Genomic DNA, 909530 nt, shown 5'->3' on the forward strand with positions numbered 1-909530 from the left:
ATTATTATTATTATTATTATTATTATTATTATTATTATTATTATTATTATTATTATTATTATTATTATTATTATTATTATTATTATTATTATTATTATTATTATTATTATTATTATTATTATTATTACTATTACTATTTAACTATTTACCTTAAGTATACTTTATTAAAATGCTAAGATATTATTAATAACTCGTCGACCCTTAGGGCTTTTTTAATAGCTAGAAGTTCGATCTTATAAGTATTATACTAAACGACCCCGGGCTATAAAGAGACTATAAAGGCTATTTTTCTTTTATAAATAAGCTAATTCCTTTAGGGTCCGGCCCGCTTTATTAAGTACTATCTTTATTTTTATAAATAAGGTAATTTATTAAAATTAATATTAAGTTTTTATTACGTACTTTAATAAGACTTTATAATTAATAATAGCTAGCTATAACTAGTCTTAGTTAGTATAATTAATATAGTTATTATTAATTATTAATACTAACTAAACTTAAAATATTAATAATCTTATTATTATAATATATTAATTACCCTCTAAATAGCTAAAAACTACCCCCTATTTTCTACTCTATTTAATAACTCTAAAATATTTTTTTTAATTTTTTAATTTTAGTTTTATATTACGTTTTTAAAATATTAATAATAGTTTAGAATTAATTAACTAATTTTAAATTATTATATTATATAGACTAAGTATTAATTAAAATAATAATTATATTAATAAATTTGTTTTTTAAATATTTAAGTTAATAATATTTAATTAGTATTTTTTAAAATAATCGTATTATAATTCGGAATTTTTTAATATAATATTTATAAAATTAAAGTTTTAATTATTAAAGAAGTCTTAGGGGTCGATAATAACTAAGAGTCTTACTATTTTAATAATATATATTTAAAATATCCTTTAGGGTCCGGTCCGCCTTATTAAGGGCTATTTTTACTTTTATAAGTAAGCTAGCTTATTAAAGTTAATACCAAGTTTTTATTACGTACTTAATAAGACTTTATAATTAATTATAGCTAGCTATAGCTATTACTAATTATTAATACTAATTAAACTTAAAACATTATTAATAACCCCGCTATTATAGTATATTAATTACCCTTTAAATAGTTAAAAACTACCCCCTATTTTTAACTTTTTTTAATAGTTCTAGATTTCTTTTTATTTTTTAAAATCTTTTTATTTTATTATAATAATATTAAATATTAATAATACTTAGAAATTAGTTAAGTATTTTAAGATTATTATATTATATAAGCTAAGTATTAATAATAATAATATTTATAAAGATATATACGTCTGTTTAAATTTTTAAATTAATAATAATTAGTTTATACTCTTTTAAATAATCTTTTTATAAATCGGGATTATTAAGTATAATATTAATAAGATCGAACTATTAGCCCTTAAGGTATTTTTATAAGTTAATAAGTTAGTGTTTTAGTATTTTGAATATTTTTTAAATAGCGTTTTTTAATTTTAATAAAGGAAACGAGGTAATAAATATATATATATATATAAATAAAGTTAAAAGTATTAAGGTAAATACTGTAAGATTAGTATTATTTTTAATAATAATAACAAGGGTATTTTTAATATTATATTATTATAAGCTATTATTATTTAAAAAAGTAATAAACTTAGTTAAGTAAGCGGCTTATAAAATAATAGCGTTAAGTACTTAATATTACTGTTAATTAATCTATAGTTATAATCTTTATAAAAAAGAGAGTTAAAAAAGTAAACAATTTAAAAAAAAATAGTTTATTAAAATAATAGGAGTATTTATTAATACTATATATTAATATTATATAATTAATATTAAGAATCGCCCGAGTAACTAACATATAGTATTAATAAATACTCTTATTATCTTAATAAACTATTTAAAAGTAGAAAATTTAAATAAATATTTAATTTAAATAATATATTTTTATATTAAAAAATATAAGCCTAGCTCTTTTAAATCATTTTTAAGTATTTCTTTTTTAGTTACTTTAAAAAAAACAAAAACAAATACTCTCTCTTATTACTATATTAAAATCTAAACTTTTAATATTCTTTTTTTTAATAAGCTGCTATATATGGGTTATTTATTATTAAGTAAGGCTAGTAAAGACGGGGTGTGTTTAGAAGTGACTCCGGCTACTTGGTACTAAAATAATAGCAATGGTTCTGCCAAAATGAAAATGCCGGCGTGGGGGATTATTCACCATAGATGGTTTTCCGTTACCCGCCATTCACACCGAGACTAAGTCGCATTGCATGTCGATCTCATGCTCACATGCACCCACCGCATTTTTGAACCTCGCTAACGCTAGATTTGGTTGGTGGAAGGCACATTACTCAATCACATGTTGTGGATTCTGTGCATATCTCAGCTTGGATGAAGAAGAAAGCTCAGATGGCTTTCGAGGACCGATTTCAGAGCTTAGTCAGCATCACTTCGAACAAGAATAGTAGAGATTAGCTCTGGTCGATTCAGAAATGCCTACCGCTGAGAAAAGTCGGTAAAATTCGGACGAGCTGCATGAACTCGATGTGGAAGTCTTTTTGATGCACGAGAAACCCTGGGAAAGGTCGGAAAGCCATTATCCATCTTTGGAAGTTTCATAAGTGAGTACATTCAACTCCCCTGCGGTAGGCGTATCATTTGAAAGTTATGGCTGTCGTGGGACCCATAGGTTCTGTCGGATTCTATCAAGCAGCATGTCAAATGCAGTCTTGAGTTGAAGTTTCATCTTTCGTTCATAAGCTATTAAGCCTGTATGTAAAATGGTGTGCAACATGACCAAGCTGCGGTATGCACGTCAAGAAGATGGTGGTGATCGCAATACTCGCAGGGAACTGGTGGGGAAGTCTGCGAATCTTGGACTGATAGCTGACGTTTACCCCTATGCTGCCCAAGACGTAAGAGGCGGCATCTATCAGCGAGCGGTGATGCGATGAAGTTAGCCTCCTTGAATGGAAAGTCTTACTTACCGCGAAACAGTCTCACTCTGGAGTCTGGTCTACTAGTGCAAGTGCAGTAAGAGTGTAAGTCAAAATCTATGCTGAGTAACGAAATAGAGAACCACTGGAGCTTGTGGCAAGCCTTGACAACCAGCTGGCCCTTGATTGGTCGTAAGGCAGCGTGCGATGGGCATTAACAAGCATGAAGTCACTTGAATCTGCCGAAGGATAATGGAGCTGATATTCCTCAGGAAGCTTTCTAGTGAAGCAGCGAGTATCCCAGTCTCGCCGACAGCTAATAGAGTGGACTGGTGATGCAGGCAATTTATTGCCGAGTCAACTGCTCTGGCTCGGGGAACGACTCTGAATATCGTACACAAAGAAGAGTTCAGATGGTCCTCGTCGGAGAATTTGATCAGGGTTGCCTCGAATTCTATGCCAGCCGCTTCCAGGCCCTGTCGAGCCGCGCACATCAGGATGGTCGGCGGTGCCAACGACCGGTCTCCGCCACTGGACTGTGCATCCTGACACCCACCTCATTGGTTGAATCCTTGACAAAAATTGCCTTTTTGAAGAGGCAGATAGCATAATAGCATAATAGACTTCGGGCAACACGAACTGCTCATGCTAGGTATCTTCGAAGAACGAACTGTTGGAGACGGAGCACCGGAATGACGCGATCCATTGGGGAAGGTCAAAATCAGTAGGCAGAGTGGGAAGAAACTGGTCAATCAACGGACCGTAGCTTTCGAAGGTATGCAGATACGACTACTTAAAGGATGTTCTCCTCGACCTTTATCAATTGATCTATCTCCATATTCATCATCATCACTCATCTTTCATCCTTGGTCTTTCCTCGACCTAATACCTCTTTATTGCTTGTAAGACGGTCATCAACAACATATACTTATATACCGAAAGAAGATAACCCCCGAGAAACCTTGGTTTAGTTATACTGTCAGGTACACAATGCGCTTCTCCAAGTCTCTTATCATCATGGTGGCAGCGACCATGGGTGCGAATGGCGCGCCATCTAGCATCGACTCACGCGAGCAAAGGTACGTGGCGATCATAAACTCGTTGACCTAGGATATCAAGCTAATATGACGTAGCGCTATTATTCAGCCAGCCCTTGTGACTCGACAGGCTCCTCCAGCTGTTCCAGCTGCTGCTCCTCCTGCTTCTGCTCCCGTCACGCAGGCAGAAGGCGACAAGAAGGGGGAAGACAAGAAGAAGGGCGATGGCGAGGGAGACCGCAATGGGGCGGACCGTGACGGAGACCGTAACGGTGGTGACCGTGGCGGACGTGACGGAGATCGCGACGGCGACCAAGACTGCCGTGCAGAAGATCGTGGGCGTGACAGAGACGGAAGATCGTGTTGTGTGCGAGGAGGACGTGGAGGAGGGCGCGATGGTGACCGCGAGGGCGATCGTAAGGTGGCTCGCGAGGACCGCAATGGAGATCGTAACGGAGATCGCGATGGTGACCGCAGCGGCGGTGATCGAGGTGGACGGGATGGTGACCGCAATGGTGACCGTGAGTGCTTCCGGGATGGTGATCGCGGTGGTCGCGGTGGCGATGGTGAGAGACGTCCTCCTCCTCCTCCCCCGGCCGGTCCTCCGGGCTTCCCCGCTCCGTTCCCCGCCCCGGTCCAACCCCGCCCCGGTTTCCCCGGCGCCTACCCCCCTGGCTTCCCTGGCGCGTTCCCTCCTGGACCTCCTCCTCGTGGCCCTGATGGAGATCGAGATGAGGACAAGAAAAAGCCTGCCGAGGACAAGAAGCCTATCCCAGCATAAATCATTATTCCCCCTGATTGTCGACTGACTGGTTGTACTCACTTCCGGTTTAAGGGTATTTTGATTCTTGAAGGAAGATGTTGACGGTGCAGTACAAGGTCCCACCCATTGAGTGCAAACTCAATGTACAACAGGGTGCGATTGGAATTGAAGAATACGAAGACAATAGTTAATCATTGTTTAGTTGTTTAGTTTAGTATGAAATACGATGCGCGCAAGCTGATCACATATAAAGTCTGCTTTAGTTACTTTAACTAATCAAACCCTTGTCCAGACATGCTTGCAACGTCGGATACACCAAAGTCGAGTCTCGTGGTGCTTCAATCTGTTCACATGGGGAAAGAAGTTTCTATTCGGAGGTTCTGAAGAAGAGGAGGAGGACCTAGGTGGCAGGTTTTACACGAGACGTATTGCTCCCAGTTATTCTTCAGGTAAATAGTAAAAATCATCGAATTGCTGCCGGATTGTTGAGGGCGACAAATGATCTGATAAAGTACAGCCTGGCTCCATCAACGAATGGCGGCCGGTAGCGTCATGCATAACCATAGTCTAGTCCTCCCGCCTGAGGGGAAAGAAACCCCAAAAAACTGCCCATCGAGACAAAAGGGCAAGTCGTTCATCTTGAATCTGAGTCAGTTAGAGTCAGAGCCGGCAAGCGTTACGGTGGGTAGTAAGTAAACACACACAAGAGGGGGTTTGATAAGGAACCAACATCACACACTCCCATCGGTATAGAAATGATATTCTAGGTCGCAAGGTTTGTACATGCCCCTCAGCACGTGTGGAGCTATAATATGAACAAGAATATAACAGCCATCATCCACCGTAACCCTCACTTCCTTCCGTATTTAACGATATACCTAGACAGAAGGCCAGCCGCCGGACCACGAGATGACATTCCAGCCAAATAGAGTTTGAGAATCGGCATACCCAACGTCGGTGTTCACTAAAATAGTTAGACTTGATAGCGCATTGAAGCCAGAATTGACTACTCACTATAGTGATAGTAGAGGACCGCACCACGCTTGGGGTCAACCAAGACGCCTTGGCCACCGGGAGCATATATTTTGTTATGAGATGGAAGAAGAAGGGTGCCACCGCCGGCCAGGCAGCTCTTGCCGCTCTTGTCGGTGTAGGGGCCATTGACAGAAGAGGCACGACAAACGAAAATCTTATACTCGTTTCCGGGGGTCGGGCGGTTAGCGTCGAGACCGCAGCAGGAGCCTGAGCTGAAGAAGGCCCAGAAGGTGCCGCTGCGCTCGTAGACGAAGGCACCCTCGACAGGCTGAGGGGCAGTGGTGTTCAGAATGATGTTGTATGGATTACCGTTGGCTTTGGTTGCAGCCGCATTCAGAGGCACTTGGAAAATGTCCTGCCAAAAGGAGCCAAAATTCAGGAAGTAGTTGCTACCGGACTTGACGAGCTGAGCATCGATGGCATTGTAGCGGCTGCCGGCTGAAGAAGCGACCCCGGTGGCGCCATGATCAGTCCAGGAGCCAAACTCCATGGTGGTGGAGGTAGCATAACCGATGGCCGAGTTTTGAACGCCGAAAGAGGAGACGGTGTAGTACAGAATGTACTGATCGCCAACTTTGTTCACATCAGGAGCCTATCCGAGACAAGATCATGAGTGTGTGCTCTAAAGGGCCGACAGTTTTTCCAGTCTCGTCGATTCTGACCCCGTTTATTGATGGCTAGACGGAAGATCGAACCCTTCAACCGGAAGGCCGAGAAAAGTGAAGGTACGAAAGGGAGACAAGGAAGGCTGGACCAGACATACCCAGAGATCATCATTGCCCTTGAGATTGATCTTGCTACCCGATGGCAAGGCAGCTCCTTGGTAGGTCCAGGGGCCTACCAAATCGGGAGCCTTCCAAATACCGATCTTGCTGCCAGTTTCGAAACGAAAATAGGTGCCATCATCGCGACGGACAACGGAAGGGTCGTGACTCCAGCACTGGCCGGAGCAGGCTCCCGGATTACCGTAAGCCTGAACGGTGGCGCTCAGCAGCGCAGCTGCGAGTGAAAAGATGGAACCGAAGCGCATGATAGAGACCAAATTGTTCGACACAGGCAGAGGAACAGTTGACGCTATGCACTGCTGGAAGAGAGTGACTAGCAGAGAGATAACTTGGGAGTGCTTGAAGAGAAGAGGTTCGCGAGGAACATAATAAGAGAAACTTTAAAGTAGGACGGGAACATGGAACCGGTTGCCATCTCTGGAAGGAACCGAGATCTCGCCATCCGAACTCCATCACGGAGGGTGATACCGGTACACGATAGTGTACATCGTTCCAGGCTGGGGGAGCTCGACTGGCCCTGGGTAATAATGTGCCCTTCGGCTTGATTGGCGGAATTCGAGCTCGCTGTCTGCGGCAGGCCCTTGTGGGCGGCGTGAAGATAAAGACGGGCAATATACTTGGAGCAGAGCCTAGGATTGACCCGGCCAAAGAGATGAAGGGGTGGTTCAAGGTGGTGCGGTGGACCGATACCTATTGCATGGCCAGACGGCGTCTTCGGCGGGCTGACCATTGACTTAAGTCACCAACAAGCTGCCTACGAACATACGAAGTGTCCGTATCTGATGGAATCGGGGCAAATAAGCAACGAGGGATGGGCAAATGAAAGGATAATTAGGCTATGACGGCTTTAAGCGAGTAAGAAACTGCCATGCGTGCCGTCGTCTGTGGGTAGCAAAGTTCAGATTAACGGAAACCTTGGAGAGTGGGAAGACCGTAAACGAGCTGGCCAGACAAGGTACAGTAGTGTATTGGATTGTCGAAAACTGGCTCTCCGAATGGTGCGCATGAGAGGATGAGACCGGTTGACAAGGGAATTCCGAGTCTTGAAGGGTAAATTTGGGGCTGGTGAGTGCCGGCCGTATGCAGCCTGCAACCCTCTGCATGAGAAGGGCCGTCTAAAGAGCAGACGAACCCCGCGATTCAAGTCCCGTCACGATGGAACTCGCGCGGAATCTTTCCCCTATTGTGTTCAAGTAACTGTACAGATAGGCTCTATGCGTCGAAGAGTCTATCACTGCAGAGCATCCAACCATCCATAGACTGTGTTCGTGAACAGATAGACGACCGCAACAAGCGCTCACATCAAACGGAAGTATCCGCATCGAAGGAGAGATTGATCGTGATGAAATCACCGGAAATTGGAAGGGTTGAACTCTTGTGCATTGAAACTCCTCCAAGAAGCCTCATTACCCTTGCGATGGTTTGTTGTCCGAAGCTCTCTGACCAAGACCTTGTCTTTATGCAGGGATAAGACGGAATTCGCCATCGTCAAGCAAATGGGTGAAGAAAATAGGGGAGTTCTGCCCGCCATGGTGGCATTACATCTGGAGCCGAAGGGGGTCCGAAGCGAGCGGCCCAGAGAAAAGGGGGCTTGGATTGTGCCCAAGTCTCCAGGTTCAGGTCGCCTACCTCCCTTGTATTGTTTTCTTTTTATTTCGCACTCCCCTTTCATCCTAGGTCTGGTCGTCGTACGCAGTATGTGCCTGTGTCAGAATTAAGCTTCATTTTGGGGCTTGATATCCGTGTGCAACGATGCATCCATATCCATATCCATATCCACATCGAGAGGCTTAAGCTGTATCCGTAGACTGTACGCATACCTATTCGCCGTCTGCTCCATGTCTCGGTTGTTCGTCCGGATCAACGCGATCAACACGATCAGCGGTGTCCCTGTGGGCGAGGGAAACAACGTGTTTGCCGTGCTCGGCAGAAAAACCTACGTACTATGTATGTTATTCAGTGGAGTTTGGTAACGTGATGGGCAGAACCCCAGTTCACACGGGCCATGGCAGGGAGTAAGAAAGTCTCCGTTGGCCGTCACCTTGGCCTTTGTCGGAGGCTCGGAGGCTCGGAGGCTGGGGCCAATCAGCCCCGATCTACTCCGCAGAGTCAGATTATCAAAAGTAAAAAACCAATATCCGTACCGTGTCCTCATGATAAATTTAAGCGGCTACGAAGAAGGCAACTGACTTTGGCTTCCAGGCGATGAGAGCCTACTTGACCACACATGAAGGCGACTTGTGGCTAACCTTCGGGAATGGTATCGATGTGTTGATCAATCACTGATACCGACCACCTCATCGTCGGGCTTTGGCATCCAGCTTGGACTCGGAGGATCGGGAAATAGTTTGGCGTTGTGAATTTTGGCTCATGGGTGGGCGAAACTGTGGGCGACGATTGGGAATAAGATGGACACCGCGTGGGTTTGGAGGAGGTAAATATTCCGAGCAGCGTCTCCCATAAGATGATGGCTCCACTCCTTGTCAATAGTGTACGGGGTACGGATACGGGATACATATATGGTACGAGTATCTGTGTTATGGTGTTCATAACTTCATATCCATTTTCAACAAAAGCAGCATCACGCTGAAGCCGTCTTGAGCGCCGTGCGCGGGCCCGCCCGCTCCCTTTTTCACTAAATCTTCGCCCTAATGAACGGACAAAAAAAGGGAGGGGAGGAACCGGATCTATTTACTCCGTAAAGGGGACATTCGGGTGTCAGAACCGGAGAGCTCAAGCGGACTGCGGTGGATTGTCCCGCTCAATCGGCGGACAGCCCGAGGCTGTCCATTCTAGATGTCATCAGCCATTCCCGAATCACCCAGATCTTGCGGCGTGTCAGCCGGAGCTCGACGGACAAAGGGCCGGTGTCTAGCCACCATTGTCCATGTCGGCCCTCCTTCGTGTTGGCCCCAGCCAACACATCCATCTCGAAGCTGCGATGTCACGGCCGCCAAGGGATCATCATTGCGTAGTGGCGGCCATTTCATCATGCGTTCACATCTCCGATCTGTACGTATATTAGGTTGGTCCCTTTGCGAGCCAACTGAGCCTGCTGCGACATGGCTTTGAGGGATACTTATGCCGTCAAAAACCACAGCTCCCACTCGAGGGCTGACTCTTGACCCCTCCAGTTCGGACCCTACATGTGTGGATGGTTCAGAGCTAGAGGGCGTGGCTTGGTTGATTAAGAAAGTGTATGGCAACGAGCTTCTTGTTACGGGTTTACCGGGGCCCTGCTGTCTCGTTGGTCTGACGGATCCCTGGCTACAGTAGGCTTCGAATGCTCGCACTCTGGATAGCCGCAAAGAAAAAAAAAAGGGGGGGGGGGGGGCTTCATGGCGTTGCAGGAATGTGATGCGGATGCAGCCTGGCGGAGGTTACAGTTTGAGGCACGCCCGGTGGTTGAATCCTCATGTTCGTACGAATATGGCGTCGCAATCACAGATTCATAGTGGTTTTGATTCTGTATCTGTACCAAGTTCTATTGTAGCTTGACTGAGCGTGCAGCCTTGCGAAATGCACAAGCACCAGTGCCACCAGACATCAAGCTGTATGTTGAAAGACATGTAGGTCAGGAACGCGTAAGTCGTGGCACAAACTAAACTCTACACATAATAATCCTACTCGCCTACCTACCAGGTGAGAAGTGTCACGGCTCACCTGCGAGCAGGGTCCACACGCCGGACCCACTGGTTCGAGGTCAGGGCGGAGGGGGCAGGGCTGCTATCGTCGATGGATGCCATGTGGCCATGACTGATCGGCAAAGAGTCACGGACGCACGCAGTAGTTTGTTAGTTTAGGGTCCAAGACTCCAAGGGCCCAGGGCCCAGGGGAGGAAGGGGGCGGGGGGAGAGGAGGGGAGGGACTTGGGACATGAGGAACCCGGCGCTCTGGATCTGTTACGTTACCAAGAGCCGTCAAAACTAACATCTGCAAACTCATCGTGTACCCATATCTTCAAGCTTCTTCCCCCATTGTAAAGTCGCTGTTTCCAATGGCTCCTACGCCATATCTATCGGTTATCCATGATCCTGGGGGCTTCAACTTTTGGCAATCCTTTGAAACCAATTCCGCTCGGACTTGTTCCTGGCACAATCAAACCAGGAGCTATATGCTGTACGTTAGGGTGAATAGTCTGACGGAATACGCCCGCCGTTTTCGCGCGACGGCGTTTGGAGGGTGATTTGGGCTTGCCTTGTTAGTGCTGACCAGGACGTGCCGCCCATCTCATGATGGCTGGGACGAAAGCACGGCACAAAGAAACGTTCATCGGGAGGAGTAGACTTTCAAGAAGTCCAGGAGCCACTTGATCAACTATGTTGAGTTAACTTTGGGTTTTCCAGCTGTCTAACCTTTGCTGGCCTTCCACGGTAAACAATAGGGGTGACAGCCTGACCGGGTCCTGCGAAATGGTGACGACAGGGTTTCCGGCCGAGAGTTGGGGTGCAGCTCACAAACTCCCACATGGTGAGATGCTGTAGTGCAGCTGACACGGAGGACACAATGCAAGAGATGCGGCCCTTGAGAACCTTAGGCGATATCGAGAGGACGTCTGCGCCTTGCGTCCAATAGACAGCGGGCTGCGCCAGTCTCCCCTGGATGGATGGAGGCATCCACACATGTTCAACTGGCATGGCAAGCTGGGAGAGGTGCTGGTAGGCTATTTGATGTTGCGTTTGTACTCCGTACGGATAAAACATGAAGACTGGTACAGAACCAACCCAACCGAGGCGAACCGCGAACATTGGGCCAAGTTCCTGAATTGCGTCTGGCAGCTTCTAGATGCGGACAAAGAAGCGATGCAGTGGGAAATTTGACATGGGGAATGCCATTAGTTGTCGTGGCTGTCTATACCTACGACCTACTCCGTACACTACAGGCTACCAGTCTCTGGACCTTGAGGGACTGAGCATCACATATATCAAGTCAATCTCTAGCCTTGGGAAGCTGAGCAGTCACAGGTTTCCTCGGTTCATATCAGGAAGCTGAGCAGCGATCGCGCGCCTTGGAGATTCGGACCAAGTCCGGATAGTTGTCCTTATCCGTATGTACTACGTACCCCATACACCCAAGATGGATACTCAGCATGACGGCCAAATTTGCCTGCATTAGTGCAATTGCGACTGCAAGGGGCATGTCCTTTGTGATCGCTGATAAGGGGCCAAGGGCGTCGGGCTTGCAACGGTTTCTGTTAATGAGGACCTTCTCTGCAGCGTTGGTACTTTTGACTTTTTCTGTGTTTTCATTTCTTTTATTTCCGCACAAGATGGGAAAAGGCGGTTGAAGAATGAGGCATAGCGCGTGTGGAAATACAACCTGGAAACAGCAGGCCAAGCTTGCGTAGTGGTACATAGGTATCCGTATATAGAGGGGATTTACCCCTAGATTGTGACGCTCGTTGCCATTCTCACTAGCCCTCTTGTGTTTGCTATTTGCCTGCATGGGTGTCGTGATTATGCTTCGGCTGATTATCTGGTTGAGTGGATGGGCAACAATCATTGTTGGGTCTCTGTGCCTTGTGCCCTGAATATATGTAGTGCTCCGTATCCGTACATTGCACAGTACGACCACGACGACGACAAATGCTTACACTGCGAAGCAAATTGGACAACATGGCTCGCCGCGAGTCGACGACAAGGGTGTGACCGGCGTCGCCATGTTGCATCCTCGGCGACGGCGACACAGTCCCTCGAGGAACCAGAATGCGACCCAAAGACTTGGGTTCAATGGAATATGGGCGGATTCCTGGAGCCCTGCCCTCGAGGAACCATGCATATTGAAACATTGCAGTCTCAACTCGGGGGTTGGGTGGGCATGAAGGTGGATGGCTCATCCGATGGGAACCTCGGATGGACGGATGCATCGCAGTTGGGGGCCAATCTCGGAGCAAAAAGAGGAGTCGACGAGCATTTCTCTCTATCCATCTGTACGGAATATTCGTCCATGCGTTGGACATCTTGGTAACATCTTTCCCAAGAGTGAGCCTCCGTCAGCAGAGTTCACGGTGATATTGACATGTAATTACCAGTACTCGATAATTGTCACCTGCATGGCAAAGTTAGAAACAGGACGCGACGATCCATGGCATGCAAAGGGCCCCATGCCGTGATGATCTGGACTCTGGAGTGACAATCTAGCGTTGTTCGTGCCTATGGATACCTCCTGATAGACACAACAAGCGGCGTCTCTGTTGAAAAATTGCAGACTTTCTCCTTCCCAATCTAACATGTCATATCAGTCAGTCAGTCAGTCAATCAAATCAATCAGCGAGGCACAATCAATCGGACTGGGAGACCAGGGCCTGGATCCTTCTGGTCGCCGAGCGTGGTGCACTCTTTGCATGCTGAGCCGTCTTACTATGTACTTCGTACAGCGTCGGGCTCTTGGCAGCAATCACCCTTGTTCCTGGGCTTTACCAGGGCCCCTTGCGGGACAAAATCACCAATGGTTCCAGTCCATACCGAAGAAGACTGACTGTCAGCATCACTTCGGGTACAGAGTGCAAGGAAAGAAGAAGCTTGCAAAGACTTCTTCTGGGGTCGGCCGCTGGCGTTGGCGCTTTGTCATAGCCGGGGCGTCCCCCACGAATCTACCTTGCTGCCAGTCTCTACTCCGTATTCCCTGGGAACGCGACATGGGGACAAAGAAGCCTTGGAAAGATGGGGGCACGAAGCCTGGTCATTTGGACTACGAATATCCTCGTTCGGAGACGAACCAAACCAATGTCAAGCAGCAGATCCCTTCCAAAGTACGAACAGGCATGGCATTCTGTGTACAGTAGTGTGCATAGCGGGTTCCGGACACCCAGGGTAGATGACTAGGCCAAATCGGCTGCAGCTTTCGAGTGTGCAGCACTGCAGATGCCGACGGACGGGACGGAGGACGAGGACAAGGACGGCGTTGGACGCTCGGTTCAGCAAGGGCTGTATCCGTATGGCCGGCTCCTAGCCAAGGCAAGCAAGGCCATGTAAGGCCGAGCAGGGCAAGGTACATGTCAACGGGCGTTTTTCAGGTTGGCCCAGCTGCAGAAGAGACAAGCCGCGAAGGCGACGGACGCGAAGGCTGGAGTGTGAAGCAGGCATGACTTGGATATCTGGGGGATATGCCCCCTTCCTTCTCATTCTGCGAGCTCGTCTCATTGACAGTGTCAGTGTCAGCTTACCTTGGTCCGCGTGTGACCCGGTGTCTTGCTTTACTTCTGCTGCTTTGTTTCTAGTTTGTTATTGTGTTTCCCTCTTTGCAGGTTCGCCATCTTACCTTACGACTGGATCAGCCACGCGCGGACTCGACGAAGCTGTCCGGGAACCGAGTGATTCCCATACTTCACCGGGCCGGCCGAACGACACCTAGCTGCGTACAGACGGGCGTTCTCCACGCAATCGCTACGACACTACGGATGTTAAGGGATCCTTCGAGCAGAATCCGAAACTTGAGCGGTGGCGCGAATCCCACACAGAAACAGCGATACTCTGTTGACTCTGGATCGGTTTTCTCGGCTCCTACGTATAAATCGAGTACGCACCACGTCTTCTTGGCATCGTTCGGTCGTCGAAAAAGAATTGAATTGAATGGATGCTGCTGCAAAGAGGTCTGATTTGTGATCTTGGCATGCATCCTTCTTTCCATCCACGCTGCTCTCATCCGGCCATTTTCATCTCACCAAAACGCATCGAGTACCTACCTGACCGGGGCCTTTCATGATCCACAAACTATTTTTGAGCGTACGTGAGGAGTCATTCTTTTTGCTGCCCGAAGCCAATTTCCTCTTTCCGCTCTGCCCTCTGAACCATGCTGATGAGTGACTGCCTTTAGTCCCGTCGTCCAAGGTCCCATTCATCTGAAGCGGAACACACCGAGCGAAGGAAGACGACTCTTTCCTAGATACACAACCTGCAGAAAGAGAAGAACCGACGAGCGAAAATCAAAACGAAACAGACGATAGAGAAGAGGGAGAAAAGACAAGGTGGAAAAGAAAAAAAAACGTAGAAGGGAAAACTCGGCCGCATCCGCCCATCTCAGCGGGCGCAATAGACGCACCACAAACGCCCAAGACACCCTAAAACGGACCGTCATTTGGGGAACGACACGCCACAGGAGCAGCGCCATTGCCCCCCCCCCCCCCCGTCGGGAACCTTCTACCCCAAATCGGCTGGGCTCCCCGCTGTCCGTACCCCAGTGCTCACCAACTCACTCTCACTCTCACTCTCACCCTCACCCTCACCCTCACCATCACACTCGCTCTCTTCACCATCTCTCTCATCTGCGTGATTGGGCTCACCTCACCAGGCTCATCTCAGGGAGCACCCGACTGCAGCAACAAATCCTTACCTGTCCCGTACCTTACGGAGTACCTACCTTACGTTGGTTACCTCGGTACCTTATCAGAGTTAGCTCCCTCATTCCATGCTCATTTCGACTCCCTACCAGGTCCCCCCAAAGGTACCTTATCTACCCATCCAAAGCACCAATCAGGGCAATTTGTACCTGAGGTTCCCTGTACCGATTACATTCCGTACTTAGGTACATTACGGAGTAAGGTACTCTGCAGCAGTGTACCCTAGGTACAGTAAGGCACCTAAGGCAGGCACTTGCCAGGTTAGGTCTTTTAGGGGACTTTTGAGTCGTCTTATCTTATCTCGACTCACTCTGGGGGTGGGCTGCCATTCACTCACCTCTGTCTGTCTGTCTGTCTGTCTGTCTGTCTGTCTGTCTGTCTGTCGTCTCTCTCCCTCTCTGTCTCTCTCAATTTCATCACTTCCTCTTCCTCTACGGAGATCCTTTGTGCAGCTCTTCTCACGTCTTGAATATCGACGTTCGCGACAGCTGCAGTCGCTACAGCATCCTTTCCATACCAAACTCCTGGGATAACCTGTAACTCGTTCAGACCGGGACTGGCCCATCCACAGCGCGTGAGCGGCTCTTCGTGAGCAAGGCCTCTTTACCGGCAGAATCACCCGTCAACATGTCCGGCCGAAGCGCCTATGTGCGCAAGAAGATCACTCAAGCCGAGAAGGAAAAGGCGAGGGCAAGATCAAATACCGGCGGCATAATAGGAGAATATGAAGACCTCACCATCCCCGAGTTTCCGCTTCCCCAGACCGGCGCATCTTTACCCGTTGGCACCGGCATCGGCACTACAAATGCACGCTTCCTCAAGTTCTCAGAGCCTCCACGCGACATCAAGCCAGGCACACCCAGCATAGGCAGTGGCAGTGGAAGCAGTGAGGGCGGCCGTCGTGACGGGAGCTCCGGCCCCCTAGACGACTTCGCCTATGCCCGCGCCCGGAGACCTACCATCAAGACGGAAGACGTCTCGGGCATTGAGAAGTCGGGTTTGCGAAGCAGGCTGGACAAGAAGAGCGAGGATGTACGGAGAGGCCTGGCCAAGACTTTCACCTTCAAGCGCAAAGACAAGGAACTCGACTTCCGTCCTGAATCCGTCGCTACTGTACGCCCGGGTCAACATCAGAATCCCGCCCCAATGTCTCCCACGGAGCTCGACTACACCTATGAACAGTTCAACATGGACACGATGCAGCAGATGCACATACAGCGGCAGATGCACATGCAACAGCAACAGCAGCAGCAGCAGCAGCAGCAGCACCAATACCACATGCAGCACATGCAGCACATGAATCAACAAATGCGACATCAGGATATGGATCTGCCTACATCACCACCCCCGGCATCGAAGCTGCCTCCTGTGCCGACCACGCCGCCCATCAAGCGATGGATCGGCGCTGGAAGACCTGTTCAAAGGTGGAATAAGCTACGCAAAGACCCCGAACTGTGGGATCCGAATGGTGATGTTCTCGTCTTCTTCGGGCACAAGGGCCAAGCCCCACGGCCGAACCCATCCTTCAGACTATCCTCACACATAATCGAAGCGACCGAATCGAGGTATCTCATCACGTTGCTTCGGGAGGGCACAACCGAGGAGGACATCTACATGCCCCCATCTCCACAGGGTGCGCCACCCATGCTTCGGCCACACATGCGCGGTGGGCAACCGACACCGCCCATCTCGGAGGATCTCGGCGAAGCTGACGGGCAAATTTCATACGAAATGTACTTCCCGACTCCTGCAAACATGACCAAGACAGAACAACTCAGAAGCCATATTACAACAAGAAACGTCTTTGCCTTGCTCTATCACGCATCTCTGGTCGGGTTGACGCTTCACCAGGCTCTCTCCGACCTGCACATGCGATTGGATGCCTACATGCCACCGGACGCGGACAACGTCGGCATGATCTTGAACTATCTGTCAGCCCGGGGAATAGATGACGTGCGCAACGACCCGGAAACGGCTGTCAGCTTGCTGGCGTGGTCTGAAGGGTCAGCTGTGCGATGGGAGGAGGGCTGGCGGGAGAGTTTTCTACACTGCGCCGGCATGTACAGCCAGCTGGAGACATGCGCCGACTTCAAAGACCTCACGCCCATCACCCGCGCGCTCCTGGAGCGGGCATGTCTCGAGACGCAGCTCCGCGTCCAGGCGGCCGAAGAAAGACTCGTGGAGTTCCAGTATGGCGACCTGTGGCCGGCAGGTGTTGGTGGTCAGGCAAAGGCGGCTGCAGACCGTTTACAAAAGTTCTTCTTGAACCACTACCTTCACTCACAAGGAGCGTGGCCGCCGGCTCAGACAACTGGTCTCCCAGACTCCGACGGCGAGGACATATGGCTTACAAGGAGCGTGGCACAATCATTGCAAAAGGACTTTGGGGCGCTGTATGACTACCTCGTCAACCGCGATATTGTCTGGGACATGTCCGAGGCGCGATCAGGGCGCAAATGGATGATGCAGAGCGAAAAGGACAAGGGATTTGACGCCGACATCGACATTCCCATCACAGACATCCTCGTCGAGTTCGACAATAAGTTGCGGTTTCCACATATCCCTCATCCATACCCCATGGTACCCGAATCCATTCCGCCAGCGCCGTCAAAGGAGAGCTCCATGTTCAAGAAGAAGACTGGCGCAGGTGCCAACAACGGTGGCCGAGCGGGTGCCCTGGAACGACGAGTTCAGTTGGCATACACCGAGGCCACTAACATTTATATCCTTGGTTCTGACTTTACACAATCGGACCTAATTGACGCCTTTGTGAAATTCGAAAAGAGCGACAGTGTCACTGAGGTCGATCCGGCCGTAGCCCGACGGGGACGTTGGGTTCTGATCTACGGCATTCTACAGACGCTGGCGAGTGTGTCGGTGGACGCCCCCAACGTGCGATACCGCGACGGAGTGCCGTATCATCTGTCTCCGCGCCTCAGGGGCACAAGAGTCCCTCCGTGGAAGGGCTCCAGCACGACAGACGAAGCCTCGCACGAGCTATCTCACTGTTGGATAGTACAGCTCAGCTGGAACACGCCGAACAACGGCGGCGCTGAGAGTTCGGGCGGATCGGGCAATACCAGTCCAGTGCAAAACCTCGCCCGCCCATTTGCGTACCCGCGCGCCCCGGCTTCGACGACATCGCGAGGGTCTGGGTATCAGACGACCGGGACCCGGTCCATCCACTCGACGGGTTCGGCGCCTCATTTCAGCTCGGCGTACAGCGTCGTTAGCGAAAGCGACACAGCCAGCAGCATCCGTACACCAGCATCCAGTCGACCTGGTACCAACATGAAGAGAGCGCAGTCGCGAGATAATGTCAAGGGCCTGGGCGGCGGACCGGGAAGCATGCGCAGTGCCGCCACGTTTGGCGGCACCGGCGCCGGCGGCGTAGAGCGAGGAGAGGCAATGGAACTGCCCATTCGAAGGCGTGACTTGAGCGCCTTCTTGGATAATAACGGCTCCCACGGCAATTATGCGCGATCCAGCAGCGCCTCGCAGCACGAGCAGCAGTCGCTCCCCTTGCCAAGCAACATCACGGGATCAGGAGGCTTCCTTGCATTCGACGACACGTTGGATAGGAAGAGCGCGCGGGGTGGGTATAGTCATGGACGAGTGAAGCGCGAGGGGTCTGAGACGGACAGCATGGCGCCACGAATTCGGGACTTTGATTTGGATGTGATTGATGATCATGAGCCATGAGGTGGACGAGGCTAGGGCAGCCAAGCCATTTTGGAGATGGAGCTGGCGTGATGGGACGAAATAATTTTTGTATATATTCCTGAGCTGATGCCAGGTGGCCAGTTGTAGATATCTTGGGCTGGCTTTGAGTTTTCTCTTTATTTGGAGGTGGACATAAAAGTTGGAGACGGGATAGTTTAGTTAGTACCTTGCTTGTGTTGATTGAGTGATACCCGCCAATTTGCTCGTACTGTTTTTTGGACGAATGAGATACGAATCACTACCTGATTGTCGCCAGTCTGACCTACCTTGGAATAGATACATGTGATAGCATTAGAAAGGGAGGCGTGAGTGAGGTGTGATATTGGATAGACTGTAGCTTGTCTGGACGCTCGTCAAGATGGTTTGGCCCAGACTGGTTAATCGGGTCAAGGATCCTTAGCTAAATGGCCCCCTTCTACTTGGGTTGGAGGTCAGAATAGGGATGATTAGGATCACGAGGATCGTGGCACAGGAAAAGGCGCAATTCAGAGACATTTGTTGGTCGTCAGAATCGACGGCGGCGGTGACGTGGTGTACCCATCCAGTAGCTTCTCGTTACCATTGTCCCATTCTCGTAGTCTTGAGACTCCACTTGGGCCGAATCAGGGCCGTGTTGCTGCCGTGATGTTTGAAGCCGTCGCCGGCGATGCGGAGTGCAAGCGTGAAAGAAACCATACTCTGTGCATGCACGTACGGATGCACTCCGTAAGGTACACTACGGGTCTACATACTTGGTATGAAGGCGCGAGGAGGGAGAGACGATGTCGCGATGGGATTTTGAGTGGGAGGGATGGGTCGAGGCCAGCGGCCCAGCCCCAGACCCCAGGCCCCAGCCACCTCATCATCTCCACTCTTTTATTTTATTTTTCTTTCCCCCGGCGGTCATGGTGGATGATGATGACCAGCCCCGCCGATTTTAGGTTGGAGTGGTTCCTCGTGCAACAGTACCGGGGGTCTTGAAAAGACACAGGATTGGCCGAGATGATTGCAAAACTCCACGTTGGATGAGTTGTTTGCCGTTGGACGGTTGGGGACTTGGGGTCTGCCTGTCTGACCCTGAGGCTGCGAGTGTCTGGACCATGAGTCTATGGCTTTTTGCTGGCCGGAAAACCAAGGTCTCGTAAGGTGTATGTGGCCGTACCAAGCTGTGTTACCTCGACTGAGATACCTCAACGGCTTCTGTTCCCGGATCGAATGAGCGAGTCCGGCCAGCAGTAATGGTGTGGATAGACAATGCGATGGGCAGAATTGACAGGGCAAGAAATCAGCCATCAAAAATGAGCGCATCGCCCGGTTGTTTTCTTCTCCATTCTGCAGCACCTTTGATTGGAGAGACTGGACAGTCTAATCTGTAAGATGACGGCCATGTATGCGTATAGATGCCGGCGAGAGAGTCGCGAAGAAAGATGGTGTTTTTGTGAGGTACCTTGCAGAGTAGGTACCTTGCAGTGCAGGTAAGGTGCCATGATACTTGGTGGACAGACACGACAGAGTACCTTACCTCGCAGTAGGTAGATGTGTACACAGTAAGGTACCTATGGAAGCAAGTGCAGGGTGGAAGGAAAGTGCAAGGGAAGGAACTGGGCAGGCCGCAGATGGCACCTCAGGCCTCGGCCAAAAGGGGACAGAGAGGAGGCCGATCGCCGACGTCATTGCTGGTGACGCACCTCACCTCACCACAGCTCACTTCAACCAGGCTTCATCAGCAAACACCTCTCTCTTACCTCACAGTCCTCACATTACTTGCCCTTTACCCTCTACCGAGTTTTCGGGCTAGATCTTACCTTACCAATTGAAGTCAGACATCCTTGGTCATTCGTACCGGGTGCAGAGTACAGAGTACATTACATAGTACGGGGCGGACACTCGAGAGAGAAATCAAGGGTGCTCGGGCTCCCGCTCTGCGACATGCTTGTCTCCAGTCCGTGTCATTGTTTGACGGCCGTTTGCTCGTCCCTGGCCCTTGGAGACAGCCATCAAGTAAGGCCGTGCAACAATAGCCATACCCAACAAGCCATGTCTGCCTGTCTATATGCATATCCAAGGTGCGAGAGAGAGAGCGCGAACCGCTGCACCGAGCTGCGCAGCCGGAACCCTCTTTCTTCCACCATAGTGATTCCCGGACCCATGTGAATCTGTCACTTTATGAGATTGTGAGGCCTTCATCCCCGTTCCTACCTATTCCGTCCCATCGCACACCTGCCTCTCCACCTCATGGTTGATCCAATCCACACGAGTGCGAGATTGAAATTTACAGACAAGAGTGAGAGTGAGAGTGAGAGTGAGAGTGAGAGCAAAATATGGTAGATACAACAGGAAATGACAAAAAGGCGGGAAACGGGCAGGGTATCCGGCATCTTGGATGTTACATTGGCCTTCCTTACCTTACCTTTTTGCTGCCTCACCATCCATGAATGAAATGCTCGACCATTCTCCTTTCACCTTGCACTACACCTTGACATCTCCATCATCCTTGGCCCATGCAATCCTTGACTGGCAACCCGCGATCCAGCCCAACCTCCCCCATTCGAGTACCACACACCAACGAATTGCACCTGTTTACCACCACGACGAAATAAACCTGGCCTTGCGCATTGCGACTTACCTTGCTTTTTTATTTCTCCTCTCTCTCTCTCTCTCTATCTACGCACACACACCTACACCCACGCGCATACTCCCTCGCCCACCCCCCGGTCTAATTTTGCTATTGCTGCCCACCCCGGATGGGCTTGTCCCAACTTGCAACTTGCAAGACTTGCTGACCCAAACCCAAACCCGACCTGCATTGGCTCTGTTTCTGGCTCACACACGCAAGTCACGCCTTGTTTATTTAATCACCCTTCCCACCCCATCCCAACCACCCGCCCGTTCATCTGAAAGGGCTCTATTAAAAACAAAACACGAGCGACAGAAACCCCCCTCCCCCCGAGCTCGCGGGACTTTGATTTTTTGCTTTCTCACTTACCTGCTCTACCTACCTTGGCAGCTCCCCTTCATCGATAGCCTTTGTCTTTGTCGATCTCAAGACTCTTTGAATCCGTAGTCGCCTGTCGCAAGCGCAGTAACAATAATAACACCACCGCTACCGCCGGCGCATCTTGTCGCAGCTTGTCGCATCTTTTCCACACAGCAACCGGTAGCTTCTTGCCTGGCCGTTTGGGCTCCCAACCGCCCGCCATGTTGTTCGCCGTCATGTTCGCGGCGACGCGATTCCTCCAAATCGTCACCTTGGTACGTTTTCCCCCTCGTCGATACATTAACTCAACTACTCAATTTTCTTATTCTTTATTTTTTTGTAAAGAAAATTTCAAGTTTTGTTTCAACTAACACAATGTCACAGATCCCAACCATGGGCATGCTCGCCTGGTTCGTCGATGGCTTCGTAAAGCGCAACGTTATCGTCCCCGACTCTATCCTTGTCCTCTTCATCGTCTCCGTCCTCGCCCTCGCCTGGGCTATCTTCACCCTCTTCAGCTATCACCGTAGCAGCACAAATGCACTCTTCGTCGCAGTCATCGACCTTGGTTTCGTTGGTGCCTTCATTGCCGCCGTCTGGTACCTTCGCGGCATCAACTATGTCGACTGCACAAACCTCGCACGCGACGGCCGCTGGTCTGCAAACTTCCCCGGCCTCGTCACCATCTCTGGGCCCCGCTTCAACCTCTTCACCGATAAGCCCTGTGCCATGCTCAAGGCATCTTGGGTCTTTGGCATCATCAACACCATCCTCTTCTTCTTCACCGCCGTTCTCGCCTGGATGCACGGTGACCGCCTGTCCTCCAGCTACGAGCGCAAGTCCTACCACCACGGCCGTCACCGCCGTCACCGCTCCCACAGCCACCGCTCCCACAGCCGTCGCAGCTCCCACTCTCACCGTCGCGTCTACGTTTAACATCTCTTCAACCGAGATTGACGATAATTGCAATGCATTTCTTTTTTTTGGGGGGGGCAGAGGGGGGGGGGGAGGGAGGGGCAGGGAGGGATTTGACGACTTGTACAAGAACGAGAAAAACAAGAAGACAAGATAAGATACCATGACATGATACGATAGGATGTGGAGAGCATATGACCGATGCTCAGGGATGGTTCATGTAATTCCAGCGACCCGGCGGATGTAGTGGACGACATACTCGTTTATGATGACGAATCTAACGGCATTAATTCACGACATCTTTTTTCTGCCGTGCTTTGCCTTTGCACAGGCCATTATCGTTTGCCTGTATCCGGCTTGGTGATTGTCTTGTACTTTCTCCTCATCCTTACCACACTCAGAACGACTGCTTGGCTTGGCCGAACGACTGGCCATGATGTGATCTGCGGTGGGTGTGCAGGCCAAATCGCACTTTCAGAACACGGCAGCAATGACATGTCAAATCACGATGGAAAAATTGGTATCTTGAGGTTCTCACTAGTAGTCTATGTGTATGTGTGTTTTTGGTACCCTGCCCTGCGCCGATTCAATGTAACCCGTCAGTCGTCACTCTTATTCATGCCCTGCCAGCGTCCTCGCCAACCGTATAACCCCGCGCAACACCGCTCCGGCCCTCCTCGACGACGGTGCTGCTCTCCTCGTCGTAGTCCGTTCCGAGACCCTGCCACGTCCGTTGCGATCGCAAGTACTCGGCACCGGGGCTTAGCACGCCGTTGATGGTGGCCACCTCGCCCATTGCTCTTTTCACCAAAGCCGACTCACCAGGCTTTTTGCTGCTGCTGCTGCTGCTGCTTTCCTCCTCGTCGTCGCCGCCGGTCTTGGATTCGCTGTTGGCCGACCGTATCGGCATTCTCATCGGCCGACTGGCCACCAGCTTGCCGGTGCGCAAGTCGTATTCTGGCGGCGCCGACTCGTCCTCATCCAGCTCCTCCTCCTGCCTGACCGCGTCGTGGTCCATCTTCTCGATACCACCCCACCACTCGAGGCCCCATACGCGCTCGCTCTCAGGCTTCAGCGCCACCTCCATCTCAAAGGGCGTGATGACGGGCTTGAAGAACCCGGCGTCCTCTTCCACTAGGCCGCTCTCCCAACACCCTACGACGACCCAGCCGTCGACCTCGGCAAAGTTGGCCAGCTTCGCGGCATTCAGCTTGCCCACCACGACCGTGTAGCTCTTTTTACCAGCTTCGGCGATACGCCGGCGTAGGAGGTCGATGCTTCCGAGGTAGTTGGACACGGAGAGCGTGTTGACGAGGATGCCCACTACACCGGCCGTGGCCAGGGTTAGCACGCGGGCGAAGCGCCGACGGAGGAGGGCATTTGTTGTTCGTGTTGGATCGTCGGTCGACAGGCTCGGCGTCGAGAGAACATGGAGAGAGGCCATGCGGGTCTGGAGCGCGAGGAGGAGCGCTGGGGGCGGTGTCGAGATGTGGAAGAGAGAGTGCTCGGACAGGTCGGTAGTTGGGGGGGCGTCCGATGAGGAAGAGTCGACGATCTTACGGTTTGGGATCGTGCCGGTCGGGTCATGTGTCACTTCGGTCTGCAGCAACGCTGTGTATCCCGCGGAGCGCAATTTCGTCGTGAGGGGAGCGACGTGGTCCTGATATGTGACGTCGGCCACCACAACCACCTTGTGCTGCTTGTCGTGGAATTCTTTAGTAAAGGCCTCGACTGCTTGGTCAATGTCGAGGGTGTGCCGCGTAAAGACGTAAATGACGGGCAGCCTCGACGTCGGTGATAGGCATGAGCGGCCGTAGTGTACGACAATCTGGGCGTCGGCGTGCTCGGCCGCGATCTCGTCGACGCAGCAGGCGCTGTAGGACGTGTCGGCAAGGATGTACACGCGATAGGTTTCGCTGCCGCCCAGAGCTTCCGTTAGCGCCTCTGCGACCCACGAGGCGTCACGTAGCATGGCGTCAGGGAACTGGAGGGCGACGCGGTTCCAGCCGCCCTCCTTGATCTCGCGCGCCGTACGCTCAATCTCGTAGACGGAAGCGAGCTCAACTTGGGTGCGCTCGGCGGTCGGTGGAGGTGGGGGCGTCGGTGTCGGGTCTTCGAAGGTGTGTTCGGCGGGCGTCGAGAGGACGGGCGCCGCTGATAGTTCTGTCATGGCCGCCAGCTGTTTGCGAAGGCCAAGAAAAAACTTTTTCTTTCTGGTAAACGGGTTGAGGAAGAGGAATCAGTCGATGGCGGGGTCACGCTAATGGCGGGGTACTAAAAATCAAGGTCAGGCCCAGGTTCACCTTGTCGGTGAGCTCGGTGTAGATATGTTGATTAAGTGATACCCACTTTGAATTGGAAACTCTTGTAAGTCGATTGGTCAACGATCTTCTCATTGAGCACACCGCGGGAGGCTATGGGCGGCTCTCGTCTTTCACTGGTAAAGCACACAATCCTAATATTGCAATGTCCATTGGAATTGTTCGTTAAAGGAGATAGCATGATTATTTTGGGGGGAAATCACGACCGATTTCATAATCGATTTCTCTGCTTCTAAGCTGGTACTGGTGCTTCTACGGATGTTCTTCCTTAACGTTGATCATTATCGTGAAAAATGGTATTATTTTGGGACTGAGTTTGCCTATTCTATGATGTCTCCTCATTTCAGAGCTTATAGGTACCTAGAACAGGCCAAAACAATTGGCGTAATAGGTGACAGTGGCACTCCAGTCCGAAAAGATGCTCAAGACACCAACGTCTTGGGCAAGCACGTGGAGCAGGTTATAGACATCGCCGTCATTGTTCGTGACGTTGGCGATGGAAGTGTAGTAGTAACCGCCCTTGGTGTCGTCTCCGAGGAAGCCAGAACGCTCCAAAGACCATGAGATGATCTTGAGACCCAGCTCCTTGGCCCTGATCGCATACGAACTGGGCACAATCTTGCCATCTTCGACGGTGACGAGGTAGTACAAAGGAGGGGCCATGATCTTGACACCAGCAGCAGCAAACTGGGTCAGGTTGGCAACAGCTCCCGGGTAGGTCTCAGGGGTATCTCCACTCTCGTCCAAGAGAACGCCCTGCTTGCCGAACTCGGGCTCGGCCTTGAGCCAGTACAGGATATCAGGGTAGAAGAACGACTGAGGCCAGACCCGCTCAGGGGCAATGCCGCCTTCCTTGTACTCATCAATCAGCTGTTGCGCGTACTGTTCTTGCGTGTAGTCTCCCTCGAAAGGCATCTTAACCTCGGGAACCTTGAGCTCGGGAGTGAATTGAAGACCTAGGTCGTTGGTCATGGCGATGTGTTCCTTATGGGTCATAACGGTGCCGCAGGTAGAGTACAGGTCGGTGCGGTATCTCGGGGTACCAAGCAAGAAGTCTTTGGGGTTGACGGCCGAGGCATTGAAGCCATCCATCTTGCTGCAGAGAGTCTTGAACTCGGCGACGGTGATGTCCGAGGTGCAACACTTGGCGGTCGCGGCCGTACCATTGCCGGCGGGGGTGAAGGGAATAGTGCACTTGGCGTTGAGTTCGGGTATGGTAACGATGTTGGTCGTCGTGTGAAGATCGCACTGGGAGTGACGGCAGACTAGTTGACGGTCCTTGGTGAAGGCAACATCGCACTCAAGAACACCAGCACCCATACGCGCACCGGCAAGGTTTGATTCGACTGACTCTTCGGGGATCATCAGAGTACCGCCGCCACGGTGCCCAATGCTCCAGCTGGAGGGCTTGATGGGCTGCTCTGAACACGACTGCAGTTTTTCCTTAAGAGGGCCCTCGTCCATGTCGTTGACCAGCCAGTAGGGTCTCGGTCCCAATTGAATGCTGGTGATGGGCTTGTAGACAGGAGCTGGCTTGGGACAAGGGACAGCATTGACTTGGCGGGAAGCGACAGCCACGAGGCCCGAGACGACGATGGAGTTGAAATGCATCTTGACTGGTGGTCGATGATGATTTGTCGATGCCTCGCGCAACGAAGGGACTCAGCGATCAACAGAGAACTCGCCGGGAGCAACGCCGAGGGAGGAAGGACTGCGAGAGCTGGAGCGGGAGCTGGAGATGAGAGAGACGGAGAGAGAGGGAAGCGGCCGGTCGCTTGAGCGGACGCGAGTCGAGGTGACCCCGTCTTATGTAGGTCGGTCTTCAGGAGCCTGAAGAGCGTGGTGGTTGTTCTGCCAAGACAACCAGCAGCTGCAATGACGGATAGCTCTGATGAGGGTCCCCGGGGTAGAATACGTGGTTTACGATAACCAACGCATTGCTAGTCTCTCAACGTGATGCTGAGCAGTTCGTGGAAAGCTGCAGATTGGATAGGCCCTGGCAATATGCCGGGCCACATGCTTGCATTCGGTATAGCCGTCTGATGTCTTCCCTGTGATGATTTAGTAGCGCATGTGTATGTTTCCGTCCCGTGTATGGAGTAGGTCCTTGAAAGACAGGGGCAAGGTCAGCACCACCCACAGCATTCGCAGCGTGGAATAAGATGAATGGGGAGGGGGGGGGGGGAGGGCTACACGGTTGGCCGCAGAATGCGCTGGGTATCAGCACGTGTCAACGGAAGGATCATGTCCCTGGAAAGAATTGAAGATATTGCGCAGTAGTACTGTAGAGTCGTCCGTCCGTGTAGATACCATCTATGGAGGAATACTAGCCTCCTCAAGTTTGTTTGCTTCCCAGGACTATTACCCTACCTTAGGTACTGCGTACTGTGAGTGTGTACTGAAGGTTGTAAAAGAGGGCAAGAGTGAGGGGTCAACGGCGGCACGGCCCCACTAGATGTCCTTGGCGGCCCCGCACCTGCTATGGAGCAGAGCTGCGTGCCAGAAGGACGCCCCCTCATTCGCCAATTGGGCCATCCCAAGCTCCGATCCCACCCACCTCACCTCGGGGCTGATAAGGAAGGAAGGTTGCCATCCCACGTCTTCCATTCATCCCAATGAGGTGCCCTACCGCTGCTGCATACCTTAGGGAAGGTAAGGTACCTCAAGGTAAGGCAAGGTACTCAAGTACTTAGGTCACTGGTTGCATCTGATGCACGTGCCCGACCTGCAGACACACCGAGGTGAATTCTTGACCGACGATACCGGACTCTTGGCCGACCGGGCAGTTCCACGGCGGGGGCTTACCAACACCTCACCGTTCAAACCCGACAGCTGTCTGTTGCCGCCGAGCCCATCATCGGCGGCCGGCGTCTCCGGTGCCAAAAAACCGTATCGCCGCCTGGCGCAATCTAACTACCTTACCTGGTAGTCTCCCGTACCACGGTATCGCAACCAGAGCGGATCACCGCCAAGACGCCATTATCAACCCCACGAGTCATTGGCGGCGAGCGAGCCCCCCCCCCCCCCTCTCTCTCCCGGTACCCAGATAAGGCTCGAAAGCTTCGAACATCTTCATCATCCGTACGAATTCTTCATCTGTCCGGCAGGCTGGGATAATGGGGATATCGCGAAGTACTAGAGGACACTCGCCTCCTCACTACTCCGTAGACATCACACTTCAAGACCCCGACGTAGAAGCCTCTCGTTTGAATCTTGTATATACAAAATGCTAAAGTCATCAGGAACCGCCCTCGGACTCTAGGAACGGAAACAAAGATGACCCGCAGCTCCGTGTTGAACATCATTGGTCAGTTTCACATTTCCGAAATTTGACGGGATATATCAAATAGGCACCTGGTGACTATACACTCTCTTTCTATGAAAGCACAAAGCAATTCAACAAGGTGAATATCGTTCAATGCACGGAACAATACCTTAGTATCAGATATCACGCTTAGATAAGGTGGCCAATAAATGTGATAGTTACAAGCCTGAATTTTATTCAGTTATATAAGCTACTACTCTAGCAGGAAATGTTGAGCCACACGAACTAGATGCAGCTGGGTTTCAGATAACATCAACAGTGACAGCGGTGGGCATCCAAAACTTTTCACATGCTAAACGGTTTGATAGATGGGACTTGGGGTTTTCGCGTAGCATGATCCATATTATTAGGGTATCGATAGTGATCAAAATTTACATTGATCTGGAACCTCACACCCCCAAAATGTAAACGCAAACCGTAACACCAACTCAGAGTGGTGGACAAATACACCGGGAAAAACAAAGCCCATAACTCCGTTTCATACTTCGGGGTATTTCCACGTCATCCAGAGGCCATCCAAAATCAAGCCGAAATGTATAGCGTTCATTATGGATTTAAATCGTTTAAGCACCGGGGTAGGCGTGGTTGTGCTTGGTGGCATGCCCGCGCGAGCGCATGGCCTCGAGAGTGTCGAGAACAGTGAGGAACATGAAGATGGCCCAGATGAAGAAGGCAAAGGCGACAGCAGCCTGGGCGGAGCCGCAGTACGTGTTGGCGCCGCAGTGAGGAGCTCCGACAAAGACAGCCAGGGCGATGGCGCCGGCGAACCAGAAGATGGTGGTAATGACAAGCAGCGCGAGGGAAACGAGCTTGTGGAAGAGTCGGGTCATGTACAGAGGGGTTAGGCCGACGTAGGCGAGAACGAGCAGCGACCAGACGGAGTTGAAGATGAGGAAGTTGACAATATCGGGAGAGCGAGACCACCAACCGCTCCAGCCGTTGTAGCCATTGTAGCCGCTGGCAACTGTGATGGTGTAAGTTTATGTATCGATGCAAGGCCGGGCTGGGGAGAGAGAGGAGTAAACATACCATATGAAGTAAGGCCGAGCTCGATGATGGAGAAGACGGCTGCCACAATGTGGGCAATGGGCACGAAGGAGACCATGTTGAGGTTGTGAATGGTGCCTCTGATAGTAACGTAGACTGATGGAGATGTCGCAGATTTGGGAGAGGATCAAGAGCTGGCTGGGTTGATGGGGTTAGTTGAAGGGATAGAGACGAAAGTATTTTACGAGCAACTGGCAGAGGCAATGGTATTGAATAAGTAGTGGGCAAGAGGTGACAGAAGCTGGGCGAGTTTTCCCTGTTGAACCACGAATTACTAGTTGATAGAATGGCGTCAGATGGGGGGGCGTGGAAGAATAGCAACAAAAGGAAAGATGGACGCACCGTACAGGAATTGGCTGCCGCGGCTTTCACGCGCCGTGCAAAAGCAGACAGAGGGCCGTTGAATCGGGCTTGGTGAAGGTCACCACTACGTAGTCATCAGGCGAGAAAGGTCTAAGGCAGTAGGGTACCTATTTACCTACCTACCTGCGTGAGGACATTGGATGGAGTTGACGATGCGTAATGGGAGGGGTGTACGAATGCCGTGCGAGCCTGTGAGGTGAGGTGAGGTGGAAGGAGGGGCGTGTAGTGATGTGGAGGGTCGAGAATGACGTGGTTCCAGCTGTGGGCATGACCTCATCGTCGACCTTGGGATGCCTCCACCAGGGCTGACAGGCCATTCTCGCCAGTAAGATACAGGCGCTAACGGTGAGTCGCCGCTAATCCTCAGCCACTCCAGGCCACTCACCGTGGCGGATGACACTCGCTTAGCGTGCTTAGCTGGTGCTCTCCGCTAATTCACCCCGGCTTTTCTGCGTAGGTACCTCGGGCCACGATATACCCAGGTAGGGCACCCAAGGTAAGTACTGTAAGGTACCTACCAAGATGTGCCTCGCACCTTCCATCATCTGCAATCCCAGTGAAAATCTTGTCGAACCTCCACTGCCTGGAAGCGAACAACCTACAAGTAAGGTACTTACTGTACGCAGTGCCTTAGGTAACATTTCATCCAGTGGAGAACATGAAAATGTCCAAGACTCGGGCGTGCCATGTCATGTTCCAGTCACGTCAAAGTGTCTCTGCAATCTCCAGGAATGCGTCCAGACTTCCATCTCCCTACCTCACCTAAGGTAGTGTATGTAAGCCTCACTTTGTACTTCCCCCATAGGTACCTACGGCTTGCTAGGTATATTCTGGACCGGAACGCCCTTGCCGACCCTTTGATGCCCGTTGATGTTTCCTCGCTTGACGTGTATCTACCTTGTCTTACGGTACTCTCTGGGTAGAAGAGGTCTCGCAAATAATACATGGAATCAAAAAGACACGGAAGAAAGAAGCTACCAACTTGGGCATTTCCACGATGAACCATGGGGTTCCGTTCCCATTTAACTCCTACCTCAGGTATACATGTCTCGTCTGCACAGCTTCACACATTCCTACATTCCCCAGATCGACTCGGCTTGAGAGACATACGGCGAAACCATCCATCAAGTCTCAATCAAATCTTCCTGATGCTGTCCAAGCCCAGAGCAGCCACTAACAACCTCACGGTTGACCGCACCACTTCGCGACCCTGCATTCTGCAGTCTTTTGGCCCGTAATGCATGGATGACGGACCCGTGCATCATCAGGCACTACACCATGTACACACGCCCTTTCCGCACTCCCAACCAACTACCGGTGCTAGCCAAGCCTAAAAGATAAAATTCAAAAAAGCATTCCCAGCGCATCCATCTGAGCTGCACAGGCACACAAACTCGAAGCTCGACGACCGCTTGGGCCAAAGGTCAACTGCCGCCAGCCCTAATCGAGGCAGGCGCATACGAAACCAACGCCGGCAAAGAGCGGGTCTCCCACCCCGGTCTCGGCTCCGGCACGAAGATATCCGTCACCCGCCGAGGACGGGATTTCTACTGTATGTACATAGACATTCCAAGGATTAGGTTCCAAGGGCCCAGAGTTGAGGTTGGGAAGAATTTGATCCCTGATGACGTGAGTCCACAAGCCTTCGTGTCCAACTTCCAACCAACCACCCACCCAGTGCCACACTGCAGTGCCAAAGGCCAACATCCTCTCTCTCTCAGACCGCCAGGTGCCTTCATCGCCCTCCGCTCTCACTCACCTCGCCTCGCCTCGCCTTCCACTTCAAGCTTCATTCAGCCCCTTGCCTCGGCCAACCCGTTACAGTCACTTACGCGTCCTCTTGCTCTCGCCCTCTCGCCCTCTCGTCTCTCAGTCTTGCCCTAGTCTCTTGTACAGCAACCACCAATCCTCGTCTTCCAAGCCTTTTGTGGTGGATCCTGTTGAACCCCATTAACCCTTGGACCCTGTCATTTCCTTCTTTCCACTTCCTCATCTCTATGTAGTGTATCCGCGCTCGAATCTCGTTCCCTGGCCTTGATACTTCACTCCACGGACCATGAAATTCTCTACGGCTGAAGATTAACGACGGTGCCTCTTCTCCGGATTCGCAGCGACAATCATTCCACATGGCACAGCAGAACGCCATTACGTCGAGGCAAGTTTTTGTCCAAGACATGTGGATGAGACATGCATCTCATTAGTTCGCTGAGCAACCCTATTGCCCACTGGAGTCTAGAGCCAACTTACCAGCCCTCTGCGCGAATGCTGGTAGATGAAGCTAGTGTCGGGTCTGAGACACTACATACTTAGGTACCTAATTAGGTATCTAGGTTGAACACCAGCTTCAGAGATGCAAGTCCGCGTGCAAATTAGATACCTACCCACGACCTATATTTACACGTATCTACCTACACGACCTCCAATCCTACGGAATCTGGATACAGTAGCTACAGACGCCATCATCTGCCTCGGCATCCACATGGCCAGCCAGCTTGTGAGCCTTACAACAAGGGAACTGTCAAGAGCGATAACCCATTTTATGCATACCGGACGCAGAGTACAGGCACAGCCGCAGAGAACCAAACTTGCCAGTCGCAGAGTCTTGAATCAACTGCAGTTTAATAGGGTCTTCACCACAGCGGGCAGGCGTAGGTCACCAATCGACGTCGTAATTTTCAACATTACCATCGTCGACCACACTCCAATAACCTCATACAAGCCCAGAATTATAGACCGAGATTCATCAGTCAGCGTCCTCAATTGACGTGCTATGGTGCACGATTGGCACTATGCGCAACCCAGCAGTGAGTCTGATTGTTCACATAACCACAAAAAAAAACGGTAAAGCTTCGCTAGCTCTGTCAGGGGTCACCTACAGCTCATCAGCCTCGTGAGGGCCAGGCCCCCAAGGAAAGCTTCCTCTGCCCCTGCGCTCCGCCAGGCCTTTGTTGACCGCCTTGAGGTTGTTATACTCGGGGCCGTCTTCGCCCAGGCCCCAAGCGAATACGCCACCGAGTCTCTTTTCGTCGACAAGGGCGGGGAATTTGCGAAGGATCGCGTCGGGGGTATCGTATGTCCAGAACCGCTTCTCGGCCCTGTCAAGGTAGTAGTAGCCTCCGCCCTCCTTGTCATACTTGCCCTCTTTTTGAGCTCTCTCGAAAGAAGCCCTTACATCTTCTTGGACCCCGTCGTTCCAGCTGAAGCCTCCTGTCTGGCCTAGATCTCCACCCGTAACGGGATCCTCCATAAGCGGTGTCGGGCACCCAACCTCCTTCCCCTCTGGACAATCCGTCGTCTTGAACCACTTGGTGTAAAAGGCAAAGCCGAGATTGATCTTGTGAGCCGGGACTCCTCTGGCCATGTAGTTGTCGACGGCAATTCTGGACAGTTCCATGCCTGTGTGGTGCTTGGTCACATTATCGCGGCGATTCATCATATCGTACGTCATGACATTGACAAAGTCGAGGCTGCGGACAATACGAGGGACCGTTTCCTTGGTGAAGGCAATCATGTCGCGCTCGAGACCCGGAGTCGCGGCCGAGATGAGCTTGCCCTTTGGAAGCTGTCTGCGGACCTCCTCAAGCAGCAAGGGATATGCCTCTATCTCCCACTTCTTTTCCTCGTTGGTGCTGTTCTTGACCTTGTAGTCCTCGCCATTGCCACTAGACTGGGTTTAGTAAATGTCTCTGCTGCGGCCCTTCGTAGTGGCCGCAATTGTAGGTAGTCGGGTGATTGAAGCTCACCCGGGGTATTCCCAATCCATATCAATACCGTCTGCACCTGTTGCCTTGACCATGTCGGCAACATTCTGGGCCCACTTCCTCCGCGACTCCGGGGTGCGAGCGGCGGTGTCGAAGCCCTTGGTGTCGCTCCAACCGCCAATGGCGACCATGACTTTGGTGCCAGGCATGAACTGTGTGCGGACCTTGTCGACGGTGGTGAAGAGGGGCCACTCGGCCACGTCCTTATTGAAGGTATCCGAGTTCATGAAAGCCAGTTCCACGTGGGTGATGTGAGACACAAGCTCTCTAGAAGGGACGTTGGGGTGTTGGCTGTGGCTTGGGTTAGCGGTTCATATCCGTTTGCCTTAGCTACCTACCGAAGCCGCCATGTGATGAGCTTTAGCGGAAGCTATTCACTCACCCAGTGAGATACATGACGCATTTGAGATCTGATGCAGCCTTTCCGGCGGTCTCTTGGGCGGAGGTCATTGCGGCGGACTGCAGAAGTATAAGCAGACCGCCCAGAGCGGTGAACAGTAGCCTCATGTCTGTGCCGACGTGGTAAGGGAGGATGGCTTCGAGTTGTGGAAGCTCTCGCAGGGCGCGGGCATGAGCTTGGAGATGAAGAATGGGAGCGAGAGGTGCAAGAGGGCGTCGAGGTCAGGGAGAGACAGCCAGGAAACGGAAAGCAGACTTAAACAAAGGCAAAGACCAAAAGTAAAGGCGGGCGGTACAGAAGAGACCGGGAAGGAGAAACAACAGGTGAATCAGCTGCCGGGTGTCCGATGTTTCCTCAACTTCCTCTTTTCGCCGGGATCTTCTCGGTGCAGGAACCCCGCTGTGGCGGATGCGCCCCAAGGTACCTTACCTTTAGTAGGTACCTCAGTTTCCTACCTACCGGGCAATGGAAGGGAGGTACCTCACCTCAAGACGGTGCTCCCGTGGTGTTTGGCGGCATTGGCGCAACTGCTTGCCGGGGGGGGGGGGGACCCCGCAGCAATTAACCTTAAGGCAACGAGACGTTGCTTCCAAGGCGGACAGATACGAATATTCGGGAATATCTCAACCCAGTGCAAGGCATCTTGAAGACAATGGAACAGAATACGTTAGGTACTTACCTTAGGTAGGTAAGATAAGGTACATCCCAAAGAAAATGAGGGACTCGGTATTACTCATCCCAATGCCGGAAACCTCGAGCAAAGTAAGTGTTCTCAAAACCGAAAAGAGGTACAGCAATTGGAGTACAATACGTGTCAACAATCCTCATTGTATCCGCGCCCGAGGTGTCTGCTCTAGGTCAATTGACAACTCTGCCGGTGGGACAATTTTGAAGTCGCCGGTTCACGCGGGGCAATGACCGACTGCCCGGCTGGAGTGTTGCAGCGAAGGAAACGTGACCATGGAGCTTGAATGTAACTTTGATGTAGAGGGACGAACCTGGAAAGCTCAAGGTAGGTGTTCCAAGTTCCCATCAATACAGTCCCTTGTTTGTGCGGAATCGGCAACATTCAACAAAGAGACATGAAACCGAACGCTCGGGTGTTCTGCGTTTTGTGGCTTCCAGAATTTGTACGGAGTACGGAGGACGGATACCTACAGTACATCCAAGTGCATGTCGACCAGGTCCTCCCCCGGCCGGTCCTTCACCTTGACCAGAAGCAGCCTAGTGCCGTATCTGCGCTTCGGTGAGAGCTCTGGTGGGGTCCCCTAACCTTCGGTGAGTCCTTCACCTCGAAAAATTCATCCCGCCTGCGCGTGTCTAAGTCACTCAGCCTTCTTCCTGCTTTGACCTATAATCCGCCTCGACCTGTTTTTTTTTTCCCACGGCCTCCTTCTCACATTGCCACAGCTGGTTTCTCCATAGAGATTCTCCTGCTCAATTGATGCAGCAAACATGTTTGAGAACCTCTGCACCCTCCCCCTCTCCGCTGAGGTCTTCACCCAGGTCCTCCATCCTACCGAGCCGCTACTGACCGTTGGCTTGTCTACCGGCCATGTTGAAACCTTCCGCCTCCCTTCCTCGGGCGACAACGAATCTGAAGCATCCGATGACCCAGATACGAGTATAACATCGACCGGTCGGGGGGCCATCGATAGCGTCTGGCGTACAAGGCGTCACAAGGGAAGCTGTAGAGCCCTGGCCTACAGCCACGATGGTTCTGGTAAGTAGCTATGCTCTTAATGCGCTGCAGACATCACTGGACTCCCCTCCCGAAACCGTGGCTGACTTGTGTTTTTTTTTTTGGAATCGCTAGCCCTCTACTCCGCCGGTACCGATGGCTTGATCAAGCATTTCTCCCCCACGACTGGCAAGGTCATCTCCAAAGTCATCATTCCCTCCTCGAACAAGCAGATCGACGCTCCGACTCTCATGCACGTCCTGAGCCCTCAAAGCCTCCTTCTCGGCTGCGACTCCGGAGCAATGCACATCTTTGATCTGCGAGACGGCGTCCCCTCGGCTAAGCCTGCGCAGACACACTTCCCTCACTCCGACTACGTCTCTGCCATCGTCCCGCTGCCTCCATCCGCCGAGAGCACCTCTGGCTTCTCCAAGCAATGGGTGTCTATCGGCGGCACGACGCTCGCTGTGACAGATGTGCGCAGGGGTGTTCTTGTCCGCTCCGACGACCAAGAAGACGAGCTTCTATCTGCTGCCTACGTCCCCGGTCTCGGCCCCAAGAATAATAGAAACAACGGTATTGTCGCCGTCGGCTCCGGTTCCGGAGTAGTCACGGTCTGGGACAAGGGTGCATGGGATGATCAACAAGAGCGCATCATTGTTGACGGCGGAAAGAGCGGCGGCGAGAGTCTGGACGCACTGGCATTGGTTCCTGAAGAGCTCGGGCTGGGGAAGAAGCTCGTCGTCGGCCTCGGTGACGGAAGCCTCCGGGTGGTTGACTTGGTCACCAGGGAAGTCGACAAGTCCCTGAATCTCCGACACGATGACGTTGAAGGTGTCATCTCCGTTGCATTCGACTCTCAAAACCGCCTGATAACAGCCGGCGGTAAGACGGTGAAGGTGTGGGAGGAGCTGTCGGAGCTTCAGGGTGAGGCCGAAGGCAGTGACGAGGATAGCGAGAGCGGCGGCGATGACGATGACGATACCACTGGTAAGCGTCGAGCAGACAGTGACAGCGACGATGATAGCGACAGTGACGACGACTCAAAGCCGCGAAACAAGCGCCAGAACACGGGAGCCGATAAGCTTGGTCCCATGGGTGCACACGGCATTCTAGGCTTTGACGGTTTGGACTAGTTTGATATCTTCCATCTATTTAATGATACCCTCCAGTGCCAACTGTAGTAAAGGATGAGCCGCTAATGGAACACATTCAATTTTGTTGCCTCTTGACGAAGCCGTGACTTCCCCGAGAGGCATAGATCTCTCTGGACACCCAACCACCGAGAGTAGAAAAGGACCGAGCATGTCCTTGCGGCAGTGACGACTCAAACCGCAATGGCTGGAGGGCTTGGAGACGTTTGACGAGATAGTTCCGTCCTCCCTCCGGCCTATCTGTCGATTGCCGACCTTCAACGCCGGGCCCGGGACTTTGAGTGACCTCCGCAGCGGTCGGACCCCGCTCCCCGCCGATGACAAACAACTGACAGAATAAACGGCAAGCTTTCTGCATAAATGCGCTTAGGTCTTCCTTCCCAACCTTGACCAGGAATCATTTCTCTAAACACAGGCACTGATTAAGTAGCCGCCGTATGCCATGGACGCTATTAATCCCTTCGTCTTTGGCATTACCACCCCCAAGGTCTTGTTCGGACTGGGCACTGTCAATGAATTACTCAGCGAACTCAAGTCCCGCAAACTTTCAAAACCTCTCATCATCTGCTCCCCGTCTCGGACTTCTCTGGCCAAAACGATTCAGGATAACTTGAGAGAAGGGGGATTCTCAGACTCTGATATCCTCGACACTGCCATTGTCCATAACCCGAGCGATATCATCGGTCCCGCGGTTGACCGAGCACAGGGCCGCGATGTTCTCGTATCAGTCGGAGGCGGCAGTGCCGTCGGTCTAGGGAAGGCAATCGCTCTTCGCACCAACATGCCCCAAGTGGCTATTCCGACAACCTACTCAGGCTCCGAGATGACACCCATCATTGGAGAGACAAAAGATGGCAAGAAGACGTCAACAACGGACCCCAAGATCTTACCCAAGGTAGTCATCTACGACGTCAGCCTGACCATGGATCTGCCGGTCAAAGTCAGCGGTCCGAGTGGTCTCAACGCCATGGCACACTCCTGTAGGCCACTTACACCAAGTGTCAACCTCAAGTTGGAACTGACGTATGATCCAGTGGAAGCATTGTACTCCCGCCAAGCTAGCCCGCTGACGGACCATTTTGCTCTAGAGTCCATCAGGGCACTGTCGAGCGCCCTACCCGTACTCGTGTCAGACCCTTTCTCGGTTGAGGCACGCACCTCGGCTCTGTACGGCGCATTCTTGGCTGGCTTGTTGGCAGCAGCAACCGGTATTGCCCTGCAGCATAAGCTGGCTCACGCGGCCGGCGGCACTCTGAACCTCCCTCACGCCGAGACACACTCCATCTTCCTGCCCCATAGTATGGCGTTCAACGCTCGCGCCTTTCCCGAGGCCACTATAACCAAGCTCTCCTCCGCACTTGCGCAGAGTACTGAGAACTCCACTGCGGGTATAGTAGCCGGTCTGAATCAGTTACTTCGAATATTGAACATACCCACGGGCCTCAAGGAGATTGGTATGCAGGAGAAAGACATTGATCGTGTTGCTGACGTTGCATCCGATGAGCCATACTGGAACCCCCGTCCTCTGGAGAAAGCTGCGATACGTGAAATCATCCGTAGAGCGTGGGCAGGGGAGCAGGCAAAGACTGATCTTTGAATCGGGTTAGATTGGATTCCTTCTATTTGTCTTCCTTTTGCTTCTGATATGTATATCGTCTACGCGCCGGGTCTGGAGTAGTCCAATGTTCTCACTCGCTTCCACGTCTCCCGCACCACTCTCTCCTGTGCCTGTCGTGCCGTCTCGGTCTCGGTCGATCCTGCGGGGCTGTGTAATGTCAGCAATGTCTAGTATCGTCCGAGGGCTCGACGAACCGAATGGCGAGGTACAGTCTGCCTCCGAGCTTCGCTTCCGGAACAACGCTCGTGTCTTCGGGAGGGTTGGCTATTGTCACGAGACCACCGGCCTCTTCGAGAATCGCAAAGCCCGCAGCAACGTCCCTAAAGCAGTGACATCAGTTTCCATGACTTGTGGAGTCTGTGATAGTCGGGTTAGCTCACCATTCCCAGCATCCGCCCTCCCACCAAATGTCGAATGATCCCATTGCTGTGTATGCCAGATCCAGGGTAGCACTATATCGTCAGCAAGCGCGTCCACCTAGGGCACTTCACGCAACAGACTTGATCGAACTCACCTTCCCAAGCTCCTCATGCCATGCACCATACCACCCTTACCACCTCGTCCCTTGCGCTCAGCAGCCATATTCATAAAGCTCTCGACCTTGCGGTGCATGTTGCCATCTGGGGTGTCTCGACGGTCCTTACCCCACTCACAGGAGAAGACGCAGCCGCTGGGCGCGTTGGCGGGCAGCGGGTTCAGAACAAGCGGCAGCCTCTGTGTCTCGTTCATCCATGCACCATGGCCCTTGAGCGACGAGAAAGTTTGGTTCAAGAAGGGGGCGTTGATGACGCCAATGACGGGCTTCCCCTTGATGGCGAAACCGATGGAGACGCAGAACATTGGGAATAGATGGGTGAAGTTAACGGTGCCATCGAGGGGATCGACGATCCACGTCGGCCGTTCGTCGACGAGGTAATCACGCGATGCGCCGGCCGAATATGTCTCTTCGCCGAGAAAGCTGCACCCTGATCAGTACCGGACTGTTCGAGACATTGCAAAGTCGAAGCTCAAGGGTGAGTCAACTCACTTGTGGGTGGGATACTTCTTTGCGACGGACGAGTGGATGAAAGCTTCGACTTCTAGCAGTGGGCAACCGTGCTGTCAGCAAGAGGCAAGTTGCCTCAACGAGCATTGGGCCATGGGCAAATGCAGAGTCAACGTAAACGGACCTGTGTCTGTCTTGGTCACCAAATCGACCGAGTTATCCTTTTCCGTGAATGCCTGCGTCTCTCCTCCGGATCCCCATCTTGACCTGGCTGCCGTCATGAGCATCTCTCCCGCCTCTTTGCCCAATTGGACGGCAAAGTCGTAGATTTCGCGGAGCTCGGCGTCGCTGATGTCGGCCATTTTGACGGTTTCTAGGATTTGTGCGATCTATGACTGGAAGGATTGGTTGAATAAGCTGTACGGGAAAGCTTCCTTACGAAGCAAGCATGTCAAACAACGAAAGAGTCAGAAAGAAGAAGAGTTGTGTGAAACTGCGAGAGAGAGAGAGCACGAGGCAACGAGACAAGCTGTCCGCAGTCGGCACCGGGTTCACCTAAGGTAAGGAAGGTAGCTGGCGTTATCAGAGCACCTGCTAAGCTGCAAATCGCCCCAGTGGTGACTCGACAGCTGGGCCGCCGCCAACCGAAGAGTGAGCCAGTGCGGAAGCACTGCGGGTGACGACCGGTGCTCTATCAGCGGGGCATCCCCGCATAGGACCCCGCCTAAAGAGTCCAAAATTGGTCCCCTTGGCCGCTATCCGGACGGAAATGGTACTTGAGGCCCATTACTAAAGCTGGTGGTAGATTTCAGAGAAAGGAGGGGCACACTCGAGTACGGATACTCACCGTGTCCTGTCTACAACATTGATGACTCAAGGGTTTCAAGATGAGTGAAGACGGAGTGAAACACAGAGATGGATGACCTGGGTCTTGTATGAAATAATGCGGTCATTGCCTTGCAGTCGCGTAAATGTCGGTGAAGCTCTCATGTAGGCGCATCCTAAGAAGTCAACGAATTGTGAAGTCAGAGACTCAGTCTACCTCAGATCTAGGCGCGAGATTCATTCAAGTTAGCTGACTTCTGATTCAGAGAGAAGAAAACAACACCATTCATCAAGCTCACATCAAGACGAAGACGAGCACATGACAGGACCCATTCGCCAGACACTTTGTATCAATACTGCGTGACAACTCTCTTGCAGTCTAAGGATTCAAATTTCAATTGATTATGACCACATCATAAGTAGGTTCACACACCACCCCTCGGCGAGTATTAGATCTCGGTAGCTTTTGAGGAAGATAGTTTGCAACATATCACGCACACGGATTCAAAACAGCAGAAGGCAATATCGATCTGAAGACATCGATAAGGTTATTGGTTTCATCAAAGGAAAAGAACCAGTAGTGTAAATACTATACAATCGCTATGCAAAATGTTCATTCTTCGTGCCGTCTTGTCCCCTCATAGTGACGCCGTGACCTGTGCTGATGGCTCTTCTACTCTCAGCTTCATGTCTCTCACGAGCTTAGACCAAGCGACAGCTCCCCTCTTTGCCAACTCCTCGGGCACACCGTGGTCTTCCTCTGACATCCTCCTGTTGAACAACTCAAAGCTAACCCAGCCCTCGAAACCGAGACCCTGGAAGATGGCGGCGCAGAGTTCCCGGACAGGAAGATACGCGCCTCTTGAATACTCGCCATAGAATAGGCGGCAGTTTCTTGACCAAGACATGCGGTGCGGCTGTTCGGCATTGTAGTAGGGGTGCGTTTCGCAGATAGGCTCAGCGAGGCGCTCAGCGTCGACGACCTGCACGTAAATAATCTTGGAGACATCGACAGTCGTGAGCAACCGCTGAATAGAGTCCTTGACAGCTTGCTCGGCATCAACCACCTTTCCGGAAGCTGCGGTGGGGTCCGCAAAGATGCGGCCAGCAATGTTGAATGTGTCGAGGCACATGCCAAAGTTGGGCCGGTCGACCCGTTGAATCACCTCCCAGCACGTCTCCCATACATCCACTCTCGTTCCCCAGGAGAGAGACTCATATGAGAACTGGATAGGGGGGTTGGACGCAGCACCAATGTCTGCCACTTCAGCCAGGTCGGCAATGTGAAGTTCAAGATCCTCAGAAACCTGCTCTGCGGGCAAGACGTTGCTGGGAATCTGGATCAAGTCTGTGCCGAGGACATGGGCTAGCTGGATCCAAACACGCAACTCCTCGATGCGGCGGGCGTGCTGCTCCCGGTCAATGAGCCCCTCGAAGTGTTGAAAGGGCTGAAGGCAGATAATCTCGATGTTGCGGACATTGCACATTCTCTTGACAATTCCAGCAGCAGCGAGCTGGTTGTCGATCAAGGCAGCACCGCCGGGCAACTGCTCGGCAACGTCCATGAGATCCTCGTGCCAAAGCTCAATGCCCTGGTACCCATACTTGGCGGCCATGTCCATCTTGTGCTCAAAGCTGTGGCCAGCCCAGCATCGGCCGAGCGACATTGTGCTGATTCCTAACCGGGAAGGCATTGTGATTGTGTGTGAGATGTGAGGTTGTTGACGATAGAATAGCAAGGGTATCTAGTGCGAATGAATGCGAATACAACACACAAACAATTCAACAACAAGGTGTTATGTGTCGTTCTGGTATTTGGGAGTAGCAAGAAGGACTTAGAAGAAGGATGGAGGGAGGACTTGGGCCTAAAGAGGTGGACGTCCACTGGTATACATTTGCCCTCGGCAGCAGGGGATCAGGAAGATTATTTGCAGCTCTCGATTCCCGTATCTAAGCAGAATGGCAATGGCAGACCCATACGGCAACTCTCTCGCAGAGAACGGTAGGTAGCTTTACCCAATGATCTTGTCTGCTGCCATGCTGTATCCGGGTCACACCGGACGCCCGAGGGGCGATGGAGGGAGGAGGAGGAGGAGGAAAGTCATTCACCCGCCAACTACCCCATCTTATCGGCGTCAGATGTTTGCAAGCATACCGATCTGGGGATTACTGGGGCGCCCGAAGGTAGCCGGACCAGTCTGAATGACGCGCTGCCGCACGTCTCTCACACCCCGAGCCTGTGGTAGCGGCATGTACGATGCCCATCACTGAGTGTGGTGGTTGATGGGAGGCGTAGCGACCTAGACTGACGGCTGGTGACGTTGAACTTGTCAGGCGCTGCCGGTTGTCAGGAAGAACACTTCTCCAGGCCACAGGATAAACGTTCTCCAGAATGGCTACTCGGATGAGTGGGAGCACCAAGCGAACGGGGGGGCGGGTGTCTTTTGTGTCGTATGCCCACCATTCCGAGGCCCAGACTGTCCGGCACTTCTCACTGGCTGTTGGCTGGAGAGTTCTTTGCCGGAAGTCCCCCTCTGAAATCGCAGCGACATGCCGATGGGAAAAGCCCTGATGCGGATTCCACGCGATCTCGAGAAGCCCGTCCCAGTGCCCCGGACTTTTCCCCGTATTCCGCAAGAATGATTAATTCGATACAGCTATCATTGGACCGATGAAGCTCCATTTGGAGACAAGAAGAAGGGAACAAGAGCGAGGCACAAAAAGTGGCTTCCATCAGACCCCATATCCCCCCCATTTTCTGCGGTTGACAATTCCCACCGTATTTTAGACTAAAAAGAGCCCTGGTTTTCTCCATTTGTTGCATCTTGCCATAACGCCATTCCTACCATTCTTCAGTCAGTTGCACAGAAGAGCCTTGCAGATATCATTCGAAACTTTCAAGCAAGAGAGAGAGAGAAACAGACAATCCTTGATCTCATCCCAGCATCACTCACTTTCCTAAACTCAACCAACTCACATCAAGCAACAATGGCCAGTGCTGCTCCCATCGACCAGGTGGAAGACACTATTGCGGTCAAGATTGAGCAGCTTGACCGCCACGGTTACCTGTTTGGCCAAAAAATCACACATTCCCTTTCACCACTCCTGCACACCACCATTTACGAGGGCATTGGCCTGAAATGGGAGCAAATGAGACTGGACTCGGCAGACTTGTCGCTGTTTCTGGAACTCATCAAGCACCCCAAATTTTACGGCAGCTCAGTAACCATGCCCAACAAGGTTGCCATCATCCCTCACCTCGACGAGCTGACGGATGAGTGCCGCGATGTTGGCGCCTGCAACACACTCTTCATCAGAGAACGCGACGGCAAGCGGATATACTGCGGCACCAACACGGACGTAATCGGCGTCCGTGAGTCTTTTGTTCAGAACGTCACCGACCCTGATACCGTCTACCACAACAAGCCGGCTCTTGTCATCGGAGGCGGCGGTGCGGCCAGAAGTGCCGTCTACGCTCTGCGCAAGTGGATGAAGGCCACCGATATCTATCTCGTCAACCGTGACAAGAGCGAAGTCGACGCAGTCATCGAAGAGTGCTCCGCGCGGGGATATGGAGACAATCTGTATCACGTCTCCACCGTCGAGGAGGCGAGAGACCTCGACGCCCCCGGCGCTATTGTGGCGTGCGTACCCAACTTCACTCCCAAGACAGCAGAGGAGATTGTGGCGCGTGAGATTATCGTCGAGTTCCTGAACAAGGATCGCAAGGGCGCTATCCTCGAGATGTGCTATAACCCCACGCCCTACACAGAAATCGGTGCCCTCGCAGAGGATGCCGGCTGGCAAGTGATCCTGGGCACTGAAGCCATGATCTACCAAGGTCTTGAACAGGTCAGTCAGCACAAAATCTGAACCCCATCTAACATACACATTTCTAACATCTTGATAGGACCGGTACTGGACTGGCAAGGAGGTTGACGAACTTACCGTTCAAAAGGTAAAGGATGTGATTGCGGCAAAGCTGTCACAACACTCAAAATTGTAAAATAATAATGACCACCATAGACACCTTGCATAGCTAGATCCTCAGCGACTGTTTTAACAGAAAACGATGACTTTGATGAAGCTTCATAAAGTCTGGATAGATGCATGATGCTATTCCTATCTTAACTGAGTGAATGGTGCCTTGCATCTGAATCACACACCGCGTTGACCTCATGCACAAGTTTGACGGTATCTCCTGGCCGTTTTGCGCACAACTCTTTCACAATTTCTTAGTCAACTTGAGCTGAACATGTGCACCATGTTTAGGAAGACACGTAGGCTAGGTCTTTGGACGGTCTTTGTCCTTTCAATGCAAATTGGTAAAACATACACCAAACAGGGACTGGTAACCTGCGGATAAAGACTCTCCCATAAGCTGGTACACACCAAGAAGATCCTTGCAATTCTCCACATTACTTCTGTCAGCGTGATCTATCTAACCTGAGCGGCGGATCAGCATAGCTGCGAGCCCAGAGCCCCAGATAGTATCGTCCACGAGCAACGATTTCGACGCTGGAGAATGATGGCCACCAAACTCATCTAGGTCTAGTGATTGTCCAGTTCGAAGATGTGTTATCTTGTGTCCACATTCAAGGTGCAGTGAACCCTGAGGCAGGTGAAATGAATTCGACCTAAAATAAAAGAGAGGTACGGATATTTGTATCCAAATACTCCCATTTGCTGCCCCTGCATTGATTTTGTTCCTTTACATGCTTGATCCACTGAAGGGATAGTAGGGCTACACAACGAGATGGAGTATTTGCTTCAATCCTCGTCTGATTGCATTAAAGTCGATTCTTTGTATGAGGTGCATAGAAACAACGTACTGAGTAGGTAGTTGTGTTTTAGACAACGGACAGCCGTCCTCAGTGCAAAATGCTTCGATTTCATTTCACAGAATGAACAGCAGTCTTCGCCCAATGCAATTGTTCCTATTCCTCGCAATGATTTTCCAATCTAAGCAGAGAATCTGCCAGGTTTCGAGTCCAGGAAGATTGATTGTGCATGGTCCCGGACGAAGACAATGTGACATATCGTAGGCCCCGGGACGAAAACATTACGGGTGGCCCTGAGTTGCTCCAGGAAATACGTTTCCACCTCTGCCCGAGATCACGGTGACCAGACAGGTTTTGTCCCCAGAGAATGGACCAAGGGCAACTCGTAACCTTTTGGTCTGTAACTGTACCGTGCATATACATTGCGAGTTTCAGTAACATTTACCCGGCGTGCGCTCTTATTTTCGTGAGCCGCAAAATACCCCTGCACTGACGGTCTTCTCGTACCACAATTGAGCTTTAGAAGGCCCAGATGGGATCATTCCCTCCACGCTGTGCTTACGAAACATGATCAGGTCTTGCGAAGTACATGTACAAAACGCCTCGCGTATTGCAAGGCCCATCATTGATCTGTAACTGTAGAAGTATTTGAAGTCGTCTTTTTCCAGCTGTGGTTTGCTTTTGGTTCTTCGACCTTAACTAACTCCTCTCTCGCGCCGAATAGAACAAGAAGATACAGATACACAACCACCAAGACGGGTGGCCAAACGACTAGCCGTCACCATCGAAACTATCCGTCCTGCCACGACAGCCAAGAGCGGGACTTTGCTTACTTTGCTTAATATTGCACCTCCTGCAGGACCTCGGCTTGGCATCGGTATCACCCCTGGTTCGCCTACATTCCTCCCGTCCTTATTAACCCTCGACACCCTCGCTCGCTCTACCCCCGCTCGTGCGTAGACTTGGGACTTGTACTTGTGTCTCGGGTGTGACTCGCTGATTCGCTTTATGGGTCACTTGGGGAATCGGCTCGGGATGGAAGCTTGTGAATTCCTAGAGACTGGAATCTTGGAATATCCACCTAGCTGCTCTAACCATTCAAACGTCCTTCATATCATATTAGTAAACCGTGAACCCATTCATTAAACGCTGCCCTTCCTCTCTACCTGGTTGATTTCCGCATCATCAGACTTCTCTCCGGATCCATCGTCGGAGTATTGTCTGAAACCCTGCTCCTCCGCCAATTCGGCCATAATGGTCTTGTTTGCCCTCCAGACAGGCTTAATGGTGAAGAGACGATCCATGGTCTCCAAAGGAATGGACTTAGTCTCAGGCATCAGGAAGAAGATAAAGATGGCGGAGCAAATCATGAGCGAGGCGAAGAAGAAGTAGACTCCATAGCCCCACGCATTAAACATTTGCGGGGTGAAGCGAGAGATGATGAAGTTCCAGAACCAGTTGTTGGCGGCTGCGCTAGCTTGACCAAGGGACCTGAGAGTACATGTTAATGATATGGCCACGGATGACATGATGTAGACTTCAGCATACCTAGTGTTCTGGTCGAACATCTCAGAGTTGATGACCCAAGGGGTACCGTTCCACGAGGGCGTGTAGAACACTGTCCAGAGGTAGAAGAAAACCATGGCGGAGATACCGCCGCTGGAAAGGCCGCCACCGTTTCCGGATGCCGGGTTGAGAGCGAGGTAACCACCAATGTACCACATGCACAAAGAGCCGCCAATGGCACCAATCATCAGCAGGTTGCGACGACCGAGGTGGTCAATGAGCCATAGAAGCCACACGAAGGTCACAATCGTCTTGACGACACCGAAAATGCCAGTTGTGAGGAAGCTGGTGTTGGTACCGGTGATGCCAATGCTCTTGAAGACCGTGGGGCTGTAGTAGTTGATGGCGTTGATGCTGTTGAGGACTATGTTAGTGACTCGGCTACTTGTTGTTGAACATGGAGGATTGCTCGCTTACCCAGAGCCGTTTTGCCACAAGAAAAGCATGCCGCCAAGGAAGAAGCGCCACTGGACCTTGCTCTGCTTGAGAGAAGCGAACGGCTTCCAGAAACCGGCGCCAACTTCCTGGCGGTAGCGCTCGAGGTCGGCATCAATGTATTGAACCTCTTCAATGATGTACTTGTCTTCAGGGGACAGGTTTCTGTGAAAAAGCGGTTGTTAGACTGAGGGTCATAAGCGAAATAATGGATTGTGGGGCACATACCGCATCCAGCAAAGAGCCTTCATCGCCTCCTCTCTCTTGTACTTGGAGAACAGCCAACGGGGGGACTCGGGGATGAAGAGAGCTCCAATGAGCAAGAGGCCGGCAGGAATCAGCTGGACGGCGAAAGGAATGAGCCACTGGCTGTGACTGGGAGCCATGGTAGAGTCGACGCCGTAGTTGATCCAGAAGCCGACGAGGCCACCGATTTGCCATCCGAGTTCGTAGATACCGACGAGACGTCCACGCACGGCGGGAGGAGAGAGCTCCGAAATGTAAATGGGAGTCATGTTGGAGCAGCCTCCCACACCGATACCCGCAAGTACTCTGCCGGCGAGGATGAGACCGAGGCCGCGCGCGCGGTTGGCGCCGAGCATCATACCGGCACCGAGGAGGAAAATCGTAGTGAACAGCATCAGACTCTTCTTGCGGCCAAGGAAGTAACTGCTAACGTAGGCGAACAGACTTCCGAAGAAGGCACCAGCCTGGTAGACAGAAACGATGTTGGACTTGAGCAGAGCCAGACCGTCCTTGCTGTAGGAGGCAAACTGAAACTCCTCCATGAAGGAGGGCAGGGCGAGAGTGGTTCCGATGAAGGCAGAGTCATAACCGATGGTGCAACTGGCGAAGGACGCGATGATTGCACAAAAGTAGACGCGCCAGTTGTAAACCGCCTTGGGCGTCGGGCGGTCCTCTACGAGAGTGAGGAGAGCCATGGTGATAATTTGTTTGGAGGTGTCTGGCGGTTGCTGGTGTTCGAGGCGAAGTTGAGACCGTCTGAACTCCAAGTCTTCGAGGTTGGGGTTGAAGAGTCAAGAGTCTTAAGGAGAGACGGGGAAAAAAATCAGATTACGACGGTCCAGGGTTGCCTTTGTTATATGGATGCGTCAGGGCTCTCTGGCTCTCCAACAACTTGGTAAAGACTGACTGACAGGTGGCGCACGTATCGGTTCGTCTGGGGTAAAGTCTGGGGGTCTGGAGCAGCGGAGTTTGGGTCATCCCACGGGGAGGGAATCGAGCGGCTGGACCGTGGACGAATGGGATCTGGGGTACGCTACACGAACAAACTCGCTCATGCGTATGGAGATTCCGGAATGTTGACTCTGGGGTGAACGCTTCTCCCTCCAACTAGATGGTTGTTGGACTGGCGCGCCGTCTCCGAACCGGAGCAAAATCTGCAACCTATGACTGACTCGTTCTCCATAAGGCGTGGAGCCCGGCAGACATGTTCTTCTCCGCACCAACTATCTGCTTCCGAACTAGATCCAATCTCATAGACCCCCAAATGCTGGAGAACCCCTGTCCAGACCGGGGCTGTGGGTTGAATGTTTATCCTGTCAGCGCTTCTCTATTGCCATTCGACTGTCTCGCATTGCACGTGGACGTCGTCCGACGTCCCAACTTGTGCCAGTCCCAACGGAACGGAATGACAGCAATGCGGGCGAAGAAGCTGTTCCCCAGCTTTCTCTGCCTGTAACCTTACGCAGATATGGGGAAGATGCCTGGCCTACGGGGTGCATGCTGTGTCTGTCAAGTCGGCAGGGGCTCAAATCAGGTTGTTGGCGTGTGTGTGTGTGTAAGAGAGAGAGAGAAATACGCCAAGGTGGAGTTGAGAATATCCGGTCGAGATGCGCCAACCAAGCCACCGGGACGCTCTCCAAGGCCTGGCCACATGATTATCGGCCACGAGTCCACGACAATTCACCTCACTCGGACTGTACGATTAAGCTGTCCTGGAAGTTGCTAGCGGAGACAACCTCTCGACCCTGCCATCACCGCCCGGATGATAATTCTTTGCCGCCAAGGACTGTGACTGCTTGGTGTTGAGTTTGTCCCACCTGTGATGAAGCAAAAAACAAAAACAAGGGGGGGGGGGGGGGCGCGGGGTTACCCAAGATACACGACTTGATTATGATGGCAATAGGGGCAAATAAATCTCTCTGCACGACTCTAATGTGTCGACAGGCCACGCGAATCCAGACCAAACCTCACATGCATCGTCTTAACCTTAAGTCTCCGCATTGAATAACCCCACGTGAATAGTTTCGTCGCCACAAAAATGGTTCTCGTTGGTATCCATAGACTTGGTACGTGCCATCAAACAATGAAAGTGGAGGCAAGCCGGGGCACAGTCTTAGGCTGTGCTTCATAATCACCTCCTGGCCACGGCCTCGACAGCCAAATCAGGGTACGGACAGCCTGGCCATTCCAAATTGCTCTGGTAAAACGTTGTGCTTCTGTCGGATGGTTGGATGCGGCACTTGGCGTCCAGTCCTGTTCCTGATGATTGTAATTCCGTGGTGGGCTGCTCTTCAATCTGCCGGGGTTAAGTTCTGAAAGTCCTCGTAACTTCGTAAGTACATGTAAGAAGCCAGACCTCTTAGTCTTGTCGGCGGTGCAGGAGGGTCAACAAATAAGAGAGATGAGCCAACTGGCATTTCTTCAAGGAAAGGGACGAAAAAGGCTAGACAGTCCGAATGCACAAATCACTGCCCTTGGCGAAGCCCGCCCTGGATGAACACTTCTTCGTCACACCGCAAGACTTGTTTGCTAGCACTGCAGTATTGATCCGTTAGAACAGGGAGAACAAGGAGATAATAGTGACGTGCAGATAGTATTTCCAGAGACTGGAATCAATGTTCATTTTCTACTAAAGGTCATAATACATTATACTTCGCTCACATTCCTCCATACTCTCCCCGAAGCATGTCAGTCAAGTCTGACCCTGGGGCAAAGCCGAGATTGGCCATAAACTGCGGGTCGGCTTCCATACTATCTGTGCAGTCGATAGAAGCAAGCTCGTCCATAATGGCGTCGTAATCCACGCCGTGAGCGCCCTGCCCCATCAGATAGGGTGCCTGAGCTGACGACAAATGTCCCATGAAGCCGGAAGGAAATGCATCCAGTTGGCTCCCTGGCGTAAATGGCATGGTTCTTGCCGTTGACGGACTGACGGATGATGCTGTTGGTAAAAATCCGTTGCTATTAGGATGATGATAAGAGTCCGCAGGCATCGAGAAGTGCGGAAAATGCGAGTCCCTGCGAGCGGATGATGGGTGATGCGAGAACTGATTCACAGCCGGCTCGGCCTGAGCTGGTGTTTGCTCGCTCGGATCCGCTTCCATAGAAGAAGAATCCACGTTCGTCGTCCGATCTTGCCAGACAGACATCAGATTACCCATCAGTGAGTTCCACCGCGTCTTATCATCATCCCGGAGAGCTTTGACGCAACTTTTGGTATTTGCGATGCTCATATATGTGACCAGGAGGGGCGAGACGCCGGCTGCGCCAAAGTGGGAAATCGAACTCTCCAAAACTTCCATCAGACTCCAGATCAGAGACACTCGAGGGTCGGCCATCAAAGTCAAGGTCGCGCCGAGGAAGGTGGCCTGGATGAGGAAAGCCGATGGGAGTATGGGTATCGTCGACGCTCCAAACACTACTGAATTGCAAAATGAGAAACGAGGATCAAGCACTTGAACAAGGTTCGCGGCACCAATCTTTGGACCCGCCCCCCCAGACTCAACACTCTGGTTCAGTGTGCGGAAGAATTGGTAGAGCTGATTGAAGGAGCTCAAAGACTGTGCAGGCTGTACAGCAGCTTCAACGTCCTCCAATCCGAATCCAGCTCTGGGCGTCCATGGTGCCCATTCCTCTGATCCGTTCTCCTCTGTCGGCCTATCCTTCATGTCGTTTGTCCTCATGTGCGGCGTCTGACCAAGCCTTAAGGAAACGATGGTGTCCAGCATAAGACAGGTCATCAAGACCCGGTCCAAAGCCGTCGAGTATGCTTCTTGCGTCGAAGAAGCCGACAGGCCCGAGATCGGTTCTCTTCCGCCGTTTCGTGATCGTCCATCTGCCAGGGCCATGGCGCCCCGGACGGCTAGACCGATCAATAGAGAAGCTGCTGCGGCGTTGTCCTGCCCCAGCTTCACCAAGGACAGCACTAGAAGTGCTTTCACATGGCCCAGTGCCATGTCAGTCTCTACTGGTATGAGACTACGGGCTGCTGCTGTTATCATACTGGGCCGGTCAGGTGGTTCTGAACCTCCTGGAGGCTGTGATGATGCCGCATCCTGGAATGCCCCGACGGCAAGAGCGCACCAGAGCTCAGCATGAGCAGCACTGTTATTTGAGTCTTCCGGGTCGATATCGAGACCGTCTGGAGGATACGAGGCCGCAGCGCTATCGAGAGTTTCTTTAGAGTTTAATATGGGAAGCCAACTGTGGGTGTACGAATAGTACACCTCTAATAATCGAGGAAAATTTCTTGGTAACTTGAACCTTCGCCGAGACCTGGAGCCATGCCGTTGCCTCGATACTGGTTCCTTTTGGGCGTCTGGTTTACGGTCAACGGCGTTAGGTTGCGGAGAGATGTCAGGACCATCCAACGGAGTCTCCCCGTTCCGTTTGTTGCGGCCATCACCTTCAGCATCCGATTCGTCTCCGGAAGTATCCTGGCGTGGGCTTATGCCGTCCTTGCCAGATAGGAGCCGGTCAATATCCTTATGGACGCGGCATCTCCTCCATCTTTTGTGAAGGCGATTGCCTGCCTCGCTGTCTTTGTCGAGGAGGAGAGATTGGCCGCCACCCCCCTCCTGCGTGAGTAGACCCGCCAGCTTCTCTTCTGTTCCAGGAACCTGGTCGAAGAGCCATACGAGGGCAAGCTCGAGAGTTCGGATCAAGCCGGTCTGGACGCCGCGCTTCTTCGGTGCGACATTGTATGTACATGGCCGCGACAAGGTAACACAGGAGAAGCATTGAGGTTGGACGCCATCACACTTCTCTCGGGCACTGTCCGCATAATTAGCAAAAGTTCGGTTCACACATGTAGTAAGCTGGCGATAGTGACACTGAGACCAGCACCAAAGCCGATATCGCAACCAATGCGCGGAATGTTATCGACATAGCATTGGCTACGCCGAAACGCTTGCAACGGAGAAGCACCCGGGCTTGTAGTTCCCTGGGCATCTAGTCGCTTGGAGGAAACGCTCGGCAAGAAGGCAATGAAGATGAGAGAAAGGGAGAATGGGAAACAATGGTGCTGGATTCTGCTTGCCTTCTGCATTGGTCGCATGCACGAGATACCCTCTGGCGCTTTGGGACAGAGGTCGAGGTGACACTGTTCTCGGCATCTTGAGCCTTTCTCTTGGATGGCATCCTTCAGTCGTAGCCGCAAGCGGCAGGGTAGCTCCAATGGCTCACGCCGCGGAGGACGGCATAGAGGGCGCGGCACGAGAAGCGGTGATGTCGGCGAAGAAGCTGCGAGGGCAAACGAGCGCGCGCTGCGAGCGATGATTGAAGCGAAGTGAGCAGCGACTGGGGTTGTGATTTGCGAGTGGATGTTGCGTTGCGTTGCGGCGAGCGGGATGAGCAAGGTATGATGGCACACGGTTGAGCAGCAGAAGCAGCAACTCCAGCCAGCAGTACGGATAGTAGCAGCAGTAGTATCAGACTCAGCAGCGGCCGTAGCAAACAGCAAGCAATGATGAGATTGACGTCGTCTTTGCTTCTTCTCCAAGATTTCCCGCGCGCTGTGCTGGACAGAGAGTGGGGAAATCCTGGGGTAACCTCACAGGCCGACGCTCGCGGTGCCGCCCTCAAAGGTTGTTGCTAGATCTCGGACCTCATGGGACAAAGGTCAGGTTCGAGAGGCTGGTCAGCTGGCATTTCTGTGGCCTTAATTGGTTGCGAGATGGTGAGTACGGACGACTCAGCATGCGGGGTGTTAAGGAGATACTTTGAGTCTGCAGATGCTATCCAGATCTAGGAGTCAAGACCAGGGGGTTGGCGATGGCAACTCTTCGACTCTAGCTGGTACTTGCCAACGCATCGTAGACACAAGGGGCATTGACGAGGATCTCGTTGGCTACATCCTACGCAGTTCCACGCTCATCTCAAGTTATCCCGCCGCAAACCTCAAACAGCCGAGTTTCCTCCCCTCAACTCACACAAGAACGATCCCCCCACGCCCACAAGTAACTCGCTAACGTCCAGCCCATGGCTAAACATTTATCAGAGTATCCCACCTTAGCGCCGAGCAAGGGAGAGGGGCACCAATTTAGCACCGAGGGTCGGAACTGGGGAACGGCTTTGAAGTTGCTCCCACATAGTGACCTAACAATTCTGCCGCGGTGTGTTCGTACTACGGAGGACTTGGGGCGCGACTCAACGTGGACTGACTGACTGACTTGACTCTTCTCCAGAGAGAGCTTGACCTTGTTGGACTACAGCTGAACGGCTTTGCACGAAACATAGCATAACGACAAAGATATTCGCGCGCCTCGCCTTTAGAGTCTCAACTCGACACCGGCGCGTGCGCATGCATCCTGGGCTTTTCCCTCCTCCTCCTCCTCATCAACCTACCTGCGTCTGCACTGCTACAGCTAGGTAGGCTGAGGAGCCATGGCGACAGCCGGAGTGAAGCGGTCCTACGTGGCCACCGCCATGAGCGATGAGGAGGACCATCACCACCACCAACTCGAGAATCCCGCAAAGTTCATCCGCGTCGACGGTCGCAATGGCCACTCTGCGTCGCCTAGCCAGCCCCAGAGCCCGAGGACCAACAGCAGCAGCAGATATTCCATGGCTGCTTGTTCACGACCAGAGACGCCAATCACGAGACCAGCAACACCCGTGGCCCATCTTCCTGGCGAGGTTCCGCCATTCCCTGCCGATGCCTCCATTGTCCTTGCCGGCATCCGCGGCGCAGGAAAATCAACGCTCGCCATCATTGCCTCGACCGCCATGGAACGGAGGGCCGTCGACTGCGAAAAGGCCTTCCAACAAGTCACTGGCCTGACCAGTTTCGCGTACAAGAGGGCCCATGGCCCCGCTGAATGTCACCGCCGGCAGACAGATGTCCTTCGAGACCTCCTCGACCAGAACTCCAAGAGCACCTTGATTGTGTGCAGTTGGATGGAACGTGGGGTCCAGACACTCTTGAGGGAGTTTTGTCGTACACATCCCGTCGTTCACATCGTGCGAGACGTCAAGGCTATTCAAGAGCACCTAAAGATCGAGGATGAAGATAAGGCGAGAAACTTGCTGGCGGCCAGCAGCACCATTTTCCGGACATGCAGCAACCTTGAGTTCTTTAACGTCTCCGAGACGGCCGACCCATGGATCGAAACCGATGCCGCAAGAATTGAGGCTCAAGCTGGTGGTCAAAAGCCACCTGCTCCCTACCTGACTTTGAAGCGGGCCGAGAGGCATTTCTTAAAGTTCCTTAGTCTCATCATGCCCAAGGGCTCCATTCCCTTCATCGAGTCGGCTTTCCCGTTGGCTTCCATACCTACCGAGGACAGACGGTTCACTTACGCCATCTCGGTCTCTCTTTCAAGCCTGCTGAACAATGAACTCGCCATTCAAGAGCTCGAGACCGGAGCAGATGCTATTGAGATCGTCCTCGACGGAATCGCTGGTGCGCAGTCACTAGACTCCGAACGAGCCGCCGACATTGCCAGAATCATAGGGTCCATAAGGAGGAGCACCGTGATACCGTTAATGTACCACGTTGTTCTTCCAGATTCTTCAGAGTCAGTGTACACCGACTACATACTACACGGCCTGCGACTCTGCCCTGAATACCTCACTGTCGATCTCCGCCTCAACGACTTTCAACTATTGCACATCATCTCTATGAAGAGGCGCTCAAAGATAATTGGACATTTAACACCTGCGGCCGACTCCCCACCATGGTCAGACCCTTTCTGGATGTCACAATATCATAGAGCACGGCGTCTAGGATGTGATCTGGTCCGGCTTGTCAAGCCAGTGACCTCCATTAAGGATAATTTTGATATTAGCCACCTCAAGGCTCTCGTTGAGGCTTCTACCGGCCACAAGATTCCCCTCATCGCTTACAACTCTGGACCTCGTGGCAGACACTCAGCGGCTATGAACCACGTCCTGACCAGTGTTGTGCCAGAGAAGCCCGTATCATCGACTTACAACCCTAATCAGCCATGCTTGACAGCAGCTCAAGCGACGCAGGCACTCTACAACTCGTTCCTGTTCGACCCTATGAAGATCTACGTCTTTGGTGCCCACGTCTCTTACAGTTTGTCACCAGCCATGCACAATGCCGCTCTGAAGGCTTGCGGCATTCCGCACCTCTACCGACCATTCTCGACGCCTTCCCTGAACGGGCTGCGAGAGCTCATTGAGGATCCTTACTTCGCGGGTGCCAGTGTTGGCTTGCCCTTCAAAGTCGAAATCATCACCCTCACACACTCTCTAAGCCGACACGCGCAGGCGATAGGTGCAGTCAACACACTTGTTCCTGTTCGTCGACTAAATCCCGACGGCACTATTCCAGAGGACGAGAAGCTCTTCAACTGCCGTAATCGCGCCGGTCCGGTCAGGGCGCTCTACGGAGAAAACACGGACTGGATCGGCATTCGGGCTTGCATTCGCAGAGGGCTCTCTCCCGCCAATGCTGTACGAACGTCGAGCTGCGGTCTCATCATCGGAGCTGGTGGTATGGCTCGCGCGGCTACCTACAGCATGCTGCAGCTAGGAGTCAAGAATATTGTGGTCTACAACCGGACAATTACTAATGCGGAAAAGATGGTTAATCATTTCGCGCGCCTGTTGAAACGGCACGACCTACCGCTCCTCAGCGCAACTTCGGACGTGGAAACGAAATTTCACATTATCCGAAATCTGGATGAGCCATGGCCCGAAGACTTCCGACTGCCGACAATGATTGTTTCTTGCATCCCGACGCATAGCATTGGCGATGTCCCTGCACCCAACTTCGAGGCGCCACAGGCATGGCTGGGAAGTCCAACTGGCGGTTGTCTGGTTGAGCTGGGCTACAAGACACTGGATACACCGATCTTGAACCAAGCGAGAAAAGTGTCGCACCGAGGTTGGGTTACTATGGACGGTCTTGATCTGTTGCCCGAGCAGGGTTTCGCTCAGTTTGAGTTGTTTACAGGCAGACGAGCACCACGTAGGTTGATGCGAGGAGAGGTTTTCCGTGCCTATCCCGACGGGCACGATCGCTCCGCACTTGCACAGCTGCAGCCGCGCTTGAACAATATTGTCGAGCAGGAGCCATGAGATTTCTTTCCTATGGGCATGGAGTAATGATAACAGGAGACTATGATGAGAGAGCAGTGCATTCTATACTGCTAGCCAAGATACCACAGCAACGTACACGACTAATAAAATGAGTAAAAATAATTGACCCCATGTCTCACATGCTCCTCCGACTCCCGCATCCTTCCTGATTGCGAGGTTTTCTACTCGCTTTACAGGCGTAGGCTTCATGTGCTCTATTGATCGATTTCTTTCTGACCTCAGCAAAGCAAGTGGATATGTGGGATGTTGTTACCGTCGTAGTAGCCGAGATTAGGGAAATCAGTCAATCAAGTACATTGCTCCGGGTCGGCACCACCTTCAGGTTCCATTCTCGAATTCACCCAGTTCCTCCGTTAAGGCCTCTCGATTCAGGAGTGTGACGACCATCTCCCGCTGTGGTCAACACCTTCTCGGGCACCTTTGGGTTCTCGATGTCACTACCGTCTCGCGTTCCCTCAATCTCGATTCCGTCTCCCCTGGTCAAGATTGTCTGCTCAACCAAGGTCTCCTTTGCAGGTACAACCCAGCTCAGTGTGGTATACAGGAATATCGAGACGACGAATCCAAAAAGCCAATCAAAGCTGTAGAGATTCTGAGCACCCTCGGAGATCTGGACCGCAGGGTAGCCACTGATTGCCAAAGCCATCCCGGGCAAGTTGGGGGCAACAGGCACAATGAAAGCAACAAATGCCCTCCAGTTACAGCCTGCGATGTATCTATAGCGACCATGAGGGTCGTATAAGTCTAGAAAGAAAACGGGGTGTTAGTATAAGGTGGTCAAGATAAGGAATCGTCACTGGACATACCGGGCAGATCGTATCGTTGTTTTTTAACGAGCCAGAAGTCAGCAGCCATGATACCACTCAGGGGAGCGAGGAAGACAGCGTATGCCCCCATGAAGTTCAAGAAAGTAGCGGCGCTGGCAAGAATCTTCCACGGGACAATAACCCAGGCACCTATCACAGCAGCGACTATACTGCCCCTTCTAATGTTGATGTAGCGCGGGAACATGACAGTCAGATCGTTGGCTGCGCTGATGCTGTTTGCCGTGACGTTGGTGCCGATCGTTGCAATAAGCCATGCCAGAGCCCCGAAGAAGGCAGCACAGCGTCCTCCTGAGCCATTTCCCAACCAAAGACTGACTATATCGAGCGGGTTCCAAAGGTAATCACCGTCTTCCTGGAAGACTTTCGTGGCCGAAGTGGTAATAATACCCATGGTTCCACACAAGGTGAAAACGATAGGGACAAATATGAGCTGGACGTTTTGAGCGTTCCTGGACTTGCTATAGCGCAAGAAGTCCGGAATATTGATTGCCATCGTGCTCCACTGTCCCGAGACCGACGACATGCAGCTCAGCCAAAGCCAGGCATACTTGGAAGTCCCTGGAGAGAACTCAGGTTGCAACCTGAAGATATCACCCCCGCCACCGGCCTGTTTGACAGCCCATCCCAAGGTCCCTAAAACCACAGCTGGAGTAGCAAGTAACTTGACGTAGAAGAGCGGTCGAAGTTTAGTGGGGTGAATGAGTAACAACGGCAGTTGAATGATCCAGAAGAGGAAGAATCTGGGTCACTTGTCAGTACTCTGATATACAACCATTGCCTCCATGAACAGACTCACGAGCACATTCCCATGGAGGTGATGCCCGCCGATTCGGGTAGGGCATTCGGAATCCGTCCGTAAGAGGGAGCCCACGCACTCAGCATGATCGTCACACATACACTCCCGTTGACGCACTATCATTGAAGACTGGTGTTAGCATTGGAGTCAGTTGAAGTGATGCGTACGAGTCGATACCTGTACACCCAGCCAGAACATAGCAAGGATGGCTCTGCTGACAATGGCAAAGTATCTGTGATGAAAGTCAGCTTCTATTCCAAGCGCTAAGTATATTACATGACCACTCAAGTATACTTCAACCAAAAGTACATACCTCAAGTAGAACCCAAAGCTACCCGTAGCAATGACACTGAAGGGGACATGTAGACGACTTCCTATGGCTCCATTGAGGACCATTGCTATTGCGATACACGTTGTTCCGACGAACATGATGGGAATCGCCTCTCGCCAGCTGAGTCCGACAGCAAGTATAGATCCGGCGGTCTGTAGAGTTGAGAGGTTCATAAGGTCGGTACTCCAGTACGCCAGGATAGTCCACAACGACCAAGTCCGCATTGGCACCGGCACGGGGTCCATGTCCGGGTTGGTTCGTACGCCTTCTGGCGCAATGGCGCTGGGGTGCTTGGGAAGCTCCCATGCCTCCATCGACGTAAATCGCCGCCTCGCTTCCTGCATATTTATGCCCTTCATCCTGTCGTTGAAGCTGTCCGAGTCCTCACGCAGACCAAAATTACCGTCGCCCTCGCACTCCTAGATTGAAGTTGTGGTCAAAAACGGCCTTCCGAGAAAATTGATGTGTGCCAACAACCTTGTGGGTGCACAATTGCAGCAGACCAAGCCACGCCGAGGAGGAGTGAGACATGGCCACACCTATATAGTCCGAAAGCATCCAGCTTTATGCAAAGCAACTCGTCTACGGATGTGACCTTTCGACCTCTATACGACCTACATTTGCGGGATTCGCTCCGGCCAGCTCCGCATCCTGCAGCCCAAAGAAAACAAGGCCATGTCGCCAATGATTACTTGGTCGGGGTTGACTGTTCAGCCATGCTCTCAAACGATTATCCTGGGCAAGCAAGTCGACCAAGTAAGCCTGATGGCCTGGTCTTTGGGGAAAGACAGATAACGAGGCGACATGGAGGGATGCCAGGCACTCGATCAACAGCGCAGGGGGTAGACGCACCAGAGTGGGATTCGTGTGACCAATTGCCGTCGGCCTTCTTATCAACCCTCGATGTTACTATTCCGCCTGTGCAAAAGAAGACCAATTGACAACCGAAACCATCTAGCGTGGCGTTGTTGAGGCGACAATGCAGCATTCGCATGAGACGTCAGGTATCCGAAGCGTAGCTTTCTGTGGCGTCGAATCGGTTATCACTTATCTACCTTGATGATCTGCTTTATGACACTGAAGTCTTTAAAGCGCGATCTTCTCGCCCATACTTGCTGTCAGATGTTAGTAGTCAGATATAATGCCACCGGATGCTCCAAGCAAGGGGCACAGGAAAGTCTCGTTGCGGTAAGATACGTGGCTTGCACAACAGTGGCTCAGAGTGAATTCGAGACAGTGAGGGCGGGTATTCAAACTTCGTACATGATCAAAAACACATTCAAACACACGAAACCCTCAGCTTTTAATGCAAAATCGCACAACCATCCACGCCATTGAAATCAACACAGCTTTCGACTTCAAGACAGCTTTTCATCACGCTTGCCAGTGGTGTTATGCCCAACGGGCTGAATGTCCTCTGAATCAGCTCCCCGCGCACTCTCCCCACCATTAACGTCCTTTGGAGTAACGATACCAGTGGTGGGGATGACATCATGGCCCTCTGTGTCCTCAATCTCCTCGTCGAGCACAAAGTTGAGGAACATGCAGACGAAGGCTGTGATAGCGAAGCCCGTCTCCATGATGAGTACGATGGCGTCGAGGAACCCCCTTAGGCCGCGGTTGTCACCTGCATACGTAAAGACGTTGTCAAAATACGTAGGAACGAGAGTGGCGCCATAGCCGAGTGTGAGACCAGCGGTCAGGATGAAGCGGTTTCGTCGGTTGAAAGGCACACCCTTTGTGATGATGGCCATACCGGAGACGGCGACAGCCGTGAAGAGGAACGAGGTCATACCTCCAAGCACGGAGGAGGGGATGGCGACAAGCGATGCGGCGAATTTGGCAAAGATGCCCATAATGATGAGGAAGAAGCAACTAGACAAGTGTTAGCCGGGAAGATCTTGAGAACTGGAATTAGAAAATATACCAGCAGTAGCCGGCGCTGCGGTTAGCACAGCGGGTGAGAGCGATGACTCCGTTGTTTTGAGCAAACTTTCTTCAATCAGTTCCTAAGTTGTTCAGAGCTGGGCAGACTCCATCAGCTTACAGTTGTCATAGGTGTGATGGTCATTAGGGCCGCAAGAACGCCGTTGATACCATCAGCGAGGACGCCTCCCTGGATACGGGACTCGAAAAGACGGCCCTCAACCTCAAGGCGAGAGACATCACAAGTAGCAGTAATGTCACCAATGGCCTCGGTGGCGCAGATGATATAGACGGCTAACAAAGGCCTGTTGACATGTTTAGCTTCGGTTTTCACATGCTCGCCTATGACTCGAAGTTTGAGACTTACAAGATGAGCGGCCCGTAAAGGGTGAGTTTAAAGGTGTGCACCCAGATGAAAGAGGCGGCAGGGGCACTGTCGATTCCGGAGCGGTCAAAGTAACCAGTCGCAGCGGCGATGATGCATCCTAGGAGCAGGTCAGTAACAGAGCATATGGGCATGGCGAAAGACGCAGGATTGCTCCTCACCAACAAGGAGACCAATAACAACGGATGTCGACTTCATGATGGGCGCGCCAAATCGCTCGCAGAGAATGATGGTCACGAAGACGGAGAAACCCAAGCCCAAGTACTCGGCGGAGCCCCAAGGGAGGGCATGAGGCGCGGAAATGTTGGGGCACCGGGCGAAGAAGTCGGAAGTCGGGTTGGCACAAGGGCCGGAGCCGCCCATCCAGTTCTGGAAACCAGTCTCGATCAAGTGGATGCCAATGAGCATGACTGAGCACACGTCAGACGCCGTCTCTCACGGGTTTTCACGTTTCGGGGGCTTACCTGTCGGGCCAGTCACGATGGGCGGGAAGATGCGAAGCATCACCTTTGGGGGCATAAAGGAGATGGCAATCTCAATCAGAGCGCAAAGGGCACTAGAGCCGATGATGGCTTCACTCTGTCAGTTGAACAAGCATTGCTTGAAGGTTTAAGGGTAAGACTCACCGCCGTATCCGTCAGGGCACGGGAGCTTGTTTCCCTCCCCATCCATCGGACAGAATCCATTGGCATACATTTGGGAGAGGGCTCCCTGAGCGACCGGGATAATGGCAAAGGAGATACCGACTACAGAGATCAAGCCAGTTCCAATGTAATAGCTACATGGAGATGTAAGTTGGAATGTCTCACAGTAGGGATGCATTTCTTCTTCTTACGGAGTCTTCAGAATATGGAATCTGGTGATTTGGATCATGGACAACAAGCCGGAGACAATCAAAGCTGTGGAGACAAGATATTGTTGCATCTCCCCAGTGAGATTAGCACCTGCAGCGCCGCTCAGCAGGATAGGCGGCGTGATGATGCCAGCCAACATGGCAAGGGCGTGCTGGAATCCTAGCAACAGGGCCAAGAGCGTAGGCATCCGGTCGTTCAAGCCAAAGAAGGGAGCGGCTTTGCGACTCTTCCTCATAAACGGCAAGTTCGGGGTGAAGAGGAAAGCATAGTCGTAGTCGCCGATCAGGCCGTCCTTGGTGAAGAATCTGTTCTTGGTGCTGCGAAGGCGGTCTCCCATTGTCCGCTTGGGAGCTGTCCCAGGGACGATTTGGCTTGGGCCCTGATCTTCATCCATGATGTCGCCGACGTTTTGAGTCGTGCAATCTGCACTTGGTGCTAGCGGTGACTGTAATTGACCAAGACCACGCCGACTTTGTGATTCGAAGAGGAGTCAGACTCGTCGATGATGCAGACAAAACAAGACAAGACAAGACAAGGTAAGGCAAAAGAATTTGACCCGACGGTATCCACGGAATCACCATCCAGAGGCAGGGTTGTGGATCTCTCTTTATATATCAATCTGACTCGATCATTGTTTGCATGGGTGAGATCCTTTTAGTTGATGGTATCGAGCAATTAGCTTCAGCCGCTATCAGTGGGATAAGCGGCTCGGAACGATGTGAATGGCTAGCGATAGTAAAAAAAATGTGTATCCCCCAGAGGAGCGGGCCCGGTTCTGGAGTAGGGTGCCACGGGTGTGTAGCTGCGTAGCTGAGAGCGCGCAGAAGATTGACGGTCGAGTCCAGGAATCCAGAGTAGCACCGGCTGTCTTAGGACGTGGGTTGCCAGTAACAAGGGGTGGTGAGAGAGAAAGAGAGTCTGAAGATACATTACTTTGCTACTGAACTCACAGCTCGTCATCATGTAGTTGGCATGTCAAGTCTTGAGAAGCAGAGAGAGGAAACAACTAGGTAGAACGCAACTTGGTATCTTGCAAGTGACATGTTTGTTCCGTCATGCCTGATACAGCGACCCAACAGCAGCAATGGCGCTACTGCAGAGGATCCGGAGCACCCATCAGAACCAACGTCGACATCTTCTTTGGGGGGGGGGGGTGAGAGGGCCTGAGTGTGGGGGAACTCCCCGGCATCGCTCCCGCGTGGCACACCAGGAGAATCCCGCCTTCATCCTCTGAGTGCTCGTTCGGGCACGTCCTACATGGGCCCGGGGAGATCAAGCTACAGAGTAATAGAGAGATGCGGCGAGCTGCGAAGTTCGAAGTGCGACATGCGGCGCCAAAGAGCGGGATGATGGGTCAACTGCCAGCGGCTCGCCTTGTGTGATCTCCGCGGGGGTCCCGACTCTCACGGCTCTCAGCACAGTTGTCTTGTCAGTGTCTCATTAATTATCCATTTTTTTCTCGGCGGCTGATGATCTCTGTAGGTTCCATCCTGCCGCGAACTTCCCCGACGTAATGCCATGATCGCTGCTCGCCGCCGGCCAGATCGAGTTGCCGTTTCTACGGCTCATCCTTCTTGACTCCAAACGGTGGCGGAACAACCACGATCGTGTGGTGCTGTAGAGAAATGCATCATGCCATTGAGAAATTGGCAACTTGGGTGTACCTTGATGACAGTCGTTCGTGGGTAAAATTGGGAATGGTTCGTGCGCGAGTAATGGTCTCCCCCCTGGTTTATGGATAGTGTCAGCTCAACACCTTTGACTCTGACTCTTCAACACGTCAAGAAGCACACGATGCTGCTTTGCCTCAGCTTCAGATACATCGTCTGATGCCTCTTACCCAGGCCTGACCTCTGCCCACCGAAAGGTTGTGGGCAGACATTCTTTTACGCGACACACCTTCTAACGGATGCCAATCCAGAGCCCCTCTCCCCCCAAAGAGCCCCAAAGAAGCAAACCAACTGCTTAGATCCGGACTGGCGTGAAGATAAGAGCTGACCAGGCCACCCAGGCACCCCAGAGAAGCGCACACCAAGTCTCCGTAGAGATAAGAAAGCACCCCAATCGAGTCAAGGAGGGAATCCCGGGAGATAGAGGCGTCGACACCCGCGACACAGCGCCTATCTCATTGGCTTAGTCTGCTGCCGAGACTCGGAGATGCAGCTCTTCGGCAGGGCTGGGCGGGATGAAGAATTGCAATAGACGCGTCGCTCTCTGCTAGAAACAGCAAAGACACCAGAGAGCTTCTGTCTGCCATCGGCGGGCTCCGACAGCAAGGGAGAACCCCCATAAAGGGTCTCGCCGAAGAGACCTTAGGAAGCTCACCAGTGAGTCTGAGGTTATCTCCGGTTCGGAAAGCTGAACCATCACTAATTCCCGGCTCTCCTTATCCATGACTTATCCGACTTTACTCAAATGTCGCCCTTGATAACAAAAAAACCTAATTTTGTTTGTTTAATTCAAGTAAGCCCAAAGGATAATGAGCTATCAAAGTGTTTCAGACATCTGAATGGAAAGGCCACTCTCGCAAACGCGCGTGGGGCTATCCAATACTAGTCGTTGACGAAAAGTAGAGATGGTCTCCCGGCTGACGAAAGCTGGAGCACGCCCTCCGCCTGATCATCTCTCTATGACTTGGCGAATATCCTCTTCCAGATTTCCCTCATCTTATTGTCCGACTAGAAACACGCAGGCGCATCGTTCGCTTCATTATCGCCGCCGACGCCGTAACACCAAAAGAACTAGATCACGATCTAAAGATGCCGCGATAAAAACTACTTAACTTAGGCAGCTTCAACCCAGTCGTACATACACAGCTCAACCGCATTATCCTTTGATCGAAATTTCTTCCAGCAGCTGTCATCGATAGTCGTCTCTCATCCCACGAACCACGTCCTGCTGCGATTCGAATCGCACCCGATGATATTCGTTCAACTGCTGCCGGCCAGATTCCCGGACAAACCCCAGCAGCCCCTTGTGTTTATCCTTGAGACACTTGCTCAGTTCGGCTTCTGTTTTCGCGCTGCACTGGCATATGTTCGGTGTGCCTCCAAACTTTGCCCTATCTTGGGAAGTCGGGAACATGATGCTGATGCGTCGGACGTCCTTCCAGACAGCAGCAGCATAGTCCTTCTCCCCTCGCCGCCCCAGTGCCAACTTGGCCAGATTCCAGTCCATGTCGTCGTCTCGGCTTTCGTATCTTCGCACTGATAGCTCGGTGTTGCCTCGGTTCTGCTCAATGGCAGCAATCTGACATGATGATCCGTCTTTTCCTGACCGGCGGCAGTTGCACCGGTCTGGGTTGACATCGGTGTCTTCGTCAATGTCAATGGTTACCAATGCTCGCTTTCCTGTCTGCATATTCTGCGTGAACAGCACCAGCATTGGCTTGGGAGGGCGCCTGTGGACAGTCCCAGTCGTGTGCCCCCCTATCGTTACAGTCACGGTGTGCGCGTCGCTTCCGCTAGAACTATGGTTCGATGGTGATGTCGTCGCCGAGTAGTTGCTTGAAACGCTGAAGGTCCGGTCAGGTCGGCTGTAGACTGTTGATACGGATGGTGTCCTTGACTGCCATGAACCCGGAAGCAGGGATGAAGACCGAGGGCTCGCAGGTGATGTCGATAACGTTGCCTGCCGATTCGCATTGGGTGGCGATGCTGTTGTTATTTGTGTGCTACCCGATCCTACTGGCCGTCTCGGTATCATCATGGGAGCCCGAACTCCAAATGGGCCGGCGATTGTTGGCGGTGATGGCATCGAACGACTCCGTGATGCGCCTACGGCCGGTGGACCGCTGTTACCCCACATAGACACAGTCTCGGTAGGACTGGTGGTGAATGGGTTTGCGGTGTTCCATACGCTGCGGAGGGTACTCTGTCTTGATGTGCTAGATGGAGAAAACACCCCTGACTGGGATGGTGACGTGCTCTGCTCGAGCGTTGCCTCGTTATTCGTAACGAGCTGTCCATCGAGTTGCTTTGGAACCCACAACTGTACACATGCTCCCTCGACAATCGGATCTCCTCTTCCAGACACAACAAAGCTAACCATAGCCTTGTACCTATCGGTGTTGTTAGCTGTTGGCATCCTTCAGTGTGTGGGTCTATGATACTGACTGGCTGTAACTATCAAACGCCTTGAAACCAGTCACAGCTTGTTGGAACTTGGCAGCATCTTTCAACTGCGTGAAAGCCAGCTTGGCAATCCGTTCATCCTTGCGCAAGATCATGTCCCATGCGCCGAAAGAGTTAGATGGCACTGCATAAAGAGGATTTAGTATGACGGTCGTGATGTCGAAATCGATGGTCTCGGCTATTCATTGTCAACAACTCGAGGATGCTATCTGGCTAGAGCATCCATACCTTGACGACGTGCAGTCCTGCTCGATCCCCCTAATTCAACGCCCGAAATGTTTATCCTGAAGCGTTTGCCATCAGCGCCCATTCGGCGAAGCAGCTGAAGCTTCCTCTCAACGTTGGAAGTGGCGCCCTGTAATGGTCTGACGCGAAACTGATATTAGTTACCGCCCACATTATGTCAAGGCCTGGTCTAAGGACAGAACTTACGCATCCATGACCTCTTCCATGAGAGCATCCCTCGTCACCACGTCCACAAGCTGAGCAAGCTCTTTTTCAGGCCATATGTCAAACATCTCAGGTATTAAACCTGCTAGACTTGGTGCCATGAGCTCTTGCTTAAATCGATCGCATTGCGATGCAAGACCCTAGCACAGGTCAGTACTATTCAAGGTAGCATGAGATTGAAGGCTCGACTTACGTCTTCCAGCTCCTGGATGTAGGAGGGCCAATGGGATAAGGTCCGGCCCTGCTGAGTGAGTTCGTTCGAACGACGAATCCGTCTCATCAGCCAGACACACTTCAAAAGGCTGATATATTGCCCTAACTCGGGAACCTTATTCTCCACCAGGATACCGGCAGTAAACCCGATGGTGGACTTGTGGTAATGAATAACGAAAGCATCTGCAATCTCCTGGAGACTTGGTTCAAAAGCGTCATCCGGTCTGTCAGCCGCCCACGCTCGCAGAAATCCATCCTCGATATCTGGAGGCACATCAAAGTGAAGAGATTCCCGGTGAACCTGTTGAGCGAGGGCCTGTTCCATATCAGGCACGAGAATTCCCATGAAGCGACGTAAGTCAAGGTGCATAGCATTCATACGACCGGCGAGGTCTTCATGGATCCGACAAAGAAGGTCGCTGGCTCTGTTAGTGCTCTGAAACGGATGGGATCAGGTAGAACTGACATTTCAAAAGGCTTCAGCACATGAAGAACCTTGGAACTATGTAAGGCTATGCGCGCTCGCAGACGATCTGCCGCCGGCGCCACGAGAACATTCCATTCGATATTTCTTACTGGGCCGCTGCTGAGGCGGTAGCGATGGTTGTTCTCTATCAGAGTGCAGCATTCTGTCAATGTCTCGTGATAGTCGCCTATGATCTCGTTGAGTGACGACCGATCCCAACGCAATGGCTCAAGCTTGAACGCTGTTTCCTGGTGAAATGACTGGCCGGCTTTGTCTACCACGCGGCCGAGGATGTCGAGGTTCTCGGCCAATCCCCTAACATCGCGACCGAACTCTGCGTATTGTCGGGCTGCGATCACCGTAAGTCAGTGCCGACTTCTGTATTTTTAGGGTTTTTTGAGTTGAGCTATGGCTTGTGTTTGAAGGGCGCCAACGATCTCCAGAGAAATACCAGATACATAAGATGTTCTCAAATAGAGCTCTACATGTTGTGGATGGCATGGCGATGAGAGTGGCAGCCCTAGAGAGTTATATTCATTGCGCCGAGGAACTCACTGGCGTTGAAGTCATTATCCCAACCGAACTTGTACACGTCCCACGCGAGCTTGCTGAAGTTGATGACATCTCCCAACTGGATTGGCCCTGCCATTGGGTAACGAGGCAAGGGGCAGGTAGTTCTTTTGTGAAATGCGCCTTATAAGATGATTGGCATTGAAAGGGCGATGGTGTCAATACGTGCGAGGAAGACGACTAATGGAAATTCCCCAAACCGGGCTTCACCAAGAGGGCTGAGATGCGAAGCAGATGAGGGGAACGAAGGCAGATTTGAAGTAAAGCCCAACCGCAGGGTGGGAGCACACGACAGAGTAACCTTAGACGCCACCGAGCTGCAGGCATGTCACAGAGATGAGAGCGAGCCGCCCCAAGGAACGCAGGGGTGGGCAGTAGGACAAGGAACGAGCATATGGAATAAGCACAAGTGGAAGCAGCGACAACCCTCCAGCCGGACAGCGAAAGAGGCACGGGAGGCGGGCGTGGAAGAAGATAGTGAGGCTAGTAGCGACGACATGGGCATATCTGTGTTTGCTGCCTCGGACCAACCCGAGTCTGTGTTCGGCAGCCCAGACAGCTCTACCTAAATCGACACCGAGAGAAAGAAAGGATGGAGCGGGCATCCATGCAGGCAGCAGGGGAGAATGACCTCCTCTGACCTACTCGTGTGGCTCTCTCAAATAGTCTTGCTTGGCCTACAAGTCGGCTGTCTCTCGTCCTCGAAGTGTGACTGCGCGCGTCGACCGTGGCAGTACCGAGCAGCCGAGCACAAACCTGGGCTGTCGTCTCCTAGCAGCCATCTCTACCTAGTCAAGCGATAGCAGCTCGAGTCGAGTTTACTCCGTAGTGAGTGAAAGAGACTCCAGGATGGCGTGGAAGCCATATACGTCTCACCTCCTACGCATCCATTAAGAGCAAGCCCACCCTGTTCTCATGCGCGGATTTCCTCCGCGCATGGAAACCGGGGGGTCTTATTCAGAAAGGGAGGGAAAGAAAAGGCTGTCACGCGGTCTCAGTTACCCGAGACACCCCTACGATGATATCCAATCCCGTCAATCGGGGCTGGACCCTCCAGCTGCTGGGTGGTATGCATGTCTGCGGCGGAAGTGGAAGATTGCGAGATAAGCTATTGAACTGTGCGGTCGTGCCACTCACATCTCGAAGTATTTAAGATGAACTAATCGGACAGAAGCCTATCCTTGATAAAGTCATCAACCCCGCAAACTTGGGGGTCTTCACAGTCGTCTGCTCCCCCCTTGGTGATGAACCATTTAGTCAGTTCCGGACACTCTTGATCGTGAGTTGCTGGAGGCTTCACTGCCAAGCTTGGATATTGAAATGTCTTATTGCACTATACTTGCCGTCATGCCCAGATGTAAATGGAAGCAATCTGAACTTGTTGAGCGAGTATCAGTTAGGACTAGTGTTTGGGTATGCTTAAGAGAATACCGGGCGAGGCTTTAAGTGAATACGCTTATATACCCTTGACTAATAACGATGATCAGCACTCAGCCCATGCGTGCAATGCATGTGGCGGTGGCAGTGAGCTATACAGATTGACGGCTTCGAGGTAGGTAGTATAACTTCCCGACGTGCCAACCTCGGTGTAAGACTCAGAAGGGGGTGTCACCTTGAGTTTTCCCGGGACTCTTCCCATTCGTGCTCGCTTCGCTAGACCTATCATCGCTCGAGTACTGAGACTAAATCACCCACTAGATCGGGCACAACTTGGCAGCTGTGTAGTCGCCAGAGTCTTGGTAATAAGGTAAGACGTCGTTGAGACCTCTTGTGTCTAAGTTGCCAAGATGCGCGCAAGGAAAGACCTCAGGTATGCCTTGCGAGGCATATTTCTGGACGAGGCTGTCGTGGCACGAGTGACTCGACCAGCCCCCGTCCTAGGATGTGGCTGCCTCGGCATGCATGCGAGCCGCTATCAACCCATGGCCAAGTCTGCCTGTTTGTCTTTCTGTGGTGCGCGCCCCAGATACGTGCTGTTTCTAGATTACGCCCGACATGTATGCCAGCAGCTCGTCACACACACGCACCTAAGTCGAGCCGAGAGAAGTGTGCCATACATAATGTGAAGACACCCATGGCGGGCCTACCTGTCATGTATCTTGTGAAAGCGAGCGATACGAACATTGCGTTGATCTCCTGCTACGGAGCGACCGCAAGGCTTGGACTCCAAACTTGCATTCTTTTCAAATCAACACGGTTTCGACAATGAACGACTTTCCCAACTCCATTGGTTTCTACCAAGAGCCACGGGGTGCTGAAGAGGCTTCAGTCCACAGTGATATTGACGAGGTGATTGACCCCATCAGTGACGGCAATGGCATCGTCACGCATGCTCCAAAGGAGGGCTTCCGACTAGGATACTTCGACGTAGCCTGTCTAGTCATCAACCGTATGATTGGTGAGTAGTTTGATTCTTTACCTATAGATGTAAGGGTTTCTCAAAACCGATATGATTGATTCACTCCGGCCCTTGGCCCTCTCAAGCGGCGCATGCGTTGATGTTTCTGTACATGTGGGAAATTCTGCTCACTGTGCTCCCCCCTTTCCCTCATTGTTTTCACGGTTTCTTGTCTTCATTACCAGAAACACCATGAGGAGGTAATCATTGTAAACAACAACTCGTCTTCAACTTACTTTCCAGAGCAATGGAGCGCTAAGTTAGATGGTTAATCTAGGAACTGGTATCTTCATGTCCCCACAAAGAGTAATGCGAGGCACACGAAGTGTTGGTGCAACGCTACTCTTCTGGTTGGCCGGGATAATCTATTGTCTTTGTGGAACTCATGTGTACATTGAGTATGGCTTGAACGTGCCCAGATATCTGATCAATGGGCACGATCACAGCGTCCCGCGAAGCGGTGGTGACCTCGTCTACTTACAATACGTTTTCCGCAAGCCAGCCTACCGGAAGAACACTTTGCTCTTGTCGACTTGTATATTTGGCATCAGCTTTATCATTTTGGGTAACATGGCGGGCAACAGCATTCACTTTGCCATGCGACTTCTCGAAGCCGCCGGCATATCGGAGCCAGGAAACGGCCTTGTTCGCGGTATCGCCCTTGCCGTAGCTACATTCTCTTGTGGAATTCATGCTTTCTCTAGACGCGGGGGAATCTTGCTCAACAATATCCTCGCAGTCGTCAAAATCATGATCATGCTTCTCATCATTGTAGCGACGATTGTCGTTGGTGCAGGAGGATTCCCAGGTGCCAAGAACGTCTTTGGTGAAAACACTTCACCCAAGAATTCTTTCAAAAACGCGTCAAACGACGCCAACAGCTACGCTCAAGCGTTTCTCGCCATCATATTCAGCTTCTCCGGCTTCGAGCAGCCCAACTATGTCCTTGGGGAGATTAGTAGGCCGAAGAAGAAGTTTCCTATCGCCATGGGTGCCGGTGTTGGCACCGTTGTGACGCTTTACCTTGCAGTGAATATTTGCTATGTGGGTTCCTTTGCTCGGCTCTTGGCTCCATCCTACAGTCGGGATCGGAAGCGGGGAAGAAGGTTTTGCTGACTTCGAGATAGATGGTCGTTGTCCCAAAAGAGGACCAAATCAACGAAAATGTTGCACAAAAGTTCTTCGAACTAACATTTGGGACACTTGGCTCAGCTAGCGATACCGGGGCCCGGATCTTCAACGCCTTTCTTGCCATCTCGTCCTTGGGTAACATCATCGTCATGGTCAGTTAATTGTCTCCCTGAGCATCCACGCCGTGTACGTCCGCTAATATGACGTTTCAACAGACATACACAGCCGCCAGAGTTAAACAGGAGATTGCGAAAGAAGTGAGTAAAGCCTCGATGTTAGATGTACGAGACCAAAACTCACAACGACCAGGGAATGCTTCCGTGGCCCAAGTTCTTTGCACAAAACACGGATATGAGTATCGGTCGTGTACTGCGCTGGTTCCAGAGGAAGGGATGGTTCTCATCGGTTCTTCGACTGAAGTGGCTTTCGCCAGAGCATCACAGCGAGAAAACCCCCGTCGGAGCCTTGCTTCTCCATTTCGTCAGCTGTACTATACTGATATTCGCGACCTACAATATGAGACCGAAAGATGCCTACACCCTGCTTACATCCCTGAGCGCCTATGTCATTAATGCCTTCATCGGGACATTCTTGGGGCTGGGCATTCTCATCTTGCGGTTCCGCGGACCTCCGACTACCCTTAGCGACGACGACGCTTCGACATTTGGGAAAGACCCGCCGCCGTTGCCGTGTACTTGGGCCGAGATGACTGGAAAGCGTTTCCGTCCCTTTCTGTCCGTCTTTTGCGCATTCGTATACATGTGCGGTGGGCTTTACCCGGTGATCACCAACTGGGTTCCTCCTTCGAAGTACCTATCTACGCAGCTGAATCCCTGGTGGGTGATTCCCACGGTCTCATGGATCATCATCGGTCTAGGTGTTGCTTGGTTCATCGGCTTTGTTCTTGTCGCTCGTTATATCGAGAGGAAGGACCATAGAGTATTTGTGGTGGAGAAGAAGCCGGAATTCGAGCAGGCAGATAGAAGCGGCCGGGGCTCGACGGAAATTGGGCCCGATCTCATACAGGTCCACGAGACTGTCTATCTTAGCTGGGTTGGTAGGGAAGCGCTTCGTGCCCGGCGTCCGGTGTTTGACGACTCCAGACAAACTAATGCCGACATGAGGGAAACACCAGTGTCCCCTTTCGCCGGTACTGACTTTGCTGCATTCATGCAGCAATCGCCAGGAAGAGAAGGGCATTGGTGATGGCGTAGACAGGGTGGTGTTTGGTATCCTGGTCTGAGAGGAAGACCGAGGAAGAAAAGGGAACGGAGGTTTTGTTGGGTTCATACTAATGATAGACGGTATGTCTACGTAGCATCAAATTACCCAGGTCTTTTGATTAACGATCGTTGTGTCTACGCTTTGAATCTGCAAGCAGTGACTCTATATTGTAGCAGGCCTTCATCTATAAATAGCTTCGCGCCAGCTCCTCTAGGCTCTGTTGCTTCTCGGAGAAGATATTGATGGCCTGGATAAGCTTCTCCTCATACCTGCCGTTGCCGCTACGAGTAAAAGCAAACCGCCACTCGCTCTCGTCTATCAAGGCAGCCTGGAAGTCCTTGATCCAGCGCTCGTCTGGCCCGTCTGCGAAATAGCCACCGACCTTCTCCGTCCAAGTTGAGGACGGCGCTGCCGCAAGAGCCCGGAGGAGCGGCGGCGAGACGGTGACGTGCTGAATGCCGGCCAACTGCATCACCTCAGGAACGGTGGTCAGACTAGCTGCCAGGACCTGGGTCTTGGCCTTTGTCTCGACATAGTAAGCCTGCGCCTGTCTGCAGAAGTTGAAAGCCTTGTTCTCGTCCACATAACTAAGGGCGCCCAAGGGTCAGTCATTCGATCCTGCTCAGGTCGCCGTGCCTAAGGCCGTATTTGAGATGGTTCTTACCCTGGGACGAAGTGAACCTTTAGTTCGTTCACATACGGCGCAATGTAGGTGCAGCCGGCATGGGCAGCCAGGGCCGCTTGCTCCATGCAAAACATGGTCGTCGCCAATGTTGCAATTCCCTTATTCTCGAGGATCCTGCAAGCAGCAATGCCCTCGTAGGTGGACGGAATCTTGATACAGACACGGTTCACGTCGAATGTGGGCTCCACCTTCTTGAAGGTCTCAACAATTCCTAGGAAGCAGGGCAGCGCGGTTAGCTCTGATCGTTGCAGGCCTATATGGCAACATACTTTCGGCATTCTTGACAGTTTTCTCGACCGAATAGGACCAGTCTGTGTTGGTCTGAATGTGGAAGTATCCTGTCAAATACGGGATGAACTTGAGTGATAGTCTGACCATCTACAAATATGTCAGCGATGGTGGATGCCGTTATCAAGAGCTTCGCCGAACCAAGGTACCATGATCTCGACTGCGAGAAGAATCGGGTCAATGTCTGGCCAGGCCGCGTGAGCCCAGTCCTGGGCATCCTGTACGGAGTCCCGGATGAGTTGCTCGTGGTATAGCTTGCCATCTGCGGTTGTCTTGGTGAGCTCGCCATAGGCGATTGCCTGGTTGGAGGTGTGATCGACAAAGGGACCCAGCTCTTTGGCAACTAAAGCAAGGTCAGAACCGAGCACATTGGGGTTGTCATGATGGAAGGTTCTCGCCTTCAACGTCAAGAGTGTCACAGTCGACTCGGCTCACGGACCTCAGCGTGTCTAACAGGGAGTTAGATTGTGCCATGACGGGTCGTAATAGCTGCGTGTGGGCAATATCAATGCAAGGCAATGTACGGCGGTAATGCAAAGGCAGCAAATCGGAGGAAGCTATCAAAGCTGGAAGATAATGTAGGATGTCGACTTGCTTTAACGCGAGGCAGTCAGCTGGCCCGAAAGGATGTGTTCCCAAAGAGACGAAGTGTTGAGAAGGAATCGTGGGGGAAGCAGAAGGTGTGTTGAGACTTATTCAGTCACGGCGAGATCTCTCTTCTCCCGCCGGCTTCAGCTACGGACGGGAACCACTTGCGTTGGAGGCTAGAACACGCGGAAGAGTGCCTTGAGGTGGGAGGGTCTAGGTATTGGTCTCTCTTAGCTAAGGTAAGAGGAGTTCGGAGGAAGACCGGACACCCCGCATTGCTCTCCCCACGGTGTTGCGGGAGTGAGGAGCTTCAGTATGGTCCACGAAGCTCGAACCCCGAACAAGGGGCCGCGGGAAGTGTACATGCCAGTAGAAGAGATCGTGAGGAAGCGTTCCGTATACCGCTCCTGATCTCCTGATCTCCTGACCTCATGATACGGGGAAGCGCAAGCGAGCCTGAAACACGTCTCCCTGCGTGGCCACCAGAAGTTTGCAGACAGCTATCGGCTTGGCTGTACCTTAAGAGCAGAAGAAGCGAGCTTTCTTCCTGCGTAAACCGGAAGGAAAACGTACCAAGCAAAGGAGTGTGTCACTGTCAAGTACCTAGGGTAACCAACTACCTTAATTACTCCCAGCTTGACGATGTAAGAGGGGAAACGTGGGGTTCCCCACAAGGTTTCCGCGAGTCGTCTGCGTTGCTGCTGGCTGCATCTACTGCCAGGTGTACAGACAAAATAGCTTGCAGGTGTTGCTTTAGGAAACCCGAAGCGCCATGTGCGAAGACATAGCTACACCCCGACAGCTTACTGTCACCATAGGAGACTGGCTACAATCATTTTTTGATCCTCATATTCTATACGTCAAGACGTTCCAATATTGCCTGCGATCCTTTACTCTGTCGCATAATAGAGCGTTCACGGGTCTACGCGCATTTAAGAAGCAACCTTTACGAATGACTCGATTGTTACACTATTGTACAGCCTGGCAAAGTCTCTTTGCCGCCGACTGTCCTTGGCAGAATGGCAGTCGACTAGCTCTACGCCGCCCCCATTCTATTCTCTAAACACCGTTATGGTCTCAAACCCAGAGTCACAAATACTGGTGGTTCGCTTGCGAGAATGGCTACTCCTCGTCATCTTCCTCCTCATTGTCCGTGAAGTATTCAAACTCTCGTGGGACGTCCGCCTCTTCATCTCCCTCGCCGTCCTCGTCCACTGCCGTGAGCACTCCTGCTGCTGCAGCCGCACCTCCTTCATCAGTCGCGCCTACGAGGTCACCTCTTCTTTGCCGACCCAGGAGCTCGCTAAGCTCATTCAGCGAGCGAAGATCGCCACCAGCACCTGCTCTGAGGGCCTGCGAGATTATGTTCTGCTGTTGGCGCGGCGTCAAGCCCGCAGATGATCCGCCTGCGTTGCTTTGGCCGGCCACTGGGGCCTTTTCTGTTGTCACCTTCTTCAACTTCTCTTCGATGAGCGTCTTCTCCTCGTCAGGCTGCGTGTCCTGTAGAAGCAGAGGTCCTCCGGTAGGCTAATGAGAGTTAGTAAAACACTCTGCAGTCGAGGGGTTAGAACTACTCTACCTTCTTGACCGGCTTGTATCGTCCGGCGGGGAAGCTGATGAACTTGAGCTGGCCCGGAAGCACGCGCGACAGGTTCTCCATATCGTAACCGACCTTCTCCTTCTCTGCCTTCTTCTTGGTGTCCGCAGGAGCAACAGATGCCTCTTTCTCTCCACCGTCGCCATCCTTCTTTTCCTTGGTCTCTTCCTTCTTTTCGTCCACGTCCATCTTGTCGGACACCGTTGGCTTGGCAGAGTCAATGTCCATGCTCTCACGACGCTGGGCACGCTCCTTCTTCTGAGCTCTGCGCTTGGCCTGAGCAGTTGTTGACAGAACGGCTGTGGCGACCATAGTAGGGCCCTCCTCAGCCTTGACCTCTTGCTCCGGCGGGTAATCGAAGAGGCTGGGACGGGTGGCGCAATGGAACTTGAAGTTGGGAATCTCGAGTTCGTGGTCGAGACCGATGATGGAGGTGGGCGAGAAAGCGAGCGAAAGGAAGTGGGTGAACGGGAACCAGTACCAGTACTGGGTGAAGACGGCCATACCAACGATGCCGGCCATGTTGAGGTTCCCAGTCTGGGTCTGGAGGCCAATCGTGCAGTTGCGACCACCCGCATCGATAATACCCAGCGCAAGCGACGCGCCGAACTTGGTCATGGCGTCCTCATGGCGATCGCCGACAACCTTCTTCAGAGTCTTGCGAATGGAAGCGACCTTGGGATTCATGACTTCGTTCTGCTGAATCATGATCATGGCCAGAGAGATGAGCGCACCCTGACGGACAAAGTCGGTGGGATCCTTCATCATAGGCTCGAGCAAGTCGATGGCCTCATCCAGGCCGGTGCCAGCACAAGAAATGCCCAGCGCCATGGCAGATCCGTAACGCACGTGAGGGTTGTACGACTCAGAGAGCAACTCGACCATGCGAGGGACGCTGCCAGGCTTACGGAAGAGAATGAAGCCCAAGCTCATGACGGCGACACGGCGTACATCATCGTTGACGTCGCTAACGGCAGTATGAAGCAGCTTGCGAATAGCCTTGTTGCTGCCAGTACCGCAGTAAGCGAGAGCAACAGTCATAATACCGCCATATCTTAAGGTAGGATCAGGGTCGTTAAGTAGGCCCTCGATCATGGCGTCGGCACCTTCTTGGCGGCCAAACATGATCAACGCCATGCCAATAGCGAGACCACGAACAATCTTCTCGTGTGTCGTCTCGTGGGCGTAGGTAATCATGTCTTCCAAGGCTCGCACGTTGCCAGTGCCGAGCATAATGAGACCCATGGCAAGGCCAACGGCCTCGCCGTTGAGAGCAGAGTCGGTGAAAAGAACCGTGCGCAGGTTGTCGAAAATCTCCTCAGAGCCAGTTGCCATGCCTGCAATACCCAGACCCAAGGCACCACCATGCTGGATAACTTCCTCCTCGGCGGATGTGAACTGGGTCTTGAGGTAGTCAAGAGCGTCGGCGCCGTGGTTGGCGTGAATCAGACCGTAGGCGTAGAGAGCGCCACCTTGGCTAAAAATGGAGCCGCTGCTCAAGCCGCTCTGGCGAGGGAGGTAGGGCTCGAGGAGCTTGCGGGATTGCGTAAGGTTGCCGCGGTGGATGACACCCAAAGCTGCAGTCGCGGTGAACTTAGACCAGTTGACAGCCTTGCCAAGCCATTCGAGGTTGTCGCGGAAGAACTTGTCGTTGGTGGTGCCCTGGTTCATGAAAGCGTTGCAGAAGGTGACGGCTGTGTGGAAGATGGAGTTGCGACCCTCCAAGCTATCACGGACCTTGTTAAGAATGCTCAGGTCGGTGCGGTTGTTGCGGTAGAGAAATTCGAGGTTCAGCTGAATGGTCTTGCTGCCGTCCAAAATTGACCGAATGTTCTGGTAAACCTTGGAAAGCTCCTCCGACAGCTCCTCCTCTGAGGACTCTTGGTTCTCGATCAATGGCTCTTCCTCAGTGGCGTCGCTCTCGGCAGCCTTGCTAGGCTCTCCTGATGGCAGCGAGCTGATGATCTTGCCCAAAAACTCCTGAGTGCCATTGTCGTACAAATCAAAAGCGATCTGGTAGGCACTGGCGATTGAATTCCGGTCGCCGCTCGTGATGAGCTGCTTCAGCATGCGCGAAGCCTCCTCGTTGGAGCTCAGGTAAACAACACACTTGGCGATGGCGAAGTAGTCTGGGTTCGGAATGTCGTTGAGAAGGTCGAGGATCAAACGCAGAATCTCAGTGCGGAAGCTTCGCTCCTGAACAACGTCCATGCAGATGCCCAATGCATACTCCATGAGCTCCTCGGCGGGGCCCTGGCCATCCGACGACTTGGACTTTGAATGCTTCTCGTCATCGGCGGCGCGCTTGATGACTCGGCGCAGAACCTCCAAGTTCTTGGCTTCGACGGCAATACCAATGACCTGGCGATATCTGCCATCCTTGAGGCAAGCCTCGAACAGACGCTCGATAATACGTTGCAGAGCAATCTGAGTCGCCTGATCATTGATTGGGGCGATGGATGCGGAGCGGCCTTCCTTGACGGGTTGGAATGTGGGATCGAGAATGGTGTTGTCGGTCGAAACTCGGGAGAGGAGAGACTTGGAGGGGAGGGTCGTCTGGGAGAAGGGGGTCGTAGGGGAGATCAAGGCAGACCCATCAGCAGCACCGCTAGCAAACGTAGTAGCCAGAGCGGGGAGTGAGGTATCGTTCTGGGGTGACTCGGGAGCAGTGTGCTTTGCGGAAGAGGCAGCAATGTACTGGTCGATGCACTTTGAAATGATGGTATCCTCGAATTCGCCGGGAGCGTCGAGCTTAAAGAGGTCGCCAGCGGCGAGGGCAAATGTCATACTCTCATTGTAGGCCTGGAGGTGGTAGTAGACCTTGGCGAGAACGAGGGCAGCGAGCTGTCGTTGAGGGAAGGAGTCGTCTTCGTAGAGAGCCTCACTACATCGAGGTGATTAGCTGGATCTAAACAAGGCGAGTAGACGGGGTGTGGCGAGGAAAGGAATAGAGCTCACATTTGGCTCAGGGCACCAGCGACCTCGGTCCAGACAGTGTCGATGTCATCATTGAGAGTCTGGAGGGCGAAGACCTTGAGATCATGCTCCTCGTCGGCTAGGAAGCCCAGGACTCCGGTTGCTGAGACCAGGCCAGGCATTGCGAGAGGTGGCCAGGAAGACGGAGCTGAAGAGAGCTGCGGGGTACGATGATGGACGACAGAGATGGGTTCGAATAAAGTGCGGCCGGAATGGACAGGATGGTATCGCACGGAGCGGTTTGGTGGGATGGAATTGGATTCGGGGTTGGTGGTGATGGGAGCTTCGAAGGAAGCGTTGAAGATGGAGAGAAGGACGTCGAAAGCAAAGGCGCGAATGCAGCCAGAGTCTCAGGGCACGACACTACGCACTGCTAAAGTAAGGCAAGGGAACGCATCCACGTCAGGCAAGTCTGCCTACCAGTACCTTCCTATGGATACCTCCTCGCCTTGCCGACTCAGGTCGCAGGTACGTACCTTCCTTTGGAAAGCTGGGCAGGCGTGCCAGGTAAAGATGGGTCAGCAAGCCTGAGGTGTTGTGCCTTAGGTAAGCGAGCAGAAGGTCAAAGCCGCACCCGGATTTCTCTGTCTGTTTGCGTGTGCCGTGCACCGAGTTGCTCTGCAGTCGGGAGCTATGATGCTGAGGTAAGCCAGCCGGTTAACCCGTACCCTGAGTGCCAGACCTTTTTGAGGTGCTTAGGTAAGGTAAGGTAAGATAAGGTAGGCAGCCCCCAGCTGGCCCCGGATCATCACTTTTTCCCGTGGTGGTCACCTCGTAGGTCTCCTCCTCCGGGCACCGTTCCAACTTTCAGCAAGACAGAAAGGTGGAGCCGGGGCACGGGAGTGCGACACCAGAGCCGGCCAAAAGACCTGGACAGGGGGGAGGACAAGTGTGTCATTTCCAGATTGGAGGGAGGACAGAAAATAAAATAAAAATCCCCGACAGGTCGACACGTCGATGGCCCAGGGCCGCCGGGCCAGGTTGTGAGGCCGGGCTCAAGCAGCGCACCGTGGCCGTGGCTTTGCCTTGTAAGTACCTTACTGCGTATGTACGACTACTCCGTACACCATCTACTATGTAATAGGTAGCTGCCCTGTCCTTCTAACGACATTGCTCCGTACTCGTACCTATGTGAGGTCCGGGCCGGGTTTCTGACGAGGCTGTCTGTCCACTTGCTCGCCCAGCTTGTGCTACCTAGGTTTGCTCAAGGTTTGCTCCAATAGCTCTCCTGTCAGCTTGAGCTTGAAGCTCTCTGTTGGGAAGCTTCCAGCTATGCCAGGTTGCTCACACGGCTTGTTTGCAGTACATCTGTACTGGTTGTAGCTCACCACCGACCTACCTAGATAGTATCCAATTACATTAATACCTTGCAAGGCTTGTACCTACCAGTAGCAGCATCTCGCGGATGGTTGCAATATGGTACAGCTTCAGATGCTACCTTGAACCAGGCTGCATCCACCATTACCACTCACTCATCTATCAATGGTTCTCTACCTACCTTGTCCAAGGTGCCTTGAGGCTTGAGCAAGCTACGGGAAGTGAGCCCGTTCTCAGTGCTAGAGCAGAGCAGAGCAGAGCAGAGAGCCAGACCACCTCACTGGGGCCCAGCCTGACCTGCGATCGGCGCGCGACCAATCCATTTTCATCCTTTCTTTCTCGTCTCCAAATTTCCCACACGCCTGTCGCCTTCTGTCTCACGCACACGCTTCGTCTCTCTGTCCCCTTCTCTCTTTCTCTCTCTCTCTCTCTTGCTTGCTCTTGCCAGAGCACGCTGCACCGGTACCTCACCTTTACCTCACTTTATACCTTACCACGGGGTACATTACCAACCTGCCTTACTGCCTACCTACCTTGGGTAGGTACCTCAAGGCCCAAAGTCCTGTTACAGTCAGGTCCCTCCTACGTACATACTTCTCTGAGCCAGTGCCGCAACGCCAAGTTCCAACCCAACAGCAAAGGACAAGATGTTTTCTTGCTGAGATATCTTTCCCCATCTTCAATCCGCCCGCTTCGTCTCTGCACACCACCACCTCCACCACCACCACCAACACCAACCCAGAGCGCATCGAAGCAACAAGGCTGCACACGCACACGCACACGTACCCGTACCCGGCCACTCAAAACACCAGAGCTTCCATTCGCACTTTGCGACGCCCTCTCCAACCCACTCCCAAGCGCGCATCTTCAATCGCATCCACCCACATAGCTCGTCTCAGCTCCCTCCAACCACGTGCCGTTCACGTCGTCCAAATCCTCCGCCCGATTCCTTGCGATTACGACGACCAACTCGCGACGATATTTTCTACCGCACTACCTGCCCGCCGTCTTCGATAATTGCCACATATCACATAACCACGCCGATTCAAGCAAACGACAAACGACCCCTCTTCCTCCAACCTCGCCCTAGCCTTCAAACTCGATCTCGAACGAGCCGCCTTTGCGCTCCCATGTCCCTCTTTGGACATTGAACAGCACCGCTCTCTACGTTCAGCGCATGTCTTGCTGCCCTTGGTGGGAGCTATCTCTGACCTCCAGCCCTTCCCGTCTCTCCGAATCCCGAAATACACGACGAACCCGAAACCGATCTCTGCCATCTTCTCAACCTGACTCACCACTGAACTACGACGGCGTGATGAATGCCTCCTGCGCATCCATCCCGTCTCGTTAGAATCGCGCTGAACTCGCAAATATCATCCGATTACCATCATATCTCTCCTTTTTTCCAACTGTTTCTTTCGTCGCACACATGAACCGCCGTGTTTGAGAGGCCGAAGCCGAATCTTGTGCAACTGAGCAGAAGCTGGGCGGAGCGCTGGCCCAGACAAAGGAACGCGAGCAAGGGATTATAACTCACAACACGCACGGCACGCCTTGCCTCCGCTACACACAATGGATTTGAGGAGTTTGATGAACACGTCCGACGATGGGGGGGAGAGGCCGCGTGCTGCTGCTGCTGCTGCCGCTGCCGCCGCCGCTGGTGGCCCTCCTCCCGGCCATCCTACTCATGTTCACGCCCATGGCCATCAGCATCCACCTCCTCAGCATCTCGCGCCGAAGCATCAGCGTCATCCGCAACAGCAGCAGCAGCACCACCACCAACAACAGCAGCAGCAGCAGCAGCAGCAGCAGCAACAGCAACAACCGCCACCACAGCCACCGTACCAGCAACAGGCCCCCACGACGCCTTCCCAGGCTACGACGGCCTATGCCTTCAGAGAATCGGCGTACAGTCACGCATTGCATTCATCCCCCGGTAAACCGCCAGCACCTCAGGAATATGCCGTACATCCCCAGGCCTCGACCCCGTCGTATCCTCCGCAGTCGCCTTATCAGACTCCGGGCCCGTATCCCGGCCGGCCAGCGCCGCCGCCCCTTCAAGCTGGTGCTCCTGCCCCTTATGCCGATGCGCGATCACCCCAGAGTGCATCCATGCCAGGCCCGTCTCCGTATCGTCATACGCCGACATCTTCCGTTAGCGGTCCCAGTGGAGGTTATCCCTTCCCGCCGACCGGTCCGTCTCAGGAAGCTGCCAGCCCTGTGCAACGACACCAGCAATATCCGCCATCCAACGCGTTCCCCCCGAGAGACGGCTATCCTCATCCATCTGGTGCAACCGCGCCTCAGTACGCTCAACAGCAGCAACCGCCGCCACCGCAGCAGCATATGCCTCAAACACCGCCCATTGGGACCCCTGTTAGCGGACACCCATATCTCCATCAGCGCTCACAATCAAACCATTCAACTCCTACACCTACATCTGCTCATAGTCAGCATCCGCAGCATCCCGGCCAGCCATATCCTCTTCACGGCAGTCCTGTGGCGACGACGCATCCGCCGCCCGATTTCAACCGGCAGCTCTCGCAGCCTCCGACCCCACTGGGCCCGCCCCAGACCGGGCCTCGACAATCTTCCACTGCACCAAGCTTTACACAACCACAAAGCCCGTATCAACAGAGACTATCCGCCTCACACCTCGCTCAAGCCACACCTCCACCACCACCTCCCCCAGTTCGCATGCCCAGTTCCTCCCACAGCACCCACGAACGAAGATCATTATCACATAGTGAACGCGACCGAAGTATTAGCGTCAGCCCCAAGACCAGAATACCGAGTTTGCCGAGTAGCATTGGTGGGCAGACAGAACCAGAAGCGCGACCACACCCAAGCGTCACCAACATGGTGGAACCCGAACGCGAACGCGCTGCGACGCCCGCCAAGAGAAAACTCGCCGACCGAGACTTGAGTCCCAGGGAATTGGAACGGAAGGAGCCACGGCCCCCGCCGGCAGAGCTCAATGGCGGACCCGCCATCTCTAGGTCACCCGTGATGCAACGAAAGAGAAAGATCCACGCGACACCCCCAATTTGGGCTCAGACTTGGAATGCTCGAGAAAATAAGAGGCTCAAGCTGGCCAATTTCGAGCTCCAGAAACGAGGGCCGCCGCACATCAATGGCAAGTCCGAGTCTGTCAAGCAGGATAGCACCAGCCGCCATACCTCACCAGAGGCAGCGCGATCCACCGCTCCTCCAGTTCAAGAACCGCCCCCGCCGCCAAAGGCCGAAAGTCTGCTTGGTCCTTGGGAGGAAAGCATCCTCGGTACTCGACCTTACGAAGAGCTGTCTAAGACGATCGCCGATTTCTTATTCAAGAATGTCACGCTCCATCCTGATAGTGGGGAGATAATAGGACGTGGCGTGCAGTTCGAAATCGAGGCCAAGATGGGACAGCTCATCGACAGAGACACCAATGATCGTGTCGAGAGAGCGATAGGCTCGGAATGTGTTCTGCACGATACCGGGCGTCTAGCTTTCAGAAGCAGCATGACTGAGGTTTGTTTACCGATCTTTATGGGGAAAGAAACACAAGAGCTAATCCCATTGTTTCTCTGCAGGCTCAGCACAAAGGTCTCAACGAATTCCTCAACACCATGGTTGTGCAGACCGATCCCCGAAACCCCAACGCACGCGGCCGAGTACAAGTACAATATAAACATCGACGAGAGATTGACAAGTTCTACGAGCTGCCAAATGCTCTGCAGGCCCGGCTGCCTGGTTGTGTCCGTTCCCTACTAGGTAACAGGCGTTCAATCAAGGTTCGAGTCACATATGACCAAAAAACGCAGCAGGTCCTGGCCAAGATTGTCAAGGCCCGCGTGGCAGATATCCACCTACATCTTCCCACATGCCCACTCGACTGCCGCCTTAGCATCAATCTCGAAATGGCATGGGATGGATCCGTTGAGGAATTGGAAAGCGTGGCCGTCGGCCATGCAGACAAGTTCCCTGACCGGAACAAGGACCGTCTCAGCTACAAGCAAAATCACTACCAGATCGACTTGACCCAAGTGACGCAAATGATGCCTGGTCCTGGAGTAAGTGAACGCTTGCTTGGAAGTGTCGCCCATGGACTTTGCTAACAAGAGAAAAGAACACCTCACAGATGAGCAAGGAACACGAACTGGAAATAGAGTTATCACCCGAAATCGTTATCGATCAACAACGCCGCGCCATGAGGAACGAGCCGCATCAATACCAGCAACTTGTTGAGGCATTCGTCGACAACGTCCGCGTCCTCGCGCGCAAAAGCCGCGAATTTGTGTAATATTTATTTGTACGGACGTATCATAAAACTTGCCTTTTTTCGTTTTTCTTTTTCTACAAGTAGCTAGGGTGGTTTGATACCAAAAAACAGAGTGGCTGCGATTGGGAGTCAAGGACTGAGGCGATGCGTGTTTTGGAGAGTCGTTTCTTCATAGCTGGCTTGGGGTGCTTCGATTTGAACTTCTGGGCTCGTTACCCGATTGACATTTCGTTCACTCGTGGGGTTGGTCAATACTGAAATATTGGTTGCCGCGGCCGTTTGCTGTTTGGCACTCTCTACAGCGCATCGCTACTTCTACTTGTGACAGTACGCCTGTGAGAGATCTGTTTCCTACATTGTCTTCTTACTTTACTTGAGCAGTCGTGAGTGAGAAGAATCCAGGGTTCCGTGTGACCAATGCGGTCTTTTCCTGCTTCCCGCTGCTGTAAACGTTCCCATATCGCCTCAGAGGTACAAGACGGCAAGGGGGACAATATAGAAGACGGAGGAAGGCAAGTCCAAAGACCTCAAACTTGGCCATATCAATATCGAAATCAGACCTGAGCCAGAAGAGGTTCTTACAGCCCAACGTTCATAATCCGATGCGGGTAATTTTCCCTACATTCGATGTGTCTATTCCCTGGGAAAGAGCCAGCTCTTCAAAGTTCCGTTGCCCGTGTTAAATCGACGTGAAGAACACCGGCATCATTAAATTTTGAACTTTTTTTCTTTTCTTTTTTTCTTTGTACTCTTGCTTCTTAGATTGAAGCTGTAAAACCATTGCGAGTGGTCATCGCATCTCCAGTGTCGTTTTCGAAGCTTCTAGAACTGGTCCAGGGTGATCCCATTCACATTGATGTCTTTGTCCAGGTGCCTACACACATACATCAGCAATAATTAACGTACATCATGCCTCGACTGCCGGCTCAAGACATAAGAAACCTGAAAAAGTTTGCTTCCTACCTCTCCTGGCCCATGTACGTTCGCAAGGGATGTCCAGTGCAAACAAAGATGTCTCGCTTCGATCTCTCACCAGTGACCTTGACCCTGACGAAGCTTTGATAGACAATGGACAATGGGTATCAGTTTGCCAAATTTGCCAATGCAGACGTCTTGATCTTGTCAAAGGATTGAGCTATTTCGGAATGCCATTCACACCTTGAGTCCAGCAATGGTGGAACATGCTTCATCCCCTTGAATAAACTCGTTCGTTGATATTTGAGACGTCTTTTTGCAAAGCTTCTTGGTTGACACAAGATACTTCCTCTCTTCAACCTTCGCAAAACTCACAACTCTTTTCCTTCCTTCTCTGCTCTGCCTTTGACTCGTACACTATCTATTATCTCGGACTTCAGGCTTGTAAAACTCTATCTTCCCGTCCATCTCGGCATGTCTGAACCGACCAAAAAGATATCCGAGCCGCAGGAAAGGTACAACCCTCTCATTAGACCAACTGATGAGCACTGGAAGACCATCCATGGCCACTTTAAAGATCTTCTCAGCTTGCCCACCACGCGCATGGGACAAGTCTTGGAGGATTACTTTACATCGCACGAGCGGAAGCTTTTCATGCCAGCTACGGAGCCTCGCAGTTTGAGGAATTGTCAAGAAGACAACGCCCGACGATACCAAGGCATGATTGGCAACAGATTCAAAGAATGTCGCCCCTCACTGGCAACGAAATTCACAATGCTCTACTTCGGACTGCCTGTCGAGCCCATTTTGTCTGAGCTGACGCGCTTTTCGAAGCCGGATTTTGATGTGGACGACTGGGATGAACTCTGCACTGCCGAGGTCCGCCCTCCGCTGCACTTCCTGACAGCCTACGACCAGAGAAATTTTGGATACGACTACATGAGAGGTTAGTAATTGCTATCCAAGCACAATCAGTCAAGCTAAGACGAAGAAAAGGAAAAGAGGATCAATACAGCACGATCCCTGTGGCAGCTTCTCAAATGCCAGACGCCACTGGTGAAGGACTAAGCCTTCGAGGAGGGGGCGACGATGATGATGCCTTGATGGCAGATGTGGACTATCCGCCAGATAATGGTGAAGAAGACAGCCTTGGTCCATCACAGACTGCCATGGTTATGGATAACGAAGACGACAATTCATTGGGTGACGGCTCCAGCAGTGAGATCGTGACGATGCCTGTGACGGGCATATTAAATAAAGTCATCTCCGGAAGAGGGACTGCCACGCCTGACTCGAGGCGACGTCAAAACCAGTCGGCGATAACCTCTAAAATCGGGCACCCATCACCAGAATCGGACAAAGTACATGGCTGGGTTCCTTTGTTTGGATTCCAAGGCAGGATCATGTTTGATACGGACGACATGTCCACGTTTCAGGCGGCTGCGAGAAAGCTCTTGTCCCTGCGCCAACGGGAGCAAAGCGACATCGTACTCGTTGAATTTGATTTCAAGACGGCAAAAGTCCTGCGGCGATTCGATGACAACATTCCGCTCAACCCTGTTAGTGATCTTGCGGAACACCTGGGACAGGCAACCAAGTCCGCATCCAGCTCGGCCTGGTTCGTGCTTCGGAGAGGCGAAGATATTCCCTCCGAATGGGAGCCTCCAGAGTCCTTCTTCTTGACCACGCTCATCAAGTTGACTTATGTTGACGACGACGGGCGAGAAAACCTCTCGTATCTCAAAGTGCCCGATGGCAAAAGTTTCTTTGGCCCCAAGCAAAAGGGCTACATCTACCCTGCCAATAAACCCTGGGGTTCCAATCAATACATGCCCTTTATAACGACGGCACAAGAAGTGCTGGTGGGAAGACCGGATCAGCCAGGAGGAAGCCACTGTGATCTTATCATTTCACGTGATGATGAAGATCCAGAGGGATCATCACCACCGTGGTATGGTGGTCTGGAAATCCACCGCGAACTCTGGGATAGCATGCATCCTCTGATCAGCAAGGGTCAAGCGTTCAGAGTTAAAACTCGCCCCGTGGCAAACGATACCGTTGTGTTCTACCTGCCGGGAAACTCGAACAACGCCAGAACTCTCAAGAACCGAGAGTGCCTTCGGCGAACAGGCTCTGGAGACCCCTATCCCGACGCCCTGCACAAGGTTGGCCTAATGACGAAAAGCGTCAGAATGCCCATGAAAGCCTCTCACTACCTGATTTGGCGCGGGGTCGACTATTTCAACCAATTAATCAGTCGCCCCGTTGGAGCCTACAGTCCAGTTCGATGGAATTATCGGGACAAAACTTCTTCGGAACAAGCCCAGAAGGCGCTATCAAAGCTCATTGCCCGTTCTGTCGACGACAAGAATGAGCCCTGTCAGTTCTTCGTGATCCAGCCAATGGATGGGGCTGAAGATCCATGCACGATCGAGGCGGTTGAAGGACTAACAGGTCAGGCAGAGTTCAGTATGGAGCCTCTTACTATGAAAGCGTTGAAAACCACGATGGAAATGCTCTATGCCGGAGACGAAGAGATCACTTACGACGCTGAAAAGGACAGCGTTGTCATGGAGCCTCTTTTCGACGAAGAAACAATTGGAAGAAGTTGGAGCCCGGCCAGCTTCGTTCTTCGGCCGGACGCCACCGACTCCGAGGCATCCATGGCCCGGCGCTTCATCCTGACTCAGATGGTGCGAGCAGACGTCTTGCAAGATGACGAGTTGGACTTTGGTGAGAAAAAATACCCCTTGAATATTCCCTGAGATCGCAGCTAATCTAAGACGCGTGTAGTCAAAACACTGGCTAAAGCAGCGGAGGCAAATAATCACTGGGGTCCTCGGTATGGCGAAGTGGCACCCTTTCGAAAGGAGTTATCCCTGCCAGCAATCGTTCCCCCTGGCAAGCTCCATCCCGTGGTTTTCCATGAACCGAAGACGCCGCCTCCTGCTCCTCGGAAATCAGCTCATCCTATGCCGAGGGAGCCTGACCAGACACCCCGTGAAGGAAGCTATGTGCGGCAGCCAAGCATCTTTGACATGGGTGTCTGGAACCCCTCCTTTCCGATCAACGCGCCGCCCGTGGAGGCCATTCTGAGGACTGGGGCAGGCCGAGTCCCTATGGTCACCAAGAACGTCCTAACGCCCAGTGAGCAGCGGGAACTACAGAATAAAGTCTGGAGTCTCTCCAAAGTAAACCTGGCTCGGCTAGCCGCGTGTCCGTACCAGAAATGCCGGTTCACATATCGCCAAGATGAGGACGAGACGCTTCTGGTGCATTTGGAGAAGACTCATGCCGAAGAGAAATGCCCGTGGTGTGATATCCAGCTCTTCAAACACTGGTCCTACAAGCAGAAGGAAGAACACTACAGAAACTCCCATGCAGACCAGCTGCGAAAGGTGCTTCAGCTTCCTGAGAGACCCAAATCGCATCCGCCTCAAAACCAAACGACCAGCCTCGAAAAGCTACGCAATAGCCCTTCGGAGGCCATTACATCTCTTTCAACCTTTAGAATAACCGACCAAGCCAGACCTCCAGTTGGCCCGTTACCTCAGCCAGAACAGCCAGCGAAAGCCAGCGACAGGGAGAAAGTCTATCGATACTGTGATCGTTGCGGTCGTGACCACAAAGAACTCAAGACCTATGAGGACCGAAAGCATCATGATCGTGTTTGTGTCCCCCTGGCTGAGGGAGCCGGGCGATGTACATTCTGTAAACTTTGCGGAGATCGTGTGTGGAAGACTGAGAAAGATGCCACAGATTTTGGACCTTTCGACACTTATCCTCACAAGTGCCACGGCACTCTCCACGAAAACAAGCCGCATTGCACCAAGTGCGGATTCTCGATGAAGAAACTCTCTGACGAGAAAGTCGACAGACATCGCAAGTTCTGTGGGGGCTTCTTTGGTACCCTGGGTTGTTTCTGTCCGTACTGCCAGAAATCCTTTGTAAGCGATGGAACCCAGAAGCCTATTGATGAAATTAAAAATCACATCACGGCTTGCCCTCAAGAAGAGGGCATCAAGCCAACGCCGTGGGACATCTATTCAGAGGTCTTTTGGAGAGATACTGACAAGTCAATCGACCCTCTCTTCGTGGGGGCCGCGGAGACCTCCGCGGCCTTGTGCAAACAACAACGTCGTCCTCGCGCTTCTAGTCGCTATCTCAGTCTCCCTCTCATGTGGCATGATAAGCCGGGACCGATTCCTACGTCAGACCCGCCTTCTGAGTGTCCTGCCGCCGGGTGTCGAGAACCTCTTTTCGGCCTGATGCCATCCGAGGTTCTAGGACACTTTGAGAAGAAACATTTTGAGGAGCCCCTGAAACAGTGTCCGCTCTGCCACCTGTCGTTCAAGAGGCCCAAGGAAGATCGCGAGAAGCAACCGGAGCTCGGGGAGTGGGAGGACAGAAAAGACCAGGTCTCCCACATGGAGTGTCACGTCTATCAGCTTTGGGACATTTTGGCTGGCAGTACTCGGCCTCCTGCGATGGTCAATCAGGAACCCTTCAACCCGGGTCACAGTCTTTGGGATCCCGAGAATGAGAGCGCATTGGATCGGCGTGACAAGCGCTGTCCGCACTTTGACCAGTGTGGCGCCATGGTGGGCTTCATGAACCAACTCCAGTGGAACGAGCATTTGAAGAAGGCGCACGCTATCGAGCCCCTTGAGGCACAGATTGTCCGAGACATGGACGCTGAAATCGCGGCTGCTCGCGAAGAAAGGAGGCAGCAGAGAATTCGCGAGGGAAAGAATCCAATTCCAGGTCTGCCGGCGCCCAAAAATATACAAGACAGCGGATCGGGGCCAGATGTGACAGGAGAGACGCAAACAGGAACAGGTCCCAGTGTTCAGCTCAGTGAAGATGACGAGGATGACCCAGAGTCCCAAGACGTTCGGCAAGACGTACTCGGCCCCAAGGATAGTACAGCGAGAGGACCAAAACCCGAGAGTAAAGTTCACGAAGGCCATCGAGGCAGCCGTCCTCACGGGCCTGGGCCGATTCTTTCACCCCCGCCTACGGGTTCCAAACCGCACACAGCCACCGCTTTGGGGAAAAGACCTCGCCAAGGAGAAAAGCAGCCAAAGAGTCCGAAGGGCCCGATAAAGAACCCTCCTAAAGATTCTGAAAAAGTGACTACGGACCCCAACAGTGTCAAGGGAACGCCACAGACAGGTGGCAATCCGCCCACGGCTAAGTTTGTGCCGGCTGATGACATGTACTGTTCACGGTGCTTGCGTCCGATTCCCAAGAGTAACACGAATGGCGAACCTTCGAAACAAGTGCAGATAGACGTGAGTACCATACAATTCTGAGGTACACAGAGCTAACTCATTACCTTTAGGCACACTCAGATCCGAGACGTAGCTGCCGAATTCCAGCGAGACAAGGCAAAGTACAATTTGACCGTGAAGACAAGGCCATATTGCCGAGCAAAGTCGGTTGGATCACGCAAAAAGAAATCGTTAAAGCGGGCGGTGTGACCAAACTCAGAAAAGCCTTTGTCAAAAACAACCCGGGTTTGAAGATGACCATATACCCTACCGATAACAGATTTACGGATATGAGGAACTTGTGGACGCGGGATCCGAATCATCCCAAGAACAAAGATAACTGGGGATTGCGTTTTCGGCCCCGAAATGATGATGAAACTGATGAGAGCGAGGACGACGGCTTGCGAAATTACCACCCAGAAAATGATGAACCCGGGGACGACGATGAGGACGAGGAAGAGGACGAAGGGGTTGAGAAGATAGCCGATGCAGATGGCGAAGACAACGACGATGATGTGGAGGAGGACGACGATGACGACGGCGGTCCCGGGAACCGGGCTAAGCAGAAGCGGAAGCCGTATCGTGGATTTTCCACCCACGATCCGACATACCGAGACCGTGGGGAAGAGGATGATCTGAGCCAGACTAGCGACAGGGAACTGGTACCGGAGAGCGGAGATGATGGAGCTGGTACCTTTGGTGGATCATCCGGTGCGAAGCGGAAGCGCGGGACTGGGGAGTCATCAGGACAGGGTAACAAGGGGGGCAAGGATAAGACACAGGAGAGGCATCCTAAGAAGGCCAAGGTGGACGCGAGTTCTCAGGGCGATGACAGGGTGGTGAGTGGTGAAGCGAGTGTGAGTGAGAGATTTGATGGGAGCTTGAAGTGAATGTCGTTAGCTATGACAGAGCTCAAGGTATCTTGTTGAGCTCTTTTGCTGAGTACATAATGGGAGAATAGCTTCATCTACTGAACAATTCCGGTGGCTTCGTTGAGTAACATGCTTGGAATGAGTGATTGTCCACTCAGTTGCCTTCTTAACAGTCGACTTACCCACGATTCGTCTATATCTCAACAAGCCTGGATCGTCGGTTCGTCGCCAATGGTCCGGGATACATAACAAGCGAGGTTCATTTAAAGTTGCGGGGGTGTAAGTGGTGTACACCGCACGCGTGCAGTAGGTATTCAAGAGGCAGATAGAGGCAATGAGAGGGCTGTAAGTTGTGGTGACTGCCGTCTCCATCACGTCGGCGACTAACAGGGCTCAGGATGGAGGTTGAGACGTATCCAGGCCGGCCCGCGACGGTGTTCGGGGTCCACGTGGGCGGTTTCGCGGCTTTCATCGGTCTCGTTCGGCCACTTGGAGCACCATGACACACGGATTTTGATGGTTTCGAGTTTATTGTCGGCTGAAAGTCTGATAACGTGGCTCTTGATGTGGTTCGGGACATATGGGAGGTCAATGCCAGCGATTTTCATTGAAGACCAATGGATCGAGACACGTAAAGGCAAAGGAACCCCCATGTCGTGCCCAGCTTGTGCAGGTCCAAGGTCTTCTTCCTGGAACTGGTCCCATTCACACATCCGTCCAGCCAAAGGGCATGCTTACCTAAGGACCAAGAAAACGAAAGTGGACCCCATCGGTCGGCGATGTCGGTGGTCCCCGGTGAGAGGTACGTACCGTTTGCATAACGCCATGTGCTATATAGTGTACAAAGGCATCACTCACCTTGAATTTATGCAGAATCTACACGTGCCACACATAATTGTGCAGACCCACTGTCGAGTTTTTCCCTCCTCTCAAAACAGCCAAAAGGCCATCGAGGCGCAATCACGCCATCGCCCCGGTCAGTCACCTCATCGTCCAAGCTCCACACCAGAGCCGCGCTCTCGACGTCGTCCACCACCAAACGAAGCCCATCCCGCCCAATCTAGCCATTCACCTCGATCCAAATCCAATGCAAGCGCCGCGGCGTCTATTTAGCGAGCTCTTACAGCTCTCGACCAGGCGGCCCGTCCCTCCTCGTCCGACTCTTGGAGCATGGCGGCCGAGCTACATCCCTGATCTTCCTCATCCTCCTCCAGGATGTCGTCCTCTACACGCCTCTGCCTGCTCGAGACACCCCCGACCGACATCCGCCTCCTCGACGCCTTTGGCCGGTGGACAGGAATATATCCAGAAACACCAGACTACTGGTACCCGGCAGGGAGAGCGCGGGGATGAACGTGAGCCCCAGCACCCACGCCGTCGCAAAGGTCCGGCCACCGTCAGTACATTGCTTGCTAGCGGCGGGCTCCTGTCTCTCTTTGTCGGCCTCTCGGAGCCCTTCCATGTGCCCACTCAGGACGAAGTAGATGTCTCCGACCCGGACCCGTCCACCGACGACCGCGACCCGTCTATCCCTCGCTTCAGGCTCTCCGAAATCCGAAAACATGATGCCAAATCCGGCAGCCCTTGGGTTACCCAAGGCGACAAGGTCTACGACATTACCGACTGGGTTGCTGCACACCCCGGAGGTGATGTCATCCTCCGTGCCGCTGGAGGTAGCATTGATCCCTACTGGAACATCTTCACCATCCACAAGTCGCCCCACGTTTATGAGATCCTCCAACAGTACTTGATTGGCTTTATCGACTCGGACGACCTTGTTGACGGCAAGCCCGCTGCTCAGGAAATAGAAGACCCCTTCAAGCACGATCCTACCCGTGATGAGAGACTCATCACCCTCACTCCCAAGCCTCGTAATGCAGAGACCCCCGTCGAAGGCCTGGCAGACAGCTACCTCACTCCCAATGAACTCTTTTACGTGCGCAACCACATGTGGGTTCCACAGGTTGATGATACTTCGGACTACACCCTCAAGATTGAGCTCCTCGATGGCACCATCAAGGAGTACAGCCTCGATGACCTAAAGACCAAGTTCAAACCTACTACTGTTGTGGCTGTTTTGCAGTGTTCTGGGAACCGCCGAAGCGACATGACCCGTAACGCGAAGAAGACCAATGGACTCCAGTGGAATGTCGGCGCTATCTCTTGTGCGGAATGGCAGGGCGTGAAGCTCACCGACGTACTTGCTGATGCCGGCATTCCTATACTCGAGGCCATGACTGGAGACACGGAGGCCAAGCACGTTCAATTCATGGCCCTTGAAGCCTACGGCGCCTCGATTCCCATTGAGTCTGCTTTGGACCCGCGTGGTGATGTTCTGTTGGCTTACTCGATGAATGGCAAGCCGCTGCCGCGAGACCACGGGTACCCTCTCCGTGCTCTTGTGCCAGGCCACGTCGCCGCTCGTTCCGTCAAGTGGTTGAGCCAGATCACCATTTCTGATGAAGAAAGTCATAGTCAATGGCAACGCAAGGATTACAAGTGCTTTGGCCCCAACGAGACGAGTCCCGACTGGGACCGCGCCGCACCGATTCAGGAGATGCCCATCACAAGCGCCATTACCACCGTCAGATTAGGTGACTGGAAAGCAACAACAAACGAGTCATCGGCAAACGAGGATACCGGCAGCGTCCGCGAAGCGTCTCTCATGGGCTATGCGTATTCTGGTGGCGGTCGCCGGATCGTTCGTGTCGATGTGAGCGTCGACAATGGCAAGACCTGGGATCAAGCCGAGTTACTTGACGAGCCTGGAGCCCCTCCAAAAACCGGGCACAAGTCCTGGGCTTGGAAACGCTGGAGGTACGACGGCGCAATCCCACTTGGCGAGCCAGGTGAAGGGACCAAGAAGTGCACCACCCTGCTCGTCAAGGCTACGGACGAGGCGTACAACTCGCAACCCGAGAGCTACGCGGCAATTTATAATCAGCGAGGAAACTTGGCCAACGCGTGGCACCGTCTGAAGGTTTGCTCTGAATGTGCCAACAAGGCCGTGGTCGTGGCTAAGTAGCAAATCGGTATACGATGTAAAGAAGAAGGCCGAGTGAGCAAGTGGCAGCAAAAAGAGGTGAAGAAAGATAAGAGACGAGAGTTTTTCGATGGCTGCGGGAGTTTCCACACGCGTCGAGTATATTTGAAGCAGCGGAGGCGTATTGCGGAGTCATGAAGCGAAGCCTTTTGTTCACAAGTATCGCTTTGTTCTTGGTCCATTCTTTTACTCGGCGTCCACGTCAACGATGAAGTTTTTCAACAACCCAAGGGGATGTGGCGGTATTTTCTTCTGTTCATTTTTTTGTTTGCTTCTTCAAGAGCTCGAATGCGGCCGTAGAATGTCAGTTTCGGCGCGTAGTCTATAACCCAAATTGAGGTGATATTGCAAAGATCTCCACGTCCCTTCGTATACCTCAAACAACTGTGAATCGCAAAGTAACGAACTAGCCGTGAGCTGTGACTTAATACTGCAACTAGTGATGAGAGCTGTCTAGAGCAAATCTATGATGGCCAGTCGAGGACATGTCTTACGAGTAAAATAGATACCTGACCTGCGGTGGTGGTGGATCTGAAGCAGCAAAGTTCTGTGCACCAGTAATGTAAAGTCTAGTGGACTGGGTGAGAAGGGTAGAAGAGCAAGCTGCAAATATTCGGAAAGGGAACAACATCATGGGCATTCACTAGGATCAATGGGCAACACTACATCCCCATTTACACACGACTGAAAGTATACTGCTCATTGATATGGAAAACCAAGATTTAGAAGCAATGAATTACGCCGTTTCCAGGATATGATTTTACCTAGATTCAAACTCGGGTAAGTGAAAGATGGTATGTTTTCTGTTATGAACGCGCACGACTTTGGGCGCATCTTCCTTTTCTACACAAACGCCGGGTAATGTACAACCTTGCCTTGCCTCCCATCGCCAAATACACAAGCCAGCTAGAAGGCTCCGACGGTTTCCTCTCAGATCAACACCCTTGGCATCTAGTCATCGTCGGTGTATCTGGGTCCGCTGGCTGCTGGAGTCTCGGGTGCGCCATAAGCCGCAGGAGTCGGCGCGCCGTAGTAGGCTGATGAGGAGTTGAAGCCGCTGGCGGCCGGAGTAGGAGCACCAGCAGCCGGTGTGGGCGCCGAGTCTGCTCCCCATCCACCTTGCCATCCGCCGCCTGGAGTTGGGGCACTTGCGGCACCTGGCGTAGGCGCCGAGTAGGCACCAGGAGTAGGGGCGTTGAGAGCTCCGGGTGTTGGTGCACTCAGAAGAGCGCCACCGGGCGTCGGTGCGTCGTAAGAGTTGCCGGGTGTGTAGCCCCATGAGTCGCCCCCGCTGGCACCGGGTGTAGGCGCAGAGCCATAAGCAGGTGTCTTGGATCCAGAGCCCCAGGCATCTCCGCCTCCGTACGCCGGCGTCTTCGAACCAAGGCCAAAGGCGTCATGTGCCGGTGTCTTTGCGCCTGATTGCCACGCAGGGGTTCTTGAACCTCCGCCGTACGCGGTGCGGTTGCCATCTCCGTAGGCAGTTCGAGAGCCATCGGCCCAGGCTGGGGTACGAGATCCGCCGTAATCTGGGCCACTTGACTTCCAAGCAGGTGTACGGCCACCGGTAGGTGCAGGAGCTTGTGTTTGTTAGCATCCGTGTTCAAGAGAATAGCGAAGTTGAGAGCTGACTTACTCCTTGAGCCCCATGCCGGGGTTCTCTCTGGGCCGCCAGAGGCAACAGGGGTTCGGCCTCCTTGCCAGTCTCCTCCATGTCCTCCACGGCCACCACCCGGAGGACCACTGTGTCCACCACGACCTCCACGGCCGTTGATTTCAATCTTGGCTCCTGTGATTCTATCCTTGAAGCTCAAGTGATCTTTAGGTACAGTGATTGTCTTGCTCTTAGTGTGCAGCTCGACACGAGCGTGTGTGTCAGTCGCATCCTTGACAATTCCGAGAAGACCCTTGTAACCGCCCTTTCGGATAATGACTGTCTTGTCGATAGCACGATCACGTCCTCCAAAGCTCTTGGGCGGTGCCATCTTGCTCTCAGATCCGTTGGGGTTGCGCTTCATGGCGGGATTCATCTGATCCAGGTTTGGGCCGGCTGAAAGCACACGCCCACCCTTGGCAGCGATTGTATTGACATTTCCAGCCTTGGTCACGAAGACACCGGCGTTCTCATTACTGTCGGTGTTGTGAAGGAAGAGATAGGCACGGTGGATGTGGATAATCTTGCCCTGGCGTTGCTGACCGCCATACTCCCTGACCACGTCGTCGAGTCTGATTTCGGAGCCGTTTCTATCGGCGGCTACGGCGATCTTCCTCTTCGGCAGTTTGTTGGCGATCTGCGAAGGCATGACTTGCCGCGTGTCTCCGTTCTGGTCGAGAACCATCACGGACTCACGGTCGACCTTGACAATACAGCCAACTGTCGTGGGGTCTAGCTGGACGAGGTCAAACAGCTCGTACTGACCTAGCGAGCCCTGTCCTCCAATGTCGCTAGCTTCCCGCAAATCTTTGCTGAAGACGGTGACTTCGGTGTTGGTTTGATCGGTCAAGAAAGTGACTCGGTCTTCTGAGATCTTGACGACCATACCAACTTCATCACGGAACCTACTGCCGCTAGTAACCTTGACGTGATCTCCAATCCTGAAACGCTTTCTCAGGCCCTTGGTCGGCACCTCAATAATCTGTCCGGCTAGTACTCCTTCTGTGACTTGCATGGTGACAATGTCACCTTGGACGTTGGTGGCCTTTCCAACCACGCCCTTCTGCTCGCCCTCGTAGACTTCAATAATGTCACCAGGCAGGTAGGTTACATTGATGTTGCTGTCCTTCAAGCTCGATGCCAAAGCCTTCAAGTCGAGGTTCTCGGTGCCGTCCTCAGCACCGGAGGCAAACCTGGTAACCTCCTCCAGGGTTGGGTTGACGTCCGTAACCACCAGTTGCTGGATCTTGATATCCTTGACTTGGAAGCCGTTCTCGAACTCGTCGCCCATGTAATTCCACACCTTGGTAGTTGGATTACCCTGGATATGTCTCGGGTGCCGCTTGCGAGCTTCGGTCTCGTTGAAGAGGCGCTGAGGTGGGCGCGGGCCCGCTACGCCGACGGGTCGCTTTCTTTTGCCGTCGGCAGTCACCGCCGACAGCGCATCGTCTCTCATTCCGTAGTCAAGACGAGGGATGAACCGAACTCTGGCCTCGAGGCCGTTCTCAGTGACGTCGATGACCTGAGCAAGATCGCCAGCGTGTTTGGCAGGCTTGCGGAGTCTCACCCATGCGCCGGGTTCCAGGGTGGGGGTCTTGGTAACACGAAGCAAGTCAGGCATATCCTTGATGTCGACGAGAATCATCTTGGATCGCGGGTAGACGTTGAACATGCCGTCGAGAGCAACCATGATGTCGGTGGAGCGATTGGCTTCAACATAGATGTAGCCTTTCATGACGGAGGTCGGGCCACCGCGCTCAAAGGCCGAAATAATGGCCAGCTCGTCCTTGGTCCCAAGTCTCTCTTCGATACGCTTCATGATGGAGAAGACCACCTCCCGCTCCTTACCTTCCTTACATCTGACAGCCCAGATGGTAGGATCGTCGACACTAGGCATCAGCAGGCGCTTAGGAACAACGGCCGAGTCCCCAAAGCCCTTGTTCGGCCGGCGGTTTCCGTAACGCTGTCGAAGGATTTCGGCTTGCTTTTCGGCATCCATACTCGCCTCCATCTCGCGACGACGGTCTAACTCTCTGTGACGCCTGTCGTCATCGAGGCCTCCGCTCTCAGCAATGTCGTCGGGATGGGCATTGTCAATGAAGTCTTCAATCTCCTCGCCATCTTTCTCCTCATCCTCGCCGTCCTCCTCGTCGTCGACTTCGGCCTCGATATCGAAGAAGGCGGCTCGGCGGTCCTTCCTGCGCTTGCGACGATGCCCCTATTGATCAATTATTAGAAAAGTTCACGCCGAGAGAAAGAGGAGGCTATATCAGGGGTTGCGGTGAAGGTAAAGATTTGCCGAGCGCCTTCCCGGCGTAGCTTTGTGTAATAAGGCAGACGGCGCGGGCAGCGACAGGCTTACCTGTTGAACATCGTCTTCGTCCTCGTCGTCCTCATCCTCTTCTTCATCGTCGTCATCGTGTTGGCCCGCATCATCTTCGTCTTCTTCGTCGTCGTCGTCAATTACTCTCGATTTAGAGGGAGCAGGTGCGTCGTCAGCAGGGCTGCTTTCTCGAGCATGGTTGTCGCTGGCTGGTTGGTCGGGTTCCTCGTCAGACAAGTCGGCGGGCGCAGGGTTGAAGTCATCCTCCTCCTCAGAATCCTCGTAGCGGTTGGAAGACATGGTGGGAAATAACGAAACGTCGAGTCAAGAGTTTCGAGTTCGTAATTTTCCCGTGATGTCGCTGATGCGAGGTCCTTTCCGAGGTGAATCTGCAAAAGAAGCAGAGTATCCGTACCAAGGGAAGGAAACAATGGTCCTTCCAACTGGTTCGCCTGATGGCAGGCAGCGACCTTTTCTCCGGCGAATCAATCAAGCGGATAGATGGAGGAAAAGGCCGAAGGCTTTTGGCTGTCGGGTCTCAGGGTGGGATTGAGGTGAAGGCAAAGGTAAAGGAAAAGGCAACGGGAGGATAGAAAGCTTAGAACAAGCAAAGGCAACGACTAAAGACGGGCGAATAACGCGAAGGACATCTCTATCTGAAAAGGGACTAGCGTGGTCGTTCCAGACTGACACCTGAGGCAAATCGATAGGTGGTAGCCTCCAGGTAGGGTAGGTGCTCTGCAGTGGATCCCCCTACCTTCCTCGCAGCTCCTGTCATCCCTCCACTGCATCCCATCTCCGATTGACTTCACTGCATCCCGTCCTGGCTCCACTGAGTTGAGGGAGAAGAAGAAGCTGTGTTGGCATTTATTTGAGTACGTTTGATAGGATGCATGTCCTGCATTGATGAGGCCACTCACAAGTTGGTTCTGGTTCCAATCCACCTCAATCATCAATCTAGGTCAGCAAGTAACCGTGGATGGATGCTGAAGTGACAGAAGTGACAGAAAGAGCAGCAAATACAAGGTCACGATGAATTCTGATTGAGATATGACACTGTGAATGGACGTCACATCTATTATGAATTTTAGATTCACCAGGCCTGTCGCACCTAGGTAGTTCTCTACATTGAAGTTTTGCGTAAGACAGCACACTCCAAATGCCCGATTTGATCGATGGGAGCCGATGGAAGCCTCGGCACCTAGTGCTTCTCCAATTCATCAGAAACAACAGCCCTGAATGAACGCCTTCCATTTATAAAGACTGGGGACTGGCCCCTGCATCTGGGTACTTTCGATCTTCTTCAAGCAAATAGTATCAAGTCAAGTTTAAGCTGAAAATGGTCGGAAGCTCGAGACGAAAGATGAAGGCTGTTGTTATCGACAAATTCGTCAATGTGAGTCCCAGTCTCATAAAATCTTGCTTCAGTTCCACAAAGATGCCTCTAATTCATCCTCAAGGACTTTGATGACATAAAGGTCTCCGACATTGACCGGCCAATCTCTACAGCAGACCGCTACCTCATCCAAGTCAAGGCTGCTGGGGTGAACTTTGTCGATACCCTCTATGTAAGTCCAAGACAAGTTCTCACAAGTCCCCCAAAAGATGAGATGGCTGGCTGATATGATACTTCGCACTTAGGCCAGGGGAAGACACCAAAACAACCGATCCCTGGTACGGCCGCCCTTCACACTAGGCCTCGAGTTCGCCGGCATCATCCTCTCATCACCGCCTACCTCCGAATTCCGTCCTGGCGATAGGGTCTTCGGAGGCAGCACAGGTTCTTACAGCGAGATCATCTCCCTCGACGCCTCGACGCCCCTCCATCGCATCCCTCCCCAATGGACATTCGTCCAAGCCGCCGGGCTAGCCGCCACGCTCCCCGTCTCCTACGCAGCGCTCGTCCAAGCTGGCATAAGAGCCGGCCAGACTGTCTTGGTCCATGCCGCTGCCGGTGGGCTCGGTCTGATGGCCCTTCAGGTTGCCGCGGCCTTGGGATGCCGGGTGATAGGGACGGCGGGCTCATCCGAGAAGTGCAACGTGGCCCAACGTTCGGGGGCTGATATTTGCATCAACTACTCCGAGGATGCAGCGTGGTGGGATCGTGTGCTGGAGCTGACTGACGGGAAGGGTGTCGACGTAGTTTTTGATCCCGTCGGCCTCGTGGACCGAAGCTTAAAGTGCATTGCTCACAGAGGCAAGATACTGATTGTAGGGTTCGCTGGTATCCAGGACGATATGGAGAAAATCGCCATGAATAGAGTCCTACTCAAGCAGGTGTGTTTGATAGGTTATGTAAGTATTGAAGATTCCACAACAACCACCCACTCGAACTAAGGTAGCTAACTAATGCCCCAAAGCGATACGGCGAGAGCTTGCGACGGTATCCTGAAGAGGAGAATGCCATCTGGAACCAGCTGAAACCCTTGATGGAAACTGATAAAATCCGGCCTGTCATCTATCACGCTGAGTATCCTGGTCTTGAACATGTACCCAGGGCTCTCAAGGACATGTCAAACCGCAAGATTTGGGGCAAAGCAGTCATCACTTTGGATAATGACAGTGATGGTCTGCCTTTGACAAAGCTCTAATTCACAGCAATGGACTCCTTGTGCGAAAAGCTGTGTTTTCAAGTTACCTAAAATAGGTACGTGTATTGAGGACACTGGGAACGGCCACATTGGTGCGGGACAAACACCGCACGCTATTATAACATTTCCTTCCGTCTTCCCCGTTCGACTGTGCCCGCCGGTATATAGCCATCCACCGTCCCAAACTTTTGTTCCTGACCATCGACCAGAGGGGGGCCATACTGACTGAGTCCTGTGGTGCATTGAAACCAATTCACCCCCAATGACTGCCTATTCCAAGTGAATTCATTTGAAACATACTTCACAGACAGTATCCCCTACCCTACAGCCGGCTCAAGAGCCGATCCCCAAACGCCAGGCTTTGCGATGCATATATCATGAGTGACCAGCCAGATCTATGAACAGCGCAGCAAGGCGGTCGGATTAGTTGCTGCTCGTCGCCCTTGGTTTCTTTCAGGCGCCGGTTCGCCCACATGTCTTGACACCCCATAGGCCCCTGCCGGCGCTGACTCCCAGCCACTCTCCCTGGTCGCTAGAAAGATGAGGCACCCAAGCAAGGTTGCCGACTTCGTAGTCGCATTGCCAGCTAGCGTATGGGCTTCTCGTGTTGTCTGGCTGGGCAGCACCGTTGGCAGGAGGACCACCACCAAGAGCAGGGTTGTTGTTGTACACATCCCATAGCAGCACCTGGCAGTCGTCGGCTCCCGAAGCTAGAACACCACGCCTCGTAGGCGACCACTCTATGGAGTTCAGGGAGCCTCCGTGGCCCCTGAGTTCGAGAAGAGCCTGTCCAGGATGTCTTACATCAAGGATACGAATGACGTTCGAGTCTTGCGCAAATGTGGCTAGCAAATGGGTATCGTGGGGAGAAGTTGCTAGTCTCAACAATGGCGGAGGGTTCGACATGGTCTGCTGCGCGAGCGTAGGGCTGATACGTCCTCCATTGGCATCTATCATACTTAATCAGCTTCACCAAACTTGCGAAAAAATGGTTCTGGGGGTGGAGGTTACCTCGTTCATCTTTCCCAGTGGGCTCGTAGATGATGGTGCTGTGCTCCAGACTGCGCAAATCGAACATGCGGACGCTACCGTCCTGTCCGCAGCTCACGAATACGTCAACACTGTTGGCGCAGAAGCGGACATCGTAAACCTCCTTATCGTGGGCAATCAATTGTGTCTTGGCCGTCAGCGACGGAATATCCCAAATCGTGCAGGTGGTATCGATACTGGACGTGATTATCAAGCTAGGTGAAACAGTATTCCAGTCTAGCGAAGTAAGCGGTGCAGTATGATCCGGGGTCTTGGAGTTGGACAGAAGCGCGAGAGGCGTGAGTTTCGTAACGGCGGGGTCTCTGGCTCGGTTGGTAATGGAGTTGCTCTGGGAGACAGGGCTTTCGGAGGGAAGAGACCACAGGCGAAGGTGGTCTCCCGACGTCGCGAGCAGGTCAGTAGACTGCTTCTGCGAGGAGGGCGGTTCCCAGAGCAAGCGCGTCACAGGGTAGGAATGTGTAGCCTCGGCGACTTTTTGAAATTCGAGGTTAATTTTGGGGGTGCCCGGCTGGTAGACATCGTTGGGCGTCGGGACCATTTGGGTATCGAGGATTTGGATCTAGAGGGAAGCAATAGTGTTAGCTACACCCAGCTATCAACATCATTGCGACGGAATTCTTACGTAGTTGTGTCCATCTTCTAGATAGCTGCCAACGGCAAGCTTCCCAGCACCGTTGCCCTGGGGAGGCCACTTGCACCAGTCGAAAGCATACAGGGCCCAAGGAGCGAGATAGTTGCTGGTTCCAGGTTGCGCGTTGGCAAGCTCATATGCAGCGCTACCGGGCACGCCATCGGACATGCTCGAGTCGGCGCGGGGTCGAATATCGGCCAAGCCCAAGGGGGTGTTCGAGATGTTTCGCTGGGAGCCGGGCGCATTGTACTTTTGGTCTGGCGGAGACATGAACTGGGATCCAGAGCCGCTGGGGGTAGTGGGTGTGTAGGGCGCAAAGGACGAGCCACCTTCGTATCCGGCAGCAGGCGAGGAGCGCGAGTAGCTGTGGGACAGGCTCAAGCTGGGAGGCTTGGAAGGTGTCTGATAGTCTTGCTGCTGCTGCTGAGGCTGCATGGCAGACATACTGGGAGCGGTGTTGGCAGAGATGGCGGGAGGTCGACCACCTGCACCACCTGGTTGCAAGACGTTGGGCACCGACGATGTGCTCTGGTAAGGCGGCGCCTGGGGGTGGGAGTTTGGGGAGGACTGCTCCAGCTTGATATGGGGTGCGGCGGGGGCAGCAGAGGATGATGAGTATTCGCGGGGTGAAGGCTGGCCGTGCTGGATCATGCCCGCTGGCATGTGCAATTCGTCTGACTGGGAGCTATAGGTGCCAGTGCGTCGCGGGGTGCCAGTTTGGAACTGGGGTTGCGACTGCTGCGGCGACTGCTGCTGCTGCTGTTGCTGTTGCTGGTTCATGGCTGCGAGAGCAGAGGAAGAAGATGGCGAGGAGGATGAGGAGGGCGTTGGCGCGGGCAGCAGTGTGACGGAGGGGGAAAGGCCCGGCGGCCCTGATGTCTGAGTCGCAGTGGAGTGGGTAGGCAGCGAGTTGGGAGAGTCTCGGTGCAGCTGCTGGCCATGGGCCGGAAGCAGAGCGGCGGGGATGGAGGCACGCTGCTGGTTGTGCTGGGAGTGGGACTGGGAGCGGGAATGGGAGAAAGGAGGGATATTGGAGGAAGAGGAAGGCGGGTGAGAGGAAGAAGAGGGAGAGTAGGGGTTGGACTGGGAGTAGGAGTGGGAATACGAATGGGAGTGAGAGTGAGATTGAGATTGAGATTGAAAGTGAGAGTAAGAATGAGAATGAGACTGAGAGCGTGAATGGGAGGACTGATGAGGCTGGAGGGCGCGGGCGGAAGCGGAGTCGGTCGCTGTTGTGGGCGTACGAGTGGCCGCGGCGCTGTTGGTGGTGGTGTCGCTAATGGTTTTGTTCCTATTGTTCGGCGTGTTCTGGTAATAGTCGTTGTCCCAGTGGAAGTTGGGGACGGCGGGGGGGTCTTTGGGCACTAATGGCCCAGGCGCACCAGCGGCGACTGCTGTTGTTGTGGATGCGGACGTTGAGGCCGGTGGTGTCGAGGTTGAGGATGACTTCAAGGCTTCCGGGGTGTATTGAAGGGAGGAAGTAGTGGAGGGAGAAGCGAGCCCGATGCCGAGCCCGGCGTGAGGAGGACCGCCTGAAGGATGTGAGTGGTGGTTGGGCTGGAAGTAGCCAGACTGTCGTTGTTGCTGTTGCTGCTGGTGTTGCAGTTGTTGCTGAGAATACGGCGAATATTGCGATTGTTGCGACTGCTGGGAGTACACCGACGACGAGTAGGAAGGTACCGGGTTGGGCAGCGGTGGGCGGGTGTGGCCAGCCGTGGTACCACTGCTACTACTACCTGTACCTGCGGTTGTACCTGCAGTTGGAGGGTCATTCAAATTGACATTGGCATTGGCAGTCGCATTGGAGGCTGAAGCTGCCGCTGCCGCTGACGCTGACGAAGCATTTCCTCCAGAGAGTCCAGACTCAAAGGTAGAAGAAGAAGGAGGACCGCCGGAACCTGGAGGGGAAGTGGTGGCGGCGGCAGCGGCAGCGGCCGGGGCTCCAATGGACCCCAAGGCCTGGGCCGCTTGCCAAAGAGCCGAAGACGCGCTTAGGCGATGCTGGTGGTGCGGACGCCATTGTTGCTGTGGCTGCTGTTGTGTCTCGGGGTCGATGCTCTGCTGCGAGGCTGTTCGACGATGGCCCAGAAAGTGCATCATGTTTTCTTCGGTTGAATTTCCCTCGTTGTACGACTCAAACAATGTGCGCGCGTGGGGTGGATGGGACGCGGGACGAACGAGAACCCAAAAAAAAACAAAGCAACACAAAAAAGATGAACAAGAATGGCCACAACGACAACGACGATCAGGGAACTAGACACACAAGGGACGAGGGGGAAGAGAAAGCGACGCACACGGCAGCAGGACAGGGGCAGACGGTGGCAGTGCGGCGTGTCCACGTCCTCGGCATCCGCAGTCTTAGTCTTCCAGGTTGTCTGATCTGATGACTTGGTGAGAGTGAGAAGTGAACTTGTCCAACGGCTGTATGCTCAGCTTCTCATCCGTCTAGCAACACATCCTTTACTTTGTAGACCCGGCAGAAAACTCACGCGAGTTTACGGCGGCATCCCTCTGACTAATGAATGTCCGACTCGTTCATTATTGATGGGCCCTACCGACTGAATTGGACATGGACATGGACCTGGGCGTTGGGCATAGACGGACAACGGAGACACGGAGACGCGGTTACAGACGCCGCCGGGGATGATGGCAGTAAGGAAAATAGAGCCAAGGCAGGCGACTCATCTCATTAGTTGATTGAAACTTTGAGGAGAAAGTGTCCATCATAAGAAATTGCCCGTCGCCGCGGCCATCGCTTGCACAATAGATATGAAAAGACACCCAACAATGGCAAGACTATGAGACGCGCAAAATACCGTGTTCTGGGGAGCCAGACGGTGCTCAATTTCTTGATCAAGCACATGGACACCAGCTCCAGAGAGAAGCTCTACGCATCACAGTGTGTCTCACTCTCGGTAGGCAGAAGACGCAGACAGATTATATGAGCAAGAATCTTTTCTCGGCCGCACTGACTGGGCCTCATACTTCCCGTTCTCCGTTTGTTTGGTGAGCTGTATGGATAATAGGCAATGTTGAAAGGATTATGTTCCAACATCCAACAGCAATGGCATCGTCCAATGGCGCATTCCCACATACATGCTTATCGATAACCAAGATGTCGAGGCCGTGCTTACATAAGGCCGGCAAGTAGCTTTTAGGTAGGTACCTACTGTGTAAGGTATGTGCCTGGTGCTACAGATGGTAGAAAGACCCGCCGTGTGACGTCTGTCTCGCACCAGCGCCTGTGGCACATGCTCAGAGCTCGTGAGCTCTTGCTTCCCGAGCCAAAGATACTTTTTATTTGGTACCTTCACAGCTGGCCTCGCGCGCTCCCATCGACGACATTGCTGTGCTATGTCCTATAGATCTCATACATTACCCATAGCATCTTGCCGTATCCCACGTCCAACACTCATCACCAATGCCTACTTGTTGTTATTGACATCCTATTCCTTTAGCTAGAGCGCATACATACTTGATCGTGCCTCTGAAAAGCACGCTCAGGAACCTTGTCAACCACGACATTCCTGGTGACCGCCCCATCGCCAGCCAATTCTCCCACTTCTGCCCAGCAGCGTCAGATGCGACCTGATGGCATCCGGTTCGCACAGTTTCCTCGACCGACTCTCACCGAGCCGACAACGATCTCCCATTCTACCACTCTACACATCCCGACCGAAGCCTTCAGATGACTACGACCTCGATGATCTGTCCCCCAGACCCGATGTATCGCTGCTGTCAGAGTCGCCTCCGCTGCCCATCAAAATGTCGAAAGGGCGCTCCCCTTCCCCCGTAGATCCATGGGACGACGACCCTTTTGGTCCGGCGGGCTCCGTCTCCAAGTTGAAGCCGAAGGCCATGTTCGTTGGCCCGCCGCCGCCCATAGCTACCTCGGTGGTGTTGCAGCCCTCCGCATCGTCGGGGAGGCGGGGATCCCGAGGCAACACACACAAGAACGAGGCCAAGAGCATGTCGTCCAGCCGGCTTGCGTTTGGGAGCATTCTGTTCGACCATAGCTCGCGCGACTCAAGCAAGTCCCGCGTTGACTCTGTCTGGCGGAATCTACAACACCGAGAACGAGCTCTCCACAAAGAGGTACAGCGATTACTAGACATACAAGCCACAAGACTTGGATCCGGCGCCGAGTTTCTCGATGCTAGCACTGTAGGAGCTGAGACGTGGAGTGATTCTGGGAGTAGTACGCCAACGGGAACGTTCTATTCCACAGCGACGTCCAGGTCACGCATGATGGCCTCGCTAGACCCACCCGTACGCGCGACTCCTCGCGGCGATATTATACCTGTTCGACAACCCAAGGTACAGGGGCAGCAGGGCCTTCGTGCGGCGCGAAGCGGATTGCGACAGGCGTTGGCAGCCCTGACTGGTCTCAAGACGGAAGAAAATGCGTATATCGAGTCAGCCCTCTCTCAACGAAGAAAAGCTTTGTCGTATCTAGACAAGTTGGACAAGCGCAGGGTCAGCATCTCTGCCGAGTTGCATAGCTTGGCTGATGACGATGAGGAGCCTCTCGCAAAGGAGCTGCGAGGCCTGGGAGAGCAGCATGATTCTTTGGGTCAGGAGATACGCGAGCTCGAGGAGAAGCTCGTTGGTATGAGGAATCGGCACCGATGGCTGGAGCGAAAGATGGAAGACGTTCACAACCGCCGAGAGGCGGGCTTGAGTGGCTACAGGGGTGCGTTGAGGGAGGTCGAAGGTGAGGTCACAGCCCTCCTACGCCGGCCTCCGATCGAGCCCCTGGATCTAGATGTTGTCGAAGCTGTATCACGGAACGACTCTGGAACCGGAACCGACATCCAAGAGCTGCCCGGTGGTGCTGAGTTCTTCCGCATGATACCTGCGCGACGGACACTGAGCATGGCCAAGGACTGGTGGGAAAGTGAAATGGACTTTCTCCAGAAGCGAAAGGCGCAGATCGATAAGGATCGCGATGCGCTAGATCAAGGCACGGAGTTATGGCAGGAAACGGTGAAACTCGTTACGACATTCGAGGCAGACCTGCGCCAGTCTCTAAGCGGCGGTGCTTCCTCGGCCAAGGGCAAACAGACTCCTCGTGCACAGCAAGAAGGCGTTGAAGCTCTCTTGCCGCGGATGGCGAAGGTAATCTTGGAGCTTGAAGCAAACATGAGGACAGCCCAGCAGAACACTTGGAATCTTCTCATCTGCGCCGTTGGCGCTGAACTCGAAGCGTTCAGAGATGCCGAGGCTCTCCTTCGAGGAAGTCTACCAAAGCCTCAAGCAGCGGCGACGAAAGTTGAGGACATCGAAGAACCCTGGCACAACGGCGATGACCAAGAGGCGCAAATCTCGCAAGCGAATTTGGCCACAGCTACGACAGAAACCCATCACGGAGAGAGTGACAATGAGGTCCCGCCCGACCTGCTAGTGTCACATCTAGAAGAGCACGACGACGACCGTTCCCATGTCGGGTCCATACGAACTTCGTCTTCGAGGCGTGACAGCGACAATGAGGTTCCTCCAGAGTTCCTTGCCGAACACAGCAACGATGAGGGTATAGACTGATATGAAGGTGCCATGACTTTGTATGCGTAGCATTTGTAAAGGGTATAACCCCGATGTCAGCTGTGCCTCAGTAGCTTCCTGTGCTACCAAAGCAGATGTTACTGAAGCATGCATCTTTTGACACGTAGTTCTTACACTTTTGGGAAATGAATTATGTTTTTTGATTGGGCTGGCAAAGCTGGGTACAGCAGGCAGGACAGGATACCCCGCAGGCCATGATTTAAGCCGGCGTTGGCTGGGGTGTTAATTAGTTGGAACTTCTTATGGAGCAGTCTGTTTATAGCCATCCACGAATTGACTTTTTTGTCTCTCTCCATAATGCCACCTGCATTCATAGTCTCACATCATAGGGCTAGGATTCGTCAAGCAAGGGAGCTATGGCGCACGAAAGGAGCTGCAGTGGCAGACTGTGGCGCATTGGATTTGGACGGTAACCTCGGCTATGGCCGCTGTCCCGCGACGAGGACAATCCCGAAAGTGGGGTCCACAGGTCCGGTGGTAAGGATTTACACGGGGTAGCCCGGTGCCCAAAGGGGGACTTTTCGCAATGATAAAACCAAGAGTTCGCCGGTGAAGGCTCGGTTTCCTGTTCCCCAAGGTACAGTTAAAGAAAGTGCGCCCCGATCTCGCCCATAACGCCTGCACGCAGAGACGCGAGTCTGCTTCTTCGAGATTCCGATAATCAGCGATTTCAGCACACGAGAACACCCGGTTCAAGATCCGCCGATACCCTTGGATTTACACCGCCCGGGAACGGAACCTCCCCATACCGATTTCTTCCGAGCAGTCGCAGAGCGTTTCCAGCATCGCACTGCGGCAACAAATGGCCTAGTGAATAAGGTTGTAGATGAATGAACAAGGGGAGATTCGACTCCAGATCGTCATTGAGAACGGCGGCCGGGATTCGTTGGAAAACGGATATACTGGTGTTGTCTCGATCTCGATGTCTCGATTTATCGCCTGCGTTCGAACCAACCGCTGGAGCCGGCAATTGCGACCGACTGATCCATCACCCACTCGCCGACACCGAGATACTTCTCGATCCACTTCGTCATGTCCTTGTTTTCGCCGGCAGCTCTGTCCGTCTTGAAACTGGGTCTGACGATTCCCAGATTGGGCACATGTTAGCCGCCGCAGAGTCTTGTCTTTGTCGTCATCGAGGGCAGAGATCCAGTATTCGCATCGGAATTTCGAGAAAGTTAACTCACGTCAGGCCGGTCGAGCGCTGCATACCCGCGAGGAAGGCGGAGACTAGGAACGACCCAAGAATTAGCGAACCGATCGACTCGAGATTATGCATCCAACAGTAGGACAACCAAAGAAGAGTGGCTGGGGAGGGGACTTACAGAGCACCGCATCGAATGCGTAATGAGTCAAACGTCCAATCTTTGACCAGAGGCCCAGAGTCAGCAAGTTGAGGAGCTAGGGAGGTGTTAAGACTGCGCGAGCAAATCTCCAAGCTAATGTAGGCAGCGAGGCGAGCCAGAAGCACTCGCCAGCAGCCCGGCAGGGGAAAAGGCTGGACCAACCATTTTGGTGCAAGTTGTTGAAAAGGTCTGTCTGATTCGATTTCCTTTGTCGCTTTTTCTACGCTCGATGACGTTGCTCTGTTCGAGTGTTTCTTGTTATCGTTGCCGTCGTCGTCTCGTGGTTGTTGCAGCGTTCTCTCAAAAGTCAAAAGGCTGGAGTTCGAAGGTTGTTGGTCATGAGACAAGGCTCGCCTGGCGGTGGCAGGCACACTGGAGCAATTGGAGTATGATCCCTCCCCCAGCTGACTGGCTGTGCTGTCGAAGTGGACTGTGCACACCTCAAAAGCAGCCTTAGTGCCTGAGGCTTTAAATCTCTTGTCTTGATATGATAAGGTGCCTAGGTACCTAGGTGCATGTCTTATCTTATCTAAGGCACGTTACCTTCGGTTGATGGACTGAGGTTTCCCTCAGGTGCATCGTCGAGTGTCGTATCTTCAGTGGGAGTCAAAGTCTTGCAAGTGCAAGGTCGATTAAGCTCATCCTCGCGTGGCTTCAAGTGGAGCAGCATCGCTTTTATGGCTTGCCGACCATTATCTGTCTTACCGTCTTCGATGTACCCCAAGTCTCATGCCCAAGGTACCCTACCTGGGGGTTTTGAGTGCTTCATTTCATCTCTCGGATGGAGCTCTTCATGGCAACATCAGTTTGCGGGTGTCACTCTTGTAGCACAACCCCTGCAATGTAATGAGGGAAATAGAAGCAAGAAGCGCGACTCGGACCCGAACCATCGAGACGGTTTGAATCGCGTCACCAACAAAGCGGATTAGCCGGAGCTCGGATGGGGGCCTGGACTTGTTCTCCTCCGCGGCACAAGTGGAATTGTCCGACGGTGCACCGGCGGTGGCCCACCTATCCTTGAGATGGTGAGATGGTCATTGGCCGGATGCGGATGTTGAGAGGTTGGAGCTGCCCGGAGCTGACAGAGTCATGGACAAATGCATTGTCGCCATTTGCCATTTTCATGAGAGGTGCGAGGCATTGCCAAGGTGCAAGTGGGCCAGGGGACCTCTCCACTCCGATACTCTGGCCTGGAGACTGGAGAGAGACCCAGCGGCCTTTCCATTCATTGCAGTCCCAGGATGGAGGGGCATATTTTCACGGAGGGGCTCTTTGCCGTTTTTCTAGGTGACATGGATGCGTTCCATTTTCCATTTTCTCGAGGGGTCGGGCGTCCGGGCTGGTTTGCCGTTTGGCAAAGGAAGTTAGAACCAGAGGTGGAAGCTCAGACCCGGAGCCAAAACTAAAAGAGCCAAAGGAAATGTGTGGTCTGCTACCGCCGCCGCCGCCGCCCGCCGCGGCATGGGCTTCTAGTTTGTTGAGTGTTTGAGGCTTTAAACAAATCGGGCAGCTCAACTCGCCTCAGACTCGACTCAGCCCAAGGGAGCTTGGTCGGAGCTCCGTCGCAGAATGGAAGCTGCACCAGTGTGCAACAGACTGTCAGATGGATGCAAGTGCATGATGGGCACGAAGTAGTGGGAGATGGTGAAGCAAAATAAAACGAGAAAATACCCGAAGTTGGAGCTAGACAGTTGGATGTTGCTGGATCCAATGGAAGCGACGGAAATCCCTCACTGTCACCCATTTTATCCGGCCATCACTCCAGGCAGGTCCTCCCATCATTCGATCCTCTTGCGCTCTCACTTTCTCTTCCTACTATTCACGGCGTCATTGCTGTTGCTATTACTCTCATTACGTCTACGGAGTACTGCCCAGCTCGATAGGCTCGAGCGTTGGAGAATAAATAGCACGACGTACGGATATACGGTACGGATACTCGGTGAGTGGATCATTGCCGTCGTATCATTGCATTGCGTTGCGTTGATGGCCCCTTGGATGTTTCTGTTGTGGTTTCCAGTTGGCATCTATTTATTTTCTTGTTTACCGTCTGGTGAAACCACGCTGTTTTTCTGGGCTGGCCTGACGTCCGGACCTCACCTCACCAGGCTCACCTCACCTCGCATCACCCAATCTTGGGGCGCCTCACCATATCCCGGGCCGTTTTGGTATGTGCTATTTGCGTAAACCTTGTTCGGGCCGTGGGCTTGTTCCTTCATTGGCCAAGCGTTTCCAGTTGGTGGATGAGCATGTCAGAGTGAGGTGAAAAAAAAAAAGGTGAGATGAGCAAGAGAGGAAGCAGGAACACATTCAATGCTCCAATGAGAAGGTCCTGGTCATGCCCTTCTGTATTTCCTTCCGTCGTCTCTTTTTTTCTTGGTTGCCGTGCCTCAACATTGGACGGCATGAGATGGCAAAAAAAGATGGATGAAAGTGGGAGGTGCCAGGCTGGTGCGAAGCGCGGGACCCTGAAGCCTCAGCTTAGGTAAGGCAGGTAAGGTAGGCGTACCTATGGCAGGGTACCTGTCACCGCAAGCTCCTCACATTGGTGGGGGGCCCAGTCGCTACTGCCAAAGCTGCACTTTGCCCACTTCAGTTCCATTGCTTCCATTTCCAATTCTGGCAGGGATTGGGGGGAAGGTGCGTGGGTGCTTGGGTGCTCCCCTCCTGCCATCCGGCCACGGACCAAAGTGCACGGACCACTCCGTTGGATTGAGGGGCAGCTACGCTCCTCAGCACCTTCTCAGCACCTTTCTCCCCTCACCTCACCAAACGGGGGTGGTGCCGGCCGGTGCAGGGAACAAGTTCAACGAGGGGCAAAGCGGCGGCCACCCGGGCAGACTGAGGAAGAAAAAAAAAGAGGGAGAAAAAAAAAAAGGCGCCGACACCACCGCCGACGCAGGCCACAGCAAATGGAAGCAGCAAGCAGAGGATGGGGAGTGCGCCGCCGGGCAGCTTCACACTTCACTTGGGTTTGTTTGGGCCAGGAGCAAATTGTTTCTCGTCCCTGCTCCTCGTGTGTCTCTGCCTCTGCCCGTCTGAATGTGGTCTTCAACAAATACCTAGCTGAGGCTGATGCTCAAATACATCATCTTGTGCATAAACCTGCATTGGCTTGACCACCCCCAAAAAACAAAGAGTCTCACTCGTCAACCTCGTCGGTTTGGATGACCTTTTTTTATCGTATTTTTTTTTATTAGTTATCTCTCCCCTTGGCCTTACGTACCTTGCCTGACCTTGCCTTGACCTCTCCCTCTCTGTGTCTTCTCTCTACCCACCCCCACTCCCAGCAGGATTTAACAACCGCATTAGACCCCTCCTCCTCTTCTTCCACACTCCTCCCTTTCGCCTCGACCATCCTTAAGTAGCACACTTCTCCTCTGCTACATCTATTCTCCATCCTACGGTGATCGACTTTTCCTATCAACTCCCCTCATCACCCGTCCAAACCCATACCTATACATCTAGACACAATGGCTGCTACCGCCAAGGATCATCTCGATGTCGGCGGCAAGATCGCATGGCTCTCCAGCCTCGATACCGCCTACCAGCCCGAGAAGAACTACCGCCGTTCTTCCATCATCTGCACCATTGGCCCCAAGACCAACTCCGTCGAGGCCATCAACGCTCTGCGCAAGGCCGGTCTGAACGTTGTTCGCATGAACTTCTCCGTAAGCTCCCCCAACCCCATCACAGACGCTAAAAGTCAACCCCCACCAAAGTCTGCCTATCTTGCTAACCCCTCGCTTCTGAACAGCACGGCAGCTACGAGTACCACCAGTCCGTCATTGACAATGCCCGCGCCGCCGAGAAGGCTCAGCCCGGCCGTCAGATCGCCATTGCCCTCGACACCAAGGGCCCCGAGATCCGCACCGGAAACACAAAGAACGATGAGGATCTCCCCATCTCCGCCGGCAAGATCCTGAACTTCACCACCGATGAGCAATACGCCACGGCTTGCGACACCGACAACATGTAAGCTCTTCTCTCTCTCAAAGGCTCTCCCCATGGCATTACTAACCGCTGTTTTGATAGGTACGTCGACTACAAGAACATCACCAAGGTCATTGAGCCCGGCCGTATCATCTACGTCGACGACGGTGTCCTCGCCTTCGATGTCCTCAGCGTCAAGGATGACAAGACCGTCGAGGTCCGCGCACGCAACAACGGCTTCATTTCCTCCAAGAAGGGTGTTAACCTGCCCAACACCGATGTCGATCTTCCCGCCCTTTCCGAGAAGGACAAGAACGATCTCAGATTCGGCGTCAAGAACAATGTCGACATGGTCTTTGCCTCCTTCATTCGCCGCGGCCAAGACATCAAGGACATCCGCGATGTTCTCGGCCCCGAGGGCAAGCACATCCAGATTATCGCCAAGATTGAGAACCGTCAAGGCCTCAACAACTTCGAGGAGATCCTCACCGAGACTGACGGTGTCATGGTCGCCCGTGGTGATCTCGGTATCGAGATTCCCGCCGCCGAGGTCTTCGCTGCCCAGAAGAAGATGATCGCCCTCTGCAACAGAGCCGGCAAGCCCGTCATCTGCGCTACCCAGATGCTCGAGTCCATGATCAAGAACCCCCGCCCTACCCGTGCCGAGATCAGTGACGTTGGTAACGCTATCACCGACGGTGCCGACTGTGTCATGTTGTCCGGCGAGACCGCCAAGGGCAGCTACCCCAACGAGGCCGTTTCCGAGATGCACGAGGCCTGCCTCAAGGCCGAGAACACCATCCCCTACGTTTCCCACTTCGAGGAGATGTGCACCCTGGTCAAGCGCCCCGTCAGCGTTGTCGAGTCATGCGCCATGGCCGCTGTCAGAGCTTCCCTCGACCTGAACGCTGGCGGCATCATCGTTCTCTCCACATCCGGAGAGTCTGCTCGCCTTCTGTCCAAGTACCGCCCCGTCTGCCCCATCTTCATGGTCACAAGAAACGCCTCCGCATCCCGCTACGCTCACTTGTACCGTGGTGTCTACCCCTTCCTGTTCCCCGAGGCCAAGCCCGACTTCAGCAAGGTTAACTGGCAAGAGGATGTCGATCGCCGCATCAAGTGGGGTGTTGAGCACGCTTTGGAGCTCAACGTTGTTAGCAAGGGTGACACTCTGGTCGTTGTCCAGGGCTGGAAGGGCGGCATGGGTAACACCAACACCCTTCGTATCGTCAAGGCCGACCCCGAGCACCTTGGCATTGGAACTTTGTAATGGATTGGATTGCGGACGAGGAATGAAAAAGAGAAGAGAGGCCCGTCGGCGAGCGGGAGATACCAAAGTACCTAGTAAACCGTGATAGACGATGGTGGACTATACTGTCCAGCACACACGAGTATGATTTGCAAACATGAATAAAGTTGATATCACCTTCCAAGAATCTTCCTCGAAGCGATTACCTGTGCCGAAGTCCATCCGAAGTTGGATGATGAATCAATCAATCAATCAGACGAATCTAAGCTGTCGCGGGGCGCCCAGAATGACGGGCCCAATGAGACGACATCTCCGAGACGGAACGAAATGGCGGCGATTACATTGCAGCCTACGGTACTTCATCAAGACACGATCACTATCGCCCCGTTCCAATCACTAACAGTTCTGCCGGCGGAATTGAGCAGACGGGAAGATATCCAGCGGAATGAGCTTGAGACACAAATACGACGGACCATTAATAACCACATGAAGTCTCTCATGAGTCTTACGATCAGCAAAATGGAAGCCCAGAATGAAAGAACAATATTTAAGGATCCATCCATGCTCCGTCATCGACACACATCAAGACAATGTCATCTTCACTTGAGTTGTTTGATAATATGCATTGGGTATGTCTATTAGTTCTCCCGTTTCCTACAACTGGGGGAAGGCTTCCCCCTGGCGTGATCAATTAAAGCGGCATCTACAGGTCTTTGAGCTCGAAACGCTTGCGCAAGTACTCGCCATACTTCATGATCAGCAACGGCACAGGTAACATGGCGGCAGCGATGAAACCGAGAATACTACTCGCCCAGCCAACGCCCAAGTTCTGGTTCATCTTCAGGCCCGCAAGAGGTAGTGTTGCTCCCGCCACGGATCTCACGACAGCGTTGGCGGCGAGGGCCGAGGCGGCGTAGATGGTGAAGGCGTCGACGAGGTACATCTGCAGCGCCATGAAGATGATGAGGTTACCGATGCCGACGATGGCCGTGCCCAGGATGGGCACGAACCAGTGGATATGGTACTCGGCCGTCCAGCCGTAGATGAAGAGACCCGCGGGGAGGAAGACGGCGCCGGCGGGGAGGGCGACGAGGCGGTATTCGGGCTTCATTCCTTCGCGGACGGTGCCTGCTTCGTCGGCTGCGGCGTCTGCTTCGGCGGCTTTTCTCTTAACGTACTTGTCCGAGGAGAGGCTGAAGAAGACGACGCCGATCATGGAGCCGACGCCGAGGCCCATGAAGGCTAGGCCTGATGTGCCGGCGCTGAAGCCGTAGGTTCCCATGAAGACTGAGGTGATGGAGGTGAACATCAGGTAGAGGTAGCCGTAGACTACGGCGATGTAGAGGCCGCTGTTGCGTGTGTTAGTTCAGAGGAGGGAGACAAGACTTGGCACAGCATGATGAGGATTGGGTTACGTACAAGATCTGGGTGATTGGGGAAAAGGCAATCATCTTGATAGGGCGGATGATGCCTCGCTTGAAGTAGTCGGCCGAAGAGAGGCCAATATCGAGTTTCGACCGCAGCAGAGGGTTCCCCGTCTCTTTCTGAAGTCGCTTCACCTTCCTGTCAAGGATGATGGGCGCGTACGTCTCCCTCGAAAAGATGAGCATGACGATACTCAGAACCCCGCTCACAATTACAATAAGCCAAAAGACCCATCGCCAGCCAGCCGCATCAGCGAGGAACCCTCCCGCCACGGGGCCGATGATGGGACCCAGTAGGGGCCCGATACTAAACGCCGCCATGGCCGCCCCGCGCTTCTCCTGGCGGATCATGTCGGAGATGGAACCCGCGCCGTTGGTGATGGGTGCGGAGCCGAAGACGCCAGCGAAGAGGCGGAAGACGATGAGGGCGTTGAGGGTAGGCGCGAGGGCGGCGCCGACGTTGAAGCAGATGAAGAACAGGTTGCAGACGTGGTAGACGATTGTGCGGCCGTAGATTTCGCTCAGGGGCGCGCAGAGCAGGGGTCCGGCTGCGAAGCCTAGGACGTAGACTGCGCTTTGTTGTCAGCACGTTTTGTTTCTTTCCGGTTGATCTGTACGATGGGATGGTAAACAGAGGTTTAAAGGAGCGTTCATACCGGAGACGACAAAGGCAGCTAGATAGGGGCTGTTGTTGTGAAACTCCCGCATGAGGTCCGGCACGCCGGGGGCAAAGATGGAAGACGCCAGTGGTGTGACGAACGTCATGGCACTGATCAGGCTACAGTTGAGGACCTTGAGCCAACTCGGCCAGTTGTACGGATTCGCCGGGTCGTCCGGGCCATCCCACCAGACAATATTTTCGTCTTCGGAGCTCTCGCCGCCGTCGCCGTCCTTCTCTGTCGTACCGCCAACACCCATTTCCACGTCCTCGCGCCCCATGGACTTGCGAGATCTCGTCCGAGCCAGCGCGAGCGACTGCTTTCTCTTCTCCTCGCCGCGTTCGTCGAGGACGTAGCCCATGCTGGAGGGTATGTCGGCATCGTGGCCCTCTGCTAGGGCCTCTGCCGTTTTCTCTTCCCTTGTGGGTTCGCGTTCCAGCCGGTAGAGGCCTCTTGTCTCCTTGTCGTCATGGGATATGCTGCTTGTCGTGGCTCCTTCTTCCACGGAGTGGCGCGGCTCCTTTGTTGGTGAGGTCATTGGAGCTTTGAGAGCACGCTGCCTTGATGTTAGTTCCGATGACCACTTATACTGCGTCCCTGTGCAGCTACGTAAATGCCAGGAGTTGCGAAAGTTGAGAAAGCAAAGGCTTGGCATTCCGCATTATTATCCGGCGACTTGGCGTGCAAAGCCGTGGTGTCTGTGTTTACATGCTCCCCGAATCACGTAGAATGATCTTGGATCTTTGTGTAAGGAAAAGGGCAGACTTGCCTAAACTACCTTTTATGTCTAGGAAGGCCTAGATTCGCAATCTCTCGCGAGAACCGACGCGTGGAGATTTACTCGAGAAAGTTGGTTTTCTAACTTTCAACGGGAGCTTCAGGTGAGTTGTTCTATGGGAACGGTTGACTATTGTATGTAGTTGGAGTCAATTATAGTCAAGAGGATATCGTGATTTCAAGTGTAAGGTAAGAATTGGTACAGCAGTCAAGAGACTGCATATCCGCCAAAGAGTCGCTCAACAGGAAAAGAAGCAAAGAACAAGCAGCAACCTAGAGACAAGAGCCATGGACCCCTGTGCCTCTTAAACAAACAGATATGGTCTGCCGCTGTCGACCGACCATCGCAACGGGGATTTGACTCGACCGGGTCAGACCACACTCCACACCACCCTTAACATGGGTAAACGCAGCCGAATACCTCAATCGGGGTGCGTTTCCCCCCTCTCTGGGGAAAATCAAAAAGGGAACGGGGAAGAAGAGGGCTAGAAGTTGTCAACTCCGACCCGAACCCCGTTCAAAGGGACTAGGGTTAAATTTGAAGCATTGGTTTGGCCGCTGGCGGCTCGTTTGGAAGGGGGGAAATGGGGTAACGAACTAACGACTTGCTGTGCGTTACATGGGTGCTGCAGCTCCCGTTGGAGCAAGCCCATTTCACACTAGACCAATGGCTTCGTGTTACGACGCCCAACCGTTGGAGGGGATCATCCGAGCCATCACGGCGGCGTTCGTCCCCTTAAGCTTAGATGCGGGTGCCAATACGCTTGGCGAGATCTTTGTAGCCTCCCCTTCGATTGCCTGCTTCTGACCATCCTCTTTTTTATGCGTAAGACGTAAGGCGAGTGAGTAAATTCTCCGCTATTTCCGGGTTGCCTCGCTACCCTTTCCCCGAGCAGCGGCGTATGGTCAGCTCAGAATGAGCATGCACCCCTGCATCAACCAACGAATAATCACACTTGAGTGAGAACGGCGCAGCAGACTCGAATTGTTATCTGCTTCTAATATTGTATGCAAGCAGTGAGCCTGCATACACGATAGGTGCAGTATATTGGCCGCGACTCCTCTTCGACATGGGACTACCATGGCCAGATATATCCCCGGAGCATGACCGATTAAGCTCCCGGAAGATGCACGGAGCCGCGATCCACTCGGCGCCGAAGAAGCGGGTCAATCCACGATGTGCAACCGGGCATGAACAGCTGTAGAACTGTGTAGAGAATGTGAACTTGAACTGGAAACTGAACCCCGTGAAAATTGTTTCAATGCAAGTACGTAACAGTCCTTTGGTAATAACTGGATCTTGCTGGTTCCGTTTTCTACGGGCTTGTTTTGCTTCAAAAAGAACAAGGCGCCGAAACCTCAAATGAGAGGCAGGAGCGTAAGGAAGGAGATGAGATGAAAACCAAAGTATGCGTGAAGAGAGGCAAGAGATTTGAAGGTGAATACACATGGAGGTGAATACGCACTCGAGGCCTCAGTGAACCTTACCCTCACCCGAAGGGGAGAAAAATATCCACTCGTCTTCACCACCGACTGTCACTGAGGTGCACATCAACAACCACGCAACAGGAAATATTCTGCGCACCTTATCCTTGAGCTCTTCGGTTTACTTCACTTGAAGGGGGGAAAGAGGCCAAGAAGAACGACAAAAACAGAACAGATACTCGGGACTGTCAACCTGGCCGGCAGCATCGCTGCCATACCAGCAGAGAGTGAGTTTGACAAGCAAGATTCTCGAAGCAAGCACCTCAACCTCCTTGATTGCTCGATTCGTCCCGACGTAGAGAAAAATGAATGCTGATCATGCCACAGTGACGAAGCCGAAGTCAGCACTGACGAGAAATATCTCGACGCCATTGCCGTATCCCTTTCCCGCGGCTATACCTCCAAAGGCAGCCCGGACGCTGATGGAAAAGCCCAAGTCGGGATGGCCAGCCGGATCAACACGCAAGAACCTCCCGCCCTGGGATCGCTCGATCGATGTCGTCTATCACAAATACCGACGTGACCAGGCGGTGCCCGACAAGGCCACTGATTTTGAGAGATCGGTCGCAATGTTCTTCGCCGATCATCAGCGAACGCAACAGCAGGAGCCGACTTCTCCATACCTCAGACTTCCCGCAGTCGCACGCTTCCAGATATGCCAATATCTCATTGCCGACGATGAATCCGACATGCCCATCTGCCTCAACGACGGCCGTTTCGTGAGAGAGGTCTGGACTGACGATGAGTACACTTCACTAGCTACTGCCATGAGACCTCTGCAGCCGTACCTCGAAGTGTCTTTCGCTCTGCGCGCGGATATGCTGATTGCATTTCTCATGGGAGAGCGCTTCCACATCACCATGTCGCCTTTCGTGGGTCCCTACCTGAACCCTTTGGCAACACTGTGGTGTAATAAATACGGTCACTTCATGCAGCAGGTCATCGTTGAGCTCGACCTGACTCGATTGGGTTTCGGGCCAGGCAAGGAAGCCTGCAAGTTACGCGCAGGAACCGTTAATATGGACGATCTCATCGGGGCTTTTGTGAGAGGCCAATTGAAACGAAAGAACCATTCGACGCTCAAGAGCCTTGTGCTACTCTGCCGGAGATTCTGGGGTGAACGCCCTTCCGACCATCTTCCCCCAGGTTCCAGGTCTGCCATCGAGCAGAACAACCAGGGAATGTCGACGGAGCCGGAACAAGTGTTCACACCCAAGCGATCGAGCTACGGAGCTGACTTCTCATACTGCCCTGATGAGTTCCTCAGAATCTGCGAGCCATTCGTGCGCCTAAATGGCTTGGTTGACTCGATGCGCCTCTGCGGTTTCAGCAATGGCTATACACATTCTCTGCTGCGCCGTATCTTTCCTGTTCCTGGTAGAAGCGAGGATATCAAGTACCATACGTACCGAGTGGCGCCTTCTTCGGTATGGCCGCGCATTCCCGGCCAAAAGTCGTGGGTCGACAAAGGATACGGTAAATTTCAGCTGGATGATCATTCTCGACAGTACCTGCGCGGCCTCTGTCTTCCAGAGGGAGCAGTAATGCTTACACGACCATACGAGAACCTATCGACTGGACGTATGTCGGTTGGATATGCGTCTAGAAGCATTGAAGAAACCTCAGAGAACGGCGACGCACGTGAACGTCCGGACAGCAGAACGCAACTGATCGGAAGGGCGTCTCAAGAATCGGTAGCAACGGATGAGGCGAGTCTTGAACACAGAATGCAGGTCCTAGTTCACAGAATGCGACGAAGCTTGTCAAAGAGAGAGGTTGATGCTGGTTCGCCGGCGTCCGCGACATCAGCATGGGCAATGTCGGGCTGGTCGTCTCGGGAATCAGAAGGGAGCTGGCTGGAGGATGGAACGATATTCAGAGCGACTATTTGAGAGGACACGTCTATATGACTGTCGCAACAAGATGGCATTTCGGCGGACAAATGGGTGCAGCAAAAGACTGAAAGGAGAGTAAAAGTGGATGCAGATGACGTTTGTTTTAATATCGTCGCTGAAGTTGGGTGGGAGAAGTTCGATGGAGTTGTTACTTTGTGGTTTGACGTCAGTGCAAGGTACCGTTGTACATAGACGTAGGTACGTATCCGTCCTCTGCTGCGGAAATGTGGAGAGAAAAAAAAGATCGAAAAAAGGAACCCCGCGATGCCTGGCTGCCCAGCGGTGCTCTGTTCGTCACTGCTGCCCCACCAACATCTTGAAAGCTTCCTCGTCCAACCCCTCCACGATCGTACACTTACCTCTCTCACCAACACGGAGCACGGTCAATTCAATAAAAAACCCTATCACAATGTCTGCGCAAGTTCCCACCAACTTTGACGCCCAAGAGGCTGACAACCTCGAGGATGTGAGCTCGAACCCCTCCTCTCTTCGTGTCGCTAATGAAATGCGCTGACTTATTTTTTGCGTCCAGATCGAGAAGCAATTCGCCGTCAAGGGTACACACGCTGCCACTACCACCTCCGACCCTATTCACGATCGCGAGCTAACCGCCAGAACGTTCCTGTAGTTGTTCAGCACATGGAAACCTACTGGAAGATCCTTGAGAAGGTCAAGGGCTCCACGCTGCGCCTGACCAAGATCGATGACGAGATCTACGAGCACCTGAAGACCGACTTCCCCGAGTTCGACCCCGCCGCGACCATCAACGAGGACGAGATGAAGAGCAAGTCCGGCAAGGAACGGTGGCGCAAGTTCATGATGGCCTACGAGAAGAAGGTCGACGATTACAACTTTGGCACCATGGTCCGCGCCAGCCCCAAGTTCGAATACGGCCAGAACGAGGTCATTTTCGGTCAGTGGCCCCCCGCCGACCCTGTTCTGAACCTCGCCAAAAGGCGATTCTGGCTCGCTCATCTGCTAACTTGTAATACAGCGCCCCGCATGCAGTTCTACGCCATCGAGATTGCGAGAAACCGCAACGGTCTGAACGACTGGATCTACGAGAAGGCCCAGGCCGCCAAGTCTAGCTAAAGGAAATACTTTTTCGACGATGAACGTCGTCTTGAGAAATGACGCTAAACTGAGATTGACTTGCGATACCACCTGTGCTTCGTCACCTCGGCCAGAAAGCGCTTCGCCCGAGTTGAGAGGCTATGGGCATGAACATCGAGCTGCGAATGGTCTCATGATTTCGGACGTAGTACTTCATTGAATGGTAATGCCACGGTCTCGACCTCGCGGTTGTATGATGCGTATAGCACTTGAAGTCCGGTTTCTGCTCTCACGCCACCATTCTTGGATGTGGCTTATGAGAATGCGACATCATGGGATTCGAGCATGTTGGTAAATTGAGTGTGGTACATACTTGAAACTGAGCAATATGCCAGGCAACTGAAATCGAGATATTCTTACGAGCCCCCTCATGAAAAGACTATATACACGCTGCAGATACTGCTGCTAGAGTCCGTGATAATCTGGAAGACCTATTCAAGGAGTTCCGCAGAGACCATGCTTAACGCTACACAAAAGAAGGCTGCGGCATTTCCGCCAGCCGTGGGAGGGAGATGCCGCCATGCAAAGAGCTGACGAAGACAAAGCTATAGTGCCAGCCTTTTCCCCTTTTTTTTCTTTTTTTTTGGTCTCGAGGTTGTTTAATGGCGACTAACTTGGATTGACCCATGGTGAGGTCGGCGGACGGCCTTGGAGAGAAGGTTCAGGCTCCAACATGATGGTAAGCGGATCTTGATAGAATGGCCATGCCCGCGAGGTGATCTGGAGAAATCCATAGGAGATGGATGGGCCCATGTTCGAGAGCTTGCTGTCAAAAATGCTGTAAGCTACAAGGACCAATAGATCTTGTAACCAGCTGATATCCAGCTAGCTGGGCCTGGCTCAGCAAGGGTGGTGTATCTCGATATTCCTCCACTCAATTTTCTTTGACATAGTCAAGTCTAGCGGCTCTACCGTGAGGTTAGCTAAAGATATAATGTAAAGTGGCATTTGAAGTAGATGGTGAGCGAGGCCAGATAGATACTGGAACGAACAGAGAAACATCATTGAGCTTGGCTGTGGTGAAGACTTGTCATTTCGAGATTTGATGATTGTAAGTCTGTTTGACTTGGCGATGATGTTCCGGGAAGGTACCTAGGCAGAAGTGGCTCAGGGAGGACATTGTGGTCTATCATTTCCTCAGCAGATGGGTGTAAATGCAGATGTTCCATCTAGAGCTACGAAGATACACATTTTATTGGCATGTGACGAGGGAAGAGTAAAATAAAAGTAGTATTTCTAGATGATATACAGACGGATGAGATACGAGCAAGTCCCAATCGCCTTGCAGGTGGTTGTTAAATCCAATGAGTTCTGGTGCTAGTCACGTACATTGTGGTTGTATCCATTTACTCTAATGAAGCAAGTACGTCAAAATAACCCAGACGATCGACGAGGCCATGATTGAGCTGCCTCGAGCAGATGCAATAGAAGGAATCAAGGTAACTGCAGTGAAATGCAAGGCTTGAACGTGACTAGCAAATGCTATGCTATGAGTGACAAGATTGTCCATCAACCGCCTGTCTATAGTACCTTAGATAAGGCATCTCAAGTTGATGTTCAGCTTGAGGGCGGCGTATTCCCGCCTTCTCTAATTTGAGTCTATGGTTTATTCACTTTGTATCTCTTCTCAGATGAGTTGTCGTAGAGGGAAGGTGCCTTCGAGTTCTGGATCAGCTTGCTCTTTCCACCTGAATCATTACGGGCTTTTTGCCTTCCGCTTCCTGCCTTCCACTTTAACTATACCGCCTTTGCGATATTGGTTTCGAGGAAGGAGTAGGATTTGAGCCTTTTCTTTACCTCTTCGCCTCCTTCACACACTTTTGCCAGTCGAAGATTTGGAATCCCATCACCCGCCTCACATCTTTGTCTTCACCTGTGGCTGGATTTTCCTCTCGTCTTCTAGCAACGGAGGCATGCTGCAGAAGATCGGCCGACTGCTTGGAGGGAGAAATATTCTTAGCGTTGTGGCCACACTTTGAGCTGCCTCAGAAGCTGAACTCAGACGCCTCGAACGTTGCATCCACCAGCGCCATCAGCTTCACTTTCGCATTGCCTCTGCGCTGCCACTCGTCTTCCCTACAAAGAAGGTATACGACGAATGACCCATCTCAAGCAAGCAGCATTCGCACCTCAACAGCAACAACCATGGGCCAATTCACTTCTCAGCCCCGTGACGACACCTCGCCGCCGCCCGATCCAGTGCTCAGCCTTTCACAGGGTACAGGCGGCGAGCAAGGAATCCCCGTGATCACTCGTATCCGCACCGAAGGTGGTAAGACAGCTACTGGTAAGTCTGAGTTGTGCCTTACTCCCAATCTCCAAAGCCCTTCATTTTTAGTTCTTTCTAACGATGCATTCTAGTGACCATTACCCTGCAAGCGACAGCATTGACGTCGGCGTTGGCCTCGACCTTCACAACCTCCTCACTGTTGCCAGTGATGACAACTCTGATGACTACACTGAGACCTTCGCTGACTACCTCCACGCTCTCGTCTACCGAACAGAACACGTCACTGCCCAAGTCGACTGGCTCACCTGATCAGGAACCCCACGTCACTCTTTCCAGGAACACATTGATTATCATCAGTTGTGCTGCTGTCGGAGGCTCTTTACTCCTCCTGTTCCTCATCGGCATGATTCACGCTTATGTGCGCCGAAGAGACGCGATCAAGGAAGATGCTAAGAAGGAGGCTGCTGCTGCTGCTGGCATTCAGGAGCGTGAGCTGAACCAGTTCTCTCACCAGCCTCACCAGCATGCCAACGAGAATGGCTACAGCATGGCCATGTCTCAACCAGCCGCACGTGCGTGCTCGGAGCCGGATCTGTACCAGCACTTTCACCCGTCACACGAGGTAGCCAATGCCAGTTTCCGTACCCTCCCCGCCGCAAACCCCGCGTATGAGCCGCATCCAGCACAGGTTGTCGCTGAGCTTCCTGCCGAGCCATGTCGCAGCGGTCTTCCGCATTACGGTTATCGAGGATAACCTAGATGGAGGGCCTTGGTTGAAATAGGTTTGGTAGCTTATGGTGGTAAGCATTGGGTCTAGGTTGGAGAACAGAAGTTCTGGATTCACTTGCATCGTCAAGTTGGGGACATATCATTGGCTGGATGGAGGGTCATGTAAGTAAGTCTCTTCTCCAAACGTTAATAATGTTGGTGGTCGTGGTGGTTTCGGAGAAGAGCTAGGTACCCGCACATTGCTGTCTTACGGCTTTTTTTCGGAATGCGATTTTGTTTTTCACATCTTTCACCGTTTTTTGGATTATCATGTGTAGGAATTCCATACTTGGAAGGCGTGTAAGGTACGTACAAGGAGAAGAAGGACGGTCACATTAGCAGACGTCGACGGACCCGAGGCTACGACACCACGACTCAGGGCTTGACGGGAATTGCACGGTTTTGGGCATTAACCCGCTGCGGCCCATCGCCCACCCCCTCTCCAACTCTCGCTCGTAGTAACGTTCCGGCATGGCCCGTACGGGACGACATTGGCATCAAAGTATGGCCGTTACCAATACCGTGGTAATGCAGAGTCAGGGCCGTCGAGCCGAGCACGGGCAGATCTTCGTTGGTTCATATCTGCTCTTGTTGTGGCCGCCTTCCTACGTACGTTCTATATGGCAGACTCCGTGAGCAACTGACAGCCAGGTCTGTACATCGACTCTGACCAATTTACCCGAACCTGGGAGCTGTCTTCATCATCGCGAGGATGGAAAAAGTAGCCGATAACCGATCCATCTTCCTACATGACGCTGCTGGAGACTACGTACCATCTGGGGTATTCCCCCGGGAATAGAGCGGGAAAGAAGATGAGATATACTTCGTTAGTCTGTATGCCACGCCGCTTCAACCCCAGATGGACAGGGAAGCCTGAACGGGGTAAGTCCAAGATCAGACGGGGTGTGCCAGAAAACCGGACAACTTGGCAACGCCAAAACGATGTGAGACTCGAAGGCAAGATGGACGGTTTCCATCTCCAAAGGGCCGTCCGGCAACTGACCAGCTGAACCTGTCAACGATATGTTCACAATCCTATAGAGATTGACTCCATTTTCTTCAACTCAAGGTGGAGTCTGCGTCTTGGTTTCCACTGCTGTGGCTTCGGGTCGGCCGTATTTGAAAGCTGGGGTTTCTCCAGCTTGGCTTGAACGTCGATGAAGCACTCTCGACAAGCATGGAGGCGCTAATCGAGCTAGGCCCGTACAACGCAGCAGTCATGCCCCACGCTCCCTTGAGCCCTCACGAATCATGACTCTCTTGATGATCTGCAGCCGTTTTTGCGCTCGTGCCTGGGCTGTGCTTCCGATTGCAATGTGATACTTTGTCGGGCAGCTCGCTCAACTTGAGGCATTCAAGTCTTGTCCAGGTGGCATTAATCGATTGACCCTGAGCCCTGCCCTTACTCAACCTTTTCTGAGGCGGGCTGTTATGAGGAGAGTCGGATAGACAGTGGAGGTCGGTTTGAGCCTACAACGACCAATAGCGAGGGCATCGCGGCCTTCGTCCCGTTTCTCAGCCAGCCGCCGGCCGAGCAATCGCGCCGTATGGCGTTGCATCACATCGCACCCAGACTTCCGTCCTCGTCCCGACTCTGACCGCTACCTGCCTTAGCTCCCACCTTTCATCAGGTACCTTGGGGTGAGTAGACCCTCGGCTGACCGGGGCCATAGCCGCTACCGACGTGACTGGGTGGAATCCATCCGCCGTTATTCCCGTTCACATTCCCGACCCTGGGACGGTCTCTCTTAGTCTCATATTGCCGTTTCTCGTGTGGGTGGAGGTTCACTAACACAGATTGTTATATCCTGCAGTTCCCTCGTTCTCTCGACGCCAGATTCTTCGTGATTCACTCATTCACTCACCTCCACTGCTTCACGCATCTCCATATGGATCGTGCTCCAACCTCGTTGAACATCAAGTTGGAAACGGTCATGGAGCTTGTACCGATTCACACTCTCTATCTTCAGCCTGCAAATCCGTTTTGAGGCCTCATACATCATCGGTATTGCCGTCTAACAAAGTAGTCCCCAACGATGACGAACAAGATGCTAGATATCGAAAAGGCGCCTCAGGGGTCCAAAGGAACCAACACTTCGCCAAGTGCCAACGAGGCTTCTCAACCGCCAAGACCTGACGCCCGTGTCGACGCTAACAGTACAATCATTTTCAGATACTTGGCTTTCGATACAGTCCTACCCGCGCCGGCCGACATATCTTTCCAAGTATCGGCCGAGTCGCCGCCAGAACCAGCACCCCCAAACCTGTCACACTACACCTCGCCTCTGCAATGGCCTCAACCCCGGAAATACCTCATGCTAGCGCTGTCGTGCGTCGCCACCTTTCTCACCGCATACACGGCCGGCTCGTATTCACCACCGTCTTACATCATGGCCGATGACCTTAGCACCTCTCAGCTACTCGTCTTGACCGGTATCACAACCTTTTGCATCGGTTTCGCCCTCTCACCGATGGTGTTAGCGCCCCTGTCGGAGATATATGGCCGGTATCCAGTGTTTGTCATCTCTGGCGTTGTATATGTCATCTTCCAAGCCGTCTGCTCTGTTGCGCCGAACCTGACGGCCATGCTCATCGCCCGGTTCCTAGTCGGTGTCGGCGGCTCCGTCTTCAGCTCGGTCATTGGCGGCGTCATTGCGGATCTTTGGGCAAAGGAGCAGAGAAACACTCCCATGGCCCTCTTCAGCGGCGCCGTGTTGGCTGGAACGGGAGCCGGTCCCCTGGTGGCTTCACTCATGGTCAAGAGAATGGGATCTCCGGACGGAACGCTGGCATGGAAGTGGATCTTTTGGCACCAGGTCATCGTCGATACTATTCTTGTCATTGCTCTGGCTGTTCTGTTCAAAGAAAGCCGGGGCTCCGTCATCTTATCAAGGAAATCCGAAGCTCTGAATACGTGGTATGAGGAAAGGGAAAAGGCAGGATTCTACGGCGTTTGGTCGGAGGATACAACGAATAGTAGCGATGTTACCGACACGGCTTCGGATTCAGGAGCTGATATGCAGGTTTGCTCCTGCTGCGGCCTCGAAAAGACATCCGCAACTTGTCAGTCGAGTCGTCGATGTTCTACCCAGCTTAAACCCCAACGGCTGCGTTGGCTAGTTAAGGAGGACGAAGAACGGGCATCCATCACCACGCTGATTTCGATGTCGGTATCCCGGCCATTCCACCTTCTCTTCACAGAGCCCGTGGTCTTCTTCTTCTCGATATGGTGCGCCTTTGCCTGGGCCGTCCTCTACTGCACGTTCGGAAGCATCCCTCTGGCCATGTCACGTAGGCGCAACTGGGACATTGAGCAGTCGGGCTACTTCTTCTCCGCCATGATCGTCGGCTCCGTGGTCGCGACCATTGTCGGTGTCCTCCAGGACAGGCTCCTCCAGCTACCAAACTGGCGAGCCGATACCCCCCTCGATGAATCCTCCCGCTTCTGGCTCTTCATGCGGCGTCGTTCCCCTGCCGAGGCGCCAGAGTCGCGCCTGTACTTTACCTGTATCACAGCCACCTTCCTCCCCGCGGGCCTCTTCATCTTCGGCTTCACAGCCAAGCAAGAGTTCCACTGGATCGCGCCCGCCTTTGGCATCGGGCTCGCGACGTGGGGTATCTACTCGGTGTACCTGGCCACGTTCAACTACTTTGCCGACATTTACCACAAATACGCCTCCTCGGCGCTGGCTGCGCAGTCGTGTTGTCGAAATATACTCGGGGGCGTCTTCCCGCTCGTCACGGGGGCCTTGTTTCGAAATCTCGGGGAGGAACGCGCGGGCTCGCTGTTGGGTGGGATTGCCACGGGCTTGACTTTGATTCCGTGGGCGCTCGTCTTCTTTGGTGAACGGATCCGGGCCAAGAGCCGGTTCGCTATCGTGAGTTTGGATGCCCTCGTCCTTATCTGCAGTGTTCACCAGCTAACTCATACAGACTTTGGAAGCCTCACGATAGTCAGTCCAAACAGACGGTCGTATTTTGGATATCTAGATCAACGGGTTCTCAGTAGCACCCCGTCTTGCTGTATAAAAAGGATACATATTGAACACAATATAAAGTCATTACATAAATGCTCAACACGCACGATGCTAGTATACCTAACGCGTCGATAAAGCTGAGGCAAATCAACTCTTAGAAAAGATGAATGAGCAAATACTTTTGTGATTGGGCAACTGTCTTTCCTTTAAACTAGCCCGATATAACTCCTTGAAACGCTCATATCATACCACAACGCAATGGGAATACCTTCTATCCGTACTATACACTTCAGTCATCAACGCCTTCAAAGCTGGCGCAAAAGCCTCTACAGCGCCTCAATAGTTTTCAGCAACACCTCAACACCCCTCTTCTCCAGCTCATCGCCGCCCTTGAGCAGAGACGACACGTCACTCAGTACACCAAGCGGAATGTAACAACCTGACTTGGCCTTCTCCAAGCTTTCCTTGAGCCTGCTGGTATGCTCCCATTCCTTGGCTGCAACCTCTGCACGCTCAATGACGCGGCTGGAGATACCGCACATGGCGGCACAGTGCATTCCGAAACTGCCCTCAGCAATTCCATCTTCGAGCTTGTATAGGAACGTGACGCGCCTCTCCTCTTCGTCCACGTGAATCTGCATGCGACGTGGGCGAATCTCGGTATGGTTCTCGAACTCGGTCGCCAGGGAATGGTAGTGCGTCGCAAAGAAGCCGACACAGCCCACGTGTGTAGCAATGTGGTGCAAGACAGCCTGTGCAACTGCAACTCCGTCATAGGAACTGGTTCCACGTCCGAGTTCATCCAGAATCACCAGAGAGCGCGGCGTAGCCTCTGCCAGGATCTTCTTCGTCTCAGACAGCTCCACGAAGAATGTTGACTGAGAGGCAAAAATGTTGTCATTAGCACCAAGTCTTGACATGATTCGGTCAACAGGAGTAAGTCGAGCGGATGTAGCCGGAACATGGCATCCGATTTGGGCCAAGATAACGGCAATACAGGACTGCTCAAGTTAGCTGAGGTTCTAAGTAGAAGGCTTTGGTATAATATGACTCACCATTCTCAGAACGGTTGATTTGCCCGCGGCATTGGCACCAGTTAATAGGTTGATGTTTGGCGAATCACCGCCAAGTTCAATGTCGTTGGGGATGAAGTCGGCCACTGCATTCAACATGCACGGATGACGCAGCTCAGAAAATTCGACAACACTGCGTTCCTGGTCGACGAATTCGGGGCGACAGCTAGGTTCGCCTAGCGAAGACGAGGCCTTGGCGAGACTAATAAGGCAGTCAAGTTGTGAGATGATCCTGATAGACTGCGACCAGGTTTCGTAATCGGCGTCGAAGCGGCGGAAGAACCGCGTGGCCACCTCCTTGACTATCTGTGAATGAGTCTCTTCCGCTTCTTGCAGCTCTCGGACCAAGTCTGTGAGCTCGTCAAAGTAGTATCTCTTGACACTTGCAGTCGCCGACATCTGGCGCCAGTCTCTCGGCACCTTGACGGCCTTGGGTGCCTCGATTTGGTAGACCTCCTTGCCAATATCGGTGAACTTCAGCGTCTTGCACTTTAGCTCGGACTTCTTGCCCGTGAGGAGTGTCTGCAGCTCTTCCTTGATGGCTTCGATCCGATCTTGGCTATTGTCAAAATCTTCTTCGATACCACGTTCAGGAATGAGGAGCTTGTCTTCCTTCGCCTTCTTTCGATCAAATGCAGTTTTCCAGTACGTCAAAGGCTCACTGAGATTTGGCATGGAAGCCACCAGGCGTTCGACCAAGCCATTGCCGCCACCAACTTCTCCCAATAGCTCCATGGTGTACTCAATCTGTTCGAAGCCTTCGAGCACGCGCACGAAGTCCTCTGGCTTGCAGGAAGCAGCGTGGATTCTGGAGATGAGGCGTTCTAGGTCTGGCATTCTCGTCATTTGAGATGTGAACTTCTCTCGCATGCCCCTGTCGGAATTGAGCATGTCTACGGCATCCAGGCGTTCATTAATACGCTTGATGTCGCAAAGAGGGTGGCACACCCATTGGCGGAACAGCCGCTTGCCAAATGGTGTGACGCAGCGGTTCAGGAGAGTGAACAAGGTGCCATCCTGCCCACCGTTCACTGTGTTGGAGAAGATCTCCAGGTTGATCAAAGTCTGACCGTCGAGGATAAGGGTTCCGTTGCGGCGGATAGGAGTATACCAATCGAAGCTGCCCTGCGACAGGAGGTCGCCCTCTAGTTTCAGAACCCTCAGGTACTGGACCAGGGCACCAAGAGCAGACATTAGCAAGTCCTTGCCCTTGGCTTTGGCCAGAGTATCAGGCCAAGCTCCCTCACCACCACCTTCTCTGGCGAAGTAGTTGCTATTTTCGAGCTCACGACGAGTGGTCTCTGCGTCCCAGAATTCGCTGCCGGACTTCAGGTAGTTCCAGATAGTCATTGGAGATGTGTTGTTCTTAAGGATGCGGAGAGCTTTAGTCGAGATCCGAGACTTCTCCAGAATCAGTTCTCTCGGGCTCGTCTGGGCAACAAATGTCTCGAACTTGGTAAGGTCGGTATCATCTTCGAATTCAGTGACGGAGAATTGACCCGTTGCGCAGTCAACGAATGTGATGCCAAAGGCAGGGTTGCCGTCCACTGTGGACTCCTTGATGGAGGCGCAGTATGTAGCCAGGTCGTCCTGCAACATGCTTCCATCGACGAGAGTGCCACCAGTCAGGATGCAGGCTAGCTCTCGGCGGATGATCTTGTCGGCTTTCTTGCTCTTGGCCGAAGTGTCGCCCCTCTCGCGCATTTCTTTTCCGAGCGCAGACTCCATCTGATCAACTCTGGCAACCTTGTAGCCCTTGGCGACGAATTGGTTCACCCACATGTCGAGCGAGCTCTCTGGAACACCGACCATGCGCATGTTGACACGATCGGTCAGCTTGAGATCAAAGAGCTGGTGACCAATGGTGGCATCGTTTTCGTAAAGCTCGTAAAACTTGCCCTTCTTGAAGAAAACTACGGTGTCCCACAGCTTCTGCTTGATCTCCCAGTATTGCTTCTCGAAAGGGGAGAAGTTGTTCCAAGCACCAGGCGGGATGTACACCGACGACGGATCGTAGTCAGGGTCACCTCGAGGCTTTTTGTTGATATCCACAATGTTGGCAAGCCAGGGGTAGCGGTCCTCCGGCTCTCTAGTATGCGCCTTCTCCTTGGTCTTGAGGGAACGACGAGCTTGTTGCGTGGGAGCAGTGCGGGTGGTAGCAGATGCAACGTTGTTAGGGTCGTAACGCCACTGCTGAGCTGTCGAAGGAACCGGGACATCCAACATAGCCTCGTCGTCTACTTCTTCGTACTCTTCTTCCTTGATGGGAGACGAAACATGAGACTTCTTTCGTGACGCGGCCTTGCTTGTTGCGGGACGTTTCCGCTTCTTGGATTGCGAGCCTTCGTCTGACTCGTCACTAACGACGAAGTCAATCATATCTGGTTTGGTCTGTCAGGCCATGATCTGTTCGCAGAGACAAGGCTACCCACCATCATCGTCCTCGGGCAGGTCATTGCTTGCAGCGTCCTCCTCATAGTCATCGCCATCATCCACAATGGCTGCCGGGGTCCGTGTGCGGCGGCGTGTGCTTGCGCTTCGGATTCGAACGAATGGGTCGTCATCCTCATCGTCGGAGGCTTCGGCGTAGTTGACAGGCTTTCTGGACTAAATGGGGCATGTCAGCACATCGACTATCACGCTCAATCGGGAATCAGCGAAGTACCTTGCGGGTTGGGCTTGAAGACGGCACAGGGAGCTTGGTAGTAGTCTGTGGAGTCATATGCTCAGCTGAAGTAGATGGCGATGGCAAGGAGTCATCCGCTACCTTGACTGTCGAGACACTCAAGTTCTCCTGGGAGCTTACAGGCTCAATGGCATCGCTGCTGGGCACGGGAGTAAGGCTGGACGATTTGGGAGCCTGGGGAAGTGTATTGGTTCGTTTCGACTCTCTCAAGCAAGGAGACGAGTCGGGAGCTTTCGCCGTGGGCTTCGGAGTCGGTGTTGAGCGAGAGACACTGGTGGATTTAGAGAAGAACTGAACAATGGTCTTTTGGGTTCCGGCCGATGACGACGGCTGGCGCTTGAGGGTTGGTGTCTTGGCCGGCGTACGAGCGGCTGAGGAGGATCTCTCTCCCATGATGCCGACTGTCTGTTAGTTGGTTCTGTGTGCGGCAGACCAGCGGACAGAAGAGGACGGGATGGGCAAAATAGAACGAGAGTCGTGAAGCTCGTGGGCTTCAAAGTTTAGGTCAATTAGGTACGGTTGGTGGCTGGAAAGAGCTATCAGCAGATGTGCCGATGTGCTGGAAGAGAGAGTCAAGGAATGTCGGTACGGCTCAACGCGAAAGGTGGCTCGCGTTGCCCGGTAGTATTGAGCTTTGTGGGTGTTGAAACTGATCCCAATCAGGACGGAAGCTGGGGACCAGTGCTGGGATGACGCGCCAGAAGTTAGATAGAAACTCGAGAAAGTCGCGCTCTGAACGCGTCCGAAGTGGCGGGGCCGCGTTCTACGTTTAATTGAACGACCAGGGGAGGCGGCTGCAGGGATCACTGGTGGGGGTCATCCTGTGCCCGTGTGCCCGCAGCTCTGCCTTACGTAATATTTTGGACTGCCTCTTTCCCATCATAAGGGAACGGACACCAACACCTCATCTCTCAATGATGAAGCCGAAAGAAGTTTGTAGCTTGTGTAATGATCTCATTCATATTGCCTCACTCCATAAAATTTTCACTCGTGCATAGACTATTCTTCCTGAGGGAATACACCTTCACTTAGATACCTGTCTCAGAAGCGAGTGATACGTGAGTGCCAACGGATTCCCGAGTGAAAGTCCCAAGTGCCTTAGCTATACGCATATGACTCCAATCAACCCACACTTCGAGACTCTAGAAAAACTGAAAGACTTTCTAGAGAGTATAGATGATGAATAACGGAAGAACAAGATGGGGATGCTAGGTTTCCCACACCGCGGAACCAGGACGGTCACCGACAACGATCGCACCATGTGTCGACGCTACCTCTTCTATGTGAATGCCATTTTCTCACAACAGCTATGTACTCATAAGCACACGAAATGGAATCCGGCTCGGATCCGCGACCAACAGGTGTCTCGTGATCTCATGATGTGAGGCTTGTATGGAAGCACCAGGCCAACTTGCCCATTCCGTATATCCTGAGTGAGTTCCCGAATGGCTTGGAAATATATCTCACTCTAAGATCTGAAACTCCTGACGCTATATCTCTGGCACGGCGTAGCTCGCGTGCCCTAGAGGCTTTTTTTCACTGCTGTTGCTTGCCCGGGGTCTTGTAAGATCAAAACTTCAAGGGAACAGATGAGGCAATCGGCTTCTCTGACTGCGAGGATAAACATAGAAACGACCAAATTTCAACTTACATGGACTGAACAAGCCAGGCTTGTCAGCCTGCTTCTATAAGAGTCGTCTCGAACCACGCAAACTCGAAGAGACTTTGTCAGTCCTGTAAAAGAACCACAATGTCCTGCGAGTCGCCACATCAAGTGCCATTATAGGAAGTTTCCCCGAGCTCCTTTGCAAAGCAGAAGCCTGAGGTTCTCAAACTACAATTGGCTCTCATCAATCGCACGCTGGCAATGGAAAGGGCAGCGGACATTGTACCCGAACTCAATACTCAACCCTTGTCGTAGCATTTTTCAGCTGCTCCAAATGCACGTTTACGAGATGCGACCTTGCGTACGTGTTGCAGCCGCAATCGTTTCGCCCGAGGCTGTCCTTCAGTCCTTCAGGTTGGGAAATCCTCATCCGAGGCTTTAGCCGTTGGTGGTGGCGGGTATTCATCCGGTCCCAACAGCTTCAGATCGATATTAGGGAATCATATTCATGAAGTAGGACCAGAGGTCCTCAAATACTCACAGTCCTCCGTAACGGGAGACCAGGATTTGTTAGAGAAAGCCTCGGTCTAATTAGAAGTCATGAAAACTTCCACTCTGCTCGGACGGTAAGCTGAGCCGAGGTCAATTGGGACAACATAAGAAAAAGTTTATAGAAATCCCCTTGAAAAAAACAGGGGGCGTTTGCAATGTTTTGGGAAGATTGAGCGGGTTTCAGGTAGGTTGAAAAGAAGTCATAGTCTCAGCGAGCCAGATGGCAAGGGTCATGAAATGGGAGTTCTGGACCAGGGGTTCAATCTCGTTTCCCTCATAGATCAGAGTCTAGACCAACAAGGCCGCCGTGTAATTCATCACTACAGAACTCTTCGTCTACTTTACGGCCGATGCTCAATACTGCTTCTTTCAGTCCTCCGCAGTTCTGCATGACTATCGGTCCACCAGCTACAGGAGTCTGTCCCAAGGTGGCTAGGGGTAGTAGAAAAGGGTCATGGACGTGTTGGGCCAAAAACCGAATGCTATAATTATTGCCAATGTCGGGCTTTCTCATACCCAAGATGTTGTCTGAGAGTGCCTTCAAAAAGGTGTCTCTAGATCGAGAAGAAGGATCCATTTCCGTTCCGATATACTGGTCCGGAAGCCACGGAGAGCGCCGAGAGGATCTGCAGCAACCTTGAAGCAGGATATCTTGCTCTTTCGCTGATGATATGCGGGGGGCAGAAAGCCCTTCCTCGACTGGTATCACTGTAAATAGCCGCCCTCGCTTGAACCAAGGCCCACGAACTTGCCAATGTTTATCTCACCAGCCTGAATGCAAGCCACGGGGCGCTCGGCGTCCTCGACAAGCCGACGCCTAGTCACCAAACCAATCCTGGTGGCGCACAGCATCCATCGATGAATCAAGAATCGTCAAGTGATGGCGATCAATCCTTAGTCCTCACCTCCACACCGATCTTGGCTGTTTGCTGCCGGTACTAGAAGCGGTTCTGGGGGACTATCTTGGCGCCCAGACAGCCTTCCGTCCGACCGATGAACTACACTAGAGCGCAAATGTTAAAGTCTCTGAGGAGAGGGCATTCCCCTGGCACGGCCGCAGATGAGTCAAAAGTCCGAGGTTGACGAGCTGTTGGGACAAAGTAGCAGTCGGTCTGCGGGTATGGGCCAAGACTTAGGGTCCCTTGGCCGACATTCCCATGCCGGTCAGGCTAATGACAGGTTGTTTCGTAAAATTGAATGGTTTATGCTCTCGTCGTTGCGTGCGCGGGCGGTACTTTCTACACTGGCCTAGCCGACTGCTAGTAGCCAGTAGTAGGCATCGCAATAAGACTCTCAAACTGGCGAAGCGTAGCATGCTGGATAAAGACCAGAACATTGGTACAAGAACCTTTTCCTTCAAAGGTTTGGAGCTTTCCCAGAGACGGCCATGACACGGGCCGCGCAGAATGGTTCAAGTCCCTCATTCAGAAATTCAGGAAGAGATCAGAAATGATTCACAGGCGGTGCGGGATTTCAAACCCAGGGCTGGGCCGAAAGGGAAGGGGGGTATGGCGAAGTCCAGGGCAGGGAGAACGTTTGTTGGCGCCAAGAAGCGCCAAGAAGGATTCCATGTGTTGAGTCTGGGCCATGGTAGTTGCGGCGGCGAGGTTCCTCGCTTGAGTGAGATAATTCCGTCGTCCTCTTTGGTAATACCACGTCTGTCGACGAGACGACGCACGCCCTAGCCCCGGAAGTGACCAGGGTACAGATATGCATGTGGGCGTCGTCGACTCTGCTTGGCTGCATCGGATGCAGGAGGAGACGAAAAGAGTCCTTGTCATCCGTCAGCGTTGCATTCATGGAACTCGATCTCAGCTTCGTCAGCAACCAGGCGGCCGGCAAGATCCTGAGCCTGTCAATATTCTGCCACGGGGTCTATGAGACGAAGTTAGGTACACACAGCATCCAAATTTTGGTGCATGAATGGACGGATGAAAAGGTGTCACCCGCCAATCAAGTGCAGTGGTCTCTCTGAGTAGATAGGCAAGGCGGGAATGGTTTTAGGATCTGGAAAAGATCTGGCTTCGTGATATATTGGAACCGTTGAGGTCTATTCAAGGGTGATTAGGCGAGCCGGAAGGTGAAGAAGGGTGTGGTGTGTAGTATATTTGATGGAAATGGATGAGAAGGATGCGGGATCGGATGTGGAGGGCAATGCGGTTGGAAATTAGAGGTTGGGGGCCGACTGTAGCTGAAGGTTGAAGGCTGGAAGGATTCAGACAAAATAGCATTCAAAGAAAAAAGCAAAGCAAGTGTGTCACTGTCATGGAAGAAGAGGATGCCAGCGAGACCAAGGCTGATGTTGTGGTCCTACCTAAGGCAAGGGTAGGTAGACATAGTGCTCAAGTACCGGTACAGGTGCCTGCCACCCGTTGGTCGGAACGTTCCTGCCTCGACCGCCTTCATGGAGAGTACGTACACTTCATCTGTTGGTCGAGGAAGGGACTTGGGAGTCGAGATGGAAGGTCCCTACCTTACTCCGTACCAATCTTGGGGTAAAGGGTAATCTCAGGGAAGGTGACTGGATAAACCCGGCCCCGCCTGTCACGCTGGCTCCACCAGTCCCGGTCCATTGGGCGTGAGCTCCTTGAGGTACTGTACACCAAATGTGAGCTTTGCCCGTTTTTGCAGGCGGCCAGATTCAACAACTTGAGAGATAAGTGGAACCCAGAGACCCAACGTGCCTAAACTTAAACCTAATCTGGCGGGGCGGGACACGCTGTCAAATCATGGGGTAACCTCCACTCTCCTCAGCAACTACGAAGTATGCAGTACCTTGGGTGCCAGCTGCACTGACATTGGCCAAAGGCCGTGCCCACTTCTCACCCACCCACCTACCGCCAACCTCACCTCACTCTTTCTGTACTCTGGGCTATTGTTCCCTCGCTCGTGGAAGGTCCCTTTCTCGAGGTAACTCTTGCCTATCTTGCAGCAAGGTGAGTCATGTGAGCCTTCTCCTCTCTCACTGCTTGCTTGGAGCCTAGCGCGAACCACCGGGTGAGCAGGTTTGGTAAGTTAAGGTATCGCAACCAACTTAGGTTGGCCACTAGGACCGAGGGAGTCCTTCCAGCCTCTTCTCCAACTTTAGACTTCTTCTAAGGTATCGTATTGACGGGACGGAATGCTAGTGCTGTTGGCTAGTCTGTGTGAGCTTACTGTGCATTGAGGCGGCAATCTAGATTCCTATCAGCCAACCGACCTTCTTTGGCTGCTTTAGTCCCAGCCGCAACCCCCCCCCCCCTCCCTCGCCTTATCTCATTGCCCTTGTCTCGTCTCTTGCTTCGCCGAACGCTCTGCTCCGTTGCCGCCACTTGTATCTCTTGCTAAGGTGTTCGGCTGGAAGAGGGTGGAAAAGAGAAGGCAGGCCCCGTAACGTAGATAGTGGCATACGGTCTCTTACGGAGTACCGTGGTTTCCCCAAAGTCCCCGTTCTTTACCCCGTATTCTCGTCAAAACAAGTGCCTGCTCGTCGGAGTCAGCGGGGAAGATACGCGTGTCAGTTGATTGGATGCCCGGTCATGACCCAATTGCGTGGCGGAGCAGCTAGCGTGTGCCAAGCTGTCGGAAGCTCAATCAACCTCCGGCTTTGCTTCCCATATCAGCTAGAACGCCCGGGGGTCCTTGTCAGCCCGAACCTTGACTTCCCACATCCCTCTCATCCAGCTGCCAGCTTCCAACTTGGACTACCTAACCTTACTCCGTACCTTATCCTTCAACCTCCCGCAAACAAGCCAGAGCTATCATTGGGTCAGTGAGTATGTACCAACACTCCTCTGTTCTGCCCTACTCTGTACGCGGTAAGGCATGGGTGCGCCTCCAACTCACTCACTCACTCACCACCATTATTGACCATCGAGAATACTAAACCTTGGCGGTGGCTTTCCTCACCTCCCTTCTCCCTAGACCACACTCTTGCACTTGCTTCCAAGCCTCTGCTTCCCCTCCATCACTTCTCCCCCAATCTCTCCCTTCTGAAGCCACCGATGAAGGGAATATTCCATTCGACCGGCGCTAATGTTTCTCTTAGCCCTCCCGTACACGTGGCTGCAAGTAAATCCGAGAATTTGTCACTATGTAACCCTTCATCGAGCTACGAACATCGTCCATTGTCTCCCACCTGACGGCTTGTGTCACTCAATCGTAGTCTTTGTGGCTTGAAGGATGAGAGGGAACTCTGTCCGTCTTTGCGGAAAGGCACATGGCAGCTTGGCAATTGTCTTCTTGGCTGTCGTATGCCACGCCCGTACCACGGCAAAGGGAGTAGGTATTGGCAGTTTCTGCTTCGGGATTCAGCATAAAAAATCCTCTGATCGTACTCTGACATATAAGCGGAACGAACAGCGAATGGATATGGCGAGCAACAAGAGAGCTAGAGTAACATAAGGAGAGGAGAGCACTACCAGGAACACGTCAGCAGCTTACTGTGTCACTCTGGCGTTGGCTGACGAGAATTGTATTCGGAAGCCCGCATCTTTATTGCGTTATGACCGCAATTTGGCCTGTGGAATCTCTTGCGCTGACGGTTCGGAAGCGTCTTCCTATTTCCCACTCGGAGGTCAAGCTCAATGGGAGACTATCTATAACGACATCGCACGGGGACGACGGCCCGGCTGGCAGTGATGCGCCCCGACTAGGTAGGAGTCGGAATGACCCAGGACAATGGACACAATTTGAGCATTGCTTGATACGTCCGCGACATGGCTAGAACGGTACGGATGTTGACCATGGGCCCTGACATGCATGCACAAGCCGTGCTACATACACAGTACGCACTCGCGGGCGAATGTAGGCGGGGTTTCGTTGATGGGCGTCTACCAACACAGAGTAGTAATTTGTCAACGGCGGCACGGGTACGGACTATGGAGTAATGTGCATTGGCTTTGGTTCCACTACTGTCTGCAAAGCACTTTGGTACATACACGGCAGCGTTGGTGTTATTTGGTCTAGACGGCTCATCCGCAGAGAAAGACTCACGAGCAAGAGGAGAGACACACCTAAGGCTGATATCCACTCACCCGGAGTCGCTACTTTAGCTACGTTTGGTGGCTGAGGTTGGGGTCCCCAGCTTAGCCTTCTTGGCAAAGACGCAACCGCAGGGGGAAGAAAAGTCACGAAGTTGAGGACAGGCGGGGAGACTGAAATTGGCATGCGGGGGAGAGATTGGATGCGGAGGAGGCAAGTGCCCCGGGTTGGTCCCTCCCCCGGAAGTGGGAGGATGGTGGGATGTGGGATGAAAGAAGGCAGACGAACAAGGATGAGTAAAAGGAGAAAGTTGATAAAGTGAGTGTCTTCATCCGTAAAGTGTGTGTGAGTATCTGAAATTTGGATAGGTAGATTGCTTCGCTTCCAAGTAAGAGTAGGTAGAGGTAGGGGTGCCTCGGCTTGATTTCGCATCTGTCTCATTTGCATCGTCTGCACCAACGCGAGAAAGATGTCGGATGGAAGTGCAGATGGAATTCAGTGGCGGACAGATCCAAAACGGGGCAAGCTGGCAGGATCCGGATCCTTAGAGGCGGCAGAGTTGCAACTGCGACGGCAGCGATGCTTTCTTTACTTCTGCATCCAAGGAGATGGGTGCGCGAGCCTCGAAAGATACGTTCGGAGGTACGGTACCTACCTGTACTTCCATCTCGAGTCGTGCGGCCTCCCGTTGGACTGGGTGTTCGAGGGCGCAGGCCAGGTACCTTGATGTACCCCAGCACCAGGGTTTGACAGACCGAGACCACCCTTGCCGCGAAGGGTAAGGTAGGTATCTAGGTATCTTTCTCTATCTGAGGTACTCGTGTATGTACTTTGGGCTGCTCGCTCTCTCTTTTTCCACAACACAGAAATGCCATGGATATCACACCCGCTCGTTGCCAAGACCCTAAATCTCTGGGGTTTGGATTCGATTACCCAGTTGCAGTACCTCCCCAGCTAAGCCAAGGTAAGCACATTGGGGTAAAGTCTTGACTTTTCTCAATGGAACGGGAAGGGGATGGGCAAGGTCCCGTGTTGATGAGATTGATTTAAAGAGATGAGTCGCTCCCGGGATTCTCACCAGCTCCTTCTTGCTTTCTTGCTTTTTGTTTATGCTTGGCTCCTGCTTCTCTTGCTCTTGCACTTGCACTTGCTGCCCCTCGCACTAAGAGAGAAGCACTGCACCTGCACCTGCGACTGGTTGCTTTTGCCCTGAATTCAGCTCCCGTCTCCGAAACTGATCCTTCTCGCCATCTCACTCCGTTTGGTGTGCTGAACAAAGTTGCCGTGACGAACCTAGAGTCTCACAGCACAAACACCGTGGAACCATCTTGAGCTTCAGCCTCAGATAGTTTCTCCCTCCCGCCAACGCCACGTGCGATTTGCATGTTTGGCTGCTTACTTTGAGCTACACGGCTTCTGCTCTATTCTCGTTTCCTCCGAGGTTGCATTTCTACCGGAATCAGCTTGCGACAAAGATCTTACTGAGAGTCTCACCCATAGATCTCACTCTCATCCGAGACATTCATCAACTTTTCGGCCGTCAGCTGCCCAGGAACTCGCTCAATACCACTAATCCGAGCCATCTCGCCTCATTCCTCTCAATACCGCAAGGTAGTTTCCAGGGAATTGACTTTATAAAGTCACTCTTCGACCGGAGTCTCATCCGTCCCATTGACTTTCGCTCTTCCGACTGCTCCCCCTTCTCCGACTTGAACGCCAACCGCCAACATGTCGACCTCCGAGAAGGATATCAAAAACGGTGCCGCTGTCGACCCCTCAATCGAGGTTGAATACGCCAGCGACCCCGATAGGGCTGGCTTCGACCAGGCTGCTACCAAGAGACTGCTGCGCAAGATCGACTGGACATTGATTCCTTTCCTTGCCCTGTTGTACCTGCTGTCCTTCCTGGACCGCACCAACATTGGCAATGCTCGTCTCGCTGGCCTCGAGAAGGACCTGGGAATGCAGGGCCTCGACTACAACGTCGCCCTCTCAGTCTTCTTCCCTTGGTATGTCGCTGCCGAGATTCCCTCCAACTTGGCCATGAAGCGCTTCCGCCCTTCTATCTGGATTCCCTGCATTATGATCGCCTGGGGTATTTGCTGTACCCTCATGGGTCTCGTCCACAACTATGCCGGGCTCTTGGCTGCTCGCATGGCTCTTGGTCTTGCTGAAGGTGGTCTTTTCCCCGGTATTACCTACTAGTGAGTATTACCCTCCTCAGGCGAACTGGTTTGCCCGGGCATCTAACCTCTCTATTTCCAGCATTACCATGTGGTACCGACGTCACGAGTGCGGTCTTCGCATGGCCATCTTTTTCTCTGCCGCTACAGCGGCTGGCGCCTTCGGCGGTCTTCTCGCCAGAGGCATTGTTGAGATGAGGGGCATTGGAGGCAGACCCGGCTGGGCCTGGATTTTCATCCTTGAGGGCATCCTCACTCTCGCTGTTGGTAAGTTGCGATTCCCATGGCTTCATGTAAAACCAGTAGCTCGATACTAATGAATTCCTGTCTGAACAGCCATCGCCGCCTTCTTCGTCATGAACGACTATCCTGCCACTGCCAAGTTCCTCACTGTCGCCGAGAAGGAGGAGGTTACTCGCCGTCTTGAGCAGGACCGCTCCGCTCTTGCTGATGAGTTCAGCATGGTTTACTTCAAGGATGCCATGAAGGACTGGAAGATCTGGGTTCACATGGTTAGTCGCAGTACCCGGACAATTCTGCTTCACACGCGCAGACGTACTGACAAATATCTCTAGCTCATCACCATCGGAATTTACACCCCCCTCTACTCCTACTCTCTCTTCCTCCCCACCATCGTCAGTGGCCTCGGCTACACCAACGAGACGGCCCAGCTGATGACCGTTCCCCCGTATATCGTGGCCTGTGTGTGCTGTATCAGTGGTGGGTGGTTGGCCGATCGCCACAAGCAGCGTGGCATTTACATGATCTTCTTCTGCCTCATCGCGTATGTGTATCGTCTCACGTCCCGACAAAAGACTGCAAACTAACACTGTTGTCACAGAATGACCGGCTTCATTATGCTGCTTTCCTCCCAGAGCAACGGAGTGAAGTATGCTGGCTGCTTCTTCGCTGCCTCCGGTATCTACCCCAACGTTCCCCAGGGTGTCGCTTGGAACGGCAACAACATCGGAGGCTCTGTGAAGAGAGGTGTTGGAATTGCCATGCACGTCGGTCAGTCTCAGTTGCTACTCACCTTTGTCAATAAAGTAAAGATTACTAACAGGACATAGGCTTCGGTAACCTTGGTGGTGCTATTGCTGGCTTCCTGTACCAGGCCAAGGACAAGCCTCACTACTACCCCGGCCACGGCACACTCTTGTCGACGTTGACCATGTCAATGCTTCTCTCCACCTTCATGACGATCTACCTCCGTCGCGAGAACGCCCGCCGAGACCGCGAGTACAAGGATCCTTCCCAATACACTGCTGAGGAGAAGGCAGCAGAGCGTCACAAGGGTGACAACGCCACCTTCTTCCGCTACACGGTCTGAGGGGCCATGAGTCTGTTGATTTCAGTGCAATGTTTTTAGCACAGTAAATTGGTGTTCTTGTCTGTATAATGCAGTACATACGCGGATGATGCATATGCTATAGAGAAAGAATGGGAGCTTTCAAGGGGATAGATACGGCTTATTCGAGGTCCCCTTAGAGCTGGGCAACAAAATAGAGGCACATCTACGTCAAGATCATTCACTGTGATTCCATATCTTTGCAAACGTGACATGCGAATACAGTTTTGATTGAGTTGTCAGAAACATGAAGCTGACCGAACAATGGTGCTATGATCAGTGCTCAATGGGAGTTAAGTCACGAATTTGATGAGCCTGCGTCTTCATGAGTAATCACTTACAAGTTGTCTCTTCAAAAAGCCGGATGACACTCAAGACCCCAACATTGCTTCCAAATCTGCCTCTATCCGAAGGATAATTTCCCCTCTTCCCGCTTCTGGTGCCGCCTTGGCTCTGGTCCCCAAGAAGGGGGCGGAGTCTGCCAATACCCTTGGCCTTTACATCCTTTGCCCCGAGACTTGGGGAGGTCGGGGGAGATCTTGGGGAAAACCTGGGGTAAGGAGGTCGACTGGATGAGGGGATGTTGGTGCCAAGATTTAGTCAAAAGGGAACAGGGTAGCAAGGGGTATATTTGCGTTTGGGGCACCGGATCTGTGATTGTCTGCGAGATCGGGCAAACTTGATGTTTGACAGCTCGTCTGGCCCCGTGTGATGGGTCCAGGGTACATAGTACTAATACCGGTGCTAGTGCTATACTACAGGAACTTGGAACTTGCCGATTAAAGCACGTCATGCAAATGTGAGTTTGACAAGCTGGATCGTGGGACGAACCGCTGCCCTTCCGTTTCTCCGACCGTGGGGGGTTGGAGACTCGTGGAGGGGGCGAGGCCTCCAGGTCTCAAATGAACTTACTTGAGAGTCAAAAGCTGTCCTCGTGGCGTTCTAAGACCGAAGATATTGAGGCACTCGAGATACTTAGTTCCATTCTCTCAACGGTTCCCCAGGTTCCCCAGGTTCCTCGGGTTCCTAGGCAGCCCTGCACGGGCGTTCTGCTAGACCTGGTGTACTGATAGGTTATCCACCACGTTGTTACGATCTTTTTGACAGGGGAGGGGCGGGGGAGGCGGGACTCACGCACGTTACAAGGGTACTTCAACTGGAGGATAGAGTAAATATGTGATGGAGCTCATAAATGATAGATGGATACATGATAGATGGATACATGATAGATGGATACATAATAGATGGATACATGATAGATGGATACAGTGATAGGGCCAGATGAAGAAACATTGTTTGATTCCAAGTTGTAAGACTATCTTTGTAGGGTTCTCATCATCATAACAGGCAACGGATTAGTCAAACTATTGTTTTCTTGGAACCCTGTTCATATGGCCATGGCAGACCAGGTTTGTTGTATTGATATCGCCGACGAAAGCGATATCTACCTGGCTTCGGTCTGGATCTCGGTACTTCGGTGGAAACCCTTTCTTCTCAGCCACTTGCTGACATGCTGAAAATTTTCTGTTCTTTGACATCTGGGCAATCAGTGTTGTAGCCTTTGAATATGTTATGTCTGCAATTCAGTATGTTGTGGCAATCTTTGACTTTACTGGGCTACCTAGGTCTTAAACAGCAGAGCAGGAAGGACTACAGCCAAATCCGTTGGCAAGGAAGTATGAGGACTTTAGTGCTGCCAATGTACGAAAGGCTTTGTTGAGTATAGACAGGGTGTGCGGACTTGAAGTTTCTCAACACCTGATGACTTTGTGCCACCTTTCACGGGATGGCTGAAGCATGGGGTTTCATAATTCGGCGAACACGGCGTCAGTATTAAGTAGGATGAGGAACGGAGCGTTCATCAATGCCTTTGAAATCACGTAAGCGAATTAGAAAAGCAGCAATACCAAAGGTTGCACTGGTTTAGGGCGGGGACAGGTCGGAGGACAGGGCCGGTCGGTGGGGCCGCCACGGCAAGGGACGGATATGCCGGAGGTCGGCCCTGTGTACCTTACTAGAGCGTCTCACGGCTACGGGGTACCGTCGGCGGTCAAGGATCAAGTAGTTACCTAATCAAGTGAGGTAAGAACGGCACTGAAGCGGTCTTTCGGCCTCTATACGTATCATTGATCCGACAGACGACTCGGACGACGACTGATATAATTCCTGTGCCAATTCCAAACTTCGTCCTGGCGTTGGCTTCAACAGATCAGTATCAATAGCATGTGATAAAATGTTCAAGTAAAAAGAGTTCACCACCGGTATGGCTATTCCCCTGGCGATTGTTATAGTGCTCATGTTGGGATTGGAGCCTGTCGAGGTAGGCTATATGGCGATAATTGATTGTTGACCTTTTAACCATTCCACCATCTAGCCAAGTTTGACCTGACCCGCCGTCCTAGACGGGCGCCTGCTTGCTGGTGACGGGAATGGAGTTGAAGAGGGGTATATCCCCTTCTCGCGTAGTCGGATGAAAGATGCAGCGTCATGTGTGGAAGGTACACTTATTACCGTCAGGAAAAGGGGGAGGGAGCTGAGTGGGTTGAAATCATGGCAAGCTGCTTCCATCGAAGCTGATGAGTGTAGTGCCGGCGACGGAATGCCTTGGAAGTTGCCTCCGAGAGATGTACGGTATAGTAATAAATGGTGACAGCGATTGGCGCTCTAGACCTCAATCGGTTCGAACATCTATATTGATACGACACTGTGGCTGCTGCTCAAGTCTGTTCTCTTCCTTTTAGTGGCTACGGTCCCAGACTTTTGCAAATAGCCTGAAGTGTCACGTATATGCTCGTTTGCTAAGTATGTACCTAATTACCCGGCGCCGCCGGACACATCGCCACAATATAAAGCGACCTTGGATCTCTCTGGGCTTCTGACCGCTACCTTGATTGAGATATCAACTAGCTATGTTGTATTTGGCAAGTCTCTTCTGGATGACCGATGCATAATACGGTTTTAGGATAGTCTATAAAAGGGGCCCTTCGCAAGATGTATGCCATCTGACGAAGTTGGTCGCAGCGAAACAAATATCCCCACGGGTGTTCCTTAATAAACTCGTATTCCGTAAGCTTGGCAATTCATAAAAGCCAACATGCTTCCATCCGCCGCGCTTCTGATAGCCTTGATCGGCTCCGCAGCCGCTCTACGCATCAAAAGCGTCACCCACAGCGGACCAGCTTGTCCCCAGGCCGACAGACTGACTTGGTCCGGCGGCCTGGACGATCTGACCATCACCCTCCCCGACTTCAGCGAGACTCTAGCTGCCGGCCAGATGACGAGCTGTCAGGTGCACCTGCTCATCGACGAAGGCGAGCCAGGCAAGTCTCTGCTCCTACAGGATGTTACGCTCAGCGGGGGTCTTTACCTGAGCTCCAACACCAAAGTCGATTTCTACACGACGGCGTATTGGTCTGAGACGGCCTCCGATACTGTGAGTTTATTGTCCATGCTTATTGGGTGTTGGGCAGAGGAAAGGATGCTGACTTGTGGGGAAAAGGTCACCAAGTCTACGAGCACGGCGTCTGGCTCCACGGCTGTTTTCCGGAACGTGGAGGTGGCTCAGCGTGTGAACTCGGTGTCTCCTTGTACTGGTGGCGATGGCTACGTCGGGATACTGAATGTGACTTTCCGCATCATCTCCCAAGGCGGGGGGTTGGTTATCTTTGGCAAAGAACGCAAGGATGGTGCGACTTCTCCGGTCACGGAATCACTGGCTCTCAAGTGGCAGAGCTGCTAGACACGGTTGTGTATAGAGGGCAAAGAGGCAAATGGTGGTGAGATTGGGGAGTTGGTGTTGCCGGAAAACTGCCGTGGGCGTCACTTGCAATGAAGCTAGCACTGAATGCAAGTTCAATATTACATGGGACAGGAAGGCACGCATTAATTACCAATGTGCTTCATCGACTATCGAATAAGGTCTTGTTGTACAACACATTACATTGCTACGTGGAAGACGTGCGTCAGCATTTATAGACATGTTTCCAATCTGTGCTGCCGCTGCTGACGCCATCCTAAGAATCGACCTGCCGTGGAACAGCACAATGTGAAGTTCCGTATCATCACTATCTCCCACCGGTCGAAACGCCAGTACGCCTTGAATCGTCGTCGTGAAAAGGCATCACCACATATGACTGATAGCCCTGTTCCAAGAGTTGTCGTTGCCAATGCTATGTAAGCCGCCAAGAACGGTCTGTTCTCAATAGAAATCGTCGTCACGTATCCACCTAAAAACCGGGATGTGGGCGAATGCCATTACGTCTGCCCACGACGCATCCCGCGGGGTGCAATCGGAGTCGCCGACAGATCGTCGAAGGAAAGAAAATAAAAATCAGCTTCGTCGGTATAACGCGTCGCGCGTCCAGTGGATATCGTTCGTTACAGTCGTAATTCGTAGCAGAGGGACGCCTCAGCATGAGCCTTCGGAAACCATGCGATCCCGGCCTCCAAAAACAATTAGTTTGAGAAAGCTCGAAAAAGTATTATCATACTCCCGACGGGATTTCTCATCTCGTGGGCAAGAAGTTCTTGGAGTCACTCTCCTGCTCGGAAAATGATTGAGGGAAAGCGGCGAGACCTGCGACGATGGCGACGGCCATGAAGGCGACGCTAACGAATGACCAAATGAGACCCCAGCAGCGAGAAGATCCGCCGTAGCGTTGAGCAAAGACGCTTGCATCGGAGCTGTTGACCTTGCGCATGATGAGATCGTCGCAGATATCCCAAACGGAGTAGAGTGAACTCATGACTCCAATGAAGAGCTATCCGTGTGTTAGAATCTCACTCATCTCTAATTACGCATTAAAAAGATGGAATGGCAGGCTTTGACTTACAACGACGAATCTGAGAGCTTGAGCGTGAGAGATGAACCAAGCCGCGACCAGCAGACCGACAGCGAGAAGAACCGTGAGAATCGTGAGCCAGTCCCGCTTTCCCCACCAAAGAGTCAACAAGAAGCATACGCCAAGAACCATGGAGGCAACTTTGGACGCGTTGATGTTGAAGCCGCAAAAGATGAGCAGCCCGCCGATGAGCGATGAACCGAGATAGCCCGCGGGGAGGGTGATGGCCTGCTTGCCGCCCTTCATGAGCGTGGCGCCGCCCTCGTTGGGGTCGAGGGTGATGGAGAGGACCTTGCCGCCGGTACAGCAAGCGGTGATGGCGTGACCGAATTCGTGAAAGGCGATGACGAGCATCTTGAAGGGCCAGAGGACCTGGCGCAAGAAGGGGACGTTCCAGAGGATGGCGATGATGACGGCGTAGGCGCCGATGACGCCCAGGGTAACGGCCTGAGTGTGGTTGACGGTGAGATCACGGCGGGCGAGGGCGTGCTTGGTTGTTGCGCGGGCGACTTCGGGGAGGACAACGACGGCGGCTCTCTTCCAGACTTGGTTTGCGATGGCACCGGCGCGAGCGAGGCTCTGCCTGGCCGTTGTTGGAGGGACGGGGGCCATGGTGAAGTTGTGGTTATTTGAGTTTTGTATCAATAGCGACAGACTGGGTGTGGTGGTTTTGGTGACAGCGAGTGAGTAAACACAAGAAAGAGAGGGCCAAAAGTGTATCCTGTAGGAAGCGAGAGTTTTCTTTATGAATAATCACAGAGAATTGGTACTTGGCAATCCGATCATAGGAAATGCCTGTGTATTACGACAGATACGTAAACAAGCTGGTAAGTTGCAGGGCTTACGTGGAGGTGGTGGGCTGGGCTGAGGCTGGGCCGCATTCCCCCTGTTTCTCCTTTTTTTCTTGTCTCTTTCCCAGGCTTGCCAGGTTCTTCAGCTCACAGGTGGGTGGTCTTTCTTGTGGTCGGCCTCTCGTCTGAACTCCAGTATTTCCTCAAGCACAGACAGACAGGCTTGGCTGGGGGATGCGCCTTGAACGGCCTGGGATCTGAACCAACTCTGACAGGCCTTGCTGTGCCTGGCTGTTGCTGCTGCTACTGCTGCTGGCAGATGAAAAGGGGTCCACACGGCCCCACCCCGGGACCCGGCACTGATGCTGAGCATTGGCACTGCCACACTGCGACATGTGCCGCTGTTGTCGTGGCAGTGGTCGCGGTCGTGGTGGCTGGGCAAGAGCCGGTCTCTCTATTTTTGGAATATGTGGCTCTAGGTCACGTGATTCAGGGAGAACGATATGTGGCTGATGTCTGTGGCTTGAGTCAATTCAACCAACAAACCAACAACCATTACATAAGGCAACAGGAACCGCAAGGTTCGATATTTATGCAAGTGGACGGTTTGGCTTTCACGTTTCACCCAACGAAAACATGACGTCTCTCACAGAGTCACAGTAACGGTGCTGGTGCGGTGCAACTCCTGCGCCGGCGGCTCAACAGTGTCTGCCGCAAAGTAACTAAAGTCGTTAGAGGTGCTTACTGTTTCCTGCCTTGGCCTCCGAATACGAGCACCCTACCTTAATACTTCCCATACCTTAGTAGCCGCGCGCGGGGTTTCCCAACCATCTTGTCTCGGAGAAGAATGTGTGGCCTGTTCCTCTGTTCCTCATACCTTAATGCTCCTACTGGCTTAGAAGCTCTCCCCATCTGATACCAAACTCCCGAAGCCACCAACACAGCTGTCCATTTCTGGTCAATTCTGAATGCCAATCTATCTCATTTGAGAACCAACCAAAGTTACACCAGTCCTCAATCATATCGTGATTGACTTCATTTCTTTGCTCGCTTTAAATCTTATTAGTCCTGCATCGACGACAATATGGCCGCTGCAGTGGACACCTCCAACACGGAGCTCAGCAAGCAATATGACACCCCCATGGGTCTGGCTCACTCGACTATGCAGGCTCTCAAGGACAGAATCAAGCTTCATTATGACCTCGCGAGTGACTACTATCTGAGTCTCTGGTAAGCTATCACTGGTCCTCTCTCTCATCCACCGTGCGCGCGCTCTGTGACGTGCAATTGAGGCACAGCGCCCTTTCACACTCTTGATAGACTGCATCTAGTCTGTGCTCTCATTCCCCTCCATCAAGGCCCATACAGCGTGGCCATCTTCGTCTAAGCTGACGTGCACTGTCTTCAGGGGTGAACACATCCACCACGGCTACTGGGAAGACGGCTCCGAAACAAAGGAACAGGCCCAGGTAAAGCTCATCCAGCTCCTCCTCCAGCTCTCCGGCGTCGGCGAGAACAGCAACGTCCTCGACGTCGGCTGCGGCATCGGCGGCACCTCCCGCTACCTCGCCTCCACACTCGGCTGTTCCGTGACGGGCATCACCATCTCCACCAAGCAGGTCGAGATCGCCAACAGGCTCACAAAAGCCGAGGCGGAAAAGCAGCCGTCAGAGACATCTGACAAGGCAAAAGAAATCGAAGCCGACGCCGATGGCTTCGTTCCGCTCGGCCGCGGCAGGATTCGCTTCATCGAGCTCGACGCCGAAAAGATGGGCGACTTCTTCGCTGGGCAGAGCGCTTCGTTCGACGCCGTGTGGATCAGCGAGGCGCTAAGCCATTTCCCCAACAAGGCGCTCTTCTTTGAGAATGCGTTCAAGGTTCTCAAGCCCGGTGGGAAGCTGGCCCTGGCGGATTGGTTCAAGGCGGAGAATGTTACTGAGACGGAGTTTGCGAACGATCTCAAGCCGATTGAAGGTATGTTAGCCTCTCGCATGGCAAGGAACTGAATGTTGACTGGCTTCGCCATCAGACGGCATGCTTCTCCCGCCGCTTTGCACCCAGCAGGGCTACGTCGATTTTGCAAAGGGCGCTGGGCTTTCCTTGCTCGCGGGCCCAAAGGATATCAGCAAGGAAGTGAGCAGAACTTGGTAAGTTGTCATGCAATATCAAACCATGAGGAGTGACCGCGAGTAACACTTGTTCAGGGACATCACATGGACTCTGGTCCAAAACCCTTCTCTGTGGGCCTTTGCCTTTAGTCAGGGCCGGGACGGCATTGCATTCTTGCAGTCCTTCCGCGCCATGAGGCGTGGGTATGCTAATGGAACCTTCCGATATTCTGTTATTTCTTTCGAGAAACCGAGCGAGAAAGCGTAGGAAGGACATCAAAGTTACAAGTTGACATGTGTGTAGCGTAGCTGATGGCTTGATAAAGAACGATGGAGTCAGACCAGACAGCCTTTTACATGATACAGGAAAGTTAGTTAGTACACATTCACTTTGTTAGGTCTGAAGGGGAACATAACAGCGTGTTTCATCAACGTCGTCAACATGTAGTTCTCAGGGAGTTCTGTCTATGACAATGGTATTGCTAGCTGCATGGGTAACCCAATCGATCCTCAGCCGTAAACTCATCGAAAGTACATATCTACATTACAATGTCTTTGATAAAATCCTTGTCCTCAAAAAGATGAATTCGAGCTGGTCAGATAACCACCCTAAATGGCACCGAGGAAGCCTGTCCTCTTGCCAACAATTGAAGCCTAGCATGATCTCAACCTGCCAGATCAGGGACTCACAAACTCGTCAATGTTAACTCGCTCAAAGAAGCTGATATGTCCAAATCCGACCCAGTACTGAGCAAGTCGGTCGTGGGAGACGAGCATAAGCTGAGACTCGATATACTTGTCTGGAGGAAAATGGTTAGCATACGTCCAAAATCGTCTTTGGAAAAGGTAAAATACCATCTAAAAAGCCCGTTCCAGCGACATGTCCTTTACTCCTGACGACTCGTGTGCCCTGAAACGGTGGTTCTTGGGCAATTCCAACGAAGCCAGCCTCGCCCAAATCGTCCGCGACGAAAGTATACTCCCCTCGCGGAACATTCGGGTCGCCAGTGAGTTTGATTGCTTCAAGACGGCCCCGGTATACTCTCGCGTCGGTACGACGCTTCGTCCACTCTAACTCTGATTCGTCAGAGCCACGGACAAGACCAAGTTCCTCATCCGACACTTCTTCGTCATCGGGCTGGTTGATCAACAAGAATTCGCACCCATGCCCGCTGTAATCTCCAACCCAGATACCTCGCCATGGTTTGAGCTCCGTTGGTGTGTAGACAACAGGATCGAGGGTTGAATATGTAATCACTTCTTCGCCAATGCGTACGCCGGTAACGCCAGGAGTACCCATACCCATGTTGGCTTGGATAGCCTGAATGATACCCACAGGCCCAGGCCCGAGGAAAAGACCCGGTGTTGGAGACCCGGCCATTTCCATCCACTGCCGAATCCGGAAAGCCTGGTCCGAGGCTTCAGCTCTTCTCGTCGGTTGGTCGCCAGGGGCAAGGTCATCACCATCCAAACCAGAAATCACACCCGACACCCTGTGACGGGCAGGAATGGCCGGTGGAGGCCAGACATTCCCATAAGGAAACACGCCATCCATTCTTGACGTAGCAATTGAGGCGTCAAGAGGGCGAGCCATCATAAAGTTGCAAAACATAGCATCCATTGGGTCGTGAATTGACATCGGTACCTCTGGCAGAAATCGTTGACCCAAACTGCTCAACAATCCCTCGTCTTCGGCTGGGCGGCGAGCATGGAATTGGAGTACCGGCTTGTCCAGATGAAGTTTGACCTGAGGTTCGAAGGCGTGTATAATCACACTGTGGTCGGCGGGCCAGTGCTGATATGTAGTACGGTTGCTGACAGCCAACAACTGATATCCTTCAATGCAACCCCTCCGCTGGTCATATCTGATGATCATCATCTTGCCCATGAGATCACGGTCGCAGAACCAGATCTTGTACTTTGGCAGAAACCATCTTGGGTCGTGTGCGGCGTAAAGTTCGCGGTATGTGCGGCATGGATAGGGAGTTGTGACCTTCTCTCCAGGCACATTGGCTTGTACCCTTTGATACCAGTGAATATCGGACGCAGCGTGGGCGTGGAGGGTTCGGCAGGTCTCCGCTACGATTGCCAGGTCGCAGGGAGGCAAATAGGCGAGGATCGCATCGATGAGTTCGGAAGGAAGCGCGAGTAGGCGGCAACTGTTGTCTGAAGGCAGGGAAGGCAAAGCTAGCACAGCAAAGACGGGTCAGTCGGATATATCAGAGATTAAACAAGGATCGTTGACATACTACCTGAGGCCGCAATGTTGAAGTCAGAAGGAAGGGGATAGTAGTCTTCCCTTGAGCTTCCAATCGTTTTCCGGTGATCTGTGGCATCGCTGCGAAGTCCTTCTTCAGATACGTAGGGTAAAATGTAGAGGTTTTCCTCAACTTCGGGGTCGATGCCACCGTAATTGCTACCGCTAGCGGTTGACATGGTGTCGTGAGTTGGCGCATCCGAATCCGCGGCGGAGGTTGAGGGCGAGGGAGGACTCGTAGCCATTTCGCAATTCGTATCCATGCCTCTTCAGAGAAAAGAATTGCAACGTTGAACAGCGTTTCGAGGGCTCCAGAGTGTAAAAGGGGGGCGAACTATTCTTGTGGCTTGTCGGGCGATCCAATACTCTGTCACGAAGGTTTGGCGAGTGGCTGCAATGAGAGTATGCAGCGGCGGGGGTTATTGTTCGGGCTAGAAAGCAATGTTGCGGACGAGAACGCTTCGGGGTGATGTGATATTGGCGCTGCTTGCAGCATGTGTCAAAATGTGTCGATGTCTCAACGACTCCAGCGGTAAGTCTAAGGTATCACGGAGGTTCGGGTTGCCCAAGGGTGGTGCATATAGGAGTCGTCAGTGCTCGCAATGTTGGGGTCATGACTCCAGGTTTAGTCTCCACGTCTCCGACCAGCCGGGGTGAGGGTGTGTCGGGTGCGTGCGTGTATGCAACAATAGCACGAACTTTTTGGTTGCGGTCGCGGACGGGCCAGAAGTTCCTCTTTGCGACCCCCGGTTACGGCGCATAGCTAATCCACCCCAGGCTCAAGCCGGGGATGATGGAAAGCAGCGATGACAGCACGGTCGACAGCAGTAGCGGTAGTATGTAGCAGCGGCAACGACAGCCGAGGCGGGGCAGAGAGTTTGGCGTGGTGGGTGTAGGGATGGTTACTTGGTAGTGCCAATAGAGCTGGCTAGCGGTTTAGATGCTTGGAACGGCCAACCATGAGCAGTCGCGTGCCGGAGAGGATGGATAGATGGATCTAGATTCCGCAGGCGTATGCGACAACATGCGGCTGGATGTGCCGAGACAGATGATGGATGTCGAGGACTCGAGAGGACGTTGCGGTAAGGTTGGTCGGGACCAGGTTCAGGTTCCAGGTCAGGGTCGGTGGTGCAGACGGATATAGGACCGAAACAGACAAAAGGGCCTTGGTTCAAGCAAGGTATGCCGCCATCGCCGTCTCCGGGCCACAGGACTAATGCAGCGCCAACCGGTGACTGGAACCTGGACGGGGGGAAACTTGAGGGATGAGTGGAATGTTGTGCCCGGAAGAGGAAGGGGGTTCGTCCGTGGCCAACGACGTTGATGTGTGTAAGGTGCTGGTAAGGTGATTCTCCAGGTAGGGTGCCTATCCATTAGTGCCGTTGTGGTCGACCGTGGAGGTGGAAGTCCAAGAATAGATGCGGATATTACTGTGCCTGCCACGCCGGTGGTGCATGTGGAAGCAATGCGTGTTGCTGCAGCATCTCGACCAGCTAGCTAGCGCAGGCAAGCTTGCTCTGCTCTTGCATCTCGTCTCATGAGGTGCTCGCAGCTCGAGTGAGGTAAGGTAGGGATATGTCGATGACCGTGTGAGGATTACTGCAGCAGTGCAGCTGTAGGTAGCCCAGCATGCTGTGCCGCAAAGGGGAGCCAAGACCCAGGCATGACCATCGAGTCGCGTCTTGATCCTTGTGCGTTGGAAAGGTGAAGTGCAGTGGGCTGTGGGCTGTGGTGCACCGTCAAGGGTCAGGCACCTCAGGTACCGAGAACCGGAACCGGAATGGAAGCGGATTGCGGGGACGAAGGAGCTGTTTGCTGACTAAGGTAAGGTACGTAGCTACTTGGGATGAGGTCAGTGACCTTAGGATCTGTCGCTTATCGGGTGACGAGAGAGACAAGATAAGAGACCTCCCGTCACCTCCCGTCCCGTCCAGTTCAGGCTTCCATCCACAAGGTACCGTAAGAGCTCGGATCAATAACGCCATCGCCTAGGTTTCTACCCAACCAGCCACCCGACTGACAATTCCAGCTTACCTACGATCGCAAAGCACCCGCCTTGATGTCGGGCCAAGATAAGCACCTTGACTTTGGGCCCGAAGCGAGGCTGGTCATGACATGAATCAGGGCCACCTAGGTCAGGAGTATCTGTCGTGCTTGGGTGTATCTGTGAACAGATTCCTCTCACTCAACTACCTGACCTTGATACCTGCGCCAACTAACTACTATTTACGGCTACACTCATCCCTTCGGCTGTCCGGCGCATTGCAGGAGATCGTCGCTGTTTGTTCCGACCATTCACGAGCCCAGACTTCAAATTGGCTTCAACCCACCTTTGCCTAGGTAAGGTAGGGGAAATTGATATGCCCAAAGACTGCACCAGATGATTACTAGGTATGGAGCAAAGAACCCCCCAGTTCTTGCGCGTATCTTTTGCGCTTGTTCAACGGCCAATGCATCACATTGGTCAAGCCAAGAACGTGCCATGCTCTCTCCAACTTGCTCTCACATTAACCATACATCTCGCCGCAAAAGGGCCTGAGGATTCTGACCTATAGCAAATGGCCTATCTGGTCTCGATTGAATCCACATGGCTTCAAAAAGTCCCAGCCAAGGCTTGTCGGACAGGAACCTTTGCGGCAAGCCAGCAATGTGCTTTCATTGGCTGTGTCGTAACTCTGGTTGAAGGCAGTGTCTATGGGAACAGAACTCGGGCACGGAGCATTCCAGGCTTCATTCAATTGCACGTCTTCCAAATGATCTCTTTCCCTCTTTCTTTGTGTTTCTACCTAAGGATGGTGTCTATCTTATAGATATATGTAATTAGAAGACATAGTCTCCAAAACAGGTCTACTAGTTCTCCTACCCAATTAGGTAGGTAGGTGGTTCCTCGTCCCCTCCTTCCTCTTCTTCCATTTCTCGCTCATTGCAGGGACAGGAATCTCACTATGACACCCCCGCCGCCACCGCCATCAACCTGAGGACTCGGGAGGCATTAACCCTTGATTTACCACCAACAACAACCACAGCTGCCTGTTACCACGAATTCGACAGACTTTCGGTTCCATCGCTGGATCTCGCTTCGGCATACCGCACTTTTTAACCAATACGGAGGTTACAATTTTCGCAAAACAAGATTCAACTTAATTTCAACGAACCACAACATACGACCACGGCAGAATAGATGGGTATCCACATCAACCTATACGTCTATACCATATCCCCAGAACGTTGTTGATACTACCTTTTCACCGTGCTATACGGAAATATCCAGACCTTGCGCCGTTCATACTTGCTCAATCCACTGCCGGAGCTTCCCCTAGTTCCCACCTCACCTAGTGATCCGTCCGACGTCTCCTTCCTACTTGGTAATAGCTTCCGCCCGCCAGTGGGAAGGTTGTCTTCACCCTCACCCAATATCCTACAATTCTACGGACACTCGACTCAGATCTCGCTGCTCACCAAGCGGAACACCCAACTACGGCCATTCAACCTTTATTCCCCCCTCTCCGCAGGCGGACCAGCCGAGACCGGGCAGATCATAACGGAGCACGCCAGCAGACCAAGGAACCGCCGGGATATTGGAAACCCGCTCCCTCGCTCGCGCGCGCGCCCCTTGCTCAGGCTTGCTGCCTTGCAGGACAGCCGACAGTCACCATGGCGTCCCTGATCCCACTCATCAACGACCTGATACCCATGATCGTTCCCTCGTCGGTATCCGTCACCAAAGCGACCACCCTCCGCCCTCCCAATGCAACTCTGAATCCCGCTTCTGCCAACGAGGCCGATGCCGTTGTCAGCAAAAGCGATAAGCTCTGCGCCTCCGGTAAGTCCAACTTGGTCTAGGATGCCGTCTCCCCTGCCACTACGAGTACCTCTATTCCTCTCTCTTTCTCTGTATTCGTATGGGATCTGCTCTGGCATCACGCAGCGCCTTTCCCGCCGCTTTTCCTAGCTGCCGCGACCTGCCTGGGACCGCCAACATACCCGCCATAAGGTAGCGTCGCAGCCGAGAACTGTGTTGCTGGTCATAGAGTAACAAGGCTCAAGTCGTGCTTGTCATGATTCCATTAACCCTGTCCCATCGCATGGTCTTGTGTCTTGTTCACTGCCACGTCTTCTTCAACTAACTCGAGTAGTCATTACTTTGAACCCACATGCGACATCGGCTATCCGCCATCACGGAGAGCAAGGTTAGGATTAATCTTTTCCCCCCTTCCCAACCCACCATCTCTTTCTTACGCGTTTGCGACTTATTGTCGCTCTCTTGGCGGTGTATCTCTAATGCTTGCCAAGATACCATTCTCTACATGGCTTCCGGGATCGGCATCTTGCTAGTTAGTCCTGGTGCAGGACAAGATGTAAAGCGGCACGAGCTGTCCTCGGGTGATTTTGCATTCATTCCGTCCTGGACAGAGCACCAACTACTCAACGAGTCAGATCAAGATACCGTGTGGGTCATTACTCGCAGCGGTTCCCAGCCGGTCACGGTAGGCTTGACGGATTGGGGAGGTGACCGGGCGAAGTAACCCATATGCCATCGCTCGGTCGTGGAGACGGACTCCAACTCTAGGCGGCTGGCCGCATGCTCGATGTGTGGCAGCAGCAGTAGCAGCAGCAGCAGTAGCAGCAGCAGCAGCAGCAGCAGAAGCATCGCATCGGGCACTACTCGAAAAGATTAACTTCGCAGGACACGTGTGAAGTGTGGCTTTCCCGGTGGGATTCCGCCAATGTCATGATATCTATCGAGTATCTCTATCTTGCTTCGTCATCGCCCCATATGGCACCCACGATTCGCGCTATAGCCCTGGGGGAATCAAAGACCTGGGCGTGGTCCTTGTCCGGAAACCAAAGGATGTCGATGCCTGACCCAGCGGAACGGTGACTCTCGTAGCCCATGCCCGATATGGGTGCAGCCTTTGGTCCGGCAACGTCGCGCCGGCCATGCTCGCCTTGCAACCATGCGGGGTGTTCCGTCTGCTGGCCCTGACCCCCCTCGGCCAAATACCTGGCGACGGCGTGGCTGTCGACAATGAGGTCCAGCCCGGACAGGCATACGGTGACCTGCCTCGCTTCCTGCCGCTCGACGCCTACCGATTCCGATCCTGCTGTGCGACCAACCAGTTCGTCAGCCCAGATGGCGTTCTCCCTCCAAAAGAAGTATCTGCCGAGGCAGTGGGCGACTCCGGGGTCCATGCTCGCAAAATACCACAGCTGCCACTCGTTTGCGGTCGACGGCGCACGTCGTGTGAAGTTGTAAGCGACGTCGGGCAGGTGCAGGAGGATGCTCACGGGGTCAATGAGCACGGCCCGCGGGATCCTAGCCTGCAGGTCTGGGCATCGCATGGCATGGGTTGACAAGATGGAACCGTACGAATGGGAGACGAGGGCAAACTTGTCCCAGGCGTGATGGTTTACTATCTGCTTGAACTGTCGAAGGAAGACCTCCTTGCCCAGCGGTGGGTCAGTTAGTCGGAAGGAGACGGGCAGGATTTCGATGGCGATGACACCTGTCCGGCCGCGGCCCCTAATTCTCATGGTGGTGATCTCGGCGAGAAAGCGGACGTAGGGCCACAACCCGATGCCGATGCCGTGGAGGAAGACAACCGGCAGACCTTCTGCGCGATGGGGGCGGTGCCAGTAGCTCAAATTACCGGCCGAGGACCGCCTGCTGGCAAAGACCTGTTGGAGACGAGGTGGGAAAATGGCCTTGTCCTTTGGCTGCGCGTAGTACTGGAACCCGTAGAACCACAAGGAGAGGTGTGTGACGTGGTCCAAAAAGGCCATGATGGCGTACCACCAGACGGTGCGGTACTTTGTATCTACGGAATCGATGGTCAGGCGCAGACACTTGGCCGGCCCGCGACCGGGCTTGAAGGGCCTGCCGAGCAGACGTTCACTGCGGGTTATATACTGGTCCACCTCCACGTCGTAGTTCTCCCCGTCCCTTGCGCTGGCCCGCCCGACGTCCTTTTCGCCCATGTCAAAAAAGGCCCAGAGGAGAAAGTCGCGGACGTTGTCGCGATGGATGTCGGTCATGTCGGCACCCAGAAACCACATGCGGACGTAGCGCTCAAAGTCTGGGATGGTGGCCATGCACCGCTCAAAGAGGGCCAGGCGGTCGGCGGGCGAGGAAGGGCTCGGGTGCGAGGCGGGTTCCCTGAGGCGCTTCGTGTAGGGGAGCCAGATGAAGAGGGCGTAGATGAGTTCCGTGGCTGCCATGCATGTTGTGATGGCGGCGGTTGTGAGCCATTTCGAGGAGGAGGAGGAGGAGGCTGCGTAGTTTGCGCCGAGGAGGCTTGCGAGGAGGAGGGCTGCGTAAGGGAGGATTGGGTAGCGGAGCGGTACTATGCAGGCGCGTATGAATATGAACTCGTGAAGCGTGCGGCCGAGCATCCTGGAGTGGTGTTGGTGTTATGAGGTTTATTGTCGGCTGGTGATGATGGTGATGATTGGCATGAATGAGAGGCTGGCGATTGCTCGTCGCCGTTAGTGTAAAGATGATGCCGTACCGTTTTCTTATCTATCAAAAGACAAACGAATAGAGGATCAGAAAGTGATGGCCATGTATAGATGCGAAGAGAGCATGTCCTTCCTCGGTCCCCCGGGCTTGAAGCGAATAATACTACAAGTACTGGAAACCCTTCTTCGCGTGATGTTCAGATTTCGTTGGGGATCGTCCGAATCACGCGGTACAAAAAAGGTGTACTAAGATAATGTAGACGACCCGGCGAGCTAAGGCAGGGGATGGAGGGATGGAGCAGCGGTGGATTGGATGACAAACGAATCGCAAACCTGTCGTGCCCCTGTTATTTTCTCCAAGTTTGCCTCCAAGACGCTTCTGTTTTTTCATCCGAATTATCTGTAGCTAAGGAAGTATTTACATCTGAAAGTCGCCCCATTATCCGTGTGCTATCAGCTTACCTACTACTGTGTGTAAGTATCTCATAGACACCGGACAGGACTTTGGATTGGGGGAATGGATGGTAACCCCTGGGGAAATCATAGCGCTGATTGGTCCATTGGATACCAAGCTTCAATCAAAGAACGCTCCAATGCCAGTGAAACGACCCATCTTCTCAACGTGACTGTGACATTCATAAGAATTGACAGGCACAGACAAGACTTGCGCGGATTGTCGCGCGTCAAGTCGCCTTGCCGAGGTTTCTTCTGCCCATCCGTCACCGTTGATTGACGTGCATGGCAAAGAGCCTCATCTTCACATGCTTCAAGGTAGTGTGGTAATGTCATACCAATCGTTTCTTTTTGCAAGTTGTGTTACTGCACACATGCAAACTATTCGTTTCTGCTATGCAGGTCATGAAAATCATTACCTAGTCAAAATAGAATCTGTCCGATGTTCCGGCCCTCAACAACAATTTCTCCCCGAATGCCCTTTGCGCGCTTCACCCCAATGGACTCCACGACTGGCCCTGATACCGGTGGTCTTCTTCAAGTCAGCGTCGGCGCCGACCATGTAGCATAGTCCTTCACGTTGACATTCACAGTGCTGCGCTCGAGAATCGACGGCTTGGTCGCGGAGTTGAGCAGGAAGTAGTTGATATACTGCGTCAACTCGGCATTCTGCCCGCTCGGAAATGAGCAGTGGTTATGCCCGCCGACCAAAGAGAACCCCATATTCTCCGGCACCCCGAGGGCCTGGTAAATGAGCCTCCCGGCCTTCATGCAGCCTGTCGTCGACACGGGGCCCAGCCAGTCGATATCGTTCTCCGCCACGTACAGCCCGCGCGGCGCGACGAGTCCGGCCAGCAGGTGATGGTCCTCGGGCACCTGCGACGACCTCGTCGCCCACGTATTGAAGAGGGGCGAGAACCAGACGTTCTCCCCGACGATCTGGCTCGACGTCTGTATGTTTTTCCCCTTGGACTTTTCGCTGTCCGAGATGCGCCAGCACGCCGCGCCGCCCGAGCCCGACTCCTGCGGGATCGTGAGGGCGATGCGCTTCTCCAGCGCGCCGACGACGAAGGCGCCTTTACCATTGCGCGAGCAGCCCGTCACGCCTATCCTCTTTGGGTCGATGCCCGTTTGGGAGGAACCGAGCTGCTCGAGGCCGTCGATGAGACGGCCTACGCCCCATGCCCACGCCGTTAAGGCGCCCGCGCTGTGCTGCTGCCCGAAGAGGGTGTAGAAGAGGCCTTGGCCTCTGCTGCTTTGGCCGTTTTGCGCGGCGAAGGCGTCGTTGCCAAAGGTGATTTGCGCGACGGTGCCGGGGATGGGGATGCTTGCGCCGCCGACGCCGATGATGGCGGGGAAGGGACCCGTGCCGGAGGGCTTCGTGACGGAGGCGGTCATGCTGATGCTCTTTGTGCCGACGGTGACTTTGACGGTCAAGGTGTTGCCCGAGAGGGAGGCCTCGACCTTGTCCGGGGGCGGGGGGAAGTCTCCGAGCTCGTACTGCTCGAAGGCGTTTTGGATTTCGGTGGCGCGGCAGGCCCAGTCGGCTTTTGTTGTGACTTTGGAGCCGTCGGCAAAGGTAAAAGGGTCTGGGAGCTTTGCGTCGTTGACGGCTGGGATGTTTGTCTTTGCTTTGCCGCAGTCGGCCTGCCGGGCGGAGAGTGTGTCGGCGGGCATGGCCAGGGCCGTGCCGGCGAGGAGGAAAAGCGAGGCGCGCAGAGCCATGATGGAATATGGAGAAAGAGATGATCTTGGGTTCAGGGGCAGGCTCGTGGTGCTGCGGATGAGACGAGCTCCAACGAGAATGATATGGCTTGTTTCTTGAGATGAAGTCTTCTTATGCTCATCATGATTCGGATCAACGGATGTCTGTTAGTACATAATGAGGACCCTGTATGGCTTTCATTTAGTGTACATCATTTGGATAATGACGGGTGTTTCCAAAGAGCCTCCAATTAGCCGGCAATGCGAGCCCACGGGACTCCTGGAATCAAACCCAAGCGAGCCATGCGGCGCTTCGTTAAGCTTACTTAACTGCCATCAACTTCCCCGCCGGCTACTTTCTAGCAGCTCTGTTTAATATGCCCAAGACAGCCGAAGAGATGGCCCAGATCGGAACGTGAGCATACTTTTGGCCCAATTCGTTCGGTGCGACCCATAAGAGGCCAGTGAGGACTAGGCCAAGCAATGATCTGCACCGGCTGAATAGGAATAGTACGGGCCACAAGCGGAACGAGTCCAGCTTTTCAAATTGATGCTACCCACCTCGATGAGAGAGTTTGTGGGGTGTTGCAATGGCGGGCTAGATTCCGAAGTAGGAAGAAGTCCAAGAAGAGAAGTCATCGCGAAGTTGGAAAATAGAGCGGCGGCAGTGGCCGAGACGGATTGCACCGGGCCATCGGGGATGCGGAGTCGCGGACCCGACAGGCGGCCGGCCGGGCCCTGGTGGGGCACTCTTTTTCTTCCCACCAACAGCCGCCGCCTGATTGGCTAAACATTTTCCAGAGCCCATCTGCCTCCGTCGCCCGGCTGATTCTCGATCTCTTACGTCTTTCAACCTCTCTCTCAATTCTCAGCCCACCACCCTCTTTGGCTCTCCGCGCAAACCGACGCTCCCAATCTCGGTCCACGAGCCCGCACCAATCCCTGGCCAAACCACGTGTAGCGGAGCAATTCCTCCTTCGGTCTGCGAATCGCACGCCACTTGACCACGCCTCGTCCCTCCTCCGAATGGTCCGCGTTTGACAGAGAGCAGTCCCGCGAAACATCCCGCTGCCGCCGACCGGCTTTTTCTTCGCCCAGGCCGACATGAGCGCAGAGCAGAGCAAGAACCATGCGGCCAGCTCCCACTTCGCTCTTGCGCCCTCACCGACTCGATAATGTCTGTCGCCAATGCGTTCGGAAAGCCTTTGGCGCTACCGTCCCGCGGGGCAACAGTAGTAGCATCAGCTCTCTGCCATTGATCACGAGCCGGTCCGCCTCGACGACGGCCGCAAAGGCAGCACCCGCAGTGCGTCTCAGCGCGAGCTACTTCGTCTCCAACAGCGTCCTCGACCGCTCCAATGCCCGGCCCAGACCCCTCGGCAGCCGGAGCTCCTCGGCTTCCGTAGCGCCATCGTCTTCGTCTTCCTCCTCCTCCACCGCGCGCTCCGAGTCGACGACACCAATCGACGTGAACCAAGACCTACCGCATCGTCGCCGCCAAGCTGCAAGACGCAAAGCCGCCGCCGAAGCCGCTGCCGCAGCAGCAGCCTCCTCCTCGCCCGATGTTCTCCCTTCTCAGGATGCCTCCTCCGCCCTCACCAGCGTCGCCGCCCAACAACCCGCGCACTCGGCCCGCCGTATCTTCTCCACGCTCCTCTCCCTCTCGAAGCCCCGGCTCTCCGCCCTCGTCGTCCTGACCGCGATGGCGCCCTACGCCCTATACCCCGTCACCGACTTCCTCTCCCCGGCCATCACCGAGTCGCCCTCCCTGAGCCCGCTGACGCTCCTCTTCCTCACCACCGGCACCGCCCTCTGTTCCGCCTCGGCAAACTCTCTCAACATGCTCTACGAGCCCAAGACGGACGCAAAGATGTCGCGCACGCGGAACCGGCCCCTCGTCAGGAACCTCATCTCCACGCGCGCCGCCGTCCTCTTCGCCGTCACCACCGCCATCACTGGCGTGGGCGCCCTCTACTTTGGCGTCAACCCGACCGTCGCCTTCCTCGGCGGCGCCAACATTGTCATCTACGCGGGCATGTACACGCCCATGAAGGCCTTCAGCGCCGCAAACACCTGGCTCGGCGCCGTCGTCGGCGGCATCCCCCCGCTCATGGGCTGGGCCGCCGCCGCTGGCGAGACGGCTTCGGGCGACGGGTCCTGGCGGGAACTCTTGTTTGCCAGCGACGGCAGCTCCATCGGCGGCTGGCTCATGGCGAGCTTGCTCTTCGCGTGGCAGTTCCCGCACTTCATGGCGCTCTCGTGGGGTATCCGGGAGGAATACAAAGCCGCCGGGTTGCGGATGCTGGCGTGGACGAACCCGGCGCGCAACGCGCGCGTCGCGCTGCGGTACAGCATCGCATTCATCCCCATCTGCGTCGGGCTCTGCGCGGCGGGCGTGACGGAGTGGAGTTTTGCCGTGACGAGCTTGCCCGTCAACGCGTGGCTTACGCGCGAGGCGGTGCGGTTCTGGAAGTTTGAGGGACACAAGGGGTCTGCGAGGGGTCTGTTTTGGGCGAGCGTGTGGCATTTGCCCGTCGTCATGGTGTTGGCGCTGCTGCAGAAGAAGGGCATGTGGAGCCGGGTGTGGAATAGCGTTGTTGGCGTAGACGATGATGACGAGTGGGAGGACGACGATGAGCTGGATGAGATGCCGGTTACGTTGCCTCCGCCGCGGGGATAGAGTGATGCCAGCGGCGCGTTGTTGTAGTAGAAAACTCGGGATATTGTATGATAGTGTTGCTCGTTTTCCTCGTGGGTGGGAGGGGAACCATCAATACCCATAGTGGTGCTCCGGTCTTAGATTTCTGGGTTCAAAGATATAAAGACCTCACTCTGTAAATCAAGTGTTTTCTCATACGGGAAGACAAAAAAGCGCGGGTGTATTTCCAGAAAATGATGTTTCTCTTTATTTTTCCAGTTCAAAAAAGCATTCCATTGGCGGTTCACTAGGTTTCTCTCCCTCCTTTTTGTCTCAACCTGGTCTCCCTCTCCTCTGGTATCTCTATAGATGCTAGTATACAGAAGAAAATAAAATATCACGATACCTCCCTCCCTCCTTCCCCGGTACTGTTCTGATCATTTGTTCGTCATTATACGGAAGCAAAAAGAATGGCTTCCCTTTGTGCTGTTCATCCATCCCCGCAAAAAGGTAAGGTGAACTCGTAAAGGAGTGCCCGAGTTTCTTACCAATGTCGAAAACCGAAAGCCCGTCTTTAGGTGAATTTGAATAATACCCATGCAACTCCGAGAACGCCTCCCGAAAACCCTGCAAGATAACGCCATGACCTAGTAGGAAATTGAAGAAAGGAAAAAGGTGAAAATGCCTTGAACCCTAGGAGCCAAGGGCTTGGGACCATTGGTGGAAATCGTCATTGGAGCCATGCAGTCACATCTGCTGCTGCTGTTGACCGCCGGGTCGGTTGATGATGGCGTCGATGCCCATATCCACGCTCGGCAATCGCTGTCCGTGGGGGTGAAGATAGGGACTGGGAGACTGAGACTGGCCGTGGCCGCCGTATCCGCCGTTGACGGAGCCGTTCGAGGAGACGGAGCTGGTGTATCCGTGGTGGGCGCCGGTGGCGGCGTGGTGGCCGTAGCCGCCGTACTGAGCGGCGTGCATGGGCTGGAGGTGGTGCAGGGAGGCCATGTAGCCCGCGGCCGAGGCGCTGCTGCCGCTGGCGGAGTGTCCGGAGGAGACGGTCTCCGGGCTACTGTAGGAGGCGTCTAGCTCGTCAACTGGGGTTAAACCGAGGCCGCTGATGCCGCTGTCATCGTCATACCCTGGTGGTAGTGGCTGCCCTGACTCCAGGCGCTCCCGTCTGGCCCCGGCGCGGGCTGCGCTTTGTAGGTTCTTGAGACCGTTCGACATGCACTGTACACGGATGTGAGGTTAGCTAGGGTTCCTCTCTCGTCATGTTGTTGCTGTTAAGGGGGAGTGTATCGTACCTTGGCCTCGACGACGTTCCACTTTTCTCCCGTGCGAGCAGCGAGACCGGACCAGATCTCCTTTCTCATGCTCATGTACTCCTTGGCCAGGCGTTCAAGCTTGCGATTGTCCCAGTCGTCGGCACCCTTGCGCTCCATCAGGCGCTCGTGGCGCTTTCTGCAGGCGTTGGGAGTCTTGTTGGGGAAATAGGTGGTCTGGATCTGGCCCCAGTTGAGGCCCTGGGAGCGGGCCGCGAGCAGCTGCTGATCATCCTGTGGGGTCCAGGCTCCCGAAGAGGCGCGGTGTTGCATCGGGGGTACGGAAACCGGGGGCGCAGAGACCGGGGCGTAGCTTTCGTACGTGGGCTGCGGCTGCTGCTGCATGGGGGCCGAGGAGGAGGGCATGGTGTAGTAGGCCGACTGCGGCATGGCCATGCGTTGGTTGTACATTGCGATTGGGTTTGCTGCGGGAGCGAGAGAGATTGGCATTGGGTTTGCGTAACGGTTGTGGTTGTGGCTGGAACTGGATGCCCGCGTGTGTTTGGGCATGATAACTCGGGAAAGTAGATATCGAAGAAAGAGTGGATAACCTGGAGAGAGACGAGATTGTCCGGTATAAAGTGAATGAGTGCAGATTACTGATTATCCTGCAAGAAGAGAAGCGAGTGTCCCGTTATGTTGTTGTTGAAGATGATAATTCTGCGCCTCGCCTGGAGGTGGTTTATGGAAAGGTTGGTATTGGTTATAGGGCGGCAGAATTGGAGCGAAAGGAGATTGGCGGACTGAAGAGGAATCTAGAAAATCCGACTTAGGAAATATGATGACTATGACGAGAGAGAAAAAAAGGAAATAGGAGATAGAGGAAAAAAAGAAACTGTTGTGAGATGGAGAGAACTGTCTTGACAAGCGAATACAAGGTCAAAAGGAGGTCGTGAAGCCGGACATTGGGCCTGACTTTAAACAATATCACGGTCAGCCAGGGAGACAAAGAGACACAGAAGCGCGGTTACGATGAGGCCAGGGTTATGGAAGTCTGAAACAGGGCAACTTGACAGAACAAGGCTAAACGAGCTGCCAGAGCTGCCCATGAAACCCGTCTCGTGTGTCTAGAGGGACAGACAACGAGTCCTAGAGCTACAGACATTGGCCAGACGTCTCATCGGGATGGGCGTCTGTCTGAAGTCGGGCGCGTAGAACTGGCCGGGTCTGGAGGGCGGCTACACAATAGACCCTGGGGCAATGATCGGACGGGTCGCCAGGGTCCCGAAGAAGGGAGCAGTAGGGCTCAAACGGGAAGAGACTGGGGCTGGAAAGGGAATTTGAGACGGGTAGAGGTAGTGGGTAAGAGTAGGCGCCAGCCTTGCCGCGCTCGCGAGTGCCTATTTGGAGGAGATTATCGGCCGTGTTAGGGCTGGATCATGCCACGACATGATGTGGGGTCGAACAAAGTCCCCGATTCCCCTGAGAGAAGGTAACGAAGTAAGGTAGACGGCGGCAGCATTGAAGCTCCTAGACTGTATAGAGTTGTTGGAGCGGTCCGCAGCCCCCGCGACGGCGGCGGAGGAGCCAATGAGGCGGGAGGCGGGAGATGAGGAAGGATAGGCGCATTGCATTGTGAGCGCGCGGTAGGTGGGCAAAGGTGGGCAATGTCGTAGACGAACTAAGTTAAGACGGTCAAGTCAAGGACACCTGCGGCCTGCCGTTGAATGCGGGTACTTTGAAGTAACGGTAGCAAGGGACCACTGGGTCTGGGGTCCGATCTACAGCCCGATCGACGAATATATGGGGCCAGCAGACGCGTTGTGAAGCGAAGAGAGAGCCCGGCTTCGTTCGAGTAGTCAGGTTCCTCGCATGAGCAGCAGGAGATTAGATGGAGATCTCGAAGGGCGCGTAGGCGAATGACGAGAGACTTGAGCATGAACCACTGGGTCCTCTTACAGTCGGAAGCATGAACTCGTAGCATCTTGGGTTGGACAGCGAGGATTACGTCCCAGTGTAAGTGAGCGAGTGTTGACGGCATGGAGTGGAAAGGTATCCATGGACGATGAGGTGAGTGGACATGGGAAAGCAGAAAGCAGCGACATTGAAATTGAAGGTTAATTAGACGCGCGCCTGGAGTACAGAGTGGGGCGGTTCATTACCGGTGGACCTCGATGGATGGGTGCCGGGCCTTTTACTGGCCAGGAGTGGAAATAGCATCACGCTAACCTCTTCTGCTTTCGGGTCCACGGCGGGCCGGAGATTCTCCACCGAAATACATCCCCGCCCGGCATCCATGCCCTCCGCCGGGTCTCTCCCCTTCTCCTCCTTGAACCTTTCTGCAGTGTCACGCAAAGCATTTCCTACTATTACTCATTACTCTGTACTCTGTTTTCTATTGTGGAAATAAGCGAAGAGTGCACGGCTCCATCGCCTGCAGAACCAACACATTGCTGGGGCTGTATGCACTTCATTAACATCAAACAGCCCTCGAGGGAAGGCCGCATCTGCAAAGCAACCTCCGCAGCCGAGCGCTTGTTTCTCTCGTGACCCAAGGGCGACCTGAATGACACCGGAAACGACGACCTTTTGTTTGTTTGCTACCGATCCTCACGCCATGCAGAATCATGTATTACTCGACTCGAGACTTGGAGGGCAGTGAAACCCTAACCATCGCCGTGCCGTGTTATAGATAGTAGATTGCTGCAATATCGTTTTCCATATGTTTCTGTTATGAACGACAAGTCGAGAATGGCCTGTTTTCTTTGCTATGCGGGAACTCATCTCCTCACGACTTGGGGAGAAATGTTGGACCTCGATTCTTATTTTACCTACCTTACGAAGAAGCTTGGGATGGTGAAGTAGAACTTGCATCACTCTCGGTTTTTGAAGAGCGGATCACCTGCAGAGTCTTGGTACATCATCATACTTTGAGGCCCAACAGGATAATTCCTATGATCTTACGCGAAAAACACGGATGGCTATGGTGTTATGGGACTGGATTGTGGTTCTATACCATTGAAATATACCGGTATCCCACACTAACACCACATGGAAGCCTTGGTTCGTTCCTAGCAATAGGTAAGAATTCAACTTTGGCCGACTTATGCCCACGCAGTTGTTGTTGGCAGCATAAAAGTGCCGGTGGCAAACTGACAGAGGAAGCCGGCCGGGCCACCAATAGCTTGAGCACGGTCCATTTAGCAGGCTTCTTCAGATGCGCGGGGCAGACCAGCGGATGAATAGTGCCTCTGCTAAGGATGATCCCACAAGCCGCCAAATGGGTTAGGTTCCTCTTCTGTCAGCGGTACCCAATGATGATTTGTGGCTGCACTTCTTCAACTTCCTATCTGTAACCTGAATGCATGTGCCTGTGTGCCTGGTAAGGAAGGCAGTAAGTGGCACTGTGGCTCACACCAGGATGGAGGCACCATAGGAGAGGGGGCTTCCTTCGAATCCCACGTCCCAGCAGTTGGTTTTCAAAGAGAACGCAATGCTCCACGTTGGCTCACTGTAGTTCCGTGTGGGCGGCTCCTAAGGCGTTTTAGCCATGCTGGTGGTAGCTGATTGTGCCGATGTGGTGGATTCTAGACCTCGTTCTTTGTTGTCGGATGAGGAAAAGCCCATTGATAAGGTACCTACCTACCTAGCTTAGCCTGTAGGTACGTATGGGGCAAAAGGCTTGTGGCTGCAGCTGTCAGCTTGGCTGGAAGGAAAAATAGAAGATGAAAATTACCCCTCCAGATCTGCAACGGAAAGCGAAGCCGACAAAGTACCCAAGGGAAGTCAAGGTCAAAGAGAAGGGTTAGGTTAGGGGAAACAAAACAAGCATTCAAAATCCCGTTCAGTTCCGTTCCTCTCCATTCGTTCCTTCCATTCCACAGACGGCAATTCTAGGTAGGTACAAGGCAAAACCCGGGCAGATAAAACCGATAAGGCGAGACCCCTGCTCACCTCACCCATCCCTTACTGAGGTGCTCACACCTCTCTCGTCCTGCACTCCAACCACAAGCTGCCTAGGCCTAAGTTAAGGTACTTCGCAACTCCAATTATTAACCTACCTACCTGCCTGCCGTGCTTTCTTTACCTCCACGTTTGTTCCTACCTTACCTCACCACCATTGAACCCCGACTTCCCTTCTCAGCATCTTCACCTCAGATCGCTGGGGGAAAGAAAGGAAGGGACTTTGGTGGCCACTAGTTGTCTGCTGACCACCGGCTTCTCCTCGCCTTTTGACAGGTCAACGTCGCAGGCATCTTACAATCTCACATCGCTTTTGCCTTCTTCACATCACTTTTTCTCCAACAGTCATTCTCTCTTTCTTTGATTATCCAGACAAGCACTCAGACTGTGAGCCACTCATAGGGGTAAGAGCGACTTTCCTCACCTGTCATACGTGTGACCCGTCGTGAACACAAACAACAGCCCCTCTTCCATTTCTCATTTCCCTACTACTTTCAAATTTACCTAGCTTCACTTCTCATACCTCACAAATTTCATATTTACCAGTCAGTGGACTCACATGGAGTAACAGTCAATTCGCAGCTTAGTCCCGAACGGTCAACCAGGAATCAATCACTTTCACCTACTACACATTTCCTAGCACCTTCCCTACCCAGTATCGCAAGACCGACGGAAAGATCGAAAGATCGCAAGACTGAAGAAATACAGGATCACAAGATATCAGACCGATTTACTACAACCATCATCAACACAATGAATCCTGACACATCCAACTTTACCCACTCAGTCCCAACTGGACAAGGCACATCCATCGGCATGAGCGATAATATCCTCATGGCATGGCCAACCACTTCAGTGATGGGAGCTTTCGTTGTGGCTTGGCTCATCTTGTGTGCCTCGGTGCGCTTCAGACGCATCAACGCCCTGCAGAAACGCATGGGCTACACTGACCGCGCTTCTCTTGCCGGCATGAGCAACACCGATGCTCAGCTCATCCTCAAGCACCTTATCGAATATGAGTTTCCCAAGTTTTACCTGCTTTCGCTCCAGTTCGCCATCTTCAAGGTATGCCCACCCTATTGGCCCTTTGCGCCTATGATATAGAGTATGGCTGCTGACTTCAAAGTACAGACCTATGGCTTCGAGACTGTATCCAAACTCATTGTGGCTACCAAGAATTTGGCCGATCCTGAGAACGCACAGAAGAGGTAAGATCCATGAGGACTAGAACTCATCGTGCATTCTCAACTTCAAAACGTGGTCAAGGAGCTAACACAAATTTTCCAGATATGAGGACACCACCATCATCTTTGGCGAGTACGTTGAACACCTTCTGTATCTTTCCCCTAATACCCTTCCGCCTGCTGACAATCTCCTGCCAGATTTTCCATGAACCCCCCAACTTCGGACCGCGCCCTCAAGGCCATCTCTCGCATGAACTTCCTCCACAGCAGCTACAAAGCCCGCAACCAGATCTCCAACGCTGACTTCCTCTACACCCTCGCCGTCTGCGTCACGGAGCCCATCCACTTCATGCGCTTCTACGAATGGCGCGACCTCACCGACATGGAGGTCTGCGCCATCGGCACCCACTGGAAGGCCATTGGCGATGCCATGGATATCCAGTACAAGGGATATCTCACTCAGGACTCATGGGCCGACGGTATCGAATTCGTCAACGACATCACCGCCTGGGCCAAGCGCTACGAGATTGAGGCCATGAAGCCCGCTGGCACCAACATCCGCGCGGGCGCCCAGCTGACACGCATGCTCCTCTGGCATGTTCCGGGCTTTGCTAAGCCTTTCGCCAAAGAGGTATTGACCGTTCTCATGGGAGAACGCGTCCGTGACACCTTCTGGTGAGTGTTCTTCCCGACCTCTTCCCCTCCTCCTACCGCTGGAAAAGAAAAGAAAAAACTAACAAATGTGCCCATCACAGCTTCCCGGAACCCGGCATCGTCGCATCTCTCACAGCCTACGCCGTTCTCGTCGCCCGCCGCTTCTTCGTCCGCTACTTCATGCTTCCCCGCTTCTCCCCCGTCGTCTTCTTCTCCGATCCGGACCCCAAGACCGGCCGCATCCTGCACCACGATTACCTCGTCCACCCGTACTACATCCCCGCCACCTTCTGGAACCGCTGGGGCCCCGTCGCGCTGATCACCCGTCTCCTGGGTGGTACCGTCCCCGGCTCGGAGAAGATGATGCCGCACGGCTTCCTCGTCGAGGATATTGGTCCCAAGGAGAAGATGGGTAAAGGTTCGGCCGAGTTGGCTGAGGGGGTCGAGATGCTTCGCTGCCGTGGTCGCGGGGCCTGTCCCTTTTCGGGATGATTGTTGATTGTGTATAACTATTACAGACGAGACTGATGGAAAACAACAGGGTCTTCAAGGAAGAGACATACAAGCATGTAAGATTGCGGAATCGATGCTTCCGAGCGGGACGCTCATGAACAGGCGTTTTGGTTTCTTCCGTGCGTCTGTATGGACTGAGCTTAGGGACCTTGGGATTCGAGCCAGTTGACGACCCAGGAGATTCGCCGATACATAGCCTCGTATACCCAGGGCATAATACATCCTCTCTTCATTGAGCGCTTAGAAGGAATATATTTTTTCACCGTGTGTTATTTTCTTTCACCTCATTGCCGTCACACAACCTCGACTACTATTTTTTTCTTCGCCTGGGGGAATCTGCTGCATTTGGCCATGCTATCATAAATTCATTACCTCCGCGCCCCATGCTCCTCCTCTCTTTCATCTCTCCAAAAGTTCTCTCCGTTTTTGAGTTACTCTCTTCACGGCCCGGCGATCCCGAGGCCAACGCGGCCTTGCCCACCGCCGCCGCCGCCATACGGTCCCACGCCAGCGCTCATACTCCCGCCCGAATTCGTCCCCGTGCGCTCACGCATCCTCCTACCCTCCATAAGACCTCGCAAGCCTCGCTTCTGCAGGCCGATGACGGAGCTGAGCTCCCCTCCCCAGACCTCGCGCATACCGCCGCGCTCCGAGTCGCCAATCTCGGAGCTCCATTCGGACCCGCTGACGCTGGTCGTGGCGCTGAGTTCGTCGCTAGACGGTCGACCGGAGGACATTGCGGTGTTGATACGGAGCGCCGCAGTGCGCGAAGAAAGACCGTCTGCCCCGCCGCTGCCGTTTTGGGAGTCTTCTGAGGGGAACAGTGGAGAACCCATGGCGTCCAAGGGTACGAAGAAGTTGGGGTTCAAGGAGCCGTCGATGCCGCGGCCACCACCGGCGGCCATGGCCGTCGCGTTGAAGACGGCGGCTGCGTTTCTCGAGTCCAAGAGTGCGTGTAGGCGCTCGACTACTGCCTCGAGAAGCCCGTCGATCCGGTATGGGCGGGCGATTTGAAGAAGTGAACACAAGATGGGAGGTGTGCACAGTGGCGATGACGGAGGCGGCAGTGAGGACGTGTAGAGGAAGTGCAGGAGGGCCTGCACCGTGAGATAGGTGTGAGGAAGGTACAAGCATCGAGGCCGCGAGTTCGGTGGTAGAGACCTCGGGGTCGGGGCTGAGTTGACTGTGGCGGGATCGACACCGCCGGCCGAGCCCGGTAGGGAGAACGAGGCTGCCGAGGCGCTGGTCGGAGCTGTACTCGGGGCCTTTGCCGATGATCCGGATGAGAGCACAGTACTGGCCATGGACGTCGAGCTTTCGGCTGTGTTGCGGGATGGGGTGATTGTGAGAGCGGAATTTCTGATGGGGTTGTTGACTCCAGATCGAAGAGTCATGGCATCGCTACCATCCTGAGTTGCCGTCCCTTCTCGCAACAGCTGCACAAAGTAGGGGCCCCATCGCCGTGCCACCATCCTAGAATTAATGGGTATCCGCTCCCCGTGTAAGCATAGGATATCCATATCGGAAAGCTCCCGCATCGCCAGTGCCTTTTCGCCAAGCTCCTCGGCCGCTCTGGAGTGGAAGCGCCCACCGGCCGTAGTTCCTGCTTTTCTAGCTAGACTTAATCCTGGGCTAGTGTAAGGACTACTGGCTGATACGAAGCCAGACATGGGCGTCGTCTTTCTCGGGTTGTCGTAGAACCCAAAAGCTTCCAGCTCAACCATGCAAACATTGGAAAAGTTGATACGACGATGGTTATAATCATCGACGAGACTTCGTTTCCGGTTGCCAAGAATCACAAAAGTGTTCCTGCGGTTCCAAAGCACACCGCGGTTCCAGCTGCCTTGGCTGAAGACAGCACCACCCGCATCAATCCGCGACCAGGTCAATGTCTTGAGGTCAAGAGCCCACAACGCATACTCCTGCTTCGAAGACGTCAGGTATGTGCCGCTTACAACAAAGTAAGTATCGATGACGCCGCCGTTCGGAAACCGCAGCCCTGGGGGCGAGTAAGAGCCCGACATGGGTTTCTCCGTCAATGTGCCGTCTGAAGATCGGATTTGTAGTTCGAGCTTGACGTCCAGGAAGTTGTAGTTTGAATAGATGAGCATTGAGGATCCAGGCTCACGAGCTTCTTGGCTGATGCCGCCCTCCCGTTGATATCCATTGACGCTTGACTTTCCAATTCGTGCCGTAACAGAGGGGGGTAAAGGAGCAACGACGCTTCTGTAAGCGCCGCAGCTCTTGTCGAGAGGTTCGATAGCGGTCCACTTGAGGCTGCGAAGGTTGAAAACACTAATTTGCTCAATGTAGTGGTTTGCGCCATCCTGGCCACCAACCACCACCATTTCAGCACCGCCGGTTCCATCAATGTTGATCCCTATCCTCCCTTCGTTAGGGTTGCCGGATGATGGATTGTGCTGCAATGCCGACAGTGGCGCCTTGTGCGAGGCGAACGATGCCGACGAAGGCAATATGCAGGCGCAGTGGGCGTAACGTCCTTGCGGGGGATCTTGGGTTGGAATGTAGGTCCACTTTCGGGTGGGAACATCGTAGATGTAAATGTCCGACATGACGGTCACCTCTGGCTGCTGATCCGGGCCTGCGTTCGCTTGACTTGGTGTGGGAGACATGCCTCCATAGCATACCAACTTAGTGTCTCCTAATGGACACATGGAGTGGAAGTATCGAGGCGGTGGTATATCGCCTGTGGTTTCCAGCTTCGACCAATGCCTGCGGATCAAGTCCAACTCGTACAGATCGGATGTCAGAGGAGCCGGGCGACTCCGCGACAGAATTCTTCCTCCAAAGACATAAAGTTTATCCCCTAGTATAGTTGTTGTAGCTCCGACGAGCGGATGCGGTTCCCTGCCTGTCGTCCTATGCACATTGCACATAAGTCCGGATAGATGCGCCGAGGATGAGGACGCAGTGGGTGTACCAACCGCCGACGCGGGTGTTCTTTGTTGGTTGGAAGACTGGTTGGAAGATGGAGAAGGGCCTGCTGACAAGGGACCGTTGCTCCGCGGAGTCAAGTTTGGTGGTTCCCTATTATTATTATCGTCGGCTCCATCTTGTCTCGAGGAGCTTGCTAAGCTACTCTGGCTGCTGGCCATGTCGGCGTTGTATCCTGATCCGCCGCTGTACATCTGAGCTCGTTCCGCTGAGGCGCTAGAGTCCATCGTACTGGTACGACTATACATATCATCGGCCGGAGCTTCCTCGATGGCACCGAGACCCCCCAAATTGTAATGTGCAGGAGGTGCTTCAGGCCCCGTAGGAGAAGGAAACGACGCTGGCGGTTCGGGTAGTGGTTTGGCGAGGCTGCTCTGTAGGCTTAGACTCCTCCCATGCTGGAGCTGCTGGGCCGGGCGATTTTTGGACGAGTTTGGAACGGGTGTCGGCGTCGAAGAGGTGGGGGGAGAGGGCGACGAGGTCAAGCTTGGCGAGACGCTGTGCAGACCCAAGCGAGAAAGTGACGGCTGTCTTGTCAGCCTCGATTCGCCGTCTCGACTCGGGGCGAACTTTTTGAAGCCGCGATACACGCCCGAGAGGATATCTGAAGTCGTCTTGGTTGTAGGAGGAGATCTGTCCTGCTCCGTCTCCGAATCGGAAAAGCGCGAGAGATCGCCCTGCGCGGAAGACTGGTTCGAGGTTAGTCCCGGGCCAGACATTGCGACACAATCAGCCCCCAGGCTGTGGATACAGCCTGGAGAGCGATGCGCAACAGAAACAGTCTCGGCGGGTTGAGAAAAAGAATAGCGCTCAGAGGCTCAAAAAAGGAGGTTGAGTGGTTTTCATGTAGGGCGGGATTTGGGAACCGAGTCGGTCAAGCAAGGTGGGTTCGGGAGGAGAGAGGAATTCGGCAGAAACTGCTGCTTCTGCGCCAGATTGCCAAGGTCTGATTCGGCGTCGATACCACAAGACTTGCAATAGGCCAGAGCAATCGCAAAGAAGTAGACAAGAAGAGTAGTCGCAGTAAGGAAGCGGTGGGGTGAGGAAGTGTAGAGGGTGGCCGGCTCGTTCTTGAGGTCCGAGGTGGTGAAGAAGTGAGGGCACACCGACACACGACAATGCTAGAGCCAGAAGAAAGCCCAAGAAGCGGAAACCAAAAGTAAGGAAGGGAAAATGCAGAAAAATGAAAATTGAGTAGATGATGAAGCGAACAAAAAACCCCAGCTCAAGCAATCCCAACCCAGGTTCGCTTGTTCATCCGGCTCTGCTAGGCCCCTGGTAACTTATGACGGGTAGGCTCCGGTTGAGTATCTGTCTGGCTTTCACTCTGTGCGTGTTGTGCGTCTGTGTCTCCGGGGTGGATTACTGGACTAGACCGGGCTCGGCTGGGATTGGGACTGGGCTGGGCTGAGGGAGCGAGGCCTTGTCTGCTCCGTTCTTTTGTGCGTGTTTCCCTCTCACTTCCTCTTTCTCTTTCTCTCTTGTCCGTTATTTCTCCCCACAGTTGACAGGAAGCGGCGCACAAGAGATAGAGTGGGATGTGGGCTAGGGTGTGGAGGACAAATGGGCACAGGATGTGGATGGGGATCATGGATGGGATAGGAGGGGAGGGGGAGTGGACGAGAATGGGCAACGAGATTGAAGTCTATGGAGTACGAAGTACGAAGGGTACGCACCTAGGACCAGGGGAGGCGCAGGGACTCCAAGAAGTCGATCGGGTCAAAAGTCAATGAGTTGAGTTAAGTCGAGTTGAGTCGAGTAGGAAGCGAGGCGAAGTCTTGGGGGTTTAGATTCAAGCGAGGGTGCTCGGCAGGCAGAGAAAAAAAGGACCAATGTCGAAGAACGATAACGACGACGGAGACAGCGAGCGGCGACAGCGAGGGCGACGGGGATAGCGGTCTCGAGACGACTCAGGTGCGGTGAGCAGCAAGAATTGAGGGTCGTTCTCTGGTACGGTAGGGTATCCGCACGCGGTACAGACGACAGAGAGCACTGTATCTGTATGTAGAGTCGCAACAAGGTATCCGTATGGGGGACGTGTGTTGTAGGGTCACGACGGTTGTACCCAGCAGGCTTCAGCAAGTCAGTGCCGTGTGGAAGAGAGCTGGCGCGTGAGGCAAAAGTGGAAAAGGCGACGGGACCGAAAAAAAGGGATCCGCGTAAGTATGGAGTCGAAGTCCGACGATGAGGAGTATTTCCAAGAGGGACTAGGAGCAGTAGTAGGGGCGGCGGCAACGGCCGGAGGACCACCAGCAAGGTTGCAATCGTTAATTTCCAGATGCCTGCTCCTTTGGGCGAAGAAAGTGTCGATGTAGGGACAAGCGTGTGCTGTAGGCGTCTTGGTTTTGACTTGTGCTTTTGGCACTGGGAAGAGTCGACGAGGTTGTGGAGGGGGGCGTTCGTTTGGTTTTGGACGCACAGACTGACTTTGGGTAGACGGACCGGGCAGAGGGTTGAAAAGCAGCTTGAGCTCCGAGGCAGACGCGAGGGAAGAAGTGGGCTGAACGGCGGGTCGAACCTGTGAGGGCGAAGTATCTTGAAGGTACTGCAAGTTCCGCAGACCGATTCGAGCTTTGGGAAGATGGAGGTGTGAAAGACCGCAGCAGGGGAATGCGACTGTGACTGCGACTGCTGCTGCTGCTGCTGCTGCTGCTGCTGCTGCTGCTGGTGATGCCGATGCGTAAGGTAGGCTGGCGGGGAATATGCGAGATGTATTCGTACAGACCGAGAGTAGGTATGCAGTGTGTGTGTGTGTGTGTGCGTGTGTGTGCGCGAGGTGCAGCTTGCAGAAAGAGTCGATGTGCCCTGGGTGGAGGTGAGAGCAACGAGATATGGGATATGATGGACTGGACGGTTTCTCTGAAGTCTGTCTGGCCCAACTTGTATTCGCAGGCTAGTCAAGAAGAGTGGGAGAGAGAGCGAGAGACAGAGAGTGTGTGTGAGTGAGAGAGCGCGCGCCAGGCGATGCGCGATGCGAGATGCGAAACGAAACGAAGCAGAGACAAGGCGACGAGTGGAAGCAGGTATTCGTGGTTGTACCGCAGTACCCGTACTCCGTCCGTAGTGCCGTGAGGTGGTGGACGGCGATGTTTCAACGTAGGTATCGTGGGTGTGCAGCGCAGTGCAGTGCCCTCCTAGTTCTCAGGTGCCCGGTATCCGTACCTAAGGTCGGTATTCTGTTCGTACGTGAGCAGCTGTGCAGGGCAGACACCTAGACACTGGCTTCACTGACAGTGGACGGCGTAGCGCGCTCACTTCACGGCTAGGCGGTCTAAGAACGTCCAGGAGAGAGCATGGGAAATGGGGCTCGTGATGGGGATTTGGCGTGAATGGGGGTGGTTTGGGAGACTGGGAGGGGGGAGGCGGGAGGGGAAAGGGGAGGGAAGAAAGAAACTCGAAGGTGTAAAAGTGACTCGGGGAACGTCTGGGCAAGCCGCAAAGTGGGTAAAGGGGGGGGGGGGGGGGGAAAGGGAAAGAGAAAGAGAACAAATGGTTGGGAGGAGAACTCGAGAAGGGAGGGGAGGGAGCCGATTATTGCCGGGTGTGGAATAGTCTCATTTGGGTGAGTCTGGAGTCGAACCTTTTCTAATGTTCCATTGGCTACCTTAAAGCCTTAATGACAATGTTCATTAACATACTCCGTACGATACTCCGTAGCAATCGTGTATTTAAATGTCGCAGTGTTTTTGTTTCGTTTGCCTGGCTTTCGCTCATTGAGTCTAAGGAAATACACAAATAAACGAGAAAAGGGGTGAGAAGTGTCGACTGAAAATGTGCAAGTATCTTCTGCTCCTTGCTAAATCCCATGCCGCCGGTCAGCCGCCCAGGTGCTGGAATCCAAAAATGTGTACGGAGTACGCAGTAAAAAAAAGAGCACACCTTGCCTTACTTGGCAAATCTATCCTTGATAAACATCATCGTATTTTCATACTTTGCCCCTATTCTCTAGACCGCATGCTCTCTCTCACCCGTGACCACATAGACACAGCATCATACTGCCCTGTGCTCAGGTCTAGCTCAGAAGTGAACTCATCCCATAACGTCTAGTCGTTCATCGGTGAGTGCGTGGATGAGTGTGTGAGGTCATGTCGAACTCAGTCCCAACTTTAACTCTCACTCTCACTCTCACTCTCACTCACTTTACTCTCAGGTGTCAGCAGGAGCCCTGGTAAATTGACAAACACTTACGCACTGACCCCCTTTTTCCAGGGACCTTCTGGAGGTACCTACCTTAGGTAAGCCTCAGATGTATCGACCAGAGTCCTCACACATCCGTATCCGTACCTTACGTTCCAACTCCATCTTCAGGACCCCAACCCCCAGCAACCACCCCCTCCCAACTTCCAAAAGACCCAAACTCCCGTCGGCCCCTCTCACGGGAGCAAACGAGGGAAATTCAAGAAACGCAAAGAAGCCACCCCAATTACCTACGGATACCCAACGTCTACTAAACACAGCTGGACCGCAGTCATGTCCCTCTCTCGCGCTGGCGTACTGCCCTTACGTTGTACGACGTTAGGGGCCTGCCTCAACTGCGCGCCGGTCCTCTTGTCCCGCAGGCCGGACCACGCACCATCAATCGGAATCCTGCGGCAGCGGTAGGAGAACCAGGAGGGGAAGCAACATCAGACGATCGAGCTGCAAGAGGACCCTTTTTTCCGGTCCTTGTGTGTCTACGCAGTATGGTACATACTTACGCAGTAGCTGTTAGGCGCAGGCCTACTATATCTTGCAGAAACGCTGCACATGCAGCCACGGAACGTGTGCCAGCTTCCAACATCCCACATTCCCACACGCTACGCATACACTACACCTACCCACCCTTGCGAAACGGAGGGGGGAAGCGTCACCAAGGGAATTGCAATTCAAATGCATACAGACACTACGGATACATATTCTGGTCCGGTAGTATGAAAGTATCGACGACGTTGATTGTACGTTTGAGCTTGGAATACTCCATGATACACAGAGACTCGAGAAGATACCAGAGGATACGGATACTAGGCAGGCAGTAATTGCCATGGGAGGCTGGTCCTTGTCCTGGTCCTTGTCGTCACCGCTCCTCTGGGCCTGTCATCCACGCTGTCTGTCTGCTGTGCCGCGCTCGGTTTTTTCTCCCCCCCGTCTCTGACCGTCTTACGGAAACAAGTTGCGCTATCTGCTCTCGGTGCTACAACCCTTGAACAATTTTCCGGGCCGCCTCCATCCCAGCCAGCTGACGACTGAAGACGAAATTGACCCCGTTGACGGTGAAGGGCAGGAGGCTGGAGACTAGAGCCTATGTAGAGCTTAGCCTCCGCTACATGGTGTAGAGACACAGATGGCAGAATACCTATGTACTGCACCACGTCGGTGACACTGACAGATCCAGCGGCAAGTCCCCTTGCGTCTTGTGTCTTGCCCCTCGTCGGAAACAAACATTGCCTGGCCTGTCAAGTCTCAGGCGAGCAATCCCGGGATAGGCACCCTGCCGACCCGAAGATGGCCCTGGGAAGTTTGGGACCACTGATGACTGGGCAGGCATCGCGGGTCGCGGACAGCGGCGCATCCTCACGGCTCTCGCACTTGGACCACGGTACACTGTAGAGCAACCCGCCCACACGCTACGAATTACAAAGACGTGGGAAAACGTGGGAACCCGGCCACTTGTCACTTTGGGTGGATGCGGATGTTTCAACATTCTCCGCCTGTCCCCTGGTTCTCGAATTGTTCCAGCCTCGTTTTTGTGCAAAGATTGGGCTTCTGCCTCGTGTCGCGCCAGGATTGTGCCTGTCTGGGCCCCTCGATCCAAGAAAGCCACCTGCTCCGTTGCATCTCAACCAACGTCCCGAATGTGTCCTAGCCAGGCAGCCGGTTCACTCTAACTGAGAAGCGCTACTGCTACTCCAAGATGGTCGGGTCAATATAAGGCGGGCGTCTCCTTTTCGTGTAGTGACCGACTTAGCGCCCCTTTACGGAGTAGTTTTCCGAGAAGTGTACCGACCCGTTTCTTCCGGTCTGGCCCGCGTCTATTCGGCCGAGTCATGGGACGGCGGGCGAGAGTGGCCGCTTTGCCCGTGGCTAGCTGACCATAGGGTCAAAGAGCTGGAGCCTGAAAGGGGCCCCGCGAGGCAGGCCGGTCGTCAACGTGGAACGAGCCCCTGGAAGCTCATCAGCGGTGCCTCCGTGCCGGACCGCCGATCAGTCATTCACGGGTCTATGACTCCATGTGCCATATACCGGTGTCATCTCAAGACAGACACACGGTGGCATGGAAACGCGCTTCCACCTCCATGTGCATGTCGGGCTCGGCTTCGCTTACCACGTCCTTACATTTTGGGGCTTGATATGACGGGCAAGTGCGACGATGGGCGTGTCTGAACCTCATTTCGTCTACCCTCCACGTCTCGGCCCAACGCCTTGTTTGAGTTGCATATCTACGGGGCTTCCCCTCTGATGTAAGGCAGGCCACGAAGAAGATGCCGCGAGAGCAACTTGCTATCAAACAGTCTCGATGCTGCCTTCTCCGCATCTACTCTTGGCGTGATGGGGAACGGAATGGTGGATCATGGGTGCGACGGTTGAACATGCGGTTCCTGTTTCCAAAATGTACAACAGGTTGCCTAATGATTAAGGCCCCTCATAGGCTTGAAGTCGCACATCTGCTCACAATGGATGCTTGGACTTCTAGAAGTCTAGCCAGCCGAGCACAACTTTGGTAAACGAAGGGGCTAAATAGTGATAACGATCTGATATCAGGTTGCGATCACGCTGCGAGGAAAGGCAGAGTTTGGACATTTCTCATTATTTCATGCGTTCTATGTAAAAGGTAGTCAGAGCGAAGACGCTGCCACTTGTCCAGATCACGCCCCTTGAAGGCTGACCGAAGGACTATGTTGCCATTCGCAGCGCCACGCCGGGTATTCAGATAGAGGGTGCGTGTATGCGTGTCGCCAGGGTGGAAGAGGTTGATGTCCCTACCCTGTTTGACAGCATCGTCCCCCTTTTTTTGCTTTTTCAACATTCTGGGATCTCGTCCGCTCGTCGTTCTTAGATACTGCGAACCGAGGACCGTAACCGAGACCCATCATCCAACATAGCGTCCCCAAACCAAGTTCCACTCGTGGCCACTGGCGCCTGTACTTAGGCGACGGTGGCCTTCTCCTTGGGTAAAGGGGTGAAGCGCAGGTAGGGCTTGACGATGCGGACCTCGGGGAAGAGCTCCTTGGCCTGCTCGGTCTTGATGGAAGGGTGGACGATGACGTCGTCGCCGGGGACCCAGTTGATGGGGGTGGTGATCTTGTGCTTGTCGCCGGTCTGGAGGGAGTCGACGATGCGGAGGACCTCGGCAGTGTTGCGGCCGGTGGAGGCCGGGTAGGAGAGGATGGTGCGGATGGTCTTCTTGGGGTCGATGATGAAGACGGAGCGGATGGTGAAGGCGATGCCCTTCTCGTCGACGTTTGTGGTGTCCTGGTAGTCGAGCATGTCGTAGAGGAGGGCGACCTTGCGCTCCTTGTCGGCGATGATGGGGAAGGCGACCTTTGAGCCGGTGACCTCGTCAATGTCCTTGATCCAGCCCTCGTGGGAGCCGAGGGTGTTTGCGGAGAGGCCGATGAGCTTGACGCCGCGCTTGGAGAAGTCGGGCTCGAGCTTGGCGAAGGCGCCGAGCTCGGTGGTGCAGACGGGGGTGTAGTCCTCCGGGTGGGAGAAGAGGACGACCCAGCTGTCGCCGATGAAGTCGTGGAAGTCGATAGGGCCGTTGGTGGTGTCGGCCTTGAAGTTGGGGGCGACGGTGCCGAGGCGGAGGCTGTTGTGTGCGACGTTAGCATTGAATTTGGTGGACGTGGTTTACGTGGTGACGGCGGGGGGGATATCACGACGCGGGGTGGAGTTCAAGGATTGCAGGTTGACAACTTACGGAGCGGGGCGTTGGTCAGCCATTGTGTCTGTCTTCTTTGTAGAGTATGAGAAGATGTATGTGTGAAGGGGTATAATATGGTGTGGAAAGAACAAGGAGCAAAAGAAACAGCAATGGGGAAGGCTGCGGTAGATGGTGTGGGAGTTGAGGTGTAATATATAGCTCGAAGCCGCGCCCCAGGCACAGTCCAGAGCAACGTACAAAGCCCGGCCGTTTTCGTACCTCTGTACCTTTTTCTCAGCTTCCCGCAGCTTTCCCGTTCCCAAAGGTACCTCCAGTTTGTCCCCTCCTTGGTCTCGGAGTACTACTACCTTTCTTTGCCCGACACTGACTATGTACATTATCTTGAAGGCCTGTTTCCCTATTTTCCAGCCTTTGACTTTTGCCTTGTTGTTGCCTATTTCTCTGTTGTTTGTTTCTTTGGTCTCGCAGTATTACCTTGTCTCCAGTTTGACGATATGGTCGCCGAAGTGCCAAGCTCATGCAACCTACGCGATCCAGCTTGATTACAACTCTCAGCATATGCCCCAATGAAGCGTCACATCACCCAGCATTGGCATTGGCAACCCGTAGAAAGCCACGGAATCTGCTGGGTGACGGGCATCCCCTCTACCTTAGCAAAGAAATGATTTGTCTTTGTACCCGTGTCTCCCCCCCAAACTGGCACGTTGTTCCCTCAACGACGAACGGCAAGCTCCTCCAACTTTTTGCCCCGCGTTGGAGGGGCTGTGATTTTCACTTTTGCAGAGGTCACTTTTACCCCTCCAAGTCCGAAATCGGCTAGACTCGATGGCGTGCTCGATTACATCATCCTTGGCTCAGGGCACATCATGAGAAATCACATCCCAACTGCAGTGAAGAAGACGCCTGCTGGGCCCCTTTGGGAGAACCCTTACGGCGCTATCTGGGGAGGCTAACCCGCTAGGAAGTGCTCCAGCCTCCAGGGAATAAGGCAGAGTGTGTCACTGTGTCTACGGAGTATTGTTTTCTTATCTGGGAGCTCAAGGATGTGGTCCACTTTGGTCGTCACCTCCCGTCTTGTTATGTGATGCCGTAGATGTTCTTTAGCAGTGTGTGAAGCCCGATATATATACAAATGTACCGAGTAGCCCAAACATAACTACTCCTCATTGAGCCCTGAGATACGTATAGTATGGCTTACAGAAAAACGTCCAGCGGCGATCAATGGTGCAATCCAGTCGACAACCTCCGGCTCACTGACCCCCACTGCTTGGTCACCACATCATCCACGCCGCACATCGAACCATCACAAAAGAAGAATCCTACGAGGTGCCACGGCATCAAGGGTACCCGAATCGTGGTGCTCCGTACCCCAAAGCTTACCCATCGTGCCATCCACCACCCCGGTAGCTCCTCGCACGCCATCGCCGACAACCGATGCCCCTCCCGTCTCACGGTCCCACTCACATCGCCGACCTCCTCCGTTCCCGCGCCGACTGCCGGCTGCCGATCCCCGGGCTCAAAAAGGAGATCCATCCAGGAGCATCGTGGAGATGGGTAACCTGTATTTACCCTCTAGTGTGTCATGTTACTTCTGTCGAGTATCTGTCTCTGGCACTCTCTGGATTACAAATCTGTCGTGGAAGCCCTCAAGGGCTTGGCTTCCCTGCTGACCACATCTGCAATTATGGCTACAAGATGAGCGTTGGCATCCATACTTTCCCCGGTGCCTGTATGCCTGTCTACCTTCCTCTGCCATCTGCTAAGGAATCAAGTGTTGACTTGCCCGTCTCCTAGCCCGGGTTGTCGCTACCTGGCAAAGAACGGAGAATCTTCAAGACTACCCAAAAACCATTTCATTTCCAAACCCATCATGGTCGAGACAAGTGTCACAATGACGAGGAAGGAATTCTTATCCCCTACGGCCAACGCCCGTCGACAATGCTTCGTTGGAATCCTATCTAGTCTCAACGTGCCACTGCTTTCTAGTGAAAGTAGAAACGCAATTTGACGGGCATCAATCATCTCGGTAAAATGCTGCGCCACTCGGAGGGATCATCAGCGTTCTCACGCGCCTCAACCTGTGGTTTGCTCTGGACAAGACTACAGCAGAGACACGGAAGCTTGACGGCTGAGTCGTGAGCTGGAAGTTTCAAGGTCGAATTGACGGGGGTCCATGGCAAAATGCTGCTGCCTTGTGCAGACGGAGCTGACCTCCGTAAGAATGCCACTCTTGGAATCTCTGCCTAATATCGGACGCCCTTCTACGTTCTTTGACCGGACAAAGACGACACTTTGCTATACCAGGAACAAGTAGGAAGAAAAAAAGACTCAGCCTGAGGAGAAGGTCGGCATCGGCATCGGCATCGATATCGACATCGACATCGGCATCAATTACAACGGGAACACTCTTCACTGGTGGTTGGAAAACATCAGTCTCTAGAACCCCCATATCATACCAGCCATACCCAAACAAGAACCATGGATCCAAACTACACAAAAGCCGAAACAAAAACCTTCAGCCTCCCAGACGGCCGCACCCTAAGCTTTGCAGTCTTTGGCGCCGGCGCAGAGACATTTCACACCACCCCATCACCCACGCAACAAAACCAACCCCGTCTGGCGTTGGCCGTGCTATTCTACTTCCACGGCTTCCCCAGCAGCCACGAAGAAGCCTCACTCTTTCACCAAGCCGCACGCCGCCACGCCGTCCAAATCATCGCCATCGATCGACCAGGCCACGCCGGCTCCACGTTCCAACCCAACAGGCGCATCCTAGACTGGGCCGCTGACGTCCTCGCCTTCGCAGATCATTTTCAGGTTCCCCGGTTCGGGGTCCTGGGTCTATCGGGGGGCGCACCGTATGTTTTTGCATGTTGGGAAGCCATCCCGCGCGAGAGGCTCGTGACGGCGGGAGTTTGTTCGGGGTTATACCCCCCTGAGCTTGGGTACGCCGGCATGCTCCTCCAGGGACGGGTGATGTTGACCGTAGCACCGTGGATCGCGCCGGTCGTGGCGTGGGGTATGGAGATGTCGCTGGGCAGGGCGGCGAGAGACGAGGCAAGACCCGGGAGGTTTGAGGAGATGGTGCTGGAGGATTTGAAGACGAGGCCGGAGGTTGATCGGGAGGTGTTGGACGGGGATGTTGGCGGGGTCCGGTCTGCTATGCTTGCTAGTGTGCGGGATGCTGTTTTGCCTGGGGGATGGGGCCCGGCTTGGGATGTCAAGTTGGCGGGGAGTTATTGGGGGTTCGAGATTGCGGAGCTTGAGGTTGAGGCTGGGGAGATGGTTTGGTGGCATGGGAGGGAGGATGTGAATGTGCCGGTTGGTCTTGCGGAACGGGCGGCGGAGTGTGTGCCTGGGGCGGAGGTAAGTTTTGTGGAGGGGGAGGGGCATGTTAGTCTTGTGGTGCGCAAGGCGGACGAGGTTATGTCTACTCTTGCGGGCCTGTTGAGGGAGACAGATTGAAGGCTGGGTATTCATCGCGGATGTCAAAGGGTCAGCTTGGTATGTGATATTTATTGTGTTACTGGTGACTATGCACTATTTTTGTTATAGCCGTGCTTCTCTCCTACGGGCTCCGGGAAGCCTTGAATACTGTGTGAGCATCGACGCTCTGGTATCTCCGGTCATGTGCCGTTTCCCCCAGCTCCATTCAGCGGGGAGGGCTAGCCGGAGGAGTAGGGGGATCAGTGTTGGGCGAAGGAGGATCATTGCTCTTGCTGTCCGTCACTTTGACGTCCGTCTTGATCGTAATGTTCATTTTGGGTCTGGTGGATGACGAAGACTGAGGCATCTTGTGTACTGTATTGGTGTGGGTGGTGAGTGAGGTGAGTGTAAAATATGGAAAAAGATCGAGGCAAGCTGTTCTAATATGTTGTTCTGTGGTGAGGTAGATGTATGATGTTGAGAAAGATCGAGAAATGCTAGTGTATTGAAGCTGTCTGTGACGATGTAGGAAGAATTGGCTTTGATAGGTCGAAACATCTCGGGTCTATATACTTTCCACTGTCTGTATCGTGAATCATCTATGAGGGATCACGCGAAGTAGTGAAGATGGCTGAAGTGGGATTAAAACATCGTGAATAACGATTCCATGGTTCTCTACGGTACATAATCCGGTTGACCGGATAACTGAACAGATACAAAGGTGTACTTTGTACGTGTTTTTGTCAATTCGAAATCGAAATTATGGGAAAACTAAGTAGCTTGGATACTCTTCGAGTCGGCTCCGCATTGCCTTTTCTTTATCTTGAGTAACTAAGATGTCAAGGGACGGCGCAGCTAGCCGTTCGAACCCGCCATCCCATTACCTCTAGAAAGTTTTATACCCCGGCCGAGGAATAGACTGCGCTTGATCGTCAGCGATGGCAGCCCAAGGTTAGTTACGTAAATTCCATTCTTAAAAGGCATTGAGACATCAGCTTTCATGGGGAACAGTCAAGGTTGTATGAAGTGTTGAGTATAATGTGCCAACTAGCTATGTTCTAAGCGAATGAAGTAAGTAAGAAAGTGGTATCTCGTTTGCAGTAAAACAGTCCCAAGAATAGAAATCTACAGCTTCACCCGTCCACCGTTGAGTTCATCCCAATCCCGCCCAGAGAAAGGCTCGTAGGTGTTGTTCTTCAACCAATACACTTCGCCAGCGGCGTCCGTGCCGCCCGGCCTGACACCCTGGGATCGGAGACCGTGCTTCTGCTGCTTGTTCGTACCCGTCGTTTGCATAGCCTCGGGAGGCATGACTCGCAGGAAGATGGGCAAAGCATACTTGGGTAGTGACTGCTTCACGTGCTGCGCAATGCTCCTCAGCACCTCCTCGGATGGTTGGCCCTGAAGGACAACGGCAGCACACCCTGCGCGTCCGTCGTGGTTGGGCAGCTCAACACCGTAGACATTTGCCTCTTGTACCAATGGGTGTGAGCCAACGGCCTCGCCAACCTCTTGTGTCGACACGTTTTCACTCTTCCAGCGGAACGTATCGCCAATGCGGTCGGTGAAGTAGAGCCTTCCTTCGCTGTCCCAGCGGACCACGTCGCCCGTCCTGAACCAGGCATCTCCCTTTTTGAAGACGTTCCGCAAGACCTTTGCCTTTGTTGCGTCTGGATTGCCGTAGTAACCCTGGAAGCGGCGGTTGAGGTCGTCGGGCGAGAGTCTGAACATGAGCTCTCCTGGCTCACCAGCCTTGGCAGGCCTGCACAGACCCGTCTGCCTGTCCCTCCAAGGCTCCTCGTTATTCTCATCCATCTCGGCGAGGGCAACGTCGAGGCCCATGACGACGCTGTACAGGGTGCCGTTTCGTCCAACGGCGCCCTTGGCAAAGTCGTTTCGGCTCAAGTTCCAGGTTCCAAATGAGCCTTCGGTGGCGGCGTAGAATTCGGCAATGGTGTCGATGCCGAACCTCTCCTTGAACCTGTTCCACACGTCCGGTCGCAGGCCATTGCCAAAAGCTACCCGAACATTGTGCTTCTTGTCGAGACTTTCACCGGTGACGGGGTCGACTTGTGGGGCAGCTGCAAGCAAGTACCTGCAGGTCTCGCCAACGTACTGGATGATGGTGGCCTTGGAGGAGCGAACCTCCTCCCAGAAAACCTTGGTCGAGAACTTTCTTCCTATGCAAATCGTACCACCCGCCTCGAGGGTATTACCGAATCCTAGCAGGGCCGCGGAGCTGTGATACAACGGCATAGACTAGATTCCTGTTAGTTTGGGGTCCATGGTGGGTTGATGGTTCGACTTACAGTGTAGAAGACGTCATTGGGAGAGTTGCTGGTGAGTCTTGATGTGAAAACACCACCGACGATGCATTTCGCCCAGGACACAATGGCGGGTTTGGGCATGCCCGTTGTTCCTGATGTGTAAATCAGGATCGCCAGATTCTGATACTGGCTCTCTGACCGATCAGAGTCGGGAGCACGCCTGGGCTTAACGGTGTCGATTTCTCTGTGCAAGCTCTCATCGAGCACCACGAACTCCACGGTGCTCAGCTCGCTCCTCACATCTTCAGTGACATTGGCGGCGACGTTGGGGTCAATCAGCATCAGTTTCGTCTTCGCGGCCTTGGCGCAGTGAGCTAGCGGTTTGCCAGTCAAATTGTAGTTAATGAAGGCTGGCTTCGCGCCAATGGACCACAAGCCGAGCCATAGGAAAACGAAAACGTCGGAGTTCTGGAAGTTGATGGCGACAACGTCCTTGGGCTTGACGCCGTGGTGTTCCCTCAACCAGGTGCCATATTTCAGGACTTGCTCGTAAGTCTCGCGGTAGGTATATGTTTTGCCCTCGAAGATGATGAACGTGCGATTGGCAGACGATTTGTTTTGTGCCGCTTGTTCGAGGACGTAAAACTGGTTCAACCGGTCCGTTCGCTCGCGCCACAGAGCCGAAAGGGTTGCGGGTAGCGCACATGAAAGCAGCTTTCTGTCGTACCACAAAGAAAGGCGAGCATTGATGTACGAATAAGCTGCGGCTGCAGCCGGCAGAGCGAGTGCGAGCGGAACTAAACGGTGAGGAAACGAAACAAGTCAGCGCGATCGGCCCCCAACGATGTTTTGTGCAGATGGCTGTGCCGAGGCAGGCTGATGTAATGCGCGATTGCGGCGCATTGGATGTGTGCCAGAGGTCGGTCTCCTTTACGGTGGTTTGTATTTGTCTTGGCGGGGGTCTCAAGCAGGGCCAAATAGTCATTACGACAGAGTGGGAGCATTGGAGGAAAAATTGGCAGTTGGGGAAAGCGCACTCACCAGGCATTTTCACTTTGGCCAAGTGGCCAGTATTTGGATCCGGCTAGAGGTGATTCGTCCCAAAGGCTGAGAGTTATGTTGGTGTTCGTAGAGAGATGAGAAGGCCGATTGGCAGGGAGGCGGAGAGTGGCTAGTTGTCTTGATTGTGCGCCTGGGTGTTGGTTCGGTGTATGTGAGACTCGGAATCAGTAGTGTTGTCTGGAGCTGTAGCTGGTAAAGAGAGCTTCAAGGCCGTGCTCGTATAGACTTGAAGTCCTCGTCGAGTAAGGATAGCTTGGAGGAAGGGCAACGTAGTCGAGACTTCACAGACAAAAGATGCAGTGAGCCAATTGCGCGAGGGTGTGGGTGAGGATAGGTATTTGTAACGGCCTGTCGAGGCTGTCACAAGATAAGAAAGGGTTTAAAAAGTAGAAAGCCTGTGTTGCAGTCGGCATTGGGATGTGTCGTCCCTGGTTTGAGGGACCCGTACGGGGGGGAAAAGATGAGATAAAACTACCTGTCGGTCCTATCATGCACAACACGACACGACACGACACAACACGACGCAGCAGCACCTTTTGCACCCACCTCCGATTCTCGCCAAACAGTATCCGTACTCGGTGCGGTACTTCCTGGGAAGCAGTGACCTCAACAGTCGGCTGTTGGGATGTGGGAGCCCATGTATGGAGTACCTCTTTGACTGGGTACAACTTGGCGACCAGATGGGCGGGACAATGGAGAATATTCTTCTATGGGGCCCTGGACCAGGGTTGGGGTGGCGGAGAAAGCTCTTGATCAACGATGAATCGACGGTGGACAAGGTCCTGGCATGACATTCCTTCTCGACAGCCGAGGAATATGACCAGCTACGACTGTCACGTTGGCGCTTGTGTTGGCACTGGTGCTTGCTCGTGGTGCAGCTGCACGCGCTTGTGGAACTGGCAGGTTGACTTTTGGCCTCGGTGTAAGTCGACGGTGGCAGCTCTACTGCGTAATGCTAGCTATGCTTTTGCTTTCCGTGTGCTTGGCCCGTCGCAGGCAATGGCTGGGTTGTGAAGATGGATCCAAGGATGGCATTGCTGGCCTCTCTGGGCGCGCCGTGCTGTGCGAGTGCGGTATCAAGTTCTCCTTAGCTCGCCCATCACGGTACGGATACTTTCGCCTGCATGCTGAGGTCGCAATAGTCCTGTGGAAGTGTGGAGAGAGGAGGCCAGCCAGCAGCCGCAGATCGAGTGCAGGCTTGCAGCTCGCTGGTTTGCGTTGCATTTGTGGTGCTCGCTGCATCGCCAGGCTTGGCCTGGCCTGCCAAACTGGGCTAAACGAAGAACAAATCGAAGCTTGAGCCTCGGCATCTGTTGAAGCTCGTGCGCCCTCGCGTCCGTACTCTGCGCCAGAAGTCGTTTTGAGTAACCGATTCGGGAGGGGTGGGCAGCAAACGCAGGCTAAACAGCACGTCTCTGGACTCTTTGATGGATGCTTCTTCAACGGCGAGTTGCGATTCGTCGGCAAGAGAGCGGGGTTGTTCCTTGCATTCCATGTTCCTGCTTCCCATTGCCAGACCCCCCCAGTCGACCAGATGCATGTCCTGGTCCCCTGCCGCTGTCCGCATCCCTCGTCCAGACGACCCGGTTTGACGGGAGCGAACCTACCGCTCGCTTTCTCTCTCTCTCTCTTTCTTTCGACAGCTACGGACCGCTCGTAACAGATCGAATAGCACGTTTGCGTTTCCGATGAACTTTGCATTGGCAATGGTTGCCGAGGTGTTGGACTTTGGCTCTGCGGCTCTTGACACATTGTCTTCCGCAGGCACTCGAAAGGAGCGCCATATATGTGCAACTCGTGGCGGACCTTTGCTTATATCAGCTCACATGAACGACGGCTCGATGCAACAGGGGTCCATCGCGAGTTTCTCTTCCAATGTCTATTGAGAGACGTTCCGGAGTGGAAAGCACATCAAGCTGGTTATCTTTGGGGCCGTGTCGCCGTAATGACTCGACTCGGCTCGACGACGGATCCATAGAGAAACCGGGTATGCATGCCGAGCTGGGAGACTTTGTTGGCTCCCGCACTACGAAGGGATCGCCAGGCTCGCTTCAAAACTCCGAGTACGTTCGCCTTCCTAAAAGGGTAACATTGTTCTTTCTTTTGGTACGATCACGAGTGATTCGTGATAATAGACAACAGCCATTGCGGCAGATTGGAGGGGCAGCTGTAGGTCGCTTCCTCGGCTGATGGTCAGCTCACTCAACATTTTGGGTCGGAGGAATCGGCGACAATATTCGATGCCGGTTCCGCTTCTGCATGTTGGTGGAGCGGACTCGAGGAGGAAAAATCGGGCCTCGGACTCCTGAATTGTCCCTGAATTGGATCGTTGCCGCTCATCCCACCGTCTCACGTCAGCGTTGTCACAGCGGAAAAGATAACGTCTATTCGCCTCCGAGGCGCAGGCGTCAATCGCACTCGCATCCGACGGACGTGCATAGTGACAGCCACACCCAAAGTGCGGGTAGAGAGTGGTGAAGAACATCTGGGAATGCCTTCGTTTCGTGGCCGAACAAGAGTCAGATGCACAGCGTACAAGTAGGACCACAGGCGTCTTCCCAATCCGTGATTGTGTCGAGGGTCTGGCAAGGTAGGTATCCGTAGTTGTGGCTTGATGCCGTAACGATGACAGGCATCAAGGCGGAATGATGCTGTCTGACCTTGTTAGACAGAAATTCTGGTTATTACGATCCGACTCTCCAGTTGCATAATCCACGTGACCGCGCGCAGCAATTAAGGTTAAGGTCAACGTGGCTGCGTGGCTACTTGCTCCTTATCTTATCGGGAGCTCTCCTCAAGCGCGACATTGCTGAGTCAAGCATCTCTGGCCTGTCTGAGGTAGGTATGCGAATACCCCTTGCTGGAATTCCACCTCTCATGATCGTTGTGGCTTGCTTGCTGCAGCTTACAACGCTCAACTTCACGACCGCTGCGTAGCTTCTACCGAACATTGCCGCGCACGGCAAAGGCTCATCAAATGCCTGTTGACGACGAAGTTGGCAGCCCGGCAGCCAGCGGTGCAAGCTTCACCCCCGATCAATCCACCACCTCCGCCCCTCCGCTGCAGACCGAGTCCCGCAAGGCTCCGCCCCCCGAGAAGCCATCCGATGCGCGCCGGCGATCGTTTGTCATAGCCGCCTTTTGGGCCATTGTTCTTCTCCTCGGTCTGCCAATATGGTGGATGACAACGAGCATCTACCGCGCCAACCTGCCTCTGAGCGGCATGGTCCAATGGGCGGATGGAAAGGTAGGCTCCTACCAGCTGGCGTCTTTACAAGTTGAGGGAGGGCACCCCGCTGACTACTTGCGTAGGCTTGCCGTCCCGTGTTTCCTCTTCGTATATCAGTACAAGCGAACAAGTTGCAGGAACAGGAAGCGCAGAACCTCCTTCGCCTCACTCAACATGCCCTCGATGATCTCAACGACTTCTCGGGTCATCATCTCCGTCTGCAGCTTGCGCCTCGTGACGGCGACGACATCGTTCCTGAGGATGACTCCCAGGTCGCCCTGACAATTCGCCTCAGCCCTGGGGACTCCACGACAGTCTCGTTAAACCCTCACTCTCCTATTCTCGACATCACATATCCCCCGAATTCGATTCCGTCACCGACTTCGTCCTCTTCTGCTCTAGCTTCGTACATTGCGAAAGAATTGCGAACTACCTACGCCGAAGAACAAGCTATTATATCATACCTTCTCTCAGCAGCCTCGGGAGCTTCTGATGCGAGACCTCAGGGGATGTCGCCAGAGGCAGCCGAGTCACTGGCGAAGCGAACCACCCGTTCTTTGCGATATTCACCGACGTACCACTTGAGCTTCTCGCTCTTCACTAGCGGCTCTGCTCCCAATACCTGGGACATCGAAGCAGCTATCCAAACATACATGAAGCCCATGCTTGATGTGTTGAGCCCCATCCACAACTTCACGATAGATACCCAGGTGCAGCTGTATGCAACACCAGGGGCGCAGTCCCAGGTTTTGAACAAAGACGACCTTGCCTCCTTCATCAACGCGGCCGAATGGCCCCTTTCGCCGTCCATCGGTGGTGCGCCGACGGTAAACTTCCTTCTCTTCGTCGGAAATCAAACAATTGGATTGGATTCGGGGTCCGAAACATCACAGTCCTGGCTCATCCCGCAATGGGGAACTGTTTATCTTCTGTCGCTGCCTCCGACGACGTCACATGTGCCGGCTGCTACACTCAAACAACCTATGCTTACCTTTGCTGGGCACTTGCTGTCACTCCTTGGCACTCCTCAGTCAGGCTCTCTTCCTTTGCGGCTCTCGACTCTCACGCGCATCCGATCCGCAGACCTCTTGCTACGTGCATCCTCTACCCTGGGCTCCCTGGCAAGACTGTCACTTGCACTGCCGTCTATATCCATTCCCCGCAACGTTGCAGACGGTGTTACCAAAACCATGCATCATCTCGAGCTCGCGTGCGCCAGCCTAGGCGGGCCCGAAGGGTTGGAGCATGCTAGAATCGCTGAGGCCGAGGCCGAGCGAGCGTTTTTCGAGAAGAGTATGGTCGGACAACTATATTTCCCCGACGAACATAAAATTGCCGTCTATCTGCCGCTTTTAGGGCCGGTGGGAGTGCCCCTCGTGATGGGTCTGTTGAATGAAATCAAGGCATGGAGAAAGCGGAGACGAGAGAGAGCCGAGGCAGAAGCTAGAAAGAAGCTTTAGAACGTGATGAGTTGACATGACACAGCGAGTGCATATTGGCCTACACAAATAAAGGTACCAAAAATCTCGCATCCCATAAAATCGTGCCTGGCTCTCAAATCTTAACGTCTCCGGCGGTGGCAGTAACATCATGTCGGCTGATAAGGTGTGAAGTTTGGAGCAACACATCCAATCCTCATATGAGCTTGGCGATGACCTTGAGTTTTGTCACTAGACGTGCTTGATTGCGGCGGAGAAAAGTCTATTGGCAATAAGCAGCCTATCTCCATTCATATCGAATCCATTTAGACCTGGACGATGTGAACCTCGGTGGATAGGTAGTCTCCGTGTTGTCTTGAGCAGCAAAGGTGAGCGTCGGTGAGATTAGGTAAGCACCGGTGAGACTATCTAAGGCCCATGCTTGCATAGATTACCTCATGGTGGGCACCTGTCACACCCCGTCGGTTCCGATCTTAGCGCTGAGTGCAATCCCTGCGCTCCAACGCCACCTCGAAGCTTGCTCGTTGTCTCCAACGAGGGGGCTTGTCCACATCCAATGCCCAGCACCGCGCTGACGTCGGCCACAATCCTTTTCTCCATTGCCATTTAACCCCCCGTCGGCGTTAACTCTTCCAACACAACTAGGTATACAAGGCTCGAGGGCTCAGCTGTCATCGCGCATTAACGGGCGCTGGGACGCAATCACAAGCTCTGGCTCGTCTCGACTCGACTTGGATGGTCTGAACCCATTGACCTTTTCTCGGCACAGCCTTCGCAAACCTACCATCTCCACTCCACAAAGCCAACAACAACGCATCGTCTCGCGCTCTCTCTATTATCATCGACGGCCTGAGCAATGTCTCCACTATGAAGAGCAGAACATGCTTCCCGAACCGTCTCTGAGCTTCACGCTCCCTAGCCTCCACGATGACACCGTCTTGGACTGCCGTTTGTATCATTGCCAGGCACTGAACCCCTCCGCATCGAACCCGCCGCCATGGAGACGACACGCTGCCGTTGTCGCACATCCCTATGCGCCCTTGGGCGGTTCCTATGACGACCCTGTCGTCGACATCGTTGCCGCCACGCTACTGCGACAAGGCTTCCTAGTGGGGACTTTCAACTTCAGGTAAGAATTGATCGGCTTGTGGACGTTCTCACAGCGAGGTTATTCGGTCACTCACACGATGATCAACAGGGGCGCTTCCGGATCAGCAGGTCGTACCTCATGGACGGCAAAGCCAGAACGCAGCGACTACATGTCATTCATTGGCTTCATGGTCTACTACATGCACTTCCTCGATCCCTACGGATCGGCCAGTGCCCGCTCGCCGACAACGACCCTGTCTCCAGGCCTCCCCGACGCCCAATCGAAGCCTCCTTCTTACCAACCCCTCCTCCTCATCGGCGGTTATTCATACGGAGCCATGGTGACGACGCAGATTCCACCGATGGCGCACATTCTCGCACAGTTCAAGGTGCCTGCAGCTGGCTCCGCGGCTGCTGACATCCGTCTTCGAGCGCAACACCTGGCAGAGCAGCAGAACGTCATCTTGGCGAGCGCTAGAGCTGCGAGTTCCGTATCACCGCGAAAGAAATACCTTGGCATGCGAGTCGGGGGCGATGAAGATACTCAGCGCAAGAGTCACGAAGCTCGAAGATCCATGTCGGAGACGAGGAGATCCTTTTCTATTGACGCCGAGGATAAGATCCGACGGGGCGTTAATGATTTACTGGCGAAAACGAAAAGACATCATCACAAGGGCGTGGCGGTGCCCCAGGAAAAATTGGCTACTATACCTTCGAACCAGGAAGTTTCTGTTGTGGTGGAAGAGGTTCCGAATCTGACCCAAGTCCGGCCGGCCTATCTACTCGTATCTCCGCTGCAGGGAGTCATTACCCATCTAGCAGCTATGTCATTCCTTCACACAACACCTGGTCGAGGACTGTTCTCGCGGGGTGGAGGAAGACCTAGAGAGCAGGGGGCGCCGACCTTTACGGCGGATCAAAAACATCAAAGTGAGAGCAAGCTGATTGAAAATGATACCTTGGCATTGTACGGCGACAGAGATATCTTCGTTTCCGTGGCCAAATTGCGAGGGTGGGTGGAACGTCTGGAAGGGACCGACGGATCCCATTTCCATGGCGAGGAGGTTTCGTCGGCTGGGCACTTTTGGACGGAAGGGAACGTGGCTTCCGTCCTCCGGGATAAGGTCTCGGACTTTGCGGCGAAGCTATTACATGGGGACAACGAAGGTAGACCAGTCAGTGAACCGGCGTAGGCACATTCGTGTGAACGTACCTCGGAATTTCAAAGTGGCAGTGCACGAAGGACGCAACCGCCGCCTTAATCAACGAATGATTAGAAAATGGGCGTGTCAGAATACTTCACTTAGGACGATATGAGAAACGAGTTGGATGTCAGCGAGTGTAAGCCGCACAGCGATACATGAAAGAGCAAGGCGTAGAAAGAGCGTGAACACTGTTGGAGTTTGATTCGAGGCGCCCCTGTTGGTGTCTGTAGGTAGTTTAGTGATGACATTTAACGAACACGGGCAAATACAGGTCAAGAAGACTGTGTCAAACGGAAGAACCGACGTGATGACGGCCCCAATCTGACCTTGAAAGCCCGTGTCTTCCTGCCCCTATGTTACGAGGTACTGCCTTTTGCCATCTTGCAATCCCAACAATACCGAAGCTATCGCGGTACAACTCGAGACCCCTTCAACGCTAGCTAGAAGCAGAGGATCGTCGATCATGTAGTACTACGAAATCACTCATGGATGTTCACCGTTGTGTTGGCCCAAGGTGACAGCCTCTTCTGAGTCCCATGATAACCAGATACCAAAAAATGTCTACAATGGCAAAAGAGTTCACCCCCCCCGGTGCTGAACTGGGGGCTACATCTCTTGGTGCTCATGCTGGGAAGAAATTTATGGTGCTCAGGCTGGGATTCGAACTCGGGTACTCTCGTATGCGCTGAGCCTGTCGTCGAGTAGGCTGGTTGGCGATTTTATTTGTCGACCGTAAACCTCTCCACCACCCAGCCAGTTTGACCTGACCCGTCGACCTAGACGGGCGCCTGCTGGCTGGTGAGAGGAACGGAGTTGAGAGGGGGTATATACCCTTCTCGTGTATTCAGATGGAAGGTGCGAGTGTTCCACGGGTCGGTGGCTTCTTTCCCATCAAGGTGCCCTGCCACGTGCCCTGCCAACCTGGCCGATATCACCATTTTTTGCTCAGGAAAATGAAGCCGCCGTGAGGCCTTGTCTCTATATATCTCTGCATCTTAGAATACGCATTCATTTTTGTTGATTCTATGATAGGTAGATACGTAAATACGTAAGACCCTGGAGTGGTGTAAATTAGCATCCACGTATAAACCTACTCAATGGTACATCTGAATTGGCAGACTGACAATGTTATCAATACCCATAAGTAAACATGGCATATATACGAAATATAGGTAAAGCTGACTGTATTGTCTGCTATTATTTCGATGATAGCCGAAAAAGTTATCATAGGGTAAGAGTAGAGACCTTGAGCGTGGCCTCACTTCTCACATTACCTGAATGGGTTTCGTTGACGACCTCGGCGCGATTGGCGAAGGTAATAGGGACGAGTTGCCCTTTCTTCGTGGCTACAAAAAGCCGTTTTAGGACCCAAAACAGTATCCCGCGATGTCCGAATCTTGGCGGTGAAAAGCGTCATCATAAGGCCATTACTTTCCCCATGCAGTAGTAGAATTGTCACTAGCATGGCCACTTGTGCCGTCGACTTGCATGATAACTATGTCGGTCTGCCATGGACGCATTCAGTGAATGGGAAGTCAAGCAAAACGAGTCAGGGTTCTGGCAGCACAAAACGGCCAAGACTGGACTGCGCTCTAGGGCATTGGATCTGCTTAGAGTAGAGGGATCGATCGGGCTTTGGGAGAGTGATTACGTTTATGAACATGAACAAGATCAACCATGAGACGCAAGTGTGGAGACGGAAGCGGCAGAGTTCTGAATCATGAGGTCGGGTGTGCATCTGGGTAGAATGCTCCGGAATAAGATCGGGATTATAATTTGGGGAGGATAATTACGTATAGATTTCGCAATCATGCTATTCTGCCTTTGACTCTGATTACTCTGGACTGTTTACATAGTGTGCAAATCAAACGGTTTATGAGAGGAATATCCATCTACGTAGCAAGGCCGCCGTTGAAAGCGTTGTGGGCGGCAGTTGAATATTTCCCTTTTTTCTCTTAGTGGCGTGGGGAAGAGAAACACATAGATTCCGGAGTGCATGAGTGACCGGTCCTTGAGCGTTTCTGGGCACTCAGATATTAATGGGGTAGAGCGCTGAGATAGATCATGATGCGGGGTGCGAAATCTAGAGTGGCATTCCAAGTTCAAGGTCCAGGAGCACCCATTATGCCTTTTGCTCAGCTGATGGAGGCCAGAGTTGAAGGCCGGAGAGTTTATCTCAAGTCCCTACAGAACAAGACGGCCTGGGACCATCTTTTGTGACAGGCGAGGCAAGCGGCGGCGGCGGGAGCTGACTATGGGAGATGAGACGGAATGGAAAGTTCGCCGGGCGGCCTGTCCCGGAGGCTGTTGGTATTGGTGTTATGGTGGTGGTTGGTACGTGTGCGGATAACATGACCGGTGTTCAAACGCTCTATTTTCGAGATGAAGAGTGGATGGTCCGGCTTTTGCTGGAGATACGGGCAAAGAGTGTCACATCATGTTATGGGCCTGAGCAAGGCAAGGTAAGGCATGGCAGAGGGCGGGATGTTAAAAGGGTAGTGTAGAGAACTGTCAGCTGAGTACATACCGGAGCGGAATGCAGCGGGTGAGATGTGACGTTGAAGAATGAAATCATGGTATGCGAGTCTAGGTATTGTGACTGAAGGAAAAAGATATCGACAAACACAAGAGAAGACTGGGAATGAGAGTGAGAGGCACATGTGAGGAAGTGAGTGAGCGAAAGTCTGCATGTGGAGACGAGGCGTCAGGCGAGGGTGTATCGCGGCAGGGCGTGATTGGGTGAGGGTTGACGATGCAGTTGCATGGTGTTCTGCCCCTCCGTGCCCCTCTGATGTGCTCCGTTACCCCCAGGATCCCCAAATCCGGGGTGGGCCACTAAGCTGGAAGAGTCTGGAGAAGGGGGCACTGGGGGTGGTCATGATGGTGGGGTGGGGCCGCCTAGCAGAGGTCATCTGCCCAGCGCCTGAGCCGAGTATCCCAGCGAGAGACAAGACACAGACTTTGTGTATGTACTCCGTTCTCCGCAAGGTGTAAGGTCCCTTTTATGATCCGGGTTGCCTCTGGTGTTGTGCGTCTGCTGCTGCATCTGTGATTGCGTCTGTTATTGCGTCTGTGAGAGCATCTGTGGTTTTTGTAAGGTACCTAGGTATTCAAAGACGAGGAGTTGCTGAGGTAAGGAAGATCCAGATCGACCAATCGGTTACCGCTGAATGGCCTATTACGTCTGGCTGTGACGCAGAGACGTTGGCACGTGGACCCCTGAGGGCGGTATGCAGAATGCTCCCCGTCGCCCCGCCTGCTCTTCTGCTTCAGGGCGGCACGGCGGGAATCAGGACGGTCGGGTCAGCAATAATTGCACTGGTTATTGACATGAGCCCCCCAGGCCATCCATTGTGCTGCTGTGTGGGGTCTGCAGCGACTGTCATCACCGTCCACTTTTTTTTTTTTTCCCTCTGAGACTTGCCAGGTTCTCCACGTTCCATTCCCGGCCACTGACGGCCGAACGTTGTCACTGGGCCACTTCTTTCCCTCGTCTCCAAACCAAACTCGACGTTGCCAAGTTTCCAATTCCACCTCACTTTGGGCACCTAATACATCCGCTCTTCTTTCTTCACGACACTTCCTCCCTTCCACTCCCGATCCTCTCTACCAACACATCCTCTCTTCCTTTTGCCTTCAGCCTCGCTCTGCTGTTCTCTTTGCTCTTTCTCTCTCTCTCTTCTGCCTCACTCAGTCACCGAGACAAGATCAAGTAACGTCCAGTCCGTCGCTTCATCTTGGTCCACTCGCCTCCAAGTTCCAACCACTCTACTCGGCATCTGACCAACCATCTCGTCTCGCTTGCGCCCGCCTGTTCCTCTTTACCCTTCTTGTCATCACCTACTACCAAGGAGGGTTACCCTCTCTCTATACCTACTGGTACTCCCGAGTCCTTCAACGCCTCTTCTACCCCCACCGAACAGTAACGACTCTTTCGACTCCTCCGACAAGTCCAACACCCCCCTTCCAAACAGGTTGTCCGGTCATCTGCGCTCCATTTCGGTGATCTGCACACTGTTCCCTGTCTGCCTGAGCTTGTGTCACCCAAAGATTACCATAATCACCAAAACAGTATCATGGGAATCATCTGACAGCCGCAACGCCTACTTTCATACCCTTTGTCTCATTACTCACTGAGACCAAAGCACCGTCACTGGCTTCCTATACGAACTTCTCCCCGACGACGCTTGCCTGACTTTCCAGCCTTAAGAAACGGCATCTTGACCAGAACTCTTCGACAGACGCTTGGCCTATCGCTGCCTACATTCCCACCTCGTCTTTTCTCCGCACCGTCCTACGCTACTTTGCTCTACCCCTCCGAACTCGCTGCCGTCGCGACGACACACCGACGCGCGCATGCTCTGACCGCCCTCAACAACCCAACAACCAGAAAAAAGCACATGTCAGGAGTCTGTTGCACAACCACGCTCCAAGGCCGTGATGCGACACGGACGGCACCAGGGCTGCCTCTCGTTCACCAGCTTCGTTTCCCGACTTTTCACCTAGCCCTCCGAATCACCATCGTCACCTTCGACCCAAATCCACCCTCGCCATCATGAACGACGTTTTCCTGAATCCTGTGCACCCTCTGCCCGCGATCCGGGTCAAGTCCTCCTCCCCCTCTGGCCCCTCGGCCTCGACCAAACCTGGCCGCCCTTCTTCCATCAAGAAACAACAGCCACCGACACCTCTAAATGCTGCCTTTGATTCAATATCCCGGGCCATCAAGGGCGCCAATAACCTTGTCTTGTCTCTTCGTGATGGACTGTCTGAGCTGGAACGGGAAAACAGGAGGAAAAAGGAAGAGCGCAGGCTTGTGCTCTCTATTCACATGAAGAATGTACGTCTGCTCTTCGTTCAGTCCCACACGTTGCACCAGCCTCAACCAGGTCCGCTAACAGATCATCCTTACGTAGGCGGAAAGCAGGAAACAATGGCAGGATGCCGCAGAAGAGCTCGACATCCTCGAGGAAAACGACCTTTGGAAACTCGACCCATATTCGGGAGATTACAACCCAGCCCTGATTGAGGCGCGACTGAAAGAACTCGACGATGCACGAACGAACTGCGACACTCGTGCCATGATGCACCTTGTTCGAACCGCCCTATGCAGAGACCTTGGCGGCATGGGGAACGTCGATCTATATAGACACTCCTACGTAGGCACCAAGAGCCTCATCGAACGTTACGTCGACTCGGCCATGCAGACGATCGACGCCCTAGTAGAAAAGAGCCAGTTCGCATTGCCCGAAGGCATGGGCCAGAGGGACATCCTCGAGAGTGTCCTGTACGCCCGCCAGAGTTTCGGGCGAAGTGCACTGCTCTTGAGTGGAGGCGGGACTCTGGGTATGTCCCATATCGGTGTTCTCAAGGCCCTCTTCGAAGTCAAACTGCTTCCGCGCATCATATCAGGTGCCTCAGCAGGTTCCATTGTGTCGGCCGTGATCTGTACGAGGACCGATGAAGAGATTCCTCGGCTCGTAAAGGAATTCCCCTATGGCGACCTGGCTGTCTTTGATGCTGAGGAGAACCCCGACGGCGTCTTTGACCACATGCGGAGATTGCTCACCGAGGGAAGCTGGTCCGATATAAAACACCTGACCCGCGTGATGCGTGGTTTGGTCGGAGATCTTACCTTTCAGGAAGCCTATAACCGCACTCGGCGCGTCCTCAATATTTGCGTCTCAACCGAATCCATGTACGAGCTGCCGCGTCTCCTAAACTACATCACGGCACCCAATGTCATGATCTGGTCCGCTGTAGCTGCATCATGCTCCGTACCCCTCGTCTTCAGCGCTGCGCCGCTGCTCGTAAAGGACCCCGATACCGGCGAACACATGCCCTGGAACCCGACACCGCAGCGATGGATCGACGGGTCTGTGGACAACGATTTGCCCATGACGAGGCTTGCAGAGATGTTCAACGTAAATCACTTCATTGTCTCTCAAGTGAACCCTCACGTTACCCCGTTTCTGGCTCGTGATGACCAGCTGGATCCCGATGATTTCGCGGCACGCCGGGGGTCCAGCCTGTCACCCAGCAAGCAAGAGCTTGACTGGGTCTACGCCCTCACTGCTCTTGCCAAAGATGAGGCATTGCATCGTTTGCATTTCCTTGCCGAGATTGGTGTCTTTCCGAATCTCGTCACTAAGCTTAGGAGCATTCTCAGCCAAAAGTATTCGGGCGACATCAACATTCTTCCAGAAGTAAATGTTCACGACATTCCGAAAATTCTCAGCAATCCGAGCCCCGAGTTCATGCTGCGAGCCTGTTTGATGGGCGAGCGTGCTGCGTGGCCGAAACTGAGCCGGATCCGCGATCGTTGTGCCATTGAGCTCGCGTTGGACAGGGCGGTCCATCGTTTGCGAGCCCGCGTCGTATTCTCGGATAGTCAAGTTGACTTGAGGAGGCTCACCACCGGCATCGCTTTGCCACCTCCTTGGCCCAAATCCATTGCCCTTCCAAAGCAGACATCTTCGGTAGCTCCCGCTCTGACGCTAGACACCGAAGTCGTGAAGAACAGGCAGCGTAGATGTTCCGGAAGCAGCGTGCAACTCATGGCGCATCACAGGCGTCTGATGGAGAACGTGCTTACAGACGAAGAGACGGAAGAGGAAGAACGACTAGAGATGCGGGCAAGGCATGGCCATGGTAGCTCCTCGCCTGTCATTGTTCGCAAACCACGCCTCAAGAGGGCGGCAAAGAGCCATTACAATGTTTCCCTGGTTAGAGGACCGATGACAAGCCCAATCAACCAGGCGCAACTTGAGGCCACAGAGTTCGACTTTGGGAAGCCTGTCACACCGCCACTGCACCGCTCACGAAAATCGGAATCCTCTCTGTTCCACGCCCGAAAACCGAGCAGCCTTGAGATGACACCGGCGAAAGAATTCGAGTTGGTAGCGCCACCATCGAGGGGCGAGGCAACCTCGCACACGGATGAAATGGAGACATCAGACCTTCACTCTTCTGACGGCGATGTAGAGTCACACACAGAAGACACAATGTCCGACCCGGACCCGTATGAGGGTAACTGGCTGCATGGGCTTGGGAATGAGTTGGAGACGACGCCCAAGAGCGACAAAGAGGTGCTTGAGGTGAGCAGTCGTGAACTGGTTCCAGTGGGCGACTCGTTGGACGGACTTTGGGATTGACTCGTAGACGGGAGGGTGAGCTCCTCGGACGAGGAAAAGAAAACAGAGAAGGGGAAAGAAACAGCCGAAGAATCGACTGAGGAGGACGATGTGCTCAGGTCCAATTGGATGAGCTGGGATTAGTTGGGTATTCTGGGAGCATCTGACGCATATTCGGATATTGGATCGGTCTTGCCTAGCATTGTTTGTTCTTGTGGACAGACGGGGGTGCTCAAACGCATAACACGGAGTTTCACACATCATGAGAATAGCATCAGAACATGGTAGAGGTTATGGAAGCCACACAGAGTGGTAGCATTGTACAAGACGCACTTGGCAACAGCTTGTTACTTGTTCCATATCATTTAAACTCCATTGGCGTCCTTGTGAAGGCTTGCCTTACGTGACATGACTGCTAAGTGTCGACGCATTTATGTCAAAATCCCACGAGGACGCAGCCAAACGAAATCAGATCCTCTTTCGTCCAGCCTTTCGAACCGAACGCCCAAGGCAGGCTATATGAGATCTAGTAAGGCTTGTACATCCCATACAACACACTCCTTGGCCTGAATCAATGCCAAAAACTCCGATTCTTACGGCACCTGCTTCTCAGCAGATTGTCCCGTAACAAGGCCCGTCTCATCATGATGGACAGTAGCCTTGCGCTCTCCTCCTCTCTCATGATACCCGGGTTCATCATCCCCGTCCAACTCATACAACGCAGGAAACGGCTCAACATCCCGGCGCAAGACATACTTCTTCGCATACCACGGCATCTTGGAAGCATAGTACCCAGCGTGGTCGCGACTCTTTACATCAAACACGCTATCGAGCTCCTCGAGCGTCAGGCCCTTTGTCTCTGGCAGGAAGAAGTACGCTACCACAAACCCGACGAGGTTCCAGCACGCGTACCACACAAACGCGCCCGTCACCCCAAACGAAGAAATCATCTGCGGCCAGGTGAAGCTGATGATGAAATTGAAGCCCCACGTCACCGCTGTGGCGGAGGACATGCCGATGTCGCGGATGTGTAGGGGGAAGGCTTCCGCGCTGTAGGTGAAGGGGACGGGGCCCGCGCCGGGGGAGTAGACTGCTGCGAAGAGGTATATCCCCGTCGCGACGCAGGCGAGGCGGCCTGTTCCCTCGGGGATGAAGAAGGAGAAGCCTGTGAAGAAGAGGCAGAGGGACATTAGGGGGAAGGTTACTAGCAAAAGATTGCGGCGGCCAAAGGTGTCGATTGTGTAGAAGGCTGGGAGGGCGAAGAGCCAGTTGATGAGGCCCATTCCCATTGAGGTGAGGAGGGCTGTTGAGCGGTCGAAGCCGGATGTTTCGAAGATGTTTGTGGAGTAGTACATCCTTGTTGGGTGTCAGTCCTGTATACTTCCTTTAGAGAGATGGGGTAGAAGATAATTACTCACATGGCGTTGATGCCTTGAAAAGAGGGAGAAGTGTCTGTTAGATGGATGCTCATGGTTGCTGAAGGAGGACGGGGGGAGGGAGAGGGTGCTTACCACAGAATTGTTGCATAAACATGACAAAATACGAAGACAGCGCAGCGCGCCTGTTTCTACGAACGGTGAAGAAGTCCTTCCAGTTGCGGCCGCTGCGGGCTCTCGTCTCGATTTCCAAAAGCTTGTGGGCGTAGTACATGTCCCGGGCCGCCTGGACTGGGTGGTGTCGTAGCCGGAGTGTCGATCGGAAGGCGTGTTGGTATTTGCCCTTCTCCATGTACCACCGTGGACTCTCTGGGCAGAAGTAGACCTAGGATTTGGTGAGTGGGTATGCCTCACTTGCAAGGATTGTTTCTCCGCTGTTGTAGTTGAAGTGGGAAAGGTAGAAAGGGGGAAGAAGTGCGGGTGTGGTAAATCTTGTAGCACATGCTGGGAAAGAAGTGGGATTACATGGAAAGACGTCAAAGATGACGGGTAAATGTACTTACCTGTACCATGACGATGAGGGGCGGCACGGAGGTACTAGCCAGCATCCAGCGCCATTGCGTGTTCGGTCCGAGGAAATCCGTGTTGGCGAAGGCGACGGATACGATGAAGCCCAAAGCGATGCCAAAGGCTGTCCACATCTGGATGAAAACACATGAGTTAGTTCCACAGCATACGGGATTTCTACCTTCACCAAGGTTCTGCTCACCTGCCACATCATCGTCAATGCACCGCGGATAGTCTTGGGCGTACTCTCAGCAGAGTACACGGGCGTGGTGCTGCTCTTCGCGCCGACTGCGAAACCGAGGAAGAAGCGTGCGATGAGGAGGTTGTACCAACTGTTCTGAGAGTTAGTGACTTCAGACCTACATAGTGGCTGGTTGGATATGCGTGTGTGTATGTGTGTCCACTTACCTGTCTGCGGCAGCCATCCAGAAGCCGGTGACCACGGACATGAAGCACGAGATAAAAATTGTACCGCGGCGGCCGGTGTATTTGTTCAAGATGGGCGAGCTCCAGCACCCGACGAGGGCGGAGCAGAGGTAAGGCGCGCCGTTGACGAGTCCCTGCATTGTTGGGTCGTCTTGGAGACCAAACGTCTCGTAGTAGAATTCCTGGGCACAGTCATTAGATCATCAGCAAATGTTCATGGAGAAGGGGATGGATACCTGGGCGCCATTGACGGCTGTCTGATCCATGCCCTGAACTGCAACGATTGCAACATTAGCAGCTTTTCAACTTCCTATCTCGGAGTCTCCCCATACCAATAGCCGAGCCCGCACAAAGAGCACACAAGAAGTAGAGCGACATAGGCTGATGCCAACGATGCGAGACCTCCTTCCGCAGAACAGCCTTCTCTTCTTCGTCGAGAGCGGCTACAGACTCGAAGCCGTCGGGGCGGTTAATCACCTGCGCGACCAGAGCGCCCTTGCGAAAGACCTCGCGGTGTTCCTGCAGGCCCTTTGTCTCGGTGAAGGTGTCTGCGTCTTTGAGGATCTCATCGTGCGTGAGGCTGACGAGCGGGTTGCGGAGGAGGGCGGCGGTCGAGGCGCGGCCTCCTCCGCCGGTGGGAGTGGAGGTGTTTTTGGTGTTGTTGGGACCGGAGCCGGGGCTATCGCCGGCGTCGCTGCCGGAGGTTCGGGAGGAGGGAGTGGTTTCGGGGACGGGAGGGGCTTCTGTATCGACCTTTGGGGGAGGCATTCTGTTTGTGCCAGCCAAGGGCGTCTGTCAATGTGCTTATGTTCGGAATTGTGCCTATCTGTCGAGTGTATATAAAGATAACCTTGAGATTACGACTTTTGGGGATGGCATGAACGGAAGAAGACGAAATCTGGGGGAGAAAGATAGGCCTCGAGGGGCAGAAGCGGACCTCTTGATATTTGAGGAGGTTAAATAGTCTGGAGACGTCAGCTTATTTGCAAGCAAGGCGCCCCTGTGGGCCTCTGGACTCCGGAGGATTCAAGAAAGAAGGCGGAAACTTTGTCGTTGGACTTCATGGTGGCATATCTCTGGCCAACGAGCCAATATTAAGGCAGACTGGTCATGGAGGAGTGGGTGCGTTCCAAGACTAAAATATGGGGAATAGAGTCTCGGCCTCGAGGCGGGCTGCGTATGTCCAAGAGGTTTTCAGTGGGGAACGATGCGCCTTCTGGTGTGACTGGAAGAGATATTGGTGCTACATGTCGGGCTGGAGAGGTTACGAGTAGGCCGTGGGGGCGAATTCCGTCTATGAATCCAGGTCGAACGTGGGCCGGTTATCTGTTTCCCCGGCGTGTCCCCTTCATTTGGATGCGAGTTGGATCTCATTAAGTTTGAATCAAGGGCTTCGTTCCTGGGATGGGATCTTGACATTACTGTCAGTTCTTTTGAGCCTATCGCAAGAGTGCAAGTCGTCTTTGAAGCGGAGGTTGACAAGAAGAATATTGGTTATAATTAGGTTCAAGTGGCGCATGATGTCTACGGCGAACAGATATTCCACCGGCCATGGTTCGCAAAGGGTAGATGAGGAGAATGTCAGCCGTGCTAGAGGTAGCACGTCGACCCGCGCGCTCATTGTCGATAAAAGCCTCCACGGCTGTACAGTACAAACATTCGCCGAATAGAGAGAGACAAGGACGTGGGCGAATTGTCGGATGACGATCGGCGATGCAGCCAAGCGGCCCGTAATCCTCGGCGGCGGGGCACAAAATCGTCCACGGAGACGGACAGAGGCTAGATTTTCGGCCGGGGCGCCCATGGGGGTTTCTCAGTCTCGGCGTGCGGCGCGGCATTCGTCACACACGGCATGGCAGACAGGGGTTCAGGAGCATTTTCCACGTTTGCTTCGCATGCTCGCCGTGTCGAAACCCGAATTTTGGCGAGAGGCAGATGAGAAAGCAGTTCTTGGCCGTGTATGACTTCATACCAAGGCTTGATTAGAGTATTGGCCTGGATCCTCTACGCGCTGCCGAGAGGACAATTTCCGTTGGTTTGGCAGTGGACCAGGCAGCATCTCATTATGATGGGAGGAGGCGCCGTGAGGTGGGCAAGGCTGTTCTCTGATGTGGTTTAGAGATCTCCTCTCTCAACATCTTCGTCTAGTTTCCTAAACGTTTGATGGAGTGCATTTAGTCGCAGCTCTCGCGCATTATCCGCGCTCGCTCTCAAGTTCTGTTGACAACTGGTTGTCTAGTTTAAGTGAGTAAAATGACAACGACTATTGGGCTTTTGTCAGATTTCCTTGAAAATGAACAGCAGCATGTCGAGGTAACATGTTGCAGAGCAAGAGCTGTTTATTAGATTATATATAAGCCCGGGCCTGCTCCCTCCCAATCATCCATTCGTGTCTATTGGCCATGCTGTCTCGCCTTCCTACATAATCTAGGGTACAAAGGATCGACCAAATCTAATCACAAAAGCTTCATACTTCTCATGTAAGTGTACTCGGCTCAGCACTCTAGTCCACATCGTCGGCATTGGTCTCCTCCGCCTCATGCGCAGCGGGACCCATCTTCTTCCTAGCCTCCTCAAGCGCCTTGGCCTCGTCGTGAGGCTCGTGGTCGTCCTTGGCCGGCGGCGGTAGTGCACCAGTCTTGACGCCCCTGGCACTGGTCTTCAGCGTGCCGTCTTCGTTCACGTCGTCCTTGAGGTGGATCTCGAAGAGGACGACGAGGTAGACGTCGCCGGTGGTCTTGTTCCGGAGAACGTATCTAAGCGTATGTGAGCGCTTAGGCTCCCCCTCCCTGCTGCTGGTAAGAATGACATGAAAAGAAAACAGGAGAGCATTATTGAGCCGTGCTTTGATAAGCCACCTCAGGGTCTTCGTGTTGCTATTACATCATTTTCCCTCCCAAGGTCAATAGCACAAGTCGGAAATGACGGCCATGGCGCGAGATGGGAATAATATTACGGAAACAGTTCGACTCGCAGAGAAGCAAAGAACAGGTTTTAAAGATAGGAAAAGGGAGGAGCAGAAACTCACCGAAGGCCTTGTCCGTCCCAGTACTTCATGATGGCAAGTTGGTAACCGGGCAAGCGCAACGCCAGGTTGGCAAAGTCGAGGTAGGCATTGAAAAAGTCCAAACCGTACGTCTTGCCGTACTCAAACAGCCAGTTCTCCTTGCTGTCCTTGCGAAGTGCCCACTTCATGCGCTCCTTGGACGTGGCCGGCGCGCCAATCTTCTCTCGTGCTTCGAGGCCGGCCTCGTCGCCTCCCTCCTCGAACCATAGCCCGCCCTTTTCTTCGTCGTGGACGCCAGAACCAACGTGGATGGTGTTGAAGGAGCTTAGCGCGGGGCCGTAGAGATGAGGGACATCGGCGTAGGCGTCGCCGTCCAGACCGGGGTCGATCCACCACTTTACAATGTTGAGTGCTGTGTTGAAGCCCGGTGGGAGACGGTCGCGGATGGGGTGGTCAAAGTCGTTGCCGAATTGCAGGTCCTCGGCCGATATACCGTCCGCCGATGAGGAGGCATTTGCAGGCTTCTTGGGCGTAAAGCGGAAAGAGATACTGTACTGGTCTTTATTGGTGGCGTGCGGTTCCTCAGAGAAGTAGGGTGAGGTAGAGGGCGAGTTGCGAGGGAGACCGGCGTAGTTTTGTATCCTGACGTTGAGCTCAATGTCGGCGAGGGCGCTGGTGATCTTTGTGGGCTTGGCCTGGTTGACGGGGACTTCTGTTTGACAGTCCAGATCATAGCCTGGTCCTGCAGTCACACGGAGGATGTATTTATCGGCCATTGTGAGGTCTACTGTGTGACGTATGTGTATGTTTCTTCACGGTATATGAGCTGTACTCTAGAGTCAGTCGATGCAGAGCGATGCAGGTTTATTGAGCTCAGCCGACAAGAGGCTGGCGAGAAAAGAAGTGAAAGAAGATGATGTCGTGATAATATTGAGGTAATAGTCATGAAACTGCTTAGAGGTGCAGCTAGAGAGGTTGTCTTTTGAAAGCGACGACGTAGTAATTGCAGTGAAGGAGGCTTAACAGACTGACATGGGAAGAGCTGCTTTGACAGTGCCAAGACGGGTTGGGGTGGACTCGACTGGGATGTACTTCCGTTAAGGCTGAAGGAAATTGGAGAGAGGAAAAGAGAGAGAGAGAGCAATGACGTTGAGATGAGAGACTAAAAAGCATAGCGCTTGGCTTTGCTGCATCACTTACCTCAGCTTCTTCAGTCGCGATTGGCAAACTAGGTGATTAGCATGTGAACCGCTTGGAGGAGCGTCGTTTCTAATTATTCTCCTTCCACTTGTTTGATGTTGATCTACTTGTGTATGGGCCTGGAAACAGGATGAAAAGTTTCACCATCACTTGTGCTTGCATAAAAGAATACCTGGACGGCCAATTCAATTAACGGGGTATGTATCGGGAAGTCCGAGTTAGTGAGTTATCCCCGCTTCCTTCTTCCTCCTTTCCCACTTACAAGAACAACTACAAGCACTCGACGCTATACTAAAGACCTCATATCATCTCTCATCCTTGTGGCCATCGGATTTTCTTGAGATCTCGGAGCCTATATCGAACTCATTGCAGGTAGACGAGAAGGGCCTCGCTGGCTTTCACACTGAACGTAGCCTGGCCACCCGAGACCGTCGTCGTCTCAAACGTCTCCGTCCCACCAATCGTGCAAGTGCCATTGTTGAAGAACTGCTGTCCAAAGGACGCATTTCCGCCGCGATCCTGCCTCGCCTCCGCGCTGGCAGCAGTCACGCGCTTACTCCGAACCCGGCCCGCCGCCGTCGTCAGCCCACTGAGTACAAACGACTCGGTTCCCCGAGTCCCCGTGCCGCTGTAGTAGTTGGAGTTGTACAGCAGAGCGCGCAGCGGCGCGCCGGTTGCGTCGTAGGTGACGTAGGCAGCCAGGGCAGATTTCCCGTCGTCGAGGGCGGCCAGATGCTTTCCCCCGGCCATGAAGGCCGTTGCGGCGTAGGCGCCGACGTACGGGTTGCCGTTGGAATAGCGGCCGAAGAAGGCGTAGGGGTTGTTGCCGATCGTGCCGTGGTGGAAGTAGACTCTGCTGACTTTGGACATTGCCAGGCGGACGGTGTAGTCCATGACCCAGAGGGCTGCGCCAAAGGTTGGGGATACGTTGGCTGCGCCGCCTCCCGCGACTTTATTCGGTCGTTAGCTTCAGTTCCGTAGGAGACCAAAAGTGTGAGAGTGTCTATGCAACTTACCAGAGTTTGTCTCTCCAAATACGTAAGGCTTGTTGACTGCGAGCGCACTAGCAATGTCTTTGTCGAACCTGGTCACGTCAGTCAAGGAGCCTGTCAGGTGGTAATACGCGACCAACTTACAAGTGAACATTGCTTGAGATGCTCGAATGAGACATTAAACCAGTCACAGACCCTCCGGGGTAGTTGTGATGTGCGTATGTCTTCACATACTCTCTGACCGTCGCGTTCCCGCTGGCGATGAGCTCCTCAGCTCCCCAAGTCGGAGGAAGAGAGTTGGAGTTGCCGGCTTGGATAATGTTCTTCTTGCCAATGGCATTGCCGACAGTGATATCCCAGTGGTTCTGCGACGCAGCATCCAGCGCGGGACTCCACCCTCCCGCAGCAATGGGCTGGACTCCCGACCAATCTACAAACCAAAGTTCAGTTTGGCTTCGTAATAAGAAAAGGCTTGGCAATTTTCACTTACACTCGGGCTCATTGCCGACCTCAATGGCATAGAGATTCTTCATCTCCTGCACAGCAACCTTGGCAGCCGCAATAGTGTTATCGATGTTGTTCTTTCCCCTATTCAGACCGAGCGTGACGTCGCCGGCGTATGTCGCCGCCAGCTTCATAAAGTTGGGCCCGAACGTCAGCGAGGCTGGCGCGTCGGCGGCGTTGGCGACCGAGTAGACGACGTACGCCGACGTCGCCGCGTCGTAGGACGCCCTATCCTGCGTTGTGCCGCCGATGCGGATCGGGGGCCAGGTGCCCGTCAGGTCCTTGAGGTTGGCGAGGCATTGGTTCGTTGCCGTTACGTTTTTGAAGTACGCCGGGAAGGCGAAGAACTCGAAGCTTTTGGCAATAAGAGTCAGAAACCCACACAACACTGGGGGATGGGGAGAAGACCTAGAGGGGTGGGGGGAGGAATGAGGGAGGAATTTCCGGTGAAACTCACGATAGACCGAGGGGCGCTGCCTCGAGAGGAGCGTATGAAAGACCGCCAGTGTTCACCTTGGCGGGCACGCTGTAAGTGACGGCCGCAGCTGCGTGAGCTGCCGCCAAGAGGCAGACCAATTTGGAAACTGAGAAATGCATGGTTTCTATTCACAAAGTTGGATCCATCAGACAATTGACGAGATCTGATCAACTCTCGTTTGCGCAAAGTTCTCTGCCCGTGGTATTTAAAAGAGCGCAAAGTCTATCTGACTCTGCCAAGTCTGGCTTTCCCATCATTAAACCATCATATCGAACTCGGCACTCCAGATGCCGAAACTGACACGAACACCACCCTTTTCTTTCCTTTCTTTGCAAAGTCGCCAATCTGCGAGCGATAATTTTTCCGTCCTTTAATGAGTTACTCTGAAGTTTGAGTGCGAGTCGTCAACACTAGACCAGATCGTGCGGTGCGAGCATGTCAGCTGCTGGCCCCGGCCCTTGCATAAGCTTTTTTGCGCCTCAGCTTCTTGCCGGGGCCTGCCTTGTAAGTTGCAACTTGTAGGAGACTTCAAAAAGGCTTATATCTCCTGAGAGACCCAAAACCCACATATATGATAAAGAGTTGTCCCGTTATCTCCGCATCAAATGTGCTGCTTGAGTCAGTGGGCAGGTGGCTCTTTGAAAATCGTCAACCGCCACGTTCCAACCTCTGGACGATAGAGTAAGTAAGCGATACCGACTTCACAATTGATCTATGGATTTCGTGGTTGCCAACATGTAAGCCTTCCCCGCATTTGGACCTGTCTGCATCGTCAATGATGCTCACCACCCCTCCGGGTGATCCCTTGTGGGGGTTACATCGCCACTTTGGGGGACGGGCATCTTCCGAAAAGGGAAGGCTGTAACGGGTTTACAGCTAGGGAGCTTCAATTTTAGCCGTCAGAGTGGCAATCGGAGGCATTCGTGACAGCTCTGTTTCGACTGCTACCCTCTGGGCGAGCTTCTACTGCGGGCCGCAGTCGATCTTAGTGGTCGTCGGCTGTCAACCCTGTTGTGGGTGTGATTGTGACTGTGACTGTTATTATCGCTCCTCATTTTGGGGTGCTCGTGGTGTATGGCAAAGAGGAACGAGCGCGAGGGGAAGCGGCCTATATGGCCGTCTTTTTATATGTATCGATAAGTGAAGTTCGGAGCCTGTTCTCATCACATGTAACAAAGGACGGGTGACGAGATTGAGCGGAGAGAAGTGCGCTGTGCAAGGGTGCGCTCAAGCTACGCGCAGCGCAATCGAGAATGTGATTTGAATTGCAATCGTGGAAACAAGCAAGATGGGCTAGAGAGCTATCGTGATGGATAATGCTTTCCAGCACTCGTCAATTCCAGCGCAAGGGATTCCCAGACTGCCTTCATCCACGCCCCCATTTCCAAGATTCAGACAACCCTCAGCAAGTCAAAGCGTCACCCCCAGGAGCTTTGTAGTTGGTCGGCACAGGGTAGTAAATATTTACAACCAAGCCGGGATCATTGGGGCTGTAGGCGCCGGGGAACGACATGAGGTTCGGCTTGTACGTGCCCGTGCCGCCCGTGACGCGGAGCTGGGCGCACGAGATGTACAGCTGGGCGCCTCCGACGCTGCTGGCGCTGTGGAGGGCAATGTGCTCGACGCGGAGGAAGTAGTCGCCGTTCTCGATGCACTTTGGGATCTGGACGTTGACTGTTGCCTTGCCTTGAAATGGTGGCATCAGCATAAAATCCCTCCTGGATAAGAGTCATTGTAAGAGAGAGGATTCTTGTCATACCGTTTGTCGGCCACGTTAGGCCGCCTGAGGTGACAGTGGGGCCGTCGCTGTAGATCTTGAACCAGTTCTTGCCGGAGCCGTCCCAGTTTGTGATGCTTGTGCCGGAGGGCGCCTTGGCCATGTAGAAGTTGATGGGTCCGGGGTGAGAAATGGACGCTTTGGCGTTGTACCCTGGTTCATCTGGTGTTAGTATTTGTAGAGACTGTATGTTTTGTATAGTGTAAGGAAGATTAGACGAACCAATGGTCGAGCCAGCTGTGACGTCGAGAACCGTGGCTCCCTCGTTGCCGGGCGCGAGCTGGTAGCATGTCATTTGCGAGCTAGTAACGTCTGTGACGGGCCCGTTGGACTGGAAGTTTGTTGTTTTGCGAACGACTTCCCAGTCGTTCGTAGTCTTGCCATTGTAGGTGACGGAAGGGAAGACGTCTGATACTTGTTAGTTCTGTCCAAAGATTTTGACATGAGGTCAGGTTCTATTCTACGCACAATGAGCCGATGCCAGAGACGCCAGTACCAGGACAGCTGCAGAGGATTTCATCGTGAAAGTTGGAGCTGATTGTTGACTCTGGAATATGGCTTAGACTATCGCAAACCCTCGCTGTAGATGAGAGAAATACTGGAAGTTTGATTGATAACCATTCCCCAGAAACAAGACGGATGACTCCTAGAAAACGAAGTCTTATACGCGAGGGACTGGACAAGACAATGAAGAGGCTCGGCATTGAGGTAGAGGTCATCTGCTGCATTCATCGTGGTTATTAACCAGAGTCTTTCAACGCAACGCTTTAAGGAAGCTGACCTACCGTTGATAAAACACCCGGCGGATAAAGTCAATCAACCAGTGAACAGCGACTTCTATATGACCATGCACCTCGGCATATATAACAATGATATTTTTCCATGGTTCGCATCAACTTAAGGTCACCTGTGATATGTGTTTGAGGTATTGATAAGTTTAAGGAGGAGGGGTTGTGATGTTTTTCATGGAGGGATATCCATGCCATCGTCAGAACTACCGACGCACGAACGGAAGATGACCCGGGGAAAGGGTATGTGCTTTCTCTTAGACCAATAGCTTCAACATCCTATCAATATGATTGGTGTTAATGTTCGGTTTCAATAAGAAGCGGCCAATGTGAAACCTTCACGTCGTTGGACACACTAATGCCCGCTTGGCCGCGATAGACTCTACGCAAGAAGCCCTGCATTGCTGAGAGAATCTCTCAGCTTCTTCAGACGGTCTACAATGGAATCTGCTCTCTCTGCAAGTAGCTCGCATTGAAGCAAAAGTATGCGGCCTTCCTTGCCACAGTCCCCTTCCCTCTCATTCAGCGCTGAGCTGAGTCGCGGGACACAACTGGCCAGGGAGGACTGGAGATCGACCAGAATCGCCATGATGATGGAAGGCGACGATCGCCGTGACGGAGTGAATGAGCCAATTTTGAGCTCTGGAACGTCAAACTCGTGAGGCTGGACATCCTGCTGCATGGCCGCGGCGAGGAACCTGAGACACAGCTGGACGTGGCAGAGGACGAGTTCCATGACATCGGCACATCGGTAATGGCAGCAGAGAAGGAGGTTTAGTAGCGGATAGTCGATCTTTGATGTCAGCTGCGCCGAGTTTGCAAAGGGCTCGTCTGGGAGACTGGTGATGGAGTTGTAGGTGTGTATGCAGTTTGGCACACTGCAGTCGGGGCTTGGGCGCTGTTCCAGAGCATATTGTACGGCTTTGGGATATACATCGACCAGCTTTTGGGTCTCGGCCAGTAGGAGCTCGAGAGACGCTTTGTGACTGTACTGTTGGGATATCTCGAGACAGTAGTTTTTGGAATCGGGGCCAGGGACGTGGAACTTGTCAATAGGGGGAAGGCCCCTCGTGGCTCTATCTAGAGTGGCCGTAATAGAAGAAAGCTCTTCAAAGCATTGGGATCGAGGGTTAGCCGGAGCTTGTGTCAGTGGTGCTTGACCAGGGCGAGATGACGCTGAATCGCAAGGCTGAACAGACGAGAAGCCCAGGATCTCATCGAAAGAAAAGTTGCCCCAGTCCAAGTCCGTCGCACCGTTTGAAAGGGGCAGGGCATCATCACCCAGTCCTGCAGCCAAGTCCCGGTAGGCTGGCAGCGTGCCCACGGGGCTATACACGCATGCGGCTCCGGCCTTGGAGCAACGGCTGCAAATGGCGTTGCCAGGCTGTTTTGGACAACGCAGTTTGTGGGCGTGGCACCGGTCGCAGCTCTGACGGGTTTGACGAGTACGAGTAGGTGGCATTGTGCGATGATTTACTATTCCGGATCTCCAAGCATGTTGGTCAGGCCACGTTGTTTGCTTTTAGGCTTGGCCATGTGAAAGCGTGGAGCTGAGCTGAGCTGATAAGACTGTGTAGACCGGTTGTAGGTAGGCTGGAAGTGGCTTGCCCAGGAACGTAGGAGGTACACTTGGGTGAATGGGCGGCGGCGGTGGTCGTGGCAGCGGAAGCCTCAAGCCGGACGCTAGCTGTCTTTAAGCAGCTTTAGGGGAGAAGTGCCACGATGCTTGGCGGTCCGATGCGGACGGGACGACAGTGATGTTGAAGGGCTAGCATGTGACGTGGAGCGTGTGCCTGTCTCGGGTTGTCTTTGCGGCTTGGATGATAATGAGTTGACGGCTTAGAGGATGAAGGATCGCAGCGGAGGATCCAATGGAAGCCTCGAGAGGCTAAGGTAGAGAGACCCTTTGGCTGAGATACCTATCCAAAAGTACCTTTTAGCGATGGCTTGCGGTGGTGGGCCAATCGCCATGTCGGGAGACCGAGGACGGGGGCCCACAGCTCGGGGCCGGCTCGCCGGATGGACCGACGGTGGACGGCGTTAGGCGAGTACGTACCTAGAGGCTGCTCTACCTTTAGTAAGTACCTAAGTACTCCGAACTGAGGTAGGAGTTGGGAAGCGTAGCGCCCGCCCAGTCAGCACGCTAATTTCCTCTTCAGCCTTTCTTCAATGGACTCATTTCCCACTCAATCACTCTCTTTCGTGTCTCTATATTGCCTCAGGACAGTCAACAGTCAATAATGACAGGGACATTACCAGACAGCAGACAGAACTGAATCGGACTGAACCGGACTGGCCGTGGATTTCCCGTCGAGTTTCTGCGAACCGGACAAGGTGCAAGGTTGCTGACCGTTTGATAGATTGATGGGTGTCAGGATCCATGTGCCATCATTATAACTGTGTACATAGTATGGTGCAAAGTGCGGCGTGTCCACCCTGAGCTTGAGCACAGACGGCGCGGTCGCATTGGATCCCCAAGGTGCCATCGGTGCCATCTGAGCCCATCTTTCTTTGACGCGAATGACACGTCTGAACTCTTGACTTCTTTGCGGGATGGGCGGGACCCCGGTCACGTCGTCGTCATTCGGACGAAACTCCCAACTCTCAGTCTCTCTCTCTCTCTGTCTTGTCACATTTACCTTAACCTTGTCATCACGGAATCAAGGATTGGGTGGTTTGTTTGAAGTCACCGGCAGGCACAGCAACAGCACCAGCACCAACAGCAACGGATTGCCAATTGGAACCGCACGCGTGGGATCCTCCGACTCGCCTCGACTCGCCTCGCCTTCAATACGGTGGCATAGTATTATCCCAACGAATAGAAGCGACTTTTGTTTGGCGACTTTGGCCTGGTCCCATGCTCCCATGGCCCCAGCCTGCCTTGCCCTGCATTCATCCCTGGCCATCTCTGTTCCTGGCACAGCAAGTCGTCCCGGGGGTATTTCCTCTTGTTTTACCTATTCTTACTAACAGTACTCACTTGACCGTATGTTTTACTCATTAGCGAGCTGCCAACATGGAAAACTCTACCGGTCCCTTCCGAGCAAAAGCAAACACTCTCTCACCCTTCTCGATTCTTTCTCCGTTCATTTGCGACCCCCAAAACAAGTACCAACCCCCAGAAGAAGGACCCCAAGAAAACCAAACCAAACCTCAGCTGCAGCAGCATCGTCAGCATGCACACCATCCGCCGGCTGACGGCGGGATGAGACGAGAATCACATCCAAAAGATCGTCGCACATGACTCTCTGGCCAAACTCGACTTGACAGGCATTGCATGTCCCTTGCCCATGGACCATGCCCATTGACCCCCCCGTCTACTCCGTCTTCTACGCAGTACTCCGTACGCCTAGGTCGCCAACGCCGTCCCATGCCTCATGTCATGTCGGCTACCCGCCCCCCTCGAGTTCCCGTGCGCCCGTTCGGACGACTTGCACCTCGAGTCGTGAGATTGGCGTCCTGGCGTCCACCAACTCAACGCCCGCCAACGCCACATTGGCTCAAAAAGTTTGCCCGCCCATCTGCTCTGCTCTAGTGTCCGTAGCTCCACGCCCGATCTATCTCCCCCCCATTTCCTCCCTGGCTTTCCTGTCGATCCAAGAAGCCCGAGCACACCCTCTAGACTCTTGTTCCCTACCAACTCCGTACGCTGTATGATGTATCCGGTCTCCATACCTTCCTTGCCTATGAATACTTCGAGGGTCAAAGCATCAAAGAAACCAGAAAACCCACTTCATCAACAGATACACACGCACGCCCGTTTGGCCCCAACCTGTTGGTAACCTACTCCTCGATCTGTTGTCTCGCTTTGAAGCTTGTTCTGAGTCGTGTTCCCCCCATCTGCCGATAAGCACTCTGTTTGCCATTTCCCACCGGTCTCAAAACTCTCCCGTCCTCCCTTCCTTTAGGCTTCAGGCTTCAGGCTTCAGCTCGCCCTGGTCATCCATTCAGCTGATTGCCGGCCACCCGCCAACATTGCTTTTCCCGATCCGGTTTCCGTTGGCTGCCGTTCTTAATCCCTTCCCTCCCAGACGATCCTCTCTCTCCCTCTCGTCACTTCTACTCCCTTCAACACTAAGTTAGTTCCTTCACGTAAATCCTACCTACTCTCGGCGCCAGTCCATCATGCCATCAAAGTAACAGGTCAACAATGGAGGCAACTACAGTCGATGAGGCTGTGTCGTCTCTCAAAGAGTTATACGCCGAGGGCACCGAGCATTACATCCAATGGAAGAGGAAACGCACACTTGGAAACCACTACTGTCGGAAATCATCAGAATCCGGTATTCGAAGGGACGTCATTACATGTGCTTTGAGCATCTCGTTGGAGCTTGCGAGGAATCAGATCGAGGAGACTTATGACATTGCGACTGTTCTTATTGGAACCGACTTCTCCACCGGCGATAGTGAGTTTCCACCCCATCGACGTCGCAACCCGTTTCCATCTGTCTGCAGCCACGCTAACAGCTTCAACAGCACCATGCCGGGATATGCTTTCCAACCAGCTGTTCAACCTCAGTAGTCGGGTTTCTCACCTACGCAGGGTCTCTTCTGACTCGAGCTTGACCGGCATTCTCAACATCTCAGATATCATACAGACATCCGAGTCTGTCAGAATCGCCTCAGTCCAGGCCCTCGGTGCCTTATATCACCGTCTCGCCGCCGGACGCCCAGACATCCCCGAGCACCTTCCCATCTCAAAGCCCCGCTCGCGGCATACGAGGCCCATCTCGCAATACTCGACTAGCTCGTCAACCAACAACCACAGCATCATCTCTCAAGACGAAGATGACGACGACGAAGATGAAGAGGAGGAGGAGGAAGACGACGACATGTCGATGACCATGACCATCAGCACCGACCAGGCACCCTTCCAATCAGAACCGCCCTCGCCTCCACCAACACCGCCAACACCAAAAGCCATCGCCAGCGACGCCGTCTCCATCTTCGCGCCCTCGGAAGCAGACACGACCAGCACTACCGCCTCTGCCTTCCTCCGCCCCAAAGTCAGCGTCTTCAGCATGTTCTGCCCAGAGGCCATGACGCTCCAGGTCGACCTCTCGAAGCCGATCCCCGACGCGCCGAAGCGGTGCAAGTGCGGGTACCGATGGAACCCGCTGCTGCCCGGCAACAAGGACTACATTGTTCTCAAGGACGGCTTCCGCATGTCGAGCCGGTTCCTGGCCAAGTCGCACTCGGACAGGAACATGTTTGCGTGCTGTTTATGTGTGCCGACGGGGACGACGGATAACTACGAGTCGGCAGACGCCTTGAGAGCGCATATTAATTTGTGTCATCGCAAGTGGCAGATTTTGCATGATCGCGATATTCACTAGGGCTTTTTCGCTCGTGAACGATATGTCTCTCATCGGCGAGGTGGCCTTTTCCCACTTGGCGTGCGGGCACGTTGGTCGTCTTTATCACTTGATTGGTGGCGTTTCTGATACCTTTTGATTTTACGATTGGTTCTTCAGTTTGTACAGTGTGTTTCTTGTATTTTGAGGGCGCAAAGGAGTGTTCAGGTGATTGAAAAGCCGGGAAGGGGTTAAATACCACAGGAGCTAGGCAGAACTGGACATATATGATACCCATCGGGAAGAGAGCGCTCTCTCTTTTCGGAGTTTAATTGGTTTAAACTATCAACATTGCTCAAAATTGTGAATAGATGATGCCTCTCATTCACTTCCAAACGGTCATTTGAAGCGACGAGGCAGGCCTTTTTAATGTCTAACCGATGTTGAGCTGCCGTATTTGACCTAGACCATCAGACAAACTTGCGCGATGGATCGCTTTAGTGTTGAAAAGACGCTACTAGAGATGCACGTCGCTAATGCAAGGCACGGATGGGACTCGGATTGGACGTTGAGGTAGGGGTTGACTTTTAGTAGCTGGAATTAAGTAGAAGTATAATGTTGGGCTGATGAGGCTTTGTGACGCTGTTATATCTAATTGCACGAGCTGGATGCGAAAGTTGGAACTAGTCGACGTGATTGTGAGAAACCTGTCGTTTTTCGGCTCATATCGCAGGATATAGTGAAGCAGTCCACTTACACAGGAGATGCTCCCCAACTCTCTGGTATTTTCTCTTCCCGTCTCACTCACTCTCTCACAACAGTTCATTTCAAAACTGGCCGTACCACATACAAGTCCGCACAATGCAGGTATAGCGGTTGCTGATGACGGGTTTTTGCATAATGCCGGGACACTCGAACGTCTCGCACTGCTCGAGGAGCTCGGTGATCTTGTGGCCACAACGGTGGTGGATGAAGACCTTGCGTTGACACATCCACGCTTTCCTTTCCGTTGTCGGGAATTGAGCACGGCGGTGAAGAGACACTGCCGTTGCGCAGAGCCTGGAAGTGGACGGCGGGCAAGGTTGAGCCGGGGGTTGAGGGGGGTTGCCAGGTTGGGGATGTTTTGAGTCGCGGTGAAGGGTTCGTTGGTGCGATTTAATACGAATTCCGTGCCGCCCCGTTGCGAATATGCCGCGGTGGTCCCATAGCTGTATCCGTAGCCGTAGGTAGGCTCTATTTGTTTCAAACCCCTGGTGACGGGCCCGAGCTGGCCCAGCAAGTGTAACCGCGACGGAGACTGCCCTGGTCAATTCACCACGGTGCCGGGGGTTGGTGGTGATGGAGTTAGAGAGGATCGTCGTTAACTGGGCAGGGGGGGAGAAGCTCACTAGTCGACAAAGTCCTGAGGCCCTTGAGAAATTGATACAACGACGGGTTGTGACACAAGTCTCGAGGTTTTAGAAAGAGAATTAGGTACATGTTGGAAACGATCTCTTGGGACTATGTGGGAAGACATGGTGAGCTGGATATAACTCCGGCAGATGGTCGCATTTTCTTCGGGAGGGATACAGATACTTCTCATGACAGCTTGGCATGTCTCGAGTAGAAGCTGCAGAAAAACATCGTATCTTGCATTGCGAGATCTCAGATACGTATAGAGGACTCATCTACCTCATCATTGCAGATATCGTGTGTTTGCCCGACAACTTGAAGAAGCTGAATGAGCTCAGCGCAATTTCATCGTGGCATTGCCGTCTTGCAAAAGTAAATCGCATGACACCTAGCTGAAACTGTAAATCATCAAATGTTTGACCACTTCCATGGTTTCGTGTAGCAAACAGGAACATGATCATGTTTTAGCAATTGCAAACATGAAGGTGAGTTGGTTACTGAAAGGGTTGGTGAAGGGTGATTGCTTAGTTACTTGGATGCTCTGTGGCTGTGGCTGTGGCACAGTGTGGGTTCCTCTGGCCCGGCAGTCATGGGCGCCCCGCAGAGCGGTTCGAACGCTCCGTGGCGGGGCACGTGGGGTATTTGGGTGGCTCCTTAGACAGTGTGAGGTCATTCAATGTCAACAAAACAACCTTTCTCACCTTACCTCACCTACGCAGTCGGAATCCTCACCTGGACACCTTGACCACCACCTTGTCTTGACTCACTCAGGAGCTTCGCCTTACCTTTGTAGCTCCTTGAAGCTTCAACTAACATCGCGGCTCCCTCCGACACGCCTACGCCGACCTTCGCAGTCCATGCCGCTTACCTGTCATAAGACACCCGGCCGAAGCAACTTCTCCGCCTGGCGAACAAACAAGCATCGCAGCTGCCCTCTTTTGGGCCATGATCTAGACCTTTCTGTCGGTCCGACGACCCCAGCGTAGCATACCAAGATCGACCGGCCATGTCGCTGATCCCATACCACCCGCGCGAAGGTCGCGAAATCGTCCTGTTGGTCTACCCTCATTTTGCTTCCTCTTGGTCAGATAATGCACCTTGCTGACAGTGCTTTCCTCTAGGCGGCACCGCAACGCTATAGTAGTCCGTGACCCGTCCTCCCAGAGACTCGAGATCCGTGGCCTGTCCGAATGCCCGACATGCCGCCAGCCCTTGCGATCATCCTCCCCCGAACGTCAATTCGACAGCGCCCGCCACCATGATTCCTTTGTCGACCCGAATTACTTTCGCATGCTCCGTGCCGGCGGCCACGACTCTCGCGCCGACCATCACCCCCCGCCCAGCCCGATTCGTCGCATTGTGCAACCAAGCTTACCCCATCCGCAGGCTGCCGTAATTGAGGAAGCCGAAGACGCCGAGTTCGTTTCTAGTACACCTTCTGTCCAGGAGGGCAGCCGCATCCGCCGCGATGCTTTTAGTCCGAATTATTTCAAAACCTTCTTCATTGAGGAGAAGGAGCTCGGGCGTGGCGGCAAGGGCGTGGTGCTGCTCGTCCGCCACGAAATTGATGGTTGTCAACTTGGTATGGAGCCCGAGCAATCGACTGCCTGGCAGAGATACTGATGATGGATAGGTCACTTTGCGTGTAAGCGCGTGCCTGTAGGCGACGATCACGCATGGTTGGAAAAAGGTACGGATGCATGTGCGACTCTTGTTCAGTCCTAAACGCTGACCCTGAACCTGTCAGTTCTCATCGAAGTCGAGCTGCTCGCAAAGCTCTCTCACCCAAACTTGGTCTCTTACCGTCATGTCTGGCTCGAGGACGTCAAGTTGACACGCTTCGGTCCCAGCGTGGCATGCGCTTTCATTCTACAGCAATACTGTAATGGTGGTGACCTGCTCAACTACATCATCGGGGACCAACCCAAGGAAACGACCAAGGAACAGCTCAAAGCTCAGATGCGACGGAAATCAAAAGGCCAGCTTGAATTGCCCCGTGACCAGTTCGCCTCGCAGAGATTGCTGTCATTTGAGGAGATTTACTCGCTCTTCAAAGACATCACATCTGGACTGGCATACCTTCATGCTGCCAATTACATTCATCGGGACCTGAAGCCAAGTAACTGTCTCCTGCATCGAGAGGGTAGCGGCATAATCTGCCTGATCAGCGACTTTGGCGAGGTTCAATCTGAGAATATGGTCCGTAAGTCGACTGGATCCACCGGAACCATCTCTTACTGCGCGCCCGAGGTATTGAGGAGAGACTTGACGACCGGGCGTTACGGCAATTTTACCACAAAGTCCGACATCTTCTCTCTTGGCATGATTCTCTACTTTATGTGTTTCGGTCGTCTGCCATACCGGAGTGCCAACACCATCAACGAAGAGCTCGAAGATATTGATGAGTTACGAGCGGAGATTACAGATTGGCAAGGCTTCCAAGACGAACGCAGAGAACGCCCAGATCTTCCGACAAAGTTGTACCAACTTCTTAAGAAGCTTCTTGCTCTGGACCCGTTGCAGCGGCCTAGCGCGAGCGAAGTTCTATCAGCTATGAAAACGGAGTCGACCATGGACGGCGTCCCTCGAGGTAGGAGTTCGAGTCCGTCCATGGGAATCAACGGACGCCGAATACAGAGTCTAGACTCCCCAATGCCGCCAAGCACACCCGTGCCAGGTTTGTGGCTCATTACTCTTTAGAGATGACGCTATCTATCAAACTGACTTGGTCGCAGATCCACAGAAGCAGTCGAGGTTCTCCTCATCCCAGGAAGGGTACAACATTCCGAGCCGGGCAGCAGATAGCGGCTCTCCCACTTCGGACATACCGGCAGGTCTACGAAGACAGTCGGACTCTAGCTCCCCGAGACTACGACCGCAAGCGCAGGTAATGGTGGCCCAACGCAGCCAGGATAGCTTTATCCGCACGACACCAGAGCGAGATGAAAGTGTGGATTCCCTAAAAGATGAACCTCTGAGCTCGCCCCCGCTCCTGATGCCACCCCCTGCTACACCTTTGGAAGCCTTGCGGCACAAACTCATGATTAGCCGATTGCGAGCAGGTCAGGTTGTGCGCTACAATGCTGGACCTCTACTGGCGGTTGTGCGTCTCGGCTTCTTTTTGAGCAAAATGCTCAGCCTGACGCGCCCATGCTGGCCGTACGTAGTTAGCCCAAATGTCGGGGCGCCATTGGTGATTTTGGCTGCTCTTGATCTTGGGCTTGCCGGGGCCGGCACGCGGCCGATAACGCCATATGAGCGGGAAACCGGGAGACGTCTGTCCAACGGATTGCCTTGGACTTGGGGCTTACGAGGAAGCGTGATTCTCGTGATACTCCACCTTATTGTTCTATGGGTTGGAGGGCGGTATAACTCTTTATGCACGACGGGGCATGGAGTCTGGCATCTTTAATTGCGTTGACTTTAGAGTCGCCAGTGGAGGGTTTCCATATCTTTTCTCTGGCTGGGTTCAACTTGGACGTGCTGCATGCTGAACAGACCGCATGCTGAGACTTGGAGTCGAACTTCTTTCATAAGGTCTAAACAAAGTCGACGAGTGTTGACTTCCAAAAGCTGGTAAATGTATGCTGTGAGGGTCATTCCCATGACACAAGCATTGTCTTTCCATAGTTGGAACAGCGGGTGCGAAAGGGCTGGTTAAATCCGTTTTATCAGGTAGTATGGGTCAAGAAGAGATTACCGGTGGCGAATGACTCCTTTTTTCAGTCGAATTGATAGTCCAGCGATAGCATTTGGGAATATCGTCAAAGGAGCAAACTACCATTTCCAAAGATAAAGACGTACTTGGAATGCGAGTGCTCGTCGGGTGGGCGCCGCAACAGTATCCTTGACCGAAGGAGCTTCCATCCCACTCGACCCTTCGCTATCTTGATCTCTCAATGCCACCTCCTCATTAGAGAGGGGGACTTGGGAATGACGTGACAGGAGGTGGTTCGACAGATACCTCCAACAATAGAAGCTCAAAGTTGTGCCAACACTCTGGGTATTGCTTTATCCTGCGGCCTGCGGGGAGCGGTTCATCCCGTGGTGTGGATAGACCCGCGCGGGAAGCTACGCTGGGTATGCTTCTCCGCGATCTTCCCGCCTCGCTTTCTTGGACGATGCCACCGCCGAGGAAAGATGGCTGCGCGTGTTTCCTCGATGAGATGGAGATGCGTATGCGGAGTGAAGCAGCTTGTCTCACCGGTCCATCCGTCTTATCAATCGTTCTTGGTTTTGGTTTAGGTGTACTGTGTAAGTGCGTGAACTTATTTACATTGGGACTTTTCATATAAGTTGGCATTGCTGGCACACTCCGGATTGCTCAGTAATCCGCGCATCCAGTGTCGGCACCCAGGATTAGCATTCATAAACCCGTATATAGGCACTCAACGCCGTTGTCAGATGTGAGTTTTGTAAAAGTGAAACAAGCAAGATTATATTATGGCGTCTCTTCTCCGTGGTGCGGCTTTCATCACTGGCGCGGCTTCTGGTACGTTTGACTCCCATTCATTTACTTAGAAAGACCTACATTCATCATTTTCCCGCACATCCTACTCAATTCCTCTTATTAACAGAGAAATATTGACGTTAAATACAAAACAACAGGCATCGGCCAAAAAACAGCCCTCGCCTTCGCCCGAAACGGCATCACCCGCCTCGCCATAACCGACATCAACACTCAAGCCCTCGAGGCCACGAAGTCGCTCCTCAGCGAGAAGTATCCCTCCACCGAGGTCCTGACACTGCCCTTGAACGTCCGCGATGCGACTGAAATAAAAGCCGGCATCGCGGAGACGGTGTCGCGGTTCGGGCGCCTCGATGTGGCTGTGAATAATGCGGGGATCGCGGGTAAGGGGGAATTGACGCACGAGGTTGACGAGGAGGAGTTTGGCGGGATTGTGGATGTTGATTTGTATGGGGTGTGGAGGTGTCAGAGGGAGGAGATTAGGGTTATGTTGGAGCAGGAGTATGTTTTTTTTCTATCTTTCTTTTCTTCCGACGTTATTCGCTTGGGTGAACTCTTGGTGAGTTTGGTATTGATGTGAATTTGTGACTAGGGACCTTGGAGTGAGACGCGGTCGAGGAGCCATCGTCAACGTGGCTTCCATCTTTGGCGTCGTCTCGCCTTCGCTTTTCATGGCGCAGACGGCGTATTCGGCTGCGAAGCACGGTACGTCGTCAACTCACCCCCTACCCTTTTCCTTTCACCTTCCCTCTTTCGAAAGAGAAACATGGTAAAGCACGCCGCATAGTAAAGGTACTAAAACAGAACTACAACAGGAGTCATGGGTCTGACAAAGAGCGACGCAAACAACTATGGCCGACGAGGCATCCGCATCAACGCGATTTGTCCCGGCTGGATCGAGACGCCCATCGTGACGCCCTTTTCGCGCGAGGCAGGGAGCCCACTGAGTCAGTATGTTGAGATGACGCCTTTGCAGCGGTTAGGTCAGCCTGAGGAGATTGCTGATTGTGAGTCTTTACTGTCATTGCTTTCTTGATGTCTTTCTTAAACTACGTATCTTGATTAAAGTACGGCATCTTCGATTTGGTACCTGGACTGACGGGCTCTTGATCCAGGTATCACGTTCCTTGCTTCTGATATGAGTAGTTTTATGCAGGGGTCTGGGTTGGTTGCTGATGGTGGGTTTACGGCTCATTAGTCTCGTTGGTGAGATGGAAGGCGTGGGATGAGGGCGGGTGGTTTTGATCGCGGTGATCTTGACAATGTTAGAGAATCTGAGTGGTTTGTGTCACCTGTTTCGATGGCTCTGGGACACGTAGGTGACAAAAGAAGATATCTATTCAATTATGCTTCACAGCCGGCACATCCCTACCTACAACGCTATGTAAGGAGTACTCATGTACAAATGTCAAGAAACGAACCAAGCCCGCAAACTCCCATGGACTACCAACGCCCAAGATGAAGTAACGAAGAGTGAGAGAGAGAGAAAAAGAGGGTGGATGCTAAAGAAGAAGAACCGGGTCTGTATTCCCATGCGATAAGGTTGACTCAGAAGCTCAAAAAGTCCAGTTCGTGGTTTCTAGGCGCTTCGTCCGCCGGACGCCTCTCTGCCTTACCAGCAATGGAACTCTGCACCAGCTCAATCAGACTCACAGAGGTCATGGTGTCCAGACCACCATCGGTACCCATCCAGTCCATGGCGTCATGGACAAAGGGCCCGAAACCTCCTTGATCCATGACGGTGCCCTTGGCCTCACTCTTGAAACTGCTCTGAGTGGGTTCCTCTTTGTGGACCTTTTGCTGGCTTTCCCGGCTACTTTCCCCTCCACCACTGAGCTGAAAGCTGGACGGTGACTCAAGACCGATCCCGGATGCTCCAGACTCCCAATCGTCCAGTTCTAAATCGCCATACCGCAGATTCGCCTTTTGAGACGGCGATGCGTTACCGTTGGTCGTAATGTCCTGTGCCCAGCTGTTGGACAGTGGCGAAACAAAGATGCAATCCTCCACAGGTTTGCTCTTGGCATCCGAAGCTCCGTCTTCTCTATCATTATCTATCGCCGAACCGTTGAGAAAGTCTAGATTGAATAGCTGATGATCGTTTCCGCCTGGATGATACGTCGCGGGCTCTAGGGGAGAACTGATGTTTGCGTACACGTTGCTCTGCGACGACCTGCGCGTCGACGACTGCGTCTTGGCGCCGAAGAAAGGTAAGGGCGGGCGAGCGAACTCGGACGCTCTTCGACTGCTCGTCGATGGGCGACGTCTTTTATTCGGTGGGCTGTCCCTGACTTCCGCCTCACGTCTAGCTGGTAGAAAGGAGTAGACACTATCCGTGTTGCCTCTCCAGCCAGGGCTTGAAAGGAGACTCTTTTCGCTGCCCGTCAATATGATAGGCGGCTGGCTGGCACCGTCGAGACTGTCGTTGTCGGTCCGGAGTTTCCGAAGCACCGCCTTCAGTAGGTTGTCCATGCGTGCTGCTGGCTGGTAGGCTTGACTCATGTCGCTGATAGCGCTGGCTAGAATCTCTAGGTATCCGAGGTACGTTCGCCTATCAGACTCGCAACGGTGATATGCCAGTGCCGCGATCAGAGCAATTGCTGCAGTGCCGGCGTGCTGAATGCCGGTAATGAATATCTTGGTACCGTCAAAACGTTGTCGGTGTTGCCAGAAGATTCTAGCCACTCTAATCGCATGGAAACTACAGATACTGCGCGATGATGCAACTCGGCCTGTGTCTGTGGTTGATTGTGACATGTTCGTCCCTAGGGAGTGATTGAATTGATGGTGGTCGGATGTGTCTTTGGAGTCAGGGTTCGAGTTCGGCGTAAGGTTTGCGTCAGTGCTAATGGTATCGCCAGAAACTTCTTCGTAATTCGCCCACGAACGGTGCAGCAATATCATCGACACATGATATTGCTGGTGAAGAAGGAAGTAGCTGAACGGTGCATGCTTGATGTTGGCAGGCTTCCACTGCAAATGTTCCGGCAACCGCCTATACCAATTCTGCAATTGACGATCGAGGTTGGTGCTTTGAACATACGCATCTTCTTCGCTATCCGCTCCGTCTCTCTTATGAAGACTCGCTGGTGCTTGCCGGCTGTCTCTAGCTTCCACGATACGACCCGCAAGCTCCATCAACTCAACGAGCTGATCGTAGATTTCCACAGTTTGATTCTCCTTGTTAGTGGGCCCAGGCGTTCCCATGAGCGACGTGAGCTGTGAGAAGCGCCGCGATAGCAGATCCATGCCGACATCTTGGCTTTTGATGCTCGTGGGCCGACCCAGGAATAGGGACCAATATTTGTCGTATATCACGCAGGCTCTCATCACCATATGGCGGATGTCGACCTCCTGTTCGTCAAAACCACTGTTACGGCAGTCCAAATGGAGCCCGATGTCAAAAGCTAATCTATTCGCCATCCCTGATGAAGCATCATTATTATGTGTTCTTTGAAGAGGCACGCGATCAGCTTACCAGCATACATCCACCCAGTATTATCTCTGCCAACGCCGCATTCCAGGTCGCCGAGAAGAAGGAGGGCCTGTACGCTGGGTATTCCACCAGGTCTCTCGAGTTCGACATCGAGCATGTACTTGGCCTCCCTGTGCAAAGTGCTCTCCCGGTTCCCCAAAGCCATTCTTTTCATGTCGTCACGACTGCAATCAGCAAATCGGAAGCCCATAGCCAAGATTGCGATGTGCAGGAACGACGAGTAGAATTTTGGGCTTTGCGACTCTTGATCGGATTCGAACGATTCTCTGTGAATGATTTTAAGCACACTATTGTAGTGCGTCCAGAAATTGTTCATGAGGTAGTCGTGAGTCGTCGCTGTCAGTGTCCGAATGATGCGTTCAGCACGCCGTATCTGCTCTGATGGTTCACGGGACCGCGAGCTATCACTAGTGTCGGCGTAGTAAACATGAGAATTTGCCGTCGGGCCGAAGAAGCGGAGCCGTCCAGATAGCTGGTCAAATGAAAGATTCCCTCTCGTCGAAAGAAGCCTGTGAACAACGTTCTCTTGTGTTGAATCCAGTATACGGAATGCAGATTGTTCTTCTGCAGGAACATGGAAGCAGGGGCTCGTGGTAGACGTGTTCTCTGCGTGGTCGCTACCTTGTACCGAGTAGTCATCGTTTCCAGAATCCGGAGGCGAGGGGACCTCGGGGGCAGTTGGTCTCTTGACTGGAAACCTTCTCTGCTCTCTTGGCTCTTCCGATAACTGCTGGTTCTCGCGTCTCGTCTTCGGGGGATGCACGGCTGGTGGAGGTTGAACACCCTTTTCCTGCAGCATGCCCTCGAGCATCGCAATGCGATCGGACAAAGACGACATGTACGCCTTTGATATTGGTCTGATGACTTTGTCAGCATTTCAGATAACACTGAATTCAACTGGGAACATTCGGCTCTCAAGTATACATACCGCCGCCGCTCATCGTCATTCTTGATAACGCACTCATTACCGGCCTTTTTGCACTGGACGCACTCCGACTCGCCCTTTGGAACTACACAGCGGATTCTTCTGTCCCGACAAGAGGCGCAGGCGACAGATGCTCTGTGCCTTACCTGTTGGTTCTTGGCTTGGCGGGTTGAAGGTATACGAGGAGTAGTGTTTTCTTGTGCGGTGATTCCGGCATCATCGTTTGAGCCTTGCCCGGCTTCATCCTTGATGATGGTCATGGTCTCGTATCCTACGTTTTTGTAAAGAGCCACAGCTTTCCGGGTACTAATGGAATTATACGGGGGAACGTGTAAGGTATCACGATGATGGAATTGCGCAAGTGACGACTCAGACGAGTTCGAGGAAGGATACTGGAAAACGAGTGCAAAATCAGAGGGGAATGGCTGTCCAACGGCGAGAATGCCGAAGATGGAGGACGAGCAAGTCCAAGAGTGTCGAGACTCAAGGTTGGACCCCACCGTGACGACAAACAACGGGGCCCTAGGAGTGTCACGCAGGCAGGCCACCCCTCTTTCAGGTTTCGTTCAGGTTGTTGGCCAGGAGAGGAATGCCGGCTTGGTAGAGACAGCGGAAGGGCAGTGGATCCCGGGCAAGCAAGCTCAGATGTGGTGGGATGGAACGGTGTAGGTGCAGGCGGAGGTGCATGGCGAGGAGACGGTTCAAGACAGCTTGTTTCCCCAATCTTACACTTGCAGCGAGCTATTGCGGATCCGAACTCAGAGCTTGGCTGCGTTGGGGGATTCGTGAAAGCTCCGAGCTCGGGACTGGAGTCCGGGATGATCCAGCGAATGCGACACTTGTCGCGACGGCGAATCTCACTCTTGCCCGATAGACTAGGAGAAATAATTGAACTAAAGCAGCCCAATGGAACTAGGGCACTCCGTTACCCCAGACGGAGGGAGCTTGATGCTGGATATCCGGCGAACCCACAGTCAATGGTCTGGGGATAGTGGGCCACGGGAGGCCGGAGGAGCCAGGACTGGGTCGGCCATATGGATACCACAAAGAGAGGGGGTATGCTCCATATGGGACGACGACGACGACGAGGACAAGAATCCATGTCGGCAGGATGTTGTCCGAGGGGAGAATGGAAAAGGTCTGGACGCCCCATTGACAAAGATGGTTGCACGTCGGATGCGGGGAAGGTTGTGAGGTCCACCGGATGCCGCAGATGGACGGCGCAGTGACATTGAACGTCGAGATCCGATGTCGAATTAGACGAAGCGGATTTGCCGACAGTTTTCCGCGGCGGACGAAGCGGACAGCAGCTGGGTTGGCTCCCCTTCACTAGAAGCTGACGACATGTTGACGGTCCAGGAAGGATGGGCCATTACGTCATTATAGGTAAAGTACAGCAGAGAGCATCATCGTACTGAAAGGGAAAGTCTGAGATTTCTCTGGATCTTTGTTAATAGCAAGGCGTAAAGTAGAGTTGACCAACATGTTGTTGTTAGTTGAACATGATAAAAAGAGGTTGGTTAAGGAGCTCCAGAGACAAGACACGGCAGGATACGTACTTGACCAGTGGAGATAGGGTTAGCCAATCACATGACAGTGACGCAGCCCCGCGTTATCTCCGCAGCGGCAAGGATGAATCAGCATCGCTAGCGCGAGCCCCACACTCTGACTCGTCCCCCTCACCTCGGCCTGGCAGCAAGAGCTACCTACCCTGCGGAATCACCCCACCTGCCCGAGGGAAACAACAGCTCACAGCACCGGATTCAACTCAACTGAACTGCTGTATCCGAGATTGAGGCACGCATCGCCGTTACTTGCTAATTCTGTCTATAGTATACCATTTGTATCTACTGTTCACGTCTCTTTGCAACTTGTCACGTGCAAACACGAACCGACTCCCAGAATGGTCTCTCAAGACTACCCGAGCCTACTGCTCCTCCCGCTCCCCACCCAGCCACCATCACGGGCCTCGCTCAGCGCCGCCTACCGTCCCTCGCTACAGGCAGTCCTATCCAAAGTCAAGAACCCAAGTCGGTCTTCCGTACTTATTGTGGCTGTCGTTGGCCCTCTTCTCCGCGGGGCATCACCAAAAACCAAGTCGCTGTCATGGCAAGCTACCCAGTCTCTCATCGCCGGTCTCTACAGCCTCATCGCCCTGATATGCGCCGAGCAGGCCATTGCCAGCGATGTCGACGGGGGACCTGGCGCGGTTGACGCACGCGTCGTCTTGGTGGACCACGATGCCAACCGGAGGTTTGCGCCGGACTTCCAGGCCGCCATCGATCCTAACAACACAACGGTCGTGGACCTGCCGACCTTTGCCTCGGCATACCACCCCTGGAACTTCATCTTCCATATCAATAGTGAACAAGGCTATCGTACGTTGTCGACATATCTCAAGTTCGCTGAGAGTAGGCAAACGATTTTGCAGTCGCAACTGGTGGTTGTCGAGGCAGGTCTGAGTATGAATGTCGAGGGATCGAGCGAGGATCCAGTGGAAGATACCCCGGGATACAACATCGTCTGTCTAGGGGGCACATTCGACCATTTACACCCCGGCCACAAATTACTCCTCACGGCAGCCGTACTTCTACTCCGGGTGCCGGTCAAGGACTCGACATCGCATTGCCGCTTGATCGTCGGCATCACCGGAGACCAGATGCTGGTCAACAAGAAACACGCAGAGCTCGTGCAGTCATGGGATGACAGAACCAACTACACTCTCGACTTTTTATCATCCCTTCTTGAGCTAAACAAGAGCGGGTGGAAGAAGAAGACAAGCCCGGCAGAAACGGTGACGAGACAACCGGGCCGCGTCGAGGCCACCTTTCGCGACGGCGCCATCGTCGTCGAATTTGTCGAGTTCCAGGACGTCTATGGCCCGACAGTCACGCTGGAGGAGATGGATGTGCTCGTGTACTCGGGGGAGACGCGGTCGGGAGGAAAGGCCGTCAACGACAAGCGGACGGCGCAAGGGTGGAAGCCGCTGGAGACATTTGAAGTGGAGGTATTGGATGCCAGTGAGCAAGGAGAGGGGGCGAGCGAGACGGAGAATTTCGCGTCCAAGATTAGCAGCACGGCGATTCGGAAGCAAAAGGCTGAGGCAGCGGCCAAAGCAACGGCGACAGCGAGGCCAGAGAGTAAAAGCCGGCTGGCTTAGTTAGTCGATGGTGAATACGGTGGTGGGAATATCACGCCTATGGCTAAACAATACGGAGGCGTGACTTTTTGCAGTGCCTTTGATTTCTGTGGGAAATTGGCACATTTTCCCACGCTTACTTTGGCTTGAAGCGCCCAGAAGAGAGCCTGAATAAGCTCCTAGGCAGGCCATTGCCCAGTGTCCCATCGCCCGAGGCAAAATCCAACGAATTCAGTGGCATTATGTCAAATTTCGACTGACTTCCTGTCCCGCTTTAACAATTTAAAGATCCAACATGGCATATCCTCCTGTTCAGTCTTTTCCGTGCTACGAATAGCAGCCCGCCATGAAGGAGTGGACCGTAGTGGCTGAATGGTTGACGCACTTTGTAGAGACTCAGGGAGACGGAGTACCCAAGACCGTGTGCCGCATCACATGTAAGCCTAGCTCAACACTCATTTGAGAGAAGGTTGCATCCGACACGTCTGAATTTCTCCCACAAAGCTACGTCAGCTGTCTGTGACGTAGAAGCCTATAGACTATCATGCATAGCCGTCTGGCCTCTGACTGGTTTGCTTCTTCCTAAGGTAGATATCGCTTGAGCGGTACTCGCTATTCTCCGCTTACCCCCGCATCCAGTATGCCGGTGGGAGCTCTGCTGATGTACACTTCTATGATTCTCTATACAGCTGGTTGGATGGCCCCCGGTAGCGTGATGCTCTTTGACGCTCTCTGACGTATTAGTTAGAGGTAATGTTTCGGAGGACACTCCGGTTTGAAGCATCGTGTTCATTGGGTTCGCAAATTGTGGCTCGATGCACTACCTTTCTGTACATGTTGTAGATGATTAAAAGAGTTGTCGTTGTCTACTGTACCATCGCCCGGCTGATGTTAAATCTGGGGTGAGAAGCATGGTCCGTACTAGGCTCCGCAAGTCCGGAGACGGCGGCGGGTGGGCCCGAACTCTGACCGCGACTAGTGGAGCCGCGATCTACGGTGATCATGTCCGGTCCGGCTCATCTGGTGCGGACAGCATTGAATCAAATGATGTAAAAGCCTACACGTTCACTATTGGAGTTTGGGGAGAGACTGACTGAGCCAAAGCACTGGATATACTGGATGTGGTCTTGGTCTTCATCTATTGTCATCTAATCTTCGTCTACTCTTCGTTTATACTTTTCTACGTATAGTTTGCTGTTCCTCTGTCTTTACTTTGACTTCTCACTCCAAGTCTTCTAGCCTCCTCTGTTTGGCCTTTGGTTTCTAAGTCTTTTTCTTCTAATCAGCTTCACCGTCTGTGTCGAATGCCCCGATAATATCCAGCTGCAAGCCGTGCTCTCTACACGCTTCCTTGATCTCACGTGAAACTCCAGCGTCGCCCTCGGGCACCACAAAGGTCTTCCAGGCCTTGGCGACGACGTCTTTGGTCTGAATCGTGTAGAGAAGAAGATCCGTCACCTCCTCGTCGGAGCCCATCTCGTTGAAGAACTCCAAAATCTCCATCTCTGGTGGGAGACCGACCGAGTGCATGCGCGGCTTCTTAGACGTCTTTCCAAAGAGCTGGTAGTCCCAGTTCATCCTCATACTCTTGAGCGCCTCGAATTCTCTCATCCTCAACGGTTTGCGACAGCCGAGCGTTGGCGAGTCAATGGTGAACGTCTTGAGTGAGTGGGCCTGGGAGTTGAGGGCGAGCACGTAGTCGGCAAAGTTGTCGGAGCTCTCCTCCAGCTCGGGCTTCGGCTCTGCCGTCTGCGTCATGACGAACTCTTCCAGGCCCTCTGGGAATTCGAGGAGGTCTGAGAGTCCGTCATCGTTAATGTCGCATTCGAGAAGGTGTAACTTCTTCAGTCCGGTCTCGTGGGGACGCTCCATGAAATCGAATCCTTTCTCGTCGAGTTTGGCTCGTTTGATGATCAGGGTCTCCAGCGTGGGGTGAGCAAAGATGTGGATGTTTTCTCGCAGGTCCCAGTAGGCGTCATCGGCGCACTGGTAGAATAGTGTGCACTCCTTGAGGTACGCCAAGTCGAACGGCCCGTTGAAAAGGGTACCGATGCCGTGTAAAAGGACGTGAGGAACAGCAATGTCGAGTTTTTCCAGATTTGACATGACGGAAAGTGTGCGCGAAAGAGTGTCGGACCGCGTGGGGTCATAATGAGAGTTGTGAACGGGTGCGTCGAGGGCCAGGCGCGAAAGCTCCTCATTAGGATAAATCAATTTCACCTCATTAATGGCCGAACCACGCCGCGGTCGCCGGCCCAGCGATTCGCTGAAAGTGAGATGAAGCTCCGGGCTCTGAAAGTGAACGCTCTTGTACAAGACGGCATCGGCCAACCTATGGTAGCGCTTGTTCAAGCGCGATACATTGCAAAGGTCCTTGTGGCAGAGGCGATTCAGCGTCTCGATGAGGAGCTCCTCGGGCAAGGCGGCGAGCTTGTCGCGTTTGGCGTCGTCGCCGTTGACGTCGCCATCGGGGAAGAGCAGCATACTCGTCGACCTCACGAGTATGCCTTCAGGCCCGGCCTTAATGGGGTGATGGTCTTATCTTCCGTATCGTGGAGACCCTCAGCTGACGGGGGACCTTGCGGGAACAGCGGGGCGGATTTAAATCGTATGAGTTGTTGAGCAGGGACGGTAGAAAGAAAGGAAGTAAAGTGAACGATTCACTTCAAGAAGAAAACTCTCCCCAAGAAACCAAAAATCGAAGAAGAAATTCTGCAAGCAACAAGGTGCTCTAAACGGTTCACCTCAAGCAGCGTCGGACTGAAAGAATGCGTGGAATGTTTGAAATGCGGAAGTTGCATTTCAGCTGCGTCCATCGTAAGGTGGCCACTGTAACGCACGGCCACTGTGGCTGGGATGCATGTGTCATCCTGTTTTCGGTTACGGTACGTCTAAGTACGTACCTGGCCGGAAGGGTGGGTCTGGTTTCGGGGCCACCTCCGGCAAGGCCTCCCCAATGAGGGCCGGGGCCAGCTCCCGACAGGATCCGTTCAACATAAAGGAAGAATTGTTGAAGCCAACGTTACTAATGATTCTTGAAAAAGACGTAGAGCCGCTACGGAATGATTCGAGCCTTTCTGAACCTGTTGAACACAGTATGCCAAGAACTCTTCGTATCGATTTCTTCCTTGCTGGAACCCCACATCTCGTGGCACTGGGTCATGTCAAGCTGCCTGTCGAAACCAAGCATGTTCGTCAGACCGTATATCATTCCCACGCCATGCGTTGGCTCAATGAAGGTACGGTCGTTGATAATGTGACCGCCAACAAGGCCATGCTTCTTCTCCATCTCTTTCCACTTTTCAACATGCTTCATCAGATAGTGCTCAGGCAGAGGAGCCTGGCGATCTGGCAGAGGAGGAGTGCCCTTCAAACCAAAGTACTCACAGATGACCGGCCATCTGTATCTCCAAGAAGAAGATTCAAAGTTGTCACCGGCATTGTACGTCTGTTTGTGTGTGATATTGGGATGCAACGATGCGTAGATGCAAATCTTGGCGAGAATATCTTGGTTGCTTTCCTGGCTGAGATTGTTCCAACACTTTTCGTTGCCCGGGAAAGGGCATTCGACTCCTTTTCCTTGGATTTCTGCAAAGAGAGAAAGGTAAATTCCCAGCGTCTGTGCCGCGCAATAAATGTTGTTGTTTGGTACGAAGCCAACAATTGTGTCAGCTCTGACTTCGCACCAAGACCAACTCTTCCCCTCGCAAAGCCGAGACAGCGCATCAATCTGGTGGTAGTAGAAGAGTTGCGAGCCAAATGGTTCAGGGATTCGCGGTAGCGACTCGCGCAGAGGGAGTTTCTTTGCGAACGGAAAGTGATCAATGAGATGGATGCCATATGCCTTGGTGCCTGTTGGCAGGACGACATATTGCAGGCTTGGGGATAGGCGATCAATGGCAGTAACAGCCTTTTTGACGAGCTCAGTGTTGATCTCGCATTCCTTTGCCGGGTCGAGGTTCATAATGTAAGCTGGTAGGTAGTATTAGCACACGGGCTGGTGTAAATGCCGTCACTGACGTTCCATACCGCAGAAGTAGACGTGGGTAATCTTCCGGAGATTCTCTACTTTGTTCCGGATATCTGTTTCGAAAGCTTCCTGACCCCCAGGTGTCAGGATGTTTACACCGCTGACAACGTGAAGCTTCTCAGATACTGGCCACTGAGTGGTTTCGCTGCTGATTGGGCGATTGGTGAGGGCCGTCACAGAATCAAAGGTATCTTGGCTGGGATAACCTTGGAGTATAGCATTAACGATGGCCCACCCAGTGATTCCACTTGAGCCTGTATCGCCTTGTTAGAACGAGTAAGTTATTTGAGGACAGCTATACAAACCAAATAGCAGGGCATGCTTCTCAGCTGTCTTCGACATGGTGGCTCTTCGAGCACGCAAATAATGAGCTGAGCGCTTGCTATAGTTAGGTTGTTCGTCGGTTATCACCCCTTTACTTGGTCAAGCCTCTGTAGTTGCGTGGTTCAGTATTCAAAGTCAGTTCAGGATATTGCGAAAGGAGGAGGATAGGTTGAAGACCAGAGATACAGTAATCTGATAACGTTGGTTGCTTAGAAGGATTGGGTCTGACCGGCTTTTTGTTGACCGCTTATCTGCATGCCAAGATCGCCATCCAACAAGTGCCTCTTAAAAGCTGGACCTTCAGCTTACGAGTAAGAAGAGAATGGGAATTAATTTTCACTGAGGCGTTGCTTGCCCTGCGCCGTGACTTTGAGCTTAATCTAGTCATCACCGCCCAAGAGTCCGAGCAGAGTTTAACACCAAAGTCAATGCAGTCGACATTGGACGGACTTAGAGTATGAAGGATAAAGCCCATCCTGGCAGAAGACTACCTGAGAATGAATATGTCATCTTCATGAAATAAAGAATTGATTGACGAAAAGATCTGTGGAGGCAGTGTTGCCAGATGTGTTGCACTGTTCATTATCCGCATGTCTATGCCTTCATACAAATACGAGGTGCAACAACCGGAGTTTACATGGCATTGGTTTATCTCAATCCGGCGAAAGACAATACATAGAAAAACCAAAATGATATTACATATTGTTCTGCCAAGTGTGACTATGGTAGGACGGGACCACACAGACTAAGGTCGTGACCTAGGGGGGGGGGGGGAGGCGGCAGCGGGAACAAGCATAGTAGTAGAGCACACAGTGAAGCACGCAAAGATACTTCTACTCTTCACATCTCTACTGGGGAACCCCATGCAACCCTCCAAAGGTAAATTGACCAGTGGATAGAACGTGGAAGATAATAGAGGAGGTAGTTGTACAACAACGCCAGGTAGGCGTAGCATGAGTACTATGGAGGCTGGTAAAAGGTTGGACTGATAGAGCAGATAGTAAGGAAAATCCTGCAAGGTCTCATTGGCTTCTGAGGCACCCTATCAGGGCGCTCAACCAAGGATTTGAATGGGTGTATGAGTGCGGTATTGTTTCGGGTTCCAGCCTTCTCCTCCTCATCCTGACGCACAGCCGATGATCCCCGGATGAGCTCCCCCGCGTGGACTCCGCACAAGCTTGCAGAACCGTGAGGGGCCGAGGTCAACGCCCCACCCCAAGTTCCCCGGCCGTCTGATACTTGAAGGATGTATCGAGGACACTGAATCATTAGCGTCTGGAGCCGCATTAAGCTCTGGATGATACTGGAGTCTGCAATGGAGGGGAGCTCATGAGGTACTTGGACTCGCCTGTTGGTACGGTGCAGCGGATGGTCTCGGCAAGATCGCGGTACCACTAGGCTTGGATGGATTCTCTCGGCTTTATAATGCTCATCGCTGTAAGTTGAAAGTTCATTTTGAGGATACAATTCAAAAGTTCAGGCAGAATTGCCGACCACAAAGCCCACGGATAATCAAGTCAACAAGTTATGGAGAGTCCCGCTTTTGCTCACCTGCCACCATGGGTGAAAGCTAAGCTCTCACCTTTGGCCATTGAGAAGATCAATGCTGTGTACGAATGGGTAGAAAACGAGTGTATCCCGAGAGAGCAGGTCTTCAAAGCCCAACTCGAGGCTCGACGCTGGACAACACCGCCATTAATACACGAACTACGCAAAAAGGCCAAAGAACGCGGTCTTTTCAATCTCTTCCTACCCAATCACTTCAAGGAAAGTCCGGGTCTTACAAATTTGGAGTATTCATGCTGCGCTGAGATAATGGGCCGTTGCTACTGGGCAGCCCAGGTACGAAACATGTCTTTGTATTATGGCTGATGGAAAGACTGATGTGCTAACTTGCTTTAGACGATGAACTGCCACGCTCCAGAGACAGGCAATATCGAGCTTCTGGCCAAGTACTGCAACGAAGCACAGAAGAAGAAATGGCTCCAGCCGCTTCTCGACGGCACTGCATCCTCTGCCTATTCCATGACCGAGCCGGACGTAGCGAGTTCAGACGCAACACAGATCGGAATCAGCATCAAGCGCGAAGGCGACTTCTACGTAATCAACGGAAGGAAGCTCTACGGAAACTGCCTCTGGAACAAGGACTTGTCGTTCTACATCCTCATGGGCTGCACCAACCCAGACAACCCAAAATGGTCCCGTCACTCCATGATCATCGTCCCCTGCGACACGCCAGGAATCAGCCAAGTTCGCAACCTGACAATCATGGGCTATGACCACGCGCCAGAGGGCCACGGAGAATATCTCTACGAGAACGTCCACGTCCCAGTAGAAAACATCATCCTTGGAGAAGGACGCGCCTTCGAGATCGCCCAAGGCCGTCTGGGTCCCGGCCGGATCCACCACTGCATGCGCCTAATCGGGCAATGCGAGAGAGCCTACGAGCTAGCTCTGATCCGCTGCAACGACGCGCGCAAGAAGCCACGCGGAAAACTCATCGGCGAGTTCGATTCCAACATTGAGCGCGTTGCCCAGATGCGTCTCGAGCTGGATGCCGCCCGCCTCGTCGTCCTGAACGCCGCCGATACGATGGACCTCCTGGGGAACAAGGCTGGCAAGAGAGCGATTGCGCAGAGCAAGATCTTGGTGCCGATGATGGCTACGAAGATTATCGACGAGTGCATGCAGATGTATGGAGGCCAGGGACTGACGCAGCATACGCCGCTCCCTGAAATGTGGACGTATGCGCGCTTTGTGAGGATTGCGGACGGGCCTGATGCGGCGCATCGGCATCAGGTTGGGAGAGAGGAGATGAAGACGGCGGATGAGGTTATCAAGAAGCACGAGGTGTATCAGGAGCGCTGTAAGAAGTTTGCGGAACAGTACGGGGAGCGGTACATATCATTCGACTAGGGATTAGCCACAGTAAAATCTAGGTGAGCTCTGTACCTTAGATAACGAGAATGCTAGAGCTTTGAGTCTTTTACTACAATCAAGTAATCGTAGTAGTAAGCGAGTGTAGTCAATGCTCACAATCTCATCATGGGTTTCGAGAGCCATCGCCAGCTGGATGAGCTTTCCTTTGGTCGACGTCCATATCTTCTTCATCAAAACTTCCTACACAGTAGCCATGTCAATTATCGTACCGCTCAGAAATCCTGCGCCTCAACAGCCATTAACGGTTGCGACCCAACCACAAGAACAAAGTGGGGAGAACGTTGATCCAGCGGAAAGTCAGCCGTTCTCCCGAATCAGTTATGCTTAATTTAGACAACCAACTCGACTACGGATGTCACAACTTACTCAGCATTCAATTTGCACAAAAGACCCAGTATTATCGTCAGCTTTGGTCCTTCTGTCCAACAAAAGATCCCCGCAGTTTGGTGGCGTTTCTCGTGTGGTGTCGTGGAACCCAAGAGCTTTTCGTTGGCACAGAAGGCTGCGTAAGCCGCGCCAAGTTGGACGTGCATGCGTCTCCAGGCAGGCGAGAACAACGATCCCCTCATTGAGGGTGCATTCATGCGCTGTGATTATGCGATGCCGGAATGAAGGAGGACGCCGAACTTATCTCCGTGGTCCTTCGATAGCCTTCGTGTAATGGGTCATGGCTGGAGTTGTAGATGCTAAGAAGATCATCAAGATTTAACTGCTCATTTAAGCCCGTTCTGCTCTGTGTTATTAACTGAAGTTCCACCCGAGATCCGTCGTCTTATCTCATACAGTGCCCTTTCTTAAAGCATCTGCTCATCATGGATACATTCGGGTCGTCGTTGAAGGAAGCTGTGAGCGGCAGCAAGTCGGAGTTCCCTTGGAGCAAGACCAACCTCCCCAAGCAGCTGTACATAAACAACCAAGTGAGCAGGAGTTTATTCTCTAAGAAAACTTGACGTCGCTGACAGAACGTTAGTATGTCGACTCCAAAAACAGCAAGAAGCTAGAGCTCTTCAACCCCAATGACGAATCTCCAGTAGCCGATGACGTCCCTCTCGGCGGCCAAGAGGACGTCGACGCCGCCGTCGCAGCAGCAGAAGCCGCCTTTCCCAAGTGGAAAAAGACGCTCCCGACCGTGAGGCGAGACATGCTGAACAAGCTCGCCGATCTGGTCGAGCAGCACGGTCAGGTCCTGGCGGACCTCAACCGCCTCACTCTGGGAGCGCCTTGGGCAACCTTTGGAAGCTTGGAGATGAAGATGGCCAGTGAGAGTCTGAGGTACTTTGCGGGCTGGACGGATAAATTTCCCGGCGAGACGTATCCCCAGGAAGATGGTGAGATAGCGCGTGTCTTTGATGTCGAATTTTGACTAACGTGGATGTAGGCTTCTTAAAGATTGTTCGGAATGAACCACTTGGCGTTTGCTGTGGAATCATTCCCTGGAACGGTCCTGTTGGGAGTATTGGCATGAAGGTATAAAGTCACACGGAACGACTTCCTCTTATTTTTTTCATGCTTCTAAAAACTCGTATAGGCTGGTCCCGCGCTTGCAATGGGCAACTGCTTCATCCTTAAGCCATCAGAGAAGACGCCGCTAGCAGCGCTGGCCTTCGGCACTCTCATCGAACAGGCCGGGTTCCCGCCAGGCGTATTCCAGATCGTCTCTGGCGACGGAAGCACGGGTGCGCTGTTGGCTAGCCACATGAAGGTGCGCAAGGTCAGCTTCACAGGCTCGACGAACACGGGCCGCAAGATCCAGGAGATGGCGGCCAAGAGCAACATGAAGCGGGTGACGCTCGAGCTCGGGGGAAAGTCGCCCGCCGTCGTGTTCAAGGACTGTAACCTCGAGAACGCAATCACCTGGTGTGCGAACGCCATTACGGCGAATACGGGGCAGGTGTGCGTCGCTGCTAGCAGGGTGTATGTCGAGGCGCCCATCTACGATGAGTTTGTCGCCGGGTATAAGAAGGCCATGGAGGAGAAGCTCAAGGGTGTTGGTGACCCGGACGCTGAGGGGACTACCATCGGCCCATTGGTCGACAAAGCTCAGTTTGAGAGGGTTCAGGGCTTCATTGAGCGTGGTCAGCGAGGGCAGGGGACGCTCTTGGTTGGCGGAGGCCGAGTTGGCGAAAAGGTAAGGACTTCTGTCCAGGATCGCTGTCCAGATGAGAAACTTTTGTTAATCTCTAGCCTAGGGCTACTATGTCGAGCCCACGGTGTTCGAAGGCGTGGCGCAAGACGCCGAGATTGCTCGACAGGAAATCTTTGGGCCAGTGTCCATCATCAACAAGTTCGAAACCGAGGAGGAGATCATTGAGAAGGCAAATGATACCAACTTTGGGCTCATGGCCGGCATCTTCAGTCAAGATATCAATCGTTGTCTGAGAGTTGCTTCAGAGATTGACAGCGGTATGGTGGGGATCAACTGTATCAGCCTGATGTTCCTGACGGCGCCGTTTGGTGGTACCAAGGAGAGTGGACTGGGTCGGGAGGGCGCGATCAATGCGCTAAGAACCTTCACGGAGCCTAAGACTGTCATGGTGAACTTGACGTACTGAGGGACCCATAGTCGTACATAACAGTATATCCCGAATAGGGAGTTGATAGGTCATGCCATTACTACTACCATGTGATCGTAGCCACACCGTGCCAACCCCATCTTCATGTCTCATCAGGTCGCGTGTGTTTACACATGTATACCGGGATTTAATATCCTGTAATCTAGCCATTTACGAGCGACCCATCGTCTTACAGCTTGGATTGTCTTCCAGCAACTAACCGCGCCCCTCCATCGATCTCAATGACCACGCCGTTTCTTTCCGGGGATATTAGTAGGAAGATCTTGAACCAGTCGGAACCGTACTTACACGTATTTCGCTGCTCGAGAACACAGGAACACGGCGACACCAGCGATGTCGTCTGGCTCACCAAGCCGGCCAAGGGGATTGCCTCTGCTCAGCTCTTCGATTCCACCAAGGTTATTGATTAAACCTTGTGCCAGCTTCGACGGGAAAAAGCCAGGGGCAATGATGTTGGACGTGACGTTCTTCGGGCCTAGTTCGACCGCGAAATTACGTCCCAGATGCTGAGAATGATATCAGTGACACCGCAACTTACGGACATTTCATTGAGAGGTAAGAACTCACATTGGCAGCTGCTTTTGATGCCGCGTACATAATAGTACCGTGTTCACCAACGTGCGGTACATTGCCACCCGCTGTCGAGCTCACTGTGAGCACCCGGGCTGGATCGTGTTCTGACGCTGCTTTCTCGAGTAGAGGTAGGAACCTCGAGTGGCGTCAATACATCGTTGCCACTAAATCATATTTGCTGATGGCAACGCGCTCACTTTTGAACCAACTCAAACACGCCTCTCACGTTGAGATCCAAAATCTTGACTGAGCTGCTGGGCGGGGCATCCTCAAACTTGGAACCCCAGGCTGCTCCAGCATTACAGACCAAGATGTTCAGCCCCTTCTCGCCCACGATGTTCTTGACTTCTCCGACGAGACGGACGATATCTTTCGAGTCGGCGACGTTTGCGGCGATTCCGATTGCCTTACCTCGAGTATTGGGGAGACGGTTAAGCTTGTCAATGGCTTGGCTGATGCCTTGCTCGCCCTCCAATTTTCTGGCGGTGATGATGACGTGAGAGCAACCTGAGAGGAGGAACGCCGTGGCCATGTGCAGACCTAACCCACGAGATCCCCCAGTGACGAGGGCAGTCTTCCCCTTGAGGGAAAAAGTAGAGCCGAAGTCTTTGAGTTCCGACATGGTAGGGGATGACTTAGTCGACGATGTGGCCCACAAGCAACAAAAAGTATCAGATCCAGATAGTCAGTGACCAAACGGAAAGCAAAGAGCTTCCCGGGGCTATTGCCGGTCGCTTCGGTTTAGTCTCCTCCCAGGGAACTCGGGCAAGTCGGGGTAGCAACATGGCGCCGGCTCGACCCCAGGTTTCCCCAACGTTACCCCGCATAAACCCCCCTACCGAGGCGATCCCGAGGGAAGACACGGCCGTTAGTAGCCCCATCCCAGAGTGCTAGGACCTGGACAGGATGACGACGGTACAACACACGCGGACCCTTGTCGGGGTTCGTAGTCAGATTTCATGATAATGCCTGACTCTCTAGACTCATTAGGTTGAGGTGTACCTTCAAGCTTCGTGAAGTTCGATCCGGCGCTATCCAATATCACATTCAAGTTCTGAATTTCTCCTTCAACCCTTGGGTCTTCTATGTTCAACCTCACTTTATTCCCATCTTCCGAGCGCACCAGAGCTGACCAACAATAACAAAATGGTCTTCAACTCACCTTATCCGCCCCTGGATATTCCAAAGACGAACCTCCTCTCATACCTATTCCCCAAAGGGTCAACGCCATCTGATGAACCCATATGGATCGACTGTAAAGATGACAAAATCAACCTCTCACCAAAGCAGATGCTGCAATGGGTGAAGAAACTGGGATTCGGCCTCCAAAACCTCGGTCTCAAACGCGGAGATGTGGTCATGATTTGCACACCCAACCAGATCTTTGTGCCGGTAGCATACCTTGGTATCGTGTCCGTAGGCTGCGTCTTCAGCGGCGCCAACCCAGCTTACACAGTTCCTGGTACGTTTTCTCGACTGAATTGCAACCAATGTTTGACTAAACCTGTGCAGAGCTTGTGCATCAAATGACCAACACTGCGGCCAAGGTTGTACTCGTCCACCCAAATCATCTAGATCAGGTCTTGAAAGCCGCAGACAAGTCCAGAATACCTCGTTCTCGGGTCTTTCAGTTCTCCGAGGTTGAGAACCCGGTCAAGCACGGTGTGCCGGACTGGAGGCAGATGATTGGCACACCAGCCCAGGCAAACTCATATCAATGGCCAGAGCTGAGCGCGGAAGAGTCAACCAGCACCGTTGCAACCATCAACTACTCATCGGGCACCACTGGCCTGCCAAAAGGCGTCTGCGTATCACACCACAATCTCATTGCCAACGTCGAGCAGACGATCTACATGAGATACGCGGAAAAGCCATACTCCTTTGAGAACCGGCCCCGGGAGAGATGGATCGGCTTCTTACCCCTCTACCACGCCTACGGCCAGCTCTATGCCGTCCTCATGGCGATGAAACTGGATGTCCCGATCTACATTATGAAAGAGTTCCGGTACGAGGACTTCCTCTTCGCCATTGGCAAGTACAAGATCACCAACCTGCAAGTCGCGCCCCCTATCCTCGTCATGCTGTCGAAGCGGCCAGAGACAGCCCGCTACGACTTGTCGAGCGTCAAGGACATGCTCTGCGGAGCGGCGCCCTTGTCGCGGGAGCTGCAGAATGAGTGCCAGAGGAGGTTCTCGGTGCAAATCAACCAAGGGTGGGGCATGACGGAGGTGACTTGCGGGGGCATCATGGTACCTGGAGGCATCAAAGACGACACTGGCAGTGTGGGAAAGCTGGTGCCAAACTGTGAGTGTAAGCTGGTGGATGAGGAGGGCAAGGAGGTCGGCTTTGGTGAGCCGGGAGAGTTGTGTATGAGGGGTCCCAACATTTGCCTCGGGTACTGGCGCAACGAGGTTGCCACCAAGGAGGCGTTGGTGGATGGATGGCTCAAGACGGGTGATATCGCCGTCTGCAATGAAGATGGCTACTTCTGGATCGTGGACCGCAAGAAGGTAAGGGTCTTGTCTTCGCGTCCTCGAAGTCGGACAACTTTCTAACAAAAGTTGCAGGAGCTTATTAAGGTCAACGCCCTTCAAGTTGCGCCCGCAGAATTGGAAGCCGTCTTGCTCGAGAATGAGCACGTTGCAGACGCTGCCGTTGTGGGAATCACGATGTAAGCAATATACATAATGTTGAAACGACTGCAGCTCTCAAGACACTGACATCACAACGTAGTGAGGGCAACGAGTGGCCTAGAGCTTACGTGGCTCTCCAGGACGTCTCATTAGGGAAGGTTAAGCCAGAAAATATCCAAGAATGGATCAAACCGAGGGTCGCCAAGCACAAGGCGCTTGTCGGTGGTGTAGTGTTTGTCAATGAGGTTCCCAAGCTTGCGAGCGGGAAGATTCAAAGAAAGGTGATGCGCGAGTGGTCTAAGAGGGATGCAGCGGCCCTGGAGAAGGCCGCGAAGAGTCCGAGATCGAGGTTGTGAATTGATAATGGGGTTACACAATAACGGGTTTGGTACTTGGCACCAGAGGAGGTGATGGTTATGAATTGCAACTCTTGTATCTAATTGGCCGGTCATGCAGGAAGCATCTGCAACTCATCATCAACTGTCGAATAACATATCAAGAACAGCTCCCATGCAGGCACATATTGTTGTGAACAAAACCGTAATGAAGATCTTGACGAACTCCATGCTCAAACAAGTGTAGTCCTCCGCGCGTTAATACGAACTTGAGCAGCGTCCCTTTCGATGACACCGGCCATTCTCGATCTGACCTACAGTAACGTCAAAAAGACATGTACGTGTTTGTGTAACCCCAGTTCACGCTCCGTTTTCCGGTTGAGGTCTTCCGACCTACCCGCAGTCGTTTCCACCTACTGTTTGTTTCCCCGCAAGGCCGCATATGCCCCTCTGGCAAAGGTCGTCACTGCTACCCTCACGTAGCCTGTTATGACAGGCTTTCGCCGGAGTCCGCGGTCATATGTGATATCCCGGATATCACTTATACAGTGCAACATCGTGGAGTGCGGACACTAGATCCTTCCCGGGGCGGCAATACCCTTCTATTTCATGACCAATTGCCGAAGAGTATCCAGCCAACCCCTCTTGAGCACGCATATTTGTCTCGGAGCTCATGTACGGACGACATCAGCCAAGTTGCGCTCGCGCCTACCCTTCAGCACAGTGGACCACAGGAACGGCGTATCAGGTCCGGCCAATGTTGGCCTCGATCAACACCCACTTCATCTTTGACCTCTCCATACTCCGATGGGCCCGAGGGGTTGCCATATCTTAGAGATGACACTCATTTCTTCTAGGCAGGACGAAATTTTGAGTCAGTAAAGCCACTGTGCGGCTCACGAGTCTGACTCGAAGTGACTCTTGGATTTACCATCGATGGCATTGTACATGCAGTCGTCTGATGTTGATGCTGCCCGCACCTGCAGTATGAAATGCACGCGGCCGTCATCCGGAACAGTTTGGACGCCACCGCCGAGGTTGTCTGGTATCTGCCATGCCTAGGAAGGGCTGTGAGCGTGAGACTCGAACCTCGCCTCAATAACAAGCGTACAAGGTTGCGGCTTGCCTTTGGCGTAGAAACTGTCTGTTTTTGAAACGCTAAAAGTATGTCTACGGTCAACGGTAATGACGATTTGATACATACGTGACGTTAATTTACGGGGGCCATCAACTTTCTAGTTTACTTGTACCCCTTCCCCATATATATTGCGTTATTGCGGCTAACTGAAATGAACATAAATATCTGGCTCTTGGGTTTCCCTCGCCAACAGGCTTCTCGAGCTTGACTTGACCTTCGTGTAACCTCGAATTTCTATAATCCACTTCATCCAAACAATCCTGATTTGATACGACTTGACCATGGGGGATATCCTGCTACCAGAACCCAAAAGTGCGGGAGACAGAGACGCAGCAAGACGCCCGTCAGCTCCGATTCATAGTGAAAGACACGTAAGGATCATTTGCGTCGGCGCAGGTGCTTCCGGCTTGTTGCTAGCCTACAAGCTCCAACGACACTTCTCCAACTACTCGCTTCAGTGTTATGAGAAGAACCCCTCGGTAGCTGGAACATGGTTCGAGAACAGATATCCCGGGTAGGTACACCTCCAGTCAAAGTCAACAAAGACTTCCCCAGACCAAGTCCTGCAAGTCCTGATCTTCATAGGTGTGCCTGCGACTTTCCGTCGCACAATTACACTTGGACTTTTGAACCAAAGCTGGACTGGTCCGCCGTTTATCCTCCGGCCCCCGAGATCCTGGAATACTTTGAAAACTTTGCCAAAAAGTATTCACTATACCAATACATCAAGCTCCAACACCAGGTCATCGGCGCCCATTGGGATTCGGAAGCCGGCGGCTACAACGTCCATGTCAAAGACACATCCACAGGCGAAATGATCATCGATCACTGCGACTTCCTCATCAACGCAGGCGGCGTCCTCAACAACTGGAAATGGCCAGAGATCCCAGGCCTCTCGAAGTACCGCGGCAAGCTACTTCACACCGCAAACTGGGACGACAGCGTCTCTCTGCAAGGCAAGCACGTCGGCCTGATCGGTAACGGCAGCTCGGGCATCCAAGTCCTGCCCGCGATCCGCGAGCAGTGTAAACGCGTGACGACCTTCATCCGCAGACCGACCTGGGTGTCGCCCGCCCAGGGTCTCGAACAGCACTTATTCAGCCCCGCGGAGAAGGCAGAATTTGCGACGAAGCCGGGAGCCCTCCTCGAGTATCGCAAGAATAACGAGTCTGGTCTCAACGGGCAGTTTGGAATTTTTCTGAAGAATAACAAGATCAACGAGGACACGCACGCGTACTTTATCCAGCAGATGAAGGAGAAGCTCAATGACCCTGCGCTCGAGTCGAAGCTCATTCCGGAGTGGAGCGTGGGATGTCGTCGTTTGACGCCGGGCGTCAACTACCTCGAGTCACTCACCAAGCCCAACGTGGAGGTCGTGTACGGCGGCATCAAGGAGATCACGGAACGGGGGTGCGTCGCCGATGACGGGCGGGAGTACCCCGTAGACGTACTCATCTGTGCCACGGGCTTCGATACATCCTTCAAGCCGCGCTTCCCCATCGTCGGTCCTTCGGGCGAGAATCTCCAGGACAAATGGGCCTCGGATCCTGAGTCGTATTTGGGCATGGCGGCGTCCGGGTTCCCAAACTACTTCATCATATTGGGTCCAAACTGCCCCATCGGCAACGGGCCCGTCCTCCCTGCCATCGAGGCGCAGGTGGACTGGATGCTCAAGGTCATTGATCGCTATCAGACTACCAATGTCGTCTATTTCACGCCCAAAGAGGAGGCAGTCCGCGACTTTGTGGATTACAAGGAGTCTTTTATGCCGCAGACCGTGTGGTCGGATTCTTGTCGGTCGTGGTATAAGCCTCGTGACGACGGCCCTGTTGTGGCGCTGTGGCCGGGCTCGACGCTACATTACATTGAAGCCATCAAGGAGGTGCGGTGGGATGACTTCGAGGTCAAGTACGCCGGGAACAGGTTCGCGTGGTTGGGGAACGGGTACTCGCAGACGGAGCTGGACGATACGGCGGACTGGGCATATTATATTCGGGACGAGGATGATGATCCGCCCCTGTCGACGGCTGGAAAGAGGAAGTTGCTTACCAAGAGTGGTACTATCATGGGTCCGAGGAAGACTGTGACGTTCTGCGGGAATCCTGAGGAGGAGCAGCAGCATCAGGAGGTGAAGGAAGCATATAGACTGTAATGAAGAGCGAACCTAGTGTTACGTTTTGCAAGCTAATTAGCTACTTCTCACGATCTCTGTGGATATCTTACCTGATTACCTTCAGCATGGTACATCTAGTGAGTCAGTAGAGTCACGAAGTAATCGTGAGATGCCCCTCTGTGATTCATAAACACAGCAGGCAAGACGAAATAAGGAAATGGTCAAAAAGCCAAAAACAACAGGAGCCCACCGGACCGAGGTTCGAACGCAGGAGTCCTGAAGACTACGGAGCATCACGCACTAGTCGGCACTTCACGGCTCCCACCCCTCGGTCACCAGGCCCGATATTTGTTGTTACGATGGGAAGGCACTAGACTTCTGATAAGGTCTGCTGGCCTGATCTCGCTGTGTGTATACTGACTGGCAGTTCCGGTGAATTCCATAGACATTCACTTCCTAACCCGGACCACTCAACTCGTGTGCCATGCGCATCAGTCACGTTACGCGTGAACGATACTGTTAATTCGTCCACCTCATCTGGATCTCAGCAACGCCCGAAGCTATGAATCAGTATATGGCGTGGTCTTGAAACGTTGATCTACAGCAGTTCCAAACACGAGCACCTCACAATCACAAAAGGACAGCTCGCGACTGCGACTGAGTAGTCAGGATAACTACCACAATCAGGACCACATAAGCTTTTATCCTCCCTTCTCCAAAGGCACACCCTCAGAACTGGTTTCAAATTATTGTGTCCCTCAAAACTCTCAGAGGTCCTACTGCGTCTCCCACGTTCTCGTTGCGTGGGTTCTGCTCGCCGTCGCAGCGGCCGACGAGCCCATACCTGACACTGGATCGGTCGGAGTAGGCGCTATCGCAGGCATTGTCCTCGGCGGTGTCTGTGTCGTGGGACTGCTTGCCGCAGCTGTTGGTTGAGCGCGCAATCGAATGTGGTAGCTTGATGCCAGAACGAAGACTCAACGTGAAAAGGCTTCAAGATGCATATAACAGCGTGGAAGGCTGGAAGGAATCGTCTTTTTCTACTTGACGGAAGATTGCAAGTCAGCTCGTCGATTACTCGAGATATGAAGCCCGGATCGGTCAGTACATGCGTTTGCTAGCAAGAAACCAACCGTCTATGCTGTTGAGGCTCATCATCGTTGAGAAGCAAGGGCGCCGGGTCGAAACATTTTAAGGGGGAATACAAGCCGGCCAAGTAAGAATAGGAGTGGGTATTCATCAAGATCATTACAATATAGTTATAGTTAACGGCTCTATGCCGCCTTGGCTTGCGCCTGTGCTTCTTCGACAAACTTCTCCACCTCTTTCTGTGCCTCTGCGGCCTTCTTAGCACCTTCGAAATCCGGCATTACTTTTGCTTCATGACCCAGAGCCACTGTGAAACATGTCAGTGGAATTGTCCTCTTACTTAACGGGCAGGGACCGCGGGGGAGTAACTCACATCTGTCAAAGAGAAAGTAGGAGGTGACGAGGAGGATGGGCATGGCCACCATGGTCGCGGTCCACTTCCTCGCCGCCGTGCCGTACGCTTTCCGGTATTCCTTGCTGTTCGGGTTCAGCTTGGGTCGGGCGTCCGCCTCTGGGGCGCGGGGCGGAGGGGGTGTGGGTGCGTAGGGCCGGATGGGGGCTGCTGCTGGCGTCACCGCTGCCGCTGCCGCTACAGTGGGAGCCGGTTTCGGGGTGGACGTCGTCGGAGTTGTCGTGGGAGAGCTTGTTGTGGGCGCGGGACTTGGGACTGAGGTGGGCGTCTTCGGGGCAGCGGCAGCAGCAGCAGCAGGGGCGGGAGGAGGAGCGGCCTTTGCTGTGGCCGCTTTTTTGGTAGCAGCAGCAGATGTAGCAGAGGCAGCCTTGGTGGTGCTCGTAGTGGCCTTCTTGACAGTCCTCGTAGCTTTCGGGGTCGTACTCGAAGCGGCAGCCGCCTTGGTGGCGGTAGAACTAGCCTTGGTCGAGGCCGACGAGGTCTTGGACGCAGCAGCAGCTGTGGTGGAAGTGGTGGCAGCAGCAGCAGCCTTCTTGCTAGCAGCAGAGGTGCTCACGCTCTTCTTCGTCGTGGTCGTGGTCTTCTTCGCGGCAGTGGTGGTGGACTTTGTAGCGGTAGCCGGCGCAGCGGCGGCCGTCGTCTTCGCGGCGCGGGTGGCATAGCATCGCTGGGCAAAGAACCCCGCGCGAGAGGCCGGGGCCGAGGGGTTGGCGGCGACTGCGCGCCAGGTGGTGCTCGCTAGAGCTCGGGGGAGGGCCATTGAGTTCATTGTCGAAGGCGTCTCCGTTATATCAGCGGAAACTGGTATTAGAAGATGATTGATTTAGAGGTTGTAAAGCGCTTCAGTTCAGGTACGGTCGAAAGAATTGTGTGCGTGACAAGCTCGTGACTGGAGGAATTTTGCGCCTCGACGAGCGTAGAGTCATATCGAGCCTTCTTGCGGTAGCGTCGACAGGGATTGGGTGACGATGTGCGAGTGCGCCGTCAACAGATCGACATTTGGATGGTGGGATGCGACTTTGGCTTGGCTCGTTCAGCGCGTTCGCGTCGTGATGGTTCATGCGCTGGAAATTGGCAGGTGGGTTGAATACCGTGGACAGCCGCTGACAGCCGAGGAACAGATATCCCAGATGCTGCCAGATGGCCATAGATAAGGTGGATAGATACCTTCACGATGGCCCCACTTGTCAAATGATTGAGGTAGAGCTTCTTTTCTGGTGCTCTCTTTTTTTTGATAGTCGTCATAGCTCCGAGCTCTTTTCCCTAAAGCTATCATAACCTCAGCCAACTCTCACTTCGTACCATTTCAATACCTATTCGTATGGCCCCAGTTCTGGCATTACGCGGATAATCATCTGCCACGGAAGACCGGCTCATCAGTTCTGTCCTGGCTTGCACACTGAGAAGGTCACAGATGGTCTTGAAATGTATTGCACCTCATGATAAGGACACTGCAATACGTTTTGACGGGGGACCGCCCATCAAAACACCCTCCAAAGAACTAAACGCTTGACAGAGACAGCCAAGAAGCACAAAGGAGCTCACATTCACGTCTTAGAGCCGGCGGATCCAGCATCATGAAGGGTTGAGGCTGCTCACCACATCACTGGTGGCTATGAGAACTACCAGCACCTTGAAATGGTTGACCGCTACCGTTGCATCTTCAAAAGGGCAAGTACCACAACGAGAGTACAACTCAAGACGGGGGAAATTGTTCGACATGGAAGCAGACGAAGTCCCAACTTTCGGGGTATGGTAGCCAGGCTTCACAGATGAAGGCCACCATTTAGTTTGCAGCTGCAAGCCTCAAGTCCACTGAATTGGGCAGTACTTTTTTACACGCAGCCATGTCCCGAACAGACTGTATAGCAGTATGTTTTCATGGCCACGTTGCACTAACAAAGCAATTGTCTTGCCGAGCACCAATGCTGGGAAAGAGGAGAGTTTGGCGGCCGGTATGGAACAACTTACGACATGATGGAGATGTGGTCTGACGAGAACGATTTATAGGACAACTCGGGCAGTTTGCATAGAGTCTTTGGCAGATGTGGACCAGTCCGACCTGCATGAATGCCTGCTCGTCAACGGTCAGAGACACCCACAAACCTGTAGGTGCCCGCCGCATTTGCATTGTCGGGCAGATCATTGGGCACCAGGGAACGATCTCAGATGGGCAGATGGGGGGCAAAAAGCATCTCAAGTGTCTGGTGTTCGATCCCCCAAAATTATCCAGCTTCGCAAAACGCTGTGTATTCGACTAGACGGTCGAGTCTTTCGGTTTTCGTTTCGTTCGCAATGCCAAGAGATACATGATGGACGGTCGGCTTTCTTCGATTGTGGCGTGCCCAACGTTCAACCAGTGTTGGCAATCCTCGGGAGTTCGCCATCGATCGTTTACGAGAGCATGCACGCGGGAATGCAAGTGCATTGCAGACTTGCCTCGAGGCTCGGAAAGAGGGCGGTGGACAAGGAACAAAAATGGAACGAGATCGCGTCGAAATCGATCAATCTCCGGTCCCCTTGGATGAGAGAAAGCAACAAATCCCCGGACAAGTGTGCGGGCGGTGCCGTGCCGATAAGTGCAGATGCAGATGCGGTCGCGATTTTGCATGGTGAGTGGCAGAGAAAAGAAGACAAGATGAGGCCACAAACAGGTCGATTGCAATTCGCTTCGGCGGCTAATTCAGTCACATCGGGCCGCTCCCTGCAACCCTTCTTTTTTTGTTCTCCGAAACAACAGTAATGTTGTATTGTTGTATCGCCTAACGGGCAATGACGAAAAGAATTGGGGAATTCCAATGCAGCATGGGAAAGGGGGAAACGAAAGGGTACTGTCAAGTGTAAAACCCCGCTCGTGGGAGGTGAGACAGTGCTTTCTTGCGTTCGCGGTCGTTCATCATGGCCTGATTATCTGCAGATTGGGGTGGCAGCGAGATGCAAGCATCCATGCCCACCACCAAATGTGTGAAACTACGGCTTTTGTGTGGCGGCACGCATCGATCAAACTGTACAGCGAGTGCTGTTGAGTAATTACTGTTGCGAGTTGGGTCATTAGCGACACATAGCATTGCATCCACAGGCGGGACAATATGAAGTTTAACTGCTTTGTTTGTTATTGTTTGTTGCTGTGTCTTCTATGAGATATCTAATGCATCCTCTATATCTCTAGAGCCAGATGTGGTATCATCTTTCCGTTGTATCCTCCACTCTTCTCCTCAGCTTATCCAGCTGGCACAAGTGTATACACGGTGTTTACATAACTCTCAACCCCCTCACACCTTCACCCTCAACACCCAAGACATCACTCATCTACTTGGTGTTGTTGAAGCGGTCAATGCCGTTCTTGATCCTCTTGTCGAGGCCCTTTGCCATCCTCTCGAGGGGCAGCCTATTGTCGATGCGGCGGACCATGTTGGAGACGGGAGGCTCGACGCGCTTGATGCCCCTCTCGGCGGCGGGCGTGAAGTAGGAGAGGTTGCGCTCCCAGCGGGGCGCCCACTTTGTCGTCTGGGAGGCGAGGCGCTGCTCGGCGCCGGGGAGCATGAGGTAGATGGGGAGGAAGGCGCCGACGGTGGCGACGCCGTAGCAGAGGGTCTCTGTGGACTTTGCGGCGGAGATACGGGGGGCCATTTTGTGTATGTGTATGTGTTTGTGTTTGTATGTGTGGATGGGAGTGAAGCAACTTTAATAGTTGGTGATGTATACAGCCGCTGTTGTTGTGGTTTTGCTTGTGATAGGTATATGTCCTTCCAAGCTGATGATGGGTTGGATGGAACGAGATGAGATGATTCGATGAGATAGAAAGACAAGTCACACAAGATCAAAAGCCACGGAAGAGGAGGCAGATGTCCTCTTCTTAAAGGGATCCCTCTCTCTATGGCCCTTCAGGGGCATTGCCTCGAGGGTTTCTGTTGTTCCCGTCCTGAGCGTGCGGGGTAAGACAGATCATCCACGCGTGACTTGGTCTATCCATACGTCGCCGTCACAGCCCAAGGTTGCCAGATGAAAGGAAGGGGGTGTGAGTGAGTGTGTGTGTTTGGGGGGCGGATGAGGATGTTTGACTGGTGGAAGGGGGGGTAACCCCAAGCAGCCAAAGTACATCAAGGCGAGGGAGACCATACCAAGGGGAGAGAAGCGCACAAACACTGGCGCCGAATTGTGATGGTGCCCCGTGTGTGGGAGGAGGAGGAGGAGGAGTGTGAGCAACACAAGCAGCATGAGCCAGAGGCAAGGCAGAGGCGAGAGGCGAGAAGTGAGAGAGAGTGAGAGAGACAGAGCAAAGTAAATGGTAGGCCCAGCCGCCTGGTGCAACGCTGCGACGTGGAGGGTGGGCAGATGAGTGACGCAAGCATGGGCTGGTATCGCATTGAACAGAGACAATTCAGAGACCATTCTCTGGCTGAGAGATGCCCAACTCCAAGGAGTTGCTCTCCGAAGAACATGCCACATGAGAAGCGAACAAGCAGTTGAATCTGGCCACAGCGAGACGAGTCTGGCGCGATGGAGAGAAGCGCACAGAGATGAAGCCTGAAGAAAAGTGAAGCAGGAAGACACAGACGGCAGACCCTGACCGACCGTGCCGCGTTTTCCCCAGACTTTCTCGGTGCACACACATTCACCATACATACATACATACATACATACTGGTAGAACCTTGGACTCTGCTGAAGACGGAAAAGGAGGGCATGAGGCCACCCCACACGAACCATCCAGGTCCAGCCATGTTTATCTTTCAGTCTGTGTCCTCTCGGATTGTTCACTTCTTTGCTTTTACAATTCCTCACTTTATAAACTCTCTCACTTCCATCGCATGAACAGTCTCTACCAAAAGCTGTGTCGGACTATGTTACCCTGCTCACTCACCTGTCTACACACCGACGGATAGCGGGGACAGAACAGGGGGTACCAGGCAAACACTCCACTGAAAGTAGGAAGATGAGCAGCGCTGGAGACGGGAAGGGAGGGGGCCTCGAGCCTGGAGGGCAGACGGGCACGACGGGGAAGCAACGCAAGAGGAGAGGGGGACGAATGGGGGGAAAGGGAATTGCAGCGACGGGGAGCCGTGTTGTGGGGCGAAGTGGAGACCCGCCCAGTGGGTGCTCCACAGCGTCCCACTTCCCCAGACGCTGTAATTCTGGGGAAAGGGCAGCGCTAAACCCTTCCAACGTACGAGCACCAGAGAAAGCCCCTCTCCTTCTTACGAATTGCACCTTCCGAGTAGGTTAGCAGCCTCTCAGTCCCCTTTTCGCCCCCCAGTGGGCACGATACCCGTCGGCAACCAGCACATCACCGTTGGTCCACCCTGTAAGATTTGCTTCCTTGACAATGTCTTTCCAATTGATCTCAATTAACGCGAGAAACACTGAGAGATTGAGGTTTCATCGCCGCCGTAGCTAGTTTCGTGCAATTCTTATCTAGCTGGTCCCCTTTCGACTAGAATTGGCCATCAAAAGCGGCGACGCCAGGCACACGACCACCGCCAAATAACCACTACAAGCGGAGCTGAGACGGGAATGTCTGGGGAAGAGACCGGTACTTGGTGCAAGGTACCCGACAGTGGGCCCGGGTATGCGCCGGTACATCCGAAAGATGTAGCCTCTCCAGCCCGTGCTAACAAATACGGCTCAGCCCCCAGCCCTCGCACCGAATCGGGTCAAGCGGCAAACTCCCTCCCTGCCCTTGGCAAAAGTAAGTATGTACATACTGCGTAGTGCCCCTGGGGCCTGCCAACCTGGGGAAGCTCCGCTCACGATGTCCAAAATGGCTTGGGCTCTGCGGATGCGATAAGCCTTCCTTATCCAGCCTGCCCTGTCCCAGGTTAAGGTACTTGCATGTGATGGTGAGTGCCTGGCGACTTGCTTCTCGATGCCTAACCAACATGTCTAGCAATCCAACGTCGTGTCTTGTTGTTTCTTATCCAAGTATCACAGGCTGCATCACTTTTCTCAATCTCAGAGCATCGTGTTGATTCCACGAAGCTAACGTTCAGTGGCAGCGCAGGCCACAATCTGGCCCTCCGCGGTCCACACCTCTCAGAGACCAGTCTGAGAAGCCAGCGTCGAGCTCGACCAAATCTAACCATGAAAACCCAGAAACAAACTAACGTACCAAGGATAAGAGGTACAAGAACAAAACGACAAAAAATGAGTATTCCTCCTTGACGGGGTATCCAGCAGCAAGCGTACATCCGCAATCCTCATTCCAAAGAGAACGCCGTCCTACTAACCCAACGACCTTACCCTAGGGTAGGCATGCAAATAAAGCTCCCAGGAATCAGCTTATCGCAATCCAACCCCTCGTTCGCCTTGAGCAAATCCTCAATCGTCATCTTCTGGCCCTCAGCAATAGCCCAACACGTATTCCCAATCTCAATCTTATACGGCACCGCCAGACCACCGCACTGCGGCACCGTAACCTCTTCCTCCTCCGCCCCGCCCGAAGATGACGACGGTGTACGGTAAAGCCACCACGTCAAAACGAGCAGGAAAAGCCCAATCAGCACAAAGAAATTGAGAAGCGGCCTCATCTCGTGCCTCCATCCTTTTCTATCGTCCCACGGGTTCCGTCGTCGGTTGAGCTCGCCGCCGCCCGGCATAAAGGGCTCGGCTTCTTCGGCGCCCACGGCGGCGGTGGACGAGGCGCCCGAGACTTGGGTGAGTTGGCCGTATTGAGCGCCGGGCGCGCCTTCCCAGTAGCTTCCGTCTGCGTCCTGGTAGGTGTAGATTTGGGTGTCGGCGTCGTAGCCTACGCGGCGCATGCCGTGCGGGAGACGTTCCTCGTCTGTGTCGAGACGGGAGAAGCGTGACATTTTGGTGGTGGGCTACTGGAGAGGCCTTGTAGATAGTGATGGGAGTGAGACAGGTCGGTGTATCGTGACGACAGGGGGGCAATAAGTAAGTAAGTATTGGGCAGGTAGTATTTAGAGTTGTCAAACGTCGTTTCGGTCGGAGGATAAAATAAGAAAGAATTGGATTGTAATGTGGAAATGGGCAGCGGGACAGCACCATAGAGTAGGACGGAGGATGGAGGCAGCTCAGGGGCTGATGATCCAGTTGAGGCTGTGCACACCGCGTCATCGTCCCGCTTCTCGTCTTATGTCATCAGGGTCCGAGTGTGGCGCCAAGCTGTCCCCGCAAACTGGGCCGTGCACCTTCCCGCCTTCCCGCGTCAGCAGAAGGAAACACCACGATACCTTTCTTCCTTTCTTGAGCATCCCGTCGTCTTTTTGATAATATCATTTGTGTAAGATTGCTGTCGACGACGGGCTTTCTTCAAATTTGTTGGGGATACAAGTAGAAAGGATGAGTTATTCAATTGACTGAGATACATTTAGGCAAATAAAGAAGTTATGTTCTAGATCATGTAAGAATAATACACTTAAGCATAACGCCGGTCAACCCCAGAAATAGTTCACCACCGGTGTGATTACATCTCTTGGTGCTCATGCTGGGTTTGAGCTCGTAACTTCTGATGACAGCGTAGCTTGATTTTCTGATATATATGTATATATATGTATGTAAGAGGCTCGCCTCCAACCACCCCGCCAAACAGCAGTTTGACCTGGCCTCACAAGCCTGTGGTGCGCCTGCTGCCGTTGGTGACAGCAATCGAGTCGAGGAGGGACATATGCCCTGCTCGTGTATTCTAGTCAGGTGCGTATTCGTTATGCACTCAGCTGGTTGGGAAAGTAATTGGATAAAGTTTGGCCGGCACTTTCACATAGGCCTTCTCTAACGACCACTTTGCCGTTCATCACCGGTCGGTTAGTGAGAAGCATAGGTGGAAAGATATAAAAGCGGAGGTATGCGTACTCGGGTTCATTGATTATAAGAGATAATGATGTCCACTCATATTAGAAAAGTTGAACTCCAGCTTTTCCAAAACATCTAACGACCTTGTGCTTTTTAGATCCAATTAAGTAGGTTTGTGCAATTCCCTGAATTGTCGAACCTGGGCTAAGGATCAACCACAAGAGACTTACAAACAATAATATTTTTCTCTGAAAGCCGGATTTTCGGCTTATTTCTCCTGCTAACTACCTAAGACAAATGGCACTTTGTGCTCTCAATTGAGTCTGTTGGAGACGACTATCGGCGCGGCCAATGTCCATTAGCGGGGTCAACGCCGGCGAGTTTGTTCGAATGCGGGTTGCGGCGGACGACGCTCCGCCGTTGCAGCCCCATACGTCGAGGCGGAACTTACACCAAGAAAGGCAACCTGCCTCATTCTTGTTTTTTCCTTCAACTTTCTTTGCTTTACGGAATAGCTAGACCAGAATGTCTCGCCACTGGCCTCGCTATCGCTTCTCATCACATACGGCGATTGACCAATTACTATAGTGGCTGTCAATAAACCTCTTCACCACTTACACGCTGAGATAACCGCGTAGTGGATCGACGGGATTCGCAACCGTAGATCGTGGGTGTCTGGCTCCCGGTAGTCCCGTCTGGAGCACCCACTATGTCCGTCCAAAGCATGCAACACGACGCAGAAACTTAGCTGTACCGGCCCCGTCGGCCCACCCGTCACCAGAGCTGAACTGAATCCTACATCTGTCTGCCCGTTCCTGCGGCCCTGCCCCTCCACATCGTCCCCTTCCTAGATATCCATCCCCTCGATTTGCGGAGCAGACTAGTCCATAGTCGATCCAGGGACCCAGGCTCCATGAGACATGGGCATATCCGCCCGTGTTCCCGAGACGCCATTGATGGAATTTCAGATGTCTCTACACGACAAGCCTCTCTTGAAGAGGGGCGTCATGGAAGACGTCGATCCGGCGAGGCGGTTCCGGATATTGACAACTCTATTGAAGCGGAGTCGGGCTCTGGAACCCTCGTGAATACAAATATGGGTGACCATCCCACCGGTTCGACACAAAAGAAACACCAGTCTATCTCTCCTTATAATCACCGCCCATCATCGACCGAATCTTCAAGATGAAGTCCGCAGTCGCTGGTGCGCTCGCCCTCGCGGCCGCCGTCTCAGCACAAGCACCCGTATATGGCCAATGCGGGGGCCAGGGCTGGACTGGGGCAACGACCTGCGTTTCCGGGTCAGTCTGCACGTACAGCAACCAGTGGTACTCGCAGTGCCTGCCCGGTATGTTTCTCTCCAATAACCTTTGCTACGAGAAACCAAAAGATTGACCAACATCACCAGGCTCCGCCGCGACGACGACTTCCCGGTCCAGCACCCTCGCGACCTCGACCCGCGCGGCAACCACCTCGTCCGTCGGCGCAACGTCCCGGACGTCCTCGGCCACGACCCCGCCCAGCACCGGCTTCCCCAAGGCCGTCGGCACCAAGTTCAGCATCGACGGCGTGGCGAAGTACTACCCCGGTACCAACTGCTACTGGTGCAGTTTCCTCACCAACGCGGCCGATGTGGACCTTGTCCTGGGTCATCTCAAGACCTCTGGTCTCCGGATCCTTCGTATTTGGGGTTTCAACGACGTCAACACGATTCCCCAGTATGATAACTGTATGAAGCATTCCCAAGCATTCTTAGGGTTTGTCTTGTAGGAAGCTAATGATTGAACAGGGTTCCAGTACCTGAGTGCGTCGGGTTCGCAAATCAATACTGGCGAGAACGGTCTCGGGCGCCTGGACACCGTCGTCGCTTCAGCTGAGAAGAACGGCATCAAGCTCATCATCAACTTTGTCAACAACTGGTAAGTTGCTCCCCCAAACACCTCTTCAAGGCACCTATCTGATGCAGTCCCAGGAACGACTATGGCGGAATCAACGCCTACGTCAACGCCTTCGGCGGCGACCACAACGGCTGGTACACCAACACGGCGGCCCAGACGCAGTATCTCAAGTACGTCCAGACCGTGGTCAACCGGTACAAGGCCTCGCCCTCCATCTTCGCGTGGGAGCTGGCCAACGAGCCCCGCTGCCAGGGCTGCGCGACCTCCGTCATCTACAACTGGGCAAAGTCCACGTCGGCCTACGTCAAGTCACTGGATCCTAACCACATGGTGACGCTCGGCGATGAGGGTATGGGTCTGCCTGGCGACACTTCGTACCCCTATCAGTATGGTGAGGGAACGGATTGGGTTGGTTTGCTGAACATTACTTCCTTGTATGTTGCCCCCCGTGAATATGGTCTCCGTGGTGGTGGCTGTGATGCTGATGTTTGATCTGTGTTTAGGGACTTTGGAACGTTCCACTTCTATCCTAACTCATGTTAGTCCACCTGCAATAATGAGGTATCATCGAAAGGTCACTGACGTGTTATAGGGAGCGTTGGATACGACACTGGCGCCAAGTGGGTAGCCGACCACGCAAAGGCCTGCGTTGCCGCAAACAAGCCCTGCTTCTTTGAAGAATGTAAGTCATAACCTAGATGCAGAAACTTCGTGAAGAAGCAAATGAGGTGAACTAAACTAATTCAAATCTTCAAATCACAGACGGCGCGCCATCCGACCACTGCACGATCGAGAGACCATGGCAGATCGCCTCGGTCGCCACCGCGGGCATGGCCGGCGACGCTTTCTGGCAGCTGGGAGATACCATTAGCACCGGACAGTCGCACAATGACGGTAACACCATTTACTACGGTACCGACGAGTGGACTTGCTTGGTCACCAACCACGTCGCCGAGACCAACTAGATGTGGCAGTTTGGTTCTTGTGGCAAGACATGGCGCTTGTCCTCTATAGCAGAGTTGCTGAGTTCTAGCTGGATCCGTAAATAGCCTTCAGTTCGTTGTATATATTGAGCGAAGAATCTGACAAGTTTGAAGTTTTTGCGAAGAGCGAAGCTGCCTACTTTATGAGAAGAATCCGTGCTTATATCTCAAGAATGAGATGCATTCTATTCAATAGGTTGTAATTATAAGCCATGGTACAAGTGCCTTTACATATCTTTGTGTCAAAAATACGAATAGAACAGCCACCAAACCCTCCCCAAGCTAGGAACCCCTCATAGACCTAAGCCTCTTTAATATTCGTCCTCAAAAGATCCTTCTCGACGATAACATCTTTCCACGAAAGCAACTCGGGGGCATCCCAATTCACCCACACCATCCGCCCATTCAGAAACGCCGCCTCCTCCGAAGCACTCCACACTACAAAGTCTCCCGCTAATTTCCCGTCCGTCATCTTTCGCTTCAGTCCAGACTTGACCAGCAAGGCCGTCTGCACTGCGCCAGGGTGAACAGAGATAACGCACGCCTCGGACGCCGGGGCATCGTCCGTAATAACCTGCGCCAGGCGCAGCATGGCAGCTTTACTCGCGCCGTAGCTGCTCATACCGGGGATATGAAAGTCATACGCGACCTTCGTGTTAATGTTGATTATAACCCCAGGCTTCTCGTCCTCCGCCCCAGTCTGCAAGCCTCTGCGACGGCGGAGGTACGTCTGCGTCATAAGCGCCGTTCTAAATACATTAGTCGTGAACCCCTGCCACCAATCCTTCAAATCCGCGTCGACGAAGCTCACTGGTGCGGAGAGGTACCCGGCAATATTAACAAGAACATCGGGGGAGCAGTCTAGGCTTGCAAAGAGGAATGCTACGTGGTCTGGGGAAGAGATGCTTCCCACGTGAAGGGAGATTTCTAGGTCGGGGAACTCTGCGCGGAGGGCGGCTGCTGTCTGGTGGAGGGTGGACTCGGTGCGGCCGGTGAGGATGAGTTTTGCGGCGTTGGCTTGGGCGAAGCTGCGGGCTGTGGATGCGCCTATGCCGGAGCCGCCTCCGGTTATGAGGATTGTTTTGTTGGTGAATTGGGTATGGAGGATGTTAGGGGAGATTTCGGGGTAGGGTTCGTAGTGTTCTGTCTTGATGAAGGATGCCATGGGGATGGGGTGGCTCTATGATGTGGCTTTCTTTCCTGCAAAGAAAAGAAATAGAACGATAATGTGTTTATGGCGATCTATTTTCGTGGAGTGTTTCTTGAAGAAAGCGCACTACTTGGCCTGCTGGGTAGAAGATATCGACTTCATACTTGACCAAAATCCTTTCAAGGAACGGAACGCAGGTATACTCGTCTCACTTGATGTTCACTTAAAGTTGTGGCTTACCAACACAGTAGCTACGTCCTCCAGCCTTTAGAGCAGCATACAATAGGATGCATCACTACAATGGGAATGCTAAGACGGCGTTTTCAGAAGCTCAAGACTGTAGCTCTCGGACTGTTGGAAAGTAAACTGCAACGTGGTTTTGAGTCGCACTCGCGATTCTGCATAGCAAGTGGCGTCGAGGTTGAGGAGGTCCGAAGGGAGGTCCATGTCTCTGCAGCTCTTGCATGTGTTGAGATGAGTTTACTTCAAACTCAAAAGGACTCGGGATGAAATCCAGGCCTTCGTGTTTAAGGATGTTTAAGGGGGATTCAACATGCCCCAGGCTAGGCTGTATCAAGTTCACAAAGCCTTTCATTGGCTGTTCATTCCTTAAGGCTCTAGACCAGCTGATATCCGACGGAAGTGAGCCATTGAAGAAGGGCTGGAAAGATTTGTCAACCTTAGTATCTTATCAAATTGACCCTCAAAGTTCTAGAATCTCAATGTCCGTGAAATCTGAAGGATCCAGCACCGGTTCACTTTGCCCGAATGAGTAAATCCCGTACATGACGCCACAGAAAGCACCTCCTACGGGAGGAAAGACAGTCAATGCCTCCGACTTGAATATCCTGGTCGTCGGAATCCCATCGACCGAGAGACTCATCTCATAGTCGGAGGACCTCGCCGTGATGGACAGCTTTACCGGCTGATCTAAATTAAGGGCGGGTATTGCAGAATCCAACAGGGGGTGTGCCACCTTTGAACATTAGAAAGAACGCCGAAAGCTATAAAGCGGCCTATAACGTACCTTGAGATTGTTGACCTTGCCCGTAGGCTCCCTCGTGATGATTGTCGGGACGGCGGGTCCTCCATCTTGTGGTTGAACTGCGCCAATGCCAATGGTGGCGTAGGAGTACTGACTCCACCATATGGTGATGCCAGATTCGTACCCTACCCGACTGGGTTTGAAAAGCATTGTAGCTTTGAAGGTCTCGCTATATGAAGTCTGCTTCCTCAAAATCATCGCCGGCGATTCGGGACTATTGAGATCAAAGCAGTTCCCGTAGAGCCTCAGGTAGCCGGGACGTTCTGTCAGGCTATGGCAGGGCTTGATAGGCGTATCTAGAAAGATGAAATCAGCTTCAGCTTTGAAGGCAGTGCTCGCGACCGCCCAACTCACTCTTGTGATACCAGCCAATTTCCAGGGATGATCTGGACAGGTCTGCCTTCCACTTGACTCCGTCAGCATCAGCGACGGCGGCCTTCTCAATCGCTTCCCTGCCGACGGTCTGGAGTGCGATATTGCGACCCTTATTGAAGACGGGCCAATCATCCACCCAGTCAACCTGCACCAGAAACGTCTCTCGACCCATCTGCGGCTCAAGATATTTATCCCCAGCCTTCACAGGCCTGACACCAAGTAGCACGGCCCACCAATTGTCATTGCCATCATGAAAGACATCGCAGTGGCCGGTCCTTTGCACCTCCTCCTCGGGCCCGTTATACCACAGAGCCTTACCCTGCCCCTCCCACGGCCCGTATGGCCCCGTCTGGCTTCTGAAAACCCACTCTTGGTGGCCGGCTTCTGTGCCGCCTTCGGCGGTAAAGAGGTAGTAGTACTCTCCTCGGCGGATGATGTGTGAACCTTCTGCGATTCCGTGTGGGGATTCACGGATCACTTGCGGCGGGGTGAGGGTCCTACCTGTAGAAATGTCGATTTCTGAAATGTGAATGGCAAAGTCTTTTAGTTTGAGGCCTGGGGTTCGTTTTCCCATGCGGACTGTTGTTGAGAGATAGACCTTTCCGTCGTCGTCCCAGAAGAGCTGGAATTGCGATCAGCTGTGCCCGTGTTTTGGTCGAATTGAGCACTCACATCTTGATCAAATCCGGGATTGTCAAAGTATACGGGATCTGACCAGGAGTTTTCATCCCAGATATTATCTGTCCAAACATAGAATCCCCTAGGGAAGATGCGCTCCTATGCATTCTCATAAGCAGTGCCTCGAAATTGTAGGCATGGTCTTTGCTCACATCATTCGTGGGTCGATATCTCTGAAAGAGCCCGTTGGCGAGATACCAGCGCTTCTCCTGAGGCCGATAGCGCAGCGTGCTCGCCCAACTTCCGCCGCCTGGCTCGACGGTTCTCAGCTCGACCTGGCTTCTGCGGGTGAGTGCGTGCCCGATGAGCTTCCAGTTGATGAGATCCGTCGAGGTGTATATAGCACAACCTGGGAAGTATTCAAAGGTGGAAGTAGATAGGAAATACGTCGTCGGGGTTGAGTCTGTTGCCGGAACTACGCAGATTGTTGGGTCCGGATTGAAGCCCGGGATTATGGGGTTGAGGAAGATTGGTCCATCTTCATGAGAGGTCATTTTGATGATCTCTGATGGTATGTCTAAGGTAGGATGGCAGTGCCAAGAATAGAATTGTAGTTGGTTGAAGAGTCCGTAAGTGTGTGACTTGAAAGCTTTCCAACCAACAGCTCGTTGGTCCTTGTTGGTCCTCGTTGGTTGTCGCCGGCGGTCGAGCTCGGCCTAAGTTTCTCCAGCAATCAAAGATCGCCCCCGGCCGGAGGATGCGATCTCCACTTTGCAGGTGGAGTCCATCGCCGCCGCTCGACACGGCCGAAGGTGCCGACGATACCAGTCCGCCGGCGTGATGCAGCATTCACAAATTGATATCAATAAGCATTCAAACCAGCCTTCCGAGCAGGGGCAGATATCTTTCCTTCTCCGTCTACGAATTGCATCTGAGTCACGAGATAGAACGGGACGGCCTGGACGAAGCTGTTTGCATTTCGTGGTCCCCGCCTTGCTTTGCACCTTGCATACAACCACACGAAACACAGCCTAACGCCAAGATCAAAGCCATCTGAAGCAGTATACACCGTTCACATCGTATCTTTTTGCGCAGTTCCAACAGTCGTCAACCACTTCGCCTTGCGAATACAGAAGAACTCCAATTTTGGCTTCCACAGCTCGACGCCATCCCCCTCCACGCCCTGCACGTCATCCATCGTCCCGGACGTGACGGCGATCCGTCCGGGATCCTTTTCGCTGATGACGAACAGCGAAGAGCCGCAGGCGCCGCAGAAAGAGCGCTCCAGCGAGTTGCCCGAGTTGGACGTCCCAGCCTTGTAGACCTTGATCTTCTTCTCCGGGTCTTCGACGGTGAGGTTCTATATTATTTGAATAATTGGTCAGTAGCCGATAGCTGGAATCTTGCAGGAGCGGGTATCTTATCGTACCTTTGTCTCTACTAAGCTGTTGGCGCCAAAGGACGAACCCGTGAATTTGCGGCAGCTGTTGCAGTGGCAGACAACTCCGAATCCGAATCCGCCGGCAACGGTGTACTTGACCGAGCCGCAGAGGCAGCCGCCGGTGATATTCGTTGGCGTCTGACCGGCCATGATTGTCATTGAGTTTCAAAGCAAATGTAATTGACTACAGGCGCTCGATGGCGAAAGAATAGACGCAAATGTCGTGATGCGGAACTCATTTCTATTATAGAAACTCATTTCTCTGTTTCTAGGGTGTAAAAACTGTCGAAAAAGCCAGGTTCATCTCGCATCTTCCATCCCGTCTCACCGCCGGGGATACTCCCACCCACAGACCGTGTCTTGTCCCGCAGGCAGCCTTTTCATGCAAGTAAGCGCCGCCAGCTGGTGTCGATCTCTCCAAAGGCCGACGCCTCACAGTAACGGAAACAAATCGTCAAATCGTACGTGACCTTCGTGAGACACAAAATGAGGGGGGAAAGTCGGCGCTGAATGCATCAAAATGCATCAATCCGAAAAGGGACAAAAGAGGCAGAGCAAACAATGTGTTGAGAGAATGTCAAAAGCGCCCTGTTGGTTCAGGTGCTCGTCCCCTCATCTTATCCCGTACTATCTCTCAATCGAGACATGGACCTATATCTCATTCAGCTCTCAGCCGTGGCTGAATTGAGGGCATGTCAGTGGTTCAAAGGCCGGATCTAGTGCTTCGCTCCCCTCTCACTTTTGCTTCATCTTCAACATGCTGAGCTGAGTATCATGAATCGGGTATCATGGCCTCTGAATCGTCAAAGCCGCCGACCGCCGCGAAGAGACGGGCGAGGCTCCAGAAATCGTGCACCGAGTGTCAAAGGCGGAAGCAGAAGGTGAGTTGACCAAAAGTCCAACACAGATCAACACCAAGTCACCCGCTATGTAACGGTTTTACATGCCCAGGAACGACCCGAACCTGATCATTTGAATCACATCGAGTTCATGCATGACTGAAAGAATGGACATGTCATAGTGCATAATACGACAGCCCGAGACGCAGTGCGTCAACTGCTCGAGGCGTTTCCCTCCTGTGGAGTGTACCATTGTCCAACTTGGGCCATGCCTCCCGAAACCCGTGTACGAGACACAGGTCCTCACCTTTGACCTGTCCTCGCTTCCCTCGAAATCAGGGAAGCAGGCAGAGGTAACCTCACACGGTCCATGTGCCACTTCGTTACCCGGTATCGCGTCTCTGGGCTTACCGGGTCGACTTCCCGTTCGAAATCGGTGCAGAGAACAGCTCAGGTCGAGGTGCCTTGCGACTCATGATCACGCAAGCCACGGGGGAGACTGCTGTAGGGGCCATCGAGAAGAGGAGAGGGCCGTATTGGAGAGCAAGACTCGCGCCAACCTCTTTCTCGATGGAGATGGGGACCCCCAGGCCTTCTTTCACAATGGCATAGCATCCATCGGTGGCATCCTTACGGAAGTTACGACCCTTCACGGCATGCCACTCCCGGAAGGTCCCAGAACGACGGAGCTTTTACATTTCTGTAAGATCGCCAGTATCACCACCCTTGGAGCATTGGTAGCTGATGAGACCGCCCACAGACGTCCAATTCGTCGCACCTAACATGGTATCGATTGACGGTCAGAGCCAGCCGCCCGTGTTCCTCAAAGAGGTCCTGCCGTGGATGCTGCAATCCCCTCTGTTTCCCAATATCGGCATCCTCATGTCCTCGATGACCCAGTCACTTGAGCGAGGGACGGAAGTGGCAAAGAGCCCCGAGTCGCTCGCCCTAAAGTCCTGGGTGCTGTCAATGATAGCGGACTACATGCGGCGACCGTTCGACGCTATCGCGGTTGAGATGGTCCGGTGCATTGTAAATCTTGTCGTCATGGAGGTGAGTGAAGCGTCTTGTCCCGGTGACAGCTTTGTGAACCATTCTCAACTGGAAGCTGATTGTCCTCTCAAAGTGGTTTTGGGGAGCCGACGAGAGCATGTTTGCTCATATGAGAGGCATCAAGCGCATGATTAAACTCCGTAAAGGCATGCGAGGGCTGAGAGATATAGTAGGCGAGTCGATCATAATTCTGTAAGTGAGTTCGTATCAAGTCATAAAAGGTTATGCTCATGCCATCCAAAAGGACTGACTATGAGATTGCGTGTGCCTTTGAGACGGATCTCTACTGGTTGGAAAATGATCCAGCCCGTGACGAGGAGATACCCGTCCCGACAACATGGCCAGACTGTTATGACAGCCCCTTACTGGCGCCCGCACCGCGGTTCGAGAGTATCGCAGAGAAGCTCGGCATCTGCGGCGCGACGGCCAATATTCTAGACGACGTGCGGTTCCTCACGGATTCCGTCACATCGGCATCGGCGATGGCGTCGGCGTCGAGGAAATCAAAGATTCGATCAACCGCATCGTGGCTATACGAAAAGCTGCGGGAACAAGGCACATCAACGGCAGCAACGAGACCCACACAAGTCGCCTCCTCCCCCTCCACCGAAAAGGAACGGATCCTCGAGACTGTCAGGATCGCCGCCGTGATTTACAGCTGGTCCATCAAGTCTCTGCGCCAGGTTTCGCGGTTCGACGACGCTGATATGCTCCAGGCAGCGTACGCCAGCCTGACGAGCGTGAGCATGACGACGTGGAAGGGGATCCCGGGGATCTTCCTCTGGGTGATGCTGGTGGCGGCCCCGAACGCTGCGGCGGATGCCAAGGGCAGATTCGTGAGGAGGAAGATGGCCGTGACGGGGCTATCGATCGGGTTCGAGGACTTTGCGCTGGGAATATCGTACCTCAAGGCGTTCTGGGGCGTGCAGCGGTGGATCGCCAGGGAAGGGGGCGGCGAGGGCGATGGCGATAGCGGCGCCGGGGTGCAGAGGCTGGAGGATAAGTGGTCTTTTGGGTCATGGCCGGAGGTGTCGGCATAGCTCACGATGGTCCCGAGAGTCACGAGAGCATTAAACACTCGCAGGCTTGCGCGTTGTGTTGTTCTGGCCCCGGGGTACTAGGTTGCGGACTTGCGGTACGGGATAGCCTACGGGATATCCGTACGGAGCCGAGCACGGGATAGGGGGAGGATGGGGGGAAGGAGGGGCAAGCTGATGCTGCGGCGTCACGAAGACATCATATGCTTGAATTGTCTGACATTTGAATGATGGGTTTGCTGACCGATCTTTGGGTTTTGCTTCTTCATTTTGTTGGGTTCCAGTTTGTTGGTGGCGCAGGCAGTGAGATACAACACACATGATCACAAAAGGCAAATAGTTTGATACTCGTTCTGAGCTTCTGCCACTCTGGTATCAGTGAGCAAAGGCATGGAGTAGGGGTGAGTAGGGACGAGGAGGGATCAAGGAGGGACGAGAAAGGGATGAGCAGCTCGGATTTCCTAAAGGAGCAATCCGGTGGACCGGGACCGCATGCGCAAAGCAACACTGCACTCCGCATTTCTCCCCCGGACGCAGCTGTCTCCCCACCGCTCGAAACTCTCTACCTTGCCGTATTAGTCTCTGTTTGGTTGACATGCGCAGTCCAAGTGTCTAGCGTGCGCAGTAGTGGCTATCTGGATGTGTACCGACGTGTAGGCTTCCGCCGCCCAGGTAAGGTTACTCAGGTATCTGTGAATGTTGGTCTGGACTCTGGAAACTCAGAGGCAGGGATGAGAATGGGGGTGGATATGAGTTCTGGACCCTACGTTGCAGTTCAGACCCAGTTTAGGTCCCTTGATTTTTTCTGCTCCATTCTCACGAAGCTTCACGATACAACTCTGAGTCTCTGACAGTCTGAGTGCTCAAGCAACAAACATCCGCAGTTCCGTCCCAATAGTGTGGCGGCTGTGGTCAGATATGAGTTTGGGAATGAGAAATGGAGCCAAGCCCCACGAAAGCCTTACCAGAGCCCTTTTCAGAAACATAGAGACTGGAGTTCAGACATGTCGGGGGTGTCTCGCAGCCCAACGGGTGGTAGTTGAATCTGCCATTTTCCGTTCCATGCCAGTGAAAACTTGAAAAAAGTGGTGAATCTTGATGTGGTTCTTTCGGTAAACCAACCGATTTTCCGCACCGCGGGCAGCCGGTTGAGTTTCCGCCGCGAGCGGAGGGGTCCAAAGGTGGAGTATTCCCGATTGCCCGCCCCCATGTTCCCATGCCCCCCATGTCTCTCTCCCAAGCAAAGACTAGACTCTCACGCTGGAGCGCGTCCAACTGCTTTCCCGGAGCTTTGAGAAGCAGTTTTGGAACCAGGGAACCGGGGGTAGTCCACGCAGAGACACAGAGACACGGGAACACGGGGGCAAGGCGGGGGCGTTCCAATCTCTATTCTGAAATCTGACATCCCGCATGACCTGTCTCGGACATCGCAGACCCATCTTTGAAGGTTCCAGCCCTCGATGAGAGAGAAGTCTGGAGCTCCATTGCTGCACATGCTGCCCATGGCATGCAACGAAACGTACCCGCCGGCGTGGACGAACAAACCTTAGATTTGCAGGTCCCGCAGAGACTCCAACGAGCAGCAAAAAAACAGCGGTGCGAGGGGTCTCCGTTTCTAAGAAAAGATGAGGCGAAGGGAGCTTCGAGCTTGATACCACGCACTAGGTAGACACACTGCAGTAGGTATCTGTTACCGGTAACTTGACGGCACACGAGCGAGCCCGACGTCTCGTCACCAGTCCATTTCCGGAACCGGCAGAGACGATACATACGACCTAGTATAGACAATCCTAGACAGCTCACCATAACGCAAGCTCCCCCTTCAGTCCAATCCCATCCCCTTGTTCCTTCGCCCGCCACGGCCGGCGCTAGCCCGTTGGTTGCTAAAACGGATGCTCATTGTTGCTCGGGATTGCTGATCTTGATCTTGCCATGGGGGTAATGGACCATGGGCCAAGGGTCATGGCATGATGGGAAGAACTTAGACGGTGAGGGGGTGTGAGAGGCGTGGGAAGTAATGGGACGAGACGTGGGTGCGGGGAAGCTCATCCCATTGGGAAAAGGGTGAAAGGTAGAGCTCGACGATGTATAAGAGGACGACTTCACGATGGTGTCCTAATCACTTAGTCTCTCTTCACTATCACACACACTTTTCATCATCACTCCTCTCGTCTTATAGACAATAAGCAAGCTCTATCAGAGTTCCATTGACTTTCAACTATCAACCCATTTGGTCCAACACACCCTCCCATCTCGGCCCGTCTTAGTCTTAACTAGCATCAACCACCTCCGTCATCAAACTACCTCTCACGGAACCAACCGCATCATCTAGATACCTGAAGAAGCCAACAAGAAGGCCTCTTCCCTCCCATTCTCCTATCCAGGAACCTCCACCAAAAACTCACAGCAGAAGAAAAATGTCTCCCGCAGCTCTCGTTGAAGCCGGCAGCAACATGTCACGGTACCTAACCCGCGTCCGGCCACTCCGTCTCATTGTACCTCATCTGACCCCAAGGAAACTTCCCAGACTCGCAGTACAGCCCGTCGAAGCCCCCGTCGTGGCACCCGCAAACCCCCTCGTCGCGCAGGAGAGGAGCTTCAACTCGACCCCCAAGTCCCTCGGCCTCGGCGCCACGACCCCCCAGGTCGCTCGCGGCCTCCCCGAGTTCAGCCTCCAGGGCAAGGTCATTGTCGTCTCCGGCGGCGCGCGCGGACTCGGCCTCACCCAGGCTGAGGCCCTCCTCGAAGCTGGCGCGATAGGTAAAGAATCAACTCTTCTAACAATCTTCAACTCTCTCTCCCTCCCTGTCTTTTCTTCAAGAGAGACGTATGCTCTATAGATGTGTCATTACACAAATGCAAAGCGCAAGACTAACATTGACCCCGTAGTCCACGCCATCGACCGCCTCCCTACCCCCGACCCCGACTTTGAAAAAGTCGCCCTCCGCGCCACCGCCGAGCTCGGCACCTCGCTCTCCTACCACCAGGTCGACGTCCGCGACGTCGCACAGCTCAACGACATTGTCGAGGGCATCGCCAACCAGCACGGCCGCATGGATGGCCTTATCGCCGCCGCGGGCATCCAGCAGGAGACCCCCGCGCTCGAGTACAAGGCCGAGGACGTCGATCGCATGATGGGCGTCAACGTCACTGGTTCCTTCATGACCGCCCAGGCCGTCGCGCGCCAGATGGTTCGCCTCGGCACCGGCGGCAGCATCGTCTTGATTGCCAGCATGAGCGGTACCGTTGCCAACAGGGGGTTGATCTGCCCGTAAGTCTTATTATACCAACAAACTTGATTTCCATCAAAACAGTATCAAAATGGCTGACACTGGTACTATAGCGCATACAACGCATCCAAGGCCGCCGTCCTGCAGCTCGGCCGTAACCTGGCCGCCGAATGGGGCGCCCACGGCATCCGCGTCAACACCATCTCACCCGGCTACATCGTCACCGCCATGGTCGAGGCGCTCTTCGTGGAGTACCCGGAGCGCAAGGTCGAGTGGCCCAAGCACAACATGCTCAACAGGCTCAGCCAGCCTAGCGAGTACCGCGGCGCCGCCGTGTTCCTGCTCAGCGACGCCAGCAGCTTCATGACGGGCAGCGACCTGCGCATCGACGGCGGACACTGTGCCTGGTAAACACCTCGGGGCTGACTGGACAAAGAAAAAGCGGGTTTAATGATTGATTTTGAGTCTTTTGATGATTAGTCGTTAATTATTTCCAAAGACTATGGAGGAGTTTGGGAGCTTTTGCGGTTTTCGTAGAGCAGTATACCTATAATTACATTTTTTATACACCTTCAACAACTTTCAACAAACACTCTCTCTGTGCGTGAAAGCCAAGTCAAGCAGGCGACGTGATCCCAATCCGACCCAACCTCGCAACAACCCCAGCCTTCAAATCTAACCTCGCCTCAATCTCAGCGGGCGAGTGTCCCCTCTCGCGCATGAGGTGCATCTGGATAATCGTCTTCAAATCCAGAAACTCTCTGCCGCCGCTGCTACTGCGTCCGAGCCCGTCAAACTCAGCATCGGCTTCCTGCTGCAGCCGACGCCTGGCTTCGAGGGTGCCGAGCGTCGCGTTGCGGGATGTGGAAGGGAATAAGGGGCCCGGGTTCTGGATCAAGTCTGCGTGAGGACTTGGGCCGGGGCGGCTGCCTGCGACGGGACCGGGGCCGGCGCTGGCTGTTGATGTGGAGGAGAAGGTTGGGTTCGGCTGGACGATGCCCATTTGGCGGAGGCGCGAGGAGAATTCGGCGGTGACTTCGGGATTTGTGGTGGTTGTGGCGGACGTGAGATCTGGGTGGTGGCGGTCAGCTTTGGATTCTTGAATGAAATACAAGTCCGCTATCTAGAGAATAAGACGAACCCTCTGGTTTGAGTGTCGCCGTCTTCGCCCGCGACTGAGCCTGCGCGGGCTGCGTCGGAGGGGCAGCGGGAGCTGCTCTCGCGGCGGTTGACGGTGGTGGTACAGCGCCCGGAGCGCGGGTCGGGAATTTGCGCGCGGCGCCTTGCGCGGCTTTTGAAGAGGATGATCCCATTGTGCCGAAGCTGGTGCCTATAGTGGTGTGGGCGAAGATCGAGGGGAGAGAGTCAACGAAGGGGAGCAGAATGATGTGGGAGAATTGGTGGGAAAGAGAGAAATGCGACCGAGGAAGCTCGAGATTCTTTGCGGCAAACGGTAGATAACTTATCGATAAGGATGACAGGGACCATGACGCATCCATTTCTGGGGTACGTATCGTAAGATGAGTTTCGTCGTGTCTGGTTGGTCAATTCACCGGTTTCCTACCGAGCTCTCGGTGTGCTTTTCGGTGTGCTTTTGAGGAAGACGTCAAGATATGATCTTTGGTCCCTCCTGTTCAAAGAGCTTCGAGAACCAATATAAGCTGACTCATCATATCTTAATTCCATCAACTACCTTCTTCTCTGATAAGTCCCAGCATGTTCATTGCAATGCGTGAGGTTCCTTCAGCTCTGACGAAGCGACAGCCGTGGTATTCTTCTCCGTGGCGACAGGGCTTACACCTTCGGTAGCAATGTAAAGATCCATAACCTTGGGTCCAGGATAATGATGGACCGCGTGGACCGCCCACCATAGTCCCGTGATTGCCACAGTTCCCACCAGAATGACTGCACTCCAGTTCATCGTCGCTACCGTTGTGGGCAACACGAATGCTGATGTACTCGTTAAGGCTTGGCCAAAGTTATGGAACGAACAAGGACTTACGGAAACAAAACATGATATCAAACAACACAATGAATAGCACGGCCAGTCCGTTGATGATGTATCCCGCCTTTCCCAGATGGAAGGGTCCACGAGGGAAGTACTTTCGCCCCGAGAGCATGTTCGCTGCGAATGGGATGGCGTATGAGACGGATGTCAGAATGATGAACGAGCTTGCCAGTGCTAGGAAGGCTGCTGAGCTTCCGAGGGGTATGGCGCCCAGTCCGGTTGCGACGACGCCTGGATGATCCATGTCAGTCTCCAAAGTCTTGAGGTTGAAAAAGGACGAGAACGCGGTGACGTACAGACAAACAAGGTTGACCAAACTGGACAGCTCAGGCGCTCATTAACCTGAGCGAAGAAATTGGATAGTGGCACAGCATTATCGCGTGCGAGCGCCCAGTAGGTTCTCGAAACCTGAGAACAATATCAGCGACTGGAACTTCACAAGCTCAAGTGGATGGTGATCTCACCGTCAAAGTCAGGCCTACGCAACACGTCAGCGTACAACCCAGCATGATGAATAGCAGACCAAACGCTGCGCCTGGGTTCCGGATTCCATTGCTGCTGGTAGTGGCTTGCACGTAAATGTTGGTCAGCGGGAAAGAGTTGAAGCCTCCTTGGAGAGCCGTAATGTCCGTGATTGCGTACGACAATGCGACGGCGAAGCAGAAGGCATCTATCAATGGTCAGTTGTGGGCTCGACATATTGGCAGATTGTTGACTAACAAACGAAGCCCAGGGATATCTGCAAAAGGATAGCCTTTGGGAGATCCTTTTTGGGATGTGGCATCTCTTCAGCCATGTGGGTTACCGAGTCAGGAGTCCCAATCGTGAAGGCGCCGTTAAGAACACCCAGGAGAAAAGCAACGCCCCCTGACCACCCTGTGGTATTATTCTCGTCGAAAGAGCCCCATACAAAGTGATTACTCGCATGTTGCTTCGGCATCGCCGCCAGAACGACAATGGTGACGACGCCGCCGATCAATACGAATATCGTTCCGGCTTGCTGGGTGTACGGAGCATACTTGTTGGCAAAAACAATGAAGGCCGCGCACCCCCAGAGGATGATGAGGTACCCGATGAAGACGTGGAAGGGCTGGCTGACGTAGGTGTCCCAGTTCCAGACGGCGTACATGCTCACGGCCACATTGCTCGAGATCTGCAGCAGGGCTGCGAGCGAGAAGAGCCAGCCGTAGAAGTTGATCCACCCGGTGAAGAAACCGAGGACTCGGCCCCAGCGAGGACCGCCGGCGATGGTGGCCCAGTGGTAGACGCCGCCCGCCGTGGGGACTGCTGAAGCGAGCTTGGAGAAAGGTGTCACTCGTTGATATTCACATTGCTTTGCAAACGAGAGGAGGGATAAAGAGACTGGGATTAGTAAGACAAACCTCTGATAAACTCAAGCCGATGAGGGAGTAGTAAAAGACGGCGACGAGGAGGCCGTAAATGATGCCGGGTGGGCCACCGTTGACTAGATTGATCCCGGCTCGTTACAACGTCCGGCTTGCAAGCAACAAGCGTCCAGCAGAACTTACGAATTGACACAGAAATGGACGATCCCAAGGCAACCCAGGCGTTGTCCACCGTCAGAGCCATGCTTGCCAGTCCAAAGAAACCATATTGGCGATTTAATTGATCCTTGTAGCCCGCGGCATTCAAGCGGACTCCATCTTGTACGGCGACCACGGTCTCGTCATCGGACGTAGAAGCCGACTCGGCAACTCTATCCCGTGCAAGAAATGCCTTCATTGCAGATGTTTACAACCAGAGGAATTGACTGCCTGTAGCCAGCCGGTGCAAAAAGGCGTGGAATTGGTGATATCGAAACGCGAATACCACTAAAACAGCGGGAGCGCTGGAAATGCTGGAATCGAAAGGGCGAAAGAGGAGGAAGATCGAATTCGAAACGGAAAGCAAGACAGTAACAGTCCGACGCAAGACGTCTGTGAAATGCGACACAACGGACGAGATATGTAGGAAATCGAGGAGGCAGACGATAAGACGGTCTTGGTGGGTGACATTGTGCTTCTAATACGCCATGTCTTGGGACGGAAGAGCTGCAACTGGACCGTCTCTCGCCCAAGTGGCTAGGAATATCAGATAACACTTGTGCGACGGCCATAGGTACAGATTTGGCGTCGCATTCAACAACCGACTTGTCAGCCTGCACAAGCGCCGGTTCTGCATATCAGAAAAGGGATGCCTCGGAGGGCTAGACATGTTCCATTGAGCTAGGCATGCTGCGAAACACCCTGCCCAGGGTCTTGGCTACCAGAAGAAACGCGCTGGTACCCTCTTTCTGAGGATTCCAACCTCTCTAAAGTACTCCGTAGAGCCATTGTACGCTACGCGATACGTGGGACGAGCCGTCCGATCTCTTACTCACGACGTTGTAAGATCTTCCTTGGTCCACTTGGAGAAGCGAGCGGATCATAAGGCATATCGTGTGGTCTGGGGAGATGGAGGGGAAGATAAGTCGAAAAAGGGAGGCCGAATATTGACAAATCGCGGCACACAACGTTTGGTGGTTGGGTAAAACGGATACGTGCGGGAACGCTTGAGCAGAAGTAAGCTTTCTCAGGGGCGATGCCGAGTGGCTTAAGCCCCTATGGCTCGGCCCAGATCATAGATGGAGCCCCCCTTGGATGCTGGCGATCTCAGTGGGAACGGCAGCCAACCCCATGGCTCGTCCACGTGTGGCTGGCCAGGGAAACCAGCCGAGGCGCATGGTTTAGGGAGTACGGATACTGATAGATGAGATGCTCATCGAAAACGTCCCTCTGCTTCATGCCAAACTTGGTGTCGTAAAGTTCGCGACGAGACCCGTGCTCTGGGAGTCGGTCTTGGATGGCCATTGAAGAATTGATCGAATTGATCTTCCACCGGCAGATGGGTCAGCGGCCGATGTGACGATGACTGCTTCTACCAAGTGTAGCCGAGACGGCCTATTCCGCTATTGGACTTCGTATATGATTGGGGCCCTTGTCTGAAGCAAGGAGGCTGGAGCTGGTGAAAGTCGAGATGCGTGTCTCGCTGCTGCCGCCTGGATGGAAGAGGTACGGGGAGTGAGAGAGAGAGATGGACCCAGACCTGGTGGCCTGCTAGTTTTCGCCCGATGGCCGACCTCGACCTTTCGGGTCATTTCATTGGCATGTCTTGGCAAGGTGATGGGTGGTAGTAGAGTTCCAAGTGCTGACCACTTGTTGAATAATTGCTTGGATCCGCGCAACGGCGATTAGAAAGACCTGAGAAGTCTTACCAAAGGGCGAGGACCAGGAAGTAATCAAGCATGAACCGAATTAGTATCAGCGGAAGGGTATTTGCATCTTCTTATCGAATCAGAGCGGTCTCGTCGACGATAATAAGAAAGCCTGATGAAAAGGAATATGGGAATGGAAGAATTGGAGCATTCAAGAACCATAGAATGAGATACTTAGGTACAGTACACCCCGCTAGAAGCATCCCCGCAGTGCGGCAGCTTAGGTAGCGCCGAAGACCCGTTATTTGTTTACATAGGTACCTGCCGCTTATCGCCTAGCTACCTACAAGTAAGGTAGGTACCTTGCGTCCCCTTTTGGATAAACCAGCGAGAAAGGGCCAGAAGCTTAACAGCGCGCCAAGTGGGTCCAACCGTTGCACGCAGGAAGGAGCACAGGAAAGTAGGAAGGAACATTCATTCACTTGCAAATCTTCATGGGCTTTTCATCAATTCAGTGTTTTTGCATCCGATTGCCATCCTCACATGCTTCATCAGCCTCCGTAACATAGTTGGTCTTTTTGTGACCTCAAAGCCTCTCAATCTTGATTTCACAACCGTGTCTGCTACGACTCTTCCTTGCTTCCACGTTGCGCCGCCTCGCTGACGTCGGATTGATTGGTCGGCACCTCTCCCCAAAGCTTCGTCAAACTTTGTAAAGTTCGACAGGTGGACCTTGCTGCAAACTTAATGGCTATCAAAGGGGAAGCTACAGGGCTCGCCGAGCATCTCAGTTCTATCTCCAAGTGGGCCAGCGCAAAACCACGAACTCCTCATACGTGGAAGTGCCACCTTGCTTACTTTTGCCGTTGAGCTTCTTATATTACGTTGACTGACAAACTGCCCAAGCGAGTTGAATAAATGCTTACCAACCTTGATGTAATTTACAGTCACTTTAATGAAGACCTCAGTGACGAAGTCCCGCAATCTGAGTAGCCCAAGACTCCAATGCAACACTGAAGAATGAGTCGATATTCATCCAATTTCCGATCAAAGCTTGTGTGTCTGGCCATTGCCGATGTCGACATCCGGAACCTGCTTGTCACCTCAAACGCCCAGACAATGCTTTCATAACTGCCGGTTCTATCGTCCAGGGACGGTGCCGGATGGGTTCGGGCCACCCAAGGTCATCCCTTCTAATTAAGGGTCCTGTCCCAGGCACCATGTGGCGTTCAACATCTCTCCTCACGACGAGAATGCAAGCATTTATATGAGTAAATGACCACTAGCAGCTCTTTCGAGCAGTGTCCACCTGGATTTCGAGGAGAGCGGAGTCTAGTCGCCTACTTGACCCATGTTCATCGTCATCTAAAGATGATACTTAGGAGGTGGTCATCCGTCTTAGTAGCTGAAAATGCCCAGAGTCTTATTTCCGTCATTGCTTTCACCACTTTCGTTCCTAACTTTCTGCAACTTGCCGTGACGCCCGTGGCGTCCAACGCAGCTTACAATGAGAAGCTTCAAGCACGTAGCAGTAGCTCTGGCCTTCCTTCTGTGCATGATTTCTCAAGCAGAAAGCTCACCGAAGCCAGCGAGACAATGTCCGCCTCTGAAGAAGGGCAGCTTTGTCGTTCAACAGTACCAACTCTATCCCGAGAATGCGGACTGGGACGTCAACAACTGCATCGTCTACTTTGGGTAAGCTTATATGTACAAGCCCAGACATGAATCATGGTGCTAAGGCAGAGGCAAGATCACTGTTCAACGCTAGCGTTGTAGTTTATGATCCGTACAAGGACACCGTCCTAGACATCTTGACGTTCGATGGCATCACGCACAACCCTGCCTTGCACATTGGTGGCGTGCAGGTAGACACTCGCACCAAACTAGTCTCGATTGTAGTCGACGCCGCCGCCCCCTTCAATACCGGCGGCAAAGACGTGTCGGGTGACAACTTCATCATCAAGTACGACCCGGCAAAGAAGCAGGTCCTATGGAACAAGAACATCACAGCTGTGACCAAAGGGGCATACGGAGGCTTCCAGGACATTGAGCACGACACCCACGGAAACACCTACGTCGTTGGCTCGTTCCCGGGTACAATCATGAAAGTCGACCGCCAAGGCTCTGCTGTCGTCCCGTGGTACCTCCCCGTGAAGATTGACCACACGAAAATGGGCTTCTCCGGCCTCGCAGCCACTGGCAATATCCTGCTGTCCAACAATAACGAGGACGCCCAGATCTACCGGTTCGACATGAAAGCGGACAAGGGCGCTCCCGTGCTCGTACCGAGATCGCCGAATGTGACGCTAGCGGGCACCGATGCCATCTATCTTCCACCAAGGTACGGTGGAAAGGTGTTGCTTATCGCCGAGAATACCAAAGGCGTGACTGTTTTGCGGTCGAAAGATGGATCCTGGAAGTCTGCCGAGCACCTTGGCACGGTACCGAATAATTCCACCGATGCTCAAGGAGGGATTGTCACTGCTCCGGTGCAAGTCGGCGACAGTCTGTTCATGGTTGAGGAGTTCTTTGCGGATGCTCCTGTTGCGGGCTCGACTTCTGGGAACAGGACTAGTTTCCCGATGGTGGACATCACCTCGCAGGTTGAGGATCTTCTCAAGAAGTGAGTGATTCGCGGTTTGGAATAGTAATTATAATGAATACACTCTTCTTCAACGAAGGAACTTCTGGAACTTCATCGCCATCTTCAGGCTGCAGATTAGATCCACTGATTCGATTAGGTGTTAATCGAGACCACTTTTCGGCACCCTTTGAATTGACTAGCCCCCGGTCAATAGTCTGACATGCATAAGTCTGCAGGCATCCACAATCGCGCATCAACAGTCAAGTGCCTATTGGATATGCGGATTCAATCTAGTCCACATCCCTCGCCGATGGTAAGGCTACGATGTCAACCCAATAGCTCGTTATCACGGCCAATGTTTGCCGAGTTCGCTCTCAGGGCCCTTCCAATACTATGATGCCTTGATAACGAGATGTCTTCGCCAATCATGCCCTCACCATCACCAGGGTCTCACTCATGCGAGTGGTGTCGCAGGCTCCTCGTCATCCACGGCGAAGCCGATATCCCGCATCGGAATCGGGGCGACAGACACGACGCCAGGTGGAACAAGATCGTATTCGACACCAGTCTCACAGATCTTCTCACAGCCCAGCAGAAAACATGTGCCTTTATAGACTGGATACTCGACGGGGAGTGCATCGCACGACCAGACGTTGGCGAATGCGTCGACAACATATCCGGCGAGGTCTACCAGATGGACCTCGAAGAGCTCGAGCAGTTCCACGGCCAGATTGACAAGGACCCGGACTACAGGCTTCCTTCCATTCGCCACGCCGTCCAGGGCCGCAGCGACGGGTACGTCGACTATGTACTCGTAGCTGAGACGAACCCCCCATTCCGTATTGGTGGTGACCACACTCCAGACGTCCTGACTATAGAATTCTTTGGGCTTTGGGACCCGCGCACAAAGCTCGTCTCATATAGGACGGTCAAGGGTCTGCAGATATGTACGCCTCATGATAACCCGGCAGCCAGAGACTTCTGGACGCGGCCGATACAGAATGATCCTGCGTGTTGTCTGCCTGCAGTGAAGTCATGGCTGGCAGATTGCGAGGATAAGCACGAAAGGTGTCAGGAGCTGAAGACGCAGTCTGGGCCGTCGGCACTCAGGCCTATTAGGCTGATCTATATTGATCACAGTTCTAGAGCACGGAGCTATTCGCTGCGGTTGCAAGATACGGCGAATCTAAATCCTCTACCTAGATTCGCAGCTTTGAGCTATTGCTGGGGCGGCAACCAGACGGTGAAATGCGAGACGGCTACGCTAGAGGCATTCACAAAGGATATTTCCTTTGAAAAACTGCCTCGGACGATACAGGACGCTGTCAAAGTCTGCTCGCAGCTCGGAGTTGAGTATGTCTGGGTCGATGCTCTCTGCATCATTCAAGATGAAGGCAACGACGAAAAGATTTTGGAAATCGCCAAGATGCCGTACATCTACGGTCAAGCGTCCTTCACCATTATGGCATCCAGAGCCAAGACTGCGTGGGAAGGGTTTCTCCAGAACAGAGAGTGTTTCAAAGAGTCTGATCAAGCATTTCTTCTCTCCTGGCAGTCCGGAAAGGGCGAATTGGGATCGATTACCTTGGTCGAGATGGAGACAGGGCACGAACCTATTGACGAGCGGGGGTGGACTTTTCAAGAACGTCTTTTATCTGTCAGGATCGTCGAGTTCGGGTCCCGGCAAACTAGATGGAGCTGTCAAGAACCAATTCCGTCAATCACCGGGAACGACACGCTATACGGCCTCGACGTCGGTGAGGGTGCAACCGACGGCTGGAGAAAGATTGCAGAGCCCAATGACCTCAGGCAGGACTCCTTCAACTGGGGCTCCTGCTCAAAGACTCCATCCCCGTGGGGCGCACTGGTAGATATCTACACCAGCCGTACTCTGTCCTTCAACACTGATCGCGCTCTGGCCATGTCGGGGGTCGCGGAGCGCTTTGCTGTGTTGACTGGCGATGAATACGCCGCTGGTCTCTGGAAAAGGAGCATCCGCGACGAGTTGCTCTGGAGAGTGGAGCAAGATGAGCGACGAAATCGGGCGGCGGCCCATCAGGGGCCTTCGTGGTCGTGGTTCGCAGTTAATAGTAGTGTGAGAGCATACGTGGCTTTGGGTGACGGTTGGGAAATCCCTACATTCGAAGGCGATGTAACGGATGCGACGGAGGTCTACCACGCCGAAGTCATATCTATTTCTGCCGAGCCGGTGAACAAGAAAGCGCCCTACGGCGACGTCCGTGGCGACTCAGGTCGGCTTAGACTTCATGGGAGGCTTGCGGCAGCCACCATCATCAATCATCCCACAGGAGACTCAAGGGACGATCCAGAAAATGTCTTTGATATAGCCAGTCCCCCGAGCTCACAAGGTGTTCTTGACTCAGGGACGAAGCTCATGAGTACCAGAAACATCAGCTGTCATCTTGATTGCCTAGATGAGGTAGACGTCAAGTCTGCAGGCTCCGGGGGTTACAGGGCACTGGAGATCAAGAGAGTGCGCGGGTACTCTGCCGACTGGACGATACTCGGACTGCTTCTAAAGCCGGTCAAGATGAATGGGGGAAGTTCGTTGAATGGTGTGCCAGCTTACAAAAGAATTGGCACGTTTGAGTTGGAGTTGGAGACTACATTTGATGACTTGGATGACGATCAGAGCCTTCAGAGCGAGGAGCATTGCTTCTTCGACTTCATCCAACCACAAATGATAGAGATATTTTGATAGACACGGTGAAGATTCAACTATTCTTCATTCTAGTTTGCAGAACCCGAGTACATGTAAAGTTCGGGGACTGTTGGCTCACAAAAGGGTTCAAGTCATCTTTCCTTACTTTTATCACATCCCCATCCTTTCTCTTGGTGACTTTCTGCATGCTGGGATACATATGGAGTCTTACTACATGCACAGGGAGAGTCGAAACAATGAGAACAAAGACAAATGTACGGTAAGCTGCCGTCTAATTTGTTCTGTCACTTCTCCCATATACTACTTGCTACATCTTTATTCGCCTTTCTATTTGGGAGCTACTCGTCATCCTCTGTATCGAGTCTCAACCAGAATCCCATAGTCTTCTCAAGTCTCATCTTGACTTGACTTGTAGCATCGACGTGTCGCAGCAGGACTTGATCACCGCGAGCACAACACTTTGCTCTTTTGCGCAAGTCGTCTAAGGAATCGAGGTCTTAAAAACTTCATGGCCTCATGCTCCCTTGATAAGCAAGCTGGGGTCATACACCATAGCCACGGCAACCCAATAGGAATGCACCAGCCAGACGATGTTCGTCCTTGTTCGGAGCAAGACTCTTTCACAGTGTCCAAGACTCCTCTCGAAGTCAGGCTCGGTGCCTCGATATCTCACGGGCCTAGAATACAGGCCTTGAACGGCGGCTAAGCAGTCGTGCCTTTAAGCTATATCCTTCCCATAATCCATCTCGCTTTTACTTTCCGCATCTCTTCCACATGTTCATCCCTCTCTTACCTCCCGCTTTCTTATCATATTTCACCTTGGACAAGTAAGTTATCGACATGTAATCAAACGTTAACCGAAATACAAGATGACAGAGCCTCCAAGAAATGGAAGCTAACGAGCAGTAGAATTACAGAAACGAAAATATTCGCGTTACTCGAAGTAACTGGAGTCATTTTCTGCCCGCCATAGGCATACCGATGGAGCAAAACGAAAAGCTGAAGACCCTGACCCTGGCTAAGATTTTGGAAAGGCTCAACCTAAAGGACACAAGACACCCAGGTGAAGATGAAATCCAGAATCAAGGGGATCAGATACGTGGAAATCCTACGACTGTAAGGCATTGGATCGAGACATCGGTAAGAAACGGCATGAATGACAGTGCTCCTCTCGCATTCATGGGCCCATTTGGCGGTGACGGCGCTGCTCCTGCGAGCATTCCTGCTGGGAGAGCTCCAAGTAGCCAGGCGCCGATACCTCCCCGTCCCAGCCTGAGACCTTCTTCACCTTCACAACTCCGCCCCGGTACGTTTCCCATACTCCTTGGCCGGGTCGAATTCTCGCTGATCAAACTTAGCGAGCCCAGCGGTCTCATGCCCCAACATCCAATCTACAACTTCATCTCATCAGACGATACCGCCATCCCTTCTGCGACATTCTTTTCGTGAGTCTCATCCCATTAGCCAAAACCATTTATCTGATGCACTTCTCATTGAATCAACATAGCAAAATCCATTACTTCAAGTCCCGTCGGCCCGATCGGGGTCCCCCAGCACTCGGTGATGAATTTCTCATCTCCGCAGCACTCGTCGCGTACGTCTCACCTCCATGCTTATGAACTTGCCCGCTTCTCCGCTAATCAATCGCAGCGAATGTGACGACATTCAGCCCCAGTGGCCGTCCGGTGCAGAACCCGATGGTGGCAGCGCTTTCGTCCGGGCAGCAAGCCCCTTTGAAGGCGCGACTCCGTGAGATTCGTCCCATCCTAGCTAATCATCTCTTACTTGTCTTTTCATATCACTAATTACTATCTCGAGAACAGAAATGGACAAGAACCGAAGAGCCTCAGTCGTTAAGATGACCAGCCGGGAGAAGCTTCTGAAGTCGAGCAGCCCCCTGATCCCCTCTGCCCTCCGAAGTGTCAAATTCCCACCTCCGTCGCTCGAGAGCACCACCGACGAGTCGAGCAGCGATGAGCTCATCATTACAAACCGCGGCCATTCGAGCAGCCAAGTTCATCAGACTCAGAGCAGCATGAGAATGAATATCGATTCCTCGTTCAGCCACCTGGCTCCTCCCATGTCTCCGAACGAACTCTTCAACGCATTCTCATCCATGAACACATTCGCAGCCAACAACCCGCCTCCTTCCTTGCCCCCGAACGACCTGCTCGCGAACCCGGGCCCGGCTTGGAACTTGGACCTGCTCCAGAGCCCTCAACTCGGGCACATCCTGCCACCTCCAGCGGAGATCGCAGTCAGAGTCGGCAACGCGCGCACCCTCGCTCACAACGGCTACCGCGGCCCCTTCGATATCGGCCGCCTCACCTGCCTCATTGATCCGTACACTGGCGAGCCCAACCCTATCGCCGAGACACGCCCCGATGCCCACGGCAACATGGTCACGTACGACATCCACACCAACGAAGCCATTCTCGACGTCGAGCCCTGCGAGACTGGCACCGCCCAGTGGGGCAGGAAGGGCGAGTTCACTGGCTTTGTAGAGTCGAGCGCCGCTTCGTGGGTGCTTGGTCCCGGATAGAACCCGGCCATGCCCCCGCCTCAGGTCGAGGAAACAAAGGATCCGCGCTTCAATCCGAATGCAAAGGATGCCTGGATGGGCGCTAGGCTTGGCGAAGGCAATCAATCTGTCATGGCTCATGACTATGATGTCCCGGCTGCGATACCTAATACGGGTCCGACGCCGTCTTGGGTCAAGGAAGCCAATGACATTCTTGGTATTCCGAACCAGGATGACGAGGATCAGCCGGGTCTCTTCGAATATTGCGATTTAAATTTTGACGAATGATTATTAATCGTCAATACTTGGGTCATAGGAGTTTGGATGGAACTCTTCCTCACTTGGAGAACAAGGTTTACTTTGGGAACTGGCTATGAGGTTCAGATCTGAATAGCCATCAGAATCGCGACGAAGCGTTTATGAGTACATGTACTTATTAGGAAAAGTATCCTCCCCTTGTATTACTTTATACGGGACATCTTGCATGCAAAGCGTGAACAAACTCGTGGTCCCGCGTTGAAGCGATCCATCCCCAAGACTGATGCCTTCTACATCAATCTTTAATCAGTCAGAGTGTGCTCAACACACATCTGAAGCCTCAGCCGGAGGTCAAGATTGCTTTCCTTAACCTCAACAATCACCTTCCAGGAGGCGGCATAGGCTTGGTTCCGTTCTGAGGGGTAGACGTCCCATTAGCAGGAGGAGACATTCCTCCGCCTCCGTGGCCACCACCACCTCCACCACCTCCGGGAGGCTTGTCGCCTCCCCCTCCGGGGGGCTTGTCACCGCCGCCGCCAGGAGGCTTATCACCCATGCCCTCTCCACGCCCACACCCACTCATGTAGAGCGTAATCTCACCACAGTTGACGCCCTGGTCGTTCTTCTTGTACAGGTTGTACGTCTGGTTCTCGGCCTCGCACTGGAAGTACCGCGTCTGCTCCTGGAACGTCATCTTGCCGTCGCAGCCTACGCTCCAACCCTTGTCGGGCTTCTGTCCCGGGTCGCACTGGAGTGTCTCGGTAGGGGCTGTTCACATATGTTAGTCCATCTGTTTTATTGGAAGTGGAGGGTAGAATGGTTCAAAACTTACGAGTCCACCACATGCCGCGTCGGCGGGTATCGACAATCTCGCCCTTTTCCATGCGGAGGATGACGGGCTCGAGGCCGATTCTCAGCTGGCCGCTTTCCAGTTGGCCGACCCAGCCCGAGACGGAGCCCTTGGCTCGCATGCGGAACGAGTTGCATTCCGTCATGCCGCCGCCGCCTTTTCCTCCTCCTCCACCACCTCCACCGCCGCCAGGCTTGTCACCGCCCGGCTTGTCGCCCCCGCCTCCACCACCTCCATGACCGCCTCCGTTGCCTCCTTTGCAGTCATCTCCTCCCTTTCCTCCACCACCACCGCCCCCGCCGCCGCCTCCACCGGGCATACCAGGCATGCCGGGAGGCTTGTCACCACCTCCACCGGGCATACCGGGAGGCATACCAGGCGGCTGCTTGCCTCCGTGACCGCCCTTGCAGTCATCTCCACCCTTACCACCACCTCCACCACCGTTTCCGCCGCCTTCACCAGGCTTGCCTCCGCCCTCGCCGCCGCCTCCGTGACCTCCACCTCCACCTCCACCACCGCCGCCGCCGCCGCCGCCGGGCATACCGGGCGGCTTATCACCGCCCTTACACTCTCCACCGCCGCGACCGCCGCCTCCTCCTCCACCTCCGGGGTTATGTTCCGAATCCATGGTGTTGTTAGTCTCCCTGGGCACGAGGGCTAGAGCGAGAGAGCTCGTGGCCAGGGATACAACTGTAACTAAAGAAAGACGCATCTTCTTCCTCTTGGTCCTCCTATGCTGTACTTTGATGTGTGTTGCTCCGTTCACGTCTGCTAGAGACTAGGAGTTGATGATGGTTTTACTAGGAATGACGACAACCCGTAATCTAGGGCTCCGAGGTAAAAACAAAAAGTAACAACCTCGTGATGATGGCCCGTGTTCAGGGGGAGAAAAAGGATGATGTGCTGGGTAAGGTTTACAAAAAAGAAGAAGCCTTTTGATCCTTCTTCCAGCACAACTAGAAGCGAATGCTGGATGGTGGTGTTCGTATAAAGAAAGGGGTGAGGAGGTAAGGAGATTAACACTCTAGCGGGAGGAAGACTTTCATCTTTTTATGCTTTTGGAAATCACCCTGAAGTTTGAGTATTTGCCGAAGTTCCCTCGTTCTTGTCTCGATCTACGAAAGGGAAAGGCGAGGCGGGGTTCAAACATCTGTACACACACCCACCCTCGCATACAATACTGGCGAACACGAAACAGTCTTTTTTGGCTTGACTAGTTACCCGAGAGCAGAAAATCCGAGTAAGGAAGGCACACACACCGTTGGGCGAGAAGTGAGGGGACGAGAGGAGGCGGAAGAGGGGTGTGACGGACCGACCGGTGTGTTTGGTTTCCACGATGTTCGACTCATCATGAGGAGATTGGAAAGAAGCGTGCCCAGCAAGGTAAGGTAAGGTGAGGTGAGGTACCTACATGTGGACAAGGGCAAGGGGTGTTCTGCCATCCAGCAAGAGACAAAAACCAAGGCAGAGAGGGAACAGGAAAGAGGGCGAGAGAAACCAGACAAGCAAAACATCGGATTACACGGTCCACGTGGGGTCGACGGAGACTTGCCTTCTCGTCGGAATTGTTCCTCCAAAGAGACGCCTGCGTGTGTATGTGTGTGTTGGTTGTCGTTGAGTTGAGTCCTCCAAGTCTCGAATCGGAGAAGGAGGTTGTAAGAACTCTAAATAAACCTTCTCTCACGACTCATAGTCATCAGACGATCGTCGACACACTTCTCTTTCCGCAATCGAGATGGAGGGGGAAGGAGAGGGGAGGGGGGGGGTGGTAGTGCCAGATAGAGTAGGAGAGCCAAGAAGAAAAGGACCGTTTCCACGCTAGATGAAAAGAAGGAAATCCTTCCTTTGCAGACACAAGCGAAAGAAAGAATAAACTTTGCTTTTCAATGAGGAAAGAGTCAAGTCGGGCCAGGTTCGCTAATTGAGACGGGTGGACGTTGAGGGAAACTCTCCTGCTTAGTCGTGACGAGGAACCTTACGTCGGAACTTTAATCAATATCATCGAATCCCCGTTTCTCTGTTGGCCGATGTCTGTTTGTTTTTTTCTGCTCAAGTTGCAGGGCCGACGTCGCGGCGAGACAACCGACAAAGGGAACGACAGAAGCCGAAAGAGGGAACATGAGGGGAAAGAGGGCACAGGAACAAAGTTTTCATCGGTGAATCATGTTTTTGTATTCTTGTCTGACTGGCGGCGACCAATCCATTGAATGTCTATCTCTGCATTCTTTTGTTTCGACTTCGGTTCTTTCTGAACTGAAGAGACCTCGTTTTGAAGAGGCTTTTGAATATGGACAATATCTATCTACAGATGGCAACTTGCCAATCGAGATAGATCATTTGGGGGTATCATACGGTAACAACGCTGAGCGTAACATCCCTCGATAGAGATGGCGGGGGAATAAACTTTGGGAAACATCCCGCGGCTGGAGCCCGTGCTTAGCTGGAGAAACAGGGAAGGGCGGAAACCCGGGATCTGCGTCCCACGGCAGAGCCGCAATCAGGTGCCGACGCTGAACAGCCTCAATGTCTAGAAACATTGAGGTATCGTGAAACAACTGCCCTGGCTGGCCCGTGATTTTCACAGCACAAAGGCCTGACGGTTCCTGGAGGTCCCCGATTGCGGACCGTACGGCCAAACTCGCTTTTCGTTTCGTTTTGTTTTTTTCCGAGTCAGCCCCAACTCAAGTGGACTCGCCGCTTCCCACCTGTACTGGTGAGGCTGCCGAAACTTCGGCGTTGCAGCGGAAGAGATTCATCTAGCAGGTTCTCGCCTGAGGATTTCACGTCTTGGTCTTTCTTCTCTTCTTCGAGGCGTTGCTAGCACTACGATCCGATACAGCACGGACCGAGGTGTTATAGCTTGTCTCCGAGGCAGCGCCGTCACCACCATCTTCACTCGCAGAGTCATCGTCTGATATGTCATCCAGCGGGATCATGTCGTCTGAGGCCTCACCTGCGTCTTCAGATGCCTCGGCCAAGGACTTGTCGCCCTCAGCCTTGTCATCGTCAGACCCGAAACCTTCAAACTCCTCATCGTCCCCTTCTTCTTCGTCACTGGAGGGTCCCATTGACGTATCGGCCACGCTCTCGGCCACATCAGTTGCGTCACGCTTCCGCTTCTGGGGCATCTCGCCAAGCCTGCCGCCACGACCCTCAATGCCCTCGGGAGTCTCCGTGCCTTCTTCCTCAACAGGCGCGGGAGTGAACCAAGGGATTTTGCCACGCATGAAGTCGTTGAGGACCATCTTGGCAACACCGTCCAAGTCGGCCTCTCCGTGCTTCAGCAGACGACCACCCTTTCGGGCAAGCATCTCGAGAAATTCGACGTGATTGGTCCAACCCTTGAGTCCGTATGTTCTCTCCATGTGATGTGTCTTCACCTTCTCGAGCACAGCAGGGATGTACTGCTCAGGGTTGTGGACGTTCTCAACACGAACAACACCTCTCAGGAGAAGATCCTGAGGGGTGTCGGTCTGCGACGGCGGCACAATACCAGGGCAATCAATCATGTCTTTGACAGATTAGTTCTATGTTGAAGTACGTCGAAAGGAATGGAACGATGACTTACAGATCTTGCGGGTGAGTGTGATGTACTGCCAGACCTTGGTTTCACCGGGAATCGGTGCAACGTTGGCGACCTTCTTCTGTCTCAGGGTGTTGACGATGGAACTCTTGCCGACATTAGGGTAGCCGATGAGACCAACAGAGATCTGCTTGCGGTCGCTGTGGAGCTTGGCGTACTGTCTGAGCAGCTCAATCAGACTACCCTTTCCGAAGGGATTCGTCAGACTAGAGTGCATCGCCAGCGTAGGCTTGTCCTTTGAGAAGTGCTTCACCCAACGGGCCTGTATCGAATTAGCTTCTGCATGAAGCAAATAATTCAAGAATCAAAAATGATCTGGAAGGTATGTATGCTTCACTACTAAGAAATACCACCATCGAAAGGCTCGAAAGAGCACTGGCAGACTTCAACTCATCGGAAGCAATTCTGTCTCATGATAGGAAATCCAAAACGGATCCCATCAGCCCTGATCCAAGGACCAGGACAGCGAGACAGCCCTCGATTTTCCCAGTGTTTAACGGAGAACTTCCATTGTAAGCACTCAAAGAGTGCGGAACGCTTCCTGACAAAGACACTGGGGTGTGGGATGGGGGGACAGAATAATGAGCTTGAGAAACTTACAGCAACACTGGTAGGCACCAAGTCCGTCTTGTTCAAGACAAAGATGAGATGCTTGTGAGGTGCCTCCTCGCGGAGGTACTTCTCGACACTGCGACATCTCGTTCCCAGAGGGTCGCGAGCATCCAAGACGTGGATAACAACGTCGGAAGAATCCAACACACGGTACAGCTCGTTCCAGATACGCTTGCTCTGACCCTTGTTGAAGATGGGCTCGATCGACAAGGTGACGTGACTCTCGTCCTCGTCCGCGCCACCGGATTGGCCACTGAGCAGCTTGTTCCGCTCCTGGAGCTCGTTGAACTTGTCAAGATCCTTGTCGACTTCGCCAGCCAAATCCGCAATGGAACCGGCGCCAATCTTGACGCGCTTCCGCTGAGACTTGGGACCGAACGTGTCTCCGAAGGAGGACGTCTCGATCGTCATCTTGGCCTGGTGCTGCTTGATGCCGTTGACGTTGTCGGCACCATCCTTGATCAAGGACATGGGCAGCTTGTTGCTCTTGAGCAGGACCGAGTAAGGGTCCGCGGTCTTCTCCGCCATGGCGCTCCGGAACGCCGTCAAGCTCTCCTGGGAGATGACACGGGTGTTGCCGAACCACTTGCGGTTGGGTTCGATCCGGGCGTTAGGGATTTCTCGGCTCTGGAAGGAGGCAGCCTTGGTGATCTCGCCGTCGGCGTTGCGCTGAGGCTTGCCATCCTTGTACATGTTCAACTGCCTCACCCGCTTGGCAGAGCTGTAGCATTGTAACGTCAGCAACCTGCTTGCGCATACCGAGCCAAGGGAGAGTTGGAGACCTACCGGTAGAAATTTTCGCCCTTGACCTTGACATTGCCCATGCCATCGCCGGTCTTGCCCTGGCGAACCTTTCGGCTCGCCTCTTTCTTTCCGGTTCCCATCTTTTGTGACCGCGAACTCGCCCAGTCGTCGACCTTATTGAAAAGAAAGGGAAGACTGAGGGAGAAGGGGGTAGACTGGGCGGGAGTTGGAGTCGGTGAAGTTTTTAGAGAGGATTGAGAGAAGGAGGTTGGAGCTTCAAGCGCAGTAAAAAGGAAGTTCTTTCTCTTGCGGGTGGTGGGGTCCCTTGGGAATTTTTTAGTGGAGTTGCTGAAAATTTCTGGAGCACTTCGGGGCGAATAACCGCCGTTGCACCGAAGAGCCAATGAACGATGCCACAGGCAAGAAGGGGGTGTCTCCGCAGCTGCAGCTCCAAATTTCACCCCCAAATGCCTGGCCCTTTTTTCGCATCTTCCTCAGAGACCGGGAATCTCAACTGAGCAAAGGAGAACTTTGGAGCGCAGAGCTGCTACTCACTGCACACCCGAGCGTATACCTATCCAACCCAGGGCCGCCATCGAGAAATTCTCAGGTTCAACCGTCCCGACAGCAAAGCAGCTTGCCCATCTCAAGCCACGAATTGACTCCATTCCCAAACCCGCCTGCCGACAGCCCTTTCACAACCAGGCGACTACGGCCCCGAACACCCCATCAAGCCGGCTGCAATGTCGTCACGATGCTCCTGCGCGCGGCTGACGCGCCTCCCGACAACGATCGTCCCCAGACAAGCCACCCTCAACCTCACACGACCCTTCTCCTCCACGACGGCCCAGCTCAAGGTGCCCCCCCAACACCCAGACTGGATCAAGGTCCCGACGCCGCCCCAATCCCAGGCCTCTGAGGAGAAGCCCCCCATCGTAAAGGGCACCCTCCCCACGCCCCGCGACGTCTTCCCAGCAAAGGAAAACGACCGCAAAGTCCAGCCCTCGTACCTCCTCGAGACCGCACCCGCGCCCACCAGCGCCTCGTCCACGAAGCCCGCCCCTCCCGGCTCCCGCCTCGAGCACCGCCGCCGCATGGCCGAGTCCCGCCGCGAGAACCTCGGCATCGCCCTTCAGGGGCTCTACCAGCGCAAGCAGGAGGGCGTCGAGACCGTCACCGCCGAGAGACAGCGCCGCCTCCGCGACCACCAACGCGCCGCCGTCGCCCCCGAGCGCGCAGACGACCGCCTCACCCGCGGCTCCGTTCTCTCCTCCCTTGTCGAGTCTGCCTCTGTCGCACCCAACAAGGACCGCTACGACCAGGCCAACGCTAGCAAGGCGCGGACGGCCAGGCTCGCCGCCAAGAAGAGCGAGGCGAGACAGGATGCCCTCATGGAGCTGTACATCAACGCCTCCAAGTTCATCGTCACCGAGGAGGAGCTGGGCAAGCACCTGGACCAGCTCTTCTCCGAGGACTTCTGGAAGCGCCAGGGCAAGTCCATGGCCCACGACGCCGACAACGCCTGGGACGTCTGGGGACAGCCGCCGACGGTGCAGTCCATGCTGGACGACATGCTGAGAACGCAGCAGCGGGCCATCGACTTCCAGACGAGCGACCAGGACAGGACCGTCAAGAGGCAGAAGTCGATTGCCGAGGAGCTGACGGGCGGCAAGATGGAGTAAAGGGGTTCACACGTCAGAAATGGCCCGCCGTTCAGCTTGGAGAGTCTGCACATTCGGTGGGTTGTATCAAAAATATCAAATGGTGTTTTGGCCGTTGTAACATCTCACATTTGTACGTTGTGGTGGCTTTGGGTCATAGTCTCTGCATATCACCATACCAAATTCCGGTTGCAGGGCCGCCGTGGAGCGCACAAGTCAACTTGTACTACTATCAATTCTCTGTAGCATTATAAAGCCATCAATGTCAAACTATAAACGACATGACAATCCTCCAACGCCGTGGAGGTGCCCATATGCACATTGTCAGATTATTGCCATTCGAAAGGAAACTTGCTGTATGTATCTCTGTGTGTGTGTGGTCTCTATGAAATGACCCGAAGCTGTTGCGGCTCTTGCTACAGTGGCCGTCACGCTTGTATTCTTACAGTTGTATACCAAATAGTGCCTAGAACGTCGCCTCGAGTTGGCCACGCATGATGTTTATCTCTTCTCGACAAGAAGGAAGTGCATGGCGCCATAGGCAAGAACAAGGAAGACAACTCCAAAGGTACCGAGGCTGACGACATCGGTCCAAAGGGCGTCATTGTTGAAACCGAAGGAGCTCAGGATGGCGGCTCCAGGAACAGTGATGTCCAGACCGTACTTCTTATCCACCAGCGTGAGCTGGAGCACCTCATTGACAATGAGCGACTCGAAACCGTAATGGAAGATAGACAGCATCTGGAGCCAAAGAGCAGCCTTGGGGATGGCGTTGTGGTTGAGCAGCAGACCAGCGAAGAGCAAGCTAAACAACATGACCAAGCTACCAATCAGGTTGGCCACTCCACCGTCCTTGCAGATAATGCCAATGAAGAGGCAGATCGCCGCGGCAGCGAAGTTGAACAAGACCAGAACGAGAATGAATTTGAAGAAGTGGCTGGCATCCGGAACCAAGCCAGTCATCGGGTAGATGATAGCACCCATGAGAAGCGGCGGGATGATTCGCAACGGGATAATGTCGAACAAAATCTTGGCCGCAAAGTAGGTGATGGGGGAGTAGTAGCCGTTAGCGCGCTCTCGGACGAACAAGAGTCTCTCAGTGGCGAAGACGTTCAAGCTGGTCAGTGTGCTGAATCCGAACAAGGCCAGGAGGAAGAAGAAAAGACCCAGACGGTTCTGGAAACCCGGAATGTCATCGGTCAATCCATAGAAGAGGTAACCAGACAGCACGGCGAGGAGGATGGCAATGGCGTAGTGGGTCAGCATGAGAATAGGGTTCCTGTAGAGGTTCTTCCACGTGCGTTGAGACAGAATGATGAACTGGCGAGTATATCCAACGCGGACATAGCCCTTGCCGATGGCGCTGATGTGAATGTTGGGTCCCTCAGGATTATAACCGTTGGCATTCTGTCCATTGGCGCCTTGAGCGGCAGTGATAGACTGCTGAATTTCATCATGCGTAGAGCCGGCGATATCAGACTCGGCGAAAGATCGAATCAAGACGTCGAGATCAGTTCCGTCATATGCGGCAGGGGGAAGGTCGTGAGGGTCTTCAGCATTAGCCGGCGGGACAAAGCCGGATTGATTTTGCAGCTTATACGATCCAACATCCTCACCCCCGGCATCCGATGAAGCAGCCGTGTCAACGGTGTTCTTGCGGCGAGTGAAGAGCTCTCTTTCTTGGCGAATCTTGACGGAATCACGGCGGTGGTTTTTGGGACGCGAAGACGAAGACTCAACAAGGCTGTCGTCACCGATTGAACCGCCAGAAATGCTTGCGATAGACTTGACAGCAGTCGTGCTGCTGGGACCCAGGCTGGCAACGTCGGCGTTCAGAGCTCCATCATCTTCCAAAGTAGAGGCACCGGCGTGCATGGTGAGATCGACCAGGTAATCAGCAATGTTGAAGCCTGGAGGGCACGAGTAGCCGATGTGGTCGAAGTAGGCCTGGCACTGAGAGAAAGGTCCTGAGTATACCGCGCCACCACGAGCCAGCAGAACTAGTCTGTCGAAAAGTGCAACAATGTTGGACCGCGGCTGGTGAATAGTGAAGACGACAGTGCGCTTGTAGTTTTTGGCCAACGTGACGAGGCATTCAATGACATTGAAAGCATTGTAAGCATCAAGGCCGCTGGTGGGTTCGTCCAAGAACAGAATAGAGGGGCTCGTAACGAGTTCGCAGGCAATGCCGACTCTGCGCTTCTCTCCACCAGAGATACCACGGCCCTTGCCTTCCTCAGAGCCGATAAGAGAGTCCCGAATGTGGTAAATGCCCAGCTGCTTCTCAACTTCAAAAACGCGTTGCTCCTTGGCAGCACGACCCATATTCCGGGGCAGGCGAAGAAGGGCACTCGTCAAGATGGTCTCGTGCACGGTCAGGGTGGGCAGCATGGTATCCTCTTGGTCGACAAAACCGATGACGTTCTTGTATTCGATGTCGGTAACCTTTTCGCCGTTGACGAAGAAGTCCCCAGAGACTTGACCTCTCTTGTTCTTTCGTGCGAGGATATCGAGGAAAGTGGTCTTGCCAGCTCCTGAGGCACCCATAATGGCGGTCACCTCTCCGGGATGGGCCATACCCTGGATGTTGTTCAAGATTCTCTTTCCGTTGAGCTCGTAGGCGACATTCTCAAAGTAGAGAGAGGCAGGCTTGTGATCAGCCATGAGCTTCAAGCTTTCGTCGTCGGAGTCGTCCAGAGCGATGGCGCCATACTTGAACTGTCGGCGAGAAAGGTACCACGTGAGGAGGATGACGGCGACAACGAAAAGGGAGCATGCGGCGATAATACTGGCGATGAGTGGGGTGTTGATCTTCTTGACGGGCCTTTCGTAACCAGGGACTTCGGTGTGGTACAGACACTCTCCAGAGCGACAGCTCAGTTGGATGCTACTGTCGCCGATCAAGGACAGAATCAGGTCGTCCATGGCGGGCTCTTTGAAGGCGCAGTTGTTGACGCCTCCATTCTTCTGCAAGCACTCGAACTCTGCAGGGCCCTTGATCTCCTCTACCAGGAATTCGCCAATATCGACGGAGCCGTTCTCGCCACAGAGCATGCGGTCTGGAATGCAGTCACATTGGATCTTGTTACACTTGTAGTCAGTGCTGTTCTGGCTGTCGTTGATATCGGCATTTGAGCTGCACTCGTTCAAATGGCAGTAGAAGGATTCACGTTCATCGACCCAGACTAGAGGAGGTTAGCTTGGTCACTGATCCAAGTGTACGGACGATAGGCCTACATTGGAAATCGCAGCTAGCCTCTTCTTTCTTGCAGGTAAAGGTGACTTGAGGGCGCTTCTCTCCGAGAAGATCGGTAATCTTCTTGTTGGTGACATCGCAGATTTGGTAGTTGTGGTTGATGACCTCGCCGTTCTGGTAGCAGACACCGCCCTCCTTAGTTTCCATGAGTGCGTCGCAGGCCTTATTTTCTGTGCAGACGTTGCAGTTGATGCCGGTCCAGCCGTCGTCGCATTCGCAATTGTCACCGGTTCGTCGGGGTCTATCGGTGTTATCGCCACGGGAGAGAGATCCGCACACTATGGAGTACGTGTCAGTGATGCGCCAAACTTGTGCGACTGCAGGGCGGGGGAACGTGTGGACGTACGTGGATCGAGACAGTCATCGCCGCCGAAGCCCTCGGGACAACTACATTTGCCGGTGAAGTCATTGCAGCCGGCAAACTGGGTACACTTATGGGCAGGGAGAAGACAGTTGAAGCTGCGCAAAGGATGTATGTTAGCATTGGGGAGTTGAAGGCAGAGGTGATGGCAGCATGATCGCGAGATTGCGACCTCTCGATGGAAAAGCACTCACCATGGAGGACAATCAGAAGGCCGGTCGTCGAGTAAGGTGAGCTGGGCACGCAGCATATCGGCCGTGGTGGAATAGTTGCGCTGAGCCGAAGCCAGGAGAGGAAGACATGCCAGAGCCCCGATGAGGAGGCTCCTCAAGGCGGGAGGAGCCATGATGGGCGTGTTGAAGTGGCGGACTAGACACCGAGTCGGATGCCAGCAGATCAAGAGTGGCGGCGGGAGAGATGTCGATGTCAAAGGAAGGTGAGGTGTATGTTAGGAGCAGATCAGAGAGGGGAGAAAGAAGGTCAGATCATAGACTGGACTGAACTGGACCCAACGGACATGGACACGGCTGCGAACAGAGCGGCGGAGGATGGGGGAGGAGTGGAAGCTCTTGGCCTGCGGGAGGAGGCGTGTGAAGCAGACGTGGATGACCTGCGCTGGACCAAGGCACCGAGCCGATAACAGAGGTACCACCGGCCGATAATAACCCGCAGCAGCAAGCACCCAGCAATCCAGCGCCCAGCAACCAGCGACGCGGCTTGCTGGTACCTTACTGCGGTACGTACCCGCTTCCGAGGTGTCTCCAGCTGGACGGGACGGTCCAATCGTGAGGTGGCGGTGGCGTCACAGTGGATGAATTTGTAGGAGACGTACCTCGACAGGCTGGGGACCCCACTGTGCCAGACGGAAACACGCATCAGCGTCCCGTGGGGTGGCTGAACCTACTGAGTTCGTGCCGTAAAGAGCCTGAGGCTTCAGGTTCGTTGACCATGTGCCTGGGTACGTATTCGTAGATACGTCCGCTGCCTTTCCATTGCCCTTAGCATTCTGTAGCGCAATCTGTCAGACTTCTTCTCTTGTTCCCCAGAGGCCAAACCCCCGCCGTTTCCCTCGGTCAACCAGTTCCGTGGGACGGGACGAGACAAGACGCTAAGAATAGTTCTACTCTTTGTTCCCCCCTCCCTCGAGTTCTCGGTGCCTATCTACGGAGTAGTGTACGCAGTATGTAGATGAGGAGTTACCTCAACAGCTTAGCTCATGCCGTCTACTGCCCAATGCAGACAAACATGCAGGGAAGACGCCTGCCAACTACGAGATCCATGAGCATTACACTCTGCGACCTTGCACTTACCACCAGCAACGTCGCCGTTGAAACACATCGATACAGTGCGATTGCACATCTAAGCGTAAAGTCAGGCACCAGGCATGTCCATCTGCCACTCATCTGACTCTCAGGTGGATCTGCCACCCGTGGTGTACTCCATTCTCACATACTTCGACTGGCCGAACCTGAAGGGATTATGGTACTTGATCTCGAACAAAAGATAGTCCATGGGCACAGTTCAGCAGAGTACAGACGATGGGATTCAGCAGGGATTTCAGCCAGTGGCCTCACGAGCAACGTCGAGCCTGACGAAGTATAGCTGCAGATGATTCCTTGAACACAACAGATTATTATCTTCAGCTGTGCCGATCAAGCAGATTAACTCAAAGGCTTCTCATACATGTTTTGGCTACCTTGGAACTAGAAAATGTCACTGGAACTGGCACTGACCCGATACGATACGATACGATACAAACAACATATCATGGGCACACCAAGAGCTAACATCTAGTTTATCCTCGTTTTACCTCGGTCTTGCTTATAATTCCTTACGTTTGTCACCAAAGCTAGAAGCTCCAGCCACAGCTCCTCTCAGCCCAAGGCGATTTCGTTGTTTTACCTTTGCTTTTGCTCCCCGCATTGAATGGAACCTCACTCAGGTACCCAACATCCAGGGCATTATGCTTTTCTCCAACAACGCAATCCCGTACATCTGTGCCCGCGGAGAGTCTTCCTAGTGGCAGACGGTCTCCCATCCGCACCCTGTTGACGGGCCATTGGCATGTGTTAGTCCCGGGACGCCGCCGTGTGCTCATAGCGCCCAATGTTCCTCTGAGCAGTTCGAAGACGCATCCCGTCCGTGCTGATACGCGGGATTGCCATAGTCGCCTTATGCACGAGGTCGGAGCAACTGTGCGAGTGTGTTTGTGTGTTTGTCCATGTATGTATAAGCAAAAGTGACCATGACTCTTGTTTGAGATCTCAGTTTCCCATGATCCCGCCAGCCTTGGCATTGTATCATTCCATACCCGGCGCAAATCGCAAAAGCCTCGCTTCTCCACGTTCCTCCTACCCTCTCACTCACCAAGCTTATTGCTGCCCACTAGACCTCCTCTTCTCGGCTCAAATGCGATCATCCTGAATCCCCCAATCCAGCAAATCCCGCATCCCGCACAGCCCAGCCCCCCTTCCACCTCCCCCAACAATGGTTCGGATATCGGCCTTCGACGTGGAGCAATGGATGGACGAGTACGAGACCACCCCAGGCTGCCTCAACATCGCCGAGACCTGCGCCGCCTCCGTCTCCATAAATGATCTAGTCACACTCTCTCAGGACAAGCACGCGCCCGGCCCCGTCGACCTCTCCACAAAGCTAGTCTACGGCCCCATCCGCGGCTCCGCCCGGCTCCGTCAGAAAGTCGCGGCGCTCTGTAGCGGCGCCGGGGCCGGCTCGGATGGCTCAACTCCCGGCGTGCTCTGTGAAGACGACGTGCTCATCACGCAGGGCGCCATCGGTGCCAACTTCCTCCTGCTGTACACCCTGGTGAACCCCGGCGACCATGTCATATGCGTGTATCCCACGTACCAGCAGCTCTACAGCGTCCCCGAGAGTCTCGGCGCGGATGTCTCCTTGTGGAGGCTCAAGGAGGAGAACGGCTTTGTGCCGGATGTGAGCGAACTCGAGGCCCTCGTCAGGCCCAACACAAAGGTAATTCATCTTCTCATTCATGACGACAGCCCTTTGGAACTAAGTCCGTTCATCAGATGATCATCATCAACAACCCAAACAATCCAACCGGCATACCCATCCCAGCACCAGTCCTCGCCTCTCTCGTCGCCTTCGCCAAAGCCAGGGACATCGTCCTCTTCTCAGACGAAGTCTACCGGCCCCTCTTTCACAACCTCTTCTCTTCCTCAAGCGGGGACGCGGATGTGCCCCCGCCCCTCACAACCTTTGGCTACCCCAAAGTCGTCGTCACAGGCTCAATGTCCAAATCCTACGCCCTGGCCGGCATCCGCATCGGCTGGATCGCCTCCGCAGACAAATCCATAATCCAAGCCGTCGCCTCGGCCCGCGACTACACCACCATCAGCGTCTCCCAAATCGACGACCAAATCGCCTCCTACGCTCTATCACCACCCGTCTATGCGCCGCTTCTACGTCGGAACGTCGGGCTCGCCGTTGCCAACAAGGCTCTCCTTGAAGCGTTCATCGAGAAGCACAAGGGCGTGTGCTCCTGGGTGAGGCCGTTGGCGGGAACGACTGCGTTTATACGCTTCACCCACAGGAGCGGCGAGCCGGTGGACGATGTGCGGTTCTGCCTGGATGTGCTGAGGGAGACGAATGTGTTCTTCGTGCCGGGATCAAAGTGTTTTGGTCATGGGAGGGACTTTAAGGGGTACGTGAGGATTGGGTATGTGTGTCACACCGAGGTGCTTGTGGAGGCTCTTGAGAAACTTGAGGCGTATATGCGTGTAGCGTTCCCGGAGTAGTAGGTGTCTGCTTGAAGCCATCATGACATGCTTGGCTATTCGAATGGTCACGCCACCTCATTAAGCATTTGACGATGTGATCAAGTGTTGATCAATATGAGTCTCAGGTCTCATACCTCATACGTTCTGTGCTGTTCAGGCAGTCCAAGAACCTGTTCTGCTGCCGACCTGTGTGCCACGGAGGCTTTATTTTTGGAGTTCGAGCAACGGCACATTTACTGACCCAAAGCTCTCACTGCCTCATCCAAGGAATCTTGACTCTTCACCCCTGCTAGTCGATGAGCGTTGCTGAAGCCGAAAGCCATGCACCGCCGAGATGTCTTCTCGCTTCCCATTCAGAACGCTCGAATTGAGACACATCTCTCTCCGGCACCATTTCAATACCTTACACCCACCCAGTCGAATCCTAGTCGTCTTTGCGAAGTAAATATAATTCTCGGTGCAGGTGTAGAGAGACCCCAAGACTCTCCACGTCATAACCGGAGCGGTCGTAGAGTACCCAGCTTTTGGCTGGTATGCCAGATTCCAGGCAGATATTCACCACGAGGAAGTCTAGAGATCTCCAACAAATTACTTATGCAGGAGATATTTCTCTGCAATTTATGCAAGAGCCACTTATTTTGATTCAGCTTGGATTTGTGGAAAGAAGGAAACATTATTCACGTTGAGATCATTGGTTGTAGAAGCTCCCACTACAAGACGTTGCGCGCGGTCTTTCTGACATTGACAAAATTTGTTCTACAAGTCTTGTCGGAGGCCTTACAAACTGAAGCCCACGTCTCATTCCCCGCCAATATCCCCATCAGATAGATGCCAAACGGACATTCCTATGCGTACGTCTGCCTTCGTTCCTCTGGTATATCCGTATGAAGCATCACAGAAGGTACGTCGTTCACTTCCCAAGCCATGCTTTGGAAACCAGGCTTTGACCCTACACTTGAGTTCCTGGAAGCACCCAGCCGCTAACAGAAGGCTAAGCATAATTGAAATCATTCTCCCTGTGCTCAGAATTCGCTGAAAACTCATCAATAGTCTCAAGGTGAGCCCCATCCCTCAGAGCGATCGTGTTTTTTTTTTTTTTTTTTGGCCATGACTCTTGTGTCGATACAAGCCAGGGCCGCCTGATCGGTTGGCTGATGCTAGTTTTATCCAAAAAGCAATATCTCAGGCATACTCGCCCTTTCATCTGCAGTAGTGAGCCTACCTACACTGGATATCTTAGGCATTTGGGCGCACTCGATCACTGCTCCAGCCGTGACAGAAGGAATAATCAATCACCGCAAGATCATCAATCAAGATTGTGTTCTCTTATGGACGGAAAAATGACAAGCCATTTCTACGTTGAGCGCGTAGGCTACAACTGTACATGGCACAGCAACTTCTCTAAAAAAAATCGCTTTGGTATCCTTTGCACTCGTTCAATCCGGAACGAGGTTCGCCAAACGCCGGTATCCGGTATGCCGGAAGACTATTATACAAACGAGATTCGAGACCTTGCCTCAGGAGGGCAAGTGCCCCGTCCAACCTGCATGTGTTTTCACCCTTCAAGACTTCGTATGTACCAACAAGATAGCCTCCAGGCGTTCATTCGTTTGCAACAAGCTCATTGCCTTCAGCCGTAATCATCAGATTGAATATGGTTCGCGCGATCCCAGCTCAGGCCGTCACCTATCGTCGTGAGGCCTGGCACTGGAAGGTTCTATCACGATTTGCGGCACTTGCTGCAATCGTAAACTAGGTAGTCGTGGTACCCTTGAGCTCCGGCGCGAGTCTGCGGAGTTGTTCGTAGTCTGCTCATCTGCAGCCAGGTCGGCCATGCTCGAGGCAATGCTCTCCGATCGTTGCTGGGCAGGGCCGGGGTACGTCGGCGGAGGCTCAGTGCCAGGTTGAGGGGTGTTGCTCCTGGACCGCTCGTCATCCAGCGAGACTTCGTCGTATCCAGGTGGAGAGTAGATGGGCATACCAGCGTCTCCTACGTCAGCTTCAACATCCGGGCTGGACCCTGCTCGGGTATCTAGGCGGGGGGTATCTGGTCGAGAATTCGCCCGTGATCTAGAAGCGAAGCCCGGCGAAGGTAGGTCGCTTTCGATGCTCATTACAGAGCTGCCTCTCCTGTGGTTCATGGCTGATCCGGCCCCAGATCGGATTGAGGTGGCCGCAATACTGGCGGAGTCTGACAGCAACCCCATCCTCTCACTCTCATTGCTGTTGGCGCGAAGTCGTGTACCATCGTGACGAGCAACACCGAGGTCGGCGTAGGAAACACTGGAAACAGCTCTCTGACGTTCATTCTTCAGGCGTTCATGTTCTTCTCGGAGCACAGCGACGACGCTGTTATTGCTGGCAGCCCGAGCTCTGGATCGGATGTTGTCCAGAGCTACAAAGTCGCCACGTTCCCGAGCTTCCCGGCGCTCCACTCTCCGCTCCTCCCGCTCAGCAAGCTCTTGACGGCGGGCTAGGCGAATCTGGTAAAGAGCCTCCATCTCCTGATCACGCAAATCCTCCTCTGTTTCTTCCGTGGGATATTCGATAACCACATCGACACCACCGCGTTCACCTTCGCGACCCAGAACTTGCTCGGTTTCGTTCGGATCAGGCCGATAAGCAGGCAGCGTCATAATCGAACGAATCGAAGTATTGCGGTTGACAGCGCTGTTGGGAGACCGGGCATCGGCCTGCGACTGATCGGCCGAGGCATCGAATGCGACAGATGAGGGGCGGGATCGACGGCGGTCGGTCAGTCGCTCGGTAGAGGTGGAGTCTTCATCCTGAGCCTGGCGGTATCTGTTTCTGCCACCATTTTTCAATATTGATTTGAAAAAGCCACCGCCGCCAGGTTTCTTGTTGTTGCCGCGGGTAGAGCGCCGAGATGCGCGGAGGGAAAAGACGACAAAGGCGATAAAGATGAGGAGAACCAGTACACCGAGGATGACCTTTGGTGGTATGGCGTCAGCGGCTTGTTCTAGGGTAATGGAGGACGGGAAAAGAGTCCTTCACATGTCTTGTCACTTACAATTGTGGTAATTTTTCTGCCGTCGATTTCTTCACGACGTTGCAATGTCGCAGGGTAGCCGGTCTGGAAACCGGCGGAGAAGTCGAGTGGTATTCGCATTTTGAGGTACATTGCGTATAACGAGCGACTGGATTTCGACAGAGTACCGGAACGGAAGGGTCGGCGGTTTAAGGTCGAGAGGCGCTGGAGTTAACGGCGAGGCGGATTAAGGCGGGGCGTCCCAGCTGCGCAAAGCGAATAATAAGCGTCAGGACTGGGACATTGAGACTCGGTAATTGCAGGGACGCTTATGGGGACGCGTTGGATTGGAGACGAGAGGATAGCGATACAGGTGATGGTCGAAGTGTTGTGGACGTGGGAGCAGTCGAGAGGCGATGTGGGAGAGAAAGAAGGAGGCAAGCAACAGTCGGTTGATTTGGCGGTTGGAGGTGAGATGAGGTGAGGTGAGGCGAGAAGACTGACGGGACCAGGTCCAGGCAAGGTGCAGGTTGGTACTTGGTAGGTGGTAGCGGCGCCGTGGTGGTAGTAGCACAGGGTCAACCTCGAAAGGTCCGGGGTTCCAGAAGCTGGCGGCGAGGTACGTATCCGTGCCCGTAGACTGGGTGTAGACTTGTGCCTCGTCTCTGTGCGCAGTGCTGTGCAGCGCAGTGGGACTTGGTGGTGAACGATGAAGGGTCCTTTCGGGTGGGTGAGTGGGTTTGATGGATCCGGGAAGGGTGTGAGCTTTGTGAGGCTGGGAGGCACGGAGCAGCAGGTCGGTGCCTTGCCCTTGAAGTGCTCTGTATCCGTATGCGTGCTTGGTCTTGGTAGCGATGCAGGAGGGAGGCGGAGGCGGAGGCGGATGGACGAGAGGCAGCAGCGTTGCTGGATCGGGTCACCGCTGTCGATTGTCTCTTGGTTTGCCTGAGTAAGGTAATCAAGGCGGGTATCCGTAAGCGTATTGCGTATTGCTGGTTGGATGTTGGACGTGGGACGTCAGGATGACCGGGCTGGCGTATAGTGGACGGTTGAATAAGTTATGTGTATTGACTGATGGATTGATTGGCGTTGTTTGGGAAAAGCTGTAGTGATGTTGGTTGCATAACCTAGTAGGTAAGGAGAAGAAGAGCAGACGGAGGAAAGGTGAACAGGCAAAGTCTCGGTTGATGTCGCGGTCGAGGTTGCGGGTGAACCTGAGATGAGGACGAGGACGAGGACGAGGATTGCGGATGCCTCAGCGCAGCGCAGCAGGACCTGGGTACGTACTGTGTAAGGTAGAGCTTCGACGGAAGGCAGGAGGCAGGGACGCAGGCACGAGAAGGAGGCAGGAGCAGAGCAGGATGCAAAAGTGGATTGTTGCAGCTGCCCACGGCCGCGCCTGCAGCTGCTGTTGCAATTGCACCTCAGTCTGCGGTTGCCCTTCCCAGCTGGACCCCGAGACTCCTTCTCTTCCATTCTCTCTTCCTGACATCTTTTTGGCAGACTCACTGGCCCTCACTCTCTGGCCATGTTTCAAAGGTACTTCTTCAACAACCCACTACAACGTGAGAAACGAGGTACCTCGCACAACAAACATCCTCCACTCCCCCCTCGAGGTGGGCCGCCTCGTAGCTTACCTTAGCGTCGCTCGTGTATGTTCCTTAGTGGGTGCCGGCGGCGGGAAGAATCTATGCGCTAACCTTGTCCAGGTTCTACGTTGCTCTGCGCGCCGCTCATCCCGTTGCAACTCTGCTTGAGGACGATGCAAGTCGTCGCGTCCTCCCTCTCCAATTCTCTGATGCGCTCTCTCTCTCTGAGGAGTAGTCTCTGGTGTCTCACGTACGCAGCTGCACTGGACCCCGCGGAACGGATTCGAGTCAATGGCCACGGCCTTCGCCGTCAATGATATCAGACAAGACAATCCCGACTGTTCTCAATGCCGCTCCGGGTAGACATAAGATGGCAGGCCGACCGAACCGCCAATGAACCAATGAACCAAGCTATCAAATCATTTGAGTTTACCCCAAATCAGCGAACGCCGTTCATCGAATCATTCTCGGCGTTTTCCAACGTACCTATCTGTGTACCCGTACACGAATACATGACACCGTCATACCTGCCTACTACACACTCCGTGCTCCGTACTCCTATCAGGAAGACTATCTGCAAACACGGCCCGGGCGAAACGTGAAGGAGAAGAGGCCTGTCCTCTGCGTCTGTCAAACTTCACTTGCAGAGCAAACAGCGAGTCTTGTTTCTCCAATCAACCCCTTTCCGCACAGGGCGTTCAATCGAATCAATCTGTCTTCCTCCGGGGTTCACTGAGCAACAGGAGCTTCCATTCAAATCACCATATGACATCAATCACCCAAGTACGAATGCCAAATCAGGACCATCCATACATCTGCAGTCAATATTCGAGCCCATGGCCGCTGCGTTAGACACCTCCCAGGGGGCCCAACTTTCAGTCAGCCCAACCCAGACCATCGGGGCGTGAGGCAGTGCCCAGGGCAGGGCGGTGTTGGTGTTGGCGCCAGTCTTGCTCACCCGCTCTGCACAGGCACACAGGCTATGGAGACATCATACAGATTGGCGCTATCATCATCACTGGCGATCCCATCGCGGTGTGGCTTGCGGCTTGCTGCAACGGTGTCATTCGGCCCTAAAGCTTCTGGCCCACGAAATGTCAACCCCCCCCCCCCTTCAGCTTTGCTCCATCGACTTCCCCGTTTCCTGTCTCTATTCAGGTCCACGGGTGACATCAGACAAAAATCTCTCACGCCTGAAGAGTCGACGATGGGATTGATCTGTCCTTGACAAAAAGTTACTGCTCCCGCCCCTTCTGTTGATTTCATGCCCTAGGGCAGTGATTTCGCTTCCGTCGCCTGCCGTGTCACGAATTTAAGCATTAGCAGGGGCCTCCTCAGGAACGCCGTCGCTATGCCATGCCGCCATCCGGCTTGGGCTTTTCGATTGATTTGAACCCACTTGGCCAAGAAGAACTCGAGCGCTGTGTCTCCAGTTTTGCCCGGTACCGGTAAACTGTTTCCAGCAACAAGCATCATGGCCCAGTAACAGTGCAACGAAAATCAAGCAACATCGACGCACCAGCCTCCAGAGGATAGTGTAGAGCAGCTCTCACCAGCCACCGACTGCTTCCCTCTCAGTACAATATGCGAACTAATCTGCTGCTCTGCCACAGCCCACAGACATGGCAAGCTGGCAGGGTTCCCCGGGACAGGTGAGATAGCGTGGATAGGATGTGACTTGCGAGAAGATTAACCGCCAACATTGGGGCTGCCTGGCAGCTCGCGAGCCAGTCAAGGAATGGCAGGGATGCCCCGCGGTCTCCAGCACCGCCTCATCTGCATCATGATGACCATGTGGCTGGGGACGGAGGGGCTGCCGCCTGCGTGGGCTTACTCCAGCGCTGCAAGCAAGTCATGTCAGCCCAGTTACCTCGCCATCTTCATTCTTCGAAAGCTGCCGCAGCCCTTCTCGAGGACATATCTCGCATGCTGTCCCTCAGATTCAGTCAAATAGTTCCGAAATCAACACCTGGATACTAATACACGGTTTTCAAGACTTCCTCAAGGGCGCAACGCTATTCAGGAACGAAAGCCCAGCTATCATGCAAGTCTAAGACAGATGCACTTTTTGTCTAAGACATTTCTGCACGCCGGCTTAAATCACCCAATCGCCTAGCCGCACCCTCTAATTCGTCCACCTTCGCGAGTAGCGCTGACAGGACTTGAGGAGAGAGAGACGACTGGCCATTTTGCAGAGCGGCCATTGCCTGTAGGGCAGCCAGCCGTGCCTCGGGTCGGACAACCTAATAGTTAGGCCCGTTGTGTCAGCTCATTGGAAGACGCCGTCCAGCGCAACCTCCGCGCGAAATCTGGAATCATTCCGCATTAAGGATAAGGCGAAGCAACGTTGAATCGGTTCTCTCAAGGTGCCACAATCTTGACTTATACGAGCCGAGGCTTGGTCCCAGTTCCGCTGTCAATGTCTTCGAGGAGAACGAATTCTTATGTACGGAGTATCCGAGCATATTTGTTTTTCTGGTTGACGACAAACTATGCAAATGAGGAGTATCAGAGAGCCTGGGGAAAGAAAGGCATTCTTCTCCATCATAGGAAAAAGGCAAGACGCTATCACACCTGGCAACCCATCCCGCTGTTTCACGGAGACCCATCCACTGTCAGCTGCAGCTATCGCTCGCAGGATTCATCACCACGCATTGCGGTCTGTATCATGAATCCTGCCAGCCCTCCACCACATGCCGAGACCAACAAAGCCTCATCACTTTGCCACTTGGAAGAAACTAGACCTGGGCCGTTCTGACGGAGCGACATTCCGGCCCCCAAAAGTCGCGAATCCTCCCCCAGGCGTGCCAGGCCACCACGTTGTCAATCGCATCCATGCATAACGTACGGGATACAACTGCCGATCGACAAGATACTGTGAGATTGGTGTACTTTGCTTGCTGCCTGCGCTGCCCATTCATGACAACTCAAAAATGGATGCTATCCCTGATGAAAATCGCTATCTGCATCAATTCTAAACGCGCTTTAATAGTGGTTGGGAAGCAATGCCGTTGCCGTCTTTGAATGTGGAGCTGGGAGAAAGAATGCCGCATCGGAAAAGTACCTGAACCGAGATGGTACAAAAATTAAGAATAGCGCATGTAACGCTCCGCTGTGAAAGTAAGACTGTTAGCTCCGAAGGCATGAATATAAGTTTCTACCTTGTCTTACTCGTGAAGTATGCTAACAGGGGAAGCGTTTGTGAAAATCCGTAACCTACAAACCCGCCAATAACTCATCCTATCAACAGAGCAAGCATTAGGGCTCTTGTTCTCGGGTTATCTGCATAATTCTCCCCGCATTCAGCTTCAGCGAGCAAATCTTGACGGCCGAACCGCGATCGGACATCTGCCTTGGAGAAGCTAATTGCTCTAGGGTCATCACACGCGGCTAGGATCTTCGTCAACGTCTTGAAAGGCTCTTTCTGAAGGATGAAATGCCACCACCAGGGCGAGGACAGAGTGAATAACGATGGCTCGTTGGCTCCTCATCATCGTTGGCAGCCTAGCGCTTGGAGGCGGCCGCATCTTTTCAGCTTCACCCGTTTGAAGAGAAAGGGACGAAGTGGAGAGGGGGGCAAGAGTGTGTACCGGACCAAAGGCTCTGCTACAAATACCCAGTCTCTTTAGTGAGGATTGGATGAGATGCCTCATTGACTGGAACTCCGCTTAGCATTGATGATATTTGTGAGTATACACCCAGGCAAGAGCCCGACTTCTCAGCGAGGCACGCGGTATCCGGAATATTTGTGAACAGGAAAATTATCTATTGAGGTTACGTACTCAATGACCAAACTACCCAAAGCACCCAGGATTGCTCCCCCATTATGGAAATCAAAGAATAAAGCGAAAATCATCCAAACCATGAGTCGCCCCCTCCCCCTTCCCCCTTTCCCTCACATCGCCATCACGTACCCCAATCACCCAAATTTCTTCTCGAACTTCCTAAACATCCCCGTAACACCCTTCTCCAACCTGCCAACATTCGCCTCCAGCCTTCCCGTCGGGTCCTGCTTGCCCGTATACCCCTTATACTTGCCCGCCTCCACCTCCGTAGGCCGATACGCCTGCTGGTGAATAGAGTAGTCGAACGCTCCCGGCTGCTGCTGCTGGCTGCCCCCGTTGCTACTGCTATACGAGTACTGCGAGAACCCGCCTGGCGGGGGCGACATCGGGGCCCCTGCAGCCAGGGGCGCGGAGGCCGCAGTCGTTGCTGAGGGTGGTGTCGGGGGAGTGGGGACGGCTCCGGCTTGCGGTTGGGGTGTTCCCTGCTGCTGTACTTGCGGCTGAGGCTGTTGAAGTTGAGGCGGCTGAGTAGGCGGCGGGGGCGGCGGCGCGAAGCCCGGGGACGAGGGGAACGGGCTGCCGTTCGCGTATGGGTTGACGAGTCCCGGAGACGCGAGGCCGCCGTGTACGGCTTGCACTGGCATCGTTGCTGCGCGCTGGAGGACAGGTTGGCCTGGGGGCCCACCAAACTGCGGCGGTGGGGGAGGAGGAGGGAGGTCTATTCTCCCGTGTCCCTGTGCGCTTTGGAACCCGGGAGGGGGGACGAAGCCTGGGGAGAACGGGGCCTGGGCGTCGTAGGCGACGGCCGCGGCTAGCGGGTCCGCGACACCGTCTTCGGGGGGCGGGGTCTTTTCTCTGTGGCGGATTGTTTCTGGAGCAGCTGGGGCAGCGGGGTTGTATGCCATTGGTGCGAAGCTCGCCGGCTGCTCTTGTTGTTGTTGATGGGCTGATGGCGCGGCGGCTACGGCTGAGGTAGGTGGTCCGGCGAACGCTGAGCCGTTTTGCTGGTGCTGCTGTTGCGCGGAGGCGCCCCCTCTCGAAGAACCGTAGTTCGGGTCCGATATTGCGACGTGTTCTAGCTGTTGGACGACAGAGCTCACGGGTTGATGTTGCGTGTGCTGCTGGACATGGTGCTGGTGTTGCTGCTGCTGCTGAGGCTCATCGAGGATCTCGACCTGGGCGGGCGGGAGGACGAAGCGGATGCCGTTGACGAACTGGAGAGCGTCGTCGGCCTTCCAGAAGTAGATATCGAGCGAGTGGAGTTTGTAGTGGTACTTGTTCTGGTTCTGGGGGTCGTAGGTGGGCAGGTGCCATTCCATCTGGTCAGTCGTCTCGCCTACGATGAGGGTCACCATGCACTGGTGGTTGTACGAGTATCGAACGTGCGTCTTGTCGAGGACTGTGAATGAATGTTGGTTAGCGGATGTGATGTCATGTCAGCTCCAGCTCCAGCTTCAGTTGAAGCTTCATATGAAGCTCTAGCTTGTGCTTTGGAGAGTCAGAGAGCTCTCGGAGCAGGATACATGGGCTTTTACGCACATCCATCAAAGGCGTCTTGGTCCTCGGTGCCGGGCTGGTTGGCAATCTCAATGCGCGCGCGGCGGTCGTTTGCGTTTTCAAAAAGGTAAACGTAAGATCCCTTGTCGAAGCGGTGGTGCGGCGGATTACTCGTCGGTGGGCCGTAAAAGTAATGAACGTCTCCGAAGCTGTTGAGAGTTTGAGACCAGTCAGCAGCCGCCATCGTTTTCTATATATATGCGCCGCCCTTCAATGTGCAAATGAATCGCAAATCGCAAAAGCCCACGTGTGGTTTCGGATGTGGGTGTCGAGAGCCAGAGAGAGAGTGTGAGAGGGAAAACAGGCGAACAGGGCCAGGTAAGAAGACAAATGCGAGCTATCACGCTTCTTTACCACCTTTTGGGAAAGACAAAAACCAACAAGAACATGAAAACTCACAGAGTAGCAACGTTTTCCTCTCCCGGCCGGGTCGCCATTCTCTAATTGTGGGATTGCTGCGAGCAGCCCCTCCAAACCTTACCTTACCTTGCCGAGCTTCCAACAACGCCAAACAAAGGAAGCTCCAAGAATAGCTTCCTTGCCTTTTCTCTGTCCAAGGGTTCGGGGCCACTCCCTGGGCCGATGATCCGATTGACAAGCACCAGAGAGGCGCGCAACTTTTTCGGGGGGTGTTGGGCGCTGGCAAATTGTTACCCCGCCTCGGTCAAGGTGAAAGGTAATGTAGCCAAGGGCGGCAGCGGGTACGAATAGAGAACCAACAGAGCTCTATGTTGCGGGCGAAATTGGACAGAAGATGTGAGAAAGTGTGTGTGGCACCTAGTTTATTTCAGGAACAAGATGAGTGAGAGGTAAAAAAGGGGAGAGAGTTTCGTTTGAGGAGGAGGTGGGAAAGATGGACTGTTTTGCGCCGAGGGTGTCGAGGTTTTGTGTAGCTTGCTTACCACCAGAACAGACCAGTCTCGACGATCCAAAGCTCTCTCTCTCTCTCTCTCTCTCTCTCTATTCCTCTCGTGTGATCAATCACCCAATACCCCTCTAGTCCTCTTCTCTCTCTTTATCTTGGTACCACTCAGTAGCCAGACCGCCTCAAATACCCCCTCCTCTAGTGGCATGAGCAAAAAAAAACAAATTCGCAAGTGACAAAAAGGAAGGACCAGGCACGCTACCTTACCTTGAGGGTCTTGCGACTTCGCAAAACGCCTATCAACCCAATTGTCCCCGCCATTCTCCTCCAAGTCCCAGAAGCTCCCGAGCTAAGGTAGAGACCATGCGCGTGCCAGGCCCTGCTTGCGTTACGTCTGCTGTGAAATACATGGGTGGTGAGCTGCAGCTGGTCGCATCGACTGGTCAACTCGGCGCTTAGAAGACGTCGGGGACAGCCAATCAGGTGCTCCGGCCGGGGTTGTGTACTGCGTAGAACGGACAGTGACGGGAGAGTGCCGTCGTCGGGGAGTGGGGTCCGACGTGCGCCGTGGAGCATGGACCTTTTTCCCAAGGTGAAGAAGATAAGATAAGAGGTAGTGAGTGAGGTGAGTGAGGTGGCTCGGTGAGTGGAGGTGAGGTGACCGAAGTACCTCTGCCTTAGTCATCAGTCGACAACGGCTGCGATGGGCGTGTCCAAATTTTTGGCGATAGCTTCCCTGCGGCTTTGATTGCGTGGTGACGGATTATTCTTCGCGGTACCACTGGAGCCAGCCAACGCGCAACGCACACGCCTTTCGAATCTCACGAACTGAACACCATTAAACTGATTGTCAATTGACATCAATACAGTAAGCTCCCGCCCATCAATTGAGCTTCAACGCAAAATCACCAACAGCGGTACCTCAAAGCACCGCGACAACTTCGACGACACTCCCCCCTCGAACCCCGATTCCAACCGAAAACAGAACACCCTTCCAGACCGAGAGCCGACGGCTCCCCAAAGCAATCCAAAATGGGTGGCCTAACCAACGTAATCAACATGTGCTCCCACCTCCAAAACGCCTCCCGCGCACGCCTGGGCATGACCTCCGTCACAAACACAAAGCAAAACCTCAACCTCGCCCTCGCCCTCCACCGCTCCGGCTTCGTCTCCTCCCTCTACCGCGGCGGCCCGACCCCGCCTGCGCCCGAAGACCTCCTCCGCGACCCGGAACCCGTCACCTCGGCCAACGTCGCCACGCGCCGCCTCTGGCTCGGCCTCAAATACTGGAACAACGAGCCCGTCCTCCGCGGCCTGACCATGGTTACCAAGCCCACGCGGCCCATCAACGTTCACATTGAGGACCTCGAGCTCGTCGTCCGCGGGTTCCCGACCAAGAATGGCCTCGTCAAGGGGTTGGCGCTGGGGGAGTGCCTGTTTATTTCTACGGATAGGGGTATCTTGGAGGCGAGGGAGGCGCTAGCGAGGAAAGTTGGCGGTATGGTGCTGTGCCGGGCGAGATAAGAAGGGGATCATAAGGCCTTGTTATAGGTCAGGGGCGAAGAAAGATGGCCTTTTAGAGAAGGGAGAATTTTGATAGCCACTCCCTACGTGGAGAGAGCACCTGGGCCACGGGCAAAAGGAGTCTTGGGAAAAAAGAAGACACCACAGGGCAGGCGTCGAAGTCAACATGTTACTGCTCTGTAGGAGCAATGTCCTCCATATACTGTACAAAATTTGTATTCTAGAGAAGACACGAACACACCATATTTGAAGCTTTACTGTTCCGTGGCCAGATTGCAGCGACATCTGCTCTTGGGGAACACTAAGTCCGAGCTGCCTTTTAAGAAGCTATGGCTCACCCGCGTAGAGAAGAGCATTCAAAACTACACACATACCATGCAAAACTACTGAACCTTTTAAATGTCCAAAAGTCAGAACAATTCCGTGCGAGTGGTATTCATTCTCTATAACTGATTTCGGGCTCCAGACACCAACTTCTCCATGCTCCGGAACTTTGAAATTTCTCACGAAGTAATTTACGCCTTTTTGTCGGTCAGGTATCATGGTACACCCCAATGGTTTCTAAAACTATACAATCACCTCCGTCACTCTTCGACAGAATTCTTTTTTCATGCAGTCTCAGTCTTGACTTCTGTGGTCGCCTCAACAGGGGCCGGAGTTGACTCCGTCTTGTCCTCCTCCGCCGCTTCCTTCTCATCGGCCAGTAGCTCCTCGAACTCATCCGGGCTCTTAAGCTCTTGGTCCTCGGCGTCTTCCTCCTTGAGGTCGAGCGTGGCAGTCTGCTGGATGATGTCGTCGAGCTCGGGCTCCTCAACACGCTCTTCAGTCACGGCCTCCAGCTCAGGCACCGTGGTCTCCTTCTCCTCGACAGGAGCCTCAGCCTCAGCCTCCTTGGCCGGACTAGGTTCAGCCGCAGTCTCCTCGATAATAGGCTCTGGTGTGGCCGGTGCCTTTACCTCTGGGGTTCTCGGTGCCTCGGCGATGGCCTCGGCCTCTGCGGTCTCAACGACATTCTTGACTGGAGCATCCTTCTTGCTAGCGAAAGGGCTGCCTGTGCGGCTTCCCGCCCGTACCGCTGCCGGTCGAGAGAGTGCTCTCTTGGGACTCCTTGAGGCGGAAGCCTTCTTGGCGCTGCTCGGCTTTGCGCTCCTGCTTCTAGGAGGAGTAACAGGAGCCTTCTCTGATACCTTTGAAGTCGAGCTCGCCGTGGGTCGCATCATGCGAGCCAGGAAACCTTCGTCGACCTCCTTATCTTTCTTGGTAATGGGGTGGTCCTGAAGGGGCTTCTTTGGCGGCGGGCCAATGCTGGGCCGGGGCCGGTTGATGACTGAGTTCTGGCGCTTCAGAGTCTTGGGCGGCGCCGCAGCACCGGGCGCGCTCGCTCTGCTAGCCGGGCGGCCCTGGCTGCCAGAGGCGCGCGTAAGGGTTTCGCGAGGAGCCTCCTTGACTCTTTGAACGGAGGCGGCAGTCGGGGCCATCAGCGAAGCAGGCAGCTTCACGGGCTTGGTGGGCGACTTGACCTTGGGCTTGACGAAGCCAATGCCGCTGGAGGGAGAAACCTGCACGGGCGCGGGTTTCTTGCCGGCACCTGCCGTTTTCGCAGCGGACTTGGGGGTCGAAGTCGCCGGCTTCTCGGCCGGCTTCTTTGCGGCATCGTGCTGAGCCTTGGGGGCGCTCGGCTTGGAGCCCCCCGTTGCTGTGATAGGGGTCTTGGCAGTGACTGGAGATCTCAACGGTGTCTTTGCTCTCGTGATGGTAGCGGGAGGTGCCAATTTCGCCAGGGGTTTGGTGGTGGTCTTTGTGGAGTTTTTGGGAGCCGTGGACCCGGCGGTCTTTGCGGCAGCTGTTCCATTGGAAACGTTGTGGTCGGGCGACATTTGCGTCGGGTCGCCTGGGAGTAGCTCTGGCGTAGGCGTTTCAATGTCTACGTGTTTGTCGGTATTGTGGCTCGGGTGGTTGTTCAGAGCCCCCAAGCTACGAGGGGAGGCTCCGTTTGTCGGCTTGTCCGCGTCGGGGCGGCGAGGTGACTCGGGAATGGGGCTGCCGACGATATTTGTCTTGTAGCCCCCGGAGGTGTCCTCGGTGGCCATTGTCTTATCAGAGAGGCCAGATACAGACGCCTCTCCCTCGGTATGGCTGCTGAGCCTTCGCTGGGACACACTCGACTCGTTGCTGGGATCTCGGCGGAGTCCTACTCTTCCGTCCTTTTCAACAGCAACAAAGCTCGTTCGAATCTTGGAGAGTGGGCGGGTGGATGATAGAGGGGGAGTTTCGGTGCCGTCTGCAGAGGTATCAGGTTAGTTGAAATGCGTACACGATGGATAGATGGTGTTTGGAGAGTCAAGCTGAGCAGTTCTATGAACTGGGAAGAGGTCGACAAAGCAAGCTCGCCGAGAGAAGCTGCGTCTATTGCCATGGAGCTAAGAACGGCGGGGGAACTTACTGGAGGAGAGGCCAGGGGACCTTCCCCGATCCGGGGGACTCGAGTCGGCTTTTTGCTCGAACATTGCCCGGAGGTTCTTAACGGCTGACATGGCGGCGGTGTTGGGTCGCTACCGAGCGACTTCTTTTCAATCAATGTGTGGGAGGAAGCTATGTGGGATACGTGGAAGTTGCGACGGGTGGATCGTTTCGAGACAGAAGTTTAGAGGCAAGAATCGCGTGCGCCAGGCGTGGTGGGTTACAATGGCGGACTCGAACGTTGAATGTTGCCGGAAAGAAGACGCATGCCCGGTCAGTCCTCGTGTTTGCGGAGGAGTTGGTATACAAATCGAGGTTGAAGGGAAGGAAAGCTGCACTTGAAGTCGCGACACAGCTCTTGAGGGTCGTCGAGGCAGAAAGGCGCAGGGGGGTTGGACGGGGCTCGTCGCGGCGGTGTCAGTGCAGTGAGGCAGACACTGCCCAACGGCTGGAGGATTTCGAGTGTTGGGCAAGAATTGGTGGAGGAAGAGCGAGTTGCTATGACAGCTGGAGATGCATGATCAACAGTAGGTCGGGGGGGTTTTGGTAGTTGAAGCAGTCAAACAGCGTACTACAGGCGATTGATTGTTGCAGTGGATGGTGTTGTATGCAGTTTGTATTGGGTGATGTGTTGTTTGGATGTCTCAGCCAAAGTCTCGTTCGTCTCCAGGCCTCGGTAGGTTGTAACTCAGAGGTGTAAGGTGTAAGGTGGTCAGTCCCGTCGCGCGTTTGCGTGTCCGTGCCGTCCAGATCAGAGAGATAATGCCGGTGATGTATGTATGGGGGAGAAGAGACGAGAGTCGAAAGGTGGGTGGTTCGAGAAGGGGGAGACTCAGGGAAGTGAGGTTTCTGGCCTTCAGGGCTGGCATTTAAATTACGGACACCCCATAATCATAATCAGAGGCGGAAAAGGGACGGCCGACGTGGATATTTGGGCAATGGGCGTGTGACTGGATCGATCCAAACGAGCCAAAAGAGCCCACCACCACTATTATTCGCTCTCTACCGTGTAAATCTGTCTGTCTGTCTATGCTGAACTATCCAGGACCAGTTATCCATCCATTACCTAGTTCCATACTTGATACAGCTACCTTACAGACAGAACACTTCACCATACTGCGTCGGGGGTAAGGGACTTGGACTGGAATTCAGGGGTTCCCCTAAACGCACATGCTCGCTCTGCTACCACGCTACCAAACCGCCCCAACGCGCTTGCCAGCCTGCCAGATACAAAGTTGCACTCCTTACACCTTCACAAGGCGGTGGGATGTTATGTAAGGCAGATGTATCGACACACTTGGGTACAAGCTAAGGTACGGGTGCTGTACAAGGTACTTGAAGCTTGAGTGGAGCAAAGATATCCAGTTTTGAGATACCTCAAGCGTCCGTAATGTGTAAGGATAGGTACTTATGCATCTATACAGCACCGGTGCGGACATGTGCCTCCTCTATGCAGGATGTCTGCAGCAGTGCAGCAATCCGCCCCGTGTTACTGGCCCTGGATCATCCTCTTTCGCTTCTCGAATTCGACTGCAGGGACCCCGAGTGGGAAATCCATTGGCTCGGCCGGGGTCAATTTACCAGAGAACATGGTTCTGGAAGGAAGCTCATTTCCTCTGGGCCACTGCTCTGGTATCAGAATGCAGCTTCTCCAGACACGTCAGTACACTACGGAACTGATTGAATGGCAGTGACTCTTTGGTTTCATCATGTAGAGTGGTGGGTAGTTACTGGCGATGAGCCCTGGGATCTCATCGCTGGCCCCCTTTTCTAAGGTAGCTTGGGTTCTCGTGATTGCCCGTCCTTTGGGCCTCAAGAGTCTACGAAGTAAGAGTCGGGAAACGGAAGAAGCCAACTGGCCCCCAATGACGCCCCTCACACCTGAAAATTGGCGTTCTAAGCTAGTCGGGAGGTTGTGTCAACGATGGCCGTGCTAAAAAGCCTCAATGAGTGTATCTGCTGGACGGTTCCTTCAGAAATCGGGGCACGGGCAAATTGAACGAGACGAACAGGCCGGCGCCAGTGTCAGTCTGGCAGTCATCGGAATCAGCTAGCCGGAGAGCAATGACTCTGTTCCGGTTCGTACCTGACTAGGCGGATTGGCGTGACGGTTGGTGGCCGTTGATTTCGAATTATCAAACGTTCCCTCCTGTGTATTTTCTCTCTTTCTTTGTCTGTGAATTGGTGTTTCTGAACAGCTCCGTTCCTTCTCGCTGTCTTTCCCCTCCAAAATGGGAAGCTACGTATCGGGATACTTATGCACGGTCTCCTGTTTCAGACAGCCTCTTCAATCTCCTATCCGTTTTGTGCATTAGTGCGCAATCTGCAGAGCCCATCGTGTATCTTGTAACTGCATGCGGTTTGGCTTACCGCCTTTTGTCGTCTATCGTACCTTAGCTCTGGCCCATTATACAGGAACATAATGCATTATTCGTTGAAAAGAAAGGGGGTCCTTCTCGAGCCCCTCAGACGCGCGGGGACAAAGGAAAGAAAAAGACGCGCAGGTATCCGTACAGCAGCGGAAGGAGAACAAAGTTAGCATTGTTGACATTCAGTCCCGTTTCATTATTGCTACCATGTCCGGCTGCTCCAGCAACTATGAGAAAGGCCCCATCTCCATTATCAATCAATAACCTCAAAACTACCGTCATGTTTTTTGCCTCGCGTGCCTGTTCAATGTCCGTAGTGAGGAGAAGTTGTGTATCTGGAACACTTGAACCCGAGAACCCCTCTTCATTCTACCCAGTTGTTAATCACTCCAGTCTCGATCCCGCCTCCGCTATGTGTCCTAGCCGTGTCCACCAGCAGTGGCAAGTGAACATCACCTCCCATCTCGGGACGGAGACTCAAGGACTCCAGCTTCTGGGGGTGGTCATACCGCTCCCCGGCGCGAGGCGAACCTCCCGTCTTCTGGAAGCTCGCAGTAACAGGGAAGAACCGGGTTTGGGGGCCCTTTTTCCGCTCTTCGACCGTCTCTTTTCAACACGCTAAGAAGTGCAGAATGTGGGGAGGAAATTTCTCACCAGTCTCGGCCCTTGCTCCAGGTCTACCCATAGGCCACTCCTCACTCTTTTCAATGAGCTTTCTCATATGCTGACTGACTGGCTTTCAATGTACTGTGTGCTGTCCGTCCCTTGGTCGAATTTCGGCGACGGGCATGTAGATATATTTTCCGTCTCAGAGGACGGTTCTCGTGTTCACTCATAGCCCGCAATGGACAAGGCGGATGGATGCTGACAAAATCGTGGCTGACAGCGCATCAATCCCCAAGCCTGCCGAAGCCAAGTTCCAAGTTAAACTCAAAGCCCACGACCCGGTCAATTGTCGCGAAAGCGAATCAAACAGAGTCCCAAGACGCGCTTCTGGTGCTACTGTGCATCCCAGATTTGCCAATGTAACCGTGACTTGACGCAATAGTGCGGAATCAACCGTGTTCTAGAGAGCTCCGATGCACACCCGCAAAGTACGTACCGCGGCTAAGGTAAGCCAGTAAAGGCACTGAGGACCCTGGGGGATCTTGTCAGTGCCGACCACCAATTGGTCGCTCGCCGGATCGGCCCTCGGTGTGCATGGCCCGTACCTCCGATATCGACCGTGCAGGTGAGGTGGGCTTTTTTTTACTTTTGCGACTCATTCTCCTAGAGCTTCTGCTTCAACATTCCCTCATCCATCCGTCAAACCAGCACTTTGGACGCCAATTGACGCCCATCATGTCTGTCAGAACTCTTAGAATCGGTAAGACTATCTTTGATCAGGACAATTGACCTGTTTTCGTTCTGTAACCCACGTTAACACACTTGCCCACAGGCCTCATTCCCGGTGACGGCATCGGCAAGGAGGTCATCCCCGCCGGCCGCCGCGTCCTCGAGGCCCTCCCCTCCTACCTCGGCCTCAAGTTCGAGTTCACCGACCTCAAGGCCGGCTTCGAGACCTTCGAGCAGACTGGCGCCGCCCTCCCCGACAAGACGGTTGAGATCCTCAAGAAGGAGTGCGATGGCGCCCTCTTTGGCGCCGTCTCTTCCCCGACCACCCCCGTCAAGGGCTACTCCTCCCCCATCGTCGCCCTCCGCAAGAAGCTCGACCTCTACGCCAACGTCCGCCCCGTCAAGACCGTCCTGACCGCCGCCAAGCCCATCGACATGGTCATTGTCCGCGAGAACACCGAGGACCTCTACGTCAAGGAGGAGAAGACGTACGACGGCCCCAACGGCAAGGTCGCCGAGGCCATCAAGCGCATCTCCGAAAACGCCTCCCACCGCATCGCCGCCATGGCCGGCGAGATCGCCCTCCGCCGCCAAAAGATCCGCGACGCCGGCGCCGCCAGCATCCACTCCCGCCCCCTCGTCACAATCACCCACAAGTCCAACGTCCTCTCCCAGACCGACGGCCTCTTCCGCGCCACCTCCAAGGCCGCCCTCGCCGACCCCCGCTTCGCCGGCAAGGTCTCCGTCGAGGAGCAGATCGTCGACTCCATGGTTTACAAGCTCTTCCGCCAGCCGGAGGACTACGACGTCATCGTCGCACCCAACCTGTACGGCGACATCCTCTCCGACGGCGCCGCCGCCCTCGTCGGCTCCCTCGGTCTCGTGCCCAGCGCCAACGTCGGCGAGGGCTTCGCTATTGGTGAGCCCTGCCACGGCAGCGCCCCGGATATCCAGTTCCAGAACATTGCCAACCCCATTGCCACCATCCGCTCCGCCGCCCTCATGCTCGAGTTCCTCAACGAGGAGACCGCTGCCGCCAAGATCTACGCCGCTGTCGATGCCAACCTCGAGGAGGGCAAGCTTCTCAGCCCCGACTTGGGCGGTACCGCCAAGACCACTGAGGTTATCGAGGATATTCTCCGCAGACTGTAAGGTGGTGGTGTGATAGTATTGGATGGAATTTTATTTTTTTTATCTTGAGGGGCTAAACTCATGAGGACTGGATATGGCAGTCGACGTGACGGTAGTTGCGCCTTTGATACCTACCATTTTACCCAAAAGCATATGTTTCTTGACTTGACTTTAGCCAGTGTTCTCTGGATGTGCATAACGTCGAAGTGAAAAGACGTCAAAGGGCTGGAAGGAGAACAGTTCGTTCTGCTGCTCCTCCACTTATCAAAATCTGAACAGGGCCGACTCGACAATCAGCGATTCCATGTCGGTCCACAGTGGACATGGAATAAACTCACGAATAAACCACAACCACTCCAACCCTGCCTCTATAGGCCGGAATCCTCGGATGGAAAGCAATGAGCGCCGTTTGAATGTGTCTATGACCTAGTGGCGGACGTATTTACGCATAATTGGGTCCCGTAAGGGTTGCGAGTTCGAATTTGGTGGTCCTACATAATGCCACAGACAGCTCTTTTTTTTTTTTTTTGTATGTTTTGATATGATTCCCGAAGAACCTCAACTTGAAGGGAAGCACTACATGGACATGATTTGTTTGCAGAAAATCAAGAAAGTCTTGTATTAGGGGGCGTCTATGCCTTGTACGCAGCACGCAGTTCGTCTCTCTATGGACGAAGATGGGTATCATTTCTCACCAAAACCACATCGCACCAACTATCGCTCTTCCAAAAGCCCCTGTTTCTGTATCAAAGCTCCTCCGCTGTATTCCATTATCTGCAACTGCCTCGTTGATGCAAAAAGTCGCGTAGCCAAAGAAGATCTGATGCCGCCTCAAGACCACTCGGACTTGCGCGGGTCGAATCTGCGGCAGTGACCACACTCGCAGATGAAGCCGTACTTGTAGTAGAGCACCGAAGGGTCTTGACCGTATGAGATCGTCAGCTCCTCGCCCTCTTCAATCACCCAGTCCCTGACAGTGAACACAAGAGACTCGTGACTGGCACGGTACTTGTAGTCAATCTTAGGCAAGCATGAGTGATTGAATCGGCCCGCGACGGCGAAAAGACCAGGCATGTTCCTCTTATTACCCGACTTGGATGGGACATATGCCGCGAAGCTGTCATTCAATCAGGTTCAGAAAGTTGAAGAGAGAATGGGAAGGACCAGGTGACCTACGCGTTCGTGTTCCAGACCGCTTCCTCGTGAGTCTCGCCATCCCGGCCTTTGTGGCCAAACATGTTGTTCGCGATCAGGCGCTCCTTCTCCGGCAGGGATCTTACAGACGTGGTCACGTCTGCGTAAATTGCATGGTAGAGGGCCTTTTCGACGAGGATCTGGTCGCCCTTGTACAGCTTCTTACTCGCGAAAGCGCCCCAGCCAGCCGTAGGAGACTTGCGAACCTCGAAGAACTCGTTCGAGAAGATTGACAGCCTCTCCTTGGTGTCTTTGGCGTTCTTGTAGGTTGTGAGAAGCGGCAGTTCAGCAGGCTGAAGAAGGATTGGGGATTCAAGCTTGCCAAAGCCGTTGCTTCAAGTTGTTAGGATAGGCAGGTGGTTTTTGATGGAGGAGACTTACCCTTGGTATGGCCCTTCGGAATTGACGCTGCTGGCACTTGAGCCTTGCGACCAATAGCCCTCCTCAAGTTCGTAGTCCTCGTCATCATCATCATCATCATCTCCATTGTCATCACCATCGACCACAATGCCTTGCGCAATGTAGACAGTCTTCCAAGTAATCTGGGAGTATGGAAGAGGGGGCAGTATTGAATCGATGAATGCCTGGAACTCTAGGAATTCAATTTTGATTCTCTGTGTGTGATAGCTGTCAGCCGGATCCTTCTATCTTTAGATTCCAAGGTCGCACTTACCTCAAGCGGCTTGCTCAGGCTCAGGATATTATTGGCCATTTTAGCTTCGACAGCAAGGTCAAGGACAGCATGAAGGCTGTGTGTATCGGTGTGAAGTTTTGTCCGGACTTGAAAGTCGACAAAGAAGTCGTCGCGGGCCATGACATATCTGTGAGGATGAATCGCTCCAAGAGGGAAAGAATTAATGGCCTCCATGGTAGAAATGAGGTAGGTTGATGATGTAGTTGGATGATGTAGTTGGATGATGTAATTGGGAAGTTCACACTCAATGTGATCCTGGGTGCCCAATCTCTTAAATATGCTCTCCTGCGGTCGCTCTTGCTTGTTTTTCTTCGTGAAGCAATCAAGGGAAAATGATCGGTGATATTGTTGCTAGAGGCTGGAAAGTAAAGCTTGATGCTGTGGTTCCAAGAAATCCTTGTTTGTGTGGTCGGTGTTAGGGATTGGTCCAGATCAAATGACCGCAACCAAAATGAGAAAGAAAAAAGTGTTAGCTGCACAGAACATATTTTCGTCAGCAAAATTTCAGTTGCCAAAATGTTGCTGCTCTCGTTGTCAAGCAATCATATCACGGTGTGTCAACATACCGAAAGAAGTGTGTGCCAGGATTCACGTGAGACGAATATACCCGGCGGATATTCAGAAGCAGAAGCCTGGTGGGAACAAAAAAAAAACAGAAGATAACCAACAACCTCAATGTTGTAGAAGTCGAAGAAAACTGTTGCTTAGTTGTCCCTGTTTTGAAGCAAAAATCTCAAGAGCTGAGCAGAAGAGGTGAAGACCTAATGAAGAGTGAAGAGAAGATTCAAAGAGCTTTGGTTAATTGAGGCCGTTAAGTAGCTTGGATGGCTTTATACTCAGCTCGTATTCATTCCTTCCTTTCCTGATCTGATGGCCAAAGTTGGGAGGTACGACCCACCCGATAGTATGAGATTAATTCTCACGGCAGGGGCGAGCAATCGCAGGTGGTAGTTTCCCACATCATGTTTTATAAAAGTGAAATAAATACAACCAAAGAAACAGCGTGAGACCCTCATAATCTCGCTTTGTTCAAAAATTCTTCTATATAAACCACGACTTCTTTCATATGGTTGTGGTGAAAGAACAGCAGGTATGGATCGTTTCTCAAGAGGGAGGGAACCGGGGACTAAAACTCAGTCTGATTGGGATTTGAAGTCAGTCACCTTTCACTAAATTAATCATCTTGAGTACTGATGAGACTTGAGACTTTCGAGTATTACTCAAAGCACATGTCTCCAACGATGAGGTCTCCCGAATAAGGATAGAGGGGCGTTCTTGAGGCCAGAGACTCAATAGGTCAACCGACCCGTTAAGGCAGTATCTTTGAGAACAAAACTCTCAGAAGAAAGCCATCTGTCAGCACCTCGGATTCTTGAAACCTCATCTTTACTTCCTGCAAGTCTCGCTTGGAAAGGGCCTTTGAGGAGGAAGGTAGGCACATCCTCTTTATAGATGTCTTTCTCTTCATGTAACCAAAACATGAACGAAGGAAAGAAACGCTGACAGAACGAGAAGCACAACAACAGAGGATCATCCAGTAGAATCATTGGCTGAAGAGCCTACTTGGATGGAATCGCTTCAGCATATGTGGTTGAACCCAACCCGTCAGCTTGAGCCGTGCCGCCGTACCGATCCAGCCACTCGACTGCCACCCATCGGCCGGCCCAAACCCGCGTCAGCGTCTCCTGGTGTAGAGAAATGGCGTCCGAAAACTATGGCAGGCAAACAAGACGACAAGCCAGGCACCGGCCGGCGCTACGCTCTGCATGTGTTACAACGCAAGCCCGGAACCGGAAGACGAGCCGACTGCGACAATGCTGCTGCTAAATGCAAGTGTTCATCCGTCAACCATGGCCCAGGCGTAACGTCGCAGATTTCAGCCAGCGCCCTCAACAAACCGGGCGTTGCTCCCGCGTTTCAAACAAACCGCAGGCAGGGAGCGCGCTCGGTCCAGGAGGTATTTGGCCTGAGCAGAAAGCCAAGCCTCGTGGGAAATCGAGAAACATTCTGACAGACACCGCAGATCAAACTTGCGTCTTCGGAAGAATATCAGCAAAGTGGTAAAGTTGCGCAAAGGTGAGGGACAATGTGAAGCAATAGTTCGCACGGTAGTGTGTGCCTATGACTGCTTTGGCTGCGCTTGTCAAACCCATTTGCCTGTCTAAGAAGACACTTATCCATGTTGACTTACAATTCCAGAGAGAGAGAGAGAGAGAGGCTGTGGATCTGACGCTGCGACAATAAGCAAGGTTTCGACTTCTGAGGTCTAAAGCAATGAGTCACTTGTGTTCCGATATCCACAATGTCTAGATGCGCGTTCTTCGGGGAACCAGCCGGGAGGAAAACTTGACGTGTGCGTAAAGTACGACCCAATCGAGTCCGCCACGAGTTCTTTCGGGGCATTTGTTTCGCGCTTTGGCAGAAATAGTCCGGAGCTTATGCAAGGTCCTCCCGCCGGGAGTAGAAAAGACAAAGGTTTTTTGAAGTATGCAGGGACGAAGAGTAAGAGAAAAAGAAAAGAGGGCGCAAGAGAGACGCTTGGTGTCGCGTAGAGACGGAGGTATTGCCTCACGCCGGTGCATGGCTAAGTCGAGCGAAGCATCGACAGACGGACACATGTCTTGAGTCGAGCATCATGCCTGATGACGTACCGCAAGGGTTGAAGGTTCGTGACGGGGTCAGGCATGCGTGGAAAGCAAAGCAATGTGGATGCAATCTGATGAGAAACGTTGCGTGTCCTGTCGAAGCTTTGCCCTGCTTTGTTGGGATAGGGATAGGGCTGATTGATGACTGTCCAGCAAGAGTTGACAATGTCTAGGAGCATCCATGAAGACCTCGTCAAGTTCAAAGAAGGGAACATGAGGCGCAAGCGGGTGCGATGGAATTAGCCACACCAAGAAGCTGAGAGGGACGGGAGTTAAGATAGTCCTGCATTGGCTGGCAAGTATGCGCACCGCCTCGTTGGGATCGATGATCGCACCGAAGGAGTGGAACATTCCACGTGAGGTCCGGAGCCGGTAGACCGGCGGGTGATTCCTCGACTCGGACCCTTCCATGCCGCCCACTTTTCAAACTCTTGGTCAGGAGTCGCATCTTATTCCTTCGCACTGCATTTTCCAAACTCGATGAGACGCCCTGTCGGCCGTTTAGCCCTTGAGTTTGAAGAGAGGGAAAAAAAAGTTCTTTCTCTCGGCACTGACACTTCTGGTCAACCCACAGACGAGCGAATTTCCTTGCACCCCGGGGCAGGGTTGGTTTAGAGTCTTGGTGAGCAGAAACGACAAGAAACTGTGCTGGTCTCCATTCCGTGGACTCTGGAGTCTATCCGAGCTTCAGAGTTGCAAAGAAAGCTTCTCCTCCGTCCGGCCCCGCGTGCCGGGAGACCCGTTAGCATGGTCAGCCATGCCCGAAGCTCACGCCTCGTTCGGTGACTGGGCGAAGACGCAGTCAGGTAGCAAAGCTCAATGTTTCTGCTGCCCTCTAGGAAGGGTTCCGGGTCCGATGTTCAGGCTCACTTCATCATTTATCGTTGCAACTTGTTAAAGTCACTGCCCGATTTTCCATGTGTTACCCTGGTCAACTCGCAAATGGTTCCTTTTGCCCGTCTTGTGCCCGGAAGGGGTGTATCATGGCCCATCTGGTTCGCTTCCTCTCCCACCCCCTTGGGTAGTCTTGATCCGCCAGGCTTCCACGTCCGATCATCGAACGCAGCTAGAAGGACCGGGTCTCGCCAGGAACCCATGCCGCGGTGATCCTACTTCAGACGGAGAGCTACGCCCTCGGCCGAGTCTCAACAAGAGTGAAGCCCACATGCGCAGCAGGCACATGTCAAGTAGCTTGTCCCAATGCAATGCGCGAGCCTCTTTTTTTCTGTCTACACTTTTGCTCCTGTTGCGTTTCCCTTCTGCAACCAAAATTCGTCCTTGCTTCGGCATTTCGTCATACGGTCCGATGGGATGCCATGCCATGCCATGCCCGCAGAACTTTCCTTCAGGGTGCAGCCCGCCGGGGAGATATACAAGCCATGGACGTCCCCGTCTCTTTCGAAAGGACGAGCTTTCGTTATCAAACATCCCATGATTGAATCAGTCCACTGTTATCAGAAGCATTACTCGCCTTCACTTGCAGTCTACACATAAGAATGAGCCTTTCTTCTCACTGGTCTGCAGCTACTTTATCACATTTTTCCAGCTTCAACCATCAGACTCATTGATCGCTCATCACCAGCCGACTTGTCACCTCATTTTCCTCGGACCCATCATCTGTACATCAAGCAAGGTCTCTTTCAGGTAAATACATACCAACTCTTAGGACAGTAGAGCAATGTACTCATACTAGTCAATAGATCTCATCACAATGGACTACAGAAGCTCAAGTAGATCGAGCCGCTCAGGTTCTAGTCAGCAGTCAAGGCACCGAGACGCCAGCGGAAGACTCAACGAGGGCTCACATTACGTCAAAACCTCAAGCAGTGATCGATCACGCGAAGTTCCCCAGGGCCGCAGCGGCTACAACCGAACCCGCGAACATGGTCACGGTGTTTCACCGAAAGGCAGATCCGGATACAACTGAGTCCGGTATCGATCAACGCAGCCATTTTCTCCAGCAACTACAAGAAATCAGCAAGGATGAATGCAAATAGACTATACAAGAAATGGTTCATGGGATAGATATTGGAGAGGAGGACACATTTTAGAACCAGAAGGGGGCAACCCATACGTAGAATCAAAACGGTGATTTCCAACGATGCAGGCAGGGAAAATCAGTATCAATAGAAGTTCCGATTGAATCAAGACTATTCCAAGTATCAATGACCACTTCCCAGTCTAACAATACAGTATTTCCTACCCCTCGAATCCCACTGAAGTCCTGTTTTCCTCCAATTTCCCCCCAATTTGAGAGCGTTTTTTTCCAATCAAAGTCAATCAAGAAGCATTAACGACCCACCAATGCTGCAACCAACCTTACATGCTGGACAAGAATGGAAACAAAAGACCAGCCGGCTAGGAGCATGAAATGCGCTTCCAATAAAGCCGAGTAACGACAAAAAAGCCATCCCGTCAGGCTGAGCCCAGAACACCAATGAAGAAGAAACCACCCCAACAAGTTATTGCAAATAGCCACACCGACAACCAAATCCAGGCTAGACAGACAAGCATCTCAACTCTCACAAACATTTGTGGAAGCACGTCTATGTCTAGGCATCACACCGGAGGTCTGAAAGCACTCTTCACGAGACAGTGCTCACACTCAATGTACGACTCATTCGACGGCACCCAGTGCAGACGCCGACAATCACAGACCGACCACCTCTCTTCCGTCAGCGACGTGATGAGCTTCCTCTTCTCATACAAACCGTCCCTAACACCGCACTCGATACAGAAGCGACGTAAGAGACCTTCCCCATTCCGCAGTGTCGGAAGCCTCGACTGCTCCTTGTCACCATCGGCTTTGCCGGAGTACCGCCCGACGATACAACCTTCAGACGACACGACAAAGTAGTCGGGCAGCTTCTCGAAGGCGGCCTCAGGCTTGATCGTGTGGCAGCGATAGCACCCGTACCCCTTGGGTGAAGCTGCAGTACCACCAGCCTCCTGAGACTTATCCCTTGTTGTAGAGTTCCTCCTGCCGTCTCCTTTACCCTTACTTTCTTCCTTCTCCGGCCACGCGCAGATCTTGGGGAACTTTCCTTCAGCGTGGATGATGAAGGCCGTCTTGCAGGAGTCGGATGCGTACCACGACTGGTAGCCCTGGGTGCGCCAGTATGGCCCTCCATGTAAGGAGTCCCAGTCGACTTGGTCGAGAATCCGGTTTCGGAGGGCAGGGCACATGTCCTGGAAGAAGTGGGAAAAGTCATTGTATGGCCTGGGGAGAGTTGATCTCGAAAGGGCGGAGAAGGCGACGATTGGCGTAGGCGGACTAGATCCGGTTACAGATGCCTGGGTTGGGCTGGATGTCTGGTTTCGTTTTGGTGGTGTAGACGTTCGTCGATGACTTGGGAGGTTACTGAGGAGCCTCGGGCGTCTTGGAATGGGTGTAATGGATGGGTCTGAGGCTATGCGACGTCTTGGGGCAGCAGTCGAGCGACGTCTTCTAGCTTGGTGTTCGGCGGCTGAGAGTGCCATGTTGAAGGTTGTTAGATTTTCGGACGATGTTGCTTCTCTTGATTGATTCGATTGCTCCTTTCGAGTAGACGTTCTTGTAAGTGTTAGGTTCAAGATAACTCTCATAGACTGAACCAGGCAAACCTACGAGTAGGAGTTTACGAGAATGTCGAGACTGAGAAAAAGTTCAACGAAATTTCGTGTCAGATGGGATGAAGATTCATATGGCAGATCGGAAGGATTTCGAGGTGTAGCCCCGGTCGTCCAGTTCTTATACACTGCCTGGGAGACCCAGATGCTTGGATATTGAATTTGCATGAAGGACGGGATGCCAGGCCATCTGAACAAGCGTCACGACGAAGCAAGGAGGAAAGAGGATGAGGAAGAGCCAAGCAAGGGCTAACAAGCGTACCCTGCACCTCCAACAAGAGAAGGAGACGAACAAGCACGCGCAGCAGCGGCTACACACCTGACAAGGGGAAGGGGGTATAAGTCTTGCAACTTGCAGATAATGCATTTCAAAGTGAGAAGTGGGCGATTCACTTACCTCTTTGGTTCATCAAGACTTACCGTAGCAACCTATTGCCAACGGCAAGACTCGAAAGTCTTGAACTCCATCCCATTCGTACCTTTCCTTCTCATGTCTTTCTGCCTCTTCCTACGTCCCGACCATCGGTCATTAGAGGAACCTTAACCATCTCATCTTCGTCTGCCATCACTCTCGACACCACTATCAGCCCGTTCCCGTCGGGACAAGAATCTGCACACAAACACGGCTGCCCGAAAAGCACCATGACATCCGCGGCTCCTCGGAGTCTCGATTCTTGTTGGTCGACTAGACGAGGGGACATTGCCTCAAGGCCTATCGCAAGTTCTGATGCCCTCACCGGCCGGACCAGGGTTTCCCTGCAGTTGCAGATCGAAAGAGGCACCTAGACTAGCTAGACGCCATATCCAGACTGAGAGATTTTGACGGCACCATGGCATCAAACCACACGCAGGGGACGGGTGGAGGATGAAGAGGAGAAGGGGAACTAGGCCTGGGTGAATACTTATTTGCCCTGCAGTGGCGTCATGCCAGAGAGGGAAGAAGTGGAGAGATGGGAGGGGGCTTTCACTTGTTAATTGGCATGAGGGAAAAGCAAAGATGGACGGACGTTCGAGTTTCTCGTAGGCCGTGGGAGACTGTGGTAAGGTCTTGCACCAACAAGCGTGTTGCACCTTGCAAGGGGGGGTGTTCGACCAGGTTCTGGGGCTCCTAGCAGCCCGGGTTTTGGGACCGCATCTCTGTTGGCGGTTCCCAACTTCCTGGAAGTCTGATTTGAACACGGCATGGAGAGACGATGGGGGGTGGTGGGCTTGTCCAGGACTGGACAAGTTGCACAATAGGGCTGGTCATGTAATACCATCAACCTTCCGATCACCAGTAACATATGCCCACTTCAAAGCGGACACTCTCCGTCGCATCAGTCTAGACAGCGTCTATCATTCGAGACCTACATTAGGTAGAATATGCTCAGAGCAAGTTGCACTCAAGTTGAATTGCAGCTGTTTCTTTCCAAAGGGGATCAAGGGCGCGATCTTTCCGAGACATTATCGTCCAGCATACCTACTGAGGTTTCGGAAGCGGATCTGGAACACTACCTGCCCTCCTCTGCATCAAAGACATGTCTTCCCAAATAGGTAAACAATGTCGTTGATGGTGACAAGGGGAGGCGAGTGATGCCTGACGGGTCTCACGAGTCACACATCGACAAGCCAGCCCAACGCCACGAATCGTGAGGGCGGAATTGCGGATGGGGATATGCAACCTGCACAACCGTTTGTAAGTCGCGCATCATATCCTTCAACCACGTTCCCCCGTCACATCGTATAATGGTATTACACAACAAAGAGGCAGAGGCAAAGGCAGAGGACGGAAGCTCCCCGCTTCACTGCGGTCGACAATTATGACCAGCCGCTCGAATCGCTCAGGGTGCGCCCAGAGCAAACTGCATACGAGAGCGGAAGAAGGGAGATTACACGACGTAGCATCTGGTGTGATAAGTGTGACGACCCAGCGTGTCGGTTCCGGCGTGCTGGAATTTATTCAAATTCCTGAACGTGCCGCCTCCAACAACCTGGTGAGAAGTAGAAATGAGGTGAGTTGGGACGGGGGATCGGAACCCGCCCTTCCCTCCCCCTGCACGTTCGGCCGCGGGTCGAGGTCCTTCTGTCTCGACTCTCTCTTTCGGAGTCTCTCCCCTCACAGCCCTGCTCCCCTTGTTAGCGCTGGTCGCAAAGCCGCAAACAAACAAGCGGGAACGACGTTGGCGATGCTGGTCTTTTTGCAAATGCCCTGAGTAGGCATCGATCCAACACCCTACCCCGGTCTCTCCTCGTTGGCAGGACAGGGGTTTGGTTGGAACCGTTGCAACCGTGCAACCAACATCGAAAACAAGGGTTGGTCAAGGCGCTTCGCCCTTGAACATATGTATCCACATCCTCCGGGGGCCCTCGAGGCGTACATCCGGAGCTGGAGATTTGTGTTCCTGGATCTTGGGCAACAAACGAGGTTTTGACTCTTGGTGTCTTGATCTACTCACCTTCAAATCTACCCTCAACACTCATTAGAAGAAGCTAAAGGAGTACGGAGGATCACGGACTTGGAGGCTCTCCTCCTCGGTTCTAGAGCCCGCCTCCCCGATGACAATACGCTGCTACTGGGGGAGATATCCATAGGAGGAACGATTGAGCGGGAAGCTTGTCGACAACCTTGCCAAAAGACCACCTCCCTTCTCTCTCATTGTATTTGTGTTTCCCTCTTCCTCGGAGAGATCGAGTAGTCTCGGAGACGTTGTGCAACCCTCCCCCATCCCATCATCCTCCCAGCGTCATGTACATCCGATAACCCGGAAGATACCTGCAAGCTTCGATCTGGAGATGTTGGTGGCCATCTGGCTCGCTCGCTCGCTCCCTCCTCCTCTTCCTCTTCTTTCCTTTCTTGGTCCGTGATCCCCCAAACCACCTACTATACCCTCTTCCAACCGATAGCATGATAGCATGATTTCTGCTCGAATGTATCTGTTTGCTTCCCCTTCCCAAATCCCGACCCATGCCCAGAGGCCGTACGGGCGCTGCGGTCTCGGCCGTTGACGAATCTGGCCACCTGAGCCGAATCATCGCGCGCGGACTGCGCTCCGTGATCCTTGGAGTTCATTGCTCTTTGATTCGGTATTACTCGCTTTGCCGCTGGCGAACATCTCTTCGGTTATGGCATTGGCGAGTCGACCACGCAATACATCGACTGTGATCAATGTACCGATATATGAGTGAGAGCGTGTGGGCAGTATGCGCGTTTGCAAGACTTTTGGTCAAAGTTACGAACACTGCATCTTGGTTCGTCTAAGTCGACCAGGGAACTCGAGTATAAAAAGAATAAAGATTTAGTGCAACCGCCCCTCTCTCTTAGTCTTCGCAGATGAGGTGTGATGATTTAGATGACCCCCGTTCTGCGGGCCGATGAGCGGGCGCGGGCTGAGTTTCCCCTTCAGGCCGAGAACCCCGTCCCCGGCCCCTCCCCCCTCTCCTCTCTTCCGATCTCGAGTTCGTCCGCTATTCCGCACAACGTAAGCTCGCTAGGAGCTTCCCGTTGCATTAATTCAGATGCGTTGAGATTGTTTTATTGACAGGGGTGTGGGGGGGAGAGGAGAGGAGTGGAAGGATTCAGACGGCGCAAAGGCTTAAGAGAAAGAGCGGGTGGACTGGAAGAAGAGACCGGGGGGAAACCGGCATAGTTAAGTGAAGTGAATGTGTCAGCGATTGTTTGCTTCTTTTGTGGACATGTATATCCATGGATTTGTTGGTATACGAGATGGTAAGCACCTTGTTACTCCTGCTGCGTTTCCTTACGGCAAGCCGCAGCTCATTTTAGTCACAAGACCTCTCCCCGCGGCGCGACTCGGCGCGAAGCCGCGTGTGTGAAACCGCGGCCGGGCCTGATCTAGATCATGGACAGCGAAGGCCTTGATGTCGATCCGTTACGATGTTACATTTCGAGTCAATATTGCCAGTCGAGGCCAGAGCGAGAGACGATCGACGGGCCAATTTCTTTACCTACCAACGTATGCCTTTCTTGAGGGACAAATGCCAGACTGGGCATCGTCGAGGTGCCACATGAGCATGGCCGATCCATCATCTCCCGCCGGGACGATACATTGCCGAGAGAGGGAGTCAGATATCAGTCAGCTCGCCCGGCAAAAGGTCAAGTTCTGCCGGAACCCAAGATCCAGCTCACCGGTCGTGTTCCGGTAGAGGATGCGGACAATGGGATTACGAGAGTCCATTGAAAACGGTCCGATACCATGACACCTCACACCTCACATTTGGCGCCTGTTGGTCTTGTTGGAACTTGAACATTGTGTTGGTTGGGCCACGGTTGGGCTGTTGGACCAGGCCACTGTGACTTTGTCACACGTCTCTCTCCCCTTCCATTTGTTCATTTACCGCTCTTCAGCCCAAAACAACAGGAACGGGGGGACATGGTCGGATTCGGTATTCCGGTTTAAGCGCTCAGCAGCCCGATAGCGTACGCGGCGGTGGTTATGATCAACACGAGTGCGTCACGTTGCCCGCATGTGTCGTTCTCAAACTAGCAGGACTCGGCTAGGAAGCGATCAGCCTGGAGATGGTCGAGGGTGAGTGATGAGTCCGGCGGGATGATCATGTCTTCAGATTATTGCGGTGATTCCAAGCAATGGTTACCAACAGAGCGAAGAAGCAACGATGTGCTATGTTAATGAATGCTCTATGGCGTGTTGGACACTAAACGGGGCCAAACTAGGCGCAAGCAGATGAAAGAAATGAGAAAGTCGGTGACGAAGGCGTCTGGTTGGTCCCAATCTCAATCAGTTCACCCGAGGCAGATAACTGATGAGTTCCAGCGGCATTTGCTGCAGAATATGTTGATTTAACCAAAGCAACTCAGAAGTGGCGAGTGCCATGTGAGCTTCGGTGAACAGTTGAGGAATTTGAAGATATGCGTCGGGGGAATCCACCATCTAGGAGGTTCGACAACCTAGGGAATAAACATGACATCAAATCGTAGTCCAAGAGAGAGAAAGTGGCCTTTGGAAGGGAAAAAGCCCTCTGGCAGTCCCACGGCCTAGTGCAATAAGACTATATACTATAAGGAAGACTAGCCAAACAGCATCGGGGAGATCAATAACAGTGTAACAGTGCTCCGTGCCACTTGGAGATAAGTAGTACACGGCCGGGCTATCCCAGGCTACCCGCGGCGCGGCGCGGCGGCAGCTAGCCGGATCGATCCGGGTTTCCACTACCAGTCTCGGAGGCGGCGCACATCGGCCGGGGACCAACGGCATCTTCCGGCCGGTAAGGGCATGTCCTAATCTCCTTCCTTACATCCAACCGACACTCTTCGCCTCTCTTCTAGGCGTGAATGGAAATAGTTAAAGAAAAACACGTTTGGGCACTTCGCCGAACGGATCATACGTTAGGACGTGTGTACGTCTTTGAAAACACGTGTCGCGACAGACGGTTGGGCCCCAGTTCCTGGTCGTTATTTGCTGAATACGACAAAAAGAATGATACGCGCCATCGGCTTTGTCGGATTCGCGCCGTTGGGTGATGGAGAAGTAAAAAAGAGTTTCTGCCGACTTCGAACGCGCGTCCGTGTTGCAAAAACCAGGGATCAATCAGGAACCGGAGACGAGAGATGGATTTTGAGTTAAGGGAAAGGCTCGTTACCAAGCAGCGTTTGTCAGATGCTTTTCATTACCGGGAGGGGGGAAAGATGAGCACCTCGGAAACCCCCTCACAAGAGGAGATGATCGTTCGATAACTGGGAAGATGGGAAAGGCAAAATAGTACTGATGATTCGTATAGCTGTGGTAGGCCTTTTGCGAAATTGTTAAACTCATCACCCGCTCACTCATCAGTAAGGCGCTCGATCCAACCTGGCTGTTTGCGCCGGGTACCATCGCCGGACACCATTGTCGACGAGAGCAGAGAGAGCAAGATGATTGAGGGTCAAACCGCATGAGTTACAGGCCTCTACGCTCTCGAACATGAGATCGCTCCCCAATCGGAAGTCTTCCAGCGTCCGAACAATGTTGAGAAGGGGTGGTTTCGCGAGCTTCGGTGTCCCAAGCTCCTCGTTCGTTCCTGAGCCGCGGCGTCCGTCCCAGTATTTACACTTTCATTCTTGCGAGTCAAGCTCAATTTGGCTGAGTTCCCGGCGGGAGGGTGCAACCAGCTCAAGGTCCAGCTTCGTACCTACGAATGAAATAGATGTTTAAGTGAGCTTTACCGTGCCGGCCCATCCGTTCTTCTTCAATAGTTTCATTCTTCGTACTCATTATCTAAAGCGTCGTTTGAATCTTCTTAATTGAGCGACAACTGACAGCGCACCCGTTGTCCTATTTAGGAAATTTAAATGCCCACAATCAAAAGGAAGCGCCGATCCCTAAATAAGAAGCTGGGTAATAGAAAACCGGCCTGATGGAAGCCCCGTGCTTATTTTTTGGAACACCCAACCTCAACTGTCAACTTCCCCGTCTTACGGATAACAAGTCCGAGAGGACTTTTGTATCCGTTAAAAAGAGACAAAACGCGTAATTGATCCTTCCAGACATTATCTGGAAAGTGACGTGGTTTTCCTTTTGTTGTCGCCAGCCCAAGTGTCCAATGTCCGGGGCACGCAAGTTATCCAACCTATGAGATCGTAGTATGCGACATTGCTGACCTTGCAGCGAGCCGCAATTCGCACTCTTTGGCAACTTTTTTGCGTTTGATGACGGCACAGCTGCGTGGTGCGTGTCTCTTCTCCCTGTCTTCCTCTCTATCTTCCTCTCTTCCCTTTCCTTCCGGAGCTCAATGTCCACGCCATCGCGAGAGATAACGACAGCACACACACACACACGCAACCCTTGAAGAGTCGATCCGTCGCGTTTCCTTCTCACTCATTCTTTACCAGTTGTTCCGTTTCTTTCTATTCTTTTTGTTTTCTCCTACCCATGTCGTAAGCACGTCATCCCGCCAATTATTGAAATCACGACCTGTACCCAAAGTCCCAACCCCTACCGCCCTATGAATCCCAATACCTATCCTAAACAGGCAAAAAAGGGGGAATAGCTGCACTCTTCCTCCCATCCACCAGCAAACGCACGTCGTCACGTCAGACGCAACAACCCAGACAACGCAAGACCGCATCCGGCAGCAGCAGCAACACGCAGCTCGCATAATCAAGAATCGCATTTTATTCTGTCCGTCTTACACTCAGAACCCGTATGCTACTATCGCAGGGAGGGCCCCCGTTTCAGAACTCTGCGCGTGTCTGAGAGCCTAGTCCAGACCCCGTCAAACCCCCAATTCGCATCGGCAATAAACTGGCATCTCATCCCAGGGATAAGATTGTACTCTGCAGCTACATATACATCTTGGAGTCTCCTCTTTATCTTCCCTTTTCTACTTATCTCTTGACTACCCACACCTCGGCATTTCGCGCCATTGCTATATGTTGAGGATACCGGCTGTGGCATACCGGATATCCTGTGCGCCTTCATCTCGCATATAACAACGGCCAGACCTCATCGTTACACAGATCTTTGCAACTCGATTCCAACACTGCTCATCCACAGAACCCAACTCAAAAGGACGGCAACCGTATACACTTCAAGATGCGGTCCCGCGCCGAAAACTCAGACGAAGACACCGTCGTCGACGACGCCGGCTCTCCAAGATCGTCCACAGACTCATCAACAGAGTCAACCCCCCTCATCGCAACCTCTTCCTCAACAGCGCCCAACAAGAGACCAGCAACAGGCCGCAGCAGAACAGACTCCCTCCTCACCGCAGCGACCCAGCTCCACGTCCCCAAACTCCACAACGCAGACGCCATCGTCGCGACCTTTGTCACAATCATCCTCCTCGGCGCCGGCTTCGGCGGCCTCTGGACCATCCCCACCACCCGGAAAGTAGAAGACATCGTCTGCCGGCAGTACTACGGCGTCCTCTACACCCAGGACGCCATCGACGAGTCCAAGTGCAAGGAGGACGAGATCCAGAGCGAGGTGGCCATGATCTTCGCCGTCTACAGCGCGCTGCAGGCGTCCATTGGTGCCGTGTCTGCGTTTCCGTGGGGGATCGTGGCGGACCGGCTGGGGAGGAAGCAGGTTTTTTCGTTGGCGGTGTTGGGACAGATGCTGGATCAGGCGTGGTTTCTCGTCGTGTGCGCGTTTCCCAAGGTGATTCCGCTCAAGGCTTTGTGGGTTGGGCCGTCGATGTTGCTCGTTGGCGGGGGCAACGCTGTGTTATCTGCGGTGGTGTTCTCGATGCTCTCTGACGTGACAACCTCGGAGAACAGGTTCGTTCCCTTCTTTGGTATTTCCTCCTACCGTATGTACAGCCTGCTAACACGCCGAACAGAGCCAAGAAGTTCATGGCCGTCCACCTGGCCTCCATGATAGGAAACCTCTGCGCTCCCGCCATTGCAGGCTGGATGATGGAACGAACCGGCCCTTGGCCCGTAATGTGGCTCGCCTACGCCGGCTTCGCAACCCTCCTCTTCACAATCCACCTCGTCCCGGAAACCAAACCTCCCGCCGCCAAAGTCTCCTCAGACCCCATCGCCGACTCCCCCGAAGCAGACTCCCCCGTCATCGGCACGATCCAACACACCTTGGCCCGCCTCAAAGAATCCATCGCCCTCCTCAAGAACCCCTCCCTCGTAATCCTCATGGTCGCCACCCTAAGCTCCTACCCAGTCGTAATGTCAACCTACCAATTCATGACAATCTTCGCCTCGAAGCGGTACCACGTCTCCCTCTCCCAAACAGGCTACCTCTCCTCCCTCTACGGCTTCGGCGTCTTCCTCACCATCGTCGCCGTCCTCCCCGCCCTCTCCAGGCTCCTCGCCTCCGCCAAAGCCCCGAAACCGCTACGCTACACAGACGACCACGAGCGCGACCTCTTCCTGGGCCGCCTCTCCTCCGTCGCCCTCCTCCTCGGCGCGCTGACCATGTCCGCGTCCCCGACCATCGGCGCCTTCATCGGCGGGCTGGCGATCCTGGCGCTGGGTTCCGGGTGGGGGAGCTACGTGCGGAGCCTCTGCGCCGTGTACGTTGACGCGGCACACCGCACGCGGTTGTATTCCATCATCTCGCTCGTCGAGACGGCGGGGCAGACATACACGCAGCCTATGCTTGCTGGTTTGTTTAGTCTGGGGATGAAGCTTGGCGGGGCGTGGATCGGGCTGCCGTATCTCGGCGTCGCTGGGTTCTGCGTCGCTGCTTTGGGGTTGCTTCTCATGGTTAGGCTTCCGCCTGCGGAGGGTAAGGGGGCGCATGCGTTGGGGGATGATGGTGAAGATGTTGGTGCGGGTGCTCAGTAATGATGGCTTCCTTTTTTTCTTTTGTTGGCTTTTTTGTGATTTTGTAAGAATTGGCGAGAATTAAGATACCAAGACGTAGATTGAGTAGATCCCAGCACTTGAGCCTGGGGAAGAAATTCGAGAATAGAGAAGATTTGCAATACTCCCCTTGGCGACTGCCTTGAAGAAGTGTATCAAGCTGTTGGCGGTAGACCCCGGAGAGATTCCATAGGAGCCTATCGTCTGCAAGAACAAGATCAGCGCAAGCTCTAGGAATGTCGTCCGCGTGAAAGCCGGCATTCGACGGCATCAGGTGGTGTAACCTACTTCCCGTAGGACAATTGATGAAAAGGATTCAGATGTGTTTTGGCGGTAGCAAAACTGTGGTCTCCATCACTTTGAATGGTGATCTGCTCGACACGAGTTCTCTTTCCCAACGGCACTCTGGATTCACGGCGACCCTTAAATATATAGAATAAAAATATCCAATGAGTCGCAGGCATGCGTTTGACGACGTACTACTGACGAATCATCGGATGAGAATCCGCCGTATTGTCGCAGTCGATATGGAGCTCCTTGATACTGAGCAGTATAGCACTAGCTTTACAGAGTGCAATGGGGGAGGACGGGCGGAAGCGATGTTTCTATACTAGGTCTAACTTAACCCAGCTTACTTCTACGAAACCAACTGTCCAAGACTGCAGATACCAAAGAAGGGAATCATGTATCAACCAAATGAGAACTCACCATTCATATCGTCAACACCAACTTTTTCTCCCTCCCTATCCCCGCCTCAACCTCCAGCGTTCGACGTATCCCCAGAGACTCGCACCTTGCTGCGGAACCCTCAGGCAGCGATGGGACATACTCTTCTACCGTACATCTTCAACGCCGTAAGAGAGTGACTGTACGCAATAGAAGGCCTCCTCTTGATTCAATGGCCCTCATCGAAAAGCAACCCCCTCATTCGCGGTGGATAGTGATGAGCGACAATGGAGTTAATGCCTGAAGTTCCTTACCTTAGGTACGCAGTAGTTTGAGTCTCAGCAGACGGGTTTTATTACCCAGGATATATCTCCACTTATCTGTGATTTTTGGCCAATGAGCACACGGATTTCACCACGGGCCTTTGGCTTAGTGGAAGCGTCTGATCATCAACTCCGGATACAATGAGTTCTACAAAGCAGAATCACTTGCTTGCCTGCTCGCCTATTTTCAATTTTGAGCATACGGAATCATGGAGTCAATAGATACACTGCCACAACTGTGTAGATAAATTACCTAGTGCGATACGCAGCAGTACGTACAACCTCACCTCCAAGGGAGATGCAGCGGGTGGCAGCCGAGGATCGCGGGGCGATCTGCAGGGCGTTGGCGCCCTCTCTCCCGGGGCCGGGGGTCGAATGGTGGGGCACAGCCACAGCGACCAACGCTGCCCACAAGATGACGGCGGACGCTGAGAGCCACTTGTCCATCGGCTTCAAGGGTCTTCCCCAGCGGAGGGCCGTTTCAGACGACAGGGGCAGCGCTTAGTCGTACGTCATTTCCATTGGGAGAAGAGAAGGGGAAAAAAAGGAGGAGGGCGAAGTTCCTGGCTCATCCTGCGCATATATGCAGTCAGACTTTCCCATCAGGATCTGATCTGCAAAGTTTGACCTTGGTTCGAGTCCAACTGTCGAAGCAGATCAAATCGCCATCTTGACCGACTGGCCAGTCGATAGTGACCACAGCCGATATTCGCGTGGCGGCTTCACTCGTTCAGCCTTATCCCTCGAGACTCCCCTCCAGTCTACCCCTTCACAACAGTATTGCTCGACCCTGCATCTCTTCTCGAATCAGACGACAGCTCCGACGAACTTCTTCGATTCCACCACCGAAATGTCCGTCTTTGACAGTCCGAATTGCACCGTCGCGGAGAATGCACCGGTCGCCAGCGATGCCGGCGTGGCCGGCCGAGGCGTACTCCTCTCCTTCATCATCACAGCCGGTCTCGCTCTCATCATTAGTTCCTCCATCATCTTCCAAGAGATGAAGGGAAACCCGTCAAACATTCGTCGGAAACTTCTCAACAGTTATTCAGATCAGCAGATCCTCCAGGGCATCGGAATCGCGTGCGTCGGGCTCGCCAGGATCAACGTCATGGTCCCCTATCACTTCTTCATTATTTGGATGCTCTCAAATCTCTCCATGGCCGTCCACAACGCGACGCTTCTCGCTCTGGTCCACGATTTCCGCCGAGATTGGGTGTTGCGATGGCTCCGCCAATTCCTCATGTTTGTCAATTTAACGCTGAACGTCGTGTATGGCGTCTTCATCCTGCAAGGCGTATCAAAGGGTATGCAGGAATCCAAGCTGCCCGTTGCTTGCGTGTGGGTGGTCGGCGACGAGGGAAAAGGAAGCCAACAAGGGATCAGCTACGTCGGCACCGTTGTTGTCATCATCGCGAACGCTCTCGTCTTTGCTCTGGCAAGCTGGTACCTCCACCTGCGGACGCAAAAGTTCATGAACATTATCAAAATTATCGGCATCCTTCTTATGGCAGCGTCGGCTGTTGGCGCCGCGGTTCGATGCATCATTGCTTCTGATGCCTTTGGCAATGGCCCTTCGTACGAGCTGAGCGACCAGGGCGAGAGAGGTTGGGGTTTCGGTCAGCTGCTGTCGCTCCTCGTGCTGCTGTTCCCCCTTGTGTCCATGGTGGAAATCATGCGCGGCGATATCAAAGTAGCGCCCTGCGACTTTTCAGACGGAAAGATGGGCGACAGCACAGAGATGGGCAACTACCGGTCGTCGTATCAGCCCAACCCGTTTTTCGGCTCGCAGACAAATCTCTTCAAGAGGGGGGTTTGAAGCTGGTGTGATTGTACAAAGGGAAAAGGGAAATGAAGACACAATCCAGAAGTGGACCTCATCTGGTGATATCGTTCCCCGTCAATTGAGAAAGCAGAGCCGAGCCAAGGGTCTGTCTATCTAGTTTGTGAAGACGGCAGAGGGGACGCGCGTGGCTGCAAGGATCTCGTGTACGGAATAGGGGCATCCGCCATTGCTGCTGTCGATACTCGGAACTCAGAAGGGCTGCTGGAAGCTAGGGCTGCGAACTGCTGGTGGTGTTGATTGAAGAGGAGGCAGAGGTGGAGAAGGACATTCGAAAAAGCAATGATACCCAGGATGAGAGCGCCACATGGTGAGGAGTTGGTGGGAGCGAGCAGTGGAACAGACGGCGCGGGAGGGCGGGAATGAAGGTTATCAAGTTAGCGCGTCTCGACATTTTTCAGCTGTTGGTCGTTAGCCAAAGTTAGCTTCCCTTTGAATTAGGGGTAAAAGGTGTCTTGAGGAGGACTGACAGGACTGGACAATCTGACACGATTGTATCACGAGCAATAGCGAGGCTTTATTGGACGCCACCGTCGGACCTGAATGCCATTCTAATGCAGGAGAATAAAAATGCATTTTCTCGTCGGTCCAGCTTTGCGACTACAGAAGAGGACACTTTGGAGGTTGAGGCAGATATCCTTACTACCGTAACTTCGCACCGAGGGGAAAGAAAGAAAGGAAGCGCCTGATACTTCGATGCGGAGTATTGCATGATAATTGATCGCCCACCTTCTCCTGTTCCCCGGTATCCCGCACATCAACCTCCACTATTCTATGCTGCCTTCGTGCTTCCCCGTCCCAGCTTTTGAACTCTAAATGCAGTCGGAGTCCCTCAATTGACCGAACTGCGTCACGTGCACCCGACAGAACGGCACTTTCCCATCCATGCAGCTGCCAGTCGGCACCTGCCCTTGGCCCTTCGAATGGTAGCAGCCAAGAATAAGATGCCTCCTTCCCAAGTGCATCGGCCATCTTGAGGCTAGTCAATCAGTTGAATACTCTGGGCTTGGCTGGGTATCCCCACTCTCGACGCCAAACACGACATGTTTCGGTGCAGTACTAAATCTATCTCGGACACAGCAAGAAGTATGCCCTCCAGTGCCTCCACAGATACAAGGCGAGAAAAGGTACCCCGTACCTACAAGCCAACAAGATGCACTTTGGCTTCTTGGGAGGCGCTTATCTGTGGCACTTGCCATCTTTTCTAGCCTGCTCCTGAGGTACCTTCTCAAGTGCCATCCATCTCTTCCACATTTCAGAGTTCCTTCCAATGGCACCCAAGGAATGAGCGAACAATGTAGTTCCTTCCCTCTCCCAGGTATGGACCCAAACCCCTCGCAAGTCGCAAGGAAGGGAGGCAGAGACACACGCCTTGGCTCCCTGCCCGTTCCTGCCCGTTCCTGCCCCGAGAATGCCACGCTCAACGTGCTGGATCATCACGGGAAGTCACTCAGGGCAGGCGTGGCAGTCACGCAGTGCAGGCAATTGCAAGTTCAGTCTCGTACCTCGGTGACTTCCTGGTCTCGCCTTCCTTCCGCCTTTGGATCTCGAGATCCGCAAGGGTCTAGAAGTCTGGAGGGAGGAACCTGGCCGCCACCCCTCCCCTTCCATTCACACAATGCTCCGGTCCCTCTGTCCCCATCACACGACGGCCGACGACTGCCCAGTCCAAGGAACCTTAAGTAGTCGTCTACGAGCTTCCTCTTTTTCCTTCTCTCGCCTCGTCCTCGTCCTGACGTTTTCATCCATCCTTGGCGTGACTCGTCTCCTTTCCCTTTATCTGCTTGGCCTCCTCACCCTTCTTCTTCCAGTCGCTCTCTTGGCACTATTCGAGAGATCTGCGCAAGTCCACTTCGTCCGCCCGTGGCTTGCCCTTCTCCCCGCGCCGGCTGCTGACTAGCGCTGATTGCGGTTCTTGTCCTTCTCATTCACTTTCTCCGTGACGCCCGTCGTTGTGCCTTCATCGATACTGTACCCCTCGATTACGTGTCGATTCTGTCCTTTTCCGCCAGAGTGACAGCTGAGCCTCCGCGAATCGACTTATATACTCGGATTTCCAGCGAATCTCCAGAAAACCCCAGTCACAACAGAAAACCTCCGGATTGCAACCATGGCCCTCGCTGCAGGCTCCAAGCGCATGGTGCAGATGCTATGGCTCGCCGCCGGTCTGCTCTTCACCCTCGCTCTGCTGCACTCCCTTGGTAGCCCTGACAAGGCAAAGGAATGGGCCAGCAACAAGGTTGGCGCCCTCGTGAACAACGATGGCGGTCGCAACACCATGAAGGAGTTCATGGCCACTGCCGAGTCCATTTGGGCCAAGACTGTCAAGCAGCGTCACGACATGATTGCTGAGGACTATGGTGATGCCTCGTTGATGCCTTTGTAAGCCACCTCCATCTCGCCGCCGCCGCACTCCCCATATCCACTAGATGAGGATTCGATGCCGACACCGTCGTAGATTACATGGCTAACCAATACACCCGTCAGGTTCCCTGCCACCGACCCCGCGGCCTACGGAAAGCACCCTTACTCCGTCTGGGACTTTGCCCCGGCCTCGTACAGCTGCCCTCACGAAATGGAGCGCGTCGGACGTATGGGAGACGGCGGCAAGTGGGTGTGCGGCATGTCGAGATATGTCAACTTCCCCAGAGACCGCGAGTGTGTCATCTACTCCTTCGGTGTCCGTGATGAGTCCAGCTTCGGTAAGGGTTCCTTGCATGCAATATGTTGAACAATCACTGATGACGCACCTCCAGAAAACGAGATGCTGAGCCGCACCAACTGTGTTGTCTGGGCCTACGATTTCTCCGTCGTCGACTTCGGTGAGCAACTCGAGCCCGGCAACCGTGCCAGAGCCCACTTCCTCCAGGCCGGTATCTCTGGCAAGACGGATAAGACCAAGACGCCCCCCTTCTACAGCATTGCCGACCTCATGAAGATGAACGGCCACGAGTACATGTACGTTCCATTTACGCTGAAGTAATAACGATCATCCACTAATACCACACCAGTGACATCTTGAAGATGGACATCGAGTTTGCCGAGTTCGAGGCCATGGACGGTTTCGGCGAGGACTTCCCCATCCGCGCCGGCGAGGAGCTCCCTGTTGGCCAGCTCATGATTGAGATTCACTTCTTCAACGGCATGACTGCTTCTAACTTCCTCGACTGGTGGGAGCGTCTTGAGTCCCGTGGTCTCCGCCCTACCTGGACCGAGCCCAACCTGCTCGCCGTCACCCTGAACTTGGGCAACAAGGACCCGCTCCTTGCCGAGTACACCATGATCAACGTCCACGACAGCAAGAACGTTGTCTTTGGTGGCAGACACTAAGTGGGCTATGTAAACATTACTTTGTTATTGCTGGCTTGATAGGGAGCGTACTGCACGGGGCGAAAATGTGCATGGTCACTGGCGTTATTTACAGTAGATCGGTCAACATGGGAAACTCGTTTCAATAAGTGGTTGAATCTTGCATGTCTGTGCTATCAGTGAAATCGTACGATGCTCTACAATCGCTCTGCCAATCGTAGTAGAGCTAGATGGATTGAAGATTCGTGGTATCACAGCAGATCTGCGAGTGTCCCATAGTCAATCCTCTTCTGATAGGGATGCCAAGACGCGCTGGTTCGCCGAGATTGTGACCTCAATCCCTCGCCAGCTGGAGAGGTGGCTCGGTAAAATTCATATTGCAGATGTAGCCAACGAATCGCAGAGCAGTAAACATTGTGGAGGGGTTTTCAGGGGTCTGACCAAATCTTATCGCGAACGTCTGGTCTTCACGAGAGTGTACTGTTCCAGCTTGTCAATTGGGCATTTTCACACCCTCAAATTACCTGAGGGATTAAAAAGTGCAAGAATGGATGGGTGGTCTGCAAGATGGTTTGTCACTAATTCCCCTTGAGCCCAGACCTTTAAGTATTCTATCCTGTATCGCTCTACGGCGAACGACAGTAAGTTTAACCTGAACCAGAAGTCAGTTTTCTTAGTGCGGGGAGCTCCCCGGTTGTCCATCGAATCACTCCATTTGAGTAGGCATGGTTGGCAGGGTTCATCCGCTGCCGTCGCATACATACCAAGGGTTGGTCAGGATGTGTTCACTAGGGCTTAGCGAGGCAGTCATGTCACTCCATAGAATAACTTTGAAATATATCAATAGTAAGTGAGGTATCATTATTATCTTTCTTTTTCAGTAAATTTCCCACGGCATAATGGCAAAAACAACTCCGTCCTTTCATTGCACGACACATTTGCTGGGCAGACCGCACGGTCCGGCCTTGACATCCTTGTCGTCCAACTCCTGAGGGGCCTTTCGGGTCTCCGTCGCCGGGGCCGGCTCCTGTGCTGCCGGAACCGCGGGGTCCGCCTTCGCCGCCGCCGGGTTCTCGGATCCGTTCACCCCATTCGCAACGGCGGTAGCACCACCGCTCTCGCTGCCATGCAGTCAACCGACGTGCTTGGCAACAGTGTGGTAAAATGCCTCGCCCTGGATCGTAGCAATCTCCAGCTCCTTCGCCGAAGGCTGGCGCGATCCATCAGCGCCCGCGAAAGTACCCGCGCCCCAGGGGCCACCGCCGTGGACCTCGGACAAGTCCGCCATGAGCGGGAAGGCCTTGGCATACCCGAACGGAACGTAGATGATGCCGTGGTGGGCGAACGTCGACATGGCGGCGATGGCGGTGGACTCCTGACCTCCGCCGAGGGAGGCGGTGGAGATGAAGAGGCCGGCGAGCTTGCCCCAGTAGCCTCCCGTGGACCACTGCTTTCCGGACTTGTCCCAGAAGGCCTTCCACTGGGCGGGGAAGTTGCCGTAGCGGGTTGGGATGCCGAGGAGGAAGGCGTCGTAGGATTCGAGGGTGGCGGGGTCGTCTAGGACGGGGACGTCTGTTGCTTTTGGGGGGGCGCCCATTTTGGTGAGGACCTCTTCGGGGAGGGTCTCTGCGACTCTGTTGTGTGTTAGTCATGGCATGCTGGTGTTTATGTGTGTACGGGCAAGGTGTGCCGTGAGGGTGAGGTATGGGTGGGAGAGACGTACTGGAAGAGGTCGGCGGTGCCGCCGGCCTTCTCGATGCCCTTCTTCTCGGCCTCGGCCAATTGGCGGATGTGGCCGTACATGGAGTACTGGAAGATCGTGGTGTTAGCAGGACGGCCATAATGTCAAGGGGGACTATTCTTCGGGAGTTTGGGATAGGGACGCGATGGGTGTGAGGTGTGTAAGGTGGGGTTCAGGGCGCTCTCGTGCGGGCAAACAGGCCGTATCATGGTGTCATTAACGGCGTCGGCAGGGGAAGCCGCGCAACCGAGTGGAATGGGAATGTGTGTATGTATGTATGTGTGTGTGTGTGTGTGTGTGTGTGTGTGTTCATTTCATTGTGTCTCTGAGATGGTGATGGCAGATTTTCAGAGGCATTGGTGCACTCAATGGTTGAGACTGCGGTGTGTGTGGTGGGAGAGTGAGGTGAAGTAAGGTGATGTGGGGAAGGGGAGAAGTGACAAGAAATTGCCCGATTAGGAAAGAAGTGCTAGGTTGTAGTAAATAGTGGACTTACGTAGACGATGGCAATCTTGGGAGCCATTGTGACGGATTGATGTCTTGTATGGAGATAAGGGAAAGGAAGAGTGAATTGGTGCTCGATAAAGAGATGCTGGGTGTAGATATCGAGACAACAAGAGGGGGATGTCGTGGTCTTATATCAACATGAACAGGCGCGCGCAACCCCCGCCGAGCATACGAGACAGAGACAAGGTGACAAGCAAAGATGGGAAAGAGAGGGGAACGAGACGGGCGTCTTGCATCATCAATGGCACGCTAGGCTGGGCAAAGCCACTGGAAAGACTCGATGGGAGTCGGACGAGGGAAAAGAGAGAGAGGAATGCAGAATGGGGCTGGGCTGGGCCAGTCGGGTACCCTTGGGATGCGGTTTCATCAGGCTCATCGGCCTAGTGGGAATTAGCTACAGTAGAGCCATTGAGACTATCCGTACACGAGAGATATGCTGCCATGGCTGCTCATGTAAGGTGAAGTCAGCAAGACGACGGACGCAGTTGGAAGAGGTGGAGGAGATGTGGTGGTGAGGTACCTGGAGCTTTTGCAGGAGGTGGGAAGCTAAGGTAGAGTTGTACGTACCGCTGGTGTCTGCCCCTCTCTGCGGGTCTGTGCTCCACTGAGGGGCAGGGGAGGGGTTCATGTCCTTTCCGTTGCCCGTAGGTATCATTTGACAAGTACCTTGCTTCATTCATCTTCCAAGCTGCTTGCTAGTAGGTATCTTGAGATGAGTTCAGTTCGCGAGTTTGACGACGGCACCGTAGGTTCGGTCAACGGACGGAAGGACCGATTAAGCATCAAACGGGTGCGGGCAAGATGGAATGCGACGGGCTCTTCAAGATCATGGTTTGTTTTGGCGTTGGGGTGTGATGGTCCCGAAGAACACCCAAACGACCATCCGTAGACTGTAGTAAGGTAACCTAGGTACGTACGTTGCCCCATCCGAGCCCTGTCAAGCTACCTTACCACCATACCTTGCTTCATCTGCACAGCATCCAATACTACCTACGTAAGGTGGTGACAGCCGGGGAGACCACGGCCAGCAGTTCGCAAACGGTCAGGGCGGGCCGGAGAGAGAAAGTGACAAAAAGTGTTGGTGTGTGGGTGCTGAATAAGTGCTTAACAACCCCAGCTCAAGCTATCATAAGCCTTACCAAATACACGGGCAATCCCTTCCATGCCCATCGATAAGCTATGGATACCAAAAGTCGTTTCGCCATGACAGAACGGCACTTGTTTGCTAGCCTACGGAGTGAGCTGCTAGATCCTGGTCTTCGGGGAGAGCAACCTAGCTGCAAGGTAAGCTTGGTAAGGTAGAATACAGATGGAATTAGAGGTTTTCGGATCACGGATTAAGAGCGGAGGAGCCTCGGATCCAAGGCCTGCCGCCATCAGAAATGGTGTACCCCGTAAGGCTTTGGTGATGACCAACTCGCGCGCGCGCTGAAACCCTCGATCAAGTGGTAATCACTCGAGCGGCTCGCCAAGTTTGTAATCTCGTTGAATTGTTCTATCAAGCAACACGGGCGACAACAAGGTGCAATGTACATGTTCTGACCCAGTAGATAGAGAGACGGTGAAGGGAGACTAGGCTCATCTCAACCTCATCAGCCGATGCATAGTACTGAATTGTACGTACTGGCCTAGCCAAGGTACGGAAACCTCACTGGACGAGATTAGTAGTACCTGACAAATGAGCCACCGCCGTCCCCCCACGAAGCTGACAGGTACGGCCACGGCAACGGCCACGGGTGACGGAGCCGACAGATTGAGGATCGATGATCGGAGCTGCAGAAAGCACGGGCCAAAAGTACAACAATACCTGTACATTCCAACTTTAGTCACGGCCAACAGCTGGCAGCTGTCACTATTCACACTGCGAATCTTTTGGCGCGCGGGAATAAGAAGCCACAGAACGCCAAAGTAAGCGTTGCTAAGCTGCCGCCCAAGCCATCATCCAAGGCTGAATCAGCACCACACATCAATATACGGGGCAACAGGACCGTCTCCGCTGAATTGATAGGGCGGAGCTCTCCCCTGATTGCATACAACTCGCTGGCAGCTGCATCTTCCCAACGCCCTACCGCGGTTCTTCGTCCCCGCTGGCAAAGGGGCTCCATCCTCTTGCAGAACGAACTTCCGACGCTGGAGCTCTATCATGAATCATTTTCTTCAAAGGAGAGCAAGGTGACACCGTTTGAATATCGATTGGAAGTTTGGACTTGGCGTTGAGCAGCTTGTCATCCGCGTGTCTTGGTGACAGTACCAGGCAATCGGGATCTGCTTGTCGTTCTCGGTCTCGGAACATGACTTGAGGATGGAGCATCAGCCCCAGCGGTGCGAGAACGAGGTTTATTCATGACGTTACGGGGGATAAAATATTCTCCATTGTTGCTGGACTTTCCTACTCTCCATCTTTACTTGCTTATCTCGCAACAAGGGTTCACTCTACCTTACATTTCCATGCCTCATCCTCGGCTGAGAAAGACCCCTATGAAGAACAGCAACGTTCAAAATCATTTATCTCATCGCAAGACTAGCTGTCATTGAAGCAGCCATTGGAGCGATGTGATATATTCGTTGAAGACGGAGGATAACTGAAGGAGAGATATCGGACAGCGTTTTCTCCCGATACAGTACCGCGTCTTAATGTCTCTCTCATCTCTCTTCCCTCGACACCCACAAAGAAAGTCAACTTTATCTTCTGACAATTGCAGATTCCTCGGGCATCCTAAGCATGGATAGCAATGGCCAACATGATAAGATGAGTCAACCAGCAGACCTGCAGGCCTCTTAAATCCTCAACAGCCTGCCCACAGCTCTTTGGCTCGCACCAAGTCGTCTACCAAGAAACGCCATCAATTGCTTTCTGCACCAAACTAGTGTTTGGCGATGGGCTGCCAACGGAGCTGACGACTAGGTCGATACTTGATATTTCCTCTTTAGGCAACCAGCTAGTCAACGACAGGTCTGACATCAGCACAGAAATCTGCATGTAGTCAGTCCAGCTGATTATTCCCCCCTCACATAATGCGTTGAAGGGAATCTGATGACTTTCCTTCTCATGTTTCTCCTTTTCACTTTTTGATCACGAAGTGAGTAGCCTACTACCAGGAGACTACACCAACACCACATCTCCAGAAACATCAGGTGAATCACCAGACCTCCAACCATGGGCCAGGAAGCCTCCAAACCAAAACCCGGCACCCGCCTCCAAGTCATCGGCGCGGGCCTTCCCCGCACCGGAACCGCCTCCCTTGCCAAAGCCCTCGAAATCCTCCTCTCCGAAGACGACGGGGCCGGTGCCCCCGTCCACCACGGCGGCACCCAACTCACCCACGGCCCGGAATCCGAGATCCGCTCCTGGATAACCTGCCTATCCCACACGCCCATCCGTACCGCCGCCGACGAGAAGGTCGTCCTCGACACCCTGACCACACACTTCCACGACGGCTACGCGGCAGTCGTCGACGTCCCCGGAATGCTCTTCACCGAGGAACTCGCCGCGCTGCACCCCGACGCCCTGGTCATCTGCACCGTTCGCGATCCGGAGGCGTGGGTGCGAAGTATTCGACAGACGGGAGAGCGGAGCCTGCAGGCTTTTCTGTCGTTTGCGCTGTTTTGGCTGCCTACGATGAGGTGGTTTCCGCAGTATATTGATGCTATTCCCAACGGTCGGTGGGGGGAGTTATTTCCCCCGGAACAAGAAGCGGATGGGGTGCTGCCTACGCGACGGGTGTGGGATTTGCATCAGGCTTGGGTCAGGAGGGTTGTGGACGAGGAGAGGTTGGTGTTTTATGATGTTAAGGACGGGTGGGGGCCGTTGTGTGAGGCTTTGGGGAGGCCGGTGCCTGGTGTGCCGTTTCCTAGGGTGAATGATGGAGATGCGATTGACAAGTTTGCGAAGGAGCAGATTATCAAAGGGTTGGTGAGATGGGTTGTGGTGTTAGGGAGCGTTGCGGCTGTAGGTTGTGGGTGGTGGTGCACAAGGTGAGTATCAAGAAGTTAACGACCAGAATTAAACAAATCTCATCTATTCGCAAAGGGGTATATAGTCCAACTACAAGAAATCTATCCATCTGTACCTCGTCAACCATCATCAACGACTCTCAAGCCTTCAGATCCCTCCTCTCCCCCTTCAACTGAAAGATCTTTGCCGCGGTAAGCACCATCGACCCAACCGTCAACGCCGCCGCTCCATACCCGATCATGGACTGCCACGCAACACCGCTATAGTCACCCAAGATGGCACCGGCAATCGGTGTACCGATCAAGATGGCGATACCCGCCACAAAGTTAATCATGCCCATGCGCGTGCCGACGCGCCCGAGGTCAGGCGACAAGCTCACAATCACCGTCGGCGAAATGCTCACCATGCCTCCGGAGAACAACCCATACAGGATCGCAAACACGACGAGACCCGCCATGTTGCGGATGCCGAGCCACGCAAACATGAGCACGGCTGAGCCCGCGGCGACGGAGATTTGCATGTACAACGCGCCGACCTTGTCCGCGAGGTAATTCGGGATCACGCGGCCCGGGATGCTCCCCGCGCTCAGCAGCGTGACAAAGTATGACGAAAAGTTCGCGGGACCAATATCGTGGCTGACGGCGAAGAGCTGGATGTAGAAGTACGGCACGTACATGGCCAGGAACCCGACAAACGAACCCGCCATGACGAGCATGAAGGCCGGGTCACGGAGCGCGGTGCGGTCGACGAGGGAGCGCTTGTGGCCCGATGGCGGGAGGCGCGTGTGCATGCTCACGGCGGGGACGACGGACAATCCCAGGAGGATAAAGGCCATGATGCGTGTGGCCCAGCCGAAGCCGATGCGGGGCTCGAGGTGGCCGAAGAGGATGGGGAAGCACATTCCCGCGATCGGGGAGCCCGTCGCCGCGAGGCCGATGACGAGGGCGCGGCGGCGGTGGAAGTATTGACTCAGAATCGCGGTGGAGGGGAGGAAGACGAGTCCGCAGCCTAGACCTACGCAGACGCCCTGTGCGAGGAGGACCTGCCAGTAGGTTGTGCAGAGGGAGGTCATGAACATGCCGAGGATGATGAGGGTGATGCCCGCCCAGAGGAGCTCGCGGAAGTAGCCTGCGTCGTACAAGGGACCCGAGATGGGGCCGACCATCATTAGCAAGGCGCCCTGGAGGGACCCGATCCAGGAGATGGCGGAGGGGGTGACGCCGGGGAGGGTGCGTTCGTAGTAGGTCTGGTAGACGCCGAACGTGTTGACGAGGCCCCAGGTGTCGGCGAGGATGACCCAGGAGCCGAGGACTTGGATCCAGGCTTCGAGGCCGCCGTCTGGGACAGGGCCCGGGGTGGATGTTGTTAGGGGTTCGGCGCCGGCTGCGAGGGTTGCTTGGGGTTCCGGGTCGGCGGGGTCTGCGGGTGTGAGGGTTGTTTCGGAGGGGGTTGTTGAGCGAAGGTCCGGGCCGGAGCCGGACTTTTCGGTTGTGGTGTTTGTGTCTCGGACGGTCATTGTGGGCGTTATCTGTATGGTGTCTGTTTTGTTTGTTGCCGTTCAGACGAGTAGGTGTATCTTGCTTGATATCCTTGGTTTGATGAGAGAGGTTGCTCAAGTACTTCTTGGCGGGCCGACTTGTTGTTGCAACGTTGGGTGGCGATCTTTGGTCTACAAGTTGCGGCGCGCTATTACGACACGAGTGTGAAGGAGAGCGTCTTTCAGGATAGATTAGACATTAAGTATGAGTGTAAGCCCTTGCATCAAGCGATCATGGATGGTGGGAAATCGCCGAAGATGGCCTTATGGTCGTTCCAAGCCGAGAAACTCAAATATAGAATAAGCAGTACCAAGAAGAAGGAAGAAACCATGCGGTATGGATTAAGAATCCCATCGGGTAGCAGTGACGGCAAAAGGAGTAAAAGAGTGAATGCGAGAGAGCTGTGTGGCGGACAGTCACAAGTGGACTAGACCATAGTCAGACCAGACAAGACCCCTTGACCGGATATAAACTTGGCTCGAAAGAGGCTGAAAATGGAGACCGCTCATTGCACCACCGAGGTCCACTCTTTCGTACACCATCCTTGGTGTTGGGTCCAGAGTGGAAGGGTGCCGACAGGAAAAAAGGAGAAGACTTCCATGCAGAGAAAAAAGGATTATCAAAGGGCTCCGCCGCCACTGGGGTCCCGATAGGGCGGCAGGCAGGCGGGAAGTGGTGGTAGGTGGAATCGGCGCGTGGTGCCGAACGGATGAGCCCGGCCAACACTAGACTGCTAGTTGGCGGCAGGGCGCTTGTGATGGGACAGCTCATCAAGCGTTGCTTTGCTGTTCATGTTGACGCCGGTAAGGTCATTGGAGTCCAAGGATGCGGTAGTTGTGCATGGTGTTGATGTTCTGAGATGGTATAGACTCGTCACTGGACGGGTGTATTTGGTGAATGATGCTGTTGTCACCGATATGAGAAGCAACATGTTCGTCCAGACCTGCTGAACATGAACTCAGATAGACTATTGGAAAGAGAAGAAAAGCATCAACAGATGCAAATCACAACAACACAGAAAGACTGAGATTGCCGACATCAACTCCCGCTCTGGAGCCGTCTCCGCTGTTCTGAATCCCACCGGGGGGCTCTGTGCTCCACGAGTCCACGATACGTCGATACCAAGAGGAAAGTGGAATGATTTTGGTCGACGACGATAGCGGCCCGATTCCTGTCAGATTCGAGAGTCAGGGTTCAGACTTTTTTTCTTTCCCTTGATCCATCTCGGCGCTTGCGCGATCGCCGAGGCCGGTGATCCACTCCGATATCTTCAATCCAGGATCGAATTTATATCCGAGATAAGGGCGTTCAGCATCAGATGTTGGGATTGGTGAGGAAAGGTTTACATATTCAGATACTCAATGAAGGTCGCTTCTTGTGATGGGATGATGATGTGAATAACGTCGGGAATAGTATTGATGGGACGAGAGTTTGTCGATCCCGAAAGTCAAACAAGAGCTTATTTCTGCGAGCGGCTTATCAGCGGCTTAGGTTTTGCGCCACACATAGAAAGCACGGGCAGCCTCAGTCACACTGCTAGCTCCTTATCCAACATTTTGGTCGGCAGAATCATCAACAGGTAACTTGGCCGAGCGGTCTAAGGCGCCAGACTCAAGCTTCAAAAGCTTCATCCGTCCAACGGATGAGCATTCTGGTCTCGCAAGAGGCGTGAGTTCGAATCTCACAGTTATCATTTTGCCGTTTTTACTCGATGTAATGATGCGTCTTTTGCCCGTCTTTCGTTTTGTTACCTTGCCCTCCCCCTTTTTGAATAGTGTCGATGAACTTTGCCAATTGCCGCCAGTTCGAGAGAAACCTCCATGGATGGGTCTCTGAATGCATTCTGAAAGTCCATTGCACGTGTAATTTAGCCACCAAAACTTCAAGGTCCCTTCAAATTCTGCTGTGCGTGTTCTTTCAGCAACCAGTACTCTAGATATCTGCCCCCAGGCATGGTGGAAATAATTAGTCGTGCGATGTAAGCCTGACTTTGGCTGATTGAAATGTTTGCTGGTGTTGACAGAAACTCTCACCAAAAGGGGTCAAGAGTGGTCAATTCGTCAAAACCTTGACGACATCCCACTTGCACACCGAAACCTCGCTTTCAATACGGCTTCAAGTTTTCGAAGTGACAAAACAATCAAAGATGACGAATGCGCCATACAAACAACCACCAATAAACAATCCCCCGACCCCGAACCTGACCACCCCGACTGATGATTGACGCAGCCTGCAGCCCTGCACGGTCCCAAACATCCTCCCGCGCTCCGCTCACCTCATACACAAAGTGTCGGAGCTCCTTTCAAATCATCCAACGCGCCGCGCAATCACTCAATGAGGCATGCGCCGGCGCCCTCCTCGACATCAACCCAGGGCTCCCAGATGTGTGTGGTGTTTCAAAACACAGAATGCAAGGGCGGCGGGTGAGGTCGCACAGTCGCCCCCTTCCCATAGTTAGCAACGTAGGCTGAGGCACTCGGAGACGTGACATTCTGCTGGTCAGATTCTGTACATAGTCCTTGACATTGCAAACCCCGAGTAATCGGGAATATCATATCTACCTGCCATCTGCTCGTTTGAATATCGTACAATTCCCTTTCTTGTCACCAATCCCCCGAGAACCAGAGCTGGCGCTATGAAACCCAGCAATACACCCTACTCCGACGCCCGCCGAGAGGCAGACATCACCGACGATGCCATGACCGACGTCAGCGTGTCGCTCCTCAGCGACGAGGGCAAGCCATGGAAGCGGGCAGACATTGAAGACGGCAGATGCTCACCATCATCACGAGCGAGTCGATGCGCGAAGGCCCGGAACCTCTTCCGACGATGGCGCTGGCTGCTCGATACCTTTCTTCTGGTCGTCATCGTCGGCCTGCTCCTTGAGAGAAGGGGCATTTCAACAATCAGCACACCAGACAAGCGTCTCGAGCCAGTCGGCGACCTCACAGGATTCGCACCTAAATGTACGCCAATACATCTTCCATCACTTACTCAATGCTACCCACAAAATAGACCAAAACTAACAATGTGCAACAGTCTCCCAACAAATAACAACCTTCCACCCAACAACAGATTTCGTCCCCGACGACCCAAAAGCCCTCTTCACAAACGCAACTCTCCAGGAGCAGTGGCTCTCCATCGTGCCCAAGGGCCTGGGCTACCTCGAAGTCAAGGACCCGAAGACCCACGACAACCTCCCCGTCCCGTTACCCGAGTTCGCTCCGCGCACCGTCTTCACGACCTCGATGACGCACCAGCTCCACTGCCTGTACGCCATTCTCGAGAGCTACGCGGGCATGGCCGTCAACGGGAGCGCCAACGTCGATATGCACTCGCATATCCCCGAGGGTACCGAGGGCGCGGAGGGGCCGTGGCATTTGCAGCATTGCTTTGAGTATCTGCGGCAGGTGGGTAGTCATGTTCTGTTGTTTTGTGTTTCTCTCCGGAGATGTGTCTGGTAGATGGGGAACTAACTAATCTTGGTTGAAATAGGCCATCATGTGCGCTGGCGATGTCGCGCTGGAGGGCACGCAGACGACGTTCCCGCCTGGGTTCACCGGTAGCGATGGATGGGATGCGAAGCACGTCTGTAAGGACTACAGGCAGGTGTACGACTACCTCGACAAGAACCGAGCTTTGGATGACCACTGGATTTGAGGCTTGTGTGTAACTCAAGGGAGTTTGGTTGGATAGAGGGATGGGCAATTCGGGAAAGGTATTGGCGTTTTTGCAAAAGATGGGTATCTCATTCAAAGGCGCAAGATAGCGTTTATTAATTTGGAGGAATGTCAACAAAAAATGAAGCTTCAAGCTCCTCTTTGAGCGGAATACGCTCATGAGTCTATCTCGTCTGATGCTTCCAGTTGAACCCAAATGCTGTGCCGCAGGTTTGCCTATGCTTGAAGCTCTGACGGCCAGGTCTGCATCATGTGATGATGTGTACTTTCCAGGAGCCATGTCAGCACCACAACTCTAGAGCACAACAATTATGTCAATACATACATACTTACCTATATGGTGATTTAGTATAAAGATACAAGTATTAGGTAAAGCACACGGACATGCTCCGGCCTCCACTTCCGGCGATTACCCGTTGAACCGGCCGGCGTAAGTAATCCCGTTGCCGCGATTCGTCCACCGCCGGGCAGAGGACCCACCCCTCCACGAAAACACGTGCCTCCGCGACGGCGCGAAATCGGAATCCCTGTCACTCCCGTCCCTAAGAAGAAAAAGTTTCGCCTGGATAATTGGAAGACAGCAAGGCCAAAAAAAAAAAAAAAAAAAAAAGATGAGCCCCGTATCAGACCATTTGTCCCGAATGGATCCCAGCTCCCTTTTCCTGTAATATCTTTCCCCATTGCATATTCCCATCCTCCCCTTCCCCTTCTCTTCGTCCGCACACACATTGGTCACGATGAGGGCTCCACGAGCCGTCAGAGTGCCGAATGGCGGTCTGCTTGCAGGCGTGAAGCCTCAAGCTGATGCACGACACTTTGGCAGCTTCGCCGCCTGCGTAAAGAAGCAGTCCTCGACAACAACGACGACGGCATGGAAGAAGAACTCCGTACGCGCCTTCTCGACGACCCCGATGGTCAGGGACGCCGCCGCCGAGGCCCTCAAGATGGCCCAGGACAACGCCTCCACCCTCACCCCCGAGCTGGTCGCCGCCAAGATGAGCCCCGAGGAGGCCAAGCGCCTGTCGCGCGTGCGCAACATTGGTATCGCCGCCCACATTGACAGCGGAAAGACGACCGTCACCGAGCGCGTGCTCTTCTACTCGGGCCGCATCAAGGCCATCCACGAGGTCCGCGGCAAGGACTCTGTAGGCGCCAAGATGGACTCTATGGATCTCGAGAGAGAAAAGGGCATCACCATCCAGTCGGCTGCTACCTTCGCCGACTGGAAGAAGACGGAAGAAGGGAAAGAGGAAACCTACCACATCAACATCATCGATACACCCGGCCATATTGACTTCACCATCGAGGTCGAGCGCGCGCTCCGCGTCCTCGACGGTGCCGTCATGATTCTCTGCGCCGTCAGCGGCGTCCAGTCCCAGACCATCACCGTCGACCGTCAGATGAAGCGCTACAACGTCCCCCGCATCAGTTTCGTGAACAAGATGGACCGCATGGGTGCCAACCCCTGGAAGGCCGTCGAGCAGATCAACACCAAGCTCAAGATTCCCGCAGCCGCCATCCAGATCCCCATTGGCGCCGAGAACGAGTTCGAGGGCGTTATCGACCTGATTGAGCGCAAGGCACACTACTTTGAGGGCCCCCGTGGCACCGTCGTCCGCACCACTGACGTCCTCCCCGGAGGCTACAAGGACCTCGTCGAGGAGAAGCGCCAGGAGCTCATTGAGAAGCTGGCCGACGTCGACGACGAAATGACGGAGCTCTACCTCGAGGAACAAACGCCCACCAACGCCCAGATCAAGGCCGCCATTCGCCGCTCCACCATCGCCCTCAAGTTCTCCCCTGTCATGATGGGTTCCGCCCTCGCCGACAAGGGCATCCAGACCGTCCTGGACGCCGTCTGCGACTACCTGCCCAACCCGTCCGAGGTCGAGAACAAGGCCCTCGACAAGAAGCGCGATGAGGCCACCGTCAAGCTCGTCCCCTACAACTCGCTCCCCTTTGTCGGCCTCGCCTTCAAGCTCGAGGAGAACAACTACGGCCAGCTCACCTACATCCGCGTCTACCAGGGCAAGCTCCGCAAGGGCACCTACCTCTTCAACTCCCGCACCGACAAGAAGGTCCGCATCCCCCGCATCGTCCGCATGCACTCCAACGAGATGGAGGACGTCAACGAGGTCGGCGCCGGCGAGATCTGCGCCGTCTTCGGCGTCGACTGCGCCTCGGGCGACACCTTCACCGACGGTGGCCTCCCCTACACCATGTCCTCCATGTTCGTCCCCGACGCCGTCATGTCCCTCTCCATCAAGCCCAAGCGCACCAGCGACGCCGACAACTTCTCCAAGGCCATGAACCGCTTCCAGCGTGAGGACCCCACCTTCCGTCTGCACGTCGACGAGGAGTCCGAGGAGACCATCATCTCCGGCATGGGCGAGCTCCACCTCGAAATCTACGTCGAGCGCCTCCGCCGCGAGTACAAGGTCGACTGCGAAACCGGAAAGCCCCGCGTCGCCTACCGCGAGACCGTCTCCCGCAAGACAGAGTACGACTTCCTCCTCCGCAGACAATCCGGCGGTCCCGGAGACTACGCCCGCGTTGCCGGCTGGATCGAGCCCCATGACGACCCGGAGGCCAACTTCTTCGAGACCCAGGTCGTCGGCGGCACCATCCCGGACAAGTACCTCACCGCCTGCTCCAAGGGCTTCGAAGAGGCCGCCCTCAAGGGTCCTCTCCTCGGCCACAAGGTTATCGGCACAAAGATGATTGTCAACGACGGCTCCACCCACGTCACGGATTCGTCCGATTTCGCCTTCAACCTCGCCACGCAAATGGCCTTCCGCAAGGCCTTTGACGACGCCGGCGGCCAGGTCCTCGAGCCCCTCATGAAGACCACCATCACCGCGCCCAACGAGTTCCAGGGTAACATCATCATGCTCATGAACAAGCGCAATGCTACCATCCACGACACTGAGGTCGGCACCGAGGATTTTACCCTCATCGCCGACTGCAGTCTCAACGCCATGTTCGGCTTCAGTTCTCAGCTCCGCGCTGCCACCCAGGGCAAGGGCGAGTTCGGTATGGAGTTTAGCCACTACGCCGCGGCACCTCCTCACCTTCAGTACGTTGACCCCTCTTGACATTACTCCGGTTAATGATTACTAACAACCTCTACAGAAAAGAGCTCTGCGCCAACTACCAGAAGGAGTTGGAGGCCAAGCGCACCAAATAAGCCACTGATCAAGAACTTTCCCCCGCTTTCTTTTTGGGAGAGAATATTTGCATCCGGAAACATGGTGACAGAACCATGGCACACAAGTGCCACCCGTGTATCAATATCGAAGCCCCCCCTTCTCGCCGTCCGCGAATCCTTGAGCGAAATCGCATAAACCGGGACGGATGGGGGGCTCGTACGTCGCCTATTTGGGCGGGCGTATGTAAAAATGTATATCTAATGTCACGTCAGGAATCTTCTTGTAGAAAAGCCTGGACGTGAAAGGAAAAAATCCAACCCTTCTGTAGGACCTTGTAAAAGATAAAGACAGGGTGTATAGGGGTAACGCGATTTATGATAGAACTAGACTTTGAAACAATACAAGCCTCGTCTTCTCTCCCATATGCTGTTCCTTTGCTTCTGAATAGTCCCCTGCTTGCGCGTGTGATTTGGAGGAATAAGGATGGTGCTAAAATCTGGCTCTCCTGTACTGACAATCCTATTTCGCGTCTCAGACGACCCGTTTGACTTGCTTTTCGGACGGCATCGTCGATTTTCGTCTCCTCGGACGCTTCACCACAGCCGAGCTGGACCTCTCGCTCGTATGCCAGTAATATGGCGACGTTGGCTTCTCAGGAGCGCTCAAAAGGGCATCTACACCCACTTGGTCAGCAAAATCTTGCCTCCCTACTCGGGTCTCCTGCGTCCATTCGTATTTTCCTCACATATCACTCCAGGAACCCATCCGACGATAGTCAACACAACCGCAACCGCAACCCTCTTCTCGACCTTCCGTCCCGCCGCCCCGCGGTACACAGCCACAGGCGGACACGCAATCGCGAGAATGCTCTCCCCGTTCAAGCAGCAACACCGGCATCGCCGGCACAAGCGCAGGGAGAGACATCCTGCGGTCTTACTCGTCGGGCGCGAGGGCTTGGGGGGTAAAGTGATGAGGTAGCGGACGACGCTGCCGCGCTCGGATCGGGAGGCTGTTCTCGAGAGAAGCGAGGGAGGTGTGCGGTTGCTGAGGCCGAGGCTGAGGTGGGAAGACAAGATGCGTTTGAGGGTGGATTGGGTGCCGGACCAGAGGGTGCGGAGGCTGGTTGATTTGCTTTTGGTGCTTGCTGGGGATGAGGTCCCTATGGAGGACATGGCTGACGGATGGTTTGATGGTGTAGGATTTGTAGGATGCTATGTGAGAAATCGGTTGTCTTTTAGGCGTGAAGTAGACGCGTTGTTGGCAGCGGATGATACATGATACCTGCCAAATGTTGAGACAGGTGCTGGGTCGTCACTGCATGAGCAGGACATGGTGTAGCAACGAGCACCTTCCCTTCCAGAGGTGTTTGACACCTACTCATGGGTATCTTGTTTGATTCCCTTCTATGAAATCCAGCTATTCGGGTTGTTGACGATACACGCGATACACCTCCAGCGCTCTTCATATAGCCACAACACAAACCCCCCAACCCTCAAGCCCTTTTTCCTCAAACAGATTTGTTCTTGACCGTAGTAGAAGTCAATAAGTCCATGCTAGATTGAACACCGGCTTCATCATTTGAATAATCACGGTAATGACGGTCAACACCGGCATACCGAGACACGGAGCCTCATGTTCCCGGCACATCCACTTCGCCGTGGTTCTCTGCCGACGACCGAAGATCGACAGTACCACCCCCGCTCAACCTTAAAAAGAAATCCTTGGCAGCGGGGCAGATGACACGCCAGGGTGAATGCAGCGGACTTGGAGAATCTAGGGGTTCATGTACCCCAAGTGTAAAAAGATGCAGCGTGCGGGGGAGAGCAATCCACGTTGCGTTCTCGGACTTCGACTTCCGATTTTGTCCCCTGGACAATCCCGAGCATTTGAAGAATGATCATGGTGTCAGGCTAGATAGACGACGACGGGGAGCGGTCGTCTCAAACAGCTGGAAACTATATCGCAGGAACGGGGGTCACAGAAGCTGAAGCCATTATTGAATCTGAACCGTCAAGAGAGCCGAGTTACCAGAAAACAAATCTCAAGTATTATACCGATAGCCCACTGACTATCTACGCAGGAGGCCGAGAGTGAGTATACCACTCCCTGTGTACATAAAGTCGTCAAGTCATCATTTTACCCTTACATTCATACATATGTCAAGCGGCACACTCCGCCAGCTCCCCTTCCCTCAACGCATCAAGCAGCACTCTTGCCGTATCCCTATCCCCGCGATCCTCGCCAGACCCAGGTGCAGCGGAATGCTGCGTAAGCTCATTCCACGCCGTCTCGATCCACCCGCCAGGCCCGTCATGCCCCGGCATCCCGTCAAAGTACATGCCATCAAAGTCGCCCGCAGCTACGTTCGCAGACTGATCATCTAGCGGAAACGCGGCAAGAACCTCGGCAGCCAGACCGTCGATGCCCTCCGACGGCGGACGATCTGCCATGTTGACGTCGCAGCTGCTTTGATATTCCGCCCCGGTGCGCGGTGATGTGTCGTCCGTGACGCTGTCCTGGCTGTGGCTGCCCGCTGATGTCGGCGAGGTGGAGTCCTCGTCTGACGGGATGGCTGTCACGGTGCCCGGCGGCTGCATTCGGAACAGGTTTACTCTCATTGCTGCGGCGTCAAAGTCCGTCATGCGATCCGTGGCGTGCTCTGTAGGCTCGGAGAACCCTCCGCTCGTATCCCTGCTGGCGTCCCTACTTTCGTTCCTCTTACGTTCGAGGAGCGCCTTGAGCGGATTGAAGCCGCCCGTGAAGAGACCTCGGAGGCTAACTGGGAAGTCTCCATCTTCGGGCAGCCGTCCTTTGCTGAGGGAGAGGTCCATCGTCAGGGCTAGGCGGAGATAGGAGCTTGGCTGGGAGGCGAGGATGTCGGTCCAGTCTGCGATGACTGCGCCGCCGGGGGTTGCGTTTGCGGAATCCCCTGGTGCTGGCGATTCAATTTGCGCTAGATTAACAATGTGTCGAATCGTCTCGCTGACCCAGTCGACGCCGTCGTATTGTGGTTGGTAGGTTTTCATAGCTTCTATGAGAATGTTGAGGCGATGTTGCTTGAGCGCCGATTGCGTGTTGGGGTCGAAGGATCGTGAGGATGCCGATAGCTTCACGTCAAGGATGTGCAGGACCAGCGGCAAAGCGGTACAGGCTACGGCACTGATGGGCAGCCAGCGTGCGAGTCGAAGATGGATGAGTTCCTTGAGACACTCTGTTACCCCGGAAGCGGCATCCTGAAGCTCGTGTCGGTTCTCTCCGATGATGATGAGATCGGAGGTCGGGATGGCGTTGAAAGATGGCGCTGCGGCGGTGATGGCGAGGTGCAGGACTTCGTGGTGACTGAGAACCACTCGAGAGGAACTGAGCGCATGTTAGTAATTGTCAGTAGGTTGAATCCACATAAGAACTTACTGATAGTACATGTACATCAAATTGGTGTACAATATCACTGAGTCGTGTTGGAACTCGTTCCCTGGTGCCTTCATCCTCGCGACGGAACCGCCACCAAACACGGGAAACCGCATCGTCACACCCTTATACCATCTCTGTAGCGCAACTTTACATACTCGCACCTTGTCCTGTTCTTCGGCTCGCATCTCTCTGCCCCAACCCGGCCTGTCATCTAGCGGGAAAACCAGGATCAGGATATCGGTCAGCACAACGCACAGCTCCACCAGTTGCTCCAAAATCTCAGCCAAGCACCGTTTTGTGCCTGGATTATACACCCTGCTCCTCTCAATCTCATCAGCCAAGTCTGAATACCCAAGACTTTCATTCGCATCAAAAGTGAAATGACTCCGCGTGATCTGCAGACTGCGGCGGAGACCTAGGCCGACAATTCGATCGCGAATGATACAGCACCACCAGAGACGCTTGAGAAGGTTGCGCTTCTTGGGAGATGCTGTGCGCGTGGCGTAGTGATGGGCTTCGACCATTTTCGCATTTTGAATCGCGATGGAGAGCCAGGCTGTATTTGATTTGCGGAATGCCGGGGAGGTAGGCGAAGACCAGAAGGAGAGTAGGAGGGAAGCCTGTGAAATTGCGAGGGGAGACGATTCGGATTCGAGGTCGTAAAGAAGCTTGGCACGTCTATAGAAAGCGGCGCGACAGGCTCGAACGGTCGGAAAGCCGAGTGTCTTGATAGTCTGGCGGGAGACAAACTATTTGATTGTCAGAATTGTGCCCTGAAAACCCGTAAGATTGATGGGGATAACGTACGTTGCAACAAGCGAATAGCATTGCCTGGAAGACGAGCAGTGAGAGCTTTTCGCCAGGTACGTAACTGGTGGGATTCACGCAGTAGAGATCCCAAAAGTCGCCCTCATGGATCATTGGCAGCAGTGGGTGGACATGCAGAAAGTATTGCTGAACAAACTCGTCGAGTATGGCGCGTGTTGGCACCCTAAGACATCCCTGGAGCTCCAGATAGTTCACATCCTGTGGTGGTATTCCGTGAAGATTGCCCAATGTCAAGAATGGGTAAAAGGAGTATGTTACGTCTATCCCCATTGTGTTTTGTTGGCCAGCGGTATATGGCGTCGTAAATGGCTGATTGTTCAAGGGCAGAGAATTGGAAGGGAAAGCTTCGTACGTGCTCGTTGATGCTACTGAAGGCCTGACATGGTGACGGCTTGGCTTTGGTTGCTCATTCTGGGCATGGCTATCATTAACCACCGGGCTCTTTGGTCTTTCGGTGACTGTTGGTATTGTCATGTCGTCGCCGTGTGAATGATTGCAGGTTTGGGGTTGGGTGTCTGATTCGTTTGAGGGAACCGGCCGAGAGTCGTCACTCGTTGCTGTGATGGGATCTACGACAAGAAGTTGCTCGCCGGCCTCTGCATCGTACTGCGGATATGCACCTTCCGCATTGTCGACGCCATCTCTTTGTTGCGCTCTTCGACTGTTCGCTGGGTTAGTATTACCAACAGTGAGGAACAAGAACACAGCTACTTACAACCGTGACGCGCGCCCAGTAACTACACAATTCTCACTGTCGAGATAGCAGTTCATGCATGGGCGACCTCGTTGAGACACGTCGCATCTTACTTTGCGTGCGCGACATGATAGACAGGCTTTTGGTGCGCGCTTGCGGACTTTGGTTTGCGACTTGGGCTTGGAGACTTCGGGAGGTGTGGTCTCAGATGCCATTATCTAGACTTTGGATCGCGCAAGAAGGGTTCTTCGCTGGGATCCGCAAGATAAGGGATTGGAGCGAGGAGAAGCTCGTCTACGAAGACTGAGTACGGGACCAGATGACGCGAAAAAAGAGTTGAAAATGTTGAGATTCCCAGACCTGGACTCAGCGACTTGACCGAAGACGGAAGACGGGAACACTTTGCGGGGTGTGGGGAAGAGGGGAAAGGCTTGCATGGCAACTCTGGAGTCGAAATTCTGGGGTCTGGAGCCGTCGACGATCCTTTGACGCTAGATGTCTGGGGACGGCATGGTGGTGGACACGAAGACACGGAGGTCGAGCCTGAGTTGGCATCCTACAGGGCCGGAGCTGTGACCAGGGGAAGCTATCGTCCAAGCCTGGAGCCGGGTTTGTATCGGAATGATCGGAATTGGTCCTTTCTCTCGCTCCCTCCCTCTCTCATTCTCGTACTCTGACTCGTCTCCTCCGCCGACTTGGCACAAACACTAATGATCTGTAATCCGCTCACCCTCCTAGCGAAGTGCATGCCGAACAGGTAGTGCTTTACCTTGGACTTGGGGCTAGAACTTGGGGCCGAGGACTGCGAAACTGCAAAGTGGAGGGTTGAATTTGACATAGCAAATGAGAGTCAGTCAATTTCAAGGAACTCCTTTGCCGAACACCTCTGCCGAGTCGCCGCGGCGACTTCACACAGAACTCCACAAGAGCTCGGCGATGCAGACCAATCAAACATGACGAACCTATTCCCCGACTGACGGCTGGGGTCGAGTCATTAGCGTCATCATGAACAGCGAGACCCCGAGCTTTCGGAGGTCTTCCGCCCAGCCATGTCAGGGACCACTGAACGCGGAATTAAAGAGAGGACACACACCTCGCAGACTGACACTCTTTTATGTCAAATGCCCTTGTTCATTGACGGAGCTTGTAGGATGAGATGATGTATCGTATCAATGCGTACCACCACCGATTCCGACTTCTGACTAGAACCGCCACGATGCCTCTCAGTCAGAATCAAATTCGGACGACGACGACGAAGAAGACGACTCCTCGCTCTCGATTGGCTTGAACACCCAGTCGCCATCATCTTCCCTCAATAAACATACATTGACATTACCGACAGCTACATCCAGTCCGTTGGGCACATCCATACCATCGCCGACCTTTGCGAGAATCGAGGCATCAATCCGACAGAAGAGCATCGGCAACGAGTCGCTTTTCCACACCGATATGCCGTCGCGAGCGCCTCTGATGATAGTATGCAAGAGGTAGTAGATGCTGATAATGATTAGGCCTGTTGGGAACAGCATCCACAGCCAGTCTACCATAATGACCTGCACCATCTCATACGCTCGTCCGGTATATCGATGCCGGTCCTTGTCCCGAATGTCGCCGTGGAGTCGCACCTCATTCGTCAGACTGATGCTAAATCGGCCAATCCATTCCGGTAGTTTTTCTCTCGCGTTGTAGATCCCTTCGGCCCAATCTGACGAAAAGTTGATGATCGTGTATTGTTTCTCGTACGTGGTTTCGACAAGCGGGTCGACGAACCTCCGCAATGCAGCCAGCGCTTTTTTGGAAATACTGTACCTGGACTCTGGCGCAACGTTCATGTCTTTTGCTGGGATATCGACGAAGACGTACTCGTCGCCGTGCGCGCTGTTGCCCAATTCAAACCGCGTTGTGTTCCAGCTCATGGTAAGCTTTTGCTTAAGCTGGCTTTCGGTGATCGTAAAGTTAAAGCTCTTCATGCAGAACCACAAGGCGCATTCCTGAGCAATACTTTTCGTCTCTCGCTTGCTTTTCATGACCCACAGGACGTCGAAGACGGATATATATGTTTGCGTCGTCGAGTTCATTCGGTGCATGATGCCCTCCGAGGCTGATGTCTTGAATCGCTCCGTGGTCGGTGCATTTCGGCTGATTTCCACTGATGTGCCTCTGGGCAAGCTGTACCGGCATGTTTGCGATTTGTCGGTACATATAGTCCTTATGTCTAGGGGGTTGCACTCGCCGCAAACTGCCAGCGTTGGCACGATGGGCCACGTGCAGTTCACACCGGAGCATTCGAGATCCAGGTTCTTGACATCCACGGATAGGATACCGCTGTATACGGCTGCTTTGGTGGACACATTGAGAGCCGGTACTGCTACGTGTTAGTAAGTGATACATATGACAAGTGACGCATCATCACTCACGCGGGTCAAGGCCCCGAGAGACAGTGTAGTCCTATAAATCGCTTCTCTCTGGCGCTGCGACTTCGGGTTTATCAAGACTTTGTCGTGGCTGGCCCTCGTATCGGTAGAGCTGCTGGGAGGATGCCTCGAGTCCGTGGACAAGAATGACAATCAAGGCGCCAATACAAGCAAGATGTCTGGCACGCCATCAGTTAGCACAATATCCCGGGCAAAGAGAACAGGGGCTCCACGGCGCTACCTTCCTCTCAGTCGCCACAAGAGATACAAGCTGCCCCAAAGCCCGCGCGAAGCCTCGTCGTATATCTTGAAGTCTTCCAACCTGGCTCGACTGTCATTGGTGCGACGTTGCCGGGCCTCAGATACCCAGATCCAGGCAGATTGGCTAATGGAGGTCTCGACAATTCCGCTCATGGCTACGCGGACGCAAGTGAACATGGCTACAATGATGACATCGAAGTCGAGGTCGCCATTCATCAGTTGGGGGATTGGCTGCCGGTCGTAGTGCTTGAAGATGATGCCGAGGACGATGGCCCCGACGGCGCAGACCGCAGCCAGGCGGTATTCGTCATTCCACCATTTGTACATGGACTTGTAGTCACTCTTGGGGAGGGGCCGCGGGGGTCCTTCTTCCGTGTTATCGTCATCGTCAACCGCGCCGTCGTGTTCAATCTGCTGACATTTGACTCGGTTTCTGAGGGCCTTACATGAGCGTGAGCTCGTGGCCGAGGATCGAGATGAGGGTATGTCGTTCGACATGAGGGATAGAAATGTGTTTCGATGCTAAAGATACTCAAGGGCAGGCTTATGAAGAGGGTCTGGATTGATTATGGCCTGGCAACAGAAGAAGGAAAGGATGCGACGAGAGTGACTGATGCCCGATGCCAATATTGATGATTGAGGGCACGGCAACATAGATGGATGATGTTGGAGGGAGGTTCGAGTTGCAGCAGCTTGCAGTTGCGCCGGGCACCTCAGGCTCCCGTCCATGGCCTCTGCGCAAGACGAGGTACCTAAACGGCGTGATGTTTCTGAGAAGGAGCATTCCAGTTTATCACCGGTGTCGTGCCTTCCCTTCAAATTCGACTTCATAGAGGGAAGGATGCCTCTCGGGGTTCAAGCCACACCTCCACTTACACGAACATGTGGCTGATGTTGAGGGAGCTTCAGTGAGGGGTCGCGATAAGGCACAGGGGAACGAGGCCAATAAGACTATGACGTCGACCTGCCTTTTGAAGAGAGGCACGAAAACACTTTCCTTGTTCCTCTGAGGAAACATGAAATAATTCTTTCATGCTGCCGTCTCGTCAATTGCAAAGCCAATAAAGCGATTGTATTTTCATGACAACGATGTATACTTCATCATTTTTTCCTATTTCCCTCCTGTTCCTCCATGTCCATGGCGGGGCTACTTGGAAAGTCCCCCACCAAGCATTTGACAACATCCAGTTACCTCATGGTCATCAAGTGCCATTAAGCGCAGAGAATGACGATGATCTGAATATCTATGGCGCTACATCGTTTGCCGGGCTGAGAACTTTTGCCAACTTGCCCTTCGTAGATTGCTTCTCTGACGAGAATGCGGAGGGTCATAAGTATGACATTGCGGTCTTTGGTGCGTCACACGACACGGTAACTGCAGCTCGCTTCTATATACTTTGCAGAGCCATCATTTGACCCCCAGAGTAGACTACCACTGGCCGGCCTGGAGCTCGCTTTGGTCCACCTGCCATTCGAAGCGGCAGTCAAAGAAAATCGCCGGGAGAATGGAGCGTGTACACGGGTACCTCTTCTGCATGGGCCTCGTATTGATAGATGTCTTCATCTGACGAGAAATGTCCACCAGGAAGAAACCCTCTGCAAGACTGGGCGACAATTGTAGACTGCGGCGATGCCCGCCTGACTTGGCTGGACAACACGGCTTCTCTTAAGCTTCTAGACAAAGCCCATACCGTTGAGTGATGTTCTGCTGAGCTATCTCTTGGACCATGAGCTGATGAAGGAGCGAAAGGTCATTTCTGGCAGACCAGCAGCGAACTCTTCGGTATCAATCACGCCTAGAATACTCACGCTTGGAGGAGACCACACGACGACCCTGTCTGCTTTGCGGTCGACCTACCAGAGATGGGGTCCCGTCTCAGTCATTCACTTTGACAGTCACATCGGTCAGTACTTTCCGTCAGGAGATCTTCGTACCTAGCTTATCATCCAGAAAGACACTTGGGATCCATTGGTCTTGGGTAAGTCATCCACTAAAGATTTCCGATGCTCCCCAAGTTAATACGGATCGCCTTTTCGCGCTCCAGGTGGTGGAATCTCCGACTACGCGTAAGTGAAGACAACAATACACTCACGCTCACTGCCACATTTTGACCGATAATAGAGGCCTCAACCATGGAACATTCCTTCATATTGCCCACGAAGAGGTCTGTCTGGCCAAGCCCGACGGTATTCCCCTCACGAGAAGCTAAATGGCCCAGAATCTGATCTTGAATACCTCGATCCACGCGGGTATCAGAGCCCCGTTGATCCGAAGAAAGGGTGACCTTCGCAATGACGTCCGATGTGGTTTCGAGATTGTCACCGCACGCGACTTGGATAAGCTTGGAGCCAAAGGAGTCATCTCGAAGCTTAAGGAGCGAGTCGGCGACACTCGAGTATACATCAGCGTTGATATTGACGTGCTTGATCCGGCTTTTGCGCCTGGTGAGTAGTTTAGAAAAGGCTGCAGGAAGAAAGCTGACTTTCATAGCAACTGGCACTGCCGAGCCTGGTGGCTGGTCTACGAGGGAGCTTCTTACCATACTCGATGGCCTCGAGGGACTCTCCATTGTGGGTGCTGACGTAGTTGAGGTCGCGCCCGCGTACGATAGTAACGGGGAAACCACTGTTCTCGCCGCGGCCGAGATTGCTTATTCATTGATCGATCTTATGGTTCTCAAGCCTGTCTAGTAACTGTTCGATGCGGGTAGAACCATCTTTGGTGAAATGAGACGAGGCATTGGGTTTGGTTGAAAAATTCTGATCTAAGTCTGGAAGTCGGTCAGGGAAGGCACGATGGAGAGGAAACTAAAAGGGGAAGTCGCGTTGTCTGCAGGTCAAAGTGATCGATCAAATTCAGTTCTCTCACTGTGTAAGAGATATTACTGTAAATATGCTACGTGCATTGTGAGAAAGACTCGATGACTTGAGAACAATCAGACAATGATGGGAGACAATGCCTTTGATGAAATCCCACAACTTGTGTTGAATCTTTACCGCCGGTGAAATAAAAGTAGGCCTTTGTGTCCTTTGACTGTGGTGAAGAAACAACTCGGGGACCCTTTGAAGGATATGTTTGGAAACCCTGAACAAGTGGACGCCTGGTCAGGCCGGGTGGTGAGGCGCCTTCTTCAAATACCCGTCTGGTCGAGTCCCGTCTCCTTTCTGTTGGCTCGTAACTTTCTCGCTCACCACACACACACACACACACTCACCCGCGCAAACCCACACACACATACATACACACACTTACACAGCAATCACCTCAAACTCAGATTCCACATCGTCCTTTTCTCTACTTCACATCTCCTCCAAATCATCTCACTCAAACTCAAACTCATCCTTCCCACATTATGGCGAGTTCATCATATATCGCGCCTGAAGCCAACATGGCGCCGAGCTCCTCCTCGGAAACTGGTTTTTCAGGAGGAAGGAACGCCCTCGCTGGCCCAACTGGAGATAATTTCAGCCAGTATCAGATTCAAATCTCCCGAAGCCCAAGCACGGATTATGATCCGACCGGAGATGGGATCGTGGAATATTCACCTTCAGAGGACGAAGAGGAGGAAGACGACATCGAATCCTCATTCTTGTCCCAAGAAAGAAGGGTTGCTGCCAGCCCATCTCCAGCAGAAAGCACACCCCCTACTGAGTACGCCGCTTCATCCAAATCCACGACTCCAGTCAAGAAGACTCCCCTCAAGAAGACTCCCATAAAGGAGACTTCCATCAAGAGTACTCCGCCCAGCTCGCCTCCTACCAAGGTGAAGCTCGAACTCAAGGGGACGCCCCCGGCCCAAGCCCAACAATCCAAGAAGCGATATCTCACGGCCTCACCCCATAGGTCCCTCAAGAGTACATCATCAAAGCCAATCCTGGTTGACTTCCACCCTCGCAACTCCAGCCTCGAGCAGATCCAGGCCCTCAGAGCGCGCCTCGACATGGGCGAGGAACTCGTCTACAAGACCCAGGTAAACCTCCTCCAGTGGCAAAACAACATCGAAGCCCAAGTCAAGGCCCTAAAGGAAGAATTCCGCGAAACTAACATCGAGACGAAGAAGCGCCAGGACAAGCTCCAAGACCAGCAGGACCAGCTCGAGGAAAAACAAGAGGTGACCGACTCCCGCAGCGCCAGAAACGAGCGCCGCCTCGCAGAGGTCGAGATCACCATTGAGGATGTCATCGGGAAGCCTCCCAACTTGCCCGGCCTGTTCCCGCCTGGACACTCGTCGTACTTTAGTGGACCGACGAGTCCCAGCCGTCTCCCCGGGGCCTGGGGCCCCCGAAGCAGCCGCAGCTCGCGCACGTCGCGTACGGGCTCGGCGGCTCCTCTTCCCAGCATCGAGATAAGCGATGCGGTCAAGAGTATCAAGCCAACCTTGGGTGGTCGCTCCAGCTACTCAGCGGATACTGCCTCTCCCCCGGATATGTCCCCTTCAATTGGTTCCAAGAGAAAGTCTGAGGACTTGGAGTCTGACGAGAAGGACGCCGAGGTCAGGGGAGCGAAGAAGCAGAAGAAGACGGCTAGCAAGGCCAAAAAGCAGCCGGCGAGGAAGAATACCGCCAACACAACCAAGGCCGCACCCAAGAAGACTACCACCCCGCCGCAGTCACAGAAGCGCAAGGCGGAGGAGGATCTCGAAGCGTGCGGCAAAGACACCGGAAAGAAGGACTCAGGCGATGAGGACACCCAATCTCCTGACAAGAGGCCAGCCGAGATGACTGCAAACGCTCCGCTTTACGGCGGCTGCGAGCCCATGAGCCCTTCCCCCCTTCCCAAGGAGACAGATACTGCGCCCAAGGGCCATAAGCGCAAAGCAGAAGAGGAGGTCGAAGATGACGGCAAAGGTGAGGGAAAGAAGAACCGAGACAATGAATCTAGAAAGAGGCCCATCAAGAAGGTCAAGACGGTCAAGAAGTCCGGAACCGAGCCCAAACAGGCTGTTACCACATCCAAGAAGACAGATACAGTGCCCAAGGGTCAGAAGCGCAAGGCAGAAGAGGAAGTCGAAGAGGGCGGCAAAGATGAAGAAGAGAAGAATCAAGACGACTCGTCTGACAAGAGGCCCAACAAGAAGGTCAAGACGGCCAAGAAGTCCGACACCAAGCCCCAACAGACTGCCTCCACATCCAAGAAGACGACTACCAAGCCCAAGGGCTCGAAGAGCAAAGTAGAGAAGCCCCCCAAAGAGAACGATGGGAAGACGACGAGGAAGGATGCCAAGGAGGATATCAAGGAGGGAGAGGAGAAGCCTGTCAAAGCTCCGAAGAAGAGGTCTGCCAAACCAGGCAAGCCGGCAATGCCGGGAACCAGAACTGGCCTTCGCAGTCAGAAGAAGGAGGCTGCTCCCGCTTAGGGCGCCCGGTCCGGGGTTCTAGAGTTTACTATATCAGTTCGCGCCATTCTTCTTGTTGCAGAGGTCCACAGAACATATTCAGTCAGCCGGCGTGGGTTAAGGACATTGGGATATCAGGAAGGCCGCCATCATTCTCATTGGTATTTGAGAGTGTTGGCCTCATGGATATCTGGGACTTCAGGTTAGAAGGAGGGAGGCATCATAAATTTCAAATTTCGAGACAAAATACACGATGTCAAACATTGGTGACTAGCAGCCTTGTGATGAATGTATCGATGATGATAAGCCAAAATCGCTTCCAGACGACCATTCTAATCTACATCAGCTTGCCCTTCATGCCTAGAGAAGCCAAGTATATCCCCAAAATATCTCAGCAAAACGCTCCAAACCCCTCCATCAGCACCAGACCCCAAGATACCCCCAGTGTCTTCGCATCTATCGCTTAACAATCCCCAAAGGCCCTTAACATGAGCCGTCCCTCTCACATACGCCATGGCGAATACGGCCCGGGAATGCCCTCTCCCTTCCACGAAAGGCAATCCCCATAGCCCCTTTCTCCCTGCCTCCCTCGATTCCGTCCTCGAAATCCCCATCCTCATCGCAAGCAAATCGAAAAGAATCCTCGGCACAGGCGGATCAACCAACGGAACCACTCTCGCTCTTCTCTTGGCTCCATACTCAACAACACCCCCCCAGCCCCCCCTCCCCCTTCTCCGCGCACCGCTCTTCCCCATCCCCGTCCCCACCGCCTTCGCCTGCCTCCTGGACGTGATGAACCTCTGCTCCTCCCACCGCGCCCCCTCAACAACACAATAGCTCCCGCTCTCCATCTCACCCTCGTCCCACCCCTCCACCGTCTCCTCGCCCCATCTAGACCTCATCATCGACGACGTCACCGCAGCCATCGACGACCTTCCCTCCTGATCCCATCGCCCGACGGTCCTCGGACGTCTAGGATAAGGCGGCCTCGGCCTCCTCCGCCTCCTGACGTCCAGCCACCCGTCCCCGGCGTCCTTCTCCCCGCTGCCGAATCCGTCTCTGCGGGAACGTTCGTGAGTGGTGGTATACGTCGTCGCGCACGTCGAGGAAGTATACGTCGACATCCACGACGGGGAGTTGGTATACACCGCTGCGAAACTCGGGCCTCCGGGGGGAACGGTAAGTGTGCTTTTCTGTGTTGTTGCGGTTTCTGCTGGGGCGTCGTTTGGCGGTTGTTGGAGGATGACTTCTGGGATTGCGTCTTGCGCCATCCTAAGAAAGTCTGGTGGTGGTGTTGGTGAGGGATAAAGGGGATGTGATGGATTGAAAGAAGAAGAGGAGGAGGAGGAGGAAGATGAAGATGGAGACGGTGAGCGATCTGGAAAGCATGCGATTTCGAGAGACGATTTCCTCGTTCGCCGAGGACGAGTGTGAGGACCTGGCTGGTGTTGAAGCTGAAGCTGTCGCTGTCGCTCGCGGCATCGTTTACATGATGAGCGTTTGTTGCGTCTGCATTTCTCGCAGGGAACCTTGGTGTCTGGCGAGCAAGCGTTGGCATCCTCGTCTGCTTCCTCTTCCTCTACGCTCTCCGCGTCCTCGGCGTCTTCTGCGCCGGGGAAGATATCCCAATAAACTGAATCCATCTTCCCTCGCCCTGGTGATTCCGTGAAATCGTGATGAAATTGCTTGTTTTTGCTGAAGCTCTCTCAATTGAATTGATCAAAGACCAGTATCATCCCACAGCGGACGTTGAAGTAAAAGAGACTATGTGATGTCTGGAGTTCTCTGCACCCCCTCCGTCACCGTACGATGTTACGATGTTACGATATCATCCCAAAGCAGTGAGACACGCATGCATACGGTACATAAACGTTGGGGTAACAAGGCCGCGTCTGACACACATACAACGTAGTCCGATTCCGGCCATCACCCCTCTCCCCAAAACTCCCCGAAACTCCCGTGTGTCTCTATCTCTCCCCTGAATTAGCGGGGGGATTTTTCTTAGTAAGAAGCGTGCGCCGCGCGTGTAGGCGAGGTTCTAACTGTTTAGTAGCTGAGCCGTCGAAATTGCGCGCACTAAGATAAGGGACGAGTAGTTGGAATATGGGCGGCCTTTTCCCCGTGTGAATACGAGACATGTGATTGAGGTAGATAGATTGCTGCTCGTATTTGGTGTACATTTGTCATAGGTGAGCTTCGATGGTGAAGGTATCGCGATCTATTCAGCCCAGGTGTGCAGTATGAAGCACTGCCGTGTAATACATCACCAAGACAATAGATGATCAATCTCATAGCATTGACTATTACATATATCCACGTCTCCGCATTTCAACGGAGGAAAAATAAAAAGAAAACCCCCTCCTCTGGAGAATCAAAAAGAAAAGGAAGAAAATATGAGGGGATAACATACCAAAGAACTCACGCCCCTGCCCGGACATGAATAGCGCGCCCCTCAGTCAACCCGGACTCCGACTTCATGGGAATATTTTGTTTTATTTATTTAACCAATTCGACCACCTCGCACGCAGCTCGACCTAAACTCACCGACCTAGCCGAGCGCTGCTGTGCTGGCGTGAGGAATGGGTTTGAGGGGGGTACATAGCCACGGGTGCCCAAGGGCGGAAGGAGGACAGCGATGTCGAGGTGGGATAGAGCTACCTTGATTCGAAAAAGAAACAACCAAAAGCTGCTGGGATCGATGAGCGTTGGTGTGAACGGTGTACGTTCCAATACCAAACGAAACAGATCAAGGTTATCAAGATTGGCATTGTGAGTGATGAGACAAGTAACGGGCGATATCATTTTGATCCCCTCCCAACGCCGAGCAATGCCTACGATACAATACAAAGACCTTTCTCTCATCTAGACACAGACTGATGATATCTTCTCCTGAAGAATACGCACCTCCCTTAATCCCAATACCGAATATCCCCCTCCGCCCCCGCCGAAACAAACTTGCTCGTCTCCTGCGGATGCCACGCGACACACGTGACAGCCTGATCTCCCGCCTTGAGCTTATGATACATCTTACACGTCTTCCAGTCCCAGAAGCACACGAACCCCTGCGTATCGCCGCTCGCCAAAAACTGCCCGTCGGGGCTGACGCTGACGTCGATGGCCGTGCCGGCGTTGTTGTGGCCCCGGTACGACTTCTTGCGGTTCTGCCGGAACTTGTCGTTGGCGCCATACACAACAATCTGGTTGTCCGACGACTGGAAGGCGACGTATTTCCCGCTCGGGTGCGGCGCTGCGCGCGTCATTGGGTACATGTAGGGCTCGGCGATGTACTTGATCGGGACTGGGATGTTGTAGTCCCAGGCGCGGAGGGACTTGTCGTCTGATGTCGTCATGAAGCGGCGGCCTTCGTCGACGAATGTGATTGTGTTGATGGCCGCGAGATGGTGGTCTTGCAAGTGTTAGTACATCATGTTTACTCTCCGATGAAAAGGGGGAAGACCAAGGGGACTCACCATATTCTTGCACAATCTCGTTGCCGGCGCGCGTATCCCACTGCACGATCTTCTTGTCCGACATACCCGCCACAAACTCGTGAGCGTGCTCCGCCGACGGGTTAAACCGCACCACATGCGGCGTCTTGCCCGTCGAGAACCGGCTCAGACACGTGCCCGTTTCCGTGTCCCACAGCTTAATCTGCCGATCAAAGCTCGCCGACAAGAACCGCGTGCCGTCGTTGTTGAACGTCGCGTCCGACACCGCCTTGGCGTGGCCCGAAAACGTCCGCAGCAGCGACCGCTCGTGGTACACGTCCCAAATCTTGACCGTGCTGTCCGCCGAGGCAGACAACAACAAGTGTCCTGACCCGGGGAAGAACCGCAGCGCCGTGACGGCCTTCGTGTGGTCCTTCCACGCGTGGATCTGCTTCTTGGGGATGTAATTCGTCACGCTGCCGGCCTCCTTGCGCAGGTCGACGTCGAGGTCCTGCGGGACGTGCATGTACGTCCGGCCCTGGTAATCCGTCTCCTCGGCGCCGTGGAACGTTGTCGTCTCCTCGCCCATGGCCTCCACCTCCTTCCTCCGCGCCAGCGCCGCCTCGGGCGCGCGCAGCACCGTCCCACTCTCCACCACGTCGTCGTCCTCGCCGTCGTCCGTCACCTCCTCGTACTCCTCGTCGCTGGCCAGCGCCTCGCCCTCGCCGACGACTTCGTACTCTTCGCGACGGTACCGCGCCCAGGGGCCCAGGTACGCACCGTCACCTTCAACGATCGTCGCATCGCCTTTGCCCTCGCGACCGGACCGTATCCGCGCGTTCTCTTCTTTCACGGCCGCGCCCGTCTGGTACTCTCGTTCGGGCCCGCCTTTCCGCTCGACGGCGCGGTGTTTGCTGCGGAAGGTGTGTTCTGAAATGTACGTCTCCTCCGCCCGTCCGGTGAGAACGTTCTTGCGCTTCAGCGTCATGGCGGATTCGTCTTTAAAGGGGTTCGCGGGGCCGACGCGCGGTCGGGCGAGGTCTTCGCCGGTGTAGGGGACGACTGCGTGATCGGGCTCGGCTTCTTGCCGCACGACGAGCGCATCCTGGGGCGCCATGTTGGGCGGGTAGTCTCCGAAGCCCGACATCTTGGGTGCTGTCGTCTCGTCCGTCGCGAGAGATTTGAACAGTGAGTGAGTGGGTTTTGCTGGTGTCGCAGAATCGCAATGTTTGGTCGCAACTGGCCGCTGGTGCTCCTGGTCGTGGCAGCAAAAAGTTGGTGTCACGTGATCTGATGTCAGGATTTGAATTCGGGGAGCTACCCTTGGGATCTGCGGTTTCCGACCTCGAAGCTCAGGTTCAAGGCGCAAACAGGCGCACGGAAAGCTTGGGCAGCTTTTGGTACCACATACACACCAAACTCACACTCAAGGGTGTCTGAAAGTAAGGTAACAGCCGCGTTGAAAAGGTTTGGTTTGGAGCAGCAAGGCAACAAGCTTCAAAGAAAGAGACATTCAGAAGATCTGTCATTACTCAATTATCGCAACCCGCCGCTCCCAGGACCAGCCGGCCTGGTAGCAACATAAAGTAAACAGCTAGGTATTTGGTCTTTCGCATCGTAACCCGTCTCCCGCCCGTTTCGTTCCTTCATGCCCTCCTCCACCATGTGCTTGTGTGTCGTATTCCGTTTTCTCTTTCCCATTCATCATCATCAGAATCCAAGCAGAGACACCTATGTCTGCCCGTAACTCCGGGACACCATATCTGTCAGCTGTCGTTTCTCCTTTTGACACCCCGCATTGCTGGTATCATGACTCCCCTCCATGTCTAGCGGTTGCCCGCCCGAAACCTCTCCCTCCCTCTTGGATAGTAGCTCCGGATGGTGCATCGTTTTAGAGGATGGCAGCGCATCGGCGTGTACGTTTGGTTCGTTCTTGTCCACGTGGCATGGTATCTATATACTGGAATCCGTCCTGTGTGTTGTGCGCAGGGCAGAGTTCACCGTTTAAGAGGACTCGTCGCGGATGAGGGCGACAATCATGCTGTAGAGGTAGAAGAAGAACATGATCAGGTGGAAGCCGAGCTTCACAAATGATTCCTGCGCGAGTTTGTCAGACACGAGCTAGCTAGAGCTAAGGTGTGTTGCGGCTCTTACCTTCTTGTGGACATTCAGCTTGCGGAAGATCTCGGTAGCATCCAACAAGTGGGTGTTGTCGACAATCCTAGGGTCAAGTCAGCTTTCTCGAGTTCTGCCACCACCAGGCGAGTCACAGGGGGGAACATACTTCTTGACATTGTAGGCTACGAGCGGCAGGTTCAGGATCAAAGGTACCCAGTATCCATTGATCAGGAACATAAAGGTCAGGAATCCATGGACGGCAGCTTCGGGGATGATGTAGGTGTTGAGGCGGTTGCAGAGGTCAATGGGGTTGATGTAGTCGCTGTAAAAGTAGGCATGTTAGCATACAATTGCAAGAGATCATGGGATGACAGCTATATCGCGTCCGCCCGCTCCGCAGCATGCAGCACGGTCTAGCCTCGAGCTCGTCTGAGCACGGAAGAAAGAAGCTGGCGTGCGCCGTGCAGCATGCCGCAGCAGCAGCAGCAGCGAGGCGGGAAGGAGATGGGTGGATAAGACGAAGGATAACGTACCATTCCAGATCGCTGTACATGATGGTGAAGAAGACTTGAAGGAAGAGGTTGACGGCGTTTATCAGCACCGCGAAGAGGTATAACCACGCTTCGCCGGACATCTTGACGGAAAGTTGGCAGCGAGCTGCGCTAGTTGAATATGTTTAGATGGAAAGGGAGGATAGAGAGATTTGCGACAACAGCAGCTGCTTCGAGTGCAGTTGCTGTTCGTGGGTTTTGGCGGCGTTGAAGCTTGGTTTTTGGCTCGCGAGGCTACTTGGAGCTTGTATGCGTGCGTGCGGGCAGGTGGAATGCTTCGACGTCACTGGGGTGATGTAGGAGGAGGGATGGATGAGCGCAGATGGAGCTCTGTCTCTGTGTCTGCGTATGCGGCGACGGTATCTGTAGGTAGATGGATGGATGGCAGGGTTTGGCTGCGTGTCTAGGTGGCAAGCAGACGTGTCTCTTGGTCAGGCAGCTATGAGGTGAGAAGTTGTGCGGTTGAAAAGAGGTGGAGGATGTCCAGCACGTGGGTTGAGAGAGACAAAGTTGGAAGAGCGAGGTGAAGTGGTGAAGAGAGTTTCCGTTGGTTCGATGGTTCTTTGGTTTGGCCCGTCGGGGTAGCGTTGGGTTGCGTAGCGAGCGACAGGGAGCCACTAGTCGAGTCGTGGAAAATCGGGAGGGTGGGTTACGGGGCTTGGGAAACCTCTGATGATGAAAGAAGCTCGCTGCTCCACGCCTTGCTGTGCGATTCTTTCACCCGCGGGCACTGATTAGGTATCTTTGTTCAGGTCTCCAACAGCGCCGTGGGCCACGGGGGACTGGTCCCTCCAGGGCTCCCCTCTCTCCCCGCCAGCCCAGCCCAGCCCACCTCAATCAGTCCGTGCTGCTGTTCAGTGCTGGGAGAAAGGGCTCAGATAGGCCCCCGGAAAACCCTGACGGGCTTAGCGCTACTCCACTTTCCACCCATCTGAGCCTCTGAGCTTCTGCCAGCTGCGTCAGCAATAAACAGTACGTACCGCTTCCATTGGCATCTCCAAGCCAGCACAATAAGTAAGGCAAGCTTGTTTATCATTTTGCGCTCAATACGCAAATTCTATCTCTCTATACGGCTTAGGAGAGCTCTGGGCTATGAAGAAATTCCAGATCCTGTATTATCATCCATCTTGCCCACCGCCAGTTGTCCAATTACCTACCTGCGCGACCCCTCTTGCACTGTTCGGTGAGGCTTGTCCGCCGGGCAAAGTGCGAAAGCGGCGGCGGGGTGGAAAGCCATCGCAACATCTCCACTAGGTGGCTGGGAAGAGCCAGGTTCAACCTCAATCCCCCCTCTATCTCGCCTGTCTCTCAGTAAAGGGCAATTCCAGAATCCAAGCATTGCTATCACGTGAATACCTGCCTCTGCAAGACATAATGCGAGCTTTCCACGACTTGCTGGTTTGCGCAAGTACTGTACTGCTTACGGATTGTACTGAACAGAACCGATGCCGGGCATTTGATGATCGCGGGGTCGAGAAATACATACACAGTAGACCTCATCATGACGGCGATTCAGCATGTCCCCAGCACAACCCTTTGCCCATGACAGCTGTCGTCTCCAGTCGCATGGGACAGGGTACTCTCGGACCGACCATGCGCCTCTTGTGGTGGCAGACGGCTGTGGCACACTCACGTGGCGTCCTCTCAGCATACTCAACTTTTGATGTTTTTGATATTCGACGCCCCTTGCCCCCATCGCGCCGATTGCTTTTGTTTTCATGGCACTTTGTTATAGCATCACCTCCTAAACACCGTGTATGCCAGAGCAATGCCTGCTCACATATCATGCTCTCATCCCAGCGTCCGCTCGCCACGTATTGCGCCCTCTTGAATTCTCACTCAACGCCTCTCACACTTCTACACCGTGCTCGCTCATGCCCCGTGTCCCATGCCAATGTTGACAATTATGCGGTGGTCTCCTTCTCTTCGCCATTCGTTCCAGGCATCGGCACCTTGCCGCCAGGCGACGTGGCCGTTCTAGCTGTGAGGACCTCAACTCCGTCCTCAGTCACAAGAAGAGTGTGCTCTGTTCGTTCCTGTTAGCTGCCGTTCCGTTCTTCTTCTTAATGGCCTTCCACAGCATCGTGGAGAACATGCGCAAAACAAACACATCACTCACCAAATTGCGCAGTCTTCTTGCCATCAATCGTCGTGCTCGTCCAGTTGTCGGGCCAAGTGACATCGCGGTACTTGCCCAGCGCAATCATGGGCTCGATAGTGAACGTCATGCCGGGCTTGCACTCTCCCACCGTCTTGTTCTTGGCGTAGTGGGGGACGTTGGGCGGGCAGTGGAACAGCGAGTTGATGCCGTGGCCACAGTACGTGCGGATGACGCTGCAGTTCCTCTCCTTTGCAATCTTTTCGATAATGTTGCCAAACTCGCGGATGAGCGTGCCGGGCTTGACGGCGGCGATGGCGGCGTCGAGGCAGTCGCGGGAAGCTTCCACGACGCGGACCGCGTCCGGGTCGACCTTGGCGCGGTCGCCGACGTAGTACGTCTCGTTGAGGTCGCCGTGGTAGCCCTCGAAGAAGAGGGTGACGTCGATGTTGAGGATGTCGCCGTCCAGGAGCACGCGCTGGTCGGGGATACCGTGGCAGATGACCTCGTTGAGGGATGTGCATACGGACTTGGGGAAGTGGTTGTAGTTCAAGGGCGACGGGTAGGCCTGCGGTTTGGTCTGGTTAGCTCCTTTGCTCCTCCTTCTCCTGCCCGACGCGCACCATATGCACCCAGAGTGAGACCTACGTTGCGCTCTATGCAGGCCTTGTGGACAATCTCGTCAATGTAGTCTGTCGTGATGCCGGGCTTGACGGCGGCGGCGGCAATGTCGAGAACCTCACGCGCCAGGCGGCAGACCTTGCGCATGCCGGCGATTCCCTTGGCGTCCAGTATGTCGACCTTGTTCCTGTTCAGGATGCTTCTCGGGTACTTGGGGATACCATCTTTCCACCAGTCGGGGTGGGGGATGTGCTTGGGGACGGTACGGCGTTCGGACAGAGGGTAGACGGGTCGGAGGGGTCCGGTGAAGGGGTACGTCGGGAAGGGGTTGAATACACCTGTCTCTGGATCTGGTTTAGAGACGACCTTTGGCGGGAGGACATGGTGAAGTATACTCTGTTCAGACTTGTGCATGGACTTGTGGTTTCCCTGCGATTGGAGGTCAGCGGGAATGGTTTGTAATATGAGGTCAGTGGCAATAGCGAAATATACCCAGTTCTTCTTGAAGCAGTCCTGCGAGCAGAAGAAGCTGCCCTTGATTCCGAGCTTCAAGCATGTCGGGCACTGGAGGGTGCCAGCCTCGTTGGGGCAGTCGACGCCGAGGCACATCTTCTTCGCGGGAGGTTCAGTCATGGTGGGCGGTAGTGGAGGGGTACAACAAGGAGATATGCGACTAGGTAAGTTCGAGCACGGAAGGTATTCCCTAGTGACTCGAAAAAAGAAGAGGCCAAAGATTGCTCGACGATGATCGACGAGTGGAGGAGTGAAAGAGCGTGGACCCTGGAATTGGAGCAGGGTTCGGACAGACGAGGCGGCGGCGCAGTTTCTCAAACACACGCCCTAAATTTGACGATTCGGCTACGAACGAACAAAAAGTGACCTGACGAAAGAAATATTTCCAAGCCCGTATCCGTCCCACGCTCTGTGATAGGCGCTTGTGCGTGGCTCCCCGCAGCCACCACGCTGCTCTGCAATCTGCTGCACAGGGCAACTGTAGGTAAGTACTTTTTTCCCACCTGCGGTTCAATCTCGGGGCTGATAACAGTGGCTATCGATAAAGGGCCTCAACATTTTATCGATAAGGATAAGACATAGAAGCGATCGATTTCCAATGTACCTAAGCCACTCCCATCCAGATGCGCCACGGCCAGGGTCCAGGGACTTCATCCCACCTTGACTTAAGGCACCTTAGGTAAGGTAAACGACTTGCAAGAAACCTGAAATAGAGAAAAAGTTTCTGAGCGGAGCTTCCCTTGTCGGAGCTTCCGGGGAATACCCGCGAGCCGAACACCACCGAGCAGCGACCGAATCCGACTTGCGCCGCTCTGCGCTCTATGCTCAAGGCATCGGGGGGTTGGAAACACAGAGAACCTTGACCTTAGTTAAGAAAAAAGTCGTTGACGCCTGTTCCCCTTCAATCCTCTCATCCGGCCGGCTTGACCCGCCCAAGGGTCGAATCATCATGCGGGTTCTCTGAATTCAAGTTCTCTCTCTCACGCCACCATTACATGCGAACCTTTCTCCAAATTCCCTTTCACATGTCTTGAAGCTGGCGAGAAAAGACACAAATAAACCAGTAAACTTATCATCCAAACAAACATGGCTAAGACCCAAAAGGTCGTCGTGGTCGGCGCCGGCCCCGTCGGCTCTTTGGCTGCGCTCTATGCAGCACAGCGCGGGTACGAGGTTGAGATCTACGAGTTGAGAGCCGGTAAGTTTGCATGTCGCTTTTCTTTTTCCGTTTGGCAAAGTCTCTTGTTCCCGCCCGGCTCAGCGCGCCGTTGAAGATCATGGATCCTGCCCCTCGTCTGCCCCACCAATTGCCGCATTCAATAGTCTTGTTTGCCATGATGTGATGTCCCGTTGGTGGATGCGATGCAGATAAGGTCGTGTTTGTTTGCTTCTCTCTCTGCCTTATCTGGGGATCCTGATCTCGGCAACTCTGTGGATTGACGCCATTATCAATCGCCAGCAACAACATAACAACACAACTATCTACTACTAGTTGATATGAGTTTGAATACAGACTAACAGTCACAACCATGTAGACCTCAGAGACCCCACAACAACTCTCTTAAACTTCACCCGTTCCATCAACTTGGCGCTTTCCGAGCGCGGCATCAACGCCATGCGCAATGCTGGCCAACCAAAGTTACTGGAACATGTCTTTGGCGCCACCATTCCTATGCGAGGACGCATGATCCACGGCAGGACCCCGAAAGGTGACCTGTACGAGGCTTCGCAGGACTATGATGTCCACGGTAGAGTGAGTCAACTGAGCCCGGTCTTATCCCGGATGCCAGCCATATCAACCTGACGCTGATCGTTATGCAAGGCCATCTATGCTGTGGACCGCGCCGGCTTGAACAAGCGCATGCTCGACATCCTCGAAGAGATGCCGAACGTCAAGTTCTTCTTCAGCCACAAGCTCACTGGCGCAGACTTCAAGAAGTGCAAGGCTTGGTTCGAGGACATGACGTCCGGGTCGGCTACCGGCCGCGCCAAAGAGATTGAAATTGACTTCGACTTTATGATTGGCGCCGATGGCGCGCACTCCGCCGTCAGATATCACCTGATGAAGTTTGCTCAGATGAACTACAAGCAAGAGTACATCGACACCCTTTGGTGCGAGTTCCAGATCAAGCCTGCCAAAGCTTCCTCGCTGGACAGCAAGCCGCAATTCAGAATCTCACCAAACCATCTGCACATCTGGCCTGGCAAGGAGTTTATGTTCATCGCCATACCCAGTGATGTGAGTATCTCTCGAATATGCTTCTGTACACCCGACTGACAAGATACCAGGACGGCTCCTTTACCTGCACGCTATTCCTCCCTAACAACCAAACAGAGGCTCTTGAACAAGACCCGTCAAGTCTACCAGCCTTCTTCGACAAGCACTTCCCGGGTGTAACAGACCTAATTCCAGCCGAAGACCTCATCGAGTCCTTCAAGCGGAACCCCCACCTGCCCCTGATCAGCATCAAGTGCAGCCCCCACCACTACGACGCCTCCGCCGTCCTCGTCGGCGACGCCGCGCACGCAATGGTCCCCTTCTACGGTCAGGGCATGAACGCGGGCCTGGAAGACGTCCGCATCCTCTTCTCCATCCTCGACAAGCACCGCCGGCTGGCGGAGGCCCAAGCCAACGACCCGTCAGGAAGCCGAGCAGACGCCGCGGACACCTACGCGGCCGTCGCCTACCACCGCGGCGCGGCGCTGGCCGAGTACACGGCGAACCGCGTGCCCGACGCGCACTCCATCAACGACCTGGCGCTGCAAAACTACGTCGAGATGCGCGCCTCGGTGCTCTCGCCGCGCTACCGCCTGCGCAAGTGGCTGGAGGAGAAAATGTCGGTGTACGCTCCTGGGCTGGGATGGCAGACCAAGTACTCGCGTGTCAGCTTCGGCAACGAGCGATACTCTGAGGTCGTGGCCAAGAGCGACCACCAGGGCCAGGTGCTGATGAAGACTTTTGAGGCGCTGGTGTGCAGTCCGCTCGTTGTCGGGGCCGTGTTCTTGTGGTGGAAGAGGCCGCGGGTTGTTGTTGGTGCTGTGCAGGGGGTTTTGCGGTATTTCCTGCGGGCGACGGAGGCGTGAGATGTGATGTGACGTGATGACTCCCTACTTGGAGGGTTGAATCTCTGTAGACTGTACTACCAACGTGAAGACTTCAAATACAATATACCCGCCGTATGGCTGAACTGCTCTTAATAGGAGAATCTGGCAAATCACAACTTATCAGTGACCTAGCTTGACGGTGATTTACCTTCTCTCGTCATACCCTCAGGAGGGTGAACAATGTGAGAGTGAAGTTTGGATCCAAGGTTTGCCATGTTGCGAGACTTGAAAACTAAGCGCAGTCACTGGTACAGCACACTTTCAAAATTACAATCTTTGACTGTCCTGGAGGCTTCCTGCTCTCCTCTCAATGAATCACTTTGTGCTTGAGTAACCAGGGATAAGATATATCATTATTCAGAACCACTAGGCCTTGATCTGGCAAACATCAAGACAACATCAAATCGCGCTTACAGTCTCCGATGAACATGAAGCCTTTAGCTTGACACAAATCCAGAAACAGGGGCTTCATCAGTTAAATCTAGAGGCCCTACCCATTTTTGAATTTACAATACTCTTCCAGAGTCCAGGATCTAACCGCCAACTATGGAGTAACTACGTGCATGTTTGAACTCGCCGGTGATACTAATCAGTATTCAACTCCATCCAGCCCCTTGTACAACTGCCACCTGTACTCCTCAGACGGCACATTAAATCTCGCCTTCAGATCCATCTTGGCAATCTTGTCCATGTCCTCCCCGTCCAGCAGGAAATCCGACTCGAGGTTCTCCTTAATCTGCCACTCGATGACGCTCTTGGGGATCACGGACCGTCCGCTGTTGACGCCCCACGCGAGGGCGACCTGCACGGGGGTCTTGCCGTGCTTCTTCGCGATCTCAGCGAGCGTCGGGTGGTCGATGACGCGGGCCATGTGCGAGGCCTCCTTGGACCACGAGACCTCCCGGTAGAACGAGTTTTGGTTGCCGAGGGGCGAGAAGTGCGTCATGTGGATGCCGTTTGCGCGTTGCCAGTCGACGAAGGACTTTTGTTGGAGGTAGGGGTGGAGTTCCATCTGGTGGACGGCGGGAACCTGGGTTTCGTTGTAGTCAGCTCACACTCTTATGCCCCTATTCTCATCCTCTTCTCTTCTTCTCTTGAGACTGAGTAAAACGTACCACTGATCCCTTGTCAATAAGTGTCTGCACCTCGTCTTTGCTAAAGTTGCTGACGCCAATGGCTTTGGTCTTGCCCGTCTTGAGCAGCGCCTCCATCGCCTTCCAGGTATCGACAAACGTCGTCTTGCCCATAATCATCTTGCCATCCGCGCCCTTGGGGAAGCGGTCCTCGCCCCGCTGGAACGTGCAAGGGTAGTGCATCAGGAACAGGTCCACGTAGGGGGTGTCGAGGTCCTTGAGGGAGGCGTCGAGGGCGGCCTCGACGTCGTCTGGGTGGTGCGAGTTGCACCACAGCTTGGTGCCCAGGAAGATTTCCTCGCGCGGGACGCCGCTGGCTTTGATGCCCTTGCCGACTTGGATTTCAGTGTCGTAACTGTGGGACACAGAAACTTAGCTTCAATTTTGTCTGGTTGGTGATCAAGCTAGGATGGACGGGGATACTTACACTCTCGCGGTATCAATGTGACGGAATCCGACTTTCAGCGCCGTCTTCACGGCTTCCTCCTGCGCATCGGCGTCTTGGAACGTTCCGAAGCCAATGGCGGGGATCTTTGCGCCCGTGTTGAGCTCCCATTGCACCGAGCGAGTTGTGACGCTTCGGACTTGCTGCTTGGGCAGCGCGGCCTGCACCGCCGGCAACAGGCGAGATCTAAGCAAGTTGGCGTTCATTTTGTGGTTTTTGATCTCCTTGTCTCTGGGGTATCTAGGTATGAGAATGACAAGAGAGTGACGGGTTTAGTTGATTGAAAGAAAGCAAGCAAATCCTCACGTCGACTTCTTAATACATATCCAGAGACCCTGACCGCAGATGGCAAGCAGGGGTAGCTCTTTTAGCTCAGGGATCCAAAAGTCGAGCTAGCAATTGTCACCAGCTCAAGAATTGATTCGTGTCTATGAACTTGGCATTTCGGCCGACTCGAGGGTCCCTTCTGACACGGAAGCATACCGAGAACTAGCGCAATTGGGTTATTGTACGCGCGACTCGCTGTCCCGAGACCAGAAAAAGAAAGCCTCTCTTACAGCCGGAGGGATGTCCATCGCGACTGGGCGCTCGATGGTGGAGATTCCCCCGCATCCCGCATCCTAGGCTCCTCGTCTCGAGGGCAATAGCTCCAGATTTCCCCGCGATTGTGGAGAATACAAATTGAACGAGATTGGGGATGAGACGATTCTCAGTCGTCTCGAGGGATGACAATGACTGGACTGTGACTGTAGCTAAACAGAAATCTCAGACTTCGCTGCAATGTGACGAATGCCATGGTACACACATGCACGGGGAATTGGGAGATGTGGAACTCGGCAGAGCGTGTTCGGAGATGCGGGAAACCATATATGATGTAGCTTTTAGCTTTTAAGGCAGATGAACCCCTGGGGTTTGATATGTCACTGTTGAATTTGCGTGTAGCATCGACCGAGACAGATACCAACAAAAGTCAACTCGCGCCCTCCTTGTTGTATTATTCCAAGAGTTCAACTTGAAGCCGATAACTTTGAAGCATTCACCATGGCACCTTCAGCAGTCGAGACGGGAGCAGCAGCCGTTGACCCCAAGGCCGTCAACGTCCAACCCATCTTGACACTCTCCGGAAAAGTTATCGCAGGTAAGCCATCATCATCAAGCCTCCTTTGCAACAACAAAAGACCGACTTGGCCATTTTACTCATAACCACCCTCCCTAGTAACCGGCGCAAACCGCGGCATCGGCCTCGGCGTCGCAGAATGCTGCCTCCTCAACAACGCAGCAAAGGTCTACTCCATCGACCTCGCGGAGCCCGGTGACGAGTTCGCCGCGGCGTCGAAGCAGTTCCCCGGCCGCCTCTTCTCGATCTCAGCAAACGTCACCGACGAGGCGAGCATCACCGCCGCCATTGACAAGATTGTCGAGGAGGCCGGCGCGATCCACGGTGTCGTCTGCAACGCTGGCCGGACGAACCACAAGGCCGCGCTTGATTTCACAAAGGAGGAGATTGAGTCGTTGTTTGGTGTCAACGTATGTTTGAGGAGGTACATTTATGAAAGGAATGAGATGTGTGTGCTGACGATGGAATGATTAGTTGTTTGGTGCCTTTTACACCGCCAGAGCGGCGGCAAGAGCTTTCATCAAGCTGAACATCAAGGGCTCAGTGGTGTTTACGGCCTCCATGGCTTCTTACCGCCCCAACAAGGTATGCTACAACTCTTGATTCCGTTGAGGCAGAAGCAAACGAGCACACACTGACTGACTTACGCGCAGCGCGTCCCATCGGCACCATACGGCGCCTCGAAGGCTGGCGTCCGCAATATGGCGCACACGCTCGCCATGGAGTGGGCAAAGTACGGCATCCGCGTTAACAGCGTCTCGCCCGGTCTCGTCAACACGGCCATGACCTACTGGGTGCCGCAGCAGCCGGACTGGGAGCAGCAACTCAAGTACTACGGCGGTATGCCACGTTTGGCCGAGGTCCAGGAGCTCGGTGGCGCATACGTTTACCTTTTGAGCGACGCTGCGAGCTATACGACGTCGATTGATATCCCCGTAAACGGTGTCATTGGAAGTAAGTTGAGACCCCGGGATTATGCTTTGGAGAAGGGGAAAATTTGCTGACAATGATACTAGTCTGCTAAATGAATGTGATGATGAATGGCCATGATGTCGAAGGAAAGCATATAAAGAAAGTCATTGCAAATTGTGCTACTGTAACCACTTAGCATTTTAAGAATAGAAGATATTATGAGCTTTGATCAGTCAGTGCTGTATGGGATCTTGACTGAGCCTGGCAATCTTTTGTGTTGTACTTGGAGAATCTTCAATTTACCCCTTTGCTTGAATGCCATAAAAGGGACCAGATTTAGTATTGCGTCAATGGCCCTGAACAGCATGCCTTTTACATGATTGCGGCTCAACATGTTCGATAGCCAGGCTGAGTAATTATCCATACTCAACTTCCTTTCCGAGCCCCGTGCTGCCCAAGATGTGTCCAAGCTTTAGAGACCTCGAGGGGTAAGAAATACGTTGTGGTCTCAGACCGTCTCCAAGCGTCACGGACCCAAGCCCTATGAGACCTTGAAGATGGCTGCGAGGATGAGCACGGATTCTTGTCGATCTGGGCGTGGGGGTTTGTCATCCCTCGCGTGAGTCGCGTCGGGAGTCGGGTCGGGTGAGCGCATATTGTCATTGTTGCTGGACCCATCTCAATGCGACTGTATCGTTCAGACTAAGAGAGCCTCATCTTAATTGGTCATCAAATCCATAGTCAACGCCCATAGAAAGCACGTGGATCTTTCATGGATTTGAATATTGTAGAGCCGCAATGAGCGTATCAGAAACCATTCCCATCAGTGTTCCATTTTGTGCTTGGCTATCTTACTCGAGGTGGTTGTTCGTTTAGCTCTACGTCAGAGGCAGCGGATATTACGTGATGATGCTCTTCTTAACATTCTTCAATATCGAAAACGAAGCTGTCAGTTCTCGACGCTCTGTCAAATTTTCTCTCTTTTTCTTTTTGTGATTGTCATTGAGGAAGATTTGCATTTCCAACACTACACAAAACTCGCACATCACCTCCATCATAAGAAAGTTTGATTTCTTTGCTGGGGTTTGGTGCGAAGAACAACCGCGCGCGAGACTCCATACTTGGGCTATGGAATCACCGGGGAAGCCCACAAATTTCCTGAGGCAAAAGTTTATGAACTTCACGCGGAGCTGGAGGACTCCGGAGCCCCAATGACGAGGGCGGATTTTCTCCTAAAGACCCGTTAAACCCCCCGGAGAATAATAACTCAAACCATTAAGCCCGACCCAGAGATTTAGCAGGGAAGCAATCTGCATCCGCGCCAAGCTTCGAATCGACAAGAGATCCTTCACTCTATTTCGACAGCGGCCCACTTCTTCTCCTAGAGCCGAGAACCTAATTTCATCTCTTTAGGACTCGGGACCAGGGCTCTCTCGTTTTCCTGTTCGTCCAAACTATGCGCAAAAAGTCCGACAAAACATACCAGAAGCATATCCACAATGGCGGAGTTTCCGTTACATTGGGTCAGAAAACGCGCATGAACCAAGCCAGTGCCAAAGAAGAAACATAACCGACAGGCGCATGCAAGCGAACAATGTCGTCGATATTCGCACCCGCTGGACATGGAGTCTTGGTCCGAGCCAAGACCTCGGAGGACCGGATCCGGCTGCGATCAACCTGCTTTCTCGGGCAGGTCTCTTGACAGGTCTCGACGTGCGCAATCTTGGCTATCTGTGAGGAATTCTGGTTTTCTATGATAGAGACTCTCCCCTTAGCACAGTACTCCTCCCGTCTCCTAGATAGAATGGTCCTTAGCAGACCGCCTCGCGGAGGACTCTGTCGCTATGAGCTGACTCCTCTTAAAGTAGAGGTTGATGCGCCGGTGATCCGACGATGGTGGATAGGGTATCCATGAGAGGGTCAAAAGTATCGCCAAAACCATCCCGTTTAGGCAACTCGAGACCTTCTCGTGAGGCTCGGTTGCCCTTGGGACCCAGAACACCCACAATTAGTCAGGATGACTGACGATGGCCCCCCACGGAGAAGGGGTGCCTCAGCCAAGGAATCCAGAAAGTTGGGATCCGTCGAATTGATTAGATTAGATCGTGTCCAACCAGTAGGAGAGCTTTCCTCGTCTCGTCTCGACTCGTGCATCAAGGGAGGCCCTAGTTTCCAACTTGGCGGTTGACTCGGATCAAGACCCAACATGTTTATTTTCCCAAGACATGAGATGAACCAGTGGCGTTTGGTTTCTGAAGCCCATGCGGCCCAACCCTGAGGCCGCCGGGTATAGAATGCCCCGACAAGGTCAGTGGTGCAAGTAGGATGGAGATCATCGTGATCAAGGGGTGGGGGGGGGGGGGTGTTTGCTGGCGGAAATCGAGCGGAAGGGCAGACGTATAAGTTCTTTGGGATCGCCATGCTTTTTTGAGGAGAATCTTTACGCTGCTTGGCAAGAATCGTCACTTCCATCCATTCACTCTTTCTTCACGTTCATTACACACCGCACAAGATGAAGTCCTTCCTCATCGCCACGCAGCTCCTGGCTGTAGCCATGGCCGGCGAGCCCTGGATCAACGAGGTCGACACCGGCTTCGAGACCTACCTCGACAGCACAAACTATACCAAGGGATCCCTCCCCCTTCTTAAGGATATTCGCGCCATTCCCGACTTCGATTGGGCGGCCCGCCAGCACCTCGACAACCAAAAGTACTCCTTCTACCGCACCGGCACTGCCGGCGAGTACAGCTACCGCCACAACCTCGACGTCTGGCAAAAGGTGCAGCTCCGCTCCAAGCACCTGAGCGACGTCACCAAGCTCAACGAGACCATGGCCACCACCATCCTCGGCTACAACTTCAGCGCCCCGCTCTTCATCGCGCCCGCCGCCCGCGCCGTCTACGGAGACCCGGACGCCGAGCTGAATCTCGTCCGCGCCGCCGGGAACGAGAACATCCTGTACATCCCGTCCATGTACGCTTCCAAGTCCATCGAGGAGATCGCCACCGGCAAGGTGAACGGTACCCTCAACGGACCCCAGGTCATCTTCCAGCAGATTTACACCAACGCCAATCTCTCCGTTACGTGGGAGAACATCCGCCGTGCCGAACGCACCGGTGCCAAGGCCATCGTCTGGACTATTGACGCTCCCGGCGACTCCGTTCGTCACCGTGCTGCCCGCTACGACACCACCAACGCCAACTCCGTCTCCTCTGCTCTGACCTGGGACATCTACGACCAGATGAAGAACCAGACCTCCCTGCCCATTATCCTGAAGGGCATCACCACCGCCGAGGAGGCCCTCCTTGCTATTGAGAAGGGCGCCAAGGCTATTTACATCTCTAACCACGGCGGCCGTCAGCTTGATCACACCCCCGGCCCTCTCGAGATCGCCTACGAGATCTACCGCAACGCCCCCGAAGTCTTCCAGAAGGTCGATGTCATTGCCGACAGCGGTGTCCGCTACGGTAACGACGTTTTGAAGCTTCTTGCTCTCGGCGTCAAGGCGGTCGGTATGGGACGTCCCTTCATGTACGCCAACTGCTACGGTCTCCCGGGTGTCACCAAGGCCATCAACATCATGAAGACTGAGATTGTCCGTGATGGAGCCCAGATGGGTGCGACTGATGTTCACAACATCAGCACCAGCTTCGTAAGTCCAGTGAAGTCAAATTGGGAAGAATTAGGACTAACTAGTTGCAGCTCAACCTCCGCCAGCTCGAGCAGAATGTCTACCTCTTCGACCAGCAGTAAAGACTGTGCGCGTAGCGTATTATAAAGTTGGGGATGTCAGGCTGGAACATGTATTGCATGCAGCGTTGCTGCGGATAGAAACGGCGTTCTCATTGGGATTGGGACCAAACACTTCATTGATGTTTCGACCTGTTTTAGGGGTCAACTTTCATGTCCATACTTTAACACAGTTACATAGCACGAAAAGCGTCATGGTTATGTCTCGTCAGAGTTTCTGACAACTGGTTCCATTCAAGTTGCAATTGAGTCAAGATGAGTGAATAGTCGCGGCATGATATTTGGCACATTGGCAAAATTAAGGGGCCCATCAATGTCAAACATTGGCGGCCGAACTGCATTGAGCCCCGTGACAACGGCCCCGCGCCGGGGTTCGGCCCCACCTCTTGCTGCTCGGGTATCCCGCTTAGTTCTCTTTGATCATGTTGAGGGATAGTGACCGTTTCGCCCCCATTCCTGCTCGAATCTAGAGTCAAGAGGTTGTACCTATGTCGGGAAGCTACCCTTCTCGGGCCCAAAGTACCCTCTCTCGGGAATGGGGAGAATTCCAATCTGAGATCCATCGACTCCTGCACCGCTCACCGTATTCCCCCACCATTTGAAGGCGATTGGGTTATATCCAACGGCGAAAAACATGACCAGCGCTGAAACGGCAACTCCGGCAGTCAAGGCAGCTGACAGGACGTAGTTGTACTTTTCCCACCAGGCCAGACGATGCCTAGGAAGCCAGTACATGAAGATGTATCCGAGAATGAAGCCAGGTGTTTTGTACGACAAGTTTGACGGTGCCCAATGTTGGATGCCCTGAATGACAAGGACCGGGTTCAGCCACAGCAAGGAGGCCACAAAGGGGAAGAGAGTCTTGTCCAGACGAGCAAACGTCTTTGGGCTCAGCTTGAGTCGTAGCTTTTCTCTGACGCCTGGGAGATACTTGGGACCGTAGCCTTGACCGACCAGGAAAACAATGGCAATGAGCGTTCCAAAGAGGAAGCACCCTATTCAGCGGTCAGCACATATAATCCAATATCATCACTGTGCTCCTGCAAACTTGAACTCACATTTGAGGATCGGATAGAAAGACACAAACATGCGCTCTGAGCCAAGAAGACCCCACATCAAGCTGTTCGTGTAGAGAGGAGCACCATCGTTGGCGCATGTGAATCGACTAGGCTGCGTCGGGGTACACAGCCCCTTGACATTCTCCAAGATGAAGTTCTGCGTAGCTACAGCTACGAAGCAAGTAATGATGATCGTCCCAATCTGGCTCCGGAACACCGCGCGGGGTGCAATCTTGGCATAATGCGCCATCTTCTGATCCTGAACGTAATTGTCGCCATAGCCCGCGAGCGCCCAAGACCCCAGAGTCTGGGAGAAGAGGAAGGCGTTGGTGTTGCCGGGGAGGAGGTAGCCCGTGATGACCTGGATGAGAGCGCCGAGGCCGAGGTTGGTGCCCGTCGTGGCGGAGAGGAAGGAGAGGGGCACGGCGAAGACGAGATTGATGGCGATCATGAGGAAGACGATCCAGACGGGGGTGCCGAGCGGGTAGATGTTGAGGAAGATGACGGAGACGACGATGGCGGCGACGAGGATGATGAGGAACCACCAGTCTGGGACCTCGGGGTACTTTGCGAGGAGTCGGCTGTGGATGTCCATTGCGCCCTCGTAGTTGCCCTTTCCGTGGCGGAGGCCTTTGTAGAAGTCGATGTATGCTTGGGAGATTGTCTTCCATTGGTTTCTGTAATCCATGTTAGTTCTTGAGTATAGCGGCGAGCATGTTGTAGTACGAACCCCATGATGTACAAGAAGTAAATTGGATAGAAGCAGTAGTTGGCTCCGACGGTGAGGAGATAGCCAGCTGAGTAGAACGGAGGAGAGTATTCTTGATAAGCAGTCTCGTTGAGTTGGTTGTTGAAGACCACATTCTGGACCACATACGGCGTGCCGTCATTGGCGAACGCAGATGAGGAGTTGATTGGGAGGTATGCCGTGTTGTACATGTTGGTGTAGTAGATACCAATGATGATGACCCCGCCCAGGATGGCACCGATGTACATTGTACACGTCGCGAAGAATGGCTGTGCCAAAGCAGCATACGAGGAGGTCGCCACGTTCCAGTCAAACGTGGTGATGGGGTTGAATAAGCCAAGGCCCAGCGAGGATCCTGTGATGATTGCTAGGGTCACGTTCTGGGGCGAGATCCAGGTCATCCAGTTGAACGTCGCCAAAGCCGTGAAGATGTAGCCTGGGAACCAGTAGTAGAAGAACATGCAGATGGTCACGACGTAGAAGAACTTATACCGCGAGATTGTCCACCCGTTGATGTTCTCTCTCGGCTCCGGCCTGGTGAGCGCTCTGTTCATGGCGATTGTCGGCAGGATCGTCGGCCAGAGAGCCTTAACGGGGTACACACTGAACCGTCGTAGGTATCCGGCGAATCCCATACCCATGAGTTGCACAAAGAGGGTGAGCATCAGCTGGTACCCAAAGTTGACGAAGTCGAGACCGTAGTAGACTGGTGACTTCTGCACCAGGATCATGCCGTAACTATTGGTGGTGTAGATGGCAATGTTGTACGTGATGGTAGCAAACATTTGCTCCTTGAAATTCCACGGTCCTGGATTCAGAGAGTGCCGCGTACCTCGTACGGTGATGCCCCAGTCAGGTAAAACAAATTCGAGGACCTTGGCGCATGGGAAGAGCAGGATCTGGATAACCTGACCACTTAAGCCTACACAAACTCGGCTTTAGTAAAAGATTTCGAGGGAGACATATGAGATGTGATACTCACTGATGGCGGGGAACCTTGAGTTGAAGAATGTCGAGATAAAAGTTCCGATGATTGCCCAGCCTATACCCAGGAAGTATGCGCGAAACGTCTCAATGGGCACACTCTGGTCGTCCAAAATCTCGGCCACGGCGCGAACCCCAGGGTAGGGTGAGGAGAAGCGGATCATGACGGCGTCAATTCTCAAGTCCCGATCGTAGTGTTCACCGTACTGTTTTGGTCCCTCGAGCAGCTTCTTCATTCTTTCTCGCATATCGGAGGGGAAGTTCCAGTCGTCCTTGAAGAACTCGACTGATTCTTCAATGATTTCGAGGGCATCTTCCTCCGTCATCTCATTAATCTTCTCCAAGATGTACTCTCCTTCTCCATTGGGTGCCAGCTCCTCAAGCTTCTCGTGGGATATCTGGTCCGAGATCTTTTGCTCCGGGTTGTCCACCCGTGCGGGGATCTTCTCGATATCCTCCTCCCGGGCCGGGGTCGGCTCCTCTCCGACGGTCTCCACCTTTCCGGACATTGTTACCCGAGGAATCGACGCCGTGTGCTGCCGGGTCCGTTGGAAGACTTACTTGTCGAAAGACGAAGAAGACGCTTGGAAACAAGTAACCATCTCTCATGATTTTCTCCGGGGAAGTTACCGAGGCTATATACCTCTGCAATTATCGTCCAACTTAGAGTTGTGTGGCGGGCGGAAGGCGGGGGAGTCGGGTCTCGGCCCAGTTATTGGGCGAGAAGATAGGTTCGTCCACCATGGGGGAAACATATCTCCAAACGGAACGAGGTGCGCGCAGCTAGGTATCTCCTCGCCCCAACCGGGCTGCACTGCATTGTCCATCCAACAACGTTGCATTCTCCCAGATCAACGTTGCGCTATCACGCCGTCTAACAGAAGGGGGTCGATCGTCCCATTGCCAGACTTATCCGGTATCACCCCCGCATGCTCTCCCGGCTCGGAGCTCCCCTCTCTCCAAAATAACCCGACCTGCCAGACGTGGCCTGCGGGGTGCATGCGTTCGCGAGGATCAGCGCCCCTGTACTTGCGCTATCGACCGGTGTCTGAACCAACGGCAGTTGGTCATTCGCCGCGGTAGGATGCGACGCCAGGCGATAAAAAGAGCCAAGATAGAGAGGGGTTGGAGCGGCGGATAGTTGCGGGATTGACAGCGACCCTTGGGGTTTGAGAGCTTGCGGACAAGTTCCGATATCTTGCGTTTTGATGAAAGATGCGAGTCCCTTTGCTGATGAAATGGGAAGAGACGTCGTTCGTTAACGGGATAGTGCTGGTGCATCTCACCAATCGGCATCGATCAAAGTCGAATGTGCAAAATTCTATCCAATTTAGAAATTCTGACTGGCCTCATGGGGTAGTTCATCACATCTTTCCAGGGTAGCACAGGAACGGCATGTCACCTGATGAGATCCGATGGGTAAAGCACAATCAGACCGAGTGCGTGACAGAATGGCAAAAGTGTTTGTTTCGCAGACTTGGCTTGGCACTAGCATTCAATATCAACACTCATGCATGGAGCAGCTAACCCGCGTTTGGTGGACTTCCACATAACAGAAGTGTGCCACGATGCACGCCACAGGCGTCGTTCCCGATGCGTCTCCCATTTTGAGGTGACTGACCGCGATGCAGCCACAGCAGCTCACACCAAAGCACCGTGCCAGATCCCGTCAAGGATCTCAGATCTCAAGAAGCGCACCCTTGACCGACTTGCTCAACTGTGCTCTCCAGAGACGATGCTCGTTGAGTATGAAGAGCTCGCCCCCGCGTCCGAAGCAAAAGTTGGCGGCGCCACCGTCGACGAGAATACGACCGAGTAGGACACCGCCTGGGGACCAAACGTTCACGCCATCCCCGCATCCGCTGTAGACATTTCCGTTCGTATCGCACTTGATTCCGTCTGGTATACCGACGTCGGCGAATGCGAACAGTCTCTTGTTCAGCAACACGGGTTGTCCGTGGCGATGTTCTACGTCAAAAGCGTATCTGTGTTGTTAGTACACGAGCTGAGAGTGGCACCACTTTTGAAACAAATCTGAATCGAATAACTCACATTGTCGAAGCCCGATTGCCGTCTATCGTACCATCACCGTGAACAAGATCCGTGTCTGTTACGTAGACAGTTCTTTCGTCAGGCGAGAAACAAATTCCATTTGGCCTGCCGAAACCATCCGCCATAGCCCGGATAGAAGACGTCGCCGGATCAAAGCGGTAGACCTGGCTAGGCAGTGTCGCAGGAGGGCGATAACCTTGCTCATGGCCATATGGCGGATCAGTGAACCATATGCTTCCATCTTTGCTGACGACAACATCGTTCACAGAGTTGAAGGGCCGAGAATGGAAAGAAGTGATGACTGGCTCGGTCGCATACGGAGGTGTCCTTGACATCTTGAACAGACCGCTAGGTTGTGTCATCGAGCCTTGGGCACAGAAGAGAATGTCATCACCGTAGTTGACGCCGCCATTGCCCATCGCGATTTCCGGACATGAGATCTCTCCATGTTTTACAATTTTCCCACCGGTGGGCAACGATATTTTGGAAATCTGGACTTTTCTAGAGCCATCTGTATCGGTGAACTGGTTGCTGGTGATGAACAGTTCATCGTTTGAGGGTATGAAGACGCCGGCTTCGTGAGCGAAGGGATAAGAGTCGATTTGCAACAAGAGATCCAGCGATGGGCTTGAACCAATAATTTCTCGAAATGATTCGTCATGAACTTGCCATGAATCGAGATTTTCTGTGTTGGATGACATTGTGAGCCGTGCGTTGTGATGGTAAGTTGTGCTCTATGCTGGAAAATGAATGAGCGGGCTTACTTCACCAAGCTGAGGTTTGCCTCTGAACCAAGACTCGTATGCGAGCCTGCTTATTGAATGATCTGATTACTGAAAAGTTCAAGCTGAGAAGCTTCGGACCCACAAGTCTACCAACTGAGTTCACCCCGCGAAACTAAGATCGCCCATTCCGCCTCCAGATCAGATCGTGCCGGGGGCCGGGGGTCCAAAATTTCCCTCGAGACGACGGTGACCCCACAGCAAGCCAGCAGCGCGCCTATGACAGACAATACCAAACACAATTACACATCATCACCGTGTTCATTAGCCCATAGATATGATTGAAATACGCAGCGACCTTTCAACGTCTGGCCCGGTCTGGATTGGAACTTTGGAATCGTTCCACAAGACAGACACATTAAGCGGAGTTCGAAGAACGCATCTATTGCAACTATGACTGTGCCGGCAAACTGGAAAGACGAGAACAGGACAATCCAGATCCTGACCAAAGCCGAAAAGGGCCGATACGGCGTGATTGCCGCCATCGCATATAACCTCGAGCAGATCCACGGCCTCGTCACCGCAGCCGAGGAAGCCCGCTCGCCTCTCATCATCCAATTCTTCCCTTGGGCAGTCACCTACGCCGACGGTCTGCTGGTCCGCACCGCCAAAGAAGCCGTGTCCCGAGTATCCGTTCCAATTTCAATTCACCTCGACCACGCGCAAGACGAGAAGATTATCCAGTATGCAGCCGACAACTTGCCGTTCGACAGCATCATGGTCGACATGTCTCATTACGAAAAGGCGGAGAACCTAGAAAAGACGGCGAAATGGGTTAAATACTGCCACGAACGCAAGATTGCAACCGAGGCCGAGCCCGGGAGGATAGAAGGTGCCGAAGACGGCGTCATGGACACGGCCGGGTTGGAAGCTAGCAAGACCACCGCCGAGGAAGTTGACGAGTTCATCGCTACGGGTGTGGATTCCCTCGCACCGGCGTTTGGCAACGTACACGGCGAGTACGGAAAGTTGGGCCCGCAATTGGACTTTGAACGGTACGTAATGTCCGGTCGGGGCGCAGGATATGACTTCTGGATAAGCCCTCCCCGGAACAAGGATACTGATAACGAGGTTTGCAGATTCGAAAAGATACGCGCCCAGATTGCCGGCAGAGTAAGAGTGGCTCTGCACGGTACCAACGGATTTCCGCCTGATCTGATGAAGCAGTGCATTGCTGCGGGCGCGACAAAGATAAACGTCAACAGGCTTGTTTTGGACGATTATTATACACATCTCCGGTCGCAGGTCACGCGGTTGCCGCATACGACGCTTATCGAGGAGGGTACGAGCAATGTCATCCGGCAGACGAAGGAGTGGATGGAGATTTGTGGATCAGCGGGACAGGCATGAATGGAAGTAGGTTCTGGGTATTATTAGGCGTCGGAAGCTTCCCATCGAAGCTTCAACTCCTCCCCAAGTGGCTTCACAGGCCAGCCTGATCGAGCGTGGCAGGCTTGTAGCAGATTTAGAACGCATTTCCGTTCTCTACTATTCTCGAGGGGTATGCCGGCTTTGTTGGATCAGAGTTGGTTTCTGCAAGGGAAGGGAAGACGTACCGATAAATAGACACTGAGAGCACAAAACACTCGATGGATAGTCTGACAGTGTCATGCCGATACCACAAACTTTCTTGACGCATTCCATCAGACGCTTCCTCTGCTGTGTGTACTGTTCAAGTCCACCTAGAACGGGTACATTCATTAGGAGCAGGATGTGGGAGCAGTAGTAGATTTGAAAAGCTACCGCTGTAAATGGTCAGTACGATCGCGCTTGCAGTTCTGGAGAAGACGGCTTACCAAATGCGGGAGGGTTGATCCAGATTGGCTCGAAGATGTCATCAGGAGAACTCGGGTAGGGGAGTGGTTGGAACTCGGCCGTTAGGTGCCGCCTCCAGTTTTCCAGCATTTCTCTCAGGGCATCAGCCGCCGCGATCCTCGCGTGAGGGTCATTCTTCCCCGCTTCGGTCTCTTCATACGAGCAGAACGCGATCACCTGAGCGAAGAAGTAGACTGACCGTGCAGCCAGCTCGGACGGGCCTAGATCGTCCAATGTCTTTAGTGGCCGCCAGAATGTAAAAGGACGGCGCCTCTCGCGAAAGGCAGCCCAGACATCCTGGCATATCCATGCCCACCAGACAGCTTGCTTCAAGCCCATGGAATCGCCATGTATGACTTGTGAGCGTTGGATCCAGAAGACTCCTTTCAGATGTCTTTCCCAATCTTGCCTTGAGCCGTCGAGCATCTCGTATGCTGATACAGTGATGCTGGTCGCGAGGAGTTCGAGGCTCGTTTTGTATGTGTCGTATTGCATCGCCTCTTGGATATAGTGTAGTGTCTTGTAATAATATCGTAGTGCGTCGTTGGGGTCTCTGGTTTGTGTGTCTTCTGAGTGTTTACTCAAAGAGAGGTGACGTGCAGACAGAGCGAGAACTGCATTGAGCAGCCCTACATTATGCATCTAACAGCGTTTGGTCAAAGCTCGTCAGCATGTTGCCTTTAACTTATACTTAGAACAGGCTACCGATCAAGAATCGTCGACGTACGGCAAGTTGAGGGACAAGTGTTCCAAACGGGCGTCTAGGTTCGAATAAATCCATCTAATGCCAACAAGGATTGTTACTCGAAGGATGTTCCGGGCAGCTACTTTCCAGCTTACCCATCTACTAATGTGTTGCACAAAATTTTGAAAAACAACATGTTCCTGCGCTTGTATTGGTAGAGGCGTAGCCGATCGCCAAGCCTGTTTCTCGAGGCATTGGTATTCATCGAGCGTCGGAGATCTCTCATGCAAGTAGGGATGTGACGCGCATGGCGTAGGACTGAGGCCTTCTCCACTGGTGTTTGGTATACCCCGCCCCACAGCAGGTGATTGCACGACCGAACTTGCAAAGAGATCCACGCCTTCTTCGAAATTGACGTTGGTGAAATCGATTTCTTGCATGGCCGCATCTTGGAGAAGCAGGTCGACCCAAATGGCCGTGGCGTTCTCTAGGTTTGCCCCAAACGAGCTGGACGTGCGTGCTGTGCCTCGTGGTGTGATGCCTGTGCATAACGCGTCGACTTGCTCTGGAGAGTCTTGCTCGAAAGCTGGTCTATCGCCGGTACTGGCGTGATTAGACCTATCTATGCCTTCGTCATTGGACGGTGCTATTGTGGTAGCGCTTGCTATGCTTGATGTGTGTGGTTCTCCAAGCGTTACTGCCGGTAGAGGAGCTGGCTCGTCATCACAGACGACGGGCTGATACTCGGAGTTTGGTGGACTGGGAGACCGAGGCGATTGAGGCTCTCGAGGAGTCGTGGGCTTCGGAGCGTCGCTGTTCGGGGTGACTGATACGACAGGACCAGACCGTTTTCTGTTTGGTGGCCGCCTTGGTGTGTAAAGACAATTGTGTCTGGTTCTCTCACATCCACCGCATACAGGTTTTCTCTCGTCGCACTTGACATGACGGCGGCGACATGTTGCACTGCGAGAAGCAATTATCAGGTTTGAGACAGGTTACGAAGAGTTTTCTTCAGGTCTAGGGCAGGGATACTACTCACCAGCCGGTACTGTTTCTGAGGCCGCGGCCACGACTGAGGCGGCCACGGGTGAAGTATGGCTGTGAATCTTCGTCATCGGCGCTCATCTTGATGATACTTATGCCATTGAATCTGAAGAAGTAATATGTAGATACGGATGGGAAACGGATTTGATGTGTGGCTACTTTCACAGGATTCGGGGCAACAAGATGCAGAGTCGAGTCGTGTGGTGCTATTAGGAAGAGGAAGGTGGAAGCGACACTGGCACTTGGAGTTGCGAAGAGTCGCGACTGGTTGGAGAACTAACTGTACGTACTATGTGCGCACGGGGCAGTCGCCCGTGCGGGGTAACCTGGAGCGCCCCGCTAAAAGGTTGGAGACGGCTCCGGCTCGGCGCACCCGGTGTGGAGCCGCCGGTCTCCGACTGGGTCCCGGTGGGATGGACAGTAGTCTGGTGCTTTGCACTCTTGGGGAAGGGCTGGGATTTGGCGATTTTACGAGTGGGTTTATTTTGATTTTTTTACTTTTATTTTTACTCTATGGTACAACGTGTTTTCGTATAATGTGCCACATTGAGGTTCTGTACCGAAAGTCGGAAACTATATCTAAAAACTACTGCAAATGAACGTACATACCACCATCCACCAACATCTGGGATCCTGTCATGAACCCGCTTAATTCCTCGCAACCCAAGAAAACCGCCGGCCCAGCCAGATCATGAGGCTTGCCCACGCCCATTGGAATACGTTGCTCAAGATACTTGCGCTTCGTCTCATTCTGCATGTCTTCCTCCGCCAGTTGTGTATGGATAGTGCCAGGAAGCAGAGCGTTGCATCTGATGCGATGCTTTGCAAGAGCCACTGCCATTGACTGGATCATTGACAGGACCGCTGCCTTTGTCGGCGTGTAATGTGTCTGCAGACCTCCACCCTGCAGAGCGCTGATTGATGAGATGCCGATGATTGATCCTCCGCGTCCTTGCTTGACCATCTGGTTCGCCGCTGCCTGACACGAGTAGAATGCGCCGTTGACATTAACGTGTAGTGTTTTATCGAAGACTTCTTTTTCGAGTCTATTTGCGAAGTGGTTAGCCTACCACCCAAGATTTTGTCGTAGCGTACCAAAAAAACATACGTGAGAAACTCAGCTGGCTTGAAAATGCCAGCGTTCGCGATGAAGACATCCAGTCCACCCCATTTCTTGACTGCTGCGGCAACGAGCCCCTTTCCAGTATTCGGGTCTGTCACATCGCCTGCAAGCTCAATCAACTCGCCCGTCGGCGAATCTTTGGGGGCATCTTTTCTGATCTTTTCCGCTTCTTCGATAAGGCTGAGTCTGTGTTTTTCGTCGCTGGGAAGGCCAAGGTGGTTGACCGCGACGTTGGCGCCGTGTCTCAAATATTCGAGTGTTATCGCACGGCCAATGCCAGTTGTGCCTCCGGTGATGCAGGCTGTTTTGCCTTTCAGCAGCCGCCAGCTTGATGAAGCCATTTTGACTTGACGCGTGAATGTGACGAATTTCGACCTCAAACTTCAACAGCGTGACCAACAGTTGATGGAAATTATTCTAGCTAAATCATGATTACAAGCCGGGATTCAACCCGCCGCGGTGCAATCTTGTTTACTTTGCTCGCTCTCTTCGCTTAGCCTCATCCTCCGCGCTTTGATTTGCTCCGGATCGGAATGTTCACATCTACACAGCTGTCTTACCCCGCACCCTCGTCTCGAGGGAACTGAGGCTGCATGAAAGTGGACCTGACAGACTCATGTCAGGAACGGTACCACGTTTCCAGGTCGAACCACGCCAGTACGGGGCTAGTAACTTTAGGACTCAGTTGATATACTGTCGGTCGTAAGTAAGGTGGCTAATCGAATAACTTGTTTTGGGTTGATTCGCTTGAGTCGCTTACCTTGCTTGAGTTGCCTTAGCACCTGCAGCAATCGAGAATCAAGATGAGGGTTTCTAAGCTTACGCACCATAGTATGTATGGTCCGACGAACTAAGACTAATATATCCGAACTCTACATGGTATGCGCAGATTATCGTGGCAACAGGTTCATGGCATTAGGTAGGTGTCACGGGGACTGACGGATTGCTACATGTAGCTATTCATTCTTGGAAGACCAAGTGAGATGCCAGCCAAGGTCAAGAAGTAAGGGAGAGGTATGCAGTGGTTGCGATCAGCTCCCCGGAAAGCGTTCTCTATCCATTGTCAAGATAGTGTGAGATGCAGATAGATTTGACATGTTGATGCATATTGGCGCTAAAGTGATGTATCACAAATGCCCTCTTTTCCTCTTATGACCGACCTTCTGAGACTCCTGCAAGCCTATCCCGCACGTTATTTGTCCTCCTGCTGAGCGTCCGGGTGGGCACTATCTAAAGGATCCTGAACCACGGAGTACGACGCCTGAATCATTGAATCTCCGAGCCAGAAGACTTCTCAATATGGGTGCTGGAGTTCTCTCCCTTGCTCTCCAGATCGCCTCCGACAGCTGCTCGAACGGCACCAACACGACTTTCGTGCTCGGCTTTGAGTTCTTTGAACTTCTTCTCCGCATCCCACGTCCACGGTGAGTCTGCAGCGAAGAGGAAATCGATCTCCTCAAGGGTTCTTTGATTCGACTCTGGGTACAGAGCCCACACTGCAAACAGTTAGAAAGACGAAGCCAGACAATTGGGGTATGGGGCCTGTCAACTTACCGATTGGAATACTGATGATGTTGATGGCCGCGAAGATGTACATCGCGTTCTCATTGATGGCTCCAATGATGTACGGAAGAACAAGTGTCAAAGTACTGATTTGGTGCAGAGTTAGCGATAAGTTTTGAGCAACATTACTTCGAGACTTCGGTGCCTTACCCATTGCCGATACTCCATCCAACGACGCCCCAGGCGTTACCCTTGGCCCGGACCTGCAACGGGAAGATCTCCGCCGGGTACAGCCAAGGTACAGTGAGCCAAGTCGCGCCAAACACGAACGTGCTTCGAAAGTGTCAGTATTCACAGAGTATAAAAAATGTGTCGAGATCACTTACTAAAGGAAAACCATTGTAGCGGCTGCAGCTCCCCATGAGTTGGCAACGTCGTCATTTCCAATAGCTCTGGCATTGAGACCGCCGCGGGATAGGCCACCGACAAGGAACATGGCAATGCCCTGAGCGACCGAGCCCCAGTACAGCGTCCAGCGTCTTCCAATCCTGTCAATGGTGAACACACAGATGAGCGTGGCGAACATGTAGAAGATGTTGTTCAGACCAGAGATCCACAGAGCTTTGGATGGACCGAAGCCGGCGATGTGGAAGATGGCTACTCGCGACTCTGATTAGCAAAGGATTTTCTTCCAACAAGAATGATTCGAGATGAGTCTATGACTTACTGGGGCCGTACATGGTGATGCCAGCAATACCGGTCCAGCACTGGATGATTTGCAGCCAAATAACCAGTTGTACTCTTCGGCCCGTGTGAAGTTTTCCACACTTGAGACCAAAGAGCATGTGGTGGTATTTGGTTCCCTCAGCCGACTGCTCAAGTCTTACCACGTCCTTGATGTCCGCAAGTTCCGCCTCGGCGATACCGTCGTGGGTGCCTCGGAGGCGCTGCAAGATATAGAGGGATTCGTCGTCTCGGCCGACCTTGCAAAGCCAGCGAGGCGATTCGGGGAATAGGAAGCACCCGAAGAGCAAGAAGAGCAGCGGAATAATCTGGAAGGCGATGGGGAAGCGCCATCGGAAAGCCGACTCGCCATTGTCGATGAAGCTCACAGCATATCTGTGACGATTAACTTGATTAGTCTCATGTCTCACATATTTTGATCTGCCAGTTGAATCTCACCCAAGCCAATAGGCAACGACAACGCCAAAGATGTTCAAAGTGAACTCCATGGCGATGAAGGCACCTCGGGAAGTATAGTCTGCGAGTTCTGATGCCCAGACAGGCACGATGCCGTTCAAGATGCCGGTACCGATGCCATTCAGAAGACGAGCGCAGATCATCCAGTTCGAGTTCATGGCTGTACACTGCAAAGACGCGCCGAAGATACCCCAAAGAGCACCAATGGCAATAGTCTTGATTCTGCCAAATCGGTCGCCGATGGATCCTCCGACCATACAGCCGATGAGGGTGCCGAGATAGAAGACAGACATAATGCCGCCTTGAAGGAGAGTGTCGGTCACGACTGGAGTGCCATCGGCGTCGACATATCCGAATTTCATAAGATCAATGTAGTGTTTGGCGTTGTTCACACCGCCCATCATGCCTTGATCATAACCTGGACATCAGGTTTGTCAGCATTTCTTTCTCATCAGGCATGCACTTCTGACGTGTGGGCTAGCTGAAGCAGTCAGACGAACCAAAGAAGAAAATTGACATTCCGGCAAGGGCGTTGACGGCGATGAGAAGAGCTCTCTTCTCGAACTTCGCCGTCACCATCCATTTGTGACGTTGGTCCATCGTAGCGGTTGTGAAACAAAATGATGCAAAGTTTGCCGTTGAGTCCTACTTTGAGTCGGATAGCAACATAGTTTATGTTACAAGTCAGAGATCTGAGTGTCTTCTTCTAGTTATACAAGATACTACTACTTCAACCAACTTCGGAACTCGTCCTAGTCGGCTCGGACTAATCTAATCGATCAAAAGTGACGTAGTCTGACCCAAGAACCGAACTACCTTGGACCAACGCGGGGAAACCCCATGGGGACGTCAAATGGGTTGGTACTACGCAGCAGATCATGCCATTCAATCTCTCAAACGTCCTAGCTCGGGACGACCGGTGGGAGGCCTAGCAGTGCCCATGTCTTCCCTCGAGACGAGCACTCGGTTGCTGGGCAGTGCTGCCATGGCTGTCGAGTCTCCGGAAGGAGGGTCATCGAGAGCGTGGAATCGCATGGCCATAGTCTTGACCCGTATTGGTCTTGACATGGCCTGCTGTCAACAGATGGGGAGCTTTGTGTTGAGCCACTCCAAGTCCGAAAGACCATTTGCTCTCACGAGACGATATCTCTTACATGGCTTCGATGATTTGGTAGACATATCCGGTATATAAGACTGCCTTCAAGATGGTGAACCCAAGCGTGATTACAATCTGAACCAGACAGTCCGGCAGTCATTGACCTCCGTCACGAAAGCAGTCTCTCAACATGCCTCTCTATCAACCCGAGAACTTGTACGCTCCAATCCTTACGCAGTTCTCCCTCAAAGGGAAGATTGCGGTAGTGACTGGAGGCTCAAGGGGGATTGGTGCCGAAATCGTTCGCGGGTTGGCAAAGGCTGGCGCAGACGTTGCATTCATCTACAAGACCAACACCGAAGCTGACGAAACAGCTGCTCGAATCGAGAAGGAGACGGGTGTTCGTGTCCAGGCATACAGATCCGATGTCACGTCCCGAGAGACCATTGCGAAAACCATCAACCAAATCGCCAACGAGTTCGGCGGAGGCCGCATTGATGTAGCGGTGGCCAACGCGGGTGTCTGCGCAAATGTCAAGTCGCTCGAGTACACGGAACGGACATGGCAAGATATGAACAGCGTCAATTACGACGGCGTCATGTGGACTGCGCAGGCTGTGGGTAATATCTTCAAGAAGCAAGGGAGAGGAAACCTAGTCATCACCGCCTCCGTGAGCGCTATTTTGGTCAACGTGCCCCAGGAGCAAGCTGCGTATAATGCTTCCAAAGCGGCGGTCGTGCAGCTTGCCAAAAGTCTGTCCGTCGAATGGGCTAATTTTGCGCGCGTCAATTGCGTGTCGCCTGGATACATCCTCACCGAAAGTCAGTTGTGGTTTTTCTTCCCCAAAGTCCTATATTTGGCCCCAAACCCACGTGCAGTGTTGCTTACCGTGTTCCTTGCAGTGTTGACAAAGCAGCCGAAAGAGCTGATGGAGCATTGGCTATCAATGATCCCAGGTGGCCGGGTTTGTCATCCTGCCGAGCTAAGAGGAGTGAGTAACCAACCCCCCCTGGGCCTGCATTGCATGACACATGGACAGCCCTAATTAATGTTGCTCTGGATAGCTCTATGTCTTCCTTGCCAGTGATGCATGCTGTTACATGACAGGATCAAACGTTGTGATCGATGGCGGATACACATTGCCGTAGCCTATGACCAGGCTGGTGGAAGTCCGACAGACTGGATACGATCTGCATCATGACGGAGCCTGCAGATACCCGGGATAGCCGTAGGGAATTCATGAACCCGATCTCGACGCTAAACCAAGAAAGCCATCGACAGCATCCCATGCTTCCTCGCCCAGGTTCAGTTTCCCGCGGAGTAGTTGATTAGACTATGAGAAATTCCCCGAAGAGGATGTATTATTCTCCTCCTCTCTTGCCTGCGAACTCCGTCGGGAGTTTTCTTCAATCGAGACAAGCTCAATTCTAGATGAAGCCCCCCCCCCCCCCTGGCATCCACTGAATGTCGCTTACTGTGTTCAATGTTGGGTCGAATACTCACTCACAAGTCCCCGCAAGTGAATCCTTCAAGTCCTAAGTCGGTACTGGAATAGCATATGGCTTGAATGGCTTGATTTTGTCTCTGAAGTGTTATTCCGAGCTCTCGAGCTCCCAGGGTCCTGTATCCAGTCGATCAAAATGGCCTGTATATGCTACAATGAGGCAACCAGCACAGTGTCTTTGTTTCCGCTCTACACGAACAGCGGGCAGCAATGAGACGCCTCCTCTCTTTGACGGAGGAAACAAGGTCTTTCCACTCAAGTACCGCTATTTTCAGCACCTCTTGATGCCGCTTGGCTGGGGCAGCGGGGAAAACCAAACCCCTCTAGCCTGGAAAGTGGGAATGACCCAAGCCAAGTTTTTCTCTCCCGTCGGATGACCCGCTCATGGCCAAGCAAATTCCAAATTCTGGCGCGCGCGCCATCGTCGCTTATCTCTTTCTGATGCACTACGCTACGATGCTTCGTCACAACACAACATCCTTCTTCACATGCCTTAGTAAACTTTACGAAGCACCCTCGTCGTGAACCGCGATCGCGATGTTTCTAGAGTCAACGGAGAGTAAGAGGTGAAGGATCGCAACCCTTGGCGAGGTTCAGCATCGATGTAGCGAATGGAGGGACAAAGAATTCAAGAGAAAATAATGATAAAGCAGACATGTTCACACAATGTTTGCGTTTCACTCACTATCAGCAACTGAACAGCTCTCGAAAGCACACAAAGACAACGAAATACAATATCAACAAGATGTCTTCGCTTAAAAACAACATGAAGAAAGCCATGACATCTGACCAGAGCAGTTCGGCACTAAACGACCTTGACAGAACGCAATCGGCAATGGAGCAGGAAGCTCATGGATTCTCTTTGGCTGAGCAGAAGAGAATCATGAGACGGGTTGACATTCGTCTTGTTGCAACTGTCGGGTTGTTATACTGCTTCTCTGTGATTGACCGGTCGAACCTTCCATCTGCCGCCGTTGCCGGCATGAGAGAAGATTTAGACTTGACTGGCAACCGTTACGTGAGTTCAAATCTCTGGCAAACAGTATTTTCTTTGATAAGATGCGCGATCTGAGATGACTGATAAGTTGACCTTGTAGTCGGTTGTTAGCTTGGTTTTCTTCACGACCTATATCACTTTCCAGCCGATCTCAGTCATTCTTGGCCGAACGTTGGGCCCCCGGGCCTACTTCACGGCTATCACAATGATTTGCGGTGGCATCGTAATTGGTATGGGCTTTCTGACGCACTGGGGACAGCTCGTGGCTTTGAGAGTGGTCCTTGGTGCTCTCGACTCTGGATTTTTCCCTAGCTGCGTTTACCTTTTGAGCACTTGGTACACCCGTTGTAAGTCCTTTCCTCTGAAGTTGGCAGTTGGAACCGTTAGATTCGTACTAATGAATTATACTAGACGAGGTTGGAAAACGTTACTCGGTGTTTTATATGATTGTCTGCTTTGCTTCTGCATTTGCGGGAATCTTGGCTTTCGGAGTAAGTGCATCTCAGAATGGAGCTTAGCAATCGTCTTTGAACATTTGCCTCTCAAAGCTAAATGATGAAATAAATCTCTGACCACACCCTCTCTGTAGCTCACCCAACTTGATGGAACCGCAAAACTCAGGGGCTGGTCCTGGATCTTCATCGTAGAAGGTGTCATAACCTGCGCTATTGGCATCGTCGGCTATTTTCTCCTCGTCGGGTTTCCAGATGCTAAGAAGAGCGCCTGGAACTTTCTTTCTCAGGAGGAAACTGCTTGGGTGATTTCGAGAGTTCAGGCCGATAGAGGAGATGCGGAATTGCCGTCTTTCAGTGTCAAGAAGTTCCTCAGAGGCGGGGCTGACATCAAAGTCTGGGCTTTGTCTATCATCTACTTCAACAACGCTCTCATCATATTCTGTAAGTGGTGCAAAAATACTTTTGAAACCGTTCGCTAATCAACCTTTGTGAAGCGCTATCTTTCTTTCTGCCGATCATCCTCAAAGACAATATGGGCTTCAACACGGGAAAAGCTCAGATCTTGACGGCGCCACCGTACGTATTCGCCGCAATCATCACTTACACCACGGGCTGGCTAGGGGATCGATACATGCTTCGAGGTCCCATAATTGTTGGCGATATGGTCTTGTCAATTGTCGGGACCTGCCTGATGGGCTTCCACAGCGATGTTGCCGTTCGATACTTGGGCGTCTTTCTCATCACCGCAGGGAGTGTAAGCGCTGTGCCGGCGACCATGGCATATCAGGCGAACAACATCCGAGGACAGTGGAAGCGCGCATTTTGCAGTGCCATGGTAGTCGGTGTTAGCGGAATCGGTGGCATCGCCGGCTCTCTTGTTTTCAGGTACGTGTGTTGCAGGCCCTAGGCTACATTCCATGTGTGCGACCCAGCTAGGGTCCTCGCTGATATCAAATAAGCTCTTCTTTCAATAGGCGAGTGAGATACTGACCAAATAACAGAAGCCAAGACAAACCTCATTACCTGCCTGGGTTGAGCACTTGTCTGGGATGCGCGGTTCTAAACGTCATACTTGTCATTGCTTTAAGCTTTTACTTCCGCTATTGGAACACGAAGGCCGAGCGTGGTGAGGTTGAGCTCGAAGCATCGGATGTAGGTTGCCTCTCGACCCATCTATCTACCTATATAGATCGAGCAAACTATGTATGAAAAGTCATTGCTAACTCGCCGATCACTCCAGGAAACCCAAGCATCGGACTTCCGCTACACCTACTAAGCGCTTATCGCAGAGGCTCCAGCTTACACAAAGCATTGATGCAAACTCGTCAACTTGATTAGGGCGTTGGCGGTAATTCTGTATTTGATACATGGGCTAGAAGCACTAACGCGGCGTTTGAGGCGTATATTTGGTAGATCACAGACACTGAAGAGCGCATAACCATACACATTCGTTTCTTAGCTTTCCATTACTTGAGCCCGAAGGCTCTAAGCCCGGTACTGTGGGTTCGAACTCTCTATCTCTTCATCAAAAAGGCCTTCTCGTGCGGCTCTGCAATTCCAAACTCTGTGACAGGTGTTTTGACGCTATCAAGGAGCTCGAATCCGAGCTTTTCGTACATCGGTTGCGCAGTCTTGGTAGCCATTACCCAAACTTTTATCTCGACTATATCAGCCTGCTCTAGGCCACTTTTCACTAAAGCAGAAGCAATCCCCTTCCGCCTGTGATCTGGGTGGACCGCAAGATAATCAAGAACTGCTATAAGTCAGCTGATATGAGCGTAGCCGTTGAGATGAATTTTCCTACCCAGGAATGGGCCTTTATGTGATTGCATTGCGGCAATTTCAGCCTCCTCAAGAGGCAGTCCAAGAGCAGCTTGTAGCTTTCCATCCATACCCCTGATAGAACCGCCCTCGGTATTGGCCTGGAAGGCTGCCTTGAACTTATCAGTTTCATCTTGCCTGGGTTCCCGAACAACTGCTTCGGGCCAAGAAATGCGGTCATCATCATCTGGCAGGATCCACCGTGCGTAGCCCACGACTTCACCGCTATCATCATCAACGGCTTTCTGGTGTCTCTTCTTTTCCCTACCGCCGGCGAGGCTGTGGGGCATACGAGCTGTGGCACCCTCGATGATCTCATCCAAAGGCGTCGACTTCCAGAGCGCGCGCCAATGAGTATCGGTATGATAGAAGGCCGTCATGTTGTTCTTCGAAATTCCAGCAGCGTCATCGTAGGTGACGGCTGAGATAGTGAACGTCATGTTTGAGGAATGCAAGATTTGCGTAAGAATTCGAATTGCTTCGCTTAATGGTTCAAACCGGGACTGAGGAATTTTAAGTTGCACCTTATTCTGCAAATTATCGGGTGTTTACTGATTTATGTCATATTATGCCACTGTATACGTGCGGAACAGCTGCACTTTTGCAAAATGGATGCTGGTGGTGTAAATCTGTCCTTCTCAATGGGGGCAAGGAGGTCGAGTAAGCTTACATGTGTCCTCACCTCTCGTCTAGGCAGCAGGGGACCAGGGGTCAGATAGGAGGAATACTGCGAGGGGATCTACTAGACTGGTGCTTTTGATCGTCCCGATCATCATTACCCATCGCAAACACCTGAGGGTGTTCTTCTATGTTGCAGTAGTCTTGGTGAGGCTATCTGGTCACCACATATTGGACCCGCAACCTTCATGCACTTTTAGAAGTCCGGAAAAATGGATGAATTGGGGTATTCCTTCCGTCGTATCTTACTAGCGACTACAAGTGCATGAATCAATTTCTCCAGAACTCCTCCCAAGCCTCTTTGCAAAGAACATCTCGTGTCCGTTTCAGGAGCTCACCAAATTCTACCGGTTCTTTACCCTCCAAGAGAACTTTCCCATCTGCAACTCCTCTCCAGCCCTCGACAGGTAGTTTAAGAAACTCATGTCGTTTATCGCAAGTCGGCATGGCATCAAGTTGCTTCTCGGCTACCCCATCCGTGGCTCGCCTGTTGTAGCAATCTGTGCAGAAGAGTACGTCATGACAGACCATACAGGCGTAAGCGGTTTTCTTCCCCCACCAAGAGAATTTTTGGCCGCATGTACCATCACAGAACAGTTCAGCGCCTTCAATGAGGTCGCCTTCGTCGGTGGGCCGATCATCTGCCTCGGCATCTGTTGCGGAGTCTCCATCATCTCCAGCGTCATCGTCAGAATGCTCGTTAGCCTCATCATCCATTAATTTGACCTTAGGGTCAAGATGACAGAACACAGCAGAGTACATAGTGCGCGCCATTGTGTCAAGTTCTTGACCGTTGCGTATGGAATTGCCAAGAATGTGAAGAGCTTTCGATAGGCAGACCAAATTGTCTGCATCATTCCAACTGATTGTGTCACTGAGTGCATCAATACTACCGATCAAAACACCTTGAAGAGTATCCTGAAAATTGGTAGCGGGGCCCAACTTCAGATACATCCGAGAGAGAACGATCAGGCGGAAAGTGAGATATGTGATTGAAGTCGGCAGTACATCCAGGGCGAGAGGACGGCCAAGGAGCCCTTGGACAGTAGCAAGCAATTCTGTCTTGTGCTTCGGGTCGTGGGAGCTTCTGAAAATTCCATATAGTAGCTCGCTGTAGTTGTCGACCGCACGAGTAACAGTGTAGTCGGGGGACGAGTCTGTGATGGGGTACGGATAGCCTGTTGAACCACTGTCGAGAACCTCATCCAAAGCTAGCCTTGCTGCCTCGATGTCCCCCGTAACATGCTGATAGAGCAGCGAAAGATCGATTCGTAGCGGTGCAGCTGCATTGACGTTTTCCAAGTACTGAATGGAGTCCAGGTATAACTGGAGGACAAAATCAACCTCTCCGGACTGGAGGGCAGCTTTACGGAGCAATCGTGATCTATCGTCGTGGTAGTCGTCGTATTCCCAGCAGAGCCAGGTCAGTCGCTGTAGCGGGCTCCAATTCTTCAAAACACCGATGAAGCCTTGCTTACTATCCTCCTCCGAGAATAGATCAAGTTCTTCGTTTAAAATTTCCCCAGTCATAAGGGTTGTCGGATCGATAGATCTTGCGTGAGCGTAAGAGATCGCGGCTGCTTCATTCATCTCCAGCTTTGCCTCGATTCTCGCCTTGGTGATACACACTGTGCGGCGCAAAGGTAACGGAACAGTTTCGTCGTTCATCTTTCCGAAACACTCGAGAATATCTCGATGGCTGGCCTGGGCATCATTCTCCAAACGGATTCGGGACATAAGCTCTCTAGTTCTGACGATGTCGAGAGTGCCATTGAGGCCATCCAGGGCATTTTGACACAAGGTCTCTGCAGGCTTCAAGTATTTGAAGTGTAACATGAGAGAAGCAAGTGCACGGTATCCTACGGGTTCAATCTTTATGTCTTCAAAGAGACCTTCGATACCTAGGACACCTTGCTTCTCGTTCAGAGATTCTCCCATGCTTCCGATCTCATGTTCGTAGTTTTTCTTGGCTTGCTGCAAAAGAGTAGGTTCCAAGTTGCTCTACTCGGGTCAGTAGGCATCGTGAGAAAGAAAAGGTGGAACTTACGGTCTTGATGGCATCCCTCGCTCTTCGGTAAGAAGCCAAGGCAGTGTCGACACTGAGGGAAATGTAAATTTGCCGCAAGTGAGCCTTCACGAGAGACATCAAACAATTCTGCGGGTTTTCTGAGACGTTCTCCCACCACTCAACCGCATCCTTGCTTAGTTGCTCTTTGTAGACGCTGAGGAGTTGACTCCATCTTGAGATTTTCTCGAAAACTTCGTCGGTGAATGTGCTCGAGTAGCTGGATCCAGTCCATTCCATCATCCGAGAGAACGACTTTTTGTTCGCCAAAGTGGAAGCCAGCGCCTCCATGACCTCAATTTGTTCCTCAGCTGTATGACTTTCAAAGTCAATGCGAAACCAGTGTGATACAATGTGAACCACTGCATAACGACTGAGAGCACTGGAAATTGGGAATGGGTAGTGGCCTGTAGTGCAGGCAAGCTTGGTGCAGTCTAGAAACATCTGCCGATGAATCTCCGAGGGCCTTATGCGGTGGGCGTGGATGTCGGTCTTGTCAGGTTCTTCAATAAAAAACGATCGCATCGAGCGCTCCTTGAATTTCACAGGCAGCTCACCGTCATTGTAGATGGCCTCGTGGTCGACAGCTGTCTGCGTCTTTTCCAACTCGCTTACAGCCGTGCCCCATCCGCCCTGAGCCTGGATCTTGACACGTTCTTCCGCATCAGACCCAGGATCACCAACCTGGAGAAAGCTCTCGAATGGCTCAGGAACCTTTTCAATGTCAAAGTTGACATCGTTCACCCACAATCGTACCAGTGAAACTACCTCGTTGAATGTCAATGGTCGGAAAGCGAAGGCTAGCCAGTGAAGGAGCTTAGACACAATGGGCTTGTGCTCGAGCTCAGTTCGACGGTAGCAGTCAGTCAACAAGCCTTCATAGATCCCATGAAGTCCCGAAGGCAATGGCTTTTCCAGGTTGCGAATAACAGCGCCTTCGCGTCCTAGGTTGTCAAAACGCGCAAGCATATGCGCAGCGTACAAAAAGTCTAGGTCATTAGTATGCCACGGTACATCTCGGTCGAATGAAAACCTTACTTGGGGCTACCTCCTCGACTTTGTCGGCAATACGTTGTTGGACGTAGCGATCGAACTTTCTCATGGTAGATAAGGAATTGATGTGACTCCAGATAAACGCCCTCAGGTCTTCCTTCTGGTTTTCCCTCGTGACATTGACTGCGAGCACGGATGATGATTCTTTAACAATGGAAAGAACCCCTGGTCTAGAAGTGAAAGCCACAGTGATCCTTAGATTCTCCTCGCGTATCACTTTGAGAAAACTAAGAAACTCGGCGAGATCATCGAGCTCATCAAGCCCGTCTAAGAGCAGAAGCAACTTGAACTTGGAAGCTTTACCAAAGGCAGGAACCAAGATCTGACGAATGAGCGATTCGGCGACATACGAATTCATGTCGAAGCCATCCTTGATTACCTCTGCATTGACCAGCTCACAGAGCGAAGCGTTGTGTTCGACAGTTTGAATGATGACAGTCGTGATGGCGTTGCAGAAGTTTGAGAGACTGGACGATTGTTCCCGGAAGTAGAAATGCGCGGCACAAGTAAGCTTCGAGGTGTCGTTCATGGCTTCACCAAGCAGCCTTTCGTAGACTGTGAGCCCGATGTGACTTTTCCCAGAGCCAGGTTCGCCGGTGATGGCCAGAGTTAAGTGGTCAGCTTGGCCCTGCTTCAGCCACTCGTCCCATGCGGGCTGCAAAAAGACCCAAGTGCAGGTGTCCTTAACAAGCGTTTCCTTCAAGACGAGGTACTCATGGCCGTCCCCCTCTACCTCAACTAGAATGTTGCGGATCCTCTTTGCGGATGGAGGCTTATTTTGCTCTACCGCCTTGGCACGTTGGTCATGGCCACGGTCCTTCTTTTCTTCGCGTTTTTGGTCATTGAAGGCTTTCAGCAACTTCGCCATGTCACTTTGGATCATCTCGGTGGTGTCACGAATCGAGTTCATGACCTGCATCTGCTTCTCCAGCATTGCAGTATGTGTTTCTTGGTTGGTCAACAACTCTGTGCTCATCTTTTGGATCTCTTCCGTATTGCCAAGGATTGCAAACTCTGTCGCTTGCTGGAGACGTCGAATCTTGAGATCCATGCCTTTACGAGCGCCGCCTAACTCGGTATCCTCGCCGTGAAGAAGGTTGCTGATCCACTTCTCTAGTAAAAGATTAGAAAACTCGAACGAGTGATCAATGTTGTTTGCATTTTGTTCCTTGACTCACTGAAACGGCCTAGCTCAATGAACTTGTGGGCAAAGCCACACATGACTAGGAAAGACGTGAAAACATCCATGAGACAGTTTTGATAACCCTTATGTTTCGGGAGTCGGGTCTCAAGAATCGTGATACGCTGCAAAAAGCTGTTCATGTCTTCAAAGAACACCATCACGATGTCATAGTCTGCCGAGACTTGGCGGCATGCCTGGATTTGAATGAGCTTGTACACGACATCGAGTGACGAAGAGCACCACTCACGCTTAGCATTATGGTGACCGCAGTCCCAATAGCTGCAGCTGGAGGGAAAGCTGGAACGGCTGCCGAGACGAGCTGCTGTGCGCCCTTTTCGATATAATCGAGATTGGCAGCAAACAGGCTTCGCAGTTTGTCTACTTTCTTGTCGTTATGGCGAAACTTGTGAAAGTTTTCCATTTCGTGGGTGCCTTGATCAATCATCGCCTGAACGCTATCGAACTTACGCTCCAGGTCGAACCCTACGATTCCTTTGTAGGCTTTGAGGGCCTCTTTCCATAGGTCGGAAACATCGCGATTGTCGTTCTTCACCGCCTCCGACACCTCCTTTTGGGCGGCGCTGGCTGTCATTGGTAAATCTGCTTTCAGCACAGGTCTTCGTTGCGCATTTGGCGAAGATGGAAGATTCTGCTGAATTGAGGACAGGGATTCACGCCGTATTTGTAGATGGTTTTCATTCGGGTCTTGAGTCGAACCACTGATAGGGAGGTAATGAAGTTGGGGGCGGTTTTGAAGCTAGACAGGGCAAGTAGCGCTTGGTCGGCAATTAGTTGCGAGATGGCGCGCTGATGGTGGCTCACGGATATGCAGCCCATGCTGACATGCAGCATCAGCTGAAGCCCAGAGGTCACACCGTCGCCAATCCTTTCACCAAGTGACGCTTATTCAAGAAATATCGTTGTCTGACACAACCTAGCCAAATGGCGTATCCAGGTACGACTTGCCGTTCACAGCAGCCCTACATCAACTTTGTTTACCCTAAATTGAGACTGATGAACACAAAAAGACTGTCGGCCCCCCAAGCACCAAAGCCCATAAAGACACTACGTGGGTGATTTGCAATAAATACTAGATACATTCTACCGTGGGTAAGCAACATCTTCTCCAGTGTCAAGTTCATGGTCATGGGAACCTTTCTGCGAGCCTATCCAGTTTTCGGGCGAGTCTTTGCTCCGCTACTGTCGAGTTCACTGAAAGCAGAAATGGAGAAACACACAAAATATTCCAACGACAGAGTAGATCGCTGCCTGCAATATGACAAGGACAGAGGGGATATCTGGAGACTTGTTCAATGAAACGCGGACCTCAACAATATCTTCCGAGGGGAGATGTACGCCAACGCCCAAATATTCATGATTGCTGGGACCGAGACGACAGCTACGTTGTTGAGTGGGCTCACGTTTCTTCTATGTCGGAACGCCGACAAATTGAGGATTTTTATAAAGAGATCCGGTCGCTCCATCTTCAGGACCTGAACATCATCAACCTGCAACGGCTTTCTTATCTCAACACGTGTCTAGAAGAGGGGCTTCGCATGTATCCCCCGGCTCCGGGTGTAGTGCCTTGTGTGGCTCCTCAAGAAGGGTCAACTGTCTGCGGGCAATTCGTCCCAGAAGGAGTAAGAAGCCACATACTCTCTGATCCTCGCTGATCATTATCACTAATATAATTATAGAGTATAGACGGCTACAAGCGTCGCTCAGTACGCAGATTACACTCCGGCCTACAATTTTGCTAATCCGCATGATTTTGTGCCCGAACGTTGGTTGGTTGAACCGCCCGAGAAGTACGCAAAGGACAACAAGGAGGTTGTTCAACCCTTTTCGTATGAGCTGAGAAGGTGCATTGGCAAGAAGTACGTATCTTCCAAGTTTTTGATTATTAACCCTGTCGTGATCCTTTGGCGAATTTGGGGGTCTAGCGTTGACTCTTTCTTAGTCTTACCTATCACGAGATGCGTCTCATTTTAGCCATAGTGCTGTGGAAGTTCGACATTGAGCTTGCGGATAAGAACTCGAATTAGATCGATCAGAAGTCTTTTGGTATCTGGAAGAAGCCTCCCCTGGGTGTTCATCTTTGTTCTCGTGAAGACCGTATGTAGGCTGTCAGCTTGGCGACAAGATGACAGTCTATTGGTCTCATTCGATTCGACGCAGATGCTACAGCAGTGGATTGACTCATCGTTCTCTGTTGTTCTTATTATAATTTTCATAGATAGGACAAGAATCAGCTAGAAAGGCTACGAAACACCTCAGCCCGAAGATGACCGCTTGCCTTCGTATTCTTTCAACCACTTCAGGACTTCTATGACGTTTTGATCCGGGGGAAACACGGGATACCAGTGTCTGATAATCTTACCACCCTCAACAGCCAGGGTGACCCGCTTGATCAGCTTTCGCTGTTTCCAATCAAAGGTAGGGAGTCTTGCAGCGGTCGCGAACTTCAAATTGGCGTCGCTCAAGAGATCATAAGGCAAATGGACCCTCTCTCGAAGCTCTTTCTGGGCTTCTGAACTCTGAGCAGACACGCCAAAGACCTGAGCTACCCCAAGGCCTTTCAGCGCCTCAAAGTTGTCTCGGTACGAGCAGGCCTGTGGCGTGCAGCCTCTGGCACCTGGGATACTGTTCCACTCGGGAGGAACTTCTTCCCCTGGTTCTGCAGTTCGTGGATAAATAAAGACAATTGTCAATCTATCCACTTGTGACAGGTCGACCTCCTTAGAGTCATTTTTCGCCGAGGGAAGTGGAACGCTTGGCAGATTGAAACCCGTAAGGTGGTCGCACGGCCCGTCGTCCTCAGGTCTGGGGAGGTCGAGGGGTAAGTCTGTACTTCTGTTACCAAAGTGCCTGTGATGCCGTTGAAAAACGTTGATTCGAATCAAAATATTTAACTGCCTCTTCAGTCATATGTTTCCTCTCATGGAGATTCTGCCCCTTGTGCTATCATGTTGGGTTCAGAGCTTCTTCATAGGTGCAACTCAACTTACCACTCATGATTGGGGCGTGATTTCTGGAAACTGCAGTCGCAAAACTGGGAGAGATCCACGAAGTTGCGGGGAAATTTTGGGGTTTGAGCTCGGGGTGTTGGTGAATCTAATAACCTTCGTGTGTGCTATGACGACATGTCGTTCCTGTGACTACGCCAGTTTAGGTAGTCTGTGATACTATGGAGCTTATGCTTCCATTCACCCGCAAGTCACATCGAGAAAAGCACTAACCTGACGAAACCGGATTTCGACGCTTGTATGGTCTTACTTGTTTTGTGAGTAACAGGACTCCGATTGCTGTACCCGGAGTGGGTCTTGAAAGATTACAACTCTGTGTGTTAATTCATTTTGCAAAATACTGCGCCTGTACATGCAAATTACATTATTGATCCTGGACCCCAAGAAGAAGAGAACAATACTTTGGCTGACTGAATTAGCTCCTTATAATCTGTATGAATCAAATCTCTGAATCATCCTTGGGAATACACTTTGCAGCATGGTGGGAGTAAGTGAGGCGTTGGTTGACGTTAATTTGTATAGTTGAGAACTGATTGATGATTATTCATTCTTTACATATCTATTATCTCATCAAGGCCAGGAGCTGAACTGGTCGTAGGCTCTCAATCCGAAGCCGCATGCGCAAAGACAGCAGCTAGTCATTCAGTTAATGCTGATCATCTTGCAATTACGCCCCTCATCCCTTGCGGTCTTGTTGTCGGTGTAAGTCGTGTGACGCTGTCTAATCAATTGGCTGATAATATGTCATGACTGGTATGTCTAGTGCATCTGGGTTTGGTCTATCGTACCAGAATGGTATCGAAGGATACATCTTCTTCCACATTCTCCTATAACAGTGTATGTAAAGCTCCTCACGATCTTCAAATCTTCTCTCGACCGCTCTACGCTCGATTCTTTCAGACTTGGCAAAGTAATTATCGGCATTGTCTTGGTCCCGGTCAATCGCGTCAAGTTTGCGCCGGGGAGAAAATCGGAAGATCCCCCAGCACCCAGCCTTGTTGTAATCGTCAATGGCAATCGTCCTTTTGTTGTCATACGCCCGTCGACTTTCGTTTCGACGCCGAAAGTGCATGGCTTTGATTTCATTCATCCGTTTTTCGTACTCGATGTGTAGATTTTGGAGACCCTCGCGTTGTTTAGTCTCCAGGGTTGATGGTGTTTCTTGCGAGGCAATGTCGGTTTCAGGTTCCGACCCTGAGGACGAGTCGGATGGAAGTTGTTCTTCGATTGGACTTTCTTGAACTACGCTTTCGTTCAAAGAAATCCGGTGGCTGACTTGTGTGAAAGATCTGGGCCGGCGCGGCACGATCAACGGACGAGCGGCGCTTCCGGTTCCTGGAAATGAAGACATGATGGACAACTGTGTTATGACGTGGTGTTGTACAAGCTGGTGAATTTCGCTGGATTCTGGGGAAGATATTGTTGACCTGTAGGCGGTATTGACTTCTGTATATCCCGATGGCATATGCTTTCTCCGATATGATCTTCAAGCATGCCGAAACCTGTCTCCGGTGCTCATGACCCTCAATGACTGTGGCCTTAGGCTGGACATTCGATTAGATCAACCCATAAAGACTAGTCAATATCAACAGCCTCATCAAGGTTCCGTAATGTATCATAAGCTACCGTTGGCGTGAGGGTTTCTTGATCAAGCACGGCTGAGGCGTGTTTGACATGTATTTTCACGCAAACAATTAAACTTTAGTGGAATATCTATGTTGTAAATCTGTAATACGAATAAAAAATGCTAGTACATTTATGGGACTCCTCTGGTATCTTAGTCACGATACTGCAATCTCAAAAGTATCGAGAGAAATCTGTATGTTATAATACTTGATGTAGTCTATCGAGACAGTGGGAGTATCCATTGATACTGTGTATTAATACTGTGTAATCGATATCGAGAACCGCCCGAGCAACCAGCAAAGGCAGAACACAAAAAATAAATAATACTTGATGTAATTGTGTGCTGTTGCGGAATTGAAGCATTATCGCCAACGCCAACATGACATGGAATCATCAAATTTGATCAACGCAGATCACTTCAAAATTAACGTAAATCTAAGGCGGTGGTTCAGTGATGTACTCTCTTCTTCCGCACGCATGAGGTATTGTTGGATTGGAAGTCCAATTCAACCTCGACGTAAGGGTGCCCGCGCAGGGGCCAATTACGGCCCCTACTTACGATTACCGCGGCCTGCCCAACCTACGGTTGAAACCTTCTTTTTACACCTACGCAGAAGATCATATAGTCCAATTGACCTCTTCGTCAACACACGGTTCGAACCAATTGACCTGCGGTACGGATACCATTAGGTATCACTCATGGGGACTTTGTATAATGAGGGTTCAGTAAGGCAGACTGCAGAGTGTTTTATGCATGTGTCCAATTATAAACTTGACATCTAAGCTTGAGTAGAGGCAACAACTAACATAACATCGCCATCTGTTGCGTCTGAAGTCCTAGATTCCAGCTGCACCCGCGGAGCATCCAACCATCGTTCTGCCAATGGCTTGCCAGCACCAGGCCAACCCTTGTTTGCCGAGGCAGACAGCGCAAAGACAGACTCGACTAGGACCATTTCATATCCGGCATCTAGGCCACCGGCAGTAGCATGAGAAATGACCGGTATTAAGGTCCTAGAGCAGGCCAAGTTTGTGTTCGAATCAGGCTTCAGTGGAAAACTTTCTGATATCGTCTGGTGACTGCTCGGTGACTGTGAAACCACGCCGCTGGCGCCTGCGGAGGACATGATTAAAGTGGAAAGCTCTTTCTGTAAAACGCCTTCGGCAGAGCCCAAGATGGCGTCTTTCGGAACCTCGGAGATGACAGGTAGAGGCAACCCGTCAGTCTGGCCGCCCTTTTTGCGGCCAGAGATCGCGAAGCCGCCCTCGATTGTGTGTAAAGTCTTGAGCTTCTCGTGCACTTTGATCTTGTGGACTCGAATATGCCAGTCCGGCCATCGGTCAGACGGTGGGATCAGCGTGGTGTCTATACTCACGGCTCTGTCGCCCCATGGATACCACTTGGCGCTCGCAGCTTGTACTTCCTGCGTGCTCGAAGCTGTCTTGATAAACGCAGTTGAGAAGCGCACTGGTTCAGACTTCCACTTCACTGCCCATGTCTCTCCGCCATCGCGACTCAAAGCAAGGGCGTTGTCTGGAGCAATCTGCTGGATTAACGGCCCCGTCGGTACGGAGAACGTGAAAGCGGAGGAGTACGCAAACTTGCAGTACTTAGCCTGGTTAGCCTTCATAGGCCACGCTACGAACTGTCCTGGCGAAAGGAGAAAGTGATGGTTGCTTCCAGGATGGTTGCACACAATCTGCTGAGGGGCTGGGACGAGCGCAACTGAGTCTGTTGAGGAAAGAGAGGGGTATGGCTCTTCATCTGCAGTCCAGAAGTCATCGTCTTCCGCAAGACCAACCGCAATGAGGGTCTTCAAACACCAGTACGGAGATTGGGGTGAGTTGTAGTCTTCGCAAAGATACATGTTTCTAAGCTGAGAATGAGCAAATATTCGTTTGAGGTGGCCGCGGACGGGCTGGGATGTAGGAGCACTTACGGATATAACCATCCAATGTTCATGGTACCATCGGAATAGAAGACATCATTAGAGTTGTTTGCCCACCATCTGAGATGTCTTAGTAGGAAGCCTTTGATGGCCCCGGGGGTGTGAAGAGGCTTTGGCATGTTGGGTACTTGTGCCAGAGCTAGAGCAGCGAAATACCCTCCGCAGGCGAAGCGATAAGTTAAAGACCGGCCGAAAGGTATAGCAGAACCTAAAAGGTCTTAGCACATTGCATGGGTGAAGTGAAATCACCAGAAAGATCTCACCTTCAGCGTCAAAGTAACGCCAGAAAGTGGCACCAAAGTCTCTTGCTCTCTGGCGGTACTTCTCTGCTCGTTCGGGATCGATATCCGCAGCAAATCGAGAGTAGAGCAGCTGACTGAATTGAATCGCAAAGCTACCAGAGTAGTAGTCGGCCTGTCTTCCGATTCCAATCGCATCGCGTCTGCCAGTCTTCTCAAACTGCTCGAACTCATCCTGGGCCTGCTCTGGTGTTTGCCAAGGACCGTCTGCCGACCAACCATCAAATCGGTAGAAAGTGTCCAGGAGCGCCAAGTCTGAGTTTATCTCGTCGCGAACACTGTCATATGCCACCCCACATACTTTGAACAGAGCCAAGTTCGCAAAGACTCTGAACCAACGCCAGTTGTTCTTTGGCATTTCCATTCCATTCAAAGACCGGAGCCAGTTGGTGATGTTTTGTTTCGACTTTTCACTCAACGGCTTAAAAATGCGATCAGGCGCGGAAAGGAGGGCAAATGCTACAATTTCGGCCTCTACCATGCGCTGATCGGGGCCGAGAATTGGTCCCCAGTACTCAGGGTGCTCGGGATCGGTTCCTGTGACGAAGCCGTCGATCCATGGCTGGACTACTTCGGTGATTGCAGCGGACAGTGATGAATCTGAAGTGGCATCAGCTCCAAGGAGCAATGCGCCTACAGCCCATAGCGGCCGAGCAAAACCTTCTAGTTGGGCAGCTGTCTCATCAAAGTGCGTTGCCGAAGTCACCGGAATTCGGATCCGGCCCTTGGACGGAGAGAAGTGGGGTAAGAGGGGCCGGAGCAGCGCGAGGGTAGCTTGGACCAAGTCCGCCCTGGTTCGGAGAGGGTTGTTGGAGAATCCTGACAGGGGTGGCATTGTGAGAGATGTTCGCGAACACACAAGATGGCTTGTGCGGAATGGAAGTGCTCGGGTTATGTCTCGACACCCATCGGCTGGTCTTATTTCGTCTTGCGATGAATCTGAAGGCTATTGGTTCCACTGTGGCTTCCCCAGATGCGTCGGATACCGGGGTATCTGTCGGACAGCCTGCCGGCGTGCGTTTGATGCGTTAGCCAGAGAAGGCTGAGTCAAGATGTCGTAACCACGACACGGCAATCCCTTGAATAGTGTCATCAGACGAAAATTAAATAACGAATGAGCCAGTCAGTGTAGTCTCTGATGGCCTTTGTCTTGCCTTTACTGCGAGCTACTGCAATATTTTGCATGATGTGGTTTCCTTCATCTTGAGAGAACCAATGTCAAACCCGCGATTGGTAATAGTGAGCCTCTGTTCAAGATCGACAAGAAACGTCGAGTGCATTCTTTCTCCCTCCTAATTTGTTTGGAAAAGTTTGCTATTAATGCGGTCGCTTGAAAGTAGTGAGGGCTTCCATCCTCATCACTCTTCTTTGGAACGCAGTCAAGCTCCGAAGCGATAAGTTTAGGCAGATACAGAACACTCTGCCTTTAGTATAATGATGATTTGAGATTCTCGCTCGATAGTTCGTCCCTCTGAGGACTGAATGGCCGCAATCACATTAGTCAGATTGATGACTCCCTCTTATGACGTGAGCCATCTGCACCTGAACATTTCTTGCAGCTCTTCGGAAGTTTGTGCATGTAACATGCTGCAGGTACCCGAAACTCTAGCGCTCAAGGGGCATATTTTGCTAGGTTTCTTCATTCATTGGCCCTAAAATCGTGTATGCTATTCACCATGTATGTTCAAACTATTGGGGGCGAGACTCTTCAACCTGGGATCTGGTACATAAGAAGAGGAGCTGGGTCCATGCATTTAAGGTTGCTCACAAGAACAACATCATCTGCACATGAGTTCACTGGTCTTTTGTTTGACAAGTTGTTCACGTTGAGCTTCATGCATGAATGAGAAGCATAGAGTTGGGCAGACACAAGCGCGACGAATCGAGCTCATCAACTGGCGAGAAGTAATCATCATAATCACTTCATCGTCGGTACGGACTTAGTGTGATTCGTGGACCAAGATGAGCAGCATCCTATAGGTGATATTTGAGCAATGGTTGATATGAAAGATTGAGTACCTAAATGATGACGTACGCTATCTTCAGGACCACGTTAGCAAACACGTCAGCCCGTAAAGGTTCAGCTCTTGTTCCGTGAGCCAAAGAAATGCGAACACAACTAAGCCCTGGTGATTTTCGAATGCCTCCCAACGCTCAAACAAATCCTCTCAACTCTCGCTTTTCTTCATCGACCAAACCTCGCTTATCCAGCTGTGACGAGATTGAAGTCAAGCCGAAATCATCCTTGCCCATTGTTCTTCATATGCTAAGTTAACTGCTTATGTTTGGACCAGTGGCCGCCGACTAGCCTTTGTGTGGTGCCGGGCATCGGCTCAAAGGAGCCCGCAAGCGCTAACGAAACGCTCTCCAGTTTCTCCGCACCAACCTCGTTCCACCAAACCGCCCACTTCGTGTTCCTCACTTGCTCATCCCTGTCCCAATATCCCCAGAGTGCGGGGGAAACTTCCCGCCTCCTCTCTGCTCGTCCGCTTATGGGAAGGTGAGTTGTTATGGTCAGCGGAGGACTGAGTTCAAGCGCCAGAAGAGCTTAGTGTAAAGAATCGATGCCGTTGCCCCAAATCCCTCGGTCAAATCGAACCGAGAGCACCCCGGACGGTTCCCCTCTCCACAGCCACCCCCAACTTTCCCACCTCATAAACACAGGAATCCTCTTTTGATCCCCTCTTGCATCGTCGCGTCGCACGATTCCATGGCCGACGATTGCCACGTAACCGACGTTGAGAGGAGCCACACGCAGAAACGCCCGCGCCGCTCGCGCAAACGCCCTTGTCTGCGGCGTTCATCGGGTCTTTGACTCTCGGTCTCCCGCCGATCGGACCGGGCTCTCTCCGGGGCGCCGCCACCACCGCTGCCGTGAGCCTGCTGTTGGGCGCCGATCGCTCAGGCCGATATGGATCTGGCCGCACCGGCGCCGGCTTCGGGTTCGCAGCCCCCTGATGGCTCTGATGGCGACATCCCATCTTGTCAGGGCTGTCGGCGCCGCAAGCTCCGGTGTTCCCGCGACCAGCCGATATGTTCGCACTGCAAACGGTTGGGTAAGTTTCCTGGATGCCGCACTCAAGTCGATCATGGATCTAGAAAGGCATACTGACCGAACAGACTCGCCATGTGTGTACGATTTGAAGAAGAATAAGCCGGGTGTCAAACCCGGAGCGGTTGAGAGCCTGAATCGCCGAGTGGGTAAGTCTCACCCGAATCGGAAACCCTGTCAGTCGAGTCAAACATTGACTGTCATGAAGAGGTTTTGGAAAATGCTCTATTGCAAAAGTCCAGTGACGGTTCTTACCCGACCTCAAATGGCAACGGCAACATAGAGTCGCACAGCGCGCCGGCCGAGTCCCAGAACGTGGTCGGAATCCTCTCTTTGCTGGCGCGTGAGCTACACAAGCTCAATTCGAAGACCAAACCTGGCTCTCAAGCCGGCACACCTGAAGGGGCAGCTGAGCATGCCGTGTTCTCTCCAACGACGTCCAGCTCTTCCAGGCGAAACACCATCGACGGAGTCGAAATTGTCTCACATCCTCACAACCAACCAAGAAAGCGTCGGAGGGTCGATAGCTGCGGCAACCCCAACATCGATCTGGCCTTCCCCTTGGAAGACCTGGAGAACATCACAACAAGCCTGCCACCACCAGAACTTTTGGAAGACATCATCAATATCCATTTCAACATCATCCAGCCCTGGATTCCAATCCTTCACGAGACGCAGTTTCGTAGGCGGGTGCACGACCCGGAACAGCTGCCCCGCTTGGTTGTCGTTCTCCATGCCATGGTAGTGGCAGCTCTTCGATTCGTTGACAACTCAGAAATCCGACTCTCGGCGCTTGAAGTTGAACGACGGACATCGCGGTCAAGAAACATCGTCATACTTAACGCAATGGATCATCTTTCGGTCGAGAATCTGCAAGCGCTGGTTATTCTAGCCTTCAACGATGTGAGTGCTTCCCAAAACACCTCGTCGAGGTGATCTCAATCAACATTACTAACATGGCCAAGATCGGAAACGGAGATGCGTCAAAGGCTTGGTCAATAGTTGGATCTCTCACAAGGACTGTCGAATACCTCCAAATGAGTATCGAAGCCGATCACCAAGACAAAGAACCTCTTCTGAAGCCGTTGCCGTCAATACCGCCACCCCAGAACTGGACCGAAGAAGAAGAACGGCGGCGAGTCTTTTGGAACATCTTCAACCTCGATAGGTGAGCCAGACTGATTCAGAACTTCTGTTGCTGTGTTACTAAACCCACCTTTCCAGATTTTGCTCCGTCACAACAGGGTAAGGCCTTGCATAAGTGCATGTAGAGCTGAGAGGCAGAATAATCGAACTGACTTCCGTAGATGGAATACCAGTTTAACGTCTGATGATGTCTATCGTAGACTTCCAGCCGACGGTGGTCTTTGGCACAAGGAAGAGTCAGTGATTACTCCCTTCTTCGGTATCTGGGATCGGTCAGCCGCCAAGATGGGCAACTCCATTGCCTTCTTACCAGCGCACTATCCTAGTCCGGAGCAGACGGCCGACGCACCACCGCAAACCCCCATCACCGCTCACCCTCGCAAAGGTCCCAATACGGTCGACATGACCACAGTCGGGGCGTTTGCATACTGCATAGAAGCGACTGAGTCTCTAAGTAGAGTCACCACGTACTTTCTTCAACAGAAGATCAACTTCCTGGATAGACAGGAAGTCAGCAGCTGGCTTACTCGGTTCAAGGAGTTAGATCTGCGTCTAGTGCAGTACGTCTGAAGCCGCGCCTTCGAGATTTCATCATGCTGACAAGACTCTAGCTGGAAGATGTTCCTGCCTCAGAAGTGGAAAGACTCCAACATCTCTCGCCAACCCGCTCTCATCAACATGGACCCTAATCTCACGCTCGCACACATCACCCACAACACCTCAATGATTCTTCTCCACCAACGTATAGCTTATCCAGAGCCTCGCTGGTCTAACATAGTGAAGCTTCCTAGCTTCTGTAGCGCCGAAACGTGCCAAGAAGCCGCAGTCGAGACTACAACAATTACTGAGAAGTACTTGAAGTACACCCCCGAGAACAGTCCCGCTACCAGTCAATTCGCCTTTTGCGTCTTCATCAGCGCCAGAGTACTCCTCGGTAAGTGAATGTGAACCTGTAACACAATTATGCCCTAACGCTCCCCAGTCCATTGGCGGTACTACGACGCTGAGCTTGCCCCGGAATTCTGGACTCTGGTTGAGAGCATGGAGGAGATGGCCAAGCGCTGGGTCGGGCCCATCCTCAAAGAAAAACACGCCCAGTGTCTCGCTGGCAAATACGCCGCGCAGCTCCGCGACCTCCATCGCAAGTGTCAAGCAGACCCCCAGTTCACCGTTGATGTTTTGGGATACTCCAGCGGCGTTGGCAGTCAGGGATGCAGTCCTGCTGCCCAGACGCCAGCTTTCAGCCACCAGCAGGGCAATGCCTTGTTTGCACAGAGCTCCAACAGGATGGCGCCGCCCGTCTCAAGTCCATTGGCACCAAACCAGACGATAGGACTATCCCAACCTCGGCCGCCGCTCATCTTCCCAAATCAGCAGCCGCAGGGCCAGATGAGGCAGGGCTCGATGATGGGTTCCATGGGATCTCCCATGCCGATGACTGGGTTTACCCCGAGAGACTCGGATGCGCCTGATGAGCTTTCTGCCATCTCGCACATGCTGATGGATCAAAGATTCATGGAGATGGACAGGATCATCAGTTTTGATGACATGATGTTCACAGCACAAACGGCGAACAATGGCAATGCGTCCATGCCAGTCAATGGCTGGGGTCCTGTTGATAATACACAGCTGGATTGAACAAGTGTTGAGTGATTTCCCATGAGAAAAACGATTTCATATTCTATCCGTGATACCCTCATTTAGCCCGTACATACACAAAGCACTATGAATTACACCAATCCCATCTTCAGCAGTCTGTTGCCGAATTCAATCAAGTAGTAGTCACCGTAAACCAAGCCATGATCCCAGTATCTCTTGTGGTCCCGTGTGTTGTGGTTTGCCGTAGCGTTCTTCAAGATAGCGTCAAATGTCTTGCCCTCCTCGACGTCTGCGGTCGAGATCTCGCCCTTGCTGAAGACGAACTTAGCCTTCTCCATCGCCAGCGAGAAGTCGAGGGTATCCTTCACGATTGTAATGGCCATATCCCGGTATCTCGCGCTCTCCTTCGCCAGACCCTGTCCCGCCAAGGCCTGGGATAGAACCAGCATACCGTTGGCGGCAATGATACCTGCGGATGAGTCTCTCAGAGGGAATTCCTCGTTCTCGATCGGCGCGTCAAAGTCCCAGAGCGGGACGTATCGGCCCTTGGTTCTGTTCTCACCCTCCACGGGGAACTCGACAGACTTTGGTGACGTCTCTAGCCGCATGAAGAAGTATTCTGCGAGGCCGCGGGACACTTCCAAGAACTCCTCGTCACCGGTCCACAGGAACGTCTGAGCGTAGCCAAGGATACCCCAAGCTTGGCCTCTCGCCCACGTCGACTCGGCGGCGTATCCCTGTCCCGTTCTTCGCTCCTTGATCTCACCGTCCTTGGGATTAAAGTTGACGACGTGAACATTGCTGTACATCTTCTCTTTGATGATACCTCTGGAATCCTTTTCAACGCGGAGGTTCGACTTGATCAACGTCTTGGCGTGTCTTGTTGCGGCATCCCATAGCTCTTGCTCGCCGGTATGAGATGCAGCGTAGTAGAGCAGGTCCAGATTACACATCGAGTCGATGATAACGAGGAAGTCGTCTGTCAAGCTCGTAATAGTGACACCATGCTGGGTCAGCGCGTCCCATGACCGAATGGCTCCGACAGTTGAGTTGTACCGTGTGTAGAGAGCCTTGGCCGCGGTCACGATGGAGTCCAAAGCCTGCTTGTCTTGGGCAACCTCCCATCTTACTCTCATTGACGGCTGGATCATGAATGACATGTCGTGGGTATCCGTGCGCTTGGCTGTGGTGTGTAGGGGTTCTGACCATGAGGCACCGAGCGACCATAGCTTTGACAGCAAAGCCGCCTTGTCTTGCCCACCGGGCATGGTGTGAGGGAACTTGACTAGTCTCTCAATGAGGGAGTAGATGTTGCCTGGGAAGAAACCACACGTCCAGAAATCGGCCTCTCGCAAGATGTACTTGCCGGCTTCCGGGCCCGTCTGGAGGACGTACTCTGGATATGCCAAAGGAGGATCCTGTACGTTGTGAGAAACTGACATCTTGGGGTGAGAGCATTGCAACTTACATTGTTCACAAGCGCATCTGTGGCTGTTCGGAAGATTTTGGCAGTGACGTTCTCCTCGAACAAGCCCCCGACTTGTTCTCTAATGGGCTTTGATTGTGCCATCTTCCGCCTCAAGGTGGTGACAGACCTGCCTCCTGATTCTGAGATGCTAGTGTCGCTATCAGCATTGAGCTCGGTGGTGCTGTCAGACTCGGCATAGGTCACGTCCTTCGGGGATGAGACGTCATCCACTGGGATGGAGGTGTGTCCACTGAGATGCGCCATGTTGACAGAGATGATTCAAAATATTCTACTGTAATAGAGACAAAAGCATTGAAGCATTCACTTACGAACTAGGTGACCCTGGAACACTCGGGGCTAGAGTCTTATAAGGGCGTCAGTGCGAGTTAGATCAGCGTGAAAGTAAGCCGGAACTCTGTGTTGACGCCGGATGAAGGAAGCACGGTATCTTCGGCCTGTCGCTCGGGACAAGACGTTGTATTCTTCGTAGCGGACTTGCGGCAAGATCCAAGATTGAGGCGTTCGGTCGAAGCGTCGGGGAACCAAAGTCTGGTTGGAGCGGTAATCGGGTGGTGGTGCAGTCTCTACGCGGAGGATTTGTCGTCCGGACGATTGCCCGATGCCCGGAGTCGAGATCTTGACAGCTGTGATTCTTCCGACTTGGTTTTTTGGAGTCTAACTTTATTGCGAAGACATTGTCATCACGTTCTCGAGCTTATATAACCCGTCGCACTCCTTGATGTTGCAAGTTTGTCGATGCAGGTAAATGATCCTGATCTTAGGTGAAACTGTGCGACTAGACACAGCCGCCCACCGGTCGGCGTCTAACTTCCTCGCTATGCTGCACGACCATCCATCCGTACGACTTCAGAGAATTGTAATTATTTTCACCATCTGGAGTCTCAGAACTTGAAGGCCAAGCTGTCTGCAGCTTCATTTGGATTACTGTCTCTCTCGCAATTCGGCTGGGATGCAATTGGTGCTCACGAGCAGGGTTCGCTGATTGTCGGACTGCGGTGTTGTCCCCGCGAACAACCCCTGCCTCCAAGCCGCAAACACCGGCACTTTCATTGGCATGATTGATTGATTGACGTGACTGAAAACACGAGAACCAAGCTGTCGGTACTACTTCCTATGGACTGCATATACGGATAGCCTCCGCGGTGAATTGAGAGTCCAGGGACGCAGCAACGGTTTGACTCAAGTAGGTGCAGAATTCCAAGAGCTAGAGAGATAGCAACACCGAGGCGCGACGGCAACTCCGGGTGCTGTCAGCAAACCTGGAAACCAGGCATTGAAACAGTTCAGGCCAGTTGCGCGGCTAGATAACAGCACATGGGACATATCATTGTCCTGGATATTCTCGTTATCCACCCAAACAAGTCCGAACAGCCGGCAACGGCAATGTTACCCGACAACGTGGTTCATCTGATATGGACCATGGTTCATTCGTACTGGACCCCTGTGACGTGAGCAACAGTTCGGCTTGGCGGCTCAGTGGGAGTCTGGAGATCTCCACGTCCTCCACGCCATGCTGTAGGGCTGAGCAGCTCATTCAGCTTGACGCAACGCTCGGAAAAGATACCAAACGTCGCGATGTCTTCGCACGCACCGCGCTGTTATCAGGCTTGTCCGGAAAACCCCCACAGGCTGACGAAAAGTTTATCATTTAGCTCATTTCAATAATCCCGCTCATCGTCACGAATGTTACCCCAACCAGCTAGAAGAGATTAGTTGACCCCACAAAGTGGATGTTGCACGACGTCGCGGACGCCGCCGCCAACACCCGCGTAAACCTCTCTCACCTTGGCAAAGCCCAGTATCTACCAGACTGAGGTTCTCAGCACCGGTAAGCGAGTAGGAAGAACCATGATTAGCTAAAATGAGGTAAAGCGAGAAGTTGGCAGAGTGAGGCCCCTCTACAATCGCCGCCGACTTGTTTATAACGCGGCAGCGGCCCGGCCGCCGTGGGAAATGAATGGCCTCCTCCGTTCCCCCAGCTCTCGGCCCGTTCTTCACTGCCGGCAATCATACCTTCCTTCACATTGGTCTTTTCTGGCTAGCTGCAGCTCTATTCAGTTACTAGCTCCATCTCCAGTACCGTCAACATGAAGACCTCTATGAACCTCATCGTTGCCTCGCTCGGGCTGGCCATCGCCCGTGGCGTCGCGAATGCCGCCCCGTCGGTCTACGCCTCCAACCACACTGCCGGCCCCGAGTTGAAGCACTGGCCGGCCGAGGCGGCCAAGGCTCTCAACACCATGATCGCGGCCAACGCCAACCAGAGCCAATACGCCGTCTTCGACATGGACAACACCAGCTACCGCTTCGATCTCGAGGAGTCGCTGCTGCCGTATCTCGAGAGCATCGGTGTCCTTACCCGTGACACCATGGACCCCACCCTGAAGCTCATTCCATTCAAGGACACGGCAAACCACACCGAGACGTTGTACAGCTACTACCTCCGCCTGTGCGACATTGACGACATTATTTGCTACCCATGGGCAGCTCAGATTTGGAGCGGTATTCCTTTGAAGGAGCTCAAGGAGCACGTAGACGATCTCATGGCTCTCAACCGTACCATTCCTACCACTTACTACGAGGGCGACGTTATCACCCCCACCGAGGTCAGCCCTCCCAAGATCTTCACCGGCCAGGTTGAGCTCTACAACAAGTTGATGGCCAACGGCATTGATGTCTACGTTATCACTGCCGCTGCTGAAGAGCTGGTCCGTATGGTCGCTGCCGACCCCAAGTACGGCTACAACGTCAAGCCTGAGAACGTCATCGGCGTCACCATGCTCATGAAGAACCTGACCTCCGGCGATCTCACCACCAGCCGTAAGCAGATCGAGGACGGCACCTACAACGAGGAGGCCAACCTGGACCTCGTTATCACTCCCTACCTCTATACTCCTGCTACCTGGATGCAGGGCAAGTGGGCGGCTATCCTCACTTACATCAACGAGTGGCAGGGACCTATCTTGGCTGGCGGCGACACCCCCGCTAGCGACGGCCCCATGATCTTCCACGGCGTCAATGTTGCTAAGGGCGGCATTCACCTCTGGATCAACCGCAAGGACAGCGCTATGGCGACCATGAACGAGATGATTGTAAACAACACTGCTGCTCAGAAGGCGAACAACCTTCCCGTCACCGCGGACAAGAACTGGGTTATTGTTACTCCTACGGAGATTCAGTAAATCTAGGAGCAAAAGCTAGACACAGCCGCAAAGGCATAACAGAACTAGATGATCAATGTAATGTTTTATCATGCCAGTTACCATCAGCCTTCGTCTTTGGTACTTCTAAAGATTGTACGCATGTCGAATTCGACCACCAGAACTACCAGCGCAGAAAGATGGCTTGCAGTCTGGGGCCATTGAAGACACCCCCAACCCATAAACTTGATTAAGCACTTGCCCTCGCTCATGGCCACCCTCGTTTCTAATATACCACACGGACGGGCATATCACTCTCTGCAACTCGAAGATTGACTTCAAACCGCCCAGAAGAGTCAAATCTGAGACGGCCCAACAATCAAAAGAGGAAGCGCAGTCGCTGAGGGCAAAAATGTGGACGATCTGGGAATCGAACCCAGGACCTACCGCATGCTAAGCGGTCATTATACCACTAAACCAATCGCCCATCCTCTGATCTAGCCCGGACTTGAACCGGAGACCTTCAGTGTACCACGTGAAGCGCAAGATGCGTTCACGATGTTAGACTGACGTGATAACCAACTACACCACCAGACCATGTGTTTGTTGCGTGGATCATGCGAATGAGAACTTCATTAACCTGCGGGTCTGCGTGTTGTGGGAAAGGCCCAGCCTCTGTGGGGTGGGAAGACTTTTATCCACTCAGATTCAACCGAAAGCAGTTAAAGCATCGCCTGCTTCTCGCCAAAGGGCCGCAGGTCGGCTCTGAATGGGAACAGAGGATCAAGCTGATTCAAGAATGATGCGCAATAGTAAAGTTCATAACTGTCCGGAGCTAGAAAGCTGTTGGACATTTGAGAAGACTGTCCTTGTTGGCGCTCGGCCCAGTCCAACTTTGCCAAGTCCAGCTGCCATGGGTGACTTGAAAGTGCTCCGGAATTCTCGTGGCCCAATCAGTCCACCCAGTTCTTCGCTTTCCATTTTCCCACCTCCTTCCACAATTTGTTCTAGCTTTAGCTTGCCCGTTCATGGAAGTCATACCCCGGGAAAGGAACGCAGGCACGGGGTTTGAAGCCTGTAACATACTTCGCAGTATTCTGTGCCGCAAGCTAAACCAAGCAGGCCCACCTTGTTTGCTACATGTTTGCAGGTGAAGATAGCAGCTCAGCAAACCAACCAATGTCACAGGTCCAACAGGGCGCCTTTGCACGAAAGCATCTTGGCCTGCATGCTTTTACATGGTTCTAATCACTGCCGAGGCCAGTCAAATCGCCCCAACGTGACGTTGGTTGTTGGAAGGCGGAAACGTTATGTTCTCATTCGTCAGCGAGACAGCCATTGTGGCAGGTGATCAAGTGGCACAGTGATGCTGAAGAATCTGGAAGTGTCTGTGTTGGAACTGCCGCTGGCGTTTAATCCGGTTCCTCCGGCGTTCTACTGAGAAAAGGTGGCGGATTTCCCTTATAGTCGTGGTCGTTACCCCCTCATGAATTGGTAAATTGTTGGAAATCAATCTTTCCAGGTGTTGATTTGGTGCAGACTCGCCATGGGGGTCACACTTTTGCACCCCGAAGATGAATTCGATCGATGGGCCATGGTCATGGCATTAGTTGGAGCTACAGGGGTTCTCGTAGTCTGCAACGTAAATTGCACTCTGTCTGACAAACGCCAAGTATCCCCAGCTGATCGAAGCAGCTCTTATTGCAGTACCTCAACTCCCCTCTCAAGCATATTCCAGGGCCTTGGCACACACGATGCTCAAGACTGAGCTTGAAGCTTAGCCGGTTGACTGGAACCCGCATGACATACGTACACCAGCTCCACGAAAGGTACGGAAGCATTGTCAGAATCGCACCAAATGAATTATCATGCATCGATATCCAATCAGTTTCCCAAGTCTACAAGGTTGGCGGCGGTTTCGAAAAGGCGCAATGGATTGGCGACTACGCAACGAAGCTTCCAGCCCTATCTCTGTCCATGATTCTGAACAGCGAAGAGGCGAAGCAGCGGCGAAGACTTTTGCAGGGCTCCTTCGCCATTACATCTCTACGAAAAAATTGGGAATCGACTATTAGGAGTAAAGTTGAGCTTGCAGTCATGAAGATCAAGACAGAGGCTTTGGCGGGCTCATCAAACTCGCACAAGTGGTGGACGTATATGGCCGCTGATGTCATCAGCCAGCTCTCATTTGGGCAATCATTGGGGGTGCTGGAATCCGGAAAGGTATGAAAGAACATCTACCTATCCTTAGATCTTACCGAGATACTGACGGACTAACCACATGTATCATGTTGTAGAGTACCATGTACATGCGAGCCATTGAGAATGCTCTGATAGCGGATGTCATCCAATGCGAGATCCCATTCCTCGCCTCTCTATCCCAACTCATACCTCGGTCACTGCTTCAAACATTCTCTCGGCAGCTTGAGCAAGTCAGACTTGGTGGTGCAGATGGCGTAGCGAGTGTCAAACAGCGAGGTCCATCATCAGCCCAAAGTATCTTTACGGAAATGATTGCAGAATGTGATAGTGAAGGTCGGACTTGGTTGACAAAGGAGGCCGTCGGTATGGAGGGTGCAGGTATGATGGTTGCAGGAACAGACACAACCGCTGCCGTTTTGACCTATCTCATCTGGTCGGTGTTGAAACAGCCAGTCCTGCAGGAAAAGCTTGAGAATGAGATTGCACTACTCGGCGATAACTTTGACGATAAACGACTCGAGGCGTGCCCCATACTAGGTGCCGTCATAGAAGAGACCTTGCGCTTATATCCCGCCGTCCTCTCATCTCTACCAAGGCTTATTCCAGGAGGGGGGACTACGCTGTCATCGCACTTTGTGCCTGCAGGTACTGTTGTTTACAGCCCAGCCTACAGTCTGCAGCGCGACCCTAAGGTGTTCCCAGATCCTCATCGGTATGGTTACCTAGCATATCCATCTGGAAAGGCACTAGCTAACTCGAGACTGTCTAGGTTCGATGTTGATAGATACCTTGACCCGACCAAAGTTTCCCTCCAACAAAGGCAAGCATACATCCCGTTAGGAGCTGGGGCCAGAGTCTGTATTGGTCAATATCTGGCAATGATGGAGCTCCGGCTTTCCACTGCTGTATTCTTCAAAAGATGTCGCGGGGCAAGACTAGGCCCAAACATGCCAGCCGACAGCATGGAAATGAAGGATTACGTCCTTCTATCGCCGAAGAGGAAGCGATGCGACATCACCTTAATTTAGAGAAGCAAACCCAGCGACCGTCGGCTTCTAAGGATATTTCCCAAAGAATTTCTCTTAGCATGATTTCGATGTAAGTTGGGAGAGTTCACAGAGCACTGGCTTTTTGACAATGAAATACCTTAGTACAAATACCGCATACCGGTTAGATTAGTACATTAGCCATATTTGTCTAAGAGAACACCTGCTTATCATTGAAGCATCTTAGAAACTTCCTGTCAATCGGCCACTCGTTCTTTTCAAGAATAAACGCTTCTATCTTACAGACATATTTTAATGGTCGAGGTTGCGACCACATCCAAAGCCAACTCATTCTAGATTCGCCAAGGTCGCTGGATACAGTCTGCCAAGGAGCATTTTCCCGACCTGCGCTAAGTCAGTCACCTTACCCAGGGATCGATTTCCATGATAACCTACCTTAAATGATTTACGGTAAAGCGCCACAATTATGGCCAAAGGTACAGCCCCTAACAGATGATGACGTCGTTGAGCCGAAGCCGGCGACATCGCCTAATAGCTAAGTTTCGAAAGGTGACAAAATTTCGGCATCATCACTAGCACATTCAACACCCCACTAGTATCATTTGCCTTGTTATCAAGCTCTCCTGGGTCTTGGATCCATTTATACTTCATCCACCATCACCTCGGCTATATTGCATGTAGCCGGCGACCCTCTTAAACACCCTTGGAAGATTTGGTCTACTGCATCATCATCAATTCATTATTTCAATCCGACGATACGAGAACATGGCTCCCCCAGAAGACAACCTAGGATTTAAATATGCGGTCATCACCGGTGGCGGTGGTGGCATCGGCAAGGTGATGGCTCAACACTTCATTTCCAAGGGCAAAAAGGTCATCATCGCTGGACGCACAGAATCGAAACTACAAGAAACAGCAAAAGAGATCGGGGCTGTCGACTATTACGTGCTGGACACGGGCAAGGCTGAACAGATCCCCGAGTTTGTCAGACGTGTTACCAAGGAACACCCTGACCTAGACTGCCTTGTCAACAATGCCGGGGTGCAACGTCCTCTGGAGATTCTCAAGGACGACGATTTCCTCTCGAAGGCTGACCAAGAAATCGACATCAATATTCGAGGCCCGATGCATCTGGCTCTAGGCCTGTTACCACACTTTCAGACCAAGGAATCCGCACTCATCATCAACGTGTCGAGTGTACTTGGCTTCGTTCCATTCTCCATCATCAACCCCGTCTACAACGGTACCAAAGCTTGGCTGCACTTTTGGAGCATGAATCTTCGCACACAGCTCAAGAACGGCGGTTCCAAAGTCAGAGTTGTAGAAATTGCGCCACCGACGGTAGCAACTGACCTGCACCGAGAGCGATCGGATCCAGACGACAACAAGAAGGAGAATAACCCGGATGCTCTCACCGTGGATGAATTTATGGAGGAAGTTGGTAGTAAATTGGAGGACGGTGTCGAGACCATCGGGCCGGGGATGGCTGGAGAGGTCATTGGCAGATGGTATGGTGCGTTTGGTGAGCAATACGCAAAGGCGGCTGGGAGCAAGTAGTTGGATTATTCCTGAAAGTGAGCAGATATCACATACGTTACCTTATTACTTCTCAACCCGAAATGGCCTCCCCTATTACTGAGGATATGAACGACTCACTGGAACTCTGCACGGAGGACCTTATGACGGACAATGCGAAACGGTGCCCAGCAGAAATATCAGGATGTTCCGTTATGATACGGGCCAGTCAGTCGCAGGTTTCGTAAGAGCACATCTGATTCGTGAGCTGGCTCAATCACCACGTAGTGCGAGGTAAGATCATTGCGCCAACCACGTATTTCCCGCACGCTTCTGAAACCCTCACATCTCATAATGGATCACCAGTACGCTCCTTGCGCAAGTTTCACAACCGAGGCCTTAGCTGAGCCTGCCCAGGTTGACTTCCAAGATCACGGGTCTCCTGAAAAGGCATTCTACCGACACCATGAATCGCACGACGTGTTAACACAGGTCACAAACGACAGCTGCAATTTATGTCAACTCATTCTTGAGTGCTTTATACATAACCCCTGCGATGAAGCATAGCAACCGTGATAACGTCGGTCATCATAGAGATTGACTTGCCATATCACAGAACCATTGTTGAAACGTGTACCAATATTGCATGAATGCCTGAGGGGAGTCTCTCTTTTGTATACAGCACAATGGTACGATTTTCGCTCCGTCACTATACTTGCAGGTAAGGCAATAAGCAAACCTCAGAAAGATTACAACCAAGTTGATAGCTATGGGCGCCAAAGTCGACTTGATTGCACTTGTGGTAATGCTGCTACCAGCCCAGTTATTAGGGAGCATACACAACGCTAAAGGCCACCCCCGATGAAAGGCGCGAAAGATCAATACGTTCCTCTAAGTCACTGCTCTGGTGGTGCAATCTCCCCTGCCCTGGCGGCCGAAACCTTAGGGCCTTTTCAAGACTCCATCGCCGTCAAAGAGCTTTCTCAGAATTTCCAAGATGCCATCATGATATCTCGCAGTATGGAATTTCGTTTCTTTCGGATAGACTGTCTTTGTACCTAATAAGACCCCGAGTCGGATCGGAAGAATGAGTTCTAAAGAATGAGGTTGGTTTACCGCAACTCGACGGTTCAATACAATTTCTGCTATGGTGTCAACAGAAAGTAGAAAAGGTTTACTCAAGTCAGACCATGCGTAGACAGCAGGAAGTAAGCGTCAATGCCACAATCCAAATCTCGACCAGTCAACATAGTCCCGTGGCTACTGTCTGGCGGAAAGATCAAAATGAAGAGGACTTTCGAAGCCTTGGTAGAAATAGTACGTTGTAAACACGAGTGGCATTTCACGAGTATATGCTGTCTCCAAGGAATATCCATATGATCACAACATGTCCTTTACCCTGTGAGCTTGCCTCTCCCTCTCCCGGGCCCCTGGAAACAAATGTCATTCTATGTAACTACTACGAAGTAGTGAACGCATATACTCAAAGGAAGCTTACGTACAGTTCAAGTGATCTACCGGCCTTCTCGGGTATACACAACATCTGCATCCAGTTCTTGGAGAGGACTATCTGGCCGGTCACTGAACTTCGGACTTTCGGCGTGGCTTCCTGTGGATTCCCGAGGGAAACTTCTGCTATCACGAAAGAGACAACCGCCGCGCCCCTCCATGGTCATGGGCCGTGACTGGTGATATGGTACTTCCATTTGAGGAATCGACGATACTAGGGCCAAGCCCTTTGAGTGCCCAACTCTTAGAAATCGTCATCCACTCAAGAAATCCCGATAATACATACGAGAAGATTCTGTTCGCAAAGCTTATCCTCAGAGCGTTTACTACGCCTTTAGTTCGTAGCCGACAGATCGTTAGCACATACCACAACACTGGCTCCATACGATATGCTACCTTCGATGAGCCGGCTGCGGCTGAGGACACGGTCAAGATAGCGCATTCAGATTTCTTCAGAGTGAACGATGGTGATCGAGACTACGTAGCCTCGATTGTCACTGGATCGGGAGACAAATCGAACTGAGAGCTGGACACAGATGTTTACCGCGGCGACAAACAAGCGCTGCTGCTGGTCCATTAGTACCGATGATTCTAGCGAGGAAGAACCCAGATTGTCAAATTCTGAGATACTTGGTCTAGTAATCCGCGAAGCGACAGGCGAGGTCGGTGAAACACATACGGGAGAGTAGGATTCGCCCGGATACAGACGCCCAGGTTGTCTTGGCTCGAGACTTGGAAATGGCGGGTCTTGACAATGGCCTGGTGTGGGTAGTGTAGATGTTGAGTTTAAGTCTTTTAGCCGTGGAACTCTACCGACTTTGGGTTCGGTAGAGCACATCTTGATCCATCGCATTCTAAGTTGAGCGCGTGTCAGTGAGGTGACATCCAGACTGAAGTACATGTGTCCAGTCAAGACAGGGCGCATGAGTCGTGCAAACCCGAGCAAACGAATCTCATCTCAACCCCACCATCGCGAACCTTGTCAAACGCCCGCCTAGATTTCCTATTTCATTCAATGTTCCCATCCCACCCTAGCCGCGACCCTGATACGACTCCTCCTCAACTGCGGGGGAAACATTGGCATTGACCGGCCTTTAAGCCAGTTTAAGCCCATGGACCATCTGATAGACTGATGCGGCCCGGGTGGAGCCAGGCACATCTGCACAACCGCTGCACGATGTCGCATTTTGTTTATAAGCGCCCGAGTCCGAGTGGTCGTGTCCGTCAATGGGACGTTTACCCCGATAAGTTTACTCAGCCCAGCCGTTTTCCCCGCGTTGTTTCCCCAACTCGTCCATCATGTGGCTTTTCCTTACCCCTGGGGAACTGGTGGAGATCTTGGAACTACCGGAACGATATTTCAATGGTGCGCGTAGAATCGTGATGACCTCACCTAGGCCGAGGGTGGCATTGAGTCAAGTCCGGGGAAGACGGGGCCGTGCGAAGAGACGGTTGCATTCTCGCGCACGGGAAATGGCCTGCAATTGACTTATAAACATGAGTATCCCACGACAGACTGCGGTGTTGTTGTAGGGAGAGTTGTGGTAGTTGCGGACCTCTGAGAATCTCAACCCGACCTTATCGGATCATCAACCATGACCTCCTTCGCGTTCACGCTCCTGACGGCGCTCGCCGCTCGCGCCTCGGCCAAGACCCATAAGACGCCGACACCTCAGATGGGATGGAACAGTTACAACTACTACAACTGCTACCCCAATGAGACGCTGATCAAAGAGAACGCACACGCCTTGATCAACACGGGTCTAGCCGACGCCGGATACACCACCGTGACTACCGACTGCGGCTGGCCGGCCAAGGAGCGCTCCGCTGACGGCGAGCTCGTGTGGAACCCGGAGTTGTTCCCGTCCGGAGGCGGCAAGGAGCTCGGTGATTACATCCACAATCTCGGATTGAAGTTCGGCGTATACTCCGGCGGCGGATACTACCAATGCGGTTCCACAGATCAGCCCGCTTCTCTCGGTGAGTAGTAATTACCCGGAACTCCAATGTTCAGTGTACCAGATAGTCCTAACAAGATTTTCAGATCATGAGCTCACCGATGCCAAGTCATTCGCCGACTGGGGCGCAGATTCCCTGAAGTACGTTCACCAAGGAGTAGAGCCCTTAGAATGGTCAGGTGCTAATCCGAGGTGCACATCAGATACGATAACTGCTACGCGGTCGAGCCCACGGTTATGGTCGACTACGTTTCCGAAGAAGCCGTTTCACCGGATCGCTTCGTAGCGATGGCAGATGCGTTGAACACAACGGATCGAGACATCCTCTACCAAGTCTGCCAATGGGGAACTGGAACGGACCTGGGTATCTGGTGCGTCGTCCACGGTAGCGAAATTCTCTCAAGCTTTCACAAGGAATTAACTTGATCACTAGGGCGCCCAAAATTGGTAACAGCTGGAGAATCAGCAACGACATCTACAACGGCTGGCGCAGCATTTGGCGGATCACGAACCAAGTTGTTCCTTTTTACAAGTACACCGGCCCAGGTGCTTTCCCCGACATGGACATGTTGCTGTGAGTAGTCAACTTCTTTCCGCAGGATTGCGTCGTTTTAATTCCGGCGCTGACAACATCATCCTAGCATTGGTCTCAGCGCCCTGTCGATTGAGGAGGAGAAGTTCCACATGGGAATGTGGGCCATCAACAAGTCTCCCCTTACCCTCGGTGCCCCCGCTATCCCCGGTCTTGTCCCGGAATCAGCCCACGAGATCCTCGTCAACAAGGAAGTCATCGCTCTCAACCAAGACCCCCTCGCCAAGCAGACAGAACTCGTCCGTCGCTACACCGAGGAGGAGTGGGACGTTTGGGCCGGCGAGTTATCGGGCTCCCGCCTCGTGGTCGGCCTGGCAAACTGGAAGAACGATTCCCAGGCCGTGAGCGTCGACCTCGCGGCCGTCTTGGGTGTCGCCTCGGCCAACGCCCGTGACGTATGGACGGCGAGTGACATCGGCTCCATCTCGGGCACGTACGAGACGACGTTGAACGGCCACGAACTCAAGTTGCTCGTGCTCTCGGACCTCTCCACGACGGCACCCGCCGTCGACGCGTCAGCCGGATATTACACGGCCACTGACGCCGCGCTGTCTGGCTCAGCCTCCAAGGTTACTTGCGCAGAGGGTCAGTGTCTTCCGAGCAGCACAAAGGTGGGGAATATCGGTTCAGGGGCCGCGGTCAAGTTTGAGGGCGTCGAGGCCAAGTCAGAGGGCAAGAAGCTGCTAGGCGTTGACTTCATCAACTATGAGATCGCCCTCGACTCCGCGTGGCAGTTTGGGTCCAATACCCGTAATTTGACCATCTCCGTCAATGGTGGTACCGAGAAACGGTGGGCCTTCCCCATCTCCGGCGGGAACTGGTTTGACACTGGCCGCTTGCTCGTTGAGGTTGATGGCTTCAAGGGTGATAGCTCGAACACGGTGGAGTTCAAGTCGTTTGGAAGTGCTTGGGCCCCTGACTTGGTTGGTTTCGAGGTTTTCGAGGCCAGCTAGAGTCTCGAGCAAGCAACGTGAAATGATCGTTCATAGGCAAGATTATGAGAACAAGACAATCTTGAATTCTTACAATGAGATCCTCCTAGTACGCTCAGGAGGCTTGATATTAATCATTCTCGCCCATATCATCAAGGACTAGTATACAAAAGAAAAGAGGCGTTGTGAGTATAGCACAGGGGTATTCGTAACGAAAAAGAGCCTTGATCATAGCATGCCAGAACAAAGTCCGCATGCATCCATCCCAACCATTACCATCAATTACATAGCCGCATCACCTAATCCCTCATCTCCTTCTTCTCCGATGACCGAGGATGTCCGGGATTGCTGGTCAGCGAGTCCTCATCATCAACCCTGTAGAAAGAGCTTCCGCTCGCCGCATCATCGTTGCGCCCGCTGAAAGATGAGGCAGGGTTCGACTTCGGCGAGTGCGACTCAACGCGGACTTCAACATCGACTCTTCGGTGGATACCAGTTCTAGCTTCCCGGATGGCTTCGAGATTTCTATCTTCAGGAACGGCTCCGACGCTGGCGCGATGGAAACTCTTAAGACCTCCGGTTTCGTGGTGGCCGTTGTGACCGTTGTCAAGACCAGTTGGGTTCGTGCGATGACCTCGGGAATGTCCCTGGGAGTATGAGAGGGAGTTGAATCTAAAACCGCTATCTTGATCCTTTGCGAGGCGTGTGATCAATGAGGCCATTGACATTTCGATGTTGAGCTTGACCATGTAGGCCACGGGGTGGAACTGGATGTAGACGACTTGGTTTGGAAGTGACATGAGGCCAATGAGCATAGCCTGAATGTGTATTGTCAGCCTTCTGAACATTTTACATGATCGTAGTGGTGTCTTGACTTACGTCCATGGCAATTGAAAGAACCATCAGCTTTGCGTTGAAGCCAACCAGAGGCTTGTACTTGACCAATCCATGCTGATTCAGGAGGCGAGCCTTGACGACGTGGAGAAAATACCAGTTGAGGCCAGCGTCAACGATGAGAATGAGGATTTTGGAGAGACGGTCCCAATAGTGGTTGATATTAACGTATCTGCGATCTCATATCAGCGAGTGAACTATACGGCAAGAGCTCAGTACAGGAGATGGTCGAACTTACGTTTGGCTAACAGGAGGGTCAAGGTGGGAGGGAATCCAGATGCAGAAGACGGCAATATTGATCAGGGTGATAACCACAGCCGTTCCCCATTTCAGCATGCGAATGGTCTTTTGACTCTCCGCAATGACGGCAATACGATTGATGATGATTTGCATCAGCAACTGGATCTCCCACACCCATAAGAATAGGATGAAGAATAAGACCGGCACTCTTTGACACCGATAGTGTTAGCTCGGACAGAGTAGAAATACCGCACTTCGATACTCACGTTGGTCCTAATATCCCATCTAAGAATAACCATCCGATGACGGCAATGACGAGATTGGCGACAATCTCACCCCACATCATGTAGATGTATGTGCTTCGAAGGGGGTTACGATTCCGTCTCGTCTGCTTCATGGCCTCCCATACTGTCAAGAAACCAAAACCGATAGTAAAGCCCGCGGCCAGCGAGGCAATCTGGTAGTCGGTCTTTGATGCCGCCATCGTGAAGTATGCTGGAGAAGGCGAAGGCGGGAAAATCGATTCGTTCGTATTAAATAAGTATCGTATCCGATGTGTCGAGGTTCGGTCCTCTCAAGAAAGGCTCCTCGATATACCAGATTGGGTATGTGGGGAAGGAGACGAGGATGAGAGGGGAGCAAGATGTCGTCTAGTTCAAACTCAAAGAAAGCCCTACGAGCCCGTCGAGAAGGGGGAAACGGGCATACTTTTAAGAATCGACGATGTGCGTCCACAGTCCGGAGCAGATTGGCCCTCGTCAAGCTCGGCTACCCACTTCTTTTCCGGCCCGTAAGTTAAGAAATTTCCCCTTCTCCAGTGCTGTGGCAATAATAACAGTCTAGCAGCCTGGCAGGCTCTGGTTTCGCGATCCCAAACGGCAGAGGGTGGCTAGGCCGCGACAGGTAATCGAGCCCTCCAGCCGGCGCGGTGACTAGACCGGGCGAAGAACCCACATGGTGGTGACAATTGTTAGTGCCACCCTCTAGCCTACGCCACACGCACCACAAACGTGTAGCAGAGGTGCAGAGGTCGCACTCCAAGAGTCACTACCAGTCTGTTACTGTTACTATAAGCAGGGGTGGTGGGGGACTATGAGACGACAGGTCCTGCAAAAGGAGTCAATCGGCACCCCCTTCTCGTAGCTCTCTTGCCCAGTTGAGACAGTTGATGGACGGTGATGTCTTCATCCGTCAATGGTTTGGGTTGCATAGGATGGCAGGAAGTTTGACAATACTACCAGATAGCAAAGCCTATTCCACTGGCCCGAGAAAAGAAAAAGATCAACAGGCACGACCGGCCCCCAATAGACATGTCTCGCGATGTGCCGTCATTTCTTCATGGTGCAAATGCCGGGGATAAAGGTTTGCTGAAGAAGAAGTGAACCCAGGCGTCGATCTTGAGAGGGTCAGTCACGCAAGAAGGGATCCTCCTTACCATCCGCGGGAGCGGAAAGCAGGTTCCCTCTGCTGCTCTTTTCTGGGATACCATCTTGTCACGTTCTCCAGCCTGGTTCTTCGAGCAGAAATTCGCCATAAAAGAGCGGGGTCTGTTATAGGGGTGACGGGGCCTTGTCGTCAATAGCTTCGTGGACTGGGAACGAACTGGCGAACCACAGGCGGGGAGTGCGATGTTCGTTGGGGACCCGGGCGAGGAAGAAATGGTCCAGGGATCAGCAGATCGGCATGGCTTCCTGGTCTTTCACAGATGCTGCATGCAGCTTGGAGGCCGTGCGTTTCTTCAATAGACAGCCAGACAGACAGACAGCGGGCATCTCCGTCGTCTCAATACCTCATCGGAATCCCTCACCGAGATGGAACGAGACAGCCCGTTGCGCCTCTCTTGATCTTTTCGTCGAAGGAATTGTATCGAGAGTATTCAAGACTGTCCGGCAAATGGCAGACTCGGCAGAAGACCGTTACACCAAACAAGAGTTTCCGGCGTGGTGCCGATCAAGGGGGAACTTTCAGCAATTCAGCAATTACCAAGCCCTTAACAAAGGAGACTGCGCCATAACAAACACCTCCTCTTCCCTCATCATAAACCTTCAGTCAAATGCCGACTGGGCTCACAAAGAAGAGAGACAGTTGCCAAACGACGTGGGAGCCGTATCCAGAGTGTGCTCCGAACCGCAGTTCATGCTGCATGCATGGGACCAAATATCACCCCAGGCCACCTTGGGCCTTTCTGAAACATGATCTTGCTGCACCCACAGCTCTGGCACTCTGGATTTCTGCAAAGAAGGGCCGCATTGTTCTCGCCGGAGATATCTTCCACGTGGAGGAAGGGCCTTGGGTCTAGTATCAAAAGAGACACGAAGGCCGAGATAGCCAGGCCAGATGACACCATCCCATTGGGGGCCATCTTGACGCCGCCCATTGGTAGGAAACCCCTCGACATTACCGTTCCAGGCGAGATTTGAGCCGCCAAGACATGTCAGGGGTTTGCTGGCCGACGAAGCGATCTCCTGGGTGCCATTCCCGAGAGCCCACAACTTTCTGCGGTCAGCGTACCAGTGACAAACAGGTTAACATCGACATGCCTCAGGAAATGCGGGGAGGTTCTGCGCTAATGACACAGAATCCGCGTAACAAATTACCAAAACCCTTTCATCTTGACACTCTCTCAACGTCCTTCATCTAATCATTCTTCGAGCTGTCTAGGTATGCGCAGTTTCTCGCTGTCACTCGGCCCGCCAAGTACGATAGCAACGGCTTTCCTTCGGATTCAAGCCGTAGCGGCACGGTGTGGCTGAAGAGAAACGGGGACTACAAGATGATCTGAAGCTGAAGAGACTCCCCCTCGGGCCCCGACAGCCACCACAACACCGGCTGTGGCGTCTTTTCACCGAAGACCTTGACACTATTCCACCTTTGGTTCCTCTCATCCGCGTCTTGGCCTTTGATCAACGCCCGGTGACGCTGGTGAACCACGCCCCTCTGCTGCTCAAACCCAGTGATCCACGTTTTGCAGCATTCAGTGTTCGGAAACACGGTCGGCATTTGGTAAGGTTAAGCATGAAGAAAGAAGGCCACCACCCCTGGGCCCAGCTGGTGCCCCTGGACGAACCCAGCAGAGTCTCGCGACTGCAATGAGTGCATGCTGCAGGCCCTAGTGGCCCCCTCCGGCTGGGACGGCCTAGGGGAGGGCTCGAGCCTCGAGCAAAGTCTGGATCTCTGGGACCCTTGGAAGCTCTGGCCAGTCGTCATCTTCCTTCGCCATGTTTCGTGGAAGCGAGGCACGAACCGAGGCATATTGCCCTGCAGGGGTTCCTGGGTCGCGCGACCAATAGCTTCACTCAGCTCTTGCTCCAGCATCCAGCTCCGAATGACAGCTTTCTAGCGTCGCCACTAGATACGATGGCTCGAGTCGACCTCGCAGAGAATCACGAGAAATCGGGCCAAAGGGACATGATGTTGACACGACTACTGGTATCTTTACCCAAAGAACAGCTAGAAGACGAAGAGAACTTTCGATGCGTACAGACACCATCCCAAAAAACTGTGCGTGCCCCCCCCGCTTCCGCCACCTTTCCCCCTTCCCCGAAGCCACTAACAAGAAACTTGTTCCAAGCGTGAAGCAAATAGGAAATTCGACCGTTGATAGAACGCCTTCGCTCGTCTAAAACCCGCTAAACCACATCATGCAACCCGGACACGCACAGAAGCCGCTATAATCCTCCAAATCCTTTGACAGGAAAATTGAAGTTGACGTGGTGGACTTCGGTTTTCATACCGCCCGTGTACGCCGACTTGTCCGCCGCGCGGCTGGCCTCGAGCCCCGTCCACCCGATCGCCGCGACGAACGTCCTGCCGGTGCTGTCGCCGGAGGATGAGCTTGGTGGGCACAGCGAATACCCGCTTGCCACGCCGTTGCAGCCCGGCATCCTGGATGCTCGTTCGACCACCTCGCGCATCCTGTTCTCGGACTCTCGGCAGTCTTCGAAGCTTAGGGTTTCGACGATGGGGGAGTTGATGACGGCGTGGGGTGCGTAAGGCTTGAATCGGAGTAGGTATGCCGCGGGCTCGCCGTCTAGTACGGGCGCGAACCGGGCCATTGCTTCGGCGAAGTCTTTCGATCTCTGCCACTTCTCGCGCGCATCCGGACTGACCCAACCTATTTTGAGACTCCGGTTGTTAGCTATTTAAGCTGAGCTAAATGAATTGGCCCGGCATATTGTCACGTACCGGTGATGAGCTCAAGCTTCTGTTGATCCTCAGTCCATGGCCCCCAGCGCGTACGAAGATATCCTGGCTGCTTGCTCAGAGTCTGGAGCATAAACTTAAGCTGCTCCTTCCAGTTCTCAACGCCGCCCAAGACAGGAATGGTTACCCGCTCGGTGACGGCATTGGCGAGCTGGGCTGGATCCATCACTGCTGAAAGCTTAGGTTCCGCTTCGGTGAAGGTGTTCTTTGCTCAGACCTTTCTCTTGAACCAACGGATCTCGATATTGCTAGATTGGCACAGGTGCAAATGACTTGAAGGTTGGATTATGGTTGCTACTAAACCCGCTTGGAGGTCCGGACCTCACACTAATGTAATATTGATTTCGGCCGGCCTTTCCCTTTGATGTCTTGAGCAGGCAACCCTAATCTTAAATAGCCGTTCGCCAACGGAAGGGCTGGAGCACCCAAAGGTCATCTGCTACCAAGGTCAAAGGCCAAGCTTTTGGATCAAGGGTGATGTGGGATGGATGACGTTTCCGTATCAACAAGTACGGTGTTCAAGTTCGCCCGACGTTGTGGTAAAGTGAGATTCGGAACCAGGCGATGGGCGTTGAAAAAGGCCGTCGGCCGTATCTTTGCACACATCCACCCAACTTAAAAATCACTTCAGGAACCCCCGACCAAAGCTTCCGTAGGTTCGCATCCATCAAAAGAGCCTCGTTCGCACCTCGCAATCGCAACGACAGCTATCAGTCATGGCGTGTCATTCGGGGTTGGGTGTCCCCCAAGCTTCTCATGAACCGGCAGAATCCCAGAGCGGGAAGTCTTCTAGAAACACCCGGCACCTCCGTTCCGTGACCGCATCGCCAACTGCGGATGGCCGATGCGAGATTTCTCCAACTGCTCCTCCGGGGAGACCTCTACCCCGGCCTATCCGCACCCTTAGGGCTGGCACCTCTGCTTGTGCCAAGCACGCCATTGGGGCGTCTGGCAGTTTGGGAACAAGATGTAAAAGATTAGATGACGGAATTTCATGGATAAATGTCTACGAGAATGCGGCCGCCTCGGACAAGCCGGCCGAAGGAAAAGCTGACAGGAGCCTGGCCGGTAGCCAATGTCCGTGGGGTAAAGAGAGCAAATGGCTCTCTGTTTCGTTTCATGGTGCGTCTCCCGAGGCAGCGGTAAGACACTGTCAAGACTGCAGCCGCATCTGCAACTAATGACGGGAACGGGTGTCTGTGTGAAGGTTGTGTCTTCCCGTCAGATAGCGTTTCATGACAAGATTCCTCTCCAACAACATGTCCGCCCGTTCCGCACTGTCGCTTTACGAACCCGCGAATCATCACGAACATCTTCCATGGAGGAAGCAAAGCTGGGTGGCCTGTCGCATCAGAGCTCTCTTTCGGTAACTGGCTGACCCAAAACGTCTTCACTACGTCCGCCACGTCAAGTTTGACAGAGTTCCGAACTCACGGTCCTCTCGATAGTCGTCCACTACGGCTCAGACCACTGAGCGCCACTCTTCTACGGACGGCAGCGATCTACGCCGAACGCTTCACAAGCCACATGGTGAACAGCTTTCCCTCTCGAAACAGCGATTCCTCTATGATCAATCTGTCGTATCAGGCAGCTGTCCATAATGAACTGATGGTCCATTGAAGGAAACACACTTTTCCATTCTCCGTTGGCTCCCGCCACTTGCTATGGGGTTTCGCCCTGCCTGCTGGTATGCCTTCCACTCGAACGGGTTCGGACTCCAGGCTCGAGTTGTCGCCCGCTCTCGCGAAGGCATCCCGGGGTGTTGGCCCGAATTGGGCCCGGCACGCGCGACGGACGACCGTACCTGGCCTTTCTCAACTTCGCGAGCTATGCAACAGAGCTCGCAACGCCGGTGGTGGAACAGATGTATCAAGCAGTCGGCATCTGACAGTAATCCGCCAAGCATGGCCCCCATTGTAGGCACGGTTCATCGGAGAGCTCGTAGAGGCAACATATCACATCATGAAAGTTATTAAAAGACCTCTGTGCTCTCGGATCGAGTTGATATAGCTTTCTCACAAAACAAGACATCAATATATCTTGATCTCTTTTCTAGCGATACGTTTGGTGATTCCAAGTGCCCTTACTCCAGATATCGCATTTAATCAGCCTCATACCAGATCAGACCCGTCAAGATGGCGCCAATTCCGGAACCCATCGCACTTCCACCAAACTTCACCAACGAGCTATTCCAAAAGTTCGTCATCCGCGCCCAAGAAATCTGCGGCATCGAAAATGTCCGCGTCATCCCCAAGGACAAGCCCCTAGAGGGCGACTCATACCTCAACCAGCCGAAATCACACGATCACTTCCCCCTCTACGAGAAGACCAAGTTCGTCGCCTCGGCCGTCGTCATGCCCCGCCACGTCCCGGACGTCCAGGCCCTCGTCGCACTCTGCAACGAGCTCGTCATGCCCGTCTGGCCAATCTCCCTCGGCCGAAACTTCGGCTACGGCGGCGCTTCCCCACGCGTTCCCGGTTCCGTGGTCATGGACCTGGGCCACCACATGAAACGCATCCTCGAAGTCAACGTGGAGGGTGCATACGTACTCCTCGAGCCGGGCGTCAGCTTCCGGGATCTGCACGAGCACCTCGAGAAACACAACCTCCGTGAGCACCTCTGGATGTCGGTGCCCGTAGGCCAGGGTTCCGTTCTCGGAAATGCTGTGGAGCGCGGCGTCGGTGCCACGCCGTATGGTGACCACTGGGGTATGCACTGCGGCATGGAGGTTGTTCTGCCGAACGGAAAGCTTGTGCGCACCGGTATGGGTGGCGTCCCCAACCCCAACGCGGATACGAGCCTGCGACCTGATGAGCAGCCTGGCTGCGAGACATGGCAGCTCTTCAACACGGGATACGGACCTTACAACGATGGCCTCTTTTCTCAAAGCAACCTGGGTATCGTGACAAAGATTGGCATGTGGCTAATGCCCAACCCGGGAGGCTACCAGCCGTACGAGATCACCTTTGAGAACGACTCGGATCTGCCAAAGGCTGTTGACATTATCCGTCCGTTGCGTCTGCAAATGGTGCTGCAGAACGTGCCTTTCCTTCGCCACACACTATTGAACGCCGCGCATTGCGGGCCGAAGTCCAAGTACACGGACAAGCAGGGGCCATTATCAGAAGAAGAGGTCGACGGGATTGCAAAGAAGCTCGACATGGGTCGGTGGCAGCTCATCGGTGCCGTATACGGACCCAAGCCTGTCCGCGACGTCCTTCTTAGTGTCATCAAGCACGAATTCCTCTCCATCCCAGGCTCGAGATTCTTCCTGCCAGAGGACCGCGCACGAGAGAGTCCTCTCCGCGCTCGCGAGCTGCTGATGCAAGGCATTCCTACGGTAGAAGAGTTAAGGTGCCTTAAGTAAGTCCTAATCCCATACCTTACTTTACTGCATGTCAATCGCTAACACTGTACCTAGCTGGCTTCCCAACGGGGGTCAACTCTTGTGGGCTCCAATTTCCAAGGTATCCGGCGAGGATGCAAAGAAACAACACGATGTAGCCAAGAAGCTCATCACCGAATTCGGGTTCGATTACCTCGGCGCCTTTGCTGTCGGCATGCGGGAACTGCGTAAGTAACGAACATCTTGTCATATGTTTCGATACTCCGTGACAGAACAGAAGTGACTGACCCTGGTTGCCTTAGACCACGTAATCGGTATCCCCTACCGCCTCGACGTACCCGACGACGTGGAGCGCATCAGGAAGTTGGCGCATAAGCTCATCAAGGAAACGACGGCGCACGGCTGGGGCCAGTTCCGCGCGCACACGGCGCTCATGGATCCCGTCGCCGATGCCTTCAACTGGAACGACAACGCGCAGATGCAGCTCAACGAGGCGATCAAGAACGCGCTCGACCCCAACGGTATCATCGCGCCAGGCAAGAACGGCGTGTGGCCTGCGAGCTACGACAAGAAGAAGTGGGTGCTGGACGGCAACTGAGTAACCCAATTGAGGATGCTTTTTTGCCTTTCTCAAGCTCCCAAAGTTGTCACATTCCCCCGCCTCCCGCCGTTGAGCAGGAGCAGTACCCAAGAGTATGATGGGGAAGTTGTGGGGATGAAGATTGGTTGTACGGTGACGCCGAGATGATGCTGTCAACTTCGACTGCACGGGAGAGCGTAGAAGAGGTCCAAAGATTTGGGCCGGTACCGGAACTGCGGCAGCTAGTTGTATAGAGTGTGGCAGAACAGATTTTCGCATTCTTGTAGGTATGGCATGAAATTGTTGCCGGAGTTAGCTAGACTGAGACTAATTGAAGATGCTATTCTCTCGGCGCTGTTACTCCCGCCAGCATTCAACGTACGTCTACGGTACCATTAAGTACCGTGTCATAGAAATTCAACTCATGGATACCATATTTCGATGGCGTTTAAAAACTCCAGATTCAAGCTTCTAGGTCAAGGGCCCGGAACTTAAGTTCCGGTAGTTGTATCCGGACATGCTGACGCGGTATTGGTTGCTGTCTCCCTCTTTCAGTACAGATCCTTCCCATCAAAGTGATTAGCTCATACTACCTTACCCCGTACCTCAGTAGTTCATCTCATCGATTGACTTCCCGCCTTTCCCACATTACGGACTGCGGGATCACTCTTGGCTTCGTGGCACAAAGAGCCTCATCCGCCTAATGTAAGCGTCATCGGTGCCGGCTGTACCCACTCACGGCCCGGAGTTATTTCTCCACGAGGCCCATCCTTGATGCGGTTCGTCCCACCCCGAGCTCACCGGAGACAACTCCGTGGAGTGTATCTGAAGTCTGATTGATGGCAACTGCTCGTTTCGTTGCACGCCGGAGCAAGTTTCTTCTCTGTGGTAAGCTAGAAACGCGCCGTTGACACGCTGGACTACTTTTTGTGCAGGCTCACTAAAGCGGACATCAATCTCTCGCAATACAAAAGCTGATGACGGCAGGATTACAGCCAACGACTCGGAGCCCACGTGTATTTTTCGCAATTGCCGCCCAAAGTCCGGGGCTACGGTCCAGGATGATGAGGAATTTCAAAGTCCATGAACTCATCTCAAGGGGCGAACCCTTCACCTAGTTCGACTTCCGAGTTCGGTTCGCAACTACAATGGTTCAATGGTTGATGTCGATTAGCCTGGCTAGATATGTCGCGGTCATTCAATAGTTGGAGTGCCGAGCACCGAAAAGTGGTCTAAGTTTTGTATAAGAGCGAGCCCACGATCGTTCCAGCAAAGGGAGTCACTGGCCGGGCATCTTCGACATCTCAACATATCAGAGCTCAGAAGCTTATACATAATGGCAACAAGGAGCATGTTCAGGCTGCTCGCCTTGGCCTCTGGCACGTACGCCGTGCCCTTCGTCTCCGAGCCACAGACTACCGTCACCTCGGAGCCCACTATCACCCCGTCACAAGTGGCAGTCACCAACGTCACCTCCCACGGTCCCTACACGGGTCCCTCGCCAACCACGACCGGTGCGCTCTCAACCAGTGTCCTAGCCTCCGAGGTCCCGATACTGCCCCCTCCAGATGATGCCTACGACTACCCGGCAGACGGCAAGCTCCACGGCGACCAGCCTGCGCCGTATACACCTTCGGGTGGCATCGGTACCAACGGTTCGGCCCCAGTCTACCGCGTCCAGAGCGACTTCGACTACCAGTCCCTCGCCCTGGCACTCTACCAGGAGTACATCGAGCTCGACCTCTTCCACTGGGGCCTTGCCACCTTCTCCGATGAAGAGTTCGAGGAGCTCGGTCTGAATGCTGAGGACCGCTACCTCCTGCAGTTCATGGCTGAACAGGAGATTGGTCATGCCACTGTCATCACAAACATGCTTGGCGCCCAGGCGCCCAAGCAGTGTACTTACAACTACCCCGTCACCAATCTCCGGGAGTACATCGATTTCAACCAGAAGCTTACTCGCTGGGGTGAGTCTGGCGTTTACGGGTTCCTGCCGCACCTCAACTCCGGTCCGGCAGCCCAGCTGCTGCTGCAAAGCATCACGACCGAGGCTCGCCAGCAAATGATCTTTCGTCAGTTCGAGGGCTTGTTCCCCATGCCCGAGTGGCACATTCCCGGTATCCCGCAGAGTTGGGCCTGGACGCTCCTGGCACCGTACATCTCTAGCTGTCCGGCAGACCAGACCCGCCTCATCTGGCAGAACTTCCCCGCTCTTCACATCCTGAACCAGCCCAACCCTTACCGCATCAACGGTTCCAACGTCTGGAATGAGACTACCGGCGGCTGGGCGAACACCGCGGCGACGACGAACATCACCGATGCTGAATCTTGTGTGAACGCCACGGATCCCCTCCAGGACTGTAATGCCGCCATCACCCAGAACCGCACGATGCCCCTTTCCTACCCAGGCCGCCAGGTCTTTTTCCAATGGGACGCTCCGGGCCAGGCGGTTGGTCCCAATAACAGCTACATCACCGCGACCAACGTCGTGGAGCCAAAGTTCGCCGCCTGGGTGTCGCAACTGAATGTCACCTTCTCGCCACTTCAGAACGTTAGCCTCGAGTCTCGTACGGCGTACACCATCCAGCCCAACGTTTCAACGTGGGAGCATGATCCTGCCATCAACTCGACCATGTTTGTTGCTCTTACGGATACTGACACGTATGTCACGGCTTACAATTTGACCATGATCAACCCGCATGTTGCCGCGCTTGCTGTGTACCAGGCTGGTTGAGGAGGTGCCTTACGCAAAAAAATCGAGAGAACTCGGTCTCACTTACCAAAGAGAACGCTGGTCTACAATAGTTAATAAACCTACAATATTAATGACGATTTTCAAAAGATTGTCACTTCTGCACGTGAACAACTTCAACCATATGCACATTTCAGATATGAACCGGGAAAGTAGAAGTTGATGTTCATTAGCATTTAGTCGCTCGCCTAAATCATAATAGTGTCGTGACGCGTCGTATATATGTCGTCGAATCCAAATTCGCCAGTGAATGCTTTCGCATAGCAAATAATGCTTCACGTATAGACACCGATTGAATCTTGATTGCCTTTTCTCTACCGGATGCAAGTCTATTCGTATAGAACCGTTTCGGGGAGAGCTGATTTAGAGCTCGTTGTGCTCCTGGCCGTCGGCATCAGAGTCGGCGACAATGGTCTTGACAACATCAGCCGCCTCAGCAACCTTGCTGGCGACCTTCTCGGCAATGCCCTCAGTGGCAGACTCGACAGCCTCGCTGGCAGCCGAGGAAGCCTTGACAATGATCTTCTCGGGCTTGGGAACACCGTCAATGCCGACGAGCTCAGTCTCGAAGACTGATTATGACACTAGTTAGCAGAGCTTTCAAATAACAGACGGAATAGTTCATACCAAGGGTCGAGCCGCCGGGAATGGGGCCCATGCCGCGGGGTCCGTATCCAAGCTCAGGGGGAATGGTCAGGGTTCTGCGAGGCGTTAGTAACGATTGGTCTCTGGTCATTGAGTGTCCCTATGCTTACCTCTTCTCGCCAATGCACATGTCAAGAAGTCCTTGCTCCCATCTGTACCATTGTTAGCCTCCGCGACCAATTCCAGTGCTTCTCGTCGAGTCATTTATTCATTGGGGAACTGACCCCTTGATGACCTGGCCGCTGCCAATCTTAAAGCTGAAGGGGGTTCCGCGGTCGTAGCCTTGAGAAATGAGACGTCAGCTTTGCTTCAGAGACCTTTCAGTAGAATCATGGTAACCTACTAGCATCGAATTGCTTGCCATCGGCCTGCAGAGTACCGCGGTAGTGCATGGTGAGCTTGTCGCCATTCTTGGTCTTGCGGTCGCACTCGACCTCCTGGGTGACGTCGATCTTCAGGTCAGCGGCAGCAACGAAGCTGACGGCACTGGAGGCCAGAAGGCCAAGAGAGAGGAGGAGACCCTGCATTGTGTCTGTTTTGAGAAAGGCGAGGCGGAAATTGGTTGATGAGGATGATGGTAAAGTCGTGAAGGTGGGCGGTCAATTGGACGGACTGGAGGGGAAACAATACAGCTGGCGGGCAACAAGGAAGACAGCTGCAGGCAGGGGCCACTGAACTGCCACACACTGGCCAAAGGTGGGTTAAAGACACGCCGCCTTAACTTCACTATCCTCCGATTGGCCAATCTTGACGGCCGGAGCTCCAGGTCCTTGCTGCCCGTGTGTGGACCCCTTCCAAGATATTCCGGGGCGGACCATACGTACCTTACCTTACCTTATCCTCCAACTCTGTCTTATCGATAGCTCAAACTTCCTTATCGCAGAGATCCCCCCTAACGAAGCTCTCCTCCACTCCCTCAACTCTCTCAGACCGCCAGCTGACATCCTTGTGTGACGTCAAGCCACCGGAAGGCGCTGCTCTTCACCCAGCAACCAAGCAGACCATCGCATCCTTTCATTGCCTGGTGATGATGGTGGCTATGGTGGATATCTCACGCAGCACGTGAGAGGGCGTCGACAACCTTGCAAAATCTACTTCAAGACACGAAATCCGCGTCACCTGAGTCTTCCGGGGATCCATGGCCATGCGCGCCGCCTCGTTTGCCCGGGCCTCGGTTCTTCTATTTCGGTGTCGTCGTTTCTTTTTCCCATGGGTCTCGCCCTCGTGGTTAGCAGTAATTGGGCGGTAGCGCTGGACGTACTTGTCTCCATGGCCAAGGCAGAATCCGCTTCAAGGACCCAACCCTCGAATACGAGATGTTGATGTATAGAGACAACTCGGGGGGACAAAGTATATAGCCGCCATCGTTTACATCAGCGACCCAAGAATGACTATTCAAGGTTCCCCCGCGTAGACAATCACGAAGTCTCTTCCCAGTAAGGTAGCTGGACTTGCCGATGACCATCGTGGACCTGCCGGCGAGGTTAGATATGTGAGTATCAAGGTAGAAAGGTAAAGCAGCAGTGAGCGGTCGAATCGCCTGATGGCTGGAGACTGCCATTTTGTTGACTTCATGCTTTAAACTATGAGTCTACCTAGGAATGGTCCTCGTCATTACCCGGGGAGACTTGGCAATAAGTCGTCTTGTGTTCCAAGTCCCTTGCGAGTATGGCAGCAAAGTCTTCCATTATTGTACCTCGAACTCTATTTCCAATCTTTTCTTTCCCGAGGACGCTATCTTCCGCGATGTCACGAAACACTCCTTCAGCTCCTTGAAATAGACCCAGGGCAAACCCACCCTCTTCGGCATGAGTTCGGGCTATTTGCTGCATCTCGAATACCCAGCGGTATGCTTTCGGTGGCGTGACGGTGACTCCGCTCTCGGCTAGACGTAAGTGATCTGGGAGACGTAGCTGCAGCTCGTCTTTGAGAACGTAGAGCAGGCCGAGTCGTTCCGCGGTGGCCAACCCTCGTGCGGCGACTGCGATGTACCCCTTGAACATGGTTGTGTAACACATCTTCAGCCCGCTGGCGGCTCCCACTTCGCTGCCCAAATAACGCATGTTCAGCTCTGCATACAACCTCTCCCCGTGATAGGGCAAATCCGTGATCTGATGAGGACCGGAAATGGGGACTCGGGCCTGTACCCATGGACCAGCGTTGTTCAACACCACTCGTAGCCGTCGTAGGTGAGACGGTCTGCGGCTCTACATCGCTTGCCGAGACGAAAACGGGGGGCTCTCCTAAGATCAAGCCGTCGATGAAGCGAGCACTATGATGGACCGAGGTGAAGAGTTCGGCTATCCCTCGAACTGTTGACGCTGCAACAGCGTTGGGATCTGTGAAGTAGAAGGGACTACTCGGCCGCGAACCACGGGTGGCAAGTTCATGTAAGGCGTCCACCACTCGCTGCGCCGCTTCTAGCGCATCTCTTGAAGGCACCACTGAGAGGATACCAGAAGATTGCTCTACGAGCTCAATATCGGATGATAGGGCTCCCACATCGGCTTCTTCAGCTCGTCGAATGGTAGTTAGGCTGATACACGTTTAATCATAATGACGATGTCAGGCTTAAATGAAGAGGTTTCTGAAAGCTGTGAGGAACGTGACCTTCGATTCGAAAGGCCCCTGAATAAGTACCTATGCTAGGTCTATCCCCATTTGCTTGACTACCCAGCATCATCGAGTGCTGATGTTGAAATGTTGAGAGGTGTAGCTGGTACGTAGCGTCTCTAGTGTGGCGTATGAGCTGGCTTAACTGTGGCTGAAGCTCGGAACATTCCATCTCTGCTGGCGGGCGCCTGGCCCAGGTGAGGTGCTTTTTCCGTTTCTCTTCCACCACGTCAGTCCGTCAGACTTTAGTCACCAAGCAATTGACGACTACGGCAGCCATGCTCCGCCCACATCAAGATGTCATCCGCTTCGTGCTGCGTACCTGTCAGACTGGCAGCTTTCAACTGGCGATTCAGCATCCGCTACTGCAAAGGGGGGATACCGGTACACACCGGATCAGAATCACGGTCATTCCGCGCAAAGGGGTACCTTGCCTATCCGACGGATGCATCGATACGATATGAGAGACGACGAAAAATGCGCTAAGCGGGAACTGCGCAGGCAGGCGGTTGGCGGTAGCTTTGCATGATGTCTCTTTTTGCACATTTGAAGGCTGTCGACGCTGGGTAGCAGCAGCAGCTATGTTGCTGCTCCGTCGTACCCTCTCTGCCAGTGTGGCACGACACAGCATAGAAACATCGGACTCACTTGTCGCCCGGCCTCCAGTGGGCGATCAAATCATGCAGCTCGCCCTATTGCCCTGCACATTGGAGGCATGAACACCTCCACTCGGCAGAATGATCACCGCCGCTGCATCGCTGCAGACTCCCGCGATCTTCTTCTAGCACTTGTTCTGCAGGCAATTTAGCTACTGTAGCCAGATCGCTACTTCTTGCATAACTGGCGTCTTCTGGAGGCCACGATTGACCCGATCGAATGGATGCGATGGAGGCCTGTTGGGTCGCAGTCTACTTAGCAGGGGATGCCCCTTGTCCGCCTCCAAAGACATCAGGCTCGATCCGAACTCTCTGGCCCCTTGGAGGCCCAACTCGACCGGCTTCCAGAAACACAGACATTTCTTGTCTCCGGCGGATGGTCCCGACTGAGTGGAAACCAGAGTGACAAGAAGAAAAAGGAAGCAAATTACAATGGCAACCCGAGGATCATCGGGCCATGAGTTGGGCAGCGACAGTCCTCCGTGAGCCAGGGGCTATGCTGGTACTGATACCTTCTTTTCTTGAGACTCGAGCAACAAGAGCACAGAAAAATCTTTAATTCCTCTGTGCCATTCCAGATTTGGCGACACGGCTGAGGGGTGGCCTCCCAATCTGGCACACACTCACAGAGTGTCCTGCATGGCGGCGAAGCGCTTACGGGGGCCAACCAAGGCTGGCAGTCTCACGAGTCCTTGAAGATGAGCGACGACAGCCAAGTTCCTGCAAGGCCGTAGCTGCTCTGGCTTTTTTTTCTACTTCTGCCGCGAAATCACAGGTTCTGGCCCCCAAAGCTGAGCAGCCACAAGACCGCAAAAGACGGCACTTACGCGTCGCCGCTTGGTCATCGACATCAGGCTGGCGCGGAATATGGCATCACTGATCAGTTGTTGAGTCTGGACGTCTCGAAGCTGCGAATGAATGATGACAAACTGTGTCAATGATACGTACGGCGGCTAAAGGGCGGACACAGGTGAAAGCGGGACATAGTACAACATCCAAGCAGGGCGAGACACAGCGGCAGTCCTGTCAATCATCGCCCTGAATCCGCCCTACCTGCGTCGTCCGACCATCCCTCGTCCAATCAACCATGATGTTTCGCCACCGAGGCATCAAGGGAGGGTTTCCTGAGAAGTACGGATACTGCTTCTCCTGATGCTGTATCCGTAAGTCCTGCTACTATCAAGCATGGCCCCAAAGGACTTTGGCGTTATTTGGCCGGTAGTGTGGTAGTCTGTCTGGTAGGACTTCATAGACGCACACGCGCTGCATCCTGTCGTCTAGTCCGGAAAGATGCTCAAGGGGCCCGCCAACCGCACCCTTTTCTGGTTTCCACAGCATCTGCAACATCACAACAGCCCTCTTCCCTGCTTTCCTTGGTAATCCATGGACTTTATTACTTCGGACTAAACCACTCTAGCGTTTCCCGTGCCTAACGTCCCTGCATTTTGAAGGGCCCTGAAATGACAAAGCTGCCCAATGGATTCCCAGTCGCCTTGCGACACAAGAAGAACTGGCCACACACACGCACACACCAGGAGGCCAGGACACCATAGATTCTCAAGTCTAAACGCACACACCCGGCCCTTCTTACACTCTGGTCAGCCCCAAAGCATCCAGGGCTATCCCCACACTGCCTCACACCTCATGCCTGGGCTGGCACCTCTACTCCGTCCGTACTCCCGTGCCAGAGTCTGCTTTCCAAGCAATGCTTTCCAAGGTCCAAGGTTGGGCTGAGGTTGAGTCACTTACTCTTTGCTTCGCCTACACCACACACCACCCATCAGCGAGACTTTCCACAAGGCATTTCTTCTACTTTGCCCGGTCCAGGTCCCGGTCCATGTCCAGGTACCTCTCGCATGGCCAGGCAGGCCAAACCTTTTGCGGGCCTTTTCTTTCTGTCTCTTCTTTCTCTCTGCCGTACCGTACACCCCGGGACCAAGCATGCCCTGCCTACGGCAAGTGCTGATGGCACACGCGTTCGAGTATCCGTACTTACAAGTGTACGTACAAAGATGATGGAGGCATCCCAGGTCTGGGTGTGGTGTCTGCAAACACCTCTCATCTATATATCCTGCCATGCCCTCTACCTCTCTTCCCAGACTCGAACATCTTCTTTACCAAACTCCCAAGTCAAACACTCGTCAACCAAACTTCATAAACACCCTACCAGCTCAACTCTCTTCAACAAACACATCACCTTTGGAGACCAACCTCCATCTATCACACAACCCTCAACGCACAACTCGAACCCCATACTCGAGTAACACCAAACACAACATGGCCTCCAGATACAGCTCCTCCAAGCCGATCGTCCACCAGGCCCCGGCCTCTATCAGCAGCGCCTACTCGGCATCAACAGGCTCCTACGCCTCATCAAGAGGCTCCTCCACCCCTCGCTCCATCTCTCCCAGCGATGAGGCCTACCTCCGTGTCTACGGCGCAGACCAGCACCGCGCTGCCATCAAGGAGAACAGCGGCGTCACGATCATCAACCGCAAGCAAGCTGGCTACGACGCCCACGCTCCATCACCACACTACGGCGGCGGATACTCGCGCCACTAGAGCAAGCGATGCCGATGCGACTCTTTCACTCCTCAACGACAACATATAAACCACTTCACTTTGTAAATGCATAAAGACTGGCGTTATTGGGGGGAATTTCGGGCATAAGCGACTGGGCGGCTTTCGCACTCCTGTACAGCATATTGTAACACCGTGATTGGCCCGCGGAACAGCATTGGGAATTTTACGGGATGCATGGATGATAATGGGGACGCATGGGAATTTGGTATTGTGGGAACACCTCCCAAGGATGGATAGGAGGTTGATACCTGTATGTTTTGTATGTTGCACCGACGGATGGGACGGGAGCCACTGTCATGTCTAGATTAGACGGATGGGATTTTTTGTGTTTTACGGGATAACCACTGGATCTGCGACACTTTTGTGCTCGCCCGTAGATCGATGGTATCCTGTCAAATTCTTCAACAAACTGTTACAATTTCTTTGCACATTTACCTCAAGCCTACCAGCCTACCACCAATGAGTGACATGCATGTCTCCTTTTTCCTTCTCCCAACCCAACCATCAGCTCGGTGTGCCTGCGCAGTCCTTCCAAATGGGGAATTTGAATTTTTGTCTCTGTAACCCACCAGTCCGCCCGCCTCATTGTCTCTGAACCCAAAAAGTCAACAACGACGAGGGCTCGAGGGTTTGTGGGAAAAGTGCGGGAAAACAGGTACAAAAGTTTCCAAACACACGGCCGGCCCAGCATCTGCGCCATGTATTCGCACCAAGACTGATTGATCCCCCTGAGGAAAAGCAAACGTTTACTTGGAAGAAAGGGGTCCAGGCTCGGAAGTAATCAAGGCAAGGCAAGGCAAGCAAAAAGTGTCGCTGCACTCACTCCCCTAGACTGAACTTCTTCCAGGGGAAGGGGAGCCCACCTCAGTGTACTACACTGCTGAGTATCTGGTACTCCGTACTCCGTAGGGTAAGCAAGGCATGTCAAGATCCCCTGATTGATTGTGGTTCCCCAGGCCCAGCGGCCCAGCGCTGCTGCAACTGCAAGGGGCGGGAGCGACGGCAGGACGGCAGTCCGAGTGTGGAAATGCGACGATAGGCCACCGTGCCATGGAGAAATACATGCAAAAAAAAAAAAAAAAAAAGTTGGAGGAAGGGGATGGGGGAAATGGTGTCGCGTGCGGTACCATAGTAAGCACAGCTTGGTCCAGTCCAGACTGCGACTTCAGACCAGGCCGGGCTGGCTGTGGAGGCAGTGAAGTTGAGACTGCCCTGATGACTTGCGTCAGTTCTCTCTCTCCTGAAGACTGAGCCCCGTCTGTCTTTCCTCCCTGTGTCTTTCTCGTGGTAATGACTTGCATGTGTCTTTGATTAAAGCGCAGCCTAAGATGTCATTCATGCACCATGAGCGTGGGATGGGCTGTGATATGGGCCACCTCAACTAAGGTACTTTCACCAGCAGTACAGGGCACTTTACCCAGATACTTCAAATAGGTAGTTAAAATACTAATCCAAAGTTGCAAATATACCGGTATGCCTTCTTCATTCTTTTGTTGCCTTCCAACTTGTCGCCCTGAGGCTAGGAAATAGTTCACATGTTAATGGGTGGGGGGAGGAGGGCTCCAGTACGGCTGTGTGGCATGCCAATGCTCCAATAATAGAAACAGAGGTACTCCGTAATACCCCAAAAAGACCCTTGGATCTGCCATCTCGTGTCCGCCGATAAGAGCAGGCTTCATTCACGACAAGGCTGCGAGAAACAAGTTGATGATGCATGCATGTCATAGATATCTCCGTTTCTGATGGGTAATCCAATCCATGTTTCTGTTCTTTCTTTTCTTGTTTATTTTCGGAAGCTAAAGTTCCAGTCTGGCTCGTTATCCACCAGACTGCCCTGACAAGGAAACAACTAAACTTGTTTTTGGCTCTTTTCTGCTATTCGTAGACTCATTCATGGAAGAGTGCAGATCCTCCATATCATATAACCGCGGTACCGAATACCAATAATCCTACATTGTCGTTCCGCACGTCCTCAATGTGCATCATCCTCCACCATGTTCGCCTCAAAGTCGTAGCAGCGCGAATGAATGACGAGACAAGTGATCAAATACCGTCGAGGAGCGCATCGCGACGAACTCACGCGCCACCCTCACGCTTGGCGTACTCGTCCTCGATGGCCTCGGTATACTTGTCGTCGGCGCTGCGGGGGTCCTCCTTCAGCACGCCCTCCTTGATGAGGTCTTCGGGGGCAGGGCGGTGGGAGATCTTGTCGTTGAGAGAGTCTGCACGCATGTGCTTCTCAAGCTCCTTCTGGTGGGCGATCAAGCTAGGCGCGGCGTTGGAGGCGGGCAAGATATTCTCTGTTGGAAGGTCAGTTAGCATGTTACCATCGTATCAATGCAAATCCGGGACGAGGCGGCGTAAGGTCCCCGGCTATGCGCAGCAGGCGCATTGAGAGTGGGGTTTTTATTCCGGACAATTCGAGGTGATCCCGGTTTTGATGATCGGCGGGTGAGGCGGACGGTGGGGCGCGACGGACGGGAAGATGTGTAGGGGGCACGCATCGGATAGGGGAAAGAAAACAGGAAATCGCGACAACAGTGTATCCAGGGCAGATTCGAATGGAAGGCGGCGTTGGTTGTGGTTGCAGATTCAAATGCACATTGAGGCAGGGATTGAATCACGAGATGGAGACTGTGGGAAGGGATTCACATACTCTCGACCAACTCGGCGCGATCGGGACGGTGTTGGAGGTGGGCCTCAAGCGAGTTCTTGCGCTCGCCGGCGGGGTGGGTGATGGGCGTCTCGTCGACGACGGACTTGGTGTTCTCGTCAGACATGGTTGATTTGTTGGTGGTGTTGATGGTTGGCGGGGGATCTAGTATCTGATACTCGAACGGGGCGAGCTATCGGCGGGTTCCGGTGAAGCTGGGGTTTACGGACTCGTCTCGCCTCGTTTTCGTTGCGCAGGGTAAGAAACAAGACAGGATTTGCGATTGTTCCGCCTTGGAATTGGGATGATAAGTGGTAAGCGTAGTAGTCAAACGGTGGTTTTCGCGATGGGGAACGTGGGTAGAGGACGGGAGTCTGGACGCGGGAGGGCGGAGGGTGGATGGGCGCGGGTGGTGGTGTGTTTTGTAGTCTCTCCAATCTTCTGCCGTCTGCGTCTTCACACCTTGAACTTGGAAGAGGGGTTGAACTGGAACAGCAAGGCACGTTCGCGTCTGGAATAAGGTGGTCGGATGGATGAGCGTATTGGTTGTGGTTGGGGTTGGGTTGGCACAGTTGGTATGGCAATGACAGGAGAGAGGCACATGGGACGGCCACACAGCACCCAAGGTCGAGACTCAAGAGAGCAGGAGACACCCGCCCTTGTGGCCTGTTGCTCTTGCCGTCTGCTGGTGAGGTGAGGTGTGACGAAGCTGAGCTGGGGGGGAGGCAGGTGCGAAAGAGGGGTACCCCGCCCTGTAGCTCGCCCCTCCTGGCTCTTTCCTGAAGCTGCAGACCCGCATTTCCCGGGCCATTGCATCACATGCTGCCTTATGTAAGGCGATACGTATCCTAGCTAAACTCCACTTGTGCCTGAGGATTGGCTCAAATGCTCTCAGGCGTGAAATGTTACTGGCTGCTCCTCTGAAGCTCTCTCCTTCACATCCATCGGGCGCATTACATGTAAACCCTCTGTAATCTTTTTGCATCTGACGTTGCATTCTGGCTACAGCTTCAAGCTGTAAGCTCCGTCGCCCAGGAAACACCAAGACATCTCATCATTGTTTGCTTCTGTGGCTTTCAAAACAATGACATTCACCATCAAGTGTATTTCTCACGACCATCCGAGATGAGACAGCTGCCACTGCACTCGGCCCGCCAACCCCTGCTGACTTTGAGGGCCGATGACGTCTAGCGCACGGGAATCCATTCTCACCCCAGTCAGAGCACATCTCGACTAGGCCTCGCCTCCACGCCCCTGGACGGAACAGCAGCTTCGGTGATGAGATCATGAGGCCCAGCTCGCCCCTTCTCATCTTACCTACCTCGCTCGTCGGCTCTGTACGGAGTATACACTCAACAATACGGGTAAGGATACCTCTTGATCGGAGCAGGCTTCTCCCGACTACCGACAACTATCCATGTTGAAGGCTGCGCCATAATCCCAGCGAGCCTGCTTGAGACACCCCAATTCCGGCACTCAGCCACTCTAACCACCATAGCCCCCAATGTGGCTGTTTCGCAATCTTGAACCTCTTGGAGTCGTTATTACTGGACTCCCACGTGACGACACATTGGCTTTGGAGATGTTCAACAACACCAGAAGAACACGCAGTGCCAGCCTGATACCATACCCGTCAGGTCGTCGTTTGCAATGGTCACATAGTGTTGTTGTCTCTGTCTGAGTAAGAGTAAGATGTCCGGATGCTTCGGTGCTGACATGGTAATCAGGCCAAACACCGAAGGCATGCTCACAAAAGTGAGTGCTGTCCAGCACCACGGCGCCATTGAACACCGTATTGGTTCGCCGACGTTGCGTGTGGCGCCGTGTCCGACATGCTGCAGCTGTCTTACCGCTCAAGTGTGCGCATGGATTTTCAGAATCTCCGACTATCGCCATCCGGTAGATGACCTGAGAGCTTGCAAACTCGGTGTATTTCCTATTGTTCTTCGTTTCTTTACGTCTACGATTGCTAGCCTTGGGCTTTTCGACGATGATGCTCCTAAACGCCACCAGTCTTCAGCTGCATGAGTTCTTCGGCTACAGCATCCCAATCTACGCAATCCTCTCGCACACCTGGGAAGAAGACGAGGTTACACTGCAAGATGTCACCAATTCTTCTTATGCCCTCAAGAAGGGGTTCGCCAAGGTCCGCGCCTGTTGTGCCCAGGCCCTCCGGGACGGCATCATCTGGGTTTGGATCGATACGTGCTGCATCGATAAAACCTCGAGTGCCGACCTCTCCGAAGCCATCAATTCCATGTTCCGCTGGTATCAAAACGCGACCGTCTGCTACGTCTACCTTAGCGACCTGCTGGCTCAGAAGCCTGGCCGGCTGGACTACTTGGCTTTCAAGTCTACCAAGTGGTTTACCAGAGGCTGGACTCTCCAAGAGCTACTTGCGACCAGGCTCATCGAATTCTATGACTGCGACTGGAACGAAGTTGGGACCAAGTCCTCTCTCGAGTACCTCTTACACAACCGGACGGGAATCCGACGTGACGTCCTTTCGCATGACACCCCAATACCATCGTTGCCCGTAGCCGAACGTATGTCTTGGGCTTCGACAAGGAAAACAACGCGACAGGAGGACATCGCGTACTGCCTCTTGGGCATATTCGACATCCACATGCCACTTCTTTACGGTGAAGGGGATCGAGCTTTCGTCCGCCTACAGCAAGAGATCATACGCAATTCGGAAGACATGAGCGTTCTCCTCTGGGCTCAGACATACTCTTTAGGAGAGCAATCCGGCGTCCTTGCACAAAGTCCTGCCGCTTTCGAAAGAGTTCGCCTCTATTTCCCCGGAGATTTACCTGTGCGTGACACTGAGTTGACTTGGGATAATGCTAAGCGTCTTAAATACCTCCCCAAAGCCTCGCTCAAGTCTGAAGCCGGGTATTCGACCTTCGGAGGCCTCAGAGATAACTCGAAGACGGTACCTCCTACAGTCACAAGCCGAGGCCTGCATGTTCAGCTGCCAGAAGTCTATGTCTCACCTAACACCATGGGGGCACGTTATTTGTGGACTCGATACCTCCTCACCATTCCACGCGATGGGTACACCAAAGAGTACTACTTGTGTGTCGAAGTCAAGTGCGTTGACCCGGAGAATGGACTTTACGTTAGATCTAACACAAGCCGTATCCGCGCTATGCCGATCACGGCTAGGATTGATAATGCGTTTCCTGAGCCGCTGTATCTATCAATGAAAAATTCTTATGGTCTGGTCGGGCCGGAAGTTGGCCGCGAAGGTGCTATCGGACAAGCGTCATCCAAGACTTTCAGGATATCCATGGAGGGGAAACACGCCCTTGCGCTCCAAGTCCACAAGTCCGACCCCGCAGGCCAGGCTTTCAACACCGGCAGTATTAGCCCGCATCAATGGATCTACTACGTTGAGCAACAAAGCATCACATATATCGTGCTCCGTATCACTGAGACCCTAGACTCCGTTGCGAGAACGTTCGTGCGCGACATCGTGGTCGGGGTGCGTCTGGAGGCGGATGGGCGGACCATGACATGTAGTCTGGGGACGGATCAGTCACAGATGCTGGACTTTGTCGAGCACAACGCAGTCGTTCATGCCGAATCCTGGCGCAGGATCAAGAATACGTTCAATGGTACTTCGTGGTCTGATCGGTCTTTTCAGATTCTCTCGGGACAGCGCTACATACTCGGGGCAGCAGTCAAACCCAGCGAGTCTGGGTCTATTCTGCTTCTTCGAGTTGATCACTGGGAAGTCTCTCCATGAAATAGCAGTAAGAGTACAAGAGGAGTATTTATTCCAGAGCTGTGTGTCAACCCAACTTGGCCACGGGTATCCTGTTGCTGAGACTAGTTCTGGCTCCTGAAACCATTGAGCCATCATACTGTAAAAGTATGTCTTATGCTTTCATACTCCTATCCTTTGCCGATCCTCTCTTCGTGCAGAATTGCCAATGCTCTGAGCTTTATCGAGAATGAGCGCATCCTCGTTCATCGGATTCTCTTAACCAGAGCGAACGACATCGTCGGAGAAGCGAAGGCGCTTAGTAGCCGGCGTGCGAGCGGGCGTAGCGATATGCGAGGCAGCAGGCGAGAGCAGGTGCGACTGCAAGACGCTCTGAGCACCTGGTGTCTGCGGGCGTTGCTGCATGCTGATTCTCTGGTTCATGAGAGCCACGGTGTAGTAGTCTCCGGCAATCTCTGCAAGGTAACGAAGAGCGTAGACGGGGTTCTTGAAGGGCTCGGCCCAGTCGACGAAGATGGGGCGACGGAGGTGAGGGGGTAAAGCGGGCTCATAGTCATAGTCATGTTGGAAGAAGGGGTTGCCCATGTTGTCATAGAAGCCTCGGAAGCCGTCCAACGTGGAGTCCTACTTCACGCGCTGGTCAAGCGGCGCCGCGGATGAGTAGATCTCGTCGGGGTTCTTGGACAGCGACATATTGTTAGGGGTGTTTCCTTCAACAAGGAGGGGGGGGGGGGGAGAGAAGGCAGTGACGTTCTTACCTGGGGGATGCCATCAACTAACATGGGGCTGAGAGGTCCCTGTACCTGAAAGTCAATATTGCGAGAACGAGAAGCTAGGAAGGGAGATGTTACATTTCGAACCCGGGTGGCAATGGAATGACTGGCCTTGTCCTCCTGGTTCTCCTCCTCGGTCCCGTCCTCTCTGTTCACCGCCTCGATTGAGTCAATGACTTTCTCTGACATTTCGGGCTGGGCGTCGTGCGACTGCGTATCGCTCTCAGAGAGGCCATCCGGAGTCATGTCGAGGTCCTCGATCGCCTCGTCGGTCAGGAACTCGATCCAAGAATCTTCGTCCTGAGGGGCGGGTCTGTCTCGAGTGTTAGCTAGCTCCGCATAAGAGACTTGACCTATGAGACTGTATCACGAACTCTCCAATCACGCCATCGTCGCTGAAAATGCTGTAGCCGATGTTGGTTCGGCCGGGTCGGTAAATGGATCCCGGATCCTGTCGGATAATGATGCTCGCCATTGGGATGGCTATCGATGCGGTTGAGGGCGCCGCGGTAGCGAGATGGGGGCTTGGGATTTGGGGAGAATTGGGGGTGGGTCGGATGAGTGTGGAAGGACCGCGGTTGTCGATGGCAGGAGCAGTGTTGGGAGGAACCTCGGTGAAGGGGCTGCATGCCTTCCTGCTGTGTAGGTGGTCTGCTTTACCTGACTGGGTTCGGAGGCTGGTGAGCAGCGGCGGTAACAGCCCCAGCATAAGACCGAATGCTCCGAGCGTGCATCAGCATGGGTTGCTTCCTCAGGTTTTCCACGATAATGCGCATATTGGCGACAGCTAGTAGCTCTTGTTCATCAGTTCTAACTTCTGCCCGGATATTACATCCTGTACTTGCGGTATATGCTGAGAAGGGTGGGCAACGGTCATATGTTTTGCTAGTTCAAGGGATGTAGCTGCCCTACTCTTGGTCACGAGTCCCAAAATGATCAATGGGTTAAGAAGGACGATGAGATTATTAAGATCCAAGAGAAGCGAGGGTGAACGAAAACGCTATGGTCTAATTAGGAGAAGAAAACAGTTTGAGCAGATTAGGAGTAGTAAAGTCGTTGTCAAGATCTAATTGTACTAGTGGTTTACCCTTCACATGGTTCGTTTGTCTACTGGACTCTTTCGGCCCTCGAAAAACCTTTCAGTACCTCCACCACCATGACCTGAAGCTCTCCAAGAAACCCGGCTGCTGACAGGGCTTGCTGTCTTTCATCGCGCTCTTGATTCTCTCAATTTTTGCCCTAGAAAGGACCAGTCTTAAAGCAACCCCTAGGACATCTGCTCTCCCGCCGCCATTGAGATCAATTCTAACTTTGGGATCTGCCCCCGACAGCAACATCGCCACAATCGTGTCTGTCACCTCATCTTCATCAAGGCTCAACTTTTCGGCTTGGAGACTGTGGCCGTAGCAGACAGAAAGGAAAAGTTGCCAAGTCGTCTTTCCGCCATACAAATCGATTCTCTGGTTCGGGTCAGCCCCGTTTTGTAGCAGGAATTCAACCATAGCTCCGACTGGACCTTCTTGAGTAGGTAGCTCAAAAGGGGTCACGGTGGTTGGCCGCAGAGCGTAGTCCAGCAACGGTCGGCCAGTCTTCTCATGAACCTGATTTAGATCTATGTCGATTTTGTGCTTCGCATACAATGATAGCCTCGCTTGTATAGCAGAGGCTAGAAAGTTCTTCTGTCGCTTCTCTCTGAAGCTGCCCTTTGGGCTTTCTCTGAAGTTCGTCCAGTGGACACTCTTGTCTCTGGCATTCGAAGTATTCGTTTGATCCAATGCATCAAGCAGATTGAACATATTCTCCTTGTCATCCGATGACCATTGAGGGTTGATATCAGATTCCTCGTTGTTGTTGTTGAGAAATGCCTGTTGAATCGTGTGAGCATGGTACATCAGTCCGTCAGAAAAGAGAAAGATCTCGTTGTAGTTAACCGCTTCTTCCGAATATGACACTGTTTTGATAAAAGCCAGCATGATTCGGCACAGTGAAAGTGCCGGGTTGAAGTGGGAAGTCTTTCTTCTTGCCTTTGTTTCCTCAAGTACGGCTCGATCAATGAAGAAGTCTCTCACAGTTCGATGCAAAAAGTCGACTTGGTACTGAAGAAATGGTCTCTTGGCCGGATGAAAGGTAACGTAGAGGAGGTCTTTGCCCCTCGCATTGAGCCGCTTCTTCATTCTGTCATGTAACTTTTCCACGTTTTCCGGCAAAGTGGAGGCGACCTTCATTTGCAACGCATAGCTTGCATTTTCTGCCTCCTGTTCGAGGAATTCGAAGGCTAAAAGCGGTAGCGCTTGACCGGATTCAATCATGATTCTGAAAATTCGCGAGGTGCTTTCCCAGTATATCGGCTCTATTGACTCGATCATCTGCTGGAAATATTCCTCCAGGTCAGCTGGAAGCTCGTCCACCCGACTTTGCAATTCTGTGAATGTGTCTCCTTTTGTGAGGCCGTTCTTCAGGGACTCCACGACAAGGTAAATCCACAGAAATACGCCCTGAGCTCTGCCGACAATTGTTTCGGCTACTCGAGAGCAACGGTCATCTTGTTTCGTAAGTGCCGTAAAGTCATCGTTGTTGCACAATATGTCCGTGACATAGTGGCGGATGTCGTCTCTAGTCAGGTCCTCCATCCGAAGTTGCCATGGCTGGGCACCAAATGCGTCCAGGAAGGCATCCCATGGCCGGCTTGAAGCACAAATCTTGATAGAAGGCGAGGACGCGAAGTCTTTAAGAACTCGAAGAAGACCTTCGAAGGTGTTGTCGTATCGCTTTGCTCGATCCGTATACTCGTCGAGACCATCGATAAAAAAACAAAATCTCATAGGGAGATCCGTCTGACTAGCGAGTAGGGCAAATGCTGCGAGAAGCTCCTCCATCCCCCATGTTTCCATCAGTTCGTGCTGAAAGGCCGATCGACGACGACTACAAACGCGGTCGATGAGATTCGGAACCTCCCTCAACACTTCGTACAGGAGTGTCTGGAGCAAGCCGCGTTGTGACTTTTGCATGGAGCTTCCGGCACTCCAGAAGTAGTGAGATGCGATGATCGTCGTGCAGCCGTTGCCCCAGACTCCTAATTTCACTCTCGTCGTCGGATGAGTGACGAGAAACTTCATCAAAGTCGACTTGCCACTTCCTGGCTTTCCTCTTACCCAGAAAATTCCATTACCTGACTCCAACCATTGGGGAAATAGGGTATCATCGTGGCTGAAAACCCAGTCAAACGTCGCTCTGTGTCTTTCCTTGATCGCTTCCTGCCTCGCCTTGATTTGATCGAATTTCAAACTGCGTAGTATGTGGTGTCTCGTTCGCACGTACTGTTTCTCGTCATTGAACTCATCGATCTCGGCCCTGAGAAGATCTATCTGGGCTGAGAATTCATTGGGTATAGTCTTTTGTAAGACTTGCGTTGTCTTGTCAATTCGCCTAACGATGTCGTCCAGTTTGGCGGTGGCCTTAGCCTCGAGGCTGTTGTTCTGATCTTCTAATCTTCTGAAAAGGGATTGAATATCTTTTTGTGCTGTTCTGCATGAGTCTTGTTAGCGTTAAGTATCCTCGACCCTGTCTTTCATTGTGATCTCTTACCCAGCAGCATGGGTGAGAAATAGCTGCAATTCTCTGCGGAGACCTCCAAGTCTCAACTCCAACTCCCGTATCTTATGCTCTTTCAACATACGCTTTAGTGCTTGCTCAAAGCTCTGTAACTTCCTTACGTATAAGTTCTGGCCTGGAGTTGTATCCACCTTCAATGCGTCGAGGATCTCAATCAAGACAGCAGCATCCTCAGTGCATCTCTGAGCAATGGAGCGCAGTATCGGACTTTCTGTTGTCTTTGTTGCATCTGACTCATTGTTCAGGATAACACCTGCAAGATGTCTCAGACGCCGGGCATCGGCTATCAATATCTCATCATGAATAGTCGAGCCATCGGCAGACTTGTACCGCTCCAGGGCGCCGCGAACTAATTTGACACCAAGTTCAGCGAATTGGAGCAGATTGCCAGCCAACGCTATGTATCCAAGCTCAACTATGGTTGTCCTCTACAAAGGCGTAACCGGGAAAGGGCCGAGGGACGAAGTTATGGCGGGAATGCGGCTGATACATCATGTTACCTACCTCAGGCAAGGGAAACAGCCAAGGCTTACGTGCTGCAGCCTGCCGCCTTTTCCATGCGCCGAGAGACAGTTCGCAAATAGCGGTCAAATCTCCCTTAAATTCCACTCTGAGGCTCTCAAACTTTGGCTTGCCCCTGGTTCTAGTCCAATTTAATCGTTCGGTGCATGACCAACAATGAGCGACGCGGCTTGCTTAAAGTTGCCAAAGCTCTCTTTACAGAATTCTGAAGGCCACCTGTGGAGGAACACTCGACAGCTCCTCCTTGTTACCTTCTCTTTTACCTATCTGCTATCCCCGACACCCAAACAGCCCTCTATGCGAAGATCAAAAGGCAGACTTGGCACCTCGCCGCTAATAACATTCGGTACATTTAATTTCCAGGGTCCGCAATGGGATAGTGATCTATCTTCGGCTGGTGAGTCTATCCGTCCGCTGGATTAGCACGATGCTGATACGGTAGGCCATAGAAGAGGGCACATTTTTCAACGAGAATCGGAATCTTAGTGGCGAGCTTGAAAATATCCCCTTCACAGAAGATCATCGAAGTTGGGTACGATGGCCTAGTGTGCTTTTCACCAACTTTGTCCTGAAGCCTTTTGAGACATTGTCTTGGGCACTCGAACCCCTCATGAGCTACATCGCCGCAGTATGCTTGTTTGCGGGGTGGCTTTATTTCATGTCCAGTATACTTCCAGGGGACCTCCTTCTCGAGGTCTTCCTGGTAGTCCTTTTGTTTGCAACAGTGTCGGCGGTTGTCTGGATGTGGGATGAGGGGATTATTCAGTATTATCTCGCTTTTCCAGACACAGCAAATGCTAGTGCCATGTTCGCACTTACGAATTTTTGGTTTGTAATACCAAGGCTCGGGGAATGGTTGGTGTTGGTATCCCTATTACAGGGTAGTTGGTTCGAACCGTAGTTGACGAAGAGATCAATTGAACTATATGAATTTCTGCGTAGGTGGAAAAAGGAGGTTCCAACCGTAGGTTGGGCTGGCTACGATAATCGTAAATAGGGCCCCCAATTGGCCCCTGCGCAGTCGGCCGTATGCCGCGGTCGAATTGGACTTCCAATCCGACAGTTGGAATGGTGTAACAGGCGGATCGAAAAAGTTCGCCAACAACAGCAGTCTCGGAGGAGGTTCTAGGCATTTCTGAACTTCATATCAGCAAACACGGAACAAATTTACCTTGAGCTTTTCACGCATCCAGCTTGGTTTATATCCGACATTTGGGTCATATGATAGATCGCTTATGTGTCTTATCTCGAGGCCAACTAGAGTTTGTCTCTCTACAAGCCACTGCACTCAAACTTCAGGAGATTCCCTTCAACTATCTTCTTCTCCATAGTTACGAGGGTTGGCATATCCCACATACAGCTAATCCACCTGCCTCCTAGCCATTCCCTCTTGACACTAGTAAGGTACGGGATAGAATGGGCAGCAAGCTCTGGGGTATCTCGCATTCGAACTATCCCACAGTCAGCCCAAGGTTAACACGTCTTAAATGTGTGGCCTACTCACATTGCAACCTTTCTGGCAAATTCGAAGACAACTCTGTCGGAATCCCCCCAGGATGAATGGAAAACGCTAAGACGCCCTTTCAAACACGCTTAGTTCATGATCTCAAATCCATGCTTGTGAATGATGTTACCTGATCACCATACTCATCCTGGACAAATTCGGTGAACCGTATCAGCGCAAATTTGGAAATGTGATAGGCTCCTCCTCCAGCACCCATGAAGTGAGCCGCCACCGAAGACATATTGACAATCGTCTTGTCGCCGCCCTTGAGCAACAGCGGCAAGAACGCCTTCGTGACACGATATGTGCCCCAGTAATTCACATCCCATGCCTTCATGTACTCGTCGTCGTCGGCATCAAGCAGCAAGTTGAAGGGAGCCATGTAGCCCGCGTTGTTGACCAGGATATCCAAGCGTCCCCACTCGGCCGTAAGTCGCTCTGCGGCCGCCTTTACGCTCGGCGTGCTGCTCACGTCCATCTCGAGGGCCAATACCGTTGGCTCTTCCCTCCCAGCAGCCTTTGCGGCCTCGATGATGGAGGCGACAGTAGATGAGACATTTGAGCGAGCGGCGACGGCAATGAGTGATGCGCCTGCCTCGGCGTAGCCGATTGCTAATGCCTTCCCAAGCCCTTTGCTTGCGCCGGTAATGATGACTGCTTTTCCAGTGCAGTTGGAAGCCGTTTTTGGGTTGATCTCGGGATAGGTGTCGTGGTGGATGACGTCCCCAGTGAAGACGTCAACTGCGATCGATTAGTCTCCGCAAAGGGTTTAAACATGGGACGAAGTTTGGGTCGGTACCCTTGCGAGGCGGGCCGGCCGAAGGTTGCTGGGGTTCGGACGCCATGTGTGGAATGATAACCAGCTAGATGATACCCGCTTCTTCAATTATTATCCAAGGCGATAATATCTTAGCTTGTGTATTCACAGAATCGGGGATTTGTTGAGAATGAGGTTGAAGTATGGTTTAGCTCCCACATCACGCTAGGATCGCACGCCGGACTTCCCCATTTCAAAGCGCAATTGGTGGCGCCGACCATGCACACTGTGTTAGACTGCATACTAGGTAACCAGACAACAGCTCCGTAGCTCCCAAAGGTGAGATTAGTGTAGACGACAGACCATTACAAGAGCACAAAAGCTCTTTGGAGAGCCCCGAAGAGTTGCTTTCTGTCATCCTTCCATAATGGGGGATCAAGTCATGACCGCTTCGCCGCTTAAGCGCTCAATCATTTACCTTGAGTTGCGTGTAACTTACCCTGTGGGCGGGACCTGTTCACCACGTTGAATCTTATTCAGTTTCGTTGTTAAATCCATGAAAACGAGAACAGTACCTCATCAAAATATTTCCATATACGATTCGATCCACTCACTGCACGGCAATGGATCTACGCTCGCAGGCTATGCCACAAAGCACAATCATAAAGTGCTTTGGACCCTGTAGAGCGTGGCTGCGCCACCACCCCAGCCCCTATCATACATACCCCGCCAAATCGTGTGTGATCCTTCCCACTTTGCTGTCAGCGAGTCGCAACTGCTTGAACAAGTCCAATGGATTCCTATGACTGCCAAGAACGTTAATAAGAGGATGTCAATCGTAAACGAATACGAATGTGAACCCGGTCGCTCGGGTTTTATACGAATACGCTTCCGCTAAACATGGCGGCGACAATGCGCGGTCACATATTTTTCAACATTTAGTGAGCAGAAATCTAAACTTCTCGCGCTGACCAGGCTTGTGTAAACGTCATCAATCGTGGCTGAATATCTGTTGATAGTTGCAGTAGAGCCTAAACAACCCGAGCCAATCGCAGTTGGTTATGATTACGAGCGATGACTTCCGACAGAGACGAGGCTACTCATGGAGAGCCAACTGTCTTGGGATACCGTAGAATGAGGGCAGAAAAAACCTGGCTCAGGTCTCGGCAAAGCCTTGTCGTTGTTGTAGTCCTCTCCGTAGACTATGGAGTGCAATAACTCCAAGTCGCATATCCAAATATTGGGCGGGGTTCGTTGTATAAGAACATGGAAGTAGAAGAACCCAAGAAGCCCGTGTAAGACTCAGAAGCTCCAGATTCATTTTACCCCCTCTACTCATACTACCGTGCCCGTAACTTGAGTCTTCGACATCTCTCTTTGGCCAACATGTTTGGACGAAAGCATATCGGAAGGATGGATTGGATGAACTTCGTCGCCTTCAGTTCCACTCTGCCTGTCCTCGCGCATTCAACCACCCCCCCGAGAACAGCTCATGTGCAGCCCTCTCAGGCAAATCATGTTCAGTATGTTCCTCCGGAGGCGTTCAATGGCAGTGTCGTTCCATCCTTCATTTCCAACGACTTTGGTTTCGACGGTGCCAGAATGTCGAATTTCAATAGGACTGTGTGGGATTGGTGGTATTTCGACGTCGTTTCGCCGACTGACAACTCATCAATCATCATCCTCTTCAATCTTGCTTTTGATACCGGCTTGCTGGGCGGTAGTCCAACAACTGTTGCGAACACGGATATTACAGGCACCTTTGCAAATGGCACAAAATTCTCTTATTCGACAGAGGCACCCAGCGGCGCTGTCATTGTCACCGCGCAGGAAGGGGGTTCATCTGGCAGCTGGAACGACGCCGGGATGACGTGGAGTAGCACTCCAGACATGAAGACTTATGTGGTCTCCATGAATACTCCTCTCATCAATGGCATTGTGACCTTTGATTCCAAGGCGCCTCCTCACTACCCATGCGGCCCCAAGAAACCTCAAGCAGACCTCCAGATTGCGAAGAATTTTGGCTGGGCCAACGCCGTTCCTGATTCGGACGCGGTTGTTGATATCACAGTGGGTGGCGAAGATGTCAAGTACATTGGATACGGATACCATGATAAGGTAAGCGAAGGCATTTCACTTAATAATTATTGATTTGATACAATTGTTCACTGCATCAAAGTCTTGCTTCCAAATACTGACAATTGATGAACATAGAATTGGGGCGACAAGCCATTCGTGGGGACCTTCACCGATTGGTACTGGGGTCATGCTCGTCTTGGCAACTATTCCATCGTCTGGTTTGACTTCATCGATGACGAAATGGTCAACACTGTTAGTTCATATGCGTCGAAAGACGGGAAGATTATCACAGCATCTTGCAAGGAGGGAGCTGTCAAGGTGCGCCCAGTCGACGGACCGTATCCACCTGTAGGTGACGGAAAGTTCCCCTCTGCGTTCAACATTGTGATGGACCTTGGAAAGGAAGGCATTCTCAATGCTACAGTAACCCGAGAAGTGACTGTTCTGGACGTTCCTATTTACGAACGGTGGACAGGACCCGCTAAAGGATCTATCAATGGCGGGCCTGAGATGACCGGAGTTGGTCTGTGGGAGGAGGTCAACCTTCTCAACCCCTTGGCATAAAGCTTGCATGTAAGGTGGGGAGTAGACAAGATAGGTCTGGTGACCGCCCGCAGACCATAGACGTCTAGTCGCTCTCGCCGACGACTGGTCCCATACTATAGAGAAGTGGGAACCATATCGATCTTGATGGTTCACGAATCTGCTGCACAAACAATGCTGAACTACTTTGTCAATCACATAATTATCACCCAGAATTTGTTGCACGCAAGCTGCATGCGTTTAGTCATGACTAGTAAGTCGTGAACTTGCATCATAATCATAAATAACACCTTTCATGCAGTATGTGCGTGCATCTCCTGTGCTCAACATGTGATGTTGAAAATATGTACACGAAGAAATTCCATGGTAACCAGCACATTATTTACTCCAGACCAACGCTAATGGCAGCCAGCGCATAGTCCATGAAACCAGCATTCGTGTCTAGAATGTTGGTGTTGAACTCGGCTGAGGTCGGGTAGAAGTTACCAGAGGGACCAAACTCCAGGGTATAACCGTAGACCTTGTTGACACCAGGCTTAGCCCAGAAGCGGGAGAAGGAGTAGTCGTCACTGGCGCCAGACGTGGGGTACAAGCCGACGGCCTGGATGGAGGTGTACGCACGGCCACCGACAGCCTTCATGGCGTTGACCATGGCCGTTCCGACGGTTCTGATGTTGCTGAGATCGGTGGAGGGGATGTACTCCTTGTAAGCGGAGTCGCCGACGGGGCCGCGCTTGCCGTCGTAGGCAGAGTTGAGGAAGTTCATGGTGGAGGTGGTGGTCTGGTCGTCGTCGTCACCCCAGCTGTAGAGGAGGTCGCCGACGGCGGAGTGGATGTCCATGAACCAGCGGATCTTGGGGAAGGAGTCGTAGACAGAGACGAGGTTCTTGGTCTCGGGCTCGGACTCGGCGGCGGTGCCGTAGAAGACCTCGGAGCTAGGCGAGGTGGAGGCGGGCGCCTCGGATGAGTCGAAGTACTTCTTGAAGTTCCAGAGGAAGTCAAAGTTGCGGTTGATATCGACACCAATTGAGCTGCCGCTGGAGCCGGACTTGGTGTTGCGGTTCTTGCGCCAGAGTGAGCCGGAAGACTGGTCGTAGGCGACACCGTCGGCGTTCACAAGGGGGAAGAAGACGATGCCTGCGGCAAGGACGCTCTTGACCTGGGCGTTGGTGTAGGACTTCTTGCCGTAGGTCAGGCCACTGCCGGACTTGTTGGCGGCAAGGAGATCGGAGATCCAGTAAATGATGTTGTCGGGTCCACCGCGCTCACGGGCGTGAACGGCAGCACTGAAGTACAGGTGGTACTTTGACTTATCGGTTCCAGCGCCGACGTAGTAGGCGTATTCGGTGGCGCCGTTGAAAGTCTTGTACGGCAGAGTGAGAGATCCGATGCCATAGTTCTTGACAAGGGCGTCGCAGGCCGACTTGATCTCAGCAACATTCATGATGCTGGAGATGGTGGTGCCCGAAGCCTGGGTTCCGAGACCGACGGGGGAGATGGTTCCCGCACTGAAGCGGTCACCGGTCCCGATGGGCGCGTTGGCTCTCTTGCTCAAGTCTCTTCTGTGGATAGAGACTTCAGGCACAAGCTCGTACTCCTTGGAGAGATAGTCAATCTGCTCCTCGGTGAGCCAGGCGTGGAGCTTGTAGTGGCTTCCATCCTCGCTGGGCTTGGCAACAGCTCTGCAGCCAAAGTCAAGAGTGTCATTGCGAACAATGTCCCTATACGCTGTTAGTGTCTAGGCCGGATGAGTTGATGATGAGGTGTTACCTGAAGCTCTCGGGCGAGGGCCCCTGCAGGTACACAGGAAGCAACTCTCCGAGCACAACAGTGCTCTGGAGAATCAGAGACGCGATGAGAGAGTACTTCATGGTGATCGAGACGATGGGAAGCGGAAGGATGCGAAGGATGCAAGAGGAACGGCCCGTCGCCAAGTATGCTTAAGAAGATGGGGGATTTGGCCTGCTTTCATAGTCGTTTCCATGATGTCCACAACGGCTGGCTTTGTCTCGGCCATAACATCTCATTCAAGCAACTGGCTACTCACAAACCAGTTCTCACTCTGGAAATCTACCCCATGTCTCCATGCCCACAAAATTAGCTATCATCGTGACCAATCATAAGCTTAAATCCCCCGGCCACGCTTGAGGATCGTTCATGCGACCTGCCCCAACAAGCATAGCGCTCTTCTGATCTTGGTAGGTGGTTCGAATCATTCATATGAGAGCAAACGGCGCCCCGTACGTAAAGCGGTAAATGGCCTGAATTACCGCGTTCAAGGAACTTTTTCTAGCACGAATCCACAATGTCACCTTCCTCCACGGCTGCGAACAGCGGCGAGGACCGATCGCGTGGACCTCCTCGTTGTGTTCCCGCTCCCGATGTGGGGTGGTGACTGCCGGAATTCGCGACACCAGGTTTAATTCCTACATTCTTATTCCTTGGGGTTGATTATTGCGACTTCTCAGCCCGCAAGGCTCTATGGAGGTTGTCAGCATTTCTTGCTTCCTCCAAATCTCAGAAACGAAAGATCTTTTGATTCCCCTCCTAGCGATTGCTTATGCTGTGACGTACGTTCGATGCATGTAAGACGACTGACTAAGAATCGCAAACTCGCGCCATCTTCCCATATTCCAAACAGTCGATTGGCCTCAATAATGAATGCTTCAAACATTGAGTCAATTGACTCGGCTACTTGAGGAAACCCCGCGCACATCGAATAATACTGAATAGACCACGACAACTGTTTGCCATTGATATCACGTTGTGGAACCAGACCGGGCTAAAACTTGAGGCTTCAATCATGCTGTCGTTCTCACTCCTCAAGGCGACCGTCTGTCTCATTTGGCAGTCCTCGGGATGGACAACATGTGGACAGAAACCAGCCAGCGCGTTTCCGTCGCTCCTCGATGCTACACTCGACGACCTCAATCGCGGTCTGAGCAGTGGAATTTTCACCAGCGTCGACCTCGTTAATGCTTACATCGAGCGCATTAAAGAGACCACGCCAACCCTCAACGCCGTCACCGAGATCAATCCGGATGCCGTCTCCATCGCCGAAACTCTGGACCTCGTCCGCCGACAGGGCGGACCGCTTCTCGGCCCCTTACACGGCGTCCCCGTCCTGATCAAAGACAATATTGCCACGGCAGACAAGATGAACAACACGGCCGGCTCTTATGCCCTCCTCGGCGCTAAAGTCTCCGAAGATAGCACCGTCGCCGCCAAGCTCCGGAAAGCGGGGGCGATATTGCTCGGCAAAGCACACCTGTCGCAGTGGGCCGAATGCCGGAGCTCCAATTCGAGCAATGGGTGGTCAACGTATGGCGGTCAGACCCTGGGCGCATATTACCCCTTTCAAGACCCATCGGGTTCGTCGGGGGGCAGCGGCGTCGCGTCTTCGGTCGGTCTCGCGTGGGCGTCCCTGGGGACTGAGACAGCCGGCTCGATTTTGTTGCCCAGTGACGTCAACAACGTTGTGGGCATCAAGCCCACTCTTGGCCTCACCTCACGGTACCTCGTTGTGCCCATCTCGGAGCACCAAGATGTTGTTGGACCTATCGCTCGGACCGTGAAAGATGCTGCTCATCTCCTGGGAGCTATCGTCGGGGTGGATCCCAGCGATAACTACACGTCTACATTTCCTTTCCCGAAGACACCAGACTACGCCGCGGCATGCGTTAAGGGGGGGCTGCTGGGCAAGAGATTGGGAATTCCACGACATGTGCTACACGACCCTCAAGAAGCCCCTCTCTCCAACTACTCGGTGACGGTATTCGACTCGGCCGTCGACATTCTCCGGTCTTCAGGTGCGGAAATCATAGACGACATTGTTTTGCCAGGATACAACATGACCGAAATCTCCGCGCTCCTCACCAAGAGCCTTCACGCAGATTTCGCCGTTGCCATAGAAAAGTACTTTGGGCAATTGGCGACCAACCCGTACAACATCACCACGCTTCGTGAGCTCCGGGACTGGACCCAGCATGGCTCTCGCGAGCAATGGCCTGAGAAGAACACACTCTCATGGGACAACAACCTAGCAGAAGGTCTGCGTAACACAGATCCGGAATTTTGGGATGTGCACCTCCGGCTTCTGTACCTGACTGGTCCTCAAGGATACACAGGAGCTCTCAAGAACCATTCTCTGGACGCGATAGTACTGCCGACGGCGTTTGCTGTGATGAATGCTGCCATATCCGGTACACCGGTGATATCGGTACCGTTTGGAAGACATCCGGGCGATACTGAAATTATCAAAGATAAGACTGGAACGCTCAATGCCGTGGCACCGAACTTACCCTTTGGCATTGGTTTTGCGGGGGCTCCGTTCAGTGAGGAAACACTGATTAGCATCGCGTACGACTTTGAGCAGAAGGTCCAGGCCCGGGAGGTCATCAAGCCCTATATAAAACCCAAGAGCGACCTAGAAGACATAGTTAGACGCAGAGCCGAGGTGGAAAGCAGACAAGAATTGTGACATGAAAGTTTTCGCCAAGACAGTTTCGCACTCAACGATGACGCCAAGTTACGTCCTTAGGTTGATGTATGTAGAATAGCTACTACAGTACTGCATCCAATACCCTCCATGACAGCATATCTCCTCACCATTGCGTCTTCAAATAGGCAAGCCACAATCACATCACTGATCGACTTTCGGGACTTTCCCGGAACCCCGCGCACCGATTTACGGCGGCGGGTATCTAACCGGCCCTGAATGCAGGCCCTCCGGGTCGGATTCCGATCGCATCACAGCGGTTCCCCGCACTCCGAGAAAGCCCCGAGACCCTGTCGGCAGCGCACCCGATCTTAGATACAGATGTCTTATATCAATGAGCTTTAATCGAATTGTGAACGAAACAATTCCTTGATTCAACTTGCAACCTAAAGAAACACCAAAAGTGAGTTGGGTTGCTGATCTTTGAGTGCCCGAGAATGCATGTAACTGACCAGTGTCTTATCAGTGTCTGGAAACCTAGTCCCCCTCACTGTTATCAAGGGCGCCGGCCACGAGTATATCCCCCTCCCGGAGGGCGAGAACGCGACTGTTGCCGATTTCCACTCGTAAGAAAACTTTTATGTATGAAGTGGTAAACAAATGCTGAGAACTTGCTAGAATCCGAACAAACACAAAGGACTCACCTGCTCACTTCACCTCGGGTTTCTACAAGATTGTCGCAGGACCCGCTCGTCCCGCGCACTACAACTTTGAGGAGACTAAGTACGTCCTCAACGGTCAAATTGACATTTTGGTAAGTCACTTCGTAACCGTGTAAAGCTATGGGGCACATGAGATAGGGAGCTGACTAGCGTGGTTTTAACAGGATGAGGCTACTGGGATCACCCACCATCTAGTACCTGGAGATTTTGCTTTCTTCCACGTCGGATCCAAGGTCAAGGTAAGCTTATATTCCCTATGTTTATAACTTCCAAGCTCATGATGTATTCTCTCTGTCTAGTTCTCTACCAAGTCAGAAGGCCTTGCTTTCTACGCCGTTACCCGGCCCGTCAGAGTTCCCCACCCGAACCTGAAGGGCCGTGAGGAGGACACAAAGTCCAAGTTGTAAATCATTAGAAAAAGTAAAACTAGCACGCAACTTGAATTATAGACAAATTTGACTTTCAACCCTATTACTAATCCACTCAAAGGATCTGAGGGGCACCTTTCGTAACCTTGAAGCCGCCAGGGGAGAGTTCTTGGAAAACGCCGCTTGGATCATGCTTCTCAGCAATTGACCTCAACCGTTCCTTGTTGGCCTGCCCATAACCAGCAAACGGGTCCTGGAATTGGCTGGCGTAGTTCGTATACTTGTAGCCCGAAGCAAGGCCTATCTCATCTGCCACCTGGTGATTCTCTCTTCTGTGCGCTGCTGAGCTCTGTAGATGGCATCGTCGTCTTTTGCGTTCTCCCACCTTGCCCGTAGGTTCACAAAGCCAAGAGGCTGCGACTGTTCCCCGAGTCGGCGAGGATTCCCGCCGTTTCGTCGCATCAACTCGAGCTAGGATTTGTTGATGGCCTGGATCTGGATCTGCTGGATGGAGATGAAAGCCGGTGCGCTGGCTTCCTTGTTCCAGATCTCGAACGCCACTTGCAGCAAGTTGGCGTCCAGAATAAGGACGCGGTCCACAAAGAACTTCGCAAGATGCTGGCGGGGAAGAGAAGGTTCTCGGCAATATCTATATAGAAGACGTTTATTGCTTCAATAGCTGATGGCTTAGAGTCGTAGAATTTGTTAACGACGGGAGGATGGGTGTTACTGTCGGATTAGAAGTCCAATTCGACTACGGTATACGGCTAACTACGCAGGGGCTAATTAGGGGCCCTATTTACGATTATCATAGCTAGCCTAACCTACGGTTAGAACCTCTTTTTTATACTTATATAAAAATTTATATAGTTTAATTAATCTCTTTATTAACTTATAGTTCGAACTAACTACCTTATTATAAAAATACTAATACTAATTAATAATTAAATTTTATTATTATAAATTAATAAGGTATCTCGCTATATAAAAAAGACGACCTCTTAATACTATATAAAATAAGAGATTCGTATTAATTAACTTTATAAAAATAAATAAAAAAGGGGGTAATTTTTAAATACTATACGGAATTAAATAATCGTAGCCTTTTATTATTTATAAAAGGTCGACGTTTATTATATTAAACTACGTTAATTAATAAAACTATTTAAGTAACTAGTTTTTTATTATTACTTTAAATAGCTTTTTTATTAAATAACTTTCTTATAGCCGGCCCGTAATTAGAAATTAATTAGTTAAATTAATAAAAAAAATTCTTACGTAATAATTACTTACTTAACTAATTATTATATTAAACGAGCTTAATAATATAATATAAAAAAGTATTACGTAATTAAAAAAAAAGATTTTTAAACGTAAATATTTTTATTTAGTAATAAATATAACTTTATAAGAAATTATAAAACTAAGAGATTTATAGTATATAAAAAAGTTTATTATTACGAGGGTTTTATAAATATAATTTTAAACTTACGATCTAAATAACCTCTTTATAGCTCTTTTAACTACTTTCTAAGTATTACTTAAAAATATAGTATAGGGGACGGTTTAATAAGGAAAAAAAGGATTTAGAAATTTTAATAATATCGAGCTAAAAGTATTATAAATCTTAGAAATTAACTTAAGAAAAAAGTAATTATTTTAAAATAGTCCTATAACTTCTTATTATAATTATTATTAGCTTAAAAAAAGGCTAAAAAAACGAGGATTTAAGGGAGAAAAAAAAGAATTTTTTAGAAAGCTACTAAGGAGCTTTTTTTTTATATTAGTTCTTAATACAAAATTACTAAATTTTAAAAAATTAACTAAGTAATAAAAAGAATTATTAGTAAATAATAATTACTTAATAATAATTAAGTTATAAAAAAGACTACTTAAAAAATATAAAATAGGGTACTAAGAAGTAGTTAAAAAAAAGATTTTTAAAGTAATTAGCCCTACTTAATACGAGTAGCGAGTAGTATTTTTAATAAGTTTTTTAGACTTATAATTTTATAAAAAGGAGGGCTTAACTTTGCTAATTATACTTAACTACTTATTTAGTTCTTAATAGCCTATTTAGCTCTTTTACGAGCTACTTAGTATCTATTTTTAACTATTTTTTTAGAATATTACTCTAAAAAAGGTAGGTTAAAAAAGGAAGTAATTTAGAGATTATAAAGAGTACGAGGCTTAGGAAGTTAGAAATATATAAAATAGTAGAAATTAGTAATTAGTAAAAATCCTAAGACTAATTATTACGTTTTTTTATAATAATATAAACGTTTATTATTATTATTAAAAAAGGAATTACTAAAACTTATTTTTTTATACTAAGTAAAAAAGAGGATCTTAGTAAGTACAATAGCTAATAATTTAAAAGGGTAATAGTAATTATTAAAAATAGTAAAAATAAGAGTAATAATAAGATAGTAAAAAAAAGTAGGAATTACCTAGACTTTAATAAATTCGTTAAGTAGTAAAAGTACGGATTTATTATAATTAGTACGCGGATTAGATATATTTTTATTAAGATTAAATACGTTAGTAATTATTAATATAAGTATAAGTTAAAGTATAACCTTTAGTAAGTTAGGGTAAAGAAGAAGAAGAAAAAACCCAATTTTAAATAGAATCCTAATCCTTTATAAGTAAGTAAATATTAACTTAGATTATTAGGGGACGTAAATATATAGGATCGTAAATTAGTTTAATAATAAGTAAATTAACGTAATATTAATCTATTTAACTAAGGTTTATAAAAAAAAAGGGCTATAAAAGTAACCCCTATTTTATAAAATCGTAAACGACCTTAGCTACTAACTAGATAAATAGTTTATAAATATAAGCCTAGGAATTATAAAAGTAGTTAATAAATTCTTTTATAAGTAAGGGGTATTATCAATATAGTTATAATTACGAGAACTATATAAAATCTTAGTAACGACGATTATAAAAAAAGAATTTATATTATAGAACTAAGTATAAGTTAATAGAGCGTATAATTATTTTAATAAATTTAGAAAAAAGGTAAACGACCTAGATTTCCTTTTTATAATTACTAACGGTAATTTATTATTATAAAAAAATATATAGAAATAAAATATAATACTAAATATATAATAATTAATAATTTTATTTATTTTAATTTATAACTCGTTACTATTACTAATACGAAATTTAATACTAATTAGTTAATAAAAAAGGAAATAAACGACCCAAAGTTATTAATAATACGCAATAACGTAAAGATCGTATATAAATACTAAAAATATAGTAATAAATACGAGGTAATTTATAAATTTTAAAAAGATCTTTTTAAAAAAGAAATTATATTTTAGGGGGAAGTATAAGGTTTTATAAAAAACCCTAACGATATTTTATAATTATTATAAAAAAGTTAGGATTAGGGAATATTAATATTATTTAGTAATTAATATTATACTCGTAAATAAAGCTTCTAATTATTATTACGAAGTAGTACGTAATTTTAATTAGAACGATTTTCTTAATATTATTAATATAATCCAAAGCTACTTCGAGACTTATAATAAGAATTTAGAGCTCTTATCTAAGCTATGAGTAATTTTTTTTATATCTATAGCTAGGATAATAAAGGGTAAATTATAAATAGAAATTTTTAAAAAGCTTATTAATTAAATTAATAAGCTAGCAAAAACCTAGTTAAATAAGGGGACTAACGAGCGGAAAGTTAAATATTTTTATATTATAATTTAGTATATATTAGAAGTAAAAATAACCTTATATTAGGTACCTAAAAATTACGAGACGCTCTACTTAAGGCTAAGATCTAGTTTTAATATTAAGGTAAGAATACCGTACTAAACTTACTTCTAAGTATATAATAGCCTTTATTAGTAATATTAGGTCGATCGGACGTATAATAAAAAAAGAAAAGAAACTAAGTACGGTAATTATTAGTAAAAAGGCCTAGATTTATTAAATAAGTAAAGATTTAACTTATAAATAGGGTAATAAAAGAAATAATACTTTATTTATAAAAAAGATAGATATTAGTTAAGTAATTACTTTAAAAAAGAGCGTACTAAATTATATAAATAATATAAAATATTAAGAGTAGTAAATAGTAAAACTAGTTTTTATTAATTTAGCTAATTCCTTATTATATATAAAAGTAAATCTCCCTTTGATAGAGTAATCTACCGGGGCCGTATTATATATTACGTATTGGGGAAAACTAGGTATAATGCGCTCTATACTTAATTACTAATTAAAATAATAGTTAACTAACTTAACTATTATCTCCTTTTTATTAACTCTTAACTTTTTACCGCTCGCTTATAAAGCGAGTTTTATTTATTTTAATACGTATAGGACTTCTTAGTACTAGCCTACGTAGGTAGCTAGGTTTAGTATAATCTATTTTTTTATATAAGTATTATTATTACCTAGGGGGTCCCGTAAGAGCTATTTAAGGCGTTAGCTTATTACCCTAACTTTATATACCTCTAGCTCGTTTATTATAACTATTATAGCTAGGCCGGCATTAATATACCGGATCTTAGTATTTATATTAGCCCGGCTATTTATAGTACTTATAATATTATTTAGCTAAATTTTGTATTATTAAAAAGTACTTTACTACTTTTTAGGCGTGCTTACGTTAGTTACGATAGCTATAGCGTTAAGCTAGCTGAGGGTACTTAGCTTAAGAGGGGTAAACTTATTAATAAGTATTTTTAGCCTATTAATTATTAACTATATACTAGGAGGTTCTTATTAAAGTAGTATTTTAACTAGCTAACCTCTTAACTAGTTATTTAACTAGCTATTTAGGTAGTAGTTTATATATTAATAGGTTTATTTAATAGATTTATTTAGTAAATTTATTTAGTAAATTTATTTAGTTTAAATAGAGAGTAGCTTTAGGTAATATTAAAAATAATAAGGATAAAAAGAATCTTTACGAGCTTTAGTATAAGTAGTAAATATTAACTTATTTAGCCCTTTTTTTAAAAACCTCTATATTACTATTAAAGTTTAAAACTTCTGTAGTTAAGGGCCGCTTCTAACTATTATAGCTAACTATTGTAGCTAATTATTATGGCTAATTATTATAGCCGACTTTTATTATTAACTTTTCTAGCTAGCGCTACCGTAAGGTAGCTTACTTATTCTAAATTAAATAGCGGTTTTTATATTAAAATTATTATATTATATTAAGCGCGTGCTTAGAATATATTATACGTATTATATAATTAAAAAGTGTATTATATTATATAATTTTTTTTAAAAGCGTAATCCCGTTAAGGTCGATTTTTTGTACTTATAAAGTTAGAAAAAAAACTATTATATAAAAGTAAATTTAGGGGTATAGAACTTAATAATAGTAGTTAAAGTAGTAGCTTAAAATATTTACTCTCCTTAAGAAATTCGGAAAATAAAAAAGATTTTACTCCCTATATTAACGAATTAGATTATAATAAAATTAACGATATTAACTACTTATTTTTTATATTATTAGCTTCTAAAAGATATATAAAACTAAATAAATAAAAAATAATAAAAGCTTTTAATAAATAGGTTTTTATTTATAAATAATAAGGGAAGGTCCTTTAAATAATAGATATAGAGGTAAATAAAAGGACGAATTTAATAGTATAGAATTCTATTTTCTTAATACTTAAAGAGAAAATACTATTTATATTAATATTAAAAAAGAAAGATAGTACTAAGTAATTTTAAAAGTAATTAGAAAGGTCCTTTTTATATTACTTAGATTACTTAAATACTAAGCTTATATAAGTATTCTATATAAGTAAAAGGTACGGCCTAGATAATTTCTATAGGATTATCTTAAATACTAGGGTATTATAATAATTAATAAAAAAAAAAGGGTAATTCTAAGTACTATAAAAAATCGCGCTAGTAATACTTAATATATTAATAATAAGTATTATAAAAATTAGCTTTAGCCTAAGTAAAGAGATTATTACCCTAAGTATAGTAAAAATAGAGACGTATTTTAGAACGATAACTTTTTATATTTTATTTATTAATACCCTATTTCTCTTATATTTAAAAAATATAGATCGACTAGGTATTATATTTAATAATATAAAGAATAAAATCTTTAGTAATAAGTATTTTAAAATAGTCGAACGACGATAGGGGTATACGTTTATAAAGCTTATTAATAATACGAAGTTAATTAATTATTTAATAAAAAATAAGCTTAGATAATTATACTAAAGATTTAAGTACTCGTTAGTTACGAGGCTATATAGCTTTTTAAAATAATTAAATAATAATAATATCGAAATAGGGGTATTAGAATAGTTAATAAAAGTGTATTATTAATACTAAATAAATGCGTAAAGCCTACGTAAATTTAAATTTAAATTGCGTAATAAGCTTAATTTTAATTAAGAAATGGTTATCGATATCTTTTATTTAAATAGTTAACTAGTCCTATATATAATTAACGAGGTTATATCGTTTTAAGTAGGGTAATTTTTCTAGGATTTATAAATAAAAATAGTATAGGTAGTTTTATAAAAAAGCTAGATTAATATATATTAAGGACCGCTAGATAGTATTAAAACTAATATTAGTACGAGTTTTAAATTAATAAAATTTAGAGAAAATATAATAGCTTATAGTATATAGCTAAAAGTTATGCCCGTAGAAGCGTACTATAGTATTAAAAAAGTAAAAAGGGTATATTAGTAATTAAAAAGGGCGTTTAGGATTATTAAAAAAGAAAATCCCGATTTTATTAATAACGAATACTTCTAAACGGTACTTAAGTATTATAATAATACTATAGGGCCTAATAAGTTTATACTAACGTTATTAATATTTAGAGTATACTTAAGAACGACTTTAGCCTTGCTATTATTACTAAATATAAGCTAACGAGCCTAAGTAGTTAAAAAAGTAATACGGGTATTATATAAAATAAGTATAAAAAAGTAAGTTAACGAAGTAATTACTACGTATAATAGGCCCGATATAGGGGTTAATTTAAATATACCTCTAAATTTAAATATATAAATATAGTACGAAATTACTTAGTAGTGGGCTAGGCTATATAAATTAATTTTTATTAATAAGCGCTCTTACGTAATTACGAGGGATTATAACTAGTCATTTAAAGTATTAACTAATTATTATAATTAAATTATATTATACGGATTTTATTAAGGTAATTTTTAATTTATAAAAAGAAAAAGAGCTAAGGGAAATAAGATAACCCGTAGTAAAGGTATAAGAAATTATCTTTAATAAAATTATTATAGTAATATTAATAAATAATAAGAAAAAAGAAATTGTTAAAAGGGTATAAATATTATTAGCGAGACGTTATAAAAGATTACGATAGTAAGCCCTAATATAATAATTTATTATTAATAACGAGGTATTTAATACTTTTTATATAGTAAAAGAGAAAGCCGATTTCGAGCTAGTAGTTAAACTACGTAAAAAAGGTATTATTATAACTATTAAAAAGCTATATAAAGGATTAGATCTTATCGAAATAAATACTTTATATAATCGAGGGGTTTATTAATTTATCCTCTACGACCCTAAGAAATATAAAAGTCTCTATATATTTAAATTACGAATAGTATATAAAATTAAAAAAAAAAAGAATATTTTAACTATATAAGAAATCTAAGTATATAACTTAGAAGTATAGCGATATTAAAAAAGCGACGCTACTTACTTAATTACTTATAATATAGCGCTATAACTAACGATTAATAATAATATTAATAGTATTACTACGGAAGAAGGGATACGAGATTTAGAGCCGTAATATTACTTAGGCTTATATTTAATTAGCTATAGGGCTTATAAAGAAAATCCTAGCCTATTTATTAAAGGAAATAATTAATAAGTACTTAGAAAGTACGATTATTAAAGTACTTAAACTATTATATAGGCTCGTAGAATTGGGTACTTATTAGTAGGCTATATATTACGATTTTTATATTAATTAATTATTAATAGTTATATTTATATACGACCCGTACTTATTAATCTCTAAGTACGAAGGTAAATAATTTAAAATTATTAGAATATAAACTAATAATATATTAAGCCTATTTAATATTAACTTTATAAAAAAAGAGGATAAAGAGCTTTAAAAAGCAGGCTTCGTAACGAAGCTAAAAAAGGTCCTTATAATAAATAACTTATTAATATTTAATAATAAGATTTTTATAATTAAAAAGAAAATCGTCGTTTTTTAATAAAAGGGGTAGAGTAAGAAAATTATTTTTATTAACCTAAATATAATTAATATTAAAAAGCGATATAAAGCTAAGCTTATATAAGGGGTATATATTATAAGTATTTATTAACCCGAAGTAATTTTTAATTACGTTAGAATAGTATAAGTTATAAAGCTAAATAAATAAGATATTAAAGTACTTAATAAATAACTTAAATAATAATAAACGAATCTTAATCGAGGCCTCGTTTATTACTTAATTAACCTCGCTATTAATAAGCTTTATATCTTTATTAATAGGTTATTTATAAATAATAACGACCTTATTTTATAATTAGGGTATATTATTATTTTTATTAACGAGAGTATAAGTAAGAGCGAATTTATTATATATAATAATATAGTTTATTACTTATTAATTAAAAGTAAGTAGGTAATAAGAAGTATATTAGTATTAAAAGTTTATAGTATAGTTAATAGTATTAACCTCGCTTATATAATTTTAATAACGTTAAGGAAGATTATTAATTAACTTAACTTTTTACTAATTTTAATAGTTATTTATACTAATTCTTATTTATTATATAAATACTTTATTAAATTAGGAATAACGAAAGAAAAGAGGCTTATAATTAATATTATAGCCCTTAAATAATTATATAAAAAGTACGAGATCCTTAAGATTTATTAAATTAATAATAATAATAACCTTATTAACGCTTTTATAAAAATAGTATTTAATAAGAAGTTAGAATAATTTATAAGTAATAAAAAAGTTAATATATAAATAAAGGGATAAGTTATATAAAAAGAGTAAAAAAAAGGGGGAAAAAAAAACGACTTAGTAAACGGGCCCGAGGTCGAATTATATCTTTAATTATAATAAGTAAATTAATAAAAAAAAGAGAAAGTTAGTATTAAATTAGAAGTTTAATTTAATTACGGTATATAACTAACTACGTAGGGGCTAATTAGGGGCCTTATTTATAATTATTATAGCTAGCCTAACTTATAGTTAGAACCTCTTTTTTATACTTATATAGAAATTCATATAATTTAATTAATCTCTTTGTTAACCTACGGTTCGAACCAACTACCCTGTCATAGGGATACCAACAGTTACTGTCAAATGTCTTCTGATGGACTGAAATCGCGACGCCAACGGGGGCTCCACTCGCTTGTACGTTCCAGGACAAAACTGCCGCGTTGCTAAGATATTCGGGGGACTGAATCGTACCCCAGTCAGCGAAAGCCGCGTTGGCCGTGATGTTCTCAGGGGCGTCGTAATGGAGCTTCGCGTACCACATCTTGTCCTGCCGGAATGTGTTGAACTTCAACTTGGTGACAACACCGAAGTTACTGCCACCTCCCCGAAGGGCCCAATAGAGGTCGGGGTTTGGTGTTGTTGATGCATTCACAATCTCGCCGCTGGCCATGACAACCTCAAACTCGATCAGGTAGTTGTCGCAAGTCCATCCGTAGCGGTTACTGAGCCAAGAGACTCCGCCTAAGTCTGCATAAGCAATGTACTTACTCAGAGACATCGGGCCAAAGACTCGGATGCGGAGGTTGACTTTCCACCAAGAGTGAGCCCACCGACACCCACTCCAAACATCCGACCGCCAGGGATGGTCACGCCAGACTTCTGGAGATTCTCATGTGTAAGCCCAAGTGTTTCCAGGCTCCACAATCGCCGAGCCCTTGTCTTCGCTCAGTGTGATCCCGTTGAGCCGGACCAGGTCAATCACGAGACCTCCCTCAATCGTCGAAGCTGTATAAGTATAGTGGCCTCCGCTTTGACTGCGAACTGACAGCCTGTGTTTGGGATATTTTTAGGGGCGACTGAGACCTCGGTGGTACTGACAGGCTGAAAGAAGCAGGAGGGAGATACGTCGCCTTGGATGGTTGACCAGAAGCCTTCCCGAGACGCCACATAGTCCGTGCCGTTGGTTGCGCCGAGGTAGACCTGGTTAGGGAATTTGGTCACGAGAGTTTCACACTTTCACTTCGGTCAGTAACTATATACTCTCCTGGATTAAGGTCTCTTGAGGAGTTTGACTTACTGTGATGGCGCAACCGGTGTAGCTGCCGATTGCACCCGGGGAGCCGGCGGCTAAAGTAGACGCTCCTAAACGAGAAGGAACGAAAGGGAATGCGGTGTTGGGAACATGGCTAGTGCATTCATCCGGTACTTTCACGGTAGTTGACCAAGTCTGCTACGTCAACTCGCAGGTTGACGGAAGCCTGCCATCTTTGTACTACTCGTCGACATTCCACGGCAAGGGATCACTTCGAACCTTGCGTAAGCGAGGGTACGACGTTCTAGCATCATAATCCGGAGTTCTATTCGGGCTTACCGGGACGGGATGTGAATAATTGAGCCTCAGTTAAGGTTTGCCAAGTTAATATCTTCAAAGTCTTAATCCAAGCTAAGCGCTTCGGCTAGGCTCGTTTTCCGCCGTCGAAGCTTCCTAAGGAAAGCTGCCATTGGTCAACGTGCTGACAGGACCATCTAACGATTAGGCGGTTCTTTTGCCAGGGGCAAAGTATGACAGGCGTATGCTGAAAATTGAATCCTAGCGACTCCATCTGGTAGGTCGCGTATTTGGTTTACATGAAGATTCAGGGGGCCTCTCGCAGAGTCGGCGTTTTCCGTAGTCTGTCGTGGTCCTTCGAAACCCTGAACTCACCGGGTGTCTTGTTCCAGGATGCTAAGAGGCTTGAGCCTTTGTGGTCTTCTCGTCGTTTGACATGATATTCACCTAACTTCCGCCAAGTCTTCATGAAAGATCCATCTTCTGGAAATGACATCTCGATGTTCAAGTAGCTTAAAAAGAGGCTTCCCATTCAGTTCCACTCATCGTACGGAGGGCAACTTGGACGTAACAGTAGCGAACTGCTTAAAGCTGGAAAGGAGAACGGCAGTGCACCGAGTGAATCCAGAACACAGAGACCAAGTATCCCGGTTACGGAACATAGGTAGAGGGAGCAATGAACCCATAGGAAAATCGTGTTGTTCACCTACGGAGGGCATGGACATGCGGTAAAGGGGGCTTTCCGTGTCCCCACCACGGGGATTAGAGCGGCATGGAGCCTGGACGTTGCCCCGCGTGGATTCGGTTCCTGCATCCGGTTAACTTTAGCGGCCTACTGTAAATTTTGACAACTTCTGGAAGTTGAAGGCGGAGCAACTCGTCTCTGGGGTTTCATCGTAATATTCCCCGCCACTTTATTGGCTGCTCTTGTGGTCCTTTGACTTACGTGAGCTGGGTGTGTTGAATGGACAGCATGTAAAAGACCGGAGAAGGGGCAGATAATAGTGTTAGTTAACGCTCTCAATGCTTCGCAATACCTGACATCTAAAGAGATTTATCTGACATTACCATAGCATTTCGAGATTGAGGAGGTTCAAGTCCTCGCTTCGTCAGAAAGACTATCACGCTGGCTCTTTGCGTAGCTTAAGATGTTTTTTAAAAGAATTCCATCAGGGTGCTAAAGATCTTCAACAGAATTTACGGACCTCGGTTACTTTACTCATGTCGAGAAAGTATGGGAAGATTATTTCCGTGTCGCCCAAAAACTAATTCCAAGAACTTATCCTACTATTATGGATAAAATAGTAAACGATAAAATAGTAAATAATACTAGTGGCTAGATCGAGCTACAGTTTCAAGCCTTAGCTTACCTTTCGGCTTTGGCTACATTTTGCTCAAGAGTGCGATAGATAGCTACCGACTTTCCATCAAGGACTTCCTTCAGGAAAGCCTCAAAAGTGATGGGCTGAAAGTCAGGGTACAACTTAGTGCCGTCAACGTACCCGAGAAACTCGGCGTTCTCTAGGGTGTTGTCTCCACGAACTCCCATGGAGTACCAATACTCGTAAAATATTTTCATCCTGTTATCAAATGCACTCTTCTCGATGGCGTCTGCCGTCAAAGACTCAGCAGCAATAGCGTTTTCCATAGCTTCGGCAGGCATCTATAAAGAAGGCATATTAGCCAACTTCCAAACTAATGCTCTGCGTTTGAGATATACTTGCATATTCTCGTTTAGTAGTCTCGCCACTCATCTCATCCAACATATCGAAAATCTGATTCTGTGAGACAATGTCGCCATAGACGAAGACCATCTTGTTGATGGTACGGGGATCAGCGATGATACGCGCTGTGAACCTTCCAACGTCTCTCACATCCGTCAGTGCAGAAGGAGTGTTGCCATCGCCAGCAATGAAGTTGACCGGCAAAGGGGTAGCCGAATCAATGCGTCCAGACGGGAGGCGCGGAATGCTGAGCTGATACCACCAGCCGACATCAATGACCGTGTACGGAAGCCGAATCTTCTTTGCGTGAAGAAGAGCCTCCTCTTTCTTTGCCAGTGCAACGACCACAGTTAGCGCAAATGTTGTGGACCTGCAGCCTGACAGGAGCTTCTTACCAGCTGGCGCAACGTCAAGACACCTTTGGCTGGCGCAACGGTAGCGAAGAAGCAAGGAACGAATCGCTTTACACCTGCGGCCTTGGCGGCGTCGGCAAGAGGAATCTGGCTGCCAAGCGCACTGACGTGGATGGTCGAGATCAGGACATCGGCGCCCTCCAGAACATCAACGAGCTCAGCCCTTGGCCCCTCAAGATCAACTACGGCGACGGCAACTCCTCTCTTCTCAAGCGCGACAACATCAGGCTTCCTCTCAGAGGCAGGTCGAACAATGGCGATAATTTTCTATCACCATTGATGGTTAGTCTGCCGGATCGGATGAACAATGAAGATCAGAAAGAACGCTACCAAGGCTGGAATGTCCGATTCGAGAAGAGCGTTGACAATGATGCTGCCCGTCTCTCCTGTCCCGCCTATAAGAGCCACCTTCATGTTGGCTTTGTTGTGTGAGCTGAAGACTAGTGATGATTTCTAGGAGTTTTTGATGTCAAAAGGCCATACGTCGGTCAAATAACATAATGACCGCATTGAACCTGCTCATTCTTTATACCTACTGGGTAGCCGGAGTTTGCACAGAAGCCAACTGGAACTGAACTTAAAACTACTCAAAGTCCGCAACTGACGTACCAAGTTAGATGCTCACTCTTGAATCTCATGCAAAGATAGCGGGTTTAGTTTACTTGGCACTGATTTCGTAGGAGACATAAACGTCACAACTGGTGCCCAAGTAGGAAGTCCGCACTTGATTTATAAGAATGTGCGGAGCGGGTCCCTTTTGCGATGGACTGTCACAGGCAATGCCCGTGACTTTATCTCATTAACTATTGAATTATTGAAGACTAAATGGATCTATATTGGCCATAAATTCTAATTCTCACTTTCACGAGCCACTCTTACAAGTATTGAAGCAGCACTCGCATTTCCTCACGTTGCAGTCTGGCTTCGACATGTGTGGGTTAAAGAAGCATACAGCAGTCGCAGACAGATGGAGACGGAGATGGTAGACAGCTTCATACTTTAGGGCGCATGAACTTTACTCTGGGTATCGAGAGGCTTCGGCTTATGGGGATGGTCGCATTATTAAGGATCGGCTTGACCGGCTGCCTGGAAGTTCGTACTAGTAAGCACCGACCATAACGCAACTTTCATGTCACTAGGGGCTTCATGGAAACATCAACATCTACTACTTGTTTCGCCAAGTGTTACATACTACTCGCTGCTCAAATATCGATTTTCTTTTGGAGGGGCAAGCCCCCAATCGAAAGTCTCATGCCGGAATGCAGTAGACATAGGTGCAAGAAATGAAGTATCTGATACAGCCTCTTCTCCAAACTTCACTCTACATCCTGAACCCCCCTATGGAAGTAGTATGAGGCTCCTAGTCCAAGCAAAGCTTCCGTGCTCGCATGGAAGGAATCCCTCGGCTATCAAGTACAGGAGGCACTGAACATGTGTAAAAAATCGATATTACATACTTAGTCCTACACAAGGCGATCTCTCGCCCAAAGTGCTGTTGCCGACATCGTCATTGACCTGCTTCTTTGGGTAAGATCAAGTGGCCTCCAAAACTAGGCGTGCTATCTGTGGTCGAGGCCATGAGGGTCTCAGGGGCCACTCCATTCCTGACCCCGCTCGAGCATGGAATCGAACGTGCCAGCGAGATAAGCCCCTTCCCAACCGAAAGAGAAGTTTCTGTCGGTCACAGGGATAAGACAGAAGAAGCCTGGAGCATTTTCAATTCTGGCTAGGCCTGAGTAGTAATAGCGATTGCCTCCGCGGACAGAGATCAAAGTGCCGGTCTGAGCACAGCCAGCGCGTCAAATTGCATGTTCCAGCGAGAAACTGACCGCGTTATGGTATCTCTTCAGCTCTGCACACTGAGTGCGAGACCAGGAGAGGTCTAGATTGTTTAATCTCACATGGACTCTAAGATCGAGGCTGACAAATAGATCGAGTCGTCGAGCTCAATGTACAACATATTTACTATCGTGGTGCTGAAGTCTCGCAGAAGGAAAGGCTTGACTCAGTCGTCCGAGACCTCATCCCGATGACTTGACGACTGAAACTTACCTTATTCATCAGTCCGACTTCCCGTCAAATTTGGGGCTCATGTATCGACTAGCAAGCATTGCCGCATGAAAGCTCGATCGGCGGCTTCAACGTCGGACGTCCGCATTTGGTAAATCTCAGGAGGCACGGTCGGCCTCCCCGGATCGTACAAGTCTCTCCACATCCTTGTACTACTCCAACGTCTACAATAACAACTTTCCCCAGACCTGCACCCCGCAACCCCCCAGATGCCCCGGATGGGATTTCCTTAAATTGAAACCATGATCCGCTCCCAAAAGTTTGGTTTGAGTTCTACAGGCGACCTGTTTATCATCCCTATTTCTTGTGGTCTAAGCTTGTCTTTTTTCTATCATTCCTCCCTTGCCGTACGCCACTGCTTTCGAAACACCCGTCATCCTGGCCAAACGTCTTGTTTTTATACTTCAAAATGCCACTACGAACCACCTGGGTACATCATAAATGGGCAATCTTCTACTGTGCTGTATCAGCCATCGGAGCCCTCTGCTATGGATATGACAATACGTACTACAACGGTGTATTGGCCATGCAGGAGTTCAAGGATGATTACGGAGACGTCCGTGATGCCACCGGCAGGCTCGCTCTGTCTTCGTCTTTCCAGTCTCTCACAGCTTCCGCTATTTACATTGGCGACTTGCTTGGCGCAATGATTGCTGCTCCCCTCAATGATCGCTACGGCCGAAAGTCCACGTTCTGGCTGGCTTCATTCTGCATATTCATCGGCGGCATTTGTCAAGTCGCAGACATAATCAGCTCAGAAGCTCTACTTGTGGTCGGACGCATCTTGATTGGCCTTGGAGTGGGCCAGTTTACCGTCACTTCATTGCTGTACATCGGTGAAGTTGCACCCTTGGGCATCCGAGGACCAGCACTCATGTGCTTCCAATTTCTCCAATCCTGGTCTCAATTATGCGCATCCGCAATCAACCAGGGCACCAAGAGCATCGCAAGCTCTCTGGGATACCGTATTCCTATGGGAGGCCTTGTCATTCTTCCTCTCATCATGGCCGCCCTTCTTCCCTTCATTCCAGAGAGCCCGCTGTGGTACGTTCTCAAGGGCCGTCGTACAGAGGCCGAGCAAAGTTTTCGCAAGATCAATCAGAGCAACCCGAACTACGACCCGTCAGAGGATATGGCTACAGCTGAAAATGCCAAAAATGTCGAAGAGGAACATGCCGAATTTTCTTCATGGGGAGCCCTGATAACGGATCCCATCGAAAGACGCAAGTTGATCTACTCGGCTGGAGCCATGTTCAGTCAGCAGATCTGCGGCATTCTGTTCTTCTACGTTTATGGTGTTGTATTCGTACAGGCAATTGGGTTGGGCGACCCTTTTCTCGTTCAACTGATCACCAACATTGTTCAAATCTTCGCCGTAAGCGCCTCTATAATCACTGTCAACAAAGTGCGCCGCCGTACCAACCTCATGATCACCAACTTGATGATGCTGGTGGCCTTCATCATTATCGGCGGCGTGGCGGTCAAGCCGCTTACATCTTCGACACAATACGTCATTGTAGTGTTTTCCTTTGTCGTCGTAGTTGGCTTCAACTTCGGTCTTGGCCCCCTTGCGTACACCGTCGCTCGGGAAATGGCAGTAGGTCCCAACCAGAACAAGATCATGTCCGCGAGTATCGTCATTTTTTACCTGACAACCTGGGTGGTCTCGTTCACCGCGCCCTATTTATACTACGATGCTGGACTAGGTCCAATGGTAGGCTTCGTATACGCTGGAACGACGTGTCTCTCCATACTGTGGACATGGTTTTGTGTGGGCGAAACCGCAGGCAGATCAAGTTTGGAGATTTCGAGATTTTTCACTGAAAGGATACCCGTCAGAGCTTGGAGGAGTCATGTATTCTCGGAAAGCGAATCCTCGGGAGAAATGAGCTCAGAAGACAAAGGCAAGGGTATGCCGAATGGCCCGTTAACGGCAGAGCACCAGGAATTTGCTGTATAAATGTAGTAGCAACATCTGTAGCGGCAGCTTTGGCACCATTCGCGTACCAGCGCAATGATATTGATGCTAGTATGTCTTTTTACTGATTTGAGTCATGGTACGCGCTGCCCAGATTAGTGGTAGCCCGAAAGACGTACGTTACAAAACCAATTAGCGCCCGAATTTCTCAAACTTCGCTGGCGAACATCCAGTCTTTGACTGGCTAAGTTCCTCACAAGAGCTGCCACCTGACAATTGGTGACTGGGAATGAAGGTTAGCAAAAGTGACGCAGTGCCACCGCCCAACTTGTACAGGTGAGGAAACTGGCATTTTCCTTGACCAGTTGCCCTCTTGGCTCGGTGTCGGGAAATCTAGAAACCTGGAATGGACAGACTTGAGGCGGATTTCCTCAATCGGAATGCCCGTCCGACATTAGCTCCATCGGGGTGCCTGATGAGAGCCGACCGCCAACCGCCTCCTACGGCCTGACGAATGTCGGCGTGTCACCTTTATGGCTTAGCGACAATGTTCTGTAGGAAACTAAAAATATGCAGGATTGACGGGATTTCCTATTTTGCGAACGTACGTAGGATGGGGATGCTCTTTGTAAGTGGTGTTTTAGGCACTGGAAAGCTCGAGTGTAAATCATAGCTGAGGTGAATCGCAGATATAAGAGTGAACCATCATGCAGCGAAACCACTGTAGAAGATTCATTGTCATCGAGCTTTCAAATATTCAGCCTTGAGAAAGATTTAACATGCTGCTGCTACCTTACTTGGTGAGCCACACCTGTGGTCCGTCGCGTCAAGTTATCTGGTTAACATTCTATGCAGCCATCCCTGCTGTGATCCTTTGGGTCATTATCGGCGGACCGATAACAAACTACTTTGTCGACAGAAAAGGCCTTCGAATCTTTCCTAGCCCCGGAGTTGCCGGTATCTCATCCTCGTGGCGCATCTTCCACTGCTTAAGATATCGGCACTTCATAGTGGTGCACGAAGCTCACGAAACGCTAGTACGCACGTCCGCATTGGTCCAAACTATGTTTCCATCTCAGATCCTCGCGCTGTCTATGGTATTTGCGGCCACGGTGCCAACTTTCTCAAGGATGCTTGGTACGATGGAGGCGCCGGAGAGTTCCGTCATATGTCGGACAAAAAAATCAAGACCAAGCATCAGAGAAAGCGCAAATTACTTGCTCATGTCTTTGCACAAAGATCCTTATCGGAACAAGAGCCCGTCATTGCTGAAACGATTCGCACTTTGATATCACAACTCAGAAAGCATGCGCAAGATGAGAGACCAGTCAATATGCGCCGGTATTTCAACTACTTCACCATCGATGCTTTTTCAACAATGCTCTTTGGCAGTTCACTCAACTGCTTGAAGCGTAATAGCGACATAGTCAACGCCAAAACGCCGGGTGGGAATGTCCATTAAGTTCCCTTCATTCAGTCTTTACTACACGCTACTCAAATCAACACCGTCCTTGGAATGGAAGCCGGTCTGTTGCCCTTGACCAGAAAGTTCTTTCCATGGCATCCTTACAAGAAGGCTGGCGCGGACTTCGATAATATCATCCTGCACTGCACCAAGGCGCGTTTCGCATCCAAAGACAAGGACAGGGATATATCCCAAAAGTTGATGGCTAAAAATAATGGCTAGCCGGTAAACTTGCCCTTTGGCAAGCTTTTGACAGAATGCTCGGTCATGATGAATGCCGGCACTGAGACAACCACGGCTGCTCTCACAAACGCTGTATACCTCATCTACACCCACCCTAACGTACTCGAGCAACTTCGAGAAGAACTGGACCCCGTCATTGTGCAGAATACCGTACCGAGCTACGACGCCATCGGCTAGCTGCCCTTCCTCAAAGCCTGCGTTGACGAAACCCTCCGCGTTCGACCGGCAAGCTCAATGAGCTTGCCTAGGGTTGTGCCGGAGGGCGGTCGGGTGATCGCAGGGCAGTTCGTGAGCGAGGGCATCACTGTATCAGTCCCAATTTACACTCTACTGCGAGATGTCGAGGTTTTCAAGGATACTGAGACATTCCGACCTCAGCGCTGGATTGATGGAAATAAGGAGAAGATGCTTAAGGCTCACCTTTCATTCAGTACGGGACCTCGAGCATGCATTGGCAGAAACATTACCTACTTTGAGCAGCTCATGCTCATCTCATTTCTGGTACGAAACTTCGATTTTGCTCTAGCTTCACCCTGCCATGAGTTCAGGGTCTTGGAGCGGTTCAATTCTAACCCAGACGAACTCTTCCTTTTTTGCAGACTTCGTGATATTAAGGTAGCTCATACTACAGACTGCCACTTCCTTAGCAACGATCATTTGATAGTTCGCAATTCTTACCGATTAAGTTTCTTCGTTAGCTGGAAGCTCCAGCCGAGACGTCGAAGTGTCACAACTATGTCAACCCCAACCTGCCCTTTATTTCTCCTCCGCAGTAGCTGCGAGTGTGTCAAAGAGCACATGCAGGCTTTTGGAAGAAAGTAGAAATAGAAATCCAGACATACGAGAAATAAGAGGCCTCTCCAAAGCCAGAATACGTACTGCCAAGCCGGAGCTCTGATTTGTCTCGCGGTCCATGTACCACGAGATGTATCCAGTCACCCAACACACGATCCCGGCCTCGTCCTGAGCCATGTTGATGTTCCGCATCTGAACCTCGGGTTTGGCCCCCTTGCCGTCATTAGCTTACCGAAAGAGAAAAGAAAGACTCAGAGCTGTGCGGACCCTCCAAAATCGGTGAAATTACGCGCGTGCGAAGGTTATCTGGAAGCAAATTGTTGTTTGAATAGCTGAGAGATGGCCGTTGAGGGCATTTAGTCCCATTTTACTGAACTCGTTGGGAAAGCCGGAAAGTCAAATACAGAAGTACGAGACAGAGAGAGCGAAGCTCAGGGCTATCGGCTCTATGCTGCCCGGATACCCTGCGGATCTCATATCGCACCCGCCGAGCAAAACCCCCGGGAACAAGCTTGTGTCCCGAACTGAACGGTACTAGCCGCCGCCGCCGCCGCAGATGTGGAGCTTCTGCCGCCTTCCGGGATTGTCCGGGGAGCGGTACACGGAGGCAGTCCGAAGATAAGGCAACTTGAGTTTCGCAAACGCTGTTGCGTTCACCTAATGCAAGCTTCACGCCGTGCTTGCGCTTTTTAAGGGGCTGTCATTTATGAATCCTTCGAGACAACCAGCAGCAACAGCCGCGACAGATGCTCTCGCAGGTAACATACTGTTCTTCTCTCGGATGCGACCATCATGCCACTGAGATCGCATATGTACGCAGGCCAAGTGCCGCGCACCACAAACATCACCACTAGATAACACCACCATCCAATTTTCGACTATCCAATTCGACTATGGCTTTCAGAGCTGAATTGAGCTTTATTCCAGTCTATACATAATGTAGTTGGAAACCAGCATAGCCCAATACGTAGCATATCTAAGTGGCTTCGTTTCTTGCCATCCACTCTGGTCAATCAGTTGTCGAGTCATCTCTTTTGCAAATGCTCTCTTTTGTAAATGCGGATCCAGGGAGCTCCATTTCACCTCGATAAGTTTCTGAATACTATGGACTAGATGATCTGACCGTGATATTGTTATTGAGAACGTAAAATCTCGAAATTAAAGCTTAGAGTAACAAGAAGAACAGCTGGTGGGTCTTTTATTCAAGAAAGCAGCTCGGAATCATAGGAAGGTCGTTGTGGATCATCAGTCTGTATTTGCTTTATTTTCATCGAGTTATCGCCAAGATCAAACATGATTTGAGTATTTGAAACCAAGCAGCTCGAACTTGGATATTGCCTCATGTGAAATTCGTATGAGTCGTGGTTCTGCGTGGACGAAGCGGAGGGGCTGTCCCGTCGTGGAAGTTACCTCTGAGCCCTGTGCCTTGGTGCTCGACGCAGAGCGATCGTGACTTTGGAACTCTGCTCTCTGCCAAGAGAACTCACTGCTCGCGCGCCTGCCGAGTGGGAGAGGGTAAAGCTTGCGTTACATCACGATTGTCTCGTAGTCGGGATGCTCTATAATTGGACCCTGAATTCTGTGCACGCAACTCAAGCCGGGACTCAGGGGCGGAATCCCATTAATCAACCTTGCGGCGCCGGCTACGCTTTTCTCACCTCTACTATCTGATCCGAACTTTCCGTAGCAGCAAGAAATGCCGATCACGACCACGAGGGCAGATAAGTGCACGAGGTTGCGTTTATCGTTGAAGCGCGTAAGCCCCGCCATTCAGAACTCTAAGTATGCTCTTCCCAGGAGGCCCCTAGTTTCGACGTGAGTTTGTTTCGAGGCGCACCGGCCGGCCGTTGATCGGCACTGTCGAAATGCCAACCTGCATCGAACTTCCCGCTCGGCCTCTGCCAGAGTAGCTTCTAGCCGTTGGCATTCGTCCCGTTCTTGGACATGGGGAACTCTCAAAGTAAAGGTTTACAGGCGTGGCTACAGCACGAGTCGCACTACGGCCGGACCATTGACGGAACTGGGTGAGCCGGGAGGGTTTGCAGGAATCGAGCCAAGAGAGAGTTTTCTCTCCGATCTTGATTGTCGATCCGGAGGGACCCGTAGCTGGCTTGCTAGCGCGTCACCACACCACCGCGGGGTATATTGCGATCTTATAGTTCGTAGATCACTAATTATATGTCAGTCAAATCCAAGACAATGGGCGGAGCTTCAGCTGCCAAGACTCCGATTCCGACCTCAATTGGGAGAACACTTTTGGTTTGACCGCGCGACGACTCAATATTTCCCACATGATAGCGGGGGCAAGATCACGAACAACATTCGTTGACTCGTTGACGATCCGGGTCAACTGTAACTGGACAGACTACCCAGGCTTTTATGGTTCGGTGACACTGAGGTCTTCTTGCTGGTGACGCGTGAAATGCATGGGATTTTCTCCCCAGACCACAATGCCGAAGTCTCCCACAGGCGCGGTACATTTAAGACGATGTAACGGAGGCAGCACCCGCGCCTGCAGCGATGGTGCGGTTCACTTCAAACGCGAAGAAACTCCAAAGGAATCCTGTCACGACACTGCGACGAAACATTCCAATTCACCAAGCTTAATCCTCTCTTCAGCCTTCCTAACTAGTTCTCAGACAACGGGATGTCGATTATTCAATAGCCTTGTTCATCAGGTATGCTCTCCTCGCGCGTGTCGCAGCTTGTGACCAATTACCGATAGCGGCTTGGCAAGAAGTTATTGTCACCGCCGCAAAGGCTAAGCTTCCGTTTTGGCGGCATGGTTAAGCTTTGCCCATCCGGTCGTCTCGAATACGAAACCGATCATGATGGCCAATCCTGTGTCACGGATCTGATTACTGGATAGGCCGGACCGACCACTCAGGACCAGGTCAAGGAAACAGCTTCTGGAAAACATGATGATGGGTAGCAAAGCTCCCAATCGGGCGTGACCAAACGCGGATTTTGAATTCTACGTAGCCCTTGCCATGTAAAACATAGCCGGCTCTCCATGGACGACCTGGATACTAATTCCACACATATAAATTTCCGTTCCCTCTCTCCTCCTGACCAGCAAGCAGCTTGTTAGCAAATCAACGCATAACTCAGGTACTACAACATATCATTGCGGCTCTTTTTCGATTTCAATAGTAAGGCAATTCCTTGTTCCTTACCGTTTAGTACTAACATCACGTCAGTGAACTTCAATTTCCTGCTCTGGTTCTTCCTTTTGGGTGCTACCAGCGTTTACGCAAGCACCTGTACTGTGGAACCACGGTCCAACTTTGACAGTCGTTTCGATTCAAGCTTCGCAAAGCAAGCAAAGCAGCAGTGCCGCAGCGCCGGCGGGAACTCCAAGGGAGGCAACTCGGTGCGGCAAGTCTGCGATTTCCGTGGCGATCCGCCCAGATCTCTTCAGCGGACGTCTCGTATTCAAGTCTCCTCGAATGGCCGTAGCACCAATGTGAATGTGAGGTGGAACTGCAGGCGTTAACCTCGGTAGAGAAAGGTCATGGCACGACTCAGCGTCTCGAAAGGACGAGAGGGCTGTCAGAAAGGCATGCTGAATCGAGAGACAAGGAGCATCTTGATTGTGTTGACACAACCCGAGCAGATGAAAGTGAAACTCGAGGATGATCATCTTCTTCATTGTTAGCAGTGCGTACCGATGTTTCGTCCTTATCGTCTCTGATCTAGGTGTTACCAAATACACAACATTGCAAATACAGTACGCCGACACGTGATTTGTACAAGTCTATTTTACGCCGGCTTGCTACACGAGTGATAGCTTAGTTTCTTAGATCAACATTCGAGCGTGATCATGCCATCCTTTTACGTTAGTAAACTCCCGGTCTATCGTATCGAGAGAAAGCATTGAATTGTGATTCTTGAACTTGATGTGCCCAGCGTAGGTGTCCAATTAAGAATATGTACGTAAAACGAAATCTGTAATCGTCGATACGTTAAACAACGAGAATTGTGAGCTTGCATCCCATGCGCAACTTCGAACCACTGTGACTTTTGATGGTATTTGCAATAGTTCTCGAAACTGTGACGCGATCCACGATTACGTATTTAGAGTGACACAAAGTGTCGCCAAAGTCTATTCCTTTTTTCATGTTGGTAAACAAAATACAAGCCAAGGCATACTGGCCAGAGACCCTCTAAGTAAATTCATGGCTCGTTCAGAATACGACATTAGAATCCAATTTCGATCTGCTCCTCAATCTCCGTCGTCCGACCAATGGAAATAATGCCCTTTCTTTCGGTGAGATCAAACACCACATTGAAAAGAGTACCAGAATCATTCTTTCCGATTTGCTTCCGGTTGATGGAGCTTGGGAAGTTTTGTTCATCCTTGAAAAGCTCTAGCAAGGACTTGAATCCGGCGTTCTTGCCAACATCTAGCGTTGCTAGCTCCCTCATACGGGCAGTACGTTTCGGCGAATCTACAAGCCAGAGTGGCTCAAGAACGCCCTCATGATCCAATATCAAGTTATTGGCATGAACGACACGACCATTCTCATCAGCCGGCAGCTCCCTAAACCCAATGCTGGTACACTCGAGGCCAGTAGGGCCTGAGTGGTCGCCGAGAAGAATGTGACTGCTTCCAGCTAACCCCACGCTCTTTATCTTTTCCAGGGCCTCTGTTTTTGACCTGGATTCCAGGATGGTCCGCAGGGCAAAGTGGGTTGGCATACGCTCTGAATTGACGCCCTTCGCGCGGATCCCATTCAGGAGACATCCCACACCGTGCTCGTTGAATCCAATTTTCCCAATGATACCTGCTTCAGTGATCATTTGGAAAGCTGGCAGATCGATGCCGGGCCCACCATGCGGTTTGGCGCGAACAATGATCAAATTTGGTTTTTGTTCGTTCTTCCAGTCCCAGTTCTGTGAGAGGAATGTAGACCCTCTAGGAGTCTTCCAGCCTAGTGCAGTGCATCCGTCCACTGCCATTTCAACTGATGTAGTTGACGTGGGTCTTGTCGGTTCCGTTTCGAAGAGACCAAAAGCGATCTCGCTTCGTATGTTCAATGCAACAACATCCAGAACGTCCACGGCAGCACCTTCCGCTATCCCTTCGATCTCTTCATAGTATGAGGGAAACTTGGCTTTGAGGTGTGGCACAAACTCTCGGGTCTTCACCTGTACTGTGGACCACTCTAACCCGCTGAAGTCTTTGAAAAAATAACGGTAGAAGGCAATTGACCCAGCAACTTGCTTCGCAGCCTGTTGACCTACAGCAAAGCCGATCTGCGTTGACACGGAGGTGAGCTTCTCAGGCACATCAAAAAGCAGTCAGGCGCATCACTCACCTCTCGATGGGTTCCAGCAACAGTGATGTCAATCATCCCCGCAGAATGTTCTCTCGCTCGAAATTTGCCATTGTTGAGATGAGGATGCAGAGTCGACAGATGGATCCCTCTTTGGTGGTCTTACATTCGTGATGCGGGGTTCTCCTCGGCTATCTCATGCAGGCTTCGGAGTGGCAAACAGTAGACGGCTCGCCGGCTCTCAACATCCTCGATACGGTCCTACCTACACGTTTGCATTAGCTCCCTTGCTGTTTGCATCTTCATCCGATAGTAGCTAATCTCCGACAGTTTCAACCAATGATATCAAACGTCCCCAGGCCAATTAAAACATCAATCAATTGACCACCTGGTCATACAACACTTACCGCAATACCACATGTTCTGCAAAATGTGTAGTAGCCTAGGTATTGTGTCGCGAAGTTGCCGACTGCCCTTGCCTCGTATGTACATTCACCCTTCCAGACTGCGAATGTCCAAACAGACCACCAATCCAGTAGGAAGCCTTCGACATCTCATTATATTACAACGCTGAATACAATGATGTTCGGTCAGACCCCTCAAAAGAGTCAAGGAAGCCCCTGGGGCAAATCAACTGGAACTTCCTGCCCACTCCGGCGCTTAGAACGACACTGATAAAAACTCATGTAGTCTCGGAAACAACGTCAATCTTTGAGGATGTCATACTTGAGTCTCAAATCATATGTTATTAGCATCTGAGTTTTCATGCACCGAATTCAAGGCAAAAGTCAGGTTCTTTTTGGATCTCGAACTCTCGATCAGTGGCCTCATTCTTGCACATGACCCCTTGTGCAACGGGTGTCCGTGATGCCCAGGATCTGATTGGAAATTTCCGGGCTCATGGGTCTTGGAAGAGAACGAAAACGCTCAGTATTATGTGTTCTCTTCGTTTTCGCCCATTTACACTGGAGGAGAAGTAGCGATCTAGATGCTGCTGATGTTATTAACTGACCTGGAGATTCAGATCATCAGCATAGGTATCACGTTTTGATACAGATTTTGGTAATTTGATGCTCTTAGCCTCATTTTGAAGGTGAAACTTTGCAAGTGCTGCAATAAAGCAGACGGTAGAAGTCTCCGGCACCAAGAAATAGCGAAGGCGTGTTTTCTCAGCGAGGTTGCTTCATGTTGGCAGCGGTTTTGCTGTTCTTCCCTTCAAACTGCTCACGCGTTTGCAAAAGCCAAGGCTGCGTTATGATAAGAGATTCTTTTTGGGGAGAGATGTTATTGAATTGTCGAAATGAGCGTATGCGCGTTATCGACCCGAGCTATAAATCCTCGGGTAAGCTGCTCGGGTTGATGCTTTGTTCCGCGTATTCTTTACCACCCGACTCGGGTCCGTATGCCCCACACCCCAAGCGATCCGAACCCGTTCAACCGCAACTCTATCCGAGCATTCACGGCCTGGCATAGAGTAGAAAAAGATATGCAAACACGGAGCTAATGAGGCTTAGATTTGTCTAGGCTTTGTGGAGCTCGAAATTTTCTTTTGGGCACTGGCATGTCTTTACAATGTGGACAGCTTCGTGTGCTCCTCGGCGTACATATACCCGTCCATTTCTTTGCTTTCTCGAATTCCCAGATAGTCCTTTCTGACGGCAGTCTCCCTCAACATTGCTCGCCATTCTTGCCGAAGTTTCTTGTAATTTTTCTTACATTCTGATCCGAATCACCAGACGCTCTTTAGCCTGCAGCCATGTCTACGGATGGTTACTTCGCGCCAGTGCCAGGAGTTAAGCCTACCAAAGGAGGAGCCTACCTTTGGCGCTATCTCCCAAGCAAACCTGCGGCGATCCTATTTCTCATTCTATTTCTATTGTCTTTCCTCTACATCAGCTGGAAGATCTGGAGGACTCGTGCTCGCTTCTGCATCGTCTTTGCAGTAGGATGCCTCTGTAAGTTGCGCAATGGCGCTTGACAAACCTCGATGTACTGACTCCCAGTAAGTTGAAGTCATAGGATATGGAGCACGCGCTAGCGCCCACGACAAGACCGACAGAATCATGACGTTCGCCATCCAGAACATGTTCATCATCATCGCACCCGTCCTCTTTGCCGCCTCAATCTACATGATCCTCGGTCGAATTATCACGAGTATCCACGCCGAGAAATATTCGATGATCCGACCAGCCAAATTGACGAAGACGTTTGTCCTTGGAGATCTGGTTTCTTTCCTAATTCAGGGAGGCGCTTCAGGCATGATGGTGATCCAAAAGCCCGGTCTCGCGACTTGGGGTGAGAGGATCATCATCATCGGCCTTGTTGTCCAGATCATCATGTTTGGCCTCTTCTGTGCTATCGCCGTCGTCTTCCACCGCAGAATGAGACAAGCACCCACTCCCGACTCCCTGGACGGCCTAATCCCATGGGAACAGAGCCTTTACATGCTTTATGCTGTCAGTCTGCTCATCATGGTTCGATCAATCTTCAGAGTCGTCGAGTTCGCTCAGGGATATACGGGTTACTCTCTTTCCCACGAATGGACACTCTACGTTTTCGACTCCCTTCTTATGTATCTCGTCTCGGTGCTCTTCGCTTGGAGGTTCCCAGACCGCTTGAGGCCTAAAGAAGATCTGGCTCTGTGAGTCGATGAGTATTAGCTGAACCTCTATTCTTTGGATCGGAATTTCATGTGAAGATGGATCACGGGTTTGTAGCAAGTCACGGTTTGCGACTTTCATTTGTCAGACAATGTCTTTTAAGATTCCATAATTACCAAGTAACAGTTTTTACCTTCTTGGCTCCGTTTGCTTTTGCTCGCGAGTTTGTATTAACTCGATTTCATTTCCCCCTTCATCTCTCCACGTGCCGGTATGACAACTGGTGCCTCAACAGTTCTGGTATCCAGGATTCCATTGAGCTCAAACTGCCTTTTCTTCAGCAACTCGTAGCCCTCCAATACCCAGTACAGGGCATAACCTTCGGAACCACTGGTACGGTTGCCAGTATGATCATTCCGGTGCCATGTGATTACGCTTGAGAAGTCTTGATATTTGGCCTTGAGGATTTGCATTCCATCTGGGCCATTACTCATCGTCTGTCCCAGCATACTGTGATGTTCCTGGGGTGGTTCGCAGGGCTGTATCGAATGATTTCTTCGGCGTCGGCACTTCAAGCAGACGATGATTTTGCAATCATTGCATACTTCAAAGTAAACCTTCGGATATATTGGCCGACAGCAAAGTCAGCAAACACGGTCCCAAACACACTGCTGTTCTAGTATGCCTCGGGCAAAGCAGTCGAGTTAAAGCGGTACTTGGTATCCGAATGAGAATGCCTTCTTCAGAAGCATCTCATAGACATTCTTGCAGCCGAATTTGGCCCCCAGAATCAGTGGTTGATTCAAAATCTTCGGCCCCTCTGATGGATTGGCATAGAAACGAAGTAATTCTCCCAAATATGAAGGGACCCAATCAGTACCAGCGATTGAGCCACTTACGACTGACATGGTGATGGCATCCTTCCCAAAGACATCCTTAGAAATGACCGAGCACGAACCCTTGTAGGAGCGTCTGAGACGACTGACGTTACCCGAAGATCTAGCCTGAACCGCGAACCATTAGGGGGGGTTCTTCCTGCAACATCCCTTGGATTCGGGTCGGCTCCATGTCTGAGAAGCATCCCAACAACTAAACCGTTTCCGCTTTGGATTTGAGAAGCATGGGAAAGTGGTGTTCTTCCAATGAGGTCCTGGGAACTTACGCTAGCCTTTCGTTGCAGACACCAGCTTGTGTACTCTGGACTAAGACCAGCGTATGATAAGGCGGTGCGTCCTTGTTTGTCGCTGAGATCAACCTGTGCCCTATTGTCGATCCGTAGTTGCGCGCACTCCAGAGCTCGTTTCAATAACGTTCGCTCATTTCGACGGCTGCCACTTTCCGAAAGCCCCTTATACGTGTCATCAAGGTTGCGTAGGCCATGAAGATCCCGAAGGTTCAGCCCCTCTGCAATGTAGGATAGTGGTGTTCTTCCGGTTGTATCCGCGCCATCCGTCTCCATTCCATTGTGGATAAGGAATTTTAGACCACTCGAAGAGACAAAGTAAGCAGCTATGCAGATCAGGTATCGCCCTTCGTCTGACTTGAATTCAAAGCCCTGTACTTGGTTGAACACTTTCTCCATTATGCGCGATTCCCCTGAACCACAAGCCCGTCAAGAACGTCCAAATGACATGTGTCGCCGAAAGTTTCGTTCAGAGACACTTTGACAGGCAGTGTTTCGAGGACGCGGGCGTTTTTGTCGAGAAGCTGATCGACAATAGCCTCAAGGTTGCGCTCAACGGCGTGAGAAAGAACAGTTCGGGGATTAGACGTAAGTTAAATCTTCAGATTAACCTCCGTGCGTGCGTCAGACAGTAGCTCTCTGACAATTCCGATGTTAGCTCTGCTAGCACATGAAGCGATGAGTAATGAGGTGATTTCCTCCTCATGACTATTCTGTTCAGTCCAGGTGGGATTAACCTCTTTCCTGAGAAGGGCCAACACGAAAGAGGCATGCCCGAAGAAACAGGCTTCGATCAGCAATTTCCCTCCTCGAACTTCTCCAAAATCGTCGTCTTGGACAGCATTCAACAGGACCTCAAATAATCGGATGACATTGCTCTGCATCGTCGTTACAAATGATGTGGACGAGGGGAGCCTGTAGTCGTCCTGATCCCATTTGCCCGGCTGTCCTTCTGGTGATGCTCCATTCTCAAGTAAGAGTCAAACCGTACTTTCGAAGCCATGTATGATCGCGTAATACAGCGTTGCGTCTCTGCATCTTTGTTTTCGGAAACTAATGGTGTCACCGCGATGTGGATCCCTAGGGCTGCCACCAAATGTAAGAGACTTGCTTCGTCGCAAGGGCCAATACCGGCAAGACTTGCGGCGATAGACTTATGGTCGAGCAGCTCTTGAACATTCTCATGAAGGGTGAAGGACTCGAGAAACCATGTGCCGGTTCCTTCGTACCTCATTTTGAGGATCGCAATGGTCTGGATGATGTCGTCGAGCCAGCCGGAGAGACACTCCAGTTCTGTGGTGTTATGCTTCGAGGGGCCAATATGTTTATTCACAAGTTGAAGGCATTCCTTCGCTAGTGGAAGGACTCCAAACGTAACAATGACAAGACCTGCGACCTCCATAGTGCTTCTCTCCGTGAGAAGCGCAGGAGTAGACGACAATTTAAAGGTGCAAGTGAGTGTTTAATATCTCGTCTGAGAAAAAAAAGCGAAAAACCCGAGACGTTGCATTTGTCGGATTCCCAGATAAATCTGAGCAGTGGTGGAAGGAAGAGCCAGGATGAATATCAGGCCAGACGAAGACTCAAGATCGGGATGAGGAATTAGAGATTGGGAAATGGGCGAGGTACAGTTGAGAGAAGGAAGGAAGCATAACTTGCTGCAAATTGAAGAAACCTCGGAAATCTTGCCTCTGCTAGATTCCCCAACTGCCTTCAAGAATGATCCAATGAGGCATGGAGTGAAGAGAAAATCAGGCACCCTCCAAGGAAGGTGGTCCCGACTGACCGTGTCTTGGTGGGACATGATTTTATCGATACTCTCTACTGAAGCATGATTCTTTCATCTGGAAGTCAACTTTCCTTGACGACTCCGAAACATAGTACGCCCTTTGTCTGGCATCCATGTTTTCTCCCAAAAACAGCCCTAGTCCAGTGAAGAAGGATCAAAGTCCTCCTTCATGTCAGGCAGCCAGCCTTTTGGCCGTTCCGTTCCCCGGATTGCCAAGCCGTATCCTAGCTTCTCCACCTTGCGCACCGACTGTCGCATAACCTCCATCTTGCCCCTGAAGTCCCTTGTTGGAATCTCTGGAAGAATCTCAAAGCAGCTGCTCAGCTCATGGATATCCATCAGAATGTTGCGGCCCTCGATGCCAGCGAGCTGGCCGGTCTGGGCAGTAGTCACCGTAGCGAAACGCATCATCTCGCCAAAGAGGTCAAAGAGACCAAACATGTAGTCATTTTCGGTGATTGAGACATTGGCAGGAACTGCCGCTGCTGTCTCTTCCTCGCTGATGAGTGTCTGGTTTCGGAGGTAGTGGGAGAAGGAGAGGGCCTCAACGAGCTCTTCTAGGCAGCGGAGAGAGTGGGCATAGCGGTAGCGGTTGACGCCTTGGATGTCGTTCTCAATGGCGGTGAGATGTTTCTGAATCTCGCCCATGCGCGTTTCGATCTCCTTGTTGGCGAAGTTTGGAAGGTCGCCCAACTTATTGACTCTGGCCCAGTATTAGTACATGGCATGATAACAAGGTGAGATCGGTGGGAGTCACCTTTGGCAGGTGAAAATGCTGCATCCCTGTTAGTCAAGTCCCATTTCAGACGAACAGTTGAATGCTCACATCTTCTTGCTCAACGCGGTGACGTCTCTCGATGCCTTGACAATGCGCTCCCTACGATCGTGGTGCTGATCTAGCTCATCGCGGAATTTCATGAACATGGGGGTGAATTGAGACTCGGGCGCAGCCGGCTTAGGTTTGGATTCATGATTCCGCATGTTGCCATCCCGGTCGCGCTTAGACATCCTGAATTACTGCAACAATTAGACGGTGTTGGTGAGATGCGAGGTTGGGAAAAAGTGAGGCCGTCGATGAAGTCAGTGACTCGGAGTGATGTTCCTGTGAGGTCGTGCAGGGTCAGAATTGAATTTAGTGGGGTCGGCAGATGGAGCACCCGGGGTGTGGGCCCAGCACACTCATCTGGGCTTCTGGGTCCAGGGGCTGGCCTGTTTTGCCCACGTCACTCAAATTTCCCATCATGGCAACATGGGGATTTGAAGCTTCAACCCCCGAAACTCATATTCGCTCCAGCGCATCGTTTCTTTCCGGGCATATTCAATGGCTTTCTGGGTAACTCCGCTCGAATAATACGGTCTGATTAGATAGCCGACAATTCTGCGGCGAGACACATCTCACCCGATTCATATTCCAGCATGGCCGGCCTCGACGCGTTCTTCCGGCCCGTGCCGCTCTTTGGCGCCGCCGCGCTCCTCCGTGTGGCGATGCTATACTACGGCCTGTGGCAGGACGCCAACTCCGCCGTCAAGTACACCGATATTGACTATCTGGTCTTCACCGATGCCGCTCGCTTCACTGCTCAAGGGCGCTCACCCTACGATCGCGAAACTTACCGCTACACGCCACTTTTGGCCTGGATGCTTGTGCCTACGGCGTGGCAAGGATGGTTCTCATTCGGCAAGGTCGTTTTCGCGGTCGCTGACTTGCTGGCCGGGTTCTTGATCGTGCGCATTCTCGAGAGACGTGGCGTGGAGACAGGGAGAGCACTGAAGTTTGCCAGTATCTGGCTGCTGAATCCCATGGTGGCAACGATCAGCACCCGTGGGAGCTCGGAGGGACTTCTGGGTGTGTTGGTCATGGCGCTGCTTTGGGCTGTGCTCGAAAGACGGACAGCTCTGGCTGGGCTGTTGCTTGGCTTCGGAGTCCACTTCAAGATCTATCCATTCATTTATGCGCCAGCAATTGTATGGTGGATGGATGAGGAGATACTCGGCCGAAAGGGGGCAGGTTCCGCCCAGATGCAGACTATTGGCGGAGCCTTGGTCAAGTTTGTCAATGCTGAGAGAGTCAAGTTGGTCGTCGTCAGTCTCGCGACCTTCATGGGACTCAATATTGCCATGTATTCTATGTAAGAACCCAAGTGGCTGGCTATTCCGGGCAGTGCTAACCGCCTCACAGCTATGGCACGCCATTCTTGGTGCACACCTACTTCCACCACGTCACCAGGATCGACCACAGGCACAACTTCAGCCCTTACAACGTGCTATTGTATTTGACGTCCGCTTTCCCATCCACAGCTACCATCCGCGTTGAATCTGTTGCCTTTCTCCCACAGATCCTGCTGTCAACAGTTCTCATTCCGGTCATCTTAGCAAAGAGGGACCTTGCAACTTCGATGATGGCTCAGACCTTTGCTTTCGTGACCTTCAACAAAGTCTGTACAAGCCAGGTAAGAGCAAGCTGCCACTCAGTCGGTCTCACAAGCTGTGGCTAACATTCGAGCAGTATTTCTTGTGGTACATGGTCTTCCTGCCCATTTACCTCCCCGGCTCAACGTTTCTCAAGAACCCGAAGCTCGGGGCGACTGCTTTGGGCCTGTGGATTGTGTCCCAGGCTGCTTGGTTACAGCAGGGCTTCAATCTAGAGTTCTTGGGCATTAGCACCTTCTTCCCAGGCTTATTCGCGTCATCCGTAGGATTCTTCCTCGTTAACTGTTGGATCCTGGGTATCATGGTCAGCGATGGTGGTTCAACAGCCTCGGTGACAGGCGTCAAAGCCAAGCAATAATATCCGCAAGATGATGTAGATGTTGTAGGGAGACGAAGATCTAGTAACATTAAGGATTCATCACATTGTGAACCAGACTTGGTACCCGCGTAACCTTGGTCTAGTGGTGAATATTGTCAAGCCTTGATCCACACCCATTGAGCCAAACTTCGTCTAAACCAATTCACAATCCTTCGGATTAATCTCAAATGCATGCAAGAGGTATTTGACTGATATTGCGAGGACCGAAAGAGAGGCTCAAAGGGGGTGTGGTTGTTGCCTGAAAGTGGACACGTGATCCGGCGTCACTTTCCCGCGATGGAACGCGTGGGGGCACACGACCTTCACCCATCCTCTACCCCAACTCCACCCCGTCGTATTGCGCAACATTCTAGGCTTCAAAGCCAGCACCCGGACCACGCGCCAGTCCGCGGCGCTTTCCTCCGTAGACAGGTCGCAATGTGGCTATTAGAGACTGACGGTAATGTCTTCGAAGGTACATCTTAATCTACCCCACTAATTGTGCGAGATGCTGACGCGATTAATGTCCAGGGCGACGGCTTTGGCTCCGGCCAGGCAAACGATATCTCTTCGGCCGAACGGACTCGGAACGTATGGGTTATGACTGGTTGAACACATTGCACGAACTTCACTGACGGTTTGCAGCCGGACAACTGGCCATCTCTCATAAGACCATCTCGCGCAAACATCTGACCATCGAGGTCGACAATGTGTCCGACGGCGATAGCGTACGTAGGCGTAATACGATTGGCTAGTGCAATAGCTGAATATCTTCCTAGCAACATCTCTCCCGCCGATCGACCGTCACAATCGAAGACTTGGGCACCAAGACCGGGACGACTGTAGACGGGCACAAATACAAGGGCGAGAAGCATGTTGTGGCCGCAGCTTCAGCAGAGATTAAGATGGGTGGCTGCCCTGACATGTTCCGGTAAGGGTCTTGTCGTTGGAAGATGCGGGAAGCTTGCTGACGATCTTCTAGCTTGACCTGGCAACCTGTGGCGCTCACGTTCAGCTTCTCAAGCCGAGAAATGCAGTCCGACCCCTTTTCACGACTGCGTGTCGACCTTGAGCAGCTCGACGTGAAGTTGTTGGCGGATTACAACATTCAGCATACAACACACGTTGTCACAAAGAAGCGCAACACTTCCAAGGGATTGCAGGCGCTGATCAACGGAAGGTACATCGTTGCAGACTCCTTCGTGGACGCCATCGTCGCGGCCGCGACACCTCCAGAAGATGACGATATCACTGCCTCCTCTGCTTTGGAAACGGACTTTGATGGCAACTGGCCAGATCCGTTGAATCATCTGCCTCCTCGCGGTGGCGAGCCTGTCGAAAGGCCTCCATCCGCGTATGCGCCGGACGAGGCCCGCTTGGAAATCTTTGAGGGGTATACCTTTATTTTCTACGACAAGGGACAGTTCGATAATCTTCTGGCGCCTATCAGCAACGGCAAGGGCAAGGCTCTATACACAAAGGTCGATCCAAAGTCAACAACAGTGGACGACTTCGTTCTCTACGTTAAAACGGAAGCTGGCGAGAAGGGCCTCGGTTCATTTGACGACGGTAGCGAAGGACGAGGTGTCGTAGTTGTCCGCTTCGTACCGAACAAAGGTGACGCTGTGGATTGGTATGCCGACTTTTTCACTCAGGTCTCTCTCCGACTTGATCACAGACCCATCGAACAAAACGAGTTCCTCGAGGCCATCCTCATCAAAGATGCCAGCATATTGCGCCGGCCTTTGGAGATGGACCCGACGCAGGGTCCGGCAAGCACAACACCGCAAGAAGAGGTGGCAAGAGTTGACTCCAACTCAATGGATATAGATCAGCCGACTACGTCACAGAAACCGCTACAAGAGTCTGCGCTCGCGCCTAAGCCTTCTGCTACCAGAAGTCGGGTGCGGAGGGCACCGACGAGACGCTTTGCTGGATTTGACGCGGATGATGATGATGATGACGACGCCTTCACTTCTTCGGTGGCTGAGAGCAAATCGGTCGAGGCCGAAGCTGAGGACGAAGGATTGTTTGTTTCTCAAGACGCGCACGCGTCTAACGATGTAGCCGAACCATCACCAGATACGAACAGACGATCCCAAAAGAAACGCCCTGCAGCGCAGGACGATGACATTGAGGATATCATCCCGACAGCTGCCGCAGTGAAAAGGCGAAGGATCGCCGCCGGAGAAGAGCCTGTTCCGCGAAACGAATCACCCGAGCCCGCGGAACCGGAGCCAAAGCCTGCCCCCAAGGTCAAGAAGGTGAAGAAGGAGATTGACGTTCTAGACGTCGCCCGCCAGCAGAGGGAAGCGATGGAGGCCCGCCTCAAGGCAGAGAAGGAAGATTTAGCCAATTTGCCTGATGATGTTGACTTGGAGCAAATCCGCCGGTTGCACATCGTCGAGGAGATGCCTCTACGTCAGCCACCAGCCAACAGAAGTCACGATAAAGATGATGAGAATGGCAGGTGGGATCCACGGTGGAACGGGAGGAAGAATTTCAAGCGCTTCAAGCCGCGGGGTGAACTCACGGGGCGGCCACCTCAAAAGGTCATAGTGACCCTGACGCAAGTCAAGCCCAAGGAATTTGGTATCGGAGACGATTACTGGCTAGAAGACGACAGTCAGCGCAAGAAGAAGGGCAACGAGAGCCAGAAGAGCGGCACAGCCCAGGACGAGCCCGCGCCCCCGCCACCGCCACCACCTGTGTCTCGGCCTACGTCGCGACAACAGCGTGTTGTCTTGAGTGATGACAGTGAAGAGGATGACGACATACCCGATACCCAGGCTGAGCCTGCACCAGAGCCAGAGCCTGAACCTGAACCTGAGCCGACGCCGGCGTCACGGTTGAGGAGTACGCAGGCGACGACGGCTACGCAGTCACAGAAGACCACGCAGAGCCAGTCGACGAGACAAACTCGCGGGAAGAGGGCCGCGCCGGAACCTGCCAAGGAGCCGCCGGCGAAGAAGCCGAGGGCCACGCGAAAAGTCATTGAAGTTGCGGATAGTGACGACAGCGAAGATGAGCTCAAGTTCAAGTTTGGCCGGCGGCGTTAAGGCGGCACAGGGAGGGAGTGTGGTAATGATGATGTATGACTTGCATTCGCGACGGGCGCTGCTTCTATTGTTAGGGGTATCTCTCTATCCGTATTCTGCTTGCAGGCTCGACCTGTTTAAATACAGGCGTCTACTGCCGCATCTTGCTTGTATGTGCCTCTCAGGACCAAATCTTATGTGAACCTGAAACCAGACCATGTACATCAGTCCATCTCGTCCATCGCGCTCGGCTTCGAGCCCTCTTCCTCATCTACCAACAACCCCACGAGACACGCGGAGAGCATAGTCTCGTAATTTACCCAGGGATGAATCTCCCCAAACAACTTCGTCCCATCACGACCCGCGCCGCGCAGCAACTCAGGCTCGCCAGCCGGGTGGTACGGCAGATATGGCGTGATGTTGTATACCCTCCCACCCAACGCCATCCACGCATCCTTCCCCTTTCTCCCCGTCATTTTTTTCAGCATCGAGGGTGTGACTTTGAGGTAGGGCGTCGAGGGCGGAAGGTTACGCAGGTCCGCGTTGGGGCCTGAGATGCGCGCCCAGTCGAGCGGAGAGTGGCCCGGCGTGAGGATGACTTTGCGCGTTGGCTTGGGGGCCTTTGCGGAGTGCGTTGGCGGCGGCGCAAGGGAGGAGCCGAGGGAGGAGCTTCCGGGTGCCGGGCCGCGGTTCGGTACGGGGCCGCGGGCGCGTTGGGGGGAGTTCATTGCTGGGAAGGCGGCTAGGCGGGGAGGGACTGGGCCGCGGGGTGTTGGGGCTGGTGGCGGCATCATGTTGGCTGAAGTCGTTGATGGCGGAGGAGGGGGCGGCATGCTTCCTTTGCCGAGCGTGGGGCCGGAAGAGGAAGATACTGAAGAGAGTGGTGCGCCGAGGGTGGGCGGTGCCATTGCCTTTGAGGGTTCTTCAAGATTGAAGGAGGGTACTGGTGCGGCGGGAGCGGCGGGGGTTGCCTTTGGTGTTGTTTGTTCTTCGGCTTCTGGTTCGGTTACCGTGGGCGGCGCCGGAGCGGAAGGATTCGGGGATGAGCGGCGGATGACTGGCGGAGGAGGAGGAGGCATAGAGACGGCGGTCCCGGTTTTGTGCGGTGCCGGTGCCGTTGCCGGCGCGGCGACGGGGTCATCGGGGAGGTTGAGCGTTGGTGGGGGAGGGGCATGGCGCGGCTGTTCCTTCGTGGAGGGCTCGGGTGCGTGCCTATTCGTGGTGGTTGTCGAGGAGGCCGTCGTCTTTGACTCATGTTGGTCGCTTGGCGGTGGAGGAGAAGAGGATTTTGACCGCGAGGAAGGTGGTAAGAGCTTTGTATCGTTTCGCCAGGCGAGGAGGAAGGGCGGCATGAAGGGGTGTATCCATGGCGGAGGAGCGACGATGACCCAGACGAAGGAGGCGAGGATGAGGGAGACGCCGATGTAGCCCATGATTGCGACCCGGTGATGGGCCGTTGGCCACGGCGGAGGTGATGGGATGGGAGGAAGAGAAGTTGAAGGAAAGGACTAGAGAAGATATTGAAGCGTAGTCGAGGTTGTGGCTGAATACTCAGATATGGAAGCTGCGGTTGTGGTCGTGTCTCTTTCCCATGGAGGTTCTGCGCAAGATGGGAAATCTTTGTCAGCTTGCAGCGGCTGCAACATTGACTTCGGCTTTCCGAGGCCGCTGAGTGGTGCAAGCTTTAGCTCGCGGGCTGCTAAGCGACAAGGGGGGCACGGGGTTCACTGGCGGGGTTCGAGCCTTTTTCAGGCTGTTCAGTAGCATGACGCGCTACGGGTACAGTACAGTAGTGAAGAGGTGCGCAATTCAGGTGCAGTGTGCAGGAGGGAAAAGTGAAGGATGAGGTAAGCGGTGCAGAAAGAGTACGTACTCAACGCTAAGGTGATTTGAGCCGGGCAACCAGCCAGACCCCCGGGACACGGTCTGACGAGTAGGAAGAAAAAAAAGAAAATAAACGAGATGGAACCACCCGGACCCCGACGCCGACCAAAACAAAAATAAGCCAGACACTACCATTCACAGGCCCACACCACACCAAAAGTCAAGAGAGGGGAGGAGAAAAAAGGGAAAAAAGCAAAGAAGATCGAAAGGTGACATGTCACCGCCGCCGGGTCCCGCTAACCACTCACCATTTGCAGACTAGGGGAACCTACTGGCCGCCCCTCCACGCCCTGCCCTGCCTGTTGCTCGAATCCTCACCGATCACAGCCTACAGGGACTAGGTGCCGAGGCAGACAAGGCAGGGTTGGTGGGTTTGATGGTCGTCTTTTGTGCAGGATGCCGTTGTGTTGAAGCCGCAACGCATGAATAAACAAATGCCAATCGAGATGAATGATGGGGAAGGATGGCGATAGGAGGAGCGCGAATGCATGGTCAATGGATGCAGGAATAACCACAACACACTGTCTCTATACTATAGCACCAAAGGTTGAGGACCACACAAGACGCGGCACAATAATAGAAGCGTGGGCCGCGGTCGTGAACGTGGTTCCTGTGGTTCCTGTGTTTCCCGGTGTTCTACGGATACCAAATCGAGGCGAGTCCGAGCTGGGGTTCTTCTGGCAGTGTCAACGATGAAGAATAACGATGTCATTTTGCATTTCTGCATCTCTCGTAATTATCGTCTCGTTCCGGACAGGCATCATATGGTTCCTTGTCTCTGCTCTTTGCCTTACCCTTTTGAATGACATTCATTCTTCAACTCGCGCCTCCTTCCTCCCCCTCACCTTCATTCCCGCGTTTCTTTCTAACCTGAACGCGTCTACGTTTGTTCTAGGCTTAAGCACCTGACGGCACATGTCTCACATCCGGCATTACTCCTGTTGATCACGAACGCATGTTTCAATCGCAACGACGTTTGATATCGAGTCTATTAGTTTGAAATCATCTGGAACGAAACAAGGCGCAAAGACACACACCCACAACATATACGAACCAAGAAAGAAAGAGAGGCAGAGACAGACACATGCACACGACAACCTCATTCTCTGGCCCTCCTATCCACACCGAGCAACTCTGACCGACGGAATTCTCCCACCGCCGGGCCACACACGAAAAGAGCATACGAAAACCGAAAAAAAGAGATCAGAAACGGTAGCGATATTCGACACACACCGCATCGTGGATTCGTGCCTCGTACCGGAATTACAGGCTCTTCAACAACCCTCGCCCAACCTTGCCTTCGAAAAGGGACCCCCTCAAAAACAACCCCACTGCACACACCGCAGACAAGATTGGCCTTGCGCGGGACCCCCCTTCTTCAGGTTTATTTCCAGAATTTCCAAGGGACAGCCCGGGCCAGGGGTGGACACCGGGAGAGAAAGACTCCAAGAGACTCCAGAGTCCAAGAGAGAGACACACAGACGGCCAGGGACGAAGCCAAGCACCGCCAGGGACGTCCCAGCACAGAGGTCTTTCGTCCAATGTCTCGAGCACCACAGTCAAGTACCTTTCCCCGAACCACCACCTCCTTTTCGCAGCGCTCCCTGGGGGAGGTACTTCCTCATCTTTAGCACCAGCATCTGCAACCGCACCCGTACACCCGCACCTGCAGGTACGTACCCGCAGCCACGGCTAGGTGCTGCCCCTTCAGAAAATGCGAGCGCTCTCCTCCGTGGGCGTTGGCGGCGGCGGTGGCAGCGACACCAGCAACAACAGCAGGAGGAGCAACAACAATCTTTCGACTGCTCCCTCGGCTCCGTCTCCCTCACCTTCACCAAGGCACGCCGGCGATTCATTGACATCGCCGCCACTGAAAGGCACTCACCCACACACCACCACCACCACCACCAATACCAAGCGTCCCCAGCAGCAGGGCAACAATAAGCTCCAACAACACCAAAAACATCTCGTCGTTCAGCAGGGCAAGCAAACGCCCGACTCGTCCCGAACTAGGAGAAACATCAGGCCATCCATCTCACCCGCCACCCGCATCAACCCCGCCGCATCTGCTCATCGTCCATCATCCAACTCGTCCAGACCATCTGGGACGACGACAACGACATCATCCCGTCCATCGGCTGCTCCCTCGGGTTCCTCTGGCCCTGGTGCCTCTGCTGCTCCAACCTCCGCAACATCGTCGCCCGCCGCCGTCGCTGTCGACCGCAAACCCACGGCGGCCCAGCTCCGAACCACAAATAATCCCACATCGACTAATAACACCAATCCCGCCGCCGTCGATCGCTCGCCCACCCCTACCGCCGCTGCTACTGCTGCTACCACTACCACACGCCCACCACCACGGCCACTTACCGCTGCTGCCACTGGCCCACCAACGATAAACGGGCCCCGACGCATCACAGCTGCTGCCACCAGTGCCAGCACCACCAAAACAACCACCACCACCGCCGGCCCAAACACAACATCGTCACCTTCACCTCCCACCAACACCACTACTTCAACGCCGACAACAACACCAGCACCGCAGCCCGCAACAACCCCAACGTCGACGCCATCCTCAACCTCGAGACGACAGCCACCTGCCCTGTCCTCCAGCTTGCGCACACCCCTCCGCACACGAGACCAAAATGTCCTGAACCCCTCTCGACCTGCAAACGCCGCGCGAGCGAAGCCTTCGCCTACCCCGTCGCCCACAATCGGCACATCACCAGCGTCCGCTTCCGCTACCTCAACACCCACCATGCCCCCCTACGAGAAAGGGGGCAGCACGACCTCTCGCCAACCAGCGATGCCTTCCCTCAGCGCAAAGGCAATCGGTCGAGCTCCTCTGACCCCGAAAGTCGCTGCGAAACCTTCACCCCCGGTCGTCGCCCCCATGGGTCGTCGCCGCAACGACAACACAAGTAACAACAACACAAATTACCCCACACAACCGCACATCAATGGAGGGGGTGCGAGGGACGACCTCACGAGCCCTGCGCCTTTCCTCGCCGCGAATAACATCACACCTCGCACCGGCAGTCGCCAGAGCCGTGTGAGCAGTACCAACACAACCCCGAATGGCACTCCGGACCCGGACAGGAACGAGTGGGATCGCCAGCCGACACTCGAGCCTCCGAGACGACAGGTCGTCACCTTCAGCCCGCCTTCAAGCGTAAGCAGCAGGAACGATGCAAACGATTCAAAGTTTTTCTACGCCAGCGAGGCAAAACCATCGCAAGCTTCTCAACCGAAAGCTCAGCCTCTCAAAGCCCAGCCCAGACCTCTAGCTCCTCAGCAGCGAAATTCCACTTTCATGTACGCCAACGGCGGTGCTGTCGAAAAGAACAGGCCTACGTCACCTGGTATTGGTTTCACGCCTGTCCTGGCGCCGTCGCTTGCACCGTCCCTCTCTCCGCAACTTACGCCGGCGCCAGAGCCACCATCGAGCAAGTTCTTCTACGCCAATGGAGCTCCGAATCTACAGCCTGGTTTCCGGCCCTCATCCGCAGCATCAATGACGGGCTCAGTCACTTCGGCGTCGAGCAAGCTGCATAGGACATCAGCAGGTTCAGCGAATGGCTTCCCTATGGCCCAGCGACCGATATCACCAAACAAGCCATCCCAACCTCCGACGTCCGCACCATTAGTCAAGAGCAATAGCATGCCGCCTCACACTGTTGGCCGTGCCCACATGACTAGCCCTCCGCCGCTCGCGCCGCCGTCACATAAACGTAGGACGAGTACCGACACGCTCTCACAGGTGGCAAGTCAGGTCGGATCAGAGGCACCAGCGACAGATGCCATGATCATGTCCAGATTCATGGCTTCACAAACATCGACGCCCTCCGAATTGCCGTCTCCGACAGTGCCGAGTTTCTTTGCGCAACAGCCGATCACGATTGCGTCAATAATACAGGCAGCAGACGATCTGGAGGAAGAGGAAGAGGAGGATTCGGCTGATGAGGATAACGACCTCGAAGACCTTCACAGCCCGACCAAGTCATCTCACGGAGACCCCTTGAACGACATGGTTCTCAACGCGAGAAGAGAGCGCAAGGTTCAGGATCTTGAAATCACCAACGCGTCTCTCGAGGCAATCAACAGGTCGCTGGAAAAGCAGTTGCGGAAGCAGACGGCAGAACTCAGGAGGTACAAGAGGCTATCAAGGTCCGGACGTCTGTCCGTCCCTCCTTCGGGCGGGTCGAGCCGGATGACTTCTGCCGACTCCACTCCTGCAGGCCTAGGCATTGAAGGACTGGACTTGTCGGATCTCAGCGAGGAGGAGGCGGAGGAAAATATGGATGATTCCATGTTTGAGTCTTCAGAGCTTTCCGAGACGGATTCAATGTCAATATCAAGTCCCAAGGAGGATCCGGAACGAGACCTGCGTCGCCGGACTCGGGATGAGAAGCGCTTGCAATTGGATCTCTCGAAACATCGGGAATTGCTCGTCGACAGCCAAAAGATCAACGTGAGCATCAAGAGATGCTTGAATTGGACAGAGGAGCTTATCAAGGAAGGCAAGAAGGCCCTCGAGTACAACGTCCGCCCTAGCGACGTGGAGCTACCACCGCGGGTGCTCCGGCCGGCATACCTTGAAGAGAACGAAGATGCAGAGAAGGGGCAGAAGGATGAGTTCACAACCTCATTACCGAGCAGTCCGTTAGATTCCCCGAGGAGTCTGTCGCCCCACTGGAGCAATCCGCAGGACCGCGATAGCGGAATCGAGCTGCCTGCGGACGAAAAGAAGTACAACACAACAACATAATCTACGAAGCAGACCGGATCTCATCGTCGCGGCCTGGACGTTGCGGCAGCATCGCACAACATCACCACTCACGGAACACATAATTTTCCTTACAAAACATTTTACTTTTCTTGCATGGCACGGGGGAATCAGTCCAGGTTTGGGATAAGTCGGAACCACGGCGTTTTCTTTTGTTTTCCATGGGAGGGCCTTTGAGAAAGACAGGGAAAAGGTTTCATCCCAATCGGCGGCGGCATCGACTCTTGTCCCTTCAGAGGGGCCATCACGAGGGACCTGCCGCATACACACACTGCTTTTATTATACCTACTTTTTCTTTCTAGTTCTCTCTCCTTTGTCACACTGTTTTTTGTGTACCAACAGATACCCCAAAGCATTTTACATATAAACAACGGAACATAAAGGGGCGGGCCGAATGAACAATGTCTTTCATGGCCGCGCTTAGGTTTGGTTTGGGAAACGTTTGTTGACTCTTGCCCGAATTTATGGAGCAGAGCACAGAAGAACGAGACAGTGGGAGGAAGACGAGACGGGTCCAAAGCCCAAGCAGTGGCGAAGCCGATTTGTATCATAGCAAATTCAAGCCAAGAAGGCCGGTAAAAGACCTGGCGATAACTTTACCTAGTGCGCCTTAGGTTCTCTATGTGACATGCCGAAAGTATTAAAGGTATCATTGGAGCTGACTTCGAAATCGAACGCCACGCCAGCCACGAGGTTTACTCTGTGGCTGGTTGTACTAGACACTGGAGATTATGATACGGGAAGGAGAATTTGCGAGATTGTGAGACATAAGGTTGCCATTGTCCGAAGGGATGAACCGAGACACTTTGTTTTTTTATTTCAACGTCTTGGCGTGCTAGTTCTCGAAGGAGGCGGCGGTTTTCTCAACGGTCTCACTGGAGAGTGGGTATCAAGAGTCAAGTTTCCCCTTTGAGGTCGCTTGAATGTCCATCATTTGAGACGTTGCGGCGTCGGCTGAATTATAGACTTGGCAAGACCGAAATCCGGTGAAGGGGTACTCTAGAAACTGAGCTTAAAGCAGATATTGCTGTCCAATCTGGGTTGATACCTCTACCTGCCCATTCAATGCTCCTGGTAATGGTCCAAGGTCACGGAACCCCAGTCACTAACAGCCATAAATCTACTTGACTAACAGGAATTGTATTGTGGAATCCCCTGTTTAAAGGATCGATGGCGGCTTGTGCAAAGATCATGTCAAGGCAACATCCACAGCGACCCTTACAGGGACTCACAGATGAGAATCTGGAGACGAAGACAACCCACCTTCGTCGGGGGCTTGCGTGCGTTTGTCCTCGTTGGGAATAGCAGACTTGAGGGGCAGATTCGGGTTGATCAGGCAGTGATTCAAGCCTTCTCAGATCTTATTCTGCTGTTGGGTGGTATTTGTCTGTGAATATGCAACTGGTAATTAGGGATGGTGTTGCTGGATAGGTCTCGTTGAAGGCTGAGAACACTTTGTTGATTTAGGAGATTGACGACCGCCAAGGTAAAGCATCGTGCTGCCCAGATCTCATGCGCATCGATTTTGAACCAGCTCTTGGGTCAAATTCACGGTTGGTTTCCCTGGAACAGTAGTGGTCTTTTGGTGCTTATATCAAAGTCCTTGAAAACACCTCGTTATCCTCGCATGACTAGTAAGCCAACCTACCTGATTCATCGTGCAGGTGCTTTACTACTCACGATGTCTCTTCCTCTTTTGATAATGTCTACGCCTACATACCTGAGAGAAAAACGTTGATAGGCTAAAGGTTACAGTGTTGAGTCTCTAGATATTGCGTATCGGGTCGGGCTGTATGACCCGGTTGAGGCTGGAGCGGTAACTAATCCTTCATAGTGACGCTGAACTCATGTTTCATCGCGTTCATCGATAGGACTGAAAAGGTGTGCTTTTGCATGTGCGAAACTGAGACAACCGAGGAAGATATCAAATCAGAGCGCATCCGAATTTTCCTGGTGGCGCTGTATGCCTGTCGGGTTGGTTGATGCGATTGTTGGCCTCCCGCATATGCAAGGTGATAATTTGCCCAAGGCCGCTTGTCCAACTCAAACTATCTGAAGCGCAAACCTCAGCGGGGAAGCTTAAGGAGTACATGCAAAATGGTCCATTGGATAGCCTCCAGTCTTTTTCAGAAACCTGTCGATGAGGGGTAGACTGTACGCAGGAGGCTTCGCTACTTGAGCTGTAGGTGCTTTCCTTCACATTAAAACCCCCTTGATCTCCTCTGAAGTTCTCAACCTGTTTTGGACCTGTATCGCACTTCCCCTCCTCGGTTTGCCTTCATTCGGCTCAAGAAGCGGTTTGGCCCGTCCTTTACGCGATGGCTACTCCGAATAGTATCAAAGCCGCGAGAGAGGCGGTTGAGAGCATTGCCACACAACATGGCCATGTGGCCGAAGACAGATTGCGACAAATTCACCCTGACTTGCGCCGTGAGATTGAGCAAGCATTATTTTCGAAGGATCTGATGATCGGATCCAGCGTCATCACGTACGTTTCTGGGTGACATTGGACCTTGGGGCCACATACTAACCGCCAATCGCCAGACTCGCAAAGAATCTGTACTCCAGCAAGGCCCGCTTCGTTTTCGAGCTCCTCCAGAATGCCGATGACAACACATACGCCAAGGCCTCAAGCTTGGGCTCCAAGCCATTCGTGTCTTTCCGGGTCTTTCCCCGCAAGATCGTGGTCGAATGCAACGAGGATGGGTTCACTCAAGAGAATCTCGAAGCCATCTGCGCCGTTGGGCAGAGCTCCAAAACTGGTGCCCAGGGCTACATCGGAGAGAAGGGCATTGGCTTCAAATCTGTCTTCATGGTTGCCCATAAAGTGCACATCCAGTCGGGTTCATTCTCGTTCTCTTTCGGACACAAACCTGGTGACTCGGGGATGGGCATGATTTCACCTATATGGGAGGAGACGAGTGAGGAACTTGAATCGCCATTGACGAAAATCACCCTCCATCTCCACGATGCTGGAGACCAATATGAATTGGCCAAGACACGCGCGTCGATTAGGTCTCAATTCGAAACGCTCCAAGCAAAAATGCTGCCGTTTCTGAGGAACATCCGACAAATCCAGGTTGCATTCTACGATGACCACGAGGAACAAACGTCCTCGGTAACTTATGACCTTACTCGGCTCGAGCCCAGCCATGTGCTTCTGAAGAAGATCAAAACCGAAAAGGAGGCTTCCGAAGAATCCGTTCAGCACTTTCGAACCTTTCACCATACAGTCGAGGGATTGGCAAAGAACGAAAACAGAACCTACTCAAAGTCTGAGGAGGCTTCCCAAGCGTACTCGAAGTCCGAAGTCATCCTTGCTTTTCCGATCTCCGAGACATCCGCACCCATCATCGAGCCTCAAGAAGTCTTTGCTTTCCTCCCAGTGAGGCCAGTCGGATTCAACTTCCTCATTCAAGCCGACTTTGTCACCGAGGCTAGTCGGCAAGACATTGTCAAAGACTCCCGTCGCAATATTGGTCTCCTCAAAGGCGTTGCTGAGGCGTTCGCTATCGCAGTCACTGAGCTTTCCGAACACGAGGCTCTACGATACACGTGGCCCTCCTACTTGCCGGACAAGAAGACTGGGTCTTGGGACGCATTCTGGCTTTCTTTGGTCGACGAGATCGGATCAAAGCTGCGGAATGCGCCCGCTTTCTATGACCATAAAGGTTCTGGCCGGAGATTGTTGAGCGATCTTCTTTATGCCGTTCCTGGGATGTTCGACGAGTACGATGAGCTACTTTTAGATGACGGCGATCCAGCAGAGGTCATTTCGCAAAACTATGACGCCACGTGGCTCGAAACCTTGAAAAACTACGGGCTACAGAACGCTACGTTCGAGACATTCTTTGAATGGCTAGAAGCAGATCTGAAGAATTCAGAAACGTCGCGGATGAAGTCCCGAGAGACGACGAATGCCTGGCACGACCACACAGCGGCAATTCTTCATTTTGCTGTCTCCAAAGCCCGCTCTCGTAAGCTATTCACCGCGCGGATCAAGAACATGGACCTCATACCTCTTGAGAGCGGTTATTGGAGGCCCGCTTCATTGGGGCCAATCTACCTTCCGTGTGTCAGTGGGCTGGATATTCCTGTCGATGTCGGGTTAAATATTCTTTGCAGGGAAGTGAAAAGTGAGATGAGAACCCTCCTTTTCGAATCTCTGGGTGTAACATCTGCCTCGTTGGAAACTGTAAAACAGGCTATTGCGCAACAGTATGCTAATGCCGAAGCTCGTGAGAGAGTTACTCTCCAAGCGTCAAACAACCACCTCAGATTTCTGTACCTGGCCGAGAATTTGGACTCAAAGACTGGAAAGCCACTGCAGTGCTTTTATGTGTTCGACCAGCACTTGAGACTTCGACAGCCCTTGATTGAAATAGTCTACCTTCCGAACAACGATACAAACGGCCCGCAAGAAGTGTTTCGGAAGACTGATCCGGGCCCGAATGCGGGAGATTATGCACCTGGTCACGATGCCGTCTTCGCCCACGATCTGTACTTCTGCGAGGAGCCGCTCAAACCGGGAAACCAGAAAGTCTCTTGGCGTACTTGGTTTACCAAACATGCGTCCCTCAGAACACACATTGACTTCAACGCACCAAGAACATCTTCTCTTCCGATTTTGAAGAATGACGCAGAGTATATACGGATTTTCAGACCAGACAAGTTCATGGAATGCTTACTTCAATGGTATCAAGCACAAGCTAAGGGCACCATTTCAGCCGAGACCATTAAACGTCTCCGTGAAGTTGAGGTACTTTGCCGACACAAAATACCCTACGCCACGGCCCCTCTGGCTGTAGTTTACTTTCCTGTACAAAGGCTGCAGAAAAAGGTGTCCCGTTTCCTTAACGATGTGGACTTCTTCCCATGGCTTTGGCTCAATGGCAACGAAACTCATGATGAGATACCGCAGCGGTGGAAAGGTTTGCTTTCGGATCTCAATTTCGGCTGCCCTGGAAACGACCTCGACTTTGCTCTCGATATTCTCCATTTCTTTATACAAGAATCCTTGGAATCGTCATACCACTGGACTCGTGAAAGCCTTGCTAAGCTATTCAAGTTGTATCAACATATCCAAATACAATGCGCAGAAAGCGATAACCGGGGCACGGCAGTGCAGACCGTACGGTATGTGAGGATATTAAGCTTGAGCTAGATGTTGTGTGCTGACGCCCTTAGGAACTTGTTCAACAAGAACGAATTCATTCACATACCACTAGCTAAGGGAGATTGCGAATGGGTTCTGCCAGGGGTCTGTGTATGGGACGCGCCGCAAAGCATGGCCACCAAGCACGTACTGAATCGCCTCTATCAACCCTTCCTAGGCGCGCCGAGCACGATGAAGTCCATATACTCAAGTTTGTTCCAAGAGACAGTTGGTATCGGCAATTGCACGATCGAGATTTGGGTTGAGGAGTTGAAGCAACTTAAGGCTTCGGAGTGTGGCGACATTGACAGAATCGGCAAGATTTACCATGCTTTGCACCAGTTGATACTAGGCAAGACGGAACCCAAACAAGTGGATCTGAGGTATGTCTCCCGTTTGGATGATTTTCTATTTTGAGGGTTGACGATATGCGTACTATAGAGAAATTTTCGAGAACGATGCTCTGATTCTTGTCCCATCAGACGATGCTTCTTTATGGTACAAGACGTCGCAATGCGTTTGGTCCAACGCGGCGAGGTTGAGAGGAAGGGTATCCCTGACAGATAACTACCAAAAACTGGAAGAGTTCTTTGTGGGCCATCTCGGCGTCAAACCTTTGGACTTCTCCATGGCTATCGCTGAGTTGGAAGATGCTGCAGCTAAGGGCGCAGCGGTGAAAGAGTTAAAGGAGTCAATATGGATTGTCAACTCATTGCTTCCGTCGAATTGCTTGGCGTCAAAGCCTGACATCCCACACAACATCTTCAGCGCTCGAATCTTTCCCGTAAGTTATCCAGATGGGCGTGTTACAGCCGAAAACTTCCTTAACGATTTCTTCATCATCGATCGGGAGTCACTTGGCACAATGTTCAAGAACAAGGTTAGGCTTCTTGACTTTACACTGGAGCAGGTTGCTCGCCTTCGGCCCTTTATCGAATGGCTAGATCTGAGACGCCGATATCTTTCGGCTCAGGTCACGGAGACTACCTTTTGCAGCGGCGGAGCGACATCCCCAACATCGAACCCACAAAGGCAGATTCGCAATCGAGCACATGCTCTGCTCAGAGTTGCGGCACACTTTGACAGCCCACGTTGTAGAACCGAGAAAGAGAGGGATTCTTTCTACAGCATGCTGAGGTCTGCAGAGATTTATGAGACCGACGGTATCTCTTCAAATCTCAGTATTTTCCACGATGGTGCCGTTCACACTGTTAAAGGCAAGCAGATGACCCTACATATTGATGAAAGGGAGGGAAGCTTGAAGGTCTACCTACCGCGCGCGAAGGACGTCCAGGAATACATCTTCACCAACGTACTCCCGAAGAACTTCGCAGAATGGATGATGAACTACCATGGAGAGTTCACGCCTGAGAGTTTGACCGCAACCAAGAACATCATGCTGGCACCGCATTCCTTACTCAGCAGAGCTCTTACAGACAGTGGCATAGCCACCGTCGATGTTGCCAATTGCGACGAGGCCGTGATACCAGAAACTCCACACGCAGCTCGCAAAGGTGGCGAGACTCGCGAGAGTGCCAGTTCTTCAAACTGGTCGAACTTGACCAAGTCAGAGGGTTCGGAGACTGGGAAAGTGTTCTCTCCACAACAAAGGTCGTCATTTGGTGGCTCTCAGGATCATTCTGTGGACGAAGATCGCTATCTTGCGCTTTTGAAGAACATTGTCGCCGCAGGACGAAGAAGTACGAATACTCTACCGGTCTGTGGAACATTCGGCATGAGCCAGCTGCAAGACAGTATCTCTGGCACCGGCCACTACGTGGATTTTGGCGTGCGCAATCTACCTACACTTGAAAGAGATTTCAGGATAGGTGCGGCAGGCGAATTGTTCGTAAGTATCTATACCGTTGTCAACCTCTCAACCTTCAAGGATATATGGCTAAGGGCACCGAAACACCAGGTCTTTGAACTGCTTTCCCACTTGCATGATGATGGAGATCCCGTACTATTACCAGAGTTCTCTAGAGATGTGTGGCAAAGTAGCATTCGCTATCTCGTCAAAGGGCATCCAGATTATACCGAAATGCCGCAATGGGATGGTTACGAGACTTCAGACATTGTATACCAAGACACCAGCAACCTACTGACGGCTCTCTTCATCGAGAAGGGTTATCTTCGGGAGCAACCGAGGGCTTCGGTTTCCAGTGGCCTCAAGTACTTCATCGAAGTCAAGGCAACTACTGGACCTTGTGAAACGCCATTTTTCATGAGTCCAGCTCAGTATCAAAGAGTAGGTCTACTTCTTATCCCTTTCTTTATCCAGACAGATCCCACGGTGTGTGATAGAGCTAAGAAAGTGCAGATGGAGAGTCAATTCTTGACAGAAAACAGCCACGCAGCCTATGTTATCTTCCGAGTTTACAACCTTGGTCGGCAGAACATGGGTTACAAGGTATACTTAGATCCTGAGGAACTAAAACGCCGTGGGCAATTGAGCTTCACTGCCGAAAAGTGGTCAGTGATTCCAATTCAAGGCTGCGTTGGGCCTTGAGAGCTGCACTTCGATACTGTAGTTTCGGACTTTTCTTCAGGCGTGTAGTTGAGGCAGTTGTTAAGTGGTCCGGGGTGAGGTGGGGGCCCAAAGTTGGATTGCCACCGCATGGTAAGCGTACATGTACAGTCAATACATCGAATCTTCTCAATTGACCTCGACAATGATCTTACCATATTGGGTGATGAGATCTCCTAGTTTACCGACGGTTGCAAGAAGCTTGCCGCTGATTTGAGTCCACCAAGAGCACCGTAGAGCCATACCCATAGCACCTTGATTCAAGAGTTCAACAACAAAAGGCTCGTGTAACGACAAGAGCGGCATGTGGAATATCGAGAAGTCATATCGATCTAATTCAAGATCCTGGAAATGCCTCCCAAAATTCGTCAGCAGAATCGGTTCTTGATGACTTTTTGGCATTGCTGCATCTTCATTATACTTCAAATCAGAACCTCAACACCGCCGCCAATACCTCCTCCGCACCAACAACCTCCGCAAACTCCCCATCCAAACTAGCCAAATTCACAGCATGCACAGTCTCAGCATCAAACCCGCCCTTCTCATACGTCGCAACCGCGTCCCTCACCAACAGTACACCGTTACCATCTACCCCTCCATCCTCGCCCAGAACCTGCAAGTTAGCCGCCATCCGCACCGTAGTGCTCACGCAGTGATCAGTCGTCAGCCCAACCACTATAAGCTGCCGGATCCCCGCGGACCGCAGCTTCGCCTCGAGGGTGGTGCCGATGAAGGCGCTGTTGAAGTTCTTCGTGAAGACGGGTTCTGAGGGGAGGGGTGCAGCGTAGGGCAGAGGTGCGACGGAGGGGGTTGACGAGCCTTCGAGGTATTGTGTCGGGTGGAGGGCGGAAGTAGGGGATATGGAGTGGTGGTGGACGTGGAGGATGAGTACTGGCTTTTGCTCTTGGGAGGTCGGGGTCGAAATGATGGTTTCGTTGTACTTGCGTGCGGATGCGAGGAGTGTCTCGACGCTGGATTCGAATGTTGGTGTGCTGCGTGATGAGCCCCAGTGGGTCGGGTGCTTGAAGCCCTCTTGGATGTCAATCAGGACGAGCGCCGTAGGTGTGGTCGATGCGTGACGCATGGTGATGGACAAGCTTCGACAGCCGTTGAGTATCGTTTTGACAATTAGAACAATATGACCTGTTATTGATGATTTTCTGGCTGGGATATGACCGTCCCTGGTGATCGATCGGGGTTTATTATGGTAGTTGCTATTTACTATGCTTACAGATCAAATCAATAAGACGCCCTTCTCAATTCGGCTAGTCATTGAAAGGGCGTCCAATGGACTTCAGGGAGTGAGAGAGGGTAATCGATTGCGACAATTTCGGCTCCTTCTTTGGCTGTCATTGGTATCATAGAAAGCAAGAGATGTTACCACACGTCGGGCTGGCCCGCTGCATGGATGTTATCACCAGCAAAGCTGGCGAAAAGTCTCATTGATATGCGTGCTGAATAGCGTCGTGAAGAGTCATGTGGGGTAAAGCGAATAACATGCCGTTCCGCATATCCGCCACCCTAAGTTCACAATCACAGATTTGGAGAAAGGCTAAAAAGCGAACAAGGTCGTATCTCTCACATTCAGCACAAATGTCTCTGGACCACCATAGGCACGATCAATAACCACAAAATGCAAAAGAGATCATCGCTCCCGAGGAGGAACTACGCTTACATGCCTCGTGGCGGAATCGAACCGCCGATCTTCTCATGTCACTAGGTACTAGTGAGACGCTATACCACTTAGCCAACAAGGCGATGTCTCCAAGGCGCCAGCAGCGAGCTCAAGGACCACTGCGGCGGATCCTCTCCACCAGCCGACGACACCCCACCAACCTAGCGAGAAGGCATGCAAGTTCCGCTTCGAGATTGTTCAGTTCTCGAGATGCTCGAGACTCTTCCTTTCTATCGAAGTGGCTCTTCAAGCCCTAGCCCCAGACATCAGAAAGCGGAAGTGATGGCCCAAGGTGAGTTAATAGTCAACATCCTCGTCTCTTAAGAGGGCTTACACAATCCATATCTCTCTCCGGTTCTGAGGACCACAGCAGCACCCACCACAACTCATCTTAGCACTGAAAGTCCTTCGGCACACAAATTATATGATGCAGGTCCACGGTAAACAAGTCAAGAAATAAATTCCAAGCATCCAATCAAGTCCATCATAAAAGTATACGTTGTATTCGCTGATAATATCAGTCACCCATGCCGAATGGTGAGTGGGGAAGCCAACTCCAACAAACAACCGTCAAGTAGTAGCCTCTCCCAAAAGTCCCGTCTATTCGCTCAAGTAGCCCAGAGTTTGTAACAATCAGGCAAAGGTAGGTAAGCTAAGGCCCCAAAGAAGAATCGAAGTTTCAAACGGTTGTGGTATCTCGTGCGCACTCTGTCCCTCTTTCCCCCCCGCGAAGCAGTTTATGCCTTCTCGGGCTTGGGGACGTTGGGCGCATCCTCAGCGACATCCGCTGACGGGTGCTTCTTGCCCTTCTTCTTGGACTCCTTATCCTTCTTGATGGCTGCCTCGGCGACGAGCTGCTCGAAGACGAGGTAGTCGCCTTCCTCCTCGGGGGATCTCGCGGCCTGGAACAATATGTTAGCACCATGAACAGAATGGCAACCAGGAGAGAAAATATTACCTTGGAGAAAATGTCACCGATGATGACCAGTGCCTCAGCGCGCTCCAGTCTCTTGGCCAAGGGGATCTTCTTGTCGTTGAGGACGGAGTCGCACACCTCACGCAGCACACTCTGAATCTCAAACTTGGAGCCGCGCCATGCGGCAGTGAGGATCTTGCCTGTGACGCGGCGCTCGTACTCGGCCTTGCGATCCTCGGACCACTCCTCGCCGCCCTTCTCCTCCATGCGCGCCATCTCCTCAATGGTCTGCTGTGCGTCGATGGCAGAGCTGATGGTGTTCCAAGTCTCCTTCACGATCGTGCCCTTGTCCTTGACGCGGCTGAAGAAACCGCCGATGCCCAGGAACTTCTGACTCCGCAGCAGACCGGTGGCCTTGGCCAAGTACGTCTGGCCGATGGCGTGGAGGATATCCAGACCGAAAGACTCCATCTTCATGTTCTCGACCTCGAGACGAGTCTTTTCTTGGAACGCCTTGGTGACGTCAGCGCCCTTGTCGGTCTCGGTCCACACGCTTATTCTGTCGAGGAGCTTGCGGGCGAGGGTGTCGACACGCTCCTGGCGGACGCGGGCGCGCTCCTTGTCGTAGGCGGCGAGCTGATCGCGCTGCTCCTTGGTCAAGCTACCCTTCTTCTTCTCCTTCTTCCGCAGCGACTCCTCCGACTCGGGCTGGCCTGCGACTTCGTCCGAGGGCCTGTCCATAAGCGCAGGCCGGAGTGGGATCTGAGTGCGCTTTGCGGTACCCGAGGTACCGGACGGGCTCGGTGACGGTGTTCTAGCCTCAGCGGCGTATGGGGGAGGAGGCGCGTTGGCGGTGCCAGTAGCGGCAGAGTCGGCTGCCTTATGAGCCTCCTTCTCATCTTCAACGACGACGGTTGGCGGAGGAGCAGCGGCAGCACCGGCGGCGGCGCCAGCCTTTTCTGCGTCTCCAGCCTTCATGCTCTCTTTTTTGGCCTCCTCAGTGCCAGGGAACTCGCCGTCGGCAGCTTCGGCGCCCTCAGCACCCTCCTCACCCTCCTGCATGGTGATGTCCATAGTGGCCGTCAGATCCTTCATCAGGCTAATCTCACCGATCCAGTCGACAAAGGCATCGCCGCCAAAGATGGAGCTGAAGAACTCGGCCGGGTCGGCAAAGCCCTCGGAAGGCTTCGCGCTGTCCTTTCCATACTTGTCGTAGGCTGCTCGGAGGTCCTTGTCGGAGAGGACTTGGTAGGCTTCGCCAATTTCTTGGAACTTTTCGTGGGCGGAGGGGTCGTTGGGGTTCTTGTCTGCAGGGGGTTCAAGTCAGCTTCCGTGACGCAGTAGAGTGCAGTAGAAATCAAACAGGTCATTTTACATACCCGGGTGGTGAACGATGGCAAGCTTTCGGTAGGCCTTCTTGATTTCGATGTCTGTGGCGGTGGGCTGAACACCGAGAGTGTCGTAGTATGCGGTATCGACGACCATGGTCGCAAGGAATGAGGGGTATTAGGTAGAAGGAAATCTAGGTATAGAAACGGCGCAAATGTTTTCTTCGTTGATAAACAAGAGAAAAAGGTTGAGTGAGGGAGTAAGATGTCCTCTGCGGGAAAGATCGCGGGGTGATGAGGGTAGGGATAGACTTGCGAATCGTGATTCAAGCGAGAATCACAAGGAATCGGACGTAGCGGCGGTCGAATGAACTGGGCGGTGCGGCGTGCCACACCAAAAAGTGACCCAACTGCTGCAAGGTGCCCGCCGATTACCTAGATTTTTGGGTGGATTTACGTTTTCGCGGTGCCCCGCCAGATTACGTCGTTGGGCGAGACCTATGGGCGCTGGGCGGTCACCAACGGTGGGTTTCAGTGAGCATGGTGGTGACTTTTGGTGAGTAACCATGCACTGCCATGGAATGGCCAGGCTGAATTACGGTACCTACTTCTGAGCCTTACGGCTGGTAAGGTAACCAGCCCTCCCACTGGGTGCTGGCAAGGTGCCATTCTTTCCCTCCCGCCCTTTCCATAGGCTGCATGGACGATGGCGATGTCCACTGCGGCCTTGGAGATTACGCGGACAGGGACCTGCTGGCAGGGATGACGTTGCACGGTCCAGCCCATCTGCCGTTTTCTGTCTGCATCACAAAGAGTCGGTATCCAAAATACAGATTCCCTCTCAATCCAAAACATTTTCATCAAGGGCTTCTTTGGAAGTTTTCTTTGGAAGTTTTGGGAGAGAACAGCATGGCTCGTGTCAGGTTGCTATCCCGGGCTCTACAGCGTCAGCTGTCACATTGCAGGCGACGATAGCTGGTAGCTGCATCACGATATTTCCAGGCCTCCAAAGTGATCGACAACAGTCGGCGATCCGCTTCACAAGCTTTCAGAGCTCAAGTCAACCGGACAACGCCGAGATGACTCTTCTCCACCCCGACTGCACCGACTCTCACGCAAAGGACACCGTTCAATCTTCAGTGCCTGACACCATCCCGATGGCATCTGGAATCATGCTATGGTCACTGCATCAATCTGGACAGTCTTCAACAACTCAAACTGCAATTTGTCTAGTTCATTCCAGTCTCTAAGTCTTGCTAGAGCGGCCAAGTTCCCATATGCGCCAAATCCGATTTGCTTTTTTCCCTCTTCTATTTACACGACACCGTTGGCCTTCATGCGCTCGAAGCATCCCCTGTAGGCGTCGTGAACCTCGGGCACCGTGTAGTTGTACTCCTTGAGCTTCTTCTCCAACTTGGTGGTGTCGAGCTTGCAGTTGCTGCGGCCGGCCTTGATGACCTTGGCCTGCTCCTCGAGCGAGAAGTTCTTCCATGTGAAATCGGGACGGACAATCTCCTTGAAGAGGGAGAGCACCTCGTTGTGCGAAATGGCACCGGGGTTGGTGAAGTTGTAGATGCCAGTGTCCTTGTGCTCGGCCATGAGGATGGAAGCCGGGAGGAGATCGGTGAGAATGGTGTTGGAGTTGGGGATATCAACGACACGGTCGTACTTGGCAATCTTGGTAACAAAGTTGCGGGAGTGGAGGTCGTCGCTGACGGGCATGCGCAGGCGGAGGATGAGGCAGTTCTTGTAGTGCTTCATGATCTGCAGAGTACCCGATTAGTGATTGATCCAGACGCCAGCGGCTTGTGATTAATAACATACCTCCTCGACGTGACCCTTGGTGTCCGAGTAGAAGCTGCCCTTAAAGTTGGCAGGGTCGGTCTCGAGGTAGCCAGCGCCGCCAATGGGGTGGGCGTCGTCGTACTGGTAGATGCAGCCGGTGGCGAAGACGGTGCAGTGGATGCCCTTGAGGAAGCAGGCATCGGTGAGGTTCAGGGTGCCGATAACGTTGGATCGCATCGTAGCCTCCTTGTTGTCCTCGCACCAGTCGACATTGGGGCGACCAGTGCAGCCGGCGCAGTTGAGAACGTGGGTAGGCTTGACCTTCTCGAGCTCGGCGAGGACGCCCTCACGGTTCTCCATACGGACGGTGGTGGTGTAGACCTCCTTGCCCTGTCCCTCGAGGAGGACCTTGAGGTGGTTCGCAACCCAGCCCTCGCCACCCCAGATGAGGAACTTGTTCGCAGAGTGTCCGTTGGTAGCCATTGTGGATGATGGTGGTGTTGTTCGTCTCTTGAGGATTATAGTTTGAATTATCGGAGAGTGGTCGGAGAGGGGTCGGGCGGGACTTTGTCAGGATTCGACTGGCTGCTGGGATGGTGTAAGTTGGTGACGGAGTCGGGTGAGATGTCGATTGGAACGTCTTATATGCTCGAGGCTGGCAAGGGAGAAGACAGCTGGGAGGGTGAGGAAAGAAGAAGAAAAGGACAAATTGAGTAATTTGTAAGACAAGCCACTCGAACAGCAGGGCAAGGGGAGAAAGAGTGTGAGACGGATTATTTATCTGGGGTAAGCGTGGCAGGTACGAGGCCAGGGAGAGGAGGAGGGGAGGACATAAAGTTTGGGTTCAGGTACGAGTCGTACTATCTGCCAATCTGCCACTCTGCCCTTTCAGCTGCGCGCGGTCTCGACCCTCTCGACCCTCCCGTCTTCCGGTATGCTGGTCTCTGTCTGGATACCTACTGCAGAGCAGCAGTAGTAGCACAGCCAGCAATAATTAGTCGCAGCGACTTACATTGGACAGATGGTGTGTTCAATGTGTCGTTCCCACCCCCACCTTCGGGAGGTACCACGGTCAAAGGTGCGACCCCGTAGCGAAACTTACGTACCTCGAGTACGAAGCTTACCAGGAGCTACGTTCCATATTGATAGCTGCTGTTATCGGAGAGAGTATCCGTAGCAGACAGCTATTTTCGTCCTGGCGTCCCCTAGCTTTGTCATGAGCTCTGGTGAAGTGGACTCCGTGGAAGATAGTCACCAGTAGTGGCAGAATATGATTAAGCCGACCATGAAAAATCATCATGTTAGCAAGAGACATAAGGAAAAAAGTAGCTACTTAGCTACGTGGTGTCGCAGCAGCTCCAAGACAAGTATCGCGGAAGTGATGCGGTCTAGGATGAAGGAGGCTAGACGGATGAAAAGCCTCCCTTGGGGGATGCAGACAGTGAGACATTGCCATCCGATGGCTCACCGCATTATGCTCCCTTGGAGGTAATGGCGGTGCCACGGTGGTGGTGGCAATGGCGGGCGGCGGCAGACCAGCGAGGGTCGAATGCCGCGTCGGCCGTGGTGGGGACCAAAAGCCCGGAGCCGCAAAGAAACGTCCATCTCGGAAATCCTCAAGGGTCTTGGCCATGTGCTGCTGCGATGCCACCGTGGGATGTCCAGAAAACCAGACGATGGGTTGCGCGCTGATCGGATAGTCGGGCCATGAACATGAAGGGGGAGGCTGAGCCATGGGAACAATTGGACTGATGCCGTGTCGGGGGGCTGACATGCGTGGAATTGCTGCTGCTGCTCTCCACTCACACCTCGATTGGCGTATGCAGCAGAGTCGATAAATCATCTGTTGTCGGCTTCTTCTTTCTTTCGGTTTGCGAAGAGGAGAAACAGCAACAGAAGCAGCAGCAAGGTAGCAATACCAAAGGTGCGAAGAAGATGCCAAGGATGAACGTCGCTAAACAAAAGTCATGTGAGTTGAGCCGTTGGTTGCTAACCAGACGAGAAAGAGACGACCCCGACGGAAGCTTCGTTCAAAAAAGGCAGGAAGGCAGACCCTGAAATAATGAATTCCTTCCACTCCCAGCATGGAAGGAACCGCCCTCCGTGCCCCGCACCTGCTGAAATTCGAGAATGAGAAGCAAACGACCCGGAAGGCAGGGACCTGCCCCGCCATCACCTGCCATCTGCCAATCAGATCTAGTCGTCCATCCCATTGGCTCGCCTAGCTTTAGCCGAACTGGCTCGGTCAGTGCGTTCCTGACACCAAGTTCAGTGACTAACACGCTGAAGTGGGCAGCGTTCAGCGGACGAGGTAAGATACACAGGCAGGGTATTACTGTAAGAGGCGCTATCTGGCCGTCTTCTGGCTGTCAGTAGACCACCCAACAGCGCTGAGGCCAAGCCTTAGATGCCCTGTAGGCTTACCTAATGACCTCTACGTACCTCGAAATGAGGTGAGTGTGACGGGAAAACGGTCCCAGGTTGCATTTTCCATGGCAATTTGGAGAAAAGGAGCCGGGGTCAGCTGCACTAACGTCCTTTCCCCCGTTTTGGCGCCTTCCTGCCCGGGTGAATTGGTCACTTTTTTGGACTTTTGATTTGATGACAGCGGAGAACTTCTTTCCCTCCTATTCTTCCGCGGTCTTGTTGTTGAATCCCCGTCTGCCGTTCATCCAAGGTCAACAATCCAGTTTGCTTGTCGACTCTTCTCCACGCAACAGCCCGTGTCCTCCTTGCTATAAAACGCACGCGAATTTTGAGGTCATTGACTGGAACGTGAGCAAAAAAAGCAGAAGCTGAGACCACCTGCCAACGACTGCGCGCGCAAACCTTCAATCCGCAGCCCACGACGAACCCGCACATAGCCAGCTACCTTGGTCAACTCCACGAACTCTACGAGGACTGACTGACTTAACTTTGCTGCCCCCTACGAGACTCGACTTCGTTCTTCCGTCGTCAACTCTTTAAGCCTCTGCGCTACTGTCCGATTCTACTGTGCAATACGCCGTCCGCCGCGACGACAGACCGCCATCATGGGTGTCATTTACTACCTCCTTCACCCCAACCAGCTTCGCTCCATCATCCAATGGTACGCCGCCTGACTCCCTCTCACCGAGCACGCGCGCGCAGACCGCATTGCTGCTTCTCTACCTCACATCTGCTGATACACTTCTAGGAAGGTCTGGCACGACCCCGTCCACCACCGCGATCCCTCAAAGGAAGACCCTACGCTGAAGTCGTGCTTCGAATTCCTCAACAAGACGAGCCGTAGTTTCTCCGCCGTCATTCAGGAGCTCAACCCCGAACTCCTGGTTCCCGTTTGCCTGTTCTACCTTGTGCTGCGCGGCCTCGACACCATCGAAGATGATATGACATTGGATATCAAGGAGAAGGAGCCTCTGCTGCGCCAGTTTGACAAGTACATGGAGACGGATGGCTGGACTTTCACCAAGAACGGTCCTAACGAGAAGGACCGCGAGCTCCTGGTGCACTTTGACGATGTCATAACTGAGCTGAAGAAGATCAAGAAGCCCTACTACGAGATCATCAAGGATATCACGATCAAGATGGGTAACGGCATGGCCGACTACGCTCTCAACGCCGAGCACAACGAGAACGGTGTTGCGACCATCAAGGAGTACGAGCTTTACTGCCACTACGTTGCCGGTCTCGTCGGTGACGGCCTGACCCGCCTCTTCGTCGAGGGCAACATGGCCAACCCCAAGCTTCTCGAGCGCCCCGCGCTCACCGAGTCCATGGGACAGTTCCTCCAAAAGACCAACATCATTCGCGACGTCCACGAGGACTACCTCGACAAGCGCCGTTTCTGGCCCAAGGAGATCTGGAGCAAGCATGTCGACACCTGGGACGATCTCTTCAAGCCCGAGAACCTGCCCAAGGCTCTCGAGTGCAGCTCCGAGATGGTTCTGAATGCTCTCAAGCACACTGAGGAGTGCCTGTTCTACATGGCTGGTATCAAGGATCAGAGTGTCTTCAACTTCGTCGCTATCCCCCAGAGCATGGCTATTGCGACGTTGGAGCTCGTCTTCCGTAACCCTGCCATCTTCAACAGCCACATCAAGATCACCAAGGGCGACGCATGCTACCTCATGACCAAGTCAACACAGAACCTCCAAATTGTGTGTGAGGTTTTCAGAGACTACACCCGTCGGATACACAAGAAGAACGACCCCCGCGACCCCAACTACGTGCAGATTAGCGTGCAGTGCGGCAAGGTATGTGGTAGTGTTTCTTTATCTTTATCTAAAGACACATTTGTCTCGCGTCAGAAAGTCAATTGCTAACGGTTGACCCTCCAGATTGAGCAATTCATCGACTCTCTGTTCCCGAGACAGGACCCCAAGCTGCTCGGAGATGCGGCGAAACAGAAAGAGCGGGGCCAACCGGGTATGGATGCAGGCGAGGCCTTCGTATTGGGCGGCATGGTTCTGTTGACCCTCTTTTTCGTATCTGGTCTTATGGTGAGTAGCTCCGAAATTTTCTTCCTCATTTCCCTCTCGTTCTTCCAACATCAACCTTCACCCTTTGCTTTTCTACCCTCAACTCTCAACTGATCACCACCCTCAGATTGGAACTGCCTGGTTCTTTGGTGCACGCTTCGACTCGTTGTGGAAGACGGATAGCATTTACTGGCCTGGCAGCGAGACCGGCGCGGCGACGCCGATCGAGCACAAGGAGCTGTAACTCTACCAGACAGACAAGAACAAAAGTTGTTCTTTGACTGCTACGCTGCATCTGACTGTTGACGGTACATATTGACGAGGAGTTTTCGGTTGCTCGCCGCCGGCATGGCTACGAAATATTGAGGAGCCCATACTAATCTTGCTAATACACACCATCCTCGTGATGGGTTTTTCGCGACGCATCTGGTCTTGTTGCTTTCATATCGATCGTCTGTCCGACATGATTTACACAGTGACATCCACTATCCCTCCTCAAACCAAGCACGGATGTCAAATTGCAATTCAGTCCCATCGCAAGGTGGTCATGACTGTGGTTGTGCCGAAGAAGTGCTGATATCAAAACCCACCGGCAAAGACCCCGTCCATCACGCGGCGGGTACGGGGCGGGCGTGTCTTCCATTGCTCTCGGGACGCGCTCTTTTGCTCCGGCTTGCAAACATTCTTTCACCATGTTCCACTGTTTCACGTGTTTCTTCTTGTGACTGCGACAGGCCCTGTAATAGCCAAAAGGCTGGGTCAATTGAAAGCTTACTCGTCTCGTCTGGCCCCGGGGCCTACGGCGAAGAGGTGACAGGCGCTGTCACGGCATCAAGTAGATGAGCCTGTCGCCAAGACCGACATGACCTGTCTCTTCAGTACTTTTCTGGAGGAACTTGTCCCGATTTTGAAGTCCATGGAAGAGCCAAAGCGACGACCGATGTATTCAAATCATCCCGCGGCCGGGGAACCGTTGTAATAAGAAGACACGAAAATTCATAATCCAAGTCATCGTCCCAAAGCCCCCAACTCCAGTCAATTGGTCACCAACGCAATGCAGAAATCACTTGGCCTGCTTGACTTGGCCTCTTGTCGAACATGGACTTGCAGGTCGCGTATAATCAGATGAAGCACGCAGCGCCGCGGTGCCTCTATATGTACCTAATCCATTGAACCCACGGAGACGCCTAGGCTTACCAGGTTGCTGCTCAGTATGCTCTTCTGTTTTCAGGCCCGCCACCAAAGTCTTTCGTCCGGTCTTCCTTTCGTATCGTTGCAGGAGACAGCAGTGCGCGGTTGCAAGCGAAGAAGATGCGGCTCTTGGAAGACGTCTCGGCGTTTATGCGCAAGGCCGAACCGGATTTTCCAGGTAGGTACCTGATGTACCTACACACAGGCATACCGGGACCGTATTATGTGTCTTTAACCTTTTCCGCCTTCTCCCCGACACGGCGACACCTGGGTCAAGTCTGGGGAATACATGAAACGTGAAGATCCAGCTTCAGCCTTTTCAGCTCTGCTTCGCTCCCACGCCGGCCATCCCTCCCTTTCTCTCGGCTCGGGTCAGAGACGACAGGCCGGAAACCCACGAAACCACGTGAGTTGCGCGGACCACCTTGGCCTTATCCTCCGTTGTCTTCCCTCTCTCTCTCTGCGTCTCTCTCGCTCGCTCTCATCCGCTGCGCGCGGGTGGCGTGTGGCGGGGCACGGCGCCCGCGAGAACGGGAGACCCGGGATGGCCGTTGCTGGTAGCCTGGTCTCCCCCCTTCGACGCCAAGACCCGAGATCTCCGTTTTGCATAGCGGTGTCAGCGCCAGATTGATGGGGAACGTTCAAGGAGAATTGGGAGAGGCGAAAAGACAACGGTACGTTTCGGACCGGTTAATAAGAGACAAGCGGTTCTTGGTATCGGTGAATCATGCTTCAGCCAAGGCTGAGGCTGGATCTAGCTGCCTTCCAGGCTTCAAGAGTACTGTTTATTTATGTTTTGTCGTGGTGTGGACATCTCTAACACCATAGTCTAGCCAAGACATCTGTATATATCTGGTATTTGTCGATACTATAGCATCATTTGTACATGCTCTGCCCTTGGCTCGTCCTTCTTGTAAAGATGTGTTTGCGAGAGCGGTCGATCATCACGCCAATGGCAGGTATCTGGGACGTAGATGGCTTCAAATTTGTGACGACGAGTGAATGCAGGCACCCTCTTCTACAGCACAGTAATTCCCATTCTCTCTCGTTCTCGTATTGGACTTTTCACAGGTCGTCGGATCTCGCATCTCCCCTTCCCTTTCCCACCCTGGTCCCGAACACCCATCTTCGAAACGTGACCGTAGAACAATGGGCTCCCGGCGTACTGCTGAAGAAAGTCATCCCCTTTCCTACTCCGTTTCTCCGTTTCCCTTACCTTTTTTTCCCCCTTTCGGACGCCGGACCACAAACGAGCAAGGACGCATCTCTAATTTGTGCTCTTGTTCGTGTGTGTTGGAGATGAGACGAATCCGCCCGCGTGCGATGGGTGTAGGACTGTACGTCGGTCCTTTGAGCTGACCACATGCTTTTCCCTCGCATCTTACCTCATCTCACAGCCATCAGGAATTATTAACATGTGTGAGTGTAGTGAATGGATGCCTCTGACGCACTCGCACCTCCATCCCATCTCCTTCCATCCTCGCCAACTCTATTCAGTCTCCCCCAGCACCCAAAAAAGAAGGTTAAGAAGGAAGGGGGGGGAGGGAGGGAAAAAGAATCCCCCCATGGAACCTAGTTTCGGAACCCGTCATCCGCGCAGATGCCAACGCACCATCTTACTGAGAACGAATCGGGAAAGGCATCATGTCCGTCCCATAATGTGCGACATCAATCTTCCATCTTTCGCTTCCACGGCCCTCGGATAACGGATAAAGGCACGCGGTGAAGCACCTCAGTCTCCGGGAAGCACCGTGTAGAGAGGAAACAACACATAGCATATGCGAGAGGGAAGGCACTACGCCAAGTTCATCCCATCCCTCGTATACCTTAATCTCCAAAACGCGAGAAGCACAAACCTTCACGCACACCACCCTCCGCCACGACAATTCTCGCCCATGATTCTTGTCCGTCTTTAGGTAGTCCATCCTTTCCGTCCTTTCCTTCCCTCCTCGGGGAGTTGCGAATGTTCTTCTCCCATCAAATTTCCCCAACTGTCCGGGATATGTCATGGCGTCATTCGCGTTTTGGGTTTTCTACCAGTCCTTTTGTCGTAAGGATCAGGCCGAACGACGCACCTCTTCATATCACCTACCTGTGGAAGTCCAATGTTGACGTTGACTCTGTATGCGTTCACTGGAAAGGAGCCCGCAAGGAAGCCGCTGAATCCGTATGTAGAGTTGGGGAAGAGACAACTGTAGATTGATTAATCACCTAGAATCATCAGATGTGGTAGGTTGCGTAGATTAGGTTTCCTGCTTGTTGGCGTGTAATCTATTTGATGAGCTACGCAATTACCATCGCCTTCCTCCCTCGACGTCATCTAGATTATGTGGATATCGAGGTCAGGTGACATGATGATAGCGCTGAAGGCCGTTGTCATTCACCAGGGGCAGGCGATACCATCAGAACTAGCATAGGGTGTGCGTGTCGAAGGGCTATCAACGCCGGACACGTTGATACACTCACTTACTCACAAGGCAAAGGCAGTATCAAGTCAAGTCGCAGGGCAGAGTAATTTGTTTGAACGTGAAAGTGAATAGTCCGTAGCTGTCTGCTCTCATTACCAAGATCTCATTTCGAGAATCTCCGTCTTAAATACAATGTGATTTTTTGGTCTCAAGCGAAACCAGAAAAATGTTCAAGAAAACAGGTTTTAGAGAAAAAAGCGAAAAGGAAGAAAAAAAGAGTTATAGGAAAACCCAAGACAGAATGAATTTTCGAGTCCTGATGAAGTGGTACGAGGGAACCAGCCCGTCGAGGGTTTTTCTACTCTTTTGGGGTCTTTTTTCTTTTGAGCCTGTTTTTTGTCCTTGAAATGCGGGTTTGAAGACCCTCTCTTTCTTGCTTTGTGTGTCTTCTCTCTCTCTCCTTTTACATACAATTGAAACCATCCGACAGACACCCGGAAACCCCAGGTATCCCATCTTGGATGGTGAAGGCTTGTGCTTTGCTTGCTGGTCCAGGCCGCGCGCCAATGCAGTGATGTGTGCGAATGACTGGGTATCCTCTAAAATGCCGTGAATTTGTGTTCATCTCCCCCTCGAATATAAAAACACATGGGGGGAGAATCACTTATTAAACCAAGGAAAACGTGTCGAAAAAGTCAACGTGACGCCATCATGCCTTTTGAGGTTTCCAATGAAAGAAACGCTAAAAGAATCCACCAACGCGGAACACATTGGGGCATTTACCATCAGGGCAGAACTTCTAGAGCTGTCCGTTGTTGGCAATCAGGTTGGTGGTGCCAGCAGTGTTGCGCTGGACAGAGGCACCAGAGGCGGTGGCGAGAGCGAGCATGCGGTCGGTAACAGCCTTGACGGTGTTGAGGCCCTCAAGACCCATCAGGTAGGCGGCAAGGCCAGCAACGTGAGGGGAGGCCATGGAGGTACCAGACAGAGTGTTGGTGGCGGTATCGGAGGTGATGCCGACAGAGAGAATGTTGACACCGGGGGCGAAGATGTCGACGACAGTGCCGAAGTTGGAGAAGGAGGCCTTGCGGTCGTTGCGAGCATCAATGGCACCGACAGTGATGGCGTTGGGGGCAGAAGCGGGCGAGGTGTTGGCAGCATCCTGGTTCTCGTTTCCGGCAGCGACGACGGGGACGATGCCAGCGTTGTTGAGAGCCTGGATAGCGCGGTTGACAGCAGCGGAAGCAGAGCCACCAAGAGACATGTTCATGACAGCCTTGCCAGTGAGGTTCTTCTTGGCGACGTCGTCAATGACTTTTGGTGATGTTAGCTTCGGAAATTTGCATAGGTTAAACTGTGGGGCTGTTGAAACTTACCGAACTGCATGCCATCCAGAACACCAGAGTTGGAGCCAGCACCATCGCCATCAAGAACCTTGACGCCAATGAGGTTGACGTTCTTGGCAACACCGAAAGTCTGACCACCAATGGTACCAGCAACGTGGGAGCCGTGTCCGTTCTCATCAGTGTCCTGGTATTTTTCATTAGCCTCTCATCTTACTCACTCACTCTCAAGACGATTCCTGGTACTTACAACGTTGTTGATGAAGTTGGCGCCAAAGGTAGCACGGCCCTGGAACTCGGAGTGGGTGGTAAGGATACCGGTGTCGACGATGTAGGCAGTGATACCGTCACCTCCTGTCTGGTCGAAGACGTAGCCAGCCTCACCGGCAGCGGCGTGAGACATGCGGACAAGGCCGGGGGGAGCGTTGGTCTGGGAGACGGTGGCGGAGATCTTGACCTTGGCATCCTGCTCGACGTAGGCAACCTCCTCGGCGTTCATGACGCTCATGATCATGGAGTCATCAGCCTCCATAACGGTGGCGCGCCACGCGTTCATCTTGAAGTTGCGGGTAGAGGTGCTGAGGGAGCGGCCGTCAAGGGAACGCTTGCCAATGTTGCGCTTCTTGATGGAGGCAGCGAACGAGGACATCTTGGAGGTGATGGCATCATCGTCAAAGGTGTTGTTGTAGACGACAATGTACTTGTTGGGAATCAGGTCGGCGGCGTTGAGGTTAGAGATGGGAACGCCCATGAAGGAGCCAGAGTCGTTGGTGGAAGCGCCGCTGTTGCTGAGGCCGAAAGGAGCGGCGAGAGCGGCGGGCAGCACGGCTGCGATGAGAGCGGTAGCGCGAACCATGTTGGGCGGTTAATTCGAGGGGGTTTGGTGGTGTATGTAGATACGGTGAGGTTGTTGATATTTAAATAAAGAGAGGATACGGGAGAGAACTAGCTCGTCGTCGTCGAAGAGGTCGTCAAAAAAAAGTACTGAAGAAGAAAAAAGTGCCGAGACCGCTGGTCTACTTTTTTGATTTGTGGCGGTGGTTGACGAGGAAAGAACGAGGTCTTGTCGTCGAGGTTGGGAGGTTCGGCACGGAAGGTGCGAGCGAGAGAGTGACTCGATGAGGTTGGGAAGGCGCGAATGAGTGCGAGCGAGAAATGCTAAGAGAAGGAGCAACCAGGAAGGATTCGGATACCAGTCACGACACAAAGCCCTTGTTTACTTTTTTCTCAAATCTTTCCAATGCGATAAAAAGCTGCCGTTACCAAGTTAAAACAAGGTGTAATAAAAGAGTAGTCGAAGAAGCGGAAAGAGGAGGCGGTAGGTTGTTTTGGTATTTAGCTAACCGGCCACACGGAGGAACGTGAGGATGAGGATAGACTAAAAGAAGAGATTTATGGAGGATGGGAAAGAATAGAGAGAGAGAGACGGAGCAAGAAGAAGTAAGAGACGGAAGGCCAAGCACAGCTGGGCAAGATGGAGAGGTTGTGGACAGTAACTTAAGTATAACGACGGACGATGAAAAAAGAAGGGGACGGGAGGAAGCAGGGAGTACGGATATTGAGACTAGGTAGTAGGAGTAGGAGTAGGAGTACCCAGGAGTAGGGGGATAAGGTAAGGTACATACAAGGAGGGAAGATGACCGGGGGTGTCAGCGGTACATGAATCCAGGTACCTGCTCTCAGCATCCGTACCTTGTAGCCTGTCCATACGCAGTCCCTGGCCCAGGTTTGTCACTTGTGCGTGTCTCCATGTGCGTGTGTGCTTGCTTGGTGTGCTTTGGTGCTCGACCTTGACCTTGACCTTGACCTGGGGCCCTGAGGTGTGGTCTTTGGGTCCTGGAGGGGTGTGTGGCGTGTGTGAGTGGACCACGCGAGGATGTACCTTTGTGACATTGTCTGGATGGATGGATGGATGGATGCTGCAGAGAGAGACTGGACAAGGACAAGAGAACGAACGACGGACGAGGTACTGGCCCCGAGGTGTCTGTATTTGGTAGCGAGAACATCCGTACAATATGTTATTCTCTATGCTGTCTCACTCTCACTGCCTCATTGCAGGATCGTGAGGGGAGAGAGAAAAGATGCAAAAGAGACAGGCCGAGACTGAGGCCAGATGGGGCAGACGACAGACAGTGCTCAGCACAAGTGAATAACGTCAAGGTACCTGATGAATACGGCATCTCGAATTCTGCACAAAAAAAAAGTGGACGGGCCTTCGAGGCTCTGGGCAACATCTGCGGCAGAACAAGGAGTAGAAGCCGAGAAAGGGACGAGAAAAGACGGGACAATTACACGACGGCGAAGACTTCGATCCAGTGACCAGCGGGAATTGGGAGAGGCGACGGGAGAGAAATGGTGACGGACGGGGAAGACGGGGGGACAGCAAGGAGGGAGAAAAGGTACGTATCGGCGAAGGTGGGCTGGACCTAGGACCTGGAGACGACCTGGAGACTCTGCCCAGCGCCCAGCGCTCCAGCGCACACTGCCCAGCGGTGCTGCCGCCAGCCTGCGAAGCCTGCGCGTGTCTGAGGAAAAGGGGATACGTACCGAAATATCCGTGCACCGAGGGCTTGGCTCCCATTTGGGGTTGATGCGAAAAGCCGCGACTTTTTGGCAATATCGGTGCCGGTGCCACGCCGCCCAGCCTGTGCATGGCATTACGCTACATACTACGCGATAGAGTGAGCATGGGGAGGGAAGACGAGCAGCAGCATGGCGTGGCGGCAGTTTGGCATTGTGCACACTCTGTGGCAGACACGTCGACTCCTGCTTCTTACGACTCCGTTTCCGTATCACCACTGCTGCGAGGTAACCTAACCCTCATCCTCCGTATGCCAGAGACTGTAGTAGGCGAAGAGAGCAAAAAGGAAGTCAGGAGGTTCAGACTGATTACCCACACATTTTACTCTCGGGAGGAAAGTCCCAGGGCCGTTCTTGGCACTAGTCTCAATCAAGGCTTGTGCTTCACCTTTTTCTGGTCGTCGGAAGGGGACTGACGACCGGGGTGGGTTGCTTGTGGACTTATGGAGAAAGTCGACTGACTGATGGTTCTCCCCGAATTGTACGCAGTATGGGCCATGCCATGTTATTGTTTTCCAATATTGATCTTTTTTTTTTCTGCTTTGTTCCATCGTTGGTATCCACGGTAAATCGCCGTCGGGCGGTAGAAAGTATGAAAACACCACACTGTTGTACGTAGGTGACGTACGAATTCAGACAATGAAGGGCATGCGCGTCCCGGGGTGGAGGGACCGCACTAAGGCAAGGTACAGAATACCACACGGCGGCAGTCGGCGGGATGGATGGATAGATCCAATGGTGGATGGATGATGGCGTTGGCGTTGTTGGCTGTTGGCTTCGACTCACGTACGGCGGCACGCCACAGTTCGATTGGGTGGTGATTGAGATTTACCACATCCCCCCCAGGTACACAGTTACACAGGTAGGCACACAGGGTCCATTCCCGGGGCGCCGTCGCAAGACTTGCGGCACCCGACTGCCAACCGTTCCAGCCATCGGCGAGAACTGGGAAATTTGTGGCATATTTTCTGTTAGTGCTCCATGGTCAATGGCGCTGAAGGTTCTGGACCTACCCAGTTGGGTGTTGTCTCACTCCCTTAACCGCAGGGTAATCAAAAGAGACGCCACAAGAGCGGCAGAGGCGCCGTTTTTCAAGGGAACGGCGTCCGCTGCAAACCGCCGCCTCTCCGTTCACCTGCGCCTCTTCTCTCTCTGTGCCTCACTGCCTCGCGGTCTCTTGGACGGCCAGACGGTGCTGTCAGTGTCTGTGACTGACGGAAGAAAACTGTTGAATCTGGCTCGCTGACCACCCGATCCCATCCATCCATCCATCGCGGCGAACCAACAATGGGAGAAAAGGTCGGATTGTGTGTACAGATGTACGGCGTGTGTGTGAGAGAGATGGGCTCATGCCATATGGTTGGCTCTCCCCGTCTCTCGGATCATGAAGGTCTCAGTGCCAGCACAAACCTGTGACAATGCGCATCGTTGCTTCTTCTGATTCTATTAGGTTCTTTCCCACGCTTTGCGTTCGTCTGTCTCAACCCAAAATTTTCTCATGTTGTATACCTACCTATTTGCCTCCTTCCTCCACCGGGTGGTTCTGGTTCTTCATTTTTCCATCGTCGTAGCTAGGTTATCAAGGCAGGAACAAGAGACATTTAGTGGGGGCGCCTACCTTACCCCGTAAGGTAGGTACCTGCCCTCTGTCTCTCCTTTCTTCCCTCCCCTGGGAAAACTGGCAGGTGTCCAACCCAGGATCACAGTACGTACCCCCAATTAAACGGTACGTGCTCTCTCGCTCGTCACGGAGACTAACCTCGCAATGGGGAAAGCGTCAAGCCGTAGCGGTTCCCCTTTTGGGCGCTGCGGCAGCCAAGCGCGCTTCTCGTTGGCCGTGCCAAGTCAAACAAGGCCGCCCCTCTTATTATTCACCCCCTTGGTCCTGCCCATCCTGGATTGGTAGGCCCTGGCAAAAGTCGATCCTCCCCCTCCAGGGCTCCGTCGTCCTTTCCTCTCCCCTCCACTAGCGCCGGTTTCGACCCTGTCATTTCGACTAAATCTGTAACGTCCAAGTTCAGCGCCTCATCGCAGAAAAAAGGAAAGAGGGCTCCATTGTCAGCTTCCTCATCGTCGTTGTTGTCCTCCTCCATGGTCGAGCTTCACCTTGGAAAAGGCTCCAGTGCTCCACAGAATGGTCCACGTCGGCTGCCCACGTTGCCCAGTCTCAGTCGCCGTCTCTTCGGAGTTTTACCGTCGAGGTTGCTGTAACCGTACCTTATCTCAGCAACCATGTGTGTCTTGCAGCCCTTTTCTCGCCTTTTCCTTGCTTGTTGCTATCCGCGAGTCGCCGTTTGCTTGTCCCAGTATCAAGTTGCACGCACTCTCTGGCAGTCTGTCTGGACTCGAATAATCAGCCGGTCTTGTCCCGTCACCTCTCTGGACCGCAGCCATCCCGGTCTGGCTCTAGTCCGCAAAGCCCCCTTACCTCAGCTTTGCTGCCAGGCTAGGGTAGGTGGCCTTGAAGCTGTCAAGTCAAAGGCCTCGCGAACTGACGGTACTTTGTCCGTATGGACCTGTGGCAAGGTGTCTGTCAGTCCCTCGACCCTGAACCTGCCTGCTTGCTCAGCAGTCAAGTTAGACCGCTGAGCAGTACAGATTCTCGACCTAGACCCTCCCTCTTGTGAATCGTATGCCCTCTACATAGCATCGCTTGAGTCGATGCCCTCATCAAATAGTCTTGGGCTTCTTGGCCTTGTCTCCGTCAGCGCTCTCGTGAGTCTCGTCGAGACTCTCCTCGTCAGCAGATGTCTTGACTCTACGCTGTACCTCTGGGCATGCGTCGTCCATATCCCCTCCTTTCTCCTCATATTGTACAAACTTCAGAGTCTCTGATATACAAATCTCCAAACTTGTGCAACCCTCATAATCGTACTCTCCCAAGTTCCAACCCCGGGCCATGCTTGTAAACCCATGGATGCAGCCATCATGTACAGATACGCTTTGCATCTGCAGCCTTCACTTTGTCGACCCGTCATCCAGTCTAAGTCTCCTGCCCCTACTGTACCTCTTCCCACCCCCTCGAGCTTCATCAGGTCTCTTATTCGTGAGGTCCCCCGTCATCGACTGGTCCAGTTTGTACCCACTCATCCCAGGGGGGGGGGCCTAGGGTTTTCTAATCTCGTCAACCATCGTGACGATGTCGCCGCCGTCACTACCGACTGCCGTGTGCCGTCCCCTCTTTCTTGGCATCCCTGACCTCCCATGTGCTTTTCTCTTGCTGTCCCTCTCATCCGTACACGAGCAACGGTACGACTGAGCATTAGCAAACCTACCTTAACTCCATCTGCTCCGAGGTACCTAGCACGGGACGGGGGGCGTCAGGGCGACGCACGGAGGCCCCGATCTTGACGTGAGCATAACTCAACTTACCTCTCACCACTCGTGACTTGCGGCTTGGCCAACACCGTGTAACGGTAAAGGCCATGCGCCGTGATGCTTTCCACACCTTCCCCCACAACAAATAACAGACACCGACTGGCTAATCGACGACGTCAATGTAACACAACGTGTGCATCCTGGCCTACTTAGCCACCGTCAAACAATGGACTCGCAGTCTGTAGATATCGCCATTCAATGCGCAAGAGGCAAAGCCGATCCTCATCAGTACATGCCGCGTCAAAAGGATTAGGCGTCATGCAGAAACGTAAACAATTCCAACGCCGCCGTCTCTTCAGTGACGTTTGGTCGAATGCGACCCTCGAGGAGGTCCTTCGCCCAAGCTCACGAAACCGTTGAAACCGTGCCCTCCCCTCCCTCCCTCTCCCCAAGCCTGGGGTTAGACTTGGGATTGTCGCGGGAGATTGACGGACGTCTGTGGTATCGTTTTGGCATGCCGTGGGAATCGAAAGGGCAATGCGGAGAACGGACCAGAAGAGTGAGCCCAGGCCGGCCGTGGTCGTCGTTGTCGTCCGAGTTGCAAACACCACCGTCTGCCCCCCTCAGCCTCAGACATCTCATCCCCCCTGCTGATGCTGCTGCCACCACTGCACCCCATCTGTCAGACATGTTGCTTTCCCCAGCCCAGTGCAGCGCAGCATTCGGTAGGAAATCTTGACGATCTCTCGTCGCAGGAACCCAAAAAAGAAGGTCAGAGGGAACGCGCCAAGGCCATCTCCCGTCGTGCAGCGTCGGTCGTCTTCGAGACTCCCCCAGGGGCCAAGCAAGCAACAAGGCTTAGCTAGGTAGGATGCATGTAGGACGTCTCGTCTTGTCGACGGTACGAATACTGTAGGTATCTGTAAGTGGTAATGTCTAGTGACACAATAGCCCGCAACGTCTCTATGGCCCGTGGCATAGGTTCGTATTCGACACTTCAATGTTGAATGTCTTACACTACACGATCAAGACATTTCATCTATTGGACGCCGGCTGGCACAATATCCAGCTCCTAGATGTTGCAAGGTTCCTTGCTCAGAGTCGATCGGCAAGGTTGCTCCGCCCTCTACCCTATTTTCGACGTTAATGCGCCCAGACCGAATGGCAAGTCAGCGAACCCCCCCCCCCCCCCTTTGGACGACAACCACCGAGGCTGTACTCGACGCATTCCTTTACAGAGTACCGCGGTAGGAGTTCTGTAGTGAAATTAACTTTGCCGTGCGTAAACTTCCGACGTCGACTTCATTTCGAGCCGCAAGGAGATCGTCGGCCGGGGCAGAGCCGTTCGCTGGGCCGATTAAGGTCAAACCACCCCGCTGCCCCGAAATGAGGCGAAAGTGAGAGCGGCAGGCTGCCCGCACGATCCGCATGACGGCTTCGACTCTATCCGCCGTTGCCAACGCGGCTCGATAGGGTATCTAGCACTCAATCTGGAGGCCCGGCTGCGATGAACTCTGACACCTATCGTGGCATTCATAGTTCGTTCGGGAGGCCTGTCTCAGAGTCTCAGTGCCTGCTGGTGATTCAAAGTTCGAATGGTTGTCTCCGCTTTGGAAGGATGAGCAGATTGAGAGACGACTCAGACGAGAGATACTCCCCTTGGAGTTTAGCTCAATAAAGCACCGTCCACTCCCTCTAATTATTTCCCGCATGTCTTTCGTAATCTGGCGTGCGTCGACAGCGTTGCCAATCTTTTAGGCTATGTCGCACGAGAGAGGAGCCAAAAAGGCCGCGCACGTTCGTTCAATCTCGGGAGCCTCCCATCTCGGAATGGAGCGATCTCCCATGCGCTCTCGGGATCCATAGATCCCAGGTTCACACGAATAGCGGTGGCTTGCTGGCGGACATGCGCTGCGTTATTTTGCATGCGTATCAGGATTATGCAAGGCCAAGGCTGAGTTACTCAACGTTGTATCCGCGTAGTCGCACACAACGGCTGTGGTGTACTACTGCACCATTGCCTGCCCGTGGTTGTACATTGTATGGTTTGTCTAACAGCCAAGCCTTTTCAGCGTGCGATTAGAAACCAGTCAGAGACTCCAAACAGCCCCTTCCTAGGAGACAGGCAGACAATACACGGTCCACCGAGCGAGTGTCACTGTTAGGTAGTCCGACTGCTGAAGATGCAGCGATACGGCCTTTTCGGGATGCGGGAGGGCATTCCGCAGCCTCACGTTGTGCTTTCCGTACGCTTTCAACCTTCCTTTTGACCGTATAGCTGACGACGGCGCGCTTCAGCTTCGTTTCCCGTCCGTTTGGATACTGTGGAATGTTTGGCCGTACCACGCCATCTGGAAGGGATAGCAACCAACGTCGGTCTAAAGTCGACGACAATGTGCGTGAGTAATGGCAGGCTTGGCCCCGCTGCATCAGTGCCTGTGCAAGACTGACTTGCATCGCATCAGTTGATCGCCTTGTCATACGCGAATATGCCATTATCATAATCCCTTGGATCCTCAATGTTATTGTCACAATGCTCAGACTCTCGATACGAATACTTTGGGATACCTTCTGCATGTGGCCAGCCCTAGAGCATGACTGGCACGTCCCTGCCAATGAGTCTTAACCGAGCCGATGGATGAAAGAACCTGGCAAAGCTAGAGACAGGATAGTGACCGAGAGGTTCCCAGCGGTGAGGGTACTGTGATTGAGATAGATTAATAGATGGCAATAATTATGCCATGGTCCATGGGTGGTATACATTGACAAGGCCGATGATGGAGGCGAAGGGCTGATTTTTTTTTCTCCCGCGGCTGAAAGGGGGTTCAACTGCTGCCCCCACCAAGGCAGAGAAGGCGTGGTGCGTGCAGCGTGGGCCATGGGCGAAGCCATCGACGAGGATGTCGTCGAGCAGAAAAAGTGACGACCCAATCGGGAACTTTGAAACGGCGCGGCGTGGAGGTTGTATTCGTATTTGATTGGCTGTAGACTTGGACATGACAACGGATGAAACATCGACGGCCCTTGACAAGTCGTGCGTCTCGAGACATGCAGGGATGAGGCCAGTCTTAGATTCGCCCAAGTCGTGGTTGGCCTGGGAGGCCCCGGCCGAACAGGGGTCACTTGGAGACGCCGCGAAAGACGGATGAGGTGACGAATGCTGCTTCAACAGCCGCCCGTGGTCCCCTGCGCCGCCATCCCATCCCATAATAACAAAGTACGGCTGACATCTAGCCTATTTGCCCTGTATCGACCTGAATGACAGGCAGTAGGCAGGCATGCATTTGCTGGTTGTTCCTCTGCCTGCCTGTGAACCGTGGACCGTGGTAGTCCTCTCGAGTCTTGACAGGTCAGGGTGGACCTGCGGTTGTGCTCAACGTTGGCTTCGATGCGCTGGTGGGACAAACCGCCAACAAGCGTCAAACTGCTGCGATGCTCAGGACCTTTCGGCCTGTTGATGTTGGTAAGCGATATTCGACGAAGCCCCCTCCGAGGCTCCTCCTCCATCAGTCCACTTCGGCCCCCGACACCGCCGTGAACTTGGAAATTCGAGGAGGGGCGCATCCCCCGACACGATGCGACTCTGCAGACAAACATCGCTCGCTTGTCTCTTCGCTTCGATGATATCGAATTATCGATTGCTTCTAGACTCGGGTCCGGTCTTTGTGAGCTCATCGTATCCGCCATGACATCCCAGACCCGAAATAAGGTAATCTGGAATCCGGGATACGTTATTGTCGGAAGTTGGACCAGTAACTCGGCCCACGAGGATGAGCCGCGGCGTATGTAGGGCTACCGTTGTCTCCGAATCGAAGGATGCTGCTCCTCACCTTCCGAACAGCGGGTATAGGAACAACAACTTGCATTGATCAGCGCTTCGGAAATCTTGAAATCTCGACCGTGACTTCCAAATTTCCTTGGCTAGGCTTGCAGCTAGCCCCAGTTGTGTGAGTTGTCAGCTGGCCCGTTTGTAGATCGAATTGCCCAGAGCCGCAGGCAATATCGAATCAACATTGTGACTTGGCTACAATGCGATGTACCAGATGGTCCATACATCTCTCTTTCGCTTGTCCCAGGTACAGTTGAGACCACCTCAACGTTATCGGGGCCGGTCTGTGGTACGAGTGTTTTCCGACCGCACGAATGTGATGGTCACCAGCGCGGGTTTCTCGATGCCCTGGCAGGTTTCAATAAGATCATACTCCAAACTCCATCAGTCGTCATCGGTCTTCCATCATCAGGCTGTCGTGTTCCGGAGTTGGCGCGTCTCTCTCCGCTTGTTCGTCTCGAGATGTTGAATAGGCATGTTGATGCTCCCCTGCTCGAACACCGCCAAGACTTTTGGGACGTCGCTCTCGGGGATGCTTCCATTACTTATTGCACCTCGCTTATTGTAATCCTGCTGACAAAACTTCGAAGTGAACCACTGCGTGCGCGTTCGAGTACGAGAAACGTTACCGAATTCTGGGGATGCAAGCAGCTCGTACCGCACATCCGACGTTTAGTGCCGCAGTAAGGGCGTATTTCCACTGTACTGGTGTCAAAGTGCAGCACATTACGCAATTCGATGTTTGCAGATGCTGTAGATCATGTTTGTGATTCGATATCAGTGCGTGAATATGGCGACAGCTCGGAGCCGCCGCCAAAGGCCTGGTCGGTCGCCATGCCGTTTGCCGTTTGCCGGTGAAGAAGCTGCTTCCGCGGCAGGTTCCAGACCAAATCATCTCCGTTGCCCGCCGCCATTCCGGCTGCGCGGGTGTGGCCACTGGCCATGTCTCGGCTCTCCCCCACCGGGCAGAGCCCCGCGACATCGCATCCCTGGATTCGGCTCATCCGTCGTGTGCCTTGGAAAGTCAATCTTTCTTTTGCTATTAAAAGAGTCGAGACACGTGCTATCCTCCACAATCCGAAAATGCAGGGTCTGGTGCTTCATCTCAGGGCGATCTGTGATCCGAACGAGAGGCTCTGAGGCGGTTGGCATGAGGGCGTCGGCAAAATCTTGCGACGGCTCAACACGTGTCGTTTCAATAACATTGTTAGACTTTGCTGGGCGTTTACGCCGAGAGGACGATCAATCAAGAATGCGAAATGCAAAATCCGCGCCTGGGACGATGTTTGACTCAGGTACGCTTGAGAGTTGGCGTCCAGACTTGGCGATGGTCGAAGCTGATTTCAAATTCCAAATGCTTGGACGTTGCAGCCAAGCCTGCAAAAGTCAGTCCGAGGCTCTGCGGCAATGATAAAGAGACGTCTCCCGCATCGTCTGCCCGTAACGTGATGGCCTGTCGTACTGACTTTCACTCTCTTCTCGTACCCTATGCAGCATTGCTGAGGTCGGTAGTCCTGCCGAGAATTGCTGTCAACACGACCGGTCCGGATTCCGTCTGATAGTCATCGGGAAATATGCTGATGACCAGACTCGGATCGCGGTTATCTGCGAGGTAGTAGCTTGGTCAGCCAGTTGCCTGGATCAAACCCTCAGTGGCAAGCTTACGGTACAACTGCAACTTGCCATGACATGGAATCAAGGTTAAACTCTGCCGACCCCCCGAGCTGACTCAAAGCCTCCGCGTGACCTCTTGCTCAGAAAATAGGTTGATCGCAGCAACAGCCATGCTTGCTGTAGAACGAGTTGAAACGGTGGAAGGTTGACGAAGCCTACCCGAGCAACTCAATTGCAGCTGTGTCGTCGTTATGCCGAACCTTGGTCTGGGCCCTGTGGACGAATTTTAAACGTCTACTAATATGTGACGTTGGCATCTCAAGCATCCGTGGCTGTACGGCGTACGATAACACTGGATGGAGGCGTAGCCCGTTGTCGGTAGTATGTATGCCTTGAGTCCAATGCAAAGGTCGTGGTAATATCTGTGAAGTCGGGAATCCAGGTATTTGATCAGAAAAAACTTCGATGACGTGATGAAGCCGCAGTTCGTTGTCAGGTTCTAAGTTCATGCATCGGTCAAAGGTGGGATGTACCTTATGGCTCGACGTCGTTACTTCGTCGGTCTTTCCGTTGCTTGAGTTCAATGTAAGTACCTGCTGAGGTAAGTAGGCAATGAAATGGGGCATTTTGCAAGTGGACTCCCGACCAGGCATGTGACTGTCAGGGAAGCGATAAGCCGAGATTGTGCGATAAGGTCAACCGATAAGACACCTCGAGAAAGTGGCTCAATTTACACTCCCGATCTTGCAACTACCTTAAGAAGATGATGCGATGGGACTGACTCTACCCCTCGGAGCTCGCCACGCAGGGACGGCTGTGCACGTCTCATCCACGAGGTGGGCAGTGAGCCCGTCTTGACTCTGACGTCCTGGGCTGCAATGCACCCTGACGTTGAACGCGCTGTGAAGGTGGTATTCGGTGTCAGGCCAGCCAGCCAAACGGGACATTCATATGGTTTTGCACGCGCATGTCCCGTCGGTTGATGTACATCAAGGTCATCAAGGTGGGGGGTAATTAGACTGTCAGGCTTATTATATTGTGTACATTCTTGGCCTCGAAAGGTTGTTTACTGCGGCAACTGTCGTCCGGGTGCTCGCGAATGAAGAAGAATCAAAGAGAAATCCAGCAAAGGAGGAAAGGGTTTACCCTCATTCCTTGATTCAACCTTGTGTTTCCATTGCAACCAGCCGTCCTGCACATCGCCTTTACTAGTATATTTACCTGGCACTCGAAGGGTCGATTGAAATAAGGTCCCTTGAGTTGAATAGGTATCCATGCATTTGATAGAAAGTCTGGGCCGGGGCCGTAAGTTAAGGTATGCGGATATGTAGAGACTGACAGGAAATGAGAAAATAAGCTACCGACTGCCGTTCCGTGTATCCTGTTGGTGCCGTCATCTTTTATTGTGCTGTCATGCTTCCTTGGAAAAAGTTGTCTTGTTGATGTTACTTTCCCCTCTTTTCGGCCAATAAATATAACTCGCGGAATGAGTATCCATCCATCAGAAGCAAACGACTTCATTATTGACTGTAATTAATTTCCTCGCCTTCATGACCTTTTTTGACCATTCGGCAAGTACATTCCTCTGGCTCCGCGAGAGTTGAAAGGATTTTGTCAGGTATTTCCGGCAGTCTATCGACTTCGTCACGGAGTCGTTACCACATTCTGTCCGTCCAATCTTCTATTGTGCCACACCTCACTCAACTCACTGCCTACCTGCCTGTCCACTGCGGAAACACGAAAACAAACCACGCCACCCCCGTCGCCAGTTCGCCTGCCTCACCAACGCAGCAGCAGCAGCAGCAGACCGAAACTGCAGTAATTGATTGCCTTTACCTTACCTTACGGCGTACCTTGGTGGCATAACAACAAGCCTCAATCGGGGTCGCCTCCCCTATTCTTATTTTATCTGACCGTCCTCACCTTGCAGACCTAAAGTACCTTTTAGGCTTACCGTGCCACACCGGTACCCGCAAGCCGCACCGCTCCCGCACCACCGCTGCCTCACCTAACGCAACGCAGAACACAGGCGCAGGCACAGGTGCAGCAGGCGCAGCACTTTCCTTCCTGCCTTCCCTCCCCGGCCGCTCGACCATTTTCCAATTGTCCGGTACTCGTTTCATTTCCAGACACACAGCATTGAACACACCACCAAACCCTTTTTCCACTTCCACATCCAGATTCTACCTTTTGCTTCTGCTTCTGCCTCTGTCTCCTCTTAGTTTTGTTGTTCTCTTTGTCCCGTCTTGTAAGGCGAACTTTTACGACGACACCTTCTGCCGTAGTCCAACCTCTACGAACACCTATCGACGACACTTCTTCCCATTTCTTTCCATCACCGTGTCACTGCTGGGCTCCCCTCTCTTCTTCTCCAAATCATCTCTCAGGCTCTCTCCTCAGGTCGCATTCTCAGTCGTCAATAGTCGACACTTCCATTCTTTCGCCGGACCCCGACCTACCTCGTACTGTGTGTATGTGTGTGTGTGTGTGTGTGTCTACCACCAATCACTCCATCGCTGTCTCTCGCCCTCTCACCACCTCACCACCTGGTTACCAGGTAGCCATACGATTCTCTCCCTCCGCCTTGGCCTCCACCCCCTCCTCTGCTCTCCTCTCCATCGTCTCCTCTCCTCCCGCCGCCGTCCTTCTTATCGGCGCTTCCACTCATTGGGCCGTTTCCCTGTTGCTGCGCACGCGACCGACCGCGTAAAGTGGCTTGGGCGAAGCGAAGAGACCCCAGCGCAGCGCTACTTTCCACTGGGACCAACCTGACGAATACGGCCGCCAGCCGACCAAAACAGCTGCTCAGCATTGTTGTGACCCCCCCGGTCTGCGTTATCCAGGGTCTCTGAATTATTGGCACTTCATTTCCCCCACCATCGTCAAAGCAGCCCAGAGCCAATCTCCCTTCGCCTTTTTTCCCTTCCGCTTGATCAGCAATCCCGCTATCGCCGCCGTCGCCGCCGCTCCCCCGTTTCCCCCCTTGGAGAGAGCCCGTCTGGCCATGATCTAGGAACGGCTTCAACCCTCCCCTCTCCGAAAATCTTAGTTTTTCGACCCAAAGAATCGCCCACTTCGACCCCGACGACCATGTCCGTTTGCGTCGAACAGTCCTTTCCTTCAACCGACGACGACGCCAACGTCACGAACAACGTCCCCCGAGACCGAGACCCCTCCGGTACCGATAGGCGACAGTCGCGAGACGACTATCATGCCAACGCCAACGCCACTGAAGAGTTGACCTCGATTATGACAGCCTCTGCCTCCATCCTTTCAACCATAATCAACACCTCATCCAACCCAGTATCACCCGGCCCATCAAGCCCACCCCTCGAGCAGGCAAAGAGCAATGAATTCGTGCCCCCGACTCGTCCAAGCAGCACGCCCTTCTTACACCCCGATCAACGGAACTCGGATTGCTGCACTCCGATGGCCGACGACGTTGATGCCTACGGCTACGGAGGCCCGGGCATCACCACTCCTTCCTATACTATCGAGACCCCCGAGGTCACGCCCTCCCTGAATTTGAATGACTTACCGGCCGAAATTCACGAATGCATTCTCGACCACCTTTTCGGATACCGAGTATCCACAAACTCCAAGAGCTCGGTAGGCATGCAGAGTGTGACCAAAAGTTGGGGAACCGCACTTCGCCATTCCCGACGCAGGGAGTTGTCGGAACTTGCTCTCGTCAGTCCCGTCTGGAGGATCCTCATCCAAGAGCGCCTATACCGTCACATCAAAATAAAGGCCACTATCGAATCGCTAGAACTGGCCATGATGTACTTTAGCGAACACAACCACCTCCGGCACTACGTCAAGCACATTGAGATTTGGTTCCCAGTCTTCCAGCCCAAGTACGGTCCGTTGGCGTTGAGCACTACTCTTGCTCTTCCCACGGTAACAATGGACGGATTGACAAACGCGACATATACACTCCCCGCAAACAACTGCAGCCTCGAAGAGGCCTTCACCTTTGTCTCGATGGCTCTTCCTGACGTCTGTGTCCTGACTATCGAGGGAGGGGAAAGAAAGAAGGCACCAAAGGTACAGCACAGTTGGCATAAGCGACCCCCTAGCTGGCATCTGCCGACCCTTCATTCGGTTCGTACCTTGGTCACCAAAGGCCAGTGGAACCTGATGCGCGAAGACTCGGATTTCTCAGCCTTCCTCGCAGCTCTCCCCAACCTCAACGAGTGGCACGGCTCCTACAGCAAGCCCAAGTCGAAGAGTTACCTGAGCATGGCCAGCATTCTACCCAAACTACCCACAAATCTCACTTACCTCAACTTGTGCCTGGAAAGCGACTACCGGCGGGAGCTCACGTGCCCTCCATTCTACATGAAGGTTTCCAACCAGGTTCACTTCTGCTCGAAGCTGGCCGAGGCAACTCCCGCGCTGGAGCATTTGGCTTACACCGGCCGCGTTTGCAAGAATTTCTTCAATATGGCGGCGATCAGATCGGATTCGAGAACGACACGACTCAAGACAATTGACCTAACGGTCAAGAATTGCTGTCGGCCTGTACCTCAGTTCCACGATTCTGGCAGCGGAATTCAGGACATGAACTTTATTCACTCGTTCGAGATGCTTGTGTTGGCAGGCATTCACTCCATGTCGACTCTCAAGGCTCTGGACTACCTGCGGATTCGCTTCGTGGACTTGGGTAAGTCACGTCTCGCTTTTTTTCTTCTTCTTGCATTCCGTCCTTGCTAACTAGTCCCAGACTCTCCCGTCCCTCCCTTGAATCCCTACTTTGTCTTGAGAGACGGCTGGTGTTCCGGTGTCTGGAGCGACAACATCCTGGCAGAGCTGAATCGAGTCCGGCCAAACGCAAAGTTTGAGCAGTTGAGCGAGTCATTCGGCGAGGTTGGTTTCAATAAAGACGGTCGCATGATTATCAGCCCCGATTACCCTCGATCGCGAGTCTTGTCTCTCAAGCTCGCCAACTACGCACTTTTGGCGGGCAGCGTTGCTGCATTGCCCTAAAGGGTTTGTTGAACCCGCAACACCACACCAAGACGCCTTGGTACACTCCCGCATAGCGACACACCCGCACAGCGCACAGCGCACAGCGATACATCCGTACGGCGGGGTTTCCTATTTTGAAATTTGACAACACCACACAACGAACATGCAAGCACAGCAATAAGGGGTTCACTTGAGAGGCGTTAATTTGAGGTTTCCGCGCCATAGATGGACAGCATCATACCCCTAATTTGATTTGGGAAAGTTCTGGGTCTGTGATTCTTGCTACCTTGACGGAGTTTGGGCTTGGCACGTGGGACGAGGGGGTAATTCGGAGTCTATAGGGCGGGAAGACTTGGTACTCCTCTATATTTGCGGCATGCTGTTCGTTTGGCTCTTGCATTTGCATGCTAAAAGAGTTGCGGAAGTCTACTTTTGCTCCAGTCATACACAAGGTTAACAAAAAGGTTTCTTTTCCAGACAACAGGCCTTGTTACGTTTACGTGATATCGTTCCATACTAGTCGCAAGTAACGTGATGTGGATGGAAAATTGTAGCGGCCATAGTCGCAGCTCTATATCATTTCCACGAGTACTGAGGTCACCCTTTCCTGCGAATCTCCTAGACGTCTGGTGCCGGTGAGGCTATATGTACCGTTCACTGACGGCTGAGGCACCAAAGCCCCGCAGGTTCTTTTGACAGACTGCCGACGTCAATACAAGATATGGGGCAGTCATGCGTTTGGGGTTGCCATTGATTGTCTTGTTCTGCAGTCTATGTTTTGGTTGGCCTCGAAGCGAGTACAGACTATAATGATGCTTCGAGATATGGACTATGGTTTTCGTCTCATTCTTAAACCGGTGAATAAACCTTGGAGAAAGCATCTTATGCCATGGTCAATTTGTTGGTTTTTTTTTTATCAAGACTCCGATACTACGTCTGGGACGCTACTCAGAAATGGCCTTGATCGTGATAGCAAACGCGAGAAGCAAAGCTTAGGATTTAGCCTTCCAAAGTACGGCAAGCATGGGCGATATCTATTGGAGCTAGACCATAACCTAGCCAAATCCTGGACATACAGTTATTCGGGTTTTGTGTAGGGTTCCTGATTTAAATTAGAGCAGCTCCCTTGATTTCTGATCTCCGGATTACGGCTGAGAAGTTTGAAAGTAGTCGGCAGTGCAGAAGAAAGTATTCCATCCCCTAGCTTTAATTTACCAGACAGCAACTTCACCGTCAACCCGGTATTTTAAAGCCAGACCAAGACCAACATGCCGACCAAGCACGTAAACCACACCTTGGAGACCCTGGATCTGAAAATCCCACTAAGCTGGAGTGCCGCATTGGTGTAGGCGCCCTGGAACATCAAAAAGTCCCCTTCTGAGCCGATCCAAGGAAAACAAACGGGCAGCGGAACTCACCCAAAGGAAGACCATGGCCCACCCGCACAAGTAGACGGTATCCTGTTCGGTTTTCGTCCCCCTCCGAAGAAGGCGAGAAAGACGCCCGGATATGCCTAGCGGGTGGCCTTTGACGAAGTTGAAGGTGAGGATGAGGATTGTTGCGAGGGCGAGGGCGAGAAGGGGATCCACCATAGGATGTGGACTGTTGCGGTCCATGGCGACTCGTGGGAGCCGGCGGCGAGGGCGAGGGAAGCAGTTTGGGTTACGGAGGTGAAAGTATTGGAGATGCTGGAGAGGCCTGCGAGTTCTGCGTCGTCGTGTAGTATGAGTAGGAGGATGATGGAGGTTACCCAGAGGGTATAGGATATTGGTGTGAGGCCCGGGAAGCGGAAGTCTACTTGGTGGAGGGCTGTGGCTGTTGTTGCTGTTTTTGGGGGGATGAGGAACCATTGTTCGGAGAAGTCGCGGATAGCGGTTCGAATTGGTCATGATAGTTCGTTGATGGGTGGGTGTGGTTGTGTCTGTGGCGGGATGTTGGTTGGTTTGGAGACCAACGGCATTCCGGAGACGCCCATTGAATTGCTGGATGAGGAATTTGGTGTTGATGCTGCGATGAGTGATCTTTTTGGTGATGATTATGTTCCACATCAGAAGGATTTCGAGAAAAGAGGTGAGACAGGGGGGGGGGGGGCAAAGTAGAGATCTCTCTCTTCCCCCATGGCATAATGGCACATGGCAACATGGGGGGATAGGATGTGAAGATGTTAGGTTGGGCCAGATGATATGCAGGGCGCCCAGATGGGAAACGCCTGAGCGGATAGAGGACGGATAGACCAACGGGTAGATCGGTTTTTTGTCGATTGTTACACTAGCCCCCAGCTGCGCCATGCCGTAATCATGACGCTCTAGAATAATATCGTGTCGTACACGATGTGGGAAACGTTCAGACGCGCGGCTTACTCACCGAAAGTATCACCTCGAGCTCAATGCCGTACATCCATTCTTATCGCGGTTTACCTGCCTCATGTTGATCGCGTTACATCGCCTTTGGCAGTAGGACTCCGGATCAACGGTTCGCGCACCAACCCTTCAGATAGAAGATCAAGCGAAACAAGGGAGAAAAGTCATCATCACAAAAAGAACCATGGGACTACCGGCGATGAGACCCCTCCTGCTAGCGGGCGGCAAGTCGACCCGGATGGGCACACCCAAACACCTCCTCCGGATGCCCGACGGAACACCCCTGTACCGGCGGCAGCTGCAACTGCTACGCACCATCTTCCCGGAGCCGCAGACGATCTTCATCTCGCTGGCGCAGGAGTCCGAGACAGACGAATTCCTCGACGAGCTGCTGGCGCAGGCCGCCAACCAGTCTGCCGAAGTGGAGGACTGCAAGACACCACCGCCGAGGATCCATATCCTGCGCGACTATCACCCCGCAAACCCGGATGCAAAGCATGCTACTGCCGGCGGCAGTGGCCCCGCCGCTGGACTCCTGGCAGCGTACCGCTACGACGCGTGGGCGTACTGGGCAGTGTTGGCGTGCGATTACCCTCTGATCCCCGCAGAAGCCTTCTTCCACCTGTTCGTCAAGCGCGACGCCGTGCCCGTGACGTGTTTCCGCACCGCCGAAGGGGTATGCGAGCCGCTGCTGGCGATTTGGGCGCCGCCTGCGCTGTCGCGTTTGGCGGAGCGGGTTGCGCGGGGGCATCCGCGGCCCGAGGAGACGGCGAGGGAGCTTGACGGGTTGATGGTTGCTGCGCCGGCTGGGTGTGAGTGGTGGTTGACGAATGTGAATACCATGGAGGAGTGGGTGAAGGCTGTGGAGGAGATGAAGTTGGGGCCGCCTGGGAGGGGGGAGATTGCGCCGGAGGGTATTGTTGCGGATGTTGTGTAAGAAATCAAAAGTCACCACCCTGGTTATCAAATCGACATGCGAGCGTTGGTTTGCCGAGTTCGTGTATTATTCCACATCATGCAAAGAGTGAGTGCGCGCTCCCAAGGCAGGTACATCTCATCCGGCTCTCGGTGGACGAACAGGGCAAGAACCGGGGGACCCGCACCGGAGGACGGCCGACGGAGCCGAAGGGTGGGAACCCCGCCTGTCAGCACCTTAAACCCGAAGAAGGGGCATGTTTTTCGGTCTAAACAGCCGGGAAGCGGGGCAAAATAAGCCAAACCCCACTGTGCCGTCGTCGTAAGACGTTCCCGCAGAAACAACATGCACCAACGACCAGGCAGCAGCGGCGTGCAAACAGGCAGACATTTGCATTTGAAGAAACGACATTCCATGTCAATTGCTGCCGACTATTTGAAGGAAAGTCCATTGCGGTTTTAGTGATCTGGTATTACAGTTTGCGGTGCAGACCAACAAAGAATGTATGTGGGCCACCCTTCCACTCAGCCGTGTCTACCAATCCTTCCGATTTACCCCATCTAACATGACAATAGCAACATCACATGCACACGACTAGACAAACAGAATCATAATGAGCACACCCTTAGAACAGAACGGCTCAGGCCTATTCAGCCTACCATGGGAAATCAGAGAGAAAATCTACGAGTACTACCTCTCATTCGACCACGACGACTTTGGCGACACAGTCCGGCCGCTGCACGTCTACTTCGAGCAAGGGGAATACAAGAAACCCTTACCCCCACTCATGTTAACCTGCAAGCGCGTCTACCGCGAACTCCACCAACCCGTCCACGCTGACGCCATCATGCGCGTACACTCCCACGGCTACGGCGACCGGCGGATCGGCTTCGCCGTCCACGGGACCCTGCGCTTCGAGCGTCTGCGGCGGCTTTATGTTCTTATCGCCATGGAGTATCCCAACTGGAATCGGTGGCTGGCCATCTTCGCCGAAGTAGCGCGGCGGGCGGAGGGTTTGGCGGAGCTTGTTGTTGATTGGGAGCCGAGGCCGGGGCCGCCGAACCCGAAAGTGTGGGAGGCCAAGTTGACGGAGAAGAAGCATGATGAGTTCTTTGGGGTGTTGGCCGCGTTGAAAGGGTTGGAGGTTGTGAGGTTTTATGGGGAGATGCCGGAGGGGTGGAGGGACAGGTTTGAGAGGGAGGTTGATGCGAGGCTTGTGTGTTATCGGTTTAAGTGGTGGAAGGAGACTGGGCTGGAGTGAGAATTAAAGAGGTACTGGATTGGCTGGATACAAAATAAGGCGTTTGAGGAGTTGGGATTAATGATGCTTACAGATGCCATGGCAAGACGGATAAATATCAGGCAGAATGATCTGAGAGGGCCCTGCTGTCTGCTGAGCTCATGCTTTGTAACAAAACACTTAGGCCTGATGATTGGAAGACACTACCTTGTGAGAAAAGGCTGCTGGAGTCATGATACACGATCTTTTTCTTCAAGACCCTCTCACGTGACATGCATCTTCACACTTCACCCGTGAAGCATCCCGTGGATATTCACTGCTCAACCACCCCAGGCACTTCTCGCCAAAGGCGAATACGACGAGTATTCCATCTTCAAGCCATACATCGACATCTCCTACTTACCCTCTCGAATTACTCCTGGAAAACAAGAGATCTTTTCCTCACCCACACTCTCACTTGCTTCTTTGGCAAGGCACTCTTCACGACCTTTGCTTCCACAGCAGAACCTTTGCACCGCGACAACAACCAAGCTCTTTGCTGATGACCAGAGAGTTACTCAAAATGAACGTGCAGAGTATTCGCATCGTTGCTGGTATGTCTTTATTTTTTTGACGAAATTATCGCTGTTCGATTCGAACAACGCAAGCTCGTTTCTTTCACTGGATTGGCGAATATTTCAAGCACTCTACCCTGCCTTCCCAACCTGAACAGACCTCAAAGAAATATTCTGACATGATATTTCTAGCTGGAGAGGATTCTCTTCCTCACAGCGTGCGTGTCTGCTACGAGGACGCAGAGGGCCGAGTTGTACCTTACCCTGCTTCCAACTATCGCATCATTACCGAGGAGACCCACCACCGTGAGATGATGTTCAACAGACACATCGTCAGCTACTTCCAGCTCTGCATCAACGTCATAATCGCCTACTTTTTCGGCTTCCTGGTCTGCTACGGCATGCTCAGCATCATCCGCCCTTGCTCTGCTCACGGAACCGTCAACCCGGCCTTCGAGATCGCCGCTCGCCAGGAGTACTCCCTCGACAACACCATGAATCTTGCTCACTGCAACATCCAGCTCGAGAAGCGCGGCTACATTGACGAGGCTGCCTTTCGCCGAGCTCAGCTTGCCAACTCCCTTCGTCATGCGGGCATTACCATGCGTGACATCGACTCTGTTCTCAGCACCGACCATGAGATCACTGATGACAGCGTCAACTGGCACTCTCCAGATGCTGACATCTTCGCCACTCGTGATGATGGTTGCGTTCTCAGCATTGAGACTACTGAGGGTCCTTTCTGTATGTTCCCCATACTTACCTGTTTCGTTCCTTCCCTCAGACTTGGCTGACACCATCGACAGACGTCGAGGGAGAGCTCGACCGCTTCGACCTGACCGATGGCCAGTCTGGCATTCCCATGTACCTCGACCTCCAGATCATCGACACCGAGACCTGTCAGCCCGTTCCCAACATCTGGGTTGAAGTCTGGCGTAAGTCCATACACTCTCCTATCCCTAAATCTTGGACATCCAACTAAATTCCACTACAACAGACACCAACTCCACCGGCATCTACTCCGGCGTCGTCTCCAAGGCCAACGGCGCAGGCGAAGCTGACCCCTCCAACGCAGACAAGACATTCCACCGCGGCCTCCGCAAGACCAACGCCAACGGCGCCGTCTGGTTCGGCACCAATCTGCCCGGCCACTACTCCGGCCGCACCCCGCACATCCACATTATGACCCATGTCCCGGGCACCGAGCGCCTCGCCAACGGCACCATCCAGGACAATGTCGCTACCCACGCGGGCCAGCTCTTCCTCGACCAGAAGCTCGTCGATACCTTCCGCAAGCACGAGCGCTATGCCGCCAACGAGCAGACGTTCATCGAGAATAAGCAGGATTACTATTTCCGTCAGGAGGCGAACTTTACGGATCCTGTGATGAGCTATGTTCTGCTTGATCATGAGGATCGTGATATCGAGAAGGGTGTTATGGCTTGGAAGCTTGTGGGTGTGAACATGACCAATGTTCGCGAGATCCACGTGGCTCATCAGTTGGAGGGTTAGTTGGAGAAGGGATTGGTTCGCTGGTCTTACGGACCGGTGGACATGACATCACTTCGAATCAGTTTTTTGCCTCATTGCTCTTAAAGCTCCTCATTAGTAGCTTAGATGGATGGGCCTGTCTCATGCTGACCCGACTTGGAGATAAATGGCCTTTCCGAGAAAGCATCAATGCATCTATATGCAATACCCCAATGCTACCTTTGCGCCTGTAAGAATGAATTCGATGTAAAATCAAGCATAAAACTTTACTGCCACTCGACTTTCTTGTCAAAGTCCAAGAAGCCTCGAATAATGATGATCTCATCCCTGTATGCAATAGCCACACTGTCTTTGGACACCGTCCGTATCAAAAGATCGCCTGTACGCCAGAAAGAGGGAATAAAGAGGTGCTGTGTATATGATTTCGCTCGTTCAAAACTTTTGAGACTGAAAGAACTGATCCACCCGCCCCGTGTCAAGAATATGACTGCGGAACGAGTGATCCCCAGAATAGCCTTCACGCTCCCGAGAAGACTGCTGACGGTGCACGAGACGGATACTTGCTTGGAAGCAGTATGAATATTGCTACTAGTGAGCAGAAAGAATGTGTTCTTGTTTTCTGCTTGTAGATGGATTGCTTGCACCATGGTGTTGAACTCGACACGGGAAAACCATTTGTTCGTCAGTGTTGTATCCTTGAAACCTGGTGGCAGAACCATGGAGATAGAGGAGGAAGAAGCATTCGATCTGAGATCATCCCAACGGAAGGGTCGTATAGTGCTCTGTTCTAAAAGAAGTAGAAGAGACTTGTCAGTCGGATGCTGCATCCATTGACCGCTTTCTGTAGAGAGCTGACTTGGTGAAAACGGTTCCGGGGGAGTCTTGTTTTGCCACAGTTCTTCACCTCTCTGTGTAGAGAATAAAACAGCAAGACCATTTGGTTCAATAATTGCTTGTGACACCGATGAAGACGCCCGAGAGTTGAACACAACATCTTGTTGATACCAGGGATTGTGGTGTTTAAGATGAGGAGATATGCGCATTCCAATGCATCTCGTTGATGCATCAACGCTTACCAAGAGATTGACCTTCGGGTTCCACTCGACTACGCGAATGCTTGCGGAGTGATGCTTGAACTCGACAATCTTCTGTCCGTCTTTAACATCGTGAATCGAGACGGACCCGTCTTCTCTACCACAGAAAACATGTTTGTCATCACCCATGGGTGTCAATACAGTAACAAACTTGGCCTCATCAAAAGGCCTGGTAACAGATCTTTGAAGATTGTTTTCGTCTGGGATGTCATCTTGGTCGCTGGACGTATCGTCGGTCGCATTCTGCCTAAGTAGAACAGAAGGCTCCCAGACGTTGCAAGAACGCCCCCGGACATCGTAGAGCCTGAGGGTGTTGGAGGAGAATATGATGCCAACCACAGTCTCTTCAAGGAGTTCAAGTCGATGTAACAACTGAAGAGAGTCGAAGTTGAAGAGCGACACTCCTCCTTCGGTATCTCCGGCCGCCAGGATCATGCCATCCGGCGAGCTGGCGAGCACTCGCGAGTGCAGACTGACCGAGCCGACCTGGTACCACCGGTCTTCATCAAAGTGAACCACAATGATATCCCCATCTTGGTATGCGACGGCCATCAGGCCAGATTCTATTGCGGGGTTGAAGACAACATCCAGAATTTGGGGTGGACGTAACTTTTCGGAGCCCCTCTTCTCTATGCGAAATAATCTCTCGAGCTTGTCTTCCTCGTTAAGATCGAAGAGAGTCAGGTGGGAACTGCGATACGTGACAGCTGCGTAGCCGAGAAAGGGGGAGAAGCGGACAACCTCTGGGCAAAATCTGTCGAGGCTTTCGTGATGATCGTCGGAGTCGGAGTCAGATCTGTCTTCGATAATGCAGAGCGAATCAAGCTGTTCTCCGTCCCGGGTCGAAAAGGTAAGGACTGCCTGCTTGACATTCCCATTCCCTTTCAACGTTACAAAGACTTTGGAGTCGTTGGCATTGAACGAGACGGAGAACGCTGTGCTTCTGATCTGCTTTTGCCAAATACCATCAATGTCATGTCGCCTTGACGGACTCTTGCAGTCCTTGGAAGGATCACGAGACACTACAGCGGGTATCTCATTGGTTACCGAGCTGTGCCACATTTAACCAGGCGAACCACCCTACTGGAGGAATCACCAGTCCTTTGAAGGCAGTGACGCCTTTCTCAAAGTCCGAGGCGGCTGGGGTGAATAATTGAATGCGGGGAAACTGTCTGATCTTCCCCTTGCGGCTCAATCACACCGAAATCGACCCATACTTGCAGCATAGCCTGCTTCGCGGTCCATCACGACAGACAGAAGCCGATGTACTACGTGAGCTGTAATTTCTTTTCGTCGCGAGAATTGGTAGCCTGAGTCTCAAGGTGCAAGCACAAAACTTTTCTCAGGCCCACCGAGGCAAACCACCGATGATATTTCCAAAACAGTCAACCAGCGATATTGAGACCCCGAGAACTTGCGGCCATGGCCAGCGACCGTGTAGAAGTGGCCGTGGATGAGAATCTTCTTGCGGGTTAGCCTATTGTATCCATGACTAATGATAATATGCTGAGGTTTGACATAGAACTTCCTAAGGACGGCAAGGTGATCGAGGCAACATCTCTGGGACTGAGCGACTGGTGCGATACCACACAGTACAACGTTCAACTTCCAGATGGGAGCATTCGGAGATTCTTTGAAAAGGCATGATTTCAAGTTATCTCAGTACTCGTAAGCTCAACATTCCCTGACTGGTGTCACAGAAAGCAAGAGGCGAGGGGGGCTTAGAACAGATTCGAGCACACTGGCACTCCGAAAGCAGCGTATACAAGTTCATCCCCGAGTACATCCCTCGACCAGTCGCGTTCAGGGAGTATGCATCTCAGCCGAACACTTATTTCCTCCTTCTGGAGTTTGAGGACATGATTGACGATGACATCCCACCTCCAGAGACATATATGGCGGTCCCAAGTGCGCTTCATCTCCGCAGTGCAGGGAAATCTCCCACAGGGAAGTTTGGATTCCCAGTGAATACTAGTTTTGGCAACCTGACACAACCCAATGGCTGGGAATCTTCCTGGGAAGTATGGTGGACGACTCATATGAAGTTCCTGTTGCAAAGGGAAAGAGTCATTCGCGGCGCCTACGCCGCCGAAGATGAGACAACATTGAACTTCTATCTGGATACAGTGCTTCCTCGTTACTTGCGTCCCTTGGAGACAGAAGGCCGCTCTATCAAACCAACACTCTGCCACACAGATCTCTGGCCTGGAAACGTCAAGTACAAGCTGGACAACGAAACCATCATTGTATACGACGCAAACGCCCTATGGGCCCATAACGAAAGTGAGTTGGGAGAAAGTTAGATCTGTAGTGCTATCGAACGTGATACTGCCGGAACTGACATTTGTGAAGTTGAGTTGGCCCCATTCCGCAACCCAAGATATCCACTTGGGAAGGCATACTTTCAAGAGTACTGGAAGCATGTACCAATTTCCGAACCTGAAGAAGATGCCGAAAGCCGCATAATCATCTACCTCATCCGCCATCAGGTCTGCCTCGCCAGCCTATACCCCACTGAGCTGAAGTTGAGAGATGCGTACGTTGAATATGAATTTGCTCCTCGGCCACGAGTTACAATCGCGAAGTGCTTACAAATATTCCATAGATTCCTCAGCAATATGCGTCTTCTAGGTGATAGGGTTAAAGACGAGAGTCAAGAAGGGAAAGGATGTTGAGAGAGCTCAGGTTTCCTTTGAGTCCCAGATCGCTGCACCAGTTCCAGTTGGTTTGGTGTAGTAAACATTCAGTATTTGAGAAATCGATGTTTGAGGGAATTGAACTGATGAAGCGTTTCACCGACATTCAATTGAAGAGATGTGATCAATTTTCAGGTTGTCAGATTCAATTCCTGCATGTGATGTTGCCATGTTGCGGTTGCAGCCACAAACCTGAGGGTCAACAACCAACTGTCTGTCATCTGCTGTGCAACGAGCTCATTTCGTGTGATTGGTTGCTACCCCGCCTCCCAAGAAATGACGGCTCTGGCTTTTCCGTGACATGAAGAGCAAATTTCTAACACTAATGACGTTTTTCCAGGACAGAGCAACTGTCTTGTTGCTTACCTACCTCGTATCCTCAACAGCTCGCGCTCCAAAGTCGTTTTCTGAGTTAACTGAAGGCTGAAGCTTCATCAACTCTACCTAGACGAAATGGCCCGGGTCAACGATCTTGAAGGTACCGATGGTATAGTACCTCTGGAACCTATCCTTACATCCCATCCAGACGCTGAGCTCGAGAACGAGGACGTCAACGAAGACGAGCTTTTTACGGTTTTTACCAAATGGCAGAAACACTGGATCAGCCTCAGCGCATCGTTTTCGGCCATGTTTTCTACCATGAGCAGTTACATATACTATCCGGCCATTGTTCCCATCTCTCGAGATCTTAGGGTGTCGGTCTCCCTGATCAATCTTACAGTAACCTCGTATTTGATTATCGCCGCGATTGCACCTGCCTTTATGGGGGATATGGCTGACCAAAGTGGCCGGAGACCAATATTCCTCTTGATGTTCGTCTTGATGATTGGAGCAAATGTTGGGATTGCTCTCCAAAGTTCATTTCCTGCCCTACTGGTGCTTCGTATGCTCCAGAGCTCAGGTGCTTCTGGTGAGGATCAGTGCCTGACTATCATGTGCCCAGATCGTCTCTGACACCGAGTAGGGTTGACTGCCATTACCTACGGTGTTATATCGGACATTACATTGCCGAAAGATAGGGGAGGTTTCGTTGGTGTATTGTTACTCTTGTAGGTTCATCATTTGTCTTTACATACTGGCTACAGGAATACTTGCATTGACGCGTGCGCAAGTACAGACATTGCCCCTAGTCTTGGACCTGTGATTGGAGGCGGCATAACTCAAGAGCTTGGATGGAGATGGATATTCTGGTTCCTGACAATTATTATTTCAATTACAGCTCTTACCATGCTGTTTTTCTTCCCCGAGACGCAGCGCAACATCGTGGGAAATGGCAGCGCCAACGCTAGGGGCATTTACTGGAGCTTCTTCACTCTGATCAACAAGAGCCCCCAAAGGAAAGACGGAGGAGCATTGAGAAGTCAAAATTCCAGGCGACACTGGCCAAACCCGTTCGCCTGTCTGCCGATCTTGAAAGACCGCAGCTCACTCGTTGTGATACTCCTGTACGGCATCACATATTCCGTGAAAATGACGCTGCAAACATCGCTGGGTGCCCAGTGTTCGGAGATCTACAAACTAGACTACCTGACTGCGGGATTGATATATATCCCTTCCGGGGTCGCCGGAGGTATAGGATCATTTACAACCGGTTTGATATCCCTCTATTCTTAGACTACGTAGTATGGGCTGACGGATGAGATAGGGAGAATTCTCAATCGGAATTACCGAGCAGCAACAAGCAAGCTATCAGAAAGTAGCGACCAAAATGGCATTGCGCCCTCTGAAGTACAGATTGAACAAGTCAGATTGAAGGGCTTGAACTTTTTAGTCACTATAAGCGCGTTAGGAACTGTTGGATACGGTCTCGCGCTCATGGCAAAAGCGGTAAAACTGCTCGTAATCTCAAGTCACAACATGGCGCTGATATGGTCTAGCACATGGCTGTCATGATTATAATGCAGTTTATCACTGGAATCACCACTGCTAGTCTGTTCACGGTACGAAGCTTATTACAAATCTAAAATGGAATGAACGAGGCTCTAACCAAAACACCTAGATGACAGGAACACTCTTAACCGACCTCAACTGCGAAAGATCTGCTACAGCACAGGGTGCGTCCAGCATAGTGAGATGCTTGGGAGCGGGTGCGGGAATTGCAGCACTACAACCACTCGCCGATGCTGCGGGGTTGGGCTGGTGTTTTGCTATCTATGCGTTGTTCCTTGCCACTGAGTTGCCTTTGGCTTGGATCATTCGCAAGAAGGGACCGGGTTGGAGGAAGCAGCGCAGACCTTGATGAGACGCAGTCTTGTCGGCATTTGCTTGGGGCAAGGCTTGGCTTCTGGATCGATCACCCGACTGTTGCGCACCAACCCAGACAAAGGAACTCCCAACTATTAGAAAGTCATATCTAGTAGACAGACGACTTGGAGAAACAACCGTGTTCTCGATGCCTAATCTTTGTGATGTCTGAACTTTGCCTCGACAGCAACGATTCCCATCACCGCCATCGAGACGCTAATTGTTATGAACACTATGGCAACCCAGAGGCAGCAGTGCCTCTCGTTGGCCCTGACCTCGCGCGCCGACGTGAACTTGTCGCACGTCTCGCAGTGTTGGTGCGGCTTGAAGGGGTTGAAAGGGGCCGACGGATCTGGTCCCGAGTGATCGTGTGCCAGCTCGATATCGCGCTCGTCGTTCTGCGGGATTGTCGCGTAGGCTGAGGCTGATCCTGATGGAAGAAACGCGTTTACGGGATGCTCGTCGTGGAAGCCGTGCTCGTCGTAGGCTGGTGCCGCCTCGGAGGGTGATGCTTTTGAGGGTCCCATTGCAGTTGCGTCTTTCTGGCTCTCTGTGATGATGGACTCGCGATCGACTTGTGGGTATCTTATTGTTACCTTGCGTCAAGTCTAAGTATGATAGTTTTCTACCTTGGCGATGTCAGACGGATTGATGTTGGGCCTTGTGAGGCCCACCAACAGTGTGGCTGCCGCGTCAGCATCTTCAGCCACAGCATTCCGGTCATTGTATTGGTCGATTTACGCCTCTTTTCTGCACAGAGGGCTGAAACTGTTTTTACATTTCAATCACGCCGCAAATGCTGCATGCAATTGAGGGGGATGATGGCTCGGTGTGGCCGTGCGACGCGCGGGCAATGCTCAAGACGCACACTAGGTTAGTCATTGGACCGGACTGCAGTGCCAATGCGCCTGATGTCATCCTTCTCTTGGGCCTGTCAGCTTCCATTGGTCATAACCATCATCCTGCTATCGTAAGTCAACGCCTGGCACCACGTGATGCCGGCGATTGAGGGAGCATGGGGCTCTTGCATCAAGTTCCTCTCGCCTTCAACGACGGTATTGTTGGAGGGGGAGACGGGGCGTAAATAGTAACGGTTCTTGACCTCCACGTGCTGGAGGAATGCTGGAGCGTCTTGGAGTAAGACTAATTACTAAGCGAGAGAGTGGGCGATAACGTGGGGTTCCAAACACATTTCTGGGGGAGGCAGATTGAGGTGGACTCAACTTTCTAAGAATGAGATGAACTGGAACTTTTGAGTAACCTTGACATACATAGCGGGCAGTAGTTAAGCCGTGCAATTCGCATGAGCGAATTACTCGTCTCGCAATCTAGCATCTATCGAGCTTTCTTACCTTGCATCGCATCACTCAAGGTCGTGATTACGCGACATCCCGCACTTTGCAATACGATATCACCGTAGTACCTCCCAGGCAGGTCCTAATGCTCGCGAGCCTTTGATCCCTGTTGATATGCCGGGGAGGTCGGACTTTTTGTTTCTCTCCCGCTCTGCCGCGTTTGTATCGATCCTCCAGGCTCCAGGCAAACAACCCGCCCAACGCCGCCCCGAGAGTCGCTAAGCTTGACAAGCTTCGCCAAGCTAGCCCAAGCTTCGGCTGCATCGTGCGCCCGAAGCTTGATCTATCCGGGGCCCTGTCTGCTCCCACGACACTAAGACACAGTGATCGAATCACGAATGCCGTTGGAGCTTCATTGTCGATCTGCGGGACCGGCCTTAACCTTAAGAGGAAGGTGACAGTTCGTTCCCGGCTGCGTCATCTTACAACTTTTATGCGGCCTTAAGAGCCGAACACGCGATTAATACCCAGAAGTGCCAGGTTCCTCTGCGCCGTTGGTCACTAAGAAGGACACATGAAGTTTACATGACACCGAGACTCGGCCAAGGCCAATCAGGCTTATCAGTACAAGCTCATTACCAAATGACCTCAAGGTTCAAGGTAACCTGAACACGACTTTTCTCGATATGAGCTTTCCAAAAGGCCTAGATGAGTCCAAGGTACCTTTGGAGGAGACCGGCTAGCAACGCTTTCTCGCATGCCGAACAACCGACCAACGTACCATGAACCAACGATCAACATTTGCCTGGACCCACTGCCGTTCAATCATCGAGAAGTGACCCATTCTATCAGGGGACTTTTGGGCACTTTGAACCTTCTCCTTCTGCCTATGGTAAGCGTCAGGGCCTTTGTGAAGTGATGCCGTCATATACGAAAATGTTCAAATACCACGGCCGGGCCAGCTCTGGTCGGAGTAGAAGTCTTCACTCGCCTGCAGTCTCTCCCCAGTCAAACTCAAGATGAAGCTCCTCAACCTCTTCAGCGGGCTGCTTTGCGCCTCTTCTGCGCTTGCTTTCAAGAAGCCGACCAGGCCTACGCTTCCGAGGTCCATTGTCGAGAGGCGCGCGGCCAACCAGCCCTTCTCTCACCCTGAGATTCAGAAGCGCGCCTCCCAATTTTTGACGGAGAAGACTAAGGGTGAGTAATTGACGGGCATTGAAGCTCTTGGTCGCCAAGCTGACTTCTCTCCAAGCCTTCGCTGTCAATGGCACTGGTATCCCCGAAGTGCCCTTCGACATTGGCGAATCCTACGCTGGATTGCTCCCCATCTCCGACAGTCCCGACGAGACTCGCGAGCTTTTCTTCTGGTTCTTCCCCTCATCAGCCGCGCAGACCCCTGAAGAGGTGGTTATCTGGTAAGATAGCAAAATAATAGCCGGATCTGAAGCAACCCGCTAACGTGCGACAGGCTCAATGGTGGACCAGGATGTTCCTCTCTTTCCGGTTTCCTCACGGAGAACGGCCCATTCACTTGGGAAGCGGGCACACTTGCCCCCGTTCAGAACCCCTACTCATGGACCAACTTGACCAACATGCTGTGGGTCGAGCAACCCGTCGGTGTTGGCTACTCCCAGGGAGTACCCAATATCACCGATGAGGTCCAGCTTGCGACCGAGTTCCGCGGTTTCTACAAGAGCTTCATCGACACCTTTGACCTCAAGACCTGGAAGACCTACATCACTGGAGAGTCGTACGCCGGATACTACGTCCCATACATTGCTGACGGTTTCATTTCCGCCAACGATACCGACTACTTTAACCTGGCCGGTATCTCGATCAACGACCCCATCATCGGCGACGAGACCATTCAGCAGCAGGTTGTCATCCTCCCCTACGTCGAGTTCTGGAACAACCTCTTCTACCTCAACGAGACCTTCATGGAGCAAGTCCGCGACCGCCAGGACTCGTGCAACTACTCCTCCTACCTCGACACCTACTTCCAGTTCCCGCCGCCCCAGGAGGCCTTCCCCGTCCTGCCCGATCCCTACAACAGCGATGTCTACGCTTGCGACATGTTCGATACCTTCTACGAGGCCATCATCGAGGTCAACCCCTGCTTCAACATCTACCACATCACCGAGACCTGCCCGCACCCATACTCCCAGCTCGGCATCGTGAACAGCGGCGACTACACCCCGCCTGGCGCCGAGATCTACTTCAACCGCACCGACGTCAAGAAGGCGCTCAACGCACCCCTCAACTCCAATTGGCAGCAGTGCACCAACGTCAACGTTTTCGGAAACGGAACTCGTCGCGGCTCTGACCAGTCTAACGGCCCCGCCATCACTGGTGCCCTGCAGCGCGTTATCGAGTTCACCAACAACACCATCATCGGCTCTGGTGACCTCGACATGCTTCTCAGCACCAACGGTACGCTTTTCGCGATCCAGAACATGACCTGGAACGGCGCGCAGGGTCTGTCGGAGTACCCCACTACGCCTCTCATCGCTCCTTACCACCCCGAGTACAATGCTGGCGCGCTTGCCGGCGCCGGTATTCAGGGTGTGTGGACCGCCGATCGTGGATTGACCTTCTACACTGCTCGTCTTGCTGGCCATGAGCTGCCCGGATACACTCCTGGTGTCGCGTACCGCATGCTCGAGATTCTGCTCGGAAAGATTGACAACTTCAGCAACACTGATGACTTCACTACCCAGACTGGTAACTTTACCGGAAACGGTACCATTTACAAGAGAAACCACTAGACGGGTGGTTATAATGATGATTGATTCATCTAGGAGGTTGAGGATTAAGTCACAATCAGACTAGAGAGATTTATAGTAATAATGTCTACCCATGATCAAACCTTTGACCCTATCCTACGTTGCCTTCTGGACATGGATGTTTTCGCAAATTTGATATTAAGAACCCCAGATATCGGCCGCGCATTTGCCTTACTTCTCTTACCCCGACTACCGACGTCCGATTGATCGAAGCGTGGAGGAGTGACATTAGCATGGGATCAGGCCTAAGCATTGAGCTCACCTGGCGCAAATGCACTTGACCCTACCAAGTGCTCCCCATCCACCCAACATTGCCGTAACGCCTGTGAACAAGATAATGCCGCCATATTGTCCGCTATACCCCCAGCCCTTGCCATCTCTTATCCACCCATCCCCAGTTAGTAGAGCTACGCTCAATGGCCCGCTAATCACGTTGCCGATTCCTCTCCCACCAGCCAACAACCCAAAGATGAACCCCGTGTCCACCGCCGGGCTCTCAGCCTTCAACTCAGACAGCACTCCAGACCAGGTAGAACTGAACCCGCCGGCGAAGAAGCCGTATGTGATGCTGAAGACAGCCAGCAGCGCTGTCTGACTCGAAAATCCCCAGAACAGAAATACTGCGAGCGCGGAACCGATGGTCGATATGAGGATCACGGTGGTGACGCGGAGGTGGTCTCCCAGGCTGCCCATGACGATGCCGCCGGGGATGGAGGTGACGTTGATGAGGACGAGCAGGGTCGTTGCTACAGTTGTAGAGACGTGGAGTTGTTGGACGGCGTAGGTGGAGAGGTAGGTGTAGGGGAGGAAATAGCCGAGTGATTGGAGGACGTTGCCGATTTGGAGCATCCAGAAGGAGGGGAGCTGGATGAAGTTAAGGTTGATTCGGCGTACGGCGGAGGACTGGGAGACGGGGATACGTGGTTTGAGGAAGTAGAGGAGGGGCGCCGAGATGAGAACCTGTGCGATTGTCAATAATATATTCAGAGCTTGCATGAAAATGGACGAGTGGTACCGTTGCAACACTCCAAGCTCGGAGCGTGACTACTGGTTCGAACTTCTGCAGACAGGTTTCCATGGCGAAGGGTAGCCCGACGCCAGCTGCAGATTTTCCAGCCCACATGACTCCGTAAGCCAGGCCCTTTCGCTTGACAAACCACTCATCCAGATACAAAGTCGTTGGAGTGAATAGTAGCCCGCAGCCTAGGGCACATATGACACCTTGCGTTGCGATCAACTGCCACACCGTAGTCGCAAAAGAGGATAAGAGGAAGCCGGTCGCGGTGAGGAGCAGTCCAAGTGGGCCGAACCAACGGCGTAGACGGGGCCATCTACTCAAGATCGTGAACGTGAAAGGGGAGATGAGGTACATGATGCCCTGACCTCGTCAGCACATCCAAGTGATGATACGGGAGTGGGTTCATGAACATACCGTCAAGGTGGTCCCAATCACTGCAATATTGCTGGTATCGCCCTCAAGCTTGTCAGGGTGACTGCCGTAATATTCCTGAAAGACACCAAATGCGAGGGAGTACCCTACAGAGTCCAGAGTCAGACATCTTCTCTCCAGCGGTTGGAGTGAGGGGCACACGAGTTCACCTACCCCACACGGGAAACTGGATCAGACTGCATCCGAGCAAGACAAGCCATGCCTCCTTTCCCCTGTCTGCGGGCGGCAATGGCGCTTGTTCAATCTCATTCTCGTTTTCTTGCTGTGTTACCGCTTGACTGACTGTCAATGTGCGACCGCGCAAGTTTATTGCCTCGGGCTCGGAGTCCAGATGTTGGTGGTTCATGATGGCTGAGTGACATCAGTGGTGTTGTTGCTACCGCCGAATGATGGTGATGCTGGTAACTGAGGGCGCGTACTTAAAAGAATCGCGAGAACATTTGGCAGGGTGAGTCACAGATGAAGAAATTCAACATGACGTTGGAAATCAAGACTTAAAAGTCATGATCGGCTGACATACGGAGGCTGATTGGCTCAAGATAAGTAAGGTAGTGAGGCTACACTTGCGACTAGGCTGCGGGGTCAGCACCAAGCTTTCTGTTCAACATATTAAGAGGACCATTATCTTACCTGAGCCAATGAAATGTATGTCAGTAAGAAGTAGTCGTACTGACATGATACTACTGATATTGATCTTTGCCATATACACATGCTGGAAGATGGAAAGACGATCACTCAAGAATTGGATAGATTGGAGCCTATTATACGTTCGGGCAACATCCTATTGCCGTGGATGAGGTCGAGATCTTGGCGATGGTGAAACCTTCGAATAGGCACCTGTTCCATTGTCGATGATGAGGCGAAGCAGTATGACCCAAAAAAACCAGGACTTGACTTGTGGTCTAAAAATAGTTCTCTAACCGGGCGCATCGCCGTCGCCGCTTCAACTTATCTCGCCCGATCTAATCAGAGCTACAATGCATGTTGTAGTTGAGGTCTGGATCGGAGCTAGGTGGGCTCGAAATCAGCCCAACAATAATCACGACGAATAAACACCAACTTACCCATCAGAGGGAATGATAATCTGGCCCTGTGGCGTCCACGTTTGCTCACACACCGGTCTTTCACCACCGCAACTTCTACATATCTTCTTGAAGGCATATGCTGTATCCTAGTCAGTATCCTGAACACGAAGCAGGTACCAAGATTCCTTCCAAAGCTTACCTGATCCGACATACTTCTGGAACCAAAGACGGATTCTCTTATTGGGAGCAGTCGTGCATTGGAAGGTTCCCCCATGGGTCCATTCGTCCGTTGTATTCATGCCCAGTGCAATGCTCAGCACAGATTTAATGGGCCTCCAGTCAGGAGTAAGACTGATCCTCCTCTTGACGGAAACTTTCTCCCCCCAGGGGATCGCCACAGTCTCGGGGTCGCCGACGAGCCCAACATGCTGCATCTTGGAAGCTGCCGTATACGAGCTCCAGTATGACTTGACATCGCGAAGCTCCCATTCGTCCCACATGAAGCAGTGGTTCTCTGCGGTGGTCTCTCCATCCGAAGTCGGTCCGTTTCGGAAGCTGGTCATTGGGATGAAGGTGTTGAAGTTACGGATGTAGATTGTATCTGCTGTGCCAGCGCGAGACACCAACATCCCCTTTACATCGTTCAAGTCGAAAGACTGGGAGATTAGGTGAGTCGGGTGCTTCAGGTGCATTCGCAATCTCATTTCTTTGAAGTCGATATTCTTGACCCGAGGTGGCGCGGATCTCTCGACGAGGTTGGCAGGAGTCCCGATTGCCAGGCCAGCAACGGCCAAAAGAGTGGCAAGGAAGCGCATCTGAGGGCGTCTCCTGGTATGGATTCTGCCTGATTAATGTTGTAAGATGGGAATTCTTAATGGCTGACGATGCCGGCTACAACGTGCAGATGGCAGTGCTTCTCCGAATCTAACAGAAAGCCGCATTCCGACAAGTGTACGTACGATAAAATGAGATTGAAGAGTATCTCCGGCACCCCGGAATCAAGCTTTTCTAAAAGCGAAGCCCTAGGGCAAGGCAGGTGAGGACATGTACGACCCCCGCGACCAAGTTTCCCACGCTCGGTCAATGAGAACATATACGGCACGATCTGATAAACTTTGTTGTAACCAATTAACTAAGCCAATATTATGGCACAGTTGCCGCGACTCTAGCAAGGTTCGAAAAATAAGGATGGCGATGATGGTATGACGTATTGACCCCCATGAGTACATGTAAGGGGCGCCTCAAAGCGCTGTTACTGAAGGGTCTAAGTGCAACACCAAGAATACATATCCTATCATGGTCCCTCATCTCATCAAGTGAGCCCGCGTATCGGGAACATCTGCATTGCTGATATAGCTTCATAAGCTTGGATGTTGCTGTGTGTTGTCCACGTTGGCAAAGGCCTGTTATTTTATAGGAAGACTATCAATGAAATCTAACAAAATTTCAGATTTCCAAGCGTTTAGTGGGCTCGAGCATTTGAATTGAGTTTACCCAGTATCATTCAGAGAGATGGGAGTTCAAGAATTGAACAACATCATCCATTCCTGAAGGTGAATTAAACCAATGCCCCCCTTCTTGATACTCCTTCCACTCAACTTGTGCACCAAACCTACCCAGGGTGTCCCTCAAGATACGACCATTGGAAACCAGCACCAGGGGGTCATCAACACAATGCTCTAGTAAGATGGGAGTATGTTCCAGAAGCGCACATCCTTCTGGGACATCCCCAAGCCCGAGAATTGCCCGGGTATCGTTGAGATTTCTCCCAGGGAACGGCATGCGGCAGGAAAAGCCGACAAAGGCTCCGAGTCTGGATTGCCCCGGTGGGAGTCGTAAATTGAGTAGAGTATGGACGCCGGCTGCTGCGCCTTGACTTATTCCAGCCAGAATGATGCGGTTCCACTTGCCTCCTAGCAGCTCCGCCTCTGTGGTGAGGATCTCTCGGATGGCGGCAACGCTGTCTCGGAGCCCCTCAGCTTGATGCTCTTCGTGATCGGCAAAGTTGTTTACGTTCCAGATGTCAAACCATTGCGAGACCCTATCGCCGAGCGCCATCGCCTTTCCTGTTTTTGCTTGAGGAAAGACCCAGCGAAAAGATGGGAAAGCGTCTGCCAGAGTGCGATCTTGTGAGTCGCTGGAGTAATTTAGTGACTGCATGAAGTTCTTTGCATTGTCGCCTCGCCCGTGCAAGAAGACGACGGTATGGGTGTGGGTTGTTGATGGTTGATAAATGAGTGGAGAAGACATCGCGAGCTTGATGGAGCTACGATTGAAGTGGGAACGCGAGTGTTGAGTGGTGTTTATGGAGTGAGAGAACTGAGCAAGTGGCTGAGTGGCGCAGGGAGAATTGACGGTTTTAATGCATCTGATCGCCAAAGCCCAGGCAACAATGGCGACTGGTGCCTAAAAGGTCGAGGCCAATACAATGGTGGCTACTGTTTACACCGTTCGAGTTGATCCAACCAACGACTTTTAGCCAACGTTCAGTCTCTCCCAAACTTACTTTTTTTTTACAAAGCGTGCGGGATGTATACAAAGAACGGAAGTTTTCGACATGCCCAGACTTATGAATTCTTGAGCAACGTAAATACATGGTGTTTGACCGGTCTTCAGAGAGTTCAGGCAGTCCCAGGAAGCCCCCCGATAAATTCCGAAAGCATGCAATCACCACTATTCAACCATGAAATCCTCAAATTCTGCCCACTGATCTCCGGTAGAGCCTGGTGTGCTGTTCGAAATGGCGAAGATGCCGTACAAAGTGCCCGTCATGTCGTAACCCGAAAGCAGGACGGGGTCAACGTTTCCTAGACTTTGCCACTGGGTTCCTTCTCCAGAACTCTTGACTCTCCAGAGAAATCCGTATCCGTCGGGCTTGGTCTGAATGCGGAGCTCGATTTCCCTAGCAGACTTGGGTATGGCAGCCGAGCCTAAATCGATCGACTTGGGCTTCTGATCTTGGATTGCCACCAGAATGGAAGATATCTTGCGCTCTTGCGGATCAATCTGGATGACTGCATGCCGCAGGCTATCCTTGTATACCGTTAAGCCGACCAGTGGTAGTCCTTCAGACCCTTTGGAAGATAGACGTATCGTCGTCGAAGCTGATCCTAAGTGAGATCTTTGCCTGCGGCCAACGAACGTGGATGTGCCTGATGGGCTAGCTAGGGTCGAGGTCTGAGCGCACAAAGAATGGGTATTGTCCTTGGCAGAGTACGAGTAGTTTTGAGGAATGGGAGTCCGGATGTAGAGGTCTTCAACTTGCCGATTCAGATCCTTGAAGACACCGTGCTGTCCCGCGTTCGATCCATCTTCTAGGTCAAGATCTAGGCTCAGCTTTGTCTGAGAAATTCTGGGCCATGCATCCTTGGGCCAGTCAACCGAAGTGAGAAAAGTTTCGCGGCCTAGTGGATGGCGTTGAATACTGTCATCATCATGTCGTATTCCTAGGTGAACGCAGAACCAATTTCCTCTAGTGTCTTGGAATAGATCACCATGGCCAGTCCAACGAACGGCTTCGTCTTTCTCGAATGCAGTCAATAAAGGGTTGTTCGGACAACCCTCGTAAGGTCCCCACATATCTTTGGATCTCGCCATGTTGATCTGGTGACCCTCAAAGGTCGAAGATTCGGCGGTCAACAGATAGTACCAGCCGTCTTTGAAGTAAATGTGCGGCCCCTCAGCATCATCTTTGCCGGCGGCACCCTTCCAGAGAAATCTCGTGTCTGACAAGGCTGCACCGGTCTCAACGTCGATTTCGAACTGGCGAATTGAGCAATCTGGTGCCCATGGAGGTCCAGTTCGATAAGAGCCGTGAAGATATGCCCTTCCGGATATCTCATCGAAGAATAATCCTGGATCAATACCCGGGAACTCGAATGGCACTGCATCTGACCATCCATTCTCTGAGAATATCATGTCTTCGTGACAGCTAAGCAAGAAGTTCTGGAACTCGTGTGCTCCATCAGGCTTCTCCCAAGCATATGTACACACAACATAGAACTTGTTTTTGAAATGACGGAGTGTTGGTGCGAACAGACCGCCGGTGATTATGAGTGGGATGCCATGAGGCAGAGGGATGAATTTGGTAAAGGCGCTGGATAGAGACAGCTGAGTGGTTCGACATAAGGCATGGCCCTTCAACTCCCAATCCACAAGGTTTGTAGAAGTATAGATGGGCAACCCAGGGAACACGTGGAAAGAAGAATTGACGAGGATGTAAGTGCCATTGTGGACGACTATGGTTGGATCAGGAGCGAACCCAGGGATGATGGGGTTGGTAACCTTCATTAGGACGCTGTCTAATGTTGCTCAAGCTCGCTGAAGTGTTACTTGAGGTGGTTGAGGATAGGGTCTTCTGACTTAGATCCGGGGGCTAGAAATCCGTAGACAATACAACTCATACAACACAGGCACGACATTGAAAAATCTTATCATGTCGGGAAGTCCGAGGTGTATGTAGTCAGTTTCCGACTCGGACTCACTTCTCCCGAATCTTCCACTCCCCCGTTTCCCCGGATGTTCCACTCGCATGTCCAAAGTACGTCCACCCGCCGTCCACCCAGGCCTACCCCAATCCACACCAACGTCCACCCAAAACGTCCACCCAAGCTAGACACATCAATGATACCCCAGATTCCCCCCGCCATTAGCTTCCCCGGACAATCCATAATTCATTGGATGTCCTGCATGTGCAATTAGCTAAGGAATGTGGTTCTGCTTGCATTTAATGTCAAGTGGAAGTCGAGCCCATCCTTGCTGAAAACCTGTGAACAATGTCCCGTAGCCCCTTCAGTCATCGAAACAAACAGAAACATGACTTCACCAAAGGCTGACGACACAAAGATGCAGGACCCGGAGTGCAATCACTTTGAGACAGCAAAGACTGGTACCGGGATTGCAACTGTCGGTGCTGGGACTGGTGAAGACATCATCAACGCAGAAAGGCAGCTCTCGGTCCTTGAGAATGCAAAAAGGCATTGGCGAGCTCTGCTCATAGGTAAATACTTTAATCCATGCAACCCAAAAACTTCTCTAACAGTCATGAAGCTTCCGTAGCCTTTTCCGCCGGCATCGTCTTCGCCTACGACACAGTCACCAATGGAGCCTCGATCTCGATGCCCTCGTTTCTACTATACTTTGGCGAAATCGGACCGACAGGACCCTATCTCCCTTCCATCTGGACCTCGTTGTGGACTGCAATGTCTTCACTTACGCAGGCCCTTGGTGCCATTTTGGTTGGCTTCGTTTCTGATCGATATGGGCGGAAGTGGCCATCCTGTGCTGCAGCTATTTTGACTTTAGTCGGCGCTGCGGTGCAGTATATCGCTGTGCCGCGTGCAACTCTAATGGGCGGCAAGATGATTTCGGGTCTGGGTATTGGTGCTGTGATGGCCACCGCTACGACGTACATCGGTGAAGTATGAGCAGACTGGAATTCCGGTCCTTTTTAATAAGCTAACTAACAAACTTTACAAGGTGTCGCCTCTGAAACTTCGCGCTCCATTACAGACCTGTTTCGTCATCTTTGTTCTTCTCACCCAGGGTCTGGCATTGGGCGTGATCCGCATATTCGTTCCTGATATTCGAGAGCAAGCGTTCAGGACGGTCATTGCTATCCAGTGGGCCGTTGGTGGCTTAGCTGTTATCACCTGGGCTGTGGCACCAGAGTAAGTGTCAGTTGCCCAGATAAGAATGGCTCTTGTACTAACGCCTGATCTCTAGGTCCCCTATTTGGTTGATCAAGAAGGGCAAGATTGAAGCTGCGCGAAAGGTCATGCATAAGATCTACGGTCCAAACCACCCCGATGAGCGCCTCGAGTATGAGATACAAGCTATCCGCGCGGAACAAGAACTCGAAATGAACAACAACGCTACATACGCAGCATGTCTTCAGGGCCATAACCGGAAGAGGTCTTTGACCGTCGCGTTTCTTTACTCGACAGCCAACATTGGCGGCGCCCCCTTTCTAGCTCAGAACATCTACTTCCTCATTACTGCCGGTCTTGAGGCCGTTCACTCTTTCGACATTGGTATCGGCGGCTTCGCTTTTGCTGTGCTGATTATCATGGCTAGTGGAGCATATCTGCAGCGTATTAGTCGGCGAAACGTCGTGCTGCTAGGCCTCGTGATCAACCTTCTTTTCATGGTTATCATTGGCACGCTTTACTGGGCCACAAACAAGGGCGGCCTTTGGGCAATCGCTGTTTTGATGAACCTACTCATCTCCCTACAGTCGGCGTTCCTGCAAGGCGCTGGTTGGCCTATCGCCGCCGAGATCCCATCGTACGCGCTTCGTGCCAAAACGTTGTCTATCGGCATTTGCGCGCAGACCTTCACGACTTGGCTGTTCAACTTCATCACCCCTTACATGTATAACGTTGACTCTGGCAATCTCGGAGCCCGCACCGGGTTCATCTACGCTGGAACATCCGTGTTCTTGCTGGCAGGGGCTTGGTTTCTTGTCCCAGATACCACGGGTATGACGACGGAGGAAATTGACAAGGCTTATGAGTCTGAACTGACGCCCAGGAGGTTTCGAAAGCACGCTATTCCGGCTCATATGGGCCATGATGGCAAGTCGTTGCGAGATATTTGAGCTAATTTCTGCACCGAAGTTGCATGATTTGAGGGTGCAGTGATATGAAGACAGTTCGACAAGAATGTATGTGCAATAAAATTTGATTACTGCAGAAGGTTTAATATTGCTACTTTAAATAATCTTAACTGCGCTTTCTATGGTATTATGATGTTCGTTGATCGTCATATTCTTGAAGTCTCATTAACTTAATATTACCCTTTCGTTCTTAATATTCTTCGCAACTCCGAATGGTTGTGGCTTTTGCCCGAGTTGCGTCAGACTCCTGTGCAGACCACTCGCATGACCTCTCTCATGAGAGGCCGGCTCTTGTGCATTACCCCATTCGGGAGAGTTGGACGGTATTCCTCCTCTTACAGCACACACGGCGGCAAAATCCAGCGTCGGATAGCCGCATCTCTCTGGCCTCTTTACACAGACCCTTGACGTCGCTATGATGATGGCTAATGATATGCACAGTATTATGCCGGCTACTGTGACGAAAAGCCACCTGCTAACAATTCCTGCAACAACCTGATGACTGAGGATGGAGATGGACAGGGTGGAGTACATGTCCTCTGGTAGACCTTCGCGAGGAGTCTTGAGTTCCCAAATGGACGGGCCAGATGAGAAGTAATTTGCGTGGAAGTAGCTGAATGGCACAGAGAGGGCCTTCCTGACGGCTCTCAATGACTGCTTCTTAGCCACTTCGCTGTCGTTGATCGGTAGCGCTGTGACTGCATAAATGGCTAGTGCTGAGTTGTCGCCCTTTGTAGCTGGGCCGCTCTTGTTAAAGCCTGGGACGACAGCGGATAGCGAGAGCATGTATTCATCGAGACCGATGATGTCCTGCTCTGGTGGTGTCATATCCGAAACGTCGAGAATTGAGAAGTTTCCGCGATCATATGTGACGGTAGCATAACGTGAGTATACGTATAGTGATGATGACAGTTCCAAGGGGTTTGTCCAAGCGGTGTTGTTGATACAGGAACTGGTCAGTTGAAGTGCAATCGGGCAATATGCTGATCCTGAGAGACAGTTGTCAGCTTCGAGATACACAGCAGTGTGCAGAGCCATTCATGGCTATTCTTACCAAAAAGCAGGCCTTTCTGTTTGCCAACAGCGGCACACCAGTACGAGGCGGCGCTGTCGGCACCAATAAGGAAGCAAGTTCCATTTGTGCGTAGAGCATCGAGATCATGTACTCTCCCATACTCTAATTGAACGACTCGAGTATTGGGGACTACGTATGCCGCAGAGTCCGGGTAGCTCGTCAGGTTGTCTGCTTGAGGCGCAATTGAGACCACACCGCCGGTCAGCAGATGCGATTCGTCACACGGGGCCCATCCGCCGTCATTTCCGGTGCACTTTCCTACGCCCTGGTGCAATGGATCCAGGGAGAAAGAATCTCTGTCGGACCAGGCCGGGCTGCCCATCTGCACCAATAAGGCGGTGGCCGTAGACTGACGAATCTCGTAGATGTAAGAGGCGTTGAAGGGGGCAATTCCGGCAGACACGTTGTATGTCTTTTCGGGGAACGTGACCAGTTCGATAGAAATAGCACCTGAAGACCGTCAACATGGCGTACAGTTACAATCTTAAAGGTGATGATAGCTTACCCATGAGAATGATACCCGGCAAAGGAATGGAGCAGATAACCAACAGACTTTGGAGAATCAGAACGCGTTCACAAGTCTTCACTTAATCTGGCAGAAAAGTAGACTCAAACTCACCGGAACAGACTGGAGTACTTCTGCCTCCACTCGGCAGTTGCCAAAAGTCGAAGCAACCCCCATACTCCCGTACCGGCGTCAAGTCCTACAAAGTGCAACAGACTGACGCCACCGGGGCGAGATGCTAGTGCCCACTGCAAGTCTTCCACAACCACAACCACAAGGGCAGCCAAGACAAGAGCGCAAAGCTCAGTCATCACGCGAAGGATCAGGATCGAATTACTAGGCGATGCGACAAAGAAATTTTGTCTCATTAGAGCCTTTGCCGATCCGGTCGAGTACACGGCCGTTAGCGTCAGCATCAGGACCCCAACAAGCCACAAACATAATGTCCACCACACGAATGGGCTCGTCTTTTTGTCTCCATTCTTGTAGGATTTAGACGTAAGAGATATCGTGTCGTTGAAGTCGTTGCCCTTATGACTATAGGAACAGTCTTCTCTGTCCGGCGTTGGAGGATGAAGAAAGTTTGTCTGGTTGAATGAAACCGTGGTCTTCAGAGGTGAGGGGTGTGCTGAGGAAGCCTCTTCAACTTTGGCGTACTTCGGCCAGTCACTATGGTTGTCGCCTGCCAGTTCGATGATGCTCCACCTTCGATGATCTTCTGTGTTTTTGCGGTTCGACCAAATGCCTTGTTGTGGAACATTTCGAGGAGCTCTGGCGTGTTGGTTGAAATCGTCGAGATCGATCGTCTCATGTCGCGGCTGTGGAGAAGCCATCGTCATCGTGGGTTCTCGACAGCCCAAAATATGGCTCTTTCTGGCCAAGACGGCCGGAGCGGCAGATGGGGTAAAGAAGTATTGGGATACACAACGACCTGCGTTTGCGCTAGGTATCGGAAGAAATCAAACAATGAACGAGCGTAGTATGTAGAGAGCGTAGGTATGTGGTCAGAAAAAACGAAAGATGGGTTCTTGCGATTCTGAGAAACGCGGTATTACCTACAATCATTTCTTGTCCGAAGAGTGAACTCCATCCTGCTGGAGAGCTCCTGCGGGGCTGATCGCGATTACCCCGGCCGACGAGTCAGTTGTTAAGCAGTCGGACTAGCCGCGAGTCGTGAACCCTGAACAACCGCTTTAAATATAGAGAGGCTTGTAGGTAGACCCTAGTCTCGAGAGGGCCTTCCAATCTATCATACTTCTTCCACGCACTAAAAGTTGAGACGATCAAACCAGGGATAAAAAGCTCCTCAGGATCCGAGTGATAACTGGAACTCGAGAGGAAGAGAAAGGTCAAACACCACGCCTTTGGAATTTCCTACCCTGGCCTTGGGACCTAAAGTTACCGGATGAATTGCGACGTTGATGTGACATTGTAGCAAACTCGCGACGGTGGCCCACGTGGTTGAGTGGAAAACTAGCACCATGGGACGAAGTGCGAAGCTTTGTAAAAACTGGTAGGATACGGAGGAAGGTCCTTCGCTCCAGTGTAGATAGTTGAGCACCCAATTGGTAGTTCAGCCTTAAAGCTCTGAGCAAGGTATATCCTGCTGCGCGAGGAGCATCGATACATTCGGACTCGTCCGAGCCTGCTTTTCCTAGCTAAGAAGTATTCTTGTTGTCCTGGACAAATCTAGAAGTATTTGCAACTAAGGATGCTCATTCTTTCCTGGGTTCCCCCAGCGACACCGTTTGTTGTTTTTGTATTTGCAATGGAAATGACCGTGCTTGGAAGGAATCCTCGTCACTTGTTGACTTGTCTTGCCGGCGGGTGGAAAGACAGCCAAGCCCAACACCACCTTGGGCTCCACTAAGATACGCTCAAATTCACGATGGGACTCGGAATAGCATTTTGCCTAGCCTATTGGTGGTCAAGACTTTCGTTATGGTACATTGGTAAACCTCCCAAAAATCAATTCATTATCACACCCATTTTTAACCTACGGAAACTTGCTATCCAGCTGACGTCAAATGTCTGAGACGGTAAGTTGAAGCTCCCGCCCTACCACGGTGCTAGCGGCTGGCCTCAACCAGCCACAGGAATCGTTGGGGTAGAATGAGTCGGAGATGACCGTGAGGGTCTGTAGCTCCGCCAAGAGAGCTTTACATAGCCATCAGTTTCAGTTTTCGTAAGGGCCCCCCCCCGGATCTGGACGCAGGGCTAGCCCATGAAACGGACAAGGGTAATGTAGGGACTCCGACTTACCCACTATCCGTCAAGACTCCGGAGACTCAAGCAGAAGAATGCCTCAAAATACAGCTTTGCTAGCACAACTCCAGTTGGCAAAAGAGATTGTCAAGTTGTATCATACAAATGTAGGCTACCAAATCAATCGCGATGCTGGATGCCGTCTATATTGGTACCATGAAATCTACTTGACATGAGTACACCCGGACACTTAAGTGAAGTGCAGTGATTGATGATGTGGATCAAAAGCCCCAATCTTCCCGAATCAGTCTTGCCCCATTCTCGCCTAGCATGTAAACCGGCCCCGCGATGTTGACGTCCGGAACAGTGGGCATGATGCTGCTGTCAACAACCCGCAGACCCTGAACGCCATAGACGCGCAGACGCGGGTCAACGACGCCGCCGTCCTCTAAGGGCAGCATGCGGTTCGTGCCACTAGCGTGCCAATTGGGGACCGTGGTCGCTTTCACGTAATCAAAGATAGCATCATCATCGTCAGAAGCGATGTTCGCAACGCCCGGCGCCACTTCGCCGTGGTCCGGCCCAACGGTCATGTTGGCGAAGGCCGCATGGGCAAGAATTTTCCTCGCGTCGCGGAAGGCATTCACCGCTATGGCGCGATCGGCGGGATGTGAATAGTACTGATGAACTGTTAGCCATCACCACAGGTCAAAGATGAGGCATGGTCTCTGCAGCCGGTTAAGAGGCTGCATAAAGGTGATAAACTTGCGTTGGGGTTGATGATGGGAGCATCCGACATGCCGCTTGACTGAATGGTGACATTGCCCTTGGATAACGCGACCATGCTTGATACTGTGATAGAAATGTACGACCCATCTGCTGAAGGTTCGTACGTCGGGCCTGGGCTGTTGGGATAGAAGAAGGACTCAAAGAGAAACTCGACAGTTGAGCGGTTGGTGAGACCCGCCTCAATCACCGCGCCGGCGCCGATTGACTTAAGCTGCTCACTGGACAACTCCTGGAAGCCGTTCGTGATGCCTCCAGGGGCCGTGTAGACACCCTTACCAGTTGAGTAGTACTCATCTTGCGAAGCTTGAACGTTGGTAGTGTTGAACATGAGGTAGTGGGTGGAGGCCTCAGGAACCACGGTGGCCGAGATGCTGTAAACATTGTGATCCATCATGCTGTGAGATGTCAGATAATTTGACTCTGATCGGGGAACTTGTTTGAATCTTACTGCTGGCCAACGTTTTCGTTGATTACCACTGGCTCTATATCAAAGGCCTCCAGTGTGGCTTGCGGACCAATTCCCTTCATCAAAATCAGCGAAGAGCGCGACCAGTAGAGCATCACTGGAAAAGTGATCTTACCGAAACCATCAACATCTGGGGAGACTGGAAGGTGCCCAAAGTCACGATGACTTCCTTAGAGGCTGAAATGACACGGTGCCGTCCAAGAGAGTGGTCGATGAAAACAACGCCACTTGCTATCGGACTTCCAGTGGCATTCCTTGTAAAGACTATGGACTGAACTGGTGAGTCATGAAGGATTAGTAAGTTTGGGCGGTTGGTAATGGCCTTGTAGTAGTCATAAGCTGAGCTACGTCTGTACTTGGAGTTGATGGTAGCAGAGCCTTGCTTGACGCCCACATTCTTGCCAGTGTTCAAGTCCGCAACAATGGGAATATTGACAGCCTCGCACGCCTCAATGAAAGCGACACTTGAAGGTGGAACGAACCCCTGAAAACCAATCTCTAACGGGCCATCGGAGTAGGCTGCGGGGTCCCAGGTTTGGTAACGTTGATTGTAACCACTTCCATTGTTGGGCGGGTTGAAGTGAGTAGCCTGCGAGCTAAGTCAGGTCAAAGAAATCATTTGAGCCTATGGTCTGATTTGAACAAACCTTTATGAACTTGGGGAACACCTCTTCCCAACTCCAACCGGGGTTTCCAAGTTCAACCCAATGATCATAGACATGGGCCGAACCGCGGCCATAGTACAAGCCATTGAGAATGCTGCTGCCACCAAGACCACGGCCACCTGAGAGGTTAGGAGTCGATAGTATAGTATCACGAAGGGTCTCCAAACTTACGGTGGTAGGCAAGTTTTCGACCACCGAGGTACTCCTGTGGTTCAGTGTAAAAGTTCCAATCGATCGCGGTGCCTTGATAGGCTGTGAGCATACTGGTCTTGGATAGAGATGTCAATAAATACGGCACTTACCCGCGATGTATTCAACAGCACCGGGTGCCTCATGCATAGCAACGACATGAGGGTCAGGCCCAGCTTCCAGGACCAGTACTCGTTGATCGCCGGACTCGCTCAGACGATCCGCGAGAACAAGACCAGTTGTTCCGCCTTCATCTCAGATTCAGTCTCGAAATTGACGAATGATTTGGGAAGATCTTACATACCGCCGACAATAATGAAGTCATATTCAAGACCAAGAGCAGATCCGTTGTTTTGGGCTGCCTTTACGGCAACAGACAGCTGAGCAATAGACCCGAGAGCCACCGAAAGACGAAGACACCGCATTCTGGAGAAATTGGCATATGGGAGATCAATGAGAAGAGTGGTCTTGTGAGCTTGTAAATTTCAGTTGGCAAATCCAAGCCTTGAGATTGTGACATCTTATAGAGATTTCATCTCAAAGCACGCCAGGCTTGATCCTTACCTGGAGTTTTGAGTAAACCTTCGTTTCCTCCCTTTTCACGCGTCATTATCTTCTGACTCCCCTGCCTTCTTTCGGAAGTAAACGAGGGATTGGAATCCACGCTGATTCAGGAGTCATGCAAGTTCACAGATGCTGCTTTAAGCTGTGGTCACGCAAGGGAACTTCAGGCATCCATTCGGGCACAATATACGATGGAAGATTACTCAGAAGCATGTTTCACAGTATGAGAAGAACAAAGAGCCTCCTCCGTGCATTGAACACTGTCTTCGAAATTTGACTAGTACCACTGAAGAACTCGTGATCTTCAGTCAGCAGTACAATCGTACCTTACCCACTCGACTGCTTGCATGGTGTGCTTGCCATGTTGTTGAGGGCGACTTAATGCCGATATTCTTACCATCTGCCAGTCGAGATAGGGCTCCTGAGGAGAAGGATATTGGTCCAACAAGCGACCAAAATTCATCTTGTCCCAACCTCCTTCAAGGCCATCGCTGATCGCCCCATCTACCGGAGAGGCGCAGCAAAGATGTGCTGAGTACCTCAGCCCGAAAATCGGGGACACCGGACAAAAGATCCTTCCCGTTTGATGCCATCTCCCCTGCCTTGTCTGAGAAGTTGAAAGTACCTTCAGTGACTAATCTGACATAGCTCGGTTAGCCTCTCCATGCAGACTACCAGAGTGGGTAGCACGAATCTGAATCTGCATTTCGAGTCCCCTGGTGTTCCGAAGTTTACCGATTGCGGAGAACGATGTCAATAATCATGTTGTTCCATGGCTTCATGCTTCTAAAGCCGCGTCCAAAGCCCATTTGTGCCGCAAAAGTTCTCACTATTCAGCCAGCCCGTCGACTGTCAGCACCTGGAACCAATTAAACACCAAGCTTTTGGGCCACGCAGCAAGGCGGGCTGAAGGATCTTGGCAAGGATGACATCCTGTAGCTAGGAGGGCAGCCTGCCTAGCTGCGTGAGGCAGAAGTCCTGGGGAAATTCACCCGATTGGAACCCACCCCACGAACACCCCGCAGCATATGCATCTTAGACCGCTTCTGATTCATCGCCTTATGGACGCTAGGTTCGTGATCCTGCGATGTTTACGCGCAACAGGGCACGCACAAAACCTCATCTATTCAGAGTCTTCACTTCCACATTCATGTTGGGCACAACCCCGATTGGACAGAGCATGACGGATCCGAGTCAGCTTTGGAACTTGGGAACCCGATCTCGGTTCAAACTCTATCACTTATCATAAGCTACATAGAGGGACTACTAAGCATAATCGAGCTTGCGTAAGGTACTAGGCAAGGGCGAGCCTATAATCATATCGTCTTCTCCACACCAGTGAGAGGTAGATCTCAAGTCACTATGAGGTACTTCTCTCACAGTCTTGGGACGATCAAAAACGTCAAAAAAGGAAGTCGCAAATGTCCAAGGTCATTTGTAAAGGTGGCAAAGATGTCGTGATGCGCTAAAGTCCGTGTCAGCCCGAGATGTGACGGATTGGTAATGACGGAGACAAGTGGACCAGCCTCGCGTCTCTCTCGGCTTCATCGCGGCGGGGGCCAAATCGGAACATGAGGTTCGTTTACTGAAAGCCTTGGTAATGTCAGCATAGTCACCCTGTCAGATTAGGGCGTCTGCAGTTGACTGGAATTACCGAAACCGTCTGGTTGGGGCCTAGAAAAATACGCCTCGTTGAGGAAAGACCAGTTACGTTACATGGAATGTGCCACGAAGCCGATATTTACAAAGAAATTGTAGACAACAGAAAACTTTCAAGAATTTCTCATTCCCAATCCTTAACATTACAAGGTGAAGCGAAGTAACAGAACGACATCGCCTAAATCTTGCAAAAAATGGGATCTCACAGCACAAACCTACATGTAAGGTCTTGATGTCGTTGATTTGGTCGCCAGCTGTACTCATATGTGTCATTAGAAGGTCACCACTCTGCTCCTCGACTGCGACAACACCCTCGTCCAGTCCGAGACGTTAGCATTTGAGGCATGCGCTGATCTCACCAACGAGATTCTCGCTGCTCGCAATATCGGTCTAAATTTTACAGGCCGCCAGCTACAGCATGAATTTGTCGGGCAGAGCTTTCCAGCCATGGTAAATGAAATTTGTTTCCCTGAATTTAGATTTTGAGTAACGGAATCTGTAGATGCGCTCGCTGGAAGTCAAATATGGAGTCTCGGCCAACCTCTCCGATTCTGAGTTGGGGCATTACGCCCTCATGGAAGACGACCGTGTCATCTCCAAGCTTGTGGAGAAACTTCAGCCATGTGAGGGAGCCAATGCTGAGCTGGAGCGACTGGCAGCTGCTGGTAATCATCGACTTGCCGTCGTGTCTTCGTCCGCACTGCGCCGTGTGCGTGCGTCACTGGAGAAGACTGAGCAGGCCAAATTCTTCCATTCCGATGATGTCTTTAGCGCTGCTGACTCGCTGTCTGTACCTGCGTCCAAGCCTGACCCAGCCGTGTACATCCACGCTCTCAAGGTAATGGGGAAGGATTCCGGCGAGTGCATTGCAGTTGAGGACAGTCGGTCTGGTGCGACTTCTGCAAATCGGGCAGGTATCATCACGATTGGATACACCGGTGCTTGCGAGAATGTTGACGAAGCGGAGGCACTAAGAGGGGTGCTGGAGAAGGCCGGATGCAAGTTGATTATGAGCAATTGGGCAGAGTTTCCCAATCTACTGTATCGTATAGAGAGCGAGTTGATATGAGGCATACCCAACCAACTCCATCGCGGTAGAAACACAAGACGTTCCCGGAGATAAATAAACGGCTGTAAGGAAACTGTCAGCGTGTCATGAATCAAACATTCTTTTCCGGTATCAAATTGAACTCCAAGCGTGGCGTTCCACAACTTTTATTCTTTATCCATGTTTGATTTGTGACGTATCACAAAGACGTTGTTGCTGCGGGAAAATCAAGCTACCCATGTGCGAAAAAGAAAGCCGACTTTGAGCGACTAATTTGCCGTGATGTCGTGAAGCAAACAGGAAGACAAGTGGGTGCATGATCAAGGCGGTTACGGTAGCATCAAGTCAAGAAGGAAACCCAATCCCAATAAACAAGGAAAACGCTACCTTGAGGGGAATTACTGCGAGTGTGCACCATCACCTAGATTTTGGGTGATAAAGTGGATGAGTGACTACATGTCCATCTTGATCCATTTTTATTTGCCCTTCATACTCGACAAGCGCTAAAGTCTGTCAAATTGTACACCTTCCTCATCTGAAGTTGATCCCCTACGGTGAACAAGGCTATGTGTGAAGTCCCAAATAAGGTTGTGCGTCTATCTGCGGATACCGGCTCCTCCTAGTTGTCGCCCGCAGGGCCCGAACTCTCTTCTCCGCTTGTGTCCTTGTTTTGTCTTGGCTGTTGAGGAAGTAATATCCACAAAAGTCCGAGAACGACACAGATGGCAAGCACAATTGGCTGAAGAGTTTGCACACCTTTTGCCTGTGCTATAGCTCCAACCGCAAATGGCAAGATAGCTCCTCCTGATCCACCAAAAGCGGCGGCGAACCCAATGGTGCCGACATGAAGCGAGCGAGGCATAACTTTGGTGATGAGAACCACTGCCACCGGATACATTGGGCCTACAATACTACAGTCAGTCCGTAATCTTCACGTTTTGTACATTGGCCTGGAACTATTGTAGTTTGACTTACCCATGGCCACACCAATTAGTGCTGCTGCCACTGCGCTCACGACAAGATTGGGCACCAGCCAGAAGATGAGTTCTAGCACAATAGTCACACCGAGATAAAGAAACATGGCCCAGAATTCTCCAAGGCGAATCGTTACCAAAGACAAAAAGAGACGGCCAGCCGTCATGCCGCCCCAGAAGCCGGTTGCTACTGCTCCGCCAGTGACCGAGGTGGCGCCGCGAATGCGAGTCATGAAGACAACTATCCATCCGCCGAGTGCAACTACAAAGTCCAGAAGTTTTGGTCAGCTATGTTTAACGTTGACAACCAAGGGATATCAATGATTGACTCAGAGAGAACAGGATCAGAAAACTTACCTTCAGCACCGCAGTACCCGAAGACAAAGAATGCGAAGATCCACGATAGTTTATTCTTCAAAGCTTGGCGGGTCCGGCCTGACTTGCCTCCAGACTCGGTCGGGTTCTCGGACAAGTACACAGCGCCTGTCTGAGTCCAGAATGTAGCAGTGAGAGTGACAAACTCAACCACCGAGGCCGCAGCCATGACGTAGTAGAACGCAAACCAGCCTGGTTGACCTTCCGCAGAGAGAGCAGTAGCTATCAGGGGAGCTATGGTTGCTCCAAGAGCGTAGCAGGCTTGCAAAATGCCGGACATTTCATGCGAGTTCGCCATTTGCCCTATGAAGGAACACCAAGCAGCGTCTGCTAATCCATTGCCCATGCCTACGAGAACAAACAGGGCAACCTACATGTCGAGTCCAATCATTAGCTGGTCAATTGGTAGTTGCAGAGATCCATTGACTTACGAGAACAGGATAGGGTGGGTGAAACGAGAAAGTTAGATACGGAATCAAATGGCACAGGGGAGCAATACATGCTACACCTCTTTGGCCAAAGTGAACATGCATGAGATTGTTCACTGCAGATGCAATGGCATATCCTACAAAGGGAGAAAGAAAGATTAGGGAAACCACGGTATGGTTCAAATCATAGTAAGTTTCTAGCTAAAGCCATTGTGAGTGAGATTTGCTTTACTGGGCGAAGGGATAGATTTTTTGAATTACCAGAGGAACCAAAGCCTGATTTGTGAGTAATTTGATCTTCATAGATTTTAGGGATTAAAGATGGAAGTCTCGGACTTACACCATAAGAGCCATCGTTCATTCCTACCACGACAAACGACCAGAACGTTGCAGCGGTTCGATACGTGTTAATCGGGGGTGAGTTCCATCGTTGCACGGCGTAAACGTTGTCAGAAATGGTAGATGGGCTGTCATTACTTGTTCCATGCTCCCCATTTGCAGCAGCCCGACGAGCCTTTTCTTCGTCGTGCTGAGGAAAGTTCGACACGGGCTGGATCTCAGCCGCGGCACCGACTGGCGTAGCTGCGGTCGCAATGATGCTTACCATGACTCTGTAGAGCTCTCTTAGTAAAGACTTTTGAGGAAACGATAGCACAGAGATTTCTGAACAAGTGTATGATAAGTTTTGCAAACGAGATTGATTGAAAGTGAATGAAGAACAAGACGTGGGAGACGTGGTTAGACAGTAACAACGATGAAGAACCTTCTTGGTTGTGCTACCTGAATGGCGATGACGAAGCTATGTCAGCGTAGATATGATAGGACAAAGGCCAGATGTGACCGCTTAACACACCTAAGTTCGAGAGGTGTGCTTCATCGAGAATGACTCGCTCAAAGTGACCTCGAATGGTCTAGCATCAAAAGTATACAACTGGGGCTCTTTTGGGGTGGCTCGTACCTTATGAGGAACAAGGTCAAGATATTTGCCTAAATAGGTAAGAGAAAACCAGTCCCAGTCACAAGGTAACGAACGTGATAAGCTTTCGAGGCAGATATGATACTTGTGCAGGATCTTTTGTAAAGGAAGGATCTATGAGATCCACGGTAACCTTGCGTGTGTTCATTACCCGAAGGAGGGTTGTGTCCGGATGGCTATGTAGTATTCCTGAATGAAACACAGATGCAGAGCCTCCAAGAAGCTATCTTTCTACAGCGCGCTTAGACATTGGGCCGGTCCTTGCACAAACATGGATCCTTAATGACTTCGATCTTCACGTTGCATCTGACGTGCATGCCTGCTATCAGTTCCAGGTACAGTGCGTATAAGTGTGGACCCTGAATGGGAGTTCCGATTCCCAGTTGAGTAAGAGTTGTAATATCTGTCTGACTGTCATCAAGGACCACCCTTAACGCCGGAGACCCATCCCCGTGGGAGTGGGATGCAAGGTTCACAACGGGGAACCCGGGACCATCGGGCACGTGGATGTGCCCGAAATTCGCGTCATTAGTGGCTGAATACTGACCATGGTGAAATGCCATTACGAAATTAGGTGAGCCGCATACTTGGCGGCTATCGTAGCCCTGCTACAATTACTGCCATGCTTTGCGGTGTGTATTGGTTTTGGTCTTGGGAGGTACATGCGGATCGAATCCTAGACATTTGATCCACTGTATTACTGCCTTGTCAGTTGATACTGATGTCGCCCCCGGATGGGTTACCTTCCTCTAGGGTCTATTATGCCTCAACACTGCTCGAGCAAGACACCATGCCTACTTCAACTGTGGTTTCAAAGCCTTCTAGTTGATCTTGAATCAAAAGTCTCCGAAAAGGGCTTTCCACCTGTGAGATGAGCAATGGGTGTGTGTCTAATGCGTCAGCACTATAGCTGTCCTGCCTTCCCAAATGGGACTGTAGGATGGCTTACGGAGATTCGCCGCTTTCTCACTTGTTTGCGAAGCTTCCAAGGTTGAGAGATTCCAGGGTACTTGGTGACGAATTTCAAGAAAGAATATCAATTTGCTCCTCATTTGCACTTGCGCCAATAGTGGAGAGTTAGGTATACGTACTTACTTACTTGGTCATCTCACACTGGCGGTTAAGGTCAGATATTGATTCCACGTAAGTTTGCTAAGCCCTACCAGTGGGATTTGGAGACATTTGCCCAGAATATGAGAGTTGTCATTGTTACACAAGTTCGTATAGGTCATAAGCAACTACTTTAGTCAACAGCGGCAACAGCCTACTCCAGACATGAGAGTTGGAGACGAGGCATCCGTGAAATGACAAATCGATTTCAAATTTTCGTGATTGTCAAACGAGGAGGACTTCTTCGACAATCAGATAGTCACCATCAAAGTACCATCTATGTCTCTAGATGGTTAGTGGAACATGGTTGGATGTAGGCAGCTGCCTAAAATGCAGTACGAAGTTTCATGGAAGATGGAACATCCCCTGCTTGCGGCATTTCAATCACAGCAGCTCGGAGCGGACTCGGGGGTCGTGAAATTGGTTGGCATATCTAATACAGACGGAGTTCGGGATTACTCTGGATACGTCTTCTCAAATTTTCATTTCAGACTATTTAGTTCACAAGAAATCGCATCTCCGAAACCGGTTTTTTTCTTTCTCCCACCGACCCAGACATTACAATCTTTCATCTACATCCGTATCAATTTTACCTTGATTTAATACCATACCCCCAAAGCTTATCATGGGCTCCCTCGCAATCGCCGATGACCTTGTTCCCGCAGAGAACTCGCTCTTTTATCAGAGCGTTTACCCTTCCTCAGCTCCTACAGTTGAATATGCCGATGGACTCTACTTCACCCTGAAGAATGGCCAAAAGATTCTCGACTCCACTGGTGGAGCAGCAGTTTCTGCCATCGGTCATGGCAACGAGCGAGTCAAGAGCGCCATCATCAAGCAGCTCAACAAGTTCACTTATGCTCACCCAGGCTACTTCCAGAATGATCCTTCTCATGAGCTTGCCGATATTCTGGTTAAGTCGACCAATGGTCAGTTGTCGAGAGCGTGCCTCCTAGGATCTGGTAAGAACAAGACTTTGACAGAGTTCATAAGACCGAAAACTGATACTTTGGGCAGGCTCCGAGGCGGTCGAGGGAGCTTTGAAGCTTGCTCGGCAATACTTCCTTGAGAAAGATCCCAAAGCTCCTCGTACCAAATTCATCGCCAGGGAGAGCTCCTGGCACGGCTGTACTCTGGGCACTTTGGCCGTTGGCGACTTGAAGGCCCGTAAAGAACCTTTCATGGACGTCCTGGCTGACAATGTTTCCCATGTGTCTCCTTGCCATCCCTACAGAGAGCTAGAAAGTGGTGAATCGGTTGAGGAGTATGTAGAGCGATTGGCTCTTGAGCTGGAGGGCGAGTTCCAGAGATTAGGCCCAGACAATGTGTGCGCCTTCATTATCGAACCGATGGTTGGCACTGTAAGCTATACTCAGCCTGGTCTGTTTCTTCTTAGTTCTCTTGCTAAATTTCCCAGGCCCTCGGATGCGTCACAGCTTTGCCCGGATATCTGCAGGCTATGAAAGATGTTTGTCATCGTCATGGTGCTCTCATCATCTTTGACGAGGTCATGTGCGGTCTAGGGCGAACCGGCTACATGCACGCCTGGCAACATGACAATGTCGTTCCTGACATTCAGGCCGTGGGCAAGGGACTTGCAGCTGGATATGGCACAATCTCTGCCATTCTCATTCATGAACGCGTCATCGAGGGCCTCAAGCAGGGTAGCGCCTCCTTTCAGCACGGACAAACGTACCAATGTCACCCGCTCAACGTTGTCGCTGCCGTCGAGGTGCAGCGCATCATCAAGGAGAAGCACCTTGTTCGCAACGCGCGTCTCATGGGCATCCTATTTGGGCACCTCCTTCGTCAGGCATTCAAAGACCATCCCCACGTTGGCGATGTTCGCGGCCGCGGCATGTTTTGGTGCATTGAGTTTGTGGCAGACAAGACTACAAAGGCGCCCCTGGACCCTTCCTTGAATCTTGCTCGCCGTATGCGTCTTCGTGGACTTGAGAAGGGCTACGATGTTTGCCTCTTTTCCTCCACGGGCTGCGCCGATGGTTGGAACGGAGATCACTTTCTTCTTGCCCCGCCCTTCACCGTCACCCCCACGGATGTGGAGGAGATCGTTTGTCGTGCCAAGCGAGTTGTGGACAGTGTTTTTGACGAGATGAGAGCAAAAGGGCAGATTTGAGCATGATGGGCGATCAAGAGTTACGTTCTATGGTTGTACTGGTCTCTCACTAGTTTTCTATTTTCCTTTCCTTTCTATCGTTTCTCTTGCATTTCATGTCAAGACAGTCTGTCAAGCCAACTCACATTGGATCGGATACGATCACCACGCACAAAACCACATAGATTAGATAGAACAAAACTATGATTGAGCTCTTCAGGTCAAATAGTCCACGACCAGGATGCTACAGATCGACCCTTATTCGGCCTCATTGAGCCTAGCTAGTGTCTGCTGAAGGCCTTGGCTTGGACTGGGGTCAGTAGGGCTGACCGAGAACGCAATCAGCTCATGCCCCGCGCGGGGCTAATTTAGGCCACCCTCGAGCCATTAGGAAATGGTGTAAGGGGCTTCCTTATGCTTAATAAGAAATCGGTGCAACGCAGGGCATTTAAAGAATAAATAGAGGTCAGCTCACTCACCCCCATGCACACCTGCACTCACATTCACCCAAAACACACAAATTACTAGCCTGGTCCTTTTACCGAATATGGCATCTCTGGATAATACAACGCCGTTCACCGTTGAGGCGGATCCCGGGACTGATATCTGGAGAAAGCCCGGACACAACGCATGGAACAGTAAGTACATGTAACATACATGCCACCTCAACCTCTTCATTTCTTGGGTCTCGGCCTGCCGCCTAGAATCAAATTCGGACCTCTCCACTAGCTATTTTTCATATTGTGACACTTGCGACATGCACTGACGATTCATAGTTCCAAATATCCATACCAGCACTGGCCCTCTGAAGAACTTCCTTTCAGTTCGCGTCACTTTCTCGGCTCCCTGGGCCCACTCATACGACCAATCTGGTGTGCTTCTTGTGCCGAGACTAGCCTCAGAGGCAGCGCCTCCAAACAGTAAATGGATCAAGACCGGAATCGAGCTATATGATGGCCAGCCTCACTTGAGCACAGTCACCTGTGACCGGTATGCCGACTGGGGCCTCTATCCCTTGACCCTAGGGGATGGCGAGGACAATAAGAGCGTGACGATTGAGGTCTTCCGGGACGGAGGTCCCCAAGGTAAAAATGCTTGGGTACACCACCTGTTGCTGGATAAAGACGGAAACATCAAAAAGAGAATCCCTCTGAGGAAAATTTGTTGGATCTTTGCGGACGAGAATGAGGGTGACTGGGTCTTGGATGTCAGTCCGCTGGCTGCGAGACCGGATAAGGACGCCAAGGATGGGCTGAAAGTCGAGTTTGCCCAGTTCAAGGTGCAGTGGGGTCAGTAGACTAAACGAATGCCGGATGTGCCATGGCAAAAGGCCGATTTGTTACCATGCGAAAGATGATCATCGTTGAAAGGTTGCTTAGTATATGGGAGCCCGAACCATACTCCCTGTGTGATGCCACCATCCTTATGGAAATGCGAATCCTCCAGATGTGCTGTATTAATACAGACATGACCTCCGTGTGGGTGAAGTACTTTGAAGTGACAAAGATGCATGATGTGCTTGTCTTATGTAGAACTGGGTGGTAAGATCTGCTATGCTTGCATGCACAATAGGCAGCGAGGTCTAAAAAAGTCGAATCCTCCTGTGAAGGTGTGCAAACGCCGCGCCGCATCGGAACAGATACCGGCTGGGACACTGCCGAGGAATCGCTCGTAGAAAGGGATTCCTGTGCAATTGCAGATCTGTGACCGATGTACCGGTTAATGTATGCCGCACGCAACCCTATCAGAATGAACGTGGCTCATCGATGATCGGAGCGGCCATCTTGTCTGTAGCCAAAACCAACGCAGAGTTCTTCCCGTCGTGGTACCCTACAAAAGTACCTACTTCCTGACCATGGAGCTGGGTCAAGATTCGATGAATGATAGCTGTCTACCTTCACGTACTAGACTAGTATGGCTGCACACAGGGTTTCAAATCCCAGAGTCGGGGTCCCAGCCGCAACGACGTGGTCCTATGAATTACACCATCAAAAGTTAAGGTTCAAGGCGGGATTGCGTCCGAACTAATGCATTGAAAATAAGTCCAACAAATGAGTCTCGAGTTGGACTGTATCTAAGATAACCCCAGTTCGGGGCCTGGGTAGCGGTCAAGTGGAGCGGTTGAAGCATGTACCCTTTTAGGTTAGACAACCAGCCGGCGGGTTGATAATCCTCGAACTTCTCGGCGCACGTGAATCTTGAAAATGCAAATGTCGCACAAAATTCGAGCACGACTTGAAGCTAGGGCTCGATCGCCGGTGTTGATATCCATTGTGCGACATAGACTCGTCTGGGAATTGTTTTCCGGATTTGTTCACGTATTCGGAGACTCCACCGTCGCAGCTGGAGGATGCTATGCCGGTAATACTAAAAGTTAGGTGGGAAGGCTCAATCTGCGACGGCATAGGCTCAAGCTAGTCGCAACACGCAAATCGAGTGAAGTAGAGGAGGGTTTTTAGCGAAGTCCTAATAAATATGTCCCCAATCCTTTAAATTCAGGTTTCCAGTGTCCTTATGAATTCATTTGGAAATTTCTCATTAACTTCAAAGTTCTCCGAACTCAGTCGCTTTCACCTCCGTCGTTCGATTCTGAAATGTGTCAACCAACCGACCCCTATTATTGGTATATAGAGGCTCACATGGAGAGTAACGACAGTCTCGACAGTCTGCACAAACCTCTTCTTTACACTTCTGAACCGATTGCATCCCAAAGTCTCGCCCAAACTGAAAGGAACGGAGTTCCTCATCCAGCGGCAGGGCTCTCTCGGATTCTCTTCTTCCCAAGACATACCAGCACAGTGACACACCTACCAGGTACGATATCAACGATATCTATAATGAGGCTGTTAAGGACGCCCCCATGGGATCTGGCATGTACAAAATCAACATGATGTTCATCCGCCGACCTAAAGGCGACGAAATGGATTCTAATGTCGAATTCTTCATCGACGTGGCGCCTAATCAAATTCTTGTCACAGTCCATCAAAGAAGCGTGGTTCTTGATGATAATCACGCCATCACAATGTAAGGCAGAGAATCCAGCTCACTCTCACGTAAACAAATTGAAGGACTGATAAGTGCCTTTAGAACTCTTCCCAACGAACGGCAGGGAGGATCAGCACTTGAAGTACCTGGTCTGGGCAACGTTCATGTTCTCGCATCCCTACTTCCACCTTTTTCAGTGGGAAGAAATGGGCCTTCTCTGTCAAGATCAAGACAATACCCAGCCATAAACATGACATCAGATGATCACCCTGGAATGCAGTGGCAGCTACGACCTCAAGATGTCGGCTCACTCTGCTACCATCTAACGGAACTCGACCAAAGAAATCACGGTGAAGAAACGGAGTCACATATCATGGCAGTCTATCACCACGCTGGAGGTCATCCCCACCACCCGGTTGACCACAGTGAGGGAGTTCTGCTTCTGCCTCATAGTCGGGACCCACAACGAGAAATGGTTGCTATCGGACTTGTGTTCCTCCTTCTGTGGCATATAAGAGATCTTGAATACTCCAAAGAGAAGATTCTATCGAAGTTGCTTGCGAGACTGGGACCGAGAAAGCCGTCTGGTTAGAAGCGATGATGAACGAAACCAAACAGATTTGATTGGTCTTTGCACGCCGTCAGAACACCTCGTTTGAAACTTGCTCGCGAGAAATACATGATTATTCATTTTTCTCTCAAGCTTGCTTATGGGGCTAGGTAATTCCTCAACGCAATGTTCCCCTGCGTCATGCCGGCTCACTGCGTCCTTGATTACACGCTGTGTGGAGTAGCTTGTAGACGGATAATACATGGCCACATGGGAAACTACTGGAAGTTTTGCTCGGCTGTATACATCTGAAGAAGTATTTCGCAAGCCGTCACTGATTTAGAAGATATGTGTCTCGTGTCAGCGATCATGGTTACGGCATTCATTTTATCATGTCTCCATTTCATACCTCAAGCCCAACGAAGACTTGGTAAATCGTGAACAGATAAACAATGAGAGGTCTTTCGAGTAGAACTCATTCATAAATTCCTATCCTAGACAAATTGTTACATTCCAAAATAATAGAGGACATAAACAGTATAACACCATCCTTGAAACAAGTCATACTCCCGGCAATCTGCGATCATCCCAGTATCCCCGAGAGACCTAGAAAACGGTTTGGGAAAGTTGACTCAAAACGCCAACATCAGACAACACAGAGACGAATGTCCAGTCTGGCGTCTCCAATAATTATAGCGCGTTTGAAAATAGGAAGATTTGACGAATTGTATCAAACCGCTCCGGGATAGAGCCAGGTCTTGAGTCTATTTCGAAGATGATGTTGGTCAGTGGCAGAGCCTTGACTGCTGGCGCTACCACGACGACCAGTCATGTTGTTGGTCAAATCGGAACCACTGGACGGTGTTCGCGTTATCATGACCCTGTTCTTGGAGTCTTCAGTCTCGAAGTCAGTTCTGATCCTGCGTTGGTTTCAATTCTAAGCTGGGGCGACAAACTTGAAGAGTCATAACGTCGGGGATCTTCCAGGATGGCAAAGAACTTGGCTTGTGCCTTTTCAGTCGCGGAAGGTGCCATTGTTGTCGTCGTACAGAAGAACTCTTTAATGCACTTTGAATGTATAGGAATAGGGTCAGCTACAGTAAATGGACGTCGAATCTATCATGTACGAAGAAAGATCGATCCTATCACCAATGTCCAGAAGAGGGGTAACTCGGTCTTTATGTTGTCCGATTACAAAGACACGGTAGGGACCTTGGCCTGCCTGGCAGCAAAGCCTGGGGAAAGAAGGTTCATCTCCAAATTATCCGATTCGTTCGTCCCATTGGATTTGTTTCAATCATCTGCAATGGGACTGGACCTTAGGTGCCATTGCCACGGAAATGAGGGGTAGCTCGCAATCATCGAATCAATTTGCCGACTCATAGTTCTACGCCAACTGGGAGGTATGCTTCGGATGTCCGGTTGACTTCTGACCCGTTCACCTCCTGACCTGCGGACACCTGGACCTCAGGTTACTAGTACCGTGGAGGTTATGAAGTGCCAGGCCGCCCTTAACGTACCTGTAGACGGTCGGGATGCCCGGCTCATCCTTCGCTCTAACTACTAGGCCTAAAGCTATTGTGATTGACTACGAGTAAATCTGGAAACTGGATCTTTTACATCCTTCATTAGTGATATTGCCTGTATCTTTGTGTTAAGGTAGTCAGAAAACATCCCTTGTCGAACTCTTCATCTTCCCTTGAACCGAATGCATGAAATATCTGGAATAGTTCCGGTGCTACGCAAAGAGCGTTTCTTCCGAAAGGAGAAGAGTCTCTTTCTGAAATTCGAATGAAATCCCTCTCACCTTCATATTCGGGCGCGCCCTTGTAATACACCTTTTAGGTCAAATATAGGAGGACAGCGTGAAGGCAGGCCGACCCGGGTTCCGATGCTAAGGGAGATCAATCTTCCATATGATGGTATTATTGATAGTGATTACGTAGGGTCGGGCTGAACAGGACACCCATAATAGAGAGACGGGCTATTATGCCTTGGTATTGGTAGATTGATGATACGCAAGGATACTGCCATATGCGATGCCCTATCGAAGTAAATGTGCTGTAACTCTCCGTGCTTTCTTAAGCTAGGATGAGTAAGATTTAGCTTTGGACAAGATATGAAAACAATGTGGAACAAGATTGTAGGATGTGGACACTTTTATACAGCACATTCTCGTATACTTCATGTGTGCCTACTGAAGAGATTGTTAAGTCTCAGATTGCTTCCCGTGCAGGGTGGGTATAGAGTATCCTGGGAGGTAGCGGAATTGCCCTGATCATGCAAAACTCACTCAGCAACGTCAGACGAGGGACTTGCAGATTGCTTCGCAGGGAATAGAAGGCATCGGCCTCCCCTCAGCGAATCCGGCTCATGAAGCTTGCCATCGTCTGTATTGCAAAGTGTTCGCGAGCTCTGCACCGCTCGTCCGCTGCAGTCAGAGCTACGCCGGGAACCAGACTCGAGAAGATCGAGCGGAGCCCTCACATTTTGAACTTCTTTTTTGGAGATGATGTGGGACAATCTGCCGATCGCTCCTCGTTCCCAATGCTGCTGACTGTATGTAGGAGTGCTCCAACGATGTGACCTTGGGGCTGTGCATTGCTGACAGCGCTAAAGAATACATCCGTCCTCACCCGGAAGTTGGCGGCGAATCTTGGGCTCCAGGCAGAAAAACAAAATTGGTTCAATGATCATAAGTAACTAAGTACGTGAGTTGGTTCAATTTCTTTCGTTGACTCGGCCTATATGTTCTCAACCATTCGTACGTTCATCATCCTTCGGGCTCATGACTGGAAACTATCACCGGAGTCGCTGAGATGGCACTACTTCCAATCCGTGTTTACAAGGCATTCAACCCGCCTGTAGTAAAGAAGACAGACGGTGGAATGAAAGTTGGAGTTCTGGGTGCTGCCAAAATCGTGTGAGTATAATCGGTAGCCCGATGTCAAAGAACATTTCGTAATAATCTGAAATTTACAAGGTCTATGGCATTGATTACACCGGCTTTGTCACACCCAGAAGTCATCGTCCAGGCCATTGCTGCCAGAGATCGTTCTCGCGCTGAGGAATTTGCTAAGAAGCATGGTATCCCCGAGGTCAGGGACACTTATCAAGGTATATCGAGTTCCAGACACTCGATGTCGATATCCTATGAGCCAAGTGACTCTAACCACTCTTGAAGAAATCCTCGATGACCCAAATATCGACGCCATTTTTGTGCCCTTGCCAAACGCCTTGCATTATGAGTGGTCTTCACGAGCAATACGAGCTGGAAAACATGTTTTGGTCGAAAAGCCGTCGGTTGATAACGCGATTGAGGCCGATATCCTTTTCAATATGCCAGAACTGTCGTCAGCACACCCAAGCCCGAGGGTCTTGCTGGAAGCTATGCACAACAAATTCCATCCCGCACTGCACAAATTCATGACTTTTGTCACTCCTGCCGACGTCATTCACGTTCACACAGACAGCATGGCACCCGCCTGGTTCACTGCGGCGGACAACCTAAACCACAAATACCATCTCGGAGGCGGCAGTATCATGGCACTCGGAACGTACAACTTTGGAGTCATGCGCATGATCTTTGGCCAAGAGCCTGAAGAGTGTCTCGAATGCGATACTGCAGTCTTTGACGATGGCGACTGCAAACAGTGCGACTACACTTTCAAGGCCAGGTTTCAATTTCCCAACGGGACTGGCTATGCCACGACCACTGTGAAGGGCCCTGCTCTCTGGAAGCCTTCTGAAGCCAGAGTTACACATAGGAAGGTTGTGGTTCCCGACAAGAACTTGCCGGACACTCAGGAGATGACGCGCACGCGGTTAGTCACTCTCCATGGGTTCATGCACGCGGTCGCCTGGCATCGGATTGATGTTGAAGACTCGTATGAGATTCGCAACGTTGTCAACGGTCAAACAGTCAAGAAGTGGGTAGAATCGAGTTCGCACACAGCGTACACGTTTCAAGATGCCGAGGACGGGCTTCCGGGTCTGGGCGAGTACTGGTGGTCGTCATTCCGGTATCAGCTCGAGGCGTTTGTCAACCGGGTCAAGGGGCGCGAGACACATTACTGGATCACTGAGGAAGACTCGATCAAGCAGATGAAGATGATTGATATGGCATATGAAAAGAGTGGGTTGGGATTACGACCGACAAGCACTTTCCGTTGAATTACAATAATGTCTTCGAACCAAAGACATGGCGTTAACAGAATTTAGCACTTCTTGCGATCAAAGTATCTAAAAGCCTGAGAGATTCTGTGATTACTTTTTGATGACCCATTGATGCTCGAAACGGAACGCACTGGGATGACCTGTTTCTGGATGGTAACGGTAAGAAAATGGAAAAAAGAAATAGCAAGCAATATTGCACGAAAGCCTCTGTGTCCTCGTCACTGTCAATTCCATTCGTAGTGGCTCATAGACCAATTTTCTATGATCACTTTTCATCAGTCCTAAGAGGTCACACCAGTCAAGATCGCTCTAAAAGAAATGCGATTGACAACGGGTAGAGGAACAACAGTCCGTGGCCCGGGAATGCATGTGGGGCCAAACATCGTAAACTTCAATTCAGGCTCATACATCTATAAGGCACATACTTCAACATCAGGCACATACTATTCTGACTCCAACGAGGATTAATCCGAGTTGGAGGTTTTACTCCACGAGGTTGATTTGAAATCAACATATTATTAACTCTCGTGCCCACCGCTGCCGTGGCTGCGCTGCCATACGCCCACTTATTTGCATGAAGAGACCGTGGGCTAAATGATTGAGAATCCTTTCAGACAGCATTCGCCCTAGAGGTAGCCAATAGTCCCTAAGGTAGTCACTTGTGTATATGGTTAAAGGTGACTGTGGTTCTGGATTACTCACAATTGGGGCCCTTGAAGATATTACATGCAGTCTACAAGCAGGGCAGCCAGATGTACGCATGGTTGAGGCCGGTAATTGATTGCCGACTGCCCGTAGCCCGGCATTACGAAATTGACTGGTGTAAGTCGCCTTGAGTTTTGATTCGCCTTGATTCTACTATCAGCCGGAGCTACAATAGTCACTGTGTGATGTGAGTTACTGGCTGCGAAGGGTCGTCGGAGCGTGTGTTATTTCGGAGGAAAGCGATAAAGTTGGAAACCTCCCGATACGAGCCACTGCCAAGCGTTGGTGTTAGTGCCCAAATTCATGTGACAGCACTAGTTCGGACGGCATGACAGGAAACTCAAGGGCCAAGCCACACTTTCGGTGCAGTAACGAGTAAAAGTGCTGACGAGGAAATTGCCGGTCGCTGTGTTTAGAATATTTCTTGGTGCCCGATCGCAAGATCTGCACTTTGGATGCGTACAACTTCCCACAGAGTCACAGTTAATGGAAGAATTCGAAGTTCGGTTTGGTGGCTGAAGAGTAGATTGGGCTGGGTCAGCGAATCCTCGATTGCAAATGCTCCGGCCCCGTCAGCTCAGCGTGAAATACATCAGAGACACAACCAACAGATCGAGATAGTTTGGATGATCGGGAAACTTCGACTAAGGGACTTTTGAAGGCAGCCGTTTGCGCCGAACCCTCGGATAACGGGCGGGCGCTTGGCATGCCGTCAAAAGCGTGGCTTTTGTCAACGACGCGTTGCGCAACAGTCTTGACGTCATGTACCAACGCCAGCCACAAAGCGCATCACCAATAAAACTCCCAGCAACCTCCCTGAATGGACCCAATGTAAATTTCAAAGACACGCTTCTTGGCAATTCAGCCAAGTTTTTATGGATTTTTTTAAGCCTCCCATCGTGCTCATCCACGGCTTGTGGATGACACCTCTTTCATGGGAGTATTGGATACCATATTTCCAGAAGGAAGGATTCGAGGTCCACGCCCCGGGTTGGCCGGGAGTGGACGGCCGAACGCATGAAGAGATCTGTGCGGACCCGAAGCCGATATCCCTTCATCGAATCGAAGACATTGTAGACCATTACGAGACATATATCAAGAAGCTTGCAGAACCCCCAATCATCATTGGCCATTCTTTCGGCGGCCTGTTCGCCCAAATACTATTATCGCGAGGACTTGGCGCACTCGGAATCGCTGTGTGTCCTGCGCAACCGGCGGGGATCATCTACATTTCGCCAAGCACAATAAGGACGGCGATGCCCATCTTCACTCATCCGCTGCATTCGGATGCGACAGTACCGATCTCCGAGAGTCACTTCCACTACTGCTTCGGCAACCTCGTTACCGCTGAGGAGAGCAAGAAATTGTGGGAGCGGTATTGCATACCTGCAGATTCTCGGGTCTTATGGCAACTAGCAACCAACGTGACAGCTGGAGAAGCCGCGCCTCACTACGTCCAGTTTGACAAACCGGATAGAGCTCCTTTGTTACTCATAGGAGCCTCGAAAGATCATATTGTGACAGCAAGAACGGTCAGGAAGGAGTTCAAGGCATATAAAGGACGTGCGCCAGTGAAATACAAGGAGTTCGGAGGGATGAGCCATGGCCTTATCTTTCAAGACGGGTGGGAAACAGTTGCGAAATATGTGTTGGAGTATATCAACAAGCATGTCCATTGATGACATCGGCGTCAGGGTCTCAAGATTTAAGTAGACAAGCATAATAATAGAACATTCATAGATCAGTCTAGAATAATTACAAGCAAATTACGAAGATTGTTCGGTGGCGTCGTACTGTTGAGTTGTTGAGTAAGTTGACGTGACACAATGGGAGATGACAATCATCATGTAAGTAACACAAAGGTTTGGTCTTGGTACTCTTAGGCTATGAAATCTTAAGGCAACGGAAAAACACGGCTGCTCTTGCTTTGCGACACGGCCCAAGTGGAGTTGACTGGACGTTCCACTGCTGGGCATTTCTAAGCAAATTCTCGGACTCTGTATCCGTGGCGGGCCCTGTTTTGACCCCAACAGGCCTTGGAGTATCTTCGAGCGACCGTGACACGCTATTGGCTCCTCTCTTTCCAAAGTCTCCAACACCATTCGCTTTTTTGCAAAAGCTCCGATAGCTTCCATCCCAAACCCCTGGTCCTGGGCCGTTACGCCAAGGGGCAGAACATTGCGACCTACCAAATAGGTGCTCACCTCCATCTTTATGAACCCACAGTAACAGTGAGAATGAAATGGAGGTGCTTACTTATGAGGGGCAGACCGCCCTCTTCAAAGCGGCATCTGGATAAGATCAACTTGGTGGCCATCTTAATCACGCTCAACTCTACTGTCTCATTTGATACTAGCAAACTCTCTCCCTAGACTACCTGGGATAAACCCTCAGCCTACATCATGTCGTCCAAGCTCTTCCAGCCGCTGAAGGTCGGCCAGGCCCAGTTGTCTCACCGCGTGGTGATGGCGCCCCTCACCCGTTTTCGCTTCGATGCAGACCACATCCCGCTTGACATCGCCCTCGAGTACTACACCCAGCGCGCCGCCGTTCCCGGTACACTCATTATCGCCGAGGCCGTGCTCATCTCCCCGGAGCATGGTGGCTTTCCCAACGCCCCGGGCATCTGGAACGAGCGCCAGATCGCCGGTTGGAAAAAGGTCACAGATGCTGTACACGAGAAAGGTAGCATCATTTACGCCCAACTTATCGCACCGGGCCGGGCCGCCGTCGTCCCTGTTCTAGAGAAAGAGGGCGGCCATCCGCTGCTCAGCTCCAGCGCTATCCCCATTAGCCCTGAGTCTCCGGTGCCCCGCGAGATGACAGCCGAAGAAATTGCTTCCGCTGTCAAGGACTTTGCGCAGGCTGGCAAGAACGCGGTCGCAGCTGGTTTCGACGGCGTCGAGATCCACGGCGCGAATGGCTACCTCGTTGACCAATTTCTACAAGATACCTGCAATCAGCGCACCGATCAGTGGGGTGGCAGCGTCGAGAATCGGGCTAAATTTCCCGTTGATGTCGCAGCCGCGCTGGCCGACGCGATTGGCAGCGATAAAGTTGGATTCCGTATCAGCCCGTACAGCACGTTTCAGGCGATGAGAATGCAGGATCCCGTGCCTCAATTCTCTTACCTCGCGCAGAAGTTGAAGGAGCTCAAGCTTGCCTATCTGCACATCATCGAGTCTCGAGTCAACAACTGGGAAGATGTCGAGAAGATCGAGGGTATCGAGTACCTCTTGGAGATTTGGGATAAGGTTTCGCCCGTTTTTGTCGCAGGCGGATTCTCACCCGAGCTGGCTCAGAAGGCTGTCGACGAGGAGTATGCCAAGTGGGATGTCGCTGTTGTCTTCGGCCGTCATTTCTTGGCAAACCCGGATTTGCCATTCCGCATCAAGCACAGCCTTCCACTGAACAAGTATGACCGCGACACTTTCTACACGCCGTCCATCCCGCAGGGTTACATAGACTACCCGTTTCACCCTGCTTTCAAGCCAGGTAAACCATTGGCATAGAGCGCAGTGGTATGGAGACATGACGATTCATGATAGAAATAGATGATTAAACATAGACATTGAAACACTCCGTTCTTCTTAACTCCCTTTCTTGAGCCTTCACCATAACCTTGTTTGGGTATCTCATGGTTGCTGAGAAGTGATAGACCCTGTCTCTGATGCGCCTCAATTGCGACGGACCGTACGGATATGACTGACCGTCGTTACAAAGCCTTTGGCGTTAGCAAGTAACACCAATGGTAGATATCGGGGTCGGTAGACTTTAGCTTAGGCGTAGGGATCTTCGCAAAAACCTCAACATCGAAAGGTAGGTTTTCAACGTCGAAGCGGCCGGAGGCATAACTCAACGAGACCCAGAAGCCCCCGTCGGTCAAGTGTCGCCTCACTCCTTCTGCCATTCTTAATACCGACTCTTCGCCTCCACAGGAAATTGCGTCCACAGTGCTTTTGTCGATGATCAGATCATACGTCTCTCCGAGCTGGAGCTGCGTGGCATCTGCAACGAGGTAGCTCATTCTCACGTCACCAAATACTTGCTTTTCTAGCATACGGCCGCGATCAATGGCTCGAGGCTCGAAGTCAACGTTGGTAATGTTTTGAAAACCTCTTGCCCGGATATGGTTCTGCAGGTCGCTCGTTCCGAAACCTAGCTGCAAGATGCGAGCCGAGTCGTCCAGATTGGTGAGACATGGGTCCACGATCGACATGAAGGTTGCAGACGAGGTTAACCACTCAAAATTGGTCTCGGATGCGAAGCGCTCGCCCCAGTAACTTTGCTTGTCGAAATCTGCTGGCATAATTTCTCTTTTGGAAGGTAGAATCTCGTTAAAAGCTGGGGGTTGATTTGTAGGTGACACTATAGTCCCAAAAAGTTGACGTTGTTCACAAATAACCATCGGAGTGCTGGAGTGTATTTACCCTTATCGCCAGATTTGGGCGAAGAATTTTAAATGCCCACATTTACGTAACACTGGAAGCCCCATCTGACATCATATTATTGGAACACAATATCAAGTAGCTCCGCTGCTTGGACAGTGCGCGGAGCCTGAGTATGTTGTTTGTTGATAGCTCCTTCAATTGAATTGTTCACTTGCTCTTGTCACTGCCAGTTTCAAACCTCTAGTCCACTGTCAAAAGGCTTCCAGTTCTTAAGCACCCGTGAAGGGACAAAACGACCTCAATAGAGGCGATGCGATAAGATCAATACCATCACTATTCTGCAGCTAGACGACGTCTCATGTCCTCCAACGCATCTCTGATGTTTCTGTCGAGGTCAAAATTCCACAACTCCTCTGCCTGCGAAAAGATTTCCTCGCGTAGCTTATCAAAGTCTTTCCCATGCTCCGTCCGGAGATCGTACAGTTCGCCAGCCCTTCGACTCTCCCGAATAAGCCATTGACCTCTTTCCCGACGACTAGCATCGAATGCAGCAAACGCAGCCTCAATCGCTGTACTATCTCGAACCTGTTGGTCTGCCAACAGCGATGCCATGACTGCTGCGTCTTCAACGCTAATTCCCGCTCCAGCACCTTGATGCGGGGTGGATGCGTGTGCTGCGTCTCCAAGAAGGCATATACGGCCCTTCGCAAATGTAGGGACCGAGCCATCACCTAGATCGAATAGAGCCCACTAAATAGGTCGTTAACTCGATATCTGAAGGTACAAATGAGGACTGGGCGCGAGTTCATCGCAGACATACCCTATCCAGAACTTTCAAAAGCTGTATCGCCTTCTGCATTCGCGGACTAAAAGCTTTGAGATCTTTGATGCAGTCATCTACTGTAGCAGGAAGTGTGAATTGGGTCTCGCTCGGCCACTCCTCGGTGGTCGAGGTGTGAGCGACCAAATTTAGCATTTTCCCATGAGCCACCGGGTAGGTGACTATGTGTGCATCGTTGCAGACCTAATCCATTGTTAGGTAACATTTCCACGATAGACTGTCATGATCAAGAATGAAACTTACCCACAGCCCGGAGGTTCTTGCTCTGTCTGGGCCCAAGATCTGTACGGCTTGACTCATCGGTATCAAACCGCGGTAGGTGTACTTATGGGTGTAGGTGCACTTCGTAGCCGCATGATCGTGGCCTATGACGATGCCTCTTGTGTGCGATTTGATCCCATCGCATCCGATTATTCCATCAGCCTCAGCGGCTGATCCGTCTCGGAAGATCATTCGAAGTCGTTTGCCCGTTTCTTCTGGCCCTTCAATGCTTTCCAGTTCCTTACTATAATGTATCGTGTCATCGGGAACATGTTTGAGCAAGTGTGTTAAGAACTGGCCTCGGTGACAACCCCTAAGTCCTGTAGTAGAATTTCCAAGTGTGAAAAGAACAGTGTCCTCGTTTGCTTCATCCGTACCGTCAAACACCTCCCAACGGAAGAGAGGCTCGGCCACACTTTCGAGGGCTTCGAGAATTACCGGATCACAAGTTATCATTGCCCTGAGAGCATTTGGCGAAACTCCCAAGCCGACTCCAAGCTCAGTATAGGCATGGGCCTTCTCGTAGATGATGCAGGGTACGTTGCGTTTAGCGAGCGAAATGGCGAGGATTATTCCAGCTATGCCTCCCCCAATGATGGCGATTTCGAATGGTTTCTTTTCTCCTCCCATGATGATGTGATTTTTTGGAAGGAATATGGGAGACTACGAACTGGGATCGAAAAGAGGAGATGAGTCAATTTGACATGAATCTACATGAGTGGTTGAAGCATTATTAAGGTTCAAACGGATGTCACACGGACTTCAAGTAAAATGTCCCCGAGGTAAGTCACGCATCTGTCGGCCCTAACTTCGCCAATTCGGTTATATCTCACTCCTCAAATTTATCATAGATCATCGTCTTTGGCTGTGAGGAGTATAAGGTGCGTACCTTATTCTTTAGTCGAATTGTTTCAAGGGAGACATACTCATACAGTCATGCAGAGCTGGAGGTATCGTGCTCCAAACGTAGCTTCAATAGTAAGATGGTCTCTCAACCTATGATAAGGCAATAACCGTCAAGATCACGATTATCAGTGCTTGGACATAAGAATTTTGACATTTCTTACTTGCGTATCTACTTATATCCCATCAAATAGCAGACCGGGTCATCCTCTTTCGGCATTGCTGATGCAGTCACGAAATCTGTGGCAGTGCAGAGCTAAAGTTCTTCACCTCTCTTTAAGGTTCCCTACCCCCTGTTGGTAGCGTGGGATCGTGCTCTCATTAGAACTTTGCTGAAACTTACCGAGTTGGACTTTCGATGACCACTCCATCGATGAGTTAGTTGGATGAGCACTGGTTATGCTGCATTTCTTTGATGGCAAATGAGAATTATGACCATATACTAATGCTAAATTTCAACGTCAACTTCATCATTACCGCGCTGCTTTGAAGATTAAAATAATGGTGCAAATCTTTCGTCTTTCCCATTTTTCTCATCCAGTTTCCAGGATTTCACCGAAATCTTTGCCAAATGCCATCATCAATTACAATGTGTACAGTGTTGTGTCTCTACCTTCTCTCTTGAGGCTTTTGTTGGCCCTGGTAAGCATAATTTTCATGATCACGCATGTGACAATACTCAAGGCCGACGATGCCATCATGAGCAAGTTGGCCATAACATATCGAGGCCCATCATTCGATGGAAAGAAGTAGGGGCTCCAGATATTGCCTAATTGGCTGAGCAGGTTGATGATGGCTGTTGCACACGCCCTCTTCTCTGGAGTTTGGTTCAGCGTGGAGCTAGCCCACGAGAAGACCATGGCATTGGAAGAAAAGCATCTGGATTATTGTATCAGCTAAAGTTTACTTCCTTGACCACCGGATATGCTCAACTCACCCGCAGATGTAAAGGAATGCAGCAAAATAACGAGCGACTATGTTGACCGTGGAGACCGAAATGATGAACCCAACGCATGCAACGCCCTGTGGCACGGAGATGTGGAAGCCGCGCTCTTTACGTCGATCGGAAGACCAGGCAGTCGTGAATGCGACGACAGTGGCAAGAAGGTACGGCGGCGCCGTCAGAATGAGGGTCAAGGTGTTGCTACCAAGCTTAAAGCCCTTGACGATCGTGGGAAAGAAATTGTTGAAGCCATAGGCTGAATGATTCGCGGTCAGCATTACCACCTGTTTTACTGCTGTGTCAGTGTACCGTTCGGCATCTCTGTGCGTAATATTTTCTCTGTAAATTTCAGCGTGACTCACGAATACCCAAGTACGGGGGTCTTTGATGGCAAGTTTCAGCCCGTTCCAGACACTCGAGTCTGCCTCTGGCAAAGAAACCCGATCTCTTCGAATACGCTCAACCGCGACTCTTTGCTCAGCATCTGTGAGCAACCACTTGGCAACACCCGACCTCTGTCCGGGGAAGTCAGGAAGCAGCGCGAAACCTAGAAGCGCTGCGGTGAAACTTCCAGCTCCTTCGATGATGAACAGCCACTGCCAACCAGCGATGCCCCTTGCGCCCTCGAGGCTCGAGAGCACGCCAGCAGCAATAAGTCCAGAGAATGCCGTGGCAAGGAGGACGCCAGAGTATAAGACGGCAGTGCGCAATGCTAGCTCTTTGCGTGGATACCAGCATGATAGAAGATACATGGCTCCGGGGAAGAACGGGGCTTCCGCGATGCCAAGAAAGAATCGTATAACAAGAAGGTGGGTGTAATTGCCAGCTCCAGCCGTGGCAGCTGAGACGATAGACCACAATGATGTACAAGCAGGGATGTATATGCCGGGTCGTGTTCGAGTTATGAGCATGTTACTTGATGAATGTCAGTACTTCAGCGTGGATGGGCAGAATTTCAAGCACGTCTCTCTTACCTGGGAAGCTGCATCAACATATAGCCTATGTTCAGGATGGAAACAGCAACGTTGAATTGATTTCCAGTCAGATTGAGATCCTTCTCAAATGAGCTCAATCGGGCTTGACTGTGACCAGTTACTATTAAAGACTGACCAATATTGCACGAGTTGAAGGTTATAAGAATCTTACGCAATGTTGTTTCGATCAAGATAGTTGAAAAGATACAAGAGCCAAACCTAGAAGCTGTTAACCATTGTACTGGATCTCGAGCTGCTGTTTTCGGACGACTGACCATAGGGACGAGTGTGTAGTCGAGTTTCCTCACCAAACTTTTCTCGTGAGCAATGAATTCCTCTTCGGCCATGCTGAAGTTGACATCAGTGACATCTTTATCAAGGGAAATATCTTGCTCTTGAAAGGCTTGTAAATCGTCGATATGATCAGAGCTGGCTTGCATTGTGTCACCCTTTTCCCTGGATTTATCAACAGCCATTGTTGTTGGTATTGAAGCTTGTGAATAGGAAAGGGAAGGCTAAAACGATCAATCAGAATTCTTGCAGATGAAACATTTATCCAATATCTCTTACTGCAAGAACAAGAGAAGGCATGCCAGTGGAAATAACGCGGCATGGTGCTTGGTGACGAGGGGTCTTAAGTTATGTCTTTCTGAACATCAGCATTACTTTTCAGACACACACCAAAGGGAGACACAAATGTCAGTCTGTTCTGATCGTCGAGCGACAAGACGGAAACCCCAGAATTACCCCGCATACCCCCAATCTAACCCCAGGTTCTTACCCGCTAGTAGAGTATCCGTACAAAGGTCTACCTGAAGCTATGAGGATTACACGCCCAGCCTATCCTTCTACTTCATACAAGCATCCAGCCAATAGGTGGCCACGGAATCGAAAGATTCAGGTGTCTGCCATGCCAGTGTAGATAGAGAAGTCAAGGAGTTCGATAGTGGGCTTCCCCGTACCTGTCTCGGGTTATTCCAGCCACTGCTAAGGCTGGTAAAGGTCATCTCGGAACTATTTCAACCCTTCACTCCCTTGCCTAGTGGAGTAGTCCGTGTCTCAGCGGAACAGTCCGTCACATGGAGAAGTCCAATCTCATTGCCCGGACTACTCCTTGAGAATGCAAATTGATATTCGCCATCATGAAGTTGCGAAAAAGTCCCCCATAGACCACCGGTCTCGCGAGCTTGGCTTGACAACATGAATCGTGAACATCCATCCCGTTCCATTTCAACATCTCGCCGCATATAACGGGTTCCATAACGCTGAGGGTATGTTAAGGCGGGACATCATCGCCTCATAATTTGCTCCACTTACACACTCCGCACAACAATCTCTCGTTCAATAGTACCTTATCATGGCTACGACATCCGTAAGGAGTTCAAGAATTATCATAGTGATGACAACAGCACACGTCCGAGCCTATGTAAAGGTTACTTTGTTATTATGATATCAGGCAGAACGCTATGCAGAACAGAATTTGGCATTTTATCATATGATCCCTCTAGGGTCTCGGGGCCTAACGCCGACGAGGTATCATCATGCTTCGCCACGAAGTGCAACGCGCTTGATGTGGTTAAGCGCACTCCCCGCCCGCAACCATTCAATCTGGTTGATTTCGAAACTGTGATTCAACTTGGTCGTCCACCTGGAACCTTGTAGGGTGACGACCTCCATGGTTACCTGTTTATCGGGCCGCAAATCAGCATCTTCGACGTCTGCAAGCGTGATTTGGTCCCCTTTCTGTATTTTGCCGTAGTCTGCGGGATCACTGAACGTGAGCGGTAACATGCCCTGCTTCTTCAAGTTCGTCTCGTGAATTCTGGCAAAGCTCTTGGCAATGACGGCAACACCACCCAGATATCGCGGCTCCAGTGCAGCATGTTCTCGCGAGCTTCCTTCGCCGTAATTATCATCTCCGATGATGCACCACCTGATGCCAGCGCTCTTCATGCTTCTCGCAGCTTGAGGCACGGGTTTGATTTGGCCATCGACCGGATCCATGGCTTTGCCAACCATGTTCAATGAGCTGGGGTCGCCTAAGAAGTCGTTGGTGGCTCCGAGGAGCATGTTGTTGCTGATATTCTCCAGATGGCCCCGGTACTTATACCAAGGACCAGCGGGCGAGATATGATCTGTCGTACATTTTCCACGCACCTTGATCAGGATGTTCATGTCACGCGCTTTGCCGGCTTGCCATCCGTCAAATGGTGTAAGGAGTTGGAGTCTATTGCTGGAAGGGAGGATGTTGACTTTAAAGTCTGTTGTGTCCGATAGTACAGGAGGTTGAAAACGGTCGGCGCCTGGAGAGAAGGCCATCGGGAGCTCGGCAGCTTGAGGGGGCGTGAAACGGAACTTCTTGGGAGCACCATGAGGACCAGGTATGGGGATGTCATCAGTCATGGGGTTGAACGTGAGATTGCCAGCGAAGGCAAATGCTGCGGCAAGCTCAGGTGATGTGACAAAAGAATGAGTGGCCGGATTGCTGTCATGGCGACCTGTGAAGTTGCGGTTGAAGCTGGAAATGACCGAGTTCCTCTCGGCGTTCTTCACATCGACGTCTTCCCGATCCCATTGTCCGACACATGGGCCACAGGAATTACTCAAAACAACTGCTCCAGCTTGTCTGAGCGTATCGAGAATCCCTTCCTCCTCTGCCGTAGCACGGATTTGCTCACTTCCTGGGCTGACCAGGAACCGAGTCTTTGTCTTCTCTAGCCCAGCTTCCTTGGCTTGAACGACGAGATGGCGAACCTTTTCTAGATCTTCGTACGAGCTATTGGTGCAACTCCCGACAAGACTGCAAGAGATGTCTGACGGCCATGAGCTCTCGCTGACGTGTCGTTTGAATTGAGATAGTGGGTGTGCTAGATCTGGGGTGAAGGGGCCATTAATGTGAGGCTCAAGGGAAGACAGGTCTATCTCGATTATTTCGTCGTAATAGCGGTCGCAGCCCTCGTCTCCAACAAGAAGTGGCTGTTTGAAAATATCGGCATAGTTGGCGATATTCTTCCGATTCGTGGCTGATAGGTATCGTGACATGGCTTCAGAGTAAGGGAACACGCAAGTCGTTGACCCAATTTCGGCAGACATGTTGCAGACGGTTGCCATTGCCGTAGCTCCCAGCGTTTCGGTGCCTGGACCAAAGAACTCAATGACCTTGCCTTTACCTCCAGAAACAGTGAGGATACCTGCAAGCTTGCAGATTATGTCCTTTGACGAGCTCCATCCCTGGAGTTTGCCGGTCAGGCGCACGCCGCAGACCTTTGGACAGACGAGCTCCCACGGCATACCAGACATTGCATCGACAGCATCAGCTCCACCGACACCGATGCCTAGCATGCCCATTCCTCCGGCATTCGGTGTGTGCGAGTCCGTGCCAATCATCAGGCCGCCTGGAAATGCGTAGTTCTCGAAGATGGTTGTGTGTATGATCCCCGCTCCTGGCTTCCAGTACCCGATTCCGTATTTCCTCGTCGCACTGCCGAGAAAGGCGTACACCTCTTCGTGGTCGCTAGCGGCACGGGCGAGATCCTCCTTGTCACCTTTCTCGGCAACGATCAGGTGGTCACTGTGTACGGATGTCGGAACTTTGACGCGTGGAAGACCAGCGCTAATGAACTGAAGCAAGGCCATTGTTGCTGTGGCATCGTGACATGCTACTCGGTCGGGTCGCAGGCGCAATATTGTCTTGCCTCGATGTATTTCGTCGAGCGACCACCCATCGTTGCCGGGGACTAGGTGGCTGTATAGGATCTTTTCGGAGAGAGTCAGGGGTCGTTTATTGGACTTTCGCAGGTCATGAAGGGCTTGTAGTCGCGATCCATAATCCAATGGGTTGTACTAGGTCACGGTCAGACTTAGTGCTTTGGTTTTGACAGGAATTATGCAAAAGACTTACCGGCTCCAAAGGACTTAACGGAACTTGTACAGATGCAGCTGGAGTTGCAAAATGTCTTCTCCATGCGGCGTAAGAGGATTGTTTGAATGAGGAGCTCCCTTTCGACCTAGTTGCCTTCAATAGCGCTAACGACATGACTGCGGTTTCTATGCCTCAGTGCCAGTCCAGAGACCTTCCAAGGGCACGGCATCTTTTTCATTCTCCTTCCACTCGTACTGCGATACCAAAACCGTGCTGGTCATTGCGATGCCATGAACAATTCGTAGCAGCTCCTGCTTCAAGTCCGGACAGTCGAAAGGCCTGGGTAACTCCGTTTAGAGCTCCGAAATTGGGGCATACACGGAGTAGTCCGGGAGCTGAGCAAGATCCAAAAACGGATTACTCCGCCTAACACCAAATGCGAGCCCAACCCCCGGAGCCATCCGTATGGATCACTCTCGTGGCCCAATTGATAGCGCATTCAAGCAGCTGGATCCTTCCAAGTCCTGGGAAATCCCAAGACGGCGCTGACGAGTGCCTACCTGCGTCATCGATATCCCGGGTTCGGGAAGTTCGCTATGTCGTAGGGATCGCTAATGCTAGTCAAAGGAAAGCTCCAGCTGAACTCAGACTTGTCGAAATCGGCAAGAAAAGTCTCAATTTCCGGAACATAGTCGTTCGTTGTTGAATGGAATGGAGGGGCGGGATAGACTCCCTGCCAATGTACCGGGTCGTGGGCATTCGGTAGCTCCATCGAGGCTCCCGCCATCTGGTGCCAGGGTGCATCTGCGCCGTTGAGCGCTATGTGGGAAAGGTCAGACTGCTGCCCAGTTGCGTCATAGACAGGTGCTCCTTCTGAGTTCTCAATCGCAGTCTCTCCGTCTTCCGCGCTGAGAGGCATGAAGAGTCTGGGGTTCTTTGATGGCATATTGCCGGTGTAAAGTTTGCGGACTGTGAGGTCGACAATAGCCCCGAAACTTCTCTGTCCCCTTTTGACAGACGGCCACCATTCCCCACCAACTGCCAAGAGACCTGAACAAGCGCGCAGACTTTTGGAAAGGTCGGCCGTGGACGCGCTTTGACGGATGATGGGGCACGTCCAGAAAGAATAGATCAGCGTCGCCCCGGCCGCGAAAATGTTTTGGACCGTTCGCCATCCATGATGAAGCCCTTGCATATCGTGCAACATTTGGTAGTCCTGCAGAATGGACGAAGCATTGTTGAAGCAGATCTGGAGAGACTCGGGAGGAGGGTTTCGAATGACCTGTGAAGGCTGGTACAGCATCACCATCGTGGTGTGATACTTGATCTTCAGCTTCAGCTTCCAGATGCGACGCTGTCGGTTGTCAACACCGGGGAAATCAAAAGATTCTTCAGACACCTCTCGCCACCAATTCACGAGCTCTTGTTTGATTCTTCCTTGTTGGTCAGTCGGGTTTCGAGGCATTGGAAACCAGGAGGAGTCGCCGGGCAGATGGTAAAGTTGTTGTTTGACGTCGGAAATCAGTCTATCAAGTTCGAACTGGTGTCGTGCATATCTCAGGACAGCCTCCGAGAAGGAGGATGGAATCGTGTTGAGGCTGTTCGTATTGCCTGTGCGTGATAATTGGGGTTCAGGCATCATGATATCGAATGTTTCGTCGCGGAAGCCAAGGGGCCGGCCTTGAATAGATGATATGGATCTATCATTGTTAGTAAATCATAAAAATAAAGCACTACTCGAAACTTGCCTGTCCAAAGAGTATATGGTGAAGAAAGTCAACCTCTTAATTTGCTGATTCTCAAATTCACTACTTGGCTGGATGGCTGCAGGTGGTTCCCTATGAATCCCTAGTTCCACGCAATGCGCCAATGCAATATGGATGAGCGTGAAAAGATTGACCTCTGCAGGGGTCAACATGCTGTGTATAATCAGAGTTACCAAAGCTTGAATCGACGACAGAGATATCTGCGAGAAACAATCCTTCGAGAAATGTAGAGCGGCACGGTAGAACCTTTCGGGAGGAAACTCGTAGATCCGCGACCTGATCTTCATGATAGCTGCGATGTTGAACACCATGAAGAGGGTAAAAGCAACAACGGGCATAGGCACCGCTTGCATACCTTGATCGCTCGGGGTGACCTGCCATCCATTCCACCTAAACGCTTGAACGGAACTTGGCCAGCCATTTGGCAAGGGATCTTCTTCCAGCGAGCATTCAAAAGTCGCATAAAGAGCCTCAATGGCACTCAGTAGAGATGTCGCTTCTAAAACTGGGTAGTCGGGATGTATCCAACGAATGTAGGTGTGTACGAGTTTGATGGCATCTTCTTTTCTTGGAAGTTCCTGCACGTAGACGAGCGTCAGCTTTATCGTAACAAAAATGAAGTCTGCAGCCCCTTTGTATAGAGAAGAGATGCATACGAACCTGCCGTAGACACACGTGCAAGGCACGATTATATTCTTGCGAGACGTTGCTTGGGATGGTGCTGTCGTGCCATTCAGATGCTGGTCCCTGGGCTTGGACGTCATCAATCAAAGCAACCGGTGTTGAGCCCGCACTTGAGGGAGACGCCCCAATGAGATTTGTGAAAAGAACACCGGAACTCGATCCCAGATAGTGCTTTTGATCTGAATCCGAGTTGAGCGATAGCATCCCTAAATTCCTGGCGACCGAGTGCGCACGATCCGGGAACTCTTCGTCGTGGTCGTTGGATCCCGCGGCCTCCGCGGTACGCTTGAGACTGCCTGATCGTTGCGACCCCAGAACTATAGTCCCTCCCACCGGCACCGGTTGACTACATCCGCGGCCGGACCGGGGAGACGATGTCGAGATATTGTCCTCATCGTAGTCTCCACCTCCGACGACCCCCGATCCTTTCGGGTCCGGAAACGCGTCTATTTGCGGACCGCCTGCTATGTCGACGTCAGGTAGCCGCTGTTTGATTATTTCCTCTAGCCATTGAATTCTAGCACGTGCCGCGCTCGCAAAGCTATACGTGGATAAGGATCATCAGTCATGGACTCCTCTAGCCGTCTTTGAGTACCTTGCAGGGCAGATGGGACTCCAGTATGAAGCGCTCAGAATGGATCCAATGAGGGCGCAGTAGGGGCCATGGCAATTATGGCATTCACACTTACTTGCGAGGAACCAACAAACGCGAGTTCTGACTATCAACATCTAGGCAAGTTTCGCCGGCTTTTGCGCAATTCGTGCAGGCAGGGACTTCTCCGTCGCACTGAAAAGTTGAGAATGAGCAACCCGAACAGTTTGAGCCGGAGTAACGCGGCGATGGTCCCAGTCATTGTCCAGGCTAGTAAGACCAAACCCCAGCGCGGGATTTGATCTGACTGGAGCCGCAACGCGGGTCGGGGATTATGAGAGAGTCTCACCTTTATTCGCCTTGTGCGACAACGACGACAGGCGAGCCGGACCTTCTTGGGCGGATTTGCCCGTGTAGCCATCTCTGAATATGAAGTTGTCGATCTTCTCTCGTTCTTTGAAGGTTATGTCCCACGGTGTGAAGGTAAGCGACTTGGAATGAATTGGCGAGGAAATGAATGGAAAAAAGGCATAGCCCGGGGCAGCTCCCGACAATGGCAAGGCACGTAGCTACTAAACAAGCTAGCACTCACGTTAGGTACCAAGTACATTTACTGGATCCCGGGAGGGGTGTTTCTCAGGGGGCTTGTCACGTCACTTTCCGCCTTTCACCCAACCCCTGGCGGGATGTGGCTTGGGCTGCTTTTTCGGGATAGACAGACAGAATTCGCGGGAAACATACATCAGGCATACCGGGGGAGAATCACACAGAATCATACAAGGGCTTTTACAAGAGCTACAAGGAGTTCCAGCTACTGTTCGAGCCTTCATCAAGACCTTATACAGAGGAGCATACCCGGAAGCAACGATAGCTACCCTTTGCAACGGATACCTATAGGTACTGCACTTTGGACACTCGGGAAAGTCCTAAGCGAACGGTACAACGCCTATGTTTCCTTGGAAGACCTCGGTAGTATGTGGAGAAGCTGGCTTAGCGCCCAATTGGCAAACCTGGATCGGTAAGCGTACCTGTACTCCATACTTTTGCATCGGACTCTTTGTTGAATCTAATCAGGGCTGGCGGACGCTGGAGTCTGGACGCTGTCGCTCCTTCGCCAAGAGCATTCGCAATATGTTCTGCCTGACAAGACGAACCTTGTCAACCCGCCGGCGGTATTCTCGTTGAAGCTTTACGAAGAATTGTTCTTCCGTTAACAGAAGGTTTCACCGCTAGGGTCTCACTACTGCATGCTCCAAATGACGGGTGGATTCCCTGGGAGTCGGAGATCTATTAGTTCATGGTCCGTGGACCCGATACGGCCTGGAGGCTGGAGTTACCAACGATTATTCATGCTTGAATAGACTCTACCACCTCATCCCAAGATAGTCTATACTTTGTTTACAGTTTGAACTACCTTAATCTGCCGGATAACGTTCGATAGGGCACGGCAGATGGTGGAGCAAATCAGCGTGTAAAAAAATGTGCTTCGGGGCATCGGGGAGCACGCTGGCCGTAGGCCCTCCGTGCACAACACCTCCCGATCGCCTAGTCGCACGATTGATCCACCGTCATCGCACTACCGGCCCTGGTGTTGTAGGTAGACTTCTGTGATTTTGATGTTCTAGCTTCCCGCTGGGACTTGTCAGTTCGCTGCCATGCTGCCCAAGTGAGCTTTACGATCTTCCCGTCAACCTTGATGAAATCCTTCACCTAGGAACCCCTCGGCAAATTTTATTCTCGCGGAATCGCACTTGATGAATCGCCTCCCGCCTCGAAGTCGATACATCTGAGACGCAGAACGCACTGGCGATGGGCGTATAGTAGGCTACAGCATCGCGGAGCGGCTTGATTTTATTCCAAGGATGGCTGGGACGAAAATTCCCAGTGGAGAGTGGAATGAACTCAAAAGCTGCATTGTTCATTACGGGATTACCTTTGTACTCGGTCGGACGCTCGCTTGGCTTTGTTTGGCACGCGGGAGTGTGACTTAATCTGACTCGCGGTGACGGGAATGAGTGCTCCGCCGGATGTAAGTGAGCTTGATGTATCACGTCTTTAAGCAGGAACACAGGGCCAGTGGCGGCTGCACCAGGAATAAGCATTGAATGAAAAGAGGCCGGAGGTGTAATTATGCGGCTCTATGTCGATTTGAAGAGGCCTAGGCGTAGGTCAAGGCAATACCAGTAGTCATCTTCGTGTAGCGATGATGAATGAACTAGCAAGCCTTCGCTATCCATTTTTGCTGGCTAGCATGTGGGTTATTGGTTGAATTAGGGACACTGGCCTACTACTCCGTACCGTTCGTTTTCCGTAGTACGGTAGGCTATCCGTAGACCGCTGAAGCTCGATGTAGAGTTTATGTACAGCTCGGATTAGCCCCAATTCGCTCTCTACAGGCCACCCCTTGTGGCTATTCTAACGTACGTTACGGAGTAGAGCGGATGAATTGACACGCAAAGTCCAAAGCTTAGAATCCAAACCCCAGACCGTAGCGTCAGACTGGCAAGGCCAGGGAGGGGAAAAGGGGAGCATTCCACGCATCGCGTGGAATCCACGGTTTCCACGCATTCCACGGAGACGCTCTGACCAGTCTCCTTTGGAACAGGTTTGTCTTGTTACCACCTGGCACCCGTACGGGGTACTCGTTTCCCGTACGGATATTGACGGAGCAATCCGCCAGCCGGATACTTCTCACACGGATAGCTCCTTTGGAGGAACTTCCTCGATTGTTCACCTGCAGACAATTGATGATCTTGTCGCGTGAACGTGTCGAAGATGCGTGTTTGTGTCTGCTTTCTCCAACTACCGTAGTGCTGGCATAAACCATCGTCTCCGTGCTGCTGTTACCACCGCTCGGAGGAACTCGAGTGAAGATGACTGGTATATGAATGATGGCGTCGTTGGCTGGGAGAGCCCTCGTCGCCGATCAAAGCCACGAGTGCATTGCCGTTCACCAGTACTGGCAAACGTTCTCGCATTGACTGATTCCTTTGCGATGCCTCCTTCTGCTACATCGATTGAGGAGAGACAACCCGTTCTGCTCCCGCGCGGCGGATGGGATACTCATCACCATATCTTCGAACGTAGGTCTACTTGTCATGCGAAAATTTCTTTCTGGCGGCCAGATCATCAACGAAAAACCCGCTAATTCAAGCACTTTCGTCGTCGTCAAGCCGAATCTTTCCCTTACAGCCCAAACAGGCATCTAACTCCGCCGCCCGCGACGATTGCCGCGTTTGAACAATTCAAAAGAAGCTTAGGCATCACGAGATCTGTACTCACACATGGATTATCCTACGGGAATGACTGCACGTCTCTCAAGGCGTTCATCCCCCGGCTCGGAAGCCAAAAGACTCGGGCCGTTGGCGTTATCAATCCTGAAACGACGACAGACGAGGAGTTACTTGCGATGCACAGAGCGGGTGTCCGCGGCCTTCGCGTGAACCTGTATCAGTTCAAAGCTATGGAAGATGTCGAGCTACAGAAAGTTGCTCTGCGTTCGCATCTGAACAGGATTACAGACCTATCGCTCCCATGGAGCTTGACGATGACGACGACCCGCACCGAGTTCTGGACCACGCTGGAGCCCTTCGTCCGAGACGTCATAGTCTCGCAAGGCGTCATCTTGGTTACAGATCACTTTGCGTTGCTGAAGGCGACAAGTCTGCTGCCCGGTGAACATCGCGAGGACCCGACGACCCAGCCAGGATTTGACGCTGTGATGAGACTAGTGAGGGACGGCCATCTGTGGGTAAAGCTGAGCGCACCGTATCGCATCAGCGACGACAGCCCAGGATACTCGGATGTGGAGTTTCTAGTGCGCGCATTTGTCGATGCGAACAAGCACCGGGTGCTGTGGGGCAGCGATTGGCCGCATACGCCGCGAATGAAGGTCCGGACACAGGAGGCTGCCATGAGGGAGACGCCGTATCTCGAGGTAGATGATGCGGCGTGGCTCAAGAGCCTGAGGTCTTGGCTCTCAGATGAGGAGTGGAATCTGCTAATGGTTCAGAATCCAAGCCATATCTTTGGACGGTGAAGAATCTGATGAGATTGGCCGCGGTCGAACCGGGGCTCGAGAAGAAGCAACATGTCGTGAAAGTCAAACGCAAGGGAATGGTCTAGCGATCAAGCTTTTACAGTGGCAATGAGACGTTGTATAAAGCGTGAGAACTTCTGGCTGCACTGCAAGCTGCTAAATATTACCCACCCTACAACAGTCATTTATCTTTCCGGACGCTTTTGATGAGGTCTCCCATGGAAGCCCCCTTCTTCAGTTCGACAAACATCTTCTCATCAACTTCGGCCCTTTCCTGGCATAGAGCTACCACCTTCTCGACCAGAGAAACAGGAGTAACCACGACGCCGTCGGCATCGCCCACCAGAATGTCGCCGGGATTGATCCAAAGGTCTTCCTTGAATTGGAGCGGCACATTGACTCTTGAAGCCCGTGTGAAAGTGTTGGATCCGAGGATCGAAGTGCCTTGCGCAAACACCTAACCAAAGCAGTCAGGTTTTTCCATCCCCTCCTTTACTGTCAGAGGAAGAAAACTCACGGGGAATCCCATTTCGTTGTGCTCTCCAACATCTCGCATGCGACCATCAATAACCACAGCCTCCGCCCCGAGATACTTTGCTCTCGTAGACATCAGCCCGCCCCAGCAAGCCGAAGGCAAGCCCTTGGGTTGCTGGACGTACATTATGCCGCCCTCCTGATTGTGGTCGACGAAGTGCTTGTCTAGCTTGGGCGCCGCGGTATTGCTCATCTCCACCATCTCGACGGTCACTGCGGGGCCGAAGACGCGTCCTGACGCGCCCGGCGAGAACATGCGGATCCCATCAAGAAAGCCCCCCTGGGGGTATTTGAGCTTTACAAGAGCATCCCCAATCTGACCCAGATGTTATTGACTACTTTGATACAATATTGATAAGATTTGATGGCTGAAGCCGGCCGATCGACGACCTTGGCCAAAGATGCACTTACGTCACAGGAGGTGAACTTGCGAAGAGCTTCCAGAGCGCGTGGGGACATTATGGTGTTTTGTTTAAGACTAGTAATTGAATGGCTAAGGCCCAGAAGTTTCACTGACTAAATCTTGTCAATTCAAAGTTCTTCTCATGACCGATTACATATATAAGGCAAGTTCAGGGTGTATTCGAATGCCTGCCGGCGTACCGAGCGAAGCTCCGACCTTCGAGACGCGGGGTTGCGGGCCAGCACCGAAAGCTCGGACCATCATCTAGGCCATCAAGGGCGGGATTACTCCGTCTCCTGGGTTCGGTTCAAGGAGACATCCGGCCACAGATGTAGTGACGGGCAAGGAATATAGAACATCGAAGTCTTCTGGGCCAGCTTTTAGTGGCCAGACGTAGAGAAAGTCTAAGCTGGAAATGAGTTGAATGAAAAGAAACAAGATCTCACTATCAGCCAGTAGCTTGAGACCTCCGTTATTGGGGGTCACTAGTCCCGACATGAGGGGCAGTGGAGGGAGGAATGAATGAGCTGAGGGACTGACTTCACATGATTATTATCAGATTATTGTCTTACAAAGGCCGTATAATCAATTACGAATGGCGCTCCTTGGGACGACAGGCCATTGCTTTACCTTAGTAACGATGAGATAGTTTTCGGTCCTTTCGGTGAGTCTCGGTCAATCTCGGTCAGTGACATCGGTCAAGGGTAGACAAAACGTAGCCCTAGTTGATCCACAATAAGCATTGAAGAACATTTTCCACATGGCTGAGACTCCAGTATACTCACTTTGGAGTCGTTACTGTATGTTGCTTGCAAGATGATGAAGGCTTACCAACGTTTCATGCTGCTATGGCTCCTTATGTTCTTCTCCATAGGTTGGTAGATAACTAAGTTACACAATGAGGCAAAAAGCTTGCGCTCAGCGTGTGCACATACTGACCCCCACCTGATTTGAACAGATAACCTTTCGATAACATCTCGAGGAGTCTCAAGCTGGAGTCGAACGCGCTACCGTTGCGCCAGAGGGCCGATGAAGCTATACCCACATCTGAGATGAGTGTTGTGGATGCCGAGTTTTCGGTGTGGGGGCGGTTATCTCTGACACAGTACTACGTATCTCTGACACAGGTGGGAAAGTAAAACGAAGCGACCTAGCCTCGAACACTGGTGTTCGCGGGCCTGGTATTAATAGAGAAACCAGACACGGAATGCCAATGGAAGCAAAATCAGGTCGAGTACTTTGAGTATATAACGATCCCACTCTTCCACCTCCTCAAATCAAACGGGAGCGATGGCCTGAAGGCTTCCGCCTGACAGGGCAATACGTTATGCAGTGCGGAAAGAAGCACTCTTAAATCTCCTGATGTGCAGAATTTAATCGCGAAATTAGTACGTCACACTGTTGATGCAGAGAACGAAATGGTGAGCACCGATTTGGCAATGCTGTGGTCAGCTTTGTTGCAACCGTTTGATGGACTTGAGCACTGGCGATGCTAGCCACCACGTGCTAATGTAAACGGCAATGCCAATCGAAACAAAAGATCAATAATGTTGCATCAATTGCACTCGTGCCCTTGGTGAACATGCTTGTCAATGGCTCGAACAAGTAGCCATCATGGGACTGGTGAGTCGGGCGGTATGCAAAGCAAAGCGATTCCCAAAAGGGCAATTAGAGGTCGCACGAAGACCCCAATAATCCCAGGCATCCAGGAACTGTGCCTCTCTAGGGCTTGGAACTAATGCCATCATTGGCGGCATCGGTGGCTGATGGATCTGACAGTCATATGCTAACCACATTAGGCAATTGGAAGTTCATTCAGACATAGTCTAGCACTTTACAGAAGTGGTTGCTGGCCCAGCGAAGACGCGAAGATGCACGTGGAATCCTCCGCCATCCATCAACACATCGAGACCTGTCCAATGAGACCTGTCTGCCACGATTTCAGAGAGTGTCTGCCTCATCTAGCCCCTGTTGAGGTTTTCTCATATCATGTCCTTCCTGCACCAGTTTCCTGCTCTAGCCTGTGATGCGTGCAGCTCCCTGGCCAGACGAAGCCTCTTGAATGTCCCAAAAGAGCAAATGTCAGGAAGGCGTCCTCGCTTACCACCATGACCGTTGGGCAGATATATCTGTATCGCTTAGCCCTATAGCTATGCTGACATGGAGGTGCCATTCTTGGCATAAAGTTGTCCCTGACTCCTGGCTCTTTATCGATCTCTATGGCCCTTCAAATATCTTGTGACGTGCCAATGATTCCTCGGGGAATTCGTCCGACATATCCAAAGATACCATCTTCTTGTTTTCAAACATTTTGCCGGCGACTTTCTTCCATAAGTATCGCAGAAAACCACCTTACCGACTCCCACAACTATACTCCCCCTTATATCACCGCACGATCGGCAATCTGACGCCGACTTGCCGCTCAATTCTGCCATGGCGGCACCAAAGTCCGCATTATGGCGCCAAGTCGGTGTGCTCTCAACTAAAAACTTCCTCATACTCCTCGCCCGCCACCCCGTCTCAACAATCTACACCGCAATCCTTTTACCAATCATACTCACAGTGTACCTCGGCATTGGCAAGAATCTCAACAGCCCATCGAACGAGTTTGGAATTGCAGATCCTCGACCTATAAGATCACTAGCGGAAGGCCTGGCCGCTTCTGATGGCTCTCGTGACACTGTAGTTCTCGTCAATAGCGGACTATCAGGCGGCGATGTAGACCGCGTAATAGCGGCAATCTCTGCTCAGGTTTCTGCAGCCGGGAAAATTTCAACAACAATCACAAATCCTTCCGATCTTGGCTCCATTTGCCGCTCATCCTTCCGTGCGACTACTACCTGCTACGGTGCCGTCGTTTTCCATTCTTCCCCCACTGAGGGTGATGGAGGCCTTTGGAATTACACGTTGCGAGGGGATGGAGTCTTTGGGTCATCATTCAAGGTCAATAACGATGACAGTGATGTTCAAGTATATACGCTCCCTCTTCAACATGCCGTCGACTCTGCCATTGCCAGTCTGAACTCAACAAATGGTAGTTCAGCGTCTCTCGAGAACGTCCAGGAGTGGGGTTTCACCGACGAGACCGAAAACGAACGACAAGCCAGCGTCCGGAGGAAATACCAAAAGACTTTCATCGATTATCTGGCAGTCTCCTTCATCCTAGCGCTGATTGGCGTTAGCTACCATCTGCCCGGTCACGTCGCAACTGAGCGAGAAAAGGGGCTCTCTCAACTCATTGACTCAATGATGTCCACTCGCTATGACTGGGAGCCCCAGGTCATCCGCATGTTGTCAAATTTCTACTCTTTCGCCACAATCTACTTCCCAGGCTGGGTCGTAGCATCGGTCATAGCGAGGAGCATGATATGGAGAGAGACTAGCATTGGTATTGTTCTAGTCTTCTTCATCTTTGGTGGCCTGGCTCTTACTTCGCAAGCCATCCTCGGCGCGACATTCTTCAAGAAGGCTCAGCTTTCCGGTGTCATCAACTCTCTGGTCTATGTTCTTATGGGTGTTTTGGCACAGGCACTCCCCAACCCAAACACTGTCGCCGTCGCTGTCTTGAGCCTGCTATTCACCCCATGCGCCTTTGTCTTCTTTGTAAGATCCATGGCGCGATTTGAGGGCGAGGGACAACCGATGAATCTTCTCAAGACACCACCAGGAAGCAATTCTACCCTTCCAGGCATTGCAATCTGGATCTTCCTGATCCTGCAGTTCCTTTTCTACCCACTGCTTGCCGCCTACGTTGAACGTCAAATTCATGGAGTCGGCTCTGAGAGTCGTAAAATCTACAAGGGTGACGGTGTCCGGCCACAAGAAGCTATAGTCATTGACGGCTTGACCAAAGTTTATCGCCCGAGCTTTCTTCGACGGCTGTTCTCTTTCATATCTGAGCCTCGTGCTCCTACAGTGGCCATTGATCGTCTTAATCTGACGGCAAAGAGGGGCCAGATCCTAGCACTTCTCGGTGCCAATGGAAGTGGAAAGAGCACGACTCTCGATGCCATCGCTGGGATCAGCCGGTTCAACCATGGCGGTGTCTCTATAGATGCCTCTGGTGGGATTGGTATCGTGCCCCAGAAGAACGTTCTTTGGGATGAGCTCACCGTGGCCGAACACATCACGATCTTTAATCAGCTCAAGTCTCCGTGGAGCCTTGCGAGCAAGGAGGACTCCAAGCACTTGATCGACTCGATTGGCCTATTGACAAAGCGAAAGTCCCAATCACGACATCTGTCTGGCGGACAAAAGCGCAAACTCCAGCTTGGCATGATGCTGACTGGTGGAAGTGCCGTCTGTTGCATTGATGAAGTGTCTTCTGGCATTGACGCGCTCTCAAGACGGAAGATCTGGGACATCCTTCTTTCGGAACGTGGCAAAAGGACCATCATTCTGACGACGCATTTCCTCGACGAAGCCGACTTACTTGCCGATAACATTGCGATACTATCTAAGGGCAGCCTGAAGGCCGAAGGCTCGTCTGTAGCCCTGAAGAACGCTCTCGGAGACGGCTACCGTATCCATGTCCTCAATGCAAAGGATTTGAGAGCTCCTCCAGAAATACACGGCGCTACATTAGCTGTGGCATCAAATACCATCATCTACACTGCTCCCTCATCAAGCATCGCCGCCGATGTAATCCGTCACCTTGAGACTCTAAGCATTTCCTACCGCATCTCCAGTCCAAATATTGAAGATGTGTTCCTCAATGTGGCCGATGAGGTGCAAGGGGAGGGTCTTCAACCCCTTAGTCAGGGTAGAGCCCATGGGTCAGTCGACTCTGGCAAAGGCCTCACAGAAAAGTCTATTGTTAGTGGTGGACAAGACTCGTTGGGACTTCAATCTGGCCGTCAGACGGGAATCTTTGAGCAAATCCCTACTCTGATTCGCAAACGCTTCACGTTACTCAAGACCAACTGGGTTCCATACGCCATCGTATTTCTTGTTCCGATCGTTGCAGCAGCAATTATGCAGCTCCTTATCGCCGACGAGAGCCCTGCTAGCTGCGATGTGGCAGACTTTAGTCAAGCTTCTGCAGAAGGCTTCGATGACTACAGAAAGGCCTTTGACCGAGCTCTTATCGCTGCTGGTCCTTCTTCCTCTTTCTCTAGCTCATCATTTGGCGACCTTTTTGGCTTCTTGCTTCCGGGACCCAATAGCTCCACGAATACCGAACTTGCGCAAAGTGCCACCTACGCCGACCTAACGCGATACATGGAAGGCCATCGCAAGAATGTCACTCCAGGTGGGCTTTGGGTCGGCAGCCCAGACACACTCTCAACAGTTGCCTACCGAGCAGATAATGAGGGAACAGGGGCAGTCCTCTCAGCGGTCATCATGCAGAACCTGCTCAGTATCGTCAAGACAAATATCAGCATTGCGACCACATACACCCCATTTGACAGCGTCATCCCCTCTTCGACCTCATCCACAGTTCAGTTGGCCATATTTTTCAGCATCGTCTGCTCGATTATTCCGTCGTTCTTTGGACTGTATCCCAACGCTGAGAGACACAGCCACGCTCGTGGCTTGCAGTACTCCAGCGGAGTGCGGTCGCTATCTACATGGACGTCGCACCTCATCTTCGACTTCGGGGTCTTCTTTCTCCCTCTCCTGGTTGCAGCTATCATATTGGTCGTCTCCTCAGACATCTGGTACGCCCCTGGCTACCTGTTTCCAGTGTTCTTGTTGTACGGCATCGCCTCGATTCTGCTGTCTTATGTTGTTTCACTGTTCACCAACAGCCAAGTTGCGACTTTTGCTGCAATAATGGCCTACAATAGTGTCGGTTTTGCGATCTATTTGATCGCCTTTCTCTACATCGTCACCTTTTCGCCGTCCATTGTCACAGATCGCAACATTCTGATAGGACATTACACTATCTCGGCCTTCTTTCCCGTCACATCCGTCTTCCGAGCCCTTCTCATTGGTCTCAATACCTTCTCATTGGCATGTTCCGCTACCGGTCTTGGATATCCAGGCGCGACCAAGGCGTATGGAGGTCCAATCCTCTACCTCGTCCTGCAGGCGATACTGCTGTTTGGCATTCTTCTCTACCACGACAGTGGGAACAAGCTACCTGCGATATTCAAGCGCAGCAGGAACTCCAGCGACGGAGCTGAAAAAGCACACGAAGACCCAGAGATTGCCAGCGAGCTATTACGGGTCGAGTCGACTACGAACAGCGACGGGCTTCAGGTCAAACATCTGACGAAGAAGTTCGGTAGCTTCACTGCTGTTGACAATGTCTCATTCGGTGTTCGCCAGGGAGAAGTCTTCGCGCTTCTCGGTCCCAACGGTGCCGGAAAATCGACGACCATCTCACTGATCCGGGGTGATATCCAACCGAGCCGTAATGGCGGCGATGTTTTCGTCGAGCAAGTCTCCGTCACCGACCAGAGAGCACGAGCCAGGGCAAATCTCGGAGTGTGTCCACAGTTCGACGCGGTCGAGCCCATGACTGTCATTGAACATCTCCGGCATTACGCCAGGCTGCGTGGAGTTGGCGATGTTGAGGAGCAAGTTCAAGCCGTTGTGCGTGCCGTCGGCCTCGATGCCCATGCCAATGTCATGGCGCAAAACTTATCAGGGGGCAACAAGCGTAAACTCTCCCTCGGGATCTCCCTCACAGGGAACCCGTCGGTGATACTGCTTGACGAGCCATCTTCAGGCCTCGATGCTGCTGCGAAGCGCATCATGTGGCGAACACTCAGCACAATTGTGCCAGGTCGTTCTATACTTTTGACAACCCACAGCATGGAAGAGGCTGATGCACTTGCTAACCGAGCTGGCATTATCGCACAACGCATGTTAGCCATAGGTGAAGTTGAGAAGCTTCAAAGCCGCTTCGGAGACTCACTATATGTTCATCTGGTCAGCCGCACTGCTCCACACTCGAAATCGGAAGAGATGGATCGCATGCGAGACTGGGTTCTACAGCGATTTCCCTCAGCCCAAGTGGAGTCTCAAACATTTCACGGCCAGTTGCGGTTCTCAGTCACGGCATCAGATGTGCTGCAAAGATCTCAGCTGAGCCAACAGAGCAGAAGAGAGATGCAGAGTAGGGAGAACTGCCAGTTGAGTGCAATCGGTCAGCTTATCGTGATGTTGGAGGAGAACAAGGATATCTTGGGCATCGAGCATCAAAGTGTCAGTCCCACGACGTTGAACGACGTCTTCCTTTCCATCGTTGGGCAGCATAATGTGCAAGAGGAGGGTTACGGAACAACTGCTACTGAGAATGGAAAGAAGAAGATCGATTGGCGAAAGATCTTACTTGGATTTTAGCCGCCGCTCGCTATGCAATGCTATCGTTGCTGCCTTGTAAGACTAGAGATGATTTGAATGGCCCTGAGAGCTGTTGAATCTAGACTTTATAAGTCCCTTATCGTAATGTCTCCCCCACATTCGTTTCAACGTACTAGGATGGTATGATGTTGTGACCCCTCCAATCCACGGAACAATCATTCAGAGGTCGAAACACAGCGCATAGTAATATTGGATACCTGATCACTCAGGTAACTGACTACTTTCTGGCACATGGAGAAATCCCCTTGATAGGAAATGCACTTGTACAACCTTGAGGTCTACTCAAGTCAGGTTATACACAGCCTGGCCCTTTCTGCCGAGCGTCTAACTTGTGGTTGGGACTGGAGAGAAGCAAGTCAATGGTTCGAGTGGGCTACTCGAGTAAGTAGATGAAGGTATCAATAGATAGACTTCTCTTCATCGGGAATGGAGACTGTCGCAGTCCTACTGGTATTACCTCAACCATTGTAGTGAATGGCGTCCTCGTCAATCACCACTTCCTCATATGCATCTTGGCGAGCTCCACTTCAAAGTTGAAGTGGCTACGATGGAGCCGATCTGCCTTACAACATGTCAAGCCATGTCAAAAGCCTCAAGATTCTATAGCATACGAAGCCGCGGACGAAGTTCTCCGGCCGGTTGCCACAAACAAACAGATTGGGCGCGCTGTGGGATTTCCTGAAAAGACTAGAGTTACTGAGGAGACTCTTTGAAAGCTCTTTACCCCACCTGGCTTAGTTGACATCTATTTGACGTCAAGATGCTTGCCTTAACGCAGGGGAATGAGACTGATCATGAACCCGCTTTGAGAAATATGGGTAGGGCAAGCTGATGCTCATTGATCAAGTTATTGGTGACTCCTGCATGCAAAGTGGAGCGTCTGATCTGTTGGTTTGAAAGGTCCGATGGCCTGCAGAGACTGTCAAGATTGATACTCTACTTGAGAAGGCGAGTTGATCCCTGACTGAGAACCGATTAAACTGAGCCTGGACTTCAGCTGAGAAGACGATCACCCGAATGACCCACTAGATAAAGTAATGTTCTGGCCGACCGAGCAAAGCCCACATTGACTCAAGGGACACATGTATCAGAGCATTTAAATGACGAATTATTATCCATCCGGACTAACATGTCCGCTCTTGATCTCCACAATTTGTGCTGGTGAGGTCACATAACTGTGGGTAACTATGTCAATCATAGGCCATCAAAAACACACTGCCGGAGGTTTTGCGACGGAAGGCGACCTTGCTCTTAAGTACAAAACATGCAGTTCAGTAACTGAGTTCAAAGTTTCGAAGAATAGGCCAGAGTCATTCATCTACCTACAGGCTACCGCAACTGTGCAACGTCCGAAATGCACATAGATACCGACGTCGACAACGGCGGTCACCGAGAACCCGGCGCCGCAGCGCAAGTCTCCCGAGACGACCAGTCAAACAGCGTGCTGAATAGCCTCGATACTCAAAGGGCAGACCTTGTCGGGAATTGGATGAAAAGTCGCTTACCTGAGCACGAAAACCTTCCATCGCAATCAGTCAGCTGGTGGGACCCAGGGTTGGCAGCAGTAAGTGCAGCCCAACATAGGCTCAGCCTCGAAAACCTTCACAGTGCCTAATGGAATTTACCTTGTGCTTGCTTAGTTACGAAAGCATATCTCTATGATGTGGTGCAGAAACAGTAAGTCTCATGCGCGCTCTACGCGCTCACTTGCAGCCACAGCTCACCATCTTCAGCTTTCATCATCTGTTTCTCGATGTTCCTCATCCTCTGCCTTTATTGGGGCATTGTGTTTCGCATCGAGGAAAACCTCACCTCTCTCCTCTGTTTTGTTGTCGATTTTGATGGCAAATCTACTCCCTACAACGGTATCACGCCTTTAGTAGGTCCGACGGTCACAAGATTGGCGAACGAGACGCTGTGGAGCCCCATACCATCAATCGGATATCAAATACGCGATGCAAACGAGTTCGAATTCGACCCCATGAAGGTTCGCGAAGCGGTCTATCACTTCAAGGCCTGGTCAGCAATCATCATAAATCCAAACGCAACAGCTTTATTGCAAGAGGCAGTCTCGATCGGAAACTCTTCCTACGATCCAACAGGCGCAATTCAAATCATCACCATGTCTGGCCGAGATTCATTTATGACATATAGCTACATCTTGCCAAGCCTCACGTCCTTCACGTCAAGTTTGACAGAAACATTCGGCAAAACATGGGGCGGCATGGTAATGGCCAATGACTCCCTGACAAAGGAGACTCTTCGGCAGGCCGCGAGTGCCGTCAACCCCGGGGTGTCACCTTTGATGTTAGATCTGCGGCCGTTCGGGCCGCCTGCGGCAATCCCGGCAGTTACCTTTGGGTTAAGCTTTCTTATCGCCCATCTCGGTTTCACCTACTACCTTGCAGACGACATGGTAAGTCCGAGCTTCTGATGCTTTGATACAAAACTGATAACGAGGTTGGTATGTAGAAATGCATTGTGCCTGAGGGTCATCCTCCCGTGCACTACTGGCACTACGTCATACGCAGATATTTATCACTCATGGCAGCCTACTTCTTTTTGTCGCTGGTCTACTGTTTGATATCGCTTGTCTTCCAAGTTCCCTTATCCAATCCGCCAGCTTCGGCAGTGGAGGTCGCTAAGAATCCGAACGCTTATGGGAAAGCCTCGTTCATCGTCTTCTGGCTGTTGAACTTCTTCGGCATGGCAGCACTCGGAATGGCCTGTGAGAACATGGCCATGATTATCGGCCCTCGATGGGTTGGTTTGTGGTTAACGTTTTGGACTCTCACGAACACGTTGACCGGATTCTGGCCTCCCGATATTGCCCCAGGGTTTTACCGGTGGGCGTATGCATGGCCTTATCATCATGTGATTGAAGGCAGCCGACAGATTTTGTTCGACTTGCACTCGCGCATTGGCCTCAACTTTGGCGTTTTGATTGCGTGGGTGTCGGTAAACACGATTTTGTTCGTCCCCGCATGTTACATCTTGAGGTGGAAAGATGAAAAAGAGATACGTCGAAAGGAGACAAAACTTCCACACTTTCACTTGCACAGGTATGATTTCGAGAAGCAAATTCCCAAGCAACCGTGAGTTGAGCCGCCAAGACGGAAAAGGGGATTTCTTCGGGCTTTGTGAGGGTGTCGCGATTTGACTAAATAGTTGATAGCTCTTGGAACATGGCATGTAACAATGTGCTGCAAGATGGCACACTGGAGTAACGCTGTGACTGCAAAACTCTCAATACAAGAGACGTAGCAAACGCGGGTGTCGCAGTGAAGACGTGTCATAGCATAGCAAGGCGGATTATGGCATAACTCCTTACGCGACCACAAGCCCATGGGTCATCTTCAGGACCCTTCGCTGAACTTACGTTTAGATGCAAGTGATAGCCGTTGATTTTGACCATGCAGCTGTATCCGATTATGGAACCGATGATAGGATTGACTCTCTCGGGACGCGTTTCACTCGAAGCATCCCTCGCGGAACACTAATTATTGGCCGTGCGAAAACATCTGACGACCCCATTCCACCACCCAGGTCGCCTCTCGTTCGCCTTGGCAACAAATAAGTATGAGATCACATGAACGCCATAGTGTACACCGTCTGTACATAATCATTGGTGATCCTGGGGGTCTTTGGTTCTGATTCGCTATCGAAGTTAGAGTTGAAGGTGGCATCGGAGCTGCGTGAGTGCGGCGTGGATATGCTGGCAACCATGATCTAGGTGGTATTCGTAATCACCCCTCTCGGAATTCTGGCGCTCATGCTTGCATGCCTAGAAGCAGCCTGCAGTTACACGACATACTTCAATAACCTGACTTCATCATTGTGCTCTGTCATCCTGTAACGGCTTTGACGTCAAAGTAGTGAAACCCGTTGTCAGCAACTCGGTTCCGAAGAGTCCGGATGAAAACCAACTGTCCCAAGCGTTTGATGAAAACATAGACTGTAACAGGTAACATACCAACTCGCAAAGGGTAACCAGATTTCCTTTCCGGCTTGCGACGTGGGGAAAGGCCTTTTGCCTCGAAATTCAGATGGTCGAGTGAAGTTAGTGTAGACCCAAGGTTGGGAAAGCGGTCCCACTGGGCGGGCGTGGCAGACTCCAAACCATATTCAGCACAAACCCCAGCAAAATGCCAACCCTCAGTTCCACGGCCGCCCACCTCAATGCGACTCAATCTGTGTTGAACTGTGGGAAAAGACTAAAATCCCAAGAAATCCAAGTGTTCTTCCTCCCGTACCCCGCATTCTTGGGCCGAACGTGCCACCCTTGATGGGCACCTGGGTCAGGGTCATTGGACGAAGGCCACCCGGGACAGGGCTGGGCTTTAATGCAGAAGACATCTGCCGAAGAAAGTCTGAAGGTGATAAACTGTCCGTGCCAGCTATTCAAACTTGCTTCCCGCTCCTTAGTGGCTTTGGATAGATAATAATAGGGGCCGGTCACTACCTTGACCCCTCATTGAAGCTACACTAAATGGGCTTGGCCGTTTTCAACGTCGCATCCACAAGCTGCTAGGCAAATTTTCCAGCCGTCAACGTAGTATTTTCGGAAGGTCGCGTTCAAAGGATTCCGAGCATCGTCTCGGCCCAGCTGTCAAGATGGTGCTCTCCACAATAGACGAGATACCAATCGAGTTTGATAAGAAACGTAAGCTTCCCTCCCTACCCCTCTCTGTTTGCTGGCGCAGGAGTAATTCTCAGTATTCGTGACAGAGCCAGGCCTTAACGATTGACAATGTCTAAAACAGAGTATAACGAGCCGACGACGGTCGATGTCAAGTCCGAGTCTATCCAGTATGCGGGCGAACCCGTACAGTTGGAGTGGACGGAAGAGGAGGAACAGGTCATCAAGCGTAAGCTCGACTGGCACACTGTCCCACTGGTGACGACCTTGTACCTTCTCTGCGTATGTGATTTTCTCCTCCCGTCAAAAATTAGCTGGCTGTCGCACCGCCACTGACTTGCCTATCTTCGGGGTAGTTTTTGGATCGAGCGAATATCGGAAATGCCAGGATCCAGGGCATGGCCAAGGATATCAACCTTGAAGGATACCGGTTCAACTGGGCCCTGTCAATATTCTACATCATCTACCTTCTAGTCGAAGTACCGAGCAACATTATTCTTAAACGCGTCGGCCCACGATTCTACCTGCCATTCCTTGTCGTTGGGTTTGGTTTAGTCTCACTCTGCACGGCTTTCGTACGCTCATATGAAGGACTCATCGTTGCCCGCGCCTTCCTGGGAATCTTCGAAGGCGGTGCCATGCCAGGGTTCTCCTTCTTTCTGAGCAGCTTCTACAAGAGAGAAGAACTCTTGTTCCGGCTGGGAATCTTCATTTCAGCAGCGTCATTAGCTGGCGCATTCGGTGGCCTGCTTGCCACTGGTCTCTCTCGCATTCCGGAATGGGGGTTCGACAGTGCACCTATCCATACATGGAGGAACATATTCTTTTTCGAGGGATTCGTCACAATGCTCTTCGGAGGCTTCGCACCTCTCTGGATGCCCACAAGTCCCGCCACCGCTTACTTCCTTGACGAAAGACAACGAGCAATTGCGGCAGAGCGTCTGCAGCGCCAGCACAAGGCCGATGTTGATCAGAAAGTCACTCTTTCCGACGTGAAGCGAGCCGTGTTTTGCATCCATAACTATACATGCGCCTTCGGCTTTTTCCTGATCAATATCACTGTCCAGGGAATTTCGGTATTCATGCCGACCATTCTTGCCGACTTAGGCTGGACCGCGACGCGAGCACAGCTGTACTCTGTACCGCCTTACGTTGTGGCTGCTATCACAGCCATCATCATCGCGTGGTTCAGCGACCGAACACGTCAACGCGGTATATACCTTGCCGTATTTTCGATGATTGCTGTTATCGGTTTCGCCATTTTGCGATTTGCAACCGAGGCTAACATCAGATATATGGGCGTAAGAGCTCTCTGTCCTTTTGTCTGCATCCTGCGTATATTCACTAACGATCTCAGGTATTCTTCGTCACAGCAGGTGCTTTCCCAGGTGGTCCAGGATTTTGTGAGTCAACACCTTTTTGCTGTCTGATTCTTTTGCTAACATCGTTGCAGTGAGTTGGGCGATGAATAGTAAGTCTATGACCTTCGGTCGGACTGAACAAAGTGAAACAAGCTGACGCACTCGACAATAGACTCGGCAGGCCCTTCCGTACGCGCAGTAACCAGTGCCTACGTTGTCTCCATTGGCACCATGGGTGGAATCGTTGCGACGTAAGTAGAGGTCTCCAAAAACCTGCCAAAAGGCTATGACAACGCACATCAGTCTTTGGTTTTGATCAAGCCATGCCTGAAATTTTACTGATGTTTACAACAGGTGGACCTACACGTTCAAAGACGCCCCGAAGTACTTCACTGGACACACGATCAATCTTGTCGGACAAAGTTTAACAGTTCTGTTGGCAGTGTTCGGCATATTCTATTGCTTATATGAAAACAAAGCCAGAGCTGCTGGAAAGAGAGATCACCGCCTGGATGGACGGACAGAAGCTGAACAGAGTCAACTTGGTTACAGGCACCCATCATTCCGCTACATGTCATAGGGTAATCAATCGAGGTAGTTTAGCAGCTGAGTGTTCAATTCAAACTCATCCCATCCAGCACAAAGTTGTGCCCTTCAAGTGAGCCATTGCGGTGCCTTCCTGATGGTACCCAAAAACCGTAGGCGTGCATAAGTGCATGTAGCTAGCCTACTTGTCGCAGTAGTTACACGTGATAGATTATGCAGGTGAGATTTATCGTCCTGATTGAGAAAACCCATCTGGTTCTTCATTTAGTTGCATATTCCCCCGCATTTAGTTAGACCAGTCCTGTTCAGCTTCAGAACGCCCCAAGTTGATGTTTACGGTAGGCTCTTATTGGCTTGAAACCAATCCTTACAGATACGATGCGGCTCCTGAACACACGAACGAAGGAACTGCGCGTTTTCACCCACTCTCGCATTCCATATGCTATCCTGTCTCATACTTGGGGCTCGGAAGAAGTCACACTTCAGGACCTGCTCGCTGGAAACGCGTCTAGTCTTGAAGGTTATACGAAACTGGATGGGGCTTGTAATCAGGCATCGTCGGATGGGTTCGACTACATAGTAAGTTGAGCCTGGCAACCCAGTGTCCCTGACCCTGAGCTCCCGCAACAATAGCAAGGTTCCCATTAATTGACTTCGCAGTGGATCGACACTTGTTGCATCGACAAGACAAGCTCATCTGAGTTGACGGAGGCCATCAATTCCATGTGGGTCTGGTATCAAAACTCTCGTGTCTGTTATGCATACCTTGAAGACGTCACCCAGGAAGATGTTGATGTTCTCGGTGGCTACTCTAAGAGCTTCATGAATAGTCGGTGGTTCACGCGTGGCTGGACGCTTCAGGAGCTCATTGCACCTTCCACCGTCGTATTCTACTCAGATGACTGGTACGAAATTGGTACACGAGACCAGATGCGAGAACCTCTGGGGAAGATTACCGGTATCGACCACAAGTTCTTCGAATATGGAATCCTAGGTCGATACAGCATCGCCCAGAGAATGTCCTGGGCTGCGAAGAGAAAGACTACCAGAGTCGAAGATCAGGCGTATTGTCTGCTTGGGTTATTCGGGGTTAGCATGCCTCTACTATACGGCGAAGGTGAAATGGCGTTCATCAGACTTCAGGAAGAGATCATGAGGCGAACGGATGACCAGTCAATATTTGCCTGGTTGTTGCCTGGACATTCAGACAGGCCGTCTCGCAACACTGGGTTTCTCGCCAAGTCCCCCTCTTGTTTTGATCAGTCTGGCAGCGTCACCAGGATCGATGCCGACCATCGCGTGGCACCGTATTCGTTCACAAATAGAGGCATCCAGATCGAGATGCCGATACTAGACCCGAGCAGCTCGAAATATGGCTTCTCATTCATCCCCGGAGATAACAATGAGCAGATTGGTTCCGCTGCAGGAATCTCATTCACTTTCTCTCCAACGAGCACGATAGCTATACTCAACTGTAACAAAGCGGGCCGTCAGATAGGGCTCTATCTCGAGAGAAAAAACGATCTTGAGCCATTCTACAGGTGCAGTCACAAGCTGGGCTTTGTCTCAGTTCCAGATAATTGGGTTAAGCAGGCAAGACTTGAGACCATCCTCGTCAGGGCTGAAGATCCGGAAGATATGGAATCGCTGTGGGGCAAAGATTCCGATGCGCAGCATATCGTCGTGGAGTTGCCACAAGAACTGGATCCTGGGTACTACGACGTGAAGGCATCCCCGGCGGATCGTTGGGCCAGTAGTGGCCCCTGGAGCCACTCCATCATGCTCTCTTACGACGTTGAAACTAGCGGCAAAGAAGAGGTCCCTTATCTACATGTTCAGAACGCAGAAACTGAAAACGGCTTCTGTTTGTTCTTCAAGTTCAAGGCTCCAGGTCCGCATAACGCGTGTCTTCTGATGGACGTGGCCGCCGGAGAAACTCCAACCATTCCACAATCATCATCATTCATCGTTGCTGGTCCGCTAGCGGAAAGCCGCCTGGAAGGAGAGGGAAAATTGGGAAAAGTCACGGCTGAGCTGAACTCTTCACGATTTGCGAAGGTCTGGAAGATTACGATGGAAAAGAGTCAAACCACTTTGGATGCACTAGTCTGATAGCTTTGAAGTTGCTGGTGCACAATAGAAACATATGTCTCAGCTAAGTATTTCAAATACACGGCTGGCCCTGACAGGTACTAATCAGACAGTCAGAACGCCGTGATATCACTTCAAATTCTGTTCTCTGTTGACGTGGGGTCCCGGGCCATGTGTTAGCAGAATCTACTGCGACATGCCTTGGTTGGTCTTGACATTGCATCGGCTTCTTCATCAAAGCTGGGATCGAGGTTCCGCAACCTAATCGAGAGATGCATCATGATTCTCAAGCTAACATAAGATCGAGGGTGCTAAACGCTCAGTACAAGTTCGAGAGCCGCCGACGCTAGATAAAAAGCACGAAGGCCGAGACGCCCGCCTGCTTACTTACACAGATTGCAGACTTACCTTGGACAGGGGTAGTGTCTTTTCTAGCGCAACTCCGTGGCCTCTGATGTCATCTCGGAGCTGAGTCGAAAGCCCAATGTACCTCGTCGTGACAAGTACGTGTTCAACCAATCAAATGGCTGTACGGCGTAGCAATACCAGCGAAATTGTTAACAGGGACTTGGTCGTCTCACTGGATCTTTTGCACCACGCATCATCGACTTGCACGCTGGAGGATTTGACGTGGAATTGCCAAATTCGATGGGATGTACATAAAGCCAAGACACTGACAGCGGCAGAGGCGTACTCCAGCAGTTGTTTCGGTATTTTTGATTGAGTGTGTTTCAAGCCACTGAAGCAATCTGACCGTCAATCGGGGGAAATCCTTCTCAGTCTGCAGAAAGGAAGTCAATTCGCCCAACCCAGGAACAATGGCTAGGTCTCAGTCACCGACCTCACCGGCCCGTACCGAAGTCGATCACTCCAAGAACGATGGCCAAGACAACGAGGAAAACGGCTTGCACCATCGTCACCAAAAACCTCACCACTCTGTTGGATTCTGGCACCCATCAATGAAAAAGGTTCGCGCCCATGTCATTCGGTTATGGATTCAGACGATCAGCATCCTCTTTCTTTTCATCCTCGCAGTCTTATCAATGTACTGGGCTGTTCTCTTCCGTACCGAGGACAACCTGAGATCAATCATCGTCCATGTCGTCGACTTTGATGGACAGTTTTCTCCGTACGAATCAGTACAGCCAATTGTTGGGCCAGCAGTCGTACAGACCGCGCAGAAGTCACTGGACAAGCCAGGCCCGTCACTGGGATGGACTATCTTACCGCCTTCATATTTCAACAACGATCCTACAGCAGTGAGAATGGCCGTGTACGACTGGGATAGTTGGGCGGCTGTGATAATTCACCCCAATGCTACAGCAGCTCTCCAAGAGGCCGTTGCGACTGGAGATGCAAACTACGACCCCTCAGGCTCAGTGCAGATCATTATACAAACCGCGAGAGATTCGACAACGTACCAGAGCGACATTTCACCTTACATCACCCAATTTACGGAGCAATTTACGCAACAATTTGGAAAGCAATGGGGTCAGACTGTTATGTCCAACACGTCCTTGAGTCGAGATAACCTCGCGAGAGCATCTTCTGCTGTCAACCCCGGCATTGCGCCACTGATGATTGATCTACGCCCCTTCCAGCCTGCTACTGCTACACCTGCAGTGAGCATTGGTCTAATTTACTTGATCATCATGGCATTCTTCTCTTTCTCTTTCTTCTTGCCAATTCACTCAGTAAGTTGGCATAGTCATCGCATCGTGTTGATATACAGCTGCTAATCTACCCTACGTAGAAATACGTACAACCGCAGGGTCATCCACCTTTACACTTCTGGCAGCTCATCATCTGGAGATGGCTAGCTACGATCGTCGCCTACTTCATCATCTCCCTCAGCTATAGCTTAATATCTCTCGCCTTCCAAATACCGTTCAGCGCGCCCCCAGCTTCACCAACGGAGCCAGCCCCTACATTTGGAGCTACAGCTTATGGCCGCGGCACCTTCCCAGTCTACTGGATGCTCAACTTTGTTGGCATGTCCGCTCTAGGCCTCGCCTGCGAAAACGTCGCAATGATTATTGGGCAGCCATGGACGGCTCTGTGGCTCATTTTTTGGGTCATATCGAATGTTTCGACATCCTTCTATGCCATCGACCTATCACCCGGATTCTACCACTGGGGCTATGCTTGGCCACTCCACCAGGTTGTTGAAGGCAGTCGCCAGTTGCTCTTCGACTTGCACTCCAGGATCGGGTTAAACTTTGGCGTGCTTTTCGCCTGGACAGCAGTCAACACTGTGCTCTTCCCATTCTGTTGCTACTTCATGCGATGGAAGACGGAGCACGACAAGAGAAAGGCGGAAAAGGAAAAGGGTCGATATGTGGTTGAGACTGAGGATGGTGAGAAGGAGTATAAAAAGCCTGAAGGGCAGAAACCACCCATTAGAAAGCGCGGCTTCATGAGAGGTCTTTGATACCTCAAATGATCCATGCTTATCTCGACTAATTAAGAGTTATAACTATCCCATAGAATAATTAGTCATTTGAATATGAATCTAATTTTTCTTATGTTGCCAAGTTGAATACGCACTTGCTGCATTTATAAGCTCCCTTGCCATGGGCCTGGTGACATCAGGAACGTGAAGATTTCCACGTATCAAAATGTAACACCATGTGCATTTGCAAACATCATGTCAAAAAAAAATTGGCATCATGGCAAAATTCGTTCAGAGGGCCTTGCGGGAGCTACAGGGCTTGGCTTAGGTATTGTTAGTGGTGGCGGGGGGGTCTTAGCACGATCAGCGCTAAGATTTCACAGTGATCCTTAACTCTACAGCGGGTCCAGGCAGGGAGAAAATGGAAGTAAAGGACGTTATGCTATCGCTGCGGAACAAAGAGTTAGGTATACACAATATGCCGATTACCGAGGCATGCTCCAAAGCCCGTAATATTATCACCAGTACGCCGAAATGCCCAAATTCCCTGACTCAATTGAAAGCTTGGTTGCTCACAAGTTGGCGTGGGGCTTGTCGAAGGGGTCGCTCTTCATCGCTTCTTCGACCTCCTTGTACGCGTCGTACCCGTACAGCCAGGGCTGCACCTCAGGGCACGTCCACCTGCTAGGGAACGCCCCCTTCAGCTCCTTTCCAAGCTGTGACAAGAAGATTTGATCTCTGGCCTCTTGCTCAGGGCCGTCATTCATGTGGAAATCGTGGCGCTAGAGAATGTCAGAGACTATCGTACGAAGGATGCCCGGAGATCTAACGAGAGAAACTCACCTGCTTGAATGTTTCTCTAACAATAGATTCGCCACGAGCCTTGCGCAGCTTCTCGTATGACTTTAATGCTGCAGGAAGTTGCGACTTAGACTTGATGTGACCAAGGAGCAGTCCGAGGACAGCACCATCCTCCACAGCTGAGTTGGCACCCTGTGCAAGGTAAGGTAGCATGGGGTGGCATGCATCACCGCTTGACAAGCGTCAGTGAGGTTCGACATCTCATAATTGGAAAGGGTACTCACACAAACACAAAGTTTGACTTCTCGTTGACCCAAGAAGTCATTTCCTCCCCTGGAAACATGTTAGCTCATACTATGATGGGTCTGAACACGAAAACTTACTGTGCATCAGCTTCCACTTCTCAACACTGTCGACCGAGCTGAGGAATTTCTTCAATATCGGGTCCCACTCATCGAACCGGCTTTGCATCTCTTCAATTGATCCTGCTTGACGGCTCACACCCTTGGGAAGATCATCGGGTGTAAGCAACACCAGGTTGTACATCTTCTCCGCTCTCATCGAGTACCCAACGCAGTGAGCACCGGGACCGACCCAGAAGTGGACCTGAGGCTTCTGAATCCACTCTCTCAGCTCCGGATCCGTGACCTCATCAAGGTTGAGAACCACACGGTAGGCAAGGTCACCCGTTGCCAGGGGAGGATCGTCCTTCTTCAGGTAGCACGCACGCGACCGCGACCAGAGTCCATCGGCGGCGACGATGAGATCTGCCTTGGCCTTGATTCCAGACTGCGTCGTAAGCTCAGGAATGTCGAAGTCGATGTTCTCGACCTTCTCGCCGAGGTTGAATGCAACGCCGAGTTCCTTGGCGCGCTCATAAAGTGACAGCTGCAGGTCGACGCGGTGCAAGTCGATGAATGGTGCCTGATACTTTGCGCGAATATTCTTGTTGAAGTTCTCCTCCAACGCGAGCACTTTTCCAGAGTAGCGATGCACCACCAGATCCGTCGGCTCAGATGCCGATTTCCACAGTCTGTCTGGCAGACCCCATTTCTGGAGAATGCGCGTGGAGTTGGGCGTTACTTGCAGGCCCGCACCGACCTGGGGAATAATGTCAATAAACCTCATTTGGGGCCCTCGAACTTTGAGATGGGGCTCACCTCGAGGAGCTCCTTCGCGGACTCAAACACGGTGACCTTGTGTCCCGACAAAGCGGCTGCCACTGCGGTGGCTAAACCACTCAGCCCGGCGCCGACAACAATAATTTCCAGTTGGACTGGTGATCTGATATGCGCTGTGACCTTCATATTCATCGTCAGCATTGACGCGCGAAAAAACCCGTCTTCATGGAATGAGAACTCACCGCCATGTTTCCGTTGCTGTTGGGTGAAGATGCGTTTGCCCTGGGCGAAAACCAAGAGTTGAGCCAACGGAACATTTCAAACTTGCTTGGCGATGAGCTGCAGGTCGGTAAAGATGCAGAACCAAGATCTGGAAAAACACGTCGCGATGGCAGGAATCCCTTACCCTCAAATCCTCAAATCTTCAAGAGGTGGTTGCAGCTGGGTTCAGCAGTTCAACCCATGTTCTTTACTTTCGCGGACATAGGGGCGCCGGCAAGTCCCTAATGCAATCCCCGGAGATCCCCCACACAAGCCGGAAGCACGGGATGCGTCCCATGGGGAACAACTAATTGCTAGTAATTAGGTGGACGCCAGTGGCTGAAGGCGGTGGTCACAGGTGGACAGAAGTCTCGGGATATCCGAGGATCCACGGGTTATCCGCCAAAGTTGTGTCCCCAACAGCGCCAGTTCGACGACGAAGGTAAAGGTCACGGGAGAATAACCCAAAAAGGCTTTAGATTGGTGGGACTGGGCAGATGGAGGCGAAATCGGCAAAGCCGGCATGAGAACCAAACTGTCTCCAACTCTGGCACAGAAGCGATGGAACAGTCAGCTTCCAGACCATTTTGTGGGTTGACTTTCGGGTGCGACTTCGGCGGAGCTCAAGCCGCTATCTGCCGGATATATGGGAGTTGTTCAGCGGCCATCGGGAGAAAGGTGCGGCACATCATCGTGGACCAACATCACGCACGTACTTACGCGGCTCATTCTACCGGAAGACAGCCAAAACTATACTCCTTGCTCAATCATCTCACAACAAGCCGTTGCGATCAACCATCACAATCTTCAACGTCATCACTTGCCTTGTTCCATCACCCCTCATTCTCACAACAACCCCGCATCATGGCGCCCAAGGGTCCTTTCAAGCTTGTCACAGTCAACACCGCACCTGAGCGTGCGAAGAGGCTTATCGGCCGCATGACTGAGGCGCTCAAGGATCAGTACACGATTGACTATGTCGCCAACTGCGAGAGTAAGTTGAATAATTCATCCATAATGCAAACTCTGTAAGCTGACGGTATCGACAGCAATCGCCGAGGTCGAGGGCAAGGTGAAAGAGCACAAGCCAGACGTCCTGGTATGAGTAACCCCAGCCAATTGAAGCTTCTTCAACTAATCAGCCTGCGCAGTTCTGTGCGTCAATGTGGACAGCGGATGAGGCAGAGCAGATCCAGGCTACTGCGAGGTCAATTGTCCCGAACATTAAGACCCACGCGATCCCTCATGGGCTGCAGGTTGAGAGGGGGCCAGATGCTATTGTTGAGCACCTCCTTGAGAAGGTTCCTCAACTGCTCGAGAGCTAGTTCATCCACCACATTGAAGATGGAATGAATTGAATGAATAAAATCATCTAATAGAAACCTTGAGAAATGCTATATCCACTACCTTGATCGGGTATCAATCGCAGTAAACCTTCTGGGTGAGTGATGTTGTGCATCTAGCTTTGGATAGTTCATCGTAAATCTAAGAAAGGACTGTTTGACTGAGTACCAGGTGATGCAACTTTTGTTAAGGGAGGCGAGGGAAATGCAAACCATCCCATGGAAATATGAATCGTCGTGGCGTGGGATAGGAACAAACAATGCACATAGTCATCCGGGATTCAGGGGGCGTGAAGTGCCATCAACGATAGGAGCTTGGAATCTTGCAAGACAGTCATGTTGGGAATTCATGTATCATTTAGTCTAATCCAGATGAGCAGCTCATCAGTTGTGTCCTTTCACTCAATGATTTCGCCAAGTCTTCGTGCACCTCAATTCATTTCATATCGCCTTGTCCTACACGTGCTCTCGCATCTACTGTCCAACCTCATTCTGGAAGGTGTTGACCAACGTGCCGATATGGGGAAGAATCTCAACGTGGAACTCGTCAGCGTCCTTCAGGGTGACCTTTGGTGTCCGGCCCAGGCCAACTCCAGCAGGAGTTCCGGTAATGATTACTGTTCCAGCGGGTAGGGTTGTGCTTTGAGACAGGAAGCTGATGAGCTTCGGGATGCTGAAGATGAGGTCGCTGCAAGGCCTGTCAGTATTGATGAAAGGTTATGAGAGCAAGTGAACTTACTCAATGGGAGAGTCCTGGAGAACTTCGCCGTTCTTCAAGCCACGCATCTTCAACTTGGTTGGGTCAGGAATGAGATCCTTGGAAACCAACGTAGGGCCTGTTGGAAAACATCTTGTTAGTTTCATGATCCCGTCTTCCCAAATACCCTAGGATAACTCACCCAATGGACAGGATCCATCGAATCCCTTAGCGAAGCACCATTGCGACTGGTTCAGTTGGTACGTCCGGGAAGAGACGTCGTTGCAGGCAGTATAACCCAAGACATAGTCCAGAGCGTTGGCCTCGGAGACGTTCTTAGCGGTCTTGCCCAACACGACGGCGAGCTCAGACTCGTAGTCGCCGCAGTCGTCAGCCTGGGTAAGCAAAGGAAGTACCGTAGGCGCGGGCCATGGATCTCCTAGTGCAGTGCTTGGCTTCCTGTACAATGAGTTAGCACTGATTCTCCAGCGGTTTACACCGAACCGGGTGATCTTACAGGAACACAGTTGGGACTGTGGGCAGTGCCAGACCAGTCTCCTTTGCGTGTTGGACATACTGTTTGTGGTTAGCTTCATGTCTCTGGCCAGAGTAGTATTGGCTACTCACGTTCAAGCCGATGCATCGGATCGTTCCGACCTCCTCGGCAGAGACGGGTGAGAGGACGCGGTCAATGACGGCCCGCTCCTCGGTCTTGGAACCCGGCTTGATGACGCTGGATCCGGACCACACCACAACCTTCACTTCCTCGCCCTTGCGCACAGCGAGACCAACATCAACAGACTCTGATTCAGGCTCACCAATGAGGATCTTGTTGGAATCAGAGCGGGGGACAAACCGTACGAAGCCTTGAGTTTGTCAGCGACGGCGTTCTAGTGTTAACATCCATTCGTGCGAGATGAACAACTTACGGGTGAAGGGCGTTTGTGTTTGTGAAGCCATGGTGTATGTGTTGTCTGGTGCGTTCCTTAAAGTCAGGTGTGCATGTGGTATCGTAAGATTCGAAGCTCAAGTCAGACTTGGAGTGGCAGTTCGGATGATATTCACCAGCAGGAGGGTAGAAGTAAGGGCCGTTCCCGCATCGTGAAATCCGACTGGAGAAAGCCCGCTATCCCTGCTGGGGTTCTCCCCCGCACAATTGCCGATGGTTGGGGGTGGTCGGCTCGGAGGTCCGGGAAGTTCGAGAGTTCGCTCCCAGATCTTGACGCCGCGTCGTGCTAATCGTAAGTCCATCCACCGTGATTGGTCAATGGCCGGCTGACACATTGACGCCTGCGGAAAAGCCGGGCAACTCAAAGGCGCAGCTGGGGGAATTGTGGGGGAGTTGCGAGGATGAGGGATGATGGCGATGTGGGATGGAGGGGCCGAGAAATGAGGGGTCGCTGTCGGCGGCACATGCGCCGACCATCGCCGACGTCGTGGCTTTGTGGATTCGCCGGTACTTGATGACGGTTTGTTTAGAAATGGTCTGATCAGAGTGGACGTCTTGTGACAAGAGCTATCCGTTGTCGGTCTCGGAGCTATTATTACTTGCTTTCCCTGTCACGCAGTCGCGTGTAAGCAGTCCAGCTTTGACAACACATACATCCAGAGACTTTGCATGAGGGACACCGACCAGAGAAGCTTTCAAGCTGCCAGAAGACTCACAGCCATTGCTGCAACGATTACACCGCGAGATTCACAGATACCATTCGTGGGAGAACACCAGCAGAACATGTCTGGAGCACAGAAACAGGCGCCTCATGGCGCCGAGTACCGTCAGCACCTTCCAGACATTAGCACTCCTCGCTTCACGACGATGCGCAACCAGGATGCTCACGAATATGCCAAGGTGTTCAAAGAGAGCGGCAACCCGCCGTGGCTACATGCCCTGTATCTTCATTGGCGTAGCCTTTTCAAAGAGCCATACACCGGCATCACAACAGATGGTGAGATCTGCCGTGACACCCAAAACCACTAACTTTCCCGCCAAGAAACCATAATTGACCCGGATTTAGGCACGGTCAAACGGGACTTATTCAAAATCGCCGACGAGGGCGTGCCGATTCAGCAAATCGTCGATGCTACAAACGCGGTTCTGTCACAGCTAGATGACAAGCAAAAGACAACCCTCTCGTACCATGTCGATTCCCCGGAATGGCGATCATGGTCGAACCCCGAGTTTCTCCTCAGCGACAAGGGTTTACGGCTGGATGAGTTAAATCCGCAAATCCGCGACAGCATCCTGAAAGTCCTCGAGACGACGCTCTCCCCTGAGGGATACGCGAAGGCGCTCGGTGCCATGCGCGTAAACGGCTTTTTGGGCGAATTGGTACAGACACCCACCATTTGCAACGAATTCTCTTACAACTTTGTCCTCTTCGGACTACCCTCGGCGACGAGGCCATGGGGCTTCTCATTTTACGGTCACCATCTGTGCCTGAACATTTTCCTGTATCAGGGTCAGATCGTAGCATCGCCGTGGTTCACTGGGGCAGAGCCGAACTTGATTGATGATGGCCCATACAAGGGCACTCGTATCCTTGAGACCGAAGAGCGGCTAGGCTTGCAGCTTATGCAGTCGCTCCCAGCAAACTTGCAGCAAAAGGCACAGACCTACAAACTCCTCAAAGACCCCGCAATGCCGAAAGGACGGTGGAATCACGACGACCAGCGACATCTCTGCGGCGCCTACCGAGATAACCGAATTGTGCCATATGAGGGCATTTTGGTGTCGGACATGACAGCCGAGCAGCAGCAGCTGGTTCTTGGTATCCTCGAGCAATATCTCATCTATCTTCCTCAGAAGTCCAGGGAGATCCGGGTCAACCATATCAAGTCTTTCTTCAAGGAGACGTACTTTAGTTGGATTGGCGGCTTCGGTGACCAAGATCCCTTTTACTACCGCATCCAGAGCCCGGTTATCCTCGTGGAGTTTGATCACCACTCAGGAGTCTTCTTGACAAACAAGGAGCCCGCAAAGTTCCATATTCACACTCTTCTGAGGACGCCCAACGCTGGCGACTACGGTATGGCCCTTCGACCACTGATTCCGGGTATTGAGCAAGATTTCGTGTGGGAAGGTTAGGTATACCGCGGTCTCTAGGAATCGGGTAGAGGCCACCAAGTCGAGTGTATGTACTTTTAATGAGAAGTATCGGCTAGAGCGCACTCCATTTGCCCCATAGTCTGCCATCTCTGTTTCCCTTAGCTTCAAAACCCAACCTCTCTGGCGTTCCAACGTCAATCCCGAACCTCTCATCCACAACTGGAGCATCCAACAAGCTATCAATGCTGCGAGAATCTGCCTCGGTCGCACTGCGACTCCACCACCCCAAGGCGAATGTGTATCCCTGAAATATTCGGTCGAGTTGCTGCTTATTCATCCATTCAGCGTCTTCGGGAATGTGATTCGCACATAATTCACTCCCTGCGAATAAGGCCATGCTGCTTGCTATTGAATGAGGGCTTCGAGGAAGAGTGCCTTTGAGATCGACCATGATGTAGGCCGTCAGTCCAAGGATCATCATGGCACCAAGCAAGATCTGAAGAATGAGTTTCGGCGTATAGTTCATTATCAGGCGAGATTCTTCTCGTGAGATCGTACCGTTTACACTTTGTTTTTCGTTTTGCTCCTTCGTCTGAGTTGAAGCGACGATAGGCGTTCGAAAGATGCTCGAATCCATTACCTGCACCATGAACTTGGTGTAGAGGCCGTTTACGACATCGATCAGTTGATCAGGATTCTTGGTCAAATCGTCCCTGCTGACCCCCGTGGTTCCAGAAAGTATGTATCTGAAAAATGGATCGGCCGGGTCATCTGAGATCGAGTTCGTAACATTTTTATCGAAGTGAGGTTGAATACGATAGGGGAAAAGATCTAGCTCGGAATCATCGCGGGTGAGGTTCTTTGCAGTTGACTCATTAGGAGTCGGTGAGGATGTGAGGCTACTTCTTTGAAAGATGATTTCGCCTTTTGGCCCGATGAGGGACGTGAATTTCATCCCAACCCGAACCTGCTGAACAACCTGCGAACATACGAAAGGGCGTTCTGCGAAGAATATCCCGATGGATGGGCAGCCCATCGGATTATATGGACGTGCCGAGTCTGGATTCGTTTTGCAGGGGGAGCATTGTTTACTAACAAGAACTCCAATATCGAGATCGAAGAATAAGCCCACCAGCCCGTCTGTTTTATCTCCTGTGGCCTTGAATGACACATTCCTGACTTGACTGTCATCTCCTACCCGACAGGTCTCCGGAAGTAAGTCAATAGCGGTTATCGTTGTCGACACTGCGCCTCCTGTGGTGGATACTCCCCTATCTCTAACTGTAGCTGGGTGACAGAAGAGTCTTGGTCGCAGTGAAGGCACCTCGATACTGAAGTTGAACTTCTGATTCGAGCCACCTAATTTCAAAATATGGTACTCATCATCGGGTGAGCCTACGGAGTCGAACGATGGAAACACTAGATCATTCCATGTCGCTGAGTCCGGGCTTTCTGTCTTGTTCAGCCGCACATCATTCAGAAGCGTCGCTGCACCGCCATCGTTGACTGCACTATCACTCCAATCCAGGTTCCAAGTATTTTTGAGCTGAGTATTGAAGTTGATATTCGTGGTGAACAGCTTTTCAGCCCACAAATTGGAGACGACAATCGATAGAACGCTGCCTAACAACGCCGCGAGGATGGAAGAGGATAGCCCAATATGACCTCGTCTGAGAGCCTTGCATAGTGCAACAGGGGTTACTTCCCCCATCGGATTGTTCGTAATTCCTTGGTATGATGGTATAGCCCGAGCCCTCATGACACTGAGGATTGAAAATGTGGTGATAGTGAAGTCAAGGCTGTTGAAAATACTGGCGATGGCCAACACGATGAGGGCTGAGCTATATTGTGTTCCGTAAAGCGCCCAGAACATGTCCTGAACTGTAAACCCATTGCTCTTGATGGATTGACGATACGCGACTTCGAGCGCGATGATAGTGACAAGTGGCAGCGTGAAGGTAGCTATCACAAAATACAACCGCGCTGTCATGGGAATCCAGCTGCGCTGTTTCTGTTTCGGCTTTCGTATGAAACTCCCATCAGCTAGAAGTATCTCGCGGGCTTGTATTCGGAATTTCGAGCCATCAAAGTCTGTAGAGAATCTGTGTCCGGATAGCTCGTATGATACCTGGCTAGTTCTACATGCTCCAAGAGGGGCCAAGATGGTATCGATAGACGGACTTCGAGCGAGAATTGCAGCATTCGAAGCAAGCAAACTAGGATCCTGAGAGACGGAAGGGGTAAATTGAAAGATGATACTCAGTGCGAGTAGGCCTAGCATCATCAGGCTGACCACCATGATCCACAGAGAGAGCGGTCGGAATCGAAGTCTCTCTTGGGTGTATGTCCCTTCAGCAGAAGCTGTCCCATGGGATTCGGTCATGAAGGATTCTTTGAGAAAGTTTACAGCAAGCTGAGTGATGACAGAGGTTGCGGATGCAATCATGGTGTCGATTTCGAAGAACTTGTAATATCCAGCTGGAAGGTCTTGTGATGTATGGCTCATAAGTTCAAACATGGCGGCAGAACCTCCTGTATCATTACCCGAAGTGTACTTTCGAGCGGAGTTGCCAATGTCTCTGCGTGGTCCATCCATAGTTGAGTCGGCGGCGACGAGAACAGAGTACAGCAACTCAGACAGCTGTTGGTCGGTCAATTCGTCGAGTTGTTTATCGGCGTCGAGTGGCTCTTTAGGGTGAATCAGGGTCTCGTTCTTGTTGGTGCCCATAGTAAGAATGCTCTTTCCCATGGTATATGCGACTTTGCAGGATACTGCTGTGATATTGGCCATCGATGTTGTGTAGTCGAAACTGTAATATTCGGTTCCAGGCTTGGTCCTTTGTGTGATGTTACTCGCTATGAGGAGTAGGCGAAGATCGACTTGAGACCCATCGGATCTTCCCTTGTCGGAGCAGTACGCCCTATAAATATTGTACGTCGTTAAAGTCCCAAGGCAACTCTCGCTGCCATCGGCACAAGTGCTAAGAAGAATCCTTGTGTTTCCACAAGAAGGTATCTGTACTTCCAAAGCCCCACTGAATTCGGTTATGTTGCCATCTATCTTATCGAAAACGGTGATGTCCGGTTCTTCGCAGATCACGTGTGGAACGATAGAGTCAACGTTGGCGGAGACATGCTCGATATCGCTGATTCCTGGTGTTTCAGTAACGGACGCGTCTTGAAAGACAATTCCCTCTTGCGTTCCAACAGGTTCTGATATTTGCCCTTGGAGCACCTGCAAATACTTTACTGCAGAGACTGCAGAAATGTTACTAAACGAATAGCTCGAGTATGTGACATTTCCAGAGAGAATGGTTCTGTCTGTTCTATTATTCAAAGACCAATTTGTGGTTTGCCAGAAAGCCGACCCGTCAAAAGCTGAGTTCACTTGTATCGGAAGCGGCCCCGACATCTTGATGGCTACGGGTACCATTAGCGTCGTGGATAACAGAGTAGCTAATTTGAGGACAGCGGAACCTGTCATCGTGGCTGCTGCTATCCAGTGTCCGTTTCGGAATGACCTGACCAGCCCCGTCGATAGGATCGGAGAGACGTAATCTAGCAGGAGACTCTTGGGTCCCGGGCTTGGGCCTCTGGCCATTTGCTGCCATGGCTGATGCATCTTGCTATGGTAGTCGACTTGCCTCCAGAGGCCCGTGATGGCCACGAAAATAGCGGTAGGGCCGTAGGTCCAGGAAAACCTGCTTGATGTTGCCGTGATCATGAAACCCGAGTTTGCGATGTCGTATCGGACTAGAACCACTAGTGCAATCCAGAGGGCAGTGAACAGAAAGGCAAATCCGAGTAAAGAGGTCGTCCGAAGCCAAGGAGGCGTCCATAGCGCTCTACGTATTGAAGGCTCTGGTACGCCTCCTTTCAACGCCTCTACGCTGTCCGACCATCTATCGAAGGTTGTAGAAGTCGGCTTTATGTCGGCATGGGCCTTATGGTCTCGCAGAATATCGATGAGCGGATAGGCAACATCTGATCCATCATTGTCTGAGCCCCAGACTTCGTTACGTTGGTGTTTTGAATAAGTTGCCGGAGTTGATGTCGAACGATCGTGGAGTTGAGATCGCGGATTCTCTCGATTGCCGAACCCTGGGTCGTAACTGGTTTCGCTAGAGAGACCATAGGCGGAAGCGATAGACCACACGTCGACGGTGCTTGGAGACGAACCCTGAGCTGAAATAGTCTCAGGATGATTCCTGTCGTTTGGAGCGACAGATCGTCGTGTTATGTCCATCGTCGAAGTAACAGGTGGGCATGAGGCGGCTGCCTTGATCGCTTGTTGGTAGGAGGCTGTCGAAAGGTATGTGGTGCCTCTATGACGGTAAGGGATAGAAAAGGAATGAAAGAGCAACTAGATGTTGCAGGACCCGTGATATTTATCGCACAGAACCTGCGATCTTTTCTCTAGACATGCTCATGCTGTGTGCAAGAGGCTGTAGCTCAAACAGCCGATGATGAAGTGCTCGTTAGGCAGTGATTATCGCAGGCCGGAGAACAGCGTCTTCGATGGATGCAAGGTGGATGTGGTTACCTTGGTATGAATAGTCTCTATATTTATCAGTCAGTTCAATACTGCATATCGGGTGCTAAAATCTCACGTCAGCACAAGGATGCAATGCAAGATAACTATGTATCGCTCCTCAGCCTGATTTTGATATCTGAACAAGCCGGAATCCCAGCTTAATGCGGAGGGAATGTCAACCGATCGGGGGAGGATCTTCCCGCTCCTTCAGGGGGCTCCACTGTGTAATCCTGAGGACCAACAGGGTTTCTCGTCCTCGAATGCACCTGAACCTCAAATGGAGGACGACGGAGAGCCTGCTGCATCCCGCCACACGATATGCAGTTCTTCGGACCGACGAAGAGAAGAACATAACGTAAAGTGACTACAAAACACTCGAGGAAATGTTCGTGGTTGCGTTATCGCGGCCATCACAAGATAATCTTCGGCACCTTCAATCTTGGCTAAGAAAATGCAGCTAAGCCACAGCAGGGGCCAAGAGACATTTTGGGGTATCAGACCTTACTACGTATTGTTGAAGGGACGAGCGAGCAAATATACGATCCTCAACGCGGGTCTCAAGCTGGCTAAGATCTGTCAGAGCCGGCATGATTAAACTCCAAGGTAATCCTCTCATTGCGGTGGAGATGTGTGCTAGACTGAACCTCGGGCCTAGCGCCGTGGTGCATTAGGTATTTGCGGACTGGGATATGCCCTGAACCAAGACGCCCATCGAAATTGCCAGCCATGTGCGCTGCCCTGACACTTGAGTTGGAATTGGCAGGCTGCCGAAACCCATTAACTGACTTGGGCTCTGGAGAGCTTTCTCAAGGTTGGACGCCCCAGCATGAGACGCGACTGCAGACTAAGATCAGCTTTCCCAGTTGAGTCTCATGCATAGATTTCAGACTGACTGCTTCCCGGGCTCATTCACTCATCCACCTCTCAGCGAGTTCTGATGGGTGAGTTGGTGTGATGGAAGAGGATCAATTTGGGCAAAGGTGAGTTCTTCAGCGAAACCGAAGCCTACGCGTATTCCGCGCGCCTCCTTCTGCCGTTTTCCCGTAGCCCCCGCAGGCTAACACCTCACCTTCTTATTTGAGTTGCGCCGCGTCAACGTCAACGTTCAAGAGCGAACTCAATTACGAGGAAACACGCAACCGTTGACTCTTCGGTCAAAAGGCTTGGCGCATATAACGCTGTCACAAGCTCCAAAGCTTACATCAACGTCAAAATCCAGTTCATTGATCCATTCACTCACTTACCAGAGCCGTGATGCAACTCCCGCCGCACCACCTGTACTCCCTAGAGCTCACGCCGCGCTTCGATGCCGACGGCGCGAGCAGCTTATCGGTGCTGCTCCGGCTGCAATTGCCGGTCACGAAGGCCCACGAGCCTGTGTTTGTGTTCAACACCTTCTACGGCAACATTCCCGGGCATCCGTATCAAGAAAAAGACATCAACGCGACAGACGATGCCGGCCCCCTAGAGCTCCAATTCCACGACCTCCCTTCAGAGGGCCGGGACAAGAAACAGCACTGGTCCTTCACCAGAGAACCCCGGGGCGACATCCTTCTCCGCTTCGATGTCTTCCCCCGGAAAGTAGACATCAAGACCCCGCTCGGCGCCCGCATCGACCTCCGCCGCGACCAGGGCGGCCTGCACGGCGCCGGCATGTGGTTTCTGCCGCAGCTCATCAATGATCAGCTCTTCACCGTCCTAGTCAAGTGGAATATCCCGGCCGACGCGCCGGCCTCTACGCGATGCGTGTGGAGCTACGGGGAGGGAACCAAGCCCATGGTCCGCGTCGATCGCTCCGAAGTCGTTCGGAACACCATTTTCATGGTCGGGCCCGTTCAGAGCTCTTCCGGAGCGTCGTCGTCTGCATGTTACTGGTTCGGTGACCTTCCGTCAAACCTCGACCGAGTGAAGGGATACAACACCGCCCTGTTCCCGAAGATGGCGGAGTTCTTTGGGTCGTCTGGTGGAACGTATCGCATGTTTATGCGGAAATCCATCGTCGGCTTTGGTGGTACCGGCTTCGATGCAAGTTACATGCTGGAATACGATGACAGGAGTAGCGACGTCGAAGATGACCGCCTCATCCAATTGTTTACGCATGAAATGGTGCACAGCTTTGCCACGATTGATTCTGGCGAGGCAAATGAGAATGACTGGTTTGAAGAAGGTACTGATCTCTGATATGAAGCCCATCGTCTGGCATTTAGAAACTGACACTACGCAGGACTTGCAGAGTTGTATTCGTCATATCTGCCCTATCGCCTCGGCTTCCGTGGGAAAGACTTCTTGATCAGCACCATCAATGATCATCTCCAAGGCTACTTCACCAGCCCTCGCATTAACATGGACATACGCGATGCGACCGCGGCCATGTTCAACGATTGGTACGCAGAGTGGATTTCCTACAAGCGCGGTTTCGCGTACCTCCTTTTCATGGATCTCTATCTGCGCCGACACACCCGCTCGTACGACTTTACCACGGCAGGGCCCCTCGACTCCATCATTCTCGACTTGACAACAAGGCACAAGCAAGGAGAGGCTGTGGGCGCCCGTGACTGGCTTGCCGCCCTAAAGACGTCTCTTGTGGGCGACGAGTTCCCAATCGAGGAGCATTACCAAGACATGCTCCGGGGAAGGGCGGTCATGAACTTTGATGGCCTTTTCTTGGGCGAGCCATCCAAGACACTGACGGCAGCTCAGCTTCCTATCATGGAATTCGGGTTTGATAAACGAAGCACGAACTCTCGCGTTGTCACGGGGCTTATTCCGGGCTCAACTGCGGATAAGGCAGGCTTGTGGGAAGGAGCTCAGATTGTGAGCGTGTCTCGAGCCAGTGATTGCATTGATGATATCCAGAAGACCTACAAAGTGGTTGTTCAAGACGGTCGGGGCACTCGTTTGATAGAGTATGTGCCCCGGGCGAAGAAGACTGCCCTCGCCTGGCAATTGGAGGAAAGCGGTTGAAAGGTTTGGAGGAACTGGGTTGCTTCTGCTATCTAATTGTACCTTAGACTACATGTAATGAGAACGAAATGAAACAGGAAGAAAAGTAGGGTATGCCGTTCTGGTGTTACATGTACTGGTGCTGTGAGTCGAAAGGAGAGAAAGGAGAATAAGAAAATGGGTAGAGGGGGGAGGCGGGGATGTGCTGTGTCCTTGATGGTAAACTCTGCGATGTACAAACAACCTTCAGTTGAGGGACCCCTCCCCAGCTTTGACTGCAATGACAATCAAGCCTCCAATCACCGAAGCCAGCCCTCCAATGACTTTCTTGGCTTTGAGGGACATCCTGTATTCAATGAGCAGCGCGTGGCGGGGTAGAACGATGCGATCCTCGCGCTGGTCGATGTCCACAAAGACATCATCATAGAGATCAAATAGGTGTGTGTAAAACCCCTGATCCATCGACTGGGGCTTGTTCACCGCCTCAGTAAAGGCTTCGTCGAGAGCCGAGTGTCGGATCAAGGCCTTGTAGGGGGGAAGTGCCGTGAGGTCGGGAACTTCGATCTGCTGGTTATTAGTATTTGTGAAGGTAATAAACTCTGATGGGGACAAGCAAAAGCTTACCGAGCGAAGTGTGGCGATCGATACAGTCGGCTTGAGACACAATACGTTGGTCTTGAGGAAATGTTTGGCTTTGCTGGTGTTCGCCTCAAGTGTGCCTTCGATAGCTTCCACGAGCCCTTGCGGATCTTCGTAGCTGGCCGCTGCCAAGATGGTGCCACCAGGGCGTGTAGAAACGGAGGATTTGGTGAGGAGGAGGCAGGATTTTGTTGCCATGATTTGAGATATTTGGTGGTTCTTGACGAGCAAAGTAGGCTGTATTTATGGTGTGGTCTGGTGTGTAGATAGTCTGTTTGTTCCATTCAAGCCCTCCAGGAGTGGCATCAGAGACTTTATAATAATGCGTCAACCGGCAGTTGGAGCAGACTTACCGAGGATATAATTACGACATCTACGTAGATGTGTGGAAAAGTCCACAGTAGCGGGTTCGTGAGCGTATCTACAGAATCGAGGACAACGAGTCTTGACAACACGAATAAGTCCGTGATTCTGGGCAGGAAACCACCACATGACACCGATACCGAGGATGACATGATTTGTAACTGTGTGATACGTCACGATGGGATCAAATTGTGTAGAAAAATTGCGAGAGCGCGAAGGCGCGCATCAAGTCCAGCACATGTTGTGTCTCGAGCTACGCCAACAAGTGTTCCTAGGACCGTATGTCCACCGCGAGCGCCAACAACTTACGCTAGAGGACCAAAGGCGGTGTTGCACGTGAGCAAGAGCCATCACACTAATGGACGTTGCTGAAGATGGTGTTGCGAAACCGGGAAATACGGTACCGAGCCTCTTGTTACTATTGAATGACAAACAACAGCCAAGATCCGGAATCGGTGAGTCCACGGTGTGCTGGTGACAATTCTTGCGCCGCCGCGCGTTGTTGAATTCGCGACTCTCTAGTCGGCTTTGTAACGGCTTGCATCGGAGTAGTGTACGCTAGAGAGCCGGACACCGCCGGGATTGTGGTGCTGTACCGTACCCTATGTCGGAGCCCCTGAACACGATCAAGCTATACGTACGTACGTACTCGTTTTCCTCGTGCCCGAAGCTTGATCAGAGTAGAGAGTAAATCCGAAGTCGAGGTGTTTTGCAAAGGCTTCGAGTTGTTGTGGTTGTAAAGAGGCGGTGCGAAAACCGCATCATGGAGCTTTGCCAATGACGTCGGGCAACATCCTCTGCTCACTAATTGGCCCCCAACTTGGATTTCTCCACGAAGGATGGGATAAGGTCGCCTTAACTAGCCCCAACCAACAATTTGTCCACGACCAATGGTGACAGCGGCTCAAGGGTGCCATACCTACCTTATGCAAGGTACAGAACACCCTCCGGTACAGGCGCTGCTCCGGTACGGGGCAGCTAGCTCTGGAGTAGAGCAGCTTGCGCAGGGGAAATCTCGTGGAGATATCCGTGCCTTGACTGGATTCTTACCGATGAAATGTTCGTGGAGAAAAAAGTACTGCCAAGGAACGTCAAGCCACCACCCAACGGGCTGATAACGTCCCCCGCACCACCTCCAAAGCACCGTTGTGCTGGAGGGACGCTGGCAACTCAGCCTAAGATCTTTCTCTTCCCGCGCCGCCATCCAAAGTCGAAACCGAATTCATCCTTTCATTATATACCCAAAGATCGAAACCTCCTGGCGAACCACATCACGAACCTCGCAAAGTTGACTCTGAGCTGCCAACATGTCTGCCGAAGACAATGGGCAAGGCAGCAGAGACCCGGTAAGTTGTCGGATGCCTTTCAGATGCCTTCCTACATGCATCCGAGCCGCTCGCAACACAAGCTTTCCCTGCCCATCATCCCATGTTTCTCCACACCGTCGCTGAAGTTTGCGGCACTCCCGCTCATCTCATCTCGGCCCCATCCCATGGGATCGGATGCTCTCAATGCAAGCTTGCTCCATCCTTTCAGGGAAGAGCATGCGAAGCATGTCCGCCACTCCATGAAGCACCGATGCTAATGCTACTGTTCGCAGTTAATCCCCCGCGGAGACAACTTCATCCCTTTCGAAAGATCAGACGTTCGACGATCCCGAGTTCAGGAGGCGCTGAATCAGACGAATGTCCTCGCCCCGAGCCAGTCTTCGACTCAAACCCCGCCTTCCGGACGCAGGGGAATCGAGGAGTCTCCCACCACCGGCGGTATCGCCGGTCATGTCGTCGGCCCCAGCACGTCCACAGCGCCGTCCACGGCGCAATCGCAGAGGGATTCGGTTAGCGCCGGCCAACAGACTCTCACAACTCTCACAACTGCCACCACTTCTGTCTCTAATACTAATGCAACAACTCAAGACAACGAGCAGGCGGACTTCTTGATCTGCGTGGTGGTTTTGATGTACGGTACCACGGCCCCCAAGAATTGTCGACGTATATTCACGCGCGCTTGCGATCTAAAGTATGGGATTGTTCTACTTTGCCTCAAGTTATTGAAATAGGTAGCTACTTATGTACGAGTAGCTGACAGTGGTTAACAGACAGCACAACTGGCAATGTCACGTCCACATCAACGATCAACACCTTATTGCCCGCGAGGAGGCCGCTGAACAACGCCGCACAGGAGCCATCGGCAGCCGACATAATGCCAGGTCCAGAGGATTAAAACCTTACCAGTCCAAAGCGACAACCCCACTTTTGGAAGAGCATCCAACCTATCGACTTACTATTGAGGGCTGGGATCATTTTGTCTCCATCATCAGCATGCTCGATCAAAGTCGACCTCGACCAGAGGATCAGCACAGGAATCACCGCATCACATGCATTTCCAGCCTATGGCGTTCGCAGTTTGGAAACGATCGTCCCGGTTTCGGGATGCAGAGTAAGTTTGCAATTCCTCGCTCAATCCTGTGGTCTTCCATCCGAGCAGGTGACTACGTAAATCTTCGTGACTGACGAACATCATTTGAATTACCTAGCGGACATTAGTGACGCAAACAAGGCTATTCTCAACAGGAGCATACGAAACGCCATGACATTCTTACTGGATTCCGAAGGAGAAAACTCCTCGACGTCATTCATCGACGACGAAATCTACTTGGCAGATCAGAGGAACAATCCAGCTTCGCAAACTCAACAAGTCGAACACTCTGAAGGTGCAGGGGCGATCGACGTGCATCCGACGGTTATGGAGTTCATTCACGGATTGTCGGCGGAGGAATGTGATTACTACATTGCTGTATTAAAATTGCCCAACATCCAAGGCACTGGGTAGGCAGGCCCAGCAAGTTGATGAATTCGCGCTGCATGGTGAACAGGAAGACTTTATGTAGCTTGGAAAGATTACGAAGGTGAACGATTGTGAGTTCATTTGTTTGCTGAGTTTGGAAAGCACTGGCAGAAGCATACATTTACTTGCGAGCGGGAAATCATCTTTAAACAGAATGAGGTCATACCGGAGACGGGAACCTGGGATGGCGTTTGGACGGGAGCGACCTGATTGCATGTAGCCAGTCTTATAGGCAGCGTTGATAAACTTATATTCAGTGATCGAATCGCATCATTTGGACTACGTTTATGCTGTTGCGTTAGGTTGGGAGAACAACAGGGCCCAGCCAGTTGAGATGTCGAACGCAAACAACAACAGTAGTAAAGGGTGTATTTTCACAGCGCATGAATGAGTAGAGGGATGCTGCAGTTGAGCCTATATAACTTGATCCTCCAGCCTAATTGAGCCGACTCTCCCCTTTGGTGATTAGCATTTGGTCAGTGACCTCTTCGGTTCCCTCTAGAGTCGCTCTCGACATTCTAGTGCTCAACTCCTCAACTTTACAAGACACGACTTCGGCTTGGTGAATATTCCTTCAAGGAGTGCATCATCCTCCAACTCAGCAGGCAACCCCATAAACTCCAGGTTCCAAATCAACAGCGTAATGATCAGTTTCAATTCCATGTACGCCAGTCTTTTACCCCAGCATCCCCGAGGGCCGTAACTAAAACTCATAAACGGGCCAGCTTTGTTATTGAACACTATTTCGCCCTTCTCGTCGGGCTGCAACCAGCGTTCTGGGTGAAGTTCTTCGGGAGGATATTCGGTCAGCGCCCAATCTCCGACGCCCTCGTTGGCGACCTTTTGTGATGTTTCACTCCGCTTCGCCTCGTCGATTTTGGCACCTGCTTCTGAGACCGTTGGCCCCGCCAAGAGAAGGACTAGAGGCGTTCCCTTGGGTATGCGGTACCCAAATATGTCCATGTCTACGAGCGTCTCCTTCATGATGGCTCCAGCGGGACTGCTCAGACGCAGAGTCTCTTCGATGAATGCGTCGAGGTAGTGTACGTGAGTCTTGGTGATCTCGTCAATTGTAGGCTCTCGCTTTTCTGAAACTGCATCTGGGTATGCCAGCCGCAGCGCTTCTCGCAACTTGGACTGAATGTCCTGATGGATACCCAGGTATTTGATCGTGAAGCAGAGCGTGCTGTGTGTAGAATCCTGGCCGCCAACGAGGTAGCCCCAAATCATGTCGTGTATCCTTGCCGAGTCAAAGACTGGCTCTCGGTCTGCGGCTTTGGCTGCTGAAATTTCACGCGAGACGATGTAGTCCACTGCCGAGGCGAACTCCTCCTTTGAGCTATCACTGCAGGACAATTTCTCGACGGCGCGGTCAATATGAGACTGGAGAATGCTTTTCTTCAAGCCAAATGCCCGGCGGATAGTCGGTCGATTGTTGTCGTAGAGAAAGAAGAGCTTGGGGATGAGTGCGCGGAAGGCACCGTTGATTCTTTCGTTCAGAGTATTTAGGGCGAATAGAAGCGGTGGTGGAGAGGGTTTCGGGAACTCTGCAAGTTGTGAGACGTCAGACTTGGGCGATTCGGATCCATTTGGTGAGGGAAGCAGCAAGAGTCTCTCATGTGTGTAGCTATCTTCCACAGAGGTGCCAAAAGCAGCAGCGTTCATGATGTCGTAGGTAAAAGCCTCGAGATCGCCGTCGGCTTCAAAAGGCCGTCCATGAGCGATGGCGGCTTTGGCTTTCCAGAGCTCTATGAATTTGTGAACCATTTTATGTGACGCTGGTGCCGATACCTGCATTCTGTCAGCACTACACACCACAAATTCAAGGTTCTTAGTTACGAGCGCTATCGTACCCCATGTAAGAAGCTTGGTGTCATGAGATCTTTAGTCAGGAACTTGGTGTCCTTGAAAGAAGGATGCGAATCTTCCATGGCGATGAAGTGCCCAGGAATCACACTATTCCAGGTGATGTCGTTGCTAACTCCACGGCCGAGATCTTTGCCCCGCTTCGACATCAAGTCGCGGGCCTCACGGTAATCTGCAATGACGATGTGCGTCCTATCGAGAGGTCCAGGGAAGAATTGAGCAACGGGGGTGTTGTGCTTAGAGAGCAGCTGCGTGAAGAACTTGAGCCAGTATTCCCCCGCATTGTCGAGTTCGATGAAGTACGGTGCATCTCCCAGGATTCGCTTAGCAGAATCGAGGTTGAACGGCGGTCCACCAGCGATCGGCCTAGGTAAGAGTCGAAGATAGAAGAGACGAATGGAGATGGCGATAGTAGCGACAATGGCCGCATATACGGCGAAACCCGCCATAGCCTTGATTATCAAGATGCTTTTGGGATAGGCAGTCTGGTCTAAGTTGTGCGGATGAGCTTCTCAGAATGAGATAACGACTCAGCGGCACAACGGACTGCTTCAACAACGTCGAATCGCGACAGTTTTGTATCTCCAAAGTTGACGTGCATGAGGGCCGCGTGGAGTCTGCCATCCATTGGAGGTAAGCTTCGGATGAAAGTTGATGCTCTTGGCGCCGCCTTCCCTGCTGAAGAACAGGGACGGGAGTGAGCACTAGCACTGTAGAACAGCGGCACAGCGGTCGCCGCGGCACCCGATTCGGTCTCGGCGCTGGCAGGGTATCCACTCGTGGCCTCACCGGCCTCCGGTGCTGGCGACGACGGCCGGGAGGGGCACGAGGGGGACGTTTCGAGTGTCATGCGAGATTCTTGTTTGGGCGTTTTCTCCTTGTCATAGTATTTCTCTTTGTGGCGATTGGACTATCTGTACGGGGTACGAAGATCCTGGATCGTCGCGTGCGTCTCTGATGTTGTGATGCGCTGAGGATGTGTACTGAAAACCGATCCAATCACCGTAGACTGGAACTCCGAGTTAGTAGCAAACGACTGAATTCCATCTAGGGTATTCAAAGACTCATAAACTGCATTTCTAAGAGTCAACATGGATTGATCATGGTTGATCAGTACAATTACGGTCAGCTTGCGCAGCCGTTTCCACCCACAGGTCTATCAATTCGTCGCCGAAAGAAAGGATACCTATTTTACATTGAACAAGCTCGACTCGTTTCTACCATCGCCTCAAACCATGTTCATCCACAGACTTACAACCATTCTCTTAGACAACCTTGAAACTTAAACATGACGCATAAGCTGGTGGGATATGTAATCATCCCGAGCGGTCATGGTGCAGATTGAGCACACTCTCGGCCGGTACGGGACTGTGGACGACAGCCGCCCGGCGGGCCGTCGGTAATATGCATCCACCCGATGTTCACCATCACTTGGGAAGCCCAACCCTGAAGACTCCCCATGTCCTCCAATCTGCGAACGCTACCAGAAGTTTGGACAAAAAATCCTTGGATTTCATGAATCATGGTTACAGTTACACACGGTTAGACCGAGACTTTTTGAGTTGGTGTTACAGTCTCACAGACTCCGAACATCCGGAAGCGGAATCGCAAGTATGACGATACGCACGCAAAGATAAGCCTTCAATTGCAGAGGTACCCCTCTAGATATTGCTATAGAAGAAAAGCCATAGCTCAAGAAGCATCGAAGGAAAAGTCCGCGCCTTTGGCATTTGGGGTGAGACATGGGCGACGATGCAAACCTTGATCTGAGTCTAAAGTCAAGTCTGAAGCCAGTCAGCTTAGCGAAGATACACGCGGGAAAGGCGACACCGATAGACACCAATACGTAAACGTCTTCCGCGATCCATTAACCTTGGCGCCTCCGATCTTGAGAGCTTAAAGCGTGCTACCATGATTCTTCCTTCGCCATCCACAGCGGCATCTCCCGCAGCGACAAGATCATTATTGATCCTGTCCTCGTGTCCACGACATGCCGAAGTCGACTGCCTCCAACGCCCGCTCCGCCTTTGTTTGTGCCCCGGCCCGTGGCGTGGCGATCCCGGATCTAAACGTTCGCCACATGGCTGTGCACGAGTAGGCCACCGCAAAGGAGAGGACAGAGGCGCTGGAGGTGTGGTTCCACGGAGTTTGGCTTAATAATTGGAACTCCAAAGCTGTAAGGTTACGGAGATAGAGAGCACACGTGGATGGATGTCGATTGTGTCTCAGATTCTACAACACGCTGCATGCATCTTGCGATGGGAGAATGAGGTGCATAGCAGTGACTTTGGCATTGATGTTGGCTTTTATGGTAATAGTAAATTACAAATTGGTATGGGAAACTCATGCAGACTGGGGATATCATCGCAGGAAAAAGGAAAGTGAAAACAACCAATGCCGTGTCCTGCTTCGTGTCTTCCAAAATCATACCACAACCTTCATGGTGCGGAAATACTTCTTAACCCGTGACGACAGCGTTGACGATGATTGAAATGTCTCAACCGTCTCCCCAGAGTCCTCAGAGTCTAGTGAGTACCTCCTCTCCTTGACGAACTTGGGCCACGTGTTGGTGAGGACGAGGTACTTGATGCTCGACTCCGCGTCGTCGAAGACAGCAGCGTTGAAAGCCTCGGGAATCTCGCCCCAGTACTGCACCCGGTCCGCAATGGGGTCTCCGCTGCCATCTCGTGATACGCAGCTCATCTCAGAGCCACCCGCTGTTGACTCAGGTCCACCCCAGCTGTTATCCTCAAATGGTACCACAGGATCGCTGAAGCGCTCCGTTCGGTCGCCGTATAATATTCTAGCTGCGCCTTCGAAGACGCCTTCTAACCGCTTCAAGTCCTGTGATGCGATGTTGATCTGGAACTCGGCGTGGTAAGGGCTGATGAACTCGGTGTAGATGCGCAGGGCCCGGTTGAAACGTTCCCGTGAGATCTCGGCCGATCGATGTGATGATCCGGGGCTCTGAGGGATTGATGACTTCCATTCGGCAACGGCTGACAGGAATGCAATGTTCTCGCCGGAGAAGTCTCTGAGGGCAGAGAACTTGCGGAGGGGCTCAGGGTTCTTGTCCAAGACGTACTCGAGGGCGCCCATCGTGTAGACACTTTCTGCTTGGCTGGTGTCCTTTTCGAGCTGCGCAAGTGATTTCCAACTGACGGAAGCTTGGCTTCCGACTTTGGTCGATCCGGTGATGACAGAGTCTCTCCCGGCGCGTGACTTGTTCTTGGCTTCCCAAACAGCGATGGACTCGAGCGTTTCCTGTCTGAGAGTCTTATGCTTGACGACTTGCCAGCAGGGAATGAAGATTGCAAAGATTTCAATGAACGTGATGGAGAGGCAGATCCTAGGAGTAAGTCAACATCGAGCTCGGGAGGAAGAACGTGTCCATGCGTTGCTTCATATAACTTACCACTGCGGGGGGATGAAGTAGGCATTGACGGGCGCCATCGCTGGGACGTACAAGGCGACAAGCCACATAGGGGTAGCGTGAAGGCTGAACTCGTTAGTGTTGGCTCGGGGTGTTTGTCACGGAGAAGCGACAAAGCGCTAACCTGGATTTCAACTCACCTTGCGATAGAACATGCAATGGTCTGCAGGCGCCACCCTTGAGTGTCCTGGATTCCACGTGATTTCCAGAGAATCACAGGTGCGACCAGCCAAGCCCAGAGGAATTGCCAAAATACAGAAGGCCACCATTCCCAGCCCCTACCCATCTCGACTTTTTGCTGCGCTGGAGTTCCCGTCACTTCAGTGCCGGGGATACCAAACGACGGGTGATATTTGCGCGAGACCAGATACATGACCACTGTTAGGAGAAGCTGATGATGAAGCACGTCAGCCATCAAGTGTCAACTGTCAAACATGCCCCGCCATCTGACCCTGCATCAACTCACTTGCACAAGCATGCCCGTGCACACAACGGCTAGCATCTTGGTGGTGTAATCGAGCTTCCGGAACTTCCCCGTCAGGGTCTTGTCCGGCCCGTTGCCGGTGTCCAACTGTGAGTTGGACTGTGTGAGCGGCTTATCTGCATATTTCCGCTGCGCCTTGGCGATGTGGAGAAACCGGCTGTTGGAAGCGTGGAAAAGAGCAATGCCGAAGGGGAGGTAGAGGCCCATCACCCAAAACTCGGCGCCATCGGGGACGAACTGGCCGATGGCAAGCCCGATCTGCACCGAAAGCCAGTAGAGGTGGAGCATAGTGACAGCGCCAAACGACAAAGCCAGACCGCGGATCCTCAGAAAAGGCATTTTGCGGTTGACAAAGAGAAATGCCATACCACAGAGCAAAAGCACTGTCCAAAACCCACCCCAGGCAAGCCAGAAGACCGCAACTGGCGCAGTATTGAACGAAGGCGCCGCTGCTGCGGCAGTTGGTGTAGGCGTGGCCTCTGCGCTTGACTCCATAATGACTGATCTCTGTCTCGTTGACTCAAGATCTGATAGTGATGTGCGAAGCTGCCGTCTGGCGAGCAGAAAAGGAGCGTACGGAATAGAGCTATCTAGATATTCTCCATGTTTAAAATCCGAGGATGGTCTTGGTTATATGCTGGAATGCAGATGGGGCTGGAAAACAAGGTTCCTCGAGGAATGCGAAAGTGCTTTCCCAGTCACCCGTGATTCACCCGCCAGAAATCACTCTAGAAGACTTTGGGCGAACCCATCGTGCTTTTTCGAGGTAAGCCAAACGCGGTGGTGAGGCCGGCGCACCGTCGTGCAGATCCCTGTTTACGTCAACAATAGCGCTGGCCCTCGATGTCGATCACATCTCGAAAGTCTTTTCAACGCAGGGAGGATTTGAAGACGAGTTGAACGCCGAGTCCTGTCAGTTGCTGTTCTGAAAGGAAATGGCCAGCCTTCATGGCCCCGAGCTGGGGGCCGTTGAAGTGAAACTGCAACGCAAGGGAGCGCGGCTGCATCCCCTCACAGGCGCCGCCCTCAGTAGGAGTGGGAGGGTGCAAGCAATAGTCGCGGTTTTAGACGATGGCTTCCAGTGTGGATCGTCGGTTGCATATGCAAAAGCAGGTCGCTAGCGCTAGTGTCAAGGGACGTCTCTCTTCCGGACGCTAATCAGGAGCCGGACTCTCGTAGAGCTGAGCCATGATGGGTAACGTTCTGTTTGGCCGTCGTCGCGGTTTTTTCTTGGGGCCCATGTCGCCTAGCGATTCAGCCAGTAGACAGTCCGTTGACCAGCGTAAGATCCGCAAGACGAAGCGTCATCGCAGATCTCTAAGCGGATCATTAGAGCCTTGGATAGTGTGAGGATCCATGAGTCGCTGAATCGGACCTGTCAAGAGAAAAACATTGCTTTATCTGAGATAACGCCGGCGCACGGTTCTCTTGATCTCGAGTTTGTCACTGCTGGACGAGAATGAGACAGTGACTGCAGACACGAATTGGTGTGATGAGTGTTAGGGCCCTGGCCAGCTGCGTGAAGTCTGGCCCATGGTCCGAATCTCACGATGTGTGCTGACTCTGTCGAGGAACGAGCGCAGGGAGACTTCATGAGACTCACAGCCAACATAGAAGCTTCTGTTTCTGATTTCTGATACCGTGCAAGTGAGAGCCATCGGCCGACCAATCCAGAAAAAGGGAGGAAATCATCTATTCTGATACAGGTGGCTGCTCTGAATCCTATCCGCGAACCTCCACACGTGGCTCTGGATCACTCTCCCTTACAACAGCCAGCCCAAAGTTCCAACGTCATGTTGCTTTTTGGTTAGGCGTCACTATTCACTTGCTTGCAACGTTGGCGCCATGATAACCCAGTCGAGAGGAGGATCCTGCAAGTGAGCGATCGTGAGAGGGCGCGGCGTTGCGCCGTTTTCTGGCCCAGTTGGTTAAATTGCAACGGCATGCCTTCGGACCAACGTAAGCCTCATGCGTTCAAAGAAAGAACTGTGGTGCACGATAGACGCACGGAGAAAAATATCACGGATCTTGAATGCTTATCCGCGAAGAGGCGCACAAAAAGACAATGGATCTATCTGGAAAGCGAGATCACTCCTGTCGATCTGTGAGGAATCCAACGCATGGGTTGGAAAGTTTCATAGGACATCTCTCGATGCCTTGCTTTATTGGATCACGAAGGCCCCAAGCGCTGAAGGCTAAAGGAGCCGTGGCGTCCCCATCGCGCGCTAGCTAGCGCGGACATGAACATGCAGGTCCCCGGAGCGAAATGTTCGCCGGCTTTTGCCACCTCAACTTGAGAACTTTTCTGCAATTGTCGTGTTCAAGGATGCCAGTATGTGATCATGGCGGATAGTGTGAGTAACAGAAATGCCCAGGAGGAAGAAGTGAATCGCCGTCCGGGGTACCGAGTTTGACTCGTGGCAGACAAAGGCACGGTGGGGTGACTAGGCCTCTCCACGCCCGGCAAAGCTATTGAGATCATGTAATATTACGGGTATCATCTAGTGAGGGTTGTCATCACAGCTCATCCAAAACAAAGCTTCTTCTGCCGCGGGTCGTCACTCGGCGGTCTCGCGGGTGGTCTGCCGCGTTTCTTTTCTCCACCGACCTTGACCTTTTTTACGTCCGGCGTCGTCGACCTCGAGAGCGGCGCAGGGGGCATGTCCTCATGCACGGCTTCGCGAATGGTCTGTCTTGAAAGGCAGAGGTCGATGTGCTCGTTGAACTGCCGTTCATCCGGCGCTTGTGGGCGATTGCAAATTGGGCAATCCCACATCTCATCGTTGACGGGTGCGTATTCCCGCACAGGATTGGGTAGAATCTCCTTGCCGTGTCTCCTAGCTGGGCTTGGGTCGCTGTCGATGTTCGTACCATCGCTCTCGATGTCAACCGCTCGGAAATCCTCATGATTGTCAAGCCCCAAAAGTGATTCTTCAGGCCACCGCTCCCAGCCGTCATCGTCAAGTTCACCGCTGGCTCCAAAGTGCACAAGCCTGGGGGCCTTCTCGGGTGATGCCAGGGCATCAGGTCTTCGTGGTCTGAAACCAAAGAATGCCATCGTATCTGGCTTCTTCGTGCTGACAAGGTGGGTGCATCGTAGGCCCATTAGGCGCAGCATCATCCCCGGCATTTCCTCCTCCAACTTCGCCAAGATGGGAACGGAGAAATGATAAAGGTCGCCAGCCAGACATATTGCTCTTGGTAAGACGATTTGTCGCGTGAAGACCTCGTACGTGTGAAGCTTCACCTTGAGAACCAGCGTGCGACCCTTGACTTCTGCCCTCTTCATATCCTTCTCCAGCTCCTCCGCAGTCCACTTGAGCTTTTCTCTGAATTGCTGAGGATCAGACATATCTTTGAAAGTGCTCTCGGTACCGACACTCTTCCTCTCGTACTCCTCTGCCGGCTGGATTTTGGTGCGCCCCAGGCCAAGATAGACATTGATCAGGAATTCGTACGCCTTGTCGCCAAAGAGCGGTCGGAGGAATTGACGATAAGGATAGATGTCTGCGCAAGTCTTGATACCAATTTCGGCCAATTGCCGCTCAAGCACACGACCAACACCATTGACTTTTCTGGGGGAAAGCTTCGCCATGAAACGCAAGATTTCGCCTCGATCATTTGGCAGAACAAACTGGCCGTTTGGCTTGTTCATGTTTGAACAGATCTTGGCAAGCTTCGCATTTGCTGCGATACCCGCTGACACTGTGATCTTGGTTCTCTCGTGGACCTCTCGCCGCATCTGCTCCACGGCTTCGGCCGGCTCGATTCCCTTATTCGTGCAGTATTCCGTAATATTCAAGTACGCCTCATCAATACTCGCACTCTCGAATCGAGGGTCGTATTCGACTAGGATCTCGCGGACCTCGTGTGCCTTTGCAGTGTATTTCTCAAAGTTGAGCTTGAGCAGGACCAATTCGGGACATAGCTTCTTGGCGACGAACCCAGCCATCCCGCTCCGACATCCATACTTTCGCGCAACGTAATTACACGTTGTCAGAACACCGCCGCCAACAGCGAAGGGGATATCTTTGAGTTCGGGCCGGTCTAGGAGTTCAACGGCAGCATAAAACGCATCGCAGTCGACATGCACGATGTATTGAGTCAGGTCTCGGGACATCTCCAACTGTGTGATGAGCTGGTCAGCGAGGCGAAGTTCTCGACTGAGGTCTTGCTTCTCGAGGTGGCGTTTCTTTTCGAGGATCTGTTCAATCTTTTTTGTCAAGGTTTTGTCGCGTTCTTCTTCACGATTGAAGAATTTTGATCCTTTCGAGGCATTGTAGATGATATCGGATACCTGGTAGGCCACTGTTAGGGAGATTGGCACCCCGCCATAGGGCAGGCTGGAGACATACCTTGGTCTGATCGACAGCATCCTGCCCAGCTTTTGTAAGAGATGGACCCAAGAGGGAGTATTTGAGGGTGTCATGCTCCGAATCCCCATGGGCATCTTCTGGCACCTCGTCGAGGGACGGCGGGCCTGTCGCCGATGCCGTCATCCTGAAATGATGGACAACTTGTTAAGAGAAGCGTATGGAGATGCCGGAGCAACTATCGGGAAAGGCATGTCTCCTTAGTCAATGCCGTGTGTGTTGGTGGAGTATATTGCCGGTGCTGATAGTTTCACGTCACATGGGTGAGGATTGATGATGCCCCTCCACTCGCATGGCATTGATGGTTGCAAAGTGGCGACGCGTCGGATCCGTCTGGTTGCATTGTCAGCAAACTGGCGCGGGGTCACGTGGCGCTGATACGAGGTCTTATTCAGTTAACCACTAAATGCATTGACTGGAGTCTTTCCTCCATTTTGTATCACATTAAACATTATTGCTATTATGCAGTACTCCAGCTCCTAACGCCGCTTCCGGCTGGCCACAATCGCCTGCCGCTGTCTTTTTGATCATTCTTTTTGACTCAATGCCATCAACTCACTGTTACTCTAAGTTGAGCACGTGAAACTCTCAGCCTTCGACTGATCACCACCGCTGGTGAACTTTTGGGTTGATGGGTACGGGCAAATCGGCCTCTGTCTTAGGACCTCAGTAGTCGGATCAGTCGCGTTCTTCCACGTTGTTGCGATGAGCGAGTCCGGCGCGGCACCGCCGTCAACCCACTGCTGGAGCGCAAGAAGCGCATCGTGTGTCGCGTCGGAATAGCCTGGCACCGAGTAGTTGCCACCGCCGAGAAGCTGTTCCGCCTGTCCCGGTCCAGCGATGTACCAAGGCGCGTCGACGGTTGTGGTCTTGTGCTCCAGTCCTGGGAGGAAGAAGAGACGGAACCAAGCGCGAACGGCCTCGACGTCGCCGCCGGACTGCGCAACAACCTTGTCGTAGTAGACCTGCGATGCCTTAGCCGGAACATCAGCATCGGATAGGCCGTGGTACATGATGATCTTGCCGCCGAGGCTGGAGAACTTGGTTAGGTTGAAGGTGTTGACGTCTAGTTCGCCGGGGTTCGTTTCGTTGGCGTACGCGGGGACAGTCTCGTTGTAGCTTGACCACGCCCACTCCGCGTCATTGAAGAGGAAATACTTCATGTAGCCGACGGCCACCTCGTTCGGCTCAGAACCGTTACCGCCACCCAGCAGCGAACCCCATCCGTACTCGGAGGAGGGGCTGACGCCAGGGAAGACAGTTTCGTCGTTGACCTTGTAGTCAGCGTACAGCGCCTGAGCGACGGTGACTTGCTCAGCGAACAGACAAGCTGTCGCGTCCACACCATCTTTACCGCAGGTGAAGAGGTCATAGTTGATAGTGCAGTTGGCGGGGTCGCTGACGATGCTGTCCTCGACTCCGTCCGCTGCGTCGCACTGCTTTCTAACGGCATCGCCAATCACGGTGAACTTCTCGGCTGGGATATGCTTCGCATTATCGGTGGGCAGGTTGGTGATACCAATCGCGATCCTCCAGCTTTGCAAATGGCTCTGCCACCAAGCCGGGGCACCGATCAAGAGCGCCGAGTAGTCACGAGGGTACGTCTCAGCAGCCTTGAGACCCTGTCGACCGCCGTCTGACGTGCCGGAGAAGTAAGACGCAGTAGGAGCCAGACCGTAGTACTTCTCAACAACTCTCTGAGCCAGTGCGAGAGAGTTGTGCAACGCCCTGTGTCCGTAGTCGAGCTTGGCTCCATTGTTGTTCAGCGCCCAGGTGAGGTTGCTCTGGGTAGAGTTGTGACCGGCATCGGTTCCAAGTGTGACGAAGCCGTACTTGACGCCGACGGCCATGGCCGGAGCGTTGACGCCTCCCGAAAAGCCATCGTTCCCAACAGTAAGGATCTTGTTGTTCCACTCGTCTGGCAGGAACATGGCAAACTTGTACTCATTTCCTTCCGATGTCTTTGCGATGAAGCTCACGGCGCAGAGACTGGGCAAGTTCGTGACATTACCCGGGAAGGCGACGTTGCCCTCCTCGGAGAAGCCGTTGCCCGCATCGACCGACTCGACCGTTGAGATGGAGGCGTTGGCGTTGATCCAGTAGCTGATTAGCCTCGGGGTGCATGATGTTGAGTTCGTAGCAGCAACCTGCCGCAACGCGGCAAGCGCAATCGTGAGGGAAGCACTCCACTTCATCTTTGATCTTTGGTCAAGGAATCCTTAAGACGATGGAGCAACAGAGTCCTTGGCTTCCGCGGGCAAACCCCGCTATTTAAGATCCGCAACATTGGAATGAGTGATTTTGAAGATTTGTTGACCATGTTTCCATTTTGCCACATATCATCGCATCAAAAGCAGCCTCTGTTTACTTCTACACCTCTGTTTGCGGCTGGCGTCTCGGGCTCTCGGCGCTCATCTGACGATGGAAGTTGACATTCCTGCACGACCAATGAACTTGCCAGTCCTGAGACATCCTCTTTCCGCTCTCGGCTCCGTCCAATGAATGATCATGATCACTGCCCGAAATAATGCGCATCATGCCATGCGTTTTTCCGCTCGCGGCTATCTTTGCGCTAACATTAACTAGATTAAAGTTGTTGCTAGTACGAGCTACCAGAGGCCCGGATCGAGGGCATGTTCGTCAAACTGCGTCTTGCCGCAGGCAGTGAGGTGGTGGGGTTTGCTTCCTACCTGTGTCGGCTGGTTGACTGTTCAGATCACGAATCAACAAGCAGAACACGACGAATGCCTGAGGGAGGTTGTATCCGTAAGAGCCATTGAATCAATACTACGTGTTCTAAAGAGTGTAGGGGCCAGCACACGAACAACTGATCGAGCGACGTTCTGAAATCTCATTCGGGAAAGATTCCCAAGACCGTTGCGGGGAATGTCAACCGAGGAATGAAAGAGCAGCGCAGGTCCGGCGAGAATGAAGAATGAAGTCGCAAACAAGGAACCGCGAAGCAAGGTAACTCCAGAAGTATGAAGTCCACCACCAAGACTTGCCTTACCTACACGGCGCCTGTTTATCACCTTTTCTCATGCGGCAAGACTCATTGAGGTGACGCGATACATAGTCTGACCTTCCTAGTTCTTCCCCGCAGTCAGGGCACTTGTATGGTCCGTCGACTCTTACATGGTTGGTGTTTCGGTGACGAAGGAGGTCTTTCTTCTCCGCAAACTTAGCTGGGCATCGATCAGGAGTGGCTCTCGGCATGCTAAATAGACACTTGTATGGCTTCGTATGTCTTTTCATATGTTTGCTGTATCATTATTAGCTCTACTTCCATCCCAAACGTAGTACTGGGAACCCCACGACCTACTTGAGATTGTGTTGTCTAGGGAAGCCTTTCCCACATCTGCTACATTCATACTTGGTTTCCTCCATTGTACGTTCGGCCAGTATCATTGCTTCTTCGTCTTGTAACTTCCACTCTTCTGGAACCTGCGATGGTCGCACGTCGGGACAGTGACTCTCGTTCTGCGACCATCCACCTTCAGGAGTCTAATATCCTGAGGTTGCAGTTCCGGAAATGGGGACGAAGGACATAGAGTTGTGTGAATCATCGGTTGATCCACCGAACATTGGGATGCCCAAGTGATGGCCCCTATCCTGAGAAGGTAAATTCTCGGCATTCATATGGCTCCCGTCTTCAAAATGGAAACCCCCTTGGTCGACTTCTTCAAAGAGCTCGTACTCATGAGGGGCTTCTTGCGCGTAATTGTTCATTGCGCCAATATCCAAGCTGACGCTGCCAAAATTATGGACTACAGCCTAATCAGCAGTGTGTCCCCCTCCATGTGCCGTTTGGACGACATAGAGCGACCAGGAAACGAAACTCACAGCGTTGTAAGCTACCACGACCGAGTGAGACGTCCTTGGAATTCGAGGAATGTAAAATCTTGTCCCCGCCATTCAGGCCAAGTTTTGCAGCGGTCTCGCACATTAGTTCCATCGACTCCGTTTCTTACACGCCTGCACTGGCTTAAAGGGGTCACTCTGAGTTCCAAAATGATCATTTACAACTCAGAATGGACAGGTTGTGTAAAGCGCTGATTAATGTTATTGAAAAGGCTCGGCGAACGGCTCAAAATGACATAGGGTGGTACTGGGGTCTTGCTTTGTCCCGGAAGGATATGAAGGACTGAATGGGACAATTCCAAAGCAGGGCGCAAGTCTCACATGATATAGTCACAGAGTACGAGCGATGAGAGATGCCCTGACGTTAGTTCTCCAATTTCCATTCACTATGAAAGGTAGCGCTGTTGGTTCGATAACATGACGAACAACTTACGCCATATAGCACCAGATAACCTATTAAGTTGAGGTACTGGTAGAAAGGCGTACTATGTTGTTGGAAATGGTGAGGATAAACTCGCCGATACTGGCTTGGAAGCCAGGCGTAGAGATCCAATCTTACGTGTCGAATAGTACCTAAAGCCTGACGCCAACCTCAGCACATTGTTCGCGCTTCCATCGGCCAATGGTCATGTCGAAGTGTGCATTAGAGCGGTCGGCCTCGGACCTTAGCTGTTAACTAGCTTCTGGCCAAAACAGCTGAAGCCAATCATAATGCCGATGGAGTTATCGGGTTTTCGGTGAGATGCGGCTTGGGGGCAGGCAAGGCAACCTCAAGTGTGGCCGGCAGACAAGCTAAGTGGTTGGAAGACACCGCACATCCAATGTTGGTGGTCTCGTTCTGCATTTTGATACATCAAACCGGCATGTTGCATCAAGGATCAAGTGCGAGTGGATGTGTCCTCGGCTGTATTGGACTCAATGCTGCCGACTTCCTCTGCCTTCCTTTAGGCAACCGAGTGTTGGCGGAGTTCTGGCGGGTTAGGCTCCCATAAATGAAAGCGCTTGGGCTTTCGTTCTCAACGGTTTTGAAACTCATTTTCGCCAAACCTTTGGGGAAAGAAATCTGTGTTACGAAGTAGATTCTCCGTTGATTGCCAGAACATAATACGGCCTAGGTACTGGGCTTGTCTACGATGGCAAGCAAGGAATTGATGTCGGGGAACCCGGTAGTTCCCCGTAGACACGAACTTACGAGACTCTCCCTCATGATCCGAAACTAGTTTACTAATACCTGAATCGAAAGGAACCGTGGCGGTAGAAGGCATTGGTGTGATCGCTGTCAAACTTCGAGATAGGTCGGTTTGGTTGTACGAGGCTTTGGTCCTGCTATGTGGTCTTAATGAGGCCTGTAGAAGGATGCAGAATGGACAATATCGGCATGCTGCTGAAATGGGCGTACCCGACGGCAGCTCTCGAACAATTCTGGAGTTCTTTATCAACAAAGTGGCTCAAGTCTGTGATAACCGACCATTCGGGTCCACGATCACATCCCTTGCCATCATTCAGAAGCCTGACAAGGTGCAATACATCTTTTCATCCAACCAGCGGAGCTCGGAAGATGCTCAATATGCAGCCACGACCATCCAAATCCTCCTTGACAAAATGGGTTCACGGAATCGCGTCGACGTTGGAGACGATGATAGGTCCCCGGTCTTTCGCGAACTTATTCGCGACATACTCCTATTTCATAAGCAGCGAGTTACTCTGTAAAAGTCGCGACTTAACCAACGACTGAATCAATGCATCAAAGAATTGAAGGCTAGGTCCTTGGACGCGGGTATGTTTCCCTTGACCAAGTCAGTGGCGTCTTTGGTGTTCAACTATCCAACTTGGTTGATCAAATAGTTGTTTCTCTAGGAGACCCTCTACTCGATGAGCTAGAATATCTCCAAGCTTTGACCAAGACCGAGGTGCCTTTGGATGGCAGTGAAGGGTGTAAGTCTGGTCTAGGCTTCCCTTGATGTTTGGAAGAGTAATGCTAAATCGGCCCCTTATTACAATGCAGTCGCTCGCAACGGTGAACACCTGATTTTAGCTGCAAACACCTTTCGCAAAAGTCTGATGTACGAATCGGTCATTGAAAGAGCCCGGGAAGGACGCTTCAACGAGTCCGAGCGCTGGTGTCAGCTACACCACTTCATCGGACGGCTTTCTTCGTATCACGGTGCTATTCGGGCTATCATTTCCGGCCGCAGACGTCTCCACCCGGACCTGTTCGAAAATTTCGAAATAACATGGCTGCCGTCAAGTATACCCATGAATAATCCGATGGACACACTCCAAAGCCATATGGGTATGAAGACGCAACAAAAGAGGCGTTCGGCGGACAATATTATCAGGAAAATGATGGGAAACTCGGCGGACCGTGATACGACTCTCGAACAGGCCAAAACTCTTCAGGTCTGTGGCTTGGATGAGTCCATCATGCATCAGTGTCAAAGGACGTCTTTCAAACCCATAGTTCATTGCGAAATTTTGTTATTGCATTATCTGGATCAAGAGTATTGCCGAAATCGCTATCACATCCCGTTCTTCGACGACGTCAAATTTATAGGCTGCAGTAAACCTACCTGCCGGCTGTGCGAATATTACTTCGCTGCTCATAATACAGACATCCAAGTTCGTCCCGGACACAAGAATGTCTACTCAAATTGGACTATCCCGAATCTTTTTGCCAACGACTTGGCTGAAGCGAATGAGAGAGACAGCGTGCTCGACAAGGTCGTCAGCAAGATTAGAGAGGATGCACTTCGCGCTTTGAGAGAGAAAATACCCGATGGCAAAAGATTTGACTCAGACACTCACTCATCTTACCCAACACATCAGTCGCTGAAAACCAATGGTCAGCCAAACATGGATGGGCTAGCGTCCGCATTGGGAGACTTAACTCTCGTTAACCCAGCCGACATGGACGATTTTCAATCCTTATCAGAAGAAAACCGGAGCATCTTCTTAGAAGCAGAGGGAAACGAGACAGATGAAGATGATTGGGCAGGCTATGGCCATGCTGAACATTCTGGTGGCGTGTCTCTTCAGGGTTGAGGAAGGCCTCGGTTGTTTTTTACATGTATATTTCCCTGCCTTTTTTCTTTTCCCCATGACTTACCTTTCGTCCTCTTGTGCGAGGGAATGCTATAGGTGGTGAGCATGCTTGATACTCATAAATTTTCAAACATCGTCCATTCCTGCTTCTGCCTTTTGAAACCGCTGCCTGCTTCACATGTGAAGCATTTTCGAATATGCTGCTTGGTTTCTGTCAACAGCTGAATATGCGATGCTGACGTTGGTCATATACTACACTTCTTGAGGCACGACCAGAAGCGAGTCGTCCTCTTTCGTAGCATCCGCTTAGGTTGTGCAGCCTCTTTTGCCATTGTAATTGTATGAACGGACGGGCGTGAATGGACGGGTGTGAACCCCGTTGCCCGAAGCAAGCAAGCAAACATCTGTAGTAAAAGATCAAGCCTGGGGTGAGTGATTTTGAGCGTTATTATGCCCTGAATCGAGAGAGCGCAACGGGTTTCTTAAGTTCCTTCGAAGGGCATGACTTAGAGTATTACCGTCTCAGACTCACAGAAATCCACTGGCGGGAGAGGTAGCATCAAATAAGCCTGCGTAGCTCGGTCTCGGTTCTGAGGGAGTCAAATAGCGTTGAACACTGCTAATCGGACCACTCTCATCCTTACCTCTCGGAGCCGGTTTCCAATCCCTCGCTACAGCGGGTCATCCTACCAGAGAAGATCTCTGCCCATTCGGAGCCGGCTTTTCATCGACGGCCGTCGCAAGTCGGCAGCAATCTCCTCTCCGATCAAGTGATCTCAACTTCAGCCTCAAGATGTGGCACGTTCAATAAACTTCGGCAGCCCGCCCGGCTGGTCATGCTAACAATCGATGACTTAGCTAGGCTTCCCGCAACAGAAGCCAGTCTACTGATCGCATTCGCCATCACTATCTTTATTTGCTCTAAGCCGTATAAAGAAATCGCACAGACTTCCGTCTCCAAGTAAGCCCTCAGACTCTCCTGCCAGTTCCCCGAATTGGTAGGCTGTCAAGGCAACTGTGACCCGCGACGGCGTTTCATCCCATCTACGACGTTGATCGGAGCTCCGTTATTCCCTCAAACGGGAGTTGCTCAAGGCCAGAACCTGACCCGGGCGTCTGGATCAGCTCCAGATGGTTTGATGTGGACCTTGCTAGTATGACGGGATCTTCGCGATTGTCTACCTGCAGAGGACGGATGCCGCAGCGTCGCAAGATCTGAAGCGCTCACAGCAAGCTCTACCAGATACGTCCACTCCAGCCGGCTGCCGGTGAGACCCAGATCTTTGGGACGTCGTCCGGCGTGGGAAACATCCCAACATCTTAAACGTTCATTGCATTTTCATAAAAGACCTTGATGCCCCCTGGTGAATGTAAGCGTGAACCAAGTGACTTGTTAATCCGGTCTGGCACCTGTCCATCTGTTCTGTTTGATTCCGATCTCGTTTCACTCATTTCTCCCTCAATCTCTCTCGCTCTGGTCAGCGAAGGTCGTGAGGATGAGGGCCTTTTTTGTCGTGGGCTCATTGGTGCTCAGCACTGTGGCTGCGGCGCCAGCAAATGATGTCCAAAAGAGAGACCTCCAAACCATTCAGGGGGCGTTCGTGTCCATTTCAGTGGCATCATCGAACTTGGATACAGCCATTAGAGTAAGTTGGCTTCGAACAACAGGCTTTGAATTGTTTACACACTAATCGAGGGGTCCAATTCACTAACACGATATCAGGCTTTGACACCCGATCCCAACAGCGCTTCTGCTCTCGGCCCGGCGATGATGGGACTAGAAGGTGCACTTGCCCAAGCCCGTACTGATGTTGCGCCGACCTCACCGATCGGAATCTCTGACGGCATCGCTCTTCAGAACGCCGCCGATACTTTGACGAAGAGCGTGAAGATCATGGTCATGTCAGCAATGCTCCAGCGCCAGACGCTCGACCAGATCAACATGACGCCGATGCTTCTCCAATCTTTCATGAACCAGAACATGTTGTCGGCTGCACTTGGCCAGGTCGTTCTTTCCAAACTTCCTGCGGAGGGGCTCCAAAGCGCCATGGCCGCATTTGCCGGAGCTGGTGGCTCAGTTGGAATGGGAATTGTATCGCTAGCCAACCCCCCTTTGGCGATGCCTCCCGGTATGGGTCCTCCCATGGGTGGCGCCCCTCCAGCAGCTATGCCAGCCACTGGGGCCCCTCAGACGGGTTCGCCGCAGACAGGTTCTCCAGGAAACTCCTCCCAGTCTGGCCAGAGAGGCTCCCCTCAGATGAGCTCACCTCAAACCGGATCTCAGCCCGCGGGCGGCAGTCAGGGACAGGCGGGTAGCGCAGCGAGTAGTGTGTCGGTGAGCCAGGCTCTGGAGGGCAACGTTGTGGCGCTTTCCTGAACATCGCCAACTAGCAGTTGAGCTGGTGTTAAACATCGTTCAGATCGCAATGAAATGCGTTAGAGTTTGGAAGAGAATTGATGTGGGACGAGATCAAGTATTAGGTACTGTTGCGCAATTCAGCGAAGTCACTCGTTTGGTTGTTCCTTCAAGAATTGTTTTGCACCGTGAATCCGTTGTTTAACTGTCAGAGACTCGCATAGCATAAAATAATGATCTATGAATAACATTTGATCTAACTGGACTAGCCGCTCTGCAATTCGCGTGTAACTAACGAGTTTTCACTGATGTGATCCCGAGACTTTGGCTTCGAAGCAATACTTCTCTGGAGGTAACGGAAAAACAAAGTATTGTGAGCGAAAGGCTCTCATGATGGCTTTGGAACGAAATAGACACATACACAGAGACATATTGGTGGTATGTCAATTACGTATATCCACCGCAAAAGTCTTGAGGCTTCACCAGCATTTTTTGATCCTTGTGTCAAAGATGTCGAAATAAGTCCAATGGTTGAAGTTTAGACACTACTCATACTGTTAATTTAGTATGATAGCTTGCCGCGATTAATCAAACTTCACCATATTGAGTTAAGGAGACTGAACCTCTCAATTCTATGACTTCCGGGAGTCCGTGGCCTGAATTGGTAATTTGTCTCATTGGACGAAAGCAAGTCTATTTCCGCGCCTAACATGAACCCTGTCTGTACTGAACTAAGCAGACCATTTCATGTGTTCCTCTCTACGCCTAGCCCTGGGGAATATCCGAAACGCCGACGGCCGTCTAATAACAGTTCTGCCCACACCAGTGATCGAAATTCAACCCTCAAAGACAAATCAGCAACAAAACTCTGCTTGGCATATATAACTCCGTTACTGTGGCAAAGCTGATTCAGCAGCAACCAGCAATACGGTCAATCGGAAAAGCTGGTCTGTAACAATGGACACTGAAGTTGGCGATGGTGATAGGGTCGATGTAATAAAGGAGGAGCTCAAGGTTGGTCCAAGTATTGATGTAACGCCGTATGTGGCGGAACCGTCTACCGAAATAGTTGGCGATGGACTTTCGGATGGAAAAGAAAGCGTAGGAGTGGGTGATGCCAACGTTGCGTCCGTTGCCAAGTTGTCTGTAACGGTTGCTGTATTCGTTGTCGATGCCGAGGCTGTTGATGACAGTATGTTTGGCAAGTTCGATGCGACGGATAGTGAAGTGAGGTCCGAGATTGGAGTCGAGCTCAAAGAACTCGTATCTTGGCTTGCTTGGATGGAACGGGACCCGGACGTCGTGCTTGTGATCAAGTCTAAAGACGGAGATTGCGTGATTGAAGAGGTTGGATTTGAGACGGAATCCACATTGCTTGTCAATGGGTTCGAAGTAGATGCTGATGTTGATGTGAACGTCGTGTTCGCAAATGAACCAGTCAGAGAGACTGTCTCACTTGTTGACGATGGACTTATAGAAGAACTGCTGGTGGGCTCTGTGCTTTCAGAGGCCGCAACAGTCGTACTACCGAGGAATGTTGTACTGAGAGAAAAGGTGCTGTCCGTTATGCTACTTGACAGTAGACTTGTAAGATCCGAGGACGTGCCGCTCAAAGTGAATGTCAGGATCGTTGTTGAGTCAGAAGAAGTCAAGGTGACGAGTGTGTCGGTACTAGAGAACAGTTCGGTTGTCGAGCTGCTACTCAACGTGGGGATATCTGTCGATGAAAGAGAGGTCGTTGGTAAAACAGACGTCACTGAGGGGAGACTCGTTGATGACTGAGAGTTTGTCGACGATAGAGAGCTCACAGACGAGGCAAGACTGATTGAAGATGACAAAAAAGTCGAAGACGTCGTTCCTGTCGAAATTGAGCTTATAGAGGACGTCGAGGAGTTAGAAAAGATCGTGGAAAGAGCAGTTGTGGAAGTTGAGCTGCTTGATGATAGTGTCGTTGAAAGGGTGGAAGTCGTTGAGCTCAGGCTTGAAGAAGAAATTGAAGGAGAAAACGACGTTGGAACACTGAACGTTGCTGGCTCAGTGCTTGACGTAGTGGTGTCAGCCGTAGACGTAGATGATGTGAGGAAAATTGAAGATGTAGAAGAGCTAGTCGTGTTTGCGAATGGACCCCCGGTTGATGTTGAAGAGAGCTGTGTATTGCTGGTCACTTCGATGCTGGTAGTTGTGAGGGACGAGGCCGTGATAGATTCGGAAGAAGTGAAAGAGGACGTCGGACTTGCGGTTGACGACAGGGACAACAAAGAGCTTGATGAGCTTGCAGAAGAGACTGACGAAGGGGTTGAAGTCGATAAGAAACTTAACGCAGTTGATGAGAAGGTGGACGTGGATGAGGTAGATGATGGAGTGGACGATGAGGGAGATGAGGGAGATGATGAGGGTGGAGTTGACGATGAAGTCGATAAGATTGAAGAGGAAGTTGAGGATGTGTCTGTTGTGGACTCTGAGCTTGTTAAAGGAATCGAAGAAGAGTCTGAAGACGAGGTCGACGATAAAGTCAAGGGTGAGGTTGAATCAGAGGCCGAGGAGGATGATGACAGGGAAGTTAAAGAGGAAGTCGAGGGGGGGGAGATTGAGGATGGGTCTGTGGTGGACTCTGACGTTGATGCGATCGTCGAAGAAGAAGTTGAGGTGGTTGAGGATGAGTTCGAAAAGAAGGTGAAAGACGAAACTTCAGTGCTGGACTCCGAGTTCGATGACGCTGTCGACGACGTGCTTGATTCAGTCGTTTCCGTAGTAGTCGGAACAGGTGGAACCTCCCGGAAGCCAAAATACACGCTGTAGTGGTCTGATCCATCTGCAAACCCACCACAGCGAGCATTGTTGTTCCCACTGCAGCGAGTACTGCACATTTCCTCGGGGTCATAATAAGCGTCTGGGTTATTGATGCCTGCCCGGCTGCACAGACACGTAGTTCCCATCAAAGCAGCGAATCTGCGTACCAAAGTTGAACATTGAGTTTGACAGCTTTCGGGCTCCACGTTGGCGTCATTTTGAATTGTTTCAAATTGTGCCATGTTCGTGATGACATAACATCCCAAGTAGCCCATAACGCCAGAGACTGGGAAGTTAATTTGGGCGTAAGTCAGCTCCGCGAGAAGCGACAATGTGAAAATCCATATCATAGCTAGCCGCATCGGAAGTCTGATTGAAGGGAATGAGTGTGGAGCGGTAAATCGAATCTACAGTTCTCAAAGACACCCAAGAAGCTAGAGAACCGGGAGAGACAGCTTAAGGTATAGGACATGAAATGAGAGTGAGAAGCAGCGATTTGAATACAACAGCAGACGTGTTAGTACCTTCTGAGCGCGTGAACAGCTGCGTACTTTAAGACTTCTGGTCTGGCCTTGTTCCTTATCTTCGTCCCCATCACCATCACCATCACCATCACCATCCCTTATCCCTTTTCTTAAAAACCCGTTGAGAACTCGCGATGAAACATGACCTGAGCTGCCTTGAGCCGGAGGCGCAGGGCGATGGCTCACGTATAGCTTCCTCACCACCAGTCAATGACGATGAGACGAAGATTGGAGAGCAAACATTGGCTTCAGAAGCTCTTGGAAGGGAGTAGGTTCGAGGCTGGGAGGCTCGTCGGCCATCCCCTAGATTCTTTTGACGGGAAGCGGACCGCTGTAAGACACTGCCCTAGCCACGGTGTAACGGATCGTGTCACCCACACCTTGCACAATATCGAATCCGATCAAGGGCCGGGAAAAGAAAAACTAGCCAGTCCGAAACTCAATCAATCAAGATAAGCCGATGACCTTTCAGCCCGAAAAAAGGGAAACTCGGTCACCCGACTTTTTGCTCAAGGAGGTGTACTCCTGGTCCGACACACCCGGCTATTCGTCGCGTGTCGTTTCCGAGACAACAGCTATCCTTCGAACGTCTAAATACCCGTCACCAGCGCAAGCATGCATCCTTTAAGATGGGTTCTAGCCACCCAAGCCTGGACCGCAGATAGAACGCAATTGATTTTTCAGAGGGACGTTGAATACCATGTAGGTTTCTCTTGTCAATTTAGCCTGATGGTCACATGACATGGCCGTCTCGATGAAATGTGATGTGTCGTACTCATGGTCTTAGATCCTCATCGTTGCTTGTACCAGATCAGCTTGGCCAGTCCAGACTCCCTCTTTATGGGACTCTTGGTCCATGCACCCCGCAAACCCGGAGCTTCCGGGGCCTCGGCTAGCCTCCCGGCAGCCCACAGGCTCCATAGAAAAGGCTTTTCGCCCCGCACCGTGAGCTTTCAACCTGGATTGAAGAATCAAAACTCAGGTCACGTCTGCATCCAGTCGAAGTCCACCTCATCCACAACGAATACGGAGAAGCTCTTTGAGCACGGCAATGAGAGTATGGAGAGACCTCGGCGATCGTTAAGGGACCGTGCGAACATTGTGTGTGTTGAATGTCACTCACGCAAAGTAAGCTACTTCCTAGCCAAAAGTATCTATATCTCTATTTCGACATGGAGCTGAGATAACACGAAGTATTTAGGTAAAATGCGACTTACAAGTAAGCCAAGATAAGACGTGTCGAAATTGTCGACGTGCCCAAGTTCCCTGCGTGTACGTTCGCTCCTTCATGGCATGCTCTCGCAACAGAGATGCTGACTAGCGAGAATAAGTCTCCGTAATGGAGTCCGGAAGAGGCGCCCGCGGGGGACTGATTTGGGCGAGGCCGGCATCAGAACGCCATCTGTTTCGTTGCCGGTGTCAGATCAGATGACCAGCCCGAGGAACAGCCCAACAGGAGAGGCAGTCAGCAAACTTTCAGAGACCAGCAGCAGTCTCCAGCGAGATATTGTTTGGAGACCTAGCAGCTTTATTGACAAAGGCTCCATCATGCACGACCCAGTCAAGACACCACCCAATGTCGTGCTAGACAATCTTGCCACTGGAAACGTTGGTGTAAATGAGGCGATTCTAAGAGTCACCGGGGCTAGCATTCTTCCGCACCCCGTCCTACTACAGGCTCTGAAGGACTCGTTCTTTGAGCACGTCGTATTTTACTACTCCGTGGTCGACCCCGGTGATGTTGCCGGCCCAAATGCATCTGTGCTTCTCCAGCAAGTAGTTTGCTTAGCAGGCGGCCTAATGCGACACGGAGAGGATAGCGTCGGTCTCGCGAGTTCGCAATACGAGAAAGCCAAAACGCTGATTCATATTGGCTTCGAGCCTGACCAGTTGACGGTGCTGAAATCTCTGTGCCTGATGTCATGCTGGAGCGCGTCTTCCCCCTACCTCGTCACGCTAGATGGTCCATGGCACTGGACGGGCATGGCTTCGCGAATGGCGCTTCAACTTGGTCTTCAGAAACAGTCATCATATTCCAATCGCCAGGGTGCTGGTTGCTTGCGGCGAATATTCTGGCATCTTCAGGTGAGCATCATGCATTTACTCTTCCTCAAACACCGGCCAGAATATTGCTTTCAAAGAAACGTGATTAATGACTTGACGCAGACGAGTGAAATTCTCATGACAGCCTGCTGGGGTCGACCTCTTCTCCTCAGGCCTGAAGACACTGATGTACCGCCGATCTCAGAGGAAGACTTTTCAGTGCAGAACTTTGGCGCGATTGCTACAACTTGGATGACGAAGCTCATTCAGATCGTCGGGGTCATCACCACCCTAAAATCCAGGAAAGGTGGCCCAACGTCGGCAGAAGTCGAAGCTGTCGTCGCATCACTCTACGGCTGGCTGGCTGACTTGCCCGAAGACTTACGACTTTTCAACCCCGACGGCACCAGAAAGCCATTCAATCAACAACGCACCGAGACTTTCATCTTCTACTTCGTCGCCATCATCCTGACTCAGACGGCCAGCAGAAGTGCATCGCCGACGTGGAGAACTTCGCCGGCATCGGTCCTTGCTGCATCCTGTGCTGCTCGGCTTTATGACGAGATCCGATGCAGAGAGAGAGTTGTACACCTGATACACTACCACGCCTTCCTTGTATTAGCCGTCGGTGTTGTCTTAATATCTCATCAACCTCAATCGCAAGAGAAAGAGACCTTACTCCGCAGAGATCTTGATGTTATACATTCCATTCTTGAGGGTATGAGCGCCAAGTATGGAGGTGCTCGCGCTATTTTGCAAAAGTTTAAAGACGCGCCACGAGACTTTGGGGGTGACCGGGTTGATGAGTCCTCGTGTACGAGAAGCGACACGGCAGGCTCCCATACTTTGTCAACAGCAAAGATTGTGCAGCGCCATATGGGCGACCTATTTGCCTTTCCATCAGAAATGTGCGAGAACATGGATATCCTATCACAGAATAACGACACTAGAGACGAAGTTGTTTTCCAGGACGATGCTTTTGGAAATTTTGGGCAGATGGGTGAGGATTTCGACGACATTAACTCGTTCATGGATGTACTTGGCATGGACTTCACAAATTTCGATGGCGCCAATGGCTAACGCCCCGACTTTCACATGCCAGCGAACACCGGTTACCACTAGGTATTATACCATGATTCAATACAGCTTCGGCCTCACTATTGCTTAAGGTCTTGCTGATGCGTAGGTCGGCATGAGTTTACCGACCTCGGCGCCGTGTTCCCCAAAGGATAACTCTGAGCTTCCGGCAGTTCGGCTCTCGGCACTGCACCGTTCGCTCTTATGTTCGGTTTCCGGATTGAGATAGAAGAAGTTTTAATATAGATGTCACCACCTATTTAAGACCTAGTCGAGCTTTCCCTTTGTTGTACATAGGACGGCTAACAGAGAAGGATCCCAGCAGATCGGATTGAAGATTGAAGGTGGAATATTTGCTGCTTCCGTTACAACTACATACTTCAGACCACATACTAGCTTTCAAGAAAACCATCACGAATTCAAGACTGCAACAAGATCATGTCGGAACCTAGCGAAAGGCTGGTACAGGGTGCCCAAATGGCTCAAGCCTTCTTGGGGGCCAAACTTCTTAGCGCCATTCAAGAGCAAGCAGTAGGTAAACCATTACACTACAATACCGTGCAAGGGATAAAGCTGAGAGAAGAGTGATAGCGCGACGATCTTCCAAGCAAAGTCAGTGCCGAATACATTGCGGAAGTGTGTTTCTCTAGTTATGCTCGTCCCGGACTCGAGTTTAAGGAGAGGTCTCTGGTCAACATTGGCATGATGATAGCGCTCAACAGGACCCCAGAACTACGCATACATATCGCGGCAGCACTCAACCTTGGTATTTCTGAAGAGAAGATTGTAGAGACTTGCCGGCATGCGATGATTTACTGCGGCGTTCCGGCCGGCAGAGAAGCTTTGGCTGTTGCAAGCGATATTTTTGCCAAAGTCAGGGGTACCACAAAGGAAGAAAGAGCAAAGATGTCCTAATTGTACACGAAGATACAACAAACGTGAGCAGATTACGCAAGTTTCCATCCGATGGCAGGGACACTTGACAGAGACTCATCGAATCCAAGGCTCTGGAAAGGAATACTCATGCTGATTTCCGGTGTGCTGTTGCCCATGTAGTCAATCAACCAATGCAGCCATCATCGTTCCACCCCTCTCCAAAGGTGGGAAAAAAAATCTGGTCTTACATGGCTTCAAATTAGGCGCGAGCTCAAATGAAGAAAATGCCTCTCAGACCTGGGTTGCTCACCGAACAACAGGATGTGGCCTACCTTACCATATGATTAATAAACCCAATAAAGGTCTATTTTAGACAGAAAGATTGTAGAGATGCATCAAAGCACTCTACTTGGGATCAGGCGATGAAGCGGGGTCCTTTGAGAATTGATTCGTGTTGATCATGGTGCTGGCCTTAATGCGCACTTGGCGTTTGGGGAATAAGGGTGTGCCGTACCTGCTGCTATTCTCGGGATTAAGGTCGACTTGAAGATTGTGAAGTTTCCTTTTGAGGAACAAAAGGCTGACGTATCTCAGTTGGCCTTCATGCAGCCTAGGAGGCACGAGGAGAGGAAGTCATCTATCAAATTCCTGGAGCAAGGTGTTGCCAAACACATGACGCGATTGACTCCTGATAGGTCTTGGATCTCGGATTATTCATGGCCGAAATCCGTATATCTCGTGCGAGGACATCACGTAGAAATTCAGACTATGACCAGCATGGGTGTTTCCGTGGATCATACACCGCCCGACTTGATGAATAGGTGTTAGAGCGCAAGTATTTGCGCTGCCGTCGAGACGGGAGGAAACAGACAGTAGATGCGGGGATTACGCTCGGACGAGCATGCTTAGGGTCGGGTGTAGTGACAGCGGCTTCATCCGCAAGAGATTACATGGGCCTTCAGGTATGGCGGAGTGTAAGACTTTCGTGGTCTTTGTATTTTCTTTTTCCTAGACTCTGTATTTGCCGAATCTTGTAGAGCGTTGACCCTGATTTTGCGGGGCATCGAGTGCCGAATGCCATGTGCCGAGTACCGAGAGTGCCGGCGCTTCTCTCCTAGACGTGAAGATGAAGGCCCACTATTGCTCGGGAACTCATGTTGGGTAATAAGCGATGCGATCCATTGACATCTAAGCTGATTGGGGTTGATTATGCCTACGGTGAGCATTCGACGCCGAATCCGAGGCATCATCGTGCTGGCAATCACAGCAGTACGGCCTGTTGCTGTGATCATACCAGCACATCCAGGCGACATGCATACTCGTATAAAACAGTTTTGAGTCCACTCTCATTTGCTTGGAAGCCTAGTGCGTGACAGTTGCTTACAGGTTCCCCGATAGGCAAAGCGCTCTAATTGAACCAACGCCCTATCCCAGTGTCCATCTGACCGAGAATCAACATGGCTTCCTCGCGCATAACTCAGATCAGCAAGCATCTCGGACCTGGGAACTCACGAACACCAGATCCCAAGCCTGCTGAGCCTTACGTAGTCGTCGAACAACCCCTAGGAACAGGAAAAAGGGTCCGCATCATCACAATCGGCAGCGGCGCAAGCGGCCTCAACATGATCCGCACCTTTCGTCAGAAACTCACAAACTTCGAACACATTGTCTATGAGAAGAACCCCGAAGTTGGAGGTACTTGGTACGAAAACCGCTATCCGGGATGCAAATGCGATATACCCTCGCACAACTACCAATTCTCCTGGAAGCCGAATAAAGAGTGGAGCAGCTTTCTGTCTCCGGCGGAAGAGATTCAGGCGTACTTGTGCCGCTTGTGTGACGGCGAAGACCTACGGCGCCAGATCAAGACTAATCATCTCGTGACAGGAGCATTCTGGGATGAAGATGCTGGGCGATGGACGGTCAGGGTGAAGAACTTGGAGGACGGTGTGGAGTTTGAGGATTATTGCGAGTTTCTGCTGAACGCGAGTGGTATTCTCAAGTACGCAAACGCCTTTTGTCAACTCACTACGATTTTAATTCGAGTGCTGTTGCTGCTAACGCTGACCTTGGTACAGCAACTGGAAGTGGCCAGATATTCCCGGCTTGCACGACTTTTCCGGCTCCCTCCTTCATAGCGCCGACTGGGATGATAAGTTTGACTGGAAAGGGAAAAGAGTCGCCATCATAGGCAATGGCTCATCTGGTGTTCAGATCGTTCCAGCTGTACAAAGAGGTGAGTTCTGGAAAGTTTCAGTTGCATGCCATGAAAAGACTGACCCAACAGGGAAAGACGCAAAGGAAATGATTCATTTTATTCGGGGACCAACTTGGATTATGCCGCCTCGGGTTCAGACATTGCTACTGGGCAAAGCAAAGCAAACGATGGAGCAGATCGAGTTGGACGATGATGAGAACTTCACGCCAGCTCAGATTGACAAGTTCAAATCGGATCCTGCACTCTACAAGTCTTTCGTAAAGGCCATAGAGGAGCAAGTTAACAACAATTTCTTCCTCGTTGGTGACCCAATCTTCCCTTTTCTGAACTTTCCACTAACTATGAGGCTCTAGGTATTAAAAGACTCGGAGACTCACCGACAAGCAACAGAAGGTGTCACTCAATACATGCAATCAGCACTCAACGACGACCAGAGACTGATCGATATCCTGATCCCCAAGTTTCCTATTAGTTGTCGTCGGATGACACCAGGCGTGGGGTACCTAGAATCGTTGACGAAACCCAATGCGAGAGTCATCTCGGGAGGAATCGCTCGCGTAGTCACGGATGGCCTGGTTACAGAATCCGGAGAACATATTGCGGTTGATGCCATCGTGTGTGCCACCGGATTCGATGTCTCGTTTCGCCCGCGGTTTCCCATTATTGGACGGCGGTCTACAAATCTCCAGGATATCTGGGCCAAGGATATCCCGAAAGCCTACATGTCTTGCGCGGTTCCCGAGATGCCTAATTACTTTGGTAAGTTCATATATGGTAGTATAATCATATACCCCTCACTCTGCTAACAGATAATCCAGTCTTCCTCGGTCCAAATGCCCCAATCGGTCATGGCAGTGTCTTCACGATAACCGAGCTGCTCGCAAAATACATCGCCGGCATCATCAAGAAATGCCAAACTGAGGGCATCAAATCCATCAGCCCCAGCCTCGACGCAGTCAATGAGCTTCACGAACATACCCAAGCCTTCATGCCGCGAACAGCGTGGGCAGGGTCCTGCAGGTCCTGGTTCAAAGGTGGTGCTGTGGATGGACCCGTCACGGCGCTGCATCCCGGGAGCAGAATCCACTTTTTCCACATGTTGGAGAACTTTCGAGGTGAGGATTGGGATTATGTGTATGAGAGGAAAAGAAATCGGTTCGCGTATCTAGGGAATGGGATATCGACGAAGGAGCTTGATGGGTCTGATTCAACGTGGTATCTGAATGATCCTGATGGTGATGAGAGATAAGGTAATATGAGTGAGATCTTGACGATGCGTGCACATCAGTTGGGTTTCCTTCTTCTCTCTACCTTAGCTTCTACGTTTCAAGTGTTCCAACCACCATCAGTAAAGACGGTACAACTTGAATGGGGAGTCCCTTATACAGTTCAAATATTCTTCAATGCAAACCCCATTGTCTAGAAATTGCTCGTGGCAACCTTGTGTCGCTAGCTGATCCACTTTGGCTTAGAGCCGGGATTGAAAGGGGCGCCAACCGGCATTCGGTACATGTGGGATCTCGGCACACAAAGGCGTAGGCCGTTCAGCTTACGAATCGAAAGCTTCAAATCTCAAAGTCGAACATCAAGGGAAACCTCTCGAATAAAGTCCAGACGGTCCACGGCTCAATCGTTACCTCTGACAATCTGTGGTGCATCAGACCTATCAATCACCTCCAACACAACCTCCAACATGGGTACAGACGCACAAAAGAGGGTCAGCCTGACCTTCCTCTCAACCGGCTCAGTCCGCATCAAACTCCCCATGAAAAGCCAACCGGTAAAATCCTACCTCGACCAATTCGTCACCCTGCGCCGCTTCCGCTGCATCGCAAACCGCCAATGGACGGAACCCCTCCCCATCGGCGTCTTCCTCATCGCCCACCCAGGCGGACCAATCCTCTTCGACACGGGCGAGTCTCCCTGCTTCAATGACCCGGGCTACCTCCCCTACCTATCCCCGACAAAGATGTTCAGCAGCGTGGACATCAAGCCTGAAGACGGCATCGTGCAGCAATTGCAGCGTCTCGGTGTGGAGCCCAGCGATCTGCAGGCCATCGTGCTGAGTCACCTCCACGGCGACCACGCTGGCGGATTGAAGGCTCTGAAAACTGCTGCGCCGGACGTTCCTGTGTTCGTGAGCAAGGAGCACTGGGCCGCTTTTGGGAATAGCCCCATGACCGCGACGCTTGCGGGGTGCGTGCCACAGCACTGGCCGGAAGGATTCCAGCCTACTCTTGTGGATTTCTCGGCCGGGGCCGTGGGGCCGTGGGAGACGTCTGGCCGGATCACGGCTGATGGGAAGGTTGTGGCGGTGCATACACCCGGTCACGTCCCCGGCCACATTTCGCTAGTCGTGTATGGCGATAACGAGGACGGAACAACATCGACGTACTGCTTGCTTGGGGACGCGAGCTATGGTATCGATTTGCTGGATAAGGAAGAGCCGGATGGTATCAATGACGACCCCATGTCGGCGTTGGACAGCTTGCGAAAGATCAAGGCCTTTGCGAAACAGAGTGATGTGGTTGTTCTTCCTAGCCATGACCCAGATACACCTCGATTGCTGAAAGAGCGGGTGTTGTACAAGCCACAGGATATTTGAATTCGGAGAACGGGTGCGAAGCACATTTAATACTTAAGCAGATAATGTCTCAATACAGATTCACACTTCACAGAACCATGGGCGATTAAATGGCGGTGATCCCAACCATTGACCTTTTGCTACACAGGAAATGCTCTTCAAGTATTATGGTACAAGTCGTAGTCCATCGAGACGTCTTGATGGGGGTATCAATTGTATGGATCCGGAGACGAGTCCCTTATTTGGCGTCCTTCTTGGCCTTTTCGGCAATCTCTTCCGCCTTCTTCGACTTAGCCTCAAGGACTTTCTTTACCTCCTCAATAGTCTCCTTGAAGAGCTTCTCTCCCTCCTCCTTGTGCTTGTCTGCGACCTCGCGGAGCTGCTTCAGCTTGGGGATAATCTTGTCTCCGTCGGGGATCATCTTAAAGTATTGATCGAGACCAAAGCTCTCACCGATTTGAGAGCCTTTTGACTTGGCCTTGTCGACGGCATCGGTGACATAGCTCTCCAGGCCTCCAAGGTCTCCGGATTCGGTAGCCTTCTTCGCCTTCTCGAATAGCTCCTTGGCGTTGCCCTTCTTGAGCGCGTCGGCATTCTTTTCAATCAGCTCCTTGACCTTGGGGTTCTTGTCAAGGTAGGGCTTGGCCTCCTCGAGCGCCTTCTTCCAAGCCTCGTCGCCGAGCTTCTGAACCTGCTGAATCTTCTCCTCGATGAGCTTGCGCACCTTGTCGAAGTTGCTGGCAGTGAAGCCGCCAGCCAAGACGTCCTTGACTTGCTTCCATGTCTCGTCGACCTGCTTCTTGGCCTCGGGGCCGTACTTGTCTCCTAAGTCCTTGAGCTGGTCAATGTTTCCTCCAAGTTTCTCCTTCAGTTGAGGGTGGTTGTCGACGATGTCCCCAATGGCGTCACCTCCAAGGCTTGCGAGCTTCTGGGTGATGTCTGCGAGGACCTCGTATGCCTTGTGGACGGCCTCGAGGCTCAGGCCGGCCTTGGCGACCTCCTGAAACTGCTTGTAGGCATCATCAACAATCTTGTCGGCCTCTTCCTTGTGGTTCTTGCGGACAGTCTCGAAGTCATTGAAAGCAGAGTCGACGTAGGAGCGGCCACCAGGGATCCAGCCAACATAGGAGTAAGCGAACTGCTTGATGTAGTCGATAGCTTCATCGGTAGAGGGTGTGTTTTCTTGCAGCTTCTGGGCGGCGGCTGTGTACTTCTTCTCGGCCTCCTTGGCGGCCTTGTTAACCTTGGAGGCAGCGCGACCAGCGGGGGTGAAGGAGTAGAGGGCGTAGAAGATACCAGCACCAGCAAGGCCACCAGCGACACCGGCTCCGAAGTGAGAGCTGGTTCCGCCTGTTGAGGATGAGGCGGTCGTCGACTGGAAACGGAGCTGCTGGCGGGGTGCGCGGACAGCCCGGGTAGCTCTGGGGAGCGTCGAGCGAACGAGGGGTCTTGCGGACATCATCTTGGCGGTCTGGTGAAAGGATGGTATTATTATGGCAAGTTGTGTACAGTTGGAAGGATCAACGACTTCAAAGTTGGGAGAATTGAAGGAGGAAAGGTTGGAAGTTGGTATCGGGAAGTAGTAGGTCAATGGGAAAATTGGAAAAGAAGAGAGCAAATAGCAGATTTTGAAGGGACGAGAAAGAATTCTCAATTGCCTCCTCCCTCTCGCCTATGGCTAGCGTCGGACCGGCGACGGAGGACAAATGGGCAGGGGCGAAGCTCGTCACACGTGCTTCAAACGCAATTGGAGTCGAAATGACGACGGCAAGTGCAGCTGAAGACCAAGGCGAAGGAGCTCCTTCCGCCTGCCGGACTCACGCAAACCATACCCCTGTCGCCCCTGCCATCTGCAAAGAGCTGAAAAGTGACATGGCAAGTGCCAATGGCCTGGGAGAGTGGAGGATGAAGGAGGAACCAGACCGGGCTGGAATGAAAGCTCCGGCGTCAATGACCGGGTGATGACGTCGAAGGCGTTCGTCGCCAGGGGCAGCTTCTTCCCCAATCAGGACAGCTACCCCGCATGAGGGGGGCATGGATGTCCCCAAATGTGCGGGAGATCGGCGATCAATCGCTGCGGGGAAGTTCTCCTCCAGCGTGGGCCTTCCTCGTCATTGTGATGAACTGCTCAGGTTAATTCGGATGAAGGGTACAAATTCGCGTGAGAAAATTGTCAGGCTTTGCCGGCAACGAAGCTATTTACTCTTTGCTCTTTTTGTCCGCAGATGGTCAATTGTGCAGAAACCTTACCGAGGCCCAAAAACAGTCTCTCCGTTGTCTCCTCCAAGTAGTGGCCAAGTACCCCACGTGACCTTTTGATTGATCTTCCAGCCGCCAGGTTAACAGCACATCATCACTTGATGAGGCCCAAATAGCGCTCGAATGACAGTGAATACTCAAACATATTAGATTGGCTGTATATACCAGTGCAGAAAGGCGTCGATGAGAAGTGAGTACCTTACCTTAAGGGACCTTGGGTAAGTGAAGCAGTAATGAGGGTAAAAGGAGGAATTAGACAGAGGATTAAGCCCCCTACCTAGACAATGCCTTTGTCGCAAATTTCAGGTTGAACTTTTATCAGCCAGGTTTGGTTCTCTGCCTAGATACCTGGTAAATAAAACTTGAGGAACTGGGGATATGCGCGATAACGCCCGGACTTTTGCTTCGGGTCAGCAACACCGAAAATGGGTAATGAGTGCCGGCTCACGGCGGTCACGAGCCGCACGCGAAGCAACGACACAGAGAATGATTCGCTTCTTGGTTCCATGTGAAAGAACTTATGTAAGCCTAGGTTTGACGAAATTGAAGTAAACTACTTGTAATCTAACCTACTATACCATGGCAGAGAAATCCCGCAGTTCAGGTTGACTTACATACCAAGCATCTGGCACACTGACATAAGATTTCCCCCTCCTTTCTACAACTCTGCCACTCCATCGAGCGAATATCTCATTAGAACCTATGACTCATAGACGCGAGCGACTTCAACCTGTACTTCCGAACTTTGTATTCTATTGCGCCCTCAAGCTCGTTGCGTTGGCAGCCAGGTTCTTCTGGAAGAACTGGGTGAGCCTATCGAAGGGGATAAGCTCCACACGATCGTAGAGATCAACATGTCCCGCACCAGGAACCCAAACGAGTTCCTTCGGCTCAGCAGCACGTGCGTAGGCATCCTCACTGAACTCGCGGGAGTGAGCCTGGTCGCCCGAGACAAACAACAACGGGCGCGGCGAAATCGTCTCGATGTCGTTGAATGGGTAAAAGTTCATAAACTTGGTGTTGCTGGAAAGAGTAGGGTGGGTAGTGAGGTTCGCTGTCGTGTTCTCTGGAGTAAATTCGCCGCGCTGGGTACGATAAAAGTCGTAGAACTCACGATCAACCGCCGTCGACGCGTTGGTCAGCACGTGGGGGGTTCCGCCAGTGTACTCAGTTTCGCCTCCAGCCGCCTCAACCCAGCGCTGCGCCGCAGCTGCAGCAATGATCTCTTTGCGCTGCTCGAGGCTCACTGCGTGGCGTAAACCGTTGCGGGCGGCAGATCCCATGTCGTACATGCTAGAAGTCGCGATGGCCTTGAGGCGGGGGTCAATCTTGGCAGCGCTGATGACGAAGCTGCCGCTACCGCAGATGCCCAGACCACCGATACGTTCACGGTCAACGAAGTCTTGGAGGCCGAGGTAATCGACTGCTGCGCTGAAGGCCTCTGAGTAGAGGTCTGGAGAGACGGCGTTGCGTGGCTCGCCTTCGCTGCCGCCCCAGAAAGAGACATCAATGGAGATGGCGACGAAACCTTGCTCGGCGAGCTTTGTGGCGTAGAGGTTGGCGCTCTGCTCTTTGGTTGCGCCCATGGGGTGGCCGACGACGATGGCTGGGGCAGAGAGTGGACGGCTGGCGTTGTTGCGGATGAAGAGGTTGCCAGCGACGGTGAACTGGTTCTGAGTTGGGAAGGTGATAGGCTGCACCGTCACGATGTCGCTGCGGTAGAAGTTGTCGGCTCCATAAGACAGGTTCTGAGCGGATGCTACCTTCGTGCCCGCGAGAGCCAGCGCAACAGTGCTACTTCCAGAGATCTTCATGGTGTTTATCTAAGGTGGGTTGACGCGTAAGGCAGTGACAGAACCTGATGATGAGGATGGTATGATCTGGATGAAACTAAGCTTCGTCCACGGCGCTCCCTCTCTGATTTATACCCAGCGTTCTAGAAACGGTTCTATTGCGATTCATCATCATGGATCGACGTTGATGTCATATTCGAATGAGGCAGTTCACCATCCGAAAGGGCCGATATCATCAAAGTGCCACGCGTCAGCCCCAGACCACAAGTCTTAAGGTCTCAGTCACTTAAGCATGATTGGTAATGCCGTGTGCGTCCGAGTAGAAAGTAATTACGATATACCTAGAGGCCCCATTTTTGGCTGACATCGCCAGATGCTACCAAGGCTACCCCTGGTCGCCAACTTACGACTGGGTCAGTCACCAACAGCGAGCATACGCTAAGCCGGTACCGCCATATCGATAAAATTTCTCCTACAATCTTCTTTGGATTTGGTCACTGGACTGGTCTTCCTTGATGTTAACTGAAGACTAACCGCTGAAGAAGGCACATCAGAGTCTCATCATTCAGACAATAGACTTCATACACCGAAAACATGCCCTTTGCCAGATGAACGAGGGACGAAGACTTTCGAGTAGCCTAAGGGGTACGACTATTCTTTGAGCGCAATAGAACACTGGCAGGGGCGGGCTAAGTTCGGAATGCCGTCAGTGTCATCAAGCTGCATCAAAATTTAAACTCAAGATCCTTGCCGAACGGCAGGGTATCACAGCCAAGCTTAAATGTCATCCGGCTGCATTAGCGTCGTTTGATTGTGGGGATGTGCTCAAAAGAGCACTGCCACCTTGCACGGTTACGTCTTTTTCGACAAAGGGCGAGGTTATCAACTATCTGTTGCAACCATAATCTATAACCTTCCTTATGTACCAATTGAATGTTATACCAAGTTTGCAAGGATACAATCACGTAACCTCGATTTTGCTTGTCCAGGTCATATCATCGGCGTGTCTATCTTGGAACGTGGATCCTCACTCATTTCCCTCGCTCTTGTGCGGACCTCAAGTTTCCCAGCCCCACCGTAGAACTTGTAGCAAACTCGGCCAACGATCCAGCCACAGGATAATTTTTTCAACATCCAATTCCTGGCACATGGGAGAAATCTATTCTTAGTTGCATACTAGCGACGAAGGACAAGCCGACAGGTTCATAGGTCGCTTGAATAGTGGCGGTCATGGCTCGTTGAGTCGATCAGCTCCATCGGCATCACCGCCACATGACAAAGGCCTCGACTGTATCCTTCCGCATACTAGCGAGGGCGAATTTCCACGAGATAGACAGCTCGTCCAACGGATGGAATAAAGGCACTCATATAACTGCCAGTCTTGATCACCTATCAATCATATGCTACGTGTATGGATAGGAAGTTTACAAATAAGAAGGCTGTTGTCAGAATATACAATATTCCCTTAACCCCCTTGGTCTCCGCCCCCTCGCCAGCATCTCCGCGATCACAGTGGAGGTGCGTTTGGGTCCTCCATACACTGATCAATTCTCATAATCTGCTTACCAGTAGCCTTGGCTTGCCTGATGAACTCCGGGAAGTACTCGACCGTTGTGTTGTACGAGAAGTGCATGACCACCAAGTTCCCTCCCTTGGCAACATCGGCGTTGAATGAATCAACCTGCTTCTCTGGCGTGCTCGTCTCGGCCCACAACCAGTCCTGCACATCGACGCTCCAGTTGATAAGGTAGGCATTGTCTGATCCGGAGGCAGCCGCCCAGCGTTGACGCATGCGCGCGCCTTCGACGCCGTACGGCGGGCGGAAGTAATTTGATCTCTCCCCAAAGAGGTTCGTCATCACCCTGTAATCTTCGTTGTACTCCCAGTCGATGCTCTCAGTGTCGGGCAGCCCTTCCATTCTCGGATGAGTGTAGGAGTGCAGTGCGATCTGGTGGCCCTCGCTCTTGAGCTGTTGGTAGAGGCTGGCCATCCCAGTCGAGGGGTTTTCGAGCACAGCGCCGACGGCAAAAAAGGTCACTTTTATCCCTGCGTCGCGGATGATTTGAGCTAGTCTGGCGGCATATTTTGGGTTTCCGTCGTCGATGCCGAACGCGAAAGAGTTAGGCCGCGTGCAGGCAAAGACAAGGGTTCCTGAGGGCAGCTTTTGGGGGATGCTCACCCCTGAAGGGATGGAGGGAACGATCTCAACCTTCGTTAGAACCATTGGCTCAGTGCTGTAAATGCCCCTAATAGCAATACTAGCAACACGCTGAAGGTTGATGTTGAAGTGCGAGATGGGGATGTAGATGTCGCTGCTCGTGGTCGCGTACCGACTTGCTTCCAGGCTGTCTCTCGTTTCAGGGTATGGTGCCACACCATCATTGCACTGCGAGTTGTGCTGTTGCAATGAGATGGAGAATTTGGTATGACCGGAGTAGGTGATATGTAAGTACGATCCACTTTGACTGCGCAAATCCCGACATCCCCCGCTCATTAGGCTGGTGAAGGCGTAGTCTGGAGCGGAGGCAACGATTGTGACGCGGTTTGAACCCCAAGTAAGATCCAACTCATCGCCACCGTGCCAGAACCCAAGCGAGTTCGTGTTTGCGTTGGCAAAGGTGTCAATCACAAGCCCAGAGACCGTAGCAGCTGGTGCCGGGACAGTTTGAGTTGGCCCTGTTGGGGTGGTGGCCGTGGGCACTACCCAACCAGTCGGGGTGCTTCCGCAGTAAAGTGCCAGCGGGCCTAGTGTGATGGGGCGTGTCGGCGCTTCGAGAACTATGGATCGCAGTTTGCTGAGGTTGACTCCGCTGAATTTTGACCAGGGGAAGCTGTAGAGCTTCTCGGTTCCGTCAAAGGTCCAGCCCAGTTGCGCAGTTGTCTGAGATGAATACGCTGTCACCTCACCCTCACACGTCGTCTTCGAAGTCAACTCGATCTTGAATGTTGTCCCAGCCGGAGCATTGATCCGAAGTGAGATCCCACCATACTTCGAAGCATCCAAGCATCCGACCTGAGTAAAGAAATACGAAGAAGTGTCCTTCGGAGTCAATGTTATATGATGGTTGCTAACGAGCTTAGACTGCATTGTTCCGTCATCTCCTGTCGGCAGCAGAAGTGAGTTGTACTGCAAGAAATCAAGGCGTGATTGTGACGCCCAGTCATCTACCAGAAGCGCCGAGCATGACGGGTTGTTCGACTGGGTTGGAGATAGGACCGAGCTTGTAGGGGCCTGCGTAACCGTAGTAATCGTAGTGACTGTGAGATTTATGTCAGCAATAGGCGGGATGATGTCCGGACTGATCCCAACCCGACTAGTTATCACTTACAAGTCGAAGTTGCTGATGAGCCCTGAGCACAGACAAACGATATCTTGTCAAGCTGCCATTCCTGGGTAGACGAAAACGACCCAACGACAAACGACAAGGCGGCATTGAGATTTCCGGCAGCAAAGCTACTCAATGGAATGCGCAGCGTCTGCCAGCCGCCGGTCAGACCTGTGACTCGGAAAGACGTTTTTGAACTAGTCGTCGCTGAGCAGCTTGAGGCGGAGTTCAACTCGGTTGTGAAGGTTGCGCCTGACACTGGTGCTTTGATGTCAAGCTGGACATGTGTGTACAAGTCGGTCTGTAATGCTTGGCAGGGGAACGTCTCGTAATAGTACGCACCGCTCTTCGGAGTGAAGCTTAGAATACCACCAGTCGCGGAAATGCTGGTCATGCTTGCATCATCTATCGAACATCATGTTGGTCATTTGAGACTCTTGGACAGCTGTTTTGTGGAGATCCATTGGCAATTCAAACCGAAGTATCGGACGCTCCCGATGAATTTGTGGTATCTTACCTGAAGTCCATGAGCCGAGATTATTTCTGTTCGTTGTGAATGAGCTGGAGAAGTCGTCCACGAGGAGATCAGATGTACAGGCAGCGGCAACGACAGCTACTACACCGTAGGCCCCAGCCAAGATACTGTGAGCCTTTAATTGCACCATCTTGTGCGAATCTCTCAGCGTCTGGCTCGAGTTCTTGGTAACGAATGCAAAAATGGGTGTCCTTGGCAACCCCCTGTCCACCAGATGAGTTGACGACCAGAAGTTGCGACGACCGGCGGAGCACCTCCATTCTATATGCCATTCATAATACAGTCAACATGTCGAATTTTCGTGTTGAGTTGCGCCAGGCTCTTGGCCGCAGAAGCCCAGGTTGCGTGTGGTTCGATCCAACTACACTCAGCTGAAATTTCATGCGACTCGGGCACAGAGGATGCCACTGTGCAGTAGCATAGATGCGGGCCGTGGCGTCACTCATGCGTTTTCCTCAGGTCCGCTAGAAAACGTTGACCTCTCACAACGGAACTTGGCGGTCGCCAAATGTTCAATGTTCCCCCCGCTCGCGGGCCGGGCCAGGGGGGGCTGAATATGGAGAGGTATACGTCGAGTCGATGGCGTTTTCCAGACCCCGCGGCACCACATTATACCCCGGGCTCCCACCCATCGGTGTCGTGCATTCTCTTTTTGGAAGCCCGGGCCGGCGGTTCAAGGTTGTATCAACTGCCTCTTAAAGCTCCATCCGCGCTCACAATCTTGTGCGTTAATGGTCAGTTTCATCAAACTGTTGTTAATGTGGAGTCGGTGAGCCTCCAAGCTTATGTGAGCATGCCAGGGCGCTAGCAAGCAATAGTCTCGCAATACGATGCTTGGCGCAGCCAGAACTGGTGGGATTTCCACCCGGTGGACGAAGCCATCGGGGATGAAAGGACGAGACATAACAACGCGTGATGTGATATTTTTTCGTAGTTGTGCGACAAGTAGAATTTTCATGCTTCATCGAGTATAGAATTGGAAAAGAAATTGAAACGGCGCGTTTTCGTCAAACGAAGGTAAACAGGCTTTCAAGGCGCAAATTCATCCCGGACACATATTACGTTTTGCAGTTACCTCTTTAGGAAGGTGGCGATGCCAACCAACAGCATTTGATCTTAGTTCACTACGGGGGTTAACAGGAACCTGAAGTGTTCAACGGCATTTATTCATAAGGTCCCTTAGGTACATGTATTGGCATGAAGATAAATCAGGTATCTCATGTAACTTGAAGCATTTTGAAAAGAATCAGGATAATATACAACAGACTACCTTGGCCAAGACTGTTGGATACGTGGACATTCGATGTTATTACCACTAGAGCTTCGGAAGGCCAAAGAATACTGTTGCGACAGCGACACAATAACACAACTTCTAGGAACGCCTATTACGACCAGAGAATACTAGTACGCCACCACTTTCATCATCGCTACCGCCGTTTCCCCCCTGAGCATCGACACTACAAGTGGCTTCAACGTTGCTAGATACACGTAAGCTTGTCGCGACAGACGGGTAGACACGGGGGTGCACGTGAGACGAGATGGACAAGCCTCCGATGCGGGACGACAGGTCATCTAAGGTGACTGAGATGCCAGTAAGCGACTGACATGTCGGCATCGACGAGTACGTGTTAGAGTCGAATCTCTTCCTCACACATACTTTCTCCCTGAGTGCAGTGAGAGCGTCTTCGCGAACCTTAACCAAAACCGCATCAATCATTTTGTCTTTGTACCGTGAGGTTTCTCCCTCTACCAAAGCATCGGGAACAGCCCAGTTTCGGTATACGTTGCGGTGAGGTGAGCGAACTCTGACGCCGCTGCTGTGAGCAGCGAAATAGTACTCGCAAAGTCGACAGGTGGGCTTGCTGCAACCGATATATTTGTTGCCCTCGTAGAAAGGGATGGAGTGCATGTCCTCTGCAAACTGTTTGCCAAGCCAATCTAGAAGAAGGACCTCACTGTGCACAATCGGTCGGAAACCTCTGGGGTTGGATTTGCAGCACTGAGTCGCGATCAGCTCATCGAGCTTGCACACTTGGAGCTCGTCCGCGTATTGACTGTAAGTCTCAATCATCTCCGCATCTCCCGTCATTCGCGGTATTAAATCGTGCGCGGAGCGGACTGTTTGTCGCTGTAAAGGGTCGAGGCCGGCCTGGAATGCGTTCATCGGGTTGGGCAGTGGCCTGCTTGAGGGGATAAACTTGATCTTGATGCTGTCAATGTCGAAAAGCTCTGGGTGACGCCTTCGCGCCACGAAGATAGTCTGAGTCGCTCTCAGGTAAGAGACAAGGCGACCGATGAAATGTTGTAGTTCAGCCCAATGTGGTGATTCGTCAAACCTTCCCAGTTTCCCTCTGTCGACGATGGAATGATAGATCAGTGATTGTCGTAGATCTGCAGCTGCCCGGACAAGTGCCTCGTCGTCTTGCGAGGTTTTCTCTGCAAATGGTCGATTAGTTGGGCAGGATTCACCAAGACTCCGATTACGGAGAGTTTTTATCATTACCTGGAGGAGAGGTGTTTCTAGATGAGGTCATTGATCTGTCGGCCACGCTTTGAAGCCTCAGCAATGCTTGTTTGACCGTAATATCTCCAAGGGGTATTAGAACAGCAAGTCATCTTTGAAGTTAAAGACTCACCATGGACAGATCCACGCCTATCGCAATCTTTAATGCACTGTGTGAGCCCTTGGACCAGACCAATGCGGTAGCAGTGGACTCGCTCATGATTGAAGGCCAAAATCTTTTCTAGTACGTAGGTGGCCGATTTCGAAGTGGCCTCTTCCATAAGAACTGATGAACTTGCACTTGTGTTACTCAAGTATTCGAAGAGATCCAGAAGAAATGTCTCTGCTTCCTTGATCTCTTTGGGAGATCTCTGGTTGGATGCAAAGGCATAGACCAAACAGTCAGGTAACCGGATGATGGCCACAGATGTGACAGTTTCGCCTCCACGTCGATTGTCGCAAATCTGCGCCAGCTTATTCATGAGGCATTCCTGGGTCATTCTATAATCATCTCCTGGTTCAGAAACATCGCTCGAAGCTTTGTTCGGCTGTTGTCCATTGCGCGAACAAGCCTGCATCAGACTTGAAAGCAGTATCAAGGCTTCGTAGAATCTGTTCAGCCTTTTGCAAAGCTCTAGACTGATGGGGTGATCCAGGCCGTCGGCCGTCACCATTTCTGTCAATTTGGTATCAGGTTAGTCGAAGCTTTCGCAAGAATTGGGATGACGATATCTCACTTCGCCCCGATCCCCTAGCAGGACTTCGCATCGTGGATTTCCCTTTGGCCATTGGAATTAAACTGAGAAAAGGAACCTGATCAATCCGAATAGTACGTTGCCAAGAGTGTAGGTACTTGGCAATACGTCAAGTGAGGAGCTGGCTATATGCGCTGTCCGCACTACTTGAACATGAACAACGCCTAAAATTCTTTCAAATTCGAGGGGATCTTGATTGTTTAAGCAAAGTGCGCAAGAGATCACACATGGCGCCCAAAGCATCATTCAGGACGCTCACAGCGGCCCGAGGGGGACAAACATCGCCGAATAAGCGCAAAACTTGACAAAGTAATAGTCGGAAAGAAAGTCCCGCGCGCATTTGCGCTAGTCGCCAACTCGCAACCTAGGTTGTTGGCCGTACCAACATATCCCACAGATTTGCTGACAGCCAGCTGTTCATTTTGCAGCCACACTCATTGATCAAGAGTCACTAGGGTGCAGCTGATTGCATAAAAAGTGGGAGGCCGCGGAGGCCAACAATCGAGCTTCTGAGCAATGATTGGCCCTAAGGTTCACATACCACATGTCGGGTCTTGCTGTTGAACCATGGTGTCATTCGAGCCAGGAGGAGCGACTGCTAATGCCCAAGGCTGGTAACATCCTTTGAGGCATATTGCAAGGCGTCCTGATGTCACCCCGAATATCTTCTGTGGGTTACTTATCTAGTTAGGCAGCAAACCGGTCGCCTGAATGTTCCAACAACTTTGAGGCCTCAGTAGAGCCCTCCACTTCATGCTAATTGGTCAACGTGATCGTGAGGACGGTTGGCCTCCCGCATCCTGACCTGCAACCGGCTGCAAGTACGTTAGTCCCATCTCATCGAGCCATCCGCATACGACAGGTTCACCGAATTCTTTCTCCACTAAGACGACGTGCTTTGGACGTATAGGCAACACTCTAGCCAATCTTGGCAGCATGCGCAAGTTGTGCCGCTTGGGTCGAACGTCGGGCGATGAATGATTCGCTGCTGGAGGGAACAGGTAACGAGCATGTCTAGAGAAGTTGGAAGAAAAAGAAAGAAGTGTAAAAGCCGAGTTCCTCTAATCAAGCTGTTCAACATTACATAGATATTCGATCTCTGAAAGATGCAAATACTTTAAAAGGGGCCTCTATTTCTGATCAAATCCACCACAGATGGCACTATCCACGCTTTCATGTTGAATACGATGAGTTGAGCGCAGTCGTCTTTTCCTGGCATAGTAGTTCATGCACGCTATCCATCGCTGTATTATCTCAACTTGTCTGAGAAGACTTGTAAGTATCGGAAGATAAATTTGTGATAGGAAATCTGTGAGTACTGACTGACACATTTTCACAACGTTTATCTGAATTGGGTGTCAAACTCTTTGGTTCTGGTTGCGGATACATGTATTCATCGCTGTGGAACCGCGAAAACACTGCGGGAGGCCTTTGCTAATAACACCTCGTCAGCTTGAGTTCGATATTATCCGCCGGGCAAAGATTAATCGTTTTGGTACCTTATTTTGGACTTTCTTTGGGGCACCCAGAGGTATGTAATCTTCGAGAAGTCAAGACACTGCTGCCGCGGTTGTTTAACCAAGTTTGCTCTAGGTCACGTACAGAGATACGAAAGAGAGAGCCTACAGAATCATCTGAGTACTGAATACTGCCCCGAAGACCCAAAATCAAGTTCAAATACTGTCATGCCTCGAGAGTCTCAACACAACGGAACCTCTCGGGTAACCCACGACTATTCTAGGGCCAATGAGCCATGGGGTTGGCTGCCCACCACTGGTGGTTACGTAAACGACGCCTACGCCCCTACTTCTGACGATCCCATCGACCCTTCACTGTTATCTCACACGCAAACGAGCTCGTTCAGCCCCAATTATTACGCCGCGCAATCTGACTATCAGTCTCCTGGAGCCGCATCTCAAGCGCTCTAGGCGTTTCGGGGTGGATCTTCGCACGGGGTCAGTTCCCACCAGCTACCATCACAGGGACTAGACGTCTGGAACGATATGGACGCCGAAATGTACGCTCAGGAGGCGGTCCGGACCCCCCTGCATACCGCCGCCGCTCTGCCTCTTGAGTCTAATCCTCCACAACAACCGCATCAACTTCCTTTCGTTTGTACCGGGGACCCAAACTGTACTAGAAGCTATGAGAAGAAGCATGAGCTCAAGTAGGTTCACACACCTCACTGCTTTCATGCCTGCACGGTATCGCTGACATTAGATCTTCAGTCGCCACATGAGGAAGCATAGCAAGCCATGCGCTTGTACAGTTGAGAATTGCACTGCAAGATTTGCGGATAAGAAGGGTTTGGACCGACACAAGGCCACTCATGGCATTGGAAGGGATGAATTTGATTGTCCTGAGTGCACCGAAACATTCACAAGGGCCGATAACCTGTACCGCCATCGGCAAAAGCAACATCAATTCATGGGTTAAAGCGGCTTTGCTTTTGCTACGGATTCATTATTCAGGCAATGCGTTCGTATTGCTTTAAATATTTTGTTATAGTGCGCGTTCATAAATTGATATGTTGACTATGACGTTGCTACTTGAAACTCGTCTTGAATATTTTCAGCTCTCCCAAGCCATTTTATGAATATCCTGGATGCTGGTAATGAGGCAATATAAATATTCACATTGAGATATTTTCCCAAACTTCATGAAATCTCGATACCCCTATGTAATCCATTCATTCACATTAGATTTCAAGTTCTGATCCCGTTGCGCGTTCAGGACATAGTCAGCCCGGTCAGAATGATGCTGTTCTCTCTGCTTGAGTAGCTCCCACTTGACGTCCTCACCCACCAGCAAACCCGTCTTGAAGTTAATAAAAACCATACTTTGTTTAAATTCATTTAGAAGGACACCTAGACCATTGATCGGGTTCAAAAATGGCTTCCAGTCAATGAACTGACAAGTCAGTCGCACTGGATTCAACTTGGATGCACCCTAAACCGCCCCCCTTCCGCGCAAGGCTTGCTCTAATTGGCTGACATTCATGCACATTTCTCAAGCTAATGCGGGAGGCCAACTTCAAGGCTTTCTAAGCTAGCCTAACAGAAAGAGGCAGATGACAATAACTATGCGCGTTCGTGCTGCAGCGACCAATGGTTGGCCGAGCGTCCTTGTGGGACTTTATTTCCTTGCCTTCACGAAGCAGGCTGACAACACCATCAATAGCGACCTTACTAAGTATTGAAGGAGACTACGAGTGATCCCAAATCCCCACTATTGATTATGCTGGAAGGTCTATCAGTGCATGGCATCACTCCAGCAACAAGCGAGGAGCAAACGATACACAACAGCTTGTGAGGACAGATCTGATACGTACTGACTGCGGGACGCAAGAGGAAACGGGGACTTCATTGGAAAGACTGCTGTATTGCGCACATTTAAATCGGGATTCCCTGGATTTTTGGGGCTTTGCTATCTTCACCAATACCTCACATACCGTTTTCCCAAATCACTTGTGCATCATTGGACTAGTATGTATCACCACCCTATAATTTCAGCTACTGCGGGGGGCCTTTCTCACGAGTGACCATTGACTCAACCCAGAAAACCGAAGGAATAGATACGAAATCATCTGTACACCAACGGCATTACTGCCCTGACCTAAGCTGTCGCCAAATCAGGCCGTGGACGTATGTACCCTCGCCCATCCTGAACCGAGGGCTCTCCTGATCCCCATATGTGTGCAACAGGACTTGTGTTCGTCAAAATGCAGCGCGTGGAGATTGATGATGGCGAGACAGAGGACATTTTCTATTCTTTGAACACAGCATGGCAGTTGGAGGCTGTCTCTGAGGACGACCAACACTTATACGAATTTGGTTTGGCATCTCATGGCGCACTCGGCCTCCCCAATACTTTCCACAGGCCTGCCCTGACTAACCAAGCTCATCACCTCGCCTCTCTTGGCCATACATGTACTTCTGGAAACACATCTTCAGGGCTCTAGGCTCCTGAGGGTGGATTGCCGCCATGGGGAAACCCCCCATTTGGTGAGCGGCAATCGCAGGTTCCGGTGGGTTTAGGTATGACTGATGAAGAGGCAACGGCCCGGGCTGCTCAAATGGCATATGAGATCCAACATGTGTGCGAGCCTTGTGGAGAGGTATTCGAACAACCCGGGGATCTTACGTGAGTAATCCACATGGGCCCCAACAGTCCAGGAAGTGTAATAACTTAATTCAGGAGACACCGAGACAAACACCTGAGGCCTTATCAATGTCTTTTCCCCATGCCCAGGGCATTTCCAACACTGTGTCCAGAGAGATTCGCTGCCCCGAAAGATCTAGAACGACATAGAGACGCCTTGCACAAGAAAAGGGAAAATCCGAAGAAGCACACGTGTACCGACTGCGGTGAGGGATTTACAAGAGATGATAATCTCGTACGCCACAAGAATGAGACTTGCAAATTTCGGGAGGAAAGGAGATGATAAGTGAGAGAGAATTTTTACTTAGATATGGAGCATTTCAGATAGCCATGTCATTTTTGGCCGTTAGACCAGTGTCGTTGGACGGGGGGACAGGATGAATGCAAGTATTGAATAAATCATCCTTGGTATAAGTCTGAGAGTGGCCGGCGAATGTGTTCTACCCCAGATAAGATATTTTTCGCGTAGATTGAAAACGATACATTAGCAAAGAACGTATAAATGATCTATCACATCGTCTAAGAAGAAAAACAGCTAGAAGGACTAATTTACATCACAGAATAATCGATGAATGACCAAAATCGACGCGCCCTGATGCTCAGCTGTAATGAATCTCGCTCACCAGCGGCCAAAGAATGTGCGGCTCCTTGAAGCCCTGATCTGATCCCTCGGAGATTAGCTGCTGAATCAAATTATAGGATGTGAGCGACTTGCCGTTGCAGGCGGTGGAAGGACGTGTATGCTGGGATGAACGTTTTGCATGGCTATAATCCGAGTGCCGGCTTCCATCTGTGAAGGGCTAGGCGGAATGATTGGTCGCGCGGAGTCCATTGCCCAATGGGCTCCTGATGTCACTGGTCTAGACATCTGCCAATCTTTCAACGCTGTACATATCTTCTGCAAAATTTTGGGGCTTGCAAAGGCGAAGATTGAGCCCCAGAACGCTCCCACAGCCGGTCCCACAAGGGGCGTTACAATTGTTGACATCAGAGATGTAAATTCTGAACGAGTCCAGCCTTCACCTGCACGCTTTTCACCTAAGGAGTGAGTTAGCACAGTCTATCTTGATTGCACGACTCTAGGCGGGAAACAAAGACGGCTTGTTTGAATACGCATAGCAGCATCATCATAACGGGAATATGAAAGGGGTTAAACATCAAGTTCACAGTTAGAGATAGAAAGGAAGTTAAGGAGGCCACTCACCAGTAGCTTCTTGTGTTGTATTGGACTTGCACAACTCGAGAAAGACATCTCTTCGATGCAGGTCCGAAAGGGATGAGTCTCCAGGACTATCATCCTGCTTCAAAAGTTAACATCTTGTTTATAACGGCAGCGTTCCACTAATTTGAATACTTACCAGTTGAAAAGGTATATGATGGTTCGCAAATAGAAACAGTACCATGATTGACGCTCCATGAGTGGTCCCAGTTTTCTTTTGCTGGCACATGTCGCCCAAAACCACCAAAATTTGGATGATTTTGAAATTCCAAAGAGAATTGTCGTTATCAAAGACCGCGATCCATATAGCTGAAGCGTAATAGAACCCCGTTTGAGTATCGATCCGGGTTCTATCGCCGCCTTTTGACTTTCGAAAACCGTTCCGAAACTCCGTGATCATATCGATACACAACATCAAGGTAGTTACTCGGCGAATTGTTGATGACAAGGTTAGGACGTGGCCATCGAGAACAACGATAAGACAGATCACGGCCCTCACTACTGCAGAAACAGTGTTATCCAACTGTCGATGGGCAAGGATTTTTCGAGGTATTTCCATCGAGTTCTGCTCTGAAACGGTAGTACTGGGTCCTGGAGTTAAGAGTATGTTAGAGTTCGGTCCATTTAAGCCAAAAGTATCTGTAAATTCTATCTTCATAGAAGAAGAATTCTCGAGTGAGCTTAAACTTTGAAGACGAGCACAAGACTTACGATATTCTCGAATGATGACCGCTGCAGGTATATGCGTGGTAATTCTATTCCGAATGATGGAGTCCACTTGTTTTCGATATAGAGGTTCAATTGAGAACTTGATAGGTGGAGAATCAACTCTAACTACTAAAGCGGAGTTGAGAGTATTTATTACTGTTTCCAATATTAAGACAACTTGGCAATGTAAGGGAAGGTAATTGAGCCTCCAAACACCACCGTCTGCACAGTATTCAAGCCAGTGCGCAAGCAACAGAGACAACAGAAAATCCATTTCGATTTCTTTCAGAAACTTTTTGCTTTGTCCGAGCTTATGTTCCTGAGGGAGGTGGGCTGATTGAGTAGTAACCTTATGCCAAGCCACTCTCCTCCTAGTGTCCCCTCTGTCTAACCAGTCCGCCTTTGCATCAAACGTGAGGCACCTTAAGACATTGGCCTCCACATCTATTGACCTCTAGCCAATTATGAGCCTTGTGCTTTTGAAAACAGTAGTGTCTAACTGAATGGTGTAACGTCGAAAACGGACTGACCGCTGTTCTCGGGAAGCGCTCTGTTTCTCATTGGTCCATGGCATAGCTGGTCTTGATTCAGAGGCGCATTTTCTGAGTGGGTGCCTATCATGAGTTTCTTTGATAACCATGAGGAGCAAGTAACGTAGCTTTTTCTTGCGTACGCATGCCAGTATACTGATAAGATGATAGACGCATTTAACGCGACTAAGGTCAATAGCTTGCCCAGCCTGATGTCCATTCACAGTAGTGAGAATGATAGTAGCTTGCGACAGTTACAGTCTATTAGAAACGTATAGCGTCGCGTGTCAATCTTCTCTCTCATGCTTAAGAAGCTTAATCCTTGAGGTTTTGGTTGTTTCTACATCAAACCATGACCCCTATGGTTTTATTCGTGGAAGCTACTTATGTGCCAACTTCGCACTGAAAAACGTAGGTTTGGCGAAATCTCGAAGAAGGAGAAGGAAGCTTCTCACTATGACAAGCAAGTCACACAAGCTATATGATCTGATCGCCTCGGGCAGGTTTTGATAGTTGTGTCGCAGTGTGGAAGTTCTTTCATTCCATACCTTAGTCTCTATTCTACGTTCTTGGGTCTGCTTTTCAGACCAGAAAGACCTAAACTTGAGGACTCACGTGGCGTTCAAGGCGTCACAGCCACCGCGTGAGCCAACATCGCTGGTCAGAGCCGTTTGACCGGTACGAAAACGGGGGGCGCTGACGAGTGCCGCCCGAGGAGATCATTAGCGTGCCAACATCCCAATGATACATCTTAGGCAGCAACTTATACCTATGTCCATTAAGATGCATTGAGTTCTCTGACTTTTATTATTTGGTTGGCTGATGGCAGGTCTCAAAGAAACAGTTTGACAGAGGCGTCCCAAGTCAACGGCTCTACCCAGTACATCTCAAAGATCTCCTTGTGAGTCGAGGTTGTTCTTTTTCAGGCCACCTTTCCTTCCTAGACAGTTATCTCAGCTGTGTCTTGGTGATGATCATGTGGCTGCGACATTACGTCTTTGCTTAACCGTTCCCGGCTCTGTGGCGTCGTACATCCCGAAGTGTGTCACTCCGGTAGCCCCTCGTGTATCCCTCCAACTTCAAGGGAAATGCGACCGTGGAGACTCGGACTGATTCACGCAAAGTTGAGGTGAAAGGCAATTGGGGATTCCTTAGAATCGGTACTTAGGAGACGTGGGTAGTCGTGTACATTCACCCAGCCTTTAGAAGTACTGTAAATAAACGGCTCATGACTATGTGCTTCGCCTCAAAGTTTCATAGAATTACGGCCTTAGAAATATTCGAAACACTGTAGCAAAGGTTCGTTTGCAAGTTTGAATGTACAAGTACGCCCGCGCAAGGCTGACAGGGATAAAGGTCTGGTCCTTTCGACGGACCCTCCGATTCTTTACTATTCCTCTGCAAATGAAGTATGCGTGTAACATGTATAGCTTTTCCATTTTGCAGCCTTTCACGCCACTCCATGCCTGTTCCTAGCCCCTCTCAGTCTCCAATCTTCCTCTTCCTCCTCCAACAGCCTCTGTCCAGGCAATCGCACAGCCCTGTCCAGGGCCACAGGTAAACCTCGATGACGCCCTCTCAACATAACGAGGCATAAGACTAGTTTGCTCCCGGGATGCCATCCTCCAGAGAAACTCATGGCATCTTTAGGAAGCCCAACAGATATACCAACACAGCCGTACCCAGAAACCACTTCAAATATGACATTAAAAACCGAAAAGTGCACCGGATCTTCCAGAAAGTGTGACGTCTCTATAGTTACGATGATGAGAACAGCCAGTGCGAGAAGCCACAGATCGTGTGCTAGTTGACCACGGATTTGCTGGTTCACGAAACTCATTCGAGTTTCAAATCCGCTGCCTCTCTTCTCGGTTTTTGCAGCACCAACACCAGCAAAGCTTAGATTCTCGCGTAGAAAGTGTGTCAAAATACCGGTACTGCTTGGATCCTTTTTCGCGCCCGGGTGGGAAGAGACTGGAGATGGTTCATCGTCGTCGTAGATTCCTAGAGACCGCTCTTCGTAGACGTTGGAGTGCCGCATAGTGATCACCACAGGATACACGGAGATGTACATCATGATCACATACAGTACCTGCAGCCCTGGATAGGCGGAGGCTATTGGGATGACGTAGAAACCTCCAGAGCGGACAGCTACGACTCAGTCAGTAGCTGTCTTTTTCGTAGTGGATGGGAAAGGGGGACATACCTAAAGCTTGGAATAAACCGTCCAGCACTCTAGCCCCGGCAGGAATAGCTTCAATAACCGGGTTACCGATATTGAGAACCTCAAATGCCATCCAGTCAATGCCATTCGTCATGAGGACCATGAATAAAAGCCACCACGTCGGTCGCGATGGGAAAAGATTGGTGTAAACTCGACGCGGGTACTTCAGGATGAACTCCAATGTGCTCTTCAGCTCGGCCAACTTTTCCTCGGTGGTCGTTGCACGAAGTGTTTTCAACGCTGCCCAGAAGACGAGTCTCAGAAACAGCGGATATGCCGTGTTGCCCGCGAGGATGAGTAAGCCCATGGTTATGAGCACGAAATATGCCTGCTGGAATGGCACTACGTTGGCGTCCAGCAATGACATCCCCGAGTTATTAAATGCTGAGACGGCGAAGAATATGCCGGCCCACCACGGGTTCGCACCATTGGATGTTGCGACTGTCGGCATATTGTTCGCAATCCAGGCTCCGAGAGCAAGACTTCCTAGTAGTTGCCAGAGCACCGAATACAGGAGGACCACGATGGACAAGAGGTGAAGGGCCCGGTATTCAAGGCCTCCCAGACGGGAGCGTTCGGGCCCCGTTAGGGAGTGGAACTGGGAGTTGCGGCCCTCCTTGGAAGCGCTGAGAAAGGATAGCCAAGGTCGAGTAGGTGTCTTGTCTGAGAGGGTCGAAGGTGTTGAACGGTGGGTGATATTTCCAGTGGTAACGATAGTAATGTTATTACCCACAGTTCGAGGTTGAGATGATGTATCTACATCAATCAAGCCGGTGCCACTCGCAGCTCCTTTCTCCTGAGCCGCAGCAACACTGTTATTGGAGGCTGGTAGGCCCCAATCATGCCGGCTTCCTTCTTTCTGGGCACGAGCGACCACCCGCAAGCTCTTTTCAAAGACATGCTTCCTCGCCACGACCGTCCATATCGATACCCAAACAGAACTGCCGATAATGATAAGCAGCCATAGCATTACCTGTTGCCACACAGTCATCTCGCTGAGGTTGACCGTGTTGAGTCCGGCTTCCGTCATGGCAGAGATGACGAGAAAAAGCGAGTCGACATAGCTGATGCTGCCGTGTGGATTTGACGAGGCGTAGAAGATTGCCGATGCGAGGAGCGTCGTGCCGATAAAGTATGCATAATGCAGTGTTATGAAGTTGAGAGGTGGTGAAAATGCTCGGAGCCCGCTCTTGGATGAGTTTTCTTCATCTTGGTAGCGTTGACGAGAATTCGTCGCAGATTGTGGCATTGTGAGTGTTGACATCTCAACCAGGAGGTCGTCGATACCCTTGAACGCCGAGCCGGCAAATAGATTAGACTTTCCAAATCGCGATTGCCAAGTTCAGTAGATCTGCGCAGCCAAGGCCGACTTGGTTTTGCTGTCGTCAACTCTTAATTACTCACTCAACCTTTCCCTTGGCCACTTCCCGAGAGGAAACAGTAGCAAAAATTCGCACAAAACGCCTGTCAAACACTTTGCCGTCAACACAACATTTGGAACCTTTCAACCTTTTCACAGCTCACAAATTGTCGGTGAGAGGGGGTCAGGGGTGGGTAAGAGCCACTTGACCAAGCCGAGTCATTCGTCAAAGGAGACAACAAAATTTTGCGCTAAAGGGGCACCGTCTGCAGAGCCGGTGCTTCTTCATCTCGCTTGGCACGTGGACCCGTTGAAGCTTAATCTCACCGAGCTTCACCGACGATTTTAGAGTCCAGAGAGCGCCCTTCAGCCAACAACTTACATAAGGTAGGCCAAGATATATGGACTTAAGGAGTAAACGAGAAGCATCAAGTTGCTTCACAGAAAGCATGTCGCATCGAGTACATTTCATGAGGTGGGACACTAGTTCGGGCAAGCCAATTTATTCAAACATCCTACTCGTGAACACCCAGCTACCATGTCCAAAGACAGCCAAACCCAGCCATGTGAAACCAAGCTCCAGAGTCCCTTTTGTCGTAAGATACATATGCCATGCTCCTCGGTATTTTTAGACCGGTATGAAAATTATAGAGACAAAAGAAAACAAATCCCTTGAGGACTCCTCCATTCCGCCAGCTACTTCTCCGCTTAGAATCCGAGGAGACCGTTGAAGGTGGTAGCAACAGCTGCGCTCTTGTCACCGGAGGCCAGAATCTGAGCCTTGGCGTCCAGGCACTGGGTCTTGGCAGCATCGTTGGCCTCGCAGACGTTAGTGAGCTGATCGCAGACGCGGTTGATGATGATGTTGGGGTTGAGGGCATCCTGTTGACCCTGGGCAACGAGAGCGTCGGTAGGCAGGAAGGTTCCCTCGTCAGCCTTGCGGCCGGCACGGCCAAGCTGGAAGTCGATAGTGGGAGTGCACTTTCCGAAGTCAGCGGCACCGGTGGCAGCTCCACCATTGTTGGCGTTGCCGGCGTTTCCAGTGTTGGCATTGCCGTTGTTGGCATTGTTGTTGCCGGCGTTCTGGTTCTGGTTGTTGTTCTGGTTGTTGTTCTGGTTGTTGTTGTTGTTGTTCGCGTTGCCAGTGTTAGCGTTACCGGTGTTGTTGCTCGCACCGGCGTTTCCGCTGGCGGCACCGCCACAGGAGCTTCCAGCGTTGGCATTTCCGGTGTTGGCATTGGCATTGCCGGCATTGTTGTTGTTGTTGTTGTTGTTCTGGCTGCCGTTGTTCTGGTTGTTGTTGGCGTTACCAGTGTTGGCATTGCCATTGTTGTTGCCGGCGTTGGCATTGCCTCCGGCAGCAGCACCACCAGCGGCCTGGCCCTTGATGGTGAAGTTGGAGAAGCCCTGAGCCTGCATCACCTCTGCGACAGACAGGCCAGTGGCATCAAAGGGGGTCTGCAGAGAAGTGGCCGAGTTGGCGTTCTCGGCATCGGATCCGGTGACGGCCGGGTCGACGAGGGGCACGATGCCACGGAGGGCCTCGGTAGCGGGGAGAGAGGCATCGCCGCAGATGCTGGGGACGCTGACAACGAAGGGATTGAAGTTCTGCTCGGCGGCAACGACACCCTTGGCAGCCTCGAGAACATCGGCGCCAGTGCCGAGGGCGGCAATCTTGTCGGCGAGAGTCAGCTTGTCGCAAGGGTCGGCGGCGGCAAGGAGAACGCCCGGGATACCTCCGGCGAGGGTGGCAGCTTCACCGGGGTTGCCAGCCTGCAGAGAAGAGACGGCTTGAACGGGGACCTGCTCCTGACCGAAGCGGGCTTCGACAGCGGCCAGAACGGCAGAGATGAGAAGGATCTTGGAGTAAGACATGTTTGCTGATTTAAAGGCTGTGAAGGGTTGATTGAAGCAACGTTTACTGAGTGTCGAAGAATCGAACGAGGTTTAGAAGTTAAAAGTTGAAAAAGATTGTAATAGACCGGCTAGCGGTGTGTAGTTGGATCAGGACAAGAAAGAGTGTCGAGAACGTAAAAAAGTTCACAGAACTGAAAGATTGAAGAGTAGAGAAGGATGCTTGTTGGTTGCTGGATGAGGAAGAAAGGAAAGAGAGTTGGGATGACAGGTGGGATCATCACTATTATATAGATCTGAGTGTGTCTGATGTCAGATCAGTCGTTTCCATTATCTCACGGCTCTTTTACTGCGCGCATAGGCAAGAATGGGGCAAGGCGAGACAGTCTGCGACGATGACAACCCATGACGGGCTTCTTCCCATCCCTTCTAGATGCCGTTCCCGCTTTCTCTCACACATGGGATCGTAACCGAGAAGGCAAGCCTGCTCTGCCTGATTTCTGTCTTGCTCAGCCATCAGTAAACGCCGCCTCGTGGAAGAGTGTGTCTAGGTCGAGGTCGCAACGTGCCGCAAAGTACTACTCATGGCCCCGACCACCCCCTTAGCGACGATCATACTAGAATAATGGGATGAAATAGCCATGGTGCGGCAAGGACGTCACGGCCATCACTGTGGCCCAAGTCGTCCGCGTGCTACAAAGTGTCGTCCCAACTGGCCTCACACGCACAGTTTGTCTCATGTCGCCTGGATCGAGGATTCACTCAGGGAGCATGGGGGTTCGGATGGCCGCCTCCGTCCAGTCTCTTCTATTCGGGAACACGGCCGAATTGACAGGGAGGTGCCCTGCTGCCAACTCATGGTTGCTTCGGATTCTGCATGCGCCCAACCGGCCTTCTTGAAGGGATTGCGGTGACCGCAAGTGATTCAGGCCAGGGCGATGACGGCTTGAAGCGAGAGAGTTAAGTTAGAGCCCCTGGTTAAAAAGCAGCCAAAATGACGAAAGAAGAATGGTTTGAATGGGGAGAAAATCCAACAGCATGGATCATCTGGAGGCGAAGGGATTCGAAGAAAGGGGTCTCTGCGCAACAGTGATGTGCCAGAGGGCCATTCAGGGATTAGCGTCCCCCAACGTTCCCCTAACGTCCCCCGGGCCGAGCGCATCACATCCCTGTAGCTTTCCAATCTTTCTTTGCTTTCGGGGCCGAAGCGATGAGGAAGACGAGGGAAGAAGTCTTCTCCAGCACCCTAAAACCCCCCCGGCACGCTTTAAAACGCGGCATCGTGAGATAGAATCCACCATCATGGGGCCTCCACTTGGAAGCGGCATGAGGTTGACTTGGGCACCCGGCAATTGTCCACCATTCAGCTCCTTTCTGTCTAGCTTGTTCCCCCAGCTTCGGCTACCACGAGAGAGGGGCTTGCGACATGATGCTCTCGGGGTTTTAGGGACTGTGTCCTGTGAGAGGGGAACAGGACGACAGTGAGCTGGTTTCGAGGGCTCTGCGACGCTCAAGGAGAGTTGTGCTGGGTTGATGATGCTGACGCGCGAGAGAGCCAGGACTTTGGGCGATGGGACGACGTTGAGTCTTTTCTCAAGTGCCATCCGATGGCAAGCTCAACCTCATCCTACAGCACAGAGCTGTCAGAGCATGCGGTGCACCAGTGCGAAAAAGAATGGTGCTGGGTTGCATTGCCTCGTACGAGTCGTAGCATTAAGCTCGTCAGGCACCGAGGGTGGCTGCTGGGAGGCTGAGAGTTTGAAATGCTCAAGCGCTTTTGTGTGTCACACATGGCCCAGTGGCACGTAGGTCATTTAATTAAAAAGTAATCTATCGCCAATGCTTGTATTGTGGGCGGGAGTTAGTCCTCCCGGTCGAAAAGTCCGATAAATTAACTGAACCCGTGGCTCTGGTCCTCACATATCCTCCCCAGATCATCCAGTCCCGAAAGATTTAGAGCTTGTCCTTTAGACATGTCAGTTTCCCCGTAAATGATGTTCAATGGGATGAAAAGTATGTTGCAAATTCACTGTAACGAGAAACATCTCGTTGATCTGCGGCTTGACGAAATCTGATCCGAATTACTCATCAATCATTATGTGTTTTTGCTTGCTCATAGCGTCCTCCCTTGTCGTCGATCCAGATTGACTTTCTATGCTCAGTGGCAGCTGTCAGTCTCACTTGGCTCTTGCATCATACCCATTGCCTCTGCTCCCAGTCTCGCTCTTTATTATCTCTTCATTCCTGGCTCTCTAGCCACTGCACGCCCAGCGACGCTCGGGCTAGAGATCAACACAACTCACATGGGTGCCACCGTAGAATGCAACGCGAGACCTGGCAAGCTAACTGAACCCCGGACCGGCGACGTTCGCTTCGGAAGCGCCTATTTCTCGATTCCTCCCTCCCCCTTCGACTTCGGCAAAAGACTTGCCGTAGTCCTGGCTAAATTGCATTGGTTCTCTAGCCTACCAAGAACAGCAGGTCAGTGGTTGACCGCCATTGACAACGTCCAGTCCAGCCACAAAAAGTCAGGGTCTGTCAGGGATCTGTGCCATCCCTGGGCCCGCAGTCCATCCCATTTGGGTAATCCCAGATTTCGAGATCGCATCGATCAAACAGCCTCATCAGGGGTTCCTGAGACGACTCCAAAACCTTATGGGTCTCGACCCGGTCCAACCAAACAACAACACTGAAAAACTTGCCTTTTCGGGCTTGTCAGCCCTTTTGACCGAGCAATACGTGCCGTCCATCTCTTACAAAGGAGCTAACCAGCTGGTCATTTTTTCCTCTCTGGTGAGAACATCCCAGGCTTGATTCCCAACGTAGTCAAGACGCTTCACTTGCCAGCTTTCGGTTCGAGGCCCGCCAAGCCGAGACAGGGCGAAATTCTCTTTTTTCAGCTTCTGTGCCAAGAAGTTGTGTTTGATCTGTGCTTCTCTCCAGTCTTTTCCCAAATTCTGTTTATTTTTGAGGTGACTACATCAATAATCTGCTGCAACTCCTGTGATCTTGGAATAGATTCAAGCCGTCTTGGCTGGAACGGATCACAGAAATGGCGTACCACGACCCAACGATACATCCTCAGCCAGAGTTGAAGTCAACCTAACACAAGTTAAACAACAATAGGTCTAGATCTTCAGTGAGCCATACGTCTGCCTATTGTATCCCTGTCATCGTCCTACCGAAATTGCTTAGATTTCTCGACGCTCCAAGACGCGGCTGGCGACAGACGGCCAGATCTCGGAGGCTTCCGTCCATGCACACGACATCTGGCCTCGGCGAAGGGTCGGGAACCGTATTAAGAAGGTCTCCCTCGTCTTTGACTCAGCCTGCTATCGAGTCAGGCAACTTACAAGTCCTTCCACCTCGTCTTCCTCATCCTCTACTCATCTCATGACATGATCTCCTCAAGCCTCCCCAGCCCCGAGGCTCGCCGGACTTCCGAACAGAGCTGATTCATTCAGATCCGTCTCATGTCTCATTTCCTGCCCGTCTGAAGTCTAGATTCCTTCCGTCGGTCTGTCGCTTTCTTAGATCCTTCTATTAATTACGCTCTTCTTCCCCTCCCGAGACCTAGGGAGAATCATATCTGCCGTCGCTGCAATAGCCGCTCCCTGGTTCCGTCTGAAGCTCTAAGGTCTAGAGCCGGAGCCCCATCTCACGGCATTACGTGCTCGCTTTCTCGGCGCATTGTGCTCCCACCCACTTACATTTCGGCCTGATTCTCATCCGATCTTTGGGAATGGGAAGGTATGGAGGTTTTTGACTCTCATGCCGGCATTGCGTGTCAAGAGAAATGACTTCCTCTCTCCGAGATCAAAGTTCGGTATGTCGGATTTCGTGCCACTTCCCCCAAGGCGACATGAAGCCATGCTTCACTTTCTTTCAATTCAGTCCCGAGATTCTTTCATCGACCGATTGCACTCAATTCCTTTCTCCCGTGTCATGATTCTTGGTGCAGGCATTCGAGAAGAGTTTTGACTTGGCCTGCGGGCAATTCCTGAGTGTATCTCAACTACTCGACCTCTAGTGTTATTTAGTCGCCGGGACCACCTCTGCTACTCAATATTCAAGATCTTCTCTGCCAGCTCATTTGATTTCAGCTGCTGATGGAGAGTTAAGTACGTTTCTTATATATGTTCAATTGAGTTTAGACTCTCCTCGTTTCCCTTAATAGAATGCTTTTCCTTGCCCTGTGTTGTCACATATATTTTCGGCAAGAAAATGGTAAGCTGATTCACTTATGTGCATTTCGTATAAGCGCTGAGGAGACGTCAGCAAGGTAGGCCTCGTCCCACTTCAGAGTGATGCTGACCCTGCGGATACGCGATATGTTTTTCTTCCATAGGTCCTGAAGTCTCAATGGCGTCCGTAACCGGCTCAGTCTCATATCGGGTTGTTAAGGTTGGCTAGGGAGAACCAGGTTGACGGCTCAAATTGGAAGTCGTTCTTGGCAAAGAAGATGTCCATGACTTCGTTTCGTATTGTTCCCTATGTTACGAGGAAGAGTTGGTCTCAGACAAGGGCAAGTTTCTGCTGTCTTTGAACAAACGCGACTGACCACCCTTTTCCAGTGAGGCTCGCTGTAGATGTAACTGAGGTTAACCCAGAGCCTATTTTGTAGAGGAACCGCGTCTGGGTACTCATAGATCATGTCGCGCAACTCTTTGAGAAGGCGGAGAAGTGCTGGGAATCGGGCCTCTGAAGTTGGTGAAGTTGGCGGACTTGGTGTGGTTGGCTTGGGATACTGTCCATAGCTCCGAACCACGCGTTTTACACGAAGTCTTGATTCGTTATAAGCCATAGTAAAGTCATGTCTTTCTTGAGGCTGTGACAGAGTCGAGCTTTTGGCCGGTCTTCGCTAAACGTAGTGTATCGACTCTCAAGTGCCTCTTCTGGGTTGAGTTTAGGAACTTCTCATAGAAAATGAAATATCTTGCGAGGTGTCGAGTGTTTCATACAAAGTCGCGATTGAGTTTCCCCAGCTTGCTCTTGTAGCAACATTGCGTTCACAAAATAAAGGCTGTTATTTCTTGCCGAACACAAAATGAATGAACCTATTTGAGAAGTCATTGTGCGGTAATTCAGGCTAGAGAACAATGCTCTTACCTCAGACTACATGTGTGCCCTCACAGCTCTATCGAGTCTTTTGAAGGCCTAGCAACCTTATTAGTAACAATGAAAGCGAGTCATCCTTGAGAATGGTCGCAATGCCGCGAACTTTGGGGACTAGGCACCAATTTGAGCTCCTAAATCTCTCCATCATAGAGTGTTAGGCAGCATGGTTATCTTCCAGATGCCTACCAGTTGATTGAGGACAGTAAATTTGGTTTCCTTATCGTTAGTATCTTTGCAACTTGCTCAGGACTTTGTACACGTGGCTCCGGATCTTGTAAGACACGTTAAACGTTATTACTTCGGCGGCCATCCGATAAGTCTCAGTACATCATTTCAGACCTCTCCCTAGTCTAGTTTCCCCGGTCACAAGGCCAGTCGGACTGCTATCAGTGACAGTTATGTGTAAGATGCCAGATCATCTTCTTTCTTTCCAATCATGTCCCCAATTCAGTGATTTAGAGACCGATGCAATCTCAGTTGATGTCATTACGCACCCGATTTACGGTGGTTGAGTACTAGTAAGCTTCCATCAGCGACAGAACCTGCTATTGAGGTTGCTCATAATCGCTTACGACATTGGAAGTAATTTGTCACAAATCGACGGTTTAAAAAGATCCTCTTTTCAGGTGATTCTTTCATCTGGCTCGAGAGCTAATTTGTCAAATCACACCATGACATAGTGATAGCTCGAAAGACATCGCGATTGGAGTTCTAGGAGGTATGAAAACAAGTACGCTTTAAGACTTTGAACCTGTTGATTTGCACTCGCGAACTGAAGACCATGAGACAGCGGACTTAGGGTTATGGAGACCCAGCCTCACTTACTTTGATTCATTGCAGTCATGACGAAGCCGCATATAATATGGATTACTTACGAGTATTGTAAGCTGGAAGTATGTCCGACTCGGTCTGTCCTAAAATACCCCAGAGTCCAAAATTAAGAACAATTTTCTGAGAAGGGTTTTGCGAGTTGATGGTCTAGTGTCACACTTGACAGGTTAATATTGGTTCTTTCCACAAATCAAATGTACAAGCCAAATGCGAAGTCGAATTTGACATCTGATTGTGAGAGCCTTCTCAAAGAGTCTCTGAGTGCTCGATCAGATTCGCCTTTCTTGGAGATATTTCTTGCTTCGAGAATAGGCTTCCAGGACGACCGTATTTGCAGAATCTCACCATTTCGTACCATCGTAGCAACTTAAGTCGCACCGAAACCTCCAGGTTACGAATCGTTCTCTAAATAATTACGTCTGTCGTTCTTCGTCGAACTTTTTCGAAATTTTTGTTCTCCGCCTTAAAGAGACCAATAAATTGTAAAGCTGTGTAAGCTCTCACATAGTCTCAGCAACTGACTGATACCTCTCAAGGTCGATCACAGCACAGCGAATGTCTGACCACATAAGAACAACTTGTATGTCAATATTGATTGTAAATTCCTTCTTCCACGTATTTCCACTACATCGAGGAGAAAGCCAAGAATTTGCGAAATTGATGCGGTCAGTAACGGTGGTTATCTTACTTCCTAGGTTTGAAACTATTGCGCCTAGTTGATCAAAGCATTAACCTGGCCAAAGAGCACGAACAATGCTCTTGCCTCTCTGATAATGCTCAATTCATAAAGTTCCTTTGATTGAAATACTAGAATAGTGCGACAACTTGGTCTAAGCTTCATCGCGGCTTTACCCAAGCGGGCACACCGGAAGGATGGGCTCCGTCGCTGTCTTGAGTCTGAGGACATAGAGGATCCGAAAAGGATCTCGCCCACTACCCAGCAATTGATCGCCCGCCACGGCTGGAAGCGAACCAGCATATAGACCGCATGGGTTCGGAGCGATGGTGTTGCAGCCATCGCTTGCATGGCGCCTAGGTGACAGGCCGCTCCTCAATCCTGAGAGGACGACGAGAACTAAGCGAGACACAATTGATTGAACCACTACCGACGATGTGACTGCGTCCTTCCCGCGATCTACAAATACCAGAAACGTCATGTAAACCAACTATAATTCAACGACACTGCCAGGATGCATGTTTTCTTTTAGAGTTCACACGACGGCATTATCTGTATCTTCCTAGGATTCAAAAGCACGTGCAGCAACTTTCAAGTCATGATGTTTAAGATACCTAAAGCAGAGCTTGGAGTCTCTGTGCCGAATCCTTCTCTACTAATTTCTTCTCGTGCGTAGATTAATGGAATGTCAACAGAGTGTGAGTCTCGTGGCGCACCGTTCAAACAGTCGCCTAACCTTGAGAGCTTACTTCAATGTTTGATCTCAATTTTCCGCAACACCATGAATGTTCTATCGCGACAACGGCATTTCATTTTCCCGTCGCCGCCACCGCCACGATCGCGTCTGTCGCCTGCGCCTCAGATTCCCAATCGAAGAGGGAGCCGCCAAGACGCGAAAAGGCCGTGGAGCAAATGCGCGGCCGCCATCAACTGCTGAACAATGCATCGCTCATCGAACATGAACCCAGCAGGGCCGAGCCGATTGGCAGACCAGACCTGCCAGTACCACTGAACACGAGGACTGGAATGCGACGGTGCTAGTTGACTCGACTCATGCCCCTCCTCTCCGGTCGTATCCGTGTTGTACAGCCACACTCCGTGCCGCGCAGATCTGGCAGCGGATCTGGAGCAGACGACGGGAGCTGAACGACGGGCAGTCCAGGAATTCAACTTCAGCGATCGACCGAGACAGTGTCTTGTTGCATTCTGAACACTGATGACGAACTCGAGTCAATCCTACGAATGAATGGAGATGGGGCGGCGGCCATCATAGTTTCGGGCCCATCTGCTTCTTCGTACCAACAACGGCAATGTGAACACGAAAACTTTGGGAAATACGCAATCAACACTTTCCCCCCAAATGTTTCCCACCCGCTGGGCAGCAGCAATTGCGACTCGCGGCTCGAAACTTGCCGCGCTGAACAGGCACAGCCTGGGTTGTCAAGCTGACAACTGACAACTAAACTCCAAGGCTTACCTTACCATCCGTAACTCTGCCGCCCCCTTTGCCCGCCCATCCCGAGAGGGGGATCCAATTTCTACGCGCTGCGCACCCGCGGCTGGGCGTTCTGACGTCGTCTGGTGGGGGGACGTTTTTTTTGCCCTTCCAATCCCCCTCCTCCCGTCCCATCCCTCCAGGAAAAAGCCCGTGAGGCCCTGACCAATTCTGGCGAGTGTACGGATAGACTGGGGTGGAACTGGGCAGAGAAACCTTGGCCAAGTCTACCAGGTAGCCCTTGTCGCTAAGCGTTCTGTACCTGCGTCTGCCCAGGTTTTGCCCAGGCAATTTTCACGCCCCCTATTACTGGCCTCAGGCCGCCTGCGAATCCTTCGACGAACCTGAATTTGGGAGGGATTTTTTGTACGGAATTATCAGTGGGTCGAGAGTCGGCACATATCCACACCGAAATGGCGGTTCCCTGTCCTTAATAGGCCATACCAAGAGCCTCGGCGGACAGCTCCTTTGCTCGCTTGGAGATGTAAAGTGGATTCATCACCGCGAGCTCCGGTTCGTTGCATAACTTTGCCATGGTAAACGTGTGCGCAATTCTCATCAATGGAGGTGGGGGGCCATAGCGAAGCGAAATGTCAGCAACAAAAGAGCATTCCAAGGATCACATGATATTGGGTCGGAATTGAATATAGTAGGTTATCTTGATTCAAAGTGCGCGTCGATGAATGATAACCACCCTGAAGCCCCTGCCATCCGATGATATATGCGTATATACAAAATATGATGTGATCATTATCCCAATGTCCCTGAAAAATTCATTATTCTAGTTGGTGCAGATATCAATGCTCGCTAACAAAAAATAGCCAATGTCCAATGTACACATTACCATTGTATGGTCTGTTTCTCGTTTTTTGATTCTCTTATGATGATGCCTTGATCTCCATCGATAGGGTCGGTACGCGGAACGTGACAACGTTGGTGGCTGAGAGCGCTTCGGAACCAAGACCCATGTAGCCGAGATATGTCGAGGTCGTAGGGAAGTTGGCGTTGGTCATGGTGGTAAGCTTCGTCAGAAGGGGGGCGAGATCGCCGACAAAGTGCTCGATCGTTGCCGTGGCCTTCCAGGTCAAGACGTATTGGCTCAAACTATTTTGTCCAAAGAAGAGTTGGCTGCAAGGCAAGTACTATTAGCTTTGACTCCCAGAATCCCACATTCCAATCAAGGATATCGGGGAAGCAGCAACTTACAATGTGGTTCCGTTGATCGTCTCTGTGGTAAGTGCGCCGGCGCCATTTTGGTAACCGATGGGCTGTGTCGCTGCGCCAAATGTGCCAAACCACACCATCACTTCGTACTTCGCCTTGGTACTGTCTTGCGCCGAGGTCTTGTCGTCGTCCAAGAACATATCGATGGCGACGTTGGTGTTGGTGTCATTGTCGGTAAGCTCAGTCTCGTCGGTGTTCGTCGCAGCTGCGCCATCGGTGGTATAGTTGCCGACAGAGTAGGACCACTCGACATCTACGTTAATGTTTGAGAGCTTGGGAATGGAGACCGGGAGAGAGCTGCCGTCGACCTTGATGTTGGGGAAAGCGTGGACGGGCTGCGTCTCGGGGCCACGGGGGTAGCGCCATGTGACGTAGAACTCGGGGGCGCTGAAGTCGGTATCGTATGTCTGGTTGTTGAATGTGGTAACCTGAGGCGGGGAGCGACGGGTTAGCTGCGCTGCTCATGGTTGATGGCCATGCTCGGCGACACTGCAGCTTCAAGCTATGCAAACGTTGAAGCTGCAGTGGAAGGCTTGGCCCTGGTGATACCAAACCCCGCGATGAAGATGGGCGGAGGAGGGGTTAAGAGTCAACGTACATTCATACACAAGAGACCATCTGTGCCTTCTGTCCAACCCCACTGGTTCGGGTTCACTGTTGCGTCAAAACAGAAATCGTCAGCATGCTGTTGTCTTGTTGTAATAAAGAAAAGATCCCGTGTGTATCTGCAAGATCAGGAAGGCCAGCCAACTGGACCGGACGGCCAGGTTGCGCCCGCCCAGACAGGTTTCGCATTTCAAGGGAGCAAAAGTCAAAACAAATCTACGGCTCATGCCATGAAGCATGACAAGGTCCGCGGGCCAGAACACACAAACAAAACACGGGAGTCCGTGTTGTTCCCAAAGAAAAACGCAAAATAGTTCAGATGACATAGAGACAGACAGCGCGCAGAGCATCCGCAACGGGAGAGGCTTGACTGCATCGTGGTGTTCGGCCCGTACCGCCGCATGTTGCGGAGAGGCAGGTTCCCGTGGAGGAGACAGGCGACGATGAAGACATCGCGAAAGACTGATGAGAAGGACTTGACTTACGTGTGTACTCCTGACCCTTGGACAGAGGGTGAAGGCCCATTGCCTTGTCGCATGATACCATTGCCGTGATGCCATTGTTCTTTGGTGTCGTGCCCGGGTTGTCAGGCTCGGTGAAAATTGGCGATTGTCCGTTTGAACTCCTGCCAGCGTCGATTCCAATGAGGATACCGAGAGTCGCCCCGATGGGGACGGCCAGCAACACGAAGTTGACGACCCAGCGGAAGCCGAGGAAAGGCATTTTGAATAGGGAAAAGAGAGAGTAAGGAAAACGGGCGTAAGTGAATGCTTTCTACGTCTCTCTTCGAGCTGTTTTGCTGCAGTGATCCCTTCCAAAAGACGACGATGCGGACAGGCTCAGGCGGAAATCCGACGCAATTCGTCTACTTCTATTCGCAGCAGCACATGCAGAGGAACGAAAGTGGTGTCGTCGGTGACGGTCGGATTCTGGTTTAGGTATGGGAGGGTAGGTAATCGATTAGGTGGGTGGGAGGTTCAGGTAAGGAGAGGTTCAAGCCAGGTCTGTCTGGTCAGGTAAGGGTATGTCAGGGAACGCGGGCGCGGGCCTCGACTCGTGCAGGTATCCAGGGGACAGGGAAAGGGGGTGTGGAAAGGGGGCGTGTCTGGATGATCCGAGCACTGTTGGGTGAGGCTTGCTGTCTGCGTGGTGAGAAATGCAGTCACAGGCCACAGCAGACAGCAGAGTCAGACAAGTAGACAGTCGGCGAGCAGAAAGGCTCCAGACGAGGCTTGTTCAGTCGGCAGCAGTTAACTGTACGACGTACGTCAGGGCCTGGGATTCGAGCGCAAGAACAGGCCAAGCCAAGTGAGGATATTGGAAAAGAAAATGCAGAACTGAGGCGCGTCGGGCAAACGAACGTCCAGAAAGAGTCTACGAGGATAAGAACCCCTATCCTCAACCGCGGCGCAGCACGCCACCCCGGAAAGGCTTGTCCTCTTTTCTGCAGCCAGTGCAGCAGACTGTAATTACCTCGTCCTCCTTGCTCGTGCTTATGTTCACCAATTGCTCTGCCAGTCTGAATCCCAAACAAACCGGGCGGAACGCGATGGGCAAGAGAGAAAAAAACGAAACGAAAGGACCAAAGTCCTGGAGCAAGCAGACGGTGTAAAGCCTGGTCCGTTGGGGACGTTTACACCGGCGAGGATCTATCTGGGACCGGCTGTTTTTTTTTTCTTTCTTCTTTGCCTCCTCAAAAATAAACCCCCTTCCAATGCTGAGTCCTAACTTGTGTACGGATAGTATGCGGATATGTGGTGGTCCATCCATTCCATTCCATCATCCCGTCGTTCCCCCTCCTCCGAAAAGGCCCAAAGCTCAAGCAAACTTTTGCCAGCTAGACCGGACATCTCAGATCACAAAATCGACGATTGCAGGTCCTGCTTCTAAATCGGACCGGCCCCTGGCCTAGCGCCAGTCAATGTGCCGGCTGCCTTCGGTCATCCTTGCATAAAATGGTACCCGCATTTCTAGAACACGAGAAAAAAGCAGGGATTTATGAAGATAACGGCCCTGCAAGTGGATAAGAACCAGACTGCCATCGACGGCCTTGGACGCGGACTCTGGGATGGCCCTGGAAGTCATTGGACGGTCCTGGGATGGCCCTCATTGGCGAACATTGTCATCCGAACAGTGGGCTCGGCCCCTCCTCGAGGAAAAAGAAAATAATAGGAAGCACAGCAAAGGAGAGCGCAAAGACTACCCGAAATCAAGGTTTAAGAGTCAAGATTCAGAAGAGAGAGAAAGAGAGACAGCTGCCCGGTTGTCCCTGTCTTGCTTGCTACAGAGCATCGCGGAAGAGGTGGGAAAAGGTCAAGGAACTTGGCTCGAGTCACCATTCATGACAGCTTTTTTTTTTTGTTTTCCTTTTCTACGACCACTAGCCGTACTTTCCTTCCCCTAATGTCTTTCAAGTGGAGACTCTTGGCCCCTGGTTATGTCCATCTTTTCTGACCGAAACATCCAATCCTTTAGTGAGCATATGCGAGCGGACGAGGGAGAACGTGCCCATAGGCGGCAGACTCTCCACTAACTCGACCCAAGGATCAAAATAACATAGAAAAGAAAACAACAAACCAACGGCGCGGCGGTCGAACCCAGCCAGTAGGCTTTCGGGGTTGCGAGTGGCTTGATGGACTTGCTAGGCAACACAAGCTAACCTGATCCCCGGCGTCCGCGCGCCGCTCACACCCTTCCTGGAGACCTCCCACACCCCCCCCCCCCTTCCCTTCCCTTAGGACCATGACTGCTGAAGCAAGCGCTTGGCTGTCTCCCTCCATGCCCAGTCCAGCTGGCTTGGTATCTGTTGCCAATGCCAATTCTCTCTATCCCACCCGGCTGGCACGACCTCTCTACGGAGTACTATGACTATGTATGCATAGGGCTATGTAGGAGAATCAGAGTCAACTCCGACACTGTCTTCAGAAAGCAAAGAGTACGAAAGCGAATAGGCATTGGGAGGCAATAACCCAGGACAGCTTGGCAAGGCAGGCCACTCGAATCCAAGGTGGCACAGACCTGACCCGGGGCGAAATGTGAAATGGGGCGAGTCCATCACAGATTCACCATCCTCGCGCCCAGACTGGACAGGCCGATGATGTGGGCTCCATCAACCTGGACCTCCCAATTTTAATCACGTCAGGCTCTCGTCGGATCGTAATCAGGGCAGTGAGGCTTAGCGGAGTCCGAGTGGGTTCCCGTTAAGTCATGTATGTCCCTGATGTGTCCGCGGGCCCTCCCAAGCAAGCTCCTGGTCCCATGTCTTGCTTGCCAATTGCTCCTTTCCCCCAGACTGATCCCGTTCCCGTTGACCTTACCCCCCGAGAAGCACAAGAGAAGAGAAGCCCGGCCTTTTGTCAATCCGTCTCTTTTCTTGTACACTCCCTCCCCCAGACCTGACCGGCATTCTGATTCCTGTCTGTCAAGTCAGTCCAGGCTCTTGGAAGTCTGTGTTTGGGTGCCACTTGTGCAAAAGCTCCTCCTGTTGGATGACATATCGGTCGATGCTCCTGTGCTACGACTCCTCCTACATGTACTAAGCGGGTCGACTTCTTTTTTCCTTCGATCCCAATACTTCTTCCCTTTACATCACCACCCACATTCGTTTTTCAACCAAAACGTCCGTCCAAGTCTCGAACTGAACTTGGCGGAAGAGAAAAGAGCAGGGAGAGCGAGACGCGCGGGGATTCACTATTGTTCCTGTTTTACCTGCGACCCAGCCTCTTACACGCACTCTGGCTGTCCCTTTGGTTTCGGCACACACACAACGTTTCCGCCCTAGACACGCTATTCACTCGTTCATTCCAGCCATCGGTTGGTCAACACCGCAATCATGATGGGGGGACACGGAAGACCGCAGCAGGGTCAGGATTACCCCGAGGGGGAAATGGTGGAAATTGATGTTCTTCAAGGGCATCATCACCCTCACCAAAATCAATATCAGCCGCCGTATCAGAACAACAACCAACAGATGCAGCAAAACCAGCAATACCAACAACCTCAGTACCAGGAGCAATACCAGGAATACTCTCAAAACCCGTATGGTAGCCCGTACCAGAACGAACCGACCCAGTCCCAGGAGCAATTCGGACGCGCCCTGACGAATAACGCACCTTCTCCGTACCAGCAACAGGAAGGGTTCCAGCCGCCGTACAACCAACAACAACAGTACCAGCAGCCTCACGCTGTCTCCGGGGACGAGTTGTACGGACCTCCCGGTTGGGCAAACCGTCACTCGATAGGCATGGCTGGCGCACCTTCAATCGGGCCCTCGATCTCGGGGATGGACACGCCGGTCGAGTCCCGCTCAGCGACGCCTACGCTGAAGAGCGGCGCGAACACGCCGTTTGATCACTTGGCTGCCCCGAGGCATCCGTGGTCGACCGACTCGACGCCTAACAGCCCTATGGTATAACCACTATTGATGATTTTCCAATGGTTTCGAAGTCCGCTAACAAGATGAACAGAATCAGAGCCACCAAAGTTTGCAAAACTTGCTCCCCGGACAGGCCTCACCGGTCCTCGCCAAGGAGTGGGTTGAGGGCAGCGACCAGATTGCGAGACTTCACAAGCGCGACGACTCCGACATCTGGGGCGGCTGGAAGCGCCACGTCTTCCGCATGGTTCCTATTCTCACCATCCTCGCTACCGGAATGTACCTCGTCTACCTCGCTCTTCGTATCTACTGCGTCATCTCTGCCCAGCAACTCGCCAAGGAAATCTATGCTCAGGCTTGGGTCTTCATCGCCGTCGAAATTACTGTTGCCATTCCCTCAATTATGCACAACATCTGGACCATGTGGTCCATGAAGAAGCGTCAGCGCCCTAAGTTGAGACTTATGGGCGAGGATGTTCCCACCGTCGATGTTCTGCTCACTTGCTGCGGTGAAGAGGATGATTTGGTTCTTGACACCGCCCGCGCTGCCTGCGACGTCGACTACCCCCGCGACCGGTTCCGCGTCATTATCTGCGATGACGGCAAATCCGAGGGCCTGGAGAGCGGTATCGCAGCCTTGGCCATGACTTACCCCAATGTTCACTACCTCTGCCGCCCCAAGTACCCCGGTGTGCCTCACCATTTCAAGGCCGGTAACCTGAACTACGCCCTCGATTTTGTTCACACGATGCCCGGCGGCGCTGGTCAGTTTATGGCTGCTCTCGACGCTGATATGGTACGTTCAAACCAGCCACAGCTCACTATACCATTCAATGATGACCCCGTCTCCCGCGATTTTAAGGTTTCGCCCAATGTTCAACCTCAGCTAACTCTGAACCTGCAGATCCCCGAGCGCGACTGGCTCCGTGCCATTCTGCCTCACATGCTCATTGACCCCAAGGTGGCCCTCGCCTGCCCCCCGCAGCTGTTCTACAACACCCCGCCATCCGATCCTCTCGCCCAGTCCCTGGACTTCTTCGTTCACGTCATTGAGCCCATCAAGGACGCCCTCGGCGTGGCCTGGTGCACCGGTTCCGGCTACTGCGTACGTCGTGAGGCTCTTGATGAGATAGGAAACTTCCCCCTCGGCTCCTTGGCTGAGGATGTTGCTACTTCTACTTTGATGCTTGGAAAAGGCTGGAAGACGGCCTACATCCACGAGCCTCTCCAGTTTGGCACCGTCCCCGAGGATTATGGCGGCCATCTCAAGCAGCGTACCCGCTGGGCCATTGGTACCGTCGACACGTCGTTCAAGCTCAACTTCTGCTTGTACGGTGAGAAGGTCAAGCAGATGACGGTCGCGCAGCGTTTTTCCGGCTTCCTCTACGCTACACTCAGTCTGTACACGATTCTCCTGACCCTCTCCATGTTCGCCATCCCAATCATCCTGGTCATGGGCAAGCCCCTGGTCGCCTACGCCAACTATGAGCAGCTCCGCTGGCTCATCCGCGCCTGTTTTGCCGCCACGCTCACCAACCGTTTGTGCGAGTTTGCTCTCTTCATCCCCGCGGGCTACCACACCGGCCAGCGCGGTTCTCGTTACCAGCTTTGGATGTCTCCGTACATCGCGCTTTGCATCATCCGCTCATTCATCCTCCCCACCTGGCTCGGTGGTCAGACACAGGCCTTCAAGCCCACCGGATCCCTCGGCTCCGCCCTCAATGAGCGCGACCCCAAGACCCGCAAGGGCATGTTCCGCCGCCTTTGGGGTATCCTCTTCAACTACATGGCAATCTTCCACCTGGCTTTCGTCTACCTCACCCTTGTCGGCGTGGTTCTCACCTCGTACCGCTGCTTCTACGTCAACGATGAGCTCCGCGATATCCTGATGTGCCTCATCACCCACGCCTTCTGGCCGCCCCTGACTTTCATCTTCATCTGCAGCTCGCTCTGGACGCCTATCGCCTACGCCATTGACCCGCCGAACATGCCGGACCGCGAGCAGCTCCTCGAGCGCGACCCCAAGACCTTTGTCGCCCACCCGACACCTCAGAGCAAGAAGATTGCCTTTGGCGGCCAGGCTGCGTGGTTCGAGACCGAGTTGACCGTCACCTCGGCCTACACGATCCTCGTCTTCGTCCTCTCCTTCATCTACTAGATTGCTTCAAACCAACTCATAGCATCGTTGTTTTATCACACACACATAACGCGCGGGACAGGCGGCGCCTACGGGACGCGCTTAACATTTGCACACGGCACAATGTGCGCGTATCACAGACGTACAAAACCAAAGATGACTGTTACGATAATGTAATGCCTGTAACTACTGCACATAGATCAGTATAGAATTACGCAACAATAAGGGGGGCGCGGAATATGTCATCATCATCATCATCACTCCCTGCTGGAAGGGAAATCAGGGTCAACAAACATTATACATATTTCTCATCATGTTCGAAATCAGAATACATAAAAACATTCATAAAAAGCTTCTCCACAAGTTCCAAATGCCTCAAAAAACTATAGAATGCGTAAACCAAATTCGGACTCTTGGCATGATCAGCCATTGGTTTCAGAGGCGCTACTCTTTTTCCCGCGCGAAGGAGAAACATCCCTCGGGAAAAACACACAAGTGTCCAGTTTTCCAATGAATTGGTCCGAGCTATCAAAAGCCTACATACACTATACAGTCTGGCTGCATGTGTGCAAACTTGTGCCTGAGCTTGTCCAGCTTTGCCTACGTGTGGCGTGCGGGAAGGCTGGCTGCTAAGACAAGCTGCCACTAGCCGAGCCTCTCATTCGTCATGGACACCAGTTCGTCGTCGTGCTAAAAGCCCGCGCCTCGTTGAATGTCTCGCTGAAGTCGCTGCGAATGTGCCCTCAGTTGGTGCTAGTCTGCACTCAGGAATGCGGACAAAACGCCGAATCGACTCAATGGCACGGTGAGGTGCCAATTTGCACAATGGTGGCTCAGCACAGCCCGTTTCCCTTTCCTTCTGTCATCGATTATCTCGCCGATGTTTCTCTTTGCAGCGGTTGTCGCGCAAGAAGCATCACAATGGGATTGGTATGGTCACATCAGGTTGCCATGCTACGAGTCACTTATCCAGGAAACGACCAGCCACCTGCAGACCGTTACTGTGTATCACGAAAAGAAAAACAGGCTTGGCTGATGTCGTTCTATGATCTGCCCGGCTGTCATGCCGTGTAATGGTTGCACCGTATCCGTATCGCTTGTTGCAGTAACAACCGCGGCTCCCATCCGGACGCGAAAAGCCACTCGCCAACATCGGATTCGGACCTCCCCCTCTCTATGCAGACTCTAACAGACTTGCAGTTCGAATCCCGACTCCCAAGCTCCCGAGCCTCCCTCCCTTCCTCTCCCTTATCACACTACAGGCTTACGTTCGGCTTTGCCGTGCAGTGGGCAGCCGGGTGCCAGGTGGGGTTCTCCCCCAGCAGTGCAACCCCTCCCCCGGTGCCCGGCACCGCTCCGCGGGCATGAGTATTGGATAATGAGACTCAGAGAGTGTGGAAAAGAAACAACACGGTGCAGATTGCAGAATGAGCTGACAGCCTGGCATTCCATTCCCCATCTGCCGCTCTCGCTGTTCAATTTAATTGAAATAATCCTCCACGTCCCCCTCTCCGACTACCCCCAGTCCACGTCGTCCTCGGTCCTACGACGCAACGTGTGCACCCAGGTGTCAAGTATCCGTCACCCTCTGCTTTGTCCGACCGACTCCTCCTTTCATCTTCCACAAGACCTCCGCTGCGTTTCTGCTGTGCCTGCCCAACCGAGTCAACCGGCTGCAGCTCTTGGGACTTTGGACTCTGCGAGTCTCGGAAAGGCCATGTCAGGATTGTCGCCAAGACACAAGTGCCAAGTATTTTCAGACGAACGACGGCCAAGGAAATTGACTTTTGCTAGACCGCAAAGAGGCACCCACCAAGCCTGATGTTGCCCGCCAACGGCGCCAAGGGGGTGTGAGAGGAGAAGAGCCCGCCTGGCGCCACCCCTGAATCGTTAAGGTTTTCCAGGGGCCTGCATCCAGGTTTTTCGTCCGTCAAGTCTTCGATTTGCAGTTGCCAGTTGCCACTGCGTCCAGCCATTGCTGGCTTTGCGTTTATCTGCATACGGGCAATGGCGTGTGCCTACTACAGGGAAACCTACCATCGCGCTGCAGCTCTCGGTGAACTTGCGAGCCTTCGGTTTGGATCTTTCGGAAATGGAAAAACGAGAATAATCTATTTTTAGGCTAGTGAGTAGCTAGACTGATCGTACGGACTAGATGTGCTCGTCGCACCACGCGGGCAACCACCCCCGGATCAACGACTGGCGGTGATAACGCCCCAACCACTCTGTCGATCACATGCCACCCGACTCCTCACATCTCAGCCAACCGTTGCTGACGAGATTGCTTTTATCAACGCTCGTCTCATCCAGAGTGGCAGCAGATGAGCTTATCCAGAAGCAAAATCTCACCGACTGAACAGTTTGCCGATCTCTGGAGCCGCAATCATAAATCCCCGTCCTGCTCGTCCACGCGTTCATTGGGGCGGAGACCCGTGAGACTTTCGCCATCGTGCCGATCCGGCAACGTCGGACCCCGGACGCCGGGGCAACGATTCTCTCCGGAGCAACGACGATCCAAAGTTGAAGTCTCCGTTACGGCAGCCCACGTTGCAGCCGCAGGCGGGTTGTGGGGAGACGTGCGGATAACATTCATTCAGTGCCCCGCAATGAAGATGCTCAGGTTGAATAATTGAGGTCGTGTGGGCATTTCAGAGATGAATATATGTGACTTTTCCGCATGTTTACTACCGCCTGTATATCACCCGCTTTTTAATGAGAATCGGTGACTTGAAAGCTCCATGCCAATACTGCGATGCCTCCTACGCCTACGGCTTTGTTTGATCTAGCTGAGTACACACATCAGGCGTGCTCGTTATCAGATGACTGGATTCATGAGTTCCGATACAATATACGTCGAAGTCAAGTATGAATTCTACCAACAAGTTGGCATTCGTATATATACATTTCAAGGTGTTTGCGCTGTCGATGACGGAATTTCCGCCGTTGCCGCTCCTGTCAAAGCCGGAGCGACATGTCCCACGTTCTCATCAAAGCCCCAAAAGGAAAGATCAATCGGCGGGACTGTACTATTCGCCGCACCAAATCCGTTCATTCTTGAATCGGGTCCAAAGAGTCCTGTCAACCCCGCTAGATGGGCCTGTGGTACCCAAAAGTTTGATGCTGGTTGGGCAGCTAAAGAATTTGTGGTCGGCCCTCCATCGAAGACCGGCATGTTTCGAGCTGCATCTTCCAATATTGTCAAAACTTGCGACTGAATACCAGTCGAGCTGTCCTGCTGCTCTAAACCTGAAAGATTTGCTTGCTGAGGTACAGTACTTGGTCTTCGATATGATCCGTCGGTCTGTGATTCCAAACCAATGCCGCTGTCAGTAGGAGTCGTTAATCCTCTGACGGGTTGAGAGTTGCCAGGGTGGCTTTGATGATGTGAATGTCGTGCGCTTGCTATTGGTCGCATAGTTGTTCGATTTGAGATCCACTCTTGTTGCATGGCATAGATAGCCTCGTTGACTACCCTGCGGAAATTTTGTGACTCCTCCTCGGTTGTGAGATGCCAAAGAAACCCGGCGGTCTCTAGTGAATCTTGCACAACTTGAGCAGCATTGTAGTTCAAATGCTCTTGGAAAGCTGATAGTTCTTCGCACATATCGGGATTCATGTACGCTGAGCGTGGTTTTGTCTTTCCAGGGAATAGAATGTCCCAAATTGCGAACCACTGATTCTCATCCGTCTGCCCAGGAGCCGACTTTCTGTGTAAGTTTCTGCTTTGTTCATGAGAAATTCCGTCCAGCGCCCCTGTTTCGTTGAGAAGGCAGGTCCACCCTTCTGGATTCGATACGTGGCCTCGAAGACTATCTTCGTTGGCAAAGATCTCGAAGCAGCGTTGGCAGTAGTGCTCAGGAGTATGACTCCTCTTAAGATGCTGTTTAACGTCCCGTACCCTTGTGAGCTTTTTGGTGACGCAAACATGATATTTGTCGGTATTGAATTTCCAGAAGGGGCATGCTAATGTGAGCTGCTGCTTTTTAGCCTCCTGCGCTGATCCCGATGATTTAGCTGGCTCTCTGCCCGATTTGAGCTCAGTTTCAGGTTTGCGCTTTCTATTAACTGGAAGTTGAGGATTCGAAGGTCCTTTCGCCTCTTTTGTTTGGTCAAGCGCTGATGCCGAGGAAGAGGCACCATTGGAAGACGTCTCTCCTCGATGCTGAGTCTGAAGTCGATAGTCTCGGAGCAGGGTACGAGCAATGGCCTGGATCAGTGGCAAAATTGGATGGTCTTCGTACAAAGGCTGGAAGTCGATATCATCCGACTCATCTGATACTGACAGAAGATCCGTGTCCAAGGAATCTGCAGATTCAGCAGCTGCGGAATCGGCAGCTCCATCACCACCACCATTATGGAGATCAATCAAACCACTTTTGCAGTGTTCAGACTTGCTTTGATTTCCATATGTATTTGAATGCCAGGGCGACAACTCGATGGTGTCCATAATTTGAACAGATGGCGTTGAGGAGTTGACGTCTACAGCTGGTCCTTTTGATTTTCCTCCCGAAGAGGAGAATCCAGATGGTGTCTCTGGCCACGTTGAGTCTCCGATTTGGGTGATGATATGCCGACCAGTTTGATATCGCACCAGCTCCGTGACTTGTGTTGCATCGTATCCTATCATCAATCTTGCGTTTTTGCCTGTGGCGACCTCGGACCAAAGGGAAATATTCTGGGTTTGTTTGGCGAGAGCAATGGCTTTTCGCCAACCGCTGAGGACTATTTGCCCCCCATGGGATGTGTGAAAACTGTAAGGATTTCCTATTAGCTTTTGAACCATGTTCCATGGAATCTCCATCCCAGGAAACTCTTTCGGGCGACGAAGGATGGGAAATCCTCGAATAGCTACGAAATCCTGTCCTAGGATTCCTGCCAATGACCGCTCTTGCGGCGGCAACGACTGAAGCGGCTCTTCCTCTAGAACGATGTCGAAACAGAAGATGGTTTCGTCCGATCCTATCTCTCTCTGTCGAGTGATTGTTGGTCTGCGATAAGCAGCGCGGCTATTGTGTGCAACAGCGGCTGAGAGCCACGCAAGTTGCTCGCCATACTCAGCTATGAAGTAGGGATACCCTTCAACTGTAACCGTAAGGTGTCCATCTTCTACCGAAGCTAGGAGATTAGGATGACCTGGTGGACCAACTTTGACAACTTAGCGACCATCCTGTTTGATAATAGTCACAACCTACTTACCGACTTGGTGCCTATTATCCAAAACCCGTGTTTCCCCAACGTCTGCACAAAATTGGAGTAAATCAAAGGCCTGCTTCCAACTTGATGGCCATGTCTGATCCATGTAGTCTCTTATGGTCACCACCTGACTCTTATCTGCACAACATACGACAACCACAGATTCAAGCGTGACTTGTCTCAAAGGTTTTGTCTTGTCGTTGTGCTGAAGATGTTGTTTGTCACTTCCTATGCCGAGTAGCGGCCAGTCAAGAAGCTGAAACTTGATCTTTTGAATCTCTGACGTGTGCCTTTCGTCGATCTCCAATGCGAAGAGATCCATAACTTTTCGCTGGATCTCCTCCTGCACGCAGATTCCTAGATCATTGTCATCCCACCACAGCGAGGCTTGTCTTTCCAAATGCTTTAATAACCAATGGAAGGCCCGACTTTCTAGTATCGCTTCATATTCGATTTGTCTTGTGGAAGATTCAATGCGATCTCGTGTGTCTTCCTTGAGCTGTGTGTACTGTGGAGATGGTGTGCAATTGGGATTCTTTTGGTCCTCCCAGAGACTCATCTTATCCTCCACAGACATATCATGAAGATTTCCCTTGGTGCCATCGGTTTCCTTACTTTTGACGTGGTTGTCAAAAAATGACATCATACTCTGAAGGTGAATAAAAAGCTCTCTATTTGATGAATCGTTATTGACTACTCTCTTGAGTACCTATAACTGACAGTGCTATGGAAGTTTTGAGCATCACTTACCCACTGTTCTTATGAATGACTTGCCAGGTATTGTGACTGATATCATTTGAGGACTCATAGCCAAGGCGGATCGTAAAGGCTCGAATCACACTGGAAAATGACGAGTTCCAAGATCGCGATACTCCAGCGTCAGAAAGATGGCGTAGTCTTCTCTGCATCTCGCTAGCCAGCCCAACGATGTACTGCTGCTCGGATTCGACTTCAGCAGCGCTGGCTTCCGGGATAGAAACCAGCATGTTACCTTTCCTTCTGCTAGTGTGGAGATCTTCCGTGGCATTCAGTTCCGTTTGGTCTGAGAAGACTGCAGGCCAGTAAGTAGACGCATATCCAGGGTTCTCATTGCTCTCCTGAGTGGCGAGTGGGAGCTCGATTATTCCATCCACTGGCAAGGGGACTTGGTCGGGACGACTGCACAAATCAAACGGGTAGGCGTCGAAATCCAGAAAATGGTTATCGAATGAAAGGTCGGGTATTGTTGCTTGATTAAAATAGATGTTTCTGATAGGACTAAACCTAGGTGCTTTTGAGAAGACGCTGTCCTCAAAGACAAAAGGTTCGGGTGCCCGGCTGGAATATGTGTTGGAAGGATTACGGTATACATTGTTTTCTGGCGAAATCGAACTACTAGAAGCAGCCGAGAGTGTGGCCGTAAGTGAAGGGGGTCCGTCACTTTCTTCGGAAGTTTCGATAAATTCCTCCCTCTGCATCTCTTCAATTATATGTGTGCGTGGTCCATCTATATAACTGGCTTGCAGAGAGAATTGATCACAGTCGCAACTGTGATCATCCTTTCTACAGGTACCGTGAAAATGGTCCATTATCTCGCGACCGGTAGAATGAGAAATGAATCTAATCTGAGTCGAGATATCTGGCAATAAGATAGACGAAGAGAGCAGAGGAAGGCATTTGGGTAAAGGAGGAGCGAAACAGAAATGCACAGATCACTCGCACCCATCGACCAGGCGTGAATTGAAATGGAATTCAAGGAAGAGAAACGGGACAGAGATTCGGCAGAAATCAGGAACATGCCAAAATCCCTCAGCATGGTCGGGTGAGGCTGCAGTAGGAACAAGGCACAGCTGTGCTTTTGCCTCCTATTCGCCAGGGTGACAGGGGTGCTTGCCAAGCGGACTACCAAATCAGGCGACCAATGACTTGTAAAGGCACTTCCGTGGTGTATTGCTCCCCGTTGCGTCCCGTGCTAATCGAGCTAAATCTTATCATGCTTGTAATGTGTAACTTTGACGTTGTGTGCTATTGAGTTGACATGGCTTCTAGATACCAATAGCACCACTTGTCTGTGAACAACTGATGTTAATTAAATCTATGAGACGTGAATATGCCCATCCAGCGCCAAGTATGTTAGCAGGCATAATTCAGAAGCAATAAAAAAAGAGCCCTCAAAACATGTTTCAATAACCAGCAAGAATTTGGCAAGCGTACCATCAAGCTATTGTGGTCTTTACGATTATACAGATGCTCTCAAGTCAGAACGCTAGGAAATTATACCAAAGCCGCACTTTTCAGTCCACAACAGCGTTCGAGAAATGGACCAGTCTAGATCTACAACCTCCAGTTCTACAGTCAAAAGGTAGGGGAGGATTTGTTGGCAACGAAACTTGGACTGAGCTAACATGATACATTGCTGGTAGTGCTGGAGACACATCCCCCATGCTTCAAGACTATCTTGGAAACTCGCGGACCATCACAGAGAAGCTTTATAGTAGCTCTAAGAGAGGCGGCAAAACTACAAAGAATGTTCAGGTGAAAAAGATAAAGGCGTATCTTGGCGATTGGCAAGACTCCTGGGACAAGATGGCTACGTCGAAGAAGTGATGTAGTTTGTGGGGGTTGTACACTGCTATTTGTGAAAGAGGCTTACCCAGTGCAGGTGCTTTAACGGAAGGCTGAGAGACTCAAGCTGTCGTTTTCTTCCCAACAGCATACGCACCATATCAACCAGAAGCTCATAGAAAAGATTTCAAGCTGATTGTTGTCGTGGGACATTGCGAATTACTAGTATCGCACTCGCTATAGTCCACGGTTTGGATCGAGTCAAACTTCGCCTTGTCATAGTCGCAAATACCAATTGATTGCGTGACTTACCTACTCCCATCTATCACATTGCTTACACATGATGACCTCACCTCCCTTCTAACGACATCGAGTTCGCGGTAGCTCACATTGGGACGCAAGATCGTCAGGGCCCTTTCCCCGATTTGCTTGCAATCTGTGGGGTAAACAGGCCCGATCGATGATGACCCGATGACATCTCGAACGCCAGTCCGAGCGCCGGTTCATCTCCCTTACCCCTTGATCAGATGGGGGAGCCCTCAACGCCAAAGATCGATGACCGCAGTCTTCCCAAAAATCAAAGGGCAATCAAGAGGGAGGAAGGTGCAAGGAAAGATAGATCAAGATACACCATAGGAAAAAAGGTGCGGTTCATCCCGATTCCAGACATCCCGTTTAGACTTCATACCAACCACCCCATACCAAAGCGCCTTAGCTCAACCGTTACATATTTCAACGCCCTACCTTACCCCATAGATCGTCGAAACCGTGGCTTTTTCCTCTCTAACCCAGAGTAGACCAAAAAATTACCAGTGCGGGACATTTCTTATTTCACGCCCGAATAAAGGCATCATAGATGTTTACGCCAGTGATGTCACCAATCACCGCGTCATTGGGGGCCTCTGCTCGTTCTCCCTCGCAGCATCCACGAGAAATTCAACAAAACCTTTGCAATCTGCTCCATCTTTGGTGTTCAATTTGGCTTACAAAACAGAGAGAGACACTCTACGACAATAGACCAATTTTAGCACCGGGCGAGACTCAAGCACCACGACTTCCGTCCTTCACGCACCACCTTAGCCACAGCCGGACCACCACCTCGAGCTCCCTCCCACCCAACCATCAACATGAAGAAACCCGAAATCACCGAAACCAAAACCACAACAAACTCCAAAGACGAACACTGGAAAACCCAAGCCCCCTACATCGCCCCAGGGAAATCCCACCCCCACGGCGAAGCCTTCCACAAGAAAATTCGTGGCGCCTGCCAATGCGGCCAAGTAACCTACTGGCTTTCAAAAGATGAGCCCCTAGCATCAAAGTTCTGCCACTGCAGAGATTGCCAAAAGATGCACGGCGCGCCCTTCCAATGGGCCGCCATCTTCCATAAAGAAGACCTGGCGTTCGATAACGGGGTCGATGGGTTGACGTTCTACTCGTCGGGGAAGAATTTGCAGGGCCACGATTTGCCATGTAAAGTGAGCTGCGGGTTCTGCGGGAGTCGAATCATGGATGAGGGCAGGAACATGGTATTGTTGTTCCCTGGGCTGTTGCATTTTGATGGGGAAGAGAAGAGGAAGAAGTTTGATGTTCAGTGAGTACCTCCTTCGTTGTCAAGGTGAACGCTTGGCTGAAAGCCGTAATGCTAATCGCTGAGTAGGAAGCACATCTTTTACGGGCAGAGGGTCGTTGATCTTCCCGATGGAAAGCCCAAGTGGAGCGGCCTAGATGAGAAGAGCGAGCTAATGGAGGAAGAGGTTGTACATGTGAAGCACAAGAAGCGGAAGACGGAGCATACCAATGGCGACTAATATGTCGAGCCTCTAGATGAAATGTATTTGTGTAATATGTAAATTAGTAAATCCAAACGCTTGACGCCATCTTATGCTCGTGATAATGCTCTATATCCAAAATAACAATCTAAATCGTCTCAAGATCCCTCATCGCTTACCAGTTGAAGCTTTCTTGGAAGTATTCGATTCTAGACCACCCACGGCCAAGCATTTCAACAACTGACTTTCGAGCATCGTCGGCCATAACAGCAGGCCCACACGCAATGACGGCAAGACTCGCCTTATCAGCTGCGGTGGCCGCGTCCTGTACCTCTTCACGAACTTCGGGACGCCCGTGAAGTAAACGAACCTGCTCCGGCCACTCCTCTGGCCGCGCAGCATTCGATGCGAGACTGTGTTGTGTAACATAAATATCGACCGACAACTTCCCACAATCAAAGGCGTCTTCAAAGTCATGGCGTAGCACATCCACCGCGAAGCTCAGTTCGCGGACTGCCCAGACGATCTTAATCGACCGAGTCTTTGAAGATGCCTTGGTAAGCTCTGCGAGGTGGGCGAGCGGCACCACAATACCACTGCCTCCAACGATGAAAAGGAGGTCATCGAACTGGTTGAAGGGCTGCTTGTGACCGTAGGGACCTTCCACGAGGACGCGGAGGCGTGCAGGGCGGGGCCACTGCGCTGCTGCATCCTCACGCAGGCGACCGGTGAAGCTGTCGTACGGGCGGATGAGGAACGTCATTGATGGCTCGCCCCTCCTGGGCTCGTACCCAACCTCAGAGATAGGTTCTATATCATGCTCTCCCGCTACAAGTAGGGGAGTCTGCTCGCTAGATGACTTTCTTCTAACGTTCATGTTTGTCGTTGTGCAGGCCATTGTGAATGGGTGGCTTTCCCAGAATCGCTTGTCGCTGAGGACATGGAGGTAGTAGTAGGTGCCAGCCTTTGGTTCGTAGAAGCTAGTCGAGTATGGGACGTTGATGCGGACAATGTTCGAGTTCGCGTCATACGTGGCGAGGGCAAAGGTATTCCAGAACTTGAGGTTGAAGGACAGCGTCCGCGACATCCGTAGAATACGATCGCCAATCCAGATGAGGCAGGGTACCCAGAAGAGAATGTCAAACTGCCCAAGGAAGATGGAGACGTGGCTAGAGTTCATGAGTACTGGGAAGTCAAGAGAGAAGAATGTCGAAACTTACCCAAGCATGGTGATGAGGACAAGAATCGACAGTAAAATGTGAAGAATGAGGAAGAGCTCGTATTGCTTTCGTCGCATCCAAAAGACGGAGGCAAAGAGCAAGGCGCACATGCCAACGGTAGCCTTTGGTTTGAGGTCAGCATATGCTACTGAAAGCCCAAGAGGGCATCACTCACAAACCATCCTTCAATCCACCACATCTGGTGCCAATACGACATCCAGTAATCCCAATCGCCGTCTGAGACAAGTTAGCTTTGAACTTCGTAAGAGGTGGTGTGCGTCATACCATCAAAGACCAGAACAACGTAGCCGACGGAGTGGATGACAGCTTGGAGCGTCGAGACGCGGGCAACCCAACGGTGGAAGTTGTTGTACGTCCCGAAGTCCCAGCCGGTCAGCCACATGAGAAGGTTGTTCCTCATGCCAAATAGCCAGATGATGGGGAAGTTGGCGAAAGAGATGATGCCGGTTCTATCGGCTACATAGCGCCAGACCAAATGGTATTTCTGCGGCCAACTAGGGGGGCGTGAGCTAGTGAGGTAAGGCGAAGAGTAGAGCAAGCTACACTTACTACATGTGACCGGAGAAGATCCAGTACCCGTGCACACAGAAGAAGACGTTCGCGGCAATGAAGGTGAAGATGGTGAGACTCTGGATGCGTGGCGGAATGGTGCACCAGCCGAGATTCTGAGAGCAGCGGTAGCCGAAGGTGGCGGGGACGGTGATGTATCGCTTGAGCCAGAGGGCGGACCAGTGAAGGATGCTGGACGACTTTCGTGAATCCCATTCCTGCTTTTGAAGGTTTCCGATGGCCGACACGAGGCGAGATCCCAGCCCGATGGCGACAACGATGAACCAGAAGACAATCACATAGAACCTGGGTATGAGAAATTAGCGACCGCCACCCAAGCATAGACGAAAGCGAGGGCACGTACCCATATCTGTAGTGATTACCGTATGTGTACTCGACGGATTCCTATGTGTTGTCAGTCCTTGAGTTCCAGTTCGGGGAAATACTTGGGTCCCATACGAGAGAGTCGAACCAGATCTGATAATAAACGTCCGCAGGCAACACCACCTCATTCAGCACAGTCGACGAGTTGGACCCTTCCGCTTTAGTCAACCTCCGCAAGCCAGCAATGTCCTCATCAGAATAACCAGCGACGATCTCAAAGGGCGGTAGCGAGGTGTTCATGTAGGCCTGGCACGTGTGGTTGACATTGCTCAAGCCAGCGACACGGTGCGTCAAGTCGCAGTGCAGGTCGGCGCAGAGGTAGAGCGACTTGATGTGCAGCTGGCTCACGCACTGCGGGATCAGCCTCGACCTTGAGGGCAAGCTCCCATTGTAGGACTGTGTGTCGTTAAATTGCGGTTGGCGGAGGGTGTTGGAACATGTGTCGAAGCAGACGCCGCCGCTGCCTGCGAGGGCCGAGGCGGAGGCGACGAAGAGGCACAGTGCGGCGATGAGGGTGGGCGGGAGTAGCCGGAGCCCCGACGACGGAGCGCGCATATTCACGGCCGAGTTGCGGGTATTTGCATCGACAAAGCAAGCCGACCGTGGGGTGCGCGTTATGCCGATGCACGGGTCCCCGAAAAGGTCGCGATGATGCTGTTGATATGTCGTCGAGAGGTGAGGTTGCAGGAGGTAAAAGCTGAGGTTGCCCGGGCGGGGAGACCTCAGGACAAAAAAGTAAGGTGGAATTCGCTGAGTGCAGAAAGTGCGCTTGGGGCAGGTGGCAGGTGGGCAGGTGGGAGAATTTGATCTTATCAGATCATCTGATTAAGCAATCGCCCCACTTTACTGGCTTAGGTTATCGCGAGAACCCACCGGCATCGGCTCGCCGCGGCTGCAGCGTCACACTTGGATGTGGGCCGACACCACCTTGACCATCCATTTATAATTCACGTTTCGTGTGAGGCATTGCAAACGGTCTCCCTGTTCACAAGGCCTCTATGGAGTGGGCTATACCACCATCAACACTCCGCAGTCATCTTAACAGCACACAGAGCGGAAGGAGGGATTTCCTGAGCTTCAATGGCTTCCTTCATGCTAACTGAATAGGATAGAACTCAGTATGTTCTGGGAATCTCTTCTACGCACTACTAGAAAGATTTAGGTATTTCTCTGGACAGGTGCTTCGTACCTATGGGGACCTCAAGTCTGCTCCAGGAAGCAAATCGCTGAAGAAGCCACTGCATGAAGGACCAAGACCCTTGACAGACTGACCCAGACCGGGATTGGCTCGGCAGCGATCCGAAGCTGGGCAACCGACGCCGCCCCGAGTGCGGCAAATGCAGCTGTGGCGGATCCCATCAACGTCTGCCCGCAGGCCCCACTCCCGGTCAGGACCGGCCGCAGGTATCGGTGCAGCCGAATGAGGACCTCCGTATTCTTGCCAGAAGAGAACTTTGCGACCGCTTGTAAGAACATATCTTTTGCGCTGGGCCAGATTGTATGTGATAGTCTGGGCTTGATGCTGGCGGATGGCAACTGACACGCAGACTCAGGGTATTTTCCGAGGTCGTTCTGCAAGCATGCCATTCGAAAGAACCAGGGATGACCTCGTTTGATCAACCTCACCGCTTACGGGCGTTCCCCACTGCGGGCACAGCGGATTGATCTGGTCAACACTGCCAGACTGATCCCAGAGTAGGGTAGGTATCTATGCTGCTGGAGGTACCGATAAACTGTCACGATGGTATCACTGTTTCCTGACACCAATTGCTCCCATATGAACTCTCGACCCTAGATGCCCATAAATCCTCCTAGCAGCTCCAAAGACGACGTCAGTGGTCAAATGGATATAGATTGGCAAACTCGTCAACGTGTCCCGAATCACTCGACCCGGACCGCCCACTCGAAATCCACTTACGATGAGGCACAAGTTCGAACAAAAAAGAAACTCTGGGGCATTTCTCATGCTTCGAGCTCTTTCGGAAAGAAGATTGTTACAGTCTCTAACATCGGCAGGTTAAGTCTATCAGAGGGCTACGGTATTCAAGACGTTTATTGTAAATACCAGTTGTCGGCTTCATTGATGACACTCATGAGTGAATGCACGTGACAAAGGTTTCTCGTTCTAAAGCCATTCGACCAAGGCAGTTAGCACGTACCGCAGTAGTGGGGGATGCAGGGATCAGTCCGATGATGCCAATCAGGTCGGTGGACTTGGGCCATGGTGCTGAGCCATTCACGTGCACGCGATTGTGACTTAGCTCCCCAAGGATGATTAGTGCAGCGTCAGCTCTGATATCTGACATAAGCCGCTCATACTCATTTGTTTCCTACTGGCGGAATGAATCAAGAGGTTAACCATAATGGATCTTGTTCCTTGCTGACTGTATGAGCTTGACTTTAGCGAGGTGTAAGCCATTGGGCTCGGTAATGCACAGGTTCTAAGGCAAATATCTCTAAATAGAGATGAATTCCTCCTTTTCGTAGACAAATAACTTCTCAAATGTACCAGCAATCTGTCTTCGAGTCGTCATGTTGGGCACTCCACTGATTTACTCCGTAGCCATAGTGCTGCTCTGCTACATTATCTTTAACCGCATCCAACAACGACATAGGGGTCCATCGCCGCCTGGACCCAGAGGTTTGCCATTTCTCGGCAACATTTTGGATCTTCCCCCTTCCGGAACTCTTGAATGGGTACATTGGCAGAAACACAAGGAGCAATATGGCCCAATCACCTCAGTATCTGTGCTTGGCCAACGTTTCGTCATTCTCCATGACAAACAAGCCGTGCTTGACATGTTGGAGACACGCGCTCTGAAGAGTGCGTCGCGGCCTAAGCTGATTTTTGCTGGTGAGCTGTACGAGATTCACTTCCACGAGAATCGATTGTTGAACTAATGTGATTTTCCCAGAGTCGGTTATGGAGACATCATGGGCATGATGCCGTACAATAAGAAATTTCGATTGCATCGGAAACTTACGGCAACTCAAGTTAGTAAGAAGTCGATCATACGATTCGAACCGATCCAAGAGCGTGAAACTCTGCGGTTCTTGAAGCAAATATATGAAGACTCCAACAGCGATACCCTGCAAGGCCATTTGAACCAGTAAGCAGTTGTTGTTGTATACCTTACTCAAGAGTGGGGGGATGAATAAAACCTGACTTTGTAATCCAGGTTCGCGGGCTCTATCATGCTACGAATTCTCTACAATTACAGAACGGACCCGAAGAAAAACGACCCCATCGTGGACATGTCTAAGCAGGTAATGGAGGATTTCTCCAAAGCCACGAGCCCAGGTGCCTGGATGGTTGACTTGATCCCATGGCTAAAATACGTCCCGACTTGGATGCCGGGCGCGGGGTTCAAAAAGACGGCTGAAATCTTCCGACAACATCTGCTCCAGGGAATTGAGGTTCCCTACGACTACGTTAAGGAGCAAATGGCGAACGGAAACGATGATGTTTCGTACGTCGCTGGCTTGATCAAAGACCTTCATCGAAAGATTGACCCCGAGGAGAAAAGCGTTATCGGCTGGACAGCTGCATCTATGCTAAATGCAGGCACTGATACGACTGGCGCGATGCTGTACTCCATCTTTGCGGCCTTGGTCGTATACCCAGAAGTTCAAAAGAGAGCACAGGATGAGATTGACCGCGTGGTGGGCGACTCACGTCTTCCTTCATTCTCCGACAAAGACAGCCTCCCATATGTTCAGGCCATAGCGCAAGAGGCACTTCGCTGGCACACACTTGCACCCATGGGCTTCCCGCACTTGACTATGGAAGACGATACTTATAACGGCTATTTTATACCAAAGGACACGCTTTTGTTTCCTGCTGCTGCGTCGCTCATGCACGACCCCAACACATATCATGACCCAATGAAGTTCAAACCTGAGCGGTATTTCGAGCCGTTCAATGAACCTCCACCAACTGATGTTGTGTACGGATTCGGACGCAGAGCTTGTCCTGGAAGGTATATTGCCGACCAGACAATCTTTTTATGTATTGCGCAATTTTTGGCGGTTTTCAGCATTCAAAGAGCGGTGGACGAAGACGGACGGGAGATTGAGGTCAAATACGAACAGCTGCCAGGTGTGATTGCTCGTGTCAAACCTTTTCCGTACAGAATCGCGGTCAGGAGCGAGAAGCACCGACGCTTTGTCATATAAACTAGTACTTTCAACTTTCAATGATCTAGACTAATTGCCAAGTACCATGATCCTGCGAGGTTCAAAGCTGGCGAGGAGCAAACCCAGGAGCAAGATACGTGTCACACTTATCGACATGAATTCCTCGCCAAGGAACCCACCAATTCGTAACCTTGCCGTCATGCAACATACTTTGTCGACTTGTTCCGGTTGTCCAGGTCGTTACTCTTTGAGTGCACGCTGCAAGTGGGCGATTCCTCTCCGTGCATGTGTTGATTTGTCTTTGTTGCTTGGCGTATCCACCTGATGCTGCCTGCGCTGCGTTTATATCTCATCAACGGATCCCTCGCGTGCATCCCGCCGGCTGAGCTGCCTCTGGGCTCATTGCGGGACAAATCACTGTCACTGACACAAAAGGTAGTAGTAATACTGGTAGTCTATTACATTGAGTCGGGCACTAATTTTGGATGAGCATAGCTACTTCCAACTGACTTACAGCTTTGGCTGGCATTTCTGACTTTCAATCTGAGTCTCAACTTTGCGTTTCCGTGATCCTTTCCCAAAGCTACAGCATTGCACAAGCCGGTCGTATCACTCCTGGCGACTTCTCCGCTATCCAGCATAACAGAAGCTACCAGAGAGTCATTGACTGTTTTGGCCTCGCAGGTTGCCTGAATCATCATCAGTACGAGGCCAGACACAATCAGCAGCATGCCCGTCCCCATCCAGATGTACATTCGTTGCGAAGATACATGAGCTTCCAGAAGTACCACCGGTTTCCAAGCTGAAGTCTCGACACGCTGAGCTTTCACCGGGCTCAGGTATTCAGCCATCGCACTCCACCCGCCCTGGTAAGCTTGAATAAGTGAGTTTCGAAGAAATCCTTCCAAATTCCCCTGGAGTATTCCGGACTCATAGGAGCTGATAGCTACCACGAGGGATTGTATCTCAGGCATCATGGCGAAAACTTCGTTGACAAGGGGATCGGGTGATACAGTATCGTTGTCAGTGCTGAGAACGTTGGACGTCCATAGGCAAGTGGACCGTGGTGACCGGCTTAGGTCAGACTGGAAGCAATGCGTAACGCCTGCAGTGATTTCGAGCTTTGCAACAGCAATACAGTCGGAGAAGTTATTATTCCATGGTACATTGAGGAGATCAATGCGCTCAGGTAGGATGCCGAAGTTGCCTGAATCATGTGGGCATGTGTAGTTCTCTCTCTTCCCTTCGTTCCAGTTTCTGGATACGTAGATCGCTGCGTATTTTGTGCCCTTGAAAATGCTCGGATCTGGCAGCTTGTTCGTTGGCTGCGGTTTCCATGGAGATTCTTTGAGAAGCGCTGACGTACCAGCAATCACCTGCGTTAGAGGCGAATTGCCTTCCGAAATGGTGAGATAATTGCTTGAAGGGTTTTTGAGGGCTTCAGTGATATTGTTATTTAAGGTTCGGATGTCGCTAACCCACTCGAAAGAGTTCACTTCGAATGTGGGAACAATCGCGCTGCTGACCGCTGTCCCGTTGGGGTAAGAGTAAAGGCGGGGTATCATGCGGCGGGAAGGAGACGAAACCGGGAAGGCCTTGATCGGATTGCCAGTTGCTGCGGTCGGCCTTTCGGCTGTTACTGCCGCTGCTGCTGCTGCTACTGCTGCTGCTGCTAGATTTGCAGTCTCTGCAAAGTTGGCAAGACCTGCAGCACGTTGAACCACCATTTTACGATTGCTAGAGAACCTTATGTAGTGCTCCCAGTAATGTTCAACCGGTGGCATCGTACTGGTCCCTAATGACAGGGAAGTATTCAGCACGTCGTATGTGACCGATGGAACCCAGGCAATGGAGCCAGTGGCAACTGGGCCTGATAATTGGGCTGGCCAAGCAAGTAGCAGAACCAAAATGGCGCCAAGTTTCACGAGGCTATTTGAATGGCCAAATGACGATCTTGGCCGAGTAATAGAAAATGGCGGTAATTTCCAGGACGTCATATAGCTAGCTTCAGCGAGAGAGAGCCCGTATTTTTCGAAAAGGATAAACACACATCTCCAAGCTGATATGAGCTGCCATACAGTGCAGATCAACCTCCAGATGACCAGAAACGCTGAGATCAAGGTCATCACATCGGGTTGAGTGAGGCGACGAAGAAAGGAGATTGGATTCGAAGGAGTATCGGACGTGTTGCCACCGACGGCGAACGTTTTGCCGTCAAGAAAAGAGATCATGCCAAATGTGAAAGCCAGATTGAACAGCAAACAGAGACACAGAAGGTACCATTCTGATATTGGTTGAAGCCAGCTGCGCTTTGCATTCGTCTCGTGACACTTGTGGATCTTTACGAGTAGATGATTGGGTTCATGAAAAGAATCGGGGAGTGTTTCTCCCAAGAGACTTTGCTGCGAGGATTGGTTGTGTTCCATGGCGATGCGGTTGTTGATGTTTTTGGATCCGAGGACAGGCTTTCACTGGGAGCACGGGGTCTTTTATATAGTAACACCGAAAAAGCTCAGCAGACGCAAGGGGACCACCTTTTGCACAGTTGTAAGCCATCATGTGATTTCAGGCAATAAGATTGGTTGACGATGGTAAGTGTCCATGAATAGATACGCAGCCTTATGAGTGGAATGCAGGGGGTACAGCTGCATTGGATCCTGGCTCAAGTGATTCTTAGCGGTGGTGAAAGCTTAAGAAAAAGGCTGACTGGCTGAGACAGTCTCTAATGCATCTTCTATTAGTCTTGATAAGAGAAACGATGGTGAGGCTTTTCTTCACAATAAGTTACCGATAACGCACCTCAGCCGGCCTTGAAGCTTTCATGTAAACTTCCTTTGGCACATCGCCAGTGTCCTCCTCCCAACATTAAGATCAACCCAAGGTATTGGCATTGGAACTTCACTCAAACGTGCAAAGTAACGACTATCTCGCCCGTGAAAGCATGTGCTGCACTGCAGCACTTAGTCGTATCCGCCATCATTGACTGCACGAATTACACGTTCCTGGCTGATTAGAATATCAGAAAATACGCAATCGCGCGGGAAAAGTAAGGGTTGTGGCAACTCACTCAACACAGAATCAGACTACATGTAGCCTCGGCGAAGCTTGAAATGTAACAGTAATCTGTAGTGACGCCTCTGTGAACCATTCGTCACCGCGATGGCTTCTCGAATAGAATCAGGCAATGCTGTGAGGTTTCTCATCGAAATTCCAAATCGCGGCTTCAGATGGCTGAGTGAGACACTGCTTATGGCTTATGGGCGAAGATACGGTATCACATGCCATCGGCTGACCCGAGCATCTGGTGGCCATCCATCTCACCATGAGGTACTGGCTTCTGGAAATCAGTATGTCGATATTAGCTTCATGACTTTGAATATTATTGAGAGCTTCCAACCAATTAACTCAACAGGTAGTACATCATTGCTAGTTGTAGGAACTAACAAAATGTACAGTGAGGTTGGTCTTTGCCATGATAGCCGTCTCGACGATATCGTTAGGCACCTCTTGACAAGGCCCTAGCATCGTCACAATGACGACTCTTTTGAGATGGCAACTTCACCTTAAGTAGTTTCTCAAACTTCTGATTATTTTCAACTTGGCTTCATGTCTCGATATTCGATTCAGGAAAGCTTCTGAGTCTTTTCTCCGCATCTCCATCTCAGCTGAGCAGCGGCCAGCTGAACTTCAGCCGCAAGCCATGTCTTTGGCTGGGGTTTAGCGGTCTTTGCTGTCTGCACGTGTTTAGTGATGTTGTCCGCAATGCTCGAATCACTTGTCATTCTATCGGAACCTGATTTGAAGACATGTTTCTTTTGTCTTGCGCTAATTTTCAGCAGCCTGTAGCAAGCTGTAGCAACCAGCCGTAGTAGACATCGAATTCCTTATACTTTCAGCTTTCATTCACCTCTTCGACTCACTAATTGCTATGTTTCACCTCACTGCCCTCCCTCACTTCGCTGCTCTCCTTCACACCGTCGCACTTCTTGACCTCACTGCTTTCCTCCTTTCCTATGCTCTTCTTGACTTCATTGGCATCTGGAGTCAACGAGACGACCATGTCCCAGGCCGCTTGCAGTCTCGCGTTCACTTCGTCCGTCTGCTCCCCAGCCTTCAGGACACATCTAATTGCATCCGTCCAGAGGGCCCATACACCTAAACCCCATTTCTCTGTGTCCGTCTCCTTCATGTCCTCGTAGATGAGCTTTCCGGCATGAATCAACCAGTTCGACGCCACCAACAGCCTACATTCGCCGAGCTTTCCAGAAGGAAGTGGCTTCTCAAGCGCGAGCTCAATATCGACACCTGGCCATTTCATGTGATGCTTATATGGGGTATGCGCTTTGGAGCCTTGGAAACGAGCCAAGAAACAAGAATAGTTAACCCACTCATCGCAAGTGAGGATAAAATCCTTTTTTGCCTCGGGTTCGGTCGGTTCAGCTCGGTCGGATGCTTATCGAAACACTTAGAAAAGATGCCATGATGGTAAGGTAAGATGTTGGTTTGACTTACCAAACTTTGCATTCCACTTATCATCGGTCCTTTCACCCCAGACTGAATCATCATGGTATGCAATCCACTCTTTCTGTAGAAACCATGAGCGACGATTTCTGTGAAACAGGGGGACGGGTAGATGAAAAGAACAACGTACACCATAGCTCCGGTATGTCACCTTGGGCAAATTCTGCAAGTCCATAAGGAGGTGCACTAAGCAGTCTTGCCGAGGGTCGTCGTAACGCAACAGCCATGCCTGTTCGAGAATTGTCTCGTAAAAGCCATAAAGGTACATGCGCCAGCCTTTATCTTCTAACATGTAAGGCTTGTTGAGAGGATCGACGCTTGATGGGAGGTACTTGGCCCAGTAATCTGCTCCTATACGGAGTGAAGCTTCAAGAGTGGCCAAGTAACCCTTTTCAGGAAAAGCGAGAAGCATTTTGAGGATGATAGAAGCATATTCCGATTCTTGTTGGTCTCCCCAACTCTCCTGGATGGCAATTACCTCATCTAGAGCGGCTCTCCAAGGCTCGACGGGCGATGTTGCCTTGGGCTCTGTGTTGGTTGTGATGCTGACAACCGCCATAATGCTAAGTGTAATGCAGTCTGGAATTTCGCGATATATGATGCTTGATGCTTTGTGAAATGATATGATATTGCAATTGATTGAGAGTTGATGAAGAGTTGATGACTTGAAGTTTTGAAGACTGAGACGAGCCAACGGTTAAAAGATAAGACGGGAGAGGCAGCCTGGGGTTGTGAGTTCGTGAGGAGAAAATACACGCAACTTTGACCCGTTGGAAAGGTCACATCCTCACGTGGCCGGGGTTGCAAGTGGTCACGCATATTAAGCGCCGACCGTTGCACAGCCCACCCTGCGAGCGCATCGCCGAACCACCGTGCCGGTACCACGGCCTCACAGTCACAGCCAGGGTCCGAAACCTGCCGGGTCACCGAGCACACCGGCCAAACCAACACAAAATCTAAATTGATCAACAATCATTGGATCCTCAGCAACTTCTGAGCATGCATTTTCGGGGGCAGTCTTGTGAGTAGGTTGTTTTTTCACCCTCGTCAATTCATCAGTCGTTCGATGTTGGAAGGGGCCCTTTTTTCGCAACGGCCCAACCAACATGGAGGCTAAGCTGAGAAACAGTCATTGGATCGTCAACAACTTATCCACACAGCTTTTCAGCGGCAATGTTGGAACCAGGGTTGTTGTTCTCTCTCACGCTTCTCGGTCGATTGACCAGCGCTTCGCTCCACGCTTTCAACTCAACTTTGACCCCTAAGCTCATTGCCAATTGGTCGGCTGACGAGATTGCGAAAGTTGACCTTATCTATGTGATTACTTGGATGTTTGAGTTGTGGACTGCTTTGAGTGAAACGCTGTGATTCATCATTTGATGTTGGAAGAGAGCACTTTTTCTCGGCCCATTAACATCGCATTGCTAATTATGGCAAACGCCGTGTTTCCTGTAGATCTTGAGCCAAGAAGCTCAAAGTGTGCTTCACCTGTACTTAAGAGAGTAAGAAATATCCCATCTCATGGTCTTTCTTCTTTGTTCAGAGCATGAAAATCCCGGAGAAGTGGCCTTTTCTTTTCTGATTCTAGTCGAGTTGACGTATCGCATTGACCGCATCTTTTCAAACCTTGTAACCATTTTTCCCTTCTATATTTTGTCTCTATATTCCATCACGACCTTCAAATCGTCAGGATGGGCAACAAGCAATCTACACCGCAAAGACGCAACACGGACAACCCTGAGGAGCAACTTGTAGGTCTCGCAACCCAACAGCTTGGAGTCTGCACTGTACTTGAGACGATATGACAGATGGTTTTATGTTGTCTAAGTGCTCATTAGCTAACGTGTCGGCTCTAAACAGCAATATCATACACCTCGCGGCCCAGTTGCTGCAAAAGACTTGTCGGAACATCTTCAGAGCGTACCTCCGCCCGGCACACGCACTCGATCCCAATACCCTCATCCCTTCCGTGGTAGACAGGACTGGAACACAGAAGCAAAGACCTTTGACGACTACGTCACGGGCCCAGGTCGATCTCAGGGGCCAACCGGCCCCATGCAGGAGTACCCTATCCCTCAACCCGGCCAACAGTTTAATTTTCAGTACGACCGCCGCACCCAGCCAGCAGCTCAGGCAAACCGAGTACTTCATCACAATGAACGAGCAAACGTGATGGGGCCTGCCAATGGACAAGGCCCGAACGATCCCATGCAAACTCGGGCTGCTGTTCGCGTGGCGCAAGTAAGTGGCAAAGAGCAGATTGCTGTCGTTGGTGTCATGGCTCATCCGCCGGGGGACCCAAGAAAGCTGGTGCGAGCGCCACTTGAGCCCCTTGGCCGTGAGGGTCGGCAAGAGATGGCGCGGCACGCGGATGAACGTGGTCGCATCCAGACGTACCCACCCCGTGGTATAGACTCTCAAATCTATGCAGATGCCGAAACAAGATCTGGAAGGGTACGGCCGCCCGCTCATCCAGAGATGAGGTTGTGATGAGACCGGAACCCGTCGAATACATGACGATAGCAGTGTATATAAGCAGTGTATATGCATGCTAAGTCATTTAGACTGAGCTGGTTGTTAACCTGGTGGCATACTGAGGCTTCAAGTCTACCTTCCAGGCGGCACTTAGTGACAAAGATGCTTCAAGGAAGAGAGATTAGGAATCAGGTTCTTTCGGGTAATACAAGGCTTTTTTTACAACCTTAATTACAATTCTCAAGTCACTATCTCTCTCAGCCCGACCTATTGAGAAATATATGTAATTCGCTGTTACAACTGTATGCCCCTATGCCCAGAATCACTCATCGTCCATCATGCAGTATCCAAAAGACGAAAGACCAATATCTCAACTACCGCCCTATGATAGTTGGTAGCAAGCTCCAGCCTTGGGGCTGGTGAAAGACACCCCACTAGGGTGGTAGTTCTTGCCTCCCTTGTACGAGTCGCACCAGCTCTGCGGGACATTGGCGCAGTTGACCGATAGGTCGCCGTAAATGTCAGAGGAGCTGTAGACCTGTCCCTTTTGATCGTTTTGGCACGTGCGCTCGGCCCAGGTTTTGAACTGCTCGAAAGATCCGTCTCCCTTGGCTGAGATGGTGACCCAGTTGGCGGCCATCACCGGGGTGATGAGGGCGAGGAGGGAAAGCTTGACCATTTTCTAGTCTTTGTTAGTTGACAAGTTACTTTGTTTTTAATCGAAAGAGGACGAATGTATAAAAATGGCATACTTCTAGTTCTTGCTGTAGAAATTGCGTATTCGTATTGTTTTGGGAGAAAAAGCTTGAGTGCGGTGTCCGTCAGACTCCCGATACTCGCTACTACCAAACAGAAGCCATATTTATACGAGAATAACTTCAACCCCTTACGCTCCTGACTTCGGATATCGCGGACTGAACGAGCCTCGGAAACGCCTAGTAGCTTTTGGATTCAATAACTTCTAGAAAGTCAAATTAAATGAGTTGCGAGAGCGAGACCCACCTTACATGGGTTTCGGCACCCTCAGGATAGTTGCACTCGCAACTTGTTGAGTTATCAATGCGAAATGAAGGAGTATGCATTTCCAAGTCAACTAGACAACTAATTACTCAAGTAAGTATGTGAAGTCTATCTTTACATGAAGGAAGTCGCTGTTACGTATACTATAGTATGCTGTATTCGGGCTAATTGCCTTCCCTGGAAAGATCAGAGGTTCGAGTTCGTGAGACTATGACTCGTGCTTGGGTCGAACTTTGACCGGCTATGTAGACCGTGCCGAGCAGAAAATCACTGATCTCCATTTCTTGTAGGCTTTCCCGTTCTCCCCGGCTTAGATCGGTGATCAACAAAGCTTGTACTTTTACTGGGTATTCCGGCTAAAATTCCAAGCACATCTCTGTTCTCTGAGCAATCAGGCTATCGGACGGATGAAATGCCGCGTGCGCATATCATTGCTCAATTGGGGCCAAGAATTTATACTCCAGAAGTCTTAAGCCATTTTTACTTCCAACCAATAGCCCTAGCACAATCTTACCAACTTGATCTCTATCCGAGGGCAATTGTTATTGATCAGCTCCATCTTCTCATACGTTTCGTTGTCATCCGACAATTATGAACGGTAAAACTTAGGACTTGAGCCGCTACCTCAAGAAGTAGAGTACTATCCCATCATTCTTTTGTTCACACCGCCAATCAACTCGTGACGCTGAGGAGTGTCCTTGGACGTTGATAATCGCAATGATGCCAATCGTTGTATCGAACCTGCATTTCTCTGCACAACAGTAGTATAAATGACACCCGCTTAGTCCAGACTATAGCTGCTGCATCATGAGAAAAAAACCCAACTTATATTGACTGGAGATCTATATCACCAGACAGATTCTGATCTTACACCAAGTCCTCAAACCCGAGGGTAGCACCAGCAGTCGAAGTTGTTTCCCTGTCCATCTTTGGTTCTGACGCTGTTAGGAAATGAAAGCCAGGTGGAAGGAGTTTGAAAACTTACTGCAAGCACATAAACGACAATGACCCATTGCAATCAGACCATTCAAGACGTCAGTGCCTTTGTCAAGACTTGTATGTGATTACGACGGGAACGTACACTACAGAACTTGGCGCAGGCGTTCTTCTGAGAGTCGTATACGCATGTCTTGGACTGCAGTGAACACTCATGTCAGTATAAGGTAAGCTCAAAAGCAACATACAACGTGTCAACCATCCTTTACATACCCCAGACGGGGCACATGCATTATTGCCTGAGCAAGTGATTGTGGCAGAAGCCACGACTGCCAGGAGGGAGATAATAAAAACTTCAGAATGCATGTTATCAGATTTGTTCAAAACGTTCCGGGGGTGTGATCTGAAGAAAAGCGTGCCAACATTGCTCTGATGTACTTTTGGCGTCTGTCGTTTTCTCTTTTGCAATCTATGGGCCACTATCAGGATGCAAAAGGCGAAATATCTGATTTGTCAAGTCTACATCACTATCACCAATATGACTACATGACTCCGCCGGAATGACACTCAAACTGGAAATCAGCTGGCTCCACATACCGCATGAATGCTCCATTCACTTGTCAACATCACTCTCTCTCTCACCAGCTCTTACTAACATTCAGTCCATCGTGTTCTTTTTGTGGCATTTCTGCTAATGTCCGCAGTCCCAGAGCAATAACTTCATTGCATCTCAGCCTGTTGCTTTTCAATAGAAGACTCGGATCGCTTCAAGTGGTACGTTTTTTATCTCGGATTTCTGTGGATACAGAAACAGGAATCGCTGTCTTTGGGAATTTGCTTCTTATTTCCACCTAGATTGGCTCGCTGGGCCATTTGAAGTGTGATCAAGGCAAGGCTCATATGAGGTCGTCAGTGAATAGGTCTTCTAATTGACAATACGTATCTCCGAATCGAAGGAATTTTATCGAGTGACAATAGATCATGCTCTGTGCTTGCGTGACTGTGGACAATAAAGGCAGTTCAATCACTGGACAACATTCGTCCGCGGCTGAGTTGGCGCAGTTTTGAGCAATTTATGTAATTGTTCTTATCTAACTGCGAACTCTTGGTGTGCTACATGTGACTATCGACAGAGTCGCCTAAACCATGACTCTTTCTCCACATAGAATGAAGTGAACGTCCTGCCATGTGAGATCTGACCTCCTAGAAGTTGCGCTCCATCGAAGTCCAAGGAACAAGCCATTCCGTCTAGTTGCAGTCGTTGCAGTGCAACAGGCAGTTGGTCTGGCAGCCAGCGCGCTGGAGGGAAGACATGCGGTCAGGTCCGCCAAAGTCTTAGAGAAACTTTGAGTTAGCACCTTCGGACTTGATCGCTCGGCGGGAGTCTTCCAGCAACTTGATGATGCTACTTACTTTTGTGGCATTCGCCAGCGCACTTCGCGCAAGTTCCCTGGTAAGGGGCGGCACCACTGCATCCGGCCATGACGGCAGGGACGATGGCTGCGGCGATGAGGAGGATGGTCTTTGCGAACTGCATTGTAAAGGATGATTATGGGGTTGGTGAGGAAAGAGTTGATGTAGATGGATGGCTATGGGTGTGTTTGAATGTGATGATGTTGTAGTTGTGGTTGTTGATGTTGTAATCGAGTTCCTTCAACATCGCAAAGACACCTGCCTTTTATAATGCCCTCTAGACTGTCGATAACTTTCAAGGTCTGCTTTGTAGCCAATCATTTTCTCTAAAGCCGATGAACAGATTATCCGAGGCTGATTGAGAGAATTGAAGCCCTGATCCGACTTCACCAATCTCATGATGGAAGGAGCTTAGACATCGCCTCGCTCATTCTCTCGAAGCAGCGTAGCGCTTACAAGAGTGGATAGTCCGTGAAGGAGGCTGGTGCAAGCATTTAGAGTTATCAATCTCTCTGCGGGTTAGATGTGGGGACTCAGGCAGCGGCCCGCAATCCTTTTACCTTGTTCCTGCTCTAGGCATCGACGTTCTGCCGGGCTCGAATGGCTTGGCTCGCACTTCCTCGCACTCGAGCATCCCATCAGCCCGCCAATAACCGTTGATCTCTACTGAGACAGGTTGAGTTTAAAGCTTAAGCTATGTCTCTGGGGTTGGAAGGATTTTATTACGGGAAGAGATTATCACATCTTTTCTGGATATTTGGCTCAAGTCGTATCATTGAAGTAACCTAGCGTCTTGGCAGAGACAGTTCTAGCTTCTTTCATGTGTAAGCCATGGGCTATCATGAGGAGTATCTGAGGCTATGCGAGCTCCTGAAAATTTGAGGGCAAGCCCTTCGGCATAAAAAACTCAGTAATCTAAGGCTATCGACTGTTAAAGCCCTTTCCGTCTTCCCGTCCACTAAATCCAACCACCCTCGGTGACGTTCATGTCCCTGGCCGGACTTCTAGGTGGTCGAGGAGGAGGCCTACTCGCCCCTTCCAAAACACCAGAATCACCTCTCGATACGCTCTTTGATGGGCCGCCGTAATCATAAACAGACGACACAGGAACATTGATGGCCCCCGCATGGAACGGTATCATACTATCCCTCTTTCTCATGGGCGTCACGGGCCCGCCAATCGCAGCCTCGTGAGCCAGACGTTTCTTCTTCCTGGCTCGGTTCCAGATGAAGACTGTCACACCCAGCAAGATGCCAAGAAAGGCAAGTGCTCCGACGATAGCCCCTGTAATTGCAGCAGGCGAGGCTTCGCCAGAGGAACCGGATGTTTCCGAAGGGATTCCAGGTAGCAGAAGTCTCGTCTTTGTGGCGATGGTAACTCCAGCTGTGGGTTGTGATAGTTCGGCTGTTGTGGTCGTCTTGGCGTTGCCACTGGTTTTAGGTGAACCATCTTTCGTGGTGGCTGTCACTGTGGCCCCTGGTATGAAGGATTCTGCCATTAAAGTCCCGACACCGGAGACTGAGCTGCATTGTAAGAGTGTGTAAGTTGCAGTATTGTCAATCGAACGCCAAGTCCAGCAGTCCGTGTTAGGATCTGGCCCACTATCCGTTGTTAGTGGCTTCGATGAAATCTCAGTTGGGAAATCCTATATAAGATCGACTTACCAGCAGAGCTGGCCGGGCTCACATGCCCTCGGGGCTTTGGCTGTCTGCACGCAAGTCGTGGGTATGGGGCTGCCGCAGCCCATGTAGGACCTGGAGGAGATACAGTCCGCGGGTGGATTGATACAGGCATAGGGGATGGGCTCTTGAAAGAATCTGTGGACTTATTAGCTAATGTCGTTCGTCTGTCTTGCTTACTTGCGTGGCGTCGGAACGGGCCACTTCGGGGAAGGGATGCTTTACCCTAGAGTATTCGTCGCGAGCGGTATCCAACCGCATATCTCTTCCGCTGGCGCAACGACATTCTGGGAAACAATCGCGGCCATATTCGCGAAAAGATGAGGAAGAAGTCAATTTTGCATTGGAGAGGGGTAGTGATGAGAAATCAAGGGGGAGAGAGAAGCATCTCGCGACAACCGTTTTGTAGTTGTGGCAAGCGTAGTATGATTCACCGTTCGAGGCGAGCTCGATCGAAAAGGGCTTCAAGCAGTCGTGACTCCAGTGATTCACTGAAGCGAGTGATTTGGCGAGAAGTATCAGATGAATGATCAACATGTTTGATCAAGCTCGGTCAGCTCAATTACTAGCAAGAAATATTACCAGGCCCATGTGCTCGAGACTATCAGTCGAATGACAATCGCATCAACCCGAGTCGGCGGTGTCATTGCCTTCAATTCCCACGGGTATACCATAACCAATAACCATCATTACCAAGACAAAAACCACGCCGTAGCCTCGTCTACCCTCATCACCTTCCCATTCGCAACCAACATCACGGAGCCGTTGCTCAAGCTTGCTGTGGCGGCATGTGCATGCCCTCCTTCTGCGGTTGGTACCCTTGGACAATAGGCCCCGTCGACAGACGCGCCTGCACCTCCTTGTCCTGCTGGATGAGCGCGCAGCACCCGCACCAGTAGCTCACGCAGCAGTCGGAGCCGCCGGAGCCCTTGATACCGAAGCGCTCGCGGATCTCGCCGCGCTTCATCATGGCGTAGATCCAGCCGCAGCCGGTGAACCAGGTGATGCCGCACATGAGCAGGCAGTCTGTGTTGATGGCCTCGTACGTCTGCATTGTGGGGTCGCGCATGCGCTCTGAGGTCTTACCGAGGACTGTTGGGTGATGCGTATTAGTTAGGCCTCCTGGGTTTAGAACGTGGAGGAGAGAACTTACGCAAGCACGGGAGACAGGTTCCCACGATACAGGTATCACAAGGACCGCAGTCCATCAAGCTTGACTGCCATTCTTGGGTCTGGACATTGGCGCCTTGAACGTATTCTTGCTGCATTGTCTGCTGATGCTGGGGATGGGGCTGGTGCTGGTGCTGGAGCTGCTGCTGTTGAGGCTGTTGTTGCTCGTAGTACTGCTGCTGTTGCTGCTGCGGTTGCATTTGAGGCTGCATCTGGGGCTGCTGGTACTCCGCCTTGGGTTGCTGTGAGTAGTCCATGTTGACGGGTTGCGATGCTTGATACTGGTGCTAATAGGTGCTGAAGGTGACCGTTCGAGGGCGGAGGTTCCAGAAACAGGGAAACGTCGAAGAGAGCGTCGGAAAGCCAAAGAGCGAGGGTGAGGGATTCCGTGGTCTGATATACAGCAGCCAGTGGGCTTCATGTAAGACAAGGCGCGAGCAACGCTTCGACAAACGGGCTGATGGCTGAAGGCCTCAATACGGGTTGGACGAATGCAGACGGCCGATCACATCTCAAGAGTGGCCGCATTTGGTTTAACGGTAGGTGCCCAAGTAGTGGCTTAAGTCACCAGTGGTCACACAATAAAAGTACCTTGATCTCGTAGCTGAAAAAAAGTATGGGAATAAAAACAAGCTTCAATACAAATTACCTCGTCCCCAGTCCAGTCCACACATGCGCTAGTGTAGGCTGCTGCTAGACAACGCCAATAGGCGTTTTTGATGACTTTGAGACAGGGACGTGCTTCTCGCTCGGGGGAATGAGGCTTTGCTCATGTCAAGCACTTTTCTCCGGTTCTCTAACCATTCCTCTGGAGTCTGGCAGGCCCATGGAGTTCGTAGCCTTGGTAGCGTTTTGGAAGGAGAGATGAACATCCCCACAACTCCTTTACTCACCTGTCGTCTGCCTGAATCCTGTGCGTCCGAGCCATAGCAGGAACTTTGTAGCCGATCAGCGCCGGCGTAAGAAGAATATGTCAGACCATGATCCGTGAATCCATTACACACTCGGCGAGTCGGCATGCCCCTCGACCTCTCATTCCCCCCCTGTGGCTTGCTGGTCGAAGCGGTGATTGGAGACTTTGCTAACAGAGGCAGCAACCGGCTCATGCATCACGGCGGGGACGCTAGGCCCGACGATGTTGGATTGGCGTCCTAGGGCTGAGCTTGGCGGGCAAGGGGGATTTCGCGAGGCAGATTGAGGGCTGTGTTTGGCATTTCTTCTCCAAGTAAGGGGTATTGAGTTCACCTTCTTTCGTGTAGGTATATTTTCCCGAGACTGTGAGATTTGGAGCCGCTGACTGTTGGCACGTGGTGGAAAAGTGTGCAACATGAGAGACAGTGCCATTGATCGCAGTGCCTGTGGTCTTAACGCTTCGCTTCCTCCCTCCAAGTTGGGAAGAAATGCCTGCCGGGTGTGGTGTGGGCCGGGCCTCACTCCGTCGTGTTTCCAGTGAACGGGCTCTGGCAAAGACGGGGCCAACAATGATCGGCACAGCTAACGTAGGCAGACACAGCTCTGAGTTGATCCTAACCGTGGTGATCGAACATGAGTCGTGGAGAAAGGTGCGTGAGAACTTGAGCAGAAGGGTGAGTTGTTCAAGGCAAGGCTCAGCTCAGCTCCTCCAGCTCACTGCACTCGGATCCAATAGCTGCGATAATTCCGACGAATGGGTGGAAAAGGTCCCCCGATTTTAGGTTGGGATTTCCAGGCTGTCCCTGCAGTGGTCCCCTTTTTTAAGTCCCTTGCAAGTTCCTGTGGTTACACTCTCTGACCCCTGTCATTCCATCTCATCTTACCATTTTGAAGGGTCCCAAGGAAAGGAGTGAGACTTCCGATGGGGCTTTGTCAAGTGGGCTTCAGCTTCTATTCATGGCCTGACATTGCCCTAAGCTGACTTGCTTCACTGCTAGACCATTGGGTACATTGCTTGTCAAAATGGGCAGTCAGTGATACGCGACGATATAGCATCTCTCCATCCCGTAACGCTCGATGCTGTCTAGTACTTATGAATCTACATCGGGTTTGCCTATGTACACAGTCCGTCACCGAAGATGGATGGTTCTTGATGTCGGAGCAATCTCCGGCATATGGACTCAAAATACACATCACGCGTCTTCATTCACCGCACCACCCTCATCCAGATCTAACTTCCCCTCACCCTTCTTCTTATCACGAACCCTCTTACTCATGATGACATAATCCGGCACAAACACCTTGCCGAATCTCAACTTTCTCTCCACAGGCGACAGCGCATCAATCTCGAAGCCAAGCTTCTCATAGAACGCGCGGGCATCTGCGTTGGCGATGAAGCATGTCAACGTCACCTTTCCAATTATGGGAATGCTCTCCGCCACTTTTACGAGGTAATCCATAAGTGTACGACCCACGCCCGTGCTGCATCGTGTTCTAGTTAGCTTCTCTTCGCGGCATTGACAGTTGGAAGTGTGCGCTGCCGGCATGAGATCCCGATCCTCCTCCATGATGGTGCTGACAGCGCGATGGGCTGAGCCCCCCGCCTACCGGTCCCGCGCCGATTACCCTCCCCCGGGCTCATCCTTCGTGCAAGAAAACACGTAGGAAACGTCCTAAAACTCACCCTCGTAATTCCTCTAGGAGGTGGATCTCATAGCAGTATACCACAGCCTCACCCTCCTCAAAGGTAGGCATAAGACTCGTGAACCCACAAATCTTGTCCTCCGCAGCATTTCCGCACACCTCACTCTCGTCATTACCAGCGGTAGCTGCATCAGGTGCTGATGAACCCGACTTTTTGACGAGGATATATCGCAATCCTTCACTCTTCATCTCCCTCATCTTATGCGCCGGCCGCCACCCATCTTTTGAAGCGCGGTAATCGGCTCCACTGGTGTAGTCGATGAGATCGAAGCACGCTTTCAGCTCACTCTGTGCGAGCTGCGCCGGGGACTTGAGTGAGAGGGTGTACGATGTGCCGCTCTTGGGGTGCGTCCAATTCGTCCACTCGGAGCTGGCATCGTTGTGTGAGATGTGAGCACCCGTGAGAGGTTCGGAGCTATCTTGAGATATGCCTGCGTGGATGTGAGACGAACCTGGGCTGGAGATGGTCCCTGATAAACTCGGCATCGGATTTGCGGTTCGCTGCCTCGATGGGGTTCGTTGGGGCCCTGCGGCGCTTGCGGGGTGGTGCCATCTTCAGGTTGGAGACGGGGAAAATATGAAAGTCTCGTGGCGTATCTACAAGTCCAAGCGAAGAGAGAACGAAGGAAAAGTCAAGCTATGCAATCTTTAACTCCTAATTTGGGGACGAGGACTCGGTGTAAAGTGACAACCCAATTCCACAGACCTCTGTCTCCCGTCACCGAGACCCTTGCTGAGCACTGGCTTCAAGTCCCGAAGTTTCCCCGTCCTGACCTCATCCACTCCAAAAAGTTTCCACACTACAGCCCAGAGCACCAATTGGCTTTGAAAGCATGAAAGCGCAGCAGTCTCATTTGATATTGGTAAGTGAGAAACATCAACGTCTACTTGAGCCGAAACGTATTCAATCTCACACCCAATTCGCAGATGTAGTCGGAGCCTCCCATCCCTTGGCCCTAATGCCCTTCAAAAACCCCCTGTGGTCAATTGCCCGCAGCTACTCTACCCGGCCAGCAAGGTCGCGGCTCGGGAAGAAGGCCTTGAGCCTGGATCATGTAAGAACCATTGCCATCATACTCTCTCTTCATGTCACTTTTGCAGCTCTTCATATGAGAATAGCGGCCAAGAGTTTCAATCAATGACTGTGGAAAAATGTATAAGCACATGCTCACACTTTCCATAGTTCCTCCAGAGATCCCGCGTCATATCCCTCTACCGCGAAATCATCCGCGGCACACGGCGCATCGCCGACCCAAACACCCGCGCTGAGTCGAGACGGTACGCCCGCGATGAGTTCGAACGTCACCGAGATGTGACGGACCTTGTAAGCTCCCACGTCCCCTGCCCCTTTACCTCTCCTTCTTACGGGACTGACAATACTATGCTCCAGGGACACATCCGCTATCTCATCTCAACAGGTAAGACGGAGTGGCAGGGCATGGAACGATACGTCGACGGAATGTAAAGTTCTCATCATTGTAAAACCAGTAAAAAGGATCTTTGTATAATACACACCACAAAAGGTCTAACCCTCGCTGCAATTTGCTTCTATAGCTTGCAAGGTGCCCCGTGATGGAGGGGGATCTTTCTAAAAACTCCAGTGGGGCAATGGTATCGATCCCATGGACGTCTCTCAAAACTTGTCTACAGTCGCAACATCCTCACGTGCTGTCGCTCGCCCGATGCTCCATTTCTCTGAGCTTCCCCGGTCCCTCCTCTCTGTATGGTACAAGGTTTTCATACACACCACTTCGTTGATAGTCTCCCTCTCTGAACCCAGAACCGAAGAATCTCTCAAGATTGGCGTTGCTTGTGTCTGGGGTTCGCCTTGCAGATGACGTACAAGTATCCGTTATGTCTCTTGCCCGCCTTGCGTCTAACAATCTGTGGCGCATGAAGTTAGCAAAATGTCCATGCCAAAGCTCAGCTTCACAATGCGAATCCTCCTCTGGTCGTCCATCTGGATATCCTCAATTCCACCCCCCCCCCCCCCGAATCAACCTAGCCCATCCCCCAACGGCCTTCCCCCTCCCCCATAAACATGGAAAAAGCATAGGCTTACCTTGCAGTGCTCACACCTCTTCTTAACGGAGCTGTGCACCTTCATCCCCCTCGTCTGCTGCACCAAGGCATTCACCACGCCCGAGGCGCTCTTTCCGACCTGCGCGAGCATCGACTCGCTCTTTTGCGCCGGCTGCTTCGTCAGGATCGCCGTCGAGAGGGCGCGCGTCGCCGTGGTTGTGACAGCGGAGCTGGCGGCGCGGGGGATCGTTGCGCGGGCGGTGCTGAGGGTCAGGGCCCTGAGGGAGGCGGCGAGGGAGGAAGCCATTGTGTAGTCTTTTCTCGATTTTCCTGGTCGATGTGTCGTCGGGCGGATTGTGAGAGAGGAAAGGTCGGACAAGGTGGAAGTCGGGAGCTTGGGCTCTGGTGAGTTGGAAGTCTGATGGGTGCTGGAGCACGAGACTTGTCTATTGGGAGCTATCCGGAGCTACGAGGTCCGTATTTCGTGGTGAGGCGTGGAGCTTCACGATGCCGACTGCTCTGGTGGTGAAGGGGGCCTGGATGGCCTCAGTTGGAGCATTTTCGACGGCTTGGCGTTCATCACGTGGTGTCGATGTCCGTGCGCTTATCGGCACCAGAGCTCTTATCGCCCAGCTGCGGTATCGGATGAAAAGGTACCGATGATGGGATGACATTATTTTGAAAGTTGTGTGCAGCGAAGTACAGTCGACATGCAAGCAAACAAAATAGGTCATGTAAATATCCTCAATTGAGTTTGAATAGTCTATCTACAAGAGGCGGCTTTTCTTCTTCCCCGAGTTGCACAGGCATGCGTGATATCTCCCAATGTTCCGTTTTCTGTCACCCAAATATCTACAAAAACTCCCAGCGCCGTACGAAAATCAACCGAGTAAACGGGTTTTCCAAGCCTTCATTCCTCTAACTACGAAGGAAAGTCTTGAAGACGGCCGACTGGGTGCAGTCCTCCCACGGGTATCCAATCTCGGTCAAGAACGTCTCCAATTGATCAACCTCGTTGTCGGGGCAGAGAATGCCCGCCAAGATCTTACCCGTGTCACCACCGTAGTTACGGTAGTTAAACAGACTAATATTGAACTTGGGACGCAGGGTCATGAGGAATTTCTCCAAAGCGCCGGGCCGCTCAGGGAAGTTGAACATGTACAGGCGCTCGTTGGGCACGTTGGAGCGACCACCGACGAGGTACCGGATGTGGCTCTTGGCGAGCTCGTCGCCCGAGAGATCCGTCACCGACATGCCGTGCGACCGAATGCGCTCCAAGAGCATCTGCAGCTCCTGCGTTCTTTGCGATGCAGGGGCTGTCAGGGAAATACCAATAAGAACGTTGGCGACTTCGTCGGTCGCGTAGCGGTATGAGAACTCGGTCACCGAGTGGGGCATGATGCTGGTGATGAGGTTGGAGAAGGCGCCGGGCTTCTCGGGAATGCTGACCGCCAGCAGGGCCTCCTTACCCTCACCAAGGGTGGCGCGCTCAGCGACGAAACGCAGCCTGTCAAAGTTCATGTTGGCGCCAGAGGTGACAGCCACCATGGTCTTGCGGCGATCGCTCGGGTTCTGAGCGACGTATTTCTTGAGGCCGGCAATGGAAAGGGCGCCGGCGGGCTCGAGACCGGCGCGAGTGTCGTCGTACATGTCCTTGATGGCAGCGCAGACCTCGTCCGTGGTGACTTGGATGACCTCATCCACAACGTCCTTGCAGAGGCGGAACGTCTCCTCGCCGACGGTCTTGACGGCGGCACCGTCTGCAAAGAGGCCGACGCTGTCCAACACCACTCGCTCTCCCTTGGCCAAGGACTGGACCAGAGCGTTGGCGTCGTAGGTCTCAACACCAATGATCTTAACATGGGGCGCCATGCGCTTCACGTAGACACCGATTCCGGAGATGAGGCCACCACCTCCGACACAGCAAAAGATGGCATCGAGCTTGGACATGTTGATCTGGCCGAACAGCTCCATACCAATGGTTCCCTGGCCCGCAATGACGTACGGGTCGTCAAATGGCGGGATGTTGATCAGGCCGTCCTGCGCCGCTCTCCGGCCGCACTCCTCCTTGGCGGCATCGAAGTCGGCACCGTGCAAGACGACGTGTCCGCCCAGGCGCGCAACGTTCAGATGCTTGATGCTAGGTGTGGCTTCGGGCATGACGATGGTCGCGGGAATTTTGAGCTTGCGGGCCGAATAGGCGACGCCCTGAGCGTGGTTACCGGCGGAGCAACAGACGACGCCCTTCCAGCTAACGGCGGGGTCGAGGTGGGCCATCTTGTTGTAGGCGCCGCGCAGCTTGAAGCTGAAGACGGGCTGCTGGTCCTCGCGCTTGAGTAGAACATTGCACTCGAGTCGGTTGCTGAGGTTGACGGCGGGCTGGAGCGGTGTGACCTTGCAGGCTTCGTAGACGCGGGACGTCGCGGCGGCGATCATTCGGAGGTACTAGACGCGCACACAAATGTTTAGCGGTGGTCCCAATTGAGCCATTAGCATTGCCATTGGGGATTATTCTCACGTCTGGGTGGCCATCAGGCAGCAGAAAGTCCTCGGGAACAACACCCTTGATGCGGCTCCTTCTCTCCTCTGGCGGCGTGGACGGGTTGGCGCTGTACTCAGTCAAGGACATTCCGGCGGGCTGCGGTGTTCTTGGGCGCGGCGGGTGGTCGCCATTGACGCCATTGAGTGTTCCGTTGGTCATGACGGCGACAACGGGGGGCTCTGCGTTCTCTGACATTGTACTGATGTCTTGGGAAAGGTGTTTGTGAGAAGAAGAGGAGTCACTAAGACCGGGACAGAAGCAGAGGAATCGTCCAAGAAAGAGTCACGAACGGCGGGCCCCAACAACCTAATCAACGGGACCAGACCGGCCTGAATTAAACTGGAAATTTGTTCATAGTGGGGCAGATATCGGAGCGCAAGTCGGGCTCGCGGGGTAGAACATCAGACGGTTTTTCTTGCGGTGTGTTGGCCAGCGCTGCCGTCCACGCCCTGTCAGCAGCTTCTTTGGCGCTGGGGATTGGCTAACGCACCCTTGTACCTGCTGTAGCGTCAGCAAGGGCGTCGTGCTCCCCCTGCTGTCAGTGTCCATCACGCTGGGAGTTGAGGGCGACATCGCTGACACTGCAGACCGGGGTGTCTTATCGGGCATGGACTGTGCGTCACGCTATCTTATCCGATAACAGCGCGATACCTAATACACATTTTGATAAGAATCCGAGCTGCACAAAATGTGGCTGAAGAGAGAGCAACTTAAGCCACACCGCGCCGGCCGGGATTTGCCGCAAATCTGCTCAAGGGTCGAAGCTCTGGGCGCCGCGCAGCCAGTCCCCGAAAGTTAGGAGGGTCTCGGAGTCCATTTCATCATCGAACTCGCCGACTACTGCACCCTGGGGGAATAATCGCACGACCAATTCCCAACTCCACGATTGCGACTTCTTCAACCACCATAACGCCAATTGCAAACCGCCAAGATGCCCGGTCCAGACGGAAAACCCTCGTTGCTCGATCAACCTATGCCATCGTCTTTTGACGAGAACAAGTAAGCTAGCCCGCCCCCCACTGTCGGGCTCTACGGGAGCTGCACATCATCAATAGTCCAGGAATTGGAGGTTTGCTAACCCACGCACGCGACCCGCAGCGAATTCTACGATGAGCGCGTTCTTCACAAGGCCTTCCGCAAGCTCAAGGAGGAGCCTCTGATCCCCCTCGGTAAGCAATTGCTCTCACCACTGCCCCTCTCTCCCCCGGAAACCTGCTGCATCTAGCCATTCTAACCAGTGTCGCAACCACAGGATGTGGTCTGACCGTCTTCGCCTTCGTCAACGCTTGGCGCGCCACCCGCCGCGGCGATGCCAGACAAGCCAACAAGATGTTCCGCGCCCGTGTCGCCGCCCAGGGCTTCACCGTCTTCGCCATGCTCGCCGGTAGCATCTACTACAACAAGGACCGCGAACGCACCGCCGAGCTGCGCAAGATCAAGGAGGCCAAGGACGCCGAGGAGCAGCGCCAGCGCTGGATCCGCGAGCTCGAGGCCCGCGACGAGGAGGAGAAGGCGCTCAAGGCAAGGATGCTGCAGAGAAGGGCGAGGCTCGATGCCAAGAACGCCGGTGAAGATACGCCAGCTGAGGGAGAGCAAGGCAAGACCGGGGGCGTGCTCGGTGCGCTGGGCTTGTCGGCGTGGAAGAAGTCTGAGGACGGCGATGCTGCTGCGGGTGAGACGCCGGTTGAGGAGAAGCCGCAGAAGAAGGAGAACCCTAAGAGCTCGCTTGGTGCCATTGGCGAGATTTACGGCAGAAAGCCATCGTCGTCGGATGGGTCATCAGAAGAGCCCAAGAAATAAGGATGGACCAGGGCAAGATCGACACTCTGATTTGTATCACATCACGGCTACACTGTACAGTACTGGCATTGGCATCGACGCTTAGGACGAGCACATTGTCTCATTGAAGACTCCGCTCCGTCGTATATAAAACCGGGGGCGGCCGGCGGCGCATCTGGGTTGAATTGAATGGTTATCTAATATCTTGACAAAGGCAGGAGATGTGATCAGCCTTGGCGAAGCTGACCTGTCACTTGGCAGGCCAGTCCTCGTATACCTATCCTCAGAAACGAGCGGCATAAATCAGCACGCACGCTGCAGTTGACCGGCTGTTATGGGGCATTCCGGCGGGGTCATGGTTGACTCCGTGCAAGCTCCACGACGGCCTCAGCACCGACAGCATGGCCGTGAGGCGGGAGCAACGGAACCTAGCTCTCTTAGTTTTGGACTTACAACCCGGCTACGTGACTCTGTGCGTTTGTGGGCGGTCTAGAAATCTGAGGTTATCTGGACCGAAGATAAGCATTTCGTTAGAGGGCCAAACTCTGATAAACTTTGGGATGTTATTTGAACGCATTTCTCAAGGGCTCCTCGGTGTATATTGTCACAACACATCGCTACTACCTTAGTGTCTAAAGACGGAACCTGCCCGCCAGGTCTTGGAGATCTGAACAAGTACGCAAGAAAGTATACACCTCTTTTGTAAGAGAACCAATGTAATTCAGGTTGCCGTGCCTGAGTCTATACAGCCATGCAACACCAACTTGTCCAGCATCCTAGGTAGAGACCGAGTCAAGTGGGTGCTTCCTCACAATTTGGTCCCTTGATGAACGAATAGCACAACTTATTGCAGCATTAAATACACTTCCATGGTTAAAAGAGCGACGCCAAAGCGGCTGCGAAGATGGGCGTCGCTCTTTTGACCAGTCCAAGGATGCGCCAACTACATGTTCTACCATTGCTGCGACGATAACGGCATGCCCGGCGACTGAGCCACCAACATTATATGCCCCGGGAAGCTGGAGTCACTTACGGAATTGGGCGCGATATTGAATGAGTGCAACTAGTCCAAGACTTATCTCTTTCCGTATAGTGCTTTGGAAAATTGCGACATTAGGCGACGAAGCAAAGCTGCCGGCGCGACGGGGGCGGGCTCGAGCTGCAGAGACAAGGTTGAATAGGTGAATCAAAAAAGATCCAGCCTACTTGAGCTGTGTCTCGCAATACTCATTCGATTACTGAGAAACTTCGAGATTTGTGTATCCTTCAGCCTATTCCATTCTCAAGGCATATGCATCAGTTTGGTCCCATTCCTCTCATTAGTTGCGACGGGACATTTGCCGAGGAGCTGAACATACTTACACTAGAATCTTGAGTGCAGGCTGTAGGAGGACTTGGCTTTTGTCATTCCCTATGATAGTCATCGACCGACACTATTGATATGCCAAGGTGAGAGAGCAGGCATCCGCAAGTGTAAGTCAACTGAGGTGAGCTGTGTGCTGCATTTGATGACTAAAACTCGCATGGAGGGGCAGGGAGCTCGGGCCAGTGACAGTGACGTTAGCGGGGTTCCTCCACTGCTGGGGAACGACGGGAGACCCGCACTGGTCTGACACCCGCTGAAAGTCTAGGCGCTGAGCTGTGCTAACGCCGCCCGTCGCTTTGTCTCCTGATGGAGGATGCACCCCAGACATTGGGCCTTCCGTCATCAACCTTCGCATCCATGCTCCTCCTACTTCTCCCTCTCTCTCCTTCCTCCTCCTCTTTCGACATGGCCATGGCTAGTGATGATTGCGCCACAGCATACTGTACAATTCTAAACCTCGACTTCGATGCCTCTTGAACCGAAACACAAAGCTCATCATGGGACAAGCCCTGTCTGACGAGAACTCGCGGCAGGCGACGCACGAGGAGCTCACTCGTGAACTCGTAAGTCGCCGGGTGCACTACCCACCAAAACCCCACTGCACCCTTCGTCCTTGAACCAGATCAACCCATCATCTGTATAGTACTTACGCTGACCATCGATTACAACAGGCCACTCGGTTTGCCGAAAAGTGCTTCACCTCGCTCGAGCTATATTCGTTCAAAGATGTCTTCAAAAGCTTGGCAGATAACCAAGGCGATATCCGTTACTTGAAGGAAGACACACTCGCACGGTTCCTCGAAATACCCGATATCCTCCACGTCTCGCCTGTAATATTTCAGATGGTGTCCTACATCGGCGCCTTCCCCTTCTTGCAGGATGCTCCCGCGGTCCTCGGTATCGATCAGATGATCATGGTCATCGTTATCATGACGCAGAGACACAAACGGGTTCTGGCCAAGGGAGCTACGGATAGGGCCAAGCTCCTCTTCAAGAGTCTCGCAGTACACGATCGCAGGGCATCTGAAGCAGCAGCTGCTGCTGAGGACTCTAAAGAGGCGCCGCCAAACGAACCCAAGGCCTCAAGTCATGCGGTTGGCTTCGCAGTCGACGAACCTGTGGACGAACCCGAGGAAGACGACGACGATCTCGAGATTGCAGCCTTTGAGCTTCTCGATATCCACGATGCCGTTTGGCAGGGTGATGCGCCAAAGATGCAAGGGGCCATGATACCCGCGGATAACTTCCGCAAGCTGCTGATGCTACTGATCCTGATTGCACCGCTGAGTCCCCAGGAGAGTCTGTCAATGTACTCCACTCGGGTCACGGGCGACGAACTGGAAAGCCTGCGCGCTACCGCAGAGAACATTCTGGCTGCCTTCTTGAATGTCGAAAAAGCCCCTGGTATCAAGTTTGGTCACTTCAACCGAGTGCTCCCTGTTTGCTTCCCGAACCTCTTCAATGGGTTCAGCCCCCTATTTGAGCACTTCCTCTTCTCCAAGAACTTGGATTTCACAAAACACAAGGGTGAAGACCCCGTAGCCGCCGAAAAGCAGCCGGAGGAAGTCGTGCAACCTTTGCTGCAAGACACTGCGGAGATTCTCAACCTAAATGTCCTCTCACAACTATCCTTCTTCCTCCCAGGATCCGACCTGTTCAGAAGACTACGGCTTCTGTACTCCGGCAACGAAGACGGCTTCTCCACGGGAAGCTTCGAGAGCAAAGTCTTCAATTGGCGAGCACCCACCATCCTTCTGGTACGCGGCACTCGGCTGAATGACGCGCCTCACGGCAGTCAGGAGTCAAATTTTGCTGCCTCCATCCCTCCACGTCGCTTCCCGAACAGCGGCAAGGGAGAGCGCCTGACCTTCGGCGTTTATGTTAGTCAACCATGGAAGCACACTGCCAAGGAATGCTTTGGCGAGCGAGACACAGTGCTTTTCCAGCTGGAGCCCGTCCACGATGTGTTCCCAGCTTCCAAATACAACTCGGACTACATCGCCTTCACCAAGGCGCCTACTAATCGACCTATGCTCGGCGTCGGATGTCCCCATCCCCGACAGACGCAAGCTCACCGGAGGCAGACCATGCTGTCTCTCGGCGCCGTCTCCTTGCTACTCGACGACTCTTTCGAGTTTGGAGTGTTCACCCACGACTGGACCACTGGTGGCGGCGCATTCCAAACGAGCACGACGCGAAAGTTTGACTTTCAAGATCGGTTCGAGATTGAGAGCCTGGAAGTCTGGGGTTGCGGAGGGGACGAGGAGGCCAAGGTGCAGGCGGAGCACTGGGCTTGGGAGCATCGTGAGGCGGAAGCTCGGCGGAAGATCAATTTGGGCTCTGGTGACATTGAGGCTGATCGTGCGCTGCTTGAAATGGCTGGTCTCGTGGGCAACAACCAGAGTGGTGGCTCCATGATTTGAGTCTCGCACGAGTTGTTCTCCCAATTACCCTTCATGTGCATTGCTACTACTGGGACAACAAGTCATAAGTTTCAGGGTGCTCTAGATTAAGTGTTTATTGGTTTTGTAGCATAGGATTCCCACAGACTATCCCCGACAACGATGATTTTTCAGTTCACGATTCCTGTTGATGATAAGTCCTTCCAATTGTAATCATGTCCAAAACTTGAGCGTTATGTTGCCTTCAGCCACCATTCACCACCACCACCCTTAAAGAGACCCAGTGAAGCCTGTGAAGTCGCCTTGCTGGCGATGAAACGACAAGCCTCGAGAGAGCGGACGAGCGACGTCTGAATCGTCATTCATTTGACCTCATACGCTGCGATAGCCACCTCGAAGGCGTGGTTGATGCCCTGCCCCTTCCAGATATCGTAGTCTAGCAGAGACTGGTGGTGCGGATCTCTCAACTTGCTGCGCAAGGCACTGGCAGAGGCCTAGTAATGATGGTACACGTGATCAGCATCCCAGCGTCCCCATCATTCCACAGATACTTCGCAGTAGTGACTCAAAGCAGAAACTGGAATAGGAGCCTCACTCACCAACGCGGTATACTCGAGCTGCTTCAGGACGTTGTAAATCCTGTGGTTCGCGTACGACTGGTACTTTGACACGGGGGCCTTGGCCGTGATGAGGCGAAGGAGCTTCTTCATGGACGGGTGGTCGCGGCGCCAGGGGAGATGAGGCCACGAGTTGCCAGCCTCCTCGGGTCTGTCATTGTTGTTCTCGGGATGTCCTGGTGGCGGCGGCGGTGTGGTGGGTCTGGCGGGTTGGATTGTGACTGTGGTGGTGACGAGCTGCTCGTCGATGGCGCGGGGACGGTGGGCCATTGTGTTTGTTGGGAGGCCGATTGTCATGTTTGCTGTTGTTTGGGTGGGTAGGGCGGGGGCCGTCGTTGGGACGTGGGTGATTTGGAGTTCGCGGCCGGAGAACTGCGTTTTGTGAATACTTGTGATGGGGATGGATTAGGAGGGGGGAAGGGGGGAAAGCGGCTTACGTCTTGGTAGCATTTGAGGATGTCGAATTCATCTTCGTAGTGGAAGTGTGCGTTGACGAGGGCTTGTTCAATCTTCCAGAGGACCCATTCGATGTGACGGAGGCCGTCTAGAACAACCTGAGGTGGGGATGAGTGAGTTCTTCAGAAAGGAAATGATGAGGTCAAGGGAGTGGGAGAGAGTTGAGGAGGTAGTCAAGGTCATAACACGAAGGACGGCAGAGAGAAAACTTACGATATAAGGTCCCTTGTTGTGGACGAGCCAAGGAACATATTCATACTGCCACTGATACACAGCAGTCTGCAAGTCCCCAGTCTTCCACGCAATCCCCTTGTAATATTCACAAAGCTGCTCTCTGGAGATACCCTCATGATGCCCATGGGGCTCCCGATGCGGGGGATCCGAGTGAGGAGGATGAGGAGGCGGCGGAGGAGGGGCGACACCGCTCCTCGCAATGGAGTTCACCGCCACCGTCGCGGCATCGCGGAGGCTCTCACCCTCATCAGAGGCAGAAACAGAACCAGCGAGGGCGGCCGAGGCCTCGAGTTCGATGGCGGCCCAGGCTACCTCACCCGCGGCGGCGAGCTTGTACTCGTCGTTCTCGGAGAGGGCGGTGGCGGGGAAGAAGGCGGAGGGGTCTATGCCGTGGACGGGGCCGGTGATGAAGTTTTTGAGGGGTTCGCGGATGGCAGCGTCGAGGGTTGAGTCTGGGACTATGATTGGTTTTGCGGATTCTGGGATTGTGGCGGCGTGGGTGAGAGTCAGCAGTGCTGCTGGGAGGAGGAGTTGGGATTTCATCTTGAAGGATTGGGTTGAGGATATGGAAACGAGTGTGATGATGAGGGAATTGGAGAGGAGGATTATGAGGGGGCCCGTTTGTTATATAGATCATCATGGCATCTCTGTTGGATAGATATCCTGAATTATCTACAGACTACGTCGTCTTGTGGATTGAGTTCCGGGCCGGATTGGATTGTGCGTGATGCCCGGTTGTGCGTTGACCTGGAGGGACAGTTTACCGAGAGAAGCTGATGATGAAACTCTACTCGAGAGATGGCGCTTCTTCCCGGGTCGCCCTACTCTAATGCGGCACCTCAAGGAACAGAGAACAATCAAGTACGAATCTACACGGCTTCTGAGTGTCCAAAGTCAAGCATGTGCTGTCCAAAACCTCAGACGCCTCCCCTAAGCCATCGACCATATGTCGACGGCCCGTGACTGTGAGTTTCAATATTTCCTGTCGTCGTCAGAACTAACGTTTTCTTTCCGCGGGGTAACCACGTTTCCGGCGTTGGAGAGTATTTCTTCCTGTTTGTCCATGATACATCATTCCAGGGCACGAAGAGACCAGAGCGAAGCGAACGTGTCTCTACGCTTTTGCTATACGATGTGGTGAAATCCGAGTGGAATGGTTTTGTTCGAGTTTGAAGAACCAAGAGACTAATACCAATACGGAAAGGAAATATCATCACCCATATAGAAGAATACCATGGAATCACAAATATTCCCTCATCGATGGCGCGCCTTCGGCTTTCGGGATCTTGTGTCACAGAAGACGGGGGTTTTTCAAGGGAGCCACTTATGTTCAACAGCTTAGATAGAGTCTGGAAATCTCGAAGGAAAGCTGGATCTAGTGAGTCCGCTAAACAGCTCGTGAACAACCGGTGTGCCTTTTTAGACTACTCTATTCAATATGCGGTGGCCCGATCATATAGTCATGAAAGGGATAGTGATGACTGCAACCCCTGAGTGGATGACTTCCAGGTCTCTGGCATAAACGCAGTGATACTTGGCACGTATTCTTGTAGACTCTAATCCTCCTCTTGCCAACTGTACTTTGAGAGTGTGTCACAACTCTCTTGAGTCAAGCATAGAGAGGGTGTCGCAGGCTGGATATGAATCTCATTCATCTATTCATCAATGTATCTATCGTCAAGTCTCCTACCGAGGTCGGGCGCCTGCAGAAAGGAGAAGGTCATCTGTCTTCTCATGCCTACCTACCACGTAAGCTATATGTGCGTGTCCTTTCATAAAAGGCGTCCCATCTGAGAGGGCCAGACCACTCCTCACAAGATAGCCAAAAGTCGAAAAAAACAAAAGCAAACCGAGCCAGTATTGAACCTCTAGCCCACCTACACCCGAAAGTCAGCAATGAAGCTTCGGTGGACCATCCAACCAACGGACTTAAATACCCGGATTGCTGGGAGTTGAGGAGGCTTGACTACAGATAAGGAGATGGTTGAGAGGGAAGGCGCTTGAGGTGGGAAATGAAGTGGAAGGAAGGAACTCTATGGCAAGGTAGTTACTAGTAGGTAGACACGGAAAGAGGGTGAGTAGGAACTGAGATGGAAGGGAAGCCCTGACCGTGGGAAGGTACTAGCATAAGGTATTGTATGCGAAAAGCAAGAAGGATCAGGAAAAGGAAAAGGCATTCCGAGGCTCAGAACTAAGGTACCTTCAGCAGGATTCACATAATCTCAATTCCTGAGGGCTGGCTGGAAAATGCCTGGGTGGGTTGGCTTGGGTACATCTCTACCGAGACGAATCATCAATACGAGCCCAGAACAGCATGTGTACTTGTGATATTCTTTATTTTCTGATCAGATAAGCAGCAGTGAGGCATGCCAATGCTTACAATGCTCACATACATCTCTGACCACTGCCTCTCTCCGTCCCACAACTCCATCGAAGCGGGGGTTTTGGGGGTAATAATAAAAATGAGTCGAGCCACACCACATCCCAGCCTCACGCCCGAGGCCTTTCAACACTCTCAAACACCAAATTGGAATAAAGATGGAAAAATAGTATGTGGGAGAGGCATTCCCCTCTTGTGATAGGCCACTCCAATTCCCTTTTCCCAATCAAAAACAGAATCAGATCCCAATCCTTTGCTCTGTACAGTAACGTGAACAACAAAGTAGCAACAACAGCAGTGCGGAAAGATGGCCATCCCGTGCCTTATGCAACGCGAACAAACGGACCTGACCCAAATGCTCAGTACGACACCTACTCTCCTCACTCGAGGCCCCCGGCCGCCGGTCGCTCGCTGTGGTGTGTCGTCTAGGTAATACATGGTGCGCTTTCTAGCTGCGTCGAGTTCAAGAAGATGATGACTCGGAGTCCTTAGCCGCCAAGAGCTCAATCATCTTCTCGTATTCTATGTCCTTGTCCAGAGGATCGCGGCCAACGGCCTCGCAGGACTCTTGAAACACCTCATCTGCCGAAGAGGGCTTCTTGCCCGCTGTCTTTTCGGTTCTCTTCCATTCTTCAAACCATTTCTTGTTGAAACTCCGAACGAATTTGGACGTCACAGGTCCCCATTGCACTGACTGCTGCTTGGGAGCCGGGTGCTCTGGTGCTGTTGACTCTGGTCTCGCTATTTGGCCGCTCAGGCCAGGGGTATCTTTGCCATTTTGCTCGCTGTTGGGTTCTTGCTCCCCACGTGGCAAGCGCATGGCGAGAAGGACGTATTCCGCCCTCGTCATATTGTCCATCACATCGTCCATGTACCTCATGACTTCTTCCTGGGGTGCCACTGCTCTCTGCAAGTACTCGAGGTGACGAGCTGATTGAGCGTACAGCCGAACGGTGACAGGCTGGTAGTAATCGAGCTTGGCATCGCCTCCATACTCTAGCTGACTGCCCTTGCGAACAATGAGGAACGATGCGATAGCCTGCTGTCCGCCGGGCAGATACTCGAGAATGCTGTATTTTGGAAACAGGTAACGATCGCCATTTCCACCAGCAAAGTCGAGGCAGACGCCTGAGATCTCAGGCCTCGCAGGTGGCGGAGGGCCCTTTGACCGAAGGGCTTGCTGAGGGGGATGCTGTATTTGTGGGGCTGCTGGAGTCGGGGCCGGTGAAGGAGCAGGCGCAGCGGCCGCTGGTTTGACGGGATGGCCGTTCGCGGTGCCGTTGATGGCAGCCTGTGTCGTCGGGGTTTGAGGCGTCGGGGTGTTCTGCGCACTCTTGAGTTCCTTGTGCAACTTGTCGAGAGATGCTTTGAGGTCAGTGGCGTCGGTGAAGCCAGGCTTGTTGTCGGCTATCCGTCGGATCATATTCTGCAACGGTTTCGCGTCCAGAGCCGCTCTCACCAAGGCCACAACCAAAGGGTCGCTTCCGCGCGGAGGCAGGAGTTCTGACGACTTTTGCTTCGGATTCGTAGCGAGTACGATATCCAGAATCGTCCGTACCTCGTCGGCAAAATACTTGACTGTCCTCCCGTCAACCAATAGCCTGTCCGCTGAAGGACCCTGTTGCCCCCCTTTCTTCTTATACTCCGCCGTGATTTGATCAATGATCTTTTGAAAGTTGCTTAGTTCATCCGGCTTTGCTTCACCAGCGGCGACCCGTTTCATCAAGTCTCGTAGATGAGGGTCCTCAGATGCCTTCTCGGCCAGCGTCATAATGATGGGATCGGTCCCTTGTGGTTTTGCCGCCGGCGGTTTTGCAGCCCCCGGAGCTGGTGTCGGCGTTGAGCTCGACGGTCGTGAGTTTGGTGCTGAAGGTGCCGCAGCCAAAGGAGGAACGGGATGTGATGGCGTCCCTGGAACTGGTGCCGCAACCGCCGGGACCAATGGAGCTACCGGCCGTGGCGGAGGTGGCGTCGCACTGGCGGTCCGCATAGGCTCCAAAGTGCGCGGTGAGGGCATCACTTTGGGTGGCTCATTCGCAGCCGACGAGGGCGGCCTGGACGGTGGCTGCTGAGGAGCAGGTGACGGAGGAGCCGGACTCTGGGCGGAAGGCGTCGGCTTCGACTCGTTGGGACCGAGTGCAGGACTTGGGTTCGGATTTGCTGGTGAAGGTGGAGGGGGCATAGCTCCATTGGGAGGACCATATTGCAAAATGGGCCGAAAGGTAGCTTGCGTGGTGGGTGCGGGAGGTTTGGGGTCCTTGATCGCCCAAAGGGTGACATCGAAAACGTGTGGCTCGATCGTGATTGTGCAGGGCCCAATCTTGCTCATGGTATCTTTGGGTGGATTCTTGGGGTCTTCGGTTGCGTTTTTCTTTCGTCCAGGTTTCGTCCAGTACTTCTCGAATAGTCCCTCGGCCAGCCATTTGTGTCGCGACCGGCTCAGCGATTCGGCAAGAACACCACTATGGGCCAAAGGTCAGTTATGTGCATCCACAAGCCACGGCCAATCCGACGGCTAGATCTCAGGGCATACGGTCTTACCTCTCTTGAAATGACTGATACTCCTTCGCGGGGAGGTCATCGGGTTGGGCATCCTCGACGGTCGGAAGCGGCTTCCCGGCCTGAATGGACTTTGGGAGCGAAGGGGGCGGCGGTGGTGGTTCCTCGACTGGCACTGGGACTGGCGTAACTGATCGGGGCTCGGGAGGGGTGACGGTGCGCTTCTTTGCGACGTGTTCGACACGCGCCGCAGCCCTGGCGGGCAACTTCCTCTTCCTCTCCATGTCGAATGTGCCGTTTCCCCGTCGCAGAGTTCAGGGTATCACGAGTAGGTTCCCGAGCGTGTCGGTATTTTCATCATCAGCGGAAGAAGCCACAGCCCCCGACTGCGCGCGGCGCCGTTGTCGTACTCTCTTGAGAGGAGTGTGGAGGGGGCACGAATATGCTGCACGTGGGAGAGCAGGGGAGGTGGCAGTGAAGTCGAGTCGTGAATATATCGGCTTTAAGCTGTTCGCAGGATATCGGGACTTGTTCTCACGGGGCGGAGTCTGCGTGGGCTTCGCGCGTGGGTTGTGTCGGGAATACCTGTGGAGGAATGAATGGATTTGGAGACTCGGGGAAGGGTTCGTGTGAGTGAGTTGAATTGGGGTGGACGGGATATTAGCATGGGGAGCTTTGTATGGGATGCATCAGCGGCGACCAGCAAGAGGCATGGAAAAAAAGGTACAAAATGAGATGTACCTGAGGCTCCGGCTGGGCTGTTGCCGCCTCTTTTTTCTTTCGGAGATGCAAGAGCGCGGTTGCTCATTCTGCTGCGCTGCTGCTGCTCCTGCTGCTGCTTGCCGGGTACCAAGGTACACCCTCCATCACGTCCCACGTCCAGGTAGGTCCTTCCCACTTGGTGCACGTCGACTTTCCGCGGTGCCGTGCCGTCCAGTCGCAGCGGACGAAAGAGCAGGCGGGCTGTGAGTTTAACAGGAACAGCCATATTTGATTGGCTTGAAATAGGACCCGGAAAAACTGGGCACTTTGCCGCGCCCTGACTGGACGAAGCGCACGGGGCACATGGGGTTTTCGGTTCCATAGAAGGGTCCCGCCCGCCATTCACATCGCGCCAAAATCGTCGCATGCTTTGTCATGTACCTATGTACCACGGTAGGTACCGTGGCGCATGTACCTCGTTCTGCAATGCACTCCGGATCATTCCTTCTCCTGCCACATCAATCAGGACGGGAGCCTCCTGTTCCTCCACCCAGTTCCCTTGGATCTCCAATTGCTTTCTCCTGTATGAATCCTAAGGTAAAGCACTTGCCAATGCGTCGCGCAGGTCACCAGATCCACCGAAGTTGCTTACCGGCCGTACTTTGGCTGTTGTTTGCGTAAGCTCACAATGTGTGGGGGAAACTGCAGATGTGTGAGTGAATGTGGCTGTGAAGCTTGGAGAAATAGCCAGACCAAATTACTCTCGCGGTACTTTGTAGCCATCTCTCCGCATTTAGCAAATTAACCCGACCATAGGCGCGCTGCCAAGTCCATGCACAAATACCTAATTATCTCAGCAATGGTTGTCATCTGAGTAAATCAAATGGACTGAATGAAGCGTTTCTGTTTGCCCATGTCATAGAAATCAATTTGCAAGAAATAGGCAGTGGTGGCGGGGAGAAAAACGCATCTGATACCGACGGATGATCTGTTGTCGTCGGCGTGCGGCTCAGACCAGAGTTGCGAAAGGTTGCCGCATTCTGGGGACTGCGCCTACTAGCGGCAAGTACTTCGGGTTGGCACGCTCAACTGCCATGAAAGAAAGTACACTCAGCTAAAGGCCTCCATGTCACCATCCCTGCGGATTCGCAGGCAATTCCAACCTCAAGCAAGGAACCAGTTCGCCAAGGCATCACTCACGGTGGCCACATCACCGCCACCCGCCATGTGTAGATAACTCGGAAGTCTCTCAATCTCATCTCTGGTGTCTTTCACATCCCTCTGCATCTTTGCATCAGCACAGAACTTCGATAATGACGGTTCCGCTTTCGCCGATCCTGCGGACGGCCGTCTGGGTCGTGGCGGCTCCGCTGGGCCTCTACTTCACTTTCCTGGCCCTAGGCGCAACACCTTTCTTCCAACGACAGTAAGACTTGTTGTCATATATCTCTTGCTCCTGGTCAGAATTTTCTAATGAAATTATTAAAGCTTTCTGTACGCTCACAAGATCAACACCCTCTGGTGGCGTGACGTTGACAAGCCTGAGAGATGGGGCTTTGCAAGTAAGTCTGCGCACCAACCCCCATGTAAGACGCGCCATTGCTGACAACCTCCCTCCAAAGAGGGCCAAGCCACGCCTTTTTCGCTCGACACTCCAGATGGAGTGAGCTTGTATGCATGGCATGTTATGCCTCTGCCTCAGTATCTGAAGCAGGAGGAGAGATTCTCAGTGCAGAAGGGTGGCTTCTGCCAAGATTTCACCGAAACCGAGTCTTTCAAGGCTTTGAAAGAGGATCCGGATGCTCGGGTTGTACTTTCATGTAAGTCATTGAGTATCATTACATATGCTTCCAATCGCTAATTAGTCGTAGTCCACGGTGTAAGAAATGTCCAACTCGTGATTTCCTATGCTCTCATACTGACCATGTGCAGAACGCTGGTGACATTGCGCAAGGCCATAGGCCGGACAGCTACCATGTCATTACTGATACTTCATCATACCATGTCCTGGCAATCGATTACCGTGGCTTTGGTCACTCGACAGGTCGCCCAACCGAATACGGCCTGATCCAAGATGCCGCCACTCTGATCGACTGGGTTATCAATGTTGCCGGCGTGCCCTCGGACCGCATCGTTCTTCTTGGTCAGAGTCTCGGCACAGCCGTGACTAGCGGTGTTGCCGAGCTCTACGCCTCACAAGGAATCGAATTTGGCGGTGTCATTCTCGTCGCGGGCTTCAGCAACTTGCCTAAGATGCTGAGCGGCTACAAGATTGGCGGCTTGTTTCCCGTGCTGGGACCTTTGAAGGTCTGGCCAGGCTTCTTGGAGTACATGGAGGGCTTCATCTACGATAAGTGGCCGTCGGTCGATAGGCTGGAGAGCCTGGTCAAGCTGACGAAGAGACGTCTGCGCTTGACGCTCATCTCGGCCAAGGACGATGCGGATATTCCCTGGACGGAGAGCAACAAGCTTTTCCGCGCGGCTGCGAATGCGACTGTCCCTGAGGGGCTGAGTGACCATTCATTCGAGGCGTGGAAGGACGTGCGTACTATTCACAAGGGCAAGAACGCCTTTGTGACTACATGGAACGCTGAGCCAAACATCATAATTCGCCAGGAGCTTTTCCCACACGGTGGTAAGTAAACTTAATCGATAAGGCTAGTTTGTGAAGGGCATTCTTTCTAACTCTCGCAGGACACAACGACATCATGGGATATGCGCCTGTAATTCTTGCAGTGATGCGTTCCTTCGACCTCGCAGGCACGGCTTATGACATGGCAGGATCGGATACTAGCAGTAGAACGTTATAATCGCGGTTATGGGCTTTCCATGCCGGTATCTTTTGCATAGAACTCAAGAGCGCCAGCATTAGAGTAGAGCGGAAGGTGTCTAGTTGTTGTACCTTATAGCACCTTTTTGGGGGTGCAATTACTTTATTGGGAGAAGGGGTAATTGTGACTTTTGCGTTGGCGCTTCGGTCTCCTGGTATAGAATCGATCTTATTCAGAATGATTTCCACACTTCCCCGGTTTTCATCCCTGCTGCCTTTAGAGCATGTATGAGCAGACCACTCAATCGCAATACCAACAGAATAGCGTGATACTCGGGGTTATGAATCTTGAGGGGATTTACTCAGACTTTTCAATGATTCATTGCCTCAGAAGAGTATGCAGCAAACTATTGTTTCATTTGACGCACTTTTGACCATACTCCATCACTCGAGGATAACAACTCATGAGGTATTTACACTTATCAAGGGTTTAAGTAGTCACTCAGGAGGGAGCCATAAATGCCAACAAGCAGAAGTTGAGAATGAAGAACATTTCATTTTTCATTGTTGAAATTCTTGAAACACGAATAACTCAATTAAAATGGACCCGTTCACCTTAGTAAACACGTTGAACTTTGAATAGTGACTCTTGAACAAGTCGTCCAGAAGGCGTTGTCATAACTAGTCTTTCGCAGTTTAGCGCCAGGGTGTTAGGAGGGGACTGATCGCCGCACCGCGGGTTGGCACCTTGTGCCCCGCAGTGCCATGGCCCCTAGCAGGTGACCCCGCCATGATGCAGTCACACAAACACAGCTGGAGCCTGTACCGCCTGGGAGCACAGCTGGCACATGAAACTGTCCTCTCTCGCGCCAAAACTTCTTCCCCGCCATTCCCACCGCGCAAGCTTGAACAGAGCTCCAGGAAGCTCCCACCAACACCCCCGAAAATTGACCACTTCCGCCACAAACCGTCGAATCGAGGACAACAAGATGCCTGCCGAAGAGTCCAAACCCCTTGACCCGGCCGTCAAAGACGCCAACGACACCCTTGCCGAGGCGAGCGACAAGGGCAAGGGCAAGGAAGTCGAGGTGGAGTCCGAGGACGATGAGGAGGAGGATGCGCCCGAGACTGCACCCGGCGCAACTGCAGATGCTCCCAAGAAGAAGAAGAAGAAGTCCAAGAGAAAGAAGGTCAAGGATGCACTCACCGGCAAGCCCAGCGACCCGGAGGCTGCCATCAAGGAGGCCATCGGTGGTTTGACGCCCCAACAGCTCACTGAGCTTCTCGCCCTGAACCCGGCGTTGGCGAACGAGCTCGGCGTCGGAAGCTCTAGCAACAAGTCGGCCGAGGAAACCGCTGCGGCGATGAAGAACTTGAACCTGCAGGACATTATGACGGGTCTGGCCTCGGCTGGCAAGAATGCCAAGGACATGGCGAGCTACAAGTTCTGGGCCACGCAACCCGTGCCCAAGTTTGGTGAGGCGGAGGCTAAGGTTGAGGATGGCCCAATCCGCATTCAAAAGGTGGAAGAGGTTCCTACGGAGGCGTCGCCAATGGTCGCTGGCTTCGAGTGGGTTACAATGAATCTCGAGGACGAGGGGGAGATGAAGGAGGTGTACGAGCTGCTCAACGGCCACTATGTCGAGGACGACGAGGCCATGTTCCGCTTCAATTACTCACCAGCCATGCTTAAATGGTAAGTACTCTGCTTTAAGTAACATGCAGACAGGCCTAAGCTAACCATCTTCGCAGGGCCCTCATGGCTCCTGGCTGGCGCAAGGAGTGGCACGTTGGTGTTCGCGCAACGCAGTCTAGAAAGCTCGTTGCCTTCATTTCCGCCATCCCCGTCAACCTGCGCGTGCGCAAGAACGTCGTCACTTGCTCTGAGGTCAACTTCATGGTTGTCCACAAGAAGCTCCGTGGCAAGCGCCTCGCTCCCGTGCTGATCAAGGAGATCACGCGCCGCAGCAACCTGCGCGAGATCTGGCAGGGTCTCTACACGGGTGGTGTGGTGCTGCCCAAGCCCGTCAGCACATGCCGTTACTTCCACCGCGCCCTCAACTGGCAGAAGCTGTACGAGGTCGGTTTCAGCCCGCTGCCCCCCAATAGCAAGCCGCAGTACCAGATTCGCAAGTACCAGCTTCCGGATAACACGTCGACCAAGGGCCTCCGCGAGCTCCAGGAGAAGGACCTTGATGCCGCAAACGAACTTTTGGCCAAGTACTTGAAGCGTTTCGACATGGCCCCTGAGTTCTCCAAGGACGAGTTCAGGCACTGGTTCCTGCACGACAAGAATGCCCCTGGCGAGCAGGTCATCTGGACATATGTCGTTGAGGTTCGTTGCATGTCCCTATCCCTTCTCTGCCCAATATATACTGACATCCAGCTAGACCAATGGAAAAATCACCGACTTCTTCTCCTTCTACTGCCTCGAGTCTACCGTGATCAACAGCTCAAAGCACCAAGTCGTTCGTGCCGCCTACCTTTGGTACTACGCCTCCGAAGTTGGCCTAACCACGCCCCTCGACAAAGCCGCCCTGAAGACACGATTGAACTCCCTTATTGGCGACGCCCTGATCTTGGGCAAGAAGAACAAGTTCGATGTCTTCAACGGCCTGTCGCTGCTCGACAACGGCCTCTTCCTGGAGCAGCAGAAGTTCGGCCCCGGTGACGGCCAGCTCCACTACTACCTCTTCAACTACCGTGCGGCTCCTATTGCTGGCGGCGTGGACCGGAGAAACAAGCTCGACGAGGAGAACCTGAGTGGCATTGGCTTGGTAATGTTGTAAGTCGCATGAGATTATGAGCGGATGACGGAGGAGGAAAACCCAAGGGTGGTGAGCACAGCGAATAGCTGCATGCATACCGGCGTTAGGGGATGAATGTGAGGTATCACAGTAAATGAATCAAGCCATCACGAGCTATGACTACTCTTCATCGTGTGTCATGTCACAATCTGCCATGCTCTGCTCTCTGGGTTTCCGCCCAGCGGCTACACCAAATCCACGCAATCCTAAGCACTCATCTTCTCCACCGTTGCGATCCTTTCCTCCAACCACTTGTTCATCCACGGCACCCTATCCATAATGGGTGCATGCCCCATGCCCTCCACGAACTCTACGACACCCGGCTGCAGATGCTCAGCCAGTAACCTCCCGTGATGCGAGTCGATCATGACATCGCCTAGCCCGTGAACGACGGCGATGCGCTCCCTGCCGACCTGGTCCGCGAGCTGTTTTAGTTGGGCGGGCGACTTGTGATGCCACCCCGCCGCAACGAGCTGCTGCAGAAACCCACGGATACTGAACAACCCAGGCGTGTTCCTCTTGATCAGCTCCTGCGCCTGGAACCGCTGGAAATTACTCTCGAACCGACCGTACCCCTGCCCGCCGTCCGCCGGGCCACACTTGTACGTCGCATCGTTGGGCAGCTCGGCCGCCTCGTCGGGCATGACGAGCCAGTCGGCGGGGAAGAGCTTGAGCGAGGTATCCGCGATACTCCGGTCCGCCGATTTGGGGACGAGCATGGCGGCGCGGTCGCGCATGTTTTCGAGGAGAGATTTCGTGTTTTCGATCCAGGGGGCCGTGCAGAGCAACGTCACGGAGGCGAAGAGGTTAGGGGCGGCGAAGGCGAGTTCTTGGGAGATCATGCCGCCCATGGAGATGCCAAAGAGGTGGACGGAGCGGGAGGCGGTCCAGCCTACGTGGGTGAGGACTTCGAGGGCGTCGTGGGCCATTTCGGAGGTGGAGTAGCGGATGTAGGGGACGTCGGACTCGCCCATGCCGCGGTTGTCGAGGATGAGGACGGAGTATTTGGAGGCGTTATCGTGGCCGAAGTATTTTGTTTGGCGCTGCCATGAGGTTTTGAGGCCTGCCAGGCCCATTATGAACTTTTGAGGTTTGAGTTAGTTCAAGGTCTGACGGGAATGAAAACATGGAAGTGGGTGAGGATTGCGTACTATGATCTTTGAGGGGCCGTGGCCGTGGATTTCCCAGGCGATGTTGAAGGGGCCGCCTCGATCTTTGGCGACGGGACATTTTCCCTTGCGATCGGGTTCGAGGTTCCATATTGTTGAGGAGTATGACGGATGCCTCATTGTTTCCTCCGCCGTTGGGAAGACTGGTACTCTGGAGATATCGTCAGTATACATGGCCGTTGCTTAGTTAAGTGGCTGAAGCTTACTTGGTCGCCATGGCTGCTGTTCCGGGAGGGATTATAGAGGTGAAGTTGAGAGCTTTGTGGATCTTAGGATAATCATACACGTGGGTTCAGCGTGGTTATACTAGGTATTGTTCGTGTTCGGGTTCAAGAAATCTGGAAATATTTGGAGAACCCCGGATAAGTGGCGTTGAAAGATGTTACAGATGAGTTTGGATCGAACTCGAGGGGGGGCTGTGTATGAGAGCTATGAGCTAGGTATGTGAGCTGAAGAGTGAGAGAGAGGGAAGCTCGATTCTCGATAGATCCCTGCGCCCTAAGAAAGATGCGACGAAAGAAGCAAGCGTTTCTTGATAACGACTTGCAGCTTTAGCGTCCTTGTGGAGGGGGGAAACTGTGCAATCGGATCAGTTTGTCTAAATTACAGAACTGCAGAACATGCGGGCTCTCAAGAGACTAAATGCGATCATGGGATTGTGTCAAGCGCAATGCGGTGCGCAATAGGCGGCTGGTGACGTTGTCCATCGAAGGCGACGGTTATAGAGGTACAGATGTGACACGGGCAGATACGTGGGAATGGAAGTACTCTAGTAACATAGAATCGTGCGACATGGGGGTTCCACTTGGACTATGCCTCGGCATCGGGGAGCTCTCATTCACCGTAGGCAGAGCTCCAACACTGACAAGGACGTTGCATGTTGTTGGTTCCTTCAAGTTGATGATCTCTGGGTAGAAGGATATCAGATGAAGCTGGGGTATTGTAGTTTGCTATATGAGAAAGCTAGTCCTTCGTTTTCACGTGTACTGATAAGTGTAATAGTTTCATTGTAGTTGAAGATGGTGTACCCATTGTAAGACGACTTGAGTCTTTGACTTTCCGGAGAGCCATCCGTGGTGGTATTCGAGGGATACGTACCGCCACAGACGATACTGGGAACGGACAGTTGGAGCTCGAGCCACCTGCTGACTGATGGAGACGCCAAGGGACATCTGCCATGCGGTTGACCGCCTTCTTTAGTAATGTGGGCCAAAGCGGCAGAATGGATAGCTGGCGCAACTGCGACGCTGCTCACCCTGCACGCTGCTGCTGGCCGTTTCGTTTGCTGGATGATCACCAACGAGACCTCTCATCAGCTAGCATCATCCAGAAAAACCAGCATCACCAAACATTTGTCTCTCTAGATCTTCAAGCATTCGAACACGCGAATGCGGAGCCTTAAATAACACTCAACATGCTTCACGTATAGCTACGTCTAGGCACCATCATGTGGCTTCCGCTGCCATCAACCGACACCCTGACGCGGCCACGCATCGCCGTGGTCCTCTTCTCTGCTGTCGCCGCGGCGTCTCTGGGCTACTACACCTACCAGGCCAACAGAGACCAGTACGATGAGGTCCCAGGCCCAGGCCTTCACCGAAGCAATGCCGTCCGCCGGAACCACAGAAGATCACGTCGCAATTCACTCTCCTCCGAAGGCTCCCATGGCGACGAGAATGTCAATCTCGACGCAGAGCGTCCTGCGAACGACGCCGATACGATAGTTGACGGCGGAACGGTTGACGAATGGTGGAACGACCCTAATAGCATGCAACCCCAAGCGCGAGCTGGTCACAACATCGTCAGTCTTCTGTTTAGGGTATCGGAGGACAATGCCAGGCGAAACGCGTGCGTCCATAGAGGATGCGCATGCAATGCCTGCGGCATGGTGCCCATCCGCGGTGTCCGATACCGATGCGCCAATTGTGCCGACTTTGACCTCTGCGAAACCTGCGAATCCCAAGGCGTCCACATCAAGACTCACATCTTCTACAAGATCAAAGTGCCCGCCCCGCCCTTTGGACCCCGCCAGATGCAGCCCGTTTGGTACACTGGTGACCCTGATACACAAATACGGAATCTATCTAAAGGCTTGATGGCTAGACTTAGCAGAGAAACCGGCTTCGAAAGGCCCGAGATTGAAGCTTTCTGGGAACAGTTTACGTACATGGCGAACACGGAATGGCGCGAGGACCCCGACGAGCTGGCGCTGGCCATGGACAAGAAGACCTTTGAGCGATGCCTGGTTCCATCGGGTGGCTCTAGACACGCAACACCAAACCTCATCCACGACCGCATGTTCTCGTTCTATGACACCAACAACGACGACCTCATTGGCTTCACAGAGTTTCTCCACGGTCTTGCATACCGCAAACGCAAGGACAAGCTGCGCAAAATCTTCGAAGGCTATGATATAGACGGAGACGGTTTTGTCAACCGCCGCGACTTCCTACGTATGTTCCGCGCATACTACGTCCTCTACAAGCAGATGCACCGCGACATTCTCGACGGACTCGACGATCAGCTTATGGGCAGCACCGAAGCACAGCAGCTCGTCACTAGTAGACAACCCCTGAGCAGCCTGTTTGGCCGAGAGGGTAGAGTGCCTCGCGCTGATGGCAATAACCGCAGCGAGGGCAAGATCTTCCACCCAAATGGAGATGTGGAGCTGGAACCGGGTAGGCGTGGTGTCGTGAGCGACAATAGGGTCGATACCTCAGGACGAGAGGATGTGCTTACTCGGCTGTTCGCGCCTTACATTGGAAGTCCCTGGTCTCTCCAAATGCGATCTCCTGATAGCGAGCCTGACACGCCATACTGGGATGCTCTGCTGAACCCGCCTACCACCATTGACGACCTTCCTGCTCTGCTTACTGGGCAACGTCGTGAACGCAATGGCATTGATTTCGACTTTGAGATTGAGATGGGCAGCTCAGATGGTGAAGAAGGAGGTAACAACAATTCGGATGCGGAGAACAGGAGTCAACCAGGTGACGACCCGGCACAAGTCAACGGCACCACAAACCACAATCAGAGAGTTGATCCCGATCAGTTCACCAACGCAATGCCTACCGAGAGCCAGCTCAGAGCTCAGGTTATCAACCATAAGAGGCAGATGGCCCCCGATATCGAGCGGAAAAGGCGGCAAGCGGCTAGAAAACAGTTGCACGACAGATGGAAGAGAAGGCAGTTTTACCTTGACGAAGAAGAGGGTGGCCTTGCCCCCGATGGCTGGCAATCCGATGAAGATGTCTTGGTGAACCTCAATGGTGTTGCGGAAAGCTCAAAGGCGGCACAACAGCAGACATTACCTCCTCGATCTCGATCGTCGTCAAAGGTTCGCTTCGCAGAAGATATGGATGACTACGAGATCCGATCCAATCCCTCGACATCTTCTAGGAGCGTGCCCGAGCGTTGGGGAGGCATGGAGATTCCTGATGAGGAACGCGACGCAGGCAGGGAGATCCTCTACCAGGTCACGCAGCAGGCCTTCAACGAGCTCCTTGATGCTATATTCAAGGACAAGGAGAACTTGGCCGTCAAGGCAGCTGCGACCAAGGCAAAACGAGATAAGAACAGGCCCCTGTTCGAGCACTTGACTGTCGCTGAGCCGAAGCGCAAGGTGGTCGAGCCACGACAACCGAGAAAGGCCCTAGACGAGGATAAACCTATTGCCGAAAGAACCCTGGAAGAACTTCTGATGACTAGCGGTTACAGAATTGGGGAGAATGGCGAAACGGAAAACGTTCCCATCTCAGAAGAGCGTCAGAGGGTGGAAGAAGTCATTGACTCGGACGAGGATGATGTTGAGGTGAATGAAGACAACGAGGAAGACGTCTCGACCGTGGAGGAAGTCGAGTATCGGGACCCTACTATGCCTCAGTTCCGTCCGAACAGCGAGGCGGATGAGCCTATGTCTCCTGGAAGCACCCCGCCCACTTCAGACGACTCCTCGTTGTCGACTAAGGGACTCAAGTCGCCCTTGCAGGGAAAGACACCGAAGTCTTCCAAGGAGTCAAAAGCCATTCCGCACTTTACGCTGCTGGAATGGAAACGGCTTGATTTAGCCGAGAAGGAAGCTGCCGATCGCGGCGGCTGGGGCAAGCTCAGCTTTGATGAGTTTGAGGAAATCTACAAGAGCCAGGAGAACGCTGGTAATCGTCTGGACTACCTTGGTAGCTGGGTCGACTTTTGCATCCCCTAGCGCGAAGGAAACAACAGGAGACAGGCTGACCAATTACGGCCCTGGCCGACACCGTTTCTCGAAGCATACGCTGCCGAAGATTGCCCCATGGAATACGAGGAATGCGATGAATCCTTGGGATGGGAGGATTCATTGGGGTCTTTTGATAGTGACAGCCCGTCTGATCAGTTCACTGATAGCGATGTCCCCTCGAGCATGGTACAGAGTTTTTCAAGGTTGGTGAGACATGCTGCAGTGGACGCGGATGTAGATGCAGATCAGAGACGGCTATGGGGTTGATACTCGGGCTGCCTTGCACCAGTGAGGTGACTGTACCCTGCATGATAGAAGCTGAAAGGCTTCAGCGTAGACAACATCGTCTTGAGTATTGCATTAGAGCGTTTACTCTCAACCCGGAGTTTTGAAAACAGGGGAAAATGTATATTACTAGGCACTTGCAAATGATCCGCCAGCCAAGCAAAAGTTTTATTGTGTGTTTGAGATTGTTCTTGCGAAAAGAGTGACACTGATTTTGCCATGAAAGATAAGAGCCCTACTAGAACGCCTTCCACTTACGATGACAAGATTCTTCCACCCTCAGTAAAGATGGTCGCACCAGTAATGTTCCCATCCTTCATCAAATACAGATACGCCTCCGCTACGTCCTCGGGCCGTCCAAGCCTCCCAGTCAGCGTCTTGCTTCGGAACCTCTCGATGGCCGCCTCAGGCAGCGTCTGGAACAGCTCCGTCGTCACAGGCCCCGAGGAGACGAGGTTCACACGCACGGGGGCGAGGTTAAAAGACAGGCCCCTGACCAGCCCTTCCATCGCGCCCGACGCACAGTCGGCGACGGCCCAGCCTGGCATGGGTCTGTGGGAGCTGGAGCCGTTTGTCAAGGTCAGCGAGGTGTCTGGTCCGCGTGTGATGTATTTCTCCGTGGAGAGGAGGCCGGCGAGAATCGTGGGCGCGTAGGCTCTCATGGAGAGGGACGCGGTGATGTGGGAGGGTCGCGTGTCCGGGAGTGAGGGAAGTGGAGAAGATGCGTCTGCGGTGTAGAGGATGTGGTCAAGCTTGAGGGAGCCGTTTGATGTTGCTTCGTCGAGGAGACGTGTGAGGTTGGCGTGCAGGTTTTCGAGGTCTGCGAGGTCGATTGTGTGGGTTCTGAGCTGGTGGTCCTTGGTGGAGGGGTAGGTTGAGCGCAGGCGGGCTTCGGCAGCGGCGAGTTTGGAGGGGTTGGAGGAGGCTAGGATTACGGTGGCGGCGTGTTCGAGGGATGCTTCTGCTGCTGCGTAGCCTAGGCCTGAAGAGCCTCCTATTATTAGGATGCGTTTGTTGGCGAGTTTGAAGGTGTATTTGGTGGGTTGGGTGGACATTGTAAAGGATTTGTGAAGGGGGAATGATGGTGTCTGGATTGATGGAGAGTAAGATGATGGTAGCTTCTTGCTTGGAGACGAATGATCGGAGGCTGTCTTATGAGAAGTTGCAAGCTCTTCTTTGATGCAGTCTTGGATTTAAGCTGTCTTTTACGGGTTGGATGAGCTGTATTAATGCTTCGATTTGTTCATGTTCTTCCACCGAAGCGGACGGACAAGATCGGCACTATATCTTGAAAACATACTATGATATTGGTAAACCCACTGCATCAATCACGTCAATGGAGCTTGAGCCGAACTTTGACAGCTGAAGATGGTCTCTTGGTGCCGCATTTCGCCATGACTTTGTCCGCACTGCGTCTCGCCCGCCGTATTCGTAGAGACTTCGGTATCGCGTTCGGACACCGAACGGACCAGCGATCATTTTTCGGCGCCATAGTATGGGGAGGAAGCTTGGTGGACGGGGCCGAACCGACTTAATTTGGACTACGCTCGTCCGATAGTTGCGCCGCTCGTAGACTCCAAGGCCGCGCATCCCGCGGAGTGGGCCTCCCAAATGGACCCATAAATTCCGACCTCCGCCGGATGCCGGACCCGGATGGAACCCTTCAGCCGCCCCATAATCTGACTGCTCCACAACAACTCCAGCCCCCGCCAAAGCTGACACTGGTCACGATGGCGGCCACTGGTCGTCCATCACCTCGGCGCTTTCAACCGCGTAGAACCCCGTATGAATCGCGTCGAGCCTTTCGCAGGGCGCGTGCGGCGCATGTCGCTTTCGCTCCGCATCCCAGATGATCAGCCGTCGCCTCTACGTCGTCTACCCAAGCATCTGATCCCATTTTTGCCGTACCTCGACCGCCCGGATACCTCCCACGCCATCGAAGAACGTATTCCCGCTGGAAAACATGCCTTGCGCCTGTCTACCATGGCCTTCTGGCTGCGCGCCTGCGCCAACTCCCACGGCGACCACTGTGTTCCTCCCCCGCGGCCAGGTGCTGCTCGTCCGCTGTGGTTGATTGACGTGCGTGCCTATTGCTTAGTCGCAGTGAAAGATGACCGTGAAGAGGAGAACTCTTCTGTTTCACTGTATCCCTACGTGGCGCTGAGTTATGTCTGGGGCCAGGCGTCAAGCGCGACCGCGACGCTTGCCAACATCGCCGCTCTTCAGAGCCCGGGGGCTCTTGATGGTCAGGATATTCCAGCTACAATATGGGAAGCTATGGAACTGACGCGGCTTCTTGGTGAGCGGTATCTCTGGGTTGATAGGCTCTGTATTGTGCAAGATGACAAGGATGCGAAGCCTGCTCAGCTGCTGGGTATGGCGGACATTTACGGCGGTGCCACCCTGACTATTGTTGCTGCGCAGGGGCGCGGTGCGGATGAGCCTTTACATCATGGGCTGGTCGATGAGACCGAGGAAGAAGGGGCCGAAAGCGGCCAAGGCGCGCTGCCTTGTCTGGAGGAGGTCTCCCCCGAGGAATGGGCGCAACGTCTGCGAGAGTCTAGGGAGGGGCTGCCGCGTTCTCCCCGAAGAGTAGTGTCTCCAGAGGATGAATACTACGGCTCACCCTTGTACTATGGATACCAATCGGATCGAAATCAACAAGCTGATGCTGATGAGGACCATATGGCAGCCAACGAGCAATACCTGCCTTTCACTATGGGATACGGCGGCTCACCTCACTACATAGGGTGCGGCTCACCGTACGATTCACCTTCCCCCATGGATATCGAGTCACCCAATTTTCTTCCTGCGTCGCCCTCATACACTGAAGTCGAGTCGCCGGTGGTAAACGAATGGAACTCGCCTCCATCCCCTATCAACGAGCCACTAGCTATTCCTCAAGAGGACACAGATCCTCCGCCCGACGTGCCTGACACATTCGCCGCCACGGAGATGCCGAACGTTCGCCGTCAACGAGAGGTGGATGCGCATCGCGCTGTTATGGAGGGGCATGCTCGGGACTTGGTCAACACGGCGTGGTGTCAGAGAGGCTGGACGTTTCAAGAGCTCATGTTTTCTCGACGACAACTTGTTTTTCACAATGATACCGTCAACTGGCAGTGTCATTGCGCGTCCTGGCATGAGAATCAAAAACACATAGCGACGGGGCCTTGTAGTGGCGTTGAAGAGAATGAGCAGCACAGCGAGGACAACAGCAAGGACGACAGTATCGAGAACGGTAATGACAATAGAGTCTCTGCCCCATCGTCGACTGAGCTTCTACCTTGCGTCTCCCCGTGGCCTGACTTCCACCGGTACGCCAGGCTCGTCGCGCTGTATAACAAACGAGTCCTAACATACGACCACGACGTCCACGATGCTTTCGCTGGGGTCCTATCCGCATTTGGTCAATCATTTCCCGGCGGTTTTATCTGTGGCCTGCCTCGCATCTTCTTCGACGCCGCGCTGCTATGGCAGCCTTACGACCCTTTAGTCCGTCGCACTAGCGATCTCTCCTCCGCTCTACCGAGTTGGTCGTGGATGGGGTGGCAGGGGAATCTTCAGTCCGAGAGCTGGCGCAGTGGTTATCGATATCTGCGCGGCGGAAACCCCGGCGATTCGGACGACTTTTGGCGGCCTGGTTCTTGGCAGACCCGGCGGACGGTCGTGTGGTCGTACTCGTTGACCGTTGATGGGGAACGATTTACAGTGGGAGATGAGACCGCCGAGTTCATGGATGATCCGGCATCAAAAGGGTGGTGTGAGAAATACTGCGAAAGGGCCCAGAAGCCATACTTCACTCATCCTCAGGCGGGAGCACAGGAATTCTGGTTTCCTATCCCTCTAGCCACAATAGCCAGCGTCAACGATGGTCCTCCGTCATGCACGCCCGCTTACCTGCATGGTCTCACCCGACGGGGATCTCTCCAAATTGGCAAACTATTCCACGATCACCGCACCTCGCAGTGCGTATGCGCGACCCTGCGTGACGCGGATGGCCGTTGGGCTGGCGTGCTGAGACTTAACGCCGTCTCCTCAGATCCTGATGATTTTTACGGAGCAGCAGTCGGCGAGACGTGCGGGCTGGTCGAAATCTCGGCGGGATCCGCGGAGAACCAACCAAGGGAAGATGTTGGCTTTGACGGGTGGGAGGAAGCTGAGTTCGCGCGGCACAGGGGGAAGTACAAGTTTGTTAACGTCCTATGGGTTGAGTGGAGGGACGGCGTGGCATACCGCAAGGCATTGGGGCGAGTCTGGGAAGTTGCGTGGACAAGGGTTGCTTCAGATGGTGTGCAGATCACGATTGGGTGACATGCGAGAACAGAGACGCATCCAGCATAACATTGTAGGCCATTTGGTACGACGAAAGAAGTACCCGCCGACATAGTCCTGGAAAAGTTACGGGCTGGTACGGCTACAGATGTAACTAAACTCGGTTAGTTGGCATGGTTGGTAGGCGCAGTCCGAATAACCTATTCACGCCCAGTACCTAATCAACCCTCACGCCGCCGAGTTGTTATTACAGGACGTAGTTCGTAATCGCTACCATCCGCATACTAAACTTCATGTGTCGTCATGATTCCAAGCTTCTCCAAGGACAGGCTCTGATTTGAAAGCGATACGATGACCGTTTGACTTTCAAGACACGGATGGATTTCATGTCGACCCAAGTCGACCATGCCGGAAACTGGATACGACTGAACACTACTGACAGAGAGCGGCAAGTCTTCATTCCGATCATGTCGGCGGCAGACGAGGACATAGCGATGCCTCTCATATCGTCATTGGTCGGCGAAGCTCGCATTGTCGATTATTCAAATCGCCTGACTTTGGATGATGACGACAGGGGACATTATAAACATTGCCTTAATTGCTCAATCGTTCGATCCGTGGTCTGCCATGTGCTCCGTCTACATTTTGGTCGCATCGATTTCTTGGACGCGATGAGTAGATCAATCGGCGTTGACGCGTCTTTCTTTTGCCATGCCTTCGTCCCTCTTAGGAAAGGAATTATAAGTAAGACGTAGGTCACGATTCGATCATCAGGTATATCTCTCCCCGCGCAATCACTGAGATATTGTTCTTTTTTCATTGTCGATCATCGTGGTCGGGATCTCCAACGAAGATCATTTCTACATCCTCGCCCACACCATGCTTAACGCCTGCGATTATCTGCTATAGCACCTGACAGTGTGGCGCGGCCACTCGGGCTCTCGCCTCAGAACAACGATCTCAACACAACCAGCACTCGACGACCTCACATGTAAAGAACGGTTCCGGCCATACCTGGTGATGATATCGGCACTCGATCTGCTTTGGTCTCCCTGCTTACTTGCATGGAATTCCAACCCCTCATTGCCTTTCTTCACTCTACGCCGTCGAAACCATTCTAGTCTATCAAATATACTATTGTGGCATTGTCAAGGCCTTGCCTTCACTCGTCTATACCAGTAATTCCTGTACTGCAGCGGCGGTAAAGTCTTGTATCTGCTCCTTATTGGGATCTGTCGCGAATTGTGGCCTGCAGCAATGGCCATACCAAATGAGTAGAAAGTAGCTTGAGCTTCCCAAAGTGAAAGTCACGAAGTAAGTGTCTACGTACAGGACGAAGAAGAATGTAAGGTTCACGTGAATTAGCACGTGGGTAATAATACACCTGCTTTTCCGTGTCAGGGTGCTCTACACTCAGTTTCTTCACGCGATTCTTTATCCTGTAGTTCGGCTCTGCGATTCCATTGTCAGCAATCTCCCAGTTTCCTTCTTTCAGTCGGAGTTTAGTGATTAGCCTGCGTAGCCGTTGTCGTGACCGCTCCGTTCTGGTAATATCCCCAGATTCAGACACATCGTCGACCATTTGCATAATTCATGGAGGGACGCGCCGAAAGTGGGCCCACTAGAGCAACGCCACGCATCTCGGTCCCACCCGCCTCACAACAAAAACATAAGACAACAAGAACCCTATTCCATCGTCGGTAAATCGTCTTGCAGTGCTCTTCGCCATAGAGCCCCACTCTTATAGGCGTACAGCAACTAAAGCAACAGCCCATCAAGCAGTTTTGTGCCTCATCATGTTTTGAGCCGGTCAAAGCAACTGATTGTACCACAAAGCAAGAGCTTTCGTAATGATACACCAGCGTCCTATTCAGCACTAAACAGCTACGCCTCTTTGGGAGCAACCGTGCCGGCCGCAGTAGTATACTCTAAATCTTGGCTGGTGCATTGGTCATATTTTTTGCGTGGCAACTCTGCGTAGTGCATCGCTTTCCGCGGGAGACCTATTTCCACAACCTGGCAAGATACTTTTCTCGTTCCATGGGACTTCTAGAATGTATCCCGTCGGCTTTCTAATGGAGGAGTTTCCTATAGCGGAAAAGGATGCCGTCACGTTCAGACTTATCGTCAGTCTGTCACCCCACTCTTTCAGAATGCACATGCATGATGTACGAGGCTGCTTTATGGAGTAGCCGATGGGATTATAAAGCCTTGTCCCTATCGTTCTCACTATGGCAGTCTTACGTTTTCTAGCGCCTTTCCCAATAAGAACTTTTCCTGAAGCCCCACGTTGCGGGATGCTAGGAATCATCTGGATTCTTCTTGTTTTGGTCGCGTAATATATTGTTGATCGACAACCGAACATTAGAAAAAGCTAGAAAATACTTGAGAAAGTTTGTTGGGCTTTCGCCGGTATTGAATCTACAGGGTATTCGGGATTTTGGTTGGAATAGGAAAGGTTGGAGGACATATTGAGAACACATTACTACTAATCTTATACGTTATTTGGGTTGGTGGCGCCGGGAAACCGAGGATGAATTTTGAGCTGTGAAGCTATCTCGTCGGAAGTGCCTGCCGATTGCTACGAACCGTGGTGGATCTCGTTCGCTTTGGGCAAAGGTTTCGTTAGGGGCATCCCTGGGGAGCGTCCACGCGCAACAGCACATAGACCGGGGGAGGATGTCAACCAAATCCTCCATGAAATAAATGGCAGTAAATCTTATCAAAAGGCCTCAGCAACATGGATCTTGCTCATAACTAGGAAAGTTAGTTGTTTGTAGACGTGGATCTACTTCTATAGTAGCTTAGTATCTCTACTCCGCATCACTACTCCGGCTAAGATGTTCAAGTCCGTATTCATGGGCGTGAAACAGTCGCGAAGTTCGAGCCAGCGTGGGATTCAAAACCACGTCCCGACATCTAGACACAGTCAAGTTCGGAATTTTCGGGTGCTTCAGTGACGACAGTGAAAGAGGTTTCTTTGCCTGTTGCTGACCTTGTGTCTCACAAGAAGGTGTGGTAGAAGTCCGAAGTACCGGCATGGTCAATTCATCCGAGGAAGCCGCCGAGATATTTATGTCGGACGAAAAATTGGGCTGGCCCGGACAATTCGGGCTGTTGAAATCATTGCATGCTATCGGGGATGCGCTAGAAAAACAAGATCTCATTCAAGACGTACACAAAATTATCTAAGACTCCTGGATTTTGCTCGAAAGCCGCGACCGTGATATGATCTCAGCAGAAAGGGTTATCATAGAGCCAGCCATGCTGCTCAAATGAGAAGGACGACGGAAGGACGAGACGTGAGCTCGTAATTGAAACGCTCTACCTGCTGCCTTTGCTTGCAACCCGGTAGTTTTACGGGCTAGAGCCTCTGCAATACACGATATTAAGAAAGCTACAAGTCGGACACTTGTAGTTGTGTATCTTTTGTCCATCTCAAAGTTGAGCCATATGGCCCATTTGGGTAGGTGTGCTTGTTGCCGCTATTACTCGCACATATGCGGGCCAATCTTCACAAAGCCCACACCGCGGACCACGGAACTGCCCAACTTTAAGAGGGAGAAAAGAGAAAAGCCAAGAAATGAGCTATCAAGTGCTTCAGTCTAGCGGACCATCACAGCAGTAATGCTGGGCTGCCGCCGGAATTTCGGCTCCTCTGGTAGTCCGTAACTCCATGGCGTGGTCTGTCGATGGTAATTACTTAAAGGGCGATGATGAGAAGTTCTATTCAAGGGCACTTTAATACTGCAGCTCAACGAAACCTTTCAATATCTCAAGCTAACTTTCTACAACATTTCATTCCAACTTATTCAACACTTAGAATTCGCAATGGGTCGCTATTGCTCTTCTCTGATCCTGTCTTTGGCATGGTTTCTTACCACTACAAAGGTGCATGCCGCCACGGACCTGAAAGATTGTCTTTTCGAGTCTGTTGGCGGCGAAACCGAGAGGGCCAAATTCTCGAATGAAGCTGGTTTCCAGGCCGACCATATTCGGCCATACAACCTTAATTTTCAATACGTGCCATTTGCCATCCTTTACCCTAATAGCCCCTTGGAGGTTGCGAGCATTGTTGTTTGTGCTTCTCAACACGATCGCAAGGTGCAAGCTAGAAGTGGAGGACACGACTACACGAACAATGGTCAGCTCTTTTATTACTAAAAACTTTGACCAGACAAGTGTACTGACTACTGACCCAGGGATTGGTGGCAATGATGGAGCTATCGTAGTTGACGTAAAGAATCTCAACCATGTTCAGCTCGGCCCTGATGGCATTGCGAAGGTGGGTTCAGGAAACAGACTGGAAGATGTCTGCGAGAAGCTTCACGCCAACGGAAAGAGATGGATGCCTCACGGATCGTCTCCCACTGTTGGAATCGGCGGCCACGCTACCGTCGGTGGCCTCGGACTGCATAGCCGCCTTCTTGGTACTTCGCTCGACGTGATGGTTGCCGCAGAAATTGTCCTGGAAGATGGTACTATTGCAACTGTATCTGAATCACATCGTCCAGAGGTTTTCTGGGCTTTAAGGGGAGCGGGTGCGAGCTTTGGAATCGTCACCAGCTTCTGGTTCAGGACTCAGCCTGAACCTGACGCGGTTGTTAACTTCATCTTCACCGTTACATCTTCAGAACCGACGAAGCTCTCGGATGCATTCAAGGCCTACCACCAGATTACTACCAATCGATCCCTTGATCCGCGCTTGTCCTCTGTCGCAATCATCTCTAAGGACACCCTGCAAATCAGTGGCGTCTATTTTGGCACGGAATCGGAGTACAGCAAGGTCAACTTCAGCAGATTGATCAAAGGAATAACAGAGCAGAATACTGTTACCAACTTGACATGGATGGAGCACATGAACAGGACCTTCGACACTATCTCCAACATATTCCCCGCGCAGTCATATTTTTATGCTAAGGACACAGCCGTTGCCTACTCGACGTTGCCCAGCAACGACACCATCGACGCCGTCTTTGAACATCTTCAGGGCACCGACTCGGGATCAAAGAGCTGGTTCGTTTTGGTCGATCTCTACGGAGGTGCCGTTAACAATGTTGCGCCCGGTCTGACGGCGTTCCCGCATCGGAATCTGGCGTACTTCTTTGCAGTCTATGCTCAGACTGAGTCCACCACTCCGACTATCACATACGACTTCGTCGACAATGCTGTTCTCAAGTATCAGAGAAACGAGCCTCAAAAGTACCTGTCCTACGCAGGATACACCAACCTGAGGATCAAGGGAATCCCGCAGCAAAAGTATTGGGGTGACAACCTTCCAAGACTGGAGAAGATCAAGGGCGCCATTGACCCAGGAGACCTTTTCTCAACGCCTCAGAGCATCAAACCACGAGCTTAGCTGAAGGAATTGTGGCTCTTAGACCGACCTTTGGAACATCGGCGGCGTAACGTTCGTCACTGTCAGTGTTACGGTGCGCAGACAACTTCACTGTCGAGATATCAAACTAAATCCTAATGTTGAATATATCTACTGTACGGCCTTGTGGTGACTTCGTGAAACCAGGAAGAATATATAGTAGACTCACTTTAGCTCATTGCTTCATAACTTCCTCACGAGATTGCAAGGACCTTAAGGCCACGATGATGCCCACATGAATTGAAAGGTCTGAAAGAGGACATCCCTAGGCGAAAGTTTCCGAAAATTCCACCCTCCTACTCATCAAAATCGATTCCTCTATCGACGAGGATCCCGTAACTGCTATTGAACTCCTCCAGAAGGAGCATAAAATATCCACTATCGATACGATCATCGCTAGGGCAGGCATCTCACACATCAGCGCCCCGATCCGCGACATCTCCTCCACTACGGCGCTAGACCATATCAAGATCAATTCCGTTGCGCCACTTCTCTTGTTCAGTGCACCTGCCCCGCTTTAGATGAAAAGCAAGAAACCGATGTTCGTTGCTGTGTCCTCGGTGATCGGAAGCCTCAGTATGCAGGATAGCCTGGCCCAATCGTTCCCGCCGAGGGTAAGCACTAGCCAGTACGGAGCGAGCAAGGCAATGCTCATCTAGGTTGTGAAGAGGCTGAGCATTGAGGAACCATGGCTCACAGCGCTTGTCCTCAATCCTGGTTTGGTCGAGATAGATATGTCTGCCGAGCTAACCAAGAATATCGGAACGCCTGATGTTAAGTATATGGGAGCCATTGCGGTCAAGGAAAGTGTTGCAGGAATGGCCTGTATCATTGATCACGCTACGAAGGTCGTTAGTGGAAGGTTTAAAAACTTTCATGGTGTTGACCTGTCTTGGTGATCATTCAATAACCAACGCTGCTCGTCACGGAATGAAGGATTAAGCGCGAAGAGAATACATACTATGTCGCTTGTGGTTTAATAGCGAAATCAGATGCTTATGGACGCCAGGAAAGATCGAGGTCTTATTACTGTTCTCATGGGACGGCCTATGTCTAAAATTAATTTGCCCTATTGTTCCCGACACTCTAAGAAGGGCTTCAGACTTTGCACTTCGCCACGTCTGTGTCAAAGTCTCTGTCTCATTATGTCGCTCTTGGAAGGAAATTCTCGGCTGTGGCAGTTTGGAAGATGGCATCATGGATGACAGACCAAACACTCGTGCTAGGGCTGAGCACAGTGATCGTTTGAACCTCCGTCCACTATCATCAAAAGACACTCTGCTAGCCACGGAAATACACAACACCAGAATGACCAGTTAGAGTTCTGTGCTGCAATGAGAAAGTCTTCGGAGGCGAGTTTCAGGTACTTTGTATTCAAGCAGCAAGAAAACCTGCTATGCAACATGGACAACTTGAGATATCTATATACACTGTGGTAAAGTTTGGTCGTAAATAAACCCTAAATTGTACATGTACCCGAGAGCTTTGAAAATGCCGACTTATGTAAGGTACCCGCTAAAGCCTTCTAGTGAGATGCAGACCCGTGCGTTGTGTTTGACCCCGTGAAGTCACCTGGAAGAGCAGTAAACATGAGATCGCTGGTCAAGTCCGTAACGCGGCCAAGAAGCTGTTCTAGGAGACGGTATCCGGCTCCTTGAGCGTATTGAGGGAGTTCTATGAAGCCGAAGGTTAGTACATTCTTGGTAGGGTTCGTCTTGGCTGACTTGGTTACTGACCATGTCCGGCATTGAAAACACGAGCGAAGGTGAGGCCACGTTGTGCAACCCAATCACCAATCTTTCCAGCCGCACTCTGGGAAGATAGGTCGCTGTAGGCTGTAGGGAGGAAGAAGGTCTTGGACGGGAACTCATCGAAGCCTTGCTGTCCGTTCCAAGTCATGTTCTGAAGCACCATGAGCGTGCCATTGGTAGGCACACGGAAGTCAAGGTTGCCACTGGCGATTATGAAGTTGTTTGTATGCTCAATGACGCGGGTCAGAGCGCCGGAGGCGAAGGGGTCAAGACTGACATCGCCAGTAGGACCAAACGGGTTCTCATCGGAGCACTTCTTCCAGTCTCTCTGCCCGGTGGGAATGTGGATGGCCTTGCGCATCTCCGGAAGGTTGAGGTAGGAGTGCCAGTCTGCCTTGTCAAAGCTGAGGGGTACAGAGGCGTTGTCACCCTCGGCGGCCCAACTGAGGGGATCCGATGGATTGGGGCAGCCCTGAGAGATGTGGTAGATATTAGCACAAGGGCTAACTTCCGCGAGACCTTCGTAGACAATAGACGAGATTGCGCAGTCATCGCTGTTGTTTCCGGGTGGGAAAGGACCCTTCGGAGGGAAGGTGAAGTATTTCTCGCGCATATCGGCGTAGCCGCATTCTTTGTCGGCAGCACTGATCCGGTCGTAATAGTTGCCAACGCCAGGATACAGGCCCATGACATTGTTGTACTCCTCGACGAAGGGCAAGGAAACCGCATGCTGTTGGAAGTCACCAGGATCAGATCTGATGTACGGGCTAAACATCAGGGCACCGGAGAGGTTGTAGTCGGCAGACTGGTTGGACTTGATCATGGCGTCACCAATGTAGGGGATGTAGTGGCCAGCATAGCTTTCGCCAGTGAGATGAGTCTTGCGGCCCTTGGTTCCGAAGGTCTCCATCCAGTTGTGGTAGAAGCCGAGGAACTGCTGGGCGGTCTCCTCCTCCGTATTGACTCCAGGTTTACCGACTGAGAAGCCAGTGCCAGCGGGCTGGTCGACGTAGAGCACATTTGAGAGCTGGGACCAGCTGAAAATGTTGTAAACCGGACGGTAAGCTGAAGGGAACCAGGTGAAAGGTCCGTTCTCCTGGACCAGTCCGATGAAAGAACTGCATCCCGGGCCTCCATTCAACCTTGCAGAGGAGTCATTATGCGACTAGGTCCAAGGAAATGTCTCCTGGGGTTCGAGGAAACTCACCAAATGGTGACCTCCTCAGATGCATCTGGATTGGTGCTAGGGAAGTACCTGTTGGAATGAGTGTTAATATTGTAAGATAGATGGCGACTTAGACAGGTATATATACTTACCAGAAGAAGAGTTGACGAGTCTCGTTGGATGCTTTCGAGATCGGGATTTGGCCAGCATATGATTCGCCCAGATCCCAGTCAACCAGTGGAATAGACGTGCCATTCACAAGGTACTCTTTGTAATATCAGCCTACGGAAGGGGGAAGTCGAGGTTGGGTGGGCATACTCTCAGTCTTATCATTCAGGTATTGGTACTTCTCGGTGTTTTGACGACGCTCAAGATGGCGGCGTACAGGCAACCGCTTAGCCTCCGCAAGTTTCTTGACCGGGTTGAAGCCATCGACTCGCCAAGAATCGGCCAAGACGGTGGTGCAAGGCAACAATGCCAGCAACAGGTGACGGATGGACATCGCGGAAACCATGGTGACACAAAGTTGGTGGGCTGAATGAGGTTGACCAGAACCTCTTTCAGAGGGGGGTTGAACCGATCTTGATAAACACCTCAGATTGGCATTGACACGGGCCAATGGCTTTGGACGATGAGCTACCGACAGCACTGCAACATCGGCTACCAAAGGTTCCTCAAACCATATATTTCAGTTTGCCCAATGCACAGCAAGAAGCTTAGCTACTAGGATAACGTTTGGCTTCCGCAAGCTAAGCTTCTCGTAATCCGAGCCGATGACTGTCTTACCATGTTAGATAAGGAATCGATTGCTGGCACGGTACGCACGGATGAATCATAGGCGACTCTTCTCGCTGAAACTCAAACGCAATCAACCCTAATCTATCGTCGATATGCCCCTGAATGCTAAGCTTTCCAAGAGGAATTGGGCTAGGAAACCTTCCTCAATTACCCTCATCGGTAGGTTATCCCGTGGAACCACTCTAGCATCTCAATCGCAAGACAAACGGAAACTCCAAACAACCCTACATCCGGATCATCCGGTGAGAGTGCGATATTTTGAAGGACCGAGGACGGGCATGATTAATAAAACTTTAACCGTCTATACGAGCCGAGTCGAACTTTCCGTTGGGCGATCCATTGGGGCCGATCTAGGGACACCCTCTGAGATCCGAAACTGACTTGACCACCCGTGCATGGGGTTTGGACGACGAACGTCGACTGAAGATGATTTAAGCTTGATGAATATGGGATGAACATTCCATCCCGCTTGCCAAGAACGATCGGATGTGGTGCATTGTTCAACTTTCCGACGCAACCGATTACGGCAGCTTGGCTTCGACTTTCTTGGTATGTGCGGATTGAGGTACTTAGGGTGCCGGTTTCCGGCGGCCCGTAATTTCCGGGAAAACTGAAGATCATGTCGCTGTAAAGCTTGCTGAGCAGCGCTATGGCTCAATCAGGAATGTGCTTTGGTGATTTGATTTCGACAAGTGAGCATGTTAATCACCGCTGCCATTCTTGCCTTAGAGAGCAAGTTTATTTCCAGCCTGAACGTTGTCATGTGCATCGGTAATAGTCTCATTTTGATGGCTTTTCTTCCAAAATTTGATTACCAAATTGGGCAACCTTCTGCATCCTTCTCCCAGTTTTTATTGTTTATGATGAGCTTCGTAGAAGAGTTCATGTCTTCTTGCTGTATGGCGGTAGATTATTTTGCCAACATCTATTATTTCGAAATTCCATTTATCCCGTCTCTGTTTGTTCCACATCGTAGCGCGATTCTCGGTTTGGGAATTGCACGCTCGCTTGCTCTCCGCTGGACCGAGCAGAGCTCACGATAAAGGCTCATATTACATTTGTATCTGTCTTATTTGATCATGGCTAGCGCATGTCGTCGTTTATGCATCCCATGCCTCATTCGTGGTCCTTCATCCAGTCCATCAATTCCTGCCAGTTCACGCACTGATGTTCAGTACCAAACCCCGTTACACCGCCCACCGCAGGGTCGCCAACCTCCACAGTCAGGTCAGGTCTGCAAAGAATGGACTGGCGGACAAGGTCCAAACAGTGTCCTATATGATACATATCTTTGACGTGATTATGATCGGGAGAAGTGTCGTGGCCTGTGTTATGGTCTGCCTTGTGATCTGCAGGGTGCGACCCATTGTTGACTTGCTCCATGATGTCAGGCCGCGCCTCATATAGTGCTTGACGGATCATGTCGAGACAGTGAAGTTGGTGGAACACCGCTATGCAGCTTTTTTGCGGCGCAAGCTTGGAGTGTTGAAAGAAGCCACCCTCCTTAGGAAGAAGCGAGGCCCAAGCTTCATCGACTTGTGCGGATGGTGGCATAGCATAATTGAGATCTAACTCAAAAGTTCTGCTTATGGTTGATACTGTGCGGGATTAGAGTTGTGAGAAAGGAACGTGCATGTGGACGCCGGGTGGTCTCTTACATCGCATCTCAGACTTAACAGGCTCAACGCCGTAATAATCTGGCGTAGCTTTGCTAGGCGCAGTATGTCTGCTGAGCCCCGCCACTAAGACGAGGAGTATCGCGTAAAAAAGGTGGACTCTGACCTTCTGCCAGTACTCCCTCAGCCGCGATTCTCTATGTTGGACGCTCTCGCCATTATCAATGGCTTGGTCAACTCGCGCGTACTGATGTGACTTAATCCATGACGACATCGTGTAGCTTAGGGGTATTTTTGGCTTGCGTGAATACCGAACGCCAGATGAAAGAGAGACGGCAGAGAAAGGAGCTTCCCAACCATCTTTATGAGCTAGGAGCACGGGAAGGGTAGGATATTGATCATCCAATCTCTGACAGGGCGATCCTCCTCGAGCGAGTCCCACCATCACGACTCGCAACGTGCAAGGTACTTTGAATGTCGAATAGCATCCATTCATAAGTGGTCAAGCGGTCCGAGGAACCCCACCAATTCATTAAGAACGGGCAGAACCACCTTTCGCTGACTCGCACAGCTGCCCGCTGCTTTCGTTGTCCATTCACTCCCGGACAGCCTCAAAGAGGAAAGATCATGAAAAGGCGAAGGGAAAGCGCAGAATATTGACAGCGGCTGACGACATAGCCACGAGGCTCTGTCTCACTTCCCCTTTCCGTGTTTCCGGGTACTGATGTTGCCTGTCGATCGTGCGCGCTTGGCTTTGCGGGTTGCATCGGTCGTGCGTCCATCCGAGAACCATTTGCAGGGGGTCATCGGGGGCAACCACTGTGCTGAAGCTGGGACGAAACGCCGAGGTTGCAATCAAGCACTTTTGATGAGCTGTTTAAGCTACATCCCCAGCATATAAGCTTGCCGTTTCCCCGGACTTGGAGTTGATTGGGAAGAGATGCGGAGTTTGGGGCTGCTGTTGACGAGCACCCTTGGCCCGGATTCCGTCTCCGACGTCCGGGTTTCGCCAAGTCCCGCCACATCGACACCCAGAGAACGGTTCGCACTTCAAGCATCTAATTGCACTCATACTATGAGACGCTTCACTACTGGCGCCGACTTGAAAAAGGCCATGCTGAACTGAGATGCTTGACAATACAGTCACTTGACATAGGTACCTTGAGTGCTACATCCCAACTACAAAAAGGTGAAAATTCCCGACAATTGCTTAACTATCAATTGTTGATTGCCGAGAAAGACAGGCTGAAAGTCAGAATTAATCTGATTCGGAATGTCTTCCTGTCGTTCATCAGTGACTCACATCAAGTGTGACTGACTGCCCGTCCAGTTGTTGGTCCTGGGCGCGTCAAGAGCTGTATCCATATCGGGAAGGTCAACAAACTCTCATCCTTCGGCCTTAGAACCCACATGAGACGCGGCGTAGCGGATCCTCAGACGCAAACATGATGACTGGAAAAAGTCAACATGTGTAGAAATATTTCTTATTTAAGTCGAGGTCTTCTGCGCAGACCTTATTGTATAGCTGATGGCCCGTAACTTCATTAGCAAAGTTGTAACTTCAAACGCAGACCATCATAGAATCACCGTCTATCCGCCGCGATGGCCTCGTCTCATTTTTGTCGGTTGTCGCCGCGACTCGTAGTTAGGACTGCCACAAAAATTCGACATTGAATCTTTTCACGCCATCATGACAGTCCCAGAAAGTTTCCCATTTGGGGAACCTGAGGAAGGTCTTACTTTCGAGAAGCTTCCGGCTCGGATACAAAAATTTGCCAAAATGTCAGCGGATGGCAAAAATGCATTCTTGGTCGTTGAACCGCGCGGTACAGATGAATTGATTGGATATGGAGGGTACAACACTTCTGAATCTGTCGACCCGCCCGAGTTCCTTGACCAAACAACACTACAGGGAAGCAAGGCGTACATGACGGACATCGGCATCATAATCGATCACAAACACTGGCGCAAGGGCTATGGCCTGGAGTTGATCAGCGTCCTCATCGAGTACGCCAAAAACGAGCTTGGATGTCAAGTTTTCAGAGACGGGCGATGACAATGAACCATGGCGAGCTCTCATGCGAGCGGCAGGTCTTGCCAAGTTCGAGGGCTGGCAGAAAGCAAGTTATGACGAGAAGCAGGAGGTTTGGGTCTGGAAGTTTGATGCAGGACATTGGAAACAGGAAAAAGAAAGGATGCAGATAGAGGGAAAGTGACCACTCTAGGGGCTTGTCGCTCTCCGTGACTGTGAGTTCTCGATATGATGGTTCTATTGGCCGAGTAGCTTGCAAGATCACTCATCAAAGATAACGCAAACAACTTCGCCCGCAATAGAAATGTTCGCGGCGAACCCCTTCAGAAGACCGGTGCTCACTTCGCGATCAATAATGACCGCCCGTCCGTCCTGCTGCAAACCCACAGCAACTTGAGTGCCAGCTTTATTGATCGAGAACTGGCGGGGAATCATGCCGCCTGACGGGAAGATCTGCGTGAAACCCAGGTGACCGGTCTTGTGATCGATCTTGAAAGTAACAAGGGCGTCGCTCTTGATCTCGGTGCTGTTGGTGGTGTCAAAGTTGGGAATGCTGAAGATGCTAACGTTTCGTGAAGAGACAATGAGATACTCGGAGTCAGGCTGACGAAATGTTAGCAACATAACACGTCTCGTGGCGAATCTTCCTCGTCAAGGAATCAGCTTGACTAAAGTACTTACCGAGATGTGGATCTCAGCTGCGGCAGCCCCAACAGGTACCGTGTTGTCGGGGCCGTGGGTACCGACGCTGAAGACTTCTGTAAAGCTCAAGGTCTTGTTGCGACCATAGTGAACTTCGTACGTGGTGACAATGTTCCCAAGCTCGGCTAGAACAAAGAAGTAAGTCTTTTCCTTGGTGACGAGGAATCTGGCGTGTCTGGGACCACTGCCAACTGCAACGTTCAGCGGGGTAACCGGCGTCAGTTGGTAGGATTCCTGGTTGATTGCAAAAACCCGAACCAAATCCGCTCCCAAATCCGGCACTAGCACGTACTGCCCCGTGGGGTCAAGGATGGCCTCGTGGGGATGCGGGGCATTCTGTGCCGGCTTCGGTCCTGGCTGGCTCAGCGTGTACGTCCAAGACTGAAGTCTTTTGATGTCGGTCGGGTCCTCCACGGAAAAGACTTCAAAGGACGACGCCGGACTGTCAATTTTGTCAGCGGAGTTCCGCGTGAACTTGCGTAGCGATTTCTGCAAATTCCCCCCAAACCAAGCTTCTTCGGTGACGAAAGTGGAAATCTGTCCGGGGCCAGTGAGTGGGACTTACTAAGAAGCCAAGGCAATGCCTCCACCATTCTTGCCATAGACGACGGAGCTCACAGCCCCCTTGATAGTAGGGAGCTTTCCAAGCAACTCGAGTGTCCCATTCTCAGACTTTTGGAAAGAGACGAGCGTGCCGTTGGGGTTTGTAAGTCCTCGATCGGCGCAGTAGAGCAGGGACTTTGACTGATCGAGAGTGAGCCAAGAGGGGTTCGCCGCGCAATCAGTGTTCGTGGCAATGGCCTTCAAAGTCGTTCCAGATTCCGAAGTCTGAAGATCGAGAGTGGTGACGGTTCCGGCGTGCGAAGCGGCGTATAGGAGGGTCGATGTCACTGGCTTGACGGACATAATGGCCATGAGCCAGGCGGCAGAGAACTTGTCGAACCCCAACATTGCGGATAAGTCAGTTAGCGATAAAGACCGATACAGACCGATGCTAGCAACTACCATACCGCCGGCGATTCAGTGTCTTTAAAAGCTCCTCCGAAGCCATGGTCGGAAATGCAACCCTTGTACATCACCGAGCTGGGTACCGCATCGTTTTCCGTGCGGGGTTGGGATATCCCTGAATGTGCTGCGCAAATTCCACCTATTAATCTAAATGGCTGGTGGTTAAATCGATTTTACCTTGGAAAAGGAAATTCGCGCTAGCCCACGTGTAGAGTTGGAATAAGCCGTTTGCCGGCGAGTAGATTGAATCCTTGGCAGGGGTTGCGGATAAGGTTCGAGAAAGGATGCTCTTGGCACTTTCGATCTCAAGGGGGAACAAGAGACGAACTGAAGCTTTGACTGATGCACACCAATGATACAACAGCCGGATGCTGCACCAAGGCTTCATCCCACCGGCGCTTCTTGAACAGCCACTTTCTTACTCTTGGATATAAATCAACACTCATCTTCAATAGGATTGCCAAGAAGTCGGTCAATTTGTACGGGCTGAACTGTAAGTTTTCTGAAAGATTCATCTTTGCGACTGTGTATCACCAGTCTTCAAACACTCTGTGGACGACGTTTTAACGTCCGAGAGTCCGTCGCACACTTTGGAGTTGTACACGGAAACCGTCAATGATGTGGGCCGCATCACTTGCGATGGTGAATGGGGTTGCTGTATCTTAAGTCAGTTGCCAAAACAGTTGCGTGGAAAGTAAGTGGTATTGTGCCTCACAAGACAATGAGCCAGAAAAAAGTTGGCAATGTCGTCTATTCGTATGGATGCCTCGGACCAGCAGAATAAGCATCACATGTTTCTTGGCAGCATCATCTACAGTTCTCTGTGTTCTCACTGAACTCTCCCACCGGCATTCGAGGGATGCAGGCGAGGATGGTCAATGAGAAGGGCACAACTCGATGCTTGGCACCAATCTATGAGAAATCGCGGGGCCCCCACAATCGATAACTTTAGTATTCATGATTATGAGTGCGAACAAACATATTGCGTATTGATCAAATTCATCATGCTAGTAGGATGCTACTTGTGGAAACTTGGAGAAAGTAAAGAAATTAGTATTGACGCACACGCCGCATGAACCCAGAGCATTAAGAATCCCAGATTGTCCAGGTCCTTGCAACAATTCGCAAATCATAGTCTTTAATGAGGTTGCGATTTCCTCAAATCATCTTGAGCTACGGCACTTGAGGGTATTACTCCAAGTGAATTATGTTGATCCTGCCACCACCTGTGTAATTGTGTGTCACAAATTGCTCAAAACCGCCAGTCTCCGAGACGATGAGCGTTCGGCCTTCCGCACCCTTTGCCCAAACGACTGATGTAGGCGCCAAAATAGCTGTGCTGTTAATGCCGCCGAGAAGAGTCTCCGGGACGGTGGTGTTTGCCCCACGTGGCACAAAGCCAAGAGCGTTTCCGCTAAGTTCGGCGAGATAAATGTCGCCATTGTACTTATTGACAATCAAATCGTCAATTGGAGTCTGGGTTGCCACGATTTCCGGGGTTCCATGGAGGACATCTTCGTTCCCTGAAGCTTTCACACGGGCGACCAACTGTTGGTTGGTGTTGCTGAAATAGAGGTATCCTCTTGAGAGCTTGATGCCGTTGACGCCGAATACCACGCCGCTTGTAGTACCAGGCTTTAGTAAGGGATCATCGTAGTAGACGCCCAATTGAAAGGTTTGGGTGTCGAAACGGTAGATGAATCCCTCGCGCGTATCTGCGATCAGAACGTAGGGCGTTCCAGGAACCGCAATCATCCCATTGGGCTGAGAAATAGCATCCAGCGATGCCAGTAGCTTGACGACCGACTTGTCGCACTTGTCAAATGACAATTTGTGGATCGCGTACGAGCCAGGGGTTGGACTCAAAGTCTGGAAAGAGAAGTTGCCGGTAATGAGGAAGTATTCATCCGAGTTTGGTGATTTGGCAATACTGGAAACGCCATTGGTATTCTCGAAAGTGTGCACAAGCTTTGGCTCAGCATTCGCGACAGGAGCCACTTCGTAGACGCGTGGGAATGTGTAAACGACTGCCAGAATGGAACCCGACGGCCTGACGGCGAGGTTTTCGATCTCAGATCCCAGCGGAAACTCTTGACTCTTTTCCACTCGCAGGGCGTTCACATAGACTAGAACGACCGCGAGAAGCCATAGGCAGGCTATCCTGGAAATTGTCATTGAGAGGCTTTTAAAGTGCAAAATTAATCGGCAGAAGGTAGCAGTAATGGCTTGATGAGGCCTTCAGAAATGTGATTATCGAGAAAGGTGGCTGGACTATTTGTATGCGTCTGATTCCCATAGATGCGGATGAACTTCAATCCATCTGTACAGGGCAGGTACAATGGATGAGCCGAAACCCGGGGGTTCGGGAATCCTACCAAGTATCTCGATCTTACCTTAGTGTGATCGCTTAATTTGCGCAACTTATGCGCGGGGCCTGTACTTCTTGGTGCCAGCAATGAAAGAGATCAACGTGGAAAATGTAGTATTGAAGATAAGAGCCATGGCCTTTTGCTGAACACGTCGGAGTCAGGCGTGTTGAAATTGATTCCCTTCCTACGACTACCGAGTTAGGTGCGGAGGTTGCCATAATCTCGAGAATACGAGTGGCTGGAGACAACCTCGTCGGTTCAAGTCATCAGTCTCACCAGCGACTCGACGAGGCATGTCGGATTTCGGACATATAGGTACATGAGCGTTGCAGCGTGGGCAAGACGATTGCGGGAGCTTTGTAGCTACATGTACTTGACTTTTCGCGTACCGCTGTTGAATTCTGACTATCAGGCTACACTACTATCAATCAGAGTGTGTTTGCCCATGCTGACGTAGGATAGCTTGAGTCGATACTTGCATGTACGCTAAGCACTATCCTCAAAACGGTCTCCGTAAGCCAAGCAGATGGATTGTTATCCCATGTCTTAATCTGCAGGTCGCCGGAATTCTACATGTCTAGGGATCTGGTTACAATGTGAACATATCGGCTAATCTGTCGTGAAACCAACGAGTAGGCTCCGAAAAAATTCGAATCTAGTCTAAAGAGATTGGAAATCATGCATGCTCGATGATCCTGCAGAATGACTTCCTTAAGAGATTAAAAGGTGCAGAAAATGATCATATTATCTAGCAGTGCTGCAATAACTAGGGCCTTCATTCACTACTTCCTTTCCACCTCAAGAGAGGCCAAGATAAAAGCTGACTCTCCGAGAAGACTGTTCGGCAAAAGCGGTTGGTGAGTATAGTATTCGTATGACGCCGTAGAGTTGAGACTGCACACAGCGACTGTCTTGTTGTACCCGATCGTACCGTTACCAGTATCGACAACAAAGTTTCGGGTGGTATAGTCGTAAGCTTTCAAAGCTGCCTTCTTGAAGTCTACCTTTGAGTTCGACAGAAGTCCAAGCCTCTCGCCCTTGAGCATAGAGAACATAAATAAGGCCGTGCTAGAGCTCTCCAGATAGTTGCCGCTGCGTCCCGGGAACGTTGTCAATTGCCACCAGACGCCGGTCTCGGGGTCGGCGTAGCGGATGAGAGACGTAGCCAATTGCGTCGTCATGTGTTGCAGTTGCTTGCACACAGCCTTGGCCTCGTGCTTGCCAGCGGGACAATCGAGAGCTTCCCACGTCTGAACCAAACCTGCTACGAACCAGCCTACGGCGCGGCCCCATACATACGGGCTCGCGCCCGTCTCTTTGTTTGCCCAGACGGAAGTCTTTGAGTAATCGTACCCGTGGGCGACCAAGGAGGTGTTCTTCTGGAAGCAGTGCTCGTAGAGCAGCGAAACCTGCAAGCTGATGTCGGTGTAATTAGGCTGGGGTTGCGCAGCCATGAATGGAAGTACAGAGAACATGCCATCCAGGTAACTCCATTGAGGGTAGACGTAGTACCAGAAGCCTCCAACAGGATTGCGGATTTGAAGCGACAGAGATTCGTTGATGGCTTTCGATGCTGCTGATGCCGTGTCCGAAATCGTCGCGATTCCCGACTTGGAAATAGCGTTGATGGCGTTTGCAACCGAGAAGCGGTCCAGAGGTCGGGTTGCGACGTAAGTTGCGTTGACCAAATTGGGAGTGCCCTCGTTTAGAACTTCCTCCAAGTAAGGGACATATTGGTCCTTAAGCTCCGGGTATTGCTTCAGTGCAGCCTCCATGGCGATGGATAGAATGCCCGTTTCCAGGAAACTGCTTGATTCACCAGACGAGATGATGCCCTGCTTGCGCGCCTTGATGCTGTCCAGCATCCAGGTCGAGTATCGTCGGTCTTCGCAAGTTGCGACAGTCGCCAAGCCGCAAAGGGCCAATAGCCAGATCGTAAGGTGACGATGCATCTTGAGGAGTACGATAGATCACGAATGGGAACAATCCGGAATCTGGTAGACGTATCGAGGCCTATCTTCCCCTTCAACCCCGCTACCGGCGTCGCTGACGCTTTATATGGTGTTACTTTTCGTATGAGTCAAGCTAATTGCACTGCTAATTATTGCCGAAGCCTATTTGTTTACCCGGCTCGTCATTGGGCCTTTCGCCAATGCGCCTGCCGGTACTCCCGCGGGGAACTTCTGGACCCATAGTGCATTGACCATGAAGATTTGATAGCTGATGACTTCGCGTACCAAAACTTTGTTACGGAGGCTGCAGGGAACCGCAAAAGAGTCTTGATTGGTTAAGATGCTACATGTCCTATGTTCCTACATTCGCATCTTGGTCAATTCAGAACGGCTGAGCGATGTTGGAGTAAGATCAAATAGCAAAAGTTGGTGGTCTCACTACAGTACTCAGCAGATCGAGTTCGAAGGATCCATCTCTGTGCTGGGCAGTAAAGTTTCAACGGCCGGGGCCACAATTTTGGACGCGAAAGATTTCCCGGCATGGATTGAGCAGTGAGCACAGAGGGGTAAGTTCGCCAAGGATCCATGGGGGGAAACAAGAAAATTCTTCCTTCACCCAAGGCTGAACGGGAAGCTTTCCGTCCACTCAGCTCGAAATGCATGCAACAGCTTGTGAGGTATTCTTCATTGAATGATGTAGAGCTTAGAGACGACCTCGCCTGGTGGTCAATTATGGGCAGGTTTCCCCGGTCTCTGCTTTGCTCTGTACACGCAAGCTTAAAGACGTACCGCCAGTGGGAGACGAATTCTAATCGACTGACGCTCAACGTCTTGAAGACGAATGTGGAGCAACCATGCGCAATGTCCCTGTCACCGAGAAAATCCCTAGACGCCAGCTTCAAAGAGTGAACGAGACCACCAAGTTGAGGCCAGTGCCAAGTCTATTACATGGGCATTCTACTAAGGTAGAAACATGTACACACGGTTTTTCGAAGTTGGCCTTTTCAAACATCTGTAATATATTTTCACTAGTTCAATCTTCAAGTTGATCTCGTTCGAAGATGGCCATCCTATCGTCGCATTATCTGCATAATATCGCAACATGACTCGGTGAATATTTTCATGTAAGTCGACTTTGGCTTCTCTTGCACAGAAGGTAATATTATAGGCACAGCAATTGTTCAAAGGTTTTCGAATGCACAAACGACAATTATGTATATTTATGGCAGTTATAACAACGCATCCAAGACGCGCCAATGACAACTCGAGGTTCGGGCCCCCACCTCCCCGAGCACGGTGGCTTGATTCGGAAACAACAACTGGCCGATTGGATTCCTGGCTCCTGCAAGTTGTCAGGAGTGATCAGCCGCCGACTCAATTTCGATCAACATGAAAGGCAGCTCGGTAAGATAAGCAATTAGATTGGCTGTACGGATATGAAAAGAAACCTCCACTCAGAGCCTTGCAGTGAAGGAGACATGCCGCAGCACGCATCATCCGCTCACGCTTGCAACGTAGCCAGGGTGATCAGGCTGCGACAGGAAGACGAGAATGGTTTTAAAAAGGCTGCAACCCAGTCGAAAAGCGAGCATCAACGAATTTCCGGGCATCATTGATTCTCCACTTTTCCTCTTGCCATGGCTGCTTTGAGGTCTCACTTGGTTGTACTTCTGGTCGTTATTGGCTTCGCGCGGTGCTTACAGACGCAGACCAGTGCCGAAATCCAGAGCCAAATCGAGGCGAATGAGAATGACCAAAAAGCGTTGAACACCATACACGCTCGTGCCTGACCCATCTGTTCGAGGGACCACCGACATTCTGTGGGGTTGTTTTATCACCCTGACCATTTGCGTTCTTACGGTGCTTCATTTGAATATCAAGCACTCTTCGACATGGAACAAACTGCAATGGGTTGCTATAACCTTATTCGCACCAGAATTCATCCTCTTGCTTGCCTCCAGGCAATTCATCGAAGAATTCTTGCTTAAACGGAAACTCAACCTCTTGCTGTCAGAGAATGTCCGTAACAACAGCAGCACTCCCAAAGTGAGCACCGCAATCCTCAACCGAACTCGGAAGAAGATAAGAGATTCAAGCTAATAAATAGTTTGGCGCCTGTTCTCAGAAGCCATACCACCTGAAGGCCTGCTTCTTCGCGGTAATGGAAGGCTTCGAAGCTCTAATTGCCGACATAGAGCCAGCAACTGGAGTTGTACGAGACAATGACTATGATTGGCCACAGAATTCGACGCTATCAGCAAGAGGCATCCTTGAACTGGCAAAACTTGGTGACTTCATCGAAGTTGATATAGCTAGTCTGGAAGATCGAAGTAAAGCCACCCTTTTACAGAAGTTCCTAGTGTCAACCTAAGTAATATGGATGGCGATACAGTGCATTGTAAAGAAGAGACTTAGGTTTGCCGATAGCGTTGCTCGGAATTCATGTTATGGTACACGTGATTTTCGCTCTGTTACTCTATGGATTCTGGTTTTACGTAAGTGCTTATTGCCGCCTTGCTTTCAGATCTCAAAGAGATTTACAAAGTCATGTAGATTACTAATCTGGAGCTAATAGAAGCCCTTAGGTATCGAGTAGACGCAATCTATCACAGTGGAAAGCGAGAACGTCAAGAATGCCCTTTCTTTCATGATTCAGTGCCAGTTCTGCCACTTGCAAAACGAGACTGCAATTTCTATCCTGACCGACGAGATGACCGGGCCATAGTTCCGAGCATAGTGGCTAAGAGGAGCTTTGGGAAACAAGACCCTCGAAGTAGTCGATGTAACATCGCCACCAACCACCAGGATGAACAGCTACCTGTTCAATGGATCACTCCGACAACGGATGGCGTTCGCGTTAGTGAAGGCCAGGCTCTGCCCTGTGGAGTAGGCTACCTCCAAGCAGGTCTTGTCTTCGGGCGTGAAAAGAGTTGACTCTCAGAGGAGAGAAGCATTCTTCTCAATGCTTCAGACATAACGAGGACTGAAATAGCCCCTTACACCTGGAATCAAAACGACAGAATTCCTTGGCAGCTCCTGATGTTGACCCATTCTGGGACAAGACTTACAGTCAATGTTTTGTGTTAAGGGGCAACATGCGCGAGACTCTTTCGACATTCCAAGATAGTTTCAGCCATCCCGCAGAGGGTGACCCCGATGAAGGACTGGGGTCAACCACAGAGGTTTTTCGCTTCCTTCTCTCCGCTATCGGCGAGGAGATCACTGGGTACAATTTGCTAAGAATCGGTGCTTTCTCTATAATCTACGGAGGTATCCATCTTTCGGCATGGAACTATGACTTTGCCTCGCGACAGGAAGGGATTATGTGGAAGGTATCCTGTCTCATCATCATCGTGTTTATACCTTGGATCGGGCTTTTTTTCTTGTTCTTTGCATATGTTGGAAGACCATTGCGGGCTATATCGACCATGACTTACGGACGGAAGAAGTTCAGAAATCACCCTTGTCAGTAGGCTCTTGCATGGCGAGGATATGCATTCTGGGGTTTACAGTTTCGTTTCTTGCTGGAGTTCACTTTGTTGCCCGAGTTTTCATCGTTGTTGAGGCTTTCATCAGTCTTAGGCAGGTCCCTATCGGTGTCTACTCGATGCCGTCTTGGATCCAGATGATTCCTCACCTTTGACACGCTTGCGAGGACAAGGAGACTTCGACATAATAGAATTCTGCATGACCCGAGTCATGATTTTGTGACATTTCAAACCAAGAAGACTTGATCACAAATACACATGTGCTTAGAATGCGTTTGGTGGGTCAAAACTTTAACTATGTGAGTCCGAATTCCCATCCATTTGATCCGCCGGTACCCAGCTATCTATATCTGGCTTCTCTTTAATGTTGATGACACAAATCTAAGTCGGTCCTGCAAACTGCAGACAGTATGTCTATGTATAGGTCTTCCGTTATCATCCACCGCGTGATACAGTCTGTCAATCAGGAGGCCTAGTCGTTTCGTCCGAACTCGTACTAAACTATGAAGCACATGAAGCTCATCCTCTTTGTCTAATGTCCCTTGGCTCAATCTGAATGCTGGGTGCGACGTAAAATTGACGCTGCCGCTCCTGCTGCTAGAGCGTCTCCCCGAGTCACCATGGGAACTGGATGTATCCGAGTCATCATCTGCAGAAATGATGTCATCGTCTACGCAAAGCTTAGGGACCAAATACTCGACACCACCAAGCATCATATCGCACATTGATACGAGCAAGGCGACAAACTCCGGACGTGTGGAATGTGTGTGGCAGTCGAAGAAGGAGTCGAGGCCCTCCATAGTTCGCTTCAAGGACCGCAGCATTTCTGCGGGTGACGCAGGAGCTTTGCTTCGTATACTCCAGAGAAGGTTAGAACTAACGTCCTCATGCTGCAGAAAGACTCGCGCGTAGCATGAACATGAGAGACTATCTTGTTCCGGGTGTTGCTTCGATGGATTGTGTCGAGAACGCTGGCTATTTCGAGGCCACTCCTGATTATGACTTGAAGACTCCCGTATGTGCTTCCTCCGCCTTTCGACATGGGCTATAGACCTCTCTGTATCTGAGCCTAAAGAAATCACTCTGGGCCAGTCTGAGGCATTGAGACAGGAAAGTAGCGGGTCTATTCGAGGTGAGTTCGATGGGCTGTTGAGTGTTGCCTTCATGAAAGGCTGATTCCCTGTACGACAGCAACGTTAATGTTCGAACGGCTTCAATGCTGGCCGACTGACGGCAAGCGAAATAGAAAATTAGCTCACCACTAGCTTTCATAAAGCTATCGAGGGCATTCGTTGATAGCATGCCATCTAATGTCTCGGCTTGAAAGGGAGAGAAGGATCTTGGCTGGAAGACCAAGTGATCAATGTTTTCCGGGTCATTTAGATCTTGGTCTTCCTCCGTGATTATGGCATTGTCGGCGGTCGAGTTATCTTCCCTTTCCCAAGGGGACATAGAAGGTGTAAAATCGGCAATCGTCAAGCGCCTCTTTGAATTGGGATTCGAGGTTTCATAATGGCAGTCGAAGCCGTTGGCTCTGCACCGACCGCATCCTTGTTTCTCGCCGCTGCATTTCAGCTACAAGTTTACAAGCAACGTTAGTTATCTGTCATACTTTTTGTGATCGATATATTCAGAAAGAAAAGCCGAACTCCGCGCACCTTTTTAATCCGACAGTGTTTGCAGGCGTTGCGGGTAAGCGGGCCGCGGCGCCGCTTAGTTGCGGTTGTTGAGTTCTTCACTTCCCTAGAGTCGCCTTCATGACAAGTCGTCCGAGGCATATCAAAGTCAAACGGAAAGTCTTCAATAGGCAGAGACTGAGTTGCGGTTGCCATTGTTCAACGAGTCGAAGTTGAGAGTGCGGCTAAGATCGATGGAATTCGAATCGAGATTGCGACGGCTTGTGTTAGTCTTTTTGGGTAACAAGACATCGCTTTAGACAAAGCCAATCCGCCGATGAACCGACGACTGGCTACCGGTCAGGGATGGAGGGCCGGCAATATTCTAGAAACAGCAGAAAATTAGCGTGAACCTGTCTCGTCGGTAAAATGGCATCTTAGTAGTGTGTCAATATAGTTTCAACCTCTGAAGTCTGTTGGCATGGCCCAATAAAGCATGAGCGGCGCGTCAATGCCCCACTGGCCGATAGGGCAGTTAGAACATGCGGAGATTTAATCTTGGCATCCCGGGGAGTTTTGACGGCAGGGCCTGTCATTGTTTCTGGCCCGGCCACTTTCAGTTGACATGACAAAATTTGAGACGAGTCAGATTTATAGATGCGTAGAAGCTGCTACGCGACAGGATTAAGCGATGTAGCTAGACCTGGTCTCTATAACATATCTCAGAGCAACGAATATAATTTCATGGTGCGAATAGTGAGGACAATGAGATCCTGGGCAATGTAGAAATTTGATGGTTGATCGCATACTTTACAGGTTAGGTGGCTAAAAAGCAATCCCGAATACAGTTGCGAGGTATTAGAACCTAATTAACATGATCTAGCAAAGTATCAACTTCGGATAGAGGGCTCTTGCGAACAAACAAGACGGCGGATAATATTCGACAAACACAAGCCTTCAGCGGCATCCCACTGCAGGGCCCTCTTCCGCGCTTCGCCTCAACGCAGTTCACATAATGCACCAGCCGCGTCGCAGAAGTAAAGTCTCCTACGGTCAAAAGTTTCTTGGCAGAATGTCTGCCACCGGCAGCATTGAGCAATAGCCAGAACAAGGCCTGCTTCAGCCTTAGGACAAGTCTCAGTGGAAGGTACTCCAACAATGTCAGGGTCTTCCCCGCAGTCAAAGTTATACGAAGGGTCGTTTCAAGCCTAGGACCTCGGACTGATGCATTGTATTTGCACAAATTATGAGGAGACAAGATGCTCTGATGGGTATGCATGGTTCCGCCAGGCTTATGTGCATGCTGCCCACCTTCCGTGTTTGGTTGCAATATGCCTGCGAAGTACATACATAATGTGTGGAAAGCCTCCACTACGTGCACGGCTTTGTTTAGCCACAAGCTTCAAGGCTGGATGAAGGTTTGCCTCATCGCTTGACTGGCTTGAGATACACATTTAAAGACGGCTTTTGCCACACGATATAAACTTTTTGACCCTGTATCCAGTCACTGCCCTCGTCCGCTAGCTTCAGATCGAAGCTGAACAAAATCCTTGCTAGGATAAGACGCATCTCAGAGTATGCAAGGTTGCGACCGACACAGTCTGCGTGGCCCATGCTGAAAGGTTGGAATGCGTCCAGCCTATCCTTCGAGAAGCTCGGATCTCCGAGGAAACGCTCGGGATGATATTCTAGGGGTTTAGTAAAGTTCAGTTCGTTATGATACATCGCCCACTGCCAAGTAGCGACAAGACACTGTGTCAGAATGAAAAGAGTCAGCACTTTGCTGGGAATGAAGCAGGGCATTACTCAGTAGAGGGGTCACTTACACCTTCGGGTACGATATTGCCATCAATGATAGCGGTACCATGCGTGACTCGTCGGGGCAACCAAGAAGGAACTACCGGGAACACGCGCAGCGCCTCGTCCAGGCAGGCCAACATGTAAGGGAGTTTGTTGACGGATAGAAGAGTAATGTCTGACGGATCAGAAAAGGAAGATCTGACCTCTTCTACAACTTTCTGATATGCCTCAGGATTCGATAGCAGAAGGAACGAAGTTGCCGTGAGCAGCGTCGCTGTGGTCTCTGACCCAGCCGCGATGAGAAGCGTCGAATTCTGGACAAGGCGATCCATGTCAAGCTTCTGCTCTCTCTGATTAGTCCCGCTCTGCTCTGGTATCTGAGACAATATGATCGCACGTCCAACACTGAGCAAAATCAGCGGCGAGAAAAGGATCGAACGTACCATTCCTTCTTTGTTATTGAGCAGGGACTCAATGATATCTGCTTGTTTACCCGACTGAATGCGACTTTGTAACTTCTGAATCGTGTAACCCATAAATTCCAACTTGTTCTTGGCGAGTATCTTCATGATAATAGCTGTGATAAACCTCAATCCCTGCCGGTTCAGCTCACCGATCCACTCAATCTCTTTCTGCTGAAATGCAATGATCTTTACCCAAGGATGATATTCTGCTGACTCGAGGCATCCAAAAGAGCTGGAGAAAGCAAGTTCGCCAAGGATGTCGAAGGTGCAGAAGTTAACTGACAGCCTAATGTTAGCATCAGACGGAACTTCGGCAGATGTAATCCCAGCACTCACACCAGTCACGGAGATCAAGCGCGCGGGTACCATCATCGCAGTTCTCATGAAGTCGCTTGAGAAGCAAGTCAACGTAACCGCCAATCATCGGTTCTTGCTCCTTCATGCCACGATCCGAAAAATACGGTGAAACCCACTTGCGTAGTCTCGCGTGTTCCTCGGGCCCAGCGTTGAGCAAGCTAATGGGTCCTTCCGGTCCTTCACGGTAGTACTCGTATGCTTTCTCAAATTGGCCGCGACGACGCATGCCGTAGATGTCCTTCCAGGCGTTTCCTTCGATGAATCCAAGGTTATTGGGCCCCATTCTGACGACTGGGCCGTACTTCTTGAACAAGGATTCTGCATAGAATGGCAGCTGCCCTTTCACTCCTGCAATCACAAACGGAAGGTTTGTCAAGCGGTTCAGAATTGGACCTGGATATTTATTGAGCGGATGAAAGAAAGCCCTGTAGACCGCTAAACAGGACAAGTACGCCGCAAACTAGTTCTGTCAGCCAAGTATAGACCTGGAGTGCTTGCGGTATCTTACCAGACCGGATATCAAGACCGCCCAGCGGCTGACCCCTTCAAGTTCAGCAATGCATGAGAAGAAAGACATTGTGAATAAGGGTCAAGAGACAAAAGGTCGTGCATGCAACACGTCGCAAGTTCTTTGCCCCTGTAAAACTTATTGATTGAAGATGATAACCGCGGATTGCCAATTTTAGTCAGTTGAGGTGAGGTAGGTGAGCACGAACAAAACGAACAAATGGCATAGGGCCCTTTCGCAAGATAACATCAAGCTGCATTTGGACACGTTGGATATATTTCAACTGGCTAAATTCGTTGTCCTTCATGCTTGACGGAGGCTTTCGCTCTCTTGCCATGCGTTCTCATCTTCAATCGCTCTGGTACCGTATCAGCAACTGAATCCGCACGCCATGCGGGAGAGCTTTTCGGATCTGAAACTTGGCACCGCGTCTCCAGAGTGTTGTGTCGATCGACTCCGGCGTCTTTCCAGCCAACTCAACCGGCATATTGAACCAAGATGTCGGTGCACCGTAACTTGGTGGCCAAGGGTTAAGGACGAACAGAAGCCGAATGATGGGAGCCTAGGTATGACCTGCCCACGGCTTGTCTCAGAGACTGAAAGCTGAGATCTGATAGGGTACCGTAGAGAGGCATTTCTGATTCATAGCAGGACAAACATATGTCTCCGATCTCACGGACTTCTCCTCCGGCAACATATCAGCTGTCTCCGGCACGTAATTCGAGTCGTGAGATGCCTCACCAAAGCGAACCACAAGCATAATGAGCCGGCATTTTAGGTTAGCTGGCCGCATATCATAGTTGCGTGCTTGGGGACGTAGCATGTTCGTAGGTGAATGACTCGTCTTCATTTCACTAGCAAATAATCATTGGTGATCCCGCATATGCCTCACTCTCATTGGAAACCTAATGCTTGACTGAGGATCAAGATCCAAGTACGGATGACGGGAGGTCTTGGCGTCCCATAAGCTGAGGCGTTCCGCAGGCTCGGGCGCCATTCAGCCTCTCGCTTCGGATTCTGGAACATTGACTTGGCTTATGGCCGATGCAGATCATATTTGCCATGTTTTGCATCGATATTCTAGTTTCGCCGCGTCACCACTTTCTCTGTACGAGCACCAACCTGGCTGGTGCCCGGCGGAGGAGTCCGGAGCCAGGCCTTGGCCACCTCTTGAGCCACATACGGGCGTTCGGGAATCGCCGCCGGCTGGCTGTCTCAACCTGAACCATGATTCTCAGAAACCTTGGTCCAATCGGAGGTTTCATGAAGACAACAGAACGACACTCCCTACTAGTTCCAGGTCACTTTCCTAATTGGGACATCGGTATCCGTACAGGCTCTACCTCTCGTGGACACTCTTACGTATCAGGGTCACTAGATGTTGACAGATAAGTGAGTCTGTCGGCGATAATGAGATCGCTGTCTTGAACTACAACTCAAGGTCTCCGGCAATTGAGAGAAACTACAGATACACATGAATATCATCGTAGCTCCTTATCTCGGATGTTGCAAAAGGCCGGTTGTGTCGTCCTAGCTACTTCACCCATCAAAGCGATTATTTTGGCGCTGCAAATCAAAAACGCTTCTCTCATATGACTTCAGGAGCGCCAGTAATTTCTTTCCATTATTGATGCCCAAGATGGCAGACTCACAGAAGACTATTCTATTTTTTGGTGATCAGACCGATCCGTGGGTCGATGGCATCGACTACGTCATGAAGCAGGCTGGCCTGGCGCCATGGCTTCAGGCTTTTATGAGTGATCTGTGCAAGAAGGTCAAATCGGAGCTCAAAAACTTCGACAGCGCTATCACAGACAGTCTCGGAGACTTTTCAAGCATCTACGAATTGGCTGAGAAATACCGCCACTCAGTCGACGAGACTGGCGTTGCTAATGCAATCCTCATCTATACAATGAGAGCAGCAATGCTCCTCCAGTATGTCCCAAATCCTCAGTGATATCTAAGCACAATATACTGACATAGATTTCACAGATGCATCAGGCGTGATCCCAATCTCTTAGCAAAGTCTGATGACGGGCCCGAGTGGCTAGGCATTTCAGGAGGTCTTATGAGCCTATCACCATTGGCAGCTGCCAAGGACTTTGATACTCTCTACGCCGGCTGTCTTGAGGCAGCTGGTCTCTTGTGCAGGGTCTGCAAATTTTGCTACATCCAGTCAAGAGCCACAGAAGATTGCTCTGGAACATGGGGTTGGGCCGTCCTAGGGATCTCGAACGAGGACCTTCGCTCTGCTCTGGAGCAATTCCAGACGAACCTGGTAAGTCCTAAATCCTCATTGTAAACAAACCTCCTTGAATGGATCTGCTAACTGGCTTGAAAGGGCATTCCAACCGCGAAGAAGGCACAAGTTGGTGTCACTGGAGACCGCTGGGCTAGCATCATCGGTCCACCATCCATCCTGGAGCAGTTTCTGAACGAGTGCCCAGCTGTCAGTGGCCTCCCAAGAAACAAGCTTAATATCAGATCCCTTCAACACGCTATTCCAATGACCTCAGCTGACCTAGACTATGTGATTGGGGAGTCTGCTCTGGTCAAAAGTCAACTCGACTCACAACACAGAGTCTGGGGTACCGACGATCCGTCAGCTACATATGAGACGTTTGGCGATTTGCTACGAACCGCGGTTTCGCAATCCGTGTCTCAGCCTCTGGACATCGTAGAGGTCGTTGCCGAAATGAATAAGCATCTTGGATCTTGCCAGCAAGTCGACATCAAAGTCATCGGCACCAGCAGTCACACTTCCTACCTTACAACAGCTTTGAAACAACAGGGAAGAAGAATCAGTGTCCAGCATGAAATAGGCGCCAACCAGAGGAATCAGCAAGATCGACCGTCTGATCGCATAGCAATTGTTGGCATGGCTGGAAGAGGCCCAGGCAGTGATGACCTAGATGAGTTCTGGAATGTTCTCATGACTGGTCAAGATCTCCATCAAGAAATCCCTCCGGATCGGTTTGACCTCGATGAGTTCTTCGCAGCAGAGCATAGCCACGATGGCGTCAAATGCACGACGGCGGCTCGATTCGGTTGCTTCATGAAGAAGCCTGGAGAGTTCGATGCTCGGTTCTTCCGCATCTCTCCTAGAGAGGCAATGTTTATGGACCCTGGCCATCGACAATTCCTCATGAGTTCATATGAGGCTCTTGAGACAGCTGGGTATTCTGACGGCAAGACCAGGGATATTGACCCGAATAGAATTGGTGTCTTTTACGGACAAAGCAACGATGACTGGAATGCTATGGCACATCATTTGAAGGGATGTGATGCATATACACTGCAGGGAGCACAGAGAGCATTCGGAGCTGGCCGTCTTGCCTTCCAGATGAACTGGGAGGGACCAACGTATTCTTTAGATTCGGCATGTGCGTCAACTTCATCTTCCATCCATCTCGCCTGCATGAGCTTAATATCAGGCGATATCGACATGGCTGTCTCTGGTGCTGCAAATGTCGTCGGATATCCTCATTCTTGGACGAGTCTCAGCAAATCTGGTATCTTATCCAACACTGGCAATTGCAAGCCATTCCGCGAGGACGCCGATGGCTATTGTCGAGCTGACTTCGTCGGAAGCGTGGTGCTCAAGAGACTTGACGACGCTATCGCCCACAATGACAATATTCTTGCTGTCATTGGGGGCTCAGGGAGAAACCATAGCGGGAATTCTCCGTCCATCACGACCTCGGATGCCGGCGCGCAGGAACGGCTTTACCGCCAGGTCTTGAGGCGATCTGGCGTCCTTCCAGACGAGATATCTTATGTCGAGATGCACGGGACTGGAACCCAGATTGGTGATCCCGCTGAGATAGGTGCGGTGTCCAACGTCTTCAAACGTCGTCGTGGCGATCCTTTGATAGTCGGATCTATCAAGGCCAATATTGGCCACAGCGAAGCCGTAAGACCACCCGATTGTTGCCAATTAGGGATTCTTTGAACTAATGAGATTTCAAACAGGCTGCTGGAATATCATCGTTGCTCAAGTGTGTCCTGATGTTCCAAAACGATACAATTCCCCCACAAGCAGGCATGCCTCAGAAGCTGAACCCCAAGTTTCCTTCGCTTGAAGACTCCAAGATGTCGATCCTCTCCGAGGCGAGGGATTTCAAGCCTGTGGGAAATAACACGAGACGGGTGATGCTGAACAACTTCGACGCAGCGGGTGGTAACGCTTGTCTGCTTATCGAGGACTATAGACCTACGTGGTCCGTGGACGAGGGCGTGCAAGTACCGTGGTCGAACCACGTCATTGTCACGTCCGCTAAGACGCAAGTATCGCTGCGTTCCAACCAACGCAGGCTTCTTCAATATCTTCAGGCGAATCCCACCGTCCGTATTCAAGACGTTGCTTACACAACTACCGCAAGGCGAACGCATCACTCGCTCAGATCCACATACACCGCATCATCGACATTAGAACTCATTGCCAAATTGAGATCAGACATTGATGCCCAGAGTGATGTCACAAAGATCAAGCCTTCCGTTTCCAAGCAGGTTGTCTTCGTTTTCACCGGTCAGGGTTCCCATTATGGCGGCATGGGCAGTGAGCTGTACAAGACAAGTCATGTCTTCCGGGAAGTGGTTGATCACTGCGTCAAAATTTGCGCTGATTATGGCTTCCCATCGTTCTTGGACATCATCACGAAGCGTGCCACTGACACGTCCACGAAGCTCTCTGCCCAGATCCAGCTTGCCGTCTTGACTTTGGAGATTGCCTTGGCTTCTGTGTGGCGTTCAGAAGCTGGCATTGTGCCGTCCGTTGTCATGGGCCACTCCCTCGGCGAATATGCCGCTCTTCACGTTGCTGGCGTACTCTCTTTGACCGATGTGCTGTATCTGGTCGGGAAACGTGCAGAGTTGCTCAGCGAATTATGCGAGACTGGCGCTTGTGCAAGTAAGTAGACTCGAGCTCGAAGCAGTACGCCGGAAGGATAACTACTAACTCGCTGGCTCCTCTAGTGTTAGCAGTAGCTGCATCCCTTGAGGTCACTCAGGACTATATTGATGCCAGAAAAGACGGAATCTGTTCGATATCTTGCTCTAACAGTCCACGCACCACCGTTGTCGGTGGATTGCAGGATGATGTTGAGCAGCTTGCAGCGGACATGGCAGAATTCCGTCCTAAGTTGCTACCGGTACCATACGCCTTTCATTCCTTCCAAATGGATCCCATTCTGGATCAATTCGTCACTCTCGCTCGGGGAGTAACGTACTCGCCGCCCAGGATCCCAGTTGCTTCTACTCTGCTTGCGAAGATTGTTGATTCCTCCGGAACCTTTGATGCAATCTATATGGGCCAGCAAACTCGTCAGAGAGTGCAGTTCACAGACACTATTGCGGTTGTCAAGGAACATCTAGGTGATGTGGTGTGGGTCGAACATGGTCCAAGCCAAGTCTGCGGTTCCTTTGTACAGGCAACCTTGGGTTCTGCCGTGTCTTCCGGCTCCATCATGTCGACGCTCGACAAGTATGCTGACAATTGGATGTCTATCACAAAATGTCTTGCGAAGCTTTACGATCAAGGTTTAGAGATCGACTGGCTCCGACTATATCGCCCTTACTCAAGCAGCGTCCAGCTGTTGACGCTCCCGACGTACGCGTGGGACTTGCAAGATTTCTGGATCACTTACACCGAGAAGGGCGACGGGGTACGCGGAAGCCTCGCGGCTGATTCCCAGGTCGGCCCGAAGCAAATATCTACCTGTGCGCAGAGCATTGTTGCGGAGAGGTCGACGAGCAGTGAGTCCGAGGCTACTTTCAGGGCCCTCATTGCCGATCCAGGGATGGATGCCCTCATCGAAGGCCATCGGATCCGCGACATGGCAATTTGCCCCGGAAGCGTGTTCTGCGATGCTGCTTCTACTGTTGCCAAGCACGTGTTCGAAGGCATGGGCATGACGCGGGATATGAAGCAGCCTGCGCTGACGATCCGCAATCTCTCACTACGGCGTCCACTGCGCAAGAAGGTTAATGGATCGACTGAGGAACTTGTCACAACTGCGAATGTGAAGAAGCTCACTAATGATCTTGCTACAGTAACTTTTCACTCATCTGAGCAAACTCTGGGCAGCTGCACAGTCTCCATATGCGAGGCGGACTCCATCAAAGCTGGTTGGGAGAAGGTATCATTCTTCATCCAGGCTAGGATGGATGACGTGATCAAGAGCGCCAAGGAGGGACGTGGCCACAGGATCCAGCCAGACATATTCTACGCGCTCTTTTCAAACACAGTCAGGTACTCTCCATCTTTCAAATGCGTCAAGGGAGCATATGTCTCCGATGATTTCCAGGAGGCTGCCGCAGAGATCGTCCTGGGCTCTGATCCTATCGGAACCTGCTTCACCTCGTCACCATATCATGGCGAAAGCCTAGTGCACCTGGCGGGTTTTGTGCTTAACGCCAATCCAAGTCGACCGCGTGCCTCTGATACCACGTTCATGATGGACAATCTTGAGAGCGTTGAGCTACCAGATTTCGGAGCTCTAGTGCCGGGTAAATCATACCTTACTCTCGCCAGAGTCTCACGCAGAACCGAGGACTCTGCAACTTGCGATGTCTGGGTCTTTGACTCTGACTCGTCGGAAATGGTAATGCAATGTTCAGGTTTGCGGTTTCACGAGGTCAGCAACACTGTTCTAGACCGGCTTTTGGGAAAGACAAGAGTATCGGTTGCAGCACCTGACGATTATCAACTTCCGACGAACACGAATGTGGCGGCAGTAAAGGCTCCACAACCTTCCGCCAAGAAGCATGCCTACAGTCGCTCAGACGCCTCAGAGATGACCAAAGTTGAAGAGGGTTTGAGCTCACAGAATGAAGTTTTTGCTTCTATTCTGGAGAGCATCTCAAGAGAGACAGGCACAGACTCGGCGCAACTCACGGATGACACTGCTACGGCAGATGTTGGGGTTGATTCCATCATGGCCATTGAGATTACCGCTGCTGTCAAGAAGCAGACCGGCATCGATCTTCCGGTGTCCACTCTCATCGACTATCCGACGATTGGTGACCTGCGGAAGGCGTTTGGCGATGCAATTGGAACGACCGAGACTATTCACTCCTCGTCATACTCACAGGCATCGACCTCTCCGCCGTCTGTCAGTGAGGAGGAGATGTCGGATGAAAGTCTGTCTACTAGCTGCCCGACACCCGAGATCCCCTCTCACTGGGTATTGCTCGATCAGAAAGATGTTGAAAAGCCAGTCGTTACTTCAATCTCGATACCGGAGAGTGAATCACTATTGCCAAATAAATCGGTTTCGCCTTCTGTGACGAAGAAGCAGCAAACAATCTCTCCACCACCGAAGGCGCGAGTAATCCTACTTCACGGCCGTTCGAAACCAGATCAGACGCCGTTGTACATGATCGCCGACGGAACTGGTACGATTGCTGGCTACATTCATCTGCCACCCTTTAACACTAAGACGGCAATTTATGGTGTTGACTCGCCTTTCATTCGCTGCCCAGAGCGGATGAACGCCGAGGTTGGCATTGAAGGAGCCGCGAAGTTGATTGTTGATGCCGTGATTGAGTCTCGGCCTCAAGGCGCACTGTACATTGGCGGTTTCTCCGGTGGCGGCATGCTCGGGTATGAGGTCTGCCGTCAATTAGGTGACCTCGGTCGTCAAGTCGATGGCCTACTGATCATTGACATTTGCTCACCACGCACCAAGACCGAAACTAGTCTTGTTAAAGTCCAGCCTGAGATAGGCTGGCAAATGTTCCAAAAGATGGCTGCACAGGACGCATTCTGGAATTCGACGGCCAAATCTGCGCCGATGCAACATCTGCTGGGGATTTTCAAAGCCGTGGCAACCTACCACCCGGAGCCCATGACTTCCCGCCAGCGCCCCAAAAAGACTAGCATTGTTTGGGCAGAGAAGGGTATGGGCGGCCGCTGTGAGGGGAAGCCTGAATTGAAGCACGAGATGGTGGGCATGGGATTTCCAGCAGAAGCCTATCCTGGGTTCATGGAGGATCCAGCTTTAGGGGCTCTTGCCTGGGGCTTCCCTGACAAGCGCGGCTCTGAGGGCGCTTTGGGTCCTAATGGGTGGGACAAATACGTGGGAGAAGTTGGACAATGCTTGTCTGTTGATGCAGACCATCTTGAGATGCCGATGCCGGGACATGTGCACCTCATGAGGGAGAAAATTGAAGAGGCTCTCGCCTACTTTCAGGAAAGGAATTAGATAGTATTATTAGAGTTATAGACCTTTTAGTAAGATGTCTTTCAGCTTCTTCATCATTCCCGCTGTCCACGTAAATCGTTCTCAAATTAGGTACCTAACACAAGATTCTGTTCTTGGAGAGGTTTTCGCGCAAAGACTACACGAATCCTACACAAACAAGATCAAAAGATATCTAGAATTGGTCGAAGCGAAGAAGCCTCGCTGTTCCTAATGTTGAAGGTTACATTTTCGAGCCATAACTTGGCTACAAGTACAATGCGCTGCCCTTCGAACCAGCAGGATGTTTCACCTCTCCGAACCGGACTGAATTAGGTAAAAGTGCATCTTCTCCCGCCTCCGCTTCTCCGACTTGACTCAAACAGTGAGGCACACACCACCAAGTTAACACAACTCCATTGGAACACAGCGGTCCTCTTCGCTCTATGTACTAAAGACTCGGTTTTCGACCCGTGGGCGGATGCGCGACCTACCTGATGCTGTTCCAGCACTCAAGCTTACAACACACTGTTTCCGCCCTCATAAGAATACTGTAGCTTATGCCAGCCGTCGCAACATCGTCAGGAGACACTCTCTTCGATTCGGTCAATATGAAATACACTCTCCCGAATCCATCTGTCCAAGAACAAGACTTGGCAGGAAAGTTTGCCATCGTTACGTGAGTTCGAACCTGTAACTTAATAAGCTGGGTGCTCCAGCAAAGATTCGAGGCCACTGAATTTTACCGTAGCTGATCTTATTTAGTGGCGCCTCGAGAGGTCTAGGGCGCGGCATAGCCTTCCACCTCGCTTCCCGGGGCTCAAACGTATTAGCGACATGCTCCAGCGAGACTTCACTCAAGAATGTCGTCTCCTTGCAGGAGGAAATTAGGTTGCTCTACCAAGAGAGAAATCCCCAGAACCATGCGACTCCACGAATTTTCGGTGTGGTTGCACCTCTCACAGAGCCGAGCAAGTGTTGCGACAACATTGTGGCTGCAGTGAAGGAACATTTCAGTGGCGCTGTCAACATCTTGGTACAGAATGCTGCCCTGCAAGAGACCATGCCAATTGAAGCCATTGATGAAGGACATGTGCGCCGCATGCTGACAGGGAATATATCGACCGCTGTTCAACTTATCCAGGCCTTGTTACCGCACTTTGTTCCAGACAGCCGCATCGTCAATATTTCGTCTGAGGGAGCGCGCCAGAGTCAGCCAGCTCCAGTAACATTGCTCTACGGGGCCTGTAAGGCAGCGTTAGAGTCCATGACAAGGGTCTGGGCGGATGCTCTGGGGACGCGGGCTGGCATGGAGAGGACAACCGTTAATTCACTAATTGTCGGAGTCACGAAGACCGGTGATACAGCCAATGGGTTGCCCGAAGGACTACCTGATATCGAACCTGTCCGCCAACTCATAAAGTTTAAGATGGAAGCTTGTAGCGTGGATAGGAGGCTGGGTGAAGTAGATGATGTCGCTGAAATTGTTGGCTGGCTCTGCTGTGAGAAGAGTCGATGGGTGTCCGGGAGCGCCGTATGCGCCAACGGAGGAACGGTCAAAATACTGTGAAAGATTAGATCTTAGCACTGAGGGCACAGCGAACGAATTGCAATTCTATCATTGTCTTTCTGATAGGGAAGCGTCTGGTTACTTTGTGGACATGACATCCGGGAATGTCACTGCGGTCTGGTCTCCTTCTTTGAAACTTGGCTGCTCAACATCTCATCGACATCGGGGGCGAGCGTAGGACTTCGTGGCTATCGTAATTCAATGAGCTCTACGAATAACCAATTCACTTAACCCCCCTCCCCCGGATTAGACCATAGGAACTCAATTAAGACCAGAGCCCCAGATGGCTAGCCATTCAACTCACCAAGCAAGAGGCCTTTACAAAATTCAAGTGGTCCCTGTCAGACTGACATTGAGGCATCTCTTTGGCGAGGGCTGCAGTCTGGAGTTGGGTTTGCACAGGGCTGTACTTGTGGCCTGTGGTTAGAAGTCAAGGGCCATTCTTCCAGCAGCAATCCAATCTGCTGATTGCAATGCAATTACTGCTCAAGTCATATGAAACAGTGCATTCACGCCGGACTCTACGCCGGAGCTGTCTCCGAGACGTCCGATGCCCTCCGAGCTGGTCACAACCACGCGTGCCGAAACTTCCAAATGACTCGGTCGCAGGATTTACACTAGCAAAAGGTATGGGCCAAGATGTGTTGCATCCCTATGGGTGGGCAGAAACAGTATTAGGACCTAAAGCATTGACCTTTACTGCAATGAGGATTGTCGTCAGTAGTGCCTCGATGGCGCGACGTCAACTTTGATCCCCATGATCTACAACCTAGCCACACAATTATCAGCGTCTTAGACAAAGAAACTTGAGAGTCTCCGCAAGATCAACTGCTTTCAGCTCCATTTTACGAAGGTTCGCGATTTTAGGCGAGAACCAAGTCACCACCAAAACGATGGATAAGATGACAAGGGAAATGAACTTCAACACGCTCCATGCTGTATCAGGGAAAAGAATAAGCGAGTTTACCATGGAACATCTCAAAAACGCATCAATCAGCTCATGGCTTTCAGTCATCGCTCTATCGGTTAGTCAACAAAGACTACGATCTCTCTAATCACGGCTTGGACTTCGCTAAGAATAACCCAGTTCACAGCATATTGGCTCCTATTGATAGGATACCGCCTAACCCTACACCCATATGCAAAGTATCCTGGCCCTAGAATTGCTGCAGTCTCCGAATTGTGGTTTGCGTATTACTGGTAACAAACTTCACTCCAAAGATTAATTCCGGTGTCTGACAATGCGTAGGCTACGCGGTCGCTGGCCATGGGCAGTTGAGAAGGGGTTTGAAGAGTATGGCGATGTCGTACGAATCGCACCCAATGAGATCGCCATATTTGGGTACAAGCCGATAGTTGGTAAGTTTGTATTCTGTGAACATTTTTGCATCTATCAGACGCTCACAAGATACCCTTCATCCTAGACGTCTTGTTGCCTGGAAAAACGGATGATGCGCAGGCTTTCTTGAAGACCGAAGAGCTTGGAGCTCTTGCAGGAAAGCACAAGGGTTTTGCTGCTGATACAGATCCAAAAATCCATCGTTATGTCAGAAAGGCCATGGAACCAAGCTTCAACATGAATGCGATCAAGCGATGGCAGGAGCCCGTCTTGCATAAGCATTACGACCGATTCATTCGGAAGGTCGATGAGGCTTGCCGAAGGGGTCCTATCAACTTGACGGAGGTAAGTGGCAATACATCAGTGCAGGGGGATGCATTTGAGGTTAGGTCAAACTCAGGCTGACCTTCCAGTGGAATGAGTGGCTAAGCATGGATCTTGCCGGTGACTTGACATTTGGACATGACTACGGCAACATAGAAAAGGGTAAGTTATGGAAATCAAAGATGACAGGCAATTTCTAATCACTGAACAATCGAACTATAATAGGTAAAGCCGGAGAGTTCCTGGAGACATTTTCAAAGTTGAGCTTCTGGGGCACCGTGAACCAGGTCTCTACACGCTTCCCCCTTCTTTACCCGTTCGTGCTGCTTGCCTTAAGTCCTAGCTTAGCGACAGTGGCGCCGAAACTCCAGCGCATCAACAGTAAGTATATCAACGATCGAATCCGCCTCAGAGATTCCCTCGAACACGAAGACTTCATGTCATCTCTTATCAAAGAGGGTGGAGAACCGCCCGAAGTCGACTTTCTTGTTGCACAGAGCATGAACGTGGTCATAGGCAACGCCGAAGCCACTTCCAACATGTTCACGGTGTCAGTACATTTTCTCGGCATGCATCAAGACAAACTCGAAAAGCTAAAGATGGATATTCGGGATCGATTTACTTCCTACGAGGACATCAAATCCGACAATGTGCAGAATATTACATGGCTCAATGCTGTCATCAACGAGGGTCTTCGACTAGCCACTCAGGGCACTTCCGGTTTACCTCGCATCAGCCCTGGCGGTTTCGTTGATGGCCACTACATTCCGAAAGGGGTAATATTAAGACCTTGGCATCTAGTTGTGTAGATCAATTTCTGCTAACCCTCATCTGCATTTAGTACCGCGTTCAAACTAGCTTCTGGGCAGTCTTCCACTCGGAGCGTTACTTTGCGAAACCACGAGAATTTCACCCGGAGAGATGGCTTCCGAAAGATCATCCAGATTATGGAAAAGAATTTGAAAATGACAAGCTTTCTGTTTTCCAGCCTTTCAGTATCGGCACCCGAGGCTGCATAGGTCGTAAGACGGGGCTCTTGCAGGCGCAGCTGATGATCTCCAAGATGGTGTGGGCCTTGGACTGGGAGCACGTCAATCAAGGCGAGATGGACTGGGAACGAGATCTAAGAAGATACGCTATGAACCAATTGCCCCAGGTCGTTGTCCGTTTCCAGAAGAGATCTACATAGTTACGAATCGAAGTGTGTTTTTACAAGAGAGTAACAAATCTTGTTGTTGTAATCATCGTAGATATGCTTTCATGCACAAGTACTCATACATGCCTCCTGGAGTCTAGATTGAGATTCCACTGGAGCTTGCAAAGTTCATTTAAGTCCTTAAAACAAATCGTACGGATAACCACTCACATCATAGCGGTGTGGAGAGAAATTGAGCCAAAGCCTTCCTGAATATTGAATACCTAGCAATTTGAGACAACGTGAACCCAGCTTCCCGGCAAAATGTGTCGTCATTCACCTTGCAACTGTTCTAAGCAGCCTCTAGGTAGCTATTCCATGGTTCCATCTCTCAACCTAGCTTCAGGCGGAGGCACGGTCAAACATATCCTCCAGTCTTCTATATCTATGTGCCCTTATTCAATGCGTCTCATCATTCTTTGTACTACTGCTTTGCTCTCCTATTCGGCAAGTCCCCGGAGGAAGCGGTGTTTGGCATAGAGACTGGTTATCCATCTTCTATTCAACTTTCCAAAGATGTCTGTTGAGATTGACTGTTAGAACCTTCATGAAATCCGGGAAAGGCCTGTTGCTACTCACACATAGGAATGCAGGTGGTGAAAAGCCCGAGGGAGACAGTTCCTAGGACCATAAAGACAGTCCCAGGCCCAGCTTCAGTAGTCCACGTATTGATGAATGTTGAAAAAGAATAAAACAAGAAGTTCTTAAGCATCATTTGTACAATGAAAATCTCGCTGGATCGTTGTGGGAATGTGTCCCTAACACCCTGCCGTTAGCTTGATATTCCCGCAATCTTCCAAGATAAAGATGACGCTCACAAGATATAAAGCCCAGCAGAAGTCGAGGGGACCGAAATACTAAAAGCCATACAGCCTAAGCAGAAAGCCCCTAGGAAGTACCCGTTCGTAGAGGGGTGATCGACCACCCACATGAGCAGGAACCAACCGAGCCCACTCAGGGCGGCACCAAGTATGTTGACAGGGATCCGGAATTCTGCCTCATAGACGCCGCCATTCCATTTCGACATGATCATCGCAGACCAGTCGCAGAGTGAGCCAACAGGAATGGCAAACAAACCACCAATCAGTGCGCCAGCCCAGAAAAAGCCATTTTGCTCAATGTTGAGGTTGTAAGGTGGCATCGACCAGATCTGAGATAGAATGTAGCTGGATGCCACAAAGCAAGCATTGAGAACCGTACTGACGGTCAGAATCCAAAGCACAGCTGGGTTAATGAAGTTGACGAAGAGTTCAGCTAGCAAACGAATGATGTTCTTATCTGTGTACGTCTGTCGAGACCATGGTGATAGCATCTGCGCCAAAGTCTTCTTTGGGACGATGACCGCACCAGTCTCGGCGATGGTGTTCTTGGCTGCTGTGATGTCGATGTCGAGATGCCTTTTGACGGCCATAGTCTCCGCGTCGCTGTTGGATTGAGAACTTGAAGCTATGTCTTGCTGGGTAACAGCTGGTCGTTTGAACTGCATTTCAGGGAGCAAAGCAACTGTCATGATGAGCCCCGCGAGGTTGAATGGCAGTTCGGCGATGAACAGGACCTTGTAACCAAGGCGCTCTGCCATGACTCCGCTGACGATTGATGTCATCGAAACGGTGCAAGCTGACGAGGCGACCATCATGGCAATCCTCCAGCCGCGCTCATGAAGATAGAATACATCCCCAATTGCCGCAAGCGCTAAACTCTCCCAAGCGGTAGCACCCAGTCCTTGAATCATACGACCAGCGAATATTGTGTTATACTGGGACCTCTGAGACCCTGCTATACAGACCGCGGTGCCGAGGGTTCCGGCGATGGCGGCGAAGAGAAACTGCGGGCGTTTTCCATACTTCTGGGCAAGGATCGAAACCAAGGGCCTGTGGTAGAGCGCATATTAAAAACAAGGCTCAGGCAAGAAAAGGCTTTTAGTAGGAACGAGGGACTACGAACCCTATAGCCGCAACAACGAGGAGATGGTAACCAGACAACTCAGCAACTTTTGTGATGCTTACGCCAAGGATGGGGGCAAGGGCAAACGTGGCCGGGCTAAGCATGGGACCAGGAAGCGAAGCGAAGATGATGGTGTTGAAAAAGATAACCCAAAAAGCCGCTTCCTTCTGCCAGTTGGTCCAGAGCTTCCCGCGTCATGTGCGTCAGAGAAATCATGTCCTTTACGTTGAAGGTTTGACTCACCAATGGGTCATTTGGATCGTTCAAGGATGGTTGAGGGACCAAGACCGTGTCAACTCCCTACCCGGATGTCAATATGATGTTTGGGATGATCATGGAGATTACTCATGGTAATTATTACCATGTAAATAGTTCTTTTGAGAATGCTACCCCGGCTTGGGCCGTCGTGGTCTGAATCATTTGTACTAGATGTTCTGACAAGATGAACGGTCCCTGTAAGAACTGCATCCTTACCAAGTTTCGCGTCAATAATACCAAGAGGCATTTTTGGATGTGTCTTGTTAATTTGTTGGTGCTCGGTTGAGCTCTACGACATCAGAAGCTTTGGCAATTGATGGCGCCTATTATGTTTTTATTGACGAGCGATATCTCGAAAGGTGGAGATCTCAAAGTTTCATCGTGCAAACAGCTTCTTACGGCGTCACGATGATGTCTCAAAGACTTCTTAATTTCACACTCCGAGATGATCTGTTGTCACTGAGCGGCCTCCTCCTAGGTCTGAGGTCCGCCGGTTGTGTGAAGATCGAATAACAGCCATTTTGTGTACAGGGCCTGCATAAGGCCCGCAAGCTTATTGTAACATGTTTTGCAAGGCTGGCACACGCCAGCTTCAACCTATAAAACCTCAATCGCGCTGTGGAATTTCTGAAAATGAATATTTGATGTTGATAAGATGGGCAATGGAGGTCGTCCTAACTTCTTAAATGTAACCTCGCGCTTCCGCGGGCGTCCGCCGGCGCTTGTGCCAAGGCAAATGTCTCCGACTGAGCTTCGGAGGTAACCCCACCGGCCCGGACCTTAGTCGTGGGCCCGAGATTAACTCTCCGAGCCAAGTCCCAGTACCGGTTTCACACCTTTCGTACCATACGATATCTCAACATGCTACATTCAGAGATCGGCGTTGTGCCGCAGAGCCAAACAATCCGTGTGATTTGATCGTCTCGGGGTAGTCAGATAGCAAAGCGTTCCGTGCATATCGCTGCGAAAGTTGTGGCAGGTGCTGAATTTGGATCACTTGTGATGCTCGCCATGTACATTGGCATGGGTTGTTGGATCATACCGATCTCCAGTCTGTAGATCTTAATCCTTGCTCAAGCCTTGAAAACTGAGAACGCATTTTACGCTCGCCTGGTGCCAGAGTAAACAGTTGAATCAACATACCATTGTATACCTTTCACGAACAGAGTCCAAACCTGCAAGATGGACGCCGCAAAGAGTCAATCTACGAAGGTGGATTCTTGGTTCGTCCAAAATCTGGATGACAACACAGAGCCTTATCTGAGGCGTATTTCGACCGGAAATAACACACTCTCGGATCGTTTGCAGTTCAATATTGACGATGGACAGAGGCTTACGGACCCTATTAAGCTTGATGAAGATGAAGGCAAATACCCTGAGGGCATTACACTAGTGCTAATCATACTTGCACTGGCACTGGGTCTTTTTGAGGTAAAATCCCAACAAGCAACAGTCGCAACTTACAAAGATTCTTGAATCATGGCAAAGTGAAGACTTCTCCAGCTAACAGTTTTACTCAATGAGCTAGTTCGCTCTCGATGCCACCATCGTTGCCACTGCTATCCCCGTCATTACCACCGAATTCAAAGCCCTCGCAGATGCCGGCTGGTATGGCTCTGCATATTTGATGACGATTGCGAGTTTTCAAGTCCCATGGGGCAAGCTGTACAAGTTCTTCATTCCGAAGTGGATCTTCCTGGCAGCGCTCATCATCTTCGCCGTCGGGAGTGTACTTTGTGCCATTGCCCCCAACAGTGCCTTCCTAATTGCCGGGCGTGCGGTTCAGGGCATTGGGGCTGCTGGTTTAACTGGCGGCGTCTATGTAATCCTGGCGCTCGTCACGCCTCGGAGCAAGACGCCAATCTATCTGGGCGCATTCGGTGCCATCTTTACCGGTGCGAGTTCCCTTGGGCCTATCATCGGCGGTTTCCTCACAGAAAAGTTCTCATGGAGGTGGTGGTGAGTCCAATCAGCGTATAATATGCACAAAAGAGAAGAGAGCTGACAATTGCACGTCGTAGCTTTTGGATCAACATACCCTTTTCCGTTCTCGCCGGAATTATCGTTCTGTTTTTCTTCAAGATTCCAAATACTGTCAAAACCGTCAGGGCACCATGGAAGAGCATTGTGCGTCAGATGGACCTGATGGGTGTCGTTCTTATCACCGGTATCATCGCTCTATTTGTCACCGCAATGGAGTCCGGAGGCATCAAACACGAGTGGGACTCTGGCTTCGTCGTCGGTACGCTAATGGGATCGATCACTATTGCCATGCTCTTCGGGTTTGAGCAGTACTTCATGAAAGAGGACGCTCTTTTGCAAGCAAGGTTCTTGACCAATATGAAGATCGGCTTCCTTTGCGTTTTCGCATTCATGTAAGTGGACCACCAGCTCTATATATACTTGGGACTTTCTTTTGACACCGTCGTAGGCTTAGCTCGGTTGCGTACTCAATCCAGTATAATCTGCCTGTCTACTTCCAGGCAACCAAAGGGTTTACTCCCGCACAGAGTGGTGTCAACGTTCTTCCCCTGTTAATTGGTGGAGGTGAGTCATGTTGCCTTTGATCCATTCTTCTTGTATGACGTCTAACATTTACATCGTAGCATTTCTCACACTATTATCCAGTGTGGCGTACTCCAAATATCGGAATGACCGGCTATATTGTGTTCTCTCTGGTGCTCTTACGGTGCTAGGCTCTACACTGATCCTCACCCTTGGCCCGGACTCTACACCAGCTCAGTACCTACTATACCAGCTTATAGTAGCCTTTGGCTATGGCTTAGGAACCCAAGTTCCAGTCCTAGCTGTCCAGACTACAGTCGATGTGCAAGACGTGCCCCAGGCCACAAGTATTGTCCTCCGTAAGTCTTCTCTGGGGCCAACAGTCAGCTTGCTATAAGTATCAAAAAGTATTGTACTAATAGACGGATACTCACAGTTTTCCAACTTCTCAGCGGTGCACTTGCGGTATCAGCAACTCAGAACCTCTTCAACAACATCATGTTGCAGAATGCTGTGCGAAACGTCCCCAGTCTCACCGCTGCCCAGATCTTGGCCGCAGGATCTACGGATCTGAAAAAACTCTTCTCCGCGGACATTGCTCCTCAAATAATTGCAGCGTACACAGAAGGTCTTCGAGCATCATGGGCTATGGGCATTGGATTCGCTGGCGGTGCCTTGATTTCTGGGGTGTTTGTTGGAGCTTGACTTGGCTTACATGTTTGCACGCCAAACACTCATTTGGGAGGGGAGTTTTATTTCTAACACTCTTGCTCTAAAATCGAATTGCGGTTAGAGTCACTTGGCAGAGTGTTGACCAAAACCTTGATAGAGTGTCCAAGTCAATCAGACAGAGTACACTTGTTCCTAGGATATTGCCTGTGAACATATTGCTTCTTCGAAGTTCAGGCAGACATGCCATGTCATTGTCTGAAGAGCGCAAATTATTTGATTGTACAAGTTCATGCGAGATGAAGAGAGGCGACACCGTGGATTGATATTTTACACAACCCAACCTGAAAGCATGATATAACAAGAGATAGATGCACAAGAAGAAGTTGTTCTTCTTGTGCACCTTACTTCATCTGCTAGGACATGAGTTAACTTCAAAGTTGTGTCTGGTCTCGATTCCTTCTAGTGTGCTTTTTAATTATAGCGAGGATCGCTGGCTTCGAAAAGAAGCATACACCCGACTACCTCATATCGTACCTCATTGAACATCTTCTGGAGAGGCACCAAGATACCCACTGCATCGTCCTCATGATTATCAAAGACCCCCAAATAGTTGTTCAACCACAATACAAGGCGCGCCAGCGGATTACGGTTCACACCCTTACCCAAAATAGTAGCCCCGAACACGACCCCTCCAGGCCTCAACAAGCGACCCATGCGTCCCAAAGCCTCCGCCTTGCGTGCTGGTGGGCCAGGCAGGCAATGCAGCAAGAACATGAGAGATATAGCATCAAAACCGCCTTCCGGCAAACTATTTCCCTTCGCAAACAAACTTTTCAGCTCGTCACCTTGAGCCAGGAAGTCACCAACGACCTTCGTAGCGTTGGTGCCGACCTCCGGATGTGCCCTTTCAATGACGGGTAGAGTAACGTCCAGGCACGTCTCGTTGAGGTCGACAAGAACGTACTCGGTCCATTTAGGCAAAGGAGCTCTTGCGGGGAAGTATCCTGTGCCAACGCCAATGTCGAGGATTCGAGTGGGTGGGGGACCGCCCGGGTTGGACTTGTACGGCTCTGCGGCGCGAGCTATATTGCGGTTGAAGAAAGAGATGAGTTTCTCGGCTGAGCAATTCCAACCGTAAGGTGAAACGACACCAAAGACGAGAGTGTCGTAGGTTTTCAGGTTGCTTGGATTGTATGCATCTGCACCTTTTGCTGTGTCCAGCTTTTTTGTTTGAGTCTGAGTTGAGTTTTGTGACATTTTTTCTAATGCTTGAAAACTGGCAATTCGTGGACCGTCTATGAAATGAAGGTCTTGCGGCAGGGCGTAGAGCATATTGGTTTCCCGAAATTGATGAGAGTGAAATCTTTCAGATGACGGGTCCTGAGATACTAATCTCGAGTTCGAGCATTTGTATCAGTGCTGAGCCCATCTGTGACCACGCCGACTTATTCCACTTAGAGGTGGTCTGTTCCTAGGCTTGACTCCTCGCTCCTTTGATTTGGGTCAGAATTTCACTGGAGACATTGTAGGGTGTACCTCAAGACTGTTTCAAAAAAGTTCGACGACTCCGAGGCGTACCCTAAGCAATCGGCGAGCAACCGCAGAGAAGAGCACTCGGACAGCAGACGGAACGAGTCGGAATGAGCCTACGACCGCTGGAGAATGGAGCCAGGTCCGAACTGCCTCTGAGGCCCATGCTCCCACCATGACCTCCGAAAGCTCCGGGCATATCTTGCAAGGTCGAACCTAGGAGCGGAGGTCAAATGGATCCAGAACAACCAGAGTTCACCTTCAGTTTCTGAGCGCTCTTGTGTTTTCTGGAGATTGACGATTTAGTAGAGTCTGGAACTGTGAAGGCTGATTTCTTCGTTCAAGTTTTAGCACTCAGAAATTTGCCTCAGTTTATACTTCGTGAAGTGCATACTTCTCTTTGTGTCTGTCAAGAATCCCCTCAGAATAACCATCCTAAAGAAACAAAAAAAAAAAATGGCGGCCATCGAATCCATCTTCCAAGAGTATGCAGAGCGCCTCAACCGCCGACTTCCCGGCGAGAACATGGCGAAGTTCTCGTCTCCTGGACACTCATCCTCTCAGCTTTTGAATTTGCCAGCCGGCTTCGAGCACCTAGAACTGTCAAGTGACGTGAACATCACCATCCTTCACCAAATTGGCGACGCTTTTACAGGCGACTTGGCTGCGATTCTCCTCGTGCGGATATCTCCCAAAAGCGTCTTTCCTGCTTCAACCGCCACTGCGGTAATCGAATTCCGGCGACACGTTTTCTGTCAAGTTCATGGCACCACTATCTCCAACATCATGATTATAGACGATGTCGATGCGTTACGCAACAGCGAATCGCAGGCGGTCCGGCCCCCAAGCTGGAGCGCTAAAGCTTCTCCTCCAGGGTTCTGTCTCACTGAGGCGTACCGCGCATACTTCAACTGCGTCTCCACCAGGACCATGGAAGAGAACCTGTCGAAATTCACCCATGACCACATTACGTTCAATGAGCATTCTGTAACCCGTGAACAGTACAGAGGGGCCATGGAAGAGTGTCACGATGTCATGGCGGATTGCAAGAACACGCTCGAGAAGCTTATTGTTGACGAGGAGAAACAGCAACTTGCAGCCAGAGTGGTATTTGAGTGGACACCAGTTAAGGCTTGGAATGGAATAGAGCCAACGGGTAAAAGAGTCAAGTTTACAGAGCATGTATTTGTATGGTTCGACGAGGGGAAAATGCACACAAGTATCACATTGTTGGATATGGAAGCTTTCAGACAGCAGATGAGAGTCTAGTTTACGAATCTTGAACCGGCTATTCGATGTGAATGCTTAGTTGAGGTTCAAACCCTTGATTTTGACAATGATCTGAAGAGCTGTCACTTGGCATTCGCTGTGGAACTTGGATCAGTTGGCCTAAGCACCGGAGGGCGTTTCGGAACCAGCACTGGACCTTTGCTGCTAAACCGGACAGTCTCGGAGCATCTCAGCGTTCAACGCTGGCCATTGTAAGAGCTAGGGAACTAGTAAGGTAACAACTGTAGTTGCCCATCCACTGCGCGGAAGGTTGACTGATCGCTGTCGCACTTGACGAAGCCCATATTTGAACATAAGGTACCGCGATCATGACCATCACCAATTCGGTCGTCATCAACATTAACAATTACTAAATCATTAGCAACATGGAGCATGACCGTGCAAATATCAAGGTCTCAGAGCAAGACCTCGTCGGCAAAGTGGCAATCGTGACGTAGGTTTCGTCATTTTCCCTTATCGTTGAATCGCCAGGTCATTTTCCTTCTGTGGCTTCTGCTAATGTACGGCTTGTGTCCCAGTGGTGCTTCGCGCGGCATTGGACGAGGCATCGCCGTTCACCTCGCAAGCCGTGGGGCGAATATCATCGGAACATGCTCTGTGCTATCGTCCTTGGGCAAAATCGATGATTTGAGAGCCGAGATAGATTCCCTGTACAGAAATTCCAACAAGAGTTCTGTACCACAGATTAAAGGCGTGGTTGCGCCTTTACTGGAGCCTCGAGAGTACTGCAGTGCCATCGTCAATGCCGTCAAAGAGTATGGGAGTTTGAACATACTTGTGCAAAACGCGGCGGTCGTGGAGGTCGCGCCAGTGGGCACGATCACCCAGGACCACATTGATCGCTTACTTACGGCCAATATTGAAGCACCTGTATTTCTCGTGCAAGCACTTCTCCCGTACTTCCGGCCGGAAAGCCGAATCATCAACATCTCTTCCGAAGGAGGCCGAGATCCTTCTCCAGTTGCTCGTACGTAGCGTTGCTTCTTTCTACTCCTACTTCCTAGCCTACTTGCATCTGATGATTTGGTTCTGATACATCGGGACTACAGTGGTTTACAGCGGTTGCAAGAGCGCTATTGAATCGATGACTCGCGTGTGGGCTGACGCTTGGGGGACAAGGCCTGGGATGGAGAGGACTACAGTGAACTCAGTTGCTGTTGGCAGTAAGTTTCGCAGCCACCTTGAACCGAAAATTGCCAAAAGCCTTGTCGAAACCTGACCATCGTCCATCAGTTACGCAAACCGAATTGGCCTCACAAATGCCGGACACCCCTGAGATCCGCCAGTTCCTTGAGGTAAAGAAAACCGCATGCAGTGTGGAAAAGAGGTTGGGGAGAGTCGATGACATAGCTGAAATCGTAGGCTTTCTGTCATCTGAGAAGAGTCGATGGGTCAGTGGGAGCGTGATCTGCGCAAATGGCGGTACTGTCAAGGTTCTCTAGGTCAATCAATTCCAGGCCAAGGTGTCTGTCCTTACCAGGGCTTCGTTGTCCAGCACCAAATAGCCACGACGAAAAACATCTCCAGATGGGCTTTCACGAGTTGATTAAGTACCAAGGTCATCGAATCAAACTAGAATTGAACAGATCCATCGCTTTGTGTCGGTGTGGGCATCACCTTACTCTAATCAGTACCTATGCCTCGTGGAACTTTGACAACATAGTTGGGCTGAACAGAGATGAGCAAAAACCTTACAGAGCTGACGGGCTGGAGTGACCCAGGTGCCAGGGGGAATTAATCATTGCTTGAACACAATTTTCCAGATGATCTATGAAAGTCTATGAAAACAACCTCCAGCCCGAGTGCAAACTAAACGCCAATCCGAAAGAATTTTCAAAACCCCTTGTCATCCTTTGAACGCCGGCCCCAGTCCCGTGCCCATACGAAATTATCACTCAAACGCCACCAACTTGCTCTTGTCGGCTATCCTAGCTGCAAAGACCTCCATGGGAACCGCAGCCAAGACCTCCAAAAGAGCCACAGTTGCCTTCATCTCCCTAGTGATCCAGTTTCTGACCTCGAGCGCAACCAAAGAATCAACACCATAGCGGTACATAGGCCGGCCCGGATCAACTTCCGACACGGGCATCTGCAAAATGTCGGCCACCTTCTTTACCAGAGCCTCTGTGATAATATCCAACGCCTGCTGCTTGCTACTCGCCTCAGATAAGCGTGAAGAAAGAGAAACGGTGTCTGACTTTCCAGCACCCGAAGCACTTGTCGCTAAGCTCGTCACCGCGAGAGGTCCGAAACGCGGGATGCTGAAGTATCCCGGCTGATCGAGGCCGTGTGCTGCCATGATGTCTGCAGTGCCCAAGCCGGTTGTCACTTGAGCTGGCGGCCATGAAGCCGGGTTTTCGCTCTTCTGCCGATTGATGAGGCCCTTGAAGAGGGCATGAAACGCTGGCTCTCGGATGCCCAGGGTCTCTTCCCACAGCAAGAAGTTGCCCGTCGCACCTTGCTCTGCCAGCACACCAACGTCACGCATGATACCCAGGTTGACCGACACGGCCTTGAGCCCCTGTGAACGGCGGTAGTGCGCCAAAGTGTCTTGGTATGTGTTGCCGGCGGAGTACTGTGCCTGACTAGGGTAGCCGTACATACCCGAAATGGACGAGCAGATGATGAAGAACTCTAGGGGGCGTTCATGGTTGAAGTACTCGTGAAGGTTCCATGTACCTTGCACCTTGGGTCTCAACCCAGTCTTCCACCAGTCGTAAGACATCTTCTCGAAGACGATGTCGCGAAGAGCCATAGCCATCTGGACCACACCCTTGACGGGCGGAAGCTCTCGTTCGCATTGATCCAGAGCAGCCTGGAAGGAAGCAGGGTCCGACACATCACCGCGGTAGGCCTTGACGTTGGCGCCCATGTTGGATAGCTCTTTGATCAGAGCCTTGGCATCTGGGGAGCCGTCTCCAGATCTTGAGAGGAAGGCAAGGTTACGAGCGCCACAGGCGATGAATTGCCGCGCCAGACTGCGGCCCAGACCACCTAGGCCACCAACAAGAAGGTAAGTGACATCAGCGTTGAGCTTGAGGGAGTTCTTAGCCTTGCGCAGGATTGGCGCCTCTGCGTTATCCGTGAATGCCATAACCATCTTGCCGCGGTGCTTTCCTTGCTGGATGGTGCGGAAGGCGTCTCCCACTTGACCCATGGAATGCACCGTCAGGGGGCTCGGAGCACGAAGCGTACCCATATGGACCAACTTGAAGGCTTCATCGAGGATCTGTCCTAGCGCAGCGGGGTCCTCCTCGTAAAGTGTGAACTGGTTGAAGAATGTGAACGTTGTGCTCTTCCCGAATGGTCTCATGTCAAGCCGAGTGTTGTCGAGAATGTCGCGGAGACCAATCTCGACAAAAGTGCCGAAGGTGGCCAGACACTCCCACGACGTCCGAAGAAGCTCTCCTGAGAGTGAGTTGAGAACGCAGTCAACACCGCGACCATTCGTGACGCGCATCACGCTCTTTGCAAAGCTGGCATCGCGAGAATTGAAAATGTGCTTCTCGGGAATGCCATACGTGTTGACCACTAGCTTCCGCTTGTCTTCGGAGCCAACGGTGACATAGACGACCAAACCCAGGTGAAGAGCAATCTGGACAGCCGCTTGGCCTACACCACCAGCGGCAGCGTGGATCAGAACCGACTTGCCCTTGGTAAGCTTTGCGAGGTTGACAAGGGCATGGTACGCAGTGGTATGGACGACAGGCATTGCAGCGGCCTCCTCGAAGGACATGGTGTCGGGAATATGAGCAACAATGCGATGGTCAACCCGGATCTTCGTAGCGTGTGTGCCGACGCCCAAGAAGCTCACGCGGTCACCGGGTTTGAAGCGGCTTGCTTCACTTCCAGTCTTGACAACGACACCGCTGCCTTCCTGTCCCAAGACAGACATGGGAATGAGTCCCATAGTAGCCATGATGTCTCGGAAGTTGATGCCCGTGGCTTTTACCTTGATTTCTACCTCGTGGTCTGCAAGAGGGGCATTCAGCCGGTCGTCCTCAATAAACTGCAGTGTGTCCAACAGACCGGGTCTCTCAATCGAAAGCCTCAGGTCCTCGTCGGCGCCAACAGATGTGACCCGGGTCGAATCGTGCAAGTGATGCTTGATGGAGTCATTCTCCGTTAAGCTCCGATAGATACGGGTCACCTGCAAGACACCATCGCGTTCATGGAACTCATCATCTTTTGTGGTTTCCGAAGACAAGATGCGAGATGCCAGTGCCGGGCCATGTTGCAGGCCCGTCTCTTGACTCAGATGCAGAACCTGGAACCGAGTGCCTGCAATCTCGCTCTCAACACAGCGTGACAAACCATCAATCACGCCGAATGATGGGTTGTCTCCACAGGTGATCCAAAGAAGACGCTGGTATGCTAGAGATAGAGCCTTCACAACTTGGTACTCCTGCTCCGACAGGTCGTCGAGTAGCGGCTTTTCGAGTTCCAATAGAGAAATGAGAACTTCGCTTTCTGCAACATCAGACTTCGGCTCGTCGGTCAAGGTCCTCGTTGACACCGCGTAGTTTTGAGTGATAAGAGATTCCTGAAGAGACTTGGAGAATTGCCGAGACTCATTGGACATAGTCGTCGGCTCCATGATTACTGCCTGCCGAGCAGGAGTGCCGTTGGTCGCGGGCTTCGCATTCGCGTTTCTAGCACCCCAGTACAGCGCAAGGCGCTCATCTCCCTCAACTCCAAAGACAAAGTCATAGCCTCTAGCTTCCAGTCCTCCAGGAGTGGGCTGTTGTTTGGCAGCAATGAGAACCGTTGCCTCTGGCTTGGTGAGGTTGAGAACCCGTTCAAGGAACTGGTCGCGCTTTTCAACCTTTTCCACATCGCTGGAGATGATCAAGAGATCGGCCTTCGGAATGTTCTCTGGCAAAGGGCTATCTACTGCGCCGAGTTCAAATGCCTCGCCGACGAAGGCTGGCTTGTCGGTCGACGGGCTCTTGGCGGCGTTGATGACCGCATAGCGAACTTGACTAGAGCGTACGATGTCCCCGGGTAGGCTAGCGATGACTGAGTTGCGCGCGGCATCGTGGTCCGGGACGAGCTGTAGGAGCGTAGCTGCCGGGTTCAAGTGAAGTGCCATCCGAATGATCTGTATTGTCAATGTTAGCACCCCGGACGAAGTCTCCGGCATGGTTTACAAGCATACCTCAGCCATTCTATCCTTGGGTTTGATGGCGGAGACCACTCGGCTGATTTCCTGTGGCTCCATAACATCCAAGGCATAGTTCCAGCGAACTTCTGATGTGATGTCGGTCGGATCAACCTCATTATCTTCGCGACCTCCGCCATCATCCATGTTCAGCTCAGCGACTCGGAAGTCCTTCACCACGAGGTAAGGCTTGGAAACATCCTCGTCGAACATGAACATATCCGCAGACAAGTCCGTAAAGCCATATCGCTCCGAAAGACAGAGCCCAGGCATGACGTAGCCCACGTCGCCAGGAATATCAGCAGAAATTTCGAGCTCGGTAAAGTGAACAGGCACGAAGGGTCTCGTGAAGTCGAAGCCTCCGTCCTTATCACCTATCCACGTGCTGCTCAGCCAACTCTGGAAGACTGCATCCAAGGTACCAGCGTGAATGAGAAAGGGTCGCTCAATTTGCCCCTTACTGTAGGTCTCCCCGATATCGGTCACTCTGATATTGAATGTGCTCTGACCGTCGCCGACATGGCATCCCTCGATGCCCTGGAAAGCTTCTCCATACTTCCAAGAGGCACTGTTCATGTGGTTGTAGAAGTTCTCTTTGGCGTACTCGAGATTCGACTCCTTGTGAACACGATGATATTCCGCTACTCTCGAGGATGCGATGATAGCATCCTCCTCTGCCATCTGCGGAGTTGTGTCTTCATGGTAATCGATGGTCATCAGCCCACGGCAGTTGTCCCTCAGCTGGTCACCTCCCACGCATGAAGACATGGTAAACTCCCACCATGTTGCAGGGGTTGATCCAAGCGTGGACTGGAGGTAGGGCCTCATGTGAACAATGACTTCTGTTGCAACTCCTTCCGGGAGAGCCATGGCAGCGAAGAGAGACACATCGCGTAGACGGAAAGCTCGAGCAGTCTTTCCCGGTGCAACAAGCTGTTGACTAGCTTCGAGAATGATACTGGTCATGCCAGCACCAGGGAGAAGCACGGTGCTGCCAACCATATGCCCACGAAGCCAAGGCTCGTCTTCAAGTCGAAGGAAACTGCGCCATACCCTCTGCGTCTCATCCATCATGGGTACAGGCGCTCCAAGCAGACTTCGAGTGGGGAACTTCTGTGCCAAAAGTTCCTTTGCAATGCGCGAGTCGCAGCGGAAAACCTTCGAGTGATTCCAGGGATACGGCGGCAAGTTGGTGAGAAGCTGGCAGTGAGAATCTCCATTAACCTTCTGGAGTTCCAGAGAGACACCTTCAGCGAAAAGCTCGGAAGCCAGCTGCAAACTCGTGTCGACGGCGTTTTGAAGTCTGGTGAGAACGGACTTGTAGCTGACATCGCTGATCCCGTGGTGGGACAATATCTGCTCGATAGGGCCACCGAGAGCGCTGTGAGGACCAAGTTCGATCAATAGGTCAAGAGTCTTTCCATCTGCTTCTGCTGCTGGAGAAACCATCTCCTTGATTGCTTGCTCAAAGAGAACGGGAGATACCAGGTTGCGCACCCAGTAGTAGCCCCCAAGCAACTCAGGGGCAGCTTCACTACCAGTGACACTCGAGACCATGGTCACACGCTTAGTTTCGTCTTCCTCCGAGCTGTTCGGCTCAACGTCTGCGATAGAAGCGGCATATTCTGCTGCAGCACCCTGCATGTGGCTAGAATGGTAGGCGACATCAACTTGAAGCATGCGAGCAAACATGCTCTCCTTCTCGAGGATGGCTCGCAGTCTCTCGAGAGCGGCTGAATCACCCGAAATGGTGACGCTATTCGGAGAGTTTACACAGGCCACTGTCGCGACACCGCCGAGGTGCTCTCCGTGCTGCGCGAGCAGTGATCGTGCTTGATCATATGAGCAGCCGACAGCCATCATGCCGCCCTTGAGGCCGACCAAACCGGAGGAAGCCTTGCCCCTGAAGTAAGCGATGGCAATGGCATCACGATGCGTGAGCGCCCCGGCGCAGTACGCCGCTGCAATCTCTCCACTTGAGTGGCCGGCAACTTTCTCGGGCGTTACGCCCCAAGAGCGCAGCTCGTCAACCAGGGCAATCTGCAAGACAGTACAGATGGGCTGGCTGATCATGGGCACCTTGAGACGAGATTCTTGCTTTGACCTCGCCAATTCTTCGACAGGGTCCCAGTCGCAGCCCATGGACTTGAGAAGGGCCGCAGACCGCGCAACGGAATCCTTAAAGACCGGGTGGGACTTGAGCATCTCGACGCCCATACCGGCCCACTGCGCTCCCTGACCCGTGAAGACGAATCCAATCCTCGGCTTGCTGTCCGGGGTTCTCGTAGTCTTGTCGCCAGCCGTAGTTGAAAGCTTGTGACGGAGCTCAGCGGCATTTTCAGCCGAACAGCTCCATCTCCAAGTCAAGCCCGATCTCGCGACAGAGAGGGTGTGTGCCAGCTTGGCGAGATACTCTGGGCTCGAAGCAGCGGGGCCAAGGGTGTCCATGTGCTCGACCAACTTATCGCCGATGCGTTTGAATCCAGCTTGATCGTGACTGCTGAAGACAAATAGTCTCTTCTTGATGTTTGGAGTCTCGTGGGCGACACCGTTGGCGGGCAGCAGTGACTTCCACTGGTCCGAGTTGAAAGACTCCAACACTACGTGGCCGTTTGTGCCGCCCATGCCAAAGCCACTGACACTCATCCGCTTGGTCTTGCAGACAGGCCAAGGTGTCAGCTTTGTCGGTACGGCCATGTTCCATTCATCGAATGGGATTGCGGGGTTGGGCTTGTTGAAGTAGATGTTGGGGGGTATCATTCCGTTCTCCATGGCCAGGACGCCCTTGATGATTCCCGCTACACCAGCGGCAGCTTCTAAGTGACCGATCTAGGAGCTTGGAGTTAGTCTTCCATTGATACAGTGACCATTAACTTCGAAATCCTTACATTTGGCTTAAGACTTCCCATCCAGAGCTTTCGTGACTTCGTCGCACCTGATCCGATGGTTCTCGAGATAGCTCCTGCTTCCAGGGGATCTCCAGCCTTTGTCCCCGTGCCCTACAAGACAATTGTAATGTTAATATGATGTGGATATCACTTAAGCTCAATCACAGGACCTTGAAGGTGACTTACGTGAGCCTCTACATATTGAGTCGCAGAGTAGTCGAGACCATTAGATTCGTAGACATATTTGATGAGCGCTGCTTGTGCCTCGCCAGAAGGCAGCGTCACACCTTGTGTCCACCCGTCCGAGTTGGCGCCCGTGGCCCGGATGACAGCACGGATAGGATCTCCATCAGCAAGCGCCTTGTCCAGCCGCTTGAGGATGAGGGCGCCAGCACCTTCACCGCGACCATAGCCACCAGCATCTGCATCAAACGACCGAGAGTGGCCCTCGGGGTTGAGGAACGTCAAGTTGGCCAGCTGAATGTTGCCGTCGGGGGTGAGCGTCAAACCGACACCACCCGCGATGGCCATTTCCGACTCTCCGGAGTGGAGACTCTGGCAGGCCAAATGCGTAGCCACCAGACTCGAGGAGCACGCCGTCTGGATGGTGGCGCTGGGGCCGTGGATGTCGAGAAAGTGCGAAATACGATTTGAGACCATCTCCTCGCAGTTGCCGAGGATGTAATACTTGGGCCAGTTTGCGAAGTCCCTCGTGACCATGTCTCTATAGTCGCTCGTCGAGGAGCCGATGTAACACGCAGTCTGCGAGCCGGCGACCTTTGGCAGGGGCATGCCGGCGTTCTCGAGCGCCTCGTAAGCGACTTCCATCATGATACGCTGCTTCGGATCGAGAGCCATGGCTTCGGCTGCTGTGATGTTGAAGAAGGATGCGTCCCATAGATAGGGATCCTCCTTCAGGAAGTGCCCTCCCTTCGTGGCCAAAGTATTGACGCGATCTTTGCTGTTGGGGTGGTGAAAGGCGTCCGAGTTCCATCTATCTGTACTAGGGGAGTAGGCGTCTTAACTTGAGTTAGCAGAGGTTTTCAATACTTAGTCCCAAAATGACCAAATTCCTACCTCTTCCATTTTTCAAGAGATCCCAGAACTTGGACGGCGATGTCGCATCACCTGGGAAGCGACATCCCATTCCCACGATCGCAATCGGGATGCGCTCATCCTTGCGGACTGCAACCATGTTGAGTGATATATCGTGGAGATTTTGCCTGTTGTTGAAAACTAGTCTATAGCGCTCGCGCCTTGTATTGGGTATTATCTATAAGAGTGGGCGTGTCCAACGTGTTCTAGGCAAAGTGAAAGGCGAGCCAGGTCTTCGATGATGATCATGGACAGCGCCAGACCAACTCCATATAGATACATGTACTTTTGGTAGACATCTGACAATCTAGCAATAGCAACGTCTTTCCTGAGGTTAGCATGAGCGGTATTCTCTGAGTCGGCGCTTCCAGCCTTGCACGGAGGCGCAGACGGCTACCCGTTGTTTCGGCAATTTTGCCGTGCGGAGTGGATGCAGGGCGGTAGGTCCGGCGATGGACAGTGTTTGGTGACGCCGGTGGACACCGGCGGCCTGGATCGAATATTCCATCGAATACCCATGTCTGGACTGGGGTCACCCACAAAGTTACTGAGTGTGCAGCGGCAAATACTGCTCTGTGGTAGTAGAAGAGCGTGTTCGGAGGGAGTAAGTTCAAAGTGCATGTCTCGGAGCTGGCGTTTCGTCTTCTCAACTCCGAAAAAGCCGGGATCATCCTCTTCGACTACGCTAGGTCTACTATTCCGATTCGCCAAAGCATCCCAAGTCAAAGCCGCCTTCTGCCCAATGATACTACACGTTGGAGTCTCCGAACAGATGAACTTTGGAAATTACGATTGGTTTGTACTCCGACTTTGAATATTGTCTTCAAATTCGATGGTATACCATATCCATGCGTTCACAAGGGCCGGAGACGGTGGCTTTCTGCATCAGAACTGGCTTCCCCAAGGTGCCATCGGCCCTGTCTCACAAGGACAGGACCACTGTAGCGAGATCCCAGGGAAACTTCGTGGTCCATGCCTGTCAACCTAGCTTTATTTCTGGCACATGTTTCAACCTCAGCTCAGCGTCTGTAATCCATGAACTGCGATCTTGGACTCCGGCGAGGGTGTCACTATACAAGAGTCACCAAGCAAACAAACGTACGAGCAAAGCATTCCGTTCATTCACTTTCTGATTTACCATACTAATCGGCTCCTCAGCAATGACTTCCTTGTCTTATCACTAACTTCACTCGAATCTCTCACATCACGCTACTACATACGACACAATGGCAATTGGTAACACCCCAAAATCGGTCATCGTCACCGGCGGCGCCAGCGGCATCGGCCTTACCATAGTACGTCACTTTGCCTCGCAAGGCGGCAAGGTCGCCATCTTCGATGTCAACGCAGCTTCTGGCAAGTCAATCGCGTCTGACGTTGCTTCAGAGTATCCTCAATCTACGGTGACCTTCCACCAATGCGATGTTTCTTCGTGGAAGGAACAGGCTCAGGCATTCTCGGATGTCTATAATGCATTTGGCAGGATTGATATTGTCTTTGCCAATGCTGGTATAGCCGAAGGGATGTCGAACGCCCTTGCAACTATCCACCCCGACGCTCCCCAAGAGCCGAACCTAAAGGTTGTAGCCGTGGATTTGAATGGTGTCGTCTATTGTAAGTGAACCCCACTTCGGATTTCGCTGCTAGTTTCTTCCAATTTGTGCATGACTTCGAGGCTAACATCGCCTTTCGTAGCTGTTAAGCTTGCCATTCACTACATCAGCAAGAACGAAATATCCGAAGGCTCTCGTGGCTGCATCATCTGCACTGCGTCAGATGCCGCTCTTTATCCTTTCCCAGTCGGACCGATGTACGCAGCTGCGAAGGCTGGCGTGATCGGTCTCGTACGGTCGACAGCTCCCATACTTGAAGATCTCAAGATTCAGATCAACACGATGGCACCAGCAGCCTTAGGTAAGAGTCTCAACAAATATCAGGGACAATGTCATCATCAGATCACTAATAAGACGTCAGTCACAAATATCATCCCCGATCCAGAAATGTACAAACACATGGTAGTCACGCCAATGTCTACCCTGATCAAGGGCGTATCGCAGATTATAAATGATACAAGTCTCAACGGCAAAATCGTAGAGATTCACGACGAAAACCCGACCATACGCGATGAGCCCTATCAATTCGTGTCTGATGGAACTCGACACAACCAAGAAAAAGCGTGGGAAATGTTCAAATCCTTCAAGGCTTCGACGGGAGGTCTTCATGCTCCATAGACATGCCACGTTGGAAGTGTTTGCCGTTGAAATACCAAGTTTCCAGTGCACAAAGTAAATGTGCTCAGGGCTTCAGCCGCGCGCGTTCACTCAAAAAGTTTGCTCAGTCTCATCGTGAGATTGACTCCAGTCCCGAATAATGTGACGTCAAACTAGGAAATACTTTACTGCCGCTCACAAGAAATCACACCATAGATCAACCCCAATGTAACCAACCTTCGGATGGCGGGCTCAAATTCGTTGCTTCGTATTCGATACGCGTAAAACTCCAACATCTCAAGCCCTGGACGCATCTTACGCAAGAAACTGGCGAATGCCACCCTAACTATGCAAGAATGTCCCCCGCCTCCAAACTACTTCACGTCTAGTTCTCGGGAAAGCTTTGGCTATCTACCTACCGTGACCCCGCGCTTCACCATATCTTGACTTCCCCGTGGGGAGATCGCAGTGTTGGCAACCAATTGAAAGGGTATTCTGCCATAATATCCAGATGTACGGATCTTCTTCCCCATGCAGCAGCGACGCAGGCCCTCAACACCTTGTGTTTGACTCCTCAATCCTGCCGACATGCCACCGGTCCAAGTCAGTTGTGATTTGCCAGCACGTTGAAGGACTGACTGGGGACTATCGGCTGGCAGGAAGAAGCCATGCCATTACGAACAAACATCTTTACCTATAACGTGAATGTGGTGGCTTTTCTTCGTTCGGCTCTACAACGGGCTCAACCGGAACTAATCTAGGTTGAAGGCCGACTGTGAAGTCAAGTCCGCATCCATCATAGTTGCTATAAAGCCATGCTCCTGGCTCCTTAGCCATAGGGCTCAGAACCATCTGGTAAGATCTCTGAACTGTAGAAGAACAGTCATCATGAGCATCCAGGCAATCATCCTCCACCGGATGTCGATTCTGGCTTCGTAGGTTACCTTCATTGCGTTATCATCAGCCGAAAGACTTGACCCATTGCTGACATCCACGCGAAAGCTGCCTTGTCCAGGTCGCTGCCCAAGATGAGTATCAATGGTCATCCTACAGACCTCTAGAGTACGCCACTCCTGTCTCCGCGGCGATGGACGCGTCCACACATGCCCGCCCCTACTCAGAGTTATCCACCATACTTGAATCACGATCTACCACAACTTGGGATGCTCCTGGTGTGACTCCGACAGATCAAGGCGTGACATTCGGTAATGCCGCCCTATCCTCCCTTTGGGCCCCCATTCCCGTCCTCTCACCACCATTCACCACAACCATCTCACCAACCCCGATCCCTAGCACTGAACTCATCAAGCCGCCGCCTCTACCCCTCCCACCAACACCAGACACAACACTCAATGGGACCCTCAAGTTTCCAAAGACCTTCCAATGGGGATTCGCCGGCGCAGCCTTACAGATTGAAGGAGCCATACAGAACGAAGGCCGTGGCCCGAGTATCTGGGAGAATCGCTTCAGAGGAAACTATTCCTCCTCTGGCCGGGCTGGCGGCGGCCCGCCCGGCATCGCAGCAATGAATTACTACCTCTACAAACAAGACATCGCCCGGCTTGCCGCCGTTGGAGTGCAGTCCTACAGCTTCAGCATCTCCTGGTCCCGTATCGTCCCCTTTGGCGTCCGCGGATCTCCAATCAACAAGGAGGGCATCGACCACTACAACGATGTGATCGACACTGTCCTCGCTTACGGGATGAAGCCCGTCGTGACACTACACCACTTTGATACCCCGGCCTACTTTCAGTCAAACACCTCCTTCTTGTCTTTTGACCACCCAGAGTTCGTCGATGGTTTCCTATACTATGCACAGACGATTCTCGCGCACTATTCGGACCGCGTCGGCACGTGGTACACCTTCAACGAGCCGACCATCGAGGCGGCCATCACCGGTGCATGGCAGCCTAGCCGCTTCGTTCTCGAGGCCCACGCCAAGATTGTGCGGTGGTACCGGGACGTCATCCAGGGCGATGCCCTCTGGAGCATTAAGTTTGACCTTAGTGGAACCGGATTCGCGCTGCCCTTGGACCCGGGGAACGCGTCAGATATCGCAGCCTCAATCAGACGTAACGAGTTCACCATTGGGTACTTTGCGCGACCGTTGTTCTTGGGCGAGAATGTGCCGCAGTCTTTGATCGATACTGTTGGTGATCGAGTTCCTTCTTACACAGCCGAGGAGCTCGAATTGTTCAATGGTACTGCTGACTTCTTTGCGTTTGATATTTACACCGCGTCATACCACTCAGAACCTGAAGGTGGTTTTGAAGCATGTGCTGCTGATGCGGAGCATCCTCTGTACCCTGAGTGCACCGTTACCACCACCTCACGAGGAGGATGGGAGGCAAACTTCCATGGCAATGTTGACAGGCCTGCGGTAAGTCATGAAATCTCGAAACGTAGTAGGATAAAACTGACTCAACATCAATAGGTGCCAGCGGAGCATGTCCGGGCGATTCTCGGATTCCTGCATGCCACGTACCCGACCAAAGGCGGCATCACCATCGCAGAATTTGGCCTCCCGGCTTTCATAGCGTCCAACATGTCTGTACACCATATCCGGAGTGATCTAGCGCAGTCCGAGTTTTACGTCCCCTTCTTGAATGAGGTTTTGAATGCAATCAATTTCGATGGAGTCCACGTCAAGGGGCTGTATGGCTGGGCATATCTCGATAATTGGGAATGGGGTCAGTACGACGACAAGTACGGCGTGCAGGGATATAACCAGACCACCCAGGAGCGGTTTTACAAACGGGCAATCTTTGATTACGCTGGTTTTGTGCAGGAACACATGGAGTCTTGAGGCCATCTAGTGACAAGGAACTTCTGCTGTACGCAATTACGCTTGCGTTATATCTTCTTCGAGATAAGACCCGCAGCTACGTATTTATGCAAGATACTTCAAGATGAACGGCACAGTCTCAACAACATCCCAATCCTCCTCCTTGCTCGCATCCCCAAAAATCCTCAACGCGCGTGCAATAAATGCGTAGCTACCCTCGGGCACAACAGTCCGATCGGCCAAGAAGCCGCCAAAGTTCCACGTGTACCCGAACCTGTGCGCATACGCAACAGGCGACTGCGGCAGCGCGCCGAGAGTCGGGTACCCGAGCACATCAGTGACCTTGAGCGTAGAGTTGCCGCTTCTGCCGAGGGCCACGAGCTCTACGTGCAGATCGGTTGTGCCGACGGTCGGGGTCACGACCATCTTGGGGTAGATGGCACTGCCCGTAGATCCGGGGCGCGGGATGGTGAAGGTCCGGTTCGCAGCGACGGGAATGAGGAAGTGGTTGTCCGTGGAGGAGAGGTAGACACCGTTCAGGCCGAGGCCGGGGACCAGGACGGGGGTTTCACGCATACTTCCGCCGACGCCGAGGTATGGCGCGGACAAGGTCTCGCCGTTGCTTCCTTCGAGGGTTATGTATCCGCTGTACACGGGCAAGAGCGTGGCGTTCAGGCCGGAGGGAGGCACGGCGGTGAACTTGACGTCAGCGCTGCCGCCGGCGGGGACGATCAGGGATTCAGTCTCGAAGTTGATTGTCGCCCACTCGTCGACGGTCGGGGGCGGGGCACGGGCGACGTTAAGCTGGGCTTCGCCCGGGGTGAAGGTGTATACGGTCACGGACTTGGCGTGGCCGAGCTTGTAGGTGACCTCTTCGGCGGCGGTGTTCTTCACGCTGAAGGTGTGCTCGCCGACGAAGTGGTCTGTATCGTTGAAGGAGATGCCCGTCGAGCCGAGGATCGTAGTGGCGTGCGCAGCGTCCCAAGCCTGTACGAGGCCGGCGCCCTGTTGCGGTACAGGAGCGAGAATGTCATCGTGAGCAACGGTGCCATCGTTCCAGGCCTTCGGCTGAGCAGTAGCAGCAATGACGGAGCGTAGGGTCTCCTGGTCAAGGGTACCGCGGACCTGTCCAACGAGAGCGTAGACGGCGGCGACGAAGGGAGTAGACATGGAGGTGCCGGGGTTGACCATGTACTCGCCCTGGTCCCAAGTCCAGGTAGAGAGAATGCCTCCGCCGGGGGCGGTGAACTGGGGCTTCACGTCGAGTTCCCAAGTTGGGCCGTAGCTAGAGAATGGGCTGGTGTACCCGGCGGTCGGGCCATTTGTGATGGGCTCGGCGAAGAGGCCGGAGGTCTTGGGCGGTCCGATGGTGATGGTGACGTTTTCGGCGTGGGCTTTCCACTCCTGGGCCTGGCGGGGCATGACCATTCCGATGCCAAGGATGCCCTCGGTGTAGACGTACGGGGGATATAACCTACTGACCTCCCATTAGCCACCACCCTCCTTACCAAAGGTATCTGAAGTGTGCGGAAAGATAGACTTACGACTCGCTAGCAGGATAGAAAAGGATATACTTCGCGCCTCTGGCGAGGAGGTTCGCGGCCTGAACGTCGGATTGACACCCTGCGTCCATGGAGATCAAGGGAATAGAATCAGTCAAGTCGATATCTGCAGGGATTGGGTTGCAGGCCGTGACATTTGCGCTCGCAATCCACAGACGCAGAGTCACGTTCGCAGTGGTGACGGGGGTGCTGTCAGCCCACCCAAACGCAAACTCGCCCGTCTCGTTAACGAACGTGCCGCGCTTCATGAGGTTAGGCAGAATGGTATTGTCAACGGACCCAATGCCAGCAACAGACTTTCCCGATGCCGGCGAGGCCACAGCCCAGACTCCCAAATTACCAGAGTTGCCAGCCGCAACGACGACAGGAATACCAGCCTCAGCAATGCGCGAGACAGCGACACCAGCAGCATCGCTCGCCCAACCCGAATCGTCGCCCGCAGAGCACGAGATGACATCACTCCCGTCCTCGTAGGCGCGGTAGAAAGCAGACACCAAAATCTCGCTCGTCGTGTACCCAGCGCAACCGCTGACCTTGTACGCGCCGAGCGTGACATCTGGCGCAGCGCCTGTGAACCCGAGTTCGTTCTCCTGCGCCATGATGATACCCGCGACGTGCGTACCGTGGCCCTGGCAGGTATCAAGGGGATCCGCGTCAGGAGTAGGCGTGTCGGAGCTCTCATAGTAGTTGTCCCCCGTAAAGTCCCAGCCGTACGCGACGTGGCAGCCCTCGCCGAAGCAGCCGCCTAGGGCAGGGTGTCTGTAGTCCACACCCGTGTCGACGATGGCGACCTTGATGCCCTTGCCCGTGAACCCGGCCTCGCGGAGCTTGTCGACTTGCGTCATGACGTGGGTGCTGTAGGTGTCCTTGGCGGCCTCGTCACGTCTGTCCTTGAGGGAGCGCAGGAGTGCAGCGCTGGAAGCGGTCCCGTTGCGGCCGATGGATGTGCCCACGGGTTTGGGCATCTTGATCTTGCGGACCGGCCAGACGCCCTTGACACTGAGCTTATCTGCGATCTTGGCGGTGGTGATGTCGGGCTCGCCGGCGTCGTCGACGCTGAAGGAGGCACCATTGAAGAGGCCGAACTTGAGGTCTAGGCGGGGCTTCACGGCAAGACCGTCGGAACGCAGCTCGTCGTAGAGAGCGGAGGGGTCCTGTTCGCCGTTGAGCTCGACGATGTATGCGCCCTGGACGAAGGCATCTTCGTTGACCGCTGGTGCTGCGGGCGCGGCAGTATCGTCGGCGGCAACGACAGCATGCGATGCAGAGGCGAGAAGCCCTATCAAAAGGGAGGCGTTGGAGGAGAACCTCATGGTGATGGCGGTGGACGCTGGAGATGAAACGAATGACCGGCGGTAACGACGGAAGCTCCTTCAATAGAGACGAGTGGGTACATCATGAGCGTATTTATAATGATCCTCTACAAGTGTTTCTGCTTTTCCTGTTGTTGATGTCGTGGAGTTGGGTCTGGGATAGCGATTATGCGAGCCTGCAAGTGACGGGCCACGGATCGTGAGTGAACACGAGAAATTGGGACCTTCCCAAATGGGTAGCAAAATTTCCGGCCCATTGTGGTTCGTGGAGATCTTTGCCTATGCTTGCCGTAACAATTGAGTTGCTCGATAGTTGCCAAGCCGGCAAAGATATCCTCGCTTTCGCATCTTGTCTGCTTTTCCAGTTGTCATACTCGGCCGAGAAATATGGATCAAGATGGAATTCAGAGACGCTCGACCAGTCTTGAGCTTCAGAATGAGATGAAGAGATGAAGAGGGTAGACACCTCGACAAAAGCAATCGCAACTCTGTACCAGCACTGCAAGACCACCCTCGGCCGACAGCCGAACTCAAGGTCGTGGGGCCGCAGGTCGTATTCGAAGATCACAGTGGGCCGAGCGCACGCCGCTACAGTCTTGGAGCACGTCACTACAACAAAGTGAGCAGACGAGCTTAAATTAATCTTCATCCTGGACGCTGTCGATGTGCTCTGATATCCGTATCTCTCAATGTCCAACATCCCCGCCGTAGCCGACAAAGCCGGGGCCCGTTGTTCGTTTTAGCTGCCGGGTGTGGCACTTTTAACCTCGTCCGCATTCATAAGCTTAATCTACCTTAACTTTTGGTGGACTTTATTTAGCCTTAGGTGACCCGGAGTCGGCAAGGGTGCAGCGGCCTGCATATGTCGAAGATAGCGTGATAGAGAACTGCATCAACTGTCAGCCACCTACAGCACAAAATCTCGTATTTTAATCTGCAATGGTATTGAACATTCTCGGTGCGTCTTAAAGAGGCAAGTTATAGAGTCTGAACAGCTCATGTGGACGATCCAATTGGTGGGGTTGTAAAGAGTACAGCGGCAGTCAACAGTGTCTTTTGCATTTGGGGAAGCCGTGGGATCCGTGGAACCCCAACTCCAAATAACGCATTCAGAGGCCAATTAATGGCAACAGAGTCCAAATCCCCAACTGGCGCAAAAGCGCGACGGCTTTCAACTTTGAAAGCTCACCAAAACAAAATAAGATAGCACAACCTGGTTTCGATCCAGGGACCTCTGGGTTATGAGCCCAGCGCTCTACCCCTGAGCTATTGTGCTTGATACTTGTGGGGATGGATGGTGAATCCACATCGATTTGCGCGAATTTTCTTAACCAAGTTGCACCATCGTGAGGTTTCGACGCGTCTTCTATCAACTACATCGCGGTCGTTACCACCGATAAGAGCTTCAAGGACCAATCTAAGCCATCATGTATTCGGGGTTTGCCATCGGTTGATTGTGATATTGTGTCTATCTTTACCAAACCTAACAGGATCCAACAACCGCAACATTGCAGAGAATTTTTAACAAACGCTCTAAAGAACGCGTAAAGGTGAATGCCAACCGATGGGGACTCGTGAACTTAGAAACTCAAGAAATCCTCCTCGTTTGAAACTTGCCTTCCTGTGCCAACCCAATATTCAGAACTCATCCATCTTCAATCACTTTTCACAGGACGCAACTTCACCCACAACGGTGCCTTCTCCCAGACCATGAACACCTTCTGCGTCCCAATCCAATCCCCCTCTGTAGCATTCTCAATATCAAACTGCCACAACAACCTCGCCATGATGATTTTAATCTCGGCATAAGCCAAATTCCTACCAATACAGTTGCGCGGCCCAACCTGGAACGGCTGCGACGCATCACGCTGGTCTCCAGCAAACAGCCGCACGTCCACATCCTCATCGGCTACTCCGTCCTTGTTGCCATCATCCTTTGTAGTCATCCATCGTTCAGGGATAAACTCCTCCGGCAGCGTCCAGTTGAGGGGGCTGTGCGAGGCAGCGTAGATGGGAATGCTGACTGCCGTGCCCTCGGGCAAGAAAACGCCGTCGACGGTCGCGCCGCCGGCGGGCACGATGCGGTGGTGCGGTTGCGGGGAGGGCGGGTAGACGCGGAGAGCCTCTTCGATGCAGGCGAGGAGGTACTTGCAGCTATTGACGCCCGTGAAGGTGATTTCGTCTGGGTGGGAAAAGGTTGAGCGAACTTCACTTGTGAGTTTGGCGAGAACGCGGGGGTTCTGGGTGAGGAGGTATGTGAGTCCTAGGTGATGTTGTCAGTGATGGGTTACCTGTTCTTCCATGAAGCGTGACTGTGGTGGTTGGAAACATGTCGGCTTACCTGCGAGCAAAGTCGCCGTGGTCTCGCTCCCGGCAGCGATGAGGATCTGGGAGTTCCCTTCGAGTTGTTTATAAGACATTTTCCCCGCGTTATACGCCGAAATCAACCTCTCCATAAAATCAGGGACGGTTGCTTCCGTCTTGAGCCGGTGCTGAACCTTCTCCTGAATAGTTTCAATCCAGACATTAGCATAGTGCACGAGGCAGGACCTCTCAAGCTACACCAAGGAGCTTCAATCGGTGGTACACTTACACTCTGAAGATCATTCAGCGTCTTCACATCCTTAGAAATAGTCTTCGGCATCGTCAACAGCGTCGCGGGAAGCTGGAGCAACTTGGGGAGACGGGAGATGGCCTGGTGGAAGGACATGAACTTCGCCAGGGCGAAGAAGATCTGGACCCAAGTGTGAAGGGTCGACGTTGTCAAGCAGTCAAACGACTCGCCAAAGGCTACAAAGGAGCAGTGTCAGATAGGAAGCTAGAGTTGATGACACACGGAACATGGGATGGCAAACGTACTGAGAAATCCGATGAAGTCGAAGGTGAGAAACTGCAAGATATCATCAGTATCACACTCCCTCTCCTGACGCGCTCGCTGTTAAACCGCCAATATCAAGGAAACTTACATTATACCACTCCACAACATCAACAGGCCGTCCTCCCTCCCCCACCTCCCCAAGCTTCGCAAACAAGACATCAACAAACCCCTTCAACACCTCCTCCTGCTCCCTCATAGCCTTCTCCGAGAAGCCATGCGCGAACAACCTACGAATGTACGAATGATACTCCCGGTCCGCATTTATAATCACTGCATCGCCCTTGAGCGCAGAATGATACTTACTGTCTTTACTGAACTCGAGCTGACCGGGCGCCTTGTGCCCGTAAATCTCCTTCCACTGCGGCGCCTTGATGTACGACAGGGAATCGGGGGATGTGCGCACGACGGGGCCGTAGGTGTTGTGTAGCTCGAGAAGGTCGTAGGGAGTGCGACCGTTTAGGTAGGAGAGTGCTGTCCACCATGGTGTTGCCGCTGCGAGACGTGGGCCTGGGAAGGAGGAGAGGGGGTGGAAGTAGATGTTGTAGATGGCGAGTGCAGTGTAGTAGAAGATGGTCTTGTGAGTGATTAGCTATGTTTCCGTATAGTATGTGAAGCTAATTCGACACTTACGATAATGATAGCACACGGGATGAGCAACAGCCCATGATACATGGTTACAGACTCGAAAGCGATAAACATTTTTGTATGTTGTTTTCGATTGCACATGAAAAGGACTTCAGAAATCCAACGCAAGTCAATATAGACTGTGAGAATGAGGGAGAAGAGCCAAAAGGAAAACGCAGCTTCTGAAGCGCATGCTCCAGATATACTACTGTCTTTCCAAGCATAAGTCGTCCACCAGATCACGGACACAGAAGAAGCCGTCCAGAGTGACACGATAGACGGCAGAGCTACCACAGCATCAAGTTATGCAGAATTGTGCAGATCATGGGGACGCACAAGTCATGCACTTCGATACTTGGGCCAATGATGGCGCTACAATCCATCAATTTTGGCGAGATATGCACAACGCTCGTTTTATGTACCAGGAACTTGCATCGTTTCACCCTCCCGCAATGTGGGGTCGGGCTTCTTGAAGAACCCGAAGGCTCTGGCGATGATTCCCCGGATATCACGACTTGGGGTCTCTCAAGCTGTTCAATTGAGCTATCAAACGCCATGTAACACTCGAATACGCAGGAACAATAACCCCAATTTTTGACAACTCAATTAAAGTGTGGTCAAATCCTTCAAGGTTCAATGTCTACCTTATGGATTATAGTCTTCGACTCTTGTCCCTAAAGCCGATTCAGCGGTCAATCCAGATAAGACGAACTCGCGCCTCGTCGGGTTGCGGCTATTGATATTGAGCTGAACACCACCACATCACTCATCCTCTTCCGTGAAGTCCAAACAGTGAAGGTTAAGTATACTTGCGCACGATTGAAGTCAATGACATTTGCTGTTACATACAAACCCGCCGTCGATATTTTGTTCCTCCACAGTCTCATCCCCCATCAAATTCTACTTCTCAACCACTGATTCTCGACGACGAGCGAATTACTACCAATCTTTGCCATTTCAAAACTCTCTACACTCAAACCTCTCCATCCTCATTAACTAAGACCACGCAACAAATCCTTGGATTCAAACTCCTAACCAATATCTAGAGTATAAAACCAACCAAGCTTAACTTCACCATCTCCTCCACATCTCCCCCAAAAAATGAGGTACGCCAAGCCCTCAAGCGCCGCCCCCAAATCCATCCCTCCCCCTCTTCCCGTCCGTTCCTCCCGCCGCTCCGCGAAGCACCAAGAAAAGCGCGGCGAAGTGGCGCATCTCCCGCAATTAATCATACCTTCGGATACGGATGCTTACTCGCTTCATCGCCAAGACACCAGTGACGCCCTCTCCCGAATCGCCGCAACGCCCAGGGGCCCTGTGGCTTGCCGACGTCACAGCATCTTGGTATTGACGTCGAGCGAGCGACGAATGTGCGCCGAACACTCGATGCGGTCGCCGACTTTGACAGTGTTGCGGAAGAGTTGAAATATAAGTTTTGCATGAGATGGACGGGCAAATGAAGTTGTTGCGCCTGTCGCTGAAAACTCCCGATTGAGGACTACCGCAGATACCACATGCATTGCAATTGAGACAATCCTCAAGTTCACTTGATAGACGCCATTGACCATTTCACCCATAATATTGACAGTATATATAACCGCAAGAATCCTTGCATCTGCTCGGCCCTTCGCCGCACCGCTATACTCTCTCGCGTCGTTCACATAGCTTGGCTATAGCACCCCTCATAAATGGGTATCCTAAATCATCGCAGTCGCACCGACCGCACACATCCCATCATATTCCGCGCATTAAACGACTAACAAAAACACACCAAGCTCTCGTGGCAAATGCTGCTCACACTTAGGCGACGTTGCTCTTGGCCCGGCGAATCTCCTTGCCCTTGTCGGACCACGGGAGGTGGAAAACAGGAACCTGGAAGAAGGAGTTGCTGTAGAGAAATTTAGGTATTAGCAAACTGAATCCACATCGCGCGCATTGTTCTACGCTATAGCGCGGCGGGGAGGAGAGGGGAGAAACAGCGACGATGACGGCACGGTCTAGCGTAGACCTGAACCGATCGCCGGTCGAGCGGAAAGGTGGGTGGATAGTATGCACAAAAAACTCACCTATCGTCCTGGAGACCTGCCAGAGCGCAGTACCACGCCAAAAACGCGGCAAGCATACCAAAAGTACCACCGCAAATCTGCAGGTTGCGCGATGCGGTCAACGCACCGTTGTTGGCGGCGTAGTTCTCGCAAGCGAGGAAGAGGAAGGCTAAATCGAGGGTGAAGAAGAGGGAGAAGAAGACCACGGTCGAGCGCAGGGTGCAGAGGAGCAGCAGCGTCGTGAAGATGAACCAGCCCGTCAGGAAGAAGCCGACAGCTGAGTAGTGATCAGAGTAATTGGCAGCATAGGGGCCGTCCGCGGCGATGATGCCCCAGTTGGGGGTCAAGAGGATGCCGTATGCGATCCAGAAGCCGCCGTACGATGAGAGAGCAGTGGCACCAAAGGTGTTGCCAACGGCCATCTCCCTGTGAACGACCAACCGTCAGTAAGCATTGGCGCGGATGAAGGATGCAAAGTGATGACTGGTTTGTGATGCTCGTATTACACAAGCTTCTCCACAGGTTCCCCTGGTCCCGGGCGTAGGCAAGCATCCTGTGGACCAAACTTCCCCGAGTCCCCCATGCTTGTGTGTCTAGCTCGAGGTCCACTCCGGCGCAAAGGAGCGCGTCCATGCTCCACATGAACGCACCGGAGCTTCCGCTTGCGGGGGACATCGTGGAGACGGTTGAGATGAGATGTTGGGGAAGTTTTGGGGACCCTGGCACGGAAAAGGGAAAAAAAGAAAACATGGGAAGAAAAATCTGGACATACCACATGCCAGCGAGGAGCTGGACCAGACCTCCGTATCCAAAGGCGAGGGGGACGGCAATGTTGGGCGCAGTCACGCCGCGAGCGTGGAGGTTGACGCAAGAAAGGACGAACGTCGTGAGGGCGAAGGCCGAGAGACCGAGTGGTGCTGGGTTGGCGAACTTTCTGTGTTCGTACGGCTTCCATACACCGGGTTGGAGCGAACCACCGAATGCCTGCGCTTCTCCTTCAGTCATGTTCCGGTAGTCGGCAACGCGGGAGAAAGGCCCGGCTTGTCGTGAGTATGTGTTTTGGCCTACTTGAGCACCATTGGCACCATTGTAGTGGTCGGCACCAGAGGTATGCACGTCCTTCTCCACGTCCTGTGGAGGGACGGCGTTGTGGTGAGCCTCGTGTGTGGCCATTGTGTGTAGTCTTCCGGGTGTAAGAGGTAATAAGGCAAGTATGTAACCAAAGAGAAGAATGAGTATAGGGGGGTATCTTGTAGCAAGAGTAGGCAAACTCCACGGAAGACGGCACACAACTTTGATGAAGGAAGGTTTCTTTCGACTCCGGGGAATGGGTGGGGAGCAGTCTTTAAGTAATGGGGGAAGAACGGGGTTCGAGGCAAGAAACGATCAAGCCAGGACGAACGGAAGCCGGGGTCGAGGGTCAGCGCAAAATGCAGAATGCTGATGGGCCGGTAGCTTCGTGAACGTGTGTGAACGTCTGGGGTATGTACAGATACGTGGGCCCGACTGGCGCGGAGAACTGGAGATGGATGAGGAGGAGGAGAAGCAGCGTGGAGGACAAAGTGAGGAGAGGAGGCGTCGTCTGCAGGAGGAAGAGGGAGGGAGTGGGTCGAGTAAGATCGCGTAGTTGGTAGACTAAGAGGGTGTGAGGGCGAAAGGCGAGCCGTCTGCTTCCAAGGGCCGATCTTTAAAGCCCAGAGAAGAATAAACCGGGGGACGAAATGGGAATGGGGTGCAACGGAGGCTCCATAATAGATTCATTATTTTTAATATTTTAGGTTGCGATGTCGGGTGGTGGTGGAGTGACCACTGACACGGCGTCGGAGCCCGCCATTGGAAGGGGAGATCTGCTGGAAATGACATGGAAGAAAATCCGCAATGGCGCGAATAAAACCCTCCTCTCGTCTTCCCCAGAGGCCAGACGGGCCGAAAAGGAAGGGTCTGCTGGTAAAGGGGGTTTCCATCGCCATATGCTTCGAAGCCAGCATGCCAGCTCAACGACGACATGCCCAGATCGTATGGAGACGGCCAGCCCTCAGACTGGCGCATTAGTGAGCTTGCAGCCCCTGTGAGAATAGCAGCTCCTGGATCCATCCCCATCAACAGTTCGGCAGGTCTTTGCTTACATCCCGGCCATCCGGTCAGTGATGCAAGTAGCGGGGGAACAAATCCATGGTTGTTGAAGGCAACTTGGTCTTGCCCAGCCCTGGTAAACTCGGTATCCAATGATGGGGAGGAAGGCCGATTTGAGAGAAGAGTCTCGCCATCTCAAGCTCTGAGACATCTTGGAACGGTCATCCTTTCGCCCATCCCCGCTGGTTTGAGCTACTGTCGAATTCCAGTGTTCGGGATACCTAGGTGCGGAAGATTATGACAATTGAGAATACCCAGCAAGAAAACATGCGACGACCAAAGGAGCAATGGAGATGGATAGCTCCCTGTCTTGGGCCACTTGGGAAATCAGTCCACGAGCTGATGTCATTCCCACCTTTTCCGTCACCAGAAAGCTTCTCCAATTTTTTAGGCGTGGCTGCTCTGGTCGCCGTCTGCAACTAGCAAGTAGCGGGGGTGGGTGATGAAAGGCAAATCATTATTGCATAAGCGGCCTGGGCTTGCTGTTGTCGAGAGCCACCCCCAAAGCGCCTAGCCTCTGACGTTTGTCAAAGGACAGTTAATTAGCGACTGAAATACCATATGGCCGAAGTCTCGTTCATCCCGTTCCCAAAGACGTCGAGGGCCTCATCTGCAGAGTATAGCCCGACGTTTCTAGATGGCGCTGCTCGTTCCCTTTACCATGCTGTCCAGCAGCCCAACGCCGACGCAGACACGATGCGTGGGATGGCGGATACATCGCTGAGCAGCAGCAGGGCGACCGGCCAAGACCAGATTGAGCCCCAAAATGCAGGGAGGGCGTGGCGATAACACCTGATGTAACTATCACTGCAGCGGAATTGAGAGGTGCGTCTCCCGTCTGAACGTTTTCGGACTGGCGTTATGCTCTGCCCTGACGCCCGGCCTTCCACGAATTCCGTCCAGATTGTTCCCTCCTCGCGGTCGCGCTCTCATTGGGCAATACAGGAGGACGGCAAAAAAGGTCCCTTTGAGTTGTAACTTGTAGCGGCACATCGATATTACCGTGTGTCATGAATATGGTTGAACCAAATGGCCTAGCGGACCAAGGGTAGCACTTCGGCGGTGCTGGATGAAAAAATCATTCCTGCAACAGGGGACTGGCCAAATTACCGCCACGGCTCTTCCCCGTCTTGGCTACGGATCGTGGGCGGGCATAATCTGCCGGCAGTCGGTATGATATTAGTACTGGCCCGGTTGGCGATGCTGCGGCGGCTGCTGCTGGTGCTGGGCTTCTTGATAGCGTCCAAGAGAGGAGGTTTGACTTACACCAAAAGACTCTTCGGGGCTGATCAACTATAGTGATCTTGTTTGTCAATGGCGAATTTCGTCGAGATTGGAGGTTTCCACTCCCCCAGTTTGTAGTCTGTACGGTGGGAACACAGCACCACTGTTTCGGTCCTGCATCGCATCGCGCGTTTCAACCAATCCAGCTTTTTGGGCGAGATCTTTCTGCCTCTTGCCGGTCTTTGTCGCAATACATCTGTCATCTGGTCACATTCTGCCGGTCACTGTCCATATCAACCGTGCCCTAAAAGATGGGTGTTGCGGGGAATCTGGGGGTGGACTGGCAATATCCCAGCCTATTCGAGACACCCCAAGCCCCGTTGACTCCGGCTTCAGATGTTGACGCGGATACAATACCGGGACGAAGAGTTTCTCTAAGGCGTGTGTCAAGCGTCAATGCATTTCCTCTCTTTCTGTGTGGGAAACACTTCGAGGATGGCTTGAGAGCTCTTCTGTACCGCAATGCAGTCTACTCAGGTTCTGATTGTCCGTATGCTGAAAGCCTGCAAAGTCGAGCCAAGTTGATCTAAAGCGTCATCATGACCGTGCTGTATTGGAGTAGCCAGGTTGATCAACCCCAATAATGGCCTCCATCAGAAGCGCGCAGTCGACGGCCACATGGCGCTGGGCTGCGGGGAAAGCTTGGGCGATTGCTGCACACCCTTTGCCGTGGACTCGATCGACGAAAGGCCAAGTCCCATTGCTTCCGTGTATGTATGCATATACCGAGTCGAAATACACACCTTCTAGTGCGAATGGTCCGATGATGGCACCAGGCGCTGGACGAACCACGACATGTGTTCGGGCTCCCGCTGTAGTCTTTGGGGTCCTCCCTGCCCTGGACAACCATCATGCGTGTTGGCGTGCAATTGCCTTTTCCCCAGATCTGGTGGCTTCTAGCCTACTTCCCCAGACTGCGCCGGCATTGTACGTAGTTCGACTCCTCCTAGGAATTTGGAAGCAAGCCACGACGCGGGAGTTCTTGTCTCCATACACTGTTCTTACGTCCCTTCGTCCGGAACGTGGGCAGCCCCAGTTGATGTTTGACTGACAAGCGTCTATCCATTCTAGGACCTGTAACTTCGTACCTTGATCATGTCAGATGACGATTCAAAGTAGCTACTCCAGACAGACCTCGAAGTTTGGGTCGCTCTGAGGGCATTCGTGAATTCTGGGTATCGGACATACTGGACATCTTCGCTCCGAACCGGCACCGACAAACCAGAGCAAAGACATGGCAAGATGCCACAGTGGAAGTCACCTGTTCTGACGAATGCCGCGCCTGTCCGTGCCCTGTCATGCAACCCTTGACGTGGGATGCTCTGCGGTCTCTTCTCGCAGCGGTGACAGTGACACCACACTAGGGCGCTCATCACTGCCTTTTTCTACTGCCGGCTCCGGGGGATCATCAGTCCACTAACAAAATGTCACCTGAACAGATACCCATTGGCTCTCAATTCCCCGGCCAGCTGCAAATCGCTCTTCACTCCGCTGAGCCAGCTGGCAATCCAAAGATGGCATTGGGGCATACCGAGCCGTGCGAGCGACTCTGCTCTGGGGTTGCGTAGTGATAGCAGCAACTAGTAGTTGTTAGTGAGTGACGGACTGGGGAAATCGAGGAGATCCCGAGTAGTCAGCGGGAAGGAAGTCAACAGACGCCACGAATACGACCATCACAGTAGCGGAATAGTTTACAGCGCTCGTAGATTCCAAATGTCTGACGGGCGGCGTAGTCGAACACTGCAGCGTGAATCAAATACCCATGCACTTAGACCTTTGTTGCCTGGGAAGTCTGTCAAAAGATCGCGCAAAGGCCCACGCCTACTTCTTCGACCGCCCCCATGCCACGGACTGGACGAACGGCTGAGCCAGGCGGCGTACAACGACAGACTGGCGAGAATTCGTATACCGTCGTCTTTGTTCAATCTCTGGCCAGCACCTTGGCCCGAGCAAGCCGCCGTTCAACGGTAGCCGCGGATCGATCTTCGATGGCCAGCCCCTTGGTCCGTAATGCCAATGATTGAGGCTCGAGCAAAAGCCGAATGGATCAGGAGACGACAGACACATCAACCTATTCGAACTGCCAAGAAGGCGAGAAGCCAACGACGGTCACTCATTCTGTCTTTCGCAACCCCCTTTTTGCATGGCCAAGGCCACTCTCGCAGCGTTTCCGTCCAGGGCTTGTGCTGGAAATACCGCAAAGACGCCTCCTAAAAGGTCCATGGTGCGATGCCAAGGTTCATAGGGCTCCGTCAGCACGTTGTTCAGGACCCCGTCCCACAGCAGCCGCCTGCGGCGTGGCGTTCCAGGGCCGCGCTGTTGCACGAAGCCTAGGCTGTCCAGTGGCAGGGGAGAGCGAAGGCTGCTAAGCAACTTCCATTTCTCCGAGATGCGTCCTCCTTTGGAAAGAATCGTCCCACTTCGACGCGGCGTTGAGAGGTGGATTCCCAACCTTTTCGCTGCTGTTGAGGTGCAGCCCCCGTGCACTGGCCTGGCAGAAAGGGAATGATTTCAAGTCAAGCCTGGAGTCGAGCCGAGAAAGAATGGGATGGCAGACCGGAGTTTGACGTCGGGCCTCCTTTTCCGTCCGTCGGCTCGTTCGAATGCAAATGTCTGGGGTGATGTGCAGCCAAAGAAGCTAGGACAATCTGTCAGAGGTCTCCTCCTCGATAGGCACTTACTACATTTCCCAAAGCTAGATGCGTTTTGGGATCCTCGCCTACAAACTTCAAAGTTCAAACAGTTGCATTTAGCCGTTATTGCCTGCATGCCTAGGAGCGGAAGCCGATGCCAAGAAGGGAGGCGCCAACGATCACCACCGGATAACTCGGCAGCACCCAAAATTCAGGCTACCCATGCATGCCCGTGGCATCTCGACGACCAGTGTTGATTGTTTGGCAGGATGGTTGGAAGAGAATTGATAAGATTCCTTTTTGGGGTTGCTGACGGCGCGAATGCAACCCTCACGTCTCCAATTGACTCCCCGGCGAGGCGTCCGCCGTTTCTTCGTGTAGCTAAAGTGAAACAGATGCAATCTAGCACTCCGTCGTAGGTCGAATGAAAGGCGGCTCCTAATGATAATGCGAGGGGGAGTCGTGTTGATTTGGCACCGAGGTATTTCGGTCGATAGCCAGCCAGGAGGTCGGCCGCATTTGCTACGCTTCATGGTAGTATCGCTTGTAGGAGAAAATTCGGTGACAGGCTTGCAGGCAGCCCCCAGGACGCGCCAGATGATAGACGGGAAAATTGAAAAAGGTCGTTGCTTCGCAGTCAATTTCACCGAACGAGGCCCACCAGGCGCGTCCCAACCAACAAGGTATCCTGGTGTCATCTTCCATGCGTTTTGAATAATGAATTCGACAGCCCTCCCACACGAGTTTGACAAGGAAGGTTTTCCTATAGCAGAGTCAGCCACTATCACAGTATGCGTATATCTGCGAAGCAAAACGTTATCGCGAACTCCGTCGTCATTTTCAAAAAACATCGCCGACTAACATTGCTTACACGTCAAGGACAGGATTCGAACCTGCGCGACCGAAGCCACTGCCTAAGCTGAAACCAGAAAATCCGATAGCAGGGCAGCCCATTAACCACTCTGGCACCTTGACTGTTGTTGGATATTGATTCGGGGCGCTGGAGGGACCATGTTGTGCAGCGACACCTAGTGGAGATTGGCTAGCTCTCTGTCAACACGACAGGGGCATGCATCCTGCACAGCTGGGTGCCACAAAGCAGCGGCGAGAAGCAGAGCTGCTTCACGGAACTCATTGAAGAGGAAGTCTGACCATGACGAATGGTTACTACGGCTTGTAGCTCTCCTGTAGCAGTCAGTCCGCGACAGTAACCGGAGGAAGTGTGTGGCAATTGTGCCCGTTGCAATGCCGTCGCGGCGATCCCGTGTCAACTCTCGGCTGTCTCCAGTGTAGGGAACGCCGTGTCAGAGTAAGGCTCTGTGTGTTGATGGAAAGTACGCCGAAAGGTCTCCAGCTAATAAGCTGTCCAGTGTAATGAAGACAAACCATATGCAGTCGCTGCCGAAAAAGAGGACGTGAGTGTGTGTATCGACATTTACTAGAGTCGCAAGACACATACTCGAATTTTTCGCTGAGCAAGGCCACCCTGATGAGAATAGAGCAGTTGTAATTGGTGACTTTCGGGATATGTTTCTACCACATACGCCAACTCCGAACTGGCCGGGCTCGGACCCGGCAGCTGACTTTCTATTCGGCCATTACTTCGGTCATTTGGCGGTGTTCCTCGTAAGCCCGCCGAGCCAGTCCGGGGTTCTGTCAGTGTACCAGCAAGTGATCGGGCGACATTTGATGGCACAAAAAATCGTGTATCGACCTATTTTTGCCTTTTCTGCAATACGCCTCGCAATCGTGGAAATTGTCTGGCTCACCCAGAATGTCCATGTCGAAACGTGTGATGACTGGTCTTCATCATAGGGTGTTGGCTTTGGAATCGTGCCGTCCGGCACTCGCAGGGAATTTGACGCCTTCGACTTGCGAAGCAGCGCTGATGGCTGCGGGGCTTGTAGTTGCGTGCTCTTCCGCCATTCAGTTGGCAGATCCGTCCATGGATACTTAGGACCCCTTGGATCAAGTGATTCAGGTCGCTCGACTGTTCCAAGGGGCGGTCACGCTCTTGCATCTGGGCCCGGAAGATCTCGACGACGGAGCGCACCAGGCATCATGGCACATCCATCAGTCGGTCATGGTGACGTTGATTAATGATTTACCGTGGCCAGATGCGGAAAATTTGGTTATGAGAACTATCTGTGACATCGACAACCTCGGAGATCGTGAAGCCTCAAAAGAACAGCTTTAGAAGACGCGAGCGTCAAGTTGCTGAAATGACTGAGAAGCGTGGCTGCAACCACCAGGAGACATTATCATGTTGCCTGCATGTGGCTAGTAACAGTTAGCACTTCCTACATCAACCTACTACTAGAGATTCATTGCCACTTGCTTTGGCTGCACACTGGGCTCTGTGTCTATTTAATGTTCATCCCCAGCAGGCGTGATGAATTCGTGCCATGCGATCGCTGGTGCAGTAGAGGAACATCACTTGCCTCTTATCAAGTGGCCTCTGAGTCTCCTTGAGCGTGATCAAGATATGAGATGTCATGAATGTCTGACGGCAAGGCTGTCGTGACGTTGGACAATGGATGTTGGACGTTGGCGGGGGACATGGAAGATGGGAAGAAGCAGTCACGTGGCACTTCGGTGGTCCTGCAGTTTTTAGCATTTGAGGTTCTTCTTCCATAAGGTACCAAGGTACCTAGGTACTGATACAAGAAGCGGCACCTTCCCTAGGCGGTTTAAAAGTCACAAGAGAAGGAAAGAGAGAGAGAGAAGGGAAATGGAAAGAGCTGGGCTTACCGACCTTCACCGAAGGATACCCCGCCCATCCAGGTATCCTGACCTGTCTCACCGAGGCCCACCTCGAAGCTACCGAATCTGGCCACCTTCTCTCCAGACGACATCGTACGACTCAAAATCGTCTGACATGTCACCAATTACCCACAGTACTCCGGAGACATGCCTGGCACTTATCACTATATAGCTGCAATCTTACTCACTAGGCGGCCAGTGCTTTTCTCCCATTGAACCTGCAATGTTCATCCGTCCGATCCGCCGCTACATCATTGCTCTCGTCTTTGGCATATTCGCAGCTATCCTGGGCATGCTATACCACCGTCCCATCAGCAAGGCATTGAACATACTCTCACACACCGCACGATTCTCATCATTGGCTCATATGGCGCAGTCAACCCGCAAACCAGTCATTGTCGTCGGCTCCGGCCTAGCTGGTCTGTCCGCAGCACAGGAGGCGCTCAAGGCCGGTGTATCGGTCCGGATGCTCGACCGTGCCCCGAAGCCTGGCGGCAACAGCATTAAGGCATCGTCCGGCATCAACGGCGCCGGGACCCGCTTCCAGAAGGCTGCCGGTGTGGACAAGGATCACCTCTTTTACGACGACACTGTCCGTTCTGGTGGCAAGCGATTCGCCCAAGGTGAGGGTGTGGTTCAGCGCCCGAAGCTCGTCCAGCTCTTGACCGAGAGCTCTGCGGATGCTGTTACCTGGCTTGTCGATGAAATTGGTGTTGATTTGAGTGTTGTTGCCCCTCTCGGCGGACACTCCCTTGCTCGAACCCACCGAGGGGCCGGCAAAACCCCGCCAGGAGCAGCTATCGTGACAACTTTGCTCAAGAAGCTTGGGGAGAATCCCGAGTTCCAACTTACCAATTCTGCCGAGGTCACATCGCTCAGTGTCACCGATGGTGTTGTGAATGGTGTGCAATACGTACAAGACGGCGAGCAGCATGACTTGGATGGTGCCGTGGTGTTTGCCGTCGGTGGATTTGCCGGTGACGCTAACGGACTTCTCGCCAAGTACCGCCCGGACCTTGCAGGCATTCCATCAACGAACGATGCACGACCGGCTTCTCATGGTATCTTGGAAGCAGTGGGCGCAGAGTTTGTCGACATGGATAGCGTACAGGTACACCCGACCGGGTTCGTCGACCTCAAAGACCCCGAGGTCCGGTACAAGATTCTTGCTGCCGAGATGCTGCGCGGAGAGGGCGGCATTCTGCTATCGGACAAGGGCCAGAGATTTGTGAACGAGATGGAAACGAGGGAACAAGTCAGTAAAGCAATTATGAACCTCCCACCAAAAGAAAACGGTGACGTCAAGCAGTGGGACATCACCTTGCTCATGGACCCCGGTGCAATTGAGGTCTCTGAGGGTCATTTGGGTTTCTACTTGTGGAAGGGCCTGATGGAGAAGAAGAAGGTCAAGGACTTGAGTCCAGCTGTCATCGCCACGGTAGACGAGTACGCCGCGGCTGTTGCGTCAGGCACCGATTCGGCCTTTGGAAGACGGACATTTGGCCGATGGAGGCTTCCGGCTGGCGAGGCCAACCGCGAAGAGGAAGTATGCGTGGGCCGCGTCACGCCCATCACTCATTTCACGATGGGAGGCGCATCTTTCAACGAAAATGCCCAAGTGCTGAGGAAGGACAAGACAGCTGTCGATGGCCTGTGGGCTGCTGGAGAAATTACTGGCGGCATCCATGGCGACAACCGCCTGGGAGGTTCATCACTGCTCGAATGCGTGGTCTACGGAAGAATAGCAGGACAACAGGCCGCCAAGGCCGCGACAGGTTCATGATTTTATAGCCTTTCCCTAATGACGAATGAGTTTAGCCGCGGGAGAATTATTCAGCAAATGCTTTCAAAGTCATCCACTTCGACACATGCAAGTGATCGGTTCGTCAATTAGCACCTCATTCACCAAGTACCTAGAATGGTGGACTAGGCAAGTGCATGGGTTGTCTAATGGAGGCGGAGGCAATTCACACATGGTTCGTTGAAGAGGATGGTCTGTACAGATTCAAATTGAAATCTAATCTACATGATAGAATGTCATAGGCCGGGCCCTTCCCGAGAACCCAAAGCCGTGTCGTCGTTACGTCCGCCGCATCCCCAGTGCCACCGGTCCAGTCTGTACGGCTTTACGCCAGACTGAGGGAACTCCATCGCCGCTATTTCAGCTTCGTTTCCGTCCATCTAAGCACGAGGGGCGAACTTCCTGTTCAGCTGTCTGCCAACCACGGAACCGTCCGTGGCCTTGGCGGTGCCGTTTCCAGCAAAGCCGTTGTTGGCGAGCTTGTTGACAGTCTGGCGGGGCACTTGGCTGATGGCACCGTCAAGCGCCGTCTCGGCGATGTAGTTGCACAGCTGGACGGGATCCGAAGGCGCCGAGCCGAGGCCGAGGAGGTAGGCTGCGAGACCGGCGATGTGGGGGCTCGCCATGGACGTACCGGAGATTGTGTTCTACACATTCATGAGTCAGTCTGCTTTCCTCGGAGAGATCATCATAGATGGGAAACATCACGTGAAAAGGGGTAAGCTTACAGTCTTTCCACCGGGCCAGGTGCTCATAATGTTGGTGCCAGGCGCCAGGATATCAACAGAAGCTCCAAAGTTGGAGTACTCCGCCAAGGCGTCAGTCTTGGTCGTCGCCCCGACAGTACACACGCTCTCCTCGCTCGCGGGCGAAGATGTAGACGCGTCCGCCGCCTCGTTACCCGCAGCGACAGCCAAGAAGTGGCCCGCCTTCACAATCGCCGCAGCGGCCTGGTTCACGGCTGTTGAGGTCTGCCCGCCGAGCGACATGTTCACGACGACGCCCTTGGCGCAGCCCGTCTGGCCGGCGGCGTCGGTCGCGACAAAGTCCATACCGGCGATGACGCCCGAGTTGGTGCCCTCACCGTTAGAGTCGAGGACCTTCACGGCGAAGAGCTTGGTCTTCTTGGCGACGCCGTAGGTTGCGGAGCCGACTGTGCCGGCGACGTGGGTGCCGTGGCCCTGGCCGTCCGTGTCTGAGCTGTCGGCGAAGTTTGCGAGGAAGGTGGCGCGGCCTTCGAAGTCCTGTGAGGAGGTCAGCTTTGCAGGTCTCGCTTGTTGGGTATGAGGCTGGACGAAGACTCACTGGGTGCTCGATATCAATGCCGGTATCGACTATGTAAGCACAGGTGCCCTCTCCGGCGCTCTCATCGTAGCTATACGTAGTCGAACCCGGCGCTGTGCTGGACAATCTGGCAAGACCCCACGGCGCGCTCCTCTGCGTAGCCTTGATCGTCACGATGGCGTCCTGCTCGATAAAGTCGACGTCCGGGTCATTCTGGAGGCTCTCGAGTTCGGTCGCGTTCAGCGTAGACGCGAATCCGCGGAGGTAGGGGATGCTGCCACTCTCGCTACCGGCAAAGTTGTAGACGTGGTCGGCGTCAGCGGAGAAGGTCTTCATGACGCTTTGAAGAGCGCCGGTCTTGGCCTCATTCTTGAGGCGGACGATGTACTTGTCCGCCACGAGAGTTGCGCCCCGCGGCTTGATGAGGGGTGCGGGCTGAGCGCGGCGTGAGGGAGCCGCGACGGCGGCGAGGGGGAGGAGGGCGAGGATTGTTGCGGCGTGCATCGTGACGTTGGGTTTGGGTGTCAGTGAGGCGTTGAGATGAGCGAGTGAGTTGTATAGTGAGCGAGTGGATGGTGCCTAAACGAATGGCTGTGACCTGTGATATGATTGAGAAGCCTGGCTGAGTGTTGAAGGCGATGCTTGATGAACACGATATCCAAGGTGCAGCAGACCGACCGGTCTTATACCATCCTTCGTCCATCTGCATGATCCCATGGACCATGATCCAGCGCACTGCAGCAACGCTATCTGAGCTGGTTTACGAACTATTCCTTTTCCCTTCCGCAGTGACCGCATCGAGTGGCCATTCACCCTTCCAAGTCGGGCAGGTGGGCAGATCCGCAGTCGATGACAGCTCGAATCCAAGCCCTTCAAGCGAGCCGCATCCATGACCCGACGCTCTCGTTGGAAGAGACGCATCGTGGGCCCCCTGTAGCGGTTTGAATTAAAGGGACCCGCGGTGAGAAGTGCCGGGGACCAACCAGGAGGCCGCAGAGAGCCTCAAGTCGAGACGCAAGTTCACCGCCGGGGCCCAGGGGCGGGAAAACTGCTGGTGTACTAGACCGGACCAACAGGGCTGGTGAGCTGGTCGCTGTGATGCGTTGGTTACAATGTCGTGTTGGGCGCTGCGGACATGGGGTGTTGGGATGTCGATCCCCCTCTTCCGTCCAGGAACATCTTCTGCACCTCCTCGACACGGCAGTGGCTTTGCGGATCGGGCGAGGTAGCAGCTGCGCTAGAGACCCATGTTCCATTTTCGAGAACGAATCCTAAGGGCAACTTAAACGGGGAGGCAACAACAAGTCGCTATTATCAGGTTACGGCGATGGGGCATTGTTGATGATCGTACGGCCTTTATTCCCCCTTCTCCCCTTGATCTCGCAGCAGAACCGCCTAATGCTAAGTGTTAGCTGCGCTCACATGAGTGGTTGATTGGGTTATATCGCCTCAAAATTAAGCATGAGCTGCCACAACGCTGGCGGGTCTCTGGGACATGGGGGAGGGAACCAATCCCGGCCGGAGAATAGCTTCAATGACCTTTTACCAACAAGACTTGGAGAGGCGATCCCCAGGGGTCTTTGAGGCTCTGATTCGCCCTGCGCCAGACGCCGCCCAGAAACGACCCGACATGCGGATCTTCGTGTCTCACTTCTTTGTGTAGCCAACCAACGTTTCCTTTTCTCTCAAGTAAGAGATGGTGCGGGTTAGCGAGGGTCGTGCGGTTAAGTCTGCGGCGGGAAAAAGAAGCATAGCCTAGGGTGAGCTTTATCGGGCGGTGCCATGTAGGGACCAGGTCGTCACCTGATGCTTGTATAACGGCTAGGGTTTGTTGGGACGTCTACGGGTGGTGATTTGCGTAGCTTCGTCCGACCGTCGATGGGTCTGTCTTATTGCGAATCTTCCGTCATGTTACAGGTCTTCTTATCGGATGGTTGACGGGATCCAAGCGGATCCTCGCGAACCGTAGATTGGCATCACGTGGAAATTAGGTCGCGACCAATTGTATCGCCAAACTTCTGTTTGTTTCTCGATGAGATACTTGATAGACGTCTGCCAAGCAGAATCATGTCGCACTTGTCGATGGTGCGATTGTTCCCAGCAGAGGGGACTTTTGCTACGACGGGGATCTTGGTGAGAGATGGACCATCCAACCCACTTGATATTATCTCGATGCCATCCATCTCTGAGCTTTGGGTTCAGTCACATGGGTTTCTAGTTTGGACCTGCCAATCGTGGTAGTACTGAACGGTTCGGTACTGACTCGATGTTGCACGTACATACACAAGGCCAATACGATGCGGGTGGCCGTGATGCCCGGAGCCCGGAGCCGGCGAAGCATTGTCTCACGGTCGATACACCACAATTCAGATAGATTCATGTGAGACAAGATAAGAGGCCAAAGCAAGATCGAGCTGGTTGAGGCGACTTCCACTCTTCTTGCCGCTGTCATCCTACCCAACGTTCGGAGTACTTTAGAGCATTTCCGTCGAATTTCATGATCCTCCAAACTGTGCTCAGATTTCCTTCATAAGATCACCGGAAGCGTAGAAAGAATGGTTGATATTTCACGATTTGCCCAAAGTTGTCCAGGAGTTCTTTTCATTTTACTCTAAAGAATGACAACTACTGATCTAGAACGACAGACAGTTCCTGGAGCGGGTACAAGCATGCGCTCGATTGAGTGGAATCTCACATCGAAACGATACCTAAGATGTCTGTATTATGGCAACTTTAGGCCTTGACAGCAGACTGAAGCTTCAAGCGGCGGAAGCCACCGCGGCAAGAAACCTCATTCTGAAGCTCAATCATTCTCTTCTGGTCTCCAGTAGGGTCCGCTGAGTCCTCATCAAGAGTCCACTCGAGGAACTCGTTGGTGTAGTTGGGCTTGAAGCTCTCATCCAAGACACCAAGCCTCTTGCCGTATTTGGTAACCTTGGTCCAGTCGCGCTGAACATTCTTCAGATCGTGCGAGAAGTAGGCAAAGCTGCGCTCAAAGATCTTGCGGTTCAGGTCAGAGCCCATGACGGGCTTGAAGTCGACATACTCCTTCCAAGCCTGCTCCGGGTCCTCCAGCACGAAGTCCGTCGCCTTCTTGACGGCTTTCATGAACTTGCGCACCTTGTCCGGGTTCTCGGCGATGAAGGACTCGTTGCCGATGTACAGGATGGTGCAGAAGCAGCAGCATCCAAGCTCGGCGAGCTCGTCGATGCGAAGCATCTGCACGTCCGTCTTGGGACGGCCCTGAGCGGCGAGCCACTCCTCAAGCTCGACCATCTGGACGTTCTCCAGACCGATTCCGGCGTCAATGGTGCCCTCGATGATGGCCTTGGAGACGTTCATGCCGCAGCGCACGGCGGTGTACTCATCGGGTGTCATACCGTAGTGCGATGTCAGCTCATCGATCTGGATCTTGCCGAATTCGCCGACGTAGCCGATGCGCTTGCCCTTGAGGGAGCGGAAGTCGGTGGTGATGCCCGAGTCCTTGAGGTAGACGACGCCGGTGAAGGGCTCGTCGAGGAGACTGCCGATCGACAGGACGGGGAAGTCGCGAGCCTTGGCCTGAATATGGAATTAGTTTGGAATGTTACAGGACGCATGAGGACAAAGCATACGGCAAGGGTGTGGATCATGGCCTTGAAGCCGAGGTCGACTTTGCCGGTACCGATGATCTCGGTGACATCCTGCGATGTGATCAGCGGGCACTCTTTGAGGTATCCCGATCAGGAAATCCATACGCTGGGGTCGTTGGGCTCAAGAAGAGCGACCTTGATGCCTTCTTCTTTGAAGTATCCCTTGGCCTGAGCCAGATATAGCGGGGCGTGGTAGGGCGTAGCGTGCCTGACGACTTCGTCAACTCACATTCGTAACAGTCATCACGCGCAGGGCAATCCTAACCAGTTGGTGAGGAAAGTGATCTTATCAGTCGACATTTTGAGAGATCAAGCGTGATGCTGCACGGGTTAGTACACTCAAGTTCTCATCACTCGTGCATGGGGGCAGGGATTGCCAAAGAAGCATGTCCTTTCGCTGGTATTATCCAGATCAAGTTCACCGGTATTTCTCAGATCAACTCATTTCCTGGGCCCGAACCCACCCAAGTGCGCTTCTCGATCGATGAAAGATATCGAGAAGGATTTGGGTGCAGGACACAGTAGACGAGTTGAACACCCGGATGCGTTCTTCTCTTACTTTACCTCGATCTGTAGATGTTTCCATTGCGATAGATGCCATGGCTCTTTGACGCGAGCGTCGTACCAGGTCTTGGTTTGGTGTGTGATTATGGGTGGTTGATGATAGTGAGAATATCAATCGTGAGTATTTTGACGAAGACAAAATCACCAGACGGTGCAAAATGCGGGAGACATGAGGGTGATATATCGCTCGTCGGGAGGGGTAAGTTCCTGATCGCTTAGACCTTTGCATAATCCCCTCACTTGGCCGAAGCTAATTATGCATTTCGGCCTGGCATCCGGTTGCCGGACTAGTCGAACTGCGTCATTCTTCATTCATCGTGAGTGACTTTGAGCTGGCGCCGAAAAACGTGTGCTCGTGAATTAAAATGGATCGTGATGCAGAAACAGTGGCCTGATCCTACGTCTGCCCAATCATTATTTGGCCATTCCATTCAAGTGACGATCCTCTTGGTACCAGAATGTATCACAAAAGTGGTCTCGTAGGCTCAATTTTGCCCCAAGAAATCAAACGGACCTGACCACGGAGCCGCAATTCGTCAGAGGATTTCCCAACAGGATCACTCGCTCGAATCCTTTAATAGGGTGTGCTGAATAGCTACCCACAAAACATGCTTTGGATACGTAATAGAACATGAGCAAAATGTCTCATTCTCGGGGTTGCTCCGCGCATCCGTGTCTGCCACCGTGGGCGCCGGGTTACTCCGGGATGGGAATGGAATAGATCCTTCAAGACCTCCGGTCCCGCACCGAGCCGGCTTAGGCCGATGTTGGCCGTGCTTTGACTGTGTTGCACAATAGTGCCGATGACAGTGCATACGTTGCATAAATCTGGATAATTCAGAGCAGCGGGCTGACGAACTGGTGACAATAATGAGTTGACCCCACGTTGATTACTATCAAAGCACAAGCATCCATCACTTCGCCGGTCACTTCGTCGGCGTTGACGGCGCAGTAGACTCACGGCCCGTCCCTGGCCGCTGTTGGCTCATCTCAATCATCCCAGAGTCACTTGTCGCATGATATCGCCGCTCCTCCATATGCAGGTCGTACAGCCCTCCTTCCTTGGACACCAGAGTATCGCGATAGATCCATAATGACTTATAACGCGGCTCACCAGTGAACCCTTTCTCGCTGGGCGCGCTCGTCGTCCGATCCCGAATCGCCATCGTCCTCATCACCTGTGCCATTTCAACCGCACCACCATCGGGCACCACGACCCGGTTGGCCACCAATGCAGCCACAATGCCGAGAAGAAGCTGAAGTGAGGCCGTAAGGATCAAAATCAGGTTGATCATCCCCCAGTGTGAGACGTTGAGCTTCGTGCCCTTCATAGGCATGGTCCCCTCGATAACAAGATTCGTATTACTGTCAGCGCTGATTGCGACCACCCCGATAGCAAACCGCGATAGCATTGCCTCCATATCCGAGGTTGTCCCATTCATAGGTGTGCCAAACACCGACTCGGACGGATACATCTGATACTGAAAATTGGTATCATTGACGAAAGACGAGGCAGCGTATCCTTGTAGAGCGATGCCGGCTGAGGCCAAAGACGTGAGGTTGGCGCCGATCTGGTGCTCGGCACGGGTGGCGTTCGCGACTTGACCGATTGTCACATTGCAGCTGTAGTACCAAGGTGAGGTATCCGATGCCTCGAATGCCATGACCATGGAGCATCCTGTCCCGCAGTCGAACTGGCTGTAGGTCATGAAGGTCGTCTGGTCGGTTCCGCCTCTGTTCGGGATGAAGATATCCCAGGATCGGTTGTTTTCGAGTACTACCGTCACGTTGGTAGTCGTGCCGTTGCCGCCGCCTATGACGGGCCAGGCTGTGCATTTCGCCGTGGAGTTGACGCTCCGGTCTGTTGCGACGGTGACTGGGTTGGCGTCAGGATCCTTGATGGAGGCTGTGGAGGTTTCGTAAAAGACATATTTGCACACCGTATCTGTGCAGAACATCAGGGGATCACTCGGGACGTGGATCGCTCTGGCTAATGGGGCAGCTGATATTTCCGCTGTGTCGTAAGCTAGAGAAATGGTTCCGTAGCTTGGAAATTGTCAGCTGTCAGCTCGTAGATATGGAGGATCGTGGGACTCTAAACAAGACCGACCTGTTCGCTGTGTACTGTAGAGCACCTAGAGCTTGAGTCTTGGACTTGACGACCTTCTCAGTTTCGATGGACGCCATGTTGGCGATAGACACATTGCCTGGTACCAATAGAGCCCGCTTATCGGCTGTATCTGTCGAGTAACAGAGGCCGATTGCTGCGAGACCTACTTGAGAGCCCTTGACGATCCGGTTAGTGACATCGCTCCATAAGAGGCCTCAAACTCCCTTACGATTGTCAAGATGAGCCATCCGACAGCAGCAAGATGGATCGACCACCTTTTTGACCTCGCTGCCAATGCAATGGTGTGCTTTAGGTTGTCGGCCTGCAAGATCAATTCCACCTTTCTCTTCGACCTGTACCGACGGCTCAGGATCCACCATCTCAGCTCGGCCACCATGTGGTTGAGACTACTCGCCACTGCGAGACCCAGCGCAATCGAGAGACCGGTGATGAGGGCGTTGTACTGTCGCTTCGTTGTTTGTGTCATGACAGTCTTGTTGGAGTAGGTCCATATGACGACGTAGATGGAAATAATAATAACCATCGTGATTGCCCATCGTGACAGAACCTTCCCTAGTACCTTCATCTTCGACTGTCGGCTTGCGGGCAGGCCGCGGAAGTGACCATTGTCGGCATCGTTGCGGAGAATCGAGGCGTTTTCCAGTTCATCCTGGGCTGTCAAAGTTGGCAGTGCTGGAAGCCATTCACGTTAGCGACCGGTCTCCATATGGCGACGGGACCCTCGATGACATACTTTGCGCTCTTCTGAATGGGTAAGGCATCGTGTGAGCCGTCTAGAGGACTGGCCTCCCAATGGTTGAAGCGGTATGCACGTGCACGTGAGCGATTGCCTATGAAGGCATCTGCGGTAATCGACAATGTCCACAAGACACCTCGAACGAGAAATGCAAGGTTAATGTCACGAAGGATACCGTAGGGAATGACATCTTTAAAGCTCTCCCGTGTGGATGTGGATACAACCCCAAGATGGAGACCAAGTCCAGCCCACTTAGCCTGGCTTCTAAATTCCTGAACGTCAAACAACAGGCCTGTTGCCGGCCGGTTGCATCGACCGGGGCAATGCCGTTCGTCGAGAACGCGCCCCCACAGGGCACGCCGAGTCCTCTCCAAGAGGCCGTGGTATTCAAGGGAAATTTCGAACACGCAAACTGAGACATGCAAGATCTTGATGGGCGGTATAAGACCCCAAGAAATAGCCACCTTTACGATACGTTTCTACAACAATAAATTCTGTTGAAGAAGTCATTGTCTAAAACTTGAAGAAAGCAACAACGCCTCCAGCGACGATGCGCCAAAAATATCAAGGACTCGGCAGAACCCGCGACAGTGGTCCACCACAGCCGCGATTGATGATTCATGCGCGTCAGGGGTTCCAGGGCTGAGAGTCAGGCCGACAGCCCTGCCAGCTCGAAAACGGACAGCCCGAGATGACATCTTTGCTCTTCTAGGAGGCAAGAAACTAGGGGCCTTTCGCGTGGATCCGAATACCTAATGGGGCCTAAGCTGAGGTCTTGATCCTAGCGATTGTCCGATGAGTCTAAAGTCTAAACTCTCCTGAAGCGGACCCGCGCAAGCCGCCGTCCGCAGTTCATAGGTTACCGGCCCCAGAAATCTTTTTCCAGCACGCAAGTCTGAGTTTCTAGGCCTGGAGAATGCTCCAAGCTTTCGTAATCTTAACCGACTCTCGAACATTCCTCTGGATTTGGAACACCGGCCGACGCGTTCCAATGCCAGTGATGTGTCTTGCTGTTCAAAACACGTACTCACTCAGCCGCTGAGTAGAAAAAGCAGAGCTGTCGTCCCTGATGCGCCATTCAAGAGTCTGGCGTGAGTGACGCGGACACTGCAGCAACCAAGAGCGATTGAGCCGAACCAACAAAGGCCACCTACCGGAACACCGCCAAAACGCTCAGCCGCTGGGATTTGTTACAAGTACGGAGTACTCCGTAGACGTTGACAGATTGACATGGTTCTGTCGAGTGATTCGATAAACTAATAATAACCCCCCCTAGTTAAGGTAAGAGTCCCGTATATAGTAGTAGGTACTTAGTTATTAGTGGATCCCTAGGTAAATTTTTAGCTAATTAGGGGCTAAAAATATTTTACTATATAATTACTTTACTACTAGTTTAAATATTACGAGTTTTATATAATAAGGGAATATACTACTTTACGCTTTACTAAATTATTTTAGAAATATTTCTTAATTATATCTCTTCTTAATTATATTAAAATTCGCTTATTATAACCGATTCTATAGAATTATTCTTATAAAACTTATTTATTATATATAATAATAATATTATCTTAATACTCTTACCTTAGTAAAGCGAATTAAATCCGTTATAAAATATTTAAAAAAATTTAAATTATGATAGTATATTTACTTTATATCTTAATTTTTATAAATATTAAGCTCCTATTTATAAAAAGTTAATTAAATAAATAAGTATTATATATATATTAAACTTCTATATTAAATATTAATATTATACCTAGGTTATAAATAATAATTCCGATAATTATATTATCATTTCTAATAGCTTAAATATCCGTACTAAAACTTAAAATAACCGAGGTATTATTATAATATAATAGCTTTAATATATAGCTAGTATACCTAAGTTTCCTCTAACTATTAATAATAGAGTTACGCTTATTATCTTAACTAAAACCTTATTTATAAAAGAAATCGAGCGGCTATAGGACATAGTATATTTAACTTTTTATTTCTTAACATTAAGAATTATTAAAAAATAGTAAATTTAATATAATACCCGACGAGGTATTACTAATTTTCTAATAACTAGTATTATTCTAAGAGATATATTTATAACATAATACTATTATACCTATTAAAGTGGCAAAGCCTATTTATATATACCCTATAACGACTTTTATTACATAATTATTTTAAAGGACCTCGTTAAGAAGTATAATATACTACGAGATAAAGTTAAAATATTTAATATTATAAAAAAGATTATTAGGTAAGTCCGGTTATCTAAAAAAATTTTTAAAAATATTTTAGAAACGTTTTAAGAATATTTCTAATCCTTTTTTTTTTTTAAATAAAGTACTATTTATACTATATACGCTAGATTTAAGAAAGGTATTATATATTAAAAATAGAATACGATATACTTTTTTAAACTAAAGAAAATATAATATAATATAAGTATAAAATTACTTAATAAGATAATATAAATAATTTATAAAAGATTTAATAAGAGCTTATTAGTTTTTAGTAATAGATCTTATTATACCGAAATTCGTATCTTTTATAAAGACTTATAAATTACTACTTTTATCTAATTTTATTAGATTAAAAATATTATATATAATATATTAAAGTAGCTATAAATAAAATAGATACGTAATTTATAGAGAAAAGGGGTTAAGAATACTATATATTTATATCGAATTATTAAAAACGTCCTACTTATAATAAGCTTATTAAATATTTTATTAAAGGATAAGGCTAAGTTATTATTAACTAAATAAAACTCATTTTAGACTACTACCTAAACTTAAAATAGTAAAGTATTTTATTAAATATTAATACTTTATTTTAAAAGATATTAAAATAATACTATTTATTATCTTAACGTCTTATAGTAAATATAACTATCCTCTATTACTACTAGATAAAACTCTAAAAGCTATTATTTAAAATATTTTTTAAGTTCTCTAAAAAATTAATAAACTAGGTACAAGTCTAAACGTATTTTTTTAATCTCCTTAATTTTAAGAATTCCTAGCTAAGAATAAGGGGCGAATAATTATAAATATTTATTAAAACCTTATAAAAATAGACTTTTTATAATATATTATTTATAAATAATAAGTTCTTCTATTTCTTAAGAGAAGTTAGACCTTAGCTCTTATATTATAGTAGCAAAGAGAAGTAAATAAGTAAACATACGTAAATTTCTTTATAAATATAAAAAAATAGCTATTCTAATATTATAATAAGTATATAATATATTTAGTATACGTACTAATTTAATATTAACTATATAGTTATTTACTTTTTTTAAAAATAAGTAGAATAATAAAAGTTCGATAATATAAAGTCGTTTATAATTAATATAAACTATAAATATATAAAGGGTATAGGTTAGCGAGAAATTATTTAAGGTTAGTATAGCTAGAATAGCAAAAAAGGTATATTATAACTCTAAAAATATTTTTAAAATATTTCTTAACCTTTATTTTAAAATTACTAATATATTACTTATAAAGCTTTACTTTTTATATAGGTCTATATAAATACTAAAATTATAAATATATATTACTATATATTTCGAGCTATATTTAATATCTTAGAGCGAAAGTATTAAGTTTAGGTTTAATAAAAATATGTTTATAGAACCGGCCTTTTTAAAGTTACCTTAGACTAAGTAGATATAGTAATTAAGGGCTTAGGTAAATATTTTATTAAAAAGTTTAACCCTTAGTAAATATAGCTTACGTAGGTCTAAAACTATATACGCCTATATTACGTATGTTTTAAAAGAGGTATTAAAAAACTCCTAGGTAAAAATTATTCTCGTAATATAAACTCTACTTATAATATATTAATATTTTTCTTAAAATATTAAACGGCGCCTAACTATAACGAGCTATATAATATAATTTATTATAAATATTATATCTTATTATATATAGCTTATAACAAAAACATTTTAAAAACATTTTAAAAAGGGAAAACGTTTCTAAAATATTTCTAAAATATTTCTTATTAATACCTCGCCCGATTAATAATAACTTATTATTTTATAAAAAACTTTTTATAGTATACTAACTAAGTAAAGTATAAACGAGAACTATATATTATAACCGGGTTCTATAATAAAATAACTAAGGTTTTTTTAAAAAACTAGCTTTTAATACTTAATAGTATAAATATAGTTAAGATCCTTTACTTAGTTTTATATATTTAGACTAGCTAGTATCTCCCTCTACTTATTATAATTAATAAGTACGTATTAATAATTAGTTATTATAAATATTAACTAACTTTAATAATACTTATAACTAAGATTAGAATCTAATATTATAGGATTTCGTAACGCGTTATAAGCATATTATAACTTTATATTAAAATATTAGTATTATAGGCCGTTTTTAATATTTAATATAACGTTAGAGTATATCTAAAATGCGCTTTAATAGATACTTATTAACTATTAAACTAAAAAAAAAGGTAAGAAATCGGGCTAAGAGTTTATAAACTAATACTAGAGAAATATTTTATACTTAATAAAAAACTCGTAAGGATTTAGTTATTAGTTAATAAAGTAATTCTTAAAGTAAGAACTTTAATAGTTTTAGTTTTAATAATTATAATAATCTTAATAATACTCAGTCTTAATGCGGAGTAAGTATTTTATTTTTTAAAATACCTTTTTTACTAAATAGAAATTAAAACCCCCCGAGTTCCCTAGTACTTTATAGTAGTTTATAAAAATAAGCTACTTAATCATAAACGTAAATAAGCGTAAATTATCTTATATTTAAAAAATAATAATTAAGGATTAATAAGATTTAAGAAGATAAAAAACAAAAAGAATAGGAGTTTAAGCTTAAATAAGAACGTAAAAAGCACAAGTTTTTAATAAACTAGGCCCGTAAAGAGTAGGAGTTTATTATAAAATAAGATTACTTAAATAGGGTAATAAAAATAAAAATAGTACTTAATTAACGAAAATAAAAATAAAAAATAAGCTAGTAAAAAAAAAAGCTCTTAAAATATTTTTATATTTATTTCTTTTTTAACTTTATTCTTATTACTTATTTAAGTAATTTAAAATATTTTTTTTATAATATTAATATAAAGTATAAATTAATATTTATAATATTTTATTAAATTATAAATAAGAATATTTTATAAGTTTTTTTAAATATTAATTATAAAACAATTATTCTCTTAATAAAGTAATTTACTAAAGCCGTATTATATATTATATATTAAAAAAAGCTAAGTATATTACGCTCTATACTTAGTTATTAATTAAAATAACTCTTAACTTTTTATTATATATTTAAAAAGCGAGTTATATTTATTTTAATATATATAAAACCTCTTAGTATTAGTTTATATAGATAGCTAAATTTTATATTATATACTCCTTTTTACTAAAAGTTAAAGGACCCCTTATATATTTTTTTATATTTATAATATAGCTTATATTAAAAGGATTTTTAGTTCTATAAAATATATTTTTAAGTTAATATTAATATATTAAATTTTAAGGTTTATATTAGCCTAGTTATTTATAGCGTTTATATTATTATTTCACTAGGTTTTATATTATAAAAAAGTATTATATTACTTTTGAAATATATTTATATCAATTATATTATTTAAAATATTAAAAAAACTTAAGAATTTATTAATCCCTAGAGGGGAGAACTTATTAAAAAGTATTTTTAAAAAGTCTTAGTTTATTAGTTATTAATTATATATTAAAAAGTTCTTAGTAAATAGTAGTTTATATATTAATAAATTTATTCAATATATTTATTTAATTTAAATAAAAAGTAGCTTTAAGTAATTATAATTAGCTTTTACTAAATTTTTATAAAATATTCTAAGTCTTTATTTTTTTACTTTTTTTATACTTAAGTTATATTATTAAGCCTCGAAATCTAACTTATAATATTTATTTATAATAGCTTTTATAATTAAAATTAGAGACGTTTTTTAAAGTTAATTTTAAAATAATACCCTTATTAAAAAGCTTTTTTTTTATAAAAATAATTATTAATTAATTACGGCCTTTTATTATTATTTAGCTAATTATTATTATTTCTTTTTTTAAAAAGTAACTACTTTAGTATTAGTTAGTTTTATAAAATTAATAATTTTAAAAAATAATATAACTTTATTATCAAGCTCTTAATTAGTATATTATAAAATACGTAACTTTTTATAAATAATTATTTTAATATAGAGCTTATATTATATTTTATTTATTATTTCCCTAAAAAAATAACGAAAACCTAGCGGACTACCTTTTTATAACTTTTTTTAAAATATAACCCCTCTTTTGTTAATAAATAGTTTTAATAACTTTTTTATTTTATAATAAAATAGTTTAATAATACTCTTTAATATATTAAATAAGTTATTAAAACTAATTAATAATTAATAATAATAGGAATTAATATATTAGTATTATAAATTAATATATTAACGTTGCTCTTATATTAACGTTATTATTTTACTTTTTAATCAGTTTAAAAAAAATTATTAATATAATTAGATTCTATTAAATATTTATAAAATATCCTAAGCTTTTATTTTTTTATTTTTTTTATACTTAAGTTATATTATTAAACTTTAAAATTTAACTTATAATATTTATTTATTATAGCTTTTATAATTAGAATTAAAGACGTTCCTTAAGGCTAATTTTAAAATAATACCTTTATTAAAAAACTTCCCCCTCTATAAAAATAATTATTAAGTAATTACGGCCTCTTATTATTATTTAACTAATTATTATTATTTCCTTTTTTAAAAAGTAATTACCTTAGTATTAGCTAATTTTATAAAATTAATAATTTTAAAAAGTAATATAACCCTATTATTAAGTTCTTAGTTAGTATATTATAAAATACGTAACTTTTTATAAATAATAACTTTAATATAAAGCTTATATTATATTTTATTTACTATTTTTCTAAAAGAATAATAAAAACTTAGCGAATTCCTTTTTTACGACTTTTTTTAAAATATAACCCCTTTCCCCCTAATAAATAGTCTTAGTAACTTTTTTATTTTATAATAAAGTAGTTTAATAATATTTTTTAACTTATTAAATAAGTTATTAAGACTAATTAATAGCTAATAACGGTACTATTTTAATAATAAAAGTATATTCGTTAATAATAATAAATATAAAGTTTTTAAATTAATTTATTATTTTATTTATTTTTATAACTATTTTCTATTTAAAATAAAGCGTTTTTTTAAAATTATAATCTCTTATTATATTTTAAATAACCGATCTTCTTTTTTTTTATAACTAAAATCCTAAACTTATTAATTCTTAGTAATTTAAAATAAACTTATAATACTCTCTTTAACTAAATTAATAACTTTATAAAAGTTAATGAATTTAGTATTATAAAATAAAATAAGTATAAAGCTTAAGGCCGAATTATTTAATATACTTTTTAATATAATCAGTTTAATAAGCTTAAGTTTATATAAAATATTAATATTTAATAATATAAGTTTTATAAATATAATTATAAATAATAATTTATTACTAAGGTTTAAAAAGAGGATAAATAGTTATTATATTATTATTTAAATTCTTAATATAAATAGTATAATTATAGCCCTAGTTTTAAAACTTTTATATACTTTTCATATTTTAAGCTTATTAAAATAATTAAGGATATTATTAAAACTATAAACTAATAAGTTAGGATTTAGGCTCGTAATATATATATTATTATTTAAAAATAGTTTTTAAAATCCTTGTTTATATAATAAAATATTTATAATACTAAGGCTTATATAAGCTAAAAAAAACTAATTAAATACTTACTAATTATAGTATTAATTAAGTTATTTAATAAGTAAAATATTCTATACGTAATAGAATAGGTAAATAACGAGCTAAACTACTTTATTAACCTTATTTAAACTTTTTTTTACTATTTCTAAATATAAAAGCGATTTTTTAAAGTAATTAGTTTTAATAATACTTATAATATTAATTATTTTAAGCTCCCTCTTTTTTAAATTATTAAGTAAACTTATTTTAAATCTATTTAGAACGCCGCGTTTAGCCTTATTGATAATAAAAGATTAAAAGGTTTTTAGTTTTTTTTAGTAAGTATTTACTAATTTATAAACTAATATTTAGTCCGTTATTTTATTATTATTATTATAAATTATAATAAGTAAATAAAAGCTATATTAAACGAGTAGTTTTTAAATATTTAGTAATAACTTTATATTTATTATATTAATTTTAATATTATACTTAGGGCTAAGTAAAAATAAGTTAAGGACTATAGCTATAGTAATAATATTAATAAGGTTAATAACGAGGGATATTAGTTATTAATATAAATAATAGCTACGCTAAATAATAAAAATAAAGCTTATATTAATATACTTATTAATAAGCCCCCTTTTTATATATATTATAAGGTTTTTATAATATAAAAACTTATTATTTTTATTAAAACTAAATATATTTTTAAAAAAGCCTAAACTAAGCTTTATAAAACGTTTAATAACTAATACTTAATTTTTTAATATCTCTATATAATATACCTACTTTTAAAAATATAATAAGCCCGTTATTTTATTTAAAAATATTAAAACTTTAGTACTTATATTACTTTTAGTACTAAGTTAAGTAATAATAATATTAAAACTTATTTTTTAAATAGTCTTAGTTATTTATATTAATTTATTAACGTTATATAGGATATAATTAGTAATTAAGAGCTACGCTTTTACTAAGCTTATATAAAGAACGAAGTACTTATAAGCTAAGAATATATAAATACTCGTTTTAAATACTTAAATAAACTTTAAATAATACTTATTTTAAAATATTTTATTTTAATTAAAATATAAGGCTAGTTTATAAAAAGATATACTATTTAATAATAAACTATTTCTAAACTCTTTTAAATCTTATAATTTAAATTATACTATTTTAATTAAGCTAAGTATTTTATATTATTATAAAATTTATTTTAAAATATTAAACTTAGCTATTTTTAATAAGTAAAAAATATATTTTTAGTAGCGTTTTTAAGAAATATTTTCTTTAGATTTATATTATTAAATCCTTAATTTTAAAATTATTATATCTTTTTATATAGTGGTTTTTTTTTTAGCTTTATAGGTATAAAAGATCGACCTTAACGGGATTACGCTTTTAAAAGAAATTATATAATATAGTATACTTTTTAACTATATAATATACGTAATATATCCTAAATATGCGCTTAACGTAATATAATAATTTTAATATAAAAACTACTATTTAATTTGGGATAGGTAAGTTACTTTTTTTAGTAGCGGTACTAGTTAGAAAGGTTAATAATAGAGGTTAGCCATAATAGTTAATTATAATAATTAGTTATAATAATTAGTTATAATAATCAGAGGCAGCCCTTAACCGTAAAAGTTCTAAACTTTAATAGTAATATAGAGGTTTTTAAAAAAAGGGTTAAATAGGCTAATATTTATATACTAAAGCTCGTAAAGATTCTTTTTATTTTTATCGCTTTTAATATTACCTAAAGCTACTCTCTATTTAAACTAAATAAATTTACTAAATAAATTTATTAAATAAATTTACTAAATAAATTTACTAAATAAACTTATTAATATATAAATTATTACTTAAATAGCTAGTTAAATAATTAGTTAAGAGGTTAGTTAGTTAAAATACTATTTTAATAAGAACTTAAAGATACTTATTAATAAGTTTACTCCTCTTAAACTAAGCACCCTCTTTAGCTAGCTCGATATTATAACTATTATAACTAACGTAAGTATACTTAAGAAGTAACGAAATACTTTTTAATAATACGGAATTTAGCTAAGTAATATTATAAGTACTATAAATAGCTAGGCTAGTACGGATATTAAGATTTAGTATATTAATACTAATTTAGTTATAATAGCTACGATAAACGGGCTAGAAATATATAAGGTTAGGGCAATAAGCTAGCGTTTTAAATAGTTTTTATAGGACCCCCTAGGTAATAATAATACCTATATAAAAGAATAGATTATATTAGACCTAGCTACTTACGTAGGCTAGTATTAGGAGGTCCTATGTGCGTTAGAGTAAGTAAAGCTTATTTTATAAGCGGTTACGTAGTAAAAAGTTAGGAGCTATTTTAGTTAGTAATTAGGTATAGAGCGTATTATACTTAGTTTTTTTTAATACGTAATATATAGTACGGCCCCGGCGGATTACTCCGTCGGGGGGATTATATTTTTTTTTTTTTTTTTTTATAATAAGCTAAAGAATATAATATAGCTTATTTTATTATAACTAGCCTTATTTAAAAAAAGCTAGTTAGTTAATTAAGCTTATATTATATATAATAACTAGGGTATAAATAATAAGAAATAAAGCTATTTATTTAAAAATAAAAATAAGTTAATACTAACTAAGCTTATAAAAAAAAATAAAAAATAAAAAAATTAGCTAAGTTAAAACTAAATTTTAAACTTATTTTAATAATAAATAAAAAGCTAGTTTAGCATTTTTAATAAAGAGAGGATAATAAGGAATTATATAAGTAAATAGCTAATATAGCTTAGTATTTAAAAAAAATAGAGCTAATAAAAAATAGTTTATAATAATAATAAGTTATTATAACTATATTAAAAGAGGTAGTTAAGTAGACGTTATTATAATTTACTTTCTATATATTTTATATATATAATAAAAAGAAACTTTATTTATTTAAAATTTCTAAAAACTTATATTGCTAACTAATTTAAAATTTATAAATTTTAAATAAGTAATATAGTAATTCTAAACGAGTATATAGGCTATAGTAATATTTTTATTTTTAAAATTTTTAAATTAGAGCTTAGGTTAAAAAGGATAATAAAAATAGCTATATTAATATAATTACTTTTATTATTTTTATATAGTGGTTTTTTTCTAGTTTTATAAGTATAAAAGATCGACCTTAACGGGATTACGTTTTTAAAGGAAATTATATAATACGGTATATTTTTTAATTATATAATATATATAATATACTCTAAGTACGTACTTAACGTAATATAATAATTTTAATACGAAAACTATTATATAATTTAGGATAAGTAAGCTACTTTTTACGTAGCGGCGCTAGTTAAAAAGGTTAATAATAGAGGTTAGTTATAATAGTTAGTTATAATAGTTAGTTATAATAGTTAGAGGCGGCCTTTAATTATAAAGATTTTAAACTTTAATAATAATATAGAGGTTTTTAAAAAAAGGGTTAAATAGGTTAATATTTATATATTAGAACTTATAAAGATTCTTTTTATTCTTATTACTTTTAATATTATTTAAAACTACTCTTTATTTAAACTAAATAAATTTACTAAATAAATTTATTAAATAAACTTATTAATATATAAACTATTACTCTATTCTTAGTATATAGTTAGTAATTAATAAGTTAGAATTAAAAATACTTATTAATAAGTTTACTCCTCTTAGGCTAGGCGCCCTTAGTTAGCTTAATACTATAACTATTATAACTAATATAAATACGCTTAAGAATTAGTAAAGTATTTTTTAATAATACGGAATTTAGCTAAGTAATAGTACGAATATTATAAATAGCTAGGTTAATATAAACGTTAAAATTTAGTATATTAATATTAGTTTAAAAATTATACTTTATAAAGCTAGAAATCTTTTTAATATAAGCTATATTATAAATATAAGGGAATATATAAGGGGCTTTTTAACTTTTAGTAAAAAAGAGTATATAATATAAAATTTAGCTATTTACGTAGGCTAGTATTAAGAGGTTTTATATATATTAAAATAAATATAGTTCGTTTTTTAAATAATTAGAAGCGGGGGAAAGTTAGGAGCTATTAATAAAAAGAAGATAATAATTAAGTTAGTTAATTACTATTTTAATTAATAATTAGGTATAGAGCGTAATATACTTAGTTTTTTTTAATACGTAATATATAGTATAGCCCCGGCAGATTGCTCTATTAGGGGGTTATTATTTTTATAAAAAAGTACTATCTTTTTAAACTAATTAAAAAATAAAATAGCGATATTAATATAAGAGTAATACTAGTATATTAATTTATAACGCTAGTATATTAATTCCTTTAAATAATAATATAATAATTATTTATCCTCTTTTTAAGCTTTATTAATAACTTATTATTTATAATTATATTTATAAAATTTATATTATTAAATACTAATATTTTATATAAGTTTAAGTTTATTAAATTAATTATAATAAAAAGTATATTAAATAATTTAGCCTCGAGTTTTATACTTATCTTATTTTATAATACTAAATCTATTAATTTTTATAAAATTATTAACTTAGTTAAAAAGAGTATTATAACTTTATTTTAAATTATTAATAATAAGTTCGGGATTTTAATTATATAAAAAAAAGATTAGTTATTTAAAATATAATAAAAAGTTATAGTTTAAAAAGACGCTTTATTTTAAATAAAAAATATTTATAAAAATAAAAAAAGTAATAAGTTAACTTAGGAACCTTATATTTATTATTATTAATAAATATACTTTTACTATTAAAATAATACTATTATTAATTATTAATTAGTTTTAATAACTTATTTAATAAATTAAAAAGTATTACTAAACTATTTTATTATAAAATAAAAAGGTTATTAAGATTAGTTATAAAAAAAAGGGGTTATATTTTAAATAAAGTTATAAAATAATAGTTTACTAAGTTTTTATAATTGTTTTAAAAAAATAGTAAATAAAGTATAATATAAGCTTTATATTAAAATTATTAATTTTATAGAATTAACTAATACTAAAGTAGTTACTTTTTAAAAAAAGAAATAATAATAATTAGCTAAATAATAATAAAAAGCCGTAATTAATTAATAATTATTTTTATAAAAAAGGAAGCTTTTTAATAAAAGTATTATTTTAAAATTAACTTTAAAAAATATTTCTAATTTTAACCCCCTAACGGAGCAATCCGCTAGGGCCGTACTATATATTACGTATTAAGGAAAACTAGGTATATTATACTCTATACTTAATTACTAATTAAAATAGTAGTTAATTAACTCGACCGTTATTTTCTTTTTATTAATAGCTCCTAATTTTCTTTTACTTATTTAGAGGGTAAGCTATACTTATTCTAATATATATAAGACCTTTTAGTACTAGCTCGCGTAAGTAGCTAAATCTCGTATTATATACTCCTTCTTATTAAGGGTTAAGGGGCCCCTTATATATTCCCTTACGTTTATAATATAGCCTATATTAGAGGGATTTCTAGCTCTATAAAATATAATTTTTAAATTAGTATTAATATACTAAATCTTAACGTCCGTATTAGCCCGGCTATTTATAGTATTTATATTATTATCTAGCTAAATTCTATATTATTAAAAAGTATTTTACTAATTTTTAGGCATACTTACGTTAGTTATAATAGCTATAGCGTCGAGCTAGTTAAAGAGGGCGCTTAGCCCGAGAGGGGTAGACTTATTAACAGGTATTTTTAGCTTATTAATTATTAATTATATACTAAGAATAGAGTAGTAGTTTATATATTAATAGGTTTGTTTAGTAGATTTATTTAATAAATTTGTTTAGTAGATTTGTTTAGTTTAAATAGAGCTTTAGGCAATATTAGAAGCGATGAGGATAAAAAGAATCTTTATAAGCTTTAGTATAAAGAGTAATAGATATTAGCTTATTTAGCCCTTTTTTTTAGAAACCTTTACGTTACTATTAAAGTTTAGAACTTTTATAGTTAAGGAAGGCTATTTCTAACTATTATAGCCGACTATTATAGCTAATTATTATAACTAACTTTTATTATTAACTTTTTTAACCGGTACTACTACGTAAGTATATTACTTAGCTTATTATTAATAAGTAATAAAGTAGCTTATTTATTTTAAATTATATAGCGGTTTTTATATTAAAATTATTATATTACGTTAAGCGCGTACTTAGGGTATATTACGTATATTATATAGTTAAAAAGTATACTATATTATATAATTTTTTTTAAAAGCGTAATCCCGTTAAGGTCGATCTTTTGCGCTTATAAAGCTAGAAAAAAACTACTATATCTCTAATTTTAATTATAAGAGCTATTATAAATAAATACTATAAGTTAAATTTTAAAACTTAATAATATAACTTAAGTATAAAAAGAGTAAAAAAATAAAAGCTAAGAATACTTTATAAATATTTAATAAAATCTAATTATATTAATAAATTTTTTTTAAACTAATTAAAAAATAAAATAGTAATACTAATATAAGAGTAACGCTAATATATTAATTTATAATACTAATATATTAATTTTTATTATATTATATAATTTTTTTAAAAAACGTAATCCCGTTAAAGTCGATTTTTCATATTTATAAAGTTAAAAAAAAACTACTATATATTATTATTATTATTATTATTATTATTATTATTATTATTATTATTATTATTATTATTATTATTATTATTATTATTATTATTATTATTATTATTATTATTATTATTATTATTATTATTATTATTATT

At 51.6% G+C, this 909530-nt stretch overlaps 331 protein-coding genes across 331 annotated transcripts, besides 1 other annotated feature; 156 read left to right on the plus strand and 175 right to left on the minus strand.

The window, feature by feature from the left end:
* Positions 1-3935: 3935 nt before the first annotated feature.
* On the plus strand, positions 3936-4763 carry CCOS01_14498 (uncharacterized protein; the record flags this gene model as incomplete). The annotated part of the gene is made up of 2 exons (XM_060462641.1): positions 3936-3981; positions 4360-4763. 2 exons carry the CDS (start codon positions 3936-3938, stop codon positions 4761-4763), a joined length of 450 nt encoding a protein of 149 aa, XP_060306472.1.
* Positions 4764-5623: 860 nt separating this feature from the next.
* Positions 5624-7295, minus strand: CCOS01_14499 (endo-alpha-1,5-arabinanase; the record flags this gene model as incomplete). The annotated part of the gene is made up of 4 exons (XM_060462642.1): positions 5624-5709; positions 5760-6372; positions 6544-6878; positions 7052-7295. 4 exons carry the CDS (start codon positions 7293-7295, stop codon positions 5624-5626), a joined length of 1278 nt encoding a protein of 425 aa, XP_060306473.1.
* Positions 7296-11996: 4701 nt separating this feature from the next.
* Positions 11997-12619, minus strand: CCOS01_14500 (uncharacterized protein; the record flags this gene model as incomplete). Its single annotated transcript, XM_060462643.1, has 2 exons — positions 11997-12525; positions 12594-12619. The coding sequence occupies 2 exons, from the start codon at positions 12617-12619 to the stop codon at positions 11997-11999; spliced, it is 555 nt and encodes a 184-aa protein (XP_060306474.1).
* A 2911-nt stretch (positions 12620-15530) lies between these two features.
* On the plus strand, positions 15531-18605 carry CCOS01_14501 (uncharacterized protein; the record flags this gene model as incomplete). The annotated part of the gene is made up of 1 exon (XM_060462644.1): positions 15531-18605. One exon carries the CDS (start codon positions 15531-15533, stop codon positions 18603-18605), a length of 3075 nt encoding a protein of 1024 aa, XP_060306475.1.
* A 1558-nt stretch (positions 18606-20163) lies between these two features.
* On the plus strand, positions 20164-20403 carry CCOS01_14502 (uncharacterized protein; the record flags this gene model as incomplete). Its single annotated transcript, XM_060462645.1, has 1 exon — positions 20164-20403. One exon carries the CDS (start codon positions 20164-20166, stop codon positions 20401-20403), a length of 240 nt encoding a protein of 79 aa, XP_060306476.1.
* A 1400-nt stretch (positions 20404-21803) lies between these two features.
* Positions 21804-22518, plus strand: CCOS01_14503 (uncharacterized protein; the record flags this gene model as incomplete). Its single annotated transcript, XM_060462646.1, has 2 exons — positions 21804-21857; positions 21967-22518. 2 exons carry the CDS (start codon positions 21804-21806, stop codon positions 22516-22518), a joined length of 606 nt encoding a protein of 201 aa, XP_060306477.1.
* Positions 22519-23113: 595 nt separating this feature from the next.
* On the minus strand, positions 23114-24667 carry CCOS01_14504 (diphthamide biosynthesis protein 2; the record flags this gene model as incomplete). The annotated part of the gene is made up of 1 exon (XM_060462647.1): positions 23114-24667. The coding sequence occupies one exon, from the start codon at positions 24665-24667 to the stop codon at positions 23114-23116; it is 1554 nt and encodes a 517-aa protein (XP_060306478.1).
* Positions 24668-25178: 511 nt separating this feature from the next.
* On the minus strand, positions 25179-26429 carry CCOS01_14505 (glycerophosphoryl diester phosphodiesterase; the record flags this gene model as incomplete). The annotated part of the gene is made up of 1 exon (XM_060462648.1): positions 25179-26429. One exon carries the CDS (start codon positions 26427-26429, stop codon positions 25179-25181), a length of 1251 nt encoding a protein of 416 aa, XP_060306479.1.
* A 2277-nt stretch (positions 26430-28706) lies between these two features.
* Positions 28707-29248, minus strand: CCOS01_14506 (uncharacterized protein; the record flags this gene model as incomplete). Its single annotated transcript, XM_060462649.1, has 2 exons — positions 28707-29107; positions 29173-29248. 2 exons carry the CDS (start codon positions 29246-29248, stop codon positions 28707-28709), a joined length of 477 nt encoding a protein of 158 aa, XP_060306480.1.
* A 3177-nt stretch (positions 29249-32425) lies between these two features.
* Positions 32426-33920, minus strand: CCOS01_14507 (glycosyl hydrolase family 18; the record flags this gene model as incomplete). The annotated part of the gene is made up of 3 exons (XM_060462650.1): positions 32426-33215; positions 33297-33605; positions 33697-33920. Coding segments are annotated over 3 exons (1323 nt in total), but the record flags the coding sequence as incomplete, so codon positions are not given.
* Positions 33921-35169: 1249 nt separating this feature from the next.
* On the plus strand, positions 35170-36531 carry CCOS01_14508 (WD repeat domain-containing protein jip5; the record flags this gene model as incomplete). Its single annotated transcript, XM_060462651.1, has 2 exons — positions 35170-35437; positions 35531-36531. The coding sequence occupies 2 exons, from the start codon at positions 35170-35172 to the stop codon at positions 36529-36531; spliced, it is 1269 nt and encodes a 422-aa protein (XP_060306482.1).
* Positions 36532-36991: 460 nt separating this feature from the next.
* Positions 36992-38146, plus strand: CCOS01_14509 (iron-containing alcohol dehydrogenase; the record flags this gene model as incomplete). The annotated part of the gene is made up of 1 exon (XM_060462652.1): positions 36992-38146. The coding sequence occupies one exon, from the start codon at positions 36992-36994 to the stop codon at positions 38144-38146; it is 1155 nt and encodes a 384-aa protein (XP_060306483.1).
* A 59-nt stretch (positions 38147-38205) lies between these two features.
* Positions 38206-39514, minus strand: CCOS01_14510 (inositol monophosphatase; the record flags this gene model as incomplete). Its single annotated transcript, XM_060462653.1, has 6 exons — positions 38206-38314; positions 38362-38487; positions 38548-38619; positions 38682-39125; positions 39195-39246; positions 39337-39514. The coding sequence occupies 6 exons, from the start codon at positions 39512-39514 to the stop codon at positions 38206-38208; spliced, it is 981 nt and encodes a 326-aa protein (XP_060306484.1).
* Positions 39515-40615: 1101 nt separating this feature from the next.
* On the minus strand, positions 40616-41671 carry CCOS01_14511 (3-dehydroshikimate dehydratase; the record flags this gene model as incomplete). The annotated part of the gene is made up of 1 exon (XM_060462654.1): positions 40616-41671. One exon carries the CDS (start codon positions 41669-41671, stop codon positions 40616-40618), a length of 1056 nt encoding a protein of 351 aa, XP_060306485.1.
* A 1294-nt stretch (positions 41672-42965) lies between these two features.
* On the plus strand, positions 42966-43983 carry CCOS01_14512 (quinate dehydrogenase; the record flags this gene model as incomplete). Its single annotated transcript, XM_060462655.1, has 2 exons — positions 42966-43829; positions 43888-43983. 2 exons carry the CDS (start codon positions 42966-42968, stop codon positions 43981-43983), a joined length of 960 nt encoding a protein of 319 aa, XP_060306486.1.
* Positions 43984-45900: 1917 nt separating this feature from the next.
* On the minus strand, positions 45901-47700 carry CCOS01_14513 (quinate permease; the record flags this gene model as incomplete). The annotated part of the gene is made up of 4 exons (XM_060462656.1): positions 45901-46249; positions 46307-46678; positions 46742-46924; positions 46988-47700. The coding sequence occupies 4 exons, from the start codon at positions 47698-47700 to the stop codon at positions 45901-45903; spliced, it is 1617 nt and encodes a 538-aa protein (XP_060306487.1).
* Positions 47701-49662: 1962 nt separating this feature from the next.
* Positions 49663-51955, minus strand: CCOS01_14514 (uncharacterized protein; the record flags this gene model as incomplete). The annotated part of the gene is made up of 2 exons (XM_060462657.1): positions 49663-51778; positions 51837-51955. The coding sequence occupies 2 exons, from the start codon at positions 51953-51955 to the stop codon at positions 49663-49665; spliced, it is 2235 nt and encodes a 744-aa protein (XP_060306488.1).
* Positions 51956-53389: 1434 nt separating this feature from the next.
* On the plus strand, positions 53390-56053 carry CCOS01_14515 (shikimate dehydrogenase substrate binding domain-containing protein; the record flags this gene model as incomplete). The annotated part of the gene is made up of 1 exon (XM_060462658.1): positions 53390-56053. The coding sequence occupies one exon, from the start codon at positions 53390-53392 to the stop codon at positions 56051-56053; it is 2664 nt and encodes an 887-aa protein (XP_060306489.1).
* A 358-nt stretch (positions 56054-56411) lies between these two features.
* CCOS01_14516 (NCS1 nucleoside transporter) lies at positions 56412-58559 on the minus strand (the record flags this gene model as incomplete). The annotated part of the gene is made up of 6 exons (XM_060462659.1): positions 56412-56818; positions 56881-57641; positions 57698-57813; positions 57875-57929; positions 58011-58447; positions 58503-58559. 6 exons carry the CDS (start codon positions 58557-58559, stop codon positions 56412-56414), a joined length of 1833 nt encoding a protein of 610 aa, XP_060306490.1.
* Positions 58560-59386: 827 nt separating this feature from the next.
* On the minus strand, positions 59387-61587 carry CCOS01_14517 (uracil-xanthine permease; the record flags this gene model as incomplete). Its single annotated transcript, XM_060462660.1, has 8 exons — positions 59387-59903; positions 59956-60020; positions 60076-60259; positions 60322-60439; positions 60501-60749; positions 60804-60911; positions 60966-61117; positions 61175-61587. The coding sequence occupies 8 exons, from the start codon at positions 61585-61587 to the stop codon at positions 59387-59389; spliced, it is 1806 nt and encodes a 601-aa protein (XP_060306491.1).
* Positions 61588-64052: 2465 nt separating this feature from the next.
* Positions 64053-67104, minus strand: CCOS01_14518 (uncharacterized protein; the record flags this gene model as incomplete). Its single annotated transcript, XM_060462661.1, has 7 exons — positions 64053-65253; positions 65309-65504; positions 65555-65691; positions 65759-65916; positions 65970-66414; positions 66456-66804; positions 67011-67104. The coding sequence occupies 7 exons, from the start codon at positions 67102-67104 to the stop codon at positions 64053-64055; spliced, it is 2580 nt and encodes an 859-aa protein (XP_060306492.1).
* Positions 67105-69230: 2126 nt separating this feature from the next.
* Positions 69231-71760, plus strand: CCOS01_14519 (high-affinity methionine permease; the record flags this gene model as incomplete). The annotated part of the gene is made up of 5 exons (XM_060462662.1): positions 69231-69423; positions 69701-70467; positions 70551-70706; positions 70770-70811; positions 70864-71760. 5 exons carry the CDS (start codon positions 69231-69233, stop codon positions 71758-71760), a joined length of 2055 nt encoding a protein of 684 aa, XP_060306493.1.
* Positions 71761-71962: 202 nt separating this feature from the next.
* Positions 71963-73225, minus strand: CCOS01_14520 (transaldolase; the record flags this gene model as incomplete). The annotated part of the gene is made up of 5 exons (XM_060462663.1): positions 71963-72365; positions 72443-72674; positions 72733-72841; positions 72901-73094; positions 73171-73225. 5 exons carry the CDS (start codon positions 73223-73225, stop codon positions 71963-71965), a joined length of 993 nt encoding a protein of 330 aa, XP_060306494.1.
* A 1236-nt stretch (positions 73226-74461) lies between these two features.
* CCOS01_14521 (proteasome/cyclosome) lies at positions 74462-78034 on the minus strand (the record flags this gene model as incomplete). Its single annotated transcript, XM_060462664.1, has 3 exons — positions 74462-74866; positions 74919-77820; positions 77895-78034. 3 exons carry the CDS (start codon positions 78032-78034, stop codon positions 74462-74464), a joined length of 3447 nt encoding a protein of 1148 aa, XP_060306495.1.
* A 2767-nt stretch (positions 78035-80801) lies between these two features.
* CCOS01_14522 (mRNA-capping enzyme subunit beta) lies at positions 80802-83514 on the plus strand (the record flags this gene model as incomplete). The annotated part of the gene is made up of 3 exons (XM_060462665.1): positions 80802-82742; positions 82805-83284; positions 83341-83514. The coding sequence occupies 3 exons, from the start codon at positions 80802-80804 to the stop codon at positions 83512-83514; spliced, it is 2595 nt and encodes an 864-aa protein (XP_060306496.1).
* A 1668-nt stretch (positions 83515-85182) lies between these two features.
* Positions 85183-93578, plus strand: CCOS01_14523 (uncharacterized protein; the record flags this gene model as incomplete). Its single annotated transcript, XM_060462666.1, has 5 exons — positions 85183-85354; positions 85405-87141; positions 87202-89702; positions 89753-90520; positions 91890-93578. The coding sequence occupies 5 exons, from the start codon at positions 85183-85185 to the stop codon at positions 93576-93578; spliced, it is 6867 nt and encodes a 2288-aa protein (XP_060306497.1).
* A 969-nt stretch (positions 93579-94547) lies between these two features.
* CCOS01_14524 (uncharacterized protein) lies at positions 94548-97873 on the minus strand (the record flags this gene model as incomplete). The annotated part of the gene is made up of 3 exons (XM_060462667.1): positions 94548-95176; positions 95233-97468; positions 97613-97873. 3 exons carry the CDS (start codon positions 97871-97873, stop codon positions 94548-94550), a joined length of 3126 nt encoding a protein of 1041 aa, XP_060306498.1.
* Positions 97874-98912: 1039 nt separating this feature from the next.
* CCOS01_14525 (zeta-crystallin) lies at positions 98913-100164 on the plus strand (the record flags this gene model as incomplete). Its single annotated transcript, XM_060462668.1, has 4 exons — positions 98913-98969; positions 99034-99141; positions 99215-99868; positions 99934-100164. The coding sequence occupies 4 exons, from the start codon at positions 98913-98915 to the stop codon at positions 100162-100164; spliced, it is 1050 nt and encodes a 349-aa protein (XP_060306499.1).
* Positions 100165-100617: 453 nt separating this feature from the next.
* Positions 100618-103945, minus strand: CCOS01_14526 (WD domain-containing protein; the record flags this gene model as incomplete). Its single annotated transcript, XM_060462669.1, has 3 exons — positions 100618-101114; positions 101176-101773; positions 101837-103945. 3 exons carry the CDS (start codon positions 103943-103945, stop codon positions 100618-100620), a joined length of 3204 nt encoding a protein of 1067 aa, XP_060306500.1.
* Positions 103946-105436: 1491 nt separating this feature from the next.
* On the plus strand, positions 105437-107386 carry CCOS01_14527 (uncharacterized protein; the record flags this gene model as incomplete). Its single annotated transcript, XM_060462670.1, has 1 exon — positions 105437-107386. One exon carries the CDS (start codon positions 105437-105439, stop codon positions 107384-107386), a length of 1950 nt encoding a protein of 649 aa, XP_060306501.1.
* Positions 107387-108339: 953 nt separating this feature from the next.
* On the minus strand, positions 108340-108918 carry CCOS01_14528 (uncharacterized protein; the record flags this gene model as incomplete). The annotated part of the gene is made up of 4 exons (XM_060462671.1): positions 108340-108484; positions 108595-108637; positions 108733-108808; positions 108916-108918. The coding sequence occupies 4 exons, from the start codon at positions 108916-108918 to the stop codon at positions 108340-108342; spliced, it is 267 nt and encodes an 88-aa protein (XP_060306502.1).
* A 1476-nt stretch (positions 108919-110394) lies between these two features.
* CCOS01_14529 (uncharacterized protein) lies at positions 110395-110937 on the plus strand (the record flags this gene model as incomplete). Its single annotated transcript, XM_060462672.1, has 1 exon — positions 110395-110937. One exon carries the CDS (start codon positions 110395-110397, stop codon positions 110935-110937), a length of 543 nt encoding a protein of 180 aa, XP_060306503.1.
* Positions 110938-112223: 1286 nt separating this feature from the next.
* Positions 112224-113953, plus strand: CCOS01_14530 (pyruvate kinase; the record flags this gene model as incomplete). The annotated part of the gene is made up of 3 exons (XM_060462673.1): positions 112224-112421; positions 112508-112725; positions 112786-113953. 3 exons carry the CDS (start codon positions 112224-112226, stop codon positions 113951-113953), a joined length of 1584 nt encoding a protein of 527 aa, XP_060306504.1.
* Positions 113954-114635: 682 nt separating this feature from the next.
* Positions 114636-116553, minus strand: CCOS01_14531 (uncharacterized protein; the record flags this gene model as incomplete). The annotated part of the gene is made up of 3 exons (XM_060462674.1): positions 114636-115281; positions 115352-115925; positions 116013-116553. 3 exons carry the CDS (start codon positions 116551-116553, stop codon positions 114636-114638), a joined length of 1761 nt encoding a protein of 586 aa, XP_060306505.1.
* A 2029-nt stretch (positions 116554-118582) lies between these two features.
* On the plus strand, positions 118583-120169 carry CCOS01_14532 (uncharacterized protein; the record flags this gene model as incomplete). The annotated part of the gene is made up of 1 exon (XM_060462675.1): positions 118583-120169. One exon carries the CDS (start codon positions 118583-118585, stop codon positions 120167-120169), a length of 1587 nt encoding a protein of 528 aa, XP_060306506.1.
* A 412-nt stretch (positions 120170-120581) lies between these two features.
* CCOS01_14533 (uncharacterized protein) lies at positions 120582-121264 on the plus strand (the record flags this gene model as incomplete). Its single annotated transcript, XM_060462676.1, has 4 exons — positions 120582-120638; positions 120705-120729; positions 120801-121085; positions 121167-121264. 4 exons carry the CDS (start codon positions 120582-120584, stop codon positions 121262-121264), a joined length of 465 nt encoding a protein of 154 aa, XP_060306507.1.
* Positions 121265-123190: 1926 nt separating this feature from the next.
* On the plus strand, positions 123191-124269 carry CCOS01_14534 (uncharacterized protein; the record flags this gene model as incomplete). The annotated part of the gene is made up of 2 exons (XM_060462677.1): positions 123191-123572; positions 123647-124269. Coding segments are annotated over 2 exons (1005 nt in total), but the record flags the coding sequence as incomplete, so codon positions are not given.
* Positions 124270-126319: 2050 nt separating this feature from the next.
* CCOS01_14535 (major facilitator superfamily transporter) lies at positions 126320-128237 on the plus strand (the record flags this gene model as incomplete). Its single annotated transcript, XM_060462678.1, has 2 exons — positions 126320-128161; positions 128217-128237. 2 exons carry the CDS (start codon positions 126320-126322, stop codon positions 128235-128237), a joined length of 1863 nt encoding a protein of 620 aa, XP_060306509.1.
* A 349-nt stretch (positions 128238-128586) lies between these two features.
* CCOS01_14536 (MutS domain V) lies at positions 128587-132412 on the minus strand (the record flags this gene model as incomplete). The annotated part of the gene is made up of 4 exons (XM_060462679.1): positions 128587-129261; positions 129316-131714; positions 131766-131940; positions 131999-132412. 4 exons carry the CDS (start codon positions 132410-132412, stop codon positions 128587-128589), a joined length of 3663 nt encoding a protein of 1220 aa, XP_060306510.1.
* An 8455-nt stretch (positions 132413-140867) lies between these two features.
* CCOS01_14537 (major facilitator superfamily transporter) lies at positions 140868-142652 on the plus strand (the record flags this gene model as incomplete). Its single annotated transcript, XM_060462680.1, has 6 exons — positions 140868-141343; positions 141405-141589; positions 141659-141834; positions 141898-142106; positions 142164-142333; positions 142393-142652. 6 exons carry the CDS (start codon positions 140868-140870, stop codon positions 142650-142652), a joined length of 1476 nt encoding a protein of 491 aa, XP_060306511.1.
* Positions 142653-145764: 3112 nt separating this feature from the next.
* CCOS01_14538 (uncharacterized protein) lies at positions 145765-146409 on the plus strand (the record flags this gene model as incomplete). Its single annotated transcript, XM_060462681.1, has 2 exons — positions 145765-146103; positions 146170-146409. 2 exons carry the CDS (start codon positions 145765-145767, stop codon positions 146407-146409), a joined length of 579 nt encoding a protein of 192 aa, XP_060306512.1.
* A 766-nt stretch (positions 146410-147175) lies between these two features.
* On the minus strand, positions 147176-148123 carry CCOS01_14539 (uncharacterized protein; the record flags this gene model as incomplete). Its single annotated transcript, XM_060462682.1, has 2 exons — positions 147176-147430; positions 147503-148123. The coding sequence occupies 2 exons, from the start codon at positions 148121-148123 to the stop codon at positions 147176-147178; spliced, it is 876 nt and encodes a 291-aa protein (XP_060306513.1).
* Positions 148124-149386: 1263 nt separating this feature from the next.
* CCOS01_14540 (methyltransferase domain-containing protein) lies at positions 149387-150678 on the plus strand (the record flags this gene model as incomplete). Its single annotated transcript, XM_060462683.1, has 4 exons — positions 149387-149532; positions 149711-150276; positions 150332-150449; positions 150507-150678. The coding sequence occupies 4 exons, from the start codon at positions 149387-149389 to the stop codon at positions 150676-150678; spliced, it is 1002 nt and encodes a 333-aa protein (XP_060306514.1).
* A 410-nt stretch (positions 150679-151088) lies between these two features.
* On the minus strand, positions 151089-152912 carry CCOS01_14541 (F-box domain-containing protein; the record flags this gene model as incomplete). The annotated part of the gene is made up of 3 exons (XM_060462684.1): positions 151089-151210; positions 151266-152597; positions 152660-152912. The coding sequence occupies 3 exons, from the start codon at positions 152910-152912 to the stop codon at positions 151089-151091; spliced, it is 1707 nt and encodes a 568-aa protein (XP_060306515.1).
* A 3127-nt stretch (positions 152913-156039) lies between these two features.
* Positions 156040-156660, plus strand: CCOS01_14542 (cupin; the record flags this gene model as incomplete). The annotated part of the gene is made up of 2 exons (XM_060462685.1): positions 156040-156490; positions 156596-156660. Coding segments are annotated over 2 exons (516 nt in total), but the record flags the coding sequence as incomplete, so codon positions are not given.
* Positions 156661-157105: 445 nt separating this feature from the next.
* Positions 157106-157318, minus strand: CCOS01_14543 (uncharacterized protein; the record flags this gene model as incomplete). The annotated part of the gene is made up of 1 exon (XM_060462686.1): positions 157106-157318. One exon carries the CDS (start codon positions 157316-157318, stop codon positions 157106-157108), a length of 213 nt encoding a protein of 70 aa, XP_060306517.1.
* A 101-nt stretch (positions 157319-157419) lies between these two features.
* CCOS01_14544 (uncharacterized protein) lies at positions 157420-159060 on the minus strand (the record flags this gene model as incomplete). The annotated part of the gene is made up of 1 exon (XM_060462687.1): positions 157420-159060. One exon carries the CDS (start codon positions 159058-159060, stop codon positions 157420-157422), a length of 1641 nt encoding a protein of 546 aa, XP_060306518.1.
* A 1056-nt stretch (positions 159061-160116) lies between these two features.
* CCOS01_14545 (Cip2) lies at positions 160117-161304 on the minus strand (the record flags this gene model as incomplete). Its single annotated transcript, XM_060462688.1, has 1 exon — positions 160117-161304. The coding sequence occupies one exon, from the start codon at positions 161302-161304 to the stop codon at positions 160117-160119; it is 1188 nt and encodes a 395-aa protein (XP_060306519.1).
* Positions 161305-162412: 1108 nt separating this feature from the next.
* On the plus strand, positions 162413-163963 carry CCOS01_14546 (protoheme IX farnesyltransferase; the record flags this gene model as incomplete). Its single annotated transcript, XM_060462689.1, has 1 exon — positions 162413-163963. The coding sequence occupies one exon, from the start codon at positions 162413-162415 to the stop codon at positions 163961-163963; it is 1551 nt and encodes a 516-aa protein (XP_060306520.1).
* A 705-nt stretch (positions 163964-164668) lies between these two features.
* On the minus strand, positions 164669-165657 carry CCOS01_14547 (myb family transcription factor; the record flags this gene model as incomplete). The annotated part of the gene is made up of 2 exons (XM_060462690.1): positions 164669-165154; positions 165229-165657. The coding sequence occupies 2 exons, from the start codon at positions 165655-165657 to the stop codon at positions 164669-164671; spliced, it is 915 nt and encodes a 304-aa protein (XP_060306521.1).
* A 684-nt stretch (positions 165658-166341) lies between these two features.
* CCOS01_14548 (uncharacterized protein) lies at positions 166342-166820 on the minus strand (the record flags this gene model as incomplete). The annotated part of the gene is made up of 2 exons (XM_060462691.1): positions 166342-166618; positions 166684-166820. 2 exons carry the CDS (start codon positions 166818-166820, stop codon positions 166342-166344), a joined length of 414 nt encoding a protein of 137 aa, XP_060306522.1.
* A 3082-nt stretch (positions 166821-169902) lies between these two features.
* CCOS01_14549 (uncharacterized protein) lies at positions 169903-171479 on the plus strand (the record flags this gene model as incomplete). The annotated part of the gene is made up of 5 exons (XM_060462692.1): positions 169903-170214; positions 170281-170357; positions 170437-170466; positions 170532-171008; positions 171089-171479. The coding sequence occupies 5 exons, from the start codon at positions 169903-169905 to the stop codon at positions 171477-171479; spliced, it is 1287 nt and encodes a 428-aa protein (XP_060306523.1).
* Positions 171480-171940: 461 nt separating this feature from the next.
* Positions 171941-175174, minus strand: CCOS01_14550 (kelch domain-containing protein; the record flags this gene model as incomplete). Its single annotated transcript, XM_060462693.1, has 1 exon — positions 171941-175174. The coding sequence occupies one exon, from the start codon at positions 175172-175174 to the stop codon at positions 171941-171943; it is 3234 nt and encodes a 1077-aa protein (XP_060306524.1).
* Positions 175175-176174: 1000 nt separating this feature from the next.
* Positions 176175-177153, minus strand: CCOS01_14551 (uncharacterized protein; the record flags this gene model as incomplete). The annotated part of the gene is made up of 3 exons (XM_060462694.1): positions 176175-176559; positions 176639-176819; positions 176883-177153. Coding segments are annotated over 3 exons (837 nt in total), but the record flags the coding sequence as incomplete, so codon positions are not given.
* Positions 177154-178933: 1780 nt separating this feature from the next.
* CCOS01_14552 (uncharacterized protein) lies at positions 178934-179369 on the plus strand (the record flags this gene model as incomplete). Its single annotated transcript, XM_060462695.1, has 2 exons — positions 178934-179128; positions 179160-179369. Coding segments are annotated over 2 exons (405 nt in total), but the record flags the coding sequence as incomplete, so codon positions are not given.
* Positions 179370-181577: 2208 nt separating this feature from the next.
* Positions 181578-182375, minus strand: CCOS01_14553 (AhpC/TSA family protein; the record flags this gene model as incomplete). Its single annotated transcript, XM_060462696.1, has 2 exons — positions 181578-182241; positions 182353-182375. 2 exons carry the CDS (start codon positions 182373-182375, stop codon positions 181578-181580), a joined length of 687 nt encoding a protein of 228 aa, XP_060306527.1.
* A 1179-nt stretch (positions 182376-183554) lies between these two features.
* On the plus strand, positions 183555-183986 carry CCOS01_14554 (uncharacterized protein; the record flags this gene model as incomplete). Its single annotated transcript, XM_060462697.1, has 1 exon — positions 183555-183986. A coding segment is annotated over one exon (432 nt), but the record flags the coding sequence as incomplete, so codon positions are not given.
* An 808-nt stretch (positions 183987-184794) lies between these two features.
* On the plus strand, positions 184795-185781 carry CCOS01_14555 (uncharacterized protein; the record flags this gene model as incomplete). The annotated part of the gene is made up of 1 exon (XM_060462698.1): positions 184795-185781. One exon carries the CDS (start codon positions 184795-184797, stop codon positions 185779-185781), a length of 987 nt encoding a protein of 328 aa, XP_060306529.1.
* A 291-nt stretch (positions 185782-186072) lies between these two features.
* On the minus strand, positions 186073-186300 carry CCOS01_14556 (uncharacterized protein; the record flags this gene model as incomplete). Its single annotated transcript, XM_060462699.1, has 1 exon — positions 186073-186300. The coding sequence occupies one exon, from the start codon at positions 186298-186300 to the stop codon at positions 186073-186075; it is 228 nt and encodes a 75-aa protein (XP_060306530.1).
* A 567-nt stretch (positions 186301-186867) lies between these two features.
* Positions 186868-189057, minus strand: CCOS01_14557 (AMP-binding enzyme; the record flags this gene model as incomplete). Its single annotated transcript, XM_060462700.1, has 3 exons — positions 186868-188001; positions 188052-188806; positions 189051-189057. The coding sequence occupies 3 exons, from the start codon at positions 189055-189057 to the stop codon at positions 186868-186870; spliced, it is 1896 nt and encodes a 631-aa protein (XP_060306531.1).
* A 966-nt stretch (positions 189058-190023) lies between these two features.
* CCOS01_14558 (uncharacterized protein) lies at positions 190024-190371 on the plus strand (the record flags this gene model as incomplete). The annotated part of the gene is made up of 1 exon (XM_060462701.1): positions 190024-190371. The coding sequence occupies one exon, from the start codon at positions 190024-190026 to the stop codon at positions 190369-190371; it is 348 nt and encodes a 115-aa protein (XP_060306532.1).
* Positions 190372-192048: 1677 nt separating this feature from the next.
* CCOS01_14559 (phosphatidylinositol-glycan biosynthesis class S protein) lies at positions 192049-193760 on the plus strand (the record flags this gene model as incomplete). Its single annotated transcript, XM_060462702.1, has 2 exons — positions 192049-192318; positions 192384-193760. 2 exons carry the CDS (start codon positions 192049-192051, stop codon positions 193758-193760), a joined length of 1647 nt encoding a protein of 548 aa, XP_060306533.1.
* Positions 193761-194620: 860 nt separating this feature from the next.
* Positions 194621-196021, plus strand: CCOS01_14560 (uncharacterized protein; the record flags this gene model as incomplete). The annotated part of the gene is made up of 2 exons (XM_060462703.1): positions 194621-194868; positions 194938-196021. 2 exons carry the CDS (start codon positions 194621-194623, stop codon positions 196019-196021), a joined length of 1332 nt encoding a protein of 443 aa, XP_060306534.1.
* Positions 196022-200588: 4567 nt separating this feature from the next.
* CCOS01_14561 (patatin-like phospholipase) lies at positions 200589-203187 on the plus strand (the record flags this gene model as incomplete). Its single annotated transcript, XM_060462704.1, has 2 exons — positions 200589-200873; positions 200950-203187. The coding sequence occupies 2 exons, from the start codon at positions 200589-200591 to the stop codon at positions 203185-203187; spliced, it is 2523 nt and encodes an 840-aa protein (XP_060306535.1).
* A 572-nt stretch (positions 203188-203759) lies between these two features.
* Positions 203760-206303, minus strand: CCOS01_14562 (uncharacterized protein; the record flags this gene model as incomplete). The annotated part of the gene is made up of 8 exons (XM_060462705.1): positions 203760-204522; positions 204585-204597; positions 204678-204927; positions 205106-205243; positions 205312-205441; positions 205518-205717; positions 205772-205809; positions 205868-206303. 8 exons carry the CDS (start codon positions 206301-206303, stop codon positions 203760-203762), a joined length of 1968 nt encoding a protein of 655 aa, XP_060306536.1.
* A 1735-nt stretch (positions 206304-208038) lies between these two features.
* CCOS01_14563 (uncharacterized protein) lies at positions 208039-209318 on the minus strand (the record flags this gene model as incomplete). The annotated part of the gene is made up of 2 exons (XM_060462706.1): positions 208039-208291; positions 208564-209318. The coding sequence occupies 2 exons, from the start codon at positions 209316-209318 to the stop codon at positions 208039-208041; spliced, it is 1008 nt and encodes a 335-aa protein (XP_060306537.1).
* A 787-nt stretch (positions 209319-210105) lies between these two features.
* CCOS01_14564 (uncharacterized protein) lies at positions 210106-211835 on the minus strand (the record flags this gene model as incomplete). The annotated part of the gene is made up of 5 exons (XM_060462707.1): positions 210106-210692; positions 210759-210826; positions 210879-211164; positions 211225-211592; positions 211696-211835. 5 exons carry the CDS (start codon positions 211833-211835, stop codon positions 210106-210108), a joined length of 1449 nt encoding a protein of 482 aa, XP_060306538.1.
* A 1283-nt stretch (positions 211836-213118) lies between these two features.
* Positions 213119-214013, minus strand: CCOS01_14565 (fungal cellulose binding domain-containing protein; the record flags this gene model as incomplete). Its single annotated transcript, XM_060462708.1, has 4 exons — positions 213119-213402; positions 213476-213646; positions 213716-213901; positions 213962-214013. 4 exons carry the CDS (start codon positions 214011-214013, stop codon positions 213119-213121), a joined length of 693 nt encoding a protein of 230 aa, XP_060306539.1.
* A 650-nt stretch (positions 214014-214663) lies between these two features.
* CCOS01_14566 (uncharacterized protein) lies at positions 214664-215743 on the minus strand (the record flags this gene model as incomplete). Its single annotated transcript, XM_060462709.1, has 1 exon — positions 214664-215743. One exon carries the CDS (start codon positions 215741-215743, stop codon positions 214664-214666), a length of 1080 nt encoding a protein of 359 aa, XP_060306540.1.
* Positions 215744-217578: 1835 nt separating this feature from the next.
* On the plus strand, positions 217579-219617 carry CCOS01_14567 (uncharacterized protein; the record flags this gene model as incomplete). The annotated part of the gene is made up of 4 exons (XM_060462710.1): positions 217579-217788; positions 218313-218359; positions 218425-218687; positions 218758-219617. The coding sequence occupies 4 exons, from the start codon at positions 217579-217581 to the stop codon at positions 219615-219617; spliced, it is 1380 nt and encodes a 459-aa protein (XP_060306541.1).
* A 1345-nt stretch (positions 219618-220962) lies between these two features.
* Positions 220963-221157, minus strand: CCOS01_14568 (uncharacterized protein; the record flags this gene model as incomplete). Its single annotated transcript, XM_060462711.1, has 1 exon — positions 220963-221157. The coding sequence occupies one exon, from the start codon at positions 221155-221157 to the stop codon at positions 220963-220965; it is 195 nt and encodes a 64-aa protein (XP_060306542.1).
* An 816-nt stretch (positions 221158-221973) lies between these two features.
* Positions 221974-224379, plus strand: CCOS01_14569 (uncharacterized protein; the record flags this gene model as incomplete). The annotated part of the gene is made up of 5 exons (XM_060462712.1): positions 221974-222020; positions 222089-222549; positions 222601-222657; positions 222715-223644; positions 223703-224379. 5 exons carry the CDS (start codon positions 221974-221976, stop codon positions 224377-224379), a joined length of 2172 nt encoding a protein of 723 aa, XP_060306543.1.
* Positions 224380-225410: 1031 nt separating this feature from the next.
* Positions 225411-226633, plus strand: CCOS01_14570 (short-chain dehydrogenase; the record flags this gene model as incomplete). The annotated part of the gene is made up of 5 exons (XM_060462713.1): positions 225411-225463; positions 225547-225936; positions 226028-226140; positions 226251-226442; positions 226551-226633. 5 exons carry the CDS (start codon positions 225411-225413, stop codon positions 226631-226633), a joined length of 831 nt encoding a protein of 276 aa, XP_060306544.1.
* A 350-nt stretch (positions 226634-226983) lies between these two features.
* On the minus strand, positions 226984-230116 carry CCOS01_14571 (fungal specific transcription factor domain-containing protein; the record flags this gene model as incomplete). The annotated part of the gene is made up of 4 exons (XM_060462714.1): positions 226984-228860; positions 228914-229788; positions 229860-229933; positions 230003-230116. The coding sequence occupies 4 exons, from the start codon at positions 230114-230116 to the stop codon at positions 226984-226986; spliced, it is 2940 nt and encodes a 979-aa protein (XP_060306545.1).
* A 1643-nt stretch (positions 230117-231759) lies between these two features.
* Positions 231760-233016, plus strand: CCOS01_14572 (cytidylyltransferase; the record flags this gene model as incomplete). The annotated part of the gene is made up of 1 exon (XM_060462715.1): positions 231760-233016. One exon carries the CDS (start codon positions 231760-231762, stop codon positions 233014-233016), a length of 1257 nt encoding a protein of 418 aa, XP_060306546.1.
* Positions 233017-234273: 1257 nt separating this feature from the next.
* Positions 234274-235479, minus strand: CCOS01_14573 (F-box domain-containing protein; the record flags this gene model as incomplete). The annotated part of the gene is made up of 1 exon (XM_060462716.1): positions 234274-235479. One exon carries the CDS (start codon positions 235477-235479, stop codon positions 234274-234276), a length of 1206 nt encoding a protein of 401 aa, XP_060306547.1.
* Positions 235480-236050: 571 nt separating this feature from the next.
* On the minus strand, positions 236051-237367 carry CCOS01_14574 (SirQ; the record flags this gene model as incomplete). Its single annotated transcript, XM_060462717.1, has 3 exons — positions 236051-236967; positions 237025-237279; positions 237331-237367. 3 exons carry the CDS (start codon positions 237365-237367, stop codon positions 236051-236053), a joined length of 1209 nt encoding a protein of 402 aa, XP_060306548.1.
* Positions 237368-238876: 1509 nt separating this feature from the next.
* CCOS01_14575 (acyl-CoA dehydrogenase family member 10) lies at positions 238877-240265 on the plus strand (the record flags this gene model as incomplete). The annotated part of the gene is made up of 2 exons (XM_060462718.1): positions 238877-239191; positions 239252-240265. 2 exons carry the CDS (start codon positions 238877-238879, stop codon positions 240263-240265), a joined length of 1329 nt encoding a protein of 442 aa, XP_060306549.1.
* Positions 240266-241101: 836 nt separating this feature from the next.
* On the plus strand, positions 241102-242841 carry CCOS01_14576 (aldehyde dehydrogenase; the record flags this gene model as incomplete). Its single annotated transcript, XM_060462719.1, has 5 exons — positions 241102-241206; positions 241260-241617; positions 241668-241756; positions 241818-242417; positions 242479-242841. 5 exons carry the CDS (start codon positions 241102-241104, stop codon positions 242839-242841), a joined length of 1515 nt encoding a protein of 504 aa, XP_060306550.1.
* A 190-nt stretch (positions 242842-243031) lies between these two features.
* On the minus strand, positions 243032-244057 carry CCOS01_14577 (rhamnolipids biosynthesis 3-oxoacyl-(acyl-carrier-protein) reductase; the record flags this gene model as incomplete). The annotated part of the gene is made up of 4 exons (XM_060462720.1): positions 243032-243098; positions 243151-243368; positions 243430-243571; positions 243633-244057. 4 exons carry the CDS (start codon positions 244055-244057, stop codon positions 243032-243034), a joined length of 852 nt encoding a protein of 283 aa, XP_060306551.1.
* A 524-nt stretch (positions 244058-244581) lies between these two features.
* CCOS01_14578 (4-coumarate-CoA ligase 2) lies at positions 244582-246424 on the plus strand (the record flags this gene model as incomplete). Its single annotated transcript, XM_060462721.1, has 4 exons — positions 244582-244897; positions 244948-245945; positions 246003-246106; positions 246169-246424. 4 exons carry the CDS (start codon positions 244582-244584, stop codon positions 246422-246424), a joined length of 1674 nt encoding a protein of 557 aa, XP_060306552.1.
* Positions 246425-247822: 1398 nt separating this feature from the next.
* On the plus strand, positions 247823-249693 carry CCOS01_14579 (monooxygenase; the record flags this gene model as incomplete). The annotated part of the gene is made up of 2 exons (XM_060462722.1): positions 247823-248055; positions 248127-249693. 2 exons carry the CDS (start codon positions 247823-247825, stop codon positions 249691-249693), a joined length of 1800 nt encoding a protein of 599 aa, XP_060306553.1.
* A 1235-nt stretch (positions 249694-250928) lies between these two features.
* Positions 250929-251924, minus strand: CCOS01_14580 (uncharacterized protein; the record flags this gene model as incomplete). The annotated part of the gene is made up of 2 exons (XM_060462723.1): positions 250929-251050; positions 251117-251924. 2 exons carry the CDS (start codon positions 251922-251924, stop codon positions 250929-250931), a joined length of 930 nt encoding a protein of 309 aa, XP_060306554.1.
* Positions 251925-254464: 2540 nt separating this feature from the next.
* Positions 254465-254785, minus strand: CCOS01_14581 (uncharacterized protein; the record flags this gene model as incomplete). Its single annotated transcript, XM_060462724.1, has 1 exon — positions 254465-254785. The coding sequence occupies one exon, from the start codon at positions 254783-254785 to the stop codon at positions 254465-254467; it is 321 nt and encodes a 106-aa protein (XP_060306555.1).
* Positions 254786-255255: 470 nt separating this feature from the next.
* On the minus strand, positions 255256-255864 carry CCOS01_14582 (uncharacterized protein; the record flags this gene model as incomplete). Its single annotated transcript, XM_060462725.1, has 1 exon — positions 255256-255864. One exon carries the CDS (start codon positions 255862-255864, stop codon positions 255256-255258), a length of 609 nt encoding a protein of 202 aa, XP_060306556.1.
* Positions 255865-257390: 1526 nt separating this feature from the next.
* CCOS01_14583 (LysM domain-containing protein) lies at positions 257391-257963 on the minus strand (the record flags this gene model as incomplete). Its single annotated transcript, XM_060462726.1, has 1 exon — positions 257391-257963. One exon carries the CDS (start codon positions 257961-257963, stop codon positions 257391-257393), a length of 573 nt encoding a protein of 190 aa, XP_060306557.1.
* A 2128-nt stretch (positions 257964-260091) lies between these two features.
* CCOS01_14584 (fungal cellulose binding domain-containing protein) lies at positions 260092-261769 on the plus strand (the record flags this gene model as incomplete). The annotated part of the gene is made up of 7 exons (XM_060462727.1): positions 260092-260254; positions 260315-260635; positions 260696-260825; positions 260879-261238; positions 261308-261342; positions 261397-261486; positions 261567-261769. The coding sequence occupies 7 exons, from the start codon at positions 260092-260094 to the stop codon at positions 261767-261769; spliced, it is 1302 nt and encodes a 433-aa protein (XP_060306558.1).
* A 319-nt stretch (positions 261770-262088) lies between these two features.
* On the minus strand, positions 262089-262952 carry CCOS01_14585 (short-chain dehydrogenase; the record flags this gene model as incomplete). The annotated part of the gene is made up of 1 exon (XM_060462728.1): positions 262089-262952. One exon carries the CDS (start codon positions 262950-262952, stop codon positions 262089-262091), a length of 864 nt encoding a protein of 287 aa, XP_060306559.1.
* Positions 262953-263640: 688 nt separating this feature from the next.
* Positions 263641-266566, minus strand: CCOS01_14586 (beta-xylosidase; the record flags this gene model as incomplete). The annotated part of the gene is made up of 7 exons (XM_060462729.1): positions 263641-263862; positions 263965-264278; positions 264337-264979; positions 265030-265134; positions 265188-265691; positions 266078-266335; positions 266405-266566. 7 exons carry the CDS (start codon positions 266564-266566, stop codon positions 263641-263643), a joined length of 2208 nt encoding a protein of 735 aa, XP_060306560.1.
* A 638-nt stretch (positions 266567-267204) lies between these two features.
* On the plus strand, positions 267205-269348 carry CCOS01_14587 (uncharacterized protein; the record flags this gene model as incomplete). The annotated part of the gene is made up of 5 exons (XM_060462730.1): positions 267205-267297; positions 267438-267957; positions 268016-268308; positions 268382-268500; positions 268553-269348. 5 exons carry the CDS (start codon positions 267205-267207, stop codon positions 269346-269348), a joined length of 1821 nt encoding a protein of 606 aa, XP_060306561.1.
* A 2414-nt stretch (positions 269349-271762) lies between these two features.
* CCOS01_14588 (short-chain dehydrogenase) lies at positions 271763-272986 on the plus strand (the record flags this gene model as incomplete). The annotated part of the gene is made up of 3 exons (XM_060462731.1): positions 271763-272105; positions 272235-272616; positions 272689-272986. The coding sequence occupies 3 exons, from the start codon at positions 271763-271765 to the stop codon at positions 272984-272986; spliced, it is 1023 nt and encodes a 340-aa protein (XP_060306562.1).
* Positions 272987-273191: 205 nt separating this feature from the next.
* CCOS01_14589 (choline transporter) lies at positions 273192-276326 on the minus strand (the record flags this gene model as incomplete). Its single annotated transcript, XM_060462732.1, has 7 exons — positions 273192-273646; positions 273717-273905; positions 274578-274814; positions 275083-275253; positions 275304-275880; positions 275966-276048; positions 276113-276326. The coding sequence occupies 7 exons, from the start codon at positions 276324-276326 to the stop codon at positions 273192-273194; spliced, it is 1926 nt and encodes a 641-aa protein (XP_060306563.1).
* Positions 276327-279283: 2957 nt separating this feature from the next.
* CCOS01_14590 (uncharacterized protein) lies at positions 279284-283079 on the plus strand (the record flags this gene model as incomplete). The annotated part of the gene is made up of 3 exons (XM_060462733.1): positions 279284-279471; positions 279545-280399; positions 280835-283079. 3 exons carry the CDS (start codon positions 279284-279286, stop codon positions 283077-283079), a joined length of 3288 nt encoding a protein of 1095 aa, XP_060306564.1.
* Positions 283080-284024: 945 nt separating this feature from the next.
* CCOS01_14591 (uncharacterized protein) lies at positions 284025-285585 on the plus strand (the record flags this gene model as incomplete). The annotated part of the gene is made up of 4 exons (XM_060462734.1): positions 284025-284488; positions 284551-284637; positions 284713-284792; positions 284867-285585. The coding sequence occupies 4 exons, from the start codon at positions 284025-284027 to the stop codon at positions 285583-285585; spliced, it is 1350 nt and encodes a 449-aa protein (XP_060306565.1).
* Positions 285586-285594: 9 nt separating this feature from the next.
* CCOS01_14592 (uncharacterized protein) lies at positions 285595-285852 on the plus strand (the record flags this gene model as incomplete). Its single annotated transcript, XM_060462735.1, has 1 exon — positions 285595-285852. One exon carries the CDS (start codon positions 285595-285597, stop codon positions 285850-285852), a length of 258 nt encoding a protein of 85 aa, XP_060306566.1.
* A 349-nt stretch (positions 285853-286201) lies between these two features.
* On the minus strand, positions 286202-287300 carry CCOS01_14593 (PAP2 superfamily protein; the record flags this gene model as incomplete). Its single annotated transcript, XM_060462736.1, has 2 exons — positions 286202-286590; positions 286655-287300. The coding sequence occupies 2 exons, from the start codon at positions 287298-287300 to the stop codon at positions 286202-286204; spliced, it is 1035 nt and encodes a 344-aa protein (XP_060306567.1).
* Positions 287301-289452: 2152 nt separating this feature from the next.
* On the minus strand, positions 289453-291949 carry CCOS01_14594 (NGP1NT domain-containing protein; the record flags this gene model as incomplete). The annotated part of the gene is made up of 4 exons (XM_060462737.1): positions 289453-290183; positions 290241-290517; positions 290856-291588; positions 291654-291949. Coding segments are annotated over 4 exons (2037 nt in total), but the record flags the coding sequence as incomplete, so codon positions are not given.
* A 405-nt stretch (positions 291950-292354) lies between these two features.
* CCOS01_14595 (uncharacterized protein) lies at positions 292355-293293 on the plus strand (the record flags this gene model as incomplete). Its single annotated transcript, XM_060462738.1, has 1 exon — positions 292355-293293. The coding sequence occupies one exon, from the start codon at positions 292355-292357 to the stop codon at positions 293291-293293; it is 939 nt and encodes a 312-aa protein (XP_060306569.1).
* A 480-nt stretch (positions 293294-293773) lies between these two features.
* Positions 293774-297235, minus strand: CCOS01_14596 (ABC-2 type transporter; the record flags this gene model as incomplete). The annotated part of the gene is made up of 4 exons (XM_060462739.1): positions 293774-296457; positions 296510-296806; positions 296875-296987; positions 297084-297235. 4 exons carry the CDS (start codon positions 297233-297235, stop codon positions 293774-293776), a joined length of 3246 nt encoding a protein of 1081 aa, XP_060306570.1.
* A 2141-nt stretch (positions 297236-299376) lies between these two features.
* Positions 299377-300665, plus strand: CCOS01_14597 (aminotransferase class I and II; the record flags this gene model as incomplete). The annotated part of the gene is made up of 2 exons (XM_060462740.1): positions 299377-299880; positions 299937-300665. The coding sequence occupies 2 exons, from the start codon at positions 299377-299379 to the stop codon at positions 300663-300665; spliced, it is 1233 nt and encodes a 410-aa protein (XP_060306571.1).
* Positions 300666-302329: 1664 nt separating this feature from the next.
* CCOS01_14598 (uncharacterized protein) lies at positions 302330-303789 on the minus strand (the record flags this gene model as incomplete). Its single annotated transcript, XM_060462741.1, has 2 exons — positions 302330-303598; positions 303679-303789. The coding sequence occupies 2 exons, from the start codon at positions 303787-303789 to the stop codon at positions 302330-302332; spliced, it is 1380 nt and encodes a 459-aa protein (XP_060306572.1).
* A 78-nt stretch (positions 303790-303867) lies between these two features.
* CCOS01_14599 (uncharacterized protein) lies at positions 303868-305112 on the minus strand (the record flags this gene model as incomplete). Its single annotated transcript, XM_060462742.1, has 2 exons — positions 303868-304628; positions 304764-305112. 2 exons carry the CDS (start codon positions 305110-305112, stop codon positions 303868-303870), a joined length of 1110 nt encoding a protein of 369 aa, XP_060306573.1.
* A 4032-nt stretch (positions 305113-309144) lies between these two features.
* CCOS01_14600 (uncharacterized protein) lies at positions 309145-310751 on the minus strand (the record flags this gene model as incomplete). Its single annotated transcript, XM_060462743.1, has 2 exons — positions 309145-310409; positions 310550-310751. 2 exons carry the CDS (start codon positions 310749-310751, stop codon positions 309145-309147), a joined length of 1467 nt encoding a protein of 488 aa, XP_060306574.1.
* Positions 310752-312464: 1713 nt separating this feature from the next.
* On the plus strand, positions 312465-312956 carry CCOS01_14601 (uncharacterized protein; the record flags this gene model as incomplete). Its single annotated transcript, XM_060462744.1, has 1 exon — positions 312465-312956. One exon carries the CDS (start codon positions 312465-312467, stop codon positions 312954-312956), a length of 492 nt encoding a protein of 163 aa, XP_060306575.1.
* A 608-nt stretch (positions 312957-313564) lies between these two features.
* Positions 313565-315490, minus strand: CCOS01_14602 (uncharacterized protein; the record flags this gene model as incomplete). Its single annotated transcript, XM_060462745.1, has 2 exons — positions 313565-315237; positions 315400-315490. 2 exons carry the CDS (start codon positions 315488-315490, stop codon positions 313565-313567), a joined length of 1764 nt encoding a protein of 587 aa, XP_060306576.1.
* Positions 315491-319126: 3636 nt separating this feature from the next.
* CCOS01_14603 (homoisocitrate dehydrogenase) lies at positions 319127-320272 on the plus strand (the record flags this gene model as incomplete). Its single annotated transcript, XM_060462746.1, has 2 exons — positions 319127-319151; positions 319224-320272. 2 exons carry the CDS (start codon positions 319127-319129, stop codon positions 320270-320272), a joined length of 1074 nt encoding a protein of 357 aa, XP_060306577.1.
* Positions 320273-321082: 810 nt separating this feature from the next.
* Positions 321083-322313, minus strand: CCOS01_14604 (uncharacterized protein; the record flags this gene model as incomplete). Its single annotated transcript, XM_060462747.1, has 4 exons — positions 321083-321368; positions 321428-321778; positions 321827-322059; positions 322119-322313. 4 exons carry the CDS (start codon positions 322311-322313, stop codon positions 321083-321085), a joined length of 1065 nt encoding a protein of 354 aa, XP_060306578.1.
* A 2461-nt stretch (positions 322314-324774) lies between these two features.
* On the plus strand, positions 324775-324957 carry CCOS01_14605 (uncharacterized protein; the record flags this gene model as incomplete). The annotated part of the gene is made up of 1 exon (XM_060462748.1): positions 324775-324957. One exon carries the CDS (start codon positions 324775-324777, stop codon positions 324955-324957), a length of 183 nt encoding a protein of 60 aa, XP_060306579.1.
* Positions 324958-326495: 1538 nt separating this feature from the next.
* CCOS01_14606 (uncharacterized protein) lies at positions 326496-326711 on the plus strand (the record flags this gene model as incomplete). The annotated part of the gene is made up of 1 exon (XM_060462749.1): positions 326496-326711. One exon carries the CDS (start codon positions 326496-326498, stop codon positions 326709-326711), a length of 216 nt encoding a protein of 71 aa, XP_060306580.1.
* Positions 326712-327343: 632 nt separating this feature from the next.
* On the minus strand, positions 327344-328264 carry CCOS01_14607 (uncharacterized protein; the record flags this gene model as incomplete). The annotated part of the gene is made up of 1 exon (XM_060462750.1): positions 327344-328264. One exon carries the CDS (start codon positions 328262-328264, stop codon positions 327344-327346), a length of 921 nt encoding a protein of 306 aa, XP_060306581.1.
* Positions 328265-329364: 1100 nt separating this feature from the next.
* On the minus strand, positions 329365-329577 carry CCOS01_14608 (uncharacterized protein; the record flags this gene model as incomplete). The annotated part of the gene is made up of 1 exon (XM_060462751.1): positions 329365-329577. One exon carries the CDS (start codon positions 329575-329577, stop codon positions 329365-329367), a length of 213 nt encoding a protein of 70 aa, XP_060306582.1.
* A 4601-nt stretch (positions 329578-334178) lies between these two features.
* Positions 334179-334313, minus strand: CCOS01_14609 (uncharacterized protein; the record flags this gene model as incomplete). The annotated part of the gene is made up of 1 exon (XM_060462752.1): positions 334179-334313. One exon carries the CDS (start codon positions 334311-334313, stop codon positions 334179-334181), a length of 135 nt encoding a protein of 44 aa, XP_060306583.1.
* An 899-nt stretch (positions 334314-335212) lies between these two features.
* On the minus strand, positions 335213-335500 carry CCOS01_14610 (uncharacterized protein; the record flags this gene model as incomplete). The annotated part of the gene is made up of 1 exon (XM_060462753.1): positions 335213-335500. One exon carries the CDS (start codon positions 335498-335500, stop codon positions 335213-335215), a length of 288 nt encoding a protein of 95 aa, XP_060306584.1.
* A 422-nt stretch (positions 335501-335922) lies between these two features.
* Positions 335923-337634, plus strand: CCOS01_14611 (major facilitator superfamily transporter; the record flags this gene model as incomplete). The annotated part of the gene is made up of 2 exons (XM_060462754.1): positions 335923-336608; positions 336671-337634. The coding sequence occupies 2 exons, from the start codon at positions 335923-335925 to the stop codon at positions 337632-337634; spliced, it is 1650 nt and encodes a 549-aa protein (XP_060306585.1).
* A 1305-nt stretch (positions 337635-338939) lies between these two features.
* Positions 338940-339146, plus strand: CCOS01_14612 (uncharacterized protein; the record flags this gene model as incomplete). Its single annotated transcript, XM_060462755.1, has 1 exon — positions 338940-339146. One exon carries the CDS (start codon positions 338940-338942, stop codon positions 339144-339146), a length of 207 nt encoding a protein of 68 aa, XP_060306586.1.
* A 345-nt stretch (positions 339147-339491) lies between these two features.
* CCOS01_14613 (uncharacterized protein) lies at positions 339492-340460 on the plus strand (the record flags this gene model as incomplete). Its single annotated transcript, XM_060462756.1, has 1 exon — positions 339492-340460. One exon carries the CDS (start codon positions 339492-339494, stop codon positions 340458-340460), a length of 969 nt encoding a protein of 322 aa, XP_060306587.1.
* A 1308-nt stretch (positions 340461-341768) lies between these two features.
* Positions 341769-342170, plus strand: CCOS01_14614 (uncharacterized protein; the record flags this gene model as incomplete). Its single annotated transcript, XM_060462757.1, has 1 exon — positions 341769-342170. The coding sequence occupies one exon, from the start codon at positions 341769-341771 to the stop codon at positions 342168-342170; it is 402 nt and encodes a 133-aa protein (XP_060306588.1).
* Positions 342171-342594: 424 nt separating this feature from the next.
* On the plus strand, positions 342595-343814 carry CCOS01_14615 (uncharacterized protein; the record flags this gene model as incomplete). Its single annotated transcript, XM_060462758.1, has 4 exons — positions 342595-342866; positions 342972-343186; positions 343241-343442; positions 343496-343814. The coding sequence occupies 4 exons, from the start codon at positions 342595-342597 to the stop codon at positions 343812-343814; spliced, it is 1008 nt and encodes a 335-aa protein (XP_060306589.1).
* A 901-nt stretch (positions 343815-344715) lies between these two features.
* On the minus strand, positions 344716-346669 carry CCOS01_14616 (minor allergen Alt a 7; the record flags this gene model as incomplete). The annotated part of the gene is made up of 6 exons (XM_060462759.1): positions 344716-344865; positions 344935-345427; positions 345517-345602; positions 346031-346126; positions 346233-346421; positions 346562-346669. The coding sequence occupies 6 exons, from the start codon at positions 346667-346669 to the stop codon at positions 344716-344718; spliced, it is 1122 nt and encodes a 373-aa protein (XP_060306590.1).
* Positions 346670-349198: 2529 nt separating this feature from the next.
* On the plus strand, positions 349199-350020 carry CCOS01_14617 (uncharacterized protein; the record flags this gene model as incomplete). The annotated part of the gene is made up of 1 exon (XM_060462760.1): positions 349199-350020. The coding sequence occupies one exon, from the start codon at positions 349199-349201 to the stop codon at positions 350018-350020; it is 822 nt and encodes a 273-aa protein (XP_060306591.1).
* A 115-nt stretch (positions 350021-350135) lies between these two features.
* CCOS01_14618 (major facilitator superfamily transporter) lies at positions 350136-351512 on the minus strand (the record flags this gene model as incomplete). Its single annotated transcript, XM_060462761.1, has 1 exon — positions 350136-351512. One exon carries the CDS (start codon positions 351510-351512, stop codon positions 350136-350138), a length of 1377 nt encoding a protein of 458 aa, XP_060306592.1.
* A 2657-nt stretch (positions 351513-354169) lies between these two features.
* CCOS01_14619 (uncharacterized protein) lies at positions 354170-355194 on the plus strand (the record flags this gene model as incomplete). The annotated part of the gene is made up of 3 exons (XM_060462762.1): positions 354170-354500; positions 354574-354944; positions 355030-355194. The coding sequence occupies 3 exons, from the start codon at positions 354170-354172 to the stop codon at positions 355192-355194; spliced, it is 867 nt and encodes a 288-aa protein (XP_060306593.1).
* Positions 355195-355951: 757 nt separating this feature from the next.
* Positions 355952-358401, plus strand: CCOS01_14620 (elongation factor G; the record flags this gene model as incomplete). Its single annotated transcript, XM_060462763.1, has 2 exons — positions 355952-358290; positions 358347-358401. 2 exons carry the CDS (start codon positions 355952-355954, stop codon positions 358399-358401), a joined length of 2394 nt encoding a protein of 797 aa, XP_060306594.1.
* A 669-nt stretch (positions 358402-359070) lies between these two features.
* CCOS01_14621 (uncharacterized protein) lies at positions 359071-359535 on the minus strand (the record flags this gene model as incomplete). The annotated part of the gene is made up of 1 exon (XM_060462764.1): positions 359071-359535. One exon carries the CDS (start codon positions 359533-359535, stop codon positions 359071-359073), a length of 465 nt encoding a protein of 154 aa, XP_060306595.1.
* Positions 359536-360522: 987 nt separating this feature from the next.
* Positions 360523-363511, minus strand: CCOS01_14622 (fungal specific transcription factor domain-containing protein; the record flags this gene model as incomplete). Its single annotated transcript, XM_060462765.1, has 4 exons — positions 360523-361723; positions 361775-362523; positions 362582-363263; positions 363318-363511. The coding sequence occupies 4 exons, from the start codon at positions 363509-363511 to the stop codon at positions 360523-360525; spliced, it is 2826 nt and encodes a 941-aa protein (XP_060306596.1).
* Positions 363512-364519: 1008 nt separating this feature from the next.
* Positions 364520-366469, minus strand: CCOS01_14623 (uncharacterized protein; the record flags this gene model as incomplete). The annotated part of the gene is made up of 3 exons (XM_060462766.1): positions 364520-365661; positions 365792-365889; positions 365952-366469. The coding sequence occupies 3 exons, from the start codon at positions 366467-366469 to the stop codon at positions 364520-364522; spliced, it is 1758 nt and encodes a 585-aa protein (XP_060306597.1).
* A 591-nt stretch (positions 366470-367060) lies between these two features.
* On the plus strand, positions 367061-367387 carry CCOS01_14624 (proclavaminate amidinohydrolase; the record flags this gene model as incomplete). The annotated part of the gene is made up of 1 exon (XM_060462767.1): positions 367061-367387. One exon carries the CDS (start codon positions 367061-367063, stop codon positions 367385-367387), a length of 327 nt encoding a protein of 108 aa, XP_060306598.1.
* Positions 367388-367706: 319 nt separating this feature from the next.
* Positions 367707-368662, plus strand: CCOS01_14625 (proclavaminate amidinohydrolase; the record flags this gene model as incomplete). The annotated part of the gene is made up of 6 exons (XM_060462768.1): positions 367707-367875; positions 367927-367950; positions 368017-368038; positions 368094-368136; positions 368191-368416; positions 368463-368662. The coding sequence occupies 6 exons, from the start codon at positions 367707-367709 to the stop codon at positions 368660-368662; spliced, it is 684 nt and encodes a 227-aa protein (XP_060306599.1).
* Positions 368663-369324: 662 nt separating this feature from the next.
* CCOS01_14626 (uncharacterized protein) lies at positions 369325-371328 on the plus strand (the record flags this gene model as incomplete). Its single annotated transcript, XM_060462769.1, has 1 exon — positions 369325-371328. One exon carries the CDS (start codon positions 369325-369327, stop codon positions 371326-371328), a length of 2004 nt encoding a protein of 667 aa, XP_060306600.1.
* Positions 371329-371644: 316 nt separating this feature from the next.
* On the minus strand, positions 371645-372950 carry CCOS01_14627 (uncharacterized protein; the record flags this gene model as incomplete). The annotated part of the gene is made up of 3 exons (XM_060462770.1): positions 371645-371667; positions 372050-372589; positions 372746-372950. 3 exons carry the CDS (start codon positions 372948-372950, stop codon positions 371645-371647), a joined length of 768 nt encoding a protein of 255 aa, XP_060306601.1.
* A 1266-nt stretch (positions 372951-374216) lies between these two features.
* On the minus strand, positions 374217-375882 carry CCOS01_14628 (WD repeat domain-containing protein; the record flags this gene model as incomplete). The annotated part of the gene is made up of 2 exons (XM_060462771.1): positions 374217-374713; positions 374778-375882. 2 exons carry the CDS (start codon positions 375880-375882, stop codon positions 374217-374219), a joined length of 1602 nt encoding a protein of 533 aa, XP_060306602.1.
* An 857-nt stretch (positions 375883-376739) lies between these two features.
* CCOS01_14629 (cornichon protein) lies at positions 376740-377487 on the minus strand (the record flags this gene model as incomplete). The annotated part of the gene is made up of 4 exons (XM_060462772.1): positions 376740-376832; positions 376890-376956; positions 377020-377175; positions 377387-377487. 4 exons carry the CDS (start codon positions 377485-377487, stop codon positions 376740-376742), a joined length of 417 nt encoding a protein of 138 aa, XP_060306603.1.
* A 1821-nt stretch (positions 377488-379308) lies between these two features.
* CCOS01_14630 (methionine aminopeptidase) lies at positions 379309-380756 on the minus strand (the record flags this gene model as incomplete). Its single annotated transcript, XM_060462773.1, has 3 exons — positions 379309-379430; positions 379524-380070; positions 380151-380756. The coding sequence occupies 3 exons, from the start codon at positions 380754-380756 to the stop codon at positions 379309-379311; spliced, it is 1275 nt and encodes a 424-aa protein (XP_060306604.1).
* Positions 380757-381722: 966 nt separating this feature from the next.
* Positions 381723-383720, plus strand: CCOS01_14631 (kynurenine 3-monooxygenase; the record flags this gene model as incomplete). Its single annotated transcript, XM_060462774.1, has 4 exons — positions 381723-381834; positions 382172-382389; positions 382459-382875; positions 382926-383720. The coding sequence occupies 4 exons, from the start codon at positions 381723-381725 to the stop codon at positions 383718-383720; spliced, it is 1542 nt and encodes a 513-aa protein (XP_060306605.1).
* Positions 383721-384330: 610 nt separating this feature from the next.
* CCOS01_14632 (aldehyde reductase) lies at positions 384331-385525 on the minus strand (the record flags this gene model as incomplete). Its single annotated transcript, XM_060462775.1, has 3 exons — positions 384331-384771; positions 384857-385229; positions 385302-385525. 3 exons carry the CDS (start codon positions 385523-385525, stop codon positions 384331-384333), a joined length of 1038 nt encoding a protein of 345 aa, XP_060306606.1.
* An 835-nt stretch (positions 385526-386360) lies between these two features.
* CCOS01_14633 (uncharacterized protein) lies at positions 386361-387460 on the plus strand (the record flags this gene model as incomplete). The annotated part of the gene is made up of 5 exons (XM_060462776.1): positions 386361-386457; positions 386536-386846; positions 386911-387021; positions 387090-387390; positions 387453-387460. The coding sequence occupies 5 exons, from the start codon at positions 386361-386363 to the stop codon at positions 387458-387460; spliced, it is 828 nt and encodes a 275-aa protein (XP_060306607.1).
* A 2400-nt stretch (positions 387461-389860) lies between these two features.
* On the plus strand, positions 389861-391101 carry CCOS01_14634 (peroxisomal (S)-2-hydroxy-acid oxidase; the record flags this gene model as incomplete). The annotated part of the gene is made up of 2 exons (XM_060462777.1): positions 389861-391000; positions 391051-391101. 2 exons carry the CDS (start codon positions 389861-389863, stop codon positions 391099-391101), a joined length of 1191 nt encoding a protein of 396 aa, XP_060306608.1.
* A 483-nt stretch (positions 391102-391584) lies between these two features.
* CCOS01_14635 (OPT family small oligopeptide transporter) lies at positions 391585-394397 on the minus strand (the record flags this gene model as incomplete). Its single annotated transcript, XM_060462778.1, has 4 exons — positions 391585-392093; positions 392157-392833; positions 392887-393826; positions 393887-394397. The coding sequence occupies 4 exons, from the start codon at positions 394395-394397 to the stop codon at positions 391585-391587; spliced, it is 2637 nt and encodes an 878-aa protein (XP_060306609.1).
* Positions 394398-395566: 1169 nt separating this feature from the next.
* On the minus strand, positions 395567-396641 carry CCOS01_14636 (SMP-30/Gluconolaconase/LRE-like region; the record flags this gene model as incomplete). Its single annotated transcript, XM_060462779.1, has 2 exons — positions 395567-395873; positions 395941-396641. 2 exons carry the CDS (start codon positions 396639-396641, stop codon positions 395567-395569), a joined length of 1008 nt encoding a protein of 335 aa, XP_060306610.1.
* A 474-nt stretch (positions 396642-397115) lies between these two features.
* On the plus strand, positions 397116-398072 carry CCOS01_14637 (tagatose 1,6-diphosphate aldolase; the record flags this gene model as incomplete). Its single annotated transcript, XM_060462780.1, has 1 exon — positions 397116-398072. One exon carries the CDS (start codon positions 397116-397118, stop codon positions 398070-398072), a length of 957 nt encoding a protein of 318 aa, XP_060306611.1.
* A 115-nt stretch (positions 398073-398187) lies between these two features.
* On the minus strand, positions 398188-401730 carry CCOS01_14638 (catalytic activity protein; the record flags this gene model as incomplete). Its single annotated transcript, XM_060462781.1, has 7 exons — positions 398188-398232; positions 398349-398467; positions 398519-399179; positions 399378-399825; positions 400262-400372; positions 400872-401312; positions 401375-401730. 7 exons carry the CDS (start codon positions 401728-401730, stop codon positions 398188-398190), a joined length of 2181 nt encoding a protein of 726 aa, XP_060306612.1.
* Positions 401731-402655: 925 nt separating this feature from the next.
* CCOS01_14639 (uncharacterized protein) lies at positions 402656-404692 on the minus strand (the record flags this gene model as incomplete). Its single annotated transcript, XM_060462782.1, has 7 exons — positions 402656-402885; positions 402944-403038; positions 403103-403225; positions 403279-403549; positions 403620-404011; positions 404075-404510; positions 404593-404692. 7 exons carry the CDS (start codon positions 404690-404692, stop codon positions 402656-402658), a joined length of 1647 nt encoding a protein of 548 aa, XP_060306613.1.
* A 686-nt stretch (positions 404693-405378) lies between these two features.
* On the plus strand, positions 405379-406336 carry CCOS01_14640 (oxidoreductase; the record flags this gene model as incomplete). Its single annotated transcript, XM_060462783.1, has 2 exons — positions 405379-406009; positions 406296-406336. The coding sequence occupies 2 exons, from the start codon at positions 405379-405381 to the stop codon at positions 406334-406336; spliced, it is 672 nt and encodes a 223-aa protein (XP_060306614.1).
* A 1101-nt stretch (positions 406337-407437) lies between these two features.
* CCOS01_14641 (major facilitator superfamily transporter) lies at positions 407438-409420 on the plus strand (the record flags this gene model as incomplete). Its single annotated transcript, XM_060462784.1, has 7 exons — positions 407438-407710; positions 407790-408036; positions 408101-408180; positions 408279-408585; positions 408639-409029; positions 409146-409296; positions 409385-409420. The coding sequence occupies 7 exons, from the start codon at positions 407438-407440 to the stop codon at positions 409418-409420; spliced, it is 1485 nt and encodes a 494-aa protein (XP_060306615.1).
* A 238-nt stretch (positions 409421-409658) lies between these two features.
* Positions 409659-410405, minus strand: CCOS01_14642 (uncharacterized protein; the record flags this gene model as incomplete). The annotated part of the gene is made up of 2 exons (XM_060462785.1): positions 409659-409897; positions 409949-410405. 2 exons carry the CDS (start codon positions 410403-410405, stop codon positions 409659-409661), a joined length of 696 nt encoding a protein of 231 aa, XP_060306616.1.
* A 508-nt stretch (positions 410406-410913) lies between these two features.
* CCOS01_14643 (uncharacterized protein) lies at positions 410914-415796 on the minus strand (the record flags this gene model as incomplete). Its single annotated transcript, XM_060462786.1, has 6 exons — positions 410914-412617; positions 412691-413697; positions 413747-414874; positions 414940-415138; positions 415192-415701; positions 415767-415796. 6 exons carry the CDS (start codon positions 415794-415796, stop codon positions 410914-410916), a joined length of 4578 nt encoding a protein of 1525 aa, XP_060306617.1.
* A 913-nt stretch (positions 415797-416709) lies between these two features.
* On the plus strand, positions 416710-416802 carry CCOS01_14644 (uncharacterized protein; the record flags this gene model as incomplete). The annotated part of the gene is made up of 1 exon (XM_060462787.1): positions 416710-416802. One exon carries the CDS (start codon positions 416710-416712, stop codon positions 416800-416802), a length of 93 nt encoding a protein of 30 aa, XP_060306618.1.
* Positions 416803-417217: 415 nt separating this feature from the next.
* On the minus strand, positions 417218-417959 carry CCOS01_14645 (peroxiredoxin DOT5; the record flags this gene model as incomplete). The annotated part of the gene is made up of 2 exons (XM_060462788.1): positions 417218-417789; positions 417953-417959. The coding sequence occupies 2 exons, from the start codon at positions 417957-417959 to the stop codon at positions 417218-417220; spliced, it is 579 nt and encodes a 192-aa protein (XP_060306619.1).
* Positions 417960-418532: 573 nt separating this feature from the next.
* Positions 418533-419321, minus strand: CCOS01_14646 (uncharacterized protein; the record flags this gene model as incomplete). The annotated part of the gene is made up of 3 exons (XM_060462789.1): positions 418533-418604; positions 418658-418703; positions 418759-419321. The coding sequence occupies 3 exons, from the start codon at positions 419319-419321 to the stop codon at positions 418533-418535; spliced, it is 681 nt and encodes a 226-aa protein (XP_060306620.1).
* A 1054-nt stretch (positions 419322-420375) lies between these two features.
* On the minus strand, positions 420376-422679 carry CCOS01_14647 (uncharacterized protein; the record flags this gene model as incomplete). The annotated part of the gene is made up of 3 exons (XM_060462790.1): positions 420376-421468; positions 421537-421753; positions 421809-422679. 3 exons carry the CDS (start codon positions 422677-422679, stop codon positions 420376-420378), a joined length of 2181 nt encoding a protein of 726 aa, XP_060306621.1.
* Positions 422680-424755: 2076 nt separating this feature from the next.
* Positions 424756-427680, plus strand: CCOS01_14648 (uncharacterized protein; the record flags this gene model as incomplete). Its single annotated transcript, XM_060462791.1, has 8 exons — positions 424756-424900; positions 424965-425045; positions 425105-425799; positions 425862-426064; positions 426121-426141; positions 426204-426602; positions 426654-426976; positions 427025-427680. The coding sequence occupies 8 exons, from the start codon at positions 424756-424758 to the stop codon at positions 427678-427680; spliced, it is 2523 nt and encodes an 840-aa protein (XP_060306622.1).
* Positions 427681-427772: 92 nt separating this feature from the next.
* On the minus strand, positions 427773-429373 carry CCOS01_14649 (unsaturated glucuronyl hydrolase; the record flags this gene model as incomplete). The annotated part of the gene is made up of 2 exons (XM_060462792.1): positions 427773-429059; positions 429110-429373. The coding sequence occupies 2 exons, from the start codon at positions 429371-429373 to the stop codon at positions 427773-427775; spliced, it is 1551 nt and encodes a 516-aa protein (XP_060306623.1).
* A 1844-nt stretch (positions 429374-431217) lies between these two features.
* On the plus strand, positions 431218-432312 carry CCOS01_14650 (phosphorylcholine phosphatase; the record flags this gene model as incomplete). The annotated part of the gene is made up of 1 exon (XM_060462793.1): positions 431218-432312. The coding sequence occupies one exon, from the start codon at positions 431218-431220 to the stop codon at positions 432310-432312; it is 1095 nt and encodes a 364-aa protein (XP_060306624.1).
* A 1504-nt stretch (positions 432313-433816) lies between these two features.
* Positions 433817-435500, plus strand: CCOS01_14651 (cytochrome P450 3A17; the record flags this gene model as incomplete). The annotated part of the gene is made up of 4 exons (XM_060462794.1): positions 433817-433912; positions 433966-434493; positions 434568-435184; positions 435242-435500. The coding sequence occupies 4 exons, from the start codon at positions 433817-433819 to the stop codon at positions 435498-435500; spliced, it is 1500 nt and encodes a 499-aa protein (XP_060306625.1).
* Positions 435501-436244: 744 nt separating this feature from the next.
* Positions 436245-437036, plus strand: CCOS01_14652 (short-chain dehydrogenase; the record flags this gene model as incomplete). Its single annotated transcript, XM_060462795.1, has 1 exon — positions 436245-437036. The coding sequence occupies one exon, from the start codon at positions 436245-436247 to the stop codon at positions 437034-437036; it is 792 nt and encodes a 263-aa protein (XP_060306626.1).
* A 1651-nt stretch (positions 437037-438687) lies between these two features.
* Positions 438688-439026, plus strand: CCOS01_14653 (uncharacterized protein; the record flags this gene model as incomplete). The annotated part of the gene is made up of 1 exon (XM_060462796.1): positions 438688-439026. The coding sequence occupies one exon, from the start codon at positions 438688-438690 to the stop codon at positions 439024-439026; it is 339 nt and encodes a 112-aa protein (XP_060306627.1).
* A 1072-nt stretch (positions 439027-440098) lies between these two features.
* Positions 440099-442006, plus strand: CCOS01_14654 (alpha-galactosidase; the record flags this gene model as incomplete). Its single annotated transcript, XM_060462797.1, has 5 exons — positions 440099-440483; positions 440548-440602; positions 440665-440832; positions 440895-441035; positions 441103-442006. The coding sequence occupies 5 exons, from the start codon at positions 440099-440101 to the stop codon at positions 442004-442006; spliced, it is 1653 nt and encodes a 550-aa protein (XP_060306628.1).
* Positions 442007-442284: 278 nt separating this feature from the next.
* On the minus strand, positions 442285-443603 carry CCOS01_14655 (uncharacterized protein; the record flags this gene model as incomplete). The annotated part of the gene is made up of 4 exons (XM_060462798.1): positions 442285-442803; positions 442865-443051; positions 443118-443327; positions 443386-443603. 4 exons carry the CDS (start codon positions 443601-443603, stop codon positions 442285-442287), a joined length of 1134 nt encoding a protein of 377 aa, XP_060306629.1.
* Positions 443604-444802: 1199 nt separating this feature from the next.
* Positions 444803-445315, plus strand: CCOS01_14656 (uncharacterized protein; the record flags this gene model as incomplete). The annotated part of the gene is made up of 1 exon (XM_060462799.1): positions 444803-445315. The coding sequence occupies one exon, from the start codon at positions 444803-444805 to the stop codon at positions 445313-445315; it is 513 nt and encodes a 170-aa protein (XP_060306630.1).
* Positions 445316-445885: 570 nt separating this feature from the next.
* On the minus strand, positions 445886-446119 carry CCOS01_14657 (uncharacterized protein; the record flags this gene model as incomplete). The annotated part of the gene is made up of 1 exon (XM_060462800.1): positions 445886-446119. One exon carries the CDS (start codon positions 446117-446119, stop codon positions 445886-445888), a length of 234 nt encoding a protein of 77 aa, XP_060306631.1.
* Positions 446120-446787: 668 nt separating this feature from the next.
* Positions 446788-447488, minus strand: CCOS01_14658 (uncharacterized protein; the record flags this gene model as incomplete). Its single annotated transcript, XM_060462801.1, has 2 exons — positions 446788-447233; positions 447305-447488. 2 exons carry the CDS (start codon positions 447486-447488, stop codon positions 446788-446790), a joined length of 630 nt encoding a protein of 209 aa, XP_060306632.1.
* Positions 447489-449457: 1969 nt separating this feature from the next.
* CCOS01_14659 (vanillyl-alcohol oxidase) lies at positions 449458-451267 on the plus strand (the record flags this gene model as incomplete). The annotated part of the gene is made up of 3 exons (XM_060462802.1): positions 449458-450686; positions 450745-450896; positions 450972-451267. The coding sequence occupies 3 exons, from the start codon at positions 449458-449460 to the stop codon at positions 451265-451267; spliced, it is 1677 nt and encodes a 558-aa protein (XP_060306633.1).
* Positions 451268-452585: 1318 nt separating this feature from the next.
* Positions 452586-453983, plus strand: CCOS01_14660 (uncharacterized protein; the record flags this gene model as incomplete). The annotated part of the gene is made up of 1 exon (XM_060462803.1): positions 452586-453983. One exon carries the CDS (start codon positions 452586-452588, stop codon positions 453981-453983), a length of 1398 nt encoding a protein of 465 aa, XP_060306634.1.
* A 381-nt stretch (positions 453984-454364) lies between these two features.
* Positions 454365-455173, minus strand: CCOS01_14661 (FKBP-type peptidyl-prolyl cis-trans isomerase; the record flags this gene model as incomplete). Its single annotated transcript, XM_060462804.1, has 5 exons — positions 454365-454573; positions 454629-454702; positions 454757-454798; positions 454871-454928; positions 454990-455173. The coding sequence occupies 5 exons, from the start codon at positions 455171-455173 to the stop codon at positions 454365-454367; spliced, it is 567 nt and encodes a 188-aa protein (XP_060306635.1).
* A 1068-nt stretch (positions 455174-456241) lies between these two features.
* Positions 456242-457329, minus strand: CCOS01_14662 (uncharacterized protein; the record flags this gene model as incomplete). The annotated part of the gene is made up of 3 exons (XM_060462805.1): positions 456242-456692; positions 456769-457162; positions 457287-457329. 3 exons carry the CDS (start codon positions 457327-457329, stop codon positions 456242-456244), a joined length of 888 nt encoding a protein of 295 aa, XP_060306636.1.
* A 2662-nt stretch (positions 457330-459991) lies between these two features.
* Positions 459992-460477, plus strand: CCOS01_14663 (uncharacterized protein; the record flags this gene model as incomplete). The annotated part of the gene is made up of 1 exon (XM_060462806.1): positions 459992-460477. One exon carries the CDS (start codon positions 459992-459994, stop codon positions 460475-460477), a length of 486 nt encoding a protein of 161 aa, XP_060306637.1.
* Positions 460478-462574: 2097 nt separating this feature from the next.
* CCOS01_14664 (uncharacterized protein) lies at positions 462575-463278 on the minus strand (the record flags this gene model as incomplete). Its single annotated transcript, XM_060462807.1, has 2 exons — positions 462575-462798; positions 463155-463278. 2 exons carry the CDS (start codon positions 463276-463278, stop codon positions 462575-462577), a joined length of 348 nt encoding a protein of 115 aa, XP_060306638.1.
* Positions 463279-463607: 329 nt separating this feature from the next.
* CCOS01_14665 (uncharacterized protein) lies at positions 463608-463967 on the minus strand (the record flags this gene model as incomplete). The annotated part of the gene is made up of 1 exon (XM_060462808.1): positions 463608-463967. One exon carries the CDS (start codon positions 463965-463967, stop codon positions 463608-463610), a length of 360 nt encoding a protein of 119 aa, XP_060306639.1.
* Positions 463968-464867: 900 nt separating this feature from the next.
* Positions 464868-466902, plus strand: CCOS01_14666 (HET domain-containing protein; the record flags this gene model as incomplete). Its single annotated transcript, XM_060462809.1, has 2 exons — positions 464868-464949; positions 465125-466902. The coding sequence occupies 2 exons, from the start codon at positions 464868-464870 to the stop codon at positions 466900-466902; spliced, it is 1860 nt and encodes a 619-aa protein (XP_060306640.1).
* A 237-nt stretch (positions 466903-467139) lies between these two features.
* CCOS01_14667 (uncharacterized protein) lies at positions 467140-468363 on the minus strand (the record flags this gene model as incomplete). Its single annotated transcript, XM_060462810.1, has 3 exons — positions 467140-467505; positions 467640-467967; positions 468029-468363. 3 exons carry the CDS (start codon positions 468361-468363, stop codon positions 467140-467142), a joined length of 1029 nt encoding a protein of 342 aa, XP_060306641.1.
* A 430-nt stretch (positions 468364-468793) lies between these two features.
* CCOS01_14668 (uncharacterized protein) lies at positions 468794-471825 on the minus strand (the record flags this gene model as incomplete). Its single annotated transcript, XM_060462811.1, has 3 exons — positions 468794-471174; positions 471331-471692; positions 471800-471825. 3 exons carry the CDS (start codon positions 471823-471825, stop codon positions 468794-468796), a joined length of 2769 nt encoding a protein of 922 aa, XP_060306642.1.
* A 405-nt stretch (positions 471826-472230) lies between these two features.
* On the plus strand, positions 472231-472927 carry CCOS01_14669 (uncharacterized protein; the record flags this gene model as incomplete). The annotated part of the gene is made up of 2 exons (XM_060462812.1): positions 472231-472649; positions 472786-472927. Coding segments are annotated over 2 exons (561 nt in total), but the record flags the coding sequence as incomplete, so codon positions are not given.
* A 133-nt stretch (positions 472928-473060) lies between these two features.
* Positions 473061-474137, minus strand: CCOS01_14670 (short-chain dehydrogenase; the record flags this gene model as incomplete). Its single annotated transcript, XM_060462813.1, has 3 exons — positions 473061-473239; positions 473431-474033; positions 474092-474137. The coding sequence occupies 3 exons, from the start codon at positions 474135-474137 to the stop codon at positions 473061-473063; spliced, it is 828 nt and encodes a 275-aa protein (XP_060306644.1).
* A 1298-nt stretch (positions 474138-475435) lies between these two features.
* Positions 475436-476692, plus strand: CCOS01_14671 (uncharacterized protein; the record flags this gene model as incomplete). The annotated part of the gene is made up of 2 exons (XM_060462814.1): positions 475436-476167; positions 476264-476692. 2 exons carry the CDS (start codon positions 475436-475438, stop codon positions 476690-476692), a joined length of 1161 nt encoding a protein of 386 aa, XP_060306645.1.
* A 361-nt stretch (positions 476693-477053) lies between these two features.
* CCOS01_14672 (zinc carboxypeptidase) lies at positions 477054-478542 on the minus strand (the record flags this gene model as incomplete). The annotated part of the gene is made up of 2 exons (XM_060462815.1): positions 477054-478392; positions 478442-478542. 2 exons carry the CDS (start codon positions 478540-478542, stop codon positions 477054-477056), a joined length of 1440 nt encoding a protein of 479 aa, XP_060306646.1.
* Positions 478543-479474: 932 nt separating this feature from the next.
* On the plus strand, positions 479475-482238 carry CCOS01_14673 (amidase; the record flags this gene model as incomplete). The annotated part of the gene is made up of 5 exons (XM_060462816.1): positions 479475-481147; positions 481625-481735; positions 481788-481923; positions 481996-482070; positions 482131-482238. The coding sequence occupies 5 exons, from the start codon at positions 479475-479477 to the stop codon at positions 482236-482238; spliced, it is 2103 nt and encodes a 700-aa protein (XP_060306647.1).
* Positions 482239-482314: 76 nt separating this feature from the next.
* CCOS01_14674 (FAD binding domain-containing protein) lies at positions 482315-482785 on the minus strand (the record flags this gene model as incomplete). Its single annotated transcript, XM_060462817.1, has 1 exon — positions 482315-482785. A coding segment is annotated over one exon (471 nt), but the record flags the coding sequence as incomplete, so codon positions are not given.
* A 5330-nt stretch (positions 482786-488115) lies between these two features.
* On the plus strand, positions 488116-488349 carry CCOS01_14675 (uncharacterized protein; the record flags this gene model as incomplete). Its single annotated transcript, XM_060462818.1, has 1 exon — positions 488116-488349. A coding segment is annotated over one exon (234 nt), but the record flags the coding sequence as incomplete, so codon positions are not given.
* A 3161-nt stretch (positions 488350-491510) lies between these two features.
* Positions 491511-491961, minus strand: CCOS01_14676 (FAD binding domain-containing protein; the record flags this gene model as incomplete). The annotated part of the gene is made up of 2 exons (XM_060462819.1): positions 491511-491515; positions 491655-491961. The coding sequence occupies 2 exons, from the start codon at positions 491959-491961 to the stop codon at positions 491511-491513; spliced, it is 312 nt and encodes a 103-aa protein (XP_060306650.1).
* Positions 491962-494098: 2137 nt separating this feature from the next.
* CCOS01_14677 (uncharacterized protein) lies at positions 494099-495283 on the minus strand (the record flags this gene model as incomplete). The annotated part of the gene is made up of 4 exons (XM_060462820.1): positions 494099-494343; positions 494453-494783; positions 494852-495136; positions 495200-495283. 4 exons carry the CDS (start codon positions 495281-495283, stop codon positions 494099-494101), a joined length of 945 nt encoding a protein of 314 aa, XP_060306651.1.
* Positions 495284-497348: 2065 nt separating this feature from the next.
* On the plus strand, positions 497349-500742 carry CCOS01_14678 (uncharacterized protein; the record flags this gene model as incomplete). Its single annotated transcript, XM_060462821.1, has 4 exons — positions 497349-498570; positions 499713-499827; positions 499896-500310; positions 500545-500742. 4 exons carry the CDS (start codon positions 497349-497351, stop codon positions 500740-500742), a joined length of 1950 nt encoding a protein of 649 aa, XP_060306652.1.
* Positions 500743-500799: 57 nt separating this feature from the next.
* Positions 500800-501387, plus strand: CCOS01_14679 (uncharacterized protein; the record flags this gene model as incomplete). Its single annotated transcript, XM_060462822.1, has 1 exon — positions 500800-501387. The coding sequence occupies one exon, from the start codon at positions 500800-500802 to the stop codon at positions 501385-501387; it is 588 nt and encodes a 195-aa protein (XP_060306653.1).
* A 3172-nt stretch (positions 501388-504559) lies between these two features.
* Positions 504560-504856, plus strand: CCOS01_14680 (uncharacterized protein; the record flags this gene model as incomplete). The annotated part of the gene is made up of 1 exon (XM_060462823.1): positions 504560-504856. A coding segment is annotated over one exon (297 nt), but the record flags the coding sequence as incomplete, so codon positions are not given.
* Positions 504857-505560: 704 nt separating this feature from the next.
* On the minus strand, positions 505561-506717 carry CCOS01_14681 (isopenicillin-N N-acyltransferase; the record flags this gene model as incomplete). The annotated part of the gene is made up of 2 exons (XM_060462824.1): positions 505561-506619; positions 506682-506717. 2 exons carry the CDS (start codon positions 506715-506717, stop codon positions 505561-505563), a joined length of 1095 nt encoding a protein of 364 aa, XP_060306655.1.
* Positions 506718-508395: 1678 nt separating this feature from the next.
* On the plus strand, positions 508396-509284 carry CCOS01_14682 (RTM1; the record flags this gene model as incomplete). Its single annotated transcript, XM_060462825.1, has 2 exons — positions 508396-508594; positions 508647-509284. 2 exons carry the CDS (start codon positions 508396-508398, stop codon positions 509282-509284), a joined length of 837 nt encoding a protein of 278 aa, XP_060306656.1.
* Positions 509285-510865: 1581 nt separating this feature from the next.
* On the plus strand, positions 510866-511285 carry CCOS01_14683 (uncharacterized protein; the record flags this gene model as incomplete). The annotated part of the gene is made up of 2 exons (XM_060462826.1): positions 510866-511010; positions 511149-511285. The coding sequence occupies 2 exons, from the start codon at positions 510866-510868 to the stop codon at positions 511283-511285; spliced, it is 282 nt and encodes a 93-aa protein (XP_060306657.1).
* A 26-nt stretch (positions 511286-511311) lies between these two features.
* On the minus strand, positions 511312-511824 carry CCOS01_14684 (uncharacterized protein; the record flags this gene model as incomplete). The annotated part of the gene is made up of 1 exon (XM_060462827.1): positions 511312-511824. The coding sequence occupies one exon, from the start codon at positions 511822-511824 to the stop codon at positions 511312-511314; it is 513 nt and encodes a 170-aa protein (XP_060306658.1).
* Positions 511825-512346: 522 nt separating this feature from the next.
* CCOS01_14685 (translin family protein) lies at positions 512347-513219 on the minus strand (the record flags this gene model as incomplete). The annotated part of the gene is made up of 3 exons (XM_060462828.1): positions 512347-512914; positions 512969-512986; positions 513038-513219. 3 exons carry the CDS (start codon positions 513217-513219, stop codon positions 512347-512349), a joined length of 768 nt encoding a protein of 255 aa, XP_060306659.1.
* Positions 513220-513627: 408 nt separating this feature from the next.
* Positions 513628-514999, plus strand: CCOS01_14686 (mannosyltransferase; the record flags this gene model as incomplete). Its single annotated transcript, XM_060462829.1, has 3 exons — positions 513628-514340; positions 514391-514661; positions 514718-514999. The coding sequence occupies 3 exons, from the start codon at positions 513628-513630 to the stop codon at positions 514997-514999; spliced, it is 1266 nt and encodes a 421-aa protein (XP_060306660.1).
* A 297-nt stretch (positions 515000-515296) lies between these two features.
* Positions 515297-518058, plus strand: CCOS01_14687 (FHA domain-containing protein; the record flags this gene model as incomplete). Its single annotated transcript, XM_060462830.1, has 5 exons — positions 515297-515474; positions 515531-515590; positions 515645-515727; positions 515779-515930; positions 515982-518058. 5 exons carry the CDS (start codon positions 515297-515299, stop codon positions 518056-518058), a joined length of 2550 nt encoding a protein of 849 aa, XP_060306661.1.
* Positions 518059-518261: 203 nt separating this feature from the next.
* CCOS01_14688 (uncharacterized protein) lies at positions 518262-519470 on the minus strand (the record flags this gene model as incomplete). The annotated part of the gene is made up of 1 exon (XM_060462831.1): positions 518262-519470. One exon carries the CDS (start codon positions 519468-519470, stop codon positions 518262-518264), a length of 1209 nt encoding a protein of 402 aa, XP_060306662.1.
* Positions 519471-521635: 2165 nt separating this feature from the next.
* On the plus strand, positions 521636-524689 carry CCOS01_14689 (uncharacterized protein; the record flags this gene model as incomplete). The annotated part of the gene is made up of 1 exon (XM_060462832.1): positions 521636-524689. The coding sequence occupies one exon, from the start codon at positions 521636-521638 to the stop codon at positions 524687-524689; it is 3054 nt and encodes a 1017-aa protein (XP_060306663.1).
* A 2337-nt stretch (positions 524690-527026) lies between these two features.
* CCOS01_14690 (uncharacterized protein) lies at positions 527027-532372 on the plus strand (the record flags this gene model as incomplete). Its single annotated transcript, XM_060462833.1, has 4 exons — positions 527027-527196; positions 527253-529844; positions 529896-530246; positions 530305-532372. 4 exons carry the CDS (start codon positions 527027-527029, stop codon positions 532370-532372), a joined length of 5181 nt encoding a protein of 1726 aa, XP_060306664.1.
* Positions 532373-532817: 445 nt separating this feature from the next.
* Positions 532818-533474, minus strand: CCOS01_14691 (isochorismatase hydrolase; the record flags this gene model as incomplete). The annotated part of the gene is made up of 1 exon (XM_060462834.1): positions 532818-533474. The coding sequence occupies one exon, from the start codon at positions 533472-533474 to the stop codon at positions 532818-532820; it is 657 nt and encodes a 218-aa protein (XP_060306665.1).
* Positions 533475-534802: 1328 nt separating this feature from the next.
* CCOS01_14692 (DnaJ domain-containing protein) lies at positions 534803-536466 on the minus strand (the record flags this gene model as incomplete). The annotated part of the gene is made up of 3 exons (XM_060462835.1): positions 534803-534967; positions 535024-536288; positions 536361-536466. 3 exons carry the CDS (start codon positions 536464-536466, stop codon positions 534803-534805), a joined length of 1536 nt encoding a protein of 511 aa, XP_060306666.1.
* Positions 536467-537623: 1157 nt separating this feature from the next.
* CCOS01_14693 (NAD dependent epimerase/dehydratase) lies at positions 537624-538577 on the minus strand (the record flags this gene model as incomplete). The annotated part of the gene is made up of 2 exons (XM_060462836.1): positions 537624-538073; positions 538134-538577. 2 exons carry the CDS (start codon positions 538575-538577, stop codon positions 537624-537626), a joined length of 894 nt encoding a protein of 297 aa, XP_060306667.1.
* A 405-nt stretch (positions 538578-538982) lies between these two features.
* CCOS01_14694 (uncharacterized protein) lies at positions 538983-539868 on the minus strand (the record flags this gene model as incomplete). The annotated part of the gene is made up of 3 exons (XM_060462837.1): positions 538983-539050; positions 539197-539224; positions 539563-539868. 3 exons carry the CDS (start codon positions 539866-539868, stop codon positions 538983-538985), a joined length of 402 nt encoding a protein of 133 aa, XP_060306668.1.
* A 1159-nt stretch (positions 539869-541027) lies between these two features.
* On the plus strand, positions 541028-542798 carry CCOS01_14695 (squalene synthase; the record flags this gene model as incomplete). The annotated part of the gene is made up of 4 exons (XM_060462838.1): positions 541028-541182; positions 541270-542329; positions 542414-542575; positions 542682-542798. Coding segments are annotated over 4 exons (1494 nt in total), but the record flags the coding sequence as incomplete, so codon positions are not given.
* A 4154-nt stretch (positions 542799-546952) lies between these two features.
* CCOS01_14696 (subtilase) lies at positions 546953-548352 on the minus strand (the record flags this gene model as incomplete). Its single annotated transcript, XM_060462839.1, has 3 exons — positions 546953-547467; positions 547530-547683; positions 547747-548352. 3 exons carry the CDS (start codon positions 548350-548352, stop codon positions 546953-546955), a joined length of 1275 nt encoding a protein of 424 aa, XP_060306670.1.
* Positions 548353-549651: 1299 nt separating this feature from the next.
* Positions 549652-550149, minus strand: CCOS01_14697 (uncharacterized protein; the record flags this gene model as incomplete). Its single annotated transcript, XM_060462840.1, has 2 exons — positions 549652-550021; positions 550103-550149. 2 exons carry the CDS (start codon positions 550147-550149, stop codon positions 549652-549654), a joined length of 417 nt encoding a protein of 138 aa, XP_060306671.1.
* A 5867-nt stretch (positions 550150-556016) lies between these two features.
* On the minus strand, positions 556017-556409 carry CCOS01_14698 (uncharacterized protein; the record flags this gene model as incomplete). Its single annotated transcript, XM_060462841.1, has 1 exon — positions 556017-556409. The coding sequence occupies one exon, from the start codon at positions 556407-556409 to the stop codon at positions 556017-556019; it is 393 nt and encodes a 130-aa protein (XP_060306672.1).
* Positions 556410-557981: 1572 nt separating this feature from the next.
* On the minus strand, positions 557982-558227 carry CCOS01_14699 (uncharacterized protein; the record flags this gene model as incomplete). Its single annotated transcript, XM_060462842.1, has 1 exon — positions 557982-558227. One exon carries the CDS (start codon positions 558225-558227, stop codon positions 557982-557984), a length of 246 nt encoding a protein of 81 aa, XP_060306673.1.
* A 3149-nt stretch (positions 558228-561376) lies between these two features.
* Positions 561377-561649, minus strand: CCOS01_14700 (uncharacterized protein; the record flags this gene model as incomplete). Its single annotated transcript, XM_060462843.1, has 1 exon — positions 561377-561649. The coding sequence occupies one exon, from the start codon at positions 561647-561649 to the stop codon at positions 561377-561379; it is 273 nt and encodes a 90-aa protein (XP_060306674.1).
* A 278-nt stretch (positions 561650-561927) lies between these two features.
* On the plus strand, positions 561928-563826 carry CCOS01_14701 (uncharacterized protein; the record flags this gene model as incomplete). The annotated part of the gene is made up of 2 exons (XM_060462844.1): positions 561928-563503; positions 563564-563826. The coding sequence occupies 2 exons, from the start codon at positions 561928-561930 to the stop codon at positions 563824-563826; spliced, it is 1839 nt and encodes a 612-aa protein (XP_060306675.1).
* Positions 563827-565321: 1495 nt separating this feature from the next.
* Positions 565322-566205, minus strand: CCOS01_14702 (uncharacterized protein; the record flags this gene model as incomplete). Its single annotated transcript, XM_060462845.1, has 2 exons — positions 565322-565632; positions 566169-566205. The coding sequence occupies 2 exons, from the start codon at positions 566203-566205 to the stop codon at positions 565322-565324; spliced, it is 348 nt and encodes a 115-aa protein (XP_060306676.1).
* Positions 566206-566352: 147 nt separating this feature from the next.
* Positions 566353-567105, plus strand: CCOS01_14703 (molybdenum cofactor biosynthesis protein C; the record flags this gene model as incomplete). The annotated part of the gene is made up of 1 exon (XM_060462846.1): positions 566353-567105. One exon carries the CDS (start codon positions 566353-566355, stop codon positions 567103-567105), a length of 753 nt encoding a protein of 250 aa, XP_060306677.1.
* Positions 567106-567697: 592 nt separating this feature from the next.
* CCOS01_14704 (uncharacterized protein) lies at positions 567698-568345 on the plus strand (the record flags this gene model as incomplete). The annotated part of the gene is made up of 1 exon (XM_060462847.1): positions 567698-568345. One exon carries the CDS (start codon positions 567698-567700, stop codon positions 568343-568345), a length of 648 nt encoding a protein of 215 aa, XP_060306678.1.
* A 541-nt stretch (positions 568346-568886) lies between these two features.
* On the plus strand, positions 568887-570390 carry CCOS01_14705 (uncharacterized protein; the record flags this gene model as incomplete). Its single annotated transcript, XM_060462848.1, has 4 exons — positions 568887-568917; positions 569071-569622; positions 569685-569813; positions 569876-570390. The coding sequence occupies 4 exons, from the start codon at positions 568887-568889 to the stop codon at positions 570388-570390; spliced, it is 1227 nt and encodes a 408-aa protein (XP_060306679.1).
* A 245-nt stretch (positions 570391-570635) lies between these two features.
* Positions 570636-572525, minus strand: CCOS01_14706 (uncharacterized protein; the record flags this gene model as incomplete). Its single annotated transcript, XM_060462849.1, has 2 exons — positions 570636-571151; positions 571446-572525. The coding sequence occupies 2 exons, from the start codon at positions 572523-572525 to the stop codon at positions 570636-570638; spliced, it is 1596 nt and encodes a 531-aa protein (XP_060306680.1).
* Positions 572526-572885: 360 nt separating this feature from the next.
* On the plus strand, positions 572886-576398 carry CCOS01_14707 (uncharacterized protein; the record flags this gene model as incomplete). Its single annotated transcript, XM_060462850.1, has 11 exons — positions 572886-572934; positions 572986-573062; positions 573164-573746; positions 573816-573999; positions 574069-574094; positions 574686-575069; positions 575124-575208; positions 575272-575729; positions 575805-575986; positions 576037-576099; positions 576159-576398. 11 exons carry the CDS (start codon positions 572886-572888, stop codon positions 576396-576398), a joined length of 2331 nt encoding a protein of 776 aa, XP_060306681.1.
* A 157-nt stretch (positions 576399-576555) lies between these two features.
* Positions 576556-576930, minus strand: CCOS01_14708 (uncharacterized protein; the record flags this gene model as incomplete). The annotated part of the gene is made up of 1 exon (XM_060462851.1): positions 576556-576930. The coding sequence occupies one exon, from the start codon at positions 576928-576930 to the stop codon at positions 576556-576558; it is 375 nt and encodes a 124-aa protein (XP_060306682.1).
* An 852-nt stretch (positions 576931-577782) lies between these two features.
* On the minus strand, positions 577783-578022 carry CCOS01_14709 (uncharacterized protein; the record flags this gene model as incomplete). Its single annotated transcript, XM_060462852.1, has 1 exon — positions 577783-578022. The coding sequence occupies one exon, from the start codon at positions 578020-578022 to the stop codon at positions 577783-577785; it is 240 nt and encodes a 79-aa protein (XP_060306683.1).
* Positions 578023-578717: 695 nt separating this feature from the next.
* CCOS01_14710 (serine carboxypeptidase) lies at positions 578718-580463 on the plus strand (the record flags this gene model as incomplete). Its single annotated transcript, XM_060462853.1, has 3 exons — positions 578718-578895; positions 578951-579113; positions 579167-580463. The coding sequence occupies 3 exons, from the start codon at positions 578718-578720 to the stop codon at positions 580461-580463; spliced, it is 1638 nt and encodes a 545-aa protein (XP_060306684.1).
* A 276-nt stretch (positions 580464-580739) lies between these two features.
* Positions 580740-582277, minus strand: CCOS01_14711 (uncharacterized protein; the record flags this gene model as incomplete). The annotated part of the gene is made up of 4 exons (XM_060462854.1): positions 580740-581441; positions 581497-581859; positions 581914-582017; positions 582085-582277. The coding sequence occupies 4 exons, from the start codon at positions 582275-582277 to the stop codon at positions 580740-580742; spliced, it is 1362 nt and encodes a 453-aa protein (XP_060306685.1).
* Positions 582278-582893: 616 nt separating this feature from the next.
* CCOS01_14712 (uncharacterized protein) lies at positions 582894-583771 on the minus strand (the record flags this gene model as incomplete). Its single annotated transcript, XM_060462855.1, has 3 exons — positions 582894-582939; positions 582996-583095; positions 583156-583771. 3 exons carry the CDS (start codon positions 583769-583771, stop codon positions 582894-582896), a joined length of 762 nt encoding a protein of 253 aa, XP_060306686.1.
* Positions 583772-584456: 685 nt separating this feature from the next.
* CCOS01_14713 (acyl-protein thioesterase) lies at positions 584457-585116 on the minus strand (the record flags this gene model as incomplete). Its single annotated transcript, XM_060462856.1, has 1 exon — positions 584457-585116. One exon carries the CDS (start codon positions 585114-585116, stop codon positions 584457-584459), a length of 660 nt encoding a protein of 219 aa, XP_060306687.1.
* Positions 585117-585629: 513 nt separating this feature from the next.
* On the minus strand, positions 585630-587246 carry CCOS01_14714 (murein transglycosylase; the record flags this gene model as incomplete). The annotated part of the gene is made up of 1 exon (XM_060462857.1): positions 585630-587246. The coding sequence occupies one exon, from the start codon at positions 587244-587246 to the stop codon at positions 585630-585632; it is 1617 nt and encodes a 538-aa protein (XP_060306688.1).
* Positions 587247-587771: 525 nt separating this feature from the next.
* Positions 587772-589554, plus strand: CCOS01_14715 (maltose permease MAL61; the record flags this gene model as incomplete). The annotated part of the gene is made up of 4 exons (XM_060462858.1): positions 587772-587955; positions 588006-588376; positions 588435-588625; positions 588681-589554. The coding sequence occupies 4 exons, from the start codon at positions 587772-587774 to the stop codon at positions 589552-589554; spliced, it is 1620 nt and encodes a 539-aa protein (XP_060306689.1).
* A 183-nt stretch (positions 589555-589737) lies between these two features.
* On the minus strand, positions 589738-591991 carry CCOS01_14716 (uncharacterized protein; the record flags this gene model as incomplete). Its single annotated transcript, XM_060462859.1, has 4 exons — positions 589738-590561; positions 590627-591097; positions 591153-591199; positions 591267-591991. The coding sequence occupies 4 exons, from the start codon at positions 591989-591991 to the stop codon at positions 589738-589740; spliced, it is 2067 nt and encodes a 688-aa protein (XP_060306690.1).
* A 1647-nt stretch (positions 591992-593638) lies between these two features.
* Positions 593639-595891, minus strand: CCOS01_14717 (uncharacterized protein; the record flags this gene model as incomplete). Its single annotated transcript, XM_060462860.1, has 8 exons — positions 593639-594045; positions 594123-594541; positions 594595-594668; positions 594728-595201; positions 595260-595396; positions 595449-595520; positions 595580-595714; positions 595771-595891. The coding sequence occupies 8 exons, from the start codon at positions 595889-595891 to the stop codon at positions 593639-593641; spliced, it is 1839 nt and encodes a 612-aa protein (XP_060306691.1).
* A 1992-nt stretch (positions 595892-597883) lies between these two features.
* Positions 597884-598758, plus strand: CCOS01_14718 (uncharacterized protein; the record flags this gene model as incomplete). Its single annotated transcript, XM_060462861.1, has 3 exons — positions 597884-597910; positions 597966-598139; positions 598192-598758. The coding sequence occupies 3 exons, from the start codon at positions 597884-597886 to the stop codon at positions 598756-598758; spliced, it is 768 nt and encodes a 255-aa protein (XP_060306692.1).
* Positions 598759-599356: 598 nt separating this feature from the next.
* On the minus strand, positions 599357-601121 carry CCOS01_14719 (uncharacterized protein; the record flags this gene model as incomplete). The annotated part of the gene is made up of 4 exons (XM_060462862.1): positions 599357-599640; positions 599713-599973; positions 600069-600456; positions 600855-601121. The coding sequence occupies 4 exons, from the start codon at positions 601119-601121 to the stop codon at positions 599357-599359; spliced, it is 1200 nt and encodes a 399-aa protein (XP_060306693.1).
* Positions 601122-603225: 2104 nt separating this feature from the next.
* On the plus strand, positions 603226-604737 carry CCOS01_14720 (uncharacterized protein; the record flags this gene model as incomplete). The annotated part of the gene is made up of 3 exons (XM_060462863.1): positions 603226-603562; positions 603618-603961; positions 604018-604737. 3 exons carry the CDS (start codon positions 603226-603228, stop codon positions 604735-604737), a joined length of 1401 nt encoding a protein of 466 aa, XP_060306694.1.
* Positions 604738-605263: 526 nt separating this feature from the next.
* On the plus strand, positions 605264-606013 carry CCOS01_14721 (uncharacterized protein; the record flags this gene model as incomplete). Its single annotated transcript, XM_060462864.1, has 2 exons — positions 605264-605354; positions 605493-606013. 2 exons carry the CDS (start codon positions 605264-605266, stop codon positions 606011-606013), a joined length of 612 nt encoding a protein of 203 aa, XP_060306695.1.
* A 1563-nt stretch (positions 606014-607576) lies between these two features.
* CCOS01_14722 (uncharacterized protein) lies at positions 607577-608293 on the plus strand (the record flags this gene model as incomplete). Its single annotated transcript, XM_060462865.1, has 2 exons — positions 607577-607740; positions 607804-608293. 2 exons carry the CDS (start codon positions 607577-607579, stop codon positions 608291-608293), a joined length of 654 nt encoding a protein of 217 aa, XP_060306696.1.
* Positions 608294-608981: 688 nt separating this feature from the next.
* CCOS01_14723 (uncharacterized protein) lies at positions 608982-609286 on the minus strand (the record flags this gene model as incomplete). Its single annotated transcript, XM_060462866.1, has 2 exons — positions 608982-609145; positions 609208-609286. 2 exons carry the CDS (start codon positions 609284-609286, stop codon positions 608982-608984), a joined length of 243 nt encoding a protein of 80 aa, XP_060306697.1.
* Positions 609287-611070: 1784 nt separating this feature from the next.
* CCOS01_14724 (uncharacterized protein) lies at positions 611071-612424 on the plus strand (the record flags this gene model as incomplete). Its single annotated transcript, XM_060462867.1, has 3 exons — positions 611071-611174; positions 611235-611368; positions 611436-612424. The coding sequence occupies 3 exons, from the start codon at positions 611071-611073 to the stop codon at positions 612422-612424; spliced, it is 1227 nt and encodes a 408-aa protein (XP_060306698.1).
* A 1628-nt stretch (positions 612425-614052) lies between these two features.
* CCOS01_14725 (arylesterase) lies at positions 614053-614811 on the plus strand (the record flags this gene model as incomplete). Its single annotated transcript, XM_060462868.1, has 2 exons — positions 614053-614295; positions 614410-614811. 2 exons carry the CDS (start codon positions 614053-614055, stop codon positions 614809-614811), a joined length of 645 nt encoding a protein of 214 aa, XP_060306699.1.
* Positions 614812-615534: 723 nt separating this feature from the next.
* On the plus strand, positions 615535-616644 carry CCOS01_14726 (NADH:flavin oxidoreductase/NADH oxidase; the record flags this gene model as incomplete). The annotated part of the gene is made up of 1 exon (XM_060462869.1): positions 615535-616644. The coding sequence occupies one exon, from the start codon at positions 615535-615537 to the stop codon at positions 616642-616644; it is 1110 nt and encodes a 369-aa protein (XP_060306700.1).
* Positions 616645-616847: 203 nt separating this feature from the next.
* On the minus strand, positions 616848-617441 carry CCOS01_14727 (uncharacterized protein; the record flags this gene model as incomplete). The annotated part of the gene is made up of 1 exon (XM_060462870.1): positions 616848-617441. The coding sequence occupies one exon, from the start codon at positions 617439-617441 to the stop codon at positions 616848-616850; it is 594 nt and encodes a 197-aa protein (XP_060306701.1).
* Positions 617442-617856: 415 nt separating this feature from the next.
* CCOS01_14728 (uncharacterized protein) lies at positions 617857-619255 on the minus strand (the record flags this gene model as incomplete). The annotated part of the gene is made up of 3 exons (XM_060462871.1): positions 617857-618273; positions 618344-618547; positions 618608-619255. 3 exons carry the CDS (start codon positions 619253-619255, stop codon positions 617857-617859), a joined length of 1269 nt encoding a protein of 422 aa, XP_060306702.1.
* An 857-nt stretch (positions 619256-620112) lies between these two features.
* CCOS01_14729 (uncharacterized protein) lies at positions 620113-621921 on the minus strand (the record flags this gene model as incomplete). Its single annotated transcript, XM_060462872.1, has 6 exons — positions 620113-620407; positions 620466-620755; positions 620834-621386; positions 621446-621553; positions 621618-621664; positions 621721-621921. The coding sequence occupies 6 exons, from the start codon at positions 621919-621921 to the stop codon at positions 620113-620115; spliced, it is 1494 nt and encodes a 497-aa protein (XP_060306703.1).
* A 1063-nt stretch (positions 621922-622984) lies between these two features.
* On the minus strand, positions 622985-625481 carry CCOS01_14730 (aconitate hydratase 1; the record flags this gene model as incomplete). The annotated part of the gene is made up of 2 exons (XM_060462873.1): positions 622985-625288; positions 625347-625481. 2 exons carry the CDS (start codon positions 625479-625481, stop codon positions 622985-622987), a joined length of 2439 nt encoding a protein of 812 aa, XP_060306704.1.
* Positions 625482-625872: 391 nt separating this feature from the next.
* On the minus strand, positions 625873-628770 carry CCOS01_14731 (fungal specific transcription factor domain-containing protein; the record flags this gene model as incomplete). Its single annotated transcript, XM_060462874.1, has 4 exons — positions 625873-626918; positions 627312-627651; positions 627734-628298; positions 628574-628770. The coding sequence occupies 4 exons, from the start codon at positions 628768-628770 to the stop codon at positions 625873-625875; spliced, it is 2148 nt and encodes a 715-aa protein (XP_060306705.1).
* A 2988-nt stretch (positions 628771-631758) lies between these two features.
* CCOS01_14732 (uncharacterized protein) lies at positions 631759-632388 on the plus strand (the record flags this gene model as incomplete). Its single annotated transcript, XM_060462875.1, has 1 exon — positions 631759-632388. One exon carries the CDS (start codon positions 631759-631761, stop codon positions 632386-632388), a length of 630 nt encoding a protein of 209 aa, XP_060306706.1.
* A 181-nt stretch (positions 632389-632569) lies between these two features.
* On the minus strand, positions 632570-633381 carry CCOS01_14733 (uncharacterized protein; the record flags this gene model as incomplete). Its single annotated transcript, XM_060462876.1, has 3 exons — positions 632570-632845; positions 632906-633238; positions 633334-633381. The coding sequence occupies 3 exons, from the start codon at positions 633379-633381 to the stop codon at positions 632570-632572; spliced, it is 657 nt and encodes a 218-aa protein (XP_060306707.1).
* A 2377-nt stretch (positions 633382-635758) lies between these two features.
* CCOS01_14734 (ABC transporter) lies at positions 635759-640618 on the plus strand (the record flags this gene model as incomplete). Its single annotated transcript, XM_060462877.1, has 1 exon — positions 635759-640618. One exon carries the CDS (start codon positions 635759-635761, stop codon positions 640616-640618), a length of 4860 nt encoding a protein of 1619 aa, XP_060306708.1.
* Positions 640619-641993: 1375 nt separating this feature from the next.
* Positions 641994-643874, plus strand: CCOS01_14735 (MNNG and nitrosoguanidine resistance protein; the record flags this gene model as incomplete). The annotated part of the gene is made up of 6 exons (XM_060462878.1): positions 641994-642203; positions 642280-642316; positions 642373-643055; positions 643112-643611; positions 643702-643734; positions 643850-643874. 6 exons carry the CDS (start codon positions 641994-641996, stop codon positions 643872-643874), a joined length of 1488 nt encoding a protein of 495 aa, XP_060306709.1.
* A 1379-nt stretch (positions 643875-645253) lies between these two features.
* Positions 645254-649297, plus strand: CCOS01_14736 (major facilitator superfamily transporter; the record flags this gene model as incomplete). The annotated part of the gene is made up of 9 exons (XM_060462879.1): positions 645254-645302; positions 645403-645560; positions 645635-646579; positions 646636-646681; positions 646732-646749; positions 646812-646890; positions 646994-647051; positions 647528-647764; positions 647846-649297. 9 exons carry the CDS (start codon positions 645254-645256, stop codon positions 649295-649297), a joined length of 3042 nt encoding a protein of 1013 aa, XP_060306710.1.
* A 797-nt stretch (positions 649298-650094) lies between these two features.
* On the plus strand, positions 650095-651707 carry CCOS01_14737 (MNNG and nitrosoguanidine resistance protein; the record flags this gene model as incomplete). The annotated part of the gene is made up of 2 exons (XM_060462880.1): positions 650095-650970; positions 651030-651707. 2 exons carry the CDS (start codon positions 650095-650097, stop codon positions 651705-651707), a joined length of 1554 nt encoding a protein of 517 aa, XP_060306711.1.
* Positions 651708-652240: 533 nt separating this feature from the next.
* On the minus strand, positions 652241-653907 carry CCOS01_14738 (FAD binding domain-containing protein; the record flags this gene model as incomplete). The annotated part of the gene is made up of 6 exons (XM_060462881.1): positions 652241-652450; positions 652512-652701; positions 652754-652802; positions 652853-653570; positions 653630-653770; positions 653833-653907. The coding sequence occupies 6 exons, from the start codon at positions 653905-653907 to the stop codon at positions 652241-652243; spliced, it is 1383 nt and encodes a 460-aa protein (XP_060306712.1).
* Positions 653908-654412: 505 nt separating this feature from the next.
* Positions 654413-655176, plus strand: CCOS01_14739 (uncharacterized protein; the record flags this gene model as incomplete). The annotated part of the gene is made up of 3 exons (XM_060462882.1): positions 654413-654845; positions 654901-654950; positions 655003-655176. 3 exons carry the CDS (start codon positions 654413-654415, stop codon positions 655174-655176), a joined length of 657 nt encoding a protein of 218 aa, XP_060306713.1.
* A 492-nt stretch (positions 655177-655668) lies between these two features.
* On the minus strand, positions 655669-656851 carry CCOS01_14740 (fumarylacetoacetate hydrolase; the record flags this gene model as incomplete). The annotated part of the gene is made up of 6 exons (XM_060462883.1): positions 655669-655882; positions 655934-656030; positions 656094-656350; positions 656409-656467; positions 656519-656757; positions 656821-656851. The coding sequence occupies 6 exons, from the start codon at positions 656849-656851 to the stop codon at positions 655669-655671; spliced, it is 897 nt and encodes a 298-aa protein (XP_060306714.1).
* Positions 656852-657509: 658 nt separating this feature from the next.
* On the plus strand, positions 657510-658976 carry CCOS01_14741 (uncharacterized protein; the record flags this gene model as incomplete). The annotated part of the gene is made up of 2 exons (XM_060462884.1): positions 657510-657837; positions 657883-658976. 2 exons carry the CDS (start codon positions 657510-657512, stop codon positions 658974-658976), a joined length of 1422 nt encoding a protein of 473 aa, XP_060306715.1.
* Positions 658977-659049: 73 nt separating this feature from the next.
* On the minus strand, positions 659050-663183 carry CCOS01_14742 (uncharacterized protein; the record flags this gene model as incomplete). Its single annotated transcript, XM_060462885.1, has 1 exon — positions 659050-663183. The coding sequence occupies one exon, from the start codon at positions 663181-663183 to the stop codon at positions 659050-659052; it is 4134 nt and encodes a 1377-aa protein (XP_060306716.1).
* A 1542-nt stretch (positions 663184-664725) lies between these two features.
* Positions 664726-666435, plus strand: CCOS01_14743 (uncharacterized protein; the record flags this gene model as incomplete). Its single annotated transcript, XM_060462886.1, has 2 exons — positions 664726-665638; positions 665696-666435. 2 exons carry the CDS (start codon positions 664726-664728, stop codon positions 666433-666435), a joined length of 1653 nt encoding a protein of 550 aa, XP_060306717.1.
* A 225-nt stretch (positions 666436-666660) lies between these two features.
* On the minus strand, positions 666661-667251 carry CCOS01_14744 (metalloprotease 1; the record flags this gene model as incomplete). The annotated part of the gene is made up of 2 exons (XM_060462887.1): positions 666661-666978; positions 667039-667251. 2 exons carry the CDS (start codon positions 667249-667251, stop codon positions 666661-666663), a joined length of 531 nt encoding a protein of 176 aa, XP_060306718.1.
* A 796-nt stretch (positions 667252-668047) lies between these two features.
* CCOS01_14745 (uncharacterized protein) lies at positions 668048-668620 on the minus strand (the record flags this gene model as incomplete). Its single annotated transcript, XM_060462888.1, has 2 exons — positions 668048-668213; positions 668340-668620. 2 exons carry the CDS (start codon positions 668618-668620, stop codon positions 668048-668050), a joined length of 447 nt encoding a protein of 148 aa, XP_060306719.1.
* A 103-nt stretch (positions 668621-668723) lies between these two features.
* On the plus strand, positions 668724-670248 carry CCOS01_14746 (uncharacterized protein; the record flags this gene model as incomplete). Its single annotated transcript, XM_060462889.1, has 4 exons — positions 668724-668762; positions 669017-669435; positions 669515-669855; positions 669953-670248. The coding sequence occupies 4 exons, from the start codon at positions 668724-668726 to the stop codon at positions 670246-670248; spliced, it is 1095 nt and encodes a 364-aa protein (XP_060306720.1).
* A 540-nt stretch (positions 670249-670788) lies between these two features.
* Positions 670789-672578, minus strand: CCOS01_14747 (cytochrome P450; the record flags this gene model as incomplete). Its single annotated transcript, XM_060462890.1, has 2 exons — positions 670789-672054; positions 672117-672578. The coding sequence occupies 2 exons, from the start codon at positions 672576-672578 to the stop codon at positions 670789-670791; spliced, it is 1728 nt and encodes a 575-aa protein (XP_060306721.1).
* A 1975-nt stretch (positions 672579-674553) lies between these two features.
* Positions 674554-676541, minus strand: CCOS01_14748 (uncharacterized protein; the record flags this gene model as incomplete). The annotated part of the gene is made up of 4 exons (XM_060462891.1): positions 674554-675478; positions 675545-675628; positions 675703-675953; positions 676029-676541. 4 exons carry the CDS (start codon positions 676539-676541, stop codon positions 674554-674556), a joined length of 1773 nt encoding a protein of 590 aa, XP_060306722.1.
* Positions 676542-678570: 2029 nt separating this feature from the next.
* On the minus strand, positions 678571-682614 carry CCOS01_14749 (impB/mucB/samB family protein; the record flags this gene model as incomplete). The annotated part of the gene is made up of 3 exons (XM_060462892.1): positions 678571-680343; positions 680402-680546; positions 680999-682614. The coding sequence occupies 3 exons, from the start codon at positions 682612-682614 to the stop codon at positions 678571-678573; spliced, it is 3534 nt and encodes a 1177-aa protein (XP_060306723.1).
* An 811-nt stretch (positions 682615-683425) lies between these two features.
* On the minus strand, positions 683426-683827 carry CCOS01_14750 (uncharacterized protein; the record flags this gene model as incomplete). Its single annotated transcript, XM_060462893.1, has 2 exons — positions 683426-683681; positions 683742-683827. The coding sequence occupies 2 exons, from the start codon at positions 683825-683827 to the stop codon at positions 683426-683428; spliced, it is 342 nt and encodes a 113-aa protein (XP_060306724.1).
* A 96-nt stretch (positions 683828-683923) lies between these two features.
* On the minus strand, positions 683924-684148 carry CCOS01_14751 (uncharacterized protein; the record flags this gene model as incomplete). Its single annotated transcript, XM_060462894.1, has 1 exon — positions 683924-684148. One exon carries the CDS (start codon positions 684146-684148, stop codon positions 683924-683926), a length of 225 nt encoding a protein of 74 aa, XP_060306725.1.
* A 2193-nt stretch (positions 684149-686341) lies between these two features.
* CCOS01_14752 (uncharacterized protein) lies at positions 686342-687322 on the plus strand (the record flags this gene model as incomplete). The annotated part of the gene is made up of 1 exon (XM_060462895.1): positions 686342-687322. One exon carries the CDS (start codon positions 686342-686344, stop codon positions 687320-687322), a length of 981 nt encoding a protein of 326 aa, XP_060306726.1.
* Positions 687323-688818: 1496 nt separating this feature from the next.
* Positions 688819-689699, plus strand: CCOS01_14753 (uncharacterized protein; the record flags this gene model as incomplete). Its single annotated transcript, XM_060462896.1, has 2 exons — positions 688819-688968; positions 689046-689699. The coding sequence occupies 2 exons, from the start codon at positions 688819-688821 to the stop codon at positions 689697-689699; spliced, it is 804 nt and encodes a 267-aa protein (XP_060306727.1).
* Positions 689700-690635: 936 nt separating this feature from the next.
* On the plus strand, positions 690636-692477 carry CCOS01_14754 (uncharacterized protein; the record flags this gene model as incomplete). Its single annotated transcript, XM_060462897.1, has 2 exons — positions 690636-691419; positions 691489-692477. 2 exons carry the CDS (start codon positions 690636-690638, stop codon positions 692475-692477), a joined length of 1773 nt encoding a protein of 590 aa, XP_060306728.1.
* A 1943-nt stretch (positions 692478-694420) lies between these two features.
* Positions 694421-696115, plus strand: CCOS01_14755 (uncharacterized protein; the record flags this gene model as incomplete). Its single annotated transcript, XM_060462898.1, has 1 exon — positions 694421-696115. One exon carries the CDS (start codon positions 694421-694423, stop codon positions 696113-696115), a length of 1695 nt encoding a protein of 564 aa, XP_060306729.1.
* A 435-nt stretch (positions 696116-696550) lies between these two features.
* CCOS01_14756 (4-carboxymuconolactone decarboxylase) lies at positions 696551-697027 on the plus strand (the record flags this gene model as incomplete). Its single annotated transcript, XM_060462899.1, has 2 exons — positions 696551-696643; positions 696704-697027. 2 exons carry the CDS (start codon positions 696551-696553, stop codon positions 697025-697027), a joined length of 417 nt encoding a protein of 138 aa, XP_060306730.1.
* A 1418-nt stretch (positions 697028-698445) lies between these two features.
* Positions 698446-701811, plus strand: CCOS01_14757 (monooxygenase; the record flags this gene model as incomplete). The annotated part of the gene is made up of 6 exons (XM_060462900.1): positions 698446-698990; positions 699067-699224; positions 699276-699505; positions 699560-699965; positions 700025-700321; positions 700868-701811. The coding sequence occupies 6 exons, from the start codon at positions 698446-698448 to the stop codon at positions 701809-701811; spliced, it is 2580 nt and encodes an 859-aa protein (XP_060306731.1).
* A 217-nt stretch (positions 701812-702028) lies between these two features.
* On the minus strand, positions 702029-703252 carry CCOS01_14758 (uncharacterized protein; the record flags this gene model as incomplete). The annotated part of the gene is made up of 1 exon (XM_060462901.1): positions 702029-703252. One exon carries the CDS (start codon positions 703250-703252, stop codon positions 702029-702031), a length of 1224 nt encoding a protein of 407 aa, XP_060306732.1.
* A 1549-nt stretch (positions 703253-704801) lies between these two features.
* CCOS01_14759 (uncharacterized protein) lies at positions 704802-705863 on the minus strand (the record flags this gene model as incomplete). Its single annotated transcript, XM_060462902.1, has 1 exon — positions 704802-705863. The coding sequence occupies one exon, from the start codon at positions 705861-705863 to the stop codon at positions 704802-704804; it is 1062 nt and encodes a 353-aa protein (XP_060306733.1).
* Positions 705864-707349: 1486 nt separating this feature from the next.
* On the minus strand, positions 707350-709962 carry CCOS01_14760 (polysaccharide deacetylase; the record flags this gene model as incomplete). The annotated part of the gene is made up of 3 exons (XM_060462903.1): positions 707350-709100; positions 709172-709573; positions 709686-709962. Coding segments are annotated over 3 exons (2430 nt in total), but the record flags the coding sequence as incomplete, so codon positions are not given.
* Positions 709963-711275: 1313 nt separating this feature from the next.
* On the minus strand, positions 711276-712880 carry CCOS01_14761 (uncharacterized protein; the record flags this gene model as incomplete). Its single annotated transcript, XM_060462904.1, has 3 exons — positions 711276-711284; positions 711361-712139; positions 712340-712880. 3 exons carry the CDS (start codon positions 712878-712880, stop codon positions 711276-711278), a joined length of 1329 nt encoding a protein of 442 aa, XP_060306735.1.
* Positions 712881-714964: 2084 nt separating this feature from the next.
* CCOS01_14762 (uncharacterized protein) lies at positions 714965-715397 on the plus strand (the record flags this gene model as incomplete). The annotated part of the gene is made up of 2 exons (XM_060462905.1): positions 714965-715128; positions 715190-715397. 2 exons carry the CDS (start codon positions 714965-714967, stop codon positions 715395-715397), a joined length of 372 nt encoding a protein of 123 aa, XP_060306736.1.
* A 1285-nt stretch (positions 715398-716682) lies between these two features.
* Positions 716683-716922, plus strand: CCOS01_14763 (uncharacterized protein; the record flags this gene model as incomplete). Its single annotated transcript, XM_060462906.1, has 1 exon — positions 716683-716922. One exon carries the CDS (start codon positions 716683-716685, stop codon positions 716920-716922), a length of 240 nt encoding a protein of 79 aa, XP_060306737.1.
* Positions 716923-717204: 282 nt separating this feature from the next.
* On the plus strand, positions 717205-717405 carry CCOS01_14764 (uncharacterized protein; the record flags this gene model as incomplete). Its single annotated transcript, XM_060462907.1, has 1 exon — positions 717205-717405. The coding sequence occupies one exon, from the start codon at positions 717205-717207 to the stop codon at positions 717403-717405; it is 201 nt and encodes a 66-aa protein (XP_060306738.1).
* Positions 717406-717741: 336 nt separating this feature from the next.
* On the minus strand, positions 717742-719323 carry CCOS01_14765 (uncharacterized protein; the record flags this gene model as incomplete). The annotated part of the gene is made up of 5 exons (XM_060462908.1): positions 717742-717783; positions 717838-718160; positions 718327-718423; positions 718481-718932; positions 719053-719323. The coding sequence occupies 5 exons, from the start codon at positions 719321-719323 to the stop codon at positions 717742-717744; spliced, it is 1185 nt and encodes a 394-aa protein (XP_060306739.1).
* A 1706-nt stretch (positions 719324-721029) lies between these two features.
* Positions 721030-723067, minus strand: CCOS01_14766 (cation transporter; the record flags this gene model as incomplete). Its single annotated transcript, XM_060462909.1, has 2 exons — positions 721030-721730; positions 721786-723067. 2 exons carry the CDS (start codon positions 723065-723067, stop codon positions 721030-721032), a joined length of 1983 nt encoding a protein of 660 aa, XP_060306740.1.
* Positions 723068-723871: 804 nt separating this feature from the next.
* On the minus strand, positions 723872-725038 carry CCOS01_14767 (uncharacterized protein; the record flags this gene model as incomplete). Its single annotated transcript, XM_060462910.1, has 1 exon — positions 723872-725038. The coding sequence occupies one exon, from the start codon at positions 725036-725038 to the stop codon at positions 723872-723874; it is 1167 nt and encodes a 388-aa protein (XP_060306741.1).
* Positions 725039-728788: 3750 nt separating this feature from the next.
* CCOS01_14768 (uncharacterized protein) lies at positions 728789-728998 on the plus strand (the record flags this gene model as incomplete). Its single annotated transcript, XM_060462911.1, has 1 exon — positions 728789-728998. The coding sequence occupies one exon, from the start codon at positions 728789-728791 to the stop codon at positions 728996-728998; it is 210 nt and encodes a 69-aa protein (XP_060306742.1).
* Positions 728999-734015: 5017 nt separating this feature from the next.
* On the minus strand, positions 734016-735690 carry CCOS01_14769 (uncharacterized protein; the record flags this gene model as incomplete). Its single annotated transcript, XM_060462912.1, has 4 exons — positions 734016-734265; positions 734344-734789; positions 734960-735015; positions 735453-735690. The coding sequence occupies 4 exons, from the start codon at positions 735688-735690 to the stop codon at positions 734016-734018; spliced, it is 990 nt and encodes a 329-aa protein (XP_060306743.1).
* A 2535-nt stretch (positions 735691-738225) lies between these two features.
* Positions 738226-738366, plus strand: CCOS01_14770 (uncharacterized protein; the record flags this gene model as incomplete). Its single annotated transcript, XM_060462913.1, has 1 exon — positions 738226-738366. One exon carries the CDS (start codon positions 738226-738228, stop codon positions 738364-738366), a length of 141 nt encoding a protein of 46 aa, XP_060306744.1.
* Positions 738367-738799: 433 nt separating this feature from the next.
* On the plus strand, positions 738800-741500 carry CCOS01_14771 (glycosyltransferase family 2; the record flags this gene model as incomplete). Its single annotated transcript, XM_060462914.1, has 3 exons — positions 738800-739375; positions 739434-740138; positions 740247-741500. The coding sequence occupies 3 exons, from the start codon at positions 738800-738802 to the stop codon at positions 741498-741500; spliced, it is 2535 nt and encodes an 844-aa protein (XP_060306745.1).
* A 714-nt stretch (positions 741501-742214) lies between these two features.
* On the plus strand, positions 742215-742553 carry CCOS01_14772 (uncharacterized protein; the record flags this gene model as incomplete). The annotated part of the gene is made up of 1 exon (XM_060462915.1): positions 742215-742553. The coding sequence occupies one exon, from the start codon at positions 742215-742217 to the stop codon at positions 742551-742553; it is 339 nt and encodes a 112-aa protein (XP_060306746.1).
* A 142-nt stretch (positions 742554-742695) lies between these two features.
* On the plus strand, positions 742696-743301 carry CCOS01_14773 (uncharacterized protein; the record flags this gene model as incomplete). The annotated part of the gene is made up of 1 exon (XM_060462916.1): positions 742696-743301. A coding segment is annotated over one exon (606 nt), but the record flags the coding sequence as incomplete, so codon positions are not given.
* A 1083-nt stretch (positions 743302-744384) lies between these two features.
* On the minus strand, positions 744385-748129 carry CCOS01_14774 (uncharacterized protein; the record flags this gene model as incomplete). The annotated part of the gene is made up of 2 exons (XM_060462917.1): positions 744385-745852; positions 747423-748129. 2 exons carry the CDS (start codon positions 748127-748129, stop codon positions 744385-744387), a joined length of 2175 nt encoding a protein of 724 aa, XP_060306748.1.
* A 769-nt stretch (positions 748130-748898) lies between these two features.
* On the plus strand, positions 748899-749190 carry CCOS01_14775 (uncharacterized protein; the record flags this gene model as incomplete). The annotated part of the gene is made up of 2 exons (XM_060462918.1): positions 748899-749013; positions 749075-749190. 2 exons carry the CDS (start codon positions 748899-748901, stop codon positions 749188-749190), a joined length of 231 nt encoding a protein of 76 aa, XP_060306749.1.
* Positions 749191-750343: 1153 nt separating this feature from the next.
* On the plus strand, positions 750344-751027 carry CCOS01_14776 (uncharacterized protein; the record flags this gene model as incomplete). Its single annotated transcript, XM_060462919.1, has 2 exons — positions 750344-750810; positions 750877-751027. 2 exons carry the CDS (start codon positions 750344-750346, stop codon positions 751025-751027), a joined length of 618 nt encoding a protein of 205 aa, XP_060306750.1.
* A 136-nt stretch (positions 751028-751163) lies between these two features.
* On the minus strand, positions 751164-753717 carry CCOS01_14777 (ferric reductase like transmembrane component; the record flags this gene model as incomplete). Its single annotated transcript, XM_060462920.1, has 7 exons — positions 751164-752157; positions 752209-752330; positions 752384-752445; positions 752494-752723; positions 752779-753084; positions 753143-753183; positions 753238-753717. 7 exons carry the CDS (start codon positions 753715-753717, stop codon positions 751164-751166), a joined length of 2235 nt encoding a protein of 744 aa, XP_060306751.1.
* A 1977-nt stretch (positions 753718-755694) lies between these two features.
* Positions 755695-757338, plus strand: CCOS01_14778 (uncharacterized protein; the record flags this gene model as incomplete). Its single annotated transcript, XM_060462921.1, has 3 exons — positions 755695-756023; positions 756078-756272; positions 756342-757338. The coding sequence occupies 3 exons, from the start codon at positions 755695-755697 to the stop codon at positions 757336-757338; spliced, it is 1521 nt and encodes a 506-aa protein (XP_060306752.1).
* Positions 757339-757757: 419 nt separating this feature from the next.
* Positions 757758-759026, minus strand: CCOS01_14779 (uncharacterized protein; the record flags this gene model as incomplete). Its single annotated transcript, XM_060462922.1, has 2 exons — positions 757758-757774; positions 757814-759026. The coding sequence occupies 2 exons, from the start codon at positions 759024-759026 to the stop codon at positions 757758-757760; spliced, it is 1230 nt and encodes a 409-aa protein (XP_060306753.1).
* Positions 759027-761131: 2105 nt separating this feature from the next.
* CCOS01_14780 (uncharacterized protein) lies at positions 761132-762379 on the minus strand (the record flags this gene model as incomplete). The annotated part of the gene is made up of 4 exons (XM_060462923.1): positions 761132-761182; positions 761237-761751; positions 761812-761884; positions 761951-762379. The coding sequence occupies 4 exons, from the start codon at positions 762377-762379 to the stop codon at positions 761132-761134; spliced, it is 1068 nt and encodes a 355-aa protein (XP_060306754.1).
* Positions 762380-763511: 1132 nt separating this feature from the next.
* CCOS01_14781 (uncharacterized protein) lies at positions 763512-764310 on the plus strand (the record flags this gene model as incomplete). Its single annotated transcript, XM_060462924.1, has 2 exons — positions 763512-763571; positions 763681-764310. 2 exons carry the CDS (start codon positions 763512-763514, stop codon positions 764308-764310), a joined length of 690 nt encoding a protein of 229 aa, XP_060306755.1.
* Positions 764311-764677: 367 nt separating this feature from the next.
* CCOS01_14782 (uncharacterized protein) lies at positions 764678-764974 on the minus strand (the record flags this gene model as incomplete). Its single annotated transcript, XM_060462925.1, has 1 exon — positions 764678-764974. The coding sequence occupies one exon, from the start codon at positions 764972-764974 to the stop codon at positions 764678-764680; it is 297 nt and encodes a 98-aa protein (XP_060306756.1).
* A 2525-nt stretch (positions 764975-767499) lies between these two features.
* On the minus strand, positions 767500-767788 carry CCOS01_14783 (uncharacterized protein; the record flags this gene model as incomplete). Its single annotated transcript, XM_060462926.1, has 2 exons — positions 767500-767585; positions 767665-767788. 2 exons carry the CDS (start codon positions 767786-767788, stop codon positions 767500-767502), a joined length of 210 nt encoding a protein of 69 aa, XP_060306757.1.
* An 834-nt stretch (positions 767789-768622) lies between these two features.
* CCOS01_14784 (uncharacterized protein) lies at positions 768623-769651 on the minus strand (the record flags this gene model as incomplete). Its single annotated transcript, XM_060462927.1, has 3 exons — positions 768623-769265; positions 769329-769481; positions 769569-769651. The coding sequence occupies 3 exons, from the start codon at positions 769649-769651 to the stop codon at positions 768623-768625; spliced, it is 879 nt and encodes a 292-aa protein (XP_060306758.1).
* Positions 769652-770112: 461 nt separating this feature from the next.
* On the minus strand, positions 770113-770770 carry CCOS01_14785 (PLAC8 family protein; the record flags this gene model as incomplete). Its single annotated transcript, XM_060462928.1, has 2 exons — positions 770113-770435; positions 770497-770770. 2 exons carry the CDS (start codon positions 770768-770770, stop codon positions 770113-770115), a joined length of 597 nt encoding a protein of 198 aa, XP_060306759.1.
* Positions 770771-772618: 1848 nt separating this feature from the next.
* CCOS01_14786 (acetyltransferase) lies at positions 772619-773682 on the minus strand (the record flags this gene model as incomplete). Its single annotated transcript, XM_060462929.1, has 3 exons — positions 772619-772907; positions 773110-773499; positions 773582-773682. 3 exons carry the CDS (start codon positions 773680-773682, stop codon positions 772619-772621), a joined length of 780 nt encoding a protein of 259 aa, XP_060306760.1.
* Positions 773683-773962: 280 nt separating this feature from the next.
* CCOS01_14787 (complex 1 protein) lies at positions 773963-774594 on the plus strand (the record flags this gene model as incomplete). The annotated part of the gene is made up of 3 exons (XM_060462930.1): positions 773963-774184; positions 774313-774453; positions 774520-774594. 3 exons carry the CDS (start codon positions 773963-773965, stop codon positions 774592-774594), a joined length of 438 nt encoding a protein of 145 aa, XP_060306761.1.
* Positions 774595-774923: 329 nt separating this feature from the next.
* Positions 774924-775458, minus strand: CCOS01_14788 (ribosomal protein L36; the record flags this gene model as incomplete). Its single annotated transcript, XM_060462931.1, has 2 exons — positions 774924-775013; positions 775192-775458. 2 exons carry the CDS (start codon positions 775456-775458, stop codon positions 774924-774926), a joined length of 357 nt encoding a protein of 118 aa, XP_060306762.1.
* A 611-nt stretch (positions 775459-776069) lies between these two features.
* Positions 776070-777888, minus strand: CCOS01_14789 (threonine ammonia-lyase; the record flags this gene model as incomplete). The annotated part of the gene is made up of 2 exons (XM_060462932.1): positions 776070-777596; positions 777670-777888. The coding sequence occupies 2 exons, from the start codon at positions 777886-777888 to the stop codon at positions 776070-776072; spliced, it is 1746 nt and encodes a 581-aa protein (XP_060306763.1).
* Positions 777889-778624: 736 nt separating this feature from the next.
* Positions 778625-779493, plus strand: CCOS01_14790 (uncharacterized protein; the record flags this gene model as incomplete). Its single annotated transcript, XM_060462933.1, has 3 exons — positions 778625-778692; positions 778792-778862; positions 778946-779493. 3 exons carry the CDS (start codon positions 778625-778627, stop codon positions 779491-779493), a joined length of 687 nt encoding a protein of 228 aa, XP_060306764.1.
* Positions 779494-781335: 1842 nt separating this feature from the next.
* CCOS01_14791 (uncharacterized protein) lies at positions 781336-783261 on the plus strand (the record flags this gene model as incomplete). Its single annotated transcript, XM_060462934.1, has 2 exons — positions 781336-781401; positions 781510-783261. The coding sequence occupies 2 exons, from the start codon at positions 781336-781338 to the stop codon at positions 783259-783261; spliced, it is 1818 nt and encodes a 605-aa protein (XP_060306765.1).
* A 341-nt stretch (positions 783262-783602) lies between these two features.
* Positions 783603-785090, minus strand: CCOS01_14792 (uncharacterized protein; the record flags this gene model as incomplete). The annotated part of the gene is made up of 4 exons (XM_060462935.1): positions 783603-783734; positions 783840-784229; positions 784295-784411; positions 784527-785090. 4 exons carry the CDS (start codon positions 785088-785090, stop codon positions 783603-783605), a joined length of 1203 nt encoding a protein of 400 aa, XP_060306766.1.
* Positions 785091-787390: 2300 nt separating this feature from the next.
* On the minus strand, positions 787391-789710 carry CCOS01_14793 (uncharacterized protein; the record flags this gene model as incomplete). Its single annotated transcript, XM_060462936.1, has 2 exons — positions 787391-789389; positions 789469-789710. The coding sequence occupies 2 exons, from the start codon at positions 789708-789710 to the stop codon at positions 787391-787393; spliced, it is 2241 nt and encodes a 746-aa protein (XP_060306767.1).
* A 1572-nt stretch (positions 789711-791282) lies between these two features.
* On the plus strand, positions 791283-792938 carry CCOS01_14794 (abhydrolase; the record flags this gene model as incomplete). The annotated part of the gene is made up of 5 exons (XM_060462937.1): positions 791283-791554; positions 791617-791690; positions 791751-791960; positions 792083-792763; positions 792823-792938. Coding segments are annotated over 5 exons (1353 nt in total), but the record flags the coding sequence as incomplete, so codon positions are not given.
* Positions 792939-793887: 949 nt separating this feature from the next.
* Positions 793888-795780, plus strand: CCOS01_14795 (uncharacterized protein; the record flags this gene model as incomplete). Its single annotated transcript, XM_060462938.1, has 4 exons — positions 793888-794594; positions 794651-795233; positions 795289-795683; positions 795753-795780. The coding sequence occupies 4 exons, from the start codon at positions 793888-793890 to the stop codon at positions 795778-795780; spliced, it is 1713 nt and encodes a 570-aa protein (XP_060306769.1).
* Positions 795781-795911: 131 nt separating this feature from the next.
* On the minus strand, positions 795912-797091 carry CCOS01_14796 (glycylpeptide N-tetradecanoyltransferase; the record flags this gene model as incomplete). Its single annotated transcript, XM_060462939.1, has 3 exons — positions 795912-796787; positions 796857-797025; positions 797081-797091. 3 exons carry the CDS (start codon positions 797089-797091, stop codon positions 795912-795914), a joined length of 1056 nt encoding a protein of 351 aa, XP_060306770.1.
* Positions 797092-798321: 1230 nt separating this feature from the next.
* On the plus strand, positions 798322-801078 carry CCOS01_14797 (uncharacterized protein; the record flags this gene model as incomplete). The annotated part of the gene is made up of 1 exon (XM_060462940.1): positions 798322-801078. One exon carries the CDS (start codon positions 798322-798324, stop codon positions 801076-801078), a length of 2757 nt encoding a protein of 918 aa, XP_060306771.1.
* Positions 801079-801629: 551 nt separating this feature from the next.
* On the minus strand, positions 801630-802430 carry CCOS01_14798 (short chain dehydrogenase; the record flags this gene model as incomplete). The annotated part of the gene is made up of 1 exon (XM_060462941.1): positions 801630-802430. One exon carries the CDS (start codon positions 802428-802430, stop codon positions 801630-801632), a length of 801 nt encoding a protein of 266 aa, XP_060306772.1.
* A 730-nt stretch (positions 802431-803160) lies between these two features.
* On the plus strand, positions 803161-805689 carry CCOS01_14799 (heterokaryon incompatibility protein; the record flags this gene model as incomplete). Its single annotated transcript, XM_060462942.1, has 1 exon — positions 803161-805689. One exon carries the CDS (start codon positions 803161-803163, stop codon positions 805687-805689), a length of 2529 nt encoding a protein of 842 aa, XP_060306773.1.
* Positions 805690-809481: 3792 nt separating this feature from the next.
* On the plus strand, positions 809482-811009 carry CCOS01_14800 (FAD binding domain-containing protein; the record flags this gene model as incomplete). The annotated part of the gene is made up of 2 exons (XM_060462943.1): positions 809482-809794; positions 809853-811009. 2 exons carry the CDS (start codon positions 809482-809484, stop codon positions 811007-811009), a joined length of 1470 nt encoding a protein of 489 aa, XP_060306774.1.
* A 1543-nt stretch (positions 811010-812552) lies between these two features.
* On the minus strand, positions 812553-814457 carry CCOS01_14801 (carboxypeptidase cpdS; the record flags this gene model as incomplete). The annotated part of the gene is made up of 5 exons (XM_060462944.1): positions 812553-812701; positions 812764-813920; positions 813986-814033; positions 814096-814210; positions 814262-814457. 5 exons carry the CDS (start codon positions 814455-814457, stop codon positions 812553-812555), a joined length of 1665 nt encoding a protein of 554 aa, XP_060306775.1.
* Positions 814458-815857: 1400 nt separating this feature from the next.
* On the minus strand, positions 815858-816631 carry CCOS01_14802 (uncharacterized protein; the record flags this gene model as incomplete). Its single annotated transcript, XM_060462945.1, has 2 exons — positions 815858-816339; positions 816400-816631. 2 exons carry the CDS (start codon positions 816629-816631, stop codon positions 815858-815860), a joined length of 714 nt encoding a protein of 237 aa, XP_060306776.1.
* A 1416-nt stretch (positions 816632-818047) lies between these two features.
* CCOS01_14803 (acetyltransferase) lies at positions 818048-818413 on the plus strand (the record flags this gene model as incomplete). The annotated part of the gene is made up of 1 exon (XM_060462946.1): positions 818048-818413. One exon carries the CDS (start codon positions 818048-818050, stop codon positions 818411-818413), a length of 366 nt encoding a protein of 121 aa, XP_060306777.1.
* A 237-nt stretch (positions 818414-818650) lies between these two features.
* CCOS01_14804 (YkgB protein) lies at positions 818651-820042 on the minus strand (the record flags this gene model as incomplete). The annotated part of the gene is made up of 3 exons (XM_060462947.1): positions 818651-818992; positions 819071-819533; positions 819657-820042. 3 exons carry the CDS (start codon positions 820040-820042, stop codon positions 818651-818653), a joined length of 1191 nt encoding a protein of 396 aa, XP_060306778.1.
* Positions 820043-821290: 1248 nt separating this feature from the next.
* On the minus strand, positions 821291-822274 carry CCOS01_14805 (uncharacterized protein; the record flags this gene model as incomplete). Its single annotated transcript, XM_060462948.1, has 1 exon — positions 821291-822274. One exon carries the CDS (start codon positions 822272-822274, stop codon positions 821291-821293), a length of 984 nt encoding a protein of 327 aa, XP_060306779.1.
* Positions 822275-823250: 976 nt separating this feature from the next.
* CCOS01_14806 (glycosyl hydrolase family 88) lies at positions 823251-824420 on the minus strand (the record flags this gene model as incomplete). The annotated part of the gene is made up of 1 exon (XM_060462949.1): positions 823251-824420. The coding sequence occupies one exon, from the start codon at positions 824418-824420 to the stop codon at positions 823251-823253; it is 1170 nt and encodes a 389-aa protein (XP_060306780.1).
* Positions 824421-826581: 2161 nt separating this feature from the next.
* On the plus strand, positions 826582-826791 carry CCOS01_14807 (uncharacterized protein; the record flags this gene model as incomplete). The annotated part of the gene is made up of 1 exon (XM_060462950.1): positions 826582-826791. One exon carries the CDS (start codon positions 826582-826584, stop codon positions 826789-826791), a length of 210 nt encoding a protein of 69 aa, XP_060306781.1.
* A 952-nt stretch (positions 826792-827743) lies between these two features.
* CCOS01_14808 (uncharacterized protein) lies at positions 827744-828063 on the plus strand (the record flags this gene model as incomplete). The annotated part of the gene is made up of 2 exons (XM_060462951.1): positions 827744-827868; positions 827910-828063. The coding sequence occupies 2 exons, from the start codon at positions 827744-827746 to the stop codon at positions 828061-828063; spliced, it is 279 nt and encodes a 92-aa protein (XP_060306782.1).
* A 280-nt stretch (positions 828064-828343) lies between these two features.
* On the minus strand, positions 828344-829360 carry CCOS01_14809 (uncharacterized protein; the record flags this gene model as incomplete). The annotated part of the gene is made up of 3 exons (XM_060462952.1): positions 828344-828364; positions 828421-829088; positions 829168-829360. The coding sequence occupies 3 exons, from the start codon at positions 829358-829360 to the stop codon at positions 828344-828346; spliced, it is 882 nt and encodes a 293-aa protein (XP_060306783.1).
* Positions 829361-830949: 1589 nt separating this feature from the next.
* Positions 830950-832428, minus strand: CCOS01_14810 (cytochrome P450; the record flags this gene model as incomplete). The annotated part of the gene is made up of 4 exons (XM_060462953.1): positions 830950-831276; positions 831351-831701; positions 831768-832066; positions 832125-832428. 4 exons carry the CDS (start codon positions 832426-832428, stop codon positions 830950-830952), a joined length of 1281 nt encoding a protein of 426 aa, XP_060306784.1.
* A 1864-nt stretch (positions 832429-834292) lies between these two features.
* On the plus strand, positions 834293-840857 carry CCOS01_14811 (beta-ketoacyl synthase domain-containing protein; the record flags this gene model as incomplete). The annotated part of the gene is made up of 5 exons (XM_060462954.1): positions 834293-834588; positions 834646-834931; positions 834995-836566; positions 836626-837562; positions 837628-840857. 5 exons carry the CDS (start codon positions 834293-834295, stop codon positions 840855-840857), a joined length of 6321 nt encoding a protein of 2106 aa, XP_060306785.1.
* Positions 840858-841444: 587 nt separating this feature from the next.
* On the plus strand, positions 841445-842403 carry CCOS01_14812 (3-oxoacyl-(acyl-carrier-protein) reductase; the record flags this gene model as incomplete). The annotated part of the gene is made up of 2 exons (XM_060462955.1): positions 841445-841512; positions 841599-842403. 2 exons carry the CDS (start codon positions 841445-841447, stop codon positions 842401-842403), a joined length of 873 nt encoding a protein of 290 aa, XP_060306786.1.
* A 794-nt stretch (positions 842404-843197) lies between these two features.
* On the plus strand, positions 843198-845255 carry CCOS01_14813 (cytochrome P450; the record flags this gene model as incomplete). Its single annotated transcript, XM_060462956.1, has 7 exons — positions 843198-843428; positions 843491-843603; positions 843653-843762; positions 843828-844087; positions 844156-844228; positions 844292-844842; positions 844908-845255. Coding segments are annotated over 7 exons (1686 nt in total), but the record flags the coding sequence as incomplete, so codon positions are not given.
* Positions 845256-845701: 446 nt separating this feature from the next.
* On the minus strand, positions 845702-847710 carry CCOS01_14814 (uncharacterized protein; the record flags this gene model as incomplete). The annotated part of the gene is made up of 6 exons (XM_060462957.1): positions 845702-845781; positions 845841-846019; positions 846080-847132; positions 847206-847390; positions 847449-847505; positions 847567-847710. The coding sequence occupies 6 exons, from the start codon at positions 847708-847710 to the stop codon at positions 845702-845704; spliced, it is 1698 nt and encodes a 565-aa protein (XP_060306788.1).
* A 935-nt stretch (positions 847711-848645) lies between these two features.
* On the plus strand, positions 848646-850673 carry CCOS01_14815 (GliA; the record flags this gene model as incomplete). The annotated part of the gene is made up of 6 exons (XM_060462958.1): positions 848646-848894; positions 848992-849422; positions 849485-849838; positions 849895-850010; positions 850070-850327; positions 850405-850673. 6 exons carry the CDS (start codon positions 848646-848648, stop codon positions 850671-850673), a joined length of 1677 nt encoding a protein of 558 aa, XP_060306789.1.
* A 368-nt stretch (positions 850674-851041) lies between these two features.
* On the minus strand, positions 851042-851897 carry CCOS01_14816 (methyltransferase; the record flags this gene model as incomplete). The annotated part of the gene is made up of 2 exons (XM_060462959.1): positions 851042-851050; positions 851175-851897. 2 exons carry the CDS (start codon positions 851895-851897, stop codon positions 851042-851044), a joined length of 732 nt encoding a protein of 243 aa, XP_060306790.1.
* Positions 851898-852626: 729 nt separating this feature from the next.
* CCOS01_14817 (3-oxoacyl-(acyl-carrier-protein) reductase) lies at positions 852627-854902 on the plus strand (the record flags this gene model as incomplete). Its single annotated transcript, XM_060462960.1, has 6 exons — positions 852627-853326; positions 853618-853651; positions 853822-853893; positions 853979-854427; positions 854510-854623; positions 854694-854902. 6 exons carry the CDS (start codon positions 852627-852629, stop codon positions 854900-854902), a joined length of 1578 nt encoding a protein of 525 aa, XP_060306791.1.
* Positions 854903-855351: 449 nt separating this feature from the next.
* Positions 855352-862704, minus strand: CCOS01_14818 (uncharacterized protein; the record flags this gene model as incomplete). The annotated part of the gene is made up of 5 exons (XM_060462961.1): positions 855352-858561; positions 858619-861450; positions 861510-861620; positions 861696-862528; positions 862587-862704. The coding sequence occupies 5 exons, from the start codon at positions 862702-862704 to the stop codon at positions 855352-855354; spliced, it is 7104 nt and encodes a 2367-aa protein (XP_060306792.1).
* A 1126-nt stretch (positions 862705-863830) lies between these two features.
* CCOS01_14819 (uncharacterized protein) lies at positions 863831-864835 on the plus strand (the record flags this gene model as incomplete). The annotated part of the gene is made up of 3 exons (XM_060462962.1): positions 863831-864218; positions 864300-864518; positions 864579-864835. 3 exons carry the CDS (start codon positions 863831-863833, stop codon positions 864833-864835), a joined length of 864 nt encoding a protein of 287 aa, XP_060306793.1.
* An 867-nt stretch (positions 864836-865702) lies between these two features.
* On the plus strand, positions 865703-867620 carry CCOS01_14820 (beta-glucosidase A; the record flags this gene model as incomplete). The annotated part of the gene is made up of 3 exons (XM_060462963.1): positions 865703-865749; positions 865817-867194; positions 867249-867620. The coding sequence occupies 3 exons, from the start codon at positions 865703-865705 to the stop codon at positions 867618-867620; spliced, it is 1797 nt and encodes a 598-aa protein (XP_060306794.1).
* Positions 867621-867704: 84 nt separating this feature from the next.
* On the minus strand, positions 867705-870474 carry CCOS01_14821 (subtilisin Carlsberg; the record flags this gene model as incomplete). Its single annotated transcript, XM_060462964.1, has 2 exons — positions 867705-869076; positions 869144-870474. 2 exons carry the CDS (start codon positions 870472-870474, stop codon positions 867705-867707), a joined length of 2703 nt encoding a protein of 900 aa, XP_060306795.1.
* Positions 870475-872129: 1655 nt separating this feature from the next.
* CCOS01_14822 (averantin oxidoreductase) lies at positions 872130-874051 on the minus strand (the record flags this gene model as incomplete). The annotated part of the gene is made up of 6 exons (XM_060462965.1): positions 872130-872737; positions 872816-872978; positions 873068-873264; positions 873334-873364; positions 873441-873926; positions 873983-874051. 6 exons carry the CDS (start codon positions 874049-874051, stop codon positions 872130-872132), a joined length of 1554 nt encoding a protein of 517 aa, XP_060306796.1.
* A 1725-nt stretch (positions 874052-875776) lies between these two features.
* On the minus strand, positions 875777-877194 carry CCOS01_14823 (GPR1/FUN34/yaaH family protein; the record flags this gene model as incomplete). The annotated part of the gene is made up of 3 exons (XM_060462966.1): positions 875777-875864; positions 876043-876447; positions 876794-877194. 3 exons carry the CDS (start codon positions 877192-877194, stop codon positions 875777-875779), a joined length of 894 nt encoding a protein of 297 aa, XP_060306797.1.
* A 1521-nt stretch (positions 877195-878715) lies between these two features.
* CCOS01_14824 (uncharacterized protein) lies at positions 878716-878943 on the plus strand (the record flags this gene model as incomplete). Its single annotated transcript, XM_060462967.1, has 1 exon — positions 878716-878943. The coding sequence occupies one exon, from the start codon at positions 878716-878718 to the stop codon at positions 878941-878943; it is 228 nt and encodes a 75-aa protein (XP_060306798.1).
* A 6114-nt stretch (positions 878944-885057) lies between these two features.
* Positions 885058-886617, plus strand: CCOS01_14825 (flavocytochrome c; the record flags this gene model as incomplete). Its single annotated transcript, XM_060462968.1, has 1 exon — positions 885058-886617. One exon carries the CDS (start codon positions 885058-885060, stop codon positions 886615-886617), a length of 1560 nt encoding a protein of 519 aa, XP_060306799.1.
* Positions 886618-887015: 398 nt separating this feature from the next.
* On the minus strand, positions 887016-888423 carry CCOS01_14826 (subtilase; the record flags this gene model as incomplete). The annotated part of the gene is made up of 3 exons (XM_060462969.1): positions 887016-887282; positions 887364-887879; positions 887941-888423. The coding sequence occupies 3 exons, from the start codon at positions 888421-888423 to the stop codon at positions 887016-887018; spliced, it is 1266 nt and encodes a 421-aa protein (XP_060306800.1).
* Positions 888424-890652: 2229 nt separating this feature from the next.
* On the minus strand, positions 890653-891851 carry CCOS01_14827 (uncharacterized protein; the record flags this gene model as incomplete). The annotated part of the gene is made up of 4 exons (XM_060462970.1): positions 890653-891480; positions 891534-891602; positions 891657-891759; positions 891817-891851. 4 exons carry the CDS (start codon positions 891849-891851, stop codon positions 890653-890655), a joined length of 1035 nt encoding a protein of 344 aa, XP_060306801.1.
* Positions 891852-893041: 1190 nt separating this feature from the next.
* CCOS01_14828 (uncharacterized protein) lies at positions 893042-895007 on the minus strand (the record flags this gene model as incomplete). The annotated part of the gene is made up of 4 exons (XM_060462971.1): positions 893042-894161; positions 894226-894401; positions 894455-894918; positions 894980-895007. The coding sequence occupies 4 exons, from the start codon at positions 895005-895007 to the stop codon at positions 893042-893044; spliced, it is 1788 nt and encodes a 595-aa protein (XP_060306802.1).
* A 7931-nt stretch (positions 895008-902938) lies between these two features.
* Positions 902939-903010: a sequence feature (Short protein (CCOS01_14829, KAK1512589.1) was converted to a misc_feature.).
* Positions 903011-909530: the final 6520 nt, after the last annotated feature.

This window comes from Colletotrichum costaricense (genome assembly GCF_030867565.1).
Source record: "Colletotrichum costaricense strain IMI 309622 chromosome Unknown Scaffold_21.1, whole genome shotgun sequence".
In the NCBI taxonomy this organism is placed as follows: domain Eukaryota; kingdom Fungi; phylum Ascomycota; class Sordariomycetes; order Glomerellales; family Glomerellaceae; genus Colletotrichum; species Colletotrichum costaricense.